At 47.1% G+C, this 1,100,000-nt stretch overlaps 9 protein-coding genes across 30 annotated transcripts in view; 2 read left to right on the top strand and 7 right to left on the bottom strand.

Annotated features, from left to right (window-relative positions):
- Window positions 1-27,044, bottom strand: part of btbd10b (BTB (POZ) domain containing 10b) — an 86,670-nt gene extending 59,626 nt beyond the window's left edge. Inside the window, exons 1-3 of one of the 3 annotated variants that reach the window (XM_038807928.1) lie at window positions 26,907-27,006; window positions 20,935-20,970; window positions 4,212-4,372 (exon numbers count right to left, since the gene is read on the bottom strand). In XM_038807928.1, the coding sequence (XP_038663856.1) occupies window positions 4,212-4,312 (101 nt within the window). In that variant the 5' untranslated portion in view covers window positions 4,313-4,372; window positions 20,935-20,970; window positions 26,907-27,006. Of the gene's footprint in view, window positions 1-4,211; window positions 4,373-20,934; window positions 20,971-26,906 lie in introns of all 3 variants that reach the window. The other 2 variants (XM_038807927.1, XM_038807929.1) reach the window with 2 other exon arrangements.
- Window positions 27,045-47,931: 20,887 nt separating this feature from the next.
- LOC119971795 (parathyroid hormone-like) lies at window positions 47,932-49,933 on the bottom strand. Its single transcript, XM_038807931.1, has 3 exons — window positions 49,882-49,933; window positions 48,411-48,504; window positions 47,932-48,314 (listed from the first exon to the last, which is right to left on the bottom strand). The coding sequence occupies exons 1-3, from the start codon at window positions 49,883-49,885 to the stop codon at window positions 48,104-48,106; spliced, it is 309 nt and encodes a 102-aa protein (XP_038663859.1). The 5' UTR covers window positions 49,886-49,933; the 3' UTR covers window positions 47,932-48,103.
- A 5,212-nt stretch (window positions 49,934-55,145) lies between these two features.
- LOC119970945 (parathyroid hormone-like) lies at window positions 55,146-66,464 on the bottom strand. The gene is made up of 3 exons (XM_038806056.1): window positions 66,407-66,464; window positions 65,887-65,985; window positions 55,146-55,494 (listed from the first exon to the last, which is right to left on the bottom strand). Exons 2-3 carry the CDS (start codon window positions 65,976-65,978, stop codon window positions 55,146-55,148), a joined length of 441 nt encoding a protein of 146 aa, XP_038661984.1. The 5' UTR covers window positions 65,979-65,985; window positions 66,407-66,464.
- Window positions 66,465-147,547: 81,083 nt separating this feature from the next.
- On the top strand, window positions 147,548-287,969 carry far1 (fatty acyl CoA reductase 1). 4 transcript variants are annotated; one of them, XM_038807921.1, is made up of 12 exons: window positions 147,548-147,692; window positions 217,602-217,844; window positions 223,853-224,028; window positions 226,171-226,350; window positions 227,474-227,651; window positions 228,540-228,584; window positions 231,380-231,498; window positions 238,533-238,600; window positions 248,234-248,405; window positions 277,089-277,218; window positions 284,166-284,293; window positions 285,085-287,969. In XM_038807921.1, the coding sequence occupies exons 2-12, from the start codon at window positions 217,656-217,658 to the stop codon at window positions 285,245-285,247; spliced, it is 1,548 nt and encodes a 515-aa protein (XP_038663849.1). In that variant the 5' UTR covers window positions 147,548-147,692; window positions 217,602-217,655; the 3' UTR covers window positions 285,248-287,969. The 4 variants fall into 4 exon arrangements, with proteins under 4 accessions (XP_038663849.1, XP_038663847.1, XP_038663846.1 ...); XM_038807919.1 differs by having other exon boundaries at window positions 231,380-231,507; XM_038807918.1 differs by lacking the exon at window positions 248,234-248,405 and adding an exon at window positions 247,291-247,462 and having other exon boundaries at window positions 231,380-231,507.
- LOC119971793 (endoplasmic reticulum-Golgi intermediate compartment protein 2-like) lies at window positions 287,845-354,012 on the bottom strand. Of its 3 annotated transcripts, XM_038807922.1 has the most exons (13): window positions 353,717-354,011; window positions 340,642-340,750; window positions 337,529-337,575; window positions 335,435-335,505; window positions 334,453-334,493; window positions 334,232-334,333; window positions 332,395-332,490; window positions 330,343-330,398; window positions 305,946-306,044; window positions 301,075-301,172; window positions 297,713-297,872; window positions 289,041-289,116; window positions 287,845-288,328 (listed from the first exon to the last, which is right to left on the bottom strand). In XM_038807922.1, the coding sequence occupies exons 1-13, from the start codon at window positions 353,823-353,825 to the stop codon at window positions 288,325-288,327; spliced, it is 1,068 nt and encodes a 355-aa protein (XP_038663850.1). In that variant the 5' UTR covers window positions 353,826-354,011; the 3' UTR covers window positions 287,845-288,324. The 3 variants fall into 3 exon arrangements, with proteins under 3 accessions (XP_038663850.1, XP_038663851.1, XP_038663852.1); XM_038807923.1 differs by lacking the exon at window positions 305,946-306,044 and having other exon boundaries at window positions 353,717-354,012; XM_038807924.1 differs by lacking the exons at window positions 297,713-297,872; window positions 301,075-301,172 and having other exon boundaries at window positions 353,717-354,012.
- A 17,591-nt stretch (window positions 354,013-371,603) lies between these two features.
- Window positions 371,604-498,366, top strand: LOC119970944 (ovochymase-2). Its single transcript, XM_038806055.1, has 18 exons — window positions 371,604-371,710; window positions 374,237-374,361; window positions 391,439-391,548; window positions 402,580-402,671; window positions 408,089-408,261; window positions 412,404-412,499; window positions 413,615-413,766; window positions 415,340-415,535; window positions 421,945-421,977; window positions 424,984-425,080; window positions 426,937-427,070; window positions 432,332-432,472; window positions 459,529-459,659; window positions 465,866-465,959; window positions 480,457-480,588; window positions 491,924-492,061; window positions 495,216-495,357; window positions 498,155-498,366. Exons 1-18 carry the CDS (start codon window positions 371,604-371,606, stop codon window positions 498,156-498,158), a joined length of 2,097 nt encoding a protein of 698 aa, XP_038661983.1. The 3' UTR covers window positions 498,159-498,366.
- A 16,562-nt stretch (window positions 498,367-514,928) lies between these two features.
- On the bottom strand, window positions 514,929-544,071 carry rep15 (RAB15 effector protein). 3 transcript variants are annotated; one of them, XM_038807916.1, is made up of 3 exons: window positions 544,030-544,071; window positions 539,702-539,889; window positions 514,929-516,873 (listed from the first exon to the last, which is right to left on the bottom strand). In XM_038807916.1, exon 3 carries the CDS (start codon window positions 516,859-516,861, stop codon window positions 516,121-516,123), a length of 741 nt encoding a protein of 246 aa, XP_038663844.1. In that variant the 5' UTR covers window positions 516,862-516,873; window positions 539,702-539,889; window positions 544,030-544,071; the 3' UTR covers window positions 514,929-516,120. The 3 variants fall into 3 exon arrangements, with proteins under 3 accessions (XP_038663844.1, XP_038663843.1, XP_038663845.1); XM_038807915.1 differs by lacking the exons at window positions 539,702-539,889; window positions 544,030-544,071 and adding an exon at window positions 524,418-524,529; XM_038807917.1 differs by lacking the exons at window positions 539,702-539,889; window positions 544,030-544,071 and adding an exon at window positions 519,276-519,296.
- A 14,140-nt stretch (window positions 544,072-558,211) lies between these two features.
- On the bottom strand, window positions 558,212-912,490 carry LOC119971787 (liprin-beta-2-like). 13 transcript variants are annotated; one of them, XM_038807902.1, is made up of 27 exons: window positions 912,376-912,490; window positions 829,108-829,188; window positions 770,758-770,855; window positions 731,432-731,646; window positions 679,067-679,153; window positions 672,146-672,259; window positions 637,062-637,190; window positions 627,536-627,628; window positions 615,550-615,661; window positions 603,893-603,925; window positions 596,488-596,549; window positions 595,788-595,860; window positions 595,032-595,138; window positions 594,834-594,904; window positions 593,236-593,296; window positions 592,071-592,109; window positions 590,534-590,702; window positions 584,620-584,652; window positions 581,105-581,246; window positions 576,299-576,427; window positions 574,373-574,523; window positions 573,492-573,603; window positions 570,213-570,301; window positions 568,860-568,982; window positions 567,900-568,025; window positions 564,077-564,265; window positions 558,212-559,935 (listed from the first exon to the last, which is right to left on the bottom strand). In XM_038807902.1, the coding sequence occupies exons 3-27, from the start codon at window positions 770,819-770,821 to the stop codon at window positions 559,735-559,737; spliced, it is 2,724 nt and encodes a 907-aa protein (XP_038663830.1). In that variant the 5' UTR covers window positions 770,822-770,855; window positions 829,108-829,188; window positions 912,376-912,490; the 3' UTR covers window positions 558,212-559,734. The 13 variants fall into 13 exon arrangements, with proteins under 13 accessions (XP_038663830.1, XP_038663832.1, XP_038663829.1 ...); XM_038807904.1 differs by having other exon boundaries at window positions 770,758-770,858; window positions 829,124-829,188; XM_038807901.1 differs by lacking the exon at window positions 912,376-912,490 and adding an exon at window positions 833,267-833,403.
- A 71,738-nt stretch (window positions 912,491-984,228) lies between these two features.
- On the bottom strand, window positions 984,229-1,040,931 carry olfml1 (olfactomedin-like 1). Its single transcript, XM_038807900.1, has 4 exons — window positions 1,040,780-1,040,931; window positions 1,023,579-1,023,803; window positions 1,019,554-1,019,839; window positions 984,229-987,578 (listed from the first exon to the last, which is right to left on the bottom strand). The coding sequence occupies exons 2-4, from the start codon at window positions 1,023,708-1,023,710 to the stop codon at window positions 986,776-986,778; spliced, it is 1,221 nt and encodes a 406-aa protein (XP_038663828.1). The 5' UTR covers window positions 1,023,711-1,023,803; window positions 1,040,780-1,040,931; the 3' UTR covers window positions 984,229-986,775.
- Window positions 1,040,932-1,100,000: the final 59,069 nt, after the last annotated feature.

Here is a 1,100,000-nt window from a genome sequence, read left to right as displayed (position 1 = left end):
CAGAGGGTTGGCAGAATGGCGGGAGATTATGAGGGGACAGAGGGAGCATCGGGTGTCGCTCTATGCCGATGACCTCTTGCTGTATGTATCGGATCCGTTGGAGAGTATGGGAAGGATTATGGGCCTGCTGGAAAGGTTTGGAGGGCTCTCGGAGTACAAGCTGAATGTAGGGAAAAGCGAGGTAATCCCGATGAATGAGCTGGCAGAGCGGGTTAATTTAGGGGGGAGATGCCATTTACGGTTGCAAGGAATAGATTTAGGTATTTGGGGATTCAGGTAGCAAGGGAATGGACAGGGCTCCATAAGTGGAACTTAACAAAGCTGGTGGAGGAGACCAGGGAGGATCTTAAGAGGTGGGATACATTGCACTTAATGTTGGCAGGGAGGGTCCAAGCGGTGAAAATGAATATTCTGCTGGGGTTCTTGTTTATCTTTCAAGCTTTCCCAACCTTTATACCAAAGGCCTTTTTTCGGAAAGTGAACATGATCATTTCAGACTTTGTATGGGTGGGGAAGTGTGCCAAGGGTGGGGAGGACCCTGCTCCAGAGGCAGAGGCAGCAGAGGGATTGACGTTGCAGAACTTGCTTCATTATTATTGGACAGCAAATGCAGACAAGGTGGGGCAGTGGTGGAAAGGAGAAGGGGTAGAGTGGGTTAGGATGGAGGAGGAATCTTGCAAGGGGTCTAGTTTGAGGGCTACGGCGACAGCAGCATTGCTAATGGCTCCAAGTAAGTATTCAGGGAGCCTGGTGGTGCAGTCCACAGTGAAGATATGGAATCAGCTGAGGAAGCATTTTAGGGTGGACAAGGTGAGGGATCTGTATTTGGAGGAAGGGTTCGCCGGTCTGCAGGAGCTAAGGGAGAGGATAGAGCTGCAGAGGGGAGTGAGTTCAGGTATCTGCAAGTTAGGGACTGTGCTCGAAAAGGTCTGGAGGGGGAGCAAGGAGGCGATCAAGGAGAAGAGAGCGGAGTTGGGAGGGGAGATCAATTGGGGAATATGGAGTGAGGCACTGTCGGGTAAACAGGACCTTCTCTTGTGCAAGGATGATACAGTTTAAGGTGGTGGACAGGATGCTTATGACTTGGTGAGAATGAGTGGGTTTTTTCAGGGGGTAGCAGATGAGTGTGAAAGGTGTGGGCGGGGGCCAGCGAATCATGTGCACGTCTTTTGGGGTTGTGAAAAATTCTGGGCAGTGGTGTTCACGGTTTTAGCCAGGATAGTGGAGGAGGAGGTGGGCCCGGAACCTTTGGTGGCGATATATAGGGTTTCAGAGAAGCCGGGGCACATGGAGAGGTGGAAGGTAGATGTCTTGGCCTTCGCCTCTCTGATTGCAAGGCGGCGGATTTTGCTGGAGTAGCGGTCGGCATCGCCATTGGGGGTAACGGCTTAGTCGGGTGACCCAAATTACTTCCTATGATTCGAGGAGATGAAGTATGAGTTAAGGGGCTCTTGTATAGTTGATCATTGGGAAGTATGTTTCCCGGGGTGTTTATTCACTGCAACCTGTTTTGATACATGTTTGTAATAAAATGAAGGTGGCAGATGTACTTAATTAGCACCTTAGTTAACACCTTAAACAATTGTGCGCAATTTGCACAATGGTTGCAGTTAATTTCATCTCTGACTATCCCAAAGAGTTATGGGTGTTAAAACAAATATCTTATGACTTCCAGTGGTAGCCATGGAGTGAGTGGTCGCACATTGGATGGCTGCTGCCTGAGGTTGGATTCTTAGGTCCTTTTCACCCGCTTTGTGGGGTGTTACTCAGGTGGAAATCGTAGGAACATTGAGAACTAGTGATTCTCCTTCGGTGGAGAATGTCTTAAAGCCTACCAAACGAGTAGTGCCACAAACAAAGGGAAACAGTCAGACCAGGAGGACTCTCGAAGTGCAACAGGGGTAAAGGTGGCAGAGAGCTCTGTGACATCATTGTCCACACAATGGTCGACGGAGCAACAAATGGGAGTTTTGGCGGCTGAATTCCAGCAGCAGAGGAAGGCAGCCTCAGAAGACTTGGCTACAGTGGTAGAGTCAATCGTGGCTGCCTGAAAGCGAGTGGAGCAGAGGCACAGAATACATCGCTCCGGAAGGTCGAGGAGTCAGTGGCTGACTGCGAGGATGTCATTGAAGGTGGAGAACCAGGGATAAGGTGGACAACCTGGAGAATCGCTGAAGAAGGCAGAATCTCAGGATCGTGGTGCTGCCTGAAAGGATTGGGGGAACAACAGGCCACAAAGTAGATGGCTAGGATGTGAAGGGCAAACATTGTGTGGCTACATCGATACCTGGACACAAAGAAAATCCTACGTTGGACAAAGGAGATGAGAGAGTGCACCTGGGAAGGACATGCTGCCCACATCCATCAGATCCTAGGAGCGGAGCTGGCTAAGCGGTAGACCAAGTTCAATAGTGTTACGGCGACCCTATTCAGGAATAAAGAAAGGTTTGGGATCTTGTGTCCTGCTCATTTATGGGTAACTTGGACAGTAACACTATTTTATTACACCGGAGGAGGCAAGTAAGTTCCTTAGAGATCATGGACTGGGGGATATTTGAGAACAATGAAACTTGGGTCGATTCATCTGTGAGACAGACTGGATATGCTGTACGCGGGGAGGAAGGGGAACGGTTTACGTTCGTGCCATGTTATGTTTGGCTTTGTTTATATTGCCTACTGAGTTTAGTTAGTTATCTGCATTAAGGCAGAAATGTTGTAACTTTTGACCCTCCAAGCTTTGGATGTGTATTAAAATGTGGGGTCTTTGGTGGACACCACAGAAGAGGGGAGGGAGGAGCTTGGGAGGACACAGAAGTTGGGTGGGGCAGTGGGAGCAGCAGAATGTTTTGGGAGGGAAGCTGTTGCCTCAGCTGGGGGGGGTCACCTCTAGCAGGAGTTAATGGAATTGTACTGGGGTGGGAGTGGGTAGGGGGTGGTCTTCTTTGTTTCTGATGGAGGGGGAGGGGAGGAGAACAGTAGGGTGTTTGGGTTTGGGTAAGGAATGAGTTGGTCAATGAGGGAGAGCTCCCGCCCACATTATCTCAGGTTTAAATTTTGCTTATGTTATAAAAGGACCCAGAGGAATGTGGATCGTACCACCCAATACTGCTGTTAAATATGGATGCAAAGCTGCTGCCGGAGGTGCTGGCAATGCGTAAAAAGGATGGATGAGACTCATGTAGAGGGACGAGTTTGAGGGTACTGCTACTGGCACCTCTTCAATTCTCGCCGGCCAGGAACACCACAAGCCCGGTCGTTAAAGGTACGGAATCTATGCCGGAAGCATTTTAAGATGGAAAGTATGTGACTGTGAGCGGTCTGTGCACAGGTTTATTCTGGCAGGCCTGGATTCCACGATCTGTGGGTGAAAGTGGCTCCAGGCCAGTGGGCATTCCTCTGCGAGGTGGAGATTGTTAACTGACTTCATGGGCTGAGATGGAGGGGGCTTGGGTATCTGGAGGGTGGTTTGTGAAGGATGTTTACTGGTGCTGTTTTTCTATTTTTCAGTAAATAATTGAAAACGCCTCGAATAAAAATATTTTTTTAAAAACCCATATAATGGCAACAGGAACACAATAATTCCTTCCTTCTCATGGAAAAAAATGTTCTCAACCAGGCCTGGCAGTGTGAAATCGGTAATACATCTATAGGGGCTGGTTTAGCTCACCAGGCTAAATCGCTGGCTTTTAAAGCAGACCAAGCAGGCCAGCAGCACGGTTCGATTCCCGTACCAGCCTCCCCGGACAGGCGCCGGAATGTGGCGACTAGGGGCTTTTCACAGTAACTTCATTGAAGCCTACTCGTGACAATAAGCGAATTTCATTTCATTTCAAGGTTTCATTGTAAATAGTTTAAATGTGGTAGTTCACATGGGACAGGCACAAAAGGGAACGTGATTCCTTCTGGACTGAACAAGTGTTAATACAGGGTCATCACATGGTACAAAAATAATTGGTTATAAATGCTTTCAGTACTCACTTCAACGCTGCAAGCCAAAACAGCATTGTCAGCCAAATTCTGCAGCTACAATAGAAGGCTTTCATGTTGTTTTTAAAAAGTAAGTTCCTCTGACTGCAGCAGAACAATCCAAAAATCCAATCCATCTGCACACAGCACAGCATCTATTTGCTGGGCTGATGAATCAAGTACATTGACCTTGTAAAGAAACACTCCAAAGCCCAAGATCGCAATGTTTATAATCCCTCACTTACCTGGAGTGCTTATAGAGTCTGCGAGGTCTGTTGTGAGATCGCCGATCCCAATTTTCTGGATCACTAGAATTACTATCATAAGGGTATGGCCGTGCAGCCATCCCACTCTAAGGGCCTCCGCTTTGCCAATGCCTTTAGTTCACACACAAGGCATTCATAACCTACAAGAAAGTATATATTCTATTACTGCAAATATTTTCAAACCTAAACATTTTAAATTTTACATTAGTCAAAGGCTGAATAAGGTTGCTAAAAGTGACCTTTTATGACCGTGATCGTAATGCATTTGACGTGACAAATCACTTAAGTCAATTCTACAATGTTTATCTTCCCAATAATCTTTTCCACCACTATATAGCAAACTAATGCCAAATATCTCCTTTCCTTCGCAGCTTCAATTTTTTCAATGTTTATATGGCAGCTCCACTTCAGTCTTTACCCTTCTAGCATTTTCCTTGTAGTCTACCCAGTGTCCGTTCCTTCTAAGAATATTAGGACGATGGAAATAGCAGAAGTAGGCCACACAGCTCTCAAGCCTGCTCCATAATGACCTCAACATTGTAAATCTTGGAATCACAATAGTGATCAATTTCCCACTGTTACAATATATGGGGTTTATACGATTATGTTTGTGACAGCGTCAAGTTGGTTGCAGCACAGGTGTTGCTCTGTCTGACAAACCGAGGACTTTGCATATGCAAAAATAAGATCTACAGTGCCACCACTGGCAGCAGAGTGGTAGATTTATAGAGGTGGTGCTGAGTGCCTTCTTGAACAGCTGTCATTTTCAAACTCAGGGTGACATGCAGGTGTCAGGAGGGTCGTGGAGTGATCGGGAGTGCAGTGCCCAACGGCCACGACCAGCTTTCAAAAATGCCAGCCGCGACTGGCTTTCAAGAATGCTGGCCGTCCCACACATGCATGCCTCCTCAGCCGGATGTAGCTGTGCAGGTTCAGAGTCCAGCGTGCAGACCTCCTCTTTCGTGTCAGCGCGCTGTCCCAGGAGCAGATTTTTTTTTTTTTTAATGTTTTAATTGACTAGTCTTCTCACTAGAAGTGGTGACAGAGAGGTCAGTGCCCAGTACACTGACCTCATGAACTCTGGGCACAAAATTACTGAGGAGAGTTTCCTTTGTTTTGTTGCTGCCAGCAAGCAAGCAAGCAACAGGACTGTGTGAAGAACTGAATGTGAAGAACTGAAGATGGATCATTTTGGACCAAGAAAGAAAGAGGGCCAGAGATACAAACAGGCCAGGATCTCACAACTGAATCTGGAGAGAGTTTCGCAGGAGAGTGCACGACAGGATAAAGTAATGACAGTGTGAGCTCTAGGACCTCTCATGAACAACCCATACAAAAATGTATCATTGAATGACAAAGCAAGTGAGATCATGAGGACCAATCAGGCTTACCTGTCGCATTAAAGTTAAGCAAAAATGATGGGTCGTGAAGTTCGGGTGGCATGGGTCGCGAAGATCGCCCAGTTGATAAAACTGGGTCCCCGGAATGGTACATGCTGTTCCCATTGTGTACTGATGAGATGGGGTGCTGATCAAATGGGCTGCTTGGTCTTGAGTGCTGTTGGAGGTACTTGTCTTGGCAAATGGAAAGTAGTTCATGACAATCCTGATTTCAACCTTGCAGATGCTGGAACAGGCTTTGGGGAATCAGGAGTCATGTTCCCACTAACCACTTCCATCCATGTGTGGAACTATTTTTATGTGTGCCTACATCAGAGTCATGTGTGCCACAGAAAAAAAAATTGTATTTTCTAAAGGTTTTTTTCTAAAATTTATGATTGATATGGCAGAACCGTGAGCATATCAGTTACATATCAGTCCACACATTACTGGATCCACTGAATTCAATTTTAAGTTAATCTACAACATCGTGGGCCGAAGGGCCTGTTCTGTGCTGTATTTTTCTATGTTCTATGTTGGCATTTGAACTCAACCTCTAGGTTTTAAGTTCAATACCATAACTATTACGCTATCACACATGAGGCATTTGTTCATTTTCACATTGCAGGTTGTATTTTAGTCATTTGATGGATGAAAAGTTACATTCGGGAATGTTGACTCAAGACTAGACCAGGGCTTCTGTTTGAACTACAAAAAATTTTGCGTTATTGTTTAGAGATTTGGGCTGGGAATCCAAAACTTTTTACAAACTTCCTAAAAATGCCCTTGTATGTTAATGTGCTGAATGTCTTTTGAATAAATTTTCCTTGAACAATCTTATAATCCAATTTCCTTCTGAAAGCATCGATTGTCCCTGCTTCTAAAACCTCACAGGCAGACAGTCCCAGGTGGATCCAGTGTGAGTAGGAGAGCGTTAAGGAGATACTGAACATTGTTATCATAGATTGTTTATGACAAGGACAAGGAACGATCCAGAGCAAGGATAATTAACTGGGGGAAATTAGCCTCAAGATTAGGGGGAGCAGATTTAGGGCTGAATCAAGGAGGAACTTCTTCACTCAGAGGGTGGTTAAAGTATGGAATTCCCTACCGAAAGGAGTAGTAGACGCTACTTCATTGAATATATTTAAAGATAGGGTAGATGTTTTTTTGAAAAATAATGGAATTACGGGATATGGCGAGAATGCGGGTAAGTGGTTCTGAGACCACGAAAAGATCAGCCATGATCTTATAGAATGGCGGAGCAGGCTCGAAGGACCAGACGGTCTACTTCTGCTCCTAGTTCTTATAAAAGCCAACTTCAATGGGGGGAGAATGGGGTAAATAAGATTAGATAGATTACTGCATGACCCAAAGACTGGTGTGAGAAAAATTGGTTTTGATTCATGGCGTAATGGCACCATTACTGGGGAAATTGGGAGCTGTACTGTTGGGACGGTCTTCACCGGAGCCTTGCTGGACCAACTTTCCGGCGAGTATAACTAGGGCATAGAGGGCTTTAAACTAAACAGTGTCCGTGCGGGGAGGAGAGATCACGTGAGGGAAATAATGAGGTACTAAATCTGAATGTGTGCAACATTCATAACAAAACGGATGAATTATTAGCACAGATAGAAATAAATATGACAAATATGAATGTCCGGATAGTCATTACACAGGTATAGTTGCACGGTGACCCAGACTGGGACCTGAGTATTTGAAGGGTACTTGATATTTCAAAAAGACAGGAAGCTAGGAAATGATAGAAAATAGGAGCTGGAGTAGGCCGTTCGGTCCTTCCAGTCTGCTCTGCCATTCTGATAAGTAACTTGTTCCTGCTTTCCTCCCATATCCTTTGGTCCCTTTAACCCCAAGAGCTATATCTAACTCATTAGGGGGAAGGGATGGCATAGTGGTATTGTCACTGGACTAGTAAACCAGAGATCCATAGTGGTGCTCTAGGGACCCAGATTAGAATCTCACCAGTGCAGATGGTGAAATTTGAAGTAAATAAAAATCTGGAAATAAAAGTCTAATAATGACCATGACACCACTGTTGATTATCTAAGAACCCATCTGGTTCACTAATGTCCTTTAGGGAAGGAAATCTGCTATCCCTACCTGGTCTGGCTTATATGTTACTCCAGACCCACAGCAATGTGGTTTACTCTTAACTGACCCTCAAGGGCAATTAGGGATATAAATGCTTGCATAGCCTGCGACACCCACGTTTCATGAACGAATATATTTTAAAAACAACTACTTGAAAACATACAAAGTAGTGGCCTCAACTGCTTTCTGTGGTAGAGAATTCCACATTTTCACCACTTTCTAGATGAAGAAAAAAAGTGATGGAGTGGCCCTGTTAATTAAGGATGTAATTCGCACAAAAGAGAGAGATGACCTTAGCTCCAAAAAGCAAGGTGAAGAATCAGTTTGTGTAGAAATAGGAATTGGAGAGGTCACTTGTGGAAGTAGCTTATAAGCCCCTTATAGGACCTGAACACTATTAACACTGTAGGACATTGTATACAGGAAGAAATAAATGGGTGCAGAAGAAAGGTATAACAATAATCATGAGTGACTTTAAATCAATATGTAGATTGGACAAATCAGATTGGCAAAGGCAACCTGGAAACTTAGAGCAGTATGTTTGAGATCCAACCAGGGAATAGGCCATTCTAGACCTAGTAATATGCAATGAGACAGGATTAATCAATAAGAGACTTGATCGTGGTTATAACATGATAGAATTTCACATTCACATTTAATTTTAAAGTGGTGAAGTGTGGATCTAAGCTTTCAACAAAAATAAAGTTATCTATAAGGGTATGATGGCGGAGCCAGCTAAATTGGACTACAAAACTAAGTTAAAATGTAGGGCAGTAGAAGTGGCAGACTTTAGAGGAGATATTTAAAAACCAGTGAGAAAGAAAGACCAAGAAAGATGCATCTCAGATTGCCAAACATGGAAGTTAAGCATTGTATCAAACTCAAAGAAACACTATCCAAATCTGCAAAGAAGTGGTAGGTGAGTAAATTGGATAGTTTTCGAAATCATAAAAGAATGAAAAAATAAAGAGGGAGAACAGGATGAGAGAAAGCTAGCTTGTAACATAAAAATTGATGTTAACACTTTCTACAGGTATTTAAATAGGAAGTAACCAAAGCAAGTGTTGGCACTGGACTAATCTGGGGAATTAACAATGGAAAATAAGGAAATGGCAGATGCGTTTCACAGCTATTTTGTGTGTGTCTTCATTGAGGAAAACTTCCCAAAGATACTTGAAAATCATAAGGTGAAAGGAAAGGAGGAATTTAAAACAACCACCATCACTAGGGGGGGAAGGTGATGGGATTTTTTTTGTTTATTCATTTACAGGATGTGGGCACCACTGACAAGGCCTATCCCTATGGTGACTATTAAATCTAAGGCTGACAAACCCCCCCCCCCCCCCCCCCCGGGTCAGCTGACCTTCATCCTAGGGAGCTTAAAATAAGTGATTGCAGAGATAGAAGAGGCATTGGTTAGAATCTTCCAAAATTCCTTAGATTCTAGGGCAATGATGGACAACCTAGGCTCATGAGTGGGCTGCATGAATGGCCCTCCTTTATTTCAATGGGCCACAAGATTGAAATCAGGCCTGTTTACTAACCATTATCCCATGAATAAGATTGAATATATTTAATACATGACAAATATTTCATAACGAGTTATAGAAAATGCTTAATCATTTATGTATTAAAATAACTATCAAATTCAAATGGTAAAAAAATAAATATTTACACTTTTGAGCCCGGGGGAGTGCACAGCTCACAATGTTGTGAACAATCAACATGCACCTCTTTTCACTTGCCATTGCTTTACATGTGTATCACTTCAATCAAACTGACAAGAAAAAAACACGGGTGGAAATCAGTGGAATGTGGCAACCCTGTGTGTGGTCAACAAAATGTCTCGTTGGCTGCATTCAGAACCCAAATGGGCCACAGGTTGTCCACCACTATTCTAGAAGCATCCCAACAGATTGGGAAAGTGCAAATGTTATTCAGAGGGTGACCAAAAGCATGAAACTATAGGCCAGCTCGCCTAAGATCTGTTTTGGAAAAATTGTTGAAATCCATCTGGGCAGCACAAGTGATTAGCACTGTGGCTTCACAGCGCCAGGGTCCCGGGTTCGATTCCCCGCTGGGTCACTGTCTGTGCGGAGTTTGCACGTTCTCCCGTGTCAGCGTGGGTTTCCTCCGGGTGCTCCGGTTTCCTCCCATATCCAAAGACATGCAGGTTAGTTGGAATTGGCCATGGTAAATTGCCCTTAGTGACCAAAAAAAGGTGAGATGGGGTTGTATGGTTACGGGGATAGGGTGGAAGTGAGGATTTGTGGGTCGGTGCAGACTCAATGGGCCGAATGGCCTCCTTCTGCACTGTATGTTCTATGTCTATGTCCATTATTCAGGACTTTATAGCTGATACTTAGAAGATCGCAATGTGATCAGGCAAAGTCAACATGGTTTTGGGAAAGGGAAATCATGGTTAACTGATTAATTGGTGGGATTTCTTTGAGCAAGTAACAAGCAAGGATGAAAGGGTACAAGTAGGTGTGGTGTATCTGGATTTTCAAAATGCATTTGATGGGCATTTCCAGGTTGGCAAGCTGTAACTAGTGGAGTCCCACAGGGGTCAGTGTGGGTTTCAACGATTTATAATCTATAATCAATAAATTTTTCAAAAGTTCTTCGATGGAATCTGGGTGTCGCTGACAAGGTCAACAATTGATGCCCATCTCCGATTGTCCTTGAACTGAGTGGCTTGCGAGGACATTTCAGAAGGCAAGAGTCAACCACACTGCAGTGGATCTGGAGTCACATACAGGCCAGACCTTGTAAGTATGACAGATTTTCTTCCCTAAAGGGTATTGGTAGTTTCATGTTCACCATTACTGAGACTAGCTTTTGATTCCAGATTTTATTATTTCAAGTTAAATTCCACCAACTGCCATTGTGGGATTTGACCTCTTCCCCCACAGCATTGACCTGGATCCCTGGTCCAGCAACATTACTACTTTGCTGATGTCTCCCCATGACTTGGATGAAGGGATCAAATGTATGGTAGCTAAATTTGCTGAGACACAATAATAACAGTGGCTGGTTTAGCTCACTGGGCTAAATCGTTGGCTTTTGAAGCAGACCAAGCAGGCCAGCAGCACGGTTCGATTCCTGTACCAGCCTCCCCGGACAGGCGCCGGAATGTGGCGACTAGGGGCTTTTCACAGTAACTTCATTGAAGCCTACTCGTGACAATAGCGATTTTCATTTCATTTCATAGGTAGGAAAATAAGTTGTCAAGAGGAAGTAGAGAGTTTGAAAAGGAACATAGATAGGTTGAATGAGTGGGCAAAAATCTGGCAGATGGGAGTAAAATGTGGGAAGCGGTGAATTTGTTTACTTATGGCTCAATGGTGAGGAACCGGTGGTCAGGGGCTACATGCAGCCGATCTGTGTTGAGTGCAGTATACAAGACATTTTGTTTACCATTGCCCTCATAAAGGGTTGCAACATTCCACGGATTTCCATCCACATCGCTTTTTTTCCTACCTTCAGGTATGACTGAAGTGATATGCACGTAAAACCAAGGCAAGCGAGGTGGGTGCTAATTGCACACAACATTTACTGTGAGAGCCATGCACGCCCTCCCGAGTCCAAAGTGTAAATAATTCTTGGGTTTTTGAAGTTGATAATAGTTCTATTAATATAAAAATTATTCAGAATTTTCTAACAATGAAATATTCGGCGTGTATTAAATGTATTTAATCTTTAAGCAACACTCCTGTAATATAATACGGCTGTTAACTGGAGGTAGTGATGTCCATGGATATGGAGAAGGCATTTGACCGGGTGGAATAGCAGTACCTGTTCAAGGTCCTGGGAAGATTTGGCACCGGTGGCAAGCATAAGGACCAACGATATGAGCTCATGAAGTTTCAGGTTACACAGGGGAACAATGCAAGGGTGTCCGCTGTCACTGCTGCAGTTTGCGCTAGCAACAGAGCCCCTGGCAATGGCTTCAGGAGGTCAGCAGTGGCGCAAGGGATTACGAGGAGGAGCAGGGAGAACCGGATATCACTCTTTGCGGATGACGTGTTACTGTATCTTTCAGGCCCACTGGAGAACATAGGGGAGGATTATGGGCCTATTAAAGAGGTTTGGGGCATTCCCAAGATACAGGTTGAACGTTGGGAAAAGTGAAGTGTTCCCAATGAATGAATTGGGTCAGCGAGCCAGCCTAGGTGGTGCTGCAATTCAAGGTAGCCAGAGACAGGTTCAGATACCTGGACATTCAGGTAGGAGAGTGGGCGATGTTGCATAAATGGAATTTAACAAAGCTGGTGGAGGAGGTTTGGGAGGATTTTAAAGAGGTGGGATACACTGCATCTGACTCTGGCATGGAGGGTCCAAGTGATGAAATTTAAGGTCCTGCCAAGGTTCTTATCCATATTCCAGATGCTTCCGATTTTTGTTCCAACAGTTTTTTTACGGAAGATGGATACGATTATTTCAGAGGTTGTATGGGCGGGGAAGGTGCCACAGGTAAAGAGGGCCCTGTTACAGAGGCAGATGTAGGGGTTGGCGTTTCCAAACTTGTTACATTATTACTGGGTGGTGAACATGGAGATGGTGAGGGGGCAGAATGAGTTAGGATGGAGGAAGTCCTGCAGGGGGGTCCAGCCAGAGGGCTGTGCTGGTGGCGGCATTGCACGAGCGCCAAGGGGATATACAGAGAGCCCAGGAACCAGCTGAGGAGACATTTTAAGATAGAGGGGATGTTGGTGTTAACGCTGTTGTGTGAAGGTTTGCTAGTGCAGAGGAAATGAAGGAGAGTGTAGAGCTCTAGAGAGGAAGCGAGTTTAGATATTTACGGGGGGGGGGGGGGGGGGGGGGGGGGGGGGGGGGGAAGAGAGAGAGAGAAGAGAGGTGGTGAAGACTAAGGAGAAGTGGGAGAGGGAACTGGGAGGGGAGATAAATTGTGGTGTGGGGATTGAGACATTACGTAGGGTAAACGCGACCCCCTCGCAAGGATGAGACTGATACAATTCAAGGTGGTACACAGGGTGCATATGATACGGGCAAGAATGAGTGGGGTCTTCAAGGGAGTAGCAGATGAGTGCGAGAAGTGTGGATGGGGATCAGCAAACCACGCACATATGTTCTGAGACTGTGAGAAGTTGGAGAGATATTGGGTGGGAGTGTTCGCAACACCAATAAAGATTGTGGGGAAGAGGTTGAGCCGAACCCTACGGTGGCGATGTTCGGGGTATCAGAGAAGCCGGAGCTGATGGAGAGGAGGAAGGCCAATGTCGTGGTCTTCGCCTCTCTGGTTGCTCCAAGGGCGGCAGCCTGGCAAGGGGACTTGATGACTTTCTCAGTCTGAAAAAGATTAAATACGAACTGAGGGGTTCAACAGAGGGCTTCAAGGCAAGGTGGGGGCTGTTCGTGGTCATGTTTGAGGAGCTGTCCGTCACGGGGTAGGGGGTGACAGTGTGATGGGGAGCATGTTCTCTGGATTGATTATGTTTTGGAACTGTTTGAATAAGTTTGGAATAAAATACATTAAAAATGTAATCTTATTGATGGGGCCATGGTTCGTGAACAAGGCTGATTTCAATCTTGCAGCCAACTGAGGTCAAGGATCACTCGTGATCCACTCACGAGCCTAAGCTGCCCATCACTGTTCAAAAGCAATCACATTGTTAAATGGCAATTACATTGTTAAACAGATGATAAGCATTTGTAGATTGTGGTGTAGTGTTGCTACCACTGGGCCCTTAATTGGAGGCTAATGCTCTCAGAAAAAAAGCAAATTATTACGGATGCTAGAATCTGAAACTAAGGCAGAAAATGCTGGAAAATCTCAGCAGGTCTGACAGCATCTGTGGAGAGAGAACAAAGCTAATGTTTCAAGTCTGGATGAATCTTCGTCAGAGCTAGGAGAATTTGAAATGGGATAGGGGTGGGGTTGATGTCGAGCAGGAGGGATGGATAGGTGGAGGCTGAGAAGAGACCTCCCCCATGTGCTCCATGAATCCCTTCAGCTCCTCAGGTGCATGAAAACAAGTGACCGTTTAACTGGCCCATTCAGCCCCCTCACATTCCACGTGACCAACCTGGCCGGACAGCACCCCCCCCCCCCCCCATCTTCCCAGATCAACCATACCCCTTAGGCCAGCCCTCGGCCCATGCAACACGGCCCTCCAGGCCCACCCTTAGATGTCCACCATCGCCATTCCCTCCCATGCTACGCCACAGCAACAAAACCTGTCAGCAACCCTCCCTTCCCTTAAACAAAACAACTACCCCATTCGACTCTGCTACACTAACCACGTGATCACCCCACTGCGCTCCTGCTAACTAGCCCGCCCGGGCGGCCTGGCAGCCCCTGCCCAAAGCGCCCTAGCCGCTCCCCCCCCCCTGCTCGCACACCTCACAAACAGCAATGAAACAAGAAGAATGAAACAAGAAGAAAGAAAAGTGCACTCACCCTCATTCGCAACAAAACATCTCGAAGGAGAAAAGTTGTCCAACAACCAACAAAAAAGATACAGGAAAACGGACAGAAAAGCATCCATCGCCTCACACCTCCTCCACAGTTCAATGCCGTCCTCCTCCTGCCAGTCCATTGTCTCTTAAAAACTGCATCTCCTCCTCTAGTGTTCCAAAATAATATTCTCGTCTATTAAAAGTCACCCGGAGACAGGCCGGGTGCAATATCCCAAAGTTCACTTTTTTTTTTAAAAAGAGGGCAGCCTTCCCCTAATTAAACCCGCCTCTCCTCTTCGCCAGGTCCATGCCCAAGTCCTGATACACCCAAAGCTCGCTACCCTCACAGGTGCATCTCATCTGCCATGCCCATCTCAGTATCTGCTCCTTATCCAGAAACCGGTAAAGAAGCACCACGATCGCCCTTGGTGGCTCATTCGCCTGCTGCTTCCTCATCAGCGCCCTGTACGCTCAGTCGACCTCCAGGGGGCCAGTCAAAGGCCCCCTACCCCGTCAACCTCTCCAACATCTTGGCTACATACGTGCCAGCGTCCACTCCCTCGATGCCTTCGAGTATCCCCATGATTCTTAGGTTCCGTCTCCGGGAGCGATTCTCCAGGACCTCCACCTTCTCCTTGCACCACTTCTGAGTCTCCTGCATCACATCTACTATGGCTGCCAATGAGACAAGCCGCTCCTCGGGCTCCCTCATCGCCTCCTCCATTTTCCGAATAGCCTGGCCCTGTGACTCCAACCTCTGCTCCACATGGTCAATTCCCACTTTTAACGGTTCCACTGCCATGGCTAGGTCCTCCTGGATCTTCCTCCTGTCAGCTAAACTTTTCATTTAAAAAGTCCACCAGTCAACCATTGGGCAGGCAAGGCAAATCCTTTACCTTCCACCATCTTGACCTGTGTCGCACAAAGGTTCTCTTGCTCCAACTGCTCCCTTCTTCTCAACCCACTTCTGGATCCGTGGATCCATCCACCGTCCCACCCATGGAGTCAAACTTTTCTCCAGTCACCCCTACACCTTTTTTCTGCAAAACACCCAGCCTACAAACAGGGAAAAGGTCCAATAAACAGCCTCGAGTGGGAGCTGCCAAATGTGCGACCACTCACACCATGGCTGCCACCAGAAGTCCAGAGAGAAATAGTTGATGGATGGTTTTCTTTTTTTTAAACAAACAATTTTAATGAGTTATTTTGGCATTACAAACAGCAACAGTATAAAAACAATGTACAAAGAACAATAATCATAGTGCAATCACGACTCCCATCTTTCAAAGGCCTGCCTATTTAACCCCCTATTCTATGCTACCCTAGCCCCACCCACCCCCCTGCTGACAATTAATTCTCTGCCAAGAAGTCGATGAATGGTTGCCACCTCCGGGAAAACCCTAACAGTGACCCTCTCAAGGTGAACTTAATCGTCTCTAGGCCGAGAAAGCTCGCCATGCCAGTTAACCAGGTCTCCGACTTCGGGGGCTTTGAGTCCCTCCAAGCTAATAATATCAGTCTCCGGGCTACCAGGGAGGCAAAGGCCAGAACATCTGCCTCTTTCTCCTTCTGGATTCCCGGGTCTTCCGGCACCCCAAAAATCGCCATCTCTGGACTCATTGCCACCCTCGTTTTCAATACTCTGGACATGACGTCCGCAAACCCCTGCCAATATCCCCTAAGTTTTGGACACGCCCAGAACATGTGGACATGGTTGGCTGGTCCGCCCGCACATTTTACACACCTGTCCTCTACCCCAAAGAATCTACTCATCCGGGCCACTGTCATGTGGGCCCGGTGGACCACCTTGAATTGGATCAAGCTGAGCCTTGTGCATGTAGCGATCGCGTTGACTGCTCAACGCACCCGCCCATAAGCCATCCTTCATCTCACCCCCAAGCGTCTCCTCCCACTTACGTTTCAGCTCCTCGGTCTGCGTCTCCTTCACCCCCATAAGTTCTTTGTAGATGTCCGAGACGCTCCCCTCTCCAACGCATCCCCTAGACACTACCCTATCCTGGATCCCCCTTAGTGGGAAGGATGATACCTGCCTGCGCAGGAGGTCCCACACCTGGATGGATGGTTTTCTGATGAGAGGAATGTTTGTAGTGGAATTCTCCAGGGGTCAGTGTTGGGGTACTTACTGTTAATGATATATATTTTGACCTAGACCTTGGTGCACAGGGCATAATTTCAAAATGTGCAGATAATACAAAACTAGCAAGCATTGTGAACAGTGACAAGCATACTGCAGAACTTCAAAAGCACAGAAAGGTTGGTGGAATGGGCAGAAAAATGGCAGAAGAAATTTAATGCTGAGAAGTGTGAAGTGATTGATTTTAGTCAGAAGAACATGCAGAGGTAAAATAAAAGATACAACTCTAAAGGGGATGCAGGAGCCGAGGGACCTGGGTGCTTATGTGCAAAAGTCATTGAAGGTGGTTGAACAGGTTTCCTCAGCAGTCAATAAAGCATACAAAATCAAAGGCTTTATTAATAGGAACATAGGGTATAAAGGCAAGAAGATTATGTTGAAAGTGTGTAGAACACTTATTCAGTTTCAACTGGAGTACTGTATTCGGTTCCCGTCATCATACTCTGGGAAAGATGAAGGCGTTAGAAACAGTGTGGAAAAGTTTCAAGAAAATGGTACCAGTGATGAGGAACATCAATATTACTTTTGTTTATCAGCCCATACCCCAATGTTGTCCAAATCTTGCTGCATGTGCACAAAAGCTTCAAGAGGAATGTCTTCTCAGAACAACTATCGAGGAGCAACAACTATTCAGCATCCTCACATCCCAAGGATTAATTTTTTAAAAAGGTCAAACAGCATTTGGGGGGGGGGGGGGGGGGGAGGGAGAGAAAGAGGAGAAAAAAAAGAGAAAGAGAAATAAAGAAAGAGAGAATCTCCCAGCCTGGTTTCTAAAAGGCTGGAAACATTTGGCACACAGCTTCTGACAGTACTTGGAACTAGTAATGTCTTCCCAACTAAGCATGTACACTCATAGGCCATTAGATGGTGAGTAACGTAACCCCACATTATCCACCCATACTCCTACAGAAATTGAAGTGACATCAAACCAGTTTGTGTTGTGTGATGTTTTCAACCCATGCTTCTTAAATGCGTAGTCATTTCTTACTGCAGCAAAATACATTAATTGAGGGGAGGCATGTGACGCAGTGGTTACCACTAGGATTGCGATGCTGAGGACCCGGGTTAGAATCCCAGCCCTGGGTCACTGTCCGTGTGAAGTTTGCACATTCTCCCCAAATCTTTGTGGATTTCACCCCCACAACCCAAAGATATGCAAGGTAGGTGGACTGGCCATGCCAAATTGCACCTTAATTGGGAAAATAAATGAGTACTAATTTTTTTTTTAATAAGTTAATTGAAAATCAATATTTTGTTTAATAACTGCTGATTCATATCTTAAAATGATTTTAGCCTCTAGTTTTCAGGGAAAAGCTTCCAGCATAGTGCAAGGTCCAGACCTTCCCGCCCATCACAGACTTTTCCTCACTTTCCTTGCCTCTACACTTCCTTAAAACCTATTACATCTCTGACTTCTTCCATTTCTGATGAAAGTTCATCAACTTCAGACATTAACCCTGTTTCTTTCACCAAAGATGCTGCCTGACCCACCAAGCATTTGTTTCATTTCAGATTTCTAGCAGCCATTGTATTTCCCTTTCAAAAACATCAGAAATAGGAACTGGAATGTACCATTTGGCCCTTCCAACCTGCTCATCATTCAATAAGATCATGGCTAACCCTCCATTTTAACTTCATTTTCTTTCCCTATCCCATGTCCCTCAATATCTAAACACCAGTCACCAGTCTTGAATACGCTCACAACTAAGCATCTGCAGCTCTCTGCAGTTTGGAGTTTTTGCAGCATTATAATAATAACCTTTATTAGTGCCACAAGTATAATAATAATCTTTATTCGTGTCACAAGTAGACTTACATTAACACTGCAATGAAGTTACTGTGAAAAACCCCTAGTCGTCACACTCCGGCACCTGTTCGGGTTGAGGGAGTATTCAGAATGTCCAATTCACCTAACAAGCACGACTTTCAGGGCTTGTGGGAGGAAACCAGAGTGGAAACCCTTGCAGACACGGGGAGAAGGTGCAGACTCCACACAGACAGTAACCCAAGCCGGGAATCAAGCTTGGGACCCTGGCACTGTGAAGCAACAGTGCTAACTATGTGCTACCGTGCCGATTTTATTCATCTGCAGCAAACCTAAATCTGTGTTGCCTTGTTCTCGATCCTTTCATCAATGGGAGCATTTAGGTCTTGACAAACAACTGCCTTAAAAAGTATATCTGGGATATCAGAATTATCAGGAATATAGCAGATTGGTACAATTTGAAGAAATAACTGACTGAAGATTTCCAAGTCTATGAAATAAAGGCTTCATATAGGCATTTGCTTCATTCTCAGTATTTGAACTGTAAAATAACTTGCTCCAGTGACAGGTGAAAACTACTCACCATTTACATTTTCAAGCTGTATTTGTGAACCAACATGGAGATCCTGTGAAGGCTATTTATGTCACAGGATGATTCTGGTAATTTCCTCCCTGCCCTTGTTTCAAACACCATTTAAAATATCTGTGAAGGTTGGGCAATGCTTGTGGGGCTGACACATCCTTGCTTCCCAACTAATTCCCCGTACCAGAGATCAAAATCTCAAGACTGTGGATGCTCATCCCCTCTGACATTAGTTTAATATTGCTGAGAAGTTGTTTTTAATCAAAGCTTTTCATCTTGCACTCATCAAGACAATTCACAAGAATACCAAATGTAAAGGAAACAACAATTTATACTGTATCAGCAGAGAGTGCTGATTGGTTGGCAAGTGGATACTGGTTGGTAGAGGCGTTGCCATGGAGAAGGCCGGCTTGACATAAGAGTTGAGAAATCTGTTATAGGTTTCTCTTCCACGGTTTACTCAGGCTTACCCTCACTGGTCAATATATGCATTGAGATTTTTATAGTTCCACACACCATAAGGTTGACCTGATCAGCAACCTCGTAAATAGGCTCCAAGCCATTCACTCACTATGCAAGTTCTATGCCGAAATAGGGCACATGATGATACCCTGAGGGATATTGGCAACGCTGATCAGATCATTTCATACTATATATCATGCAAACTCACAAAATGGCTCTAAGACCTTTCTTTGGCCTTGAAAAATGCCCAGTCTACCTCAGATTATCCTGGAAGGGCAAGTTATTGGAAAAAAAAAGGTGAACAACAGGTGAAGCTAGCGGTTTCACATTGCTACCATGCAGTAGCAACACAAGTGGTATTTGCCATGAACAGGATGCTGTCGTCAAGCCAGAAATATGTCCACCTATCACACAACTGTGGTCTATGAATTTCAGTATCAGGATGATGTTAGGTTGGACATCCCAAAGACAGCCAGATCTTACTGAACAACATGTCCGTTCTACAATTTGCAACCGGTAAGATAAGGTGCACACCCAACCAGCCCATTCTTACAAAATTCAAAACAGTGTCCAACATTAGATGAGTTTTCACAATTGGCCCAGATCTGCTAAATAATCTTGTGTGCTAAGAATTATGCTACCAACCAATTTAAAATTGTCATTCAGGCTTGCAGTGTGGTGTGTGTGTGTTCTGGAAGCTACTTATTTAATATAGAGGGCCCTGTTCTTTGCAGACAGAAAAAATATGTACACATATTGCACCTGTTTGAGCAAAACAAGTGACAGCCATTCGTTGGTTCATTGCTGAGGGCAATGTCTTGACCAGAGTCAAGCAGCTTGGTTTAAATTTCAAACAATACTTGGCAGTTAACTGTCAGACACCATCAACTGGTGCACTCTCCATAGCTATGTCTCTACCAGAGTCCAGATGCCAACCAATCAGCAATCTCCTCTCAGTGTAAATTGCAGTTTCCTTTACACGTAGTATTCAAATTGTCCTGAGTGCAAGGTGAAAAGCTGTGACAAAAGTGTACTTTTTTCAGCAATACTCAAGTTCTGCACTATCAAACTACTATATATTAGTTTAATGCTTTATTAACACCTGTGTGAATGTTCAGTCAAGCTGTACAATCAGGAAAGAGTGCCAAGGGTACAGGCAATGCCAAAGGTGCAGGCCAGCTCCATTTCTTAATACTGATCTCCAATAGGATTTTGTTGTGGACAAGAAGATTCCTGACCTCGAAAAAAAGAATCAATTTCAAAATAATATATTCAGCAACTAATATGTTACACGTATCAAAATAAGACATGAGAAATCTGCAGGTTTATTGTTGTGCGCTCATTGCCTTCTGTTACAATCACTTCCTACTTCCATCTCTAACCAAGAACCCATCTTTGATCTATATAAACCCACCTATTGCTCAAGATCTTCACTTTTTTGCCCCCATACACGTCCAGATTCAATTGTATCAGCTTGTCACCCATATACTTCCCATAAATTGCAGCCAGTCCAAAAACTACCCTGATCTGCCAATTAGTCCAGAAAACCCTCAAGTTTAAAATTATTGTCCTTGTATTGGAATCCCTGCTCAGTCTCACCCCGTCTTCACCTCTTTCAGCACCAAAACCTCCCCAAATCTTTAAACCTTCGGCAGTACCCCCCCCCCCCCCCCCCCCCCCCCCCCCCCCCCCAAATCAGTAGCCACAACTTGAACTGCGTAGCTTCTGCTTTCTAGGACTCTTTTCTGCCTTCTCCACCCCCCCTTTAACATGTTCCTGATAGGTTACTTCTGCAACCAAACATTTAATCATTGTCAACTTACGCCTTCTTTGACGTGGCACCAGGCTCCCTCATGACCCTGGAACACATTTTTTTCCTCATGAAATATGCTAATGTAAATGGAAGTATTAACTGTTTCCATGTTGGCAAACTGCAATACATTTCATTTGGCACTTTATTACAAGAACAAGAACCACATTTTTATCCCAACATTTTTCTTGTGTCAAAAATTACATGTGTCTGCTTTTGTATTCAGAATTCCCCTCTGGCTGGTGACAACCAAATATTTTTAATTCAGGCTAACAAACAGATTTAAAATTGATCAAAATAAGACTCAAAACTTTGCGTTACGGCCCATTTTTTGATAAACTGTTGCAACAAACTGTAGCAAATTGCACAACTGAAAAATATTGGGAAATATTATGCGATATTTCTAATTGCACAAACAACAGGCAACAAAACATTTGACCTGCCTTTAACTTGCATTTATGTTTTATCTTCAACATTCTAAAAATGTCCCAAAAAGTGATTCAGACAGAATTTGACAGTGAAAGCATGTAAGTAACCAAAAGCTTGGTCAAAGAGGTAGATTTTATAGACTAAATTAAAGGATGGGAGAGATGTAGAGGTTCAACATCAAAAACATTAAACAAAAACTGATTTTTTTTCACCAACTTCATAAAATACAGCCTCTTAAAAACTTGAAGGAAAAATGTTAAATATGTTTTATTTACTGTGTATTTCAGCTTATCAGAAAATTTGTTTCTTTCCATCTGCACTTGCAGTTTTCACTTTTTGACTTTAGTTTATCAGCATGTTTAATGTTGTGTTTACAGAAATTCAGATCCTGACGAGAGAGAAAACAGCATTTGTTGCGGAAGCATTGTCGAAATTCCTTCACAATTATTAATCCCTCAGTGCAAACACAGCCAATCTCCTCCAATGGTTTTGCTGCCCCCTCCTGCATCATTACCTCTGTTGCCCCCCCCCCCCCCCCCCCAGGAAGTCCTTCACCCTGCTTTTCCTCAACTACGCCCGTCATTGGCATCAGCTGCACAAGTTTCCACATGTACACTGCACCAAGCTCTACCTTACCATCACCTCTCTCAATTCCTTCACTATCTCAAAATTATCCACCAGCTTGTCTGACAAAGTACCAGATGAACACAAATTTCCTCTAATTTCCACTATTCATTCCCCAGCTACCAATTCCATCTCTCTCCCTGGCATCTGACTGTTTGAAAGCCTAGTGTCACATCTGGCCCTGAAATAAGTTTCCAAACACACACAACTACATGATAACTTGGAGCATCTATTTCCACCTCTAAAATTGCCCGACTCCAGGGCGGCATAGTGGTTAGCACTGCTGCCTCACACTGCAAAGGACCCTGGTTTGATCCTGGCCCCGGGTCACTGCCCATGTGGAGGTTGCACATTCTCCCCATGTGTGCGTGGGTCTCACCCCTACAACCCAAAGATGTGCAGGGTAGGTGGATTGGCCATGCTACATTGCCCCTTAATTAGAAATAAATTAATAGGGTACTCTAAATTTATTTTTAAAAATCTGCCCTGCCTCAGCTCATCTGTTACAGAACCTCCCATCAGAGTTTCTGTGACATCTAGGCCCTGACCATTCTGACACACTCCACCATTAGTCTCCCCCATTCTACCCTCCCGAGGTCATCCTAAACTCTGCTTTCTATCCTTTTACTTGTATCAAGTGCAATTCACCCATCAGCCCTGCACTCACTGGCCTGCATCAACACCCAATTAAGTAACCCCCAAACAGACACCGCCCCCCCACCTAATTTAAAAATTCTCCTTGTTTTCAAATTCAACCAAGGCCTCATCCCTCACTATCGCAGTAATTACCTCCAGCTCCACAACCTATGGAAGTAGCTATATTGCGCTAATAAATACTAGTCCCTTGAGCATCTTAAATATTAACCACTCCACCGCTGGAGCCTTCAGCTGCCTAGGCCCTATTCTCTGGCTGGAATTCCCTTCCTAAACCTCTCTTCCATCCTTTCCTCCCTTTAGTCACTCATTTAAATTCCTTTATCGATGGCAGCACGGTGGCGCAGTGGGTTAGCCCTGCTGCCTCATAGTTCAGCTTCATGCTCCCAGGTTCAATCCCGGCTCTGGGTCACTGTCCATGTGGAGTTTGCACATTCTCCCCGTGTTTGCGTGGGTTTCACACCCATAACCAAAGCAATGTGCAGGTTAGGTGGATTGGCCATGCTAAATTGCCCCTTAATTGGAAAAGAAAATAATTGGGTACTCTAAATTAATAAAAAAATTTAACTCCTTTATCATAGATTATAGAATTTACAGGGCAGGAGGCCATTCAGCCCATCGAGTCTGCACTGGCCCTTGGAAAGAGCACCCTACTTAAGCCACATGCCTCCACCCTTTATCCCTGTAACTCATCAAACCTGTTTTTGGTCACTAAGGGCAGTTTAGCATGGCCAATTCTCCTAACCTGCACATCTTTGGACTGTGGGAGGAAACCTGAGCACCCGAAGGAAACCCACAGACTCCACACAGACAGTGACTCAAGCCGGAAATTGAACCTGGGACACTGGAACTGTGAAACAACTGTGCTACCGTGCTGCCCGAGCTTTTAGCAACCTCACCTAATATTTCCTTATGTGGCTCAGCATGATACCATTTTTAATCACCTTGGAATGGTTCATTAGATTAAAGGAGTTATACAAGTTGTTACTGTTAGAATTCTTTAAAACTCTCTTTGACCAGTCTTTTGATTATCTGTGCCAAATATGGTTCAATATCAAACTTTGCCTTGCAGTGCACAGCCTTGGGACAAAATATATTAAAAGGTGCTAATATATTAAAAGTTGCTAATAAGTTTAAGGTTCAATACGTCGTTATTGACATAAAGCCATACAAGTTTGCATTTACCCATTTACCCATCAACAGCAAATGGCACAAACGTCAGGAAAAAATTAAATAAAGCATCAGAAACATTGCAAAGCATTTGCAGCGCCGAAACAGCCCATTCTATCAGATTCATACTCCACATAAGTCTCCTCCCACTCTTCGACTAACCATATCAGGATATCCTTCAATTTTAGTCTCCAGCATGTTTACCAGTTTTGCCTTAAATGCATCTATGGCATTCACCATAACCACTCTTGTGGCAGCAACTGTTAATTGTATGTGAATTGTATTATTAAGGTTAAGGATACTGGGCATTAAGTACATTGAGTACATATAGAGGAACACTTTGGCAGCTCCTCGTCAGATTAGTGATTAGTAGCCCTGTTTATAATCTTTATTAGTGTAGAAGTAGGCTTACATTCACACTGCAATGAAGCTACTGCGAAAATACCTCAGTCGCCACACTCCAGCGTCCGTTCGGGTACATAAAGAACTCAATGTCCAATTCACCTAACAGCACATTTTTCGGGACATGTGGGAGGTGATGTGTTAGGCAGGTTGGTTCGATGTGGATTGCACTCGATGCAGGGAAGTTAGAAACAGACGTCTAACACTGGAGAAGATCCAACACTGTTTTATTCAACTATAGAACTGCTATACACATTCAGCTGTGGGTCAACACTATACTGATCTGACTGGTGACCTTGTAGCAGCCTGACCAGACTTACTAGCTACCGCATGGTGTTTGCACTTGCTAACTCGTGGACTCTGACTGTCTCAGTAGCTGGGTCCCGAGAGAGCGGGAAACCTAGTTCCCTCTGGCTTTATAGTGGTAGTGTCCTGTCTGGTGATTGGCTGTACTGTGCTGTATGCTTACTGGTCATCTATGTGTCAATCACTGCCTGTTTGCATCTCATTATATACATGAGTGGATATTATGACAGGAGGAAACAGGAGTACCCAGAGGAAACCCATGCAGACACAGGGAGAAGGTGCAGACTCCGCACAGACAGCAATCCAAGCTGGGAATCGAACCGGAGACACTGACGCTGTGAAGCAACAGTGCTAACCACCGTGCTGCCCACAGTAACCCTGTTTATCACGCGGGACACAAGAGTTCAATTCCCCGATGGGAAGAAGTAATTGGGTGGGATTTTCTGGTCCCTCCCGCTGAAGGTCAAGGGGGAATCGAAATGTATCACCACCTCCACTGTGGGAAAACCTGCCAGAGCAGGGCTGGAAATTGGCAATTGTCTAACTATCAGCTGAAGAACAGAATGTGTTATTTCTGTTAATGCTGTTTTAAGTGGCTGTCAATTCAATTAGTTTATTTTCTTTTTATTGGCACTCAAATTCTGGGCCAATTAATTTTGGTTCGGGAGGAGGCAGATATTTGTACGGCTGTATTCTGCAAATACAGGACTACATGAAAGATTAGTGTCTAGTTCACCAATCAGCTTCAAAATGATTTTAACAGCAATTTCCATATTCTTACCATTCTCTGGGTAATATTTATTTATATCCCCTAGATTTTTTGGGAAAATATTTTTATTAAAGCATTTGTGAATTTTTGACAGCAATTTTCAAGAGGTTATAGCCCCTAGTTCTAACTGCCACAAGCAGAGATAATTTGCTCTACCTGGACTTTATCAAGTTATGTTGTGAAAAATATATATTGTGGGCTCATCATCCACTGTTTCTTAGAGGGCCATATTCCATGCCCTAAAAAACCCCAGATGGGATTCTCCATACCACCAGCCCCGTTTTCCGGCGTGGCACATCCCCTTCGGCAGCAGAATCCTCTGTTCCGGCAGTCAGCCAATGGGGTTGCCCATTGTGGCCATTCCACACCCTCAGGAAATCAGAGGATATGGGTGCGCTGCCGGCGAAGCGTCAATGGAGAATCCCGCAGCCCATCTTTAAAAAATCCATATCTGATTTTATTCTTTTGACAGTTAATAATGCCTGTGGTATTGACTCATCAGTTTTTCTTATTCCAGTAATCTTCTATGATTAAAACCTCACCAACAGATGCAATAGCTTTTGAGAAGTAATTCAATAAGTGCTTGAAAGAAAAAAATAGCACAAGGCTGTGAACAATAGTACAGGGGTAAGGATTTCAGTTGTGAAGAGAAAGGAGAAGTTATGATTGTCCTCTAGTGAAGGTTAAGGAGAGATTTCATTGGAGTGTTTAAAATAAAAGTAATTTGAGAAGTCATAGAATCCCTACAGTGCAGACAGAGTAGAGATAGAGAGATCTATTGCTTCTGGCAGGAGGATTGGAACCAGAAGACAGGAATTCTGGGCAATTGACAAAAAAATTGGAGAAGATAAAAGCACAAGTAACAAGAGAAGACCATAAGGTTCCTTGTGCCTGCTCTGCCATTCAATATGATCATGGTTAATCTTGGTCTTTCCTGACTTCACAAAAATCTGTTTCAGGATTAAATATGTTCAATGAGGGAACATCCACGATAATCTGAGATAGGAAATTCTAAAGAGGCGCAACCCTTGGAGTGAAGAAATTCCTCCTGATTTCAGTCCAATATGGTCAGTCCTTATCACATGTGCCAGGTTCCCCAGCCAGGGAAAACGACCTCTGTGCCTACTCTGTCAAGCCCCTTCATGGTCTTAGAGGGTTTTTTTTTTAAACACAAAGGTTGTGATCTGGAATACACTATCTGAAAGGGGTCTGGAAACAGATTCAACAGTAACTTTCAAAAGGTCACTGGATAAATATTTGAAGGGGAACCGACTGGGTTCTGGGGAAGAGTGTGGTCGAATTGGATAAGTTCCTCCGAAGAGCCAGCACTGGCGCGATGGGCCGAATGTGCTGTCTGATTGTGATTACCCAATATGAGGCAATTACATACCAATTCTGAGCCTCCCTGATCCAGCAGCTGGCGGAAATCTGTCTCTAAACCTCCCAGCAGCTGGAAAAAGCTACTATCGGCCCTTAAACAACAAACCAAGACAGACAATCAGCAGCCCGTTCAGAGGAGCTGGGCCGGGGCTACGTGGCAACCTGGGGTCCCAGCCTCTCCCGGGCCCAGCTGCTCACTGTGTAAACCACACCCGCGCCATAAAGACAAAGGGCTTTGCGGTGGCACGTACCTGGCGCGACCGGGGCTGCGGTGGCAGCAGATTCTCTTTAACTTCCACCCGCTGACAAACAAGTCTGCACAGGCCCAGAGCACATAACCTCGCGATACTTCATTGGGACTTAAAGCGCCTGCGCAGTACCGTCAGGGGTACCTTTCATTTTGCGCCTGCGCAATCTCTTCACTGCTCCCTGTCGCTTCCCATATGCGCCTGCGCAGTGCCCTCACACAAACAAACGCACACTTTCCCGGACCTGTGCGCTTCCCTCTGTCTCCCTCAGCGCGTGTTCCGGGAAGGTGTGAGCGGGCGAGGGAGTTGCACCGCGGCTCGCAGCAACAGCTGGGGATATGCCCTCCCAGGACGTTACAGCCTTTAAACTAATGTGGCAGGGGGATGGGAACCGATGTTGGAAGGTAGTAAAACAGGGACAGAAGCAAAAGGAAGTAAGGGGGAAAGTGCAAGACAGAGAAGACATAGTCAAAAATCAAAAAGGGCGACAGTACAAGGTACAGTGACTGAGGGGAGCTCAGTGAATAGGCCCAGTAATACTAAAAGGAGTAAAACTGGAGATGTTAAGATTCAAAACAGAGGTAAAAAAACCAACATAAGTGTACTTTACCTGAATGCTCGTAGTATTCGTAATAAAGTAAATGAGTTGATCGCGCAAATCATCGTGAATGACTATGATTTAGTGGCCATTACTGAAACATGGTTAAAGGATGGTCACGACTGGGAGTTAAATATCCGAGGGTATCAAACTATGCGGAAGGACAGAGTGGATGGTAAGGGAGGTGGTGTAGCTCTGTTATTTAAGGATGACATCCGGGCAATAGTGAGGGATGATATCGGTGCTATGGAGGATAAGCTTGAATCCATTTGGGTGGAAATCAGGAATAGTAAGGCGAAAAAGTCACTGATAGGAGTAGTCTATCGGCCACCAAATAGTAACATTATGGTGGGGCAGGCAATAAACAAAGAGATAACTGATGCATGTAGAAATGGTACTGCAGTTATCATGGGGGATTTTAATCTATATGTCGATTGGTTTAACCAGGTCGGTCAAGGCAACCTTGAGGAGGAGTTTATAGAATGTATCCGCGATAGTTTTCCTAGAACAGTATGTAATGGAACCTACGAGGGAACAAGCGGTCCTAGATCTTGTCCTGTGTAATGAAACAGGATTGATTCATGATCTCATAATTAGGGATCCTCTCGGAAGGAGCGATCACAATATGGTGGAATTTAAAATACAGATGGAGGGTGAGAAGGTAAAATCAAATACTAGTGTTTTGTGTTTAAACAAAGGAGATTACAATGGGATGAGAGAAGAACTAGCTAAGGTAGACTGGGAGCAAAAACTTTATGGTGGAACAGTTGAGGAACAGTGGAGAACCTTCCAAGCGATTTTTCACAGTGCTCAGCAAAGGTTTATACCCACAAAAAGGAAGGACGGTAGAAAGAGGGAAAATCGACCGTGGATATCTCAGGAAATAAGGGAGAGTATCAAATTGAAGGAAAGAGCATACAAAGTGGCAAAGATTGGTGGGAGACTAGAGGACTGGGAAATATTTAGGGGGCAACAGAAAGCTACTAAAAAAGCTATAAAGAAGAGTAAGATAGTATGAGAGTAAACCTGCTCAGAATATACAAACAGACAGCAAAAGTTTTTACAAATATATAAAGCAAAAAAGAGTGGCTAAGGTAAATATTGGTCCTTTAGAGGATGAGAAGGGAGTTTTAATAATGGGAGATGAAGAAATGGCTGAGGAACTGAACAGGTTTTTTGGGTCGGTCTTCACAGTGGAAGACACAAATAACATACCAGCGACTGATAGAAATGAGGCTATGACAGGTGAGGAGCTTGAGAGGATTGTTATCACTAAGGAGGTAGTGATGGGCAAGCTAATGGGGCTAAAGATAGACAAGTCTCCTGGCCCTGATGGAATGTATCCCAGAGTGCTAAAAGAGATGGCTAGGGAAATTGCAGATGCACTAGTGATGATTTACCAAAATTCACTAGACCCTGGAGTGGTCCCGGTGGATTGGAAATTAGCAAACGTGACACCACTGTTTAAAAAAGGAGGTAGGCAGAGAGCAGGAAATTATAGGCCAGTGAGCTTAACATCAGTAGTAGGGAAGATGCTGAAATCTATCATCAAGGAAGAAATAGCGAGGCATCTGGATAGAAATTGTCCCATTGGGCAGACGCAGCATGGGTTCATAAAGGGCAGGTCGTGCCTAACTAGTTTAGTGGAATTTTTTGAGGACATTACCAGTGCAGTAGATAACGGGGAGCCAATGGATGTGGTATATCTGGATTTCAAAGAAAGCTTTTGACAAGGTGCCACACAAAAGGCTGCTGCATAAGATAAAGATGCATGGCATTAAGGGTAAAGTATGGATAGAGGATTGGTTAATTAATAGAAAGCAAAGAGTGGGGATTAATGGGTGCTTCTCTGGTTGGCGATCAGTAGCTAGTGGTGTCCCTCAGGGATCCGTGTTGGGCCCACAATTGTTCACAATCTACATAGATGATTTAGAGTTGGGGACCAAGGGCAATGTGTCCAAGTTTGCAGATGACACTAAGATGAGTGGTAAAGTGAAAAGTACAGAGGATACTGGAAGTCTGCAGAGGGATTTGGATAGGTTAAGTGAATGGGCTAGGGTCTGGCAAATGGAATACAATGTTAACAAATGTGAAGTTATCCATTTTGGTAGGAATAACAGCAAACGGGATTATTATTTAAACAATAAAATATTAAAGCATGCTGCTGTGCAGAGAGACCTGGGTGTGCTAGTGCATGAGTCACAGAAAGTTGGTTTACAGGTGCAACAAGTGATTAAGAAGGCAAATGGAATTTTGTCCTTCATTGCTAGAGGGATGGAGTTTAAGACTAGGGAGGTTATGCTGCAATTGTATAAGGTGTTAGTGAGGCCACACCTGGAGTATTGTGTTCAGTTTTGGTCTCCTTACTTGAGAAAGGACGTACTGGCACTGGAGGGTGTGCAGAGGAGAATCACGAGGTTAATCCCAGAGCTGAAGGGGTTGGATTACAAGGAGAGGTTGAGTAGACTGGGACTGTACTCGTTGGAATTTAGAAGGATGAGGGGGGATCATATAGAAACATTTAAAATTATGAAGGGAATAGATAGGATAGATGCGGGCAGGTTGTTTCCACTGGCGGGTGAAAGCAGAACTAGGGGACATAGCCTCAAAATAAGGGGAAGTAGATTTAGGACTGAGTTTAGGAGGAACTTTTTCACCCAAAGGGTTGTGAATCTATGGAATTCCTTGCCCAGTGAAGCAGTTGAGGCTCCTTCATTAAATGTTTTTAAGGTAAAGATAGATAGTTTTTTAAAGAAAAAAGGGATTAAAGGGTTATGGTGTTCGGGCCAGAAAGTGGAACTGAGTCCACAAAAGATCAGCCATGATCTCATTGAATGGCGGAGCAGGCTCGAGGGGCCAGATGGCCTACTCCTGCTCCTAGTTCTTATGTTCTTATTAGGAATAAGCCAGATAAGAGCAACAAAGAAAACCTCACTATCTTGTGCATTCGGGTGTCCCACCAGGAGTTGAGCACAAGATCCAGGCGAACGCTGCAGTGCAGTACTGAAGGAGTGCTGGACCGCCAGATATGTAAAAGATATCTCCACGCTGTCTTGAAGGAGTGTAGCGTTCTCCCCAGTATCACCATTCCTTTTAATAGCAGTAAATAGCTTATCCGAACATGATCCCACTGCTGTTTGTTGGATTTTGCTGAGTGCCAAGATTGGCTGCTGCATTTCCTACATTTTAAAAGAATGAATGATTTACATTGCCTGTCAGTTGTTGATCAGCTTCCACTCACATCTGAATCACAAGGTTCCGTGTGGAAATCTCTTTTTTTAATAAATTTACAGAACACCAATTTTTTTTTCCCAATTAAGGGGCAATTCAGCATGGTCAATCCACCTACCCTGCAGATCTTTTTGGGTTGTGGGGGGTGTGACCCACATAGACATGGGGAGCCAGGCGGAAATCTCACTCCAGTGTTTCATAGAATCGCTACAGTGCAGAAGGAGGCATTTGCCCCATCGAGTCTGCATGAACCCTCTGGAAAGAGCACCCTACCTAGGCTCATGCCGTTGCCCTGTCCACATAATCCACTCACCCCAACTAAACTTTTGGACAACTTAGGGGCAATTTAGAATAGCCAATCCACCTAACCTGCACATCTTGGGACTGTGGGAGGAAAGCAGAGCACCCGGAGTAAACCCATTCCGACACAGGGTGAAAGTACAAACTCCACACAGTCACCCGAGGTCACCATCTCCAGGTAACTCCGTCTACAAACCCCCTCAAGGCGAACTTTAGTTTCTCTAGCCTGAGAAACTCTGCCAGGTCACTCACCACACCCTCGGTTTTGGGGGCCCCCGAGTCCCTCTATTCTAATAATATCTGTCTCCGGGCTACCAGGGAGGCAAACGGCAAGACATCGGCCTCTCTTGCCCCCTGGACTCCCGGGTCTACTGACACTCCGAAGATCGCTACTTCTGGACTTGGGGTCACCTTCAGGACCTCTGACATAATGTCAGCAAACCCCAGCCAGAATCCCCCAGCTTCGGACATGCCCAAAACATATGGACATGATTCGCGGGCCCACCCGCACACTGCCCACACCTGCCTTCCACCCCTTCAAAGAACCTGTTCATCCTGGCCACTGCCATATGTGCCCTGTGGACCACCTTAAACTGGATAAGGCTAAGCCTAATGCACAACGAGGATGCATTCACCTTCCTCAGGGCCTCCTCCCACAGCCCACTCTCAAACTCCCTTCCCAACTCTTCCTTTCACTTGTGCTTCACTACCCCTTTCGGGCATCCCTCCCAATCCATCAGCTCTTTGTAAATCTCTAATACCTTTCCCTCCGCTACCCATGTTCTTTACACCACCTTGTCCTGTAGCTCCTGGGGCGGCAGGTGAGGAAAGGACGGTACCTGCCTCTGAACAAAGTCCCTCACCTGCAAATACCGGAACCCATTCCTGATGGGCAGCTCAAATTCCTCCTCCAACTCCTCCAAGCCACCCTCACTGGACAGATCCACAAATCGCTCAAACCCGACGAGGGGATTTTCACAGTAACTTCATTACATTGTTAATGTAAGCCTACTTATGACAATAATAAAGAGTATTATTATTATTATTTTTTTTAAAATAATTTTTATTGAGAAATTTTGATTTTATACAACATTAACGCACCTTAGTAAAATACCGAAAATAACAATAATATTAACAATCATATACATTCGCCCCATCCCCATGAACAACCCAGCATTTTAACAACAACGCAAATTAACACACTATAAAGTTACAGAATAAACACTACAATAATGCACCCCCCCCCCCCCCCCCCCCCCCCCGGGTTGCTGCTGCTATTGACCCAGTTACCTATCTCTGAGCCAGGAAGTCCAGAAAAGGCTGCCATCGTTTATAGAACCCTTGTATTGATCCTCTCAGGGCAAATTTGACCTTTTCCAATTTTATAAATCCCGCCATGTCACTGATCCAGGTCTCCACGCTTGGGGGCCTTGCATCCTTCCATTGTGACAGAATCCTTCGACGGGCTACTAGGGACGCAAAGACCAGGACACCGGCCTCTTTCGCCTCCTGCACTCCCGGCTCCACCCCAACCCCAAAAATCGCGAGTCCCCACCCTGCTTTGACCCTGGATCCAACCACCCTCGACACCGTCCCCGCCACCCCCTTCCAGAATTCTTCCAGTGCTGGGCATGCCCAGAACATATGGGCGTGGTTCGCAGGACTCCCCGAACATCTGGTGCACCTGTCCTCACCCCCGAAGAACCTACTCATCCTAGTCCCGGACATATGGGCCCGGTGCAGCACCTTAAATTGGATGAGACTAAGCCTCGCACATGAGGAGGAGGAGTTGACTCTCTCCAAGGCCTCCGCCCAAGTCCCATCCTCTATCTGCTCCCCGAGTTCCTCCTCCCATTTAGCCTTCAGCTCCTCCACTGACGACTCCTCCACCTCCTGCATTACCTTATAGATGTCAGACACCTTCCCCTCTCCTACCCACACCCCCGAAAGCACTCTGTCCATCGTCCCCTGCGAGGGCAGCAAAGGGAATCCCTCTACCTGTCGCCTAGCAAACGCCTTTACCTGCAGGTATCTGAACATGTTCCCCTGGGGAAGGCCAAATTTATCTTCCAGTTCCCCCAGGCCCGCAAACCTCCCGCCAATAAACGCCAATCCCTCAATTTGCTGATGCCCGCCCTTTGCCATCCCCTGAATCCCCCATCCGTGTTCCCCGGGATGAACCGATGGTTGCCACCCAGTGGAGCCTCCATCGAGCCCCCTGTTTCCCCCCGATGCCGTCTCCACTGTCCCCAGATTCTTAGGGTCGCCGCCACCACCGGGCTCGTGGTAACCCTCTTGGGGGAGAGCGGCAACGGTGCCGTTACCATGGCACCCAGGCTTGTACCTCTACATGACGCCATCTCCATTCTTTTCCACGCCGCCCCTCCCCCCTCCATCACCCATTTACGCACCATTGACACATTGGCTGCCCAATAGTACCCCAGAAGGTTGGGCAGCGCCAGCCCGCCTCTATCCCTTCCTCGCTCCAGGAATACCCTCCTCACTCTCGGAGTCCCATGTGCCCACACAAAGCTCAGAATACTGCCGGTCACTCTCCTAAAGAAGGCCCTGGGGATAAATATGGGCAGGCACTGAAAAAGGAACAAGAACCTCGGAAGCACTGTCATTTTGACGGACTGCACCCTCCCCGCCAACGACAATGGCAGCATGTCCCACCTCCTGAACTCCTCCTCCATCTGATCTACCAGTCTGGTAAAGTTATGCTTGTGGAGAGTCCCCCAGTCCCTGGCCACTTGCACCCCCAGGTACCTAAAGCTCTCCCCTGCCCGCCTAAGCGGGAGCCTACCAATTCCTTCCTCTTGGTCTCCAGGGTGCACCACAAACACCTCGCTCTTGCCTAAGTTTAATTTATAACCTGAGAAGGTCCCAAACTCGGCTAGTAACTCCATCACTCCCGGCATCCCTCCCACCGGGTCCGCCACATACAGTAACAGGTCGTCGGCATACAACGACACCCTATGTTCCTCTCCGCCTCGCACCAAGCCTCTCCACCTCTCTGAATCTCTCAATGCCATCACCAGCGGCTCGATTGCCAGTGCAAACAACAAGGGGGACAAGGGGCAACCCTGCCTGGTCCCTCGGTAAAGCCGGAAGTACTCCGACCTCCTCCTATTCGTGGCCACGCACGCCATCGGGGCCTCATATAGCAGCCTTACCCATCTAATGAACCCTTCACCAAATCCAAACCTCCCCAACACCTCCCATAGGTACCCCCACTCCACTCTATCGAAGGCCTTCTCCGCATCCAGCGCCACCACTATCTCTGCCTCCCCCTCAATCGCCGGCATCATAATGACATTCAGCAATCTCCGCACATTCGTGTTCAGCTGCCTTCCCTTCACAAAACCTGTCTGGTCCTCATGCACAACCCCTGGCACACAGTCCTCTATCCTGGTGGCCAGGATTTTTGCCAGCACCTTAGCATCCACGTTGAGGAGAGATATGGGCCTGTATGAACCACACTGCTGGGGGTCCTTGTCCTTCTTTAAAATTAACGAGATCAGCGCCCGTGACATCGTCGGGGGCAAAGTCCCCCCTTCCCACGCTTCGTTGAGTGTCCGCACCAGCAAGGGGCCCACTAGGTCCACAAACTTTTTATAAAATTCCACCGGGAACCCATCCGGCCCCGGTGCCTTCCCTGACTGCATCTGCCGATCCCCTTAACTAGCTCCTCCAGCTCAATCGGCGCACCCAGCCCCTCCACCTTCTCCTCCTGCACCTTCGGGAAAGAAAGCCTGTCAAGGAACCTCTCCATTCCCCTCCTCTCCCCCGTTGGCTCCGACTGGTACAGTTCCCCGTAAAAGTCCTTGAAGACCTCATTCACCTCTACCCCCTTCCGCACCACATTCCCACTCTTATCTCTCACTCCAGCAATCTCCTTAGCTGCATCCCGCTTACGGAGCTGATGAGCCAGCATCCTACTCGCCTTTTCACCATGTTCGTACACTGCCCCTTGTGCCTTCCTCCACTGTGCCTCAGCCTTTCTAGTGAGTATTATTATTATTAAGGTCATAATGGGAGTTCGCCAATTAGCTGCTTCGTTTACGATATGACAAAATTGACAACTCTTCAAAAAGTGTTTCATTGTCTGTAAAGTGCTTTGAGGCATTTGGTGGTTGTGAAAAGCAATATATAAATGCAAGTCTTTCTTTTTTTCCTTCACTTTCACTAGTCCAGGTCTCTGATTACTAGTAACGTTATTACTATGCTGCTGTATCCACAAAAAGACCCACAACATTTACATTTTCTCAAGCAACTTTGAAGACTTCAGGACTTTCCATATCACTTTACAGCCAATTAAATATTTTTTTGAAGTGTTGCCACGATTGTGAATATAATGGTGTACTTTTAAAATCATTTTTGGGACTAGGGTAGTATTCTGTAAATAAGGCTATAATAATAATATTATTAAGGTGATGTGTGCCTGTGTCTGATTGAGTTAATGGGAAGGTTAATAGAGACAGCTTTTCTGTGAGAGCTGGGAGATAAAAGAGGTAAAGGTGTAAGGTTCATGGATGAAAGGCTATGGTGAGGTTAGATTTACCAGAAAACAGGTTGGGTAAAAATTTTGTGCAATGCGATATGTAGGGACTTGACGTTTCAGCTGTTGAATTTCTGAGGGGAGTTAATAAGTGGCAAGGATCTGTTTTTTTTAACAAAGGTTTCAGAAGTAAATGGGGGAGAGGGATTATATTAAATTTTATTGACCTGAAAATGGAGGCAATTGGAAAACATGCTTATATTTGGAAAAGTTGAGTTAAAAGGATGTTTGAGGACAATTGAAACTGAAATGAAAGGGGAAAATAATATTTACCGAAAGAGTTTTAGCTGAGTTGTGGTGGCTGTGTGAGGGAAAGGTGCTGAGACCAGGACTATGGTGGGAGAAGGTGTGAAAGTTATGAATTTGATGGAGTAATACAGAAAACGAGCCAGAAACATCTTTCTTCTCAGAAAGCAGCAATTTAGCATGGCCAATCCACCTAACCTGCACATCTTTGGTATACTTCTTTGGTGTACATCTTTGGCGTCGATTGGTATATCTTTATTGAACTGACAGCAGTTCAAGACCTTGGGTAATATTACTGGGTTTTTGTAGTGAATAACTTATGTGATAAATGTAGGGATTTCAGATATATATTGTATTATATGTATTTGGTGCAGTAAGGGTTAAAAGCCAGGGATAGTAAGTGACTGCTGCAGTCAGGTTTTAAAAAATTCTTGTTTTAAAGACAGCTGGACCTTTGGAGCCAGAGGTGCAATTAAAACATTGTGGACGTTTGGGCTAATGTACTTGCATTTATATTAATTGGAGACATTATGTCCAGCTTAGTCAGATGATATTGTTAATGGGAGGAGCCAGGGGCTGAAGCAGCCAGGTGCCGAGGTTTTCAGTGTTAGCTTTTGCCTGGAAGGTAAACTGTGAAGGTTTCTGAAGACTACAGCCAGAGATTCTGCATTATTCTGACATGGTGTCAGGTCTCTTTCTTTCAAGCAGTCTCATATCGCTCTTTCTCAAAGTGAAATGGCCAAGACACATCTTTATAGCAAGTATTCCTGAGTCTACAAACTGTATTTAAAAGTTGTCTGTGACCTGAGATGGTTTTGTTGTTTGCGTGGAACTAAGATAGCAGTTAAGGGTTATTGTCTTACTGTATTGATTAGCATTGGGTTTTTTTCCAATTAAGGGGCAATTTAGCATGGCCAATCCACCTACCTTGCACATCTCTTTGGGTTTGTGGGGGTGAGACCCATGCAGACAAGGGGAGAATGTGCAAACTCCACATGGGCAGTGACCCGGGATCGGGATCGAACCCAGGTCCTTGGTGCCCCGTGAGGCAGAAGTGCTAACCACGGCGCCACCATGCTGCCCTGATTAGCATTGTTTAAGGGGTAATTGTAAGATATTTTCTTATATGATGTTAAAGATATATTTAATACTGTGTTAGTAAAAATGTTTGTTTTAATATACCATATCCCTACTTTGTGTGAAACTGATCCTGGAGCGAGGTTTCCTTTCTTGACAGTCCTAGCATCTGGTCCAGGATTGTAATACCTATAAAGGAGTTGTTGCCAAGAAGTTATTTTACTTGTGTGTTTTGACCAAGTGAGATTTTTGGGGGATTATTTTGTAAAACTGTTTTAACTGCGTAACTTTAATCTTACATGTTTAAGTTTTTTTTTGTTCAGAAGTCTTTAATTTTCAAAATCCTCAAGGCGTTTCTGGAACTCCACCCTTTTGGGGTCAGTAGTTTTTTTCATCTCATTTTCAGAATACAAAAAAAGATTTATAGTCGTAAGATAGGTTTCCCTCTGGGATTAGGCTTGCTCAGCAAATAGCATCTGCTCTGGCCATAAGGTGATATAAACTCAAATTCCATCTGAGAAAGGGGGTATTTTAAATTCTGTGAATTAAGTGAATCTGGAATAAAAAGCCAGTAACATTAATGGTGATCATAAAACTACCATATTGCATTAAAAACCCACATGCTTCATTAATGTTCTTTCGGGATGGAAATCTGTCATTCTTACCCAGTTTGGCCTACATTTGACTCCAGACCCATTGCAATGTGGTTGAGTACTAACGTCCCTCTGAAATGGCTTAGCAAGTCATTCAATTGTATTCAGGAACGCAGCTCACCACCACCTTCTCCAGAGCATTTAAGGGATGGGCAACAAATGCTGGCCATGCCAGCAATGCCTGCATCACATGAATGAGTCAAAAAAAATCCAAGTGTCCAGTGGAGTTTTATTTTAACAATGGTCTGGATTTTTATGGCCCTGTGGGAACATTTCATGCAATCCTGATTATGGGTGCCAAAGCCATCAAGTTGGGGAGACTGAGTTAATCTTTAGTGGAGGGCTTGAAACAAATAAAATGTCCTGCAGACCCTGAACTGACACCCAATTGGTTTGACTGCCACCAGGAAGCCATAGGAACAGCTACCCCAAACAGTCAGTTCCCAAGGGGCCATATTGAGATGGTAATGGATGGGGGGGGGGGGGGGGGGGGGGTAAAGATTACAATGCAACCAGGGGGGAGGCTGAGGGCAATGGAATTGAAGATGAAAAGGAAAAAGAATATTTAAGGCGTGATGTTGAGCTGGGTTGGTGGTGGCTATGTGAGACCTCCAGGGGTACAGCCTGGCATTGGGAAAATAACTGTGAACGTGAAAGGTTTGAAGCTTCCATTCCAGCCAAACCAGAAAAGCACCAGGTGTGTGTAAGTGGGTGCTCCCATTAAAAATGACAAAATAAGGTAAGATTTGGATGTATTTGTTGAATAACAGAACATTTTTATTGTAATAAATGTGTACATTTAAGACATAGAAATATTTTTTAGGTTTGCTTTTGTACGTTTGTATCTCGTGCTCAATAATAATCATTTTTTGTGGTTTAATTTTTCAATACAATAAGAATGTTTCTCAGGGGTTTCTTAAGTATCCTTGGGAGATTAGAAGGGCTCCACGGCTGCATAGATTTAGGTATCCCTGGCCGAAAAGATGTTTACCTATGTGTCTAACCAAGTGAGGTTCTTTTGAGGGATGCTCTGTGAGCTCCTGACATCCCCCTTTTTATGGGTGGCACAGTAGCACAGTGGTTAGCTCTTTTGCTTCACAGCTCCAAGATCCCAGGTTCGATTCCCGGCTTGGGTCACTGTCTGTGCAGAGTCTGCGCATTCTTCCCGAATCTTCAATGTTTCCCTAGATGCAGCCAGCCTCCGCAGCTGGTGCGCCAGCATGTGGCTCGCCTTCTCTCCATACTCGTATTGCATCCCTCTTTCCCTACGCAGTTGCCCTACCGCCCTCCCCGTTGTCAGCCTGTCAAAAAATGTATTTATTTCTAGTGGTATCCCCATGCTATCAAAAAATAAATATGAATTATTCCAGATTATTGCTCTACTTATACTTTTTGCCTCAGAAATAGCCATGATTGAAAATTATTGAAAACATAAAAAATAGGAGCAATGGTGACCATTTGGACGGTCCCCATGTCTCTTGATTCTGTTGATGCCCAATAATCTGTCAATCTAAGTCCTTAAGATACTCCTAGAACTTGCTGCTTCTGAGGGTGTTGGAAGCAGGGTCGATCAAGGATTTCCGGACTGGGGCTGGGGATGTGGTGTCAGAGCCAGGGAAGATAAGTGAGGCATTTAGAGAGTGATGCATGATCAATCACTACTGAAGCAAGATTGTAGTCCAATTGAAGGCTTTAATGAACAAGTAGTTACACCAGCAGCTCCGGTACAGAATGACTGCTGTGGGTGAAACACAGACTCTTATGCTCCACCTGCTGGGCGGAACCAACAGGCAGGTTCTACCACTCATACGACAGTATAAGGTACATCCCACCTAGATACCGCAATACCACAGAGAGTATTACCAGGGGCTTTATGAGGCAGACCCAGGGGGAGAGTGATGGGACCATCAATTTTACGGACACATGCTTGTAGGATTAGAATAGCGGTTTTAATATACTTACAACAGAGCCAGCCTGTTAGCCGTTGAACTTTCGGTGAACTGGCTGGCTGACTCTGTGGCACGGATCTTTATACAGCATCTCCAGGGGGAGGAGTTCTGGGCGGAGCCAAGGGGGGAGCCCAGTACAAACTCTCGAGTACTCCCAGAGCTACACCCCCTGGTGGTCAGGTAGTGCAACTGCACTTACAATATTGATACATATATGTACTTGGTACAGAGTGACATTGGTAACTATAATACCGTGTGAATCTCATTCACCCCCTGTGAAAAAAATCGAGTCAGGCGGGGGTGGTGGCTCACAGAGTTAGTCTGTCCGGTGGACGAATTGTTCGTTTCGATCTGCTGAGCACCGGGGTTGCAGCCTCTTGCGGTGGCTGGGTGGGTGTTGAGAGCTGGGGTACGATGGCAGACTCCGGGGCGGGTCTCGTCCAAACTTCATACACCTCTGGCTCGACCGGAGACTGGGGGCGCTGGGGGCGGGCTGGTGCTGGTGCGTGGAACCGCTGGGGCGAGCTTGCGGAATCGGGGGTGCAAGGGGGCGGCAGCATAGGGAACGGGGTAAGGGGTTCCTCAGTGGGGGTAGGGGGGGCTGGACCCAGCAGGTGCCAGGTCCCGAAGGGATACTGTGTCCTGGCGACCGTCCGGGAACTCCACGAATGTGTACTGGGGGTTGGAATGGAGGAATACGGGAGACCTTTTCAACAAGGGGGTCAGTTTTGTGCCCCCTGACATGCTTCCTCAGGAGGACCGAGCCTGGTGTCCTCAGCCACGCCGGAAGTGAGACCCCCGTGGTAGTGCCCCTAGAAAAAATGAAGAGCCGCTCGTGAGGGGTTTGATTTGTCGCTGTACAGAGGAGGGATATAATTGCGTGGAGCGCGTCAGGGAGGACTTCTTGCCATTGGGAGACTTGGAGTTTTCTAGACCGGAGGGTCAGTAGGACGGTCTTCCAGACCGTCGCGTTCTCCCTCTCCACCTGCCCGTTCCCCCTGGGGTTGTAGCTGGTAGTCCTGCTCGAGGCGATGCCCTTGTCGAGCAGCTACCGACGCAGCTGGTCGCTCATAAAGGACGAACCCCGGTCGCTGTGCACGTAGCTGGGGAAACCGAACAGGGTGAAGACACTATACACTATGACTGTGTGGGAGGTCATGTCGGGGCACGGAATGGCAAAAGGGAATCGGTAGAACTAATCGATGATGTTGAGGAAATAAATGTTTTTATTAGTGGAGGGGAGTGGCCCTTTGAAATCGATCGCAAGGCGTTCAAAGGGCCTAAAAGCCTTGACCAGGTGGGCCCTGTCTGGTCTATAGAAGTGCGGTTTGCGCTCTGCACAGTTCGGGCAGTCCCTGGTGACCGCTTTTACTTCCTCGTTGGAGAAAGGCAGGTTTTACGCTCTGATATAGTGGGCGGGCCGGGTGACCCCTGGATGGCAGAGGTCATCGTGGATGACTTTCAGATGGCTGATCGGCGCGCTGGCGCATGTCCCGCGGGATAGGGCATCCGAGGGCTCGTTGAGCTTCCCTGGTCGATATTTAATATCGTAACTATAGGTGGAGAGTTCGATCCTCCACCGAAGCATTTTATCATTTTTTATTTTGCCCCTTTGCGAGTTGTCAAACATAAAGGCAACCGATTGTTGGTCGGTGATGAGGGTGAACCTCCTACCTGCGAGGTAGTGCCTCCAGTGACGAACAGCCTCCACGATGGCTTATGCTTCCTTCCCAACAGAGGTGTGTCGGAGTTCTAAAGCAGATAGGGTACGGGAGACAAATGCAACGGGCCTCCCTGCCTGATTTAAAGTGGCTGCTAGAGCTACCTCTGAGGCGTCGCTCTCAACCTGAAAGGGAGTGGATTCATCCACCGCCCGCATGGCTGCTTTGGCGATGTCCTCCTTGATGCAGCTGAAGGCCTGGCACGCCTCAGCAGACAGGGGAAATCATGTGGCCTTAAAGAGTGGGCGGGCTTTGTCCGCATATTGGGGGACCCACTGGGCGTAGTATGAAAAGAACCCCAAGCACCGTTTGAGGGCCTTGGGGCAATGAGGGAGGGGGAGTTCTAAGAGGGGGCGCATGCGGTCCGGGTCTGGGCCCAGGACTCCATTCTCCACGACGTAGCCGAGGATGGCCAGTCTGTTTGTGCGGAAAACGCATTTCTCCTTGTTATAAGTGAGGTTTAATTTCTGTGCCGTCTAGAGAAAACGGTGGAGGTTGGCATCATGGTCCTGCTGGTCATAGCCGCAGATGGTAACATTGTCCAGATACGGAAACGTGGCCCGCAGCCCGTACTGGTCTACCATTCGGTCCATTGCTTGTTGGAACACCGAAAAACCCCATTAGTGACGCCGAAGGGAACCCGGAGGAAATGGAAGAGGCGGCCATCAGCCTCGAACGCCGTGTAGTGGCGGTCCTCCAGGCGGATTGGGAGCTGGTGGTATGCAGACTTCAGATCCACCGTGGAAAATAGCCGATATTGGGCGATCTGGTTAACCATGTCTGCAATTCTGGGGAGTGGATACGCGTCTAGGAATGTAAAGCAATTTATGGTCTGGCTATAGTCGACGACCATGCAAATTTTTTCCCCGGTCTTGACGACCACCACCTGAGCACTCCAAGGACTATTACTGGCCTCTATGATCCCCTCACTGAGCAGCCGTCGGACCTCCGATCGGATAAAGACCCTATCCTGTAGGCTATATCGCCTGCTGCGAGTAGCTACTGGTTTGCAATCTGGAGTGATATTGGCGAAGAGAGGAGGGGGGGAGATGCGCAGCGTGGCTAGGCTGCAGATAGTGAGTGGGGGCAGGGGCCCGCCGAAGCTGAGGGTGAGGCTCTTGAGGTTGCACTGGAAATTCAGGCCTAATAAGAGTGGCGCGCAGAGGTCAGGCAGGACATAAAGTTTAAATTTTGAATAACTAGCGCCTCGAATTGTGAGCGTAGCGACGGTGCGTCCTTGGATTTGGACTGAGTGGGAGCCCAAAGCGAGGGTGATAGTTTGGCTCACAGGAAAAATAGGAAGCGAACAGCGTCTTACCAGCTCTGGGTGTATAAAGCTCTCGGTGCTCCCGGAGTCAAAGAGGCATGGCGTGCTGTACCCGTTGATCTGGACCTCCGCCATCGAACTTCGTAGGTGCTTGGGGCGGGATTGATCTAGGGTGACCGCGTTGAGTTGCGGGCCGCGTGATGAGTGCCCGGGAAGGTCGTAGTCTTCCGAGTGGGCATCCAGTCGAGTAGATGCCGGTACGTTCTGGCGAGCTTGATGCAGGATCGCTGCGCTGAGTTGCGGGCCGCGTGATGAGTGCCCGGGGAAGTCGTAGTCTTCAGATGAGCTTTCTGAGCATGCCGATGCAGATGGGGCCCGTGGATCGCACGTGGTGAGCGGCGAGGAAGATGGCGGCCCCCATGAGTCGCACGTGGCCGGCCGCATGGTGGGGGTTTGCCAAGATGGCGGCCCCAATGGATTGCACGTGGCGGGAGGGGGCGGTGTTGGGAGCGATTTGTTCTCTCTACTGGGGAGTTAGAAACTGGGGCCCTTTTCGCGACGCACACTCTGGCATAGTGGCCTTTCTTCCCGCAGTGCTGCAGGTCGCAGATCGGGCTGGGCAGTGCTGCCACGGGTGCTGGCTTTGGCCACAGAAATGGCAGGCTGGGGCAGCTGAGTAGCTGGCTGGAGCAGCTGAGTAGCTGGCTGGGGCAGCAGAGTAACTGGCTTTGGCAGCGCGGTAGTTGGGGGGCCGTGCGGCACAGGCCTGGGGGGATTGTTGATCGGGGGTCCACGATGCGGTCGCGGGGTCCACGGGAAACGACGTGAGGCTGCGGAAGGAGATTCCATAGTGGTACCAGCCTCCACAGTAGTATCTAAGTCCTGGGCCCCCTTTTCTAGCAGTCTTTGGCGTACATAGTTAGATCTAAGGCCCGCTACGAAAACGTCCCGCACAGCAAGCTCCCTATGTTCAGCCGCGGTAACGGCTTGATAATTACAGTCATTAGAAAGATTGTTCAGTTCCCGTACAAATTCGGCTAGCGTTTCTGTAGGCCGCTGACGGCGAGTCGTAAACACGTGGGGTGCATAAACCTCGTTAATGGGCCTAACGTACATTTTGTCTAATATCGCCAGCGCTGCGGTGTAAGAAGCGGCCGGATTTAGCTGTGTGGAGATTCTGTGGCTTACCCTCGCGTGCAGTAGGCTGAGTTTTTGTTCCTCCGTTGTTCCAGCGGTGCTGGCTTCTGCCAGGTAGGCCTTAAAACATCTCATCCAGAAAGAATTTCCTTAGCCTCTGCATCCTGCGGGTCGAGTTCTAGGCGTCAGGGCTTGAGGGCTGCTTCCATGATTTACTTCGACTGTTTCGTAAGTATATTAAATTGATGGGACCATCAATTCTACGGACACGTGCTTGTAGGATTAGAATAGCGGTCTTAATATACTTACAACAGAGCCAGCCTGTGAGCCGTTGAACTTTTGGTGAACTGGCTGGCTGCCTATGTGGCACAGATCTTTATACAGCAGCTCCAGGGGGAGGAGTTCTGGTGGGAGCCCAGTACAAACTCTCGAGTACTCCCAGAGCTACTCCCCCTGGTGGTCAGGTAGTGCAACTGCACTTACAATATTGATACATATATATACTTGGAACAGAGTGACATTGGCAACTATAATACCGTGTGAATCTCATTCACCACAGAGAGAAGGGGGACATGGGGTGGTTTCTGGACGAGCTGGAATTTCCCCAGGTGGAGGAAGCAGAGGCAGGCATTGGAGGAGTCCCTGGGGCTGAGGGAGGAGCCGGATGGGTACCCGGCAGAATTTTATAAGGAATTTGTGGCGGACCTGACACCACATCTGTTGGGGGCGTTTAATGAAGCACTGGAGAAGGGGGAGTTGCTGGAGACGATGGAGCTGGCAGTAATCACACTAATCCCAAAAAAAGGGAAGAATCCGGTGGAATTTGGGTCGTATAGACCCATATCACTATTGAACATAGATGTGAAAGTATTGGCTAAGTTGTTGGCGGGGAGGATGAAGGATTGTGTCCCGGGGGTGGTTGCAGAAGATCAAACAGGCTTTGTGAAAGGCAGGCAGCTCGCGAGTAATATAAGATGGCTGTGGTACCGGAGATGATGGTGTCCATGGACACGGAGAAAGCATTTGATCGGGTGGAGTGGTGGTACTTGTTCGAAGTTTTGGGAAGGTTTGGGCCGAGATTTGTGGCATGGGTGCGGTTGCTGTATGTGGCGCCAAGAGCAAGGGTGAGCACCAATGATATGAGCTCACGAAGCTTTGACTTACACGGGGGTACGAGGCAGGGGTGCCCGCTGTCGCCACTGCTGCTAGCACTGGCCGTAGAGCCATTGGTGATGGCTCTCAGGGGGTCGGCACAGTGGCAGGGGATAATGAGAGGACAGAGGGAGCATCGGATGTCGTTCTATGCCAATGACCTCTTGCTGTATGTTTTGGATCCGTTGGAGAGTATGGGAAGGATTATGGGCCTGTTGGGGAGGTTTGGAGGGTTCTCGGGATACAAGCTGAATGTAGGGAAAGGCGAGGTATTCCCAGTGAATGAGCTGGCACAGCGGGCTAATTTAGGGGGGCTGCCATTTACGGTAGCGAGGGATAGGTTTAGATACTTGGGGATTTAGGTAGCGAGGGAATGGACAGGGCTCCATAAGTGTGTAGCCATCTAAAATGGGCACCAGTATACAAAATGGAGAACCGCAAAGAATACAGGGAAAAACAGCCATAGTAAGGACACACAGCTTGCAGAAGCATTTAGCATTTAGCACGTACAAAAACCGGTTTCAAGGCAGCTGCAGAAACTCAGCCAAAGGTGCAAATAGGAAAACGATCTGCATACTAATGAGGTGATACCGGGACAGTCCCAGATACAATAGATACATTTAAGTATCGATTGATACTTTTCTATAGGTACCCAGCCAGGATGGCGCCAGAGAAACCAGAACAATGAGCCCTAGGAACCGCCCCAGCCATCGAGAAACGACCCCAGGATGGGGGGATTCTAATCATATCGATTGGGAAAGACCCAATCGATCCCCAGCAGGTGAGAGAGAGCCCGCCCCAAGGGGCACGGACCTCTAGGGACCTATAAAAAGAATGTCCTGCACATGGTTCTGCCTGTTGCATCCTGACTCCGGCCTCCGACTCCAGCCTCCAGATCCTGTCTTTCATCACCGGCCGTTGAGCAACAGCCATCTATCAGTAAGTGCCAAAACGGCGATCGCTACGTGACCCAGGCATTGCTTGTACTCTTGCCGACTATTAGCGAACACAAGGTGCAGACCAGAAAGGAACAAAGGCCTTGTCCCCTGACCTTGCTGGTTCCTACTTAGATAAGTATTAGTCTTTTAGCGTGTGCATGAGTGTTTATTATAATTGCTATAATAAACCCTTGTTTATAATTGTTTTGGACTTACTAATCGGTGTATAGATTTATTGCTTTGAACTTGACCTTGATAACTTGTGACGGTGTCTCTTACGGCACCTGGCGACTCCAGAGCATAGAAATAAGAAACAGAGCCAAACGAGTGTTAAGCACACTAACTTAGAACGACCAACAAGTGGAACTTAACGAAGCTGGTGGAGGAGGTTAGGGAGGATCTTAAGAGGTGGGATGCACTGCACTTAACGTTGGTGGGGAGGGTCCAAGTGGTGAAAATGAATATTCTGCCGAGGTTCTTGTTTATCTTTCAGACTCTCCCAATCTTTATACCAAAGGCCTTTTTCGGAAAGTGGACACAATCATCTTTGACTTTGTATGGGCGGGGAAGGTGCCGAGGGTGGGGAGGACCTTGCTACAGAGGCAGAGGCAGCAAGGGGTGTTGGCATTGCCAAACTTGCTTCATTATTATTGGGCGGCGAATGTGGACAAGGTGCGGCGGTGGTGGGAAGGAAAAGTGGTAGAGTGGGTTAGGATGGAGGAGGAATCTTGTAAGGGGTCTAGTTTGAGGGCTATGGTGACGGCAGCATTGCCAATGGCTCCGAGTAGGTATTCAGGAGCCCAGTGGTGCAGTCCACGGTGAAGATATGGAATCAGCTGCGGAGGCATTTTAGGGTGGAAGGGATGTCGGTGCTAACGCCGCTGTGCGAGAATCTTGGGTTTGAGCCGGGGGGGAATGGATAATGTATACAGGAGGTGGAGGGAAGTTGTGGCTGTTCAAGGTGAGGGATTTGTATTTGGAGAAAGGGTTCACAAGTCTAGAGGAGCTAAGGAAGAGGGTAGAGCTGCAGAGGGGTAGAGAGTTCAGGTATCTACAGGTTAGGGACTTTGCACGAAAGGTGTGGAAGGGGTTCCCTAGATTGCCGGGATACACCCTGCTGGAGCGACTGCTGCTTCCGGATGTGGAAGGGGAGGGAAGAATTGGGGATATATATAAGTGGCTGGGGGAGCAGGGAGGCGAGTGGGTGGTCAAGATCAAGGAGAAATGGGAAGCGGAGTTGGGAATGGAGATCAATTGGGGAGTATGGAGTGAGGCACTGCGAAGGGTAAACGGAACCTCCTCTTGTGCAAGGATGAGCCTGATACAGTTTAAGGTGGTGCACAGGGTGCATATGACTCGGGCGAGAATGAATGGGTTCTTTCAGGGAGTAGCAGATGAGTGTGAGAGGTATGGGCGGGGGCAGCGAATCATGCGCACATGTTTTGGGGTTGTGAAAAATTGGGAAGTTTCTGGGCGGGAGTGTTCGCAGTCTGCCAGGATAGTGGAGGAGGGAGTGGACCCGGACCCTTTGGTGGCGATATTTGGGGTTTCAGAGAAGCCGGAGCTCATGGAGAGGAGGAAGGCCCATGTTTTGGTCTTCGCCTCTCTGATTGCACGGCGACGAATTTTGCTGGCGTGGCGGCCGGCATCACCACCGGGAGTAGCAGCATGGTTGAGTGACTCGTATGACTTCCTGCGGTTAGAGAAGATAAAGTATGAGTTAAGGGGAGTTTGAGAAAAGGTGGGGGATGTTTGTGACCGTGTTTGAGGAGCTGTTCGTCGCAGAGGTGTGGGGGGGTGGGTGGGGTGGGTGATGGGGACGAGGGGTGAAAAAGGAGTAAAATCTGTACAAACTGTATAGTTGATTGCTGGGAAGAATGTTTCCCGGGGTGTTCATTTGCTGTAACCTACTTTGATACAAGTTTGAATAAAATGCGTATAACGTGCGTACAGCACTTTCTGTGCTGTACTGTTCTATGTTCTATGTTCTATGTCTTATAAAAGAAAGAAAGAAATACATTTCAGAATAAATAAGAAATTTAATCTCAAAAAATAAATTACATAAATAATGGAATAAATATCTCTTGGCAAGTGCTTTTTAGAATCACATACTGAAGGTTGATTCCATGTGTGTTTTAAAACAAAAGTATTAAATAAACTGGCTTTAAATATTTGTACAGTGGTGTGGTTGCTTTTATTCCAGTTCAGGCAAGCACCTGCCTTACTGCAAAACCTTTAAAGGTTTTGGGTTGAGCCAAACCTCAGGATTTATCCGTCCCAAGAACCCAGAAGAATGAAATCTCATTGTCTCCCTTCCCTTCCTCTGGAACATCAGCAAGGGTGCCTCTTGCTTGGATGTCTGTCTGGTTTCTACTGATTTCCTCTTCGGATTCTGGTGTTTGTAGAAATTGTGGCTGACTCTGTCCACCTTGGTGGGTCGCTCACACTAATGTCTTGAGGAAGGACCTCATCAGCTGTGTGCAAATCCCTCATCATCTTCTCGAGCCACCACTGCCTCTTCAGGTCCTGAAAAAATTGACTCCGGTCATGCATTTCCTGATGCTCACTCACCGATCTTTTTCTGAAAGAAAGGATTGAATCAGTTTCACCTGAATACTGGTCTAATTTCATTGTAATGTTGAGTGCGCGATTATAGCTTTCGAATTTAGCGAATTACCCTATGGGGTTCCCATCACAGAGCATCATCCAGCCCATGGTGTACAGGATGGCCACAAGGCCAGGTCTCTTCAGGATCAAGTAAACCATTTTACCTGCAACAAGAAAATAGTTTATTTCCATTCATTTAACAGTTATAATGAAGAAATATTTGTCTTTCTATCACGTCTTTCACAACCATGAACCGTGGTCATTGACTTCAGTAAGCAAAGTACTGTACACACCCCTGCCAGCATCAACGGGGCCGAGGTGGAGATGGTTAGTGGTTTCAAATTCCTGGGGGTACACATCTCCAAAAATCTGTCCTGGTCCACCCACGTCAATGCTATCACCAAGAAAGCACAACAGCGCCTATACCTCCTCAGGAAACTAAGGAAATTCAGCATTTCCACATTAACTCTTACCAACTTTTACAGATGCACCATAGAAAGCATCCTTTCTGGCTGCATCACAACCTGGTTTGGCAACTGCTTGGCCCAAGGCCGCAAGAAACTTCAGAGAGTCGGGAACACAGCCCAGTCCAACACACAAACCTGCCTCCCATCCATTGACTCCATCTACACCTCCCGCTGCCTGGGGAAAACGGGCAGCATAATCCCACCATTTTACTCACTCTTCCAACTTCTTCCTTCGGGCAGGAGATACAAAAGTCTGCGAACCCGCACAAACAGACTCAAAAATAGCTTTTTCCCCACTGTTACCAGACTCCAAAACGATCCTCTTAGGGACTGACCTGATTAACACTACACCCCTGTATGCTTCACCCAATGCCGGTGTTATGTAGTTATATTGTGTACCTTGTGTTGCCCTATTAGTATTTTCTTTCATTTCCTTTTCTTTTCATGAACTTAATGATCTGTTGAGCTGCTTGCAAAAACATACTTTTCACTGTACCTTGGTACACGTGACAATAAACAAATCCAACCCATCCAACATGAGGGCAACCCAAACCTCTTTAAAACAAATTAAGTGCTTTTTATCCAGTGGTTGCAGAAAAAATATTGGCCAGGAAACAGAGAGAAGTTCCTCATCTTTGAAGTCGTGTCTAGGGGTCTTTTACACCCACTTGAGCAGTCAGGTGTCTCTCAATCAGAATTTTAATCTATTTACTTGTCAGATAGCCTTGTAAAACATGGTATTCACAAAGATGCATCTTGCGGCAGGTATTAACTATACATGTTTCAGTCATGCAGACATTCTAATGGATGGCACCCCTGACAGTGCAGTACTCCCTCTGTACTGGCACTAGAAGTGTTGGCCTGGATTTCATCTTCATCCTTTCAGCTTAGAGACAAACATGCTACCCCCTTGAGCCCAGTCAACACCAATATGCACCCCTTTTCTATACAGCTTGGAGCTACAGTAGAATACAAGTCTGCAGTGATTCTTCTGACATTCATCAATTCATGACACTGGGCTAGAAGTCTGATTGCTACTGCAGGAACACTGTAACAATGAGTAAAGTTACTTACCCATTCACCAAAAGTTTTGATTCCACAGATTCTGAGGCAGAGTGCTGAGGAGTTTGTGCTGGTTTCTTAGCCACTGCTTGAAGTTGTGCTTAATGTTTTCACTGTGAAAATGTTCCCTTATATAAGGGGTTCGGCACCTATTGATCACATTTCCTTTTGTTACAGTTGATGTCATTGTGATGTCTCCCTGATCGCAAGACGTAAAACGCCTGAACATTGAGGGAAGTCATTTGAAATTGTCCTGAGTTTCTCAACGATGAGGAGCTGTGACATCAATCCTATCCCACAGTGAATTTACGACAATGACCCACTGACTTTGGCCTTTTCATTTAAGTTCAAGCTTTTGTTTATAGAAAGATTGAAAGTTTTCTCTTTTGGATTCCCTAGGGTGGAATGGAAGCGGTTGACGATATTAACTTTAAGAGTTAACCAGCCCATGAAATGTCGCATACATTGAAAACTACCGTCAGCAGGATGTGCGTCTGTAAAACAAAAGCCCTGATTTACGGTGGACAGTTCATTTCCACTATGCCACCGGTGCCCTGTTCCCGCACTGCAGAAATCCAACCTTTGGCAAAATGTACAGCACCTGGTGAAAAAGAGTGAATCACAGCTGAAGCTCAATTCAAAATCTCTGCCAAGGCAGAAAAAAAATGACATTTTATTTGAGTTTATACCTTCGAGACACATTAAAAACAAATCCAAATGAAAGACGAACTTAGATTTTTTTTATCCAGCGCTTTTCTTATTTTCATGTGAATTTAGATTCTGTGATAGCACTCTTTCCCCAATTAACTCGTAAAAGATGTGGCTTCAAGTGTTCACTCCCATGGCAGACTGATTTGCTCTCGCTTGTTTTGCACTCATGCCCAAAATCAACTTCACCTGAATTGTTTTGAATGGAAGAATCAAGCAGCAAAATTGAAACCAAAGAAGTAAATGGAGCAAGCGAACAGCAAATCCTAAGAAACTGGAGCAATGCCAAGGAACAGTGATGGCACAAAACAAAAACTAACTTTCACCAAAAGGCCAGAGTGACACTCCCCTTTTTCCCAATTAAGAAGCAATTTTAGCGTGGCCAATCCACTTACACTGCACATCTTTGTGTTGTGGGGGTGAAACCCACGCAAACACGAGGAGAATGTGCAAACTCCTCACAGACAGTGACCCGGGGCTAGGATCGAACCTGGGTCCTCAGCACTAACCACTGCGCCACAGAGTGATATTCCTGAGGTAGGGCTGTTACTTATTGGGTGTAATCCGAACGGTTCCATAAATAAAAGGCTAATGAGGAATGTTGACGAACTTATTTAAAACTGATCCAATAATACAAAGGGCAAGTAGTATTTTGAAGACAAGAGACGTTTAATAATCTTTGTACAATTTTTTGTCCAAATACAATCTTAATCAGCAATTAAATTTTTAGGCAAACACCATTAAATAAGTGGCAGATTGCATTATTTTAACTGTAAATCTTTAGTGTGTCCCCACATTCTCAATTACTTGAAAGAATAAATGAAGCAGCAATAGCTTGCTGAGAAATAGTTTGAGCAGAACATTGCCTCACTTAATAGAGAACTTGAATGCATAAAGTTTGCACTCCATTTAAAAGTAAATTATCTAAGTTTTAGAAACATCTTCGAGGTATTGCAGTGTTTAGCGCAGGTTGCAGTTTTAAAATATAACCTGCACGGTACCACAGTGGACAGCATGGTAGCACAGTGGTTGCACTGTTGCTTCACAGCTCCAGCATCCCAGGTTCGATTCCCGGCTTGGGTCACTGTATGTGTGGAGTCTGCACGTTCTCCCCGTGTCTGCGTGGGTTTCCTCCGGGTGCTCCGGTTTCCTCCCACAAGTCCCGAAAGACGTGCTGTTAGGTGAATTGGACATTTTGAATTCTCCCTCTGTGTACTCGAACAGTCACCGGAAGGTGGCGACGAGGGACTTTTCACAGTAACTTCATTGCAGTGTTAATGTGAGCCTACTTGTGACAATAAAGATTATTATTATTATACCCATGATCAAGTGACTGCATGGCCCTGTCTGCAGGAAGGATGTCTCAGCTTTATCATTTTGCACTCTCTGGACAAAACTTAAGGAGCACACAGTAGGAGTTTGGGATCAGCGGTCAGTATGCCGCATGTGTGCCTGCCAATTAAAACTATGGCGGGGATGCTTTTTCTTTCTGCTCTGTCTGTGGAAGCTCTTTGCTTGGAGCACTGGATCATGTAATTTCTGTCTGTGACTGTGAGGCCACTGCTGATGTCTCCTGTGCTTTGAGTTAAAGGATACTAATTCAGTCACAATCACCCCTCCACCATAAGTAAGGGATCAGAGGCTGCACTGAATACCGTGCAGCATGCGATTTAGTTAGAATTGTTGTGCTAATAAAGGCAAGAAAGCCTTTAGCTCCTTCAATAAATAGGTGCAGCTTTATCATACAAAAAGTTCATAAATTATGCAAAATATAAATTACAAAGAATAAATATGCACCTTGATTTGTAGGAAAATACATTACTTATATTTTACATAAATTACAAGTCTGTTTATTGGAGATTTTAAAAAGTCTCAATCTTAAAGGTGCATTTACATCACAAGTAGAAGGTGACTTGTCCTCAATTTTTTCTTTATTCAGTGTCGCTCGCAAGACCAACATTTATTGTCCACCCCTAATTGCTCGAGAAGGTAGTGTTTTTTTTTTATATGTCCAGGTGACTTGCTAGGTGTGAGGTTTGTTAAGAGTTAACCATCTAAGTGTGGGACTAGGGTGATGTATAGACCAGACTGAGTAAGGGAGGCAGGTTTTCTTCCCCAAAGGACTTTAGTGAACCAGTTGAGGGAACCGAAAGAACCTGCATTTATATAGCATCTTTGATGACCCCAGCACATCTCAAACATCTTATAACCAATGAATCACAAAGTGTAGTAGTCCCTGTTAAACTGTCGAAAATTTAGCAGCCAATTTGCAAACAGCAAGGTTTTACAAACAGTCATGAGTTAAATAAGCAGATTATCTATTTTAGGGACAAAACAGAAACTGCTGGAAATACTTAGCAGGTCAGATAGCATCCATGAAGAAGAAAACAGAGGTAGCAATTCAGACTGATGACTTGTCCTTAGAAGTCAGAAATTCTGATGAAAGGTCACAGACCTGAAAGGTTGGCAGCACTTTTTCTCTCTGCACAGCTGCTGCCTGATCTGCTGAGTATCTCAAGATTTACTGTTTTCAATTCCAGCATTTTACTTTTGAATCTGTTTTGGATGCTGTAGTGATGTTGGTTGCAGGATAAATATTGGCTAGGACACTTGAGAAGAGCTTCCCGTCTCATCTTCAAGAATCACATCCCTGGGATCTGAAAGGTCCACCTGAGGGCACGCGGATCCTCAATTTAACATTTTGTGCAGCTCCAAACATGCAGTGCTCCCTCAGTATTGCACTGGGAGGATCACTTCAGAACATGTGTACAAGTGACACAGAGTGGAACTTGAATTTTTGACCTTTGCCACCCACTGAGCAACAAAACGCTTTGCTATGTCCAAGGTGAAAAATTAATATAAGGTTTTGGCGCAAGGTTTGTGATGAGCAACAAAACAAGGTCACTACCCGCTGACTTTAAGATAATGATGAGAGATTAAGTGATCTCTCCAGTGAGAATTTCCCCTCTATCATCATGCTGTGGTACTGTAACTTATTGCAGCATGCTTACTTCTTGGCCTTTTGGCTAAGATCAAGCATCAGATCAAGCCCAAGATCAGGTGCAATGCCTTTTCTTGTCAACTTCTATCTTGTATGTCTCTTTTGTGGGGACTATGAGTTGGATTAAATTTGAATTGGCTTTTGGAACAAGCAAGGAGATGGATTAAGGACTTGCACTGTCCACTCTGTGCATCGGCTTTATAACTTTAAGAATTTCATTAAAATATATTTTTAAAGTAGGTTTTCCCCATCATGGAACCGAAGTGATGTCATCAAGCCATCCAAAAACAACCAATCACATTAAAAGGATTTTCACAGCCCACCAACAAGGAAAAGCACAAAAATAAAATTGCTCAAAAAACTTTTACATCCAACAAATCAAAGGTTGGGCCAAGACAGGGGGTAAAGGCAGAAGATGAGATATTCCCAAATAAAACTTGATTGAAAAAATTGCTCCAAAAAGATTTTAAAATCTGCCAAAGATGTATAGGTTAGGTGGATTTGGCCACCCTAAATTGCCCCTTAGTGTCCAAAGGTTGGGTGGGGTTACAGGGATCGGATGGGGAGAGGAGTGCGCCTAGTGTAATGACTTAGGCCAGACCTTTGAGATTGGCCAATGAGAATATAAGTTTCCTGATTAGTGGCCCCATCAGGGAACCCCTTTCTTTGTATCTAACAGGGAATGTCAGATCCTCTGCTCTCCCGGTGTAGACAGCAAGCTGAATGCACCTGGTTGTTTGGGTGTTGGGTTTGTAAATAATAGGAATTCTGGTGACGGGACTTCTGCCTCCGTGGACTTATTACACCTAGATAGGGTGCTCATTCAGAGGGTGGGTGCAGACTCGATGGGCTGAATGGCCTCCTTCTGCATTGTAGTAACTCTATGATAATCAAATGGAGACATTTAAAACACTCTTATAAATGTAATTATTTTCAGGGAGAGTTTTGTTGTTCGGGAATAATTACTCATGTCGTTGTTAAAATAAAAACCTTGAATCTGATTGAACAGGGTGTAACTTTTTAAAGAAGTTTCTAACAGGCATGTGGATGGGGTTGGGGGTGGGAAAGTTGAAGTTCTCGCTGATTTAAGTGACAAGCTAGTTCTGGAGGAGTCCACAGCGTAGCCTGTAATGGTATGTTAGTGACATACTGCAACTTCAGGATTTCCGTGCAAGAGTGCACATGGCCTGCACCCTGCTACAGGCTGCGCTATGGTCAGGGGATGCTGACTCTCAACACCCTCCACCCACCCAGTGCCATACCTCACAAAATCTGGGCCAATTTCAGGGAGAATGCGAAGTGAGGTTTGCATTTCATGTTCTCGGTGCAAGTGTGAGAGCTCAAGTTAAGTGGCGGCTTTAGTAGCAACGGTGAAAATATTTAAATGTTGGTCTGAAAATATACCCTTAAATTTAAAGAGGACAGACACCCTATGTTAGAAATAACTTATTCAACATTTGGACATTTTGACAGTGCCAACATATCACAATCGATTTTTTTAGCTTACATTTGATTTCCAGAACAGTATTGAGTCAAATGTGCTAAGCAGCATCCTGAACTTTTATGATCAGGAGAAAGAAACACGTGCAAGATTGCTGGACAATGTGCTGCGAAGTTTATCGGGAACATGCAGCGTTCCCACTTCCGGGAAGTCGTCGGTGAACAATCTCTTGATTCTCTCCTTCTCACCATATCTCTGCCTCCTGTTCTTCAACCGGCTCTGTTGCTTTCCAGTTGACGACAAGTGCTTGCGAGAGCTGGGGTGTTTTAAACCCAAAGGCTCAGCGTGGAGAGTTAAGCCTTTCTCACCAGCAGTGTGGACATCTCTGACCGCATCCTTAATCAGCTCCTGCCTCCTACTGCCATACAGCAGCCTCCCCAGGTCATGCATGAGTTGCATCTCACTCACTGACCTTCTGGGAATAACACAAAAACACAGATCAGAAAAATAAGGACACATCTAAAATTCATAAAACCTTTCTTGACCCTTGGACACCCCAAAGTGTGTTGCAGTCATTGAAGGACTTTTGTTTTACATGAGGTCCCTGTTACACAGTGGCACAATAGTTAGCACTGCTGCCTCATAGCTCCCGGGACCCGGGTTCAATTCCGGCCTCGGGTGACTGTCTGTGTGGACTTTGCACTTTCTCCCCATGTCTGCGTGGATTTCCTCCGGGTGCTCTGGTTTCCTCCCACAGTCCAAAGATGTGCAGGTTAGGTGGAATGGCTATGTTAAATTGCCCCTCAGTGTCCAAAAGGTTAGGCCGAGTTACTGCATTACAGGGATAGGGTGGGAGGTTGGAAAGCTTAACTAGGGTGCTCTTTCCAAGGGTCGGTGCAGACTCTATAGGTCGAATGGCCTCCTTCTTCACTGTAAATTCTATAATTCTAAGAGAAATGCAGCAGCCAATTCACACACAGACCCCATGAACAACAGTAAGGTAATTACCATCTGTATTGGGACATTCATTGGAAGATAAATGCTGGTCACTACACCAGATAGAAGTCACCTGCTTTCCTTTGAAATAATGTTATGGGGTCTTTTACTCTAATTGAGAAGGCAGACAGGACCTTGGTGTAACATCTTATCTGGAGGTACAGCACCAGAGTGTCAACTTCAATCTTTGTGCTCCAACCGGCAATGTGACTTTGATTCACATTATTATCATGAGTGAGCTTTGCACACAAGCAGTGGGAGAGACACTTCCTGAGTGAGACAGCCAGAGCGAGTGTTGGGATGGGGAATTTGAAACAGAGTGAGAATTCAGTGCTAAGCGGGAAGAGGTGCTTTTTGCTTTTTCTCCTTGCTTTGTAACTTTTTAAACCTTCAGTGAGTGGTTTTGCCATGCTGCAGCAGTTGAGGCTACAAGGGGGAAAACTGATTAGTAAGTAGTGGATAAGGTTGGTAAGTCTTTACTACTTTTATCACTTATCGTTGAAAACACTTTGTGGTTTATAATCTGTAAGGGCTGTAATTGGTAGTAACAAGGACCAGGAATGAAGGGCCTTAGAGAATTGGATATAAACTAATATCAAGCATCTTCTTAAGGTTTAATCTAAAGGGGCAAGTCATGGCAGGAGAGCTCAAAGCCGTGGTTTTCTTCTCTTGCTCCATGTGGAAAGCTGGAAACATATCCAGTGCCTGGGGTCAGCATGTGTGCAGGAAGTGTCTCCAACTGCAGCTTCTGGAAGCCTGGGGTTCGGATGTTGGAGTAGCAGCCGGGGGCATTGGAGCATCCACAAGGCAGAGAGTGTCAAAAATAGCATGTATAAAGAGGCAGGCTCAGACTCCACAGGTTGGCAGGGATGGATGACTACCAGGCAGTGAATCATAGAATAGAATCTCTGCAGTGCGAAGGAGGTCATTCGGCCCATCGAGTCTGCACCGGTCCTTGGAAAGGGCATCCTATTTGAGGCCATGACTCCTGGTAACCCTACCTAACCGTTTGGACATTAAGGGGTAATTTAGCATGGCCAATCTTTCTAACCTGCACATCTTTGGACTGTGGGAAGAGCACCCGGGGAAAACCACGCAGGCACGGAGAGACAGTGCAAACTCCACACAGTCACCCGAGGCCGGAATTGAACCTGGGTCCCTGGAGCTGTGAGGCAGCAGTGCTAACCAGTGTGCCCCCATGCCATTCAGTGCAGGAATCACCCTGCAAAACAGATTAACCTCTTTGGATACTGTGGAGTGGAATGACCTCTCGGGGGAAAGCATGAACAGCCAATTTTGTTGCACCATGGTTGGTTTTGTTGCAGATGGGATTCAATTGCAAGGGGAATAGATTTGCGTTTCTGTGGCCTTAAACAAGTTGAGGATGATATGTTGCCTCCCTGGTGCTAGGATTATGAAGCCTTGGAGTGGTTACAGGACATTCTGGAGGGGAGGGGGGTGAACAGCTAGGAGTTATGGTATACATTAGTACAGACGACGCGGGTTAAAAAAAGCAATGAGTTCCATAAAGTAGAATAATGGGAAGTTAGGAAGAAAGTTGAGAAGTCAGGCCTTAGGATTACTACCAATGCCACATGCTAGTCAGAGTATAATCAGCAGGATATGTTAGATAAATACATAGCTGAAGAGATAGTGTAAGGGGGAGCATTTCAGTTCTGAGATAGTGGGGCCAGTGCAAACTGGATAGGCAGGATCGGGACTGATGGCCTCAAGCGCGTATTTGCTAGGTTGGCTGGGGAGGTTTAAACTAAAAGGGCAGGGTGATGGGAACTTATGAAAGGAATCAGAGGAGCGAGAAAGCAAGGACAAAAACAAAAGACAGAAAGGGGAATAAGAAAAGTTGTCGGCAGAAACCAAGGGCCAGATTCAAACAGGGCCACAGTGAAAAATATTGGGAGTAGGACAAGTAATGTTAAAAAGACAAACCTAAAGGCTTTGTGCTTTAACGCACGGAGCATTTGCAATAAAGTGGATGAACTAATTGTGCAAATAGATGTAAATGGTTATGATATAATCGGGATTACAGGGATATGGCCGCAGGGTGACCAGTGATGGGAACTGAACATCTAGGGGTATTCAGTATTTAGAAAGTACAGACAAAAAGTTGCATTGCTGGTTAAAGAGGAAATTATAGAACATAGAACATAGAACGATACAGCGCAGTACAGGCCCTTCGGCCCTCGATGTTGCACCGACATGGAAAAAAATCTAAAGGCCATCTAACCTACACTATGCCCTTATCATCCATATGCTTATCCAATAAATTTTTAAATGCCCTCAATGTTGGCGAGTTCACTACTGTTGCAGGTAGGGCATTCCACGGCCTCACCACTCTTTGCGTAAAAAACCCACCTCTGACCTCTGTCCTATATCTATTACCCCTCAATTTAAGGCTATGTCCCTTCGTGCTAGCCACCTCCATCTGTGGGAGAAGGCTCTCGCTGTCCACCCTATCTAACCCTCTGATCATTTTGTATGCCTCTATTAAGTCACCTCTTAACCTTCTTCTCTCTAACGAAAACAACCTCAAGTCCATCAGCCTTTCCTCATAAGATTTTCCCTCCATACCAGGCAACATCCTGGTAAATCTCCTCTGCACCCGTTCCAAAGCTTCCACGTCCTTCCTATAATGAGGCGACCAGAACTGTACGCAATACTCCAAATGCGGCCGTACTAGAGTTTTGTACAACTGCAACGTGACCTCATGGCTCCGGAACTCAATCCCTCTACCAATAAAGGCCAACACACCATAGGCCTTCTTCACAACCCTATCAACCTGGGTGGCAACTTTCAGGGATCTATGTACATGGACACTGAGATCCCTCTGCTCATCCACACTACCAAGAATTTTACCATTAGCCAAATATTCCGCATTCCTGTTATTCTTTCCCAGCTCTGCAGCTTATCTATGTCCCTCTGTAACCTGCAACATCCTTCCGCACTGTCTACAACTCCACCGACTTTAGTGTCGTCTGCAAATTTACTCACCCATCCTTCTGCGCCCTCCTCTAGGTCATTTATAAAAATGACAAACAGCAACGGCCCCAGAACAGATCCTTGTGGTACGCCACTCGTAACTGAACTCCATTCTGAACATTTCCCATCAACTACCACTCTCTGTCTTCTTTCAACTAGCCAATTTCTGATCCACATCTCTAAATCATCCTCAATCCCCAGCCTCTGTATTTTCTGCAATAGCCGACCATGGGGAACCTTATCAAACGCTTTACTGAAATCCATATACACCACATCAACTGCTCTACCCTCGTCTACCTGTTCAGTCACCTTCTCAAAGAACTCGATAAGGTTTGTGAGGCATGACCTACCCTTCACAAAACCATGCTGACTGTCCCTAATCATATTATTCCTATCTAGATGATTATAAATCGTATCTTTTATAATCCTCTCCAAGACTTTACCCACCACAGACGTTAGGCTCACCGGCCTATAGTTACCGGGGTTATCTCTTCCCCTTCTTGAACAAAGGGACCACATTTGCTATCCTCCAGTCCTCTGGCACTATTCCTGTAGCCAATGATGACCTAAAAATCAAAGCCAAAGGCTCAGCAATCTCTTCCCTGGCTTCCCAGAGAATCCTAGGATAAATCCCATCCGGCCCCGGGGACTTATCTATTTTCACCTTGTCCAGAATTGCCAACACTTCTTCCCTACGCACCTCAATGCCATCTATTCTAATAGCCTGGGTCTCAGCATTCTCCTCCACAATATTATCTTTTTCTTGAGTGAATACTGACGAAAAGTATTCATTTAGTATCTCGCTTATCTCCTCAGCCTCCACACACAACTTCCCACCACTGTCGTTGACTGGCCCTACTCTTACCCTAGTCATTCTTTTATTCCTGACATACCTATAGAAAGCTTTTGGGTTTTCCTTGATCCCACCTGCCAAAGATTTCTCATGTCCCCTCCTTGCTCATCTCAGCTCTCTCTTTAGATCCTTCCTCGCTTCCTTGTAACTATCAAGCGCCCCAACTGAAACTTCACGCCTCATCTTCACATAGGCCTCCTTCTTCCTCTTAACAAGAGATTCCACTTCTTTGGTAAACCACGGTTCCCTCGCTCGACCCCTTCCTCCCTGCCTGACTGGTACGTACTTATCAAGAACATGCAATAGCTGTTCCTTGAACAAGCTCCACATATCCAATGTGCCCAACCCTTGCAGCCTACTTCTCCAACCAACACATCCTAAGTCATGTCTAATGGCATCATAATTGCCCTTCCCCCAGCTATAACTCTTGCCCTGCGGGGTATACTTATCCCTTTCCATCACTAACGTAAAGGTCACCGAATTGTGGTCACTGTTTCCAAAGTGCTCACCTGCCTCCAGATCTAACACCTGGCCTGGTTCATTACCCAAAACCAAATCCAATGTGGCCTCGCCTCTTGTTGGCCTGTCAACATATTGTGTCAGGAAACCCTCCTGCACACATTGTACAAAGAATGACCCATCTAATGTACTCGAACTATATCTTTTCCAGTCAATATTTGGAAAGTTAAAGTCTCCCATAACAACTACCCTGTTACTTTCGCTCTTTTCCAGAATCATCTTCGCCATTCTTTCCTCTACATCCCTAGAACTATTAGGTGGCCTATAGAAAACTCCCAACAGGGTGACCTCTCCTTTCCTGTTTCTAACCTCAGCCCATACTACCTCAGAAGAAGAGTCCCCATCTAGCATCCTTTCCGCCACCGTAATACTGTCCTTGACTAGCAGCGCCACACCTCCCCCTCTTTTGCCCCCTTCTCTGAGCTTACTAAAACACCTAAACCCCGGAACCTGCAACAACCATTCCTGTCCCTGCTCTATCCATGTCTCTGAAATGGCCACAACATCGAAGTCCCAGGTACCAACCCATGCTGCCAGTTCCCCTATTTCGTATACTCCTGGCATTGAAGTAGACACACTTCAAACCACCTACCTGAACACTGGCACCCTCCTGCGAAGTCAAATCTGTGCTCCTGACCTCTATACTCTCAATCTCCCGTACCCCAAAACTACAATCCAGGTTCCCATGCCCCTGCTGAATTAGTTTAAACCCCCCCAAAGAGCACTAACAAATCTCCCCCCCAGGATATTGGTGCCCCTCAGGTTCAGATGTAGACCATCCTATCTATAGAGGTCCCACCTTCCCCAGAAAGAGCCCCAGTTATCCAGAAATCTGAATCCCTCCCGCCTGCACCATCCCTGTAGCCACGTGTTTAATTGCTCTCTCTCCCTATTCCTCATCTCACTATCACGTGGCACGGGCAACAACCCAGAGATAACTCTGTTTGTTCTCGCTCTGAGCTTCCATCCTAGCTCCCTAAAGGCCTGCCTGACATCCTTGTCCCCTTTCCTACCTATGTCGTTAGTGCCAATGTGGACTACGACTTGGGGCTGCTCCCCCTCCCCCTTAAGGACCCGGAAAACACGATCCGAGACATCACGTACCCTTGCACCTGGGAGGCAACATACTAAACGTGAGTCTCTCTCGCTCCCACAAAATCTCCTATCTGTGCCCCTGACTATTGAGTCCCCAATTACTAATGTTCTACTCCTTTCCCCCCTTCCCTTCTGAGCAACAGGGACAGACTCCGTGCCAGAGGCCCGTACCCCATGGCTTACCCCTGGTAAGTCGTCCCCCCCACAAGTATCCAAAACGGTATACTTGTTACTCAGGGGAACGACCGCAGGGGGTCCCTGCACTGACTGCTTCTTCCCAGTCCCTCTTACAGTTACCCATCTATCTCCAGTCTTTGGTGTAACTACTTCCCTGAAGCTCCTATCTATGACCCCCTCTGCCTCCCGAATGATCCGAAGTTCATCCAACATTATCGCAACAGTGAGGAAGGATATTAGCTCTAACAATGTGGAATCTGTGTGGGTTGAGCTGAGAAACACCATGGAGCAAAAAGTATTAGTGTTGGGATTGGCATTAAACGGGAAATTAGAGACGCATGCGATAAAGGAACATCTGTAATTATGACTTATTTTAATCTGCATATAGATTGGGCAAATTAAATTAGTCGCAATAGCATAGAGGAAAAAATTATGGAGTGAATACGGACTGGTTTTCTGGACCAATACGTTGAGGAACAACGAGAAAATAGGCCATCTGAGACTGGATACTGTGTAATGCGAGTGGCAATCTAGTTGTGCGAGACCCCTTGGTGATGAGTGACAATAATATGATAAGAGTTCTTCATCAAGGTTGAGTGTCATGTGGATGATTCTGAGACTAGGGCCCTGAATCTTAATAAAGGAAATTACAATGTTATGAAGCAGGAGTTGGTAATTGGGAAGCATTACTTAAAGGGATGACAGGCGATAGGCAATGGCAAATATTCAAGGAGTGTATGAGAGAACTGCAACAATAGTTTATTCCTGTCTGGCACAAAGGTAAAACTGAAAGGATGACCTTTCATGGTTTACAAGTGAAATTAGAGATCGTATTCAATCAAGGGAAGAAGCAGATAAATTGGCCAAGAAAAACAACAGATCTGAGGATTGGGAGCAGTTTAGAGTTCAGTAAAGGAGGACCATGGGATTGATTAAGATTGGGAAAATAGAGTACAAGAGTAAACTTGCAGGGAACATAAAAACTGACTGTATAAGTTTTGAGAGGTACGTGAAGAGAAAAAGATTTGTGTGAACAAATGTAAGTTCCTTCCCGTCAGAAGGAGAAGAATTTATAATGGGGACAAAGAAATGGTTGAGCAACTAAATACATACTTTGGTTCTGTCTTCACAAATGAGGACACAAATAAGATACCAGAAATATTGGAGAATGTAGAGTTTAATTTTTTTAATATAAATTTAGAGTGCCCAATTCAGTTTTCTTTTCCAATTAAGGGGTAATTTAGCGTCACCAATCCACCTAGCCTGCACATCTTTTGGATTGTGGGGGCTAAACCCATGCAAACATGGGGAGAATGTGAAAACTCCACACGGACAGTGACCCAGAGCTGGGATCAAACCTGGGACCTCAAACCTACTGCGCCACCATGTTGCCCCTGAATGCAGAATTTAATGAGAGGGAGGAACTGAAGAAGTTCAATATTAGTAGAGAAGTGGAGTGGGATTCTCCATCCCGCCATCCCATTTTCCAGTATGGGACACCCCTGTCGGCAGCGGGATTCTCCGTTCCGGCAGGTGGCCAATAGGGTTTCCCACTGTGGCCATCCAACACCGTCGGTAAACCTGTGGTCATGGTGCGCTGCCAACGATGCAAAGGATCCTGCCGATGGAGAATCCCGCAGATGGTGGGATTGAAGGATGACAAATCCCCAGGTCCTGATAATCTATATCCAAGAACACTTAAGAAAGTCGCTCTAGAAATAGTTGATGCATTGGTGGTCATCTTCCAAGATTCTATAGACTCTGGAACAGTTCCTACAAATTGGAGGGTAGCTAATGTAACCCCGCTATTTAAAAAGGGAAGTAGAGAAGAAACAGGGAATTTATACATCATTAACGTCGGTATTAGGGAAAATTCTAGAATACACGAGCAAAGATTTTATAACAGAGCACTTAGAATACAGTGGCAGAATCGGACAGAGTCAGCATGGATTTATAAAAAGGAAATCATGCTTGACAAATCTACTGGAATTCTTTGAGTACGTAACTGGTAGAGTTGATGAGTGGGAGCCAGTGGATGTGATTTCATAGAATTTCATAGAATTTACAGTGCAGAAGGAGGCCATTCGGCCCATCGGGTCTGCACCAGCTCTTGGAAAGAGTACCCTACCCAAGCCCATACCTCCACCCTATCCCCATAACCCAGTAACCCCACCTAACACTAAGGGCAATTTCGACCCTGAGGGCAATTTAGCCTGGCCAATTCACCTAACCTGCACATCTTTGGACTGTGGGAGGAAACCGGAGCACCCGGAGGAAACCCACGCACACACGGGGAGAACGTGCAGACTCCACACAGACAGTGACCCAAGCCGGGATTCGAACCTGGGACCCTGGAGCTGTGAAGCATTTGTGCTAACCACTATGCTACCGTGCTGCCCACACATATGCGCGGATCCTCAGATTTATTTGGACTTTCAGAAGACTTTTGACAAAGACCCACATTATCCAGAGGGAGTGCAGTGAAGGGTTACCAGGCTGATTCCTGAGATGGCAGGACGGGCGTATGAGGACTGATTGAGTTGGTTGGGATTGAATTTGCTGGAGTTCAGAAGAATGAGAGGGGATCTCATAGAAACCTAGAAAATTGTAAGAGGACAAGACAGGGTAGATACAAGAAGGATGTTTCCGAGGGGTTTTTTTTGGGAGTGGAGGGGAGGTTGGTAGCAGGGCTCTCCATAATCACAGTCTGAGGATACAGGGTAAACCATTTAGGACAGAGATGAAGAGAAATTTCTTCACCCAGGGAGTGGTGAGTCTATGGAATTCGTTGCCACAGAAAGTAGTTGAGGCCAAAACATTGTGGCCGGGATTCTCCCAAATCGCGGCCAAGTTTTGACACCGGCGTCAAATCCAGCTCGAGCGACTCCGGCGTCAATGGGCCTCCAGGTCCAGGCATTCATCCCTTCCTAGGAGGCTAGTATGGTGCTGGAGTGGTGTCCACTGCTCAAGTACTCGAAAGCCAGCGCACCACGGCCGGGCGTGGGTCCACGCATGTGCACCATGGCCAGCGCGGGTCCGTGCATGCGTGCCATGGCCAACGAGGATCCGCGCATGCATGTGGGTTGCCGTCTCCGCGCCGGCCCCTGGGCAATATGGTGGAGCCCTACAGGAGCCTGACGCAGAGGAACATAGGCCCCACTGGAATTAACCCGCCCGCCGATCGGTAGGCCCCGATCGTGGGCCTGGCCACTGTGGAGGCACCCCCTGGGATTCTCCCCCCCCCCCCCCACACCCCCCCACACCCCCACAAGGACGGTCCCCGCAGCCAGCACTCCGAGGTCCCGCCGGGTAGGATCATACGTAACCCATGCCGGAGGAAGTCGGCCAAACTTGGCGGGCACTCGGACCAACGAGGCGCGGAGGTCACCGGGGGGGCCACTTTTAATAGCCCCCGACCGGCGTGTCGACGACCCCGCAGGCACAATTGCCGCCGATTCTCCGGTCACCGGAGAATCGTGGCGTGATTCTCGCTCCACCCCCAGGCGATTCTCCAACCCAGTGCGGGATCGGAGAATCCCGGCCTGTATGTTTTCAAGAAGCAGTTAAATAACGCACTTGAGGTGAAGGGGATCAAAGGACATGGGGGGAAGGGGGAGGTTGGATTCGGCTATTGAGTTGGATGGTCAGCCATGATCACCATTAATAGTGGAGCAGGCTCAAAGAGCCAAATGACCTCCTCCTGCAACTATTTTCTATGTTTCTATCTAATGGCAAGAAGGCTACCAACTGGCACACAGGTGAGGAGTTGGACAAATGAGTTAGACAGAGAAACTCAAATTATAAATGCTTATCTTCGACAGAGAATTTGTCGCATTTCATAACCATGGATATTAGGAGGAAATCTCCATAAATCACAAATCTTAGACAGTGAACTTCCTGATATTACAAAAACAGACCCCAGAGAGAGTATATGGAAATTTTACAAAGATGGGACCATGTCAAGAAATCACAAAGAGACCCTGGAGGGGTCTGGAAATTTCACAAATAATAGAATTTCCAAATATCCAGCACTTCAGATGTTAGCCAGAGAATCTTGAGAAATAACAAAGACAGATCTTAGACAGTGAATCGCCAGCAATGACAAACACAGATCCCACACAGTTCACAAATACTGATCTTAGTTGCACATGAAGCGATTGTGCTCACTGTTGTCATTTAAACGAATCTACGATCAAGGCATTCCTTATTTGTGATTTGCCGTGTCTTTACCTCATCGGCCGACTCTCTGACACTAAAGCGGTGCACAGGGTGCAGAGAACGATTAAACTCTGTGCTTGGGACTGATTTCCGAGCGAGCCCATTCTGAGACTGTAAAGAAAAACAGCAAAATCGATCGATGCACATCACCAGAGAAGTTCAATTATAGGACCGATTTAATGAATGTTAAGTATCGAACCAGAGGGCGCGCTGTCTTCTCGACTGAGATTGAAATAATTATGAATTCACTTGCACGAGCTATGGAAAAGAAACAACATCAATTCACCTGGTCGATTGACGAGATGCCTTGGGACGCTGTTGTAATTCATGACTTAAAGCGTTTTAGTTATAAGTGAAATTGTTGACTTTTCATTAACTCAAGACACCAGGTCAGAACTTTTAAAGTCAAGTTGCAATGATCTGCACCACCACAATCCTTGTTCATTAAAAAAAAATGCATTGCATTTCGAATAATGTGCTAAACTTTAGCAACACACGTCGTTCCAGCTGTGCTCTAACCTGTAATACTCACCCAAATCAACCTGCTGATCGATTTACAATTCCCCGCTTGTGTTTGTTGCTGGGATAACTTGCTCAGCTTGCCAGTGGGCACTTTGTGGGGGGTTTTATATGTGGGATGTGAGTGGGGGGTGGGGGGGGGTTAGATTGTTAAACGACTGATCACAGAACCCATCTAATGTGGGCTGGAGGTGTCAGATTGTCCTGCCTGTCAATCTGACAATCAGAGCATTGAACTCAGCAGAGCCTCTCGAAATCCCCATCTTTGTAGTATGAAATGCACCATGGAACCTTACAGCACAGGAGGAGGCCACTCAGCCCGTCATACCCGTGCCAGTCCTTTTAAAGAGCTATCCTATCCAATTAAGAGTTACACGCTCCCCCCCCCCCTCCCCCCCACCCCCCACCTTTCCCCACATCACTGCAATGGTTTCCCTTCAAGAATGTATCCAATTCTCCTTTGAAAGTTGCTGTTGAATTTGTTTCTACCATCCTTTCAGACAGTGCATTCCAGATCACAGCAACTCACTGAGTTTAAAAAAAACCCTCCTCTTGTCTCCTTACAAATTATCTTTGATCTGTGTCCTCTGGTCACTGAGCTCCACACCATTTCATTTATCAAAGTCCCCCATGGATTTGAACACATTTAATAAATTACCTCTTAACCTTCTCTGATCTAAGGAGACCAGTTTCAGTTTCTCTAGTCTCTATACATAACTGAAGACTCTCATCCCTAGTAACATGCTAGTAAATTCTTTCTGCCCTGCTTCTGAGGGCTTAACGTGCTTCCTAAAGTGTTGTGAACACATTCCAGCTAAGGCTTTACCAGTGTTTTATAAAGGTTCAGCATAACGTCCTTGCTTTTGCACTCTATGCCTCTATTTATAATTATACCATTTTAAAATGAATCATACTTTTAAAATTTGGAATTATGTGTGACGTTAATTAATAAAGGGATGACTTTTGAATGTATCTTACTAAATTAAGTTTCTCCCCAAGAGCAATATATATTTTTTGTAAATAGATCTTATTGCAAAGTATGTACAGTGTTTTGGCAGCATTTACCACTTGACAAAGACTCTATGAGGTTACAAACTAGATTTAGCCATACAGATGTTTCCAAGTGCAGGCAGTGTGAGAGACAGGCGTCATAAATATACAATAGTCTTTAATAAATCCAAAGGAAATTGAGGAGAAACATTTTTACTCAGACAGTGATGAGAATGCGAAACTTGCTACCATATCTTTTTATTAAAACAGTAACAAATATATACACAGCCAAACAGTACAAACAGTCATTTTGTGTTGGAGAAACAGGGTACTCTCCCCTCAATACCAATGTACCCGGGGGGGGGGGGGGGGGGGGGGGGGGGGGGATACTCTGATTATTAAAACAGTTCACAACACATTTCTACAAAAAACAAATGGTACAAGCACTAAACTTTGCGCTGGAGAGACCAGATACCCTCGCCTCTGTACCAACAGAAGGGAAAGGAAGGGGGGTGGTGGGGAGAGAGGGGAAAGGAGGGTGGTGGGGAAGGTGGGAGTGTTGGTGAAGGGAGGGCCCAATAGCGCACTGTCTGAACTATCTACAGAGGCAGAAAAACAAAAGAACCTTCAATTATGATGTACCAGATTCTGGGAGTTCCCCAGAGGGGGTGAGGGGTGACATAGTAGTTGAAGCAAATAGTTTAGGTGAACTTTAGGGAAAGCTTGATAAACACACGATGGAGAAAGAAATAAAAGGACATGTTGATAGGATTAGGTGAAGAGTTGTGAAAGGAGGTTCATCTGAAGCATAAACACGACATGTACCTTTTGGGCAAAATTGAACTTTATGTGCTGTAAGTAAGTTTGGAATGTAAAATAGCAAGAGTCATTTAGGGATACATGCTGGCCTCACAACCTCTGAGGAGCTGCTTTCTTGATCCTTTCTTTTGTCAGTTTAACTGCAAGACCTGGAGCTACAAGGAGGGAAGTTGCTGATGTTAAACAAGGGGCCATTGCTACAACACAACCTTGATATAATGTCCTCTTTTGAGAAACATCCAATGTTCATACAGCAGCCCTGGTGCTGGGTATTTACTTCACTGACTCATGTCCTGTCATCTGACCAATAAACAGATTTAGAATCAACATTAACCAGGTTGAACTACCAAGTATTCCTGTTCTCAAGGAGATTACATTCAGAGCAAGCAGTCAGTGAAAGTGACACCAACAGAAGTGTTCAACATTGTGTCCACAGAAGATAATTTGTCTGGTTTATTTGGAATCTGGAGGAATTTTGAATGAATAAATAAGGAGAAACTGCCTATATGACAGAAGTCAGTAACCAGAGGATACAGATTCAAGATAATTGGCATAAGAACCAGTGGTGACTTGAGTTTTTTCATGCAGTGAGTTTCTATGATCTGGAACACACTGCCTGAAATGGGTGGAGGAAGCAGTTTCATTAATAACTTTCAAAAGGATAAATACTTGAAAACAAAACAAATTGTAGGGCTAAGAGGGAGTCCAGGCATGATGGACTGAATGGCCTCCTGTTGTGCTGTGGCTATTGTGCATCATCAACACTTGTTGGGTGAAGTTCTGTGGGTTTTGTTATGGAAATGCAATTTCCTTGTCCTGTCAACCCTCTCCTCTCCGACATGATTTTTCTTCAGTCACCATTGCTGTGCAAAGTATTTGACTCTGCACTGGCTGTACACTGCACCCTTTCTTATTTTAGAGTGAACTTAATAACAACAAACGTGTTTTTGCACCAAGATGATGAAATTAAGCAACTTGCGCTATAAATAAAGTGGCCAGTGTTATTTTAAGAATGTGAAGTGCCATTTTCAGGCAAAGAATTACACATCAGTTGACTATGAGACAGATTTTCTAAATACAGCACAAGGAATGGAGATCTGTCATGACTCAGGGGTAGCCCCTGGCATGATGTGACAATCATGCACCTTGATAGGACGGCTTTGTGTCATGTCATGTGTTCGCTAAAGGGTGAGTGATTGTCAGGGCAGCAGGTGCCTGAGTGAATGATCAGGGAGTTCTGTCTAGTATAAGACCTTGGAATAAAGGTGGGTGCATTAGGAGCAGCGAAAGTGTTGGTAATGATGGCCTCTGCATCAAATTAACAAACTCCCCCCATCACCCCATGAGTATCTTCTGGTGCAGTTCTACATTTCATGTCCGCATGAAGCAATTGGGAGCTGTCAGTATTGCTGAGGAACTTTGCTCAGTTTTTATTAGCCAGTCTTGTGTGGGCATCATGAAAGTTGAGGTACAGATCAGCCATGAATAAGTAAATGACAGAACAGATTTGAGGTGCCGCATGGCTTCCTCCTGTGCCTAGATCCTTGTTGTGATGGGAGTAAAGAAAGAACTTGAATTTCTATCGCATCTTCAAAAAACCTTAAAACATCCAATGAAGTTTAGTTGCAGCTGCAATGTAGGAAATGTGACAGCCAGTTTGTACACAGCAAGCTCCCACAAACAGCAATGTGATTCTGACTGGATAATTCAGAAATTTGAAAATCTAATCCAGGTGAATATTCCCACTGCAATGATCAGGGAGAACCGGACTGTTGTAAATGCAATCTTTTGGATGTAAAAGTTAAACAAAGGCTGTTCAAGTTGATGTAAACAATCCAATAGAATAACAAGTGGGCAGGGAGGCAGTCATTGACACCCAACAGACATGAGAATCCCCCTGGATGTCAACTCTGAATGAGAGCCAGAGCACTGGTTCCCACTCAATGGCTGACTAGATTGGGGTTTATTGCTTCTTGGCCGTTTGGTTAAGATCAAGCATAGGATCAAGCATGGGATCAGGTGTTAAGCCTGTTCTTGTCATCTTGGATCTATATATCTCTTTTTGGGGGCCATAAATTGGATTTAACTTGTTTTTTCAGACTAAGGACGTGCCCTGCCCACTCTACATTGGTTTTGCAACTCTGAGAAAGGAATAATATTTTCAAAAAAGTTTATACCCAGAGCCTTCTGACTCAGAGGCAGAATTTCTAGCATTGAGCCAAAGGGGAGAACATGAAATATAGAACTGTGCCAGCAAATAACTAATACAAACTAGTGGGCCTTGGGAACCTGTTGGAAATGATCAAGTCAGAGTTTGGTTAGCAGACATTGGTTAACAAATTCACCGCAAAAAAAATAATGAACTCAGTAACCAGAACTGCAATGACAGCATGTCGCAACACTCCTGTCGCAGATTGTCCTTCCCGCCGCGCTGATTGACTTTGGATGCAGACATGTTTTGATCACACAAGCTTAAATGAATTGCCCTTTGGGCTTGCATCAGATTTTAAAGCATTGCTGCACAATTCCCCATCCAGTTTCCTTGAAAGAAACCTTTAACCCTGGGTTGACAGCTTTAATTACTTCACCTCTGAGCTACGATCAGCATGCTAAGACGCACAAATGTCACACAGTGCAATGTGGGAGAGCTGTCAGTGAACCATGACATATGCAAAGGGAGGACTTCTGCCAGTGACTAAGCCTGTGCTGTTGATACAAGCATTTGTGTGAAGCATGATTAAGTCATGCAGTCCTTACTGTTTGAACTGCTGGGGAAATGCTGTTACAGAGCACATTGCTTAACTGCTTTGAATACATTACACTTCAGAAACGTTACAGCATTTAAATAACTGTCTGTAAAATGGAGGGTGAGGGAAAATGCAACCCTGTTAGAATTTTGACAAAATGTTGAATGTCAAAAATGCTTACACTCACATCTGATTATTTACATAATTATTTCACTGTTTACTGTTGGTGACTTCTGTTGCAAACATTTATCCTTTGATTTGCTATTTTAATGCAGGTGTTAATTCTGTCAGCTGTGGCCCAGTGGGCAGCTCCCTCACCTCGGAATCACAAAATGGTGGGTTCATTTTTCGCTCCAGAAACTCAAGCACAAACATCCAAGCTGACTCTCACAAGTCAGCGGTGAAGGAGCGTGAAGCTGTGTGAGATGGCGTCTTTCAGATGAGATATTAAACCAAAGCTCACTCTGCCCTCTGAACGTTAAGCACTATTTTAAAGAAGAGCAAGGGAATCCTGACCAATATTTATTCATCGGCCAACATGACTAAAGCAGATGGTGGTCCCATCTGCAGCTCACAAACTGGGTTCTACAGCCACAGCAAATTATGTTCAATACAGAAGGGACATACACCCTGGGCGCAGTCCATCGTCTCCTAAGATGGGCATATGCCATCATACACTTAAAATGTACTTCATTGCTATAGCATTTTGGGATGTCCTGAATTTGCGAAGGTTACTAGACAACTCATTGTACTTTCAGACCTGAATGGAGTTAAAGAACCATAAAATCATACAATAGTTACAGCACAAAAGGAGCTCATACAGCCCATCATTATCTGAATCAGCCCTCTGCAAGAGCAACCCAGTTTGCTCCACTTGCCCGCTCTTTCCTCCTAGCCCTGTAAATAATGATCCAATTCCTTTTTGAAAGGCACGACTGAACCTGCCTCCACCACACCCTCAGACAGTGCATTCCAGTTCCTAACCAACCTCCATGTAAAAATGTTTATTCTCATTTCACCTTTGGTTCTTTTGTCAATCATCTTTAATTGGTGTTCTCTGGTTCTTGACGCTATCATCAATATAAACAGTTTCTTCCCATCTACACTGTCCAGACCTTCATTAAGCCATTAAGAACCAAGTCCTAGTAGGCTCTGATAGATATTTGAGAACCAATTAGGTTCTTGCTATAAGAGAAATCAAAGTGGAAGGAGGTTCAATGTCTATGTCATTATGCCTCCTAACATAGTGTCCCCTAGAAATTTGATTTCACAGCTCTCTATGCCTTCATCCAAGTCATTATTATACAGGGTGAAAAGCTGAGGCCCCAGTACAGATCCCTAAGGAACTCCAATTGTTACATAATTGATAGCGTTCAGTTTAGTTTCATCTCTTGTCTTTCCTATAATGGGATACCTGAAACCAGACACAGTGCACTTACTGTGATTTAGTAAATGTTTCATACAAATCCACCATTACTTTTTTATTGCTGTTCCCCTACCGTTGGTAGAGAAACAGAAACAGCGAGAGCTCGGCAACAAGAGAAAGAGATGGTGCAAATAGCTGAGAGAGTCATAGATTCTGATGGAAAGAAAGACAGAGGGTGGCAGAGAGACAGTGAGGTAGGGCTGAAGACATGGGCAGAGTCGGACAGGGAGAGAGAAATAGGTCTTGACTTTGTGCAATAGAGTGAAATATGCTATTGCTGAGTTGGCAGCAGTGAGTCACAGCGCATTTTACATCTCTCACGATTTTTATTTTGAATGAGGTCAAGGGGCTGCCGACTCACTAGAGCACCAAGCCAATATCTACCCCAGAGAGTTATTCACTTATTGGTTGATTGACAGAGTGCCGATGCAGTGAATGCCAATCCAAAGAACTGAGGGTAGTTGTGATGAGAATGTTATTTTAGCTGCTGAAAGGAGAAGGTCAGAATATGGGATGATGTAATGCTCTCTTAAAGGGAAAGGCATCCTGAATACCTCTCCGTTGGCTGGTTATTATTTGTGACATGCGGATAAGAATGAGCCATCGTTCAGCCTGTTTCACCAGTCCCCCCCCCCCCCTCTCTCTACCCCCCCCCCCCCCCCCCTCCCCCACCCACCCACCAAGTGCAGTTGCAAAAGGTTTTGTGCGAGCTCAGAGAGTAGCATTTTAATTTCTGAAGCAGCAGGTTGGGGGTTCAAGGCCCACAATCTAGACTGGCATTTTTGTGCAGTACACTGAGGGAGGGAGTGTCATACTGTCAAAGGTTCCATATTCCATATAAGATGTTAAACTGATCACGTTTGTCTGTTTAAGTGGAAGGTCCCATGGCCTGACTAGAAGCAGTGTCTTGGGCAACATTCCTTCTTCTAGCAACACCATCAAAAACAGACTGACTGGTCATGGATCTCATTAGTTGTAATGAGGTCCAAGCCCCTCTGTTTTCTTGCTCACAGTTTCTGTATTTCGCAAGTAATTCAGGAGGATTCAAGGCAATGGGATTAGTTTTGGACTGCTCTGAAAGGATTGGGTGAATAGGCTTCCATCTGAGCTGTACCTCTCAATGGCTTTATGAGCTCAAAATGCTTTGCACAGGACAAGATGGTACAAAAGGGCCTTACATTTTAATCTTTTTGTCACAATGCACCGCACATTGCAATTCTTTACTTAAAAATATTTTTTATTCTCCTGTTTCACATTTTCATCAAATTTACACCCACTAACAAATAATCAACAGTAGCATATACAATGGCAATCCCCTGGCCAACAATCCCTTTATCCCACCTACCCCCAAACAACCCGCAACATTTTAACCATGATGTGGAGATTCCAGCGTTGGACTGGGGTGGGCTCAGTAAGAAGTCTTACAACACCAGGTTAAGGTCCAACAGGTTTGTTTCGAATCACTAGCTTTCGGAGCACAGCCCTTTCTTTTTTTTGGTAATGTTTTTTATTGAGTTTTCATATTTTATATCCAACAAATTACAAATTATTAGGAAAAAAAACCACGTAAAAATTAACATGTATATTTACAGGTAAGCATCTTCATAATAACAACTGTGGCCGCCCCCTTTAGCCGGCATACATATTTTACATTCCCCAATATGGCCGAGGCACATGTTTATAGGCATTTATTTACAATTTGGTTTTGGGCCTTAGCTTGCCATCAGACTGTCGCTTGCGGCTTTGTCCTTCTTTTTGTTTTGGATTAATTTTTATTCAAGTTTTCAACAACAAATTTTATCACAACAGAGAAAAACAGTAACCCCTCCCCACCAATACAAAAACAATAAATTAATAAGAAAAAGAAATAAGCGTAAAACCATGAGAACAAACCCCATAACGAACCCGTAGCCCCCCCCCCCCCCCCCCCCCAACCCCTTCCCCCGATTCCCGTCCATTTTCCCCTGGTTCTTGGCCACCCGACTATTCTTCCTCTTGTTCGTTGGCCACAAGCAGGTCCCGGAACAATTGCATGAATGGCTCCCACGTTCTGTGGAAGCCGTTGCCTGACCCTCGGATGGCAAATTTGATTTTCTCCATTTGGAGAGATTCCGAGAGGTCGGACAGCCAGTCTGCAGCTCTGGGCAGTGCTGCTGACCGCCAACCAAACAGGATACTACGGTGGGCGATCAGGGGGGCAAAGGCAAGGGCGTCCGCCCTCCTCCCCAGGAATAGATCTGGCTGGTCTGAAAGCCCGAAGACCGCCACTATCGGGCATGGCCCCACCCTCACCCCCACCACTTTAGACATAGCCTCGAAGAAGGCTGTCCAGTACTCCCCAAGTCTGAGGCAAGACCAGAACATGTGGGGGTGGTTGGCCGGGCCTCTTTGGCACCGCTCACATCTGTCCTCCACCCCGGGAAGAACCTACTCATACGGTTTCTTGTTAAGTGGGCTCTATGTACCACTTTTAGTTGCGTCAGGCTGAGCCTTGCGCACGTGGAGGTGGAGTTGACCCTATGCAGTGCTTCGCTCCAGAGTCCCCACCCTATCTCAATCCCCAGGTCATCCTCCCATTTCTTTCTTGTTGCGTCCAGTACGGTGTCGTCCCTTTCTACCAGTCGGTCATACATGTCGCTACAGTTCCCATTCTCTAGGATATTTGCGTCCAGTAGGTCTTCCAGTAGTGTCTGTTGTGGCGGTTGTGGGTACGTCCTTGTCTCCTTTTGTAAAAAGTTTTTGAGCTGCAGGTACCGTAGCTCGTTACCCCTGGCTAGCCGAAATTTCTCTGTCAGTTCGTCCAGTGTTGCGATCCTGCCGTCCGTGTATAGGTCCCTGACTGTCAGTGTCCCTCCGTCCTGCCTCCACCTTTTGAAGGTGGCGTCAGTCAGTGCTGGTGTGAACCTATGGTTGTTGCAGATGGGAGCCTTGTCCGAAATTTTGGTCAGGCCAAATTGCTGCTGCAGTTGGTTCCAGGATTGGAGGGTGGCTGTCACCACTGGGCTGCTGGAGTGTTTTTTGGGTGGGGATGGGAGTGCTGCCGTGGCGAGGGCCCGGAGAGAGGTCCCCATGCAGGAGGCCTCCTCCGCACGCACCCACTCGGCTTCTGGCTCCTGGATCCATCCCCTTACTTGCTCGGCTGTTGCCGCCCAGTGGTAGAATTGTAGGTTCGGGAGGGCTAGCCCCCCCCCCCCCGCTGGAGTTTTGTTTTTTGTAGGACCTTCTTTGGGATCCTAGCATTTTTACCCCCCCCCCCATACGAACGCCATGATAAGTTTGTCCAGCGCTTTGAAAAAGGCCTTGGGGATGTAGATCGGAATTAATCTAAACAGGAAGAGGAACCTGGGCAGTACGTTCATTTTGATCGTCTGGACTCTCCCCGCGAGGGAGAGTGGGAGTGTGTTCCACCTTTGCAGGTCCTTTTTTACTTCCTCCGTCAGGCTGGTGAGGTTCCATTTGTGGATTCCTTTCCAGTCATGGGCTACTTGGATCCCCAGGTAGCGGAATTTGTGTCGGGCTTGTTTGAACGGCAGCCCCTTTAGTGCTGCCCCCCCGCCTTTGCGGGTGTACTGGGAAGATCTTGCTTTTGCTCATGTTGAGTTTGTAGCCCGAGAAGGCTCAAAACTGTTTCAGGAGCGCGATGATTCCGTCCATGCTGCTTTGTGGGTCCGAGATGTAGAGGAGCAGATCATAGAACATAGAACATAGAACAGTACAGCACAGAACAGGCCCTTCGGCCCTCGATGTTGTGCCGAACAATGATCACCCTACTTAAACCCACGTAACCCGTATACCCATAACCCAACAATCCCCCCATTAACCTTACACTACGGGCAATTTAGCATGGCCAATCCACCTAACCCGCACATCTTTGGACTGTGGGAGGAAACCGGAGCACCCGGAGGAAACCCACGCACACACGGGGAGGACGTGCAGACTCCACACAGACAGTGACCCAGCCGGGAATCGTACCTGGGACCCTGGAGCTGTGAAGCATTGATGCTAACCACCATGCTACCGTGAGGCCCCGAATCATCTGCATAGAGTGGGACTCTCTGCTCTCTGCCTCCCCTTCGGATCCCCCTCCAATTTTTGCTGCCCTGAGCGCGATTGCTAGCGGTTCGATTGCTAGTGCGAACAGCAGCGGGCACAGTGGGCATCCTTGTCTGGTGCCCCTGTGCAGCTGGAAGTATTGGGAGTTGGTATTGTTGGTCCGTACGCTCACCATGGGAGCGTTGTATAGGAGCTTTACCCAAGCGGTGAACCCTGTTCCAAGCCCGAACCGCTCCAGTACCTCTATGAGGAAATTTCCATTCGACTCTATCGAAGGCCTTTTCTGCGTCTAGGGAGACGATCACCTCTTGTGTTCTCTCCCCGGAGGGGGTCATTATCACGTTCAGCAGGCGCCTGATGTTTGAGGTAAGCTGTCTACCTTTGACGAAGCCCGTCTGGTCCTCTGTGACTACCTCAGGTACACAGGAGCACAGCCCTTTCAGCAGGTGTGATTCAGACCTGAGGAAGAAGCTGCTCTCCAAAAGCTAATGATTCAAAACAAACCTGTTGGACTTTAACCTGGTGTTGTAAGACTTTTAACTGTGCCAACATTTTAAATACAAACACCAAAGAAAAAGAATCAGGAATCCACCATAACCCCATACATAATCACCAACAACATATATACTCCAACCCAACTGCCCCCCCCAATCTCCCCCGCCTAATTTTCGATGCCATCCAATTCCTGAAAATGCACAATAAACAAAGCCCATGAATTGTAGAACCCTCCCATCCTTCACCTCAATTCGAACTTCACTTTTTTGAGTGTTAAGAACTCCAGTAGATTCCCCGCCGCCACACCAGGGCACAGGGTGGAGAAGCGGACCTCCACCCCAGCAGGATCGCCTTTGAACGATCAATGAGGCAAAGGCGAAGACATCTGCCTCCACATCTGCTTCCAACCCCGTCTGATCCAACACCCCGAATATGGCTTCAAGGGCACCCGGTTCGTGATTCATATGCACCACCTTCGAGATCACCCTGAAGACCTCCCTCCAATACCCCTTCAGTTTTGGACAGGACCAAAACATATGAAGGTGATTTGCCTCCCACCTCCTCACAGCGTTCACAAACATCCTTTACCTCCTCAAAGAGTCGGCTCATCCTCGGCTATGTGAGGTGCGCCCTATACACTACCTTCAGCTATATCAGCTCCAACCTCGCACATGAAGTTGAAGCATTCACCCTCCGGAGCACCTCACTTCACAACCCCTCCTCCATATCCTCTCCCACCTTGCCAAATCCGCTTTCTCCCTTCCCACCAAACTAGTTATATTATATCTATGGAGCTCCCCCCCCCCCCCCCCATCCCATGCCCCATGCACCCCAAGATATCTAAAGTGGGTCACCGCCCTACGGAATGGTAGCCCCACTTCCCCTGCTCCCACCCCTGACCGGGACACCACAAAATATTCACTCTTGGCTTGGTTCCGATACATACAGTAGCAAATCATCCACATACAAAGAAATCCTATGCTCCAGCCACCGCAGCCCCCCCCCCCTCCACCCCCCCCCCCCCCCCCCCCCCCCGCACTATTCCTCTACACACCTCCAAACTCCTCAACGTGATGGCCATAGGCTCAATCGTAAGCGTAAGCATGAGGCATCCCTGTCTGGTCCCTCGATGCAGAGCAAAATACCCTGAATTCATTTTATTCGTGCGGACATTCACCCTCGGCTCTCTATACAGCTGTCTTACCCAATCCACAAATCGTGGCCAATCCCAAACTGCTCCAGAACCGCCATTAAATACCCCCCACTCTACCCAGTCAAACGCCTTCTCGCCATCCAACACCACTACCACCTCCCCTCCGCCGGTGCCATAACCAGGTTCAATACCTTCCTAATGTTTAAAAAGAGCTGCCTCCCCTTCACAAACCCCATCTGATCTTGCTCTATTGTCTTCGGGAGCCACTCCTCCAACCTACCCGCCAATACCTTTGCCAACACCTTTGCATTCCACATTCAAGAGTGATATGGGTCTTGTCATGTGAGAGTACCTTTAAAAAATGGGTGTTTAAGAAATGTACCTTTAAGGAATGGGTGTTTATCAGTGATGTCAGAGTGTGGGTGGAGGTGGGCTGTCTGTCAACTTTTTACTTTCATTTTTGGCTGTTTACTGCAGGGTGTGATTTAGTTTCGTTTTCAGAGCTGGATAGCTGCAGTCACCGCCAGAAGGGATATTAGTCTCTCTCTCTGTAATCTAAAACCTAAATCCTTTGGTGATTTAAAACTAATAACTGCTCTCAGTAGTGACTTTAATCTGATGTGCTTCTGTTTAAAGGTGTTTTTAAAAAAAAGTCTTATGGATGTTAAAAGGACAGCTTAAGGATTACTTAGTGTTGTATTCTTTGTGGGTTGTATTTGAATTAATGGTTGCTAAGATGTTCACTGTATATTTTTAAAAGGCTAACTTGAGTTCATAGAATAAACATTGTTTTGCTTTAAAAATACTTTTTCCATTTCTGCTGTACCACACCTGTAGATTGGGCCGTGTGCTCCCCATACCACAATCTGTTAAAAGTTGTGGGCCAGGTGAACTCCATGATACATTTGGGGTTCTCTAAACCCTGGCCCATAACCGTCTATACGACCAATATTCTGTTGGATCCTTATCCTTCTTGGGCAACAGGGAGATCGACGCCTGCCCCAAAGTCTGTGGCAACACCCCCTTCCCTATCGCCTCCTCAAGCATCCCCACCATTAGCGGCGCCAACGTACCTCTAAATTACCGGAAACCCATCGCCCTGCTACCTTCCCCGACTGCATCCTCCCAATCGCATCCTTTAACTCTTGCTCCACTATCACCGCCTCCAATGTGGCCCTGTCCACTTCCCCCAGCTTCGGGTATTCCAAACCATCCAGGAATTCTTGCATCCCCTGATCCTCCTCTCGTGGCTCCGACCTATACAACCTCCCATAAAACACCTCAAACACCCTATTAACCTGGTCAGGAGCCACCACCAACTTCCCTGCCCTATCCCACACCTGAACAATTTCCCTCGGCGCTGGCTCCCTCCAACGTTGGCCTGCCAACATGCGCTCTGCCTTCCTCCATACTCTTAGACTGCCCCCCTCGCCCACCTCAGTTGGCACACTGCCTTCCTTGTGGACAGCCGATCAAAGCTCACCTGCAACTCCTTCCTCATTTCCAACAGTGTTGCATCCCCGTCTTTTGCATACCTCCTGTCGATCTCCAACATCTCATCTGTTACCCTTTGCTGCTCCATCCTCTCCTCCTTATCCACCGTTGCCTTAAACGAGATCACCTTCCCCCCCCCCCCCCCCCCCCCCCTCACCACCGCCTTCAGAGCTTCCCATACCACTGCCTGTGAAACCTCCCCTGTACAATTAAACCCCACATACTCAATTACTTTCCCAATCTTATCACAAAACCCTCGGTCCACCAACAGCCCGACATGTAATCACTACCCCGGCCTTCTCACTGCCCCCTTCTCCAACATCATATCCACCCAATGTGGCACATGATCTGATATTGCAATTGCAGAATATTCCGACCCCTTGAACCAGGCCAATAGCGCCTTCCCCACCACAAAAAAGTCGATCCGCGAATATACCTTATGAACCGAAGAGAAAAATGAATACTCCCTCTCCCCCAGGTGTAGCAATCTCCAAGCATCCACTCCACCCATTTCCATCATTAGCAGCCAACCTCTTAGCCCACCCTGACGGGACAAGCGGATGCGGCCGTGACCTGTCCAATCTTGGCTTCTGCACCAAGTTCCAGTCTCCACCCACTATCAATTCATGTGAGTCCAAGTCGGGGATGGCCCTACACATCTTCTTTACAAACCCTACATCAGGGGTGGGCAAACTTTTCCGTGCAAGGGCCACATTCAGAAATTCACAATTTTAAAGGGCCGCATAGTATATTAAGTAAAATAATTACTTCACTCAGTTATGATTTAGAACATAGAACAGTACAGCACAGAACAGGCCCTTCGGCCCTCGACGTTGTGCCGAGCAATGATCACCCTACTCAAGTCAACGTATCCACCCTATACCAGTAAGTAACCCAACAGCCCCCCCCCCCATTAACCTTAAAAAAAATATTTTAAAAAAAATTTTTTTTTTTTCAATGACTTGGTGGGCCGTAGTTTGCCCACCCCTGCCCTACATCATCCCAGTTAGGACCATACATGCTTACCAGTGCCACCAGCCTCCCCTCCACATCCGCTGTCACTATCACATACCTACCTCCCTGGTCCGCAACCACTTTCTCCATCTGGAACTATACTCTTTTGATAACAAGGACCACTACCACCGTGCCCTGCCACCAAATGCAGAGTGAAACACCTGACTAACCCAGCCCTTCCTAAGCCTCACCTGATCCTTCACCTCAAGTGACTCTCCTGAGGCATCGTTACATCAGCCTTCAAAACATTCAGATATGCAAGCACCTTCGATCTCTTGACTGGACGGCCCAACCCCTTCACATTCCACGTAACTTTCCTAACCGGCGGTCTCTCACCCCCCTCCCTTCCTATCCACCATCAACATACCTCCGGGCCCTGCCCCATGAGCCTGACCCACCCCTATCCCATTGTTAACATCGAACCTTTCACCCCCTCCCAGAATACCCCTGCACCTGCTCTCGAAAAAGCCTCACCCAGTGTCGATCCCCTCCACATTTTCACACCTCCTAGGCCCATCGAAACCTGCTCCTCAGGTTCCAATGTCCACAGCGCCTCCCCCCACCACACCTCCATTCACTAGCCTTAAGTTAGCTAGCACGGGGGCCCCATCCAGGCCTTCCCTCCCCTCCCCACCCGCCCAGTCCCAGGAAAAAAAATCAAACACAAAAGTCTCAGCAAAATAAAACCCTCGCAACAAAGAATAACAGATAACTACAGTGCAGAATGAGGCCATTCGGCCCATTGAGTCTGCACCAAACCACTTAAGCCCTCACTTCCAACCTATCACTGTAACCCAATAACCCCTCCTAACCTCTTTGGTCACTCACGGCAATTTATCATGGCCAATCCTGCCAATCTGCACGTCTTTGGACTGTGGGAGGAAACCGGAGCACCCGGAGGAAACCCACGCAGACATGGGGAGAACGTGCAGACTCCGCACAGACAGTGACCCAGCGGGGAATCAAACCTGGCACCCTGGCGCTGTGACGCCACAGGGTTATCCACTTGTGCTACTGTACAATATAAAACTTAACCTCTATAGTGTGAAGTAAAAAGTTAACAATATAGGTCAAAACTACATTTATGCACACTCTCAACTCTCCATTCACAGACCACAACTCCTCTTCAGCCCATTCTTCACTTCTGTCCCAAGCCTTCTGCCTTCACAAAGCCTCCACCACCTCCACCGTCTAGAAATAGAAATCTCTGGCCTTGTGGGTCACACTCAGCTTCTCTGGGTACACCACTCCAAATCGTAACCCACTGTTGTACAATGGTATCTTGACTCAGCCGAACGCTGCTCACCTCTTTGCCAGCTCCACCGTCAAGTCCTGGTAAATGCCAACACCAGCACCAACCCATTGCACCTCCTGCTTCTGCTTTGCCCAGTTCAAAACCTTCTCCTTCATGTGGTACCTGTGGAAGCAGATGATCACTGCCCTTGGCGGCTCATTCAACTTTGGCTTAGGCCTCAGCGACTGATGAACTTGGTCCAGTTCATACCAAGAGGTTTCCTCTCTGTGGTGAATGAGAATTCACACGGTATTATAATCTGTATATATGCATCAATGTTGTAAGTGCAGTTGCACTACCTGACCACCAGGGGGAGTAGCTCTGGGAGCACTCAAGAGTTTGTACTGGGCTCCTCCCTTTGCTCCGCCCAGGACTCCTCCCCCTGGAGCTGCTGTATAAGATCCGTGCCACAGGGTCAGCCAGCCAGTTCACCGAAAGTTCAACGGCTAACAGGCTGGCTCTGTTGTAAGTATATTAAAACCGCTATTCTAATCCTACAAGCACGTGTCCATAGAATTGTTGGTTCCAACACTCTCCCCACCCCCATCAGTTCCGCAAACACCTTGGCGAAGTACTCCGTCGGCCAACAATCCTCAAACCTTGCCGCCTTGAGCGATTCTCCAAGTCCTCCAGCTTTGATCGCAGCCCCTTATTGGCCTCAACCACCCTCACCAGCTGTCCCCCATCAAGGTGAGCTGATCACTGTGCTGCGTCAGGGCTTCCTCCACTCCCATCATCTTCTCGCCCTGCTTCCTCACCTCGGCTGATGTCTTCGCCACAGCCACCCTCACTGGGGCAATTGCCTCCTCCACCAAGGACTTCAAAGCCACCGTCATCTCCTTTCTCAATACTTCCATATGCTTTACAAACTGCTTCTCCAGCTCCACGGACATCACCTCAGTCATCTTCTCTGCCGTAAGCAGTGGGGCCCCACCTAGCAGCCTAGCCATCTTGCCAACTCCCAGGCTGGCCCTCTCACACGATGGTGAACACTCACTCCCTCCTTCTTCACGGCTGTTTTCCTCAAATTTTTTGACATTCTTTGCCTTCTTTATATCTTCCGACACCCAATCATTCACAAATGCCCCCAGGTCCAGACATTAAAATCCTAAAAACATGCCTCAAGCAGGAGCCACCCAACATGCAACCTCCCCTCTACATACCGGATGTCCACACATTGCAATTCTGAGCGGTGTTCTGCTATAAAAATATTGAATAGGGAACAAAGGAGGAGAGAATGAAAACATAAATTAAAATCAGGGATGAGCAAGGATCTTGTTGAATAGTGGAGAACGTTCGAAGGTCCCTAAGGCCTCCCAGCTTCTATTTCTTTTCCTATGTTCATTCGAATGTAGATTTTTCATTCTTGCAAATCATTTTTTACGCAAGTGGTTTGGTGCATCAATAGACGATAGTCATTTTAATTGTCACTCCACTATTGGTGGCTGTGCCTTTAACTGCAAAGGCCACAAGTTCTGGAATTACATCTCTAAACTATTGTTCCCCTCTACGACTCGCTCTCTTCCTTTAAGACACTCTTTAAAACCTGCCACTTTGACAAGGGCCAAGCTGTGCCGGAAAAGCAGCTCAGTGCAGTGTGGCCGATAAAAGCCGGGTGATCCCGCCACCCGGATCTACCCGGCTTGCAACGCCTCACAAGATGCAACAAAATCTGCGAGGTGTTGCGATGTAAAACCTGCCCATTGTGGGAGGGGACCACGTTTTGGAAAATCTACATATTGGAGAAAGGTGCTCTAATGTGCAGATTTCCAAGGTACCTGAGGGTTTAGCGTTCATCCCCTTTGCCTCAGCGACCTCATGGAAGCGCCGTTCAGCACTGGTCCCCACAAATGGTGACCAGACAGAACAGCACTCGTGGAGGTCTCCCAAGGGATCTGTGACCCCCCAGCTGCATGCCCTTTGGGCAGGGTGGTGCCCTGTCGCTGCTGGTTCCACATGGGCACCCTGGAAGTGCCAGCCTGGAACCTTGGCAATGCCACTTGGGTGGCAGCATAGCACTGCTGGCTGGAATGGACACTGCAAGTGTGCCAGCTTGTCACTGCCAAGGTGCCAGGCTGGCATTTTTTGTGTGTGTGTCCTTTGTGGGTGTTCGGGTGGGGGAGGGCTAGGCCAAGGACCCCCCCCATTCTGCGTTCAGGCTGAGGGGGAGGTCAGGCATTGCTTCAGGGGCCTTGGAAATTGGGATGATATTTTAAAATGGCATCCTGATCTCTCGCTGCACGGGAATTCCGGTGAGCCGGGAAACATGCATCTAACTGCGCTCGCTGTGGGACTTTGTTCCCCTTTGGGAGAATCGTGCTCAAGGTTTTTATTTGCCTTACCTCTTATACATTGGGGACCACGGTAACATAGTGGTTATGTTACTGGACTGATAATCTAGTAGATCTGGATTATTAATTCAAAGTCTTTGATTCCAAATCTGGCCACAGATTTAAATTCAGTTCATTGAATGAAACTACAATAAAAAGGTGGGTCTGAATTTTCCTGCCACCAAAACTCGCTGTTGCGATGCTGCCTAGTATTGAGACTGCTGCCAGTTAGGAACTTCTGGGGGTCCAGGCCTTAAGTTGCCAAAGATGGTAGGCCTAAGCTGGTAGTAGAGGCATGCTGAGACCAGATCGGGTAGGTTAAAAGGCCAGCCCCTCTACCCAGGGGCTGTTTAGCTCAAAGGGTTAATCGCTGGCTTTGAAAGCAGACCAAAGCAAGCCAGCAGCACGGTTCGATTCCCGTAACAGCCTCCCCGAACAGGCGCCGGAATGTGGCGACTAGGGGCTTTTCACAGTAACTTCATTTGAAGCCTACTCGTGACAATAAGCGATTTTCAATAAAGCTTGGAAGATGTTGAATAGCCTCTAAAACTCATTGAGTAAACAAACAGACTCTTCAAAGCAGTTAAATAACCAAGATGAAAGACTTTTAAAATGATAAGATATTGCATTGTAGTAAAGAGCCCATAAAACCTCTGAGTAAACAAACAGATTTTGGAACTTCTATCTCAACAGATGTCTAGACTGAATATGTAAAATAAATGGGAAAAGATGAAATATTTACACTTGGTTATCACACTCGGCTGCCTTTTCAATAATGTGAAATGCAGTCCACCTTCTCATCCATTAGATTAACTTTTTAAATAATTGGAAGACTTTTCTACATTACAGTGTTGATCTTTTACTTGACAGCTTGCCAGTTGGCAGAAATAACAACCTGACAAACACATAGGGGGCGATTTTGAGCCTGCATTAGCCGTCAGAGGAAACGGCGATGTGGGTCCAAAATCTCACGAGAGTCGAAAAACGAGATTTTCGCTGGCGAGATCTTATCTTCTGATTTTTCCATGCCCCACATCAGCGACATAACAAGGTTCCCGACCTTCTTAATTTTATTAAATGATTACACCATTAGCGAGCCGTCCCGCCATCATTTCCATGCTCATTAAATATTCAAACCTCACTGGCATGACATCATGCCAGTGTCGATTACAACAGCTCCATAGCAGTGTGAACCTGATGACTTCAACTCGGAGGGGGATATCGGAGGTGAGCATGCAGGTCATCATTACCCACTAGGGAGTCCAGTAGAAAAAGGGCAGCAGAGAGGAAGTGGGGGAACCAGAGAAGTCCCCATCTGGGCCAGGGCTTGAGTCCCGGGTGTTTGGGAGGGGTGCAGGGAGTGAGTGGTGTGGCTTTCTGGTCACTTGCCTAGTGTGAGCCTCCGGGGAATAATGTGGCGGTGTTGGTATTCAATGGATCTGGTGCTTGGGGTGGGGGGGGGGGGGGGGGGGGGGGGGGGGTGGTCATTGGTGTGCCCTCCCGCATTTTGAGTCAGCTTTCTGGGATGTAAACACTGATTCTTAGGAGGGAATGCCTTTCTGGGGCGGTAGCCAGTAGGGGATGGGAGTGGGAGCAGCCATTGTGTCAGCACAGTGGGCGACAACAATATCCCAAGGTAGGGTTGGTAGGTTAGTAACACACCAGGTCAGGTGGGCACTTTGGGGAACTATGACAAGGATTTGCTCCATGAGGGCAGAAGGATCCTCAGACTGAGGAGGCAATGACGCCATTAACATTTCTCCTGCACCCTCAGGCTGCAAGAGACAGTTGTAGTTGACGAGCAGTGTGGAAGGGACCCTAACCCTGGTCCAGGAGGCCAGGCCACCAAGGCTGTTACCAGAGGTGGCCGTGTGTTCAAGATGGAAGGCTCACATAATCCGTCACTCATGCGAACAGGGGGATGCAGGTAAAAGTTAATGATCAAGTTGAGTGTAATCTGGAGGTTTCAAAATAATCAGCTCAACCTTGCCTGCCACTGGAGGTTTACTTTAGAATTCAAGTATAACCATTTATTGTGGTGAGATTGGAACATGGAACCCCAGATCATTACTTTAGGTTTGTGACTTACCCCATTTCAGGCAAATCAAGTAACCAATTTTTAAAAAATCAATCAAACTGAGGGCCTTATTATTATTATTTTTAAAAAAAATTTAGATTACCCAATTATTTTTCCAATTAAGGGACAATTTAGCCTGGCCAATCCACCTATCTGCACATTTTTGGGTTGTGGGGGCAAAACCCACGCAAACACGAGGAGAATGTGCAAACTCCACACGGACAGTGACCCAGAGCCGGGATCGAACCTGGGACCTCAGCGCGGTGAAGCAGCTGTGCTAACCACTAGGCCACCGTGCTGCCCCCTGAGGGCCTTATTAAAGGAGCAGCCCCTTAACGGGACACTGCCTTAAACAAAGACAAATCGCAAATGAAACTTTAAAAATCAAACCGAAACCTGATTAAATGGGTCCAAAAGGCACCCCAATTCCCGTGGTGCAAACCAGGCAGGGAAAGCCTCAACGGTGCCAGTGAGCACTGCGCGTTCCCTCCTGAGGGAATGTAGCCGCGGTGGAAGGGAAGCCAAATGGTAGGATGACCCCCCTCGGTGACCCGCTGCCTGAACCTGTTTATGCCGCGTTTGGCCAGGCCCAGGAGCAGGGTCACAAGTAGGTCCTCCTCCTTCCCCACCCCACTCCACAACTGGTTCCCATCGATCAGCAGCATGGGGCTGAAGTGTACACAAAACTGCAACAAAAGATTTGTTAACTAACTGAAAGGCAGTGCAGTTTGCAACAAGCAGGCATCTTGGGAGTCCGTGAACTGATGCAGTTTATGGTTGTGTGGGACTGCTGCGTGCAACACCCTCAACCCCAGGTCCCCGATGATAAGGGGGAGGACTCCTTTGCAGAGGCACTTTCACTGGGGCTCGCCACCACCGGATAGCAATATGGTGTACCAATGCACGTCCTGGCGGCGGGCGAGAGCAAGAAAATGAAAGGTGTGCAGCAGCTTCCCATACAGGAAACCCCTCTGTGTAGTGGAAAAGGGCATTTCCTCGAGGCAGCTCAGGCTGAGGGGCTCCAGCTCCCAAGGGAAGGTCCGGCACTTGGGGCCAATATGAAATTCCATCCGAGTGGGGGTGCGCTCTGGCGGTACACTACCACAAATCTGGGAATCCTCAAGTCCTGGTGTGCAATCAGGTCCGAACATGATCGTTTTGAGGTCACAATGGCTTTGGCCACGAGCTGGATATCTACCAGGTGATATGCCAACTCATGGAGGATCATGTAGCACACTCCTCCACCAGCCCCATGTCCCAGATCCTGGTCACCCCTGCGTCCGCAGCCGATGCCGCCTCAAGCCTCCCAAAATGGTATTGGTGAAGGTGTGGATTCCTGAGCAGCAACTCCCTAATGACAGCCGCTAACTCCAGATGGGGTAGAGCTGTGGCTCGAGGCGACCATGTTCTAGACTGCGTAGGTCCTGGTAAAAGATGACCAATGCCTGCAAGGAGTTACGAAGATCCCTCAAGTTTATGAACGGGAGCTACACATCATAGTTCAGGCTGCACACACTTTGCCAGGGCACACCATCTAGACGGGAGCTCGACATAGAGGTATTGCTGCAGGGTCTGAAGGCGGAAGGTTTCCACCTGGGTGGTGAGGCAATCTTTTGTCCCAGAAAAACTGTATGAGCATTCTCTGGATTTCTGAGACAAACTCAGGTGGTGGGGACAAAGTGACCAATTGATATCACAACATGGAGGCAATCAGCTAGTTTATGATCAGAACTCAGCCCCTAAACCAACGTCCTAGGGGGATGTTTGCTCGAGCTATTGGGGAGGGTTTAAACTAATGTGGCAGGGGGATGGGATCCAATGCAGGAAGTCGGAAGGCAGTAAAACAGGGACAGAAACAAAAGGCTGTAAGGGGGAAAGTGCAAGGCAGAGAAGACATAGTCAAAAATCAAAAAGGGCGACAATACAAGGTACAGTGACTGCGGGGCGCTCAGTGAATAGGCCCAGTAATACTAAAAGGAATAAAACGGGAAGTAAAAACATGAATGGTAAGCGACGTGGCAGGTTGTTACACGAAGATATGGGTTCAACGACAAGGAAAATTAAGAGAAAAGTTAAGAGGAAATATAACTTAGGAGAGGTTACTGATCGAGATTCAAAACAGAGGTGCAAAAGCCAACACAAGTGTACTTTACCTGAATGCTCGTAGTATTCAGAATAAGGTAACTGAGTTGATGGCGCAAATCATTGTGAATGACTGTGATTTAGTGGCCATTACTGAAACACGGTTAAAGGATGGTCACTACTGAGAGTTAACTATCCGAGGATATCAAACTATTCGGAAGGACAGAGTGGATGGTAAGGGAAGTGGTGTAGCTCTGTTATTTAAGGATGACATCTGGGCAATAGTAAGGGATGACATCGGTGCTATGGAGGATAAGGTTGAATCCATTTGGGTGGAAATCAGAATAGTAAGGCGAAAAAGTCACTGATAGGAGTAGTCTATCGGCCACCAAATAGTAACATTATGCTGGGGCAGGCAATAAACAAAGAAATAACTGATGCATGTAGAAATGGTACAGCAGTTATCATAGGGGATTTTAATCTACATGTCGATTGGTTTAACCAGGTCGGTCAAGGCAGCCTTAAGGAGGGGTTTATAGAATGTATCCGCGACAGTTTCCTAGAACAGTATGTAATGGAACCTACGAGGAAACAAGCGGTCCAGATCTGGTCTTGATTGGATTGATTAATAGTCTCATATTTAGGCATCCACTCGGAAGGAGCGATCACAATATGGTGGAATTTAAAATACAGATGGAGGGTGAGAAGGTAAAATCAAACACTAATGTTTTGTGCTTAAACAAAGGAGATTACAATGGGATAGGAGAAGAACTAGCTAAGGTAGACTGTGAGCAAAGACTTTATGGTGAAACAGTTGAGGAACAGTGGAGAACCTTCCAAGCGATTTTTCACAGTGCTCAGCAAAGGTTTATACCAACAAAAAGAAAGGACGGTAGAAAGAGGGAAAATCGACCGTGGATGTAGTAATCCACGGGAGGCAGGAGTTCCGTCACCACACCAATATTTATTTACAGTAACGATATTACAGGAGCAGCTACAAACAGTGCTGCTAGCAGTCCAGTGAACTTAAGACTGGTCACAAAGCCTACACAAAGCTATCATTGAGGGAGCTCATACTCCAGTTGACCAACCAATAAAGCCAATTGGAGTTCATTACAGTGGATATCTCAGGAAATAAGTAAGAGTATCAAATTGAAGGAAAAGGGATACAAAGTGGCAAAGGTTAGTGGGAGACTTGAGGACTGGGAAAACTTTAGGGGGCAACAGAAAGCTACTAAAAAAGCTATAAAGAAGAGTAAGATAGATTATGAGAGTAAACTTGCTCAGAATATAAACTTGCTCAGAATATAAAAACACATAGTAAAAGATGCTACAACAGCCTCCCCGAACAGGCGCCGGAATGTGGCAGGGGATTGGGAACCTGAATTGTAGCTCCAGTACACAAGAAACTGAGAGTAGTGAGGTCATGAGTAAGTTTCAAAGTTGCAGGACTGTACCGGCAGGAAGGAAGGTGGTTTAAAGTGCGTCTACTTCAATGCCAGGAGCATCTGGAATAAGGTGGGTGAGCTTGCGGCATGGGTTAGTACCTGGGACTTCGATGTTGTGGCCATTTCGGAGACATGGATAGAGCATGGAGAGGAATGGTTGTTGCAGGTGCCGGGGTTTAGATATTTCAGTAAGCTCAGGGAAGGTGGTAAGGGAGGGGGAGGGGTGGCATTGTTAGTCAAGGACAGTATTACGGTGGCTGAGAGGACATTTGATGAGGACTCGAATACTGAGGTAGTATGGGCTGAGTTAAGAAACAGGAAAGGAGAGGTCACCCTGTTAGGGCTTTTCTATAGGCCTCCGAAAAGTTCCAGAGATGTAGAGGAAAGGATTGCAAAGATGATTCTGGATAGGAGCGAAAGTAACAGGGCAGTTGTTATGGGGGACTTTAACTTTCCAAATATTGACTGGAAACACTATAGTTCGAGTACTTTAGATGGGTCCGTTTTTGTCCAATGTGTGCAGGAGGGTTTCCTGATGCAGTATGTAGATAGGACAACGAGAGGCGAGGCAGTATTGGATTTGGTACTGGTAATGAACCAGGACAGGTGTTAGATTTGGAGGTAGGTGAGCACTTTGGTGATAGTGACCACAATTCGATTACGTTTACTTTAGCGATGGAAAGGGATAGGTATATACCGCAGGGCAAGAGTTATTGCTGGAGCAAAGGCAATTACGATGCGATGAGGCAAGACTTAGGATGCATCGGCTGGAGAGGAAAACTGCAGGGGATGGGCACAATGGAAATGTGGAGCATGTTCAAGGAACAGCTACTGCATGTCCTTGACAAGTATGTACCTGTTAGGCAGGGAGGAAGTGGTCGAGCGAGGGAACCATGGTTTACTAAAGCAGTTGAAACACTTGTCAAGAGGAAGAAGGAGGCTTATGTAAAGATGAGACGTGATGGTTCAGTTAGGGCGCTTGAGAGTTACAAGTTAGCTCGGAAGGCTCTAAAGAGAGAACTAAGAAGAGCCAGGCGAGGACATGAGAAGTCTTTGGCAGGTAGGATCAAGGATAACCCTAAAGCTTTCTATAGATATGTCAGGAATAAAAGAATAACTGGGGTAAGAATAGGGCCAGTCAAGGACAGTAGTGGGAAGTTGTGCGTGGAGTCCAAGGAGATAGGAGAGGTGCTAAATGAGTACTTTTCGTCTGTATTCACACAGGAAAAAGACAAAGTTGTCGAGGAGAATACTGAGATACAGGCTACTAGACTAGAAGGGCTTGAGGTTCATAAGGAGGAAGTGTTAGCGATTCTGGAAAGTGTGAAAATAGATAAGTCCCCTAGTCCGGATGGGATTTATCCTAGGATTCCCTGGGAAGCTAGGGAGGAGATTGCTGAGCCTTTGACGTTGATCTTTAAGACATCTTTGTCTACTGGAATAGTGCCAGAAGACTGGAGGATAGCAAATGTTGTCCCCTTGTTCAAGAAAGGGAGTATAGATAACCCGGGCAACTATAGACCAGTGAGCCTTACTTCTGTTGTGGGAAAAGTCTTAGAAAGGTTTATAAGAGATAGGATGTATAATCATCTGGAAAGGAATAATTTGATTAGAGATAGTCAACATGGTTTTGTGAAGGGTAGGTCGTGCCTCACAAACCTCATTGAGTTCTTTGAGAAGGTGACCAAACAAGTGGATGAGTGTAAAGCAGTTGATGTGGTGTATATGGATTTCAGTAAAGCGTTTGATAAGGTTCCCCACGGTAGGCTATTGCAGAAAATACAGAGGCATGGGATTCAGGGTGATTTAGCAGTTTGGATCAGAAATTGGCTAGCTGATAGAAGACAAAGGGTGGTGGTTGATGGGAAATGTTCAGACTGGTGTCCAGTTACTAGTGGTGTACCACAAGGATCTGTTTTGGGGCCACTGCTGTTTGTCATTTTTATAAATGACCTGGAGGAGGGCGTAGAAGGATAGGTGAGTAAATTTGCAGATGACACTAAAGTCGGTGGAGTTGTGGACAGTGCAGAAGGATGTTACAAGTTACAGAGGGACATAGATAAGCTGCAGAGCTGGGCTGACAGGTGGCAAATGGAGTTTAATGCAGAAAAGTGTGAGGTAATTCATTTTGGAAGGAATAACAGGAAGACAGAGTACTGGGCTAATGGTAAGATTCTTGGTAGTGTGGACGAGCAGAGAGATCTAGGTGTCCATATCCATCGATCCCTGAAAGTTGCCACCCAGGTTGAGAGGGTTGTTAAGAAGTCGTACGGTGTGTTCGCTTTTATTGGTAGAGGAATTGAGTTTCGGAGCCATGAGGTCATGTTGCAGTTGTACAAAACTCTGGTGCGGCCGCATTTGGAGTATTGCGTGCAGTTCTCGTCGCCACATTATAGGAAGGATGTGGAAGCATTGGAAAGGGTACAGAGGAGATTTACAAGGATGTTGCCTGGTCTGGAGGGAAGATCATATGAGGAAAGGCTGAAGGACTTGAGGCTGTTTTCGTTAGAGAGAAGAAGTGACTTAATTGAGGCATACAAGATGATCAGAGGATTAGATAGGGTGGACATTGAGAGCCTTTTTCCTCGGGTGGTGATGTCCAGCACGAGGGGACATAGCTTTAAATTAAGGGGAGATAGATATAGGACAGATGTCAGAGGTAGGTTCTTTACTCAGAGAGTAGTAAGGGCGTGGAATGCCCTGCCTGCAACAGTAATGGACTCGCCAACACTAAACTCATTCAAATGGTCATTGGATAGGCATATGGACGATAAGGGAATAGTGTAGAGGGACTTTAGAGGGGTTTCACATGACGGCGCAACATCGAGGGCCGAAGGGCCTGTACTGCGCTGTAATGTTCTATGTTCTATGTTCTAGGGGCTTTTCACAGTACCTTCATTGAAGCCTACTCGTGACAATAAGCAATTTTCATTTTTTAATTTTTCGAAAAAGAGTGGCTCAGGGAAATTTTGGTCCTTTAGACTTAGAGGATGAGAAGGGAGATTTAATAATGGGAGGTGAGGAAATGGCTGAGGAACTGAACAGGTTTTTTGGGTCGGTGTTCACAGTGGAAGACACAAATAACATGCCAGTGACTGATAGAAATGAGGCTATGACAGGTGAGGACCTTGAGATGATTGTTATCACTAAGGAGGTCGTGATGGGCAAGCTAATGTGGCTAAAGGTAGATAAGTCTCCTGGCCCTGATGGAACGCATTCCAGAGTGCTAAAAGAGATGGCTAGCGAAATTGAAAATGCACTGATGATAATTTACCAAAAATCACTGGACTCTGGGGTGGTCCCGGCGGATTGGAAATTAGCAAATGTGACACCACTGTTTAAAAAAGGAGGTAGGCAGAAAGTGGGTAATTATAGGCCAGTGAGCTTAACTTCAGTAGTAGGGAAGATGCTGGAATCTATCATCAAGGAAGAAATAGCGAGGCACCTGGATGTAAATTGTCCCATTGGGCAGATGCAGCATGGGTTCATAAAGGGCAGGTCATGCCTAACTAATTTAGTGGAATTATTTGAGGACATTACCATGCGGTAGATAACAGGGAGCCAATGGATGTGGTATATCTGGATTTCCAGAAAGCCTTTGACAAGGTGCCACACAAAAGGTTGCTGCATAAGATAAAGATGCATGGCATTAAGGGTAAAGTAGTAGCATGAATAGAGGATTGGTTAATTAATAGAAAGCAAAGAGTGGGGATTAATGAGTGTTTCTCTGGTTGGCAATCAGTAGCTAATGGTGTCCCTCAGGGATCAGTGTTGGGCCCACAATTGTTCACAATTTACATAGATGATTTGGAGTTGGGGACCAAGGGCAATGTGTCCAGGTTTGCAGACGACACTAAGATGAATGGTAAAGCAAAAAGTGCAGAGGATACCGGAAGTCTGCGGAGGGATTTGGATAGGTTAAGTGAATGGGCCAGGGTTTGGCAGATGGAATACACTGTTGACAAATGTGAGGTTCTCTATTTTGGTAGGAATAACAGCAAAAGGGATTATTATTTAAATGGCAAAATATTAAAACATGCTGCTGTGCAGAGAGACATGGGTGTGCTAGTGCATGTGTCGCAAAAAGTTGGTTTACAGGTGCAACAGGTGATTAAGAAGGCAAATGGAATTTTGTCCTTCATTGCTAGAGGGGTGGAGTTTAAGACTAGGAAGGTTATGCTGCAATTGTATAAGGTGTTAGTGAGGCCACACCAGGAGTATTGTGTTCAGTTTTGGTCTCCTTACTTGAGAAAGGACATACTGGCACTGGAGGGTGTGCAGAGGAGATTCACTAGGTTAATCCCAGAGCTGAAGGGGTTGGATTATGAGGAGAGGTTGAGTAGACTGGGACTGTACTCATTGTAATTTAGAAGGATGAGGGGGTATCTTATAGAAACATATAAAATTATGAAGGGAATAGATAGGATAGATGCGGGCAGGTTGTTTCCACAGGTGGGTGAAAGCAGAACTAGGGGACATAGCCTCAAAATAAGGGGAAGTAGATTTAGGACTGAGTTTGGGAGGAACTTCTTCACCCAAAGGGTTGTGAATCTATGGAATTCCTTGCCCAGTGAAGCAGTTGAGGCTCCTTCATTAAATGTTTTTAAGGTAAAGATAGATAGTTTTTTAAAGAAAAAAGGGATTAAGGGTTATGGTGTTTGGGCCGGAAAGTGTCCACAAAAGATCAGCCATGATCTCATTGAATGGCGGAGCAGACTTGAGGGGTCAGATGGCCTACTCCTGCTCCTAATTCTTATGTTCTTATGTTCTAAACAGGTGAACCCCACCCGCGACAGGAAGTTTATTTCAGAAATGAAAATCAAGTTTAACCATCTGCCATGGTGAGATTCAAACCTGGAACCACAGAGCATTGCTCTAGGTTTGTGATTTACCCCATTTTGAAAATATAGCCAATTTTTAAAAAATCAAACAAATTGAGGGACAAATTAAACGAACAGCCCCTTAAAGGGACACTGCCTGAAACAAAAATAAATCACAAATAAAATTTAAAGCAACAAATCAAAATGTGATTAAGAGTGTTGATAAGGCACCCCAGTCTCCGTGACACCCATCAGGCAGGGAAGGTGTAATAGGCCCATGGAGGCAGAAGTCCCGTCACCAGAATTCCTTTTATTTACAAACCCAACAGCTGAACAACCATGTCCATTCAGTCTGCTGTCTACACCGGGAGTGCAGTGTATCTGACACTCCCTGTTATACACACAGAAAGGGGTTCCCTGATTGGGCCACTAATAAGGGAACTCATATTCTAATTGGCCAATCTCAAAGGCCTGGCCTAAGTCATTACAGAAGGCCTTGACAGTGCCGGTGGACACAGCATGCTCCCTCTCCAGGGACACCCAGCTGCAAATATAGCCACAGTAGAAAGGCAGAGTCTGGTCGGATAGTCCACTCAGACACGCGCTGCCTGGACCGGTTTATGGTGAATTTGTCTGGGCCCAGGAGTAGGTTAACACGGAGGTGCTTTTCCTTCCTTGCCCCACTCTGCACCGGGTATCCGTATGTCAGGAGTGCGTGGTAGTCACCCTGTTGTATTATATACTGCATACGAGGGTATTACGGTAAGGCCCCTGTACTACAGGTACGGGGTAGATCCTTGCCTGCTGGCTCTGCCCAGTAGGCGGAGTATAAATGTGTGGGCTCTCCGAGCTGCAGCCATTTTGGCAGCAGCTGTGGGAGGCTCCACATCTCTGCGTAATAAAGCCTCGATTACTCTCCTCTCGTCTCGTCGTAATTGATAGTGCATCAGAGTGTGGAACTAAAGTGCAAACAAAACGGTAACAAAAGGTTTTTCAAATAACTGAAAAGGAAGTGCAGTTTATAACAACCTATATGCAATATGCGTGGTCTTCAGACTCCACAAGGCTGCAAGAAAGAGAGCATCTTGGGAGTCCATGAACTAATGCAATCTATGGTTCTATGGGACTACTGTGTGCAACACCCACCACTCCAGCCTCCTGCTGTGAGTAGTTTTGGGCCTCGTATCTAAGGAAGGATCTGCTGGCCTTGGAAAGGGTCCAGAGGAGGTTCACAAGAATGATCCCTGGAATGGAGAACTTGTCGTATGAGGAACAGTTGAGGACTCTGAGTTTGTACTCGTTGGAGTTTAGAAGGACGAGGGGGGATCTTATTGAAACTTACAGGATACTGCGAGGCCTGGATAGTGGAGAGGATGTCAACTTGTAGGAGAAACTAGAACCAGAGGACACCATCTCAAACTAAAGGGACGATCCTTTAAAACAGAGATGAGGAGTAATTTCTTCAGCCAGAGGGTGGTGAATCTGTGGAACTCTTTGCCGCAGAAGGCTGTGGAGGTCAAATCACTGAGTGTCTTTAAGACAGAGATAGATAGGTTCTTGATTAATAAGGGGATCAGGGGATATGGGGAGAAGGTAGGAGAATAGGAATGAGAAAATATCAGCCATGATTGAATGGTGGAGCAGACTCGATGGGTCGAGTGGCCTAATTCTGCTCCTATGTCTTATGGTGTTATGGTCTTATGTTAAGGGGGTGGATCCTCCATAGAGGGACCTCCACTGGGGCCCTCCACTGCAACAAGGTGCGGCAAAGCATGTCTTGACGAGGAAGAGCACAATGCTAGGAACTCCTCCTTGCAGTGCGAAAGGGCACAGAGGGCATTTCTGTGAGGTAGCTCGGGATGTGGGAAGGTTCAGGACTTGGTGCCAATATGTCCATCCCTCCTCCAGCCACCTGAAATGGTCTTGCTGGAGGTGTGGATTCCTGAGCAACGACTTCCTGACTACAGCTGTTACTCCAGACTGGAGCGAGCTGGAGGCAATCAACTGGTTTATGACCAGAAAATGACTCCTGCAAGATAGCACTCGGAGCAATTCTGTCCAGCATCTCAGACAAGTGATGACTTGCTTGAACTCCAGCACCAGCCAATTCACCGGCCAGAATTCCTCAGTGGGCAAAGATGGACTCCCAAGTAGAGGAGAGTGGTCTTGCTCAAATATTTGGGAGGGAAAGCAGGAACTTCAGTGCATGAGCATTAACACAGTTTGCTTCATTCAGCTGGACCAGTATTACCTGAGTAACACAACTGCAGCAGGACTTGAATGTGCAATTATCTGATCGCATCACATATACACTGAAGTCAGACACTGCACCCACTAAACTGTGGGATGATCAAATCTATATTTTTTTTATAAATTTAGAGTACCAAATTCTTTTTGTTTCAATTAAGGGGCAATTTAGTGTGGCCAATCCATCTACCCTGCACACCTTTGGATTGTGGAGGTGAGGCCCTCGCAGACACGGGGAGGGGATGACCAAATATTCCAGCTCACCCTTGCCTGCCACAGAACAATTTTCCATCTATTAGGGTGGGAACGCCCGAGCATTGCTCTAGGTTTGTGGTTTACCAGTTCAGTGACCGATACCACTAGACCACAGCAGAGTCTATTTGCCTATTCACATTTCTGAGCCTTCCTGGATGAGTCAATTATGCCCATTAAGTCGGTATTGTGACAGCTGATTCTGCCACTGATTGGTGCCAATGAGTTAACCCTTTGGGAGAAGAGTCCCCAAGTACACAATACCATGTCCCCCCCCCCCCCCCCCCCCCCCCCCCCCCCCCCGGATGTCACAGGGCCAGTCATTTGACACATGTGCCCTCAGTCCTCACCCATGGGGAGCCCTCAGGGCCACTAAGGCTATCCAAGTTAGACGTCTATCCTTCACGGTGACTTGCCAGAGGTCTGTGTGGGGTCATAGTCATTTTATGTGAGAGTAAGGGAGTGGGACTAAGTGGGAAGGTGGTCAAACAAGGGAATTATCATTGGTGCTATGTACTATGTCTTGAGAGGGAAATGGGCGAGGGCATTGATAGGACTGCTCATTGCTCACAATTCAGTTTCCTCCCCTTTGGTTTTTAGATTGTGACTATTGTGGAGTCAGTACAGTTGGTTGTGGTTCTTACTGCCATAGGCCAGGCTAGACAACACCAGATCAACGTCCAATACCCTGCAGAGGAGTGGGTGGCAGTGCCAGCTGAGTTTCCGGAGGTATATAGAGGTGGCGTCGAGTTGACAATGCCGGACATGGGTATACAGAAGAGAATGAACCACCTCCAGATGACCAACAGCCAATGCTGGCAGAGACTGCGGATGTCCAGGGGGACTGTCTCGGCCAGATGATGTAGGAGCTCGGCCAGCTGATGGATAGACAGCTGGAGTGAAATCCAAAAGCCCCACTATCCTCTGGCACTGGCACTCGTGGATGTCCACAAGTGACTGCACCATGCAGCTGGTGCCTTGCACCATGCAGTTCACATCATCAACCATTGTGTGCATGTGCTGGACCATTGAGTGAACATCCCTCGTCATGGAGTACACGTCCTGCGCCAAGGTCTCTACTGCGGTGCAGCCCTTGCAGTGTTGATCTAGTTCCTCTGGAATGTCAGCACCATCTCCTTGGACAGAATGCGATCAGTCTGCTCCAGTCGACCTTACAATCTGAGGAAGAATGCTGGCATCTCTCCCTGATATTCGTGTCTCTGCGTTTGCAGCTCCAGCAATTGGGGGAACAACCCAAACCCAGGGCACATTATCTCACTGTGACTCAACATCGTCCTGCGATCCAACATCCCTCTGAGTGCTGGATCACAGGGACGCAACTGCATCTGTCTGCTCTGGATCATCAGCTGTGAGGTACTCGCCAGGCAGTGACCCAGAAGCCTGCCTACTCATTGTACTACCCCCTCAGGTGCGAGTATCTGCGCTGATGGAGGGTGTGGGTGACAGCTGTAATTGCTTTGCAATGCTATTCTCCAAGATGTGACCCTCAGAGCTGCTTTGGTCTGTAATCTTTAAAGGTTGAGAGGATGGACCTTGCTGGTCGACTGATCCCGGCCATGTCGCTGATCCAGGATTCCGGGCTCGGGGGCTTCGCGTCCCTCCACTGTAACAAGATCCTGCGCCGGGCTACTAGGGACTCAAAGGCCAGAATAAAGGGTTCCCACTTTTGTCTCTTACCCCCACCTTGCCTTCACCGCTTTCCATGCATGGTTGCCGACCTTGCTACTCGTCTGATCCCACAGTTCTCTTTGCTTGCTTACGGAGTGACACCTTGGGGATGTTTTGTTGATTTGATTCAAAGTCTCTTGAGGAATCCAACTCATGTGTACATTATTGTGGTTAGATGTACCCATCTCTACTTTTGAGGTTGGCTGTCTTCTCATTCTAGATTCTAGGACCTGGTGGATACCAACTCAACAAGTAAACCAAGACCACCTGCCCATCTGGGAGTAGAGGATGTCATGTCTCTGCTCCACCCATCCACCATCTTTGTGAGGGTTCCCTCCAAAAGCCTTGGGGCTGTCTTCCTGGCTGCCATACCCCCCAAAAACGTACCTGGGTTGGTCCCACAAGGCTGTCAGTTTCATCCCTTCATTGGAACAGGCAGGTTCCAACACTTGCTCCCCCACCTTCGTGAAAATTGGCAAGAACAAGAACGGAGCTAGAAATGGGAGAAGGACCTCTGATCGCCCCACATGGCAGCCATTTTATTTGGTCCCACCCCTGTTTTCTTTCTCGGTCCGTCCTGCATTTGATCCTGATCAGGATATAGTATCAATAATGGTTACCATGAAACACCTGGATTGTCATTTAAAACCCATGGTTCATTGATATCCTTTAGGGGAAGAAATATGCCACCCTGACCTGGTCTGGCGTATAAGTAACTACAGATCCACAACGGTGTGGTTGATTCTTAAGTGTCCTTTGAAATAGCCGAGTAAGCCACACAGTCAAATGGTGATGGGAAATAAATGCTGGCCTTGCCAATAGATTCCACATTCTGTAAATGATTATCTGGTCATTATCAGTTATCACATTGCTATTTGTGGGAACGTGGCTACCGCATTTCCTATATTACAACAGTGAGTACACTTCAAAAAGTACTTAATTGGCTGTAAAGTGCTTTGAAATGTCTGGACATTGTGGAAGCTGTTTTGTGAAAGCAAATCTTTATTTTTATGAACAAAACAAAATCTCATATCTCCTTCTATGACTTAGTGTCAAATGTTGTTTGAAAATGCTCCATGCAGCATTTTGAGACATTTTACGACATTAACCATGCTATATAAATGCAAGTTGTTGTTGCTCACAAATTAAACTGAGGGACTGCTGCGCAGTCAGAGGTGCCATCCTTCAGATCAGCCATTAAATCAAGGCTCTGCTCGCCTTCTTTTTCTAAAATACATTTTGAGTACCCAATGTTTTTTCCAATTAAGCAGAAATTTAGTGGGGACAATCTAGCTGCCCTGCGCATCTTTTGGGTTGTAGGGGTGAGGCCCATGCAGACGCGGGGAGAATGTGCAAAATTCCACACAGGGAGAGACCGGGGGCCAGGATCAAACCCAGTCCTCGGCGCTGCAAGGTAGTAGTGCTAACCACTGCGCCACTGTGCCGCCCATCTGCTTGCCTTCTCAGGTAGGCATAAATCACCCGAGGGTGCTATTTTGAAGACAAGTAGGGAGGTTCTCCCTAGAGTCCTGGACAATAATTATCCCTTAACGAAAGTCACTGAGAAAATTATCAGATGGTTTTGGTGGATGCAATATTGCTTTTGTGGGACCTTGCTCTGTACAAATTGACTTCTGCATTTCTGTACATCAATATTGCCAACACTTCAAAGAACTGCTTCTTTCCTGTGAAGCACAATGTCCTGAGACCATGAAAAGGGTTACATAAATGCAAGTTGTTTCTTTACTCAGTTCACTGTGTGGTGCTGTGTCTTTTGCAGCCGGTGTTCTAGTGCTGAGCATTACTTGTGGCCACCAGATTACAACCAGCATTTAAAACCATATTCTGATCTGCTGAAGTTATTAGACTATAAATCCAACGTTAATTTTATAAGTCGGAAGGGTGCTAACAAGTTTGATGAGCACCACAGCCGGCTGCACAGATGAATTTTAAGCCCTTCCTTGTAATTAATGACAAATGAGGTGATTACCTTACCCTTAATGGACCGCATCATGATGCCATTAACAAAGTCAACAAGCTTTCAAATGTCTATATACAGCTAGTCATTCTCGAACGTCAATGATATAGGCTTCCAAAAATAGGATGCATGTTAACTCACCATCCATCACTGACAGGTAGCTGAATGTGATGAGACAATAATACTATGGCTCTCATGAAGGACAATGGCTTATTACTGACACCTTGGGGGTAAGTCTTTTCTGTATCTTTGTTTTTTTTATGGGGCTTTTGGAATTGGAATAGTTGAACATCATAATAATGTGAGGAGCAATATACAACAATATAAACAGCTGATCCTTACTTCAAAAAAGTAAAGATTTCCATTTATACAGCTAAAATGTTCTGGCCATTCCTACAGGTGGGATCTTCCGGTCCAGCCAGTGGCACCCTCCTCCTGGAGGCAGAGGATGCAAACAACAGGAGAACCCATTGACAGCAGTGGGACTACCTCAAAACTGGCCGTGGCGGAAAATTCCACTCGTAGTGTCTTTCACAAATTCAGGATGTTCCAGGGTGCTTTACAGCCAATGTGCTGTTGAAGTGTAGTCACTGTTGTCATGTAGGAAATTTAAAAAGTTTTAGAATACCCAATTCATTTTTCCCAATTAAGGGGCAATTTAGCATGTCCTATCCATCTACCGTGCATATCTTTGGGTTGTGGGGGTGAAATCCATGCAAACACAGGGAGAATGTACAAACTCCACATGGACAGTGACCCAGAGCCGGGATCAAACCTGGGACCTCAGCGCCGTGAGGCACCAGTGCTAACCACAGCGCCACCGTGCTGCCCTTGTCATGTAGGAAATATAGCAGCCAATTGATTCATAACAAGCTCCCACGAGCAGTAATGAGGTATAAACTGAAAATCTGGTTGAATGGTAAATATTGACCAGGAAACCAGGGACCTCCATGAGCTTGTTTAATATGTTGTTTGTAAAACAGTACCCTGAGCACTGTAGCAATACTTCAGTACTTCACTGGGAGTATCGGCCTGAGGCTTAATTTCGCATTTATGGTCTAATTTCATCTTTTGTCATAGTTTGCGTTCTGTATCTGGGTCACGTTTGAAACGGAAAGCCGGGCAGTTAATAAATGGTTTGGGGCAGCGTTAAGGAATTGATTGAAGTTAAACAACAGCTGAAGGTTAAACATGCCTGGGGCATGATGACTGATTTAGGAGTGAGTTATGATCTTAATGCATTGAATCAACACTAATGAAGCCTAAAGATTTCAGAAATTCCATAAATCATGCTGCTGTTTTGACAATTTCATAACTTACTCCAATAGATATTCAAGATGGCACCAACAGCATAAGTATCTGTCTTATGTAATCATTCTGTCTACATAACCTCCACCCATGTTGCACTCGTTTAACTGCACATTGGCACTATTGAGTATTATAACAATATTCTCTGATTCTTTATCATACTTTATCTTTTAATTAAAATTGAAGTCAGGTGACTTTTTTTAACGAATTGTAATTAAGACATATTTGACATTTGTGGTCAGGGCGTATGTATGCCATTCCATCAAATACAGAGACAACGCCCTAATTTAGTGTTTCTAATCTTGCCAATTTTACTTTGTTATTGAAGCACATAATCTGAGTTTGCCGACAGAATGATAATTTTCTTAATGACATTATGTGAAAACTGATTTTTCATCCATGCGATTGCCCATGACCTTGTGTCACACACAGGTGTTGCAAGGTCGCAGTGCACTTTCTGTGTCCTGTAAATACATGGGGAGATGGCTCATTCCCATTCCTGGTTCAAGACTGAATAACTCTGGCCTGGCATTTAAATGCTCAGTACCCTACTCATTGCAGTGGCTTTCCTGGTGTCAGCTGTGGTTCAGTGGGTTCCACCCTTGCCACTGAGGCAGAAGGTTCAAGTCCTGCCCCAGAAACATGAAAATTAGTCCAAGCTGATGCACTTTGTGCAAGACCAAAGCAGTGCTGTCTTGTCTTGCTTATAAGATGTAAATTGAGGCCCCTCTTAAATAGGTATAAAAGATCCTTCAATTTCAAGAACGAGTTGCGGATTGCGTCCCTGGTCAATATTTATCCCTCAACAAACATCATGGATGATTTGACTGCTATCATATTGCTGTTTGTATGATCTTGCTGTGTACATTCCCATTTCCAGGATCAATTAAAGCACTTTTGAACTGCAGTCACTGTTGTAATGCAGGAAACATAGCAACTTGTGGCAGCTGTTTGTAAGAGTTATCCAATTAGTTCCATTCTCCCCCTTTCTCCTGCAATTTCTTCCCATCAAATATTTATCCAATTTACTATTGAAATATTTATCTAATTTACTATTTACTATTGTTGATTGAAGGGATTGTCATTTGAGAAAAGTGTGAGAAGGTTGGTACGAAACTCATTGGGCGCGATTCTCCGCAAATGCGGAGAGTCGTAAAGGCTGCCGTGAAACTGGCCGTGTTTCACGGCAGCCTCCGCGCCCCCTCCCGGGACCCGATTCTCCCCCCCGGTCGGGGCTAGCAGTGCGGCCCCGTGAAGCATACAGGGATGTAGTGTTAATGAGGTCAGTCCATAATAAGGTCATTTAGGAGTCTGGTAGCAGCAGCGAAGAAGCTGCTTTTGAGACTGTTTGTGCGTGTTCTCAGACTCTTGTATCGCCTGCCCAATGGAAGAAGTTGAAAGAGTGAGTAAGCTGGGTGGGAGGGGTCTTTGATTATGCTGCCAAGGCATAATCAAGGGAGCTGTAGGTGGAGTCAATGGATGGGAGGCAGGTTTGTGTGATGGATTGGGCTGTGTTCACGGGCTTGTGCAGTATGTTACGATTGAAATATTGAATGTACGTGGATGTTTGCACATTTTTACCTTTTTTGCTTTCTTTCTGTTGATGTCTGTAACTGTTTACAAAGCCAAAAACTACCTCAATAAAATTGTTTATTAAAAAAAAGAGGTGCTCTGTGCCACCAGTGAAACTGCAACTCCCGTATCCAACTCCATTTGGAGCATTTGGCCATTTACTTGTATAGGAACATGAATAGGGGCCACACTGGGTGCTGCCAAACAGTTCACTGCATCTCAGCCTCATCCTCAACCTCTCTGGGTCATCCAGATACAAAGCCTGGCTCTGGAGCTGACCGCCTAACTCGATCGGGGTGCTGGGAGCACTGGCCCTCTTGCTGCCTGCGATTATGCCTAGGCCGGCAACCACACATCGCACACAGGCCAACATTGCCTTCAGCCGATTCCGGGGGCATCCCACACCTCGACGACTGGCTATTTGCCCAGAGGCCATAGTCACTGCGGTGGTTGGTCTGGGACTTGAGGATATCATGTGAGGGGTGACACCCCAAAATATTCGCTTCCATTCCTTGTATCTCTTGGATGCTGCATTCTGTGATTTTGAGGAACAAAGAGAGCTGCAGTGCCTGTTGAAAAGTCAGGAAGATATCACCCAAAAGGTTTTTCTGCATTTCCACCTTATTTATACCACAGACCAAACAATCGTGGAGCATATCCGATAAAGCAGTTCCATACTCACAAAACTCTGCTATTGTCTGTGGCTGTGATATGAACTTGGTGACAGACTTACCGGGGGGACTTGACACAGTATTAAAACAATACCTTTAAACGATTACTGATGGGGACGGGTAAAAGTCTTGTGCCGCAAGTGCCACGCGTTGGTCAAACAAATGCCTCCATCTCCCTTATAGCCCACCCTCCACAAATCCCTACACATGTATTGTCCTCTTTGGCCAGGTGCATGGCAGACACATGCCACCAACTACAAACCCCCCATAAAACTCATGTCCCAGTATTTCACTATGTCTGCAAGTATAAAGCGACCCATAATCGGCAGGAGAGGCAAAGGACTGGAGTGTCATCGCAGATATTCGGCTCCATGCCCCCTAAGATGAAAGGGTCCTGCAACTTGCGGGAGAGACTGAGGAGAGGGCAGTTGCTGCAATGGGGTTTGGCATGTGCTAAAAATGTTGGAGTCCAATGCAATGCAGATGTTCCTGTAGCGAATCCCCTTCTACACAGACCAGTACTTCCCAATATCTCACCCCATGTCTTTTGTCCTGCAGGACTGCCATCAGACAAGGCTCTGCCATCTAGGGTTGCATCCCTCCATCCAGACTCTCAGAATACCCTCTGACTCTGGGGAAAACACTAATGTCTCGCCAATGCTTTCACCAGCACCATCCACCATCACATCGGTGGGTAATGTTAGCAATCAGGCTCCTGGGTCACCCTCTGGTGAGCACCACACACATGCTGCAGCACATCAGGTGGAGGCAGGGACTCCTGAGGGAGCGGATGGTCCGAGGGCTGCCTAATCTCAGGGAACAACTGTTGCCCAGAGAGATATTGCGCTTCTGGAAAAGATGATCCCATCATCGGTGCAGGTGCAGAAGAAGAGCCAGAATCTACAGGATGGGGTTTCAGCAACTTTCCAGTACATGCAAATACAACTGGAGAAGTCCGGACGCATTCAAGTGCAGGAGATGGTGCCGACAATACGTGGCATCCAGGCCAACACTGAAAGGATGATATCTGCGGTGGAAGGCCTGGGGCCAGACGCCAGAGCCTTGTGACAGGACATCCAAGTCTTGGGGCAGACTGAGCTATCCATGGCTGAGGTGCAGGACAGGTGAGCCCAGTCATTTCATAGAATTTACAGTGCAGAAGGAGGCCATTCGGCCCATCGAGTCTGCACCAGCCCTTTTGAAAGAGCACCCTACCCAAGCCCACACCTCCACCACATCCTCCTAGCTGAGGGAGATCACCCTGTCTCAGTGCACCATGGCTGAGGGTATTAAGACCACGGCTCAGACGAGAGTGGGCCTCCAGGACTGGCAGCACCAGGTGATGGTGGAGCCTCCCATAACCCAGTAACCCCACCCAACATTAAGGGCAATTTTGAACACTAAGGGCAATTTAGCATGGCCAATCCACCTAACCTGCATATCTTTGGACTGTGGGAGGAAACCAGAGCACCGGAGGAAATCCATGCACACACGGGGAGAACGTGCAGACTCCGCACAGACAGTGACCCAGCCGGGAATCGAACCTGGGATTCTAGCGCTTTGAAGCAATTGTGCTAACCACTGTGCTACAGTGCTGTCCATTTTTTTTAATACAATAAAATCACAACTTTGTTGCACAATGTCAATGTTTACTTTACAAGTTGAGGTAGTATAATACAAAAATCTGTTTTAGAAAAATGTATCCAACTTTCCAAGAATTGTAGTACTGTAAAGCAATAGTGGTTCAAAAGAATTAGCACATGCCCACATGACAACACCAAAAAATGGTATCTTAGTAAATATTTACCACACAATATGGACATAATTTTACATACATTTCAATTTCAAAATTTATGATTTTAATTCAGACTGACACAGTCTAGTTATTCTCCAAATGAGAACTTTCAATTAATTTACATGTTGTACAAAATAGTTCATTTTGTAAGCCATGGTCTCGCCTCAATGTGAAAAAAATGGATGTTGTAATGCTTGATCTAGCCGTACTCTTTTTGAAGGTTCATATGTCATCATTTTTACAATTAGGTCAAAGAGTTCCCGGTGTTCAGAGATCTGAGAAGTCATAAACTCTTTCAAAGGTTTGCGGCGTTTCCTGACGTATCTGCCTGCAGAACTGTTTTCATCCCAATCTAATCGCTCACAGCGAAAATATTTGCATTTTCGCATTCTATTAATCATACTGATTGGAATGGGTCCAAGTACGCTTTCCATCATAGCAAGATGTTCCCGGCTATCATATGTCTGAAAAAGTGTCAAACCAAGGTAATATTCAATTAGTATACATCCTATACTCCATACGTCACAGGCAGTCATGTCCCGAGCATCTGACTTGCGGTGCTCCACAGCTAGGCCCATTCACAAAGGGTCAAGGCTGAGGGCATTGAGACATTGGTGGGCGCTGATTGACCATAGCCAGTCACAGAGGGATGTGGCACAGCCCCAGAGGGACATGACCAAGGCAGTGAGGAACATGACCCACGGCTCACTAGCTGAGGGAGATCACCCTGTCTCAGTACATCATGGCTGAGGGCATTAAGACCACGGCTCAGACGAGAGTGGGCCTCCAGGACTGGCAGCACCAGGTGATGGTGGAGCCTCCCACATGATTACACCCTCACCAAGAAGTGGTAGAGCAAGGGGGCAGCAGTGTGAGCCTGCGTTGTATGATAACAAATCCAGTGAGTGAGCCAGAATCGTTCACCAGTTTCCACAAAACACCTCCATCCCCAACATATTTTGGCCCGTGAGAAGGAATTCCCAGTACACATGCAGGGATTATCCAGCAGGACAGTGATATGTTACCTTAAAGTCGGGAGTCAGACTTCGTCAGACAATGAGAAGCAACAGAGTTCATCTCACAGCGAATCAATATAATCCTCCATCCCCTGGACACGGCCTGCTGATATTGCCAACCCAGGGCCAACACCCTAGGTGATTGTGCTATGACCCCCGGAGGGGGGAGGGAGGAGAGACAGAGAATGGCCGGAAGGTGAGGATTCCCTTGATGATCCAATGCCACCAGGTTACATGGTCACCCTGAGTTGTGCTACCCATAACATGTACCCCCCTCCCCAGCCCCTTCAAGGTGATGTAGGCATTACTGCACCCCTGTCCCCATCAGTGTCTGGCACCCGGCCTGTGATGTGGGGAGCCTCTATCCTCACCACCCATCCTTGCCAACAGGGATACCAGTGGATGCCACAACCAGTATTATTGATAGGCTCTGTAGCCCCTGTCCTCTTTCTCCCAATGTGGTCTACTGTGGGTCTCCTCACTGGGTGGGCTTTTGTTATCTTGGAGCTTGGCAACTAATTGTGTGGTGGAGACGCTCATACTGTGCAGTCATTCGTCTCCAGGCTAAGAGCCTGGTTTGCGGGCAGGTCCTATGGATGGGGATGAGTGAGGGATGTGTGTGTTTGCTGGGACCTTAGCTGCAGTGTTATGTGGGTTTTACACAGGTTGTGACAGGAAGCTTGTCAGGTTGGATTGGATCAGGGGCGTGGTTGACAGACAGGACTTCTGTCTTATCAGACATCTCGTGATCCTCAGGGGTGGGCTAGCTGATAGTGTCACTGAAAAGACTTTTACACTGAGAGAGGCTGTGTGCCAGGTAGGGTTTGAAAGGCCATGCTGCGTGTATCCTTTGTTTGGGGTCAGATCTGCTGATCCTCTGCTTCCTTTGCTGTGGGGCTGCACTTCTAAGGGGTGTATTGAGGAGTGCCAACACCTTGTGGGCCGGCGATTGTGCAAGACCAAGCCCATCCCGTGGATGATACTGCTGGAATATGAGGGTTTCTAGATGGGCAGGGCTGGGTGGGTTTCCACATGACAAGAAGCCCTCAGAGCATTTGCAGGATGCTGTCAGCATAGAATCATAGAATCTACAGTGCAGGAGGCCATTAGGCCTATATCAAGTCTGCACCTGCCCTTGGAACGAGCATCCTACTTAAGCCCACGTCTCCACCCTATCCTGTAACCCAGTAACCTCACCTAACCTTTTGGACACTAAGGGGCAACTTAGCATGGCCAATCCACCTAATCTGCACACCTTTGGGACTGTGAAAGGAAACCAGAGCACCCGGAGGAAACCCTCACAGACACGGGGAGAAAGGGCAAACTTCACACCGACAGTCATCTGAGGCCTTAATTGAACCTCGGACCTTGGAGCTGTGAGACAGCAGTGCTAACCGCTGTGCCACCGTACCAGCCATTGCCTCCATGCCGCCAGCAGTCTCAACAGCCAGGAGCCTATAAGTTGCAGATAGGGGGTGGGTTTAAATGAATTTGTGTAGCAACAGGAGTCTCAGCCAGGGAACCCCGATTCTGAGGGAAACACCCCAGGGCCATGCACTTACCACCATGTGGTTCCCCACCACTCCCTGAGGTCCAGATATACACACCCCAGCAGGCACAAAAAGTTTGAAATATTTGCTACCTCCTTGCTTCCCCCACGGCCATGGCGCCTGGACCCCACTTTGTAAATACTTGCACCAATTCACACCCACGTGGCTCCCAGCAGAGAGGGCTGGAGCATCACAGGAGGCCGGAGAATCGGGATTCCAGGCTGTTGATCAGGTGCAAATGGGTGCAAATGATCGATTTGCATCCTTCCGCTGGAACTGGCGTGTAGTCTGCTACCGCCAGCGGTGGGGGACCAGAGTAACGGAATGGGATTAGCGCTTGGTGTTTTTCAGCCGACGCTCCAGTCTCTGCCGGATTGGGAAACCCGTTACCAGCGTTGGGCAATGGAGAATTCAGCCCAATATGTGTGTGTTATAACCTGCCTGCTTACCACTGACTGGGGACTAATGGCAATCCCACAATCCATTGGGAGTATGAGCTTCCCCAATTGGGGGGGGGAGAGAAATCATTAGCAGACTCCCTGCATAAATAGAGCTGGCCAGTTTGAAACCAACTAGAGAGGAGTGAGCAGCAAGGGAGTTGCTGCTGCTGAATCTATATGTTATTGCAAATAAATGTTATTTCTTTCTACCCTTCAACTCGTGCTGGATTCTTCGTGGTCCCTCACAAACTGGCGACGAGGGTTAAAGTGGATAGCTGTCTACGCTGCTGAAGCCACCTCCCTGGATTTTTGTTGGATACAGGTTGGAAGTTTTTTTTCTGTTACACCATTCCTCTGTATGGAGGCTTGGATGTTGATACTACGCTGGAAAGTTGGAACCAGTACGCACAACGGATGCGTAACTATTTCCGTGCAAACAACATCACTGAAAATGAGCGGCAGGTGGTCATTTTGCTCACTGCCTGTGGCCTGCATACGTTTGGGGTGATGCGCCGGACACCAAGGCTTTTGATGAACTTGAGAACTTAGTGGAGCAACATTTTAACCCCCGTCCACAATAGTCCAGTGTTACCGGTTTAATACCGCTGAGAGGACCCCAGGAGAATCCCTTGCCGACTTTCTATCCAGGATACACAGGATTGTGGAGTAATGTGACCATTGGGAGACCTTGCCAGAAATGTTACGCGACCTTTTGGTTTGCGGTATTAACAATGCGGCCACCCAGAGAAAGTTGTTAGCTGAGCCAACATTGACTTTTCAACAGGTCATCCAGATAGTGTTGTCCCGAAAGTGTGCACAACAGAGAGTGCAGGAGCTACAGGGAATGGAGGTGCATGCCTTGGGACGCAACCCCTTCCGTCCAAAAGCGTCCCCCCACACCCCTGTGGTACTTTGGGCGGGGTGGCATCCGGATCTATGCCAGTGGCTGCCGGACGTTCCTCCCTGAAGGGAGCCTTCTCCAGAACCAATGAATGAGGAGCCATGTCAGTGTCGGACTTGTGGGCGCTGACCCCGTCGCGGATGCTGGTCCGGGGGCGCCAGAGGCGCTGTCGTTCCGACCGAAACTGGGGCCTGCCCAGGGGCCGTACCTTCCAATTGGATGAACCTGCGGCGACTACTCCCGAAGACGTAAAGACGGAGGACAACTGCCTGCAGCTGCATTGTGTGGCAGCTCCACGTGTGGCTCCATTAAGGTGATAGTACGGGTCAATGGTCATCCGCTTGAGATAGAGTTGGACACTGGCGCAGCGGTCTCCGTAATCGGCCAAAGGACATTCGACCGCATCAAGCAGGGTATACAGACCCTTACATTAACCGACACACAGGCCAGGTTGACCACCTATATGGGGGAACCATTGGTCATTGCAGGAACTATGATGACCCCTGTTGTTTATCGACGCCAGGAGGGGCGTTTCCCATTTATCGTGGTGTGCGGCCATGGGCCCAGCCTGTTGGGTCGGGACTGGTTGCGTCATTTATGGCTGCAGTGGCAGCACATCCTCCAAACAGGTTCTGGAAGGTTGACAGAGGTACCAGGACAGTACCCAGATGTATTACAGCCTGGTTTGGGGAAAATAAAAGCCTGTATCCAAGTCGAACCAGGAGCCACGCCGCGCTATTTCCGGGCAGGCACGGTGCCTTGCGCCTTGCCCGAGAAGGTAGAAGGGGAGCTCACTCGTTTGGAGTCCTTGGGTATTATCAGGCCCGTCCGTTTCGCTGACTGGGCAACACCAATTGTACCTGTAATGAAGCCAGATTCCACAGTTTGATTGTGCGGTGACTATGACCTTACAGTGAATATGGCTTCCCGGCTCAACTGACATCCAATGCCTTGCATCGAGGATCTCTACGCGAAGCTTGCAGGCGGACTCTCGTTCACGAAATTAGATATGAGTCACGCCTACCTACAGTTGGAGCTGGACCCTGCCTCCTGGCCATATGTAACTATTAATAAGTACCGGGCCTGTATGAATATACACGGTTGCCCTTTGGGGTATCCACTGCCTGCGTTATTTTTCAACGCGTCATGGAGGGCACCTTGAGAGGTTTACATCATGATGCTGTCTACTTAGACGACGTTTTGATTACAGGGACGCCTGAGCAGGAACATTTGAAAAATTTGAAGGCTGTCCTTAGACACTTTTCAGAGGCCGGATTCGTACAAAGTGCGTCTTTCAGGCGAAGGAAGTAGTCTACCTGGGTTATCGGGTGGACTGCGAAGGTTTGCACCCCGTCGCAGAGAAGGTGCGCGCAATTCAACAGGCCCCCGCCCCGACTGACACTTTGTTCTTTTCTCGGCCTCATAAACTATTACGGGAAGTTCCTCCCCAATTTGGCAACTACACTGGCCCCTTTGCACCTTCGGCTAAAGAAGAATCACACCTGGGTTTGGGGTCAGCCGCAAGAAACCGCTTTCCGGCGGGTAAAACATCAATTGTTGTTGTCTGGGTTATTAACCCACTATGATCCTGGAAAGCCGTTGCTCATCACATGTGATGCATCCCCGTATGGTATTGGGGCCGTCCTGTCCCACAAGATGGAGAACGGAGCCGAGCAGCCAATAGCTTTCGCCTCCCACACATTGACTGCAGCGGAAAGAAGTACGCGTAGATTGAGAAGGAGGGCCTGGTGGTCTTTGCGGTGAAACGTTTCCACGAATATGTGTATTACCGCCACTTCACTATCGTGGCTGATCATAAGCCTCTGCTGAGACTTTTCCGAGAGGATAAGCCAATACCGCCCATTGCTTCTGCACGGATCCAGCGCTGGGCTTTGTTGCTCGCTGCATACGAGTATTCTCTGGAACACAAACCAGGAACCCAGATAGGGAATGCCGACGCACTGAGCCAATTGCCTTTATCGACTGGCCCTATGTCGACCCCCACGACCGGTGAGGTGGTTGCAACCCTAAATCTTATGGACTCCTTGCCTGTCACGGCATCACAGATCCGTGAGTGGACCCAGACGGAGCCAGTCCTGTCAAAGGTTCGGCACATAGTCCTGTATGGTGGGCAGCATAGACAGCTCCCAGGCGAGTTGCGGGCATTTTCCTCCAAGCTGTTAGAATTTAGCATGGAAGACGGTATCCTCTTGTGAGGGACACGTGTGATTGTCTCGGAAAAAGAACAGGAGCTGATACTGAGAGACTTGTACAATGTGCATCCGGGTGTGACCAAAATGAAAATGTTGGCCCGGAGCTATTTCTGGTGGCCAGGCCTTGACACCGACATTGAGAAGGTGGCCAAAAACTGCTCTATTTGCCAGGAGCATCAGAAACTCCCGTCGGCTGCGCCCCTACATCACTGGGCGCACTTGCATGCGGATTTCTCCGGCCCTTTTCGAGGATCCATGTTCCTTCTATTAATCGATGCCCAGTCTAAATGGTTAGAGCTGCATAAGATGGTAGGCACAACGTTCTGCGCAACAATCGAGAAGATGTGTTTGTCTTTCAGTACGCATGGCCTCCCCGAGGTGCTGGTCACGGACAGCGGCACTCCGTTCACAAGTGAGGAGTTTGCGAGGTTCATGAAGATGTATAGCATACGGCATATCTGCATCGCTCCATACCACCCGGCTTCCAATGGGTTGGCTGAGCGCGCAGTGCAGACATTCAAATGGGGCCTAAAGAAGCAGTCTTCCAGGTCTATGGACACGAGACTGGCTTGTTTTTTGTTTTCATATATGCCCACTCCACATGCGGTGACTGGGGTAGCTCCTGCAGAACTCCTAATGGGCCGGAGACTTCGCACCCGCCTTAGCATGGTTTTCCCGGACATTGGTGCAAAAGTACGCCGCACACAAGAACGGCAGGGACATGGTTTTTCTCGGCATCGGCCGATTCGCCCGGTGACCAGGTGTTCGTTCGAAATTATGCTGGTGGTGCCCAGTGGGTCCCTGGCGTAATCTTTTGCCGACCAGGCCCTATCTCTTACCAGGTGCAAGCTCAGGGTCGTCTCCAGTGCAAGCATGTAGACCACGTTCAGTCTAGAAGACCATTTCCTCCAAAGATTCCCCGCCCCCCGGAGCTCATTTCCACAGCCACAGAGACCAGACACAGTGGAGAGTATTCCTCACAATCTTCCTCTGGTGCCGCACTCAAAGCCTGCGCAGGTAATTGCAGAACCGAGTGGAGATAGAGACGCCGAGATGATGGAGGCAGTGGACTCCAACTCCGAGATGGTGACAAAGGACGCCTCAGAGGGCGAGTCCTCGGCCCACGGGCCTTAGATGTACAACCGTTGTGCCGTTCATCACGGAAGCGCTGTTCTCCGTTTCGTTACACGCCGCCCGATCCAGTGCCTCGTGCAAATGGTGTCCGGCCTGCGGCAAAACGATTCTGACGCCCTCCTTCGCCAGGGTCTTTGGTGGATTCCTTGGACTTTGGGGGGGTGGGGGGGGGGATGTTACAACCTGCCTGCTGACCACTGGCTGGGGACTAATGGCAATCCCACAATCCTTAGGGAGTATGAGCTTCTCCAATGTGGAAGTGGGGGGGGGGGGGGGGGGGGGGGGAGAGAAATCATTAGCAGACTCACTGCATAAATAGAGCTGGCCAGTTTATAACCAGCTAGAGAGGAGTGAACACACATGGAGTTTCGTCTGTTGTTGTGTATATATCTGTTACTGTAAATAAATGTTATTCCTTTCTATCCTTCAACTCATGCTGGATTATTCGTGGCCCCTCACAAAAGTGAGGAAAGTGCACCCTCTAGTGTTTAAAAAGAGAGCATTGCTCACTGCTGACCATCAAATCACTGAACTTATTGTACATTTGAAAATTACTTGCATTACTTGCGCCTTTCACAATTGCAGGATGTTCCAAACTGTTTTCGAGCCCAAAAAGTACTGTTTGTATTTGCCACTGTGGGAATGTAAGAAATGCAGCAGCCAATTTGCACACATCAAGATCCTACAAGAGCAAGTTAATGATGTTGGTTGAAGCATGTATATTAACACTGGGGAGAACTCTCCCACAGTGTGTTGAGGTTTGGGGAGGGGGTCAGGGATTTTTTTGGGGGCTCCAGACATCGGGATGCCAGTTAAAAATAGTATCCTGATCTATCGCTACACTGAGGAGTTCCGGCGAGCAGAGCTCCTCAATGCGTAAAACGGGGCTCTGTGTGGCCTTGTCCACGCGTTCCCCACTGAGGCCCCCTAGCTAACATGAGTGCCATTTTATAGCGTTGTGTTTCTCGATGCTGCAAGCGCTGGGAAACATGTGGTTAAACGCACTCGCTATGAGACTTTGTTCCTGTTTATTTAAATCGCGGCCATAATTATTCATTGGCATAGCATTTTTCCATCAATCGTTCCCGTTATTGCAAAAACAACTTAATCTCTAATTTACTTTCCACCTTAACTTTCCAATGCTTTAATATATGTTTGTGCAGGATAGATGGATTGGCCACGCTAAATTGCCCCTTAATTGAAAAAAAAAACAATTGAGCACTCTAAATTTATAAAAAATAAATAAATAAAAAGTTTGATACAATAAAATAATAAGCATGGCTATTATTATTAAATGCAATATAATTTATTCCCATGTGTACAGCTGTGCATTTGTTACCCAGTTCCAAATATCATCCCACCAACTAGTTTCCTTAATTTTGTTTTTGGTTTTGATTACACTTACTTCTTGCAATACTCTCCGATATGCCATTATGAGCATATTCAAGGCGCCTTTTAATATTTCTTAAACTTTCTGGCAACATTTGTATATTTGTCACATATTCTTCCCAATAATCCTTAAATTCAGATTTAATTTCCTCCATGTCATCAATTTGCTCTTGTTTTTGTTTATGAAAATTAACAAATTCAATTTTACCAAATCCAGTTGACACCTGAGGTTTGATGCAAAATGTCGGTTTCTCGACAGGGCACTATACCGATATCTTCTCAGTGAGGTGGGAACACAATATTCTCCTTAACCAGACTGTGCAACCCTTGTGGTCTCTGTTTTTAGGGTTCTAACCTCTAGGGTACAAGTTCTGTTCCCATTTGTCTTCAATCCACACTTGGCTTGATCGGAGGGGTATATTGGATATGGACAGATCGTAATTTTGCTGACTTGCTGTTATGTGTCCAGCATAATTCCTAATAATGTTTGTTCCTTATCTAGGAGGATGCGACAAACATAATGTAATTCTCTCACTTATTTCATATCTTCGGGACAATGCTTAAAATTTCACATTTAACTGGTCTTGTTGAAATCCCATAAATTCACAATTAAGCGTTATATAAATTAACATAGATATTTAAAGAATCATAGATGTACAATTTTAGAGGTGCTTCAGAACAAATCAGCTGCCTGTTGAAATGGTTAATTTTCCGACAGAATCTAAAGGGGCGGGGTGGACGGAGAAACCTGGCACCGCATTGCGCCCCTTTACATAATTTTAAAAGTTGTTTTGTTTTACTCTTTCAATTTTGCTTGAATGTCATCTTTTTTTCTATCCTTTTTATAACCAATTTCAATTTCCAGTTTTTGCTACTTACTTAATCAAAGTTCCAAGACATATTTGTTGAAATAGGTTTTAAACTGGCTCTCGCATTTTTTTACAACTCATTTGTTTTGGAAGACTGAAATTGGATTGTGACCAAATTTGCCTTATCTTTGCTCTGGAATAGGCTGTGGCAATTTCTTTCAATGTGGATTACTAACTTGGCCTTGGTTTAAGGTTTGCAAAAGTGCTTTTTTCCACAGAACATATTTCTTTTGACTCAGAAGCCTGTACTTGATTCCAACCAAAGTGTTTCATTTTATCGATCAGTTTCCCTTTCAGTTCTTTATTCACTTCTTTCAAATTTACTCTCAATGGCTCCAACTCCAATTTCGGGGGCCTCACGGTAGCATGGTGGTTAGCATCAATGCTTCACAGCTCCAGGGTCCCAGGTTCGATTCCCGGCTGGGTCACTGTCTGTGTGGAGTCTGCACGTCCTCCCCGTGTGTGCGTGGGTTTCCTCCGGGTGCTCCGGTTTCCTCCCACAGTCCAAAGATGTGCGGGTTAGGTGGATTGGCCATGCTAAATTGCCCGTAGTGTAAGGTTAATGGGGGGATTATTGGGTTACGGGTATGTGGGTTTAAGTAGGGTGATCATTGCTCGGCACAACATCGAGGGCCGAAGGGCCTGTTCTGTGCTGTACTGTTCTATGTTCTATGTTCTATGTTCTATTAATACAGCAAAGAATTGGATTCTTTTTTGAAATACATTTAGAGTACCCAGTTTTTTTATCCAATTAAGGGCAATCTAATTCTGGTCTGAATCATTAGCTTTCTCGTTTATTATCCGGTTAATTGTTTTTGCCTGTCCTTTCAGTATTTTCACAATATTTAACCCTGCTTGATTTGTTTCTTCATTTATCCTCAGTTTCTCGGTTAATGTTCATTTCCCTAACATACGTTTCACTTGTCTTGTTAAAGCTCTCAATTTTTCATCCAGATTTTATAAGTTTAAAGTGCTAACAGTGGTCATTCCTGTACATTTCATCTCTTTTTCCTGTCATTCCCTACTTCTTGGCCTAACAATATCTTAGTTGTTGATTATATAATCTCTTATTCTGGTAGGACACCAATCCGGGAGTCCTATTTTTGCAACTTTTAAAACAACTCGTACTAATTCTGGTCTACATCATCATACAGTGTTTTTTCAATATCCCTCAAGACAATATAATTTTCAGCTCCTGTTACGGTTCTCACAGTCCATTAATTTTTGTTGCAGTTTCCCCATCGGACTCTATTTCAGGTTTTCAGGGTTGCTGTTTTGTGTGTCCCGGATATTGTGGCGTAATTTTCATAGATGGTTATCTCTGTTAATGCTATGTCTTCACCAGTTCCAGGAGTCACCACTCTCATAATCATCAAGTATGTTTCCCAGTCCATCTTTTCATACCTATTATTGAGATCAAGATAGTATATGCTCTTATTTACAGTTTTGATCTTGCTAGCCAATCGGCCAAAATTTCTTCTTCACTCGGATCTTATCGGATTAATCGTCTCCCCTTTCCCTTTCCCTCTCTTATCTTCTTCGAGACTTTATCTTCTGGCGTTTCTACAAGCCTGTTGTCTGATGAGAGCTTGCGGCAGTGCCTACAGATGCTCCGTTCTCTACTAGGGGAGGAGCAGAAGGTGTATCTGTGTCTTCCTCACCTGCACCCAGCAACACATGGGGATGGTGATTACCCTGAGGTTTGAATAGCTTTAACTGGTTGACATGGTACCACCCGGTTTTACCAGAGCAATAAGACTTTATACACCAAATAACTTGTTTTTTTCTAATGTAGAATGTGGTCCGCTATATTTAGGGGACAAAAACTTTCTTGTTTGGTTGATTTGGAGCATGATTTTATTCCCAATTTCATACTCCACAGGCTTGACCTTCTCATCAAAATATTCTTTTCTAGCCTTCTTTTTCTACCCCACTTTAACTGCAACGGCTAAATGGGCGACTTGAATATTATCCATTTATTGTTGCACGGCCTTCTCATGGCTGACAGCTGTCAGTTCTGGCCCTGACATATGCAATTCCAACAAAGGTTCCACTCATTTCATGGAGCATCCTATCATCAGGAAATGGAGAGTAAAACCTGCTGAGCTGGATACGGTATTTCATACTACCTTTAGCACAAGAGGTATTTGCATTCCAAATAGAGTTATGTTGTTTTCCAAATCATCTGCTAGATTCTTTGGCACACCTGCCAAAAGATTGTCTTGGACGGGATGGGAACATGTAAAGGTCCGTTGACCTCGGTTGGGAATTTCCAGTCGGTGGGCGGGCATGGCCGAAGAATCCCAGTTAGTTTAATTCTTTCCACTATACAGCTATACTGAGGGGGGCAGGCTATATGGAATTTCTGATTCAGTCCGAATAGGGTCATTACATTTTACATCACCTGAGCGGTGAAATTAGTTCCTTGGTCTGATTCAACGTTAGGGGCGAGTCCCCATTTAGTGAACATCTGCTGTACCAGCACATCGGCTTTTACGTTTGCCATGTTTGTCTTGGTAGGGAATGCTTCAATCCATTTACTTAAGGCATCAATGATGACAGAAATGTAATTGTAACCCACCGCCCCACCCTTACATGATGGCAAGGGGCCCACATAGTCGATTTGAAAAATTCGTCATGGCCCATTTACAGGCCTGGTGTGATCCTCGATCGACACCACATAACTTCAGTCCTTAAAGACAAGACCCTCCTCTACTTCTGTGTTAGCTTTCTATTTGTAATAAGATGCTGGAAACACTCCATCCCTGATCTGTTCCAAATCCTCATCCGCCTTCTGTGCCTCAACAGAAATCTTTAGGGGTGGGGGTGGCAGTGGCTCCAGCCTCCCTGGGGCGGGCCTTGGTGTCCCAGGCTTCCCCCCTTTTTGTTTTGGCATGAACGGTCCCTTGGGATCGTTTGCTGTCAAGATCTGAGATTCATGCTGTACCCCTTTGAAACCTGGATTGTCTGCGAGGAAGATAGGTGTTCTGATTCTCTGAACTGTAATTTCATAGTGTTGGAACATTAGTGCCCACAGGCGGTTAGAAAAGGACATGTGATATTCCCCTTTCCTTTACTTGCACTGATTCAGACTTTCTACCAGGTCCTCTCTACTGTATCCCACAGCCATTAGTATGGCTGTTTTCATTTCCTTGCATGTTCCCTCCTGGTAAGGCTGAGCAAGAGCTGAACCTAAACACACAAACAAGAATTTCCTTTCCTCATCTGCATCTAAACCGAGTAGAACACCCTGGTTGATGGACGTAATTAAGTAATTCGTGAGTAACTGCAGATGGTCATATAACGGGATCTTTTTTGCTATTCCTGGTAATTGGTCCACTGTTTGTGGCATGACATACTCCCTGCCCCAGATCTGTGTTGTTGTGATGAGGTTCATGAGAATTGGTTGCGGAGTGGTGGGGCTAGGATGTTCAGACTGAGGAGGAGGAGGGTCTGTCCTCTCAACTTCCTCCCGATCAGCAGACGTTTGTAAACACTTTGGAACAAGTCATTATTATGAAGGATGAAGTGTTAGCATTAAGGTAGACAAATCCACAGGGCCAAATGGCATCTACCTCAGATTACTGAGGGAATCAAGAGATGAAATCACTGGGCCTTTAACAGAAATCTTTGTTTCCTCATTGGCCACAGGCGAGGCCCCAGATGATTGGAGGTTAGCCAATGTTGTCCAGTTATTTAAGAAGGGTAGCAAGGATAACCCGAGTAATTATATGTCTGTGAGCTTGACGTCAGTGATGGTGAAATTGTTGGAAAAAATTCTCAGAGATAAAGGGTGGGATTCTCCATTGCCCGATGCTGAAATTGTGACTGGGGATCGGGCGGAAGTCAATTCCGTCACCGGAATTGGGGCCAGCGGCGGTTTGACACCAGTTTGCAATTCTCCGCCCTTTCCAAACCGGCGTCATTGTGATGCGCAGTCGCAAGGCCGTTGCCGTCTCATTGGCCGGCCCACGTACGATGGGCCGAGTTCCCGATGGTGTAAGACACGTCTGAGCCAGTGTGCCGGCTGCGGACTGTGTCCAGCGCCACCACACTCAGCCAGGATCCATGCCACTGGTCGGGATGAGGGACATCTGCTAGGGCTGGGGGGACTGGTGGGGGTGGCTAGGTAGTGGCCAGAGGGTGGGCTGTGGTTTCACGGTTGGCGAGTTAGGTTACATGCACAGCCGGCACCATGTTGTACAGCGCGACTGGTGCAGGTTGTCAGCCGTGCGCATGTGTGGCCCGGAAGCTGGCCATTCTCTGCCCGTTTTCAGCGTGATCCGTGGGCATTCCACATGCCGCCGGTGTTAGTCCCTCACCGGTACTGGAATCGGTGAGGGGTTTGCTCCAATTTTTTTGACTTGAATCTCCCGCGGATTCTCCATTCGAGCCGGCACATAGCCACAGAAACGGAGAATCCCCCTCAGAATTTATGCACATTTGGCAGTGAATGGTCTTATTAGCGACAGACAGCATGGTTTTATACAAGGGAGGTCGTGTCTCACTAATTTAATTGAGTTTTTTGAGGAGATGACAAAAATGATAGATGAGGGAATGGCTGTGGATGTTGTCTACATGGACTTTAGTAAAGCATTTGACAAGGTCCCTCATGGCAGGCTGGTGCAAAAGATTAAATCACACGGGGTCGGGTGAACCAGCTAGATGGATTCAGAATTGGCTTGGCCGTAGAAGACAGAAGGTCGCAGTGGAAGGATGTTTTTCCGAATGGAAGTCTGTAATTAGTGGTGTTCCGCAGGGAACAGTACTGGGACCTCTGCTCTTTGCAATATATATAAATTACTTGGAAGAAAACGTAGCTGCTCTGATTAGCAAGTTTGTGGATGATACTAAGATTGCTGGAGTTGCGGATAATAATGAAGATTGTCAGAGAATACAGCAGGATATAGAGGCTGCAAAATTGAGCGGCGAAATGGCAGATTGAGTTTCTCCCGGAAGAATGCATTTTGGTAGATCCAATTCAGGTGGTAGCTATGAAATAGATGGCAGAACCATCAGGAGCATAGTCACACATAGAGGTCTGGGCATGCAGGTCCACAGATCCTTGAAAGTTGCAGTACAGGGGGAAATGGTGGTACAAAATGCATATGGCATGTTTGCCTTCATCGGAGGGGGCATCGAGTATAAAAGTTTGCAAATTATGTAACAATTATATAGAACATTGGTTTTGTGAGGGCGACGAAGAATCCAGCACGAGTTGAAGGATAGAAAGAAATAACATTTATTTACAATAACATATATATACACAACAGCAGCTTTATGCAGGGACTCTGCTAATGATTTCTCTGCCCCCCTCATTGGAGAAGCTCATACTCCCAAAGGATTGTGGGATTGCCAATAGTCCCCAGCCAGTGGTAAGCAGGCAGGTTATAACATCCCTTCCCCCCAAAGTCCAAGGAATCTACCGAAGACCCTGGCGAAGGATGGCGTCGGACACCAATTGCACGAGGTGCTGGATCGGGCGGCGTGTAATGAGATGGAGAATGGCGCTTCTGTGATGGACGGTGTAACGGTTGAACATCCACGGCCCATGGTCCTGAGGGCTCCCCCACTGAGACGTCCTGTGTCTCCATCTCGGAGTCGGAGTCCGCTGCCTCCGTCATCTTGGTGTCTCTATCTCCATGCGGTTCTGCAACGACCTGCACAGGCGTTGAGTGCGGCGCTAGAGGAAGATTGTGAGGAATACTCTCCACTGTGTCTGGTCTCTGTGGCTGTGGAAATGAGGTCCGGAGGAATCTTTGGCAGGGATGATCTTCTGGACCGAACGTGGTCTACATGCTTGCGCTGGAGACAACCCTGAGCTTGCACCTGGTAAGAGATAGGGCCCGTTCGGCGATAGATAATGCCAGGGACCCACTGGGTACCACCAGCAAAATTTTGAACGAACACTGGGTCACCGGACGCAAACTGCCGAATCGGCCGAAGCCGAGAAAACCATGTCCCTGCTGTTCTTGAGTGCGCCAATGTCTGGGAAAACCATGCTAAGGCAGGTGCGAAGTCTCCGGCCCATTAGGAGTTCTGCGGGAGCTACCCCAGTCACCGCATGTGGAGTGGTCCTATATGAAAACAAAAAATGAGGCAGTCTCGTGTCCATAGACCCGGAAGACTGCTTCTTTAGGCCCCGTTTGAATGTCTGCACTGCGCGCTCCGCCAATCCATTGGAAGCCGGGTGTTATGGAGTGGTGCGGATATGGCGTATGCTGTTCATCTTCATGAACCTTGCAAACTCCTCACTTGTGAACGGAGTGACGTTGTCCGTGACTAGCACCTCGGGTAGGCCATGCGTACTGAAAGACAAACGCATCTTCTCGATTGTTGTGCAGTACGTTGTGCCTACTATCTTATGCACCTCTAACCATTTAGACTGGGCATCGATTAATAGAAGGAACATGGATCCTTGAAAAGGGCCGGCGAAATCCGCATGCAAGCATGCCCAAGGCCGCCCCGGCCATTCCCAGTGATGTAGGGGCGCGGCCTGCGGAAGCATCTGATGCTCCTGGCAAATGGAGCAATTTTGGGCCACCTTCTCAATGTTGGTGTCGAGGCCTGGCCACCAGACATAACTCCGGGCCAACATTTTAATTTTGGTCACACCCGGATGCCCATTGTCCCTTAGTATCAGCTCCTGTCCTTTTCCCGGGACAATCACACACCGGTGTCCGGCACAGCTGGGTACGTAAGGCTTCTAATCACCCCAAGCGTATGCGGGCCGCAAGCAGTGAGCAAAATGACCACCTGGCTCTCGGTTTTCAGTGATGTTGTTTGCCCAGAAATAGTAATGCATCCGTTGTTCGTACATGGTTCAATTTTTCCAGCGCAGCATCAAAAACAGCCAAACGTCCATACAGAGGCATGGTGTAACAGAAAAATAACTTCCAACCTGTATCCAACAAAAATCCAGGGAGCAGCGTAGACAGCTATCCACTTTAACCCTCGTCGCCAGTTTTGTGAGGGCCACGAAGAATCCAGCACGAGTTGAAGGATAGAAAGAAATAACATTCATTTACAATAACATATATATACAACAGCAGCAGCAGCAACTCCCTTGCTGCTCACTCCTCTCTAGCTGGTTCCAAACTGGCCAGCTTTATTTATGCAGGGAATCTGCTAATGATTTCTCCGCCCCCCCCTCATTGGGGATGCTCATACTCCCAAAGGATTGTGGGATTGCCATTAGTCCCCAGTAGTAAGCAGGCAGGTTATAGCAATGGGTTCAGCCACATTTGGAATACTGTGTCCAATTCTGATCACCACAGAACCTGAAGGATGTGGAGGCTTTGGAGAGAGTACAGAAAAGGTTTACCAGGATGTTGCCTGGTATGGAGGGTATTAACTATGAGGAGAGATGAATAAACTGTGATTGATCTCCTGAGAAAGACGGAGGCTGAGGGACGACCTGATAGGTCATAATTTATCAAATTATGAGGGGTATAGATAGGGTGAACAATTGGAGGCTTTTTCACAGGGTGGAAATGACAATTAAAAGGGGGCACAAGTTCAAGGTGAGGGGAGTAGGTTCAATGGAGCTGTGCGGGGGAAGTGTTTTACACAGAGCGTGGTATAGATAGGATAGACATGGTTTTCGCAGGCTTGGAGGGCCAAAGGGCTTGTTCTTATGCTGTACTGTTCTTTGTTTCGCCCAGTCTATCCCAATCTACCTCACCTTCCTCCGTATTCTTTGATTCTACAGCTCCAAAGGTGCACATCAGATCCCTCCGGATCTATCCCATGCTGGCTGGCATCTGTGTGTAGTGGTTTGATGTCAAAAGGTTTTACTTGTTTGATGCATCACTTTTACCGTTGCTTGTAAATTAGCACATCCCTAATTCAACATTTTAATTTCTTTCTGGGCTGAGCTTCGTTCACTAACAGCTCGCTACTTTCCAGATAAACTTTCCTAGTTTCCATTTGAAATTGGCTTGTATGTACAATTTCATTTGATTCTTCTGCACATCTTTGAGTAAATCAGATTTCGCAGCTTTCAATTCTTGTTTTTAATTTTCCAACTCCATGTCTTTATAATGTCTTAAATTTTTTATCTCCATTTCTTTTAACTCTCACATGCAACTAAGTATAACTGTGCCATATTTAGATGTGTGTTTTCCTGACTCTCAATGGGCCTCTTGCCACTGTCTCTGACTGACAGGTCGCAGAACCTTTAATTTTCTGCCAAAATTGTCTATCCACCAGGTCGCAGACCCTTTAATTTTCTGCCAAAATTGTCTATCCACTTGGACCATTTATGGCTTAGGCCTTTTCCCATTCTGGCTGGGACTCAGCCATTTCTCAATTGCACAGGAGCATGGTAGCACACTGGTTAGCAAAATTGCTTCCCAGCACCAGGGTCCCAGGTTCGATTCACAGCTTGGGTCACTGTCTGGAGTTTGCACTTTCTCCTTGTGTTTTTGCGTGGGTTTCCTCCGGGTGCTCCGGTTTCCTCCCACAAGTCCAGAAAAGTTCGCTGTTAGGTAATTTGAACATTCTAAATTCTCCCTCCGTGTACCCGGACAGGTGCCGGAATGTGGTGGCTAGGAGCTTTTCATGGTAACTTCATTACAGTGTTAATGTAAGTTTACTTGTGACAATAAACATAGAACATAGAAAAATACAGCACAGAACAGGCCCTTCGGCCCATGATGTTGTGCCGAACTTTTGTCCCAGATTAAGAACAAATTAATCTACACCCCATCATTCTACCATAATCCATGTACCTATCCAATAGCTGCTTGAAGGTCCCTAATGTTTCCGACTCAACTACTTCCACAGGCAGTGCATTCCATGCCCCCACTACTCTCTGGGTAAAGAATCTACCTCTGACATCCCCCCTATATCTTCCACCATTCACCTTAAATTTATGTCCCCTTGTAATGGTTTGTTCCACCCGTGGAAAAAGACTCTGACTGTCTACTCTATCTATTCCCCTGATCATCTTATAAACCTCTATCCAGTCGCCCCTCAAATAAAGATTATTATTATTAATTCAGTTAATCAACACAGTAATTGACCGTTTTTGGGTTCCGCCGCCGACTTCTTGCAGACAGGAGGAGAAGAGAGTGTCTCTCCTTAATCCTTTTAAATTCCTTCACAAATATCCTTGTTGCTAATCTCCAGTGCAATCTCTCCTTGGCTACACACTTGACGTTTGTTGAACGTCCCTCAAGGCTGAATATTGAAGCTTACCTTTGTTATTAACCATTAGTCACTCTAACCTTTTACTTTGACAATTTTGTCTGCAACGTCTATAGTTCAATCACGACCTCAGAACCAATTGGCTACCCAGTCCCTTGTTTTACACTCTCTTCACCCACTTAATCCTGTCCATCATGTGGGGCAACTGTCCTCTTAATTCATGCCAAGTCTGGGTGATTGAAGTGTTTAACTCTGAACCGGACAACCAATTACATCTAAAGTTATATATGTCCCATCTGGGGTGCCAAATAATTGGTGCCTCTGCTGGCATCAATGAAGAAAGCAGAAAAAATGGAATACTCACTGCCAGTTGAATTATTATAGCTACGGTTTGTATTTTTTAAAACAGTTACATAGGTTTCAAGACCCATGACTTGAACAAAATAATACTATCCAATAGGGAGTACTTGGCTAGGTTTTCTCTGTAGCCGTGCATTTTGAGCCTTCATACTCAAGTCTGATTGTACGATGGTTTAACTAAATCTCGGTGGTGCTATGTTTTATCAGGTTTCAGTCCTTAATTTATATTTCATTCATATAAACATTCCAGTAGAGTGCACAGGCTATTCGCCTATGAGGAGGGAGAGAGTCTTGTTTTTGATGTTCCGTAACAAAGTATTATCAGTGAAATGCCCAACTGTAAGTTGTTCTTCAACTCGTCCCAAAGAAGTCATTCCGCACAAGTCTGTTAGCATCTTTATCGTCATGCTTCACGGCCCAATGTTAGTCATTTTCCTTTTTAACTATCATGCCTTATGGTTAATATATTTGTGGTAACAGTCACTGAGTCATGAAGGCTGGGCCCCAGGGTATATATTATGATTACAAGCATTACACAGCCCAATCTATCTTTACCATAGAATATACAGTGCAGAAGGAGCCAATTTGGCCCATTGAGTCTGCACCGGCCCTTGGAAAGAGCATCCTATTTAAGCCCATGCCTCGGACCTAGCCCATAACCCAGTAACCCCACCTATCCTTTTTGACACTAAGGGGCAATTTAGCAGGGAGAATCCACCTAACCTGCGCATGTTTGGACTGTGGGAGCACCCGGAGGAAACCCACGCAGACACGGGGAGGATGTGCAAACACCACACACAGTCACCCGAGGCTGGAATTGAACCCGGGTCCCTGGAGCTAACCACTGTGCCACCGTGCTGCCCCAGTGGGATGAATTACTTCAAATAGCACCTTTCAAACCTCAGGATGTCACAAAGCCCTTTCTTGCCAATAAACAGTTTTTCATATGCAGGAACTAGCTTACACAAAGCAAGCTTCCCCAAACAACGATGTATCAATGATCGGGTAATCTGTCTTTGCGATTGTTTGAGGCATAAATATTGTCTCAGGATAAATATTGTCTCAGGATAAATATCCTCCCAGGGCACCAAGAAGAGTGCAATGTCCTTCTGTGCAACAGTGGCATGAGATATTTCATATTCACTCGATGGGCTAACAGGACCTCAGTTTAGCGTCTCATCGAAGCAACAGCACCTCACTCCCTCAGTTCTACACTGCGAGTGTCAACCTGGATTGGGTGCTCAGGTTTCCAGAGTGTGACTTAAACCAATAGCCTTCCGATTCAGAGACAAGAGAGCCATCCGCTATGACACATAGCTGACGGCAACTGCAACCTAATCATGGCAACTGTTATTTGACATCACTGTAACTTGTTTCTGGCAAAAAACATAACCATCATTATTAAAAGTGCTAAAATAGTACATGAGCACATTGCTGTCAAAAATTTTGGTTTCATTTAATGGGCGGGATTTCTCCACGCCCCCCATGCCAGGTGAGAGAATCGCCGGGGTGCCGCGTGAATCGCGCCACGCCGCCCCGACCCCCGCACGCGATTCTCCCACCCTCCCAAAACCAGCGGCGCGTGAATCGTGCCAGGCCGCTCGGAGAATCGCTGCAATCGGCGATTCTCCGGCCGAATGGGCCGAGAGGCCGCTCCGACACGACAGGGTCCCGCCGGCGCAGTCCACCCCTGGTCGCTGCCGGTGGGAACTCTGACGGAACGCTCGGGGCTGGCCTGTAGGGGGTGAGGAGGGGCTCCTTCACCGGGGGGGGTCTCCGAAGGGGTCTGACCAGCGATCGGGGCCCACCGATCGGCGGCCGGCCTCTCCCCCCCAGGCCTACATTCCGCCTCGGCCAGCCCCTAAACGCCCACGCCATATTGCGTCAGGGCCGGCGCGCGAAAGAAGTTCCCCGCGCATGCACAGGATGGCGCGGCCCAACTGATCATGCGCAGGATTGAGCTGCCCCAACTCCGCATGCGCGGGTTGGTGCGGCACCAAGGGACACTGGAGTGGCGTGAACCACTCCAGCGCCGTGCTGGCCCCCTGTGGGGGCCAGAATAGGTCGTGCCCGGGCCCTGTTTGCACTTGGACCGTGGAGCAGAGAATCGCCCCCCTTTCTTTGACATGAGGGGAGTTTTAATTGAGGTTTATGATGTGTTGGCTTGTGTAGGCTTGAGAGATGAACAGACACTTCCAACACAGATGAAGGTTCAACTCAATTTTATTAACTACTTCTAACTAACTAACACATGATGACTGTGGGTCTAAATAATGCTAACTTGAACTAGAGACCTAAGCTTTGTCCGAATCAGTTGATTCTGTCAGCACGTGTTGTAAGTCCGTGCTGGGCTGAATAAATTCTTGTTACACTCAGAGGCAGCACCCAGACTGAGCGGGAACCGTGGTGCCCTCTTCCTTTATAGTGTGTGTATTCTAACTGGTGATTGGTTGCGGTGTTTGTACATGTTGATTGGTCCCTGTGTGTGTCCATCAGTGTGTGTCTGCACCATGATATATTGGCATATATTGTGACATTCCCCCTTTTATAAAAAAATGTCGATCTAGGCATGTGCTAATAAACAGTGTGGGTGTGTGGAGAATGTACCTAGCTACGTGTGAGGTGCGAAGACATATGTACAAAGCTATATACAGGGAACAAGACTATTTACAGAGGAAGGTGCCTGGTGCAGATGACTACCATGAACTGGAACAACCAATGAATCCATTTACAAATCACTGGATAATGAATGCAACAACAAAGAATATGGGAAAAAGAACATTTCAAAAAGTCCACATGTGTGCAGAGTTCATAAGTTCAGTCTCTGAGGTGGGCGACGAACTCTATTTGACCGCCTCAAGGGTGGGACAATGGCTGGCGCATCAGGAGCCAGGAGGGCTGCAGCACCGTCGGGGGCAGGCAGAGTGATCGGAAGCGCTACACAGTCCACGGCGAGATCAGTAGAAGAGCTGGTCGGAGGATCCAGTGACGACCCTGGAACCAGGCGAACAGCACGCCTGTTGCGGCGCCGAATGGATCCATCCAGTAAGCGGACCAGGAAGGAGCGGGGGGGCCACCTGCTTTAGAACGACAGCAGGCGCAGACCAGCCACCATCCGGGAGGTGGCTGCGAACCTTGTCGCGTGGATGGATGTCAGGAAGGTCAGCAGCCCGTGAGTCGTATGAAGTTTTCTGCTGCAGTCGAGACATGTGCATGCGGTGTAGCGCAGGGACATGGTCGAGGTTGGGAGCAAGAATTGATGGCACCGTCGTTCTGAGGGTGCGGTTCATTAGCAGCTGAGCAGGCAACAGGCCGGTGGAGAGCGGGGCGGAGCGATATGCATGCAGAGCAAGATGGAAATCTGAGCTGGCGTCGGCGGCCTTGCTGAGGAGCCGCTTAACAATGTGGACCCCCTTTTCCGCCTTCCCATTGGATTGGGGGTATAGGGGACTGGACGTAACGTGCTGGAAATTGTAGCGTCGGGCGATGCCGGCCCATTCCTGGCTCGCAAAACAGGGGCCATTGTCTGACATGACAGTCAGCGGAATGCCATGTTGGGCAAATATCTCCTTACAAGCCCTGATCACAGCCGAGGATGTGAGATCGTGCAGCCTGATGACCTCCGGGTAACTGGAGAAGTAGTCGATGATGATGACGTAGTCCCTGCCCAATGCATGGAACAAGTCGATGCCCACTTTGGTCCAAGGCGATGTGACGAGCTCATGGGGCATCAGGGTCTCCCGTGGTTGGGCGGGCTGAAAATGCTGGCAGGTAGAGCAGTTGAGCACCACATTGGCGATGTCATCATTGATGCCCGGCCAGTAGACGGCTTCTCTGGCCCTGCGGTGGCACTTCTTGATCCCTATGCCCTTCATGGAGTTGCTCCAACACTAGCTGGCGCATGCTTTGTGGAATGACGATGCGATCCAATTTCAGGAGCACCCCATCGAGAACCGCCAGGTCATCATGGACGTTGTAAAATTACGGGCATTGGCCCTTGAGCCACCCGTCTGACATTAGGCGCATCACCCGCTGCAGAAGTAGATCAACCGCTGTCTCGCGGCGAATTTGCATCAGTCATGCATCCATAGCTGGCAAATGTGAGGCTGCAAACTGGACGTGAGCGTCTATTTGGCAAATGAAGCCGTCATGATCACATGGAGTTGTGATTGACCTTGAGAGAGCATCGGCAATGGCAAGGTCCTTGCCAGGGGTATAGATCAGTTGAAAGTCGTACCTGTGCAGCTTGAGTAAGATACGCTGGAGGTGAGGCGTCATATCATTCAAGTCCTTCTTGATAATATTTACAAGGGGGTGGTGGTCTGTTTCAACCGTGAACTGCAGAGGTCCATAGACGTAGTCGTAGAACTTCACGACTCCAGTGAGAAGGCCGAGACACTCTTTCTCAATTTGCGCATAGCGTTGTTCTGTTGGAGTCATCGCCCGCGACGTATACGCAACGGGGGCCCATGATGAGGCCTCGTCCCGTTGCAGGAGCACGGCGCCAATGCCCGACTGACTGACATCAGTAGAGATTTTGGTCTCTTTGGTTGGGTTGAAAAAGGCCAACACTGGGACCATGGAAAGCTTGGCCTTCAGCTCCTGCCATTCACGCTCGTGAGCAGGGAGCCATTGGGAATCTGTGGTTTTGCGAATCAGGTCTCTGAGGGCCGTGCTGTGTGAGGCAAGATTCGGGATGAACTTCCCGAGGAAATTCACCATACCCTGGAACCGGAGAACCGCTTTCTTGGCCTCGGGTGTCTTCATGGACGTGATTGCTGCAATCTTGTCCTCGTCCGGACGCACCCTCTGGTGGGAGATGTGATCCCCAGAAACTTGATACTTGACTGGCCGAAGGAGCATTTGGCCCTATTGAGGCGGAGGCCATGTTCGTGGATGCGCCTGAAAACACGCTGAAGGCGTGCAACGTGTTCCTCCGGGGTGGTTGACCTGATAATAATGTCATCGACATATACCCGGACGCCGTCGATCCCCTCCATCACCTGCTCCATGATCCGATGGAAAACTTCAGACGCAGAGATGATGCCGAATGGCATCCAGTCGTAGCAGAACCTGCCAAAGGGTGTGTTAAACGTACACAGCTTCCTGCTTGACTCATCTAGTTGGATCTGCCAGAAACCCTTCAAGGCATCCAGTTTTGAGAATAGTTTGGCGTGTGCCATCTCGGACGTGAGCTCCTCCCGTTTCGGAATCGGGTAGTGTTCCCGCATGATATTCTGATTTAAATCTTTAGGATCAATACAGATCCGCAGCTTGCCGGACGGCTTCTTGACACAGACCATGGAGCTTACCCAGTCTGTGGGTTCCGTGACCCTCAAGATGACTCCTTGGTCCTGGAGGTCCTGAAGCTGTTGCTTGAGGCGGTCCTTGACGGGCGCTGTGACTCTGCAAGGTGCGTGAACGACAGGCGTGGAGTTGGGCTTGAGTAAGATTTTGTACGTGTAAGGGAGCGCGCCCACGCCTTCGAAAACATCATGGTATTGCTGGATGATGGAGTCGAGTTGCGCCCTGAAGTCTGTGTCAGAGGATGCAGACACATCGCTTGAAGAGAGAGAGTGTACTCTCTGCACTAAGTGGAGCAGCTTACATGCCTGCGCACCAAGCAAGGAGGCTTTTGAGGCAGCAACAATCTCGAATGGGAGAATGACTGTGTGTGCACGATGTATCACCTCAAGGCGGCAGGAGCTGCTGGCGGCGATGGCATTGCCATTGTAGTCGAACAATTTACACGCGGATGGCAGGACAGCAGGCTGCACGCAGAGCTTGCGGAAATCAGATGATGTGATGAGATTGGCAGAAGCGCCAGTGTCCAGGCGGAACCTGACAGGGGACCGGTTGACCGTAAGGATGGCACACCACTCATCATCCTGGCTGACGCTGTGGACGTGGACAGGTTCAGTGCCACGCTTGGGAGACATCCTGTTAGTAGTAATGATGCCGATTTGGAACGGGACCTGTGGGTCATTGCAGGCACAATCGGAAGCAAGGTCTGGAGTAGGTTCATTGATGGCAGGCTGGATAGCCCTGATGTCTCTGTGGGGCAGGGTGGACCTTTGAAAAGCAGTAGGCATGGAAGATCTGCACATTGTAGTGTAGTGGCCTCGTTTGCCACACTGCAGGCAGCGTCGGGACTTCGCGGGACATTGCCGCTTTAAGTGGGCGGAGCCGCAGTTGCCGCACACCGGAGCGTTGGGACGTTCATCGTGCCACCGCGCATGCGTGGGGCGATCCAGCATAGCGCGCACCTGCGCGAAGCGGTCCGTGACATCAGCGCGCTCGCTGCGTGTGGGAGCGGGACTCCGCGTAAAATGCGCGAAATGGCCGCCATCATTCAGGTCCAGAGCCTGAAGAGATTTTATCATTTGGAGCTGTTCTGCCTCATAGGGTACTTGCCACACCGTTTCAGCAGCCTGAATGCATGAGTAGCGCATGGAGGCATGCTCATGAAGCACACAGGTCTCAATGGCCGTAGAGAGAGTGAGCTGCTTTACTTTTAGTAGCTGCTGGCGCAGGGGCTCAGATTGAACACCAAAAACAGTTGATTCTCTCAGCACGTGTTGTGAATCCGTGCTGGGCTGAATAAGTTCCTGTTACACTGAGAGGCAGCACCCAGACTGAGCGGGAACCGTGGTGCCCACTGCCTTTATAGTGTGTGTATTCTAACTGGTGATTGGTTGCGGTGTTTGTATATGTTGATTGGTCCCTGTGTGTGTCCATCAGTGTGTGTCTGCACCATGATATACTGGTGTATATTATGGCAGTTTACATAATTATGAGGAGCCCAGATAGAGTGCTTGTGAAGGATAATTTTCCTCAGCAGAGAGGTCAATAACCCAGGGAGCATAGATTTAAAGTAATTGGCGAAGAATTATTCGGCAGTTGAGGTACATTTCCTTCATTCAGAGGCCGGTTGGAACTCACTTCCTGAAAGGGTGTTAGAGGCAGAAACCTTCATCAAATTTTAAACATATTTGGATTTGCACCTTCATTGGGCTCTAGGCCAAGAGCTAGAAAGTGGGTTTAGGCTGCATGACACTTTTCAGCCGCCTTAGACATGATGGGGTGAATGGCTTTCTTCTGCACTGTAATTTGTTTGGTGTCAAATGTTGCCCGATAATGTTGCTGTGAAGTGCCTCTGGACTACTTTATCTATACTACTTTAAAGTTGCTACACAAATGCAAGCTCTTGTTCCTCCGATGACAACTCTGTGGAAATAAGTACTTATTTGCCAAATATTTGATGTATGTTACAGGCATGACCTCTAGTTTTACCATTCCCGTCCACCTGAAATAACTTTTAACAATAATTACTTGATAGCCAATATAAATCTTCAGTATGAGACGACGTGAGTTGCAGTACAGGTTCAGGCAGATGTTTTCTGACATATGAATGTAGCCCAACCACTCCCTTTCTTGTGAACATTGATGACAAGATATTCCCGTAATTGAATCCTTGTGACTATGTTGGCATGACCTCCCAAGTAGATAATCATCAGCATTCTGCAATGTCATGATCGCAAAAGCATTGAGCCACCACTCCTCATTAAAGCTGAGCAAACAGCCATTCTGACTCTCGTATAATGTAAAGAATGCACTTTTGTATCATTTCAGTTTACTTTAGAGCAAGATTTGGTGTAAGACGTAGCTGTCAAGCTTTTGGATGAGATTTTAAAAGTAAAGAGCAGTCCATTCCTTCAGGTGGACATCATAGTGCGTGACATCTTTTCCAAAGCAGAACAGGGCACGGGTCCTCCCCGTGTGTGCGTGGGTTTCCTCCGGGTGCTCCGGTTTCCTCCCACAGTCCAAAGATGTGCGGGTTAGGTGGATTGGCCATGCTAAATTGCCCGTAGTGTCCTAAAAATGTAAGGTTAAGGGGGGGGTTGTTGGGTTGCGGGTATAGGGTGGATACGTGGGTTTGATCATAGCTCGGCGCAACATCGAGGGCCGAAGGGCCTGTTCTGTGCTGTACTGTTCTATGTTCTAGGGGAGCCTCTTGTGGATGCTCCGGTTTCCTCCCCCAGTCCAAAGATGTGTAGGTTAGGTGGATTGGCCACGCTAAATTGTACCTTAGTGTCTAAAAAGGTGCAGATTAGGTGGATTAGCCATGCTCAATGAGCAGGGCTATGGGGATAGGGCGGGGGAGTCGGCCTAGAGAGAGTGCTCTTTTGGATGGTGGGTGTAGAATCATAGAACATACAGTGGAGAAGGAGGCCATTCGGGCCATCGAGTCTGCACCGACCCACTTAAGCCCTCATTTCCATCCTATCCCCGTAACCCAAGAACCCCTCCTAACCTTTTTGGACACTAAGGACAATTTATCATGGCCAATCCACCTAACCTGCACGTCTTTGGACTCTGGGAGGAAACCGGAGCACCGGGAGGAAACCCATGCAGACACGGGAAGAACGTGCAGACTCCGTACAGACTGCCAACCAGCAGGGAATCAAACCTGGGACCCTGGCTCAATGGGCCAAATGGCCTCCTTCCACACTGTAAGGATTCTATGGACACTTATATGGATTCATCTCCCCAACATCCTGACCAGTATTTATCCTTCAATCAAACTCACTGAAAAAAAGACGATCTGGTCATGGTCATATTGATTTTCTGCGAGTTACTGTGCGCAGGTTGCCTGTTGTGTTTTCCACATGATTGACACCCGGATCTATCTCACCACCAACTTTCCTGACAGTTAACTGGACCCTAAACCAGTTGGTGCAGGACAAAACTAGATGCAAATCATTTTCTTGATAACAGCTTTATTTACATAATGCAACATTACATAAGTCTGCCTTTGAGCTGTACCATAGTGTTCCAGCTACCCCTCTTTTAAGTGTCCTGGGTACTTCATTAAACAATGCCCTTCACCTGTGTTTCTTAATATAGTTAACATACTATTGTTGGTTGGCATGGCGACGCGGTGGTTAGCACTGCTGCCTCATGGCGCCAGAGACCTGGCACCAGGTCACTGTCCGTGTAGAGAGTGCACATTCTCCCTGTGGCTGCGTGGGTCTCACCCCCACAACCCAATGATGTGCAGGATAGGTGAATTGGCCACGCTAAATGACCCTTAATTGGAAAAGAAGAATTGGGTCTCTAAATTTATTTTAAAAACATGCTATTTTCATCGACAAGTCCACTATTGCTAACCTCTCAGACTGCTTATTCTCCATTCCCAAGCTACTGGCAACAGTGTGAGATTTCCTCAGACTTGCAACCTTGGGTTGCCATGCCCAGTAAGGATATCGTATTACAGATCCGGACTTTAGTCAAGGTGGATTTATTGAAACGTTTCTTTAAATGTATTTTTTTTTTAAGTGGGCAATGCAACAAAGATGAGTCAGGCGACTTTTGTAATTTTTGCCTAGACAAAGAGATTTCTCAGGTCTCCAGAAATTCTTTTTTTAAAATAAATTTAGAGTAGCCAATTATTTATTTTTTTTCCAATTAAGCAGCAATTTAGCGTGGCCAATCCACCTAACTTGCACGTCTTTGGGTTGTGGGGGTGAAACTCAGGCAGACACGGGGAGAATGTGGAAACTCCACACAGACAGGATTCGAACCTGGGTCCTCAGCGCCACAGTCCCAGTGCTGTACCACTGTGCCACCATGATGCCTTTGGTCTCCAGAAATTATTTTTAAAAAAAATATTTTTATTCTCCTCCTTTTTCACATTTTCTCCCAAATTGTACCCACCAACAATAAACAGTAGGTCTCCAGAAATTTTTAATATAAATGACCATGGATAGGGTGCTCTTCCTTGAATTGGGGAGGGGGGGGAGGGAAGAGAGGGAGGGAAGGGGGGGGGGGAAGAGGGGGGGGGAGAGGGGGGGAAGAGAAGAGGGGGGGAAAGAGGGGGTGAAAGAGGGGGGGAAGAGGGGGGGAAGAGGGGGGGAAGAGGGGGGACAGCGACAAAGATGTTGGGGATAGAAAGACAAAGGAATGTAAATAAATAGGGGTGATTAAGGCTAAGAAGGGTGCTGATAGTGGCACATTCAGAGATCAGAATGTGTTAATGACAGAACAAAGGTAAGTGGTGCATCAAAGGGCAACTAAGAACAGGGAACAGGTGGTCCTTGTGGGGTAGGAGGAGACACTGTTGAGGGAAAAACAGATTGATGGAAGATATGAAAATAAATTGATAGAAATAAAAATGGGGTGAAGGTAGAGGAGAGAGTTCCCAGTCTGAAGTCGTTGAACCCAATATTAAGTCCGGAAGGCTATAACGTGCCTAACGTGCTGTTCCTCCAGTTTGCGCTGGGCTTCACTGGAACATTGCAGCTGACCATGGACGGACATGTGCATGTGAGAGCAGGACGGTGAGTTGAAATGACAAGTGACAGAAAGGTCTGGGTCCTCCTTGCGGACGGACCAAAGGTGTTCTGTAAAGCAGTCATCCAGTCTGTGTTCAGTCTCTCCAATGTAGACTAGATCACATTGAGAGCAGCAAATGCAATAGATCAGATTAAAGGAGGAGCATGTGAAGCGCTGCCTCACATGAAAAGAGTGTTTAGGGCCTTGGATGGTGAGGAGGGACGAGGTAAAGGGCCAGGTGTTACACCTTCTGTTGCATGGGAAGATGTCGTGGGAAGGGCGTGCGGTTTTGGGGGTGGTGGATGAGTGGACCAGGCTATCCCTGAGGGAACAGTCCCTGCGAAATGCTGACAGGGGAAGTGAGTGGAAGATGTGTTTGGTGGTGGCATCATGCTGGGGTTAGCAGAACTGATGGAGGATGATTCTTTGAATGTGGAGGCTGGTGGGGTGAAAAGTAAGGTTCTGGGAGGGAGGGGATGGGATGAGAGCAGAGGTGCAGGAGATTGGTTGGACATGGTTGAGAGCCCTGTCGACCACAGTGGGTGGGAAACCACGATTAAGGGAGCATGAAGACATGTCAGCAGCACTGTTTTGGGAAGTGGCATCATCGGAACAGATCCCCAGTCGCCTCGCAGAAATACCCTCCGTACCTTTCCACACTGCGCCGGGTGGGGGTTCCTGTACGGTCTGCTACTGCACACCTTCCACCTCCTTTTCCTCACCTGCTGTCCGGACATGCCTTGGCGTGTTTTGTTGCCGGCGGTGGCGGACGTCCCCGCTGGAGGTCCCTCTACCGAGTTGTCCTCCCCATAAAACTTGGGGACCTGGGGTGGAGGGTGATGCACGCAGCAGTGCCATGCAATCATCGTCAGCACCGGTTCACAGACACCCAAGAGCCTTGCCATTTTTGCGGCCTTGTGGAGTCCGTGAGCCCTGTCTATGTTCAATGTCCTCGGTTGCACTCCCTTATTGTTTTTTTTTAGCAACGTTGTTGGTAAATATTTGTTTGCACTTCTGCCCCACGCTCCTGATCTACGGGCATCCAGTGCGGAGGGGGAGGGGGCGGGGAAGGTGGCGGACCTCCTTGTGGACCTGCTCCTGGGCCTGGCGAAACCCGGCATAAAGCGGTCCAGGCAGCGGGTGACCGAGGGCGACGTCTGACCGGTCTGTCAGCCCCTCTTCCGTGGCTTTATTCGTGGCCGAATGTCCCTGGAGAGGTAGCATGTCCACGGGCACACTAGAGGCCTTCTGTGCTCGGTGGGCACAGCAGCGGTTGGACTGCTTTATCAACCACAATTTTCACATTTTGGTTTGATGTTTTAAAATTTCTGTTCCTCTTTGTTCTTTTTGGGCTGTGCTCCCTTTGTTCTTTGCAGGAGCGGCCCCCTTTAATTTAGCCCTTAATTAGTTTCAGTTCTTCTAAGTGGTTGATGAAATGAAAATCGCTTATTATCACAAGTAGGCTTCAAATGAAGTTACTATGAAAAGCCCCTGAACTCTATAATACATCCTCGTGACTCACAGGTCTCTTTCTTCGTTTCTGCGCCGAGTCCGGATCCTTCACTTCGGCCTCCGACATAGGGGCGGATATAACGGCTAGGCGCCTGCCTTTTCTGATGAGAGCGCCTGAGGGGCGGTTCCCTCTCTTCCTCCGGCAGCAGGGAGACAGCCGCGGCATCATCCATGGCCTCACCAGTGGTGCCGGAGGGCCGTGAATAGGCTGTCGGGGAAGACTCACCACAGTCCTCAGTATGCTGGTCTGAGTTACCTCTGGGGGAGGAAACATATCCAAGGCCCGCACCTGAACCAGGTGCTTTTTTTACTACGTGCTCTCTCACACGTATCTGATACGACACGGGTCCTGCCTTGACATTGACCGTTCCTGCTACTCATGTGGGAACATTCGCATAATTTCTGACGCATACCTTTTCACCAGGGTTGAACTCGGCGAGTGCTGTTGTGGTCCCTGCATTGGGCCTCCTGGTGTTTTTCTACTTTTCTACTATCACCCAAATTTGGGAATAGTAGGTTCAGCCTGTTTCGGAGTCGTCTGCGCATGAGTAACTCTGCTGGTGCTATTCCTATTGTGGCATGTGGGATTGTCCTATTGTTGAATAGCCAGTGCGATAGTTTAGTATTTACTGATGCTGACTGTTTTTCAACCTGACTTTTAGGGTCTGGACAGCTCTCTTCACCAACCCATTTGATGATGGGTGGTATGGTGCCGTTCTTATGTGCCGAATGCCGTTTGACTTCATGCTTTTTGTGAAAATGGCTGGTGAAAACCGATCCATTGTCTGAAAGTAACACCTCTGGGATACCATGTGTTGGAAACGAGGTGCGAAGTTTTGCTATGGTTCCCGTTGTATTTTCTGAGTTCATTTTGTAAACACCCAGCCATTTGGAATGGGCGACTACTGTCAGAAAAAACATTGAACCCATAAATGGGCCTGCAAAATCAATATGAAGTAGCGACAATGATCTACCCGGTTGGTGCAGTGAGGCTGCTGGTGGCACCTTCTGCCCTTGTTGGCATTCTTGGCAATGACTTACCAATGCCGCTATGTCTGTGTCCAAGCCCGACCAGCAGGCATAGCTCCTGGCCAGCATCTTCATTTTTGAGACTCCAGTGTGTCCATGATGTAATTTGACTGGACGGCCCCTCCTTGGAACTATTACTCGTGCTCCCCATAGCAGTATCCCATCTTCCACAGTGATCAACTCTCTTCTGCTCCAGTAGGTGTGGAATTCCGCCTGGAATGGGCTTTCCATCTCCCCTGTTAGCACCATGTGTTTTACTTTTGCTAAAACTGAATCCTTTTGTGTCCACAAACGAATGTTTTGGGCGACCAGGAAATGTAGTGTCATCACCGTTTCTTTTATTCTGGGTGCCAATGCTGGGGTGTCCGGAAATGGCAGCCTGCTTAGTGCTTTGGCGTTTACCACACTGGTTCCCGGCCCTGCTCCAGTTGCAATTGGTGCGCAGCCAGTAGTAGGGCCCAGCGTTGGATCCGGGCCAAAGCTATTGGTCTTCTTTCAGCAAGCCCAGCAATGGCTTGAGTTGGTGATTATCGGGACTTTCCGCCCATACAAGTACTGGTGAAATATCTTCATCGCGAAGATTACATCCAGTCCTTCTTTTTAATTTGGCCGTACTTTCACTCTGCTGTTGCAAAGTCCAGAAGGAAAACGCTACAGGCTGTTCCTGTCCGTTTTGCCATTAAACAAATGTTAAACAAGATTTAGGCAAACGCCTGCTGCTGAAAACCTCCTAAGAACTTCCTCCCGGCTTTGCAGGTGTTCTGCCCTTGTTTTTCTCGTAATGAGGACATTGTCCTGGTAAATGGTGACCTGTGGTAACCTTTGTAATATATTCTCCATTGTCCTCTGGAATATTGCACAGGTTGATGATACCCCGAAGGGTAATCTTGTATACTGAAAAGGGGAATTGGATATTTGTCCAGTTGTGAGTAGTGATTTTGCAGAAAAAGCAGTCAGTTCTGTGTTAGATGGAGCTGCGAACAGAAGTCAGGATTTTGCTTTCACTGTTTAGTTAAAGATATATCTGCAGATGGATTAGCACTCTTTCCAAGCGGTTCAGACTTGAAAGATTAGAATGGGAACTAAAGCAGCTTTTGAAGGAAGACAGCCATAGTTTCTGCATGGTTCTGACAGGATTCAGAGCTTTTCACCTTCTGAAAGTAGTAGCATGGATAGAGCATTGGTTAATTAATAGAAAGCAAAGAGTGGGGATTAATGGGTGTTTCTCTGGTTGGCAATCAGTAGCTAGTGGTGTCCCTCAAGGATCCGTGTTGGGCCCACAATTGTTCACAATTTACATTGATGATTTGGAGTTGGGGACCAAGGGCAATGTGTCCAAGTTTGCAGATGACACTAAGATGAGTGGTAAAGCGAAAAGTGCAGAGGATACTGGAAGTCTGCAGAGGGATTTGGATAGGTTAAGTGAATGGGCTAGGGTCTGGCAGATGGAATACAATGTTGACAAATGTGAGGTTATCCATTTTGGTAGGAATAACAGCAAACGGGATTATTATTTAAACGATAAAATATTAAAGCATGCCGCTGTGCAGAGAGACCTGGGTGTGCTAGTGCATGAGTCAAAGAAAGTTGGTTTATAGGTGCAACAGGTGATTAAGAAGGCAAATGGAATTTTGTCCTTCATTGCAAGAGGGATGGAGTTTAAGACTAGGGAGGTTATGTTGCAATTGTATAAGGTTTTAGTGAGGCCACACCTGGAGTATTGTGTTCAGTTTTGGTCTCCTTACTTGAGAAAGGACATACTGGCACTGGAGGGTGTGCAGAGGAGATTCACTAGGTTAATCCCAGAGCTGAAGGGGTTGGATTATGAGGAGAGGTTGAGTAGACTGGGACTGTACTCATTGGAATTTAGAAGGATGAGGGGGGATCTTATCGAAACATTTAAAATTATGAAGGGAATAGATAGGATAGATGCAGGTAGGTTGTTTCCACTGGCGGGTGAAAGCAGAACTAGGGGACATAGCCTCAAAATAAGGGGAAGTAGATTTAGGACTGAGTTTAGGAGGAACTTCTTCACCCAAAGGGTTGTGAACCTATGGAATTCCTTGCCCAGTGAAGCAGTTGAGGCTCCTTCATTAAATGTTTTTAAGGTAAAGATAGATAGTTTTTTGAAGAATAAAGGGATTAAAGGTTATGGTGTTTGGGCCGGAAAGTGGAGCTGAGTCCACAAAAGATCAGCCATGATCTCATTGAATGGCGGAGCAGGCTCGAGGGGCCAGATGGCCTACTCCTGCTCCTAGTTCTTATGTTCTTATGTTCTTATGAAGGGCAACTCGGGATGGGCAATAAATGTTGGCCTAACCAGCGACACGCACGTCCTGTAATTCAGTGTTCTTCAAACTTTTTTTCCGGGGCCCATTTTTACCAACCGGCCAACCTTTGGGACCCAACTCGGCTGACCTTCACGACCCACACCGGCCGACCAGCGTGACCCACCATTTTCTCTTACCTTGTTTGCTGCTGACAAAAATGGAGGAAATGGTTTTTGGGTCCCTTTGGTCCTCGTACACGCTCCGCCAATAAAACCTGTTGGATGAAGGTGAAGCCTTGCGGTGTCGGAAAGTATGGAGTCTCCATCTGTCCAAAGTTCTGCATTTTTTTCTCCTGTAAGATTTTATCAAATAAAACACAGCCGAACTTGTAAAAAAATAAAAAATAAAATGAATAAAATAAATGAAAAAAATAAAAATTAAATGAATGAAATAAATGATTAAAATTAATAAACCCCCCCGAACTTGTAAAAAAAAATGAGTAAAATAAATGAAAAAAAATTAAATGAATAAAATAAATGAATAAAAAACCCCCGAACTTGTAAAACAAAAAGCTGCGACCGTTTAAAAACAATAGTGGCCGCACTGCGCATGCGCGTCTGATCATTTGAACACGCGGGCCCTCTTGACTGGCCCATTCAACCCTCTCACATTCCATGTGATTAGCCTGGTCAGGCGGCACCCCACCCCCTCCCCCTGCCAATCAATGATAGCCCCTTCCTAGGCCAGCCCCCAGGCCATGTCCTGTACCACTTCAGGACCACCCTTGGGCGTCCACTGTCATCGACCCTCACCCTGTCACCTTTCGTCAGTCCCTTCCCTGTCAGTAGACAGGGTCTCCCCCATCACCCCAAAACAAAATAAGTCCAACCCCCATCAACACACTTACCACGTGCTCACCCCCCCACTGCGCTTCCATGAGCTAGCCCGCCCAACTAGCCTGGTAGCCCCCACTGATTCCCCTCGCCCCCGCTCGACCATCCTCTCTGTGTAAACTTTACAATCTCCAACAAACACAAAGAAGAAAAAGCAACCCACCATCCCCTATCAAGAATGAAACAAACCCAAAACGCAACAGAGCAATGGCCCCAATCATAGTGCAAAAGTGGTTCATACAAACCAGAAGAAAACCACAATCCAGGCTATAAACATTCCCTCCAGAGTTTAATGTCCTCATTCTACTGTCGGTCCATTGTCTCTGATAAATTCCATCGCCTCCTCTGGCGATCCAAAGTAGTGTTCCTGACATTCATACGTTACCCACAGACGCGCTGGGTACAACATGCTGAACTTCACCCACTTCTTAAAGAGGGCATTCTTAACCTTGTTCAAGCTCTCTCTCCTTTGGGCCAGCTCTGCACCCAGGTCCTGATGGACACACAGCTTGCTGCCTTCCCATGTACAGCTCCTCCTCTGCCTGGCCCACCTCAGAATCTGTTCCTTGTCCAGGAACCGTTGCAATCGCACCACTATCGCCATCGGTGGCTTGTTTCTCTGCGGTTTCCCCTTTTTAAAAAAAATTTAAGAGTACCCAATTAATTTTTTCCAATTAAGGGGCAATTTAGCATGGCCAATTCACCTAGCCTGCACATCTTTGGATTGTGGAGGCGAAACCCATGCAAACACGGTGAGAATGTGCAAATTCCACGCGAACAGTGACCCAGAGCCGGGATCGAACCAGGAACCTCGGTGCCGTGAGGCAACAGGGCTAACCCACTGTGCCACCGTTCTGCCCTCTGCGGCTTCCTCATAAGCGCCCTGTGCGATCGGTCCACCTCCAAGGGCCAAGCAAACGCAACTTCTCGAACATTTGTGCCACATATGCTCCGGAGTCCGCTCCCTTACTGCCCTCTGGCAGGCCTACGATCCTCAAATTCTGCCTCCACGACCTATTCTCCAGGTCCTCCATTCTATCCTGCAGCCTCTTCTGATGATCTCTCATCAGCACCGTCTCCGCAGCCATCGAGGCAAGCTGCTCCTCGTGCTCTCGCACCGCATCCTCCACCTTCCGAATCGCCTAGCCTGGACCTCAAACCTCATTTACATGAGGTCGATCCCCACCTTTATAGGATCCACCAACCTGGCCAGGTCCTCCAAGTTCTCCTTCCTCTGCTGGGCAAACTTCTCATGGAGAAAGGTCACTAACTGCTCCATCGACCACTGGGCTGGCAGGCTCAGACGCTGACGCTCCACCATCTTCCCCTGTGTTGCAGGCTTAACACCAGCTTTCGACAATTGTTCCCTCCTTTTTGACCACTTCTGGTCCACGAATCCATAAATCGTTGGGATATTCTCTTCTTCCACCTCTCCTGCACCTTATACCATCACTCAGCTCTGTCATTAGCTGGGGAAAAGGTCCAAAACGTCCTCCACGAGCGGGAGCCACCAAACGTGCAACCACTCACTCCATGGTCACCAGAAGTCGGCTGTCAGCATTCTAAAGTAACATCTTCGAGGAGTATCCAGTGCTGAGTAAAACAAGCACTTTGTTTCTTTTGCCCTTCACAACGGCCTACGTGTGCGAGATTGGAGTTTCCGTCCTCACAAGGATGAAGACAGCACAAAGGAACCGCTGAACTCTGCACCTGATATGCACATTACCCTCTCCTCCTGTGAACCTGATTGTAGTTAGATCTTGAGGACCACCTTTCGAATTAAAGGTGAGCAAAAATGCTGTGTTGCGAAGGTTGGCTGGCGTGGGTCACGAAGGCCGGCCAGTGCGGGTCGAGAAGGTTGGCCGGCGTGGGTCCCGAAAATAAAAGTGGGTCCCAGGAAAGAAAGTTTGAAAAACACTGCTCGAGGGTATTGTTACAAATTTGATATGCTCAATCTATATGCAGATTAAAGTCACCCAAAGTTACCCATAATTACAGATGCCACAGATGGTTGCACTCTCTGTGTCAGACGTTGTGGGTTCAAGCCCCACTTGAGCAGGAAAATCAAACTAACATTTCAGTGAATTATTGAGGGGTTGCTGCACTTTCAGAGGTGCTTCCAGTCATTATCACATTGCTGTTTGAGAGAGTTAGCTTTCTACAAATTGTCTGTTGTATTTCCAACATTTCAATTGGAACTACATCCAAAAGTACTTCATTGGCTGGAAAGTGTTTTTGGATGTCTTGTGGTCTTGAAAGATGCTATATAAATGCAAATCTTTCTTTCTTTCCCTTCTTTTAATTCTTGGATCATCAATTCCCTCCTTCTCACAAACAATCCACCTCCAGACAGCAAGGGCAGGATTTTCCACCGGAAGGATTCTCTATTGCGTCAGAAGCGCACCCATGCCTGACGGTGTGGGGTGGCCACAATGGGAAATCCCATTGGCAGGCGGCGGGATTGGAGAATCCTGCTGTTGGTGAGGACCCTCTGCCCAGGAAAACGCGGCTCTCGGACTGGAGAATCCCGCCCCAGATCTCCAATTTAAATTTCTCTTAAGAGGCTGTATGACGCAAGATTTTATCTATCTTACAAGGTTAAAGTGAGGACAACTGTGCAGTAGAGGTAAATGCTTTTTACTCAATGCCTGTGGGCTGCTTCCCCCACTCCCCCTGTCCCTGACCCCCCCCCCTCCCCCGCCACCAATCTAATCCTTTTTCATGTCCTCATTCACTCACACCCACCACCAACCAACCCCCTCCAACGCCCCCCCCCCCCCCCCCCCACCGCCCTCTCCCCTCCCCACCCTGTGCAATCAGATCTCCGCCAATCCGATTGACTTCCAGATGAGGAACCTGTTGAAAAAAAAAATGTATGTTGTGGAGTGAAAACGTCACCAACTTTGTGGAAACCCAAACTTTCAACAGTTGTCCACACGTAGCTACTTGGAAATCCTGTCCAGGCAAACAGTGAACAAAGTTTCAGGTACTGAATGACCTGAGATTGAAACTCATTGTGAGAGCCTTTAGACCCTCCCCGAACACTAAGTGGCGCTATTGCTCCTTCCAGGATCACCACCAACCAGGTCCTTTCCTGCAAGTTTCTTTCCAGTTACTTTTCATTAAATTTTTAGTTTAATTAAAATTTTAGTCAATTTACAGTACCTATCACAGATCAGCAATCATAGAACAATATAGCACAGAAGGACATTTGGCCCATTATGTTGACTCTTTGAAAGAGGTATCCAATTAGTCCCGCTCCCTCACTGCTCTTTTCCTATAGCTCTGCAAATATTTCCTTTTCAATTCTATATCCAATTCCCTTTTGCAAGTTACTATTAAACCTGCTACATCGGGTGGCATGGTGGTGCAGCGGTTAGCACTGCTGCCTACGTCGCTGAGGACCCAGATTTGATCCTGGCCCTGGGTCACTGTCCGTGTTGATTTTGCACATTCTCCACGTGTCTGTATCCGTTTCAGTCCCACAAGCCAAAGATATGCATGGTAGGTGGATTGGCCACACTAAAATTACCCCTTAATTGGAAAAAATAATAATTGGCTATTCTAAATTAATTTTTTTAAACACCTGCTGCATCACTTCGCAGGCTACACAATCCAGATCATTACAATTTGCTCCTTCTAAAATGTTTTTCTCCTTCCCCTCCTGGATTTTTTGCCTATTATTTAAAAAATGTGCCCTGTTGTTACTGCCCTTCCAGCAATGCCTACATTTCTCCATATTTACACGGTCCCACCTCCTAAAAGGGGAAGTTCATATTCCAGGGAGGTCATGAGAAATCATATTGTCCTGATCCCAGGACCTCCATTGAGGTTACAACAGAAACTTAGAAAATAGTAGCAGGAGGAGGCCATTCGGCCCTTCAAGTTTGTCCCGCCATTCATTATGATCATGGCAGATCATCCAACTCAATGGCTTCATCCTGATTTCACCCCATATCCTTTAATGTTGCACCCTGGATGGAGATGTGCATAATAGACAGCATGGTAGCACAGTGGTGAGCACAGTTGCTTCACAGCTCCTGGGTCCCAGGTTTGATTCCCGGCTTGGGTCACTGTCTGTGCAGAGTCTGCATGTTCTCCCCGTGTATGCATGGGTTTTCTCCGGGTGCTCCGGTTTCCTCCCACAGTCCAAAGATGTGCCGGTTAGGTGGGTTGGCCATGCTAGATTGCCCTTAGTGCCCAAAAAGGTTAGGTGGGGTTATGGGGATAGGGTGGACGTGTGGTCTTGGTTAGGGTGCTCTTTCCAAGGGCCGGTGTCGAGTCGATGGGCTGGATGGCCTCCTTCTGAAACTGTACTTTTGACGATTCTATAACAATGAGCTTCTAGCTCTTTATGAACGATATGAGCTAGACAAAACTCAACAGCTTTTGGCGAGGAGACTTCCAGATTCCTGCTACCCTTGATGTGAAGAAGTGCTTCTTGTCATCATGCATGAATGGCCTGGTTGTTATTTTAAGATGACACCTCCTTGTTCAGGACACTACGCATCAAATGAAATATTTTCTCCTCATTTACCCTCCCAAATCCCTTTAATCACCTTATACTCTGAACCCCGTCACGAAACTCTGAAATTGCAATCCTGCTGACGTACCTCTCCGGTGGAAGGCCACAATCAGTAAGGATAGGCAACAACAACTCCTCCACGATCATCCTCAACACCGGTGCCCCACAAGGCTGTGTCCTCAGCCGCCTACTAGACTCTTTGTACACCTATGACTGTGTGGCCAAATTTCCCTCCAACTCGATTTTCAAATTTGCTGATGACACCACAGTAGTGGGTTGGATTTCAAACAATGACGAGACAGAGTACAGGAATGAGACAGAGAATCTGGTGAACTGATGCGACGACAATAATCTTTACCTCAATGTCAACAAAACGAAGGAGATTGTCATCGACTTCAGGAAGCGTAGTGGAGAACATGCCTCTGTCTACATCAATGGGAACGAAGTAGAGAGGGTCGAGAGCTTCAAGTTTTTAGGTGTACAGATCACCAACAACCTGTCCTGGTCCCCCCCATACCGACATTATAGTTAAGAAAGCCCACCACCAACTCTACTTTCTCAGAAGGCTAAGGAAATTTGGCATGTCACCTACGACACTCACCAACTTCTACGAGAAGCATTCTTTCTGGTTGTATCACAGCTTGGTATGGAGCCTGCTCTGTCCAAGACCGCAGGAAATGACAAAAGGTCATGAATGTAGCCCAAATCATCACGGAAACCAGCCTCCCATCCATCGACTCTGTCTACAATTCCCACTGCCTCGGAAAGGCAGCCAGCATAATTAGGGACCCCACACACACCGGACATACTCTCTTCTTCCGTCAGGAAAAATATACCAAAGTTTGAGGTCACGTACCAACCGACTCAAGAACAGCTTCTTCCCTACTGCCATCAGACTTTTGAATGGACCTACCTCATGTTAATTTTAATTAAGGGGCAATTTAGTGTGGCCAATCCACCTGGCCTACACATCTTTTGGGATGTGGGGGCAAAACCCACGCAAATATGGGGGGAAATGTGCAAACTCCACATGGACAGTGACGCAGAACTGGGATCGAACCTGGGACCTCAGCGCCATGAGACTGCAGGCCCCCACTGTGCTGCCCTACCTTGTATTAAGTTGATCTACTCTCTACACCTTGCCATAACTAACATTATATTCTGCAGTCTCCTTCCTTCCCTGTGTACGGTATGCATTGTTTGTACAGCATGCAAAAAACAATACTTTTCACTGTATACTAATACATGTGACAATAATAAATCAAATCAAAATCAAAAAGAATGACATGCCTTTCACCCAATAGAAACCCAATATGGCGGTCGAGTGCCGGCCCATCTTATGATTGACACCAGTCCTCTCCAATAGGAGCCACAGATCAGAACCAAGAACCCGCCCTTCGGTTGAGTGATTGTGAGCTGGCCCAATAGAAGCCGAAAGCTGGTTGAAGGTCGCCGCCCAGAGCTTCGTCGACATGAATGTTATCCAATAGAAACTGAATATGCGACACAGGCAACCAGGCTGCTGTTGATTGACGTATATATTGTCCAATAGAACCCAAGTGCGTGGTTGCGGGGGCAGCCAGCAATTGATTGATATCAGTGTTTCCAGTAGGAATCGAACACTGCGCTGAGGGGCGTGCCCACTGTCTGATTGGCATGACAGTCATCCAATAGGAGCTGCAAACAGAACAGATGTACCCGCCTAATCATGGATTGACATGCATTTCGACCCATCGACATGCAGAACGGCGGCAGCGTCCTCTGTGATTGGCGCATAGCCCCTCCGGCACATGGGCTGCGACTGGCGGTTAACGGCCAATCAGTGGCGGGCGCTGTGCGCGAGGCGGGCCTGATGGGCGGCGGGCAGACCAGGAATCGGAGTGGGAGCGGTGGTGGTGGCGGCAAGGCAGCATCAGGAGGAGGGAAAGAGGGCTCGGCCTGACGGGGCACACGGAGCAGGTAAGGCCCGCCGCCCGGCTTGAGTTACGCTCCGTTCAAACACTCCCTTCACCCGACATTCCAACCACGTCCTCCTCTCGCCCGCACCCCCACACTCCTTTCCCCTCCCCATCCTCAACCCAATGGCCTCGCCACACATGACGGGATTCCACCAGCCATCCTCCCACATCACCTCATGCTCCCTCCCCTCAGTTCCTTCTCGCTGCCACCCACCCATCTACACACCCTAGTCCTCCCACCACCTCTCCCCCATTCCCCCCCTCTCCCCCATTTCCCCCCTCCCCCCCATTTCCCCCCTCCCCCCATTTCCCCCCTCCCCCATTTCCCCCCATTCCCCCATTTCCCCCCCTCCCCCATTCCCCCATTTCCCCCCCTCCCCCATTCCCCCCCCTCCCCCATTCCCCCCCCTCCCCCATTCCCCCCCCTCCCCCATTCCCCCCTCCCCCCATTCCCCCCTCCCCCATTTCCCCCCCCCATTTCCCCCCCTCCCCCATTCCCCCCCCCTCCCCCATTCCCCCCCCTCCCCCATTTCCCCCCCCTCCCCCATTTCCCCCCCCCCCTCTCCCCCATTTCCCCCCCCTCTCCCCCATTTCCCCCCCCTCTCCCCCATTTCCCCCCCCCTCTCCCCCATTTCCCCCCCCCTCTCCCCCATTTCCCCCCCCCTCTCCCCATTTCCCCCCCCCTCTCCCCCATTTCCCCCCCCCCTCTCCCCCATTTCCCCCCCCCCTCTCCCCCATTTCCCCCCCCCTCTCCCCCATTTCCCCCCCCCCTCTCCCCCATTTCCCCCCCCCCCTCTCCCCCATTTCCCCCCCTCTCCCCCATTTCCCCCCCTCTCCCCCATTTCCCCCCCTCTCCCCCATTTCCCCCCCTCTCCCCCATTTCCCCCCCTCTCCCCCATTTCCCCCCCCTCCCCCCATTTCCCCCCCCTCGCCCATTTCCCCCCCCTCCCCCATTTCCCCCCCCTCCCCATTCCCCCCCCTCCCCATTTCCCCCCCTCTCCCATTTCCCCCCCCTCTCCCCATTTCCCCCCTCTCCCCATTTCCCCCCTCTCCCATTTCCCCCCTCTCCCCATTTCCCCCCCTCTCCCCATTTCCCCCCTCTCCCCATTTCCCCCCCTCTCCCCATTTCCCCCCCTCTCCCCATTTCCCCCCCTCTCCCCCATTTCCCCCCCTCTCCCCCATTTCCCCCCCTCTCCCCCATTTCCCCCCCTCTCCCCCATTTCCCCCCCTCTCCCCATTTCCCCCCCCTCTCCCCCATTTCCCCCCCCTCTCCCCCATTTCCCCCCCTCTCCCCCATTTCCCCCCCTCTCCCCCATTCCCCCCCTCTCCCCCATTTCCCCCCCTCTCCCCCATTTCCCCCCCTCTCCCCCATTTCCCCCCCTCTCCCCCATTTCCCCCCCTCTCCCCCATTTCCCCCCCTCTCCCCCATTTCCCCCCCTCTCCCCCATTTCCCCCCTCTCCCCCATTTCCCCCCCGCCCTCTCCCCCATTTCCCCCCTCTCCCCCCGTTCCCCCCCCCTCTCCCCCGTTCCCCCCCTCTCCCCCGTTCCCCCCCTCTCCCCCGTTCCCCCCCTCTCCCCCGTTCCCCCCCCTCCCCCGTTCCCCCCCTCTCCCCCGTTCCCCCCCTCTCCCCCGTTCCCCCCCTCTCCCCCGTTCCCCCCCTCTCCCCCGTTCCCCCCTCTCCCCCGTTCCCCCCCTCTCCCCCGTTCCCCCCCTCTCCCCCGTTCCCCCCCTCTCCCCCGTTCCCCCCCTCTCCCCCGTTCCCCCCCTCTCCCCCCGTTCCCCCCCCTCTCCCCCGTTCCCCCCTCTCCCCCGTTCCCCCCCCTCTCTCCCGTTCCCCCCTCTCCCCCCGTTCCCCCCCTCTCCCCCGTTCCCCCCCTCTCCCCCGTTCCCCCCCTCTCCCCCGTTCCCCCCCTCTCCCCCGTTCCCCCCCTCTCCCCGTTCCCCCCCTCTCTCCCGTTCCCCCCCTCTCTCTCCCGTTCCCCCCCTCTCCCCCCGTTCCCCCCTCTCCCCCGTTCCCCCCCTCCTCCCCCCGTTCCCCCCCTCTCCCCCGTTCCCCCCCCTCTCCCCCGTTCCCCCCCTCTCCCCCGTTCCCCCCCCTCTCCCCCGTTCCCCCCCTCTCCCCCGTTCCCCCCCCTCTCCCCGTTCCCCCCCTCTCCCCCCGTTCCCCCCCTCTCCCCCGTTCCCCCCCCTCCCCCGTTCCCCCCCTCCCCCCGTTCCCCCCCCCCTCGCCCCCCCCGTTCCCCCCCCCGTTCCACCTTCCCGCCCCCTCCCCCCCGTTCCCCCTCTCCCCCCTCTCCCCCCCGTTTTCCCCCCCTCCCCCCCGTTCCCCCCCCCCCTCCCCCCCGTTCCCCCCCCTCCCCCCCGTTCCCCCCCGTTCCCCCGTTCCCCCCCCTCCCCCCCTCCCCCCGTTCCCCCCCTCCCCCCGTTCCCCCCCTCCCCCCGTTCCCCCCCTCCCCCCGTTCCCCCCCTCCCCCCCGTTCCCCCCTCCCCCCCGTTCCCCCCCTCCCCCCCGTTCCCCCCCTCCCCCCCCGTTCCCCCCCTCCCCCCCCCGTTCCCCCCCTCCCCCCCCGTTCCCCCCCCTCCCCCCCCCGTTCCCCCCCCCTCCCCCCCCGTTCCCCCCCTCCCCCCGTTCCCCCCCTCCCCCCGTTCCCCCCCTCCCCCCTCCCCCCCGTTCCCCCCTCCCCCCGTTCCCCCCTCCCCCCCGTTCCCCCCTCCCCTCCCGTTCCCCGTTCCCCCCGTTCCCCCCTCTCCCCCGTTCCCCCCCTCTCCCCCCGTTCCCCCCGCTCTCTCCCCCGTTCCCCCCCTCTCCCCCCGTTCCCCCCCTCTCCCCCGTTCCCCCCCTCTCCCCCGTTCCCCCCCTCTCCCCCGTTCCCCCCTCTCCCCCGTTCCCCCCCTCTCCCCCGTTCCCCCCCTCCCCCGTTCCCCCCCCTCCCCCCCGTTCCCCCCTCCTCCCCCCCGTTCCCCCCTCCCCCGTTCCCCCCCCTCTCCCCCCCCTCCCCTCTCCCCCCCTCCCCCCCCTCCCCCCGTTCCCCCCCCGTTCCCCCCGTTCCCCCCCGTTCCCCCGTTCCCCCCCTCCCCCCCGTTCCCCCCCTCCCCCCCGTTCCCCCCTCCCCCCCGTTCCCCCCCTCCCCCCCCGTTCCCCCCTCCCCCCCCGTTCCCCCCCTCCCCCCCGTTCCCCCCCTCCCCCCCGTTCCCCCACTCCCCCGTTCCCCCTCCCCCGTTCCCCCTCCCCCGTTCCCCCCCTCTCCCGTTCCCCCCCGTTCTCCCCCCCGTCCCCCCCTCCCCCCCGTCCCCCCGTCCCCCCCGTTCCCCCCCGTTCCCCCCCCCACCCCCGTTCCCCCCTCCCACCCCCGTTCCCCCCCTCCCACCCCCGTTCCCCCCCTCCCACCCCCGTTCCCCCCCCCTCCCACCCCCGTTCCCCCCCTCCCACCCACCGTTCCCCCCCTCCCACCCCCGTTCCCCCCCCGTCCCACCCCCGTTCCCCCCCTCCCACCCCCGTTCCCCCCCTCCCCACCCCCCGTTCCCCCCCTCCCACCCCCGTTCCCCCCCTCCCACCCCCGTTCTCCCCCCCTCCCACCCCCGTTCCCTCCCCCCTCCCACCCCCGTTCCCCCCCTCCCACCCCCGTTCCCCCCCTCCCACCCCCGTTCCCCCCCTCCCACCCCCGTTCCCCCCCTCCCACCCCCGTTCCCCCCCTCCCACCCCCCGTTCCCCCCCTCCACCCCCCGTTCCCCCCTCCCACCCCCCGTCCCCCCCTCCCACGTTCCCCCCCCCCCCCCTTCCCCCCCTCCCACCCCCGTCCCCCCCTCCCACCCCCGTTCCCCCCCTCCCCCCCCGTTCCCCCCCTCCCACCCCCGTTCCCCCCCTCCCACCCCCGTTCCCCCCCTCCCACCCCCGTTCCCCCCCTCCCACCCCCGTTCCCCCCCTCCCACCCCCGTTCCCCCCCCCCACCCCCGTTTCCCCCCCCTCCCACCCCCGTTCCCCCCTCCCACCCCCGTTCCCCCCCTCCCACCCCCGTTCCCCCCCTCCCACCCCCGTTCCCCCCCTCCCACCCCCGTTCCCCCCCTCCCACCCCCGTTCCCCCCCTCCCACCCCCGTTCCCCCCCCCTCCCACCCCCGTTCCCCCCCTCCCACCCCCGTTCCCCCCCCTCCCACCCCCGTTCCCCCCTCCCACCCCCGTTCCCCCCCTCCCCCCCCGTTCCCCCCCCTCCCACCCCCGTTCCCCCCCTCCCACCCCGTCCCCCCCTCCCACCCCCGTTCCCCCCCTCCCACCCCCGTTCCCCCCCTCCCACCCCCGTTCCCCCCCTCCCCCCCGTTCCCCCCCTCCCACCCCCGTTCCCCCCCTCCCACCCCCCCCTCCCCCCCTCCCACCCCCGTTCCCCCCTCCCACCCCCGTTTCCCCCCCTCCCACCCCCCGTTCCCCCCTCCCACCCGTTCCCCCCCCCCACCCCCGTTCCCCCCCTCCCACCCCCGTTTCCCCCCCCCCACCCCCGTTCCCCCCCTCCCCCCCCCGTTCCCCCCCTCCCACCCCCGTTCCCCCCCTCCCACCCCCGTTCCCCCCCTCCCACCCCCGTTCCCCCCCTCCCACCCCCGTTCCCCCCCTCCCCCCCCGTTCCCCCCCTCCCCCCCCGTTCTCCCCCCCCGTTCCCCCCCATTTCCCCCCCCCATTTCCCCCCTCCCCATTTCCCCCTCCCCCCCCATTTCCCCCTCCCCCCCATTTCCCCCTCCCCCCCATTTCCCCCTCCCCCCCATTTCCCCCTCCCCCCCATTTCCTCCCCCTCCCCCCATTTCCCCCTCCCCCCCATTTCCCCCTCCCCCCCATTTCCCCCTCCCCCCCATTTCCCCCTCCCCCCCATTTCCCCCTCCCCCCCCCATTTCCCCCTCCCCCCCATTTCCCCCATTCCCCAAAAGAATGTTTTTTCTTTTTGATTCCCCCCCCTCCCGTGACGAATAGCTTCTCAAACACAGTCACAAGTATCCCCCACCTTTCCTCATCTCCTGACATTCCACCAACCCCCCATCTCCTGACTTTCCACCACCCCCCATCTCCTGACTTTCCACCACCCCCCCATCTCCCTACATTCCACCACCCCCCCATCTCCCTACATTCCACCACCCCCCATCTCCCTACATTCCACCACCCCCCCATCTCCCTACATTCCACCACCCCCCCATCTCCCTGCATTCCACCACCCCCCCATCTCCCTGCATTCCACCACCCCCTCATCTCCCTACATTCCACCACCCCCTCATCTCCCTACATTCCACCACCCCCCCATCTCCCTACATTCCACCACCCCCATCTCCCTACATTCCTACATTCCACCACCCCCCCATCTCCCTACATTCCACCACCCCCCCATCTCCCTACATTCCACCACCCCCCCATCTCCCTACATTCCACCACCCCCCCATCTCCCTACATTCCACCACCCCCCCATCTCCCTACATTCCACCACCCACCCATCTCCCTACATTCCACCACCCCCCCCATCTCCCTACATTCCACCACCCCCCCCATCTCCCTACATTCCACCACCCCCCCCATCTCCCTACATTCCACCACCCCCCCATCTCCCTACATTCCACCACCCCCCCATCTCCCTACATTCCACCGCCCCCTACATTCCACCCCCCCCTCCTACATTCCACCCCCCCCTCCCTACATTCCACCCCCCCTCCCTACATTCCACCCCCCCCTCCCTACATTCCACCCCCCCCTCCCTACATTCCACCCCCCCCCCTCTCCCTACATTCCACCCCCCCCTCCCTACATTCCACCCCCCCCCCCTACATTCCACCCCCCCCTCCCTACATTCCACCCCCCCCCCCTCCCTACATTCCACCCCCCCCCTACATTCCACCCCCCCCCCTCCCTACATTCCACCCCCCCCCCCCTACATTCCACCCCCCCCCCCCTCCATCTCCCCTCACTCTCCCCACGGGGCCCCACCCACCCCTCCAAAGGCCCCACCCATGGCCTCTCCCCACATTTTTTATTTAAATGTATTGTATTACAAACTTGTATCAAAACCGGTTACAGAAAATAAACACCCCGGGGAACATACTTCCCAGCAATCAATTATATAGTCTTTAAAAATGTTTTTTCTTTTTGATTCCCTCCCTCCCGTGACGGATAGCTTCTCAAACACAGTCACAAGCATCCCCCACCTTTCGTCAACCCCCCCCACCCTGCAGAGCCCCATGGCTCATACTTCATCTTCTCCAACCGCAGGAAGTCGTACAGTTCACCCAGCTAAGCCACTACCCCCAGTGGCGATGCTGACCGCCACTCCAGTAAAATTTGTCAGAGGAGAAGGCCATGGCATCGGCCTTTCTCCTCTCTGAGTTCCGGCTTCTCCGAAATGCCGTATATTGGCACCATAGGGTCTGGTTCCACCTCCTCTCTCCTGGCTAAGGCTGCGACCAATCCTGCCCAGAATTTTTCCCAATTTTTCACCCCAAAACATGTGTGTGAGATTCGCTGACATCCGCCCACACCTCTCCTGCTCACCTATCCCCTGAAAGAACGCACTCATTCTCGCCCGAGTCATATGAACCCTGGGCACCACCTTAAACATAATCACGCTCATCCTTGCACTAAGAGGTGGCCCCGTTTACCCGACGCAGCGCCTCACTCCATACTCCCCAATTGATCTCCCCTTCTAACTCCCTTCCCACTTCTCCTTGATCTTCACCTCGGCCTCTCCCCACATGACGCTATTATCCCATCCCCCGCATCCTCGCCCATCACCTTGGGCCTCCTTGCCGCCAACAACTCTGTGCCCTTGCTCCCAACCCCCTCGTGCAGCACCCCCTGCCCATCACGACCTAATGGCCCTATCCCCTTGACCCAATGGCTTCAGCCCCCCCATGACGCCATCACTCCAGCCCCCTCACGCAGCCAGCCCTACATCACCACATGCCCCAGCCACCATCCCACCTCGCAACCTCCCCAAGCCCCTGGCCTCCCCTCCTTCCCATCCCCACGCCATCCATCCCTAAACTCACTGGTGTCCTTCCACCAATGGGAACTGTTTCTTCCTATTTACTCTGGCCAGTACTTTGAAAATCTGCCAAATCTTCTCTTACATTGAGTTAGCTTCTCCAGCATTTCTGTTTTTGTTTTTATTATTTTGAAATTCAATTCAATTATTTTCGAGACCTGCCCAAACATAATTTGCACAACAAAAATTTAATAGTGTCATCAAGCTATCATCTCATGTGTGTAGCTTGTGTTTTAATAGTTTCTATTGTCATTAATAGTTATGCATGTATTTTAGAAAACCTTTCGGCATGTCAACATGCTTTGGGGATACTCGTAATTTTGGTTGTTTCCCACACACCCATATGTATATAATCTTAGTGAAGCGTAGTTAAAATGCTCGTTCCAGGCACAACTTGAATTTTGAACATGGAAATCTGTACTGTTCTTGCAGGTGATTTTGTGAGCATTGCTTGATTCACCAACTCAGCATTTCACTTAACTGTGTGCATGGGTGTGGTCATGTCATCATTGTATTACTAGACTAGTAATCGAGGCACCTTGGACTAATATTACTAGTATTACAGAGAAACGGAGTTCAGATTACAAGCTAGGTGAGAATTTGAATCCAGTTTGAAAGAAAAAAACCTGGAAACTGACATGGAGTTTTGGAATCTTGTTTAAAACCCCAACTGATGTCATTTAGGAAAGAAATCTTGAGTCCCACACCAGTGTGCCACTGCGTTGTAAGGGATACTTGGGACAGCCTTGCCAGCAACGCCCAAATCTCAATTACAACATTGATTCAAGTTCCCAGAATAATATAAGGGAAAAATGAGACTTGAGACATAAATAGAACAAATTGTTATGGTCAACAATTAGTGTACTGGATATTTGATGTTGCTTTTAAAATTCCATTTACTGTACACAATAGTTAGAGCAACTTTCAGGAATGAGTTGATTTAAAAAAAATTTTTTTTAAATTCAAATCCTCAGAGGGAACGCCGCCACCTGCCGCCTGACAAATGCCCTTACCTGCATGTACCTAAAGGTGTTCCCCGGGGGGAGTCCGAACTTCCCTTCCAGCTCACCCAGGCTCGCAAACTTCCCGTCTACAAACAGGTTCCTCAACCTCCTAACACCTGCCCTGTGCCAACTCAGGAACCCGCCATCAATTCTCCCGTGACAAACCGGTGGTTCCCCTGTATCGGGGACCCCATCGAGGCCCCCACCTCCCCCCTGTTCTATCTCCATTGCCCCCAAATTTTGAGGGTAGCCGCCACCACCTGGCTCGTGGTATACCTCGTTGGTGGGAGCGGCAGCGGCTCGTTACCAGCGCCTCCAGGCTTGTGTCCGCACAGGACGCCATCTCCATCCTCTTCCATGCAGCCCCTTCCCCGTCCATTACCCACTTAGACGCACCATCGCTGCGTTGGCAGCCCAATAATACCCACAAGAGGTTGGGCAGCGCCAGCCCCCCTATCCCTGCTCCGCTCCAAGAACACCCTTCTCACCCTCGGGGTCCCATGCGCCCCCACACAGCTCGTAATGCACCTGTTAACCCGCATGAAAAAGGCCTTCAGGATAAGCATGGGGAGGAACAGGAACAGAAATCTCGGGAGCACCGTCATCTTGACTGATTGCACCCTACCCACCAGAGACAGCGGCAATATGTCCCATCTCTTAAACTCCTCCTCCATTTGCTCCACCAGCCTTGTGAGGTTAAGCTTATGCAAGGCCCCCCAGCCCCTGGCCACCTGGACCCCCAAGTACCTGAAGCTCCTCTCTGCCCTTTTTCGTGGGAGCCTACCAATCCCCCTCTCCTGGTCCCCCGTGTGTACAATGAACAGCTCGCTCTTCCCCAATTTGAGCTTGTACCCCAAGAAATCCCCAAATTCCCGGAGAATCCTCATCACCTCCGGCATTCCCCCCACCGGGTCCGCCACATACAACAATAGGTCACCCGCATAGAGCGACACTCGGTGCTCCTCCCCACCCCGCACCAGCCCCCTCCGGTTCCTTGACTCCCTCAGCGCCATGGCCAGGGGTTCAATTGCCAGCGCAAAAAGCAGGGGGGGACACCCCTGCCTCGTCCCTCGGTATAACCGAAAATATTCCGACCTCCTCCTATTCGTGGCCACGCTTGCCATCAGGGCCTCATATATAACAGCCTCACCCACCTGATAAAGCCCTCCCCAAACCCAAACCTTTCCAGCACCTACCACAAGTACCCCCACTCAACCCTATCAAAGGCCTTCTCTGCGTCCAACGCCACCACTATCTCCGCCTCCCCTTCTACCGCAGGCATCGTTATAACATTCAAGAGCCTCCGTATGTTGGTGTTCAGCTGCCTCCCCTTCACGAACTCCGTTTGATCCTCGTGGATAACCTGCGGCACGCAGTCCTCTATCCTCGTGGCTAAAATCTTCGCTAACAGCTTGGCGTCTACATTTAAGAGTGAGATCGGCCTGTATGACCCACACTGCAGGGGATCCTTGTCCCGCTTAAGGATCAAGGAAATCGGCGTCCGAGACATCGTCGGAGGCAGAGCCCCCCCATTCCCTTGCCTCGTTGAAGGTCCTAACCAACAGGGGGCCCAACAGGTCTGCATACATCTTATAAAATTTGACCGGGAACCCATCCGGCCCCGGCGCCTTCCCCGACTGCATGCTCCCTATCCCTTTGACCAGCTCCTCCAGCTCAACCGGCGCCCTCAGTCCCTCTACCTGTTCCTCCTCCACCCTCGGGAATCTCAGCCAGTCCAAAAAGCGCCCCATCCCCCCCTCCTCTGCTGGGGGTTCGGACCGATACAGTTCCTCATAAAAGTCCCTGAAGACCCCATTAATGTCTACCCCCCTGCGCACCACATTTCCTCCCCTATCCTTAACTCCACCAATCTCCCTGGCCGCATCCCGCTAACGGAGCTGGTGCGCCAGCATCCTGCTCGCCTTCTCCCCATATTCATACACCGCTCCCTGTGCCTTCCTCCACTGAGCTTCCGCCTTTCTGGTAGTCAGCAAGTCGAACTCAGCCTGGAGACTACGCCGCTCCCTCAGCAATCCCTCCTCCGCGTATCTTCTGTCCACCCTCACCATCTCCCCCACCGGTCTCTCCCTCTCTGCTCTCTCCTCTCCCTGTGGGCTCGAATGGAGATCAGCTCCCCCCTAACCACCGCCGTCAGCGCCTCCCAGACCGTCCCCACTCGGACCTCCCCATTGTCATTGGCCTCCAGGTACCTCTTGATACATCCTCGAACCCGCCCGCCCACCTCCTCGTCCGCCAACAACCCCACCTCCAAGCGCCAACGCGGGCGCTGGTCTCTCTCCTCCCCCAGCTCGAGGTCCACCCAGTGCGGGGCATGGTCAGAAATGGCTATCGCCGAATACTCAGCATCCTCCACTCTCGCAATCAGCGCCCTACTCATAATGAAAAAATCAATCCGGGAATAGGCCTCATGCACATGGGAGAAGTATGAAAATTCCCTGGCCCTCGGCCTCGCAAACCTCCATGGATCCACCCCTCCTATCTGGTCCATAAACCCCCTCAACACCTTAGCTGCCGCTGGCCTCCTACCCGTCCTGGATCTGGATCGATCCAGTGGCGGATCCAGCACCGTGTTGAAATCCCCCCCCCCCCCCCCCCCCCCCCCCCCCCCACCTCCAAATCTGGAATCCGGCCCAACATGCGCCACATGAAACCCGCATCGTCCCAATTCGTATACATTGACCAGCACCACCCGCTCCCCCTGCAGCTTGCTGCTTACCATCACATACCTCCCGCCACTGTCTGCCACCACATTCGACGCCTCAAACGACACCCTCTTCCCCACCAGGATCACCACGCCCCGATTTTTTGCATCCAGCCCCGAATGAAACACTTGGCCTACCCATCACTTCCTCAATCTAACCTGATCCGTCACCTTCAGGTGCGTCTCTTGAAGCATGGCCACATCCGCCTTCAGGTGCGCAAACACGCCGGTCCGTTTGACCGGCCCATTCTGTCCCCTCACATTCCAGGTTATCAGCCGGATCAGGGGGCCACCTGCCCCCCCCCCCCCTCCCCCGCTGAGCCCATTCCCCACGGTGACAGACCCCCATCCCGACCCCCTCTACATGCTCCAGCTCCTTCTCGGCCATTCAGCAGCAACCCGGTACCCCCCCCCCCCCTCCCCCCAAAGCTAGGGGCCCCCCTAGCTGCGTAACCCCTTCCATTGTACTTCCGTAAGTCAGCCGAGTCCTGCTGACCCCGGTTGCTCCCGCCACCCCAATGACCCAGGCGTGACAAAATCTCCAAGTAAACAGATAACAGTCCCGAAAAAGCAGAACAGCAAAAAGACATAATCAAATAGAACCGATAAAAGCGAAAGGATACCAAGGAGGACAAAGATCCGGGCCGTGTACACTGTTCCCCAGTCCTCAGTTCAAGTCCAGCTTCTCTGCCTGGACGAAAGCCCAGGCCTCCTCCGGAGAGTCAAAGTAGAGCTGGCGGTCTTTATAAGTGACCAGAGGCATGCCGGCTGTAACAGGCCAAACTTGATCCCCTTCTTGTGGAGCACTGCCTTCGTCCGATTAAAACCAGCCCTTCTCTTTGCCACCTCTGCACTCCAGTCCTGGTAGATCCTGATCTCCGCATTCTCCCATTTACTACTGCTCTCCTTCGCCCATCTCAGCACACACTCACGGTCGACGAAGCGGTGAAAACGGACCAGCACCGCCCGAGGCGGCTCGTTTGGCTTGGGTTTCCTCAGCAACACCCGATGGGCACCCTCCAGCTCCAAGGGTCCCTGGAACAACCCCGAGCCCATTAGCGAGATCAGCATCATAGTCACATACATAGGCCCCCAAATCCGAACCTTCCAACCCCTCTGGGAGGCCTAGAATCTGCAGGTTCATCCGACGGGCGCGGTTCTCCATCTCCTCCAGCTCGCTGACCGCTTCTTGTGGAGCGCCACGTGCGACTCCACCTTCACTGCCAGGCCCAGGAGTTCGTCCTCGCTCTCCGAGGCCTCCGCACCTTGAGCCGTCTGGGTCGCCATGAGCTTGTCCAGGGAGGTCTTAAGTGGTTCCAGGATCTCTGCCTTCAGCTCCCTGAAGGAGCGCTGTAGCAGCTCCTGCTGCTCCCGTGCCCCCGGCACCACGCTGCTGATTCCCCGCCCGCCGCCATCTTGCCTTTCCTGCTTCGCACCTTTCTCTGCTCCAAAGCCGATTTTTTGGCCGCTCCGCTCCTGGTCCAGGCCATCCACCGGCGGAGAATCTTAGAGTAAGTGTTCCCACACGGGGAAAAGTCCAACCAGTTCCGCTACGGCCCCTTAGTTGTCTTAGTGCGATCAGACCTGAGCAACAGCAGCGTTGCATTAAGTTTTTAAAAAAAGACAACTAAGAGGATAATTGTCTCTCCTTTTGCTATCTCATAGAGAGTCACCCATTGGGGTTAATATTACAACGCATCACACAATCTGATATGAAGTCTTATAGGATTGTAGTTGATAAGTAACAAATAATTGTCTAATTTAGAGATCTGAAACAGTATTGATCTGTGCTCAGTTGGCTGGATGTTGATTTGTGGTGCGGAATGACAGCAACAGTGCGGGCTCAATTCCTGCATTGACTGAGGTTATTTGCGATGGCCCTGCATTCTCAACCTTGCTCCTCACCTGATGTGGGGTGGCCTCAAGTTAAATCACCCAGTCAGCTGTCGCCGGGGAGCCTGTGGTCCTCTGGGTCTGTGGTGACATTGACAATTTACAGGAAACTTGGTAACAAACCATATGTCATTGTTTTATAGCCAGCAGTTTTTTCATACAACAGTGCAATGCAGAGAAAGACCATTCAGCCCACTGAGAATGGAGGAGTTCAGTTTGTCCCATTTCTCTGTTCTTCCTCCGTTATGCTGCAATTTTTTTCACATATTTATCTAGTTCCCTTTTAAAGATATTCATTGTTTCTTTGAGCACCTTCACATTCTATCTGCCATTTTTTAAATCTTTGACGTGGATGGATTGTTATCTCTGAAGCTACCAAATTTCACATGTTCCAAGTTGTTGTCACCTTTTTAATAATAAAGGAGCTCAATTTCCAGTGGTTCTTTACTAGGAATTTATGCCCCTTTGCACCAAATAGGGAAACAAGGCACTTGGCACCTGTTCCTTTGCACATGTGAATTAGCTGATCATCCAAGAAAGGAAGATATAAACAAATATTGTATGTTGCAGGTGATTGGGTTACTGAATGTTATATGTAAAATATTTACTCCTTTTTCTTTCATCTGTAATTATGGAAAGTAGGAGCTAAAGCACCACTGGTACAAGGAGGAGCATTGGACAGTGATGCTGACAGTGGAGAATGCAGAGCTTGTGTTTATATAGAGCCTGCTTGTGTCGTGGATAGGGCCAAAGCGCTTCTCACAATGAATTACTTTTTGGAGTGCCATGACAAAGGCTGTCTGAGCAGCTGTCTAGAGCCAGCAATAACAGAATGATTTCATTTGTTTTTGTCTGATGATGTTGAATGATTGAGAAATATGACTGGTACACCAGTCGAACTTGCATGTTCTTTGCAGAGTGTCACGGCCATCTTTACCACCCATCTGAAAAATAGGGTCTCGGCGTACCAGCTTGTTTGGAGGATAGTCAAGTTATGCAGCCAAATTTATGCACTGAAGTTCTTGTTGGGGACTCGAGCCCATGACCTCCAGACTCGAGCGAGATTGCTACCAATTCAGCAAAGCTAACATGCATAGTAGCTACGTTCTCTGGCTGCTGACTTTTGTGTACCAGCAAGTAAAGTCATGCTACATTTATATATGGAACAGTGTTATCAGCAGGAGGTAGGAAGTCAAATAAATGTACAAAGCTGCTTTTGAAGTGACTGGTGTCTGTAAATCGCATATTTGATTGTTCCAGGTGATAACATAACTTCATCTGGACGCATGCAAAAATTTAGAGCATTTAAAAAATCCTTATCTTAATAATAATCGCTTATTGTCACAAGTAGGCTTCAAAGAAGTTACTGTGAAAAGCCCCGAGTCACCACATTCTGGCGCCTGTTCGGGGAGGCGGTACGGGAATTGAACCCACGCTGCTGGCCTTCTTTGCATTACAAGCCAGCAGTTTAGCCCACTGTGCTAAACCAGCCCCTGTTGCAGATGTTCTGGAAATACCTAATGGACTAAGTTTTAGCTATGTTGTAGTTCTGTTATTTTTTGGAACAGTTGATGCGATGTATATGCAGTGCAGGATTTGTTTTCAATTAAGGGACAATTTAGTGTGGCCAATCCACCTACCCTGAACATCTTTGGGTTGTAGGGGTGAGACCCATGCAGACACGGGGAGAATGTGCAAGCTCCACATGCGCAATGACCCTGGGCTGGGAATGAACCCGGATCCTCAGCGCCGCGAGGCAGCAGTGCTAGCCACTGCCACTGTGCCGCCCCAGTGCTGGATCTGAATGTGTGTTTGCAGACAGATTTGGCAAAATTAACAATTTGACTTAATTCAAAGTCACCACTTTCAAAAGTGAATATTTTGCTTCAGCAAAAATATTTGGGTCTCCAGAATTTCTAAATGCAGCATTGTCTTGACAGTTATATCCTCATTTAAATTAACAGCATGATCTCAGGAGTTCACTATTTCTGTTGCTGGTTCTTCAGATTCAATGAATACCATGCTGAGAACAGAATTCTTGTCAATTCTGACATTATGTACAGCTGTCTTGCTCTTTTGAGAGAACAAACCTGGGTGACATGTTTAAACAATGAAGTATGTTGGAGAAGAGTGGTTAAAACAACCTGTGTTTTAATAACATCAGACTTTAATGTTTTCGCCTTCCTTGCATATGAATTGGGAGCAGGACTAGGCCACTCGATCCTTCGAGCCTGCTCCGCCATTCAATCAGGTCATGGCTAATCTGTAACCTCAATCCAACATTCCTGCCTACTGCCGGTAACCTTTCACTTACCTTGCTTATGAAGAATCTTTCTACCTCTGCCGTAAAATATTCAGAGACTTTATTTTCACAGCCTTTTGAGGGAGAGTGTTCCAAAGACGCACAATCCTCGAAATGAAAAGGATTTTCTTCTGTCCTAAATGGGTGACTGCTTATTTTTAAGCAGAGGCCCGTAGTACTACATCTTCTCACAAGTAGAAACATCCGATCCACATTGATCCTCTGAGGATAGAACAAAGAACAATACAGCACAGGACCAGGCCCTCCAAGCCTTGGCTGGTCATGATACCACCCGTGGCCAGAACCCTAAAGAAAATCATTGTATTTTTTAAAATTTAGAGTACCCAATTACTTTTTTCCCCAATTAAGGGGCAATTTTAGATTGGCTAATCCACCTAACCTGCATATAGATCATTGAATCATAGAATTTCCAGTGCAGAAGAAGGCCATTCGGCCCATCGATCCTTGGAAAGAGCACCCTACTGAAGCCCACGCCTCCACCATATCCCCATAACTGAACACCGAAGGGCAATTGATCGTAGCCAATCCACCTAACCTGCACATCTTTGGACTGTGGGGGAAAAAACCGGAGCACCTGGAGGAAACCCAAGCAGACACGGGGAGAATGTGCAGATTCCACACGGTGACCCAAGCCGGGAATCAAACCTGGAGCTGTGAAACAACTGTGCTAACCACTGTGCTGCTTTGCTGTCCCCATATTGGGCTGTGGGGGTGAAACCCACGCAGACACGGTGAGAATCTGCAAAATCCACACAGACTGGGTGCCGGGATTGGACCCGGGTCCTCAGCGCCCTAGGCACCAGTACTAACCACTACACCATCGTGCTGCCCAAACGATTGGACCCAAACGTTGGGCTCGAACCCATGACCTTGAAATTAAGAGTCTCATGCTCTATCGACTGAGCAAAATAGGTTTCAATCAACTCGCCTCTTACTCTTTGAAATCTAACAGACACCTTGTCTGTCCAACCTTTTCTCAATCCAGGCATTAGTTTAGTAAGCCTTCTCTGAATTGCTTTCAATGTGTTTACATCTTGCCTTAAATACTGAGACCAATACTATGCACAGTATTCAGGATGTGGTACCCCCATAATTGAAGCATAACCTTTGGAAAAGTAATGCTGGTATTGTGTGATGGAAGAGCTGATGTTTTGAGTGGCCTCACTTGGTGTAGACCCTCAAATCATAAAGCATTGTGTTCTTGATGTCTGCTTTTTTCCTTCTAGTCTGCTGGATTCCATCTCAGTTGGCCAGTTCCTGTTCCATTACAGACATGCATCACACCTACACTCACCCCACTACACGCTCAGCTGCTTAAATGCCCTCTGCATTTGACAAATTCCTTTCATTGTGTGTTTTATTGTTTGACATAGCATCACTTATATTAAATCATCTCTTCCATTTAAGCTGTCTTTATGCCCTCCTAGTTGCTGTGTGTTTTGATTTCTTTCCCTCTTCCAGGTGCTCTGTTCCTTTGTTAAATGCTTTTTCATCTGTAATTAAAAATAAAACTAGTTTTAAAGAAGGGTTATTCCTGGGTTAATAACTTGTCTGTTCTCTGCATATGCTGAGTGTTTCATGCATTTTTTTGTTTTTGATGTTTGAGAGATTGGGTAGTTAGTTCTTGGGACATAGCTGATGGACTGGGATTGTTTTTTTTCAGTATTCTTTTTATATGTCCTCGAGTCATTGCAGACACAACTGCATGCTGTAGAGAATCACATAGGCGCTGGTCCTTGTTTTGCTTTAATGTTTCTCATGATGTCTGCGCTTAAAATCAACACTTGAAGGTCATGGGGGAGCAGTGATTAACCAGAAACCAGTGATCTTCAATGTGGCACACTTGCCTGTTGAGCTTTTATTGCAGCTATTGCCAGTTGGCTTGTTGGAGACCCTTGACCTCTGTTCTTGAAAGCGTGTGAATCACTCTGGAGGGTTTGTTTATACATTTGCAACTACCATCACAAGGTAAGTAGGGATAGGTTTCTTTGGAACTCAAAAGTGACAACTTTTTCCATCCACAAACAATGTGATAATTTTTCTCTTTCGTGACTAACATTCTTGTGGTGTCTTGGAAGTGAAAATACTAGTCTCGGGCTAAATTGTAGGTGCTGCAGTGCTGATGGATCATACCTAATCATTGAGAACTTGGTCAAAAATGCTGAAGCCAGCTTTAATTATTTATGACTCTTTCAGCAAAGTAACTTTAATTACTTCAGAGATGACACAATTGAAATCCAGATGCCAGAAGTGAGGGCAGTGTACTGATCCATTATGTCAGCAATGCCCGAAAGCACCTTGGAAGGCTGTTAGACCTTTGTTGTTGTTAGAATTTATCGATAGCGCCACCAAAGAAAGATCTTGGATTTCCATAGCGTCTTTCACTACTTTGGGACAACCCAAAGTACTTTCGACAGTTGGAAACGTGGCAACCAATTTTCACACATCAACTTCTCAAAACAGCCCTTGCTCTTTGCACTGGCGATTGAACCTTTGGCTATAGCGTTGAGGGAGTCAGGGAGATGGAGGGGTCTGGTGCGGGGTGGGGAGGAACATTGTGTATCGCTGTATGCGGACGACCTGCTGTTGTATGTGGCGGATCCAGAGGGGGGAATGCGGGGGGTGATGGAGCTGTTAGCGGAATTTGGGGGCTTCTCGGGCTATAAGTTAAATTTAGGCAAGAGTGAGGTATTTGTAGTACACCCGGGTGATCAGGAGGAGGGAATTGGGAGACTCCCATTTAAGAGGGCAGTGAAGAGTTTCAGATACCTGGGGGTGCAGGTGGCCAGGAGTTGGGGGACTCTCCATAAGCTTAATTTTACCAGGCTGGTGGAGCAGATGGAGGAGAAATTTAAAAGGTGGGACATGGTGCCGCTATCGTTGGCGGGCAGAGTGCAGTCTGTCAAAATGACGGTTCTCCCGAGGTTCTTGTTCCTTTTTCAGTGTTTGCCCATCTTTATCCCTAGGGCCTTTTTTAGAAGGGTGACTAGCAGCATCATGAGCTTTGTCTGGGCGCATGGGACCCCGAGGGTGAAGAGGGTCTAATTGGAGCGGGGTAGAGATGGGGGGGGCTGGCGTTACCCAATCTCTCGGGGTATTATTGGGCGGCCAATGTGTCGATGGTGCGCAAGTGGGTAATGGAGGGGGAGGGGGCAGCATGGAAACGGATGGAGAGGGCGTCCTGTGGAGATGCAAGCCTGGGGGCCCTGGTAACGGCGCCGTGGCCGCTCCCTCCTACGAGGTATACCACGAGTCCGGTGGTGGCGGCTACCCTCAAGATTTGGGGGCAGTGGAGGCGACATAGGGGAGACGTGGGGGGCTCGATGGAGGCTCCGTTAAGGGGGACCCATAGGTCCGTCCCGGGGAACATTGATGGGGGATTTCAGGGTTGGCACAGAGTGGGCATCAGACAGCTGAGGGACCTGTTTATTGATGGGAGGTTTGCGAGTCTGGGGGAGTTGGAGGAGAAATTTGGGCTCCCCCGGGGAACATGTTCAGGTATCTGCAGGTAAAGGCATTTGCTAGGCGGCAGGTGGAGGGATTCCCTTCGCTTCCCGCGAGGGGGGTGAGCGACAGGGTGCTTTCTGGGTTGGAGAGGGGAAGATATCTGATATCTACAAGGTTATGCAGGAGGCGGAGGAGGCGTCAGTAGAGGAGCTGAAAGATAAGTGGGAGGGGGAACTGGGGGAACAGATCGAAGACGGGACATGGGCTGATGCTCTGGAGAGGGTTAATTCTTCCTCCTCGTGTGCGCGGCTTAGCCTCATCCAATTCAAGGTGCTGCATAGGGCCCACATGACTGGGACGAGGATGAGTAGGTTGTTTGGGGGTGAAGACAGGTGTGTCAGGTGCTCGGAGTCCAGCGAACCATGCCCATATGTTCTGGGCATGCCCGGCACTGGAGGAGTTCTGGAAGGGGGTGGCGAGGACGGTATCGAGGGTGGTGGGATCCAGGGTCAAGCCAGGATGGGGACTCGCGATTTTTGGGGTTGGGGTGGAGCCGGGAGTGCAGGAGGCGAAAGAGGCCGGTGTGCTGGCCTTTGCGTCCCTAGTAGCCCGGCGAAGGATCTTGCTACAATGGAAGGATGCGAGGCCCCCAAGTGTGGAGACCGGGATCAATGACATGGCGTGTTTCATTAAGCTAGAGAAGGTCAAATTCACCCTGAGAGGGTCGGTACAAGGGTTCTTTAGGCGGTGGCAACCTTTTCTCGACTTTCTGGCTCAACGATAGGGTACAGGGACAGTAGCAGCAGCAACCCGGGGGGGAGGGAAAAGGGGGGGGGGGGGGGGGCGGACAATGACTATGTTTGTTTATTTAATTTTAATATATTTTAAAGTTCTTTTGTTGTTTGTTGGGGGGGTGGGGGGATGTGATACATGCGTCGATACGGTCTGGGGGTGTCACAGTTATTATGGGTTATTTTGTTGCATTTCATTGTTTGTCGTTATGTTTTATATTTTCTGTAAAAAATTCCAATAAAAATTATATTTAAAAAAAACTTCTCAAAACAGCAGTGTGCTAATAATGAGATCTTTTTTTAGTGATGCTGTTTGAAGGATAAATATTGACCAGGACACTGGGAAGAATGTCCCTGCAGTTTTATTTGTGCCACGGAATCTTTTATGTCCGTCTGAGAGAGCAGGTGGTGGGGCCTCTGTTTAAAGTCTCATTAGAAAGATGGAAAAGGTAACATTACTGACTCTCCCAGCAGTAAAACGTAGAGAAAACAGATTTTCACTGAACGTATCTCAGACCTTTTTGAAGTTTTGTGTGCAGATTGAAGAATATAGTTACAGTAGTTCTAATATATGTAATTAAGATATGAAATGAAAATCGCTTATTGTCACAAGTAGGCTTCAAATGAAGTTACTGTGAAAAGCCCCTAGTCGCCACATTCCGGCGCCTGTTTGGGGAGGCTGGTACGGGAATTTAACCCTGCTGTTGGCCTGCCTTGGTCTGCTTTCAAAACCAACTATTTAGCCCTGTGCTAAACAGCCCTGGGCTATTTGATTAATACCCAGTGGATTGTGCTCCATAGAAACCCTCGGCAGGAGGCAGCCATTAAGTCTGAACCAACCCTCTGAAAGAGCACCCTACCAAGGACCACTTTCCCGCTCAATCCCCAGAACCCCACCTAACCAGCACATCTTTGGACTGTGGAAGGAAACCGGAGTACCTGGATGAAACCCACGCAGACACGGGGAGAACAGCCAGTCACCCAAGGTTGAAATTGAACCAGGGCCCTGGTGCTGTGATGCAGCAATGCTAATCACCATGCCACCCATGTTTGTATTAACCGTAAATCTATTTTTCAAAAATAAAATGCTGTAGATAATGGAAATCTGAAATAAAAACAAAAAGATGCTGCACATACACAGGTCAGGCAGCACCTGTGGAGAAAAAAATAATAATTTTATACTTCAGGTCTGTGAGCTTCCATTACAGACCCGAAATGTTATTTATTTTTCAGTTAGTTATTATGGATTCAGACTTAAGGAGCCTGCATTCAGCAACTACATCAGTATTATTGCTTCCTCGAAAAACTGCAAAATAATCTGCATGGCTTCGTGTTTTTCAGTAGTTTACGGTACCACATCAAATTAATATCAACATTTTTGGAGTATCTTGATCAATTCATAGTGCAAATTATATTTATGCCAAATAATACCCTGAACTGTTTTCTTCTATCAGTGAATCACCTGTGATCGTATCGTGTTATGTTTTTATCATACAAGGGCAAGAGCGTGACGCCACGTATGACCCAATGTTATTCTGTGTAAGGCAGAGCTAAGAATAAATCTAAGTGACTTTACGGCCACAAATTTTGAGTGCTGGAAACAGGTATGGGTGAATTAGAATGTAACTGTCCCTTTGTAAGTTCACAGTTGCTTATAAATTCCTGGGTAAGGTCAGAAAATAAAAGCAGGAGGTGAGAGGCTTACTGTCCTTTAAATAGTTCAAAACTATCGTAAGAAATTGAGTTGTGCAGCAATTTGAACCAGGCAATGTAAGTAACTTGACAAGGTAGAGAATTTACTGTTTTTTAAGTTGATTTATCAGATAATTTTAGTTAATTGATTGAATAGATTGCATGTGTGCGCAATCCTGTCTGCATGCAGTTCCTGTCAATTTATCATCAAAACTGTTCTGTCCATGTTCTTGAATGTAAACTTGCCCATGGTAATTGCACCCATCCTCCTTGCACAAAGGTGCTGCAGTGGCATCACTATATAATTACATGACAGGTTTACATAGGTAGTGTTTTTAATGTTGACGTAAGAATTTAAAATGGCAACATGTATAAAGTTGCCAAAATTGAAATGTGACATTCAAAGTGTGATTAATATCCTTCCAAAATTTTTTGAACATTTATTGGATTGGTATAAAGTAAAGGATCCCTTGTATTAAATCAGTCTTCCACATCATCTGTGACTCACTTGGTAGCACTCTTGCTGGTGAGTCACATTTGAAAGGGAAATAATGTCTGACAAACCGACTGGAACTTTAGAGGAGAGTGAGCCAGTGGACATGGTGTATTTGGATTTTCAGAGTTTTTGATAAAGTCCCACCTAAGAGGTTAGTGTGCAAAATTGAAGTGCATGGGCTGAGGGATAATATATTGGCATGGATTGAAAATTGGTTCGCAAGCGAGAAACTTGAACAGGAATAATACATTTGAATAAGAATTAATGGTCCCTTTTCGGAGTGGCAGGCAGTGATGAGTGGGGTCCTGCAGTGATCAATGCTTGGACCCCAGAAATTCACAACATGCATCAATGATTTGGTTGGGGAACCAAAAGTAATATTTCCAAGTTTTCTGAAGGCACAAAAGTTGTTGGGAAGGTGAGTGGCGAGCAGAATATTATAAGGCTTCCAAGGTGATTTAGACAAATTTAGTGAGTGGGCAAATACGTGGCAGATGCAGTATAATGCGGATACATGTGACGTTATCCACTTAGGACGGAGAAACAGAACGGCAGAGTCTTCTCTAAAGATAGATTTGGAAATGTTGATGCACAAAGGGACCTGGGTGTCCTGAACACCAGTCACTGAAGACAAGTATGCAGGTTCAACAAGCAGTTAGGAAGACAAATGGCGTGAGCTTCATGGTGGCGCAGAGGTCAGCACTGCTGCCTTGCGTCAGCGAGAACCCGGGTTCGGTGCCGGGTCACTGTCTGGGTGAGTTTGCATATTTTCCCCATGTCTGCATGGGACTCGCCCCCACAACGCAAACATTTGCAGGGTAGGTGGCTTGGCCATGTTAAATTGCCGCTTAATTGGGGAAATAAAAAAAAAGATATGATATATTGGTCTTCATTATAAGAGGACTTTAATACAGGAGCAAGGATGTCTTACTGCAGCTGTACAGGGCCTTGGTGAGACCACACTTGGAGTAGTGTTTTGGTCTCCTTGCCTAACAAAGGATACAGTTGTCATGGAGCGAGTGCAGTGAAGGTTCACCAGACTGATTCTTGGGATGGCAGAATTATCGTATGAGGAGAGATTGGGCCTATATTCGCTGGAATTTAGAAGAATGGGAAGGCATCTAATTGAAATGTTTAAAATTTTAAAGGGTTGGACCGAGGGTAATTTCCCTTGGCTGGAGGGATGAGAACAAGAGATCTATGGTCTCAGGGTATGGGATAGGCCATTTAGGACTGAGATGAGAAATTTCTTCAGTATTGTGAACCTGGAATTTGATATCACAGAAGGCTGTTGAGGCCAATCACTGAATATATTTAAGAATAAAATAGATATCCAGTCTGTAAAGGAGTCGAGGGATATGAGGAGAGCACTGGCGTACGGTGCTAAGATACAGATCAGCCATAATCGTGTAGAGTGGAGGAGCAGGCTCGAAAAGCCGAATGGCATACTCCTATTTTCTATGTTTCAATCACTGGATTCACATCCCACTCCAGGATTTGAGAAAAATCAAGGCTGTTTCTCCAATGCAGTACTGAGTGAGTGCTGCCGTGTTGGAGATGCTATCTTTCAAATGAGACATTAAAACCGCTGCATTTTAAGATGGAAGGTTACCTGGCCATTATTACCGTACTGTTGTAGGATCATGTGTGCAAATTGGCTGTCATGTTTCTTATATTGCACCAATAATTACACTTCAAAAGTGTTGTGTCAGCTGTGGCTTATTTGATACTGCTTTCCCCTCTAAATTACAACTTTTGCACAAAAGCAAGGTTGATGCTCCGGTGCTGTACTGAGTATTACATTGTTGGAGGTACTCAATTTTGGATGAGACTTTAAGCTCAGGCCCCATCTGCCTACTTGGGTGGGTGTAAAAGATCCTATGGCACTATTTGGAAGGTGAGCTGGGGAATTTTCCCTGGTGTCCTGACCAATATTTATTCCTCGGTGAACAAAAAACAGATCATTGGTCGTTATCACATTCCTTTTTGTGGGAGTTTGCTGACTGCAATTTAACTGCTATATTTCCCATACTACAACAGTGACTCGCAAAACAAGTACATAATTGACTGTAAAGCGTTTGACACATCTGGTTGTGAGATGCACCATGTAAATGCAGGTCAGTATTGATTGTAAAGCGCTCAATTGGGACTTCCAGAGGTCCTGAAAGGTGCTGTGGAAATGCAAGTCTTGTTTTCCACCCCTTTTTAGTGTTGTGCAGCTAAATGCAGGGTTAAACCTGAAACGTGATTTTATACTTTCTACAGTTACAGAACAACTCGTTGAAATCAGTAGAAAAGGTAGGTTTCTGCAAATAAGCTTTAAGGTAGTGTGGTGGAAAGCAGCAACCGAAGTGCTGCAATTAATGTGAATTTTATTTACTAAATAGGGTAATTGAAGGGCTTCCGGCAAAGCCTGAGCCAAAAATACATGCTTATTCTTCTTGTTTTCTGGCCCAACCCCACATTCCATTCTATTTGAAAGTCTATCTTTGCTGAACCTATTTAATTGAAATTACTTTTTTGGTATAGATGCTGGCAGCTCAAACTCCTATGGGGTGATGTGATAGAACAGTGGAAAGATTTTGTATGATGTAAGATTCCAGAGGAACTGTGGCAATATTTCACAAATTAAGATTGGATAAATTTGAATCTGAATCATCAATATCCATTAGTGCATAAAAATACAGTAGTTAGCAGGACTCTGTGGGTCTAAGACTTGAAATAGTCTGTGTGCCATTTTCGATATTGCTTGCCTACTGACCCAGTTCTCTGCACTCTGTTTGGTGGGACGGAAAGGAAACACGCTAATGCTTTGAGTAAAATCCTTGTTGGTGCCAAAATGTATTCAGTCGACTATCCTAAGTGGTGTTGGGTTATATGATCAGTCTATTACAAAGCAGCTTCACAGAAAATATTGGGCCGTTGTTGGAACAGTAGCACTATTGTGACGGGCTGCTTTAGTGTTGTGAAATGGCTGGTGGACTCCCATAGCACTGCTTATTAAGTTGGATAATAGAACATAACTTGCATCTATATAGCACCTTTAATATGGTAAAACATCTCCCGGTAGGCGCACAATCAAACAGAAATTGCTACCAAGCCAAAGAGGAGACATTGAATAAGTGACCAAAAACTTGGCTTAATGCGATGCTTCTTTGTAAGAAAGAACAACTTGGGTTTATATAGTATAACAAAAACGTGAAATGTTGGAAGTATTCAACAGTTCAGGTATTATCTGTGGAGGGAAATGGGGCTCATGCTTCAGATCATTGACTTTTCATCAGAATGCATTTATGCATTGTTTTGTGGCCTCAGGACATTTTGACTTGCATGGCAGCCAATGAAATGACTTTTGAAGTCATTTGTAATATACAAAATATGCAAGCCAATTTACAGACAGCAAGGTCCTACAAACAACAATATGATAATGACCAGATAATCTGTTCTTAGTTGGTTGAGGGATAAATCTTAGCTCAGGACACCAGGGGATCTCCCCTGCTCTTTGAAATAATGCCATGGGATCTTTACATCAGCCTGAGAAGGTTCAATGTGTCATTTGAAAGATGATACCTTTAACATTGGGACGCTTGCTTAGTAATGCATTGGGGTGTTAGCTTGAATTTTTATGCTCCATTTACTGGAATGGGACTTGATCCATCGACCTAACTCGAATGTACTGTCTCTGCTGTATTTGAATTATTTTTTTGCAAATTTAAGATGTTTTTAATATAATTTTAGCGTACCCAATTCTTCATGTTTCCAATTAAGGGGCAATTTAGCGTGGCCAATCCACCTACTCTGCACTACTTTGGATTGTGGGGGCGAGACCCACAGAGACATGGGGAGAAAGTGCAAACTCCACACTGAGAGTGACCCTGGGCTGGAGCGCCGTGAGTCAGCAGTGCTAACCACTGTGCCACCATGCTACCCCTTGTATTTGAATTCTCCATGTTATTGCTGCTGACATCACTATTGCTTTAGATTGTTTTGTGTTACCAGTGTACTAATGATTGTGATCTCGGGTGTTTTTGCACTCGGATACTTCTAACAGTTGTATGTGAACTATTGCAAACATGGCAAAACCCTATACCCGTGTAACATCCTTATTGGTTAATTACATTATCTTGTGTATCCTGATTCAGCAGAGTAGTTTGACTTGCTGTATAGGCTGTCAGCAGAATAGGTGTCTGTTGATTCTATTGGCACAATACAGCCATAAAGAATTTAAAAACTATCAAAAGACTTTGTATACCTTTAGGATTATTCACTCAGATTGTGCACAGACTTTCTATTGGTGTAAAATTAGTTTCAGATCAGAACATGGCTAAAGTGTTCACTGTTATTGTGCACATGGTGTAATGAGTTGTGCAGTCACTGCCAAGATGGGTCTCTTGACCGGCAGTCTGAGAATATCTGCTGAGCATAAAGTGAATTATTTTCTGTCGCTTAAATATATTGCTCAGAATGAGAAGAATTCTTTGATTATTAACATGTCTGATATCAACCGTAGCTCACGTAGTTGATAATGAAATTCCTTTCTCAGTAAGATCTGCATTCCTGCAGTGCCTCTCTCAATCTCAGGACATCCCAAACCACTGTGCAGCCACTGATGTACTTTTGAGATGTTGTTACTTGGTAACAAAATAGAAACATCAATTAAATTGAGCACAAGAAGCTCTCATGAACAACAATGCAACTGTGACCTTTGTGATGTTGGTTGAGGGCAAAATATTGGCAGGGCACTAGAGAGAATTCCCTTGCTACTCTTCAAAATAGCACCATGAGACATCTTGTGTCCACCTGAGAAGGTAAATGGAGCCTTGGTTTAACAACTCATATGAGTGATCCCAGCCATGCTTCACTGGGAATGTTAGCCTTGATTATTGTGCTCAAGTCCCTGAAGTGGGGCTAAAGCCCATAATCTTCTGGCTCAATCATTCAGAGTAGTTAATGTTAGTTGTTAGACCTTGAGCTTTGAAGAAGCATTTGTACAAGTGGCCATTGGCACAGTTCAAGATTTCTATTGTCACCCTGGGGTACTGTAGCATCATTGTTATTTTACTGAAATGTTATTCCAGAGTTGAACCCAATGATCCAGTGAGAAGAGTTCAGATCCCACTATGGCAGCAAAAGTGTTTGAATTCGATTAGTCCAATAAATCTGGAACAAAAAACTAATCTCAGTAATTGTGACCATTCTCATGCAACAAAGTAGTGGATTATTGTAAAACCCATCTGGTTCATTATTTAGGGAGGGAAATCTACCATCTGCAGTTGGTCTGGCCTGTATGTGACAGCGTATAATATCAGAGTTATGTGATGCACTCTCAAAAGACCTCCTGAAGTGGACCGATTAATCTTTGTAGCACCATCACCTTCTCAAGGCTATCCCTAATTGCCCAGTAAATACTAGCTGTGCCAGTGATGGTCCACATCCCATGAATGAATTCAATTAATGGTTTTGTTTTAATCAATATTCTTTGAACATCATGAATAAAAAGAGCAATAAGGGTTCTTTTTAATAGCAAACGAACATTGAGCTTCGTTCATGTTAACATAGATGAACTTGGGTAGAGTGGGTACTGTGAACCTAAGTAATTTGCAAAACTGGTCACAATTGCATGTCACTCAAGTCATTCTCATGCAACAAGAGGAGTTATTACTCTTTGGCACTTGTATTTATGACTTATTCCAACTAGCCTTGCTGCATATAAGCAGAGACCACTGGTAGACTTTGCACAGTTTGCCCATCTTGGACCAATTTATCATAGAAACAGGTGTAAGACAGTCAGTCCCTTTAGCTGTTCCACTATTGAATTAAACTTTGGCTGATCTGTATCTTAACACCATCATCTGCCTTTTCTCTAACTCTTCATACATTCACCCAACAACAATTTATTGATCTCAATTTAAAAATTTTGAATTGTTGTCCAGCCTCAACAGTATTTTCCATGCCTCTGAAGCAGTGCTTCCTGACATTCCTGAATACTCTAACTGTGATTTTAAGAGTATGCTACCTTGTTCTGGACTCTACTCAGCAGAGGCAATGGCTTCTATTTCTAATTTCGAAGTATTTAAAGAGGAAAAGGTCTTCTTGAGATCAAACCTGGAAAATGAATAATGCCCAACAAGGAAATGGTGGAGACATTGAACGAGTACTTTGTGTCCGTCTTCATTGTAGAAGACTTGGAAAAAATCCCAAAGAAATTTGAAAATGAAGAGGTGAAATGGAGGAAGGCACGTAAAACAGTCACCATCACCAGGGAAAAGCTGCTGAGAAACCAATTAGACCTGAAGGGTGACAAGTCTCCAACCCTGATGGCCTTCATCCTCGGGTCTTAAAAAAAAGTGGCTGCAGCGATAGTAGCAATATTGGTGAAAACGCTCCAAAATTCCTTAGATTCTGGAAGGGTCCCAGCAGATTGGAAAAGAACAATGTGACACCTTTATTCAAAAAAAGGAGGAAGACAGAGCAGGAAATTATTGGCCGGTTAGCCTAAGACCTGTCACAGAAAGATTGCTGGGATCCATTATTACGGAGGTAATAGCAAGAAATTTTGAAAATCAATGGCTAGCTAACAGCGAGCAGAGAGTTGGGATAAATGGGTCTTTTTCAGGTGAAAAATGAAATGAAAATTGCTTATTGTCACAAGTAGGCTTCAAATGAAGTTACTGTGAAAAGCCCCTAGTCTCCACATTCCGGCGCCTGTTCGGTAAGGCTGGTACGGGAATTGAACCATGCTGCTGGCCTGCCTTGGTCTGCTTTCAAAGCCAGCGATTTAGCCCTGTGCTAAACCAGCCCCAGTTTGCAAGGTATGAAGAATGGAGTGTCACAGGGATCAGTGCTGGGGCCTTGACTATTTACAATTTATATTGATTTCTTGGATGAAGGGACTGAATGTATAGTAGCTAAATTTGCCGTGATACGAAGACAGATTGGACAGCAAGTTATCAAGCAGAGATAGTCACCAAAGGGGAGATATGTTAAGTGCATGGGCAAACATTTGGCAGGAGTATGATGTGGGAAAACATGAATGTGTCCACTTTTTGGCAGGAAGAATAGAAAAGGAGCATTCTTTTGGAATAGAAAAGGAGCATACCGTGGGCAGCACTATAGCACAAGTGGGTAGCACTGTGGCTTCAGAGCACCAGGGTCCCAGGTTCAATTCCCTGCTGGGTCACTGTCTGTGCGGAGTCTGCACGTTCTCCCAGTGTCTGCGTGTGTTTTCTCCGGGTGCTCCGGTTTCCTCCCACAGTCCAAAGACGTGCAGGTTAGGTGGATTGGCCATGATAAATTGCCCTTAGTAACCAAAAAGGTTAGGAGGGGTTATTGGATTACGGGGATAGGATAGACGTGAGGGCTTAAGTGGGTTGTTGCAGACTTGATGGGCCGAATAGCCTCCTTCTGCACTGTGTATGTTCCATTTAAATGGAGAGAGATTGCAGAAGTGTGTACAGAGGGATCTGGGTGCCCTGGTACATGAATCTCACAACGTTAGTAAGCAGGTACAGAAAGTGATTTGGAAGGAAATGGCATGCTGCACTTATTGGAAGGGGAATGGAATATAAAAATGGGAAGTTCTACTGCAGCTGTACAAGGCCTTGGTGAGACTATATTGGAGGACTGTGTCCAGCTTCGGTTGCTTTATTTGAAAAAGGATATATTGCAGTAGAAGCAGTTGAGAGAATATTCACGTGACTCATTCCTGGGATGCAGAGCTTTTCTTATGAAGAAAGGTTAAACAGGTTGGCCCTGGAAATAGAGCGATGAGAGATGATCTTATTGAAACATACAAGATCCTGAGGGGACTGGATCAGATTAATACCAGCAGGATGTTTCTCCCTGTGGGACAGACTAGAACTAGGGGACACAGGTTAAGAATACGAGGTATCACTTTTAAGAAGGTGAGGAGAATTATTTTCTGAGGATCGATATTCTGTGGAATTCTTTCCCCCCTTTACCCTTAAATCACCCATTTCCACTGTGATGAGTCATCTGCCTTGAACTTTTTCTTACTCGTTGCAATGTATCTTTGCTGTGTATTCTGAAATATCCCTTAAAATGTTTTGCCACATATCACCTTTGGTGACTCCCATTCACTAGCCTGCACCTTCTCTCTGGCTGGCTCCAGACATGCTGTTCTGAGAAACTGCCCCAGAAACATTCTATGAACTCCTCATCTAGGCTACCTTTGCCCATCTGACTTTTTCAGTCTATATGTAGATTAAAATTTCCCATGATTATTGCTTAACTCCCTTTCTCTCTTGCTTTGACTCTAATCTCTCATTTACCACATCTTTCAAATTTTGATCCCATGCCCCATTAAGTTTAAAACCCTCCTACTTCCCTTGTTGTACACACAAAAGAACAGTCATTTTCAAAGTCTGGGTCCGGAGAGTTGCGGAGCCATGCATTGTGGCGAATTAATGCCCAACGGCTGCAGCAGCTGACTTTTAAAAATGTTGCTTGCAAGCGGCTTTTAAAAATGCCAGGTACCCTGCTGCGCATGTGTGCCCTCTGAACAGTGCGCAGCCTGGAGCCCAGTGTGAGGACCTGCCCCTCCTGATATCGGAGCGCTGACCGAGGAGAAGATTTAAAAAAAAAAAAAAAAATTTTTTTTAAATGATGCTGTCTTCCTGCCTGAAGCGACGGCAGAGAGCTGATCATGCACCCTGAACACTGACGTTGCATGCTCTGGGCACATATGCGATTCTTCCGTTTTGTTGGCAGCAAACCAGCAACAGGACTGAAGAATTTAAAATGGATTGTTTCATTATAAGGAAGGGAGGGCCAGAGACACAAACAGGCCAGGATCTCACAAATAAACTTGCTGGAGAGAGTGGCTGAGGAGAATCCGCAGCAAGACAAAGCAGTGGTGGTGTGAGCTGTTCAGGAAAGTCCACAACAGGACAAACCACTGTAGCACAGTGAGTAGCACTGTTGCTTCACAGCTCCAGGATCCCAGGTTCTGTTCCCAGCTTGAGTCAGTCTGTGGAGTCTGCAGGTTCTCCTTATTTTCTCTGGGTGCTCCGGTTTCCTCCCACAAGAAAGACATGCTGTTAGGTGAATTGGATATTCTGAATTCTCCCTCTGTGCACCCGAACAGGCGCCAGAATGTGGCGACTAGGGGTTTTCACAGTAACTTCATTGCAGTGTTAATGTAAGCCTACTTATGACAATAAAGATTATTATTTCTGAAATAAATCGCATTTCTGAAATAAACTTCCTGTCGCGGGTGGGGTTCACCTGTTTAGAACAGAAGAACATAAGAATTAGGAGCAGGAGTAGGCCATCTGACCCCTCAAGTCTGCTCCGCCATTCAATGAGATCATGGCTGATCTTTTGTGGACACTTTCCGGCCCAAACACCATAACCCTTAATCCCTTTATTCTTCAAAAAACTATCTATCTCTACCTTAAAAACATGTAATGAAGGAGCCTCAACTGCTTCACTGGGCAAGGAATTCCATAGATTCACAACCCTTTGGGTGAAGAAGTTCCTCCTAAACTCAGTCCTAAATCTACTTCCCCTTATTTTGAGGCTATGTCCCCTAGTTCTGCTTTCACCCGCCAGTGGAAACAACCTGCCCGCATCTATCCTATCTATTCCCTTCATAATTTTAAATGTTTCTATAAGATCCCTCCTCATCCTTCTAAATTCCAACGAGTACAGTCCCAGTCTACTCAACCTCTCCTCATAATCCAACCCCTTCAGCTCTGGGATTAACCTAGTGAATCACCTCTGCACACCCTCCAGTGCCAGTACGTCCTTTCTCAAGTAAGGAGACCAAAACTGAACACAATACTCCAGGTGTGGCCTCACTAACACCTTATACAATTGCAACGTAACCTCCCTAGTCTTAATGGATTATATGCAGGGAAGTACTGGCAAATTAAAGTTTAAAGCTCTCAAAACTTTAGAAGCATTTGAAGACTAACCATGGTGAGTTCGAGGACGAACCTCTTGGTTTGTTTTTCAAAGGATGCAGCAGTAGCTTAAATCATCAGCTGAAGCCCCCAGAAATGTTACTTTGACCGACAAAGTGCAATTACCTCGTACAATCAGTTTACCGTGTAGCTAAAGAAAAAATGCCCCACAGCACAGAGATTAATTCTTCCGACAGCAATAGATGTAGTTCATATGGTCCTAGATGAAAGGTTAGGTGAAAAAGTGAAATGCATCCATCCCAGTTAGTGATAACACAGTGGCTTGCCAAATTTGTGATATTGCTGAAAATTTAGAAGCCTAGCTTATTTCCCGTTTGAAATCAGCTGATCGTGACATTGTTTGGAATCATTGTTTTATTCACCGCGAAGCACTGGCATCGAAAGGAATTCCATCCGAACTTGAAGTGGTGTTGAAAGGAATTGTGAAGTTGTGAATTTCATTAAATGCAGCGCACTCAATACCAGCCTTTTTGAGACTCTGTTCTGATATGGAGGCCGAACACACATTTATTGTTCCACACAGAAGTACGTTGGCTGTCGAGGGTCGGGTGCTAGTCAGAATTTGCAAATGGAGGCATCAAAGCCATGCTTTCCTCCTCAAGAATTCATCCCCCGTGGCTGATTCATTTGCTGATGCTAAATATGTCTTACCTTGCAGACATCTTTTCAATTCTAAAGTAACTGAACCTCAAATGCAAGGGAAGGATGATGATTGCTTTCAGCACTGAAAAAATCAAAGCTTTCCAAATGTCATTGAAAGTTTGTCAATTGTGAGTGCAAAGTCAAAATTACTACATGTTCCCCACACTGCTACGACACATTGAAGAAAACAGCATTAGTAAGAATACTGTCAATTGACTGGCAAGTGTTATTCAGTCGCATCTGGCTGCGCTGATCAACTGTTTTGTTGGTTCTTTCCAGAGGAGAATTTTAAGGTTTTGAGAGAAAAGAAGTGGGTGAAAAATCCTTTTGGGTTTGAGACCCCAGAATCCGTTATTAACTTACAACTGACTCCAGAAACTGAACTTTGCGCCTCAGGCGTGACAGCACATTAAAAACATTGCACAAGTCAGTGAGGCTGTCAGCATTCTGGAGTAGTGCCTCTGAGGAAGGAGTATCCAGACCTGAGTAAAACAAGCATTTTGCTGCTTTTGCCCTTCACAACAATCTACATGTGAGGTTGGATTTTCTGTCCTCACAAAGATGAAGACAGCACAAAGGAACCCGCTGAATCCTGCACCTGATGTGCATAACCCTATCCTCCTGTGAACCTGATTGGAGTGAGATTGAGAGGACCAGGTAGGCTCACCCCTTGCATTAAAGGTAAGAGAAAATGGTGGGTCAAGAAGGTCGTCTGGCGTGGTTCCGAAAGGATGGCCGGTTGGTAAAATTGGGTCCCGGGCAAAAACAAGTTTGAAAAATGTTGTGCAAGAACACCAGTCCCAGCATGGTTCAGATGTAGATCATCCAATGGTACAGATCTCACTTTCTCCAGTACTGAAACCCACTCGTCTTTGAGGGATACATTTCTCTTCTGTAATTGGATTTGTCCCATGTCAATTTGCACATGGCTCAGGTAATAATCCAGACTATATGAACTTTTGAGGTTCAGTTTTTTTTCCCAATTAAGGGGCAATTTAGCATTGACAATCCACTTAACCTGCACATCTGTGTGGTGGGGGTGAGACCCACGCTGACGAGGGTAGAATGTGCAAACTCCACATGGACAGTGACCCATGGCCAGGATTGAACCCAGGACCTCGGCACTGTGGGCAGCAGTGCTAATCACTGAGCCACTGTGCTGCCCCAAGGTTCTGCTTAATTTGGTGCCAAGGTTTTCATACTGACCATGCAGAACCACCTCCTTTGTCCTGCCTGTGTTGGTACCGACATGGACCATGAGGACTGGGGTCGTGCCCCCCTCTCACACACACGCACACAAGTGCCTCTCCAGTCCTGAGCTCCCCCCCCCCCCCCCCCCCCCCCCCCCGCCCCCAAATTGCAAGTTCCCCATCAGTCCCGAATAGATGATCAAACTCTGGCACTGGGCAGGCAGGCATTCTTTGCTGTAGAGAAGGGTGGCAGTCCCTCTGACAATATTGTCCCCTTCTACCGCAGCATTTCTTGAATGGCTCCCTGCACCCTGTTGCTATGGCCGGTTAGCTCAGTTCCCATTCTCACCCAAACAAGCTGAAGAGCCTCAAACCTGTCGGGCAATTGCAACGGCTGAAGCTCCAGCTCTCCCCTCCCTGACCGTGCACTTTAAAAGTTTTTGAATGATGGAGCAGGCTTGAAGGGCTGAATGGCCTACTCCTGAGTCCTAAGTTCGTTTTCATCTGAACAAATCCTTTAATCATGAACACTTTAATTTGACCAATCTCAATCATCTAATTAAGGAGATACAAACATAATCTAATTAAGGAGATACAAACATAATCTATGTGGATATTTCTTGAGCCAACTGAGTGCTTGATCTCACCAATAAACCAGGCTTTCTAATTATACATTAGAAGTGTGCTGAAGTATGAGAACCTCCAGAAAATGTGTTGCCTCGGACCTAGCCACATAAAATTGAGTCTGCCCAATCTGCTAAGATGCCTGTGCCTTTCTGAAATCATTGCAGTTTGCTCAATGTGCTATCAACATTTTTTTTAACGATTGGAGAACTTGGACATGGGCCACAATATGAGCAACGTCTATTTCCCCTAACTTTTGTTTTATGGGGGTTGGTATACTTTGTGTTCTGTCACAGGCCTGAAATTTATATAACTGGCCTTTTACAAGACCCCCTTTTTAAAAAATATCTTCGAAAATCTCTATTTACTGCAATTCCAGTTTCCTATTTATTGAATGCTGTTGTATTCCTATACATGCCACTCAGACTTCACTTTATGGAGTGCTGATTTACATTATTTTTTCTGGCAACTTTAATTCTTTGATCTCCTGTGGCCCACCAGCTTTTTAAAAAAATCTTTCATTCTTTTAGGACATGCTTCTTTCCCTTCTGTTATTTCCTGGTATTTATTTCAGACAAGCATTCTTCTATTCCAATAGCTTTATCAATCTTGCTGCCTTTACCTTGTGTCTCAAACTTACATTAGCGTAATTCTCTGTGCTGTCATGTTAATTTAAAACCTTTTACATTGATTGTTTAACTCCTCTGCAAGGATGTTAGTTCGCTTTTTTGCATTCCCCCCCCCCCCCCCCCCCCCCCCCCCCCCCATTTGTCCCTGGTCTTGCTTCAGTACCTCCAAGAATGTTAATCGTTCCTCCCCTCATGCCAGTTCTGCATGCGTGTTTCTTCCCTTTTCTTAACATGTCCAGTGTGTTTTGTTTCAGCTTGTTCATAGTTCTGGTTATGGGGAAGGAAATGGTTGACCACAAGAGCTGGTGTATTATCTGCACAAGCATTGGGTCCTGTACCATTGTGCTCAACACTACTCTTCTTGTAGGTGGTGCCTTTGGTAGAAATGACTCCGCTTTCTGTCTTAATAGTCATGAATTTGCCATGCTAGTCTCTTGGCCAACTAACTGGCCTGTGGTTCAAAGCTTTGCAGCCGTACTGAAGTGTGATATAGATCGAGCAAATGTGTGGAAGAGCAGGCAGCTGGAATTTGTTTGCAGGGAGTATCTGTCCTACTTCCAGTAGAGATGGTGACTTCCAAAGCCAGGTAGAGGCGCCACATACTCCGTGGAGCCGCAGCACTTGTGAGACAGGAAAAGTGAAGATAGGAACTGCCGTACTGCTGGGTCACTTCTCTGTGAAAGGCCACCATTTCCCAGAGAGGATGTGAGGCAGAAATGGGACTTAGCCTGAAATATACTGAGTGCCTGGTGATGTGGGACAGGCCTGAGCTCTGCTCTCAACCTGGCTGAGAGACCAATGGGCAGGAATCAGGGGGACGGTCAGATGAAGTTAGGAGACCTACCTCTTTAACCAGGCTTTTGGCCATCTGACCGAATATCTCCTTTTGTGGCTTTGTCTCAAACTTTTTATAATGCTCCTGTGAAATGTCTTGGGATCTTTCATTTTGTTGAAGGCTCTACATAAATATCAGTTGTTCTTATCACTGCTGTACTGGAAAAACCTGTTCCTCACTGGATAGATTTTGACCAATTGAGTACAGTAGCAACCTTTTTTTTTTACACCAGTTTCCAACCTAAGACCTTGAGACTGAAGGTTCTCAGTTTTCATGTTTTGCGGGAAGGGAGTGATGAGAGAGGCTCTCATTTATATAAAGCTTTTTACGACCACTGGCTGTCTTAAGTGCTTTACCGTCCAAGTACATAAGTGTGGTTACTGTTGCAGCAGCCTATTTGTGCACAACAAACTCCCACAAACTGACAATCGCAAATGATGATTGTATTTTGTAATCTTGATTGAGGATAAATATCGTCCAAGACAGTATGGATAACGCCCTGCTCTTTACTGAAGAAGCGGCATGGACCTTTTACATCCATCTCAGGGGGCATGTGGGTTCTTGTTTTAATATCTCTTTCAAAAGATGGCATCTCCAACAATGCAGCGTTCCCTCAGTGTGGCACTTGGACTGTTAGCAGGGGCAAAGATTAGGGAGGTGGCTTGAAGGGAGAAATTTTGCAAATGTGAAGAATTCTGTTTGGGACTTTTTTTGTTGTTGCAGTTTCTTTTAGTTGTGCTTATTTTATTTGTGTGGAAATTTAAAGTTTTGTATGTGGGAGTTTTGAGTTTTTTGTTTCAAGGCTTCTGTTTTTGCGTAATCAAAATGTCTGACTCGGTTTCTTGGCACCAGCTCCATGCCCACAGGCAGAGCGTTCTACAACCTAACAACCTCTGTTTTGTATTAAAGTAACTCTCTGAAGCTCTGCTGTTGTTTATTTGTTAGTGATCACTTTTCAAAAATAAATTTTAGAGTACCCAATTCTTTTTTTTCCAATTAAGGGGCAATTTAATATGGCCAATTCACTTACCCTGCACATATTTGGGGTGTGGGGGTGAAACCCACGCAAACATGGGGAGAATGTGCAAACTCCACACGGACAGTGACCCAGAGCTGGGATCAAACCTGGGACCTCGGTCCCATGAGGCAGCAACGCTAACCACTGCGCCACCGTGCTCCCCAGTGATCACTTTTTAAATTTATATCATCATTACCTTGAAAAGATCCCTGCTTTTTACCTCTATAATTTTGAACATCTATATTGGATCTTCTGTTGACTTCTTTGATCCAGCAAAAGGAAGTCTGATAACCTCTTTCTGCTGTCTATCTCAACTCTTCAACAAAGGCTATTTGATCTTGCGGACGATAGATGAGCATGTAAAGAAGATTGGTTAACTAAATTAAAATAAGGTCATTCTCAAGTTGGCAAACTGTAACTAGTGGGGCGCCATTCAGATCCGTGATGGGCCAATTATTTATAATAGATGAAAGGACCAAGTGCAGTGTAACCAAATTTGCTTGGAATACAAACATTTCAAGTTGCATGGGGGGTACAGAGTCTGCAAAGGGATATAAGTCGGTTGAGTAGGCAAACATTTGGCAGATGTCATATAATGTGGGAAAATGTAAGGATATCCAGTTTGGTAGTAAGAATAGAAAAGCAAAGTATGATTTAAATGGGGCGAGATGACAGAATTCTGTGGTAGAGAGGGAACTGGGTAAAACGTTAGCATGTAGATACAGTGAGTAATGAGGTACGGAAATATCGATGGCATTTATTGCAAGGAGAATGGATTGTAAAAGTTGGGAAGTGTAGACTGTATGACCTCAGTGTAGGGGCAGCACGATGGCGCAGTGGTTAGAACTGCTGCCTCATCGCACTGAGGACCCGGGTTCGATCCCAGCCCTGGGTCACTATCCATGTGGAGTTTGCACATTCTCCCCGTGTCTGCATGGGTCTCACTCCCACGGCCCCAAAAGATGTGCAGGGCAGGTAAATTGGCCACACTAAATTGCCACTTAATTGGGAAAAAAAGAATTGGATACTCTAAATTTATAAAAGAAAAATGACTGTACAGTGTATTCATGAGAACACATTTGAATACTCCGTGAAGTGTTGTCCCCTTACTTGAGGGATGTACTTGCATTTGAGAAGTTTAGAGAACGTTCACTAGATTGATTTCCTGGGATGAATGGTTGTCTTTGAGGAAAAGTGAGCAGATTGCATCGACACTTTGGAGTTCAGAAGAATGAGGGGTGATCTTAGTGACAGGGGATGTGAGGAGATGTTTCTACTCGTGGGGGAATCTAGAACAAGGGGGCATAGTTTGAAAATAAGGGCTCTTCCATTTAAGACAGATGAGAAATTTCCTCTCTGGGGGGTATCATCAAACTTTGGAATTCTCTACCACAGAGCGCTGTGGAGGTGGAGCTATTGAATATATTCAAAACTGAGATACATGTTTGAACTATAGGGGAGTCCAGGGTTATGGGGTGATCTTACTGAACGGCGAAAGAGTTGAGGGCCCATATGACTACTTTTATTTCTATTTCTTCTGTTCGTAACCCCCCTTCACTCAGCAATTTTCAATATTTTGAAAGATAAACAGTAGTCACCAGTACATATGTTTGAAAATGTAGTTGCAGTGGATACTGTATTGATTGCTACTCTGGTGCAGTTTCTTTTTACCATTTTCAATGAATTGTATAGTGGCTTTCAATCTTTGTTCGAAGCCTGGAAGCTGGCAGATTGACCAGAAGTCCTTTGATCGCTGCATATTGTGGTTAACCACATAGCAATGGGTCAATTGATTTGTAAACAGAATCCGTTGCTTTTAGGATCGTGTTGGAGTTGGGGTTATGTCCTTAGTTTCAATCGATTTGCAGAACTGCATTTTGCAACGTGAATGTTCAAGGGCTGTTGGGCATTCAGCGAAAGACCAAGTTTGTTTTTTTTTGTTCTCCCCAAGTTCTTACCCAGCATTTTCAAAGATCAGTAGCAGATTATCCATTATGTTCAGAAATCAGAAGATGTGCTGTTTTACAATAGCAGGAACATTTATAGTACTTCAGATGCTATGGTTTTGCACTGCTAAGGTGGAACCATGTTTAAGGTGCTCACTTCCTTTAAGGCCAGAAAATCGAATTATTGTAGGCAAAACATAATATAAATCGTGGCCTGACTATGATTGGGTGATTCACTCATCAATCATGCCAGGAGATCACATTGTTGCAAGTAACTGGGACTGATTTTATACAGTTTGTATCATGTACCTTTCATCAATTTGTGTAACTCTCCTCCACTGGTGCATTTTGCTGCAGAAATACTGCTTTTGTACCAAAATGATTGTTGTGGTTTGGGTCATGATATTAAAGGTCAGTAAGATGCTGAAACCAGACTGGCATCTGAATAATAAATGGTGCTAAGAGATGGACATCAATTTTCAAGTGAAGACAAACAATCTTTGTATTCTGGAAATTCAATCTGACAACTCTGATAAGTTCTGCCTTGTCTTCAACTTATTGGCTAACTGTTTTAAATTTCATTCCATTATTGGAAGGCTCGTAATTAGATTGGGGCAAATAGCCTTTGTGGAGGAAAATTTGTGAACAGATTGACGGCCATTTGGAAATCCTTGGCTTCTCATTGTGGGGCTGGCTGTGGGATTGAGATCAGGCCAAAGATCTGAAGAAATTGGCAGGAAATGATTGATTTGTTTTGCACAAAAGCAAAATATAGCGGAGCCTGAACATCCGAAATGGAAGCAGAAAATGCTGGAAATACTCAGCAGGTCAGGCAGCATCTGTGGAGAGAGAAACAGATGTTTTAGATCTCTGACCTTTCATTAGAACATGCCATTTCACGCTCTTAAGATTCGGAGTACATCTGTTTGCAATCAGATGCAAGAACAATAGAGTTCAATTGTATCTTCAAGTTCCAGGTGTAAAAATTATTTACATGGACTATTGATTATCACATAGGTAGTTGAGCATCTTTGTTTGAATAATTTGGCACATTTGCTGTGTGTTGGTGAATATTGGCACACTTCTCCAGAATGGTGAATGAGCTACTCAATTGTATTTAATTACACACATTTGTTCCACAGTAGGATCGGTGTAATGGACACTGTTTCAACTCAGATGTGCATCCTCAGATTGATAGCTTGTTGACAGGGTGATGGTATTGGATGTGACCAGGATTTTGTAAGTTCATAAGTTATAGGAGCAGAATTAGCCCATTTGGCCCATCGAGTCTGCTCTGCCGTTTGATCATGGCTGACCTCACCCTTGCCTTGTGTGCACCGTCCTGCCTGTTGTCCATGACCCTTCAACTCATTACCAATTAAATATCTGTCTAATTCCTCAAATTTACCCACTATAATTTTATAAGTAATTTATGTATAATATGGTAAGGAGATGCAGAATACATGTGATTCAGGCCCATTTTATCATATAAAATGATAATGGTACTTTATCATATAAAATCACTTGAGATTGAAAAATGATTTTGGCGTTGTTTTTCCTGGGTCCATAAATATTGGAGTCCAGATGCTTCGGTATAATGAAATGAAAATCGCTTATTGTCACGAGTAGGCTTCAATGAAGTTACTGTGAAAAGCCCCTAGTCGCCACATTCCGGCGCCTGTCCGGGGAGGCTATTACGGGAATTGAACCGTGCTGCTGGCCTGCCTTGGTCTGCTTTCAAAGCCAGCGATTTAGCCCTGTGCTAAACTGCCCCTTAGTATAAACATTCTGCTCTCAGATAAATTAAGGCCTCTCCCTCCTTGTTGAAAGTAAAAACAGAAAATGCTGGGAGCACTTAGTCCAGGCGGCATCCATGGGGGCAGAAAGATGGAGAGTGTGGTAGCATATCAGGTCGACGATGTTTTGTGAAATCTGGCAGATGTGCTGATGGACAAAGCTAGGGAGATGGGATTGGCGGCCTGAGATTATTAAATGCCAAAAAGGAGATCATGTGCAAAAGAAAAGATGATCGTGAAAGAAGTTTGAGAAACTAAAGATGTGCCTGGGTGTGTGAATAGTTACGGCAGAATAGAAGAGGAGGAGGTAAATGTGGAAAATCTGGCAAAGAAACTTGAGAAAGCTTTTGTGGTTCAGGAATGTGGCAGGAGTAAGGCCCCAAGAAAATAGAGCACTAGGTGATCTCTCCCCCCCCCCCCCCCAAACCCTATTAGCTATGCTAAATTGCCCGCAGTGTCCAAAAAATGTTACTTGGGGTTACTGGGTTAGGGTGGAGGTGTGGGCTTAAGTAGGATGCTCTTCGGGTTGCGCAGTGGTTAGCACTGGGATTGTGGCACTGAGGACCCGGGTTTGAATCTCGGCCCTGGGTCACTGTCCGTGTGGAGTTTGCACATTCTCCCTGTGTCTGTGTGGGTTTTGCCCCCACAACCCATATTGTGCAGGTTAAGTGGATTGGCAACGCTAAATTGCCCCTTAATTGAAAAAAATAAGAATTTGGTACTTAAAATGTTTTTTTTTAAAGTAGGGTGTTTTTTCCAAGGGCCGGTGCAAACTCAATGTGCCGAATGGCTCCTGCACTGTAAATTCGATGTGGGTGGAATGGTAGCACAGTGGTTAGCACTGTTGCTTCACAACTCCAGGGACCTGGGCTTGCTTCCCGGCTTGGGTCATTGGGTCACTCTCTGTGAAGTCTGCACATTCTCTCCGTGTCTGCGTGGGTTTCCTCCGGGTGCTCCGGTTTCCTCCCACAGTCCAACAATGTGTAGGTTAGGTGGATTAGCCATGCTAAATTGCACTTATGTCCAAAAAGTTAGGTGGGGTTATGGGGATGGGTTGGAGGTGTGGGCATAGGTAGGGTGCTCTTTCCTTGGGCCGGTGCAGACTCGATGGGCTGAATGGCCTCCTTGTGCACTGTAAACTCTATAATTCCAATCAATTCTTTTGGTACTTCAAAGTGTTTGGAGATGTAAGTTTTTCTGAGCCCTAGTAATAGTGCATTTCTTTTACTTTTTATTCTTAACTATTGGGAATGGGAATGTCGGTGGACTTGGTAATGGTTTAGCAGCAAGTTATGAGTTCAAGTGCCACTGTGAAAAGTTGTGAAACTGAAATCAGTAGCCCCACCCATGTAGCATTTTAATCAAATTGCATGACTTTCAAAGTCCTCTGAAATAGCTAGTAAACTACTCCATTTACAAGTTTGCGGATGATACGACTGTGGTGGGCCGTATCTCAAACAATACGAATCAGACTATGGAAGGGAGATAAATCACTTGATTGCATGGTGTACCGAAAACAACCTCTCTAAGTGTCGGAAAGACCAAGAAACTAATAAAAGCAAATTACTGCGGATGCTGGAATCTGAAACGAAAGGGAAAATGCTGGAAAATCTCAGCAAGTCTGGCAGCATCTGTAGGGAGAGAAAAGAGTTAACGTTTCGAGTCCAATAACTCTTTGTCAAAGCTAGCAGACAGAGAGAGTGGGAAATATTTATACTGTGGAGTAGGAATGAAAGATGAGTCATAGCCACAGAAACCCAGGGAAACTTGGTGCTAATGGCCACAGAAACCAAGGGGAAGGAGTGCTAATGGCAGTCCCCAGAGAGGACAAAAGATGTGAAAGGTCAAACAGCAGGGATTGATCATTGACTTCAGGAAGTGTAGCACGTCGCACACTCCTGTCTGCATCAATGGCTCCGTAAGTGGAGATGGTCCTGGTGGTCACCATCACCAACAGTCTGTCCTGGTCCACTTGGGTTGATGCAACAGTCAAGAAAGCCCAACAATGTCTCTACTTCTGACGAAAGCTAAAGAAATTCGGCATGTCTGCATTGACTCTCTCAAACTTCTACAGATGTGCGATAGAGAGAATCCTATCTGGCTGCATCACAGCCTGGTATGGCAACTGCTTGGTCCAAGATCGCAAGAAACTGCAGACTGTGGTGAACTTAGCCCAATGCATCACACAAGCTTGCCACCCCCACATTGATTCTGTATATACCTCCCACAGCCTCAGCAAGTCAGACAGCATTATCAGAGACCCCTCCAGGCATTCTTCCAGACCCTTCCATCGGGCAGAAGGTACAGAAGTCTGAATAACTGCACATCCAGACATAGGAACAGCTTCTTCCCCACAGCTACAAGACTCCTCAACGACTCCCCCTCTGAATGATCTGTTCCCTGTAAGAACACCATACACGACGCCCTATACTGCTCTTGTTCATGTCTGTGCTTTGTTTGGTCCCTTGTTCCGCACTGTAACCAATCACTGTTTGTCGAAGTACCATTTGTCAATGTACTCTGTTGATTATTCTTTTTGTCTACTATGTACGTACTGTTTATGTTCCCTCGGACGCAGAAAAATACTTTTCACTGTACTTCGGTGCATGTGACAGTAAATCAAACCAAAGAACTTGGGGAAACCATGCCATCCATATTGAGAACACCTAAATTTTTTTATGGCTCAGTTGCATATCGGATGGTCTGTGTGAATTGGTGCAGGAAGGAGTCGCTTGATTTGGTGGAGATGTTTTTTTTTCTCTGCGTGTGATTAACTGTAAACTGGTTTTGGAGTATAAGGTTAAAATAGTTAATACAATGTTGCATTTCCACATTTGCAATGCAAAAGTCAATCTGTTTGAAATGTACACAAAGGCGTGCCATGCCTTATTAGTTTTGTAACAGATGAATTTGCACGATTCCTTCTAACACATGTGCTCCACTCCCCAGTGAAGCAACACCATAGTCACTTTGGATTAAAGCTCTAAATGGGCACAGTAAGTCAATTTTGACTCCTGCACAACTATCCATTTTGTATTCTGCCAATATTTACAGATCTGAGCAAGAGTCATGGAATTAATTCAGCTAATCCTTCATTTCAACTGTGCAGAACTGACTCGATGTGCATAACCAAACCAAATCATTGTTCATTTCATGGGTTTTCCCACTGGCGTCAAGTTATGTTTATTACATAGAATTGTAACTGGTTTGGATTTCTATGATGATTGCCAGTTTTCAGAGAAAATAAGATTATTTAATTATATTGATTGGTCTGATACTTGTTAATGCTGATACAATTCTACATGCAGAATATTTTGCACAATAAGCACAATAACGCTACAGATCCCCTTAGGCTCTTGCATTGCTGTGTTACTTTCTAATGGTCTAACCAATGGGTCTCCAAGTGTTTCCTTTTGATCACCGAGTTAAGGAGGCCTGTGGGAATCTGGATACCATTGCAGCTTTGCTTTTCCTCCAATAAGTAGAAAGAATTTTGATTTATACTTTGGTGACTGGGGTGTCTCAAACCAATTTTCAGCATAATGCAGTACTTTTCAATTGTAGTCACTGTTGTAATGTAGGCAATGTGGCAGCCTATTTGTGCACAATGATATCCCATAAACAGTAACGTGGTAATGATCAGATTACCTGTTTTAGTCATGTTGGTTGAAGGATAAATATTATGTAGGAATAACTCCCTGGTTCGTGGCTTGCAATATTGCGATTGGATATTTTGCATCTACAAGAGAGGGAATACAGGGGCCTTGGTTTAACAGCTCAGCTGAAAATCATAGCCACAGGAGACTGTGCAGGAAGCACAGTAGAATAAGTCACCACGGCTTTATAGATCAGATAGCCTATGCCCCATAAGCTAATATTGATTTCAATGTTTATAGAAGTGCAAGAAGTAATTATTTCAACAGTACCAATCATCAATGCTGTACTTTGCTATACTGCACCTTTCTATAACTAACATTATATTCTGCAGTCTCCTTCCTTCCCTATGTACGGTATGCATTGTTTGTACAGCATGCAAGAAACAATACTTTACACTGTATACAGTACTAATACATGTGACAAATCAAATCAGTAGTCTGATTGAATGGTGCAGCTGCTTGAGGGGCTGAATGGTCTTTTAGTGTATCAGCAAGTACATGTTTTGGCAATAACATTGTTAAGCCAATTACCTTATTAAAGAGGTGGTTACAGACTAACTTTCAAAAGAGTATAAATGGACACAGTTGGAACAATTGGGGTTGGGAAATCTTTTGTAGTTTGTAACTCTACAGCTGTATGCACAATTAACTTGCTGGAAGTAAAAAAGACAAGCTGCTGTATTCCTCCATCATATTCCAATATTTGATATTAACGCTGCTGAATAGATGAAAAATCAGTGTTCGCACATAAGTTTAAGCAAAATGCCTGTTAACAATGTTCTGGATTCATTTAAACTTTACAGCGCTTTGTTGGATATTGTAGGTTTCATTGGAACAATATTGTTCCACTTAAATTGGTTATCACAGGGAGTGCTTTACGTTACTGAAGAAATCCCAAGGGCTAATATGGAGCGGCAGATAAGCTGGAAAGAAGATGAAGTGTACATTTGACTGTACAGTAGATATCATTGCATTTTTAGATTTATCTACATGATATGGCCTTTGCTGGTGAGGCCAGAGTTTATTGTCCATCGCTTTTGTTTTAAATTTAGAGTACCCAATTCATTTTTTCCAATTAACAGACGATTTAGCATGTTCAATCCACCTACCTTGCACATCTTTGGGTTGTGGGGGTGAAACCCACGCAAACATGGGGAAAATGTGCAAACTCCAGTCCATTGCTAGTTGCCCTTCAGAAGGTGGTGGTGAGCTGCATTCTTGAACTGCTGCAGTCCCCAATGTGTAGTTACACCCACACAACTGTTAGGGAGGGAATTTTAGGATTTTGATCCAGCGGCTGTGAAGAAGCAGCGATATCTTTCCAAGTCAGGTTGGTGAGTGACTTGGAGGGGAACCACCAGGTGCTGATGTTCCTAGGTATCTGCTGCTCATGTCCTTCTAGATGGTAGCGGTCGTGGGTTTGGAAGATGCTGTCCAATAATAATAATCTTTAATAGTTCGCAAGTATGCTTACATTAACATTGCAATGAAGTTACTGTGAAATTTCCCTAGTCGCCATGCTGGTGCCTGTTCGGGAACACGGAGAATTTAAAATGTCCAATTCATTTAATAAGCACATCTTTCAGGACTTGTGGGAGGAACCCGGAGCACCTGGAGAAAACCCACACAGACACGGGGTAAACATGCAGACTCCGCACAGCGACCCAAGCCGGAGTTACTGCAGTGGGTCCTATAGATGGTACACATGCCTGTCACCTATTTGTTGGTGGTGGAGGGTTTGAATGTTTGTAGAAGGGGAAGCAATCAAGCGCGCTGCTTTGTCCTGGATGTTGTCCAGCTTCATGTGTTACATAGAACATACAGTGCAGAAGGAGGCCATTCGGCCCATCGAGTCTGCACCGACCCACATTAAGCCCTCACCTTCCACCCGATCCCTGCAACCCAATAACCCCTCCTAACCTTTTTGGACACTAAGGGCAATTTAGCATGGCCAATCCACCTAACCTCACGTCTTTGGACTGTGGGAGGAAACCGGAGCACCCGGAGGAAACACGCAGACACGGGGAGAACGTGCAGACTCCGCACAGACAGTGACCCAGTGGGGAATTGAACCTGGGACCCTGGCACTCTGAAGCCACAGTGCTATCCGCTTGTGCTACCCTCTCTTTTTTTTAAAAATACATTTTAGAATACCCAATTCATTTTTTCCATTTAAGGGGAAATTTAGTGTGGCCAATCCGCCTACCCTGCACATTTTTGGCTTGTGAGGGCGAAACCCACGCAAGCACGGGGAGAATATGCAAACTCCACATGGACAGTGACCCAGAGCCGAGATCGAACCTGGGACCTCGGCGCCGTGAGGCTGCAGTGCTAACCCATGCGCACCGTGCTGCCACTGTTGTTGGAGCTACACTCGTCCAGGCAAGTGGAGAGTATTACATTACAATCATGACCTGTGTTATAGATGGTGGACAGGCTTTGGGGGTCAGGAGATTAGTTATTTGCCATTGGATTCCTAGCCTTTGACCTGCAGTGGTAGCCACAGTATTTATATGACTAGTTTAGTTCAGTTTCTGGTCAATGGTAACTCCAGGATCTTAAAAGTGGGGGGTTCTGTAATGGTACTGCCAGGATGTCAAGGGGCAATGATGAAGATGGTCATTGTCTGGCACTTGTGTAGACTTGTGATGTCACTTGCCACTTGTCAGCTCAAGCCTGGATATTGCCCAGCTCTTACTGCATTTGGGAATTGACTGCTTCATTATCTGAGAGTTGCGAATGGCACTGAACATTGTGCAGTAATCTGTGAAAAGCCCCACTTCTGGTCTTATGAAGGAAGGTCATTGATAAAGCAGCTGAAAATGGTTGGACCCACAACCTGTACTGTACTAATTTTCTACTTTAAAAAATACTCTGCCTTGCTTCTCTATTGTCTCCGTTCTCCCCAATAGCGAGGCCCTTTTAATCGATTAAAGAGACAGTGGTACCACGGATATAAAATTGGGTAAGGACCAGGAAATAAATATTGGTAAATGGTTGTTTTTGTAGACTGGAGGCATGTGTACAATGTGAACCCTAGGGGTCAATATTAGGATTGCTCTTTTTCTTATACACCACATGACAAGGATGTGGAGGCTTTGGAGAACATGCAGAGGCGGTTTACTCCTGGTCTGGTGGGTGTTAGATATGTGGAGAGGCTGAATAGATTTGACTGTTTTCATTAGCAAGACTGGTTAGGGAAGCATGGTGGTGCAGTGGTTAGAATTGCTGCCTCACGGCACCGAGGTCCCAGGCTCGATCTCTGCTCTAGGTCACTGTCCATGTGGAGTTTGCACATTCTCCCCGTGTTTGCGTGGGTTTGCCCCCACAACCCAAAGATGTGCAGGGTAGGTGGATTGGCCATGCTAAATTATCTCTTATTTGGAAAAAATAAATTGGGTACACAAAATTTATAAAAATTTTAAAAAGACTGAGGTTGAAGGGTGATCTGATAGAGGTTTACAAGATTGAGGGCATGGGTAGAGTGGATGGGCAGGCACTCTTTCCCAGGATGGAGGGGTCAGTCACCAGGGGGCATAGATTTAAGGTCAGTGGGATAAAGTTTAGAGGAGATGTGCGAGGCAGGTTTTTGACGTAGAGGGTGGTGAGTGCCTGGAACTGGTTGCCAGGGGAGGTTATGGAAGCAGACACATTAACAGTGTGCAAAAGGCTCCTTGACAAACACATGGATAGGATGGGTATAGAGGGATACGGCACAAGGAAGTGCTGAGGGTTTTGAAAAAGGTTGGTATCATGACCGGTACTGGCTTGGAGGGCCGAAGGGTCTGTTCCTGTGCTGTATTGTTTTTTGTTCTTTGTCAATGACCTGGACCTGAGTATGTAATCACAAATTGCCTGAGTAGCCAGATCTTTGATATGTAGTAACTAATGAGGATGGTGACAGATGTAAAGAGGGCATGGACAATGGTGAAATTGACATGACGTGAAATTTAATTTAAACATTTTGGTCGGTAAAATGAGAGGCAATATGAAGTGTACATGCGCGTTACATTCGTGCCACACTACAGCCAGGCAATGACCATCTCTAGCAAGAGAGGATCTAATCATCAACCCATGACGGGCTGGTTTAGCACAGTGGGCTAAGCAGCTGGCTTGTAATGCAGAAAAAGCAGCAGCGTGGGTTCAATTCCTGTACCGGCCTCCCCGAACAGGTGCTGGAATGTGGCGACTTGGGGCTTTACACAGTAATTTCACTGAAGCCTACTTGTGACAATAAGCTATTATTATATTTAATGGCATTACCATCACTGAATTCAACATCCTATGGGTTACCATTGGCCATAAACTGAACTGGATTTGCCATATAAATTCTGTGGCTGCAAGAGCGGATCAGAGGCTAGGAATCCTCCGGCTGGCATCTCGCTTTCTGAACCCCCAAAATCTGTCCACAATCTACAAGGCACAAGCCTTGTGATGGAAAACTCTCTGCTTGCCTGGATGAGTGCAGATCTAACAACATTTAAGAAGCTTGATACTATCAAGCACAAAGTATCTTGCATGATTGGGACCTCATCCACCACCTTCAACATTCACTCCCTCCACCATTGACCACAGTAGCAGCCGAGTGTACCATCTGCAAGATACACTTCAATAACTCCGCAAAGTTCCTTCGGACTTTCCAAACCCATGACCACTACCATGTGGAAGGACAGTGGCAATTGATACATGGGAGCACCACCACCTGCAAGTTCCCCTCCAAGCCACTCGCCATCTTGACTTGGGAATATATTGCCATTCCTTACTGTTGCAGGGTCAAAATCCAGGAACTCCTTCCCAAACAGCACTGTGGGTGTACTTACACCACGCAGACTTACAGCAGTTCAAGAAGGCAGCTCACCACCACCTTCTCAAAGGACAATTTGGAATTGGCAATAGAAGCTGGCCTAGCCAGTGAAGCCCACATCCCTTGAAATGATTTTTTATAAATTAAAGGAGATGCAAAAATCTGGGGGTGTACGTATGCAAATCTTTCGACAGTGGCAGGACGAGTTGAGAAGGCTGTGATTTTTTAAAGCATATGTGACCCTTTAGTAACAGAGGAGTAGGGTTCCAAAGGAAGTAAGTTGTGCAAAACCTTTAAACACTTTAGCAGAAGTATTGTGTTCAATTCTGGGGGCTGCACTTGAGAAAGATCGTTGAGGTCTTGAAGGGTGCAAAATAATTTACTGGAATGCTTCCAGGGATGAGGTGTGTGATTGTGTGGATAAGCTGGTGAAGCTGGAATTGTTCTGAGGGAAAAGAAAGTTGAGGGAACATTTGAAGAAAAAAAATCCAATTAAGGTGCAATTTAGTGTGGCCAATTCACCTACCCTGCACATCTTTGGGTTGTGGGGGTGAGACCCACACAGACACAGGGAGAATATGCAAACTTCACATAGACAGTGACCCAGGATCGAACCTGGGCCCATGGTGCCGTGAGACAGTAGTGCTGACCACTGTGCCACAGTGCTGTCCTGTTAAAGGGAGATTTGATGAACGTATTCAAAGTGTTTTCAATAGAGTAAATAATTAAGAAACTGTTTTCAATGGCAAAAGTGTCAGTAACTGTGAACACAAATTTACAGAGAAAGCCAATCACCAGAGTTGGCAAGAGGTGTGAAATGGAACAAACCCCTTTGAAAGGGTGGCAGAAGGAGATTCAATTGTAATAAAAAGCAAATTTAATAAATACATGAAGGGCAAATATTTATATGATGGTGAGTCCAATTGTATGCTGGACTGAAGCACTGTCACAGACAGAATGGGCCGAATGGCCATCGCATTATGATTCCAGAAGTAATTTGCGTTCTGCGTGGGTACATTGTGAGATTATCAAAACAAAGAGTATGAAAGTTTATAAAATCAATTAATACCAGGAGAAGCTTTTTGTTCTTTCTACCCCAACAGAACTTTTTCCCAAAGTAACATCAACCAGAATACAGCTCCAACAATAACTCGGTGGATCTATCAAGTGAATCATGGAATCATAGAATTTACAGTGCAGAAGGAGACCATTCGGTCCATCGAGTCTGCACCGGCTCTTGGAGAGAGCACCCCACTTAAGCCCACACCTCCACCCCATCCCCGTAAACCAGTAACCCCACCTAACCCAAGGGCAATTTAGCATGGCCAATTCTGCACATCTTTGGACAGTGGGAGGAAACCGGAGCACCTGGAGGAAACCCACGCAGACCCGGGAGAACATGTAGACCCGGCACAGACCGTGACCAAGCTGGGAATCGAACCCGAGACCCTGGAGCTATGACGGAACTGTGCTACCCACTGTGCTACAGTGTTGCCTTCGTACCAATCAAGAAGGCATAAGGCCCAGGCCCGAGTCTATGCTGAGCTATCCAATATCAGTGAATATAGTAACATGGGTATTTGAGCCCACCTCTCTGGAAAATACAGATTCCCAGTGCTGTCCAGTGATCATTTCCAGGGTGTGCCTGTGTTACGGTGTCTATAATTCCTTGTGTGGTTCAGCACCCTGCTAAAACCCACTTTCGATCGCACATGAATAATGACCACTTGGATGAGGTGGTGGGGATTTTTTGGTGCATTGGAACTGTCCCCCAGCGGAGAAGAGAGAAGAAAAAAATTGTAAAAGGATTCATGAGCGAGAGTAATGGATCTAGATGTTTACATTTCTTGGCGCTTCTCTTAATCTGCTGCCTGTGACGTGGAGTCATTTGCTGGCGTCTGCTGATCTTTTACTGAACAATATTTAATTCACTTACAAGCTGTAAAAGTTGCTGATCCACATAATGAGCAGCAGACATCATGCATTGATTCAGCAGCAGTTTGGCAGATCAGCAGATCAGAAGTGTATATCCAGCTCTGCAAGGCATATGCTTATAGGATTTGTTTGCTCTGCCTGCCTTCCATCTAGAGAACAGTTTAGTGAAGTGTTTCACTCATCTAGAGGTTACATGAACATGTCACCGAATGACCATTTTTAGAGTGCCGAAGGAAACCGTTTGGTCCATCAAGTCTGCACTGGATTGGGGCAGCACGTGGCGCAGTGGTTAGCACTGGGACTACAGCGCTGATGACCCTGGTTCAAATCCTGGCCCTGGGTTACTGTCGTGTGGAGTATGCACATTCTCCCTGTGTCTGAGTTTCACCCGCACAATCCAAAGATGTGCAGGTTAGGTGGATTGGCCACGCTAAATTGCCCCTTAATTGGAAAAGAAAAATAACTGGGTACTCTAAATTAATTTTTTTTAAATGTCTGCACTGGATCTCTGAAAGAGCATCCTACCTAGTCAGACACCCCTGTCGTATCCCCATAACCTTGCATGTTCATTCTTTCTTTTCAGATAGCACTCTAATTCCTTTTGAATATCTCAATTGAACCTCTCTCCACCACCCTCTCGTGAAGTTTGTCTCCAACACCAACCACCCGCTGGGTGAAATAATTTTTCCTCGCCTCGATTCTACGACTTTTGCCACTTATTTAAAATTGTGCCCTCTGGTTCTTGTTGCTCACTATTTACCCTGTCCATACTCAGGATCTTGAATGCCTTTCTGAAGTCTCCTCTCGCCCTTTCCTCTAAGAAAAACAGTATAAAATGCCGGCCGGTGGAGGCAGTGGGCGGAGGAGCAGCAGGCGGCCCTTCTGCGCTACTTTACGGAGCTGAAAGTGGCGTTGCTGGACTCTCTGAAGGTTACGACAAATAAGCTGCTGGAGACCCAGACAACCCAGGGGGCAGCGATCCTTGAGTTGCAGCAGCAGGCCTCTGAGCGCGAGGATGATGCCTCAGCCCTCGTGGGGAAGGTGGAGATGCACGAGGCGCTGCACTAAAAGTGGCAGGATCGTTTTGAGGAGATGGAGATTTGGTCAAGGAGGAAAAACTTGTGGATCCTGGGCTTCTTGGAGGGGACGGACCTGCCGGCTTATGTGGCCGTGATGCTGAACTCGCTGGTGGGGGCAGGATCTTTCCATCTGCCCCTGGAGCTGGAGGGGTACTGGCAGGAGGCCTAAGGCAAATGAACCCCCGTGGGCGGTGCTGGTGCGGTTCCATCGGTTCAGTGACCGGGAGTGTGTTCTGCCATGGGCCAAGAAGGTGAGGAGCAGCAAGTGGGAGAATTCGATAGTGCGTATCTACCAGGACTGGAGTGCGGAGTTGGCCAAGTGGAGGGCCGGGTTTAACCGGACAAAGGCGGTGCTCCACAGCAGGCAGGTGAAATTCGGCATGCTGCCGCCTGCGCGCTTGTGGGTCACCTACAAGGACCGGCATCACTATTTTGAGTCCCCGGAGGAGGCATGGGCCTTTGTGCAGGCTGAAAAGTTGGACTCGAACTAGGGATTGGGGACTGTGGGTGTTTTTTGTATCACTGTTTATGCTGTTGCTGGCTATTCTGTTTGTTTTTTTCCTGCTTTCGGATGATGTTGGTTATGGTTTTGTGTTTTAAGGGGGGTGTTGGGGTCTGTGGTTCTGTTTTTGTTTGTACGGGGTTGGTGGGTGGGTTGGGACTGCTATTTGGGAGCTGCGTTGAGGGGGTGGGGTGGGGCAGTGGGAAAGCGCGGGCTCTCCTCTGGTTTCCCGTGCTGCAGGACGAGGGGGGTGGAGCTGGTGGCAAGGTGCGTGGCTATCAGATCAGTTTTCCCGCGCTGGGGCGGTGCCAAGGAGCTGCTGCGGGGGGAGGGGTGACCCCATGTCGGGAGGGGTCGGAGTTGGGGCGGGAGCTGCCGGGGTCAGCAGAAGTCAGCTGGCTCACGGGAGTACTATGGAGGGAGCTAGGAGGGGTCCTAGCCTGGTTTTTTTTGGGGGGGGGGGGGGGGGGGGGGGGAGAGATACTGGGTTGCTGGTTGGCCAGGGAGGAGCTGGTGTGGGTTGGGGTGAGGTTCTCTCGCCGTGGGAAATGGGCCGAGTGGGGGGGTGCTGGCCAGGGGCGAGCAGTCGATGGGCTATGGCTAGTCGAGGGGGGCGGGGTGCCCCCTGATCCGGCTGATCACGTGAGGGGGTTGAATGGGCCGGTGAAGCGGGCCCGGGTGTTTTCTCATCTGAAGGGGCTGAAGGCGGACGTGGCCATGCTTCAGGAGACTCACCTGAAGGTGGCGGACCAGGTTCGTCTGAGGAAGGGGTGGGTGGGGCAAGTTTTCCATTCAGGGCTCGACGCGAAGAACCGGGGGGTGGCGATCCTGGTGGGGAAGAGGGTGGCATTTGAGGCGTCTGAGGTGGTGGCTGATAGTGGCGGCAGATATGTGATGGTGAGCGGTAAGCTGCAGGGGGAGAGGGTGGTGTTGGTAAATGTGTACTCCCCAAATTGGGATGATGCTGGTTTCATGAGGCGTATGTTGGGCCGCATTCCTGACCTGGAAGCGGGGGGCCTGATCATGGGGGGGGGGGGCAGACTTCAGTACGGTGCTGGATCCCCCACTGGATCGTTCTAGTTCTAGGACAGGCAGGAGGGCGGCGAAGGTGTTGAGGGGGTTTATGGACCAGATGGGAGGGGTGGATCCCTGGAGGTTTGGGAGGCCGAGGGCTCGGGAGTACTCTTTTTTTTTTTCTCTCCCACGTGCACAGGGTTTATTCCCGTATTGATTTTTTGTCCTGAGTAGGGGGCTGGTCCCGAGGGTGGAGGATGCCGAATATTCGGCTGTAGCAATTTCGGACCATGCTCCGCATTGGGTGGATCTGGAGATGGGGAGGTGCGGGACCAGCGCCCGCTTTGGCATCTGGACGTGGGGTTGTTGGCTGATGAGGTCTGCAGGAGGGTCCGGGGATGTATTGAGAGGTACCTCGAGGCCAATGATACTGGGGAGGTCCGGGTGGGGATGGTGTGGGAGGCTCTGAAGGCAGTGATTGGGGGGGGGGAGCTGATCTCCATCCGAGCCCATAGGGAGAGGGGGGAGGAGAGGGAGAGACTGGTGGGGGAGCTGCTGAGTGTAGATAGGAGGAATGCGGAGGCCCCGGAGGATGGATTGCTGGGGGAGCGGTGTAGCCTGCAGGCCAAGTTTGATTTATTGACCACCAGAAAGGCGGCGACACAGTGGAGGAAGGCGCAGGGAGCGGTCTATGAATATGGTGAGAAGGCGAGCAGGATGCTGGCGCATCAGCTTTGCAAGCGGGACCCGGCTAGGGAGATTGGTGGAGTGAAGGATAGGGGTGGGAATGTGGTGCGGCAGAGGTCAATGGGGTCTTTAGGGATTTCTACAGGGAACTGTACCGGTCGGAGCCGCCGGTGGTTGGGGCGGGGGGGGGGGGGGGGGGGGGAAGAAGAGAGAAATGGAGAGCTTTTTGAACAGGCTGCGATTTCCAAGGGTGCAGGAGGCGCAGGTGGAGGGACTGGGGGCGCCGATCGAGTTTGAGGAGTTGGTTAGAGGGATTGGCCACATGCAGTCGGGGAAGGCGCCGGGACCGGATGGGTTCCCGGTTGAATTTTATAAAAAATACGCGGACCTGTTGGGCCCCCTGTTGGTTCGGACCTTTAATGAGGCATGGGAGGGGGTAGTTTTGCACCCGACGATGTCACGGGCGCTGATTTCCCTGATCCTGAAGCGAGATAAGGACCCCTTGCAGTGTGGATCATATAGGCCAATTTCACTGCTGAATGTGGACGCCAAGTTGCTGGCGAAGATCTTGGCTACTAGAATAGAAGATTGTGTGCCGGAGGTGATACATGAAGATCAGACAGGTTTTGTGAAGGGGAAGCAGCTGAACGCTAACGTGCGAAAGCTGCTAAATGTGATAATGATGCCGGCGGCAGAAGGAGAGGCGGAGATTGTGGTGGCATTGGATGCGGAGAAGGCCTTTGATAGGGTTGAGTGGGGGTACTTGTGGGAGGTGTTAGAGAGGTTCGGGTTTGGGGAAGGTTTTATTAAATGGGTGAGGTTGCTGTATGAGGCCCCGATGGCGAGTGTAGCAACAAATGGGAGGAGATCCGAGTACTTCAGGCTCTACCGTGGGACGAGGCAGGGGTGCCCCCTGTCCCCCTTGCTTTTTGCATTGGCAATTGAGCCTCTGGCCATGGCGCTCAGGCAGTCGGGGAGGTGGAGGGGTCTGGGGTGGGGAGGAGCACCGAGTGTCGCTTTATGCAGATGACTTGCTGCTGTATGTAGCAGACCCGGTGGGGGGGAATGCCGGAGGTGATGGAGATTCTTGCTGAGTTTGGGAGTTTCTCGGGCTATAAGTTGAACCTGGGCAAGAGCGAGCTGTTTGTTGTACACCCGGGAGATCAGGAGGAGGGGATTGGTAGGCTCCCGCTAAAAAGGGCAGTGAGGAGTTTTAGGTACCTGGGGGTTCAGGTGGCTAGGAGTTGGGGGACTTTGCATAAGCTTATTTGTACTAGGTTGGTGGAGCAGATGGAGGAGGAGTTTAAAAGGTGGGACATGCTACCGCTGTCGTTGGCGGGTCGAGTACAGTCCGTTAAAATGACGGTGCTCCCGAGGTTTTTGTTTTTGTTTCAGTGCCTCCCCATTTTCATTCCGAGGGCCTTTTTTAGGAGGGTGAACAGCAGCATCACGGGATTTGTTTGGGCGCACGGGACTCCGAGGGTGAGGGGGGTCTTTTTGGAGCGGGGCAGGGATAGAGGGGGACTGGCGCTGCCCAACCTCTCTGGGTACTATTGGCCGGCTAATGTCTCAATGGTACGCAAGTGGGTAATGGATGGGGTGGGGGCAGCATGGAAACGGATGGAGATGGCGTCCTGTGGAGGCATGAGCCTGAAGGCACTGGTAACGGCGCCGTTGCCGCTCCCTCCAACGAGGTACACTACGAGCCCGGTGGTGGCGGCTACCTTCAAGATTTGGGGGCAGTGGAGGTGACACAGGGGGGAAGTGGGGGGCTCGGTGGAGGCCCCGCTGCGGGGGAACCACCGGTTTGTCCCAGGGAACATTGATGGCGGGTTCCTGGGGTGGCACAGGGCGGGCATAAGGAAGTTGGGAGACCTGTTCATTGACGGGTGGTTTGCGAGCCTGGATGAGCTGGAGGAGAAGTTTAAGCTTCCCCCCGGGGAATATGTTCAGTTACCTTCAGGTCAAGGCGTTTGCTAGGCGGCAGGTGGAGGGGTTCCCTTCGCTGCCCCCGTGGGGGGTAAGGGATAGGGTGCATTCGGGGGTGTGGGTCGGGGATGGGAAGGTGTCTGACATCTACCAGGTGATGCAGGAGGTGGAGGAGGCGTCGGTAGAGGAGCTGAAGGCTAAGTGGGAAGTAGAGCTGGGGGAGCAGATTGAGGAGGGCACATGGGCGGACGCCCTGGAGAGGGTGAACGCCTCCTCTTCATGTGCGAGGCTTAGCCTCATCCAGTTCAAGGTACTGCACAGGGCTCGTATGTCCGGGACGAGAATGAGCAGTTTTTTTTGGGGGTGACGACAGGTGCATTAGGTGTTTGGGGAGCCCAGCGAACCATGCCAATATGTTTTGGGCATGCCCGGCACTGGGGGAATTCTGGCAGGGGGTGGCGAGGACGGTGTCGATGGTGGTAGGGTCCAGGGTCAAGCCAGGCTGGGGTCTCGTGATATTTGGCGTTGGGGGTGGAGCCGGGAGTGGAGGAGGTGAAAGAGGCCGGTGTTTTGGCCTTTGCGTCCCGAGTAGCCCGGCGGAGGATCTTGTTGCAATGGGAAGATGCGAGACCCCCAAGCATGGAGACCTGGATCAATGACATGGCGGGATTCATTTAAGCTGGAGAAGGTCAAATTCGCCCTGAGGGGGTCGGTACAAGGGTTCTTTAGGCAGTAGCAGCCTTTCATAGAATTTACAGTGCAGAAGGAGGCCATTCGGCCCATCGAGTCTGCACCGGCTCTTGGAAAGAGCACCCTACCCAAGGTCAACACCTCCCCCTATCCCAATAACCCAGTAACTCCACCCAACACTATGGGCAATTTTGGACACTAAGGGAAATTTATCATGGCCAATCCACCTAACCTGCACATCTTTGGACTGTGGGAGGAAACCGGAGCACCCGGAGGAAACCCACGCACACACGGGGAGGATGTGCAGACTCCTTACAGACAGTGACCCAAGCCGGAATCGAACCTGGGACCCTGGAGCTGTGAAGCCATTGTGCTATCCTCGACTTTCTGGCTCAACAATAGGGAACTAGGTCAGCAGCAACCTGGGGGGAAGGGGGGGGGGGTTTCAGGGGGGGCATTGTTTATGTTAATTTAATTTATTGTTAACTTATTTTGTTGTTTATTTGGTTTGGGGGTGGGGGGGGGGGGGGTTCGCTATATGCATTGTTACGGGTGCCGGGGGGTGTTTATTATTGTTATTATTATTATTGTTCTATTATACATTTTTCAAAAATCTCAATAAAAATTATTTTTTTAAAAACCTCAAAAAACCCCAGCAAGCTCCAAGAGCTGGTGCAGACTCGATGGGCCGAATGGCCTCCTGCACTGTAAATTCTATGAAAAAAAATAATAAAAGTTTCACAGCTTTTTTAAAAAATGTGCTTATTCTCTTTATGGCCAATTTCTGTCTTGAATATACTCAGTGTCAGGTCACTTAGAGCTCTCTGGGGTAAAAATCCTCTGGGTGAAGACATTTCTCCACCTCTATGATAAATTGCTGATTCCTTACTCCGCCTCCTTACCACTTTGTTTTAAAATCTGCAGCTAGAAGAAACATCCTCCCAACATCTGCCTTGTCAAGCCCTTGAAGAATTTTAGTTGTTTCAGTGAGATCACTTCTCATTCTTCACGTTTGGAAGCATAGGCTTAGTTCAATAAATTCACCCACAAAGGATCCCAGGAATTAATCCATTGATCCTTTGTTGCATCTTCCCAAAGGTAGTTCTAATTTCCTTGGGTAAGGAGACCAAAATTGTACATAATACTCCAGGTGCGGTTACGCTAAAGCCCTATATAACTGCAGTAAGATTTCTTCTTATGAGCCAACCCCCTTTAAAATTTGGACTGCCAATCAAGCTTTATTATGGATGCTATAGAAGTTTGAATGCTCTTGAAACTATGGGCAAATGGAGAGTATTCCATCACACCTGTAGCTTGTGTATGGTGGGAAAAGGTTTCGTGAATGTAGAGGTGATTTACCAATCATAGAATATCCAATCTCTGACCTCATGCAGCCACAATATTTTTGTTAGTCCAGTTAAGTCACTGGTCAGTGATGAGCCCTCCAGGATGTTCCATGGGAATTTGGTTATAGTAATCCATTGAATGTTAAAGGAAGGTGGTTCGACCCTCTTGTTGAAGATGGCCAGCGCCTGGCACTTCTGTGGCATGAATGTTACTTGACTTACCAACCCAAACCTTGAATGTTGTCCAGGTCTTGCTGCAGGTGGACATGGACTGTTTCATTATCTGAGAAGTTGCACCTAGAAATGAAGAACAGTTGTTAGCAAATATTCCTATTTCTGAACTTATGATGAGAAGGTCATTGGTGAAGGAGTTGAAGATGGTTAGGCCTTGGACATTGCCCTGAGGAATTCCTGAGATGATTGGCTTTCAAAAACTGCAGCCATCCTCCCATGGACATGGTATGACTCGAGCACTGGAGAGTTTGCCCTTGCTTTCCTGACTCAAGTTTTGCTGTGCCTCATACATTTGGTTACATGTTGCCTTGATGTCAAGGGCAGTCATTCTCCTTACCTCTGGAGTTCTGCTCTTTTGACCATGTTTGGACCAAGAGTGCAATGAAGTCAGGAGCTGAGGCCCTGGTGGAATCCAAACCGCATCAGTGAGCAGGTGGCGTGCACATGTGCTGCTCGATGGCCACCACAAAAAACACTAATCAGAATTGATGGGGAATAAATGGAGCTGCTTTTAAGAAGACCACAATGACCTGATGTCTGGTTTCAAGCTGAAGAGTTTCAGTTTTGTGTTGGGCTCCGCATTCAACAGATTCCTCCTTTGTTTACAGCCGCTCAAGTGTTAAAATCTGATCTTGCAGTTGTATATTCTTCCTGTTTAAAAATCTTCCCATAAAACTGCATTATTAGTGCTCCCATTTAACTTGTGTTGTGCACATGGAAGCTGCTCTGGTTGTGTGACACTGCACAAGTGGTGGGTGAGGCCTTGCTTGTTCTCTCCTATGGCCTCAGCTGTGATGTGTGTTAGTGACTTGTATTTTGGATTAGCTGCAGATACTTGGAGAACCCTCGCAGACCACCAGTGGTGGTGGACTGAAGTGGCTGTGATTAGCCAGTTTAAATTTGTCTGGCTTCAATTATTGGCTCAGTAGAATTAGGAACATAGGATTGCTCTTTATTCTTCCCATGTACCTACTGATCCTGTAAAGCATATATGTCAAACTCAAGGCCCGCGGGCCAAATCCGGCCCGCGGTGGAATTATCTTTGGCCCGCGAGATAATATCTAATTACTTTTTTTTTGATTTAAATTTTTTTTTATTTTTTTTAAATTTAGATTAGCCAATTATTTTTTCCAATTAAGGGGCAATTTAGCGTGGCCAATCCACCTACTCTGCACATTTTTGGGTTGTGGGGGCGAAACCCACGCAGACACGGGGAGAACGTGCAGACTCCACACGGACAGTGACCCAGAGCCGGGATCGAACCTGGGACCTCAGCGCCGTGAGGCGGTTGTGCTAACCACTAGGCCACCGTGCTGCCCTAATAATATCTAATTACTATTAAAGCTGGCTCCAGCAATTGAAGCGCCTATGGCGTATGATATGGCTGATGCCGAGTTTATTCAGGTATAGTGTAAATCACAAAGTGTTGGCCTGTGGAAAAATGTTTTCATTAGAAATTACTCTGGAAAAGCTCCAGATAAAGCAATAAGAAATAAATGCAACTAATTTTTTATTTATTTAATATTTAATGTTGTTTTTATAGGCAATAACCTAAGCTTTATTAATTCCAGGTTCAATAAGTTCATTTCAATAAGATTTGCAAAAAAACATTGAACCAGTCCGGCCCTCGACTTGTCCCGATTTTTAAATTTTGGCCCACGGTGTATTTGAGTTTGACACCCCTGCTGTAAAGTGACCATACTTCGGCTTTCCATTTTTATGATTTCATTTTGGAAGCAATTTGTCGATGTTTATTTTTGGGAAAGGTTGAGTGAGGGAAAGCAGTTAGCTTCTATGCTTTACTTTTGGCTGCAGTTCATGCTGCTTTCAGGCTATATCTTGAGATTAATCAATATATAGATAACCTTCAATTTGTCCTGCAGCAAATTTCATCAACTCATTTCCCCTTGCCCCTCCCCAGGCTCTTGTTTGGCCGCGATCAGTTTGAATCCTGATGTTGACAACTTGACGAACATGCAGGGTCCCTAGTGGGCATAATCGCTGTCGTAACAGCGTATTCTGTTTCTTTGTGTTTGTGTTTGAAGAATTTCCAGATGCAATTTATTGTGTCTAATGAGATGTACACAGTCGATATTAGAAATGAAATATTGCCTGCCCTTCCTTTACTGCAGTTCAAATGTCCTCCGATATCAAGCTTTGTACCATGGTGTGCTTTGTTGAGTTCTTGTCGCTCTCTTCCCTTAGCCTTGAATAACAATTTTCTTGTACACAAGCTTACTGTCTGTTCTACTCTTCCTGTTTTTCAGTTTAGTTTGAACTTCTACTGAAACTACCTCTTATTATTTTGCACTGGCGTTTAAAGCATTGGCATGATTGGCCTATATCTACATTTTACATCAGTAATTAGCATGTTGTTCCTTCTTTGTTGCTTGTTTTCCAGTAATGTAGCCAAATTTGCACTTAATAACCTAATAATCCTGATGTATTTTGCTACATCCTGCCTGACTATTATTGCGAATTCGGCACGCTTAAGACCCGAGTGTACAAAAAGATCTGTTGGATTCTTTTTTAAAATTTGGAGTACCCAATTATTTTTTTCCAATTAAGGGGCAATTTAACGTGCCCAATCCACCTAACCTGCGCATATTTGGGTTGTGGGGGCTAAACCCACACAGACAAGAGGAGAATGTGCAAACTCCACAATGAGAGTTGCCCAAAACCGAGATTCAAACCTGGGTCCTCAGTGCCATAGGCAGCAGTGCTAACCACTGTTCCATGTGCCATCCTATATGTTGGATTCTTAACTGGGTTTTAGGACTTTTGACCATTGCCAATCTGTATTCCCTTCCAATGACAAATTTCTAATTGACCTCAAGTTCTTGCTGGTCACAACAGCCTTAAGAACTAGCTATTTTGCACACGTTAGTAACCTTAAGCAAAATGATAATTTGTGTATTGTGGCATGATACCACTGTTACTCAGTGTGTTGCCTGATGTACTGTTACTCAGTGTGTTGCCTGATGTACTGTTACTCAGTGTGTTGCCTGATGTACTGTGAGCAATTCCATAATTGATTTATTAATTATTTGTGTATTTTGTATATACATTTCTGTGGCAAAGATTCATCAGTACGGTTACTGACCAACTTAGAGTTGGTCATATGTTGGCCTCCTTCTGATTATTTTTTTTTTCCTAGATATTTCCCACATTGTTTCTGTAATAATCTAATAATCTTTATTTGTGTCACAAGTAGGCTTACATTAACACTGCGAAGTTACTGTGAAAATCCCCTGGTCGCCTGTTCGTGTACAGTGAGGGAGAATTCAGAATATCCAATTTACCTAACAAGCATTTCTTTTGGGAGAAAACTGGAGCACACCGAGGAAACCCACTCAACATGGGGAGAACGTGCAGGCTCCACACGGACAGTCACCCCAGCTGGGAATCGAACCTGGGTCCCTGGCACAATGAAGCAACTGTGTTAACCACTGTGCTACCGTGCTGCCCATAAGAAACAGTGCAGGGCTTCAGTCTCTGGAGCAGGCTTGAACCCACAGCCTCCTGAATCAGGAACCGAAGTGCTACCCAGAGAGCCAAACCTCTATAGGTTCAAATAGAAAAATGATTTTAAAAATAACTTGTATTTATATAGCACCTTTCTCAAATTCACCGTATTCAAAAGCACTTTACAAGCAATGAAGTACTATTTGATGTGCAGTCACTGTTGTAATGGTGGAAATGTAGCAAGTAGCTAATTTGCACACAGCAAGCTTCCACAAACGTGACCAAAATTAATTTTACTGCTGAGGCAGGATATTGAGGAGAATTGCCCATTTCGTTTCAACATTGCCATATGATCTTTATGTATATCTGAGACCTGACATACTTTGGTATGATGTCTCATCTGAAAGATGCTGACTCCAACTGTAATACTCGCTCAATTTTGCACTGAACTAAGATTTTGGAGTGGGTCTTAAACCCAGAACTCTGAGGGAAGAAGAGAGCCAACATCTAAATATAAATATAGAAGAAAAATCCCCCAAATGTGTCCCAATATACTTTTAGTTGTTAAAAGGAGATTAATTCAAATGTGTTGGTTCAAATGTCTTGGGTTTAATACATTTTTATTGGCATGATATGAAGAGTTGAGTAGATGCAGCTCATTATCGTGTTTTGCAAAAAAAACAAAAGTTGTCCATGTATAGTGGATTACTTTTGAAGTGCAGCCATTGTTTTGAGCTGGTTGCTGAACGAGGTGATCTGATGTTTGAGATCGGTTAATTAGCATTTCCAAAGATGGCGATGTGACACATTACTAATACTGTTTAAATATGCCTTCTATTTTGGAGATACGTAGTATCTTTAGGAGTTATGTTTGAAGTAAGATTTGTAAATTGGGTATTTAATAATTAGTCAGTAAATTGTGGAGATGGTCTCAGTCATTTGGGCTGATGTTTCAAGAACTGATTATGGAACAGTTCATTTTGTCGGTTTTATTGGTTCACCATCCATCAATATTTATCCGTTGGTGCATCCCACCAACTAGTACGTGAACATAACGCAGGTTTACATGTTCACTTATCTAATTACCTATATATCTAATAGCATCGCCAGTGGTTTCCTGATCTCTTCTAAAACCTCCTGATGTACATCCAAAAGGACTTTTTACATGGGTTTACATGGTATTTGCAGCACAGAAACGGGCCATTCAACCGTTTTGGTCCATGTTTGCATTTATGCTCCACTTGAACCTCCTCCTGCCTGTTTTGCATCAGCCCATCGCCTATCTCCCTTTCTCTCTGATGTGGAGATGCCGGCGTTGGACTGGGGTGAGCACAGTAAGAAGTCTTACAACACTAGGTTAAAGTCCAACAGGTTTGTTTCAAACACGAGCTTTTGGAGCACTGCTCCTTCCTCAGGTGAATGGAGAGGTATGTTCCAGAAACATTTGTATAGACAAAGTCAGAGATGCCAGACAATGCTTGGAATGTGAGCATTTGCGGGTAGTCAAATCCTTACAGATCCAGAGATGGGGGGTAATCCCAGGTTAAAGAGGTGTGACTTGTCTCAAACCAGGACAGTTGGTAGGATTTTGCAAGTCCAGGCCAGATGGTGGGGGGTGAATGTAATGCGACATGAATCCAAGATCCCGGTTGAGGCCGCACTCATGCATGCGGAACTTAGCTACAAGTTTTGCTCGGCAATTCTGCATTGTCGCCTGTCCTGAAGACCGCCTTGGAGAACGCTTACCCGGAGATCAGAGGTTGAATGCCCTTGACTGCTGAAGTGTTCCCCGACTGCAAGGGAACATTCCTGCCTGGTGATTGTCGCATGATGCCCGTTCATTCGTTGCCGCAGTGTCTGCATGGTCTCGCCAATGTACCACGCTTCGGGACATCCTTTCCTGCAGCGTATGAGGTAGACTACATTGGTCAAGTCGCACGAGTATGTGCCGCATACCTGATGGGTGGTGTTTCCACGTGTAATGATGGTATCCATGTCGATGATCTGGCATGTCTTGCAGAGATTGCCCTGGCAGGGTTGTGTGGTGTTGTGGTTGCTGTTCTGAAGGCTGGGTAATTTGCTGCAAACAATGGTTTGTTTGAGGTTGCGTGGTTGTTTGAAGGCAAGTAGTGGGGGTGTGGGGATGACCTTGGCAAGATGTTGATCTTCATTGATGATGTGTTGAAGGCTGCGAAGAAGATGTCGTAGTTTCTCCGCCCCAGGAAAGTACTGGACGACGAAGGGTACTCTGTCAGTTGTGTCCCATGTTTGTCTTCTGAGGAGGTCAGTGCGGTTTTTTGCTGTGGCGCGTTGGAACTGTCGATCGATGAGTCGAGCGCCATATCCCGTTCGTACGAGGGCATCTTTCAGCACCTGTAGGTGTCTGTTACGCTCCTCCTCGTCTGAGCAGATCCTGTGTATACGGAGGGCTTGTCCATAGGGGATGGCTTCTTTAATGTGTTTCGGGTGAAAGCTGGAGAAGTGGAGCATCGTGAGATTATCTGTGGGCTTGCGGTAAAACAAAGTGCTGAGGTGACTGTCCTTGATGGAGATGAGTGTGTCCAAGAATGCAACTGAATTTGGAGAATAGTTCATGGTGAGTCTGATGGTGGGATGGAACTTATTGATCTCATAGTGTAGTTGTTTCAGTGATGCTTCGCTGTGGGTCCAAAGGAAAAAAATGTCATCGATGTATCTGGTGTATAACGTCGGTTCTCCCTGATGTTTATTGAGCTTCTTTAAATGCATCTATACCATTCACAAGTTACTCCGTGATAGCGAGATGCACAATCTCACCACCCTCAAGGTAAATAAGTTTCTCCTGAATTTTTATCTTGCTTTTAAAATTTATTGTTTTGGATTCCCTCCCATGTCTATATGTACCTTATCATGCACTTGTAAAAAAACACTTGGCTAACCGCTCTGCCTTCTCTTTTCTAAAGAAGATTGCATTTATATCCTAAGCTCTCAATGTGTGCAGTTGCTTCACAGTCAATTAATTACTTTTGAAGTACAGTCATTTCTGTTTATAGGAAAACAAGACAGTTAGTTTGCGCACTGTAAAGGTCCCCACAAACAGCTTGTAACATAGACGAAACAGAAAATGTTGGAAAAACTCAGCAGGTCCAGCAGCATCAGTGGTGAGAGAAACAGAGTTAATGTTTGAAGTCCATATGACTCTTCAAAGCTCAGATTGCACCAATATTCAGTGTGGCGCATTTGATATACTGCAAGCTACATACATGAAAATACAGTGCCTTCTTTTCAGACAGAACATGTACACACTTTGTGCCTGTTTCAGCTAAACAAAATAAGTGGTGATTTGCTGATTTATTCCGGGGCAATGCCTGTAATGTTCTTGCCGGACAGTCAACATTAACTGTGGGTCAACTCTTTACAAAACAACAGATGAATAACAGTATGAACATGTACAAGCCACCTCTCTCCCAGCTCCCTCGTCAGTCTGAGGTCACCTGACTAGCATTCGCATAAAGACTAATGAGACTCCTAGTGGTCAATCGGTGAATTACAACACAACCATGATATTATTACAATGCCGTGACCAATCGGAGTCGAGCTGTCTGATTTAAATTTTCAGACGCTGCTTGGCGGTTAACTGTCAGTAGCCATTAACTAGTGCATTCTCCATGGTAACGTCTTTACCAATCAGAGTTCACTTGCCAACCAATCAGCACTGTTATTTCCTCCGACATTGGTTGAAAGGGTTTAAAATGATACACGCTACTTCTATCTGTTGTGGCCTATCTTTTCCTAAAAAGTAAAATTTTTGAGACGGGGAGTAGGTTGGGGCTCCCTGAAAGGGGATGCCATCTCATTGTTTCCTCTTCCCTCTTCCTACTAAAAACAAAATGACACACTAAAAATCATAAATGCCACTAGCTGCTAAATCCTCAAAGATTGAAAACTTGTGATGAGAAAACAGTTTTCAACTCAGACTGTCTATAGAAGTCGTGGATGAAATGATAGAGGACACGCGATGGGCTGATGCAAAATAGAGGACGCTCTACTTCCATAATTCGAACACTGTGCAGCTGTGGCTCATGTGGTCTCTTTCTCTTCTCTCATGCCGTGGCTACTTTCCCCTGCCTCTTGACTACTTGTTTATCTATTTTTTTGTTTTTGGCAACAGTCAGGTCCTTGAACAGTTAGGTGAATGGCTCCCATGTTCTGAAGAAGCCATTTTCTGACCACGTGATGGAGAATTTGATTTTCTCCATTTGGAGAAATTCCGATAGGTCGGACAGCCAGTCTACAGCTTTTAGGTGGTGCTGCTGACCGCCAGCCGAGCAGAATTCTACGGCGGGCGATCAAGGAGGCAAAAGCAAGGACGTCCGCCCTCCTCCTCATGAAGAGATCTGGCTGGTCTGATAACCTGAAGGCCGCCACTTTCTGGCACTGCTCCACCCTCATCCTCAACACTTTGGCCATTGCCTTGAAGAAGGCTGTCCAGTACCCAGCAAGTCTGGGGCAAAACCAGAACATGCGGGTGTGGTTGGCCGGGCCACCTTGGCACCATTCACATCTGTTCTCCACTTCCGGGAAGAACTTATTCATTTGGGTTCTTGTTAAGTGGGCTTTATGTACCACCTTTATTTGCGCTCGGTTGAGTCTTGCGCAAGTAGAGGTGGCATTGACCCTATGTAGTGCTTCGCTCCAGAGTCCCCACCCTATTTTGAGCCACAAGTCTTCCATTTCCTCCTCATCCTGTCAAGCACAGTGTGGGCCCTCTATCAGTCATTCATACATGTCGCTACAGTTCCCTTTATCTAGGATGTTTGCGTCAAGTAGCTCCTCTAGTAGTCTGTTGTGGTGGTCATGGGTACGTCCCTGTCTCCTGCCATAGGAAGTTTTTAAGCTGCAGGTATGAGTTTGTTACTCGTAGCTAGCTGGAATCTCTCAGTCGTTCGTCCAGTGTTGTAACCCTGTCGTTGGTGTATAGGTCCCCAATTGTCGGCGTCCCTCAGTCCTGTCTCCACTGTTTAAAGGTGGCGTCAGTGAGTGCTGGCGCGAACCAAGGTTGTTGCAGATTTGTAGGACATTTCGGAAAGGCCGAATTGCTGCTGTAATTGGTTCCAGGTCTGGCGGGTGGCTACCACCACTGGGCTGCTGGAGTGTTTTTTGGGTGGGAATGGGAGTGCCGCCGTGGCAAGAACCTAGAGCGAGGTCCCCTGCAGCAGGCCGCCTCTGTGCGCACCCACTCTTCTGGCTCCTTGATCCATCCCAGCACTCTTTCTGCTGTTGCTGCCGAGTGGTAGTACAGTAGGTTTGGAAGGGCTAGCCTTCCCCTGGACTTTGTTTTCTGTAAGACCCTCTTTAGGATCCTAGCACCCCCCCCCCCCCCCCCCGGACCCCCGGATACAAACGGCATGATTAACTTGTCCATGAGTTGAAAAAGGCCTTGCGGATACAGATCTGGATTGATCGAAGTAGCAAGACCACGTTAATTTTGATTGTCTGCACTCCCGCGAGGGAGTGTGTGAGTGCATTCCATCTTGGGTCCTTTTTGGCTTCCTCTGTCAGACTGGTCAAGTTCCACTTGTGAACATCTGCCCAGTCATGAGCAATTTGGATCCCCAGGTAGTGGAATTTGTGTCAGGCTTGTTTAAATGGCAGACCTCCCGGCGCTGCCCCTCCCCCTTGCGGGTTTACCGGGACGATTGTGCTTCTGCCCTTGTTGAATTTGTAGCCCGAGAAGGTGCCAAACTCTTTCAGGAGTGTGATGATTCCTTCCATGCTGCTTTGTGGGTCCGAGATGCAGAGCAGCAGACCATCTGCATGGAGCAAGACTCCGTGCTCTCTGCCTCCCTTTTGGATTCCCCACCAGTTTTTGCTGTTCTGAGAGTAATCGCTAGTGGTTCGGTTGCTAGGGCAGACAGCAGTGGGGACAGCGGGCATCCCTGCCTGATGCCCTTGTGCAGCTGGAAGTACTGGGGGCTGCTGTTTGTCCGAACGCTCGCCATGGGAGCGTTGTACAGGAGCTTCACCCAGGAGGTGAACCCTGTTCCAAACCCGAACCGTTCCAGTATCTCTGAGGTGCTTCCACTCAACACTGTCGAATGCCTTTTCTGCATCCAGGGAGACGATCACCTCTGGTGTTCTCTCCCCGGATGCGGTCATTATCACGTTCAGTAGGCGCCTGATGTTCGAGGTTTGCTACCTACCTTTGACAAAGCACGTTTGATCCTCCGTGACCACCTCGAGAACGCTGTTCTTCTACCTTTTGGCTTGGATCTTGGCCGGTATTTTGGCATCTATGTTTAGTAGTGAGATGGGTTTGTATGACCTGCATTCCGTTGGGTCTTTGTCTTTCTTGGGTATTAGCCTGTGCTAGTGTGGATGGTCGTGTGCCTTTTGCCATCAAGTCTTTGAACATCTCCCTCAGGTGTGGGGCCAGTGCTGCAGCAAATTTTTTGTAGACTGGCATGTCCAGTCCATCAAAGAACTGTTTCATCCCCAAGCCCCCTGCTGGTGGCTGAGGTGTACAGCCCCGGTAAAAGGCCTCAAAGGTTTTGTTGACCTTCTCTGGGTCTGTTTCCGATGTGCCTCTGTTGTCTCTAGTGGTGTACCATCAGCTGCTGTGCCATTTTTGTACAGGGCTGTTTTTGCCCTGTTGAATTCTGTCCGTTTCCTGGCCAGGTCAGCCCCAATGTCCTGTTGTATCCTCATTCTATGTCCTTTCCAGCTACAGTTCTTGGACTGCCTGGCTCAGCGCAGGATTCTTTCTCGGTCCGGGTACCGGTTACAGTTTGGCTATTATTGCCCTCGGTTGTTCCCTGGCTTTGGGTTTCGCACGCAGTGACTGGTGTGCCCTGTCTATTTCTGGTGGTTGGGGAAAGTTTCCCTTCCCTCCATGTTGCCCAGCATCTCTGCCACATATACCGTGGGGTCGCTGCCTTCGATTCCCTCTGGTAGGCCCACAATCTGCAGGTTTTGCCTCCTCGAGCGGTTCTCCTGATCCTCTACTTTACCCCTCAGACTGCCCTGCATTGTAACCAACCTTGCCACCTCTTTGTCGAGTGCCACGATCCGAACACTGGTCTGTTGCAGTCTTTCCATGTCTTTGATGGTAGCCTCTTGGGCTTCCAGTCTCTTCACTCTGCTCAGGGCGAGCTGTATTTGGGCCCAGAGTTTCAGCCACTGCGTCCTTCACTGTGGCCTCAATGTCTGCTTTTATCTCCGCCTTTATCTCCTGCTGGTGCTCCCTCGGTGCCTTCCAGCTCCGTCCCCTGGTGCGGGAGGAGTTGGCTGCACTGCTCCTCTTGTTCCGGCGAAACTTGCGCTCCACTGCTTGCCCTGGGTGACTCATCCAAGTGCTGCTGTTCCTGGCCCCTTCCACTCCTGGTCTCTATTTAGCCCCTAGTTTGGCTTTTTCCGGGCATCTTTTCTTATATTGCCCCTCTCTTTCTTCCTTCCACTGTCTTTTTAAGGTTGGGGAATGAGTTGCTGTGTTTTTTTGGTGAGTTTCGTTGAAAAGTATTTTCAACGGGTCCACAGGAGGAGAGCCACCTGGCGTACGACTGCTCTGCACATCGTCGTCACTTGATGACATAATTAAGTAGATGTACCCAAATTGAAATTGGATGACTACACATTTATACATCATGTAATCCTAATTATTAGTTCTAAATGAACATAGATAACTTTGAGACAAATGTATACTTTTCTTTGGCATATGCAATTTTGTGTAACTGGACCAAAAGTATAACTAACTAATCCTTCGATCAGGGCTCTTGCGTGCCGCTGGCTGGAACAGTGGCTGTAGCTCGGAATAAAGGCCTTGTTTTGAAGAATGTCTGTTTGGTCACTCGTGTGAGAAAGTGAAGTGCACAATAGCCGAATAGGTATATTCTCTCCCACAACATTGGTTTTCTTATGATTGTCTTGATGAATGTAAGACAAGAAGCTTCAAATGCTTTTAAATAAATAAATGCGTAAAATGTATTGAAAATTTGAAACAAAACTAATGCTGGAATGTACAGTAGGCGAGCCAGTATCCAGAAGAGAGATTTGTTTGGGCAGAATCCTTCATCTTTGACTCACAATGCTCGTGGCAAGTGGGGTTGGGCAATGCATGGAACCTTTCCAGCTTGTCCAAAACCTGAGAGCAAATGTGCTTTATGGGGAAAGCGATCTAGCATGTTGTTTTGAATGCTATTTTCAGTGTAGTCCTTCGCATTTACAACATCTAGATTTTAAAAACAGTCAGCTGTATTTACCTTAACCGTGTATATTAATGTTGGTTTTAAATTTGCTGTTTAAGCACATTGATTAGTTCAGGTAAAAGCAGCTGTGCTCTAGAGTTCCGTCTGCTGCTCCAGGTCACAGTGATTATTCCCCCAGAAACTAACAACGGGTGAAATGTTTTGTAGGCTGCTTCAAACAATGAATGCAGTAAATAAAATTAGCCATACTTTACTAACTGAGGCTTTGGAATTGGGCTGGGTTGTTAAAAAAAATTTGGTGTTGAAAAGAATATTTGTTTTAGGAAGAGAGAATGTTACATTTCTAGTATTTTTTGTTAAATTACTCCTCTCTCTCCTTAACAGATTACTCGACTCAAGAACTAGTTGACATCTCATTGTTCAGATTGGTAGGACAACATGATATCTATACCGGAATTCTTCCTGGGCAAGGATGTACTCATCACAGGAGCAACTGGTTTCATGGGGAAGGTGCTGCTCGAGAAACTGCTGCGCTCTTGTCCAGCAGTCAAGACTGCATATATCCTTGTGAGACCCAAAGCAGGCCAGAATCCTCAAGCGCGGGTTCAAGAGATGCTGAACTGCAAGGTAATAAAAGCCATTTCAGGGCATGATTGGTGTTTTCATTACTGTTGTCTTTGGGGCAGAGTAGGCAAGAAACAAGGGGCTATATATTTGCAGAAGTCTATCTCATTTCTCCACTTTCTTGTATTCGCATTTAATAAAATAATCTTCAAAATTTTGAAAAGGCACAAAATTGGTGAGGTAAATCATAACATGAAACTAGTTTCTTGCGTTGATTTCTCTCGGGCATCAAAAGTGCTAGTGTGCAAATTATATTCTACAAATTAGAAATGACCTCACCAAATGGCCTCACCAAATATCTGTTACCTCTGGCCCTGCACAACTGTGCTCCTCCAGCCTTGGCCCCTTGTGCACCCCTGTTTTTAAATTGGCCCACTATTGGTGGCTGTGTCTTCAGCTGCCTAGGTCCCAAGCTCTGGACTTCCCTCCCTAAACTCCACCTCTCCTCGTCTTCGTATAAGACACTCCTTAAACTCCACCTCTTTGATCAAACTTCTGGTCTCCTGTCCTACTATCTCCATTTTTGACTTGGTGTGAAATTCTGTTTCATAACACTCCTCTGAACCACCTATGTTGAAGGTGTTGTATAAATCTGAGTTGTTGACACAGGGATGTACTTTTTGGGAAAGCATACGGTTATTAATCAGGTTTTTTGTTTGTTCCATGTTTTACTCGTCACGGTTACCTGTTCTTGTGTTTGCATTTCAGTTGCAACCCGAGTGTTATACTATTCCATATCTAGAATTGTCTTTGAGGAAAGACACACCCAACTATTTTGGGCATGGCACCTTATGACCTTATGGAGACTAAGACTTTCAATGTAAATTTATATGCTCTTAAATGCATCAGGAATGCACAGACAAATACAATTGCCTGGATTCTTACAAGAAGAGCTTGAGCAGGGTCCTATAAAGGTCTGGACTGGTTAATGGCTGAACTTCTGAACAGTGGGCACTTCAGACTACCTGTGAGCCACACCTGCAGAAGATCTGCCATTGATGTTTGTGCTAGCAGGCTCCCAAGTTGGGTGTCACCTACTCGAGCTTCCTATTTTTTCCTTCCCACACTTAAAACAATCTTTTGCTCTTGCTTTCAATTTAAAAAGAAGAGCAGGAATACCTATGCGTGTGCTGATTTTCCTCTTAACCCCCTCCCCGACATTCCCCTCCCTTTCTTAACTGGCAAGCCATTTTTCCAGCACAGTAATTTTTTTGAAGGGTTCCCATCTGTTAGATGAGCACAAGTTTAATGTTTGAGGATAACTAATTTTTTTCAGTGTTTATTCATGTGTATTCATTATTCACCTCCTGTAGTTGGTAATCTACCGTATATACTCGCGTATCATGCGACTTTTGAAGACCTAAATTGTAACCTAAATTTGGGGGGTCGCATGATACGCGAGATACAAAATTCGCAGGTGTTTTACTTGCTGTTTTTATGAATGGATACGTCAAGTGGCTGAACATCTTCCCATCAGAATGCTGTGGTCAAAATCTGTAGAGTAGTATCCAAATCATTAACGACTATTGGTTCTTTGTTCAGGTTGTCTTCCTGATCATATGGGTAGTTTATTCAATACATGGCTGTCTTTTTCCGATACAAAATTCGCGGGTGTTTTACTTGCCGTTTTTATGAATGGATACGTCAAGTGGCTGAACGACGCTAGTCAAGTCAGCTGGAAAGCTGTTCGATTCGCGAACAGCTTTCACAACAGAATCCACTCTGCAGAATCCACAGACAATGATACCATTTGGAAGTTTTAGTTTGGGCATTAATTTCCAAAAAAGTGACTCGCATGATACATGAGATATAGCATAAAATCATGTTTTGGGGACGAAAATTTAGGGGTTGCATGATACACGAGATCGCATGATACGCGAGTATATACGGTACTTGTAAGTTGCACCGCAAATTGAACAATTAAGTGCAATCGTATTTAGGGCTATATTTAACTATAATATTTCTAATTTACCTGTGCATTTCCAAAATGTTGAAATTTTTTTAAAAAGCTGTGAAACTTTTAAAACCTCCCAATGTTCTTCATAAGGGAAGGGATTGTATATTGTAATATTAATGTCTAATAATCTAACATTGCAACCTTAGAAACACCAATTGTCCCCCAGCATCCATAGCCTTTTGAGGAGAAAATTCCAATTTTTTTTATTACCCTTCGTTTGGAAAAAGGGCATCCTGCTTTTGTTCTTGAATGGATTGGTTCTCATGTCCCCAGTTTTTAATTCTTCCACAAGAATGTTCAAGCAACTGCCGGTACGAATCCAGTTGGCACCAACTACTGCAGGGCAGCGGTAGCATTGTGGATAGCACAATTGCTTCACAGCTCCAGGGTCCCAGGTTTGATTCCGGTTTGGGTCACTGTCTGTGTGGATGCTGCACATCCTCCCCGTGTGCGCGTGGGTTTCTTCTGGGTGCTCCGGTTTCCTCCCACAGTCCAAAGATGTGCAGGTTATGATAAATTGCCCTTAGTGTCCAAAATTGCCCTTAGTGTTGGGTGGGGTTACTGGGTTATGGGGATAGGGTGGAGGTGTTGACCTTGGGTAGGTGCAGACTCGATGGGCCGAATGGCTTCCTTCTGCACTGTAAATTCTATGAACTATGGTGGACAGAAAAGAGAAACCCAGGGCTTTGTATTGAGCCGTGTTCGGACAGGTTCCAAAGTGTTGCAATTATCAGATTGCAAAGACATCTGTTTGTCATAAATTGGAGCCTTGCATATAAAATGACTTCCACAATAATGCCTTCCTTAACAGCACAATTTAATAGTTTAGAAATAATATTTCAGTAACTTAATTTATATCATGTCATAACACACTAAAAATCCAAAGGCGCTACACATGGGCATAATGGTGCCCTGCAAGCAGTAGAATTAGAGAGGTGCCCAACTGTTAGCTGCTAAATTGGTATTTGGTTCTGCGTGTGCTTGGCATTGGTTGATTAATCCTGGTTTCATATGAACATACAAATCAGGAGAAGGAGGCCACTTGGCCCCTCAAGCCTGTGGTGCCATTCAATAAGATGATGGCCAATCTAAATTTAAGCTTCACATTCCTGCTGCCCCCCCACTCCCCGATAACCCTTTCACCCCCTTACTTATCAAAATCTATTGATTTCTGCCTTAAAAATATTCACCTTTTTGAGAAAGAGAATTCCAAAGTCTTTCAACCGCCAGAGAGATTTAAAAAAAAATATCCTCATCTGTCTTAAATGGGTGACCTCTTATTTTTAAACTGTAGCCCCTAGTTCTAGATTCTCCCAAGAGGAAACAGCCCCTCTACATCCACCCTGTCAATTCCCCCCCAGGATCTTCTGTTTCAATCAAGTTGTCTCTTCTAAACTTCAGTAGATATAAGCGTAGCCTGCCTAACCTTTCATCATAAGACAACCTGCCTTCCCAAGTATTAATCTAGTAAGCCTTCTCTGAACTGGAGACCAATACAGTCCAGTTTCCTGTACGCTTTCTGTCGTCTTAAAAATTCTTGATATATTTATAAACTTCTGAACAGCTTTTGGATTTCTTTGTAGTGTCACATTCCAGGATATGAAGTCTCATAACGATATGTTCTCAACCAAGTGATCAATTTGGCCACTCTATTGGTCTGGTTTTGATTTCTGTATCAGGGCACTCAACTGCTCATTACTACTTTGCTCTGTGAGGCTCATTTATAATACCCAAAATGCTAGTGGCCTTTTTATCTACCTGCACTCAATTTTTAAGGGAATTATTCTGTTTGACTGTGCGTCTACATTGCTTTGCATCTTTTAGGTGTAGTGTACATTTTCTTTTTGTCTACTTTTTAGATGCACAATCATCACACTATACAGCGTTGTTCCCATTCTGTTGCTTTGTCTTTGTCCTCCTAAAAGTGTTCAGGATGTTCCAAAATGTAATCTGAGCCAATTGTACAGCTGAGCTTCAATGTAACTTGTTGAAGAAAACATTTGTTTTGAGATAGCCCCTTTCACGATCGTGTCAAATCTCTTCACAGTTAATGAAACACTTCTTAATGTGTAATTGCTATAGTAGAACAGTAGAACAGTACAGCACAGAACAGGCCCTTCGGCCCTCGATGTTGTGCCGAGCAATGATCACCCTACTCAAACCCACGTATCCACCCTATACCCGTAACCCAACAATCCCCCCATTAACCTTACTTTTTAGGACACTACGGGCAATTTAGAAGTAATGTGATCTATAAACTTGAGATTGTCTAAAGCTCTGCAACCCTCATTCTAATTCGGCCAAAATCCCACCACCGCCATTCTTGTTGACCGACATTGGCTTCTGCTCCGGCAGTTTTAAAATTCTCATCCTCTCCAAATCTGACTGCCTCTCTTAGCTCTCTTTCCTCCTTTTTAAATGATGTTTAAAGCAAAGCTCTTTGACCATCAGCCCTAATATTTCAACGGGGTCGCACACTTCCTGTGAAGTGTTATGGGATGGTTTACTGTGCTAAAGGCCCTGTCTAAACACAAGGTTTTATCATAAGACCATAAGGCATAGGAGCAGAGTTAGGCCACTCAGCCCATCGAGTCTGCTCGCCATTTAATCATGTTGATATTTTGCTCATCCCCATTCTCCTGCCTTCTCCCCATAACCCCTGATCCCCTTATTAATCAAGAACCTATCTATCTCTGTCTTAAAGACACTCTGATTTGGCCTCCACAGTCTTCTGCTGCAAAGAGTTCCACAGATTCACCACCCTCTGGCTGAAGAAATTCCTCCTCATCTCTGTTTTAAAGGAGATTGTCTGAGATTGTGTCCTTTGCTTGTAGTTTTTCCTACAAGTGGAAACATCCTCTCCACGTCCACTCTATCCAGGCCTTACAGTATCCTGTAAGTTTAAATCCACCGCTCATCCTTCTAAACTCCAACGAGTACGGACTCTGATTCCTCAAGTTCCTCACACAATAAGCTGTTCATTCCAGGGATCATTCTTGTGAACCTCCTCTGGACCCTTTCCAAGGCCAGCGCATCCTTCCTTAGATACAGGGCCCAAAACTGCTCACAATACTCCAAATGGGGTCTGACCAAGTCCTTGTATAGCCTCAGAAGTACATCCCTGCTCTTGTATTCTAGCCCTCTCGACATGAATGCTAACATTGCATTTGCTTTCCTAACGGCCGACTGAACCTGCACATTAACCTTAAAGAGAATCGTGTACAAGGACTTCCAAGTCCCTTTGTGCTTCTGATTTCCTCAGCATCTTCCTATTTAGAAAATAGTCGAAGCCTCCATTTCTCTTTCTAAAGTGCATAACCTCACACTATTCCACATTGTATTCCATCTGCCACTTCTTTGCCCACTCTCCTGTCCAAGTCCTTCTGCAGCCTGTCTGCTTCCTCAATGCTACCTGCCCCTCTACAAATCTTTGTAACATCTGCCAACTTGGCAACAGTGCCTTCCGTTCCTTCTTCCAGATCCTGTGGGAAATGCACCCCTAATTTGTGCACATGGTCACACAAACAGTAATCACAAAAAGGACCAGATAATCTGGTTTAGTTACATTGGTTAATGAATAAATATTGGCCTAGAAACTTTTAGATCCACATGAGCAATGTCTCAATATTACATCCCATTCGAAAGATGAGATTGAACAGAGCAGCACTTCCTCAGTATTCTACTGAAATATTGCACTTGCTTGTGCACATCTCTTATGGGATTTGAACCCATAAGCTTCTGATTCTGGCAAGAGTGTTCTCATCGAGCCACTCTATATTTTTGCTCAGTGACTATTATTTTAATTACCTTTTTCCATAGCTGGAGTTAATGCTTTGTTAATTTTTTTAAAATTATGATATACTTATGAAGTAATGTTTCCTTTGGTTCTAAGTAGTATATTCCCAAACTGCACCATTTTAATTAAGAATAAGTGCTGTGTAGTTCCATAATATGCTGTTTATCCACTGAATGTTAGCTATCATATGGGTATGGTTGCAGCACTTAGTCTACCAATCATCTGATGTAGTTTTATTATATTTTGTTCCCTCTGTAGCTTTTTGACAGACTGCGAGATGAACAGCCAGATTTCAAAGAGAAGGTTGTAGCAGTAAGCAGTGAATTGACCCAGCCAGAGCTTGGGCTTAGTCAGGCTGACAAGGAACTTCTGACATCCTGCATTAATATAGTCTTTCACTGTGCAGCCACTGTACGCTTCAATGAAACCTTAAAGTAGGTGTTTGCATTTTTTTTAATGTTCCTTTGTACTTGATAATTCACCAGTGGTGGACATTGCTGGCAAGGCCAATGTTTATTTATTGCCAAATTATACCTTGAGAAAGTGATAATAAACCACTGCAATCTGCAAGTGATCCTGCAGCACTCTTGAGGGGATGGAATTCCAGGATTTTGACCAACCACCATGAAGGATTGACTGATGTCTGTCCAAGAGTATATGGGGTGTGATTTGGATGAGAACTTGGAGGTGGTGGTTGTCCACTATGCCTGTATCCTTGTATTTCACGTTGCTAAAGGTTGGTTTGGGAGGGCACTGCACGGTTGAGACTCGGTGCATGCTGGCTGTGTGACATAGTGGAATGGGCAATCTGAAACTGCTGGACCTACATTCCTGCACACTTCATTCTCGGCACAAAGGTGCAGTGGTTAGCAGTGTTGCCTTACAGCACTGAGGACCCGGGTTCAATCCCAGCCCTGGGTCACTGTGTGGAGTTTGCACATTTTCCCAGTGTCTGCGTGGGTCCCACCCCCACAACCAAAAAGATGTGCAGGGTAGGTGGTTTGGCCATACTAAATTGCCCCTTAATTTGGGAAAACAAAAATTCCTTCTGTGCAAAGTAAAATGGGAAGCTTGTTTTAATGAGCAATAACATTGTTCGACTAATAAAACTTAAGCAGCACAGTCCTCTTCAAGCTACCGGTGTTGCAGGAATGTCTCCAGTGCCTGCTATATGGTCTCGTGCAGTGTAAGGCAGCACACAGTTTCAAATGTTACCAACCTTGGTGAATCTGGCAAATGCCTTTGACAGTAACACTACCTGTGCACTAAGCTGACTGCCCTGGTGCAGTACAGTAGATGATTTATATGACTCGCTGCTTTTCCCTTGTGTAATTTCCTATTGCCACCTTTATTGGACTGAATGAATTTTAAAAAGTCAGCAAGACAATATTTGATTTGATGTGAAAACCGGTATTATATAGAATTATAGAATTTACAGTTCAGAAAGAGGCCATTCGGCCCATCGAGTCTGCACCGGCCTGAGGAAAGGGCACCCTACCTAAGCCCACACCTCCAACCCATCCCCATAACCCCACCTAACTTTTTGGACACTAAGGGCAATTTAGCATGGCCAATCCACCTAACCTGCACATCGTTGGACTTGTTTGTTGAATAGATTTAATCTTTTTTTGTGCATCTACTGGTATATAGTGAATGAAATTTTCTTTACAAAAACCAGGAAAAGCTGTTTGTTGTGATTCTAACATAGTGGTGCCTTTAAGAGAGCTAAGTACAATTGAGGAAGGCTTGGAAATGTCCTGCTATCTCACCTTATAGATTGTCCTCAGATTGGGAAACCGGCAATCGGCGTGTCAACTTGTAACTGCTGTCATTTGTTGATACTTTATCAAAGACGATACTTGTGTAAGGGAGTTTCTATTCACCTGTCTGAGGAGAGTGAGTAGTTTCACAACTCTGACTTTTAGCCAACTCTTGTGTCCATCTATGAGTGGAATTTTTATTTCCGAATGAGCCAGTACTTTGTTGTCCAGTCAAACTTCTCAAACTGATATTTTATCTATAATATTGACATAACATCACTTCAAAATTTTGCAGTAGAGTGCGCAGATCTAATATAGTCAAATTTAATAGATTTACAGAAAAATGACTTGTGTTTAGAATCTTTTCAGATATTTATTCCAGAAAGTGGTGACTTTAACAGTGTTTCATGACATAAAATATATTCAACAAGCTACCTGTAGATAAATGTTAACCACATTTGGGTGGCTGGTAAACAGCTTGTTGTTTATATTAAACAAGTTTATAGTTCTAGTGACCTACCCAAGGTCACTGTGGCAGGATACTTGGCTGATTCTTCATTGTGCCTTCTGTGCACTAAAATTCTACATCCAAGAACTTTGATGCGTAACTCATTTGCTTGTACTCAAATAGTTTTGAGAATTTTTTTTTTTTCATTTTTACAATTTAAAATAAACTGATGGGAGATGAAATGTGAGACAAAGCTCTATCTTCTAATGAGCCTACTTTGTAAAGAATTGCCCAGTGCTCTTCAGCATTGGAATTTTGGCATGATGGATGTCGGGTATCTGATGACGATCTTTGTTCTTCCCTTACAGAGATGCAATGCAACTGAATGTGGTTGCTACCCGCCAACTTATTACATTTGCACAGTTGATGAAGAAGCTTGAGGTCTTCATTCATGTTTCCACCGCATATGCGCACTGCAATCGCAAACATATTGAGGAAGTAATTTATCCACCTCCAGTTGATCCTAAAAAATTGATTGAAGCTCTGGAGTACGTCTGCCGTCTTATTTCTTTACTTCACTATATTTATAAAAAATAATTAGTTCTCATTGATTTCTGCAAAGTTGATTAGTCGTTACGATTTCCTTCCCTCTCGCGTTGTGCAAAAAGGTTTCAACAGCTATTCGAAGTAGCTTTCTGTAGATAGAGAATATTTGATTATAAATTGCTTTTAGCTGATAGCTTTTATTTAAAAAAGGACGGCATGCCAGCACAGGAGATTAGCACTGCTGCCTCACAGCGCCAGTGACCTGTTTTTTAAAAAAAATTTAAGAGTACCCAATTATTTTTTTTCCCCCCAATTAAGGGGTCATTTAGCATGGCCAATCCACCTAACCTGCACATCTTTAAATTTGTGGGAGTGAAACCCACGCAGACATGATGAGAATGTGCAAACTCCACACGGACAGTGACCCAGGGCTGGGATTCAAACATGGGTCCTCAGCGCCGCAGTCCCAGTGCTGACTACTGCGCCATATGCCACCCCTGCTACCCGGGTTTGATTCTAGCCTTAGGTGACTCTGTATGGAGTTTGCACACTTTCCATGTGTCTGCGTGGGTTTCCCCTGGGTGCTCTAGTTTCCTTCCACAGTCCAAAGATGTGCAGGTTAGGTGGATTGGCCATGCTAAATTGCAACTTGGTGTCCAAGGATGTGCATATTGGGTGGGATTATGGGGATTGTGTGGGGAGTGGGCCAAGGTAGGGTGCTCTTTCGGAGGGTTGGTGCAGACTTGACTGGTCGAATGGCCTCATCCTGCAATGTCGGCATTCTATGGATTGTGTCACATGCAGCTAAGTACTAAATTTCAACACACTCTTGTGTTCCTGCACCTTTTGGATTTTTAGTTATAATAATTAGTCTGTGCAACTTTGTATTCCGCTAAATGGAGTACTTGCATGTTCTCTCACTTGAACTTCATTTGTTGCAGTCGTGTTCTTTCTATACCTGCTTGAACTTGTAAGGTTAATTTCAGTGGGTTTGGTGATTCATGTAAATGGGCCTCCTGATCAGTAATGAGTGCTTCTGATGTTTACTTTTGAATATAATTCAAATGTAGGCCGTAAGTTATTTTTGAAGGCTTTGCATTTTTCACTGTTATAAATTTTTCATAGGTGGATGGATGATAGTCTCGTTCAGGATATTACAAGAAAGCTCATTGGCGAGAGACCAAACACATACACCTACACTAAAGCCATGGCAGAATATGTTGTACAGCAAGAATGTGGAAACTTAAATGTTGCAATTGTCAGACCTTCTATTGTGGGAGCCAGCTGGAAGGAACCATTTCCTGTAAGTTTCGGAGTAATTTCTTAAAAGTTTAGACAGCAAAAATTTGAATACAGGTAACACGGTTAAACATTGTAAAATATTCCAAGTGTTTCATTGAAGAGATTTAGACAAAATTTGATTCTGAACTGAAGTGGGAGAGGGTAGGACAGTTTGGCAAAGAGAGAGATTTCAAGGAGTGTCTTAAAAGAAGAGAGTGCTGTAGTGGCAGACATGTTTAAGGCAGAAATTTTAAAGTTCAGGGAGGGAAGGCATTGTAGCCAATGATGCGAAGGAAATCTAAATGATAGACATGCTGCAAAACAGGGATGCCTAAGAATTGTGTTTTGCGCAGCTTAGACAAAAAAAACATAAGAGCCTTGCAAAGCTCATTCAAAGCTTTAATCCATGTTGCTGTTAATGTGCATATATGTTGTATTACAGATCTTCGTGCTGGGATTTGATAACCAATTAGGCACTTTGTTCAGCCATTTCTAAGACCAAAGCAGCAAGTGAGAAAGAAAAGTCAGTCAGTTGCCTGGACTTTATGGGTTAGATTGCCAAAGCATGAGGTCTACGTCCAGCCTAGTGGCTCCTGTACATTTGTGCAGTCACATTTTCAGGATTTGATGGAAGTTGACCAGTTGTCACTAGGTTAATCTTGCTGTGCCAGAGTAGTACAACCTGTTTGTGCAAGGCTACTTGTTGCTCAGGTTCCAGTATTTTAATGATTTATGGATTTAAGACTATTATGTTCCTTTTGACCCTTTCTGATATTGAAGGGTTTTTCAATAATCATTTTGATGAAGTTTAGGGGATGATGTTTAATCAGATGCACACCATGTTAACTGTGAGCATGTTCTAAACAATTTAAAATCTTTTCATCTCCTTTCTTTTGTCTTTGGTAAATAGGGTTGGATTGATAATTTCAATGGACCTAGTGGGCTTTTCATTGCTGTAAGTAATATTAATTTATGTTGTTTCCTTGACGCTCACATCTTTTACATAAAACGACCATCCATTGCGTACTGTGTTCAGTTACAAAATAAAGTGCTTGTATCTTATAACTCAATACCCTATTTGCTAATGCTGCTATCTAATATCCATTTCAGTATATCAGCTACTGTGCCAGTATTACTTCACATTGCAGGTCCTGGTGATCAGGGTTGTAATAGAGGGGCCTTGGCGAATGCTCTGGGACATGGACTCAAACCCCACCATGGCAGCTGGTGGAATTTAAATTCAATTAAAATAAAATCTGGAATGAAAAGCTAGTCTCAGTAATAGTGACCATGAAACCATTGTCAATTGCTTTAAAAGCCCATCCGTTTCACTAATGTCCTTCAGGGAAGGAAATCTGCCATCCTTGCCTGGTCCGGCCAACATGCCAGGTAATTCCAGACGCACAACAATGTGGTTGATCCTTAGCTGCCGTCTGAAATGGCCTATCAAGCCACTCTGTTTAAGGGCAATTGGGGATGGACAGCAAATGCTAGCCTTGCCTGCGACCCCCACATCCCGAAAGAATAAATAAAAAGTGTATTTTACTATTCTTTATTTGATATCTTTGTTTCACTATAGAATCTGGCAGTAACCTGTTAAAAGCTACTACGTGTTTTAGAAACTAGCTAACATGAAGATTGCGTTGCCTTCGTGAATTATCTGAAATGATTAGAAACAGAATCCATAATGCCACATTAATTAGACTAGGACCATGGTCAATTTAATTATGAAATTTCTTCAGCCATCTTTAATTTTAGATATGTATAAAGACAAGTTGCCCTTATTATTTTTCGAATGCTTATTTATTTCCCTGGGTTAATGGGTGCAATGCAGAAGGGCGGAGTTTGCTTTCATGGTGCTGCCAGTGACTGTACAGACATGGTTCTCTGCCCCAATTATCAATCTCCTGTAATATGAGCCACTGCTAGGGTGGCACAGTGGTTAGCATTGCTGCCTAGGGCGCTGAGGTCCCGGGTTCGAATCCCGGCCCTGGGTCACTGTCCGTGTGGAGTTTGCACATTCTCCCCGTGTCTGTGTGGGTTTCACCCCCACAACCCAAAGATGTGCAGGTTAGGTGGATTGGCCACACTAAATTGCTCCTTAATTGGAAAAAATAATTGGGTACTCTAAATTTAAAAAAAAAAATGTGAGCCACTGCTGCAAGCCAAGCTTTACATATATAGAACGTACAGTGCAGAAGGAGGCCATTCGGCCTATCAAGTCTGCACCGACCCACTTCCACCCTACCCCCGCAACCCAATAACCCCTCCTAACCTTTTTGGTCAATAAGGGCAATTTATCATGGCCAATCCACCTAACCTGCACGTCTTTGGACTGTGGGAGGAAATCGGAGCACCTGGAGGAAACCCACGCAGACACGGGGAGAACATGCAGACTCTGCACAATGTGACCCAGCGGGGAATTGAACCTGGGACCGTGGCGCTGTGAAGACAGTGCTGCCCACCTGTGCTACCGTGCTGCCCACCTGTGCTACTGTGCTGCCCTTGCGATGTTTCAGTGTGCATCTAGTATTGGGGATTGAGCCTGTCCTTGGGCACAGTGTGTGAGCTGATTGTTTTTGCCAAATTTGTTCCAGTTTGGATATGTCTTTCTATTGCTGAATACAAAGCCTGGGTTAGACCACACCTGGAGAATTGTGAGGTGCTCAGGGTCTTGCGAAGGATATATTGACCTTGGAGGAAGTGCAGCATAGATTTACCAGAATGCCTGGGCACCAAGTGTGAAATCTTGGGGGAATTAATCTGACAAACTATGGTTGTATTCTTTGCAGTTGGTGTGGGGTTCAGGCTGATTTGAATGACGTTTTCAAGATATTGAGAGGAATGGAGAGAAAAACTATTTCCATTGGTTGTGGAGTCCAGGAGTAGTGGGAATCATCTACAAATTAGTCAGTCTTTTCAGACTGGTAGAAATTTGGAAGTAACTCCTTTCTGCAAACCCTAATTGATGCTACATCAATTTTCTCGTTGATCGAGAATATATTAATGGATATATGGTAGAGGTGAGTGGAGTTAGGTCGTGGATAAGATATGGTCTCAATGAATGGTCGTCCAGGCTTGAAGGCCAAATAGCCTACTCTTGTTCATATGGTGCCGAGTTTAATTCAGTTTTACACTGTTTGTTTAAAGATACGCAATCAAAACATTCAAACACCCTCGTTGCTGAGTGCACTTCCAGGAAGGCTGCTAAAATTTATCTGACATAAATATATTATTCAAACGCTACCATTGTATTAATAACACAAGTACCAGCTTCTTCCTTGTATGCTCCCAGCACTAGCTATGGGCACAAAACAGAAAATTGTGCACAACTGGTTTAGCACACTGGGCTAAATCACTGGCTTTTAAAGCAGACCAAGACAGGCCATCAGCACGGTTCAATTCCCATACCAGCCTCTCCGAACAGGCGCCGGAATGTGGCGACTAGGGGCTTTTCACAGTAACTTCATTGAAGCCTACTCGTGACAATAAGCGATTTTCATTTTTTCATTTTCAACTCTATCTCAAATCCTGCGCTTGCATTGGTGATGTGTCTTTACAACTGCTTTTCTGTAACGTTTTAAAAGAACAACATTCAGCAGTTGTAAACTTCGCTTTGCTAATGCAGCACTATTGACTCGAGTAACAATATTATACGTTGACTAGTAACAATATTATAAGTTTGAGTATAAGAGCTTCAGAATCATGCTTTATTTCACCTCCACTGTATCTAATTGGTTTATTTTTCAGGCTGGAAAAGGAATCCTTCGCACAATGAGAGCGTCAAACAGTGCAGTGGCAGATCTGATTCCAGTGGATGTGGTTATAAACATGACTCTGGCAGCAGCATGGTATTCGGGTGTTCATAGGTACAGCAGGTGACTCCTCTTAAACATGATGTGGCTACTGCAGCTTTAATGGGGAAATTAATTCCGTGGCATGTATTCCCTGCTTGCCCCGTCTGTGTTGGGGGAAAGAAATGGGTTTCATGCCTGTTAAAAAATTCAGCCTTGGGAGTTTTGCCATTTTGTGCCTCCTTACCACAGGTATATGGAAGGTAATTTAGCCTTTTGAGCTTATTCTTACAATCATTTAGATCGTGGTTGACCTGTATCTTATCTCGCTTCTGTAACCATTAATAGCTTGGCTTCATAGAATTTTTACCTCCAACCTCTACAGCTTTTTGAGGAAGATATTTCCGCTACGCTTTGTGTGAAGTGCATCCTGACTTCACTCCGAATGGCCTAGCTTTAATTTTAAGGTTATGCCCCCTTGTTCAGGGCTCCCGAGCTGAGGAAATAGTTTCTGTGTCAATGCTGCCAACTCCTCCTATCATCCTAAACATCATCTAGATTGCACCTTCATCAAGGGAATATAAACCTAGTTCATACAACCTGCCTTCCTAATTTAACACTTTTAGTCCCATAAGAAAATGAAGCAGGAGTCTGCTCCGCTACTTAGTATGAGCATGGCTGATCTTCCACTTCACTGCCTGATCCCCATATCCCTTAATTCCCTGAGAGACAAAACGTCTCTGTCTCAACCTTCAACATATTTGACAATGGAACATTCACAATCTGACGGGGTAGAGAATTCCAAGGATTCACAATCCTTTGATTTAAAAAATAAATTTAGAGTACCCAATTATTTATTTTCCAATTAAGGGGCAATTTAGCGTGGCCAATCAACCTAGCCTACACATCTTTGGGATGTGGGGATGAGACCCATGTAAGCACAGGGAGAATGTGCAAACGCGACACTGACCATGACCCAGGCCTGGAATCGAACCTGGGTCCTCAGCACTGAGGCAGCGATGCTAACCACTGCTGCCGTTCTTTTGTTTCAGTTTGAACTTTTTATCCCATTACCCTGAAACTGTGCCACAATCTCTGACTACCATGTCAAACTCCTTCAGAATCTTGCATGTCACAGAGGTCATGGATATAGGTTGAGACAGTAGATTCAGAACTGAGATGAGGAGAAACAACCTCACTGAGGGTGGTGAATTTGTGGAACTTTCTGCCCTATAGTGCAGTGGAATCTCAGCCTCAAATGGTTTCAAGAAGGAAATATTCCTGATTTTTTTTAAAAACGGGTTAAAGGGGTATGGGCAGCAGGTGGAGAGGTGGATTTGAGACCAGAAAGAGATCAGGCATAATCTGATTGAATGGCAGAGCAGGCTTGAAGGGCTGAATTGCCTACTTCTCCTAATTTCTGTACTTCAATGAGATCACTTCTGAAGTCCATAGAATATAGGCACAATTTACTCAGCCTCTTATCTCAGGGACCAGTGAACCTTCGCTGTACCATCTCCAATGCAAGTGTGTCCTCCTTTACATATGAAAACCAAAACTGCACACAGTACTCCAGATATGGTCTCACCAAATCTCTGTACGATTGTAGCAAGGCATCTTTATTCCCGTACTCCAATTCCCTTGCAACAACGGGCCAACATTCCATTTGCCTTACTAATTGATTACTGTACCTTCATCCTAATTTGTTCCTTGTACATATAATACCTAATTCCCTCTGAACATTAACAATTGTAAGTTCCACCTCTTTTGAAAAAATATTCCCCTTTTTTACTCATCACCAAAGTGAATAACTTCACACTTCCCCAAATTATACTCGCCGCCATTTGTTGGCCATTAACTGAGCCTGTCTATATCTCCAATAAAAACAAAGTGTTGAAAAGCTCAGGTCTGCCAATATCTGTGGAGCTCCGGAGAAGAGTTATATTGGACTCGAAAGGTAACTCTGTTTCTCCCTCTACAGATGCTGCCAGCCTTCTGACTTTTTCCAGCACTCTGGTTTTATTTCAGCTCTCCAGCGTCTGCAGTATTTTGCTTTTATATTTCTTTGCAGACATTCTGCATTCTCTCCACAGCTTACCTTTCCGCCTAGCTTTGTATCATCTGCAAACATAGGTCATTACTCTGTGTCTTCATCTAAGTATTAATATATACTGTAAATAGCTGAGACCAGCACTGATCCTTGCGGCACTCCTATAGTCACAGCCTGCCAACTTGAAAGTGTCCCATTTATCCTTGTTACTTACTGTCTGTTAACCACAGCTCTTAGCAATGTTAATGTAGTACCCCTAACCCAATGAACCCTTATTGTTTTAATGAATTTAATTCCAAACATATTAAAAAGTACAAAAACACAGCAGTAACATTGTCAACACCCCCACATTTCACAGTTTGTGCAATCTTTCCCCCTTTTCACTGCCCCCCCGCGACAAACAATTCCTCAAACAATGTCATGATGTGTCTCGAAGCCCTCCGCTGATCCCCTCAACTTAAGCTTGATCTTTTCCAGCCGAAGGAATTCATTCTGGTTCCCCAGCCAGGCCGCCAGTCGATGCGGCGTTGCTGGCTGCTAATCCAACAATATCCTTCGCCGAGCAATTAGAGAGGCACAAGCCAAGGCATCTGCCGTCCCCTCCATTTGCTCCGGCATTTCCGATACCACAAAGATCGCCACCATTACGTCCAGCCTGACCACTACCCCACAATCTTCAATAGTGTCCTGAATACTGCTTCCCAGTATCTCTCCAACTTCTCACAGCTGCAGAACATGGTCGCATGATTTGCTGGCCCTCGCCCACACTTCTCACACTCGTCTACCTGCCCTTTAAGAACCCACTCTTCCACGCCCGAGTCATACAGACCGTGTGCACTAACTTAAAATGAATCAAGCGCACGAGGAGGTCAAATTTACTTTGCGCATCGCCTCTTCACGTTACCCATCCTATCTCTCTCTTCACTTCCACACCCCCCCCCCCCCCCCCCCCAAAACTTCTCTTATTTATTCTTGATCTCCTGCCCACCCCATCCATATCCAGGAGCAGCAACTGCTCCAGGGTATTCTCCAGCAGCTTGGGAAACCCTCTACAGTCCTTGCGCACAAAGTCCCTCACTTGCATACACCTGAATTCACTTCACTTTGGCAGCTCCACCCTCTCCTGCAGCTCTTCCAGACCTGCAAACTTCTCTCCCAAGTACAAATCCCTCACCCTCACCAGCCCTGCCTCCTCCACTTCTTATACATGCCATCTGTCTTCCCGGCTTAAACCTGTGGTTTCCACACAAGTGTCAGTACCGACAACCCCTCCATCTTAAAGTGTCTCCTCAACTGGTTCGGCACCCTAATTGTGGACTATACCACCGGGCTCACTGTATAACTCCTCGATGCCAACGGAAGCAACGCTGTCACCATGGCTCTCAGGCTGGACCCTCTATAGGACCCCTCCTCCATCCTAACACACTCTGACCCCTGCCCCTCCCACCAGCGTCTCACCTTCCCCATATTCGCCACCCAGTAGAAATGCAGTGGGTTTGGTAGCGCCAACCCCTTTTTGTGCCTATGCCTCTGTAACAGGGCCCACTTTAACCTTGGTACCTTCCCCGACTATATAAGCTTTGAGATCGCTGTGTCCAAGCCTTGGGGATAAACATCGGGAGGATCTGGAATACAAACAGGAACCTCGGCTGCACGTTCTTCTTGACCACATGGACCCTCCCCGAGAGTGTCAGGTCCAGAGTATCCCACCTCTCAAAAATCCCCCCTAACCTCCTCCATCAATGTTGTCAGGTTCCACTAGTGCATTGTCGACCACTTCTGTCATCTGGACCCCCCAGATACCTGAACCTATCCCTGGGTACCCTAAATGGCAGTGCCCCAAATTGATTCCCTGACCCGCCATATTCATCGGAAATGCCTCACTCTTTCCGACATTCAATTTGTACCCAGAGAAGGCTCCGAACCTCTCCAGTATGCCCATAATTCTCCCCATACTCTGTAGCGAGTCCGACACGAACAGCAACAGGTCGTCTGCATAAGCGACACCCGGTGTTCCCTACTCCCCCTCACAATCCCCTGCCACTCCACTGATCCCCTAAGAGCCATCGCCATGGGTTCTATCGTTAGCACGAACAACAGGAGTGATAGTGGACACCCCTGCCTCGTTCCCCTATGTAACCCAAAACTACATGAACTCCTCTCATTTGTCCATACGCTCGCCACTGGGGCCACGTACAACAGACCCATCCATGCCACAAACTTCGAGCCAAACAGGAACCATCGCAGGATTTCAAATAGGTACGTCCACTCCACTCGGGCAAAAGCCTTCTCCGCATCCATAGAGAACACCACCTCCGGTACCCACCCCTCCGGAGTCACAATCGCGTTTAACAGCCTCCTGATATCACTGGAGAGCTGCCTGCCCTTTACGAAGCCCATTTGTTCCTCAGCGACCACCCACGGAACACACCCCTCCATCCTCCCCGCCACTAACTTGGCCAAAGCTTTCACACCTGTGTTTAGCAGTGAAATGGGTCTGTATGACCCACACTCCCAACAGGTCCTTCCCCTTCTTCTCAGTCCCCGTACATTCCATGTTCGGAATCTTACCGGAGGTTTATGCCTCCACCCCCGTCTACCGTCCGCTATCGTCCCCTTTCGTCCCCTTCCGATTCTACCTCTTTGAAATTTGCCCTTAACAGGGCCCATCCAAGATGGCCCCCTTCTCCGCTCATGACCACCCTCCGCCTCCAACACTGCCATGCTGCGTTTCCTCTCCACCTCGTCACCCCCACAACCTCCTCCCCCACCTCACTTCCATTCACCAACATTACCTGCCAGAGTGGCAGCTCCTGCTCAAAGGCCTCTCCTACCTACCCCTCCTACCACTTTCCCCTCTTTGGTTTGTGAAAACGGCTGCCTGTGGACCCCACCCTCCCCCACACAAAGATGCATCCAAAACCACAGGTCACCCCCTCCAAAAAAAAAAAAACAGACAGGAAGGAGGGTGGCAGTTGCCCCCTTACAAACTTATAGCCCCTAACAAACAACAACAAAATCACCCAACCTCAAACCCCCCACAATACCTGCATCTTCCGACCTCTGCTATTCCAGCTCCTCCGCCTCCCATCAACAATTATAATCTTTATTGTCACAAGTAGGTTTACATTAACACTGCAATGAAGTTACTGTGAAAAACCCGTGGTCGCCACAATCGGGAGAATTCAGACCAATTCACCTAACAAGCACGTTTCAGGACTTGTGGGAGGAAACCGGAGCACCCGGAGGAACACTCACACTGGCAGAATGTGCAGACTCCGCACAGTCAGTGACCAAAGCCAGGAATCGAACCTGGGACCCTGGCACTGTGAAACACATTGAGAAAAGATTTCAAATCATTTTTTTGGAGTAGCATTTGGAAACTCTCATGTGATCATCATCTGGGATTACTCTGAGGAGAAACCCACAGACACTAATTTGGTTCAGGGCAAAGTCATCTTGACCACAGTGAACTTGTGTAGCCGGGAATCGAACCTGGAACCCTGGCTCTGAAGCAACAGTACTAACCACTGTGCCTCCACAATTTATTGTCTCTTATGAAGTCATTGGCCTCTGGCGTTTCAAAATACTCCCGACCATCAAAAGTTACCCATAGTTTCGCCAGGTACAGTCCCCCAAACCGAATCTGCTTTCGGTATAGCACTGCTTTGGCCTTGTTAAATCCGACATGCCGCTTTGCACTGATATTTTGGTAAATTCGGACCCAGTTCCCCTCCCATTCACAGTTCCGCTTCCCCCTGACCAATATAGGATCTTTTCCTTCTGCACAAACTTGTGGAGCCTCACAGTCACTGCCCGCAGCCCACCCTGTCCACCTCTGGAGCCTTGTCTAGCACTCCCTCTGCCACCAGCCCCACCAGCATCCTTGAAACATATTTTATGGCATTTGTACCTTCCCCACACTCCGGCAGGCTGACTCTACGCAAATTCTGCTGTCTACTTTTGCCCTTCGTGACTTGCAAGCATCCCCCAGGAGCCCCACCTCCAACACCATCACCCAATCACTGTGGTAGGACATCTACGACTCCTGTACCTTGAGGCATTTCTCCACTCGCTCCATTGATCCTTTCAGAGGTGCTACCACTCACTTTGTCTGATCCTTGTGCACCTCCTTTCGTTCTTGGCGGAACTCTTAATAAACACCATCTTCACAATTGCTACTGTGCCAAAGGTCTCCTCCAGTTCCTTCGCCAGGTACTTGACCTTTTTTTGGTGGGTCTGGTAACCAGCAAACATGTCATTCACGGGGGGATTACACTTTCCTGTCAATACTACCCCACTATTGGGTAAAAAGAGCTCAGACCAGCTCCTTTGAGCCGGAGCTGCCCTGTGTGCAACCTCTCATTTCATGGCCGCCACCAGAAGTCCCGCCATGAACCCTTATATTTTGTATTAACATTTTGTGTGGTACCTTATCAAATGTCTTTTGGAAATCCAAGTATGCCACATATACTGCATTCCCTTTAGCCAACCAGTTACCTACTCAAAAAAATGCAAATAAATTTGTCGAACCCAATTTCCTTTTGTAAAACCATGTTTACTTTATCTGATTTTCCTAAGTGCATTTGAGAGCTTCCTTAATAGATTTTCCCCAGTATTATTCTGCTGATTTTGCTGTACCCCCTCCAAGCCCTAAACAACCTCCCTGAGGTGCAGTTGCCAGAACTACATATGGTATTTCAGATGAGGTCTAACCAGCCCTTTCAAAGCTGAATCATAGCTTTAATCCTTTTGTATTTCTTGAGAAAAAGGTTAGCAGTTCAGGTAATTTTAAATTAGTTTTTGTACGGATTTAATTTTTACATATTCACAGTAGCTCCAAGATGCTCAGTTAGAATCCTTCATGCATCCCATAGTGGCGTAATCTTTTCTTTTCCCCTTTCATGGGAAAATCTGCATTTTGTTTAAAAAGGAAATCACTGATGCACACCCCACCGTGTATATTTTTATGGGGTTGAACCATTGTGAGGTTTAAGGTGAATGCTGTTCATATTCTAAATGAAATTACATTTACTTGCCTTTTACTTTTACCTTTCAGGCCAAGAAACATATTAATTTACAACTGTACCACAGGTGGCACCAATCCTTTCCACTGGGGTGAAGTTGGTATGAGACGTGGTTTATTGTTTTATAATACTATTCTCTTGCATCAATGTTAAATGCTTGCAGTTATCTGAATTAGTGTAACTTTAGTTCTGTGGTATCACTACCTAGTATAACATGGCGAAGTGTAGTACTGGACTAATCAACTATGCATACAGCAGCTCTGGAATGTTCTAACCGAAATGAAGCAAGAGGAGAATTGAGACTACCAACGGTTTACATGCCACATGTCAAGTGTACATGATCAGATGCCTAGTTTCCCTGCATGATTTGGAAGCTTGTTTTGGTTTTATGACTCATGAAATTTAATCATCTAAACCATTAATATCGAGTTATTTTCTGGCTAATTGCCTGTGTGGCATTGCTTGTACAGAAAAGAAAGTCACCACTACAAGTTAAACATTACAATGAGGTTGAAAAGTACAGTTTCACGTTTTGGGTTTGTCTTAATGTTAGGAGAAGAATATTAAAACACATTCAAATTTATTTTCCTCCGCTCTTAACCAAATATAATTTTGATCTAGAAAATCTTTCAACTTGCTGCATTCTCTTTCTTGGGTTAAATCATATCGCAGGATTTCAAGATAGGCTTGTGTCAACCATGTGGCCAACATAACTGCTTTGTGTTAAAGTTCTCCTGTGTACAATAGGTTTAAAGGTGGTGGTTCCTCTTGCATGATCTTCCTATGTTGCTCTTCAAACGTAATGGGATTCAAGTCCAAACAAAATGTTTGGGTTACAAAATGGTACTAGTTGGTTCACGAGTATATTGGTCACTGAATGACCTGTTACTACAGATGAAATCTGAACTTTCTACTTAAAATATATCAAACTTTTTCAGTAGGTGGCAATAATTTCAATTTTGAATGGCCCTCTTTTACCCTTAATCTACAATAGATTCAGCCTGCCGCCTCTTTGATAAGCGGTGCAGGTTAAGATGAAAGATGACTATGCCACACAGTGTGTAATTGAGGTTGAAGCACGCTATAGAGAACCAAGAATGAGTTGCACTTAAGGAATGTAGCCAGCTTTTGCATTTTCCTTTTGCTATCGGAAGATTTCATAAATCCACTTTTGTCTGTGTCTCATATTTTCAGACTGGGGACAATATTCCAGAACTATATTCGGGGCAGCACGGTAGCATTGTGGATAGCACAATCGCTTCACAGCTCCAGGGTCCCAGGTTCGATTCCGGCTTGGGTCACTGTCTGTGCGGAGTCTGCCCATCCTCCCCGTGTGTGTGTGGGTTTCCTCTGGGTGCTCCGGTTTCCTCCCACAGTCCAAAGATGTGCAGGTTAGGTGGATTGGCCATGATAAATTGCCCTTAGTGTCCAAAATTGCCCTTCGTGTTGGGTGGGGTTACTGGGTTATGGGGATAGGGTGGAGTTGTTGACCTTGGGTGGGGTGCTCTTTCCAAGAGCCAGTGCAGACTCGATGGGCTGAATGGCCTCCTGCACTGTAAATTCTGTAAATTCTATAAAAACTTGGCGAAGGAAATTGGGCTGGAAGTGAAAGTTACTGCCAAGTGCTTATTTCATGCAAGTGGTGAAGGTTTCACACTTATTTCAGCTGTTTTTGTATATTTGTTAAAGATGAGGCACATCATAGTCTGAAGTGCATGATCCATCTTTATCTACTCCAGAGGTCTCCACCATCACAGAAGCCAGTTTTTAATAATTTGTTAACTCCACATAATTTCAAGGAACCGCTGGGTCACTAGGATATTGTAACAAATACTACGGGCCCTGGCGTTTTGATTTAATTTGATTTATCATTATGGTTGCAGTGCTGAAAACTTGTGCTGTAGAACTAACCACTCTCCAGCCAAGCTGTTCCAGTGGAGCAGCAACACTGGCATCTACCCAACAATGTGGAAAATTTCCCACAGTCCTGTCTACAAAAGGAGGGACAGATCCAATCCAGCCAATTATTGCCCTATAAGTGTACACCCAATCAGCAGTGAAATGTATCACTGACAGGATTATTAAGCCACACTCGCTCACCCAATAACCTACTCATCAGCACTTAGTTTGTGTCTTGCCAGGACCGCAGAGTGCCAGGCCTTATTATAGCCTTGGTCCAAACATGGACAAAGGAGCTGAACTCCAGAACTGGTGTGAGAGTGATTGCCCTTGACATTATGGCAGAATTTGACCAAGTAAGGTAGCAACGAGCCCTAGGAAAATAGAAATCAGGTGGGATTTGGGGGAAATCTCCACTGGATGGATGCGTACCTAGCTTAAAGCAAAATGATTGGTTCCTGGAGACCAATCATTTCAGCACCTGAAATCCCTGCAGCAGGTGCTCGGGGCAGTGTTCTAGGCCCACCAATTACCAGCTGCTTCTTCAACTACCTTCTGTCAAAAATAAGGCCAGAAATGAAAATCTTAGCTGATTGCAATGTTCAATACAATTCACAACTGCTCAGACAATGTAGCAGTCCTGGACAACATTCAGGCTTGGACCGATAAGTGGCAAGCAACATTCATGCCAGATGAATGGCAGGCATACACACATAGAAGATAGGAGCAGGAGAAAGCCTTTCTGCCCTTCGAGCAGGCTCCGCCATTCATCATGATCATGGCTGATCATCCAACTCAATAGCTTAATCCTGCTTTCTCCCCATAGCCTTTGATCCCATTCTCCCCAAGTGCTATATCTAGCCGCCTCTTTAATATATTCAATGCTTTAGCATCAACTACTTCCTGTGGTAATGAATGCCACAGGCTCACCACTCTGGGTGAAGAAATGGTTTACCCTGAATCTTCAGACTGACCCTGGTTCTGGACACCCATCATTGGTAACCTCGTCCCTGCATCTACCCTGTCGAATCCCGTTAGAATTTTATAAGTCTCATTCTCCTGAACTCCAGCAAGAACAATCCAACCTAGTTAATCTCTCCTCATATGACAGTCTGGTAAACCTTCGCTGCACTCCCTCGAGAATAAGAACATCCTTCTTCAGAGAAGAAGACCAAAACTGCACACAATACTCCAGGTGTGGCCTCACCATAGCCATGATTATTGCAGCTACACATCCCTGCTTCTGTACTCAACCTCTCGCAATGAAGACCAACATACCATTACCCGCCTTTACAGCCTTCACCTTCCGCGACTGGTGCACAAGGACTCCCAGGTCCCGCTGCACATTCCCCTCTCCCAATTTACAACCATTCAGGTAGTAATCTGCCTTCCTGTTTTTGCATCCAAAGTGAATGACCTCACACTTATCCAAATTATACTGCATCTGCCATTGATTTGCCCACTTGCCCAACCTGTCCAGATCATAAGAACATGAGAACTAGGAGCAGGAGTAGGCCATCTGGCCCCTCGAGCCTGCTCCACCATTCAATGTGATCATGGCTGATCTTTTGTTGACTCAGCTCCACGTTCCGGCCCGAACACCATAACCTTTAATCTCTTTATTCTTCAAAAAACTATCTATCTTTACCTTTAAAAAATTAAATGAAGGAGCCTCAACTGCTTCACTGGGCAAGGAATTCCATAGATTCACAACCCTTTGGGTGAAGAAGTTCCTCCTAAACTCAGTCCTGAATCTACTTCCCTTTATTTTGAGGCTATGCCCCCTAGTTCTGCTTTCACCCGCCAGTGGAAACAACCTGCCCGCATCTATCCTATCTATTCCCTTCATAATTTTATATGTTTCTATAAGATCCTCCCTCATCCTTCTAAATTCCAACGAGTACAGTCCCAGTCTACTCAACCTCTCCTCGTAATCCAACCCCTTCAGCTCTGGGATTAACCTAGTGAATCTCCTCTGCACATTCTCCATTGCCAGTACGTCCTTTCTCAAGTAAGGAGACCAAAACTGAACACAATACTCCAGGTGTGGCCTCACTAACACCATATACAATTGCTGCACAACCTCCCTAGTCTGAAACTCCATCCCTCTAGCAATGAAGGACAGAATTCCATTTGCCGCCTTAATCACCTGTAAACCAACTCTCTGTGACTCATGCACTAGCACACCCAGGTCTCTCTGCACAGCAGCATGCTTTAATATTTTATTTAAATAATAATCCCGTTTGCTGTTATTCCTACCAAAATGGATAACCTCACATTTGTCAACATTGTATTCCATAAATCATCCTTGCATCCCTGTCACAGTTCACCCTCCCACCCAATTTGGTATCATCTGCAAACTTTGAGATGTTACATTTTGTTCCCTCATCCAAATCATTAATATATATCGTGAATAGCTGGGGTTCCAGCACCGATCCCTGTGGTACCCCATTAGTTACTGCCTGCCAATTTGAAAAGGACCCATTAATTCCTTCTTTGTTTCCTCTCTGCCAACCAGTGTTCTATCCACCTCAATACATTTCCCCCAATCCCATGACCTTTAATTTTGCACAATCTCTTGCGCGGGACTTTGTCAAATGCCTTCTGAAAGTCCAAATATACCACATCAACTGGCTCGCCCTTGTCAACTGTACTGGTTACATCTTCAAAGAATTCCAACAGATTTGTCAAGCATGATTTTCCCTTCATAAATCCATGCTGACTCTGACTGATCCTGCCACTGCTTCCTAAATGTTCCACTATAAAGTCCTTGATAATGTATTCAAAATTTTCCCCACTACCAATGTTAGGCGTACCAATTTTCCCCACTACCGATGTTTGTCTTGCTCCCAATATTTTTCTCTTTTTCCCTGTTTGAATTTTGCCCTTGGTTTCTCCACCTATCACTTTTTTCTTATTCACTTTTCTACCTTTTTGTTTTTGTCCTTGCTCCCTCTTTTATCTGACTCATTGCATAGGTTCCCATCCCCCTGGCATATTAGTTTAAAACCTCCCCAACTGCTCTAGCAAATAGTCCCCCTAGGACATCAGTTCCAGCCCTGCCCAGGTGTAACCCGTCCAGTTTGTACAGGTCCTACCTCCCTCAGAACCGGTCCCAATGCCCCACTAATCTGAAACCCTCCCCCTGACACCATCTCTTCAGCCACATATTCATCCAATATATCCTGTCATTTCTACTCTGCCCAGCACGTGGCACCGGTAGTAATCCTGAGATCACTACCTTTGAGGTTAAAAATCTTAACGTCCTTCCTAGCTCCCTGTATTCTGCTTTTAGGACCTCATTCCTTTTTTAACCTTTGTTGTTTGTACCGGTGTGTACTACGGCAACGGGCTGTTCACCCTCCCCCTCCAGAATGTGCTGTACCCGCTCCGAAACAACCTTGACCTCACCTGGTAGACAACATACTAACCTGGAGTCTCGTTTATGGCCACAGAAACGGCTGTCTATTCCCCTTAAAGTTGCGTCCCTTATAACTATTGCACTGGCACACTTATTACCCCTCCCTTTTACAGCAGAACCAATCGTGGTGACACGAGTTTGGCTGTTGCTGTTTTCCCCTGAGGCCATTCCCCTCAACAGTATCAAAAAAAGTATGTCTTCTGCAGGGGAATGGCCACAAGAGATTCTTGCGCTACCTGCCTAGCTCTCTTGCTCTGTCTGGTGGTCACCCATTCCCTTCTTTCCTGCGGAGTCTGAGCCTGCGGTTAGACCACCCCTCTATACATGCTCTCCACAATGTTCTCCGACTCGCAGATGCTCCACAGTGTCTCCTGCCGCCGATTCAGCTCTGAAACTCGAGCTTCCAGGAGCTGTAACTGGAGCTACTTCCTGCACACATGCTGAGCCTGGGGACTTGAACTGTCCCCAGCCTGCCACATAGAGCAAGAGGAGGAAACCACGGCTTGGAGCTGTCCTACCATGATTTATCCCTTGTTAGAAATTAAACTGAGTGTTTATCCCTCTTGATCTGAAATCAACTTTAAAATAGTTATTTAAATCAAATTTAAAAAATAGTAATTCAAATGAACTTAAAAATAGTAATTTAAATCAATTTAAAACCAGTAATTTAAATCAGTAACTCCACAGATATTCAAATTTAGCCCAGTCTGCTTTTCAGCCAATCAGGTCACAGTCTCCTGTGACGTCACTTTGCCTTTTTCTTTTCGATTTTGAAACAAAATAGACAGGCAGTAACCATCTCCAACAAAAGTATGTGCAACCATTTCCCCTTAACATTGTTTGGTGTTGCTATTGTCAAATCCACCCCTATCAACATCCTAGAGGTTACCAACAACCAGAAACTGAACTGGACAAGCCACATAAAGACTGTGGCTACCAGAGCACACCAAAGGCTAGGAACCCTACGGCGAATGACTCGCCACCTGACTCCCCAAAGACTGTCCACCATATACAAGGCACAAGTCAAGAGTGTAATGGAATACACTTCACTTGCCTGGATGAGTGCACCTTCAGCAACACTAGAAGCTTGACACCATCCAGGACAAAGCAGTCCACTTCGTTGCAATCCCTTCCACAAACATTAAATCTCTCCACCACTGACAAAACAGCGGCAGCAGTATGTACACCGACAAGATGCACTGCAGGATGTCACCAAGGTTCATTAGGCAGCACCTTCCAAACCCACAACCGCTACCATCTAGAAGAACAAGAGCAGCAGATACACGGGAACACCGCCACCTCCAAGTTCCCCTCCCAACTCGCTCACCATCCTGGCTTGGAAATATATTGGCATTGCTTCACTGTCACTAGGCACTCCATCCCTTTTTTAAATAAACTTAGAAAACCCAATTATTTTTTTTCCCATCAAGGGTCAATTTAGCTTAGCCAATCCACCTAGCCTGCTCATCCTTTTGGGTTGTGGGGGAGAAACCCACGCAAACACGGGGAGAATGTGCAAACTCCACATGGTGTTTTTCCCGTGCTGTCCTGGAACTCCATCCCTAACAACACCGGTGCACCTACACCTCAGAAACTGCAGATAAGCAAGAAAGCTCACCACCTTCTCAAGGGCAACTAGAGATCGGTAATAAATTCTGGTCTAGCCAGTGACGCCCACATCTGTAAATTAATTCATAAAAAGCATCTTGATTTCACTACTGGGTCAGCCCCCACAAATTTTGTGACTACAAGAATAAGTCAGAAACTGAATTCTGCAGTGAGCAATTCACTGCCTTACACTCGAAGCCTGGCCACCATCTACAAACCACAAATAGCGAGTGTGATGGGATACTCTACACTCATCTTGGATGAGTACAGCTCCAACAATATACAAGAAAGCTCAGAACTATCCAGGACAAAACCCACTTTATTGGCACGCCATCCATTCACTCCACTCGTGATGCAATGTGTACCATCTGCAGAATGCAGTGGACCAAATTGTTATGGCTCCTTTGATAGCCCTACCCCAAACCTGCAACCAGCACACCTAACAAAATGAGGGCATTGGGTACTTGAGAACATCACCACTTCCAAGTTTTTTTTCATCTTGACTTGTAAATATATATTCCTTAATTGTCACGAGGTATCAATTTTGGAACACTCCCTCATGCCCCTGTGGAAGTACACAAGCTCAAGGGGGCTTGCCATCACCTACTCAAAATAAATGTTGACCTTGTCAGGAACACTACATCCCATTGTGTTTTTTTCTTATTTAGCGGGTGAGGCCAGCATGTATTGCCCTTTACTTTTCAAGTGACTGGCTCGCTACACTCTTCCAGAGGGCAGTTAAATGTCAACCATCTTAATATATGTTTGGAGTCGCACACAGGCCAGACCTGGGTAAGGATGGCAGATTTCCTTCCTGAAATGAGCACTGAACTGGATTGGTTTTTACAGCAGTTTGATAGTTTCATGGCCACCATTGCTGAAACTAGCTTTTTATTCTAGATTTATTTAATTAAATGAATTTACACCACTCCAGCTGCAGTGGCGGGATTTAAATTCATTTAACTGGATCATTAGTGTAGGCTTCCGGTTTGCTAGTTCAGTAACATAAACACCAACTACCATATCCCCATGTAAATAATGAATGAATAAAAGAAGTTATATCATGGTTTTATTCTGCAGCAGCTTATGTAATATGTGTAAAACCAACTTGGAAATCCACCTTAGTTTATTTGTATAGTTTGCATTAACTACTTGCTACAGTTTGATATATTTTATCTAGTTTTCCAGTAGCTGGTACGGTTACGTGTTTGAGTCCAGTTATATTTGGGGTGTGTGTGGTTGGTGAACAAATATCTTGCTTCATTTCCTGTGGCACTGAGCCTGCTGAAGCTCTGAAATACCTATTTTGGTTGGTCATTAGACATTGCACTCTTTCAAAAGAAAAATAATTAAAATTCCAGTCCAGGTGTACCTTTCCAAGAATAGATCTGTTTTGATTTGTTTTGCTTTGTCTGGTTCCAATTTTTATTTTTCCAACTGAATTTAAATCAAGTGGCAGTACAGCCAGAACATAGTAAAATGGCACTGGTTAATTTGTTTATTTTAAACTCTTTGTTTTGTGCAGCAGTGGGACAAATCTCAAATTGATTTGAAATTGGAAGAGCACAGAACTAACAGGTTGCTGAATGGCCACATTCAAGTTATCTGTTTGCCTAATAAAATAACATTGCTAATTGGGTGCAAATGCTGGCATTCATTGCCAGCAACACCCACACCCTGTGAAAGAACAATATTTTTTTAAAAGTAAATAATTTCTGGCCGTAGTGCCACTTTGTGGTGACCGAAGCGAATCTGTGCAGTGGGTCTCGTGCTTCCTTCGCAGCCCTAAATCTTTGTTGGCATCTCGAGAAGTTTTGAGCAGATTTGAAAAATTATACTGTCATGCAACTTTTCTTCCTCAGAGTACCATGTAATATCCACTTTCAAGAGGAATCCTCTCGAGCAGGCCTTCAGACGGCCCAATGTAAATCTAACCTCCAATCACTTGATCTATCACTACTGGATTGCTGTAAGCCATAAGGCTCCAGCATTCCTGTATGATGTCTACCTCAGGCTTACTGGAAGAAAACCAAGGTAATGGTGGCTAGCTTTGCCCTGTACTTGTATCCTTAACTGAAGCAATGTGTTTTATCAAAAAGCTCCTCTTTTGGTTCTAAGTTGTTTAAAAAAAACTTGAGTTATAGTCTCCAACTAGCTATCTGCTGTGTAAAGTTCTTCACAGTTAGAACAGCTAATTTTAGCATCAGCTGGACATCTGCAAGTGTGTGTCTCATTTCTGGAAGGATGGGATAGGATGACGAGCAACAAAATGTTCCCATTTTGAAATCATTGGAATTTTGAAGTGTTTAAGAGTTAGTAGCCTATTTAAAGGAACTTTTCAGGCTTCGTAACACTTGCATTCAATGTACCCCAGTGTAACATTCCCTTGTCAAATTTCAATTTTAAGTGGGTGTTGGGGGAAACAAAATAAGTTTTGAGTGAATTGTTTTTCATTGCCACTTGATTCTAATGCCCTCTGGACATGAGAAACGACCTGTCTTCCAATTCAATTCAACTTCCACCAGAGCTGAATTGAAAGTCTTGTTTTAAGAACTGTAACAAGACATTTGCAACATTTCCTATTTGATCTAATTTCGGGGTAGAAGTATAATGGCATGTAATCTGATGTAACTCGTGGCTGAATGGAAAACATGTACTTTGAAACCTTCTGATTTGTAGAAAAAATGGTGGGACTGTTTTTGTAGCGTGACTTTGAAGCCTAGAATTTTCCTTTAATGCTTCTCTCTCCCATGAGTGTCTGGCACGCTTCGTTCAAAACAACAGTAATGCTTATTTTCTCTGCAGAGTATCATGTAAATATGTCCTTCAAGATGAATCCTTTAGAACGGGCAATGAGACGCCCAAATGTAAACCTTCGTTCCAACCCTATTTTGCATCAGTATTGGATTGCTGTCAGTCATACAGTACCTGCATTGTTGTATGATGCTATTCTCAGGCTGACTGGTCACAAACCCCGGTAAGAAGAGCTCAGCGGAGAATAGCCTTTGTATTGGACGTGTTTTGGGAGTTCACGTAACATGTGATTTAGTGGCATGGTTCTTAATGCTATTTAACTTTCTGCATTTGTGTGTTTTTGTTTATAAGGTGTACTAATCTTAAACTTATAATTTGCATGTTCCTCCTACGCGGTCCTTTCAAATTTTATGAGGGATCTTCAAGATAAAGTTGGAATGCATTTACAGAAGCACCAGCCAGATACCTAGCCAGAATACAAAACCTGCAGTCTCCCAAGTGGTGACCTTCCCCAGCTTGGCCACATGGTCATGGTGGTTATGAGAGAAGGGAAGGTGGTTAGTGTGGGAGAAGGGAAGGAGGAACAAACACCAGCCACCCCAGCCCTCTGTTACCAGCCACATTGAAAACGGCATCTGTCTCCTGTCTGTCTCGACAGGGGAAATCATGCACAACTAAGGGACTGGGAAGAGAGGAAAAATGTAATGCAAGGTAGGAAGGAATCTGTTGGAATTGTAATGTTTATGTTGTCTAAAATATGGTTGCTGAATTGTGGCATGGAATTAATTGGGTTCATTTAGGAAATTTTCACTTTGGGTTGAGAAGTCTGAGTGAAAAACAAAGAAAGAAATTTAAACACCATACATAATTAGGTTTGAAATACAGCCACTTACACAGGTAAACATGAAAGCCAATTTGGACGCAGCAAAAGTTTGTTGACGACAAATGCTTTCTTTGTAGTGTAGGTTGTGTGTGCTATGGGCTTTGACACAGGAGAACTCTACAGAGGAACTTTTTCTGCCTTCGTATATCACTGGAAGGGGCAGGCAGAATCTGTGCTTATCGTCTCAACTGAAATGATTTCTACAATTAAAGCCTGCTGACCAGTATTTTCCACTCGTGCAAAAACAAGCTGCTTGCGAAGCACCTTTGTGAATGCTGCAGTGTTGAAAGATTTTACCTTTCAACTAGATTATCTCAATACCTAAAAAGTTGCAGTTTATTGGCACCAGCTTATTGGCACAGTGGCACCATTTGAAATGAGTGGTGTAATACTGCATGCTCTTGAGCAGAATGCAGGATAAATGCATTGAAATGTTCTTAGTTTTTAAATTGTCACACTTGAGCAATGAATTGCTGTCGTTGAGAAGGACTTGAATTCATTCTCCAGTACATAGGCTGAAGAAAAGGTTTTAGAACAAATACTTTGCTAATTGGATTAGCCTGTAACAGGAGGGAGAGGATTCAAAAACTGCAGCAATGGGTGCTAGCCCAAGGGAGGCAATCAGAGTTCAAGTTTGAACCTGGTCTGACTTTTTCCTCATTGGGAAAGAATGGAGATGGCTCAAGATCAGATTCTGGAGGAATTTTATGATGCAAGTTAGAAGTATTGTGTTACTTTGCCAAGAGTCTGGGTGAAAGATGCTGAGTGGTGTGTGAACCAACTTGTGGGAGCTCAAACCATTAGCTGGTGGTTAATTGTTCCGGTTGAGGCAAGAATTCTTCCATAAGAATGCAAGCAGATAGGAAGAAAGAAACAGGAAAGACTTCAAGCTGATTATTCTCTGGATTGTTGCTAGTGTTTCTGACCGAAATTGAGACGTTACAGATTCGGTGGCATGATGTGAGAATGTACAAAAGCTATTGGGGGCAGGACTTTAAGTTTGTACATAAAAGGGAGATAATATTTTGGGAAGCAGTAATGAGGGCATGACATTTAATTTTTTTATTGCATCAGCTCCACTTATTTCCGATTGACTTCATTTGATTCTCTACCCCTATTCAAACGTAGTGTTTTGTCATTGACCACATCTGAATTATGATCAATACAACCTTTCAAATTCATCCTTTTTTCTTCCCAAAAAAACACACGATGTGGAGATGCTGGCGTTGGACTGGGGTGAGCACAGTAAGAAGTCTTACAACACCAGGTTAAAGTCCAACAGGTTTGTTTCAGATCACCTAGCTTTTGGAGCACTACTCCTTCCTCAGAAACACAGGCATGAGTTAATTTGTTGAACTTGATACTGCTGTTGTGAAGTATTGAAGGGAGTCATGTGGGCTTGGTAAAAGGGCACTGGAATGGAAGGTCACCTGTTGCTGAATGTAGAGTTATGTCCTTGGAGGTTTATCCAGTTAATTTGTCTTGTGCCTGCTAGAAATGGATTATAATTAAAAGAATCAAGTCCATCATCTAAAGGGAAGGTGTTATGCGGGGGGGGGGGGGGGGGGGGGGGGTGGGGGGGGGGGGGGGGGGTTTAAAAAGGGAAAAAAGAACTGACAGATACTGAAAATCGGAAAATCATAATGCCAATATCCTTTGAGACTAGCATTTCAGTTAGATGTCCTGCTGAGTTGGGGGAGCTGATTGATTTGGAAAGAGACGTGTCCACATTTCTTTTTAGGCAAGCCCCCTTTCCTGCAATCACTGTTTAAATATTAAGTGTGTTTATTTTTGGGTGTAATTGGAGATAGTGTAGCCCTCTTCTGCAGTGATGTAAGTGAGCTTATCTAAAGTCAGCATTCTTGTTTACACACTGATGGTCTTATTTGTCTGTGAGCCGATGGATTAGCAGTCATAGCATTAGTTGGCAAAGATCAACTTCAGCTGATCCGTCCTATAGTTATTGGCTGATGCAGCTTATCCAACAGTTAATCCTGGTGTGTGGAGCATTGGAAACCAATCTTTTACAGTCTATCAAGGTTCAAATCTGAACGTCTGTAGAAATCCTACCAGTGTCAGAAAAAAAATAATTTCTTCCACTTCATCCCTATTATGGCTGTGCAGTTTGAATTCTTTTCAAATGTGGAACTATTTTTATTGAAGCTCAGCAGTGCTGGAATACTTAATTAGTCTGATTGTTTTGATGGGAGAGTTGGCAGTGAAACAGCTGAGGTTCAATTGGAAGGTCACAGTCAAGGGAGGCTGCCTACTTTTAAGTGGGTTTTTTCCCCATTGCTGCCTGTTCAGTTTGGAAGGTGAGAGAGTGGCATCCAGTATCCCCTTCCCGTTTACATTAATAAAAGTTTCCCTTTTGTCCTTGCAGCAGGATCATAGTCCCACATTTTGCAGGCTGTGATTTTATTGCTAAAATCAGGGAGCATGCTTTTGCAATATTCTGCAAAGCCAGGAAACGGTTGCCGCTGTCTTGCCCACTGAGCTAAATGAGCCACCTCAGGGAGGCGGTGGGTGGGGACCGGGAGTGGGGATGATTATTCATGAACCTTCTCAACCTTGCCCCTGGCCAAGGTGCAATGATCCACAGGTTAAATCACCCATCAGTCAAAGGGGGATGGTCACCTGGGACTATGGCAACTTTACCTTGTTGCAGAACTCGACACACGGGGAGGAACGTCAGATTTTCCCGACTCGTTAAATCTGCATCCAGAAACATTGAGTTGACTCTCAGGACAAAGATGCCGATTTATGAGAGCTATATTCTCAATGCTGTGTTGTATGGCTCTGAAGCATGGACCACTTACAGCTGGCAAGAAAGAAAGCTCAATATTTTAATTTTCTGGCATGTTCTCAGTATCTCCTGGTAGGAGGAGAACATAAATGCGCCAGTCCTTTGAAAGACATATCTCCCAAGTTTGCCAACACTTGTCAAGCAAAGACAAGCTGACTGTGGCATATCTGCAGAATTGAAGACAGCCACATAGAGTACCCAATTATTTTTTTTCCAATTAAGGGGCAATTTAGTGTGGCCAATCCACCTACCCTGCACATCTTTGGGTTGTGGTGGTGAAACCCACGCAGACATGAGGAGAATGTGCAAGCTCCACATGGACATGACAGCTGCATTCCCATGGATATTTTTGCATTGCAAGATATCAAGAGTCAAGACCAAGTAGGACGCTCAAAGCTCCACTTCAAGGATACATGCAACCATAGTACAAAGGCCCTGGACATCAATTTTCTGACCTGGGTGTGAGACACTTGACAACGACCGAGGAAAATGATGACATCGCCTGTGGCCTGGAATCATCAGTGACTGGAGCGGATTGACAGCAGGCACCAACACCAAAAACAACAACGCTTAATAAGTGAAATTGTGACAGAACCTTGCTCACAGCTTGGTCTCTTCAGCCATCAGCAAATGTGCACCATATGAATCTATCCCATTCCCAACAGATTTGCTGCATGCCCATCTTATGCAGATGGAAGGAAGCTGAAGATCGCGGAAGTGGATCGAATATATTGAAGCTATTTTTTGTATTAGTTTTTGTGCAAGCTGATTGTATCTATCCGTATTGCATCAGGAATGTATTTGGTTACAAATAACTGTGTAAACTGTCAGCACCTTATGAACAGTAGCGTATTATCAAGTGTTTTAGGCATTAGATTGTCAAAAGATGTCACTGGATGTGAAAGGTTTGACATTTTAGGTTTCTGTCTCAAGTCAGTATCCTGCATCTCTTCATTTTAAGCATGTTATTTTTTAAATATATATATTTATTAAGAAAGTTTTTCACGGGCAGCACGGTGGCGCAGTGGGTTAGTCATGCTGCCTCATGGCGCCGAGGTCCCAGGTTCGAACCTGGCTCTGGGTCACTATCCATGTGGAGTTTGCACATTCTCTCGGTGTTTGCGTGGGTTTCATCCCCACAACCCAAAGATGTGCAGGCTAGGTGGATTGGCTGGGCTAAATTGCCCCTTAATTGGAAAAAATGAATTGGGTACTCTAAAATAAAAAAGAGTTTTTCCACAATAACACAGTAGACGCACAACACATAACCAATACAACTCCAAACCTAACCGAACTGAAGCAAACCGAGCCTAGCACATGAGGTGGAGTGGACCCTGTGAAGAACCTCACTCCACCCCCTCTGGGCAATTTGGAGTCTGCTCCATTGCCTAGATCTGGCCATAAATGCGCAAGATCCTCCCCTCCCCCAATTGACATTGACAGGACCCTTTCCACAAGAGAGGACAAAGCTGATGGCAAAGGAAGACATCCCCTCATGCAAAATATCACGGTCCTGAAAAGAATGTTATTCTTTGATAGTTGGAACTTATCCAACAGCTCCTCAGAGCCGCCGAATTTCTGCTCTATATACATGTTCCCAAACCTCTCCAATCCTCCCTCACACATAATCTAAATTGACGAGTCCAAGTCCGCCAGCAGAAACGGAATCAGAATCATTGCCGTAGCCAAGGCCCCCAATCTAGTCGCTGTACAAGAGCTGCGCCTATCCATCTGCGCCTATGTGGATTCCGACCCTTGAGTCACACCACTCTAATGTCCACAGTCCAATAATAAAATAACAGATTAGTCAGTCTAGGCCCCCCGACTGCCTCCCTCAGCAGAAATGTCCTGCGAATCAGTGGGGTTTTCCCCAACCAAATAAAGGAAAATATCGTCATCTTAACCTTAACAAAGACTTGGAGCAAAATGGGGTGACAGTGCAACTAAAATTAAAAACCTCTGGAGGATATTCATTTTCACAGCGAAGGAAAGAGGGAGGTTATCCCACGTTTTCCGACTTAACTACATTCACCAAGCTAGTGAAATTTAATCTATGAAGCGAATCCCAGTCGTGGACCACCCTAATTCCCAGGTAACGAAAGCTTAACCTGGCCAAGTGAAAAGGCGACGTCCCCAAATCCCTCCCTCCTCGCCCCCCGGAAATTCACCGGAAAGCATTCACTTCTGTTCAGATCCAACTTGTATCCTGAGAAGGAGCTCAAACACCTAAGTAGCTTGATTATCTCCTCCACATTGGAAAGTGGATCTGTTCCATGCAACAGCAGATCACCTGCGTACAAGGACACCCTATGCTCTCTCCCTAACCTCTCTACCCCCTCCACCTTGTTGATGACCTCATGACCAGAGGCTCGATTGCCGTGGCAAGCAAAAGAGGGGACAGTGGGCAACCCTGCCTCTTACCCCTATTCAACTTAAAGTCTGAACTCAGGATGTTTGTACGCACACTGGTGGTGAGGGCCCTGTACAGAAGACAGAGGATCACAAACGGGTACTCCACTCCACCCTATCGGGTGCCTTTTCAGCGTCCATTAAAATAATCATCTCTGATTCAGAGACTTGAGAGGGGGATAGGACGATATTAAGTTGTTGATGAATCTTGGCCGATAGCTGTCAGCCCTTGGCAAAACCAGTCAATTCCTCTGAAATCACCCCTGGAAGACAGGGCCCCAAACGCATTGCCAGCTCCTTCACCAACAGCTTCACTGCATTCAGTAGTGAAATGGGACTGTCTGATCCTTATCCTACTTCAAAATCAAGGTAATGATACAAAATCAAGGAGATCGATGTCTGCACCAGTATGACCACCATTACTCCCCAGATTCAACATATCTAACAACAATGGGATCAACTGACCCACAAACTTCTTAGAAGAATTCAAAAGGGAATCTGTCCTGGCCTGGAGCTTTACCCGACTGCATTAAACCCATACATTTTGTGACCACATTCGGGCTCAACGGCGACTGCAACTCCTCTCTTTTCCCCCACGCCACCACTGGAATGGATAAGCCATCCAAAAGTTCCATTGTGGGCAACCTCTCCTCCAGAGGCTTCGATTTATAGACGCTCCGGTAAAAGGCCTCAAAAGCAGCATTGATCTTTGCTGGGGCGGTGACCAACCCGCCACTCAAGTCCCTCACTTGTACTATCTCCTGGGAGGCAGCCTGCCGCATCAGCTGGTGCGCTAACAGGTGACTGACCTTCTCACCATATTCATAAAAAGTCCCCCTCCAGCGTCACAGCTGGTGCACTGCCTCGTACATTGAAAGGATAAGAACATAAGAACTAGGAACAGGAATAGGCCATCTGGCTCTTCGAGCCTGCTCCGTCATTCAATGAGATCATGGCTGATTTTTTGTGGACTCAGCTCCACTTTCCCGCCTGAATACCATAACCCTTTATTCCTTTCTTCAAAACACTATCTATCTTTATCATGAAAACATTTAATGAGGGAGCCTCAACTGCTTCACTGGGCAAGGAATTCCATAGATTCACAACCCTTTGGGCGAAGAAGTTCCTCCTAAACTCAGTCCTAAATCTACTTCCCCTTATTTTGAGGCTATGCCCCCTAGTTCTGCTTTCACCCGCCAGTGGAAACAACCTGCATGCAACTATCCTATCTATTCCCTTCATAATTTTATATGTTTCTATAAGATCTCCCCCCCCCCCCCCCCCCGGCATCCTTCTAAATTCCAACAAGTACAGTCCCAGTCTACTCAACCTCTCCTCGTAATTCAACCCCCTCAACTCTGGAATTAACCAAGTGAATCTCCTCTGCATATCCTCCGGCACCAGTACGTCCTTTCTCAGGTAAAGAGACCAAAACTGAACACACAACTCCCGGTGTGGCCTCACTAAGACCGTATACAGTTGCAGCATAACCTCCCTAGCCTTCAACTCCATCCCTCTAGCAATGACGGATGCTACTCCATTCACCTTCTTAATCGCCTGTTGCACCTCAAAACCAACTTTTTGTGACTCGAACGAGGACACCCAGGCCCGCTGCACACCAGCATGTTTTAATATTTTATTACTATTCCATCTGCAACTTGTTCTACTCGCAACAACAACTGTCTGCACGTTCTCCCTGTGTCTGTGTGGGTTTCCTCCGGATGCTCTGATTTCCTCCCACAGCCCAAAGACTTGCAGGTTAGGTGGATTGACCATGATAAATTGCCCTCTGTGTCCAAAGGAGTTGGATGGGTTGCTGGGTTATGCATATGGGGCGGAGGTGTAGGCTTAAGTGGGGTGCGCTCTTCAGGGGCCGGTACAGACTCGATGGGCCGAGTGGCCTCCTTCTGCACTGCAAATTCTGTGTCTATTTTAGGTCTTGATCTATCCAGTCAACTGATCAATACCCAGAATAACTGGTACAAATCCAGGTCGGGAGTAGAAGCCAGCAATTTTTTTGTATCATCTGAATTCAGTACATAACGGGCCATTTACACACACCATCCCCAGATCTAGAGTCAGCCGTTCTCGCCCTGTCAGGTAACCCGGCAACTACCCAGACAGTGCCGAGACCGGGCATACCCAAGATGGCCACCAGCTCCCCGTCAGAGCAGAACAAAAAAAGTTGCAGTCACTGTCTGAGAACTACTCTCATCCCACCACTATCATACCCAAATAAACCAGTAAACAGCAACAAGCTGAACAAAGGCCTCCCCGCCCCATCCCCAAACAAAACGAAACAAAAATGCTGAGCTGATCATTAAAACTTGCCTAATATAATGACTGCAGTTACTCCCTACTCCGTACCCGTTAGCTAACTCTACAGGTGGCAGGGCAGGCCCCCACTCTGAATAAAAGCAGAACAAATAACCAGAACACCAACCATCCCCCCACCCACGTCAGAGCTTTCCCAACAAATAATTTTCAGTTAGCCCGACCCCAGCCCATGATTCTTCGCAAAGCATCAGCCTACTCTGGCGCATCAAAAGAGTAGTCTTTCGAATCGTAAGGCACTGAGGTGTGCAGGGTAAACCACACCAAATCAAACATTGTTCCTGTACAATACAGCCTTGACCTTGTTGAATGCCATGCTCCTCTGAGCCAGTTTCACTTCTGCATCCTGGTAGAGCCTAATGGTATGGTCCTCCCATTTTTTAGTCCCGATGGTCCTTCGCCCACCACAAGACTTGCTCCTTCTACTGGTAATGATGATAGCCTGCGGTGGTTCAGAATGGGACTTTTGCCTGAGGGACCTGTAGGCCCAAACCAGCTGGGATGGGATGTCATTTCACCCTCCCCCACCATCTTCCTAAACATCTGCGACATATATTCTGTTGTATTTTTGCCTTCCAGACCTTCCGGCAGCCCTATAATTCTCAAATTCTGTCGTCTCTAGATCGCCTTCAGTGCCTTATTATCCCGTCAACCCTTACCATCTCTGCTGCTGGTCATTCTGCCTCGAGAGGGCCGCTTCAAACCCTATATTACTGCACTGTTGCTGTTTGGTCTGTTTTTGCCAAGGCCGCGCAAAAGGGTGCCAGGACTCATGTTTGCCAGTGATGTTTTACTTGTCTGATGCCTAGTTTTATACTTTTTGGGCATTCCTTTTTCGTGGGAACCTTTATCCCATCTAATAATGTTATCCCCAAAAAAAAAAACACGTGTAAAGGGCCAAATTCAAAGTGCTCTGGTGGGAGCCACCTCATGTGCAACTGCTCTCTATATGCCGTCACCGAAAGTCATCAAGCATGTTACTTATTTTGCGGTTTTGCAGTCTCTGAATCCCTCGGTCATTATCACATTGCTGTTTATTGAAACTTGCTATGCACAAATGTGGACTGAGTTTACCACTATTCAACAGTGGCTACATTTCCAAAGCACTTGCTCTAAAATGCTTTGGGACATCCTTAGGTTTTGAAAGCTGCTATAAACTGCAAGTCTTTCTTTTGAGTCATGTTCAAAGCCAATTGAATAGTCTCTCAACTGTGCATTATTTTTCCAGTCTGGCCATGCTTCGAGGGGCTGGAGCGATGTGGCGGAAGCTGCTGTCTCCAAGCTAAGGTGAATGAAGAGGTGGACTCCACAAATGTGTGTGTTTCTGGAACCCACCTCTTCATTCACCTGAGGAAGGAGCTTGCTCCGAAAGCTAGTGATTCAAAACAAACCTGTTGGACTTTAACCTGGTGTTGTAAGACATCTTACTGTGCTCACCCCAGTCCAACTTGTGGCATGCTAGGCCTCTTTTACAGGGCAATTGAGTGTCAAACCATGTTGCAGTGGGACTGTAGTTACATAAAGGCCAGGCCGTGCAGGGACATAATTTGCTTCCCTAACTAATTCCGTTGGTATTTTAACCACAACCTGGAAAACTTGATCCCAGCAAAACTTTCCGTTTCTGACATCTGTCCCCCTTAATACAGCTCCCACTGTCACTCCCTGAAGTTTCAGCAGTGCTTTCCAGGAATCTGTCTGGGGGGCAGCCTGCCACCAAATAGTTCATGATTTGGCTTAAGGGTTAGTGTTGCACATCCTTTTGCAAATTACCAAGTTAAGAGAGCATATGACGCAGGAGCAGGAGATAGCCATTCAGCTCCTTGAGCCTACTCTAGGATTATGGTTGAGCATAGTACAGCGACAGTAAGTTGTATTAATGGAAGCAGGATGTTACAGAGTGGTAATGAAACACACATGGTTGGGTTAGGGTATCAGTCTGGTTTACAGTTCTTCAAGATAATTCATGGGTTCTTGGTTTAATTGCATTTTGGATGTGAGTCTGAAAGTGCCACTAGTTCCTTAGTGACTGAATAGCCGAAACCTGCTTTTGTTGATATGGAGTTTGTGGATTGAGTTACTGGAATTTTGGGATCACATGAAGACCAAATTCCATCCATTTTAACTCTCAGAAGGGAATTGGATATATACTTAAACTTTCAGAGCATGGAAGAAGAATGGGACTGAACATTTTGAGCCTGTATGACTTTACTTCAGGATATTTACTTGGAGTTTTCCTAAGATTGCATTGAAGGGTTGTGGGATAAAGATTGAGAATGTTGTCTATTGAATGCGATAAACTTGATGGTCTTTATCCATAACTGACATTTTGTATGAACAGCCTAGTGAGTTGACTCTGGTCACTGGTTCAGAGAATTCACACAGCCCCGGGACCATCCTCATTCTCCAATTCTCTCATGGAGACTTCAGCTATTCCCCTTTCTGTTTTTTGCTGTGATCTGTGTAAATCGGGCAATGCGCACTTGGTTAATATTTATTCCATGTTAATTTCCAGAAGTATAAGATGCACTGGTCCCTCCAGCCAATCCTACATAACCTACGATGCCTTATCCATCCCAATATATAGACTCTTCCCCCAGAGGCCATATGATCCCCTGAGGAGAGAAATCAGACATAAAAACTAAAATCAATTTTGGGAAATAAATATTCAGGAAATTCCTCTCCTACCCCCTTCAATCAAAACTAGTCCAAGAGATCACTTTGGCCATTATACTGCAATGCATTCCAAGGCATTTGCTTTTCCACTTCTAATTTGTTGGTGCCGTCTGAACTGAACACACAGACTCTTTGAGCCTGGTGTCCAACAATCTTCAATCAAACTCTGAACCAGCAGCCTCAAAACTTTATCAGTGGACCTCTCCTGCCTGTGTCATTGCAGCAGCAATTAAAAAAAAACTGTCCCCCATCTCTAACTGTGTGAACTATGGCACCTTATAATTTGCTGATGCAGTTCCAAATTTAGACCACGCCATGCTCTGAATTGAATTTAATGACTGAGCCATAAGTGAATGAATGAAACCATCAGCTCTTAACCATTGACCCCTCCAAATGGAGAGGGAATGTGGACCTAATGATTGAGATGCATTGACGCAATTTGCCTGTGAAAAATATTTAGGTATGATCTCCCTTTTGACATTGGTGGAATTCCTTGGCAAGGACCCAGGGATTGGCAGGGCCAGATGACACCAGTAATAAATGGAAGCTTTGCCCCTACTCCAGTATTATTGAGATTTTGGAATACATGGTTAGGCCAACATTCGGGATGGTTTGATCTGCGTGTGGAAGCTGAAGTGCAGCTGTGTAAGAACAGACCTGGCCGTAAGAGGCAACCCTATGTGTAACAAAAAAAATACTTGCGCTGTTTGCAAAATATAATCGGACTATATTTTTACTCTATTCTCCAAGGCTAGATATTAACCGTGGGAATTCAGTGTTGTGGTTATTTTTGAAGTCCTTGGGTGATGTTTTCAAAAAAGATGTTGCTCTCTCACCTGACTGTCATCATTTTTTCCATGTTTTCTTCAACTGGGAAATAAATACTTGGTTAACGATTGGAGCTGTCAATAGGCAGGCCTTGGTAGCTGCTGCAGTAAGTTTGGTGAGAGTTGCATGAATCAAGGAGGTGATAGTGCAGCAGAATTAAACTCCCTCATTTTAGGCTTTGCTATCAACCTGATCAGTACTCCGACATCAGGCATAGCACAGTCAGCGAATCTTTGCTCTAATCTAATTAGTCTTGTTCTTGAGAGCAACCACTGTTGTGTTTTGTTCAGCAGCTGCTCCTGCAGTCTGTTTTGACTGTTAGTGCAAAACTCAGAACAATTTTATGGACCTGTGCCAATGGATTAACAGTTTGTTTATGCACCCAACAGAAAGGGGTGCTCTTCATTTCACTGTTACGATCCCAGTTAATATAACTGGACGGGTAGATCCCCGAATGGAAACCTGACTCAAAAGATCGTAACTTTTATTTTTTTTAACATACAACGTGGAAAAACAGTCACAGGGCAGCTAATTACTTTCAACCACAAAGAAAAAATTTTTATTAAACATGGAAAAATTGGATTATAATACTTTACTCCACCTTAACTGAACAAATACACATTTCAAGATTAACAAGGATTACAAAATGCATTTTAAAATGCAATGTTCTCTTTAACACAAGAATTTCCCTTTAAGCACACAGGATAACTGGTCAAATACACATTCTGCTCTGAACCCAAGTTAGTATCTGGGGAATTCTCCTAAGCATCCCCCCAGATGATAATCACATGAGAGTTTCCAAATTCCACTCTCAAAAACACAATTTAAAGTCTCCTTTCTTAATAATGCTATCCCTTGGCAGTTTGAATTCCTAACTCCAATCCAGGTTTTACACATTATACTTTAAAACAAAGCTTCCACGCCACTAATCCAGTCCAGGATTTTACACCACCCGCTTTTCGGTTTCCATTGTCTTATCTGTTTTTCACAAACTCTGAGATCGAGCCACCAATTTCCATCAATATTTCGACACTCGTTCCACTGGCTATAGTAAAATCTCACAAATCTGAAAATCACTTCAGATACTTTTCTGCCATCTCAACCTTCTTCTCAGCTCTATCTGTCTTTAATAATAACCTTTACAATCTTTATTGTAGGCTTACATTAACACTGAAATGAAGTTACTGTGAAAAGCCCCGAGTCGCCAGATTCCGGTGCCTGTTCGGGTACTCGGTGGGAGAATTCAGAATGGCCAAATTACCTAACAGCACGTCTTCCGGAGCACCCGGAGGAAACCCAAGCAGACACGAGATGAAGGTGCAAACTTTTCACAGACAGTGACCCAAGCCGGGAATCGAACCTGGGACCCTAGTGCTGTGAAGCAACAGTGCTAACCACTGTACTACCGTGCCGCCTTTTACTCTACCATGCTAATAGCTTCAACCTCTGACTTATTGGCAACTTCTCTTCGTTTCTCTAATTTCTTTAACTAGCTGCCCTTCAGATCTATGCACTTGTTTTCTTAACCATTACTCCATGGTATGGCTTTTTTTCTTAGCAAAGCTGAGAGAGATATTCTAACTCTAGCTTTCTAAAACAACTGCTTCTGGCAGAGCTGCCATCCCTCACTACCTATCTTCAACTGTAATCAAATTAGCTAAACTAAAACTTAAAAACTTCTCTACCTTACAAGGCCCCAGTTGCTAAGCAACCACTGCTAGTTTGTTTAATCTTCTTGCTGTCGCCCTCTCTAAGCACAAGAGAAACACCATTGGAACTTAACCAACCCACATATACAAATACTTTAGTCCAGTATTAATCTAACTAGAGGTTTTACCGTTCCATGTACAGAAATATTAAATGAAACACACTTAAAACTATACCTTATTTCTCATGTTTACCAATTAAAATATAAATCCTTTAAAAGTACCTTTGCCTAACACAACATTCTTGAATTGACAGCAAATGCTGTTAACTAGTTCACAATTTAACTTTCGCAGTTTTCCCTAGGGTTGGAGGAACTATTTGAAGAGATGCTTTTTTGTTTTCAGTCTCTTAGCATTTGCTGTTTATTTTTCCAGTGACTGTTCTTTGTCCTGATTTCAGGTTTGTCACCAACTTGATGGAGGGTGCCCTTACTTTGGGACTCATGATTGCTGTCTATTGCCAATAATACTTTGACCTTGAGATGGGCTGGGGCTAACATGCGGTGCCAGTTGCAACTTATTTGGTTCAGTTCCTTGGGCAGCTGGTTCGTTATGTGGAGTTATGCCAACAGCGCCAGTTCAATTCTCATATCGGTTGCAGTTATTCATGAATGCCCCACCTTCTCAACCATGCCCCTCGTCTAAGGAGTGGTGACCAGGTTAAATCACCATGTGGTCCTCTGGGACTTGGGTCATTTTCATTTCATTTACTCTAAAATAGTGCAAGTGTCTTTGCACTTAAATGTCTTGGGTTGCTTAATTGCGTTAAACCAAAAAGCAGTGGTCATATGAAAAGCGGACTGAACCCTATAGCAACATCTCCCTAAATGCTTGTCTTTTTAAAAATTCATTTATAGTATTTTGGTGTGGCTGGCTAGACCAGCATTTATTGCCCATCCCTAGTTTCTCTTGAAGGCAGTGGAGAGCAGCCATTTTGAACCTCTGCTGTTAGGGAGGGACTTGCAGGATTTTGACCCAGCAACAGTGAAGGAATGTCAATCTATGTCCAAGTCAGGATGGTGAGTGACTTGGAGGGGAACCTCCAGGTGGTGATGTTCCCAGGTATCTGCTGCTCATGTCCTTCTAGATGGCAGTGTTTGTGGGTTTGGAAGGTACTGCCTAAGGCACCTTGGTGAGATCCTGCAGTGCATCTAATAAATGGCATACACGGGTAACACTGTTCATTGATGGTGGAGAGATTGAATGTTTTGTGGAAGGGGTGGCAATCAAGCAGGCTGCTGTGTCCTGCATGTTGGAGCTGTACACATCCAGGCAAGTGAAAAGTATTTCAGTACACTCCTCCTGACTTGTACGTTGTAGATGGTGGACAGGTTTTGGGGAGTCGGGTATGCTCCTACCAACTGCATTCCCAGCCTTTGACCTGCTCTGGTAGCCACAGTATTTATATGGCTAATCCAGGTCAGATTCTGGTCAAGGGTAACCCCAGGATGTTGAAAAAAGGGACTGAATGATGGTAGTGTCATTGAATGCCAAGGGGCAATGGTTAGAACCTCTCTTGTTGGAGATAGTCATTGCCTGGCATTTGTGTGGTGGGAATGTTACTTGCCAGCTCAAGTCTGGATATGATTCAGGCCTTGCCGCATTTGGTCATGGACTGCTTCAATATCTGATGAGTCTTGAATGACATTGAACATTGTGCAATTGTCCTTGAGAAGGTGGTGATGAGCTGCATTCTTGAACTGCTGCAGTCAGTGTGGTGTAGGTACACCCACTATGCTGTTAGGGAGTTTCAGGATTTTGACCCAGTGACACTGAAGGAACGGCCAATATATTTCCAAGTCAGGATGATGAGTGACTTGGAGGGGAGCTTACAGATGGTGGTGTTCCATTTATCTGCTGCCCTTCTAGATGGTTGCGGTCGTGGGTTTGGAAGGTGCTGTCTAAGAAGCATGAGTGCATCTTGTCGATGGTGCACATGGCTGCTACTGTGCGTCGGTGCTGGAGGGAGTGCATGTTTGTGGAAGTGGTGGCAATCAAGTGGGCTGCTTTGTCCTGGATGGTGCCGAGCTTCTTGTGTTGTTGGAGCTGGACTCATCCAGGCAAGTGGGGAATATTCGATCACACTCCTGACTTGTGCCTTGTAGATGGTGGAGAGGCTTTGTGGAGTCAGAAAGTGAGTTACTCGCCGCAGGATTCCTAACCTCTGACCTGCACTTGTAGCCACAGTATTTATATGGCTAGTCCATTTCAGTTTCTAGTCTATGGTAACCCTCAGGATGCTGATGGGAGATTATGTGATGGTAATGCCATTAAATGTCAAGGGGTGATGGTGCCTGGCACTTGTGTGGCACGAATATTACTTGCCACTTGTCAGCTCAAACCTGGATATTGTCCATGTCTTGCTGCATTTGCACGTGGACTATCCTGCACCTCTGGAGGAGGGCAAGCTGGATGATCCACTGGGCAATTCTGGCTGAAGATTGTTGCGAATGATTAAACTTTACCTTTTGCACTGATGTACTGGGCTCCAATATTGGGGATGGGACTTGTGGAACTGCCGCCTCCAGTGAGTTGTTTAATTGTCCACCACCATTCTTGGCAGGATAGGGCAGGACTGCAGAACTTAGATCTGGTCCGTTAGAAGTGTGGAATCACTTAGCTTTGTTTATTAATTGTTGCTTATGCTTTTTGGCATGCAAGTAATCCTGCTTTATAGCTTTGTTTGGTGTTACTCCTGGCGTGCTCTCCTGCACTCATTAATGGTAGAGTGGGGCTGGCCCATGAGGTTACAGATTGTAACGAGGACTGCTTGATACTGTCATGGTCAGATGCATCTGTGGCAGGCAGGTGATGATGAGGTAAAATACGTTTTTCCCTCTTGTTGATTACTTCACTTGCCACATTCCCGCCTGGCAGCGATGTCCTTTCGGACTCCCAAGTGGTGTTCGATATGAAGAGTGCTGACAGTATGTCTGGGGTCCTGAATCAATGTTCCGCATTCCCAGGGCAATTCCCTCCTGTGCTGCCTTTTGCTGGGTCTAGCCTGGGACAGGGATTTGAGATCCAACAGCATGGCTGTGGATCCAGAGTCACATGTAGGCCAGGTAAAGACGAAGGACATTTGTGAGCCAGACGGGCTTTTAATGAAAATGAAAATCGCTTATTGTCACGAGTAGGCTTCAATGAAGTTACTGTGAAAAGCCCCTAGTCGCCACATTCCGGCGCCTGTCCGGGGAGGCTGGTACGGGAATCGAACCGTGCTGCTGGCCTGCTTGGTCTGCTTTAAAAGCCAGCGATTTAGCTGAGTGAGCTAAACCAGCCCCTGTTGTTACGACAATTGACAATGGTTTCATAGTTAGACATATAATTCCAGATCATAGATATGTTATTGAGTTTTTAAATTCCACCCTCTGCCGTGATGGGATTCGAATCCTGGTCCCCAGGGCATTTCCCTGGGGCACTTACTGATCAAGCGACAATGCCACTGTGCCACCACCTCCCCATAAGGCTTCCTCTTAAATTCCTCACCTGCTCCCTCTGGTAGTGGGGTCCACATTCTCACAATTTTGCATGAAGAAATTTTATCTGAATTTCCTCTGGAATTTCATGGTGACTGTTTTATATTGATGGCCTCTTGTTATGCTTCTCCATACAAGAGAAAGCATTGTTTGTATTCTGTCTATTTTAAATGTGCGGTAATGCATTTTGGAAGGTCTAATACAGGTGGGAATTACACAGTAAATGGCAGAACCCTTAAGAGTATTGACAGGTAAACCGATTTGGGCGTAGAGTTCCACAGGTTACTGATAGTGGCAGCGCAGGTGGATAAGATGGTCAAGAAGGAAAACGGCATGCTTTTCTTCATCAGCCCGGACATTGAGTATAAAAATTGGCAAGTTATGTTGCAGCTGTAAAAAAAAACTCACTTAGTCCACATTTGGAAGATTGCACACAATTTTGGTCGCCACATTGCCAGGAAGATGTGGATGCTTCGGAGAGGGTACAGGAAGAGGTTATCCAGGATGTTGCCTGGTCGGGAAGGTATTAGCTGTTAGGAGAGGTTGGATGAATACAGATTGTTATCACTGGAATGACGGAGGTTGAGGGGCGACCTGATTGAGGTTTACAGAATTGAGTGGAATGGATAGTCGAGACAATTTTTTCCCAGGGTGGAAAAGTCAATTACTAGGGGACATCGGTTTCAGGTGCGAGGTGCCTCCCCTCCCCCTCTCCACCTCCCCTCCCTCTCCGCGCCCCCTCCCTCTCTCCGCGCCCCCTCCCTCTCTCCGCCTCCCCTTTTCCCTCTCTCCGCCTCCCCTTTTCCCTCTCTCCGCCTCCCCTTTTCCCTCTCTCCGCCTCCCCTTTTCCCTCTCTCCGCCTCCCCTTTTCCCTCTCTCCGCCTCCCCTTTTCCCTCTCTCCGCCTCCCCTTTTCCCTCTCTCCGCCTCCCCTTTTCCCTCTCTCCGCCTCCCCTTTTCCCTCTCTCCGCCTCCCCTTTTCCCTCTCTCCGCCTCCCCTTTTCCCTCTCTCCGCCTCCCCTTTTCCCTCTCTCCGCCTCCCCTTTTCCCTCTCTCCGCCTCCCCTTTTCCCTCTCTCCGCCTCCCCTTTTCCCTCTCTCCGCCTCCCCTTTTCCCTCTCTCCGCCTCCCCTTTTCCCTCTCTCCGCCTCCCCTTTTCCCTCTCTCCGCCTCCCCTTTTCCCTCTCTCCGCCTCCCCTTTTCCCTCTCTCCGCCTCCCCTTTTCCCTCTCTCCGCCTCCCCTTTTCCCTCTCTCCCCCTCCCCTTTTCCCTCTCTCCGCCTCCCCTTTTCCCTCTCTCCGCCTCCCCTTTTCCCTCTCTCCGCCTCCCCTTTTCCCTCTCTCCGCCTCCCCTTTTCCCTCTCTCCGCCTCCCCTTTTCCCTCTCTCCGCCTCCCCTTTTCCCTCTCTCCGCCTCCCCTTTTCCCTCTCTCCGCCTCCCCTTTTCCCTCTCTCCGCCTCCCCTTTTCCCTCTCTCCGCCTCCCCTTTTCCCTCTCTCCGCCTCCCCTTTTCCCTCTCTCCGCCTCCCCTTTTCCCTCTCTCCGCCTCCCCTTTTCCCTCTCTCCGCCTCCCCTTTTCCCTCTCTCCGCCTCCCCTTTTCCCTCTCTCCGCCTCCCCTTTTCCCTCTCTCCCCCTCCCCTTTTCCCTCTCTCCCCCTCCCCTTTTCCCTCTCTCCCCCTCCCCTTTTCCCTCTCTCCGCCTCCCCTTTTCCCTCTCTCCGCCTCCCCTTTTCCCTCTCTCTCCCTCTGCCTCCCCTTTTCCCTCTCTCTCCCTCTGCCTCCCCTTTTCCCTCTCTCTCCCTCTGCCTCCCCTTTTCCCTCTCTCTCCCTCTGCCTCCCCTTTTCCCTCTCTCTCCCTCTGCCTCCCCTTTTCCCTCTCTCTCCCTCTGCCTCCCTTCAAGATCCTGCCTCCATTGCTTTCTGGGGAAAAGAGTTCCGCAGACTAATGACCTCTGAGGGAAAGAAAATTCTGCTTGTCACCATTTTAAATGGGAGACCCCTTATTTTAAACTCTGTCTCCGTCTCTACCAAGAAGAATCATGCTCTCAGCAAGCACCCTGCCAATTCCTTCAAGACCTTGTATGTTTCAATATAATCATCTCTCATTCTTTTAAATTCCATTGGGTATAGGCCTAACCTGTCCATTTTTTTCGCATTAGAATTGCGCCCTCATCCCAGATCAGTGAACCTTCTCTGAGCTGCTAATGCCATTATGTCCTTTCTCAATAAGTAGATCAAAACTGTGCATAGTACTGTAGATGTGGCTTCAGTGCCTTTGTAAACTGTATGCTCTCCTAACAATTTACTTTCCAACCTCTGTGTCATCAGGAAATTTAACAATCATACATTTCATCCCTTCATCCAAGTCATTGATCTCGACAGGACGACACGGCAGCACAGTGGTTAGCATTGCTGCCTCACAGCGCCGGGTTCATAGATTTCATAAAATTTACAGTGTAGAAGGGGGCCATTCGGCCCATCTAGTCTGCACCAGCCCTTACAACTAGCACCCTACTCAAGCCCACGTATCTACCCTATCCCTCCTAACTCGGTAACCCCCACTTAACCTTTTTTTGGGCACTAAGGGCAATTTAGCATGATCAATCCACCTAACCCGCACATCTTTGGACTGTGGGAGGAAACCGGAGCACCCAGAGGAAACCCATGCAGACATGGGGAGAACGTGCAGACTCCACACAGACAGTGACCCAGCCGGGAATTGAACCTGGGACCCTGGAGCTGTGAAGCAACTGTGCTAACCACTATGCTACCGTGCTGCCAATTCCAACCTCACGTCACTGTCTGTGTGCAGTTGCACATTCTCCCCGTGTCTGCGTGGGTTTCACCCCCACAACCCAAAGATGTGTAGGTTATGTGGATTGGCCATGCTAAATTGACCCTTAATTGGAAAAAATAAATAATTGGCTACTCTAAATTTAAAAAGGAAAGATGTAGATTGACCATGCTAAATTGCTCCTTGGTGCCCAAAAGATTAGGTGTGATTCCTAGGTTGCAGGGATAGGATGGAGGTGTGGGCCTATGTCGGGTGCTCTTTCAGAGGATCAGTGCAGACTCGATGGGCTGAATGGCTTCCTCCTACACTTGTGATTCTATGATTCTACTGTAAGTAGACACCAGCACAGATCTTGTGGCACTCTACTGGTTACAGCTTGGCAACCCAAAATTGACCCATTTAACCTTATTCTCTGCTTCCTGTTAGCCAATCAATCCAATGATATGTTAACCACCCTTGCTTGCCACATGCACCACAAGCTCTTATCTAGTGTAATAACCTTTGATGTGGCACTTTATTCACAACATCCACAGGTTCCCCTTTATCCAAGTTGCTTTCACCAAAGAACTTAATAAATTGGTAAAACATGATTTTGTTTTCATGTTGACTGCATGATTGCAATAAGATTTTTTTCTCCGTCCCCTACCAAAACCTCCTTCATAATAGATTCTAGCATTTTCGCTATGACAGATATTAGGGTAACTGACCTATAATTATCCGCCTTCTGTCTCCCAAATTTCTTGAATAACAGTTACAGTTGCTATTTTCCAATGTGTTGGGACATTTCCAGAATCAAGGGAGTTTTGGAAAGTTACAATCAATGCATCCACTATCTCCTCAGCTACTTATTTTAGGTCCCTGGGGTCAAGTCCATCAGAACCTGGGGACTTAACACCTTGCAGTTCTAATAGTTTTCTTGATACCCTTTGCCTGGTGATTGTAATTGTTTGAAGTTCCTCCCTTTCACTTCTTGATTTACAAATATTGCTGGGATGTTATTTCTGTCTTTAAAGTGAAGACCAGCACACACATCTGTTCAATGGTTCCGCCATTACTTTATTTCCCATTATTCTCCAAACACCCTCTCCAGAGAACCCATGTTAACATTATTACTCTTCCCTTTTAATATACCCATAGAAACTCTTATTATCTGTATTCCTAATTATAGCTAGATTTCTCTCATTTTAATTTCTTCCTCACTTTTTAGTCATTCTTTGCTGGTTTTTGACTTCTGTCCAATCTCCTGATCTACCACTAATCTTCAAAGAATTATATGCTTTTTCTTTCAGTTTGATACTAACTTTATCTTCTGTCTTACTTTCCTTAGAGTCTTACTTTCTCACTGGAATGTGTATCTTTGCTGAACGCTATGAAATACCTTCTTAAATGTCTGACACTGCATTTCTATTGACCTACCCTGCAATCTATTTTCCCAGTTCACTTTAGCCAGCTCATCTTCATACACTTGTATTTACCCTTATGCTAGTCCTAGACCCACTGTTTCATAGATTTCATAGAATTTACAGTGCAGAAGGAGGCCATTCGGCCCATCGAGTCTGCACCGGCTCTTGGAAAGAGCACCCTACCCAAGGTCAACATCTCCACCCTATCCCCATAGCCCAGTAACCCCACCCAACACTAAGGGCAATTTTGGACACTAGGGCAATTTAGCATGGCCAATCCACCTAACCTGCACATCTTTGGACTGTGGGAGGAAACCGGAGCACCCGGAGGAAACCCACGCACACACGGGGAGAACATGCAGACTCCACACAGTGACCCAAGCCGGGAATCGAACCTGGGACCCTGGAGCTGTGAAGCAACTGTGCTAACCACAATACTACCGTGCTGCAAGTTCAGTCATGTTATCACTGCTGCAGACTGTGGCCTTATTTGCTGTCACAATCTTGGTTTATATACTCTTGTCGCTTCTCTGATTGTTGTTATCCTTATTGTTACCTTGCTCTCTTGCCTTGTCCTTTTCCTTTTAATTTACCACATCTTCCCTCATGATATCTCACTCGCTATTTAGTTTAAAGGCCTCTCTCCTGTCCTAGTTATACTCTCACCAGAAAGCTGGTCGCTGCATGGTTCAGTGACGACCATGCCAACTGTATAACTTCCACTTTCCCCAGTACTGGTGCCAGTCTCATGAATCATAATCCGTTTCTACCATTGAACTTTCTAATCTTCTTCCCCCTACTACCACTACATACCTATTTATTATGAATGACCTCCTGTACCATGGTCAGTTTGCTCATCCACCCTGCAGCCCCCATTCTCCTCCATGCCAGTTACAAGTTCCTGAAATATGCTGGACAATTGCAACTTCCAACTAAACTGAGACAAACCAGAAAGAAGGTCACAAGTGTCCTTGGACATGCTGCCTGTCCAACGCAAAAACAAAAATCAAATTCACATCTTCAGCATCAAGGATCGTCAAACATAGTTGCTCTGACTCACTGTTCTACAATAGAAACAGCTGACATGCTGGAGGCATAGTTGTGGCGATATCAGACTCTCCACTTGCACTAAAATTAAGGCAAAACATCTTCCACTCTATTACAGGTAAATATACTTTACAGATATGCATTTCCTGAACAAAGATTAAATAACCAAGAAAGTGAAACGTCACCATCTATTCAAACAACAACTCAAACATTTTATGGCTAAAAATTATTTGTTACTAATTTTAGTAATAAATGCACAAAGGTTAAAGTTCACATAGACATCAAATGATGTCTGATTATCACAGAATTTACAGTGCAGAAGGAGGCCACTCGGCCCATCGAGTCTGCACCGGCTCTTGGAAAGAGCACCCCACCCAAGGTCAACACCTCCACCCCATCCCCACAAACCAGCAACCCCACCCAAAACCAAGGGCAACCTTGGACACTAAGGGCAATTTATAATGGCCAATCCACCGAACCTGCACATCTTTGGACTGTGGGAGGAAACCGGAGTACCCGGAGGAAACCCACTCACACACTGGGAGGATGTGCAGAATCCGCACAGACAGTGACCCAAGCCGGAATCGAACCTGGAACCCTGGAGCTGTGAAGCAATTGTGCTATCCACAATGCTACCGCGCTGCCCCAATAGTGATACTCACTATTTCTCAGTAATCAAAAATGCAATTTATTAAATCTGCATTCTATATTTAAATTTATTGGACAGAAATGCTCTAACAAAAGGCAACAATGAAAGGGGCATCTAGTGAACAGGTTAACAGCTTTTGCAATCAATTATAGACTGTGGAATAAGGGGTTGGCCAGTTTTGTGTTGTAAATTCTGCACTTTATCTAGATTCTCGGTTTGGCCTCATGGAGGATATTGGTGCCTTTGTAGTCTTCATACTGTAACACAGGAAAAGTACGGAAAATAATTATGAGCGTGTTCTCAGAGTTGAGACAATGATTGAGCAGGCTGGGACTCTTCACTATGGAAAAGAGAAGACCAATTACTGATCTAATAGAGTTTTTCAAAATTATGAAGCACTTCAGTAGGATGGATTTTTAAAAAATATTTTCAGTTGTGTGTCAGTCCAGACAAGGGGTCATAAATATAAGAAAGCCACTGACCCATCAATTAAAGAATTCAGGCGGTATCTCCTTAAACAAAGTGGGGAGAATGTGGAATTCTATACCAATTGGAGAGTGATGAAGACTTGCATTGAGAGAGCCCTTTTCATGACCACTGGAGCCAGTGGTGTACTTTTTAAGTACAGTCGCTATTCTAATGGAGGAAACATGGCAACCAATTTGTGCATAGCAAGCTCTGACAAACAACAATATGGTAATTATCTGATAATCTAATGTGATGTTGATATGGGGGTTAAATATTGGCCCGAATTGTGGGAATAACTCCTGATCTTTGAAATAGTACCATGGCATATTTTGCATACATCCAAGCAGGTAGATTGGATCTCATCTGAAAATTGCACCTCCGTACTGCACTGGGGTATTAACCGTGACTTTAGTGCTCAAACACTGGAGTGGGACTTGAGCCCGGAACCTTGTAAATCCGAGACAAGAATGCTACTAACTGAGCCACAGCTGGCACTTATAAATGCAAGAAAGTTGTGGTGTACCTTTATGAAACACTGGTTTGGCCTCAACTGGAGTCTTATCAAATTCCATGTACCGGCCTTTCAGAAATATGTGAAGCCATGACAGAGGATGCTGAAAAGATTTGCAAAAATGGTAACAAGGAAGAGGGATTTCAGTTATTACAATTAATTGTCTAAGTTGGGACTCCTTAGAGAAGAGAAGGTTAATAGGACATTTGATAGAGGTTCGCAATTTTGAGTGGTCTAGACAGGGTAGATAAAGAAACTGTTCCCATTGCAGAAGGTTTTTTTTTTTTTTTTTAAATTTAGATTAGCCAATTATTTTTTCCAATTAAGGGGCAATTTAGCGTGGCCAATCCACCTACTCTGCACATTTTTGGGTTGTGGGGGCGAAACCCACGCAGACACGGGGAGAACGTGCAAACTCCACACAGACAGTGACCCAGAGCCGGGATCGAACCTGGGACCTCAGCGCCGTGAGGCGGTTGTGCTAACCACTAGGCCACCGTGCTGCCCCCATTGCAGAAGGTTTGAGAATAAGAGGACATTGATTGGCACAAGAACCAGTGATGACATGAGGAAAAACATTTTTACACAGCGAATGCACTGCCTGAGAATATGGTGGAAGCAGTTTCAGTTGTTATTATCGAAAGGAAGTTGGATAATTATCAAAAGAGAAATGGTGTGCAAGGCTGCAGGGAAAGCTGGGAGAGTGGGACTAGCTTGTGGTGTTGTTCAAGAAAGGCAGGATGGAAATAGCCAGCTGAATGGCTGCCCCTGTAATCATTCTATGGTTGAAGCAGAGAGCATTGGTTTTTTTTTAAAAGGACAGCTTGATGCACAGAGAACAAAACAATTTGGGAGCAGGGTGGGAGGAAGTAATTAGATTGGTAGGAACTTTATCTAAGGAGAAGTCACTGGTATAGATGCAACACAGTTGTCAAGTGCTGGTGTCTGGAATTTTCAGTTGATTCTGCGTCACCTGCAAAGAGCACAAAATAGCACTGCCACTTATCGCACTGGATGTGGTGGAACAGGGATTTTCAAAGTGTGGGTTGTGACCTGCGGGTGAGTTGCTGGTGGTTGTTGGGAGGGTCGAAGCATTCCCACAGTGGTCCCAAACACAGGTGAAGTGCCCACCGGTTGCTACCGACATTTTTATTGAGTGGCTGCCGTTGCCACCTTTTAAATAAGAACAAAATGAAGCTGTGTGCCGTCTTCCAGCCAAAACGACAGCAGTGCGCAGGTCACGTGCCCTGCGTGTACACTTTAAAAAAAAAAAAAAAAAAATTTAGATTACCCAATTATTTTTTCCAATTAAGGTGGCCAATCCACCTACTCTGCACATTTTTGGGTTGTGGGGGCGAAACCCACGTAGACACGGAGAGAATGTGCAAACTCCACACAGACAGTGACCCAGAGCCGGGATCGAACCTGGGACCTCAGCGCCGTGAGGCGGTTGTGCTAACCACTAGGCCACCGTGCTGCCCTCCCTGCGTGTACACTTGACATCAAGCGCCCTCTATATGCGTGCTTTGTCGCCAAATCAGAGAGGAGACAGTCTTCCAATTTCTGGCTGCTAGCAAGCAAGGCAAGGGGACTGTGAAGATGAATTGTTTTCTTACAAGTAAGAGACCTCCAGCGACACACATAGACAGTGTACCTACTGGACAGGATCTCACAACTGAATCTGCTGGAGACAACTGCTCCGATTCCAGGAGAGTCCAGGGCTGGATAGAGCAGTACTAGTGTTAGCTCTGTACAGATATCCAGGGCCTCAGAGGAACAACCTACAATGAAGAAACCTAACTCGGGAACAAAGCAGTGTAAAGATGATTTCTTGAAGTATGGTTTGTCAGTTGTGCCAACGCAAATAAGAATGCAAAGCCCATGTGTGTTATATGTAGGGAAGTACTGGCAAATGAGAGAAGTAGTTTCAGATTTTGAAAGAGAAGTGGTGGATGAAAAATTCCTTTTTGATGTTGAGACCCAGTCAATTATTAACTTGCAGCTGACTCCAAATGAAACAATAATGCTTGTGTACTTGAACTGGGATACCACATTAGAAACTGCCAAAAGCCCATGAGGCTGTCTGTCTACTGGTGTTGGAGCTCCCAGGAGTATCCGGTGCTGAGTAAAACAAGCATTTTGGTGCTCTTGCCCTTCATGACAACTTATGTGCGAGGTTGGATTCTCCGTTTTCATAAAAAATGAAGACAGCACAATGGAACTGGCTGAAGTCTGCACCTGATCTGTGCATTGCCTTCTCCTCCTGTGAACCTGATTGGAGTGAGATCATGAGGACCAAGCAGGCTCCCCTGTTGCATTGAAGGTAATTGAACGTGGTGTGGGTTGCGAAGGTCAGCCGGCATAGGTCACGAAGGTTGGCCAGTTGGCAAAAGTGGTTCCTGGAAAAAAGTTAGAAAAACAGTAGGGCAGCACGGTGGCGCAGTGGGTTACCCTGTTGCCTCACGGCGCCGAGGTCCCAGGTTCGATCCCAGCTCTGGGTCACTGTGTGGAGTTTGCACATTCTCCCCGTGTTTGCGTGGGTTTAGCCCCCTCAACCCAAAAGATGTGCAGGCTAGGTGGATTGGCCACACTAAATTACCCCTTAATTGGATAAAATGGATTTGGTACTCTATATTTATATTTAAAAAAAAAAGAAAAACAATGTTGGGTGGGGGTGCAGTATTTTGAGACTCGGCCTGAAGTCAAGCACTTAATCTTTGCTGCACGTTTAGTGTTGAGTACCTCTTAAGAGAGAGACTTCCATGCGTTGTTCTCATTCCTTTTATTCCCATCAGAAACCGTCTTCGAAGGTATGCCATGCCTGCCCATCATTTAGACTCGCGCACCATGGAAGCTGTAATCTTAACAGTTTCTAGAATGAAGGAAAGGGATGGGCAGAGCTCATGTGAAGCAGGAATACCGTGTTGACTAGATGAATGGTCTGTTTCTATGCTGTATACTCTTACACGATTCTATGTAACGTGCACAGAAAATACATATTACCCGTACCAGCCTCCCCGAACAGGCGCCGAAATGTGGCGACTCAGAGCTTTTCCCAGTAACTTCATTGAAGCTTACTTGTGACGATAAGCGATTTTCATTTTTCATTTCATTTTTTCATTATTACCAAGGAAAAACCATGATTCTAGTCACTTGCGGCTTGATGGTGCATAAGTAACTTCAGCTAATCATTTGTGGTGCTGGTATTAAGAAGGAAACTTCCCAGTGTTAGAAATCAGAAATGAGAGACAGAAAAACATTTGAGCATCGGAGCAAGAGAAGAGGCACAAGTCTGATCTCTGGTCAGAGATGTAGCTTATGAAGAAAACTATTGAGACAACTTAGCTTTTCAAATTGAAAGGAAATGTCTGAAGAGCTAATTTTGGAGATACGCGAGATAGCAAATTGTATCGAAAAGGTAATTGGGGAATGCAGGTAAATTGCAAAAATAAGTCGAGGCAACACGTACAAGTTATAACATGCAAATTGAGGCTGATGTCAGCTTTCTTCATGTCATCTGCTTCAGAAAAGTACTCTAGGATTTACAGTAGCAGAAAGCAAAATCCCTGTCATTGATTTGATGTTGCAGTTTGGGTAGTTCTCGCTGAAGGAGCCAAGATGGGCCAAATGGCTTTCCATGTCAATTATCTTCAAAATTGAAAAGTGCAAAAAAAAAAGCTTGGATTCAGACACTTTTTGCTTCGCAACAATGTTAATTTGAAATGGGTGGAGAATCACCAGTCGTCCATTATATTCTCAATCGGAATTCTCCAATTGACTGATGTTTCAACGCATTGCGAATATTGGGAAGCAGATTTTCGTTGTTAAGATCAGCCATTTTCTCTATCCATTTCCCAGATGTAATGTCCAATTTGATTTGCACAGTATTGGAATCCCAAATAATGCAAAAAAAATCCCCAAAATTTGACACCTTCACCTTCATCAACTAGACTTTGTGATTGCAGATGCTAATCATTAAATCTGGATTCCAATATGTCTGATTCTAATCTGATCATAAAATTTGAGTGTAAATCTGCGTTTGGGCCTGCTGTCTGTTTTGGAAGTTTCCATTTGTCAGGCCCTGCTTCACGCATTGCATGGTAATTTGCCTCATTCAGGTTCTACTTGGCACATAATTGGGATCAGAATGTTCTGTCAAATTGATAAGTTTGTTATGACTCTTGGAAATTTGGATACTTGCCCACATGCAGCTGTTTGCAAAGAGAAAAAGAAGACATTGATTTTGACTGCACACCTGTTATCTGATCTCTGGCAAAGGGCTTTCAGCTTTCCTTATTGCTCTTGGTGATGGGTTTGCTTTCTATAACCAAATGTGCTGCTTGTGTTTTTGATTTTTACTATTTGCAGTCCCTCCTCCACCAATAATATGTCTGCAAAATATCAGATCTATGGAATTTTGTGTCCTGAAAACTCTCAGGTTATCGGGTATTTGTTCTTCATTTAAACTCCAGTGCTGAAACTTGCACGTTTTGTCTTGGTGCTGAGCAACACCAACTGATAACCCTATTGTTAATGAGTACTTTTTGCAATTCTGCTTTTGCCCATGGGCTAGGCTACTGATTTATGTTAAGTGAATAAGTGAAATATCCTTTGGAATTATGCAGTTTTTCAATCAATACTTTGGGAATCGAACTCTATGCTGCCCATTTCTCCAGTGACTTTTCGCATGATACATTGCTAGTGTCACCAGATTATTTTCCATTGAAGCTATGGGAATTTGACCTTTTTTTTAAACCAACAATTATGTTACAATTTTTGTCAGAAACTAGCTTCTGTTCACAGTGTGGGTTGTATTCGGAATGATGTGCTGTTTGTTGTACCTGCCAATTTATTTCATGCTAAATAAATGCACAATTATCTTTGGTTGCTTTGATTAATTTGACTTTCTTCATGTTTTAGGATGATGAAAATCATTAATCGGCTACACAGATCAATGATGCTGGTTGAATACTTCACAAGCCATTCATGGGTGTGGAACACTGATAACATAAACATGCTTATGTGTCAGATGAGCCCAGATGACAAGAAGGTAGATCTTATTTCACATGGGTTCTAACCATTTGTCTTTTCTGCCCTGAATGTGTGCTGTATATGCCAAATATAAATAGGATTTATTATTTAGAGTTGTTAGGTCAGATGGTTCAGTGTGGTGTTGTAACGTCCTCTCCTGCTCACCCCCATATTTTTCTCACGATGTGGCATGGTGGTCGGGATCCATTTTGGACCCCAAGCCCAGCTTTCTACTCTCTCTTTCTCCATCCATCCCACTTTACAGTGTTACAATACCTTAGGCTAGTGCGCGGTCAATTCCAGCCCGCCCTTGATCCAGAGTCGCAGCATAAGTGAATTAACCAATAATTCTTAGCGTTTGAAATTTTTGGCCCTAGACTGCTCCAATGACTTACATGCACTAGACTTATAAGTAAACACAAAAACTGTTAATTTATAACAGGAAATTAGTTATAACGTGCAATAATTAAACAAGAATCACGTTCTGCTAATCTATTACTTTCCCCTTTGACTGTCCCATCCTCTACCCAAACATACACAAGACATACGCACACAGAGGAAGGGAAAGGTAGGAGATCAAAATATGCAAGATTCTTGTTGCTGAGTTGAAGTCTTTGTAGTCAGCTATCCTCTCAGGACACGGAGTGTTGAAAACCACCCGTTGGATTGGATCTTCTGGCATGTGCATTCAGTCAGAACTCACAATTATCAGCCTCACTGAGATAATATTACAGTTCTCCAATTATCAAATTTTAAAAGGAGGTTTTCTGATAACCCAGCCTGTATGTAGCTGTTCTGGATCTTCCTGCAGGGTTTAACTGGTTGTGCAGTGAGAGAGAAAGACCTTTTCTTAGGACCTTAGCAAAATTATCAGGAGAGCGAGAAATGAGAACTGTGGTCCTCAAAGCCTCTTAATCAAGAAGTGAAGTTCACTCTACAAAATTGAACCTGTCTGAGTTTGGCAGAACATTTCGTAAAATGAACTTCAATCATCATTGAGGGCCAGTCAAGTCCCAGGACATCAAAGTAGCCGATTGGCCGCCAACCAAGTCTATAAAGTATGTCACCACTGGGCCAGACCAAATAGCACTGATACCGGGGGAGTCTCCAGAAGTCAAACCAAACACCACGTTTGCTGGGGTTGGTCAGTAATTGTCCTGATAACAAAAGTTATAACAGCCATGATAACGAAAAAATAAAGGGAATACATAAGGGAAATAAGGTTTAAATAGATGATCCTTACAACAGCTTCAATCTTAACTTTTAAACCATTGTGCCATTTACGACCCTGTGGCCACTGAGTGAGACTGTAAATACGATGATAAATTGGTTGGTTTTGCACTACTGTTACGTGCTATGAGGAAATGCTTTGAAATGGATGCCAAAACTAGCTAAGTGCACTTGCACCTCTGCTTCAGCAGGTAGTAGGTTCAAGTCCCACTCAAGGAAAAGTACATAATCTAAGCTGACATTTCAGTGCCGTACTAGTGGGCAGCACGGTAGCATTGTGGATAGCACAATCGCTTCACAGCTTCAGGGTCCCAGGTTCGATTCCGGCTTGGCTCACTGTCTGTGCGGAGTCTGCACATCATCCCCGTGTGTGCGTGGGTTTCCTCTGGGTGCTCCGGTTTCTTCCCACAGTCACAAAGATGTGCAGGTTAGGTGGATTGGCCATGATAAATTGCCTTTAGTGTCCAAAATTGCCCTTAGTGTTGGGTGGGGTTACTGGGTTATGGGGATAGGGTGGAGATGTTGACCTTGGGTAGGGTGCTCTTTCCAAGAGCCGGTGCAGACTCGATGGGCCGAATGGCCTCCTTCTGCACTGTAAATTCTATGAAGCAGCACTGGAATCTTTCAGCCGAAATTTTAGAAAAAGGGCAATCCCCCTGTATGTGGATGTAAAAGATTCCATGGTGCCATACCAGAGGGTGAGAATTCTCCCTGAAGAATACCTCAGCCAGCATCAACCACTGAAACAGAAAATCGTTTGCCTTGTTTGTGGGACCTTGGTATGCACAAATTCCATCCTCTCGTATTACAAAAGTGACCAGACTTCGTACGTACTTTATTGGCTTTGTAGTGCTTGGCCTAAGATGGTGAAAGATGCTACATTAATGCCAGTCCATTTTTTCAGGAAGAACCCTGACAGCGAAGAGCAAGTGTTTTTACTGCTGAGTATAATGGCAATTACACCAGACTTAAACCTGAAGCTTTTCTGTGAGCATTATTAAAATATGTTTCAATCAGAATTTTTTGGAACAAATTCCATTTTCAGCATTTGAAAACAAATTGGTTTGTGACTGGTGAGTAAAGTAATATCAAAATGATATTGCTGCTTTCAGTGTGCCTGAATTAATGTTCTCATGAAACGTTCTTATTAAAAGTCAAGGGCTTTATTCAGATTCATTTTATTGGGGTATATTTAGAGTTCCAGTTGTGTGTGATAGGCAAGAAAGTTTTCTAATGGTCTTTAACCTCTACCTTTGATTTAATGCACCCCTGTAGAATCGGAATGAGAAGTACAGGATGTACTTACTACTTGTTGCAAAGCAGCGTCGGAATGTGATTCTATGCTGAAGAAATCTGAACATTGTATTCTGAAAGGGAAATGTTAGTGATTTCTGGCCCCATTTGCAGGGTTGCAAGAAGGGGTGGAAGCATGGTAACCCAGGGACTGACTCCCTTGCAGCCAAATCCCTGCATGTGTCCTGTCACATGGAAGTGTGCTGTGCATGTTTTGTTATGTTCAGCAACTATTTAACTTTAATCTTGCGTTGCTGTCAGATGTTATGCACAACACAGACTGGAAATGGGGCATTTTCTAAATTGGTCCGATTGACACTAAAACTAAAAGCATGGCTGTTTTAAAGTTGGAAACATGAGTTATTTTGTTCTCTTTGAATGATTCAGCACAGAAAGAAGCTATTCAGGCTGTGTGTCAGTGCCAGCTCTTTGGAAGAGCTATCTAATTAGTCCAATTACCTGCTGTTTCATTTATGGCCGTGTGAATTTTTCTCCTTCAAATATTTATTCAAGTACCCAAAGGAGAGGGAAGTGATAGACACCAACCAATGTGCAGATATCAGACTGGTGACCAAGTGACACCAGTTGGTGTAAATGTCTGTGACCTTTCCCTCCCCAATGTGGGATAGGATGCTCTCCAGTTGTCAGTATGTGACCATTGTTGGCATGATTTTGTTCTGGTGTGTAAGCTGACATGATGTTGTGCTTTCTTATTCTCTAACTTCTGGAAGTTGAAATTCTTTTGAAGGTGAATGTCTTGCATCAGGCTGGCCAGTGGTAGGAACATTTCTGACTCGCTGTAGTGGCCACTTTTTCCAAAATGTGGATCAAACTGAAGTCTTAATTACACAGTTTTCTGATAATCTATTGGAAAACTTGCTTTTCATGGTCTCTGAAGAGTGGGTTGAGGAAAATATTATATGCCCTCTTGCCAAATAAACGTTTATTGTCCTCTTTTTTGCTTTTCTGGATTACTTTTCTCATCATTTTCTCACCAACCTGCTTTTAGAAACCCAGCAGTTTGTACAGCACATGCATGGGTGTACCTTGAAGTTACCTGTTCTCTTTGGCACTGTGATAAGAAGTGCCAGATGGAATACAGTGTGGAAAAGTGTGAGGTTATGCACTTTGGAAGGAGGAATAGAGGCATAGACTATTTTCTAAATGGGGAAATGCTTAGGAAATCAGAAGCACAAAGGGACTTGGGGGCCCTTGTTCAAGATTCTCTTCAGCTTGATTTGCAGGTTCAGTCGGCCGTTAGGAATGCACATGCAATGTTAGCACTCGTGTTGAGAGGGCTGGAATACAAGAGCAAGGATGTACTTCTGAGGCTGCTTCAGGCTCTGGTCAGTCCCCATTTGGAGTATTGTGAGCAGTTTTGGGCCTCGTATCTAAGGAAGGATGTGTTGGCCTTGGAAAAGGTCCAGAGGAGGTTCACAAGAATGATCCCTGGAATTAAGAGTTTGTCGTATGAGGAACTGTTGAGGACTCTGGATTTGTACTCGTTAAGAGTTTAGAAGGATGAGGGGGGGGGGGGGGGGGGGGGGGGGGGGTGGATCTTATTGAAACTTGCAGGATACTGCAAGGCCTGGATATACTTGGAGAGGACGTTTCCACTTGTAGGAAAAACTACAACCTGGGGGTACAATCTCAGACTAAAGGGACAATCTGTTAAAACAGAGATGAGGAATTTCTTCAGCCAAAGGGTGGTGAATATGTGGAACTCGTTGCCGCAGATGGCTGGGGAGGCCAAATCACTGAGTGCCTTTAAGACCGAGATAGGTTCTTGATTGATGAGGGGATCATGGGTTATGGGGAGAAGGCAGGAGAATGGAGATGAGAAAAATATACGCCATGATTGAATGGCGGAGCAGACTCGATGGGCTGAGTGGCCAAATTCTGCTCCTACGTCTTAAGGTCTTGTAACATTTGATGTGTAATTCATTGATGCAATGATATTTCCGTGTGAAGTTGAAATAAATCTGGTTGTTTCTGTGGAAATTGAAAGTAGCTCAGTGCAACTGAATTATTATAATTCCCTCCAGAATAATCCTGTTATTTGTGTAATCCACCTTTTTTTTTACCTGAAGCTTTGTTTTTCTATGATCCTGTACTACTAACCAGAATAGAAAGCGGTTTGTGACCGGTTAAATGATTAATTGCAATGTCAATAGCTGACATGTCTTCAACACACCTGGTTGCTAAGCACTGTGGTATAACCCAGTAAGCGAGAACAAGGCTGCATAAGAAATGTTTCTATCACAGAACTGCAAGTTCATGTTACAAACAGTTGAAGAGCTGTGCTCACAAGAACATATTTGGAACTTTATATTGTTCTCCCCCTCCTCTATGGTTGCATGTCTGTTTTGTGTTTTGGACATTCATTTGGCCAACCCCTGGGGCCTTTACATCTCTGAAAACAGCTGTTGCAAAGATAGTATCCTGTGTTCTTTCAATTTAGGCCTTGTGCAGTTGCCTCTTCCTGTGCCCCACTATTGACTGCTGTCCTTTCAGCTGTCTGCCCCCTAATCCCTGGAATTCCTTCCCTAAACACACTCTTTCCTTAAAGACACAATGCCTCTCTCTCTCTCTCTCCCCAAGCTCCTCAAATATTTCCTTGTGTGGCTCGGTTTCTAGTTTTGCTCAACTTTTTTTTGTGTGCTTTGGGACACTTCATTATTCAAAAGGTACTTAATAAATGCAAGTTGTTGTATCCTGTCCCTGTGAGGTGAAAAATAAATTGCTTGTGAAAGAATAGTTAAAAACAATAAGCAGAGTGCAGGCAAGTTCTATAATATCTGGGTGAAGGTTGGTGTTGAGGACTTCAACAGCCAATTGACATTCAGGGCAGTTCATCCCAAACTGTGCCAATTAAAGCTTAAATCCAGGTTTTGGGTGCAACCTCCATCATGCAGAATCGGAGCAGGCCATTCAGCCCATCGAGCCTGCTCTGCCATTCGTTACAATCATGGATTATCCACTTGAATGCCTTTTTCTCCACACTATCCCCATATTACTTTATACCATTGGTATTTAGAAATCTTTCAATCTTTGCTTTAAACATACTCAATGACTGAGATTCCACAGCTCAGAATTCCGAAGATTCACAACTCTAGGTAAAATGAAAATCTCAACTCAGTCTTAAGTGACTTCTCACTTCTTTTGAAATTCTTCGACGGTTTTTAAAAGAATATTTGTGTTTATATAATGTGTTTCATGAAGTCAAGACATTCTGACTTAAAGCCAATGAAGTACTTTATGAAGCAGAAACAGAAAATGCCAGCAACATTCCACAGGTCAGGCAGCATCTGTTGGAAATGGAAAATGTAGGGTTAACATTCCAGGCCAATGATCTTTTTCCAGTTCTGATGAAAGAGCATTGATTTGAAAAATTAACTCCTTTTCACTCTCCACAGACTACCTGACTTAATGAATGTTCCTTGCATTTTAAGTTTTCATTTTAGACTTACAGTATTTGTTACTTTTGAAATGCAGTCACCTTTTGTGACTAAATCAATTTCTAATGTGAAGTAAAACATAAGGATCACATTGTATGGTGAACACTTAATGAGCAATTATATCTCTGCTGTATTAACTTGTTGAATTATCTAAAAATATACAGCAAGGAAGTAGGTTATTTGTCCCACCTTGTTTATGATAATACACCACACAAGCCTCTTCATTCTTGGAACTCTCAGCATTCAACTGTGTGTGTGTGTATAAGATTATGCTTTGCAGAAAAAAGATGATGCATAGCAATGCAGTGCTGCAAATGTCACATTCTTTATTATGGCTTGAGCTTGCTCGCAACTACTTACTCATCATTTTCAAGTTTAAAAATAGAACCAACATCTTGTCTGGATACTGATCACGGAATCTCACAGCACAGAAGAAGGCTGTTCAGCCCACCATGCCTCTGCTAGCTCTTTGAAAAGCCTATCCAATTATTCCCATCACCCTTCCTCTTTCCCCATTGCCCTGAAAATTTCCCTTCCAGTGCTATCCAATTGCCTTCCGACTGTTACCATTGAATTTGCTTCCACCACCTCTACAAACACCACATTTGGATCATAACTTGCTGTGTTCTATTTTTTCAAAAATATTCTCCAGCTTCCTGTTCTTTTGCCAATTACTTTCAATCTGTGTCCTCTATATACCAGCTCTTGCGTCACTGGAAATACCTTAAAAGTGTAATTAAATGTTTTGTGAAACATGTTCTCTGTAGAATTTCTGTTTTAATTGACGCACTGACAGACTGAGATGAAGATTTCCAGGCAGGTTATTTTTATCTGCAGTTTCAGAAACCTCCAGCTTGGTCACTCATAAAATATCTTGGCAAAGCAGCTGGCTGCCCATATCTGGCTGCATTGCTTGAATGTATCTTCAGTCTGTTTATAGAGTGTTTTAATAAGAATTGTATTTTTGTTTTATTTATTTTGTAAGGTATTCAACTTTGATGTGAGACAGCTTCACTGGGCAGAGTACATGGAGAACTACTGTATGGGAACCAAGAAATATGTGCTAAATGAAGAGCTGTCCGGACTGCCTGCCGCCAGGAAACATCTGATCAAGTATGTTGGCTTGGCGACTAATGTTCAGTATTAAAATTGTAGCTCCTGTAATGTGGGAAGACGGGAGTAACGGGTTGGGAACAATTAAATTCAGGTGCTTGTTAAAAAGAAATAGAGACCACAGTTTTGACTAAAAATGCACCTCACTTGAGGCGGTTAACCTCTGGCAAATTGCTTTTCTAAGGTGCACACGCATGTGCATGGCCACAGTTTAAAAGTGCAGGATTGAATTGGCCCACCAGCCTAACTGTAAACATCTTGTATAGGCTGTGAAATACTCCACTATTAGGATCGCCATTAGAGGACCGTATGATACGTGCATCATATCCTGCATAACATGGGATCAAATTACAGGAAAGCATCCTGAAATGCTGCTGCTTAGCCCCAAAGTGCCATTTGTGAAATTTTGAGATAAATATCAGCATTAGCCTTCACGGTAGCATGGTGGTTAGCATCAATGCTTCACAGCTCCAGGGTCCCAGGTTCGATTCCCGGCTGGGTCACTGTCTGTGTGGAGTCTGCACGTCCTCCCCGTGTGTGCGTGGGTTTCCTCCGGGTGCTCCGGTTTCCTCCCACAGTCCAAAGATGTGCGGGTTAGGTGGATTGGCCATGCTAAATTGCCCGTAGTGTAAGGTTAATGGGGGGATTGTTGGGTTACGGGTATACGGGTTACGTGGGTTTAAGTAGGGTGATCATTGCTCGGCACAACATCGAGGGCCAAAGGGCCTGTTCTGTGCTGTACTGTTCTATGTTCTATGCTTAAATATATATACCCTTTCTCTAAACTGCAGGTTGAGAAATATTCGCTTTGCATTCAATACTATCCTGGTTGTCCTGATCTGGAGAATTTTCATCGCAAGATCTCAGATGGCACGAAACATCTGGTACTTTGTGGTCAGCTTGTGCTTCAAGTTCTTGTCCTACTTCAGGGCTTCGAGTACCATGAGATACTGACAGAACCATAAGCATTCAGTCACCTATGCATTATAGATAGCTGTACTGGACAATGATAAACCTTGTGTTAATGTTTGTACTAAAAGAAAATACCTGTATCTTGTTATATTTTGTCATGTATGTAATTTGTTAATGCTACTTTATAATAATTTGGGTCAGCTATCTAGCACCATTAAAAGTACAGAAATGCACTGAAGTACAGTGAAAGAAAATCAGTTTCAGGGTTTAACATACGTTTTAACACTGAAGAAAGAATGATGTGGGGAAAACAAGTTTTTTTTTTCCATTGAATAACTGTGTTCAAGTTTCTGTCGGTCATCTCTGCCTCTTCATGGGATGTTTATGAAACATGCCCTGTTGCAAGCAGAGTTTGTCCGTAAATGCTCATTTACTTAGTGCATGTTCAGTTTGGCTTTATCAATTTACTTTTTTTGTTAAAGACATTCAGCTTAAACTTCAGTGATGCGACAAAAAAAAAACACCCAGTGAAAAAAAGCCTCCCAACCATTCATATTTTCATATTGAGGGAGGTTGGAATTTGCCTTCATATATGTACTTATCCACTTGACTGACAAACAAATGCGGCTGAACATTCCCAATCCCACCTCAGCTGCTGATAGGTAGCGATTGTACTATTTGCTGTAGCTGAACTGAGCATATAGCAACAGATGGTAAACAAGATGTGCTCCAGATTTGAAACTCTGCCGTCGGCTTGGGAGGGGTGCGGTTAACTGGAAGGTATCGGAGGTAACTTTCGTTCACACATTCTGCAGCAGTGCCCTGCAGGACAACCAGTGTTGTTGTGAAAAACTAGGGCAGTGTTTAAATTCCAGGAGCTTTAACTGAATGTCTGAGTGCAAAAAGCAAAATAGTTGTTGGGGGGCAGGGAGGGAGCAGGCGGGTGACATTAATGGAAAACAAAATCTGTCAGCGTGCAATAGTTAATTCGCTGCTACCCAGCTCACCACGGCCCAAGACCAAATTCACCCTGCACCCCCACCCCGACCTTTTTCTGAACTAATTTAGAGTGTTGGATCTATTGGAAGACCCAAGCTATCTACTGCCTGTAAACATTCCTGAAAGATGAATGGGATTGGTAAATCAGCATAGTGTGCTCTCTGCAGATGTGTATAAATAGTTGGATTTTGATAAAGTTTTAGGAAAAAGAATTTAATGTTTTTTTTGCCTTGACCTGGGGGTGGGGGAGGGGAAAAGCCTTCTTATTTGGGGTACATGTGTCTGACTTTCCTATGCTTAAGGTATACTGAAGATTTTCTAAATGACAAGACGTGAGAATGTCAGTCGGCCTCTCCGACTTACTGCCATTTTCCATTTGATTGTTCCAATTGGGATGCTGGCATTGTTGCTTTTGGTGTAAAGGTTGAAATGAGTAAAGTGTATTGTTTTTGGAATTATGTTACAGGTTTCCTCTTTAAAAATCGAGCTGTGAATATTCTGTTTAGTTTTTGTGGCCTCACGACCAATGTAATCTTATCTTACTAATAAGTCAAGTAGTTAGCTATACTGGTGGGTACTGTTTAGCCTCTGCCCAGCTGAACTAAAATGCGGACACATCTCAAATATTTCCATGATTATAAACAATGTGCTTACTATTGGTGTGATCACAGCTTTTAACCTGAGGTATTGACCATTTGACCTTATTAATTAATCATTTTTGGTACTGGTGCCTGGTGAGTGAAATATAGCATTGAGATGCTTGTCTTCATAATGAAAAATCAAGATCTGTTGCAAATAGCATAGAGAGAGCAAAAGGTTAAATGAAGCCAAGCCGTCAGCCTTTAATTCACAGCAGTGTGTACTCACATTTATGCAAACTCATCATCCTTGTATTTTTTTTTTAAGAGACACTCTTAATTTCACAGCGTAGGTATGCTTATTAATGCAAGTCCCCATAACTCATCACAAAATTATTCCTCTTCCTTTGCTTATGAAGCATGAGATGAATGCAATGAGTAGTTTGGCAGCTGAACTACAATGATGTACTGTAGCGAAAATGTTCATTGGTTACTCAGCGTCCTCTGCCTTGAGTGAGGAAGGAATGGCTGGACACCAAACTTGCGTATAAGAAACTTTTGTGAAATGCTCACGTCTTCAGAATGTTGTTTGCCTTCTGCAGCAAAAGCTTTGCCCAATTTTCCACCTTCACACCACTCCCCCACCCCAAATTCTCTAAATTGGGTGGCAGCACCCATCTCAAAAAAAGACTTTGAATTTATTATGCGGAAGTAGTCTGCCGCTTCTCGTGTTGACAACTAAAATTCAAGCCTTCCTTTGTATGGCTGCAAGAAAGAAAAAGGGCCATTTTGTAAATGGTGAGTCTCCTTTTCGCATCAGTAACCAAGTTAGTGATCATGTGCTGGTATGTTATTCCTCTTAAAAGGCAGGTAATCTGCTTGTTAAAGACTTTTGCCTGGACTAGTCTGTATACAGCACTTAAAAGAAATGTGTAGTGTATGGGGAAGGGAGCTGGTGTGCAAAAATGGCACAGACTTTTGCTGTGTTCTTTTAAAAAAAACATGTAAAAATAGTACTTCAATGTGCATTGTGTGGCTGGCTGCCTTAAACAATAATGACACTTTTTTTTTAGTGAATGTTTCTACAGAGGACAATAGATGACATTTGTAATCAAAATAGTTATTTATTGGTTATCAGCTGGTGTACCAGTTAGGTTAAATCTGTATTGGAATTAATTGTAAGAAAATGATTTTCTGCACACTCAGTAAAACTTTTTTCATTCTGAAAGCAATGTTAAAAATGCTACACTGCAATGGCAGCATTCATATTTTTTACACTGTTTGTATGAAAAATGGACAAGCGTCAGTGTCACAGTTTGCAGTACAACTACGGTGATTTGTGGATGGAAAATTAAATGGGTGCCTTTGAGAACCAAAAGCAAATGAGTTTTTATTTAAGTAAAATGTGTGGCTCATTTACACTCCGCCAAACACCTACCCCTTTCCCCACAGTGTTCACAACTGCGCTGCTAAAAGATTCTGGCTGCATGGCCCGTTGTATGCTTCACATTGCTGCCGTTTCATTGGAGCAGAATTTCATCCTTACCTGAAATAGATGAATATTTATTATAAATTTAGAGTGGCTTGGTAGATAGCTTTAACAGAAAATTTCAATAGGTGGGCAAGACAGCCAAATTAACTAATCAAGGGGCGGCAAGATGGTTCGCACTGCTGCCTCAGGGCACCGAGGACCCGGGGTTCAATACCAGCCTCAGGTCACTGCCTGTGTGGAGTTTGCATATTCTCCCCATGTCTGCATGGGTTTCACCCCCGCAGCCCAAAGATGTGCAGGGTAGGTGAATTGGCAAGGCTCAGTTGCCCCTTAATTGGAAGAAATTAATTGGGTACTCTAAATTTTAAAAAGAACAACCCCGGCTTCTCTAGTTTGTCCACCTAAACTGAAGCTCACCCCGGTGTCATCCTGGTAAATATCTTTTGTATCCGCTCCAAGGCCTGGCTATCAGGGAGATGGCAATATGTACAAAATGGTATAAGAAAGTTAAATTTGGAGAAACTACTCGCAAAAAGCAAATTTAAGAGTATAGTGAGGAAGTTTTCACAGGATTATCCGATGGAATGTACTCTGGAGAGATTAAACTCCGGAATTGTTGAAGAATGGTGCATGATAGGACTCTAGGTTTTCTCAGGATAAATTAATTAAGTATGCCCAAATGGCCTTCATTACCCTGAACAGGTGATTATCTGCAGTGGTTGCTACTTCCATTTAACTGCAAAACATTGGAGATTGTTTCCCTTACCTTTGCACCTGTTCTCTGGGCTTGCATTGGCAACAAAGAAGATTAATAATGAACCCGCAGATGTTGTGTAGTAGTCCTAAAGAGAGTAATGTAAGAATTTTTAGGAACAAGTGAAGACTATTAAATGCAATCATGTCTTTCTTTGATCTTAACACCATGTGAGAAAGTGATTTAAAAGACTGCCCCTCCGAAATGGCCAAGCAAGCCAAAATTCCAGGAAGTAACACTCATTTCAGAAATAAAAAAAATGAAAGATGGGCCAAATGGCTTCAATCTGTGCTATGCAGCGATTCAATGCACTTGCACTTGAGTCAGCAGATTGAGTCAAAATGCTCCTGCATCAGAAGATTATGGGTTAAAATGTCAATAGATTTTTTCAAAAAATATTTTTATTCCCCTCCTTTTTCACATTTTCTCCCGAATTTATACCCACCAACAATAATCAGTAACAAATGTGTCAATCACCATAACAATAACAACGATCCCATCCTCCCACCAACCCCAAAACATCAGCCCGCATGTTTACATAAACAAATGACAAAAAGGAATCAGGGATTTACCCATAGTCACCCTTAATACATACAGCCCCCCTCTTTTTCCCCCGCCCCCCCAACCCTCCCACCCATCCCCCCCCCAACTAATGTTCAATATTATCCAGTTCTTGAAAGTGCATAATGAATAATGCCCATGACTTGTAGAACCCCTCTGTCCTTCCCCTCAGTTCAAACTTAACCTTCTCAAGGGTCAAGTATTCCAACAGGTCTCCCTGCCACGCCAGGGCACAAGGTGGAGAGGCTGCTCTCCATCCCAGCAGGATCCGTCTTCGGGCGATCAACGAGGCGAAGGCTACGATATCTGCCTCCGCACCAGTTTCCAACCCTGGCTGATCCGACACCCCGAATATGGCCTCCTGGGGACCCAGGTCCAGTTTCATGTGCACCACCTTGGAAATTACCCTAAAAACCTCCAGCTTTGGACGGGACCAAAACATATGAACGTGATTAGCGCCCCCCTCCCCCCACAACGACGCTCACACACATCTACTCATTCAAAGAATCGGCTCATCCTCGCCCTCGTGAGGTGTGCTCTGTATACCACCTTCAGCTGTATCACAGCCCCAACCTCGCACATGAGGTGAAGGCATTTACTCTCCGGAGCACCTCACACCAGACCCCCCCCCCCCCGCCCCGGCTTATAACCTCTTCCACTTTGCTTTGATCCCTTCGAGTGGTGCCTTATCCTATCCTCTTCCAAAATAGCTCTGTGCACTGCTGACACTACCCCCTTCTCAAGTCCCCTTGTCGTCAGCACCACCTCCAGCAATGTGGAGGCCGGTTCCTCTGGGAAGTTCGGTATCTCCTTCCTGGCAAAATCTCGAACCTGCATGTATCTAAACATTTCTCCCTGCTCCAGCCCATACATCGCTTCCAGCTCTCTCAATCCTGCAAACCGACCCCTAAGAAACAAATCTTTTAGTGTCTTAATCCCCTTCTCTTCCCATTAATCGAGAGATTTTAAACATATAATCTACATTGACACTCCAGTGCAGTACTGAGAGAGTATTGCGCTGCCTGCAGTGCCGGTCATCTGTCTGTTTGGATGATGTAAAAGATACTATGGTGCTATATGAAGTTGTTTATGTGCAACTGACATCAAATGTACAGAAGGCAGCTCTGGAATAAACATGAATAATGCAATATTTAACTTGACACAACAGTCCCAAACCTGCCACCTAGAAGGACCCGGCCAACAGGTTTATGAGTATACCGCCACTTAGTCACACATTACCTTTACTTTAACATTGTCGTTCCTGGGTCAAGTTGCTGGAACTCCCTGCCAAACCGTGCTATAGGAGTGCCCTTACTAGATTGAAGATCGTGGTTCAAAAAGCAGCCCACCACCATCCCCTCGGGGGCAACTAGGGATTGCAACAAATGTTGGCCAGTTGTTGAGTACATTTAGGAGTGAAGTCAATGGATTTTTTGGACACTTCCAATTAAAGGGCAATTTATAGTGGCCAATTCACCTAGCCTGCACGGCTTTTTGGATTGCAGGGGTGAGACCCACACAGACACGGAAAATGTGAAAATTCCACACTGACAGTGACCCGGGGCCGGGAACTAACCTGGTCCTCGGTGCTGTGAGATAGCAGTGCTAACCACAGTGCCAAGGTGCTGCCATAATTTTTGGAGAGAATAAAGGGATGCAGAATGTGTATATTTTGAGAAAGTGGAGTTGTAAAGATTTGACAATGAGGGGTGGCACGGTGATGGTGTTTAGCACTGCTGCCTTAATGCCGCCGAGGACCCGCATTTGATTTCGGCACCGGGTCACTGTCCGTGTGGAGTTCGCACATTCTCCCCGTGTCTGTGTGACTCTCACTCCCACAACCCGGAAATGTGCAGGGTGGGTGAATTGACCACACTAAATCGTCCTTTTATTGGAAAAAGAATTGGCTATTCTAAATTTTTCTTTTAATTTTGACGACCTTGCAGAATGAAACCGCAGCCTTGAGGTGCTGTATAGCTTACTCCTGCTCACTGTTCCCAATAGGTTGTGTTCTGAGAGAATGGCCTTGTTACATTGGAAACGTGGCAGAAGGGGTTTTAAATGTACCCTGCGGATTAAAAGAACTGGTCACATACAACAATGACATTTTAAAGGAATATTGCTGCTGCTATTTCTTATATTCTTACATGAGGATAGCAGACTGGATGAGAATATTAAACTAATCATGAGGGAGTAACTTGAAGCAGAGATTATTTTCAGTGGAGCAGCAAAGGCTAAAGGAGTGATTTAGTTATTTGTTTTTTTAATTTAGAGTACCCAATTCATTTTTTTCCAATTAAGGGGCAACTTTGAGTGGCCAATCCACCTACACTGCACATCTTTGGGTTGTGGGGGCGAAACCCACGCAAACACAGGGAGAATGTGCAAACTCCACACGAAAGGTGACCCAGAGCTGGGATCGAACCTGGGCCTCGGTGCTGTGACGTAGCAGTGCTAACCACTGTACCGCCGTGCTGCCCTTAAAGGAGTGATTTATAATCTTTATTATTGTCATAAGTAGGCTTACATTAACACTGCAATGAAATTACTGTGAAAATCCCCTAGTCGCCACATTCTGGCGCTGATCGGGTACACTGAGGGAGAATTCAATGTCCAATTCAATTTACAAGCACGTCTTTTGGGACTCGTTGGAGAAAACTGGAGCATCCAGACCCACGCAGACACTGAGAACGTGCAGACTCCGCACAGAAGTGATCCAAGTGGGAATCGAACCTGGGACCTTGGCGCTGTGAAGCAACAGTGCTAGTATAGATTTTTTGAGAATTTTAACAGTGAATATGAAAAGACTGTTTCCATTGGTTATGGAGTGCATGTCGATTTAAATTAGTATCAGTGAGGAGAGAAGTTAAGATTTAATGCAATGTGTAATAGAGAAGTTTAGGAATTTCTTTCAGGGAAAAGTCTATACACTCTTGAAAGAGAGAAAGATACAGTGCTTTGAGGAAAGAACTGGGGAGTGGGATGAGTTCTGGATTGCTTCAGGAAAAGATTACATATACTGGCAATCAAAGCCAGCAGAAGTTGTTAAAAGTGGTGTCTGTTGAAATAAATCTAAGGCAGAATAGCAAGATAATTGTCCTTGAATGGTGCCATGAAATCTATAATGCCCACTTGAAGAGACAGCTGGGCCCTTTTGTCTAATGTTGCATCTGAAAGATGGAACCTTTGACAGTGCAATGTTCCCTCAATACTGCATTGGATTATGTCAAGCCTCAGGAGTGAGACTTCTGATTTGAGGGGCAAAAGTACCACTTGTCTGACTCGATCTCTGCTGCTGAATCAGAAACTTTGAGTAGATAATTGCCCATGTGAAGTTGTATCTTTTCAGTCGATACAAGGCTACATCTGGAGTACTGTGTGCAGCTTTGATCTCCTGACATACTCAAGGGCAAGTATGTCCTTCCTTGAGTGCAACAAAAGTTCAATAGACTCATTTCTTGGACGCATATATTGTCTTATAAGGCAAAATTGAGTATACTAGGCCTATATTCCATGGAATTAGAAGAATGAGGTGATTGAATTGAAGCATACAATTCCTAAGGTGCTTAACAGGGTAGATGTTGAGAAAATAATTCCCCTAGTCACTGCACACTGTTATCCATGAACTGTAAAGTGACATAAAGAAAGAATTTTCATTTATATTGCGTGATCCACCACCTTAGGACACCTCTGCCTCATAATCAATGAAATACTTGCGTAATGTGATAGCCAATTATTTGACAGCAAAGTTTCCACCTATAACCCTTTACATCATTGTTAATCAGAAACCTATCAATCTCTGCCTTCGTGAGTAGCAATAGGGAATCTTTCCCAGGTTGGAGGGCAGTAGCCAGCGTCATGTCAGAGGGATCAGGGCTGCGACCGCAGCTCTTCACAATATAAATGATTGGGAGGAAGGAGCAGAGTACTATGGCCTAATTTTCAGATGACATGAGGGTGGGAGGCAAGGCAGGTTGTAAGGAGATATATAGTTTACGGAGAGATATTGGCAGGTTGAGTGAGTGGGCAAAAAATTGGCAAATGGAATTCAATGTGGGAAATTGTGACATTGTTCATTTTGCATAAAGAAAGAGAAGGCAGGTTATTATTTAAATGGAGAGAGACTGTCGAAAGCTGTAGCACAAAGGAACTTTGGGGGCTCATGTTCATGAAACAGAGAAAGCTGGCATACAGGTGCAGAAGGCCATGGGGAAGGCAAATGGAATGCTGTTTTTTTATTTTAAGGTGGCTGGAGTATAAAAGTAAAGATGTGTTGCTGCACCTGTACAAGTAACTACTTGGGTCACATTTAGAACACTGTGTACAGTTTGGTCCCCTTATTTACGGAAAGATATGTCGTTGGAGGCGGTAGAAAAGAGGTTCTTGAATGATCCCGGGTATGGCGACACCGCCATACGAGGAACGATTATACGGGTTGCTTGGAGTTCAGAAGAACGGGGTGATGGGCAAGATTCTCCTCCACCTGCCGCCCGCAGCACAGTTCCTGATGTGGCGGAGAAACCCGTGTCAGGGAGGGAAATGCTGCATCAATGACCATTTGCATTCTATTAACGGGTGGGATACCAGATTTTCCACACCTCCGCGATGTTCCTGCCCTCTGGGCAGGGATTCATGTCAGTGTGGGTTGATACAAGTATTTGCCAGCATGGCCCTGATGCGGTGGGTCAAGGGGGTAAGTATTTACGGCCGGTGCCCCCAGAGTCCATTGGTGGTCCTCCCCCCACAATGCTTTAAGTATCCAATTCATTCATTTCAATTAAGGGGCAATTTAGCGTGGCCAATCCACCTAGCCACATCTTTTTTTGGGTTGTGGGGGCGAAACCCACGCAAACACGTGGAGAATGTGCAAACTCCACATGGACAGTGACCCAGAGCCGGGGTCAAACCTGGGACCTCGGCGCCGTGAGGCAACCGTGCTAACTACTTGTGCCACTGACCTACCCTCTCCCCCACAATGCTAATCATGCCCCCAACCAGACCACTCCATCAGCGACCCCTCTATCAGCAACACCCTCATATCAGAGAGCCCCTCCATCAGAAATGCTGCCCATCAGAGTTCCCCCACCAGAAGCCAGATCGGAGACCCCACCCCTATATCCAATAACCCTAGAATATCTAGGAGTTAAAAGTGCATCCTCTTTTTCTCAGCAGAAAGCACTGAATTGTGTTTGATGTGGCCAGGAACTGTCAATAATAGCTAAATGTTTATAAACTTTGCAGTTAGGTTCACTGCAGTCTACTTAAGATCCATTTAAGCATGAAGGAAAATTAAAAGAAACAATCTAGATATCTGGCTGTCTGGAAGCTGTCAATTACAGCCTATTAAAAGCTATTTCTCTTTGAAGTGAATAGAAGCCTTGCACATCAAACGATCTGAGGAGATTTAAATCCTCAAGATGTGGTTTAGGTTTTCTCTAAAGTCACAGCTGCTGCTTTCTGGACATCTGTATGAGGCAGCGGGTGTAAGGCACAGGTGAGTGAAAAAGCAGTGATTCTTTTCATTGTTCCCGCCTGGATTGATGGGGGGCCTGGAGTGGGAATCTCTGATATCGAGGGGTCTCCGATAACTGGCCTATGTGGTGGGGGTGGCAGGTCACCCTCGTGTTTGTGTTGTACGAGGGTGATGACCCAGCAATTCCTGTAGGAAGTGGGGGGGGGGGGAGAGGATAGCCCTTCTTGTCAAAGGGAGGGGAGAGGGGTCCAACCACAAGATTTTGCTATCAGGCCACCCATGCAAAGCCATTATCAGATAATGACAGCCTGATAGCAGGATTCCGAACTGAATCCCTTGCGATCTACGCCATGCATAAATTTGCATGGCTGGGGAGAGTGAATTAATTCTGGGTGCCACTCCTACCGCCAGCACAAACCAGAAGCCATTCATCGATCGCTGGTGGGAGAACATAGTCTCTCAAACGGAGAATTCAGGCGATATCATTGAAAGATGAGATTCTTAGGGGGTTAAACAGGGTAAATGTCGAGAGGCTATTTCCACTCATGGGAGAGTGTAGATCAAGAGGGCATAGTCACAGAATAAGAGGTTGCTCATTTAAGACAGATTTGAGGAAGAATTTCTTCTCTTAGTTGTGAATCTTTGTGGAATTCTTTACCCCAAAAAGCTGGGGAGGAGGAATCCTTGAACATTTTCAAGGCTGAGATCGATATGTTTTTAACCTGTAGGAGAATTAAGGGTTACGGAGATGAGGCTTGTACAAACTGGACGGGTTACACCTTGGCAGGAACAGGACTGATGTTGTTGTGGTGTACTTGCTTGTGTGGTCCCTCTGTAAGGATTCAGAGTAGGCAAAATAGAGAACTAGAGAAAAACACAACAAGGAGAATAACAAAAGTGATGGGCAGCAAAACCATGGGCCATTATCAGATAACGATACTGTAAAAAAAGCTAGTAGTAATCGCTCAAGGAACGTTAAAAGGACTAGCCTCAAGGTTTTGCACCTGAATGCTTGGAGCATTCGAACAAATGGATGAATTGGTTGCTCAGATAGATGTAAAGGGGTATGACATAGTTGGGATTACGGAGACATGGCTCCAATGTGCTGAAGGATGGGAACTAAACATAGAGGGCTGTTCAGTTTTTAAGAAGGATGGACAGAAAGGAAACGGTGGCCGAAGACCCTGGTTCGATCCCTGCCTTGAGTCACTGTCCATGTGGAGCTTGCACATTCTCCCCACGTCTCCCCATGTTTGGGTTGTGTATCCGCACAACCCAAAAAAATGTGTAGGGTAGGTGAATTGGCCACACTAAATTGACCCTTAATTGGGGAAAAACGGATTGGGTACTGTTAAAAAAAAAGAAGGAAACAGTGGTGGAGTTGCATTGATGATTAAATAAAATATTGAGGAAAGATATTAACACAGATGATATGGAATCTGTATGGGCAGACTTAACGAACGCCACAGGGCAAAACACATTTGTAGGTGAGTGTACAGACCACCAAACTGCAATGGTAATGTTGGGAATAGCATCAGACAGGAAATCAGAGATGCATGTGTTAAAGGACCATCTGTGATTATGGGTGACTTTAATCTGCATATAGATTAGGTGAGTCAAATTGGATACAGTAGAATAGAGGAGGAATTTCTGGAGTGTGAAAAAGGGATGGTTTTCTGGTCGTTGAGGAACCAACAAGGGAACAGCATCGGAAGAACATCTGACATACTCCTCAGAGTTGTATGTCATTGGCAGGTGAGTGCTTTCACAGAATCACAGCATTTACATTGCAGAAGGAGGCTATTCGTCCATCGAGTCTGCACCGGGCCCTGGAAAGAGCACCCTAAGCCCGCACCTCCACCCTAACTCCACACCTCCACCACATCCCCGTAACCCCATCTTACCTTACTTTTTCTGGACATTAAGGGCAATTTAGCAGAGCCAATCCACCTACCCCTGTGCATCTTTGGACTGTGGGAGGAAACCAGAGCACCCGGAGGAAACCCACGCTGACACGGGGAGAATGTGCAGACTCAGCACAGACAGTGACCCATGCCGGGAATCGAACGTGGGGGAAGTATTCGACTCGGGCGGGCTGCGACCCAACAATGAGACCCCTCATGCAGCTGAAGTACTGTAACTTGTAAGGTTTCAGACCAGGTGCTGGAAGGTGGCATTAGAATAGGCGGCTAGGTTTTTCATCCAGCACAGACACAATGGGCTGAATGGCCTCTCTGCCAAAAATTAACACTGGTTTCTATGCAGTAGTCAAGGCCTGCCTTCCATTCCTGCTTCCAAGACCCAAGGCCTCATCAACCCCACCTCACCTGCTCTCTCATCCTCACCAGCAGTCCTCCCCGTCCTCATGGGGAGATTTCCCTTTTGTTCCGCACAGTTGGTCACTTCAGCCCTGTGATCTATTAAACCCACAAAAGTGGGCAGACAGGAGCTTTAGTTTAATGTCTCAGCATTGCACAGGAGTGTCAGTATAGACTATGTGCTGAAGTTTCTGCAGTGGAACTCATACAGTCACAGCTGACTGATATTCCGGATTCATTGTAAGCCACCCCCAATTAGGGATATGTTTTGCAATGGGCTGTTGTTGTCAGACACACCTTTTGTATAAAAAAAATACCTTGTGGATATTTACCTGCAGTTGAAAAGATTCCACCGATTATGCCGCAAAGGCGGATCAGAAACTGGCCGGTGGGCATTCCTTCTTCAGATATCAGGATCTTAATGGAGCTAATATCATATTTCAGTAGAATACCTGGTATTTCGTGTCTTTTCTGCCCTGTCAATTTTTTTTCCTGCAATTAGATATAATAGTTGCTCTTTTGTTATTTTGTACGGTTGAATAAATTGCGCGTTGTTACGCAATATAGCTCTTCATGAAAACAGCACACCAATTGCTCCCAAGAGCATGTTCATGGTGAAGGGTGTGAGAAGCAAACACCAGGTGTATATACATTTATTTATTTTTTCGTTCGTGGGATGTGGGCAAGGTCAGCATTTCTTGCCCATCCCTAACTGCCATTTAACTGAGTGGCTTGCAAGGCTGCTTCAGAGAGCAGTTAAGAGTCAGCCACATTGCTATGGATTTGAAGTCACATGTAGGCCAGACCAGGACAGCAGATTTCCTTCCCTGAAGGACATTAGTGAACCAGATGGGTTTTTACAACAATCGACAATGGCTTTACGGTTATCATTAGATTTGTTTTTTACTTCCAGATATTTACTGAATTCAAAATTCAACATCTTCAGTGCTGGGATTCAAACCTGGATCCCCAGAGCATTTCTCTGGATCACTAGTCCCAGAGAGAATTCCATTAGGCCATTGCCTCCCCTAAGAGTAACTTGTTAACTAATGATGAGTTTATGTTATATTTATAGTACGGAATCACAGTATGTTCCATCTATAAGATGCACTGCAGCAAATTGCCACGGTTCTGCGCCAGCCCCTTCCAAGCCAGTGACCTCACAAAGACAGCAGATGCACAGGGACACCACCAACACCTCCACCTACACTACTGAATTGCTCAACCTTTCTTTCTAGCAAACAAATTGATTGTAGGTCATTCAGCCCATCAAGCCTGTTCTGTCATCCACCCCCCCCCCCCCCCCCCCCCCCCCCAGCTAGATTATGGCTGATCTCCAACCTATAACTCCATTTACCCACCTTAGCTCCACAATCTTTAGTGACCTGGCGAGTTTGTTGGCAGGGGAATGATTTAATCAAGCAAAAAGGCGGTGAGTGGGGCCCCGGCCCAATGCTACCCTACCTCCAGCTCGATAAATCCACGTTGGGAAGGGCCCCTCAATGACCACTTAAAGGATATCATCCGGCCACTGTCGGTACTAACCCAGCAGCTGGCTAGGGCCTGCCAGGTAGCTTGTATGACGGGCAAATCCTGGTGTTTTGCCTTCCTGCTCTGGGGAAAAGATCCCTGTTCAATGGGGCTCAGTGCCTGAGCGAGGGACCCAGCATTGGGAGGGAGAGAGGTGCTCTCTGAGAGCCAACCCTTTTCTCTTGCTGCTGACTCGCTTACACTCCTCCCCTGCAACCATCACCCTGCGGACCTGTCTTAACATCATTCACCTGGGTCCTGAGCCATTGGTCATTGTCGATCCGATAGCAGCCATCACCTCCCTGGCAGATCTCCCAGCCAATCAGAGGCAGAACCTCCACCCTCTGAGATCCTGGATCCCAGGGAAGGCCTGTCGACTGCCTGATTGCTACATGTTACCAGCAGTACTTCCCAGAAACTTATCAAGCGGGGGTCTCACTGACTCTTGAGATGGTGGCCAATGTTTTTCACTTTTCATATCGCTGGTAAAAAATTCCATTCTACAATTCAAAAGTGCTACATTGGTTGGGATGTCCACAGGTTGCGGTGTCATATAAGTGCACATTTGTCTTTCTTTCTGTCATCATTTTAAACATTTGGATTATGTCAGCCCTTAATCTATACTCATGCTACCTGATCTGGTTCCTGCTATCTGTGCCAAGAGTGAAAAGTTCTGGGCCAAGTCAAAACAGTAAAGGACAAGGGAAATAATATGTAAATCAATGAAGAGGCATGACTGTTGGTAAGCTTACATGAAGGTAGCTTGAGAACCAAAAGGTAATGGATTAAAGTTCCACTCCAGAGACCTCAGCATTATAAACTCAGCTGTATTAAGGGAGGGCTGCACTGTTGTCCTTCAGCACCGCAGACACTGTTGTAACGCAGCAAATGCAACAGCCAATTTTCACACAGCAAACTCCCATCCACAGCCAAAGTGATGATCACTGTGCCAGATAACCAGTTTTCACGAGGCAGGCTGAGGCCGAAGAAAACTCCCTTGCTCTTCTTCAAAACAGTCTGCAGGATCTTGTACTTTCAACCAAGAGGGCAGACAGGGCATCAGTTTTTAATGACTCATCCAATAGACATCACGGTACTGCATAGAATTCACGGCTCAGAAACAGGCCCTTTGGTCCAACTGGCCTATGTTGATATTTATACTTCACACAAGCCTCATCCCATCCCTCTTCCACACACCCTATCAGTATAATCTTCTAGAAATGAACCCCAATGTTTTTCACTTTTCATGGCTTTGTTAACCTGTGTTATTTTAAATGATATATGGATCTGTACCCCTAGATCCCTTCGCAGCTCTTCCCCATTTAGAATCTTATGATTTAACAACCCATAAAAATAAATCATCCAGCTAGGCAAGAAATCAATTTTCATTTACTTTCTGTTAAAAGGACTGTCAGTATTTCTTCCCTTGATATCAATTGCCAGTGCATCTGTGCTTTTAATTAATATTTTATTTGAAAAGCCAAAGCATAGCCAGGGATTCTTTTCTACACCTTGTCAGCTGCTTAAGAGCATATTAACATTTTATATCATCAAGAAGTGCACAGTGGTTTTGGAAATTAAATTCGATGAGGTGGTATTTTCTAATACTTTCTTGCTGAATCTGGGACAGTAAACAACACTCAAATATTGACCGCAGGATTGAGTAAATGTTATGCACGGCTGCACACAGGAGCTATCATGCCTCTGCGGCATCTAAAGTGTCCCTTGAACCAGGAAGTGAGTAGGATACAGGGTAGATGTAGTATGTTGGAAACAGCAGCACAAAAACAGGCCATTTGGCCCAATGCCAGCTTTCCACTTGAGCCTCTTCCTACCTTTCTTAATTATTCTAAGAACTTTCTCCATGGCAGCCCCATTTGTCAATGGTCTGTACCTCTGGTAATTGATGAGGCAAGCTCAGCACATCTTGGAAAGCAGTTCTCAACAGCATTTAAAAGTGGTGTTTGGAACAATAGGTAGAGATAGCAGGTGACAAAAAACCAGATTCCTCAGGGTGGCTGGCTATTACATTTCATTCAATTGCCTTGACCCAAAGTTAACAGCGAGCTGCAATTGCTTTTGACAAAAGACCAAGACCTGTGCAAATAGCAGATTCGGCATTCCTGCTTTATAAGGTGCTGAATCAGAAACAGTTTTTCCTCACCTTCTCCGTGACTGAGTATTGATGAGTGTTTGTGGAGAATTTGTAGGTGTTTATTTCAGTGGCCACCACGACGAGGAAATATTGGAATGTGTACATATCTGCAAAGAGAGATGACAGCAGCATTGGACACTGTCGGAGATTAGGAGAACTAGCACTTGCTGGAATTTTGCAATTTAAAAAAGAAAGCAGAACAGAAAATGGGGGAATTACACAACACATCAATCAACACCTGTGAGAAAAGAAAAGAATTGGAATTTTATTTAGAAGGTTACGACTGTCTCACTTATTAAACCGCAGTTACTGATGACCATGTCAAATAAAGCAGCTACTTTGTGAAGAGAGAGGCTCCACAAACAGCAAATACAGCTGGGTGTGAGCTGGTGCATTTTGGAAGGAAGTAAAATGAGGCCACAGAGTCCTTGGAGTGTGAATGAGGTAAAGGAGAAGAGGTGGGGGTAGGGGAAATACACAAGACACTCGAAGTGGCGGGTTAAGACCATTTAAAATATGCACATTAAAGTATGCACACAAAACACTGGGATTCATTACTAGAGGAGTAGAATTGAAACTTGTTTTAAGCTTTCCCTGGACCTTACTTGGGGTATTGTGCACATTGCACAGTTTCTGGTTTCCAGGTGAATAAAAGGCATTGGAGCAGGTGCAAATAATTCACAATTGTGGTTTTTGAGCTGATTTGAAAGGCTGAACAAGCTTATTTAGAATTCCTACAGTTTAGAAGGCAGCCATTCGGCCCATTGAGTCTACACCGATCCTCTGAAACAGCACCACACCTAGGCCCATTCCCCTGCCCTAACCCCATCGAACCTGCACATCTTTGGGCTCTAATGGGCAATTTTGCATGGCCAATCCACCTAACCTGCACAACTTTGCACTGTGGGAGGAAACCGAAGCACCCGGAGGAAACCCATGCAGACACGGGGAGAATGTGCAAACTCCACACAGTCACCCAAGTCCGGAATTGAACCCGGGTCCCTGGTGCTATGAGGCAGCAGTGCTAACCAATGTGCCACTGTGGAAAGAGTCGACTGAGTGGTGACCTGATAGAATTCTTTCAAATTATGACAGGGTTTGATAAAGTAAATGTAGGGGGCACATCGCCACTTGTAGGCAAGAGCAAAATAAGGGTCATAAACATGAGGCAGTCATTAATAAACTCTTTATCCAGAGAGTGGTGAGAATGTGAAACTCACTATTACAAGGAGTGATCAAGGTAAACAGTGTAGAGGTATCGAAGGGGATGCTGGATAAACACATTAGGGAGAAAGAAATAAAAGAATGCAGTGATCGGTGATAGATAAAAAGCAAGGGCCGAGGTTTGTGTGGGCCAAAAGTATCAGCATAGGTCAGTTGGGACGAATGGTTTGTTTTTCTGCTGTATGCAATTCTATGAATAATCGGATGATCTGGTTTTGTTGATGGTGGGCAGTGAAGAATGTTAGGGCAGATATCAAAGGGATCTCCTTGTTCTTCTTCAAGTAGTACCTCAACTCCATTTGCATCCACTTGAACAAGCAGCTGTCTTGTTTTAAAGACAACTTTACCATAAGGCAGCAACCCCTCAGAACTGCTCGGGAGTGCCATCCTAGATGTCATGCTTAAATCCTGGAGTGGGATTAGTGATCTGGGTCTAGTTCCTTTAATAGAACTTAAATACTATGGCATAGACGTTTAGCACAAAATCAAGCTACTGGTTTACACCAGTCCATATATTCTATGCACACCACAGTTACCTCTTCCCACTCTTATAGCCTCCACATGCATTGTGCACCATCATTCTCGTCCCTTTTACCTGCTCTATGCAGCAAGCCTGCACTTAAATGCATCACCAGCTTCTTGTGGCAATGAATTTCACATTCTCACTGCTAACTGTGTAAAGAAATTCCTCCTGAATATTTTATTTGGTCTGTTAGTGGCTATCTTATATTTATGGACTCACTCACAAGGGGAAACAGTTTCTCCACAAAAACCCAATGGCTGCTTCATAATTTTACAGCTAACAACAACAACTTACATTTATGTGGCACCGTCAGTGTCATAAAACCTCCCAAAGCATTTTACAGAAGCCGCATTTGGCACCCAGTCACATGAGGAAATATTAGGTCAGGTGGCCTAAAGCTTCAAAAAGGTCGGTTTAAAGGAGAGGCTTACAGGATGAGAAAGAGGTGGAGAGGTTTAAGGACAGAATCCTAGAGCCCAGGCAGCTGACGGTGGATCGATTATGATTGGCAATGCTATAGAGGTCAGAATTAGACAAGTGCAGAGATCTCGCAGGTTTGTGGGTTGGGGATGATTATAGAGATGATAAGCGGGAGCTGTGTGGGTGGGGCTTGTAGTGGTGAGCTTCTGAGGGGATCTGAAAACAATGAGTGGAATTCTAAAATCAAGGCATTGCTTAACCTGGAGCCAATGGAGGTCAGTGAGCAGCAGAGCAATTGGTGAACAGGAGTTGGTGTGAGTTAGGATACTCGCAGTGGAGTTTTGGATGACCTCAAATTTATGGAGGATAGAATGTGGGAGATGGGCCAGGGGAGCATTTGAATAGACAAATCTGAAAGGTTACAAAGACATGGTAGCTGACGAGCTGAGGCAGGTGTCAGACAGTGTTATGGAGCAGTCTCAGTGATGCCACAGACCCCTAGCAGGTCCCGTCTTAGTCCTCTCTAACCGTCTTTCTTGATATCTGTGTCCTCTCAATTCAGTTAACCTCTTTATAAATCTTCCCCAGTGCTTAATGTCAGCTGTGACTCAGTGTGGATAACATTCTTGCCTCTGAGTTGGAAGCTTGTACGTTCATGGCCCACTCCAGTGACTTGACCACAAAACTCAAGGCTGGCAGTGCAATGAGGGGGTACTGTACTGATGGAGATGCGTCTTTCAGATGAAATGTTAAACCAAGGTTCCGGTAGATATAAAAGATATCATCGCGCTTTTTAAAAGAGAACAGGCTAGTTGTGTGGGCTTGGAATGATCTATTTCTTTAATTTGAATGGGTGTAAAATGCTTAGGAACATCCTGTGGCCGTGGAAAGATTTCTAGGTACACAAATTATTTCTTCTGTTCGTGACTACATAATATCAAAAGTGCTTCATTGGCTAGAAAGCACTTTGAGACATCTGATGATCATGGAGCACTATATAAAATGCCAGTCTTTCATTTACTTCAGGCAGCAGGGTAGCATGGTGGTTAGCATAAATGCTTCACAGCTCCAGGGTCCCAGGTTCGATTCCCGGCTGGGTCACTGTCTGTGTGGAGTCTGCACGTCCTCCCCCTGTGTGCGTGGGTTTCCTCCGGGTGCTCCGGTTTCCTCCCACAGTCCAAAGATGTGCGGGTTAGGTGGATTGGCCATGCTAAATTGCCCGTAGTGTCCTAATAAAAGTAAGGTTAAGGGGGGTTTGTTGGGTTACGGGTATAGGGTGGATACGTGGGTTTGAGTAGGGTGATCATGGCTCGGCACAACATTGAGGGCTGAAGGGCCTGTTCTGTGCTGTACTGTTCTATGTTCTTTTTGTAGTAAGGAGATCAAAACGGTGCAGTGCTCCCAAGTGTGGCCCAGCTGAGGTTCTATATACATTTAACATTGCCCTCAATTATTATATTCTATCCAAAATCCGTTCAATTGAAACAAAAACAGAAATTGCTAGAAATCAGTAAACAAATCCCCAATACAACCAGTCAGTGGTAGGATGAATGAGCAACCATGTGTATAAATACAATGTGCAACACACACACACAGATATGTACATGAAAATTTTTGTGTTTTCCTTCCAAAAGTCAGTATACATCAAGGCAAAAGAAGCTTGCTCAGAGCCTCTTATAGCCAAGATGGAAACCACTCGGCCCATTGTGTCTGTGCCAGCTCTTTGAAAGAGTTATCCCATTTGTCCTACTTCCTCTCCACAAAACCCTGTACATTTTTCTCAGAATTGGATTTAATAGTGTAACTACAAACCCTTGTTTTCCTTCGGACACAGGAATCCACTTGTATCGAATTGTCCCATCCCAATAGGGGTCCTTAAAATTATGAAAGGTTTTGATAACATAGACAATATCTCCACATGTAGGGTAAAGCAAAACCAGAGGCCATTAATATAAGATCACTAATAAATCGAATAGGGAATTCCCAGAGGGTGGTTAGAATGTGGAACTGGCTACCACAGTCACTCTCAGTGCAAAATCTCCCCACTTCTTGATTTCCTTTTTTTGCATTAAATTTAATAGCATGTACAGTGCAGAAGGAGGCCATTTGGCCCATCGAGTTTGCACCGGCCCTTGGAAAGAGCACCCTACTTAAGCCAGGTTTCCACCCTATCCCCATAAACCAGTAACCCGACCTAACTAAGGGGCAATTTAGCGTTGCCAATCCACCTATGATGCACATTTTTGGACTGTAGGAGCAAACAGGAGCACCCGGAGGAAACCCAGGCAGACATGGGGAGAAAATGCAAACTCTACACAGACAGTCTCCTGAGGCCGGAGATGAACCTGGGACCCTGGAGCTGTGAGGCAGCAGTGCTAACCACTGTGCCACCCTTTGCCTAATGTTTAAAAAAGTGTTTCAGTGAGTATAGACCATGGTGCCAAAGTGATATTTAAACGTTCTTCACAACAACCTCTACCCATTTTAAAATGTCGTTGCCCCCATATAACTGAGGTCACTCACTGATTTATAATTTTCATTGAACAATGGTTCAAATATTCAGCTCCAAAAGCATTGTTTTCAAAAATAACAATCCCAGAATCACATGTAGTACATCGGGATTTGACTTAATCAGTCATCGTAAATCATTGGTCCCCGATGAATTGTGTTTTAAATCTGTGTGCCAGTGAGGTATTGTTGTATGTTGACTCACTTGTCTCTGTTATTTTCTCACTGCCATCTAGTGGATGGATTAATCCGGGGCTCGGCACTCCAAATGACAAATGATCAATTCGATGAGAGAAATTATACACTGTAAGCAAAGAAATCAATCAAATGTTCACAATTAAAATATATTTCGCCTGATACATGTGAAGCCTCTGTCATGTTAATCTTCACAGCTTGCCTGCCTGCACCTTCACCCCATGTTGCCCTCCACATAGGAGGGCACAGCAGACCACCACAAAGTACTGCAGTGCTTCACCAGAACAGTCCAGCCATGGGAACCGCATGTTGAGCAGTCCGATGCACTGCTCAAAGATGGCATGGATGGCAGCATGGGCCTCATTATATCTGGTCTCTGTCTCAGTCTCTGGCCTCCACATTAGCCAGGACCACAGTGGGTACCCCTTATCTCCCAAGAGCCAGCTTGAGGGCCCTGGGGATCCTCGAGGGCCCTGGGGATCTCCAAGTGACCCAGGATGTAGCTGTCGTGCACACTCTCAGGGAAGTCTGTATCCACGTGCATGATCTGGAGGTGGTGGTCACAGGTGGAACCCCTTCCTGTTCACGAAGGGCACTCCCTGATGCCCCCGTACATGCAAAGCGACACGCATGTCACCTATTGTCCCCTGGACATGGGGCATCCCGACGATAGCGGAGAATCCTGCCCGGCATCTTAGTGGGTCTGGTCTAGCTTAAAGTTGATAAAGTCTGATGCCCAGGGGAACAGGGCATCCATGACCTCACGGATGCACTTGTGGGCTGTAGCTTGGTAAATGTCACAGAAGTTCCTGCTTCAGCCCTGAAGTTCAGGGCTGCGGTGACCTTCACGTCCACCAGGAGCGGGGGGCCTCCTTCTCCACAGAATGCCAAGTCTGCGAGGATTATGGCACAGGTGCCCGCACTGTCTTTGTTAAGACTGAGTCTCCTGTGGCACATGCTGTCTGCCATCTCTGTGATTATGAGTGATTTTAATCTGCATCTAGATTGGAAAAATCAAATTGCTCACAATATGGTAGAGAAGGAATTCCTGGAGTATATACAGGGTGGTCTTCTCGATCAATATGTTGAGGAACTAACTAGAGAACAGGCCATCCTAGACTGGTTAGTGTGTAATGAGAAATAAATTATTTGCAATCCAGTTGTGTGAGGCCACTTGGGGATGAGCGACCATAATATGACAGAATTTGTCATCAAGATGGAAAGTGACATAGTTCATTCTGAGACCAGGGTACGGAATCTAAATAAAGGAAATTATGCTGAAATGAAGTGCAAGTTGACTATGGTGGATTGGGAAATGTCACTTAAAGGGATGATAGTGGATAGTGCAATGGCAAAAATTCAAATGGAGGTCCCTTACAGTCAGGGAAATTTATAATGGAAAACAAAGAAATGGCTGACCAACTAAATACTTACTTTTTTCTGTCTTCACAAACAAGGACAAAAATACCAGAAATATTGGAGAACACGGGGGCGCGATCCTACAGCCACATTGCACCTGAAAAGCAACTCGCCGCAGCGCAGTTTAGCCAGTGAAAGTTGGGAGACCCCGCTCCCGGGATCTACCTGGCTCGCAACACCTAGCGAGATTCAACGCAATCTCGTGAGACAATGTGATGTGAATCCCGCCCACAATGGGCGGGATCACGTTTTAGCAAATCTGCATATTAGAGCAAGGCAGTAAGGCTCATTCTAATGTGCGGATTACCGAGGTGCATGAGCCTTTGGGATTCAAGCCCTTTGCCTCAGAGACCTCCAGTGAGCACTGTTTGGTACTGGTCCCCCCAAACGGGGCCAGGCCCAACAGCACCCATGGGGGTCTCCAAGGGATTCGGAGGCCCCCTGTTGCATGCCCTTTGGGCAGGATGGTGCCCGAGCAGTGCTGGTGCCACCTGAGCACCCTGGCAGTGCCACCTGGGTGCCAGCCTGGCACTGCCAAGGATCCCAGGTTGTACTGCCAGCTGGCATAGGCACAGCCAGGGTGCCATGTTGGCACTGCCAAGGTGGCATTTTTTGCACAGGAGAAATCGGGCCGGGGTTGCCCGATGTGGGGAAGCTGGGGACCCTCCCTTATTGAGTTGGGCTGGGGGGGGCAGGTTGGGGATTCTCTCGGGGGCCTCGGAGATGGGAACACTATTTAAAAATGGAGTCTCGATCTCTCCGGCGAGCGGAACTCCTCGTTGTAAAAAGTGGGGCTATGTGTGGCCTCAGCTGCGTTCCCCGTTAAGGCCCCTATTTAATGCGAGCTGCATTAAATGTGGGGACAGCATGGTAGTATAGTGGTTATCATAGTTGCTTCACAGCTTCCGGGTCCCAGGTTCAATTCCCGGCTTGGGTCACTGGGTGGAGTCTGCACGTTCCCCCCGTGTCTGCGTGGGTTTCCTCCGGCTGCTCTGGTTTCCTCCCACAGTCTAAAGATGTTCAGGTTAGGTGCATTGGCCATTCTAAATTGCCCTTAGTATCCAAAAAGGTTAGGTGGGTTTACTGGTTTATGGGGATAAAGGGGGATAGGGTGGAGGCATGGGGCTTAAGTAGGGTGCTATTTCCAAGGGCAGGTGCAGACTCGATGGGCTGAATGGCCTCCTTCTGCACTGTAAATTCTATGATTCGAATAGCCATGTGTTTCTCGGCCCTGCGAGTGCTGGGGAACACGCGGCTAAACGTGCTCGGTAGGGGACTTTGTTCTCTTTTGGGAAAATTGCGTTCAGGGTTTAGTGCGAGGGAGGAACTGAAGGAGAGATTATTAGTAGAGGAATGGTATTGGGGAAATTGATGGGACTGAGAGCGAATAAATCCCCAGAGCCTGATAATATACATCCCAGAGCACTTAAGGAAGTGGCCCTAGAAATAGTCTTCCAAAATTCTATTGACTCTGGAATAGTTCCCACAGTTCGAGGGTAGCTAATGCAACTCCAGTATTTAAAAAGGGAGCTAGAGAGAAAACAGGGATTCATAGACCAGTAAGCCTGATGTCGGTACTGGGGAAAATTCTCAAATCCATTATCTTTTTTAGATGGCATTTTTATTGATGGCATTTTTCATATATACAAAATAACAAAAGTCAAACTTAAGCAACAGGTAACAAAACTAACAACCCACCCTTCCTCATTTCTCTTAGGCAACTGACACATTTTCTCTAGCTCCTCCAGGCCTGCAAACTTTCCTCCCACAAACAAGTCTCTGAAGTACTCTATCCCCACCTGCCGCCACCCCTGGAAACTTGCGTCCAGCCCCGCTGGCGTATGGTTGTCACATATCAGCGCCGACAGCGACATGCCTTCCAGTCGGAAGTGTTGCCTACACTGATTTCAAACCCTCAACACTGATACCACCACCAGACACACGGAGTACTGGAGTGGTGAGAAAGGCAGGGGCATCAACAACAATGCCCTCAAACTGGTCTCCCTACACGACACCACCCTCATCGATACCTTTCCAGAAACATCCTCCTCAGCCCCGGGCCTTCCACACCCACACAAACCTCAAAATCATCCCCATCACCTTTCTAAAAACGGATTCAGTAACAAAGATGAAATACGAACAGTAACTTGGGCAGCACCGTCATTTTCACCGTCTGTACACGCCCTGCCAAAGACAATGGCAACACATCTCACCTCTTGAAGTCCGCCTTCATACCCTCCACCAAATGTATCAAGTTCCGCTTATGCAGTTGGGCCCAACTCCATGTCACCTGTATCCCAAGATAACGGAATCTCACCCCCACCAGCCAGAATAGCAACTCCCCAGCCTCTCCTGCCTCTGGCATTTATAGGGAACACCTTGCTTTTCCCCATATTTAATTTATATCCTGAAAAATATCCAAACTCCCCCAGGATCCCCATGATCCTATCATAATTCCCCACCGGGTCAGAAATGTACAACAGGAGGTCGTCTGCATACAAAGTGACCCTGTGATCGACCCCTCCCACTCAATCCCCCTCCATCCCCTCAATGCCCTAAGCGCCATTGCCAACCACTCTAACGCCAGAGCAAAAATCAGAGGGAAGAGCGGGCACCCTGCCTTGTCCCCTGGTGTTGCCCAAAGTACTCCAAACTAATCTTATTCATCCGGACACTAACCTTCGGCGCCTTATGCAACAGCCGAGCCCAATCCACAAACCCCTGCCTGAACACGAACCGACCCAACACCTCCAAAAGATATGCCCACTCCACCCGGTCAAAGCCTTCTTGCATCCATAGCCACCACCACATCCACTTCCCTCATCATAAATATGTTGAGCAGCCTGCATGCATTTGCCAACAGCTGTCGCCTCTTCACGGACCCCGTCTGATCCTCTCCTATCACACCGGGCACACAATCCTCTATCTGCGACGCAAACACCTTTGCCAACAACTTTGCATCCTCATTTAAGAGTGAAATCGGATGGTATGACCCACACTACTCTGGGTCTTTGTCCTTCCGCCCAATCAGGGCCCCCAATCCCTGCACCTTACCCTCCTCCACTCTTGGGAACTTTAGCCCGTTCAAGAACCGCCTCATACCCTCCTCCCTGGTCGGAGGCTCTGATGCATGTTGCCTTCATTAGAAGGCCTCAAAGACCCCGTTGACCCCCTCTGGCTCCGACACCACCGTGCCTCTCTCATCCACTACCCTTCCAATCTCTCTCACCACCGCCTGCTTCCTCAACCCTCCTCACTTTTCCCCTGTGCTCATAAATCTCTCCTCTGGCTCTTCACAGCTTCCCTACTGCCTTTCCCGTGGCCACCAGCCCATAGTCCATCTGGGCCCTCTGTCTCTCCTTTAGCAATGCCTCCTCTGGCTCTACCGAATACCTCCATCCATCCTCAAGGTGTCCTCAACTAACCTCAGCCTCTTACCCATTCCATTCTTTCCCTATGTGCCCAAATTTAATTAAATTCCTCCCTTACTACCGCCTTTAATGCCTCCCACAGCATGGAGGTCGTGAGCTCCTCGATATTATTCAGCTCCACAAAATTCTTAATGGCCGCCTTCACTCTCACACAGATCCTCTTGTCTGCCAGCAGTCCCATATCCAGCCTCCACTGCGGCCGCTGAGCTTCCCCCTGCACCACCCGCTGATCTACCTAGTGCGGGGCATGGTCAGAAACCACGAATGTCAAATACTCTGAACCAACCACCCCCATCAACAGCACCTTATCCAATACAAAAAAATCAATCTGGGAACACACCTGGTGCACATGTGACAAGTACGAAGTCGGCCTCCCAAACCGCCATGGGCCCGCCCCTCCCATACGTTCCATGAACCCCATCAACTCTTTCACTGTAGCCGAAATCTTCAGGAACCATGGGCTGGAACCGTATTGATATCAACCCCCATAATCATCCGATGTGTGTCCAGATCTGGAATCTTCCCTTAAACCCACCTCAAAAATCCATATCATCCCAGTTTGGGGCATAAATATTCACTAGCACCTCAGGTGCCTCCTCTAACTTCCTGCTAACCATCACGTACATGTCCCAGGGTCAGCTACAACACTGCTGACCCCAAAGATCTCTTGCTGACCAGCATCGCCACACCCCGGCGTCTTCATGTCCAACCCCAAGGGGAACACCGGCCGCATCCAGCCATTCCTCAGTCTCATCTGATCCCCCAGCTTCAGAAATAAATCCTGCAGAAACATGATGTCCATCTTCAAACTCTTCCAGTGTGCAAAAACACACACCTGCTTGACGGGCCCGTTCAGTCCCCGCACATTCGACATAATCAACCCCTTCCTTGCCGGTCAGCCATATCCCTTCTTTACCCAGCTCCCCCCGGTCCATGCCCTGCACTCCTCCAGGCCATCATCCCTCCTGAACCAACTATCCCACACCCACATTTCCCACTTCAGCATCCCTCCTTTCCCCACCCCACCCCAGCCCCCAATAACCAAACAAAAAACCCAACCCATCCCCTCTCCCTGGCTCCCTCCTCCTGTCAATCCCCCACTTCACTCCCATTAACTAGCCAACCAGCTAGTATTGTGGCCCCCACCCAAGGCCTCCATCTATCCACCCTTCCCCGAATCTGCCCTTCACCCACCCACACCCCAAAACCCAAATATACAAGAAAGCACACACACCCTCTCTGCCCTCATTCTCATTAAATTCATCAATTCACCCATCATGCGAACCTACATTCCCCACATTGAACATCTCCACAGTTCAGTGTCATCACACTCCTCCCAGTCCGTGCTCGCTCATAAACTCGTTCGCCTCCTCCGGCTTATCAAAATAAAACTCCCGCTTCTGATGCGTGACCCACAGACGAGCAAGATACGGCACCCAAAACTTCACCTCCTCCTTGTAGACGGCAGCCTTGATCCGGTTAAAACCAGTTCATCGCTTGGCCAACTCCACACCCAGGTCCTGGTATATCCTCAGCTTGATCCCCTCCCAGGTGCACTTCTTCTTCTGCCTCGCTCATTTTAAGATTTTCTCCTTATTGGGAAAATGATGCAGCCTCACCACCATAGCCCTCGTCGGCTCCCCTACCTTTGGCCTCTTCCTCAGCCCTCTGTGCACCTGATCCACCTCGAAGGGATGGTCAAAGACCCGCTCCTTCATCAGCTTCTCCAGCATATTTGCTATATATTTAGCGGCCTGCACTCCCTCGACCCCCTCAGGCAGCCCCACAATCCGGAGGTTCTGCCTCCTGGAGCAATTCTCGAGAACCTCCAACTTCTCCCTCAACCTCTTGTGACTATCCACCACCAGCCCCATTGCCACCTCCAGTGAGGACAGCCGGTCCTCGTGCTGCCCCATCGACCCCATCGAGGGGGATGTATGCCTGTACCTGTAATACAGGTTCCTCCGGTAAGCCCCTGCCGGCTAGCTCCGCCCACAGGGAGCTTGTGTATAAATATGCGTGTGAGTCACTCAGACCGTAGTCTACAGTTGCAGATGGAGGAATAGCATCGCACAGCAATAAAGCCTCGATTGTACTAGTCTCTCGTCTTTGAGTATAATTGTTAACGCTACAGCCTCTTTTCTCTGCGGCTGGAACTTGTTGTTCAAAATGTTCGCAAGCTGCTTTGCAGACCACTTAGTGGGCTACGATGCCCAAGCGCCTTCCGCCATCTTTTTTTCTGTCGCACCTCGACTATTCTCTCGGTCATGCTGCTGCCTCTTTTTTGCTACACTTTTTCCAAATGGCAGGCGGTGACTAGTGGGGCACCGCAGAGATAGGTTCTGGGACCCTAACTATTCACAATGATTTAGATGAGGGAACCCAATGTAATATCTCCAACTTTGCAGGTGACACAAAGCTGGGTGGGAGAGTGAGCTGTGAAGAGGATGTAGAGATCCTTCAATGTGATTTGGACAAGTTGAGTGAGTGGGCAAATGAATGGCAGATGTAGTATAATTTGGAGAAATGCGAGGTTATCCACTTTGGTAGCAAAACGGGAAGGCAGACTATTATCTGAATGACCATAAATTAGGAGAGGAGATCTGGGTGTTCTTGTATAGCAGTTGCTTAAGGTAAGCATGCAGGTGCAGCACTTGGTAAGGAAGGCAAATGGTATGTTGGCCTTCATAGCGAGAGGATTTGAATATATGAGCAGGGTTGTCTGTCAGGATTGTATTCGCTGGAGTTCAGAAGAATGAGGGGGGTTCTCATAGAAATCTATAAAATTCTAACAGGACTAAACAGGGTAGATGCACGGAGGATGTTCCTGATGGAGGGGATAGAACATAGAACATTACAGCGCAGTACAGGCCCTTCGGCCCTCGATATTGTACCGACCTGTGAAACCACTCTAAAGCCCATCTACGCTATTCCCTTATCACCCATATGTTTATCTAATGACCATTTGAATGCCCTTAGTGTTAGCGAGTCCACTACTGTTGCAGGCAGGGCACTCCACTCCCTTACTACTCTCTGAGTAAGGAACCTACCTCTGACATCTGTCCTATATCTATCTTCCCTCAATTTAAAGCTATGTCCCCTCGTGCTAGACATCACCATCCAAGGAAAAAGGCTCTCAATGTCCACCCTATCTAATCCTCTGATCATCTTGTATGCCTCAATTAAGTCACCTCTTAACCTTCTTCTCTCTTAAGTCCCTCAAGTCCCTCAGCCTTCCCTCATAAGATATTCCCTCCATACCAGGCAACATCCTGGTAAATCTCTACTGCACCCTTTCCAATGCTTCCACATCCTTCCTATAATGCGGCGACCAGAACTGCACGTAATACTCCAAATGCGGCCGCACCAGAGTTTTGTACAGCTGCAACATGACCTCATGGCACCGAAACTCAATCCCTCTACTAATAAAAGCTAACACACTGTACGCCTTCTTAACAACCCTATCAACCTGGGTGGCAACTTTCAGGGATTTATGTACATGGACACCGAGATCTCTCTGCTCATCCACATTACCAAGAATCTTACCATGAACCCATGTTCCTGTTATTCCTGTCTTCCTGTTATTCCTTCCAAAATGAATCACCTCACACTTTTCTGCATTAAACTCCATTTGCCACCTGTCAGCCCAGCTCTGCAGCTTATCTATATCCCACTGTAACTTGTAACATCCTTCCGCACTGTCCACAACTCCACCGACTTTAGTGTCATCTGCAAATTTACTTACCCATCCTTCTGCGCCCTCCTCCAGGCCATTTATAAAAATGACAAACAGCAGTGGCCCCAAAACAGATCCTTGTGGTACACCACCAGTAACTGAATTCCAGGCTGAACATTTCCCATCAACCACCACCCATTGTTTTCTTCCAGCTAGCCAATTTCTGATCCAAACTGCTAAATCACCCTGAATCCCATGCCTCTGTATTTTCTGCAATAGCCTACCATGGGGAACCTCATCAAACGCTTTACTGAAATCCATATACACCACATCAACTGCTTTACACTCACCCACCTGTTTGGTCACCTTTTCAAAGAATTCAATGAGGTTTGTGAGGCACGACCTACCCTTCACAAAACCGTGTTGTCTGTCGCTAATCAAATTATTCCTTTCCAGATGATTAGAAATCCTATCTCTTATAAACCTTTCCAAGACTTTGCCCACAACGAAGTATGGCTCACTGGTCTATAGTTACCGGGGTTATCTCTATTCCCCTTCTTGAACAAGGGGACAATATTTGCTATCCTCTGAACAAGGGGACAACATTTGCTATCCTCCAGAAACAGAGGTTACAGTCTGAGGATACACAGTAGACCATTTAGGACAGAGTTGAAGAGATATTTCTTCACCCAGAGAGTGGTTGACCTGTGGAATTCACTACCTCAAAGCAGTTTAGGCCAAAATATTGTTGGCGGGTTTCTCCATCCCGCTGCACTAGATTTCTAGTGCAGCACACTGATGGGAATCTCCGTTTCATCGGCTGGCCAATGGGGTTTCCTATTGTGGGGCAGCCCCAAGCCGTTGGGGAAACCCCTGGGCTGCCAGCAAAATGGAGAAGCCCGACAGCGGAGAATTCAGCCATGTATATTTTCAAGAAACAGTTAGATACAGGGGACGAAGGGGATGAAAAGATATGGGGGAAAAGCAGGATCAAGCTATTGAGTTTGATGATCAGCCATGATCATAATGAATGGTGGAGCAGGCTCGACGGTCTCTTCCTGTGTCTGCATGGGTTTCACCCCTACAACCCAAAGTACAGGGTAGGTAGATTGGCCACGCTAAATTGCCCTTTAATTGGAAAAAAAGCTAAAAGATAAAGGGTGCCCCGATCTCTTCCTGCACTGAGGAGCTCCCCTCTATGCTACCTTTGCTGAAGGGTTTCATGTTCTCATCATTCTTTGGTAAAGGAGTTTCCCCTGAATTCCATATTGTATTAATTAGTTACTATCTTATATTTATGCCTGGTTTTGCCTGCAAATGAAAACATCTTATCAATGAATACCCTAACAAACCGTTGCATAATTTTGAAGATTTCTATCAGTGTCCCCTTACCTTCTCTTTTCTAGAAAAGAACCCCAACCTGTGAAATCTTTCCTGATAGGTAATACCTCTCAGTTAAGGTACCATTCCAATCATTTTATTGCACCTCCTCCAGTGTCTCTCTATATTCTTCTTGTAATGCGGAGAGCAGAACTGTGTACAGTACTCATGGGATACTCTAAATAAGGCTCTGTACAAGGTTAACATAACTTCTCGGCTTTTCAATTCGATCTCCCTAAAAATAGCCTCCTGCCTTTTGTTTGTTTATTTTTAAATGGCCTTATTAACCTTTGGCACTACTTTTAGTCATTGGCGTTTCTGTACTCCAGAATCCTTCTGTTCCTCTCCCTCTTTTCGACTCTTTTTGTCAAAAGAGTGTATGACCATAATATACTTATCTTGCCCTTATCAATATTGAAATCCATTTACCAATTGCACACTCATGTTGCAAGTTTATTAATGCCCTCAAGTTTTAGTTCACAGCTCACATCGTATTAACTACATCCTCATCAATGACAGCCACCAAAGATGAGAGGACTTTCCATTTGTTTTGTTCGGATTCCAAAAACTTGGTTATCGAGGAGGTGATAAACTGACACACTGCCAGGTTAATGCTAAAAAATCGCAAGGCTCTATTAATAATAATAATCTTTATTGTCACAAGTAGGCTTACATCAAAGCTGCAATGAAGTTACTGTGAAAATCCCCCAGTCGCCACATTCCGGCGCCTGTTCGGGTAGACAGAAAGAGAATTTAGAATATCCGATTCACCTGACAGCACGTCTTTTGGGATTTGTGGGAGGAAACCGGAGAACCCGGAGGAAACCTACGCAGACACAGGGAGAACGTGCAGACTCCACACAGACAGTGACCCAACCGGGAATCAAACCTGGGAACCTGGAGCTATGAAGAACCAGTGCTACCCACTGTGCTACCGTGCTGCCCATCAATGTTGAGTAAGCAGTTCTCCCAGAGGACAGAAGACAAAGCTAAACAAACACACAACTAATGGATCAAATGAAAGCTCTGCAGTCCTGCCATATCCAGTTGTGAATGGCGATGGACGATTAAACAACCAATGGGAGGAGGAGCTCCACATACATCCGCGTCCTCAATGATTACACAAGCACTAAAGGAAGCATTTTCACCCACCTTCAGCCAACCGTGCCAAGTGGATGATCCACCTCGGCCTCCACCTGAGATTCCCAGCAACTCAAATGTCAGTCTTCATGCAATTCGATTCACCCCACGTGATATTACAAAATGACTGAAGGTAACAGAGAGCATGGGACCTGACAACGTCCGTTCAGTAGTACTGAAGCCTTCGTCTCCAGAACTAACCCTGCCCCTAGCAAAGCTGATCCAGTACAGCTACTGGTAACCACCTAACAATGTGGAAAACTGCCTCGGACATACCATTCTGGCCCATTACTGCCTGATCAGTATATTTCCAATCATCAGAAAAGTGATGAAAAGTGTCATAAATTGTGTTATCAAGCGGTATCTGCAGAGCGATGATCAGCTGGCTCATCGATGTTCAGTTTGGGTTCTGCCAGGGCCACTCAGCTCCTGATCTCATTACAGCCTTGATCGAAGAATGTAGTGAAGAGCTGAACTGAAGAGGTGAAGTGAGAATGACTTCCCTTGGTCTTAAAGCAGCATATGACTGAATGCACGAGCACTAGAAAACCAAAGTCAATGGGAATCAGGTGAAAACTGCCCATTTGTTGGAGTCATACCTACCACAAAGCAGGATGATTGTGGTTGATGGAAGCTAATCATCTCAGCCCCAGGACATCCCTGCTGAAGCTTCTCAGCATAGTTTATTCAGCCCAACCATCTTCAGCTGCTTTATCAATAGCTTCCTCTAACAAACGCATTACCATTGCCCAACATTAACATCCTGGGCATTACCATTGATCAGAAATTATCTCGACCAGTCATTTAAATACTTTCATACAAGAGCCTGTCAGAGGTTTAGAATTTTGTGGCAAGTAATACCTCCTGACTTCTCAAAGCTTGTCCACCATCTACAAGGCACAAGTCAGAAGAGTGATGGAGTACTCTCTACTTGCCTGGATGAGTGCAGCTCCAACAGCACTCAAACAGCGTACACTATCCAGGACAAAAACGGTCCCTTGATGGGGGCCTCATCCACCGCCTTAAATATTCATTCTCCCTGCCACTGTTGTCTCTAATACAAGATGCACTGCACCAAGATTTTTTGATAGCATCTTGCAAACCTGAGACCTCTTTCACTTAGAAGGATAATGGCGGAAGTCATTTGGGAACACCACCCATTTGGGAACGCCACCCATTTGGGAACACCACCCATTTGGGAACGCCACCCATTTGGGAACACCACCACTTGCAAATTCTGCTCCAAGTCACACACCATCCTGATTTGGGAATATAGCACCAGATTTTTACAGGGTCAAAATCCTGGAACTCTCTCCCACAAATCACTGTGAATGCACCTAAACCACATGGACTGTGTGGGTTCAAGAAGGTGGCTCACCATCACTTCTCCAAGGAAATCAGTGATGGGCAATAAATGTTGGCCCAGCCAGTGATGCGCACATTTCAAGAAAGAATGATTTAAAAAGCAATCGGCAAACTTTTGATACCAGCTTGGACCAGTGCTAGAAATCTCCATCCTTGAGTCAGATGGTCTGAGTCTCATCTCAGAGAATTGAGCTTAGAATCTAGGTTGACACTCCCAGTGCAGCATTGAGGGAACACCACACTATCAAAAGTGAACCTATGTGTTCCCTACTCTCCAAGGTAGAGGTAAAGGATCCCATGACTGCTATTTTGAAGGAAATCATGGCAATGCTCCCTGGTGTACTGGGTCAATCTAAACTTATAAAAATGAATTATTTGGTCATTATCACATTGCTCTTTATGGGATCTTACTGTGTGCAAATTGGCTACCGTGTTTCCGACATTACAACAGTTTCTATACTCCAAGGTACTTCCTTGGGTTAAAGCATTTTGGAATGTGGCCATGACAGGTGCTTTAAAAATGCAAATCTTTCTCTGCCTTGGGCATCACGGTGATGCAGTGGTTAGCACTGCTGCCTGACGGTGCTGAGGAGCCGGGTTCGATCCTGCGCCTGGGTCACAGTCCGTGTGGAGTTTACACATTCTCCCCATGTCTGCGTGGGTCTCAGCCCCACAACACAAAGATGTGCTGGGTAGGTGGATTGGCCACACTAAACTGCCCCTCAATTGAAAAAAAAAAGAATTGAATACTCTAAATTTATTTTTTTTAATCTTTCTCTGTCTTATCAAGTCTAGGACACAGTCTAGGGGAAAACCCAGCTTGTTGAAAACAACAGCTGAGCCTTGCAGTACATAATAGGCTTCACTATAGGGGAAAAATAAGCAGGGTGCATTGAACTGTAACCAGCTACAGTCTGTTTTAGTGACACAACACTGAAGCCTCTTTCTATCTTTTGTGCTCTATTATTTTGTGGAAATGATTCTCATGTTGTCAAAATGTAAGAAAGAAGCATGCTTTTATCCTACATGTGTGTGTATGAGTGTGTGTTGATGATACTCTGAGAATTTTGTTTTTCTTTCAGCTTATTCTTTTGATCTTATTCCCCGATGAGTTTTGTGTTGTAAGGTGATGAAAGTGTGAGTGTTGGAGTTGATTGTACCGACCCCGAGGAATACAACTCTCCTTTCAACACCTCCCAGTATTGGTATCTTGTTACTGGAACCCATTCCTCTACAATTAGCTAAAGAACCAGAACCAATTTTTACATAGCAGGTTGAGACGACCAAGAACACCGCCTAAAAGGGTGATGGAAACAGTTTCAATAATAGCTTTCAAAAGGGAATTGTGTAAATAATTGAAAAGAAAAGAAAGTTGTGGGGCTATGGGGAAAGAAGAGTGGGAGTTTGTTCACAAAGGCTCAGATGGGATGGGCTGGTTGACCTTTCGTGGTGCAAGATTTGATGTTTTATTCTGGATGAACAGATTAAGTCAGTTTGTATCGACCTGCCCTTCTGCACACAGCTCTGAGGTACTGCAGGTTCCAGTTTGATGTCAAGATCTATTTTAGAGTAGTGCCTGGGATGACCTATGGCAGTGATTGCTCCATGAGAGTACAGCAGCTGGTCCGTGGGAAAAAATATTCAATTACATGCAGCTCGTACGTGTGGTGATATGCATGCAAACTTAAATGTATACAGTTATATAAATGTATAAAGCTATTTATCGTCGTCAGTGGAGGAGCTGAAGGCTAAATGGGAGGGGGATCTTGGGGAGCAGATAGAGGACGGGACTTGGGCGGATGCCTTGGAGAGAGTCAACTCTTCCTCTTCATGTGCGAGGCTTAGCCTCATCCAATTTAAGGTGCTGCACCGGGCCCACATGTCCGGGACTAGGATGAGTAGGTTCTTTGGGGGTGAGGACAGGTGCATCAGGTGTTCGGGGAGTCCAGCGAATCATGCACATATGTTCTGGGCATGTCCGGCACTGGAAGAATTCTGGAAGGGGGTGGCGGGGAAGGTGTCGAGGGTGGTTGGATCCAGGGTCAAACCAGGGTGGGGACTCGCGATTTTTGGAGTTGCGGTGGAGCCGGGAGTGCAGGAGGCGAAAGAGGCCGGTGTCCTGGCCTTTGCGTCCCTAGTAGCCCGGCGGACGATCTTGTTACAGTGGAAGGATGCGAGGCCCCCAAGTGTGGAGACTTGGGTCAATGACATGGCGGGATTTATAAAGTTGGAAAGGGTTAAATTTGCCCTGAGAGGATCAGTACAAGGGTACTACAGTATAAACGGTGGCAGCCTTTTCTGGACTTCCTGGTTCAATAGCAGCAGCAACCGGGGGGTAAGTTGTTGTTAATATGTTGGGTTGTTCATTGAGGAGGGGCGAAGGTTTATGATTGTTGTTATTACTGTTATCGTTGGTATTTTAGTATGGTTTGATGTTGTTGTGTAAATTCAAAATTTTTCAATAAAAATTATTTTAAAAAAAAGAAGCTATTTATCAATATACGTAATCGTAGGTATGACCTCCGGCCAGCGGGTGGTGCCAAACATGCATCACGTGACTGGCATGACTCGCCAGTTGGTAGTAGGATGTACAGTAGGACACTTGCAAAAAAGATGTGCCGGGTAGGTGGATTGGCCATGCTAAACTGCCCCTTAATTGGGAAATAAAATTGGATACTCAAAATTTATGTTAAAAAATGAAATAGCTGTGTTTTTAATAACCATTGTTATACAAATTTGACTCCCATCAACCGTAGGCTATGTAAAAAAAATGATGTTTAAAATGGCCTGTCTAGGGCGGCACAGTGGCACAGGGGTTAGCACTGCTGTCTCGTGACGCTGAGGACCCGGGTTCGATCCTGGCCCCGGGTCACTGTCCGTGTGGATTGTGCACATTCTCCCCGTGCCAGCATGGGTTTCACCCCCACAACCTAAAAGGTGCAGGGTAGGTGAATTGGCCACACTAAATTGCCCCTTAATTGGAAAAATAATTTGGGTACTCTAAATTTATAAAAATAAATAATAAAACTACCTGCATACATTGCGTTTCAAAAAAGCTTTTGATGACGAACTGTATTCTGCATGAAGGAAAGCGTTGGGAACTACTGACCTACCACTTGGCTCCTCTTTAATAATAATAATCTTTATTGTCACAACTATGCTTACATTAACACTGCAATGAAGTTACTGTGAAAAGGGTTGCAACATAACTGCAATGGGAAAAACAAACATTAATTGTCTCTTTTATAATATTGCAAGTTTCTCTGGCATTCAGATGCTGGGGAATTGAACTCTGTGCATCTCAGTTTTTAACCACTGAGCTCAGAGTGCAGTTATTCGCAGCCAGCTTGCTGCCAGCTCTCATTGTTGTAATGTGGCTACTCATGTCAAGTCAATGATGCGGATCCCGTGATCAATGGCACTGGCCATTTTATCTCACTGACAGCCGCCCACAAAGCTTTTGCCGGCTTCTGAATTGAGACTAATTCAAATTTGACGACTAATCCTGCATCGTGTCATGTACAGGCATGTGTGATATTATGGGCTAGGGTTTAGAGAACCCCAAAGTATATCATGGAGTTCACCTGATCCACAACGTTAAATAGATTTTGGTTATGGGGAGCACAAGGGCCCACTTTACAGGTGTGATGCAACAGAGAGCTAAAGTATGTTTAAAACAAAACAATGTTTACTCTATGAATCCAGTTAATATTTTATAAACACACAGTAAACATCTTATCAACTACAAACACTGATACTTTCCCAAATACAATATTCTATAGATAACCCTTAATAACTTCCTAAACAAAATCCACAAGTTATAGCCTTTTTAAAATAAAGACAGCTGGTTTAAATGCTCTACAGATACAGGTAATACATTGAAATCATCAATGCTCTGGAGACAGTATTTAGCTTGTAGAGAGAGAGAGATCATTATACAACTGATACTTTGAATGCAGCTCTCCACTTCTTTTTTTTTTTTTTTTTTTAATTTTTTTCTTTTTTTTTATAAATTTAGATTATCCAATTATTTTTTCCAATTAAGGGGCAATTTAGCCTGGCCAATCCACCTACTCTGCACGTTTTTGGGTTGTGGGGGCGAAACCCACGCAGACACGGGGAGAATGTGCAAACTCCACACAGACAGTGACCCAGAGCCGGGATCGAACCTGGGACCTCGGCGCTGTGAGGCAGCAGTGCTAACCACTGCGCCACCGTGCCGCCCCCAGCTCTCCACTTCTGAAAACAAAACCAAAAACACACTACAGATGCCAGCTCAAAAACGAAAATGAAAGACATACAGGCCAGCTCCGCCCACACACTGACATCACTGCAGCTATTTGATAAACACCCATTTCATAAAGGTACATCCACCTGACAGTGAGCAAGGTAAGAAGTAGAAATGCTCTTCAACTAATCAGATTGAAGAATCCACAGTGAACCACACAGGATACTAATTAGTAAGTGTAAAGCAGAATTTATAAATTAGATTAAAGTCACGCACAGAAAGTGCAGTATAGATTGGGGAGACATAGGGTAGCACGGTGGTGCAGTGGTTAGCATTGCTACCTCACAGTGCCGAGGTCCCAGGTTCAATCCCGGCTCTGGGTCACTGTCCATGTGGAGTTTGCACATTCTCCCCATGTTTGCATGGGTTTTGCCCCCACAACCCAAAAAGATGTGTAGGGTAGGTGGATTGGCCGTGCTAAATTTCCCCTTAATTGGAAAAATGAATTCGGGGCACTAAATTTTTTTTAAAAGATTGGGAAGACATATGTGATTGAGAGAAAGACAAAGGAGACTGAAAAAAGTAAACAAAAATTACAATAAATTTCTTGTTTTGAAAATCTCCACCCTAATTACTTTTTGAAGGAATGCAACTCCATGCTTGTAAAATGAAATTTTCTGGGCCAGAGAGTTTGTTTGACAATAATTATCACTTTTCATGCCATCAAAAATTTACTTACAAGACTCAGGATTATTAAGAGGTAAGACTTAGATGAATCCAGTGATCACAGAGGATTGTGGGGCTGGAGGAGATTACAGAGATTGAGAGAGGTTTGGAAGGATTTGACAACAAGGATGAAGATTTTTAAATTATGGAGTTGCTCAACAGGGAGCCAATATGGATCAGTGATTTTCAGAGTCATAGTTAAATGGGACTAGATAAGAGTTAGGACATAGGCAGCAAAGGTTTGGATCAGCTTAGGTTTACAGAGATGAAGGGTGGGAAGCTAGCTTGGAGTTCATTGGAATAGTGAAGTCTAGAGGTAACAAAGACAGAGATGAGGGTTTCACAGCAGATGAGCTGAGTCAGATGAAATTTTATAGGTGGAAATAGGTCTTGATGATAGCTCTGACATAGGGTTGGAAGCTCAGTTTGGAGTCAAATATGTCATCAAGGTTGCAACAGTCTGGTTTACTGCCAGATTGTTGCCAGGGAGAAGAATGGAGTTGGTCTGTTGGGAATGGTGTTAGTGATTGCGACCAAAAACAATGGACGGAATTCTCCCTTGCCGTACACCGATATCGTAATCAGCGATCGGGCGGAGAATGCCTTCTGACGCCTAAATCGCGGGCAGTGCCGGTTCAATGCTGGTTTTCAATTCTCTGCCACCTCCGAAATGGCGTCTTCACTTCATGCGCCGCACACCATTGACACGTTGACACGTGTCACGTTGACACGTCATCGGAAAGCCCTGCCCTGATGCTCCACCCCCAATGGGCTGAGTTCCCGACCGCACGGGGGACGTGTGGTCTCAGCGGTCAGTAATCCGGTGTGACGGCCACGGACTGTGTCCAGCGCCGACATAGTCGGCTGGGAGCCATGTTGCTGGCCGGGGGGGGCTTCCGCGAGAGCTGGGGGACTGGTGGGTGGTGGGCAGGGGACAGTATTTGGCAGGTCGAGTCCATGCACGGCCGGCGCCATGTTGTACGCCGTGACTGCTGCAAGTCATCGCCGTGTTCATGTGCAGCCACGGACCCGGCCATTCTCTGGCTGTTTTTGGCGCGGGAGCGAGGAGTTTTGCCCAGCGCCGCTGCTAGCCCCTCACCGGTCCCAGGATCGGTGAGGATTCGGCGCCGATTCTGTGCAACCCCACAGCTCCCAGTGCCGGCGTTGGCACTTAGCCGCTAAATCGGAGAATTAGTCTCCTCAATATTTAACTGGAGGAAATTTCAAGTCATCCAGTATTGGATGTTGAACAAGCAGTCTGATAATTCAGAGACAGTGGAGCAGTCGATAGAGGTGATGCTGAGGTAGAGCTGGGAGTTGTCAGCATATAAGTGGAACCTGGTGTTGTGTTTTCAGATGATATTTCCAAGGGACAGCTTGTAGATGAAAGATAGGAGGGAATGGATCCTTCAGGACACCAGAGGGAACTGTGCAGCAGTGGAAGAGATAACATTGTAAGTGATTCTCCAGGTATGGTTAGATGGATAAGAATGGAACCAGGTGAGAGCAGTTCCACCCAAGTGGACCAGCATGAAAGAGGTGGATGGACCATGTCAGACAGGTCAAGAAGGATATCATAGTCAGATATGATGTAATATGTGACTTTGATAACAGCCATACTATAGTCTGAGTGGAAAATCCAAGGAAGGTGGGTACAGATTTGGGAGGTGGCAGCATGTTCAAGAACTTTGGAAAGGAACTATAGGTTGGAGAGTGGGAGGTAGTTTTGCAAAGATCGTGAGGGCCATTGAAGAATGGGGCAATCATGCCAGATTTGAAGGGAAGCATGACAGTGATTGAGGAGAAAGAACTACAGGGTTGAATCTGTCATGGATTGGCAACATCATCAGATTCCTACTCTGCTCTTTTTCACTTACCTTATTCTGGAGCTGCACATTTATCACCCTGACATCTGACACGGGTTTACTGAGAAATGTGGAGTGCAGCTGCTCCTGGTTTCCCTCAGTGCAGTGCAGGATATTCATGGGAAATTAAACCAAGTATCCCTTTTTATGACACAAACTGCCGTATTCTGGTAAATTTAAATGTCCCAAAGCCACTCTGACAGGAAAGAAGGCAAGCATGGAGAGTAAGTGGGTGAGGGACTAGGGTGGGTCACAGGGGTTGGTCAGGATGGGGGTGTGGGTCGAGGGGTGGGGTGTGGTTACATGGTTGGGTAGGTGGGTGGGAGTCGGGGGGATGTGTTGGAGGTGGGGAGGATCATGGAGAGGTGACGTTAGGTGGGGGGGGGAGGTCAGGGGTACTCGGGGGTAGGAGTGTGAAGTAACTGGGGACTCATGGGGTAGTTGGGTGGTCAGGGTGGTAGTTGGGGAGGTGGGTTAATTGGGGGTGGTAGGACAGCTGGGGGATGTTTTGGGTCGGGGCTGGGCGAGTCAGCCAGTGGTCGGGGTAGTGGTATAGGTACACAGAAATTAGAAGCAGTTTTAATCCTTCTAACTTTTCCTGGGTAACTATTCTGCTAATAGAGTTTGAACCATCCAAAGGTGAAATTCAAGGGCATTCCCATGTACCCCTTGCTCAGAGATGTCCAAGGGGGTTCTTAGCTCATCTTCTGTGGTAGCATTGGGTACGACCCTCCATTATGAATATCACCTTACTCCTAAATGCATCAGCCCTTTAACGGGCATTGTTAGTGGGGACCTCGGGGGTAAGTATTTGAGACAATTACATTGACTACGTCCTGTGGAGGATTGGACAGCGCTCCTGCTGCCTTTGCCCTTCTCTGATAGCAATTACTGCACTTCTGCGTTTGAATGAGCATGGGCAGACACGAGGAGCTGCTGTCTGATTTTTTTCATTAATAGCAGTGAATGCTGATGGATTCACTGTTAACAGGGAACCAACAGTTAACCGAGAACCAATTACTATTTGTCGATGTACTTTGTCGATTATTCTTTTTGTCTACTGTGCATGTTGAAAATGCTTTTCACTGTACTTTGGTTCATGTGACAATAAATCAACCAATCAATCAATAACACCCTTGTTTAAGCTAGGTCATTATCTGTGATGTAATTGTCACAATTCCAATATGATGATAATTTGCTATTTACACAATTGAAAGCACATGGAGGAGGAAAGAACACATGGTTAGCTCCTCCAGCCACCATCCAACACTTTCTTAAATTACTCAGGGATGTGTATCTCATGCCCAGGCGTCAATCCCATTACCTCGTGTGAGGATCTTCTTGATTGCAAACCATTGAGAAAACCATTCAGCCATTCTGTCTGTGCCAGCTATTTGGAAGAGTGTTCCAATTAATTCTTTATCTGCTCTTTATTTGTTCAAGTATGTATCCATTTTCCTATTGAATGTCCCCATCGAACCCGCTTTCACAGCTCTTTCAGACAGCACATTCCAGATTATGACAACCCTCTGTGTAAAAACATTTCTCCTCATTGTCCTGTAGATCTTTTACCAATTACCTTAAATCTGCATCCTTCTGTCAGTGGAAACAATTTTTTCCTATCTACTCTAATAAAATGCTTCATAATTCAGAACACTTTATTAAACCTCCTTTAACATTCTCTGCTCTATGAAGGACAATCCAGTTTCTTCAATCTCGCCACAATTCTGAAATCCTTAATTCCTGGTACCATTCCAGTGAATCTCCTCTGCACCATCTCAAAGGCCTTGAAACTGGTTCTAAACATCTTTTTCAATAGTTTGAACCCCTGTCCCGTTTTCTCATCATCATTGTGTAGCTCTTGATCTTCATTCCTCACGATATTTTCTTTGTTATGTATGTCTGACAGGTTGCCTCTCAATTAATTCCCTTCAACGTTAAAAAGTCCCAGGTTGTCCATTCCTTGCTCACAGCTCTATCCTCTGATAACGGGGGGTTTGTTCCTCATTACATCCAATGCATTAATGTCTCCCTGTGTCTTCGTGACCAGAACTGAACACAGTGGTCAAGGGATGATCTGACCAAATGCTGAATAGTTTGACAATGATTTTGTGCCTTGAACGTTTCTGGCTCTGACTATACCATTTAACATTCTTTTTGTTTTGTTCATTTGTATTGGTTAAATACACTGATTTAATCATCAATTTCAACTTCATCCTACACTATTTCTCAATCTTAGAACTTATTGTCCATTTCGAATTTCCCTTGAGAAAGTGATTGTAGGGCAGCACGGTGGCACAGTGGTTAGCACTGCTGCCTCATGGCGCCGAGGTCCCAGGTTCGATCCCGGCTCTGGGTCATTGGCCGTGTGGAATTTGCACATTATCCCCGTGTTTGCGTGGGTTTCGCCCCCACAACCCAAAGATGTGCAGGCTAGGTGGATTGGCCACGCTAAATTACCCCATAATTGGAAAAAATTAATTGGGTACTCTAAATTTATAAAAGAAAGAGAAAGTGCCTTCTTGAACCACTACAATCCATGTCGCATAAGTGCACCCACAGTGCTGTTCGGAAGGATTTTGACCCAACATCAGTGTCGGAACAGCAATATAGTTCCAAGTCAGGTTAGTGTGTGGCTTGGCGGGGAACTTGCAGCTAGTGGTGTTTCCATGCATCCGCTATCCTTGACGATCTCAGCAGGTCTGATGGTATCTGTGGAGAGAAAAAGGAGCTAACGTTTCGAGTCTGGGTACTCTTTGTAAAAGCGCAAATATTTCAGCATCCGCAGAAATTTGCTTTCATCTGCTGCTGTTCTTGTCCTTCTAGACGGTGGAGGTCATGGGATTGGGACTTACTTGCAGTAAGCAACATTTGTTCTTGACAACTTTTGTTTCATGCATTCTGTACTTCACAATCAGCCTAATTGAGTGCAGTTGACTCTTGTATATTTGGTCTGAGCATCACATGGACATTTTCATCATGTTGATACCCTCACTGCCTCAGATGTGAGTGCAACAATGCACAAGGTTGTTTGTTTTGCTTCATATCAGCCTCAGTGTAACTCAGTGCAATGTGCAACCTGAAATTACTTTTTGAAATCTTTGGTTAATATCTTAGATCACTTTCTGTACCAGAGTCTTGATAAGGGCCAAATATCAGCCAACATTTCTTCAGTAGAAAGGTCACCAACACTGAAGAGAACCAGCTTACAGGAACATTCTGAATATGTTGTTGTTGTTTGATGTTGTGAAAGATGGGCACGAGTAAAATAATGAATGTCCCTTTATGTAGCACCTTATCTAGTTTCATAACCAGCTCAAAGCCCCTGGCACACAATTAATCACTGGTGTCCTGTAGATCATTGTTTTTCAAACTTTTTTCCGGGACCCATTTTTACCAACCGACCAACCTTCGCGACCTACGCCGGCCGACATTCAGGACCCACCATTAATGCGAGAGGTGAGCCTGCTTGGTCCTCACGATCGCACTCCAATCAGGTTCACAGGAGGAGAGGGCTATGCACATATTGAGTGCCGGATTCAGCCGGTTCCTTTGTGCCGTCTTCACCTTTGTGAGGACGGAAAATCCAACCTCGCACATGTAGGAAGCTGTGAAGGACAAAAGCAACAAAATGTTTGTTTTACTCAGCTCCGGATACTCCTCGGAGACGCTGCTCCAGAATACTGACAGTTTCACTGAGTTGTGCCGTGTTTTTAATGTGCTGTCAAAACTGAGGCGCAGAAATTCAGTCAGCTTCATTTGGAGCCAGGCTTGCCAGTCCATTTACAGTTTCCTTACTGATGCTGGTTTCTTCAATGTGTCGTAGCAGTGTGGGGAACATGTAGTAATTTTGGCTTTGCACTTGCAATTGCCAAATTTTCAAAGACTTTTGGAAAGCTGCGATTTCTTCACAGTGCCGAAAGCAATCATCATCCTTCCCTTGCAATTTGAGGTTCAGTTCATTTAGAATTGAAAAGATGTCTGCAAGGTAAGACATAGTTTGCATCCAAGTTTCATCAGGAAATTAATCAGCGAGAAAGGACAATTTCTGGAGAAGGAAAGCATGGATTTCATACCTCAGTTCGTAAACTCTGAGTAGCTCCCCTGTTGAGTGATCATTACAGTAACTCTTCAAGCGGATGAAGTTCACCGTCATAGGGATTGAATGGTCACTGCTTCGATTCAATGCTTTAATGTGTTCTAAAATATCAGCAAAAAACTTATAGCCACCCTTCAGTACACAGGGGGCGACAATGTGATGATTTCCCATGGATTTCATTATATCCATTGCCAAAGTTTTGGTTCTGTCCATGATTAAACCATGAGGAATAATACTCTCTCTAGATCATTTGAGTAATGTTTCGGGATGCAAAACAGATTGCAGTCACAGCCTTGTTCATCATTGGTGATCACCAAGCAGTCAGCCGCCGTCATGCTGCGATCGCACTTTGACCCTGGGTTCAGGTCTGAACACTCCCGGGCCGTATGCAGACTGATGAGCGGGCACGCATGCGCAGTGCGCCCGTTTTTTTTTAGCTGGTCGCGGCAGCCATTTGTAAAGCCGCTCGCAACCGGCATTGTTAAAAGCCAGCTCCTGCGGCTGTTGCCCGTGAATTCCCGTGATCGGGAACGCCGTGATGGACGACTCCGCAACCCTCCCGACACCCGCCTGCGATCCACCCATGACTCGCGACCTCCGCTTTGAAAATGCGTGATGTTGATGAATGCGGAAGCAGTTTTGCACACAGCAAGATCCCAGATCTAACAACGAGCTAAGTACCAAGTCGATCTGTTTATTTTTGGTGATGTTAGTTGAGAGGGAATGTTGGCCAGGTCACCAGGAGAACTCCCCAGCCCTACTCTGTATATTGCCAAGAGGATTTTTACATACAGATCGGATGACCTCTTTGACAGTGTGGCACTCTCTCAGCACTGGACTAGTGTTTTAGACTAGATTATGTACTTGGATCCTGGTTATATGGCTTAAACCTGTGACTTTCTGAGTTAGAGGTGAAAGTGCCATGGCTTACACGAAGTAGTTAGGTAGTAAAACACAATATTTTTTTAATAAGGTGTATGGACATTATATTGGGATTTCAGTGCACCTTGGGTGCAACAGGTAAACGTAAACACAGAATATCATTAAAACAAGTTGCAGATTGTGTAGATAAAGGTACCTTGAGGATCATTCGTGGCAAGTATATGAGCATGGCCAAATGGGAGGTCATATGATCTGAAAAACAAGAGGAATGCACATTTCACAATTTAGGGTTGAGTGTAAACCGCAGTGTGACATTATCATAAATGTACGAACTGCAAGGGTTAATGAAATGTCTAGATCAGCCACTACAGGGATCTAGAGTTACAAGTATATAAAACATTGATACTAAGCCTTGTGGGGAGAGAAGTGAAGGAGTTAGCTAGAGTACAGACTGAAGGAAAGATAGTGTGAGTGAGAGCAGATCATGGTTTATAATAGTGTAGTGATTAGTAGTAGATGACAGTAGATTATATATTAATTATCAACTGTGTATTATACAGGAGTAAGTGTTGAATCAAATTAAGTAGTGTGAATAAATTTATAGCTTTGTTCAAGTTAAAGCTATTTGTGGTCTTTGTGAACACTACGCCAACCATCCTGAATTTAGCAACATAAAGAAAACCACACTGTTATTTCTCAATTTATTCAGGCCATTTTGTGGATGTCCTTTACTTTTACCTGAAAGAAGGGCCTTCACTCTTCACCATTCTTTGACAACTGGTAAGTTCTATTTATATCTGGAACCAGGAGACTCAGAAAGGTACTCCCGACACCAGAGTATCCTTGATCATTCTTCACCTCAGTTACTGATGCCAGCTCCCTCCCCCCCCTCAACACTCCAACAATATTCCTGGGCAATGCATGAGGGTTGGGAAATTTGTTGGATGAGGCTGTGAAGATTGCTGTATGAGGTTCAGGAAATTGCCGCACGAGTTCGTATCATCAATTGGACATGATGAGAACTGCAAAGCCCTGATCGGACAACGATTACAGGATACAGATTTAAGGGTTTTGGACAAGGGATACAGGGGTAATCGAGGAAGAGCGTTTTTAAGCAGCGTGTGATAATGATCTGGAATTCATGCCCACACGAGGGGTCAAAGAGGTGCTGATCAATGATTTCAAAAAGAAATTGGATGGGCACTTGAAGAAATTAAACTATGGGGGTGGAATGGGGAATGGGACTGTGTGGATTGCTGTATGGAAAACTGGAATCGTCTTGAATAGCCTCCTTCTGTGACCATGATTGTATTGAGCAGGATGAACACTGAGGACTCTGATGGGTTTTCCTCCTATATTATGGGTGTATATATGTCACACTGCAGACATGTTGGGAGGATGCAAGGTACTCCACAAACTGAACCTGAATTACAAATGTCAACTGGTAACATCCTGTACAAGGATGCATGCAGGATGGACACTCATGGTGAGATGGCCTAAGCTTCCCTATTTTGAAGCATCTTTAAAAACTGCAAAAACATTTCCCAAGGATGACACCAGAAATGAGAGATTAGGAAAGATTGAGCAGACTGGGTCCCTTTTCTCCAAAATAGTGAAGGCTGAGGGGAGACCTGAGCGAGCTCTTTAAAATTCTGAATGAGTTTGATAGTGTGGCCATGGAGAAGATATGTCCACTTGTGGGGAAGACCAGAGCTAGGGGCCGTCAATATAGGATAGTTACTAATCAATCCAGTAGGGAATTCAGGATAAATTTATTTTTCCAGAGAGTGATGTGAATGTGGAACTCACTGCTATAAGGAGTATTTGAGGCAAAAGGCATAGATGTATTTAAAGGGAAGCTAGATGTACACATGAGGGAGAAAGGAATAGAAGGATATGTGGATAGGTTGAGATGAAGTAGTGAGGGGCGGGGGAAAATTGTATAGAGCATAAACACTAGCATCGACCAGTTGGACCAAATGTCCTGTTCTGTGCTGTAAATTCTCTGTAATTCTCTTCATATAATACAGTCTGAGTAAGGAACGCCTGTATCAGTGACTAATTGATTAATGGCTGCTTTACTTCATGGGATCCTGAGGCAGATTTCCAGGCGATTAATGACTGCTTTACTTCATGGGATCCTGAGGCTGGTTTGCACATTCTGACAATCATGTGCTACCCCCCCCCCCCCCACCTCCCCAGCACCACCACAACAAGCTGTGCAAATAAAGAGGAGGATCATACTAACTTCCCAGCAAGAATATGGAAATTCCCTGCTACTTTGTTGAGTTTCATTGAACCATGAATCCTGCAGGCGTTCAGAGGATATGTGGAGTCAACAACTCTGAAAGAAAAATGACAAATCCACTTTCACAGGTCATTTGCACATTAACATTTCCATGCCTGAAAGGGTTTAAAGTCTACAGACTCCAACACTTCAGGTGCAATTTAAACACTGAAGTGTCAGACTAATTCATTACAACTTTAATGCATTTATAGGCAAGATAGCTAAATACACGAGAGAGCAAGGAACATAAGGATAGGCGCAGTGAGATTGAGCGGAATGAGAGGAGACACAGACCAGTTAGGCTGAATGGCCTGTTTCTGTGCTTCAGTTCTGTGTAAATCTAGGTACACTGGATCTCCTGACGTTGACTTGAAGCCAAATTGCTGCACCAACTTGAAACAAACTCCAGGAAACCTCAGAATTGGAGCCTGGCGTGGGGGTGTTTGGGGGTAGAGGGATGGCTCTGGTTTTGCTTCAATTCTTTCACGGGATCTGGGCTTCACTGACAAATGTCAGGATCTGAACTACTGCTTTACAGTCTTTCTGCATTGAGGTCCCAAACATTATTTGAAGATTGTATTTGGTAAGAGTTATAACCCCCCATGGAGGTCACAGTTTAAGGACAATCCGATTCCCTGTGACCGCCACGGAATATGAACTTTGGCGGTAAGGAAAGTGGTGCTTCCCCTTATCTAGGGAAACCCTAACTTGTGTATAAACCCCGTCTGGGTGCAGGTTGGAGAGGGAGACCCTTTGGGGAGTGGGACACTTATTGGCCGGGATTCTCCGGTCGCCGATGCCGAAATCGCGTTCGGCGATCGGCTGGAGAATATCTGTTTCCGGCCAAATTGGGGGCGGTGCCGCTTCTGCAATGCTCCACCCCTTTCAAAGCATCGTACTCTAGGAGTACGCCATGCGTTGTACCGACGGCCTCAGGACGTTGCCTGAGGCCCACACCCTGATGTTTCACCCCCGACCGGCTGAGTTTCCGATGGCGTTGCTAGGGAGCGCTATCATCCGTTGGGAACGCGGCGTGGCGGCTGTGGACTTAGTTCAGCGCTGCCACAGTCGGGGGAGGGCTGATCTACGGCAAGGGTAGACTTTGTCAGGGCCTGGAGGCACTGTAAGGGGGGTGGTCTGGGGCACATGAACCGGCCAATGGGGGGGGGCACTATTTTGTAGGCCGGGTCCGCGAGCAGTCGGCGTCCTGCTGCACAGCGTGGCCACTGCAGGCCGCCGTGTACATGCACGGCCATGGACCCGGCAATTCTCTGGGTCATATCAACAGCTAGAGCCAGGTGCTCTACGCTGCTCAGCAGCTATCCCCCAGCCAAATGGAGGATCGGTGACTGTTTTACACCAACAGTTCGGTTGTAAATCGCCACCGTTCCCAAGCCAGCCTGGGGACATAGCCTCAGAATCGGAGACTCCAGACCATTGTATATCAAATAAACCTTTTCCACCTGCTGGTTCAAGCGTGCTACTTTAATGGATTCAACAATAATTAAACACAGTAAATGTAATGGTGATGGAGAAAGTATATTACTCGATATTAAGCATAGTATGTAGTATATTAAGGTTTGTGGGCTCCATCATTAATAGAGACATCCATCCGTAAGGGAAAACGGGCTTAAAGAAAACACATCCAGCAGGGAAGCATTCCCTCAGTACTGCACGGGAGTATCAGCCTTGATTGTGTGCTCAACCCTGGAGTGGGACTTGAACTCATGATCTCCTGGCATTAATGCAAAAGTGAGACTACCACTTTGAACAGATATACCCTAAGTGAAATCACTACCTTGGACTCTTTGTTGCTGCAGTTCCATTAAACGATGACTTTATGAGGGATTCCAACAGATTATGCTCCTTGTTCAGCTGTTGGTGAATATTTTGCATCATTCTGCAGGTAAATGTGAATTTTCCGTTTAGTTTTACGAAGGAAATAAGTTTCTATTCCAATGCGAAGAGTCACCTGAACGTCAAATGATCAACGGTAAGAAAATCACATTAGAAACTCACCTCTGCCAGGCTTTCTCCTTTGATAAGAGTTCAAAGTAGGTCTGAATATTAAAAAAATATATAATGGGAGGTCATAATTGCATTCTGTGGTAAAATGAGATTTGGTCACTTCAGTTGGGTTTTAACAGATGACTTAAAGGAAGAGAGAGAGAAGTGGCGATATTTATGGAGGGAATTCTACAGTTCAGGGCCCACAAAGCTCAAGTCACTTCTACTTCTGGCTTCAAATGAGAACTCCAGCATAGAGAAATGTCGGATCTTTGATCTGTGACAAATGCCAGACTATTTTTAGCAAAATTTTACTAATATTCATTATTCAGAATCTCTACATCCATCTCTGAGAATGGAGTGGATATCTGAAAAGGACAATTGGGCTGCAGGTCTCAGTCGGTAATGATGCTCCTGCGCACAGGTCTCAAGAAATCGGCAGCTATTGGAGCAGGCCATCTCCGTCAAGATCAATTGTCTGCTCACCTGAGGTCTGCGCATCCATCCTGCATTGACAACAGCAAATGGATAAATACACGAAAGGGAAAGATTTACTTTATAGTGGGGGAAAACACGGCACGAGTGAGACTAATTGGATGGCCCTTATAAAGAACAGGCACAGGCATGAATGGCATCCTTCTGTTCTGTTAGATTCTATGCTAACTGGTTGCAAGGAATGTGACTGTTCTGTAAGGCAAGGCATCTTCCTTTATTTTGGTTTTCATGTCTGTGGGGATAAGATGCACTTAACAATTCAATGAGATGGGAAGCAGTTATGGGGATCCATGTTTGCAAACTCGCTAAATGGCTCGGTGGATCAGTGCAACAAGCCACTATGGCAACAAACCTTTAGGATTGCTTTCTCATAAAAGCTTGAAAGATGCTTAAAACCACAGGAGCTGTGGTGCTGCATCTACTCTCTTAAAAAAGTTCTGGGTTAGCTCACAAACAGGCATCAATATCAAGAGTAAAATTAAAGTCGATTAAGGCTTACTGGTTCATACTGAAGGTCTCCGGACTCACCAACCCTGGATTCCGTTTGATCAATCATGTCTGCTCCAATATCTTTGCACAACAAAGGACAGCAGAAATGGTAATGATCTTACAGGCATTTTTGTTCAGTTTTGCTTCATCCTTTGTGTTAATTCCTATTATTACACTGTATTTACCACACAGAAATATGTCATTCAGCCCAACTGATCTATACCAGTGTTTATGTTTCACATGGGCCTCCTCTAACCCTACAACATCTCAGCCTGTCAGGCATATCCTTGTATTTGTTTCTGCCTCATAATTTATCCAGTTTCTGCTTAAATATTTCAATGCTATTTACCTCCCTGTGGTAGTGAGTTCCACATTCTTATCACTTTCTGAGTAAAAAAAGCTTCCCTTGAATTTTCCATTGGATTCATTAGTGAATATCTCACATTTATCCACAAGTGGATAAGCCTTCTTTACTTTGACTCTCTTGCACCCCTTAATAATTTTTAAACATTTTATTAGGTCACCCTTCAACCTCCCCATTTCTAGGGAAAAGGCTTTTCAATTGGATAGGTATAACTGTGGTTTTTATTCTGTTTTGAGTATTCTCAAGATGTGGGCATTGTTGTCAAGACCACGATTTATTGTTCATTCCTAATTGTCCTGCGAAGGAGGGGTCTTCCTAGGTCACTTCAAGAGGTCAGTTAAGAGTCAATCACAATGGTTGTGGGGCTGGGGTCAGCCAATGAAATACATTCTTTTGAAGTATAGTCACTACTATGCTTTTTTTTGAAGCATAGTGGGTCAGTGCAGACTCGATGGGCCAAATGGCCTCCTTCTGCACTGTATGTTCTATGTACTGTTGGAATGTAGGGAAACAGCGGCTAATTTGTACACAACAAAATTCCACAAATAACAATGTGACAACAAGATAATTGTTTTTATGATGTTGATAATACTGGCCAAGGCACTGGGGATAACTCCTCTGCTTTTCTTTGAAATAGTGTCATGGGATCTTTTACATTCACCCGATTAAGCAGAAGGAAACTTGGTTCCTTCCCTGTAAGATGAGAGCATTCCCTCTGGGTGTAGCCTTGAATTTTTATCCAAGTTATTTAGGGACAAGAGTGCTGGGTCACAGCTGACACATGTACGTGAATGTATTCGCTATTGATTAACCAACCACACATGTGATCACTAACTAACCAACCTCACACAGGACTGCTTACTAACCAGCCAAAGATTTGATGACCCCCTAATCAACCACAAAACATTGGGCAGCACGGTAGCACAGTGGTTAGCACTGCTCCCTCACAGTGCCAGGGACCCGGGTTTGATTCCAGCCTTGGGTGGACTCTGCACGTTCTCACCATGTTTGCGTGGGTTTCCTCCGGATTCTCCGGTTTCCTCCCTTAATTCAAAGATGTGCGGGTTAGGTGGGTTGTTCATGCTAAATTACCCCTTAGTGTCCAGGGATGTGCAGATTACATTACAGGGATAGGGCAGGGTGGACAGGTGAGTGGACCTAGGTAGAGTGTTTGGAGGGGCGATGCAGATGCAATGGGCCAAACAGCCTTCTCCTGCACTGCAGGGATTCTCTGATTACAAAGCATATGAACATACGGAACATGGAGTGTAGGTCACTTGGCTGGCCACTCAAGCCTGCTCTGCCATTCAATAAGATCATGGCTCATCTAATTGTAACCTCAACTCCCCATTCCTACCTATCTTCAACACCTTTCACCCCCTTGCATATCAATAATCTATCTACCTCTGCCTTAACATATTCAATGATTCTATTCCCCATGTCTTTTGTGGAAGAGAGTTCCATAGCCTCACAATCCTCTGAGAGAGATTCACCTCTCTCTTAAATAGGCGACCCCGTATTTTTAAACAGTAATCCTCCTGGTTCTAGATTCTCCCACAAGAGGAAACATATTCTCCAAATCCACCCTTCAGGATCTTATATGTTTCAATCACGTCGATTTAAAGAAACACATTCAGCTAATGGGAACAGTTTTTCTTTGATAACTTAACTAAACAAACCATCTCCTCTACACCCTGACCCTTCTGTAAGAATGTTCAATAAACTGTACCAGATACTTACATTCACATTTCGTGGCCACTGTGATGTCAAGATTTATTTGGAGTTTACTGAAATACAAATAGAAAATAGTTTAGAAATTTGTAACATCAGAGGCCTTTAATTTTTGTTGAGGGTGTTTAACTTTATTATGTAGACAATGGGAAGTGCCAATGCCAGCATTCTTGACACCACCAATGCCCACAGGCTAGGCATTACTGAAGCCCTCAGTCTAGACACCAGTAATACCCATAGTTTAGACACTACCAATGCCCAGAACCAGAACTGACAATGCCCATATCTTAACACCACCAATTTTCACAGCTTAGGCACCAACAATGCCCATAGTCTAGACATCATAAATGCCTAGTCCCAGTATCACCAATGCCAAAAGTCTAGACACCATCATTGCTCGTGGGCTAGAAGCCGTCAATGCCCACAGTATAGTCAGCACCACAGGTTTTAATGTCTAGATAATAGAGACTTATTGCATATCACATTGTAGACACCACCAATAAGCACAGTCTCAATACCAGCACAACTCGCAGTTTGTGCCCCACAAATGCCTACTTTTGAAGGCACTGCCATATTCTGGTGTTTAGGTCTTTAACCAATTAACTTCTGACTTGGATTGGATTGGACTGGATTTGTTTATTGTCACATGCACCGAGGTAGAGTGAAAAGTATTGTTCTGCGTATAGTTCATTCAGATCATTCCATACAAGAAAAAAATACATAGGGCAAACATAAATACACAATGTAAATACATAGACACAGGCATCGGGTGAAGCATACAATACTACTCAGAAGAGGTAGTGTCTAAGCTATGTGTATTGCTGGTGTCTAGACTGAGGACATCAGTAATGCCTAGGCCATGGGCATTGGTGTTGTAGTACTACTCAGTAGAGAAGATGTGTGAAGATCCATAAGAGGGTTGTTTAGGAGTGTGGTAACAGCAGGGAAGAAGCTGTTTTTGAATCTGTTAGTACGTGTTCTCAGACTTTTGTATCTCCTGCCCGATGGAAGAAGTTTGAAGAGTGAATAAGCCGGGTGGGAGGGATTTTGATTAAGCTGCCCACTTTCCAAGGCAGCAGGAGGTGTAGATAGAGTCAATGGATGGGAGGTGGGTTTGCGTGATGGACTGAGTGGTGTTCACGACTCTTTGTAGTTTCCTCCGGTCTTGGGACGAGCAGTTGCCATATCAGGCTGTGTTGCAGTCAGATAGGATGCTTCTTGGTGCATCTATAAATTGGTCATAGCATCGACGTGGGTGGACCAGGACAGATTGTTGGTGATGTGCACGCCTAGAAATCTGAAGCTGTCAACCATCTCCATCTCGGCCCCATTGATGCAGACAGGGGTTTGTACAATACTTTGCTTCCTGAAGTCAATGACCATCTCTATAGTATTGCTGACATTGAGGGAGAGATTGTTATCTTTACACCACTGCACTAGGTTCTCTATCAACCTCCTGTATTCTGACTCATTGTTGTTGAGATGGTCGTGTCATCAGCAAACCTGTAGATGGAATTGGAGCCAAATTTTGCACACAGTCATGTGTGTTTAGGGAATACAGTAGGAGTACAGTATGCAGCCTTGCGGGGCCCCGGTATTGAGGACTATAGTGGAGGAGGTGTTGTTGTTTATTCTTATTGATTGTTGTCTATGGATCAGAAAGTCGAGGATCCAGTTGCAGAGTGAGGAACCAAGTCCTAGGTTTTGAAGCTTTGATATGAGCTTGGCTGGGATTATGGTGTTGAAGGTGGAGCTGTAGTCAATGAATATGAGTCTGACGTAGGAGTCCTTGTTATCGAGATGCTCCAGGGATGAGTGTAGGGCCAGGAGATGGTGTCTGCTGTGGACCAGTTGTGGCGGTTTGCAAATTGCTGTGGATCTAGGCATTCTAGGAGTATGGAGTTGATGAGCCTCATGACCAACCTCTTGAAGCATTTCATTATGATCGATGCCAAGGCCACCGGACGGTAGTTGTTGAGGCACGTTGCCTGGTTTTCTTTGGCACTGGTATGACGGTGGTCTGATTAGAAGCCAGAGTATTACCCACTGACACAATATGAATTTAAAAGGTCTTAAAATTGGATTAGAATTTTCAGACAAATGAACAGCATTTTAATGAAAGATACTGGAGCACATGGTATGTATCATCTGCAAGATACAGTACAGCAATTTGTAAAGGCTCCTTCCACAGCACCTTTACCAGAAGGATGTGGAGGCTTTAGAGAGGATGCAGAAGAGATTTTCCAGTATGTTGCCTGGTATGGAGGGCATTAGCTATGAGGAGCGGTTGAATAAACTCGGTTTGTTCTCACTGGAACGACAGAGGTTGAGGGGCGACCTGATAGAGGTCTACAAAATTATGAGGGGCATAGACAGAGTGGATAATCAGAGGCTTTTCCCCAGGGTAGAGGGGTCAATTACTAGGGGGCATAGATTTAAGGTGCGAGGGGCAAGGTTTAGAGGAGATGTACGAGGCAAGTTTTTTCCACAGAGGGTAGTGGGTGCCTGGAATTCGCTACTGAAGGAGGTGGTGGACGCAGGGACGATAGTAACATTTAAGGGGCATCTTGACAAATATATGAATAGGATGGGAATAGAGGGATACGGACCCAGGAAGTGTAGAAGATATTAGTTTAGACGGGCAGCATGGTCGGCACGGGCTTGGAGGGCTGAAGGGCCTATTCCTGTGCTGTACTTTTCTTTGTTCTTTGTTCTTTGCTCTTTCAAACATTTACCACCATGAAGAATGAGGGCACAAGGCATATTTGGACACCATTACCTCAAGTTCCCCTCCAAGTCACACATCATTCTAACTTGGAACTACATGGCCGTTCCTTCACCTGGGTCAAAAGTTTAGAACTCCCTTACTAACAGCACTGTGGGTGTATCTACATCACAGGACTGCAGCGGTTCCTTTAGGCAACTCACTACCACCTTCTGCAAGGCAATTGTGGATGGACAATAAATGCTGGCCCAGTCAGCGGAGCCCATATCCTGTGAATTAATTTTTAAAAATCGAAAGAGACTGAGAAACAAGAAGAGGATTTTGGTATGAGTGAATTAGTGTCTGTAATATATAACAACATCCCTTAGATAGCATTTATAAACTGAGGTAATCATACCTGGAAATATCTGTGTCAACTTGATAGCTGTATTTTATCCAGCTCTCTTGGAAATAAGAGAATTCCCCAATAGCTAGGATGGCAATTAATGTGAAGGCGAGCAATGAAACTGCAAAAAAGAATTCAAGTTCTTACTGACCATGTTGTACAGATACATTAATGATACCACATCTATACTGTGAAGATTAGATTATTTTTATATCCACTTTCTCTTATAATCTCATTGAAAGGCTGCTGAAAACACCACAAACTGATCTCTTTTATCATATTCATGCCAACCCTGATACAAGCTAACAGCCCTGTCATTACATCATTGCTTTTATACTTTGTTGACACTGAGTTTAATCTGAAGCTAAACCAAGCTGCTTGCAGCCCTGGTATCATATTTGACCCGAAGATGATCTTCAGACCACACATTTATGCCATCAATAAAACAGTTTATTTCCTTTTCGGGAATATTGCCTGACCTCACCCCTGTCTCAGCTCACCCACTGCTGAAACCCTCTTCCATGCCTTTGTTACCTCTAGACTTGACTATTCCAATGCACTCCTGGCTAGTGTCCCACATTCTGCCCTCCATAAACTCGATACCATCCAAGGCTTTCCTGGCCATGTCTTAACTCATGCCAAGTCCTGTTCAACTATCACCACTGTGTTTGTTAACTTATATTTTCTCCTGGTGAAATGACACCTTGATTATCAAATTCACACTCTTGGTTTCAAATTACTCTGTGGCCTTGCCCCTCCCTACCTATAGTCTCCTCCAGCTTCACAACCCTCTGTGCTCCTCCAATCCTGTGCTTCAGCATCCCCAATTTTAATTATTTTATCATTAGCAGCCATGCCTTCAGGTGCCTGGGCCCTAAGTTCTGGAACCTTCCTGCCTCTCTCCCTCTCACTCCTTTTTTACAACAGACCTTAAAGCCCACCTCTATGGCCAAATGTTTGGCTACCTGTTCTAATATCGCCTTATGTGGCTCAAAGTCATATTTTGTTGCATAATGCTCTTGCGAAGCACCTTCTTTAAAAAATAAATTTAGAGTAGCCAACTATTTTTTTCCAAATTAAGGGGCAATTTAGCTGATTCACCTACTCTGCACATCTTTGGGTTGTGAGGGTGAGACCCGCGCAGACGTGGGGAGAATGGGCAAACTCCACACGGACAGTGACCCTGGGCTGGGATTGAACCATGGTTCTCGGCACTGAGAGGCAGCAGCGCTAATCATTGCGACATCGTTCCGCATGCACCTGTTTATACTTAATTAATTAATGGTAGTCCTCCTCCTTCTCCTTCAGGTACCATGACCTAAAATGCATTAGCGACTCCATTGGATTGGTCCATGATTATGCTTGGAAGAATACTGAGGTGGTTTGCCGTTGCCTGGTGTGGTTTGACTGATGAGGAAACTCTCCTGCTCTTACCGTCTGCCAGCAGGCGTATTGCAAGGATTTACAAGCTGATAATCAACCTGTTTGGCCACATTACGAATGCACCTTCCATGGCAATCAAGTCCTGAAGTGGGGCTTGAACCTGACGTTTCTCGCCCAAAGGTAGAGATGCCATCACTATACCACAAGACCTCCTTATAAAGGTACTACATAAATATGCTATTCTTGTTATCCAATGCCTGTGGATATCAGATAATCCTGTGGTTCTGGAGAGAGGTCACCAGTTTATCTAGCCCAGTGGTTCTCAATCGGGGTCCACATGGACCCCCAGGGTCCATGTAACATTACTGGGGGTCCACACAAAAAAATACCGAATTGGGGGTCCACGGTGATATTTTAGTGGTCCATAGAGCAATTCTACTTCAGAACAATTGTTATTACTGAAAATTAAATTTTTACAGTAATCTACGCCATAGTAAAATACTAAAAGTAGAAATATTCATGTAGCTATGAATTTTTTATGGCAATCAAGTAGAAGAAAAAAACTCTACATTTGACAGTGTCGTAAATTTAAAGTTACCTAGAACAAACGGAGGTGAAAATCACCCATCGTTTCTCCTTGACAAGTTTAATGAATGATTTATAACAGTAATCACTAGAAACTGTGTATATTTGATATGAATTGGTTATTTTTAGAGTAATTTAATTCAATTTAGTCAGTAAAAAGTTTTTTTCATTACTTTTCATATTAGAATAAGTTTGGCAACGTACGAAAATACCGCTAATCCGTTTCCAACCCTCACGGTAAGGTAGATGGACTTTAGTCATCGGACAAAATATAAGGATTAGTTTACCACGCATATAAGAAGCTTTTTTTTCTGTGGAATGGCTATGGGGGTCCACAAAAAAAAATTAAGAGGAAAAGGGGTCCATGGGTTAAAAAAGGTTGAGAACTCCTGATCTAGCCCTACACCGTTAATGTCATTGTAGGGCATGATCTAAAGAGGTCCGAAGCACAATTGCAGGCATTTGACATCAGGAGTGTGTGATATATACTCAAGATTTTGGAATAAGCAGTTGGGATACAAAGGATTAAATTACGTTCCATTGTTTGGAAATAGGTGAGGCATCAGATTTCACATTCAAGATATCTCTTTCTGGGTACCACACTTGGTTGCAGATATGAAACCATCTTAAGGAGAAAAGAAAAGGTAATCATTTCACATTGGATTCTTGAATGAGATGCTTGAAATCGTAAAACATTTTCTCTGACGATTGAAAGTAATTGAAAAAAATTCTGAAGGACAGGATAATTCTTCATTTACAAAGACACATTAATCAAAGACAGTCAGGCTCGGCTGCTGTGTGTGGCAAGGGAGAAGACTGCAGGGGCTCTGATGATAATAGAGAGGGCGCAGCGGAGATTCAGCAGGATGTTGCTTGGGCTGGAGCGGTTCAGCTATGAAGTGAGGTTGGATAGGCTGGGGTTGTTTTCCCTGGAGCAGAGAAAGCTGAGGGAGGAAACTCACCGAGGTGTACAAAATTATGAGGGATATAGATAGGGCAGGTAGGAAAAAACGTTTTCCTTTAGTAGAGGGCTTAATAACCGGAGGGCATTGATTTAGGGTAAGGAGTAGGAGATTTAGAGGGGACTTGAGGAAATTCTTTTTCACCTAGAGGGTGGTGGGAATATGGAGCTCACTGCCTGAAACTACGGTATAGGCAGGAACCCTCACAACATTTAAGAAGCATTTTGATGAGCACTTGAAATGCCATAGCATACAAGGCTACAAGTGCTGGAAAATAGATAGGTATTTGATGGCTGACACAGACAAGATGGGCCGAAAGGCCTCTTTCTGAGCTGTAATAATCCATGACTCTATGTCAATGTGGACAGAATGTTATGTCTGACTCACATAATTGAATTCTTTGAGTCAGTAACAAGGAGGGTCGATAAGGGTAGCACAGTTGATGGAGGCAATGCGGATATTAGCAAGGCTACTGATAAGGTCCGAGATGGAAGACTTGTCAAAAAAGTAAAAGCCCATTGCATTCAAGGTAAAGTGGCAAGTTGCATCCATAACTGGTATAGAGGCAGGAAGTAAAGCATAATTGTTGATGAGCCTCTTTCAATTGGGGATCTGCAGGCTCAGTAATGGTCCCTTGCTTTTTGTGGTATATATCAATGGTTTCAACTTGGATACAGGGGGTGTGATTAAAAGTTTACAACATCAAAGGGCTTTAATTTCTGTCGAGGGTCCCGTGATTGGTAGCTGTAACTTCAATTTAAGTTGCAGAGTGCGGTGTGTCTCTTGGGCTTGCATGGGTCTCCTGTTGAAATTCAAACCCGAGAATTTCAGACTTTGTGAATTAAATCTCTCAGTTTATTTTATCATCATGTCCCCTTGTTTTCCTTTAGTAAGACTTTATTATGTAGACAATGTGAAGGGAAGCAAAGAGGGAGTATGAAAAGAGACTGGCAGCTAACACAACAGGAAATCTCAAAGTTTTCTTTGAGAAATTGAGGACACAGTGTCAACTGTTGCGAATCTTGGTAGAATTGTGAAGAGGACATTGGTAAGTTGTAGGAATGGGAAGATTGACAGACAGGTGGCAGATGAAGTTCAATGTGGAGAAATATGAAGTGATTCATTTTGTTAGAAATAAAATGGAGAAACAATATAAAATGAAAGGTACATTTCTAAAGGGGATGCAGGAGCAGAGGGACCTTGATTTATATGTGTACAAGTCAGGACAGATTGAGAGAGCAGTTAATAAAGCATACAGTATCCCGGGCTTTATTAATAGAGGCATTGAGTACAAGGAGATTATATTAAACTTGTATAAGTCATTAGTTTTGCCCCTGCTGGAGTATTGCATCCAGTTCTGGATGTGGCAGTATTTAAGAGAGTGTGGGAAAAATTCACAAGAATCGTTCCAGGGATGAGGAACTTCAGTTATGAAGATGGATTTGGGAAGCTGGGACTGTTTTCCTTGGAGAAGAGAAAACTTGAGAGGAGATTTGATGGAAGTATTCAAAATCATGAGGAGTCTGGACAGAGTAGATATGGAGAAGCTATTCCTATAAGGAAGGATCTAAAATGAGAGGGCACAGATTTAAAGTAATTAGTAAAAGATTAGCAAGCGCAACATGAGAAAAAAACTTTTTCCCCACAGCAAGTGGTTAAGGTCTGGAATGCACCACCAGAGAGTATGGTGGAGACAGGGTCAATTGAGGCATTCAAAAGGGAATTAGACTCTGATCTGAAGGAAACATTTGCAGAGAAGTGGAAGATATGGTACTGTGTGAATGGCTCATTTGGCGAGCTAGTGCAGACACAATGGGCCGAAGGGCCTGTAACAATTCTGTGACTCTGCTAAAAAGGTGGGGAAAATACTGTTTTATCAGTGGGAATTCCTTTGGTGGGGGAAGATTTCTGTTGATCAGTGGAGGTAAACCTGAGATGAGCATGTTACCCACAAAGTTACAATGACTGACATAGAGGCTAAGATCAGGAAATTCTTTGTTTTTGTCTCTGTTAACATCACATAACCCAAATGGATGGTGAGTTACATCATATCAGTGAGACAAATGGCTAAAATAAAGTCACCTTTGTTTACCTGAAACATTTATGGCAGCCAGTAATTTATTATTGCAGTTTTTGTTTTATTACATGTTGCATATCCTTCCGGATGTACTGTGCCTGATAAGTGAGTCCAGTATTCCCTATAATCAGAAGGATCACAATGAGAGATAGCAGGACCGAGGAGAAGGCATAGGCTGCGATCTCTCCTTGAGTCTGCTGCTCTGGCTTCTTGTTTCAGATCATCATAGGTGTGCAGGCGATAGGAACACCAGGAATGGTCTGGTTTGTTGTTTTTGCTGCTCAGTTAGTATTTGCATTGATATAGCAGCTTTCAAGATGTCAGGATGTCCCCAAATTGTTTTTATTAATTCTTTCCTGGAATGTGGGCATTGCTGCGCAGTATTTCTTGGCTACTCTTCTTGTTTAAAGGATATTTTATTGCAAACACATTCCACAAAATAACACAAGTTTACACCAAAGTATACAGTTTGTACACGTTTCCCCTTTTAATCACCCCCCCCCCCCCCCTCCCAATTCAGTGTATATAGTGTCTTTGTTCTACGTCAATAAATATTTTGTTTCCTTACGCTCCTGTTTGGTCAGTTCCTTGAACTCAACACTGGCGATGAGAATCAAGTGGAGCTGCAAACAGCACCATTTTTGCTGTACTTGGCCACCTCTCCGAAGGCCTCTGGAGGTCATTTCACCTGCAGTAGACATGCCACATTTTGGGAAACTAGAAGAGTTTGATGCAGGTACTGAAGATTGGATGCAGTATGTTGAGTGAATGTATTTTATTTTCACGTCAATGCCATTGTCAGGGGTGAATGCCAGACCATGATCCTTTTAACAGTTCCTGTGATAAGGAACTTGACATACCCGCTGCCCCGGACTCAAAATCATTCGTGGACCCGGTCGCTCGTGTGAGTGAGCGCTTCAACCCTCTAAGTCATAATCCAGTGATACCATTTCAATATGGCTGAACAGACCGCTGGGGAGTCCATCACAGAATTTCTGACACGCCTCCAGAAAGGCAAGGAGTTCTGCAAATATGGGGGCGTCATCCTCTCCAAAATATTGCGAGACAGATTGGTCTTTGGTTGTCGCAACATACCAACCCAGTGGAAGTTACTTGCTGAAACCAAGCTGGACCTCAAGCCGGCTGTAGAAGTTGCCCTGTTGCCGTAAAGCACAGAACAGGGCATGCAAGAATTACAGGGCATGGAAGTTCTCAGTTTAGGATGCACCCCTCCCCAAAGAGCAGCACCCCCTTGGCCAGGCAACCCCGGTTCTCAGCCCTGGGCAGGAATCCACCAGGAGTCGGACCAACGGTCTAAGACCCCGGTGACCGGGTGGAACCCCTCCCCGATCCAGCAAGGCAGACCCCAGATGCTGTGGGACGTGTGGCCGGCGTAGTCACAGAGAGCAACGTCCACAGTTTGGTCTGTTCACCCATCGCCCGGCTAGGTCTGGCCACTCCCATCGTGGTCCCTCGTCCTTTTTGTAGAGGAACCCACGAATGATTGTCTTCAATTGAACTGTGTCTCTGCACCCAAAGTCACCCCCATTAAGGTCATGGTTCGTGTCAATGGTCACCGATTACTGATGTAGTTGGACACTGGTGCCGCCATCTCGGTTGTTGGTAGGGGAATTTTGCAAAACTCCGGGGAGGAGTACTGGTCTTCTCATTACAAGACACCAAGACTCGGTTCGTCATATGAACTGGGAAGCCGCTGGTTATAGCTAGATCCACGATGACCCCGGTAGTCTATGAGCAGCAGTTCGCTGCCTACTCCTGGTCGTAGTATGTAGTAACAGTCCCAGTTTGCATGGCTGCGATTGATTGCAGTACCTCCGCCTTTACTGGCAGCAGGTGTTCCGGATGAACCCGGGCGGCCTCCACGCGGTATTGGCATAGTACCCCATGCTCGCCTGGTTCCTTATGCACTGCTACCAAAAGTGGAAGCAGAGCTCCATCCCCTCGAAGGCTCAAAGATCATCCACCCAGTAACATTCTTGGATTGCGCAGCACCAGTCATCCCCATCATAAAACCCGAAGGCGCTGTACGCCTTTGTGGCAACTATACGATGACCATGAACAAGGCCTCCAAGCTGGACCGTCATCTCATGCCATGGATCGAGGACCTTTATGCCAAGCTGAGCGGAGGTCACTTGTTCACCAAGCTTGACATGAGCCATGAGTACCCCAGTTGGTGCTGGACCCGAAGTCTCGAAAGTAAGTGATGGCAAACACTTATCAGGGGCTGTATGAAAACACCAGGTTGCCTTTTGGAGTGTCGTCGGCCTCCAGCATGCGATGGAAAACATGTTGCTGTGCCTATCGAGCGTAGCGTTTTGTCTGGTGATATTAATCACTGGAACCTCTGACCAGGACCACCTAAATAACCTGGACAAGGTACTTCATCACTTCCAGCTTTCATCTCCGTAGGGAGAAATGCATTCTTCGTGCCCACGAGGTGACCTATCTGAGCTGACATGTGGACTGGGAGGACCGTCACTCGGTTGAAGGTAAGGTACCGGTTGTCCGACAGACCCCGTGCTGAAGGGAGCGATGGAACTCCATTCGTTCCTGGAACTCGTCAATTACTACGGCAAGTTCAATTCGAGCCGGGCAACAATGTTGGCCCCCCATGAACTGTCTCTTCAAGAAGGGTCAGGTGTGGGCATGGGGTCAGCCACAGGAGGCGACATTCACTGAGTTAAAGAGGCAACTCACTTCTCAGCTGCTCACTCACTTCAATGCCGCAAAGCCGCTCTTGGCCACCTGTGATGCCAACATTGGGGCAGCAGGACACAACCAATGGGTAATCAGGATACCCAGTGCACAAGGGGCATTTCATAACCCATATAAAAGGACAGGGCACACATGTGCTGCCTCTTTCCACAGACAGACATCGAAAGTACATCAGGGTTGATCAGCAGCATCACACCCAGCACGTGGCTTAGAGCAGGCTGGTAAAGATAGACTGAGTTACTACAGTTAGATTAGCAGGGGAGTCGAACTTATTTAAGAACTGTGTTAATAGTTCAATAAACAAGTTGAACTAATTTCATAGTCTGGAGCTTCCTTTGTCAAAGCATACATCAAGGAAGCAGCTTATGCTACACGAAACAGCATAACACAACATGATACTAGGAGTACCTGTTCAATCTATTTAGTTCAACTCAGCAAGATCGGTGATAACCAGCAACCAAACCCAGGCACCATGATCGAGATTCCGGTTCCTAATCCACTCAGGTACCACGGCAATCTCAGTGCCAACAGGCTTGATTTCAAGCAATGATTACTGCTTTACATGGAAGCATCTGACCTAACTGGCGTGGCCGATGCTGAGACGATTGCTCTTCTATTCACCATTATAGAAATAGAGAAATACAGCACAGAACAGGCCCTTCGGCCCACGATGTTGTGCCGAACTTTTGTCCTAGGTTAATCATAGATCATAGAATTTTGGACACTAAGGGCAATTTATCATGGCCAATCCACCCAACCTGCACATCTTTGGACTGTGGGAGGAAACCGGAGTACCCGGCGGAAACCCACGCACGCACGGGGAGGATGTGCAGACTCCACACAGACAGTGACCCAAGCCGAAATCGAACCTGGGACCCTGGAGCTGTGAAGCAATTGTGCTATCCACAATGCTACCATGCTGCCTCGCAGTAGCAAATTTGAAAGCTACTGCGGGATAAACACAAAAGAAATCGGTAAAACTGGCGCCAATACTCACCACGAGGCAGAGGTAGGGTTGCAACAGAAACAAACGGCAATTTTGATTGGCAGCCATCTTGCGCATATCTAGCCGGCTAGTCTGCACATGTGCAGTTCCCGGGAGGACGCGAACCGGCAAAACAGTGTTTTGCGCATGCACGAGAAGCCGCGCATGCGCAGTTGCTAAAAGAGCGCACAGTAAATGAAAAGCGATTTGCGCATGCGCAATCCATTCCTACACTTTACATCATGAGCGTCATGACGTCAGAGGCCCGGACCACGCCCACTTAAAGGGGAAATGTCCACAAATTAAAAAGAAGAGTTTTAAAGTCATAAAACACCATTCTTTCACCTCGAAAGACAGAACAATGCCTGAGCTTCTACCAGTAGTTAAAATCAACCTCCACAGAACCCTGCAACAAGCAGTTCGCACCGCCCAAAGAGATGATTTGGTCCTTGAAGACTACTCCTCAGACAATGATTTCTTCCTTGGACACAGAGAGCGCAATGACAATACCGAAACACAAGAAGATAATTGGTTTATCGAAGAATACTACTCAGACATGGCTGAGTTATTCAGATATGATCAGACAAGCATCAGCGCCACGGTTGAAAAGCTCAAAACAACTCTACTCATGGTAGATTAATCCAATACCATGATGCCATCGCAGATCGTCGATACATTGGATGACAGCAACCTGTCAAATACCCACGAAGAAAACGAAGCCCACAGAGAGCGGCCTGATGCCACACGAAAAGTGATCCACGCACCACAAAGAGTCCATGACTCCACACAGAGGGTGGTCCACGCACCAAGAAGAGTCCCCGACTCCACACAGAAAGCGATGAAAGGCTCCACAGCAAGACCACTGCATGACTCCGTTAAGAGCGCACAGATCGACTCCACAGCGAGACCACTACACGACTCCACACAGGGAACGATGCCAGACTCCACAAAGAGAGCGATACAAGCCTCCACAGCGAGCACATTGACAGACTCCACAATGAGAGCAACTCACAACTCCAAAGTGCTGTCCATGCATGAACAAGACCATGAAGGTCTATCCACCTTATTTGAGCAACCAGCAGCAGACGATACAAGTCTACCACACTCACGTGAAGAACAGAAAGACTATGACAGTCTACCCAGATTACTTGAGCCACCAGAAGATCACTCTGACAGTCTACCCAGCTCATCTAACCAACAAGAAGATACTGCAGGTCTACCCACTGTATGTGAGGCAAGTGACGAAGGCATCACAATTCCCATGCAAGATGTGCACCATCACAGCGAGACTGACAGGTCTCAGCTCGTATGCACAGAGGCACTCGACAATCCAAGTGAAACTACTCGTGAGTGCAGTGTGACCATGTCAATTGAAACCTCATCCACTCGAGCCTCTCCACAAGAAAATGAAATCTTGAACATTTTGACTCCAGACAAGGAGTCAAAGATGATTCAAGTGAACCTGAAATGACTCCGACAGAGGACCATCAAGAAACCATAAATGATTCAGGTGAACCAGAATAGAACATAGAACATAGAACAGTACAGCACAGAACAGGCCCTTCGGCCCTCAATGTTGTGCCGAGTCATGATCACCCTACTCAAACCCACGTATCCACCCTATACCTGTAACCCAACAACCCCCCCTTAACCTTACTTTTATTAGGACACTACGGGCAATTTAGCATGGCCAATCCACCTAACCCGCACATCTTTGGACTGTGGGAGGAAACCGGAGCACCCGGAGGAAACCCACGCACACAGGGGGAGGACGTGCAGACTCCACACAGACAGTGACCCAGCCGGGAATTGAACCTGGGACCCTGGAGCTGTGAAGCATTTATGCTAACCACCATGCTACCCTGCTGCCCCAATAGACTCCAGATGGGGAGCATCAACAAGCCAAAGATGATTCAAGTGAACCGGACATGACTCAAGACGGGGAGCACGGCGGAATCAAAGCCGAAACGCTCAATGAAACAGCAGATGCCACAAAGGACACTGACACAAGTAACTTTGTGAAGGACTCAAATTCTCCACTCGCAATGGTCATTGAGCGCAACAAACACAACAACAAAACCTACAAAAACAACAACGCAGACAACAACAAAAAGCGTACCAAAGGCACCAACGTTAACAATAAGCTCAACAAAACCAACAACACTGGAACAACGACTGGTACAACATGGTACAACTCTGCAAATGCAGGACACTGTGACAGCACAGCTCAAGACAATGGCAAGTGTGCAGACATACCATGGCATGATAACGCATCTTACAAATTCATGTTTACTACACTATAAACAAGCAGCCCAGCTTTCAAGGCAGCTGACATACGGCATCAATACTGTAAACACAGACGCCAGTCCAGGTCAGACAGGAAAGATGACATCAAGAATCGCTACCACATGCATCGAAAAAAAAGAGTCCAAATCAAACAACAAAGTGATTTGACTATTTGAACCCTCCTGATAACTTCTTGGTTCCTTAAGCACAGGGACACTGAAGGTGTTCACAAGGAAATTACAACATCAACATTTATACTTCAATAACAAAACAAGAAGCCACTCGACCATATAAATTCATAAACTTTGGACTCATAAATATTATTTGGTATTGTATAATCCTCACTGTCATCATGACTCGTACATGTCATCACTTATCTACTTATTTTGTTCAATTTTCTTTAACCAAGTACAGAAAATATTTAACACGAAAAAGGGGGAATGTGGTGATATGCATCACTGTATATACACAAGGGGTTAATGTAAATACACTACAACTAAGTGACCACTAGAGGGAGCACCAGAGATGTCATGACATGCAGACATACAGCCAATCGGTCATTACAACAGGGCACAACCAATGGGTAATCAGGATGCCCAGAGGTGGCATTACCACAAGGGGGCACTTCACAATCCATATAAAAGGACAGGGCACACATGCTCTGCCTCTTTCCACAGACAGGCATCTAGAAAGTACATCGGGGTTGATCAGCAGCATCACACCCAGCACGTGGCTTAGAGCAGGCTGATAAAGATAGACTGAGTTACTACAGGTAGATTAGCAGAGAGTCGAACTCATTTAAGAACTGTGTTAATAGTTCAATAAACAAGTTGAACTCATTTCATAGTCTGGAGCTTCCTTTGTCAAAGCATACATCAAGGAAGCAGCTTATGCTACACGAAGCAGCATAACACAACAACAGTTTACCTTGTCCCTCGGAATTAATTCCAATAATTTGCGCAGTTTAACTGAATCTTTTACATTTACAATTTGCTGACAAACCCAATCCCAGAGATAGGCATTGAATGTAATTGTGTTGGCAATGTTTTATCTCTGAAGTTACTGATCAACTGAATGCATAGGACTATAACCCATGAGGGTGCCACTATCAATTGTCAAAGGATGATATGCAGATGATATACTCCACAATTTCATTCATTATAACAGATCTATCTGTCTGTCTGCCTGTCTGTCTGTCTGTCTGTCTGTCTGTCTGTCTGTCTATCTATCTATCTATCTATCTATCTATCAATCTATCTATCTATCTATCTATCTATCTATCTCCTACCTACCTATCTATCTATCTATCTATCTATCTATCTATCTCTCTCATAAAAACTATGAGCAGCAGTAGGCCACCTGGCCCTTCGAACCTGCTCAGCCATTCAATGAGATCATGGTTAATCTTAGATTACAGATCATAGTATTTACAGTGCAGAAGGAGGCCATTCAGCCCATCGATCTGCACCGGCTCTTGGAAAGAGCACCCACTTAAGCCACACCTCCACCCTATCTCTGTAACCCAGTAACCCCACCTAACCTAAGGGCAATTTAGCATGGCCAATCCACCTAACATCTTCGGACTGTGGGAGGAAACCGGAGAACCCGGAGGCAACCCATACAGATACGGGGAGGACGTGCAGGTGCCGCACAGTGACCCAGCGGGGAATCGAACCTGGGACCCTGGAGCTGTGAAGCAACTGTGCTAACCACTATGCTACCGTGCTGCCTCTTGTGTGGACTCAGCTCCACTTTCCCGCCCGAACACCATAATCCTTTATTCCTTTAATCTGTATATTCTGTCTGTCTTTCTGTCTGTTCTATCAGTCTATTTTGTCTGTCTGTCTACCTAACTTTCTTTCCCACTGTTGTTCACTTTCTCCATTTAAAAGCCTGTGGTGCCTTTTTTGAAAAAAGAATGAAAGATTTGTATTAAGTGCTTTTCATTACTCGAGGAGACCTTTACAGCCGATGAGGCACTTTTAAAGTGCAATCATTGTTGTCATGTAGGAAATGCTACTTAAATGCAAAGTATTTTGAATCGTAAAGCTGCTTGGAAAAGGGACAGGTCACCTGTGCCTCCGCTGATTGAGGTTTGGACGCACGCATCAGGAACTTTTGGGAAAGCGTCCAACTCTTTGATGATGCTGGCGGATACCTTCCTGATGAATCTTCTCCTCATCTCCCCAAGTCGTCCTCTGAAGTCTTCTGTGACTCTTCCAATTACTTGCTGTTTGGCCCTGTCCCTGAGCCCCAGTAACTGCTTTGTTTCAGGAAGCTGCTCCCAGCAATGAGCACGGCCGAGCAGAAAAACCACAAACTTTCACTTCACTCGCTAACCTTGCCCGGTTCACAGCTGCAGACTATATTTTAAGGCGACTTCGCTTCTACATCCGGGAGAATAGGATCAGATAATTTAGAATGATGAAATACAGTGACAGCTTGAGAATGGAGATAAAGAAATAAATTGAGCGGGAGAGGATGGAAGTATGAAGGGAGCGTGGGGGACAGATGGTTCCCATTTTGGTATCACCAATTGCCATTGAAATAAAAGTGAGACAAAAATCAATTTTTATTAACTGTGTTCTTATTTAAAAAAAAAACCAGAGAGCCTTAGGGAGATTGTAAAAGGGAATATGGCTGTAATACATTCCTGGAGTTACAGAGTTTCATAGCTACACATTAGCCAAGGGCGTGACAAAGTAACCTTTGTATTTTTCAAGCATTAGCATAAAGAGCCTTTACCTGTGAAAAACACTGTGTGAAAATTTTGGGCAGATTAAGGTTTTGCAATTTGGTACAAGAACAGTTAAAGGTTAGAGGTACAGCTAGCTGCTTAGGACCAATTTGTTTGCGGGAGAGAAATGGGTTGAGGTTCCATGTGCTGGCTCATTCTGCTTTGCTCTGGAGTCAGGTAAGGTAATAACTCACTCAGACCCAACCTCAACAACAAGGACTTACATTTATATAGTGCCTTTAATCAAGTGAAACATTGCACAACGCATCACAGGAGCAATTATCAGATCAAATTTCATAGTAAGCCACACGAGAAAAGACTAATGCGAGTGACTGAAAGCTTGGTCAATAAGGGTAGGTTTTAAAAAGTAGAGAGCAATAGTGAGGCAGAGGTTCAGGGAGAGAATCCCCGATTCAGCCGAAACAGCTGAAGGTATGGCCACAAATGGTGAGTGAAGAAATTGGAGGGCGGGCAAGAGACTAGGGCTGGGAGAATGCACATGGTTTTGAGGGTTGTAGAGGTTGGAGGAGGTTACAGGGCGAGGTCATGGAAGGGTTTGAACATGGGGCTGCAAACTTTAAAATCCGGAGGTGCAGTTATCAGGTTGATAGAAATGCATCAGGAGCTTGTTGGCATAAAGGGGTTAATGCAGCTGATTCCTGATTCCCAAGAACACAAAATGACACAGCCGTTCCTTCTTCCTCTGCACAATCTCACTCTGCTTCCAGTTTATGCTGGATGTGTTTGTTACTGCAGCAAGTTTCCAAGACCTTAGTGCCCACTGTGGTAAACCACTGTTACACCTGTATGAGGTGATGTAAGGTAGGACCTGTACTACAGGTTCGCCGGTAATCCCTGCCTGCTGGCAAATATGCGTGTCCTCATTTAGCAGCCATTTCGCCAGCTGCTGTGGGAGGCCACACATCTTAGAGCAATAAAGCCACAGTTGTATTCAACTCTAGTCTTTGTCCAATTGATTGTGCATCAATTTATTGCTCTAAAATGTGTGGCCTCCCACAGCAGCTGGCAAAAGCTTCATACACCCGGATACGGTAAGGTGCTGCTCCCTCGCGGTCCACCCCACCAACCAAAGAATTTCCCTGGCCTCCGGATCCCATTCAGTCGCGATCCGGGGGTTCTGCACGGCCACACTCAGGGTTCAGGGCGTAGAATTCAGCGGCTTCCGCCTCTATATCCTCCCTAACCTCTGCGCTGCCCTACTACTCAGCCTGGACTTCCAGTGCAACCTCCAAAGCCTAACCCTGAAATTCGGCGGGTCCCAACCACCCCTCACTGTGTGCAGCCTCACGACCCTAAAGGTCAATCCGCCTTCCCTCTTCGCAAATCTAACCCCGGATTGCAAACCCATCGCCACCAGGAGCAGACGGTACAGCACCCAGGACAGGATCTTCATCAGGTCCGAGGTCCAGCGGCTGCTTCGGGAGGGCATTATCGAGGCCAACAACAGCCCCTGGAGAGGCCAAGTAGTAGTCGTTAAAACTGGGGAGAAGCACAGAATGGTCATGGACTACAGCCAGACTATCAATCGGTACACACAGCTCAACGCGTACCCCCTCCCACGCATATCTGATATGGTCAATCAGATTGCACAGTACTGGGTCTTCTCAAAGGTAGACCTCAAATCCGCCTACCACCAGCTCCCCATTCGTAAATCGGACCATCCATACACCGGTTTCGAGACGGACGGTCATCTCTACCACTTCCTCAGAGTTCCGTTTGGCGTCACTAACGGGGTCTCGGTCTTCCAAAGGGAGATGGACTGAATGGTTGACCGGTACGGTTTGCAGGCCACCTTTCCGTACCTAGACAACGTCACCATCTGCGGCCATGACCAGCAGGACCACGATGCCAACCTCGCCAAATTTCTCCACACCGCCACTATCCTAAACCTCACCTACAATAAGGAGAAGTGAGTGTTTAGCACGAACCGCTTAGCCATCCTCGGCTATGTGGTCCAGAATGGAGTTCTGAGGCCCGATCCCGACCGCATGCGTACCCTCGTGGAGCTTCCCCTCCCTCACTGCCCTAAGGCCCTCAAACGCTGCCTGCGGTTCTTCTCGTACTACGCCCAGTGGGTACCAAACTATGCGGACAAGGCCTGCCCACCCATTCAATCCACCCACTTTCCCCTGAAGGTCGAGGCGCAACAGGCCTTCGCCCGTATCAGAGTCGATATAGCCAAGGCCGGGATGCACGCAGTAGATGAGACACTGTCCTTTCAAGTAGAGAGCTTGGCATCGTGGTCCTGCTGGTCATGGCCGCAGATGGTGACGTTGCCTAGGTACGGAAAGGTGGCCTGCAAACCGTACCGGTCAACCATTCAGTCCATCTCCCTTTGGAAGACCGAGACCCCGTTAGTGACGCCGAACGGAACTCTGAGGAAGTGATAGAGAACCAGGCAGGCAGACCCGTGGCATTCTTTTCACGCACCCTTCATGCCTCAGAAATTCGGAACTCATCTGTTGAAAAAGGGGCCCAAGCTATCGTTGAAGCTGTGCGGCATTGGAGGCATTACCTGGCCGGCAGGAGATTCACTCTCCTCACTGACCAACGGTCGGTAGCCTTCATGTTCAATAACACGCAGCGGGGCAAGATCAAAAACGATAAAATCTTGCGGTGAAGGATCGAGCTCTCTACCTATAAATACGAGATTTTGTATCGCTCCGGCAAACTCAATGAGCCCCCAGACGCCCTATCCCGAGGTACATGTGCCAGAGCACAAGTAGACCGACTCTGGGTCCTGCACGACAGCCTTTGTCACCCGGGAGTAACTTGTCTGTACCATTTCATCAAGGCCCGCAATCTGCCCTACTCCGTCGAGGAAGTACGGACAATCACCAGGGCCTGCCAGGTCTGTGCGGAGTGCAAGCTGCACTTCTACCGGCCGGACCGTGCGCACCTGGTGGAGGCCTCCCGCCTCTTTGAACGCCTCAGCATGGATTTCAAAGGGCCCCTTCCCTCCACCGACCGAAACACGTGTGGTCGATGGTACTCCAGGTTCCCCTTCGCCATCCCATGCCTCAATATGACGTCTGCCACCGTCATCAAAGCCCTAAACACTACCTTCGCTCTGTTCGGTTTCCCCCCCCTACATCCACAGTGACAGGGGCTCCTCATTCATGAGCGATGAGCTGCGTCAGTTCCTGCTCAGCAGGGGTTTCGCCTCCAGCAGGGCGACCAGCTATAACCCCCGGGGAAACAGGCAGGTAGAGAGGGAGAACGAGACGGTATGGAGGGCCGTCCAACTGGCCCTATGGTCTAGGAACCTCCCAGCCTCTCACTGGCATGAGGTCCTCCCTGATGCACTCCACTCCATTCGGTCACTGCTGTGCACTGCTACTAACAACACACCCAATGAACATCTCTTTGCCTTCCCCAGGAAGTCCACATCTGGGGTGTCACTCTCGACTTGGCTCGTAGCGCCAGGACCAGTCCTGCTCCGTAGGCACGTCCGACTCCACAAGGTGGACCCGTTGGTGGAATGGGTGCAGTTGCTCCATGCCAACCCCCAGTATACCTACGTTGTGTACCCCAACGGCCGCCAAGATACTGTCTCCCTCAGGGACAGCAAGTTCCACACACACACACACCTCCCCGGTCCGGCGCCACACTCCCCTCCCCCGGCACTCCCAGCATTAACCCCACCAGGACTATCCGTCCTTCCCCTGCCCACGCCCAAGGATGAAGAGGATTTCGGCATGCTCCCAGAGTCACCGAATATCAGGCCAGCACCGATATCGTCGCCACCGCTACGTTGATCCCAGCGGAACATCAAGGCACCGGACTGGTTAAATCTCTAACTGGCAGCAGACTTCAAAAGACATTTTTTTTCTGATCAAATACTGTAAATATAAATTCATCGCTGTATATAGTTCTCCACCACCACCGCCAGACTCAATTTTGACTGGGGGTGAATGTGGTAAACCACTGTTACACCTATATGAGGTGATGTAAGGTAGGACCTGTACTACAGGTCTGCCGGTAGTCCCTGCCTGCTGGCTCCGCCCAGTAGGCGGAGTATAAATATGTGTGACCTCATTCAGCAGCCATTTCGCCAGCTGCTGTGGGAGGCCACACATTTTTGAACAATAAAGCCTCAGTTGTATCCAACTCTAGTCTTTGTACAATTGATCGTGCATCACCTACTATTCCAGGATCATCGCAAAATGTAAAGATAATCGCCAGTTTCGTTTGTCTATTGCAAACAATCTTCTTAAACCTTTCTCTCCTCTATGCTCACCTCCAAGAATAGATACGAGGAGCTCATGGCTTTCTTTGCCACTAAGATCGAGGCACTCTGGTCAGCTGCCTCTGCTGTGGCCCATCCTTTCACTAGTCCCCCTGGGAAAACTTCCTACAATGCTCCGCCTGCTCCAGCCCCGGACCCACATCTTTCTATAGTTTTTCTCCTATACCCCTCATGTCCCCCTTGAACTCATTCTGTCCATGAGATCCACCTTCTGTTTCCTTGATTCTATTCCCACTAATCTGCTGATCAACCAAATTCCTCATGTTAACCCAAAATATAAATGGTCCTCTCTCTTTAAGTGTTGTCCCTCTCTCCTTTAAATCTGCCTTGTCATACCTCTCCTCACAAAACTAAACCTTGACCCCACTATCCTTGCGAAGTAGCAATCAATTTCCAACCTCCGTTTCTTCTCCAAAGTCCTTGAACCTGTTGCCACCTCCCAACTCTTTTCCCATCTTTCCATGTTTGAAACCTTCCGATTAGGTTTGTGCCATGGACCTGAAGTGGCTTTTATCAAATTTACAAAATTGCACCCTGTGGAATCACAACAAAGGTAAACTTTCCCTCTGGAGTACCACATAAAAGGCTGATTAAGAAAATTGAGATCCACGGAATAGGCGGGATACAAATTTTATTTAAGAACATGGCCAATGGTTGTTTTTCAGACTGGACGATAGTGGACAGTGGTTTTCCCCGAGGATCAATGCTCAGGACACAATGTTTCTAATATATATGAATGGCTTGAATATTGGCACATAGAGCAAAATTTCAAAATTTGCTGTTGATACTGTTATAACTCGCATGGGTCTTGTTGTGATATCATAGTTGTGTTGTAATTTACTGACTGTCCACTAGGGGTCTCACTGGTATATAAGTGGATATTAGAGCTGACCTTGGACTGGCTGGAGGAAGTTGAATTGAGAGGTTGCTTCACATGATTCTCCTATTTTTCATCTGTTGTCTTGGATAGAGTTTACCCACAATTAAAGTTAATGAATCATTTATAACTTTAGCTACAAGTGGTCTTGTAATAAATCAGGCTATCTGACAAGAACATTACAGGTCTTACAGGTAAAGGATGATTAACTACTCCGTAGATCTTGCAGAGTGCAATCCCCCCCCCCCCCCCCCCCCCCGACAGATAAGGGGCCGGGGGATCTTAAACAATGTCTGGCTATGTATAAATAGAGTTGGCCAGTAAGGCACCGACTAGTGAAGACCCAATAGGGAACTTTGACCTGCATATAATAGTAATTGTAAAATAAAATAAGTGTTTGTTCTGACAAACCCAGTGTGGGTTCTTCATGGTCCTTCCAAAAGAGACTAAACTTGGAGGTATGGTTGACAGTGAAGACTATATCAATGCAACAGGACATAGATAGGCTAGCAGAATGGGCAGACAAGTGGCAGATGGGATTTAATCTAGAGAAGGGTGAAGCGATTTTTTTTGATTCGTTCATGGGACGTGGGTGTCCCAGGTGGGCCAGGATGCAGGGATTGGGGGGTGGGTGGGGAAGGAGTGACATGCTGGGGCAGAGCCCGCGCCAACGTGGGCCACGGTGTAGCCCGATGAACCTGGTTGGGCACGGGGGTACACACCATGCTAACATGTCGGCCATTCACCCCCTGCAGACGATGGATATTGGAATTCAACCAGCAATGGTGACCTTCCTGCTGGTCGCCGCAGTCCTGGGGGGTGTGCTGCGGCTGTACGAGCAGGTGCTCCTCGAGGATGAGGAGGAAGCTGCAGCAGCAGAGCAGAGGATGGAAAGCCAGCCACCCAACAGGCCATGGAGACGACCCATGAGGCCTCATGTGTACTGTCACCGCCTGTCATTCGAGGCATTGCCAGACTGGGCATGCCGTCGAAGAGTCTGGCTGAGCAGAGAGACAGTGCGACATATCAGTGCGACAGGGCAGCACGGTAGCATGGTGGTTAGCATAAATGCTTCACAGCTCCAGGGTCCCAGGTTCGGTTCCCGGCTGGGTCACTGTCTGTGCGGAGTCTGCACGTCCTCCCCGTGTGTGCGTGGGTTTCCTCCGGGTGCTCCGGTTTCCTCCCACAGTCCAAAGATGTGCGGGTTAGGTGGATTGGCCATGTTAAATTGCCCGTAGTGTCCTAAAAAGTAAGGTTAAGTTGGGGGAGGGGGGGTTGTTGGGTTACGGGTATACGTGGATATGTGGGTTTGAGTAGGGTGATCATTGCTCGGCACAACATCGAGGGCCGAGGGGCCTGTTCTGTGCTGTACTGTTCTATGTTCTATCTACCAGATCATGGCTCAGCTGGCACCACGGGGGTGTGGGGGAGAACATCCACTTGCGATGGCCGTCAAGGTGACAATCACCAGGAACTACTACGCCACGGGGTCCTTCCAAGCGGCGAGTGGGGATCTGTCCAGGATCTCACTGACCTCTGTGTAGAGGTCATCCGTGCCGTCATGGAAGCCCTATATGCCCAGTCAGCACAATACATCCACTTCAATGTGGACCGAGCCCACCAGGATGCCCAGGCATCGGCGGGATGACCCGGGTCCAGGGTTGATCAACGAGATGCATGACCCCTACGAGCATCTGCAGATGACTGGCCTCTCTACACAAACTGAAAGGGGTTCCACTCAATGAACGTGCAGCTGATATGTGACCATCAGCTGCGCATCATAAACGTTGGCTCCCGATACCCGGGCAGTGTGTACGTCTCCTTATTTCTGGCACACTCAACGATTCCTGACATGTTTGAGACCCTCCCCCAAGCTGGAGGGTTGGCTCCTGGGCGACAGGGGTTATCCACTGTGGTTGTGGCTGATGACACCTATCCAGAGGCCACAGACTGATGCGGAGACCCGCTACAACGACTGGTCAGGGGCATGGATACCGCTTCCCACTCCCACACCCCCTCACTACCCCCAACCCCTCCCGTCCCGCCATCCCCTGCCTGCAACTCCCTCCATAATACATACCGGTTGGGGGTCGTGGGTTGGCAGGATGGAGGATGATGACAACCTGCTCTGCAATGAGCTCTGGTGCTCCGAATCAATTGACAACATCTGTCTCCTGCCCATGGTAGCACTTTCCAGTGTCCACCTGGATGAATCCTGTATGCAAGCTGGCCATTCCATCACATGGTCCCTTCAAATCCCCTGGGGTGGCGGTGGTGAGGACAGTCAGGGGGGTGTGGTGTGAAGCCCAGGCCACCCACTGGGTCCGCCCATTCCCCCCTCAATGTGCCCTAGCCACTTAGCCCTATAACTAAACTGTGCCCTGCAACCATGCCAAATTAACTGGTGTCTAACTTCCTGGCTTTACGGGCTCCAACACAATGCCTAGGTGGTTTCCGGACAGTACAGTAGGAGTGGAGACGGCTTGCTTTGATTCCTGCCCTGCAACCTGGCTCCCCGTTGGCACGCGTCTTCTGGGGCGACCGGGCTTGTATCTGCCCGTTGCCCACCGGGGGTGGGGGGAGGGGGGGGGGTGGGGAAGTCCGAGGTGCTGTGGTGTTCTGGTCCCCCCCCCCCCCCCTGTGGGGTTCACCAGCACAGGCTCCATCACCTCTTCCCCCCTCAGGGTGCCCGATGGCCGCTGGGCTACTCCATTGGACAGGGGTGTGAGCGGAGCTGACCCCTGAAGCTTCCCCCACCACCTGGCACTGCCAGTCTTGGAGGCCCGCTCTGGCCTCGACCAAGGTCTGCATGCTCGCAGCCATGGAGCACAGGGAGTGGACCATCTCCATCTGGGACTGCACCACATCACACTGCGACTGTGCCACCACCTTCCGGGTTTGTGTCACATCAGCCAGTGACTGTGCCACCTCTCTCTTGGACTGGGCCACCTGCCTCTGTGTCTGTGCAAGGTCGGCCAGTGCCTGGGCAATTCCGCCGCGTTCCCAACCATGGCCTGCTGTGCCTGGGCCATGCTGAGGAGCGTGGCTGCAATATCCTGGTGGCTCTGTGACGTGGTCGCCTGTGAGGCGGCAACCCTGTTCTGGGCCTCAGCCAGCGCCTGCACAGAATGCCCAGGCCTTGGACATGCTGACCCATAGCCAAAACCTTCACCACCAATGCCTCCACTGTGGATGTCAGCTGTGCGGTGTTGGCCTGGTGGCACACATTTTTGGCACCACCTTTTGCCGACAACCCCTCATGTATTATGCAGGGCAGCAGGGTAGCATGGTGGTTAGCATAAATGCTTCACAGCTCCAGGGTCCCAGGTTCGATTCCCGGCTGGGTCACTGTCTGTGTGGAGTCTGCACGTCCTCCCCGTGTGTGCGTGGGTTTCCTCCGGGTGCTCCGGTTTCCTCCCACAGTCCAAAGATGTGCGGGTTAGGTGGATTGGCCATGCTAAATTGCCCGTAGTGTCCTAATAAAAGTAGGGTTAAGGGGGAGGTTGTTGGGTTACGGGTATAGGGTGGATACGTGGGTTTGAGTAGGGTGATCATGGCTCGGCACAACATTGAGGGCCGAAGGGCCTGTTCTGTGCTGTACTGTTCTATGTTCTATTCTCTGGCTGTGCGACTGCATCTCCACTATGGATGGGACTGTCTGTTCCAGAGGCTTGAGATCCATCTGGATGGTAGCTAGTTCCTCGGGTCGGCCTGTTCTCCGACCATCCGCCCATACAGTAGTTCCTACCTCCACCTGCTATACTGGAGCAGCTTTGTGGTGAGCAACAGAGAGTGTCCCAGGAGCCTCTTCACTGAAGTGCCCAACCGAGGCGAGTGTCTGTGTGACGGTGGAGGGTGTTGGAGACAGCTATGACGGAAAATCACAGTCATGCTCGGACCTGAGATCCGGGTTCTCCTGAGTCTCGGGCGGAGAAATGGTGTCTGAAATACTCTGTGTCTCTGCTCGGCTCACAGAGGGACGGCTCCCGCTACCTACTCACCCTGGCCGTCTGAGGCAGTTTCTTCCGGCACTGCTGGTCAGCCCGGACGGTGTTGATGGTGGCGCTGACTGCCTCTGTCACCTGCGCCCAGGCACAACGAATGGCGACAGCTGGCAGCTTCCTTCCTGGCCAGGGTTCAGAATCATCCTCCTCTCTTCTACGGCATCCAGGAGGGCCTTCAGCTCGGCGTCGGTGAAGCATGGAGCTGCTCTCCTTGCTGCCATCTTGTTGGCTGGGATGGTGCGTGTGGGGGTTGAATGTGTGTATGCATCTGGAGCTTGTAAGCCTCCTGAGTGTCAATTTCAAAACCGGTGATGCCGACACCGTGCCCCATTAGAATTGATTGTGTTCCTCGTGGTGCCGGTGCTAGCCCCTCAACAGTAGCGGAATTGGTCCAGGTGTGGCGCTAGTTTTGCTGTCATGAAAGTCCACGAAGTCTGCGTTGGCATCAACACTTAGTTTCTTAAACTACACGAGGTATCCAACAAGCAACCCTCCAGGATGTCAAACATAGATATTACTGAATTTCATGATTAGAAGATCATAGCAACAGAAAACTGGTTAATTGTTCTGCAGTGGTGCACCTGTGAAAGCCAGTCCAGATCGACTTACCATCGTGAGGCTTGGTTCCCAAACTTAAAGCAGTCACCATGGAAACATGTTGGGTGCCAGACCTGTTACTTGTGACCCCTGAAAACAAGATTATATTTGGTAGGATGACTCAGAAGCTTGTTCCAACAATTAGAACAGTGCTTCCAGATACAATAAGACCGAGATCTCAGTCAGCTCTGTAAATCATTCCCTTTCTGGCTCATGCACTAAAAAAAAGATAGCTTTACATTCCACCACCTTCCATCACCTCGGGACATCTCAAAGTACTTTATTGTCAATTACGTCATTTTTGCTATTCTAATACAGGAAATGTGGCAGCCAATTTGCACACAGCAAACTCCCAGAAGCGGCAGTGTGACAAATGATCAAATAATTTGTTTATTTTCAAGATGTTGTTGAAGGATAAATATTGGCTGAATACCAAGGAGGACAACTCCAGTATTCTTACTTTATAGTGTTGTGTGATCATTTATGTGACATTATCAAAAATGTAAAGAACGGCAAGGGTTAATGTAATGTCTGAATCAACTACTAGAGGGAGCTAGATGTACAACTATATAAGACATTGATGCTAAGCCTTGGGGGTGAGAACAGTAAGAAGTCTTACAACACCAGGTTAAAGTCCAACAGGTTAAAGTCCAACAGGTTTGTTTCAAACACTAGCTTTCGGAGCACTGCTCCTGAAGGATCAGTGCTCCGAAAGCTAGTGTTTGAAACAAACCTGTTGGACTTTAACCTGGTGTTGTAAGACTTCTTACTGTGCTCACCCCAGTCCAACGCCGGCATCTCCACATCTTGGGGGTGAGAAGTTGAGGAGAAAGCTGGAGAGCAGATTGAAAGAAAGTAAGTATGAGTGAGAGCATATCATAGTTAATGTAATGATGTAGAGATTAGTAGTAGATGAGTGTAGATTATATGTTTATTATCAACTATGTATTTTATAGGATTAAGTCTTGAATCCAATTAAATAGTGTTTATAATTTTATAGCTTTGTTCAAGTTAAAGCTATTTTATGGTCTTTGTGAACACTACGCCAACCATCCTGAAATTATCACCGCAAAGAACACCACAATTTACACCTTCTGAGAGGGTATATGGGGCCTCGGCTTATCATGTCTTTTCTGAACGACAGCACCTCCGACAGTGCAGCACTCCCTAGTTTGAAATCACTGTAATATCGTTATACTCGATAGGAGTTGAAAGCAAATTGACTCAGAGAGGAATGAGACTTCCTGGACCTGTAGGTGGTCACAAAGTTAAAATATAAAGGCTTGTTTTTCCACTGCAGATACTGAGATGCAGTATCAGATTTTAATATCTGATATGCCGGAGGGTAATGATAATGGTATCTATCGTTCGTAGAGGGAGAGCAAAACTCTTTGTTAGAGTTGGAGCAGGAATCTCTAGACACTTTTGATTCAGAGATAGATTGAATTCCAGGAACATAAAGGCGTGATAGAGGGGATATAATTTGTGCAAACAATCACACATTGCCACATTTCACATTCCTCTTGTATCAAATGCCATAATAGATCTATATGGAACAATTGAACATTGTGCATTCATTCTCACTGAAATGATTCCTTTCAGCACAGTTTCACAGTGCTGTTAATACATTCAACAACAGTTTGCATTTTTATACCACCTTTAATGTATTCGAACATTCCAGGGCATTTCACTGAGGCAATTATCAAATTCAATTTGACATTGAGTGACATAAGGAAATATTAGGACAGGTGGCTAGTTTCTTAGTCAGAGAGGTAGTTTTTAAGGGTGTCTTGAATGAGAAAAGAGCAATAGAGACTGAGAGGTTTAGAGAGGGAATTCCAAAACATGAAAGCAATATCATTTGAGATTGAGCAGATTTGAGGAATTGCGGAGAACTCGGACGACTGTAGATTTGGAGGATGTTATAAAGACAGGGAGGGGCGAAGCATGTCAAGATTTAAGCATAAGGATGTTGTTTTTATATTCAAAATATTGGGTGGACAGGAAGCCAATAGAGATCAGCAATCAGAGGAATCATGAATGACTGGGACCTGATGAGAGAGAGGGTTTGGACAGCAGAATCCTGGATGAGCTCAAGTTTTTAGAAGGTGCAGGCAGGCCTGAGGGACATCGGAATAGTCGAGTCCCGAGGTAACAAATGCCTGGATGAGCGATTTAGCAGCAGATGAGCTGTAGAATGAACAAAGCTGAATGGTGCTGTGAAAGTGGAAAGAGGCAACCTTGAGGATAAATGGGATAAGGGGTTCGGAAGTTCATCTCGAGGTCATCTTAGACAGAGAGTTGCAGAAGATTTGGGTTTTGGGGGTCTCATCACGTTTGAGGCCTTTGAAGAGGAAAGGGAAGTTGGAGACAGGGTGATACTATACCCCTTCAGAGGTGTCCACTGTGAGATTTATGAGAGGGGAAATGATGATGAAAATGACTGGAGCAGCGCGGGGGGTGGGGCGGGGAAACACACACACACACACACCTGGTTATAGTATCGGTTGTCCCTGCAGTGGAATTTTCTGCCCGTTCCCGCTAGCGGGATCTTGTGGCCCTGCCAAGGTCACACCCTCACCGTGGGTTTTGTGGTGGCAAGGGATGTGTTCATTGGGAAACCCAGTTGATAACGGCAGGACCAGAAGACCCTGCCACTGGCCAATGACAATCCGCCCTCGGCCACGGCTGAACATGCTCAGGAGGGGGGAGAGGAAAATTGCACAGTCACAGGGCAATTGTGAAATGTCTGTTTACAAGGATGATTTTATAGAGGTTTGGAAATGGATGAAGATGGATGAATTGCAAAGAGACAGAAGTTTTATTGCCTGCAGGAAGTAAAACTCTCAGCATTTGACTCAGTTCCTATTGCAATCCGGACAAAAAGAATTTCACAATTTCCCGATGCAAAGCTCTTAAATAATTTATACAAGGATGAAAACAAGAGTTCACAAAAGGCATGACAGCGTGTGAGTGCATAGAATAGCCTTTCACTGAAAGACTGGTCATAGCAGGGGACGCATCTAACAAGCCTCCACCAAAAGGTGAATCACTGCAATAGCATCCCAAAAATCCTCGCATATTCTGCTCATCACCTTTGTCAGTTTGTTTTGATGTTTTGAGTTGAGATACTGTGCTAACAACTTCCACAGTAATTCACTGTAAGGTATCGTCCCTCAAATGACTGTTGTTACATCTGGCAACACATTGATTAAAAGATTTTCAACGTTGTTTTCAAATCCGTCCAATGCCTCTCTCCCATCCCGTAATCTCCTTCAGCCCCACAACCCTCCAAGATCTCTGCACTCCTCCAAATCTAATCCCCCTGTGCATTGCCAATATCCATTTCTCCGCCATTAGTCGCTGGGTCCTAATCTCTGACGTTGCCTCCCTAAATCTATCCTGTTTCCTTTAAAATGCTCCTTTATGCCCAGGCGTTTGGTCAAATATCTTAATATCACCTTTTGTGGCACAGTGTCAGATTTGGATTGATAATATAGCTGTAAAGCGCCTTGCAACCTTTTAGTGGATTGAAGGTGCTATATAAATGGAAGTTGTTACTGTGCAAATTACTGCGGATGCTGAAATCTGAAACAAAAACAGAAAATGCTGGACAATCTCAGCAGTTCTAACTGCATGCGGGGAGACAGAACGGGGCTAACATTTCGAGTCTGAATGACTCTTTGTTAAAACTGTGTTCTCTTTAGCAGGAAAAATCCACAACAAAATATATCTGTTACTATGAACCGTTTTTGTCTCGAACCTGAAAGTAGTCTTTTCTTTCTTTTCATCTATGAACACACCACAAACAAATTAATTTCAGATGGGCTGTCGTCATTTGGTACATCTTTACTGATGGCTGAAGAGGCCAACCCTGGAGAGGCAGGTTCTGTCACAAGTGCCGCACATGAAGCTACCAAGTGTCATTGTGGGAGGTTGTTTTTGTCGTTGATGTTTGTCGCCAAGCCACTGTAGCCACTGACCATCGTGGTGGTGCAGGCCAACTCACAGGAGGTGTGGACATTCTTCTCTGGTGTGAGCTAGTGACCACCAAGTACCATAACCAATGTCTACTCATGTCACAGCTGCAAGCCTCTTTGAAGCACAGCTATGGGTATCCCTTTGGCTTTTAAGCGACCTCACTATATAAATGGTCCTTGGGTATGTGACCGTTTTCAATCCTGCAGGCATGCCTGAGTCAATGAAGCCACCTCTGATGAGTGCCAACAAGCATGGGAGCTCTGCCTTTGAGAGGACCATCACATTCATGATTTTGTGTTGCCAGGATATACCTAAAATATGGAGATGGAAATTATTGAGGTTCTTTTTTTGATTGCTGTTATTCATCTGTGTTTCATAGCTAGGCAGCAAAGTGCTGGGAAAAAAGGCACAAACATAATTAGCTTCCTTCATTTAGCATCATTTCCTAAGTAAAAAAACAATTTCAATAGTCGAAACAAACTATCACCCAGGTGTAAACTTATGGGTTGCCATTGTTAACTCTGGTTGGACATATTTCTGGAGGTTTCATTGCATGACCCTCACCTCCAACGGCCCTGTCCACACACTTGAGCAACTAGTCACTCGATGTGCTTTCCACAGCTCATTGGAAAATTAACAGAATCCTTGTTACCCGATTGGATAGTTCGCGCCTGTCAATAAAATGGCCTTCGGTCCCTTCCTCGTGTTTTATTGCTAACATGTGAAAGTTTTCAAAGAAAATGATAAGAAAAACACATTTATAATGCTCCTTTGATTTTTCTGCTGGGTTTTGCTGGCAGCCATGTCCAGGGGTTTAACTTTCATTCCTTTAGGCTCCAGGGCAAGCCTTGGCAAGCCTAAGTGTTGGCAACCCTTATGTAAATAGCACCAGGGCACTGTCTAACTATATCTCTGACCACCCCGGGCTACCGAGGCCTCTGAGCCCCCCCCCCCCGGCTTGCTCCTCACGTCTCTCCAGAGAATTCAACAGTGACTGCAAGAAGGTCCTCATTGAGGAACCCTTGCACTTTAATGTCTAATTAATGCCAGCTGCTTCCATGGAAGTTCCTCCGGTTCAGGCATGCTGTTTAGACATCAGGGGCGGCATTCTCCGTCCCACCGCCCCAGTTTTCTGGTGCAGCGTGACCACTGGCATTGGGATTCTCCATCCCGCCAGCCGGCCAATGGGGGCAGCCCCACGCCATTGGGAAATCCCCGGGCGTGGATGCACAGCCGGTGCAATGGAGAATCCCGCCAGTGGAGAATCCAGCCCAAGATGTTGAAAAAGATTCAGTCTAAAAGTAAAGAGGCTGGATTCCCCACACCCCAATGGCGAAATCGTAGCTGACACCGGGGTGCAGCATCCATTTCCCCACATGGAATCGCGACCGGGACCAGTTCCACGATTCTTCGGGCCCCGAAACGCCGCCGTGCTGCATATCACCTACCTGGGGCCATTGCTGGAGGCCCACCCCGCCATTCTCCGCCCCCGACTGGCCGAAGGTGTGGATCTAACATGTCCTGCCGGTTGGGTTACAATTGTGGTGGTTGCGGACTCAGTAGGATAAACCCACTGGAACAAAAAGCAGTCCGACTGAACAGATGGTCCTTTCTAGGAAGGACTTTAGAACAGAGGAAGGCCCAGCAGAAAAAACTGCGGTTAGTAACAACACCTGTGCAAAAGAGGAACCACTTCAGAGTTAATGGACCATGAGGCGCTATAAAATCAAATAAAGTTAAACCTTCCTTTGAAATAGCATGGACCTGTCAATCAAGAGGTTTGTAAAAGGTAATGGATCATGAATTTGAATGTAAACAATGTACTTCACAGTTTTTAAGCTTCTTCGCAAGCCCAGAGTCCTTTTCTGCGTGAGACCTTGATCATGCCAGCTGGAGCGGGCTGGGAAAATCTGAAATTGAACTGTGCAGGCGAAATCTCATTTTGGGGCTCTCCCGTAATTGTCCCAGCAAAGTTGCATTTGTGACAGGCGCAACGCGGACAGAGAATTGCCCCTATGGTTTGGTGCAATGACAGCGGCTTAAGCAATGGCGGGATTAGGTGTTAAATATTCCTGGGTACAAGGGGCACGATACTCTGCTCCCCATGCCAGGTGGGAGAATCGTGGGCGCGATTCTCCGCTCCCCACGCCGGGTGGGAGAATCGCGGGAGGGCCGGGCGACTCACGACATGCCCCCCTGCCGCCCCCCACGATTCTCCCACACCCCGCTTGGAAGAATCGGTGCTCGTTGTTTTTCACGGCGACCGGCGATTCTCCGACCTGGATGGGCCGAGCGGCCGGCCGTTCGCGACTGGTTCACGACGGCGGCAACCACACCTGGTCGCTGCCATCGTGAACATGGCGCCAAAAGCTGGTTTGAAGCTTGTGGGGGGCGGAGAGGGGAGTGAGCACCACGGCCGTGCTCGGGAGGGGACTGGCCCGCGATAGGTGCCCTCTGATCGCCGGGCCGGCGTCTCAAAGCGATGCATTCTTTCCCCTCCGCCGCCCCGTATGATCAAGCCGCCACATCTTACGGGGCAGCGGAGGGGAAGACGGCAACCGTGCATGCGCGGGTTTGAGCCGTCAGCCGTCACTTAGGCGCCGTTGCGTCATTCTCGGCGCGCCGCCTTGACGCAAGCGTCAAGGCCCGGCGGCCGAGAGTTACGGAGCGCCACTACTAGCCCCCCGGGTGGGGGTGAATAAGGTGAGAGGAGCGGCCTCCGAGGCCATCGTGAAACTCGGCCAAGTTCATGACGGCCTTCCCGATTTATCGCGGGAGCAGAGAATTCCGCCCAAGGTGTTCCAAAAGGTTAGAAAGGAAGAAAAGGAGGATGGATGAAAAGCAGTTTTGGTCAAAGACAGCATTGCAGTGCTGGAGAACGAGGATGTCCCAGAGGGTTCAAGGACAGAGTCAATTTGGCTGGAGCTAAGGAAAAAAGGGTGCAATTGCATTGCTCGGTGTCGTCTACAGACCAACTAGTGAGAAATCTGCAGGGAAAATACGGAGAGATGCAAACATTACAGAGTGATTATAATGGGGACATTTGGAACCCATATGTATTTATTTTTTAAATTTAGAGTACCCAATTATTTTTTTCCAATTAAGGCCCAATTTAGCGTGGCCAATCCACCTCCTCTGCACATCTTTGGGCTGTGGGGGTGAAACCCACGCAGACATGGGGAGAATGTACAAACTCCACGCAGGCAGTGACCCGGGGCCGGGATTGAACCCGGGTACTCAGTACCATAGGTAGCAGTGCTAACCACTGCACCACCGTTTTGCCCTGTAACCCAAATGTAAACTGGGACCATGGTCATGTAAAGTGTGGAAAGGGGTGTATTCAGGGGAACTTTCGACAGTAATATGTATCCAGCCCAACAAAAAAGGATGAACTGTTGGACCTGGTTCTTTGAAATGAGATGGGCCAAGTAGATCTAGTGTCAGTAGGGAGGTATTTATGAGACAGTGATCATTGTTTTTTAAGGTTTAGGATGATGGTAGAAAAAGACATTTTGCAATCCACAGTAAGAATAATCAACACGGGGAGGGCTGAATTCAATGGAGCAAGAATGGAGCTGGGCCGGATAGACTTGGATGTAAGGTTAGCGGGATGAAGTGGAGTTCAACAATGAGCTCCCTTTAAAACAGAAATGTTTCATGCACAGGCAAGGTATATTCCCTCGAAGGAGAAAGGTAGAGGTCCCTGGATGAACAAGGAGATCAAGATGAAGTGTGCTTATGACAGGTGCCAAGTGGAAAATAAAATTGAGAACCATGAAGGATGTTCTTATTACTGTATGTTCACACCCAGCGACACGGAGCACAGTGGTTAGCACTGTTGCTTCACAGTGCCAGGTTCCCAGGTTCGATTCCCGGCTTGGGTCACTGTTTGTGTGGAGTCTACACGTTCTCCCCGTGTCTGCGTGGGTTTTCTCCAGGTGCTCCGGTTTCCTCCCATAAGTCCCGAAAGACGTGCTTGTTAGGTGAATTGGACATTCTGAATTCTCCCTCTGTGTACCCAAACAGGTGCCGGAATGTGGTGGCTAAGGGCTATTCACAGTAACTTCATTGCAGTGTTAATGTAAGCCTACTTGTGACAATAAAGATTATTATCTACTATTTGTTGCTATCTTTTTGGGGAATAGTCCGAGAAATGATGGAAGGATTTCTGACATGATTATCAGCCCATTGAACCGCGTTGAACACACCTTCCATGGGCAACAAATCTTGCCATTGGACTCAATCCCAGCCAGGGTCCCAGACTAATGCTCTGGGGGGACGGGTTCAAATCCCACCATGGCAACTGGTGGAATCAAATTCAATTAATAAATTTGGAATTGAAAGCTAGTTTCAGTAATAGTGACCATTAAGCTATCATCGACTGTTATAAAACCCTATGTAGTTAATGAATGCCCTTTCGGGAAGGAAATCCGCCATCCTTGCCTGGTGTGGCCAAGATGTGACTCCAGATTCACAGCAATTTGGTTGGCTCTTAACTGAGTTCAAGGTCAATTAGGGATGGGCAACAAATGCTGGCCTTGCAAATGAAACCCACATCTCCTGTAAGAATATTTTTTTTAAATTACATACATATAAGGAAGAATGTAGATATATATAACACATACAGATACATGTGCAGATATGTTCCATAAAAAACTCCCACATGAAGTGGGACAAGCAGAGCAGCAACAACTTATATTTGTATTGCACTATCAATGCAATAATAATAATCATTTATTGTCACAAGTAGGCATCAATGAAGTTACTGTGAAAAGCCCCTAGTTGCCACATTCCGGCGCCAGTTCGGGGAGGCTGGTACGGGAATTGAACCCGTGCTGCTGGCCTTGTTCTGCATTACAAGCCAGCTGTTTAGTCTGAATAAAACACCCCCATGGTGCTTCACAGAAGCGTTAACAAGCAACATAAAGTCACACGAGGAGATCTTGGAACAGATATCAAAAAGTTTGGTCAAAGAGGTAGGTTTTAAGGCATGTCTTAAAGGAGGAAAGAGAGGGGGAGACGGAGGGGTTTAGGAAGGGAATTCTTTAGGGCTCAGGTAGCTGAAGGCACAGTTGCCAATGGATGTGTGATTAAAATCAGAGATGATCAAATGGCCAGATTTGGAAGAACATTGAGAGGTCAAAGGGCTTGGTGGAGACGATGAAGATCGGAAGGGGAATGGCCAGGGAGGGAGCTGAAATCGAGGCGCTACATAATTGGCAGCTGGTGTAGGTCAGCAAGAACAGGGGTGATGAGTGAACAGTGATTGGTGCGAGTTAGGATATGGGCAGCAGAGTTTTGAATGACCTTCAGTCTGCAGATGGAATACTCATTCGCATTAAAAATTAATTAGGAGCAGGAGTAGACCACTCTGCCCCTCGAGCCTGTTCCGCCATTCAATAAATTTATGGCTGATTTGATTGTAACTTCAGCCTCACTTTCCTGCCTACGCCCGATAACCTTTCACCCCTTCGTTAATCAAGAATCCATCTAGCGCCGCCTTAAAAATTGTCAAAGACTCTGCTTCCACTGTCTTTTGAGGATGAGAATTCCAGAGACTCATAGTCCTCTGAGAGAAAACTATTTCCTCATCCCTGCCTTAAATGAGTGACCCCTAAATTTTAAACAGTTACCCCTAGTTCTAGATTCTTCCCCCAGAGCAAACATCCACATCCACCCGTGTGAATACATCTGCGTGTGTGCGATTGTGTGTGAGAGAGTGTGTGTGTCTGCGTGTGTATGTGTGTGTGCAAGTGCTTGTGTAGATATATATAGATATATGGACACGCAGGTGAATGCCCTTTTCTGTTCAGCCTCTATAACTTTGATAAATGGGATGAGGAATGTTTCTTCCTTTTATTACCTCCGACCCCTGGGTATTTGAAGTGTTTCAGTAGAGTTGCGTAAAAAGCAGCAGTGCGTTTTATGACCTCCCCCTGTACAACTTTTGCAATGAATCAGACGTAAATATAAACCCAAGACGAGTGGACTCTCTGCTCTCAGTCAGTCGTAACCAGCTAATATCATATCAAGTCCTGGTTGAACAGTAACTGGATGCTGTCCGCCATTGTTTCTGCTGTCCTTCTGCCTGTGTAACAACATATTTCCCCCTCTCTCTTTCCTTAAGAATTTCCACACTGGCCAAACACTCTGGATTCAACATGCAAGTAACTCCAGGCCACCTCTTCTTCATTGGGGTGATAGTTAACTACAACTCTGTCATTGACATGAAGCCAGTGCAGAGTCAGAATGGTAAGATTGAGTCTTTTTGAATTTCTTTTTTGTTCAGCAAAATATAGCAAACAGACTAACATTACTGTTAATTGCTGTTAAAAATAACCTAAGCGCAGCCCACAAATTGCTCATGGCCAATATTAGCAACAGACCTTGAATATATGCTCATGGCTTGCCTTTTAATGTGGTTTTAATGATGGGCGTTAATGTGATCAAGGTAACCGATGGGCCGAATGACTTTCTGAGCTGCAGTGAATTAACGGACATCGGAATTTATTAAACTTTCATCTGCTGATACCGCCCAAAGTGATTTCTCAACTTTTACAGATGGGATCGATACCCCAGTTATAGTGGTGACACTCGATGTTAGATTTTGACTTTGTGTAATAGTGTAAAATGGTAAGACAATTACAATGGAAATAAAAATCAGGAGGATTAGAGAGCCTGCATTTCCATGGCGCCTTTCATAACCGCAGGCTGTCCAAAAGTGCTTTGCAGCCACTTGTGAAGGACTTTTGAATTGTTTTCACTGTGGTAATGCATCAGACAATTTGTGCACAGCAAACCCGCACCTGTGAGAAAAATGACCAAATAATCTGTTTTAGATTTTGGTTGAGGGGCACACGTTGGCCCAGGACATGGGTGAACTCGTATGTGCGACATTTTCCTTCATTAAAGAAATAGATTATGGAGGTTGTGCTAGAACTGAATAAAATACGAGCGTGGCAGCAAATGGAGCACTCCATCCAATTCGGGTCACCACATTGCAATAAAGGCAGAATCGCACTAGAGGATAATTTATAAGGATGTTGCCAGGAATGGAGAATTTCCATGACAAAGAAAGATTGGACAGGCTGGCGTTGTTTTCTTTTGGAACGGAGGTAGATCTGAGGTGTGCCAAATAATGAGGAAATAGATAGAGTGAATGGGAAGGACCGTTTTCTTTTCGCAGAGAGGAAGATTTAAAGTAATTGATAGAAGGAGAAGAGGCAAATTGGAAGAAACCCTAATCATGTTTTTAAAAAACACCTGGATGTGCAATTGGAGGCCATAACCTACATGGCCATGGACCAAGAGCTGAAAAATAGGATGAGGCTAGGTAGCTGTATGTCAGCTAGTACAGGCATAGATCATAGAATTTACAGTGCAGAAGGAGGCCATTCGGCCCATCGAGTCTGCACCGGCCCTTACAAAGAGCACCCTACTCATGCCCACGTGTCTACCCTATCCCAGTAACCCCTACTTAATCTTTTTGGACACTAAGGGCAATTTAGCATAGCCAATCCACCTAACCCGCACATCTTTAGACTGTGGGAGGAAACCGGAGCACCCGGAGGAAATCCACGCAGACACGGGGAGAACGTACAGACTCTGCACAGACAGTGACCCAGCCGGGAATCGAACCTGGGATCCTGGAGCTGTGAAGCAACTGTGCTAACCACTATGCTACTGTGTTGCCCAATATATATGGCATGATGGGCCAAATGGCCTCCTTCTGGGGGATATATTTTATATGCTTCTAAATCTCCTGCTCTTCTTCAAAATAGTGCTAAAATTCACCTGTTAAGGGTTTAACATCTCACCAGGAAGACTTCTCCAGCAGGACAACATTCCCTTAGGAATGCAGAGAGTGTGTCAGCCTGGGTTGAGTGCTTAAGTCTCAGATGTGAATCTTGAACCATAACATTTTCAATTAGAGGTGAGAGTGCTAAACGGTAAGCCCCAACAATTCATTATCGACATTGGTTTTACAATATAGCCCAGAATCATGACTTACCCATGGTATTCTGGTAACATTGATCCTGATTTGTTCATTTACATGCCTGGATTTTTCAGTTAGCTCGGTGGTAATTTTGTCTTTGAACAGCAGAGTAAAATGGGTGATACTGGCTCGGACACCATCTTGAAAACCTTTTTGTTGGGTTCGGTGGAAACAAAGTGAGGAGAGGTGTTCAATGGGTGGTTGAGCTGGTATCACTTGCTGTACACAACCATCAACACTCAAAAGAATCAACCACAAATTGTGGGACTCGACTGGTGTAAAGGTAGAGGTCTCCCTTCCATAAAGTGGGTGAGTGAACCACTGGACTTCTGTGACAAACAAGAGACTTTTATCTGGTGCTAACCCCTAATTCACCAGATGTTGTTCAAGTCAACTTGCTGTGGTAGGCTTCGGGCTCACAACCTCTGGGTTACTAGTCCACTAACCCAAAACCTGATGGTGGTTATGCTAAACCAAGAAACTTAGGAACAGGAAGAGACCATTCAGCCTCTCAAACCTGTCTTGCCATTCAATTAGTGGCCTTGCTCAACAAAAATATGTATGATTGTTGTCTCTATGATGTGATTTTACTTAGATGATCTACCATGTGCCCATGTCCATTATTGATGCTATAGCAATAACATTCATCTTGGAATGTAGCATAGCACCGATGATAGTGAATCGCCTGCCTAGAATCATAGATTCCCTACAGTGCAGAAGGAGGCCATTCGGCCCATTGAGTCTGCACCGACCCTCTGAAAGAGGACCACGCCCTAACCCCATAACCCCACCTAACCGTTGGACACTAAGGAGCAACTTAGCATGGCCAATCCACCTAACCTACACATCTTTGGTCTGTGGGAGGAAACCCACACAGTCACAGGGAGAAGGGGCAAACTCCACATAGACAGTCACCCAAAGTCGGAAGTGAACCCGGGTCCCTGGCACGGTGTGGCAGCAGTGCTAACCAGTATGCCACCATGGATTTTTAAAATTTGTTCATGGGTTAAGGGTGTCACTGGCTATGCCAGCATTTACTGCCCATCCCGAATTGTCCGTGAGAAGGTGGTGGTGAGCTGCCTTCTTGAACGGCTCTAGTCCATTGTATTATAGGAACAATCATAGTGCCGTTAGGGAGGGAGTTCCAGGATTTGTATCCATGACAGTGACGGAACGGCGATATATTCCCAAGATAGGATGGTGAGTAACTTGGAGGGGAATTTGCAGGAAGCAGAATTTCCATGCATCTGCGGCCCTTGTCCTTCTAGGGACAGAGGTCACAGGTTTGGGAGCTGCTGTCGAAGAAGACTTGGTGAGTTGCTGCATTGCATCTTGTCGATGATACACACTGCTGCCACTTTTCATCGGTGGAGGAGTTACTGAAAGCTTAAGGTGGTGGATGGAGTGCAAATTAATGGGATGCTTTGTCCTGGATGGTGATGAGCTTCTTGAGTGTTGTTCCAGTATTCCACCACATTCCTGACTTGCACCTTGTAGATGGTGGATAGGCTTTGTGGAGTCATAGGGTGATTTAGTCTCTGCAGAATTCGAACTCTGACCTGCTCTTGTAGCCACAGTATTTATATGGCTAGTGTAGTTTCTGGTCAATAGTAACCCTCAGGATGTTGATATTGGGGGATTTAATGATCATAATGGTATTGAAATCAAGGAAAGATGACTAAATTCTCTCATGTTGGAAATGGTTATTGCCTGGTACTTGTGTGGCACGGATGTTACTTGTCACTGATCAGCTCAACCCTGAATATTGTCCACGTCCAGCTGTATATGGGAACAGACTACTTCACTATCTGAGGAGTTGCGAACGGTGCTAAACCTTGTGCAATCATCAGTGAACATCGCCAATCCTGATCTTATAATGAAGGGAAGGTCATTGCTGACGATGATTGGGCCCAGGACACAGGGCCGGCCCAAGGTACCGGCAACTCGGGCAGTCGCCCGGGGCGCCATGTGCTAGGGGGCGCCAGAGACTCGGGTCCCGCGCATGCGCAGTTGGGCCGGTGCCAACCAGCGCATGCGCGGTGGCCACCCTCCCCCAGGGCGGCCCCCTCCCGCCGCCCCCCCCCCTCTGGCCGCGCCCCCCCTCCGTCCGCCCCCCCCGGCCCCGCCCCCCCTCGGCCCCCCCCCGCCCCCCCGGCCCCGCCTCCCCCCTCGGCCCCCCCCCCCGCCCCGGCCCCCCCGCCCCCCGGTCTCCCCCCCCCCCCCCCCCCCCCGTCCCCCCCCGAAGGGCGCTGAAGTTCAGCTTGCCCGGGGTGCCAGCAACCCTAGGGCCGGCGCTGCCAGGACATTACCCTGAAGAACTCCTGGAGTGATTCAGTTGTCTTCAGTCATTTCTTGACATCACAGAGAAAGAATTAAATTGGTTGAAGATTGTCATCTGTGATGTCGGGGAACCCAGGAGAAGGGAGAGATTGGTCATCCACTCTGTAGTTCTGGCTGAAGATGGCTGCAAATTCTTCAGCCTTCTCTCTTGCACTGATGTTTTGGGCTGTCCCATCACTGAGGATGTGGATATTTACAGAATCTCATCCCCCAGTGAGTTGTTTAATTGTCCACCACCATTCACAGCTGGATGTGGCAGGACTGCAGAGCTTAGATCTGATGCGTTTGTTGTGGAATCGCTTAGCTTTTTTTCTTCCAATTAAGGGGCAATTTTTGCACGGCCAGTCCACCTACCTTGCACATCTTTTTGGGTTGTGGGGTGATACCCAAGCAGACATGGGGCGAATGTGCGAACTCCACACGGGCAGTGACCCCGGGGCTGAACCTGGGCCCTCGGCGCCGCGAGGCAGCAATGCGCCACCATGCCACTCAGCTCTGTCTATCACTTGCTGCTTATGCTGTTTGGCACACAGGTAGCTTCATCAGGTTGACACCTCATTTTTAGATATGCCTGGTACTGCTCCTGGCATGCCCTGCTGCATTCTTCAGTGAACCCAGGGCTGATTCCCCAGCTTGATGATAATGTTAGGATGGAGGACTTGCTGGACCAATTATGGGGCAATTTAGTGTGGCAAACTCCACATGGAGGAGTGACGGGGGCCGGGATTCAACCGTGAGGCAGCAATGCTAACCACTGTGCCACCGTGCCTTCCGGTTATATACAATTCTGCTGCTGCTGATGGCCCACACCGCCTCATGGTTGCTTAATTTTGAGTTGCTGGATTTGTTTGCAATCTATCCCATAAAGCATGGTGTTAGTGCCACACAACACAATGGATGGTATTCTCAATGTGAAAGTAAGACTTGGTCTGAGGCATCTGTAACAAGCTGATTGGTGAGGAGAAGGTCAAGTATGGTTGGTCGGTTCCTTCACCACTTGCCGCAGGCCTAGGGTGTGATCCACCCACCAGGTGGCACAGGCAGGGGCAGATGTGTGTTTCCCAGGGGATCAGAGGCCCCCGGGTGGTTTCCTTCTGGGCATGGTGGAATGCTGGCACTGCTGGTGCCAACTGGGCACCTTGATATGGCCAACCTGGTACTTCCAGCCTGGCACCCTGGCAGTGCCACCTGACTGCCAGCCTGGCACTGTCAAATGTGCCCAGGTGGCACAAGCAGGGCAGCGCAATGGTGCCAGGCTGCCATTGATACTATGCTGGGGATTGGGCCCTTGGGTGCCCTCTACATGTGAGGTGGGATGCGGGAGGCACCCTTGTAGGTGAGTTGGGGCGCTGGGGTCGTGCCGGGGGGGTTGAGATATTTGGACGCATTTAAAAATGGCATCCCGATCTCCTTCTGCACTGAGGAATTCTGGTGAGTGGTGTTCCTTAGTGGAGGAAACGGGACTAAGTGCTGCCTTGGCAGGGCAACCCCCACTGAGTCCCTGGATTGCATCAGAGTTGCGTTCGAAAGCGTGGTCTTTCTTGGTGCCCTAATCGTGCTTGGCATGGGCTCTGTTGTAATTCGGTTAGATTGCACCCCTAGTCTAGTTGCTATTTCCTTTAGGATTCAGCCAGTTGAGTCAGTAGTGGTGCTATCGAGCCACTCTTAGTGATGGACATTGAAGTCTCCCACCCAGAGTGCATGCTGTGCCTTTGCCAGTTTTCTCCAAGTGGTGGTCAACATGGTGGAGTACTGATTCATCAGTGAGTGGCAGGTGTTAATCAGCAGGAGGTTTCCTTGCCCACATTTCATCTGATACCATCAGACTTCATGAGGTCCAACGTAATTGTTGAGGTCTTCAGAGCAAAACCCTTCAAACTGTACATCACTGTGCGGCCACCCAAGGTGGATCTGCCCTGTCGCATGAGACAGGACATACCCAGGGTTGTGATGGTAGTGTCTGGGACATTGTTTGTGAGGTATGAGTCCGTGAGTATGACTATGTCAGGTTGTTGCTTGAATAGTCTGTGGGAGCCAGCTCTCCAAATTTTGGCACAAGCCACAAATTATCATAAGGAGAACTTTGCAAGCTCAAGAAGGATAGTTATGCCATTGTCGTTTCCAGTGTCTAACTCTAGACCATCTGGTTTCATTCTTTTTAGATTTCTTAGCAGTTTGTCACAACCGCGTGGCTTGCTTGGCCGTGTCAGAGGACAGTTAACCACAGTAACCACATTGCTGTACGTCTGGAGTCACATGCCCAACAGACCAGCTAAGGATAGCAGATTTCCTCCTCTAAAGCACATTAGTGAACCAGATTTTCTTTTTTTATTCGCTTCTGGGACATGGGCATTGTTGGTCAGGGCAGCATTTATTGCCCATCCCTAGTTGCCCTTCAGAAGGTCGTGGTGAACTGCCTTCTTGAACCATTGCAGTCTCTGGTGTATGTACACCCACAGTGCTCTTACGGAGGGAGTTACAGGATTTTGTCCCAGTGACATTGAAGGAATGGCAATATATTTCCAAGTCAGGGTGGTGAGTGGCTTGGAAGGGAAATTCCAGGTGGTGGGGTTCCCAGGTATCTGCTGCTCTTGTCCTTCTTGATGGTAGCAGTCGTGAGTTTGGAAAGTTCTGTCTAAGGAACCTTGGCGAGTTACTGCAGTGCATCTTGTAGATGGTATACATGGTTGCCACTGTTCGTCAGTGGTGGAGGGTTTGAATGTTTGTGGAAGGAGGAGCAATCAAGCGAGGTGCTTTGTCCTGGATGGTGTCGAGCTTCTTGAGTGTTGTTGGAGCAGCATTCATGCAGGCAAGGGGAGAGTATTCCATTACACTCCTGACTTGTGCCTTGTAGATGGTGGCAGGCTTTGGGGGGTGGGGAAGAGGGTCAGGAGGTGAGTTACTCGCCATAGGATTCCTAGCCTTTGACCTGCCCCGGTAGCCACAGTATTAATGTGGCTAGTGCAGTTCAGTATCTGATCAATGGTAACCACCAGGATGTTGATTGTTGGGGATTTAGCGATGGTAATGCCATTGAGTGTCAAGGGGCAATAGTTAGATCCTCTCTTGTAGGAGGTGGTCATTGCCTGGCACTTATGAGGCGTGAATGTAACTTGCCACTTGTCAGCCCCTGCTTCATTATCTGAGGAGTAGATGGTGTTGAATTTTGTGCAGTCATCAGCAAACATCCCCACTTCTGACCTTATGATGGAAGGGAGGTCATTGATGAAGCAACTGAAGATGATTGGGCCTAGGACACCACCCTGAGGAGTTCCTGCAGTGATATCCTGGAGCTGAGATGATTGCACTCCGACCACCACAACCACCTTCCTTTGTGCCAGGTATGACTCCAACCAGCAGAGTCCTCCCGACTGTATACTACTGTGCTGCACCTCTGCTGGGTCTGACCTGGCAATGAGAGAGGACATACCAAGGAATAGTGATAGTGGTGTCTGGGACATTGTCTGTAAGGTGTGAATCTGTGAGTATGACCATATCAGGCTGTTGCTTGACTCGTCTGTGAGACAGCTCTCCCAACTTTGACACAAGCCCCCAGATGTTAGTAAGGAGGACTTTCCAGGGTTGGCAGGGCTGGGTTTGCTGTTATTGCTTCCAGTGCTTTGCTTAGTGCTGAGTGCTCCATCCGGTTTCATTTCTTGTTCGTGTTTTCGTAGCGGTTGAATACAACTGAGTGGCTTGTTAGGTCATTTCAGAGGGCATTTAAGAGTCAATAATATTGCTGTGGGCCTGGAGTCACATGTAGGCCAGACCAGGTAAGGATGGCAGATTTGAACACATGTCCCCAGCCTGGGCCTGTGAATTGCTAGCTCAGTCACATTACCACTATGTGACCCCCTTCCATTGCTGTGGCACCGTAGCACAGTGGTTAGCAATGTTGCTTCACAGCTCCAGGGTCTCGAGTTCGATTCCTGCTTGGGCAACTGACTGTGCGGAGATTGCACGTTCTCCTCGTGCAAAAAAGAAAATTACAGCTCAGGAACAGGCCCTTCGGCCCTCCCAGCCTGCGCCGATCCAGATCCTTTATCTAAACCTGTTGCCTATTTTCCAAGGTCTACTTCTCTCTGTTCCCCACCCGTTCATATATCTGTCCAGATGCATCTTAAATGATGCCATCGTACCCGCCTCTACCACCTCCGCTGGCAAAGTATTCCAGGCACCCACCACCCTCTGTGTAAAAAACTTTCCACGCACATCTCCCTTAAACTTTTCCCCTCTCACCTTGAAATCGTGACCCCTTGTAATTGACACAATCTTGGAAAAAGCTTGTTGCAATCCACCCTGTCCATACCTCTCATAATTTTGTAGACCTCAATCAGGTCTCCCCTCAACCTCCGTCTTTCCAATGAAAACAATCCTAATCTACTCAATCTTTCTTCATACCTAGCACCCTCCATACCAGGCAACATCCTGGTGAACCTCCTCTGCACCCTCGCCAAAGCATCCACATCCTTCTGGTAATGTGGCGACCAGAACTGCACACAGTATTCCAAAGTCCGATACAACTGTAACATGACCTGCCGACTCTTGTACTCAATACCCCGTCCGATGAAGGCAAGCATGCTGTATGCCTTCTTGATCACTCTATCGACCTGCGTTGCCACCTTCAGGGTACAATGGACCTGAACTCCCAGATCTCTCTGTACATCAATTTTCCCCAGGATTCTTCCATTGACCATATAGTCTGCTCTTGAGTTAGATCTTTCAAAATGCATCACCTCGCATTTGCCTGGATTGAACTCCATCTGCCATTTCTCTGCCCAACTCTCCAATCTATCTATATTTTGCTGTATTCTCTGACAGTCCGCCTCGCTATCTGCAACTCCACCAATCTTAGTATCATCTGCGAACTTGCTCATCAGACCACTTATACCTTCGTCCAGGTCATTTATGTATACCACAACCAACAGTGGTCCGAGCACGGATCCCTGTGGAACACCACTAGTCACCTTTCTCCATTTTGAGACACTCCCTTCAACCACTCCCTTCCTCCAGGTGCGCCGGTTTCCACCCACAAGTCCTTAAAAGATGTGCTTGTTAGGTGAACTGGGCGTTCTGAATTCTCCCTCAGTGTACCCGAAAAGCTGCCGGAATGTGGCGACTAGGGGATTTTCACAGTAACTTCATTGCAGTGTTAATGTGAGTCTACTTGTGACAATAAAGATTATTATTACAATGAAAGTTGTGCAGAGTTTAAAATGGGAAGTCTATTTGCTGTTACTTGTTTTGCAAGAGTGGTCAAAACGTGTCCACCCCCTATATGTGTGATCTGTTGTGTTTAATGTTCTTGGCACTGATTTTTATAACAGTTGAAGTACAAACTGTACTTCATCAAGAGGTGGAAACTTAAACCATGACAACAGCATTCATTTAATCAATTATGACATAAGACAACAACATAATTGCAGTTAGATATTGCCTTTGATGTAGCAAACTACCCCAAGGCACTTCACAGGAGGGTAAATCAAACAAGATTTGGCATGAGCCAAATAAGAAGATAGTAGGACAGGTGACCAACTGATTGAGTGAAAGAGTTAGGTTTTAAGGAGCTCCTGGATTACATACTGACGGATGTACCACAGTTTGGGATATTCTGCCGCAAAGGCTCAATGGAAAAAGGCCACTATCTAAGGAGCTCTCACCATAGTATAACAACGTGGTTGAAAACTAAGCAAAGCCCCTGGGATTGTACGCATGAGGGAATGTTTGACATGAAATGTAAATGTACGCTGGAAATATAATCTGTAACGGCAAGTGTAATGAGGTGCCTGATGTACTGCCTCAAAAGAAAATGCTTTGCACTTACATAATGTTAAATTTGAACTGTTAAGTAAAGTACCTTTACTTTTTAAAAATATTTTAATTGAAATTTTAGTGATTTTAATTTAAGGTTTAGAAAAATCAAAAAATAACACATAATAACAGGAATAGCTCCCTGCCCCCTCCCCCCACAACAATATAAACAAACTCCCACCCATCCTATCTTACCCCCCCCCCCCCCCCCCTCCTAACTGTTTAAATATTTTATTGGCTTCGCACTTTACATTAGATATTTTTAGGGTTTTAGTTTTTTACATGTGACAATACAATCAGAAAAAGGACAAATAAAGCGGGACATGCAAAGTACCCAGATAATATCGCCCTTATTCCAGCCGCCCTTGTGTATGTAAATTGGCTCAGCTCAGCTCTTCACCGGTTTTATTTTCCTAAGGGTGGGGGGGGGGGGCAGGGTTCATTCAGTCTGTGTTTGCCCCCATTCTGCCCTGGGGCCTTTTGACCCTGCTGTCAGGTCCTCACTCGGTGGCCTTGCTCTCGGCCCCCCGTCGTCTGCCTTACTGCTTTATTCCTTCCTCCCACCCCCCCCCACTTCTCCTTTTTCTTTGGCCCATTTATAGCTCCTATCTTGAACCAACCCCCCCCCCCCCGCCACCCGACCCACCCATTTGGCTTCAAACAGGTCCTGGAACTAATTGGTGACTGGTTTCCATGTCCCGTGGAAAACCTCTTCCAACAGGTCGGGTAGTTTTGGGAGGTGCTGCTGATCACCAGCCCAGCAGGATTCTTCGGCGGCTGATTAGGGAGGCAAAGGCTAGGGCGTTGGACCCCTCCCTATGAAGAGTTCTAGCTGGTCTGATACCCCTGAAGACTGCCACTGGTCTGATACCCCTGAAGACGTGGCTCTACCCTCACCCTACAACCTTGGACATTGCTTCAAAGAAGGCTGTCCAGAACCTGACAAATCTAGAGCATAACCAGAACATGTGGGTGTGGTTGGCCTGGCACCATTCACACTTGTCCTCCACCTCCGCGAAGAAACTGCTAATTCGGGTTCTAGTTAGAAGTGCTTTGTGCACCACTTTCAATTGCGTTAGGCTTAGCGTTGCGCATGTGGAGGTGGAGTTGGCCCTGTTCAGTCCCTCGCTCCAGAGTCCCCACCCTTTCTCAATCCCTCGTCCAGGGGAAGGCATGCCTCCTCTGACAGGCGCCCATTCAGGTCCCAGAAGTCCTCCCACCTAAGTCGCCTGCATCCAACAGTTCCTCTATCATTGAGTGTCTTGACGTCCGTGGGTATATGTCGTCTCCTTCAAAGTATCAAAGAATCAAAGAACAATACCGCACAGGAACAGGCCCTTTGGTCCACCAAGCCTGTACTGGTCATGATCCCAACCTTTGCCACTTCCTTGTGCCGTATTCCTGTATACCCATCCTATTCATGTGTTTGTCAAGATACCTTTTGAATGGCGTTAATGTATCTGCTTCCATAACCTCCCCTGGCAACGCGTTCCAGCCACTCACCACCCTCTGTTTAAAAATCCTGCCTCGCGCATCTCCTCTAAACTTTGCCCCATGGACCTTGAACCTATGCCCCCTAGTGACTGACCCCTCCACCCTGGGAAAGAGTGCCTGCCCATCCACTCTACCCATGTCCTCATAATCTTGGAGACCTCTATCAGGTCACCCCTTATTCTCCGTCTTTCTAATGAAAACAGTCCGAGTCTATTTAGCCTCTCCTCATAGCTGACACCCTCCAGACCAGGCAACATCCTGGTGAACCTCCTTTGCACCCTCTCCAAAGCCTCCACTTCCTTCTGGTAGTGTGGCGACTAGAATTGTGCGCAGTATTCCAAGTGCGGGCTTACCAAGGTTCTATACAATTGTAGCGTGACCTGCCAGTTTTTATACTCGATGCCCCGTCCAATGAAGCATTCCGTATGCTTTCTTAACTACCTTGTCCACTTGTGCTGTCACCTTCAAAGATCTGTGGACCTGCACACCCAGATCTCTCTGACTTTCTATATTCCACCATTTACGGTATATTTTCGCTCTATGTTAGACCTACCAAAATGCATTACCTCACATTTGTCTGGATTAAACTCCATATGCCATTTCTCTGCCCCAGTCCCCAACCTATCAATGTCCTGCTGTATCCTCTGACAGTCGTCAACACTATCTGCCACTCCACCAACCTTGGTGTCATCCGCGAACTTACTAATCAGACCAGCTACATTTTCCTCCAAATTGTTTATGTACACTCCAAACAACAGAGGACTGTGGAACACCACTAGTCACAACTTTCCATTCAGAAAAACATCCTTCTACTGCTACCCTTTGCCTTCTGTGACCGAGCCAGTTCTGTATCCATCTTACCATCCCAAGTCTGATCCCGTGTGACTTCACCTTTTGAACCAGAATGCAATGAGGCACCTTGTCAAAGGCTTTACTGAAGTCCATGTAAATAACATTCACCGCCCTCCCCTCATCAATCATCTTTGTCACCTCATCAAAAAACTCAATCAAATTAGTGAGGCATGACTTCCCCTTCACAAAACCATGCTGTTTATCGCTAATGAGTCCATTTGTTTCCAAATGGGTACAAATCCCGTCCCTGAGAATTTTCTCCAATAATTTACCTACCACAACATGAGGCTCACTGGTCTATAGTTTCCAGTGGAGGATGTTTTTGATTTGTAAATGTCTCAGTTTGTTCCGTTGGGCAGTTGTAATCTTTCCGTCAGTTCTTCTAGCATCGCTAGTCTGTGTAGAAGTCTCTAACTGTCAGTGTTCCTCCATCTTGTCTCCACCTCTTAAATGTGGCATCCATCATGGCTGGCACAAACCTGTGGTTGCTGCAGATGGGGGGCATGGTGGACATTTCGGTCAGACCGAAGTGCTGTCTCAGTTGGTTCCAGGTCCAGAGTGTGGCTACTATCGCTGGGCCTGCTGACTGTTTGGCTGGCGGGGATGGGAGTGCTGTTGTGGCAAGGACTCGGAGGGACGTCCCTGTGCAGGAACTCTCCTCCATCCTCACCCATTCTGCTTCTGGTTCCTTCACCCATCCCCTCACTCTCTCTGCTGTGGCCACCCAATGGTAATATTGTAGGAACCTCGGCAGCACGTTCATCTTGATCATCTACACCCTCCCCGCCACTGATAGTGGGAGTGTGTCCACCCTCTGCAGGTCCTTTTTTACTTCCTCCACCAGGCTAGTCAGGTTCAATTTGTGGATCTATGTCCAAATGTGGGCAATTTGGATCCCCAGGTAGCGGAATTTGTTTTGGGCTTATTTAAACGGCAGAGCCTCCAGCTCTGCCCCTCCCTCTTTTGTGTTCAGTGGGAAGCTTTCACTCTTGCTCAGGTTGAGTTTATCGCCCGAGAAGGCCCCAAACACTTTCAGGAGCTTCATGATGCCTTCCATGCTGCCTTGTGGGTCTGAGACGTAGAGGAACAGGGTCATCCACATAGAGTGAGACTCTGTGCTCTCGGTCCCCTCTCTGGATCCCCTTTCAATTTTTTGCTGTTCTGAGGGCGATCGCCAGCGACTCAATTGCCAGGGTGAATAGGAGTGGGGACAGTGGGCATCACTACCTTGTGCCTCTGTGCAGATGGTAGTATTTAGAGATGGTGGTGTTGGTCTGTATCTCGCCATGGGGGCATTATACAGGAGTTTCACCCAGGAGGTGAACCCTATTCCCAGCCCAAACCTCTTTATTACCTCTATGAGGTACTTCCACTCGACTCTGTCGAAGGCCTTTTCTTCATCCAGGGAGATGAGTACCTCTGGTATTCTCTCCCCGGATGTTGTCATTATCACGTTCAGCAGGTGCCTGATGTTCGCTATTCGCTGCTTACCCTTAACAAAGCCCGTCTGGTCTTCTGCGATTACCTCCGGTACACAGTTCTCCAGTCGCTTGGCCAGGATTTTTGCCAGCAGTTTCACATCCACATTGAGCAGTGAGTTTGTATGACCCGCATTCGGTCGGGTCTTTGTCTTTCTTAGGTAGCAGCGAGATTGTAATAATAATCTTTACTAATGTCACAAGTAGGCTTACATTAACACTGCAATGAAGTTCCTGTGAAAATTCTGCATTCTGGTAGCGTTGGAGGTAGCGTGCCCCTTGCTAGCAAATCTGTAAACATCTCCCGCAAGTGCGGGACCAGTTCCCGCGAATGTTTTGTCGAAGTCCACTGGAAATCCGTCCGATCCTGGCGCTTTCCCTGCCTGCGTAGAGCAAATGCTCTCCATGACTTTTCCCAGTTCTCGCGGTGCTTTCAGCCCCCTCCTTCCCCCACGACTGGCCTGTCCAGTCCATTGAGGAACTGTTTCATCCCTGAGTCACCTTCAGGGGGGTTCAGAAGTATACACTCCCCAATAGGATGCCTCGAATGCTTCATTAACGTCTTCCAGCTTGGCTACCAGTCTGCCATTGTTGTCCCTAACCTGCACTGTTTCTCTCGTGGCTGCCTGCTTTCTCCGCTGGTGAGCCAGCAGGCGGCTGGCTTTTTCTCCGTGTTCGTAAAGCTCCCCCATGTCTGGCGGAGGTGGTGTACTGCTTTCCTGGTGGATAGCAGGTTAAAGTCCATTTGCAGATTTTTCTTCTCTGTCAGAAGCTCTGTGGTCGGGGTCTCGGAGTACTGTCTGTCTACCTCCAATAGTTGACCAGTTGTTACCTAGCCCCCCTCTCTTCCCTGTCTCTGCGTGCTTTGTAAAGAATTATCTCGCCTCTGATCACAGCCTTCAGCGCCTCCCAGAATGAGGATGAGCTCTCCCACTCTGGTTGTTGGTAATATACCCGTGTATGGCCTGTGATATTTTCCCACAGAAGGCCTTGTTGGCCAGGAGGGCCATGTCCAATCTCCATTGGGGGCGTTGGGCACGGCCTGTCTACAACCTCACATTCATGTAGTGTGGAGCGTTGTCGGAGATTATGGTCGCGGAGTATTTCACTCTTACTATCTCTGGAAGCAGCGATTACCCCACTACAAAGAGGTCGATATGAGTATAAACCCTATGTACCTGTGAGAAGAATGAGAACTCCTTCTCCTCTTGATGCATTAACCTCCACGGACCAACTGCCCCCATCTGCTCCATAAACGCAGCTAGCTCTTTTGCCGTGTTTGACGTCTTCCCCGTTTTGGGGTTTGACCTATCCATCAGAGGGTCCTGAACACAATTAAAGACCCCCCCATTATTAATCGGTGGATATTTATGTTGGGGATTTCTGCCATAGTCTTTTTTAAACTCCGTGTCATTCCAGTTGGGAGCCTACATGTTCACCAGGACGACTGGTGCCCCTTCCAGGACACTGCTGACGATGACGTACCATCCCCTAGATCTTTAACCACCCTCGTCACGCTAAATGCCGTCCTCTTACTAAGCAGTATGGCAACCCCCCTAGCTCTCGTCCAATACCATGAACGGTAAGTCTGTCCCACCCATCCCTTTCTTATCCTCAGTTGGTCCCTCTCCCTCAGTTGTGTCTCTTGGAGGAAGACTATGTCGGTTTTCATACTTTTCAGGTGGGCGAAGGTGTTCCAGGTGTCTATTGTGATGGGGGGGAGGTTTCTGTCCCCCCCCCCTCCTGCGGGATCAACCATACTTACCTTGTGGATGTGCCTCTGCACTCTGGGATTTTCCTTTGTTAGAGGGTCATCCAAAATGGCCGCAGTCACGTACTCACCATGAGGCCATGCCGCTGTGCTCTGGGGTTTCCCTTTGGCCAGGGGCCATCTAATATGGCCGCCAACTACGTGGACATCATGTGGTTGAGCCCTTGCACTCCGGGGTTTCCCTTTGTTTGGGGACCCTCCAAAGTGGCTGTTTGCGGTGCCATTTTCTTCCTTGCTACCTTGTGTGGCCTGTTGCAGCCAACCGAGAGCCCTTCCCCACCTTGTCCCTATTTTCCCCCTATGGTTCTGCTTCTCACCCTTTCTCCTACCTTCTCTTCCCTACTACAGTGTATTACCTCCCTCTCTGTTCTCACCCCTCCATCTACCCATTTAACTATACCCCTTTTGGTGGTGTATCCCCCCCCCTCTGTCTCTTCCTCACCCTCGCCTGTGCTCTGCTGCTCTCGCCCCTTCCTTTCTATGCACTAGTTCCCAGGTTCAGAATGAGGTGGTACAGTGCCACGCAAATTGTCCTTTAAGATTTCCCACATCTCATCGTTGCCTCCGCTGCTGTTTACCCATTCCGTTCTTTTGGACGAAGTCGTCCGCATCCGTAGGGGTTGTGAAATAGTGCTCCCTGCCCTGGTATGTGACCGGGCTGGGTACAGCATCCCAAACTTCATTTTTCTCCTGTACAGGACCGCCTTCACTTTATTGAACTCTGCCTGGCGCTTTTCCAGGTCCGCCCCAATATCCTGCTTTATCGTGATCCTGTGTCCCTCCCAGTTGTAGGCCTTCATTTGCCTGGCCCAGCATAGGATTCTCTCCCGGTCTTGGTACCGATGTAATTTGGTGATGATCATCCTGGGCTGCCCCCCAGCTTTGGGTTTTGGCTGGAGAGACCTGTGGACCCTGTCGATCTATGGTGGGTTGGGGAAGCTGTCCCTCCCCACCAGGTTCCTCAGCATCTGGCCCACGTGGTCTTTTGTGCCCCTGCCTTGGTTCCCTGCTGGCATGCCCACTATCCTGAGGTTTTGGCGCCTCGACCGTCCGCCCCCCCCCCCGCGCCTCATGGGTCCACCGATCCACTTGCTCACTTCTCCTATCCTTTGCTGCTGCTTTTGACCTCTTTGTGGTCTCTGGAGCTACTGCTACCTGGCATCTCTCCTTGTCTGTGGGTTGATCCAATTGTTGGTGGCTAATTTCAGTCAGAAGCGCTTATTTTCTAGTTCTTCGGAGGAGAGCCATATTTTGTGCATCCGCCCAGCACTTCCCCATCACCCAAAGTCCCTGAAATAACTGATGAGACTAGCCCACTCCACCCCAGTCCACTCATGCCCGTCGTTCTCGGACTAACACGCTGCCCACACCCTCAATGTCATTCAACCCTTGTAATGTACCTTTACAAAATTTATGAATAAAGTATAGTTTTGAAAAGAAAGCACGAGCCTGTTTATAATAAATGGGCTAGCAGTGCCATTCAAATAGCTGGGAGAGGAATAACATAAAATGTGTTTCAGGAGCTAGAGCTCTTCCAAAATTACAAACATACTGAAATTAACTGTTCTTATCTCTTCTCTTTCTAAGTTTCTAAGTGTGGCATTCATCCTGCACAGGGAGGGGTCCCGTTTTTGCTGAGCATGTGGAATCGTATTGTTGGGGGCAAGGAGTCAGAGCCTGGAGCGCATCCTTGGCAGGTAGAGTATATTGTGTCCTAGGGCCTATGTTAAACATGATCAATGAAAACCATTGTCTATAAATGCGACAATGTGGTCTCTAGCCTGAGTCTGAGTCAATAATTACCAGTGGAGGTACCTCGAGAGGTTCTTTAACAGTTACACGTGACATGATTGCACATTCAGCGAGCCAATACTTCAATGCTTCCAGCCACAGAGATACCAAGCACTCAGTTTGCCTGGGGTTATTGAATTATTGGTAACACATTGTCAGTGTGTAGGAAAAGGTACAGAGCGTACTGAGATCAATCATGGAGCAGGGGAAGAGAAGGCTAATGTTTACATTCTAGAAAGAAGGAAGTAGGACAGAAGGCAACCATTCAGGGCAGCGCGGTGTAGCAGTGGTGAGTACTGCTGCCTCACGGCGCCAAGGACCCGGGTTCGATCCTAGCCCCCGGTCACTGTTCGCGTGGAGTTTGCACATTCTCCCTGTGCCTGCGTGGGTCTCACCACACAACCCAAAAAGATGTGCAGGGTAGGTGAATTGGCCACACTAAATTGTCCCTTAATTAGAAATAAATAATTGGGTACTCTAAGAAAATGTATTTTTAAAAAAAGAAGTCAACCATTCGGCCCATTGAGACTTCTGTTAGCAATAACAGGAGTATTGTTTTAATTCCCTATGCCTTAATATCCTTATATTAGCTAAACTTCATTGAAGCATGTGGAATACACAGTGGTGTAGGTAAGATAAACTCAAAGTATTACTTTGTAAAGTATTAAAATGGGAACACGAGATGCAAGTTTTAAAATATGAAAATTAAAACTAAAATGACGATTGGGAAGATTGGGGCGGCATGGTCGCACAGTGGTTAACACTGCTGCCTCACAGCATCAGGGTCCTGGGTTTGATTCCAACCTTGGGTGACTATCTGCGTGGAGTTTGCATGTTCAACCTGTGCCTGCGGGGATTTCCTCTGAGTGTTCCAGTTTCCTCCCATAGTTCAAAGATGTGCAGGTTAGGTGGATTGGCCATGTTAAATTGACACTTAGTGTCCAAATGTTGGGTGGGGTTACAGGGATGGGCTTGGGCCTAGGTAGGGTGCTCTTTCAGATGGTGGTGTAGACTCGAACGGCTGAATGGCCTCCTTGTGCACTGTAGGGATTCTATGGTTCTTTGAACTGTTTTTGAGCTTAAAGTAATATAAATACAGGGGATAATCTTCCAGCTAAGGAAATATTGGGACTGGCGATCAAAAGGGTTGATCAAGAAAATAGGATTTGTGGAGAATCTTGAAGACGCAGAGATTTGGAGAGATTTTTTGAGAGAATTGAAAAGTTTTTTTAAAATTGTTTTTTTTTTAAAGGGGCAATTTAGCGTGGCCAATCCAGCTAACCTGCACATCTTTGGGTTGTGGGGTTGAAACCCACGCAGACATGGGGAGAATGTGCAAACTCCACACCGACAGTGACCCAAGGTCGGGATTCGAACCAGGGTCCTCAGCGCCGCAGTCCCAGTGTTAACTACTGCGCCGCATGCTGCCCTGAGAACTGAAAAGTTTAGGGCCTTCACAGCAGAAGTCATGGCTGTCAATAGTAGGAGGAAGGCAATAGGGGAGGGACAAGTTGTAGTCATTAACGGAACACAGGCGCCTTGAAAGGTGCTTGGTTTGGAGGAGGTTACAGAATTAAGGAGAGGTGAAGCCTGAGGGGCATTTTAAATTGACATCTATGAGTACCTTGTTGCTCAGAAATGCTAACGGAATTAGATAGGATTATATAGAATCACAGAATAGGTACAACACAGAAACAGGTCATTCGGCCCGATCAGTCCATGCTAGTGTTTATGCTGGCGCTCAAGCCTCCTCCTATCTTTCCTCATGGATATCTGTCTCTGTTACTCTCTATTTGCCCCTCCCTCATATGTTTGTCTTCTTTCTACATCACCAAATTAATAGTACGCCCACTCCCTCTGGCAGGGAGTTCTGCATTCTCACCACTCTGTCTTATAGAAGTTTACTCTGAATTCCTGACTGGATTTCTTGGTGACTATCTTATATTGATGACGTTCAGTTATCGTCTTCCCCACAGAGGTGCTGTTAGGTAATTTTCCCTTGTTGCTCGTTATGCTTTTCCTTAATTTGCTCTGTTTTAATTACCTTTGCTCAAGAGTCGCCAGGTATCTTTCTGATACCACCACAAGGTTCAAAACTGAATACTGATCAAAGACTCGATACACCAGTTAGTAAGTTTGAAATCAATGCACATTTATTTACACACACAGTCACTTATTACTCATGCACAAACTCTACTCACTAAACTACAACTACTACTAAAAGCCTATACTTAGCTTCGGGTGCCCACTCAGTCAGAGGAACAATGGCCGTTGTCCGATTCTGAGGCTGCTGGCTTCGAACTGGTATAGAATAGTAGCTCGGAGCGCCTATCTCGTAGCGTGCGTTGACCGTAGACTTACTTGGCTGGTGCTTGGCGGGCCTCTTGTCGCTGAGAGCCAAAGGCCAAGATGAAGGTGAAGAAGAAGAGAGCGATCTGTCTTTGGGGACTCCTCTTTATACCCCAAAGGGTTTCGCGCCCTTCTGAGCGGTTCCTGAACTTGGCCCCAATTAATTAGACCATGTCCCAATCATTTGTATTGATTCTCTCCAATAAAGGGGTCGTTGCTTGATCACTGGGCGGGTCCTAGGTGACTGCTGGCCTGCCTTTGTTTTAGTCTCTACTGGCGCCGTGGAGTCTGCCCTGGTACCGATTGCTTAAATGTTTCTCTTTTGTCCCCGGAGATAGCTCATTACTATGCTAATGGCTTGTAGTATCAGTTCTGTCTGGGAGCTGCAAGTTCCAATCCACAAGCAAACCTTGCACCTACTTGTTTCCTTAGCACTGTCCAATTTTCCCTTTACTCTTTGCAAGTGCCCATTTTGAAATCAGGACATGGCCCCCCAGGTGGCTACACTCCCTCCATGTGATCCTCAACGCGAAGCGTGAAGGATCACATTACTGCGTTGTCTTCGTTCTCTGACCAAGCAGGGCACCCATGACTAGGCTCTACACTGGCCTAACCTCTGCAACACAATTTTACCTAAACAATTTTACATACATACATCATGAAAAACTCTACGGGGTGCTATGGCATTAAGGCATGCATTACAAAATAAAAAAATTGGAACCTCTAACTATTCTTAATAAACTATCCTCACTCAAACAATTCAAAAATATCCTAACATTTTAAACTGTACAAAATAGCAGCATACAAATTTCTCTGGCTTGGCAGTCAAACACAGAGATTACAATTTTTATAAATTGAAACAAACGAACACACACAAACAAAAAAAACGGATGCACTTTAATCCATGTCAAGGGGTTCGGGGGTCTGGTGGAAACCGAAGATAATGGATCTAGTTCTGTATACCGGGGTGCGAGAGCGGTAAGCTCTCCTTCGCCAGTTCCTCATTCTAATGGTCTGCACGACACTGCAAAGAATCGCCAGTGCTAAAAGTGCTTCTACGACATATGAGAGCGAATACCACGTGATAAACATATCACACCAGGTTGGGGTACTGCTGACTGTTGCTGGGCTCTGTGTACTATGTGGGAGGGAATCATTGATGGCCTGTGGGGTGGGGGTGAGGGGGTTAGCATTCGCGCGCAACCAAAGGGATCCTGCTAATGTCTATGTAACAAAAATGGAGGTCGTCTTCATCTTTTCTTCTCTTCTTTTCTTCTCTTCTGGTCTTCTTTGAGCTTCTGGAATCCTGTGAACACAAGCATAATATCTGTCATTTCTTGCTTAAGATCTCGTGTGTTTATCTGTCTGTCCTTTATTGCCAATTACCCTTTAGAATTGGTCACCATCTGTGACTCCCTCATTTTTGTTTTAAACCGAATTTCTGGACAAGACATTCTGGTAAAATACCGACACAGTGCGAGCCGTCTCGCAGCCTGTGCGATTTACCATCCCAATGTTTGAGGATGTAAATAGCATGAGGAAAGCAACCGAAGGGTCACTATGAAACAAACCAAAAATCTTTTGAACTAGAAGAGCCAAAATGAAGTGCGTATGGGCCGCGGCAGGTAAGAATTGGATGGAACCCTCAGGTAGGACGGTATGTGCGCTACCCGAGCGTAGCTGACCAGAGGCGGGGTCCTCAGGCAGGGCGGGGATAAGTGCCGTTTCTCCACTGCCTGAGTAACCGGCAAGAACGGGTACGAATGTGGTCGTCGTGGGGGGTTGCAGTAATGCTTCTTCCATCAAATCAGAAGAGCAGTTATGAACCGGTGACTGGGCAAATTCTCAGAGGTTTCTGCTGATAAACTAGTCAGTTGTCCGTGGACAAACTTGCTCCATTAACTGCCAAGGGGCGTTAAAGGAGTGGTGGCGTGGGGCTGTGAAAACTGTGTAAATTCAAAACAATCAACACGTAACAAAAACACATACAATCAAACATGGTGCGGTTCCATCAGAAAGGACGATACCGTAAATCACATTTGGCTTGGGTGTAACTAGCATATGGAGTCAGTGTAATGTGACTGAAGAAGAGAGGAAGGAGGAGAGAAACAAAAATGAAGTGGCATTGCTGAGGTGTCCCTGCCATGAGAAGTGGTGGGTAAGCGCTCATAGTTTGCGTGGGGCAGCTGGGACCTTGCAGCTGCTGTGGGGGGTGTTCTCTTTCATATCTGGAGGGGAGTCTAGCTGGTGGTGGGGGTCTCCTGCAATCTCGGGAGAAGTGTCCTGGCTGCCCACAGTTGTAACATGACCCCTGGGGTACATAAGGTGCAGCAGGCACTCTGGTGCATTGTTCCCTTGGGCATGGTTCCCTGGGTGGGGAGTCGTGGCTGTTGGTGTCGTTGCTGGTTCGGGGGACATTCGTGGGCTGATTCCATTGCTATTTCAGGGGGGCTTGACATTCTCGTGCGTAATGTCCTAATTGTCCGCAATTATAACACTCCTGGGATTCGGTCAGCTGTGGGCTGTTCCTGCCCTCATTTATCCATGCGGGGTTCTGGTGCACTTTAACTGGATGCATATCTGCATCTGCCTGTTCTTCCTCGGGTTTCTTAAATGTGGTTTTGTTCTGAATGGATTGCTCCCAAGCGCGGGACAACCTTTTCAAAATCCATTTCTCATTGTGGGCCTCATCTGAGGGGTCGTAATTCGCGCAGGCTCTCTGTCCTGCCTCTGTTGCATGGGCGACCAAGATTCGAGTCCATTTTGCCATGTTATCTGCGGATAGATGGGCGCGGGCTAATTCACCAAAAACTGCAGTGAAATGAATCCACAAGCGTCCAGCAAACGCTGTGGGGTGTTCTGTTTTCTTTTGCCTACATCTATTTAGGCCTTCTACCGGGTCTCCTCTGTTGTAGCCGATCGCATCAAAGATCGCTGTGTGCATCTCTTTTTGGGGTGCCTCCTCCTACATTAGAATCTTAGAACAGTACAGCACAGAACAGGCCCTTCGGCCCTCAATGTTGTGCCAAGCCATGATCACCCTACTCAAACCCACGTATCCACCCTATACCCGTAACCCAACAACCCCCCCCTTAACCTTACTTTTTTAGGACACTACGGGCAATTTAGCATGGCCAATCCACCTAACCCACACATCTTTTGACTGTGGGAGGAAACCGGAGTACCCGGAGGAAACCCACGCACACACGGGGTGGACGTGCAGACTCCGCACAGACAGTGACCCAGCCGGGAAACGAACCTGGAACACTGGAGCTGTGAAGCATTTATGCTAACCGCCATGCTACCGTGCTGCCCAATGGGGGTGTGTGCTGCCTGTTCAGTGGGGGGTTGGGGTGCTTTCCTTTTTTGGTGTGGAGATGCTCTCTGTATGCACTCTATCAAAATCTTCCATCATTTTTTTTTTTAAAATAATTTTTATTGAAATTTTTCGATACAAACATTTATCCCTACTACATTTTAAATTATAACACAACAAATCCCCCCTGGAAAATCCTCCCCACGCCCTCTCCCGCGCGCACCCCCCCACCCTCCCCCCCCCCCCCACGCTACCAGTCTAGCAACCAAACCGTTTCTCCCTTTCTGCCGATGGCCTCGGGCAGTCATTGCCCGCGACCCCCCGCTGACGTGCTCCCTTCGTTGCTATCCCCCCCCCCCTCCCTTCCCCCCCCCCCCCCTTTCTCCCCGGGTTGCTGCTGTTTCGGCCTCCAGTTCCTATCTCTGATCCAGAAAGTCAAGGAAGGGCTGCCACCGCCGGAAGAACCCCTGTACCGACCCTCTCAGGGCGAATTTGATTCTTTCCAATTGGATGAAGCTTGCCATGTCGTTTAACCAGGTGTTAACACTTGGTGGCCTTGTGTCCCTCCACTGAATCAAGATCCTTCTCCGAGCCACCAAGGACGCAAAGGCCAATACTCCGGCCTCCCCCGCCTCCTGTACCCCCGGCTCCACCCCAACCCCAAAAATCGCTAGCCCCCACCCTGGTTTGACCCTGGTTCCCACCACTCTCGATACCGTCCCCGCCACCCCCTCCCAGAACTCTTCCAGTGCCGGGCACATCCAGAACATATGTACATGGTTCGCAGGGCTTCCCGAACACCTAACACACCTGTCCTCACCCCCGAAGAACCGACTCATCCTAGTCCCCGTCATATGGGCTCTGTGCAGCACCTTAAATTGGATGAGGCCCAACCTTGCGCACGACGACGACGAATTGACCCTCTCTAAGGCATCCGCCCATGTCCCATCCTCTATCTGCTCTCCCAGCTCCGCTTCCCACTTGTCTTTCAGCTCCTCTATCGATACCTCCTCCACCTCCTGCATTATTTTGTAGATGTCCGAGACCTTCCCTTCTCCGACCCAGACCCCTGACAGCACCCTAATCTTCCATCATTTTAAAGGTCTCTATTAGGTCATCCCTCTTTTCTGAAGAGGCAGCAGACCCACCGGTCAATCCTTTCCTGATATGTATATTCACACATTTTTGGTATAATCCTTGTAAATCTTCTCTGCACCTCGCCAGTGCTTCAATATCCTTTGTATATAACATGGTCACCAGAACTGCACACTGTACTCTAAGTATGGTCAAACCAAGTTTTGATACAAGTTTTGCATAACTTCCTTACTTTCAATTCTAACCCTCTCGAAATACAGTCGAGTGCTTTGTTTGCTTTCTTTATTGCCTTGACAACCCGTGGCTCAAACTTTAGTAATTGGTATATCCATTTGTTCCTCGACCCCACCAAGACTTGCACCTTCTGAGTAATAAGTGTAACATTTGAACTGTTATGCGGATTCAGACTTGAACAGAATAAATAATGACATTGGCAAAGCTATAGGATTATAATATTCTCACACTAATCTTATTGAACTGTGTTTTGAAATCGCTAGGATATGAATAGCACAGTGATAAACAGGAGAATAACACCATGCACAAGCTACTCATGAGAAATAAAACTCACAAGCTAACCTCTTTCTATTCAGTTATGACCTGATTTTACAAATACCCCACAGAAGCTGAATCCTCCTGATCCATAGGACAACCAGCCTGTCTAACTTTAAGTTACAGGATGAAATGTTCGCACACCCAGTTATTTGGATGGATTCCACAAAGCTGAAATTTCCACACATTCTCCAGTCATGCCCTTCAATTCCTTTACTTTAATCCACAGGAAAACATTTTTTAACCCAAGCATTTTGTCTTTAACTTAACAACAGAAAATCTCCCGCTCCAGGTCTCCACTTTAACTCAACCAAGAGATGATAAAGAGCTACACATTCCCTAATCGATACTCAAGTTTTTTCCCTTACCCAGTCCAGCTGGTCCCCTCCCATCTTTGTTCATTCCTAGAGTGCTAGTCAGGCACGTAGCAGAAAAGATTAAACTCTGATGCACTGGGAAATATCTGGCTGTACAATGAGGAGCAAAAGAAGGCACATTTCTTATACCCCCCTGTACATGCGTTCAGAACCTGTGATGATCAGAGTTGGTTACTCCTTGTATGATCAGCTCTGTGAGTGGTCAAAGGTGATGTCACTCCCTATGGACAGATTCCCTAAGATCCGTTTGAAAATACCCTCTTTAACTCAAAACTCTCAAAGCGATCTCGCATTCCACATGCTTGATAAGCGAAACCCAGGTAAGTGTGGCCTTCATACTGTTCGAAAGTTCTTCAGTCCTCTGACCGTAGTGATAACTATGAAATCAGAAGGAGTTACAAGATGTTCACCCTGCCAGTGTTTTGACATGATGTGGAGATGCTGGCGTAGGCAAGCCCAGGCCAGATGGTGGGGGGGGGGGGGGGGGGGGGGGGGGGGGGGGGGGGGGTGAATGCAATGCGACATGAATCCAAGGTCGCGGTTGAGGCGTACTCATCTGTGCGAAACTTGGCTGTAAGTTTCTCCTCGGTGATTCTGCGTTGTCGCACATCCTGAAGGCCACCTTGGAGAACACTTAGCTGACAATCAGAGGCTGAATGCCCTTGACTGCTGAAGTGTTCCCCGACTGGAAGGGAACATTCCCACCTGGTGATTGTTGCGCGAAGTCTGTTCATCCATTGTCGCAGCGTCTCCATGGTCTCACCAATGTACCACGCTTTGGGACATCCTTTCCTGCAGCGTATGAGGTAGACAACATTGGCCGAGTCGCACGAGTATGCACCACGTACATGCTGGGTAGTGTTGTCAAGTGTAATGGTGGTACCCATGTCGATGATCTAGCACGTCTTGCAGAGATTGCCATGGCAGGATTGTGCGGTGTTGTGGTCGCTGTTCTGAAGGCTGGGTAGTTTGCTGCAAACAATGGTTTGTTTGAGGCCACACGGTTGTTTGAAGGCAAGTAGTGGGGGTGTAGGGATGTCCTTGGCAAGATGTTTGTCTTCATCGATGACGTGTTAAAGGCTGCGAACAGGATGACGTAGTTTCTCCGCTCAGGGAAAGTACTGGACGATGAAGGGTACTCTATTGGCTGTGTCCCGTGTTTGTCTTCTGAGGAAGTTGGTGCGGTGTTTTGTTGCGGCGCATTGGAACTGTCGATCGATGAGTCGAGCGCCATATCCCGTTCGTACGGGGGCATCTTTCATCGTCTGAAGATGTCTGTTACGCTCCTCTTTGTCTGAGCAGATCCTGTGTATACGGAAGACTTGTCCATAGGGGGTGGCTTCTTTAATGTGTTTAGGAAAGGATGTCCTGAAGCGTGGTACATTGGCGAGACTATGCAGACGCTGCGCCAACAGATGAACGGACATCGCGCAACAATCGGCAGGCAGGAATGTTCCCTTCCAGTCGGGGAACACTTCAGCAGTCAAGGGCATTCATCCTCTGATCTACGGGTAAGCGTTCTCCACGTCGGCCTTCAGGACGCGCGACAACAAGAATTGCCGAGGAGAAACTTATAGCCAAGTTTCGCACGCATGAGTACGGCCTCAACTGGGACCTTGGATTCATGTCGCATTGCATTCACCCCCCACCATCTGGCCTGGCCTTGCGAAATCCTACCAGCTGTCCTGGCTTGAGACAATTCACACCTCTTTAACCTGCTCCATCTGGACCTGTAAAGACTTAATTATCTGCAAAGACTCGCATTTAAAGTATCGTCTTGCATCATTGACTTTTTCTGTATATATGCTTCTGGAACCCACCTCTTCATTCAGCTGAGGAAGGAGCTGTGCTCCAAAAGCTAGTGATTCGAAACAAACCTGTTGGACTTTAACCTGGTGTTGTAAGACTTCTTACTGTCTTGACATTTTCAATAAGAACAGACCCCTTACCTGACTACCTATTACAGACTTTTGGTCAGTTAATTGCCTATATCGTGTTTTAGGGGTGCAGCACACAGAACATTCCATACTGGGTGAATTACTCAGATTTTCCTTACTATTTTCCACTCCCTCATCCCTTGTTGATCCATTAACCCAGCAAATTCAACAGAGGCCAATTTGACTTAACATGTCTTATGTGCAATCTCGTAGCCCAGCAGACTTAACTGGTATGCAGCCAAAACGTGATCTGCTATATTGTAATTTCAATCCATGCTTACATACGTGACCTCCCTAATCTTCACAACAAAGTGCACTTATCCCTCATTTATCTGCGTTGAACTTCATTTGCTAATTATTTGCCTATTCTGCACGTTTGTTCATGTCCTCCTATAATCTTTTGCAGTCTCCTCAGCATTGACTATCTCTGCCCAATTTGTGCCGTCAGCACCCAAATTGCGTTTTTGATTCCAAAGTTCAATTTGTTAATTTTTTAAAAATGTTTAGAGTACCCAATTAATTTTTTCCAATTAAGGGGCAATTTATCATGGCCAATCCACCCACCCTGCACATCTTTATGTTCTGGGGGTGAAACCCATGCAAACACAGGGAGAGCGTGCAAACTCCACACGGACAGTGACCCAGAGCCAAGATCGAACCTGGGACCCCGGCACCGTGAGGCAGCAGTGCTAACCACTGCGCCACCGTGCTGCCTTAGTTCAATTTGTTAATGTAAACGGTAGATAGCTAGCTGGCTGAAATCTGCATGCAACCACCCAGTCTAAATGATTTAATAAATAATTGTATAGGCCCTAACTGGATTCTGGGCTCTGCACTTTAGGAAGAATGTCAAAGTCTTGGAGAGGGTGCAGAGAAGATTTACTGGAGTGATAGCAGGGATGAAGGATTTCAGTTATGTGGTAAGACTAGAAAATCTGAATTTGTATCCTTTAGAGCAGAGAAGGTTCAGTGGGGATGTGATAGAGATGTTGAAAATGACATGAGTTTGATAGAGTGGATTAGGAGAAACTACTTCCAATGGATGGAGGGTTTTCACTAATGGGCACAGTCAAGGGAACCTGAAGACAATTCTTTGTTACATAGTGCGTAGTGATCAGGAATGCACGGGTTGAAAGGATGGTAAAAACACTTGAAAAGAATAAAATGAATAGCGGGCTATAGAGAGTCAACCGTGGGACATGGAAACTGAGTGGAACTTTCAAAGATCCGGCACAGGCACAATGGGCCAAATGGCCTCCCTCTGTGCCAAATGATTTTATGTACATTTTGTGGCTTTAACGGTGTCATCGGCAGGTCTCTTTGAAACGACGGAAATCCCATTACTGCGGAGGGACGATCATCAGCGAGAAGTGGGTGTTGACAGCTGCTCATTGCATCCGGGACAGGTACAGACATTCTGAAGTTGTCCTCTATCACTAGTAGCTCATTCCATGACTTAAAATCAATCTAACAAGATAAAAAACTTTCCTGCAGGAATGGATCTGTTACGTCTGCCTAATTTAAACCTTTCTACTGATGGCTTAGCGATGTAGCTGGGAGGGCTCAATGGGATGAATAGATTTAAAGGAATAACCTTCTATTAATTTCTCCTTCATATGTTTGTCTAGCTTCTCCATATACACGGTGGTTAGCACTGTTGCTTCAAAGCGCCAGGGTACCGGGTTCCATTCCCGCTTGGGTCACTGTCTGTGAGGAGTCTGCACTTTCCCCCCGTGTCGTGTGGGTTTCCTCCGAGTGCTCCAGTTTCCTCCCACAAGCCCTGAAAGACGTGCTGTTAGATGAATTGGACATTATGAATTCTCCCTCAGTGCACCCGAACCGGTGCCGGAGTGTGGTGGCTCGGGGCTTTTCACAGTAACTTTATTGCAGTGTTAATGTGTTAATGACAATAATAAAGATTATTATTACATTATTTGCCTCAACCATTTCTTGTGTGGCAAGTTCCACATTCTCACCACTCCACTTAATTTCAGTTGTAACATTTTCAATTAACCTCCCACACTCACAGCCTCAAAAGCTTTACGAGCATACAAAATAGGAGCAGAAGTGGGCCATTCAGCCCCTCAAGCCCGCTCTGTAATTCAATAAGATCATGGCTGATCTGTTGGTGCTTCAAGTTCCACATTCCCATCTACCCCCAAGAACCTTTGATTCCCTTGTTAAACAAGATCTATCTACCGCTGTCTTAAAACTATTCAGTGATCCCCCCTCCCCCCCCCCCCCCCCCCCCCCCCCCACCTCCAGCGCCTTCTGAGGCAGAAAGTTCCAATGTTCGCACAACCCTCTCTGAGAAAAAGCATTTCTCCTCATCTCTGTCCTAAAAGGTTCATGCCTAATTTTAATACAGTTCCCCCTGTGAGTTCTGGACTCACCCACAAGAGTAAACATTCTTTCCACAGCCACTCCCTCACTCTTCTAAATGCGAGTGGAAACAAACCCAGCCTGTCCTACCAATCATCATAAACAATCCATTCATTCCAGGTATAAATTCAGTGAACCTCCTCTGAACCGACGCCAACGCATTTACATCCTTCCTGAAGTAAGGAGACCAAAGCTGCTCACTATATTCAAGATGCAATCTCACCAATGCCTTGTATAACTGAAGAATAACATTCTTTTGTTTATGTTCAATTCCTCTCGTAATAAAAGATAGCAGACACGATTGAACGGCTCAGCTGCACCCGAAAAGCAGTGTGCCGCAATAAAACGTGGTCGATAGAAGCTGGGAGACCTCGCTCCCGGCATCTACCCGGCTCACAACGCCTCATGAGACATTGCGGCGTAAATCCCACCCATTGTGGGTGGGATTACATTTTGGTGAATCTGCATATTAGAGTGAGACAGCTACTCGCACTTTAATGTGAAGATTCCCGCGACACCCGAGTTAGTGGGATCTATCGCCTTTACCTCGGACACCTCAGGCAAGCGCTGTTCAGCACTGATCTCCACAAATGGGGATCAGTGGCACCCAGGTATATGCCCTTTGGGCAGGGTGGTACCTGGGCCGAACCCGTACCCTTCATAGTGAGTTGGGGCTGGGGTGGGGGAGGCGGTCAGGGTTCGTGTCGGGGGCTCCAGAGATCAGGACGCTCTCTCGCTACACTGAGGAGTTCGGCAATAGGAGCTCAGTGCAGAAAATGGGGCTGTGTGCGGCCTTGGTCGCTCATTCCCAGCTGAGGCCCCCTATCTAATTCAAGTGACGCTTGATGGTGCTGGATTTCTCTGCGCTGTGAGTGCCGGGAAACATATGGCTAAATGTGCTCGCTATGGGACACTGTTCCCATTTAGTTAAATCAGACCAGCATTCTGTTAGAAATCTTGAATACATGTTGTACCTCCATTCTAACATTTTGTGACTCATGTACAGGAATACCTCTGTTGCTCGTTGTGTTAGAACATAGAACATAGAACAGTACAGCACAGAACAGGCCCTTCGGCCCTCAATGTTGTGCCGAGCCATGATCACCCCACTCAAACCCACGTATCCACCCTATACCCGTAACCCAACAACCCCCCCCCCCCTTAACCTTACTTTTATTAGGACACTACGGGCAATTTAGCATGGCCAATCCACCTAACCCGCACATCTTTGGACTGTGGGAGGAAACCGGAGCACCCGGAGGAAACCCACGCACACAGGGGGAGGACGTGCAGACTCCACACAGACAGTGACCCAACCGGGAATCGAACCTGGGACCCTGGAGCTGTGAAGCATTTATGCTAACCACCATGCTACCCTGCTTCTCTCTTTAATTGGCTCTGTTTATGGCAGTTAATATGATCGCCTTCATTAATTCTAATCACGTTGGCTCAAGAGCTGCCAGGTATCTTTCGATACCGCCATAAGGTTCAAAACCGAATACTGATCAAAGACTCGATACACCAGTTAGTAAGTTCAAAATCAATGCTCATTTATTTACACACACAGTCAATTATACTCATGCACAAACTCTACCAACTAAACTATCACTACTACTAAAGCCTATACTTAGCTTCGGGCGCCCACTCAGTCACAGGAACAATGGCCGTTGTCCGGTTCTGAGGCTGCTGGGGTCGAGCTGGTACGGAATAGTAGCTAGGAGGGTCTATCTCGTAGCGTGCGTTGATTTTGGACTTACTTGTTCTGGTACAGCTGCTAGGCAGGCCTCTCATCGCTGAGAGCCAAGGCCAAGAAGAACGATTCTCTCTTGGGGGCTTCTTCTGATACCCAAAGGGGCTTTGCGTGCTTTTGGGCGGTCCTTGACCTTGGTCCCAATAAAGGGGTGGCTGCCCTGATTGCTGGGCGGGCCCTGGGTGGCTGTTGGCCTGCTTTGTTCTAGTCTCCTCTGGCGCCCGGGTGTCTGCTTTGGTATCGTTTACCTAAATGTTTCTCTTTTGTCCCCGGAGATGGCTCATTAGTTTGCTAATGGTTTTGCAGTATCGGTCTTGTCTGGGAGCTGCAAACTCCAATCAACAGACAAACCTTGCACCTGCTTGCTTTCTCAGCATTGTTCATTTTTCCCTTCATTCTCTGCAAGTGTCCATTTTGTAATCGGGACGTGACCGCCCCAGGTGGCTACACCTCGATCCTTTCGCACCTTGGAATTCTGCAGTTTTTCTCTACTCTGCCTTTTTACTCTTCCTGCCAAAGTGAACAACTTCACATTTTCCCCCATTACACTCCATGTGCCAGATGTTTGCCCACTCACTCAGCCTATCTATATCTGCAAACCTCTTATGTCTTTTTCACAACATACCTTCTTACCTATCTTTGTGTTGTCTGCAAATTTAGCTACCATGCCTTCGCTCCCTTCATCTAAGTCATTGATGTAAATAGTAAAAAGTGGAGGCCCAATACAGAACCCTGTGGCACTCCGATAGTCACAGCCTGCCAAACATTCAAAGACTCGTTTATGTATACTCACTGTTTTCTGTCAGCCAGCCAATCTTCTATGATGAAAATAAAATTCTGTGGATAGTGGAATTCTGAAAGGAAAACAGAAATGCTGGAAAAACCTAGCAGCTCTAGCAGTACATGTGGAGAGACAAACAGAGTTAATGTTTTGAGTCCATATGACTCTTCTTCAGAGGTAGAAACGCATTGAATTTCATTTTACACTGTTACAAGATGGAGCAAAACCGATCTTCTATTCAGGCTAATATGTTACCCCCTACACTGTAAGCTTGTATTTTCTGTAATAACGTTTGATGTGGCACCTGCTCACTGGAAATCCAAGTACAGCAGGTCTACAAGCTCTCCTGTATCCACACCAAATGTTACCTCTTCAAAGAGCTCTAATAAATTAGTTAAACATGATTTCCCTTTCGCAAATCCATGCTGACTCTTCTCAATCATCTTGAGTTTTTTTTAAGTACCTCTTTATTGCTTAATTTTAACACCTTCGCCACAACAGATGTCAATCTAACTGGCCTATAGTTCCCTATTTTGTGCCTCTCTCCCATCTTGAGTAGTAGGGTTATATTTCTTACATTCCAAACTGATGGAACCTATCCAGAATCTAGGCAATTTGGGATAATTAAGATCAACGCATCGACTACCTCATTAGCTACTTGTTTTAGGGCAGCACAGTGGTGCAGTGGTTAGCACTGCTGCCTCACGGCACCGGGGTCCCAGGTTCCCGGCTCTGGGTCAATGTCTGTGTGGAGTTTACACATTCTCTCCGTGTTTGCGTGGGTTTCACCCCCACAACCCAAAGATGTGCAGGCTAGGTGGATTGGCCACGCTAAATTGCCCCTTAATTGGAAAAAATGAATTGGGTACACTAAATTTATTTTTTAAAAGTTAGCTACTTGTTTAAAGACCCTCGGATGAAGTTCATCTGGACTTGGACACTTGTCAGCATACAATATCCAGCGGTTTGTTCAGGACTGCTTCCCTAGTGACTGCAATTTCATCAAGTTCCTCTCTCCCCTTAACTTCTTGATTTGCAGCTATTACTGGAACGTTTTTTTTTCTTTTCTCTATTCTAAGACAGAAGGAAAGTATTTGTTCATTTATCCACCGTCTGCTTATTATCTACTACTAACTCCCAATGTCAATCTCTAGAGGACCAGCACCCACTTTACTTACTCTTTTCCTGTAGAAACTCTTGTTTGTGTTTTTACATTTCTTGCTAGCTTCCTCTCATAGTTTAATTCTTTCTCCTGATTAATCATTTAACCATTCTACACTGGAATGAAGTTACTGTGAAAAGCCCCGAGTCACCAGATTCTGCACCTTGTCTGGGATCGCCCCACCCGAGGAAATAGATATCTACCCATTGTTCTCTTTGATCATCTTAAACAACTCAATGGTATTACCTCTTAATCTTCTAAATTTAAGGGAATACAAGTTAAGCCTGAAAAGGAGGATTTGTAATTCTACGTTACCACTGGCAACCTTCAGGCATCCCAAGGTGATTTACAGTAACTGAAATTCTTATTAAAAAATGTTGTCACTGCGCAATGCAGGAACCATGGCAGCTAGTTTGTGCACAGCAAGCTCCCATAAAGAGCTCTGTGATAATGACCAGATGATCTGTTTTAGTGATGTTGTCTGGAGGATAAATGGCCGTGGTAGATATTAGATAGAACTCCACTGTTTTTCTTTCAAAGTGTGCCAAAAGATTCTTTTTACATCCACATGACACCTCATAACTTAACCCTTTTAAGTCCTTCCAGCATTGTGTCATGTTTTCCAGACCTGTGCAGCTTAGAGGGAACATTGCCAACAGGTCCACTCACTGTGGGTTCCACCTGATAAGAGATTATGTCCCTGCATTTGTTGCATTTGTTACCCTTTGCTTATTTTGTTTGGCCTCAGGAACATCTTGTCCGTTTTGAAGGTGACAGCTGGGGAATACAACCTGAAGAACCTGGACAAAGAGGAGCAATCGCAAACGGTCAAACGTGTTATCATGCACCCCAAATTCAAGGCTGCCTACCCAGTTGAGTATGACATCGCTCTTCTGGAACTCAATGGCATCTTCACCTTTGGTAACTTTTAGTTGAACAACTTTCATTTGTTGTCATGTTATTCTTGAAGACTCTTGTTGTAACAGGTTCAACGTCATGCCTCTGATACATTACTGGTTTCATGCTGGTATATCCATGCGAGTTGGCAGTGCTGAGTTCTACTGGCTCGTAAACAAGGTCTTTAGTCTCTCCTGACCTCGGCCATGGTTATGTACTTGCCTCTTCATCAGAAGGATGTGGGTTCCATTCCCAATCCAGCTGCTTGAGTGAATATCCAGGTTGGCATTCCGTGATGCCGGTACTGAGAGGGTGCTGAATGGTCCGTTTCTGTGTGGTATCATTCAACAAATGATTAAGGAGGCATTTCTACAGTTTCATGTTAGAAGACAATTTAACAAAAAGGAATCACATACTTTTGAAATGTGTTGCAAATTTGCCATTTAAGGATTCTGACAAAAATGGAAATAATTATTGAACAAGAAATAATGATTACTTAATGAACAGTGTACCTTCTGTTTGACTAAACCAACATTTATTCACTAATCTAGCAACTGGAACATTTGGATGGGATGTGGAGGTGGGAAGCCATTGAGAAAATCAGGATAGACTTTCCGTCAGAACATCGGATATTACCCCCAACTGGAGCTGCTGACTTCACCCAATTCAATAATACTCCTAACTCAATTTACCCCGGTTTACTTTGTGTGCTGGTTTTCTTTGCAGTTCTTTAATGCTTTCTTTCCTTTTGTCCTTTTGTCCTTCCCTTCTTTTTATTTCTTACACGTGAACAAAGGGAATTGATAGGCAGGCAGGACTGGTGTGTCCATCAAGCCTGTTCCACATCCTGATTACTGAGCATCATCACAGCTAAACACTTCTTTCGCCCCAAACTCCCTCCTGCATGCACGTCGATCATGCAACCAGCTGAGAGAGGCAATAAAAACAGAGATAAACCCAGGGTTACTCTCTTGAACAAACTGAAATGGACCAGTCTCATGAACACTGTGGTTACAAGTGCAGGGCGGAGGTTAGGAATTCTGCAGTGAGTAACTCAGTTCCTGACTCCCCAAAGCATGTCCCCATTCAGCAGGCACAAATCAGGAATGTGCTAGGATATTCCTCACTTGCTTGCTTAAATGCAGTTCCAACAATATTCCAGGATCTGTTAGCCTGCTAGATTAGCACCCTGTCCACATTCACTCTGTTCACCACCAATGCATAGTGGCAGCAGTGTGTACCATCCACAAGATGCACTGAAATTTGCTAAGCTTCCTTCAACAGCACCTTCCAAATCCATGACCTCTACCACCTTGAAGGGCAAGGGCAATAGACACATAGGAACACCACATTTTTAGACAGAGGGTAGTGGGAGTCTGGAATTCGCTGCCTGAGCTGGTAGTAGAGGTAGAGACCCTAATAGCGTTGCATCAAGATCCTTGAACAAAGCAGAAATGAACTATGCACAAATAGAGAAGGAAGCTCCAGGCATCATTTTCAGAATCAAATATTCTTATCTATACCTATATGGAAGGACTTTCGTAAATTTTCCGACCGATCATAGACCACTGATAATGATACTTGGGTCGCACACTGGTATTCCATCTCCAGCAGTGAGCCAGATGCAAACATGGGCATTGCTGTAGTCAGCACATACATTCACAATAAAATATCATCAATCAAATCTCCATGGGAACACTGACGGACTCTCTAGATTCCCGTTACCTAACGAGTCGTCAATGAATAGTTCGGGTGGTAATATTTTCCATTTCAAAGCAGTCAGTAACATGCCTGTAACCGCAGGACAAGTTAGGAAGTATACCAGAAATAATCCACTGCTGTCGGAAGTTATGGATATGGTATTTTGTGGCAAGACCATGGGAGCAAACCCGGAGTTGAAGCCATACGTTACCTAAAGACTCAAACTATCCATTCAGGCTGGCTGTTTACACTGGGGAATGAGGGTTATCTTTCCACCATTGTTAAGGAAACTTGTCTTAAACCAAGTTCATGAAGGTCATTGTGGGATAGTAAAGATGAAGGAAATAGTCAGAAGATATTTTTGGTGGTCAGAGCTCCAGCAAAATGAAGGAGAATGCGGACATATGTTCGGCTTGTACAAAGGTTCAAAACCTGCCGCCACTTGGAGTTCATATAGATTATGCTGGACCATTCGAAGGGCGAATGTTTTTCATTGTGGCAGACGGTCACTCGAAATGACCTGAAGCCACCATTATTGCTGTAGTCAGCACATACATTCACAATAAAATATCATCAATCAAATCTCCATGGGAACACTGATGGACTCCCGTTACCTAACGAGTCGTCAATGAATAGTTCGAGTGGTAATATTTTCTATTTCAAAGCAGTCCTCGGAGAGAACAATAGAAAGACTGAGTGAGATTCTGGAAAGATTCAGTTATCCTGAACATCTTGTTCATGACAATGGGCCACAGTTCATTTTGCAAAAAAATTCACAAATTATCTAAAGGAGAACGGAATCCAATACATCCAATCAGATCCTTATCATCCTGTCACAAATGGGCCAGCTGAAAGGTTTATTCAGACAATGAAGCATTCAGTGAAGTAACTTGTGAGCAAGGATCATTGTCTGTATGACTAAGCCAATTTAATAATAATAATCTTTATTACTGTCACAAGTAGGCTTACGTTAACACTGCAATGAATTTACTGTGAAAATCCCCCAGTCGCCACATTCCGGCACCTGTTCGGGTACACAGAGGGTGATCTGGTGACATACAGGAATACAATACAAGTTCTCCGACATTACTTGTGGAAAACATCAGTTATGCACAGTGTTTAATTTGCTGAAACCGCCTAAGACAAGAGAAATTGTTGAGAAGAAACGGCAAAGTCAGGTTTTGCAAAATAAGAACAAGGCTAAACGCTGTGTTTATCAGAAGGTTAGGAAGTATTGGCAAGGAACTTGTACCACGAGTGCAAAGTGGAACTATGCCACCAGTAGGAAGTGGAACCTGCCTTAGCACAGACAGGACCGGTCTCCTAACTCAGGACGATTTAGCGTGGAGAAGACGTGCTGATTAACGTTTAGCAACTAGAACCGGTTTGCCAGAGACAGAGTCAACTAAGTGTCCGCGACAAACTGTGCCAAGTGAAGACTTAGACATTCCTGAGAACCTGACAATACCAAAACAACTGTGGAAGACAGTACCCCAGTTGAGGACACTTCAACCTCTGAAAACTACGATGACTCCAGTTAAGGCAACTACGGACGATGTCCAGACTAAACCAAAAACACCAGAGGTTACAGTCAACACAAAAAAGATTCGCTGACAACCACACAGAAAACAACGTCATCCGAAAAGTCTAACTTATTGACTGTTGTGTTTACTAATTGTTCATATTGTAAATTTTGATTGTTCAGATTATATTGTGTTTCATTGCAGGAACCTCTATTGTCAAGGGGGAGGAAAGTGTTGTGTATTCCTCTTTGTTCCTAGTTGGAACAAAGTAACTTTGAGGGTCCGATCACATGACATATTGATGATGTCATTGGCCATTCATGCTGGCAAACGGGCAGTCGATCCTAACAGCCTGTTCAGCAAACATCTTTCCAATAATGCTCTTGTTTGTTTATACCTCCGTGGTCTGCAGGCCTATCCTTTAAAAATACCACACTTGGCTGTCACTGTGTCAAAATCCTGGAACTCCCTTCCTCACAGCACTGTGGGTGGACTGCAGTGGTTAGGGAAAGTGGACCATCACCACTTTATCAAGAACAATTAGGGATGCGCAGTAAATGCTAGCAGCGACACTCAGCTTCCATGAAGAATCAAGAAAAAAATCCAGTGTGACCTCTAGAGTTTGTGCTCAGGTTTCTAAAGTGGGACTTTAACCCATGATCTGACTAAGAGCAGAGAATACCAACAATTCTACACCTTAAGCAAAACTAACCACCCTTTATAATGTGGGGAAGGGTGAAGTTCACCTACACCCACCAGACATGGGTCCCTTGCTGGGTTTTGATTGGGTATTTAGGGTTGGAGCTGCAGTCTCTGTTTGTTGGGGGCTATCTGGAGTGAGACCCGAGACACGTCACTCTGTTTCTAAGATAGAACAAGCAGCGACGTATCTTTATCTACGACTGAGAGACAGTGACAACCTGTTGTATCCTTCCATCACAGGTAAAAGTATCTATCCAGCCTGTCTTCCTAATGAAGATGATACCTTCGATACAGGAACCATTTGCACCACTGCTGGCTGGGGGCGGCTCTCTGAGGGTAAGTGTTGCAGCAAAAAAGACATCTGACTGGAATTTAGCTCAATAAATCCCCGGCAGAGGTTCCCTGAAAAGGCCTATTAGATTGGGATCCTAATGTACCCCATCCTGACCTCGTATCAAAGTATCTACGGTGGCCTGTAAGGAACAGTATCTTCACTCACTCCCCAAACGTGGCCATTGATGTCAGAGTAAGGCCAAGGAGTCCTCACCATGGCAGTTTGTGAATCGAATTCCATTAATTCAATAAACCACCAAAAATAAGCTTAATGGTGACCATGAAACCACTGGATTATCATAAAAACCCAACTGGTTTATAAATGTGTTTTAGGAAAGGAAACCTATCATCCTTGCCTGGTCTGTGCCCATATGTCACTCCAGGTCCATGGCAATGTGGTTGGTATTTGCTGCCTGCTGAAACCTAGCAAGTCATGAAGGCAGCTCACCATCATCATCTCAATGGTGATTAGGGATGGACAATAAATAAATACATTTTCCAGTGATGGTCATATACCATGAATGAATAAATAAAGGAAGACTCTCTCTGGTAGGTAGTCCTGAGATCTCAGACTTTAAAGAGTCCTGGTGCATGGTGTACCCTTGCGGTCACCACTGCTTGACCAGATTGGCTGTTGTGGGGCGCTAAATGTATTGTATGTGTCATTTACATACTTATCCTTAACTGCCCTTGCATAGGGCAGCACGGTAGCACAAGTGGATAGCACTGTGGCTTCGCAGCGCCAGGGTCCCAGGTTCGATTCCCCGCTGGGTTACTGTCTGTGCGGAGTCTGCACGTTCTCCCCATGTCTGCGTGGGTTTCCTCCGGGTGCTCCGGTTTCCTCCCACAGTCCAAAGACGCGCAGCTCACGTGGATTGGCCATGATAAATTGCCCTTAGTGACCAAAAAAAGATTTGGAGGGGTAATTGGGTTACGGGGATAGGGTGGATGTGAGGGTTTGGGTGGGTCGGTGCAGACTCGATGGGCCGAATACCCTCCCTCTGTACTGTATGTTCTATTTGTTCCTTTCACTCCAGTTGAAGCCTAACCAATGGTTTAAATTCAGATTGCTGTTGCTGCCTAGTTTTAAGGAAGGATTATCTTTACGTTTCCTCAAGGTGGAAGATTACCAAACACCTTACATGAGGTTGAGCTTCCCATCCTTGATTTCAAGACCTGCTTAAAGGCAATGCAATCAGTAATAAAGCGATTCAAAGGGGAAACCCTCATGTGTGCTGGGTTCCCTGACGGAAGAAAGGATGCATGTCAGGTAAGGGATAGAATTAGCAAAAAGTCGTGCCTTTCTTTGGTACCTTTTACTACTTAAGGCATCCCAACACACTTAAGGCACTTTACAGCCAAAGACCTTTCTCATTACAGCACGGTAGCATTGTGGATAGCACAATTGCTTCACAGCTCCAGGTTCCCAGGTTCGATTCCAGCTTGGGTCACTGTCTGTGTGGAGTCTGCACATCCTCCCCGTGTGTGCGTGGGTTTCCTCCGGGTGCTCTGGTTTCCTCCTACAGTCCAAAGATGTGCAGGTTAGGTGGATTGGCCATGATAAATTGCCCTTTGTGTTGGGTGGGGTTACTGGGTTATGGGGATAAGGTGGAGGTGTTGACCTTGGGTAGGGTGCTCTTTCCAAGAGCCGTTGCATACTCGATGGGCCTAATGGCCCCCTTCTGCGCTGTAAATTCTATAAAAATTCTATGATAATCTAAAATAGCCAAATTCCTTGTTGGTTCCTCAAGCTCCCACACCAGAAACCCTTGTATACACTCCAGGGATTCATCCTCAACAGCATGAGGGCTAATTAGGTTTACCCAGTAAATTGAAGTCACCCATTATTACCGTATTATGTATGCTACATGCAGTTCTCATTAATGGACTGATCTCATTCCTTATTAACAGGACTACCCCACCTCCCTTTCCCTTTGCTAAACCTTTCTAAATGGCAAACATGCGTGAATATTTGGTTCCCAATCTTGTTCACCCTGCAAAGTCTCTATAATGGCAACTAAATCAGACCCATTTGTGCCGACAAATCTTCTACCTTGTTGTGAATGCTGCATGCACTCAGATAGAGTGCCCTTAACTGTGTCTTTTAAACATTATCCTGCATTCTGATCCTATTTGATGCCTGTCTTCACTTTATCTACCTTCTAATTTTGGTTACTTGTGGTGATTTGGCCCTGGCTCTGGCTTCACACCTCTTGTGAAACATCATTTGCACTATTATCCAAAATGGGAAACTGGTTACCGAGTAAGATTGACTCAGGAGACTACTGCACTACATGGTGGTCATCCATTCCCACTCTGCTCCTAACCTGCGGTGTCACCAACCTAACTACGCTATCTGTGTAGTTCTCTGCTTTGCAGTGAATCCAGCCACCACTCAAGTTCTGAAACGTGGAGCTCAAGCTGCTGCAACCAGTGACACTTTCTGTGGATGTGTTTGTCTCGGACACATGGTGCAACCGTGTCTTCCCACATTCAAATGGATGCACATTCCATCAACCAAGCTGCCTGTCATACCTTAATTTTTTCAAACTATTCACTATAAATAGAATAACTTACCAGTTACTCATCAATCAGCTTTACCCTTTGTACCAAAGTCAGAAACAAATACTGGAGGCGGACAAAGGTAGATCTAGCTGCTGCTGACTACCGCGGAGTCCTCTTTTCACCTGACCTTCTCGGCGCTGCTGACTGCCTCCAGGTCTTCCTTTTGTCCACGGCAGCTAATTTGCACACGTAAATCTCCCACAAACACCAATGTGACAATGACTGGATAATTTATTTCAGTGATGTTGGTTGTGTGATTCTTACATTTACTTTTGGAGGGTGATTCAGGAGGTCCCCTGATGTGTCGCGGTGAAGGCGGTGCCTGGACTGTGAGTGGAGTAACATCGTGGGGGATGGGTTGTGGCCGCAGCTGGAAGGACAACAACATCAAATCGCCAAATAAAAGAGGGACACCTGGCATCTTCACGAAAGTCAAAGCTTTGAAATCGTGGATTCAGAAAACCATGAGCAATGGTACAGAAAGAGTTTAACCTGCCATTACTGTGCAATTGGATATATGTTTGACATGGAAGAACACGGAGAAAGGAGAGGCGTGTGGGATCAGAGTAGAAGGGCTTGCATGGTCTACCTTCGTGAATCTGCAATTAGTGTCTGTCTACTTCTGCCTTTGATTGACTGGTCTCTAAGTTCTGTAATTCCTTCCTTGAAACTCTCCAGCCCTGATTTTTGGGTCCCCCCACGGAAAATTGGGTGACTTAACAAAACATCCATTGACTTTCGGTGGTGGGACTGGAAAATGCAGGCCTCTATCTCTCTACCTCTCTTTGGGTGGCATGGTGGCACAATAGTTAGCACTGCTGCTGAGCAGTGCCACGGATCCAGTTTTGATTCCGGCCTTGGGTGACTGTGTGGAGTTTGTACATTCTTTCTGTTTCCTCCAGGTTTTCTGGTTTCCTCCCACAGTCCAAACATGTGCAGGTTTGGCAGAATGCCCCTACATTGCCCCTTATTGTTCCAAAGGATATGTGAGGTTCTGAGGCTAGGGCGGGGGGGGCGGGGGGGGGGGGGCAGGGCGGGTCTAGGCAAGGTGCTCTTTTGGAGCACCACTGCAGACTCAATGGGCTGAATGGCACTCTTCTGCATTGTAGGGATTCTACCTCCATTATGTGATCTATAAATCTTTAGACCATTTGTTAAAATATTGCCTTATATGGCTCAGTGTCCAAATTGGTCTGGTAACAGTCCAGTAAAGCACCTTGAGACTTTTTACAGGTGTTATATAAAGGCAAGCTGTTGTTGTGTGTAACACTAATCTAGTGGTTCTTTGGTCTTTGAAAGCAGACCAAGCAGGCCAGCAGCACGGTTCAATTCCCGTACCAGCCTCCCCGGACAGGCGCCGGAATGTGGCGACTAGGGGCTTTTCACAGTAACTTCATTGAAGCCTACTCGTGACAATAAGCGATTTTCATTCATTTCATTTCATGCTCCTTGTGCGCGATGTGGGAGCTCAGGGACACGTCCACTGTCCCTGGCTCTTTCACGTGCAGGAAGTGTGTCCAGCTGCAGCTCCTGTTAGACCGCTTGACAGCTCTGAAGCTGCGGATGGACTCATTTTGGAGCATCCGCGATGCTGAGGATGTCGTGGATAGCACGTTTAGCGAGTTGGTCACACCGCAGGTGAAAGTTACTGAGGGAGATAGAAAATGGGTGACCAAAAGACAGAACAAGAGTAGGGTAGGAAGTGCAGGTGTCCCCTGCAGTCATCTCCCTGCAAAACAGATATACTGCTTTGGATACCGTTGAGGGAGATGGCTCACCAGGGGAAAGCAGCAGCAGCCAGGTTCATGGCACCGTGGAATTGGTGCCATGGAATCGGCATTGGAACCGGTTCTGGGGGAGGTGGGACCAGTACAAACCGGACGGTCTGCACCTGGGCAAGACTGGAACCGATGTCCTGGGGGGAGGTGTTTGCTTGTGCTGTTGGGGAGGGTTTAAACTAATGTGGCAGGGGAATGGGAGCCGATGTAGGAAATCGGAAGGAAGTAAAACGGGGCCAGAAACAAAAAGCAGTAAGGGGGAAAGTGTAAGGCAGAGAAGCCACAGTCAAAAATCAAAAAGGGCCACAGTACAGGGTACAGTGACTGAGGAGAGTGTGAAAAGGGAGGTGGCCAATGCAGGATTGAGGGTGTTGTACCTAAATGCGGGGAGTATGCGAAACAAGGTAAATGAGCTTGTTGCGCACATTGAAATTGGCCGGTACGATGTTCTGGGCATCACAGAGACGTGGCTGCAAGGGGATCAGGGCTGGGATCTAAATATCCAAGGATATATGTCCTATCGAAAGGACAGGCAGATGGGCAAAGGGGGCGGGGTTGCATTGTTAGTAAGGAACAAAGTTAAATCAATAGCAAGGAGTGATATAGGATCAGAAGGCATAGAATCTCTGTGGGTAGAGTTGAGGAATTGCAAAGGTAAAAAGACCCTGATGAGAGTTATGTACTCTACGACCTAGCAGTAGTCAGGATGTTGGGCAGAAAATAAATCAGGAGATAGAAAAGGCATGTAAAAAAGGCAATATTACAATAATCATGGGGGACTTCAATATGCAGGTGGACTGGGAAAATCAGGTTGGTAGATCCCAATTACAATATACATTAATGATCCCAAGAAATGGAATTTGTGGAATGTCTAAGAGATGGTTTTTTGGAACAGCTTGTGATAGAGCCTACTAGGGAACAGGCAATTCTGGATTTGGTGATGTGTAATGAGGCAGACTTGATTAGGGAACCTAAGGTGAAGGAACCCTTAGGGAGCAGTGACCACAATATGATAGAATTTACCCTGCAGTTTGAGAGGGAGAAGCTGCAATCAGATGTAACGGTATTACAATTAAATAAGGGTAACTACAACAACATAAGGGAGGCGCTGGCCAGAGTTGATTGGAAAAGGAGCCTAGCAAGGAAGACAGTGGAACAGCAATGGCAGGAGTTTTTGGGGGTTATTGGGGAGGTACAACAGAAATTCATCCCAAGGAGGAGGAAACATGCTAAGGGGAAGACAAGACATCCATGGCTGACGAGGGATGTCAAGGACAGCATCAAGGTGAAAGAAAAAGCATACAAAGTGGCAAGGATTAGTGGGAAATCAGAGGATTGGGAAGCCTTTAAAAGCAAGCAAAGGACAACCAAAAAGGCAATAAGGGGGGAGAAGATGAAATATGAGTGCAAGCTAGCTAGTAATATAAAGGAAGATAGGAAGAGATTTTTTCAATATATAAAAGGTAAGAGAGGCAAAAATAGACATTGGACCACTAGAAAATGTGGCTGGAGAAGTAATAATAGGAAACAAAGATTTCCAGAAGGCCTTTGACAAGGTGCCGCATAGGAGACTGTTAAATAAGTTAAGAGCTCATGGTGTTCAGGGTAAGATCCAGGCATGGATAGAGGATTGGCTGACTGGCAGAAGGCAAAGAGTGGGATAAAGGGGTCTTTTTCAGGATGGCAGCTGGTGACTAGTGGTGTGCCTCAGAGGTCTGTGCTGGGACCACAACTTTTTACAATATACATTAATAATCTGGAAGAAGGTACTGAAGGCACTGTTGCTAAGTTTGCAGATGATACAAATATCAGGTAGAGGGCCAGGTAGTATTGAGGAAGCAAGGGGGCTGCAGAAGGATTTGAACAGGCTAGGAGAGTGGGCAATGAAGTGGCACATGAAATACAATATAGAAAAGTGTGAGGTTATGCACTTTGGAAGGAGGAATTTAGGCATGGACTATTTTCTAAATGGGGAAATGCTTTGGAAAGCAGACTTGGAGTCCTTGTTCACAATTCTCTTAAGGTTAATGTGCAAGTCGGCAATTAAGAAGGCAAATACTATGTTCGCATTCATGTCAAGAGGGCTAGAATACAAGACCCGGGATGTACCTCTGAGGCTGTATAAGGCTCTGGTCAGACCCCGTGAGCAGTTTTGGGCCCCATATCTAAGGAAGGATGTACTGGCCTTGGAAAGGTTCTGGCAGAGGAGGTTCACAAGAATGATCCCTGGAATGAAGAATTTGTCGTATGAGGAATGTTTGAGTACTCTGGGCCTGTACTCGGAGTTTAGTAGGATGAGAGTGGATCTTATTGAAACTTACAAGATTCTGCGAGGCCTGGATAGAGTGGACATGGAGAGGATGTTTCCACTTTTAGGAAAAACTAGAACCAGAGGACACCATCTCAGACTAAAGGTACGTTCCTTTAAAACAGAGATGAGGAGGAATTTCTTCAGCCAGAGGGTGGTGAATCTATGGAACTCTTTGCCGCAGAAGGCTGTGGAGGCCAATTCACTGAGTATCTTTAAGACAGAGATAGATAGGTTCTTGATTAGTAAGGGGATCAGGGGTTATGGGGAGAAGGCGGGAGAATGGGGATGAGAAAATATCAGCCATGATTGAATTGTGGAGCAGACTCAATGGGCCAAGTGGCCTAATTCTGCTCCTATGTCTTATTGTCATATGAGAGAGCAGGAATTGAATTTTCAGGATGGCAGGTACTTGGAATACATACCTGCCAGCTCCAGCAGCTCCAAGCTTTATTAAACTCTAACAAGCATTGATTGGCATAAGGCAGGACTTCTGCCCCTCAGTTGGGATGAAGTCCCACCTTCGAGAGCTGCTGCCCAATCAGATTGGCCATCGCTCTCCAGTTCATCTAGGCAAAGCGGTGCAGTGACTGGTAGAGGCACTGCTCAAAGCTATCTGGTACTAAGTCCTTTGATCGGGTGAAAAAAGTAAGTCAGGGTAGGGAGGGTAGAGAAGGCCAGGGGTGGGAGGGAGGGGGGGCATGAAGAGGGCGATCCGGGTCTCAGGAGATAATCCAGGGGTGGAGGGAGAGTGGGAGAGAGGTCCAAGGTCACCGGGCCTTAAGGGAAGGTGTCCCAGTGAGAAGGGGGCCAGAAATCTTCATTTCCATCTTTACCCCCCTTGAGCTGTCATTGCCCACCAGTCTGAATATTAAGGTTGTGGGAGAATGGCCTTAATTAGCTGTTAAGTGGCCACTCAGAGGCCTTAATTTGGCCAAAGGCGGGCTTCCTATCTGAGACCCTTCCCGCACCAGTGTAAAATCATGACCAGGTCGAGGCAGGCAGGAACCCCGGTGGGTATCCTGTCTATGCAATTTCATGGTCCCTGCCCGCCTCAGACGTGGCAGGTGGGGGGGGTGTAGACTTTTAAAACTCTCACCCATATGTTACGGAGGTCTCGTGGCACATTGGTCATGTCCCTATTTCCAGAGCCAGCAGCTCTGGGTTCAAATCTTTACCAGTACTTATTGGCCATGGAAGTTGATACCATGGCGAAACAGGGCGATTATCAATGTTTAAATCCGGGGGCGGCACACGGCACAGTGGTTAGCACTGCTGCCTCCGGTGCTGAGGACCTGGTTTCGAATCCCGGCCTTGGGTCACTGTCAGTGTGGAGTTTGCACATTCTCCCCGTGTCTGTGTGGGTTTCACCCCAACAACCCAAAGATGTACAGGTTAGGTGGATTGGCCACAATAAATTGCCCCTCAAGTGGAAAAAAATAATTGGGAACTCTAAATTAAAAAAAAAAATTAAAAGTTTAGATTCTTCTGATACTTCCCAAGACAGGTAGTAAGAGTGGGAGAGTTGCCTGGTCAGTCATCTGTAGAAGTTGATGGTAAACTACTGCAGTACCTTGCCAAACATACCCGGGACAAAAATCTGATAATTGTACAATATAAAATCAAGTAAGTTAATACTAAACCTTTATAAATTACTCGTTAGTCCTCAGCAGGAATGTTGTGGTCAATTTTAGTCACTTTAGAAAGAATATTAAAGCATTGGAGAGGGAGCATAGGAGATTTATTATGGGACAAGGGATGAGGGACTTGAATTATGCGGAGAAACTTTCACAACCTCAGGATGTGCCCCCCCCCCCCCCCCCCCCACCCCACAAATGTTTTACAGCCAATGAAATACCTTTGAAGTGCAGTGACTGACATAATGTGGGCAAACATCAATTTGTGTCCATCTCGAAAGGTCAATAGTGAGTCTTTTGTTTTCCCCCCACTAGTCCAACAGCCCCATGATCGATTTTAATATTTAAATAGCCTTTTCAAAAATAATTCCAGTGTTGTTTTTGAAAACCGTTTTCAAGTGACTAAAGTGGGTCTTGACGTCACATTCTCCAGATTATTAATCCAGTATCTATTTCCGTTTTGTGGTATATAACTTGACTAAAATAAACTGTCTGGTCCACCAAAGCAATTTTATCCTTTTTCCACCAGACAATTGAGCACAAGCATCAGAAGATCCTAACTCATGAGATCCTAACCATCACTTGCCATTTACTCTTAGATAATGGTAGCTGGTAATGGAGGGTGGCTGTGCCAGAGGTATTGGGATAGGAATGGGTGTGGGGCTGGTGTTTAGGGTGGGGGTACCCAATCTGTCCATGGCTGACAGGGTCGTCCATTCTCTTGGTGCCTCCCCAGTTTCATCACCACCACATTCCTCCGCCACAGGAGCCTTCTCCTCTTTGCTAGAATTTCCATACTTGCCCCACCCTCTGCTGAATCTATTTACAGCCCACCCACTCCCTCTTAGACCTATCTTTTGTTTCTTTTCTTGAACCATTACCACTCCCTTTTGTGTCACACTATTATCCCTTTTCTCATTTAATCTCTCCTATCACAGACTTCCCCTTTGTTCTTTCATCCTTTCCCCCCCCCCCAGTTCTGAGGAAAATAATTCACCCTGAAGCTTCCTATCTCCATCGATGCTGCCTGACCTGCAACATAAGTCCAATATTTTCTGATTTTATTGCAATAAGAATCATGTTACTCTCAACCATTGTCTGTTTAAATTCCGGTAATGTTACAGAGCAATTATAATATATGTATATTTTTTAAATTGCAGAATTAAAAGGATACAGCAGATCCATTTCACCTGGTATGTGAAGACATCAATTTCCTAATAAAGAATAAAATCTGAAACTCCCTCTATGTAGTCGTCCACCTTGACATCTTTCTCTGTCACCCTTTAAAGCACTTAATAATAATAATTGCTTATTGTCACAAGTAGGTTTCAATGAAGTTACTGTGAAAAGCTCCTAGTCGCCACATTCCAGCGCCTGTTCGGGGAGGTTGGTACGGGAATTGAACCCGCGCTGCTGGTCTTGTTCTGCATTACAAGCCAGCTGTTTAGCCCACTGTGCTAAACTTCTTAAAACCTACTTCTTTAACCAATCTTTTGATCACCTGATCTAATAGCTCCTTATGTGGTTCTGTCAGATGTTGTTTGACATTGCTTCTGTGAAGTCCCGTTGGATGTTTTTTCCCGACCAGAGGAAATAATTTCTCTCCATCTACCTGATCAAATCCTTTAATCACCTCAATCAGATTACCCCTTAACCTTCTAAACTCATAGGAACATCAGAAACAGGAGCAGGAGTTGACCATTCGCCTGCTCCACCATTCATTATAATCATGGGTGATCATCCATGTCAACTCTACTTTCTTGCCCATTTCCCACTTGAGGGGACTTTTGTGAGGGGCCACAAAGAGTCCACACCGATATGTGGAGAACAAGGGCCTACCTTTCAGGTGTTATTCAACAGAGGCCTTAAGCACTTTTAATCAAAAAACAAAATTTATTCTATGAATTTAGTTAACATTTTTATAAACACACACAATAAGCATTTTATCAACTACAAATGTAAATACCCCACACCGCTATAGTACTATATATAATCCTTAATAAATTTCCCCCTTAAACTGTTCCAATTAAAAAACAAGATTCCATGAACCAGAAACCCCTTTTTTTTAACAAACCATTTTTATTTAGGTATTTTTGGCATAACAAACAACCACAGTACAAAAAAACAATAGAGTACAAAGAACAGTAATGAAAAAAAACAGCCGCCGACATCAGTCCTTCCAAGGACCGCCTATTAAACCCCCTACTCTATGCTACCCTAGCCCCCCCCCCCCCTCCCCCCCCTGCTGACGATTAATTCTCCACCAAGAAGTCAATGAATGGCAGAAAACCCTTTTCAAAGGCGTGGTCCAGCACACAGCACTCAAGACCTGGTTTAGATGCCCTTGTGTCCTTTCCAAAAGAGCAGGTTTGAATTTCTTACAGAAAACATTTATTTCTTTTCAAGTTATCAAGTAATCTGAAAACAGCTTTTAAAATGCAGAGAGAGAGAGACAGGACAAACCTTCTATGTCTGAATCCAGCAGCCATATGTGAAAACGAAAGCAAAAACTCAAGAGCCACACATCAGCCCCAAACCAAAGTGAAAGTAAAACTCAGAGCCACAGCCCAGCTCCACCCACACAATGACATCACTGAAGCCATGTGATAAGACAAAACATTTCTTAAAGGGAAACTCCCATGACACATCACTACCCTGGAAGACCCGTGCGGGATATAACAGGGACACAGGCCTATTCTGTGCAACTTGTCCTCATAATGTTTATACGTTTGATTCAAATAGCCCAGAACTGTGTTATGTATCACCTACTGAGTTATAATAAGACACAGCATAATCACAGGAGCTTGTATGCAATCCTGGACATATTTGCAATCATATTTTGTAATTGCTGTAGAGATGAGTGCACAGAGGGTTAATTGAATACTTTGAACTCACCCGTTATTTTCAATACATGTATAGAAGCTCTTTGGTAACTCCAAAGTATGATGGTTAGAATACCTGGCTACAGGACAGTTAAACGTTGTCTGACAAAGATACGAGGATTCTGGTGGATGTGAACCCAGAATACCAAGCCAGGGCTCTGGTCTTCATTCAATGTGCTTGTCTGAAGTGGGTCTCAAACTGTAACCCTCTGATGGAGGGGCAAGATTTCTACCTGAGCGGTAAAGGGACTGGAGACAGTGTTCATACTCATAGTTGATTGTTTGAGCTGGAGTGAGAAAACGAAATTAACCCTTCATAACTGAAGAGTTTCAGAGCCATTGCGGTTCATTTTATTTATTTATTTTTTTTTTTAAATGTTGTTTATAAATTACGTGTACCCAATTCATTTTTTTCCAATTAAGGGGCAATTTAACGTGTTCAATTCACCTACCTTGCACATCTTTGGGTTGTGGGGGCGAAACCCACGTAAACACGGGGAGAATGTGCAAACTCCACACAGACAGTGACCCAGAGCCGGGATTGAGCCTATTACCTCGGCACAGTGAGGCAACAGAGCTAACCCACTGCGCCACCATGCTGCCCGAGGTTCATTTTAAAGTGTACTCATAGTGGTACTGTAGGAAACATGGCAACCAATTGGCTCTCAGTCAGATCACAGACAGCACGTGACCAGAGAATTTATTTTTCTGGATGTTGGTTGAGATATGAATATCGGCCCCAGGGCACTGGGCAGAATTAGAACATAGAACATAGAACAATACAGCACAGAACAGGCCCTTCGGCCCTCGATGTTGTGCCGAGCAACATTTTCCTGCTCTTCTACAAACCAACATTGTAGGATCTTTTGTATCCACCTGAGGGGGGCAAACGGGGCCCTCGGTTTAACATCTCATCATCTCATCCAAAAGACAGCACCTTTGACAGTGCAGTGCTCCATTGGCACTCCACTAGAAGTGTCAACCTAGATTGTAGGCTCAGGTTTGTGGAGTTGACAGGCAGCACGGTACCACTGACTCATGGTGTGGAGGTCCCAGGTTCGATCCCGGCTCTGGGTCACTGTCCGTGTGGAGTTTGCACATTCTCCCCTTGTCTGCAGGGCTTCCATCCCCACAACCCAAAGATGTGCAGGTGGATTGGCTACGCTAAATTGCCCCTTAATTGGGGAAAAAAATGAATTTGGTACTCTAAATTTTTTTTAAAGAAAGAGGTAAATGTGCAACTCATTGAGCAATGGTTGAAATCAGCAAGCTGTCAATACTTAAATTATTGCATGATGCCCATTATGTTTCTTGCAGAGGCAGTGAACTGCAGTGCAAATGATGGGGCACTGATCGCCGTAGAAGGTCGTCTAGACTACCCAGAAAGTCCACGTCAATACTATGAAAACAATGAGTAAGTACACGTCTCGAGGTTCCAATCTATTCAGAAATCACAGTATCCAACCACACTTAGAGAAAGGCAGCAGAAGAGCACACAATTCCAAAATCCCCAAAATGCTAATCCAGCAGGCTTCCCTGTCTTCATGTGTCATTCCAAATTGGCAAGTTGTGTGACAGGCATCAGTTTGCAATAGTTCAACACCAGGACTTTCTTTCCTGGTCCGCTGAAGTCTGTGTATTGCAGGCACACCTACAGTGATGTTAGGGAGGGAGTTCCAGGAATTTTACCTTTGGTGACAGTGAAGGAATGGCCGATTTAGTTTCAAGTCAGGATGGTGTGTGGTTTGGAGGAGAACTTGCAGGCGGTAGTGCTCTTTCACCTTTTTACCTTAACTTACCTTTATTTACACTTGTCCCCGCCTGGCAGTAAAGAAAGATCCAAATATTCACACAGAGGTGTAGATCTGCCGACTCACCCTCTTCCTGCACAAATAATCAACTGATTAAGGATAAGAGGAGGCTTAATAGAAGTTATTAAAATTATGACATACTCTTTGTTGGGAAAGGCTGTTCAGTAATGTCGCTTGAAGGGTAGAGGACCAGAGGACACCTATTGAAAGTGATTGGCAAATGAATCAAAGGCGACATGAGGAAAACATTTTTTCTGCAGCGTGTGATTAGGATTTGAAATGCACTGCCTGTGGAGTTGGTGGAGCCAGACTCAACCATGACTTTCAAAATGTAATTGGATATGCACTTGAAGGGAAAGGAAACTTGCAGAGCTGTGGGGACAGGACAGGGGAGTGGGCCTAGCTAAACTGTTCTTGCAGCGATCTGGCATGGGCTCATTGGGCTGAATGTTCTCCTTCTGTGCTGTAACCATTCAATGAGTCTATAATTTTCTGACTGACGAGGGGTCAACAACAGAGCGGGGAGGTAACTTAAAAGAAATGTCTTTAGTCAAGTGTTTTCACAGGGTGTGTTTGACACTCAGGTGAGCAGGCTGGAGGGGTCTATGGTCTACTGTTCCTATTTCTTATGTTCTTATGAGGACAGTGGGATTAGTTTGGGATTTTTCTAGCAAAGCGATGAGACATAATGGGTCAAATGGCCTCCTTCTGTGCAACAGAAACTCTCTGATGGTTCACCTCTGTAATTTGTTTATTTAAAATAAATGGGTTACCTCCTCCCTCAAAACACTGTCGAGAGAACTTTGTGTTGTGTCCAAATCACAGCATTAATTTCAATGGGTGGGATTTTCCGACTCTGCGACCAACAGGATCTTCCGATCCAGCCCAAGTTGACCTCTCACAGCAGTTTCCCCGGTGGCAGGGCGGGAGAGACACGCAATAGCTCAAAGGCTTTGGCAGTACCGGAAGCTCTCACTGATGGGCAATGGCTTGCCGCATCCGCTGCGGGGAAACCCACCGCGGGGTAGTCCGGAAAATCCCTGCCAATGTCTCAGCCTTTAACATTAATGAACAACTGAATTCAATCTGCGGACATTTCATCACTGCCTGATCTCAGCAATAGGTGCACCACTGTTTGGTCTCAAGTTTTGCCATGGTAGCAATACTGGCTAGATAACACAGTGGAAAGTTGAAGAGAGTTTTTTCACACTGAGCTGATATGACCTGTAATGTGCTGCCCGAAAGGGTGGTGGATGTAGGTTCAATAGTAACTTATAAAAGGGAATTGGATGAATATTTGCATGGGAAAATAATTGTCGGACTGTGGGATAAGAGTAGGCAGGAATTAGATTTATTGGCTCAATGGGGCAAATAGTGTTGTAAGATTCTATAATCCTAAACATTCTTTGAAACTTTGGGCTGTCTTACTTTGAGGAACATTTCTCTTTTTCTAAATCAGATTTTGCCAGTGGACTATCTCTGTCCCGGAAGGAAAGCACATTTTACTGGAATTTATACAGTTCGATATAGAAACCGGAATCTTCTGTGGAAATGACTATCTCTCTGTGTACGACGAGCAAGATAAGCTTATCGGTGAGCGATGCCTTGAATAATTCCATGCAAACTTTATAACAGATTAACTCAGTGAATCTAATATTTAATCATAAATATCAAGCCAGCAAATCTAATTCTATGGTTTGCAAAGTGCAGCAGTTTGCTGTGATAATTTGAACAATTTGTTCTGTTTCAAATCTGCACCTGGCCATGGAATAGCAATCTGCTTTCAGTGGTAACACCGGTCTGGTGATCATGCATCGGCTGCCTGATTTGTTTCTGCAGTGTTCATTTGCTATCTACCCATTTTTGCCTTCTCCAATTTCAGTCTCTTGAGGATGCCTCAATTTTAATTGTGAAGTCACACGGGATCAAAGGTGAGCTGGCAGAACTGGCTCGGTCATAGAAGACAGAAGGTAGCAGTGGAAGGGTGCTTTTCTGAATGGAAGGTTGTGACTAGTGATGTTGCACAGGGATCAGTGTTGGGACCTTTACTGTTTGTCGTATATATAAATGATTTGGAGGAAAATGTAACTGGTCTAATTAGTAAATTTGCAGACGACACAAAGGTTAGTGGGCCCACTATCAGTGGATAGAGCAGGATTGGTTGGAGACTTGGGCTGAGAAATGGCAGATGGAGTTTAATCTGGACAAATGTGAGGTAATGCATTTTGGAAGGCCTAATACAGGTGGAAATTATACAGTAAATGGCAGAACCCTCAAGAGATTGACAGGCAGAGAGATCTAGACGTACAGGTCCACAGATCACTGAAAGTGGCAATGCAGGTGGATAAGGTAGCCAAGAAGGCATACAGCATTCTTGCCTTCATTGGCCAGGGCATTGAGTGTAAAAATTAGCAAGACATGCTGCAGGAGTACAGAACCTTTAGATAGGCCACATTTGGAATCTTGCGTACATTTCAGGACGCCTCACTACCAGGAGGATATGGAGGCTCTGGAGAGGATACAGAAGAGGTTTACCAGGATGTTGCCTGGTCTGGAGGGTATCAGCTATGAGGAGAGGTTCGAAAAACTCAGATTGTTTTCACTTAACACGGAGGTTGAGGGGCGACCTGATAGAATTTACAAAATTATGAGTGGCATGGAGAGTGTGGATAATCAGAAACTTTTTCCTTGGGAAGAAGTTGTAGCCACCTGGGTTGGCCACTTCCTCACACAAAATGGAAGAACGCAAAGATTTCAGGGTAAAATGGACATTGGCAAAGAAACCAGCAGTCTGCAGAATCCCCTGTATTCTAGCTGCCACAGAAACCCGACAGAATTGTAACTAACAAGCTGCGCATATTAATGAAGCGATTTACGGTGATTCCCAGGCACAATGGACACAACAGTTAAACATTCTATGGAAGGCCAGACATTCCGGCGCCAGTAGAGTCTAAGACAAAGGACACCAATAAGGTGTGAGGAACCGCCCGCGGATCGAGGCACAGCCTGTTATTGGGGAAATTCAAATCAATCGATTGGGAAGAGACCCAATCGATTGCAGGTTTATAGAGAGTCCGCCCAGAAGGATGCAAAGCCTCTGGGACCTATAAAAGTCAGGTCCCAGGACTGATTCGCTCTCTTGACCAGCTGCTCTTAGCCGGCCCACCCAGCAGAACATCTTAGCAGCTCTCTAAGAACCTTGAGAAGGAGAGGCCTGGTCAGCAGCCACCATCAAGTAAGTGTCATACAACGCACGCTACGAGAGTAGATACCCCTGACCCCTTTAGTCCACACCGACTGGAAGCCTGCGGATCCAGGACAAAGCAAGAGGCCATTGTTCCCTGATCCGGCAGTTCCCTTAATCCAGATAAGTATTGGCCTGTTAGTGGTAGGATTAGCCTAGTCTTGTAGTTTCATATGCATAAGTAGTAGATAACTATTATAATAAACGTGTCTTGTTTGAACTTACTAACTGGTGTATTGAGTTATTGGTCTGAACTTGAACCTGAAACTTGTGGCGGTATCTTAACGATACCTGACGACTCTAGAGCTAAGGAATAAAACAGAGCCAAACTGAGTGTAAAGCACACTCATCCAGAACGAGCAACAAAGTCAATTGCTTGGGACATAGGTTTAAGGTGCGAGGGGCAAAAATTTGGAGGAGATGTGCGAGGCAGGTTTTTATACAGAAAGCGGTGAATGCCTGGAACTCACTGCCGAGGATGTGTTGAAAGGAGGTACGATAGCAATGTTTAAGAGGCATCTTGGCAAACATGTTTAAGATGGGAATAGACGGATACGGACCCAGGAAGTACAGAAGGTTTTAGTTTAAACAGGCATCATGATCAGCACAGGCTTGGAGGGCCGAAGGGCCAGTTCCTCTTCTGTACTGTTCTTTGTTCTGCTGCCGAGACCCTTGTTCAGCTGCCTAGACCCTGAGCACTGGTGTCTCCTCCACCCTTCCCGTGCCAACCCTGTATTATAATTGACAGGAAAACCATTCCTGGCAATGGTCACCCGCCGTGCTTACCTCTTCCCCACCCATTCCTGCTTGGATTTCCAGCATGTGGTGAATGTATTACTGCTACCATTCACCATTGTGTTGCATTACACTATTGTATTATGTTGATGCCCTTGTGGGCTCTGCCTATGGCTCCGCCCCCTCGGGGGAGGTATATAGATCTGCAGCCTGTAGGCAGCACTCAGTACAGAGCAGTCGCAGGCAGGCACAGATCTAGCTTATTAAAACCACTGTTCACTTCTACTCATCGTCTCTTGTGAATTGATGATCGAATCAATTTAATCAGCTAAGATATCGCTATGGAAGCTGCCCTCAAACCTGATCAACTGGAACTCGACCCACAGGCAGCTAAAGCCAAAGGAATCTTTTTGCACTGGCTCCGCTGCTTTGAGGCCTACCTCGCCGCCTCCTCCTTGCCCTCCGTCACCGAGGCACAGAAGCTAAGTCTCCTCCATGCACGGGTGAGCCACCGAATCTCTGTATTAATTGAGGAAGGACCACGTACACAGACGCAGTCGCGATCTTGAAAAGACTTTACGTGAGGCCGGTGAACGAAGTGTTCGCGCGGCATCTCCTCACCACTTGTCGTCAACACTCTGGGGAATCGCTGGAGGAATACCTACGCGACCTGAGGGCACTCGCTCGAAACTGCAATTACAGGGATATCATGGCCTCGCAGCACATGGAACTCGCCATCCGGGACACCTATGTGGCTGGAGTCCGGTCCAAATATGTCAGACAGCGCCTGCTCGAAAAGGGCGCCTCGACCCAGAAGAGACGGTAATACTATCCACCTCATTAGAAGTAGCTTTCCCCTCCGATCACACGAGTCCCACGTGGTCACCCGACCTGAGGGTGTCCCAGGCCTGTGCCGTGCGGCTGCCCACCCAACCCGGGGCACCGCCCTGCTATTTCTGCGGCCAGAACCAGCACCTCAGGCAGCGTTGCCCGGCCCAGAACGCGACATGCAGTGACTGCGGCAAGAAAGGACATTTTGCCAGAGTCTGCTTGCCTGACTCAAAGCCCCTAAGTCGCAGGCCCGAATCACAGACTCACAGGCCCGCAGACACCGCAGCTTGGCTGCGTGCCTGCTGGTACCGCCCCCTTCCTCGGGCCACCATCATCTGCCTCGGGCCACCATCTTTAACTCTGCCCGAAACGTGCGACTCATGGGGGTCGCCATCTTGGCCGCCATCTTCAACCCAGCCCCCCATGTGTAACTCATGACGCGACATGCCGCACGACATGTGCGAACTACAGGGGCCGCCATCTTGGCCGCCATCTTCAACGCCACCCGATACGTGAGACCGATGGTGGCCGCCATCTTGGGACTATGGCTCCGCACCCTCGGGGGAGGTATATAGATCAGCAGCCTGTTGGCGGCACTCAGTGCAGAGCAGTCGCAGGCAGGCACAGATCTAGCTGATTAAATCCACTGTTCACTTCTACTCATCGTCTCGTGTGAATTGATGGTCGCATCACAGCATTGACAATTAAACTGTATTAAAATGACATGGGCTTCACAATGCTGAACTTTAACCCTTTTAGATCCCTTCCTTCCTTCGCCCCAGTTAAAATCAGTGCTCTGAATTGTGATTAAATCCCTCTCGCTTGGCAATGTGAAATAATTGATCGTGAATCAACGGTGGAAATGAAAACTGCAGGCATTGCTGATTCGCTGTCGTTCAGTTTGCTCCACCTCTCAAGGCAGATACCTGAATCCTGTGGATTATAATCTAGAAATCAAAAGTCTTGCATTTATCTAGCACTTTTCATGACCTCAGGATCTCCCAGAACACTTTGCACCCTTGCATCCAGTTAATTATTTTTGAAGTGCAGCCATTGTTGTAATTTCAGGAACACACCAGCTAATTTCAGCACAGCAGGATCACAGATAAAGCAATATGCAAATGACCAGAAAATCTGCTTTTGTGATGTTGATTAAGGGAGAAATATTGGGCGGGATTCTCCGACCCCCCCACTGGGTCGGAGAATCCCCCCACCACCTTGATGGCGGTGCCGTATTCTCCGGCGCCGATTTTCGGTCATGGGCGGGATTCACGCTATGCCGCTGGGGCCGTTGGCAGTGTCCCGTCCCCCCCCCTCCCCCAGCAATTCTCCGGGCCCTGGTGGGCCGAGCGGCTTCCCATTTTTGGCCAGTCCCGCCAGCATGGATTGGACATGGTCCCACACGACGGGACCTGGCAGGTAAATTGGTTGGTGCGGTCCACGGTGAGGCGCGGGGGAATCAGGGCCCACTGATCTGCGGGCGGGCCTGTGCCATCGGGGCAGCTCTTCCTTCCGTGCCGGCCCCTGTAGGGCTCCGCCATGGCCGACACGGAGAAGACCCCCTCATGCGCACATGCCAGAATACGCCGGCTGGTCTGAGCAAGCACGGAGCCACGCTGGCGGTTCTGCGCATGCGCTAACTCGCTCAGTTCCTTTGGCGCCGGCTGGCGCGGTGCCAACCCCTTCGGTGCCGGCCTAGCCCCCGGAAGTGCGAGAATTCCGCTACTTCCGGTTGGTCCGACGCTGGAGTGGTTTATGCCGTTTTTGACGCTGGCGTCGGGCCATCGTGCCGATTGCGGAGAATCCCGCCCATTGAGGTCACTGGGGAGATATCCACGATTCCATTTCAGAATATTGGTTTGGGATCTTTTATGCCCAACTGAGAGGGCAGATTGGGCCTTGATTTAATGATACCTGAAAGCCAATCTGAAAGGGCAACACTTTCTTAGCACTGTGCCGGGAGAATCAGAGAGAAATGTCCAATCTTTGGATATGTGAATATTTACGCTGATTATCTGTATTAATCAATGCATTCTCTTGCCAGGTACATTCTGTGGCACAATTCCTCCCTCACCACTTGTGATCAGCACCAAGAGTGTGACACTGAAATTTACATCTGATTTTAATCAACTTGGAACTGGGTTCTCGGTTCAATATAAACCAGTGGAGCCTGGCACATTGAGAGGTACTTTTCATTAATCTATGTGAAATCCATTTCGATCATTGATAATGATTAAAAATTCTTTCATGGGATGTGTGGTATTTTTAAAGTATAGGCTTGCAGGCCGCGAAGGTACAAACAGGAGGTTTATTGGAAAGGTGTTTTCTCACTGGCTGTGAGAAGAGACTGGCCATTAGCATGCCCAAACTACCAATGACATCATCGATGCATCACATGTTCAAATTCTTAAAGTGACCTTGGGCACGAATTACCAACCGTATCCCGCCGGAATTGAGGCGGGATGTGGCCAACAGACCAAGGCAGGCCAGCAGCACGGTTCAATTCCCGTGCCAACCTCTCCAAACAGGCGCCGGAATGTGGCGACTAGGGGCTTTTCACAGTAACTTCATTGAAGCCTACTCGTGACAATAAGCAATTTTCATTTTTCATTCCTTCAATGTGGCTGGATTAAAATCCTCGAATTCTCTTCTGATCAACAGTGTGGGTGTATCTACACCACGTGGACTGCAGAGGCACGAGAAAGCAGCTCAGCATCACCTTTTGAAGGGTAATTAGCCATCAGCAACAAATGCTGACAATGTCCTCATCCTGTTGTGTATATCGAATATCGATATACTTCCAAGTCAGAATGGTTTGTGACTTGGAGGGAACATGGAAGTGATGGTGTTCCCATGCGTCTTCTGCCCTACGTGGTAGTGCTCGAGATTTTGGAAGGTGCTCTTGTAAGGCCTTCAACCTGGCCTGCCTCTACTTGCTATCAATGACTCACAAGTATTTGGATATTGTTCCACTAAATCTGACACACCTATGTTAATAGCACGATGCAATAGTACATACAATACTGTTTACTTAGTAGTCCTGTGAGCTGGAGTTTGACGCACTGCTGAAGTTTCTGTGTGTGTCTTCGGAGTGGCTAAGCAAACCACTCTATCCACTGCAGCAATAATTTCGTCATCTACTTTGACTTTGTGCCAAATAAGGTAATATCTGTTTTTAGCTCAATTAATTGGTTCTCAATTACATCAGTGCCTTTTTAACTTGTCTTTATGTCCGTGGCCTCACACAAAGCCATGTTGAAATATTAAAGCCAGCCTGACTCTGTTTTGTTGTCTCTTACACTGTTATCAATCCCCAGGCTGGTACAGACAGATATCTTTATTTCCTCTAACGGCCACAAAAAAGGGTCTATCTTTCTCGCAGTTTCATTCATTTTGCAGACATTGTTCATTCTGGCAAGGCCGTGTTTTGACTAAATTATCCATCTTGCCTTGCACCCAAAACACAATTCTTGCAAGTGCTCCGGTCAGGGTACTGTTGTCGTTGATGTTGGCTGCTGCCACCTTGAGACAAACAGGGCCACCAAGCAACTGGTCTATATTCATTAATATAAAATAAGAACAGTTACATGGTTAAAAGGTGATTAGTACACTTTTTAAAAGTAAATAATACATCAGCTTACATAATCGGAGGAGCCTTCATGAGTTGCTGCAGTGCATCTTGTAGATAGTAGACACTGCTGCCACTGTGCGTCAGTGGTGGAGAGAACAGTGGCGGAGAGAGTGAATCTTTAGGTTGGTGAAAGGTATGCCTTTGTCCTAGATCATTTAAAAAAAATGTTTTAATTGGGTTTATCGAACATATTATATTTACAGGTGTACATGGAAAAGAAAAGTAAAATACTGAGAAGATATTATACACAAGATAAAAGCAACAACGTTATATAGTTAGCAAAATCGCATGCTCAACCAGTAAAGGGAAACATGTTGTGGGGAGGGACTATATACATGAAATGAAAATGAAATGAAAATCGCTTATTGTCACGAGTAGGCTTCAGTGAAGTTACTGTGAAAAGCCCCTAGTCGCCACATTCCGGCACCTATCCGGGGAGGCTGGTACGGGAATCGAACCGTGCTGCTGGCCTGCTTGGTCTGCTTTCAAAGCCAGCGATTTAGCCGAGTGAGCTAAACCAGCCCCTGTTAAACCAATACATCGAGGTATTGGAGAGACAGTGCAGTATATCTGTGAGGCGGCCTGATGTTGCTGCTTGCTTCTCCCGGTTGGCCCTCGCTGCCGCTGTGGTTATGCGTTCACCTCTGCTTCGACCGTTCGTCATTTCTTCCTCCTGTGTTTTCATACTTTCTGTTGCTGTGTTTGCCGTGGTTGTTGTTGTTTCCTGTGACCTCCTTCCAGTTTGTGTCCCCCCCCCTTCACCGGCTCCCCTTTATTGTTCTTTGCTTTCTCTCTATCATTCTTCCCCCCCCCCCCCCCCCCCCCCCCCCCCCACCTTGCAGGGGGGCCCTGCAGTTCGCCTTTCCTTTTCTTGAGTTTAGCTATCCTCCCTATGAATAGATATGGCTGGTCTGATACCCCGAAGACCGCCACTTTCGGGCATGGCTCCACCCTCACCCCCACCACTTTGGACATTGCCTCAAAGAAGGCTGTCCAGTACTCCACAAGTTTGGGGCAAGGCCGGAACATGTGGGCGTGGTTGGCCGGCCTGTTCGCCACCATTCACATCTGTCCTCCACCTTTGGGAAGAACCTACTCATTCAGGTTCTTGTTAAGTGGGCCCTATGTACCACTTTTAGTTGCTGAGCCTCGCACACGTGGAGGGGGAGCTGACCCTGTGCAGTGTTTCACTCCAGAGTCCCCACCCTATTTCGATCCCCAGGTCTTCCTCCCATTTCCTTCTTGTTGCATCCAGTATGGTGTCGGCCCTTTCTACCAGTCGTTCATACATGTCGCTACAGTTCCCTTTATCTAGGATGTTCGCGTCAAGTAGCTCCTCTAGTAATGGCTGTCGTGGTGGTCGTGGGTACGTCCTTGTCCACCTTCGTAGGAAGTTTTTAAGTTGTAGGTACGTTAGTTCGTTACCCTTAGCTAGTTGAAATCTCTTTGTCAGTTTATCCAGCGTTGTGGCCCTGCCGTCAGTGTATAGGTCCCTAACTGTCAGTGTCCCCCCGTCCTGTCTCCACTTTTCAAAGGTGCGTCAGTGAGCGCTGGTGCGAACCTATGGTTATTGCAGATGGGCGCCTTGTCCGACATTTTGGTCAGGCCGAATTGCTACTGTGGTTGGTTCCAGGTCTGGAAGGTGGCTACCACCACTGGGCTGCTGGAGTGTTTTTTGGATGGGGATAGGAATGCGGCTGTGGCAAGGGCCCGGAGGGAGGTCCCCTTGCAGGAGGCCTCCTCCGCGCGCACCCACTCAGTTTCTGGCTCCTTGATCCATCACCTTACCTGTTCGGCTGTCGCCGCCCAGTGACAGAATTGGCCCTTCTTTACTTCCTCTGTCAGACTGGTCAGGTTCCATTTGTGGATCCTCTTCCAGGCATGAGCAATTTGGATCCCCAGGTTGCGGAATTTATGTTGTGCTTGTTTGAACGGCAATTCCCTTAGTGCTGTTCCCCCCTCCTTGCAGGTGTACCGGAAAGATCTCGCTTTTGCTCATGTTGAGTTTGTAGCCCGAGAAGGTCCCAAACTCTTTCAGGAGCACGATGATTCCGTCCATGCTGCTTTGTGGCTCTGAAATGTAGAGGAGCAGGTCATCTGCATAGAGTGAGACTCTGTGCTCTCCCCCTCCCCTTTGGATTCCCCTCCAGTTTTTTTGCCACCCTGAGAGCGATCGCTAATGGTTCGATCCCTAGGGCAAACAGCAGCGGGGATAGTGGGCATTCCTGCTTGGTGCAGCTGGAAGCACTGGCAGTTGATGCTGTTTGTCCATACGCTCACCATGGGGGCATTGTGTAGGAGCTTCACCCAGGAGGTGAACCCTGATCCAAGCCCGAACCGTTCTTGTACCTCTAAGAGGTACTTCCACTCAACTCCGTCGAAGGCCTTTTCTACGTCCAGGGATACGATCACCTCTGGTGTTCTCTCCCCGGAGGGGGTCATTATCGCGTTCAGCGGGCGCCTGATGTTCGAAGTTAGCTGTCTACCTTTGACAAAGCCCGTCTGGTCATCTGAGACCACCTCTGGTACGCAGTCTTCTAACCTTTTGGCTAGGATCTTGGCCAATATTTTGGTGTCTGCATTCAGCAGTGAGATGGGTCTGTATGACCCACATTCCTTTGGGTCTTTGTCTTTTTTTTTAGAGAAATACAGCACAGAACAGGCCCTTCGGCCCACGATGTTGCGCCGAACTTTTGTCCTAGGTTAATCATAGAATTTTGGACAATTTTTCATGGCCAATCCACCCAACCTGCACATCTTTGGACTGTGGGAGGAAACCGGAGTACCCGGAGGAAACCCACGCAGTCACGGGGAGAATGTGCAGACTCCACACAGACAGTGACCCAAGTCGAAATCGAACTTGGGACCCTGGAGCTGTGAAGCAATTGTGCTATCCACAATGCTACCGTGCTGCCCTTAAGAAGTTAACCTACACTCCATTATTCTACCCTAATCCAAGTACCTATCCAATAGCCGCTTGAAGGTCCCTAACTTTTCCGACTCAACTACTACCACAGGCAGTGCATTCCATGCCCCCACTACTCTCTGGGTAAAGAACCTACCTCTGACATCCCCTCTATATCTTCCACCATTTATCTTAAATTTATGTCCCCTTGTAATGGTGTGTTCCACCCGGGAAAAAGTCTCTGACTGTCTACTCTATCTATTCCCCTGATCATCTTATAAACCTCTATCAAGTCGCCCCTCATCCTTCTCCGTTCTAATGAGAAAAGGCCTAGCTCCCTCAACCTTTCCTCGTATGACCTACTCTCCATTCCAGGCAACATCCTGGTAAATCTCCTTTGCACCTTTTCCAAAGCTTCCACATCCTTCCTAAAATGAGGTGACCAGAACTGCACACAGTACTCCAAATGTGGCCTGACCAAGGTTTTGTACAGCTGCATCATCACCTCACGGCTCTTAAATTCAATCCCTTTGCTAATGAACGCTAGCACACCATAGGCCTTCTTCACAGCTCTATCCACTTGAGTGGCAACTTTCAAAGAACTATGAACATAGACCCCAAGATCTCTCTGCTCCTCCACATTGCCAAGAATCCTACCATTGACCCTGTATTCCGCATTCAGATTTGTCCTTCCAAAATGGACAACCTCACACTTGTCAGGGTTAAACTCCATCTGCCACTTCTCAGCCCAGCTCTGCATCCTATCTATGTCTCTTTGAAGCCGACAACAGCCCTCCTCACTATCCACAATTCCACCAATCTTCGTATCATCTGCAAATTTACTGACCCACCCTTCAACTCCCTCATCCAAGTCGTTAATGAAAATCACAAACAGCAGAGGACCCAGAACTGATCCCTGCGGTACGCCACTGATAACTGGGCTCCAGGCTGAATATTTGCCATCCACCACCTTCTATCGGTTAGCCAGTTTGTTATCCAACTGGCCAAATTTCCCACTATCCCATGCCTCCTTACTTTCTGCATAAGCCTACCATGGGGAACCTTATCAAATGCCTTACTAAAATCCATGTACACTACATCCACTGCTTTACCTTCATCCACATGCTTGGTCACCTCCTCAAAGAATTCAATAAGACTTGTAAGGCAAGACCTACCCCTCACAAATCCGTGCTGACTATCCCTAATCAAGCAATGCCTTTCCAGATGCTCAGAAATCCTATCCCTCAGTACCCTTTCCATTACTTTGCCTACCACCGAAGTAAGACTAACTGGCCTGTAATTCCCAGGGTTATCCCTATTCCCTTTTTTGAACAGAGGCACGACATTCGCCACTCTCCAATCCTCTGGTACCACCCCTATTGACAGCGAGGACGAAAAGATCATTGCGAACGGCTCTGCAATTTCATTTCTTGCTTCCCATAGAATCCTTGGATATATCCCGTCAGGCCCGGGGGACTTGTCTATCCTCAAGTTTTTCAAAACGCGCAACACATCTTCCTTCCTGACAAGTATCTCCTCAAGCTTATCAGTCTGCTTCACTCTGTCCTTTCCAACAATATGGCCCCTCTCGTTTGTAAATACTGAAGAAAAATACTTGTTCAAGACCTCTCCTATCTCTTCAGACTCAATACACAATCTCCCGCTACTGTCCTTAATCGGACCTACCCTCGCTCTAGTCATTCTCATATTTCTCACATATGTGTAAAAGGCCTTGGGGTTTTCCTTGATCCTACCCGCCAAAGATTTTTCATGCCCTCTCTTAGCTCTCCTAATCCCTTTCTTCAGTTCCCTCCTGGCTATCTTGTATCCCTCCAGCGCCCTGTCTGAACCTTGTTTCTTCAGCCTTACATAAGTCTCCTTCTTCCTCTTAACAAGACATTCAACCTCTCTTGTCAACCATGGTTCCCTCACTCGACCATCTCTTCCCTGCCTGACAGGGACATACATATCAAAGACACGCAGTACCTGTTCCTTGAACAAGTTCCACATTTCACTTGTGTCCTTCCCTGACAGCCTATGTTCCCAACTTCTGCACTTCAATTCTTGTCTGACAGCATTGTATTTACCCTTCCCCCAATTATAAACCTTGCCCTGTTGCTCGCACCTATCCCTCTCCATTACTAAAGTGAAAGTCACAGAATTGTGGTCACTACCTCCAAAATGCTCCCCCACTAACAAATCTATCACCTACCCTGGTTCATTACCAAGTACTAAATCCAATATGGCCTCCCCTCTGATCGGACAATCTACATACTGTGTTAGAAAAGCTTCCTGGACACACTGCACAAACACTACCCCATCCAAACTATTTGATCTAAAGAGTTTCCATTCAATGTTTGGGAAGTTGAAGTCGCCCATGACTACTACCCTGTGACTTCTGCACCTTTCCAAAATCTGTTTCCCAATCTGTTCCTCCACATCTCTGCTGCTATTGGGGGGGGCCTATAGAAAACTCCCAACAAGGTGACTGCTCCTTTCCTATTTCTAACTTCAACCCATATTATCTCAGTAGGCAGATCCCCCTCGAACTGCCTTTCTGCAGCTGTTATACTATCTCTAATTAACAATGCCACCCCCCCCCCCCCCCCCCCACCTCTTTTACCATCCTCCCTAATCTTGTTGAAACATCTATACCCAGGGACCTTCAACAACCATTTCTGCCCCTCTTCTATCCAAGTTTCCGTGATGGCCACCACATCGTAGTCCCAAGTACAGATCCATGCCTTAAGTTCATCCACCTTATTCCTGATGCTTCTTGCATTAAAGTATACACACTTCAACCCATCTCCTTGCCTGCAAGGGTATTAGCAAAATTGAGGCTTGTGCTAGCATGGGTGGCAGTGAGTGTGCCACTAGCCACCGAGTCTGAGAACATCTCCAGCAGGTGCGGGGCCAGTGCTGTCTCAAATCTTTTATAGACGTCCGCCGAGAACCCTTCCGGCCCCGGCGTCTTCCCCGCCTGCACGGAGCTAATACACTCCATGTTTCCCCCAATGCTGGTGGTGCTTCCAAGCCCCGTTTCTTGTCTTCCCCCACAACTGGCATGTCCAGTCCATCAAGGAACTGTTTCATCTCCGACTTCCCCGCTGGGGGTTCTGAGGTGTACAGCCCTTGGTAGAAGGCCTCAAAGGTTTTGCTGACCCTTTCTGGGCCTCGAAGGTTTTGCTGACCTTTTCTGGTTCTGTTTCCAATGTGCCTCTGCTGTCTCTAATTTGGGCTATCTCTCTCGTAGCTGCCTGCTTTCTCAGCTAGTGTGCCAGCAGGCGGTTGGCTTTCTCTGTGTTCGTATAGGGTCCCCTGTGCCTGGTGGAGTTGTGCACTGCTTTCCTGGTGGAGAACAGGTCAAAGTTCCTTTGTAGCTCTTTCCTCTCCGCCAGGAGCTCTACGGTCGAGCCTCGGAGTACTTACGGTCTACCTCCAGTATGGAGTCGACCAGCTGCTGGCTAGCCATCCTTCCCTCCCTGTCTCTGCGCTTCTAAAGTGATAATTTCCCTTCTAATTACGGCCTTTAGTGCTTCCCAGAAGGTTGGAGAGTGAGACCTCCCCGTTTTGGTTGTTCTCCGTATACTCTGCTATGACCTGCGATACCTTTTCATTGAAAGCCTTGTCAGCTAGTAGGGCAGTGTCCAACCTCCATGCGGGGCATTGGGCCCTGTCCGTCTCCAACCTCACATCCATACAATGCGGAGCGTGGCCGGAGATTACAATTGTGGAGCATTCCGTTTTGATCAGCCCTGGAAGCACCGTTTTCCCCACCACAAAGAAGTCAATTCTGGTATATACGAAGTATACTGGGGAGAAGAACGAGAACTCCTTCTCCCCTGGTTGGGTGAACCTCCAGGGGTCCACTGCCCTCATCTGCTCCATAAAACGACCAAGTTCCTTCACCATGTTTGAGGTCCTCCCTGTTTTGGGGTTTGATCTGTCAGTCCTTGGATCCTGGATCTCGGCCACGTATACCGTGGGGTCCCTGCCTTTGATGCCCTCCGGCAGGCCCACAATCCGTATGTTTTGCCTTCTTGAGCGATTCTCTTGGTCATCTACCTTGCCCTTCAGGTTTCCCTGCCTCGTGGCCAGCCTCACCACCTCCTTTTCCAGCACCGTGATCCGGTCGCTCTTCTCAGTTGCGGCCTTCTCCCACTCTTTAAGCCTCTTGGGCTTCCAATCTATTCTCTGTTCTGCTCAGGGCGAGCTGTATTTCAGCCAGCACCTTGGACACCGCTGCCTTCACCGCGATCTCGATGCCTGCCCTCACCCCTGCTTTTATTTCCTGCTGGTGCTCCCTCGGTGAAGGATACCTTCCAGTTTCCCTGTGGTACAGGTGCAATTTGCTCCCACTTGTCCTGCTCCCTTCTCCCTTCAGTTCAGCGAAACCTCCACTCCGCCGACTCGTGCGCCAGTCTGCTCGTCTAAGTGCATTTGCCCCTGGCCCCTCCTGCTCCTGGTGTCTGTTCTGCCTCTAGCTTGGTTTACTTCAGGCATTTTCGCCTCTAATCTCTCGCTTTCTTCCTTTCTCTGCCCTATTACGGTTGGGGAATGGATTGCTGTGTCTTTTTGGTGGTTTTAGTTGAAACGTGGCTGTTTATCGGGTCCATGGGAAGAGAGCCACCTAACATGCGACTGCTCAGCATGTTGTCATCACCGGAAGACCTTGTCCGATGTGGAGCTTCTTGAGTGCTGTTCGAACTGCAATTATTCAAGTAGAGAATATTCCACCACACACCTCACTTGTGCCTTGTAGATGGTGGACAGGCTTTGGGGAGTCGGGATGCAAATTACTCGTTGCAGAATTCCCAGTCTCTGACCTGTTCTTGTAGAGACAGTGGGCTGGATTCTCCACAACCAAGCGCCGGGGCGGAGAATCCAACTTCACGCCAAAATCGGGCCCGGCGCTGGTGTGGTGATTCTCTGGGACGCGATAATCGGCATGATCGCGGAGTACTCCGCGAGGCTCGAGGCCCATTGTCAGAGGCCAGCCCAGCAATCCTCCGCTCCCAACCGGCCGAGTTCCCGACGCTGTGTTTCTAACCACCTATTGCCGGTCGAGGTGCTCGTGTAGCGGCTGTGGACTCAGTCTGCGGCCACCCTGGTTGGGGAGGGGGGGGGGGGGGGTGGAATCGTACACCAGTGGGGGGTCCTTATAGGCGGCCAGGGCACAGATCTGCATGGTTTGATCTTCGGGTGCGCGGCCGATCTACATTTTTTATCTGCCTCGCGGTCCGGGTCCGCCACGGCGCTCAAAGCAGCCGCTGGAGGCCGCTGCCGTGCGCATGCATGGACTCAAAACCGGAAGTGCAGGGGCCCGTATCCGCAGCTAAAGCTACGTGAACTACTCTGGGTTCCTGCTGGACCCCTGCAGGTCAGTGAATTGACTCCACTTTTTCACAGGAATCTTCAGAGTGAAACGCCAGTGTTTTTACACCGGCCTAGGGATGTAGTCCCATTTTGGGAGAATCTAGTTTATGGCTAGTCTGTTCAATGGCAATCCCCAGGGTGTTGACAGTGGAGGATTTGGCGGTGGTAATGCTATTGAATGTCAAGGAGAGATGGTTAGATTCACTCTTGTTGGAGATGGTGATTGCCTAGCACTTGAGTGACATGAATGCCACTTGTCAACCTGGCCTGAATGTTGTCCAAGTCTTGCTGCATATGGACAGGGACTGCCTTAGTAGGTGAGGAGTTGCAAATGGTACTGAACATTGTCCAATCATTAGCGAACATCTCCACTTCTGACCTGATAGAGGGAGGGAAGGTCAACGATGAAGCAGCTGAAGATGGTTGAACTGAGGACACTATCCTGAAGAACTCCTGCAGTGATAGCCATGGACTGAGATAACTGGTCTCCAACAACCACAACCACCTTCCTTTGTGCCAGATATGATTCAAACCAGTGAAGAGTTTTCCCCCTGATTCCCACGGACTCCAGTTTTGCTGGGGCTTCTTGATGCCATACTTGATCAAATGCTGCCTTGATGTCGAGGGCAGTCACCCTCACCTCACCTCACCTCTTGAATTCAGGTCTTACATTCATATTTGGACCAAAGCTGCAATGAGCTCAGGAGCAGGGTGACTCTGGGAGCTTTTAAGACTCAGATTGGTAGATTTTCTTCGATAATATTTTCTTCCATTCTCCATAAACTTAAGTCCGCCCAAAGTTCTGTGCCTGTTTCTTAACTTGCATCAAGTCCCTTATCAATCCTGTGCTCACTGACACACATTTACTCCCGGTCCAGCAATGCTTTCATCCATTTTTCCTATCTCTCTAATCTCCTCCAGCCCTATGACCCTCCAGGATATCTGCGCTCATTGAATTCTGAGCTCTAACACATCCCCGATTTTAATTGCCCACCATTGGCAGCTGCACCGTCACTTACCAAAGCTCTAAACTCTGGAATTCCTTCCCTAAACCTCTCTGGCACTCCATCTCACTCACCTTTTTTGAAATAAGTTTAAAGTGCCCAATTTTTTTTCCAATTCAGGGGCAATTTAGCGTGGCCAATCCACCTGCTCTGCACAGCTTTTGGTTGTAGGGGTGAAACCCACGCACACACGGGGAGAATCTGCAAACTCCACCTGGACCGTAACCTGGGGCCAGGATCGAATCCGGGTTCTCAGCACCATGAGGCAGCAGTGCTAACCACTGCGCCACCATGCTGCCCGATCCCACTCACCTTTTAAGATGCTTTCTGAAGCCTACCTTGTTGACCACCTTTTAATTCTCTGGTCAATTAGAGGGATTTTACACTTGGGTAACCAGCAGTGAAGGGTGAGAACAACGGGAAAACCCATTGGCTGTGGTGGGATCAGCAGATTCTGCCGCTGGCCAATTACGAGCCACCTTCACCGCTGCGGGAGTCGGGAGGAATCCAGCCCAGGAGTATTTCTTCTTGGTGGGTGGAATTTTCCTTTCTGCTGGCTGCACAGCAGGCTTTTCTCATCATATTGTCCAGCACTGAGAAAAATAAAATCCTGGAGGCGTGTGCCATGCTGTCATGTTGGCAGAGCAGGTCTAAAAAAGCCAGCAACATCGGGTTTCCGTAGGTGGGGTGCCATTTTTAAAGGGTGCCCGATCTCAAGTTTTAAAAAAAAAAGAGAGGAATTCTCCCTCCACACACACGGAAGACCTCCCGCATGCATACGGGCAACCACCCCCTCCTCGGGGACACCCCCATGCACAAGGAACCACAACCCACATATACACTGGAAACCTCCCTTCTCCATTGACATGGGGAACCCTCTCCACAACGGTCCGCCTGGCACTGCCCAGGCATATACCTCTCCACCCTGGGGGCTGTGCGTGCCTGTATGCCCCTGCATGGTGTCTTCACCCAGTTCAGATTGCTCAAGACCTGTTGTAAACCTCGCAGATGTGACGTCGCCGGCGAGGAGGGGATCCCAGCGTGGGGGGATGATATAGCAGGAAAGTATAATTATACGTTCATGCGTTTCAATGAAAGGAACCTCGTTATGTCAATTGGGGGGGGGGGGGGGGGGGGGGTGTGAGTGACGAACAATCCCGCTGTGAGATCTTACCAGTGAGAATCTTGTTTTTTCCAATTCGTGGCAATATGTGCAGTGAGCGTGGGCACAAACTCCCTGCAAGTGTCAATGCTATCTGATAATTCTACCATGCATGACCTCGTGGATTGGTAGAACCGGTTAAATGGCTTCCTGATTCCTAATCTCGTAATGTTTATTTTATGGTGAGCTGAACTGAGAGGATCACTTCTGATTTAATTCAGTTTGCATTGGCACCTCTGAAACACATTCCTGGGCTGAAATGGCCATTAAGACTTCTAGTACCTGACCCTATGTTAAAGGTTCCATAAAAATGTAACTTTTAGTTGTTGAAATTTTGTACACACAAGCGCTCAAATTCCAGATGAGCTCCATTTATCTTCAAGTACTGGTACCGCAGATAACACCGGCTGTAATATTAACATGGGTGGTGGAAGGCTTTGTAGGCACTACCCCATCACTCAAGTTGTTGTTCCCCACATTACACTCAACCAAAAGTGAAGAAGCAGCAATGGTAAATGTGCGAGGGCTGGTGGGGGAACTGAGGGGGAAGGTAAAGTTTCTCCACAGCATTAATGCAGAGGTGTGTGATAGCAAGTTGGCTGCCTGTCTAACACTCCAAATGGTTTCCTTATCCATAGAATGAGCCCTCTGGCTGAAATACAGCCTCTCTGCCAATGCAGCACCCCTCAGTACCTGCTGAGCCTGTCGCAGCATGTCCATGTCTTGTTGTGGGATTAAAACGCATCGGGCAGGATTCTCCATTGGCTGATGCTGAAATTGGGAAATGCCATTGGGCGGAGAATAGTTTCCGATGCCAAAAGCACAGCGGGCGCTGTTTTGACGCCAAATCCCAATTCTCCGTCACCTCAACAGCAGCGACAATGCGGTCTGGAACGCACGTACAGTAAACACTGTTTGCATATAATTAGTGGGCCTGACCAGGTATTCTCCGGGGCTTCCACGATTCTCCACCTCCAATGGGCCGAGTTTCCGATAGTGCGGGTCACTTGTGCTTTTAAAAATTGTGAAACAGGCGCTATGGTTGCTGAGGGAGAGAGAGGGGTATGGAAAGTGTCCAACATTGGCATTGTTTGCTGACAGTTGTGCCATTGGCTGGGGGGCTTCTGTCAGGGCCGGGGGGAGTAGCTGGGGTTGGCCAGGGGGTGGGCTGTGGGGTCAGGGTGAACGGACATGGAATACCATTGCTGCATCCAAAAAGGCAGCTGCGCAGGCCGCTGACAGCCCACTGTGAATTTACGGCCATGGGCCGTACAGGTGTCCCCCTCAGGCCACCGCATAAGTGCCCTCTGGCCCCATCCAACCCATCAGCTGTATGGGCATGCTCCAGCATAACCAGCGCCATCTTGTTGGCTGGGATGTGTGTGTGGGGATTGTAATGTGTATATGCGGCTGCAGCTTGTCAGACTCCCGAGTGTCAATCATGGACCCAGCGAATTGCTCACCGTTTTTCATTGGTATCGGTTTTGTTTCACGTGCCGCTGGTGTTAGTCCCTCTACGGTCGCTGAATTGGTCCAGGTTCGGCGCCAGTTTTGCTGTCGTGGAAGTCCACGAATCCTGCCCTGGTGACAACACTTAGTCTCAAGAACGGAGAACCCAGTCCATAATCTTTTGACTCTCAGAAAAATTTCAGGGTATTTCAGTCCCGCCTACCGCTGGACCAGAAATTCCTCCCTAACTCAACATGACCTTTGACTATTCCATCAAAATTTCCGTCCCGCTGCGATGGTTTTGGCCATGGTGGGATTGGAAAATTCCGGTCAAAGGCTCGGATTATACCAGGAGGTGGGATTGAAGCACCTGCACCAGTAAAATCAAAGAGGGCAGAATAGCTCCATTTTATCAATGGGGAGACTGGATGAGAGGACACTGTCTGTCTGGCCTGAGGAGGCAGGCAACCAATTTACATTATTAAAGGCTCAATTCGAGGCCATTGTATGGTGCCCTCGACATTCTCCCAACGGCAGGGCTATCTCTGGGGGTATAGCAAAGCCGCCAATAAATACTGCTCTGCAGAAACTCACCAAGGCTCCTTCGGCAACACCTTTCAAACCCACGATCCCTGCCATCTAAAACGACAAGGGCAACAGATACATGGGAACACCGCCAAATGAAAGATCCCATTAAAGCGACTCACCATCCTGACTTGGATTTATATTGCCGTTCCTTCACTGTCGTTGGGTTAAAATCCTAGAACTCCGTCCCTTACAGCATTGTGGTTGTACCAACACCACAGGGACTGCAATGTTTCACGAAGGTGGCTCACCACCACCCTGACAAGGGCAATTAGGAATGGGTAATAAATGCTGGCCGAGCCAGCGATGCCCACATTCCATTAATACATTTTAAAAAAGTAACAAAGGCACAGGGTGGGATTTTCTGCCCACCCCGTGACATGTTTTAGGTTGGCAGAAGCGGCCCACCATTGGCCGTCGCTGTCAAAGGGTTTTCCCATTGTTTGCACCCTCCGCTGCAGGGGAACTAGCGATGGGGGGCGGGGTCACCACGGGTAGGACCGGAAGATGCCACTGGCAGGAACAGCCGGAAAGCTTTGGCCATAGATTTTCTACAGGATCTTGGGGAAAGAGGTTTAGTGAGGGAATCCCACAGCTTAGGGTCTAACCACAGCAGCCAGTGGTTGATTGAAGGACACTAGGGTTGTGCAATGGTTCCGAATTGGAGGGTCACAGAGATATCAGCGGACTGAAGGTCTGGACAAGGTTACAAAGATAGGGAGGAGGCGAGGTTGTAGAAGGATTTGAGCACGAGGATGAGAAGCTTAAATGTTAAAGCCAGCAGTGGACTGTGAGTTAAAGCCATGAACAGAAATAATTAAATGTTTATATTTTCATCATTCTAATTGGAAAGCCTCGACAACAGCTGCTTTGAAGTCCTGGAGCCAAGTTCATATCAAACGTACATTTAATTAAATACTCATAACAGGAGCAAAGGAGATAACGAGTGAATGAATACTGTAAACAAACAGTGGGAAAAGCAGCACCCGCTTCCTGGATCTGCATTTATAATGCACATTTTAATATCTAACAGCGAGGCTGTGGGTATAAATAGTACAAACAGGGCCTTTTGATCAGCAGAAACCCAAATAATTATGAAAATTTGAAGCAATAAATGATTTCTATGAGGCTGATACAGAAAGTAAACACAGACAGAAACAGAAAGTGCTGGGATTACGCAGCAGGTGCATGTCTATATGGAGAAATAGGATACAGTACGATGGTTTGGAAAGCCGAGGCAATAAAAGAAGAATAGCCTTTGAAAAGTGTACAGATATGAAGGGGCATTCTAGTAACTGAGAAATACACCTCTGCAATTTTAATTGCTTCACCATTGGCGGCCGTACTATCAGCTGCCAAGGCCCAGGGATCTGGAATTCCTTAAACCTCTCCACCTCTCTCCTCTTAAGATGCTCCTTAAAATGGCCTCTTTAAACAAGCATCAGACCACTTGTTCTAATGTCTCTATATCAATTGGCGTCACACTTTGATACATATTCCTTTGAAGCACCTTGAGGCTTTTAGATACTTTAAAGGAGCTATATCAGTACAGGTTGCCGTTGTTCAAGTTAAATTGCTGCAATGGGGCAAGAACAGCTCAGGTGAACCTCTCTATATGACCCTGTCTTACTGCAACTCCAACTTAGTTGTCCAAATAACCTGATACACAGTTGGGAAGAGCTGACTACCAACATGCCTGGTGCACTTAGGAAACCCAGTTTGATATCACACTGGATTTGCCTTCCATGGGGTGTTTGCTACTTCACTAAGTCTCACTTGGCTTGGTTCCAGATTTGGGATTGTACGTCCATGTACACTGCAAGTTTGGTTTACAATCTGCAACTGCAAATTAAACCCTAAAAAATATCATGGAGCAGATGCCAGCAATCAGAGTAGGCTGGGCAAATTCAGCAAACAGGCAATTTATTTTTCTTTGAGGGGATGCGGGAATCAATGGAACATAGAACATAGAACATAGAAAAATACAGCACAGAACAGGCCCTTTGGCCCACGATGTTGTGCCGAACCTTTGTCCTAGATTAATTTTTTTTTTATAAATGTTTTTTATTGAGTTTTCATGTTTTATATATGACAAGTTAAAAATTATTAGAGAGAGAAAAAGAAAACACAAAAATTTAACATGTATATTTACAGGTAAGCATCTTTATAACAACAGTTGTGGCCGCCCCCTTTAGCCAGCATACATATTTTACATTCCTCAATATGGCCGAGGCACATGTTTATAGGCATTTATTTATAGTTTGGTTTTGGGCCTTTTTGTCCGAGATTAATTATAGATTATCATAGAATTTACAGTGTAGAAGGAGGCCATTCGGCCCATCGAGTCTGCACCGGCTCCTGGAAAGAGCACCCTAGCCAAGGTCAATACCTCCACCCTATCCCCATAACCCAGTAACTCCACCCAACACTAAGGGCAATTTTGGACACTAAGGGCAATTTATCATGGCCAATCCACCTAACCTGCACATCTTTGGACCGTGGGAGGAAACCGGAGCACCCGGAGGAAACCCACACACACACGGGGAGGATGTGCAGACTCCGCACAGACAATGACCCAAGCCAGAATCGAACATTGGACCCTGGAGCTGTGAAGCAATTATGCTATCCACAATGCTACCGTGCTGCCCTTAAGAACAAATTAATCTACACTCCATCATTCTACCGTAATCCATGTACCTATCCAATAGCCGCTTGAAGGTCCCTAATGTTTCCGACTCAACTACTTCCACAGGCAGTGCATTCCATGCCCCCACTACTCTCTGGGTAAAGAACCTACCTCTGACATCCCCCCTATATCTTCCACCATTCACCTTAAATTTATGTCCCCTTGTAATGGTTTGTTCCACCCGGGGAAAAAGTCTCTGACTGTCTACTCTATCTATTCCCCTGATCATCTTATAAACCTCTGTCAAGTCGCCCCTCATCCTTCTCCGTTCTAATGAAAAAAGGCCTAGCACCCTCAACCTTTCCGCATAAGACCTACTCTCCATTTCAGGCAACATCCTGGTAAATCTCCTTTGCACCTTTTCCAAAGCTTCCACATCCTTCCTAAAATGAGGCGACCAGAACTGCACACAGTACTCCAAATGTGGCCTTACCAAGGTTTTGTACAGCTGCATCATCACCTCACGGCTCTTAAATTAAATCCCTCTGCTAATGAACGCTAGCACACCATAGGCCTTCTTCACAGCTCTATGGCAACTTTCAAAGATTTATGAACATAGACCCCAAGATCTCTCTGCTCCTCCACATTGCCAAGAACCATACCGTTAACCCTGTATTCCGCATTCATATTTGACCTTCCAAAATGGACAACCTCACACTTTTCAGAGTTAAACTCCATCTGCCACTTCTCAGCCCAGCTCTGCATCCTATCTATGTCTCTTTGCAGCCGACAACAGCTCTCCTCACTATCCACAACTCCACCAATCTTCTTATCGTCTGCAAATTTACTGACCCATCCTTCAACTCCCTCATCCAAGTTATTAATGAAAATCACAAACAACCGAGGACCCAGAACTGATCCCTGCAGTACGCCACTGGTAACTGGGCTCCAGGCTGAATATTTGCCATCCACTATCACTCTCTGACTTCTATTGGCTAGCCAGTTCGTTATCCAACTGGCCAAATTTCCCACTATCCCATGCCTCCTTACTTTCTGCATAAGCCTACCATGGGGAACCTTATCAAATGCCTTACTAAAATCCATGTACAATACATCCACTCTTTACCTTCATCCACATGCTTGGTCACCTCCTCAAAGAATTCAATAAGACTTGTAAGGCAAGACCTACCCCTCACAAATCCGTGCTGACTATCCCTAATCAAGCAGTGTCTTTCCAGATGCTCAGAAATCCTATCCTTCAGTACCCTTTCCATTACTTTTCCTGCCACCGAAGTAAGACTAATTGGCCTGTAATTCCCAAGGTTATCCCTATTCCCTTTTTTGAACAGGGGCACGACATTCCCCACTCTCCAATCCCCTGGTACCACCCCTGTTGACAGGAAAGCCCAACATTTGTTGTCCTTCCTTAATTGCCGTTGACCTCAATGGCTTGCAAGGCCATTTCAGATGGTAGTTAAGAGTCAACCACATTACTGTGGGTCTCAAGTCACATAAAGGCCAGACTGGATAAGGATGGCAGATTTACCTTCCTAAAGGACATTAGTAAACCAGATGGGCTTTTACAACAATCGATAAGCAGTCTTAGTTTCACTTTTGCTTTTGATCAGGGCACACACACACAGTGCTGCTGCTGATGGTTTGAAGCATTCTGTGTGTTCTCATGTGCCTAGTTTAAATAAATGAACCTAAACATATTTATCCAGTTCCTTATGAGTAATTGGTGCTTTTATATTATTATAACATCAAGACAACTATTACTGGGACTAGCTTTATATTCCATAATTTTATTAACTTGAATTTAAATTCTACCAGCTGCAATATAATGGTACAACATAATGAGGGGACATTCAGCTACCAAAACAGCTGCCTGGGCCTGTAGATTACCAGCCCCACAATACCATCTCCATGCCACCTCTTCCCCGCTTTAGTGTCCAATGTTCCAACTAATGATCCCTACCAGCCAATTGGACTGATTATAATTGTCTGTAAACTAGCAATTGATCTGAAGCAAATGGAAATATTGTGAATTTCAAATTGATTTAAATTACATGTGAACAGGGTGCTCTCTTTGTTTGGGTAGCCAATGCTGGGATCAAGCACTCCCAGGTGAGATAGAATATGACTATATGGAGAGTAAAGCCCTAAAACAGAGGACTGCTTGCCTGCCAAACAACAGAAACAAAAAAACAACAGATAGAACTAAGTGATCCTCAAATCAACAGATTAGGTCTAAACTCTGCCCTCCTACCACACCTAGTCATGATTGGTGGTGGACAATTAAACAACGAACTGGAGGAGGAGGCTCCTAAAATATCCCCAACCTCAATGATGGGGGAGCTCAGCAGTGCAAAGATAAGGCTGAAGTATTTGCAGCCATCTTCGGCCAGATGTGCCGAATAGATGATCCATCTTGGCCTCCTTCTGAGGACCCCAGAAATCTTTAGACATTTAGATTCACTCCACATGATGGCCGAGATTCTCCGATGCGGTGCTGGGTCGGAGAATCCCGGGGGGGGGGGGGGCGGGGCGCGGGGGGGCGCGGGGGGGCCGCGCGGGGGGGCGCGCGGAGGGGGGGCGCGCGGGGGGGGGCGGCGCCCTCCACATGATGGCCGAGATTCTCCGATGCGGTGCTGGGTCGGAGAATCCCGGGGGGGGGGGGCGCGCGCGGGGGGGGGGGTGGGGGGGGCGCGCGGGGGGGGGCGCGCAGGGTGGGGGGGGCGCGGAGGGGGGCGCGCGGGGGGGGGGGGCGGCGCCCTCCACATGATGGCCGAGATTCTCCGATGCGGTGCTGGGTCGGAGAATCCCGGGGGGGGGCGCGCGCGGGTGGGGGGCGCGCGGGGGGGGGGGCGCGCAGGGTGGGGGGGCGCGGAGGGGGGGCGCGCGGGGGGGGGCCCGGCGCCCTCCACATGATGGCCGAGATTCTCCGATGCGGTGCTGGGTCGGAGAATCCCGGGGGGGGGGGCGGGGGGGGGGGGGCGTGCGCGGGGGGGGGGGGGGCGCGCAGGGTGGGGGGGGCGCGGAGGGGGGGCGCGCGGGGGGGGGGCCGGCGCCCTCCACATAATGGCCGAGATTCTCCGATGCGGTGCTGGGTCGGAGAATCACGGGGGGGGGGGCGCGCGCGGGGGGGGCGGGGGGGGGGCGCGGGGGGGGGGGGCGCGCAGGGTGGGGGGGGCGCGGAGGGGGGGCGCGCGGGGGGGGGGGCCCGGCGCCCTCCACATGATGGCCGAGATTCTCCGATGCGGTGCTGGGTCGGAGAATCCCGGGGGGAGGGGGGGGGGGCGCCCCGGCACCGGCACCGGCACCGGCTTCCTCATTCTCTGGCGCCGATTCTCGGGTGCACGTGGGATTCCCGCCGTGCCGGTCGGGGGCCGTTGACAGCGGTCCTCCCCGGCGATTCTCCAGGCCCCGATGGGCCGAGTGGCCGACGGGTTTGGCTGTGTACCGCCGGCGTGGGTTACTCGGGTCCCACACGGCGGGACCTGGAAGGTAAGTCTGGGGTCCGTCCTGGAAGGGGGGGGAGGGGCGGGGGGCGGGGTTGGCACGGTGGCCTCGTCCGCGATCAGGGCCTACCGATCAGCGGACGGGCTGGTTCCGTGGGGGCCTATTTTACTCCGCGCTGGGCCCCTGTAGGGCTCTGCCATATTGCCCGAGGGCAGGCGCGGAGAAGGGAACCCCCGCACATGTACATATGTTCACACTCACTGCATGTATATATGTTAATATTGGTCTATTCTTGTAAATACGCTCATGTATGTCATCCAAACATTAAAAAAAGGGAGATGTCATGATATGCAGGCACACACACACTCATAATGATATACAGACAAGCAGCTAATAGACACAGAGAACAGGACATGACCAATAAGCAGGCAGGACACTCAGGGGTGGGATCTGACTATAAAAGACACGAGGCACTCACACTCCGCCTCTTTCCACTGATGAACATCTAGAGAGTCAGTCAAGGGTGTTGTTACAATCTCACACCTCCACCACGTGGCTAAGAGCTAGTCTGTTCAATCAGACAGAGTAACCACACTTAAGTTAGCAGAGTGCCGAACTCACAGAGATCTGTGCTAACTGTGCTATTAGTTCAATAAACCTGATTGAACTAACTTCAAGGTCTGGAGTATCTTTCTGATCTAAACTGCATCCAGTTGCAGCCAGAGTTAGACCAGCGTACCTAACACGACATGATACCAGGAGACTCCCAATTTAAAGTGGCTTACCTCAGTCCGTTCCGTGACGACCAGCAAATATAACCGGACACTATGAAGAAGATTCAGGCTCTTCACCGGCTCAGGACCTCCGGCAATCTCAGTGCCAACTGGCAGATATTCAAGCAAAAGTTTCTGCTGTACATCGAAGCCTCAGACCTCGAGGGTGCGTCTGATGCAAGAAAGATCGCGCTTCTCCTCTCAACAGCGAGTGCTCAAGCCATCGAACTCTTCAACTCGTTTAACTTCACCAAAGGCCAGGACAAGACAAAGTTTCAGACCATCCTGGACAAGTTCGATAGACACTGTGAAGTGGACACCAATGAAATCTTCGAGCGCTATATATTCAAACAACGTCTTCAAGGTAAAGATGAATCTTTCAATGCCTTCCTAACTAGCCTCCGCCTGCTAGCGCTGTCCTGCAACCTTGGTGATACTGCTGACTCCATGATTAGAGACCAAATCATGTTTGGAGTTCACTCTGATTCTCTGAGAGAGCAGCTCTTAAAAATCAAGCATACGACCCTGCCAGTCGCATTGAAACATGTGCAGTGCATGAGCATGCAAAAAATCGGTATGCCCAATACAAATCGGCTGAAAATAAGAAACTTGTCTGCCACGAGGCAGAGAGTGTGCAGGCCATCTCTCGGATGCAGCGCCTCAGCATTGAAGACAGCGGCCATTTTGCGTGCTTTTCCCAGGGCAGCACGCATGCGCGATGGGAACGGGATAACGAAGTGGCCGCCACCCATACTGCGCAGGTGCAGACATCTGCCAACTGCACTCCGTATGTGCGACAACGTACACAGCGTCATGATGTCGACGTCATGACATGCCCGAACTGTGGCAATGCCCACTTAAAGGGACACTGCCCTGCAAGAGGCAGGCGATGTATGAACGGCGGGAAGCCTGGACACTATGCAGCCTTGTGCAGGTCTGCACCACCAGTCAGAAGCCAGCGCTCCCAATTAAGACGACGGCGCGTCCAGAATGTGCAACGATGATGACAGGATTCTGATCCTGGCAGTACAATGGATCCAGAGGACGAGTGCCTGGAGTCCGCCTACCGAGTGGGCATCATCACCACATGTGAACATGCCACACCTAACTCATCTCGCGTTCAGTCCATCCTCGCTGTGGAGTCGGAGGACGAATGGCGTGCGGTTATGCAGGTCAACCGCTGCTCCATCCAGTTCAAGCTGGACAAAGATGTTTCTGCCAACAGCCTCTCACAGGCAGGCTTCAAACGCATCAAGAAGCCCCCCAAGGTCCTTCCAGCAGCCTGCCAGCTCCTGGACTATAACGGAAATGCCATCACGGCACTGGGGTCCTGCCATCTACTCGTCTCCAACCGGAGCACCTATGCAAGGTTAATGTGAACTCCAAACATGATTTGGTCTCTAATCATGGAGTCAGCAGTATCAGCAAGCCAGACAGGGCATCCCTACTGGGCGCGCATGCCTGCAAACAGCTAAACCTGGTGCGGTTTATTCAACGATATCCTCCAACGTGGATCTTCAAGCTGGCATTGACGACATCCTTGCTCAATATCCAGATGTGTTTGGCGGGATGGGCACTTTGCCATATCGATACAAGATCCTACTGCGACCGGATGCCAAGCCAGTGGTCCACGCACCTCGCCATCCCGGCTCTGCTGAAGGAGCACCTGAAGGAACAGCTCAAGGAGCTGCAGCAGCAGGGGATCATTTCCAGGGTAACCGAACGGACTGACTGGGTCAGCTCGATGGTGGTGGTTAAAAAACCCTCTGGAGACCTGCGCTTGTGTGTTGATCCCAAGGATCTCAACCAGAATATAATGCGTGAACACTTCTTCCTGAAGTGGAAGGAGCTCACCAGTGAGATGGCACATGCAAGGATTTTCACAAAGTTAGAGGCGTCACATGGATCTGGCAAATCCAGCTGGATGAGTCCAGCAGAAGGCTCTGCACCTTCAACACACCGTTTGGCAGGTACTGCTATAACCGTATGCCGTTCAGCATCATCCCGTCATCAGAGATATTTCATTGCATCATGGAGCAGATGATGGAGAGCATCGAAAGGGTTCGTGTGTACGTGGATGACATCATCATACGGTCCACGACCCCTGTGGAGCATATTTCCCGTCTCCAGCAGGTATTCCGCTGTGTCCATGCCAATGGCCTGAAGCTGATGTTGGGCCAAATGTTGCTTTGGCATGTCGACACTCAAGTTCCTAGGAGACCAGATCTCTCAGCAGGGCGTGTGCCCCGACACAGACAAGGTCAAGGCCATAGCAGCCATGGAGGTTCCGGAAGACAAGAAGGCGGTATTGCGCTTCCTGAGCATGATCAATTTTCTGGGCAAGTTCATCCCAAACATGGCCTCACACACCATGGCTCTACGAAACCTAGTGAATAAGTCCACTGCCTTCGAGTGGAAGACGGCCCATCAGGCAGAGTGGTTGGAGCTGAAAGCCAGGCCCACCACTGCACCGTATTGGCATTTTTCGACCCAGACAGGGAAACGAAAATCTCGACAGATGCGAGCCAGGATGGCTTCGGTGCGGTCCAGCTGCAACGTGATGACACCTCATCCTGGGCACCGGTTGCCTACACATCTTTCACGACTATGTCTACGGCCTGCCGACATTCACAGTCGAGACGGATCACAGGCCCCTGGTCCACATTATCCACAAGGACCTTAATGACATGACGCCTTGGGTGCAGCGCATTACCTAGCCAATGGCTGGCAAAAAGGGCAATGCCCTCAATTTTACAATGTAAAGGACGACCTGACGGTGGTTGATGGTATCCTCCTCAAACTGGACCGGATTGTAATTCCACACAGTCTCCAGAGCTTGGTGCTCTGTCAAATCCATGAGGGTGTGGAAAAGTGAAGACGCAGAGCCAAGCAGGCTGTCTACTGGCCCGGAATAAGCCAGGACATCGCGAACATGGTCCTTAACTGTGCGACCTGCCACGCTTCTAGCCAGCGCAGAGTAAGGAGACATTTCAGCAGCATGAAATCGAAACCTCTCCGTGGTCCAAGGTTGGCATCGACCTCTTTCATGCAAATGGTCATGATTACGTGTTAATCATTGATTACTTTTCCAATTACCCTGAAGTCGTGAAGCTCTCAGACCTCACATCTCGGACGTCATCAAGGCCTGTAAAGAGATGTTCTCCAGGCATGGTATCCCACTCACTGTCATGAGTGACAATGGCCCATGCTTCAGCAGCCATGAATGGTCTCTGTTTTCCCAGTCGTATCAGTTGAAACACGTCACTTCCAGCCCACACTATCGGCAGTCAAACGGAAAAGCTGAGAAAGGGGTGCACATAGTGAAGCAGCTCATCTACAAGCCACTGATTCTGCATCTGACATTCACCTTGCACTGCTTGCGTACAGGGCGACCCCACTGTCCACTGGCATGTCGCCAGCTCAACTCCTAATGAACAGGGACCCCCGACCGACACTCCCAGCCATACATGTGCCCCACCTGGATCACCTCCCGTGGCTGCAGAAGGTGCAGCAACTCCGAGACCTGCAAAGACAGGGCTATGATGCTCATGCTTTCAGCCTATTTACCGTCTTATCCCCGTTAGACACTGTTCGGGTCAAGATCCCTGATGGAGGTCGGTCAGCTCCAGCTGCCGATGTTCGACAGGCTGCCGCCCGCTCGTATATTGTGCGTCTGGCTGATGGTTCTGTTGTACGATGAAACAGATGGACACTGCGCAAAGTTGCCTGCCCACAACCACATTCTTCTCCGTTTCCTTCTGTTGTTTTGCCACCTCCTGATACCTCGACTCATGAGGCCACCAGTCAGGCTTCAATCCCGCCCATCAAGTCCCCGCCACCACCTCTCCGGCGGTCAACCAGGATCAGATGCAAGCCACTGAGACTGGGCTTATGAACATTTGTTCTGTTTGCTATGTTCTGTGTTCTCGCATTAGACAGTTGTTTTCACATGTACATATGTTCACGCTCACTGCATGTATATATGTTAATATTTGTCTATTCTTGTAAATACGCTCACGTATGTCATCCAAACATTAAAAAAAAGGGAGATGTCATGATATGCACGCACACACACACTGATAATGATATACAGACAAGCAACTAATGGACACAGAGAACAGGACATGACCAATAAACAGGCAGAACACTCAGGGGTGGAATCTGACTATAAAAGACACGAGGCACTCACACTCCGCCTCTTTCCACTGATGAACATCTAGAGAGTCAGTCAAGGGTGTTGTTACAATCTCACACCTCCACCACGTGGCTAAGAGCTAGTCTGTTCAGTCAGACAGAGTAACCACACTTAAGTTAGCAGAGAGTCGAATTCACAGAAATGTGCTCACTGTGCTATTAGTTCAATAAACCTGATTAAACTAACTTCAAGGTCTGGAGTATCTTTCTGATCTAAACTGCATCTAGTTGTAGCCAGTGTTAGACCAGCGACACAGCCAGTCAGCCTAATCTCAGTGGTGGGGAAACTATTGGAAGCAGTTCTGAGAGACAGAATTAACTTCCATTTGGAGAAGCAGGGATTAACCCAGAACAGTCAGCATGGTTTTGTTAAGGGGAGGTCATGCCTGACCAACTTGATTGAATTTTTCGGAGAGGTGATCTGCTGTGTAGGTGAGGGAAATGCATTTGACGTTGACTACTTGGACTTCAGCAAGGATTTTGATGAGGTCCCACATGGGAGACTGAAAGCCATGGAATCAAAGGAAATTTGGCAAATTGGATCCAAAATTGGCTGAGTGGTAGTAAACAGAGGGTAATCTTGAAGGGGTATTTTTCAGACTGGAAGCTTGCGTCCAGTGGGATCCGGCAGGGATCCTTACTGTTTGTGATTTATATAAATGGTCTGGATATGATTGTAGGACGGTTAATCAGTAAGTTTGCAGATGATACGAAAGTTGGTGGTAAATAATGAGGAGGATAGCCTTAGATTACAGGAGGATATAGACAAGCTGGTCAGATGGGCTGATCAGTGGCAAATGGATAAATATGAAGTGATGCACTTGGGCAGAACAACAAGGCAAGGGAATATATGATGAACAGCAGGACCCTGGGAAGCACCGAGGATCAGAGAAGCCTTGGTGTGTAGGTACACCTCTCCCTTAAGGTAGCAGGGCAGGTATATAAAGTGGTTAAGACGACATATGGCACACTTGCCTTTATTAGCCGAGGTATAGAGTTTAAGAGCAGGGAGATTATGCTGGAACTATGTAAAACATTGGTTAGGTCGCAGCTAGAGTATTGTGTGCAGTTCTGGAATCCACATTATAGGAAGGATATGATCGCACTGGAATGGGTGCAGAGGAGATTTACCAGGATGTTGCCCGGGCTGGAGAGTTTTTGTTATGACGAGAGATTGGATAGGCTGGGGTTGTTGTCCTTGGAGCAGAGGAGACTGAGGGGAGACATGATTGGGATGTATCAGATTATGAGGGGCATAGATAGAGTAGATTGGAAGGAACTTTTCCCCTTGGTGGAGGGATCAACCTCGCAGGGGGCACAGATTTAATATAAGGGGCAGGAGGTTTAGAGGGGATGTGAGGAAAAGCATTTTCACTCAAAGGTGGGTGCCTGAAAGGGTGGCGGCGGCAGAGATCTTCATAACATTTAAGAAACATTTAAGAAGATGTGCACTCTCAATGCCAAGGCAAATGCTGGAAAATGGGATCAGAATAGTTAGATGGTTGTTTTTGACCAGTGCCGATGGGATGGGCCAAAGGTCATTTTCTGTGCTGTAGACCTCTATGACTCCATTACTTATTTTTTGTTAAAATAGGTTATGCAAGAGGATATTTCAGGGTGGTGTTCAAAATTGTGAAGGGTCCCTGTAGAGTAAATAAGGAGAAATTGTTTCCATTGGCTGGAGGGTTGTCACCAGAGAACACAGATTTAAGAGAATTGACTAAAGAACCAGACTGGAGATTTGATTTTTTTTTAATGTAGTGAGTTTACCTGATCTGTAATGCAATGCCAATGTGGAAGCAGATTGAAAAGAAACTTTCAGAAAGAAATTGGATAAACACTTGAAAAGGAAAGAAAATACATGGCTACGGGGAAAGAGCAGGGAAAGGTGGGACAAATTGGACAATTCTTTCAAAGGGCCAGCAATGTGCAATGGGCTGAATGGCTTCCTTCTGTGCTATAAAATTAAATGGTCCTTCCTGTTGATTCTAGGTGAAATGAATATGGAATATTTCGGCTGAATCTTGTTTTATTTGAATATAACCTGCAAAATTCTCCCCTCCCTCCACCCCAGTGTCAGGCTGTGGGTCACAGGAAACTTTATCAAAGCGAGGTGTGATCCAAAGCATTCAGTTCCCTCAACAGTACACAAGTAACACTCACTGCCGATGGCTGATACAAGCTCCTGAAAATCACGTGATTAAGGTTGGTAATACTCCATTCAGATTGACTAATGTTTCTGCAGCTATTAGCAACTTACATCTTAGTGTACCTACTGTAAGCTTTTCCTATAATTTCCAATGTTTACATTTGAAATGGGAGCTGTGACATGGAGTCAGACGTGATACAATAAGGGTCTAGTAGTTATGTTACTGGACTACTAATCTATAGGCCTGTAGTAATGACCCGGGCACATGAGTTCAAATCCCACCTTGGCAGCTGGGGAATTTAAATTCAGTTAATTAAACAATTCTCAGCTAAAAAGCTCACAATAGTGACCTGAAACTACGGAATTGCTAGAAAGCTCCATTTGATTCAGTAACGTCCCTTAGAGATGAAAATCTGCTGCCCTTGTCCGGTATGGCCTCAATGTGATTCGAAACCCACAACAATGTGGTTCACTCTTAATTGCACTCTTCACATTGAGGGAACCTTCCACTGTGCTAAATGGGTAGAGACTTCAAACAGATCTAGTAACTCAAGACTGGGCATCCATGAGGCGCTGTGGGCCATCAGCAGCAGCAGAATTGTACTCAACCACCATCTGTAACCTCATGGCCCGGCATATCCCCCACTCTACCATTAGCACAAAGCCAGGGGATCAATGGATATGCAGGAGGGCATGCCAGATGCAGTACCAGGCATATCTAAAAATGAGGTATCAACCTGATGTTGACAGGTGGGCAGCACAGTAGCATTGTGGATAGCACAATTGCTTCACAGTTCCAGGGTCCCAGGTTCGATTCCGGTATGGGTCACTGTGTGTGCGTGGGTTTCCTCCAGATGCTCCGGTTTCCTCCCACAGTCCAAAGATGTGCAGGTTAGGTGGATTGGCCATGATAAATTGCCCTTAGTGTCCAAGATTGCCCTTAGTGTTGGGTGGGGTTACTGGGTTATGGGGATAGGGTGAAGGTGTTGACCTTGGGTAGGGTGCTCTTTCCAAGAGCCGGTGCAGACTCGATGGGCCAAATGGCCGCCTTCTACACTGTAAATTCTATGATAATCTATGTTATGACACCAGTTGATGTTGTAACTGGACAGGAAGATCCCAGAATGGAACCCAGGCTCAAAAGACAGTAACACTTTTACTTTTTTCATAAACCATGAACAGAGTCACAGGACCGCTAATTAGTTTTAAAAACAAGAATAAAAAATTATTAAACATGAAAACATTGGATTATGATACAATACGCTTTTATTTTTAGATTTGTTTTTTTAAAGCTCCTTAAAGTTACAAAGCCAGAGCACAGAGTGGACAGGGCAAACTCTTAATCCATCAAATTGTTTGCTCCAAAAATCACTTCAGATTCAATTGGAGCCAATTCATGGTCTCCACAAGGGAGACATACAAGATCCAAGCTGACAAGAAAAGGCATGGAACCTCATCTTGGGCTTGGGCTTGATCTGACGCTTGATCTTATCCAAAAGACCAAGAAGCGATCCCCCTTAACAATTACAGAATTACAGAATTTACAGCGCAGAAGGAGGCCATTCAGCCCATCAAGTCTGCACCGGCTCTTGGAAAGAGCACCCTACCCAAGGTCAACACCTCCACCCTATCCCCATAACCCAGTAACCCACCCAACACTAAGGGCAACTTTGGACACTAAGGGCAATTTAGCATGGCCAACCCACCTAACCTGCACATCTTTGGTCTGTGGGAGGAAACCGGAGCACCCGGAGGAAACCCACATGCACACACGGGGAGGATGTGCAGACTCCGCACAGACAGTGACCCAAGCTGGAATCAAACCTGGGACCTGGGACCCTGGAGCTGTGAAGCAATTGTGCTATCCACAATGCTACCGTGCTGCCCTAGGTTAAACACTGATTGCAAAGTACATCTTAATCTTCAATGGTCTTATTAACACAAATTCCATTTTAAACATACAAGGTGACTATGGGAAAATATACCCTTTACTCTGAACCTCTGTGGATGTCTCCTCAAAATCCCCCCAGATGATTATCATGTGGGAGATTCCAAACTCCACAATTAAAAATATGCTTTAAAATCTTCTCTCATCATTTTGCTTACCCTCAGAAGTTTGCATTCTGAAAGTCAGACCAAATTTTCCTTAAACAAAGTTCCCGCTCCACTTTTAGCAGCAAATCCAGCCCAGGACTTCACACCAATCCCTTTAGGATTGCCTTCATCCTAACTGCTTTTACACTAACTCTGAGATCCAGCCACTGATTTCTATAGTTATTTCAACTCATGTTCTACAGGCTGTAATAAAATCTCACAAACCTGATAATCACTTAAGATATCTTTCTAAAGTCTCAGCCTTCTTCTCAGCTTGGTCTGTCTTTACTGAACCGTTCTCTGGTCTAGTATCTTTAACCTCCTACTTCTTGGAAACATCTCTTAATTTCTCTAGTTTCCTTAACTAGCTGTCCTTCAGATCTCTGCACTTGTTTTCTTAACTATGACTCAATTGTATGGCTTTGCTTCCAGCAAAGCTGAGAGAGATATTCACTCTCTAGCCTTCTTAGCCAATTACTTCCAGGAGAGCTGTGAGAGCTGCCTTTTCTCTCACTAATTATCCCCAACTGCTATCAAATTAGCTAAACTAAAACGTGAAAGCTTCTCTACCATACAATGCCCCAGTTGCCAGCAACGCCCAGAAGCTTATGCCTTTTATTTATTCTTTATTCTGTAGACCTCTCAGACACAATAGAAACATAGTTGGATCTTAGCCAACCCCCACACATTCATGTCCAGCATGAATCTAAATGTAGATTTTACCCTTCCAGGTTCAGAAATATTAAATTAAACCCACATAAAACTATACCTTATTGCAAATGTTTAACAATACAAATATAAATCCTTTAAAACGACCTTTGTTTTCCTAACACATCTCAGTTCCATTCCACACTGTAAAGGTTTCTCCAGGTAGTGTCCGAGGCCCAACCATCATCAGTTGCTTCATCAAAGACCTTGCTTCTATGAAGTCAGAAGTGGATGTGCTCGCTGATGACTGCACAATGCTCAGCGCCATTCACGGCTCCTCAGATACTGAAGCAGTTCATGCCCAAATGCAGCAAGATCGGGACAATATCCAGGCTGGGGCTGACAAGTGACAGATAACATTTGTGCCACATAAGTGCCAGGCAAGGGCCATCTCCAACAAGAGAGAATCTAACCATCACCCCTTGACCTTCAACCAAAGCTGAATCCTTCACTTTTAACATCCTGGGGTTTACCATGGACCAGAAAGTGAACTGAACTAGCCAATTAAATACTGTGGCTACAAGAACGGGTTAGAGGCTAGGAATCCTGCAGGAAGTAACTCAACTCCCGATTCCCCAAACCCTGCCCACCATCTACAAGGCACAAGTCAGGAGTGTAATGGAATACTCTCCCCTTGCCTGGATGAGTGCAGCTTCAACAACACTCATGAACCCCGACACCATCCAGGACAAAGCAGCCCACTTGATTAGTACCCCATCCATAAACATTCACTCCCTCCACCACCGACGAACACTGACTTCAGTGTGTATGATCCACAGGATGTGCAGCAGGAACTCCCCAAGGCTCCTTGGGCAGTACCTTCCAAGCCCACAACCGCTATCATCAAGAAGGACCTGAGCAGCAGACACATGGGAACAACACCACCTGGGCATTTCACCACCACTTTTGTGAGGGCAATTAAAGATGGGCAATAAAAGCTGGCCTAGCCAGTGACTCCCACACCACGTGAATGAATAAGAAAATGTACTCAAGGACAATTAGGGATGGGCAATAAACTATCCTCGGAAGCAGTGCCCAAATCCCAGAAACAACTAATAATAAACAATTGGTTGAAAATTCAACCAAGTTTCAGTACACAGAGTGTTTACTGCAAAGAAGAAAATGATCCATAAACCACAAGCTGACTTTTGGCCTCAACTCTTGTTCTCTAACACCTTAATACTAACACTCCACTGGCCGTATAGTCTCAGCACATTGTTGTACGGCTGCCTGATTCTTATCTTACTTGCTGACGACCTTGGGCTTATGCTGGGCCCTCCACACCTCCCTCTAACAAGGATTACACATTCTCACCATTGACTTTGCCAGATCCTTAACATTATGTTGTGTAATCGGGTCGCTGCATCCATACTTAACCAAACCCTTTCAGTAGTTTATATAGGTTCTACCTTGACCATTCTGCTGTTGTTACAGAAATGTTACATTCCTTATAAGCATGTGCTGTTTTTGTTAATGTTTAATTTATTTCCTACCGGCATGAGTTGACTATATGTTGATTGAAAATGGCTGGAAAAGTTCATACACTGGCGAGAAAAACATGTGGGCTAAACGGAGGCATAAGCAACAAAATCATGCCAGAACTTTGTAAATGAATTGTTATGCCTCAGCTGGAGTATTTTATATATAACTCTGGGCACCAAACTTCGGGAAAGATTTAAATCGGGCAACTTTGGGAAAGATCTTTGAAAAAATACAAAGGAAGTTACCAATATTTTTGTTGTTTTCATTTATTTAATATTGAGCTACTCACGGGTGGTGGACTAAACATGTTAATTTTTAAAAAAAAATCTCATTCCTGGTGATCAACCCCGATTATAAGAAAACTGCAGAGAGATCTTGTGACACAGTGATAGTCTCCCTGTCTCTCGATCAGAAGCTCTGGGTTCAAATCCCACTTTAAGACTTGTAGTCTATGGAAGATGTTTTCACAATGTGGCCAAACAGATTGATTATCAGCCAGTAAATCCTGCCAATGTGCCTATGTCAGATGGTGAGATTTTCCTGGTCAACCATTCTGCAGAAGGCAAAGCATACTCATGGATCAATCCAATGGAGGTCCTTGATCATCAATGCTCTCTTAGGGCATGATACAAGGAGGAATAAAACTGCACCAGGATACCACCCTTATATATACCTCGAGGATTTTTTTTGCAAGGCAAGAAAGCAAAATAAACAGTTAATCCAATTACACTGGTTTGTAGAAGATTTTACATTTGATGATATGGGTGGCACAGTGGCACAGGCTATCACTGCTGCCTCACAGCACCAAGGACCCAGGTTTGATTCAATCTTGGGTGACAGCCTGTGTGGAGTTTGCTCATTCTCCCCGTGTCTGCTTGAGTGTTTCCCGGTTTCCTCCCACAGTCCAAAGATTTGGAGGGTGGATGGGTTGGCCGTGCTAAATTGCCCCTTGGTGTCCAAAGGTTAGGAAGGAGTTACAGGTTTGCGGGGGAGTGGGCCCAGGTAGGGTGCTCTTTTAGAGGGTCGGTGCAGACCAGATGGGCCGATTGCACTGTGGAGACTCTATGATTCTATGATATGTAAATCTGACTGAATGGCAACTGCAGCAAAAAATGCCAATTCAGAAAACAAGGATAATTATGTTTATTTGTGCTTGGGATGTGTATGTCACAAGGAAGGCTAGCATTTATTGACCATTCCTAATTGCTCTTGAGATAGGGGTGATGGTGAGAAGACACATTCCTAATTGAGCGACTTGCTGATCCATTTCAGAGGGAGGTTAAGAGCAGCCATATTGCTGTTGATCAAGAGTCACAAATAGATCAGACTGGCTAAGTGTGACAGATTTCCTTCCCCAGAGGACATTAGTGAACCAGAGGGGTTTTTAATGGTAATCCAGTCATTTTGTAATCGCCATTACTGAGACTAGCTTTTTAATTGCAAATGTATTTAACAAAGAGAATTTAAATGAACTTGCCGTTAATTCCCTTACTTGTGCCTTTTGTTACCAGTGCAGTAACAGAACTACTATGCTACCGTACCCATCATTTCCACAAAGGTAGCTTGGGTGGAGGATAAAGGCTACCATAGTGTAATTGGGTCAATTGAGCCTATAGTTTTTTTTTTAAGTACCCAATTCATTTTTTCCAATTAAGGGGTAATTTAGCGTGGCCAATCCACCTAGCCTGCAGATTTTTGGGTTGTGGGGGCGAAGCCCACGCAAACACGGGGAGAGTGTGCAAACTCCACACGGACAGTGACCCAGAGCCGGGATCGAACCTGGGATCTTGATGCCGTAAGGCAGCAGGGCTAACCCACTGCGCCACCGTGCTGCCTGCCTATAATTGGGCCTATAATTGTACTGTATATCCTCTGCAGTTAGATAGGAAGCATTGATTTGAGGAGCAAAATAATGGAGTTGATTTACGAAGAAATATTCCGTAATATATAACCGACTCACCAGAATCTTCCCTTGCAGCTGGAATTTGAGGATTTTGAAATGGAATTGTCCAACAATTGTTCCAAAGACCTGGTAACAGTACATGACACCTGGACCGAAAGTAATCAATCAGGTAACGAAGATCTGAAATCAAATGCGGTCTAAACAGGGGAGTTGTGCTAAAATTTTCCACCTTGGCTTTGGGATTTTAAAAAATCATTTGTGGGATGTGGACATCGCTGTCCATCCCAAATTGCCCTTAACTGAGTCTTTATTGTTAAATTTTGACCATTTTATACAAAATTACAAAACATACAAACAAAAACCCTGCCATCAAAGCCCCTAGCCACACTAGCACTCAGCGGTATTGCCACCTCCAGCCCATCAGGATATGCCTCTGTGCCACCAACAATGCTAAGGCAAGGACATCTGCCCCCGCACCCATTCGAAGCTCCAGCACAACTGAAGCCCCAAAAATAACCACCAAAAGGCAGTGGTCTAGCTCAATATTTGGGACTGCCAACTTGGACTTGAAAAAGGACCTCCAGAAACCTACCAATTTAGAACAGGACCAAAGCATGTGTGGGTGGTGTGTGGGACCCCTGGAGATGTGCTTGCACCCCCTCAAAAAAAAGACTCACTACCTTTAGCTGGATAAATCACAGTCTCACATACGGCAACGTGACTTTCACCCTCCACAGCCCCTCACTCATACCTCCACTTCCAGTATTGACCCCAAGTCCTCCACCCATTTAGCCTTCACCCCTTCCACCGACCGCAACTCTTCCCCTATGATCCATTCATACATGCCGGACACACTGCCCTCCTCCGACCCCGAACAGGAGTGAATCGTCTCCAATAAGGATGAAGGTGGCACCACCGGGAAATCTGAAAGAAAACTGCACCCAATTCCCCGCCACCTGGACCCGTAAGTATCGAAAACTAGTTCCCGCAACCCCCCCCCCCCCTCCAATGCATTGACCAAAAAATATTCACTATTCCCTCTGTTCAGTGTGTAACCAGAGAAGGCACCAACGGCGGAATTTTCCCATCAGGAGACAAACAGCCGACGCTGGAGTGAAACCCGGAGTGTTTCACTCCGGCGTCGGAGGCCGCTCCTCGCCCCCTAGTCTCCCATCCCCAGGGGGCTAGGAGTGGCGGCGCGTCAATTACGCGCGCCGGGCCTTGACGACCGCGTCAAAGCGGCACCGCGTAAATGACGTCACCCGCGCATGCGCACATTAGCCAGCGCCAACCCACTCATGCGCGGTTGCCGTCCTCCTCGCGGGCGCCCCGCAAGGAGCGGCGGCATGTGAATCTCGGGCGCCAGGCCTTGACGCTTGCGTCAAAGCGGCGTGCCGGGAATTACGTGGCCGTCGGCGCCTAAATGACGTCAGCTGTGCATGCGCAGGTTGGCCGGCTCCAGCCCGTCTTCCCCTCCGCTGCCCCGCAAGACATGGCGGCTTGATCTTGCGGGGCGGCGGAGGGAAAAGAGTGCGTCTTTTAGAGACGCCAGCCCGATGATCGGTGGGTACTGATCGCAGGCCGGACATCTCCTCAGCACGCCCGTGGTGCCCGATGCTCCCTCCGCCCCCCCCACAGGCCCCACAAACACCGGTCGCGCGCTGTTCACGCCGGCAGTGACCAGGTGTGGTTGGCGCCGGCATGAACTGGTCGGGTTTGGCAGGCCTTTTGGCCCATCCGGACCGGAGAATCGCCGGTCGCCGTGAGAAACGGCGAGCAGCGATTCTCCGAGCGGCTTGTCGAAAAATGCGACACACCATTTTGGGGGGGGGGGGTTGGGAGAATCGCATGGGGTGCCAGGGGGCGTGTTGTGATTCGCCTGGCCCTCCCGCGATTCCCCCCCCCTCACCGGGCGTGGGGTGTGGAGAATCACGCCCCGAATCTCTGACAAATATACACAATATACCCTATAGGTGACCCCAGCACCCTAACACACAGCAGCAAATCATCTGTATATAATGACAGCCTATGTTCCACTCCACCTCTAAAGATCTCACACCACGCATTTGAGTCCCTCAAATCAATGGCTAATGGCTCAATTGTCAATGCAAACAACAAAGGAGGCATTGGACACCCCTGCCTCGAAACCTGATTCAACCGAAAAGACCCCAAGTTCATGGTGTTGGCGCAAATACTAACAAACTGGGCTGTACACAGCAACCGCACACATGACTTAACTGAGTAACTGGCCAGGCATTTCACAGGGCGGTTAAGGTTCAACAACACTGCAGTTTGCCTGGAGTGACATGTAGGCCACACCAGTTAGGATGGTAGTTTTAATCTCCTAAAGGACATTCGTTTACACAATGGGTTTTTATGACAATCTGGTAGTTATGCACTGCGGAATCCTGTTGCAGCACCTGGTGTCTTGTCTGCCGGCTGGAGAGCTGGCAAGAAACCCTTGCTGCCTCCTTTGGCAAAGAGGGCCAAACCACATGCCAATTGGCATTGCCCAGGCCACAAGCTCACCTTCCATCCCCTGGGATCAAAATCTCAGGGTTGGAAAGCTCACCCACCAAGAACTGCCAGTCAATCAGAGGTCAGAGGGAAGCTGCGGACTGTTACTGGAATCACAGGCACCAGAGGCCCAGTTTGCAGAGCAACCTTACCATTTGTATGACATGTGGGCAGATAGAGAGTGTTTCATGGGATGAGGGGAGGGGGGCCACTGAGAGCCTTTAGTTGAGACTTTGGTTGGGACCACTCCCAGTGTCCCCAACTCCAACAGTGGTGACAAACTGGCTGCAGAGTTTTACCTGTCCGCATGCTAAATAGCAACAGGACCACTGCAGCTGGGTTAATACCAGTGGCGCAGCATCATGAACTAGTCACTTGAGCCTTAATTGATGGGAGGGTGGGTAGATTATCCTTGGGCCTTCCCACCAGACCTTAATTCTGACAGAGCTAGGGAGGTGGCAGGGTTCAGGTACGCTACAATTCGACCGATGTAAGTACCCTTCCTGCCTCCATGCTCGCCACCAGTGAGAGCACAAGATTCTGGCCAAGATCACTGATGATTTTAGTAATATAATATCAGATTTATTTATTAAAATTTCTCATCTACCATGGTGGAATTTGAGCTCAATTTCTGACTCATCAGGCCAGACATCTGTAATATTCAGTAAGCCGTAGAGTGTGCTATGTACTCCATGAGTCCAGCTGCTAAATGTAAATTCTCTGTGAGGGAGAGGTAGAGTGTGAGGGCCAAATTTTTGTTCCTGAGTTGGGTACACAGAGTAAGGAAATTTCATGACTCTGCAAAACGCACCTCAGGTGAAAGTGGGGTTGTTGGGGGAAGGAGTGGGGACACGGAGTTGTGCGGGAGCTAACTGCAATCATTACTGCTGCCCTGGAAACTTTGCAGAGGAAGGAGCTGCTGAGTGCCTTTGTCCTCTGAGACTTCATTAGAATTATAGTAAAAATGTTAAAACAAAAAGAGCCATCTAGCCCTTACCCTCCATACATTTCCCATGCCCCACCCATTGCCAACTCACCCCCTCATTTCCCTCTACTCAATGCCCATGACTCTTCACACCTTGCATGCCAACCTATCCATTCTGTATCGCTCTTCATATACTCCATGATATCCTATGGTCCCTACCCACTTACCATGGTCCTTCATAGCCCCTAGACCAATGCATGCCAATCCATTTCCCCCTTCCTACTACCCTTTTCCTTTACTCCCTCCAGTTTCCACCATGGGCAGACCTCGGGTGCCATGCTGAAATGAAATAAAATTAAGTTCTAAGTATTTATTGCAGACCTCACTCTATTTAACATAAAATGCAGTCATTGATAAAAGCCCACTTAATATATTTAAATCCTTTCAAGTCCTAAATTCTCTTTACAAAAACAAACATTTCCTTTTGAGTACTTAAAACCTCATGAAAACAAATATTTGTATTCAAAGCCCCACATCAAAGACAGATAATCTCTTTATGACCACTTGGAGCAGTCAATAAAACTGTGAACTTCCAGGTTCCCTAGTATGATAACAATAGGTTGTGGCATCAGTCAAGCAGAAATCATACTATAATGGTAACGCTTAGGGTTGTGTCAGCAACATATATTGAAACTTAAAGCACCAATTATTTTGGATTGCACACTTTTTGCTCCAAAAATTTAAAGGGCCAGGGATTTAAGTAACTTAAAAGCTTGTCAGTTAAATGGGCCTTATCCATTTTTTATGCACAATCATGTCTACTCATAACAATCCCAAACAGGTACCTGACCCATCTCAAAGGATATTTTGCCTCTTTAAATAACTCCTCAAATGTCCAAGCACGCGTGTTATGTTTCAGAAACCTGGGGCTGGATTCTCCGTTTTTGGGATTATGTCCCCACGCCGTCATGAAAACTATGGTCTTTTACGCCAGGTAAACCTGCATCAAAAGGCCACAGATTCCCTGTACTGCTGGGGGCTAGCAGGCAGCCATCATAGAGCCCGCAGCTCCAGCTGCTGATACGACCCCCAGCACTTCCGGGTCAGAGGCACGCATGCGCATGGCGGCGGCCTCCAGTAGCCGCGCCACACTCCATGGCGGACTCAGCCCGCGGACCTGGACCGGCAAAATAGTGCCCCCCAACGGCCGCTCGCTTGCCCCGGACTGCCCGCACATATTGCCCCCAATCCAGAATGAAGTCCCCTCCTGCCCACCGATCATCTCTCCCCTTACTGTGGCGGCCCCGACTGAGTCCGCAGCTGCCACATGACGATCCCGGGCGGTGTGGCTAAATGTCTAGCTGCCTCCGTAAACTATGGATGGGCAAAATCCATCCTGCCGCAGCAACACCTGCCCCTACACCATCAAGTGAAATTGGTGAGTGATGGGTTTGGGGAATGAGTTTCCAGATTCTGGGTTCCAGCACCACTTTGGCTAAGGCGCAGAGTCCAGCCACATCAATACTATAGAAAAGAACAAGTGAGGTACCTAGGAGTAATGTAATTGGTCTTCAGTGGAAGCGTTTTATATTCCTCTAAATTCTTGCTTATATTTGAATCAATGGTAAGAAACATAGCGTGGAATTTCCCCCAAAAGTGATTAGAAGTGTCATTTCTGGCGCATAAATTGGTGTCAATCATGCCTGAACAGCCTACGCAAATCTGAATGTAATCTTCCCACACTTAGTCATTTTTTTGCAGGAGCCATATTTTATTGGAGGGAGCAACTTTTCATATTTACCTCCATTTAAATGAATGATAATCAGGTTCATGCCCTCACTGGGAGAGCCCAGGAACACTAGAATAGTTTGGCGCCCTGCGCAAATCCCGTTTTAGGGCTCATCGGGTATTTTCCCAACAGAGTGGGATTTAAGCCCGGTGCAAAGTGACTGTAAAATCACCCCATAGTGTGTGACGTGAATGGTGCAGCTCATTCACTATCACCTGTTTTTTGCAATGTACACATTAGCTCCGTCCCATAGTGTTTCTTCAGTTAGTTCTGGTTGTGTGTGTTTGTATCAGCTGAAGAGAGACACACAAACCTCAACTGAACAGAGAGATCAAGGACTAGATTATCCTGGAAAAAGGAATGTAAGTTGTTGCTGTTGATGTTCAAATCGTCCAGCAACTTGCGATGAGCAAGAGATAGAAGCCGGGATTCTCCCAAATTAATTCGTAGTGCTGTCGCCAAAGGGAAAATCGGTACATTTCCAACCGGCCCAGGCAGCGCTAATCACGTGCTGTTCAACAGCACTTTGAAATTTTTTGTAGAGGGGCAGGTATTGCATTGACCTTAAGAGAGGTGTTACCTAAACACGCTGACAGGTCCTAATCCTCAGAGATCAGGGTACCCTATTTAAACGGAACCCCGATCTCAGAACAACACTGCAGCACTCGCCCCACCACGAATCGCTGGCAAAGTCCCCCCCCAACAATTGCTGGCAAGCCACACCTTGAGTCACTGGTAAAGCCCCAACAGAATCACTGGCAAAGCCTCCCCCCACACCCCCCAATCACTGTCAAGGCCCCCACCTCCGAAATTGAGCAACATCCTGATGTGGGCTTCAGCCCCTTCCCCTCTTCAGGCTCCCCAACTTCAGGCCCCTCCCCCTTGATTGACAGGTCTGGGCTATTTCACAGGTCACAGGAGGGATTAGCTTTGTTTATTTTTCTTGCTCTTCACGGTCCATTTGTTCTGAAGTGCTTTCTCCTGTGAACAGGTGTTGTTTCTAATTGCAGTGTTAATCAAGAGTCTTGTGAATATAAACAATGCAGCTCATCATGTCCAGTGGTTTGATAAAGTTAAAGGAGAATGAAATTGTCTCTTATGCGTTGGATATCCTCGAAGTGCTTTTTCCAGAGGGAAAACTTTCACCATCATCTGGCCGATCTTGAACTTGCCATGTTGGGGAAGGCATCAAAGGGTTTTAAGGCTACAGAGGGAAGACTTTCACCTTCATCTCACAGATCTTGGAACTTATAACAATAATAATAAGCTTTCTAATAAGCTTACATTAACACTGCAATAAAGTTCCTATGAAAAGCACCAGTTGCCACATTCCAGCGCCTGTTCAGGTACACAGAGGGAGAATTTAGGTGTATGTCCAATTCACCTAAATCTTACATGGTGAGAGAGACATCAAAGGGTTGTAACACATCAGAGGGAAGACTTTAACCAGAACCTTTTTTAAAGTTTCAAATCCAGAGCTGAGTCTGGACAGGGGTAAACCCCTAAACCAGCTTCTTGCCTACCCCAAAAAACAATTCAAATGGAATCCAATTCATGGTCCCCACAAGACAGACATGCCAGATCCAGGCATTACACCTGACCTCACGCTCATCTTAGCCAAAAGGCCGAGAAGCAATTTTTTTTTTAACTACAACCTGACGTGCTGAAAGACGGTTTAATGATTTTCAAAGCTACAGAGGGAAACTTGCCACATGACACCCATCCCGGGAATCGCCCTGACCTGAGCCCTTCCGGCCCAGCCTGAGCCCCACCCCCCCCAAACCCTATGTCCTCCGGAGGACCCTCCTTGGCACTCTGGAGATAAGTGTAGAGTGAGAGTAGATATGAAGTATTCATCCCACTTCTCCCCCTCGGTGTCCATGGCGCCTGATCCCCGCTTTTAGGGATTAGTAGTGAATGTCACCCAAGTGATTTCTAGCTGGGGGTGGGGTGGGGCGGCAGGAGCATCCTGGGTGGATGGAGCATTCTGCTTCAAACCCACTAATTACATAGAACTGAATGGTAATTAGTTTGGATCAGGTTCTCGCCCTCTTCTTAAGTTCATAAGAAATAAGAGCAGAATCACGCCATTTGGCCCACCGACTCTGCTCTGCCATTCGTCATGGCTGATCTCAACATGGCCTTAACGCCACCGTCCTGCCTGTTCTCCATAACCCTTCAACCCATCACCGATTAAAAATCTGTGTAACTCCTCAAATTCACTCACTGTCCTTGCATTCACCGCACTCTGAGGTGGCGAATTCCACAGATTTGCAACACTTTGGGAGAGTAGTTATTCCTCAACACCGTTTTATATTTGCTACCTCTTATCCTATGACCTCTTGTTCTAGAATGTCCCACAAGAGGAAGTATCCACTCCACGTCAACTTTATCCATACCTTTTATCATTTGTATATCTCAATTTGATCTCCCCCCATTCTTCTAAATTCTATAGCGAATAGGCCTATTCTGTTCAATCTCTCCTCATACGACAAAGTCCTAGGGAGCTATTCTCCCCCCCCCCCCACGCCCGACCAACGCCACGAATCGCCGCTCGCCGTTTTTTATGGCGAGCGGCGATTCTCCGAGGCCGATGGGCCGAGCGGCTGGGCCTTCACGCCCGTTTCAACACGGCAGCAAATACACCTGCTTGCTGCCGTCATGAAACGGGCGCCAGATGCCCGTTTGGGGCATCTGGGGGCCCGATTGGCATGGTCGTGCCAAGGGGGGCATAGGCCCGCGATCGGTGGGCACCGGTCGTGGGTCGTGCGTCCGTAACAGACACACTCTTTTCCCTCCGCCGCCCTGCAAGATCAAGCCGCCACATCTTGCGGGGCGACTGAGGGAAAAGACGGCAACTGCGCATGCGCGGGTTGGCGTTGTCCAACCTGTGCATGCGCGGATGACGTCATCGGCCGCGTCAGCCGGCGTGACGCTTGACGTGCGGCCTTGACAACCGTCGTCAAGGCCGTGACGCACGGGGCCGCGCTCCTAGCCCCGCCCGGGGGGAGAATCGGCCCTGGAAGTGGGAGTGAAGGCTGCCGTGGGTCACGGCCTGTCCCACGGCAGCCTTTACGATTCTCCGCATTTGGATTCTCGGCAGCTGTCCGGTTCTCTGGTAATTAAAGCCTTTGAATTACCAATCTTCTCTCCTAAGTCGTAATTGAGGGTATCTCAATTTAATTACCAGAAAACCAGACAGCTGCCGAGAAGTGTGCTCACAGCATGCTGCCCAGTGAGCATCACCTTATATACAGTTTCCTGGGGGCGGAGCCAGAGGCGGAGCCAGAGGCGGAGTCCCCCAGGGTTCCAAGCCGGTCTTAAAGGGCAAATGTATTAAAGGCAATGTACAGTTACAGCAGTTATACCGATACCATTCATCACAGCCTCCAATGCCACTACATCTTTCCGCAAATAAAGGGACCAAAACTGTGCACAATGCTACAGGTATGCTTTCACCAGTGCCTTGCATAGTTGAAACACTTCCTTATCTTTGTACTCTATTCCATTTGCTATAAATGCCAACATTCCATTCACTTTCTTTGTTATCTGTTGTACCTGCATGCTAGTTTTCTGTGACTCATGAATGAAGACCCCCAGATTCCTCTGCAACATAACACCCCAAAGTTTCTCCACATTTCTCCCCATGGGTGGCATGGTAGCACAATGGTTAGCACTGTTGCTAACAGTGTACCTGAACAGGCATTGGATTGTGGTGACGAGGGGCTTTTCACAGTAACTTAATTGCAGTGTTAATATAAGCCTACTTGTGACACTAAGAAATATTATTGGTAGATTATTATTATTATATAGATAGATGGATGTGATCCAATGGCCAGGCTGCACCTGAAAGGCAGCGTGCTGTGGTGCAGCGTTGCCGATGAAAGCCGGGGACCTTGCTCCCAGGGTCTGCCCGGCTTGCAACACCTCGAGACATCCAACACGATCGCACGAGACATTGCGATGTAAATTCCGCCCCATGTGGATGGGATCACTTTTTGGAAAATCTGCATATTAGTGAGACAGCTAGTCTCACTCTAATGTGCAGATTCCCAAGATACCTGAGGCTTTGGGATTCATCCCCTTTGCCCTGGAGGCTTTGTGAGAGTGCTATTCAGCACTAGCCTCCAGAAACAGGAACCTTGGGGGTCTTCCAGGGAATTGGAGGCCCCCAGCTGCATGTTCTTTGGGCAGGATGCAATGCAGGTGCTCCCTGGCACTGCCAAGGTGGTACTGTGAGCTGGCATGGGTGGTGCCAGGTTCACACTGTCCAGGTGCCAAAACTGACATTCTGTGTCTGTGTGTGGGTCGGGGATCACTTTGGGGCCTCGGAGCTCTTGCTTGCTGGAACTCCCCAGTGTACAAAATGGGGCTATGTGTGGCCTCAGCCGCATGCTCCCCATTGAGGCCCCTTATTCAATGTGAGTATGTTGTGTACCCATGTGTTTCTTGGCACCGCGAGTGCCAGCAAACAGGCAGTTAATTGTGCTTGCTTTAGTTGAATCGAGCCAAATACCTTGCCTTCCCATTGTGTTCGACCAAATTGCATGACCTCCCATTTATCCACGTTGAACTCACATTTTGGCCCATTCTCCTAACCTATCTGTTCGAGGTGGCAACCTGATCTCGCCAGGGGCTGCGGGTCGGGAGACTCACAATGGATTTGATCCGGTGAGGATCCCATTTTGGTCCTTACGCCCGATTCAACAGGCCATCGAGAATCCGCCTGGGGCTAACGGCCCCAGATAATTTCTTTCAGAGTTGTTGGATGTATTTGTGCCGTTCCACTATTCGTCTTGTGAAAATGGCACCTTGTCCTCAAACCCTGTGACTTTGCTGCATTATTTACTCATTCTGCCCCAGAAAATGAAACTCTCATTTCCTCAGGTAATAAATTGTTTTAGAAGATTTGAAAAATACCTAATTTTAAAATGTTGCATTATTTTCTTAACATTCCTTTCTGTCTCTTTGAGCTTGATTCAACTAAATCATAGATCATAGAATTTACAGTGCAGAAGCAGGCCATTCGGCCCATCGAGACTGCACCAGCTCCTGGAAAGAGCACCATACCCAAGGTTAACACCTCCACCCTATCCCCATAATCCAGTAACTCCACCCAAGACTAAGGGACACTAAGGGCAATTTATCATGGCCAATCCACCTAACCTGCACATCTTTGGACTGTGGGAGGAAACCGGAGCACCCGGAGGAAACCCAAGCACACACGGGGAGGATGTGCAGACTCCGCACAGACAGTGACCCAAGCCGGAATCGAACCTGGGACCCTGGAGCTGTGAAGCGATTGTGCTATCCACAATGCTACCGTGCTGCTAAATGGGATCAAAGTGCCAAAGCGAGCTCGTTTAGCCGCCTGTTTCCCAGCGACTCGTTTGGATAAGGGGCCGTAGCGGGAAACACATGCACGAGGCCACACACGGCCCCGCTTTGTACACTGAGGAGCTCTGCTTGCCAGAACTCCCCCATGTAGCAAGAGATCGGGATGCCATTTCCAAGGCCCCCGAAGCCATCCTCGACACTCCCACAGCCCAAACGCACTATGGGAGGATCCCCAGCCCCCCATCCGCAGGACAGTCCCGGCCAGATCACACATGCACAAAAATACAGCTTGGCAGTGCCAAGCTGGCACCACTCATGGAGGTTGGAAATGCCACCTGGGCACCTTTGCTATGCCAGGCTAGCACCCAGATAGCACTGCCAGGGTGCCATTGTCAAGGTTTCAGGCTGGCACTGCCAGGGTGCCCAGGTGGGACCAGACGTGCCAGAGCACCATCCTACCCAAAGGGCATGTAGCTGGGGGCCACCAATCCCCCTGGGGGAGGCCCACCCCTGCGCCGCTCCAGTCCGCCCATTAGAGTGAGACTAACTGCTCTAATATGCAGATTGGCCAAAAAGTGACATCGCCCACAATGGGCGGGATTTACATTGCAATGGCTCATGAGATCGCATTGGACCTCACAAGGCGTATTGAGCCGGGTAGATCCTGGGTGCGGGGTCTCCCAGTTTTTTCCTGGCAAAATGCTTTTTAGACACAGCTTGGCCATCGGAGGCGCCCTTTTTTCTCTCTCTGCGGATCTAAACTTTCTTTCTCTTTATTTCTCTTCCTGAACTTGATTTGATTTGAATTCATTCGATTTCCTTCTCCACCATTCCTCTCAATCCTTAAATTTCATTGGTTAAGGCGAAAAGATTGTTGATCCCATCAGCCATTGAGATCCCCAGAGGCCCCATTTCCCCGCATGACCAAATTACACTTCCAGAAGGTTCTGGGCTCAGCACTGAGAAAACTTCTCATGCACCAGCAAATCTATCTAATTGGGCATAACCGTGGGATTCCCCACTCCAGTGAACTCTGAGCCAGTTTCTAAAAATATTTCATTCATTTATCTATTTTAAGAGGTTCTGTAACACAATTGGTTATGTCTCTGCCTTTGAGTCAAAAGATCCAGGTTTGAGTCTGACCCCAGGACTTAAGGGAAAAGGAGGGCATATTCATTACTCAACCAAATAGTGGGCGGCACTGTGGCGCAGTGGTTAGCACTGCTGCCTCACAGAGCCAAGGACCCCGGATCACTGCCTGTGTGCGTGTGGAGTTTGCACATTCTTCCCGTGTCTGCGTGGGTCTCACCCCCACAACCCAAAGATATGCAGGGCAGGTGAATTGGCCACGCTAAATTTCCCCTTAATTGGAAAAGAAGAATTGGGTACCAGAAATTTATTTTAAAAAATAACTCAATCAAATAGTTTCAGTATCGACTTGCAAATCCTACCAACACATGCTGATGGTAGGTGTTAAGAACAGGACAGATTCCCGGTCAGTCTTGTGATGGACAGAGAATTAGAAGCTCTGTCATTGTTATTCATAGCTCCAGAATAAAGATCGATATAAAGGAATATGGGCCAAATGCGGGCAAGCAATTGGGACTAGCTTCATGGTAAAAACTGGGTGGAATGGACAAGCTGGGCCGAAGGGCCTATATTCATGCTGTAAATCTCTATGACTCTATTACAGTACAACATGCATGTTATTTTTTCCTTGTTTTTATTTTCTAAATTAAAAGTACTCAATTATTTTTTTCCCCCAATTAAGGGGCAATTCAGCATGGTTACTCCATCTACCCTGCACATGTTTGGGTTGTGGGGATGAGACCCATGCAAACACGGGGAGAATGTGCAAACTCCACACAGATAGTAACCCAGGACCTCAGCGCTGTGAGGCAGTGGTGCTAACCACTGTGCCGCCTGATGTACCATCAATTCGACTCGAGACACATTTAGGATCCGAACTGTGGCTTTAATCTGTAGTTGTTAGCCCGGTGGTCGACTACAGAGAATGGCCGACCGCCGGGAACTCTGGGTACTTATACCCCACCTCGGAGGCAGGGCCTACTTGCCTCTCGACCAATTGGAGAGCAGTCACATGACTAGTCCCAACCAATCGGACGAGAGGCACATGATCAGCCAGAGCCAATGGGAAGCCAGTTCTCTGCACCAATGGCAGTGCTCATATCCATACCACCACATTCACCCCTTGTGGAGAAAGAAGGGGGGGTGGAAGTGAGAGAGAGAGGGGGGGGTCCGAGGACTGGTGGTATGAGCAGCGAAAATCGATAGGGGTGAGCTGCCCACTGGCTCGTGGCAAAACAATACTACTACTACTAATAACAACAGAATAGCACAAAAATGTCCAAAAAAAGTCCCATGGCCGCATCAGATGGAGACGATGGTCGGGTGCCCGTGGTGTTCTGGAAGACCGTCGCAGTGGAGCCGGTGACGTTGGGCCGATGGTCGTCCTCGCCTCCGAGATGTGTCTCCGTACCCCGGGCCGGTGGTGGAGACGCTGTAATCGGGGAAGAGGGGGCATGTGCTCTGGGTCGTGGGGGTGCGGGGGGCGCTGGGGGGAATTGGGGTTGGGGGGAGGTGTTGATGTAGGGGGGGAAGGCCGCACGCCGGCGGGTGCCAGGTCCCGGAGCAAGACCGTATCCTGCCGTCCGTCGGGATACTCCACGTACACATATTGTGGATTGGCGTGGAGTAACTGGACTCGCTCAACCAACGGGTCGGACTTGTGCACCCGCACATGCTTCCGGAGCAAGATGGGCCCGGGGGTGGCCAGCCAGGTCGGGAGAGGGGATCCTGAGGACGACTTCCTGGGGAAAACAAGAAGACGTTCATGAGGCGTTTGATTAGTGGTAGTACAGAGGAGAGACCGGATTGAATGCAGGGCGTCGGGAATGACTTCTTGCCAACGGGGAATAGGGAGATCTCTGGACCATACAAATCCTGAATGTCAAATTGTTTTGGGCAAGTGTTTTGTTCTGTTTTGTTGAAGTGGACTGATGTTTGTTGTGAGGGGATGTTTTTGTGACATTTTAATGATATTGAGCTGTTGGGTAATGAAAGCAGAGTGAGGCAGACGGACAGGCTCAGTTGGTGCTTAATGGCTGCTTATTGAGTTAGTTGGTGGTCACCGGTAATCCAATCATGAGGGGGGATTTACCTGGGTTGTGATGGTTTTGGCAAGATCTGCAAAATGATGATCTGCAAAATGATAACATTGAGAAGTGAGTAGACTGGAGGAGTGTTTTAAACGCAGGAAGAGGGGGTAAACAAACAAATAAGTAAAAGTATCATGAAAAAAACAAAGTGAGCCCTGATCATTTTAAAAGTCTGAAATAAAAACAGCAGAAAATGGTGGTAAAACATCAAGGAGAGAAGCCATTTTAATTTCCTCTCTGTGTACGGTTGCCAAATTCTGATTGAATGTATTCTGAGGTGTCATCACATGACTTCCTGCCTCCAACTTCCCCACCCCTACACTCGTGCCATTGGTTGCTCGACATGACATGACTCCATCACTCATTCCTTCTAATGGCCAATACCAGCAGACTCTGTCAGCTGGATGGTCCCTGACTCTCCATCAAAAGCTTTTTCTTTCCATTAATATTTTAATCTTTAATAAGCCTTTCTGATGATTTTTTTACCCATAGTTTTTGCTTTGAGAAGTGCCTGAAGATTAACATTCAATTTCTGGAGTCTCTGGGTCAATATTGTAGGGTTGACAGCTCTTTGTCTCTATGCTGTTTAATTCACTTAATGTCTGCATTAAGATGGCACAGGCAGAAGTTTAGTACAAAGAGGATAAGTGCCTCGATCTGAACAATGCCGATCACAATCACTACGCTCCTGTGATATTCCCAGCACTCGTTTCCCAGATTATTCTCTAAGTCTCAACTGAAGAAATACCACTTTTATTTGCTGCCCAGGAGTTCAGTGGGTAATTGGTATTAGGTACACAGAAGCACACTTCATGACCATGTGAAACTTGTGTCTTGATTGAAATAATGGCCAGGCTTGAAGTCAGGCACTTTGCTGCTTAACTCAAAAGAAATTGAGTTTTTCTTTGACTTCTTTCAGTGAAGCTGTGCGGATTGAGTGCACCCCCTCCTGTCTTGAGCAACAGCACTGCCATGATGGTCCAGTTTCGTTCGGATAATGGCCAGGATCTGAAGGGATTTCGAGCTGTTGTCTCCTTCATTGATGTGTCAGGTCAGTTCGTTCACTTTTGAGCAGAGTGCACCATTGATTTTTGCCGCAAATGTTTGGAATAGGGAAGAACTAGAATTTATATAGTATCATTCAAGACATTCCCCAAATCACTTTGAAGTACTTTTTGATGAGAAATTACTCTTGTGATATAGCCAATTTACACACAGCAAGCTCCCACAAACAGCGTCGGCCAGATTGTGCATTTCAGGGTTAGGACCTTTGGAACAGTTGAGAGGGGGTGGGGGCATTTAAACCCTCAAGCCATTTGATGAGACCACAGTTGATCTGTGACCTGACCCTTTACCCCATATCCCTTAATAGCTTTGGTTGAAAAAAATCTAACAATCTGCGATTTAGAATGAACTATTGATGTAACATGAATTGCCAATTGGAGAAGAGAGTTCCAAACTTCCACTGTCCTTTATGTGTAGAAGTATTTTCTAATTTCACGCTGAAAGGCCTTGTTCAAATTTTTTGGTTTTACCTCGAGTCCTAGGCTCCCTAATCAGAGGAAATAGTTTATCTCTACTCTGAGTTCCCTTCAATATCTCAAAAACTTCAAAACCCTCTGATCTCCCAAATTCCAGGGAACTCAACCCTATGTAATGGCTCTTTGTAATTCCCTTGGAGCCCAGGTATCATTCTGGTTAATCTACTCTGCACTCCCCTGATATTACTCCCGGGTAATATATCCTTTTAAAGTTGTGATGCCCAGAACAGAACATCGTACTCCCCTTGGATCTAACTAGGGATTTGTACAGCCGAAACATGACTTCTACCTCCCTTATATACTATGATATAGGTCAGCGTAATGATTCTGAACTGGAGAGATTAACGGTGGAGGTGTCCACTGCAGATTTGTTTGCTCAGTATGCACTGTCCGAAAACTCCTGCGTGCAGGCATGCAACCTGCTAGGATGTATCTTACTTTGTAATTATGGGTACAAATTATTGGCTTTAGTTGAGTGATAAATGTTGACCAGGACCTCTACTCTTTGCTGAGAAAATGGTTGTTTACATCCGCCTGAGAAGGCAGACAGGGCCTCAACTAAACAGTTCATGTGAAAGGTGGCACCTCTGACAGTGCAGCACAGGAGTGTCGCTTGACATTTGCATGCTCAAGCCTGGGACTTAACCTATGGGACCCTGGTTCAGGGATGAAAATGGCTAGCCACTGAACTTCAGCTGATACACAGATAGGAACTGAATAAAGGGAGAGACAGAGAGGGGTGAAATTGGTCCTTGACTATATTTAAAATAAGACATTAACGAGTCAGCCTTCTCTTTTAGATTAGGATTGTTTTCGTTGGAAAGACGGAGGTTGAGGGGGGACCTGATTGAGGTCGACAAAATTATGAGAGGTATGGACAGGGTGGATAGCAACAAGCTTTTTCCAAGAGTGGGGGTGTCAATTACAAGGGATCACGATTTCAAGGTGAGAGGGGGAAAGTTTAAGAGAGATGTGCGTGGAAAGTTTTTTTACGCAGAGGGTGGTGGGTGCCTGGAACGCTTTGCCAGCGGAGGTGGTGGAGGCGGGCACGATAGCATCATTTAAGATGCATCTGGACAGATATATGAACGGGTGGGGAACAGAGGGAAGTAGATCCTTGGAAAATAGGCAACAGGTTTAGATAAAGGATCTGGATTGGCGCAGGCTGGGAGGGCCGAAGGGCCTGTTCCTGTGCTGTAATTTTCTTTGTTCTTTGTTCTTTTACATCATACCCTTTGAAGGCACCTCAGACTGAGTATTCAACAAGCAGCCAGTATGATTCTATCACTTTCCACTGGCTTGAAGTTATTCGAACAAAACCTCCATTTATATTTCAACTTTTCACATTTTCCTAAAATGCCTCGTGGACAATGGCTTACTTTTAAAGTGTAGTCCCTGCTGTCATACATGCAAATACGCATATTGTTTATTGAAGAACGCTGGTTAATAATTTGAAAGCTACAAAGATCCAAATTCAAGGTTAGCCTGTGCTCAGCCAAACTGCTTCGTACTCCCAGGATGATGTGTGGATTCTTGGTGTTTTTTCCTTGGCCATGGGTAGATGTGACCTATCTTCCTGAGACAGACTGTAGTCTTCCTCTGCTACTTGCTTAAAACTGTTATATAAACACACACAGGTTACAGAGGTATGACTCTCCTGAGTACAATGTGTCTCCTGTGTTCTATCCTCTCTCTCTCTCTCTCTACACATTTCTGATGCCACAGATACACTATCATTTGCATCACTCATCTACTCTGCTACTCCATTATACTACACAAACCTTGAGCGGTCGTGCATTTTGGTTATGGCGGGTTGACTGAGAATTTGTGAAAAGTGTTAGTGTTTCCATTACTGGGCAGCACGGTGGCCTAGTGGTTAGCATAACCGCTTCACGGCGCTGAGGTCCCAGGTTCGATCCCGGCTCTGGGTCACTGTCCGTGTGGAGTTTGTACATTCTCCCCGTGTCTGCGTGGGTTTCGCCCCCACAACCCAAAAATGTGCAGAGTAGGTGGATTGGCCACACTAAATTGCCCCTTAATAGAAAAAATAATTGGGTAATCTAAATTTAAAAAAAAAAGTGTTTCCATTACTGCTCCAAGAAATGTATTCCAGTGAGAAACTATTTCCTCTGGTGGGAAGGGTTACAAGGTTCTGAGTTCAAGTCCCAGTCCAGGACCTGAGCGTAAACAAGGCAGATACTCCAGCGCAGTACTGAGGGAGTGCTGCACTGTCAGAGATGCTGACTTTCAGATGAGATGGCAAACCAAGGCTCTGCCTACCCCCCAGGTGGACCTTCAGATATCCTATGACTCTAGTTTGAAGAAGAACAGTGGACTTCTCCCTGGTGACCTGGCCAATATTAATCCCTCAATCAACACCACACACCACAAAAATCAGGTTGGCTGGTCATTATCACATTGCTGTTCATGGGATCTTCCTCTGTACAAAATGACTGCCCCTGCCTCCTACAGTAAAACAGTGACCACATCCAAAAGGACTTCATTGGCTGTAAAGTGCTTTGAAATGTCCGGTGATTGTGAAAAGCATTATATAAAAGTACGTCGCTTTTTTAAATTTTCCTGTGAAACCCCTTGGGACGTTTTGCAATGTTAAATGTACCTTATAACTACAAGTTGTTAGAAGTTCAGAAGCAACGTCATTCAGTCCTCTAGCATACAGTGACTATTTGCTCCCAGCAGATGTCACTGCAGCTTATTACCAGTCCATATGACTCTCCTTCCTTTAAGCTTTTCTCTCTGCAGCACAAGCTTTCTGCCAGCAGGCTTCAGTTGAATGTTCCGTTTTCTTAACCACCATGTCTCCTGCCAATGCAAAATGGCTGTGCACGATGGCCGTTGATATCCGCCTGTGCATGCCCAGAAAACCAATTACATCACTCCGTTGCAACCAGCCGCCCAGCAGCTAACCATGCATTTGTTTGATAATTAATTACTTTAACTAGTCAAGGCCCAGATGTTCTATTGTGCATCATTCCTACTGGCCATAGCACAAGAACATGACAGAGGTCAGGGTGGTGATGATAGCCCACAGAGAGCTGAGCCCTGCCTATCTGCTGAGTCCTCGCTCACACCCATCACCTGCATGCGGCATTGCGGAATAAAGTGGCAGAGGCATCCGACTGGTTGTGCACAAGGATGTTTATTGTTCAGTACAGGTCCCCACTCTCCTCATGGTGCCTACCCGGATCCCCCCTTATCTGGGGTGGAGGCAGCCGGCTGCTTATCTAATCCCTTTGATTCGGTAAGCAGCTGGCTTCCTTTGATACCCCTGCCCGGCATCCTCTGGGGGCCCGGGGACCAGATGGCTCCGGTTCACCTGTTGAAGGCACATGGAGAGTCGTGCTGCCCTGTCCCGTGTGCTGACCTTGAGACTTGGCCTCATCAGAGTGGTGGAATTTAGGGGAGCTGGTGGCGGCCGTCACCATCCCATTGGACGGATCTGGGTTGGCACTCAATGCCCGCTCCTCCCGGTCGGTACCCATAGGGCCCTGGGTTCACCTTAGGATGGGGGGGGGGGGGGGGGGGCAGCTGGTTCAAGCCTTGGATTCCCTTGCATCATCTGGCTCTGCCAGGCTGTGCGGTTCCCCAATGTCTGCATTATAGTGTCAACGCCCTCAGCGATGCTCCTCAGTAACTAGGACATGCTCTGCAGCACCTCGGCAATGCCTATCTGCGACTGGGAAAAGCTCCGCAGCACCTCGGTCGTGCCCACCTGAGAGCGGGACATGTCCCGCAGAACCTCATCAAGGTTGGCCTGGTACTGGGTGACATCCCCCAGCGAGGCCATGGCCGTCACTGACTGAGCAAAGCCTTGAACACCTTCACTTGTGGTGCTGACGTCGTGCATCAGGCTCTCCACTGCGGTCGCCAGCCATGCAGTGTTGGCCTCGGTGCCACACATTGTCGGTGCCATCTCCTGCACCCGTAGCCTCTGAGACTCCTCCAATTGACTGTGGATCTGCTGGAGTGATGCTGGAATCTCTCTCTGAATGTCCCGGTGCTCCCTATTGTCTCCATCAGCTCCAGGTAACCATGTTTCAGAGGCTCAGAATCAGGCTGGGACCCAGCTGGGTCCTGGGATCCAGCAGCCCTCCGACTGCTGTCTCGCCTGAAAGTTCCTGCCTCCACCAGATGTGTATCATCAGCGTGTGGTACTCATCAGATTGTGACCCGGAAGCCTGACCACTAGCATTTCCCACCGAGGTGTGTGTATCTGCGCGGGTGGAGGGTGGGGATGACAGCTGTGCCGCGACCACAGTTGCATCCTTGGAGCTCTTCTTCAAGGTATTCTCCTCGTGGTGAGGAGAGGGTGTCACCCGGGATGGGCCAGCCCCGTTGCCGTTGGCTAGAGGACCTGTAGGAGAATGGAAATGTGGTCAGTGGGAGGATGGGTCAGTCAGTAAGGCAATGAGAACCCATGTTTGACATGTCCTCCGGGTGGAGCCCGGTGGTTCCTCACCTCTGCAGCGACCTCCAGCCTCTGCGTGGATGGCCGCCCTGTCCTCGGCCACCCTAGTCACCTCCTTGAAGGAGGTGAGGATTCTCAAGTCCGGCATCCCACTGCCAGTCTGGGCCCTCTCCTGCTGATTATGGGAGAGCATTTTCTGAGGAGACACAGAGGGCATCGTTAACCACACGCGTTGGGGGGGGAGGTGGGGGGTTGTGGAGGGTCGGGGGTCACTTGGGGGGTAGAGTTCCCTTTGGGGGTGGCGATTTGGTGTCAACTCACTCATGCTGCCCAATGTAGGTCCTTGACCTTCTTCTGGCTCTCCTTGACGTCATTGTTGTGAGCTGGCTGGGATTGGCCGAGCAAGTACAGCTTAAGTGCTGCTCGACGTTGTTATTGAGGGGCTGTTGAGCACGGTGCCAGCAATTCAGCTGGCAGGACGCCTGTGAGGCCTCGGTGAATGGACCAATTAACGTTCAATAGCGTTGCCGGCCTTGCTGGGCCAAGCGCCAGGAAACTTGTAGCAATTCCCACTCACAACCACACTTAGAATTTTTTCCGGAGATATCCCGCCCACTGTTCTTTCCTTTGCGGAATCAAGGTGGAAGGATTCCAAGCCAATTCTCAACAACTTCAGAGAAATCTTCTTCAAACAGAACCATTTCTGACCATTGACTGAGTTTGATTCCTGATTGGTTTATCACGGTGATCCTAATCACCTCACTCCGACACACTGCCCGACATTGCCTCTCAGACCACCAATGCCTCGATTTTTAAAATTGCCGTTCGTGACCTCCGTGACCTCACCCTTCCCTAGCTCTGTAACTCCCTCCAGCTCCACACTCATTCAGGACCTCTGTGCTCCTCCAATTCTGGCCTCCTATACATTGATGACTTTAATCGTTCCACTATAGGGGGTTCTACCTTTGTCTGCCGAGGTCCAAAGCTCTGTAATTCTCTGCCCAAACCTCACCATCACTCCACTGGAGTGATAGAATGGTTGTGTTGTAATTCACCGATTAACCACTAGGAGTCTCATTAGTATACAAGTGAATGTTAGAGTCAAAAAGGAACAAAGAACAATACAGCACAGGAACAGGCCCTTTGGCCGTCTAAGCCTGCGCTGATCTTGTGTCCTACTAGACCAACTGCCTGTATCCTTCTATACCCTGTCTGTTCATGTGCCTATCCAGATAAGTCTTAAAGATCGCTAACGTATCTGCCTCAACCACCTCACTTGGCAGTGCATTCCAGGCCACCACCACCCTCTGTGTAAAAAAACTTCCCCCGCACATCTCCACTGAACCTTTCCCCCCCTCACCTTGAACTTGTGCCCCTTTGTAATTGTCATTCCCGTCCTGGGAAAAAGTCTCCAACTGTTCACCCTAATAATTTTATAAACTCCTATCTGGTCGCTCCTCAGCTTCCGTCTCTCTGGGGAGAACAATCCCAGTTTATTCAATCTCTCCTCATAGCTAATACCCTCCACACCAGGCAACATCCTGGCAAACCTTTTCTGTACTCTCTCCAAAACCTCCACGTCCTTCTGGTAGTGCGGTGACCAGAATTGGACACAGTATTCCAAATGTGGCCTAACCAACGTTCTGTATAATTGTAACATGAATTTTGAGCTTTTATACTCGATCCCTGTCCTATGAAGGGAAGCATGCCATATGCTTTCTTAACCACCATTTCCACCTGTGCTGCCACTTTTAAGGATCTGTGGACCTGCACGCCCAGCTCTCTCTCTCTCTCTGCTCCTGACGGTTCTGCCGTTTATTTTCTCCTTTAAAATGCTCCTTAAAACCTATCTTTGTGTCCAAGATTTTAGTCACCTTCCGTATTGGCTCAGTGTCAGGTCTCGCTAGGTAAAGCTCCTGTGAGGTATCTTTGCATGTTTGAATATGTTAAAGATCCTAGTACAACTTGTAAAACAAGCTGCCGTTAGTCTGTTGCACTGGGATTTCTGCATTTGCTTCAAATGTTTATTCGATTCTTTGCTTCAGAACTGGCAGGAGCCTCATCGATTTCAATGACCTCACTCTCCCTGATTGTATTTACCACTTAAGTTCTTATTGCTTTTCGAATTGAAGGCTCCTTGTCTAACCCTATGTGGATCTCAATTGTCAGCGAGAGTTCGAGGGCAAATCTCCTTGTCTTACAATTATAGTATGACTCCTTTCACACCCTCAGGACATCCCAAAGCACCTTATGGCCAATGGAGTATTTCCAAAGTATAGTTACTGTCGCAATTTAAGAAACGTTGCAGCTGATTTGTATGCAGCAAGCTTCTGCAAACAGCAAGGAGGTAAATCTAGAATTATAGAATTTTCAGTGCAGAAGGAGGCCATTCGGCCCATCGAGTCTGCACCCTTGGAAAGACCACCCTATCCCCATAACCCAGTTATCCCACCTAACCTTTTGGACAATAAGGGGAAATTTATCATGGCCAATCCACCTAACCTGCACATCGTTGGACTGTAGGAGGAAATCACCCAAACACGGTGAGAAAGTGTAAACTCCACAGACAGTCACTCAAGGCCGGAATAGAACGTGGGACCCTGGAGCTGTGAGGCAGCAGTGCTAACCGCTGTGCCACCGTGCCGCCAGCTAATCTGATTTATTCACATTAGTTCATGGATACATATTAACCAGGACATTGGGAAGCATCCCTGTGCTTCTTCAAAATAGTGTGTGAGAATCTTTAATGCCCACCCATGAGGCCTTAGGTTAAACTTAAGTATCATCTGAAAGATGACACCTCCAACACTGCAGCACTGCCTTAGCTGTCTCAGCCTGGGTTTGATGCTTAAATCTGTGGAATGGAACTTGAATTCACCATTTTCTGACTGAGGCATAAATGCAACCCACTGATCCACGGCTGACTAACTAGTGCCGCACAAAGATCACGGTGTACAAGTTGGCCGTTGAAGTCTCGAGAAAACTCTTCTGAAGGCTTTTTCTCCATCAACCATCCAACTGTTCAATTCAGCATGAATGTGATCCTGAATGGCTTGTTGAGGCACATGTCCAAAGACTGAACAGGGGATGTTTAGACCCCCCCCTCACATAGCCCATCCCCGGTATAACTGCAAATTAGGGTGTTATTTCTTTGCAGGCACCTCTTGATCTCACCAATTATATGGGATCTGAACATGTCCCACATTAATGAACTGCACTTGTTATGTAGGCCTTCAGGAGGCCCATTGCACCCAAAATTGATCCACATCTTTACTCCATCCTCATTCATCCAACCATTGTCATGAACGCGCAGGGAAACCCCTGCAGGGAACTTGACTTCGGGCATGATTTTACGTTTGAAAATTACCTGAGACTTGAATTTTATTCTGTTGGCTATGCAGGGTCATACCACCATGAATCTTTTCTCATATCCTGTGGTTTTCATAAGAACTGTTTTCGAACCTTTGCATTCCACAGTTCAATTGCTGGTATGTTGAAATCCATGGCTGTTTCATCCATGTTGACTATTTGACATAATGTGTACTCGTGTTTTTGACTCTGTCTTGTGATGAATTACAGGAAACTGGTCGTTTTGGTATTGAGGTCTTTTAATCTCTGAGCAATCTTGGTCTTCTGCCCCAACATTAGAAATTCCCATTCCATAAAGTGGTTGCACCAACTAGCTGTTGCTCTGAAATATTTGCTGGTTTGATTTGGCTCACTTATTACACGCATTGGATTTCAGCTGTTTGTTAACCATTCTGATGATTTTTAAGGACCCATTCTTTTAGGGCAGCACGGTAGCATTGTGGATAGCATAATTGCTTCACAGCTCCAGAGTCCCAGGTTCGATTCCGGCTTGGGTCACTGTCTGTGCAGAGTCTGCACATCCTCCCCGTGTGTGCGTGGGTTTCCTCCGGGTGCTCCGGTTTCCTCCCACAGTCCAAAGATGTGCAGGTTAGGTGGATTGGCCATGCTAAATTGCCCTTAGTGTCCAAAATTGCCCTTAGTGTTGGGTGGGGTTACTGGGTTATGGGGATAGGGTGGAGGAGTTGACCTTGGGTAGGGTGCTCTTTCCAGGAGCCGGTGCAGACTCGATGGGTCGAATGGCCGCCTTCTGCACTGTAAATTCTATGATTCTATGATTCTGATACATTCTTCTCAAGATCAGGCCCGTGGCTGATCCCTGTCCTCGTGGCAAATTTGGTCTTGGGCATCTTCTTCAGGGGGGAGTCATTCTTTTTCCATTCTCGCGCCAGTTTTTCACTGACTCCGAGTTTTCGGACTGCAGCATAGGCACTTGATGAGTTAGCAAATGTTACGACTTTTAGCATAGAACCAGCTTCAACACTTCATTCTTTTTGGCAGAGGACCTATTTCTTTTCATCATTTTGTCATGTGCAGTCTTCTCTACGTGGTCATGTCTTAAACCTCAGACAGCGCCGGCCCTAGGGTTGCTGGCGCCCCGGGCAAGCTGAACTTCGGCGCCCTTACAGGCATATCATCACAGTACCTCTCAGTCTCTGATGCTTGCTGCAGAATCAAAGAATTTTATTGTACCAGAAGCCAATTAGACCACCACAGATATTGACAATATAAAGTCCAGGAGCCACATGTGGCCCTCTTGTGTTCTGAGAACGACCCTCAAGATATTTTGTTGACCATGGCCCACACGCAAGGATGCCACATTCCGCTGATTTCTGTCGGCATCTTTTTTTTCTCGACCGGTATGACTGAAATGATACACACGTACAAGGGCAAGTGAAGTGAGGTATTTCTACTGTCACCATCGAATACACACTGGGTGGAATTCTCCGTTCTGCCAGCCCTGTTTTCCAGCCCGGTGCACGGTGCAGCTGGCCAATGGGCCCATGGGAAACCCACGGCGCGGGTGCGCTGCTGGTGAAGCAGAGAATCCCGCCAACGGAGAATCCCGCAGACTAATTGTGAGAGCCGTGTGTTCTATCTGTGTCCAAAGGGTAAATATTTCTTTCTTTTAAAAGCTATTTGAAGTTGATGATAGTTCTATTGATATTTAAGTGGTTCAGCATTTCCATATTTCGTTATGAAATATTTGCGTGCCTTAAATATATCTAATCTTACGTGGGCCACGATTCGGAAACAAACCCGGTTTCAATGCTGCAGCCCACTTGAGATGAAGGAGGGCCACTCATGCACACACTCACTCGCCTAGGTTGCCCATCAATGATCTAAAGAACTAGCTGCTCAGTCCATTTTCTCTTTCTTTTAGAAAGTTTTTTATTCCCCCTTCCTTTATAAATTTCATGGATCCTGATTCCAACTTAAATTCGGGTCGGACATTTCATGTGCAGAAAATCAGGCATAAGTAATTTCAGTGATGTGCTGAGATTACAAAAACAAGGGTTGTTCTTGTTAGGATAGAGAAGGTTAAGGGGAGATTCAGTCATGGTGTTCAAAATTATGAAGAGTTTTGAGAAAATCATGAAATAATGGAGAACTCTTTCCACCGGCAGAATAGTTGGTATCCAAAGCCCTCAATTTAAAATAGTTAGCAAAAGAACCAATGGGATGAGAAAGAAATTCATGCCGTCAGCCTGGCATACAAGGGGGTAGAAACAAAATCAATACTAACTCTCAAAAGTTCTTCTCGTATTTCTGTCTCCATTGCATCAGTTCAGATGATGTCACCTTCTGTACCAGATCGCCTAATACGTCTTCTTTTTTCTTCAACCCAGGATTGCCCTTTACCATGGTTGACAGAGTCCTCCATTGCATATCCCCCGTTTTGGTATTTCTGCTGTCACCATCTCTCCTCCCAGAAGGGCGTCCCTTGTCCTTGCCAGCCACCGCAACAGCCTCCAGCATGACAACACAACCAACTATGTCTCGCCCTCTTTCAGAATTTTGAATGGACTTTTCCCTCACAACCTCCCTTTAAATTCTTTAATCTCCACCTCCACTGCAAGCACTCCTTGATGGCGCCCCCTAGCACATGGCGCCCCGGGCGACTGCCCGAGTTGCCGGTACCTTGAGCCGGCCCTGACCTCAGAGTATCTTCTTGGCAAAATGGCCTGAAACGCCTACTTGACCCCTGGCGCCCACTTGTAAAGTGAGTATAACATGCATTTCTTAGACTGAGGTTGAGGCTGAGCTTTGAACTTTGGTGCCAAAATTAATGGGGTTTTCTTACACAATGGTAGACTTATACAGCGTGATCTAAGACAAATTGTTCAAGATTCCGAATGTTTCCAATTGTTCAACAGCCTGTGGATATGATTCTTTGTAGTCAGCTTTAAGTCAACACTGATCACTGACTGCCAATGTAAAGATTTGTGAATGGAAAATGAAGTAAATAGCAGGCTCTGTTTTGATGCATTTATTAAAAGCATGTGTTTCATTAAAATGTTGACTTTCCCTGTCTGATTTTCTTGCAGCTGGTGATCATGAGGATGAGGTGCAATGGACAGTGGGAACTTCTGTTGCTGCCACTTTGTCCAACCAGAACACACCTCCGTTCTCAGAGACGCAACTCTCACAAGTGACGGAGCTTCACAATCAGGGTCATCACGCAGGTTTGTTTCTAATACAATAATTTTCTGAGAAATAGTTTCTGAGGAATTCTGCAAGTTTGTTGAGTGTGTCACTGGGGTCATAGGACTCTGGTTAGACTTCTGGCAAAGGTGAGGTCAGAATGCTTTTAAACTTCAAAGGTGAAGACAAAATTTATGGACTGCTGTTGGGAGGAGCTTAGTGCTACTTGAGTGCAAAAGAGATTTCATTATACTGGATGATAGCAATTTTCATTAGAAGGAAACTTCAATTCTACATAAAAATATAGGTAGTTACAGAAACAGATCATTTAGCCTAACAGGTTGATGGTAGTGATAATACTGCAAACAAGCTTTGTCCCAACTTGCTTTTCTTTGTTACGAAAGGACAACATGCATTATCGAGACATGGGAGTGGATAGAGCTAAGATACAGATCAGGGAAGATCTAATTAGGCGGCACAGTGACACAGTGGTTAGCACTGCTGCCTCACAGCGCCAGGGTCCCGGTTTCAATTCCGGTCTCTGGTGTGTGGAGTTTGCACTTTGTCCTGTGTCGGCGTGGGTTTCCTCTGGGTGCGCTGGTTTCCTCCCACAGTCCAAAGATGTGCAGGTGAGGTGGATTGGCCATGTTAAATTGCCCCTTAGATTCCAAAAGGTTAGGTGGGGTTACTGGGTTACGGGGATAGAGTGGAAGCGTGGGAATAGGTAGGGTGCTCTTTCCAAGGACTGGTGCAGACGATGGGCCAAATGGCCTCCTTCCACACTGTTAATTCTATGATTCTATAATTGAATGGTGGAATAATTCAAGGAACTGAATGGCCTCCTAACTGTTCCTATGTTCCGTCCTATGTTCTTATTTCATCTCATCCCATCAAATCATCACTTGTGTCTTAAACCAGTTTCCCCTTAAATGCATCTATGCTATTCTTCACAACCACACAATTGTGGTAGTGAGTTCCACATTCTCACCACTCTATGGATAAAGACATTCCTCGTGAATTCTCTGTTGAATGTGTCAGATATTATTTTTATATTTATGGCCCTTAGTTCTGCTACCTCCACCCTATCTATCCATTCCCTAATCTTGAAGCACTCAATTAGATTTCCCATCAGCTGTTTCTTTTCCCTCAGCCTGTTCGATTACTCCTGATACTTCTTACCTCTCAGTTCTGGTATTAACCTTGTGAATTTATTTTGTGTTTCCCCCAGTTCTGTTGATGCTCAATGGGCCAAACGCCTGTTGTGATCTTTTCAGCGACAATGGATGGAATCTAATGCCCCTTCCCCTGGGGGTGAGATGTCCGTCCGGATAAGGGAATTCTGGCAAATATTTGAGTTCTCATGGAGCTGGGAGTCCCAGCGCAGGGTTCTCGTTGTCATTTAGAGATTTGATACTCTTGAGACTCTGGAACATCAAGTCGACAGAATTTTGGGGTTCAGTTGTGTGTGTGTGTGTGTGTGTGTGTGTGTGTGTTTGAGCTCAGCGCTGCAATAATAGAACATAGTACTGACACCTTGATGCCACCGGTGATTTGCAAGCAGGGTGGAACTTCTGGTAGGACGTACAGCAAATAAGGTCTTTTCAAACAGCACATTATTGCAAACAGTCTACAGAATCTATTTAATAATAATCTTTTTATTGTCACAAGTAGGCTTACATTAACACTGCAATGAAGCTCCGGTGCCTATTCGGGTACAGAATTCAGAGTTCTCAGCTGGTACGCGAATTGAACCCACGCTGCTGGACTTGTTCTGCATCACAAACCAGCTGTCCAGCCCACTGCACTAAACCAGCTTTAAACAAATATTTAAACAAAAATGCAGAGGACAGAGTTCAAGACCAAAACTATTGCAACTTCTTCTGAAAAATGCAGTCAGTGGAGGATAGCTATTCAACACAAATGTGTGCAGAAAGTCAGTCCCAGTCATATTCAGCAGCGTGGGTATCCTGGCATAATTAAGAGGACAATTACCCAGTCATCTCTGTTCCAGGCAGGCCCTGTGTCATTACAGGCAGTGTCATGATGATGGTGGGCCTGTAGCCCACTGCGCTAAAACTGGTTTAGCTCAGTGGGCTACAGGCAGTGTCATGATGACTTGGAAAAACTAAGGCTGTATTCACAGGGCCAAAGAAGGTCAGGAGATCTAATAGAATTTTAGTTTTAACGAGTGATAAAGGAAGAAGAGGCCTCTTCAAAGATGTGGAATTATTTCTGTGAGGGTGAGAATGAGAAGCGAACCTTCTGGCCCACAAACAATATGTAGTCTGCTGCCACTCTTGTTCTCCCGTCCGTCGCGATTCAGACACTCACCCACTCCCTCACGAATGATCTCGCTGGTGACTATCCTGATCTGATTAGAGGCATCAAACTGACAAGCTGTCCGAGGGTCACCTGTTTGACTGCCTGTAGCTCATCTCCTTGTTTTAAATGAAGTTGGCCTCAATATCTTGGGGATAATGGGTGTTGTGAGGCATGGGGACAGGGGTCAGGGGAGGAGCTGGGCCTTCTCATTGCATAATAAGGTGACCATCTGGTGTCTAACCAGTGCAAATCCTGCTCAACATCACCCCCCACCCACCCATCCCCACTACTGCTCCTCCAACTGACATCCAAACTCTCAAAAGTCAAGATTGAATCTGAGCATTTTGTTTGATTAACAAACGGGGGTTGGGGTGGTGGTGGGGTGGGGGTGGGGGGGGGGGGGGGGGGGAGTGGAGGGAGGGGGAGGCTTGTTGCATGTTGGTTTAGGGGTAAATATCAGCCATGACATCAGGCACATATGTAGCAACGGCCAGACATTCCAAAATGCGTTAGAGCCAATTAAGTGCTTTTGACGTGTAATATAGGAAATGGAGCAGCCTGTTTGTGCACAGCAAGATCCAAAAAACTGCAAAGTGATAATGACCTGACTATCTGTCTTTCTAGAATGTTGATTGAGGGATAAATATTGGCCAGGACATTAGAGAAAACTCCCCTTCACTTCTTTGGAATAGTGGCCATGGGATCTTTTATATCCACCTAAGAAGGCGCAATTGGAGTTGGTTTAACATCGCATCGAAAGACGAGTGACACAAACCTGTTCATTTCTGTGTATATGTGACCCGATTTGGAAAGTGCCCACTTACTGCTCATATTGCCACTAACATCTTTTCTTGACCTTTTCTGTTAAACTAGGAGTTTTTGACGAGAGTCCGGTGGCCACAGATCCTTTTGGGAACTTGATGGGGAAGGTCCATTTCCCGACCAGTTACAAGGATGTGCTTTTGAAGGGAAATCAGGGAGAGACCCAATCGCCCAGTCACACTGACCAGCTGAGGTATTTACCAGCAACACAACCTGGGCTTATTTCCTTTGCAAAGAGCGCAGGATTTTGTAAATTGCAGGGAGTGTCTCAATATTTTCAAAGGACAATTCAGTGAATTGATAGGAATCCTTGCTCAAAATCTGTTGACCTCCTTCCATCCCTCCCCCACTGCACATCTCCCTCTATCCCAGACCCATGCTCAACCCCCGTCCACCCTTTTTCCTTCCGGCCCTTAACCCGGAACTATGCTCACAAATTGGGAGACTGAGGCATTGGGATAATCTCACGGGACAAGTAATCCAAGAGGCCCAGACTAACCCTCGAGGGGCAGCGGGTTCATAGCCCACCATGGCAGCTGGTGGAATTGAAAGCGAGTCTCAGTAATGGTTAGCATAAAACTATCATCGATTCTGTGGGTGGGACTTTCTGCCCCCCCGTGCACCTCAATGGGGTTTTCCGTTGTTTGCACCCTCCGCTTCCGGGGAACTATTGGTGGGACTAGAGGATTGCGGCGGCTGGAATGGCCAGAAAATCCATCCCTATTAAAACCCATCTGGTTCACGCATGTCTTTTAGGGAAGGAAATCAACCGTTCTTACCCGGTCTGATCTACACGTGACTCCAGACCCACTGCAATGTGGCTGACTCGTAACTGCCCTCTAAAATGGATGAGCAAGTCACTCAGTTCAAGGGGCAATTAGGGATGAGCAAGAAATGCTGGTCTTGCCAGTGGTACCCACATTCCATGAAAGACTAAATGAAAAGAAAAACACCCACGCATCATCAGCTTCTTGCCCTTGACCTCTTGTCCTAATCTCCACAAGACTATGAGATGCAGGGCCGGCCCAAGGTACCGGCAACTCGGGCAGTCGCCCGGGGCGCCATGTGCTAGGGGGCACCAAAGACTCGGGTCCTGCGCATGCGCAGTTGGGCCGGTGCCAACCAGCGCATGCGCGGTGGCCGCCCTCCCCCAGGGCGGCCCCCCCCTCCGTCCGCCCCCGCCCGCCCCTTGGGCCCGCCCGCCGCCTCGGCCCGACCCGCCCCCCCCGCCGCCTCGGCCCAACCCGCCCCCCCCCCCCCGCCGCCTCGGCCCGACCCGCCCCCCCACCCCTCGGCCCGACCCGCCCCCCCCCCGCCGCCTCGGCCCGACCCGCCCCCCCCGCCCCCCCCCCGCGGCCCCGGCCCCCCCCCCCCGCGCCCCCCCCGCCGCCTCGGCCCGACCCGCCCCCCCCCCGCCCCCCCACCTCGCCCCCCCGCCCCCCCCGCCCCCCCCCCCCCCCCCCCCCCCGAAGGGCGCTGAAGTTCAGCTTGCCCGGGGCGCCAGCAACCCTAGGGCCGGCGCTGATGAGATGCACCCCCACCCCACAAAAGAAAATGCTAATCCTGTGACAGTTTTAAAAGAAATATTAATTTGCAGGTCAGAGGCTTGGAATTCTTGGAATTAAATCGCCTCTTGCCTCTCAAAAGCCTGACCATCATCTATAAGATGTGGAGGTGCACTTATTCAGGCGTGTCAAGAGTGTGAAGGAGCATCTCCACTTGCCTGCTTAAGTCGTCTCCAACAACACTCAAGAAGTTGGACACAATCCAGGCCAAAGCAGCCCGCTTGATCATCACCCCATCCACCACCTTCAACATTCACTCCCCCCACCACCAGTACACAGTGGCAGCAGTGTGTTCCAGCTACAAGATGCACTGAAGCAACACGCCAAGATATTATTATTATTATTATTATTGATGTCAAGTTATAACAGGGCAACTGTCTCTGCTTCGTTGGATGTGAAAGTTTGATCAGTGATCAGCCTGGGAGAATGGAGTCCAGCAGAGATACAACATAAATTGGGCAGAATTTTGGGAAGGATGTCAAGGCATTGGGTGTAGAGGAGATTGACTAGAATGGCACCAGGGATGCCTTTAGATTGGACTTCAATTTTGTGGCGAGACCAGAAAAGCTGGGATTGTTCTCTCTTCGAGCAGGGAAGGTGAAGGGAAGATTTAGCAGAGGTGTTCAAAATCATCAGAGGTTTTGAGAAAAATGGATGAACTGCTTTCAATGGCAGCAGATTCACCAGAGGACATGGTGATTGGCAAAAGAACCAGAAGAGGGGATGAGGAAACATATATTTTTACACGGTGAATTTTTGTGATCTGCACTGCCTGAAAGGGAGCTTCAGTAGTAACTTTCAAAATGGGTTTGGGTAACCACTTGGAAAGAGGTCATGTGGGCACAGCAGCAGTGTCCCTACCTCCAGCCTAGCAGCTCTGAGTTCAAGTCCCACTTCAGGGCATGATGGTCATGGAAGGTGTATGCACAAGATGAACAAACATCAGCTTGCAACTCCTACCAATACACCTGATGGCATGTGGTAACGAGAAGGAGAGTTTCCTGGTCAGCCATGCTGCGGAAGGAAATGCAAAATCACCGCAGTTGATGGCCACCAGTGCCCTCTTCGGGCATGATACCTGAAGGAGGAGGGGGAAACATCAAAATGAAAAAAAGGGCTATGGGGAAAGAGTAGGGGAATGCAACTTGGATAGTTCTTTCAGAAAGCCAGTACAGACATGATGGACCAAACAACCCTTTCACAACCTCCTTAAGTCGGGGTTACTGGGTTACGGAGATGTAGGATGCTCTTTGTAAGGACCGGTGCAGACTCGATGGGCCAAAGGGCCTCCTTCTCTATGATATATTTCTATGATATCTACAATTTCTACAATTCTATGATATCTATGATTTCTATGATATCTTCCTATGCTGTATCCAGTTGTGACTCTATGGAATCATATCTTCCCTTTTTATTCCCTTCCAGCTAAGTTTGTGGACAGGATTGGTAGCACCTTGTACCATCTGGTTCAGTGGCCCAGCATCCAGCATGGAATTCACTCCTGACTTGATTGGCTAGTCCAGTGGTTTCTGGTTAGTTTACACTCTGTACGACTCAAAGCAGCTTCTCGAGTGAGATACATGTCATCTACGTGAATGGATTACACAGAACTTAAAGTGGAGAAATTTGGACATTGGCCCAACTGATCCATGCTGGTTTTATGATCCATATGATCCTCCTCCCATCCTTCTTCAATCTCACCCAATCAGCATATCCTTCTATTTCTTTCTCCCTCATGTTTCCCTCAGGCCAGCAGCACGGTTCAATTCCCGTACCAGCCTCCCCGGACAGGCGCCGGAATGTGGCGACTAGGGGCTTTTCACAGTAACTTCATTGAAGCCTACTCGTGACAATAAGCGATTTTCATTTCATTTTCATTTCATGTTTATCCAGCTTCCCCTCAAATGCATTTATCAGAGTTGTCTCAACTATCCTTTGTACTGAGTTCCATATTCTCACCATTCTGTGGTAATGAAGTTCCCTCTGATTCCCTTATTGGACTTATTAATGACTATCTTTTATTTTTAAACCTTCGTCCTCTAGAAGTGGCAGCATTTATCCCTGTCAACCAATAGGCTTGACTATAAGAGAGTTATAAAATTTTAACGGGACTATACAGGGTAGATGCAGGAAAGATGTTACCAATGATTGGTGTGTCCATAACCAGCGGTCACAGTCTGAGGATTCAGAGTGAACCATTTCGGACAGATCTAAGGAGACATTTCTTCACCCAAAGAGTGGTGAGCCTGTGGAATTCATTACCACAGGAAGTAGTTGATGCTAAAACATTAAATATATTCAAGAGGTGGCTAGATATAGCTCTTGGGGAGAATGGGATCAAAGGCTATGGGGTGAAAGCAGGCTTCGCCTATTGAGCTGGATGATCAGCCATGATCGTGATGAATGGCGGAGCAGGCTCGAAGGGCCAAAAGGCCTCCTCCTGCTCCTATCCTCTATGTATCTATGCAACAACAACTTACTTTAGGTAGACCTTTTAACATGGTTAAAAATCCCAATGCACTTCACAGGATCAATCACCAAATGTAACTGGCACCCAGCCATGCTAAGATGTTAAGATAGGCGACCAAAAACTGGTCAAAGAGGTAGGTTTTATAACGTGCCTCAAAGGGAGAAAGAGAGAGAGATGGAGAGGCGCAAGGAGGAAATTCCAGAGCATCAGGTTTAGGGAATATTTCCAATCCTAATGAGCATGAATTGGCTCTAAAGCTTTATTTTTCTAGATTCGAACCTCAGCCTGTCCAAGCTTTCCTGATAGTTCTAAGCACTCTCAACTTTCATTATCATCTCTTGATGTTCCACCAGGCGACTGAATGGTCTAAGTTTCCAACTCGTATTGTGCTATGCCTTGGGCAGATGTAGCACTTTGCCTCAGAGTCAGCAGGTTCCCAACTCTCTCGTGCTTTTTCCACCTTCTTCCCCATTATCACTTGTGACTTGTTACAAAATCTTGGTTTTATTTATCATTGGCTAAACACTACTGTGATTCTTCTTTTAAACAACCAAGTATATTCAAGATAGCAGAAATAAGTACATTTAGTAACCTTGGAAATTCTTTTATTTACACATGTACAGTATAAGACATTTTGGATTTATACAGCAGGCAGGCTAAGTGCACATATATTAAATATATACTTCAATATTAGGAAATAAATATATACAATATTTTAGTGAGGAGATTTAAATCTTCCATTATTTCCCCTAGTAAACTGCGCAAGGGAAGAGTTTTATACATTGTTTGCCATCACTTTAAAGTGTATGTATTTATCAAAAGTTAGAATGAAAATAGTACTAGATGTGATTCTTTTTTTTGCAACTTCATTCTGGCAATGTCTTTTGCTGCATGTATTCTATGTATATTTAAGTGTCACAATTTAAAATGCAATGTGGAGAAATTAAAATGTCTTCTGAATATTTTTATTCGTCGTATAGCCAATTATTTGTTTGCTGCATTTATTTATTCCTAAAACACTTGCATTGGCTTTGAGGCAGAAATTCGTGTGTGGTATGGAAGAATCAGCAAAATCAATCCAAATTATGTGTGCTTATTATACACCTTTATTATGTACGAACCCACCTTATGTGGTTTCTCTCAAAGGTAGCTGTGTTACATGTCAGCTGTAGATTAATGTGTCGTACCCTTGTCTCTGAGGTAGGAGGTTGTGGGTTCAATGTCACTCTTCAGTCTTGAGCACATAAGCCAGGCTGACACACCAGTGCAGTATGGGAGGGCTCCACGGTTGGAAGTAACATCTTTCTGATGGGATCTTACACCAAAGCCCAGTCTACCGTTTCAGGGGGCATACAAGATCCCCATCCCCATTTTGAAGAAGATAAGGGGAGTTCTTCCCCCAGTGTCGTGGCCAAAATTTATATCCTCTGACCAACATCACCAAAAAAAACAGAATATCCATCCAGTTGTTATTGTGTGAGATTTTACTGTAGCAAATGTTTCCTACATTACATAGTGATCACACTTCAGATGATTTAATTGGTCATAGTGTGCTTTGGAACATATATTCATATAGCATTTTTCATAGCCTCTTTCTTGTTGTGATGAAACTTGTTATATGATCGGCTAAGGTCAGATGTCAGGACTCGATCTTTCTTTCCCACTCGTTGATTTACCCGAAGTTTTTTTGTAATTGATACAAATTAAAGTCAGAGTCTGCACTTAACCCTGATTGCTGATTACAATAAAGTCCATCAGAAAGGCTTTCTTGAGTTTAGACCCAAAGTGGTTAGTTTTCATCGTGCTCAAACCCACCAAGGTAAAGGTAAACAAATGTAAGAAGGTAATCCCAAATCCCGACCTTTGCAGCACATGAACACCAGCGTGCAAAATTACAAGTTGTATGGTAGAGCAGGGTAACATTTGGCCAAATTAAGATTCAATGATAAATGTTAAAAATATTGAGTTTCCTTTTGAGTCCTTTGATGTTGTTTGTGGATGAAGCAGTTTTTTGTAACCGTGGTCCTACCGTTTCCTCTTTACGATCCTCAAGAACGTCTCTGTCTGCTGACCGCATTATGATGTAAGCAGGCAGATCTCCTTTTGATTGAAATAGAACAGTACAGCACAGAACAGGCCCTTCGGCCCTCGATGTTGCGCCGAGCCATGATCACCCTATTCAAACCCACGTATCCACCCTATACCCCTAACCCAACAACCCCCCCCCTTAACCTTACTTTTTAGGACACTACGGGCAATTTAGCATGGCCAATCCACCTAACCCGCACATCTTTGGACTGTGGGAGGAAACCGGAGCACCCGGAGGAAACCAACGCACACACGGGGAGGACGTGCAGACTCCGCACAGACAGTGACCCAGCCGGGAATCGAACCTGGGACCCTGGAGCTGTGAAGCATTTATGCTAACCACCATGCTACCGTGCTGCCCCGTTCCCATTTTTTGGCTGCATGATGCAGCGGGTGGGAAAAGCAGCGTTAAAGCTGTTAACCACAGCGGGACTCATAGCTGAAAAAAAATGACGGGGCAGGTCCCACACCATCACGCTGGTAGAAGCGGGCTCTGATTGAGCCCACCCCGCCAACAAGTTAGGTTTTAAAAGATCAAAGGGCATCCTATTAAACATAGAACAGATCCCCGCCTGAACCTTATCTCCAGCAGTACCAGGGAGCAGTGCCTGGGCATGACTACCCCCCTCCACTCACCCCCAGTGATCCTGGTCATATGACCTCTCTCCCTGTAATGATTCCAGAAGCTGATTAATTTGCTCTTGTCTGGACAGTCCTTGCCTGTTGTGTTATGGTCTAGGCAATTCATGTATTTGATGTCCCAACCATTGTTTCTAATTGGAACATTCTTCTCTGTGATGGGATAGGTAGAACAAATCAACAGATTCTGTATTTCCATTGTCCCTGTAATCATTCTGTCTCTCCCTGATGGCTTTGAGTGTGGCTTTATAGTAATGCAAACTGTGAGAAACAGTTAACAGCTTTTGTTCATCTGAAGGTGATAAATTCCAAAGAGGTTTGCCTTGCCATGTCCTAATAAAAATTTCCAGAATCTAACCATAGGTCAGTTGAACTTTGGCAGCCATCTTAAGTTGGTGGCTTTGCTTGCTTTAAAAGTCCTTAAAGAAGTTCAATAAATGTCTGACTATCCAAAGAAATTAGAGATTAAGATTGCACATGCACGTCACTTTCCTCTTTTTAAAAATAAATTTAGAATACCCAATTTCTTTTTTCCAATTAAGGGGCAATTTAGCGTGGCCAATCCACCTATCCGGCACATCTTTCCGTTGCGGGGGCGAAACCCACACAAACACGGGGAGAATGTGCAAACTCTATACGGACAGTGACCCAGGACCAGGATCAAACCTGGGACACTGGCGCCATGAGGCAGCAGTGCTAACCACTGCGCCACCATGCTGCCCTTCGTCACCTTGTCATGCTTTTTAAAAATGTATTCATGCGATGTGTGCGTTGCTGGCTAGGCCAGCATTTATTGCCTATCCCTAATTGCCCTCGAGAAGGTGATGATGAGCAGCCTCCCTGAACCACGGCCGTCCATTTAGTCTAGGTACACCCTCTACTGTTAGGGAGGGATTTCCCCTATTTTGACTCAGCAACACAGCGGGAATGAGATAAATGATGCTTGTAATGTGACATGGCTCCTTCAACAAAAGGTATACAACCTTGACATGTTTATGAAATTAATGGAAGCAGTCGCCAAAAACCAGATTTCAAGCTGGCTTTTCAACAAGCTACAATAGAGCATATTGTTTCCATGTAACACATTGCTGTGTCGTCCAAATGGAGCATTTTATCTCAATCTTAAATATAGGATCATTGACAGTACGAATTATTTAACAAGAGTAGCACCGATTACCATTGTTGTATGTATGCATGAGAGTGCATGTAACTGTGATTGTTTATCTGAATGTGTGGTGGGAGGTGGAGGGGGGGGGGGGGGGGGGTGGGGGGCTGGTGCACAAGAGGATGTCAGAACTTGGGTATTCTGAGGCACTAACTCCTCAAAGCTTCCAAGACACAAGTCAGAGTGTGATGGAATATTCTCCACTTGCCTGGATTAGTGCCACTCCAAGAACATCAAGAAGCTCAGTATCATCCAAGAGATTGATCACCAGCCCACTCATGATATTAAACATTCACTCACTGAAATGAGCATTATCTACAAAAGGCCAACCATTTTGCGTGGGGAGGGCGGGGGAAGGGGGGGGGGGAGGGCGGGGGAAGGGGGGGGAGGGCGGGGGAAGGGTTGAAGTGGAGGAAGGGGGAGGGGAGGGGAGGGGGGGGGGGGCTGTGGTCACAGTTCCAGTTTTTTTCTCACTCAAGGGGCCGATGAACAAATTTCAGAAAGATACATGAATTTTTAAAAAATTGAATGTGAAGTAAAGAAACGACTTGCTGAGCGAGAATAAAGCAATGTCAAAGCAATCAATTGAATGTTTTTAAAAATTCCAATGAATAAAAATGACCAGTAGACTGTCGGAGGGTGTGTGTTGTTGTCCAGTTCCCACCCAGAGAGTTTTCTCACACACCCTCATCCCATCCATTGTGAGAATGAGTGAGAGCGCGAGTTAGTGAGTGCGGTTGATGGGGACCGAAAAACCTCGCTTGCTCCTTCCATCCATCTTGCCTGCCCTCCCTCCCAACCCACCCTCTACCACACCTCACACAGATCACTCCCATATACCCACACTCACTCCCATATACCCACACTCACTCCCATTTACCCACACTCACTCCCATTTACCCACACTCACTCCCATTTACCCACACTCACTCCCATTTACCCACACTCACTCCCATTTACCCACACTCACTCCCATATACCCACACTCACTCCCATATACCCACACTCACTCCCATTTACCCACACTCACTCCCATTTACCCACACACTCACTCCCATTTACCCACACTCACTCCCATTTACCCACACTCACTCCCATTTACCCACACTCACTCCCGTTTACCCACACACTCACTCCCATATACCCACACTCACTCCCATATATACAGGCATGTACTCATTTTCTCCATGCACACCAGCACTTGCTCTCTCCGACACACACAATCATTTACTCTCTCCCCACAAACTCACACACTCTCCCCCTCCAAACACAGGCATTGATTCTCTTTCCCCGCCAAACACATTCTCACTCTCTCCCCCCCACACACACACTCATTCTCTTCCACTCACACACACACACTCTCCCACAAACACACATACACACACACTCTCCCACAAACACACACTCACTCACTCCCCCCATACACACTCACTCACTCTCTCCCCCCCCCCCACACACACACTCACTCTCTCCCCACACACACACACACTCACCCTCTCTCCCCCACACACACACTCTCCCACAAACACACACTCACTCACTCCCCCCCCATACACACTCACTCACTCCCCCCCCCCACACACACACTCACTCTCTCCCCCCCACACCCACACTCACTCTCTCCCCACACACACACACACACCCTCTCCCCACACACACTCACTTTCCCCCACACACACACACTCACTCTCTCCCCCCACACACACACTCAATCACTCTCCCCTCCCATACACACACACTCAATCACTCTCTCCCCCCCACACACACTCTCTCCCCCACACACACGCACTCACTCACTCTCTCCCCCTACACACACACTCTCACTCTCTCCCCCACAAACACACACTCATTCACTCTCTCCCCCCAACACACACTCACTCTCCCCCCCCCCACACACACACACATACACACTCACTCTCTCCCCCACACACACACACACATACACACTCACTCTCTCCCCCACACACACACACTCACTCTGTCCCCCACACACACACTCACTCTCTCCCCCCTACACACACACTCTCACTCTCTCCCCCACAAACACACACTCATTCACTCTCTCCCCCCAACACACACTCACTCTCTCCCCCCCACACACACTCACTCTCTCCCCCACACACACACACTCACTCTCTCCCCCACACACACACACTCACTCTGTCCCCCACACACACACTCACTCTCTCCCCCCCACACACACTCACTCTCTCCCCCACACACATGCACTCTCTCCCCCACACACACTCACTCTCTCCCACACACACTCACTCTCTCCCACAAACACACACTCACTCACTCTCTCCCCCCTCAACACACACTCACTCTCTCCCCCACACACACACACACTCTTTCCCCCCCCACACACACATACACACTCACTCTCTCCCCCACACACACGCACTCTCCCCCCCACACACTCACTCACACAAACACACACTCACTCACTCACTCTCTCCCCCCCAACACACACTCACTCTCTCCCCCACACACACTCACTCTCCCCCCCCCCCACACACACATACACACTCACTCTCTCCCCCACACACACACTCACTCTCTCCCCCACACACATGCACTCTCTCCCCCACACACATGCACTCTCTCCCCCACACACATGCACTCTCTCCCCCCACACACATGCACTCTCTCCCCCACACACATGCACTCTCTCCCCCACACACATGCACTCTCTCCCACACACACATGCACTCTCTCCCCCACACACATGCACTCTCCCACACACACATGCACTCTCTCCCCCACACACATGCACTCTCTCCCCCACACACATGCACTCTCTCCCCCACACACATGCACTCTCTCCCCCACACACATGCACTCTCTCCCACACACACATGCACTCTCTCCCCCACACACATGCACTCTCTCCCCCACACACATGCACTCTCTCCCCCACACACATGCACTCTCTCCCCCACACACATGCACTCTCTCCCACACACACATGCACTCTCTCCCCCACACACATGCACTCTCCCACACCCACACTCACTCTCTCCCCACACACACACACCCACCCTCTCCCCACACACACACACATTCACTCTCTCCCCCTACACACACACTCTCACTCTCTCCCCCACACACACACTCAATCACTCTCCCCTCCCATACACACACACTCAATCACTCTCTCCCCCCACACACACACTCACTCTCTCCCCCTACACACACACATTCACTCTCTCCCCCTACACACACACTCTCACTCTCTCCCCCACAAACACACACTCATTCACTCTCTCCCCCCAACACACACTCACTCTCTCCCCCCCACACACACTCACTCTCTCCCCCACACACACACACTCACTCTCTCCCCCACACACACACACTCACTCTGTCCCCCACACACACACTCACTCTCTCCCCCCACACACACACTCAATCACTCTCCCCTCCCATACACACACACTCAATCACTCTCTCCCCCCACACACACACTCACTCTCTCCCCCCTACACACACACTCTCACTCTCTCCCCCACAAACACACACTCATTCACTCTCTCCCCCCAACACACACTCACTCTCTCCCCCCCACACACACTCACTCTCTCCCCCCCCACACACACACTCACTCTCTCCCCCACACACACACACTCACTCTGTCCCCCACACACACACTCACTCTCTCCGCCCCACACACACTCACTCTCTCCCCCACACACATGCACTCTCTCCCCCACACACACTCACTCTCTCCCACACACACTCACTCTCTCCCACAAACACACACTCACTCACTCTCTCCCCCACACACACACTCATTCACTCTCTCCCCCCCCCAACACACACTCACTCTCTCCCCCACACACACACACACTCTTTCCCCCCCCACACACACATACACACTCACTCTCTCCCCCACACACACGCACTCTCCCCCCCACACACTCACTCACACAAACACACACTCACTCACTCACTCTCTCCCCCCAACACACACTCACTCTCTCCCCCACACACACTCACTCTCCCCCCCCCCACACACACATACACACTCACTCTCTCCCCCACACACACACTCACTCTCTCCCCCACACACACGCACTCTCTCCCCCACACACATGCACTCTCTCCCCCACACACATGCACTCTCTCCCCCACACACATGCACTCTCTCCCCCACACACATGCACTCTCTCCCCCACACACATGCACTCTCTCCCCCACACACATGCACTCTCCCACACACACATGCACTCTCTCCCCCACACACATGCACTCTCTCCCCCACACACATGCACTCTCTCCCCCACACACATGCACTCTCTCCCCCACACACATGCACTCTCTCCCCCACACACATGCACTCTCTCCCACACACACATGCACTCTCTCCCCCACACACATGCACTCTCTCCCCCACACACATGCACTCTTTCCCCCACACACATGCACTCTCTCCCCCACACACATGCACTCTCTCCCCCACACACATGCACTCTCTCCCCCACACACATGCACTCTCTCCCACACACACATGCACTCTCTCCCCCACACACATGCACTCTCTCCCCCACACACATGCACTCTTTCCCCCACACACATGCACTCTCTCCCCCACACACATGCACTCTCTCCCCCACACACATGCACTCTCTCCCCCACACACATGCACTCTCTCCCCCACACACATGCACTCTCTCCCACACACACATGCACTCTCTCCCACACACACATGCACTCTCTCCCCCACACACATGCACTCTCTCCCACACACACATGCACTCTCTCCCCCACACACATGCACTCTCTCCCCCACACACATGCACTCTCTCCCACACAAACACGCTAGACTGGATTCTCCAGTGGGATCCTCCGTTTCACCAACAGCGCACTCACATCTGCAGATTTCCCAACAGCATAATACCCACAATGGGAAACCCAAATGGCTGGCTGGCCAAAATTGTAGTGGACACTGGGATCACATTAAATCTCAATTCTCCTGTGCCTCGACAGCAGTGTCAATGCATGGGCTCCGCGTTATCGGCAGGAAGACTCTGATATTGAGTGCTGGCTCCGCAGCCCTGAACCTTTACGTGTCGGGATCTTCCAGGGCTTGAGCAGGGACCTGTGTGATATCTCACAGCCCACAGGTGCATCTGACTTGTCATGGATTCCCTGTATGGCCAGGCAGAAAACTACATCATCTTTAATATGGATCAAGCCCAGCAAGATGCGCGGTATTCCAAGTGCTGGTTCCGCCCTTCAGACTGGAGGACTCCAAGTGCCGGTTGTACCCTACCAGCAGGAGGACTGTACACTCCAAGTGCCAGCTCTGCCCTACCGACTCGCGGACTTGGCACTGCATAGAGGAGGAGAACACCTGCTCCTGGTGGCCATCAAGGCCACCTCAGCCCCAGGTCCAGCGGGTAATACATGCCACGCGTCACCCTGTGCTCGCTGGCCCACTTGGTAGTGCCCTACTCTGAAAAAAAGGTGTTTCACTCCCTGCACATAAAGCTCGTGTGCGACCACTTAAGATCATGCACGCAGGTGCACGCTTCTTGGGGAATGTGCATGACAGCTACATCCTGGGATAGTCGGTCATCCCCGGCCTCTTTGAGGAGCATTCTAGGATGGGTGGCTGACTTATGGGGGATAAGGCTTGAGGACCTGGCTAATGGCGCCACTACAGAGGCCGGTGACCAAAGTGGAGACCCGATACAATAAGGCCCATGTGGCCACCCGAGCTGTGATTGAGCGGTGCATCGGATTCAATAGGGGCTGGTTTAGCTCACTAGGCTAAATCGCTGGCTTTTAAAGCAGACCAAGCAGGCCAGCAGCACGGTTCGATTCCCGTACCAGCCTCCCCGGACAGGCTCCGGAATGTGGCGACAGTAACTTCATTGAAGCCTACCCGTGACAATAAGCGATTTTCATTCATTTTCATTTCAATAGGCGATTCCAATGCCTCCACCGCTCTGGTGGTTCCCTGCAGTACACCGCCTGGAGGGTTGCCCGCTTTTTGGTGGTCTGCTGTGCCCTCCACAACCTCGCACAGCAGCGGGGCAACGAGCTGGAGGTTGGGAAAGAGGAACATGTGGTCACCGAGGAGGAGGATGAAGTAGTGCCAGACCAGCAGTGGCTGGAGGATGATCCTAGGGAGGAGCCGGAGGCTGCAGGACTGGCAGCAGCGGTCAGGATCCAGCAAGCCCAGAGGGTCAGGGAAGCCCTCACACTCGGCCAATTCACTTAGGGCGTGGCCTGGTCCTTCACCTCCATTTCCCATTTCCCACCCCCCCAGGCTACATGTCACACAACTCCCGTGTGCAGGGATTGTGTCGGCACCGTCAGTGGGTCACTGTCGAGGGCAGGTTGGTGATGATAACCCGCAGAGAGCTGAGCACTGGTGCTCCCCAATCTATGCCATAGTCTGACCCCTGTCTCTCAGTTGAATTCTCGCTCACAACCATCACCTGCAGGCGATGTGCGAGGGGGAGGCAGGTGATGGTGATAGTGGTGGAGAATGCCTGGAAAGATGGGCCAAAGGTTCGGACCCTGTCCATGTGCTGACTGCGAGATGTGGCCTCATCAGATGGGTGGAACTTGGGTGGGGGGGGTAGCTGATGGCCACATTCTCCACTCGAGGGGACGGGTCTGGGTTGGCACCCAGTGCCCCCTCCTCCCGCTTAGTACCCATAGGATTCCGGGGATTTACCTTGGGATGGAAGGGCAGCTTGGTCAAGACCTGGCTACCCTGCATCATCTGGGGGGGCGGGGGGTGGGAAGGGATGGTTGGGGGTCGCATTGAGAAATGGGGGATGGATGCTCTCTCGGGGCTGGACAAATCTCGGGGGTGATGGGCACTGGGTCTACTCACTCGTGCTGCCTGGTGTAAGTCATTGACCTTCTTCCTGCACTGGGGACCAGTGCTCTTGGTCACACACCCGGTGCTCACAGCTGCTGCCATCTTGTCCCAGGCAGCACTGCTGCCCTATGGCTAACATTCCGGGACCCCTGGGGGAACAGGACATCACTCCTGGCCACCACGGCGTCTAGCAGCCTCACCAGGTCAGCATCCCTGAATCTTGGAGTTGTATACACACACACACACTTATACACACACACACACTTATACACACACAGTTTTACATACACATACACACACACACACACAGACTCATTCCCTCCCACATACACACACTCACTCATTCCCTCCCACACTCACACACTCCTTTCTCTTCAAGCACACATACTAGCTCATTCTCCTCGACACTCGCTCCCACATGCACACATACACACTCACTCCCCCAAACACACACTCACACTCTCTACACAGAATGGTTGGAATTGCCCTATGTCCCGGTCAGCAGATTTGATAGTGGGCTTGGAGGGGGGATAGAATATGGTGGGATGCCAAGAAATTGCTTTCACACCGGTGTGAATTTATAGCGGTTCAGTAAACCCTCTGGAGATTGGCATGAAACAAATCTGCATCTCATTAATGGGCCATTAATCAAGCCACAGCCAGCTCCAGCAAACAGCCCGATGGGAATTCAAACTTGGCCAAGTTCGTATCCAATCACATTAAGAGATAATCAGCTATATTCATGTATCGATCGTTTTGAGTAAACAAGGTTACATACAAACAATGCATCAGTAAATGGACCCCGATGTCCTGCTGGGTAGCCATTTGTAACTCCATTGGATGGTGCCACTCCCACCCTGTGACCTCATCGCCTGGGGGCCGGAGAACATTCTGGAAAGGCATGGGGAGGGGTTTAAGAATCAAATCTCTGGACCATCCAGCAGCGAAGACACCATGCAGCAGAGAAGGAAGCAGCATGCACGACCCACCTTCACAACGAAGAAAGATGCTGAGGAAATCGAGACTCAGAGAATCGGACCCGCAGCAAGACTGAGCTCATCGGCACGGGTACTATCACACCCTTTTCGTAATATTTTGGGATAATTTAAGATCAACTGATTTTTACTGTTTGTTGAATAAAGTTAATTGATTTATACATTTGTGTTGTCCTTTGCCTGCTTCATCAATCAACACATCTGGGCAAACTTTTGATTAATAGACTGGTCGAAGGTGTCTGTGATTTTACAGACACATGGATTGTTTGCTTGTTTTACACCATTCAGTAACAAAATAGAACACTCTCAAACCCTTGCTGACAGAGAATCCTAAATGGAGGATATCATGGTTGTGTTGCAATTCACCAAACAGCCACTAGGAGTCTCATTAGTACACAAGTGAATGGTAGAGTCAGGTGATCCCAGACTGACTAAGGAACTGGAAGAGAGAGGTTGCTTGTGCATTTTTTTTTTTTTTTTTTAAATAATTTTTATTGGAATTTTTTACAGAAAATATAACAAAAAGTATAGCAAAAAGCAGTAATATGCAACTAACAGCCCCATAACACCCACAATTCCCCCCATACCGTAACATCACATGTATCACATTCCCCCACCCCCCCCCCCCAAACAAGAGAACTTAACCATAAATTAAAATTAGATAAATCAAATTTAAATAAAATAAGCTAACATAATCAACGTCCCCCCCACCCCCCCCCCCCCGGGTTGCTGCTGCTACTGTCCCAGTACCCTATCGTTGAGCCAGAAAGTCGAGGAAAGGTTGCCACCATTTAAAGAACCCTTGCACCGATCCTCTCAGGGCGAATTTAACCTTCTCAAGCTTAATGAAGCCCGCCATGTCATTGATCCAGGTCTCCACGCTTGGGGGCCTCGCGTCCTTCCACTGTAGCAAAATCCTTCGCCGGGCTACTAGGGACGCAAAGGCCAGCACACCGGCCTCTTTCGCCTCCTGCACTCCCGGCTCTACCCCAACCCCAAAGATCGCGAGTCCCCATCCTGGCTTGACCCTGGATCCCACCACCCTTGACACCGTCCTCGCCACCCCCTTCCAGAACTCCTCCAATGCCGGGCATGCCCAGAACATATGGGCATGGTTCGCTGGACTCCCCGAGCACCTGGCACACCTATCTTCACCCCCAAAGAACCTACTCATCCTCGTCCCAGTCATGTGGGCCCTATGCAGCACCTTGAATTGGATGAGGCTAAGCCGCGCACACGAGGAGGAAGAATTTACCCTTTCCAGGGCATCAGCCCATGTCCCGTCTTCGATCTGTTCCCCCAGTTCCCCCTCCCACTTCGTTTTCAGCTCCTCTACTGACGCCTCTTCCTTCTCCTGCATAAGAACATAGAACAGTACAGCACAGAACAGGCCCTTCGGCCCTCAATGTTGTGCTGAGCCATGATCACCCTACTCAAACCCACGTATCCACCCTATACCCGTAACCCAACAACCCCCCCTTAACCTTACTTTTTTTATTAGGACACTACGGGCAATTTAGCATGGCCAATCCACCTAACCCGCACACCTTTGGACTGTGGGAGGAAACCGGAGCACCCGGAGGAAACCCACGCACACAGGGGGAGGACGTGCAGACTCCACACAGACAGTGACCCAGCCGGGAATCGAACCTGGGACCCTGGAGCTGTGAAGCATTTATGCTAACCACCATGCTACCGTGCTGCCCCCAAAAGCTTGTAGATATCGGATATCTTCCCCTCCCCGACCCAGACCCCCGAGAGCACCCTGTCACTCACCCCCTTCGCGGGGAGCGCAAGGAGTCCCTCCACCTGCCGTCTAGCAAATGCCTTTACCTGCAGATATCTAAACATGTTTCCCGGCGGGAGCCCAAATTTCTCTTCCAACTCCCCCAGGCTCGCAAACCTTCCGTCGATAAACAGGTCCTTCAGCTGTCTAATGCCCGCTCTATACCATCCCCGAAATCCCCCATCCATGTTCCCCGGGATGAACCTATGGTTCCCCCTTAACGGAGCCTCCATCGAGCCCCCCACTTCTCCCCTATGTCGCCTCCACTGCCCCCAAATCTTGAGGGTAGCCGCCACCACCGGACTCGTGGTATACCTCGTGGGAGGGAGCGGCCACGGCGCCGTTACCAGGGCCCCCAGGCTTGTATCCCCACAGGACGCTCTCTCCATCCGTTTCCATGCTGCCCCCTCCCCCTCCATCACCCACTTACGCACCATCGACACGTTGGCCGCCCAGTAGTACCCCGAGAGGTTGGGCAACGCCAGCCCCCCCCCATCCCTACTCCGCTCCAAGAAGACCCTCTTCACCCTCGGGGTGCCATGCGCCCAAACAAATCCCATGATGCTGCTGGTCACCCTTTTAAAAAAGGCCCTAGGGATAAAGATGGGCAAGCACTGGAAGAGGAACAAGAACCTCGGGAGAACCATCATTTTGACGGATTGCACTCTGCCCGCCAGCGATAGCGGCACCATGTCCCACCTTTTAAATTCCTCCTCCATCTGTTCCACTAGTCTGGTGAAGTTAAGCTTATGAAGAGCCCCCCAACTCCTGGCCACCTGCACCCCCAGGTACCTGAAACTCTTCACTGCCCTCCTGAAAGGGAGCCTCCCAATTCCCTCCTCCTGATCTCCCGGGTGCACTACAAATACCTCGCTCTTTCCTAAGTTCAGCTTATAGCCCGAGAAGCCCCCAAATTCCGCTAACAGTTCCATCACCCCCGGCATTCCCCGTTGCTTGTGCATTTTGATACTGTTATTCATTTGTTGTTTTGTATATATGTGATCCACAGTTGATGTTAATAAATCATTTTTAGCTTTAGCTATAAATGTTCTTGTAATATAAATCAGGCCATCCGACAAGAATATTATACTAAATAGCATACATAATCTAAGGAATAATGACAGAAAATGCTCCATAAAAGCTCAGAAGGTCAGGCAACATCCAAGGAGAGAAGGAAGTAAGGCTAGTGGCTCATATTAATGACTCATCATCGCAACACAAAACGCCAGTGCCACGTGCACACTCATGTTCCAGTCAGCTCACCAGACAAAGCCAGTTTTGTCCTCGAGGACATCTTCCTTTGAGTAGAGAAGGTGAGGGGGACATTTGGTGCAGGTGTTCAAAACCATGAAGAGTTTTGATGGACTTAATAAGGAGGAACTGTTTCCAGTTGCAGGAGGGGTGGTTTTGAACAGCTACATTAAATTTCAACTTTAATCGTTCCTGCTCTAAATAGAACAAGCCCAGCTTTCCAGCCGTACCTGAACAGGTGAGAATGAAAGTGCTTTTGTGTTTTGCTACGAACAGAAAAATGGAATTCGAGGGGGTGTCTCCAGTTGATGAGACACCACCAGCTTGACTGGCTGAATGGTCTCCACTTGTACTGTAATCATTGTGATAAGTGTTTGGCATTATAATAAATCAATCAAATTTATTTGGTTCATTAATCCTTTAATGCCAGTTTCAGCTCATCCACTAAATGAATCACAACAGATTCAAAGCAAAGCATTTGTTAAAAGAGCTTTAAAATGCTACAATTACTTTTAGAGGTCAATCTTCATCTTTGCACTGTAGATTGTAATCTGATGAAGTGAATCAGTCACACTGCATAGTGAGCGCTGATGTGCACTGGTTTCACACAATTGATGCTCAGCCAGGTTTTGTGAAAAATTAGGTTATATCCCAGGTACTGAAAGTGAAATTCTGTCCCCCACTGTTTGTGATGGCATTGACCATTTAGTGTCCTATTTAGCAGCAGGATGTACCAACTACAAGAAGCATGGCGGCAACTTGCCAAGGCACTTAAAAAAAAAAAATTTAGAGTAGCCAATTATTTTTTTCCAATTAAGAGGCAATTTAGCATGGCCAATCCACCTGCCCTGCCCATCTTTTGGGTTGTGGGGGCGAAACCCACGCAAACACGGGGAGAATGTACAAACTCCACACGGACAGTGACCTAGAGCCTGGAGCAAACCTGGGACCTCGGCGTCGTGAGGCAGCATTGCTAACCACTGCGCCATCGTGCTGCCCCCCCCCTGCCAAGGCATCTTTGACAGCCCCTTCCAAAACTGCGACCTTTGATACCTCGGGCAAAAAAGGGCAGCCGGGACATGGGAATACCATCACCAAATTAAAATACAAGAAAACTCTAACAGAGGGCGGGTTTCTCCAAACCCTGGGCCGGGCTGGAGGGCCACTCGGCCAACATTTGTTGCCCGTTGCCCTTGAACTGAGTGGCTTGCTAGGTTATTTCAGAAGGCCATGATGTGGCTATTTCTGAAGGCAGTTAAGAGTCAAGCACATGGAGTCACAAGTTGACCAGGCCACAGAGAGGATGGCAGATTTATTTCCCATTATCATTAGCCTTTTCAAATTTCAACATTTGCCATGGTTGGATTCAAACCTAGGTCCCCAAAGCATTAACCTGTTTCTCTGGATTATCAATCCAGTGACAATACCACTTTGCCACTATCTCTTGATGACCTACATAGTTACAAACACTGAAAACAAAGCACATTATCAATGTAAGCTCTCCTTAGGGCAGAGATGTCTAAGGGGAAATTCAATAAAGTTATTTAAAATCATGGTTTAAATGGAATAAATAAACAGAAGCCATTTCCAGTGGCTGATGTCTCGATAATAGGAGGATACTGTTATAAGGTGACTGGCAAAGGAACCAGAGGCAATGTGAAGGAAACATATTTTACGCATTAAGGATTTGGAATGTGCTACCTGATAGGTGGTCAATGCTGTTTCAATAGCCGCCTTCAAAGGGGGCTTTGAAAAGTAAAGCTATTGAATAAATAGTTGAAGGCAGACTACTTGCAGGGATTTGGGGAAAGAGCCCAGAAGTGGGACTAACTGGAATTGCTCTTTGAAAGAGCCAACATAGATTCAATGGGCTGAATGTCCTCTTTCGTGTCTGTACTTTTCTAGAATTCTACAACTACTAATCATAGTAAGAGTGAAGAAAAAAGTTTGCTCTTGTTAATTTAAGTTCATCAGGTGTGAATTCCATTCATAAATGGAAAATGGTTTCTGGAAGCATTGAAGTGTCAAGTTGAAAAGTAATGTTCAGTTTCCTTAAGTGATGAGGATAGAGCTTTCCTGGCCGCAAAGTTGAAGTCAGAATTTCTAGGTAACCTGTATTGTATTGGAACCCATTCAGGGCACTGTCCTGGTGCAATTTATTGAGTAAACTTGACACAGATTGGTTGCAAGCTCTCTGGCATGCCTCCATTCTGAAGGATCAGCTCCAACATTCTTCCTGGAGTGACAAAGGTCTTGGCCTTCTCAATGCAATCCAGCAGGAAAGCATCATCAACTGCTTGGCCGTATCCCAAGTGCGTGTGGAAGTCATTGCTCAGGATTCCCAAGATGGACTTCGGGTCGTCCTTGCGCCCAAAGAAAAGAAAGAGCCCATAACAGTCTTTCCCAATGGATGAACAGAAGTCGCTGATTTTCTCAGGGTGGGTTTTGTTGATTGACTCTTGCCTCGCCAGCTTCATGGATTCAGTGAGCTGAAATCTCTTCTCCATCAACTGGTTCTCCTTGTTCTCCATGTGAATGACCTGCACTGCAATCTGCACCTTGGGGTTTTTGGATGACGCGTCCTGCACTGCCCAAACCCAATCTATCCCCAACAGGATGGCTTGTTCTTCAGTCATCTTTGTACAAATGATTGATTCAGTCAGTTTACACTGAATACTTCGGTCAATGTAGGTCATCAGGAAAATATTTGTCAGCATTGAATTATTTATCTTCAGGTTGGACTCAGGATCCTTGAATCCAATGTATTCTATGGTTCTTTGGGAAGCAAAGATGATGCTCTGGTTGAACTGTTGAATAAAATATTTTTCCGGTGTTTTCAGGATCTCCTTTATTATGTTTGCTCTCATATTTGGATCTGTCATGATTTTCTTCCACATAATTTCAGTTTCCTGGAAAAAACAAAACCAAGATAAACACATTTAACAATAAACAAAGGAACACGTGTAGTGATAGCTAATAACCTGGAGATCTATTGCAACAAACCAGCCCAACTGATTGGCACCCCATCCATCACCATAAACATTCACTCCCTCCACCACTGGTGCACAGAGTCACCAATGTGTACCATCGGCAAGAAGCAGTGCAGCAATTTGACAAGGCACCTTGGGCAACAATTTCTGAATCCATGACCTCTACCATGCACAATGACAAAGGCAGCAGAGCACAGATACATCATCACCTCTTAAGTTCCTTTCCAAGTCACACATCATCTTGACTGGGAAATTGTTTGTTGTTCTTTCACTGTTGCTGGTCAGGGATCCTGAAACTCCCTCTTCCTTCAGCACTAAATTACTGCAGCGATTCAAGACGACATTTCACCGCCAGCTTCTGAAGGGGTGACTAGGAAGGGGCAAAAACGCTGGCATTATCAGTGATACCCACATCCTGATAATTAATAAAAAGAATACACACCAACCAGAAACAATATATGCAATGAGCCAGAGTCATGCGAGGGTCAAAGGGTATTTGAACAGATGCAAAGCTGGAGAGTTTTATACAATAGGGTGTGGAGAGATTAGAAGGATAAGGTTATTACATTTAAAGCTCTCGGGACAGGGAAAAAAAAGAAAGACTTATATTTATATAGCAACCTCCATGGCCTTAGGACATCCTGAGACTCTTTACAGCCAATAAAGTATCTTTTGAACTTGTTATGCAGGAAATAGGGCAGCCAATTTGCACACAGCAAGATCCCACAAAGTGATACGATAACAAATAGATAATACGTTTTGGTTGAGGGATAAATATTGGCCCAGAACGTCAATGGTAATTACCCTGTTTTTCTTTGAAATTATAAATTGGGCATGGTTCGCACCTCCCCCCCTCCCCACTTAACCTTAAACGTTGGGATATTCTACATTTGACATTGGTGGGGAGGGTACAGGTGGTAAAGATGAGCATACTGCCAAGGTTCCTGTTTGTTTTTCAGTCCGAGCCGATTTGCCTCCCCAAGGCTTTTTCGGAAGTAAGATGCGTTAATCTTGGAATTTGTGTGGGTAGGGAGGGGGCCACAGGTTAGTAGGACTCTGTTGCAAAGGCAGAGGCGGGATGGGGGACTAGCGCTCCCGAATTTGCTGCATTACTATTGGGCAGCGAATGTGGAAAAGGTGAGATGATGGGCGGGGGGGGGAGAGATTGGGTCAGGTTAGATGAGGAGACGTGCAAGGGGATGAGCCTGAGGAAACTTGTGATGGCCCCTCTGCCGTTTGCCCCGAGGAAGTACACAAGGAACCCTGTGGTGGAGTCATCCATAAAAATCTATAACAAGCTGAGGAGGCACTTTAAACTGGGGCACATGTCGGTGATGACTCCACTGTGTGGGAATGATCGGTTTGCGCCGGAGGGGTTCGATGGGATGTACAGGAGATGATGGAAGGAAGGGGCAAAAATGTCAGGGACATGTTTGTGGAGGGCAAGTTGTTGGGTGAGAGGAACTGCAGGTGAAGTTTGAGCTACCATGGGGAAGTGAGTTCAGATACTGACAGGTACAGGACTTTGCGTGTAACGAGCTGCCCTCATTCCCTCAGGAAGCAGAATATATGCTTTTGGAGAAAATGTTGTTCCCAGATGAAGGGGGGATGTTAGGACTGAGGACATATATGGGTGGTTGGGAGAGAAGGGCATGACCTTAATGAAAAGGATCAAGTGGATTTGGGGAGGTAGACAGGGTGGGGACTTTGGTGCAAAGTAATGCGGCAAGTGAACTCAAACTCCTCCTGCACAAGGATGAGTCTTATACAGTTTAAGGTGGTGCATAGGGTCCATGACTCGGGCCCGGATGAGTGGATATTTCCGGATGTAGTGGACGGATGAGAGTTGGGGGGGGAGGGGGTGTTGGCGAACCGTGCCCATATTTTCTGGGAGCATGTGGAGTCGGAGAACATTCGGGAGGCGGTGTTTAGGAACCTATTGATGATTATAGGGTTTGAGATGAAGTCGAACCCTATGGTAGCGATCTTTGGGGTGCGGAATTTCTGGAACTGCTGGAAGGGAAGGGGGCTGATGTTATGGCCTTCACCTCTGATTGCCTGGCGATGGATACTTTTGAATTGGAAGTCAGCTACCCCACCAGGGTCTGCGGCATGGTTGCGGGAATTGTACGAGTTTCTCAGGTTGGAGAAATTCAAATTTGCCGTGGGGGTCAGAGGAGGGCTTAGAGGTACAGTTTTGAGACTATATTTGAGGAGCTGTTTGTCGGGGGGGGTTAGTAACTGGGGAGAATATACAAACTGCATACTCTGTTGGATGTTCAGGTTGTGTTATTGTGTTGAACATGTTTGGAATAAAATACCTTTTAAAAATATATATCTACAGTCTGACAAGGTCAACATGGCCAATTACGTTTCCCATGATGCTCTGCAGGTAGGTGCCTCAATAGTTGTTGCAATTACTGTGATAATCCTTGCTCTTGTACAGGGTCACTACCCCCTCCCTTCAGCAGAGACCGAGAGGTTTATGCAGATGCCCGTTTCCCATGCTTGCTAAGTTCACTCGTGTAGCATTGGGGGCCTGGAGATTTGCCCACAATAAGAGAGTCAATCATTTTTTTTGAAGTCCTCAACTGTGCGCTCTGCCATGACAGGCAAGCATTCTATGGTGTCCAGGACTTTCTCAGTGACAGTATTCTTCCTAGTGTACAACTCAAAAGTTGTGGTCCACTCATCTCTCCAACTCTAATTCGCAGTCAGTGATGACTTCCTTTGCTTTTGTTTTCAACAGAACCATTCTTCTGCAGGCTGTGCACATGTCAGAGTGTGCTTGTTCAATCAGGCTGAGGAGCAGTTGGTTTTTATCTGGGTAGACTGTATGGCTGATGTAGTTATGAGGATGATGTTTCTGTTTTGAATAAATAAAAACTTCCACGAGTTGCATCCTAACTCGAGGCGCACACTAAGAGAATGACCTTCATCATAGTCAGTGCTTAGATAGCTGCGTGTGTTGAGGATACTGTTCGGAGAGTCATGTCTGGTGATGGTTTTATTCAGCTGGTGTCAATTTGCGGTATCTTCAGAACACCTTGTGGCATTGTTTATTCTGAAAAAACTGTTCCTCAACTCGTGTGAATAAGCACTCTCTGACATTTCCACAGAATACAGATGAATGGCTCTGTTGAAAACAAAAGCAAGAGAGGTCATCACTGACTGCAAAGGAAATGTTAGTTACATAAAGTTAGTTGATGGGGGACACAGTAGCACAGTGGTTAGCACAATTGCTCCACAGCTCCAGGGTATCAGGTTCGATTCCCGTCACTGTCTGTACGGAGTTCTGTACGTTCTCCCCTAGTCTGCGTGGGTTTCTTCCGGGTGCTCCGGTTCCCTCTCACAGTCCAAACATGTACAGGTTAGGTGGAGTGGCCATTCTAAATTGCCCTTAGTGTCCAAAAGAGGTTGGGTGGGGGTGTGGGCTTAGGTAGGGTGCTCTTACCAAGGGCCGGTGCAGACTCGATGGACCGAATGGCCTCCTTCTGTACTGTAAATTCTATATGTTCTATATGTTCAAAGCTCATGGGAGCAGCAAAGTTCAAGTAGTCTTGGTCCATTCTCATGTATTTTTTTCAGGTTCTGATGTCTGGGCCACGAGGGTCATTTTTCATGGTCAACGCCCACTCTTGCATTGAAATCACCCAGTGGGTGAAGATGTTCTGACTTAGGGATTCTGCTGATAATAGTGTCAAGTTCCTCATAAAACTGGTCTTTCACCTCTGTAATGGAGCACAGCGTTGGGGCATAGATACTCATAAGGTTAACAGCTCTGTTTGCGTTGAAAGGTGGATGGAGAGATCACATTCAGAGTCATTTGTGGGCATTCTATCGCCAAGAATAGTGAATTCTTTACAGTGAAGCCTACACCTTTCTCACGTGCTTCCTCTGAGCTCTTCCTCTGTCAGATGATTCTAATGTTTTTCTTAGTGATCCATTCTCAGTGAGCCTGGTCTTTTGTAGGGATGCTATGACAATGATCAACCTATCAAATTCCACGTCAATCACACATTATTGACCAGTTGAAAGGCATCTGTCAATCATGTGCACATGGTCCTGATGTCCCAGCTTGCCAAACAAAGAGTTGGCATCTTTTTTCTTTTTGTTTATTTGACAGGTGCAATGGAATCAGTCTACTGGTTGAGTGCAGATACTAATCTCCAAACACCCATTGAAACAGATGAGACTATCAGACTTGAGCTGGTTGGTGGTTGACCAGAAGGATATGATGGTCCTCCAACAGTCAGAGACAGCCTGTAGCACCCATTCTCTATGCCATTGGAGTTAGGCGCATCTTTCATAACTGCTGCCTCCATGCAGCCGAACAGGAGTTCTGTCTCCAGAGCGGAAGCCTAGGCAAAATGTATGGAGACCCTGGGCTGCCCGAACATCGAGGTCCCCCTCTCCACCTTCCCAGTTCAGTGCAAAGGAACTTAAAGCTTGACATTTGACACTGGCCCGGTTGCAGAAACGGAACAACATCATTCTGCCTTTGGGCTCCACTCCAGACTTTTTGTCAGGTTTTACTCCCTTAGCCTTCAACTCGCCCGAAATCGCCACAGGACTATTTTCCCAGATCTGTGAATTTTGTTCCTTAATACAAGGGCCTGTCCACATGCCAGTGGATCTGAACACTGCATGCCTGGGAAAAAATCTCCCCAGAAGCTTTAGCCCGAGCCTGTGAGGGACCCAGTTTACATTTGTCGCCACAAATTGAGGACTTGATGATGGAGACACTGTGTTAATATTGCTGGTATATTGCTGTTAACCAGCGATGTAGGTGGAAAATGAGAAGCAAACGAGCATACAATAACAGGAAACATGCTAACTCTCCTCATCCACTGATCAGGTGCATCACATCCACCTATTGGATGCATTTTATGTTTTTACAATCAGCAGAACCATTGACAATGACTGACTAAGTCAAGCTTCAGCTTTATCTACCTTTTGGTGAGAGTGATCCCATTCATTTATAATTTCAATACATTGATAACTGACTGGCCATTATAGTCAATCATTTCATTAATTTTTCCACATAAATCATAGTTCAGTGGCATTAATATCCAGAAACTCCAGGTTATATTTCTCCCATAGTTTAATAGGTATGAACAGTTGTGAAGAAAGGCTCCCAGTAAAATAGTTGAGCATATGTCTTGGAATAATATTATTTTATATTTATGTGATGAAAGTGCATGAGATAAGGCTTTTATATTACATTAATGATGCAACATTATGAAGGGACATAGGAACAGGAGGAGGCCAGTCAACTTGTGTTGCGCAATTGGATGAGATAATGGCTGATCTGTATCCTAAATCCATTACGTTATAGTCTATTAATTATACAGTATTATGTTATGTGGATTAGGTTAGGTGGATTGGCCATGCTAAATTGCCCGTAGTGTCCTAAAATGTAAGGTTAAGGGGGGTTGTTGGGTTACGGGTATGGGGTGGATACGTGGGTTTGAGTGGGGTGATCATTGCTCGGCACAACATCGAGGGGCGAAGGGCCTGTTCTGTGTTGTTCTGTTCTGTTACATGATATATGATATGATACTAATAGGTTCAACTATTAAGTAGGTTTTAGGGGCAGCACGGTGGCGCAGTGGTAGTCTCACGGCGCCGAGGTCCCAGGTTCGATCCTGGCTCTGGGTAACTGTCCGTGTGGAGTTTGCGCATTCTCCCCGTGTTTGCGTGGGTTTCACCCCCACAACCCAAAGATGTGCAAGGTAGGTGGATTGAACACGCTAAATTGCGCCTTAATTGGAAAAATGAATTGGGTACTCCAAATTTTTTTAAAAACTAGTTTTTAAACTGCATGAAATGTCTTGATGATTTGAAATGAGTCACTGTATAACCAAACATGATCGATCTGTGTGTAACACTAATATTATGCATAAAAATATCCAAATGAGAAGAAAAAAACAAAGGTGTGCATTTTATCAATTTTACTTCAGTTCACAAACTATTTGCAATTGGATCTTGTGGCCTTAAAGAGACAGGCCAGCATAAATATAAATCTGCATTAGCAGCGCCATAATATAGTCCACCTGTCGTAAATGTACCACGAGCAACACCACAAAGCATCCATTAAAATGTGTACATATGCTTTCTGCAACGTTGAATCATCCAATTTTCCTTGACCCATGTCACCTGAGGTCAGCTGTCCATCTGACCTAACACCTTGGTAACACTTTAACAGAACATTGCACAGCCTGTGCTAAAATACATTGGTTTCTTGTTCTCAAAACATTATGTTTAAGTTCCGCCTCTTTATTTTGTAATCTCTCCACATCATTACTGTAAACTCCTCTAGCTTTACATTGACTGCCAAATCTTTCAGTTCTTAAATTACTGTCGCTCCACTTTTCCCCCACATTTGATGGCTGTGACTTCAACTACCTGAACCCTGGTCTCTGTAAATCCCTCTCTAAATCCCTTCACCTCTTCACCCACAGAAATCTTCTTGAAACCTCGTCTCCCAGTCACTTCTCCTCACCCTTGCTCCATGTCTAAATGCCCATTTGTTTGATTTATATTCCCCAACCATGATTCCATAAAGCAATTGGGTAATTTTCCAAGTAAAAGGCACAATATAAAAACATGCCGCTCAGACCAAGTGACTTTTTAAGGAACCATTTTAACCTAACTCTGTCAGGAGGGGATCAGAGGCAAAGCTGATTTTTTTGACCCAAACTCATTTCACTGCCCATTGAAGTTGGTGCGTGTGAAAATCAGCGCATTTCTTAACTTGCCATTTAGGTTAGATTTTCCATCTTAATCTTTGAATCCATATCAATCAAGTGCCAAAACTCTCAAACACCTCGCACTAAGCACATCCCAGCAGTGGTTCAACAGGTACCACACTCGTCTATAAATAAGAAGTTTGTGGGTTTAAGTCCCACTGCAGAGACCTCAGCACAGAATCCACACTGAAACCCCAGCACAGTACTAAGGGAAGTGCTGCACTGTTAGAGATGCATCTTTTAAATGAGATGTTAAACCTGAAGCTTCATCTCTCCTCTCAACTGGATATAAAATGTACAGTGGCACTATTTCAAGACCAGAGGAATTCCACCCCTTCCCTTCCACTATTCATCCCTCAACCAATATCACTAACAATGGGTACGTGGCTGTTATATTGATGTTTGTGGGAGCTTGCTGAGCACAAATTGGCATCTGTGTTTCTTATATTACAACAATGAGCACACCACAAAGAAAATGCTTCATTGGTTATAAAGCGCTTTGGGATGTTGTGAACGTTTTTTCTGATACCTTTCATTGGGTTATAGTGTTAGGTTATGTAAATTACAAAAGTCATCCTTACACACTAAACTAATCAAACAGGATGATTCTTTTGTAATTGTTAACCATTTTAATCTCCTGTTGCTCTTGCAAAACCTGAGAGATAGATTCGCGTTTTATAGTTAAATAATCCAAAAGCATGTTCCACTTACCAAGTTGTCGAGTTGTTTTAAGGAAGTTTATGGTCGGAGCTACTCGTGTGCTAATGCAGTCTGCAGTGTAATCGCTTTGTTAGCTATTCCTATATTTTACACGGATCCAGTTTGTCAGCTTGTAAGCAAATAGCACCAAAATTTCAAAAGTGGACTGCAGCGTGAGCCACCCCCAGGTACAAAAGTCACACTTTGCCTTGCAAATACAGGCGTTTTCAGCAATAATTCTCTGGATGTCAGCTGATTATTGCTTTGCAAACTTACCAAAGAATGACGTCACAAATTGGGATGCAAAGTAATCACAAAAAGAATTTGTTGCACTAGCGCTCACAGTTAACCCACCCTAAACCCAAGAGAGGCAAGTTGAAAATGACTATATTGAAAATGTGAAATAGAAACTGAAGATGCTTCTGACCTTTCGAGCATCCCTGACATCAGTCATTCTATCATTCACAGACATGCCTTCAGCTGCCTCGGTGCTAATTCTACAAATCCCTCCCGAAACCCTTCTACTTCTCTTTCTTACTTTAAGACGCTCAGAATCTACCTCTTTATCCAGGATTTTGGCCATCTGTCCTATCATCTCATTATGACAAATTTTGAAACAACTTGGGAGTGTTCACTGTGTTTTAAGCACTATTTGTTATTTACAGCACAGAAGGAGGCTATTCAGCCCATTATGTCTGCACCAGCTTCCAAAAGAGCAACCTAGCTAGTCCCATTCTCCAGCCCTATCTCTGTCGTCCTCTAAATTCATCACTTTCAAATATATATCCAGCTCTCACTTGAAACCTCCCATGGCATTCATCTTCACCACTCTCCAGGCAGCACATTCCAAACCCCAACAACTCTGAGTAAAGAGGTTTCTCATCTCACTCCCAGCTCTCTTGCTGACCATCTTGAAATTGTGATCCCGAGTTACTGACATACCAACGAGTGGAATATCCCCTTTACCCTGTCAACATTGTTCAGAATTTTGAACACTACAATAAGGCTCCTAATCTTCTCTGTTCCAAGGAAAACAAGCCCAATTTCTCCAATCTTTCCTTGTATCTAAAATCGGTATCATTCTAGTAAGTCTGCTCTGCATTCTCTACAGGACTTTAATATCCTTCCTTAAATAATATGTCCAGAACTGAATAAAATACTGCAAGTGTGGCTTGCCCAATGATTTGTAGAGGTGTAGCATCACTTTGTTGTTTTTATACTTTATGCCTCTATTTATAAACCCAAATGCTATAAGCCTTCTGAAAAACTGTTTAAACTTGCCTGGCCACCTTTAGAGAATTATGCACTTGAACCCCGACGTCCCTCTGCTTCTGTACTCCCCTCAAAGTTGTACCATTGAGTCTATATTGCCTTGCCATGTTTCTTCAACCAAATGCATTACCTCACATTTCACTGTATTGAAGTTCATTTGCCAGATGTCTGGCCATTTGGCCAAATTGTCAATGTCCCTCCGAAGTTGCTCAGCATAATTTTCCCAATTCACTATTGTCCCTAGCTTAGTATCATTTGCAAACTTAGAGATTTTCCAAGGACCCATCAATCCCAAACATTTTTAATTTGCTAACCAACCTACCATGTGGCACTATATCAAATGCTTTTTGAAAGTCCAAATATACAACATCCACAGCACTACCTTCATCCACTGCCTATGTCACCTCATCAAAGAATTCAATTAAATTTGTCAGACATGACCTGCCCCTGACAACGCCACTTTGATTGTCTAGTATTAACTTATTTTCCTCTAAGTGTATATTTATCTCATCCCGTATTATGGCCTCCATCAGTTTTCCCACTATTGATATCAACTTGACAGGTCTGTAGTTTCTTGGGTTATCCTTTGCCCTTTCTTAAACAATGGCATTGCACTTGTAATCCTCCAGCCCCCTGGGACTAATCCTGTGTTCAGAGAGGCCTGGAAAATTTCTGTCAATGGCTCCGCAGTATCCTCCCTTACCTCTCTCAGCATACAGACACCGATTAGTACCGGTTTCCATGAGTGAAGACCATACATGATGGCCACTCAGGGGTCTCTGAGCCATTCAGGAGGTCAGGGAGAGGCACTCCGCATGGCACCCAGGCACACCCAACTGGGCAGACTGACCATGCCAGCTGTTGGGACAGCCATGGTGCCTGGGGCACTGCCCGGGTTCCAGGCTGGCAGTGCTGGGATGACTGGGTGCCTAGAGTACCTGAGGAGGTCCATGCCTGTGAAAGTGGGGATGAGAGCCGGGGGGGGGGGGGGTATGAAGTGTGGGGAGGGATAAAGGAGGGAATGAAGGGGTCTCATAAAGGGTGGGGAGGTGAAGGGGAGTCCTAAAAGGAGGGGTCCCAAAAGGGGGGGATGGCGGGCCTGAAACGTTCGGCCCTCATAGGTGAGGTGTCCTCACTTGGGGTGAGCATGCCTTTGGGGGGTGGCATTGCCCGTGGATAATGTGTGTGGAGGACCCTCAAGCTCACTTGGGGCACCCATTCAAAATGACACCCTGATCACTGAGGAGCCGGTATCAACGGCATGTTCAGCAACACACTGCTGAAAACATTTCCAAGTGAAGGTTAGACTGGGGAGAAATTCCCCCAAGGCCCCAAAAATGACTAGGCGTGGGCGAATACCGGTCTGGATCTCATTCATAAAGCTGGCAGGAAACATCCCGCCAAATCCGACCAAGATTTTAAAAAATAAATTCATTTTATCCAATTAGATGCAATTTAGCGTGGCCAATCTATCTCGCCTCAACATCTTTGGGTTGTGGGTGCAAAGCCCACGCAATGACGGGGAGAATGTGCAAACTCCACATGGAGAGTGACCCAGAGCCGGGATCGAACCTGGGTCCTAGGCGCCGTGAGGCTGCAGCCCTAACCGCTGTGCCACCGCGCTGTCCCAAAATCGACCAAGGTGGCACTCATTATGTTTTTGGGTGAATTGAGCCCTGTATGTTTTCAAGAAGCAGATATATATAGCACTTGGGGTGAAGGGGTTCAAATGAAATTGGAGAATGCGGGATCAGCCTATTGAGTTGGATGTTCAGCCACGATCATAGTGAATGGCAGAGCAGGTTCAAAGGGCCAAATGGCCTCCTCCTGCCCCTATTTTCTTTGTTTCTGTAAAATTTGAGGAAATTCTCTTTACTCCCGAGATGTCAAAGTTCCAATGCCACATTTCAAAGTCTCTGAAGAGCACCGAAGGAACGTAATAAATTCAACCATTTATACTTGTTTTTCTATTCTGAATTGAGTAAAGGCCATGGAAGCCCTACAGTGCAGAAGGAGGCCATTCGGCCCATCGAGTCTGCACTGACCCTCTGATGAAGCACCTTACCTAGGCCCAGTCCCCCACAACCACGTAACCCCACCTAACCTTTGGAAACTAAGGGGCAATTTAGCAGGGCCAATCCATCTAACCTGCTCACCTTTGGACTGTGGGAGGAAACCGGAGCATCCGGAGGAAACCCATGCAGACACGGGGAGAAGGAGAATGTGTAAACTCCACACAGACAGCGCCCCAAGGCCGGAATTGAACCCTGGTCTCTGCCGCTGAGCGGCTGCAGTGCTAACCACTGTACATCCCATGCCGTCCTTACGTTAATGGACTAATGATCCTGTGATAGGAATTCAAATCCTAACCATGGCAGCTGGGGAATTTAAGATTCAATTAATCAAATAGATCTGGAATTAAAAATCCAGCATCAGTAATGGCAACCATATAACTTCATGCGTTGCTGCGAAAACCCATCTGGTTCAAAATTTGTTGTTCTCACCCAGGCTTGTTCACATGTGACTCCAGATCCACAGCAATGTGATTGACTTTAACTGCCTTAGAAATGGCCGAGCAAGTCACTCAGTTGTATTCAAGAAGGTGGCGTGCCAGCACTTTCCCAAGGTAAAGTAGGAATGGACAATAAAAGCTGCCCTTGCCAGTGATGCCCACACCCAGGAATGAACAATGGAAAATAAACTGCCATAATCCATAAGCTTCCCACATCAAGCAGACATTAAACTGCAATGATGTTATCATTAGACATTATGTTAAATGGACAGACCATCTTAACCATACCTCCAGCTTCACAGCAGAATATTACATTGCGCATTATAATTAGAGGAACACAGGAACAGGAGTAGGCCATTCATTCCGTTGAGCCTGCTTCACCATTCAATGTGACCACGGTTGATCGGATACTTCAATGCTTTTTATCCACACTATCCACATAACCCTCCACATTATTGTTAATTGGAAATCTATCAATCTCTTCCTTAACCACAGATTCCAAGGCCCTCTGAGGTAGAGAATCCCAAACATTCACATCGATAACAACTGACTTACTATATGAAACTCCACGGGTGAATTTGCTCACATGGCAATAAAGCAATTTGGCGCAAATCACTTGGGAAATACTTTTTTCTCAAGGCCTTGGAGAGGGTGCAGAGGAGATTTACTGGAATGGTACCAGAGGGGTTTTGGTTATGCGGAGAGATTGAAGAAGTGGCGCTTGTTCTCCTTAGAGCAAAGGAGGTGCTGGTGAGGTTTAATTGATGCATTCAAAATTATGAAGGGTTTTGATAAGCAAATGGTTTCTACCTGGCAGTAATTTCAGTAACCAGTGGATACAGAATTACTCTACTGTGATTGACCAGAAGAACCAGAGGCGGGATTGTGGTAGTATGACTAGGGGTATTACGGTACATGGGAGTGTGAGCTGCCATTGGTGCAGAGGGCTCGCTGACCATTGGCCCAAGTATCGTGCTCTCTGTATTCCTATTGGCTAAGAGAAAGGTAGCTCCACCTACGAGGCGGGGTATAAGAACCCGTGTCCCCCAGCAGCCAGGCCATTTCTGTACGTCTGCTGCCGGGCTCACTTCTTGCTGATTGAAGCCTTTCATTTCGGACTTCACCTACGTTTCGTGCCCATTGATTGTGCATCAATTTAATCAGCAAGATTTTAAAGGATAGAGCTCCGTATTAAGCCGGAGTGTCTTCGATTCAGCCCTCACGCAGCGAATGCAACAGCCGCGTTTAAGCACTGGCTGGCTTGCTTCAACAGTTACCTTAGCACGGTGGAAAATGTCCCGAAGAGGGAGCAGAAACTACAAATCCTCGACTCGTGCATCGGCACCTCCATATACACGCTCATAGAGGACATGACAGACTACGACACAGCTATGGACTTGCTCAAAGGACATTTCATACGGCCGGTGAACCAAGTCTATGCTCGGCACTTACTAGCCACAAGGCAGAAGATACCTGGTGAGTCACTGGACAATTTTTACAGTGCCCCCCTCGTGCTGGGGAGGAACTGTGGCTGCCCACAGGTATCTGCTGCTGAGCATACCGAACTCCTGATTCGGGATGCCTTTGTTGCAGACATGCAGTCCTCGCAGATCCGCCAAAGACTGTTGGAGAGAGAAACTTTAAACCTCATGGAGGCACGGGCCCTCGCCTCCTCCCTAGACGTCGCGAACCGAAAAGCACGCTCGTACGCCCCCGACCGCGCGGTGGCCCCCTGGGCAGCGTGGAACTCGGCCTCTCTCTCCCCCATGGATTCGGACACCCCCCAGGCCTGCGCCACAGGGCGCCCCGAAAAACCCGCGGGGCCCCGTTGCTATTTCTGCGGCCAGGCAAAGCACCCCCGTCAGCGCTGCCCGGCACGTTCCGCATCCTGCAAGGGCTGCGGGAAGAAGGGCCACTTTGTGGCCGTTTGCCAGGCAAAAGCGGTCGCTGTGGTGCCAAGCAGCGACCGCGGGACTCTCCCCTCGCTCTCTTCAGGGGCCCCGTGCGGCCCGCGGACTTCGCTGCCCCCATCCTCCAACACCACGTGTGATCCCCGGGCGCCGCCATTTTACACCCCCGACACCGTGTGCGACCCCAGAGCGCCGCCATTTTGGACCTCCGACTCTACGTGCGGGGAACGGGCACCGCCATTTTGTCCACCCCCCACCATGTGCAGCCGACGGGTGCAGCCATTATGGATCGGCTCCAAGGACCCCACGGGTGACTATTCCCTGCCTGATGAAGACTCCGACTATCTGCCATGACTCACTTCAGTCACACAGGATCAGTCTCGGCCCCGCACCCTCTCCACAGCGACCATGAAGATTTTACTCAATGGCCTCGAGACAAACTGCCTGCTGGACTCCGGGAGCACAGACAATTTCGTCCACCCCGCCACGGTAAGACGCTGCACTCTCCCTGTCTACCCGGTTAAGCAAAAAATCGTCCTGGCCTCCGGCTCTCACTCTGTACAGAGCACGGGGTGCTGCACAGTGGACCTCACAGTCCAGGGGAGGGAGTTTAAAAACTACAAACTATTGGTCCTCCCTCACCTCTGCGCGGCAGCACTCCTGGGGTTAGACTTCCAGTGTAACCTCCAGAGCATAACATTCAAATTCGGCGGCCCCATGCCTCCCCTCACTGTCTGCAGCCTCGCGTCCCTCAAGGTCGATCCCCCATCCTGGTTTGCAAATCTGTCGCCACCAGGAGTCGACGGTACAGTGCCCAGGACCGGACCTTCATCAGGTCCGAGGTCCAATGGCTTCTGAAGGAAGGGGTCATCGAGGCTAGCAACAGCCCCTGGCGAGCGCAAGTTCTGGTGGTAAAGACCGAGGAGAAGAATAGGATCGTCATAGACTACAGTCAGACCATCAACAGGTTTACGCAGCTGGACGCGTACCCTCTCCCCCGTATATCTGACCTGGTCAACAGGATCGCACAGTGCGAGGTCTTCTCCACAGTGGACCTCAAGTCCGCCTACCACCAGCTCCCCATCCGCACGAGTGATCGCAAGTACACTGCGTTCGAAGTGGACGGGCGGCTCTACCACTTTTTAAGGGTTCCCTTCGGTGTTACAAACGGGGTCTCGGTCTTGCAAAGGGAGATGGACCGAACGGTCGACGGGCAACCTTCCCGTATCTCGATAATGTCACCATCTGCAGCCACTATCAGCAGGACCACGACACTAACCACCGCAAATTCCTCCAAACCGCAAAGCTCCTGAACCAGACCTATAACAAGGACAAATGCGTGTTTAGCACCGACTGTCTAGCCATCCTCGGCTGCGTAGTGCGTAACGTAGTGATAGGCCCTGACCCGGAACGCATGCGCCCCCTGATGGAGCTCCCTCTTCCCCACTCCCCCAAAGCCCTCAAGCGCTGTCTTGCTTTCTTTTCATATTACGCCCAGTGGGTCACCAATTATGCCGACAAAGCCCGTCCCCTCATCCAATCAGCCACGTTCCCCGTCAATGGAGGCCCGCCAGGCCTTCAGCCGCATCAAAGCAGATATTGCAAAGGCCACGATGCGAGCTATCGATGAGTCCCTCCCCTTCCAGGTCGAGAGCGACGCGTCCGATGTAGTTCAGGCGGCCACCCTCAACCAAGCGGGCAGACCCGTGGCCTTCTTCTCCCGTACCCTCCACGCTTCCGAAATCCGCCACTCCTCGGTCGAGAAGGAAGCACAGGCCTTAGTAGAAGCTGTGCGACACTGGAGACACTATCTGGCCGGCAGAAGGTTCACCCTCCTCACAGACCAACGGTCAGTGGCCTTCATGTTTGACAACGCACAGAGGGGCAAGATAAAGAACGACAACATTTTGTGGTGGAGGATCGAACTGTCCACCTACAACTACGACATCTTGTATCGTCCTGGGAAGCTGAACGAGCCTGTGCCAACGCACACGGACCTCTGCCACCTGGGGATCACCTGCTTCTTTCACTTTATCAAGACCCACAACCTGCCCTACTCCATCGAGGAGGTCAGGACATTCACTAGGGACTGCCACATCAGCGCGGAATGCAAGCCGCACTTCTACCGCCCCGAACAAGCGCATCTGATAAAGGCTTCCCACCTCTTTGAACGTCTCAGCATTGACTTCAAAGGTCCCCTCCCCTCTACCAACCGCAACACGTACTTCCTCAACGTGATTGACGAGTACTCCCGCTTCCCGTTCGCCATCCCCTGTCCCGACATGACCACCCCCACCATCATTAAAGCCCTGCACACCATCTTCTCCCTGTTCGGATTCCCCGCTGACATTCATAGCGATAGGGGGTCCTCCTTTATGAGTGACAAACTGCTTCAATTCCTGCTCAGCAAGGGCATTGCCTGAAGCAGGATGACAAGTTACAACTCCCAGGTTAATGGACAGGTCGAGAGGGAGAATGGTATGGTCTGGAAGACCATCCTGCTGGCCCTACGGTCCAGAAATCTCCCAGTCTCCTGCTGGCAAGAGGTCCTCCCAGAAGCCCTCCACTCAATCCGGTCACTTCTTTGCACATCCACTAATCAAACGCCTCACGAACACCTTCTTGTTTTTCCCAGGAAGACTTCCTCAGGGACCCCGCTCCCGACCTGGCTGGCTGCCCCCGGGCCCATCCTGCTCCGGAAACACGTGCGGGTGCACAAGTTGGACCCATAGTACGCGCATGTGGAGCATCCCGACGGCCGACAGGACACGATCTCCCTACGGGACCTGGCACCGCCGGATCCCTGCCATCGCCCCCGGCACCAGCCCCCCCCAACCACCCCCCAACCGCAACTGCTCCCGGCAGGCGCTCCCCTCCCTGGCTCGCCGACGCCCTTACACGCGGATGACCCTCCCCCGGCCCGGCCTTCGCCAGCTCCGACTAGGGTTACGGACGCAGCCACAAGGACCGGATCATCGCTCCCGGAGTCACGGACGCCCACAACGCCAATGTCTCCAGCGAAGCTCCGCAGGTCGCAGAGGACGTCCAAGGGTCCCGATCGGCTGATCGAGTCTATGTGAACTGTTGATGGACCCTTGTTCTTGCTTGTTCTCTTGATTGTGCATCAGGGATGAGGAGATTTTTTTAATGCATTGAATTATGATCTGGAATGCACAGCCTGAACGGAAATAGAGCCAATAGTAATGTCCAAAATGATCTCGGATAAATATGTGAAAAGGAAGCATTTGCGGGGCTGTGGGGAAAGAGCAATGGAGTGAGTCTTTCAAAGAGCTGGCACAGGCAGGATGGGTTGAATGGCCTCCTTCAGTGCAAAATCCCATGATTTTGTGTAACTTCTTTAGATAAATAAATTACAAAGTTTAACCAGAACAGTAACTCAGCAGAACAGTAGTAACAATAGTAACTATGAAAACAGGAGTATTAGTAAAACATGTCTTGCTTACAGGTCACCCTCTTGCAGACTGTAAACAACACCAAAGCTTGCACTTGCTCAGAACCGTCAACAATGACCTAGGAGAAAGGCCTATAAGAATACCCTGTACTCAAAATGACACTTGGTAACATTTCTCCCCCCTTAAATTTCAATTCCGCATCAGGCCAGAAATACAACAAAAGTAATGTCTTAACGATACAAAAATCTGGCAGGAGCTTTGCGATTGCATTTTGACCATGCAATGCCACTGGTGAATCTTTTAACAGGTGGCCTGGAAACATAGGTGAAGAGGTAGATCGAGAATCTGAACATGAATGTTCCTCTTCCACTCCCCTAGCAGAGTCAACTGGTAAACCTGGAAACGCAGGAACCACATCTTAGTGAACACCTACAACAGTATTACCTTCTGTCAGATTATCTGTAACGGTTGCTGACTCTGAGTCATAGCATAAACAAATATGGTATTGTTATCTGCAAACAATTCTTGTGTGTTGCAGTCTCACGACCTAAAATACTGAACCACTTTGGTTTAAAATGATTCCACATAACCACCTCTGGTTACCAACAAAGTTCCTAATGTAAACCTGATCAACCAGTTTGAACTGCCTCTCTTTGGCGTGGTAGTCTTGTCCCTCCTTCTGCTTCTCTTGTCTCCTGCTCGCTTTAGCTCTGAGATCTGGATGAAACAAATCCAAATGAGACTTCGGTCTTCTGCCTAAACAATTCCGCTGGAGAAAGCCTAGTGTTGGATTATATGGTGATGCAGTATTGGAGTAAAATTCATGAGAGAGCTTTGTACTCAAAATCACACCTGCCATTCTCTTCAAGCCCTCCCCTCAGAGTACGAACAGCTCTCTTCGCAAAACTAAAGCCGGATGAAAGGGTGCAGTTTACACATGGCGTAGACCATTCTTTAAATAATTCACTTGTAAACATAGTGCTGTTATTCGAAGCACGGAAATCTGGTAGATCATGTATTGCAAAAATTTAATTAATTTCTCAATTGTCACAGGAGCTGTAATATTGCTCATGATACGTTCTTCCAACCATTTCAAATGCACATCAACAACCAAAAACACAAACATGGGGCTGGTTTAGCACAGTGGGTTAAACAGGCGGCTTGTAATGCAGAACAAGGCCAGCGGCGCGGGTTCAATTCCTGTACCCGCCTCTGCGAACAGGCGCCGGAATGTGGCGACTAGGGGCTTTTCATAGTATCTTCATTGAAGCCTACTTGTGACAATAAGCGATTATTATTATTATTAGTTCATGAAAATTCCCACAAAATCCACAGGCAGTCTGGGCCACGGCCTATCAGGCCACTCCCAAGTTGACAATGTCAGCGCCTAGCACTGCATTCTTGCTGAGGCCATGGGAGGAATACATTTTGATTCATTGAAAACACTCAACAGTGGCTTGTGGTTGGTACATATGGTGAACAAATGGCCATAGAGGTACCAATGGAATCTTTTTGCTGCAAAAGCGATAGCTATGGGGCAGCATTGCTGCCTACAGCATTGAGGGCTCGGGTTCCATCCCGGCCCCGGGTCACTGTCTGTGTGGAGTTTGCACATTCTCCTTGTGTCTGCGTGGGTCTCACCCCCACAATCCAAAGATGTGCAGGTTAGGTGGATTGGCCACGCTAAATTGCCCCTTAATTGGAAAAAAGATAATTGGCTACTCTAAATTTATTTAAAAAACGAGAAAAAAAACGATAGCTAGACCCTCTTTGTCCAACTGTGAATATCCCTTTTCAGCCTTTGTCAGAGTTCTAGATGCAAAATCGATGGGTATTTTGGACCTGTTCTCCATTAAATGAGAAAGTGCGGCCCCCACATTATAGGTCGAGGCATCTCGCGACAGGACAAGTTTCCTGTCTGGATTAAAATAGACCAGATTAGTCGATTGCAGCAGTGCCTTCTCATCCATGAAATCTTGTGTGTGAACTCCCACTTCCATTTAGTTTCTTTGTGCAGAAGTAGCTGCAGTGGAGCCAATACAGGTCTGGAAAAAATTTCCACAATAGTTTACCAAGCCCAAAAATGACCCGAGCTCCAACACATTCCTGGGCTCTGGAGCTTCCTTAATGGCTCAAATCTCCCCCTCCGCAGAAGTTAAGCCTTGTTCAGTGATTCTGTGGCCTAGATGCTCTGCACTTTGTACCTGGAAAATGCCCTTGCTCCTCTTCATACTAAGTCCCACTTTGAAAACCTTTTAAAAACTTGATCCAGATTGCTGAGGTGCTCCTCCACAGTCTTCGGTGTAATTAAGATGTCATCCAAGTAGACCACAACCTGAAAAATGCCTTCCAACAGGTTGTCCATTGTCCTTTGAAAAATCACCAGACTGGAGGTTATGCTAAAAACCAAATGATTGTGCTTGAACAACCCTTTAAGTGTGTTGATAACCGCGTATTGTTTCAAATCTTCCTCTAACACAAGTTGGTGATATCCTTGGCTCATGTTCAGTTTTGAAAATGTCTTGAGTTTGAAAATGCAAGAATCGCAAACAAATCTTCCACCCTAGGTATGGATAACTTGGGAACGTCATTAATGGTGAGCCAGCAGTCACCACATATGCGCAGCATAACAGCAATTTTAAGGACAGGAATGATTAGAGCTGCCCAATGAGAAAATTGAATAAGCTTAAGGATTGCAAGCCTTTGCAGCCATTCCAACTCCTCCTCCACTTTCTTTCTCATGGAATAGGGCATTGTCCTGGGCTTGAAAAAGCGAGTAGCCTGAGGCTCTATGTACAACTTCACAGTAGTGCTACACAATGTACCCAGTTCAACCTTGAACACGTTTGTGAATGCGTTTGGATTCGTCCTCGGTCACCTTCATCTGCTTGACCTCATCCACTTCAATGGAATTTTGCTAAGCCAGTCACACATTAGCACTCGACCCATTCCTTTTCGCCACAAGTAGACGTGCCCTTGCTTCTTGACTATTACCTGCAATATGGACTTCCAAAGTCCCGATCAAAGGCATGGACTCTCCGGTATACATCCGAAGATTAATCTCCGCCAGAGTAAGGGCTGCCGCTCGGTTAGAGTCCCACGTCGATTGGTAGGTCTTCACTAATTATGGATGTGGAGATTCATGTCCATTTCCATCTCTATTGTCTTACTATCGACCACCACTGTAGCAAAAAAAGGCTCTGCTCGTGCATGACCCATATTACGCATTCTATAAGCTTGCTTGTCTGCCTGTTCTGGGTTGTCTAAAATCACATGTAGCTGATTGAGGCTTCTTCAAATTTAACTTTTCTTTGCTAAATGCCTCTTCTTGCTGCACCAGTGACAAACAGCATCCATAAATTTACAAAGATTCACATAGTGTGGCCCACCACACTCAAAACACTCCACTGCTTTCACTTTTTTTTTGCAACCCCTTTCCTCATTTGATGCAGAGCTCCTGCCAACATTAGCCTTCTGAATATCTCTAGCATTATGAGTAGACATTTCCATGCCCTGTGAAATTTCCAGAGCCTTCTTAAAAGTCAGTGTGACTTCACCCAACAACCAACGCCGAATGCTGTCCTCGTTAATGCGGCAGACCAGCCTATCTCTGACCATTGGCGGGATTCACCGGCCGCCCCCGCCCAGCGGAAATTCACATCTGGGGTCAATGGACTGAAAACACTCAACAGTGGCTTGTGGTTGGTACATATGGTGAACAAATGGCCATAGAGGTACCAATGGAATCTTTTGCTGCAAAAATGATAGCTATGGGACAGCACTGCGGCCTACAGCGTTGAGGGCTCGGGTTCCATCCCGGCCCCGGGTCACTGTCCGTGTGGAGTTTGCACATTCTCCCCGTGTCTGCATGGGCCTCACCCCCACAATCCAAAGATGTGCAGGTTAGGTGGATTGGCCACGCTGGTCCGCATCCCGCCCGTGGTGATCTTTCGGTGAGTCTGATGGATTCATTCAGCTCCATATCTTCGAAAACTGCTCCAAAACCAGAATGTGTTGAAAGTTGCCACAATTTTGCCACAAAGTTAAGGACCGATTGATCTGCTTTTCGAAAATGGCTATGAAATATGAATCTTTGAGCACTCACCGAGGGCTTTGGGTTATGGTGATTTTGGACCAGAACAACTAAATCTGCAAATGAAATCTCCCCGGTCTTGTGTGGTGTGGCCAGATTCCACATTAACTAGATTAACAGGAGAATCGAGCGCTGTTTTTCCTTATCTTCACTGTGGTGGCATGATGACACAGTGGTTAGCACTGTTAACCCGGATTCAACTGCGGCCTCAGGCGATTGCCTGTGTGGAGCTTGCACGTTCTCCCAGTGTCTTCGCGAGTTTCCTCCGGCTGCTCCGGTTTCCAGCCACAGTCCAAAGATATGTGCGTTAGGCGGATTGGCCATGCGCAATTGCCACTTAGTGTACAAAACATTAGTAGGTGTTACTGAGTTACGGGGATAGGGTTGAGTCATGGGCTTAAGTACGGTGCTCTTTCCAAGGCTGGTGCAGAATCGTTGGACCGAATGGCCTCCTTCTGCACTGTAAATTCTATGCTTCTATTCCATTTGCTAAAATGAGAAACTGCAAGCTCTCCACATATTCACCCCAGCACTTGTTTCGATCATTGAACTCACCAATCTCCTCAAACATAGCCATACTGCTGCTAACTTGAAATTTTGTTGAATAAACCCATGGTGAAAACTAACTATTCACTGAATGCAACCTGAACATCAAAACATTTTGTTTTATATTCTTGCTGTTTTCTCCTTGTTGCCAAAGAGATGTGTTTTTTTTTAAATTGAGAGTACCCAATTCATTTTTTCCAATTAAGGAGCAATTTAGTGTGGCCAATCCATCTACCCTGCACATCTTTGGGTTGTGGGCCGAAACCCACCCAAACACAGGGAAAATGTGCAAACTCCACATGGACAGTGTCCCAGAGTCAGATTGAACCTGGGACCTCGGAGCCACTAGACAGCAGTGCTAACCACTGCGCTACCGTGCTGTCCTTAAGATGTGGTAACTTAGGGCAGCACGGTGGCCTAGTGGTTAGCACAACCGCCTCACGGCGCTGAGGTCCCAGGTTCGATCCCGGCTCTGGGTCACTGTCCGTGTGGAGTTTGCACATTCTCCCCGTGTCTGCGTGGGTTTCGCCCCCACAACCCAAAAATGTGCAGAGTAGGTGGATTGGCCACACTAAATTGCCCCTTAATAGAAAAAATAATTGGGTAATCTAAATTTAAAAAAAAAGATGTGGTAACTTAAGAGCACAAAGAACATAGTCGAGTGCATTGTTTACAAGAAGGAATTTCTTTATATAAATAAGTTACGAAGTTTCACATTAACTGTAACTCAGCAGAACAGTAGTAACAGTAATAACCATGAAAACAGGAGCACTGGTCAAACTGGTCTTGCTTACAGGTCTAAAAAACCCGCCAAAGCCCACACATGCAAAGAATTCTAAACAGACACCAGAAACACAATTGTATAGGAGAAAGAAGTCTTACAACACCAGGTTAAAATCCAACAGGTTTGTTACAAACACTAGCTTTCAGAGCACTGCTCCTTCTTGAGGTGAATCTGAGGATTCACCTGAGGAAGGAGCAGTGCTCCGAAAGCTAGCGTCTGTAACAAACTTGTTGGAATTTAACTTGGTGTTCTAAGACTTCTTACTGTGCTCACCCCAGTCCAACGCCAGCATCTCCACATCATGTATAGGAGAAAGGCTGTAAGAATACTCTGTACCCAAGATGGCACTAGATCAACTTCATTACCACAGTTTAAAGAATAATCCATTGGATTTTGGGGGAAAATGCACCCTTAAGGAACTGGATCTTTAAAGAACCTTAAATTATCAGTCTATCCTTTAGCTAAAGCACGTATAAATGAATTTACATAAAACACACAATAAATTCAATCATAATGAATTATCTGAAATTAAAACAGCCTGTTCACTTACAAAATCTGTAGATGCAATCAAAAAAGTGTTGAGGTCCCCATAAGTTATAACCACTTACAATTGAGTTTTAACCATTGGGACACAAATGTATTAACTAAAAAATTCCGGCTAGTTTACAATGTTTAATTCAATTGCTTTCTTGGCTGCAAAAAGGCATGGATATATTTTCATAATCAACTCCAGATATTTGACTGAAACATAAAACAAAAAGTTCACCTAAATAAAATGGCAATTTAAAATCCTTCTTCCCAGTGCAAAGTTCTGAGTGCTATGGTACTGCATGCTTCGGAGAGAGATACAGCAATGAGTCCAGGGCACACGTGGCGTCAATGGTGTTGCTCCTCTTCCGTCGTAACCAGTGTTTCAAAACTCCATCTTGGTGATTCATCTTGCATCAATCGGGTCTGAAAGCAGAAGGAATGCGCACAGTTAGAACATTTGCCAGCCAATGTGTCAATCGAGTCTGGTTGCCCTTGTTACTGTTAACGACGCAACACTTGTTTGTAAACTGGGCAATAAAAAGTAGCAGCACTTCAACATCACCCTTCACCTCGGGATGTCTCCAAATGCTTTACAGCCAATGAAGTACTGTACCAGCCTCCCCGGACAGGGGCCGGAATGTGGCGACTAGGGGCTTTTCACAGTAACTTCATTGAAGCCTACTCGTGACAATGAGCGATTTTCATTTCATTTTCATTTTCAAGTACTTTTGAGTTGTGGTCATACAGAAACGCAGTAGCCAATTAACGCACAGCAAGATTCTAGAAACAGCAATGTGACAAGGTGATCCATAGACTCTTTCTAAAGACATGCATATGGAGATGGGTGAATTGCCAACACGGCAACATTCTTTTTTTTAATATAAATTTAGAGTACCCAATTCATTTTTCCAATTAAGGGGCAATTTAGTGTGGCCAATCCAACTATCCTGCACATTTTTGGGTTGTGGGGGCGAAACCCACGCAAACACGGGGAGAATGTGCAAACTCCACACGGACAGTGACCCAGAGCCGGGATCGAACCTGGGACCACAGTGCCGTGAGGCTGCAGGGCTAACCCACTGCGCCACCGTGCTGCCCTTGGCAACATTCTTTTAACCAGAAGGCACAGATTTAAGAGGGGAGAGGAGAAGATTTTTTCAAAAATGTAATCCACTAGAATATACCGTTATAAGGGTGCTGGAGACAAATTTAAAGTGAAGAACATCAACAGTCTGCCAATAACTGCAGCCAAAACCTGCCAACGCTCACTTGGCAGACAGTTAGCTAATGGTAACTCGCATTCATACAACCCATTCAACAAGGAAAACATCAAAGCACAAGGTGGTCATATTAGGAAGGACTGACAAAAAAGCAGATTGACAAATAGGCGCTCAGTTTTGAGGAAAGAGGTGAGGTAGGTGGAAAGGCAGGGTTGGGGAAAGAAAGGCAGCGAGTTTCAGAATTTCACCCCAGGTGTAGGCACAGGAACGAATGGTGGAGTGAAATAAGGGAATACATAAGAGGCCAATGTCAAGCAATGGAGAGTTTAAGGGAAGCCGGAGGTAGGGGAGGTCTCTTAACATTGGAGGAGCTGAGGAACTTCAAACATGAGAATGACTATATTAAATAAGTGCTTGAGAACTGGGGTGAAGGACTAATGGGACAGGATATAGATAGCAGAGTTTTGGATGGACTGATTTTTAAAAAAAAAATCGGGAGAGCATTAGAATAGTTAAGTTTTGGAGTTGATAATTTGGATACGGGTTTCAATCGCAAATGGGCTGAGTTAGGCGTAGACAAGAACCTTGCCAATTCCACTGCCTACAGCCTACCAGCATTCATGATCCCATACCTCATTACATCATCCTACAGATTAGCTAAACGCCCAGCTAACGAGGTCCACAGTGCCACCATTTATCACCAGAGTACCTACATCAAGGATGACAAATATTTCTAGGCACTAAGGGACAACTGGCTTGTACCAAAGTTAGACGTCAACACCTTCTAAGGGTGGGTGATGAAGAAAAAACATGTTTTGTACACTGGACTAGTTCCTGGGATGATGGGATTGTCCTTAGAGGGAAGATTGAGCAGATTCTCTAGTCTCCATATATTCCATGGAGGTTCAAAAAAATGAGAGGTGATCCTAATTGAAGGGGACCTGATAGGGCAGATATTGGGAAAACAAAGGGTAGCAAATCATTGCAATCCTCTTCCTCAGAGAGCTATGGATGCCCAAACTTTGAGCATATTCAAGACAGATTAATAGATTTTGGGTACCAAGGAAATGGGGATAGTTTTTAAAAATTCTAATGAAAAGGTGGTGAGCAGCCTTCTTGACCCGTTGCAGTTTGTGAGATGCAGGTACACTGTTAGAAATGGAGCTCCAGGCTATTGAGCCAGTGAAAGTGAAGGAACAGCAACATAGTTCCAAGGCAGGATGGTGTGTGGCTTGGAGGAGAACTTGTAGGTGGCGGTGTTCTCGTGCAGCTTCAGCCCTTGTCCTTCTAGTTGGCAGAGGCCTAGTGGGTTGCTGCTGTGCAACCTCTGGATGGTGCACACGTCTGCCACAGTACATGGGTAGGGGAGGGTGTAAATGCTTAACGTGGTGGGTGGGGTGCCAATCAAGCAGCCTGTGTCCTGAATGATGTGGGGCTCCTTGATTGTTGCTACAGCCACACGCAACCAGGCAATTGGGAAGTATTCCATCTTGTGACTTGAAGATAGTGGACAGGCTTTGGGGAGTCAGGTGTTACAGTCATGTGAGGAGTGTCCCTTTAAGAAAGGTTTTTGTCTTATCACATGGCTTCAGTGATGTCATTGTGTGGGTGGAGCTGGGCTGTGGCTCTGAGAATATTTTGGGGTTTCGCTTTCACATTTGGCTGCTGTGGACTCAGATAGAATACAGAAGTTTTTTTTGGCCTGCCTCTCTGCCTTCATTTTAAAAGCTGTTCCAGACTGCTTGGTAACTTAAAAGAGATAGTTGCTTTTTGGAAGGAACTCAAATCTGCTGTTTGAAAAGGGGGACAGAGTATCAATAATAACAGTCGTATGCCAGTGAGAATTCTGTGTGCTGGGCCACACTTTTGAAAAGAGGTTTCTGGTTTAACTTGGATTTTGTTATTGAATTGGAACAGTTAAGGGAGGATTCATTAAGGGTTATACATAGATTACTGTAGCTGTGTGGGGTATTTATATTTGTAATGGATAAATATTCTTGCTGTGTTTTTGATTTAAAGCACCCAAGAAGTCTGTTGAATAACACCTGAAAGGCAGGCTCTTGTGCTCGTCCTAGCCAAATTCAACAAAAAGTTGTAGGTCAGGTGAACGCCATAATATACTTGGAGTTTTTTTAAACCCTGGCCGATAACGGTTACCCACTGTGGAATCCCCAGCCTCTGATCTGCTTTAATAGCCACAGCATTTATATGGCTGGCCCAGTTCAGACTCTGGTCAATCGTAACTCCCAGGAGATTGATATTGGGGGATTCAAAAATTAATTCCAATCATATATCATGGGCAGACGGTTAGTTTCTCTCTTGTTGGAGATGATCATTGCTTGGCACTTGTGCTTGATGTCCAGGTCTTACCGAAGTGGTCTGTGCCCACATGCAGCATCTGAGTCACGAATGGAGCTACACATTGTGCAATCATCAGTGATCATCTCCCCTTCTGATTTTATGTTGAGTGGAGATCATTGATGAAGCAGCTCAAGATAGTTGGGCTAAGTGCACCAAGGAACCCCTGCAGCAAAGTCCTGGGACTGAAGTGATTGGCGTCCAATAACCACAACCATCTTCCTTTATGTTAGCTATGACTTCAAGCAGAGGAGAGATTTCTCCCCACTCCTCCCGATTCCCATGGACTTCAATTTTGGTCAGGCTCTTTGATGCCACACTTGGCCAAATGCTACCTTGATGTCAAGGAGAGTCCCTCTCACTTCAGCTCTGGCGTCCATGTTTGCACTGCAGTCGTACGGGTGTCAGATGCCAAGTGTCCCTATTGGATCTCAAAATTAGCATCAGTGAGCTGGTTATTTCTTTGTTGGTGTCGCTTGCCAACGCTGTTCACCTTTCATCACTTTGTTGATAATCAACAGTAGTGCTGGAAAGTGGTGTTGAGGTAGAAAATTAGCCTGGATCGTACTGAATGGCGGAGCAAGCTTAAAGTGCCAAATGGCCTCCTCCAACTCCTATTCTTATGCTATTTTAGAAGGAGAGATTTAACAGAACACTGCGCAGATTTTTATTCATAAAAAAACAGAAAATGCTGGATAAACCCAGGTCAGGCAGCATCTGTGGAGAAAGAAACAGTTAACGTTTGAAGACCGTATCATTCTTCTTCAATCATAGGGAATACTTTATAGATTATGACGTGTTGACGTTCCACAGAACAGACACACACTACGGAATTGGTTAGTAGTATTAGAAACAGAACCGAGTTAAGTTTCCACACCATATTAGAATGACCTATTCAAGTTTATTAAAGCGTCACACAATGGGCTTCACAATTGGAGGCAAAGGCAAGTCACAAGGTTGTTCTAATTCATGGCATCATACTCACTGTGAGGTTGTTCATGTCTTCGGAGAATGCCCCTATCTGCTGAACTGTCCTTTCAGAATCCTCCATCTGTAAAAGCAGGCATCATTTACATCAAAGCTGAGTCACAATAGAAAACCCTGATCCGATTTCCAAACTGCTTCGGCTGAATTGATGCAAGTTTGGTAACAGGTGCATGACTTGCTGGGGAAACAGATTGAGCCGACTTCTTTCGATTGTAGGTTTGATTCTCCCGATCAGCGAATTCTGAACAAGAGTGAGAAAACTCCTTCTTGCATAACTCATGACTACGAGTCCAACACTTAATATGATTATGGCGAAGGAAGGCCATTCAATCTCTGCCAGTTCATCCATCCAGGGAGATGCTGCAATTACTTCCCATCCTCCCCCACCCAGTGAAGCATCCATGTTATTCCGAAATGTATAAAATTATTTCTTATGCACCATTTTCTTTCCTGGTCGACAATGTTAAGCGGCTATGTAATAGGTGTTCAAAATCATGAAGGATTTGATAATCTTAATAAGGAGAAACTGTTTTCACTGACAGAGGTTTGGTAATCAAAAGTAACTGATACAAGATAATGGGGGCGATTCTCCAATATGGAGCCCAAGTGTTTGCGCAGGCGCGAAACAGGCACGAGGCCGACTGGTGGTGGCCCCCACAGGGAGCTAGCACGGCGCTGGAGCGGTTCACGCCACTCCAGCCAAATGGGCGCCGTGCCAACTCACGCATGCGCAGTTGGGCCGCACCAACCTGCACATGTGCGGGGGACTTCCTTAGCGCGCCGGCCCCGACTCAACATGGTGTCGGTGTGCAGGGAAGTAGGCCCGAGGTGGGTGGGGGCGGGGTGGGGGGGAAAAGAGATCGCTGGGCCCCAATCGTGGGCCAGACCCCATTGGAGCCCCCCCCCTCAGTGAAGGAGCCCCCCGCCCCCCCACAGGCCGCCCCCTGACCAAAGGCGCAGAGTTCCTACCGGCAGCGATCAGGGTGAACGGCACCGGCGGGACTCTGTCAAACGCGCCGGCGCAAATGCCGCCGATTCTCCACACCTCGGAGAATCGCAAACCGGCATCGGGGTGTCGTGGCACAGTTGCGGCGATTCTCCGGCCCGGCACATCATTTTGGGTTGTGGGAGTGAGACACGGGAAGATTGTGCAAACTCCGCAGGGACAGTGACCCGGGACCAGGATTGAACGTGGGTCCTTGGATGCAGTGAGGCAGCATTGCTAACCACTGCGCCACCGTGCTGCCCCTTGATATAAGATAATTGGCAAAAGAGTGAGAGTAAAGAGGAGGAATTTGTTTTTAATGCAGTGTGTAATTATAATCTGGGATGCACTGCCTGAAATGGTGGTGGAAACAGAAAGAAAAGGAATTGAATAAATTCTTGAAGGGGAGGAAAACGTGCAGAGCTGTGTGGAGAGAACAGGAAGGTGACCCAATTGGATAGTATGTTCAAACAGTCAGCACAGTAACGATGGCCCTTCTCTGTGCCACATGATTCTGCACGATCATCCTCTCTCTGACTGACACCTCACACTTTCACTCAAAAATTCTATTGGATATATATTAATAGATATATTATATCTATATTATATAAAGCATGTTACAGATTTTTGGGCTCTTAAGGGAATTGAGGAAACTGGGAATATTGTGGGAAGGCATAGCCAAGTTAGAAGATCGACCATAATTGTGATTGCTAGAACAGGGCCGAATGACCTAACTCAGTTCCTATTTCTTATGTTCTTACACTTGGCACATGCAAAGCCTTTGTGTTATTGGTCCAACAAACCTGTCAATAAAGTCTTGCAGCTGAAAACTCTTCCCAAATTTAACGAGTTTTATCTGTGACAACTCTTTCCAGATTTATTTGACTTTGTTTGTGAAGCCAAGTGTGATTTAAGTCTCAGTGGTTTCGACTCTGGACAGGACAATGGACAGACTAAAGTCCAGAAACAGGGAGAGCTTAAAACTAATCAATTCATTGCCAAGAACATGAGGTTATTCCAATGGAGATGGAAATTAACTCCGTGGCACCAGGTGTGCAGCAACTGTGGAACATGGTACATGCCAACAGAAAAAGTGGCCTCACGTCTGGATCCCTCACTCGGGTTTTTTTTTAAAAAGAGTAACTTTAAAAAATTTTTATGAATGGCATCCAAGCCATTAATGTCTCTAGTAACCCGAGGCCATAAGGCAAGGCAAAATCCATGAAGCTGGCTGGATCTTAATCTACTATTTTTCTTTGGTAGTTTTTGGCTTTGTAAACAGTTATAGACATCAACAGAAAGAACGCAAAAAAGACAAAAATGTGCAAACATCCATGTACTTTCTCTTTGAAGTTAAGGTATTTTTTGAGTCATCGGTTAGCCGAGGTCTGTATAAAAGACAGACAGACAGTCTGCGCACGCAGTAAGCGAGCACTTTTCCAGGATACACATCCGGAGTGAGACTCATCCAGAGTGGGGATTGAAACTTGGTAATTTGGTGCAGTGAGGTAATTCGGTGCAGAGTGTGAGGAGGTGCTTTTTAACCCTGGTAAGTGACTGGTAAGTAGTCTCTCTTTTTCTTTTCATTGTCTAATTTATTTATTTTTATTTTGAAATTCTAGTTGTTTACGTTTACCAAGGGTTTAAGACATGGCAGGAGATCCCAGACCCGTGTCATGCTCCTCGTGTGCGATGTGGGAGCTCAGGGACACGTCCACTGTCCCTGGCTCCTTCACGTGCAAGAAGTGTGTTCAGTTGCTGCTCTTGTTAGACTGCTTGACGGCTCTGGAGCTGCGGATGGACTCACTTTGGAGCATCCACGATGCTGAGGAGGTCGTGGATAGCACGTTTAGCGAGTTGGTCACACCGCAGGTGAAGGTTACTGAGGGAGATAGAAAATGGGTGACCAAAAGAAAGAGCAAGAGTAGGAAGGCAGTGCAGGTGTCCCCTGCGGTCATCTCCCTGCAAAACAGATATACTGCTTTGGATACTGTTGAGGGAGATGGCTCACCAGGGGAATGCAGCAGCAGCCAGGTTCATGGCACCGTGGCAGGCTCTGCTGCAAAGCAGGGCAGGAAGAAAAATGGCAGGGCTATAGTGATAGGGGACTCTATCGTAAGGGGAATAGACAGGCGGTTCTGTGGACGCAATCGAGACTCCAGGATGGTATGTTGCCTCCCTGGTGCAAGGGTCAAGGATGTCTCGGAGCGGCTGCAGGACATTCTTGGGGGGGGGGGAGGTGAACAGCCAGCTGTCGTGGTGCACATAGGCACCAACGATATAGGTAAAAAACGGGATGAGGTCCTACAAGCGGAATTCAGGGAGTTAGGAGTTAAACTAAAAAGTAGGACCTCAAAGGTAGTAATCTCAGGATTGCTACCAGTGCCACGAGCTAGTCAGAGTAGGAATGTCAGGATAGATAGGATGAATGCGTGGCTCAAGAGATGGTGCAAGAGGGAGGGATTCAAATTCCTGGGGCATTGGGACCGGTTCTGGGGGAGGTGGGACCAGTACAAACCAGACGGTCTGCACCTGGGCAGGACTGGAACCGATGTCCTGGGGGGGTGTTTTCTAGAGCTGTTGGGGAGGGTTTAAACTAATGTGGCAGGGGGATGGGAACCGATGCAGGAAGTTGGAAGGTAGTAAAACAGGGACAGAAGCAAAAGGAAGTAAGGGGAAAAGTGCAAGGCAGAGAAGACATAGTCAAAAATCTAAAAGGGCGACAGTACAAGGTACAGTGACTGAGGGGAGCTCAGTGAATAGGCCCAGTAATAACAAAAGGAATAAAACTGGAGATGTTAAGATTCAAAACAGAGGTAAAAAAACCAACATAAGTATACTTTACCTGAATGCTTGTCGTATTCGGAATAAAGTAAATGAGTTGATGGCACAAATCATCGTAAATGACTATGATTTAGTGGCCATTACTGAAACATGGTTAAAGGATGGTCACGACTGGGAGTTAAATATCCGAGGGAATCAAACTATTCGGAAGGACAGAGTGGATGGTAAGGGCGGTGGTGTTGCTCTGTTATTTAAGGATGACATCCGGGCAATAGTAAGGGATGACATCGGTGCTATGGAGGATAAGGTTGAATCCATTTGGGTGGAAATCAGGAATAGTAAGGCGAAAAAGTCACTGATAGGAGTAGTCTATCGGCCACCAAATAGTAAAGATATGGTGGGGCAGGCAATAAACAAAGAAATAACTGATGCATGTACAAATGGTACAGCAGTTATCATGGGGGATTTTAATCTACATGTCGATTGGTTTAACCAGGTCGGTCAAGGCGGAGGAGGAGTTTATAGAATGTATCCGCGATAGTTTCCTAGAACAGTATGTAATGGAACCTACGAGGGAACAAGCGGTCCTAGATCTTGTCCTGTGTAATGAGACAGGATTGATTCATGATCTCATAGTTAGGGATCCTCTCGGAAGGAGCGATCACAATATGGTGGAATTTAAAATACAGATGGAGGGTGAGAAAGTAAAATCAAATACTAGTGTTTTGTGTTTAAACAAAGGAGATTACAAGGGGATGAGAGAAGAACTAGCTAAGGTAGACTGGGAGCTAAGACTTTATGGTGGAACAGTTGAGGAACAGTGGAGAACCTTCCAAGCGATTTTTCACAGTGCTCAGCAAAGGTTTATACCAACAAAAAGGAAGGACGGAAGAAAGAGGGAAAATCGACTGTGGATATCTAAGGAAATAAGGGAGAGTATCAAATTGAAGGAAAAAGCATATAAAGTGGCAAAGATTGCTGGGAGATTAGAGGACTGGGAAATCTTTAACAGAAAGCTACTAAAAAAGCTATAAAGAAGAGTAAGATAGAGTATGAGAATAAACTTGCTCAGAATATAAAAACAGACAGTAAAAGTTTTTACAAATATATAAGACAAAAAAGGAGTAGCTAAGGTAAATATTGGTCCTTTAGAGGATGAGAAGGGAGTTTTAATAATGGGAAATGAGGAAATGGCTGAGGAACTAAACAGGTTTTTTGGGTCGGTCTTCACAGTGGAAGACACAAATAACATGCCAGCGACTGATAGAAATGAGGCTATGACAGGTGAGGACCTTGAGAGGATTGTTATCACTAAGGAAGGAGTGATGGGCAAGCTAATGGGGCTAAAGGTAGACAAGTCTCCTGGCCTTGATGGAATGCATCCCAGAGTGCTAAAAGAGATGGCTAGGGAAATTGCAGATGCACTAGTGATAATTTACCGAAATTCACTAGACTCTGGGGTGGTCCCGGTGGATTGGAAATTAGCAAACGTGACGCCGCTGTTTAAAAAAGGAGGTAGGCAGAAAGCAGGAAATTATAGGCCAGTGAGCTTAACTTCGGTAGTAGGGAAGATGCTGGAATCTATCATCAAGGAAGAAATTGCGAGGCATCTGGATAGAAATTGTCCCATTGGGCAGACGCAGCATGGGTTCGTAAAGGGCAGGTCATGCCTAACTAATTTAGTGGAATTTTTTGAGGACATTACCAGTGCAGTAGATAATGGGGAGCCGATGGATGTGTTATATCTGGATTTCCAGAAAGCCTTTGACAAGGTGCCACATAAAAGGTTGCTGCATAAGATAAAGATGCATGGCATTAAGGGTAAAGTAGTAGCATGGATAGAGGATTGGTTAATTAATAGAAAGCAAAGAGTTGGGATAAATGGGTGTTTCTCTGGTTGGCAATCAGTAGCTAGTGGTGTCCCTCAGGGATCCGTGTTGGGCCCACAATTGTTCACAATTTACATAGATGATTTGGAGTTGGGGACCAAGGGCAATGTGTCCAAGTTTGCAGATGACACTAAGATGAGTGGTAAAGCGAAAAGTGCAGAGGATACTGGAAGTCTGCAGAGGGATTTGGATAGGTTAAGTGAATGGGCTCGGGTCTGGCAGATGGAATACAATGTTGACAAATGTGAGGTTATCCATTTTGGTAGGAATAACAGCAAACGGGATTATTATTTAAACGATAAAATATTAAAGCATGCCGCTGTTCAGAGAGACTTGGGTGTGCTAGTGCATGAGTCACAGAAGGTTGGTTTACAAGTGCAACAAGTGATTAAGAAGGCAAATGGAATTTTGTCCTTCATTGCTAGAGGGATGGAGTTTAAGACTAGGGAGGTTATGTTGCAATTGTATAAGGTGTTAGTGCGGCTACACCTGGAGTATTGTGTTCAGTTTTGGTCTCCTTACTTGAGAAAGGACGTACTGGCACTGGAGGGTGTGCAGAGGAGATTCACTAGGTTAATCCCAGAGCTGAAGGGGTTGGATTATGAGGAGAGGTTGAGTAGACTGGGACTGTACTCGTTGGAATTTAGAAGGATGAGGGGGGATCTTATAGAAACATTTAAAATTATGAAGGGAATAGATAGGATAGATGCGAGCAGGTTGTTTCCACTGGCGGGTGACAGCAGAACTAGGGGGCATAGCCTCAAAATAAGGGGAAGTAGATTTAGGACTGAGTTTAGGAGGAACTTCTTCACCCAAAGGGTTGTGAATCTATGGAATTCCTTGCCCAGTGAAGCAGTTGAGGCTCCTTCAGTACATGTTTTTAAGGTAAAGATAGATAGTTTTTTGAAGAATAAAGGGATTAAGGGTTATGGTGTTCGGGCCGGAAAGTGGAGCTGAGTCCACAAAAGATCAGCCATGATCTAATTGAATGGCGGAGCAGGCTCGAGGGGCCAGATGGCCTACTCCTGCTCCTAGTTCTTATGTTCTTTCAATACTTCAATTGTAACATACTGCACAAGCCCGCTCCTCTCCCACCGGTACTACCCGCCATTTTATCCCTCCTACTCTACTCTACACCCCCCCCCCCCCCCCCCCCCCCCTGCTGACGCTCACTCTCCCGCAAAGTCGTCAATAAATGGTTGCCACCTCCGGGTGAACCCCTGTACAGATCCCCTCAAGGCAAACTTAATTTTTTCCATACCCAGGAAACTCGACATGCCCGCAAGCCACAATTCAGTCTTCGGGGGCTTTGAGTCCCTCCACACCAATAGTATTCGTCGCCGGGCTATCAGGGAAGCAAAGGCCAAAACATCGGCCTCTTTCTCCCCCTGGACTCCCGGGTCTTCCATAACCCCAAAAATTGCCACCACTAGACCCATCGCCACCCTTGTTTTTAGCACCTGGGACATGACGCCCGCAAATCCCTCCCAGTACCCCCTAAGCTTAGGGCATGCCCAAAACATGTGAACGTGGTTCGCTGGTCCTCCTGCGCACCTAGCTCATTTGTCCTCTATCGCAAAGAATTTGTTCATCCGAGCCACCGTCATATGTGCCCGGTGAACAACCTTAAATTGAATCAGCCCGAGCCTGGCACATGTCGTGGTCGAATTTACCCTACTCAGGGCCTCTGCCCACAGCCCATCCTCCATTTCCCCGCCTAGCTCCTCCTCCCATTTAAGTTTCAGTTCCTCCGTCTGGGATCCTTCCTCCCTCATGAGCACCTTATAAATACCAGAGACTCTACCGTCCCCTTCTTCCCCTCTAGAGACTATTCTGTCTAGGATCCCCATTGGCGGGAGGCGTGGGAAAGATGGGACCTGTCTACGAACAAAGTCCCGCAACTGTAGGTACCTAAAATCATTTCCCCTTACCAACCCAATTTTCTCCTCCAAGCTCCTCAAACTCGCGAAGCTCCCTTCCAGGAACATATCGCCCAACCTTCCCACCCCCGCCCGCCGCCATACTCGAAACCCCCCATCCATACTCCCGGGGGCAAACCGATGGTTGTCGCAGATTGGCGCCCAAACCGACGCCCCCGTCTCCCCTACATGCCTCCTCCACTGGCCCCATATCCGCAGGGTCGCCACCACTACCGGGCTGGTGGAGTACTTGGCCGGCGGCAGCGGTAGAGGAGCCGTGAACAGGGCTGCCAAGCTGGAGCCCCTGCACGAAGCCGCCTCCACCCGCTCCCAAATAGACCCCGTACCCACCATCTACTTCCTTATCATAGCGATGTTGGCCGCCCAGTAATAATTAATCAGACTCGGCAAAGCCAGCCCTCCCTCGCTGCGGTTCCTCTCCAGCATCGCCTTCTTCACCCGCGGGGATTTTCCCGCCCAGACGAAGCTCATGATTATCCTGTTAACTCTTTTGAAGAAGGACTGTGGGACAAAGATGGGGAGGCACTGAAAAACAAACAGAAATCTAGGGAGGATTGTCATCTTTACAGTCTGCACCCTCCCTGCCAGCGACAGCGGGAGTGCATCCCATCTCCGAAACTCTCCCTTCATTTGCTCCACCACCCTGGCCAAATTTAACTTGTGCAGCCTGCCCCAGTCTCGTGCCACCTGGATTCCCAAATACCGGAAATTTTCCTCAACCAACCTAAACGGTAGCCCTCTCAATCTGTTCTCCTGGCCCCTTGCCTGGACCACAAACATTTCACTCTTGGCCGTATTTAATTTGTATCCTGAAAACTGGCTGAACTTCCTCAACATTCCAAGTATACTTCCCATCCCGGCCACTGGGTCCGACACGTACAGGAGCAGGTCGTCTGCGTAAAGAGAGACCCTATGTTCTACCCCGCCCCTCACCAACCCCTTCCATCCCTCTGCAGCTCTCAGCGAAATCGCCAGCGGCTCTATGGCCAGCGCAAACAGCAGAGGGGAGAGCGGGCAGCCCTGTCTGGTCCCTCGGTACAGCCTAAAGTACTCCGACACTTCTCTGTTAGTCCTGACGCTGGCCCTCGGGGCCTGATATAATAATTTGATCCAATCCACCAGTCCCTCCCCGAACCCAAACCGTCCGAGCACCTCCCATAGATAGTCCCACTCCACCCGGTCAAAGGCCTTCTCGGCGTCCATCGCCACCACTACCTCCACCTCCCTGCCTGCCGGGGTATCATTATCACATTAAGTAATCTTCTCAGGTTGGCCGCCAGCTGCCTACCTTTCACGAACCCAGTTTGGTCCTCCCCAATCACCTCCGGTACGCAGTCCTCCATTCTAACTGCCAGTACCTTTGCCAGGAGCTTGGCGTCAACATTAATCAGGGAGATTGGCCTGTAGGACCCGCATGCCTCCGGGTCTTTACCCCGCTTCAATATCAGTGATATAGTGGCTTGCGACATTGTCGGCGGCAGGGTCCCTCTGTCCCTTGCCTCATTGAAAACCCTCGCCAAGACCGGGCCCACCAGCTCAGAAAACTTCCTATAGAACTCTACTGGGTATCCATCCGGCCCCAGGGGTTTCCCCGACTGCATGGCCTTTAGGCCCCCCAATACCTCCTCCACTCTAATCGGGGCCCCCAGCTTATCCACTTGCCCCCCACCTACTGTTGGAAATGTTAACCCATCCAGAAACCTTTTCATCTCCTCCAGTTCTTCCGGCGGCTCCGAAGTATACAGCTTGAGCTAGAAGTCCCAGAATACCTTTTTCAATCCTGCCGGGTCCTCCACTTTGCGCCCCTCCCCATCCATCATTCTACCCATTTCCCTAGCCGCCTCCCTCCTCCTGAGTTGCTGCGCTAACAGTCTGCTAGCCTTTCCCCCATGCTCGTACACCACTCCCCTCGCCATCCTAAGCTGTTCCACGGCCCTACTCGTGGATAGTGCCCCCAGTTCCGCCTGTAGTCTCTGCTTCTCCCTGAGTAAAACCTCCCCCGGGGACTCCGCGTGCTCTTCATCTATCCGACCCACTTCCCTGACCAATCTATCCATCTCTGCCCTGTCTGCCTTGGCTCTGTGGGCCCCAATTGAAATCAGCTCCCCCCCGCACTACTACCATTAGCGCCTCCCACAGGGTCGCCGCTGAGACCTCCCCCGTGTCATTCACCTGCAGATAATTTTGCATACATCTCCGAAGCCTCTCGCAGATCCCCTCCTCCGACAACAGTCCCGCGTCTAGCCTCCATTGCGGGCGTTGGTAGCTCGCCCCCCCAATCTGCAGGTCTACCCAGTGCGGGGCATGGTCTGAGATAGTAATTGCCGAATATTCCGTGTTCTTTACCTCCCCTATACAATCCCTGCTTAGTACGAAGAAATCCATCCAAGAATACACTTTATGGACGTGCGAGTAAAACGAGTAGCCCCTTCCTGTCGGCTGTCTGGCTCTCCAGGGGTCCACTACCCCCATTTGCTCCATAAACCCTTTCAGCTCCCTTGCCATTGCTGGGAGTCTACCTGTTCTGGGATACGACCGATCCAAAGCCGGGTCAAGGCCCATGTTAAAGTCCCCCCCCCATTATTAGCCTGCGGGTGTCCAGGTCTGGGATTTTCCCCAGCACTCTTTTAATGAAGTCCACGTCATCCCAGTTCGGGGCATATATATTCACCAGCACCACTCTTCTCCCCTCCAGTCTGCCCCGTACCATCAGGTAACTGCGCCCCCCTGTCTGCGGCTATGCCCTCCGCCTCAAATTGCACCCGTTTGTTGATCATGATTGCCACCCCCCTGGACTTTGAGTCCAAGTCCAAGTGGAAGACCTGGCTAATCCAGCCGTTCCTTAGCCTGGTCCGGTCAGACACTTTCAGATGTGTCTCCTGCAACATAATTACGTCCGCCCTCAGAGCCCGCAAGTGCGCGAACACCCGCGCCCTCTTAAAACGGCCCATTCAGTCCCCTGACGTTCCAGGTGATCAGCCTGGTTGGGGGGCTCAACCCACCCCCGCCCCACCACGCTGGTCAGCCATAGCCTTTCTTGGGCCGGCCCCCGGCCCGTGCGTCGCGCCATTCCTGGCCCGCCCGTTGGGTGCCTCCACCCTCGACCTCCTTTCCAGTGCCTATTTCAAGTCCCTCCCACGTCAGCAGAACAACCCCCCCCCTCCCCCAACAACATCCCCAGATACCCGCACCCCTGCCATCCACTGGCTGTGATCTCCCCCCCACCTGACTCCCTTGACTAGCCAATCTGCTAGCCCGGTGACTCAACACTCCGGCGCCTTCCTGTCTCATTCCCATTGTTTCCCCGTCCTCCTCCCCACTCCCCGGCGCCCCATCCCCCTCTCCAACCCACTGGAGCAAACTCACTGGCACAGGAAGGCATGGACAAAACAAAACTAAAAAAAACCCCCGAAAGAAAACCCCCCCAACCCACGTCCTTGGCCCCCCTTGCTGACCGGCCCCCCTTCATTACCGTGCCAGCTCCAGTGTCCTCTGCGAGCTGCACAAAAAGTACAAATCCGCCCAAAAAGGAAAAAACAGAAAAAAAGAGGAAAAAACAAAAACATGAGAGAAAAAACAAACAATAAAAAAACACCCCAAACCAATGTCCATGAACAAAGGAAAGAGTCCCAAATGTTCCGCTTGGCACCTTTGACCCAGCAAACCGTTGAACAGCAGTCCAGGCCCATTCGGCGTACCTTCCCACGGTAGTCCTCGTTCCCTAATTCGTGTCCGTGGGGCCTCTTTTCGGGACAGCCCCTGATCCCTCACAAAATCCATTGCTTCTTCAGGCTCGGAGAAGTAGTGGTGTTGACCCTGGTGCGTGACCCATAGACGAGCCGGGAACAGCAGACCAAACTTCACGTGCTTCTTGAACAGCACCTCCTTGCCATTCTTAAAGGCTGCTCGCCGTCGAGCCACCCCCTGGCTTAGGTCCTGGTAAATGCGGAGGACACTGTTGTTCCACGTGCTGCTCCTGGCACTCTTTGCCCACCGCAGCACCCGCTCCTTGTCCACGAACCTGCGGAACCTAATCATCATTGGGCGGGGGGTCTGCCCGTCCGCCCCTGCCTCGCCTGCACTCTGTATGCCCCCTCCAGCTCCGGCGGTCGCGGAAAGGCTTTGGCCCCCATCAGCTGCATCAATAGGTCAGCTACAAACGCTGCAGCATCAGCTCCCTCAGCCCCCTCCGGGAGGCCGACCATCCTCAGGTTGTTCCTGCGGGCTCTATTCTCCAGCTCCCCCACTCTGTCTAGCAGTCTTCTCTGCCACTCCTTCAGCCCGTCAACCTCTAGCGCCGCAACCGTCTGCGCATCCGCCTGCTCCTCCACCGCCTCTCCCAGCTCCTTAACTTTAACATCTTGCGCATCCAGCCTCTGGTTCAGCTTATCCACCGCTTTCTGGATTGGGTCCAAGCTGTCCCGCTTCAGCACTGCAAAACTGGACTTCATTACCTGGAGCATGTTATCCAGCGCCTGCTGGATTGGTGAGTCTGGGGTCAGTGTGTCCGCCATCTTAGGTTCCAGGTAAGTTTCTTCAGGTCCTTGCCTCTGTCCCTTTTTCTCTCTTTTCTTCTGCCTCCAGGACTCCCGCTGTTCCATGTGCCGCAGCCTGCTCCTCAGCACTTTCGCTGCCGCCTTCCTTCAGGTCCGTGGTCCCGCTATCGCGGGGAATCAGCCCCTAAACGCCCGCCGGAGTGAGAGCCCGCCGAATGTGCGGCTCACTCGGACATCGCCGCCACCGGAAGTTCCCTTCATCTACTATTAACCAACAGTCTTGAAGTTGAATTAGGTCAAATTTTCCTATGTGGTTAGAAGAATCCCTTTCCCCAAATGTCCAGGCCCACAAACACCACACTTAACAGACCAATTAATTTTATTTTTTGAGTTTAGAGTACCCAATTTTCACTATTTACCATGATCTCTGAAACCAATTAAGTCATGACTGAATCCTTTTGGATGCACAGGGAGTGCGTGCCAGTGAGATTAATTTTGCATTGTGCTAGTAAAGAGCTGCCATTAGTTAAACTGAGGGCCAAATGGCCACAATCTGTATTGAAATCATCTGATTCTCTGAAACGCTCAACACATCTGAGGTCAATCGCTCCTAAGTATTATTTCGATAAAGCTATTAACCCAGTCAGAGTCTAAAATAGCGGAGAGATTTGGTGCAAGTGTTTGAAGAAGGGTGGCTGGTTCGCGTTTCTAACCTCTGCATGGGAACATTTCTCAAACTGTCAAAGTTCAGCAACTTCTGTGAAAACATTTTACCACCAAGAATTGAGACAGAAAGTCAGCAAATCAACGGGGGCGATGTAGAGGTGAATACGGCCAAAGGTCAAATCAGCCGGAACATCTTAAAAGATGATATTGTTTATCGCACAGAAAGTTACTTGACCCATCAGATCTGCGCCGGTGTTTATGGTTTGTTCCTATCTCGCTTCATTGCACCAATCAGCATAAGCTTCTATTCTATATACTCACCCAACTGGCCTCTCATTCCCAAAGACCACACCCACTCCTGCCACAAACACAAAATGAAACAAAATAAAACTTGCCAATAAAAATCTCTTTATTTGCAATTTTGTAAAAACAAAATTAGAGCATTTTATATAGTTCTTAAAATCAGAGATTTCCCAATAATGAGCTTTTAAAAAATAAACTCTAAGAATTTATTGGTGGCATTGAGAAAGGATATAAACTTGATAGGCTCAGTTCTACAAATTGCCAGCCCAACATTCAGCACTTTCTAATCTCCCTCTGTGCAAGGTGGGCCCACTTTCAAGCTGTGCATTTATCTCCCCAGCCATCAATACTGTCAGAATTTGGTGGGGAGGAAAGATGCAAGAGGTGCGAAGCTTGAAAATCCACCCTCCCTGACTTTAAACCTCGTATCAGATTTCCCCAACCTATTCTGAAGAAATGGGACAGTTACAACAGTCACTCTGACGGCAAGACATGTCAAACTGAATTCAGACTCTGATGTGGAAGAAAATGGCGAACCTCTCATGGCAGGGTTCTGTTTTCGCTGACATTTCCCCAAATCTTAATGATTAATATATAGCTGGTACAATGCCTTTCCAAATTGGCTTTCAATGATACCCGTTTCCCATCCCAAACAGCCAAAACCCATCCTGAAGTGGAACTATTTGGAAAGGAGTCATTCTCATCTACTGTTCCTTTGGGGTAATCTCTCTGCCATACAAGAGTCACAATTAAGCTATACAGAGCCATAGATCTCGAGGTTCACCATTGTCCTGACGCTAACCTTGATGTTTCAGCGATAGAACAGTACATTCATTCATATGCGACCCTAAACACTGGATCATCCCATGACCAAACAAACCATGATGTGGAGATGCCGGCGTTGGACTGGGGTGAGCACAGTAAGAAGTCTTACAACACCAGGTTAAAGTCCAACAGGTTTGTTTCAAACACGAGCTTTCGGAGCACGGCTCCTTCTTCAGGTGAAATGTTCAGGTTCACCTGAAGAAGGAGCCGTGCTCCGAAAGCTCGTGTTTGAAACAAACCTGTTGGACTTTAACCTGGTGTTGTAAGACTTCTTACCAAACAAACCATGGCATTTTTCCTGCCTACTGCTTGACAAGTGGGTCTAGCTGTGGCTCACAGACATCATGCTGCATGGTTCAATGTATGTCCCACAGACTAACTGCTCCCGCAAAACTTTGGACTCAACACGATGGAGCCCAACCTCATTGCTTTCTGCTTGTATCATCTTTCTGCTGGACTAACTAAACCTGCCTTACGGTTCAGGATAAATATTTAATCAAAAAGCACAAGTCTACATTAAAAACAAAATTGGGGAGAATTTGTGAACCAGCACCGCCAAAATGGAGAAGTACATGGAGGGAAAATGGGTGGTGTGTGGGCAGCAACTTAGTGTGCCCTGTGTGGCTTTCCCACATTTCATTTGATTTGGCCTGTACTTGGAGCACCAAATTTGCATCACCAGCCGACAGGAAAACATGTGACAGAGGTCAACAACAAAGTGACAATCCTAACAGGGGTAGAGATCACTCATGAATTGACTTGTGAACTGGCAGGTTACATCACACCTGGCAGCAGGAGCGTGGAGACAGAGGTGTTCTTCTCTTTAACCGTCTAATAGCTTCCTATGCTTACTTCCCCCCCCCCCCCCCCCCCCACCACTGTATTTCCTAGTTTTATAGAAACGTTTTAACTTAACAATACTAGCAGTTTAAGAAAGTGGCAAATATCATGGATTAAGAGAACACACGCATGAGGGAGAACATTGTACAGACACATGGCACCCAGTAATGAGATGCTGACAGTTCATTTGCTCCTACACTGGGAAGGGGCTGTATTAATCGATGTTGTTCTCATGCTGCGCACACCAGGATTCCAAAGGCCTGTTACCCACGATTGCTGGCCTGTTCATTCTAATGTATGAGGTACATTTGTTTTGTACCCTCCCATGCTAGATACCCATTCAGGCAACTAATCCATCGGACGTGCACTTGGGAGGTCAAACTCTATTAAATGATCCCTGGACATCAGACTCCATTTCCTGAGAATCACCTTGGCATACCCCCATTGTGGCATAAAATGGCCCCCATTCAATTGGACCTCGTTTAGTGTTGAATACCAAGCGGGAACGTAACATCGCTTCCTTTCCAAATTATAAATATAAAATACATACATTGCGTGTAAATATTAAAACACATTTTATACAGATTTCAACCCTCTAAAATTACACAATATGAAAAGATTATCGATACAATTCCTCATTCCGAAAAATATATTTCCACTGATTCTGTACAAGTGAAATGGTTTAGTGAACACACACACTTCTCTTCACTTGGAGTTACTGTGCAAATGCCGGGTTAAAGGAGGCGGCTGCATTTTTGCATCACGGTAAACCACCACGTTGTTATTTATCCGTCACCAAACCGTCGATCGGATGGTTAAATCGTTACTTTGGCTTGAGCTTTCTGGATGATTCCTCCAGAGTTGTGTTAGTAGATTAGCGAGTGATGCCATGCCCAGTGCTTCACTGTCCTGCGAGGTTATCAAACTTTTATCATTTTACAATCCTGGCTTGCTGGGATCTCCCACTGAGGCGGATCAGCACTTCAGATTCCCCACCTGCTCCAGTCTGCTCAAGTCCCTGTCCGCCATAACCTTCTTCACTTTGTAGCCCCCGCAGTTCCTCTGGGAACCATTGGCTGCTGGATGAATTGTGCCTGGGGGACAAAGATAATCGTTCGACTCGTCGAGCTTCTTCTTCCTCAGATTTCCGAAATGTGAAAAGCCGAGCTTCTTTGGCTAGAATGAGAGAGAGAGAGAGAGAGAGAGAGAGGAGGTCAGTATACAGTTCAAGGTAAAACCGCCATCAAATTAGATAGCACTCTCTCGCTACTGAGACCGAGAGTTCAAGCCTGACTCCATAAATTTGAACATGTTATCAAGGCTGACAATCCCATTGGAATACTGTCAGAGGTGCTACCTTTCCAGTGAGACATCAAACCAGGCCCTGTCTGTCCTCTCGAGGAGACCTAAAATGTTCCTTGGTCTTATTCAAAGTGCAGGGGAGCTCTGCCCAGAGTCTGGGCCAATATTTACTCCTCAACCAACATCAAAAACATATATTGCCTGGTTGTTATCACATTTCTATTTGCGGGAGCTTGCTTTGTAATTCCCTTTGTATTCCCTGCATTACAACAGAGACTAGACTTCAAAAGTGCTTCCATTAGTTGCAAAGCTCTTTTGGACAATTGTAAGATTGCAAAAGGTGCTACATAAATGCAAGTTCTTTCTTTCAGTAAATAATGGGATTCTGAATCTGTAAGTAAAGATTAAAATCGCCTCATTTCAATTTCTGTCACTTAGAAACATAGAAGAAATAACAAAGACTGTCTGGTAATTTCAGCCAGTCCTACCCAATTGTGAGATTTTGTATTATCACATCTTACAGTTTAGTTGTTGATTCTATCAGCTCGCAGAGTCTAGGCATGTGCACGGTGGTATCAGATTTTAAAAACATTTCTGCACTATAGAACATTGATTGAATTTGGTCTGGTCACTGTTTTAAGCCCCGTGACCACAGTGGTTGAGATGAATAGCAAATAGCAATGATGCATTAAAGTGGAATCAGGATAAACATGAAGGAGAAAGGAATAGAAAGGTTTGCAGATAGGGTAGATGAAATCTGGTGAGAGGAGGTTCATGTGGAGCATGAACACAGCAGGGGCCAGATGGGCCAAATGGCCTGTTTCTGCACTGCAATTAATTTATGATTGGCTTGGCTAGAACTAAGAAACCCAAAGGCCACCAGGAATGGGGTTTCGGGCCTCACCTATGTCTAAGGATGCAGAAAGCGTCCGTCTCACATCCACGGGGCCAATGTCTCTTGGAAAAAGGACAACATAAGGGTCCCTTGTCTCACCCGCAAGTGAACTCCAACAACAGCTTTCATTCATACAGTGCTGTTAACGTAGTAAAACATCCCAAATTGCTTCACAACGACCAACAATTCACAGAAAAAGCTATTAAGACAGATGACCAAAAGATAGTTCAGAGGTTGATGTTAAGAAGCGGAGAGAGGTAGAGAAGCAGAGAGATTTAGGGAGGGTACTCCAGAGCTTAGGCCATAGCCAGCCAGCTGAAGACACGATCACAATAATGAAATGATTAACATTTGAGATTTTCATTAGGACAGAATTTCATAGAATTATCATAGAATCTACAGTGCAGAAGGAGGCCATTCGGCCCATCGAGTCTGCACCGGCTCTTGGAAAGAGCACCCTATCCAAGGTCAACACCTCCACCCAGTCGCCATAACCTCACCCAATATTAAGGGCAATTTTGCACACCAAGGGCAATTTATCATGGCCAATCCACCTAACCTGCACATCGTTGGACTGTGGGAGGAAACCGGAGCACCCGGGGGAAACCCACGCACACACGGGGAGGATGTGCAGACTCCACACAGACAGTGTCCCAAGCCGGAATCGAACCTGGGACCCTGGAGCTGTGAAGCAACTGTGCTATCCACAATGCTACTGTGCTGCCCAGAATTGAAGAGGTGGCAGAAGGTTGTAACGCTGCAGGAGGTTACAGATATACGGAGAGATGAGGTCATGGAAGGATTTGACAACGTGAGGTGTTGCAGGTTCAGGAGACAAGGGGTGAACAGAGAGGCAAAGAGCAAATGGGCACTTGGTGTGTGAAAAGTGCAGCAGTCTTGGATGAGCCCAAGTTTATAGAGGTTGAGAGGTTGCAAGATGGGAGGCTGGAAAGGGGAGCACTTAAACATACAAGTTTGGAAGTAAGGAAGGTGTGTGGCTGCAGGTTTCATAAGATGATAGAGGGCTGGTGGGACGGAGGAGTGTGTTAATGGAGTCCATTACCTCGACAATTGAGTGAGGATGGGGTTTGGTGGGGGCAGCAAGGAGAACCACTCCTACTGCTCATAGCTTCATAGAACAATAAACTCTACCTATAAAGTTGGTGGCCATTGAAGAGTTCTGGGTGGGATAGCTCTACTTTGCTCATTTGTTAAAACAAAGTCTTTCAGCAAGCATTAAGCCCCCAAGTTAATATATTCAAGGACCAACAATTCACAGAAAAAGCTATTAAGACAGGTGACCAAAAGATACTAACTGGGGCGCAATTCTCCCAAAGGGAGACAAAGTGCCGACGCCGGAGTGAAAACCGGAGTATTTCACTCTGGCGTCGGAGGTCGCTCCTCGCCCCCTATTCTCCCATCCCCAGGGGGCTAGGAGTGGCGGCGCGTCAATTACGCGCGCCGGGCCTTGACGCCCGCGTCAAAGCGGCACCGCGTAAATGACGTCACCCGCGCATGCGCACATTGGCCAGCGCCAACCCACTCATGCGCGTTGCCGTCCTCCTCGCGGGCGCCCCGCAAGACATATTGGAGTGATCTTGTAGGGCGGCGGAGGGAAAAGAGTGCGTCTTTTAGAGACGCCGGCCCGACGATCGGTGGGCACCAATCGCAGGCCAGATCCCTCCTGAGCGCCCCCCTGGTGCCCGATCCTCCCTCCACCCCCCACAGGCCCCACACGCAATGTTCGCGTGCTGTTCACGCCGGCAGAGACCAAGTGTGGTTGGCGCCGTCGGATTGGGCAGGCCACTCGGCCCATCCGGGCCGGAGAATCGCCGCTCGACCGTTAGAAACGGCGTGCGGCGATTCTCCGAGCGGCCTGTCTTAAAACGTGACACGCCATTTTGAGGGGGGGTGGGAGAATCGCGTGTGGGTGCCAGGGCAGCATGCCGTGAATCGCCCGACACTCCCGCAATTCTCCCACTCGGCGTGGGGGGGTCGGAAAATCGCGCCCTAACTGTTGCCGGGACAGCAAAATAATGATCTCCATGAATTCAGCACGCAGATCAACACTATCACAGATTGGATGGAGGCCTTTCTACTTCTATATTTGTACACTTAGCATTTGATTTACCCAAAAGGCGAGCCCAAGATATACCAATTTCTATAATTCTATCGCCATGTGGAGATCTCATCAAATCTGGGGAGGCAGTGGCGTACTGGTATTGTCACTGGACTAGTAATCCAGAGACCCAAAGTAGTGCTCTGGGTGCCCAGGTTCAAATCCCACCACGGCACATGGTGAAATTGAAATTCAATAAAAATCTGGAATTAAAAGTCTAATGATGACCATGAAACCACTGTCGATTGTCGTAAAAACCCATCTAGTTCACCAATTTCCTTTAGGGAAGGAAATCTGCTGTCCTTCCCTGGTCTGGCGTACATGTGACCCCAGAGCCACAGCAATGTGGTTAACTCTTAACTGCCCCCTTGAGGGAAGTTATAGATGGACAATAAATGCTGGCACAGCTTGCGACGCTCAGGTCCCATGACGAATAAGAAAAAAATCCAGTTGAGTGTCAAGTTCAACGGAAGCAAGGTGGTTCAATTAATATATAGAACAAGGGTGTGAACACATTGGGCTTCCCCCCTTCACCCCCAATTGGGGTTTGGGTGTTGCTGACAAGGCCATCATTTATTGTCCATAATTAGCTGCTTCTTGAGAAGGTGGTGGTGAGCCTCCTTCTTGAACCACTGGAATCCAGGTGTTGTAGGCACACCCACACTGCTATTAGGAGAATACCAAGATTTTGACACAGTGAAGGAATAGCAGAATCAGTTTCAAGTCAGCATGGTGTGGGGCTTGGAGGAGAACTTGCAGGTGGTGGTGTTCCCATGTAACTGCTGCCCTACTCCTTCTGGGTGGGGAGATGCTTGGTGAATCACTGCAATGGATCTCGAATATGGCACACACTGCTGCCACTGTGAATGTGGCAGAAATAACCCAAATAAACTCAACAACTAGTCATATTGAACCAGAGTTACTAGATAACATGATTTGATTCTAACATCCACCCCATAGAGCGAGGTGGTAGGTGTGGCAGAGCAGGATTGTGTACCTACCCGCACTTTCGCTGTGGTGTTCAGGGGTATGTAACTGCTTGACTCGATTAACTCTCTCTTCTCATGTTGAGCCTCTGGACCAATCAACAGGTTGAAGTGTGTGGTTAGGTGTCGTCGAAGTAACGTCTTCTGAGGTGGGATATTGAGAAGCAAAGCCATTGTCTCAGAATTAAAGCGTGGCTCTAATATCTACACCAAAAACAAAAGAAATGGGTTAAAGACACACATTACATTCTAACCTTCATTCACAACACTGGGGGGGGGGCGGGTTGGTTACCATATTGGAGAATTTTAGTATAAGAGGATTGAGAGCAGTTTAGAATACGGCAAAGGAGAGCCAAGGGATTGATTAAGAGGAAAATAGAGTACCAGGGTAAGCTTGCAGGTAACATAAAAATTGACTCTAAAGTTTCTATAGGTACGTAACGAGAAAAAGCTTGGTGAGGACAAATGTAGGTCCCTTACAGTCAGAAACAGGAGAATTTATAATAGGGAACAAAAAAATTGGTTGACCAACTAAATACATACTTTGTTCTGTCTTCACAAAGGAGCACAGTAAGAAGTCTGACAACACCAGGTTAAAGTCCAACATGTTTATTTCGAATCACTAGCTTTCGGAGGGCACAACGATGCCCTCATATAAACGGGATATGGCGTTTGACTCATCGATCGACAGTACCAACGCGCCACAGCAAAAAACACACCGACCTCCTCAGAAGACAAACACGGGACACAACTGACAGAGTACCTACCGTCGTCCAGTACTTTCCTGGAGCGGAGAAACTACAACATATTCTTCAGAGCTGTCAACACATCATCGATGAAGCTGGACATCTTGCCAAGGTCATCCCCACACCCCCACTACTTGCCTTCAAACAACCCCGTAACCTCACACAAACCATTGTTTGCAGCAGATTACCCAGCCTTCAGGAGAACAGTAACCACAACACCATACAACCCTGCCATGGCAATCTCTGCAAGATGTGCCAGATCATCGACATGGGTACCACCATTACACGCGAGACCACCACCCACCAGGTACGTGGTACATACTAGTGTGACTCTACCTTATACGCTGCAGGAAAGGATGTCCCGAAGTGTGGTACTTTGGCGAGACCATGCAGACACTGTGACAATGGATGAACGGACATCGCACGACAATTGACAGGCAGGAGTGTTCTCTTCCAGTCGGGGAACACTTCAGCAGTCAAGGGCATTCAGCCTCTGATCTTCGAGTAAGCGTTCTCCAAGGCGGCCTTCAGGATGTGCGACAATGCAGAATCGCCAAGCAGAAACTTACAGCCAAGTTCCGCACACGAGTACGGCCTCAATCGGGACCTTGGATTCATGTTGCATTACATTCACCTCCCACCATCTGGCATGGGCTTGCAAAATCCTACCAACTGCCCTGGTTTGAGACAATTCACACCCTCTTTAACCTGTGATTATTCCCCTCACCAGTTGCTCCATCTGGACCTGTAAAGACTTAATTACCTGCAAAGACTAGCATTCAAAGTATCGTCTTGCATCATTGACTTTGTCTATATGTATGTTTCTGGAACCCACCACTTCATTCACCTGAGGAAGGAGCTGCGCTCCGAAAGCTAGTGATTCGAAACAAACCTGCTAGACTTTAACCTGGTGTTGCAAGACTTCTTACTCTGCTCATCCCAGTCCAGTGCCGGCATCTCTACATCTTCAGAAAGGAGGACGCAAATAACACACCAGAAATGTTGGGGAGCACAGGGTTTAATGAGAGGGAGAAGCTGAAGGAAATCAGTATTAGTAGCGAAATGGTGTTGGGAAAACTATGATATTGAACGCCGATAAATCCTGAAGGCCTGATAATCTACATCCCGCAGTACTTAAGGAAGTGACCCGAGAAAGTGGATGCATTGGCAGTCATCATCCAAAATTCTATACACTCTGGAACAGTTCCTATAGATTGGAGGGTAGCTAATGTAACCCCACTATTCAAAAAGGGAGGTAAAGAGAAATTAGAGAATTATAGACCAGTCAGCCTGATGTCGGTATTAGGTAAAATTCTAGAATTGCTGATCATTTTATAGCAAATCAACTTGGAAAACAGTGGTAGAATCTAACTGAGTCAGCATGGATTTATGAAAGGGAAATCATGATCGACAAATCTATTGGATGTGGTTTATTTGGACCTTCGGGAGGCTTTTGACAAGTACCACATACGAGATTAGCATGTAAAATTTAAGCTAATAGGATTGGGGCTAGTGTATTGAGATGGTGAGAAAACAAGAAAGAGAGTCAGAATAAATTGGTCTTTTCCTGAATGGCAGGCAGTGAGCAGTAGGCTACAGCAGGGATCAGTGCCAGGTCCCCAGCTATTCACAATATATACTAATCATTTAGATGAGGGAACTAAATGTAATATCTCCAAATCTGCAGATGACACAAAGCTGGATGGGTTGGTGAGGTATGAGCAGCATACAGAGATGCTTCAGTGTGGTTTGGACAAGTTGAGTGAGTGGGCAAACACATTGCAGATGCAGTATGCCTGGATAAATGTGAGGTTATCCCTTTTGGTAGCAAAAACAGGAAGATTATCTGAATAGTTACAAAATAAGAGGGGAATGCGCAACGCGACCTGGGAGTCCTCGTATACCAGTCACCGAAGGTAAGCATGCAGGTGCAGCAGGCTGTAAAGAAGGCAAATAGTATATTGGCCTTTATAGTGAGGGAATTCAAGTACAGGGGCAGGGATGTCTTGCTGCAATTGTACAGAGCCTTGGTGAGGCCACACCGGGAATATTTTTTGGTCTCCTTATCTGAGGAAGGATGTCCGTGCTATTGAGGGAGTGTAGAGAAGGTTTCTGATTCCTGGGATGGCGGGACTGACGTATGAAGAGAGGTAGAGTCGGTTAGGATTATATTCGCTGGAGTTCAGAAGAATGAGGGGAAATCGCACAGAAACTTATAGAATTCTAACAGGACTAGACAGGGTAGATGCAGGAAGGATGTTCCCAATGGTAGAGGTGTCCAGAACCAGGGGACACAGTTTAAGGATACGGACTAAACTTTTAGGGCTGAGAACAGGAGTAATTTCCTCCCCCAGAGAGTGGTAAACCCGGGAAATACGCTACCATAGGAAGCAGTTAAGGCCAAACCATTGCATGTTTTCAAGAAGGAGTTGAATATAGCTCTTGGGGTTAAAGGGATCAAAGATATGGGGGAAAGCGGGAACAGGTTACAGAGCTGGATGATCAGCCATGATCAAATTGAATGGTACAGCAGGCTCGAAGCACTGAATGGCCTTCACCTGCTCCTATTTTCTATGTTCCTATAATAATTACCAGCATCATATTTACTGCCCTTTGCAGAGCCCGTGTAAAATCTTGATTTTAAAATTCCCATCTTCGTTTTCAAATCCTTTCATGGCCTTGCCTCTCCATATCTTTGTAACCTCCTCCAACCTCACAATCCTTGGAGGTATCTGCACTCCTCTCTTGCATATTCCTGATTTTAATTGCTCAACCACTGGTGACTATGCCTTCCGCTCCTTGGGCCCTGAGCTTTGAAGTTCCCTCTCGAAGCCTCCCTATCGCTCGCTCTCATCCTTTTTAAAACACCCCTTTAAAACCTTCTTTGACACAAGTAGTAGCTTAGTGCCAAATTTTGACTGATAACTTTCCCGTTAAGTACCTTGGAATGTTTTACTATTTTTAATGCACCATATCCATAAAAGATACCTTTATTGTTCAGAGCCAATATCTGTCTAAAAACAGTGTACATCATTTGCCACTGACAATGAGGGGATTTGTTTAACAACAGATGTTTGAAATGACACACTTACAAGAAGACCACCATGCACGCCACTCCCACGAAGGTTTGGCGCATATTCCGCGAGATCCACCGACCTCAGCCATTCCATCACACGATGGTTTGACCACTGGACCACATCAGATGGAGAGGTTTGATTCTGATTACAAAAGAAAATATTTATTAAACCTTGAAATCTTAAAAGTTCTTCAGTTGTTAGAATCTTAAAGAAGCGATTTTCTCCAAATAATTCCTGAGAACTTCAACATCTTGTGTGTCTTTTGTGAGAGAGAATTTGTTTAAACAGTAAGTGCTGATAACAGAACCAAGTGGGGGGGGGGGGGGGGGGGGGGGGGGGGGGCTGGAAATGAGAATAGTAAAAGAGAGCCTGATATCACCACACCGAATATGTCCCACAGACATCAAAATAATAATTTGTTTTTAGATCTCAGTTGAGGGAAATATTGGCCGAGACATTGAGTAGAACTCACGTTCCTTCCTTTGAAATAGTGGCTTGGAACCATTTACGTCTACCTGAGAAGGTAGATGGAGACTCGGTTTGATGCCCCATCTCAAAGACGTCACCTCTGACGATGCAGTACTCCCCCAGTACTGCTCTGGGAGTGTCAGTCGAGATTTTGTGCTTAAGTCTCTCAGGTGGGGCTCCAACCCATGACCATCTGTCTGATTCAGAGGTGAGCTTGCTATCCACTGAACCACGGCTGAGTCACCCACCTCACAGGTCATGAAAGTTGAGTGGATGGGGATATGTGAAGATGTAACCCTGGAGAGTTTGGATGGGAGGAATTAGAGAAGACTGCACTTAAGATGAGTGGGACCAAATTATAGCCTTGAGAATCAATATGCCATTCCCCCAGTCAGATTGCTCTATCTGCGCTGTACCTAGATAATGTTTCCCACCAAAGCCTCTGTCCACACTCTCCACCTTTCATTCAAGATTGTCCTCACCAACGACTGACAAGGAACTCCTTACCTCATCGGAAGGCCTACGTCGAAGGCAGTTGGGGTGGAACTTGTTGGCATGTAGTACATGAATGGCACACTTGATACTCAGATGATGCAGCTGGCTGGTAACTTTTAGAAACAAGAGATCGTTCTGCAAAAGAGAGAGAACTCTTCATGCTCATTCCAATATCAGAGCTTTGTTAGCTTGTTCACCTTCCTGCTCACAGTGCATTTTATGGAACAAGCTCCACAGTGGCAGCTTGCAAATCAGTGTAGTCAAGCACCGTGGGAGAAGGATCGGAGACTGACCATTACATGGATTCCCAGTGGAAGTAAGTTTTCCTTAATTGTTATGGCATTTAAGGTTTGACATGACGATCTGGATCTACAGGCCTGTTGGCAACAGGACAAGTTGAAAAGGCTATTAATGACATGCCCGATACTTGTCTCCAGAAATATTTGCAGAGTATGGAAAAGAAAGAATGTAATGCTGAACCTTTAATAGATGGGCCTCCATTGATGGGTGATATGACAAATACTGAATTAATTTTAGGGGCTGATTTAGCACAGTGGGCTAAATAGCTGGCTTGTAAAGCAGACCAAGGCCAGCAGCGCGGGTTCAATTCCCGTACCAGCCTCCCGAGGGGATGACGAGGGGCTTTTCACAGTAACTTCATTTGAAGCCTACTTGTGACAATAAGCGATTTTCATTCATTTCATTCAGAGAATCACACAATAGGATGGAGAGCAAGGCCTTGGAGTGGATGCAGAGAGGATTCATTAAAATGATACCAGGAATGAAGGACTTCTGTGCAGAGACTGGAGAAGTTGGAGCTGTTCTCCTTGGAGCAGAGAAGGTAAAGGGGAAATTTAACTGAGGTGGCTAAAATTATACAGAGTTTTGATACGAGTAAATAACTGGTTGCCATTGGTAGCAGAGTCAGCAACCAGTGGACACAGATCATTGGCTAAAGAACCAGAGCGGGGATGAGAAGAAATGTTTTTACACAGTTGTTGCGATCAGAAAAGTGCTGCCTGAAAGGATTATGAAAGCAGAAACAAGAGCAAATTCTAAAATACTTGGAACGGGATGAAAAAACAAACTTGAACTCTAAAGGAGCCATTAATACAGTCAAACATCCAAAGGAGCATCGCAGGAGCAAATATCAAACAAAATTTTGACAGCGAATCACATATCTAGATATTAAGCCAGGTAACCAAAGGCCTATCAAAGCAATATGTTAGTAGCAGAACACTGGATTAAACTACACTTTGCACATCATGCAGGTAGTGCAGCACTTAAACCTTCAATTCAGAGAAGTTTAGATCTCGCCTTATAATCTGATTATCACAAGTTTCTTATCCCAGTGAGCCAACTCACCACAGTCAAGTACTGGAGGACTCTCCCATCCACCCTGGCTTCATTGAATTGGTCTTTGTATTGAGGTAAGCCTATGTCATCAAGCCAACCTGAGAACAAGGCAAGACAAGAGTGTGAAAGGAGACGAATGCAGTTTAACTGCCTGATGCAAGCAACACAAACCAAATTAAACACTTTGCTGCCTCGCGCTATCATTCCTTTTACCAGTTAATCTCTCGTTCCCTCTTGCCTGACTCTTTCCCGCCCTCGCCACTGCTGAAAAGGTGTTCATCTTAACATCTTTCAGTTCAGGTCAAAGCTCAATTTGAAAATTCAACTCTGTCCCTCTCTCCCTAGATGGTACCATGCCTGTTGAATACTTCCAGCGTTTTCTGTTTGCATCCCAAAGCCGAACCATCTAATTTTATTTTCTTCTTACATGACATGACTGTGCAGAATAACGAAGCTGTGGCCATGGTGTCGAACCTCTCCAAAGTAGGGTGGGTTCTCCCAAGCCACATGCAAAAAGAAAGCACCTTCAAAGTTATGCCTTCCTTCCGGCACATCACAAACTCTATGCAAATAAACTACATTTGCGTTCCATTACTTGTTTGTTAACGAGCTGTTATATCAGTGTCCAAAATTTTGCAGCGGGGCCAACAGTCTCAGCCCAGTGCAATAGTTACTGTTGTTGTCATAGTTACTATCACCTTTGTCACAGGAGAGCTACACAAAATTAGTGGATGGGGGGGGGGGGGGCTAAATTAGTATTGGTTTGAAATGGGCATCGACAAATGTAATGCCCAAATTACAACTACGGCTGATATTCAATCCTGCTCAGATGGGCTTGTAAATCGAGGGGACAAATTTACCCCCAAGATGTAATGAATTTAAGAACCATGGGTTTCACGGTCTCAGAAGGAGGATTGTACGCTTGAATCCATCTCTGGTCCTGGGCATGACTGAAGATGGGTTTAGCAAAGCAGTAGAATGGTGCCAACTGAGGGTGGCCCATTTGACACAGGAGAAATTAGAATGGTAGCTGGACAGGATGGTGGGCCTGTATTCAAACGAGACAAGTAACACTAGAGATGCCATAACATTTTATTCAGCCTGGGTGCAGTATGACAAGGGGAACAGTAGCATCGTAGTTTTGTGGTTTAGTGATCTGGAGACTTGGACAAATGGTCCAGAGTCACAAGTTCAGTTCTCACCACATCTGCGAGGAATTTAAATTTAGTTCATTAAATAAATCTGGAATAAAAGATTAGGATCAGTAATGGTGATCATCAAACTACAGGATTGTTGTAAAAATCTATCTGGTTGGCTAATCTTTTTTAGAGAAGGAGATTTGCTGACCATGTACGTGATTTCTGACCCCTCTGGAATGTGGTTGGCTCGGAATACCCTAACAAGCCACTCAGCTGTGTTAAAGAGGGACTTCTATTTGGCAAAGTTCACTTGTGAGTGCTAAAGCAGACTTACTTCACATACAAACCACAGACTCTTTGTCCTAATTGTCAATGCTGGCGGTTATACTCCACACAAGCTCCTTCCAACTTTTAATTGCTCCTTTTCAGATTGTACATTTATCCCTTTCCTTCCAGTATCACACATGTATGCAATAAGCCTCCCTCTGCTTCAAATATCTAAGTAGCACCACCCAGTTCAAAGGGGAGTCAAGCCTGAATGGGCGTACATCACCATGAAAAACTGGGATGTCAGGTGCTGTAAGTGTCCATTGAAAAGAGGAACAAAGGGATTGGGAATACAAATGCAAAATGGCTAAAATTAGGTTATCATATTAAAAGCAATACAAGCACCTAGGGTTCATTTCTAGAGGGATAGAATTGAAAAATAGAAAGATTCTGGTATATGTGAAAATGCCTTGAATAAAGATATTTTTTAAGAAAAAGAAAAATAGAAAGATTAACCACATTTGGGAGTACTGGTTGCCATGTTATGAAAAAGGATGAAGTAGCACTCGAGAAAGTGCAAAAAAAGAAGATTCTCAATGGTGATACCAGAACTGAGAGGTTATATACCCACCAGGAAAATGTGAACAGGCTGAGTCGCTTTTTTCTTGATAAAAGGCTGTACTCCAATCTAAAGCAAATGGTTCTGTATGTTTTCTTTTAAAGTAATTTTCAATTATTTAAATCAGGTTACTCACAAGGGGTGGTGGACTGATGCTGGGGCGGCAAATGAATGATTAGTCAAGCTGCATCAAGTATCACTCTTAAATATATAATGGAAAACTGCTTAAATCAGTTTTTTTTCAAAACGTCACTATCCAAAAGGTTTCTGGGATGCACTGGTTCATGACAGATTTTGCATACGGCAGTATGTAAATTAGTTTGAGCAGAAACTTGAAAAACACACTTCTCAAAACCAGCAGCCTTTTCATTGAATCATAGAATAGTTAGAGGCCATTGGGCCCATCGAACCAGGGCAGCTCTCAACAGAAACAATTTAGCTAGTCCCAATCCCTTGCCATTTCCCCACACCCGCCAATGTTTTTCCTTCAGGTGTTTGCATCTTTTGTAAGCCATGATAGGAACTGCCTCCATCAAACTCTCAGGCAGTGTATTCCAGGTCCCAACCACTCGCTGAATAAAAAAGTTTTTCCTTCATGTTGCTTTTGATTCTTTTCCCAATCATTCTAAATCAGTGCTTTCTGGTAGTTGGCCTTCCCTCCAATTTCTCCAGCCGCCCCGCCCCTCATGATTTTGAACACCTCCCATCAAACCACTTCTCAACCTTCTCTTCTCCAATGATCTGGGCATCGCTAACAAAGCAGCATTTGTTACCCATCTCCAACTCCCCTTTGAACTGGGTGGCTTCCTGGGCCATTTCAGAGGGCAGTTCAGAGTCAACCACATTGCTGTGGGTCTGGAGTCACATGAAGACAGAGTTAGGATGTGAATATCAAATTAGTGAACCAGATGGGTTTTTTGCAACAATCAACAATAATATCATGGTGAGACTAACTTTATATTTCAGGTTTACTGATTGAATTTAGACACCATCAAGTGCAATGATGGGATTTGAATCCAGGACCCTAGAACCTGCTCCTCTGGGTTACTAGTCCAGTGACATTATGACTACAGCACTGTCTCCCTCTTACTTCATCCACATAACTGAACCATGGAACCATCCTAATGAATCTTTTCTTCACCGTCTCTCTCTAAAGCATCTTTCCATTTTGGATACAATTTTTGACAGGATCACCGGCTGCACCCAAAGTGGAAACTCGACCCTTGATCGAAGTTATCCTCTCACACCATGGATTGTACTTACGTGTTACCCAGATATGGTCCAGCTTCCCTGGGCTGTCGTTCTGTCCATTACTGACCATCTTCTGCAGCACCTGGATTTTTTTCCTGTGCAGTGGATGTTTGATTCCAAGCTCCTGCATTCAAAAATGATCAAAACAATATATATTCAAAAGATTAAATGAAAAGAACTTCCATTTATATAGTGTCGTTAATGATCTCGGGGTGTCCCAAAGCTCTTTACATACAATTATGTACTTTTTGAAGAGTAATCAATTTGTGCACAGCAAGCTCCCACAAACCCACAGCAACATGCCACGACCAGACTATCTGGTTCAGTAGTGTTGACTGAGGGACGAATGTTGGCCAGGACACCAGAGAGAGAACTCTGCTCTTCTTTGAGATAGGGCTGTGGATTTATTTTTTGCATCCATCTGAGGTGGTAGACAGGGTCCTAGTTTAACATTTCATCTGAAAAACAGCCCCATAGAATCTATAGAATAGAATCCATTGAATCTCTACAGTGCAGAAGGAGGCCATTTGGCCCATCAGGTCTGCACGGACCCTCTGAAAGAGCACTCTACATATGTCCACTCCTCCACCCTACCCCCGTAACCTCTCACTTTGATCATGGCCAATACACCTATCCTGCACATCTTTGGATTGTGGGAGAAAACGAGCACCCGGAGGAAACCCAAGCAGACAAAGGGAGAGCATGCAAACTCGACATGGAGTGACCCAAAGCCGGAATTGGACATGGGTCCCTGGCATTGGGAGGCATCTGATAGTGCAGCACTTCCTTGCACTGGAGTGTCAGCCTAGTTTATATGCTCGAGTGGGGCTTGAACCCAGAAACTTTTTGGGCGATGAAGTTAGTATTTCTTCAGATTATGGCTTATGACTTACCTTCTCAAGCTCCTGAGGTGTTGCCGATAACAGCGTCTGTCCAGAAGTGACCCACTGCCTAGCCAAAGCCACATACTGACTAAGCCCACAGTCCTGGAGCCAAGTGCAAACCTGCTCCGTTGTCCACTGAGAAAAAGGTGCATTCGGGTCTCTGAAAAATTTAGTAGAAGCTTTAAGGTACAATCGTGTAAAAGTGGAATATTCCGGCTCATGCACAAGCCAGCCAACTTCTTACCATTAATCAGTCATATTTACTTTACCCAAGCCTGACCATCCAATGGCCATTCCAGTGACTTTCCCTTGGATAGGGACTGAGCATCATTCTCATATCTTGAGTGTTCTGCCTGTAATTTCCCCAACAAAATACATGGCAAGGATGCAAGCTTTCCTGTCTAATATTCGGAAAGTGAGGTCAGAATCTATTCTTCCACTTCTTGCTGTGTATCTCACTTCAGAATGACATACAATCTACTGTGTCGTAACAGGCCATTCAGTCCAACTGGCCTATGTGAATGCTCATACTCCACACAAGCTTTCTCCCATCTTCCTTCACATCTTAGTCCACCAACAAATCATTCTATTCCTTTCTCCCTCATGCATTTATCTTGCATTCCCTCAAAAGCAACTATGCTATTCACCTCAAACATTCCTTGTTCTAGCACATTCCACATTCTCACACTCCCTGGGTGAAAAAGTTTCTTCTGAATTCCCCATTTGATTTAGGAGTGACCATCTAGTACTGATAATTCCCAATATTGGTCTCTCTCCTGAGCGGGTAACATCTTTCCTATATGATGTTTGCAACTTTCTAGGTGTCTATTAAGTCATTCCTCCACCTTTTTTCTGGATAAAAGATCTCCAGCCCGTTTAGTCTTTTCTGATTGTTATAAGATAGTTCAGGTGTAACCCATATAAATCATATTTTTACCTTGTCCAGTCATTCTATAATTTTTTATAATATGGAGCATATTACAATGCGAACTATTCCAACTGTGGTCTGATGAAGCCAGTATACAAGTTTAACCATAATTTCCTGCTTTGTAAATGGTTTGATTAAGCTGCATCTTGCCTTTTAGTGATTTGGGAATCTGTACCCTCTAGATTCTTTTGCTTCTCTTTCCCATTCAAACTCTTTATCATCGAATTAGTATTGAGCCTCTTTATTCTTTCTCCAAAATTGTACACTTATCTATGTTGAAAATGTATTTGCCAACTAAATGCCCATTTAGCAAATGCATTAATGCCTTCCTGTATTTTGTTGCAGTTCTTTGGTTTAACCAAAGCCCAAAATTAATATGGTTTGCAAATTTTGAAATTGCCTTTCTAATTCTCAATCCACATTTTTAACGTAAATGTTGAAAACGGTGAACAGTGGTCCCCCGTGGAACTTCACTTTTCCAATGAGTAATTCTCCCCCCCCCCCCCCCCCCCCCCCCCCCCCCCCCCCCCCCCCCCCCCCCCCCCCCCCCCCCCCCCCCCCCCCCCCCCCCCCCCCCCCACCTTGCCATCCATTGTGCTATCACCAACCTGCACTTGCATGGACCTAAATCAGGATACTGCTATGCCACATCTCATCAAAGGCCTTTGAAAAATCCAAATAGATTACATCTACTACATAACCCTTGTCTACTCACTTTGTTACCACTTCAAAGCATTCAACAAGGTTTGCCAAGGAAGACCTTAACTTTTGAAATCCATGCTGACAATTCTTTATATTTTCAGTTTTTGGTGTTTCTCTATTACATCTTTGAGTAAAGTTCCACTATCTTATGCAAACTAATCCATTCTTTCCTGGTAACTTTCCATCACCTATGTCAAATATACACCCACTGCCATTCATACTTGGAAAGTCAGCCCAAGCATCCCACTCTTTCTGGTGTGTGATTGACTACATTGCCAAAGATGCATAATTCTGGGCCTACTCACATCCTCGGACATGACCAATCTTTGGACCTTGCAAAACAGGGTCCAGCAGTTGCTCGTAAGCCGCCTCTCCTGAATTCCAAAGGGCCCTCATCATCATCCTGAAGTGAAGTGGAGTTGGTTCTTCTAATTCTGGGGAAAGTAAGAGGGAAGAGAGAAAACAGAAGGACTGTGCTGTAATATTTGGTCGGAGAATAGAAGGTTTGAGCTACATGAGACAGTTTCTGTTTTTACATTAAATGAGACCTCCATTGGTTTGTTTAAACTACAGCTTGTAGAAATGAATTTTCCATTGGTATGTCTATAATGGTCCAGGCTGTAGGAAAATTGATCTTTAATGATTAGTTTTAGTTTAGTTTAGACACAATCGAAGTATGCCAACTAAACATGGTTTTATGCGGAATTCTGGGACAAAGCTCATCACATGACTTGGTCGTAGCATCACACTCAAACTTGACAAGGGACAAAGAACATATGGCCTTATGGTGGTGATGTAAGATGGATGGCAAGGTTGAACAATTACTGGTACAGAACTATCCAACTCTCTCGCAATTAAAATGATCAACTCTGACCTCTAAATTCAAAGCCCTATGTGTAAAAATAAACAAGTATTAAAACATTCAACCTTGTACATTAAATTAGTACATTTTAGCTTGATGTTTTAGGGAAGTCAATTTATTTCACACTGTGTAAACATCTGTCATTCTGTATGTTTAGAATTCTGTTCTGTAATTAGTTTTTGTAACTCTGCATTCTTTTAAATTTGAATATCTGTTAGTTGAATGTACTGTGTTATGTTTAGCAGACAAATCACTTTCAAGCATTGAAAAGTATTTTTGATAGACTTTGTGCAACATCTTTCATTTTGTAAGTTTACGAAACTATTCTGTATTGACTTCTACCAAGCACAAGTTATACATCAAAAACATACTCAGCAAAAGTATATTGATAAGTGCCTGTTTTAATGAAGTCCTGGAAATCAATTAGGCATCCAATGAATTCATGATTTTAGACTTTACATGCTGCCTTATCTCAATAAAAGCATTCATGAAAACTGTTCTCACTTATATTCTATCCATAACACTACACCTACTTTATTAGTACTTTGTAAAGTTCTTTTACTTTTAAGGTTATAAGTAACATTACCAGTCTATTCTTTGTTTTAAAAGTAAAGTAACTCATTCCAAGTAACCACAGAAGTAGCAACAGCAACTTTCAAATAACCTGCCCAAAACAGGGTCTGATGGGTCTCTGGTTTAATATCAAGTAAACAAGGTTTTGAGACAATGAGCTCAAGATATCAATCATGGGGCATGACAGCGTATTTCTCCCATTTTGAACGAATGGGAATGGAAGATATCAAAACATTCTTTTATCTTAGCAATAAGTAAAAGAAACAAACTTTAATGAGAGGGATGGTCCCATGAGTATTTGACACCTTATCTGATTTGATTTATTATTGTCACCTGTATTAGTATACAGTGAAAAGTATTGTTTCTTGCATGCTGTACAAACAATGCATACCGTACATAGGGAAGAACATAGAACATAGAACAGTACAGCACAGAACAGGCCCTTCGGCCCTCGAGGTTGTGCCGAGCATTGTTCAAAACCAAGGTCAAGCTATACTACTCCCTGTCATTCTGGTGTGCTCCATGTGCTTATCCAATAACCGCTTGAAAGTTCCTAAAGTGTCCGACTCCACCAGCACAGCAGGCAGTCTATTCCATACACTAACCATTCTCTGAGTAAAGAACCTACCTCGGACATCCCTCCTATATCTCCCACCCAGAATCTTGTAGTTATGCCCCCTTGTAACAGCTACATCCACCTGAGGAAATAGTCTCTGAACGTCCACTCTATCTATCCCCCTCATCATCTTATAAACCTCTATTAAGTCGCCTCTCATCCTCCTCCGCTCCAAAGAGAAAAGCCTTAGCTCCCTCAACCTTTCCTCGTAAGACCTATCCTGCAAACTAGGCAGCATCCTGGTAAATCTCCTTTGCACCCATTCCAATGCTTCCACATCCTTCCTACAGAACTGCACACAATACTCCAAATGTGGTCTCACCAGGGTCATGTATAGTTGCAGCATAACCCCACGGCTCTTAAACTCAAACCCCCGGTTAATAAACGCTAACACACTATAAGCCTTCTTCACAGCTCTATCCACTTGAGTGGCAACCTTCAGAGATCTGTGGACATGAACCCCAAGATCTCTCTGTTCCTCCACATTCCTCAGAACCCTGCCGTTGACCTTGTAATCCGCATTCAAATTTTTTCTACCAAAATGAATCACCTCACACTTATCAGGGTTAAACTCCATCTGCCATTTTTCGGTCCAGCTCTGCATCCTATCAATGTCTCTTTGCAGCCTACAACAGCCCTCCACCTCATCCACTACTCCACCAATCTTGGTGTATCAGCAAATTTACTGACCCACCCTTCAGCCCCCTCCTCCAAGTCATTGATAAAAATCACAAATAGCAGAGGACCCAGCACTGATCCCTGTGGTACACCACTGGTAACTGGTCTCCAGTCTGAAAATTTTCCATTCACCACCACCCTCTGTTTTCTATGTGGTAGCCAGTTACTTATCCAATTGGCCAAATTTCCCTCTATCCCACACCTCCTTACTTTCTTCATGAGCTGACCATGGGGAACCTTATCAAACGCCTTACTAAAATCCATGTATACGACATCAACTGCTCTACCTTCATCTACACACTTGGTTACCTCCTCAAAGAATTCAATCAAATTTGTGAGGCAAGACTTACCCTTCACAAATCCGTGTTGACTATCCTGGAATAAGCTGAATCTTTCCAAATGGTCATAAATCCTATCCTTCAGGACCTTTTCCATTAACTTACCGACCACAGAAGTAAGACTAACTGGCCTATAATTACCAGGGTCATTCCTATTCCCTTTCTTGAACAGCGGAACAACATTCGCCACTCTCCAGTCCTCTGGCACTATCCCCGTGGACAGTGACGACCCAAAGATCAAAGGCTCTGTAATCTCATCCCTTGTCTCCCAAAGAATCCTTGGATATATCCCATCTGGCCCAGGGGACTTGTCGACCCTCAGGTTTCTCAAAATTGCTCATACATCCTTCCTCAGAACATCTACCTCCTCCAGCCTACCCACCTGTACCACACTCTCATCCTCAAAAACATGGCCCCTCTCCTTGGAAGGAAGGAGAGACTGCAGAATATAATGTTACAGTTATAGCAAGGTGTAGAGAAAAGATCAACTTAAGAGGGCCAGTCAGAGGACAATGAAAAATGGCATCAATAGATGACCATCACCTTCGAGAAAACAATTAAAAACTGATCTTGCCTACCTTCACCAATCACAAATTGATTATGCATCCCTCAAGTCAATTACCTTAAATCCAAAGATGTGTAGGTTAGGTGCATTGGAAATGCTAGATTTCCCTTGAGGGTGGGGGTTACAGGGAGGGGTGTAGGGCCTAGGTCGGGCGGTCTTTCGAAGTGTTGGTACAGACTCAAATGGGCCAAATGGCCTCTTTCTGCACTGTTGAGATTCTATGATTCTAATTCAGCATTAGCCTCTGATAGTAGAAGAGGGCAATTGCTAACATTGTGATTCTTAAGCCAATTAGAATGCAATAACATAATTTTTAAAAATAAATTTAGAGTACCCAATTCTTCTTTTTGAGTTTTGAGGGGGGTGAGACCCTCACAGACATGGGGAGAATGTGCAAACTCCACACGGACAATGACCCAGGGCCGGGATTGACCTGGGTCCTCAGTGCCGTGAGGCAGCAGTGCTAACTGCTGTGCTGCCCCAGAGTGCAATAACATAATTGATGGCCTTGATAACGAGAGGATTGGAATGCAGGAGTAGGGATGTCTTGCTGCAATTATAAAGGGCCTTGGTGAGGCCATACCTTGAATACTGTGTGCAGTTGTGGTCTCCTTATCTGAGGAAGGATGCCCTTGTTCTGGAGGGTGTGCAGAGAAGGCTTATCAAACTGATTCCTGGGATGGAAGGACTATCATATGAGGAGGGATTGAGGAAGTTAGGATTGGGATTCGATGAAGTTCAGAAGAATGAGGGGTGATGTCATACAAACCTACAATAATTCTAACAGGACTAGACAGGGTAGATGCAAGAAGGATGCTCCTGACAATGGGGATGTCCAGAACCAAGGGACACAGCCTAAGGATACAGAACCCTCAACCCCCCCATCCCTTCCAAGCTCCAACATACTAGGAGAGGGACCAACCCCAAACACCTGAGCAGGGCACGCCCCCCCCCCCCCGATCGACACCAAGGAAATACCAGCTCGACACCTTGACAGTACCAGCCTTGCACCCTAGCAGTGCCCCTGCCAGCGCCACCTGGGCACCTTGGCAGGTGGCACTGCCAGAGTGCAAGTCTGGTACTTCCAGGTACCCAGCTGGCAGCGGCAGTGCCAGGGTACCACCCTGCCCAGAGGGCATGCACCAAGGGGCATCCGATCCCCTAGGAGGCCCAACGAGTGCCGTTCCGTCTGGTCCCATTTGTGGAGACCAGTACTGAATGGCGCTCGCCCCAAGGTATCTGTGGCGAAGGCGATTGTTTACAAAGCCTCGGCAAACTGCATATTACAGTGAGAACAAAGAAAACAAATCACTTTATATTCACATTAACCATAAATAATCTTGTGTGACATATGTTAACACCACCATTGCGTTACTGGAAGTGGAGGGCACCCTGTCATCATGAAGCTAAACTCATCATGTAGCAGTCAATTTACAACCAGCTTACACCGTGGAAACATTTGAGATTGAGGTGACTCACTTTCCCAGGAATTTCTTGAGGCCTTTGCTGCTCTTTTTGCTCTCGGGGGAAATCGAAGGGAAATGGTCAGCTTCAGTGGTCGAGGACAGAGGTGAAAGGTCAGGTGAACTAAAAGTGGAGTCAACACTTCTCTCCGACTCTCCTAAAAAGTGGGAAACATTTGAGTGAACACATGAACAAAGCCAAATGCAAATTGGAGTTCGCCTGCTTTGCATTTAAACAGCTAATCTATCACCATCTCCAGTAACAAGCTCCCCTGAGGCATGGCAGCAGGGTAAGGTTTATAGAAAGGGGAGATTAATGGGTGCACATTTAATCTGTTCTCACCACACAACCCTGCTGATCATGTGTCAGCCATGGCTCAGTGAGTAGCGTTCTCACCTAGGAGTCAGAAGGTCTGGAGTTCACATCCCACCCCAGAGACCGGTGCACAAAATCTAGACTGACGCCCCCAGTGCAGTGCTGAGGGAGTGCTGTCTTTCTGATGAGATGCTAAACCTCTCACGTGGATGCAATACTAATGGAATGACATGGTTATTTAAAAATTCTGCGATTGGCCAGTATATGGAAGGTTTCGAGTGGGCTGCCTTACTGGACATCGAACATCTCCTACTCTCCTTAGACGGACAGCCAATTTTGCATGATGTCATAAGATTGTAAAGCACCACAACTACAGAGCATTTACATAAATAACTTGCATTTATATAGCACCTTTCATGTAGTAAAACATTCCAAGGCGCTTTACAGGAACTTTATCGAACAAAATTTGACAGAAAGCCTCATAAGGAGATCATAGGACAGATGGCCGAAAGCTTGGTTGAACAGATAGGTTTTAAGGAATGCTCAAAAGGAGGAAAGCGAAGGAGCGAGCGAGAAAGGCGTGCGGAGGGAATTCCAGGGCATTGGGCCCAGGCAGTTGAAAGCATGGCCGCCAATGATGGGGTGATTAAAATCAGGGATGCTCAAGAGGCCAGAATTAGAGGAGTGAGGATATTTCAGAGGGTTGTGGGAATGGAGGAGATTACAGAGATAGAGGGGGGCAAGGTTATGGATGGATTTTATGCTAGAATCGAGGCATTGCTTAATCAGGATACAATGGAAGTCAGCACAAGAGTGATGGGTGAATGGGACTTGAAGCAACTGAGGATATGGAGCAGCAGAGTTTTATTTGACTTGATATTTGTGATGGAAGATTGGTCACGAGTCATTGGAAAAGCCAAGCCTAGAAAGGGCAAAAGGTATGAATGAGGCTTTCAGCCGCAGTTGAGACAAGAGAAAAGTTGGTTGATGTAATAGAGATGGATGGTCTTGGTGACGGTGCAGAAATCTGATCAAAAGCTCACCTAGGGGTCAAGATAAACAGTCTGGTTCTCACAGTTGCCAGGCAGGGGGATGAAGCAAATGGTCGGGGAATGAAGTCTGTAGTAAGGACCAAAGACAACAGCTTCCGTCTTCCTAATATTTAGTTGGAGGAAATCTCTGCTCCATACAGTACTGACAGAAACATCAGAGATGTAAACTGTTCTAACCTATAAACAGGGTGACCGGTGCATTTAATATTGGTGAGTCTTGATCACAATTCAGCCAGTCTGAATCTACTCCCATACACTTTGATATCGTGCCCAAGCTAATTCCATTTTCCTGTTCATTCTCCACACTTTTTAATATCCCACCCAGTCTAATTTCACTCCCCTGCTCACTCCCCATATCATTTAATAACCCACCCTATTGTCCACTTCATGTTCTTGAACAAGCTTGAAAGCAACAACTTTAAAAAAAAAACTGAATCACAAGAAACTTACTTCTTGGAAACAGTTCACGGAATGAAGTAAAAGTTACCTCGGCAGCCTATCTAAACAGAGGGGTGATGTACAGCCATACACTTGGCCAATATGCATATTTGGAAAAGAAAGCGCACAGCTTTGATCCAACATCTTGAGAGCTGCCTGCACTCTCGTCAGAAGATAAATTAACACTGGTGAGTTATTGCTGGTGGATGTCCAATTTGGCAAAGCTGTGGCTTCTCAGATCTCCAAGTATCCACGTGTAACTGAACAAGAAGGTTGTGACGGGGCTATCCGTCTATGCTTCACAGAATAGGCAGATACTCTGCAAAAGAGAGTACCCAGGGCTGTGTCCACTACTGATTGCCAACTGTTGCCCCCCCCTCGCGCCACTCAGCCTCCAACGAAAGCAAATCTCCACTGACCCTCCAAGCTCCAACAAGAGTAACAACCGATTGCAATTATGTAGCGCCTTTGACACAGAAAAAAACTCCCAAGAGGCTTCTCAGAAGTGTAAGCAAACAAATTAAAAATGACATCAAGCCAATAAAGGAGACATTAGGACAGGTGAGGTAGATTTTAAGGATAATATTAATGGAGGAAGAAAGGCATTAGGAGGGAATTCTAGAGCTTAGACAGTTGAAGGCATGACCAGCAATTGTGGGGGAAATGCAATGGGTATGGCCAGTAGGCTAGAATCGGTGAAGTACAGAAATATTGGAAGGCACGGTTGCAAAGTGGTTAGCACTGCTGCCTCAGCACCAGGGGCCCGGATTATATTCCAGCCTTGGGTGACTGTCATGTAGAGTCTGCACATCCCCACCCCATGTTTGTATGGATTTCCTGCGGTGCTCCGGTTTCCACCCACAGTCCAAAATTGTACAGGTTAGATGGATTGGCCATGCTAAATTGCCTCTTCGTGTCCATGGATGAGCAGGTTAGGGTGCGGGGATAGGGCAGAGGATTGGACCTCGGTAGAGTGCTCTTTCGGAGGGTCGGTGCAGACTCAATGGGCCGAATGGCCTCCTTCTGCACTGCAGGGATTTTGTAAGTAGGAGGTTACAGTGGTGGGGTGAGGGAACCATGGAGGGATTTGAAAGAAGGATAAGAATTTTAATGTTGAAACAATCAGGGACTGACATCCAATGTGGGTCAATGAGCACAGGGCTGTGGGTGAACAGTACTTAGTACATGTTAGGGGACAGATGTACCTATATCTACCCAGATGTGAAATGTGTCAAAATCATGAGGGGCTGGACAGTGTAGATGGGGAGAAACTGTTCCCGTTCATAAAATGATTGCGAACAGGAGGGCACAAATTTTAAGTGATTTGCAAAAGAAGCAAATGTGATCGGAGAAAAAAACTTTTTCACACGAGTGGCTGGGGTCTGAACGCATCGCCTCCAAGTGCAGTGGAAGCAGGTTCTATTGAGGCATTCAAGAGGGCATTAGATAAATACTTGAATAGAATCAGTGTGCCGGGGTCTGGGGAAAATGTAGGAGAATGGCACTAAGTCATGATGCTCGTTTGGCGAGCCGGTGCAGACACAACAGGCCAAATGGCCTCCTTGGCACCGTAACAATTCTGTGTATCCCTAATTCTCCAATTACATACACTAGCTTCACTTCCATTGTAACTGAAGTGCCAGTATATCTACGTTTTATATTGCTCAGAAAACAAAGAGGAAATCTCTCGAGTAGCAAGCTGCGGACGGACACGCAGTACAGTACCTAAAGTTGGAGCACTGGCACTCCTGCCACGATCTTCCATCCCGAAAAGTAGCAAGCCATGTGGAGAGGTGAAAGGAAGAAGATTTGCGGCAGAGAGGGAGAGTTAGAAAATGACCAAACAACCAAAAGCAGCAAAAACCATGCAAAAGAAAACAAAGAAGCAACAGAGCCAGCAAATCACAGAATAAACCATCTAAAAACATAGCCTAGAAAAACCAAAGGACAGTCAGTCAGGGGAGGTGGTGATGTTGTGGTCCTCTCACTGGACTGGTAATCCAGAGTCCCACAGTAATGCTCTGTGGGCCCGGGTTCAAATCCCACCATGGTGAAATTAGAATTTAAAATATCTGTAACCAAAAGGTGCCCAGCAAACCACTGCCAAATGTTGTAAAAACCCAGGACCTTCATTAATGCCTTTACGGGAAGGAACCTGCCAGCCGTACCTGGTCACGTCTACATGTGTTCTAGACCAGTAAGCAATGTCGTTGACTCTTAAATGTCCTCTGAAATGGGCAATAAATGCAGGCCCAGCCAGTGACACCCACATCTAACCCGTGTCTGAGTGGGCTGCCTCCAGGTGTTCCAGTTTCCTCCCACAGTTCCGAAGATGTGCAGGTTCGGTGGATTGGCCATGCTAAATTGCCCCATAGTATTCAAAGATGTGGGGAGAGGGCAAGGGATTGGGCCTAGTTAGGGTGCCCCTTCAGAGGGTCGGTGCAGACTCGATGGGCTGAATGGCCTCCTTTTGCACTGCAGGGATTCTATGGATCACCAGCTGCCATAAACCAGGTAAATCTCAAGGTGCCGACCACTTTAAAAAAAATAAATTTAGGATATCCAATTCATTTTTTTTCCAATTAAGGGGCAATTTAGTGTGGCCAATCCACCTATCCTGCACATCGTTTTGGGTTGTGGGGGTGAAACCCACGCAAACACGAGGAGAATGTGCAAACACCACACGGACAGTGACCCAGAGCCGGGACTGAACCTGGGACCTCGGCGCCATGAGGCAACCGTGCTGCCCTGGCTGCCGGCCACTTTAGAGAATGGAAGTGTGTAAGGTAAGTGAGTGATGGGCTTGCGGGAGGGGGGGGGGGGGGGGGAAGGAAATCAGGTGGTCAGGGGAGGTATTGAGTGGTCAGGATTGTAGTCTAGAGTGGGGGGGGTGATGTGGGGTGGAAATGCTAGCTGGAAGGGGTGAAGAGGGCAGCTGAGAGTTGTGGCTGGTCGATGAGGGGTTTGTGGATAGTCAGGCCATTGGTGCTGGGTGTTGAAGGGCTGAGGATGGTGATTGGGGGATAGTTGAGGAAGGTCGGGCTGTGGGGTCAGGACCAGTTAAAGTAGTTTTAATCCTTCTAACTTCTCTTGGGTGACTATTCTGGAAAGAGAGTCAAGCCATTTAAAGTACCCGATTTTAATTAGAGTTTCAGATGGTTCCCTGTGCAGGGTAATTGTCCATCGGTTCTTTAAAATTCATGTGCAGTCCTTGTGTGGACCTCCGGGAAGGGGCGAATGGGTAGTGGGGTACAACCCCCAGGGAATGGAAGTATGGACCATTAAATTTATTTGTGTAAACTGTTTGTGGTGAACACAAGCCTCTAGCCCAGAGATGACAGCTCCAAGAGAGATTTGCGAAACTCACTCCACTGTACCGACTCGTGGCCAGAGATTGCAACCAGCCGTGACACCAGACATTGCAAAAATGAAGGGGAAATGTTGACGTAGCAACTTACAATAACAAAAGCAGTTGCTGAGAGAGAACTGTCACAAAAATATCATGACAAGAAGTGCTGTTAATCAACAGGAAGTTAAACTCCAAGCAAGGCAATATATAGGTGTTAACATGCCACTGACAAAGAGCCTTCGCATTCCCTCCTTCAGCAGTCTGATGGGTTGTCATCGGAATACTAGTGTAGCAACAGGGAATAGTTTGCAGTTTTTTTTTTACAATTTTGAAATTGTGCGCGATGGTGCATCGAGAGGTTAACAAAAGCTAGCTGGTTTATGTCAGTGCAGAGATTCCTCGGGAAGATTAAGAATGAAAAAGTTCCTGTGTTTATCAATAGTTTTAATAGGAGGCCAGGGTACAGTAGTGTAGTGTTTTTTTGATGTGAACCTCAGAACCCTGTACTAATAATTTGGGGAACATAAAATCACACCATGATAGTTTATGGATTTGAAAACAGCTTTAAAAATGGAAGAAGCTGATATCAGTCAAAGCTACTGCTAAAAGTCGTCAGATTGATGGCATATAGGTGATAATGCCAGCATTTATTGCCCATCCCCAATTGTTCTCCAGAAGGTGTAGTGTGATGCCTTTTTGAATATAACTGAACAGCTTGCTAAGGGCAGCATGGTGGCGGTGGATAGCATTGCTGTCTCACAAAGCCAGGGACCTGGGTTTGATTCTGACCTCGGGTGACCATTTGTGTGGAGTCTGCACATTCTCCATGTGGTTGAGTGGGTATCCTCCAGGTGCTCCGGTTTCCTCCTACAGTCCAAAGATGTGCAGGTTCGGTGAACTGGACATTGTAAATTTCCCCTCAGCGTCCAAACATTAGGTGGGATTATGGGGGTTGGGTGGGAAATTAGGCCTAGGTAGGGTGCTCTTTCGGAGGTCAGTGCAGACTCAAGGGACCAAATGGCCTCCTTCTGCACTGTAGGGTTTCCACAATTCTAAGCCATTTCAGAGGGCAATTAAATTGTTCTGGAGTAACATGCAGGCCAGAGCGGTTAAGGGAGACAGATTTCCTTCCCCAAGTGAAATTAAGGGAATGAACAGATGGGAGGTAGGAAGGAAGCTGCCACCCTTACTTGATCTGGGCCTATATTTATCCCCAATCCCACATCAAAGCTTTGGACAAACTGGGATGTGCAAAAGAGGCGGTTTCTGCCAGTGGCACATCCTGGGAATGAATTAAATACAACTTCTGTTTAACTTCCATAACTAGTCAAGTTTCTAACTCGTGGTTTTCCTGAAGGAAAAGGGAAAGGGAAATCACTGAGTTTGACCAGTTAAAAATCAGCAAAGGGCTAAAATGTTAAAAGTCCGAACATTTCAACTGATCTTAACTCCAGGCTGCATCATGCAAATGATCCAATATTCTGGCAACACTAGTCAAATAAACAGCCAGTGTGTGACTCAAGAGCCGTACTAATTAAAGAATCAGTGACTTAGTCACAATTTGGCAGTGGTTAGGAGAACAACATTCACCAAAACGCCTGACTGATTACCATTAGGTTATTTTAGAATGAGTTTCATCACAATTTCTTTTCAAAGTCTTAGATTTAGTTGTCGGCGGGCCTCCCTCCATTCCCTTTACATTTGGTCATGAAAAATTGTGCCATTGGGTTAACCATGGTTACTTAGTTCACGGGATTTGATACAAAGATAACCCCTCGTTCCAATTAGTTTAAAGCCAAAATGTTCTAGTCCTGTAAATTCAGACAGGTGTGAGCCATTTATTTCCTCTCCCAATTGACAGTAAGTTAAGGATTAAAATTTCACACCAAGAAATAAAGGGCAGTGCATGCTTGAGGAGGATTTTTTTTGATAAAATGAGGAAAGACGAAGTTAAAACCATGAACCAAAACACACACACACACACACACTTGGTTCAATGCATTCCACACAGCAAAGAAAAATGAGTCGGGCTTCTTTGGAGGTTGTATGATCTGCCTCACGAGATCATGGAAGTCAAATATTTACCACATAGAATATCACAGCGCCGAAGGATGCCATTCAGCCCATTGTGCCTCACTTGTCCCCCATTTCTGCACCCCCTTGCCTTTCTTCTTTTTAAAAAATAAATTAAGAGTACCCAATTCATTTTTTCCAATTAAGGGGCAATTTAGCATGGCCAATCCACCTAGCTTGCACATTTTTGGGTTGTGGGGGCCAAACCCACGCAAACACGGGGAGAATGTGCAAACTCCACACGGACAGTGACCCAGAGCCGGGATTGAACCTGGGACCTCAGCGCCGTGAGGCAGCAATGCTAACCCACTGCGCCACCGTACTGCCCTCTTTTTAAACTAATAAGGTTCACCCTTTTCAAAGTCGAGAATCATCTTGTTTCTCTTCCCTGCAGTATCCCAGCATCCAAACCACGGACTATTGGAAAATATATTCTCCTAATCTCTCCCTTTGCTCAACCTTTAATGCTGTTCTTCTGCCGCTTTTGAAACATACAGCCGTAGTTCCATTAGAGATAAATTTTACTAATCCATACTTTGCATGTCACCCTGAAGCACAGCTGAAACGTAAACTTGTTTGGTGAGCAGCCGATTGGAAAAACTGCAAACAGCAGTGCACACAGTGACCTCTGTTATTTGAGGAGTCGATCAGGTATTTTCTGCCCCTACTGAGCACGGGTCACTTGACACCCATCCGTTGCATGCCACTTGTTGCCTGAGCCGATAGGGTAAGTTGAAAGCTCACCCACTCCAGGGCTTGAGCAACAACGATCAAGTCTGACACTCCAATGCAGTGCAATACTCTCCGTACTGTCAGAGGTGCCAGCATTTGGATAGATGCAGCTCTATCTGCACATTTTGGGTGTAAAAAGACCCATGGCACCATTTTGACGAAAAGCAGGGGAGCGAGAGGCAGGGGGTGAGGTGGAGAGTGGCTGCACCCAGATGTGGTCCAATGTGAAAAGGCGCCCTTAAAAGAAACACCCCTCCCTACCAGAGACAGAGCAGGATGAACTGCCAGCCTTCCCCAACCCCTGAACTCCTCCCACTAGTCTCCAGATTGAGGCTGGGGAAGAATGTGGCAAGTAAAGGCCTCAATTGGGGAGAGGAGAGACAAGCCACCTTAGGCCTCCTCCGCCCTCATAAAATTGTGGATAGGTTAGAGACGGGTAGGAGGACGGTAGTAAGGCTAGTGGGTAATGTTACAGGACTTCCCACCTGCAACCCCACTGGTGAGGGACAGTAAAATTCTGCCCACGCAGAGGTGTTTCTATTTGCAGGGGAGTCTAAAACTACGGGTCATAAATATAACATAGGCAGCATTGAATCCAGTCGAGAATTTGGGAGAAACTTCTTTACTCAGAGTGTGATGGGAATCTGGAACTCGCTATCACAGATGGTTGAGGTGAATCGCATAAGGAGAAGTTTGATAAATGTGAGGAAGAAATGGATAGAAATATATGTGAGGGGATGAGAAGCGATGGAGATGTGAAGTAGAGTGGAAGGAAGCTCATGTGGAACATAAAACTGATGTAGACAAGTTGGGCTGGACCTTGAATATAATGCTGTGCAAGTCAGTTTACAATTTGTTACCATTAACCTGCAATTTATCACATGGTCAGCAGAGGGCTATTGTAGCGGCCTATAGATTTCAGAGTCTCGGTCAATGAGTGGCTTACTTTTGCTGTCACTTTTCATCAGTGACACTGAATGTCCAGTGTGTGACAGCCCGACATCAAGTAATAAAAAACCCAAATAATTTTCAGGGTTCCTCCAAATCATTTTCATGGTCACTTATAATTACGTTGAACAAAAAATACTGATACGTAATGCAAGGGGAAGCGGGAAGGAAAGCTGCTGTTTGAGGTTGCAGAAGAAGCCAATTAGTCATCGGCCACCTTTTGCCTCCTTCCCCCATTGGCTAGCAGTTATCCCGTGGGAACAACCCAAGTGGGGAAAACATACTGAAGTGCAACAAATGTTACTGCATTTAAACTGTGCTATTCATTGTCCAATTAGTGGGACTAATTGGATATCTTCAAGTTGGACATTAATGGCACCACTGACTGATTGGGGTTTGTTTCAGTGCTGCATAATCTATGCAATTCTAGATAGCCCGTCCAGACAGGTAGCTCAGGCACAATGGGCTGAATGATCTCCTGTGGCGCAAACATCTCTGAAAACATTTGTGAAGTGTATGTTACCAGGTGATACATACTCAGATTGGCAGTGGTATTCTCCAGGTCTACAGGTGTCACTGGTGTTGTGCTTGGGACAGCAGTCACCATCTGCCTCTCTGGGGACTGTTCAGTGTTGTCTTTGTGATTGGTCTGTGGAAGTTTCCCTGGGAGGGTCTGGTACTTGCTGTTGCTCGAGTAAGGCTTGTTCTGTCAAACAAACACAACATGATGTCTATTAAACACTTTGGACTGTTGTGACGATGCATACAAAGCTGACTTGGTCCATCAAGGCTGCCCAACATGATGGCAGTCCCTGTGCAAACACCACCCCCCCCTTCGCCACTCCAACCATATAAATCCCCTACAACTGGTTTAATAAGCAAACACTTCGCCATTAAGTGAAAAAATAGTAAAAATTCTTCTGACTCCTTCAATTGGTTCCGAAAATGACACAAGCCAGGTGCTTTCTGCAAAAACAATTACTTTCTATAAGATGTAATCTCTCTCCCATTCAGGAACTGGTCCTGTTCTCACGTGATGGTGCACTGGATGCTGGAGCACCAGAATACTACGAGCCAGAGCAAACATTCCTGGAGTGCTCCTCACACAGGAACATTGGTTAGTCAGAACAATGATGGAAGCATTGGTTGGTTAGACAGTGCCAAAGTTGGCTTGCAAGATTTCAGAACCTTCATATTTTACTGCTTGTTAAAATCAACAGACGTACAATGGGTGGCTTTCCAATTCAGACCTAATTTCTCATTTAGGATTGGCGTCTTAGTTTCTGGCCCTGCAAATGAATGCTATACAAAGCTCACGGGTTTATTTAAAAGAAGAATAATTTTGCATGACTGAACTTCAAATTTAACTTCACTTTCCCACACTCTCCTCATAATCTCTTGATTCTCTTAAGTGTCCAAAAAATCTACCAAACACAGTCTTGGATATATTCAATGATTGAGCCTTCGAAGATCTCTGGGGTTAGGGAATGCCAAAAATTCACAACCCTCTGAAATGAAGACATTTGTATTTGTCTCAGTTCTAAATGGACAATCCTTCACCTCATGACAATGATCTCCGAATTCTCTAATCTCAAGCTATGGGAAACATCCTCTCAGCATCAAAGCTGGGATCAGAATAAAGGGGTCTTAATTATGAATATTAAGGTTGCTTGGGGGAGGTTGCTAGGTGTAAAATTGTCAGCTGCATTTTGTACATTACAACAGATACATTTCAGAAAATAGTACATTAAGGCCCACCACCATTATTCTAGCGCAACAAGGGTTGTCCAATAACTGGCCTTTGATAGTAACACCCACATCCCAGGAATGAGTAAGGAAAACAACTAGAATCATGTTGGAAACAGTGACGCATTTGCCGAATAGGCAGAATAATAGATTAGTGTGTTAAGACAGTCTAGTGATTTAATTGAGGAGATTATCTCCAAGTCTGAACAGGACTCATATTCTGACAAAATACACACATGTATGGACAATGAAGTGAAAAGAACAACAAATAAATTGGCAAATAGGAACCGGAGAGGGAAGGTCAGAGGTTAAATAAATGAGTTAATACCTCAGACTGTGCAGGCTCTTCACTTTCCCAGACTGAGAGCTGTTGAATTGCAGGAAGGGAGAGGGGGAGGAGCATGGATCGATGGAAGAAAAATTAACATTGACATCTTGTTAGTATACACGGCCAACTCTGCTACACAAAACTGGAATGCACATTGATACAATTGATAGATTCTTTTGAATGCATTGCTGTGTATTTAATACTGAAGTGGAAGGTTTGATTCTGGGAGAAACACCTTCTAAAATGGGATGCTGCATCTGTACAGATCCCAAAGAAAAAGAATCAAGGGAACGGTTTGTTGAGGGAAAAGAATTTCAGATTCCACTACTGTTTGTGGAAAGGAAGCTTCCCGACCTCATCCTTGACTGGTCCAGCTCTGATTTTAAGATTATCTGTTGTACAAGTTTCAGCTGTAGCTCAATGGGTGGCACTCTTGCCTTGCGGAGCCTGAAGGTTGTGGATACAAGCAGGGCCGGTTTTAAGCCTATTTGACCAATTTCATCAAATTGGGCCCCGCACCTTAAGGGGGCCCCGCGCCAGCGGCGACAGAGTTACCGTTTGAAGCCTTTTCTGTATTCTAAGAGGAACTAAAGGGTAGTTTTTACTTTTGGGGAACGCACCGCATTACCGTCGACAAATCCTTCAGCCCTGCGCCGCCAAATCCTTCCGCCCGGGTAAGTAAGTTTCAAAATTTTAGTATATCAAGCATTTAATGTTTTTTTTTGGTTAAAGACGAGCATACTACACGAAATATAAACATACATAAATTTTTACTTTTGTAGAGTAGGGGCCCCGCCATCGCCTTTCTAATTGGGCCCGCAATTCCTAGCACCGGCCCTGGATACAAGTCCCACTCCAGAGACTTAAGCACCAAATCTGAGCTGAGGCTCCCAGTAAAGTGCGAAGGAATAAACTGGATGAAATGTTAAACCAAGGTCATGCCTGCCCTTGACAATCCTGTGACACTTCTTCAAAGCACCTGCGATACTGCCTTAAAACGTCAGCTTCGCTCTATTCAAGATCAAGTCTCATGTTACCCACCACCACTCTTCTGTGAATGCACCTAAGTTTTGTAACATCTCGCCAAAGATGGGCAGAGAGATCTAAACTCAAGACATCTCCACAAACCCATACCAGTCCGTTACTGAATGGTTAGATCTCTAACCTTCTCTGCTTGTCCACTGTTCAACTCCTCTAAACTGGCGGAGGTCTGTCGCGGTTGTATCCTGCAGGATTAAAAAAAAAAACACAATATGCAGATGGTACAAACCAATTTAGTGGGGATTAGACATACTGTGAGAGTCTAAATAAAATCCCTTCACAGCCTCTACGTAAACATCAAAGCTGCTCACTGCGGTAGAAAAGCAAAATGCTGCACATGCTGAAAATAAAAACTGGAGATACTGAGCAGGTTAGGCAGCATCTGTGGAGAAAGAAAGAAGAGTGCATGTTTCAGGTCAGATGATGACCTTTCTTCATCATCTGTGGTACCCTTACCAAGATGCATGACATCGTTGGGGGCAGGGGTAGTGATGGATTCTCGCCTCTGATGTCAAAACAGTCAGTGGTCCCATTTTCTAGAATGTTCTCAGCTGTCTGTAATCTCATCCAACTCTACAAAGCTTTGAGATTTCTGCGCTCCTCCAATCCTGGCCTCTCGAGCATCGCTGGCTTTAACCTCTGCTCCAAGCCTTCAGCTTCTTGGGCCTTGTGCTCTGGAATTCCCTTCCCAAACGTCAGTACCTCTCTTTCCTCCTTCAAGACATTCCTTTGACTGAGCTTTTGGTCATTTGCCCAAATATATGGTTCGGTATCATATCTTGTTTTATATCATATCTAGGACAGTATATTATGTTAAAAGGCACTGTATATGTGCAAGCTGTGTTGTACGGTTGTGTTACTTGACTCCATTTAGGTCTGTAAGGATAGAGTCATTGTCATCAAGGCCTACAGCACAGAAAAGGCCCTTCGGCCCATCCCATCTTCGCCACTAAATAACAACCACGTAACCATTCTTACCCTATTTTCCAGCACTTCACCCATAGCCTTGTATACCTTGGCATTGCAAGTACACATCTAAATACTGTTTAAATGTTATGAGGGTCTCTGCCTCCACCACCCTTTCAGGCAGAGAGTTCCAGACTCCCACCAGGGTGGAAGCTTTTCCTCACATCCCATCTAAAGCTCCTGCCCCTTACCTTAAATCTTATGTTCCCTGGTCATTGATCCCTCCACCAAGGGGAAAAGTTTCTTCCTGTCTATCTATGCCCCTCATAATTTTATACATCTCAATCATGTCCCCTCTCAGTCTCCTCTGCTTCAAGGAAAACAACCCCCCCCCCCCAGTCTATCCAATCTCTCTTCATAGCTAAAGCTCTCCAGCCCAGACAATAGCCTGGTAAATCTCCTCTGCACCCTGTCAAGTGCTATCACATCCCATTCATTGAATACAGTATTGCAAACCACAATAACATACAACCAAAACCAACCACCTAACCTGGCAGATGCTAATTTTGTAGGTTTAATGGAAGCAGAGATGTTTTCAGCACAGAAAAGGCAGTGGTCGTTCTGCTCATTCCATCTGTGATTTTTTTTTGTTGAGCAATCCAAAGATAATCTCGCTCCTTCGCGCCCCCCTCCTGCTCCCACCCCATCATCACATTCCCCCTCTTCCCGTATCTGCTGCAAATACCCATCCACTCCTCCCTGCGGGCTTTCAGCTACCTCTGCCTCAACATTGCTTTTACATTTGAATTTTCTTACCTTATTTCAAACTCGACTGGTGTGAGGCGAGGTCCCTCAGTGTATGAGGGGACGTCAGGCAAGGCCTGTATCTAAAAACACAGGAGAAGATTTTGAAAAGTTGAGTTCATGAAACGAAGAGTAAGTTTATATATTTAGTTATTAATATGCTTAATTGGAAATATCGTCGCCTTTAAAAGGCAACATTATAATCGTTACCTCTGGTCTCATAACTTCGGAGTGACCTGTTGTAGTGGGGGTTGCAACCATTGAGCAGCTGCTCAACTCTTCCTCACTGCTCCCCATTAGCATCCTTTCCGAAGGCCCTGAAACAAAATGTCATTAGGTCGTTTGCCACCCGTTTCCTCAGCTGCGTTAAGACATGATCAACTTCAGTATCCGTACAAATATTTTTGAGATGAGACTGCCGCACTTTGCACATCAGTGTTGCACTTTGTTTTTTGTTCATCCTCTGGACATGGGTATCCCCGGCCAAGGGCAGTATTTAATGCCCATCGTAGCTGCCCCTTTAAAAGGTGGCGAAGGGGATGTCTTGAACTGCTGCAATCACTGTGGTGAAGGTACTCTTACAATTCTATTCTATGCAATGGTCTTCCTGCAGCTGTCGAGACCACTTTGGAGATAATTAGAAGCCAGCCATATGCGTGTGGGACTGGGTTAAGTCAGCAGGTTTCCTTCACTACAGGATACGAATGAATAAGTTGGGGTTTTATGACAATCTAACAGCTCCATGGTCACTTTTATTCTTGGGGGGGGGGGGGGGGGGGTGCACTGGCATTCATCACTGGAGTCTGGAAAACAAGGGAGTTGGAAGCAAGTGCAGAAGGGGTAATGTTTCATGGGTCATCCCCCCACCGTCTATATAACCACTGGGCCAAAGTAATTGGGAAATAAAAAACAATCTCAACAGTCTGAACTAGGATGAGAGAAAGAAGGTGGATGCATTTTCCTTACCTTGAGCCATTATCAGCTGCTTCATCGTTTTGCACGTGGTCAACAGGCGACTCAACTCTTCTATCCGATGGTCCTGTCATTGAATAAAACCATCACTGAAATGGTGGGAGACTCCGAAACAGAAGGAAGGCTTGCATTTTTGTTAAAGCGCTTTTTCACAACCTCTGGGCACCGCAAAGCTCCTTACAGCCAGTGAAGTCTTTTGAAGTGTAGTTACTGATGTAATGTCAGAAACATTGCAACCAATTCACATAAAACAAGCGCCCACAAACAGCAGTGAGGTAAACGACCAGGCAATCTATTTTGTTATTAAAGTATTGGTGGGTGAAAAGTTAATATGGACCAGAACCTTTCCTACTCCAGTGCCACGGGACCTTTTCATCCACCTGAACTGGGCAAACTGAATCTTGGCTGAACACCTTATTTGAAAAGAGTACCCCCAACTGCGCACCACTCTCTGAGCTCGGCTTTTGCAATGTCAGTCCAGATTATCAGGTTTCAGGAGTGGGGCTTGAAGCTACAACTTTATAACTTGGAGGCAAGTCACTCACTCTCCACAATTGAACAAGGGCAAAATCTTAAAAATACAGCTCGGCACAAAAATCAGGATACATGTTATTGCACATTGTGATGCGGGAAAGAGTGGAAAAGTGAAATGAGGTAGAGGAATGGGCGAACATGCATGGACATTATTTGTTACCTTTTCTTCATTTGCAGCCAGCAAAGAGTCCAATCCGACCTTTAGCCTTTGCACCTCTTGGTCTGCAACAGATTCAATTAAATAATCAATTGCTTTGGACAGTTATCACCCCCACTCGCCAATTCTTTGAAACTGAAAGAAAAATCACTTTTGTTAAAGCAAACACCAAACAATTACTTGAATTTGCAAAAACATGTCGATCGCAGAATGGAAACATGACGTTCTGAAACATTTAACACCATTACAATGCCTTAGTGCACAGATACATGGCCGTATTAATGAGTTAGAGCCAGCAATAGTCAATGGAGCAGTCAAGCATTACACATTGTCGTGATCTGTGCAGGCCTGATGAAGGACTATATTAATGCGAGTGTGGAAATTAAATAGGCTGATGAAAATGGAAGATGACAGCTAGTCTCAATAAACAATGTCTAACAGATGATATCCAATAATGGACTGCCTTCAACATGCAAATCAAACAGATTCTGCTGGGAGCTGAATAGATGAGCTGATAAGTCAACAAAAGAGGTTTTATGAGTTGAGCTTAGAAATTAGAAATAAAAAAAAGGGGGCAGTCACACTAGTGGGAGTATACTACAGACCCCAAATAGTGAAAGGGGGATAGAAGATCAAATATGTAGGCAAATTTCTGCCTGTAAGAACAGGAGACTTTAACTACCCCAATATCAACTAGGATTCAAATAACATAAGGGGCACGGAGGAGAAAAGTTTGAGCAGTGTGTCTGGGAAATTCCTTTCAACCAATTAGTGACAAATCCAATGAAAGGAAATGCGATTCTAGACCTAGTCTTCGGGGACGAAGAAGGGCAAGTGGGTGAAGTGACAGATGGCGACCATATCAGGGATAGCAAACAGAATTCAGTTAGATTTAGTATGACCATGGAAAAGGACAGAGATAAAGCAAGAGTAAAGTTTTGAACTGGGGAAAGGCAAATTTTGCACGAATGACAAGGGACTTGGCTGAAGTGGACTGGCCAGCACTGCTCGAGTATAAATCAGTGGGAAGCAATAAAAAGCGAGATCCTAAATGTACAAAGTAGACATGTCTCCTCCAAAAATAAGAGTGTCAAATCTATACCCCCCTCCCCCGCTCGTCTCTTGGAATACAGAGGAAATAAAGTGTATACTAAGCACAAAGAACTAAGCACTGCAGATATCCTAGACGAGAATAGGAAGTGCTGGGACGAAGTAAAAAAACAAATAAGGAAATCGAAGAGAGGGCATGAAAAAAGATTAGCAAGTAAAGTTGAAGAAAACCCAAAGATGTTTCATGAATATATTAGTGATTAAACGTTAGTGAAGGAAAAAATGGGCCCTATTAGAGATGAAGAAGGGGACCGGTGTGTAGATGCAGAAGTTGTGGGAAAGGTTTTAAATTAATCTTTTGTCACCGCCTTTACAAAGGAAAGGGGTGATCCATTTTACAATCTTATTCTAAACAGTTCCCACACCCATGCTCCTGTGGAGGGTGGCTAGCCCTCCCTCAACATTCCATCACCCTGTCCTCTGGAAGGAAATAGTTGCCCCACATTTAAAGTGTGCAGTTTTGGAAACACAATTAGAGCGAGAATGTGTGTGGTGGTGGCATGTGGTGTGTGTGGTGGTGGTGTGTGTGGTGTGTGGGGTGATGGCGTGTGTGGTGGTGGCGTGTGGTGGTGTGTAGTGTGTGTGGTGGTGGTTTGTGGTGGTGGTGTGTGGTATGTGTGGTGTGTGGTGGTGGTGTGTGGGGTGGTGGTGGTGTGTGGTGGTGGTGTGTGGTGGTGGTATGTGGTGGTGGTGTGTGTTGTGTGGTGGTGGTGTGTGGTATGTGTGGTGGTGTGTGGTGGTGGTGTGTGGTGGTGGTATGTGGTGGTGGTGTGTGTTGTGTGGTGGTGGTGTGTGGTATGTGTGGTGGTGTGTGGTGGTGGTGTGTGGTGGTGGTGTGTGGTATGTGTGGTGGTGTGTGGTGGTGTGTGGTATGTGTGGTGGTGTGTGGTGGTGGTGTGTGGTGGTGGTGTGTGGTATGTGTGGTGGTGTGTGGTGGTGGTGTGTGTGGTGGTGGTGGTGGTGTGTGTGGTGGTGGTGGTGTGTGGTGGTGGTGGTATGTGGTGGTGGTGGTGGGTGTGTGGGGTGCGGTGGTGGTGTGTGTTGTGTGGTGGTGGTGTGTGGTGGTGGTGTGTGGTGGTGGTGGTATGTGGTGGTGGTGGTGGGTGTGTGGGGTGCGGTGGTGGTGTGTGGTGGTGGTGTGTGGGTGTGGGGGGTGCAGTGTGTGATGTGTGTGGTGTGTGGTGGTGGTGGGTGTGGTGGTGGTGGTGGTGGTGTGTGTTGTGTGGTGGTGTGTGTGGTGGTGGTGGTGTGTGGTGGTGGTGTGTGGTATGTGTGGTGTGTGGTGGTGTGTGGTGGTGGTGGTATGTGGTATGTGGTGGTGGGTGTGTGGGGTGCGGTGGTGGTGTGTGGTGGTGGTGTGTGGGTGTGGGTGTGGGTGTGGGGGGTGCAGTGTGTGATGTGTGTGGTGTGTGGTGGTGGTGTGTGCGGTGTGTGATGTGTGCGGTGTGTGGTGGTGGTGTGTAGTGGTGGTGGTGGTGTGCGGTGGTGGTGTGTGTGTGTGGCTTACATTCACCAGGATGACCCCCGAGTTAGGAACCTATAGCTATGAGGAGGGGCCAGAGATACCAGGAGCACTTCTGTAGAATCAGAGGACGCTAAGGAGAGTTTTTCCAAATAATACAAAATGTTTCAATAAGATGAATAGGGAAAGGCTGTTTTCTGTGGCTAAGGAGTCAGCAATGTGAGGTCATTAGTTTAAAATTATCAGAGCGTGTGGGAGGTGAAGGGTTGGAATAAATTGCTTGACGTGGAAGGCTGTAGGAGTGTGGAATCCTTCAGGAAAGGAAGTGGTTGAGGCAGACTGTTGCACATCTAAAGGGAAATTTGGAATATATTGGAAGCAGAATTATGGGTTATGGAAAGAAAATGGGAAATGGGATTAGTTCTGTATTTCTTTTGCAAATGAACCAGCATGAATGGGCGGCACGGTGGCACAGCAGTTAGTACTGCTGCCTCACAGCACTGAGGGGCCGGGTTCGATCCCTGGGTCACTGTCTGTGTGCGGCTTGCACATTCTCCCAGTGTCTGCGCGGGTCTCACCCCACAACCTAAAGATGTGCAGGCTAGGTGGACTGGCCACGCTAAATTGCCCCTAAGTTTTAACAGAAACAGAACAGTACAGCACAGAACAGGCCCTTCGGCCCTCGATGTTGTGCCGAGCAATGATCACCCTACTCAAACCCACGTATCCACCTTATACTAGTAATCCAACAACCCCCATTAACCTTATTTTTTAGGACACTAAGGGCAATTTAGCCTGGCCAATCCACCTAACCCGCACATCTTTGGATTGTGGGAGGAAACCGGAGCACCCGGAGGAAACCCACGCACACACGGGGAGGTCGTGCAGACTCCGCACAGACAGTGACCCAGCCGGGAATCGAACCTGGGACCCTGTGAAGCATTTATGCTAACCACCATGGAAAAAAAATAATTGGATACCTTAAATTTTTTTTAAAAAAGAACCAACATGAATACAGTGAGTCTGACTGCCCCTCTTCTATATTGAAAACCTGTGTTGCTCAAAAGTTGTGTGCGCCTTGGTGGGGTAGAGCTTGAAATGATAGAGAGCAATGAACCACAGGCCAGCATCTAGTTTGCCACTTTTTAGATAGACACTGAAAAACGATGGAACAAAATTAAATTGATTCATTCTCCATTCTAATATTTTACAAACACAAATGTGTCATCCTAGCTAGGTCCATCGTTTTCTGTGCCTGATTCTCCCTGACTGGTGTCAAAAATACACAAATAGCTATTGAAGTACACACGTGCTAATTTTTAGAAGCTGCTCAGAGAATTCAACTACGTTAGCAGAGAACAGGATGAGTGAATCCCTCATCCTGGGGAAAATCAAACTCATTGCACCCTTCGGAACGATTTACAGTTTGACAGTGGACACCGACTGTTTGCAGGCACAGTGCTGCAAAGCAAATAGGGTTCTGGAGGAGGCCATTCAACCTCAAGCTTGATCCATCATTCAATTAGACCATGGCTGATGTGTGACTTATCTCCTTTGGGGGGAGGGGGAAGAGAAATTGAGATTTCCACTACCTTTTGTGGGAAATGCCCTGGAAGATCTGGCGCTAAATTGACAACACCCCTTGGAAAGGCTGCATTTGTTTTATGAGGTTTGTATTTTCCCACGTTTGGAACTTTAATAATAAAGGAATTTAATTGATTAGAAAGAGAGAAACTGCATGGGGGTGGGGTTCCAGAACAAATGGATAGAATCTTAAAATTAGAGTTAGGCTCTAGGGCGGCACAGTGGAATTGGGGCGGCATGTTGCACAGTGGTTAGCACTGCTGCCTCATAGTGCCAGGGACCCGGGTTCAATTCTGACCTTGGTAATTGTTTGTGTGGAGTTGGCACTTTCTCTGCGTGGGTTTCCTATGGGTGCTCCAGTTTCCTTTCACAGTCCAAAGATGTGCAGGTTAGGTTGGGTTACGGGGATAGAGAGCGTGCCCAGGTAGGATGCTCTTTCAAGAGAGTCGGTGCAGACTTGATGGATGAATAGCCGCATTCTGCACTGTGGCAATTCTAGACTGTTGAGGAAGCACTTCCATCACACAAAATGTAGTGAAAATGTGGAATTCTCTTCCCCAAAATGCTGTGGATGTAGGGGATATATTGGGGTTTGTTGGATTGATATTGATCTGACTGAATGACAGAACAGCATCTTGTGACAGGAGGGCCTACTCTTACCCTTAAGAGTAAGTGTTTAATAAAAAGGTGTACTTATTCCATTGCACATGCAAGATTCTGATGAGTGGCCAATGATCCATTGTGAGTAGCAGCAGTATCCATGGATACTGGCTAGTAGAAATAGAACTGCCTGCTGGGGCAACCACTATGGTTTGTGATTTGTGGAAGGAGCTAATTTTTAAAGGAATCATAGAATTCACAGTGCAGAAGGAGGCCATTTGGCCCATCTTTGCATAAATTCACACTTTCAGACCATTACAATGTGGTGAGGTATGAAAATTAAATTCAGGTTCTTCCCAATCTTTGACTGTACACAGTCTTGTTGGGAATTTCTTCCGCCAAGTTGAGTTGGACGGCAGGGAAGTGAGGAGTTGCTTAACTGGGAATCAGTGTAGGTCAATGAGTCTAGGTGATAAATTAACAAGAGTTTATGCAGATAACAAGGTAGGCCACAGTTTTGCTCGACTGAAGACAGGTTTTAGCCTCTCTGCTTCCGTGACCACACTCTGGTAAAAGTCTCCTCTCTCCATCATTTAACTTTAATCCTACTCTCAGCTACTGTCACAACCCAGATTGTGACAGAGCTGTAGAACATTCCAGGAATAGAAACCATCCATTTGGTTCTAGCCTGTGCGCTGCAGTCAATCACCACAGGCCCAACTAGTCTAACTGCTCGCAACCCTTAATATTCCTCTTCTTAAAACAATATTATTAGATAGATGCTTGAAAAACATTTCAGAGACTCTGCCTCCACATTGTGGCTAAGAGTGACACAATAAATGTTGGCCGGGCCAGGCCAATGTGGCCCACATCACACAAAATTAATAAATTAAAAACAAAATTCCAATATTGCACAAGGTAACTGAACAGTCAAATTCTTTTTTTGGAACTCGGAAACTTCGACTCATGTTTAACTAGCTACACGGGATTCTGTGTACTTGAATTTAGACCCCTTGTTTAAATGTGTTATGTTTGCATTTATTCTTAGATTGTGAGCATCGTGATAAAGGTGACATTTATTGTGTTTACATAGGACTACATAGAATATACAGCACAGAAAAAGGCTATTTGACCCAAACAGTCCATGCCAACATTTGTGCTCATTTAGAGGATCTTCACATCCTTTTCCACCTAACTCAATGAGCATAATCTTCCAATCTTGGTCAACATGTGACTCCAGTCCCACATCAGCATGGTTGATCTTCCATTCTCATGTATTTCTTGTGGTTTTCTGGCTTCCTCTTAAATGCATCTATAACAATTTACCTCAAATTCCCTCTGTGGTAGGTGTAATTTGCACATGCTCACCATTCTCTGCTTAAAGATGCTTCTTCTGAATTGTCTATTGGATTTCTTGGTGACCATCTTATATAATAATGCCCATTAGTTTTTGCTCTTCCCCACAAGTGGAAGACTCTCTTTCAGCATCTACGCTATTGAAATCTCTCCATTTTAAATCTCTCAGTTTTGTCAACCCTCAGTCTTTTCTTTTCTAAAGGAAAGGGACCCAGCCTGTTCACCCTCTCCTTTAGGTATACGCCCACATTCCTGGTATCATCCTGGTAAATGACCAATTCTCAAAATATTCTGAACAAATGGTGATGATGTAGTGTGTTTAATGCAACCGTGTGTCTTGCTAGGTCACTTCAGAGGGAAATTAAAAATCAACCATGCTGATGTGGGACTGGAGTCACATGTTGACCAAGATTGGGTAAGGATGGCTGGTATCCTTCTCTAACAGGACATCGATGAGCCATTTGGGTTTTGCGACAATCCAACAGCTTCAGAGTCACTTTTACTAAAGCCAGCTTTTTATTTCCAGATATTATTTTTCAATCTCAATTCAAATTCTTAAACTACCACGATGGGATTATTAGTCCAGCGATCGTAATTCGGAAGAAACCAGATTATGTTTTTTCAGATGGGTTTAGAGAAGTGACCTTGATGATGTTGGTCCGCTGACTTGCTTGATGAAACTCCACATGTAAACAGCAAATTGCAAAGCAGCTTCAGGCCAATAAAGCTTACAGTAAAATATTGCCATGCATTTGCCATGCAATCACCACTGCCGGTGCGGACCCCTCCACATCCCACAACACCCCTCCATCAACCTCCCCACCCAACACTACCCGAATCCAACACTCCACACTCTTAACCTCCCATCTCCATCTCCACCCCCAACCTTCCCTCCATCACTTTGCCCCAACCGTCCCTCTCCATACCATCCCAACATCCCACCCCCAATTCCCCCCCCCCACAACACCTCTCCATCTCCAACTCTGCACCTGCCCAATACTTCTCCCCCAACCTCCATCTCTCCACCCATCCCCACGCCCATAACGCTCCAAACTCGCCACCCAATAAATCCCCTCCTGACAACACCCCACCCTCAATCTCCCTTCCATACCATGAAATCCTATCCCCAAACTTCTCATCCCCACCCAACACCTCCACATCCCCAACTCCCCACCTCCTCATCCCAAGACCCCACCACTCACAAAGACATCACTCAATCCCGCCAAACATCCCCACCCAAACCTCCATGCCACCACCTACCCTTTAATCCCTCACAAAGAGAAGGTGAAAGCTTACGTTTTTCCTTGAGCCTTCTCCTATACATGTCCTCTATGATGCCACAGGTGAACAGTGTAAGAGAAGATCAGAGTGGGCAAAAAGCAAAGATTAGAAGTAGAAACCACAAATAGAGAAAATTAACCCAGAAGATCCCACGACCAGGTGCTGCTAGTGGAGAGATGGTCAGGTCCTCTCTGAGAGGGTCCCCCTCAGGGAATCCCCAGCATGTGGCCTGCCATTTTCTCCCCTAAGGACACTCCCCAAATGGCCTGCTCCACAATGGCAGCTCCTGGTCCCAGAATCACCCCACAGCACCTTGAAAGGAATTGCTTCACATGTTTTATTACTGTTCCACTCAATAACAGGATCTGCCATTTAAGAATCAACTTTGCCAATTCATTACCAACAGCAGAAGTTTCTAAAACACTTTAAATAATTTTGCACTTATTACCTCAGGTTATGCATTCTTCCCGCAGGTCTCTGTTATATATACTTGTCAACAGATGGGCAAGCAGAATCTGCGGGCTAAGGTATCAGGCGATATGCAGCAGACGTTGGAAAATGGAGTTGAGGTGATTAAACTGAATGGTGGCACAGGTTTGGTAGACTGGAAGGAACAGGAGGAGGCCAAAGTATTGGGATATCAAAGTGAACGAGCATCAATTTTAAGCGAAATTATATGCTGGTGCCAGCAGATGCGTTTGAGAGCCGAATTTAGAAGTAAGTTTTGAGGAGCATCTTAAAGGAGGTGAGAGGGTGTAGAGATCTGGAGAGGTTTAAGGAGGGAATTCCAGAGTTTAGAGCCCAGACACGGCTGTCAATGCTGTGATTAAAATTAGGGCTGCGCATTAGGCCAGAAGTAGGGGGGGGTTGTAGGGCTGGATGAGGCTACATATATATCAGGAGGGAGCGATGCTCCAGAGGCCCATTTTATGTTGCAGAGTATAACTTAATGTATTCTGATTTTTAAAAATATCTTCATGGTTTTGGCAAAATGGTGTCTGAAATTACAGCTCTACCAAAACAGTGCTACTGCATCGATCGCACAAGGCAATGCTGATCGCCATCTGGGAATCATTAGAAGTTAGTGGAGTGGTGCAAAATTTATTAATAAAAAATAGAATGTTGCTCTCAGTGGCTTAAATACCAAGGAGCAGAAGTTATGTCACAGTTACAGCCCTTTTAAAAGTACTGTTCTGGATACCACGCTTCAGGAAGAATACATTGCCCTTGGATGCAGTGCAGGTTTCAGCTGAATGATAGTGGCCTTAAAAGGGTTAAAATTGAGGACGAGTTGCATGGACTAGGTTTGTGTTCCCTTCAGTATGGAAGATTAAGGGATGAATTGGTTGAGGTGTTTTTAAGATGATTTGATAGGGCACAGAGAGAAACAATTTCTTCCAAAGGGGAAATTCGGGCCAAGAGATCACAACCCTACAAGTATAACTAGGCCATTCAGGGGAGATTCAGGAAGCACTTTTTTCACACAAACGGCAGTGGAAATCTGGAACTCTCTCTCCCCCAAGAAGCTTCTGGGGCTGAGGGCCAATTGAAGATTTCAAAACGGAGTTGATAAATTTCTGTTGGGCAAGGGTATTGAGGGTCACAGACCCGAGGTAGGTGGATGGAGTTAAGGTATGGATCGGACATGATCCACTGGAATGCTGGAACAGGATTAAGGGGTTTCCTGGTCTCCTCTTCCCAATGGCTTAGTTTGTTTTAATGTGTTACAATAGCTTAATTCAGTGCCTCCCAAAAGTGGTCACCTGGCTGAACTTCAAAGAGCTGCAGGAAAAACCTGACACACCAGCAGTGAAGGTTAGATTGTAATCATCATAGCTCAATCAAATGACACAATTCCTTTAAGGTTTCATAGGACTGTTACAGATTTCCTGGATAAGCCAAATAAAAGCAAAACACTGTAGATGCTGGGAGAGAGAAACAAGAGTTACCATTTCTGCAGAAGGATCCTTTGGACTCAAAACGTTAACTCTGTTCCTCTCTCTCCAGATTCTGCCAGATCTGCTGCGTTTATCCAGCATTTTCTGTTTTTATTTCAAGTACAAGCCAACCATGCAGATGTACCCAATCCCCTTAAGAGGATAGTATTATGACACTTAAAATAAGAATGACGTTTGCATTTATTTGGGCTTTGCAGCCCCCACCAAACATCCCAAAGTGTTTCATATCCAATGAATATCTTCAAGGTGCAGGGACTGTCGTGATGAAGGTGAACTGATGCATGGCAGAATCGCCCAATCAGTAACTGATGGAAGGCCAGCTTTTTACAGCACTGGTTGGGAGGAATGTTGGTCAAGAGACTTAGGGGGAACCCTCCTGTCCTTCAAACACTTTCATGGCATTTTTAAAAAACTATCTATTTGAACTGGCTGATATAACCTTAGTTATAATAATCGGTCTAAAGTCTGGCTGACCTAAATTATAAATGATGCCACTTGAATCTGTTAATCTGGCAAATTGTAGATTATAATAAAAACTAATTACTGCGGATGCTGGAATCTGAATCAAAAATGGAAACTGCTGGACAATCTTAACAGGTCTGACAGCATCTGTGGAGAGAGAAGGGAGCTAATGTTTTGAGTCTGGATGACTCTTGTCAAAGCTAGAAATTTGATGAGATTTCTAGTGTGCATGTGCTTGTGCATGTGCATGTGCGTGTGCGTGTGCGTGTGCTTGTGCGTGTGTGCGCGCGCATGTGGGAGGGGAAGGTGGTGTTTGGAGCAAAAGAGAAAATGCTGGAAAATCTCAGCAGGTCTGGCAGCATCTGTAGGGACAGAAAAGAACCAACGTTTTGAATCCAATGACTGTCAAAGCTAACAGTCAGAGAATGTGGGGAATAGTTATATCGTGGAGTGAGAATGAAAGACGGGTCATAGCCACAGAAACCCAGGAAAACGGGGTGCTAATAGCCACAGGAACCAAGGGGAAAGAGTGTGAATGGCAATCCCCAGAGAGAACAAAAGGTGTGAGAGGCCAAACAGCAGAGAAAATAACATCAGAGGGTGAACTGTGACAGATGGTGATGTGGGGGGAGGGGAAGGGGGAAGCAAAGGGAAGAGGGGGTTTAAATATATATATTAAGAAAGACAAGAAAGAAAGAAATAGAACAAAGAATAGAAATAGAAATAGTAAGAGACAGTTGAAATGAAATGGGATGAAAACAAATGGGTCTAGGTGGGGTAGAGCTAATCATCTGAAGTTGTTGAATTCGATGTTGAGACCGGAAGGCTGTAGCGTACCTAACTGGAATATGAGATATCGTTCCTCCAGTTTGCATTGAGCTTCACTGGAACATTGCAGAAGGCCAAGGACATACATGTGGGCATGGGAGCAGGGTCTTTTGTTAAAATGGCAAGCAACGGGAAGGTCCGGTCCTGAATGCGCACAGACCAAAGGTGCTCAGCAAAGCAATCGTCCAGTCTACGTTTGGTCTCTCCGATATACAGGGGACCACATTGGGAGCAGCGGATGCAATAGACCAGATTGGAAGAGATGCAAGTGAAATGCTGCTTAATCTGGAATGTGTGTTTTGGGTTTGGAATGTTAAGCATGGAAGAGGTAAAGGGGCAGGTGTTACACCTTCTGCGATTGCATGGGAAGGTGCCACGGGTGATGGGAAGGTGCCATGGTTGATGGGAGAGGTACTGGGTATGATGGAGGAGTGGACTAGATTATCTCAGAGGGAACGGTCTCTGAGGAATGCTGATAGCGGGAGTGAAGGGAAGATGTGTTTGGTTGTGGCATCACGCTGAAGTTGGCGCAAATGGCGGAGGATTATGCTTTGCATACGGAGGGATTAAATGCGAGGACGAGGGGGGACTCTGTCCTTGTTCTGGGAGGGAGCGAGGGTAGTGGCACGGGTAGACCGCACACTGTTGAGGGCCCTGTCAACAACTGTAAGTGGGAAATCACGGTTGAGGAAGAAGGAATACATTTACGAAGCACCATTTTGGGAAGTGGTATCATCGGAACAAATACGATGGAGGCGAAGGAGTTGAGAGAAAGGGATGGAGTCCTTGCAGGGTGTGAAGAGCTGTAGTCCAAATAGTTGTGGGAGTCAGTGGGCTTGTAGTGGATAATAGTAGATAATCTGTTGCCAGAAATGGACACAGAAAGATCAAGGAAGGGAAGGGAAGTGTCTGAGATGAACCAGGTGAAAGTGATGGAGGGTTGGAAACTGGAAGCGAAGTTGATGAATTTTTCTAGGTCCGGACGAGAGCATGAAGCGGCACCAAAATAGTCATCAATGTATCGTTAAAGGAGTTGTGGGAGGGGACCCGGGTCGGCGTGGAACAAGGAATGTTTCACATACCCCATAAAAAGACAAGCGTAGCTAGGACCCATGTGGGTACCCTTTGCTATACCTTTACTTTGGAGAAAATGGGATGAGTTAAAGGAGTTGTTGAGAGATGGAACCAGTTCAGCCAGGCGGAGGAGAGTGGTGGTGGATGGGAATTGTCTGGGCCTCGAGAAAGAAGCGAACAGCTCTCAGGCTACCCTGGCGTGGGATGGAGGTGTAAAGAGATTGCACATCCATGGTCAATGGGATGCGATTATGGCCTGCAAACTGGAAGCTGTCAATATGACGTAGTGCATCAGAGGAATCCCAGATGTAGGTGGGGAGGGAATGGACCAGAGGAGTGAGGATGGAGTGAAGATAAGAGGAAATATGTTCGGTGGGGCGGGAGCATGCTGACACAATGGACCTGCTGGCACAGTGCGTTTTGTGGAATTTGGGATGTAGATAAAAACGGGCTGTCTGGGGTTGGGAGACTATGAAGTTGGAAGCTGTTTTGGGGGGGGGGGGGGGGGGGGGGGGGAGAGAGAGAAGGCATCCAGAGGAAATGAGGTCGCTAACGGTTTTGGAGATAACGGCTTGATGTTCAGTGGTCTGGTCATGGTCCATGGGGAGGTAGGAAGAAGTATCTGCGCGTTGGCGCCAGACGACAACAGCACCCCGTTTGTTGGCAGGTTTGATGACAAAGTCAGGGTTAGACCTGACGGAGTGAAGAGCAGAAAGTTCGGAAGGAGAGAGGTTGGAATGGGTGAGGAGGGCAGAAAAATGAAGACGCCCAATGTCCCGTCGACAGTTCCCAATGAAAAGATCAAGCACAGGTAATTGTCCAGCTTGGGGGGGGGGGGGGGGGGGGGGGGGATCAGTGGAATGGGGGGAGGATTCTTGCCCAAAGAAGTGGGCACAAAGTCGAAGGCGACGAAAGAAGAGTTCAACATCATGTCGAGCCCAGAATTCATTGAGGTGGGGACGTAAGGGTACAAAGCTGAGTCCTTTGCTGAGAACAGCACGCTCAGCCTCAGAGAGAGGAAGGTCGGAGGGTATGGTGAACACACAGCAAGGGCTGGGGTGGGGAGAAATGGGGTATGAGGCATTGGGACTGGTGGAGGGACTAGGATGGGCAGTGGTGATGATACTGGGGGAAATGGGGAAGGTGGGATTGGGACTGGTGGAGGGCCTAGGCTGGGCTATCTGGTGTTTGGAGCAGTGGGCTTGGAAGAGGGCCAGCCATAGGTGGAGATTAACAAAGATATTGTGGACTAAAAGACAAAGGGAATGTAAATGGCGGTGATAGTGGCATAGTCAGAGATCAGAATACGTTACCGGCAGAACAAATAATAATCTTTATTAGTGTCACAAGTAGGCTTACATTAACACGGCAATGAAGTTACTGTGAATATCCCTAGTTGCCATACTCCGACATCTGTTCGGGTACACTGAGGGAGAATTCAGAATGTCCAATTCAACTAACAGCACATCTTTTGGGGCTTGTGGGAGGAAACTGGAGCACCCGGAGGAAGCCCTGGCAGACACGGGGAGAACATGCAGACTCTGCACAGACAGTGACCCAAGCTGGGAATTGAACCCAGATCCCTGGCGCTGTGAAGCAACAGTGCTAACCACAGTGCTACAGTGTCATCCTACAAGGTGAGTAGTGTGTCAAAGGACAACTTGGGACAGGGAGCAGGTGGTCCTATTGGGGTGGGTGGTGGGAGGGGAGACGGCGGTGAAAGAATAAAAACGGATCGAAGAAAGAAATTAAAATAAAGTGTTAGAAATAAAAATGGAGTGAAGGTGGAGGAGAGTCTGAAGTTGTTGAACTCAATGTTAATTCCGGAAGGCTGTAACGTGCGTATCGGAAGATGAGGTGCTGTTCCTCCAGTTTGTGTTGGGCTTCACTGGAACATTGGAGGCTATGTTGTGATCGGAGTGCTCAGGAATGGAACATTTCCTATTTCAGCTGCTTAACCTCACATTTCCCATGGGCAAGACACAGGGCAAAGTTCTCTCCACTGAACTAGACAAGCTGCTTTAGCTCAACTTTGAAATTCATCCCACCGCAACTATTCCTAGCTTTAAATCAGGAGCCACATTTGTCCATCAAATAAACAGTGATTACACGCCAATTGTAGTTAATTGGGTGTGAAGCACTTCAGGACATCCGGAGGTCAGGAAAGACATCTGAAAAGCAGAATTCTGCGGATGCTGGAAATCTGAAATAAAATGCTAGAAAGACTCAGTGAAGCGGCAAATACTCTGTGGGAACAGAAGCAGAACTAACATTTCGGGTTGATGACTTTTCATCAGAAGTGGGAAAGGTTAGAGATGTAATAGGAGTTGATCCAGCGGTGGGGTGGGACAAGAGCAAAAAGGCCGTGATAGGTTGGAAGACAGCGAGAGATTGAATGACAGAAGTCTTCCAGTGCCAAAAGGAATGGTGGTGGTGGGGGAGACAGCAACAAGAGAAAAACTGAAACAAAAGAAAAGGAGACAAAAGGTGGAGCAGAGTCTGAAATTGTTGAACTGAATGTCAAGGCCAGAAGGCTGCATGTAAAGTGCTAATCAAAGGGTGAGGGGCTGCTTCTCAACCTTCCAAACCAGTGACTTTGACCATCGAGAAGGACATTGGCAGCAGATACATGGAAAGTTCCAACCTCCAAGTTCCCCTCAATCCTGACCTGGCAATAAATCATCGTTCCTTCACTCTCACTGGGGGAAAATCCTGGAACTCCCTCCCTAACAGCACCGTAGGTCTTCATATGGACTGCAGAGGTCCAAGGCAGCAGCTCATCATCACTTTCGCAAGGGCAATTAGAAATGGACAGTAAATGCTGGCCTAGCCAGTCACAACCACATCCCATAAACACATTTTTGAAAAGCTTACGTTGATCTCCACTGGAACAGTGGAGCCAAGGACAGAGCTGAACATTTGATTTTGCTTTATTCACCTTGTGAAACTACAGTTTGTGTGTTAAATTCACTGCCCAGAATGGATCGAAGCCTTACATGCGAAATAGGTGGTGTAGGCCATGCGGCCCATCAAGCCTGCTCTGCCATTCAGCAAGATCATGGTTGATCTTCTATCTCTTCCATCTTCCCATACTATCCCACAAAATCCCCAAGTTATTAATAATTCCCCAAAATCTAGCAACCTCTGCCTTCAATATGGCCAACAAGTGTACATGCAAAGCTCTCCGAGGCAGATAATTTCTGACTCTCAACTCGTTGAGACAAATTCTCACTTCATTCAGAAATAGGCATAGAACACTGAATCTCCCCTACAGTGCAGAAGGAGGCCGACCTTCTGAAAGAGCACCCTACCAGCCCACTTCCCCACTCTATCCCTGTAACCCCACCTAACCTATACACCTTTGGACACTATGGGACAATTTAGCATGACCAATCCAGCTAAGCTGCACACCTTTGAACTGAGAGGGGAAACCGGAGCACCCGGTGCATACCCACGCAGGCACGGGGAGAAAGTGCAAACTCCACACAGATAGCCTCCTGAGGCTGGAATTCAACCTGGGCCCTTGGCCCTGAGGCAGCAGTGCTAACCACTGTGCCACCATGCCACCTCCTGGCTGACTCCTTATTCTGAAAACGTGACCCAGGGTAAATTTCTCTGCAAATACCCTGCCAAGCCCGCTGAGCATTTTATACCATTCAGTTAGATCACCACTTGCCCTTCTGAATTCTGGGGAATATCGGCCTTGCCTACTCAATCTTTCCTAATTGAACTTTCCCCCAATCCATAGGAATCAATCATCACTGCACTCTCTCTAAGGAAGGTATATCCTTCCTTTGGTCAGGAGACCAAAACTGTAAACAGTGCTCTAGTTTTCTCCTACAATGGTTAGTGCTCACCTTGCAGCTGGTCTGAAGCGTGAGCCTATAACCTGTTCAAATTTAGTTCGGACCTCAGCCAGGGTTGGATTTGAACCCTGGTTTTGGAAATGAAAGATCTAAATGTGTAACACGTTACCTCTTCCAACACCTCCTCAAGTCATTTGCTGGTACATAGCCTCATTCAAAGTAAGATAATACAAAAACATACAAAAGGATATTTCCAAGCTACAACCGGAGTTCTAAGAACTGCAGCAAAACACACACAGGCAAATGAACAATGAAACATAATGCTCACTTCTGCTAAAGACATCTTTTGTTTCTCGACTTGTCCAATGACCACACCCTTTGACCTTGCAACCCAAATCCTTTTCGTATTTAATCTCTCCTGAACTCCAAATGGTTACAGACTTTCCCTTTTGTTTTTGTCCTGTCCTTCCCCCATCCTTCTGCTTAAAATCCATCACATTTCTAACTTTGCCCAGTGTGTTGAAAGATCAACTACCCAAACTGTTAGTTTTTGTTACTCTCTCCACAGATATTGCCTTCCCTGCTGGGTATACCCAGCATTTTCTGTTTTCGTTTGTTGAAATAGAAGTCAGATCTATTTATACATCCCTGGTTCAACATCGTTCCACATTTTTGTTCCCTTAATCCATCACCCCCCCCCCCCCCCCCCCCCCCCCCCTTCAGTAACTGTGCCAATCATCGATGGCGGCAAAAGATTTGAAAGGTTAAAAATAAAACTAAATGTTTATTTTGGAATTTAAATCCACGAGGATATTACATTTTTGAAAAAAGTCACATTCCTGTCTATTGAGGGAGCACAGTATGGTTCAATCCACCCCACCTTTGTCTGGTTCGTTTGACTCATATTCTTCGTGCAACAAGACCCATGGTTCAACGAGTGTTAAACTGTTACCGTGCACCAAGAGAATTGATGCCGAAGTAAGGTCGACTGCACTGGTAAACCATTTGTTTTCCCAAAAATTGCAGATTCGTCCTGCCTGCGATATTCCTTCACCACTGATTCCCAGGGGTCAGATGAAGAAAAGCATCCATCTTAGACAAGTTACCAAAAGTATTACAGACTCAGGCTAATGGAACTGGGGAGAATTGACCAAATAGACCCAGACGGTTCCCAATAGGATTCCTGCCCTCAGGATTTAGAAGGATGAGATAATGTGGACCCTGGACAATTGCTTCACCTGCCACTCTGGGTTCTAGTGTTCTGAACAAGGTCTGAGCTCGAGGGGTGATAAATTCAAAACAAATCCGTTGAAATAATATTTCAGTGAGTGGGGAGGGGGCAATCTATGGAATGGGAACCCCAAGCGAGATAACGGAAACAGTTAATATAGATCCATTCAAATGCAAACAAAACAGCTTTCCTTCAGAATATTTTGGGACTCAGTCTATGGGTAAATTGACACATCATGCATGGCTAGGGTAGAGTGCTTGGGAGGAGGTGACTTTGGCCGTATGTTTTTTTTTAAAAGCTCTCTCCTCCGCTGGGAGCTTTCCTCACCTCATGTCTGTTGTAGAGATTAATGGCTGTGATTAGTCAATAACTCCATTATCATTGGATCGTGTGGCTACTGGGAGGGACCCTGGTCTTTTCTCACCGAACAACTACCGTTGCTCCTAATGCATTAAAACTGTTCAGAATACACCAAATATGGTGCATCATAGCAAAAGCCTACAATTTAGCAAGACACCATTTTAAATACAATGAATTATACAGCTGAATGCCAGCTTTGTTTGTACGCAAGCCCTGGCTTGGAATGAAAAGTTTCTGAGAGACAAATGACTTCAGGGAGTCATAAAATGTTGCTGCAATTTGGTAGATTGTTGATATCATGGATTTCATGCAGAATATTATTCAGGAGGCTAGGGAGTGTGACTTGCTCAGTTTAGGAATCTGGATAAAGGAACATGGCAAGTTGCCTCTGTACATCAATACTCTCAAATCATTGGCAAAAACATGTTCACCATTTCTGAGAATGCTTAAATGGTTATCAACCACGCTCTTACTCAGAGTCTGATGGTTATAGGTTCAAGCCGTGTTCCAGCATTTGAGCACTGAGTCACATCATCATTATCTCTCTGCTGCCTTACTCTCTTGCAGTCCCAAGAAATACAGGACAAAGGGCACCTTAGAACAGTACAGCACAGAACAGGCCCTTCGGCCCTCGATGTTGTGCCGAGCAATGATCACCCTACTCAAGTCAACGTATCCACACTATACCGGTAACCCAACCCCCCCCCCCCATTAACCTCATTTTTTTAGGACACTAAGGGCAATTTAGCATAGCCAATCCACCTAACCCGCACATCTTTGGACTGTGGGAGGAAACCGGAGCACCTGGAGGAAACCCACGCACACACGGGGAGGATGTGCAGACTCCGCACAGACAGTGACCCAGCCGGGAATCGAACCTGGGACCCTGGAGCTGTGAAGCATTTATGCTAACCACCATGCTACCGTGCTGCCCCAAACCCACCATGCACCTATTAAGGGATTTGGGAGAAGCATTCAAAATAAAGGATAAACCCTTAAAATATGGGACAGTTGGTCACCCAGAGTGTGTCAGTGGTGAAGGAGGTGAATGTTTAAGGTGGTGGATGGGTGCTGATTAAATAGACTGCTTTGTCCTGGATGGTGTGCTGAGCTGTGTGAGTTTTGGTTGGAGCTGGGCACATCCACGTGAGTGGAGGGTATTCCACCACATTGGCTTGTGCCTTGGGAGGCGGTGGACAGGCTTTGGGGAGCCAAGGGGCGAGTTACTCACCACAGAACACTCAACCCCTGATCAGTTCTTGTAGCCACAGTATGTACATGGCTGGTCCAGTTATGATTCTAGTCAGTGGTAATGCCCCATTGTTAATGCAAGTATCTGCCCTCTTAGGTAGATGCAAACAAATCCATGTTACTGGTTTGAAGAACAGGAGAGATCTCCCTGGCATTCTGCTCAATATTCATCACTCAACCAATATGACTAAAACAAATTATCTGGTCATTTACACTGGGTGCAGGTGGGACAACGTGCATGCCAATGGCTGCTGCCTTTTCCTGCGAATGTACTTTATTGGATGTGAAGCACTGTGGGATGTCCTGAAGTCACAAAGGGTGTGATATAAATGCAAGTCTTCACTTTATGGTAAGGCATGAATAAAATGGACCATAGAGATTCAACAAGCCTCATATATAAAAGCTGATCTCAGCCAGCCGAGCAATAACACCAGTGAGGAAACAACCCACCACAATATCCATGGAGGTTCAGAGTGGGAAGAAAAAGTTATGGGGAGAGAGAAGAATGGAACTAATTGGCTGGCACTACTAGCACAGACACAATGGGCCAAATGGACTCAATTCTATGATTCTACAATTCTGCAACTTGAAACCCTGACTTGGTTTCTCTTTTAACGGAGACTGCCTGGCCGGCTGAGTGCTTTTTAACTTCTCATTTTTTACTTAGTACATCTCATGTTTGGTTGATGTGGACATTCCTACCTCTGTCAGAGCCGTCACTCTGTACAGACGCTCTGGAGGAAAGTTGGCTCTGCAGGCGCTCAATTTCAATATCTTTTACGGTCAACTGTTCCTGAAGATCTTCTATTTCAGCCTGAAGATTGAAAGAAAAATCAAAACATTAACAAAATCAAAACATCAAACTGTTTCCCAATCAGCCAATACTTGATGAACTGGTCTTGTGCTTTCATTGGAAAAACCTATTCTCAAGTAGATGGCAGAACTATCTACAAAAGGTTGGGCTAATGTGAAAACTGACCGTGTGGAAGAGAGCACATTAGCTGCAGATCAGAAGTGCTCAAGTTAGGTCAATGTTTGGGTTCAACCAGTCTTCTAAACAAAAAAGATCAGGCCAACCACAAAGGCCAGAAGAGGTCATAATGATAAAAAAATTGGAACAGGACATGTAAATGAGAGACAAGAGGCTGATAAAAAAAAAGAGGGTAAAACAAAAGTGTGTAGTTGAGTAAATGTGAAAGGGGCAAGAAGGGGGTGGCATCAGAGGGGCACTCAGGATGGAGGGAGATGCTAGAAGGGCACACGAGGGGGAGGGAGGCATGAGAAAGATACGCGAGGGTGGAGGGAGTCACGAGAGGGGCACACGGGGAAGTAGGAGGGAGACACCAGAGGGGCACATGGGGAAGAGGGAGGGAGACACCAGAGGGGCGCATTGGGGGGGGGGGGGGGGGGGGGCGAGTTGCAGAAGAACACGCGGGGGTTGGTGGCACCAGAGTGGAAAAGGCTAATGGGAGGGATATGGAGAGGTAGATGGAGAGAGGAGGGGAAGAGGCAGGCCAAGAGGAGACAGGAACTGGAAGCGAGCAACATCGAGTGAATCCATACTCTTTAACCTGCTCCAGTTCACTGCAGTGGACATTTCTGTCCTTGTGCCTATTACCACAAAAACTGGGACACGATGAAAACTGGGACACAGTACAAAAATGTACAGTTCAATCACCTGATCAGTTCAAGCTCTCAATTGCTCATGTTTACATTCCATGTATGCTCTCAAAATTAAAGCTAATCTTTATAGTCAAAAAGCACCAAGGCAAATCCCAAGTGTTGAAGGCCAATTAGAAATAGAAGCCAAGGTTACACCATGCTGATTCATTCGCTAACTTCAGCACCATCCATTACTATCACAGTTGAGTCATCAGATTTTATTTACCCCAAAATGGGAGCATTTACTCATCATTACCTGTGAGCTTGCCTCGTTAAACCTTTCAAATAATTGGGTTATAAGACTCCAGACATTGGCCAGCACTTGCAGGAGGTTCTGACATGGTTACATTACTGAGCCGGGTTTCTAAGCTCAATGCACTGGCAATGACTCCAGACACCATGTGGTACTTATTACCGACAGTTACCCTCTTTCCGACAACCAATGGCTTTAAAGCCCAATCCAAGGATATCAAATCAGTAATTCCCAATTTGCCTCCTCTTTTCCCCTACTTGTTTATTGAAAGAAGCCTGGTTAAAGTCTCTTTTATCCTGGGCAACAGTAGCAATAATAAGCAATTGGCCATTTTGGTGATTGACCTGTGGAGTAGAGGGGCTCGTCAAACGGTGCACTCCTCCCTCCCAGTCTTAACACTATAGAGGAACCTCGCAACAGGAAGAGGCCAGCCTGTTCCACTATTCAACTAGATTGTAGTTGATCTGAATCTGCACACTATCTTTGTGCTTTAGTTTCATAACCCTTAATAACCTCTTTAGAATATTACTTTAGCTGCCTGTCTACCTCTCAATCCATGAATGCTCTGGTTTCAGGCAGTCAGAAGTACAATTAAGCAAAACTGATTTTGTAACACACTAATTATTAAGATTTTTTTTAAAAATTGTAACGTGTTAGCTTTGCCTTACTGGTTGGCACTCGTAACGTTTAATCATAAGATTGTGTGTTATTAAAGTCCCACTCTGGAGACTTCAGCACAATATTTTTCATCTCTTCATCTGGGTGAGCGGTGTGCTCTGCAGTGGGAGAGGTGCACAGCCCTGTATTTAGCTGAGAAGGTATAGGGCCAGCTGGGGTGTAGGTTTTGGGGTGTGCTGGGGTTGATGTTTGTATGTCAGAGGGTGCTGGGCAAGGCCAGGTCCGATGCTGTGGTTAGTACTCTGTTGCCCCTGGAGCTTGGGATGTCCCTTCTCAAAAGACACTTATTAGGGACATCCTGAGAAGACTCTTCTGTGCACAGGGGTTGGTTGGGGACTTCTTATTTGGTGGAGTAGTTTTTTTTCTCTTTTTTATCAATGATGGCAAGCGTGCACCAGGGAATCAGGACCCGCAGTTCAGTCCTGTCCTGCTGTCATCCTGTGATCCATTCCTGCTAGTTCTCCATCCATTTTCAATCATAGAATTTACAGTGCAGAAGGAATCGAGTCTGCACCAGCCCTTACAAAGATCGCCCTACTTGAGCCCACGTATCTACCCTATCCCTGTAATCCAGCAACACCCACTTAACTTTTTTTTGTTTTTTTTTAAGGACACTAAGAGCAATTTAGCATGGCCAATCCACCTAACCCGCACATCTTTGGACTGTGGGAGGAAACCGGAGCTCCCGGAGGAAACCCACGCAGACACGGGGAGAACGTGCAAACTCCGCCTCTGGCGCTGCTGGAGTTCAGGGTGATAGATATTGGTGTGTGCTCGAACATGGTGGGACAAATTTACCCAGATCTCTCTTTTACTACGAGCAGTCGTGGTGTCGGAAGATGTGCACCATTTGGCCACTTTTTCATGGCTTTATCCTGTTTCTCCCTTTTACTCTGGCGGGGCTTTTGGAGGTATCCAGTGATTGTATTGACCCAGTTGTACTCCTGTTCCCCTCTGCATTCACGTATGTTGAGCCTTTGCTTTTTCTTGCGATGTTGCACCATTCCTGTAGTTTTGTTGCGCTGTTTGTTAAAACTTAAATCCTAAACAAATAAAACTTTTCAAAAGAGATGATCGCATTGCTGCTTGTGGGATCTTGCTGTGTACAAATTCTTACATCACAACAATGACACATTTCAAAAATATTTCATTGACTGAAAGAACCCGAGGTCATGGCGGGTGCTAGATATATAGAGGTTATTCCTAAACTGGTAATTTTCTAATTGCCGGCAGTTTAACAGACTCCAAATGTGGCTACTCTGATCATAGCACGTCCTTTTTGGTGCAATTAATCCCTTGCCATTTGGGCATCGTCGTTGTCATAGCAACTCAAGTACCAATGAGCCTAGAACTGGAAAGTAAGATTAGCCCAGATATCTCTTTTTCCACTGGCACAGACATGACGGACCAAATATACACCTTGTCTTTATGTTCCAGGGAGATGGGTTGTCCAACTAAAAAAAAGGTGTTAACTGCACTTAGGGCTGCAAACCCCCAAGACCAATCTCCAATGCAAAAGTATCTTTTGCTGTCCAGTGTTACTATGCAAGAAGAAATCTACAAGATACATTCTCCACCAGAGAATGTCCATTACAGCACGCTGATGAGAACAAGCCATCTCACAGTTCAGAGCTTAAAGCGGGCATTAATTACAAGCTGGATAAGAGAAGGAACCAATATATATTTCTTATATTTTGGGGTACATAGGGTATTAAAGGGCTTGGGGATAAAATAGGACGGTGGAATTGAGGTTGATGATCAGGCATGGATTTATTTATTGGCAGAACAGGCTCAAAGGGCCAAATCATCTGATCCAGTTCCTGTTTCGCATATGGCAATAGCCTACTTTCCTCCATATACGCAAAGCTTGCCAAACATAGAGCAATGTGAGCACATTTAATTGGGTCAGTTCTGAAGTGTGCGAAATTGTAACAGCTCCAAATCAACTGGATGCTGAAGAGTTCAACCGCAAACAGCTTCAAGCTCTTTGCTGAGCTGATGATCCACTTTTCTGGCAGTAAGTTACTGCATCGTTTATGATAGCATTATTCCTGTAATATTAGAGCAAGGCACTTGATATGCCTTGTGGGAATATGGAATGCAGTCACACGCTTGATTCTGTTGCTGTTCAACAGCTGAGAAAGCAATAATTAAATTCCAACACTGTCTCCTCTATTAATCGCTGTGTTGTAACTAGCAACTTAATGTCACAAACAGCATCTGTGTCAGGTTTGAAACAAAATCTTACAAACGTCCTGTTGGCTGAGAATATTATCAGGAGCCCTCCAGTGGCCTCTGAACCGAGCTGCTGACCTGTTTGGGTCCCTTTAAGGTGACTGTTAGCCATGGCTCAGCATTCTTACCTCAGAATAAGAAGGTTAAGAGATTTGAGCAAACCACTCAGAATGGCACTTCCAATGCAGTGCCAGGGGAATGCTGTACTGTCAGCAGTGCAGCCTTTCAAGCAGGATCCAGTTTATCTGAAGCTCCCCCTGCCCTCTCAGGTAGACGCACATTTTGAAGAATAGTGTTCTCCCCGATGTCCTCAACCAAGGTGTATTCGTCAATCAATATCTCAAAAATATATTTAGAATCATAGAATAGAATCCCTAAAGTGTAGGAGACTTATTCAGCCCATCGGGTCTGCCCAACCCTCCGAAAGAGCACTCTACCTAGGCCCACGCTCTATCCCTGTAACCCCAGTTCACCTTTGGAAACTACAGGACAATTTAGCATGGCCAATCCACCTAACCTTCACATCTTTGGACTGTGGGAGAAAACCAGAGCACCCGGAGGAAACCCACGCAGACATGGTGAGAATGTGCAACCTCCACACAGTTACCCAAGGTCGGAATTGAACCTGGGTCCTTTAGTCTGTGAGGCAGCAGTGCTAATCTCTGTGCCACCATTCCGCCTATGATATAGTCATTACTTCATTGCTGTGCTCAACCTGATGCTGCATCTCTTACATTACAGTGACTCCACTTAAGAAAAGATGATTAATTGGCTGTAAAGGGTTTTGGGATGTCTTGGGTCGTGCAAGGAAAATACAAGTTATTTTTCTCACAACACCAACATCAGAGATGCTGTTTAAAGTTACTTGAATGAAAATCGCTTATTGTCACGAGTCGGCTTCAATGAAGTTACTGTGAAAAGCCCCTAGTCGCCACATTCCGGCATCTGTTCGGGGAGGCTGGTACAGGAATTGAACCGTGCTGCTGGCCTGCCTTGGTCTGCTTTAAAAGCCAGCGATTTAGCCCAGTGTGCTAAACCAGCCCATAAACCACCCTTTAACATTTCACAGTGAATAAACAATTCTAGTGAGATGAGCAGTTTTAGTTAGTCCTAGAGCTCAGCACTAGCAGTCAAACATGGCTCGCCTCCCCTGTTTGGTATTGAGCAACACACTGCTGGGGAAGTAACAAAGAGACCGAGTGAGGGGCCCGTAAGATGGTCTCTATCATACTGCCTCGACTCCAATACTTCATCAGAAAGAGACGTCCTGAGGGAAGGCGGCTGGAGTTTCCTTTTAAAGCCTTTGAGAATCATAAAACAAAGCGGTGGGTGTTTTCGTACAATATTTCAGGAAGGAACACCAAACTGAAGTGGCTTCTCGGAATTCACAGGTCGAAAGGTGGATGAGTATCCAACAAAACGGGCGAGGGGGAAATGGGGTTGCAGCCAGTCGTTGTAAAATCCCACTGATATTGACCAGGCTATTCTAATTTCCTCCTCACCAAAAAATGTTCTTCACAAAACAAACACAGTAAAACAATGCAAAAATAAATCTGCCTTATTTTTTCCCTCATAAACATACCTCTATAAACACTAGTTCACAACACCAAGAAGAAAATAAAGTTAATAATCCGTTAGCTGGTGGCACAACATTCGAAGGCCAAAAGCCACTTAAATGCGTCATACTTCCTGCTCATGTTTATGATCCCAGAATCATTAGCATTACATATTCACAAATCATTATTTACATATGGTTACAGTTTTCTTCAAAGGAGCTCTGTCTGCAACTTGCCGCAAGCAGGCTCTACATAAAAATGTCAATTTTTTTTCCAAATTCAGAAACCTCACGTGAACCTTATTCGTTCAACTTAAAGGACTCAATACAAAATCATCACGAGGAACGTGTTCTTAGCCTGACTTTCAGACAATTATGGCCTCGCCTCTCCCTGTAGCTGTAACCTACTTCCATTCAACAGTCCTCAAGATCTGTGCTTCTCCCTTCTTTGGTCACTGCTCCACAACAGGCAACCTAGTCTTCACCTACTTGGCCCCCAGCTCTGGAATTCTCTCCTTCAACCTCCACCTCTTTATCCAGTTCTCCTAATTTTAGTGGGTCCTTAAAACCAACTTCTTTAACCAAGTTTTTGGTCACATGTCCTATATGCATCTCCTAATGTGGCTGGGTGTCAAATGATGCCAGACAATGCTCCTGCAAAGCACATAGAGATGCATTAGTATGTTTGAGGAGCTATGTTGCAAGTTTTTCTAGTTTTGAATGCCAACTTATTAACTAATCTAGTGATTTAACACAACTCCATTTTTTGTACAGAAGTAACCAATGACTCTTTGCCAATTTGAACAAGAGACTCAGAAATCAGTTTATGAAGAGATGAGAATTCTGGATCACCATAATAAGAATTCTCAGATGATGAAATCTCCCCAGGGAGCTAGTGTTGCATTTTCAGTATTGTACTGTATCTCTAAACTCTATTTCTTTGGTGGCTTCTTTGCAACCTCCATTGAACTCCAACCAGACCTGGATTTAATACCACTCTCATTTCATATTCCTCACTGAAATCCTGCAGGGATTTTTTTTCTGTCCCAACAAGTTGGGATTTTCAAATCCTCATTGTTCCACAGCTTCATCTCAACCCATTCCTGCCAGCCACTCCAGTATTATTTTTCATCTTCCATCCTCTTAAATTTGACCTTTTACATACTGACTGCCTTTTCTTTGTCCCAGAACATTTAGTTTTCTCCACTCACCTCTTTTTTAAAAAAAGTTTTAGAGTACCCAATGTATTTTTTTCCAATTCAGCAGCAATTTAACGTGGCCAATCCACCTAGCCTGCACATTTTTGGGTTGCGGGGGCAAAACCCACGCAAACATTCTGCTCATTTCTTGAACATCCTCCCTAAATTGCTGCCCACCCTCATTTCTTTCTCCATCTTTACAAACCATCCCGGGCGGCACGGTGACACAGTGGTTAGCACTGCTGCCTACGGTGCCGAGGACCCGGGTTTGACCCTGGCTCTGGGTCACTTTCCATGTGGAGTTTGCAGATTCTCCGTGTATGCATGGGTTTCCCTTCACAACCCAAAGATGTGCAAGGTAGGTGGCCACGCTAAATTGCCCCTTAATTGGAAAAGAAAATGATTCGGTACTCTAAATTTTTAAACAAATCTTTACAAACCATCCCAAAATCTACCTTCTTAACCAAGTTTTCAATCATGTGCCCTATCTCTCTCACTTTGGGCCATGTTTTCCAGCAGCGCAGGTGGCTCGTCATTGGCTGCCACCAATGTCTATGGCGTTTGGCATGGGTTGCCCATCCCGCCACTGGTGAACCCACTGCGGGGGTGGGTTCACCTTTGACGGGACCACAAGATCCTGCCGGTGGAAAATCCCACCCATGGAAGGCTCCTTAATCCACCTTGCCTCACCTTCTCATTAGCCAACTCATTTCAGGCGCAAGTTATTGTTTTATAAGTGAATTGGGCCAACTTTTCTTTGATTGCAGCTCTTCCTAGAATATGTACCTACACCATCGCTTTCCTCATCCACTGAAACATCCTTTGATTCAAGTTACCGGGAAGCCCAGCTGTAATGTACAACCTCCAACACCTGAGCAGTTTGGAGTGGATCATCTGAACTTTATTGAACCCATCTGATTTGCAGACCATTGGAAGCCGCTCTGAACACTGGCCTGAAGGAAAGACATCAGAGCCTTGGTGAGGGAACAGAGGAGATTTACAGGAATGTGGGAACAAAGAACAATACAGAACAGGGCAGGCCCTTCAGCCCTCCAAGCCTGCCTAATGATGCCTGTCTAAACTAAAAGCGTCTGTACTTCTGGGATCCATATCCCTCTATACCCATCCTATTTAGGCATTTATCAAGATGTCTCTTAAACATCACTTCCACCATCTCTCTCAGCAGCATGTTCCAAGCATTCACCACCCTCAGTGTAAAAATCTTGCCTCACACATCTCCTCTAAACTTTGCCCCTTGCACCGTAAACCAATGTCCTCTAGTAACTGACTTTTCCACCCTGGGAATAAATGTCTGACTATCCACTCTGTCCATAATTTTGTAAACCTCTATTAGGTCTCCCATCAACCACTTTCGTTCCAGTGAAAATAATTTGCGTTTATCCAACCTCTCCTCAAAGCTAATACCTTCCAGACCAGGCAATATCCTGGTAAACCTCTCCTGTACCCTCTCCAAAGCATCTTTATCTTCCTGGTAGTGTGGTGACCAGAATTGTATGTAATATTCGAAATATGGCCTAACTAAGCTTCTGTACAGCTGCAGCATGACTTGCCAATTTTTATACTCAATGTCCAGGTCGATGAAGGCAACATGCCATATGCCTTCTTGACTACCTTATCCACCTGCATTGCCACCATCAGTGATCTGTGGACCTCTCCGAACAGATCGCTCTGCCTGTCAATACTCTTAAGGGTTCTGCCATTTACTGTGTAATTCCCACCTGTATTAGACCTTCCAAAATGCATTACCGCACATTAATAGACTGAATACAAACAATTCTTCCTCTTGTATGGAAAAGCATAACGAGAGGCCATCAATATAAAACAGTCACCATGAAATTCCAGAGGAAATTCAGGTAAAATTTCTTAATGCAAAATGGTGAGATTCTAGTTACAAGCAGCAACTGGAGCAGCTCGGACTGTTTTGAAGATTAAGTGGAGACAATGTGTTCAAAAATCACAAAGGGCTTTGATGAAGATCGGGGGAAACTATCTCCATTCACAGAAGGGCCATAAAGATAGGGTGCATATTTCAGATCATGGAATCAGAGAGTAGTTACAGCACAGAAGATGACCTGTGTCCATGCTGACTCTCCGCAAATGTAATTCAGCTAGTTTTATTCCCTAACCTTTCCTCGTAGCCCAGTTGATATTTCCCCTTCAGGTAATTTACCCTTTGGAAGCGGTGACCAAATCTGCCTCCACCCACACTCTTAGGTCCGAACCACTCACAACATTAAAAAAAAAGCTTTCCCTTGGTTCTTTTATAATTTGGATCTGACCCTTTAGGATTTAAGATAATTGGAAAGAAAAAAGATTCAGAGGTATTGAGGAGAAAAAAAAAGTACTCAATGGGTTGTTGTGATCCGGAATGTGCTGCCTGAAAAGGTGGTGGAAGTAGATTAAATAACTTTTAAAAAGGGAATTGGATAAATGGTTGAAATTATACATTTTTTGAATCACAGGGCTTTGGCGTACGAACAGGGCTGAGGGAGTAATTGGATAAATCTTTCAGAGAACCCAGCAGAGGCAATAATAGACAAAATGACCTCCTTCTGTCACAGAAGATTCCACAAATAAAAGCAAAATCAGGCAGGTTCCACAGCAAGTTGGAAATTATCTTGCACATCTCATCAGTTTGTTTATGGCCGAGCGCGTACATCGCCAAGTCTGTTAAAGTATCGAACGGCTAACACATAGCAATGCTGTTAGCTAGTATTGTCGAATGACGAACAGGCCCACCACAAAAAGGAGACAATGCAGACAACCTTTATTATAATTAGCATGGAATGCAAATAGGCAGACGACAGCAGAGATATCAAACAGAACACAAATAACTCACCCCCACCCCCCGAAGCTTCACTATTTGTATCGGCACAGTTGTGTGTCTAAGTGTGGCACGCTGACTGGTCAAAGAAATGGAGTTAGTGAGAAATAGACAGGTAGCAGGATAGAAAGCCAGAATAACAAGAGTGCAGCTTGCAAAATGGTGTGGTCAATGTTGCCTATTCATCCAGCCAGCCGGATGCCAGTACTATTGACATAAGCCAAACAATACTTTAGTGAGATTCCCAACCTTGGAAACAGCAACCCAACCAGATAAGACGAGCAGCAGGGGAAGAACAGACAGAGACTTATGAACTAATCACAACTACAGACTGATTGAAGCATTTGATTGTGTTCCTCATATCCTGTTAAATGGATCATCACCAACATACTTTAACATTGAAAGTTGAACCTTTGGAGATCAAAAAGGAAAAGAAATGTGGTGCTATGAGGGAAGACTTGTGAAGGTTAATTGCATAGTGCTTTCAAAGAGCTGGCAGAGGCACGATAGGTTGTATGGCCTCCTATTTGGGTGCGGCAAAATACTCACCACATGGCTGCAGCAGTGATGACAATTAAAAAGCTCTATACCGTCCGGGATGAACCATTTCCCTCCATCAGCATCCGTGTCAGATCTCAATATCAACATGCACTGCATGACCTCACAGTTCCCTATCCCTATCTCTGCAATCCTTTGGAGATGGCTAAGCTCCTTCAATTCTAGCCTTTTGCTCATCCACGACTTTAATCACTCCACCCTTACCATCTGTGATTTCAGCTGCTTGGGCATTTAGCTCTGGAACTTCCTTTCTAAATCGTGATCTCTCTCTCTCTCTCTCTCTCTCTCTCTCTTCCCCCCATCTCTCTTCACCTACTCTTCCCCTCCCCCCCACTACGACACTCCATAAAATCCACCTCTTTGCCTAAGCTTTTGGTTATCTGATCTAATATTTTCCGACGTGGCTCGTGCCAAATTCATTTGATAATGTGCTTTAGAAGCACATCGAGATGGTTGATCACATCAAGGGTGTTAAGTAAATATCAACAGGATACACGACAACTCATCATGGTTCAAATGCATGCTTCTCTTCTACAAACACTGTCAGAAATGAAAACTAAAACAATGGCATGAGAACGCCATCCTTTCCCTTACAGTCAGACACCATCCCGATTTGGATGTACACCACCATTCCTTCATTGGCATGGGATGAATACACTACCATAAAAAAGTTATTGCACAGGAAAAGGTCATTCGGCCCATCAGGTCTGCGATGACTGAAAAATTTAAAAACTAGCTGACCACTCTAATACCATCTACCATACTTGCCCCATTGCCTTGCAAGTTGCCACACTTCAGGTACCTTTTTCAATGAGTTGAGGGTTCCTCCCAGCACCACCAAACCGGCTAGTGAATTCAAAATGCCTACTGAGTGAAGAAGCTTTTCCTCATGTCCGTTCTAATCCTCGACCAATCACCTTAAATCTGTCACTTCTGGTAATTGACCCCTCCACTAGAGGCTATCCAGGCCTCTCAATCTTCTACAGCTCAATCAGGTCCCCCCTCAGCCTCCACAGTTCTAAGGACAACAAACCCAGCCTAGCCCATCTTTTCTCATAAGCTATAATTTTCCATATGATAAAATAGCTTCAGAGGGGCTGCAAGAACAAGCAGAAAAGTTTTGCCAGGATGATACCTGAACTAAGAGGTTATACTTTTCAGGAAAGGCTGAACAGGTTGGGACTCTTGCCTCCAGAAAAGCAAAGAAATGATGGGTGAGCTGATAGAAAAAAGTCTTGACAATTCTGAAAGGGTTTAATTAAAGTATACGTAAAAATATCTCCTTGTGGGAGGAGACTAGAACTAGGGGGCCATACACATTCAATGCTCATTCATAAATCCAAAAGGGAATTCCGAAGAATATTCTTTACCCAGAGGGGGTGAGGAGAATGTTGAACACTTGGTACCACATTTAAGGGCATGTCAATGTTGGCTTTGAATAGTTGGGCAGAATGGCCGGTTTCTGTGCTGTGCATTCTACGAGAAGGCCAGCAGCATTTTTTGAAGAATCGGCAATAGACGTGACCTTACCAGATCTCGGCCCCATACTTCAAGAACAAGTTAAAAAGCATGCCATAGATTTAGGGAACAAACACTATTGATGTAAATGAAATGGGCAAATCAGACACTGAGCAGCACAGAACATTCATCAAATCCGACCAGGGGAAAAGAGTGGCAAATGACAAACATTTAATTTTTTTTACCTTTGTGGCATGCAGCTTCTGCTCATACTGAATCTTTTCATCCTCCAGCTCATCTACTTTGGATTTCAGGCTCCGTAATTCCTGAAGCAAGTTCTGGAATGTCAACAAAATGCGAATGATGTTAACAACAACAAAAATAAACCTGTTGAATCATTTAAATGATTTCGGACATAAATCTGGCATTGAGCTATTAAAGGACTTGCCTATAGGCTGGAATAAAAAAAGTGAACATTAGCTATATTCGGCCGGAAAGCAAATCCCACACTAATCTAAGAAAGTGGTACGTAAGTACTTGGACAATTGGATGTGGAGAACAAATGTGAACATTGTCAGGGAGGCCTGGCCAACCACACCCACATGTTCTGGTCTTGCCCCAGGCTTGCCGGGTACTGGACGTCCTTCTTTGCGACCATGTCCAAGGTTGTGGGACTGAGGGTGGTGCGTGCCCCCTAGTGGTGGTCTTCAGGATCTCACAGGAGCCAGAATTCTATATGGCAAGGGGGGCTGACTCTCTTGACTTTGTCTCCCAGGTTGCCCGCTGGAGATTCCTGCTCGGTTGGTGATCGGCCACACCACCCAAGGCTGCAGCCTGATGTCTGTCCTGGCACAATTTCTCAGGCTGGTGAAGATAACGTTTGCTATCCATGGGTCGGAAGAAATTCACAGGACGTTCAGCAACTTCTTTCAAGATCTGTTCGTGGCTAGCAACCAATAAAGTAGGGAGGGGGAAGGAGGGGGGGGGGGGGTGGGGGTGGTGGGGGGAAGGACAAGGGACAAGTCATGGGACAAAGGAGGGGGAATAAATGAATGTACCCAAGACGAATCCGGGACAGGCAGGAGCAAAGACGACTGCAGAATACAGGTTGATGGCAAATTACTACCTGAACCACAATGTACATAAATTACCGTAAATGTGCGTTTTGGTCATATCTGGCCCTGTAAAGTTGGCCATGAAATTTGAAAAATCCAAATAAAAAATATATTTAAAAGAGATACAATTGGATAACGGAATCAGATGTATATTTAGAACATAGAACAGTACAGCACAGAACAGGCCCTTCGGCCCTCAATGTTGTGCCGAGCCATGATCACCCTACTCAAACCCACGTATCCACCCTATACCCATAACCCAACAACCCCCCCCCCCCCCCCCCCCCCCTTAACCTTACTTTTTATTAGGACACTACGGGCAATTTAGCATGGCCAATCCACCTAACCCGCACATCTTTATATGGGCCTTTCACTTAATCAGGACCTCCCAAGGTGAATGAAGTGCCATCACTGTTGTAACGTACCGAAAGGAGCATCCAATCTCCACACAGCAAACTGCCACAAACAACAATGAGAAATATGGTTTTACTGATGTTGATTGATTAATATAGGCCAGACACACTCCTGATTTAATTTTCCCGTTGGTTTTGGCACTCCTCCCATACTGCATTTGGGCGAGGGACCTCAGTTACAAGAACAGGTTGGGAAAGTTCTCCTTGGCTAAATGTGACTGAGAGTTTTTCAAGATGTTGCAAGGTTTTGGTAAAGTGCAGAGCGAAAAATGATTCCTTCTGGTGGGTTGACCAATAACCAGAAGCATATAGAGACATGGGCAACCAATCTAGTGGGGAGATGAGGAGAATTGTTTTCACTCAGTTGTTGGGATATGAAATAGGTGGTGGAAGCGGATTCCATAAATAATTGTTAAAGGGAGTTGTACGGGTACTTGAGAATAAAGAACTTAAAGAGTTATGCACAAAGAGAGGAGTTAGGGTCGAAGCACTCTCTTTCAAAGAGCCAGCATAGGCATCGGCAACATGCTTAGGCTTCTATGAATATCTAGTCGATCTGAGAGAGGGACACATGGGACGAAAAAGGATTGTGCAGTTCATCATTCTGCACCAGCAAAGAGCAGTGGGGTAAAGTATGGGGCGGTTTGGTAGCACAGTGCTTTTTAGCACTGTTGCTTCACAGCACCGGGCTCCCAGGTTCAATTCCTGGCTTGGGACACTTGTCTGTGTGGAGTCTGCACACTCTCCCCATGTCTGCGTGGGTTTCCTCCGGGTGCTCCAGTTTACTCCCACAAGTCCTGAACGACATGATGTTAGTTCATTTGGACATTCTGAATTCTCCCTCTGTGTACCCGAACAGGCACCGGAGTGTGGCGACTGGCCTATTTTCACAGTAACTTCATTGCAGTGTTCATGTAAGTTTACTTTAATGAAGAGAAACTTAACAATAAGTCTTAAAGAGGCACAAAAGACTGGAGATATGACTTTGGGTCCCGTTCCATCTTGAATATTAGAAGTAAACAGAGCGTGTTCAGTTCTGAATTGAATATGTACGAATAGATGCAAAAGCAGAAAATGTTAAAAATATAAATGGGTTCCACCCTCTGCATAGAGAAGTTAAACTATTATTGGTGCATCCTTCCTTCATCAAACTTTGGCTAATTTTACCCTGAGGACTTAAATCAGTGAAGATTCACGACGCCACACAAACTCAAAATTGATTTTCAGAACAACAATTATTAAAAAATATTCGCTCACAGGTTATGGAGTCAATGGCAAGGTGAATCCTTATTTGGGCTTGGGAAGGCAAGCAATTTTCTTGAACAAAATGGACTGGCTTTCTCAGCCATTTAAAAGGGCAGTTAAGAAACACATTGCTCTGGGTACTTAACCATAGCCAAGGATGGTATATTTTCTTCTCTAAAAGTGACAATAGTGAACCAGATAGGCCTTTACAACAATCAGGTAGTTTAATGGCAACCATTACTGACAACAGCCTTTCTAACAGGTTTATTTAATTAAGTCTTTACTGGAGTGGTGGAGTTTGAACTAATCTCCTCCATTAGTCCAGGTCTCTGGATTACTATCCAAGTAACATAATTACAATGCTACCGTTCCTGCTTTTTCCATAGATTTCTCTGGTTGGGTGGGGCAGGGGTACGGGAAGGGGTGATGATTTCCCTGGAATGCATAAACAGCAAGTCACAACAAAATTTCTTCCCAACCACAGCTTACGCCAAAAGCTCCCAAAGGTCTTAGCAACATGGAATGGAACATAAAACACTGTTGTAAAGCAAGAGGAAATTAAAGTAAACAAGGCAGGCACCAAACCAAGGCCATAATCTTTTTTAATTATGCTAATTAATACTTGGAAACCATCTTTCCGTCATTGGTGTGTATAAAGAACAGCATGTCGAAAATCTTGCAATTATGGATGTTTTTTCTAATTTTAATGCGACTCATGCTGATGCGAGAAGATGCTGAAAAAACATTTTTGCAACAGAGAGCGAATGTGGCGCAGAAAGAGGGAAGAGCATGTGACACACAGCGATGCACTCCCACAGGTATAGGAATAGAATCCTAGCTAGATGAAATGGTTAGAATACTGACCGTAGAGAATCTAGAGAGGTATGGGACCTACCTGTTTAAAATGTTCTTGATTTGATAGATCTAGCAGGTTACATCCAATTCTTAACATACTAATTATCTCCAGGAGAATTAAAATTACTAACTTTGTTATTTTGGAGACTGGTTAAATTTCAGTTATCTTTTGCATTTTACAGTTTCTAAACCAAACACTTCCCTCCCCCACATTTGTATTGGAACAGGAAAAAAATTGAAGCCAACCCCTCTTTCCCCCCACTTCATCTTCACTCCCCCCCCCACCCCCACACACACAGACACACACACACAGACACACACACTTTGCTTCTTGCCTCTGGGAGGTTATAAAACACAACATGTGGCATAAATCAGCTTGGATAGCACATCGATGACTATCCATAACCAATCTAAGCTTCCAAGAGGGGCACATTGAATCAATTAGAGCAATTCTGAAACCCAGCACTCTCCCTCCATTTTTTTTTAAAGCTGGTTCTAAGCTTTAAAAGTCAAGGACGAAATGATGTATGTACTCTTAATAAAATTTACACGGAAATTGGAGGCACCGGTTGGGGTAATCTTTTGTGTGTGTGTTTAAGGCTTGAAATCATGTCCAAAATGTATTTGAAACTACACAGGGTTGGATTACAGATTAAGTTTCTATGAAGATTAATTTGCATTAACACTGGTGTAAACTCGTAGACGTAATAACACAAACAGGCAGCACAACAGTTTTTTTTCTTTCCATTAAAACTACTCTATGATGTGTTTAAGCGCAGTAAGCTGTTTTATTAATACAACTGAAAATAGATTTATCAGCAAATAAAGTACTAATGGGTAACCAGGTCCGATCTGAGATTATCCCAATTTAGAATCACTGAAAATAAGTTTTAAAATAAATAATATTGAACAATTTCATGGTTGGTTTCATCGGAAATTTAAAAGTGTGAAAAAATATTTAAGTCTACTCTGCTTGCCTGTGGGGGTCTTGTGGCGGAATGGGTAGTGTCCCTGTCTCTGGGCCAGAAGTTCCACGATCGAGTCCCAGCCCAAGGCTTGATGGCCAAGGAAGGCGCATTCATGATGTGGTTAAACAGTAGAGTAGACCTGTAAAACCTTCCAATGCAAGCCAATGGCAAGCAGCCACAGCCAGGGAGAGTCCTGGTCAGCTGTGTGATGGAAGGAACGATGGCAGCTCTATCATCACTATCCGTAGCTCTAGATTACAACACATGCACGTCAAAGTGCCTGTTGCCACAGGAACCCGGACTATGAGCGAACTAGAATGCACCACCACCACTCTTCCCCGTGAGAAAATGAAAGCAATTTGAAGACGCTTCTCCAACCAGTTGTAGTCAGCAAAAATCTCACAATCTCAACACAGGGGGTGTGGCCAGTTGTGTGGTTGCGGCCGAAACTGGGCCAACCAAATTTTGAGCCAGTGGAAAGAATTGTGGGAAACATCAGCAGCAGTGGTTTTGGGATGCAAATAGTGGACGCCTCAAATTTCTCAACCTTTTGGATTAGATTTGCCGACTCTGCACGAACTGTGTTGCCACTGGTGCAAGCACAACTTCAGAGTAAATCACCAAAAATTCAGGCAGAACATGCTGGCCTCTGCGACAAAGTCTGCAACTAGCATCTTGAAGCTTTAATGTGCCCTGGTCAGGAAGCATCTTTAACACTAGGTTGAATTCAAGTTACTGAAGCACGAGGAAACATTTGCAAATACTGGAAGCGGTGTCGAGAAGGGTGACGAGGCTGATTTTTCATGACTGATATCAATCTATTTTTGTTCTGCAAGGGCATCAGGAAATAACAACTTACATTTAAATGGCGTCCTCAGCATAGGAAAAGCATTTCACAATGTTATCAGGCTAAAATTGTCACATGGGTCGAAAGAGGATCTATGGGTAACTTTGATGACAGAGATAAGGAGGTCTTAAAGGAGGGGAAAGGAGACGGTAAAGGAGGAGAAGGTTCGGGAGGTCATTACAAACCTTAGGAACACCAACGTAGGAGTTAAGGAGGTTGGCATGCCACATCCAGAATTGGAGTGTTGAGAGCTGGGAGGGCTGTGGAGCCAGAAGAGGTTAGAGGTATAGAAGGGTGAGAATTTTAAATCTGAGGCCTTGGTGGGCTGGGAGGCAATGTAGGTCAGCGAGCATAGCAGCGATGGCTGAACAGGACTTGGTGCGAGTTAGGAAACAGCCAGAGATTTGGAGGGGCTCAAAATTACAGAGCATACTTTGTGGCCCAGCCAGGAGTGTGTTGGAATCGTCAACTCTAGAGATAACAAGTTATGAGGGGTTCAGCAGCAGGCAAGCTGAGGCCGCGTGGAGTCGAGCAATATCATGGAGGTGGAGATATGTGGTCTTAGTGATGGCATGAACATGTGGTCTGAAGCTCATTGTAAGGTCAAGATTGTGAACAGTCTGGTTCAGGCTCAAACAGTTGCCAGAGAGAAAGATGGTGTTCGGAGTTAAGGAGCAGTGTTTCGAGGAGGGACCGAAAACAATGGCTCGGGCCTTGCCAATGTCTAATTTGTGTAGATTTCTGCTCATTTAGTACTGGATGTTGGATTAGCAGTCTGACCATTTAGTGAGTCAGGGAGTTAAGAGGTGCTGGCGAGGTAGAGCTGAGCGTTACAAGCGCACATGTGGAAACTACCGATTTGCTTTTGGATAACGCTGCCTCATTCTGTATTCCATCATCTATTGATTCTCGGCAATGGTAGGAGCCATTTTGAACATATGACTGGGTAACCAGCTATCAGACATTACATGCAATTTGACCCATTGAACCTATACATCTGATAGAACATTTGGTGAAACATTAGTTTTTCAGCGTACGTGTATCAATTTTGATATATATTTTTTTAAATTCTGAATACCCAATTTTGTTTTCCAATTAAGGGGCAATGGAGCATGGCTAATCCACCTAATCTGCACATCTTTTAGGTTGTGGGGTGAAACCTACGCAGACACTGGGGAATGTGCAAACACTCCACACGGACAGTGACAAGGGCCGGGAGCTAACCTGGGTCCTCAGCGCCGTGAGGCTTAATTTTGATAGATATGCGACACAAATATAAAGCTATTGACCGGCCCACTGATTTTCGGCATCAACACTAAACTTTGTTGGGCCAAAGCCGACACTGTACTACAAGGAGTTGTCAGCAACAGAACAGCAGAAACTCCTTTGAGATAAGCCCTGGCTCCGTGCAGTGAGACCTACAACAGTCCTCTGAGTTTGTCCACATGCCAAACCTCAACAGAAGCAGACTGCACTGTTCAACAGACGTGGACTGCACTACACAACCAGTCCAAATTAGCTCTCACACGGGGCGTTAGACAGCTTTGCTACAAAATACTTTTTCACTTTTTAAACCATAGAGTATTTCTTGAAATTGGTTTAATCAAATAATCCCAATTTGACACCGATGCTTGTCCAATTTACTGAACTTAACAAATGCATTTAGATTGTATCATCATGCCCTTGGTATTTATGCTTTTTCAGCAAGGGAAGATCCATCCAACCTTTACATCTTACATAGATACATAGAACATACCGAGCAGGAGGAGACCATTCGGCCCATTGAGTCTGCACCGACCCACTTAGGCCCTCACTTCCACCCTATCCCCATAACCCAATAACCCCATCTAACCTTTTTGGACACTAAGGGCAATTTAGCATGGCCAATCCACCTAACCTGCACGTCTTTGGACTGTGGGAGGAAACCGGAGCACCCGAAAGAAACCCACGTAGACACGTGGAAAACGTGCAGACGCCACACAGAAAGTGACCCAGCAGGGAATCGAACCTGGGACCCTGGCGCTGTGAAGCCACAGTGCTAGCCATGTGTGCTACCATGGGACATCACGGTCTGGTACAACATTTGCAACTGTGCAATATCCCTTCGCTAAACAGCTGGCTTGTAATGCAGAACAATGCTAGCAGCGCGGGTTCAATTCCCGTACCGGCCTACCCGAACAGGTGCCGGAATGTGGCGACTAGGGGCTTTTCACAGTAACTTCATTGAAGCCTACTTGTGACAATAAGCGACTATTAATTATTATTAAAAAGCCGATTCCTTAACAGAAATTGCTAATAGTGCATGGAGAATTGCCAAACCTAGTTAGCACCTGGGTTTCAGTCAATGATACAGCATCGAAGGAAGTCATCAGACCCATCATGCCCTTTGAAAGTACTATCCAATTAGTCCCACCTCCCCTGCTCTTACCACATTGCCCGGCAAATTTTCCTCCACGTTTCTCCGATTCTCTTTTTAAAGTTATTCTGCATTTGCTTCCACCACCTTCATGATCACCTTCAGGTCCCACCAAGTCAGGTGATGGAATGTAAACTCGATAAAAAATCTGGAATTAAAAGTCTAATGGTTCACCATGAAACCATTGTCGACCGTCGTAAAAACCCATCTGGTTCACTAATGTCCTTTAGGAAAACAAATCTGCTGTCCTTACCCAGTCTGGCCGACATGGGACTCAGACCCACAACAATGTGGTTGACTCTTCACTGCCCCCTCAAGGGCAATTAGGGATGGGCAATAAATGCTGGCATAGCCTGCGACGACCAAGTCCCATGAACGAATAAAAAAACTCATTGAGATCTCATCGGCTCTCTGGGATTTTTTGGCCAATTATTTGAAATTTGTGTCCTCTTGTATCACTCTGCCAAAGCTTTTCATGATTTTGAACAAGTCTTTTAAATCTCATCTTAACCTTCTCTGCACCAAACACAATTCCAGCTTCTTTAGTCTCTACATGTAGCTGAAATTTATAGCTCCACAGTGGACTAAGATCCGATTTCGAAAGCACATTGCAGCCACTTTCCAAACACCCAGAGGCACAGCATGAGCCACGAGGGAACATCTTACCTCATGCAACTCCAACATCCAGCCAATTCAAAGATTCAACAGGTCTCCAAGGAGAAGGGGCTTGTGACAAAAATGATTTGCATTTATATTATATTGTACAATGTTCCCAGACACTGTACGAAGAACGCTATCAAACAAAATTTGACACCGAGCCTCCAGGAGACATTAGAGTAGGTGGCTCAAAGGTGTTAAGAGGCATCTTGTGGAGAAATTCAACATTAAAACAGGTCATTGCCTCATTACTGTTTGTGGATGCTCGCTGTGAGCATGTTGGCTGCTGCGTTTCCTACAACTGTGACAACACTTCAGAAGTACTGAATTGACCACAAAGAACCTTTGGATATCATGAGGCCCTGAAAACTTTGAGTGCAATGCCCCAGTTTTTTTCTTTTGGGAGGAAAACGAAACCTGGGATTTCTCATGAGGTCACCTGCAGGTTCTTGATACCCCAGTTTTGATTTCACTGGCAGGCAAACTTTGGAACGCAGTTATTGAGCATGGTCCGCCTCAGAGAGCAGCCTCGAACTTGGGAAGTGGTCATCATCTTGGAATCTTTGTTGTCTCCCCCCAACAACATTCACACCTGGGGTCTGCACTGGTAGCAAATGTACAGCAGGAAAACACCCTCTGTGGTGTAGGTCACAGAGATGACACAATCCCTTAACTCATGTAGTCAGGAAGAACCTAAATAACAGCAATTTAAGCAAACATAGCAAATCATCCAAAGGTGTTTCAGGGGAACAACAATTGTGAACCAAAAAAAGACGACCCAAGGTTAAAAAAAAACAATGGTCAAAGAGATAGTTTTAAGATGCATTATAAAGGAAAGCATAAGGTTAACAAGGTGGAGAGGTTTAGGGTGGGAATTCCAGAGTTTAGGCTCAGGCAGCTGAAGACATGGTTGCCAATGGTGGAGGAAAGGAAATGGCGGATACGCAAGATCCCAGAATTGGAGGAATACAAGAATTTGGAGGGTTTGGAGGAGATTTCAGGGTCAGAGAGGGGCAAAGTCATGTAATCCTTTGTAAACAGGGATCAGAATTTTAAAATCAAGGGGCGTTTGGGCCACTGTAGGTTAATGAGTGCAAGGGTGATGGGCAAGAGGGAACTTGGTGCGAGTTAGGGTATGGTGCAGCAGGGTTTCAGGGGAGGTCACGTTTATGCAGGGCAGAAGATGGGAGGAGTCAGCCAGGGAAGCAGTGGAGCCTAGGGGGGCAACAGAAGCATAGAGCAAAAGTATGCTAACCTCACTTTTCTGCAATTCATCACATTCCCGGTGGTCCTTCTCTAATCCAGCCAGCTTAATTTTCAGACTTGAAATCTCAGCCATTAGATCCAGTTTCTGGCTCTCCAGTGCTGTCCTGCTCAGCAGCTCCTAGAAACAGCAGGAAGTTACATTTTTAATCTCAAAGTTCTTTTTCGTTTCCACACCAAACCCCAAAGACATGAATGGATTTACTCCAAACTACTAAGTATGACTGGTGCCCAATGGAGGGTCCTGGCCTCAGTTTGTGGGTAGACTAAGCAAGTGCACTCAACAAGGCCCCCAGCCATTTGGGTAGCACCAATGCGGGGGTTGGGGGGGGGGGGGGGGGGCACTGCGGGTGGAGCAGGGCACAGAGCAGAAGATGAAGCTTACTGCTTTGCTGTTCTTGTTGAAAGGCCCTTTCTGTATCAGGTAGGACACAGAGCTAGAGACAGGGCTTTTTAAAATGCTAATTGGATACTGAGGCCTTGTCCCATGTTCCACTGACATTTGTTAGCTTAATCTTCCTGAATGCACAAAGGCAGAACTGATTGTGAATTGGATGTGGTTTTATTTTTGGTGTCGGAGGAGGCACAATCAAGAATCAGAAGATCATTTGAGGACACAGCATAATGAAAGAGGAAGGGATGTTTATCAGAAACTAACTCACAGCTAAAAAGAATTGTCTCCCTCTTCCCCATCACCAACTACACAATGTAATTTTAACCATTCATAGGATGGGAGTGTCATTGACAAGGCCAGCATTTATATCCTATTGCTAAAACATAGACTTTACAATGCAGGAGGCCATTCGGCTGATTGACTCTGAACCCGTCCTTGGAAAGAGCACCCTACTTAAGCCCATGCATCCACCCTATCCCCATAACCCACCTAACCTTTTGGACACTGAAGGGCAATTTAGCATGGTCAATCCACCTAACCTGAACATCTTTGGATCGTTGGGGGAGGGGAGAACTGGAGCAACTCAAGGAAATCCACGACCCGCTGTAATCCATCTGAGGTAGGTATACCCACAGGGCTGGAAGGGAATTCCAGGCTTTTGACTTAGCAATAATGAAGGATCAGCTGATATGTTCTAAACTAGGATTTAGAGACTTGGAAGGGAAGTTACGGACGGTAGTGTTCCGTGCATTTGCTCCCCTTGTTCTTCTCGGTAGTTGAGGCTGCAGCTTTGGACGATGCAGTCAAAGGAGCCCAGATGAGTTACTGCAGTGTATCTTGTGGATGATACACACTGCTGACATGGTACAGCAGCAGTGGAGGGTGTGAGTGTTTAAGGTAGTGAATGGGGTGTTGTTCAAACAGCCTGTCTTGTCCTGGACGGTGTCTTCTGGAGTATTGTTCGAACTGCACTCATCCAGCAAGTGGGAGAGTATTCCATCACACTCCTGACTTGTACCTTGTGAATGGTGGACAAGCTTTAGGAAATCAGGAGTTACTCGCTGCTGAATTTCCAGTTTCTGACCTGATCCATGTTAACTTTCTGGTCAGTGATAACCCCCCTCGTCCCCCCAGGTTAATCATGGGTTATTCAATGATGGGAACTCCGTAAATTTTGCGAGCGTAATCCCCTTCTCATGATGGCACAGATCAGCACTCCTCAACTTTGGTGTTCCTGTTTTTCAAGGAGTAATTTTGGGGTGGTTGAGTGCCCCACATTCATTGGCCTCACCTAGCAAATGGATGACTGAATCTGTTTCCACAACACTTTCAAACTGTGTAAACCAGATCACATCTCACTGCATTTAATTTTGCTAATCACCTAGAATCTGTTTCCTCTTCTGACCCTTCTGCCACCAGAAACTATTTCTCACATTTACTCTATCAAGTAAATATGGGGAGGCGGGAGCATAGTGGTATTTTCACTGGACTGGTAATGCAAAGACCCAGGATAATGATCTGGGAACCCAGGTTCGAATCTCACCACAGCAAGTGATGGAATTTAAACTGAATAAAATATCTGGAGTGAAAAGTCTAATGATGACCATTATCGATTGTTGCAAAAACCCATTTGTTTCACTATCCCTTTAGGGAAGGAAATCTGCCATCCTTACCTGGTCTGGCCTAAACGTGACTCCAGACCCACAGCAATGTGGTTGACTCTGAAATGGGATAACAAGCCATTCAGTTGTATTCAACCACTAGAAAAACACAAAGGAACCAGGCACCAGAAAGGACAACGGCAAACCCTGCCCTGCTGACCCTGCAAAGTCCTCCTTACGAATAAGGAGGACCTGTGCCAAAAGTGGGAGGGCTGTCTCACAGACTAGTTAGGTAACAGTCTGACACAGTCATACTCACAGAATCATACCTTACAAGCAATGTCCCAGACACCACTATCACCATTCACTAGTGAGACAGGACATACTCAGCAGAGGTGGCGGCACAGTAGTATACAGTCAGGAGCAAGTTGCCCTGGGAGTCATCAACACCGACTCTGGACCCCATGAAGTCTCATGGCTTTGGGTTAAACATGGGCAAGGAAACTGCCTGCTGATCCTCTATGTTGAACACCACTTGGGAGGAAGCACTGAGGGTGGCAAGCGTGCAGAATATGGTCTGGGTGGGGGACTTCAATGTCCATCACCAAGAGTGGCTTGGTAGTACCACCACAGACCAAGCTGGCTGGGTCCTAAAGGATATAGCTGCTACACTGGGACTGCAGCAGGTGGTGAGGGAACCAACAAGAGAGCAAAACATACTTGACCTCATCCTCACCAATCTGCCTGCTGAAGATGCATCTGTCCATGACAGCATCGGTGGAGACAAAGTCCCGTCTTCACATTGAGGATACCCTTGTGTGGCACTACCACCGTGCTAAATGGGATAGTCTTCACACAGATATAGCAACTCAAGACTGGGCTGTGGACCATCAGCAGCAGCAGAATCGTACTCATCCACAATCTTTAATATCATTGCCTGGCATATCTCCCAGTCTTCCACTAGCACCAAGCCAGGGGATCAACCCTGGTTCAATGAAGAGTGCAGGAGAGCATGCCAGGAACAACACCAGACATACCAAAAAATGAGTTGTCAACCTGGTGAAGCTACAACACAGGACTACTTGCGTGCCAAACAGCACAAGCAGCAAATAATAGACAGAGCTAAGGAATTCCACAAAACGCATCAGATCTCAGCTTAGTCCTACCATCCAGCCGTGAATGGTGGTGGACAATTAAACAACTCACTGGAGGAGGCGGCTCCACAAATATCCTCATCCTCAATGATGGAGGCGGCCAGGAATTTGCAACAATCTTAAGCCAGAAGTGCCGAATGGATGATCCATCTCGGTCTCCTCTGGAGATCCCCAGAATCACAAGTGTCAGTCTTTAGCCAATTCAATTCACTCCACATGATATCAAGAAATGGCTGAAGGCACTGGATACTGCACAGGCTATGGGCCCTGACAATATTTTGGCAGCAGTACTGAAGACCTGTGCTCAGCAACTTACCGTTCCCCTAGCCAAGTTGTTCCAGTACAGCTACAACACTGGCGTCTACCCAGCAATGAGGAAAATTGCACCATGTGTCCTGTACACAAGAAACAGGACAAATCCAACCCAACCAACACGATCAGTCTACTCTCCATCATCAGCAAAGTGATGGAAGGAGTCATTAACAGTGCTATTAAGCGGCATTTACTTAGCAATAACCTGCTCACGGATGCTCAGTTTTGATTCTGCCAGGGTCACTCAGCTCCTGACCTCATTACAACCTAGGTTCAAACTTGGACTGAATGCCATAGGTTAGAGTGTCTGCCTTGACATCAAGGTGGCACTTGACCGAATATGGCATGGAGCCCTAGCTAAACCGTCCATGCCCTAGTTAAACCGGAATCAATGGGAATCAGGGGGGAAACTCTCCACTGGCACAAAGGAAGATTTTTTGTGCCAGCATTTATTACCCATCCCAAATTGCCCTTGAGGGGGCATTTAAGAGTCAACCACATTGCTGTGGTTAACAAGGCTGGCTGATTTCATTCCCTAAAGGACATTAGTGAACCAGATGGGTTTTTATGACAACCGACAATGGTTTCATGGTCTTCATTTAGACGTTTAAGTCCAAATTTTTATTGAATTCAAATTTTCACCATCGCAGTGGCGGTATTGGAATCTGGGTCCCCAGAGCACTACTCTGGGTCTCTGGGATTACTAGTCAACCACCGCCTCGTTGTGGTGGTTGGAGGTCAATCATCTAAGCTCTAGGGCATCATGACAGGCATCTCCACATCATGGCTTCCAAAAAGGTTAGGTGGGGTTACTGGGGATAGGGTGGAGTTGTGGGCTTAAGTAAGGTGCTGTTTCCAAAGGCCGGTGCGGACTTGATGGGCCGAATGGCCTCCTTCTGCACTGTAAGGTCTATGATTCTATGAACATCCTCAGGCATGAAAAGAATTAGAGAAATGTAAGTCTTTCTAAAAACATCTATTAAATTTCTAGATTTTATCATAAAAGTTATAGAATACAAGTCAAGAGCAGAGATGACGCCTTATTTAGCTAGGCTTTTCCAATATTGGACTCCAACTATAGGACATTGAGGCATTAGAGAAATTATAAACACCGATTCAATAGCAATACGTCTCGAATGAGAAGCTATAAATACGAAGGCAGATTTGAAAAATGGGGCCTGCTCTCTTCAAAGCAATGAAGGTTACAGGGTGATTTGAAGAAAGTGTTTTTGAAGTTTGGAAAGAATGCAAGAGGGTAGATAGGAGCAGATTATTTCCAGTCATTGAGGGGTCCAATAATGAAGCACCGGAGTTCCAAAATGAACAAGTTGAGATCTGTAACAGAGGACAGGAGAAACCCCTTAAGCAGAGTTGCGGGGATTCACTGCCAAGATTTGTGTTAAGACAGAAACTGTGTCAGTATTCAAGATCCAAGTGGAAGGGTGGAGAAACAAAGAAAGGTTGGAGGACTATAGGAACTGGGTAGATAAATGTGCTTGGGACTATTGAGTCACATGACGATTTAAAGATGACATGCATTGGTTGGGCCAAATGGCCTGTTTTCCTGTTGTAACCTGTGGAGTTTAATGTTTTTTTTAAAAACCAATGGTACAATAACACTAGGAATAGCTTTGAAGGCCCTTTCCCTCAAATTCAAACAAACATTTCAAGATCAAAATAAAAGCATAATACTGCGGATGCTAAATATTTCAGATCTATTGGGTTGGGAGAGAAGTTATATAAACAACTTGAGCGTTAGTCTTAAATTCCTTTCCTGAACTGCAAAACAATTCTCTTTTCATACTCTGCTTATTCAGTAGCCTCATTCCTTCAGAAGGTCATGTGAAATTCTTCAGTGTTGGTGACCTCAATAGTCTTTTAAAAACTCAACCTTCTGACTCGATTCCCTTGAACCTTTTCACGTGTTGCTTTTACCTGCACATCTGACAGTGCAGTACTCCCTCAGTACTGCACTGGGGGAGTGTCAGCCGAAGGGAGTTTCAGTTAGTCTGACACCTGGTGCATCACTGAGGGAGTGTTGCACAGTGAGCCCGAGGGAATGTTTCACTGGCAGCCTGAAGGAGTTTCACTGGCAGCCTGAGGGAATGTTGCACTGTTAGTCTAACACCTGGTGTATCACTGAAGGAGTGTTGCATAGTCTGGTGCACTCAAATTAAGACTCCATTTGCCCTCCCTGGTGGATTCAACTACAAACAAAAACGGACTAAAAACACTCACTAATCCCTTTGCCTCTGTCTGAGTTATACTTGTACAGAGTCTGGAGCGTTATTCAAAATGCATAATCGGGACAAACCTCTCCATTCACCCGAGGAAGGAGCAGCGCTCCGAAAGCTCGTGTTTGAAACAAACCTGCTGGTCTTTAACCTGGTGTTGTAAGACTTCTTACTGTGCAGCACATAAGGAGGCTATTTGGCCCTTCGGGCCTGTGTAAGCATCCTCGCCCTGCTCTTTCCTCAAAGCCCTGCATGCTCTTTTCCTTTTCAAGAATTTAACAAACTCCCTTTTGAACGTTACCACTGAATCCATTTCCAACACCTTTTCATGAGCACAATCCAGACCACAGCACACCACATTTTAAAAAAAACTCTCGAAAACTCTCGTTTTTACCTACTTCTTTAAAAAAAAATGTAGAGTACGTAATTCATTTTTTTTCAATTAAGGGGCAATTAGCGTGGCCAATCCACCTACCGAGCACATTTTTTGGGTTGTGGGGGCGAAACCCTCGCAGACACAGGGAAGATGTGCAAATTCCATACGGACAGTGAGCCGGGACCGGGATTCGAACTTGGGACATCGGTGCCGTGAGGCAGCAATGCTAACCACTGCGTCACCGTGCCGCCCTCTACCTACTTCTTTTGCCAATTATCATAAATCTGTCTCCTCTCAATTTATTTCAGCTCTGACACCTGCAACTGTGCAGACTCCCCTCTCTCCATCAGATTATAGCACACCACGGACTGTGGATGGGAGCACGGTTAGGACATCGATGCCCAATGATAGTGCACAGACTCTTACCACTCTTATAATCTGATCACTGGGTGGATTATTTACAATTTTATAGAGAAATACAGCACAGAACAGGCCCTTCGGCCCACGATGTTGCGCCGAACTTTTGTCCTAGGTTAATCATAGAATTTTGGACAATTTTTCATGGCCAATCCACCCAACCTGCACATCTTTGGACTGTGGGAGGAAACCGGAGTACCCGGAGGAAACCCACGCAGTCACGGGGAGGATGTGCAGACTCCACACAGACAGTGACCCAAGTCGAAATCGAACTTGTGACCCTGGAGCTGTGAAGCAATTGTGCTATCCACAATGCTACCGTGCTGCCCTTAAGAAGTTAACCTACACTCCCTTATTCTACCCTAATCCAAGTACCTATCCAATAGCCGCTTGAAGGTCCATAAATTTTCCGACTCAACTACTACCACAGGCAGTGCATTCCATGCCCCCACTACTCTCTGGGTAAAGAACCTACCTCTGACATCCCCTCTATATCTTCCACCATTTATCTTAAATTTATGTCCCCTTGTAATGGTGTGTTCCACCCGGGGAAAAAGTCTCTGACTGTCTACTCTATCTATTCCCCTGATCATCTTATAAACCTCTATCAAGTCACCCCTCATCCTTCTCCGTTCTAATGAGAAAAGGCCTAGCACCCTCAACCGTTCCTCGTATGACCTACTCTCCATTCCAGGCAACATCCTGGTAAATCTCCTTTGCACCTTTTCCAAAGCTTCCACATCCTTCCTAAAATGAGGTGACCAGAACTGCACACAGTACTCCAAATGTGGCCTGACCAAGGTTTTGTACAGCTGCATCATCACCTCACGGCTCTTAAATTCAATCCCTCTGCTAATGAACGCTAGCACACCATAGGCCTTCTTCACAGCTCTATCCACTTGAGTGGCAACTTTCAAAGAACTATGAACATAGACCCCAAGATCTCTCTGCTCCTCCACATTGCCAAGAACCCTACCGTTAACCCTGTATTCCGCATTCAGATTTGTCCTTCCAAAATGGACAACCTCACACTTGTCAGGGTTAAACTCCATCTGCCACTTCTCAGCCCAGCTCTGCATTCTATCTATGTCTCTTTGAAGCCGACAACAGCCCTCCTCACTATCCACAACTCCACCAATCTTCGGATCATCTGCAAATTTACTGACCCACCCTTCAACTCCCTCATCCAAGTCGTTAATGAAAATCACAAACAGCAGAGGACCCAGAACTGATCCCTGCGGTACGCCACTGATAACTGGGCTCCAGGCTGAATATTTGCCATCCACCACAACTCTCTGTCTTCTATCGGTTAGCCAGTTTGTTATCCAACTGGCCAAATTTCCCACTATCCCATGCCTCCTTACTTTCTGCATAAGCCTACCATGGGGAACCTTATCAAATGCCTTACTAAAATCCATGCACACTACATCCACTGCTTTACCTTCATCCACATGCTTGGTCACCTCCTCAAAGAATTCAATAAGACTTGTAAGGCAAGACCTACCCCTCACAAATCCGTGCTGACTATCCCTAATCAAGCAATGCCTTTCCAGATGCTCAGAAATCCTATCCCTTAGTACCCTTTCCATTACTTTGCCTACCACCGAAGTAAGACTAACTGGCCTGTAATTCCCAGGGTTATCCCTATTCCCTTTTTTGAACAGGGGCACGACATTCGCCACTCTCCAATCCTCTGGTATCACCCCTGTTGACAGCGAGGACGAAAAGATGCTGTCAGACAAGAATTGTCAGCCAACGGCTCTGCAATTTCATTTCTTGCTTCCCATAGAATCCTTGGATATATCCCGTCAGGCCCGGGGGACCTGTCTATCCTCAAGTTTTTCAAAACGCACAACACATCTTCCTTCCTGACAAGTATCTCCTCAAGCTGATCAGTCTGCTTCACGCTGTCCTCTCCAACAATATGGCCCCTCTCGTTTGTAAATACTGAAGAAAAATACTTGTTCAAGACCTCTCCTATCTCTTCAGACTCAATACACAATCTCCCGCTACTGTCCTTAATCGGACCTACCCTCGCTCTAGTCATTCTCATATTTCTCACATATGTGTAAAAGGCCTTGGGGTTTTCCTTGATCCTACCCGCCAAATATTTTTCATGCCCTCTCTTAGCTCTCCTAATCCCTTTCTTCAGTTCCCTCCTGGCTATCTTGTATCCCTCCAGCGCCCTGTCTGAACCTTGTTTCTTCAGCCTTATATAAGTCTCCTTCTTCCTCTTAACAAGACATTCAACCTCTCTTGTCAACCATGGTTCCCTCACTCGACCATCTCTTCCCTGCCTGACAGGGACATACATATCAAAGACACGCAGTACCTGTTCCTTGAACAAGTTCCACATTTCACTTGTGTCCTTCCCTGACAGCCTATGTTCCCAACTTCTGCACTTCAATTCTTGTCTGACAGCATTGTATTTACCCTTCCCCCAATTATAAACCTTGCCCTGTTGCTCGCACCTATCCCTCTCCATTACTAAAGTGAAAGTCACAGAATTGTGGTCACTACCTCCAAAATGCTCCCCCACTAACAAATCTATCAGCTGCCCTGGTTCATTACCAAGTACTAAATCCAATATGGCCTCCCCTCTGGTCGGACAATCTACATACTGTGTTAGAAAAGCTTCCTGGACACACTGCACAAACACTACCCCATCCAAACTATTTGATCTAAAGAGTTTCCACTCAATGTTTGGGAAGTTGAAGTCGCCCATGACTATTACCCTGTGACTTCTGCACCTTTCCAAAATCTGTTTCCCAATCTGTTCCTCCACATCTCTGCTGCTATTGGGGGGCCTATAGAAAACTCCCAACAAGGTGACTGCTCCTTTCCTATTTCTAACTTCAACCCATATTACCTCAGTAGGCAGATCCCCCTCGAACTGCCTTTCTGCAGCTGTTATACTATCTCTAATTAACAATGCCACCCCCCCACCTCTTTTACCATCCTCCCTAATCTTGTTGAAACATCTATAACCAGGGACCTCCAACAACCATTTCTGCCCCTCTTCTATCCAAGTTTCTGTGATGGCCACCACATCGTAGTCCCAAGTACAGATCCATGCCTTAAGTTCACCCACCTTATTCCTGATGCTTCTTGCATTAAAGTATACACACTTCAACCCATCTCCTTGCCTGCAAGTACTCTCCTTTGTCATTGTTACCTTCCCCACTGCATCACTATGTGCTTTGGCGTCCTGACTATCGTCTACCTTAGTTGCTGGACTACAGATCCGGTTCCCATTCCCCTGCCAAATTAGATTCGTGACCTCCCTCCCCACCTCAATGTGAGGCAGAGTAGGAATAACAGGGGTAAAAACAGAAAATGCTGCAACAAAATCAGGCCTGGCAGCATCTGTGGAAAGAAACAGAGTTAACATTTCGAGTCTCAATGGTCACCCAGCATTTTCTGTTTTTTATTTCACAATTCCCAGCATCCGAAGTATTTTGCTTTTATTACAGGAATAACAGGGCGAGTACTGAAAATCTTGTTCCCACAGCAGTGAGTTGCATCCTTCCAATGTCACGATAAACCTTTGATCATCTGCTCTTGGAATATAACGTTTGCTCCAAGTCAGCCATTAAATCCTTCCGTGTAAAATTAAATTAAATTCTAATGCATTTCTTCAGCTACCGACTACTTTAAAATTAGCGGCAGCATTGAGTATAAAGATAACAAGCATATTCGGAGGGTGGGCAGTTCTCTTTATTGTTTAACAGGGTATTTCTTTGGAGAGATTCTGTGGGTAGGTCAAGATCCCACAATTCCCAGGATCCTTACTTTACAAGGTTCTGGTTATAGTTGCCTCTGTGGCCCTCCAGGACTTGAACACAAAAATCAAGCTGTCTCTCCAGTTCTGACGGAGTGCTGTACTGTTGGAGACATTGAACAGAAGCTCCTCTCCCTCAGCTAGACAAATAAATCCTGTGGCACCAGTTTAAAGTAGGAGAGTTCATTCATCCCATGTCTCTTGGTCAATATTTATCCCTCAATCAACGTCACAAAAATAGATCATCTGGCCATTATCACATTGCTGTTTGAAGGAGCTTGCTGCAAATTTGTTGTTGTGCCTCCCTATGTTGCAACGGTGAGCACAGTTTTCTTAATTGGCTGGTAAACACTCAAGACATCCTGGGGTCATGAAAGATGCTACATGAATGCAAATCTTTCTTTACTGATCTGGGATATTGGTCATGTGTGTAATATTTTCCACCCTAAATATGTCCAAAAGCTTCAACTGTACAACTTCAAATAATCATGAGACGGGTGTACAACGAGGTCACAGGCACACACAGGCAAGCTGCTGTCCTGCGTTCTTGAACAATGCAACCAAGTTCAGCTTTATAGAGTGGAAAACCTCAGGTTTAGGTGGGGTTCTAACGTAAAGGAGATACACAAGTGAAGAGAGAGAAAGTACGCCTCGAGTACAGTAAGATGTGATGGTTAGCGATATAATAGCTGGACTATCTGCAGTTAAAAAGATTGTATTTCGCAACAGCACCGGAACTAAAGATCTTGCATTTATGGAGTGCCTTTCAAAACCCCAGGCCGTCCAAAGTGCCTCACAGCCAATGATGTGCTCTTAATGGGGAGTCACAAGCGGACCAATTTGCGGACACATGCATCAGCAGGAAATGCAGCAGCCAATTTGCAGGACCCAATCGGCAAGATCCCAGAGAGAGCAATGAGATACTGATCAGATGGTTTGCTTACATAGTGTTGATTTGATGGATGACTATTGGATGGGACACAAGGAATAATGAAGGCCTTGTGGTACAGTGAGCAGCATCCTGCCTCTGAGCCCGAGGCTCTGGGTTAGAGTCCAACCCAAGGACCTGATGGCCAAGGAAAGCGAGTTCATAATGTCACCAAAACCGTCGAGTATTAACCTCCATCACACACTGGTGGAATAATGGGAGGGATTCCTGGTCAGCCATGCTTGATGTGGAGTGGCAGCCCTCAAGCGATAAGCCTCTGGCGACAGATTAGTAACCTGTTTCAGGAATACCTCGCTACGGAAACAGATGAAAATCTGTCTTGTGCACCACTAGGGGCAGCAACAGAAACAACACAAGGCATAACTCCCCTGCTCTTCTGTCCAAAGGAGAGGAGAGATGAAACCTCCGTTTAACATCTCATTCAAAAGATTACCTTGACGGTGCAGCCTCACTCAAACACTGTGCTCAGGTGTCAGCTTGGATTTTGTGGATCAAGTCTCTCGAGTGGGACTTGAACTCACAACTTGGGACAGCTGGACAAATTCTTCCCCAAAAACATTTGGAGTGGAGTAGAATGATCAAAGGAGGAGCGCCTATACTTCCTCAGAAAACTGAGGAAATTCGGCATGTCCACATTAACTCTTAACAACTTTTACAGATGCACCATAGAAAGCATCCTATCTGGCTGCATCACAGCCTGGGATGGCAACTGCTCGACCCAAGACCGCAAGAAACATCAGAGTCGTGAACACAGCCCAGTCCATCACTCAAACCTGCCTCCCATCCATTGACTCCATCTACACCTCCCGCTGCCTGGGGAAAGCTGGCAATATAATCAAAGACCCCTCCCACCCGGCTTACTCACTCTTCCAACTTCTTCCATCGGGCAGGAGATACAGAAGTCTGGGAACACGCACAAACAGACTTAAAAACAGCGTCTTCCCCGCTGTTAACAGACTCCTAAACAACCCTCTTATGGACTGACCTGATTAACGCTACACCCCTGTATGCTTCATCCGATGCCAGTGTTTATGTAGTTACATTGTGTACCTTGTGTTGCCTTATTATGTATTTATTTTATTTCTTTTCATGTACTCAATGACCTGTTGAGCTGCTCGCAGAAAAATACTTCTCACTGTACCTCAGTACACGTGACAATAAACAAAACCCAAATGGACCGAGTCAGGGGGAGAAATTTGCAAGGATTTGTTTGAAAATGTGAAAGGTGTTGCAGCATAAACATGAAATAGGATTCAAACTAGATTTTAAGGCACAGTTCAAACTAGTTTATCTCTAGATTTCAAGCATCTGGTAATTATTATTCAGTAAGCGATAGTGGTGAAGAGCCTATTAGCCTGAGAGGATCAAATACATCAACTACAAAACACTGAAGAGTGGAACATTAACTGCCTCTTGTACGAGAGTCTGCACCACAGAAATAGGACAACAATGAAACACATGTCAGCAAAAGTAATAAGATAACATTTAGCGTCAGCCTCGAGTTTGAGTAGCATTCACACCTCAAATAGACGGAAGGTCACGTGGGTTCAAGATCCATTGCAAAAATCCAAGTACCAAATCTAGGCTGACAATTCCTTCGCCCAACCATTGTTAGCTGTGCCATCAGATGTCCATACCCTAAAAACTCCAGAAGTTCCTCCTTACGTAGTTCCAACTCTGCTCCAAGTCCTTCCTCAAAACAGACTCTTTGAACAAGTTTTTACATATCTGTCCTAACATTCCTTGCTTTGGCTTGGCATCACTTATCCGTTAACATTTTGGGATATTTTTACTACATTCAAGGCACTATATAAATGCAAGTGGTCGTTTGTGCAGGCAAAACGAAGAACGGAATTTTCCAGTCCCGCAACGTACCTGCGACAATTCCAGTCCAGAAAACCCCACCCCGAGATGTTGGAGCCAAAACATGAGGAGCGTTGCCAGGGCACATTTAGACATCCTTTACAGAGGCTACATAAATGAAAACTGTTGTTGTCATTACTGATGAAGCAGAAAATCTTTTCTTGGAGCATGTCCAAGGGTGAGTGAGGAGAGCTGGGAGAAGCTCTCCAGATGCTAAAGTTAAATAAACTTGAGCTTAATATAGAAATACTAATGGATAACATCTGCTAGCTTCACCCAGTGTAAGCATATAGTATTTTATCCACAATGACCACAAATTCTAGCTATGGACCTTAAATGGGACCCACACTGGACCTTTGGCTTACAACTCAGTGAGAAATTAGAGTTGGGACTAGAAATTACAGTTGATTAGAGAACTGTGGCGATTCTTCTTGGAGCAACAAAGGCAAAGCAAAGGTTTGATGGAAAGGTTTGATAGAAAGGCAAACCTTCAAAATCATGAAGTGCTTTCTATAAGGAGAAACTGTTGCTCATGAGAGAAGGGCTGCTTGGCAAATGAACCAGGGGGGAAGATGATTTTTTTTTTTTTAAACACACAAATTGTGATTTAGACTGTGCTTCCTGAAAGAATATGGAGTATATTCAATAGTAAATTTCAAAAAGGGAAAGGATAAATAATTGAAGGGGAAATAAACTCAGGTTTATGAGGAAAATAGCAAGGGACAGTCAGTGGTACTAAGTGGATAACTCTTTCAAAAGAGGCACCACTGGTAGAATAGGCCGAAAGGCCTCCTCTTGTGATGTCCAATTCGAAGGGGAAAAAAGGTGTTTCTAAAAAGGCACGTTTCAGAGAGACTGTATAAATATATCCACTGGAAGGAAAGAAGGCAGCGCACAGCTGTTTAAACTGAATGAAATGGTGCTGCAATGTTTTGAGGTTCTCAAGTTACAACCACTGAGCCCTCGGTTTGAACAGAATCCAACCAAATCAAACGGAGAATACGGCAGCAAATCACTTGGGGATTCAAGTGGTCGAACAGTGTCATGTGAAAGAGCATAAAACTTGGAACTCAAGAGAAATTGGGAATACTTTGGAAACAGCTTCTGGTTGAGGCCCCATCTGTCTCTCTCTGGGGATGTAAAAGATCCCACGTTATTTGAGGAGGAGAGTTCCCCCTGACGTACTTGGCCAACATGTGCCCCTGAATAATAATAATAATAATCTTTATTGTCACAAGTAGGCTTCTGCAATGACATTACTGTAAATGGTCATAAAGCCATTTAAATGCAAAGTCTGCTCCCTTTTTCTTCAATATTGAACACTGAACAACAATAACTTGCATTTATATTTGCTTGTCAAGGACTTCCGGTTGCGGCTATGCGGAGCTAAGCCACACGTTCGGCAGCTCCCGCCAGGAACGGACTTTTGGGCTCTTTTTAGGGCCCCCAGCGGTACTTGTTCGACGTTTCCCGACGTGGGAAGGAGCCAGCAACATTTCCCCAACAGTATATGGCCTGGACCAGGAGTGGGGCGAGTAAGAAAGTGGTTGCAGCGCCAAAGCAGAAGCGAGGGAAGAAGCACATGATGGCGGCGGGCGGAGACCAGGAGACATGGAGGCAGTGGGCGCAGGAGACTCCAGCGCTGCTTCAGGGAGCTTAAAGTGGGGCTGCTGGAGCCCCTGAAGGCTTCAATTGACAAGCTGCTGGAGACCCAGACGGCACGGGGCTGGCGATCCGAGAGATCCGACAAAAGGCCTCTGAAAGAGAGGACGAGACCTTAAGCCTTGCGGTGAAGGTGGAGATGCACGAGGCGCTCCATAAAAATGACAGGAGAGGTTCGAGGAGATGGAGAACCGGTCGATGTGTAAAAATCTGTGGATCCTGGGCCTTCCGGAAGGGCTGGAGGGGTCAGACATGGGGGCCTATGTGGCCATCATGTTAAATCCGCTGATGGGAGCCGAGTCCTTTCAGGGGCCCCTGGAGCTAGAGAGGGCCATAGAATATTGGCAAGAAGACCCAAGCCGAATGAGCTGCCACGGGCGGTGCTGGTGCGGTTCCACCGGTTTGCTGACCGGGAGTGTGTGCTCAGGTGGGCCAAGAAGGAGCAGAGCAGCAGGTGTGAGAATGCGGTGGTGCGGATCTACCAGGGCTGGAGTGCGGAGGTGGCAAAGAAGACGGCCGGGTACAATCGGACGAAGGCGGTGCTGCACAGGACGAGAGTGAAGTTCGGCCTGCTGCAGCCGGCGCGTTTGTGGGACACCTACAAGGACCGACACTATTACTTTGAGTCCCCGGAAGAGGCGTGGGCCTTTGTGCAGGCCGAGAAGTTGGACTCAAACTGAGGGCTGGGTGCGGTGTCTGCATGTAACTGTTATATTTTGTGGGGGGGGGGGGTTCTCTGTTTAATGCTGGTTCTACGTTGGTTCTTTGTTGTTTTCAGGGCGGGTGGGGCACTGTTTTCTGCTTGGGTTTGTTGGATGGGCTCGAGGAGGGGGGCAGACCTGCAGTGTAGGGGACTGATGGTGTGATGGGGGGTGGGGGCTCCGCGAGGGGACCGGGCTGGTAAAGGGAGCTGCTGTAGAGGAGGTGGGGTCGGGCAGGTGAAAAGCACGAGCTTTTTCCCGTGCTGAGGGTTGAAGGGGCGGGGCCAAAGCTGGGAAGCGTGGGCTTTTTCCCGCTTGAGAGCGGGAGGGGGAGGAGGAAAGCCTGCCGGTGGACACTGGGGAGGAGGGGAAGCCCCACGCTGAGAGGGGTCGGAGGAGTGGCGGGAGCAGCCGGGGTCAGCTGACCTGCGGGAGTGCAATGGAGGGAGCAGCGCAGCTAAGGGGGGGGGGGGGGGGGGGGGTCCTAGCTGGGGGGGGGTGGTACCGGGTTGCTGCTGGAATGGCCAAGAAGGAGCTGGAGTATGTAGAGGGGTCGGGATGGGTGTCTGCCGCCGTGGGGAACGGGCTGAGCGGCGGGCGCGGGCACGTGGCGGGCTGAGGAAGGGTAATGAGCGGGGGAGGGGGTCAGGCAGCCCCCTGATCTGGCTTATAACCTGGAATGTGAGGGGACTGAACGGGCCGGTCAAACGTGTTTGCGCACCTGAAGGGGCTGAAGGTGGATGTGGCCATGCTTCAGAAGACGCACCTGAAGGTGGCGGACCAGGTTAGATTGAGGAAGGGATGGGTAGGCCAGGTGTTTCATTCAGGGCTGGATGCAAAAAATCAGGGGGTGGCGATCCTGGTGGGGAAGATGGTGTTGTTTGAGGCAGCGAATGTTGTGGCAGACAGCGGCGGGAGGTATGTGATGGTAAGCGGCAGGCTGCAGGGGGAGCGGGTGGTGCTGGTCAATGTATATGCCCCGAATTGGGATGATGCGGGTTTCATGCGGCGCATGTTGGGCCGGATTCCAGACTTGGAGACGGGGGCCTGATAATGAGGGGAGATTTCAACACGGTGCTGGACCCGGCACTGGATCGATCCAGATCCAGGACGGGTAGGAGGCCAGCGGCGGCTAAGGTGCTGAGGGGGTTTATAGACCAGATGAGAGGGGTGGATCCATGGAGGTTTGCGAGGCCGAGGGCCAGGGAATTTTCATACTTCTCCCATGTGCATAAGGCCTATTCCTGGATTAATTTTTTCATTATGAGTAGGGCGCTGATTGCGAGGGTGGAGGATGCTGAGTTTTCGGCGATAGCCATTTCTGACCATGCCCCGCACTGGGTGGACCTCGAGCTGGGGTAGGAGAGAGACCAGCGCCCGCTTTGGCGCTTGGAGGTGGGGCTGCTGGCGGACAAGGAGGTGGGCGGGCGGGTTCGAGGATGTATCGAGAGGTACCTGGAGGCCAATGACAATGGGGAGGTCCAAGTAGGGACGGTCTGGGAGGCGCTGAAGGCGGTGGTTAGGGGCGAGTTGATCTCCATTCGAGCCCACAGGGAGAGGAGAGAGCAGAGAGAGAGGGAGAGGTTGGTGGGGGAGATGGTGAGGGTGGACAGGAGATACGCGGACACACCGGAGGAGGGATTGCTGAGAGAGCTGCATAGTCTCCAGGCTGAGTTCGACTTGCTGACCACCAGAAAGGCGGAAGCTCAGTGGAGGAAGGCACAGGGAGCGGTGTATGAATATGGGGAGAAGGCGAGCAGGATGCTGGCGCACCAGCTCCGTAAGCGGGATGCAGCCAGGGAGATTGGTGGAGTTAAGGATAGGGGAGGGAATGTGGTGCGAAGGGGGGTAGACATTAATGGGGTCTTCAGGGACTTTAATGAGGAACTGTATCGATCCGAACCCCCAGCGGAGGAGGGGGGGATGGGGCGCTTCTTGGACCGGTTGAGATTCCCGAGGGTGGAGGAGGGACAGGTGGCGCCGGTTGCGCTGGAGGAGCTGGTCAAAGGGATAGGCAGCATGCAGTCGGGGAAGGCGCCGGGGCCGGATGGGTTCCCGGTCGAATTCTATAAGATGTATGCAGACCTGTTGGGCCCCCTGTTGGTTAGGACCTTCAACGAGGCAAGGGAAGGGGGGGTTCTGCCTCCGACGATGTCTCGGGCGCTGATTTCCTTGATCCTTAAGCGGGACAAGGATCCCCTGCAGTGTGGGTCATACAGGCCGATCTCACTCTTAAATGTAGACGCCAAGCTGTTGGCGAAGATTTTAGCCAACATAGAGGACTGTGCCCCGCAGGTTATCCACGACAATCAAACGGGGTTCGTGAAGGGGAGGCAGCTGAACACAAACACACGGAGGCTCTTGAATGTTAGAATGATGCCGGTGTCATCATCACCGGACTCAGAGAAGGCCTTTGATAGGGTTGAGTGGGGGTACTTGTGGGAGGTGCTAGAAAGATTCAGGTTTGGGGAAGGGTTTGTCAGGTGGGTGAGGCTGTTATATATGAGGCCCCGATGGCGAGCGTGGCCACGAATAGGAGGAGGTCGGAGTATTTTCGGTTATACCGAGGGACGAGGCAGGGGTGTCCCTTGTCCCCCCTGCTTTTTGCGCTGGCAATTGAACCCCTGGCCATGGCGCTGAGGGAGTTGAGGAACTGGAGGGGGCTGGTGCGAGGTGGGGAGGAACACAGAGTGTCGCTCTATGCGGATGACCTATTGTTGTATGTGGCGGACCCGGTGGGGGGAATGCCGGAGGTGTTGAGGATTCACAGGGAATTTGGGGATTTCTCAGGGTACAAGCTCAACTTGGGGAAGAGCGAGCTGTTTGTGGTACACCCGGGGGACCAGGAGGTGGGGGGATTGGGAGGCTCCCACTAAAAAGGGCAGAGAGGAGCTTCAGGTACTTGGGGGTCCAGGTGGCCAGGAGCTGGGGGGCCTTGCATAAGCTTAACCTCAAGGCTGGTGGAGCAAATGGAGGAGGAGTTTAAGAGATGGGACATGTTGCCGCTGTCTCTGGCGGGTAGGGTGCAATCAGTCAAGTTGATGGTGCTCCCGAGATTTCTGTTCCTGTTCCAGTGCCTCCCCATCCTTATCCCGAAGGCCTTTTTCAGGCGGGTTAACAGGTGCATTACGGGGTTTGTGTGGGCGCACGGGACCCCGAGGGTGAAAAGGGTGTTCCTGGAGCGGGGTAGGGATATGGGGGGGGCTGGCGCTGCCCAACCTCTCTGTATTATTGGGCTGCCAACGCAGCAATGGTGCGTAAGTGGGTGATGGACGGGGAAGGGGCAGCATGGAAGAGGATGGAGATGGCGTCCTGTGTGGGCACGAGCCTGGAGGCGCTGGTAACGGCGCCGTTGCCGCTCCCTCCAACGAGGTACACCACGAGCCCGGTGGTGGCGGCTACCCTCAAAATTTGCGGGCAATGGAGACGGCACAGGGGTGAGGTGGGGTCCTCGATGGGGTCCCCGATACAGGGGAACCACCGGTTTGTCCCGGGAGAATTGATGGCGGGTTCCTGAGTTGGCACAGGGCAGGTATTAGGAGGTTGGGGGACCTGTTTGTAGACGGGAAGTTTGCGAGCCTGGGTGAGCTGGAAGGGAAGTTCGGGCTCCCCCCGGGGAACATCTTTAGGTACATGCAGGTAAGGGCGTTTATCAGGCGGCAGGTGGCGGAGTTCCCTCTGTTGCCGCAGCGGGGGTCCAGGACAGGGCGCTCTCGGGGGTGTGGGTTGGAGGGGGAGGATCTCAGCAACGTACCAAGTGATGCAGGAGGTAGACGAGGCCTCGGTGGAGGAGCTGAAGGGTAAATGGGAGGAGCTGGGTGAGGAGATTGAGGAGGGGACGTGGGCGGACGCCGTAGGAAGGGTGAACTCCTCCTCTTCTTGTACGAAGCTTAGCCTCATACAGTTTAAGGTGCTACATAGGGCTCACATGACCGGGACAAGGATGAGCCGGTTCTTTGGGAGCGAGGACAGGTGTATTAGGTGCTCAGGGAGCCCAGCAAACCATGCCCATATGTTCTGGGCATGCCCAGCGCTGGAGGAATTTTGGAAGGGCGTAGCAAGGACGGTGTCGAGGGTGGTAGGATCTAGGGTCAAACCGGGCTGGGGGCTCGCAATATTTGGGGTTGCAGAGGAGCCGGGAGTGCAGGAGGCGAAAGAGGCCGGCATTCTGGTCTTTGCGTCCCTAGTAGCCCGGCGGAGGATTCTTCTTCAGTGGAAGGATGCGACCCCCAAACGTGGAGGCCTGAATCAACGCTATGGCGGGGTTTATTAAATTGGAGAGGGTGAAATTTGCCCTGAGGGGATCAGTGCAGGGGTTCTTCAGGAGGTGGCAACCATTCCAACATGTGTCAAGGTACATAACAAAAGGCACAAAATCAGGGGGGGGAAATATTTCTATGATATTAAATATATATCTATATTAGAAGGATTGACTAAGTGCTTGGTCAAAGATGTAGGTTTTAAGAAAGGCCCTGAAGGAAGGCAGAGAGTAGCGACGGAGAGAGGTTTAAGGAGGAATTTCCAGAGTTTAGAACTCTTGGCAGCTAAGGCAGAGTTGGCAATTATGGAGTAAAGGAAGTAGGGAATGGACAAAAGGGCAGGAATGGAGAAGTATAGAGATTACAGTGTTGCAGGGCTGGAGAAGGTTTCAGAGATAGGGAGGGGGAAGGAAAGGAATGCAGGGCTTTAAAAACAATTTTTTAATATTTGAAGCACCGGGAAACTGGCAGCCAATATAATTTGGCAAGGAAAGGGCTGATGGGTGAGTGAGCAGAGCTTAACACTAGCAGCAGTAATTTCAATGGGTTGGTTTCATTCTTTATGGCGCTAGTAATGAGGTTGTGCTGTCAGATTGGATAATAGACTCATTTAGAATTGGTGATAATTGCAGAAATAGATATGAATGCAAAAACCATGTGCATTAATTGTTGAACAGCGCATATTAATCTTTACACAAAGTAGAGCTGCGTGTATTCCTTGTCCAGCTGGCACCGCTCCGCACAGTAAAAACATCATGTTGCATTTTTGTGGTCATAACACCCTTTCATTTCCTTCAGAGCCAAAGAACAACCCATTTAGGTGCTCCAAGTCAACACTTGCACATATCTTGGGCTGCCTGTAATGACACAATTCCCAGCCAGAATGGAGATCATAGAATCATAGAATTTACAGTGCAGAAGGAGGCCATTCGAGTCTGCACCGGCTCCTGGAAAGAGCACCCTACCCAAGGTTAACACCTCCACCCTATCCCCATAACCCAGTAACCCCACCCAACACTAAGGGCAATTTTGGACACTAAGGGCAATTTATCATGGCCAATCCACCTAACCTAAGATGATTGGGTAAATTCTCTATCATGTCCAAAGACCACACTGCTGTCGGCAATTAGGATTGATTAAATGCACATCATTTGTATTATGTAATTATCCTCCACAAACTTGCATTTTGTTGGAGAAACTGTTCTTTTAATGGGAGATTCTGTTGCAACTTGGTCTGGGTTCGGTTTGCTGTAGTCGCAGAGACTCATATTCACATAATTCTTTTGCCGCTGGAGGCGACCATTTGGCCCATTGTGTCTGCACCGGCTCTTCAAGTTAGTCATTTATCACAACCCATTTCCCCTGCCTTCTCCCTGTAACCCGGCACATTCTTCCTTTCAGTTAATAATCCAATTCCCTTTTGAATGCTTCAATTGAACCTGCCTCCACCACACTCTTAGGCAATGCATTCCAAACCCTGCGTGAAAAAGTTTCCCCTCATATTATATTTACTTCTTCTACAAATCACTTTAAATCTGCACCTCTTCTTTCCAGTCCTTTCACGAGTGGGGACAATTTCTCCCGATCGACTCTGTCCAGACACCTCGTGATTTTGAATACCTCTTTCAAATCTCTTCCTGGCCTTCTTTTCCCTCAGGAAAACCGTTGCAACTTCTCCATTCTATCTCCATAATTAAAATTCCTCATCCCTTAAACTATTTTTGTGAATCTTACCTGCACCCCTTCTAATGCCTTCACATCCTTTCTAAAGTGAAACATCCAGAACTGGATGCAATACCCTAGCAGAAGCCAAAGGAGTAACTTATAGATGTTTAACACAACCTTCTTGCTCGTGTACCCGATGCCTCTATTAATAAAGCTCAGGATACGGTTTGTTTTATTAACTGCTCTCTTAATCTGTCCTGCCACCTTCAATGACTTGTACACATACACACCCAGGTCCCTCTGCTCCTATACCCCCTTTCGAATTGTACCCATTATTTTATATCGTCTTTCCATGTTCATCCGACCAAACTGAATCACCTCACATTTCCCTGCATTTAACCTATCTGCCTACCCCACCAACGTGGTCTATGTCCTTCTGAAGTTCTACATTACCTTACTTCCAAGTTTTGTATCATCTGCAAACTTTGAAATGGTGCCCTGTGGATCAAGGGCGAGGTCATTAACATATATCAGGAAAAGCAAGGGTCCTAATACTGACCCCTGGGGGACTCCAGCACAAAATACATCCTTTAACTGTTACTCTGTTTCCTGCTGCTCAGCAAAGTTTGTATCCATGTTGCCACTGTACCTTTCTTTTCCTTAGTCACAAGTCTATTGTGCAGCACTGTGTCAAACATCTGTCCATGCACACTGCAGCAGTGCTTGCATCAACCCTCTCTGTTACCTCTTCAAAAAAAGTCCAAATTAATTAAGCATGACATTCCCTTAAGAAATCCTTGCTGGCTTCCTTAATCAACCCACTTTTGTCCATGTCACTATGTCGGAAATTATTGTTTCTCGCAGTTTCTCCAGCACTAAAGTTAAAGTGACTGGCCTGTAGTTGCTGGGCTTATCTTTACACCATTTTCTGAACAAAGGTGTGACATTTGCAATTCTTTCGTCCTTTGGGGCCACCCGAGTTTAAGGAAGATTGAAAAATTATGACCAGTGCCTCTGCTATTGCCACTCTCACTTCCCTCAGTATCCTTGGCTGGATCTCATCTGGTCCTGTATCTTATCAACTTTAAATACAGGGAATCTATCCAATGCCACCTCCTTTTCAATTTTAAACCCATCTGGTGTCCAAATTACCTAGTATTTCACTATAGTCTGATGTAACATCATCCTGTTACGTAAAGACAGGTGCCAAATCTTAATTTGATACCTCAGCTAAGTTCCCTGCCTCCATATGCAAATCCTATTTTTGGTCCTCGTCAGCCCCAATCCTTTTTTAGGTTTTCAATTGTATTTTCTAACTGACACCTATCATAAGGACACATTTTCTCCTTCACCTCAATGTCTACCTCCTTTGTCATCCGGGGAGCTTTGGATTTGTTTATCCTATCGACAGAATATACCTCGACGGTCCTGAATTCTCTCTTTGATCAGCTACCATTTTTTCTCCCAACCTTTTGACTCCAAATTATTTGACCCAGATCTGTTCTTAACTCATTTAAGGTGACTTTGCCCCAGTTAATGTTTCATATTCTATACTGTTCTTTGTCCTTTTCCATAGCCAGCTGAAATCAGATGATACAAAGATCACTGTCCCCTAAATGTCCTCCTATTGACACATGATCCATTTGAAACATTTTGCTGTAGAAACTACTAGTACTACTATCTCATCTATTGACTGTTTGCTTTGGTGTGCAGTTTAGTCATGGAGTCATTTGGGCACAAGAGGTTATTCAGCCTATCGATTCCGTGCTGGCATTATGTAGTGTGTTTCCATATTTAAATAGATTCTGTAGACTTTTTCTGAACTTTATTTTTTATATAGATTTTTTGCTGAGTTGGTAGAAGTTTTTTGTTGTAAAATAAACTGTTTGCTGTGAGCTTGCCTTAATCCTGCCCCACTTTGCCTACAACTCAATGGTCATCACTGTGGTACCCAGAGATGCTCTTCATGTTTATTGCTACATTCAGAAGCTTAAAGAGCCTTCGCCTCTACCCTTCTTGAGACTAGTATCAGGTTGGAGAACAGCCAGGAGATTGTTTCTTCTAAAATGACTCTTTGAGCCACCGTACAAGCTACTGGAGAGGCTGGCTTTTTAAAGTGGAAATTAAGAATAAGCGGAAATAACCTCAAAATCATTCCAGGATGATGTCAGGAAGATGGAAGCAGGCAACAGCCTACTCCTTCCCCATAGTCCCTGGAAAGGGTGGTGGAAATCTGGAGTTCTCGCACACAAAAAGTTGATGATGTTGGGGCCAATTGAAAATTTCAAAACTGAAAATGGTAGATGTTTTATTGAGTCAGGGTATCCAGGGGGATAGAGCAAAGATGCGGAATTCGAGTTGAGGTACAAATCAGCCATGATCTAGCTGAAAGGAACAGCCAGTTCAAGGGGCTGAATGGCCACTTCCAGTTCTCAAGCCGCTGAAAATGCTGTTAGTGAAGTGGAGGGGTTGGGCGGTCTAGCAGTCTTGCCACTGGACTAGTAATCCAGAGACCCACGGCAAAAAACCTGGAGACCTGGATTCAAATCCAGCCATGTCAAGATGGTGAAAGGAGTTCAATAAAAAACAAATCTGGAATTAAAAGTACAATGTTAACTGTCGTAAAAACCCATCAGGTTAGCTAATGTCATTTAGGAAAGGAAATCTGCTGTCTTTCCCTGTTCTGGCCTATATTCCAGATCCACAGCGATGTGGTTGACTCTTAAATGTCCTCTGAAATGTTCAAGAGGAATTAGGAATGGGCAACAAATGTTGGCCTGGCCAGTGATATCCACACTCAATGAATAAAAATCCATTGATATGGATGTCAGGGGAAGCAGTGGTGTTGTCGCTGGACTAGTAATCCAGAGGCCCAGAATCATGCTCTGGGGACCCATGGGAGATCGTGAAGTTTCAATTCAATTTAAAAATCTGGGAACTAAAGTCTAATGATGACCATTCATTTGTTGTAAAAACCAATCTGGTTCGATAATGTCCCTTAGGCTTAGGGGAAGGAAATCTGTCATCTTTACCTGGCCTACATGTGTCTTCAGTTCCACAGCAATCTTTAAATGCCCTCAGGGATGATGCACATATACAAATACCATTAAAACCAAGAACAAAACACTGAACACCAGAGGTAGGAGGTGTTGTCTCCATGGACCCCAAAGATTCAGAACCCTCAGTGAAAAAATACAGAACCCCTTTCCGAGACAGCGAGAATATAAATTTATACAGAAAAATATGTCACGATACTAAAAAATCCAAACAAGTGTGAACTCGTCAAATCAGATCTTATTGCTTGGTCCCGATTATTTGCTGATCCCTCAAGTATTAAAAAACAGTGTTTATGTAATTGCTGCCCGTCACATGAAAATGAAAAATGAAAATCGCTTTGTTGTCACGAGTAGGCTTCAATGAAGTTACTGTGAAAAGCCCCTAGTCGCCACATTCCGGCGCCTGTCCGGGGAGGCTGGTACGGGAACATTAAGTACAGTTCTCCTGGTGCTTTTCAAAGTAAAGGTATTTTGAGAAAAAAAGCATGTTAACTTCTCCTATGTTAATAAGCCAATGAGTCTGATCATGTATAATAAAGAGGTGTCTACTGCCAAACAGAGCTCAACATAGCTAATTCTTTTCCTGAAACTGTCTGACAACAGAGAATCAGAGCTGGCCATGTGGCCCATTCTTCATGTGCTGGCTCTCTGAAAGAGCTACCCAACTCACCTTCTGCTCTTTCCCCCAAGGCCTGCACAACATCTGCTTTCCAAGTATTTATCTAATCCCCATTTTAAAGTTACTACTGAATCTGCTCCCATCATCTTTTCAGGTAGTGCACTGAAGATCCGAACAATTTGTTGCATTAAACAAAGTTCTCCATAGAACCCCCACAGTTCAGGGGGCTGCCATTCGGCCCATCAAATCTGCATTGATCCTCTGAAAGAGCACTCTACCAATTGGAGAGCCCACTCCCCCACCCTATCCCCGTAGCCCCACTTAACCTACACATCTCTGGATACGAAGGGGCAATTTAGCATGGCCAATTCACTTAACCTGCACATCTTTGGACTGTGGGAGGAAACCAGAGCACCCGAAGGAAATCCACACAGACACAGGGAGAACTTGCAGGCTCCACACAGTCACCCAAGGCCAGAATTGAACCCTGGTCCCCGGCGCTTTGAGGCAGCAGTGCTAACCAATGTGCCACCCCATCTACATTCTGGCTCTTTTGCCAGTTATCTAAATCTGTGCCTTCTCATTATTGACCCTACTGCCTGGTGAAACCTGTACACTAGTACTGGGAGTGAACTCTAGATGTACAATAGGAGCTTTTGCTTCACAATGGGTAAATATTTTAGATTTTATGATTGACGGTTTTAGATATTATTCTGGTTGGATTCCCACTTTGCACCCTCCATAGCCTGGAGATCCTCCAAGCCCCTGCTGCTTTTGTATCCTAACTCATTCCAAAGCCTGTTCACCACTTGCTCTCACGGATCTAAATTGGCTCCCCATCTGCAACACCTCAATTATACAATTCCTCTGGTTTTCATGGTGGGAGGGTGGGCTACAATGTTGGAGATGGATTGGATCAACTGCCCAGCACGCACCATTTCTATTGCGTTGATTTTAAGATTCCAATCCTGATTTTGAACCCTCCATCACCACCCCCCCTCCCCTCCTGTTTGACAAGCGCAGAGAGCAGTATAACAAATAGAAACTCGCAAATGTTTAAAGTACTCAGCACAGCACAGTACACTCTAAGTGATCCTGAACCTGAGTTGCACTCAGCATTGAGTGAGTGCGGGAGATTTCAACCATCCGATCCAGGCCTGATAACTGAGCCACTATTATATCCTACACAGCAGAAGCACAGTGATGTATAAGCAACAGTAGAACTATGCTCTTCCTTGGACATTGTTTTCTGCTGCGGCTCAGTGGCTAGCACTCGCGCCGCAGAGTCAAAACATGGTGGGCTCAAATACCACTCTGAGACTTGAGGAAAATAACCAATTAAAACTCCCAGTGCAGGACTGAGGGTGTGCTACGTTATTGGTAATACTGTTAAATCAAAGCCCTGTCAGGTGAACATAAAAAAGTCACAATTCTAAGGAGTTATCCCAATACTTATCCCTAAATCAACGTTAGCAATACAGACCATCTGGCCATTATCATGTTCCTGTTTGTGGGAGCTTGCTGTGCACGAATTTGCTGCCATGCTTCTTAAATTGCAACAGAGACTATACTTCAACCTACTTGTTGAACTGAAAAGGAATTCATTCATTAGAGCCTCTATTTTAAATATCCTCATTACAATGCTTCCTTTAATAAGTCATGTGAAATTGTTCAGGGCTGGCAACCTCACAATAGCTTCATCCGATTACAACTTGCTGACAGAATTCATTTTAACCCCATCAGGTATTATTTCTGAATATTTTACGATCAATGTCAGGCATGACTCAGAGGCCGGGGTTCTCTGGTCCCCTCCAGGCAGGAATAGTGCAGGTGGGACTGAAAACCTCACTGGACCAGCCAAAGGCCCGCTGCCTTCAAGCGGGAATTGGAATCCTGGCCACTGACACTAAACCTGCTCTGGAGTAAATTGGTTACACCAAAGACTTCAGCACACTGCCTAGAATGACAAATGAGGGTAGGACTGATGGGAGTTCTACGTTGTCTGGTGAGGTGTTAAACCAAGTGAGGCCTTGTCTGCCCTGTAGGGCGGACATTAAAGACCCCATGGTCATGAGCTTCCTAGTCGGCAGGGGAGATTTCTTTGGTACCCTGGCCAATATTTATCACTCCACCAAAGTCACTAAAAACCAGCTTATTGTGCCATTATCTCGCAGATATTTGTGGGAACATGCTGTGCACAAATTATCCCTGCTGCATTACTGACAACAGAAGACTCTTGGAAAGTGCTTCATTGGCTAGAAAGCGCATTTGGTGCACCCGGAGGTGGTGAAAGGCACGGTAGTGGTCCTCAAGAAGTCCTTTCTTCCACCGTGAGGAGGAACAATGCATTAGACTAGCACGGCACTAAAGGAAATCTGAAAATAAAACATGCCAAACTGGGAATGTTTACTGACACTAAGCTGCCCCCATGGGAACAACAAGTACAAGTGGCCTTTTACTTACTTTCTATATACACAGCAGGCTCAGAACAGGAAGAATGTCACAAGTTTAGAAGCTTTAGATTTGTGCTGATTTTGGTTCCGTGAGAGGCAGATAAGTGGAAAGAGGCGTCTAATCCCAGTAAACAGCAGGCGTAGCTAAAACTAACTTTCTTACCAGAGACACAGCTTTGAACTAAATAGCTGGGTTATATTTAAACTGTCAAAGACATAGTATAGTCATCAGGATATTTTAATACACCACTCTATTAACTCGGATGTGAAGTGGCCTCAGAAGCTCTTACACGGCAGCTTAATGTGGGAATCCCACTCCTGAATCAAGCAGGAAGGAACCTAACTCCCTACAAGCTGAAACCTCTTCCAGTCCATCAACTGTCCAAGGTCTCTGCACTCCTCCAATTTACATCCTTCACTTTGTGCCTTTGGCTGCCTGGGCCCTAAACTATAATTCCCTTTCTAAACATCGCCCCCTGACTATCTCTCTCTCCTCTTTTAAGACTCTATTTAGAACTTAGCTATTTCACGGTCTTAATCATAGAATTTACAGGGCAGAAGGAGGCCATTCGGCCCATCTAGTCTGCACCGGCTCTTGGAAAGAGCACCCTATCCAAGCCCACACCTCCACCCTATCCCCATTACCCAGTAACCCCACCCAACACTAAGGGCAATTTTGGACACTAAGGACAATTTAGCATGGCCAATCCACCTAACCCGCACATCTTTGGACTGTGGCTCGGCATTCATTTTGTTTTCATAACACTCCTGCAGAGCACCACAGGGCACTTTATTAAGCTAAAGGCACTATATAAATGCAAGTTGCTGTTCACAAAATCACAGAATTGTTATGGCACAGAAGGAGGCCATTTGGCCCATCGTGTCTCCGCCAGCTCTCCAAAAGAGCATTATGACTTAGTATCACTCCCCTGCATTTACCCTGTACCCGAGCACATTGTTTGTCTAGAAATAATCATCTTTTTAAAAATAAATTTAGGGTGCCCAATTCATTTTTTTTTTAAAGAGTTAAGGGGCAATTTAGCATGGCCAATCCACCTACCCTGCACATCTTTGGGTTGTGGGGGCGAAACACACGCAAACACGGAGAGACTGTGTAAACTCCACACGGTCAGTGACCCAGAGCCAGGACTGAACCTTCGACCTCACCGTGACATAGCAGTGCTAACCATTGCGCCACTGTGCTGCCCTAGAAATAATCATCTAATGCCCTCTTGAATTCCTCGATTGAAGCAGTTTCCACAAGACTTCCAGGTAGTAAATCCCAGGCCTGAAACTCGCTGAACAAGGAGAATCTAAAGGAAAAAAAAATCATCTACTGCCCTGCGGCGGCACGGTGGCACAGTGATTAGCACTGACACCTCACAGCATCAGGGACCCAGGTTCAATTCTGGACTTGGGTGACTGTGTGGAGTTTGAACATTCTCCCTGTGTCAGCGTGCGTTTCCTCTGGGTGCTCCAGTTTCCTCCCATCGCCCAAAATTGTGCAGATCAGGTGGATTGGCCATGCTAAATTGCCTCATTAGTGTCCAAAGGTTGGGTGGGATTATGGGGATATGGTGAGGGAGCTCAAACCACATGACTGGATTCCAGCAGGTGTCATCCTAAAATTCATCATCCGCGGTAAGCATGACCAATTTTCCTGCCCCTCATTCGCGATCTGGCTGTTACTGCAAGGGGTTTCTCCTGTTGAAACCGCAGTGAGAACCCAATTGGCTAGTGGGGGTGGCGCAGATTCCCATTCCCTCCAACCTCTCCCTGGTGCTGATTCGAAGCTATGTGCAGCGAAAGCCGCACTGCCAGTAAAACAAGACCCAAGGCCTAAGCTCCGGAACTCTGTTTAGTCAGCAGTCACAAAGTGACGGCTCTCCCAGGTAGGGGAGAGAGGAAGCAACGACTACGCATCTTCCACTGTACATGTTACCTAAAAGGTCGAACACAGAACCAGGATGTTCGGCACAACCCAGTCCACATGAGCCTGCTCCCATTCTACTTCTTAGCCCATCAACATTTCCTTCCATTCCTTCATCTCTCACCTGCGGATCGAGATTCCCCTTAACATGTTTACATCCTGTGGTGCAGTTTTTCACATTCTCCCCATTTGAGTAAAAAATACATCCAACAGCTGAACATAGAGTTCAATTCCTCACAACGTTTGTTACATCAAGCACCTTATCCAGGGTTTTTGTGCAAGTCAGAACTCTTTTTTTAAAAAAACGTATTTGCCAAGTTCTTTTGGGTGCGGAAGGAAGAGGCAGAGTCCTTATGGTTCAGGTCTCTCACTACATAGTCTGAGTTAGAAAGTTTGGGTTCAGGCCCCAGGCTTGAGCACACAATCTAGACTTGAAGCGCCCAGTGTAGTGGTGCACTATTGGCGCTGTCATCATTTGAATGAGATGTTAAACAGAGGCCCCACTCCGTCTGTCAAAATATACCCACAGATCTATTCCTGCCATGACTTGGTTGGTAAACATCTTGACGACAAAGCTTGTGGTTTCACGCTGTGCTCCTGAGACTTGAGCACAACATTCAGGCTGACACTCCCCAGGTGCAGCACTGAGAGAGTGCTGCACTGTCGGAGGTGCCCGCATCGCAGAAAAGACATTGAACGGATGCTCCGTCTGGTGACGTAAAATACTCCCTGACACTATTATTGAAGAAGAGCAGGGGAGTTATTCTCGGCAACCATTGATTATTCATCCCTCAGCCAACATCACGGATTACAGATTTTCTGGGACATTATCACAATGCAATGCGTGCAAATGTGCTGTCTTGTTTCCGACAGTACAACAGAGCAGACAATTCAAAAATACTTCACTGGCTGTGAATTGCTTTGGGTGACTGAAGCCATGGAAAGTGCCATAGAAATGCAAGTCTTTGTTTTCAAACTAATGATTTGAGTTCTTCCCAGTGTCCAAACCAAAATTCAGCTGCTGGCGCGTCCTTGCCTTGCACTGATTAGCTGCAGCAATTTGTACATTTAAAAATTTATAATAATTTAACGTTTTCTTAAAACACTTCAGGACCTCCCAAAAATGTTAAGAATACGCTATATGTTCAAGCTTGATCTCAGCTCGTATTAAACATACATCTTGTTAAAAAAAAAAAGAGCTTGTAGCTAAAACGAAAATCACGTTGAAACCACAATGTTCTCTTTCATCTCTTGCTCCTCCCAGTACAGTTTAATTTCCAACTTCTCTACATAAAAGTACTTCCCCAAATTTGAGAAGTGGCATGTTTGTGCTGATCAAAAGTCTCTTTAATTCTCTATTTTTGAAATAAGCAAAAAGAAAAATATTCAAGCTGTTACTAAGTTAGTGGAGTAGATTTAGCGAAGTACCTCTGTGGGGAAAACAACTGCCATTTAATCTTTTTTAAAAAATTTAATAAAGGCCGAATCTTTAGAAAGAAAAGATTTATTACCTCCCAGCACAGAGGTGCCTTTTCTCTCTCGCATACTGACGGACACAGATATACACACACGCTCCCACTGACCACCCCCCCCCCCCCCCCCCCCCCACACACACACACACACACACACACTGACCCCCCCCACACACACACACCGGAGGGCTGTGACGAGTGGTGTTCCGCAGGATCAGTACTGGGACCGTTGCTGTTCGTAGTATATATAAATGATTTGGAGGAAAATGTAACTGGTCTGATTAGTAAGTTTGCAGACGACACAAAGGTTGGTGGAATTGTAGATAGCGATAAGGACTGTCAGAGGATACAGCAGGATTTAGATCGTTTGGAGACTTGGGTGGAGAGATGGCAGATGGAGTTTAATGGACAAATGTGAGGTAATGCATTTTGGAAGGTCTAATGCAGGTAGGGAATACACAGTGAATGGAAGAAACCTCAAGAAGATTGACAGTCAGAGAGATTGAGGTGTACAGGTCCACAGGTCACTGAAAGGGGCAACACAGGTGGAGAAAGTAGTCAAGAAGGCTTACGGCATGCTTGTCTTCATTGGCCAGGGCATCGTGTATAAAAATTGGGAAGTCATGTTGCAGCTGTATAGAACCTTAGTTCGACCACACTTGGAATATAGTGTTCAATTCTGGTCACCACACTACCAGAAGGATGTGGAGGCTTTAGAGAGGATGCAGAAGAGATTTACCAGGATGTTGCCTGGTATGGATGGCATTTGCTAGGAGGAGAGGTTGAATAAACTTGGTTTGTTCTCACTGGAACGACGGAGGTTGAGGGGCGACCTGATAGAAGTCTGCAAAATTATGAGGGGCGTAGACAGAGTGGATAGTCAGAGGGGTTTTTCCCAGGTAGAGGGGTCAAAGGTTTAAGGTGCGAGGGGCAAGGATTAGAGGAGAAGTACGAGGCAAGTTTTTAAAAAATGTTTTTAATTTAATTTATTTTTTACAGAGGGTAGTGGGTGCCTGGAACTCGCTGCCAGAGGTTGTGGTGGAAGCAGGGATGATAGTGACATTTAAGGGGCATCTTGACAAATACATGATTAGGATGGGAATAGAAGGATACGGACCCCGGAAGTGCAGAAGATTTTAGTTTAGATAGGCAGCATTGTCGGCAAAGGCTTGGAGGGCCGAAGGGCCTGTTCCTGTGCTGTACATTTCTTTGTTCTTGACACGCGCGCATGCACGCACATACACACTGACCCCCCCCCCATACACACACACTGACCCCCCCCACAAACACACACTGACACCCCCCACACACACTGACCACCCCCCCCCACATACACACACTGACCCCCCCACACACACACACACACACACTGCCCCCCCACACACACTGCCCCCCCCCACACACACTGCCCCCCCCCACACACACTGCCCCCCCCACACACACTGCCCCCCCCCACACACACTGCCCCCCCCCACACACACTGCCCCCCCCCACACACACTGCCCCCCCCACACACACTGCCCCCCCCACACACACTGCCCCCCCCACACACACACTGCCCCCCCCACACACACACTGCCCCCCCCCACACACACTGCCCCCCCCACACACACACTGCCCCCCCCACACACACACTGCCCCCCCCCCCACACACTGCCCCCCCCCACACACACTGCCCCCCCCACACACACTGCCCCCCCACACACACACTGACCCCCACACACACACTGACCCCCCCACACACACACTGCCCCCCCCCCCACACACTGCCCCCCCCACACACACACTGACCCCCACACACACACTGACCCACACACACACTGAGCCAGACACACACACACTGAGCCACACACACACTGACCCCCCCCCACACACTGCCCCCCCCCACACACACTGCCCCCCCCCCACACACTGCCCCCCCCACACACACACTGCCCCCCCCACACACACTGCCCCCCCCACACACACACTGACCCCCACACACACACACTGACCCCCACACACACACACTGACCCCCACACACACACACTGACCCCCACACACACACACTGACCCCCACACACACACTGACCCACACACACACTGAGCCAGACACACACACACTGAGCCACACACACACTGACCCAGACACACACACACAGACCCCCCCACACACACACAGACACCCCCCACACACACACAGACCCCCCCCCACACACACAGACCCCCCCCCCCACACACAGACCCCCCCCCACACACACAGACCCCCCCCCACACACACAGACCCCCCCCCACACACACAGACCCCCCCACACACACACAGACCCCCCCACACACACACAGACCCCCCCACACACACACAGACCCCCCCACACACACACAGACCCCCCCACACACACACAGACCCACACACAGAGACCTACACACACACAGAGACCTACACACACACACACAGACAGACACACACACACACAGACACACACTGACCCACACACACACACACACTGACCCACACACACACACTGACCCCCACACACACACACTGACCCCCACACACACACACTGACCCCCACACACACACACACTGACCCCCACACACACACACACTGACCCCCACACACACACACACACTGACCCCCACACACACACACACTGACCCCCACACACACACACACTGACCCCCACACACACACACACTGACCCCCACACACACTGACCCCCACACACACACTGACCCCCACACACACACTGACCCACACACACACACTGACCCACACACACACACTGACCCACACACACACTGACCCACACACACACACTGACCCACACACACACACTGACCCACACACACACACTGACCCACACACACACACTGACCCACACACACTGACCCACACACACTGACCCACACACACTGACCCACACACACTGACCCACACACACACTGACCCATTTAAACCAGCACTTTCCGATTGTAACGCACCCATCAGCCAAATGATCTCAATCCCAAGAGCATTACTGCTAAACTTGGGTCTACTCCTCCTAATTTCTTTTCACAGAGGAGCATGAGTGCAGGAGGACACCACTCAGCCGCTCAAGCACGTGCTGTCATTTAATTAGACTAAGACTGATCGTTGTCTCAATTCCATTTATTCACCTTGATTCAGTAATTGTCAATGCCTAACTAAAACCTAGTGCTGCAAAGTTCTGAAATTTTCAATTGATCCCCAGACTCCACTTTTAGGCGAGAGCCCCAGATTTCTACCACATTTTGTTTGTATAGAACATAGAACAGTACAGCACAGAACAGGCCCTTCAGCCCTCGATGTTGTGCCGAGCAATGATCACCCTACTCAAGCCAACGTATCCACCCTATATCAGTAACCCAACAACCCCCCCATTAACCTTATTTTTTAATAAATACTCCACTTTTAGGCGAGAGCCTCCAGATTTCTACCACATTTTGTTTGTATAGAACATAGAACAGTACAGAACAGGCCCTTCAGCCCTCGATGTTGTGCCGAGCAATGATCACCCTACTCAAGCCAACGTATCCGCCCTATACCAGTAACCCAACAACCCCCCCCCATTAACCTTATTTTTTAGGACACTGAGGGCAATTTAGCATGGCCAATCCACCTAACCCGCACATCTTTGGACTGTGGGAGGAAACCGGAGCACCCGGAGGAAACCCACGCACACACGGGGAGGACGTGCAGACTCCGCACAGACAGTGACCCAGCCGGGAATCGAACCTGGGACCCTGGAGCTGTGAAGCATTTATGCTAACCACCATGCTACCGTGCTGCCCCTTGACATTACCGCTGAGCGACCCACCTCTGTTTTTAAGATTATGCTTCCTTGGGCTCCACTACCTCCACCAGAGAAAATGGGGCAAAAGAAACCAACAACCTCATTAATCATCAAACAAACACCTCAATTTGATCAACCTCTTTTTAATCTTTCACATGCAGGGAACACACGCCTGGTCCTTCCAATGTTTTGCAAATTGAATGCAAATCACCTCGTCATTCAAATTAAGCCATGGAAATAAAGGGGCAGCAGGAGGCATTTTGTGCTTTGAAAACACATTTGGATTGAAGCAGCTTTGAATTAAAGAGTAAATTGCACTGCGCAGAGTACAAGCACAATTCCACTAACTGCATAATGACTCGAGTCTTTTGCAAGAGCAACTTGCCTGCTGCAGCATCTCTTCTGTTGAGCTGAGTTTCAGATGATGTTCCTCCAGACAAGCCTCCAGGTCTCTGATCTTCTCTCCTTGGGCCTCCACCTGATCTGTCAGAACACTCACCTATCATCAGGAGAGAGTGCACAAAATAAAAGGTTCCCGGTAAATGTGATTGAAAAGTAAGGACCTCAAACCTCGGCTAAATCGGGAAATAAACTGCTCTTAAACTGCTGTTTAAAATAAAACAGAGAACAGAAATGTCATTAGGGTTTCCAGCCTGTAACTAACTTTGCGGCAGTTCCAGTTTGAGTTTATGACTAACAATTTTGAATGTCTGTCTGACTCGAAAGTAGATGAGGAAGTAGAATTACCCAAGTCCCAATTGGACCTTTCGACTTACGCCTAGCTCATTTGTAAAGATCTGTCTGTGCCTATCATGGAGTTCTTTCGTAACCCTGTACAGGAATGTGGAACCTGGGCAAGTGCTGAGGTTTGCACCCAATTCGCTGATAAGATTTGCTTCGGGTCCAACTCGGAGCCAAACAAGCCACAACTTGAAACAGGAATGCACATTAACAGCAAACAAACATTAGCACCTCAAACTGTTGGCACTGTCCCAGCAGCACATTGTCCAACAGTGTGAAAGGTTATAACACAATCTTTTCTTTTTAAATATCTACTTGTTAGTCGCATACTGTTGCGTTTTTGGGAGAGTAAAAAAATCATATGTGGTGTTCAGGCGAAGGAGGGTTTGAGGGTGAATGATAACTGGGCCACGGTCGGAGTCCCCATGTTTTTCATTCTGTCCTCATTTCAAAGTATCTTAGGTTCTTACAGCACATTATAAGTCCTCATGTTCATGTTTAAAATGGTAATACTGTGTAAAGACCACACTGTAGCTCCTCTACAGGGTGGAGGGTGTAATTACAATGCAGAACCATCTCCACCTCTCATAGAATCATACAGCAGAAGGAAGACCATTGGGTCCATTGTGCTCTTTGAAAGTGTTATTAGTTAGACCCAATAATGTTCTATACCTGTGAGCCTTACTTCGGTTGTGGGTAAAATGTTGGAAAAGGTTATAAGAGATAGGGTTTATAATCATCTTGAAAAGAACAAGTTGATTAGCGATACTCAACACGGTTTTATGAAGGGTAGGTCATGCCTCACAAACCTTATTGAGTTTTTTGAGAAGGTGACCAAACAGGTGGATCAGGGTAAAGCTGTTGATGTGGTGTATATGGATTTCAGTAAGGCGTTTGATAAGGTTCCCCACGGTAGGCTATTGCAGAAAATAAGGAAGTATGGAATTGAAGGTGATTTAGGGGTTTGGATCAGTAATTGGCTAGCTGAAAGAAGACAGAGGGTGGTGGTTGATGGCAAATGTTCATCCTGGAGTTCGGTTACTAGTGGTGTACCGCAAGGATCTGTTTTGGGGCCACTGCTGTTTGTCATTTTTATAAATGACCTGGAAGAGGGTGTAGAAGGATGGGTTAGTAAATTTGCAGATGACACGAAGGTCAGTGGAGTTGTGGATAGTGCTGAATGATGTGAAAGGATACAGAGGGACATAGATAAGCTGCAGAGCTGGGCTGAGAGGTGGCAGATGGAGTTTAATGCGGAAAAGTGTGAGGTGGTTCAGTTTGGAAGGAGTAACAGGAATGCAGAGTACTGGGCTAATGGCAAGATTCTTGGTAGTGTAGATGAACAGAGAGATCTCGGCATCCAGGTACATAAATCCCTGAAAGTTGCCACCCAGGTTAATAGGGCTGTTAAGAAGGCATATGGTGTGCTAGCCTTTATAAGCAGGGGGATTGAGTTTCGGAACCACAAGGTCATGCTGCAGCTGTACATAACTCTGGTGCGGCCACACCTGGAGTACTGCGTGCAGTTCTGGTCACCACATTATAGGAAGGATGTGGAAGCTTTGGAAAGGGTTCAGAGGAGATTTACTAGGATGTTGCCTGGTATGGAGGGAAGGTCTTACGAGGAAAGGCTCAGGGAATTGAGGTTGTTTTCGTTAGAGAGGAGAAGGCTGAGAGGTGACTTAATAGAGACATATAAGATAGTCAGAGGGTTAGATAGGGTGGACAGTGAGAGTCTTTTTCCTCGGATGGTGATGACCAACACGAGGGGACATAGCTTTAAATTGAGGGGTGATAGATATAGGACAGATGTCAGAGGCAGTTTCTTTACTCAGAGAGTTGTAGGGGTGTGGAACGCCCTGCCTGCAACAGTAGTAGACTCGCCAACTTTAAGGGCATTTAAGTGGTCACTGGATAGACATATGGATGAAAATGGAATAGTGTAGGTAAGATAGGCTTCAGATGGTTTCACAGGTCGGCGCAACATCGAGGGCCGAAGGGCCCGTACTGCGCTGTAGTGTTCTATGTTCTAACCTTGCTCTTCAGCCAGAGCACACCCCCCCCCCCCCAAATTCAAATATTTATCCAATCCCTTTTCGAAAATTACTATTGAATCTGCTTCCACCATGCTTTTAGACAGCACATTCCATTGTAAATGTGGATTTGAGAATTGATCCTTGAAAAAGAAGGGTGTATGGGCAGATGTGAGGTGTTTATTGCAATAATCATTTAACTGTGGTCACTACTTGTGGTTTCAGAAAGGGGGAACGTCCAACATTTAATAGTGTTGGATTTTAAACTTGCCTCGACGGGTCTCAGCAGATCTGCAAGCTCAAGCTTCCAGTCACCAGTCATCAGATTCCCACTGTTGGGAAAACATGCAATCTCGAAGAGGAGATGCCGACGGAGCTCGGATTGTCATGGGTTTTGCTCCGCCAAGCTGGCAAGTCTTCAAAGACAATTAATACCAACACTTATATAAAGTAAAGTCATCATAGTCCCAGATGACCATCTGTTGCATTCCTCTTTTGAGGGGGAGAGTTGACCTGTGGGGATTTAGCCCGAGGATCACCACACCTCAGACAAGAGACAAGGTTGAGAAGGTGGACCTTTATGATTATGGGATGGCACAGTGGTCTCACCATTCCAGAGCCCAGGTTTGATTCCTAGGTTGGCTGACTCTGTGGAGTATGCACATTCTCCCAGTATCTGCATGGGTTTTCTCCGGGTGCTCCAATTTCCTTCCACAAGTCCAAAAGATGTGCAGTTAGGTGAATTGGCCATGCCATAATTGCCCCTCAGGTGTCCAAAAATGTATACGTTAGGTTACAAGAATGGGGGAGATGCTCTTTCAGGGGGTCGGTACTGACCCTATGGGCCGAAAGGCCTCCTTCTGCACTGAAGGGAGGATGTGAACCTCAGCCAGTATAGGAATTGAACCCAGGCTGTTGGCCTCACTCTGCATCATGAACCAGCCTCTTAACCAGTAACTCTTAGCCGTAACAATGTAATTGGCATTAACAAACCATAACAGGGCAATTAACATAGTGCTAACACTCATCACAGTCCAAAGATGTGCGGGTTGGGTGGATTGGCCATGCTAAATTGCCCGTAGTGTCCTAAAAAGTAAGGTTAAGGGGGGGGGGTTGTTGGGTTACGGGTATAGGGTGGATACGTGGGTTTGAGTAGGGTGATCATGGCTCGGCACAACATCGAGGGCCGAAGGGCCTGTTCTGTGCTGTACTGTTCAATGTTCTATCACTCTAACCCCTAACTCCAATCTGAGACAAGGCCACCAACAGACATGGTTTGGACTTCCTCTTCACGGGAAAAACCTCGGCAGTGATGGAAGGCTCTTAATCAACCACTTACGGCCTCAATTGGCCAACAGGTGAATGGTCTGTCTGAAGCTTCACCTGCCATGGCGAAAATACCCATGGGGAGAGTGGAGGCGGGCAGCCTGCAGATACTGTGCCACCTCTATGGGACCCAATTTTACACTGGTTATCCTACTCCCAAGGGGGTCATAAAAACCAGCTCATTTCTTTCTCACAAACACCATTCTGAAGACAGCTTGAAGAGGAGCATGGTGGTGACATTAGTCATCCTGTCTTCCTCCCATATCCCTTGATCCCTTTAGCCCCAAGAGCTATATCCAATTCCTTTTTGAAATTGTCTAATATCAATCCAGAGGCCTGGTCCAATGATTCAGTGGATTAAATAAAAACCAGAATAAGGGTGGCATGGCGGTGCAGTGGTTAGCACTGCTGCCTCACGCGCCAGGGACCTCGGTTCGATCCCAGCCCCAGGTCACGGTCTATGTGGAGTTTGCACATTCTCCCAGTGTCTGCGTGGGTCTCAACCCCACAACCCAAAGATGTGCAAGGAGCTGGATTGGCCATGCTAAATTGCCCCTATATTGGAAAAAAATGAATTGGTTACTCTAAATTAAAAAGAAACCAGAATAAAAAGCTTGCATCAGTAATGGAAACTATGAAACTACCAGATTGTCATAAAAAGGCATCTGCTGTGCTAATACTAATAAAGGGAACAAAATCTATCATTCCTAATCTGACAGGCCAATATGTGACTTCAGACTCCCAGCAATGTGGTTGACTATTAATTGCCCTCTGAAATGGCCTGTCAAACCATAAAAAGAAACAACAGGAGAAATTGACAGACCACTGGGTATCGCCCACATTCAGAGAAATCTGGGTGCTCTCATACAAGGAACACAAAGCTTGCATGCAGGCAAGCAAGAAATTAGGGAGGCAAAGAGCATGATGTCCTTTATCGCAAGGGGATTGGAGAATAAGAATATCATGTCTGGCTACAATTGGACGCGACTTTGATGAAAGGAGTAGTGTGTGCAGACTTAGACTCATATTTAAGGAAGGATATACTGGCTTTGGCGCAGTACAGAGAAGATTTGCAAGCCTAGCTCCCAGGATGAAAGAGTTGTCCTATGATGAGAGGGCGAGTTAATTGTTTTTTTATTCTCTGGAGTTTACGAGAATGAGAGGTGGAATGTGCAAATTTCTGAAGGAGGTTGACAGTGTAGATACTGAATGGTTCTTTTCCCTGGCTGGAGTGTAGAAGAGTGAGAGGGGATCTCATAGAAACTTATAAAATTCTAACAGGATGAGACAGGGTGGATTCAGAAGGAATGTTCCCGATGGTGGGGCACAGACCTAGGATTAGGGGCCAATCATTAAGGACCAAGATACATAAAACATATATGGAAAATAGAAGGAGGCAGCCATTTGGCCCTTCAAGCCTGCTCCGCCATTCATTACGATCATGGCTGATCATCACGTTCAATACCCTGATCCCGCCTTCCTCCCATATCCCTTTAGCCCCAAGAGCTATATCTAATTCCTTCTTGAAATTATCCATTTTTGCCTCAACTACTTTTTGTGGTAGTGAATTCCACAGATTCACTACTCTGGGTGAAGAAAGTTTCCCTCACCTCAGTCCTAAACAGGTTAACCCCTTATCTTCAAACTATGACCCCTAGTTCTGGACTCCCCGCCAATGGGAGCATTGTTTCTGAATCTACCCTGTAAAATCCTGTTAAGAATTGTATAAATTTCTATGGAGGTCCTCTCTCACTCTTCTAAACTTCAATGAATATAATCCTAACCGACTTGGTCTCTCCTCATATGACAGTCCCACCATTCCAGGAATCAGCCTGGGAAACCTTTGCTCCACTCTCTCCATAGCAAGAACATCCTCCCTCAGATAAGGACATCAGAACTGCGCACAATAATTCAGGTGTGGCCTCACCAATGAGGAATATGCCGGGTGAGTGGGGAAGTGGAGTTAAGGCAGAAGATCATCACGATAGTCTTGAATGGTCTTGTGTTCTTATGACAAAAGTGCACCCAAGCCAGTCAACCTTGCAGTGTCCTATTCATTACGGGTGTGTGGTGGCCACAATGGGAAACCCCATTGGCCGCCTTCGGGAACGAAGAATCCCGCTGCTTGCGGGGGGTGCACTGTGCTGGAAAACAAGGCTGGTAGGACGGAGAATCCCGCTCATCCTGGCTACTAAAAATAGGACAAATCCAAGCTGGCCAATTACCACCCTATTAGTATTCTTTTGATGACTGCCCATCTTTGGATTTGGGGGTGACACCCACGCAGACACGGGGAGAATGTGCAAATTCCACATGGAGAGTGGCCATGGACCGGGATCAAATCTGGGTCCTCGGCCCCATGAGGTAGAAGTGCTAACCACTGCACCATCCTAGACCTTATATTCTTATGAAACTAAAATCAGTGAGGGTGAAAACAAAAAGTACAAAATCATAACCACGGCTTCATGGCAAGGCAAGAATAGGACACCATCCACAGCATTGAGCTTGGCCTGCCACTCAATTCGATAATGGCTAATCTGCACTTTAAACACAATTAGCCTCCTCGGTTCCAGACATCAGTTAAGTTTTGGGCAAGATTCCATCAACCCGGACACCATGTTATAGATATAGAACGTACAGTGCAGAAGGAGGCCATTCGGCCCATCGAGTCTGCACCGACTCACTTAAGCCCTCACTTCCATCCTATCCCAGTACCCAAGAACCACTCCTAACTCTTTTGGTCATTAAGGGCAATTTATCATTACCAATCCACCTAACCTGCATGTCTTTCGACTGTGGGAGGAAACCGGAGCACCCGGAGGAAACCCACGCAGACACGGGGAGAACATGCAAACTCCACACAGTGACCCAGCGAGGAATCGAACCTGGGACTCTGGCACTGTGAAGCCACAGTGCTAACCACTGGAACATCGGTGGATATGATCATGGCTTATCCTCTACTGTATTTCAGTGCTACACTCTTGCTCTCTCCCCATATCCCATGATGCCTTTATAGTCTAGAAATCTATTTCCTTCTTAAATATATTCAGTGACTTGGCCTTCACAGTCTGTTTTGGTAGAGAATTCAACAGGGTCACCACCCTCGGTGAAGAAGTTTCTCCTCATTGCAGTCCTAAATGGCCTGCCCGGTATCCTGAAGCTGTGACCTCCTGGTGTAAATAATGTATGGTCGTACAAGTACTCACCTGTAGCACCAGGCACTCCCTGTCACTCTCCAATCGTGTCAGTCTCTCTTGGCAGGTTTCATTGTTCAGAGCTGCACGATGATTGCCCTAAATATAAAAAAAATTAAAAAAATCAAGCTGGTTAGAATCGCAGAAACAATTTGCTTGAGTATTTGAAGGTCTCATATTGTGGTAAGAGTGACAATGCTCTTGGTGCTTCGTGGGCCGAATGGCCTCCCTCTGTGATGTACCATTCTATGCTTTATCTAATCACTTTAGTAACAAATTACGTAAAATCTGTGTTTACCTCAGTACTGATTCAGGCTGGACACAGGTTTGAAGGCCCGGACTGCAGTGTGGTGATATGGGGGAGTTCATATGCATTGCAAATCCATGGTGTAAAACCAAAAGGTTTGATTAGCCTCTACCCAGAGAAGCCTACGGTGGTTCAATGGGGTATACTCGTTTCTGAATCAGTGGTCATGAGTTTAAACCCTGGCTAAGAGACTGGAGCATGTGATCCAGACTGATTCTCAGAGTGTGGTACCGAGGAGAATGTTGCACAGTCCGAGGTGCTACTTTTCAGGAAAGACTTTACGCTGAGGCCCCATCTGCCCACTCCGTTGGACATAAAAGATCCCAAGACACTATTTGAATAAGAACAAAGACAAAGAACAAAGAAAATTACAGCACAGGAACAGGCCCTTCAGCCCTCCCAGCCTGCGCCGATCCAGATCCTTTATCTAAACCTGTCCCCTATTTTCCAAGGTCTACTTCCCTCTGTTCCCCGCCCGTTCATATATCTGTCTAGATGCATCTTAAATGATGCTATCGTGCCCGCCTCTACCACCTCCTCTGGCAAAGCGTTCCAGGCACCCACCACCCTCTGCGTAAAAAACTTTCCATGCACATCTCCCTTAAACTTTCCCCCTCTCACCTTGAAATCGTGACTCCTTGTAATTGACACCCCCAATCTTGGAAAAAGCTTGTTGCTATCCACCCTGCCCATACCTCTCAATTTTGTAGACCTCAATCAGGTCCCCCCTCAACCTCTGTCTTTCCAACGAAAACAATCCTAATCTACTCAACCTTTCTTCATAGCTAGCACCCTCCATAACATCCTGGTGAACCTCCTCTGCACCCTCTCTAAAGCATCCACATTCTGCAGTATTTCAAATGTGGCCTAACCAAAGTCCTATACAACTGTAACATGACCTGCCGACTCTTATACTCAATACCCCGTCCAATGAAGTCAAGCATGCTGTATGCCTTCTTGACCACTCTATCGACCTGCGTTACCACCTTCAGGGTACAATGGACCTGAACTCCCAGATCTCTCTGTACACCAATTTTCCCCAGGACTCGTCCATTGACCATATAGTCCGCTCTTGAATTAGATCTTCCAAAATGCATCACCTCGCATTTGCCTGGATTGAACTCCATCTGCCATTTCTCTGCCCAACTCTCCAATCTATCTATATTTTGCTGTATTCTCTGACAGTCCTCCTCGCTATCTGCAACTCCACCAATCTTAGTATTATCTGCAAACTTGCTAATCAGATCACCTATACCTTCCTCCAGATCATTTATGTATATCACAAACAACAGTGGTCCGAGCACGGATCCCTGTGGAACACCACTAGTCACCCTTCTCCATTTTGAGACACTCCCTTCCACCACTACTCTCTGTCTCCTGTTGCCCAACCAGTTCTTTATCCATCTAGCTAGTCCACCCTGAATCCCATACGACTTCACTTTTTCCATCAACCTGTCATGGGAAACTTTATCAAATGCCTTACTGAAGTCCATGTATATGACATCTATAGCCCTTCCCTCATTAATTCACTTTGTCACTTCCTCAAAGAATTCAATTAGGTTTGTAAGACATGGCCTTCCCTGCACAAAACCATGCTGCCTTTCACTGATAAGTCTATTTTCTTCCAGATGTGAATAGATCCTATCCCTCAGTATCTTCTCCAACAGTTTGCCTACCACTGACGTCAAGCTCACAGGTCTATAATTCCCTGGATTATCCCTGCTACCCTTCTTAAACAAAGAGACAACATTAGCAATTCTGCAGTCCTCCGGGACCTCACCCGTGCTCAAGGATGCTGCAAAGGTATCTGTTAAGGCCCCAGCTATTTCGACCCTCACTTCCCTCAGTAACCTGGGATAGATCCCATCCGGTCCTGGGGACTTGTCCACCTTAATGTCTTTTAGAATAGCCAAAACTTCCCCCTTCCGTATGACGACTTGACCGAGAGTATTTAAACATCCATCCCTAACCTCAACATCCGTCATGTCCCTCTCCTTGGTGAACACTGATGCAAAGTACTCATTAAGAATCTCACCCATTTCCTCTGGGTCCACGCATAAATTCCCTCTTTTGTCTTTGAGTGGGCCAATCCTTTCTCTAGTTACCCTCTTGCTCCTTATATATGAATAAAAGGCTTTGGGATTTTCCTTAACCCTGTTAGCCAAAGATATTTCATGACCCCTTTTAGCCCTCTTTATTGCGCATTTGAGATTCATCCCACTTTCCCGATATTCCTCCAAAGCTTCATCAGTTTTGAGTTGCTTCGATCTTATGTATGTTTCCTTTTTCATCTTAGCTAGTCGCACAATTCCACCCGTTATCCATGGTTCCCTAATCTTGCCATTTCTATCCCTCATTTTCACAGGGACATGTCTGTCCTGCACTCTAATCAACCTTTCCTTAAAAGACTCCCACATTTCAAATGTAGATTTACCCTTAAACAGCTGCTCCCAGTCCACATTCCCTAGCTCCTGCCGAATTTTGTTATACTCGGCCTTTCCCCAATTTAGCACTCTTCCTTTAGGACCACTCTCGTCTTTTTCCATGAGTATTCTAAAACTTACGGAATTGTGATCGCTATTCCCAAAGTAATCACCGACTGAAACTTTAACCACCTGGCCGGGATCATTCCATACCTGGTCCAGTATGGCCCCTTCCCAAGTTGGACTATTTACATACTGCTCTAAAAAACTCTCCTGGATGCTCCTTACAAACTCTGCTCCATCTACGCCTCCAACACTACACGAGTCCCATTCAATGTTGGGGAAGTTAAAATCTCCCATCACAACCACCCTATTGCTCCTATATTTTTCTATAATCTGTCTGCATATTTGTATCTCTACTTCATGCTTGCTTTTGGGAGGCCTGTAGTAAAGTCCCAACAATGTTACTGCACCCTTCCTATTTCTTAGCTCGACCCATATTACTTCAGTTCTCAAATCCTCCATAGTCCCTCCTTAATCACAGCTGTGATATCATCTCTGACTAGTAATGCAACTTCTCCACCCCTTCTACCTCCCTCTCTATCCCTCCTGAAGCATCTATACCCTGGGATAGTCAGTTGCCAGTCCTGCCCTTCTCTCAACAAGTCTCAGTAATACCAATAACATCATAGTCCCAGGTACTAATCCAAGCCCCAAGTTCATCTGCCTTACCTGCTACACTTCTCGCATTAAAACAAATGCACCTCAGACCACCTGTCCCTTTGTGTTCATCATCTCTTCCCTGTCTACTCGTCCCCTTAGTCACATTGAGTTTATTATCTAGTACCTTACAGGCTCCAGTTGCTGCCTCTTTACTGACCTCTAACTTCCTAATCTGGTTCCCATCCCCCTGCCACATTAGTTTAAAACCTCCCCAACAGTGTTCGCAAAAGCACCCCCTAGGACATTGGTTCCAGTCCTGCCCAGGTGTAGACCATCCGGTTTGTAATGGTCCCACCGCCCCCAGAACCGGTTCCAATGTCCCAAAAATCTGAACCCCTCCCTCCTGCACCATCTCTCAAGCCACGTATTCATTCCGACTATTCTCGAATTTCTACTCTGACCGTCTCGTGGCACTGGTAGCAATCCTGAGATTACTACCTTTGAGGTCCTACTTTTTAAACTTATCTCCTAACTCCCTAAATTCTGATTGTAGGACCTCATCCCATTTTTTTACCTATATCGTTGGTGCCTATATGCACCACGACAACTGGCTGTTCACCCTCCCCCTTCAATATGTCCTGCAGCCGATCTGAGACATATGAGCAGGGGAGTTCTCCATGGATGATGCAAAACCTGAAACATTGTGAACTGTGAGGAAGATAGTGATCACTGTAGGAGGACATAAAACAGGCTGATAAAATAGGTAGACATATGGTGGAGGAAATTCAACAATGCTGGCAAGTGTGAAGTTGTACATTTTGGTAGCAGTATAAATTAAAGGTTCAATTCGAAATGGACAGCAGGAACAGTGAAACTTGGGCATTTATGTGCACAAATCATTGAAGGTGGCAGGGAATGTTGACAAAGTGGTTAAATGTGGGATCTGAGGCTTTATAAATGGAGGCATAGAGTACAAAAGCAAGGAAGTTATGATAAGTTACGGTCCAGCCTCAACTTCACTATTCTGAGCCCAGTTCTGGTCACCACACTTTAAGAAGAATGTAAAAACTTTGGAGGGGGGCCAGAAAAGGTTTACAAGAATGATATCAGAGAGGAATCAGCTGCATGGACGGATTGGGGGAACCGGAGAGATTCCCCTTCGAGAACAAAAGGTTGAGAGATTTGATAGAGACGTTCTAAATATGAGGTCTGGACAGGGTAGTGTAATATCCTCTATGTTCACAGATGGCGATGTCTTGGCGGTTGAATTAATTAGAGAACATACAGCTTTGTTAAAGAACAAAACTATTTATTAACTAACTAAACACTATAAAGGTTTCTACGATGTGAACGATAAGTACAGTTGGATACTATGGCTAAATACAAATAATTACGATTAACTAGTATTAATTACTATTGACTAAGGAGCTACTCGATACACGACTGGACTCTACGCTTGCTATCCACGTTCTGCGGCACACCTCGTTTGTTCCAGCAACGTTGTCCTGTCATCACGCCATCTAGTGGTCGGATGCTAGAATATCAGTCTATGCATAAGGCACTTTTCTTTACAGACAGTTTGGTTGTTAAATTATACACAAATAATATTCTACATATCATTACAGGTAGAAAGGTGGAATTTATTTCCTATTGACAGAAAGATCAAAGCCAGAGGACACTAATTTAAGGTGATTGGCAAAAGATGCAACAACGACATGAGGAAAAACTTTCTATTGCAACGAGTGATTAAGTTCTGGAATCTAGGACCAGGAGGGGGGGGGGGGGATCGGTAGGCTCCCACTAAAAAGGGCAGAGAGCAGCTTCAGGTACTTAGGGGTCCAGGTGGCTAGGAGCTGGGGGGCCTTGCATAAGCTTAATCTCACGAGGATGGTGGAGCAAATGGAGGAGGAGTTTAAGGGGTGGGATATGCTGCCGCTGTCTCTGGCGGGTAGGGTGTAATCCGTCAAGATGTCGGTGCTCCCGAGATTTCTGTTCCTGTTCCAGTGCCTCTCCATCCTTATCCCGAAGGCCTTTTTCAGGCGGGTTAACAGGAGCATTACGGGATTTGTGTGGGCGCACGGGACCCCGAGGGTGAGAAGGGTGTTTCTGGAGCAGAGCAGGGATGGGGGAGCTGGCACTGCCCAACCTCTTGTGGGTATTATTGGACTGTCAACGCAGCGATCGTGCGTAAGTGGGTGATGGACGGGGAAGGGGCAGCATGGAAGAGGATGGAGATGGCGTTCTGTGTGGGCACGGGCCTGGAGGCGCTGGTAACGGCGCCGCTGCCGTTCCCTCCAATGAGGTATACCACAAGCCCGGCGGTGGCGGCTACCCTCAAAATTTGGGGGCAATGGAGACGGCACAGGGGTGAGGTGGGGGCCTCGATGGGATCCCCGATACGGGGAAACCACCGGTTTGCCTCGGGGAGGATTGATGGCGGGTTCCTGAGCTGGCACAGGGCAGGTGTTAGGAGGTTGGGGGACATGTTCGTAGACGGGAAGTTTGCGAGCCTGGGTGAGCTGGAAGGGAAGTTCGGGCTCCCCCCCGGGGAACACCTTTAGGTACATGCAGGTAAGGGCGTTTGTCAGGCGGCAGGTGGCAGAGTTCCCTCTGTTGCCACCGCGTGGGGTCCAGGACAGGGCGCTCTCGGGGGTGTGGGTTGGAGGGGGAGGATCTCAGCAACGTACCAAGTGATGCAGGAGGTAGACGAGGCCTTGGTGGAGGAACTGAAGGGTAAATGGGATGAGGAACTGGGTGAGGAGATTGAAGAGGGGATGTGGGCAGACGCCCTAGGAAGGGTGAACTCCTCTTCTTGTGCGAGGCTTAGCCGCATACAGTTTAAGGTGCTGCATAGGGGACGAGGACAGGTGTATTAGGTGCTCAGGGAGCCCAGCAAACCATGCCCATATGTTCTGGGCATGCCCAGCGCTGGGGGAATTTTGGAAGGGCGTAGCAAGGACAGAGTCGAGGGTGGTAGGATCCAGGGTCAAACCGGGCTGGGGGCTCGCAATATTTGGAGTTGCAGAGGAGCCAGGAGTGCAGGAGGCGAAAGAGGCCGGCATTCTAACCTTTGCGTCCCTAGTAGCCCGGCGGAGGATTCTTCTTCAGTGGAAGGATGCGAGACCCCCAAGCGTGGAGGCCTGGATCAACGATATGGCGTGGTTTATTAAATTGGAGAGGGTGAAATTTGCCCTCAGGGGGTCAGTGCAGGGGTTGTTCAAGAGGTGGCAACCATTCCTAGATTTCCTGGCAGAACGGTAGAAAAAGGCCAGCAGCAGCAGCAACCCGGGGGGGGGTTGTGTGCAATGTCACTTTAAAAACCAAGTCACTTGCGTGAAATCATCCGTGACATTATCAGCTACCTCACAGGCTTTCTGCCCTAGCCTAGTACCAGCCCTTGTACAGCGAAAGCCTATTTAACAAACCTCTGTTAATGTTGCTTTGAACCCCCGTGCATCTGGAATATACTTCTTTTGCACTGTTATTATCTTAACTCTATTTGCCTGCCTTAGCTCCGTATCTCTTAATACCTTGGCCCAACAAAACATCTACAGATCATCTTCCGGAAAGCTCCAATTAGACCCGACATTAACAACCTTCAGGAGAACATTCCACAGGTCCATTCTACTTGGTGGGACAAAATGTTTCCTGATTGCACTTCTGAATGGCTGGGCTTTTAATTTTTTTTTTAAGATTCTGCCTTCTCTCTATCCAAAATTAGAAGCAGCTTTGCCTTGCAATGAGATCAAAGGGCAAAGGATGTACTTCACCTTGACCTCTTGCGTTCCAGTGATTAATCAGAACAAATCAAATGGGAAGTTGAGGGCTGCAGTAAATGCAAGCCAGCTTCTAAACTTTAGTTTTGCCTGAGGAAACAAAGCAGGAGATTCATAACAGGTTAATTTTTAAACTTCCTTCATTTCTGAAACTCAATCCGCATACGTGGATGATGGTTAATCTTTTTGTATCAATTAACCCCGGATAGTTCAACCAACTTGAGTACAGCCAATGAGAAAATGTTTCAGTTATCATCAGATTGACTACTCTAGAACTCTCAGTGCATGAAGCACAAATACAAATGAGGCCTCAACAGCAGAACATTAGTGACAGCAAAATTCACCTTTTCAGATCACAGTTTCCTCACAATGCGTCAAGACTGTAGGTATCAGAGTGGGATCTCTTTATAGAAACATAGAAAATAGGAGAAGGCCATTCAGCCCATCAAGCTTGCTCTGCTATTCAACGTGATCATGGCTGATCCTCTATCTCAGCGCCAGACTTGCGCTCTCTCCCCATACATCTTGGAATCTTTAGTGTCTAGAAATATATTTCTTTCTTAAATACATTCAGTTATTTGGCCTCTACAGCCTTATGCAGTAGGGAATTCCACAGGTTCACCTCTCTCGAATGAAGAAGGTTCTCCTCATCTCAGTCCCAAATAACCTACCCAGTATCCCGAGACTGAGCGACCCCTTGTTCTAAAATCACCCCTCCCCAAGCCAGGGGAAACATCCTGTCTAGTCATGTCAGAATTTTAAATGTTTCCATCCTCTCTCATTCTTCTAAACTCCAACGGATACAGGCCTAGTCGACGTAATTTCCTCATATGACAATTCTGCCAACCCAGGAATCAGTCTGGTGAACCTTTGCTGGTAACCCTCTTGTGTCAAGTACATCTGTTCTTGGGTAAAGAGACCAAAATGGCACACAATACTCCAGGTGTGGTCTCAGCAAGGCTCTGTACAGTTGCAGTAAGAGATGAGATGTGTATCTCAGGCTGCTGTGGGAGGCAAGGAAGGAGATTGCAGAGGTTCTGACAATTTTAAAATCCTCTCTGGCCACAGGAGAGGTGCCACATGACTGGAGGACAGTTAATGTGACACCATTATTCAAGAAGGGTGGTAGGGATAAACCAGGAAATTACAGGCCAGTGATCCTAACTTCAGCGATAGTGAAACTATTGGAAAATGTTCTGAGGGACAGAATTAATCTAATCTTGGGGAGGCATGGAATTATCAAGGATATTCAGCATGGCTTTGTCAAAGGGAGATCATGTCTTACAAATCTGACTGGACTTTTTGAGGTGGTGATCAGGTGTGTAGATGAGGATAGTTCAGTTGATGTTGTCTACATGAACTTCAGTAAGGCTTTTGTAAAGGTTTCACACAGGAGACTGGTCAAGAACTCATTGGATCCAGAGCAATTTGGCAAATTGCCTCCTACCACTAAGGAAATTTTGGATCCAAAGGGTGATGGTTGAATGTTGTTTGTATGACTGAAATACAAGGCAAGATTCTCTGACCCTGAGGCTAAGTGTTGACACCGTCGTAAACGTAAGGCCCACAGGAACAGCGATTCCAAGCCCCTCAGTAGGCCAGAAGGGCACTGGTGTGACCCACGCCGCTCCAGCTGCTACCGGCGTCAAATGGGTCTGCGCCGGTGCGAATGCGCGCATGCGCGGTAGCTTCCTTCTCCGCAACATGGCGTAGGGCGACAGGGGCCGGCGCGGAGCAAAAGAGGCCCCCAGCCCGAGAGGCCGGCCCATCGATTGGTAGGCCCAGATTGCGGGCCACGCCACAGCAGAGCCCCCCCCCCCCCCGGAAGGATGATGCACGCCGAGGTCTCCCAACCGACGCCGTGCCGACGCCAATGGCGCCGATTCTCGGAAGACCGGCGTCGGGGTGGCGTCGTACTATTCACACCCGGCCTGGCGTGGCCTGAGAGAATCCCACCCACAATGTCTAATGGTGTTCCGCAGGGATTGGTGTTGGGTCCTTGCTATTTGTAGCGTACATTAATGCTCTAGACGTGAATGTAGGAGGTATGATCAGCAAGTTCGCAGATGACACAAAAATTAGTGGTGTGGTAAATAGTGAGGAAGAAAGCCTTAGATTATAGGAAGATATAGATGGACTGGTTAGATCAGGGGTGGGCAAACTTTTCCGTGCAAGGGCCACATTCAGAAATTCACAATTCAGAAAGGGCCGCATAGTATATTAAGTAAAATAATTACTTCACCCGGTTATGATTCTGGGTGCCTCATATAGAACATAGAACAGTACAGCACAGAACAGGCCCTTCGGCCCTTGACGTTGTGCCGAGCAATGATCACCCTACTCAAGTCAACTTTTCCACCCTATACCAGTAAGTAACCCAACAGCCCCCCCCCCCCACCAAAATTTTTTTTAAATAAAAAATGTTTTTAATGACTTGGTGGGCCGCAGAAATACCTTTGGCGGGCCGCAGTTTGCCCACCCCTGGGTTAGATGGACAGAACAGATGCAAATGGAATTTAACCCTGAAAAGTGTGAGGTAATGCAATATGTTCATGTCCATAGAATCATGGAATCTCTATAATGCATAAAGGGGCCATTCAGCCCATTGAGTCTGAACGGATCATGCGAAGGTGCACCCTACCTAGGCCCACTCCTCCACACTGATGTGTTAGGCAAATTGGTTCGATGTGGACTGCACTCGATGCAGGGAAGTTAGAAACAGACGTCTAACACTGGACAAGATCCAACACTGTTTTATTCAACTATAGATCTGCTATACATATTCAGCTGTGGGTCAACACTATACTGATCTGACTGGTGACCTTGTAGTAGCCTGACCAGACTTACTAGCTACCGCATGGTGTTTGCATTTGCTAGCTCGTGGACTCTGACTGTCTCAGTGGCTGGGTCCCGAGAGAGCGGGAAACCTGGTGCCCTCTGGCTTTATAGTGGTAGTGTCCTGTCCGGTGATTGGCTGCACTGTGTTATATGCTTACTGGTCATCCTATGTGTCAATCACTGCCTGTCTGCATCTCATTATATACATGAGTGGGTATTATGACACACACTATCCCCATAACCCTGAAACCCCATCTAACCATTGTACACCAATGGACAATTAAGCATTGCCAATCCACCTAACTTATGGGAAGAAACCGAGGGCGAATTTCTCCGACCCCCAGCGGGGTCGGAGAATCGCCTGGGGCCGCCGTAAATCCCGCCCCCGCCGTGGCAGAGATTCTCCGCCACCCGGGAAGTGGCGGTGGCGGGAATCTCGCCACTCCAATCGGCGAGGCCCCTGCGGTGATTCTCCGGCCCGGATGGGCTGAAGTCCCGCCGCTGGGAGGCCTCTCCCGCCACCGAGGTTTGAACCACCTCTGGAACGGCGGGATCAGCGGCGCGAGTGGGCCCCGGGGTCCTGGGGGGGGGCGATCGAGGGTAGCCTGGCCCGCGATCGGGGCCCCCCGCTCAGACTCCGGGCCAGTGCCCTGGGTGCACTCTTTCTCCTTCCGTGGCCGCCACGGCCTCCACCATGACGGAAGCGGAAGAGAAACCCACATTGCGCATGCGCCGGTGGCGAAGTCAGCGGCAGCTGGCCGCTGACGTCATTGCCGGCGCATGCGCCAACCGGCGAAAGCCTTTCGGCCAGCCCCGCTGCCGGGGGCGCCGGTTTTTTGCACCCGTCTTCTGGTGCCAACCGCTCCGGCGCGGGGCTGGCCCCCAAAGGTGGGGAGAATTCCCCATCTTTGGGGAGGCCCGACCCGAGTGGTTGGCGCCACACCCCTACGCCGGGACCCTCCGTCACGGGTAGGGGAGAATCCCGCCCCAGAGCAGTGAGGCAGCAGTGCTAACCATTGTGCCACCGTCAGGAGTGTAATGGAATACTCTCCACTTGCCTGGATAAGTGCTGCTCTAACAACACTCGACACCATCCAGGACAAAGCAGCCTAGCCTGCTGGATTGCTCCTCCTTCTACAAACATTCAAACCCTCCGTCACTGATGAACAGTGATAGCCTTGGATACCATCAACAAGATGCACTGCAGTAACTCACCAAAGTTCCTTCGACAGCACCTTCCAAACCCACGACCACTACCAGCTAGAAGGACAAAAACAGCAGATACCGGAGAACCCCACCACCTGGAGGTTCTCTTCCAAGTCACTCACCACCCTGACTGGAAATATATCGCCTTTCCTTCGCTGTCGCCGCGACAAAATCCTGGAACTCCCTCCCTAACAGCATAGTGGGTGCACCTCCACCTGAAGGACTGCCGCGGTTCAAGAAAGCAACTCACCACCACCTCTGAACGGCAACTGGGGATGGGCAATAAATGCTGGTGCAACCAGTGATGCCCACATCCCGAAAATGAATTTAAAAAAAAGAAATCCTGTACACATTCTAGGAATTCATCCAGTGCAGTATTATTGATAATTTGGTTTGTCTGATGTACATGTAGATTAAAGTCATCCATGATTACCGTAGCACCCATGATACAAGCATCTCTAATTACCTGTTTAATGCCATTACTACCTTACTATTAACGTGTGGAGTTCTATAGATATCTCCCACTAATGTTTTCCACCCCTTGTTTCTTCTCAACTCCACCCAGATTGATTCTGGATCTAGTTATGGTAAGCCAATCTCTTTTCTCACTATTGCACTGATTTCATTCGTTACTAACAATGACAACCCACCTCCTTTTCGCCTCTCCTCCCCAAGTATTCAATTCCCTTGGATATTTAGTTCCCAGCCTTGATCATCCTTCAGCCATGTCTCGGTAATGGTAATCATTTCAAACCTGTTTACAATGACTAGCGCTGTAAATATATCTACCATACTGTGAATGTGACATGCATTCGTATACAGTACCTTTAGATTTGTCAAACATATTCACACAACATGACCCTGTTTCCTTCGCTTTCTGTTTTTCTGTCTTTCATTTGTATCTTTCTTTCCCACTCTCTCCTCGTTCAGGTTCCCATTCCCCTACCACTCTAGTTTAAACACTCTCCGCAGTACTGGCATATGGCCCTGCAAGGACATGGCCCCGGTCCTACTGGGGCACAACCCATCCAGTTTGTAAAGGTCCCACTGGTCCCAATACCTCAGGAATCAAAATATCCCCCACCCCCCAACACCATCTCTCGAGCCACAAATTCATCCGGTCTATTCTCCTATTCCTGATCCCACTAAGCACTTGGGAAATGGGAGCAATCCTGAGATTACTACTTTTGATGGCCTTCTCTATAATTTATTTCTCAGTTTCCTATATTCTATTTGCATGACCTCATCCATCTTTTTGACCTATGTAGTTGGTAATGATATGGACCATGAGCCCTGGCTGTTTACTCACCCCTTTCAGAATGTCCTGCAGCAACTCTGACATCCTTGACCCTGGCACCACAGAGAAGCAAAATACCTTCCTGGGGTCACATCTGTGGCTGCAGAAATGCCTGTCTGCTCCCCTTACAACAGAATGCCCATCACAATTGCTCTCCCATTATTTTTTCGCCCCTGTTGTGCAGCTGAGCCACTTGTGGCTCTAAGGGATTTGGCCCATTATACATGAATTCTAGTCATAGTTTACAGGCAGTTATGCCTCTTTTTTCAAAGGTAGCTTAGACACCAAGAGGGGTTGTGTCGGACTTAAGTCTAATACAACATTTTTCAAGACTATGTGCATTGGGGGAGGGACAGAACTGTCCAACACATTCTTGGGAACACTCTGTAAATCCTGGGCCATTCCCGATAACACCTTGCCAGGACTGGAACATTTGAGAGGATCCCTGTAAATACTGGAACATATATTTGAAAGGATTTCCAAGGTATGACTCACTCATGCCCGCCCCTCCACTTTGCAAACAATGATGCACTCCTGGGGATGACCCCCTGCTCCCCTCAAAAAATAATTACTCACTCCTGCACTGTGGATCAGTTGGTAGCTCTCACTTTTGTGTCAAAAGCTTCTGGGCTCAACTCCTGCTCCAGCACATAAATCAAAGACCAACACTCCAGCACAGTACTGAGGGGCTGCGACACTGTTCACGATGCCGTAATCCTGGTGATAGGTCAGCCCTCACAGGCAGCTGTGAAAGTTCCTCGACGCTATTTTGAAGATGAAGATGGCCTGGTGTCCTGGCCAATATTTATCTCTCAATCAACATTATAAAAATGGAATATCTGCTAATTGCCAGATCTCGGTTTGGAGGAGCTTGCTGTGTGCAAATTGGCTGCGGTGTTGCCTACATTATAACAGCGACCACGCGTCAAAAGTGGTTGGGCTGGCTGTAAAGCGGGGAGACGCCCAGTGATCCAGTCTTCCTTTTCTTTTGCTCGAGAACCTTCTGCAAATATTGACAAATTCTTGGGACATCTTGGGAACACTGACCCACTCCTAAACACCCTGCAGTTAATGATTCACACATAACAAGCTTGCAATTATTGGCACGCGACCAAGGTGTCTACAATTATTGACACACCCTCAACACACCTATAATTATTGACATGGCCCCTAGACTCTACAATTAATGATATACCCTCCCAACCTCTACTTCTTCAGGAAACCGTGTGTTAACTAGTGGTAGACAGCAACACAAATTAAAATCATGCTACATTCATCAACTTAACCAGGCATACACGTCAGAAACATGGCTTTGTAAGACAGGGAAAATAATCTCCAGAACTCCCCCACCCACACCTTGAGATTCCCTCTTGGGCCCGTCAAGAGTGAAAAGCTCCAATTGGAAACCCATGTATTAAAGTCAGCTCATTAGGGCGTGTCCTGGATTCAGTGTGCATAAGAGCAGTGAATCACCGACAATGAGATCACACTGTGGGAAGACACAGAAGAGACACTCCCAGGACCGAACATAAAGTACTGCTAAAAAGTGAACAAATATTGCACTACAAGATCTGCAAATGTCTCTTCACTAATGCTCGTGTGTTTCAGTGATACCAAGTCCTGTTTGCTCTCAAAATGACTGGGCCCGAGCCTAACTTTGTGAATTCAAAACAATGAATCATTCCAATCACAAGAAACTTGAACTCATGATCAAAGTGTCGGTGAGAGAGACAATGAGGCTATCCGCTACCAAAGCTATATTCATATAGATGTAGGAACTGGAAGAGGTCATTCAGCCCCCCCAACCTGTTCCACCATTTAAATGCATCGCGGCTAATCTGCACCTCAACTCCATTTACCCACCTTTGATCCACATTCCAAACAAAAATCTTCTACAGTCGAGTCTGCACCGGCCATTGCAAAGAGCACCCTACTTAAGCCCACACCTCTACTGTATCCCCATAACCCAGTAACCCCACCTAACCTTTTTTGGACACTAAGGGCAATTTAGCATGGCCAATCCACCTAACCTGCACATCTTTGGATTGTGGGAGGAAACCGGAGCACCCGGAGGAAACCCACGCAGATACGGGGAAAACATGCAGACCCAATTATCTCTGAATAAATTATCTATAAATCTCAGTCTTGTTGCCGGCAGCTGATCACCAGAATCCATCACCTTTGGGGGATGGAAGGTTGTGGGAGCAATGTGGTGAGAGCATTCCAGATTTCCTCTGCCATTTTTATGTATGAAGGTACTTCCTGACTTGACTCCCAAGTAAGAGTAAGGTTACGCCAAATTGAAACTCTTCATCATTTAAAAACTCTAATGTGTTCACCCATCTCTAAACTCAAGGGAATACAGACTTCTTCTGTGCGACTCTTCCTCAATTTAATCCTTTGTGCTCCAGTATTATTCTGATGAATCTGTGCTTCACCTCTTAGAATCATGGAATAGAATCATATAATCCCTACAGTGCAGGAGGCCAGTTGGCCCATCGAGTCTGCACCAATCCTTTGAAAGATAACCCTACCGTGGCCACTCCCCTGTAAGGCCACCTAATCTTTGAACACTATGGGGCAATATAACCTGCACATCTTTGGACCGTGGGAGGAAATCATGTGCAAATTCCACGCAGTTACCCAAGGTCGGAATCAAATCGGGTTGCTGGTGTTGTGAGGCAGCGGTGCTAACCACTGTGCCACCAATATACAACATTAATATATTCTTCTGGAGATGCGGTGCTCAGAACGGATTTCAATATTTTAAACAATGCTTGACTGAGGGCTCGTCATGTCTGAAACCTCACTTCCTTCCATTTTTAATCCTGCCACTGGTACCACAGCTGCACATCACTTCTGCAAACGTACAGCTGGCATGTAGAAAATGTTTAAACAAACAAAGCAGAAATATTTTCTGTAAACATCAAATCAACGTTAAAAGCTACCAACGCCCATCAGCTGACCTGGGTTAGGCTTATATAAATCTGAAGTAAGCAAACCTCTAGCAAAAAGAACAAGGTGCGCAGAAAGTCAACCTCATGGAGTAGAACGAGCAAGTCTGCATTTAGATAGTTTCTCACATTCCAAAATAATTTTATAGCTAACAAAATACTTTAATAAAATTTAGGCACTGCTGTGATGTAGGAAATGTAGCAGCCAATTTGTGCACAGCCAACTCCCATAAACAGCAGTGAGATAATTACTAGATTAATATTGACCAGTAAACTAGTGGAGCTCCCCTGCTCTTCTTCAAAATAACACTGGATCTTTTACATCCATTTGAAGGGCCAGATGGGGTTTCTGTTTGATATCTTTTTAAAGATCAAGTAGAACAGCACCTTTTAAGCACAAAACATGAGAAGGACTTACACAAGAGAGCCAGATGTTGAGCTGAAGGAGAAATAAGGAGTGATGACGAAAAGGTTGGTCAAAGAGGCTGCTTAAATGCAACTTGTGCTTAGCACCCTCGTGAAGCGTTATGGGTTTTCGACAGATTTAATAAGTGCTACAATGCACATTCTTTTGGAATATTGTCACGTGAAATGCATTCCGATTATCAAATGTTTACTCAAAATAATACCAAGGGAATGCACATACTAGTAATTGCCTAATTGAGACTCTTATAAATTGAAGTCAAAATAATGTTCGTGCAAATGCACAATATAATTTTGAATTTATCAGTTAATCCTACCCCTGACTGCCTCTTTGTTACCTCACTGCTCGTCTCAGATCAGGCACAACATACTGCAACCAGGAAGAGGGAAGCCATCTGTGGTGAATCACAGTAGCGTAATTCACACTGTATTACACATGTTGTACTACATCTCTGTAAGCTCGGCACACGAGCAGTTGCGCTGCTCTGCCACTAGGGGGAGATGCTCTGGGAGTGTACGGGAGTTTGTACTGGGCTCCACCCGTGGCTCCTCCCCCTAACCGGAAGTATAAAGGTTGATGCTGAGAGCCTGCCTGCCAGTTCATCTGGAGTTCATCGTGTCACAGGCAGGCACTGTTGTAAGACGATTAAAACCACTGTTCACTTCTAACCACGTGTTGCGTGAATTGATGATCTCATCACCATCCATTTTGATCCATGCCACACTTGGAAGTGCTGTTCAACACTCGATTCTCCATACTACAGAAAAAAAGTGGCTCTGGTGCAAAGATGCTGTTCAATGATGATAGCAGAACTGAAAGGTTGTACTATCAGAAATGGCGGAACAGGGGGAGGGTCTTTATTACAGAAAATAGAAGACTGAGCTAATAGATGTCAAGATTAAGAAGGGGCTTGTTGGGGCAGCACGGTGGCACAGTGGTTAGCATTGCTGCCTACGGCACTGAGGACCTGGGTTCGAATCCCGGCCCTGGGTCACTGTCTGTGAGGAGTTTGCACATTCTCCCCGTGTCTGCGTGGGTTTCGCCCCCACAACCCAAAGATGTGCAGGATAGGTGGATTGGCCACGTTAAATTGCCCCTTAATTGGAAAAAATAATTGGGTACTCTAAATTTATTTTTTTTTAAAAAGAAAAAAAAAGGGGCTTGTTAGGATAAACATAAACAAGGTGTTGCAACTTATGGGGGGAGTCCAAAAATAGGGGCCATAAATCTATCATTTCTATTAAATCCAATAGAGAATTCTAGAGAAAGTCTTTACTCAGAGTGGCATAAATGTGGAATTCACTCCCACAGGGAGATGTAGATGTATTTAAGAGGAAACTATATCACAGGAGGTAGAAATGAACAAAAGGGTATGTTGATAGGGTGAGATAAAGCATGCAGGTAGACCAGTTAGCCTAAATGACTGCTATATTTCTATGCAAATCCAGGCTTCTCACCCCTCACTTTGGGATTCAGACCATATGAAACTTTAGGATCCTTTCCAAATTAGAGCTCAGCTTCAAACCACACAACCCACTGAGCACCAGGATTCGTTATTTCTACTTCTCCAATGGCATCCAGTCTGACAGTCCACTCGACCACTTAAACCCTTATTAGTACTTTTATCATGGAGATTAGACTATTCTTTTTTTAAATAAATTTAGAGTACAATTATTCTTTTCTTCAATTAAGGGACAATATAGCATGGCAAATCCACCTAACTTGCACATCTTTGTGGTGTGGGGGTGAAACCCACGCTGACATGGGGAGAATGTGCAAACTCCACACAGTGACCCCGGGTCGAGATTCGAACCTGGATCCTCAGTGCCGTAGGCTGCAGTGCTAACCACTGTACCATGTGCCACCCCCCCCCCCCCCCCCAGATTAGACTATTCTTAATGCCTTTCTCACCAACTTCCCAATCTCCAACCTGCAGAAACTCCAGTTTATAGAAAACAAGTTGCCTCTGTCCTGTCTCTCATCCGTCACTGGTTTTGGTTTCGATCTCTCCTCGGTGTATTAAATATAACCCTTCACCTTCAAATACTTCTTCTGCCTCACCAAATTACTGCCGCCTACTGTAGCTCAGATCCTCATCAAGGCTTTCTGACAACACCATCCAAACGCACAACCTCAAACACCAGATGCAGTTCTTAAAGAAGGCCTTAAAGGATCAGAGAGAGTGAAAGAAGCAGAGGGGTTTAGGAAAAGAATCTCAAAGGTGGTGGAAAGAAAATGTAGATTGGAAGAGACAGAGTGAGAAGAACTAGGATTCTGAGAGAGCGGATGCAAGGGGTTGAGATAAGTGACTGGAGAAGTAATAGAGAGGAGTGGGTGGGAAAGAAGCCACTTTTGTCACCTTGACTCTCCTGTTTGATCTCTTACCTTTCACCCTACCCTCCCCCAGTGACCTGGCTCATCCATAACTTTGTTGCCTGCATCCCATCACCACCCTCTGCATTTTCTCCAGTGCAGCAACTTTCCTCCATAGCCTCAACACTCCACATCTCTGCTGCCTCCTCCAGCCTTGCAACCCCCTAATAGCTGTGCTCCTCCAATTTCAGCCCTTGAATCCCCAATATTATTTGCTCCACTCTTTGAAAGCCTGAAGCTCCAAAATTCCATTCCACAAGAAGCAGGAATAGGCCACACGTCCCATCGAGCCTGCCCTGCCATTCATTACCATCATGGCTGAGCTTCAGCTTCAACTCAATTTTCCTGCCAGTTCCCCATCTCCCTTATTTCCCCGAGACACTAAAACCCGGCCCATCCCAACCTTAACTGTATTCAATCATGGAGCATCCACAACCCTCTGGGTTTGAGAATTCCAAGGTTTCACAACCCTTTCAGTAAAGCAATTATCCACTTCTCAGTCCTAAATGATTATCCCCTTGTCTGGAGACTGTGCCCCTGTGTTTCAGATCCCCCGACCAATGAAAACAATCTCTCGCCATCCATTCAATCAAGCCCCGTCAGGACTTTTATAGGTTTCAATGGGATTGCCACTTCTAAACGTGACTGGCTCTCCACTCGTCCCTCCTCAATTAGAACACTCCTGAATCTAAATTGGCAATTCAGTGAGGGAGTATCGCAGAGTCAGAAGTGTTCTCTTTCAGACAAAATATTGAACTGAGCTCGCCACTAGACATAAAAGAGCCAATTACACTATTGGGAAGTGAAGGGGAGTGGTTTCCGGTGTCTTGGCCAATAGGTACTTCTCAATCAATGCCACTAAATAGTTGATCTCATCACAATACTGCTTGTGGGAGTTTGCTGTCTGCAAATTGGTTGCTCTTGTTTCTGACATTACAACAGCGACCACAAAGTCCTTCATTAGCTGTAGCATGCTTGGAACACACAGAGATTGAGAAAGGTTCAATGTAAATGCAAGCTCACTCTTTATTCAACCTAATCTAGCTTTGATTGAGCTTTTTGGTCCTCTGCATAATATATTCTGTCTCAGTGTCAACATTTGAGTGTTGTACTTCTGTGCAGTCTTTGGGAAGTTTGACCACGTTGAAGACACTACTTTAACGCAGGTTGTTGTTATAGTAAAGCAATGCATCATAAATGCACAATTACAGCTGCAGCCTGTAACCACAGTTTGAAATACTGCAGTTTCTTCAAAGAGAAAATAAACCAGGAGTGAAACGAAGCACACTGCTACCCTTTGACGCTGGTATATGACTTCAATGGTGTAGAAATGTGAGCTATTTCCTGATCTCTCCTCTGTCCTCCCTCCCAGTGTCCCTCTGCCCCAGTTAAGAATGGACTTGAAACCTCACTGCTATTCACCTTGGTGCATTTTTAAAACACAGATGAAACAAGGTTACAAAATTCTTCAAATAGCTTTGCAAAGTGTTTGCAAGACAAATTTAAGCACAACACAACTCCCTGACTGCACATAATCATGTCACAGTTTAAAGGAACTTGCGATTTCGGCTTCTGGCAGTGTTCCTTAAAGACACGATTCAGAATCAGCAGACTAAGAATTGATTTTCAGTAATTCACCCAAATGAAGGGGGGGGGGGGGGGGTGTCAGTAATTCACCCAAATGAAGGGGAAGGGGGGGGGAGAAACTAATCCATGAAAAGAGCTGTCATAACTTGTACAGAAGCACAAAAGTCACTTACCCTCTTCAGCCAAGTGAGATGTTTGTAAATATCGACCTCACCATCCATGCTATGGGTCTGCAGTAGCCATAATCCCAGGGAGAGTGAGAGGGGGGGAGAAAGAGAGAGAAAGACCGAACTGTCTGCACAAAAGGTGTAGTTCTCCTGCAAGGAACAGTCGCTTATAGTGAAAGTGACGAGTAGAGTATAAAACCAATTCTCATTTCCCCCCCCCCCCCCCCCCCCCCTTCCTGAGGCTCACGACAGGCTAAAACACCAAACAAGGCAGAATGTCTTGACTCGGTAGATCCACAGAGCATCTGGTTTGCAGTCAAAAGAAATCGCAAACTTTTAGTGACAGTCTCTCGTCAGTGAATTTGGATTACTACAGCCGACCTGCAGTCAACAAACCCCGGTGTAATCCGATTCGGGTGCCTCTGTTGCTTTGCAGAGGAGAGTGGGGGGGGGGGGGGGGGGGGGTGGTGCATGTTATTAAAGCTGCAGTCTCGTTTCTGTATTGATCAAGTGAGACAGACTAACTGGAAAGCCGGCTCCAGCTATTTCCTGTTGTACGAGTAATGATCACACACCATAAGCTATTTCTCCCCACCCCCAACCACCCCCCACTGCATTTCACCGAGTGTCAAGACTAAAAATAGCACCGTTCACCCTGGTGCTGCGAACTTCATTAAACGCTCAGAAACCCAAGTTAAGAAAGGCGGAGGGATTCTGATTTGGTTTTGCTAAAATACAATCTCACTCGGATAACGGCGACCTATTTGTACCCCCCCCCCCCCCCTCAATTGAATCACTCTTAGTAACTTTCTCGCCACACCAATGTTACAAAGTTCTCTGCTTTCCCCTGGTAACAGCAGGTTAATTTTAAATCGCGCGAAAGGGATTCGAAACAAGGTAATCCGCGCTGTAAGTGCTTTTCGGTCTTCACCAACAACACCAAGTCTCAGTTAGAATCAGGACCTCTGACATTACACAAAGAAATTAGTGAAAAGGGGGATATATTCAGGCGGGCAGCCTCAGGGGAGTTCTGAAAGAGTGTTGCATTGTCACAGTCGCCATCTCCCCAATGGGCCTTCTGCCCCCTCAGGTGGATGTATGCTATTCATAGAATCCCTACAGCGCAGAAGGAAGCCATTCAGCCCATCAAGTCTGCACCACGCCACCTGTGCCCACTTCCTTGCCCGATCCCACCAACCCCTTAACCTAACCTGCACATCTTTGTAACTGTGGGAGGAAACCGGAGCACGGGGAGAATGCACAAACTCCACACAATCACCCAAGGTCGGAATTGAACCTGGGTCCCTGATGCTGTGAGGGAGCAGTGCTAACCACTGTGCCAGCCTTATTTTGAAGAGGAGCAGGGGAGTTCTCCCCAATGTGCTGGCCAATGTTTATCTCTCACTCACCACCATCATAGTCATTAACACATTGTTTGAGAGAGTTTACTGTGCGCTAATTGGCACCTCCTCAGTAGAGCAAGACACTTCAAACTACGGGCAGCACGGTAGCATGGTGGTTAGCATAAATGCTTCACAGCTCCAGGGTCCCAGGTTCGATTCCCAGCTGGGTCACTGTCTGTGCGGAGTCTGCACGTCCTCCCCGTGTGTGCGTGGGTTTCCTCCGGGTGCTCCGGTTTCCTCCCACAGTCCAAAGATGTGCAGGTTAGGTGGATTGGCCATGCTAAATTGCCCGTAGTGTCCTAAAAACTAAGGTTAAGGGGTTGTTGGGTTACGGGTATAGGGTGGATACGTGGGTTTGAGTAGGGTGATCATTGCTCGGCACAACATCAAGGGCCGAAGGGCCTGTTCTGTGCTGTACTGTTCTATGTTCTATGTTCTACACTGGACAAATGCTCCAAAAATTCACTTCCTTCCCCCTTCTGTTTCTTGCAGAGTCCATCAACATTCAGACTTGCTCCTGCCTGGCTTACCTCCCCAACCACGCAGACTGCTGCTGAGTGCAGCTCTTTCAATGCTGTTGGACATTTCCACTAGCAGCTATGCCAATTCAAAATTGCAAAAATTCAACACATGCTCCAACAACCTGTATGTACATAGCAGGACATCCCAAAACCCTTTTATATCCAATGAAATGCATTTGAAGTGGTAACGGAATTACCCTGCATGTTACCCTGCACACTGCAAAGCCCGAAGATACTTCACAGGAATGTGATTCGACATATATCGACACTGTACCATGGAAGGAGATAACTTAGTCATAGAGGTCTTGAAGGATGAAGAGGCAATTCAGAGCTTATGGCCCGGACAGCTGAAGGCACAGCCACTAATGGAAGTGCGTGATGCACAGCAGGCCAGGATGGGAGAGTGGCAGCTTGCATTAAATATGTATTTTGGTACTGCACATGACATATGCTTAACAAATTCAGTTTTTTTTTCAACAAACCTCTATACCCTTCTCTGAATAGAGAGGGGACTCTCCTTGTTCTTATCTTCTGCTCCACTAGCCTCCTCTTTCAACTGATCATCTTTCATCTTAATCCATCCCACATCTTAATCCATCCCACATCACCCCAGGGGAAAACGCATTGCTCCCTTCCATCCCTGTTCAGCATTCCAACAGGAATCAAGTTTACGTTAAGGGATCCAAAGGAAGAGGTGGGAAAAAACTGGTTGGTTGTTGTGTTCTTAAGTTACAAAAGAGTGAAGAGTGCATTCTGATGACGCCAAAAGCTGGAAGAAACACAGAGTACGACAGTGTATGTTGTGAATTCTTGTGGCTTTATGTGTAAGCATATAATGATGGCGGCATGGTGGTACAGTGGTTAGCACTGCTGCCTCTCAAGGACCAAGGTTCAATTCGAACCTTGGGTGACTGTGTGGAGTTTGCACATTCTCCCAGTGTCTGCGTGAGTGTCCTCAGTGTGTACCCATTTCCTCCTGCAATCCAAAGATGTGCAGGTTAGGTTATGGGTTGCGAGAATAGTGTGGGGGCATGGGCCAAGGTAGTGTGCTCTTTCAGAGGTCAGAGCAGACGCGATGGCCTGAATGGCCTTCATCTGCACCCTAGGGATTCTATGATCCTCCTACTCAGGTTGGGTTTTATTGATTTCTAAAAGAATTCTATTATTTCCTTTGTGACTCGCATTGTGGGGAGTCTCAATGTCACCTCAGGAAGGCAGACAGCATGATCAGAGACCCCTCCCACCCAGGCTATGCCTCTTCCAGACACTTCCATCAGGCAGAAGGTACAGAAGTTTGAAGACCCGCACATCCAGACATAGGAACAGCTTCTTCCCCACAGCTACTAGTCTCAACGTCTCTACCTCGGACTGATCTGTTCCCTGTAAGAAGACTATTGACGATGTCCTGCTGCTCTTGCTCATGTATTTGCTTTGTTTGGCCCCTTGTTCTGCACTGTAACCAATCATTGTTTGTCGATGTACCATTTGTCAATGTACTCTGTCGATTATTCTTTTATTGTCTACTATGTACATACTATGTACGTTCCCTCGGCCGCAGAAAAGCACTTTTCACTGTACTTCGGTACATGTAACAATAAATCAAAATCAAATCAAAACCTAATTCATCATAAATAGTTCAGTTGTGAGCAAGGCTCTGTTAGAAAATAGGGAAGGGCAAGGAGCATCATCAACCAATATTTTTTGAGCCCAGCATCATTGTAAAAGACGATATCTCAAGTGAAATTTCCCCAAACCCTTCCTGATGTTCCTAAGCTTGATACCATAGAATCCCTACAGTGCAGAAGGGAGCCATTTGGGCCATCGAGTCTGCACCGGCCGTCTGAAAGACCACCTTAACTAGGCTCAATCCACCAATCCCATTTTAGCAACCCCACCCTATGGGGCAATTTAGAGCCAACAGGAAGAGAAGAGAATCAAAGGCTTGAGAAACAAAAGCCTTGGGCTCACTGATCTACATTGACTCCTGGTTAGGGAACATCATTTTAAAATTTTCCTCATTTCTGTTCAAATTCTTCCATGGCTTCAACCCTTTCCATCATTGTGATCTCATCCAGCTCCATAACTCTTCAAGATATCTACCCTCAAACCTGGCCCCAAGCACATCCTCAATTTGAATAATTCCACCATTGGCAGCCATGCCTTCAGCTTTCAAGACCCCAAAGCTTTGGATTTCTTCTTTCTCAACCTCTGCACCCTTCTTTCCTCCTTTAAAACACTCTTTAAAGTCTACCTATTTCACCAAGCTTTTGGTCACCTGCCCAAGTTAGGTGTCAAATTTGTCTTATAATGCTCCTTCCTTAAAATTCTTTCACAGGGTGTGGGCATTGCTGGCTAGCCCAGCATTTAATGCCCAACCCTATTGCTCTCGAGAAAGTGAGCCATTTTCTTGAATCATTGCAGGCCATGTGGTGTAGGAACACCTGCAACATTGTTAGGAAGTGACTTCCAGGATTTTCCAGTTACAGTGAAGGAACGATAATGTAGTTCCAGGTCAGGATGGTGTCTTTCTCAGAGGTGAACTTCTGTGAAGGAGCACGTGGTATTCAAGTATGTATATTAATGCAAGTTTTATTGTTGACTTGACGGACATTTATATGCGTTGTCGTTGAACACTCTTTTAAAGAATGAGACAGTCGGAGTTAAGTACCTAATATTCATAGTTTCTCCGTCTCCACATACAACAGTTTGCATTTGCATGTTCTTTAACATAGCAAAATGATGAAAGGAATGTCACAAAATGTGTAATCCAAAATAAACGGAATCCAACCCGGGGAGGACGTATTATGGCACAAGTGCCAAGTGGGATGAAGGGAGTGCATGGGAACCCCAACTCTAAAGGGTGTACATTCTAAAATTGCCAAAGGTGACAGAGCTAGGGGAGGGTGCAATTAGTAAGGCTTTAAAATTGGAAATGTTAGGAAACTGGGAAACATTTTAGGTCACAAGGTTCAGTCACACTTAAAGGGAACTTGGTCTAGGACTGGAATACGGGCAAAGCTGTGAATCAATTGTACTTTATGGAGGGTGAGAGGTGGGTCAGGAGAGCATTGGAAGGAAATTCGGACTATATAACAGACTGGCAGTGGAATTTTGTAGACCTCTACATTCAGGTCAGTGGAGCACTCATCACCCAGAGCGGTCAGATTGAAACATTGGTGTTTCAAGAAGGATACACACTATTCCAAATAGCTACTTGGCCACTGTATGAGAAGAGTGGTCTTTTCATTCCTCGGATCCTTTCCTGCCAGAGATCAATATGGGATAAGCTTGGGTGGTCCAGTTCAGTGATATGTTCACTCAGGGCTTCCCACACAACTCTCTGGTTTGATGTAATCTTTTCGTATTCATAGACATTTCAAATGCGAGATTAGAAATTGGCTCCAATCTCACAACAAAGCGTTTGCTGGTTATAGATATAGTTATAGTTCAGTTCTAAGACATGTTACTAGTGGTGTCCCAATGGGATTAGTCCTGGGCCCACTACTTTGCAGAATCATTACTAATGACCTGGATAGTGGTGTTGGGAGTATTGAGTGTAAATTGGCAGACTAAACCAAAATCCTTGTCAGAGTTAAAACAGTTAAGGACTTTTAAACAATCCCAAAAAGATTAAGTTATGTGATGGGAATGGGTCACATTGCCTTTAATTTAGACAAATGCAGCAATGCATATTACTTGGGCCATCAAAATATATATACCATTTAGAGCAGGAAAACGTCAAGAGAAACGTGTTATTGGGCAATGAACGTTCATGACTAAAGCAGAGAGACTAAAGCTTCACAACTCTAATAAACTAACATCTAAAGTGAAATTGTTTCAGATACACTGAACAATCCAAACCCGTAAATTCCATTGGTGAAGTATTTTGCAATCTGATTGCAATTGGCTCCATTCCCAAATCTGATGTCAACAACAACCTGCATTTATATAGCGCCTCTAACATAGTAAAACATCCCAAGGCACTTCACAGGGGTGATTATTATAATGAGATGTGACACTGAGCCAGTAGAAGTTGGGTGATGAAAAAGTTGGCCAAAGAGGTAGGTTTTAAGAAGTGTCTCACAGGAGGAGAAGTAGGGGGGTGGAGAGGTTTAGAGCTGGAGGAGATAACAGAGGTAGAGGTAGCGCCATGGAGGGATTTGAAGACCAAGGTGATTATTTTAAAATCATGGAATAGTACAGCACTGAAGGATGCCATTCTGCCGATCGAGCCCTCACTAGCACTTTGGAACTGAAATCCAATCAATCAATTCTTGCTTGTATTTTCCAGTAGTTCAGCATTCGTTTCTCCTTCAAGTATTAATCCAACTCCATTTTGAAGGTTATGATTGAATCTGTATCTGCCACTCTGTTTGATCGAGTTGGAGATAGCATCAAGACACCAGTTATTTCAATTCTCCCCAAGAACGAAGGCAACCCTAGCGTTCAATAACATGGACAGATACATCTTTAGAAAATTCCTTGTATTCATCTGCGTTGTCTGTCAGCTGAATACTGGTCTGGTTAAAACAGTGACGGTAAGCCAAGTCAACAGAACAACTTTGATCATAACATTCTCATAGTAGCCCACTTATTATTATGCAAGGAACCTCTCATCTGATCCTGGTTTATTTTTAATGCCCGTCCTGCTGGCTGTTTTTAAAACTACAGGCTTTTGGTTTTAAAATGAAGTACCCCACCCCACCCCCGGCACACTCCGTGATGCAGTGTGCTCTGCGGCATAGCTTGCGATGTCATTTTGATGGTCTTGGCTAGCAGCCAATCACGTCTTATGAAACTCCAGGACATTTTTTTCGATTGGGATTGGTAGAGCCTTTCAGAAGATTCTGGAACAGAAGACAGGTTCCATTTTCGTTCTGAGAAGGAGCTGGGCAGAAGCCTGTTAAATATCTCTCCCAGAAAGCCTGGAACAACTTCTCTCTTTGATATCTCAACTGAAGTGAGCAGGTCTGGACACTACCAGCCCTGTGAAGGTTTAACTCCCAATTTAAATGCTGCAAGCATTCTTTACAGCCAGGACTGTGCAAGTTAAACTTCTCAGAAAGGCTGGAAAAAGCCCAGGCTGATGTCTCTCCTGAGATTCCAAAAAGGATCCTGAAGTCCAGGCACCGTTTCTCTCTCTCTCTATACCACCAGGAACCCTGCAGACAAGCATTCCAGTGGTAGAGTGGGTGGAAAACCCCTCCTTTAAACACTCAGGTGGAGAATTCTAGAACTATCACAGTGAGATTGAGTGTCAATCTGCTGTACAAGTGAAGGTGACACTCCAGAGGAATTCCTGCAGCCCATGAGGTCGAATTGAAGGCAGATTCTAAAAGATCCAAACCAACCAATGACTAAATACCACCGACTACAAAGATTCATCTCAACCCCTTTAATCCCTGTTACATTTGAACATTTCCTTTCTGCCCACAGTGTGTCTGTTTTATGAGAGTCTGGGTGGTGGGTGTGACAAGATTTGAGGAATAGTTAGATTAGTACACGATTGTTCTATCGTTTCCATTGCATGTTTATCTCTTCTATTAACAAAGAACAAAGAAAATTACAGCACAGGAACAGGCCCTTTGGCCCTCCCAGCCTGCGCCGATCCAGGTCCTTTATCTAAACCTGTCTCCTATTTTCCAGGGTCTACTTCCCTTTGTTCCCCGCCCGTTCATATATCTGTCTAGATGCATCTTAAATGATGCTATCGTGCCCGCCTCTACCACCTCCTCTGGCAAAGCGTTCCAGACACCCACCACCCTCTGCGCAAAAAACTTTCCACGCACATCTCCCTTAAACTTTCCTCCTCTCATCTATTATAAACAATTTTTTAAAAAATGTTTTACTTACAAATCTGGTGCCTGCAAGTCATTGGAGCAGTCGAGGGTCAATTATCTCAGGATAACATACAAATTATTGGTTAATCCGCTTATGTTGGGACTCTGGGGTCTGTGGAGCTGGAATTGGCCGCGCACAAGCCCAGGGTGTCATAGCAATTACATAAAACATTTTATTAGCCTTGATTGTTCATCAGACCCCCCCTCCCCCCCCCAGCATCAGAATATAATTCCTTATACTTCGTTCTAGAGATGTCACCATGCTGATATTTTTCTCTTAAACTAAATCAGTAAACATTTATTATCACATTATTGTGGGAGTTTACTGTGTACAGATCAACATTTGCCTGCATTGCACAACAATGACTAGACTTTAGGAGTAATTCATAGTTCCTGAAATATTTGAGGGCATCAAAAGCACTTCAAAGATGCTGCATGCAAATTCATGTTTTTTTGTAATACTGTGCATACTAGTGGTCTTGTCTGCTATGGGTTTGATGTTTGGCATGCATAATGAGATGTTGATTCTTTCAGTGCTGCTGTATTTACATCTTGTTCCATGTTACCTCGGTGTGGTGATGCAGCAGTGCTAACCACTGCGCCACCCTGCCGCCCTGGATGCTAGGTTTAGGGGATGGGAGGAGAAAGGAGTAGAAAGGATGAAGGACTTGTTTTTAAGAGGGCCGATTTGCGAGCATAGTGGAGTTATCGGAGAAATTTGGGCTTTCACAGGCGAGTGTTTTTAGGTACCTACAGGTTCGCAACTTCATTGGGCGACGCAGTGGTGAGCATGCTGGCTGAGGTCCTGGGTTCAATTCCAGCCCCAGGTCACAGTCCGTGTGGAGTTTGCACATTCTCCCCGTGACTCACCCCCACAACCTGAAAAGATGTGCAGGGTAGGTGGATTGGCCACGCTAAATTGACCCTTAATTGGAAAAAAATAATTGGGTACTCTAAATTTTAAAAAAATAATTGCCCCTTAACTGGAAACAAAATGAATTGGGTTAAAAAAGAAACTAGTATCCAGCCTCACCGGCTTAAACAAATGGTTTGCACAGATTGGCGCAAACCTCGATACCGACCCCAATTTGCAATTCTGCCAAAGTGGTATCCAAATCTTCAATGTGGAGACCACCATTGGGTTCGCTTAATAGTTCCCCGGATAAAACGGCAGTGAGGCCATCATTAATGCCCTTAAGCCTGACCCCTAAACGACCCCAACTCCATCTACACCCATACAGCCTCCGGATCCCCACACCACCCCAGTACTTTCGCCGCCCAATAGTAGTATATCGGGCTCAGTCACGTCAAGCCCCTGACTGCTAGTCCCTCTGCAGGACTGTCTTCCAAATCCTAGCCACTTTACCTGCTCAAAAATAAGACAAAATCAAATTCTCCCAACACCCAAACAAAAAAAGTTTTGACAAAAAAAACAGCAAACACTGGAACAGAAACAGTAACTGCGGGAAAACATTAATTTTTTACCAACTGTATTCTGCCCGCTAAGGACAGAGGGAGAATCTCACCTCTTCAGTCTGAACCCTGCTCACCAAACTTATGAAGTTCAACTTCCGAAGCCAGGCCTAATCCTGAGCTATCTGCACCCCCAGATACCCAAAATGGAAACCCATTAAGCGGAATGATAACACCCCCAGATTAGCTCCCCTCCCCGGTGGAGCGACAGGAAAAATGCTCACTTTTCTATTTCCATTAGTAGTCTGAAAAAGCCCAAAACGTTCCAGCAGGGCCATATCATCCATAGTGGGGATCAGGTCCTTCACATACAAAAGATGCTCATTGGCGTACAAGAACACCTTGTTACTGGAGCAGCAGAGTGGTGCTGCGGTTAGCACTGCTGCCTCACGGCGCCAAGGACTCGGGTCACTGTCTGTGTGGAGTTTGCACATTCTCCTCGTGACTATGTGGGTTTCACCTCTGCAACCCAAAAGTATTGAATGGTAAGTGGATTAGCGATGCTAAATTGTCCCTCAATTGGAAAACAGAATTGGGCACTCTCAATTTATTTTTAAAAAAGGACTCCTTGTTGCACCCCCACCCAATTATCCCTTTCCACATATCAGAGGCCCTCAGGGCAATGGCCAAAGGATCAACTGCCAATGCAAAGCGAGGGGAGACACAGGGTAAAAAGTGCTTTGTATAACAACTGGGTTTAGGCCCCACCTCAAACTGTTCCAACACTGCAAACAAATCGCCCCATTCTACCCCATCAAAAGTCTTCTCGGCAACCAACACAATAACCTCCTGCTCTCTACCTTCTGCCGGGGTCAAAACTAGGTTTAAAAGCCTCACATTTGACGACAACTATTTCCCCCTTCACAAACCCCATCTGATCTTCACCAATAATCTGAGGGAGACACTCCTCCAACCTCTGTGCCCAAAATCTTGACATCCACATTCAATAAAGAAATCGGGCAGTACAACCCATCGGGTCCTTATCCTTCTTTAACAGAAGTGAGCTGCACACTTGCATAATTGTCTCTGGAAGAGACACCCATGCTACGAATCGTCAAACATCTCCACTAATTTACAGCAAAAGCTCTGTAAAATTCCACCAGGAACCCATCCGGCCCCAATACCTTTCCCCTATGCATGCGTCCAATCGCTATCCCTACCTCCTCCACCTGCAAAGGCTCCTCAAGCCCATTCCGGTCCTCCTCCTCTACTTTAGGATACTCCAACCCTACCAAAGATTCCCGCATATCCGACACCTCCCCCAGAAGCTCCGACATATAGAGGTTCTTGTAAAATATCTCAAAAGTCCCTTTGACTTTATCGGGGGCCGACACAAGTCACCCACTTGAATCCCAAATCCATACAATCATTCAGGAGGCTGCCCCCCCCCCCCCCCCCCCCCCCCCCCCCAAGCCCTGGAACTGGTGTACCACTTTATCAGTAGATAATAGATCAAATTGCAACTGCAAATTCTCTTGTGGTGGGGTCACCAGGGTACCTTCTGTCCACCTTCAGGATCTCGTCCCCCAACTGTTACCGCTGTTCCCTTGCCTCCCTATCCATCACCGCCTTCAGGGCCTCCCACAGCACAGAAGGGGGCACACCTTCCCATTCTTGTTAAACTCCACATACTCATCTTCACACAAAATCCCAAATCTGCTAACAGCCTCACCTCCAAGACCACACCCACCAAGTGCAGAACGTGATCTGAAGTTTGAAATTCAGAATCTGAAAATATTCCACTTCCCTTAGCCCTGGCAGCAGAGACCTCCCCATCACAAAATGGTTGACATGTGAGTACACATTGTACAATGGAGATAAAAAGGAGCAACCCGCAGGGTGCAAAAACTGCCACCGTTCCGCTAAATCCATCTCCTTCATGAACGCTTCCAGTACCTTTGTTACCCCCGAATGGGCCGATCCAACTTGGGGTTCAGAGCGCAATTCAAACAGATCATAGATCATAGAATTTTTATCATAGAATTTACAGTGCAGGAGGCCATTCGGCCCATCGAGTCTGCACCGGCTCTTGGAAAGAGCACCCTACCCAAGCCCACACCTCCACCCTATCCCCATAACCCAGTACCCCACTCAACGCTAAGGGCAATTTTGGACACTAAGGGCAATTTAGCATGGCCAGTCCACCTAGCCTGCACATCTTTGGATCGTGGGAGGAAACTGGAGCACCCGGAGGAAACCCATACACACACGGTGAGAACGTGTAGACTCCACACAGACAGTGATCCAAGCCGGGAATCGAACTTGGGACCCTGGAGCTGTGATGCAATTGCGCTAACCACAATGCTACCGTGCTGTAATTTCTACACCCCCCCCCCCCCCCCGCCCCCACCCCCAAAATCAGCTTGTGCATGTTTGGTATGGCTGCCAGCACCCTCTTCATGAACTCTCGAGTACACGCTCGCTAAAACCTCCGCCTTGCCCTCCAGTGTCCCTGTAATTATGACATACCCTCCCCATCTGCAACCAAACTCTTCTGTTAATTAGTCTTTCCACCCCAGGGCTCTGTCAAAGCCTGAATGGAACACCTGGCTCACCCAACCTTTGGGTACAACCTAATCTGATCCTACAGGTGCGTCTCCTGCATAAGCACCAGATAACTATCAAAATCTTCAATGAGAGAAAGCACTAGCTCACTTCACTGGGTCTTCCAAACCTCCCACATAACCAATCGAACTGGGCCATTTCTACCGTGAGGGAATTTCCCCTCCGCCTGCCATAACTCCAAGATGGCAGCAAGCCCCACCCTCCTGATGGGACAAAGAACAAGCCCCAGTCACCGTCAGCATTCTACATCCACACCCCCCCCCCCCAGCAATCCCAGAAATCCCCCAGATTCTTCCTCTCGAACCAACAACGCTCTCCTCCATGCCCCCCCCCCCCACCCAACTATTCACACCTACGCTCATTGAAACCTGCGTAAACAGGTCCAGCAAACCGCAGCAACCCCCCCACCCTACCTCACTCCCATTCACTAGCCGATCTCAGCCTGGTAGCGAGGTAGCCCACCTTACCACACCAGAGCCCACATCACGCAAATAAACAATCCACGAAAGAAACTAAAATTCCATACCACCTCACAACAGAGTCGAAACTCCCCCACCCCCTCCCTCAACCCTGAATCTACCTCACACCCCTCCCCCCAACCAAATACTCCCTCTAAACCAGAAATGCCCACCTGAAAGTGAAAACACAATCAAAAGAAAAAGCCCCAAACAAACCACGTCAATTATATCAACTCTGTATATAAAAGAAAAAGGGAAAAAATAAAACAAATCGCACACCTTTACAAATGTTCCCATACAAACCCGTTCCAACCATCAGCAAAGGCTCCTGCAAACCCATTCAGTTCAGTTCAAGTCCTTGAGCTTTAATGTAAGCCTGTGCCTCTTTGGTATTATGCGCAACCCTCAGCCTCACCGGGTACACCACAACAAACCACTCTCAAAAAGCACTGACTGCGCCTTATTAAAGTCCACCCGCCTCCTTCCAATACCGCCGTGACATCTTGCTATATTTGAATACTGCTGCCTTCTCCTTAGCCCACTTCAGGAAACCTCTGCTTTGTCCGATAGCTATGAAAACACTATCGCCGCTAGCGGTGGTTTGTTTGCCCATGGTTTCACCTGGAGCGACTGATGAGCCTGATCAAACTTGGTTGGGGGGGGGGGACCAGATCCTCCCACATCAACTTCATAAACAACGCCTCGCAATATGCTGTCGGCCTCAGACCCTCCACCCTTCAGGCAACCCCACAATCCTGATGTTCTGCCGCCTCAACCTATTCTCCAAGTCTTCGACCTTAGCTCTCAATCCCTTATTCCTATCCCCCACTCTCCACAGGTCAACATCCGAGGTCAGCTGATCGCTATGTCATGACAGTGTCTCCTCCACACCCTTCAACACCTCACCATGCTCTTGCATCAAAGTCTTCCCCAAAGACTCCTTTATTGGGACTAATGCATCATCCACCGATTTTGAGGGCCTCCATCAGTTCTCTCCCTTGCCTCTCTGTTTGCTGTCTTTCTAATTCGACATCCATTACCTCCGTCAGCTTGTCCACTGTAACAGGTGCGATCCCATCTGAGCTTGCCCGCCATCTTCAACCCAGCAGACTCCACATCTTGCTCAATTCATCAGAAGGGCTACTGCTCACACCTTTCTTTCCAATATTCTTTTTTGCGCCTTTTGACACTGTGACACAAAAGGCTCTCTAACATGCACAAATTTGTCCACCAGCTACCCCTGGGAACCAGGTGAAAAGAACCAAAATCCAAAGACTCTAGCAGGAGCTACCTTACGTGCGACCTTCTTTGACATGTCATTCCCCATTTTCTTTCCCAATACTCACATTTCATTAGTTAGCATGATTGACAGTTGGTTCCATTATTCACTGAGGTCCCAGATGCTCTGTTGCCTTCGCTGTACCATTATTAGCTCTCACGCCCAACAAGTTACGGCACAAAAACGTTTATAGCCAAACGTTCAGCATGAGTCTAACGAACGGTGGCACGATGCAAATCCTGGGCCTTGCGGTGTGTGTGTTTTTCTTAATTATATGAATTAAGAAATATTTTAACAGCAACATTGTGTGTGATCAGTGGAGATGTTGAAACAGTTTTGTCCTTAAGAACATCCGAACTAGGAGCAGGAGTATGTCATTTGTGTCATCAACTTACTCCACTTAATAAGATTGTGGCTGATTTTTAACCTCACCACACGGGGTGCCAACTGTGATTAAATGTATTTCTGGAGGTTGTCACATGACTTCCCCCATGCTCCAGCCATTAATCAGTCAATACATCCTGCCCTGTGACATACTGCCTTCCTACACCAATCAAAAAGCAAAGAGACTCATTATCCAATTGGATGATGCTTGACTGTCAGCAATGTTCAAAGAAAATGACAAAGAAAAGCCCGATTTTGCAATGTCCTGATGATTTTTCTCCAGCGTTGCAGTCAGCAGTGGCCTGGAGATTGATTTTTAAATCCTAGAGACAACAGGCCAATCCTGGAGGGTTGGCAACCCAGGCCACCACAATCTCTCTTAACTCCCTTATTATCCAAAAATCTGTCGAAATCGGTCTTAAATATACTTGACAATTGAGCATCAATTCGGGAATAGAGAAATCCAAAGCTTGACAACCCTTCAAGTCAAGAAATGTCTCTTCATCTCAGTACTAAAAGGCCAAGGCCAACAGCTTATTCTGGGTCTGAGACCCTGACTTCCAGAGTCCCCACTTGAGAGAAACATTTCCTCAGCATCTCATCCTGTTCGGGCCCTTATGAATTTCATGTGCTTCACTTAGTTTACCTCTCACTCTTATAACTGCACTCTGGTCAGCAATTCTAGCATTGCAATGTCTCCCTATCACTGGCTTTTGGCAGGGCTAGTCTATATTTAAACAGCAGGTCCCTCCCTGTTGGTTGACTGCAATGTGGTGCAGATTGTTTACAACCAAAACAACTCTTGTAGCCGGTGATCCAAGGTCTTCTCTCATTTTTTTAATACTTGGGAGTGACAACATTGGCTGAAGCTGCACCTTTCAACAATGGGAGACAATCACAAGCTTTGTAGAAAAACAACTCTGGACATATCCACCTGTTTGTCCCATTAGATTTTCCTCCTCCTTGTGTTTTGGTTAGATTTTGGTCCCCAACAAACAGACAGTCATTACGGCAGAGAAGATGCCATTCAGCCCATGGATTCTGTATGGAATCTCTTATAGAATACTATCATAAAATCCCTACAGTGCGGGAGACCATTCAGCCCATTGAGTCTGCACCGATCCTCCGAAAGAGCACCCTAACCGAGGCCCACTCCCCGGCCCTATACCCGTACCCCACCCAATCTTTTGGATACTAAGGGACAACTTAGCATAGCCAATCCACCTAAGCTGCACATCTTAGGACCACCTTTGAGCTGTCACTATATTTATCAAGGAAACCATTCAAAGTAAGGCGTTAGATTACTTCACATCTAGGTTCACAAAGCCAACCTTTCAGCTTCCTACAGCAACGTGCATTTGTATAGCACCTTTAAAATAGTTTAACCCCACTTGAATGTTATCAAAGAAAACCTACCACTGAGCCACACAAGGAGATATCAGGACAGGTGGCCAAAGGTTTGGCCAAGGAGGTAGGTTTTAAGGAGCATGATTAAGGAGGAGAGTGAAGCAGAGGTGCTGAGGGCGGGAATTCCAAAGCCGAGGGTGAGGCAACAGAAGGCCAACAGCGGGCAAACAATCAAAGTTGGGGACGTGCAAGAGGTCAGAATTGGACAAGCACAGATCTCGCAGAGATATGTTGCTGGAGGTTATAGAGATAAGGGGGTGGGGTAGAAGGACAAGCTTGGTCAATGTAATTCTGCAACATAAATAGATTTGCCTATTGAAAGAAAAAAAGAAAAAAGTATATAGAACAACGCATCTCTAAACAAAAAAAAAACCCCCACTGGGTTTACCTTACTCATGGTGCGTCCATCCTCCGGGCAGATTCACAGTTTTTAATTCTGCCATTATATCTACCCCTTTCAATTCAAGTTGTTTTTAAAAGCAATCAAAAGCCTGCCTTGCATCCCATGGAAAAAGAAATAAACTTTTCAAATTGACTAAGTGAATCCAGTGGCAGCGCATCGCTGAATATCAAAGGCATTTTATTTAAAAAAGCATCTGGCAACGAATGAAGGATCTTTAAGCAGTAACAGCTGTCTGGATCATCACACACACTCGCGCACACAGACACACACACACACACACAGACAGACCCACGTCTACTGAATACAGCTTGCTAGCTCCCCTCCGGTCAAAACAAATTTTTTAAAAAGAGGAAAACGGATCATGGAACAGAAAGCGAGAGAGAGAAAAAGAAATCTTGCTCTTGATTTCCTCTGGGACTTACCCCTCAAGAGATGGAGCTTTCAATGCTCACATTGTTCCTGGTGGACTAAACTGGAGCTTGGTTGGGACTAAGGAGTAAAACAGGAAGTAATTGTAGTCCTCCACCAGTCAGACGGACTGCATTGGCTTTATACAACTTCCAAATATTTCCTCTGTCTGAAAACTGCTACGTGTGAAGGCTGCTACCAGCAACGCACCTCAATGTTAAAACGTAACACTTGGTAAATACCTCCCATTTGTTCAGGAAGAATGTTTTGAATAAAAAAAAATCAATTTTCACATTAAATGCAAAGAGAGTCACAGAATCAAAGAGTCACAGAATCATAAGATGGCCATTCAGCCCAGCATGCACATGCAGGCTCTTTGAAAGAGCTAGTTAGTCCCACTGCCGAGCCCAACCCCTACCCAACAGCACTGCTAATTTCTCCTCGTCAAGTATTTATCCAATTTCCTTTTTAAAGTTACTATTGAATCTGCTTCCACCGTCCTTTCAGGCAGAGCATTCCAGATCCCAACAACCCATGGTGCAAATAAACTTTCACACTCCCCTTTCGATTATTTTGTCAATTATCTTGGTTGTCAGGAATGTGGGAAGTTATTGAGAATAATAATGAACTCGAAATGAAAACAAAAAGTAACAAGTCTAGTAGGCACCTAGAGGAATAATGAGAAGTGATTTACCCAGTAACAAGATTAGCAGAAGTTGAGACATTGAGGTGCGAATGGCCATATTCAGGAGAAGCGGCCTTCAGATTTTCTGCAGGAGCAGTGTCCAGGGGCCTGTCGGGAAGGTAAATTTAACCTTTAAAAACTTACCTTTAGAGCTGCAAGAAGTCGACCGTGGTGATGTCTGGGAAGATTTGTTAGCACCTGTATACAAGTTGGACCGTCCTTGATGGAGATGAGTGTGTCCAAGAATGCAACTGATTTTGGAGAGTAGTCCATGGTGAGTCTGATGGTGGAATGGAATTTATTGGTGTCATTGTGTAGTCGTTTCAGTGATTCTTTGCCGTGGGTCCAAAAGGAAAATAATGTCATCAATGTATCTGGTGTATATCGTTGGTTGAAGGTCCTGTGCAGTGAAGAGGTCTTGTTCAAACTTGTGCATGAAGATGTTGGCATATTGATGTGCGGATTTGGTCCCCATGGTTGTTCCGTGCATCTGGATGAAGAACTTGTTGTCCAAGGTGAAGACGTTGTGATCTAGAATGAAGCAGATGAGTTGCAGAATTGCGCCTGGAGTTTGGCAGTTGTCGGTGTTGAGTACCGAGGCTGTTGCAGCAATGCTGTCATCATGGGGGATGCTGGTGTAGAGTGCCGAGATGTCCATTGTGACGAGGAATGTTCCTGGTTCAACTGGTCCATGGGTGCTGAGTTTCTGTAGGAAGTCCGTCATTTCGCGACAGAAGCCGGACGTTCCTTGTACGATGGGTTTCAAGATGCCCGCGATGTAGCCAGAGAGGTTCTCACACAGGGTCTCATTGCCTGATACGATATGATAGGACGGCATGGTATTTTGGCCTTGTGTATTTTTGGGAGGCAGTAGAGATCTCCAACGCGGGGAGTACGTGGGATGAGAGCATGTAGGGTGCTCTGAAGGTCTGGATCCAAGGTCTTGATCAGTCTGTTGAGTTGGCGGGTGTGTTCCTTGGTCGGATCTGCGGGTAACTGTCTGTAGTGTTCCTGGTTGTTGTCGGTACACTTCTTTGCTGTAGTCCGTTCTGTATGACGGTGGCCCCTCCTTTGTTTGCTGGTTTGATGACCATGTTGCGGTTGTTCTGGAGAACACGCATGGCGTTCCCTTGTGCTTGGGTGACATTCGGGGCTGTCTTGTGAATGCGACTGATGAATCTGGCATTGACGTAACTCCTGACAGCTTAAGCATATATGTCGAGTCTAGGACAGCGGTCTTCCAGAGGGGTCCAAATTGACTCTTTCCTCTTAGACACACTCATCTTCATCAAGGACAGTCACCTCAGCACTTCGCTTTACCGCAAGCCCACGGATAACATCACGATACTCCACTTCTCCAGCTTCCACCCTAAACTCATTAAAGAAGCCATCCTCTATAGTCAAGCCCCCCGTATACACAGGATCTGCTCAGACGAGGAGGAGCGTAACAGACATCTACAGAGACTGAAAGATGCTCTCGTATGAACGAGATATGGCGCTCGACTCATCCAACGCACCACAGCAAAAAAAACGCACCAACCTCCTCAGAAGACAAACACGGGACACAACCAACAGAGTACCCTTCGTCGTCCAATACTTCCCCGGAGCAGAGAAACAACGACATCATCTTCGCAGCCTTCAACACATCGTCGATGAAGATGAACATCTTGCCAAGTTCATCACCACACCGCCACTACTTGCCTTCAAACAACTGCGCAACCTCAAACAAACCATTGTTTGCAGCAAACTACCCAGCCTTCAGAACTGCGACCACGGTCAACGTTGTCTAGCTCATATGTTCCAGGAAAGGATGTCCCGAGGCGTGGTACATTGGTGAGACCATGCAGATGCTGCGACAACAGATGAACGGACATCGCACAACAATCGCCAGGCAGGAATGTTCCCTTCCAGTCGGGCAACACTTCAGCAGTCAAGGGCATTCAGCCTCTGATCTCTGGTAAGGCGGCCTTCAGGACCCGCGACAACGCAAAATCGGCGAGCCAAGTTCCGCACACGAGTACAGCCTCAACCGGGACCTTGGATTCATGTCACATTACATTCACCTCCCACCATCTGGCCTGGGCTTGCAAAATCCTATCAACTATCCTGGCTGAAGACAATTCACACCTCTTTAACCTGGGGTTACCCCAGTCTCTGGATCTGTAAAGATTTAATTACCTACAAATGTTCGCATTCAAAGCATTATCTTGCATCTTTGACTTTGTCCATATTTATGTTTCTGGAACCTACCACTTCATTCACCTGAGGAAGGAGCAGTACTCCGCATGCTAGTGATTTGAAACAAGTCTGTTGGACTTTAACCTGGCGTTGTAAGACTTCTTACTAAATAAAAGCAAAATAATGCAGATGCTGGAAATCGGAAATAAAAACAGAAAATTCTAGATGAACTCAGCAGGTCTGGCAGCATCTATGGAGAGAGAAACAGAGTTAACACTTCAAGCCTTTATCACGCTTTAGCAAAACTGTAAAGGGACAGACAGAAATGTGATTAACTATATACTTGGATGGGAGAATGGAAAGTTACTGATAAGAATCAGAAAGTTGAAATGCTACCCGTCTCCAAGGATGCTGCCAGACCTACTGAGTTTATCCAGATTTTTCCAGTTTTATTTATAGCCTCTGTTTTTGAGCACAATGCCTCCATTTATAAAAGCATCCAGAATTGTGAGATAAGTTTTTCCACTTCTACCACCTTTCGAATGCAATCATTTAAATCTGTAAACTGCCTTGTTGCACTGTTTTACTACAGATGCCACTTTAGCAGGACACAAACTCAAAACATTGTACACATTCTCACCTCGGACACCGCCATGTTGGCAAAGGTGGCCTGGCAGGCATTCAGATGGCCACCTAAAATTGGCATTAGACTCCATACATGTATAAAAAAGGGGCCTGTTCTAAGCCACATTTGCTTAAACAAATTTGAATCGAGTGGAAGAGGGACGATTCAAATTTTTTAAAAAGTGTGTTTTCATGGACAGGGAAGGAGATGTTGTGTCCCCAACTCAAAAGCACTTGTGATTAAGCTTGTAGTATAATGGGTTAATGGTTATGGAATAAGATAGTGATGGGTATATGATGTAACAGTGACATCTGCAGACATGTGCTATAGGCTCCTGTAGGGTATAGGGAATAGTCTGCACACTGGAGGGATACGCTTCCCTAGTAGTTCAACATGTTTACAGCGTAAATAAAATAAGCTTTGAAATAATCTGCCCGTGTCAGACTAGAGTTATTCAAAACCTTCCCTGTATAGATTAGGGCCAGAGACCAAACCACAGAACAGAACTTTTTTCTGCTCAACACTCTTCCACGCCTGTTGGTGGGGCAATCTCTTCTGGCTGGCCTCCCAGCTTCCATCCTCCTCCATCTTCTAACCTAGTCCCATTCACCTATCACCTCTGTGCACACTGAATTTAAAATTTGCAGCCTTTGTTTCCAAATCCCTCCATGGCCTCAGACCTCCCAGTCTCTATAATTTCCTCCGGCCCAGAACTCTTCAAGGTCTCTGTGCTCCTGGCCTTTTGCACATCCCCGATTTTAATTGTTCCACAATCTTTACTCAGTTCAGGTTATTCACAGAGTGAAGTAGCCTCCTCCTCCTTAAGGTACCATAACAAAGAGGGCATTGGTGACCATGGATATACTTGTCAGTGGTTTGCCATTGCCTTCTGCATTGTGTCTGACCAGAAAACTTTCCCATTCTTTTCTGCCTATCAGGCATATTGGAAGGATTAACGTACTTTAACCAATCTGTTTGACCAGGTTACGAACACACCTTTCCTGAACATAGAGTTCCAAAGTGGGACTTGTACCTAGAGATTCTGGCCCAGGGGTAGGTACACTACCATTGTACCGTAAGACCGCTGGCATTGCAAGTATATGTGTTCAAACTCAACTTTCATACTAGGGTCAATAAGTGTCTCTTTATACGAGCTCAAGTAACAAGTCAGTTCAGACTCCCCACCTGCATATTGTATTATGATACCGGACCAGACCCCAACTTTTGTTAGGATGGTGGATGAAAACCCCAAATAATTTCTTAATTTGTAAAACTGTGAGGAAAGGATACTTCATCACAAAAGTGATGATTCTGACAAAGAAGTATCTTTTATGTTAAAACAAACTTTGATTTAAACATTATCAAATAAATAGCTTTACAATTGACAGTTAAACAGTTCATAAATAAAATAAAAAGCTTTGAATTATAATCTGCACCTGCCACTACTTCCAATTAAGCCACCTATACAGTCCAAATGCCACTTATAAATAAAGTTAACAAAACAAGTCACATTCATTACACCATCTGTATCCCACTAAAATATGCCATCACTTGCAAATATAAATATAATCTCTCAAATTATCTACTCTCCAGGGAATCTCCAGCAAATGAAAACAATATCCCATTAGCCATCTCTCGGTCAAGTAAATGGTTAGAATAAATATAATCTCTCAAATTATCTACTCTCCAGGGAATCTCCAGCAAATGAAAACAATATCCCATTAGCCATCTCTCGGTCCCCTGATGACATCACAGGATCCTAAAATAAGTCGCTACAGAGATAGTGGATGCACTGGTTGCAATTTTTGAAAATTCCTTGGATTCTGGAGAAGTACGGGAGGATTGGAAAATTGTCAATGTGATACCCTTATTCAAAGCGGAAGAGGGGCAAAAAGTGGGTAACTATAGGCCTAGCATCTATTGTTAGAAACATGTTGGAATCAATTAAGCAAGTAATAGCATCACATTTGGAAAACCGTAAACTAATCAAGCAGAGCCAAATTTGGCTTCATGAAAGGGAAACCGTGCCTGACTAATTTATTAGAGTTTTTTGAGGAAGTCTCAGTAGAGTGGATAGAGTGAAACCAGTAGATGTGTTGATTTGGACTTTCAGAAGGTGATGGACAAGGTACCTCACAAAAGGTTAAGTCATGATTAGAACCCATGGTGTTGGAGGTAGTCTATTGGCATGGATAGATAATGGACCACTGGGCAGGAGACAATGGGTTGGGATAAGGAGTTATTTTTCAGGTTGGTGCCCTGTATCCAGTGGGGTTCCACAAGGATTAGTGCTGGGATTGCACTAATGACTTGGGAGGAAGGAAGTGAATGTACTGCAGCCAAGCTTGCAGATGACACAAAGATAGGTGAAAAGGCAAATTGCGAGAGGGATACCAACTGCTTGCAAAGACGTACTGATAGCTTAAGTAAATGGACAAAAAGTTGGCAAAATGGAATATCACTTGGAAAAATGTGAAGTTGTTTGTTTTGGAACAGAGAACAAAAGAACAGAATATTATTTGAATGAAGAAAAACTGCAGAAAACTGCAATACAAGGGGACTTGGGGACACTTGTGCATGAAACACAGAAAGGTAGCACACAGGTGTAGCAGGTAATCAGGAAGGCTAATGGAATGTTGGCACTTACTTCAAGGAGGTTGGAGTATAAGAGTTGGGAAATCTTGCTCTAACTGTACAAGGTACTGGTGAGGCCACATTTGGAATACAAAGAGCAGTTTTGGTCCCCTTACTTAAGGAAAGGTATTATTTCATTGGAGGTAGTTGAGAGAAGGTTCACTAGAATGGAGAGATCGTCTTATGAGCAAACGATTAGACAGGTTGGGACTCTATTCATTGGAATTTAGAAGAATAAGATGTAAATTGAAACACGGGATTCTTAAGACACTTGACAGGGTGAATGCTGAGAGGATGTTTCCCCTGATGGGAGAGTCTAAGACCAGAGGGCATCGTCTCAGAATAAAGGGGTGCCAATTTAAGACTGAGATGAGGAGGGATTTATTCTCTGAGAGGATTGCAAGTCTTTGGAACTCCTTGCCACCGAGAGCTGAGGCGGCAGAGTTGTTGTGTATTTTTAAGATTGAGATATAGAATCTTATCAGTGAGTAAAATCAAGGTTTACAGGGAATCCATAAAATCCCTAGAGTGTGGAAGGAGGCTATTTGGCCCTTTGAGTCTGCACAGAACCTCCGAAAACGAAAACCCTACCTAGCCCACCCTATCACCATAACCCCATAAGGGGGGCATAATAGCATAGTGGTTAGCACAGTTGCTTCACAGCTGCAGGGTTCTAGGTTTGATTCCCGGCTTAGGTCACTGCCAGTGTGGAGTTTGTACTTTCTCCCCGTGTCTGCGTGGGTTTCCTCCGGGTGCTCCGATTTCATCCCAGTCTAAAAATATGCAGGTTAGGTGGATTGGCCATGCTAAATTGCCCTTGGTGTCCAAAAAGGTGGGGTTACTGGCTAGGGTTGGGTGGGGTGCTATTTCCAAGGGACAGTGCAGGCTCAATGGGCTGAATAGCCTCCTTCTGCACTGTAAATTCAATGATTCTCTGAACCCCACCTAACATGCACAATTTTGCATGGCCAGTTCACCTAACCAACACAACTTTGGACTGTGGGAGGAAACTGGCATACCTGGAGGAAACCCACGCAGACACAGGGAAAATGCGAAACTCCACACAAAGTCATCCAAGGCCGGAATAGAACCCAGGTCCCTGATGCTGTGAAGCAGTACTGTGCCACCGTGCCGCCCCCAGGGAAATGGATGTGAGGAATGACGGATCAGCCATGGTGGAGCAGGCTCGAGGCACTGAATGGCCTACTCCCGTTTCTTATCATCTTTTAATCAAAAGCAATGTTAATGAGTGCCAGGACCAAATTTCAGACAAACCTCAAGCCTCCTGGTTGGTGCCATCGCTGTTCAGAGCATCAGTTACAGAGCTGAAAATTGGACACAACCAATTTTCCAACATCTTCAAGAGGAAAGGGAGAGCAAAGAGGAAAATATAGTCCAGTAGACGTGTGAAGTGTTTTTCTGAGGTTGTGGTTACGACATGTTTATTAAGCGTAAATTGTGCTTTACTTTCCAATTGGCCCAGTACAGAGCAAACATTCAGGCGATTTCTTCCATGTTTTTCCCAACTGAACACATGACTTGCCATTAAACTGAAAGATTTGCAGCATAGTTTGGCAGCAAGGTTAGGCAAGGTTGCGCTGCAAAGCAATTTAACTCAACAAAGGTTATGAAACCGAGACACACACTCATAGCATTATGGAATGCCGTATGTAATTGGACCCCAGGGGCATGAAGGGTAAACACAAGTGTGCTGGAAACGAACAGACAAAATAAACTGCTACAGAATGATCCAGATCTCAGGATTATATTTCTTACATGGAATTAACCATTTGTTCAACACATTGGGAGAAAGAAAACCTCTTCAAACCCAATTAAAGTCAGGGTTACCAATTCTGATTGGGGCCATTCCTGGAGTTCTCACTCACCTTCAATGCCTCATCCTCCCTGGCTATCAGTCAGCCGACACATCATCCTTATGGAGCCCTACTTTTCACCCACACCCATGTAGGGTCAATCCCTTGCCCAATTTTTTGATGTCAAAAATCATTCGGTCAATTATCCCATCTTCAATTATCTTTTTTTTAAATAAAAAGACTAATGCATGAAAAGGCTACAGAAAATGAAAATAAGATGCATTTGTTTTTTGAAAAGCCCCCACAGTTTTTCTCTCGACATTCTCACTGTCTACAGCTGTGTTCCAAAAGCTCCTGGAGACACCAGGCCAAACCCGCAGGGTTGGCAACTTTTATTTAACAGCCCAGATTAATTCCTTTAGGTTCAATTCCCATACCAGCTGAGAATTCTGAATTCTCCGTGTACACCTGAACAGGCACCCGAATGTGGCGACTGGAGGCTTTGCTCAGTAACTTCATTGCAATGTTAATGCAAGCCAACTTGTGAAAATAAAGATTATTTATTTATTTATTATTATTTATTTACTGACACATAAATCACACATTGTATACAGTACATACCGCTGCCACTGTGCATTATTTATAATCCTTATTGTGACAAGTAGGCTTATATTAACACTGCGATGAAGTTACTGTGAAAAACCCTGAGTCGCCACACTCCGGTGTCTGTTTGGGTATAAAGAGGGAAAATTTAGAATGTCCAATTCACCCAAGAGCACGTCTTTCGGGACTTGTGGGAGGAAACTGGAGCACCCAGAAGAGACCCACGCAGACATGGGGAGAACATGCAGACTCCGCACAGACAGTGACCCAAGCCAGGAATCGAACCTGGGACCCTGGAGCTGTGAAGCAACAGTGCTACCTCCTGTGCTGCCCTTGTGGTGGAGGGAGTGAATGTTTGTGGAAGGTTTGTTCTGTTTGATGTTGAGCTTCTTGTTGGAGCTGCCCTCATGCAGGCAAATGGAGAGCATTCCATCATACTCCTAACTTTGGCTTTTTGTAATATTAATAATAATCTTTTATTGTCACAAGTGTGAAGTTACTGTGAAAATCCCCTAGTCGCCACATTCCGGCGCCTGTTCGGGTAAGCTGGTGCGGGAATTGAACCTGTGCTGCTGGCCTAGTTCTGCATTACAAACCAGCTGTTTAGCCCAATGAGCTGAACCAGCTTATGTTTAGATGGTGGACAGGCTTTGTGAAGTTAGGAGTTGAATTGCTCTCCGCAGAATTTCCAGCCTCTTCTTCTAGCCACAGTATTTATATGGTTAGTCCAGTTCAATTTCTAGTCAACACTAATCCCAGGATGTTGATAATGGGATAATGGGAGGTCCAGTGATGGTAATGCCATTGAATGTCAAGGGGAGATGGTTAGATTCTCACTTGTTGGAGATGGTCATTGCCTGGCACTAATGTGGCGCGAATGTTATTTGTTATTTATCAGCCCAAGCCTGATTGTTGTCCAAGTTCATCAGGGGACATTCCCATTTATGACCTAGAGGGATGGTCATTGAAGCAGCTGAAGATGGAATAGCCCCAAGACATTACCGTATGAACTCCTGTAGCAATGTCCCAGGGTTGAGGCGATTGGCCTCCAACAAACCTAACCATCTTAATTTGTGTTAGGTACGAGTCCAAATCAGTGGAGATTTGACTCTCACTGACTTCAACTTTGCTAGGGCTCCGGGATGCCATTCTTGGTTAAATACTGCCTTGCCTCGGGCAGTCACTGTCACCTCATCTCTGAAATTCAGCTCTGTCGGCCATGTTTGGACAAAGGCTGGAACCGACTGGTACTGGTGGAATCAACACTGAACACCCACAAGCAGGTTATTACTGTGTTGAAGTGCTGCATGATAGCACCGGTGACAACATAGTCGATCACTTTGCTGATTATCAGGACTGATAAAGCAGTAACGGGACAGATTGGATTGGTTTCCTTCATTTTAATCATTGCACTTATGGCAGCCGTACCTTTAGGTGCCTGGACCTCAAGCTCCAGAATACCCTCTCTAAATCGTTTGGCTTCTCTAATCCTCCAAGGTGCTCCTCAAAACCTACCTCTTGACCAAGCCTTTGGTCATATTCCCCAAGGTCTCCTGATGTGGCTTGTGTCAAATTTTGTTTTTATAATGACTGTGAGAAGTTCTTGGAATGTTTTGTACATTGAAAAGATGCGATATAAACGTAGGCGCATGTTGTATATTGTCCAGATTCTAAGAACTGGTTTCCACCAATTATATCCTTACAACACTTGATCATATGTGATGTCCAAAGCGCCCAGAAAAACTAGGGAGTCAGATTTATCCGAGTAAACACGAGGTGATAATTCATAGCCTCCAGCCTACAAGCGAGCCCCAGCCGGTGCTGCCGAGAGTGACTCTCGTGTCACTCAGAATACACCAGCTGGGATTCTCATCCTGTACGGAAGGAGGTTCCGTCTTTTGGATGAGTTATTAAATTGAGGTGTGTCTGTCTGTCTCTCAGGCGGATATACACGATCCCAAATCCAATATTTCAAAGAGGAGATTCAGATTGCGTCCTGGTGCCCTGACCTGTGGCGGACCTACATTTTTGGGGCCCTGAAGCTTGAACTGTTATGTGGGCCCCTTCGCAACCAGCAACGAGGTCTGGGTAACCACTGTTATCTTCTTCAATGGGGTTGTTCCACGACAGATCACCACAAGGCTATGTTCAAGCTAGCCTACTCTTACTGTTAGGCAAGACTAGGCCACCAAAACTCATAGGCTAAGGTAATGTAACACAATTTTACCATTATTTGAACACTTTTAATAATAGACACCTGTAATTTAACACAAATTCACCCTTTTATTACTATATTACAAGTATTTATGAAAAAGTATTAGCCTAGGCTATGCGGTCGTAGCCTCTTCATAAAAACAATAGGCTTAGGCTAATCTAACACTATTTCACCTTTATTACTTACCTTACTTTTCTAAATATAACATTTATTTTTGAGTAGGGTTAATTAAAATATAGTATCCTTATGAACACTTTATTGAAAAAAATGATTGTCTAGATCGCTATCACGAGTGCTATCAAGTTGAAAATTCACGTTAGCATTGTGATTACCTTATCAACGACTCCCCATTTTTGTTACGACACGTCATCTACTGTTTCTGTCATAAATGTTAATAATGTTTTAAATAATTTATAATTACTTTATATTAAATATATTTATAATAAAACATCCTTAATTTGAACGTTTTTTCCAGTTACGGCTAGCCTACATGATACTTTAATAACCGTTTAATTTTAATTTTATTATTTTGTATTGAATTACACTATATTATTAATATTAGTTTTTTAAAACCCCTTCTCATGCAGTAGACCCAAAATTTTTAAGCAATGTGGACTAAACTCGCTTCTGGGGCCCCTCCGGGATTAGGGGCCCTGAAATTTAAGCTTCATTAGTTTCGTAGTAGATCCGCCCCTGGCCCTGACCAACAGTTAATCCCAACCTCACTAAAATCTGGTTATCACCACATTGCAAATTGTGGACACTTGCTGAGCGCAATTTGCCTGCCATGTTTCCTGCATTATGACAGTGGCTACACACTTAATGAAGTACCTTTTTGAAGTGAAGCGATTTAGGACATCGAGATTATCAATTTGCAGATTTATGGGACGCACACACACACATACACAGTTTCAACCATTTTCTGCCCACCTTGCAAGTTGCTGATAGAAAAGGCAAAAATGTTCAGATTTAAGATATAGTCAATGGGTAAAATTTTAACTGAAGATTCACAAAGTATTTCACAGCCCCCTAATATTTTTGCCTCTAACTTGTAATGCAGGGAAATGCAATAGCCAATTAGCACACAGAACAAGGCCATGACATTGTGGTATTGTCTGTACACATTTACAAGAGGATCCTCTGCCATCCTGTTAAGGACAACAGATGGGTTCTTGATAAAAGCAAATTATTGTTGATGCTGGAATCTGAAAGAAAAACTGAAAATACTGGACAATCTCAGCAGGTCTGACAGCATCTATGGGGAGAGAAGGGAGCTAACGTTTGAGTCTGGATGACTCTCTCAAAGATGGAGGGAACTAGAAATAGGTTCAGATTTATACTGTTTTTGGGGGGAGGCGTGGAGCAGTGTGGCTGGATAGAGGGCCAGTGATAGGTGGAGGTTGACAAAGATGTCGTAGACAGAAAGACAAAGGGAATGTAAATGGGGTGATTAGGCCAAGGTGGGTGCTGATTGTGACACAGATTTGAATGCGTTAGTGGCAGAAAATTGTAAGCAGTGTGTGAAAGGGCAACTAAGAACAGATGGCCCAAGTGGGGTGGGGGGAAGGATGATGAGGGAAAAGCAGATCGATGGATTAAATGAAAATAAATTAATCAAAAAAAATAATGGGGTGAAGGTGGAGCAGAGAGTTAAGTCCAGAAAGCTGTAACGTGCCTAATAGGAAGATGAGGTGCTGTTCCTTTAGTTTGCGCTGGGCTTCACTGGAACATTGCAGCAGGCCATGGACGGACATGTGGATGTGAGAGCAGAATGGGGAGTTGAAATGGCAAGCGGCAAGAAGGTCTGGGTCCTGCTTGTGGACGGACCGAAGGTGTTCTGCAAAGGGCTCACCCAGTCTGCTTTTAGTCTCTCCAAATGTAGAGTAGACCGCATTGGGAGCGGCAAATGCAATAGACCAGATTGAAGGAGGTGCACGTGAAGCACTGCCTCACTTGAAAAGAGTGTTTAGGCCATTGGATGAGTGGGGGAGGGGGGAAAGGGGAGGAGTTACACCTTCTGCGGTTGCATAGGAAAGTGCCATGTGAGGAGAGTGAGGTATTGGGAATGATGAGGAGTGGGCCAGGATATAGTGGAAGGAATGGTCCCTGTGAAATGCTGACAGGGGCAGTGAGGGGTGTCATAATATACACCAGTATTTCATGGTGCAGACACACACTGATGGGACCAACAGTACGTCTTCGCACCTCACACATAGCTAGGTGCATTCTCCACACACCCACACTATTTATTATCACATGCCTATATCAACATTTTTTATAAAAAGGGGGATGTCATAATATACACCAGTATACCATGGTGCAGACACACACTGATGGACATACACAGGGACCAATCAACATGTACAAACACCGCAGCCAATCACCAGTTAGAATACACACACTATAAAGGCAGAGGGCACCACAGTTCCCGTTCATTCTGGGTGCTGCCTCTCAGTGTAACAAGAACTCATCCAGCCCAGCACAGACTCACACCACGTGCTGAGAGAATCAACTGGTTCGGACAAGGCTTCGGTCTCTAAAGTTAGCATCATTTAGGCCCACAGTCATCGTGTGTTAGTTAGTTAGAAGTAGTTAATAAAATTGAGTTGAACCTTCATCAGTGTTGGAAGTGTCTGTTCATCTCTGAAGTCTACACTAGCCAACACTTCAAGGAGAAGATGTGTTTGGTGCTGACATCATGCAGGAGTTGGCAGAACTGGCAGAGGATGATTCTTTGAATGCGGAGGCTGGTGGAGTGAAAAGTGAGGACAAGGGGGACCCTACCCTGGTTCTTAGAAGGAGGGGAAGGGGTGAGCGCAGAGGTGTGGGAGATGGGTTGTACACGGTTGAGAGCCCTGTTGACCACAGTGGATGGCAAATCACGATTAAGGAAGAATGAAGACATGTTAGCAGCACCGTTTTGGAAAATGGCACCATCGGAACAGATGCAACGAAGGCGAAGGAACTAGGAGAATGGGATGGAGTCCTTACAGGATTTAGGGTATGGAGATCTGTAGTCGAGATAGCTGGGTTTGTAATGGACACTAGTGGATAATCAATCCCCAGAAATTAAAATAGAAAGGTTAAGGGAGGAAAGAAAAGTGTTGGAGAGAAGGGCGGCAAGGTGGTGAAGTGGTAGCACTGCTGCCTCACGGCACCTAGGACCCGGGGTCAATCTCAGCCCCAGATCACTTGTTCTGTGTGGAGTTTGCACATTCTCCCAGTGTCTGAGAGTCTGACCATCACAACCAAAAGATGCGCAGGGTAATTGGGTTGGCCACGCTAAATTGCCCCTTTTTTGGAAAAAAAGAATTGGATACTTTAAATTTATTTTTAAAAAGGAAGTGTCGGAGATGCACCATGTGAAGGTGATAGAGGGTGGAAATTGGGAGTGAAATGAAAATTTTTCCAGGTACAGACGGGAACATGAAGCGGCACCAAAACAGTTGTCAACGTACCAACAAAAGAATTATGGACTGGAAAAGGGAATGTTCCACATACCCCATAAAGAGACAGTCAAGAGTGGGACCCATGCAGGTACCCATTGCCACACCTTTGGTTTGGAGAAAGTGAGACATGTTAAAGGAGAAACTGTTCAATGAGAGGCCAAGTTCATACAGACGGATGGGGATTGTTCAGGCCTCTGTTCGAGGAAGAAGCGGGGGGCCATCAGACCACCCTGGTGGGGAATGGAGGTATAGAGGGATTTCTACATCGATGCTAATGAAGGGGCGGTTAGGTCCTTGGGGGGGGGGAAACTGGAAGTTTTCAATATGATGTAGGGCATTGGAGGAATTCCAAATGTCGGTTGGTAAGAGGAGAGCTTATGGAGTCAAGTTCGGAAGAAATGGGTTTGGTGGGGCAGGAACAGGCTGACATGATGGGCCAAGCGGAACTGTCCAGTTTAATTGGAGTGGATTTGTTTATTGTCACGTGTACCAAGGTACAGTGAAAAGTATTTTTCGGCGAGCAGCTCAACAGATCATTAAGTACATGGGAAGAAAAGGGAATAAAGGAAAATATATAATAGGGCAACACAATGTAACTACATAAGTCCAACGCCAGAATCTCCACATCATACATAAGCACCGGCATCGGATTAAGCATACAGGGTGTAGTGTTAATGAGGTCAGTCCATAAGAGGGTCATTTAGGAGTCTGGCAACAGCAGAGAAAAAGCTGTTTTTCAAATTCTCAAACTTTTGTATCTCCTGCCCGATGGAAGAAGTTGGAAGAGTGAGTAAGCTGGATGGGAGGGGTCTTTGATTATGCTGCCCGCTTTCCCCAGGCAGCATGAGGTGTAGATAGACTCAATGGATGGGAGGCAGGTTCGTGTGATGGACTGGACTGTGTTTGTGGATTTTGGGGAGGAGGTAGAAGCGGGCTGCCCAGGGTTGGGAGATTATGAGGTTGGAAGCTGTGGTGTGGGTATGCTCCCTGATGGGGTCATGGTCCAGGGATAGGTAGCAAGAAGTGTCTGAGAGTTGGCATTCACCATCTGTGAGGCAGAGGTCAGTACAGCAGACAACAACAGCCCACTTTTGTTGGCAGGTTTAATTACATGGACCTGGGAGAGCGGAGTGCAACAAGTTCAGAAGGCGATAGATTAGACTGGGTTCTTGAGGTGGAGGGTTCAAATTAGTATCTGGCAGCAATATCTGGCTGGCAGACCCACCGGGCGAAGTGGGACCTGATGAAGCAGAAAGATGAGAACACAAGTGCCTCAGTTTAGAGGCGCTCTCAGTCACTGGTTGCAAATTTGAGAATGGAGAGACTCACAGTTGACAGGGCCATCTGTGTTGAGAGGAAGCTCTGCCTGAGGATTGATATTGGCCAGAGAGGTGGTCTTTCATCCTGGCAGCTCCTTCATTGGGGCCTAAAGCGCCTGGTTCCAACCTCCCCCAGGAATGCCCGACACAGGGAGTTTGTATCTGAGAAACTGCTGGGCTCGGCACTCCAACAGCAGAAAACTGCCATTGCCTTTGGAAAATAGTCTCCAAGTGGGATCTAATTGGCTGCCTCTTTCTGTGGAGTGAGCTGCTGAATTTGTTCCCAGCTATCCTCAGGAAACCTGTCCAGTGGGGGAACGTGCAACTCAGAATTCCCAGGGCCCCTACCTTCCCCTCTCCAAATCGACCCGAGGGGGGCTGGGAAAACCACTGTTTCTATTTCTCACTCCACAGATGTTGCCTGACCTGCCGAATGGTTCTAGCATTTCCTGCCTTTATTTCAAGTCTTCACCATGGCATAAACAGTGCATCAATCCCTCAGTAAATCCTGCATTATCAGGGCCTGTCAGCCTGGATTATATGCTCACGTATGTTGAGTGGAATTTGAACCCACAATTGCCCAATCCAAGAGACAAGAGTCTGATTTCCTGGCTGCTGCAAATTGCAAGAGATCATCTCTCTTGCAATGTCATTTTTAAGCTGCATGATCGGTGTAAACACTACACTTTATGTACTTACAGAGAAAGTATCCAGCCAGTTTGCAACAGTTTGCACAGTAGAAGCAGGGATCCGACTCCGTATTTCCTCCTTCTCCTGCTCGCTTCCTAACATTTCCAGGCCAATCCGCAAATCCTCCACAAGCTGCAAAATCTGCAGTGACCTCAGATAGGTTGGCGGGATAGGTGAGGCGATATCAAAGATTCCATTGGAATACCCCGTTGCAGCCTTGGAACCTACCGGAAAAAAGCAAACAAATAAACTACAAATACTAACCGATCACTTTCGGATTATAAAGCAAAAACCCATCGATGCTCATTGTGAAAGAGAAAGTTCAGGTGTGGGACTCTCCAATCCCGCGGCAGAGTGTCCACGCTGTCGTAAACGCCGTCGCCTTTTCCGACGGCGTGAACGGGCCGTTCCCACAACTAATTCTGGCCCCTACAGGGAAACAGCACCGTGCTGGAGCCGGCCGCGCCACTCCAGCTCCATATCCCGGTGCCAACGAGGACATGCGCAGTGGCCTCCTTCAACGCGCCGGCCCCGACACAACATGGCGCAGAACTACAGGGGCCGGCGCATAGGAAAGAAGGCCCCAGTCACAGAGGCCGGCCCGCCGGCCGATCGGTGGCCCCCAATCGCGGGCCAGGCCATATCGGAGGCCCCCCGGGGTTGGACCCCCCCTCCCCAAAGGCCACCACCCGACCCTTGCACGCTGAGGTCCCGCTGGCCCAGAGCAGGTTAGAATGGCGCCGGCGGGACTCGGCTCTTTTCTGATGGCCGCTCAGCCCATCCAGGCCGGGAATCGGCAGGCCAGCTGTGTCGAGCGACCCATGACCAACGCCGCGCCAAGCACGCCAGCACCAACGGCACAGATTCTCCACTCTGCGGGGCGGCGTGGCCTGTTTGCGGGGATTCTCTGGCCTGGCCCAGGGCTGAGAGAATCCCGCCCAGGGACTTTTTAGAAAACAATTAGCCATTCACAGGATGCGGGATATTAACCATCCCGAGTCAGCCCTTTGAGAAGGTGATGCCGAGCCACTTTGTTGAACCGCTGCAAGTCCTTGTGTCGAAGGTGATCCTATATTGCTCTTAAAGCGGAGTCCCAAGAGCGAGACCATTGGGGCACCACAGTGGCACAGTGGCAGCACTGCAGTCTCATGGCGCCGAGGTCCCAGGTTCGATCCCGGCTCTGGGTCACTGTCCGTGTGGAGTTTACACATTCTCCCCGTGTTTGCGTGGGTTTTACCGCCACAAACCAAAGATGTGCAGGTTAGGTGGATTGGCCATGCTAAATTGCCCCTTAATTGGAAAAAATGAATTGGGTACTCTAAATTTCAGTGAGGACATGGGGAAATCAGAAGGATAATGGTTGGCAGAGGTTTCAACAGAAAACCAGTTGCTTCTAATCCCCCAACGTGGTCTCTTGTGGAAAGATCAGGTGGTTAACATTGCAGGAACAGCTTAGTCACGCAAACTCCTCACATTTAACCATTTAAGCCCAGAAGTATCATTCTGACGAATGTTTCCCCCCTCCCATCCCTCCTCACCCATGCGGGTTTTCCCCCACCCACACGAACCTCAAAATTATCCCATTAACCTTCCTAAAAAAGGACTTGGGAACAAAGATGGGGAAGTTCTAGAAGACTTAACAGGAAATTGGGCAGCACCATCACTTTAACCGTTTGCACGCACCCAGCCAGTGACAAAAGCAGCACATCCCACATCAAAGTCTGACTTCACACCCTCCACCAGTCACGCCAATTTAAATTTATGCAGCTGGGACAGGCTCCGCGCCACCTGTATCCCGACATATCGAAAGCTCACGCCAACCACCAGGAACGGCAACGCCTCCCAATGTCCTCTCCTGCCCTCTGGCATTAATTGGGAACATCTCACTTGTCTCCATGTTCAATTTATGCCCTGCAAAACAGCCAAATTCCCTCAAGATCTCCATAATCCTATTAAAGCTGTCCACTGGGTCCAAGACATATTACAGAAGATCATCTGTCTACAATGAAACTGTGCTCAACCCCACCCTGCTCAATCCCTCTTCAACCCCTTGATGCCTTGAGCGCCATTGCTAACAGCTCTATCGCCAGAGCAAAAAGCAGTGGGGAGAGCGGGCATGCCTCGTCCCCCGATTCAACTCTAAGAACTCCAAACTCATCCTGTTCGTCCAGACATGAGCCATCTGCGCCCTAAATAGCAGCTAAACCCAATCAATGAAACCCTGGCTAAACCCAAACCGGCCCAGCGCCTCCACAAAATGCACCCACTCAACCCGATCAAAAGCCTTCTTCGCAGCCATTGCCACCACCACGTCGACGTCTTGCCTCTCCAAGGGCATCATAATGACATTGAGCAACCTGCACACATTTGTTGGCAGTTGCCACCCCTTCACAAACTCAGTCTAGTCCTCTCCTATCACCCCCAGCACAAAGTCCTTTATCCGTGACGTCAACACCTGCCCCACCCATCCCTTCCTCAGCCTTGACTGATTCCCCAGTTTTGGGCATGTCTCCTGAAGAAACACAACGTCCACCTTTAAATCCAAGTGTGCGAAAACACGCAACCGTTTAATCAGCCCATTCAACCCATGTAATCCATGTAATCCGCCGGGTTGGAGGGCTACTGCTCTTTATACTTCCCCTCAGGGGGTGGAGCCAGGGATAGAGCCCACAAAGGCACCAACATGACACATCACAGGTAATACCTTACAATGGTCCATAGGTGGAGCCCTCATGGGCAACAGCATGGTACAGTTACATACATGGTGAATGGTTAATTTAATGAAATGAAAGTTGCTTATTGTCACAAGTAGGCTTTAAATGAAGTTACTGTGAAAAGCCCCTAGTAGCCACATTCCGGGGTCTGTTCGGGGAGGCTGGAACGGGAATACGTTCCCGTAATGCAATACGTTCATAACATTCACCCCCTGTTAAAAAAATGAAGTCCGGCAGGGGTGAAGGTTTCACAAGTTCAGCCTGTCCGGCGCCCGGATCGTGCACCGTGATCGCCGAAGCTCTGGTATCACAGCTGGCCTGGGTGCCAAAGTCATCCCTGTGGGCATGGGTCGTGAAGTTGCCTGTGCGGGTACAGACGCGGGCTCCGGGAGCGTGTCTCCTGGAGCTTCGTTCCTGTGGGTCGGTGAAGGGAGAATGGGGGGGGGCGGAAGGGGGTACGGGTGCCATATAGAGGTGGGGGCCCAGGTCAGCGTAGCCTGGGAGGGGTAAGTTGGGGTGGCGGTGGTAGTGGAACCTGCGGGCACTAGGTCCTGGAGGGAAACCATGTCCTGTCGGTCGTCGGGGTGTTCTACGTATGCGTACTGGGGGTTGGTGTGTACGAGCTGGACCCTCTTGACCAGGGGGTCGGACTTATAGCTCCTGGCGTGTTTGCGGAGTAGGACGGGCCCCGGTGTCTTCAGCCAGGACGGAAGCCAGGCCCTGGAGGTGGATTTCTTGGGGAAAACAAACAGGCGGTCATGAGGGATCTCGTTCATGGCCGTTCAAAGGAGGGACCTAATAGAGTGGAGCACGTCAGGGAGGACCTCCTGACAGTGTGAAACTGGGAGATTCCTAGACCGTAGGGCCAGGAGGACGGTCTTCCAGACCGTCGCGTTCTCCCTCTCCACCTGCCCGATCCCCCGGGGTTATAACTGGTAGTCCTGCTCGAGGCGATGTCCTTACTGAGCAGGTACTGATGCAGTTCGTCGCTAATGAACGACGTGCCCCGGTCACTGTGGACGTATGTGGGGAAACCAAACAGGGTGAAGACACTATGTAGGGCTTTAATGACGGTGGCCGCGGTCATGTCGGGGCAGGGAATTGCAAAGGGGAAGCGGGAGAATTCGTCAATGACGTTGAGGAAATATTTGTTGCGGTTGGTGGAGGGGAGGAGCCCTTTGAAATCGATACTGAGGTGCTCAAAGGGCCGGGATGCCTTTACCAGGTGGGCCTTATCTGGTCGATAGAAGTGCAGCTTGCACTCCGGGCAGATCGGGCAGTCCTCGGTCATGGCCCTGACCTCCTCAGTGGAATAGGGCAGGTTGTGGGGCTTGATGTAGTGGAGAAGCCGAGTGACCCTCGGGTGGCAGAGGTCATCATGAATAGCCCGGAGTCGGTCATCTTGCACACTGGCGCTTGTGCCGCGGGACAGGGCATTTGGGGGCTCGTCGAGCTTCCCAGGGCGATATGCTATATCGTAATTATAGGTGGAGAGTTCGTTCCGCCACCTCAGGATCTTATCATTCTTGATTTTCCCCCGCTGCGTATTATCGAACATGAAGGCTACCGATCGTTGGTCGGTGACGAGGGTAAACCTCCTACCAGCGAGCTAGTGCCTCGATTGCCGCACGGCTTCCACAATGGCTTGGGCTTATTTTTCGACTGAGGAGTGTCGGATTTCAGAGGCGATGAGGTTACGTGAAAAAAATGCTACTGACCTGCCTGCCTGATTGAGGGTAGTGGCGAGGGCGACCTCTGACATGTCGCTCTCCACCTGGAAGGGGACGGACCCGTCCACCGCGCGCATCGCGGCTTGGCCGCCAGTGGGAAGATGGTGGCTTTGATTAGTGGCCGGGCTTTGTCCGCATAGTTGGGGACCCACTGAGCGTAATAGGAAAAGAACCCACGACACCTTTTCAGGGCCTTGGGGCAGTGGGGAAGGGAGAGTTGCAGGAGGGTGCGCATACGGTCAGGGTCAGGTCCCAGAACTCCGTTTTCCACCAAGTAGCCGAGGATGGCTAGTCTGGTTTGCGGAAAATGCATTTCTCCTTGTTTTAAGTGAGGTTAAGGGTTTGGACAGTTTGGAGAAATCTCTGGAGGTTGGTATCGTGGTCCTGCTGATCATAGCTGCAGACCGTGACGTTGTCCAAGTATGGAAATGTGGCCCGTAGCCCATACTGGTCCACCATTCGGTCCATGGTTTTTTGAAAGACCGAGACCCTGTTTGTGACGCCGAAGGGGACCCGGAGGAATTGGAAGAGGCGGCCGTCTGCCTCAAAGGCCGTGTTGTGGCGGTTCCCCGGGCAGATTCGCAGCTGGTGGTACGCAGACTTCAGATCCACCGTGGAGAACACCCAGTCGTGAGCGATCTGGTTAACCATGTCTACGATCCGTGGAAGGGGGTACACATCAAGGTGCGTGTACCGGCTTACGGTTTGGCTGTAATCTACAACCATCTGGTTCTTTTCCCCAGTCCTGATGACCACCACCTGAGCTCTCCAGGGCCTGTTGCTGGCCTCGATGATCCCCTCCTGCGAGAGTCGCTGGACCTCGAACCTGATAAAAGTCCTGTCCTGAATGCTATACCGCCTGCTTCTGGTGGCGACTGGCTTACAGGTGGTGGTGAGATTTGCGAAGAGCGGGGGAGGGTCAACTTTTAGTGTCGTGAGGCTACATACACTGAGTGGGGGTAGGGGCCCGCCGAATTTCAGAGTTAGGCTCTTGAGGTTACACCGCAAATCCAGTCCCAACAGTAGAGGAGCGCAGAGATCGGGGAGTACATATAACTTAAAATCGGCGTACTCGGCGCCCTGTATTGCTAGGGTTGCAGTAGTGCACCCCCGGATCTGCCTTTTGCAAACGGCAAACGCCGATTCTCCGAGTGGCCAGCCGTGATTCTTGCCACGCTGGTTTGGGGGGGGGTTGGGAGAATCGCATGCGGGTGCCAGGGCAGCGTGGCGGGACTCGTGTGGCACCCCGACGATTCTCCCACCTGCCGTTGGGGGGGGGGGGGGGGGGGGGGGGGGGGGGGGGAATTCCGTCCCACAGCTACAAGGGCAGGTCAGAGGTTAGGAATCCTGTGGTGATTAACTCACCACCTGACTCCCCAAAGACTGCTCATCACTTATAAGATAGTCAGGAGTTTGGTGAGGGTGTTGGTGAGACCACATCTGGAATATTGCGTCCAGTTTTAGTCTCCTTATTTGAGGAAGGATGTGTAGCATTGGAAGCAGTTCAGAGGAGCTTCACCAGATTGATTCCGGGGTTGAAAGAGTTGACATATGAGGAGAGATTGAACAGTTTGGCCTTCTACTCGCTGGAGTTCTGAAGAATGAGGGGGGGATCTGAGTGAGGTATGTAAAATACTAAGAGGGATTGATAAAGTAAATGTAGACCAAATGTTCCCCCTTGTGACAGAGGTCACAGATATAGGTTGAGAAGCTGTAGATTTAAAACTGCTTTGTGCAGAGGGTGACGAATTTGTGGGACTCGCTGGCCCATAGTTCAGTGGAATCTGAATCATTAAATGATTTCAAGAAGGAGATAAATAGATTTCTGATTTTAAAAACAGGGTAAAGGTATCTGTGGAACAGGTAGGGAGGTGGATTTGAGACCAGGAAGAGATCAGCCATGATCTGATCGAAGGGCTGAACTGTGTACTTCTGCTCCTGACTCCAATATTCCTTAGATAGCACCTTCCAACTCCAGACTGCTACCATCTAGAAGGATAAAGGCAGCAGATACATTGTAACACCACCGCTTAGCGGTTCCCCTCCAAACCAATCATACAAATTTGGAAATATATCGCTGTTCCTTCACTATCACTGGGTCAACATCCTGGAACTCCCTTAACAGCATTGTGGGTGTGCCTACATCACATGGACTGCAGTGGTTCAAGAAAGCAGCTCACCACCACCTTGGAGAGCAATTAGAAATGGGCAATAAATGATGGCCCAGCCAGTGATGCGCACATCCCCTGAATGAATAAAACAAAACTTGAATTCATGTCCTTGAGAATGTTGTCCATTGAGCTATGACTGGAAACATTTAAAAATTTAAGTAGAGTCGGAAGAGGAGGGAGAAAGGAAAACAGATGAATGCAGATAAATGAGAAACTCTTCTGGTTTTTTCTGAAGTTGCTGTATTTTAATAACTTGGGGTATATATTAAAAATATTCAGCCTTGATGTAGCAATGGATACATTTTTTCAAATGGTTTGTATATGCAGAACAATACTTTTCACTGTACCTCGGCGCATGTGACAATAAATCAAATCCAAATCCAAAGTGAACCGACAACTGGCAAGACTGTCTGGGTTTTTATACTGGTTGGTTTTGGGGATATCAAAATAAACCAAACTTGAAATGGATGAAGTAATTACATTGAATATGCAATTAAATCCATGATTAAAATGTTTAATCTTGAGATTAATGGTATTAATTTTAATTGCCTAACAACCCTCATTTATATCTGTATCTATATTTCTATAGACATACATAAATACACACACACACACACATATATATATACACACACACACACACACACACATATATACACAGATATATATATATATATACACACACACACACATGATGCTCGATCAATGACTCCAGAAGCGAGATTGGATGACAATTGAAGGCTTTATTGGACTAGATGTTTCCCCCAGCAGCACAGGTACAGAATGCAGCTGCTAGGGAGACACAGGCTCTTATACTCTGCCTTATCTTGCTGTCTCAGGTATCTCCCACACCAATGGCCTTACAGCAGGGGTGGGCAAACTTTTGCATGCAAGGGCCACATTCAGAAATTCACAATTTTAAAGGGCCGCATAGTATATTAAGTAAAATAATTAATATTTTAAATAGCCAAAATAAAAGGTCTTTAAAGAAAAAAAAAGCACATTTATTTGAAAAACAAAGTAACTCAGTAAGTAACAGAACAATGTCAATGAGAATGATGCATCTGACTGCAGTCATTTACCAGTTTGTTGAAATCAGGTGTCAAGTTGCTTGTGCTGATCCTTAACACTGACAGAAGCACAGCCTGGCCGATTCAACGATAAAAACGCGCGTCGTGGGGTGGATAAGTGGGGCTGCCTTATTGGTCGGTTTAGTTGGGTGTGCGACCAATAGGAGTCCAGGTTACAAACAATAATAAGGCTTATTGTTTGTAACCTGGACTCCTATTGGTCGCACACCCAACTAAACCGACCAATGAGACAGCCCCACTCATCCACCCCACTACGTGCGTTTTTATGCGGCCCGCCAATGAGGTGCCCGGAATCATAACCGGCATTTTTGAAAAGCCGCCGGGGAAAAGCCGCTGAAGTAAATGCGCTTATTGAATAAGCGCATTTACTTCAGCGGCTTTTCCCCGGCGGCTTTTCAAAAATGCCGGTTATGATTCCGGGCACCTCATTGGCGGGCCGCATAAAAACCTTTGTCAGGCCGCATGCGGCCCGCAGGCCGTAGTTTGCCCACCCCTGGCTTACAGCATCAACCTGGGTACCGTAATACCCCTAATACCGACTTCAACAATCCCCCCATTAAGAGGACAGACTGTTAGAGATGACAGGGAGGGCACGACAGAGCGGAGGTGTGACAGCGTGACCGAGAGAGAAACCGAAAGAGAGAGCGCTACACAGAGACCGAGAGAGAGAGCTACACAGAGACCGAGAGAGAGAGAGCGCTACACAGAGACCGAGAGAGAGAGCGTACACAGAGACCGAGAGAGAGAGCGCTACACAGAGACCGAGAGAGAGAGAGAGAGCGCTACACAGAGACCGAGAGAGAGAGAGAGAGAGAGAGCGCTACACAGAGACCGAGAGAGAGAGAGAGCGCTACACAGAGACCGAGAGAGAGAGAGAGAGCTACACAGAGACCGAGAGAGAGAGAGAGAGCGCTACACAGAGACCGAGAGAGAGAGAGAGCGCTACACAGAGACCGAGAGAGAGAGAGAGAGAGCGCTACACAGAGACCGAGAGAGAGAGAGAGAGAGCGCTACACAGAGACCGAGAGAAAGAGAGAGAGCGCTACACAGAGACCGAGAGAGAGAGAGAGAGCGCTACACAGAGACCGAGAGAGAGAGAGAGAGCGCTACACAGAGACCGAGAGAGAGAGCTACACAGAGACCGAGAGAGAGAGCTACACAGAGACCGAGAGAAAGAGAGAGAGCGCTACACAGAGACCGAGAGAGAGAGAGAGCGCGCTACACAGAGACCGAGAGAGAGAGCTACACAGAGACCGAGAGAAAGAGAGAGAGAGAGAGCGCTACACAGAGACCGAGAGAGAGAGAGAGAGAGAGCGCTACACAGAGACCGAGAGAGAGAGAGAGAGAGAGAGCGCTACACAGAGACCGAGAGAGAGAGAGAGAGCGCTACACAGAGACCGAGAGAGAGAGCTACACAGAGACCGAGAGAGAGAGAGAGCGCTACACAGAGACCGAGAGAGAGAGCTACACAGAGACCGAGAGAGAGAGAGAGCGCTACACAGAGACCGAGAGAGAGAGAGAGAGCGCTACACAGAGACCGAGAGAGCGCTACACAGAGACCGAGAGAGCACTACACAGAGACCGAGAGAGCGCTACACAGAGACCGAGAGAGAGAGAGAGCGCTACACAGAGACCGAGAGAGAGAGAGAGCGCTACACAGAGACCGAGAGAGAGAGAGAGAGAGAGAGCGCTACACAGAGACCGAGAGAGAGAGAGCGCTACACAGAGACCGAGAGAGAGAGAGAGAGCGCAACACAGAGACCGAGAGAGAGAGCGCTACACAGAGACCGAGAGGGAGAGCACGCGGGACCAAGAGGGAGAGAGAGAGCGCGGGACCGAGAGAGAGAGAGAGAGAGCGCGGGACCGAGAGAGAGAGAGAGAGAGCGCGTGCGGGACCGAGAGAGAGAGAGCGCGGGACCGAGAGAGAGAGAGCGCGGGACCGAGAGAGAGAGAGCACAGGATCGAGAAGAGAGCACGGGACCGAGAGAGAGCGAGAGAGAGAGAGCGCGGGACCGAGAGAGAGAGAGAGCGCGGGACCGAGAGAGAGAGAGCGCGGGACCGAGAGCGCGGGACCGAGAGAGAGAGAGAGCGCGGGACCGAGAGAGAGAGAGAGCGCGGGACCGAGAGAGAGAGCGAGCGCGGGACCGAGAGAGAGAGAGCGCGGGACCGAGAGAGAGAGAGAGCGCGGGACCGAGAGAGAGAGAGAGCGCGGGACCGAGAGAGAGAGAGAGCGCGGGACCGAGAGAGAGAGAGAGCGCGGGACCGAGAGAGAGAGAGAGCGCGGGACCGAGAGATAGAGAGCGCGGGACCGAGAGAGAGAGAGCGGGACCGAGAGAGAGAGAGAGCGCGGGACCGAGAGAGAGAGAGAGCGCGGGACCGGAGAGAGAGCGCGGGACCGAGAGAGAGAGAGAGCGGGACCGAGAGAGAGAGAGCGCGGGACCGAGAGAGAGAGAGCGCGGGACCGAGAGAGAGAGAGCGCGGGACCGAGAGAGAGAGAGAGAGCACGGGACCGGGAGAGAGAGAGAGAGAGACGGGACCGAGAGAGAGAGAGCACGGGACCGAGAGAGAGAGAGAGAGCACGGGACCGAGAGAGAGAGAGAGCACGGGACCGAGAGAGAGAGAGCACGGGACCGAGAGAGAGAGAGCACGGGACCGAGAGAGAGAGAGAGCACGGGACCGAGAGAGAAGACACGGACCGAGAGAAGAGATAGCACGGGACGAGAGAGAGAGAGAGCACGGGACCGAGAGAGAGAGAGAGCGGGGACCGAGAGATAGAGAGAGCACGGGACCGAGAGAGAGAGAGAGCACGGGACCGAGAGAGAGAGAGAGCACGGGACCGAGAGAGAGAGAGAGCACGGGACCGAGAGAGAGAGAGAGCACGGGACCGAGAGAGAGAGAGAGCACGGGACCGAGAGAGAGAGAGAGCACGGGACCGAGAGAGAGAGAGAGCACGGGACCGAGAGAGAGAGAGAGCACGGGACCGGAGAGAGAGAGAGAGCACGGGACCGAGAGAGAGAGAGAGCACGGGACCGAGAGAGAGAGAGAGCACGGGACCGAGAGAGAGAGAGAGCGCGGGACCGAGAGAGAGAGGGCGCGGGACCGAGAGAGAGAGAGAGAGCACGGGACCGAGAGAGAGAGAGAGAGAGCACGGGACCGAGAGAGAGAGAGAGCACGGGACCGAGAGAGAGAGCACGGGACCGAGAGAGAGAGCACGGGACCGAGAGAGCGCGGGACCGAGAGAGAGAGAGTGTGCGCGTGCGGGACCGAGAGAGAGAGAGAGCGTGCGGGACCGAGAGAGAGAGAGCGCGGGACCGAGAGAGAGAGAGAGCACGGGACCGATAGAGAGAGCACGGGACCGAGAGAGAGAGCGCGGGACCGAGAGAGAGAGAGAGCGCGCGTGCGGGACCGAGAGAGAGAGAGAGCGTGCGGGACCGAGAGAGAGAGAGCGCGGGACCGAGAGAGAGAGAGCGCGGGACCGACAGAGAGAGAGAGAGCGCGGGACCGACAGAGAGAGAGAGAGCGCGGGACCGAGAGAGAGAGCACGGGACCGAGAGAGAGACCGAGAGAGAGAGCGCGGGACCGAGAGAGAGACCGAGAGAGAGAGCGCGGGACCGAGAGAGAGAGAGCGAGCGCGGGACCGAGAGAGAGAGAGCACGGGACCGAGAGAGAGAGAACACGGGACCGAGAGAGAGAGAGCACAGGACCGAGAGAGAGCGAGCACGGGACCGAGAGAGAGCGAGCACAGGACCGAGAGAGAGCGAGAGTAGGGGACCGAGAGAGAGCGAGCACGGGACCGAGAGAGAGCGAGAGTACAGGACCGAGAGAGAGAGAGAGCACGGGACCGAGAGAGAGAGAGAGCACGGGACCGAGAGAGAGAGAGCACGGGACCGAGAGAGAGAGAGAGCACGGGACCGAGAGAGAGAGAGAGCACGGGACTGAGAGAGAGAGAGCACGGGACCGAGAGAGAGCACGGGACCGAGGGAGAGAGAGCACGGGACCGAGTCACCGAAAGAGACTGCCAGACAGAGGGAGAGAGAGATAGATAAAGAGAGATAGACAGTCAGAGAGGAAAAAAAAGAAAACACTCACCCACAGGCCGGAGAGATAGTGTGAGGGACGACACAGAAAGAGGAAAGAGAACGCAGGGGGAGGTAGAGATAAGGGGACATACACTCAAAAATATACGCACAGCCAGAGACAAAGAAACACATGCAGAGAGAGACAAAAGGCTTTTTGTAGGCTTCAGAGTACAATTGCTCGAGATGCAACTTGACATGATCCATTGTGCGAGTTTATTCTCAGTGTACGATTGGGGGCTGTTGCAAGTGACTTGTAAGGACTGCAGAGATATCCCAAGACACTGGGTCAGGTCCATAACCAGTCACTGGTACAAATGGGCTGTCTCACCACCATGCACACAGGCTGCACTGTGAGCCATGGAGAGAGCCTGCCTGTTCACACAGCACCTGGTCGAACCTCTTCCCCATTCTCCCTCGCCACCCACCCAAACAATACACAGCTTCAGCTTTTAGCACCTGCGGGGCCTGAAGCCATTACTCTGTTAGCTTCCAGATCAGCTCTTTCCACGTAAAATAATGACATTACATTGTAGAGCACTTACAACAAAGAATCAGACCAGGCAGCCCCAATTTCTGGGCATATCAAATGTCTTCTCAGGGTGGAGATGACAACAACTACATTTATATAGCACCTTTAACACAGCAAATCGTCCTAAGATGTTTCACAGCAGCAATTATCAGATAAAATCTGACACTGAGCCAGATAAAGAGTCATTAGGAACAATAACCATCAACTTTGTCAAATAGAGGTGTCCTAAGCAGAGTAAAAACACAAAATGAGGCCATTTGGTCCACTGAAATAAAAGGTTCTGAATTGGGGGAAAGGCCAATTTTAATGTGATAAGACAGAATCAGGCCAAAACAGACTGGGAGCAGCTACTTGAAGGAACAGTGGGAGTCATTTAAAAAGAAAAAAAAGAGAGTAAAATGCCATCATGCCCCTATAAAGAATGGGATGAAATTTCCGGAGACTCCTGGATGCCAATTGATATACAGGATTGGATAAGGGGAAAAAAGGGAGGCCTATGGCAGATAGAGGAGGCTCAAAGCCGTGGAAGTCCTCGAGGAGTGTAGCAAGTACAGGGGGCCACTTAAAAAGAAACTAGGAGAGCGAAAAGGGGGCATGGAAAAACACTGGTGGGCAAAATAAAGGAAAATCCTATGGTGTATGTATATCAAAGATAGGGAGAGTATGGCCCATTAGGGACAAAACTGGCAGTGTGTGTGTGTGGAGCCGGGAGACGTAGGTGAGGTTTTTAAATAACCCTTTTGCATCTGTGTTCACTAAGGACAATGTAGTTATAGAAATCAGAGAGGGGAACTGATATAATTGACAAATTAACATTGGGAGGGAGGTGATATTACTGGTTTGAGCGGGCTTAAAAGTGGATAAAATGCCAGGCCCAGAGAAGAGTGTTGTAGGAAACCAGGGAGGAGATTGAAGGGGCTTTGGCACTAATTTTCAATTCTTTCTGGCCACAGGAGAAGTGCCAGTGGACTGGAGGACAGCAAAGAAGGAAAGTAGTGGTAAACCAGGTAATTACAGGCTAGTGAGTCTAACGTCAGTGGCAGGGAAATTATTGGAAAAATTCTGAGGGACAGAATTAATCTCCACTGGAGAGGCAAGGATTAATCAGCGAGTCAGACTAGCTTTATCAGGGAGAGATCATCTCTACAAATTTGATTGCATTTTTCGAGGAGGTGACGAGGTGTGTAGAGGAGGGCAGTGCAGGCAAGAGCCTGTGGGATTCAGGGCAATTTGGATCCAAAATTGGATTAGTGGCAGGAGACAGATAGTCAAAGGTTGTTTTTGTGACTGGAAGCCTGTGTCCAGTGGTGTACCGCAGGGATCGGTGCTGGGTCCCTTGTTTTTTGTAATGTTATGGGCCAGGGCTTAGAAACTCCTAAGTATATTATGAAGTCCACCTGACCTCCAAACTTTTATGTTGAGTTTGGCTAGGATGAACACAAAGGTCTTCCCTTCAGGTGTGATTCAACAGTCTTCCCTGACACTTTAAATCAAACAAGCTTTATTCTAAGAACTAACTATAAACACACAGCAATACTTTTTATCAATTACAAACATAAAGACACCCCACAGCTACCGTAATCTATGCCTGACACTTAATGAATTACACCTTAACTGTTCCAATTCAAAAGCAAAATCCCATAAACCAAAAAACACTTTTCAAGGGCGTGGCCCAGCACTCTGCCTTCTCATTTGAATGAGACTGGTTTTTCCTGAATATATCTTTTAAGTTACCAAAGTGGAAGTCACAACCTGTTTACTTCTGGAACAGATATTCAAAATGAAAATAGAGAGAGACAGGCTGAAATATCGAGGGCCGAAGGGCCTGTACTGCGCTGTATCGTTCTATGCTCTGTCTGAGTCCACAGCAGTCAAATCTGAAAGTGAAACTAAAACAAACCTCACAGCCACAACTCAGCTCCACCATCACTGAAGCCATGTGATGAGACAAAAAACCTTTCTTAAAAGGGACACTCCCATGATAGTAGTGCACATTAATGATCGAGATGCGAAAGTAGAAGGTATAATCAGTAATTTTGCAGATGACATAAAATTGGTGGCGTGATAAATAATAATCTTTATCGTCACAAGTAGGCTTACATTAACACTGCAGTGAAGTTACTGTGAAAAGCCCTTAGTCACCACATTCCGCCGCCTGTTCGGGTACACGGAGGGAGAATTCAGAATGTCCAAATTCAGCACGTCTTTCAGGACTTCTGGAAAGAAACCGGAGCACCCGGAGGAAACCCACAAACACGGGGAGAATGTGCAGACTCCGCACAGACAGTGACCTATGCCAGGAATCCAACCCTAGACCCTGGCACTGTGAAGCAACAGTGCTAACCACTGTGCTACCATGTCACCCATAAATAGCAAGGAGGAAAACCTTCGATTACAGGATGATGTGGACAGTCTGGTCAGATGGACAGAACAGTGGCAAATGGAATTTAACACTGTGAGACGATGTATTTGGGAGGACCAACAAGGCACAGGTGTACACAAGGAATAGTAGGATGCTGGGAAATACACAAGACCAGAGGGACGTTGGGGTGCATTTCCATAGATCCCAGAGATATAAGAGCAGGGTGGTCATGATGGAGCTGTACAAAATGCTTGATAGGCCACAGCTGGAGTGGCGTGTTCAGCGCTGATCACCAGACTATAGGAAGATTGTGATTGCACTAGGGAGGGTGGAGAGGGAATTCACCAGGATGTTGCCTGGGCTTGAGTGTTTCAGCTATGAAGAGGCGCAGGTTAGGCTGATGTTGTTTACTTAGAACTGAGGGGGACCTGATCGAGGTGTCCAAAATTATGGACATGGAGAGTGCAGATAGGAAGGAACTGTTTCCTTGGGGGAAGGGGGGGGGGCAGGAGTCAGGAGTAACCAGGCAGCATAAATTTAAGGTAAGGGGCAGGGGATTTAGAGGGGATTTGAGGAAAAGCTTTTCTACCCAGGTGGTGGTGGGAATCTTGGACTCACCGTCTGAAAAGTGGCAGAGGCTAAGACTCACAACATTTTAGATGCATTTAGATGAGCACTTGAAACACCATAGCCTATGAGACTATGAACCAAGTGCTGGAAAATGGGATTCAAATAGAGAGGTGCTTGATGTCCAATGTAGACACGATGGGCCTGAGGGCCTCTTTTTGTGTATAAAACCCATGTATAAAACTGCATGTCAGCACTTCCAAAAAAGTAACCAGTTAGTCTCAAGACCAGTTCTATCCCTATACCCCTGCAATTTATTTCCTCCTTCAAATATCTATCTGATTTGCTTACGTTACCGCTGGTACCTTTGTCAACCACCTGTGCTCTCTGATTAACGAACCACCCGACATTGGGAACAGTTTCTTTCTATTTGCATGATCTAAACTCTTCATGATTTTAAAGAGATTGGCCAGATCTCGTGTGCCTCTTCTCTCCAGTGTTTTGCTTCATTGTGGCAATTACGTGGGCAGCAGTTGTGTGGCACCTGGTCAGTAACTTGGGCAGATTTTGCCACAGAAGGATAATTAGGAATAGGTTTGTGATAAACTAGATCTATAGCAACGTCAGTGGCTGCTGACAGACAATCAGAAGCTTTCCACCACATCAAATCATACTGTTAATCTTAGATACATAAATAAACACATTAGACACAGCACAGTGACGCAATTCAAAAGGCAACACAATAGATGAGGGGGTTGCAGGGGTGCAGTGGAGAAGTGGGGTAGTGAAGAAAGAGAATTTGGTACAACTAAACACTATTTTTTTTATAATGTCCAACAGAAAGAGGCTGTGGTAGGTTAAAGGTGACTACTTTTAGTTGAAGAACACAGTCAATGCCACAGATGGTCAAGTTGACAGAAAGGTTAATAAAGGCAGAGCATGAATCTATCAGACTGTCACTTCATCTCATCAAATTACTGGCTCATTACAACGCAATAAATCCAATTGGGAATTCAGGAGAAACTTCCTTCCCCAGACAGTGGTGCAAATGTGGAGCTCGCTACTGCAGGGAGTAATTGAGATGAATTGCACCAATGCATTCAAGGAGAAGTTAGATAAGTACATGACGTAAAAAGCGACAGTAAGATATACGTACGTATAGGGAGAGAAGTGGAGCACAAACACTGGGCATGGCTCAGATGGGCCAAATGACCTCACTTTGCACTGTATATATTCTGTATTTTACAGAAAAGCAAGAGCCACTTCCAAAGAACTCCTCGAAATATTTACTTAACACAAGTAGAAATTTTGAACAGAAAAAGAGTAAGGAGAGGAACAGGGGCAGCTGGGAGAGAAAAGCAAAGGTATCAATAAAAACATAGCAGGAGAAAGGGGAGGGGTACTGAGTGGCAGGGCACAGAAAAGAGAGAAAGGTTGTGGTGAGGGAGACCGAGAAGAGGGAAATATACACGCGAGTTGTGAAAGTAGTGTATGGGGCCTGTGAGGATCGTAGCCAGTGACGCGGGAGATGCTGCTATGAGCACACGGGACTTTCCAAATGCCAATACAATACAATCATCTTTATTGTCACAAGTAGGCTGCTGTTAACAGTGCAATGAAGTTACTGTGAAATGCCCCAGTCGACACATTCCGGCACCTGTTCGGATACACAGAGAATTCAGAATCTCCAAATGACCTAACAGCACGTCTTTCGGGACTTGTGGGAGGAAACCGGAGCAAAGAAATCGACTTGAAGAGATAATGGTTGGGTAGAAAGTGACTCCAGTCATCATTCCTTTCACGATATAAAGACTGAGCAGATGAGGAGAACAACCACAGACCCTCATCCCTAGAGGGTCATGAAAGGTGCCATAGAAATGCAAGTTCTTTCTTTCTTTCTTATCCTCGCCCTCCCCCCCCCCCCCCCCCCCAACTTTAAAAAGCTGTAACTACTGAACATGTCCACTTGGTGTCACTCTTGTGCATGAAAGTGTTGTTTCCTGTTTACAAGCCAGTTGGAATTAAATTACTGAAACATTCGTCTCATGTGATTGTTAACACAAATTCCTATTTCAAAACAGACACAGGCTGCCCAGGAGATCTACAGTGAACCAGTCAGATGGCAGCCGAATGGCATCAATAATTCATCATTTATCCTGTGACGCCAAAACTCCTGACCTTCATAATCAAGTGCTTTCAGACCATGATTAAAACTAAATGCTACAGAATATAGTTTGGCGCTGAACCTACATTTCAGTTGGGTGTCTTTCAACGTTCAACGTTGTGATACCGAATATAATGCAATTAAAGCGAAGTAAAGAATCTCACAGCAGCGAAGGGGCCATTCTGTCCACCTTGCCTGTGCTGACTCTGTGAAAGTGTTTTCCAATTAGTCCCACGCACCCCAGCTCCTTCCCCACGACTCTGGAAATGTTTCCATTTTGAGTATCAATCCAATTCCCTTTTGAAAGTTACTGCTCAATCTGCTTCCACTGCCTTTTACAGTGAAATCCAGGTCAAAACAACAACACAAAAACCCTTTTCCTTCATCTCCCCTCTTTTTGCAAATTTCCTCAACTGGTCTTACTTCTGTGACTGGAGACAGTCTTATTTACTCTCGTCCAAACGCTTCAGGATTCTGAGCACCTCCAATTCATCTTCTCTTAACCTTCTCTTTGCCAAAGAGAACAACCTCAGCCATTTCTCCAGTCTCTCCACGCAAGTGAAGTCCCTCCATCCTTGGTACCACTTTGGTAAATGCCCTCTGCACCCTGTCCAAGATCCTGACATCCTTCCTGGGCTGCAGTGCCTGGAATGGGACATGATATTCTGGCTGAAGTTTAATCAAGGATTTATAAAATGTTTTCCAGAACTTTCTTGCTTTTGTATTCAGTACTGCTAAGGGCCAGGGTTTAGAGAACCCCAAAGTATTCACCTGACCCAAAACTTTTAATATATTGTGGCATCGGGAACACACGGCCCACTCTACAGGTGTGGTACAGCAAAAATCGAAAAGTATTTTTAAAAGCAAAACAATGTTTATTCTATGAACTCAAGTTAACCTTTTTAAAACATAGTGAACATCTTAGCAACCATTAATTCAAATATAACCCCCAAAGAATACAACACTAAGTAATCCTTAAACTTTCCTTTTAACATCCATAAGACTTTAAAAAACCTTTTAACAGAAGCACATCAGGTTTAAGTTCACTACTGAGAACAGTTATCACTCTGAATTCACCAAATGATCGAGAGATAGTCTTTACACGGCAGAGAGAACAACATTACACCTTCTCTGGCTGATTGCAGCTCCAACACTGAAACAAAAACCAAAAAAAACAGACACCCAAGCTTTTTCTCAAAGTGAAACTAAAAGCTGACAGACAGCCCAGCTCCACCCACACTCTGACATCACTGCAGTAATAAACATCCATTTCTTAAATGAAAATGAAATGAAAATCGCTTATTGTCACGAGTAGGCTTCAATGAAGTTACTGTGAAAAGCCCCTAGTCGCCACATTCCGGCGCCTGTCCGGGGAGGCTGGTACGGGAATCAAACCGTGCTGCTGGCCTGCTTGGTCTGCTTTAAAAGCCAGCGATTTAGCCGAGTGAGCTAAACCAGCCCGGTACACCCACTACAGTTATTCTATAAAAAAACACCCCTTTCTTAAAGGTACTCTCGCATGACAATACTTCAGTGATTTTATTTTTCTACATCACCTCTTCAACCAAGTACAAAGTTGATGCATTGAAATATATACATTTTTAAAATGATTGGCTTTTGAGTAAAACTAAAATGAGTGTTAGAATCAGGTATTTATAGCACAGAATGAGGGCATTAACCTTATTGTGACTGTGCTGCCTCTGTAAAAACAATCCATAATGAATCCACTGCTTCTAATTTTCCAGTCATAGAATCGTAGAATTCTTACAGTGCAAAGGGAGGCCATTTGGCCCATCGAGTCTGCACCGACCGTCCGAAAGAGCACCCTACCTTCGCCCACCCACTCGCCCTATCTCGTAACCCCACTTAACCTGCACATCTTTTTTGTGGGAGCAAACCCACGCAGGCATGGTGAGAACGTGCAAACTCCACACAATCACCCACGGTCAGAATTGAACTCAGGTCCCTGGTGCTGTGAGGCAACAGTGCGTACCACTGTGCTACCCATGTCCTTTCCTCAGCATGAAATATTCATTGAATTTTTCATTAAATTATCTTCCCAATGGCATCAGTCATGATCGACCCAATGCCAATGTATTTCATGTTCAAAAGGTTTTCTTTGTTAACCTTCCTGTGAATCACCCTGAGGTTTATACTGTTTATGAAAAGCCACCATAGTCCCAGCTGATGCTTTCCCCTTTGAGAGAGAGAACTGACTGGTGGTGATTTAACCAGAGGGTCACCACACCTCAAAAGTAAAGGGCAAGGTTGAGAAGACAGGGCCAATACGAATAACCTCAGCCGGTACAGGAATTGAACCGTGCTGTTGGCATCGTTCCAAATCACAAATCAAACGTCCACCCAGCTGAGCTAACCGACCCGTTTACTGTTACAGGCGCTACAAGAATGCAAGTTGCTGTGGCTCCAGCTACTGTCTGCAGAAAGAGACAGATTTTCTCAAACCTTTCTCCTCACTCATGATTTAAAATAGACAGTCGACCTTGCTACACGGACCATGACTGCCCTGAAATCTCCATTCATCCACCCTTTTGTCCAATTCTCTCTCTCTCTTCACCACACCACTGGCAGCTGTCTCCTTAGTCATCCAGGCTCCACGCACTGGAATCCCTCTCTTTATACCTTTCTTGCTCGAGCTCCCTCCTTAAAACCAATCTCTTTGACAAACCTCTAACTTCCACAGCCAAAGTATATTTCCCCCTTTATCTCATCATCAATGCAATTTGATTTGGGCCACTCCAAAGGGGTTTAGGCGGATTTATGATATCAGAATATGCTTATGCTGCTGGTACTTCCTGGCTGGGACAGAAGGAAAGCCCCATAACAATATCAAGGGCTCACAGAAAGTACAAGGTGACTCTGCTGATGCTACTATTGATGAAAGCGTTTCAAATAGAAGGTACTTTGCAATCTATCCATTACAGGACCTCACCTACCTCATCTCAATAACCCAGCCACCCCTCCCAAAAGCGCAGCCTTAGGTCACTAGATCACTTTCAGCGGGATCAACCACCTTCTATTTTAAAAAAGTCGAGTGTCAGATCTTCCCCACCAGCCCCTTCCCCACCTCATGATCAATCATCATTAGAACGCACTTTCACACATGCTGAAAGGAATCGTTGGAATGCAGAACGCTTCAGCACCATCACAAGACCCTTGCTGACCTAGGTGAAAGGAATCTCTACAATGCCCCGGTTCTAAGATTACAAGGCTTACAAGCCGTGTGTGGAAATGAAAGTTTGCAGTACTCTTCTTTAGTTGTGCTGCAATAGAAATGTTCCCTTCAGGAGCTGTGTCCCAAGGTCTTCCACCTCAAGGTTGAAGGGAAAGGGCCAGTGCTTATGTTTCTCATTGATCTTACTCTATCTTCTGCATGTGTAACATTGTTGAGGTGTTCTTTGCAAGCACCAAATTCAAGATGCAAGAACTGAGTCAGCCTGACTGAAAACTCGTCCTCCTCCAGCACACAATGGTTGCAGTGTCTACCATCTAGAAGACGCACTGGAACAGTTAATGTAATTTACATGGATTTCAGCAAGCCTTTGACACGGTGCCACATGGGAGACGAGTAAAGTTGTTAAAAGCACATGGGATCCAGGGTAGCTTGGCAAGTTGGATCCCAAACTGGCCTAGTGGCCGAGACAGAGGGTGGTGGTAGAAGGCTGTGTGTGAGTGAGACTGGAGAACTTTAGCTATGAAGGGAGGCTGGATTAGCTTGGGCTGTTTTCATTTGTAGGGCAGAGAAAGGCTTGGGGGGGGGGGGGGGGGGACTTGATGAAAGTGTATAAAATTATGAGGGGTATGGACAAGATAGATAGGATGCAGCTGTTCCCCTTAGTTGGAGGGTCAATAATGAGGAGGCTTAATTTTAAGGAGAGGGGAAGAGGTTTAGGGGGTTTATAGGAAAGTTCTTTTCACCTTGACGGTGGGGAGAATCTGGAATGCACGGCTTGGGAGGGTAGTAGAGGCAGGAAACCTCATACCCTTTAAAAGTATCACGTTCAAGGCTGTGGAACAAGTGCTGGAAAGTGGGATTAGTGTAGATTTAGTGTAGTTTTGTCAGTGCAGACCCGATGGGCCGAAGGGCCTATTCTATGCTGTATAACTTGCCAAGACTCCTTAAACAATATCTTCTGTAAGAGTCCATCCTGTTTATTTCCTTTGCTCCCATTTTCTTTCTTTTATTATTTTTGGCCCGTGGACCCATATTCAGAATGCACTTTTAAACAGAGGACTAAACAGAATACCTTTAAGCAGCCTGCTCATCAGGACAGCGTGTTTCATAGTTTTGTATTTTGGAGAGGAGAAACATACTCGTTGGTGCTTTTGGAACCAGGTTTGGAGGAGGTCGGTTTGATTGATTGGCTGGTACCCAGTGGCCAGGGACAGTGTTCTGCCTACAAACAGTCAGTGATTGGCTCCTGCGTGTTGCTTTTGGAGAGAACTTTCAGAGAGGATGGATCGGTAGCACAGTGGTTAGTACAGTTGCTTCACAGCTCCAGGGTCCCAGGTTCGATTCCTGGGTCACTATCTGTGGAGTCTGCACGTTCTCCCAGTGTTTGTGTGGGCTTCCTCCAGGTGCTCTGGTTTCCACCCACAAGTCTCGAAAGACATGCTGTTAGGTAATTTGGAAGTTGAATTCTCCCACTGTGTACCCAAACAGGTGCTGGAATGTGGTGACTAGGAGATTTTCACAGTAACGTCATTGCAGTGTTAATGTAAGCCTACTCGTGAAATAAAAGATTATTATTATTAGAACTGGGTAAGTGTTTACCTTGGAAGTTAAACAAGTGGCACAGTGGTTAGCATTGCTGCTCACAACACCAGTGTCCCACATTCAATTCCAACCTCGGGTGACTGTGTGGAGTTTACACTTTTAGTATCTGCTCGAGTTTCCTCCGGGTGCTCTGGTTTCCTCCCACAGTCCAAAGATATGCAGGCAGGTTAGGTTGATTGACCTTGCTAAATTGCCCCTTAATTGTCCAGAAGGGTAGGTGGGGTTACTGGATAACAGGGATAGGGTCGGGTCTGGGCCGAGGTGGGGTACTCCTTCCAAGGGTTGGTGGCGCAGACTCGATGGGCCAAATGGCCTCCTTCTGCACTGTAGAGATTGTATGAAAGGGACAGTCTCTCTCACCAGAGAGGTAAATAACTGCGTTATTGATCTAAAACCAGCGAATGCCTGGCATACCTTTACTGTAAACTTGAAATGATCTTGAACCTACTGAGAAAGTAAGCAACTTTGCCAGAGAAAACCATCAAGCCTAGAAGGAGGAATTACAAAAACAAAAGCTTGAACTCCAGAAAGACATTACCTGGAAGCCATTCTAGTGCAAAGACCATTTCTCCTTTTATCTTTATTAATATCCTCTTTACCTCCAATCGCCATTTCCCCTCTGTGTTGTTTGTATAGTTAGAAAGGGGGGTTGGGAAAAGGGTATTAGTTAGTTATATTTTTCTGTCAGTTTAATTATAATACTACATATAATAAAAAGGTGTCATGAACTTGCCTGGAGACAGCAGCAGACATTATTCAAAGGGGGCTCAATTGGTATGCATCTCCCGATAAGTAGTTTAAAATGGTAGTTTGGATAATAATCAAGTTGTATAGTTTTTGGAGGAGAAACAGATTATTGATGATGGGGAAGGTCCCTGAGATATACATATGTTAATGTATAGGCAAGGAAGTTGATAGCAACAGACAACAGAAGGCATAATCAAAGAGCAACAAAGGAATAATTGTCCTGACCCTGAAAAACCAGGAGAGGCCGTTACCATCTCGCTGTCTCAGGAAGCAGTCAGGTCAGTTTCCAGCCACCAAACCTGAAGGCTAAATTAACTGCAAACTTCAAAGTCTTAGAGCCAAGGCAGTGCAGGGAACCTTTGTAACAGCAGTTTTGAAATATCTTTACTGGACCAGGAAAAAGACAGTTCCCAGATATGGGTTTCATCCCTTTATTGTGTGGTTGATTTTTTTCAATTTGGATCTTGTTTGGGGAACAGGGGGAAGTCTTGCAGGGTTCAAGTATCCTAGATAGATTTAGTAAGAAAGGGTATGTTATAAATATTAAAAATTTATACATCTTAATTGCTTGAGAGTAGATTAGTCCTGTGTGTGTGTGTGTATATTTGTCTTCACTTTAATCTTTAATAATCTCACATGACGACTGCGTGATTTATTCTCACTAGGATTTCACTTGTCTTCTCACACCAAAACAAAAATATACACCACCACCAACTGGTGTTCCACGGTGGGATACCCTCGCAAAGAACAGTGTGCTTCAGGACAAAGGTTACTTGTATTCACGTTACAAACCTGGTGACTTCAGCTTATTGGGCTCAGTCAGGGACCTCGGGTATTTTAAAATAACATCTAATTGCACTTGTGTTAAGTAAGGTTGGAATTAACTGCACATTATCCCAGGGTGTCATAACTCTTCCAAATCAGCAACCTTACCGACCCGGAAAAAAAGGCAACAGGCACAGGAAACACCACCAGGTTTCAAGATTTAGCGTTCAGAGTGATATCTAACACTGTCTTGAATATATTCAATGACACTGGATCCAAGCGTAGAGAATTCCAAAGGTTCACAACACAGAGTGAGAAAATACCTGACCAGCGGTGGGGGTGGAAGATGGGAGTGCGGGGGTTGGCGCAGCACGGAGCGGCAGCTGGCCAGCAGGGAGAGGTGGGAGTGGCAACAGAGGTGTTGGTCAGCTGAGTTGAAGAGGATCATGTAGAGTATAAACATTGGCACAGAACTGCCAGTGGGCTGAACTGCCAGTGTCTGTGCAGTAAATAATTTTAGATCTTGCACAGTAAATTAGATCAACTCTAAAATTTTCTGTATGCAGGGTACTACAAGCCTCTGTGACCTACCCTCATGACATGGACATTTTTATCCCACGTATTGCTTTGCTGAATCGGCGCTAGTTTTCTTTACACCATACATAGAAACACACATTGAAAATAGAAGCAGGAGGCCTAACGGTCTTTCGAGCCTGCTCCGCCATTCATTCTGATCATGGCTGATCATCAAGTTCAATGTCCTGATCCCCCCCCCCCCCCCCCCCCCTCCCCACATCCCTTGATTCTTTTAGCTCCAAGAGCTATATCTAATTCCTTCTTCAAATTACACAATGTTGTCGCCTCAACTACTTTTTGTGTTAGCGAATTCCACAGATTCACCACTGTCTGGGTGAAGACATTTCTCCCCACCTCAATCCGAAAAGGTTTACTCCTTATCCTCAAACTATGACCCCTACTTCTGGACTCCCCCCACCATGGGGAACATTCTTTCTGAATCTACCCAGTCTAATCTTGCTAGAATTTTATAAGTTTCTTTGAGATTTTCCCCCCTCACTCTTCTAAACTCCAAATGAATATAATCCTAACCAATTTAGTCCCTCCTCCTATGACAGCCCTGTTATCACAGGGATCACCTTGATTGACAGCTATGTCTTTCATCACCTGATGATCTGGAATCTCCTTCACAAACCAAATCACTTCTCTTCATTGAAGACCTTCCCAGAACTTAATTTTCTGCATGTGTCCTCAGCATTATGCCACCTCAGTCACTTATTACTCTTGAAAGTGACCTTCTGATAGGCCTGGGCAAGTCAGTCAGTTGTACGATTTGGGTAACAAATGGTGGCCTCGCCAGCACCGCCCACATCACATGAATCAATAAGAAAGATAAGGCACCGTAAAATTCTGTACAGTTGTTGTAATCCGTTTGAAGCCTGGAAGATCCTGCAGCAGAGAATCAACAAGGAAACAACAACAAACTAGAAAAGTCCAAGAAGTCAGACAAACTTTGGTGCTGCCGGAAAAAAACATCAGAAATCAGGAAAGGCGGCCCCAGTGAGAAAATAAAGATAAAAGAGTGGACCAGTGTCAAGAGGCTTAGCCTCTAGCACAGATATAAGCTGTTAGCATTTGCTGTGGTTAAACTGGATCAGGAGGTTTCTGCTGGGAAGCTCAGTCAGAAATCAAAGGAGGAAACAAGCAGAATGACATACATGGCTTATCAGACTGTGGGGCAGCAGAAATGAAAAGGAAGTGCAAGTCATTTTTGGAAGAGTGGTGAAGCAGTAAAAAAAATACTACTCGCTTACAATGAATATACTGTTCCCACACAGGCCTTCTGACCCAACAAGATCCAGGCCAGTGTTTGTGCTGCAAATGGTGCTACCCCCCAACCACTTTTCATCTCACCAGATCAGCTTGTCCTTCTATCTCTTTCTCCCCGGTGTTCTACCTTGCTCCCTTTTCCATGTCATTCACCTCAGCCACCCCTTGTGATGGAGTTCCACATTCCCATCATTCTCTGGGCAAGCAAGTTTTTTCTAAATTCCTACTGCTTTTGTTAGTGAGCATCTTGTATTTATGGCCCTATGATTTTCGTTTTTTCCAAAAATGGAAACAGCACCTCTACGTCAATCCTATCAAGTCCCTTCATAATTTCACAAGACCTCATCTGAATTACCCCCTTTTCAGAAAGAGAGGCATTGCGATGGGTATCACATCAGAGGTTCGGTTAACAATCCTGCAAATCTGTTTGCACCTTCGCCAATGCATTTATATCCTTTTTATAATATGGAAACCAGAATTGTACATGTCACTCAAGTAAGGTTTAACCAAGATTCAATTTAATTCTCTGCTTTTCAATCCAATTCCTCGAACAATGAACTTGTGTTTGGTTTGCCATTTTAGAAAATTGGTCTTAATATCCAGTGTCGCTAATTTTAGTGATTTGTGTGTGCCCGAGATGTTCTTCTCCTTTATACCCCATTTAGATATTTTTTTCTTGGACTGTCTGTGGTCTCATTATTTACCTAAGAAAATGCACAACTAACAGTTGTTATTGAAATTAATTGCAAATTGCAGCCCCCTTGTATTTTGAATGCACCACATCAAGCAGACCGACCATCTTGGTAAGAAGGCACCATAGTTTAACAATAGGATCCCAGCAATACAGCTTCCACTGTAACTGCTGGACAATGATGTAGTTAGTGATGTCGGAGCACACCATAGCGCCACTCCAGCGCCTTCAATATCAAGCAGACTTACAAACTCAATGCAGCCCACCAAACTTGGACGTTCAAGTGACTGATACTTGAAAAATACTGTAAAGCTAACTCAGATCTAATCATATGCTGGTTCCTCCTTGCATTTGCTGCTGAAACCAAACCAGCCTGTGTTAGGATGAGCAGCAAAGAGTGGGACGGTAAGTTTCGGGGTCGGAGGGGGACTGAGCCGAACCGGCTGGAGTGGGGGCAGCCCGGAACCTGCCACCGTCAATGATTTATGGACCTATACACCCAGGTCCGCTGCTCCTGCATTTCCTTATATATCAATTCACACTTCTCCCCATTAACTTTCATCTACCATGTGTCTGCCCATTCCACCAGCCTGTCGAAATCATCTTCAAGTCTATCACTCTCCTCCTCACAGTTTACAACACATCCCAAGTCTTGAATCAGCTTCATCTTTTAAAATTGTACCATGTACATCCAAGTGTAGGCTATAAACAAGGATCAAGAAAAGCAGTGACCCCTCTATATACCATTCCCCAATCTGAAATAAAGTTTTCTGTGAGGTGTCTTTTTAATTAAATAATTAAAGTGTTGATAATGAAATTATAGTTATACTAAAGACGAATGATTCAAAATACCACATGGTTCGAAATAAAATACCTACCGGCACTAATATTTCTCACTTAAAATGAATTTTACTGATTCTTGGAGAAATGATTCATACAAAGGAAAACAACGTAATAGTAGATTTAGAAACAATATTGCCATCACATTTTCTAGAGCTCTTGCATCTCAAAATTTCCTACTGCACCACTGCTGCTAGGGAGCCATCTGGAGCAGAGACTCCTACTGAATGGTCCTGTCAGTAACCTTGGTGTGTCACTGTGTTAATGCACAGACTGTCCCAATCGAAACTGACCCCGACTGGTTTTGAAACTAAAAACAACAGGAACATACCAAAATGTATGGTCACTAGTCACAAAATCTAGGCAAACAACATGGTGCAACAGTACTGCAGTACTCGATGACTAACCCTAAAAATTGAATTGCAGGTCACTGGCTGTGGAGTCTGGGAGATTTAATTTAGTGATTTAATGTTGTTACCTCAGTTTATCTGCTGCTCAAATGTCATCTCGGCCATTTGTTAGCTCTAGACCCGACTATTAGCTGGCTTGTAATGCAGAACAAGGCCAGCAGCACGGGTTCAATTTGCATACTGGCTTACCCGAACAGGCGCCGGAATGTGGCGACTAGGGGCTTTTCACAGTAACTTCAGACTTGTGACAATAAAGGATTATTATTATTCCAGCATAATCCTAGATAGCCTCCCACATTCAACCCTCCACTAATTTATGATCGACTGAAACTCTGCTGCCTGTGTCCTTCATTGCACCTAGTCCTGTTCACCCATTAACTTTGTGCTCACTGGCCTACACTGGCACCCGGTTAAGCGGAGTAGATTTCAAATGCTCAGCCTCGTTTCCAAATCCCCCCAGGGTTGCTCCCCCTCTCTACGTTTGCAACCTTCCCGAGCCCTACAACCCTCCCAGACCTCTACACTTGTCTAATCCAGGCCTCGTGCATCCTCAATTTTAATTGCTCAACCACAAGTGCCTTCAGCTGCCTGGGCCCCCAAGCTCTCGAATTCCTTCCCTAAATGTCCTCACTACATTCTTCCTTTAAAATGCTCTTTAAAATCTGCCCTTTTGACCAGCTTTTAGTCATGTCCTAATATTTCATATGGGCTCAGTGAAATTTCTTTTGACAATGCTCCTATGAAGCACCTTTGGACATCCTATAATGGTAGAAGGGTTATAGAAATGCAAGTTGTTGTTGGCTGGCAGGCAAGAGAGCGAAGAATAGGCAATCGCTGCACCCGAACCCAGACAGCTAGGAGCAGGTGTAGGTCACTCAGCCCCTCAAGCCTACTCTGCCATTCAGTAACATAGTGGCTGATCTGATTGTAACTTCAACCTTACATCCCTGCCAAACCCCGATAACCTTTCACCCCGTTGTTAATCAAGAATCTACAAACCTATGCCTTAAAAATATTCAAGGCTCTGCTTCCACTGCCTTTTTAAGAAGAGAGTTCCAGAGACTCATGGCCCTCAGAGACAAATATTTTCATCTCGGTCCTAAATGAACGACCTCCTATTTTTAAACAGTGACCCCCTGGTTCTAGATTGTCCAACAAAAGGAAACATCCTCTCCGCAGCAACCCTATCAATACCACTCAGGATCTTTAGGATTTGATCAAATCGCCTCTTACACTTCTAAACTCAATAGATACAAACCTAACCTCACCAATCTTTCCGAATAAGACAACCCGTCCATTCCTGGTATTAATCTAATAAACCTTCTCTGAACTGCTTCAATTGCATTTACATCCAGTCTTAAATAAGGAGTCCAATACTGTACACAATACTCCAGATGTGGTCCGACTAATGTCCTGTATAATTGAAGCATGTGGTCCAACTAATGTCTTGTATAATTGAAGAATATCTTCTCTCCTTTTGTAATCAATTCCTCTCACAATAAATGATAAAATCCTATTAGCGTTCCTAGTTACTTACTGTTTCTGTATATGAGCCGTTTGTGATTCATGCATTCAGACACCAGGTCCCTCTGCACCTCAAGAGCTTGGAAATCCTTCACCATTTAGATAATACGCTTATTTATTATTCTTCCTGCCAAAATGGATAACTTCACATTTGCCCACATCCCTAACCCATGTTCCTTTGTAACCTGTTTACGTTCTCTTCACATTTACTTTCCTATCTATAATTGTGTTGTAGAAAAATTTAGCAACCATACGTTTAGTTCTTTCATCCAAGTTACTTCATAAATTATAAAAAGTGGAGCCCCAGCACGGATTCCTGTGACTCACCACATCCTGCCAACTAGAAAAATACCCATTTAAGTGAACTCTGCTTCCTGCTAGCTAGTCAATCTTCAATCCATTCCAATATGTTTACCCCCCCCCACGACAGGAGCTTTAATTTTACGCAAAAATCTTTTGATGTGGCACCTTATCAAATGCTTTCTGGAAATCTAAGTACATTATATCCACCGAGCCCGCTTTATCCACAGCAAATGTGACTCCTACAAAGAACTCTAATAAATTGGTTAAACATGATTTCCCTATCACATTCCTGTCACTTCACCTATTCACACCCGCTCCCAGTTATCAGGGTTCCAAAACATCATGCAGGTATACAAGGTTCCAAAGTTGGTGTAGAATTAAACCAGAAACTCCTGCCTCAGCAAGAAAACAATAGTGATTCCCAGCAACCCATTGGTGCTCCAAGAGGATCGGATTTACAAGCAGCAGAGTGTGGAATAAAGAGCAACCAAGAAAGCACAACAGCGCCTATACTTTCTCAAGAAACAAAGGAAATTGGGCATGTCCACAATGACTCTTACCAACTTTTACAATGCATTATAGCAAGCATCCTATCTGGCTGCATCACAGCCTGGTATGGCAACTGCTCGGCCCAAGACCGTAAGAAACTAGAGTCATGAACACCACCAGTCCATCACACAAACCCACCTCCCATCCATTGACTCTGTCTACACCTTCCGTTGCCGGGGGAAAGTGGGCAGCATAATCAAAGACCCCTCCCACCCGGCTTACTCACTTTTCCAAATTCTTCCATTAGGCAGGAGATACAAAAGTCTGAGAACACAGACTCAGAAACAGCTTCTTCCCCGCTGTTACCGGACTCCTAAACGAGCCTCTTATGAACTGATCTGATCTCTTCACACACCTTCGCTACCGAGTAGTACTATACTCCTGTATGCTTCACCTGATGACTGTGCCTATGTATTTACATTGTGTATTTTATGTTTGCCCTACGTATTTTCTTTTCATGTAGGGAATGATCTGTCTGAGCTGCACGCAGAACAATTCTTTTCACTGTACCTCGGTACATATGACAATAAACAAATTCATCCATCCATTTTAAAGCTGCCAATTTGGGAATGAATCTAGATTCCAGTTAGAAGACGGGTTGGGGAAGAGGAGGGTGGCGGGATATGGAAAGGATCCAAACATTTAAGATGATGTAATAAGTTATGAGGAAATACATCTTTACAATCGTAAAACTAATGGATGTTTTGGAATAATAACAATTTCTAAATGTGCTGGCTGTGTTTTTATTTGTTTTGTATTTTAGGTCGAAAATTCTCTTTTATATCATGGTTTCACAAAATGATACAGCTCATTGGGTCTGTGCCTAACACACATTTCACGTCAGCCTTCCCTTTCACACTTTATCGGGAACACTCCAGCTGCCAAACAACAGCATATCCTTCATATGCAGAGAGAGGGTGGTGGAACAAAGTACACACTCTATTCCTGCTAATTCAAAATGATTTTCCACAAAAGATTTGCTGCTCTGTTTTATTTAAATTGCTTAAATTGAATTGGAGCATTCAACGTTTTCTAATCCAAAAATAATTTTGGACAAATGAAGTCGACTGTATCTTTGACCCTTCCATGACCTCAGGAAGTGCTTTACAGCCAATGAAGTACAGTCCCTGCTGTGAAGCAAGAAATGTGGCAGCCAATTGTAGACAGAAAATTCCACAAACAGCCAAGAGATAATAACTAGATAAAACGTTTTTGTTTTGTTGATTGAGAATAAATATCGGCCTGGACACAGGAGAGTACTCCCCTGCTCACCTTCAAAATGTGTTACGAGATCTTTCTCGTCCACCAAAAGAGGTTTAACATCTCACTTGAAAGCTCCCTCAATACTGCACTATGAATACCAGTCTCTGGAGTGGGGTTTGAACCTTTTGAACCATGCGTCAAAATGAGGGAACTTGGCAACATTAATTTTCTGGCATGTCTTTTCAATTTACAGATCACAATTCAAAAGTAAAATTGAGGAAACTTTGAACCGGACATGCCTCCTGATGAACCATCAATTGGACGTGAGACACGATGAAGATCCAAACTGTGGCTTTAATCAGCTAGTTGTTAGCCCGGTGGTCGACTACAGAGAAAGGCCGACCGCCGGGAAAGCTGGGTACTTATACCCCGCCTCCGAGGCGGGGTCTACTTGCCTCTCGACCAATTGGTGAGCAGTCACATGACTAGTCCCAGCCAATCAGACGAGAGGCACATGACCAGCCAGAGCCAATGGGAAACCAATGGCAGTGCTCCCACTCATATCACCACACCTCCCCAGTTCATGAATTTGCCACTGCGGAGTGCTGGCTAATGGAACAAGACAACCTTCTTCTTGGTATCTCCTCATCAACAATGTGAATCAGCAAGGATGATACCAGGACTGAGAGTTTATACCTCTCAGGCCAAACTAAACAGGCTAGGTGCATTCCTCTATAAAATAGGATTCTTAGGGGTGACCTGATAAAGAAACACAAAGAATTGTTATGGTAGAGAAGGAGGCTATTTGGCCCACTATGTTTGCACCAGCTCTCCAAACGAGCATCGTGGATTCGTGCCATTACCCTACCTTTTCCCCATACCCATGCACAAGTAATCACCTAAATCCCTCGAATGCCTCAATTGAACCAGTCTCCACCACACTTCCAGGCAGTGCATTCCAGACCCGAGCTGCTCGTGTGAGACAGCATCTTCTTACATGACATTTGCAAATCACTTTAAATCCGTGCACTCTCCTTCTTGACCTTTTGCAAGTGAGAACAGTTTTGCCCTATCTATTCTGTCCAACCCCCTCATGATTTTGAGCAGCATCACTGTCAAATCTCCTCTTAACCTTTGTTTCTTTAAGAAGAACAGTCCCAACCTTTCCAATCAATCCTCATAACTGAAGTTTTTCATCCCTGGAACCATTCTTGTAAACCTCTTCTGCACTCTCTCCAATGGGTTTACATCCTAGCTAGTGTGGTGCTCAGAACTGTATACAATATTCCTGCTTTGGTATAACAAGTGTTTCATGGGGTAGTCAACAACTTATGCTTATACAGCACTTTTTAGCATAATAAAATATCCCAAGGTACTTCACATTATAAAATCAAATGACACTGAGCCACATTAGGTCTAATGACCAAATGCTTCATCAGAGGTACGTGATAAGAAGGGACTTCGGGGAGGAAAACGAGGTAGAGAGTCACAGAGGTTTACTGAGGATATTCCAATGCTTAGGCCCACTACAGATGAAAGGCAAGGCAAGGCCACCAATATGGAGAATTTAAAATGGGTGATGTTCAAGAGGCCAGAATCAGAAGAGCGTGGATATCTCAGGGGGTTCCAGAGCTAGAGGAGATTATAGGGCGTGATGAGGCCATATTTGGATTTGAAAATAAGGCCGAGAATTAAAAAAATTTGAGACACGACTAGTTCATGAGCCAATTTCACTCAGCGCGCACAGGGGTGAAGTGGATTGGGACTTGGTGCAAGTTAAGACAGGAGTTCTGGATGACCTCAATTTTATATGGGCAAAGAGAAAATATTTCACCTTGTGGGTGAGACCAGAATTAGGGCTATAAATACAATGTAATGATGAATAAATCCAATAGGTAATTCATAGGAAACTTCTTTACAGAAAAGGTGAGAATGTGGAACAGTTGATGTGAATTATATCGGTGCATTTAAGGTGAAGCTATAGAAATGCAGGAGGGGAGGCAGGAATAGAGCAGGCTCCAATGATATAGCGAGATGAAGAGGGTGAGAGGAGGCTGGTATGGAACATAAACGCCAATATAGACCGACTGGGCTGAATGGCCTGTTCCTGTGATGTGCTTCCTCCATTAATTAGAATGAATCACAGACGTGCCATGACTCAACTTCTGCAGAGCCAGCTGGTTTGGGGAGAGAGGAAAGGTGTTGCAGAGGGGGGGGAGGGGGGGTTAAATTGTTTTGCTTCTGTGATCATTGTGCATTGCCTGGGGAGACTTTGCCTACTTTATTGCCCATAAGAGTTCTGGTATATTTGTATTTCACCTGTAAACTAATGCAGGCACAACTTTAAACCTCCCCAAACACAGGGCCCAGCATTATGTACTGTATTCTGAAACAGGAGATCAAAGGGAAAGTATATGCGCTTATCAATCAATTTAAAGTACCCAATTAATTTTTTTTCCAATCAAGGGGCAATTTAGCATGGTCAATCCACCTACCCTACACATCTTTGGGTTGTGGAGGTGAGACCCATGCAGACACAGGGAGAATGTGCAAACTCCACATGGACAGTGATTTGGGACCAGTGCTAACCACTGCACCACCATGCTGCCCCATCTATAACAATATGGCTGCTCACACAACTGTGTGCTCACAGAAACATAGAATGAGCAATACAGCACAGGATGCCATAACCATGACAGAAACTATCCATTTGGTCCTATTTCCTCCTCCCCCCTCCCTCCCCTACCCATCCCCTAGCCCACCCTTTCTCTGCAAATGTTTCCCTTCAAGTATTTATCCAATCTCCCTTTTCAATGTTGTGATTGAATCTGCTTCAACTGTGCTTTCGAGCCTGTGCATTGCAGATCACAACTCTCCACAGCTTTAAAAAAACACTCATTGCCCATCTAGTCCTTTTACTTTAAGTCCGTATCCAATGGTTACTGATTACGCTGGCAGGGGAAACAGTTACTCCCCATTTACCGCGGTATGGACTAAATAGTTGGGGAAGGTTGCCCAAGGAACCAGATCAGAAGCCCTTTTTTTCCCTTCAAAAATGTATTTACTTTCTTTGCATTATAGAATAGTGTGTTCTGCCAAGACAATCAATGAAAAATTCCTTTAAAGTAAATCAGTGTAATGCCACAAGACAACATTTTTTCTTCTTCTTCGCTGTGGCAGACCCCAGCAAATATTGACACACTCTGGGGACTCACATCAGCCCTACCCCCATTGTCCCATCTTCTAAAAGATCGGGCCCACTACAGAAAAATATGTTCAAGACACAGACAGGGACAGAAATAACATGCAGTGAGGCATCAAGTACAGAGACCAAATCACTGGTTTGAAAACATAAACTTTAATGGGAGTCACAGCACATGCTTAGAAACACCCCCTTCCACCCATTCAGCACCAATGAACAATTATTGCCATGGTTTCTGAAGCCACTCTAGGCCCATGATCTAACCTTTACACACTGTATACATGGGCTTTAAGAGCAAACATATGCCAATTCAAACATGACCCACTCAGGAGGTTAGTTGCACAAGCATCCAAGAAATCTCTACTCCTTCAATTCTAATTATTTACAGACCCACGGCCACCCCCCCCCCCCCCCCCTCGCCCCCACACCCGCCCCAACAACCACCACCCCAAGGCCCCAACTTCCATTTGCTCTAATCATTGGCAGCAGCTCCATCCTGATCGGAATCTCTAGAATTCCCTCCTGAACTCATTGTGCTTCTCTACAGTTCCTTTATTATGCTCCTTAACATGCACATCTTTGGCCAGGTGTTTTGGTGCCCTGTTCTAGTGGAGCGATGCATCCAACAACAACTTGCATTTATATAGCACCTTTAATCTAGCAAAACCTCCTAAGGCACTCCAGAAGAGCATTATCAAACAAATTTTAACCGAGCCACATTCAGAGATATTTTGCAGGTGTCCAGAACTTGATCGTAGAGGTTGATTTTAAGAGGAGTCTGAAAGGAAAAGAGGTAGACACACTAATGGAGGAGGTGTTAAAAAGGCCCATTCCGTCTGGAAGAGATCCTATTATGCTAACCAAAGGGTGGGAGGGGTGGTGATGGTGCTCAGCAGGTCAGCAGCATTTATCTCCTCCTGCACATTACTATTAAAAAAATATTATACGGTCATTTATCACATTTGTGGAAGGTCTCTATATGCAAATTGACTGCTATCTTTTGTACATTACAACGTTATTTCGAAGTCCTGAGGTTGTGGAAGGCACTATAGAAACACAAGTACTTTTTCAAACCATCACTCTCTAATCAGGAGTGTGGTGGCTCGAGGGATATACTCGAGGATTCCAGTAGTTAACAAGGGGGTTTGTTGATGAAAGACAAAGGCAGGTAAGTGTGGTGAATCACAGTAGCGTAATTCACACTGTATTATACATGTTGTACTATGTCTCTGTAAGCTCGGCACATGAGCAGTTGCGCTGCTCTCCAACTAGGGGGAGATGCACTGGGAGTGTACAGGAGTTTGTACTGGGCTCCACCCGTGGCTCCTCCCCCTAACCGGAAGTATAAAGGTTGATGCTGAGAGTCTGCCTGCCAGTTCATCTGGAGTTCATCGTGTCACAGGCAGGCTCTGTTGTAAGACGATTAAAAGCACTGTTCACTTCTAACCACGGGTCGCGTGAATTGATGGTCTCATCAATTTAATCGTATTAAAAAACAGTAAGGAACGACTATGGAATCAGCCCTCAAGCCTGATCGACTGGAACTCGACCCACAGGATGCAGAGGCGAAAGAAATCTTTTCACATTGGATCCGATGTTTTAAGGCCTACCTGGCTGAAGCAAGCACCCCAGAAACGACGGAGGAGCAGAAACTCAGCCTACTGCATGCAAGGGTGAACCATTGTGCGACTCGTGGGGGCCGCCATCTTGGACCCCATCTTCCTCGCCGCCCGCCACGTGCGATCCACGGGGGCGGCCATCTTGGGCTCCATCCTCTCCGAACTCAGAAAATTTGATTGAAGACTGCGACCTCAGCGGGCACTCATCGCGGGGCCATCCCAACGCAGCCGACTGAGCTGCCGACTACCCGCAACTCAACGCAGTCACACTGGACCAATCGCGCCCAAAACATCTCCACAACTCTATGACGACGGTCCAAATCAACGGGTACAGTACACCGTGCCTTTTCGACTCCGGGAGCACCGAGAGCTTCGTACACCCAGATCTGGTGAGACGCTGTTCACTCCCTGTTTTTCCTGCACGGCAAACTATCTCCCTTGCTTCGGGCTCCCACTCTGTTCACCTCCAAGGACGCACCATCGTGACCATAACGACTCAGGACGCTAGCTACTCTAATTTTCAACTATACGTCCTGCCCGAACTCTGCATCCCCCTCTTACTGGGACTCGATTTTCAGTGCAATCTCAAGATTCTCACCCTCAGCTTCGGCGGACCTCTACCCCCACTCACTATCTGCAGCGTGGCCATGCTGCGAATCTCCCCCCCCTCCTCTCTTTGCCAACCTCACTGTAAACCTGTAGCCACTTGCAGATGGCAGTACGGCCTACAGAACAGGTTGTTCACTCGAACCGCGGTCCGGAGGCTCTTACGTGAGGGGATCATAGAGGCCAGTAATAGCCCCTGGAGAGCTCAGGTGGTGGTCGTCAAGACCGGGGAAAAATTCCGCATGGTCATAGACTATTAATCGGTTTACGCTCCTCGACGCTTACCCCCTCCCCAGGATTGCAGACATGGTGAATCAGATCGGCCAGTATTGGATTATTTCCACGGTGGATCTGAAGTCTGCATACCACCAACTCCCAATCCGCCCGGAAGACCGCCACTTCATGGCGTTTGAGGTCGATGGCCGCCTCTTCCACTTCCTCCGGGTCCCCTTTAGCGTCACGAATGGGGTTTCGGTGTTCCAACGAGCAATGGACTGAATGGGGGACCAGTACGGGCTGCGGGCCACGTTTCCGTACTTGGATAACGTCACCATCTGTGGCTATGACCAGCAGGACCACGATGCCAACCTCAACCGATTTCTCCAGACAGCCCAGAAGCTTAACCTCACATGCAACAAGGAGAAATACGTTTTCCGCACAACCAGACAAGCCATCCTCGGCTATGTCGTGTAAAACGGAGTTCTGGGTCCCGACCTGGACTGTATGGGCCCCCTCTTAGAACTCCCCCTCCCTCATTGTCCCAAGGCCCTCAAACGGTGCTTGGGATTCTTTTCGTATTATGCCTCAATATGCGGACAAAGCCCGCCCACTCTTTAAGGCCACACGTTTTCCACTGTCAGCTGAGGCTCGCCAGGCCTTCGACTGCATCAAGGAGGATATCGCCAAAGCGGCCATGCAGGCGGTGGATGAATCCACTCCATTCCAGGTTGAGACAGACGCCTCAGAGGTAGCTCTTGCAGCCACACTAAATCAGGCAGGGAGACCAGTCGCATTTTTCTCCCGAACTCTCTCCGCTTCGGAACTTCGACTCTCCTCGGTCGAAAAGGAAGCACAAGCCATTGTGGAGGCTATTCGTCACTGGAGGTACTACCTCGCAGGTAGAAGGTTCACCCTCATCACCGACCAAAGATCGGTTGCCTTCATGTTTGACAACTCGCAAAGGGGCAAAATTAAAATGACAAAATTCTGAGGTGGAGGATCGAACTCTCCACCTACAAATACGATATTATGTATCGACCGGGGAAGGTCAACGAGCCCCCAGATGCCCTGCCCCGCGGGATGTGTGCCAGTGCACAGAGTGACCGCTTAAAAGCCATCCACAATGACCTCTGCCACCCGGTTTGCCCACTTCCCTCGACTAACAGGGGAATGTACTACCTGAACGTCATAGACAAGTTCTCCCGTTTTCCCTTTGCTATCCCGTGCCCCGATATGACCTCCCACACAGTCATTAGGGCCCTGCATAGTATCTTCACCCTGTTTGGTTTCCCCAGCTATGTACACAGCGACCGGGGTTCGTCCTTTATGAGCGACGAGCTGCGTCAGTACCTGCTCGGCAAGGGCATCGCCTCGAGCAGGACTACCAGCTAGGACTACCCCAGGGGGAACGGGCAGGTGGAGAGGGAGAATGCGACGGTCTGGAAGACCGTCCTACTGACCCTCCGGTCCAGGAATCTCCCGATCTCCCGTTGGCAAGAAGTCCTCCCCGACGCTCGCCACGCTATTAGGTCCCTCTTATGTACCGCTACCAACCAGACCCCTCACGAGCGGCTCTTTAGTTTCTCCAGGGGCACTACCACGGGGGTTTCGCTCCGGCATGGTTGAAGACACCGGGCCCAGTACTCCTCCGGAAGCACGTCAGGGTGCACAAAACTGACCCACTCGTAGAGAAAGTGCTCCTACGCTTTCGAAGAGTTCCCTGACGGCCGTCAGGACACTGTATCCCTCCGGGACCTAGCACCTGCAGGATCCAACCCCCTCACTACCACCGCCGAGGTATCCCTCACACTACATCCCACCCAACTCGCCCCCCACACCTACCGGTTCGCTACATTTTATTCGCGCGCCCGCGCCAGCTAGCTCCCAGCGCCCCCAGTCCCCAGTCGAACCAGACAGGTACGAAGCTCGGGCGGAATCGCCCCTGGAGTCCGCCATCGTACCCCAACCGACGGTGCTCAACCAGCCACCAGAAGGGGCTGCACCCCGGTGCTCCGCTGATCACGGCGGACAACTCTGCCACCGGACAGACTCAATCTGTAAGCCACCACCCCCGCCGGACTGGATTTTTTTTTTTTTTTTTACAGGGGGTGAATGTGGTGAATCACAGTAGCGTAATTCACACTGTATTACACATGTTGTAATATGTCTCTGTAAGCTCGGCATACGAGCAGTTGCACTGCTCTGCCACTAGGGGGAGATGCACTGGGAGTATACGGGAGTTTGTACTGGACTCCACCCTTGGTTCCACCCATGACTCCTCCCCCTAACCGGAAGTATAAAGGTTGATGCTGAGAGCCTGCCTGCCAGTTCATCTGAAGTTCATCGTGTCACAGGCAGGCTCTGTTGTAAGACAATTAAAACCACTGTTCACTTCTAACCACATGTCGCGTGAATTGATGGTCTAGGCACAGAATACAATATAACACTTAAGCTCCGGGGTCCACAATGCCCGGGCTCCTGGCTCCCAGTGTCTTCATAAACTCCCTATTGGTCAGGGTTCGCAAACTCCCGTGCAATTGGCCCTGAACCAGTCACATGGTCCATCAAGCCCATCCCCTTAAAGGGGCCACGCTACCACAAAGTGCTTACCTGCAATTATGTCATCCATTTGCTCCAGAGCTGCTTCAAGCATGTGACTGGCATCTGAAGCCATATTGATGGGCAACTGGATTTAATTAGGATCGTCTCTGAAACAAAAAAATAAAGTAGAGATAAAGTTATTAAGACTGTATTTATTGTACTTCTATAGTACCTGTACTTTAGTAAACTATCGCAAGGTATTTCACAGGAGTTAACAAAATTTGACAAGCCACACTCAGATATTAGGACAGATGAATCTTGGTCAAAGAGGTAGAGTTGCCAACTGTGAGGAAATGTATTCCTGAAGACTTTTTCACATGACTTTTCCCCCCATGTTCCAGCAATTAGTCAGCGAACACATTCATCCTACTGCCTTACCACACCAACTGGATACTAAAAAGTCTCATTACCCAACTGGATGATGCTTGGCCTTCAGCCAAACAGTCCCTCATTCACAATATTTTTAATCTGGCAAAGAGAATGGAAGAGTGCAGAGATCCTGGATGTTTGTAGGAGTTGACGATGATAGGGAGAGGCGAGGCCACATAAGAGTTAACAAGGATAAGAATTTTTAAAATTGAGCTGTTTATTAACTGGGAGCCCAGGAGTGATGGGGAAAATTGGACTTGGTGCGACTACAGATCCAGCAGCGGTCTTGGATATGCTTAAATTTACGTGGGATGGACATCGAGAGGTCAGCCAAGGGAGCACTGGAATTGTCAAGTCGAGGTAACAAAGGCACAGGGGGAAGAGTTTCAGCAGCAGTAGATCTGAGACAGGACTGACTCGAGCAATGTTTCGCAGACAGAAATAGGTGGGCTCAGTGATGGCACAGATTATATGGTCGGAAGCTCATTGAGATCTAATATGTCACCAAGGTTGCAAACAGTCTGGTTCAGCTTCAGGCAGTTACCAATGAGAGACAAAGTTGATAGAGGACAGAGTTTGGGACCAATGACAGCATCTTGAGTTTTCACAGTATTTCTGCTTCATCGGTACTGAATGTCAGGCAAGCAATCTGATCATTTAGACAGAGTGGAAAGATCAAAAGAGGTAGCAGTGAGGGAGAGTTGTTATCAGGAACATGTGGAAACCGGTGTATTTTCTGATTATATCACCAAGGGGAAGTATGTGGATGAGAAATAGGAAGGGGGGGGGGGGGGGGGGGGGGGCGGGGGGCAGGAGTAACAGTGCGGGAGCTGGAAGAGAAGCAATTCAAGTGATTCTCTGGCTACATTAGATAAAATGGAACTAGGTGAATGTGGTCAAATGCAGCTGGACAACAGCAGAGAAGCGTTGCAGGAGGATGGCACAGTCAACCATGTCAAAGGATGAGACAGGTCGAGAAGGCTGATAGTTTACCATGGTTATTGGCATGCAGAATGCCATCTGACACTTTGAGACGAGCTTGTTTGGAATTCGAGCAGGCGGTGGAAAGCCAATTGGAAGGATTCAAACATGAAATTCTGGGAATTTTGGGCATGGATTTGGGAGGTGACAACACACTCAAAAACTTGGGGAGAGATAAGGGAAGATGGAAATGGATTGGAAGCTTGAATAGATGCTTCAAGGGCTTTTTTTTGTGGAAAGTAGCGATGATGACAGATTTGAAGGGTGGGAGGACAGTACCTGAGGAGAGAGAACTGGTGACAATCGCAGCGAATATAGGGACCATTACTGAGACCAGTTTTCAACTCCAAATTTCTTTGTAATTGAATTTAAATTCCACTAGTTATTGTGGCAGATTTTGAACCCCTGTCCTGAGACCATCAACTTGGGCTTCAGCCCTTTGACGTTAAGCATCTCTGGAGAGGGAGAGAGAGAAAAAGGAGTTAATATTTCAGGGCTGTGATCGTTCAAGGTGTCAGAGTTTTTTTTTATTATTCATTCATGGGATGTCAGCATCGCTGACTAGGCCAGAATGTTTTCCCATCTCTAGTTGAGAAGCTGGTGGTGAGCTGCTTCTTGAACCGCTGCAGTCCCTAATATGTCGGTAGTGTTGTTGGGAAGGAAATCCCAGGATTTTGACCCAGCGGAGGGCAGCATGATGGCACGGTGATTAGCACTGCTGCTTCACAGTACCAGGGACCCGGGTTTAGTTCTGGCCTTGGGCGACTGTGTGGAGTATGCACGTTCTCCCAGTGTCTGCGTGTGATTCCTCCTAAAGATGAGCAGGTTAGATGAATTGGCCATGCTAAATTACCCCTTCATGTCCAGGGATTTGTGGGTTAGGTTGGGTTATAAGGCTAGGGTTGGGGCCTGGTAGGGTTCTCTTTCAGAGGGAGTGTAGACTCGATGGGCCAAATGACCTCCGACTGCATTCTAGGGTTTCTTTGATAACAAAGGTACTGCGACATATTTCCAAGTCAGGATGGTGGATGACTTGGAGAAGTTCCAGGTGGTGGTGTTCCCATCTGTCTGTTCCCCTCGTTCTTCTAGATGGCAGTGGGTTTGGAAGGTGCTGCTTAAGGAACTTTGGTAAGTTCCTGCAATGCATCTTGGAGATGGTACATAGTAGGATTCTCTGATCCCACGGCAGAGTGTCCACGCCGTCGTAAACGCCGTCGCGTTTTACGATGGCATGAACGGACCGCTCCTATGACTAATTCTGGCCCCGACAGAGGGCCAGCAGAGTGCTGGAGCGGTTCGCGCTGCTCCAGCTGCAGATCCCGGCGCAAACTGTGCACCACGGGATCCACGCACGTGCCGTTGCGCCGGTGCCAACGAGGACATGCGCAGTGGCCTCCTTCAACATGCCGGCCCCGACGCTACATGGCGCAGGACTACAGGGGCCGGCACGTAGGAAAGGAGGCCCCCAGCCACAGAGGCCGGCCCGCTGATCGGTGGGCCCCGATCGCGTGCCAGGCCACCCCCCCCCCCCCCCCCCCCCCCCCCCCCGAGGTCGGACTCACCCCCAAAGGCCACCACCCGACCCTTACCGCCGAGGTCCCTCCAGCCCAGAGCAGGTTAGAACAACGCTCGGCCCATCCGGGCCTGAAAATCGGCGAGCCGGCCGCATAGTGAAGCCTGCAACCGGCGCCGCATCAACCACGCAGAGAATAGTGTGCCGGCGCGGGGCGGCATGGTCCGTTCGTTGGGATTCTCCGGCCCGGCCCAGGGCTGGGAGAATCCCACCCAAGATATATGGGACAGGTTGGATGAAGTAGGAGGTTTTTTTCCTGTTGTTCGTATGCTAGTCTAATCGAGTGTGGATGGGGTGGTGAGGGCAACGGTGATGGTTATCAGTGAAAAGGCCTCCCCTTGCAGTAGAATTTGTTCTCCAAATTCCTCTGCATGCAACAGTTCTGGCACTGAATGTTTCAATTTGACATATAAGAGCAAGGGAGTGGGACCAATTAGAAACCAGATGGGTCAAACTATTTCCTCTGTGCAGTATCATTCTATGAGGAACGATTTGCTTAGAGAACGTATAGTTCTAATGTTGTAATAATTAATGTCAGCCCAGCATTATTGCAAAATAGATTTACCAGTTACAAAATTTCACTTGGTTTAAGCAAGTGTGTTTTTGTACTTCAAATGCAATCGACCGAAAGTAGAAATGACAGGAACAGGTTCTCAGATCAGATAACGAAGGAATATTTCAAGTTGTCACTCTCCAAAATGCAAACTACGCACAAATGCATATCTGAATAATAGGCGTTGACGGGTTTATACAGTCAGTCACAGACAAACAATAGCAGGGCAAATAAACAATTGCTGACATCATACTGTCAATGGAAGGAGTGGTTAACTGTTCACCGCCTACACAATCCTAACGTATTGCAAGGCATAATCATTCATGTGTGATCGGACTGCCAACACACCTGCTACCGACACGGACTGGCACCCACACCTGCTACCGACACGGACTGCCATCCACACCTGTTACCGACACGGACTGCCACCCACACCTGCCACCGACACGGATTGCCACCCACACCTGCTACCGACACGGAGTGCCACCCACACCTGCTACCGACATGGACTGCCATCCACACCTGCCACCGACACGGATTGCCACCCACACCTGCTACCGACACGGAGTGCCACCCACACCTGCTACCGACATGGACTGCCATCCACACCTGCCACCGACACGGATTGCCACCCACACCTGCAACCGACACGGAGTGCCACCCACACCTGCTACCGACATGGACTGCCATCCACACCTGCTACCGACACGGGCTGCTACCGACACGGTCTGCCACCTACACCTGCTACCGACACGGACTGCCACCTACACCTGCTACCGACACGGACTGCCACCTACACCTGCTACCGACACGGACTGCCACCTACACCTGCTACCGACACGGACTGCCACCTACACCTGCTACCGACACGGACTGCCACCCACACCTGCTACCGACACGGACTGCCACCCACACCTGCTACCGACACGGACTGCCACCCACACCTGCTACCGACACGGACTGCCACCCACACCTGCTACCGACATGGACTGCCACCCAAACCAGCTACCGACACGGACTGCCACCCACACCTGCTACCGACATGGACTGCCACCCAAACCAGCTACCGACACGGACTGCCACCGACACGGACTGCCACCGACACGGACTGTCACCCACACCTGCTACCGACACGGACTGCCACCGACACGGACTGCCACCCACACCTGCTACCGACACGGACTGCTACCGACACGGTCTGCCACCTACACCTGCTACCGACACGGACTGCCATCCACACCTGTTACCGACACGGACTGCCACCCACACCTGCTACCGACACGGACTGCCACCCACACCTGCCACCGACACGGACTGCCACCCACACCTGCTACCGACACGGAGTGCCACCCACACCTGCTACCGACATGGACTGCCACCCACACCTGCAACCGACACGGACTGCTACCGACACCTGCTACCGACATGGACTACCACCCAAACCAGCTACCGACACGGACTGCCACCCACACCTGCTACCGACATGGACTGCCACCCACACCTGCTACCGACATGGACTGCCACCCAAACCAGCTACCGACATGGACTGCCACCCACACCTGCTACCGACATGGACTGCCACCCACACCTGCTACCGACATGGACTGCCACCCACACCTGCTACCGACATGGACTGCCACCCAAACCAGCTACCGACACGGACTGCCACCGACACGGACTGTCACCCACACCTGCTACCGACACGGACTGCCACCCACACCTGCTACCGACACGGACTGCCACCGACACGGACTGCCACCCACACCTGCTACCCGACACGGACTGCCACCCACACTTGCTACCGACACCTATCCAGCATTCCACTGAAGCTGGAAAAAAAAAACAGAAAACTGACGTCATAGGAAACCGGTGACCATATTGACTGATAGGGAATATGTGCTAAATTTGAAAAAATAACACCGCAGCACTAATTTATTACTTAAGTAGAGATGGGTGGACTGGAAATGTGCTGTAACACATGGGGCTGGATTCTCCCAGCCCAGGGTCGGGCCGGAGAATCCCCGCAAACGGGCCACGCCGCCCCGACGCCAGCACGCGATTCTCCCCCGAAGAGAGAATCGGCATCATTGGCATGGGCACATTTGGCGCGGCGCCGGTCGTGGGCCGCCAATTCTCCGACCCGAATGGGCCGCGTGGCCGCACTAAAAAGGCCAAGTCCCGCCGTGCCGTAAACTCCTGGTCGTAGCCGGCGGGAACTCTGTGCGCAGGGTCGGGAGGCAGCCTGGGGGGGGGGGGGGGGGGGGGGGGGGCGGGCTCCGATAGGGCCTGGACGGCGATCGGGGCCTACCGATCGGCGGTCGGCCTCTCACTCCCCGGGCCTATTTTCTTACGCGACGGCCCCTGAACTCCGGCGCCATGTTGCGTCGGAGCCGACGCATTAAGGGAGGTCACTGCACATGCGCATGTTGGCGCTGGCGCCACTGCGCATGTCCTCGTTGATGCCAGTGCCACTGCGCATGCACGGATCCCGCAGCGCAAGTTCGCGCGGGGATGGGAGGCTGGAGCAGCGTCAACCGCTCCAGCGCCATGCTGGCCTCCTGTAGGGGCTAGAATCGGTACTCCCAGCGGCCTGTTCACGCGATAGCGATAGCGTTTCCAATGGTTTGGACACTCTGCCGCCGAATGGGAGAATCCCACCCATGATGTGGGAGCTGGCAGATCCCATTGCGAGATGCAGTGACCACCTCTGCAGCAAGTGTTTGTTGCTCGAGGAATTTTGGCTCAGAATTGGGAGTTGAAGTCCGAGCTTCAGACACTGCACACATCTGGGTTGGGAAAGAGTTTAAAAAAAAAAAAAAAATTTAGAGTACCTTATTCTTTTTTTCTCCAATTAAGGGGCAATTTAGCATGGCCAATCCACCACCCTGCACACCTTTTGGGTTGTGTGGGTGATGCAAACATGGGGAGAATGTGCAAATGGGTTGGGGATTCAAAATCAGATGTACATTTGTGTGGAGTTTGCATTTTGAAGAGTGACAACTTGAAGTATTCCTTCGTTATCTGATCTGGATGCTTTGTTTCAGAATGCGGTCACACCCTGTAGATAAAATACCTCAAATTCGGCCAGTGATCAGGGATTCAGGGTGTGACTGCGATTGAGGCAGGTAGAGGGATCCTGAATTCAGAAATGGAGGAGCTGGAGCTCTTGACCTTGGTCCAACAGGTACGAGGCACTTGCTCCCTGTGTGGGTGAGAAAAAGGGAGGATGAGCTAGCTGACCACTGCACCATGGTACAGAAGGCCATTCAGGCAGGAGGAGCAAAAAGACAAGTGGTAGGGGATTCTATAATTAGGGGGGCAGATGGTATCCTTTGCAAGCAGGACCAAGAGTCCCACATGGTATGTTGCCGATCTGGTGCCAGGGTGAGGGACATCATTAATCGCTGGAAAGGATATTGGAGCGGAAGGTGGAGAATCCAGTTGTTGTGGTCCATGTTGGGACAAGCAACAGAGGCAAGGAAAGAGGATCTGTTTGGGGATTATCAGGACTAGGAACAAAATTAAAGAACAGGTCCTCAAGGGTTATAATCTCTGGATTACTATCCGAGCCATGTGCAAATTGGCATAGGGATGAGAAAATTAGGCAAGTGAACATGTGGCTAAAGGAGTGATGCAGGAAAGAGGGGTTCAATTATATAGGGCATTGGTATTAGTATTGGGGCACGAAGGATCTGTGCCATTGGGACGGTCTCCACCTGAATCAATCTGGGATCAGTGCTCTAGTGGAAAGGATAAATAGGGTGGTCACAAAGACTTTAAACTAGCAAATGGTAGGGGCTGGGGGGAGGAGAAAAAAAGAAAGAGAAAGGGAAAGGGTAAAGGTAAATCTACATGAAGTATAATGGTTAATGGGAACCAAAGCAGGTCAGATTGTGAGAAGGTAGAGGGTTAATATGTGAACAGCTGAGCCAGTTTAACAACTACGGAGGGGAAATGTAAGGTGACTGTGGTAGTGGTGCAGCGTGTTATCAGAGATTAATAAAGGAGTTCAGAATGTGAGAAAAGCGTCGTCATCGAAGAATCATAGAATTTACAGTACAGAAGGAGGCCATTCGAGCCATCAAGTCTGCACCGGCCCTTGGAAAGAGCACCTTACTTAAGCCCATGATGCTACCCTATCCCCGTAACCCAGTAACCCCAACTAACCTTTTGGACACTAAGGGGCAATTTAGCATGGCCAATCCACCTAACCTGCACATCTTTGGATTGTGGGAAGAAACCGGAGCACCCGGAGGAAACCTACGCAGACTCAGGGAGAAAGTGTAAACTCCACACAGACAGTCACCCTGAGGTTTGAATTGAACCTGGGACCCTGGAGCTGTTATGCAGCAGTGCTAACCACTGTACCACCGTGCCACCCTAGTGTACAAGAAAATCCTGCAGGGGAAAGACACACCAGGAGGACATACTTAAAACCCTTGTACCTAAATACACACCAGGTCAATCAGCTAACGGCACAAATAGAGACAAATGGATGGGGATCACTGAAACATGATTGGAAGACCGGGACTGGAAGTTGAGTGTTCAATTGTACTCAGTATTCCGAAAGGATAGACAGGATGAAACAGGAGTTGGAGTCACTTTATTGGTTGAAGAAATAATAATCGGTACTAAGGGTCAAAATATTGATACGATCTGGGTGGAAATAAAAAACATGGGAAAAAACTCCTCGGAGGAGTAATTTACAGGCCCCCGACCAATACTTCCAAAGTCGAGCATAGTATAAAACCAAGAAATAATGACAGCTTGTGAGAAGGGCAAAACGTTAATCATGGCTGATTTAGCATGCGTATTGATTGGATTAATCAAATTGGCAGGGTAGCCTTGAGGGAGATTTCATAGAGTGTACGAGGGATTGATTCTTAAGAGTAATATGTTATGGAGCCAACCAGGGAGCAGGCTATTATAGATTGAGTATTAGGTAACGAAGAAGTGTTGATAAATAGTCTCATCATTAAGGATCCTCTTGGAACGAGTGATCACAGCATGCCAGAATTTCAAATTCATTTTGAGCAAGAGAAGACAGCATGCCATACTAAAGCTTTAGTGATGGACAACGGTAATTATCCTGGCCTGAGGAAAAGTTGGCCCCAGTAGACTGCGTACAAATAATTGAGGGTAGGACAATTGAGGAACAATGGCATATGTTCAGGGAGATATTAAATACCTCTCAATTACTTCCTGAGAGGAAGTGGAATTGTAGAAGGGAGAAAACGTTCCATGGCTAAACAAGGAAGTCAAGAAAAACTAAAATTAGGGCATGCCATACTGCAAAAGCCAATAGTAAACTGGAGGATTGGGAGAACTTTAAGGTTCAGCAAAAGGCTACTAAATATAAAATCAAAAGAGCCAAGATGAACTACGAAAGGAAACTAGCAGAAAACATAAATACTGATACCAAAAGTTTCTAAGTATATAAAGTGGAAGGGAATGGCTTGAGCAAATGTTGGTCCTTTAGAGGACGATACTGGTGAGGTAATAATGGTGGTGGAGGTACTGAACCAATATTTTGCTACCGTCTTCGTGGTAGAAGAAAATAAAATTTTTCTGAAAACTGCAGTTAATGCAGAGGAACTTGGAGCACTAACCATCACCAGGGAGACGATGTTGAATAAACTATTGAGATTAAATGCAGATACATCTCCAGGACCTGGTGGCCTGCACTCTAGGGTATTAAGGGAAATGGTAGCATAGATAGTTGATGCATTGGTTACAATATTTCAGAATTCCTGGATTCTGGAAGAGTCCCAGTGGGTTTTCTAAACACGCTGATGTGACACTCCTGTTCAAAAAACGGTGGAGGCAAAAAGTAGGAAACAATAAACTGGTTAGCTTAACCTCTTGTGCTGGGAAAATTGCTGGAATTAATCATTAAGGGGGAGATGACTGAACATTTGGAAAGACAAAGCTCAATCCACCTTGTCAGCATGGTTTGATGAGGGGTAAGTCATGCTTGACAAACTTGCTTGAATTCTTTGAGGACATAACCAGCAAAGTGGATAATGGGGAACCTGTGGATGTGGTATATCTAGACTTCCAGAAGGCATCTGACAAGGTGCCGCAGAAAAGACTGATCCAGAAGGTGTGATTGCAGGGGATTGGGAGTACAGTACGAGATTGGATTGAGGGTTGGCTGGTTGACAGAAAGCAGATTTGGCACAAATGGGTCCTATTGTGGCTGGTGAACTGTAACTAGCGGGGTGCCGCAGGGGTCGGTCCTTAGACCTTAATTGTTTACAATCTATAGACATGATCTGTAAGCAGGGACAGAGTGTAACATAGCAAAATTTGTGGATGATACTAAAATAGGTGGGAAAACAGGCGGTGAAGAGGAGATAAAGATTTTACAGGCAGATATAGGCTAGGAGATTTGGCCAAAATTTGGATAAGTGTGAGGTCATCCATTTTGGCCCAAAAAATATAAAGGCAAATTATCTAAATGGAAAGCAGATCCGAAATGCATCTGGGCAGAGGGTGTCTTTGTTCGAGTTGCAGAAAGTCGGTATTCAGGTACAGCACGTAATTAAAAAGGCAAATGGAATGTTAGCATTTATTGCAAAATGACTGGAGTATGAAAGTAGAGAAGTATTGTTGCAATTGCATAGTGTTGGTGAGACCACATCTGGAGTATTGCATCCAGTTTTGGTCTCCGTATTTGAGGAAGGATGTGGTGGCATTGGAGGCAGTTCAGAAGAGGTTCAACAGATTGATTCCGGGGATGAAAGTGTTGATGTAAGAGGAGAGGTTAGCAGTTTGGGCTTGTACTCGTTTATTTAGAATGATGAGAAGGGATCTGATCGAGGTAAATAAAATAGTAAAGGGGTTTGATAAACTAAACGTAGACCAAACGTTCCCCCTTGTGGGGCAATTTAGATCAAGAGGTCACAGATATAGGTCGAGTGGTAGTAGATTTAGAACGGAGATGAGGAGGAACTATTTCGGACAGAGGGTGGTGATTTTGTGGAACTTGCTGCCCCATAGTGCAGTGGAATCGGAGTCATCAAATGGTTTCAAGAAAGGGATAGATATATTTCTGATTTTAAAAACAGGTTAAAGGGATATGGGGAACAGGTAGGGAGGTGACTTTGAGACCAGGAAGAGATCAGCCATGATCCGATTGAATGTTGGAGCAGATTCAATGGGCTGAATTGCCTACTTCTGCTCCTAATTCCTATGTTCCTAACATAGATGGCCTCACATTTTCAGCAAAACACCCAAATAAAAAAAACAGTTCAAACGCTTACCCCCCCATCCCACATTCGTTCATGGGATCACATCCCATTGCTCTGCCTTCCAGAATGCACCACAGCAACTTGCATTTGTTTTGTGTCTTTAATATAGCAAACATCGCAATGATCTTCACAGACGCATAGCCCAAAACATATTTAATATTGAGCCACATAAGCAGATATTAAGATAAGATAGAGATAGATTTTAGGCGCTTCTTGAAGGAGGAGGGCAATCATTTTGGGACGGTATATTTGAGCTTGGCGTATATTTGAGCTTGGCAACAAAATACAGTCACCAAGATGGGCTGTGCAAGAGGCCAGAATTGGAGGGATTGTAAGGATGGCATTGTTGCCCTTCACATACTGCATACTTCCTGGCTGCAAAAGCGCCAAGTTAATACTGAAACCATCGACTTACTTGGAAATAGATATACGGTATGAAGCCCAAACAGAAACTAAAGCTTTGAAAGTTGCATGGCAGCACGGTGGCGCAGTGATTAGCACTGCTGCCTCACGGCACTGAGGTCCGAGTTTGCATATACTCCACGTATCTGCATGGGTCTCACTCCCATAAACCAAAGATGTGCAGGCTAGGTGGATTGGCCACGCTAAATTGCCCCTTAATTGGAAAATAAATAATTGGGTACTATAAATTTATAAAACAAAAGAAAGGCTTTAAAAGTTGTATAGTTAATAAGTTAAACACACAGAAACTGCGCTGCTAATACAGCAAATGGATTATATAAGCTGCGGAGAAACAAAGAGAGGCAAATGTTAAGGGTATCAGAGTATTTTGCTCTTGGATCAATATTTAGTGTTTGGTTGCACTTCACGTTTCAAATGCTTTCAGTTTAGTTATTTTCTAAGTTATCTAATCAACTAATTAATTCAAGTATCCAACAATTTTAAAGGATTCATCCATGTATTGAATTAATTACAAAGCACAATGAAGATCAAAATTTGGTGCATTTCTTCACTGCATAGCCTGTGTGAAGAATCTATACATTTTGTCGAATAATAATGTAGCCTAATGGTTCTGAGTCTCCTAGACTAACACTCATTCTGGGTTGCAAATTGCACTGCTAAATTGAGAAATCAATTTCTAATCGACCAAAGAATAACAATACAGTAGCTAGGAGATTCTCTACTGGCCTTCAGGTCAGGGCATCTTTCATTGCTTCCTGACCTTGCTGACATATGATTTCAGTCTTACAGTATATACTTGACTCTGACTGGGTATAGGCTGAAGAGCAGAAAGATAAACTCCAGCAAGCAGAACTATTGCTGGAATTCCTATAAACAAAACACATCTAGGAATTGCCAGGAAAGCAGAGGCAGATGCAGCATCACGAGTTCCAGTGGTGCCTGAAGAGAACAGGACTTATTCAACCTGGTTGCTTCACGAAAGATTCCATTCCAGAGAGGTCGGCACAAAATCCATGTTGGCACTCCAGTGCAGCACTGAGGGAACTTTGCACTGCCGGGGGACAGTCTTTCAGAAAACTCATCAAACCAAGACCATGCATGCCTGTAAAATATCCCATGAGGAAGCAGCCCTTCAAGTATGTTCGGCTATTCAATGAGATCATGGTTGATCAGTGACTTAACTTCACATACTCACAGTTGCCCCATAAACCTTAACCTTCGGTTAACAAAAATCTCATCAATCTCAGCTTCAAAATTAATATTTATTCTTACATCAGTTGTCATTTCCTTAGAAAAGTCTCCTCATTTCACTCTGGCGTCCTATGCCCACTAAATCCTAGACACTTCAACTAGTGGAAACAACTTTGCTTCTCCTACCTCACCTGTCCCCTTAACTTGCTATTATGATTAAGAGCAGGGGAGTCCATGCCAATATTTATCCTTCAAAAGCATCTAAAAGCAGATTTTCAGATCATATCTCTCATTACATAGAGCAATATTCAATGCAGGAAACAACAGCTAGTGACTGTGTTTCATTAGCTGGGAAGCATTTTGGGACATCCCAAGGTCACGGAATGTGCTGTATAAAAGGTGCTATATAAATCCAGCGTTTAATCTGGTCTCAGCGCCATTGCCCGTGCACACAAATTCAATGAAGCGTGCAAGATGCAATCTCTTTCAGCACTTAGCTTTATAGACATTGTGATACTCGTCGACAGATTTCACCACTCTCTCTAATCATCTCAGTTGTTTGGCAATATTCCAGCAGTTTTGCAGAGAGCTGTTAGAATCTGGAGTGAACCTTTGCTGAAACAGAAACTTACATTTATACAACAGCTTTAACATAGCCAAACGCCCCGTGGCACTTCACAGTTGAGATTATTCGAAAAAATAAAACACAAAGCCACAAAGAGTATTACTGGGGTAGGTGACCAAAATCTGGTTTTAAAAGAGAGAGAGAGAGAGAGAGAGAAGAGAGATGGAGAGATTTGAAGAGGAAATTCCACAGCATAGGACCCATGCAGATAAAGGCTCAGTCGATATTGTTAAACTGACATAGGGGATATGCAAGAAGTTAGAATTGAAATAGTTAATGTAAGAGGTTAGGAGTCTGGGTGGGATCACAGAGATAGGGAATACAGAGAGCAATGGCTGTGGTGGGATTTTAAACAAGGGTGAAAATTTATAAACTGAGTTATATTCGTAGAATCATACAGCACAGAACAGGCCATTTGGCCCTTTGCGTCTGCACCAAGCAAAAACAACCACGTAACTATTCTAAATCCCATTTAACAGAAATTGGCCCATAACCCTTATGCCTCAGCATTGCAAGTGCACATCTAAATACTTCTTAAATGTTATGAGGGTCTCTGCCTCCACCACCCTTTCAGGCAGAGAGTTCCAGACTCCCAACACCCTCTGGGTAAAAATGTATTTCCTCATATCCCCTCTAAACACCCTGCCAACAACCTTAAATCTTAAGCCCCTTGGTCATTGACCCCTCCACCATTGAACCCTCCAACAAGGGAAAACGTTTCTTCCTGTCTACTCTATCTATGTCCCTCAAATTTATACATCTCAATCATGTTTCCCCCTCGTCTCCTCTGCTTCAAGGACAACAATCAAAGTCTATCCAATCGCTCTTCATAACCAAAACTCTCAGCCCAGGCAACATCCTGCTGAATCTCCTCTGAACTGTTTCAAATACCATCATATCTCTCCTATAATGTGGATTCCAGAACCGAACACAATACTCTAGCTGCGGCCTCAACAACATTTTATACAGATCCAGCATAACCTCCCTGCTCTTAAAACTCTATGCCTTGGCTAATAAAGGCAAGTATACAATATACCTCATGTCATGTGAGAGTACCTTTAAGAAATGGCTGTTTAAGAAATGTACCTTTGAGAAATGAAGCTGCTCATGTTATTGGAGTGATGTCAGAGTGTGGGTGGAGCTGAGCTCTACTTCTGCTTTTTAGTTTCAGTTTGAGGAAAAGCTTGGGTATGTCTGTGTTTTGCAGTAGCCTGCATCTGAAGTCTGCCATCCAAAGACTATCTTAATCATGTGGTGAATTCAGAATTATAATTTTTATCAGTATTGAATGTAAATCTGATTGTGCTTCTGTTTAGAGGTTTGTTGAGTCTTTTTGGACATTAAAAGAACAGCATACAGATTACTTAGTGTTGGGGATGTATTTGAAATTATGGTTGCTAAGATATTCACTGTTTGTTTTAAAAAGATTGACTGGAGTTCATAGAATAAACATTGTTTTGTTTTTAAAAATCCTTGTCCATTTCTGCTGTACCATACCTGTAGAGTGAGCCGTGTGCTCCCCATACCACAATCTATTAAAAGTTGTGGGTCAGGTGAACTCCATGATACACTTTGGGATTCTCTAAACCCTGACCCATAATACTTATTAACCACTGTATCCATCTGCTCTATGTTGTTGCTCAACGGGGAGCAAATGTAGACCAATGTGCCCTGGGGTTTTGGACGAATTGGACTTGGTTTAGGCTAAGTGATGGCAGCAACATTTTAGATGAGCCCATGTTTCTCAATGGTGGAAGATGGAAAGCCGGCAAGGAGTGCATTGAAAAGCCAAACATGTTAGAGATTCTCAACAGTGGGTAAGCTGAGGTAGGGCTGGAGACAGGAGATGTTACGATGATGAAAGTAGACCCCCTTTATGATGGAGATGAAATGGAGTCGCAATTTCAGCTCAAGGTCAACCAGGAGGTTGGAGGTTATCTGGTTCAGCCACAGGCAGTCATCAGAGAGGCTGGTTGAATTAATGGCTCGGTAATGAAGTTTATAGCATCGATCTTCAAAGATTGAGCACAGACACGATAGGTCAAATTACCTGCTCTGTGCTCAAAATTCTACATTAGTTTAGGTGACAAACAAACATCTGCATGCAAAGAGTTAACAGGAACAAAGACAAACTGAAGGACAAGCATTGTGCTTGCTTCTCAAACAGGAATCTCAACTTCTTTATAGTGTTCGTTGCCTCATTCCTTGTGTTAATATAGAATTCTATTTATTGGGGTACTGCAACACACAAATGCTCCTGAATTTCAAACCTAAAATCCTCACAAGCTTAATGTGCTTCAATAAACAGCGAGGTGTTTTTGCTCAAACTGCTGGGCCATCTCCACGTTTAGTTTTGTTAATTACTGGATCAAATCTTTCTAAAATTAACACAGAGTGTTTAATGACACTCTATGTTATTAATGTGAAAATCAGGCAAAAATTTCAGGGGATGAAGAGAACACTGCAAGTTTTGAATGGGCCAGAAATTGCTGGCCAATTATGACAGTCCATCAGCTTCACATAAATGGCAATTTGCTGGATTTTAACCTTAAATGTGCCACAGAAAGTTACATGATCAAAAGTTTAGTACCCTCCCCTTTAATAATAAACGTGGATGGTACGGTGGCACAGGGGTTAGCACTGCTGCTTTACAATGCCAGGGATGCAGGTTCAATTCCAGCCTTGGGCGATTGTGCAGTTTTCAGTTTTTTCCAGTGTTTGCATGAGATTCCTCTGGGTGCTCCGGTTTTCTCTCACAGTCCAAAGACGTATGTGAACGTGAAGTGGACTGGCCCTGCTTAAGTTGCCACTTGATATCCAAAGTTGTGGTTAAGTGGGGTTACAGGGATAGGGCAGAGAAGTGGGCCTAGGTAGGCTGCTCTTTCAGAGGGTCGGTGCAGATTTGATGGGCCAAATGACCTCCTTCTACACTTTAGGGATTCTATGATGATTGTTAAGTTAAGTCTGTTGGTCCAGTCATTGACCAAGGTTCCCCGATGCTCTCTTGCCCTTGCCATGCCATTATCAGCTCACTCCCAGTGAGCTACAAGGTAAGTGACATTTGAGTTCAAGGGCGAGGAAGAAAGTCTAACCAACAGCAAACATTGCATTATCTATTGCGTAAATGAGATATGGGCCTATATTTATCATTGAGACATTTAAAAAATAATTTCAGAATATCAATGTAAAACGGAACAGCTTCATCTAACTAGCTCAATTTAATGGCTGCACTCCAAACACTTTACATATTAGCTTGACGTGTACCCTGTTAAACAAAATAAAAACACTCCACCAAGTGTTGCCTGCCCATAAATTAGACCATATATTCTGGAACCAACATCCACAGCATGAACGGCTCATTACCCGATTCCTTCTCCTGCTAGATTAATTTTAATAAAGTATGAGACTGACATGGGGAGTTTAACCTAGTTTGGAACTTGCTCAGTCACAATTAACCATTAAACGGTCCGTCCTTGTCAACACAAGCTCAAAATGATGGTCCTTCAGAACAAAACATGCAAAGTTGATAAAGATTTATAACAATGCAAGGACACCTAACTTAAAACCGTTTTGTGTACTCACGCATGAAACAAAAAAGGCAACCAAAGTCAATCCATCGAGCTTAATCTTAAATCAAAGATCATGTCACAGTGTTCCCAGCTATGTAGGATGAGAACCATGCCTTGTGTCTATACTTCAGCAGACAGTGAGTCGCTGTCATACTATATCAGTGATTTACATGTGAACTCTGAAGAATGTGTCCTGCCCGCTCACTCCCAAAACCTGGCTAAGGACCAGCTTCTTGACAGCAGCTGTTAAACAACACAACCCACAAAATGACTGAAGCATTCACATTAAAAAAAATCCGCAGGCCTTGTGTGTCATAAATACTGCCTTTATCTTGCAATGATAGATTAATATTAATTATTAATATATATATATATATATGAGAAGATAATTTTTTTAATTTATTTTTTTATATATATATATATATATATATATATATATATAAAAATAAAATTATCTTCTCATCACCTCCCCTTTCAATTTCTCTTGGGCTGCTCTTGTACATCGACACAAGGCAGCTGCAAATCGCAGATGGAAGAGGGGTGGTCTGGTGAATGTGCTCAGAGGCTTGCACGTCAGATCACCATTCTTTTCTAAGTTTACATCTCTGCACTTTTGTTTCTTTCTGTAGAAGGGGGTGACAGACTGGCTTCTGGACCCATTTACTGCCATAATCTGATCGTTAAGCGTTTAATATAAACCAAACATACAACGAACAACCACCTACAGTGTCAAACAGACAAGCTGTTCGCCTCCATCTCTGTTCGTTTGCCACTGACACTCGAGAACAAAGGAACAAACTTGCATTCGTGAAGTGACAGTCCAGTGATTTAAATGACTTTATTTTTAAGAACAGTTGCTGTTCCGTGGACAGGTACGGCAGTCAACTGCATTAATCAAGCTTTCAGAAACAGCAAATGGGCACAGAGACCAGTTAATCTGGTTTCATTCTGGTGCAGCTGGTTGAGGGAGGAAACTTGGCCTCAGGACACCAACAGACGTTCCGGCTCTTCTTTGAATAGTTTAACCCAAGCATGGAAACAAGGAGTTTAGCAATGAAACCCCCTCGTGATTGGGACTGCATACCTGATGCGACCATCAATTCACGCGAAACAGAGAGTAGATGTAAACCGTGGCTTTAATCGACTAGAACAGAGCCTGCCTGCGACTGCTCTGCTAGAGAGAGCTGCCTACAGAGCTGCTGCTCTTAATACTTCCCCTCAAGGGGCAGAGCCAGGGGTGGAGCCCACAAGGGCACCAACATGATACATCACATGTAATATTGTACAAATGGTACAATGCACAATGTACAGTGGAGCCCAGTTGGCAACAGCATGACACAGAGTAATACATGGTGAAGGTTAATACAATACGTTCACCATATTCACCCCCTGTTAAAAAATTGAAGTCCAGTGGGGGTGAAGGGTTCACAGGTTCAGTCCGGCGACAATATCATGCACTGTGATCGCCAAAGCTCTGGTATCGCAGCTGGCCCGGGTGTCAAACCCATCCGTGCGGGCCAGGGTGGTGAAGTCACCAGTGCGGGCGCAGACGTGGACTCTTCTGGAGCTTCGTTCCTGTGGGTCAGTGAAGGGGGAGGGGGAGGAGGGGGTGTGGGTGCCATGTAGGGGTGGGGGTGCTGGTCAGGGTAGGTTGGGGGGGGGGGGTAGGTTGGTGTGACGACGGTATTGGAACCTGCAGGTACCAGGTCCCGGAGGGAAACTGTATCCTGTCAGCTGTCGGGGTGTTCTATGTATGCGTACTGGGGGTCGGTGTGAAGGAGCTGTGCCCTCTCGACCAGGGGGTCAGACTTATGGCTCCTGATGTGTTTGCGGAGTAGGACGGGCCCCGATATCTTCAGCCAGGACAGAAGCGAGACCCCGGAGATGGGTTTCCTGGGGAAAACAAACAGGCGGTCATGAGGGGTCTTGTTCATGGCCGTGCAAAGGAGGGACCTAATGGAGTGGAGCACGTCGGGGAGGACCTCCTGTCAGTGTGAAACTGGGAGATTCCTAGACCGTAGGGCCTGGAGGACGGCCTTCCTGACCGTCGCGTTCTCCCTCTCCACCTGCCCGTTTCTCCGGGGGGTTATAACTGGTAGTCCTGCTCGAGGCGATGTCCTTACCGAGAAAGTACTAACGCAGTTCGTCGCTCATGAACGACGAGCCCCAGTCACTGTGAACATACGTGCGGAAACCAAACAATGTGAAGACACTATGCAGGGCCCTAATGACGGTGGCCGCGGTCATGTCGGTGCAGGGGATTGCAAAGGGGGGCAGGGGATTGCAAAGGGGAGCGGGAGAACTCATCAACTATATTGCGGAAATATGTGTTGCGGTTGGTGGAGGGGAGGGCCCTTTGAAATCAATACGGAGGTGCTCAAAGGGCCAGGATGCCTTTACCAGGTGGGCCTTATCCAGTCGATAGAATTGCGGCTTGTACTCCGCGCAGATTTGGCAGACCCTGGTCATGGCCCTGACCTCCTCGGTGGAGTAGGGCAGGTTGCGGGCCTTGATATAGTGGAGAAGCCAGGTGACCCCCGGGTGGCAGAGGTCATCACGAATATCCCGGAGTCGGTCATCTTGCGCGCCGGCACATGTGCCGCGGGACAGGGCATTTGGGGGCTCGTTGAGCTTCCCAGGATGATACACTATATCGTAATTATAGGTGGAGAGTTCGATCCTCCACCTCAAGGTCTTATCGTTCTTGATCTTGCCCCGCTGCGTATTATCAAACATGAAGGCTACCGATCGTTGGTCAGTGATGAGGGAAAACCTCCTACCAGCGAGGTAGTGCCTCAATTGCCGCACGGCTTCCACGATGGCTTGGGCTTCTTTTTCGAACAAGGAGTGTCGAATTTCGGAGGCGTTGAGTGTACTTGTAAAAAATACTTCTGACCTGCCCGCCTGGTTAAGGGTGGCGGCGAGGGCGACCTCTGACGCGTCGCTCTCCACCTGGAAGGGGGCAAATTGTCCACCGTGCGCAGCGCGGCTTTGGCAATATCTGCCTTGATGCCGCTGAAGGCCTGGCGGGCCTCGGCCGCCAGAGGGAAGATGGTGGCTTTGATTAGTGGGCGGGCTTTGTCCGCATAGTTGGGGACCCACTGGGCGTAATAGGAAAAGATCCCCAGGCACCTTTTCAGGGCCTTGGGGCAGTGGGGAAGGGGGAGTTGCAGGAGGGGGTGCATACGGTCGGGGTCGGGTCCGAGAACCCTGTTTTTCATGACATAGCCGAGGATGACTAGTCTGGTTGTGCGGAAAACGCATTTCTCCTTGTTGTAAGTGAGGTTAAGGGTTTGGGCGGTTTTGAGAAATCTCTGGAGGTTGGCATCATGATCCTGCTGGTCATGGCCGCAGATGGTGGCGTTGTACAAGTGCGGAAATGTGGCCCGCAGCCCGTACTGGTCCACCATTTGGTCCATCTTTCTTTGGAAGACTGAGACCCCATTTGTGAAGCCGAAGGGGACCCGGAGAAGTGGAAGAGGCGGCCGTCTGCCTCAAAGGCCGTGTAGAGGCGGTCCCATTAGCGGATTGGGAGCTGGTGGTACGCAGACTTCAGATCCACCGTGGAGAACACCCGGTAGTGTGCGATCTGGTTAACCACGCCTGTGATCCGGGGAAGGGGGTACGCATCGAGGTGCGTGAACCGGTTTATGGTCTAGCTGTAGTCAGCAACAATCCGGTTCTTTTCCCTGGTCCTGGTGACCACCACCTGAGCTCTCCAGGGGCTATTGCTGGCCTCGATGATCCCCTCCCACAGGAGTCGCTGGACCTTGGACCAGATGAAAGCCTTGTCTGGCGGCACGTGGCACAGTGGTTGCATTGCTGCCTGCAGCGCTGAGGACCAGGGATCAGATCCCGGCCCTGGGTCACTGTCGGTGTGGCGTTTGCGTGGGTTTCACCCCATAACCCAAAGATGTGCAGGGTAGGTGGATTGGCCACGCTAAATTGTCCCTTAATTGGAAAAAAATAATGGGGTACTCTAAATTTATTTTTAAAAAATGAAAGCCCTGTCCTGGATGCCGTACCGCCTGCTTCTGGTGGCGACTGGCTTAAGTCGGTGGTGAGATTTGCAAAGAGCGGGGGAGTGTCGACCTTCAGGTTCATGAGGCTAGATACGGTGAGTGGGGGTAGGGGCCCGCCGAACTTCAGAGTTAGGTTCTGGAGGTTGCACTGGTAGTCCAGTCCCAACAGGAGAGAAGCGCAGAGGTCGGAGAGTACATACAACTTAATATTGGCATACTCTGCGCCCTGTATTGCAAGGGTTGCGGTAGTGCATCCTCGGATCTGCACCGAGTGCGACCCAGAAGCGAGGGAGATAATTTGATGTGCAGGGAAGATTGGGAGCGAGCAGCGCTTCACCGTGTCTGGATGAATGAAGCTCTCCGTGCTCCCGGAGTTGAACAGGCAAGGCATTTCGTGTCCATTGACCCGGACGGTCATCATGGAGCTCCGGGGGTGTTTGGGTCATGACTGGTCAAGGGTGACTACGCCGAGTTGCAAGTAGCGAATGTGGTCGGAGGTGCTGAGGGTGGTCCGAAGATGACTGCTCCCCGTCGGTCGCATGTGTCAGGCGGCGCTGCAGATGGCGGCCCCTATCGGTCATACATGTCGGGCGGCGAGGAAGATGCCGTCCAAGATGGCGGCCCCCATGAGTCGCACGTTGCGGGCTGTGTGGACGACAATGGTCAATACGGCGGCCCCCGTGAGTTGCACATGTTGTGTGGGCTTGAAGATGGCTGACCTCACGGAAAACATTAGGCCGATGACGCATCCGTGGGGGGGGGGGGGGGGGGGCAGGCATGCAGCCACATTGCGGGGTCTGCGGGCTGAGAGTCGGGCCTGTGATTTTGAGGATTTGTACCTGGCCAGGCAAACTTTAGCGAAATGTCCCTTTTTACCGCAGCCGCTGCAATTAGTGCGCCGAGCCGCAAAGCGCTGCCTGGGGTGCTGATGCTGGCCGCAGGAAAAGAAACAGGGTAGCCCCCCCCCCACCGTGTTTGGCGGGCAGCCGTGCGGCACACACCTGGGGTACTCTCTGGTCAGGGGTCCACGAGGGAGTCACGTGATCAGACGTGAACGCGTCGAGGCTCTGGAACGCTACTTCCAGGGTGGAGGCTAGCTTTGTCGTCTCTTCCAGGTTGAGGGCACCTTTCTCGAGTAGGCGCTGCCTCACGTAGTTGGACCTGACTCCAGCCACGTACGCGCCCCGGACGGCAAGGTCCATATGTTGAGTGACCGTAACGGCATGGTAGTTGCAACTTTGCGCAAGGACTTTGAGGTCACGTAGGTACTCCTTCAGCAATTCCCCGGGGCGTTGGCAGCGAGTATTGAGGAGATGCCGCGCGTACACCTCGTTCACTGGCCTTACGTATAGGTGCTTCAGTATCGCGAGGGCGTCTGCGTAAGTGGAGGCTTCCTCGAGTTGCACAGAGATTCGATGGCTCACCCGGGCGTGGAGGAGGTTCAGCTTCTGATCGTCGGAGACAGAGGAGAGGAGGCGGTGAGGTAGGCCTCAAAACAGTGGCGCCAGTGCGAAAAAATCCCTTTGGCCTCCGCAGCTTGCGGGTCGAGTTCCGATCAGGTTTGAGGGCCGATTCCATTTTGGTGCTGTAGTCGATTAAATTGTTGCGACCATCAATTCACGCGAAACAGAGTAGATGTAAACCGTGGCTTTAATCGACTAGAACAGAGCCTGCCTGCGACTGATCTGCTAAAGAGTGCCGCCTACAGAGCTGCTGCTCTTAATACCTCCCCTCAAGGGGCGGAGTCCACAAGGGCACCAACATGATACATCACATGTAATATTGTACAAGGGTCCATAGGTGGAGCCCACATGGGTAACAACGTGATACAGAGTAATACATGGTGAAGGTTAATAAAATACGTTCACCACAATACCCCAAGTCTTACTCACATGTACTTAAGTGTGGGTCAAAACTGAAGCTGCTTTACGCCATAAGTAAAACACATGGGGCCAATGGGATTGATGAGAGTTGCCCGATACAAAATCCAGTTTGATTTCTGTCAACGCATTCGCCTCGAATTGCATAGATATCACAGCATAGTAACAGGCTTCCATTCAATTCCCTCCCATCTAATGTACCTAACCCAATCAGCATAGCTTTCTATTCCGTTCTCCCTTTTCAAATTGTCTATTTTCCCTTTAAATTTATTTGTGCTAGTTGACTCAGCTCCTCATTGTCCTATTGATTTCCACATTGCCACTAGTCTCTGGGTAGAGAGGATTCTCCTGAATTCCCTATTTGATTTGTTAAGAGTCAGAGGTCTACAGCACAGAGAAGGTTATTCAGCCGATCGTGTCTACGCTGGTCAAAAACAACCACCTGACTACTCTAATTCAATTTTCAGCACTTCACCCATAACCTTGTATGCCGTGGCATTGCAAATACACATCTAAATACTTCTTGAATGTTACGAGGGTCTCTGCCTCCACCACCCTTTCAGGCAGGGAGTTCCAAACTCTCACAACTATCTGGGTAAAAAGGCTTTTCCTCACATCCCCTCGAAACCTTCTGTCCCTTACCTTAAATCTATGCCCCCCCCCCCCCCCCCCCCGCCCCCGCCGTCATTGAATCCCTCCACCAAGGGGAAAAGTTTCTTCCTGTCTACCGTATTTATGCCCCTCATAATCTCAATACATCTTAATCATGTCCCCCCTCAGTCTCCTCTACTCCAAAGAAAACAACCTCAGTCTATCCAATCTCTCGTCAGAACTAAAAAACTTCCCAGCCCAGGCAACATCCTGGTAACTTTCCACTTTCCCGTTCTTTAACATCTCTCCTGTAATGTGGATTCCAGAGCTGCACACACTACTCTAGCTGTGACCTAACCAACATTTTATACAGTTCCAGCATGACCTCCCTGCGCTTAAACTCTGCCTTGGCTAGAAAGGCATGCATACAAAAATGCCTTCTTAATCACTGTATCTACCTGCTCTGCTACCTTAAAGAACCGGTGTACATGCACACCAAGGTCCCTCTGATCCTCGGTGCTTCCCAGGGCCCTGCCATTTATCATGCATTCCCTTGCTTTGTTTGTGCTGCCAAAGTACATTGCACCTCACACTTATCTGGATTGAATTCCATTTGCCACTGATCAGTCCATCTAACCAGCCCATCTATATCTTCCTGTAATCAAAGGCTATCCTCCTCACTGTTTACCACCCCACCAATTTTTGTATTATCTGCAAACTTACTGAACAACCCTCCTACATTCATGTCATTTGTAAAAACCACAAACAGCAAGGACCCCAATACTGATTTCTGCGGGACCCCACTGGACATGGGCGTCCAGTCAGAAAAACACCCCTCGACCGTAATAGTAATAGTCGCTTATTGTCACAAGTAGGCTTCAATGACGTTACTGTGAAAAGCCCCTAGTCGCCACATTCCGGCGCCTGTTCGGGGAAGCCGGTATGGGAATTGAAACGCACTGCTGTCTTGTTCTGCATTACAAGCCAACTGTTTAGCCCACTGTGCTAAACCAGCTCTGCTTCCCGCCACTCAGCCAATTCTGGATCCAATGTGCTGAATTTCCTTTGATCGCATGGGCTCTTACCTTTGCAATCCGTCTGCCATGTTGGACATTATCAAAAGCCTTGCTGAAGTCCAAGTCAACCATGTCAAATTCATTTTCCTCATCTATACATATGGTCACCTCTTAGTTATTTGAATATTTATGACCCCCAGTTTTTGGCCTCCTCCCCAAGTGGTAACATCTTGTCTACTTGAGGTCTACCCTTTTACAATCTTAAAAGGGCTTTATCAGGTCACCCTTCAGCCTTATCTTTTCTAAAGAAAAGAGCCTCAGGCTGTTTAGCCTTTTTGTGATAGTTCTAACCCCTCTGGTCTGCTAAAAGTTTTTTTCCCCTGAGTGTCAGGCAGTGACTAGTGGGGTACCGCAGTATGTGCTAGGACCCCAACTGTTCACATTATATATGAATGAACGTGGGAACTAAATGTATTATCTACAAATTTGCAGATGACACAAAGTTAGGTGGGAGGGGGAGTTGTGAGGCGGGTGCAGAGATGCTTTAGAGGGATTTGGAGAGGCTGACTGAGTGGGCATATTCATGGTAGATGCTGTATGATGTGGATAAATGAGAGGGGGGGGGGGAAAGAGTCCAGAACTAGGGGTCATATTTTGAGGATAAGGAGTAAACCTTTTAGGACTGTGAGGAGAAATTCCTTCACCCAAAGAATGGTGAATCTGTGGAATTCGCTACCACAGAAAGTAGTTGAGGCTACTTGGGGCTAAAGGAATCAAGGGATATGGGGGGGGGGGGGGGGGGGGGGGGGGGAGGGAGGCAGGATCAGGGCATTGAACATTGATGTTCAGCCATGATCATAATGAGTGGCAGAGCAGGCTTGAAAGGCTGAATGACCTTCTCCTGCATCTATTTCCATGTTTTTAAGTTTCAATGTAAATCGTATAAAATTGTTGCAAAAGTAAATCAATACTGTAAAAAAAATGCAAAGAAAGCAGGAATGGAGGCCCACTCTGGGGGGGTCAAACTATAATTTCTGTACACTGTCCTGCCCACTGTATAATTTTCTGCTGCTCTATTTATCAGAATGCAGGCACCAAGGGTTTTTATCTCGCCTCTCTCTAGCCTGACCAAAAATTAAAATTGATATCCAACACCATGGTATGAATTCCGAGTAACCATTGCTAATGATTTGCTTAAAGTTTGCATCCAAGGAGAAATGGTTTCCGATTTCGCATTTTCTATTGACCAATCTACATTATGCGCAGAAGGTCATTTGGCCAATTTATTCCCATGTTGGCTCTTTGACAGAGCTAACCAATTAATCCCACTCTCCCTGCACTTTTCCCATTGGTCCGCAGGTTTTCACTTCTCTTTTGCCGTCACAACTAGGCTTACACTGCAATGAAGACACTGTGAAAAGCCCCTAGTCGCCACATTCCGCCGCCTGTTCGGGCACACGGAGGGAGAATTCAGAATGTCCAAATTACCCAACAGCACGTCTTTCGGGACTTGTGGGAGGAAACTGGAGCACGCGGAGGAAACCCACGCAGACATAGGGAGAACATGCAGACTCCCCACAGACAGTGACCCAAGGCTCAGAATTGCACCTGGGACCCTGGTGCTGTGAAGCAACAGTGCTTACCACTGTGCTACCATGCCACCCATTTTGCCTGTCCACTTTCCTTTTGAAAGTTATCAAATCTATTTCCATTACCCTTTTAGATACCCATTCCAGATCACAACAGCTCATTGAGTAAAAAACAAACAATTTTGCCAATTATCTTAAACCTTTGGTTACTGATCCCTCCTCTGCTGTTAGAAACAGTTTCTCCCCATCTCCTCTACCAAAATGTTTTGTAATTTTCAACACTTCTGTTGACACTCATTTTCACCTTTTCTGCTCAAATGTATTTATGTTGGGACGGTTACCACTCTGGCAAGCTGCTGCTTTTTAAAATAAATCACATCGTAACATATCCCAATGCAAAAGCTTTTTCTTTGGAGAACGATATGTCACTGAAACCCAAATCATGATAAAAGTTGGCAGAACCAATTCAATGGGGGAAGATTGTGAAAGAATACACGTTATAAAACCAGAATTGAGAAATACTGATACTTAAGGTAGCAGAACTTTAACTAGAGAAAAGAAAGGAGCTTCACTGAGGTTTCAACTTAATCCTCCAAAGTCTTGTTCCTCACAGTCGAATCACAGAATCCCTAAAGTGCAGGAGGCCACCATTCGGCCCATCAAGCCTGCACCGACCCTTTGAAAGACCACCTTAATAATACGATCCAGTAGATTTTGGTGCTTTCAGGAGAAGATGGCACTTGAGACTTCTGGGAGTTTTCTTAAAGCTCGAGATGCCACATATGAAAATGACAGGCAGGGAAAGACAACGCTATGCTCAATATTGGAGTATTGTGACAAAACACTTCCAACCTCCACCAGTCTGGGAGATAAAAACAACCTAGTCACATTCACCCATCGCTGTGCTCAATTTTAAAATTCTCATCCTGGTTTTCAAACCCCTCATAGGCATCACCCCTCCACATCTGTCATTCCACAAACACCTTTAATTCTGACCTCCTGCGCATCCCCAATTTTATTCACCATTGCCGTGCCTTTAGCTGTCTGGGCCTTGAGCGCTGGAACTCCCATGGCATTTACTGGACAAACGTCTATTGAATTGGGTTCCCGAGGAACAGAACAAAGAACAAAGGAAAAGCACAGGAACATGCCCTTCGGCCCTCCAGGCCTGCGTCTAAACTAAAATATTCTACACTTCCGGGGTCAGTATCCCTCTATTCCCATCCTAACAGAAGTCAACGATTCAGCCCATCGAGCCTTCTGTGCTGGCCATGATAGACCCTTAAAAATATATATTTATAGCATAAGATGAAGTAGGTTGGGAGGCGGCTGATGTGGAGCATAAATACCAGCATGAAGCAGTTAGGCTGAATGGCCGGTTTTGGTGAAGTAAATTCCACGTTTTTCTTTTAAACCCCAACTCTCACTACCTCCATGTCCCTTAATACCACTGCTTCCCAAGTATCCGCCTCCCTTTCAAAATCGTTCATAAACAGAAATCCAGACTTTCAAGTTTTAAACTTGACACCAGTAAAGGAATCAACTTCTTTATCCCTCCAGTTCTCAACACCGCTCTGTTAAACCCATCAAAGGATTGAAACCTTTCAGACTGCAAGAGGTAAATGTTCCATTTTGTTAAAGGAAAAGTTATAGAGCAATTAAAAATGTACATAGTGCCACAAGATGTGGTACACTCATTTCAGTGTGCGCACACATTACAAACACCTTTGAAGTTTTATTTTGTCGGCAAGATGTGAATTATTAGTTGTGCCACAAAGCACAGAAACAGCATGAAGAAAAAGCTCTTGCAAATCGTTTCCAGTCTGTAATATAATTTTCGACATATTGCTGATGAAGGCACTGGCTGAAATCTCAGAAGACAGGGACAAACACAGGCAAAATTGTGCTTGCTGCTTGAGCCCATCAACACACTGAGCCAGAAAGCCAAAATGTTAATAGAGCATCATGTCCTGCTATTCAAACATCACAAATGTGTTTCAACTCATAACACTGTCATTCTTTGGTATATTATGAACTTTCAATCAATACTTTAAAATTTTAGAACACCGACTGTTAAAATAGCCATTGCAAACCATGTGACCTCTGGCACTGAGAACTCCAGATAGCCCCGAGTCTCAACAAAATACCCAGTATGGGCAGTCATCCAGGGAATTTGCACTTCCCTTTTCTTTTTAAGGGTGGGCTACCAACAAAAGAACTGTAGCATTCCAGCCAGTCAGTCTTTGTTTCATCATGCACAAATTAAACATCAAAACTCAATGTGTGAGAGACACATGTTAATGGATTCCATTGACCTTATGTTGCATTACGATTGCCCCTCAACCAAACCTGACTGGATGCATTTTAAGGTGTCAAGCAACAAAACAACATGTGCAAACAACACACCACCATGTTGCAGAACTAGTACAAGTCACATGATGAAGAAGCCATTTTTGCCATCTACTGTAAAATTCAGCAAGCGGTTTCTTGGAGATGGCAAGCTATCAGAAACCTTTTGAACCAGCCACGAATTATCTGAGCAGCCAAGGTAATAAACAACAATACCATCCCCCCCCCCCCACTCCGAACCTGTTCCAACTGACTTCACCCGAGAATCAATCTCCTGGAAATTCAACTACAAAATTCCTTGCAGCTTACCGAGACTATTTTGTTTTACAAGGCCTCCAACTAAAACATCAACTCACCTAAGAAACTACAAGCCTGCCACAAAAGAGTATGAGAATCATAAATTGCAAGTATATTATTTAACCTTCATCTGTATTTAAACTTTGCACGTGCGAGTCAAGTGAATGCAATATCAGGTTTTAAACATCCAGGAAAATTATGTCATGATAATTAACCTATATTTTTTTTTAAGTTTGCAAAAAACTTGTTGCTGAGATTATTTAAATTGGAACAATCACTCCGAGGGTTTGAAAACACATAGCTTTCATGCACGCACAAATAAATTGATCACAGGCAACAAAAAGGAATACATAAATTCTGTGATACAATACTCTGGACTATTATTATCTAAATAAGCAAATCACAGAGCAAGATCTCACCATAATAAGATGCATGATTAGGCAGCATTGGTTGAGGAAAGAACTTTATCCCACATACCAGAAAAACTTCCTATCTTTCAAGCACCCTGGGTGGGATTCTCTCAGCCCGAGGCCGGGCCGGAGAATCTCCGCGACCGGCGCAAATCACACCATGCTGCCCCGACGCCGGGACGCGATTCTCTGCCGAGCGAAAAATCGGCGTCACTGGCGCGGTGCTGGTCGGGGGCAGCTCTACGCGGCCCCCCTGCAATTCGCGGCCCGGGATGGGCCGAGCGACCAAGTAAAAAACCCAAGTCCCGCCGGGGCCATTCGCACCTGCTCTCAGCTGGCGGGAACTCGGCATGGAAGGGTTGGGGGCGAGGGGAGGCGGTGGCCTGTTTGGGGGGGGGGGGCCTCTGACCTGCGATCGGGGCCCACCAATCGGCAGGCCGGCCTCTCTAGCTGGGGCCCTCCTTTCTTCTGCGCCGGCACCTGTAGCCCTGCGCCATGTTAAGTCGGGGCCGGCACGGAGAAGGGAGACACCAGCATGCGCGCATTGGTGCCATCCATGCTGCGCATGCATGGACCCCACGGCATCCAGTTCACACCAGGATCAGCAGCTGGAGCAGCGTGGGCCGCTCCAGTGCCATGCTGGCCCCCTGTAGGGGCCAGAATTGCTCATCCCGAGGCTGTGTTGACGCCATCGAGAAACACGATGGTGTTTCCAACGGCGTCAACACTTAGCCTCAGGATCAGTGAATCCCGCCCCCACCTTTCATTTATATAGCACCCTTACCATGAACTGTCCCAAATCATATAATCAGACAACAAATTGATAAGAAAAACAAGTGAGAGAAACTATGACCGGTAGCTTGATCAAAGAGATAGTTTTTAAAGGAGTGTCTTTTCAGAGGGGAGAGAGGCAGAGTTGTTTAGAGTCAGAAATCCAGCACTAGTATCCAGGCAGCTGAAAGCACACCATCAGTGAAGAAATAGTGGGATGGGCAGCAGGGCAGAATTAGAGTAATGCAAAGACCTCAGAGGGTTGTCGGGCTGGAGGAGGTTACAAAGATAGAGGGGGCGGAGGCCATCGAAGGATTAGATGAGGGTGAGAATTTGAAAGAGAGAAACATTGGGTGTGGGAGCCAATAGGCCAGTGATCGCAGGGTGATGGGTAAATGGGACTTGGTGCGAGTTAGGATGCAGGCAGCAGAGTTGATTGATTGATTGATTTTTATTGTCACATGTATCGAAATACAGTAAAAAGTATTTTTCTGCAGCCAAGGGAACGTATCCAGTAGGTACGGAAACATATACAGTACGTACATAGTAGACAAAAGAATAATTGAACGGTGATGAGAGAAAGAAAAGTGGTCTGGTTCAGAGAGTTGCCATGCTCCGGCGCCATTTTGAGTGAACTCAAGTCCACAGAGAGTGGAAGATGGTAGTGTCGTATTCAATATTTTCCCCGCTTCTTGACTGTGATAGAGAAATTCAAACAGCATTCATTAGGTAAGCAAAACTGAACTTTATTTACTAATTAGAACTGACTGCTAGCAGTAATGGCAGAGATTTGAAGTCGGAAGGCAGTCAATTACAAACTGCTGAGTCCGTCCCAAGTCTGCGATATTACAGAAAAAGAAGGCGATTTTTATACATTATAGGATCAAGATAACATGAATACAACTTGGTCAGGAATTTGATCGAAAGTAAAACATAAGTAATAATCGTTACAATGGCATCACCTTGCTGACGTTTAGGGGAATGGAGTTTCACATCATTACCTTGTCTTTGTTTTAAGAAAGGGACAAATTTGTTTACGAACAGGAAGAGACAGTTTTTCAGTTTGGTATTTATTGAGACTGCTTCTAGGTTCATGACGAACAAGCATTATCTAGAATTTCAGAGTCACCCAGTTCTCAGGTCATGTTGACCTCGGCTGTATCTGTGTATTTTGTATCTGTGCCTTAGGTTTAAATTCAATTGTACCAAGAAGACTTGACTAGTTTTCCCATCATGCCATTATTTGCTTCACACAATACCGCAGTAGGCAAGGCAGGATTCCCAACACTAACTACAGGTTGCTTCCAAGACACAAATCGAGGGTGAAACCAGGTCGATTTTATTGGTTTGATTCCCAATAGATGGCAGAAACTGTATAGGACTGGCGGTGCTCAGCACATATTACTCATAAAGCAATCTCAGCAATCAGGATAGAGAGGAGAAAAAAATGATCAGCTTGGAAATTCTTGCAATTTATGCACAGCAAGCTCCCACACCCAGCAATTGATTGCAAACAGATAATTTGCTTTGTGGTGTGGATTGAGGGATTAATATTGATCAGGACTCCCCTGTTCTTCTTTGAAATAGCACCATGGGATCTTTTGCGTCTGCGAGAGCAGCTGTGTGCGTCACCCAAAAGATGGTACATACAGGATTCCCTCAGTACCACACTAAATTGGTAGCTTTGATTTTTGTGCTCAATCCTGGGGTGGGAACGGAATCCAGAACCTTCCCAGAGGCGAGAATGTTACTCTGCTGATCCATAGCTCGTCTTGGTATGAACTGAGACACATGGAAGCAGCTTAGAATTGAATCCTCTTCTGAAAAGGGAGGACTTTAATGACATGCAGTCTGAAATTTACCTATTACTTTTTTTAAACCCATGTCCCTGCTCTTTAGCTAGTATTGAAAATAATACTTGGAAGTACACTATAATAACAACAGTATCTCACTACTTTTCCAGAAAGCCTTACAGTAAGAAATGATACCAGAAGAAATATTTTCAACTTTGAGAAGCACGAGATTTCCTACTTTCCATACCCTCTCCAGGCCAAACTTTAATCGGCTTCCAGGGATTTTCTCAGTGTACCACAAGGCAAAATGTTTTTGGCACCTAACAACAGGACTGGGTTGTTTGATGTTCATTCTACCCATTTCACAGTAACGTCATTGAAGCCTACTGGTGACAATAAGCGATTATTATTATGTACCAATTTGTCGGGAAAAGAAAGTATTATTTTCAGTACGAGCTAAAGAGCAATTAATAATAGAGAACAAAGAAATATAAGATGTGCCTTTCCATAACATATTTCACCGTCTTAGAGATGTTCCAGCGAGTTCAAGCCATTTTTGAATGTAGAGCACCGTTGTATAGAAAACAGAACAGCCAGATTTGCACACAGCAAGCTCCTACGGACAGCCCTGTTATAAATGAAAAGATCATCTGTTTCATTAGGGCAGCACGGTGGCGCAGTGGTTAGCACTGCTGTCTCACGGCGCCGAGGTCCCAGGTGCAATCCCAGCTCTGTCACTATCCCTGTGGAGCTTGCACATTCTCCCCGTGTTTGCATGGGTTTCACCCCCACAATCCAAAGATGTGCAGGGTAGGTGGATTGGCCACGCTAACTGGAAAAATGAATTGGGTACTGTAAATTTATTGTAAAAAATCATTTATTTTATTGATGTTAGTGGATCTGAAAGGGCCTTGGTTTAACATCTCTCCCAAAGAGGCACCTCCAACAGTACAGCACACTTCAGTACTACTCTGAAAGTACATGTCTGGACCAAAAACTCTTGGAAGGGACTTGAATTTACAACCATCTGCCTCAAGAGTGTTACCAAGTGAGCCATGGCAGAATTCCCTTTTGGGAAGGGATTAGGACAGAAAATTGTTGATCCTCCAAATCCTTGCCATGATCTTGCTGCAGTAAGTTACCAATATACTGTGCAACAATGATGGGGTACAATAGTGTTGGATTTCTGTTACTGGATGGCAAATCCAGAGTCTGACCTAGTCCACAGGCATTTTGAAACCTTGAATTTGGTTTAGAAACAAACCTTGATCCAGTACTCTGGTGTCAATAAAAGAGTATAAAGTTACTTGATAATTATTAAAAACCCTCTCCCACTGTCTGCGTGGGTTTCCACCGGGTGCTCCGGTTTCACCACTCAGTCCAAATATGTGCAGGTTCGGGGGATTGGTTAAAATTGCACCCTTTGTGTCCAAAGATGTGGTTAGGTGGGGGGTGCTGGGTTGTGGGGATAGGGCAAGGGAGTGGGCCTAGGTAGGGTGCTCTTTAAGAGGATCAGTGCAGACTCAATAGGCCGACTGACTGCCTTCTGCACTGTAGGGATTCTGTGGAACTGGTTCATTTGAGAAGGAAACCTGCCATCTTTACTGGTCTGGGTTTATATGCAATTGCAGATCAACACTGACGTAACTGACTCTTAATTGCCGTCAGATGTGATTAAGAATAGGATCCTGTTGTCTCCTGGCCGAAGACAGTTTCTACAGAGTTCTTCAGAGATAATAGCATCAGGTGACGATAACTTCACCAGTCCCATTTTTTCCATAATGGATTGACTGCATCCTACACATTATAAAAGGATTTCAGGAGGGCCTATGGACACCTCTCCACTCACCAAAGAGTTGGAGGAAGGATAGGACTTACAGCAGGACACCCAGCAAAAGTCTACAGCAAATAATCTATTTAAACCGTGCACTATAGAAAACAGTCCACAGAGTCTATTTAAACAGTACTGGAGCAAACTAAACAGTGTCCTGCAGTAAACAGCCTACAGAATCTATTTAAAACTTGCATTTACAAGCCACAGCAAACATGACTGGAGCAGGTTAATTATGTCCCCCGATGAAAATGCAGTGAGTGGAGGATTAATGACAAAATCAATCCCAGACACTGACAGCGATGTGGTCTATAAGCATGATTAATGAAGGAAATTACCCAATCCTCATTATTTGGCCTGGGAATACCAGTGTCATTATTTAGAAAGAATGATTTGCATCTATATAGCACCTTTCACAACGTCAAAATCCCAAAGTGCATTACAGCTTTGCTGTTATAATGTAGGAACCATGGTATAGTTCAGAGGACTCGTGACAAGTGAGAGCTCCTTGCTGGGAACCTTTGCTCGTCTGGATACTTACTGATCTTGATGTAAAGCTCAAAGGTATTAGAGAACATTTGTCTCTTGACATTGAAATATCCAAAATCTATGCAACTGGCAACGCCTGCAAGTGTTCGACTCATCCAGCATTCAGGTTCCTCAATGTGCTGCTTAGTGAATGACAGAGTGTCCCACCCCTCCCAGTTTATTGCTTAATCCTGCAGTCTGATTAGCAGAACAATTGGCAAGCAAAAACCTGAAGGTAACTCCCAACATGAGTCTTTTACTCAAAAAACAGGTTTTAACACCAAGGCGTAACGCATGGCAGGAAGAGACACAGGTTTAACCTATGCTGTGCCAGAGTCATAAAATAATTCCTAACAGCAGCTCAGAAGCAGAATAGTGGGCGGGATTCTCCCAACGGGAGTCTAAGTGCTGACGCTGGAGTAAAAACCAGAGTGTTTTACTCCGGCGTTGGCGCCCGTTACCAGACCTCTAATCGGAGGCCCCCCCGCCTGGTGAAGGAGCCCCCCCCCCCCCCCGAGCGTTCCCGCAGAGTTCCCGCCAGCAGCGACCAGGGGTGAACAGCGCCGGCGGGACTCTGTCATGTCAGAATGGCTGCTCGGCCCATCTGGGCCGGAGAATCGGCGGGCCCGCGCCAAACACACTGGCGCAAATGCCGCCGATTCTCCGCGCCTTGGAGAATCGCGCGCTAGCATTGAGGTGTCGTGGCGCTGTTGTTCCGATTCTCCGGCTCGGCGCAGGGCTCGGAGAATAGTCCCCATTGTCTCACTGACAAAAGAGCTGCCGAGGGAAAGAGGAGACATAGGAGAGGGAATGAGAGAAAGATGAGAGCTCTGGACTAGGGCAGGGCGGAGCTTTTGGGAAAGTTTGACCTAAAGAGATCAAAGGACAAATATTCCAGTTTAGATGTCGATTAGCACTGCATAACACATGTAAGCATACGAGGCCATTTCTCCCTTTAAATGTTATACTGATGTAGCAGTTTTCAGCTTCCTTTGGAAAATTAGTGACAAACACATTTGGCGTATTCCAGCATGACCGTTCTCATTCAGCAATTATTGAGGTGCTAGTTCTTGAGAAGATCATTCTCATTCCCCTGCAGATTCAGTTCTTCTTGCCTCACCACAGCTAAAAAGGAAAGAAAATTCCTCTTTAAACGAGAGGGATCAAAATCAGAATTGCACCTCAGGTGCAGCATAGGGTGAGATATTCTCACTGTTTAGAACGTTTAATACAAAGAAAATCAAGCAGTGTTGCTCAGATTTTAGCCTTGTACAGCAGAGGGAAGTAATGAAAAACCATCTTCTGCATAAAAATATTCACAATAGGAACTAGAGTAGGACCTTCGGCCTGTTCTGAAATTCGATCATGGCTGATGTTCTACCTCAGATATCAATAAACTAGAGATGCAGAGATCTAAATTGGTAGTTGCATCCCGTGTGCTCACCTCAAATATAACAACTTTGAATTATATAGTCCCAATTTATATGATAAATGTCTCAAGGCACGTCACGCAGTTTTAAGGTTTTGACCATAAAGATGTTGGGGGGGCAGGGGTTGCGATAAAGAACTTAAAAATAAATAGTGACTGGTAATTAGGTAGCCTGGGTGAGTAAGCTCCAACAATACTCATGAAGCTCAACACCATTCAGGAGAAAGCAGCCTGCTTGATTCGCACGCCTTCTGCAAACAGTCACTCGCTCCACCACTGACACACAGCGGCAGCAGAGAGCACCATCTACAAGATGCACTGGAGGGACTCACCTCAGTCAGCACCTTCAAATCCCACAACCGTTACCTTCTAGAAGAGGGCAGCAGATACCTGGGAACACCATCACCTGGAAGTTCCCCTGCAAGTCATTCACCATCTTGACTTGGAAATATATCACGTTCCTTCTCTGTCGCTGGGTCAAAATCCTGGAACTCCCTCCCTAAGAGCACTGTGGGTGTACCTACACCAAACGGACTGTAGTGTTTCAAAGCAGCAGCTCACCGCCACCTACTCAAGGGCAACTAGGAATGGGCAATAAATGCTGGTCCAGCCAGTGATGCCCCCATCCCGTAAGTGAATAAAGAAAACCTGGAGAACAATGGGGGATGGATCGGGGAATTGCACAGATTGCTTTGCTCTGCAGCTAGCTGGCATTGATGTGATGGGCCAAATGGCCTCCTTTTGTGTTGCAATGGATCTATCATTGCGTTTCACAGCAGTGCTATCAGCCAACATTTGACGCCAACTGCACAAGATGGTACTAAGACAGGTGACTAAACGTTTGGCCGAAGAAGTAAGTTTAAGTGAGAGAGCATGAGAAGTGGTATGGGGAGAGAATTGGAGAGCTTTAAAAAAATTATTTCAGAGGTGTGCGTCACTGGGTAGGCCAGCATTATAGCCAATTCCGAATTACCCTCAAGATGGTGTTGACGAGGTGTTTTCTGAATCTCCATCGGTGTAGATACATCCAGAGTGCTATTAGGAAGGGGGTGCCAGATTTTTTTTTTAACCCAGTGACAATGAAGGAACAGTGGGCCATATGGTTGCAATGCAGGATAGTGTGACTTGGGAGGAGATCTTTCAGGTGGTGGTTTTGCCCATCTGTTACCCTTGTTCTTCGAGGTGATAGTGGTTGCAGGTTTAGAAGGCATTGCCAAACGTGCTTTGAAGTGAAACTAGAGTGCAACTTAAAAATTGTAGAGATGGTTGCAATGGTGTGCTGATGGTTGAAGGAGCAAACATCTACGGTGCTGATCAAGTGGCTGGTGTTAAGCTTCTTGAGTGTTTTTGGAGCTGTACTCATCCAGGCAAGTAGACAGTATTTTATCACACTCCTGATGTCATAGAATCATGGAATTTAGTGCAGGAGGCCGTTCGGCCCATCGGGTCTGCACCAGCCCTTGGAAAGAGCACCCTACCTCAGCCCACACCTCAACCCTATCCCCTAACCTGCACATCTTTGGACTGTGGGAGGAAACTGGAGCACCCGGAGGAAACTCGGGCAGACACAGGGAGAACGTGCAGACTGCACAGACAGTGACCCAAGCCAAGAATCTAACCTGGGACCCTGGAACTGTGAAGCAACTGTGCTACCGTGCGGCCCACGCATGTGATTCTGGACAGACTTTGGGGAGTCAGGAGGTGAGCTCCTTGCCATAGAACTCCCAGCCTCTGATTTGATCATGTAGCTGCAGTATTTATACAGTGGATCCAGTCCAGTTTTTGATCAATGGTATCTCCAGAATGTTGATGGTGGGGATATCCCAATGGTAGTAATGTTGAATGTCAAGGGAAGATCATTAAATTCTCTCTTGTTGGAAATGAAACTTAAACGCTTTAGCAGCCCAAGTCTCAACACTTAATGAGTTTGGTGGCTGAAATTATGAAGTCAAGATATGGAGCTGGAGGTAGATGGAAAACAAGCCAGAGTTGGCGTGCAGAGTTCTCGAGGTTGCAAGGCTGAAAGTGGTTACAGAAATAGGGATGGTTGAGGTCATGAGGTGATTTGAACACAACAGTGAGAAGTTTAAACACAAGGTAATGGCATCAGGAGTCAATGTTGATAGGTGCAGAAATGATGGGTGAACAGAACTTAGTGCAAGTTAAGACATGGGACGTTTGGATGAGAATGCAGATTATATTTAGTACTGCAGGAACAATACGTTTCATCAATTATGTTTCAATTGTTTATGAAGCTCCTCACATTAGCCACCACTGGTATAGCAAAGTTTAATGGTGATAGCCAAAAATTGCATTATAATTCAGCAGCACCAGTTTGCGCTTTGCTAGTAAATCAATGAGCCACTTTGGCACAAGGCATTCAAGCATCTGTGCATGTTCCATTTTGCTTCTAGCTTCTGCCCATCACAATCCCTGTAACAAATATTTTAAAAAGTCATTTAACATTAACTTCCACCTGCCTGGAACCAGGGATGTTCAACTGAGTAGATTTATCCTTCAACTTCAAATATTAACAGATAGCGACAAATGCAGGCCTCAGTAACTGTAAATCTCACACATCCCCGTGTCTGAAGGCTGTGAGTTCAGGTCTCACTCCTGAGACTGGAGCACATCATTCAGGCGGACACCCCAGTGCAGTACTGGAGGAAGTGTAGCATTAAAGGTGTCGCATTTTGGATGAGATGCTGAATCAAGGACCTGTCTGCCCTCTCAGGTGAATATACAAGATTCCACACCCAATTTTCAATAATAAGGAGGGGAGGTTTCCGCAGGGACCTGGTCAATATTTATTCCCTCAAACAGCACCACTAAAACAGATGATCTAGTCATTATCACAATGTAGTTTGTGGGAGCTTACTGTGTGCAAATTGGCTGTCACAATCCCTACTTTACAACAGTGATTACACTTCAAAAAGGTATTTCATTGGTTATACTGTATAGCACTTTGGGATTTCCCCGAGTCTATGAAAGGTGCTTTTGGAACTGCCAGTCTTTCTTTAGTTGATTTGCTTACTTTAAAATGTTCGGAGCTAAACATTACAATGTTATTTGGATCTCAAACCTCTCATCAGCGAGCAATAGAGCAAGCTCTCAATTGAAGGATTGCCTCGACCAAATACACCTAATCCACCCTGATCAATACAAAATATAAACATCGCCGTACCCGGCTGGATGTCAATTCAACAGCATTTCCCAACCATTCCCATCAAAATATCCAGCATCTAATGATAGGAAATTAAATAAAAAGATGCTCTTAACCTTCACATCAATTGCGTGCACATTTTAAATGCCAACTGTTCATCTTGGACATAAAAAGCCAGAAAACATTTACGCTCACCTCCTTGCCTGCCCTGCCGATCGGTGTCAATCCAGTACAAACAACAGCTACAACTTAAAGCACACAGAGCAAACTGGAAAGGCCACACCAAAAACCACAGAGTTAGTTCCCATGAGTTTGCACAAGAGCCACTCAAAGTGCTCAATGCGAACCTTTCATTGAAAACACATCTGCCTTCCAGCAAAGTGAAATCTAGCCACCCACACAGAGCCCAACCTCTCTCAAATTAAAGTGTTCTGATTACCCGCTGATTCTTCACGCACAATGCAGCACTTGGCAGTTGTTGTTCTGGACAGTACGACAGTGCTTGGCTGTTCCTTTCCCCAGCCATTGTACTGACAACGCGCTGTGTAAAACCCATTGAAGACCAAACCGCTGAAGCTGCCCTCTTGTAATGGATATACTGGGGTTGGAAATTAATCCTGAAGTGCTGTGTAGTGAATGCACCGAGTCAGCCTCACACACCAAGCAAGATTAGAGATGACCGAACAAAAGCGAGTCACTTGGGAGCATCCTCCTGCAGTCAAAAGGAAAGTTGACCCAGGGAAATGGATCTGTGCTGCCCTTTTATGCAGAGAAATCAGAATCCTGCTTTTATAGCACAAGAATGGTCTCTGGTCCCATGGGTGGCTGTGCATAGAACAGTCATAACAGCAGAGGAGGTCATTCAACCGGTCACGTCTGCACCAGCTCTCCGCATGAGTAACTCAGCGGACCCCATTCTGCAACTTTTCTTTCCCCTTCAGGAGCTTACCCAATTCCCCTTTGAAAAGCAGACTTGTACCTGTCTCCATCACACTCTCAGTAGGGTTGCCCACTCAGATTAAATGTATTCCTGGAGGTTTCATCACATGACTTGCTCCTGAGTTCTAGCCGTTAGTAGGCCGATGCATCCACACGTATAGGAACACAGGCAATAAGAGTAGACAATTCAGCACGTTGAGCCTGCTCCACCATTCAAACAGATCATGGTTGATCACCTACCTCTTACTCCATTTTTCCTACTATCCCCTCAAGGTCATTCGATTTCAAAAATCTATTGATCGCTTGCCCGTTCAGTCAAAGAGTTGTAGATGTCTACGACACAGAAAAGGCCCTTCAGCCCATTTCTCCTGAAACAATCAACTATTCTTTTCCCTTTTTCCAGCACTTTGCCCACAGCCTTGGGATTGCAAGTTCACATCCAAATACTTCTTAAATGTAATGAGTGTCTCTGCCTCCACCACCCTTTCAATTGGTGAGTGCCAGACTCCCACCACCCTCTGGGTGAAAATGTTTTACCTCACATTCCCCATAAATGTCCTGCCCCTTGCCTTAAATCCAAGATTCCTGGTCGTTGAACCCTCCATCAAGGGACTGAGCTTCCACAGTCCACCAGAGATTGCCTGCCTTGCTACGCCAATTGGAAAGCTAGACGACTCATTACCCAATTGGAGAATTTTTGACCGCCTGGCACACAACCCTTTTGCCCCCCATTTTCAATATTTGTATTTCTGGTAAAGATAAAGAAAGAGAAAAAAATATTTTTTTCACTGTCCCGATGATCTTTCTCCAGGGCTGCATGTAGCAGAGGCCTGGAGATTGATCTTCAATTTCTGGAGGGTTGGCATCCCGAATTGTCAGGTAATGCAACCCCTTGCTATATAAAAAATGTTTTATATAAATAACATTCATGTCAGACGAGTGCCAGATAATGACCTTCTGCAAAAGAAGGAATCTAACCATCTCTTGACATTTAATGGCAATGTCATCATTGAACCCTCAGCCATCAACATCCTTAACCAGGAACTGAACCAGTCATATAAATACTGTGGCTACAAGAGCAAGTCAGAGGCTTGGAATTCTCACCTCCGCATTTCCAAAGCCTTTCCACCATCTTTAAGGCACAAGTCAGGAGCGTGATGGAATACTCTCCTCTTGCTTGGATGAGTGCAGCTCCAAGAATCCTATCACCACCCAGGTCGAAGCAGCCCGCGTGATTTCATCCTATCCACCACTTTCAACATCCACTCCCACCACTTCCAATGTACAGTGGCAGCAGTGTTTACCATCGTCTGATGGTACTGCACTGCAGAAACCTACTAAGGCTCCTTCGACAGCACCTTCCAAGACCCATAACCTTTATTACTAGAAGGACAAGGGCAGGAGGTACATGGGGACACCACCACCAAGTACTCCTCGAAGCCTTACACCATCCTGACTTGGAACAATATCACCAATCCTCCACTGTCACTGGGTCACAATCCTGAACCCCCTCCCGAACAGCACTGTGGGTGCACTTACAACATTTGGACTTCTGCAGTTCAAGGTGGCTCATCATTATCTTCTTAAGGACAATCAGAGATGGGCAATAAAATGATGCTCTAGCAGTTGATGCGTGCATCAAATGAACCAGTAACAAAAAGAAAAACAAATTAACTAAAACACTTCACCTGAAAATCCTTCAAATCTCTCTGATAACCATCTGAATTACTTAATAATTCATCCCAATGGCCTAACTGTATAATTCAAAGATTCATAGATGTTTACAGCACAGAAGGGAGGCCATTCGGCCCATCATATCCACTTAGGTCAACGAAGATCTGACTATACTAAACCCATTTTGCAGCACTTGGCACATAGCCCTCGAGGTTATGGCAACACAAGTGAATATCTAAATAGTTAAATGTTTCAAGAGTTTCTGACTCAACCACCCTTTCAGGCTGTGAGTTCGGGACTCCCCTCTGGGTGAAAATGTTTCTCCTCAACTCCCCTCTAAACCTTCTACCTGTTATCTCAAATCTATGTCCCCTGGTTATTGACCCTTCTACTAATGGAAAAAGTATCTTCGTATCCACCCTATTTATGCCCCTCAATCTTATACACCTCGATCAGGTCCCCTCAATATATGCTGCTCTGAGGAAACAGCTCCAGCCTATCCAATTTCTCCTCATAGCTCAGATCCTCCAGCCTATCCAATCTCTCCTCATAGCTCAGATCCTCCAGCCTATCCAATCTCTCCTCATAGCTCAGATCCTCCAGCCTATCCAATCTCTCCTCATAGCTCAGATCCTCCAGCCTATCCAATCTCTCCTCATAGCTCAGATCCTCCAGCCTATCCAATCTCTCCTCATAGCTCAGATCCTCCAGCCTATCCAATCTCTCCTCATAGCTCAGATCCTCCAGCCTATCCAATCTCTCCTCATAGCTCAGATCCTCCAGCCTATCCAATCTCTCCTCATAGCTCAGATCCTCCAGCCTATCCAATCTCTCCTCATAGCTCAGATCCTCCAGCCTATCCAATCTCTCCTCATAGCTCAGATCCTCCAGCCTATCCAATCTCTCCTCATAGCTCAGATCCTCCAGCCTATCCAATCTCTCCTCATAGCTCAGATCCTCCAGCCTATCCAATCTCTCCTCATAGCTCAGATCCTCCAGCCTATCCAATCTCTCCTCATAGCTCAGATCCTCCAGCCTATCCAATCTCTCCTCATAGCTCAGGTCCTCCAGCCTATCCAATCTCTCCTCATAGCTCAGATCCTCCAGCCTATCCAATCTCTCCTCATAGCTCAGATCCTCCAGCCTATCCAATCTCTCCTCATAGCTCAGATCCTCCAGCCTATCCAATCTCTCCTCATAGCTCAGATCCTCCAGCCTATCCAATCTCTCCTCATAGCTCGGACCCTCCAGCGCAGGCAGCATCCGAGTTAATCTCTTCCTTCCTATAATGTGGTGACCAGAACTGCAGGCAGTACTCCATTTGTGATCTAACAAGCGTTTTACAGTTCCGACGTGACCTCCCCGTTCTTGTATTCTATGCCTCGAGTAAGGCAAGCACCCCATATATCTTCTTAACCACTTATCTATCTGCCCTGCCACCTTCAGAGATCTGTTGATTTGCATTCCAAGGTCCCTCTGATCTTCAACACTTTTCAGGATCCTACTAATCATTGCCTTGTTAGCCCTCCCAAGTACATTACCTGACAGTTTTCTGGGTCGAATTCCATTTCCCACTGTGGACAGCACGGTAGCATTGTGGCTAGCATAATTGCTTCACAGCTCCAGGGTCCCAGGTTCGATTCCGCCTTGGGTCATTGTCTGTGCGGAGTCTGCACATCCTCCCCGTGTGTGCGTGGGTTTCCTCCGGGTGCTCCGGTTTACTCCCATAGTCCAAAGATGTGGTTAGGTGGATTGGCCAGGCTAAATTGTCCTTAATGTCAAAAATTGCCGTCAGTGTTGGGTGGGGTTACTGGGTTATGGGGATGGGGTGGAGGTGTTGACCTCGGGTAGGGTGCTCTTTCCAAGAGCCGGTGCAGACTCGATGGGCCGAGTGGCCTCCTCCTGCACTGTAAATTCTACAATTTACCACCTGATTAGTCCATTGATATCCTCCTGCAGTCCACAGCTATCCTCTTCACTTTTTAGCACCAGACCAATTTTCGTGTCATCCACAAATTTCTCACACATACTCGAAGTCTTTAAGTCCTAATCATTAATGTCAACAACAAACAGCAAGGGCACCAGCACCAAGCCCTGCGGAGCCCACTGGAAATAAACTTCCAGTCACAGAAACATCCCTCTACAGCAGTGTTCTTCAAACTTTTTTTCCGGGGACCCATTTTTACCAACCGGCCAACCTTCGGGACCCAACCCGACCGACCTTCGGGATCCACGCCATAAGACCTTCGTGACCCACGCCGGCTGGCCTTCGTGGCCCAAGACGGCCATTCTTTGCGACCCATGCCAGTTGACCTTTGCAGCCTACGCCGGCTGACCTGCGCAACCCACTATTTTCTCTTACCTTGTTTGCTGCTGAAATAAATGGAGGAAATGGATTTGGGTCCCTTTGGCCCTTGTACACGCTCCTCCAATGGAACCTGTTGTGTTGAAGCCTTCCAGTGTTGGAAAGTATGGAGTCTCTATCTGTCCAAAGTTCTGCATTTTTTTACTGTAAAATATTATCAAATAAAACTCCCCCAAACTTGTAAAAAAAAAATAAAATGAATAAAATAAATGAATGAAACACCCTGGAACTTGTAAAACAAAAAGCTGCGATCGTTCAAAAAAAAAAAGTGGCCGCACTGCGCATGAGCGATGATCTGGCACGCATAGTTTTGCGCATGCGTGCCGATGATCTGGCATGCATGCGCAGTGCAGCCGCATTTTTGTTTTACATGTTCGTGGCCATTTTGAAGGACACTTGCAGCCGGCGTTATTAACAGGTGGCCCCTGCGGCTGCTGTGCGCAGATTTGCGCGCCTGGGAGCACCGCGATGGATGGCTCCGACACACTCCCGACACCCGCCCCACCCTTGGGTCGCACCCCCAAGTTTGACAATGCCTGCTTTACAGTCACCCACTGCCCGTACTTCTCAGCCAAATTTGGGTCCAATCTGTCACTTGCCCTTGGATTCCATAGGCCCTTACTTGACCAGTCTGCCAAGAGGGACTTATAGTCTCGCTATAAAGTCCATATAGACCACATCAGATGCATTACCCTCATTAACACTTCTGGTTACCTCCAGAAAAGATTTGATTAAATTTAAATACTGGGGGTTTGGATCTTCCGAATTTACTATATTATTACTAGACGGTGAACGCGGAGAAGGTGAGGGGTTAAGGGGGGGCACTCCCAGTGGGTTAGAATGGAGGGGGTCTGTGTCGGGGTTCGAACTTCGTGTGTGAGGTTGGGGCCGATACAGCTGAAAGTGGTGTATAGGCGCACCTCTCAAAAGACGAGGATGAGCCAATTCTTTGAGTGGGTAGAGGATGATTGTGAATGTTGCGGGGAAGGGGGCGCAAACCACATTCATATATTTTGGTCCTGTCCAAGGCTGGAGGGAGGTGGGAGGTGTTCAGTGTAATTTCAAAGGTGGTACATGCGAGGCTTGAGCCAGATCCTCTGGAGGCCAAATTCAGGGTATCGGATCAGCCGGGGTTGGAAGCGGAACCTTCACCTCTCTGATCACCGTCGGGGTGGAGGTCAGTTTCTCCACCCTGTGTGTTGGCGTGGCGGGGGGGATCTGTTGGGAGTTTTTAAGTACTCAAGGTGGTGAAGTTTGAGTTGAGGGGAAGGATGGAAGGGTTCTACAATTCAAGGGCTTTGTTTATTATGCACTTTCAAGAATTAGATGACATCAAAGGTTTGGGGGGGGGGAGGGGGTTGGACTGTGTATGTTGTTGGTGACTGTGTATGGGTGGATGGTGGATTCTTGAATCCTTTTCTTTGATGTTTCAATTTAAAATGTTGAGGGTTGTTTGGGAGGGGTTGATGGGAGGGAGGAATTGTTGGCCGGTTTTGGCGGGTGTGAATTTGGACAAAAATGTGAAAAAGGAGAATAAAAATATACAATTTTATAAATTTAGTGTACTCAATTAATTTTTTCCAATTATGGGGCATTTGGGGTGGCCAATTCACCTACTCTGCACATCTTTGTGACTCAGAGCCAGGATCGAACCTGGGACCTCGTGCAGTGAGGCAGCAGTGCTAACCACTGCGCTACTGTGCTACCCTAATAAAAATTTTTTTTTAAAATTAAACACTACCTCCCTTAACAAATCCACACCGACTATCCCCGAGTAATTAATATCTCGTCAAGAGCCGACATATTCTGTCCCTCAGAATTCTTTCTAGAAACCTCTCCACCACCAAGGTTATACTGACTGGCCTATAATCTATATCATCTTCCTCATCGCTAATATGGGTTACTTCAGCATCATCATTTCACAAGAAATTGTCCTTGGTGATGCCAGGCTGAACAACACTTAAGACTGCCACATGTAACTGCCGTGCCGGTTTGGTTGAAATCATGCCATGGACTACAACACCACATCGTCAACGCGTCACAGATGGTCTCAAATTCTACATTTCTTGCAACTGCCTTGATCAGTCAAGCCTTCCTTGTGAACCTGGATGGTAGCGCCTTTTCTAAAAGTTCTTTGGGGAGAGTTCAGTGTTCAAATATCACCAATGGCTTTAATGTAACACCATCAGCCATAAATAATGGAATCACTGGTGAAGCCCTTCGTGCCCCATCTTTGCAAGAACTGTTCTTCTTGGTCTTATTTGCTGACATGTCAAAGTTCATCCATGTTTCATCCAAATTTTCTATGTAGACTAATTAATATGCATCCTTCTTTCGATGTCAATGATTTTATCAAGTTCAGGTGGCAGACTTGGAAATTTGCGTTATGTGACTGAGTACTAAATTGTGCCCTTTCATGAATCTCGAGCACTACTCAGAATCAGAATTATTACGGTGCAAGAGGCCACTCGGCCCATTGCGTCAGCACTGAATGAGCATTATGACTTAGTGCAATTCTCCTGCCTTTTCCCCATAGCCCTGGACATTATTGCCCTCTTGAATGCCTTGATTGAACCTGCCTCCACCACTCTCATTAAAGGCAGTACATTCCAGATCCACTGTTTTCTTTCTCACATCACATTTGCCTCTTTTGCAAATCACTTTAAATCTGTGTCCTCTCTTTCTTGATCTTTTTACGGATGGAACAGTTTCTCCACATCTACTTTGAACATCTTTATCAAATCTCTTCTTAAGCTTCTTCTCTCCAAGGAGAACAGTCCCAAACTCTCTAGTTTCTCCTCACAACTGAAATTTCCTAGCCCTGGAACCCTTCTTGTCAGCCTCTTCTGTACTTTCTCCGACGGTCCGGGTAAGTGATGCAAGCTCTGAGCCTCGGCCTGGATTTATTGTCTGCCGCTCCAGACTTCTCCCTAGCAGGTCCCGCCCACCCTGTCTCACCAACTCCCAAGCCCCTGGAGGGCAGCGGCCTCGAATATTGAAACACCATGTTCGCTTTTGAAGGCATGGAGTCAGAAGGCTCTGCGGGTGATAGGATGATCATTTTACCAAAGCTGGTTAACTCATTCTGCCACCATTCTCTCCAGGTGAGGCCACATGTACTGCTTTCCTCTGCTGACACTTATTCTTCGTCAGTTTTTTGCTGTTTATCGGAGGTTTTCCTCCACTCTCTACTTATTTTCTCAAATATTAAACTCCCTTGCTGCTGCACAATTATTAGTTTTCTCGGCAAATGCTACAACTCCATTTTACATTCATCTGCATATTTCTTATTCTTCATTAGAATCCCTACAGCGCAGGAGGGGGCCATTCGGCCCATCGAGTCGGCATCGTCCCTTGGAAAGAGCACCCTACTTAAGCCCATGCCATCACCCTGTACCCATAACCCAGTAATCCCACCTAACGTTTTGCAAACTAAGGGGCAATTTAGCATGACCAATCCACCTAATCTGCTCTTCTTTGGACTGTGGAAGGAAACCGGAGCACCCGGAGAAAATCCACGCAGACACAGGGAGAAAGTGCAAACTCCACACAGTCACTGGAGGCTGGAATTGAACCCGAGATCCTGGATCTGTGAGGCAGCAGTGCTAACCACTGTGCCGCCCTCACATTCTCAAAGGCATCATGATAGATAATTTGTCTTATCGATTGGCTGGGAGAATGCACTAGAATTGGAACTGATTTTCCCTCATGTATCTTTAAACCAATGAACCAATAGAGTATCCAATTTTTTTTTTCTCCAATTAAGGGGCAATTTACCTTGGCCAATCCAGCTACACTACACATCTTTTGGGTTGTGGGGGTGAAACCCACGCCAACACGGGGAGAATGTGCAAACTCCATACAAACAGTGACCCAGAGCCGGGATCGAACCTGGGACCTCGGTGCCGTGAGGCAACTGTGCTAACTCACAGTAGTAATTAAGTTATGACCGCCACATGAGGAGATATTATTAATAATAATAATCTTTATTGTCACAAGTAGGCTTACATTAACATTGCAATGAAGTTACTGTCAACATTTTCGAGTCGCCATATTCCGACGGCTGTTCGGGTACATGGAGGGAGAATTCTGAATGTCCAAATTGCCTAATAGGGACTGGAGGCCAAAAGCTTGGTCAAAGAGGTGGGTTTTAAGGAGCATCTTAAAAGCATGCTCTTAAAGAGCAAGGTGGAAAGATTTAAAAGGAAGAATTTCAGAGCTAATTGCCTGTATGGCTAAAGGCATGGCCGCCAATGGTAAAATGAAGCCAATGGAGGAATGCCAAAGATCCCAGGGTTGGAGGAACTTAGGGTAGAGGAAGTTACAGATATCAGTGGGATAATTTGAGCAGACCAGTTTTGGACAACTTCAAATATTTTTTTTTTTAATTCCCAAAGTGCCTTACAAATAGGCAAGAATGAAAAGTCAGGAAGGAGAGATTAGATGGATTAACAGGGCTAGATTAGAGAATGGGTTTCAAGGTGAATGCAATCGATGGCGAGCAACAGCCAGAAATAGTAAGAGTAAGATTAGGGCAGTTGAAAATGAGTCCGCAACCGTGAGATGAAGGGAATGAATCAGTGTTATTTTCTATTATTCCAAATAAACGTGCTCACCATTTCTTGGGCACCAATAAACGTGCTCACCATTTCCTGGGCACCAATAAACGCGCTCACCATCTCTTGGGCACCAATAAACGTACTCACCATTTCTTGGGCACCAATAAACATACTCGCCATTTCTTGGACACCAATTTGGGATTGGGTGTAAAGAACTTTGGGACATCCTGAGGTCATGAAAGGTGCTATTTAAATGCATGCTCCTTGTTTCTTCCTTCTTTACTTACCTCAGACAACTCATTCTTCCCAAATGATCCGCCCAACTGCATTGCCTAGATCCAGCAAGTCATCTACAGAGTTTACTTGTGGTTGTGAAAGGCACTACATATATGTAAAGCTCCTCCTTCCTTTTCTATATTGTGCTTGAAGCAGTAAAGTAACCATGACCCTATTTGAGCAGGCTTGACGTTGATCATAAGCAGCAACAACATTGCAAGATAAAACATATGATGCATTTTTAAAAATAAATACAAGCACATTAATGGACAGGTTCACAAATTGGCTGAGGACAGATCTGCAGAAACTAGCAACATCAACTAATTACCTGTAGTAAGGTTTCATTAGCACAAAGGGAAAGACAATTAAAAACTCATTTAAACCCAATAAGTTTGGTCTTACATTGAAAGGAACTGGGTAAAGAGGCATCTTGATTATGTTTTAAAGCAATGATAATGAGCAGACATGTTGCCATATGTAAAAAAAAATGCAACGCACTAATTGTTTTCTTCACTGCCCACTTGGGACATAGCGACAGGCTTGACCACGTCCAATCAATAATATTTTTCATTCACTACAAAAAAAACGCATTGCTCAAGGCAAATCATTTCCAGTCTGCGTCCCTGCCAATTCACATCATGTAAATGAAGTCAGTTTTTGCAGCTCATTAATAATCATCCATTTAATTATTACAATGCAAAATCCTTGTCAGAACCAATTAACCTCTTACTCTCAAGAGCTGCTCCGAAACATCAGAAATACAAAAATCAATGGCTCGCTTTGAGATAGCCCCACAGCAAGTTCTACTAATGCAGTCCATCAAAATGAGAAATACAATTAAATTGCAACCAATTAGTGTGTGAGAAATGGGTTCAGTTTTGGACTTCATCCGAAAGGATGGATGTTGAGGTAACACAAAGATTCACTGGGATGCTGCCTGACATTATATGGCAGCGTAAAAAATTGGGGCTGCTTCCTTTAGGATAAAGGTTGGATGGGCGGCATGGTGGCGCAGTGGTTAGCACTGCTGCCTCAAGGTGCTGAGGATCCGGGTTTGATCCTGGCCCCGGATCACTGTCCATGTGGAGTTTACACATTCTCCCAGTGTTTGTGTGGGTCTCAACCCCACAACCCAAAGATGTTCAGCGTAGGTGGATTGGCCATGCTCAATTGCCCCTCAATTGGGAAAAAAAAATGAATTGGGTACTCGGAATTTTAAAAAAAGGATAAAGATTTGAACTTTGAACACAATCCAAGCGAGCACTCCAGTGCTGTACTGAGGGAGTGCTGCATTGTTAAAGGTGCTGTTTTTTGGCTGAAACCTTTAACAAAAGCCCAGTCTGCCCTCGGTAAATGATTCAGCAGCCCTATGCGACAACTGGGAGAATTCTCTCATCATCCCTCAATAAGCACCTCCAAAAATAGACATAGACATAGAACAGTACAGCACAGAACAGGCCCTTCGGCCCTCGATGTTGTGCCGAGCCATGATCACCCTACTCAAACCCACGTATCCACCACATACCCGTAACCCAACAACCCCCCCCCTTAACCTTACTTTTATTAGCACACTACGGGCAATTTAGCGTGGCCAATCCACCTAACCCGCACATCTTTGGACTGTGGGAGGAAACCGGAGCACCCGGAGGAAACCCACGCACACACGGGGAGGACGTGCAGACTCCGCACAGACAGTGACCCAGCCGGGACTCGAACCTGGGACCCTGGAGCTGTGAAGCATTTATGCTAACCACCATGCTACCGTGCTGCCCCTGCTGCACATACTGCTGTGTTTCAACACAAAACAATAGTCAGTGGCTGCAGGAACAATTCATTGGCTGTGAGACACCTTTGGGATGTCCTGGGGATACAAAAGATACTATACAAATGAAAACTGATGAAAAAGGAACAAAAAGGTTTGAAAGAAGAGAATGCTCCCAGTATCTTGAGGGTGACATGCACTGAACCCTAGTACCTAGGTATGTAGAATGTCCTCATAGAATCTGTAAATGGTCACCTGATTAGCAGATAGAGAATGTTGGAAAAACAAACCCCACAATCCCCCATGCTTCAGGAGTGTGTTTGTCTCGATGTTGTATTTATTCATGGGATGTCGGGGTCACTGGCAAGGTCAGTACTGCCCATGGCATTGCCCTGGAGATGGCGTTGGAACCTGTCACGGAGGGAGTTTCATGTTTTTGTCATGGAGGGAGTTTCATTTTTTTGACCCAGCAATACTGAAGGAACAGCAATATATTTCCAAGTTAGAATGATGTGTGACCCAAAAGGGAACATGCTGGTTGTGCTGTTCCCATGCTTCTCAATGTGCCTGGGTAGGGGGCTCTTTTGGAGGATCAGTGTAGGTTCAATGGCCTCCTTCTACTCTTGTGGGATTCTTACTATTTGTTGTCCTGTTCCAGGTGGTAGAGTACGCTGGTTTGGAAGGCGCCGTTGAAGGGGTTTTGGAAGAGTTGCTACGGCTGTGCGCAGATGGAGAGAGTGAATGTTGAAGGTAGTGAGTGGGATGCGATCAAGCGGTCATTCACAAGGTGATTAGAAGTCTTATTTGGGAAGTCAACCAGAAATCAATGATGGCATTGCAATCTTGAAGTTCTGACCATAAAGCATTCTCAATATGAAGAGAATCCTAGACTGCAGGTGTGGTGGTTACAGAGCATAAACTGTAATTGAAATATTAAATGTTAATGTCAAATAATAAGCCAACATAAGTTTAAGGCATTAAACCCTGCTTCATCTTATCAATACAAGTCTTTATATTGGCAAATTTAAAAAACCCACAATTGATAAGTAGTACCTTGAAATCTCAAGTTGGAATTTTACAAGAAATATTTAGATAAGTTGAGTTTTGATAAAGCTGGAGTATCCTTGAAGCCATGGTTCCCATATTGGATGCTTACAATGCTGTTGCCATGTTGGTCAGAGTCTTTTCATAGCCACTTCCACAAATCAGTGCCAAAGCAAACAGAGTTAAGTATGTACAGCACAGATAACATTCACGATTAGCATGTGGCCTTATGCAAGGAATGATGCATCACATCACAAAGAAATCCCTTCCTTTCTCACCTCTTATTGGATTGCTCAGCCAACAGGGCTTGTTGCTACAAGATAGGGAAATGCTGATTAAAAGCTAAAATCAACATTTAGAATGGAGTCTGGTTTGCTAAATCCATTTCAACATCATCATAGAACATACAGTGCAGAAGGAGGCCATTCGGCCCATCGAGTCTGCACCGACCCACTTTAGCCCTCACTTCCACCTTTTCCCTGTAACCCAATAACCCCTCCTAACCTTTTTGGTCACTAAGGGCAATTTATCATGGCCAATCCACCTAACCTGCACGTCTTTGGACTGTGGGAGGAAACCGGAGCACCCAGAGGAAACCCAGGCAGACACGGGGAGAACGTGCAGACTCCGCACAGACAGTGACCCAGCGGGGAATCAAACCCGAGACCCTGGTGCTATAAAGTCACAGTGCTACCCACTTGTGCTACCGTGCTGCCCCAATCGAGAGATTGTCCATCACACACAAATTAGAGTGAAGATGGAAGATGGCCATTTTCTCCACTTCTAGGACTGCGATTCACCACCTTCTTCTCAATAATGAACTTGAAATAGTGCCTTGGCCCAATTCCCTTCAATGCTAAACATTTTTTTTAAAAAATGCATCCAGTATGCGAAAATCTAACAAGAGAAGAGTCAGGCTTAAATATCAGATGGTGACTGAGTCAGCCAGGATCCAATAAAACATCAATATGAAAAAAGTTAACATGCCATCCTTCATCAGGCACTGAGAAACGTGCTGTATAATTTCAGCAGTTAGTTTATAAAATTTGGACTGAACATCTCAAACCAATGCAAGGCTATCAAGCTTTCCCTACATTTAGCAACATAGGAATTATTAGATATAAAAGACCAGGTCCTGTCTACATTCAAGTTTAGTTTGTACCAACTTAATAGTTTGTTTGTTTTTTATAAATTTAGAGTACCCAATTCATTTTTTCCAATTAAGGGGCAATATAGCGTGGCCAATCCACCTAGCCTGCACATCTTTGGATTGTGGGGGCGAAACTCACGCAAACACTGGGAGAATGTGCAAACTCCACCCAGACAGTGACCCAAAGCCGGGATCGAACCTGGGACCTCGGCGCCGTGAGACTGCTACCACGGCGCCACCGTGCTTCCCTACCAACTTAATAGTTACATGATCCAATGATAACGGAGTTGTTGACAATCTCAGCCAATCTCGATCAATGAATTTACAACAGGATGAGGCAGGGGGAACTCAGAACTGGCCCTCCAATGGTCCAGTCCTGATCCTCCGAAGGTCCAGCGCTCACTCAGCGCTGACCCTCTGACAGTCCAGCGCACCCTCCGTATTGATCCTTGGGATGATGTGCTCAAATCTCTGGAATGAGGCTGCAGCACATGGCAATTTGGCTGGCGTTAAAATTTAAGACTAAATTCCCATTTAGTTGTTCAAATACTTCGGCAGAACTGAAGCACTGGGGAGGGTGCAGTGTCCATTTATCATCTGGGTAAGAACATTTCCACCTTGATAGATTCAAAGAGACTATTTTGACATCTACCATTGTAACCAAGGAAGGCAACAGCATTTGCCAATAAAATGCCATAACCACCATCATGGAATAATAGGCAATATAGTTCAAACCCTAAACCCAGCACCGCACTGACGCAACCCCTGACCTCAATGCGCCTGCGGCCCCCCCTAGCCTGGCCAATCTGGGTTCCCCAACACACTCCTGCTTTCTTAGCTATTGATGTCACTGGTTGGGCCAACTTGCATAAAATTGATTGTTATTACAGGAGCCAATGCTCTTATAATTAGATAGTGTTTCTGCTGTTGACAATGTGCTGTCCATAATAATATTAACCTTAAGCCATAACATTAACCCTAAACCCAATGTATCAGCCTAACCCAATATGAGCTGAAGCTTAACTATCAACTCTAATTCGTTGCCAGGAGTCAATCCAGAGTGGAGCTTGCTCCATAATGGCCCCATTATCCGGCCACATGTATCAACAGCACATTCTGAAGATAAGAAGTGGGTCACATAGGGAAAAAGATATAATCATTCAATTGAAAAAATGCACAAAAGCAGTTTTGTTTCCTTTCTGTCCTGCAAGCAGCTGAGTGTGAAATTCGGGCCAGCTCTGCCTGGCACACGACAGCAGCGCTGCACACTGCTGTCTGTGCTAATTAATGGGCAGCCTTACCCAATTAAACCTGCACGGGCTGAAAGATCACTTACTGCTGTGTCTGATGCTCTGTTTCACGGCTACCGTAGTGGCACTAACTACTCTGGAAAAGGCAGAGACTGGGCAGGTGTAACCACTAGGATTTGGTGGTGGTTTGGGGGGGGGGGGGGGGGGGGGGGGGGGGGGGGGCAGTTGGTGGAAGAGAGGCGAATAGCACAGCAACACTAGCATCCTGGCAAAAACTGAACCACAACCCCAAAGAGCGTCTGGGGCACTGGTGGCAGGTTGCTCATATAATCCTGAAGCACTATGGACTGTGAAGCACTAGAAAGCTTTGAACCGACCCAGAGCACCTTCACTGTCAAAGTTTTAAAAAGTACTTGGGAGGTTCTTCTTGAGCCAGTGATGGGTCAACCGCAGTTACTGAGTGATGAGACCATCAATTCATGCAACACGTGATTATAAGTGAACAGTGGTTTTAATCGTCTTACAACAGAGCCTGCCTGTGACGAGATGAACTCTAGATGAACTGGCAGGCAGGCGCCGACTGCCAAGCTTTAGACAACCAGTGTGGGGGGGGGGGGGAAGAGTTATGGGCGGAGCCAAGGGTGGAGCCCAGTACTAACTTCCGTACATTCCCAGTACACCTCCCCCTAGGGGCAGAGCCGCGCAACTGCTCGTGTGCCGAGCTTACAGAGGCATGGTACAACATGTGTGATAACAGTGTGAATTATGCTATTATGATTCACCACATTCATCCCCTGTAAAAAAATCAAGTCCGGCGGGGGTGATGGTTTACAGATTGAGCCTGTCCGGTGGTCGAGTTGTCCGTTGTGATCGGTGGAGCACCGGGGTTGCAGTCTCTTCTGGTGGCTGGATGATCACGGTCGGTTGGGGTACGATGGCAGACTCCGGGGGTGATTCTGTCCGAGCTTCGTACCCGTCTAGTTCGACTGGGGAGTGGGGGCACTGGGAGCTTGTGGGTGCAGGCGCACGGAACATGTGTAGCGAGCTGGTAGGCGCAGGGGCGTGGGGCGCTGCGAGTTGGGTGGGATGTAGTGTGAGGGGTAGCGGTGGTGGTGGTGGGGTTTGATCCTGCAGGCGCCAGGTCCCGGAGGGATAAGGTGTCCTGACGGCCGTCAGGGAACTCTATGAAGACGTATTGGGGGTTTGAGTGAAGTAGGAGCACTTTTTCCACAAGCGGGTCAGTTTTGTGTGCCCTGACGTGCTTCCTGAGGAGCACTGGGCCCGGTGTCTTCAACCATGCCGGGAGCGAAACCCCCGTGGTAGTGCCCCTGGAAAAGATAAAGAGCCGCTCGTGAGGGGTCTGATTGGTGGCGGTACACAAGAGGGACCTAATAGCGTGGAGAGCGTCTGGGAGGACTTCTTGCCAATGGGAGATCGGGAGATTCCTGGACCGGAGGGTCAGTAGGACGGTCTTCCAGACCATCGCATTCTCCCTCTCCACCTGCCCGTTCCCCCTGGGGTTATAGCTGGCAGTCCTGCTCGAGGCGATGCCCTTGTGTAGCAGGTACTGACGCAGCTCGTCGCTCATGAAGGACGAACCCCGGTCGCTGTGTACATAGCTGGGGAAACCAAACAGGGTGAAGATACTATGCAGGGCCCTGACGACTGTGTGGGAGGTCATGTCGGGGCACGGGATAGCAAAAGGGAAGCGGGAGATCTCGTCGGTGAAATTTAGGAAGGACACAGTCGAGGGGAGTGGCCCTTTGAAATCGATAGCGAGGCGTTCAAAAGGCCGAGAAGTCTTGATCAGGTGGGCCCTGTCTGGTCTATAAAAGTGCGGTTTGCACTCTGCGCAAATCGGGCAATCCCTGGTGACGGTTTTTACCTCCTCGGTGGAGAAAGGCAGATTACGGGCTTTAATGTAGTGGGCAAGCAGAGTGACCCCCGGGTGGCAGAGGTCATTGTGGATGGCTTTTAAGCGGTCGCCCTGCGTGCTAGCGCACGTGCCGTGGGACAGGGCATCTGGGGGCTCGTTGAGCTTTCCCGGTCGATACATAATATCGCATTTGTAGGTGGAGAGCTCGATCCTCCACCTCAGAATTTTATCATTGTTAATTTTGCCCCTTTGCGAGTTGTCACACATGAAGGCAACCGATCTTTGGTCGGTGATGAGGGTGAACCTTCTACCTGCGAGGTAGTGTCTCCAGTGACGAATAGCCTCCACAATAGCTTGTGCTTCCTTTTCGATCGAGGTGTGACGAAGTTCCGAAACGGAGAGGGTTCGGGAGAAAAATGCGACTGGTCTCCCTGCCTGATTTAATGTGGTTGCAAGGGCGACCTCTGAGGCATCGCTCTCAACCTGGAAAGGGACGGATTCATCCACCGCCCGCATGGCAGCTTTGGCAATGTCCTCCTTGATGGAGTTGAAGGCCTGACGGGCCTCAGCTGACAGGGGAAAAAGTGTGGCCTTAAAGAGTGGGCGGGCTTTGTCTGCAGACTGAGGGAGCCACTGGGCATAATATGAAAAGAACCCCAGGCACTGTTTGAGGGCCCTGGGACAATGAGTGAGAGGGATTTCTTAGAGGGGACGCATACGGTCCGGGTCAGGGCCCAGGACTCGGTTTTCCACAACATATCCGAGGATGGATAGTCTGGTTGTGCGGAAAACGCATTTCTCCTTGTTGTACGTGAGATTAAGCTTCTGGGCCGTCTGGAGAAATCGATTGAGGTTGGCATCGTGGCCCTGCTGGTCATAGCCGCAGATGGTGACTTTATCCAAGTACGGAAACGTGGCCCGCAGCATTTACTGGTCCACCATTCGGTCCATTGCTCGTTGGAACACCGAGACCCCATTTGTGATGCCAAAGGGGACCCGGAGGAAATGGAAGAGGCGGCCATCGGCCTCGAACGCCGTGAGTGGTGGTCCTCCGGGCGGATTGGGAGCTAGTGGTATGCAGACTTCAGATCCACCATGGAAAAAATCCGATACTGGCCGATCTGATTCACCATGTCTGCAATCCTGGGGAGGGGATACGCGTCGAGGAGCGTAAACCGATTAATAGTCTGACTATAATCTATGACCATGCGGATTTTTTCCCGGGTCTTGACGACCACCACCTGAGCTCTCCAGGGGCTGTTACTGGCCTCTATGATCCCCTCACGTAGGAGCCTCCGGACCTTGGTTCGAATGAACACCCTGTCCTGTAGGCTGTACCGCCTGCTGCGATTGGCTACGGGTTTACAGTCCGGAGTGAGGTTGGCAAAGAGAGATGGGAGGGGGGATTCGCAGCATGGCAAGGCTGCAGATAGTGGGTGGGGGTAGAGGCCCGCCGAAGCGGAGGGTGAGAATCTTGAGATTGCACTGAAAATCGAGTCCCAGTAAGAGTGGGGCGCAGAGTTCGGGCAAGACGTATAGTTGAAAATTAGAGTAACTAGCGCCTTGGATAGTTAGAGTCGCGACGGTGCGTCCTTGGATGTGGACAGAGTGGGAACCTGAAGCGAGGGAGATAGTTTGCCATGCAGGAAAAGCAGGGAGCGAACAGCGTCTTGCCAGATCTGGGTGTACGAAGCTCTCGGTGCTCCCGGAGTCGAAAAGGCACGGTGTACTGTACCCGTTGATTTGGACCGTCGTCATAGAGTTGTGGAGATGTTTTGGGCGCGATTGGTCCAGTGTGACTGCGTTGAGTTGCGGGTCGGCGGTGGCTCGGTCGGCTGCGCTGTGGTGGCCCCGCGATGAGTGCCCGCTGAGGTCGCAGTCTTCAATCAAATTTTCCGAGTTTGGAGAGGGTGGAGGCCAAGATGGCCGCCCCCGTGGATCGCACGTGGCGGGCGACGAGGAAGATAGTGGCCCCATGAGTCACACGTGGTCGGCCGCGTGGTGGGGGTCCGCCAAGATGGCGGCCCCCATGGATCACACGTGGCAGGCGGGGGCATAGGCCGCAGCGTTCCGGGGCCTGCGACTGCGGAGAGCGGTTGCTTTGTTTCGTGGGAGGATTAGGGGCTGGGGCCTTCCTTGCCAGACACACTCTGGTGTAGTGACCTTTTCGCCCGCAGCTGCTGCAGGTCGCATTGCGGGCCGGGCAGTGCTGCCGCGGGTGCTGGGACTGGCCACAAAAGTGGCAGGCTGGGGCAGCATGGTGGCTGGGCAGCCGCACGGCACAGCCTGGGGCAGTCGCTGGTCGGGGGCCCATGATGGGCTCGCGGAGTCCGCAGGAAACGAGGTGAGGCTACGAAATGAGACCTCCATAGTTGTAGCGAGTTCAACAGCTTCTTCTAAATTTTGAGCCCCTTTCTCCAGCAGTCGCTGGCGCACGTAATTCGATCTAAGGCCTACAACAAAGACATCGCGGACAGCAAGTTCTCCATGTTCAGCAGCATTTACTGCCTGGTAATTACAGTCCCGGGATAAGGCTTTCAAGTCTCCTAGAAATTCTTCTAGCAATTCTGTGGGGCGCTGGCGGCGAGTAGTAAAAACGTGGCGCGCGTAGACCTCATTGACGGGCCTCACGTACATTTGGTCGAGTAGGGCCAGGGCCTCTGTATATGAGCCGGTACAGTTTAACTGAGTAGATATACGATGGCTCACCCTTGCGTGCTGTAGGCTGAGTTTCTGCTCCTCCACCGTTTCTGGGGTGCTTACTTCAGCCAGGTAGGCCTTCAAACATCGGAGCCAATGTGAAAAGATTTCTTTCGCCTCTGCATCCTGTGGGTCGAGTTCCAGTCGATCAGGCTTGAGGGCTGATTCCATAGTCGTTCCTCACTGTTTCTTAAGACGATTAAATTGATGAGACCATCAATTCACGCGACACGTGGTTAGAAGTGAACAGTGGTTTTAATCGTCTTACAACAGAGCCTGCCTGTGACGAGATGAACTCTAGATGAACTGGCAGGCAGGCTCCGACTGCCAAGCTTTATACAACCAGTGGGGGGGGGGGGAGGAGTCATGGGCGGAGCCAAGGGTGGAGCCCAGTACAAATTTCCGTGCATTCTCAGTACACCTCCCCCTAGGGGCAGAGCTGCGCAACTGCTCGTGTGCCGAGCTTACAGAGGCATGGTACAACGTGTGTGATAACAGTGTGAATTACGCTATTATGATTCACCACACTGAGACAGCCAATTCCAGCAGTGCTCTCACCTTTTCGACTCCGGGATCAGACTCCGGGATCAGACTCCGGGAACGTTCTCACCCTCTCTGCTCTCGAATCAGAGGTTCAGACTGAAAAAGTGAAAAGCAGATTCTCAGACCTATCATTTAACTAAGAACATCAATCGCTTACTTTTTTAAAAATTCAACATTAGCTGCCTACAACTTCCATGGGAGGATTAATAAATTAAGAAGGGCCCCAATCCGGTGAGAACCTTGCTGCAGATACTTGGCAAGTTGATCAACAAGAGAGAGCAGCCAGCTAGGATTGAAAGTTGCATCGAAAATCCCTCGAGACACTGATTGTCATGCACATCCAGTTTTTTTGAAAATTGTGCCTAGATGTCAGTTCTAAAATTAGTTTCAGTAAGCTCAGTTCAGACTTTTCCCAACCAACCATTGATTTGAATAATTTTGCTTTCAGTTTTTAAAGAAGAAAGGAGCAATAGGGACTGAGTAGGCAAGAGAGAGAGTTACCCTTGTGAGATTGCCGAACCCTGACAAAAATGCTGTTTATATTTTGTCTTGTTTTAGGAAGGGAGCCCATTTATCATCTGGACAGAGAACACAAGGAGGCGAGTCTAATTCCAAGGTTTTGTTTTTAAAGCTTCACAATTTTTCCTTCTGGAAAGTGGGGCCTTTTATCTATGGAGTAAAATTGTTTCGGAAGAAAGATAATTTCTAAAAGCTGCATGCGATATTAAATTGCACCAGTTTTGCTTTGGCGATTCTCTATTTACAGAATCCAGAATAATGTTTTCCCTTCTCAGCGGCTAACTGGAGCTTCAAAAATCCTGGTTGCCAAAAGCTGCAGTGGTCAGAGAGATGAGTTTCCGGATGGATGCAGCCGAGCGATTCTCACCGGGTGCCGCTGCCGGGTAATCAAGTATGCTGGTTACCATTCAATCCAAACAGAAAGCTCCCGGTGATGAGAGTCTGGAGGTCTTGTGATAGGTGCGGGAGGGAAGCCTTCAATTCAAGTAGACATGCGGCAAGGGAATTTGGTGTTGCAGAACAGCAAGGGTGGCCAAGGGCTGACCAAGGGAGGCAAATGTGGCCAGGGAGTGACAAGAGCATTGGGCAGCACGGTAGCATGGTGGTGAGCATAAATGCTTCACAGCTCCAGGGTCCCAGGTTCGGTTCTCGGCTGGGTCACTGTCTGTGCGGAGTCTGCACGTCCTCCCCGTGTGTGCGTGGGTTTCCTCCGGGTGCTCCGGTTTCCTCCCACAGTCCAAAGATGTGCGGGTTAGGTGGATTAGCCATGCTAAATTGCCCGTAGTGTCCTAAAAAAGTAAGGTGGGGGGGGGGGGGGGGTTTGGGTTACGGGTATAGGGTGGATACGTGGGTTTGAGTAGGGTGATCATGGCTCGGCACAACATTGAGGGCCGAAGGGCCTGTTCTGTGCTGTACTAGTCTAAGAGAGGCCCAGGCCAGGACGAAGGTAACTACCAGCTGTGAGTTTGACCATTTTTCTGAAGTTCTGTGGTGCTCCTTTTTATGGTTTTCATTTTCAAAAGTTAATTGTGGGGATACACAGTTAGTTGGGGGCACCGGCCGAAGATTTACCTTGGGGAGGGGGGGGGGGGGGGGGGGGGGGGGGGGGGTCTCAAATATGCTTGGGATTCAGGGCAATATTTTTACCTCAACGTGGCTCTTTCCAAGGGCCAATGGCCTCCTTCAGCACTGTGAATTCTATGATTCTAAAACATTACAAAAATCTGGTCATTATCACATTGCTGCTTCTGGGATCTGGCTGGGTGCAGATCCGTTGCTTCATTTCTTGCATTACAGCAGTGACTTCACTTCAAAAGTACTTCACTGGCTCTAAAGCACATCCAGTTCGCTCCCTGCTTTTCCTGCACGGCAAACTATCTCCCTCGCTTCAGGTTCCTACTCTGTCCTGGCTGTGTGAAAGGCGCTACATGAACAGAGATTTGAGAGTATGCCAGCCAAGAATCAGTCCATGCAGGAGCACGATTCAGAAAAAAGGTCTATAAACGCGGGAATTGACTGCAAGGTTTGTGCTCCCACCCAACGGCAACTCCTTTGGCCCAGAAATATCCCTGCAATGAGCAATTCTCAAATTGGGCACAAGGAGTCACGATGCATTTTGATTTGATTTGATTTATTGTCGCATGTACTTAGTGAAAAGTATTTTTCTGCAGCCGAGGGAACGAACACAGCACGTACATAGTAAACAAAAAGAATAATCAACAGAATACATTGACAAATGGTACATCGACAAACAGTGATTGGTTACAGTGCGGAACAAGGGGCCAAACAAAGCAAATACATGAGCAAAGAGCAGCATTAGGGTGCCGTGAATAGTGTTCTTACAGGGAACAGATCAGTCCGAGGGGGGAGTCATTGAGGAGTCTTGTAGCTGTGGGGAAGAAGCTGTTCCTACGTCTGGATGTGCGGGTCTTCACATTTCTGTACCTTCTGCCTGATGGTAGGCTCTGGAAGAGGGTAAAGCCTGGGTGGGAGGGGTCTCTGACAATGCTGTCGGCCTTCCTGAGGCAGCGGGAGATGTAGACAGAATCAATGGGAGGGTGGCAAGCTTGTGCGATGCGTTGGGCTGAGTTCACCACACTCTGCAGTTTCTTGTGATCTTGGACCGAGCAGTTGCCATACCAGGCTTTGATGCAACCAGATAGGATGCTCTCTATTGCATTTTATTATTATTACATTATTATTATATAATAATTAACGGCTATAAAGAAGGAAAAACATGTGTTTATCTAGCGTCTTCCACACTGCCAGATGTCCCAAAGTGCTTTCCAGCCAATTAAGTACTTTTGAAGTAAAATCACTGTTATAATCTAAGAAACAAAGCAACAAATCTGCACCCAGCAAGGTCCCACTGTCAGCAATGTGATAATGACCAGGTTTTTGTCATGTTGGCTGTTGAAGATATTGGCCTGAATCCCAAGCAGACCTCCCCTGATTTTCTTTCAACGGGATCTTAAGTCCACCTGAGAGAGCAGACTGGGTCTCGGGCTTAATGTCTCATTTGAAAGATGGCCACTCCTGGCAGGGCAGCAATAGGTTGATTTTTTTTCCCCCGCTTAAATCTTTGGAGGGTGGTCCACAATATTCTGACTTGGAGGCAGGAGTGCTACCCACTCAGCCACAGCTTCCATAGTTATTGCCTAAAGGGACGACCATTGTACCACTGAAAACGGCACCAGGCAATACATATCTCAAGCAGATAAGAGCTTAGTTCAGAAAGTATGAAATCCAGCAAGTTACTTCCTGATTCACGGATAGAGAATAAGCTTGAGAAAACAAGAAATAAAAGCACCGACCTTGAAAAGGACTCTTTTTAAGTTGAGAGAATAAAAACAATGAGAAAGAGGGGAGAGAGAGAGAGAGAGAGAGAGAGAGAGAGAGAGAGAGAGGATGATAAAGTAAATGAGGCAGGAGTGGGAATGGGCAGAGAAAGGTGGGGGGAGAAAAATGACCAAAGAAAGGATGATGGAGAAAGAGAAAACACAGAGTGGGAAGCAAGATAGGAAAGATAACAGGATGACCCGAAAGGAGAAATATTCAGCACTAGAGTGAGCAGAGCGTGAGAAACAAAAGGGGGAGAGAGACCCACAAATATACAGGCTCAGCACATGTGCAGACATACACAAGGGAGAGAAAGACTCGTACACCACATAAAGCTGCGCAAGATAGAGACACCTTCATTTCATCCTGCACTTAAAATGCTGCTTTCAAAAGATTTGACTCCAGGATTGAACCCAGTCAATTCCGTCCAGAGTCCAAAGTCAGAGTTGGGCTGGCACGGAAAATCGTCAGAATCTTAATGCGAGCGGAGAGAGAAGCCTCCAAGCATGAACTAAACTCTGGAAATGTTTTCCTTCACCACTGCACAAAAATCAAGCTCCCCAGTCTGAGGAAGTTTCCCTCAGTGCTCGCAGCTTGCCATCAATAGACATCTGGTTGGTCCAGGCAGCTGCAGCTTTTCTTTCTCTTTTTGTCAGCTGGATGCTCAGACACAGAAAAAGGAGAACGTTCGACCGAAAAGGGGGAATGTTTGACCCGCACTAAAATCCGTCCCTGCATCGAACCAGAGATATTGAGGGAGCCACACAGACTGCTGTTTGTGTGCTCTCCCCCCTGCAGGGAACCATCCTTCACTCACCTCTAGTCTTTGAACGTCTCCCTGGGGTTCGCTGATGAGACTTGCACTGAATGTACTCTCCGACCAGAGCACTGCACAGCTTCAGTGTAATTAATCGCCTGACACTCGTACTCGACTGATGTGGCATTACAGTTTAACGTTCTATTTGCTAACTGCTGTTTCACAGGGCATTGACGTGCTGGGTCAATATCCAGCGGTACTCTGCCCTCAAAAACTCAGCACTGCACTGCTTCATGATTTTAATATTTGTACTTGGTTGAGAAACGCAAGAGGGAAATAGATAAAGATAAGAAAAAAAAAGGAGGGAAAATGAGGAACGAAGAGAGGGGGAATGGTTAGGTGGGGAGAAAGCAAGAAGGGGAGGGGATACAGAGAACGAGAGAGTGAGCGAGAGAAAGCGGGGCGGGGGGGGGGGGGGGAAGAGCAATGGTAAGAGAGGGGTTTGAAGTTGGGGTAGGAGCCAAGGGGTAAGATGGAAGAGAAGGGGGGAAAAAGAAAAGAGGAAGAATGGAGAAGCAGGAATGGAATGGGCAGAGGGAATGGAATGAAAATAAACTGCTTGCACACTTCTTTACCTTTCATTACCTCAAGCCTTCCAAAAATTACTGTAATAAATAAGTGCAGTAGTCGATTTGTACACAGCAAGATCCCACAAAACCCAGCAGGATAATAGATCATCTTTTTGTGCTGTTGAACATTAGGGAGAACTCTCCTGCTCAGGATTGTGCCAAGTGACCCATTACACCTACACCAAGAGGGTGACAGGTCCTTGGTTTTGATGCCTCAACAGAAAGATGGCACCTAGATTTTGTGCTCAATTTGTGCAGCAGAACTGGAACACACAACCTTCTGACTTAGAGGTGAGAAAGTATTATCTAATAGACAACAGTTGACAACTAAATGTTAATAATAAAACAAACACCAAAACTATCAGGTAACTGGTCACACACTGCATTAACATTTTCTTAAAAGAATATAAATTAAGATGGGTGTTAGACAATTAGTTAGAGAACAAATTGTATAAATCTGGCTTGTGCTCCCTTTGAGTTCATGAGATTTGAGGGTGCTTTGATCAATAAACACAGAAAAAAGAAACACAAGTGAGCCATTCCGCCCTTTGAGCCTGCTCTGCTATTCAATATGGCCATGGCTGATCCTCTATCTCAATGCCACATTCCCACTTTCTCCCCATGACCTTTGATGCCATTTAAATCTTTAAAAATCTCTTTCTTGAATACACTGTGAATTGGCCTCCACAGCCTTCTGTGGTAGAGAATTCCACAAGTTTGGTACCTTTGAGTGAAGATAATTTTCCTCATCTCAGTCCATAATGGTCTGTCCTGTATCCTGAGATTGTCTCCTGGTTATAGATTCCCCCAACCAGAGAAAACATCCTCCCTACATCTAGTTTGTCCAGCTAGGCTAAGATTTTATATATTTAAATCAGAGCTCCCTTTATCCTTCGAAGCACTAGTGAATACAGACCCAAGCCCCGCCAACCCCAGTGTCAGCTGAGTCAACTTCCACTATTCTCCTTCTTTGACAATTATATTTTTTCTTAGGTAGGGAGACCAAAACTGCACACAATACTCCAGGTGCGGTCTCACCAAGGCAGTGTACAACTGCAGTGAAACATTTCTACTTCTGAACTCAACTCCTTTTGCAATGAAGGTCAACTTAGCATTTGCCTTTCTAATTGCTTGATGCACCTGCCCTTCCACTTTCATTGACTGGTATACAAGGGCACCCAAATCACTTTGCACATTCACATTTCCCAATATACACCATTTAAATAATACTCTTCCTTTCTGTTTTTCACACTTAACCACATTTTAACCACATTGTACTGTGTCAGCCATGTGTTTGCCCGCTCAGTCAACTGGTCTAAATCACTTTGAAGCCACCTTGCATTCCCCTCACAACTCACAATTCTGCCCAGTTTGGAGTACTCAGCAAATTTGGAAATTTGGACATTTAGTTTCCCTCATCCAGGCCGTTTATATATAGTGAACAGTCTAGGCCCAAGCACTGATCCCTGCGATACCTCACTAATCACTGTCGGCTACTCGGATAAAGATCCATTTATTCCAACACACAGTTTCCAATCTATCAACCAATTCTCGATCCGTGCCAATATATTACCCCCATGTTTTAACTTTGCCCACCAACTTCTTAGAAGGGACCTTATCAAAAGCCTTCTGAAAGTCCAAATACACCACATCCACTGGTTCTCCCTTATCTATTCTACTAGTTACATCCTCAAAAGAACTTTGGTAGATTTGTTAAGCATGTCTTTCATCAACCCATGCAGGCTTTGTGCAATTCAGTTAATGCTTTCCAAATTTCTGTATCACATCTTTTATAATAGAGTCTAGTATCTTCCCCACTGCTGATATCAGGCAGCTTTGACAAAGTTATCCAGACTCAAAACTTTATCTCCCCTTTCTCTCCACAGATGCTGTCAGACCTACTGAGATTGTCCAATGTTTTTTGTTTTAGTCTGTAATTCTCCCATTTTTCTCTCCCTCTCTTTTTAAATAGTGGGATTACATTTGCCAACCTCCAATCTGTAGCAACTGCAGAGTCCATAGAATTTTGCAAGATGACCACCAATCCATCCAATATTTCAAGGGCTACTACCTTTAATACCCTGGGATGTAGATGATCAGGCCTTGGTGATCGGTCAGCCTTTCACCCCATTAATTTTCCCAACACCAGTTTCTTACCGAGACTGATTTCCCACAATTACACCCTCTCACTAGACCCTTGGTTCCCTAACATTTCTGGGAGGTTTCTTGATAACTACCCAGTTTAATCTGGTGGAAGAATCTAGAGTGAGAGGACATGAATTCAAAATCAGAGATAGGAGGGAGCACATCTTCACAGGAAGGGTAGGAGAAACAGGAAATGCTCACTCCCAGAAGACGACAGGCACTGGGGACCAATTGACGTTTTCAAGATGGAGACAGTTTTATTCAGATGTCAATGATATGGAGCTGAGGCAGAAATTATATGGAGTTGAGGCACAGACAGCCACGGGGTCTATGATGAAGCAGGCCCAAGAGACAGAATGACCACCCCTCTTCCTAATCAGGCCTTCCTTACAGTCCAGATGTTATGATTCTTCCTGCAATAATTACAGCTCCTGTCTGGGAAAACAAATGAATCCCGTTTGAAATGCAGAACTGCAATGGTCACAAAGTTTTCTAAATGCAAAATGAAAACATTTAAAAGGGCGAGGCATCAAAAAGGCCTTTCCTGCCTCAGCCAGTTTCAGTGCTACTTTTTCTCCGGGGTCAAGCAGAGCGACAAGTGCAACCGTGACTCCATTAGGTTCCTGGGAATTGCAAATCAGGCGAAATGTAATCCGAGCATGCACGGAGCCACTACTCACCTGCCCTGGCTCAAGACCAACACACTAACTGAATGACTCTGGGTTGGGGGGGGGGGAGGGGAGAGAGAGAGAGAGATGGGGGCTTCATTTCATTCAATTTGGTTTAGCCCACGCAAAATCAATTCTACCAGTAGAACCTAATAGAAACGTCTGCCAAGACAGTCTCATTGCAAAGAGTTACATCGTATTTTACAGCACAAAAATGGCCGAACTGTCCGTGCTGGTTTTTATGCCTCCCATAAACATCATTCCTCTTCTTCATACCCTATCAACATATTCTTCTATTTCTTTTTCTCTCAAGTTTATCTAGCTTCCCCTTAAATGCATCTGTGCTATTTGCCTCAACCACTTCCATGTAGCAAACTGTTCTAGATTCTGTTGGGGCAGCATGGTAGCATGGTGGTTAGCATAAATGCTTCACAGCTGCAGGGTCCCAGGTTCGATTCCCGGCTGGGTCACTGTCTGTGCGGAGTCTGCACGTCCTCCCCGTGTGTGCGTGGGTTTCCTCCGGGTTCTCCGGTTTCCTCCCACAGTCCAGTCCAAAGATGTGCGGGTTAGGTGGATTGGCCATGCTAAATTGCCCGTAGTGTCCTAAAATGTAAGGTTAAGGGGGGGTTGTTGGGTTACGGGTATAGGGTGGATACGTGGGTTTGAGTAGGGTGATCATTGCTCGGCACAACATCGAGGGCTGAAGGGCCTGTTCTGTGCTGTACTGTTCTATGTATTCACACCACTCACTGGACAAATAACTTTCTCCTGAATTCCCCAATGGATTTATTGATGCCTATTTTGTACTTGAGGCTCCTAGTTATAGATCTCTTCCCAGGTGAAAATATCTTCTCCATGTTAGAATAGAAGACATGGATATAGGGGCATTCAACTTCCCGAATCTCTTCAACAATCGCATGGTAACACAGTGGTTAGCACTGTTGCTTGACCGTGCCAGGGACCCGGGTTCGATTCCCGCTGGGTCACTGTCTGTGTGGAGTCTGCATGTTCTCCCCGTGTCTGCGTGGGTTTCCTCCGGGTGCTCCGGTTTCATCCTCCAAGCCCTGAAAGACATTCTTTTTCGGTGAATTGGACATTCTGAATTCTCCCTCAGCATATCTGAACAGGCAGCGGAGTGTGGCGACTAGGGGATTTTCACAGTAACTTCATTGTAATGTTATTGTAAGCCTACTTGTGACGCCAATAAAGATTATTGTTAAAAAATTATTGACTCTTCGAGCAAAGTTTGTTTGCGGCGGGTTTTTCAGGGAGTTTCCCGCCAGCTCTGCCCACTAAGTACCCCACTGCAATTCTATCATTTTTTTGGGGCCTGGGGAGATCCTCACTGGTTTAGCCCATACTTAGAATGTTTTTTAGCGCTGGGAAGCTGAACTCTGCGAAAGGGTGCCCCGATCTCCAAGTGAGCTTGTACCCCCACCCTTGGGCAATGACACCACCACACATGGGCAGTACTCCACACCCCCACATGAGGACATCCACTATAGGGTTCCTGGAGGGCCGCCCTCGTTAGGCCTTACCTACCTACCTGCCCTGCACACCTCCATGCTTCAAACACCCTCCCCCCACCTTCCTTCCATGGGCATGGCCCCCCTCGGGCCCTGATCATTGACAGTGTCACTCGAGCACCCAGGCACCCTTACACAGGCACCCAGGCAGTGCTCCAGCCAGCTTAGCAGTGCCACCCAGGCATCTTGGCAATGCTAAGGTGCCCATGTTCCATGCACTGACCCTGACCCTCCGAGGGCCTCCAATTGCTTCTGTGAGCCCCTGCGTGCCGATCTGTCTAGTCCACATTCTTGAGGATCAGTACTGAATAGTGCCCATCTGCAGCCACCCTGGGAAGGCCGGATAATCAAGGGAGGCTGGTGTATCCCAGTTAAGTAAGCCGCAAGTAGGTTTGAGACCTACTTCCGCGAGTGCCGTTTGGTCCCAAGTTCCAAATCCGACATCGAGGGACTTGGGTGAATCCTGCGAGGTGCGGAGGCTGCCTGGAATCCCGCAGAAGGACTCGTCCGGATCCTCTGGCTCGAGCGCAACGTGGCTCTTAGTTGAAAATATCAAAGAAGTCATCATTCATAGGTCTGAACTCACTACCTGCAGATTGGAACTCAATTACTTTTTTTCCCCAATTGAAGGACAATTTAGTGTGGCCAATCCTGCACATCTTTGGTTTGTGGGGATGACTGTGCATGAACCCTGCTGTGCAATGCCCCCAATAAACCCTAGCAGCATTTAACCCGGGCCTGTCATCCAGCCTACAACTGCACATGCAAGGCAGTGGCAGCAAACACAGCCATGTAAAAAAACTAAACAGTCAAGATCGCATTCAGTAACTTCATAGCAGTGTTGATGTAAGCCTACTTGTGACAATAAATATTATTAAATAAAATTAAGTGTTAAATATTGGCCCGGGCCACAAGGGGGAACATCGCGCTCTGCTTCAAAATAGTGCTGTGGAACATTTTGCACTGAACTGACAGGAGCGGGTCCTCGGTTTTAAATTGAATTATAAGGTGGCACCCGGTCAGCGCAGCAGTCCCTCAGTGCTGCACTGCACTGCCAGCCTAAATGAAGTGCTGGAATGGGACCTGAACCCACTGATTCAGAAGTGAGTGTGCTGCACATTGAGGCACTTTAATTATTGGCACCTATTGAATTATTCAGATATTAAGCGGTAAACCCTTTCAAACAAAATTTAAGGCTTTGCTGAATAAGAGACATGCTGCTGAAGTTTTTCATCTTGCACTCAGCAGGACAGTTTACAAGAATACCAAGAGTGAAGGGATCAACAATTGATATTGTTTTGGAAGAGTGCCGATTACATGGCAGGTGGACTGAGTGGTAGAGGCATTGCCATGGAGAATGCACCAGCGAACAGTTAACTGTCAAGCCTTTGTTCTTTTGTTAACTAGACTGGAAGACAGTAGCACAAACATTGGGTTAGCAAAGCTCCAGGATACTCCTGAGAAAATAGATTAATTTTGCTGGAGAGAGAGACATGGTGCTGAAGCTTTTTGTCTTGCACTCATCTGACAAACACAAGAGCGCCAAATTTCAAACGATCACAACTATTTATATGACAAAGGGTGCTGATTGGTTGGTAAGTTGACCCTGATTTTTGAGGTGATGCTCTTTACAACTCAGAGAAAAGATCAAGTGCTTTGAAAAAAAAAATTCATTTATCCTGAACACTTGCATTTGAGTGATAAACTCTTTGGACATGAGCATAAATACTTTGATTGACAATTGATATTTACATCATCTGTAAATATCTATAAATAAGACCATAAGATATAGGAGCAGAATTAGGCCATTCGGCCCATTGAGTCTGCTCCGCCATTCGATCATGGCTGATATGTTCCTCATCCCCATTAGCCCCGAGCCTGTAGCTAGGAAATAGTGTGTTATGTGCAAGTGTTCCGGCGGCCACATTTCACAGCTGCACTGGAGGCTTAAGTGATGTTGCCATCACTTTTGATCCAGACAGCATGAAAAGGTGAACATAGAGGGTGGGATTTTCTGGTCCCAAGCCACATGTTTCTCAGTGGTGCACCGTTCGCTGGTAGCGGGATTCTCTTCCCACCATTTGTCAAGTGGGATTTCTAATTGAAGCCACCCCACGCCGCAAGAAACCTGCAGGCAGGGTGCACTGCCAGCGGGAAAATAGAATCCCAATGACTGGACAATTCCAGCCAGAGTTTCTGACTATTACAAACTGGAAGCATGATTAACAACCACCTCTGGGTACTAAAAAACAAGTCTCTGTCATAGCAAGGTGATGCGACCTTCAATTCACTTGGAGATTCGAGTCGAAGTAAAGAGTGGTTTTAATCAGCTTGCAGCTTTGCCTGCCTGCAACCGGTACATTACTGAAGGCGGTCCCGCAGGTCAGCTGCTCTTATGCTTCCAATAAGGGGCGGAGCCATGGGCAGAGCCCGGACATGCTCCACATCTCCCCCTGTGGGTGAAGCCACACAGTGGCCCATAGATGGACCCCACAGGGTTAATAGCATGGTATAATGCAACACAGTATACTGGTGAATTAATAGTACTTATACATTCACCACATTCACCCCTTGTAAAAAAAAAAAATCAAGTCCGGCAGGGGTGACGGGTTCACATATTCAGTCGGCGCCCGGATCGTACGTTGCGACCGACGAAGCACTGGTGTCGCAGCCGTTTTGGGTGGCTATGGAAGTGGGTCCGGTGCGGGCCCGGTGGTGGAATCCGGGGGCGGTTCTTCCGGAGCTTCGTTCCTGCGGACTGGTGTGCCGGGTGGAAGGGAGCGCGGAAACCAAATAGGTGCAGGGGCGCAGGACACGGGGAGTACATTAGCGGTAGTGCTGGAGGAGCCTGCGGGCGCCAGATCTCAGAGGGAGACGGTATTCTGCCGGCCGTCGGGGTGTTCGACGTATGCATAGTGTGGGTTCGAGTGCAGGAGCTGCACCCTCTCTACCAGGGGGTTGGTCTTATGGGTCCGAACGTGTTTCCGAAGGAGGACAGGGCCTGGTGTCCTCAGCCAGGACGGAAGCGAGGCCCCTGTGGTAGTTCCCCTAGAGAAAATAAACAAGCGGTCATGAGGAGCCTGGTTTGTGGCCGTGCAAAGGAGGGACCTAATAGCGTGGAGCGCATCGGGGAGGACCTCCTGCCAGTGGGAAACCAGGAGATTCCTGGACCGTAGGGTCAGTAGGACGGTCTTCCAGACCGCTGCGTTCTCCCTCTCCGCCTGCCCGTTACCTCTGGGGTTGTAACTGGTAGTCCTGCTCGAGGCGATGCCCTTACTGAGCAGGTACTGACGCAGTTCGTCGCTCATGAAGGACGAGCCCCTGTCACTGTGGACATAATTGGGGAAACCAAACAGTGTGAAGACGCTGTGCAGGGCTCTGATAACGGTGGGGGTGGTCATGTCGGGGCATGGGATGGCAAACGGGAAACGGGAGAACTCGTCTATAATGTGAAGGGAATAGGTATTGCGATTATTTGAGGGGAGGGGCCCTTTGAAATCGATACTGAGGCATTCAAAGGGCCGGGAAGCCTTTACCAGGTGGGCCTTATCTGGTCGATAGAAGTGCGGTTTACACTCCGCACAGATTTGGCAATTCCTGGTTACAGCTTTGACCTCCTCAGTGGAGAAGGGCAGGTTGCAGGCCTTGATGTAATGGGCGAGCCAGGTGACCCCCGGGTGGCAGAGGTCGTCGTGGATAGCCTGTAGTCGGTCGTCTTGCGCGCCAGCGCATGTGCTGCGGGACAGGGCATCTGGGGGCACGTTGAGCTTCCCAGGACGATATACTATACCGTAATTATAGGTGGAGAGTTCGATCCTCCACCTCAAGATCTTATTTTTGATCTTGCCCCGCTGCGAATTATCAAACATGAAGGCAACCGATCTTTGGTCGGTGATGAGGGTAAACCTCCCATCAGCGAGGTAGTGCCTTCAGTGCTGCATGGCTTCCACGACGGCTTGAGCTTCCTTTTCGACCGAAGAGTGTCGAAGTTCAGAGGTGGAGAGGGTGGGTGAAAAAACCGCTACCGGCCTGCCTGCTTGGTTCAGTGTGGCGGCGAGAGCAACCTCTGAAGCGTCGCTCTCCACCTGGAAGGGGACAGACTCGTCCACCGCACTCATGGTGGCTTTGGCGATGTCCGCCTTGATGCAGTTGAAGGCCTGGTGAGCCTCGGCTGACAGTGGGAAAAGGGTGGCTTTAAATAGTGGGCGGGCTTTGTCCGCATACTGGGGGACCCACTAGGCGTAATAGGAAAAAAATCCAAGGCACCACTTGAGGGCCTTGGGACAGTGAGGGAGAGGGCGTTGTAGGAGGGGGCGCATACGGTCAGGCCCTAGGACCCTGTTTTCCACGACGTAGCCGAGGATGGATAGCCTGGTAGTGCGGAAAACGCATTTCTCCTTGTTGTAAGTGAGGTTAAGTTTTTTCGGCGGTTTGGAGAAATCGATGGAGGTTGGCGTCATGGTCCTACTGATCATGGCCGCAGGTGGTGACGTTGTCCAAGTACGGAAACGTGGCCCGCAGCCCGTACTGGTCCACCATTCGGTCCATCGCTCGTTGAAACACCGAAACCCCATTCGTGACACCAAAGGGGACCCGGAGGAAATGAAAGAGTCAGTCGTCTGCCTCAAACGCCATGCAGTGGCGGTCCTCCAGGCGGATTGGGAGCTGGTGGTATGCAGACTTCAGATCCACCGTGGAGAACACGTGTTAGTGCGCAATCTGATTCACCATGTCTGGAATCCGGGGAAGGGGATACGCCAAGTTGCGTAAACTGGTTAATGGTCTGGCTGTAATCAACCACCATCCGGAACTTTTCCCCGGTCTTGACGACCACTACCCGAGCTCTCCAGGGGCTGTTGCTGGCTTTTATGACTCCTTCCCGCAAGAGATGCCGGACCTCGGACCTAATGAATGCCCTGTCCTGCAGACTATACCTCCTGCTTCGAGTGGCTACTGGCTTGCAGTCCGTGGTGAGGTTAGCGAAGAGGAGAGGGGGGGTCGATTTTTAGGGTTGCGAGGCTGCATATGGTGAGCAGGGGCAGGGGTCCGCCAAAACTAAGAGTTAGGCTCCTGGGATTGTACTAAAAATCGAGTCCTAAGAGGAGAGGGGCGCAGAGGTCTGGGAGCACGTACAATTGAAAATTAGTATACTCGGCGCCCTGTATCGTTAAGGTTGCAGTAGTGCGCCCTTGGATTTGTACTGAGTGCGACCCAGAGGCAAAGGAGATTGTTTGTTGCATCGGGAATATCGGGAGCGAACAGCGTTTTACCAGATCCGGGTGGACAAAGCTCTCGGTGCTCCCGGAGTCGAACAGGCAAAGTGTCTCGTATCCGTTAACCTGGACGGCCATCATGGAGCTCGAGGTGCTTGGGTCTTGACTGGTCCAAGGTGACTGCACTGAGTTGAGGGTAGTCGGCGGCGTGGTCAGCAGTGCTGGGGCGGCCCCACGACGACTGTCCGTGCAGGTCGTATGCGTCGAGCGGCATAGCAGGTGATGGCCAAGATGGCGGCCCCTGTTGATCGCATGTGGTTGGCGGCAAGGGGGATGACGCCCAAGATGGCGGCCCCCATGGATCACGTGGCGAGGAAGGTGGCGCCCAAGATGGTGGCCCCGAGATGGTGGATCGCAAGTGGCTGGCCGCGTGGGGGAGGATGGCCAAGATGGCGGCCCCCGTGAGTCGCACATGTTGTGCGGAGTCGGGATCGGCAGACACGCTGCCACATTACGGGGTCTGTGGGCCTGAGAGTCAGTGGATCGAGTTTGTGCGTTCGAGTTAGAGTGTTTAGGCTTGGCCAGACAGACCTTTGCGAAGTGCCCTTTTTGCCCACAGCTGCTGCCTGCAGTTCGCGTTGCGGGCCGGGTATAGTTGCCGGCGGTGTTGGGGCTGGCTGCAAAAATGGCAAGATAGCCGCCCGTGGTGGGCGGGCGACCGCGCGGCACAGGCCTGGGGCCCACGAGGGAGTCGCGTGATCGGCTGGGAACGCAGTGAGACTCTGAAAAGCGACCTCCAGCGAGGTTGCCAGTTCTACCGTGTCCTCCAGGTCCTGGGCCCCTTTTTCGAGCAGGCGCTGCCTCACATAGTTTAATCGGACCCCCGCGACGTAAATGTCTCGGACGGCGAGTTCCATGTGCTGAGTGGCTGTAATGGCCTGATAGTTACAGTCGCGCGCGAGGGCAGAGGTCGCGTAGTCATCTAGCGACACCCTGGGGCGCTGGCGGCGAGTAGTGAAGAGATGTCACGCGTAGACGTATTCGAGTATCGCGAGGGCCTCAGGAGGCGGCTTCGTCAATTTGGGCAGAAATGCGATGGCTCACCCATGCGTGCAGAAGATTCAATTTCTGTTCGTCCGTGATGGATGATGTCGACAACGCGGCCAGGTAGGCCTTGAAACACCAAAGCCAATGTGAAAAAATTTATTTCGCCTGCGCGGCCTGTGGACCGAGTTCCAGTCTGTCAGGTTTGAGGGCTGACTCCATAGTAGTTCTCTAAGCTGATTAAATTGATGCGACCATCAATTCACTCGGAGACTCGAGTCTAAGTAAAGAGTGGTTTTAATCAGCTTGCAGCTTTGCCTGCCTGCGACCGGTACATTATTGAAGACGGTCCCGCAGGTCAGCTGCTCTTGTACCTCCTATAAGGGGCGGAGCCATGGGCAGAGCCTGTACATACTCCACATCTCCCCCTGTGGGTGAAGCCACACAGTGGCCCATAGATGGACCCCACAGGGTTAATAGCATGGTATAATGCAACACAGTATACTGGTGAATTAATAGTACTTATACATTCACCACACAAGGGTCACCCAATCAGGTGCAGAAGAGACTGTCTTCCAGTCACTGTGGGAGAATGGGGTACAGTGAGGATGGGCCAATGGCAGGAATTTGGGAGCGAGGCAGTAGAAGGTCAGATGGCACAAGATGAAACTTTCAGGAATATGCCCAACTCGAATTGGCAACACCTACACGGACTGGGCTCAAGATTCAGGAGGCTGCCTGGAGCACTGGTGTCCATTACAACTCGACAGGCTGGAGTCAGGCAGATGAACAGATAGCGAGGTAAATCAACAACAAGCAAATTGAGAACGTGTGCACGCGAGAAATGGTACACTGACCAAAATAGAAATGAGGGTGAAAGAGAAAATGGGATTCAGTCATAAACTGATGAGATGAGGCAGATGCAACAAAAGGAAACTGGAACAGAGGAAATAATTAGATGACTCCAGACAAGGGAATTTAAAATGATGAGAGCAGAGGGGAGGACAGAAAGAAAGCAGAAAGTTACAGGCCAAGGATATTAAAAACTCAAGTCAATCCGCAATCAATATTAACTTTTTCTGCAAATATGAATGACTTGTTTTTTAAAATCAAGTGCAACAATCCATTAACAGATTAGTTTAAGGACAAGACCATTGATTTATAGTGACTGATTAAAATCGAAGTCTTTTTCCACGACAGACCAGAATTTAGCAGTTTTTTGGGGACTGGCATGATTTTGTCTCGTTACAGCAGACACAAGTTCCACTTTTATTACACAAAATGGTCAGATTTTGGGGATCAAATTCCACAACTTTGCTTCTTCATGACACCACTAACGCGAAGTCATGAAATGCAAGAACAGGGAGAGGCCATTCAGCCCTTCAAGCCCGATCAACCATTCAATTAGAGTATTCGACCAGGACTAATTTCCATCTTAACTCCATTTATTCACCTATCCCTTAGTACCCTTGTTAAAACAAAAATCTACGAGTCTCGGTCTTGAGATTTTCAATTGAACTCCCGAGTCTCCACAGCTGGGGGTGCTCCACAGATTTTCGGGACCCTATTTAGGAAGAAGTGGTTCCTGACATCACACCTGAAGAACCTAGCTCCAATTTTAAAAGCATAATCAAAAGCTTGCATCTCCATCCAAAGACAAGAGAGAAGGAGCAAGAGACAGACAGATCAAGGGAGCTAAGCAGAGCACAAGAGGGGGAGAAAGAGAGAGTGATTAATTTTTGTATGCTGAATTTAGGTCACATGTATTTGCAGCTATTAAGAATAAGCAGCAGTTTCGTTGACATGTGGCAGCTCAGTAATAATCTCCGGATGAATCGGTCACGACTATTTTTGGTGCTTGTCCTCGTTGTCAAAAAGGTTTGCTCATTGGTCACTCATCCATGTGCTGTGCACCAATGAATCAGCACTGAAGGACAACAATATTGTTTTTCAAACATCCTAATGAACTGCAAATATGCACTTTGATTTGGAAACGCGAGGGGTCAATGGAAAGACACAACCCTCGAGAGCCTGTCAATAGTATATATTGGGTCAGCACCACTCGACCTCACATAACAGGCCCATTTTAGCATCGGACGAGTCGGAGTTGCTCTCCGTCACCAATCTCCACTGGTTAATTATATAGAGTCATAACACTGCACAATAAAAGAAGTGGCTGCTTGTCCCATCAGGCCTGTGACTGCTCTCTCAAACATCTATTAATTTAATTTGTCAGGCTTGGCTCAGAACAAGGCAGCAGCGCGGGTTCAATTCCCGTACCGGCCTCCCTGGACAGGCGCCGGAATGTGGTGATGAGGGGCTTTTCACAGTAACTTCATTGAAGCCTACTTGTGACAATAAGCAATTATTATTAGTGTGTCACACTCTTGCCTCTTGGGTCAAAAGATTTTTAAAATCTTGCCATTATATAGAACCTTTCACAAGTTCTGCGTTTCCCAAAGCTCCTCACAGCCAATCAAATAACCTTTGACTACTCTTTATTCTTGTTGTGTAGAAAACCCGGGTGAACGAACAGGTCAGCCGTTTCTTGGGGTATGATGAAGGGTTAATTCTTGGCCAGAGGGTGAACTGCCTACTCTTCTTCAAAACAGAGCATCGGTTCTGAAAGATAGCGGGCAGAATTCTCCCCAAATATTTCTAAGTTAAGTTGCAGCGGATTTTTCCCAGGGAGTTTCCCGCCAGCGCGTTCGCAATGCTATTCAATGACACTTACTCACTTTTTTGGGCCCTAGGGAGTTTCTCACCGGTTTAGCCCACACTTGGGGTGTGATTCTCCAGCCTCTTTGTGCTCGCCCGAGCCAAACGAGGCCAGTGAACAGCGGGAGAGGCGAAAACAAGAACCATGCCAAGCGCCAAACTGTTTGCGATGTAACCGGCCCACTCCCCTCGGCAAAATAGTGATCTCGCCGCAGGATGGCGAGAAACCAATTATCACCACTTAAGCTCGATTTCTATACAATTAACGCGACCCACCCCATATCCAACAGCCACAGTGATTCACTGGCCTCTCCAGCAAGTGCTCACACTGGCAGCGATTAACACTCCTTTTTAAAAACATGAACCTGGTGGAAGTGCTTCTGTGGGGAGCAGAGGTGGTGAGTAGCCATCTTTGCTCACAGGCAACGAGCCCAGGGGTGCTGGGCTTGCTGCTCCAGAGCTCGGTGGTGGATGGGGAACCTTCTGATGAGGAGGGGCTGCCATGGGAGGGTGAAGGGCCAAACACACACACAGCACCACCATGCCAACCCCTGGATTGTGTGTACCCATTTGACGGCAACCCTTGGCCTGCCCGTCTGCCCCGCTGACCACCCATTACCCCAATAGACTGCTGAGGCCTCTGGCCATGTGGCTGAAGGGTATTGCTAATCGAGATCTGGCAATCGTGGTGAAGTGAGCACTTCACACAACCCAAGTGGATTCCTGTGGGTGGGTGGGCCATGGAGTATGTGGATGTTATTATCCAGCATCACAATCACACCTTGATGCATGGAAACTGTGCTGAATACTGCGGGAGGCAACACCACACATGCAGCAGCCAACATTCGGGAACATGTCCACGCCTGAAGGGTGGGTGAGTGCCACGGGGTGGGGATGCCTGGAGAGATGGGCCTAGGGTTCGAAGGTCGGTCCGCATGATGGAAAGAAAAGGTGACACAGCAATGTGTTACAGGCATCATGCTGGTTGTGCACAAGGGTGTTTATTGTGTGTAACAATTCCCTACTCTCCCGATGGTGCCGCCCCTCCCCCCCCCCCGAACCCTTACCTAACCCCCCACCTTTTCCCTCCTCCCTGCTGCCCTCAGTGATCCTCAATGTGTTTTGCCTTCCTAGCTCTACCGCTATGTTTAGGTATCTCGCCAGGATGTACATCAGAGATGGAGTCAGCCAGCTGCTTACCTCATCCCGTGGCCTTTATGCCCCTGGCAGGCGTCCTCTGGGGACTTGGATGCTGGAAGGCCCCGGCTCACTTGTCGACGACACATGCACAGCAATGCTGCCCTGCCCCATGTGCTGGCTATGAGATGCAGCCTCATCAGAGGGGTGGAACCTGCGGGAGCTGGTGCCCACCGTCATCACTCCATGGGACAGGTCCAGGTTGGCAGCCAGCGCCCCCTCCTCCTGGTCAGTGCCCATAAGGCCCTCGGTTTCACCTTGGGCCACAGGGGCAGCTGATTCGAGCCCCGGCTGCCCTGGCATCACCTGGCTCTCCCATTGTCCACACCATCGTGTCAACACCTTCGACAGTGCTCCTCGGTGACTGGGCCATGCTCTGTAGTGCCTCGGCAAAGCTCACCTGCAACTGGGACATGCTCTGCAGCGCCTCAACCATTCCCATCTGAGAGCGGGACATGTCCCACAGCATTTCATCAAGGTCAGCCTGGTACTGGGTCACATTCCCAAGTGAGGCGGTCATTCTGCCTAGACCCTCAGCCATGGCCATCACCGACTGCATAACGCCTTGGGCACCTCCACTAATGGTGCAGACGTTGTGCACCAGGCTCTCCACTGTGGTCGCCACCCTAGCAGTGTTGGCCTCGGTGCCACTCATTGTCAGTGACATCTCCAGCACCCATAGCGTCTGAGACTCTTCCAGTCGGCCATGGGCCTGCTGGACTGCCACTGGTATCTCCCTCTGAATGTCCTGGCCGCACCCTAATGTCGCCCATCAGCTCTGGGAAAACCTCTTCCACGGGCTCAGCACCAGGCTGGGACCCAGCTGGGTCCTGGGATCCAGCAGTCCACCGACTGCTGTCGTACCTGGGGGTTCCTGCTGCCACCTGATGTGCATCAGCAGCTGTGTGGTGCTCACCAGCCTGACCACTAATATTTCCCACCGGGATGTGTGTATCTGCGCTGGTGGAGGGTGGGGATGACAGTTTGTGACACCTCTATCCTGTCTTCCTCCGAGCACCGCTCCGAGGTGATCTCCTGGGAGGCAGGGAAGGGGCTACCCCAGATGGGCTGGCGCAATTGGCTGGAGGAAATGCGGGAGAATGGACATGGGGGGAAGAGGAGAGGCAACAACTCACGTTCGACAGGTCCACTGGCTGGGGCCCGTGGTTCCTCACCTCTGCGGCGTCCACCAGGTCCGCGATGGTGACCGCTCTGGCCTCAGTCACCCCCGTCACCAACAGGGCCGTTCCTCAAAGGAGATGAGGATTCTTATGTCGTTGACCTTTTTCTGGCACTGGAGGACAGTCCACCTGGTCACACTCCGACATCTGCTGCCACCTTGTCCCAGGCAGCATTGGCTGCCTTGTGACTGGCCCTCCGGCATTCTCAGGGGAACAGGACATCTCTTCCGACCTCCACTGCGTCTGGAGCCAGGCCAGATCGGTATCCCCGAATCTTGGGGCTGGTCACCATTGTAGTGAGGTGGTTGGAGTTGGCTGAGCAAAAGCTGTTCTACTCGACCTGGTCAGCGGGGGGCTGGCGAGCGCAGTGCCGGAGAATCGGCTGCCAAGCCTTCATTTGCGGCAAGAAGCTCGTGAGGCTTCATTAAGTGGGCCAATTACTGTTGAATAGTGTTGCCGGCCTCGCTGGGCCGAGCACCGGGATGCTTATGGCAGTTCCCACTCGCTACCACACTTAGAAATCTTTCAGGAGAATCGCACCCTTAAGAATTGTTTAAGCACTGGGGAGTTGAACTTCGATTGGGCCGCAATTCTGAAAGGGTGCCACGATTGGGCCGCAATTCTGAAAGGATGCCCCGATTGGGCCGCAATTCTGAAAGGATGCCCCGATTGGGCCGCAATTCTGAAAGGATGCCCCGATTGGGCCGCAATTCTGAAAGGATGCCCCGATTGGGCCGCAATTCTGAAAGGATGCCCCAATCGGTGCTCGTGGGGCTCACTCAGGCCTTTTGGGCGGAGTTCCAAATCCGATGCCTCGCAGGACTTGGGCGACTCCTGTGAGGCACAGAGGCTGCCGGGAATTGCACAAGAGTACTCTCCCGGGATTCTCCAGCTGCGTTGTGCTCTCGCTCGAGCGCAACGCAGCCAGAGAATCTCGCCTTGCAGATCCATCAGTACAACGCTCCCTCATTCCTACACTGTGTTGGAATTCTGAAGCAGGTCTTGAACCCTAACCTTGTGACTGAGGGGCCAAAGTGGTATTACAGAATCACAGCAGATACATCTTTTGTTCACTTACGAATGAGATATTAAACTGGGGCCTTGTCTGCCCTCTCTGTTGAGGCACTATTTCAAAGAAGTAGGGAAATTATTCCCAGTGTCTTGGCCATTATTTACCCCATGGCCAACAGCTCTAAATAAAGCCGATGATCGGGTCATTATCACAATGATGTTTGTGAGAACTTGTGATGTACAAATTGACATTTCCTACAGTGCAACAGAGCACGTTGGCACTTCCTACAGTGATGAAAGGCACTATATAAAATGTAAGATTCTCCTGTTTTTTGATTTCTGTAGTTATCTCATTAATGAGCACACACATGGAGATGTATACTCGTCATGCAGTACTAACTGAAATCAAATGAAATCAGCAAGCAATTGTTCCAGTGGATAACTCTTTCGACCGTGAGGAGAATCTGGAGACGTTATTGCTGTTACATGGGAAACAGCACATTGCCAGATCGCTGGGCTGCGACTTCACTGAAAGCAACTCGCACTGTGAAGTTCTTTTGCCCGAGGGGGTAGCACAGCACAACAGAGCACTATAATAAGTGAGCAAGTAACACAGTGCTACAATTCCAAAGTGCTGCAATTCTAAAGGAATATCCAATTCGGGGGGGAATGCTGGCAGGAGGATCAGTGGTGAGGGGAAACCCGGAGGAAATCTTAACAATGGTGTGTACCAGGAACATCCTCCCTTGACATTTCTGCATAAACCGCAAGACATTATCTCACTGAACTTTTAGTATAACCGGTTGCAAATTATTACAAAAGCCTCGAAGAGCAGCATTTGGGAATAGTTCCCATGATTATATCTGGAAGACTTAACTATAAAACGTATTGCTAAAATTGCACCTCTCATGTAGTGTTCTTCTACCTACCTTTGGACTGAGTCAATCTTTGTTCTGTTTATGGGTCAGGGTTTAGAGAATCCCAAAGTGTATCATGCAGTTCACCTGACCCACAACTTTTAATAGATTGCGGTATGGGGAGCACGCGGCTCACTCTACAGGTATTGTACAGCAGAAAATGGACCAGTGGTTTTTAAAAACAAAACAATGTTTATTCTATGAACTCAAGTTTGCCGGGTATGGAGGGCATTAGCTATGAGGAGCGGTTGAATAAACTCGGTTTGTTCTCACTGGAACAACGGAGGTTGAGGGGCGACCTGATACAGGTCTACAAAATTATGAGGGGCATAGACAGAGTGGATAGTCAGAGGCTTTTCCCCAGGGTAAAGGGGTCAATTACTAGGGGGCATAGGTTTAAGGTGCGAGGGACAAGGTTTAGAGGAGATGTACGAGGCAAGTTTTTTTTCCACAGAGGGTAGTGGGTGCCTGGAACTCGCTGCCAGAGGTGGTGGTGGAAGCAGGGATGATACTGATATTTAAGGGACATCTTGACAAATACATGATTAGGATGGGAATATAAGGATACGGACACTGGAAGTGCAGAAGATTTTAGTTTGGTCGGACAGCATGGTCGGCACGGGCTTGGAGGGCCGAAGGGCCTGTTCCTAGGCTGTACTTTTCTTTGTTTCTTTGTTTGTTTTAACAGTGAACACCTTAGCAACCAGTAAATCAAATACACCCCCAAAGAATACCACACTAAATCACCTGTATGCTGTCCTTTTAACATCCAGAAGACTTAACAAATCCTTCAAACAGGAGCACATTATATTTATATTCAATACGGAGACCTTTTTACAATTCTGATTTCACCAAATAAGACCATAAGACATAGGAGTGGAAGTAAGGCCATTCGGCCCATCGAGTCCACTCCACCATTCAATCATGGTTGATTTCAACTCCATTTACCCGCTCTCTCCCCATAGCCCTTAATTCCTCGAGAAATCAAGAATTTATCAATTTCTGTCTTAAAGACACTCAATGTCCCGGCCTCCACCGCCCTCTGTGGCAATGAATTCCACAGACCTACCACTCTCTGGCTGAAGAAATTTCTCCTCATCTCTGTTCTAAAGTGACTCCCTTTTATTCTAAGGCTGTGCCCCCGCGTCCTAGTCTCCCCTGCTAATGGAAACAACTTCCCTACGTCCATCCTATCCAAGCCATTCATTATCTTGTACGTTTCTATTAGATCTCCCCTCAACCTCCTAAACTCCAATGAATATAATCCCACGATCCTCAGACGTTCATCGTATGTTAGGCCTACCATTCCTGGGATCATCCGTGTGAATCTCCGCTGGACCCGCTCCAGTGCCAGTATGTCCTTCCTGAGGTATGGGGCCCAAAATTGCTCACAGTATTCTAAATGGGGCCTAACTAGTGCTTTATAAAGCCTCAGAAGTACATCCCTGCTTTTATATTCCAAGCCTCTTGAGATAAATGACAACATTACATTTGCTTTCTTAATTACGGACTCAACCTGCAAGTTTACCTTTAGAGAATCCTGGACTAGGACTCCCAAGTCCCTTTGCACTTTAGCATTATGAATTTTGTCACCGTTTAGAAGATAGTCCATGCCTCTATTCTTTTTTCCAAAGTGTAAGACCTCGCACTTGCCCACGTTGAATTTCATCAGCCACTTCTTGGACCATTCTCCTAAACTGTCTAAATCTTTCTGCAGCCTCCCCACCTCCTCAATACTACCTGCCCCTCCACCTATCTTTGTATCATCGGCAAACTTGGCCAGAATGCCCCCAGTCCCGTCATCTAGATCGTTAATATATAAAGAGAACAGCTGAGGCCCCAACACTGAACCCTGCGGGACACCACTTGTCACCGGTTGCCATTCCGAAAAAGAACCTTTTATCCCAACTCTCTGCCTTCTGTCTGACAGCCAATCGTCAATCCATGTTAGTACCTTGCCTCGAATACCATGGGCCCTTATTTTACTCAGCAGTCTCCCGTGAGGCACCTTGTCAAAGGCCTTTTGGAAGTCAAGATAGATAACATCCATTGGCTCTCCTTGGTCTAACCTATTTGTTATCTCTTCAAAGAACTCTAACAGGTTTGTCAGGCACGACCTCCCCTTACTAAATCCATGCTGACTTGTCCTAATCCGACCCTGCACTTCCAAGAATTTAGAAATCTCATCCTTAACGATGGATTCTTAAATGATTAAGAGATAGTCCTTCATGGCAGAAATCAACAGAAGTGCAGCTCACAACCCCACCCAAGCGTTTTCAAACTGAAACAAAAAAAATAGAAGTGAGCTCAGCTCCACCCACACTCTGACATCACTCCAGTAACATGAGCAGCTACATTTCTTAAAGGTACATTTCTTAAACACCCATTTCTTAAAGGTTACTCTCACGTGACAGTTCTTCACTCAACCTTGCCACTCAGGGGGTGGCCATTTGGTCCATTCTGCTGATGCTGTCTCTTTCAAAGTGCTTTCCATTCCAATTGGCTCCACTGCCCTGCAAGCTCCCACAAACATCAAGAGGTATTGACCAGGTGGTCTGTTTTTTGTGATGTTCACTTAGAGGTAAATATTGGACAGGTCACCAAACAAACTCCCCTGCTCTTAGACCATAAGGCATAAGACATAGGAGCAGAATTAGGCCATTCAGGCCATTGAGTCAGCTCCACCATTCAATCATGGCTGATATGTTTCTCATCCCCATTCTCCTGACTTCTCTCCATAACCCCTGATCCTTTATTAATCAAAAACCTATGTCTTCGAGACACTCAGTGATCTGGCCTCCACAGCCTTTTGCAGCAATGAGTTCTAAGGATACACCACCCTCTGGCTGAAGAAATTCCTCCTCATCACAGTTTTGAAGGATTGCCCTTCAATCTGAGGCTGCGGCCTCGAGTTCTAGTTGTTCCTACTAATGGAAACATCCTCTCCACGCCCACTCTATCCAGTACTCTCAATGTCCTGTAAGTTTCAATAAGATGCCCCCTCATCCTTCTAAACTCCAATGAGGACAGACCCAGAGTCTTCAACCTCTCCTCCTATGAAAAGCTCTTCCTTCCAGGGATCATTCTTGTGACCCTCCTCTGGACGCTTTCCAAGGTCAGAACATCCTTCTGAGATACGGGGCCCAAAACTGCTCACAATATTCCAAATGGGATCTGATCAGAGCCTTACACAGCCTCAGAAGTATGCCCCCTACGCTTGCCTTCTAACTGCCGACTGAACCTACATGTTAACCTGAATCTTGAACTAAGACTCCTAAGTCCCTTTGCGCATCTTATTTCCTAAGCCTTTTCCCATTTAGAAAATAGTCTATGCCGCCATGCTTCCTACTAAAGTGCATAACCTCACACTTTTCCATATTATATTCCATATGCCACTTCTTTGTCTACTCTCCTACAATTTTCCAAGTCCTTCTGTAACCCCATGCTGTTTCCTCAATACTACCTGTCCCTTTGCATATCTTTGTATCATCTGCAAACTTAGCAACAGTGCCTTTTACATGCACTGGAGGGTTTTGATATCTTGTCTGAAAGGCAGCAACTCTGACAGTGCAGCACTCCTTTTTATCTCAAAATTGGCAGGGTGGAGTTTTATTCCCCACCCCAGGGACTGCAGCGCAAAGATCGAGGTCGGCACTCCCAGTGCAGTACTGAGGAAATGCTACGGCTTTGTTAATGGGAGCTCATATCTGACCAACTTGATTGATTGTATTTTCAAAGAGGTGACCAGGTGTGTAGATGACGGAAATGGATTTGACATAGCCTACTTGGACTTGAGCAAGGCTTTTAATAAGGTCCCATGTGGGAGACTTGTAGCAAAGATAAGAGCCCATGGGATCCAAGGAAATTTGGCAAGGGCAGGAAGCAGAGGCTGATGGTCGAGGGAGTATTTTTCTGACTTTTTCTTATTAGTTCATGGGGTGTGGGCATCCCTGGCTGGGCCAGCATTTATTGCACATGCTTGAGGGCATTTAAGAGTTAACCACATTGCTGTGGATCTGGAGTCACATTTAGGCCCTCCGGGTAAGGATGACAGATTTCCATCCCTGAAGAATATTAGCGAACCAGCTGGGTTTGTACACTAATCGACAATGGTTCCATGGTCACCTTTAATTCCAGACTTCTTTATTGAATTCAAATTTCACCATCTGCCGTGGCAGGATTCGAACCCGGATCCTCGGAGCAAGACTCTAGGTCTCTGGATTACTAGCTCAGCCATAATACCACTACGACACTGCTCCCCAGAAGCCTGTGTCCAGTGGGATCCTGCAGGGATCAATGTTGGGGCCCCTCCCATTTGTGGTTTATACAAATGATTTAGATATGAATGTAGGAGAGTTGATCAGTAGATTTGCGGATGATCCGAAACTTGGTTAGGTGGAAAATATTGAGGAGGGTAGCGTGCGATTACAGGAGGATATAGACGGGCTGGTCAGATGGGCTAATCAGGGGCAAATGGAATTCAATGCGGATAAGTGTGAGGTGATTCATTTGGGCAGGACAAACAAGGCAAGGGAATACATGTTAAACGGCAGGACCCTTAGAGGCACCAATGATCAGAGGGATCTTGGTGCGCATGTACACCAGTCCATTAAGGCAGCAGTGTAAGTGGACACAATGGTTAGGAAGGCATATGATATACTTGCCTTTAATAGCTGAGGCATAGAGTGTAAGGGCAGGGAGGTTATGCTGGAACTGTATAAAATGTTGGTTAGGCCACAGCTAGAGTATTGTGTGCAGTGTGATAGCACTGGAAAGGGTGCAGAGGAGATTTACCAGGATGTTGCCTGGGCTGGAGAGTTTTAGTTATGAGGAGAGATTGGATAGACTTGGATTGTTTTCCTTGGAGCAGAGGAGGCTGAGGGAGGACATGATTGAGATGTATAAGATTCTGAGGGCATAGATAGACAGGAAGAAGCATTTTGCCTTGGTGGAGAGATCAATGTCCAGTGGGAGTAGGCTTAAGTAAGGGGCAAGAGGTTTAGAGGGGATGTGAGGAAGAACATTATTAGCCAGGTGGTGGGAGTTAGGAATTCACTGCCTGAAAGTGTGGTGGAGGCAGAGACCCTCATAACATTAAAGTAGTATTTAGATGTGCAGTTGCAATCCCAGGACATACAAGGCGGTGGGCCATGTGCTGGAAAATGGGATTAGAATGATTCTGTGGCTGTGTTTGACCAGCACAGATGCAATAGGCTGAATGGGCTTTTCTGTGCTGTATGATACTATGACAATATGACTCGCTCAAATGCAAAAAATCTCATGACACGGTTTTGATGAAGAACAGGGGAGCTCTTCCCGGTGTTCTGGCCAATATCCATAACCCTCCACCGATATCACAAAAACGGATCATCTGTTCCCAGTTTGTGGGTGCTTGCCATGCACAAACTGGCTGCCAAATTTCCAACCCTTCAAAATAATTTAATTACCTGTAAAGGACTCGTGATGCCGAGATCGTGAAACATGTTCTATAAATGCTGGTCCTTCTTTATTGGAGGATAAGCTCAAGGGTGTGTATGAGATGCTAAAAACAAACAGCCAAACCTTGGTGCAACAATGTTCTTGTTTCAAAACGGGAGCCAAGATGACTCCTCAACCCCAAGTGCAGCCTTCACAAAATGGAAAACAGATGGCCGGTTATTTTCTCTGTCCTTCCCCCAGGCACCTCTTTCTCTCTCTGCATTCATCCTCTCTCCCTACCTGACAGTCCACTTTAACTCACTCAATAATCTCTGTCCTCTCACAACCCTCTGCTCTACATACCGCTAAAAATCATGGACTAGTATCGCATCTTCCCTCACCGTGATTACTCGTTGATTGTACACAGTAAAATTACATCATTTACTTGCTCACAATTACGAGATCATCATCGGAAGCACATCAGGTCAATTAGAGCAACTGAGTATCACAGAAGGGCAGACAAATTGACAGTCTGTCAATTTAACAGTGTGCTCCCATTTACAACTATCTCAACTGGAAGTTAAAAATCCCATGGCAATATTCAAAGGCGAGGAAGGGATTTCATCCTGGTGCTCTGGCTAATATATCTCTTCATCAACATCACAAAGGACAGTTTTTCTGGTCATTAGGTACATGTGTCTCAATACATCTTTTCACTTTTCTATCCTGTTTTAAATGGGGTTTATTGGAACCATTTGAGAAACAAAATCGTTCAGAAATCATTTTACATAATAAGATTCATTCAAGCACTTTCAATCCGAACATGGCAGCAGCAATAATTTATTCAGGGAGCATCATGTCCCCCTCATGGTACTTCTTCCAATTGAGCTCATACAAGAGCCAAAGTACATTTAACCCAAACTATTTTTTCTGCCTCTGAGCCCTCTTTAAACAATGAATTTGATACCATTACAGAGCTAAATCTCAAAAGTATTAAGTCAAATAAACAGACAGTTGAAAAGATAAGAGTGCGTGTGAAAGTTAAAGGGCAGTAAGTAGATCGACCAATGTAAACACCTCTCCATACTTCTCGCTCGGACTTCTTCATGGCAGCACTCCCGATGAAGTCATCACTAATTACTACTGTAACAACTAACAGCAACTGAAGATATGCAGAACTCTAATCAGCTTAAAAAGTCAGAACACTTGTAATGATTGCTGAACCAAATGCCCATCAAAACTTAGAAATCTTGCTCTTATTCATAAATGACACTCATGCTCTATGATATACAGCACATATTTAAACTCATTTGTACATACACAGACACCCACACAATGTCCCATGTGTGTGCGCACAGAAGCAGCAGGCAGACATTTTAAAAATACTTTTAGAGCACCCAATTCTTTTATTCCAATTAAGGGGTAATTTAGCACGGCAAATCCACCTACCCATCACATCTTTTTGAGTTATGGGGGTGAGACCCACACAGACACGGGGAGAATATGCAAACTCCACACGAACAGTGACCCGGCGCCGGGATCGAACCCAGGGTCCTCTGCGCTGTGAGGCAGCAGTGCTAACCACTGCGCCACCGTGCAGCCCAAGCAGCAGGCACACACCCACAGAAGTGCATCCAGGTGTACCCAAAGGGCCGTGCACACCAGGCAAAATATACACATACATCAACACACACATGCAGAGCAACACACACATGCACAGAGCAAGAGAGAATGAATGCGAGAGAGAGCTACACAGGGAGATAAAGAAAGAGACAAGGGCGGGGGGGGGGGGGGGGGGGGGAGGACAAACATGCCCTCACTAGTTCTAGCAAAATCCAGATCTGATTCCATCCAACATCACTTTACGAAGAATAAATATGCCCTTGATTTTACATACCCTTGTCGTAGTTCTATGAGCCCGGGACAGGTGAGTACCTCAGCTCAGACTCCTTTAACTGCCCAAATTTGCTATTAGCAGTCGTTACAGTAAAGCACATTTCTGCATTGAAAGGCAGCCAACGATGCCATCAAACACATTCCTTCCCGCAGATCAAATGAAATTGCCTCATTCCAAATGATGTGCTAACTACTGCCAAGTTTCCAACAAAATAATGGGGCACAATTCTCAGGATTTAACACAAGCCAGTTAGTTAAAAGGCAAAAATTTTAAACTAAAAGGATTGCAAGATGTGAGAAGTGCCGCTTCAAATGGCTACTGGTGTGAGGTCAACAGAGGTCGTTAATGATAGAGGGCGATAGCTGGAAAGGAAAGATATCAGACAACATGGAGTCAAGGTGTAGAATTGGAATCAAAAGGACAGAAACACTGTGGCTAACAAAATAGCAACAGGATATTAACCAACATTTGTCTGTACTCTTCAAACATGATCGTCTCCAGAGAAGAAAGAGACAATTGTGTTCCCAACAGGACAATCACCATTACGGTATGGAATGAAGGACCAACTTCGAATTCATTTAGCCACTCTAACAACCCTCAGGATGTCCAAAGTGTATTCAGGCAATTGAGTAATTAAAAAAAATATATAAATGCAGAGTACCCAATTATTTTGTTTCCCAATTAAGGGACAATTTAGCGTGGCCAATCCACCTAACCTGCACATCTTCGGGTTGTGGGGGAGGGGGGGGGGGGGTTGAAACCCATGCAGACACGGGGAGAATGTGCAAACTCCACACGACAGTGACCCAGGGCCAGGATTCGAACCAGAGTCCTCAGCGCCGTAGGCAGCGGTGCTAACCCCTGTGCCACATGCCAGTGAGGTTACATTTTCCATCCCCCAGTCTGCCTGGATTGTTTCAGCATCGACAAAATTTTGGAAGATAAACCAATGGATCCACTATTTCCATGGCCAACTCCTTTAGCACCCTGGGATATAGATAATCTGGCCCAGAGGATGTGTCAGCTTTCAGTCCCAATAATTTCACCAGCACTATTTTTTGTACTGATACCAATTTCCTTCAATGCTACTAGGTTCTTTCTTTCAATTAAATCTCTACTTATCCCAACGTCGCTCAATGTCACTTTGAAGTAGTTACTTATTCACTTTGTGTACAGGAATGTTAATTAAAACATAATATTAACTCATTTTGAGGGCAGTAACTGAAGTTTTTTCTGACAACAACTGCATTCGTATAGCACCTACAGTGTCGCAGAACACCCCAAAGTGCTTCACAAGAGCAATTATCAAAACAAAATTTGACACAACTGCATCAGGAGGTATTCAAGCAGGTGACCGAGAACATGGTCAAAAAGATGGGTTTCAAGGAACGTCTTAAAGAGGGATAGGGGGATGGAGAGGTGCAACGATGCAAGGGCATTCCCGAGCTTAGGGCACAGAAAACTAAAGACATGGCAACCAGTGATGGAATGATTCGAATTGATGATGTGCAAAGAAGCCAAAATTGGGGAGCTGCACAGAAACCTCCAACATTACAGCACACCCTCAGCACTGCATTGATGCAGATTTTGTGGGCAAGTAAACAATGCTTAGCAGATCTGGCAGCATTTTTGGAGAGAGATACAAGAGATACATTGTGCCCAATATGGCTCTGTTTCAGAAGTTATTTCCAGAATCTGCAGTATTTTACAGGCTTCTGGCCTGGGACTTTAAGATTGAAGAGTAAGCCAAACAGACCGACTCCCTGGCCATTTAAAGTCTAACCCAGCCCGTGTTGAACTAAACAATGCAGCTTGAACATCAAGATCAATTGTTTTTAAAAAGAAACAACAAAAGCATACCGAGGTGATTTATCCATCGAGCTTGCTTTTCCTTTTCAGGAGATTTTCAAAACATTCCCTTCTCCCTCCCCCAAAAGGGAAGTCCAGCTTTGAGATGTGACGGGTATTCTGGCAATATTGTGGCCTTCACAGTAAGGGCGTGTTCAAAAAGGTTCAAGGATTTCCTTAGCAGCTTTCATCCTGGTGCAACATTCACAAGCAGAGCTGAAGGAAATGGCAAAGGGCCCTCCCACAGTTAGGGATTGAAGAAAGGTCTCCTAAACTTAGATCCTTATTTGATTTTCACCGTACATTAAACCACAAGCAGGGAGGTTCTCTCCCTCCTTCTCTCCGCCCCTCCCTCTCCCCCACCCGCCCCATCCCAGGTTAATATGGGTTCCTCAACCATCAACATACTGATAATACCTCACTGCTGTTTGCGAAAGCTTGCTGTGTACAATTTTTTTAAGTAAACATTTTATTGAGGTATTTTTTGGGCATTGTAACAGCAGCAATATAAACAATGTACATGAAAATATAAACATAGTGCAAATACCACCTCCCTCCCCAACAGGTCCCACCATTAATTAACCCCCTAATATACACTAACCTAACCCCATCTCCCCCTCTGCTGACGACTAATTCTCCGCGAAGAAGTTGATGAATGGCTGCCACCTCCGGGCGAACCCGAACAGTGACCCTCTCAAGGCGAACTTAATTTTCTCCAGACAGAGAAAGCTAGCCATGTCTGATAACCAGGTCTCCAACTCCGGGGGCTTCGGCTCCCTCCATGCTAGTAATATCCACCTCCAGGCTACCAGGGAAGCGAAGGCCAGAATGTCTGCCTCTTTCTCCTCCTGGATTCCCGGATCCGGCGACACCCCACAAATTGCCACCACCACGGGGCTGGTGGAGTACCGCGCCGGCGGGAACGGCAGAGGCGCAATCACCAGCGCCCCCAAACTTGTGCCCTTGCAAGAAGCCGCCTCTATACGCTCCCATGCAGACCCCCCCCTCATCAGCCACTTCCTAAATCATGGCTATGTTTGCCGCCCAGTAATAATTGCTAAAGTTCGGCAGCCCCATCCCTCCCTCTCCCCGACTCTGCTCCAGTATTACCCTCCTCACTCGCGGGTACTTGCCCCCCCCCCCCCCCCCCCCCACCCCCCACCCATACGAAGCCCGCAATAATTTTGTTGACCCACTTAAAAAAGGACATCGGAACGATGGGGAGACATTGAAATACAAACAGGAATCGCGGGAGGACCGTCATTTTCACAGTTTGGACAATAACAGCTAGAGACAACGGGAGCATATCCCATCTCCGGAAATAATCTTTCATCTGATCCACCAACCAGCCCAAGTTCCCTATAGCTGCCTCCCTCTTTCTGCGCTACTGTGCCAGCATCCTGCTGGCCTTCTCACCATGCTCGTAGATCACCCTCCTCACCTTTCTGAGCTGTTCCACTGTCCTCCCTGTGGTTAACAAGTCAAACTCCGCCTGCAGCTTCTACCGTTCCCTCAGAAGCCCTGCCTCTAGAGCCTCCGCGTACCTCCTGTCGACTTGTAGAATATCTTTTACCAGTCGGTCCACCTCTGCCCTGTTCGTCCTGTCCCTGTGAGCCCAGATCGAGATCGGCTCTCCTCTCAACACTGCCTTCAGCGCTTCCCAGACCATCGCTGCCAAGACCTCCCCCGTATCATTTACCTGCAGGTAATTTTGTATGCATTTCCTCAGCCTCTCGCACACCGCTTTGTCTGCCAATAGCCCTACATCTAACCTCCATTGCGGGCGCTGATTGCTATCTTTACTAACCTGCAGGTCAACCCAGTGTGGAGCATGGTCTGAGATTGTGACCGCCGAGTACCCAGTGTCCACCACCCCTGCCAGCAAGGCCCTACGCAAAACCAAAAAAATCGACCCAAGAGTATGGGGATACGGACCCAGGAAGTGTAGAAGATTGTAGTTTAAGTCGGGCAGCATGGTCGGCACGGGCTTGGAGGGCCGAAGGGCCTGTTCCTGTGCTGTACTTTTCTTTGTTCTTTATTCTTTTGTTTTTTATACCTTATGGACGTGGGAGTAGAAGGAGAACTCCTTCACCCTCGGCTGCCTAAATCTCCATGGATCCACCCCTCCCATCAGCTCCATGAACCCTTTCAGTTCCTTTGCCATTGCTGGCACCCTGCCCGTTTTCGAGCATGACCGATCCAGACCGGGATCAATAACTGTATTAAAGTCCCCTCCCATGATCAGCTTGTGCGAGTCCCAGTCCGGTATCTTCCCCAACTTCTTCTTTATAAATTTCACGTCATCCCAATTTGGCGCATATATATTAACCAACACTACCTTCATCCCCTCCAGCTTACCACTGACCATAATATATCGACCCCCACATCCAAAACTATTCTACCCACCTCAAATATCACCCGCTTATTAATCAAGATCACAACCCCTCTAGTCTTTGTATTCAGCCCCGAGTGGAAGACCAGACTGTCCCAGCCTTTCCTGAATCTAACCTGGTCCACTACTCTAAGGTGCTTCTCTTGCAGCATTACTAGGTCCGCCTTCAGTCCTCTCAGGTGCGCAAACACACGTGCCCTCTTGACCAGCCCATTTAACTCTCGAACATTCCAGGTGATCAGCCTAGTTGGGGGGCTCATTTGCCCCCCCCCCCCCCCCCCCCCCCCCCCCCCCCCCCCGCCGATCAGCCATCCCCTTTCTTGGGCCCGTCTCCAGCCCATGCGCTGTGCCTCCTACGGCCCACCCCCCCGGCAGCCCCCGCCACCAACCTCCTCTCTGTCCCTCAACCGAAGTCCCTCCCTCGTCAGCAGAACAACTTGCCCCCCTCTCCCACCTTGCAACACCACTCCGAAACCTAACCCGTACAATAATCTAAACATTCGCACACCCCCTATTGCGCTTCTGTGAGTTACCTCACGCAGCTAGCTTGGTGGCGTTGTCCCCGGTGCCAAAAAGTCTCCCACCTATTGTTCCCTCACTCTCCTCCCCCCCCCCCCCTGCTCATACACACACAAATTCCCTCATCTAACAATCCCCACACAATCACCCAGCTGAAAAAAAACACCAAAACCCAAACAAGCACATCTCCATCCCACAAAGTGCACATCAAAGTAAAAGGGATTGCCAACATCCACCAAAAAGAAAACCCGAAAACGAAAAAACTTTTTCCCGCCCTTCTTAAACAGAACTCAAAAACAGAAGAGAAAAAATAAAAAAGACCCAATATAAGCCAACAAGTTGCATCAAAGTTCAAGAGTTCTCAGCCCCCACCAGTCCTTTTCTCTTCGCGAAGTCCAGCGCATGTCCGGGCGACTCAAAATAACGATGCCGGTCCTCATACGTGACCCAGAGATGAGCCAGATACAGCAGTCCATAAGTCACCTGCTTCCTGAAGAAGATTGACTTAACTTGGTTGAAGCCTGCCCTTTTCCTAGCCACCTCCACACTCAGGTCCTGGTACACCCGCAGGATACTGTCGTCCCATTTACAGCTCCGCATTTTCTTGGCCCACTGAAGAATACATTCCTTGTCCAGGAACCTGTGGAATCTCAGCACCATTGCCCTCGGAGGGTCCCCCGTTCATGGCTTCCTCACAAGCACTCTGTACACCGTGTCCTCCTCCAAGGGTCGGGGAGAATGTCCCCTCCCCCAGCAGCTTTTCAAACATACCCGCTACGTATGCCCCAGCATCAGCTCCCTCCGATCCCTCCAGGAGCCTGACAATTCTCAAGTTCTGCCGACGGGAAACCTTCTACAGAAGCCTTTTCTGCTAGTCCCGCAGCATCCCCACCTCCAGCTCCACCGCTGTTTGATGCTCCTTCTGCTTAGCCAGCGCCTCCTCAACCTTCTGGATCGCCCAATCCTGGACGTCCAATCTGTGCTCCAGCTGATCAATCGACTCTAATCGGGTCCAGGCAGGCCTGTTTGTGCTTGGCAAACCTGGATGACCTACATCAACTGCTCCGTTGATCGCTGGGCCAACACACCAGGGGTTCGGTCCTCACCAATGCTGTCTCCTGCTGCAGCTTCAGGACAGCTCTTGCCTATGTTTCTATTTCTGCATTTTCGTGCACTTCTGGTTCTTTTCTCCATACACCAATATGTAGAAACGGTGCCCAATTGCTTCAGCCTTCGAATTTACCGTTTAAAACCGGAAAAAAGTCAGGGGGAAAGGTCCAAAAGTCCGACCAGAGCAGGAGCCACCAAATGTGCGACTTACTCCTCCTTAGCCGCCACCGGAAGTCTGCTATGTACAAATTGACTGTCACGTTTCCTATGTTGCATCAGCGATTGCACTTATAAAACTTCATCAAATGTACAACTCTTTGGAGAGTCCTGCCGTTATGAAAGATATTAAATAATTGCAAGTTCAATCTATCTTTTTTTTTTAAAAAAAAGAGTGTTCACTATCTATTTCCTTTAAAACCAGCAATTTAACTCAATAACTGGTGTTTCTGTATGGCTCACTCCTGTCAATTCAAAGTCAGTCATTGTCCAAAATATTATCCATTTGTTTGAATTAAGCTTTTTTGTTACCTGTGGGGAGGACTCTTGCCTCAGAACTTCCACTCCAGAGACCCAAGCACATAATCTAGGCTGATAGTCTTTTGCAATATGATGGGGCTGCAGCATTGTTGGCGGTGCCATCTTGTGGATCCATCCTTCACCCAATGTCACCAACAGATGATCTGATCATGACACGATGGGGTGTCAACATCTTGGGGTTACTGTTGAGCAGAAACTGAACTAGCGATACAAATACTGTAGCTAAAAGAGGAGGTCAGAGGCTAGGAATCATAGATCATAGAATTTACAGTGTAGAAGGAGGCCATTTGGCCCATCGAGTCTGCACCAGCCCTTACAAAGAGCACCGTACTCAAGCCCATGTATCTACTCTATCCCTGTAACCCAGTAACCCCCACTTAACCTTTTTGGACACCAAGGGCAATTTAGCATGGCCAATCCACCTAACCCGCACATCTTTAGACTGTGGGAGGAAACCCAAGCAGACACAGGGAGAACGTACAGTCTCCGCACAAACTGTGATCCAGCCGGGAATCAAACCTGGGACCCTGGAGCTGTGGAGAAACTGTGCTAACCACTATGCTACTGTGCTGCCAGACAAGAAACTCACCTCCTGATTTCCCAATATCTGTCCACCATCTCTAAGGAGTGTGATGGAATACTCCCTACTTGCGTAGGTGAGTACAGTTCCAAAAACACTCAAGAAGCTCAACACCACCCAGGGCAAAGCAGCTGGTTTGATTGCTACTCCTATATTCAATCCATCACCACCGACAAACAGTGGCAACAGTGTGTACCATCTACACAAGATGCATTGCAGAAACTTACGAAGGCTCCTTCCAAACCCACGACCACGACCATCCAGAAGGACAAGGACAGAGGATACCTGGGAACCCCACCAACTGGAGGTTCACCTCCAAGTTACTCACCATCCAGACGTGGAATTATATCGCCATTCCTTCACTGCTGAAGAGCCAAAATCCCGGAATATCAGCGGCAGGGTGGCGCAGTGGTTTGCACTGCGGCCTATGGGGCTGAGGACCCAGGTTCGATCCCGGCCCTGGGTCACTGTCTGTGTGGAGTTTGAACATTCTCCCAGTGACTGCAAGGGTTTCATCCCCGCAACTCAAAGATGTGCAGGCTAGGTGGATTGGTCATGCTAAATTGCCCCTTAATTGGGAAAAAAAAAATTGGGTACTCTGAATTTCCTGGAATTCCCTCCCAAACAGCATTGTGGGTGTACCTAAACCTCCCAGTGCCTTCAACCGTTCAAGAAGGCAGCTCACCACCACCTTCCAAAGGGCAACATGGCCTGGCCAACAGCAACCATATCCTGTAAATGAATTTTTAAAAACTGTTGATTGAGAGAGTTTCCTGTGTGCCAGTCCTGACTGTCACCTGTCCAACATTACAACAGTGACACCTGTCAAAAGTACTTCACTGGGTGTAAAACATTCGAGAACACCCTGAAATCTTGAAAGGTGCTGGAGAAATGAAGGTCTTGCTTCACTGCTTATGTGCAATTTTTTTTTTCCAAAGCGGCGATCATTTAAAGAGTTTAAATGAAAGATTTCTATTTCTGACGAATATCTTTTCCCTTCCTCACAATAATGATATGCTAAAGTGCCATTTTTATTCACGAATTTGGACTCCTGCAAGCCGACAAAAATAAGTCAAAATAGAGCTTAGTAAATAAATGCCCGCAGCGAGAAACTTTCCCGTTTTCTGGAGCTTCTGAAGCAGCCTCGTCAAAAACAGTGGAACATCCGAGGAGAAAGGTCCAGCCAAGTGGAAGATATGTTACTGAAAACGTCAGAAAAGATGGGCAAAAACAACCCAAACAAGCAACAATTACGTCAAGGCGGTCTTGGAAAGATGGAGAGCAAGCTCTGATCCATTTTCTTCCAAATCAGGGTTACCACAGAAACAAAATCTCAGCAAATACTTGACAACAAACAGCAACTTGCATTTATATGTGCTGTTAATGCAGCAACACAGCGCAACGTGCTTCATGGGAATGATATCCGTCAAGATATGGCACCGAATCACACGATAGTCTTGGTCCAACGTCTTGGTTGGCAAAGGTGGGTTTTAAGGAGCATCCCAAAATGGAGAAAGAGGTAGAGGCACAAAGAGGTTTTGGGAGCGAATTGCAGAGCTTCAGGTCCAAGCACCGCCAATGATGCCACAATTAAAAAACAGGGTTGTGCAGGAGGGCAGAATTGGAGAGCTCTGGGAGTGTCAGGCTAGAGGAGATGACAGGAGTTAGGGGTGGGGGCGGTGGTGGCAAGGACTACATATTCTCTGAAAAGATTTAAAAGATACAGTGGCATTCTCAGGGTAAAGTTTCATGCAGGCCTATCAGGAAACAACAATTCAAGGGCACAACTTGCTGATGTTGAATTCTCAGCCTTGCCCATCAGCTCAGTTTCCAAACCAGAAACCCGACTGCAAGCACGGTTTTGCCTTTATTTCAAAAGTGGTCGTTTGGAAAAATTGAGAGTGTGACAACATTTATGAAACGTTCCCCTGCCATGAGCTTGCAGGCAGAAAAAGACCTCTAACACAGCTACAACAGGTGATTGGTGAAGCAATTCAGCATTTTGGGAATTCATGGCTGCCCAGTGAATGAGATATCACAGGCTGCCTGCCCTAAACCTTCGACATGCATCAGTGACATTAGAAGAATCAAATTTTCTTCTGGATCTCAATGGCAATGTTTTAAGAAAAGCAGGGGAGTTCTCCCTGGTGATGGACTCAAAATTCAGCAATAACACATGTTCTGATCATTATAACATTGTTATTTATGGGATCTTGCCATGCCCAAATTGGCCAATGCGTTTCCCACATCACAATAGTAACTATTTTCGAAACACTTCATTGGCTGTATGGTGGCTTGGGATGACTTGAGGCCATGAAAGATGAAGTTTGTTTCCTTTTTTCAAAACAATGACTTATTTCTATAATATATAGGGCGGGAGTTTCCCAACGGGAGTCTAAGTGCCGACGCCGGAGTAAAAACCGGAGTGTTTTACTCCAGCGTCGGCGCCCGTTCCAAGATCCCATTCTAGGGCCTCCGTGGGGCTGGCAGGGGCGTGACGCAATTTGCAGGGGCGGGGCCTCGGCACAGCATCGGAGACCCAGCGGTGCGTAAAAGACGCGGCACCTTGGGCCCGCGCATGCTCAGTGGCCGTCCTCCCCCGTAATAAAATGGCGCAGGGGTACAACATTGCCGGCGGAGGAAAGGAGGCCTGCTGACAGAGAGGTCAGCCCGCCGATTGGTGGGCCCTGATCGTGGGCCAGACACCATCAGAGACCCCCGCCCCCCCCGGTGAGGGAGCCCCCCCTCCCTCCCCCCACAGGCCGCCCCCAGAACGTTCCCGCAGAGTTCCCGCTGGCAGCGACTAGGGTTGAACAGCGCCGGCGGGACTCTGTCGTGTTGGAGCGGCTGCTCGGCCCATCCGGGCTGGAGAATCGGCGGCCCTGCCGATTCCAGTAGCCCGCGGCCAGCGCAGTGCCAAATGCGCCGGCGCAAATGGCGCCGATTCTCCGCACCTCGGAGAATCTTGCGCCGGCGTCGGGACGTGGTTGCTCCGATTCTCCGATCCGGCGCGGGGCTCGGAGATTGATTTTTTTTAAAAATGCATATATTTACTACCTTGGAATGTAGGAAACACAGCAGTCAATATGTACACAGTAAGCTTCCATAAACAGAAATTAATCACCAATCCTTTTTAAGTCATGCTGATTCTGGGATAAATATTATAATAAATTGTGCATTTCAGCAGCACCTTTCCCAATCTCAGGATGTCCCAAGGCACTTCACAGCCAATGTAAGCAATGTTGGAAATGCAGCACACAGCAAACTCCCACAATCATCAGATAATCTTTTCAGTGTGGATGGGGAACAAGCACTGGCCAGAGGACTGGAGGTAGATCTTCTGCTCTGCTTCATGAGTGTGCTATGGAACCTTTTTTAAAAAATATATATTTTTATTGGCATTTAAGAACAATACAAGAATAATGGTAATAGAAGCTAACACAATAAATCCGACAAAACATGAGCCCCATGCCCGTGATGGAGGTCTCGGTACTATTTTACATTATTTACAATAGTTTGTTTGTACAGTATTTTGAACAGTTCTTCCTGGGGCTCCTTTGCCCATATATTACATATGTTTCTGGGACCCTTCCCCTTGCTTGCCGATTGGCTTCTTGTCTTTGTTTCACTGGTGGGAGGAAGCCCCGTTCCCCCCTAGAGTTTGAGGGAGGGTCTGATTTCCCAGTTTAGCCCAAGTGGGAAGGGTTTGTGTTACCTCCTGTGGGTTATCTCCCTCCCCATTCCTTCTCCACTATCTGCGAGCTCCCTCCTCCAGGTGACATTTTCTGCCCTCCCCTTTTCTAGCCGCTTCCCCCCCCGCCCCCAAGTCCTACCCAGTTAACTGCTGGTCACAGGAACTTGGTAGATCAAAGTGCCATTCCGATGCCCTGGATGGCGCTGCCGACTTCTAACCCAGCAGAATTCTCCGCCTCGTAATCAGTCAGGCGAAGGTCAGGGCGCCCGCCCCCTTCTACATTGGGCAGGGCTCCATCTCAACCCCCACCACCCTGGACATAGCCTCAAAGAAGGCCATCCAGCCTCAAAGAAGGCCATCCAGAACACGAGTCTGGGGCAGGACCAGTGCATGTGGGTGTGGTTGGCCGGGACCCCTGCCACTGCTTGAACTTGTCCTCCACCCCCGCTCATGGGTGTCTTGGCGAGGCAAGCTCTGTGCACCACCAGGCTTTGCCCGGCTCAGGATGAGGTGGACCTTAAGAGGCAGGCGGGCGTCAGCTTTGCCTAAAAACTGGGCGAGATGGTCAAGTTGGACCAAAGGGCCTGTTTCCATGTTGTAAACCTCTATGACTCTAAAGTGCCTTGCTCTGTCAGTGCAGCACTTTCAGTACTTCATGAGAGTAGAAAACGCTGCAGGGAAGAGGTCATTATATTTCAAACATATGCAGTGCAATGAAAATAAAAACAAACCTTCATTGACAAACACAATCCATTTCCTGGTCCAAGTTCAGATCAAATGACACAGCATACTGGTTATTTCTTGTTTAATTAAAAAAAAACACAATGACTACACCAATGGAGCTTTGTTAGCTTGTGATACATTTCTTGCTAAATTTATATTACAGCCAAAGGCAACAGTAACAAGGCCAGATGGTTGTTGTAAATCATCCAATGTGTTGATCAGCACATTAGATACAAAAACATTGTTGCCCAGGAGGTTTGGTTAGAAATGTAATAGGGAAACCTAGAATCAGGCAGACATTGTATTGAGGTGAGGATCTGCTCAGGTTTCCACCCAAACTCACTGGCACATGCCAAAACTACAAATCACCCAGATGTCAGAGCTAATGAACCAAGCAGAGCAATCAATCATAATCAACTATCAACTGGAACATGTTTGAGGCAGCTGAACTGTGTTCAAACAATCACTTCATTATCTGGTTACAGATCAAAGGATCACAAGAAATAGGAGCAGGGTATTCAGCCCAGGGAGCCTGCTCCAACATTCAATAAAATTATCGCTGACTTGATTGTGACCTTAACTCCACTTTCCTGCCCAGCCACCATAACACAACACCTTTGCCAATCAAAAACATTGTCTCGAATTTGAGCCTCGAATATATTCAGTGACCCATCGTCCCTGTGGAGAATTCCAAACACGAATGACCACCCGAGAGAATAAATTTCTCCTCATCTCTGTCTTAAATGGGAGACCCCTTATTTTTAAACTGTACCCCACTCCCCCAGTTCTGGATCCCTCCACATCTTCCACACATCTATCCTGCTCATTATTCATTCCCTCGTCTCACCAGAACTGACACTTTAGCCACTCTCTTCCTACTTATAAAAGCTCCTACTGTATTTTCCTTTTCATATACTGATAGAAACTCTTTCCTTCTGGTTTCATATTCCTTCCTCCTTTTCTCGCGTAGTCCAAAATCGCCCCCTTTTATTATTTTAGTTATCCTTTGTTGGCTTGTAACGTTTTCCCAATCTTTTGGGTTATCATAAACTTTGCAACAATCTTTTCGTTAATTTTATACCATCTTAACTTCCTCAGTTGGCCATAGATGGTGCATGTTTCTTGTAGTTTCTTTCTTAATGGAATATATGTAAGAAATCTCAATAAAGATATATGTCCTTAAAATCTGTCACCACCTTTATACCATCTTACCTTTTAACATTCCACTTTAGGCAATTCTATCTTCATATCTTTGCAATTGCATTTATTTAAGTTTAAGAGACCAGTTTCAGACCAAAGTTTTTCACCCTCAAACTGAACATGAAATTCTGTCATGTTATGTTCACTCTTTACTATGAAGTCATTAATTATTCCATTCTCATCAGACATTACTAGGCTTAAAATAGTCTGATCTCTCATTGGTTCCAGAACATATTGTTTAAAAAAAAATGTCTGAGGCTATTTTTGTCAAATTGATTTGACCAAGCAGGAAGACTAAAATCTCACAGAACCTTTCCAACAAGCACAATTATTTTGATCTATACTCTGTGCCACAGTACTGTTATGAGACCTATTAGCTACTCTAATCAATGACTTCTTTCCTCTGCTATTTCTTATCTCCACCCAAACTGATTCTACATATTGATTTTCTGAACCAAGATCATGTCTCACTACTGTTCTGATCTCATCCTTTATTAATTAAAAAAAAAAATAATTTTTATTGAAATTTTTTCAAAATATAAACATCTCAACTATATTAACAAAACACCTGCGGTAACACCCCAAGAACAACACCCACCCAACTTCAAACCCAGCGACAAACAAAAGAAAAAACAAAAGAACACCCACACAACAAAAGGGAAAGAAATAACACCCGCCACATCCCACAAACCCATGTACACAGTTCTCCCTCCCCTACCCCCCTCCTCCCCCTTCCTCCCCTCTTCCCCCCCTCTTTCTCCCCCCCCCCGGTTGCTGCTGCTGCTGCTGCCGGCCTATTTCCCTACCATTCCGCCAGGAAGTCCAGGAAAGGCTGCCACCGCCTAAAGAACCCTTGTACTGATCCCCTCAGGGCAAATGTCACCTTCTCCAATTTAATGAACCCAGCCATATCATTGATCCAGGCCTCTACGCTTGGGGGCCTCGCATCCTTCCATTGGAGCAAGATCCTCCGCCGGGCTACTAGGGACGCAAAGGCCAGAACACCGGACTCTTTCGCCTCCTGCACTCACGGCTCCACTGCAACCCCAAAAATTAAGAGTCCCCACCCTGGCTTGACCCTGGATCCTACCACCCTCGACACCGTCCTTGCTACCCCCTTCCAAAATTCCCCCAGTGCTGGGCATGCCTAGAACATATGGGCGTGGTTCGCTGGGCTCCCCGAGCACCTAGCACACCTGTCTTCGCCCCCGAAAAGCCTACTCATCCTCGTCCCAGTCATGTGGGCCCTATGCAGCACCTTGAACTGTATGAGGCTAAGCCTCGCACAGGAAGAGGAGGAATTCATTCTCTCCAGGGCGTCCGCCCAGGTCCCCTCCTCAATCTCCTCACCCAGCTCCTCTTCCCATTTACCCTTCAGTTCCTCCACCGAGGCCTCGTCTACCTCCTGCATCACCCGGCATATGTCCGAAATCCTCCCTCCTCCAACCCACACCCCCGAGAGCACCCTGTCCCACACCCCGCGTGGGGGCAGCAAGGGGAACCCCTCCACCTGCTGCCTGGCAAACGCCCTCACCTGCATGTACCTAAACATGTTCCCCGGGGGGGGGGGGGGGGGGGGGGGGAGGCGAAACCTCCCCTCTAACTCCCCCAAGCTCGCGAACCTCCCCTCCACAAACAGGTCCCTCAACCACCTAACCCCTACCCTGTGAAAGCCCAGAAATCCGCCATCAATGCTCCCTGGGACAAACCGATGGTTCCCCGTATCGGGGCCTCCATCGAGCCCCCCATTTCTCCCCTATGCCGTCTCCATTGCCCCCAGATTTTGAGGGTAGCCGCCACCACCGGGCTCGTGGTATACCTCGTTGGAGGGAGCGGCAACGGCACTGTTACCAGCGCCTCCAGGCTCGTGCCCACACATAACGCCGTCTCCATCCTCTTCCATGCTGCCCCTTCCTCGTCCATTACCCACTTACGCACCATCGCTGCGTTGGCAGCCCAATAGTACCCACAGAAGTTGGGCAACGCCAGCCCCCCCCTATCCCTGCCCCGTTCCAGGAACACTCTTCTCACCCTCGGAGTCCCATTCGCCCACACAAATCCCGTGATACTACTGTTGACCATCCTAAAAAAGGCCTTCGGGATAAGGATGGGGAGGCACTGGAACAGGAACAAAAACCTCGGGAGCACCATCATCGTAACGGACTGCACCCTCCCCGCCAGTGACAGCGGTAACATATCCCACCTCTTAAACTCCTCCTCCATCTGCTCCACCAACCTTGTGAGGTTGAGCTTGTGCAGGGCCCCCCAACTCCCAGCCACCTGGGTACCTGAAGCTCTTCCCTGCCTGCTTCAGTTGGAGCCGACCAATCCCCTCCTCTTGATCCCCCGGATGCACCACAAACAACTCACTCTTGCCCAGGTTCAACTTATACCCAGAGAAACCCCACGAATTCACTAAGAATCCTCATCATCTCCGGCAACCCCCCACCGGGTCCGCCACATACAGCAACAGGTCGTCCGCATAAAGCGACACTCGATGCTCCTCCCCACCACGCACCAGGCCCCTCCAATTCCCTGACTCCCTCAACGCCATGGCCAGGGGCTCAATTGCCAACGCAAAGAGAGAGGGGGACAGGGGACACCCCTGTCTCGTCCCCCGGTACAGCCGAAAGTACTCCGACCTCCTCCTATTTGTGGCTACACTCGCCATCGGGGCCTCGTAGAGCAGCCTCACCCACCAGATAAACCCCTCCCCAAACCCAAACCTCTCCAACACCTCCCACAGATACTCCCACAACCCTATCAAAGGCTTTCTCCGCATCTAATGCCACCACTATCTCCGCCTCCCCTTCCACAGCCGGCATCATAATGACATTGAGGAGCCTTTGCACGTTCGTATTCAACTTCCTTCCCTTCACAAACCCCGTCTGGTCCTCATGAATGACCCCAGCACACAATCCTCTATTCTTGTGGCTAAGATCTTTGCCAGCAGCTTAGCGTCAACGTTCAGCAGCGAAATCGGCCTATATGACCCGCACTGCAGAGAGTCCTTGTCCCGCTTCAGGATCAAGGAAATCAGCGCCCATGACATAGTTGGGGGCAAAGCCCCCCCCCTCCCTTGCCTCGTTAAAGGTCCGGACCAACGGGGGGCCCAACAGGTCCACATACCTTTTATAAAATTCCGCCGGAAACCCGTCCGGCCCCGGCGCCTTCCCCGACTGCATGCTCCCTATCCCTTTGACCACCTCCTCCAGCTCGATCGGCACCCCCAGTCTCTCCACCTCCTCCACCCTCGGGAATCGCAGCTTGTCCAAGAAGCGCCCCATTCCACCCCCCTCCACCGGGGGTTCCGACCGGTACAGTTCCCCATAGAAGTCCCTGAAGACCCCATTAACATCTACCCCCCTCCGCACCACCTTCCCAGCTTTATCCGTTACTCCCCCAATCTCCCTGGCCGCATTCCGCTTTCGGAGCTGGTGTGCCAGCAGCCTGCTCACCTTCTCCCCATACTCATACACCGCACCCTGTGCTTTCCTCCACTGAGCTTCCGCCTTTCTGGTAGTCAATAGGTCGAATCTGGCCTGAAGGCTACGCCTCTCCCCCAGCAATCCCTCCTCAGGAGCCTCCGCATATCTCCTATCCACCCTCACCATCTCCCCTATCAGTCTCTCCCTCTCCCTCTGCTCCCCCCTCTCCCTATGGGTCCGGATGGAGATCAATTCCCCTCTAGTCACCGCCTTCAATGCCTCCCGGACCGTCCCCACTCAGACCTCCCCGTTGTCATTGTCCTCAAGGTACCTCTCGATACACCCCCGAACCCTCTCGGCCACCTCCTCGTCTGCCAGCAGCCCCACCTCCAAGCGCCAGAGCGGACGTTGGTCCCTCCCTTCCCCCAGCCCGAGGTCCACCCAGCGCGGGGCATGATCTGAAATGGCAATGGCGGAGTATTCTACATCCTCCACCCTCGAAACCAACCCCCTGCTCAGGACAAAGAAATCAATCCTCGAGTAGGCCTTATGTACGTGGGAGAAAACAAAAGAGTACTCCCTGGCTCTTGGCCTCACAAACCTCCAGGGATCCACCCCCCCCCAATCTGGTCCATAAATCCCCTCAACACCTTAGCCGCCGCCGGCCTCCTACCCGTCCGGGACTTTGATCGATCCAATGGGGGATCCAGTTCCCCCCCCCCCCCCCATGATCAGGCCCCCCCACCTCCATGTCCGGAAAGCGGCCCAACATACGCCGCATAAACCCCGCATCGTCCCAATTTGGGGCGTAAACATTCACCAACACCACCCGCTCCCCCTGCAGCTTGCCACTCACCATCACATATCTCCCGCCACTGTCAGCCACCACATTTAACACCTCAAACGACACCTTCTTCCCCACCAGGATCGCCACCCCCCTACTCTTCTCATCCAGCCGAGTGACATACTTGGCCCACCATCCCTTCCTCAGCCGAACCTGGTCCACCACTCTCAGGTGTCTCTCCTGGAGCATGGCCGCATCCACCTTCAGTCCCTTCAGGTGCGCAAACACCCGGGCCCGTTTGACCGGCCCATTCAGCCCCCTCACATTCCAGGTTATCAGCCGGATCAGAGGGCTCCCTGCCCCCCTCCCCTGCCGATTAGCCATACCCCATCCCTTGCCCACCACCGGCCAGCGTCACCCGCTCTGCCAGTTCCCCACGGCGGCAACTCTCCCCCCCCCACCACCCCCTGCGTCCTCCCTGACCGTTTCAGCAGCAACCCGGTACCCCCCCCCGCCCCCCCTCAAGGCTAGGACCCCACCTAGCCGTGCCCCTCCCACCATAGCACTCCCGTGAGCCAGCTAACTTCTGCTGACCCCGGCGACTCCCGCCCTACCTCCGACTCCTCCCCACGTGGGATGACTCCTCCCCACGTGGGACTACCCCTCCGCCAGCGTGCCCGTCAACGGGTCCCCCCCCCCCCCCCCCCCGCTCTTGTGCGGGAAAAGAAAACAGCCAACAACGACCCGCGCTTCTCAGCCCCGACTCCGTCCCCGCCATCTCCCAGCGCGGGAAACCCGCAGAAAGCCCGTGCTTTCGCCTGCCTGGCCCCGTCTCCTCTAGGGTAACTCCCATTGTCAGTCCCCCCCACCAGCTCCCCGAACTCCCCGTTTACCCCCCTGCCCGAACCCGTCCACCAGACCCCTACAGAAAAGACAAATCGGCATCACCCCACCCACCCCAAGGCCAACCCACATCATACATTAAACCAAGCAAATACACGTACAGTATTATACAGAATCCCCCATCTTAGACCCTCAGTTGGAGTCCAATTTCTCGGCCTGCACAAAGGGATTCAAAATAATGGTGCCGATCCTTATAGGTGACCCACTGACGCGCCGGCTGCAACATGCCGAACTTCATACTACGTCTGTGGAGCACCGTCTTCGTCCGGTTAAACACAGCCCTCCGCCTCGCCACCTCCGCACTCCAGTCCTGGAAGATCCGCACCTCCGTGTTCTCCCACTTGCTGCTCTGCTCCTTCTTGGCCCACCGGAGCACACACTCACGATCCACGAACCGATGAAACCGCACCAACACCGACCGCGGCGGCTCGTTCGGCTTGGGCCTCCTAGCCAGAATTCTGTGGGCCCCCTCTAACTCCAGGGGCCCCTGGAAAGACCCAGCCCCCATCAGCGAGTTTAACATAACCACATAGGCCGCCAGGTCCGACCCCTCCAGCCCCTCCGTGAGGCCCAGGATCCGCAAATTCTTCCGCCTCGACCGGTTGTCCAGCTCCTCGAACCGCTCCTGCCACTTTTTATGGAGCGCCTCGTGCATCTCCACCTTCCCCGCCACGGCCTCATCCTCCCTTTCGGAGGTTTGCTTCTGCAGCTCCCGGATCACAGCCCCCTGGGCTGTCTAGGTCTCCATCAGCTCCCTGGTGGTTACCTTCAACGACTCCAGCAGCTCCACCTTAAGCTCCTGGAAGCAGCGCAGCAGAGTCGCCTGCTGCTCCTGCGCCCACTGTCCCCAGCCTCCGCCGGCCACCATTTTGTCTTCCTTCCCCCGCTTTTTCAGGGGTGCTTTCTCTGTTTTTCTCCTTACCCCACTCCATAGGACCGCAGGGGTCGACTCCTGTCCTCTTCCCACGTCGTGATTTGCCGATACAGCTCCGTTGGGGGCCCTGAGAAGAGCCCCAAAGTCAGTTTTCAGCGGGAGCTGCCAAATGTGCGGCTTAGCTCCGCATTGCCGCCACCGGAAGTCCCATCTCATCCTTTATTAACTGCACCATCCCACCTCCTTTTCCTTTCTTCCTGTCCTCCAAAATGTCAAATACTCTTGAATATTCAGGTCCCAGCCATGATCACTTTGATTGCCTCGGTAATGGCTATATCATGGATGGGATTGCCCCATGCCGCGCCGTATGGGAGAATCATCGTTTGCGCCATTTTTACCATGGCGCCAGACCGACGGCCACAGGTGATTTGCGCCGGTGCATTTGGTGCGCACCGGTTGCGGGTTGCTGTCCGCGGCCGAGCCACCAATTCTCTGGCCTTGATGGGCCCAGCGGAAATGGCAGGGTCCCGCCGGCGTCGTTCACACCTGCTCGTAGCCGGCAGGAACTCTGCGTGTAGGGTCGGGGCAGTGGCCTATGGGTGGGGGGGGGGGGGGGGGGGGGGGAGAAAGAAAGAGAGGCGCTCCTTCACCGGGGGGGGGGGGGGGGGGGGGGGGGGGGGGGCCTTGGATGGGGTCTGGCCCGCGATCGGGGCCCACCAATCGGCGGGCTGGCCTCTCCAGCCCCGGCCCTATTTTCTTATGCGGCCGGCCCCTGAACCCCCACGCCATATTGCATCGGGGCCGGCGCACTGAAGTCCCCCGCACATTCACGGATTGGCGCAACCCTCCAGTGCCATGCTGGCCCCCACGGGGGCCAGAATCGCTAGTGCCTGCGCCCGTTCAGCGCAGTCGTGAAACGCGATGGCATTCACGATGGTGCGGACACTCTGTCCCGTGATCAGAGAATCACGCCCCACATCCCTTTATTTTAGTTGTGCTACATGAGAAAAGAGCAAAGGAAGTTTTCTAGTATTTACTATATTCACCATCACTATTAAACTAATGTCCTTGGTGCAATTCTAGCACATCTCCATGCACCCTCTTCAAGATGTTTTGCCCAATGGGCTTCATGCGAGCGTTACCAAACAAAGTTTCACACTAAGCCACAAAGAGATATATTAGAACCAGCAACCAAGAGGTAGGTTTAAGGTGTATCTGGGAGGAAAAAAGAGAGAGGTAGAAAGGCAGAGTAGTTTGGAATTCCAGGCTTCGGGCCCACCAGCTCAAGACACAGCTGCCAACAGTGGGGCATTGAAAACCTGGGGTGCTGAAGAGGCCAGAATTGAAAGACAATCAGATAAATTTTCAATAATCCAATAACCGTTTAAAATTTAATCATAAGTGGCTGAGGTAGAGGATACATTGCTTAAATCCCCTTGTAAGTAAGAGTATAAAAATATTAGAGAATTGAGCAGGAAAGTGAGAGTGGATAACTCCAGTTGACAAATAATTTGCATACGCCGACAAAGCATATGGAATTGATACACACCACATCCAGATTAACCAATTATCACATCTATTGCTCATGATAAATGGCTACCATTCAGAATTCACAGTGCAGAAGGGGGCCATTCGGCCCATCTAGTCTGCACCGGCTCTTGCAAAGAGCATCCCACTTAAGCTCACACATTCCCGTAGCCCAATAATCCCACCTAACCAAAGGGCAATTTAGCATGGCCAAACCATCTAACCTGTACATCTTTGAACTGTGGGAGAAAACCGGATCACCCGGAGGATTGCCACACAGACACGGGGAGAATATATAGACTCTGCACAGACAGTGACCCAAGCTGGGAATCGAACCTGGGACCCTGGAGCTGTGAAGCAACAGTGCTAACCACTGTGCTACCGTGCCGCCCAAGGCACGGAAAATGGAATACTCCCTTGCCGACATCGGTCACTACGCTTCAATGTAATTCATCCCACCTGAACTGCTTTAGGACATTTGAAAGAAGCAGCTCGCTGTGTTATAGAGATACAAGTTTATTCCTGCTTTCTCCTGCAAACACTTGAGCTGCATTATTTTTTCGAATGATCAACATCTGCCCAAGATCTGACAAGGCTTTTTCTGTATAATCCAAGACCGAAAGCACCAGGTTTGTGTTTATCTTCTATTGACGCAACATCACATGAACAGTAATTCTTGTGACTGACTGACTAATTCTGGGGTTAAACTGGATCATTCTGTTGATGCCTGGTCATTCCTGAATACTTGGCTTTACAAAACTAGCTACAGTTGCGCCTGCAATGTCAAGGTTTTCACCCAGTTTGTGCTGCTTGTATATTTAAATCCTATCATGGCATTGTTTGACAGTCATTACGATGTTGGAAACACTTAGTTATTCAGGCCCCTCATGTTTATCAAACTATTCAATCAGGTCAAGGCTTTATGTCAAATCCATTTACCCGCCTTACTCCTTACTCCATACAGAAGAACACAGAAACAGGTCCAGCCCATAGACCCCTTGAACATGTTCCGTCATTCAGCTCCATGCCCCCGGAAACCCTTACGAAACAAAAACAGCTTGCGTTTATGTAACTCCTTTCATGGCCATAGAATATCCCAAAGTCAATGAACTGTTATTGAAGTGCAGCCATTATTATAATGTAGGAAACATAACAGCCAATCTGCACAAAGCAAGCTCCTACAAACATTAATGTAACAACGACCTATTGTAACCATCCCCAAAGGAAGAAGGAGTCCACATCGTGTTGCAGGATAAACAGGGAGGTTTACTGAAGTTTGACTCCTCCCGAATGAGTGCCGGCCTGCTTTATACTGGAAGTCCCCGGAAGCTCTGCTTTCTTTTAGCGGGGGAGCACTAATTCTCAGAGGGCTTCTGGGAAAACCAGATCTCCGACTCCATTGGTTTTCATCGGAGCCAGGATATGACATCATTCCCCCACAAAGATCAAAAACCCATCCATGAGCCCTTGACAAGCGGGAGGAGAGATTGAGGGAGAAGAGGGCTGATGAACCCTCTTCGGTGCTGGAGGAACCTCTGAAGATCCAGGCAGTGGCGCTCCAGAGAGTACTGCGCCGGACAACATCTCTTACGATTGGAACACCACGGCATGCAGAGCCTGTACCTCCAGTTCCCCTACTTATGCCCCAGGGGGTTCGGAGTTCATCTCTAAATCTGATAAGGGCACTCCCAGCGGGAGGTACAGGGGTGGGTGGACAAGGCCACGCAGAACCCTGGCCCTGGATCCTCAGGAACAGGACTTGCCACTGGTTGTGGACACAAAGGCAGTCAGCGCAACCGGTGATCTAAATGCCGTCGTAATGGCTGGTCCCATACCCGACCCGGATTAGGGCACTGGACCAGTCTGTTGCCCTTGGTGCCGCATAGCCAACGGCACCAAGGGCAAATGTTTGGACGGAAACTTAATCTCCTGTGATAAAATGATGGGCCGGGGAACGTGGAGCAGGAGCATGCACCTGCTGATCTTGGGCACACCACACCTTTTGCCTCGATGTCCAGGAGTACAACCCTAAACGTGTGCGGAGGCTGAGGCCCATGAGCAGTTCCACTGGAGCCACCCCGGTTACGGTATGTGGTATGGTCCAGAACGCGAACAAGAACCGGGCGAAACACACGCCGAAGGATCGTGTTGTGCCGTTTGCGGAGGCCCTGCTTGAAGGTCTGGACAGTCCTCGGAGACCAGATGATAGGGGCTGTCCTCACATGCCAGATGCCATTTATCCAAAGAAACTCCAAAAAGTCCAAGCTTGACCTCCGGGATGCCACGTGCGGAGAAAGAGAGACGCAACTTCTCCATTGTTGTGAGAGAGTTGATCGCCGCCATCTGATGGACCGCGAATCATTTAGAATGGAACATAAACAGGCAGGCGCAGTCTGCGTGGACTCTGCACCATGGGCGGCCCGGGGAGCCGCTGGTGTTCCTCGCAGAAGGAGCATTACTGCACTAACCTCTTGTTTCCGCGTCGGCGCGCGGCCACCAACACTTGCCAACATCTTTATCCAGGTCCCCTGGTGCCTGCTGTGTAGCTCTTGTAACAAAAGTGCATGGCCCCTGGCCGAGATCACGACGACCATGCCCCACAGTAGAGCCCAGTCTTCGATACTTAGTTCTGACATCCGGGTAGAAAAAGCCCGGCGCTCCCCAGTCAATTGGTGATACGGACTACCCCGGATGTCAAGTTGTCGCACCCAGGCAAGGATGGGATTTGTCTGGGTCCAGTCGCAGATAGGAGATGCTGTAACCGGAAAGGAGCCAATAAAATTCAACACAGACATTATCTCATTTGCCAGAGGAGAAGGCAATGCAGTGGCCAACAGGGGCAGTCGGCACAATGCATCGGCATCCGTCGAGTCCCCAGCCTATGTCCTAGAGAATACTCATAAGCGGCAAGTAGCAGAGCTCACCACCAGACATGCACCAACAATATGGGTGGAATCGCCTTACCTTCATGAAAAGACCCAGGAGGGGACCAGAGTAAAACACCAACCATAGACTTATTTGCAGAAACACAACTCCAAATACCACCGCCAAACTGTCCTTGCATTTGGCAGTAGTCAGTGCACTGGACGCAAAGACGATCGGTCGTTCGCTACCGTCCAGCGTCAGAGGGGCCCGGACAGCCCTGATACTACAAGGCGTCACGTCGCACATGATGACTAGGGTTTTTTTTTTTTTAAAAGTTATTTTTATTAAGGTTTTGCAGAATTTTTCATAATAAAACAGTAGTAACCATAATAACAAAACAAACTAGAGAGTGAACATTAACATGGTGCAAAAAGAGAATGTACAATAACAATTAAATAGACATTACCCCACGCAAACCTGTCTTCCCACACCATCCCAATGAAGCACTCTTTCCCCATCCCCACGGATTGCTGCTGCTGCCATTTTAATTTTCCCCGAGAAAGTCGACGAATGGCTGCCACCTCCGAGAGAACCCTAACGTAGACCCTCTTTCTGTTGTTCCTGGTGTCTTAATAAAGCTCGTAGTCTTAAAGTTGAAGTAGATGCTTTGTGAGTTCGTTCTCTCTTCAGTGCTTAACTTAAAGTTACATCTGTGCTGTTACTCTGTCTTGCTACCAGCTCCCGTTCCTGTGAAGTGTGTCCTGACTTCCTGTTCGTGTGTATTTATATCTCTCCCATGCTCCCTCTAGTGCTTGCTCAGTTGTATTGCACCTACACTGATATACAATCACCACACTCTTAAGGCAAACTTTATTTTCTCGAGGCTGAGAAACCCAGCCATGTCGATAATCCAAGTCTCTACACTCGGGGGCTTCGAGTCCCTCCACATGAATAAAATCCGTCTCCGGGCTACTAGGGAGGCAAAGGCCAAGACGTCGGCCTCTTTCGCCCCTTGAACTCTCGGGTCTACTGACACTTCAAAGATCGTTATCTCTGGACTCGGCACCACCCGTGTGTTAAGCACCTTGGACATTGCCCTCGCGAACCCTTACCAGAACACTCTAAGCTCTGGGCATGCCCAAAACATGTGGACATGGTTTGCAGGGCTGCCCTTGCACCTCATGCAACTGTCTGCTACGCCAAAAAACTTGCTCATTCTCGCTGCCGTCATGTGTGCCCGGTGGACCACATTAAATTGAATTAGACTGAGCCTGGCACATGATGAGGAGGAATTAACCCTGCCCAGGACCTCTGCCCACAGACCCACTTCCAACTCCTCACCTAGCTCCTCCTCCCACTTGCCCTTGAGCTCCTCCACCGGGGTTTCCTCTGCCTGTAGTTCCTGGTAGATATCCAACACCCTCCCCTACCCCACCCAGGTGCTGTATCCTCAGTGGCAGCAGCGTGGGAAAGGCCACTACCCGTTTTTTCAGTAAGGCTCGTACTTGCAGATATTTAAAGGCGTTTCCTGGCGGCAGATTAAATTTGTCGTTGAGTGCCTTCAAACTGGGAAAGCTTCTGTCCATGAACAGATCTCCCATCTTTCTGATGCCTGCCCTCTGCCAGCTCTGGAAACCCACCATCCATCCTACCCAGGACAAACCTGTGATTGTTGCATATCGGGGTCCAGACCGACGCTCCCTCCACCCTCTTGTACCTCCTCCACTATCCCCAGATCCGCAGTGTCGCCACCACCACCAGACTTGTGGAGTAACGGGTCGGTGGAATGGCAAACGAGCTGTTTTCAAAGCTCCCAGACTAGTACCTTTACACGACACCACCTCCAGCTGCTCCCACGCCGTCATGATCGTCCACTTCCTAATATCATAGCTATATTTGCCGCCCAGTAGTAGTTGCGAAAATCCGGCAGCGCCAAACCCCCCCCCCCCCCCCCCCCCCCCCCCCCCCCGACTGCGCTTCAACAGCGGTCTCCTTACTCACGGGGTCTTATTCGCCCACACAAAGCCCATAATGATCCTACTCACCCGCTTAAAAAAGGCCTTAGGGATGAAGATGGGGAGGTACTGAAAGACAAACACAAATCTGGCGAGGACAGTCATTTTCACGGTCTGCACCCTCCCTGCCAGTGATAGCGGGAGCATGTCCCACCTTTTAAAGTCCCCTTGCATTTGCTCCACCAACCGGGTCAGGTTGAGCCTGTGCAGGGCATCCCATTTCCTGGCCACCTGTATACCCAGGTAACAAAAACTTCTCTCTACCATCCTGAGCGGCAGCTCTTTCAGTCTCTCCTCCTGCCCCTTGGCCTGGATCACAAACAACTCAGTTCAGTTTGTACCCTGAAAAACTACCAAAATCCCTCAGGATCCGGAGAACCTCCCCCATCCCCTCCACAGGGTCCGAAATGCACAGGAGCAAATCATCCGCATATAGCGAGACCCAATGTTCCACTGCCCCCCCCCCCCCAACCCCCCCAACCGCCCCAACCGAACTAGCTCCCGCCAGTTCCTCGAGTCTCTCAGCGCCATAGCCATTGGTTCTATAGCTAGGGCAAATAGTAACAGTGAGAGGGGACACCCCCCTGCCTCGTTCCCCAGTGAAGCTCGAAGTACCCCGACTTCAGCCGGCTTGTACATACACTTGCTCCAGGCACCTGGTACAGCAATTTCACCCAGCCAATAAAGCCCTCGCCAAATCCGAATCTCCCCAGCTCTTCCCACAGGTACTCCCACTCCACCTGGTCAAAGGCCTTCTCTGCGTCCATCGCTGTTACCACCTCCACCTCCTCTCCCTCCGAGGGCATCATAATAATATTCAAAAGACTCCGGACATTGGTATTGAGATGTCTGCCTTTAACAAACCGAGTCTGGTCTTCCTCTATCACCCTTGAGATGCAATCCTCAATTCTTGTGGCCAGAATCTTAGCTAGCAATTTGGCATCCACTTTTAAAAGCAAAATCGGCCTGTATGACCCGCAATGTCCCAATGTGCGGGGCGTGGTTCGAGACTGTGATTGCTGAGTATTCTGTCCCTGCCACTGCTCAAGACAAAGATGTCTATGCGGGAATAAACCTGATGAACGTGGGAGAAAAAGAGGAGAACTCCTTTGCACTCGGCCGCGCAAACCTCCAGGGATCCACCCCCGCCCCCCCCCATCTGCTCCATAAAACCCTTCCCTCGTTTAAGAATGAGTGAGATCAAAGCCTGTGACATTGTTGGGGGGGGGGGGTTCCTTTCTCTCTTGCCTCATTAAAAGGTCATCATCAGGAATGGGCTCAATATTTCTAAAAATTTCTTGTAGAATTCTACCCGATAACCATCCGGCCCCGGGGCTTTACCCGATTGCATGCCCTCTATACCCTTGACAATCTCCTCTGATTCAATCGGGGCCCCCAGCCCCATCACCAGGTCCTCTTCCACCTTTGGAAACCTCAATTGGTCCAAAAATTGCCTCATCCCTTCTGCTCCCGTCGGGCGCTCCGACTCGTATAGCTTACTATAGAATTCCTTAAAGACTCCATTCACCCACCCCTGGATCCAAGGCCGTGTTACCCTCCTTATTCTTTACTCCAGATTTCCCTGACCGCCTCCCTCTTTCGCAGTTGGTGTGCAATTATCTACTCGCTTTCTCCCCATACTCAGACTGGCCCCTTGCCTTTCTCAGCTGTGCTACCGCGTTCCCCGTGGTCAGCAGTTCAAACTCTGCCTGCAGACTCCGCCGCTCCCTCAGTAGCCCCGCCTCGGGGGCCTCCGCGTATCTCCTGTCCACTCGGAGTATCTCCTTCACCAGTCTCTCCCTCTCCGCTCTTTCTCTCTTTTCCCTATGGGATCGAATCGAGAGGAGTTCCCCTCTGACAACTGCCTTCAGAGCCTCCCAGACCGTAGCCGCTGCTACCTCACCCGTACCGTTTGTTTCCAGATAATCGTGGATGTTCCTGCTAATCCGCCCACAAACCTCTTTGTCCGCCAGCAGCCCCACATCCAGTCTCCAGAGTGGGCGCTGCCCTCTCTCCTCACTAAGCCGCAGGTCCAGTGCGGGGCGTGGTTCGAGACTGTGATTGCTGAGTATTCTGTCCCTGCCACTGCTCAAGACAAAGATGTCTATGCGGGAATAAACCTGATGAACGTGGGAGAAAAAGAGGAGAACTCCTTTGCACTCGGCCGCGCAAACCTCCAGGGATCCACCCCCGCCCCCCCCCCCCCCCCCCCCCCCCCCCCCCCCCCCCCCCCCCCCATCTGCTCCATAAAACCCTTCAGTTCCTTAGCCACTGCCGGTCGCTTCTCTGTCCTGGACTTCGACCGGTCCAGCTCGGGGTCAATGACTGTTTTAAAGTCTCCCCCCCATGATCAGGTGGTATGACTCTGGAATTTTGCCTAGCATGCGTCTCATTAATTCCACATCATCCCAATTCGGATCATAGATGTTCACAAATACCACACGGACCCCCGCCCACTTTCCACTCACCATTATATACCTGCCCCCCTTATCTGCCACAGTTCTCCCAGCCTCGAATGCCACACCCTTACTGATCAGAATTGCTACCCCCCTGGTCTTCGAATCCAGCCCTGAATGGAACGCCTGGCCTACCCATCCCTTTCTCAATCTTGTGTGATCTGCGAGCTTTAAACGCGTCTCCTGAAGCATTGCTACGTCTGCCTTTAACCCCTTTAGATGCGCGAACACGTGCGCTCTTTTGACCGGCCCATTCAAACCCCTCACATTCCGTGTGATCAGCCTGGACGGGAGGGCTAACAACCCCCTCCCCGTGCCGACTAGCCATCGCCCTTTCTTGGCCAACCTCGAGCCTGCACCAGTCTCTTCCTGGAGCGCCCCCACAGGGGGCTGCCGCCCCCGACCCTCAATAGGTACCCCAAAATTGATACCTCCCATCAGCAAAGCAGCATTCCCCCCCCTCCCCTCCCACAGCCCCACGACCTAAAACCCCCCGCCAAGCACCAGCTGGGCACTTGCTAACCCCCCACTACGCTCCCGAGAGTCAGCTGATCCATGCTGACCCTGGCAGCTCCCGCCGCCGATCAGACTGTCGCCTCATTGTCCGGACCCCTCTCCCCACATGAATAAACCAATTAAACTACCCCTCCAGCCCCAGTGAGTAAATAGTAATACAAAACCAAAAATAAACAGAAGACATTAACATTGCCCCATGAGGAGACACTTGTTGAACCAAGGCTCCAACTTCCCAAAAATTCACACTAAGTACAGGGCCCCCTACCCCCTCCGTATCTCAACTTTGCCAGAAACACAGCACCCTCCAGCCACCACCACAGCCCTTACACGCACCCAACATTGTATACAATTTTATATTAGAAACAGTACTGTGTTACCCAGCCCCACCGCCACATTCCACCAAAGCTTAGCTGTCCTTTAATTCGAGGCCAGCTTTTCTTATTTGGCAAATGACTACGCCTCGTCCGGGTCTCAAAATAGTGATGCCTTTCCTTGTACGTGACCCGTAGCCTCGCTGGGTGTATCATCCCAAATTTCACACCCTTGCTGAACAGGGTCGCATTCACCCGGTTGAATCCAGCACGCCTGTTGGCCAGCTCCGCACCCAGGTCCTGGTAGATGCGTATCACGCTGTTCTCCCACCTGCTGCTCCGTTCTTTTTTTGCCCACCGCAAGACAATTTCCTTCTCTGAGAAGCGATGAAATCTCACCACCATAGCCCTCGGCGGTTCATTCGCCTTGGGCTTCCTTGCAAGGGCTCTGTGCGCCCCGTCCAGCTCCAGGGAATACCCCCGCCCCTATCAGCGTCTCCAGCACCTTAGACACAAATGCTCCCACATCCGACCCTCCTCACCTTCAGGGAGGCCCACAATTCTCAAGTTCTGTCTCCTGGACCGGTTTTGTAGGTCCTCCAGCCTCTCCTACCACTTCTTGTGGAGGTCATCCTGCTCCTCCACCTTAAGGGCCAAAACAACCAACTCGTCCTTATGGTCAGATAGCTTTTTCTCCATCTCCTTAATCACTTTCCCTTGTGTTGCCCGAGTTGCGATCATTTGATATATTCATGCCTTCATTGAGGCCAGCATGTCCTTTCTAAGATCAGCAAAACAGCCCCTAAGGAACTCCTGTTGCTCCTGTGCCCACTGCGCCCATGCACCCTGGTCTATACCGGCCGCCATGCCGTGCCTCGGCGCCCGCTCCGCACGTTTCTGCCTGCTGGGACTTAACATTTCACCCAGCCACTCCTGGTCCAGCTATCCATACAACAGAGAGGGCATCCTTTTGGCAGAGTTTGCTTCACCAATCTGCCCCAAAAAGTCAGTGGAAACTCCTGAAAAAGGTCCGAGAGTCGGTTCCAGATGGGAGCTGCCGAATGCGCGACATACTCCTCCATGGCCACCACCGGAAGTCTCGTCACCGCTTCTTCAATGGCCTTGCGAGATCTTTTCACAGTTGTTCCCTCTGCTGCTAGAATTCAGCTTTAATAAAGTCAGCTTGAGGCCTTTAAGCTAACCCTTCCCCCGCCTGCATGCTGGAAGAGGCTTTTGTCTTTGCTACAGCTTCAGCCAAATCTTTCACCGTTTTTGCCGGGTCTTGTAACCAAGAGACATACCATTCCTGGGGGAAAGTACTCCTCCAACATTCACCTACGTCTTTTAATCAAAATTCTACCCCGTATTGATTTTTTTAAAAAGAGCTCTTTTCTGTAACCAGAGCTGCCTTGTGTGTGACCACTTACTCCATGGTCCACACCGGAAGCCATGACTAGGGGCTTACCCTGCTCATAGTGGGTCGACACGCCCGATGAGGATAGTTGCTGTTTGACATGATGGAAAGCCATCTCCTGGATGGTGCCCCAGACCTAGTCCTGGTGTTTCATCAGCAGGAGGTTCAAAGGGACCAGCATCATTGGCAGGTTCTGAACAAACTTTCCGTAGTGGTACCCCAGGCTGAGAAAGGAGCAGAGTCCCGTTGCATCCATCGGTGCTGCAGCCAGCAGTATGGCGCAGTTTGTCCTCCATTGGGTGTAGCCCGGCTCAGTCCACGCAGTAGCCCAGGTAGACAACCTCTTTAGTGTTTAATAACACACTTCTGCTGCAAGCGGATCCCAAATTTTAAAAACCGCTGGAGATTCCACAAGCCTGAAGAAACGCCAAATGCAACTGTGTATATTCAGAGACCGCACTGTGTGTTGATGGTAATGTTTTTACGTGAGGATTGATCCAGCGGTAGCTGCAGGTAGCCATTGTTCATATCGAGCTTGATGAATTTACCACCTTCCGCTAGCATGGCATAGAGGTCCTCGATATGGGGCATCGAACAACCCCCGAGGCCGTATTAACAGTAAGTTTATAATTGCCGCAGAGGCGTATAATCCTGTCTGGTTTCAAAACCTGAACCACTGGTGCCGCCCAATCTGAGAAATGCACCGATTGAATGTTGCCCAGGTTCTTCAAGCAGTTGAGTTCCACATTTACCCTGTCCACCAAATCATTGGGCACGGGCCTGCACTAAAAAACTGAGGTTGAGCCTCCAGGTTGATGTGGATCTTAGCTGAAAAACCCTCGGAGAATTTCCCTAGCATCTTGCCCACTCCGCCGGACGCAACATACAAAATGCGATGCCAATCTAAGCAAAGGCGGTGTAGCCAAGAGACTGGGGCCGGAAGAAAAGAGAGCTGGACCATCCAGTTATCGTAGACTAAAGGGGTCCAGACTGTCCCTAGAATCAGCAACCGTTTCCCCCACATACGTCGCCAGAGGTGGAGGCCAACATCAATGTCCTGACACCTTGCTGGGTATGGTCAATTATGCTCTGACCCATGACCGACACTGCCGCCCCAGTGTCCAGCTCCATACTCAGTCAGTGTTCATTCATGTGCACAGGGATGCAGATGGAGGCTAGGCAGGACACAGCTCAGCAATGGAGTTGCACCATGGCCTCTTTTTCATTCAGAGTATCCAAACGATATGCCAAATCTCTGGGCTGGTGCCGACCCCAACCATGGTTGATGGAACCTTGGGGGGGGGGGGTTCTGGCTTTCCTTGGGCACCCCAACACTGGCAGCCGCACATCACACATGGAGGCACGTCGCCCATAGGCAGAACAACAAAAAGGTTCTGGCTGTGGAGGGCAGAGCGCCAACCACTGCCCTCGGCCCCGCCGCATCCTCGCCTGGGTGGGAGGCAGGTTGCCGTGCAGTGCCCGCATCCCAAGGTGTTGACCTCCATTCACTGGACCTCCTGACCACCACGTTCCACGCTCTCCCATTACAGGGCAATCTGTAGAACCTGGAGCCGTCAAAGTGGGCTCGCCCAGGAGCCGTCGTTGTCTAGGGAGGCCCCAAATGCACACTCAGCAAGGCGGCGTAATTGGGTCATGATGTCTGCCAATACTCACCCAGGGCATGCTCTGCTGTATTCAGATGGTACCGTTGGGTGATGATGGAGGGAAGCTGAAGTGTCGCCACCGATTTCCACCAGCTGTTCGAAAGAGTGGGTGACTGGCGCAACCAGATACGAGAGGTCGCAGATCACCCCTTACATTTGAGCCCCACACGTAGTCAGTAATGTCACCGTCCGCTGCTCAATATCGTAGACACAAAAATAATAATACATGTGCTCTGCAGAACGGGGATACTTACAACTCCGACCGCTTGGACACGCTCGATGTTGAATAAAGGTATTGCAACGAACTGTGGGTCCGATCCTGCAATGGGAGGCCCAGGAGGAAGGTCACAGCATCAATAGGGAAATGGTTAGTGTTTCCTTGCCCCAGTATTGTCACCGCCCCCAAAGGAAGGGAGTCCACATTGGGTTGCAGGATGAACAGGAGGTTTGTTGAAGTTTATTAAAGACTTGTACAAGCTACTCCTCCGAGTGAGTGCCAGCTGGTTCTGAGCCGGCCGGCTTCATACTGGAAGTCCTCCGAAGTTCCACCTCCCTTTTGTCGGGGAAGCGCATATTCTCCGAGGGCTTCTGGAAGAACCAGATCCCAAATCCATAGGCTTTCGTCGGGGCCAGGATATGACAGACAGGTTGTTTGCTTGAGAGATTTTGACTCAGATAAATATTGGCCAGGAAACTCCTCTACTCTCCTTCAGATTAGTGCCATGTGACCCAAAGAAAGCACACAGGGCCTCATTTTAACATTTCATTTGAAAGCTGGCGTCTCGAGCAATGCGGTGCTCCCTCAGTGCTACAACAGCCTTGACTTTTGTTTGAGTGGAACTCAACATTGCGACCAAGTGAGTCACGATAGGTAAAGTGGCCATAGTCCCAGATGACCATAGGTTGCTTTCCCCTATGAGGGCATGACTAACACAAAACTCAAGCCAACAACCAAGTTTTTTTTTGGGGGGGGGGGGGGGGGGGGGGGGGGGGAGGTGTTTAGAGAAAGAGATTTCCAAATTTCCACTACCCTCTGTATGAAAGAAAATGCTTCCTGTGACATTTAAACAGAGGAGTATTTTTACTCTGTCTATATTCGCAAGAGGGTTTCTTTGTTCAATGTTGCAAGCTAGCCTTCATCCCAGTGAGCAGCTGATAATTATAATGCTTCCTTGGCAAGAAAAGGGACACACGAGTAAGTTTGTTAACTGGGGCAGGGTCGACGGGAAGGACCTTGTTCTCAACTGTTAAAAACACACACGCACACCAGTTCTTTCAGATGAGCATTTCATGCTTCCAAGATCACTGCAAACCAACAAACTTTTGAACACAAAGTAACTTCTGTTGCAACATCCATTCTCAGTGTGACTACTTACTGAAGTATGAATGTTCATTTGTGAAAACAGCATTTAAGGAGGGTTTTAAAATATCAACCCACCAGCTTTTCTGACAGTCGTGGCACAGTGCATTTTGTTTTTGACATGGTATGCATTTCTATAGCACTTTACAGTAAAGGGGCAGCACGGTAACACAGTTGCTTCACAGCTCCAGGGTCCCAGGTTCGATTCCCGGCTTGGGTCACTGTGTGTGTGTGTGTGTGGGGAGTCTGCACATTCTCCCCGTGTCTGCGTGGGTTTCTTCCGGGTGCTCCGGTTTCCTCCCACAGTCCAACGATGTGCAGGTTAGGTGTATTAGCTATGCTAAATTGCCTTTAGTGTCCAAAAAGGTTAGCTGGGGTTAAGGGATAGGGTGGAGGTGCGGGGATAGGTGGGGTGCTCTTTCCAAGGGCCAGTGCAGACTCGATAGGCTGAATGGCCTCCTTCTGCACTGTAAATTCTATGATTCTATGAAATGAAATAGTCTCTGTTTTAGGCTAAGAAAGGCAATAGCCACATTGCGCACAACAAGCTCCCACCACAAGTAGCGTGATAATGACTAGGTCCATCTGTTTCAGTGATCCTGCCTGAGGGGTGAATACTGGCCTAGGATATCAGGGAGAATTCCCCTGCTCTTCTTCCAATGTCCATGGGATCTTTTACCCAAGAGGGAGATGGGGTCTCAGTTTAATATTTATGCTAGGAGGTATGATGCTATATTTATACACGTTGCAATGAGAGCTGAGGAATTATTAGCAATATCAGGAGCAGGAACCTTGCCTCTTCATTAAATTCCTGTGGCTGGTATTTTAATGGAAACATTGAGCAGTTGCTTTTGATAACAAACGGTATCACACAGCCTCACCACACTTATTTTGAGGCACTCAGCAGTCCTAATGAAAATGAGTAATGCTCTCCCACTTTATTACTTTTGCTCATCACGTCCAATTGCCATTAATAAGGCGAGTAATCTTCACCTCATCGAAATCTACAACATTCCTGGAGCACTTGTCATCTGGCGGGAGATGCTCGAGCTAGCGCCATTTAGACGAGGAGAAATGTCTTCACTCGAGAGGTCTGTGGATCTTCAGAACTCATTATCTCAGAGAGACTATACGATGTGGGAGCAGAGTTAGGCCATTCGGCTCATCAAGTCTGCTCCGCCATTCAATCATGGCTGATATGATGCTCATCCCTATTCTCCTACCTTCTCGCTGTAACTCCGATCCCCTTATTAACCTATCTCTCGATAGTTGAGTATATTTAAGACTGAGATTAATAGATTTTTGGCCACTAGAGAATCGAGGGCTATGGAAAGGTGGAGTTTGGTTAGAAGATCAGTTCAGCCACGATTTTAATGAATGATATTGCAGACTCGAAGGCTTGACTGGCCCACTCCTGCTCCACTATCTGGCCATTAATCACACCATCAGTCTATTCTCAAAGTGATGGAAGGTGTCGTCGACAGTGTTATCAATCAGCACTGTTTCAGCAATAATTTTCTCACCAATGCTTATGCTTAGCTTGGGTTTTTCCAGTGCCAGTTGATTACAGGCCTCATTACAACCTTGGTCCAAGCATGGACAAAATAAGTGAATTCCAGGTATAAGGCGAGTGTGACTGGCCTCGACATCGAGGTAGCATTTGACTGAAAATACATCAAGGAACCCACAAAATTGAAATCGATGAATGTGGATCTCTTCATTGGCTAGAATCATTTAAAAAAAGATTTAGAGTACTCAATTCATTTCCCCCCCCCCCCCCCCCCCCAACTTAAGGGGCAATTTAGCGTGGCCAATCTACCTACCGTGCATACCTTTGGTTGTGGAGGTGAAACCCACACAAACATGGGGAGAATGTGCAAACTCCACACGGACAGCAACACAGAGCTGGGATCGAACCAGGGACCTCGGCACCGTGAGACAGCGATGCTAACCCACTGCGTCACTGTGCTGCCCCGAGCTAGAATCATTTTGAGTACAAAAGGAAGATGGTTGTGGGAAGCCAATCATCTCGATCCAAGGATGTCGCTGCAGGAATTCCTCAGGATAATGTCCTTGGGCAAACCATCTTCAGCTGCTTCATTAATAGCCTCGCGCCACCATTGTTATGAATTGGGAGCGTTTACTGATGTTGGCATAGTATATAGTCTGCATCTTGTCAGATAATGCATCTCATCAGAAAATGAAGCAGTCTGTGTCTGCATTGGATTTGTTTATTGTCACTTGTACTGAGGTACAGTGAGAAGTATTTTTCTGCGAACATCCCAACAGATCATCAAGTACATGGGAAGAAAAGAAAATACATAATAGGGCAATACAAGGTATACAATGTAACTACATAAGCACCGGAATCGGATAAAGCATACAGGGTGTAGTGTTAATGAGGTCGGTCCACAAGAGGGTCATTTAGGAGTCTGGTAACAGCGGGGAAGAAGCTGTTTTTGAGTCTGTTTATGCGTATTCTCAGACTTCTGTATCTCCTGCCCGATGGAAGAAGTTGGAAGAGTGAGTAAGCTGGGTGGCAGGGAGATAGAGAACCTAGTGGAGTGTGTAGCGGTAACAATCTCTCCCTCAAAGCCAGCAAAACTAAAGAACTGGTCATTGACTTCAGGAAGCAAAGTACAATACACACCCCTGTCAGCATCAACGGGGCCGAGGTAGAGATGATTAGCAGTTTCAAATTCCTAGGGGTGCACATCTCCAAAAATCTATCCTGGTCCACCCACGTCGACGCTACCACCAGGAAAGCACAACAGCCAGGTTCGATTCCGGCTTGGGTCACTGTCTGTGCGGAGTCTGCACATCCTCCCAGTGTGTGCGTGGGTTTCCTCCGGTTTCCTCCCACAGTCCAAGGATGTGCAGGTTAGGTGGATTGGCCATGATAAATTGCCCTTAGTGTCCAAAATTGCCCTTAGTGTTGGGTGGGGTTACTGGGTTGTGGGGATAGGGTGGAGGTGTTAACCTTGGGTGGGGTGCTCTTTCCAGGAGCCGGTGCAGACTCGATGGGCCAAATGGCCTCCTTCTGCACTGTAAATTCTATATAAATCTTTGATTATGCTGCCCGCTTTCCCCAGGCAGCGGGAGGTGTAGATGGACTCAATGGATGGGAGGCAGGTTTGTGCGATGGACTGGGCGGTGTTCATGACTCTCTGAAGTTTTTTGCGGTCCTGGGCCGAGCAGTTGCCATACCAGGCTGTGATGCAGCCCGATAGGATGCTTTCTATGGTGCATCTGTAAAAGTTGGTGAGGGTTAATGTGGACATGTCGAATTTCCTTAGTTTCCTGAGGAAGTATAGGCGCTGTTGTGCTTTCTTGGTGGTATTGTCGATGTGGGTGGACCAGGAGAGTTTTTGGAGATGTGCACCCCTAGGAATTTGAAACTGCTAACCATCTCCACCTCAGCCCCGTTGATGTTGACAGGGGTGTGTACTGTAGGGGGTTAAGTATGCAGCCTTGCGGGGCAGCAGTGTTGAGGACCTTTGTGGAGGAGGTGTTGTTGTTCATTCTTGCTTGATTGTGGTCTGTTGGTCAGAAAAATCGAGGATCCAGTTGCAGAGTGGAGAACCAAGTCCTAGATTTTGGAGCTTTGATATGAGTTTGGCTGGGATTATGGTGTTGAAGGCGGAGCTGTAGTCAATAAATAAGAGTCTGATGTAGGAGTCCTTGTTGTTGAGATGCTCTCGGGATGAGTATAGGGCCAGGAAAATGGCACCTGCTGTGGACCGGTTGTGACGGTATGCGAATTGCTGTGAATCAAGGAGTTCTGGGAGTATGGAGGTGATGCGCTTCATGATCAACCTCTCGAAGCACTTCATTATGACTGAAGTCAGGGTCACCGGATGGTAGTCATTGAGGCACGTTGCCTAGTTCTTCTTTGGCACCGATATGATGGTGGTCTTTCTGAAGCAGGTGGAGACCTCGGAGTGGAGTAGGGACAGGTTAAAGATGTCTTTGAACACCTGCCAGCTGGTTCGCGCAGGCTCCTGAGTGAACGACCAGGGATCCTGTCAGCCAGACCTGGACACAATCACTAGTGGAAGACACTAGTGGTATACCAGAACTTCAAGAGAGTCAGGGGGCAGAGGTGAGTGTAGTGGCCATCACAAAGGAGAAGGTGCTTTGAAACTGAAAGGTCTGAAGGTGGATAAATCACCCCGACTGGATGGACTACATCCCAGAGTTCTGAACGAGCTCGCTGAGGAGATCCTGGAAGCATTGGTGGTGATCTTGCAGGAATCACTGGAGGCAGGGAGGGTCTCAGGGGATTGGGAAATGGATAACGTAACACCCCTGTTTAAGAAGTGAGGCAGAAGACAGGAAATTATAGGCCAGTTAGTCTGATTTTGGTTGCTGGTAAGATTTTAGAGCCTATTGTTAAGGTTGAGATTGTGGAGTACTTAGAAGTGCATGGTGAAATCGGGCTGAGTCAACACGAATTCGTCAAGGGGAGGTCATGCCTGACCCATCTATTAGAGTTCTTTGAGGAAGTTAGACAAAGGAGAACCAGTGGACGTCATCTATTTGGATTTCCAGAAGGCCTTTAATAAGGTGCCATACAGGGGGCTGCAAAAGAAGATAAATGTCTATGGTGTTAGGGGCAAGGTACAGGCATGGATAGAGGATTGGCTGACTGGCAGAAGGCAGAGACTTGGGAGTATTGCTTTGAGAGAGGAGTGTTAAGCTTGGAAATATTGCCTGGAATGGTTGTTGTGGAGGTAGTCTGTTTAGACCTGTATTTTCAGCTAGCATCATTGCCTCTGAAGGAAGTACATTTTACTGTCACTGTAAGGGATGGTGCAAATGCTCCATTCTAGGACCAAGTCAGTGATCGCTGGTGACTCTGCTTGTCCTAGATTCTAGGAGAATATGTGGGACAGTTCAACTGCACAAACAGCTTAAACAGTGCAGCAAGTGAGCCTGAACTAACTACTGAAACAAGCAAGTTATCTTTTGAAATGGCTGACTGACATGGAGCTGTGTCCCATTCAGAGTGCCGTTTTAGTATTAACTGGAATAGGACTAAGGGGAGAGGCTGAGAGGGAGAGAACAAACAATAGGATAATTGTCCACTCCATGGTGTCCACCAGCATTGAAAGTCCAGAATTAAGTCTCAAAGAAGAACATTCTTCACACAAGGGATTTTGAACTAGTTGTCACGACACCCTGGTGGGCTAGAGTGCAGTCAATTCCAGCCCCACAACACAACTGAAGTTAGGTGTTATTTTTTTTAAAAACCTGAAGTTCTTGACTGAGCCCAATGAACTGTGGTGCGTGCACGCACGCACAAATTCGGAGGTTCTGCTTTCATTTCGGTACTACTTCTTCGTACGCAGGAGTTGGTTTTCTCCGGCAAGTTTATTTATTTTCTCTGCAGCTTCAGGATCATTTCAAGTTTACAGCAAGGATGTGTCAGGGACTTACTGGTTTTACAACAATAAAGCAGTTCTTTCAGCGAGAACAAGAGCGTTCCTTCTCCTTCCAAGGTCTAATCACTTCTGCCCAGTTCTCTCAGAAAGCATCACGCGGGAACCAGTGACTGCTATCAGGCAGAACACTGTCCCTGGCCAACCACCGGTTGCCAGCCAACTGGTGCTGATGATGAGTTCATCCTCTCCGAAATACAAAACCTAGGAACACACTGTCCTGACTATCAGGCTACTTCAGCTCGAATTCTCTGCTTAAAGATCAATTCATAATACGGGCCCACAGACCAAAAATAACAAAATAAATTGGAATAAAGAAAACAGGAAGCACTCAAGTGTTAAAGGAATATTCAATTGAAAAGCTTGCAGTGGGCACAGTCTGACAATCCAAATGGTGCCATTCTCTGTAGCAGCAGTAGATAGGGAATGAATTGCAATGGGTAGCAGGTTTTTGTTCCAGTGAGCAGGGCTGAGCAGATTCTACTACTTGAATATCTCAAATCGATCGAGTAGCACTGAGGACCTATCAGGGTCAAGACTAGAGAGCTTCACTTGACACAACCTGGACTCCAATATTCACAATTTACAGCTCTGCCTCAACCCTACCACTGTCAACCCACCAGTAGCCAACACCCAAGGGTCATCCAGGTTCAAAGATCTCTTACTCCCAAGGGCAGTTTCAGTGGCACTTTACCCATGTAATTGGAGCCAATGTCACATGGGTTCAACCCACTTGGTCTTGGCTTTTGAGTTTGTCGCTGATATAGCTGCTTTCATCTCTATTTTCTGTGTCTCACTATCAACTTCCCCTGTCTGTTCAGCCTGAGCAAGCTTGCTGGAGGTTTCCCACCTTTGCAAGCCAGGTCAGGAGCCAGAGTCAGACCACAACTTCCACTCATCAGGCTTTTACATTTATTCAACGCAAGCACAACTTCCAGTCTGAAATTGTTGATTCTGGTTCATGGGTTTGAGATTTAAGTGAGGTCAGGCCTCGGGCACAGCCATTGCTAGAGTTAGCATACCAGTTTTGAAGCAGACTTGCAACCCACTCTAGTTATGGCTGAGGTATGTTGCCATAGTGGTATCCCTACCACCCTGCAGTACAACTTATTGCTGCTATATGTGGTGAAAGTGTGAACTCCGATGGAAGAGAAATGCCCAGGAAACTAGTTCCACTGACCAGAATCCAAATCGTGAGACATGTAGATCTGGTATTATCTGGATGAGGTCCATCGAGGGTGGAACTGGATTGAAGGCCTCTGCTTCCAGAGGGAGTATTGAAGAGTAATGACAGATTACTCCTTGGCATCTGCTTCTGGTCGACTCACGAAATACCTCTGCTCCCAGCTCCAAATCAGTGTCCTCGTTGTCAAGAGAGACGGACACAGGGTTTGCTTTGGGCTGTCGCCCTACACTAGTGGCGGCCACCTCTGTGGCCGCCACTAGTGTAGGGCTTATTCTAGGATGAACTCCCTACTTCTGTGGTGGCCCAGATGTTTCCTTACTACCTTATAATGGGCCTTCACTTTGTCGGACACTGGTCCCGGTTTCTTCATTATGGTTCCAGGGATCCTGCTCCAAAGTTTTTCACATAAAGCAGACCACCTGTCTTGAATATTCTTTCGGCTCTCGCAGAGCTGTAATTTCTTTTCTGGTTCTCTTGTTGGGACTCCACCCTCCCCGCCAGGTTTGGGATGAGCACGCTTAGTCTCGTACAAAACCACTGTCCCATTAACAAGTCTGCCAAGCGAATCCTGTTGTGTGTGGAGATTCGGTCCTATTATCAAATAATAATGCCAATTTGCTCTCTGTGGATGTGGCTGTGTGTTTGATTTTAACAGTCTGCACCGTCGGTTACACAAGCCCATTTGACAGTGGGTGACAAGGTGCTGTTCTAATGTGTCTAATGCCATTGGATAGCATGAAGCTTTGGAACTCCCTGCTGGTGAAGGCAGTACCATTGTCGGACGTCTGGTATTCCATGCATGCAAAAAGCTCAGTCTTAGTTTCGCGATCGTAGTGTGGGAGGTCATGAAGCCCATGCAATGCATCTCCAACCATTTGGAGTGTGCATCTACCAGGATCAAAAACATGGAACCCTTAAAAGGCATGGCAAAGTCCACGTGCAATTGTACCCATGACCTGCCTGGCTGCTCCCACGATGTAGGGAGGTTTTTGAATCTCCTGGCATGAATCGCACTCTCACCAAGTCGGTGACGTCCGAGCTGAAACCGGGCCACCAGATTTAGCTCCTGGAGAACATTTTTACTTTATAGACTCCAGGGTGACCATTATGTAGATCCATTAATATCAAGCGGCACTCTGGGTGAGGGATAACTACTCAGAACCCCAAAGACTGCCACCATCCTAAACACGGAGTTCATCTTGCTTGGTCAGGTAAAGTTTCAGTTCCTCTGAGAGTTGTCCCCGCACTCCGCAGTTCGGGATCATATGCTTCAATTTTGACAAGTGTTGGATCCTTGTGTGTCCAGGCCTTGATCTGCCTTGCAGACACTGGCAAAGTGTCTTAAAATTTTAGGGTCTTTGCAAACTCTTCCACTGATGGCAAGGGAGCTGGGCATATTGGCAGCGTGAGGCGACTCAAAGCATCAGTATTAGCTATTCGCATTCTAGGGCATTGTTCTAGGAGATCTTCGTAAGCTGCAATTACAGGGCCCAATGCTATATCTGGGCAGAGGCATTAATGGGGATTGGATTGTCCACTTTAAAAAGTCCCAGTAAGGGCTTGCCATCGGTCACTATTATGAAACGGCTACAATTGTCGTATTGGTGATACTTTTTGTTTTAACCCTAAACACGGCCACCAAACCTGCACTCGGCACCTGAAAGGGTCTTGCATGCATAGGTGATGGGCCTTTCTGTTCCGTCTTTCCAGAGGTCTGAAAGTACTGCCCCAACCCAGAAAAGGGAAGAACAGAAAAGGTCCTCGGCCCATCGTGTCTACGCTGTCCAGAACCATCACCTAACTGTTTTAATCCCAACTTCGGCACTTGGCCATCAACCTTGTATGCCCTGGGATCGCAAGTGCATATCTAAATACTTTTAAAATGTTATGAGGGTCTCTGCCTCCACCACCCTTTCAGGCAGAGATTTCCAAAATATAACCACCCTCTGGGTGAAAATTTTTACTCGCATCCCCTCTAAACCTCCTGTCCCTTACCTTAAAATCAACCCCCATAGTTATTGATGTCTCCACTAAGAGGAAACATTTCATCCCGTCTACTCTATCTATGCTTCTCAATTTTATACATCTCAATCATGTACCGCTCTCCGTCTGATCTTTTCCAAGGAAAACAATCCAAGTATATCCAATATCCTGGTAAATCTCCTCTGGACCCATTCAAGTGCTATCACATCCCCCTATAAACGTGGATTCCAGAACTGCATACAATACTAGTTATCATAGAATTTACAGTGCAGAAGGAGGCCATTCAGCCCATCGAGTCTGCACCGGCTCTTTGAAAGAGCACCCTACCCAAGCCAACACCTCCAGCCTATCCCCATCACCCAGTAACCCCACCCAACACTAAGGGTAATTTTGGACACTAAGGGCAATTTATCATGGCCAATCTTCCTAACCTGCACATCTTTGGACTGTGGGAGGAAACCGGAGCACCCGGAGAAAACCCACGCAGACATGGGGAGAACGTGCAGACTCCACACAGACAGACAGTGACCCAAGCCAGGAATTGAACCTGGGACCCTGGAGCTGTGAAGAAATTGTGCGAACCACTATGCTACCATGCTGCCCACTGTAGTAGTTGTAGCCTAACCAACATTTTATACAGTTCCAACATAACCTCCCTGCTCTTAAACTCTATGCCTTGGCAAGTAAAGGCAAGTATACCATATGCCTTCTTAACCACTATATACTATACTACCTTAAGGGATTGGTGAAATGAAATGAAAAGAAAATCGCTTATTGTCACAAGTAGGCTTCAAATGAAGTTACTGTGAAAAGCCCCTAGTCGCCACATTCCGGTACCTGTTCAGGGAGGCTGGTACAGGAATTGAACCATGCTTCTGGCCTGCCTTGGCCTGCTTTAAAAGCCAGCTATTTGGCCCCGTGCTAAACCAGCCCAAAGCATGGTGTACATGCATACCAAGATACCTTCTGATCCACGGCGCTTCCCATGGTCCCTACCATTTATCATGCATTCCTTTGCCTTGTTTGTCCTTCCCAAGTGCATCACCTCACTCTTTTCTAGATTGATTCTATTTGCCACTGATCTGCCCAACCCATCTACATCCCCCTGTAACCTAAGGCTATCCGCCCCATGTCAGGAAGAGTTCCTTTTTGGGGTCGAAATGGGCCACGAAGTTGGATGACGGCAGCTGTTGTTTCACTTTCTCAAAGTGTGTTGCCTCCCAAGACTATTTTCAGTACTTCCGCAGTTGTGTGTGTAGTGGGGGGTCAGCAAGGAGGCCAAATTCTTGGCACTACCTTTGACTGTTGAAGGGGATTGGAGGATCGGAGAGGGATTTTCCACATTTTTATTACCTAAAAAAGGTTTTTCACCTCTCCCAAGAGATGGAATGGTCTCTGGTGGTTGAAGGAGTGTGGAGTGGGGGGTGGGGGAAAAGAGTATGTGACACGTGGTCTATATAGTGCAATGCTCAAGGTATCATAGACATGTGGGACAGGCTGGAGGGACATGTGCATCTTTCACTTCTGGAAATTAACCAACTAAATTATAATAATATTTATTGTCACAAGTAGGCTTACATTAACACTGCAATTAAGTTACTGTGAAAAGCCCCGAGTCATCGCATTCCGCACCTGTTTGGGTACAGGGAAAGATAATTGAGAATGTCCAAATTACCTAACAGCACATCTTTTGGGACTTGTTAGAGGAAACCCACACAAACACAAGCAGAACATGCAGACTCCGCACAGACAGTGACCCAAGCCGGGAATCGAACTTTGGACCCTGGCGCTGTGAAGCAACAGTGCTAACCACTGTGCCGCCCTAATTCTGCATAGTCTGAATTGTGCACAAATAACAGCAAAAAACAGAAAAGTGAAATCTCCATTGAGGAAATTGGAGAATGAGGATTGTCTCTGGGCTGCACTAACTCACACACCAGATGCTCGGCACAAAGAGAACGACTTGGTGGAAAAAGACCATCAACCTGGTCCTTATTCAGTAAACAGTATAATCTTGAACACCATAGTCCCATCTGCCAGTAATGCCATTGCTTGGAGTAGACAAAGAAAAGTGACCAATTCAGTAAAAGCCGCTGGAAAATTTCTCTCAAAAACCTACAGGGATCTGGGAGAGACAGATCATTATATTATACTCTAAAGTACCCTGACCAATCTTCTCCCAGGAACCTTGCACGTTCCCCTCAAGGAAGTGTAATGGCATCATACTCATTGCACAGATGGTAATGGGTCGGTGACAAGTCATAGAATAATACATCACATAATACATCACAGAAGGGGACCATTTGGCCCAATATGCCTGTGTCAGCTCTTTGAAAGAGCTATCCAGTTAGTCCCTGTGTTTTCCCCCATTGCTCTGCTAAGCATTCCTTTTCCAGTACATATCTAATTCCATTCTGAAAGTTAAGGAATGAATTACAAGTAAGAAAGGAATTCTGTCCTTTGATCTCCAAAGTTCAGTGACTGAATCCTAAATCCCATGTCAGTAAAACCTAGGTTTGGCTTATTCGGTCACTGTTGAACCATGGCACTTTCAAGACGAATATCTTCAAACTCTGACTAAAAAAGGACATTTCTGAATTGTTCTGAAAATAAATGCCATGGGACAGAGGTTGGGAGTGAAGAACTGGGTGGGGAAACAAGACAGAGATCTTCACTCACCGCTGCATTAAGAGGCTGCATTGGTTGTTGTGTTTCCAACTCTTCAGAAATTCTATTTAATAAATTTAGAGTACCCAATAATTTTTTTTCCCCAATTAAGGGGCAATTTAGCATGGCCAATCCACATGTCCTGCATATCTTTTTGGGTTGTGGGAGTGAGACCCATGGGGAGAACATGCAAACTCCACACGGATAGTGACCCAGGGCCGGGATCAAACTTGGGTCCTCTGAGCCGTGAGTCAGCAGTGCTAATCACTGCGCCACCGTGCCACCCCCTCTACAGAAATTCAATCTCCTGGATGCTGTAAGTAAACCAGTGAAAGAAAATCAACATATGAATTAGGAGCTGCGGGCCACTTAGTCCCTTGAGCCTTCTCCGGAATTCAGTAAGATCACGGGTGACCTAATTTTAACTTCAACTTCACGGTGCCAGGGACCCGGGTTAAATTCCGGCCTTGGCTGATTGCATGGAGTTTGCATGTTCTTCCAGTGTCTTCGAGGGTTTCCTCCCACAGTCCAATATGTGCTGGTTAGGTGGATTGGCAATGCTAAATTGCCCCTTTGTATCCAAAAGGTGTGTAAATTAGGTGGGGTTACAGGGATAGGGCAGGGAAGTGGGCCTAAGTAGGGTGCTCTTTCAGAGGGTCAGTACAGACTCATTGGGCCGAATGGCCTCCGTCTGCACTAAGAATTCTATGGTTCACATTCCTGCCCACTCCTTTCACCGCCGATAACTTTTCACTCCCTTGCTCATCAAGCATCCATCTACTTCTGCCCCAAAGATATTCAAAAACTATGCCTCCTCAATCACCTTTTAAAGGAAGAAAATAAGTCTCTCAACCCCCAGAGAAAGAAATTATCATCTCTGTCTTAAAATGAGTGACTCCTGTACAAGAAAGACGGGTTTCATCTAAACTGGAGGGGCACCGATATCCTGGCTGGGAGGTTTGCTAGAGTCACTCGGGAGGATTTAAACTAATATGGCAGGGGGGGTGGGAAACAGAGCATTAGCTTAAAAGGTGTCATAACTGAAGGGGAAATAGAGAACAAAAATAAGAGAACAGCATCCCCCTCAGCAGAACAAAAAAGCTGACAAGTGTGAGAAGGGAGGTGGCCAATGCAGGACTGAAGGTTTTGTACCTTAATGCGCACAGTATACGGAACAAGGTAAATTAGCTTGTTGCGCACATTGAAATTGGCCGGTACAATGTTGTGGGCGGCGTGGCTGCAAGGGGATCAGGGCCGGGATGCAAATATACAAGGATATGTGTCCTATTGAAAGGACAGGCAGATGGGCAAAGGGGGCAGGGTTGCATTGTTAGTAAGGAATGAAGTTAAATCGATGGCAAGGAGCAATATAGAATCAGAAGGCATAGAATCTGTGGGTAGAGTTGAGGAATCGCAAAGGTAAAAAGACCCTGATGGGAGTTACGTACAGGCCCCCTAGCAGTAGTCAGGATGTGGAGCAGAAAATAAATCAGGAATTAGAGAAAGCATGGAAAAAAGACAATATCACAATAATAATGGAGGCTTCAATATGCATGTGGACTGGGAAAAACCGGTTGGTAATGGATCCCAAGAAAAGGAATTTGTGGAATGCTTAAGAGATGGGTCTTTTCAGCAGCTTGTGGTAGAGCCCACAAAGGAACAGGTAATTCTGGATTTGGTGATGGGTAATGAGGAAGACTTTATTAGGGATCTTAAGGTGAAGGAACCCTTAGGGAGCAGTGACCACAATATGATAGAAAGGGAGAAGCTGGAGTCAGATGTAACAGTATTATAATTAAATAAGGGTAACTACAAAGACACGAGGGAGGAGCTGGCCAGAGTTGATTGGAGAAGGAGACGAGCAGGGAGGACAGTGGAACAGCAATGGCAGGAGTTTTGGGGGGTTATTCGGAAGGCACAGCAGAAATTCATCCCAAGGAGGAGGAAACATGCTAATGGCAGGACAAGGCATTCGTGGTTGACAAGGGAAGTCAAGGACAGCATAAAAGTAAAAGAAAAAGCATACAAAGTGGCAAGGATTAATGGGAATCCAGAGGATTGGAAATCCTTTAAAAGCGGGCAGAGGACAACTAAAAAAGCAATAAGGGGAGAGAAGAGTATGAGTGCAAGCTAGCTAGTAATATAAAAGAAGATAGGAAGAGTTTATTTCAATATATAAAAGTAAGAGAGAGGCAAAAATAGACATTGGACCACTGGAAAATGTGGCTGGAGAAGTAATAATTGTCATAATATCCACTCATGTATATAATGAGATGCAGACAGGCAGTGATTGACACATAGGATGACTAATGAACACACAACACAGAACAACCAATCACCAGACAAGACACCACCACTATTAAGATCACAGGACAGTAAGACTCCCGCTCTTTTCGGGACCCAGACACTGAGACAGTCAGAGTGCACAAGTCAGTGGACATTATTACCATGTGGTAGCTAGTCGGTCTAGTCGAGCCAGTAAGAGGTCGTCAGTAGGATTAGAAGAGTGTCAACCCACAGCTGAACATGTACATCAGTTCATAGTTTAAATAAAACAGTGTTGGATCATATCCGGTGTTAAGACATTTCTTTCTAGCTTCCCTGCATCCAGTTGCAGTCAATGTCGAACCAACCGCCTAACACATCAATATTAGGAAACAAAGAAATGGCAGACGAACTGAAGAGTTACTTTTTGCATCAGTCTTCAAGGTGGAAGACACCATAGAACATAGAACAGTACAGCACAGAACAGGCCCTTCGGCCCTCAATGTTGTGCCGAGCCATGATCACCCTACTCAAACCTACGTATCCACCCTATACCCGTAACCCAACAACCCCCCCCCCCCTTAACCTTACTTTTATTAGGACACTACGGGCAATTTAGCATGGCCAATCCACCTAACCCGCACATCTTTGGACTGTGGGAGGAAACCGGAGTACCCGGAGGAAACCCACGCACACAGGGGGAGGACGTGCAGACTCCACACAGACAGTGACCCAGCCGGGAATCGAACCTGGGACCCTGGAGCTGTGAAGCATTTATGCTAACCACCATGCTACCCTGCTGCCCCTCCAGGAGAATACGGGGACAGAGTGGGTACAGTAGACATCACTAATGAGAAGGTTCTGGGGAAACTGAAAGATCTGAAGGTGGATAAGTCACCTGGACCGGATGGACTACATCCCAGGGTCCTAAAAGAGATAGCCGAGGAGATTGTCGAGGTATTGGTGGTGATCTTTCAGGAATCACTGGAGGTAGGAAGGGTCCCAGAGGACTGGAAAGTGGCTAATGTAACACCATTGCTCAAGGGAAGGAGGCAGAAGACAGGAAATTATAGACCGGTTAGCCTGACTTTGGTCATTGGTACGATTTTAAAGTTTGTTGTTAAAGATGAGATCGTGATTACTTGGAAGTGGATGGTAAATTAGGACGGAGTCAGCATGGCTTTGTCAAAGGGAGATTGTGTCTGACAAATCTGTTAGAGTTCTTTGAGGAAGTAACAAGGAAGTTAGACAAAGGAGAACCAGTGGACGTGATTTATTTAGATTTCCAGAAGGCCTTTGACAAGGTGCCGCATAGGAGATTGTTAAATAAGTTAAAAGACCATGGTGTCAAGGGGAAGATCCTGGCATGGATAGAGGATTGGCTGACTGGCAGTATGCAGAGAGTGGTGATTAAGGGGTCCTTTTCAGGGTGGCAGCCGGTGACTAGTGGTGTGCCTCAGAGGTCTGTGCTAGGACCACAACTTTTCACAATATACATTAATGATCTGGAAGAAGGTACTGAAGGCACTGTTGCTAAGTTTGCAGATGATACAAAGATCTGTAGAGGGCCACGTAGTATTGAGAGGAAGCAAGGGGGCTGCAGAAGGATTTGGACAGGCTAGGAGAGTGGGCAATGAAGTGGCAAATGAAATACAATGTGGAAAAGTGTGAGGTTATGCACTTTGGAAGGAGGAATCTAGGCATAGGCTATTTTCTAAATAGAGAAATGCTCAGGAAATCAGAAGCACAAAGGGACTTGGGAGTCCTTGTTCACAATTCTCAAAGTTCAAGTGTAGGTTCAGTCAGCAGTTAAGAAGGTGTGGTGAATGGATTCACCATAAGTTGTCTTTATAATACTGTGGACTATGGCCAGGGAATGGTAATATGATCTCCTTCATGTATTGTACTGGAACCCTGGTGGGTTCCGCACCCCCCCCCCCCCTCCCCCAACCCACTCCCCCGGGGGCGGTATATAGACCGGCCGCCTGTGGGCTGCGCTCATTGTTACAGCTGTCACAGGCAGGCAAGTTCTTGGATAATAAAGCCTATGTTCACTCGCTCTCATCGTCTTGTAGTGAATTGATGGTATATCAGAAGGCATTCATGTCACGAGGGTGAGAATACAAGACCAGGGATGTACATCTGAGGCTGCATAAGGCTCTGGTCAGATCACATTTGGAGTATTGTGAGCAGTTTTGGGCCCCGTATCTATGGAAGGATGTGCTGGCTTTGGAGAGGGTCCAGAGGAGGTTCACAAGAATGATCACTGGAATAAACAGCTTGTCGTATGAAGAACGGTTGAGGACTCAGGGTCTGTACTCGTTGGAGTTTAGAAGGGTGAGGGGGAGATCTTATTGAAACTTAGAAGATACTGTGAGGCCTGGATAGAGTGGACATGGAGGTGATGTTTCTGCTTCTAGGAGAAACTAGAACCAGAGGACACCATCTCAGACTAAAGGGACGATACTTTAAAACAGAGATGAGGAGAAATTTCTTCAGCCAGAGGGTGGTGAATCTGTGGAACACTTGCCACAAAAGGCTGTGGAGGCCAATTCACTGAGTGTTTTTAAGAGAGAGGCCAGATAGGTTATTGATTAATAAGGGGATCAGGGGTTATGGGGAGAAGGTAGAAGAATGGGGATGAGAAAAATATCAGGCATGATTGAATGGCGAAGCAGACGCGAAAGGCTGAGTGGCCTAATTCTGCTCCTACGTCTTATGGTGTTATGCTCCCTACTTCTAGATTCTCCCACAAGAGGAAACATCCTTTCCATATCCACCCTGTCAAGTCTCTTCAGGATATGTTTCAATCAACAGCAGATTTAAAAAAAAGACTTTTGGTTCAATTTTCTTCGAACACTGTCAATTATTCGTGAGAAAAAGTTTGGAGATGGGCAAATTTTGGGATGCAGGATGTAATGTGATCAAACCTCCAGGAATACGTCCAGCCAAAGTTGGCAACTCTGATGTGTATGACTCACATCATATATTATGACAAAATAAGAATAGTACGAATTGATAATTATGGATGGCACAAAAACACGTGCAGAATTTGATCCATGTTGAATATTCAGACTGAGGCATGAATGGATCTAAATAACAGTTTATAAAACAGTGAGGCTGCACATTAATGGCACAGTAATTAACTGGAGCTATAATAGGCTTTATTTTGGAAATCATTAGTTCCCAAATGCTCAATACCAACGACTTGCCAATATACAATTGAGTTTCCTTTTGATCACAGCTGCTAAACGTTACAACCAATCAGCAATGTTAACCCTTCGCTACCCAGAGGTTTTTGTCACTCACGAGGAACTTGGAAATTCCTATTTTGGGGCCAGCTTCTCAGTTTGGTTTGTGATTTCCACAAGGTCGCTGGTTTAGCACAGTAGGCTTTACAGCTGGCTTGTAATGCAGAACAGGGCAGCAGTGCAGGTTCAATTCCCGTGCAGGCCTCCCCGAACAGGCATCGGAATGTGGCAACTAGTAACTTCATTGAAGTCTACTTGTAACAATAAGTTATAATAATAGTGTGTTGTGCATGTCCCTAGATATTAGAGGCCAAAGTGATAAATACAAAAAAAAACAACGCCTACAAATATGTCACCTTCATTGATCAGCTGCCAACTATAAACCATTTGCTCTCTTTTAACCATCAACTTGCCTGACCACCTTCAAGGGTTTGTGTATATGGATAGCATATATGTTCATCTACTACACCTTTCAAAACCTCGCTATTGATATATAGCGCACTATCTTTCAATATTAGTCCTTCAAAGCTTTACAATTTTTCATTGAATGATGTTGCTTGCTGCCTTTTCACCATCCAGTCTATGGCATGCTGCAGCCTATACAGTATCCTCATCACTACCTACTACTTGCTAAATATGGCAGCATCTGCAAACTTTATAATGTTGCTCCCTATATCTGGGTCTAAGACCATAAGAAATAGGAACAGGAGTTGGCCATTCAGCCCTTCAAGCCTGCTCCACCATTTATTCCGATCATGGTTGATCTAACACTCACCATGTCCACTTTCCTGCCATTCTCCACGACCCTTAATTCCCCTACTGATAAAAACTATTGATCTCAGCCTTGAAAATGTTCAAGGACTCGGCCGCCACAGCTTCCCAGAGTAAAGAATTCCAAAGATTCACCACTCTTTGAGAGAGTCTAGGCCATTTATAAAAGTTGGAAAGAGTACTTGACTTAAACTGGCCCTCGGGGAACATTACTGCAAACCAATCTGAAACCATTAATTTGCCACCTGCCATTGTTATCTGTGGCACATTCCAAAAAGGGTTTTATAGTTAATTCAGATAATTTGAAGTTTAGTCTGTGGTGTAATGGAGGAAATACACAAGTTAATTTGTGCACGGTTAAGGTCCCACAAACAGGAACGTGATCATGACCAAATCATCTGTCTTTGTGAGATTGATGGCAGGATAAATGTTTGCATAATTGCTTTACTCTTCTTTGAAGTTGTCCCATTGGATCTTTGATATCTACTTGACAGGACAGACGGAGCCTCAGTTTAACTTCTTATCTGAAAGAAATCATCTCTGACAGTCCAGTGCTCGCTTGTCAGCCTAGATGACATGCTCGGAAATGGGATTTGAATGCATAACCTTCTGAGCAGAGGTGCAAATTCTACCGCAAAGCGATTGCAGATGCTATATCTAGTGTTGGAAACTCTGGTTGGACCATAATCCAGGATGATAAACTGCAAGAACCCCACTCCACTTCACACCCACATTTCCATGATAGACACCATTATTAATTGCTTGCTCCATGATACCCACAATCCTCCATGCTCCATTAATAGGTCCATGCATTGTGTGCATTTTTATGTAAAGCGCTGAGACATTGCCTTCTTCGTGGTTGGGACCTCAACACAGGCACCCCATCAATCACATTAAACATTCGCTGCCTCCACCACCAGTGTACCATGGCAGTAATGCATACATCTAAAAGATACGTCGTCGAGGCCCCGTTGACTGTACCTTCCTAAACCAGAACCTCTGCTGCTCAGAAGGACACATGCAGGAGGCACTTGGGAACACCACCACCTGCAACTTCCCCTTCAAGCCACACATGATCCTGATTTAACTATAGAGCGGTTTGCTCATTGTTGCTGTGTCAAAATCTTGGAACTCCCTCTCTAATTGCACTGTGGGAGGTATCTACACCACATGGACTGCAGCTGTTGAAGGTGTGGGCAGCACGGTAGCATTGTGGTTAGCACAATTGCTTCACAACTCCAGGGTCCCAGGTTCGATTCCCTGCTTGGGTCACTGTCTGTACGGAGTCTGCACATTCTCCCTGTCTGTGCGTGGGTTTCCTCCAGGTGCTCCGGTTTCCTCCCACAGTCCAAAGATGTGCAGGTTAGGTGGATTGGTCATGCTAATTTGCCCTTAGTGTCCAAAATTGCCCTTAGTGTTGGGTGAGGTTACTGGATTATGGGGATAGGGTGGGGTCGTGGGCTTGGGTAGGGTGCTCTTTCCAAGAGCCGGTGCAGACTCGATGGGCCTAATGGCCTCCTTCTGCACTGTAAATTCTATGTCTATGTGGCACACCACCATCATCTCAAGAGGCAATACATCCTGTTTTTTTGCCAACCATGCTCACATCCAATGTACAAATACAAAAATGCAAGTACATGCCCTTCCTGAGTTCAACAGCTCAGCCCACATCAAATACTGCAGCTACTCACTTAGCCACTGGTGGAGCTCTACATGATGAAATATATTTTTTTAAAGCCTAAACTTAAATCATCTACTGCCTCATTCACAAAAATGGTCAGGTACCAGATCTTAAAAATGCTCAGTAAAGAAACAGAGGGTAAAGAAACGATTAAGCAGATGTCTATCCTTTGCCTTTTAATACAATGACACAGCTACAAAAAAAACTGCACAGTGGCACAAAGTAAAAGAAATTACTTTAATTATTTAGGCTTCTTAAATTATTAAGACATCAACTATGGAAATGGGACACTATAGCACGAGTTCCCTATTGCCAGCTTAATGATTAAACACCTCCTACAAAGAGCAAAATAGTCTAACTTACATTAACCCAGTACACCTACAAAAACTTGCTTCACCTTGAAACACTGAACGGTATGTGGGCAGAGTTAGACATCCACCCGGGGCTGTAACGTTAAAACAGCAGACAGTGGAAATCTGGCACCCATTATGTTACGCAAAACAAAAAAAAAAGAAAAATCTTCCCTCCCCCCCCGGACAAATTTTTATCGCAAAACGGACTCGTTGCTGAATCGGTCATTTTTAACACAGGGTTGGAATTAAATAGTAACCCATGCAGTGGTGTAAAACAAGCTGGTCATTTGCGGGCTGCTGTCTCTTGTGCTGTGGAACTGATGTGCACCAGTTTTGGTGCATTCACGTGTCGACAGATAGCAAGTCGCTGAGATGTTTTTTGTTTTGAGTAGGGGGTTGGGTGTAGAGGGTTTGTGGGAAAAGAGCAATGGCCCTTCCCACCGGCCCCTTGCTTTCAATTACAATCTCAGGAAGGCAGGATGAAAAACAGAGTTCGGATGATGTGTTTTTCAGATCTAGCATCGGGCAACAACTGACACTGCAGAGGAAATAAAAGTTAAATCCAATTTCCTCAGTGGGTATTTTAACGAGGGGCTTGTGCCTTTAAAACACAGCGTTACTTAAAAGGGTTGTTTTCACTAGAGGAGAAAGAGAGAAATATTAAACCGCATAATCCAGTCCAGGAAACTTTCCAACAAGTTACCTCTAGATTCCAGGGTTATTCTGGAAAGGGTAAAGCAGAGCATAATGTCCAACAGCAGTAATACATATAAAAGGTAAAAATGGAACGAGACATCTTACTGGTTAAAGGAGGGTTATACGATCAAGAGAAACTTCACCCCAGCGTTAAACCAAATATCTAAACCACTAAAAAAAAAGGCGACTAATTCAGAGTTAAAAGCAATCGCAAGTCAGCAATTCACAAATGCAATCATTTACACAAAGTTAATTTGTAAAACCTTAGACAAAAAAAACAATCGATTCAAAAAAAATAGGTTTGCAATCAAAATCCCATTTAGAAAAATCAATTAAAATGCACAAACTAAAATTATTTGCAAAACTTAACTGCATTTTTAAATGGACAAAATACATTTGCAAAATGTAAAGTTAAATTCAAGCATCAGGGTAGCTAAGTGGAAGCGGGGGGGGGGGGGGGGAGAGACTTTTCGTACAAGTCGCAATGTAAATCAAAAAGGGTCAATTACAGTCAGGGGGGTGGGGAAAGCAACTTTCTGCTCACTTTCCCTCATGAATTCAGTGACTTTGTGGCGAGTGAATGGTCCTCACCTGTCCCCGTCACTCGCTGTAACCCGAGACGCTTCAAATCCGCTGCACGAACTTGCCTCGAGTCCAGAAGAGCGAGGAATCTAATCTGCAGCAGTCCACTGTTCCCAAACTCTCATTTCCCTCTCTTGTCAGTCTCCATGAGTTGGCAGGAGTCCCGTGAGGGGCGTGTCATGTGATGAAACAATCCCTGACAAAAGGGGCGTTGCTTTCGCACACAATAATAACAGTGCTGGGTCAGATTGTTGTATCACATCTCAGCTCCTGCCAGCACACGTTCCTTTTCTCCCTCCCTCCCAAAAGATAAGAGACATTTGTTTGGGGTCTTCCTTGGCCCTGCCACGCTGCCTGCCTTGACACTCAATTCAGCAAACTTTTCCTATAGAATATCGGATAGACTGATTTATTCTGGCTCCTGCCACTGATTCAATCCTCTCCTAGGCCACTTGTCGAAGGCTGAATTATATAGTTTGCCACCTTGGTGTGCTCCTTGACCCCTCAGTTGAGTTGGTGATCCGATATCTGCTCCATCACCCAGATCATAAGCTCCATATCATCGCCCATGCCTGCCTCAGGCTTTGTCTTGTGATACTGAACCCCCTTATCTGTACCCCTGTCACGATCAGACATGGCCCTCTCTGGCTGGTTTCCCATTCTGCACACACATGGGGCCATCTGACACACCCATGTCCTAACTCACACAAAGTCCCATTCACTCATCACCTCTGTACAGCTCGCTGACCGACAATTCCTTTCACTCCCTCAACACTTCAGAATTAAAACTGTCATTGTAGCGTAAGTAGCCTCATTTCTCCCTGTTTGTTTAATCCTCTACAACTCTCCCCCAAACTCTCTACTCCTCCAACTTTGTCCTGCTCTCAATTCCTTTGCTCAATCATTGGTGACCAATTGCTTTAGGTCTGTAATGAGCCATAGTCCATGAGGGAACATAGGCATCTCTCTCTGTAGCAAAGTGAGAGACAAGTTATACAGCTTGAGGAACATCATTCCACATCAAGCATAGGCAAGGTAAGGAGGTAGTCCACCCTGAGTTGGTACAGAGATTGAACCCATGCTGTTCGTGTTACTTTTGCACATTCTAGCCATTGGACCAATTGACCACCATCTGAGCATTGGAATTTCCTCGCTAAAGCTCTGCAGTCTCGGTCCCTCTCAGGTCCTTTGAGGCATGGTTTGAAACCTAACACATTGCTCAAGCTCTTGGTCACCTGTCTTAATAAACAGTTTTGTATCTCAGTGACAAATGTTGAGTGATAATCGCTCTTGTGAAACAGGTTGGAATGTTTTACCACATTAAAGGCATGGCATAGTCACAGTTTCTTTTCATAATCATAGATTTTACAGAGCAGAAGGATGCCATTTGGCCCATCGAGTCTGCACCGGCTCTTGGAAAGAGCACCCCACTTAAGCCCACACCTCCAACCTATTACCATAAACCAGTAACCCCACCTAACCTAAGGGCAATTGATCATGGCCAACCCACCTAACCTGCACATCTTTGGACTCTGGGAGAAAACCGGAGCACCCGGAGGAAACCCAAACAGACAAGGGGAGAACATGCAGACTCCACACAGGCAGTGACCCCATGCCGGGAATCGAACCTGGGACCCTGGAGCTGTGAAGCAACTGTGCTAACCACTGTGCTACCACGTCCCGCTGTTGTTGTTGTCAATGAGGATATGAGAAGCAGTTGAGGACTCTGGGTCTATACTCGTTGTTTCGAAGGAAGAGGGCGTACCTTATTGAAACTTGCAGGATACTGAGAGGCCTAGATAGAGTGGACGTGGCAAGGATGTTTCCATTCGGAGAAAAACATAGACCCCAAGGGCACAGCTTCAGACTGAAGGGACGATCCTTTTAAACAGAAATGAGGAAAACTTTCTTCAGCCAGAGTGGTAAATCATAGAATCTCAACAGTACAAAAAGAGTTCCGGTGAATGAGAGGAGGAGGCCGGGATCCTCATGAGTAAGGTGGAGGGACACGAGGCACTCCACAAGAAGTGGCAGGAACGCTTCGAGGAGCTTGATCACTGCATGAGGCGGAAAAATCTGCGGATCTTGGGCCTTGCGGAGGGGCTGGAGGGGTCGGACCTGACAACCTACGTGGCTACGATGCTGAACTCGCTAGTGGGGGCCGGGTCTTTCCATCTGCCCTTGGAGCTGGAGGGAGCACACAGAGTACTGGCCAGGAGGCCTAAGGAGAATGAACCCCTGCGTGCGGTGCTGGTGAGGTTCCACCGGTTCAGTGATCGGGAGTGTGTGCTGCGCTGGGCCAAGAAGGTGAAGAGCAGCAACTGGGAGAATGGGGTAGTACGGATCTACCAGGATTGGAGTGCGGAGGTGGCTAAGCGGCGGTCCGGGTTTAATCGGACGAAAGAGGTGCTTTACAAGAAAAAGATAAAGTTTGGAATGTTGCAGCCTGCGCGCCTGTGGGTAACTTATTCGGACCGGCATTATTATTTCGATTCCCCGGAGGAGGCGTGGGTGCCATGGCAACGGTGCCGTTGCCGCTCTCCCCTAAGAGGTTTACCACGAGCCCGGTGGTGGCGGCGACCCTAAGAATCTGGGGACATTGGAGACGGCATAGGGGGGAAACAGGGGGCTCGATGGAGGCTCCATTGGGTGGCAATCATCGGTTTATCCCAGGGAACAGGGATGGGGGATTTAGGGGGTGGCAAAGGGTGGGCATCAGTAAATTGAGGGACCTGTTTATTGGCGGGAGGTTTGCGGGCCTGGGGGAACTGGAAGATAAATTTGGGCTTCCCCAAGGGAACATGTTCAGATACTTGCAGGTAAAGGCGTTTGCTAGGCGACAGGTAGAGGGATTCGCTTTGCTGCCCTCGCGGACGATGGACAGAGTGCTTTTGGGGGTGTGGGTCGGAGAAGGGAAGGTGTCTGACATCTAAAAGGTAATGCAGGAGGTGGAGGAGTCGTCAGTGGAAGAGCTGAAGGCTAAATGGGAGGAGGAACCCAGGGAGCAGATAGAGGACGGGACTTGGGCGGATGCCTTGGAGATAGTCAACTCTTCCTCCTCATGTGCGAGGCTTAGTCTCATTCAATTTAAGGTGCTGCACCGGGCCCACATGTCCGGGACTAGGATGAGTAGGTTCTTTGGGGGTGAGGACAGGTGCACCAGATGTTCGGGGAGTCCAGCGAACCACGCCCATATGTTCTGGGCATGCCCAGCACTGGAAGAATTCTGGAAGTGGGTGGCGGGGACGGTGTCGAGGGTGGTTGGATCCAGGGTCAAACCAGGGTGGGGACTCGCGATTTTTGGAGTTGCGGTAGAGCCGGGAGTGCAGGAGGCGAAAGAGGCCGGTGTCCTGGCCTTTGCGTCCCTAGTATCCCAACGAAGGATCTTGCTGCAGTGGAAGGATGCGTGGCCCCCAAGTGTGGAGACCTGGATCAGTGACATGGCGGGATTTATAAAATTGGAAAGGGTCAAATTTGCCCTGAGAGGATCAATACAAGGGTTCTATAAACGATGACAGCCTTTTCTGGACTTCCTGGCTCAAAGATAGGTATCTTGGTCAATAGCAGCAGCAACCCGGGGAGGGGGGTGGGGGTGGGGGGGGGGGGGGGGGGGGTGGGGTGGTAAGGGGGGTTGTTCCTTATTGTCGTTTCTATTATGTAACTTAATATTGTGTTAATTTGCGTTGTTGTTAAAATGCTGTGTTGTTCATGGAGGTGGGGCGAATGTTTATGATTGCTAATATTATTGTTATTTTTGGTATTTTATTATGGTTCGTTGTTGTTGTATAAATTCAAAATTTTTCAATAAAAATTATTTTTAAAAAACAGTACAAAAAGAGGCCATTCAGACCGTTGGTTCTGTACCGACCCTTTGAAAGACCATCCTACCTAAGCCCAATTCCCTGCCCTATAAACTCAACCTAAAGGGCAATTTAGCATGTCCAAACCACCTAACCTGAACACTTTTGGACTGTGGGAGGAAGCTGGAGCACCTGAAGGAAACTCACGCAGACACAGAGAGAACGTGTAAATTCCACACAGAATATATGGAACTCTTTGTCGCAGAAGGCTATGGAGGCGATATCACTGAATGTCTTTTAGACAGAGATAGATATGTTATTGGTTAATAAGGGGATCAGGGGTTATGGGAAGAAGGCAGGAGAATGGGGATGAGAAACAGATCAGCCATTATTCAATGGTGGAGCAGACTCAATGGGCCGAATGGCTTAATTCTGCACATGTCTTATGCTATAAATGAAACAAGGATCAAAAATTCAGCTTTCAAAGTCCAAGTGTGGTTTAACGTCACCACAGAACCACCTTTAACCCCAACAGCCCACTAAAATGTGATTATGCCTCCAGCAATGATCTCGTGAATGGGCTTTGAAATGCTTTAATCACAACCCAAACTGTACATGTTGAAATACATTCCTGCTGTCTAATGCTAAAGAAATGTAAAAATCTAAACAGAAACAAACACTTAAGTTCCAGAAGGAGGCATTTACTTTAAAAAAAAAATTTCCAATTAAGGGGCAATTTAGCATGTCCAATTCATCTAAGGCCTCCGTACCCGGTGGGTACCACTGGGGTTGGGGTGCTTTATTGGCCCATTTAATTGCACTCTTATTTGATGTTTATAAGTTTCTGTTAATCTTTGTTATGTTCGGGCAGTGCCCGTAACAGGAGCAGCCCTTTTTTGCTTTGTCCCTCAGTTTGTTTCCTTCTTTTGTTTTGTTGGTGAACCTCAAAAGAGTGGCCAATCCACCTACCCTGCATATCTTTTGGGTTGTGGAGAAGGGCTGGTTTAGCACACGGCTAAATCGCTGACTTTGAAAGTAGACCAAGGCAGGCCAACAGCATGGTTCAATTCCCGTACCAGCCTTCCCGAACAGGTGCCGGAATGTGGCGACTAGGGCTTTTCACAGTAACTTCATTTGAAGCCTATTTGTGGCAATAAGCGATTTTCATTTCATTCACACAGACACGGAGAGAATGTGTAAACTCCACACGGACGGTGTCCCAGGGCTGGGATTGAACCCGGGTCCTTGGCGCCATGAGGCAGCAGTGCTAACCACTGCATCACCATGCCTGCCCTAAGGAGGCATTTTCTTTTGCACATTTCATTGCATTTACATTCAACACCAAGAAATAAGTTTCATTTATGTAACACCATGTATGAGGATCTTCCAAAACACTTCACAGTTATGTAAGTACTTTTGCGGAACCCTCACTCTTGTCCCACAGGGTGGCAGATAAATTTTGTACAAGATAGTCCAGAACTTCCAATTTTGTTTGATAATGCTGTTAAGCACCTCAGGCATTTTACTATGCTATAGGTGCTGAATAAATGTAAGGATTTCCAGAGCTTAGAACCCAGGTCGCTGAAGGCTGCCAATGATGAAACAATGGAAATCGGGGTTGTGCAAGGGGCCAGGATTGGAGCAGCATAAAGATCTCAGAAGTTATAGGGCAGGAATTGATTGGTAAAAGGGGCTATGCCACGGCCCAGTGAAGTTAGCAACCATGGAAAGAGCTGGGTAAGAACAAAATGATGTCCTGGCCTTCTTGTTTGAGCTGCAATCCTGTACAACCATAAAAATACAATGTTCACAAAGTTGTGGAAACCTTCAAAGAATGGACATATACCCAGATATTATTGTCGATGAGATAAGGGCAGAGGGATGTCAGTGCAGTGATATCTTGTCTTGGTGATTGATAGACAGGTTTAGACATATTTCAGATAGTGACATCTGTTTACAGTCTCTCACACTTTAACTCCGCTCCCTCTCAAAACACAAACTGCTGTGTCCTTTCAAAGGTTCCACAGTTTTGGACAAGCTGACATTTTTTGCAAAATAGTTTGAAATTAGTTCCTTAAACTCTCCTGGGTGATTATGACTCTGGGTCATAAAACAAGTGAACCTGGCTATTAAACACCTTGCTCCAAGTTAATTCCAGTAGGTTCTGTCATAGAGGGGAGAAGTTTATTTTTTAAAAATGGGAAGCTGGGGGATATTCTCATCGCACAGCTTTGGGTGTGGTAGCTGACAGTGTTGGTTGATCTTTATGTGAAATACATATCTGCAGAAAACAAATGTCCTTGCTATCTTCTACTGTACAGGAGACCATTCAGCTCCTTCAGCCTGTTTGCCATTCCATTCGATCCTGCCTGCTCTGTACCTCAACAGCATTGAAATTACAGGAAGCTCAGTGTTACGCCTACAGACTGAATTTTTTGAAATTAATTCATGGGATGTGAAGCCTATGATCAGTTGGTAGAGGTGGAGAGGAGCAATGAGAATGGAAACTGGTTGGGGAACATTGAATTTCCAACCACAGATGATCATGAATTGGAAATTAAAGTATTTACTGATCACTGATTGATGCCTTACAATCCTGAAGAGTCATTTGGCAAGATCCTGATCATCCAAACAATTTCCTTTGCCCTAAGAGTGTATACTTGTCCATTCCTAATTGCCCTTGAGAAGGAGGTGGTGAATTGCCTTCTTGAATTGCTGCAGTCTATCCGATATAGCTGCATCCGTAGTGCTGTTAGAGAGGGAGTTCCAGGATTTTGATCCAGTGACAGTGAAGGAATGGGGATATCTTCCCAAGTCAGGTTGGTGAGCGGCTTGGATGGGAACTTCCAGGTGATGATGTTCCCAGGTGTCTGCTGTCTTTGTCCTCATAGGTGGTAGCGGTCTTGTGTTTGGAAGGTGCTGTCTAAGGAGGCTTGGTGAGTTCCTGCAGTGCATCGTGGTACACACTACTGTGGGTTGGTGGTGGATGGAGTGAATGTTTGTGGAAGGAATGCCAATGCATGTCCTGGATGGTGTCAAGCTTTTTGATTGTTGTTGGAACTGCACTTACTCAAGCAAGGGGAGAGTATTTCATCACACTCCTGACTTGTAACATGTTGAAGTGGACAGGCTTTGGGGAGTCAGGAGGTGAGTTACTTGCCGCAGGATTCCTAACCTTTGGCCTGCTCTGGTAGCCATATATGACTAGTCCAGTTCAGTTTCTGGTCAATGGTAACCCCCAGGATGTTAAAGTGGGGTGGGGGGAGGGGGGGGGGGGAGAGAGGGGGGATTCCATGATGGTAATGCCATTCAAAGTCAAGGGGTAATTGTTAGATCCTCTCTTGCCGGAGATGGTTATTACCCCATCCTTGTGTGGCATGAATTTTACTTGCTACTTGTCAGCCCAAGTCTGGATATTGTCCAGGTTTTGCTGACCTGGACAAGGACTGCTTCAGCATCTGTGGAGTCTCGAATGGTGCTGAACATTGTGCTATCATCAGTGAGCAATCGCATTTCCGACCTCATGATGGAGGAAGGTCATTGATGAAGCAGCTGAAGATGGTTGTGTTGTTACACTACCCTGAGAAACTCCTGCAGTAATGTACTTGAACTGAGATGATTAACATCCAACAACCACAATAATCTTCCTTTGTGCTATGTGTAACTGAGCATTTTGGCGGGAAGAATAAAAAAGAAGCTTATTATCTAAATGATGAGACATTGCAAAGATCTGAGTTGCAGAGTGATCTGGGTGTCCTTGCGTATTAATCACAAAAGGGTAGGTACAGCAAGTCATTAGGAAAGCTAATAGAATGTTATTATTTACTGTGAAGGGAATTGATTACAAAAGTAGGGAGGTCATGCTTTAGTTGTACAGGGCATTGGTGAAGTCACATCTGGAGTATTATGCGCAGTATTGGTCTTCTTGTTTTTATTTTATTTTTTAATTAAGGGGAAATTTAGCATGGCCAATCCACCTATCCTGCACATCTTTGGGTTGTGGGGGCAAGACCCACGCAGACACAGGGAAAAAATGCAATATCCACACGGACAGTGACCTGGGGCTGAGATCGAACCCAGGTCCTCGTGGCTACAAACGAGGTCACGTAGCGGGAATGTGGGCAGAGCACAAATGTTGAAACAAAAGACAAAATGCTGGAAAATCTCAGCAAGTCTGGCAGCATCTGTAGGGAGAGAAAAGAGCTAATGTTTCGAGTCCGATGACTCTTTGTCAAAGCACAAATGTTTTTTTTGCACAAATGTTGAAGTAGCTCCTTTCTGTCAGTGATTTGGGAGCCCACAACATTTACATGCTGTCAGAAGTTGGCAGTATGATCAACTCACCTTTGATGAAAATAGTGTGGATGGTCAGGAAAAGTTTGAGATGGAGTGGCGGACCTATTGTGTTGCTGCTATGTTTAGTGCAAATGTCCTCTAGTACGACTTACTACCAACTGCCGAATCTCTTGAGGCACATGGTGTCGCTATCGCCACCTGCTGGTCGGCATGCTGGTCGGAGGTCATATTCCAATTAAGGGGCAATTTAGCATGGCCAGTCCACCTAGCCTGCACATCTTTGGGTTGTGGGGGCGAAACCCACGCAAACACCGGGAGAATGTGCAAACTCCACACAGACATTGACCCAGAGCCAGGCTCGAACCTGGGGCCTCGGCGCCGTGAGGCAGAAATGCTAACCGCTGCACCACCATGCTGCCCATTGACAGATAACTATGTACATTGATGTGCACATGCATATCACTACAATCCCCACTTCTGACCTTATCATAGAATCATAAAATGTGTTTTTAATTTTTAATTTTTTGTTAAATTTAGTGTACCCAATTCATTTTTTTCCAATTAAGGGGCAATTTAGCATGCTCAATCCACCTACCTTGCACATTTTGGGTTGTGGGGGTGAAACCCACGCAAACACGGGGAGAATGTGCAAACACCACACGGACAGTGACCCAGAGCCGGGATCGAACCTGGGACCTCGTCATTGTGAGGCAACAGGGCTAACTCACTGCGCCACTGTGTTGCTCTATAGAATCATAGAATATACAGTGCTGAAGGAGGCCATTCACCCCATCGAGTCTGCACCAGCCCTTGGAAAGAGCACCCTACCTAAGCCCACACCTCCAGCCTATCCCCACAACCCAATAACCCCACTTAACCTTTTTTGGACACAAAGGGCAATTTAGCATGGCCAATCCGCCTAACCTGCACATGTTTGGACTGTGGGAGCAAACCTACGCAGACACGGGGAGAACGTGCAGACTCCGCACAGACAGTGACCCAAGCCAAGCTGAAGATGATTGTGCCTAAGGTGAGGTGCCTATTGTGCTTATGATTGTTCTCTGAGGAACTCCTGCAGTGATGATTGACATCCAACAACACAATCAGTTTCCTTTGTGCCAACTATGACTCCAGCAGGTGGAGTGCTGTCCTCCTGATTCCCATAGTTCAGGTACACTGAGGGAGAATTCAGAATGTCCAAATGACCAAACAACACATCTTTTAGGACTTGCGGGAGGAAACAAGAGCGCCCGAAGGAAACCCACGCAGGCACATGGAGAACATGCAAACTCCACACACACAGTGGACCAAACGGGGAATCGAACCTGGGACCCTGGAGCTGTGAAGCAACAGTGCTACCCACTGTGCAACCGTGCTGCCCTGTCATCAAGAGTAATAGGTTTCTCATTGCAAAACTTCTACCTTGCTCACGCATTTCCCCAAAACTTTTCAACTTCCAAATTCTTGTGGAATGTTTCTCTTTCAGTGATCCACTCTTGGTGAGCCTGGCTTATTTTAGGGATGTCATGTCAATGGTCAGCCTATAAATTCCAGGATGGTTATAAATGTCTTGTGTGCATTATCAAACATCTATAAGTCATTCATTAGTTCTGTGTACATGGTCCTGGTGTTCCAGTTTGCCAATTGATGAGTTGACATCTTCTTTTTGTTTATTTTGTTATTTTATTTTTTGAGCGAAGACTCTGAGCTCCAAGCTCCCGTTGAAACAGATGGACCATGGCAGGTCAGAATCTTACTAGTTGGGAGCTGCCCAACTTGAGATTGGTGGTGGCTGACTAGATGGCCTTTCAACTGTCAGAGACAGCCCATTACACCCACTCTGGAATTCGAAGTTTAATGATGACCATGAAAACATCGTGGATTGTTGTAAAAACCCATCTTGAGCACTAATGTCCGTTAGGGATATAAACCTGCTTTCTTACCTGGTCTGACCTACATGTGACTCCAGACCCACAGCAATGTGGCTGAGACTTAAATGCTCTCTGACATCTCCCAGCAAGCCAATCAGTTACAATCAACTGCTACGAAGGAATGAAACTGGAGCACCCGGCATTGACCTAGGCCCTGGAAACGACAACGGCAAACCCAACCCTGCCAACCCTGCAAACCCCTCCTGACTAACATCTGGGGGCTTGTGCCAAAATCGGGAGAGCTGTCTCGCAGACTAGTCAAGCAACAGCCTGAATTGGTCATAAACATGGATTCATACCTTACAGATAATGCCCCAGACACAACTATCACCATTCCTGGGTATGTAACCGGCAGGACAGACCCAGCAGAGATGGCAGCACAGTGGTATACAGTCAGGGTGGAGTTGCCCTCAACGTCGACTCTGGACCCCATGAATTCTCATTGCACCAGGTCAAATAAGGGCAAGGGAACCTCCTGCTGATTACCATGTACCATCCCCCCTCAGCTGATGAATCAGTACTCCTCCATGTTGAGCACCACTTGGAGGAAGTACTGAGAGTGACAAGGGCAGAGAATGTACTCTGAGTGGCTTGGTAGTACCACACAGACAGAGTTGCCCAGGCCCTAAAGGACATAGCTGCTAGACTGGGACTGCAGCAGATGGTGAGGGAACCAATCTGAGGGGGAAACAAGAGGATGACCACATCCTCACCAACTTGCCTGCTGCAGATGCATCTGTCCATAACAGTATCGGTAGAAGTGACCACCATACAGTCCTTGTGGAGACAAAGTCCCATCTTCACATTGAAGATATGTCCATCGTGTTGTGTGGCACTACTATTGAGCTAAATGGTTTAGGCTTTCAACAGATCTAGAAACTCAAGACTGGGCATCCATGAAGTGCTGTGAGCCATCAGCAGCAGCACATTTGTACTCAACCTCAAACTGTAATCTCAAGGCCCAGCAAATCCCCCACTCTACCATTACCAACAAGCCAGGGGATCAACATTGATTCAATGACGAATGCAGGAGAGCAAGCCAGGAACAACACCAGGCATACCTAAAATTAGGTGCCAACCTGGTGACTCTACAACACAGGGCTACTTGTGAGCCAAACAGCATGAACACCAAATGATAGACAGACCTAAGCGATCCCACAACCAATGGATCAGAAATTAGCTCTGCAGTCCTGCCACATCCAGCTGTGAATGGTGGTGAACAATTAAACAACTTACCGGAGGAGGAGGCTCCACAAATATACCCATCCTCAATGATGGAGGAGCCTAGCACATCTGTGCAACAATCTTCGTTAGAAATACCGAGCGGATGCTCCATCTCGGCTTCCTCCATTGATGAAGCAGCTCAAGATGGTTGGGTTCAGGACACTACCCTGAGGAACTCCTGCAGTTATGTCCTGGAGATGAGGGTACGGTCCAAAAGGGGAATAGGTACATCCACTTTAAAATGTTCAGGGACTAACAAATGCACCACTAACACAATGGGATCAAGGAATAAAGGGGAAGGATTGAGAGCTCTGTGAAGTGGGGTAGGGAGAAAACCTGAACATTAAGCTTTTCCAGGATTATGGGAGGGCTTTGCACACTCACACAAGCTGGTCTGGCGACTGATGGGGCACCCAACTGAATTGCATTCCCAAATGAGGAAATAGGCACAGCTGAAACGGGCCTTTCAATGACAATGCAGGGAATTAGAAAAGTGAAGCAATGATGTGTATTCATGCGAGAACAATCCTGCAAAATGGCACAAATTGATCTCCTTGTAATACCCCCCTTGTCCACGGTGTGGAAATTCACCAGAATCATAACGAACGCCAGAGAAATTGGGCGACTGGACAATCTTTGGAAGCCTACTAGAAAGTTGGTAATTTCCTGATTCAACATTACCCTCATGTTTATTCCACAGTGTGTAGGATTAGAGTGCACTGATTGAAGCTTCCCAGCCCCGATGAGTCATTGACAGAAATTGACCTTTTGGGACTAATATTAACACTTGTCTGTTTCTCATTGATACTGCAGAGTGGAGACCATCAGGACAATGGATTTATCGCTCTCTGCGCTATCGCTTAGAGATGGAGAGAAGGAGAAGATTGCGATGAGACACCTGAATCACCATTGAGAGAAGCAATACCCTGAAGACCAAGGGTCTGGAGGGCCTCCGCTGGACATAAGGGGCGAGGCTTGCAGAGACATCATGCGTAGGCTGCTTGCAAGACCCAGGGTCTACAGAATTTCTATCGCTTATCTTTGTTAAAGTGAGGTAACTGATTAGGTACTGTATCAATAGAATTAGAATAGACAAATTTTGTTATCAGTTTCCAAGCATTATGGGAAATATAGCCAGTTTTGAGTGGCAGATGATTGAGAACCAATATTGCTGATGGCGCCACACGTTCAGGGATCCGGTTAATTACATGTCCACATTCTCCAGGAATTGGCGCAACAGGGTCTGTGAGGGCATCCATTACTGTGAAAATAAGTGGCTGTGAAAATAAGGGCTGCTCTGAACCTCTACACAGGTGGCTCCTTCCAGGGCTCCACTGGGGACCTCTGTTGGACCTCTCACGCGTCCATGCACAAATGCATTGATGAAGTCACTGACGTCCTTTTTGCCAAGGCCCACAATTACATCGATGTCAACAGCGTTGTGGTTTAAGAGAACACTCAAGTCTGTGAGTTTCCAGTAAGTAAAAGCTTTATTCAAACATATGCTGGACAGTTCATCCTGGTTGCTTTCCCAAGGGTCTCTTTCTGATACAAAACCTGTGTCACAATTTTCTTGTCCTTGGGTCTCATATAGAAAAACACTTTGTTCCAGACCCAGTCACCGGCATTGCCCTAACACATACATCGCCTAACCTAATCAGGAGAGAGGGTACTTTGTGCTTATATATGTTCCCTGTTATCTCACTGGGAGGCTGAGAGTGCCTCCAATCTACCCTCCCCCAGTCTGTGCTCTTATCACCTTTACAGGGAGGTGGTGGCATAGTTGTATTCAAAACTGGCTATATTTCCCATAATGCTTAGAAAGAACACTGATAACTATATTTGTCTGTTCTAATCCTATCGATACATTTCCTAATCAGTTCCCTCACTTCAACAAGGATCAAGCAAGCCGGGACAGCAGGACACTGGGCTTTGCTGAGATTGCCAGATTCGCACAGTTGCAGGATGCCATCGACTACACTCATGTGGCTACGAAAGCTCCATGGCAACAGGCACTGTAATACATAAATGAGAGAGGCCACAATTGGACCAATGTACAGGTGGTCTGTGACTACAAGAAACTGATCATGCAGGCTTCTGTCAGATACCCTGGAAGCATCCGCGAGTCATACATCTTTACCAGATTGCAGATCGAGGACATTTTTGAGGGACACCTGTGCACCAGCCTCAGGCTCCTGCGGAGAGGAGGTATAATGAGGCTCATGCGGCTAGCCGAGCATTGGTGGAGGATCTTTAGGAATCCTAAAGATGTGATTCTGATGTCTGGGCAGATATAGTAGAGCACTCCACTTTTTCCTGATCCTTTGAAGGATGAGGAAGCCTCGCAGCATGAGCTGCTAACTGGAGGAGGGAGTCCAGCATCAGAGGTCAGAAGATGCTTCCCTCCAACAAGGCAGTTGATGATATTCTCTGGCTGTGAATCCATTGAGAGATGACTCAGTTGCCTGTGGTGCAATTTTCCAAATCACACTGATAATTGGCACTCTCAGGTGGAGACTCTGGGCTGCATTTATCTTCACTTTAGTATGGGTATGGAACACCTGAGCATGATGATGTCAAACACTGCCTCCCAGATACTGAAATGGCTCTTCTTTAGCAAAGACATTGTGCTCTCATGGCTGTAATGATATGCATAAGCAATCATGTACATAATGGTGTAAACAACCCCTGACCAGCAGGTGGCAGTGTTAATCTACCAGGTGACTCTGTACCTCGAGGAGTTGGGAGTTAGTTGTGTTGATGGATAGTTATACGTGCAGTAGCTCTAGGGTAATTTATCGGTTTTAGTAATATATTTCTTATAGTTATCTTTCCCACACATTTATTTTATAGTAAAACACTTTAACTCCACAAGAACTCAACGTTCTTCTGAGCATCATTCCTATTGGCCAAGCACCAGAAAGTAACAATGACCAGCTATTGCCTTGCCAAGTTCAAAATGCTCTGACACTGTGAAGCCCTCAAGGGCATGGGTCATTGCTCATAAAGAGCATATTTCAGTACATCCTCCCTCCTATGCCATTGCTCCCCTCCACATTGTCTAAAGTTACGATGTGCATTTCCAGAGCAGGCTCAGGGGCTGTATAGCTCTCCAAGAACTGGAATTTGCATCAGTGACCTTGACAAGTGCTCAGGTGAGGGGTTGCACGGAGCTGCATCCCATTTTGTGATGAGAGCCTTGTCCCCATAATAGAAACAACTGTATGGTGAGAGTTGCTGAAAGTTGGGCATTTGAGCATCAGGATAATACATGGCGGAGCTTCGTCACCTTGAGGTGACAAGGAGCTCTCACTTAATGGTGAGCTTAGTAGGTGTAAACTCTGAAAGTTAAAAAACATGTTTGGCTTGCAGCAACTCAGACCTTAAGCTCTGAATGAAATGAGAACCCTGCTAAGAGACAGAGAGCACATGGAGTTGCACAATATATGACCTTTCTCCATGTGTGAAGGCTTTTCTCCTTGTACACTGCACCTTTATCTTTCAGGAATGCAGAAGAGATTGGTGAACACTTCTGCCTCGATCTTACACAGCCAAGAATAAACATGACCTGACCCTGCAAAGCATGGGAACGAGCTCTGTTCCACAAGCTCACTTACCATTAAGGTTGATGATTCACTGATGCTGAGAATAATCAGGAAAAGGGCCATATACTGTGGTGATGATGTGGAGATGCCGGCGTTGGACTGGGGTGAGCACAGTAAGGAGTCTTACAACACCAGGTTAAAGTCCAACATGTTTGTTTCAAACACTAGCTTTCGGTGCACTGCTCCTTCCTCAGGTGAATTCCTGTGGTGATATGGAAGACCCCTCCCCCCACCCCTTGCTTTACTCCCCCCTCCCCGAGCAACTAACGGTGACCAGCTCTTTGAAATAAATCATAAACGGCTGCCATCTTTGGTAAAACCCCTCATGATCTTGAGGTACAGGAACTCCTTCAGATCTCCTAGCCACACTGAGACACTGGGTGGAGAAGCTGACCTCCATCTCATCAGCACTCGCCTCCGAGCAATCAATGAGGGGAAGGCCAGGACATCGGCCCTCATGCCTGTCTGCAGCTCTGGCAAGTCTGACATCCCAAATATGGCCACGAAGGGTCAGGGCTCCAGCTCAATTTTCAGAATCACTGACATACTCCAAAGAAGGAGACCCAAAACCCCAAGAACTTAAACCATGACCAGAACACTTATTCTCCATGCCCACACAGATAAGCCCTGTAAACTACTTTAAGCTATATTAAGCCAAACTTTGCACACGAGGATGTGGATTTCACTCTCCACAGGGCCTCACTCCACACCCCATCCTCCAACACCAGTTCCAAATCCTTCTCCGACTTGGCCTTAACCCCCTCCACTGATACTGCGTCTTCAGACATAATCCTTCCATATAGATACCCCAGGTGTTCCCCTCCTCCGACCCTGCGAGCAAAAGAACCCTCTCCATCAACGAGGTTGCTGGTGCCACAGGTAATGTTGGAAAGATCCGTTTCGCAAAATTGCAAACTTGCAGGTAAATTATCAAGTCAGTCAGCGAGAGCCCAAATTTCTGCGACAACGCCTCTATGCTCGTAACCATCCCTCCAAGAACAGATCCCCAATTCCTTCCAACCCCTTCTCTTTCCACCCCCTGAACATGACATCCAACCTCGCAGGGTCAAGGATGTGATTCGTGCAGATCGGAGCCAACTTCGATATCGCTCCCAATTTAAAAGCCCAAGATTCGAACCTGAACAATCTCTTGGGAGGCTGCCTGTCACCTTAACTAGCACGCCAAGAGTGACTGGCCTTCTCCCTTTATACGTACATAACCCCCTCGAGCGTTGTAGCTGTTGCACCGCCTTATCAGTGGACAGTAAATCAAATTGCATATGCAGCTCCTTCCTACTAGTCAGGAACTCTGGGATGGGATCACTCGAATGTCTGCCATCTACCTCCAGGATCTCATCTACCAATCTTTGGTGTTCCTGCCTTGCCTCTCTATCTTTCTGTGCTTTATGCAAGATAATGTCCCCTCTCACCACCACCTCACCGCCCTCGCATAGAACTGAGGGCAAAACCTCCCAATTCTTGATAAAGCCCACATAGGCATCGATCACCCTTGATATCCTTACGCAAAATTCCAAATCTGCCAACAGCCCCACACCAAAATTCGCTAAGCCTCCAATACTACTTCTACCAGATGTGGAGCATGAACTGAAATAACTATCGTGGCATATTCTGCTTTCCTCACCCCAGGCAGCAAAGACCTTCCCATAATTGGATTGGATTTGTTTATTGTCACGTGTAACGAGATACAGTGAAAAGTATTTTTCTGCGAGCAGCTCAACAGATCACTAAGTACACGGGAAGAAAAGGGAATAAAAGAAAATACATAATAGGGCAACACAAGATATACAATGTAACTACATAGGCACAGGCATCGGATGAAGCATACAGGGTGTAGTGTTAATGAGGTCGTCCATAAGAGGGTCACCGAGGAGTCTGGTGACAGTGGGGAGAAGCTGTTTTTAAGTCTGTTTGTGCGTGTTCTCAGACTTCTGTATCTCCTGCCCGATGGAAGAAGTTGGAAGAGTGAGTAAGCCAGGTGGGAGGGATCTTTGATTATGCTGCCCGCTTTCCCCAGGCAGCGGGAGGTGTAGATGGAGTCAATGGATGGGAAGCAGGTTTGAGTGATGGACTGGGCGGTGTTCACGACTCTCTGAAGTTCTTTGCGGTCCTGGGCCGAGCAGTTGCCATACCAGGCTGTGATGCAGCCAGATAGGATGCTTTCTATGGTGCATCTGTAAAAGTTGGTGAGGGTTAATGTGGACATGCTGAATTTCCTTCATTTCATGAGGAAGTATAGGCGCTGTTGTGCTTTCTTGGTGGTAGCGTCAACGTGGGTGGACCAGGACAGATTTTTGGAGATGTGCACCCCTAGGAATTTGAAACTGCTAACCATCTCCACCTCAGCCCCGTTGATGCTGACAGGGGTGTGTACGGTACTTTGCTTCCTGAAGTCTATGACCAGTTCTTTAGTTTTGCTGGCATTGAGGGAGAGATTGTTGTCGCTACACCACTCCACTAGGTTCTCTATCTCCCTCCTGTATTCTGACTCGTCATTATTCGAGATCAGGCCCACTATGGCCGTATCATCAGCAAACTTGTAGATGGAGTTGGAACCAACTTTTGCCATGCAGTCGTGTGTGTACAGGGAGTAGAGTAGGGGGCTAAGTATGCAGCCTTGCGGGGCTCCGGTATTGAGGACTATTGTGGAGGAGGTGTTGTTGTTCATTCTTACTGATTGTGGTCTGTTGGTCAGAAAATCGAGGATCCAGTTGCAGAGTGGAGAGCCAAGTCCTAGGTTTTGAAGCTTTGATATAAACTTGGCTGGGATTATGGTGTTGAAGGCGGAGCTGTAGTCAATAAATAGGAATCTGATGTAGGAGTCCTTGTTTTCGAGGTGCTCTAGGGATGAGTGTAGGGCCAGGGAAATGGCGTCTGATGTGGACCGGTTGCAATGGGATGCGAATTGCAGTGGATCAAGGCATTCTGGGAGTATGGAGGTCATGCGCTTCATGATCAACCTCTCGAAGCACTTCATTACAACTGAAGTCAGGGCCACCGGACGGTAGTCATTGAGGCACGTTGCCTGGTTCTTCTTTGGTACCGGTATGATGGTGGTCTTCTTGAAGCAGGTGGGGACCTCGGAGTGGAGTAGGGACAGATTAAAGAAGAAGTGAATCTGCGAATATACATTATGTACTGGATAAAATAAGGAAAATTTCCTACCCCCGGGAGCAGAAGCTGCCACGGTTCTGCTCTACCCATCTTCTACATAAACGTTGTCAATACCTTTGCTGCCCTTGAAGGAGCCAACAACTTCGGCTTAGACTGATCCACCTTTGGATTCAAAACACAGTTCAAATCATCCCTAAGATCAACTGGTGCATGTTCAAGTCTGGTATGGCAGCCAACATCCTCTTCATAATTGCTACGTCATCCCATATCAGATCGCACACATTTGCCAACACCACTGACTTGCCTTCTAAAGTCCTATTAACTATTACGTACATACCTCATGATCTGCCACAACCCTCCCCACCTGAAACTAAACTCTTTTATAAATTGAAACACCAACCCCCGGGCCCTGCTATCGAAGCCCAAGTGGAACACCAAGCTCCGAATACCAGAACTCACCCAGGGTGCCCACAGGCCCCTCCCCCCCATAGAATGAGGCAACGGAAAAAACCGTGGCCACCGTCAGCAATCTATCCTTTCCCCGTCCCCCCCTTCCCCTATCCCAGAGATCTCCCAACTACTTCCTCTCAAACCTCCCTCCCCCTCCCAACATTCACACTTTCTAAGCTCATTAAAACCTGTCAAACAGGTCCAACAGGCCATAGCCCATTTCCCCACCTCACTAGCTAAACTCTGCCTGCTTTTGAGGGTAATGTTCCTGTCAGATGGCCTGATTTATATGACACAAACACTTGTAGCTAAAGCTATAAAATAATTTATTAACAGGAACTGTGAGTAAATTATATACAAAACAACAGATGAATAATAGTAAGATGAAGCACAAGCAACTTCTCTCCAGCTTCCTCCAGCCAGTCTGAGGGGTCACCTGACTCTAACATTCACTTATATACTAATGAGACTCCTGGTGGTTAGTCGGTGAATTACAACACAACCATGATATCACGACAGTGAGGTAGCCGCTCTGCCTGTGGCCACATCAAATGAGTCAAAGAAAAGAACCAAAACTCCCTTGCCCCCTCCCTCTGCAAAGGAATAACCAAACCCATGACTATCCCCATCTTCATTTTTCGGCCACGTATTACTCGGGTTCATACCTTAATCCGTATCCCCAACTTCCTCGGCCTTCCCCTCTACAATCCCAAAAATATACACTCAACTCAGAATCACAAATTTCAATTAACCATATCTATAAAGAAAAGAAAAACATTACATCCCCAAACAGTCCCATCCCAAACAGCATAAAAGTTCCATTCAAACCTCCTCAGATCAGTCCAAGTCCTTGAGCTTTGACGAAAGCCTCCACCTCCGGAATGAGGCAGCATTCAGGTCAGGGCGGGACAGATCAATTCGAGGTCGCCCATGTTTGCCATGTTTCCACTGCGTACTTAATTAGTGAGGCAGGAATGGACAATATCAGAGAATCATCGAATCTCTAAAGTCCAGAAGGAGGCCAATCGGCCCATCAAGTTTGCACCAACCCTCTGAAAGAGTACCCTACCTAGGCCCGCTCCACTGCCCTATCCCCATAACCTAACCTTTGGACACTAAGGGGCAATATATCATGGCCAGTCCACCTAACCTGCACACCTTTGGATTGTGGGAGGAAACCGAAGCACCCAGCAGAAACCCACACAGACATGAGGAGGAAGTATAAACTCCCATAGACAGCCACCCAAGGTCGGAATCGAACCCGGGCCCCTGGCGCTGTGAGATTTACGAAGCTTTTCCCCATTTAGGAAGTAGTCTATGCCTATTCTTACTACGAAAGTGCAAGACCTCACACTTTTCCACATTGTTTTCCATCTGCCATGTCAAAACCATATTAAGAAATTCAGCACTTTAAGAGTATCAAAATGGTGCTATGAGGCAGCAGTGGTAACCACTGTTGCTCCCGTGTTGCTCACTTGAACTGGTCCTCCGAAAGAGGACCCTACCAAAGTCCACTCTCCCACCCTATCCTGATAACCCCACCTAACCGGCACCTCTTTGGACAGTTGGTGCACCCAGAGGAAAGCCACGCAGACACGGGGAGAATGTGCAAACTCCACATAGTAACTCAAGGCTGGAATTGAACCCAGGCCCCTGGCGCTGTGAGCCATATTCTGCAACTGAAAATTCAACAAACTTAAAATCAAAAGTGTGCTTTGAGAAAATGGCAAATATTTCAATGTTAGCATGTTAAACTCATTTTAGTTAAACAAAAAGGACAGCACACTAGAACATGAATAGACAGCAATACACTAATCCAAATCAGATTTGATTCTCCTAAAATGCTGCATTCCTTTACGCGGATAAAAAGTGGCAGGTGGGATACAATGTGGAAAAGTGTGAGGGGTTTGCACTTTGGTATGAAGAATGGGGGCATAGACTATTTCCTAAATGGGGAAAGGCTTCGGAAATCTGAAGCCCAAAGAGTCCTAGTTCAGGATTCTCCTTTTTTTCCAATTATGGGATAATTTGGCATGGCACATCTTTGGGTTGTGGGGTTGAGATCCACACAGACATGAGGAGGATGTGCAAACTCCACACGGACAGTGACCCGGGGCAGGGATCGAATCCTGGTCCTCGGCGTCATGAGGCAGCTTTGCTAACCACTACGCCACCACGCCACCTTGTTCAGGATTCTCTTAAGATTAACATGCAAATTCAGTTGACAGTTAGGAGGGAAAATGCAATGTTTGCATTCATTTCGAGAGGGGTTGAATACAAGAGCAGGGATGTACTGCTGAGTCTGTATAAGGCTCTAGTCAGACTCCATTTGGAGTATTTTGAGCAATTTTGGGCCTTGTATCTATAGTGCTGACTTTAGAGGGGGTCCAGAGGAGATTCGCAAGAATGATCCCAAGAAAGAAGGACATGTCATATGAGGAGCGGTTGACAACTCTGGGCCTCTGCTTGATGGAGTTTAGAAGGATATGGGGGGATCTTATTGAAACTTACAGAATACTGAGAGGTCAAGACAGAGTAGATGTGGACAAGATGTTTACACTAGTAGGAGAGACTAGAACCTGAGGGCACAGCCTCAAACTGTAGGGGCAATCATTTAAAACTGAGATGAGGAGGAATTTCTTCAGCCAGAGGATGGTGAATCTGTGGAACTCATTGCCGTAGAAGATTGTGATGGCCAAGTCACTGAGTGTCTTTAAGGCAGAGATAGCTAGGTTCTTCATTAATAAGTGGATCTGGGGTTACGGGGAGAAGACAGGAGAATGGGGATGAGAAACATATCAGCCATGAATGAATGGTGGAGCAGACCTGATGGACTGAATGGATTAATTCTGCTCCTGTATCTTATGGTCTGTATGGTGCAAAAACCCATCATTGCGGCTGGTGGGTTCACCCCCGCTCTCACACTCACACAAAATCCTACCCTTTGTCATGTGTATATATCATACTATGGGAATATTTTATGTCATGTAAATTCTAGCCAAGTTATTTATAGAATCATAGAATAAATCATAGAATTTACAGTGCAGAAGGAGGCCATTCGGCCTATTGAGTCTGCACCGGCCCTTGGAAAGGGCATCCCACTTAAGCCCACACCTTCACCCTATCCCTGTAACCCAGTAACCCTACCCAAATGTTTTGGACGCTAAGTGAAATTTATCATGGTCAATCCACCTAACCCGCACATCTTTGGACTGTGGGAGGCAACTGGAGCACTTGGAGGAAACCCATGCAGACATACATAGAACATACAGGGCAAAAGGAGGCCATTCGGCCCATCGGGTCTGCACCGACCCACTTAAACCCTCACTTCCACCCTATCCCCGTAACCCAATAACCCCTCCTAACCTGTTTTTTTGGACACTGAGGGCAATTTAGAATGGCCAATCCACCTAACCTGCACGTCTTTGGACTGTGGGAGGAAACCAGAGCATGCGGAGGAAACTCACACAGTCATGGGGAGAGCGTGCTGACTTTGCACAGGCAGTGACCCAGCAGGGAATCGAACCTGGGGCCCTGGCGCTGTGAAGCCACAGTGCTATCCACTTGTGCTACCGTGCTGCCCACAAGGGGAGAAAGTGCAAACTCCACAGAGACGGTGACCCAAGCTGGGAATCGAACCTGGGACCCTGGAGCTGCGAAGCAACTGTGCTAACCACGCTACCATGCTGCCCTATATATTGGCATCACTGACACAGTTTGCCTTTAAGACCTCAATGTATGTAGTTAAGTAGTTCTCAAATAGTTACTAATTTTAAGAAATTTGAACACAGCATGGCACTTCTGTCATGAATTGGGGAAGACTTTATACAAAGTGTGGCGTTCATGTGTGAGAAGCAATGTATTAAGATGCTGCAGTCTCTATATTGAGTTATCTGAGACTGGCATCAATTCTGCAATGTTCCTTCTGCAAAAAATAATGAACAACTGCCCCCTGTTGGATATCAATGGAACATTCTATTCTGCACATTTTGTTGCTCTGCTCATATTGTCACACATGCAAGATTCTGACAAATATTGGCACAGTCCCGGGACCTCATTTCAATAGAGAGATACTCTTGGGGACTCCTGGGGAATGCAGAGCAGACTTGATGGGCTGAATCACCTAAATCTGCTCCTACATCTTGTGGTCTTATGGTCCTGACACCTGCCCGTGGACACCCGCAAAATGTTAATCCACTCCCGTAGATTCCCTGCATATGTTAATACACTGTCAGAGCCCAACTGCAATTATTAATTACACACCCAGGTATCCCTGCAAATATTGACAAATTGTCAGAGACCTTCCTGAGAAACACTGTAAGAGACTGCTCGTAAATACTGATGCACAGTCAGAGACCTCCCTGTGAATTAAAAACAATTATTGAATATTTTTGAATATATACATACAAAATACAAAACAAATGAACACCCTCCAAAGCAACCTCCTCCCATCCCTCCCCCCTCGCTCTTGATGGTAACCCGTTCCTTGAAATCCATGACAAATCGCTGCCACCTTGTGTAAAACCTCCCAATCAAACCTCTCATCCTGTATTTAATTTTCTCAAGATACAAAAACGGCATGAGATCCCCAGTCATGCGGAGGCACCGGGTGGAGACACTGACCTCCACTCCAGCAGAACATGCCTTTAATCAGCGAGGAGAAAGCTAAGACATCTGACCCCGCCCCCGCCCCCGCCTGCAGGTCAGACAGGTCCGACACCCTGAAAATGGCTTCTAGGGTACCATGCTCTGATTCACTCTGTAATATCACTGACATGGAACTGACGAGGCAGCATTCACCCTCCACAGAGCTTCACACTACACCCCCCTCCTCCACTACCCCTCTAGCTCTTCATCCACTTGGCCTTAATACTCTCCAGCGTCACTGTGTCCTCCGCCAAAATCCTCCCATAAATTCTGGAAGTACTCCCCTCTTCCGCCACCGCCAATGACAATACCGTCTCCACCAACGACGACGCTGGCAACACAGGGAAAAATCCTCCTAGCAGAATTCCGAACCGGCAAGTAGCTGAACGTCTCTGACTGCGCTAACCTGTACTTGTCCGCTAACTCCTCCAGGCTCGCAAACTTCCCCTCGAGGAATAAATCCCCCATTACTGCCATCCCCATGTTCTCCCAGCCTCTAAATCTGGCATCCAAACTATCCGGTTCAAACATGTGATTGTCCCTAATTGGAGTATTCTTCGACTCTCTCCCCCACCTTAAAATGCTGCGTAATTGCCTCCATATTTTTAATGTGGCTACCACAACCGGATTCGCTGAAAGTTTTCCTGGAGTAAATGGCAATGAAGCGGGCACTAACGCTCACAACCCTGTCCCCGTACGCGACCTAATTTCCGTCTTCACCCAGACTGCCTCCTGATTCCCGCAGCAGCCCAAAATCTTCTCCACATTCGCTGTCCAGTACACCAGGTTCAGCAGTGCCAAACGCCAGATAGCTGACCCCTCTGTAGGACCCTTTTCTGACTCCTCGCCATCTTATCCACCCATATAAACGACAAGATCAAACCTTCCACCCCCCAAAAAAACCCTGGCAGGCACAGGAATAAAAACAAAAACTGTGGCAAAATATTAATCTTCACCGATTGCATTCGCCTAGCGAGAGACAGAAGGAGACTGTACGACCTCTATAAATCCACCTTAACCCTACTCACAAAACTCGTAACATTGAACTTCCGGAACCACCCCCAATTCCGAGCCACTTGAACCCCTCTAATATCTAAAATGAGAGCTCGTCAGATGAAACAGCAATACTGCCAAGTTAATCCCCTGCCCCAGTGGAATGATCGGATAACACTCGTTCTGTACCTGGAGAAAGCCCCAAACCGCCTTAACAGCCCCATTATGTCACCCATCATGGGAACTGAGTCCGTAATGTACAACAAAAGATCATTGGCAGAAAGCGACGCCCTATGCTCCTGCAGCCCCCATTACCCCCTCCACTTATCCAAACTTTTCAAAGTGATGACCAACAGCTCAATCGTCAACGCGAATAAGAGGGGGAGTGGGGACAAAGGACACCCTTAATCCGTTCCACAATACAAGCAAACATGCCCCGAGCTAACATTATTCGTCCAAACACTGGCCCTTGATTCCTTGTATAACAGTGTGACTTCCAGCACAAACTTAGGCCCTATCCTGTACCGTTCCAACACCGTAAATAAGTATTCCACCCTATCAAAAGCTTTCCCAGCATCTAACACCACCATCACCCCTTGCTACCCCCTCCTTGCCTGAGAGAGGACCACATTGAGTGGGCGCCGCACATTGGAAGGTAATCTCCTACCCTTCACAAAACCCATTTGGTCCTCCCTGACCACCTGCAGGAGATACCACTCCAACCTGAGCGCCAGACCTTCGCCAGCATCTTTGCATCCACATTTAACAATGAAATTGGCCGGTATGACCCATATTCCACTGGGTCCTTGTCCTTATTCAACAAGAGTGAAATGGACACCTGACTCATCGTCTCCGGCAGTGACCCCTAGGCCAGCGAGTCTTCAAACTCCTCCACCAAGTGGTCAGCAAACGTTTTATAAAATTCCACAGGAAACCCATCTGGCCCTGGTATCTTCCCCGACTCCATACTCCCTATCATCTTTCTAACCTCCTCCACCCCCAATGGCTCCTCCAACTCTTCTCAATCTTCTTCCTCCACCCTTGGACACTCCACCATGTCCAAATCATCCTCTGGCTCAAAAACTCCGTTCACACCCCCCTCCCCCCAACCCTGAACTGGGAAGCCACCTGCTGCCTCACCAGGCTCATCAGTAGATGCTGGCCTTCTCCCCGTACTCGTAAACCGCCCCTTTCAGCCGTTTCAACTGTTGCACTGCCTTATCCCTGGACAGCAGAGCAAACTGTGTCTGCAAAAGCTTCCTATTGGCCAAAAGTTCTTGAGTAGGATCCTCCAAATCATTCCCATCCACCTCCAATATCCCATTCATTAACCACTCCCATTCCTCCCTTGCTTCCCTATCCACTTGCGCCTTGTATGCAACCATTTCCCTCTCACCACCGCCTTCAGAGCCTCCCAAACGAGCAAGGATGAAACCTCCCATTCTTATTAAATCCACGTACTCCCCCTGTGAATATTGACTCACTGCCAGGGACCCCCCTGTGAATATTGAACAAGTGTATGCATGAGTGAGAGAGTATGTGAGCACAAGCAAGAGTGTGCGTGCGAGTGTGTGTGCATGAACATGAGCGAGAATGACTATATGTGTGCATGAGGGAGTGTGTGTTTGAGCAAGAGCATGTGTGTGAGCATGGGCAAGAGTGTACGTGTGTGCATGAGAGAGTATGTGCATGAATGAGAGCATGTGTGAGCATCATCAAGAGTGTGCGTGTGTACATTAGGGTGTGAGTGCATGTGCGAGAATGTGTGTGAGCATGAGCAAGTGTGTGCTTGAGGGAGTGTGTGCATGAGCGAGAGCGTGTGTGCGCGTGTGGGAGTATGTGCATGAGCGAGAGCGTGTGTGTGTGCGTGAGGGAGTATGTGCATGAGCGAGAGCGTGTGTGTGTGCGTGAGGGACTGTGTGCATGAGCGAGAGCGTGTGTGCACATGAGGGAGTGTGTGCATGAGTGAGAGAGTGTGAGCATGGGTAAGAGTGTGCTTGTGAGTGTGTATCTGTGTGTGTGCATGATCAAGAATGAGAGTGAGCATGTGTGTATGCATGAGCATGAGCGAGAGTATATGTGTGCGTGAATGTGAGCAAGAGTGTGTGTGCGTGAATGTGAGCAAGAATATTTGCGTGTGTGTGTCCCTGAAAAGATTGGAGAAGGCTTCTGTAGATGATACATACTGTTGCACTGTGGTGGAGGGAATGAATGTTTAATGTTGTGTATGTGGTGCCAATCAAGTGGGCTGCTTTGTCCTGGGTGATGTTGCACATCTAGTGTTGTTGGAGCTGCACTCACCTAGGCCAGGGGAGAATATTTCATCACACTCCTGAGTTGCGTCTTGTAGATGGTAGATGGGCTTGGGGGAGTCAGGGTGTGAGTTACTTGCTGCAGGATTTCTAGCTTCCGACCTACTCTTGTAGCAACAGTATTTATATCACTAGTCCAGTTAACCATCTGGCCAATGGGAACCCCCAGGTTGTTGCTAATGGGGGACTCAGTAATGGGAATATCATTGAATGTCAAAGGGCAATGGGTGGATTCTCTCTTCTTGGTCATTGCCTGGAACTTGTGGGGCGCAAATATTAGTTGCCACTTATCAGCCCAATGGTATATTATCCAGGTCTTGATGCCGATGTGCAAGGACTGCTTCAGTATCTGAGAACTTGCAAATGTTTCTGTATATTGTGCAATCATCTGCGAACATCCCCACTACTGACATTATGACGGAAAGAAGGTTATTGATGAAGCAGCTGAAAATTGTTGGGCCTCGAATATACCCCGAGGAATGCTGTAGCAATGCCCTGGACTGAGAGGATTGAGCTCCAACAACCATAACCATTTTCCTTTGTGCTCAGTATCACTCCAACCAGCAGAGGGCTTCCCCCTGATTCCCATTGACTCCAGTTTAGCTCGGGCTCCTTAATGCCACACTCGGTCAAATGCTGCCTTCATGTCAAGGGCAGTCACTCTCACCTCACCTCTGGCATTCAGCTCTTTTGTCCATGTTTGGACCAAGGTTGCAATGAGGTCAGAGACTGAGTGGCCCTGTCTAAAAGTGCAGAAATTTCCAATGTAAAATCAGACCATTCTGACTGTCCAGCTAGCGTTTTTGCTCCACACAAGCCTCCTCCCAACCTACTTCATCTCAGTATTCCTTTCTTCTTCACCTTACCTTTCTTCTCCATCAATGCATTTTTGAGACTATTTGCCTGAACTACTCCCTGTGGTAGTAAATTGCACATTCTCATCACTCCCAGGCAAAAGGGTTTCTCCTGATGTAATGTAGGAAATGTGACATAGAACATAGAACAGTACAGCACAGAACAGGCCCTTCGGCCCTCAATGTTGCGCCGAGCCATGATCACCCTACTCAAACCCACGCATCCACCACATACCCGTAACCCAACAACCCCCCCCTTAACCTTACTTTTATTAGCACACTACGGGCAATTTATCATGGCCAATCCACCTAACCCGCACATCTTTGGACTGTGGGAGGAAACCGGAGCACCCGGAGGAAACCCACTCACACAGGGGGAGGACGTGCAGACTCCACACAGACAGTGACCCAGCCGGGAATCCAACCTGGGACCCTGGAGCTGTGAAGCATTTATGCTAACCACCATGCTACCCTGCTGCCCTCAATTTCCACACTGTAAGATCCCTCAAACATAAATGTGGTAGAGTGGACCTGTAATTACAGGACTGCGCAAGGATACAGAGGTGGGTGAGAAAGGATTGGAAAGGTTCATCCTTACCCTGCAAACGTTGCTGGAAGACATAGCGCTCAAAACTTTCATTCATCTCGATGTCACAGTGACTGTCAAATTTGAGGAGGACCATCTTGAATTTTGATTTGTCTTCACCATCAGCAAAGGTGAGAGAGTTGAAGATGTGGATGGCGTGGTCCCCGGCCATGGAGAGGAAGAGAGCAATCTTCCTGGCGTCTGGAGCAGCTTCCAGGTCTGTGGCTTCAAGGTAGAGCTGGAAGCGTTGTTTGAAGATCTTCCAGTTGGCCCCTAGGTTACCGGTGATGCGGAGCGGTGGCGACGGGTGGACACTGTCCATTTTGCAGGATGGCTGTATGCTGGTGGAAGGCAGATCACTTGCAGGTAGGCCTAAGAAGTTCTAACATCAACTATTGGTACCCTGATGTGTTGGGTACTCTGGATCCGTGGAGAATGTGTCTACCTCAGCAATAACACATACAGGCTACCAACACTTGAAATAGTACAACACTATATTATTAAGCTAGAAACTGTTGAACATACTTTCACTGTGGGTCGACACTATGTTAGATTAAACTAAAGACCTATGCCTATCCTAACCAGTCTATGCACTCAGCACATGGTGAAGATCTGTGCTGTAAGCTGTGAGCTCTGTCTTTCTGAGAGGCTGCATCCCGAATGAGCGGGAAAACTGATGCCCTCTGTCTTTATAGTGAGTGTACTCTAACTGGTGATTGGCTGCGGTGTTGTGTGTGTTGATTGGTCTTGTTGTGTGTCAATCAGTGTGTGTGTCTGCACCATGATATACTGGTGTATATTATGACAGTGGGATAAATGTTAATCAGGTCACCAGGGTGAACAAACTCCCCAACTCTTCTTTAAATAGCACGATGGAGGGTGTGATATAATGGCCGTGATGGCCCAATGTGTACAGGCATCGCTAGTCCCTTGAAGAGATATCAGACAGCTTGTGCTGCAGGAGGCTCCGCCTCAACAAGGGGACAATGCGGCACCATGTCCTTGTGGACCTGGGACCATGTGGAGGAGAGGGATATGTGCTCCCGTCAAGGTCACTGCAGCCCTGAACTTTTAGGCTTTGGGTTCATTCCAGACCTCGAGCGGGGACCTGTGCGGCATTTCCCAGACAACAGCTCACAAGTGCACCCGTGATGTCACGGATGCCGAATTTGCCAAGGCTACCAATTACATCAACTTTGACCAGGACCAACCCCAACAGAATGCCTGGGCAGGAGAACTCTCCGCCATCGCCGATGCCCCAGGTCCTGGGGATAATAGATGGCACGCATGCCACCTTGCACTCACCGGGCAGTCTGGGAGTGCCCTTCATTAACAGGAAGGGGTTCCACTCCCTGAATATCCAATTCATATGCGAACACCACCTCAAGATCATGCGCGTGTGTGCATGTTTCCCAGGGAGTGTGTATGACAGCTATATCCTGGGGCAGTCGGAGACCCCTGGCATTTTTGAAGGATACTCCAGGATGACAGGTTGGCTCCTGGGAGATAAGGGGTACTTGCTGATGACCTGGCTAATGGCGCCAGTATGGAGGCTGGAGACCGAGGCGGAGACCCGGTATAACAAGGCCCATATGGCCACCTGGGCTGTCATTGAGCGGTGGATCAGACTGCTGAAAACGGGCTTCCAATGTCTCGACCGCTCTGTTGGTGCACCGCAGTACACCCCCAGGATGGCCGCCCACTGTGTGGTGGTCTGCTCTGCCTCCCACAACCTGGCAGAGCAGTGAAGAAAAATACTGGAGGTGGAGGAGGAGGGATATGCGGCCTTGGCTGAGGAGGAGGACGAAGAGGCAGCCAGAGAATGGAGGACAGGATCATTTCTGGTTGCGGCCATGAGCTGAGCTGTCGCGCAAAAGGCAGCTCTTATCTAGGAACTTTGGTTAAGGCCCTTTAACCCCAATAAATGAGCACCAAAAGGACAGAAAATCCCCAAACTAACCTTCCGCAGTATCATTAACAATGCTGAGGAACCGGCAACCTAGCCGTAAGAGCAGCAAAGGTGAGGAGAGGCAACCCCAGCCTCGGAGCAGGGAAGCCTGCGTGGTGGCACAGAACCGGCGACGTCCTCCCCCCATAGAATTTCCAGCGCAGACCCAGGCGCTGATGAAAAAAAATGATGTGTTTCATTACCTCTGAGCTCCAGAAACACAGGGAGGCAATGAAGGAGGACTCATGGGAGCCCTGGAGGTGACAGTCGAGGCCACGATGAAGGAGGCTGCGGGCAAAATTGAATGGAGGCTTGTGGCCCAAGAGGCATTGACGCGAGACCTCGAAAAAGCCACCACAGACCAGGGTGACTGGATTGTGGCACTCAAAGCCGAGGTGACGAGGCTGGCCAGGACTCAGAAAAGGCCAAGAGAAATGGTCAATGACCAAGAGAACAGATCGCGCTGGCAAAACCTGCAGATTGTGGTGCTGCTGGAGGGTAGGGAGGGGAGTGTAGGAGCGTTTCCAAGGCCTGAGTAGTGAGCCAGCTTTTACGTGGGGTTTCTCCCTCATAGTTATGGCACAGCTTAATACACAGCTCAGCAGACACACATCAGCCTGGTTAAGATGGCCTTATTATTCCAAGCTTGGTTTCATGTACATGGAGAGAGATCTGGATAAATGCCACAATCAATCTGGCTAACAAAGATAAACATACACCAATTATAAGATTTTCCAAAAATCAATAGCCCACCCCAGTTGGACTTGATCCAATCCTTGGAGCTGTCACTTCTATATTATCCAGGAAAATTTACTTTAAGCAAAATGATGACTTGTGATCAGCTCATGATTTAACCCCATCCTGTCACCTGTTATTTATAAGATCTTGTGTCCATTCTAAAGTTGTTTTACTGACATTCCCATCTCACATATCGCAGTCAGTTCCTGCCCACCTCATTGTTCGTCCAGGGGCAGTTTGCCAAAGCCTGTTTCCTCTTTTTACACTATGAATTGTTTGAGACAGGATATTGGGAGCACCGATAAGAACTGTTTACTGAGTTGACTGTGTAATTTGCTGACCACACAATCCTGATGTCTCAAAAACATGGACAAGTTAGCTAGCTTAAATCTCATCATGCATTGTGGCCACTGCTTGTAGCAAGAGTTTAAATGCTTATCATTGCTATGCCCTATGAACTATTCTAGTGTTATCCTAGCTATTCAGTTTTAAGGGGTCTCATCTCTGGACACCGCTTTCAGGGAGGAACCCCATGGAGTATTTAGCAGCGATGCTCAGGAAGCTGGTCAGTGAGGAGGGATTCACCAAGCCCCCAGCGGTGGATCTCGCACACAGGTTGCTCTGGCAGCCTTTCCGGCTGCGGCAATTGTGTTCCGTGACCACCCCCCCCACCCCCCCTCGACCCCCCCCAGCCCACCTCCAGCCACCCCCCTTCCCCACACCCGGCCCAGGCGGAAGCTCGGCCTGCGACACAACTGTCAGCAAACAATGGGATGTTGGACACTTTCTGTACCCCCTCTCTCTCTCAGCAGCCACCATGCCGGTTTCACGATTTTTAAAAGCACAAATGAACCTCTGTGAAAAGCACCGTGAGATTGTCCCCATTGGTAGAAAGCTCGGGAACCAGAGGGCACAGGTTTTAGGTACTTGGCAAAAGGTGCGATGGCGACATGGAGCAAAGCTCTTTCATGCAGCTAGTGGTTAGGATCTGGAAAGCGTTGCCTGAGGGTGTGGGCGAGGCCGATTCAAATGCGACATTCGAGAGGGAATTGGATTGTTATCTGAATTGGAAGAATGTGCAGCGTTACAGGTGGGGGGGAATGGCATGAGGAGTATTGTATTTTCAGAGAGCTAGTGCAGACATGATGGGCTGAAAGGCCTCCTCCTGTGGTGAAATCGCTCTATGATTCTCTAAGGACAGGCCCACCTAGTGTCCCGGCCAATGTTTATCCCTCAACCAACCTCACTGAAAAAAAAAATGACGTGGTTATTAGTATGTTGCTGTGCGTGGGAGCTTGCTGTGTACAACTTGTTTCCTGTATTGTAACAGTGACTACACTTTCAAAAAGTACTTCATTGGCTGTAAAGTGCTTTGAAAGCATCATATAAAGTATTCTTTGACTATATGTATCCCAGCAACACACAAGGTGTACGCTCTTAGGCCTTGACTCTGGGATTCTAAGACTTTCCTGAGGAGTGAATTGGTGAACATTTCAGACAAACTGGCTTTCATGATCATGCATTACCACTACATATACTCTTGGGGGCAGTGTTTGCTCTGTTAGAGTTTTCCAACGAGGGCATGCAGCAGACAAGCTGCAAACTATTGTCCCCAGCAGCTGCTCCTTATCCAATGTCTGCTTTGGATTTGATGGGAAAGCTAAGGAGTGGGTGCAATAGTTTCAATCACCTCCACCAGGGGGGAAACGGACAGTACGGATACTGTTCCAGGCTTTGTAAAAATCAAGCAGGGAATAAAATTCAGAAAAAACACTGGCATTAAAGTGTTTTGAGATGTCCTGAGGTTGTGAAAGGTGCTATAGAAATGTAAATATTTCTTTTTTTATTATTGGGGCAGCTGATAGCCACCCCCCCCCCCCCCCCCCACCACCCCCACCCCCAGTCCGACCAGTAAATGATGTTTATTGTGAAATGTTTAGTCAGCTTCTGGTGAGGGTGGACAAACTCTTAAAGGATTCCCATGGCATTCATCTGCCATCCATTGTAATAGAGGTGAAACACAACAGTCCATTTGTGCGCAGCAAGGCTCCACAAAGAACATTGTCGACAGCTGTGGCTCAGTGGAAGCACTCTCAATCGCCAAGTCAGAACACTGTGGGTTCAAAACTTTCATGTTCCGCCTGAGAGGCCAGGCGATAACCTCGGTTTAACATCTAATCTGAAGAATGGTACATCTGACAGTGCAGCACTCCTTTAGTACTTTTCGGTGGCATTTCGGTCCCTGGACTGGAAGCCTGATGTTGTAGTCACTTCTGAATGATGACTGATCCCACACTGCAGGGGCAACGCACGTGCATCGCAATTTCAACAATGAAAAAAGGCCACGAGTCACGTTCAGGGAATGTCCCAAAAAGGGGTTAGGATTATAATCCACCAGAGGGTCACTTGGTGAGTCTCCTGTAACTAATGTCACACTGCAAGTCAATAAAGGTCAGCTGTGGACAGTTGTGGCTGCTATCTCCAAGTGCAGGGCTGGAGACCCTGAACTCTGCTGGAAAAATATAATTAAAATTGCTTCCCTCTCTGTTTTATCTCTCCTATTCAAAGAGGAAATGCCAGTGTGGGAGACAAGCTAGAGACACAAGACAGATTAAGACCAGAACAGAAAAGGGGCACAAGGGATGGTGAAGAACCATCCACATCCACTAGGTTCAGGGAAGAGGTCACAACCAGAACCTTTCAAAACCACCTTTTCCCCAGTGAGGCTCTGAAAGGAGAGTTGGAGGTGACAGTGGATATGAACACCAATTCCCTCATGCTGAAATGGGAAATGTTTAAGATCTCACACCCTGGGTTAGAGAATGATGACTATTAAACAGATCCTCCTGGCTGCTTGTTCCCTCAAGTTAAAGCGAGAGATGGATAAGGACATAATGACCAAACGTTCACTCAAGGAGGCAGAGGCTGACCTTCAAAGGGCCCTCAGGGAAGGGAAGATTGATTTTCATGAGGTTCTAGTTAGCGCCCCTTGAGATCCCGAACATATTTACAGAAAGGATCCATGAGATTTAGCGGTGCGCAAGGTTGCGCGGCGGTCACCTTTTTAACATCCTGAGCTTCTAGAGCCTCTTTCTGAGAGGGCTCCAGGCATTAGTCTGAGGCACAGTAAGAGTGGGACGATTCCAGGTCATCCATTCTTGATGTGGAATGGTACTCCTCAAGTTACTAGCCTCCGGCGACTCTTGACCTGTTCCAGGAATAAGTAAAGTAAAGCCGCCATAGTCCCAGATGACCATAGGCTGCTTTCCCCTTTGAGGGGGAGAGCTGACTGGTGGTGATTTAAACTGAGGATCACCACATCTCAGACGAGGTGCAAGGTTGAGAAGGTGGGGCCTTCATGAATAACGTCAGCCCGTACAGGAACTGAACCTGTGCTACTGGCCTCACTCAGTATTACATAGAACATAGAACAGTACAGCACAGAACAGGCCCTTCGGCCCTCGATGTTGTGCCGAGCAATGATCACCCCACTCAAACCCACGTATCCACCCTACACCCTATACCCAACAATCCCCCCATTAACCTTACACTACGGGCAATTTAGCATGGCCAATCCACCTAACCCGCACATCTTTGGACTGTGGGAGGAAACCGGAGCACCTGGAGGAAACCCACGCACACACGGGGAGGACGTGCAGACTCCACACAGACAAACCAGCTGTCCAGCCAACTGAACTAAATCAGCCCAGGAATAATTAGCTGTGGACACAGATGAACATCTGCCTTCGAGCACCCCAAAGTGTAGGGTGAGAAAGAAGGAATACTCCAGACTACCAGTGACTCCAGCATGGAGAAGTGGTTTCTCCTCTCCAATGTGATGATGGTGGGAGACAGTAGACTGCACTGTTGATAGTAGAGGCCACCAGCAATCAATGTTAGTCCACTCTAACCCCTTCACCACCATCATCCAAGGTCTTTTCCCTGACCCCCATGAAACAGTACTCTTACCCAGCTGACAGAATACCATACATTCGAAAGCAGGGTGGTTTTCATAAACATTGCTGGATTTGAAGACTTAAGAAGAAACCTATAAAGCGAAGCAACTGTCAGCATTGAGAATGTTTTGCTCTGTCTCTTGGGCAGACAAAATGGGAAGTTAACTCTTTTTACTGACAGTTGAGTTTGTTTAACTCACCACAGAACTCTTGTATTATTAAATATATATTGGGCGCTATTGAGGAATTGGGCCCTATCCAGAGCCACAATGGATCTTGGGGGTGATTATCCGGGGCCATTAGTCCTAGCCAGGATTCCCGTTGGCCTATTGAATTGGACATTCGGCACAAAACGGGGTCCTCGCTGGTTAAACCCATCGCGGGTCACTCGGCCCATTCCCCCTGCAAGATCAGATTCTCACCCAGAAATGGCCAAAACCTGATCAGAATCCATTGGCATCCATTTCAATCCCATTAGCAAGATTTAAGTGGAATGCTGCAGCCTCTTGGGATGCTCCCCCCTCCCCCCCCAATCAGCTGGAGGCCCCATGGGCAAGAATTACTACTGGTCCCGAAAAGTGGGGACCGGGGACACCGAGGAGGAGCAAGGAAGTGAGTACCCTCTCTACACTTATGTCCACGGTGCCAAGGAACTGCCAGGTGAAGATAAAAGTCTTGCCTTTGATGTGTTGTAAACTTTTGAAGTTTTTTTCACATGAAATTTCATTCCCCTTTAACTTTTTCAAGCATCTGGGCAAGCTGAGAAGCCAAAAAGCTTTGAACTGCATTGTTTACATTCAATTTCATGGTCCATCACCTTATACAAATCTGTTAATTGACAGCCCCAGGCTATTTCAAAGGTGGGGTTAGCTTTGTGATAGCTCTTCTTGGTCCATTAACTCTGAAGTGCTTCCTCTTTTGAGCAGGTGTTGTTTCAAACCACAATTTTTTCATCGAGGTTTTTTCTTTGTCCTGAAGTTCTTCCGAGAAAGATCAGGCCAGAATTCTCCGGATGGTGGCATTCTCTGTTCCCACGGGCAGCGCACCCCTGCCCACAGGGTGACAAGCGGTGGGAATAGAGAAACCTGCTGCCAGTGAACGCAGTGCCATCGAGAAACATACGGCTGAGAGACTGGAAAATCCCACCCCAGGTGTTTCTAACTGCAGTTAGGAGGAGGAGTCTTGACAACGTTTGTGGGGGGGGGGGGGGGGGGGGGGGGGGGTGGAGGCTGTGGTGGTATTCTGAGATCAGGGCACCATTCTCTGAGGATTTGGCCTTGCTGGCTTCTTAGGATCCCAAGGTGCAAATCACACCTGGCTCCAAAACAATGGGTGTTGGTGCCAGGGGCACAGTGCAGCCTACTCACCCTGGCTGCCCTGAGGATGTTGTGTAATATTTTTACCGCACTGCAGGCCAACCCAGATGGTGTTGCTGGTGACGATAACCGCCTCTCCCACCTCTGCCCAGGCATGGCGAATGATGGCGGCTGGCAAACTCCTTCCTGAGCCGAGGTACAGGGTGGCAGGCCTCTCCTCCATGGCATCCAGGACGGTCTTAAGTTTGACATTGGTAAATCGTGGGGCTGCGTGTCTTGCTGGCTGGGATGGTGTGTGAGGGGAGTGAAGTGTGTATATGTGGCTGCAACTTGTTAGTCTCCTGAGTGTCAATCGTGAATCCAATGAATCCCACGCTGTTTCTCATTGGAATCAATTGTGTTCCACGTGGCGCTGGTGATAGCCCCTTAACTGAATTGATCCAGGTGCAATGCCAGTTTTGCTGTTGTAGAAGTCCACGAATCCTGCCCCAGCATCAACACTTATTCACAGGAAAGGTGAATCCCATTGCCTGACTTTCAAAGAATTGGCTATAAACATTCAGATCAGTTCTTACCGTTTGTTATTTTCCAGGACAAAGTGTTTAAGAATGAGAGCTTTGGGAATTATCTCTAAACTGATTGTAAACACTCTGTCTCCAATGTAAAAGCACTATTTAAAACCAGCTAGTCTGGGCACAATTATTTCTGAAATTGATGTGGAGATGCCGGTGTTGGACTGGGGTGAGCACAGTAAGAAGTCTTACAACACCAGGTTAAAGTCCAACAGGTTTGTTTCAAACACTAGCTTTCAGAGCACTGCTCCTTCCTCAGGTGAATGAAGAGGTATGCTCCAGAAACATATATATATAGACAAATTCAAAGATGCAAGACAATATTTAGAATGCAAGCATTTGCAGGTAATTAAGTCTTTACAGATCCAGAGATAGGGGTAACCCCAGGTTAAAGAGGTATGAATTGTCTCAAACCAGGACAGTTGGTAGGATTTCGCAAGCCCAGGCCAGATGGTGGGGGATGAATGTAGTGTGACATGAATCCCAGGTCCCAGTTGAGGCCACACTCATATGTGCGTAACTTGGCTGTACGTTTCTGCTCGGCTATTCTGCGTTGTCGCGTGTCCTGAAGGCCGCCTTGGAGAACGCTTACCCGGAGATCAGAGGCTGAATGCCCTTGACTGCTGAAATGTTCCCCGACTGGAAGGGAACAATCCTGCCAGGTGATTGTCGCGCGATGTCCGTTCATTCATTGTCGCAGCATCTGCATGGTCTCGCCAATGTACTACGCTTCGGGACATCCTTTCCTGCAGCGTATGAGGTAGACAACGTTGGCCGAGTCGCACGAGTATGTACTGCGTACCTGGTGGGTGGTGTTCTCACGTGTAATGGTGGTATCCATGTCGATGATCTGGCACATCTCGGCCAACTTTTTCAACAGTTTAAAAACTATCACATTTCTACCTCGCTTCAGTTCCGGAGGACCTAATATTAACTTTATTTCTCTCTCCACAGATGCCGCCAGATTCCAGCGCTTTCTGCTTTTAGTTCAGATCTCCAGCATCCTCAGCATTTTGCTTTTTGTATAATCACAGAAAATACAGTGCAGCAGAGGCCATTCGGCCCATCGAGTCTGCACTGAGACATGAAAACAACCTACCTACCTAATCTCATTTGCCAGCACTTGACCCATAGCCTTGAATGTTACGCTGTGGCAAGAGCCCATTCAGGTACTTTTTAAAGGATGGGAGGCAACCTGCCTCTACCATCCGCCCAGGCAGTATGTTCCAGACTGTCACCATCCTCTGGGTAAAAAAGCTTCCCCTCACATCCCTCCTAAACCTCTTGCCCCTCACATTGAACTGTGCCCCCCCACTTGACAGACCCTTCAACTAAGGGGAACAGCTGCTCCTTATCCACCATGTCCATGACCTCAATTAGGTTGCCCCCTCAGTCATCTCTGCTCCAATGAAAACAACCCAAGTGTATCGAACCTCTCTTCTTAACTTAAATGTTCCATCCCAGGCAACATCCTGGTGAATCTCCTCTGCACCTCCTCCAGTGCTATCACATCATTCCTGCAATGTGATGGCCAGAATTGCACAAAGTACTCCAGCTGTGGCCTCACCAAAGTTCTATACAACTCCAACATGACCTCCCTGCTTCGATTGATAAAGGCAAGTGTCCCTTGTGCCCTTTTAACCTGCCCTCCCACCTTCAGAGATCCGTGGACAAACACACCAAGGTCCCTTTGTTCCTCAGCATCTCCCAGTGTCATTGAATACTTCCTTGTCAAATTACTTTTTCCAAAGTTTATCATCTCACACTTTTCTTTAAAATTTAGAGTACCCAATTCATTTTTTCCAATTAAGAGGCAATTTAGCATGGCCAATCCACCTACCTTGCTCATCTTTGGGTTGTGGGGGCGAAACCCACGCAAACACGGGGAGAATGTGCAAACTCCACACGGACAGTGACCCAGAGCCGGGATTGAACCTGGGACCTCAACGCCGTACGGCTGCAGTGCTAACCATCTCACACTTTTTATGGTTAATAGAATCGTAGAATAAAATCACCACAGTGCAGAAGGAGGCCATTCAGCACATCAATTCTGCACCGACCCTCTGAAAGAGCACCCCACCTATCCTCATAACCCAGTAAATCCACGTAACGCTTTGGACACTAAGGGGCGATTTGTCATGGCCAATCCACCTAACCTGCACATCTTTGGACTGTAGGAGGAAACCAGAGCACCCGACAAAAATCCACGCAGACATGGCAAGAATGTGCAAACTCCACACAGCCAGCCAAGGCCGGAATTGAACCCGGATCCCCGGTGCTGTGAGGCAACAGTGCTAACCACTGTGCCGCTGTGTCGCCCCAAAATTCCATCTGCCACTTATTTTCCCATTTGACCATGCCGTCTATATCTCCCTCTCCTCATCCCTGCATCTTCCCCTCCTCATCTGCCACACCCACTGTTAACCACCCTGTCAATCTTTGTGTCATTCGCAAACTTACTGACGCTACCCCCCACATAGTCATCTATATCATTTATATAAATGATGAATAATAGGGGACCAACACAGATCCCTGTGGTATGCCACTGGACACTGTTTTCCAGCCACTACAGCAGCTGTCTATAGCAGTTATTTATATTAGTGTGGGATAAAATAGCAGGAGCATGTGTGGTAAGAAAGGAGGATGTGGGGGATGAGAAGGTGATGGTTTGAAGATGAAGAGTGGAGGTTGTAGGGTAAGAGGAGGAGCATGTGGGGTAAGAGTGTGAGGGATGACAAGGGAAGGGAGGATGTGAGATTGAGGAGGGGGTTGTGCTGGCTGAGGATAGATGATGTGGGGTTGAGGAGAAAGGGTATGGAGGATCAGGAAGGGAAGGTGTGGATGATGAAGATACAGGTTGCAGGAAATGAGGAGGGGGTGTGGAAGTGAAGAGGTGGTGTGGGAGTGAGGAAGGTAGGTCTGGAAGTGATGAGGGGGTGTGCGGGTAATGAGGGGAGGGTGTAGAGTATGGGGAAGGGAGTGTGTGGCAGATGAGGAGAGGAGGGTACAGGGGTGAGGGGGAAGGTGTGAAGGATGAGGAGGGGAGAGTGTGGGGGATGAAGTGAGTAAAGTGTTGGGGATGAGGAGGTGAGGTGTGGGAAAATGAGGCAGGGAGATTGTGGGGGATGAACATAACAACATAGGAACTAGGAGCAGGAGTAGGCCATCTGTCACGTCAAGCCTGTTCTGTCATTCAATAAGATCATGGCTGATCTTTTTGTGGACTCAGCTCCACTTACCCACCTGCTCACTGTAACCTTTTATTCCTTTACTGTTCAAAAATCTAACTACCTTTGCCTGAAAAACATTTTTTTAAAAAATGGATTTATTCAAAGTTTTTCAATAGTTTTACAAAACACTCCAAAAAGGAAAATAATACAAAGAAAAAAGGGCAGCATGCCAACCAAACAGAACAACTTAACTCTCTAAACAATGAACAGTTTAACAAATTAACACCCAACTCAAAATAAAAATAGGGCAAGCGCCCCTTTCAAAAAGGAAAAGAAATCAGCCCCCCCTTCCCGGGTTGCTGCTGCTGTTGACCTCCACCTAACGTTCCGCGAGAAAGTCAAGGAAGGGTTGCCCCGCCTGGAGAACCCCTGCAAGGACCCTCGCAAGGCAAACTTTATCTTCTCCAACCTGAGAAACCTCGCCATGTCGTTGACACAAGCCTCTACGCTTGGGGGCTTCGCGTCCCTCCACATTAACAAGAGACTTCTCCAGGCTACCAAGGAGGCAAAGGCCAGAACTCCGGCCTCTTTCAACTCCTGCACTCCCAGATCCTCAGATACCCCAAATATCGCTATCTCCCAACTCGGTTTTACCTGAGTATCCAAGACCTTGGACATGACCTTTGCAAAGCCCTTCCAGAACTCAGCAAGCGGCGGGCACGCCAAGAACATATGGGCGTGGTTTGCTGGGCTCCCCGAACACCTCACACATCTGTCCTCCACCCCAAAAAATTTACTCATCCTCGCCCCTGTCATATGTGCCCTGTGCACCACTTTAAATTGGATCAGGCTGAGCCTGGCGCAAGATGAGGAGGAATTGACCCTGCCTAGGGCGTCAGCCCACAGGCCCTCATCCAGCTCCTCACCCAGCTCCTCTTCCCACTTGCCCTTCAGCTCCTCCACCGAGGCTTCCTCCTCCTCCTGCAGCTCCTGGTATATCTCCGAGATCTTACCCTCTCCGACCCACACGGCCGAGATCACCCTGCTCTGTATCCTGTGGGCAGGCAGCAGTGGGAATTCCCCTACCTGCCTCCTGACGAACACCCAAACCTGCATATACCTGAATGCATTTCCCGGGGGTAACCCAGATTTCACCTCCAGCGCCCTCAGACTGGCAAAAGTCCCATCAATGAATAGATCCCCCAGCCTTCTAATTCCCGCCCGGTGCCAGCTTCCGAACCCACCATCTATCCTGCCTGGAGCAAACCTATGGTTGTTACGTATCGGGGACCAGACTGAGGCCCCCGTCTCCCCATGTCGTCTCCATTGCCCCCAAATCCTCAGCGTCGCCGCCACCACCGGGCTCGTGGTATATCGCGTCGGCGGAAGCGACAATGGTGCCGTCACCAGTGCCCCCAGGCTAGTACCTACGCAAGACGCCGCCTCTCGTCCTATCCATGCTGCCCCCTCTCCCTCCATTATCCATTTCTGAATCATCGACACGTTTGCTGCCCAGTAGTAGCTGCACAGTTTCGGCAACGCCAACCCCCCCCCCCCCCCCCCCACCCCCCCCACACCCCCCACACACCCCACCCCACCCGACTGCGCTCCAAGAACAGTCTCTTAACCCTCGGGATCTTATTTGCCCACACAAATCCCGTAATACTCTTGCTCACTCGCTTGAAAAAGGCCTTAGGTATGAGAATGGACAGTCACTGAAACACGAACAAGAACCTAGGAAGAACCGTCATCTTGACAGACTGCACCCTGCCCGCCAGGACCTCCCCATCCCCTCCACCGGGTCCGCGATGTATAGAAGCCTATAGTGAGACACGGTGCTCCTCCCGCCCCGGACCAAACCCCTCCAGCTTCTGGACTCCCTCAGCGCCATGGCCAGCTGCTTAATCGCCAAGGCAAACAGCAGGGGGGACAGGGGCCTCGTTCCTGCCTCGTTCCACAGTACAGTCTAAAGTACTCTGACCTCAACCGGTTTGTCGATACACTCGCCACCGGGGCCTGGTACAACAATTTAACCCACCCTATGAGCCCCTCCCCAAACCCAAACCTGCCTAGCACCTCCCACAGGTATTCCCACTCCACCCGATCAAAGGCCTTCTCCGTGTCCATTGCCACCACTGATGTGTTGGGTAAGCTGGGTCTGCGAGGATTGCGTTTACTGCAGTAGTGAGAGAGACAGGCTTCCAACACTTGAAGAAATGCAACTCGATTTTATTGAACTCTTAACTATCATACATACTTTAACTGTGGGTTGACACTATGCTGACGTGACTGGAGACCTGAGGCTAATCTGACCAGACTATCTTACTGCCACATGGTGTATGTTCTAGTTGCTGCTCACGAGCTCTGACTGTCTCAGAGGCTGGATCCCGAGAGAGCGGGAAAACTGGTGCCCTCTGGCTTTATAGTGGTCGTGTCCTGTCTGGTGATTGGCTACCGTGTTCTGTGTGTTCACTGGTCATCCTGTGTGTCAATCACTGCCTGTCTGTGCACCATCATATACCTGTGTGCATATTATGACATCTCCCCCCCTTTTCTTTTTACTTTTTAAAGAAATGTGTGTAGGTCAATAAATAGTGAGTGTGTGTGTGTACAAGAGCCCGACTATATATAAAGTATGTTAACGTATTTACACGGGAAGGTGTCTAGTGCAGATAGAGGGCAGATAACAAATTAGGAAAAAAAACAATATGTACAGATGTGTAAACGGATCACAGGGTAATGCAACATTCAGTTTATAAATTCAGTCTCTGTGGCGGGCGACAAATTCTGGTTGACCACCTCAAGGGTGGGTCAGGGGCCGCCTGCACTTGAACGGGCAGAACTGCTTCCAATGTAGAAGTTGGTAATAGAACTGGCAGATCGGTGGCCTCGTGGAAGGGCACGTCCTGAGGAACCAGCATGCGAGGCGGGACATCATGTTCAGGTGGCGGCGTGGATGTAGCCGCGGTGCCCGTCTATTATGCCAAAGAAAGGACCCATCAGGCATGCGAACGAGGAACGGTCTCGGGGCTTAACCACCACAGCTGTGGCCGACCAGCCACCATCAGGTAGCTGAACATGAACTCGGTCAGCAGGGACCAGAGCAGGGAGATCCGTGGCGTGGATGTCGTACGCCGACTTGCATTGGGCCCGAGACTGTTGCATCCTCTGCAGGACCGGAAAATTGTCAAAGTCCGGAATGAGAATAGCCGGCACCGTCGTCCGTAGTGTGCGGTTTATTAGGAACTGGGCTGGGGATAGACCAGCGGACAAGGGAGTCGCCCTGCAGGCTGATGTGTTGGGTATGCTGGGTCTGCGAGGACTGTGTTTACCATAGCAGTGAGAGAGACAGGCTTCCAACACTTGGAGAAATGCAACTCTATTTTATTGAACTCTTAACTATTAAACATACTTTAACTGTGGGTTGACACTATGCTGAGTTGACTGGAGACCTGAGGCTAACCTGACCAGGCTGTCTTACTACCACATGGTGGATGTTCTAGTTGTTGCTCACAGGCTCTGACTGTCTCAGAGGCTGGATCCCAAGAGAGCGGGAAAACTAGTGCCCTCTGGCTTTATAGTGGTTGTGTCCTGTCTGGTGATTGGCTGATGTGTTCTGTGTGTTCATTGGTCATCCTGTGTGTCAATCAATGTCTGTCTGTGCACCATCATATACTTGTGTGTATATTATGATATAGGCTAACAGCGGCAGGTTGAAATCCGAACCCAAGTCAGCAGCTTTGCACAACAGTCTTTTAACGATGTGGACCCCCTTTTCAGCCTTCCCATTCGACTGGGGGTAGTGGGGGCTTGAAGTGACGTGCCTAAAATTGTACAGCCGGGCAAAATCCGTGCACTCCTGGCTGAAGAAGCAAGGGCCATTATCCGTCATAACTGTAAGTGGAATGCCATGCCGGGCAAAAGTCTCCTTGCATGCCCTGATTACTGTTGCTGATGTGAGGTCAGTCAGTCTGACCACCTCGGGGTAGTTGGAAAAGTAGTCCACTAGGAGGACATAGATTCGGCCCTTTGTATGAAAGAGGTCAACATCAACTTTGGACCATGGGGAGGACACCAGTTCATGCGGCTGTAGAGTCTCTTTAGGCTGAGCCAGCTGGAACCTTTGACACATTGGGCAATTGAGGACTGTGTTGGCGATATCCTGACTGATGCCTGGCCAATATCCTGCCTTTTGGGCTCGACGGCGACACTTTTCGACCCCCAGGTGACCCTTGTGGATTTGTCCGTGGACCAACTCTCGCATGCTCTGTGGGATTACAATCCTGTCCAGCTTCATTAGTATGCCGTCCACTACCGCTAGATCGTCCTTCACATTATAAAACTGGGGGCACTGCCCCTTTTACCAACCATCCGTGAGATGTAGCATGACCCACTGGAAGTAAAGGATGCCTGGCCGTCTCCTGACGAATTTGCATGACCCTTTCATCAGTGGCCGGAAAGTTGGAGGCACAAAACTTCACCTGAGCGCGAATCTGACAGACAAAGTCCGACTGCTCACACGGCGTGGTGATAGATCTAGAGAGTGCGTCGGCCACAATGCGCTCTTTGCCCGGGGTGTAGACCAGGTCGAAGTCGTAGCGGCGGAGTTTGAGGAGAATACGTTGTAGCCGTGGCGTCATGTCATTGAGGTATTTTTAGATGATGTGAACAAATGGCCTGTGTTCCGTCTCGACCGTGAATTTGGGGAGTCCATACACATAATCATGGAATTTTTCAATCCCTGTGAGGAGGCCCAGACATTCTTTTTCAATCTGAGCGTACCATTGCTCAGCAGGTGTCATGGCTCTAGAGGCATATGCGACTGGGGCCCAGGAGGAGGAGTCATCCCGCTGGAAGAGTACTGCCTGGCTTGCGTCAGTGGAGATCTTTGTCTCCTTGGCGGGGTCGAAAAATGCCAGTACCGGGGCCTTGGTGAGTTTCGCCCTGAGCTCATGCCACTCTCGCTCATGAGCCACTGGAAGTCCGTAGTTTTTTTAACGAGATTGCGGAGAGCTGTTGTGTGTGATGCAAGGTTGGAGATAAACTTCCCAAGGAAGTTGACCATCCCTAGGAAGCGGAGGACCTCCTTCTTGTCCTCAGGGGTCTTCATGGCTTTGATCGCCGACACCTTGTCTGCATCTGACTGCACACCGAACTGCAAAATATGGTCGCCAAGGAACTTGATTTCTAATTGACCGAACGAGCATTTGGCTCTGTTGAGTCGGAGGCCATGCTCGTGGATCCTCTGGAACACTCGCTTGAGGCGATCGATGTGCTCCTGAGGAGTTGTGGACCAGATAATGATATCATCGACGTACACTCGCACCCCCTCGATGCCCTCCATCATTTGCTTCATTATGCGGTGGAACACCTCCGAGGTGGAAATGATGCCAAAGGGCATCTGGTTGTAACAGTAGCGACCGAACGGGGTATTAAATGTGCACAGCTTTCGACTGGACGCATCCAGCTGTATTTGCCAAAACACCTTGGAGCCATCCAGCTTCGTGAAAAACTTGGCATGAGCCATTTCGCTGGTGAGCTCATCTCATTTATGTATGGGGTAGTGTTCCCTCGTGATGTTACGGTTCAAATCTTTGGGGTCGATACAAATGCGAAGTTCCCCTGATGGTTTTTTGACACAAACCATGGAGCTAACCCAGTCCGTGGGTTCCGTGACCTGAGAAATGACGCCCTGGTCCTGGAGGTCTTGCAGCTGCTGCTTGAGGAGGTCCTTAAGGGGTGCCGGCACCCGACGCGGTGCATGGACCACACGTGTGTCACTCGGCTTCAGCAGCATCTTGTATCGGTAGGGGAGTGTGCCCATACCTTCGAAGGCGCTGTGGTATTGTGCTATGATGTCATCGAGTTGGGCTTGGAAGTTGACATCTGGTGAGGCCATTGACTCTGCGGACGATATGATGTGAACACGCTGTGTGGTGAATCACAGTCCGTGTTATTCACACTGTTATTATATATGATGTACTGTGTCTATGTAAGCTCGGTGTACGAGCAGTTGCGCGGCTCTGCCCCTCGGGGGAGATGAGGAGTTTGTACTGGGCTCCACCCTTGGCTTCGCCCATGGCTCCGCCCATGGCTCCTCCCACTAACCGGAAGTATAAAGCCTGGCAGTCTGAGCCTGCCTGCCAGTTCATTTCGTCGCAGGCAGGCTCCGTTGTAAGATCATTAAAACCACTGTTCACTTCCAACTACGTGTCGTGTGAATTGATGGTCACATCAATTTAATGATCTTAGGAAACAAGAAGAAATCAATAAGAAGAAATCGAAGAAACAACTCAAGAAACAACTATGGAATCAGCCCTCAAACCTGACTGACTAGAACTCGACCCGCAGGCTGCAGAGGCAAGAGAAATCTTCCAGCTCAGATGTTTTAAGGCCTACCTGGCTGAATCAAGTACTCCAGAAACTATGGAGGAGCAGAAACTCAGCCTACTGCACGCAAGGGTGAGCCACCGTATATCTTCTCAACGAAATAGTACCAACTCGTATACGGGGGCCCTAGCCATACTAGATCGAATGTACGTGAGGCCCATCAACGAGGTCTACGCGCGCCATATTTTTACGACCCGCCGCCAGCGCCCCGCGGAGTCATTAGAAGAATTCCTGCGGGAGTTAAAGATTTTAGCTCGGGATTGTAATTACCAGGCTGTATCAGCCAAACAGCACATGGAACTTGCCGTTAGGGATGTGTACATGGCAGGCCTCAGATCGAATTATGTGCGCCAGCGGTTGTTAGAAAAAGGGGCCCAGAACTTAGAGGACACGGTAGAACTAGCTACCACTATGGAGGTCTCATTCCGCAGCCTCACCTCGTTCCCCGCGGACCAAGCGACCCCATCCTGGGCCCCTGACCAGCGACTGTGCCAGGCCTGCGCCACGCGGCCACCCAGCCATCACGCAGCCCCAGGGTGCCACTTTTGCGGGAAGCCCCAGCACCCACGGCAGTACTGCCCGGCCCGTAATGCGACCTACAGCCGCTGTGGTCGCAAGGGACACTACGCCCAGGTCTGCCTGGCGAAACAGGCCTCCTCTTCTAACTCCCCCGCAGCCCAGAGCACCCGTTTCCAGAATCCACAGGCCCGCAGGCCCCGAAATGCTGCAGCATGTACTCCGACTCCGGCCCCAAATGACACGTGCGACTCATGGGGGCCGCCATCTTGGCAACCCCCCTCCATGTGGCCGGCCACGTGCGACTCATGGGGGCCGCCATCTTAGGCACCATCTTCCTCGCCGCCCGCCACGTGCGATCCACGGGGGTGGCCATCTTCTTCCAACTCAGAAATTCGACTAGAAGATTACGAACTCAGAGGGCAGTCATCAGGGGGCCACTCCAGCACAGCTGATCGAGCCGCTGACTACCCGCAACTCAGCGCAGTGACACTGGACCAGTCATGCCCAAAGCACCTCCGCAGCTCCATGATGATCGTTGAAATCAACGGGTACAGAACACCGTGCCTCTTCGACTCCGGGAGCACCGAGGGCTTTGTACACCCAGAACTGGTAAGGAGCTGTTCACTCCCTATTTTCCATGCACAGCAAACGATCTCCCTCGCTTCGGGCTCCCACTCTGTTCACCTCCAAGGGCGCACCGTCGCGACCCTAACGATCCAGGGCACTAGCTACTCAAACTTCCAGCTGTACGTGCTCCCTGAACTCTGCGTCCCACTCCTACTGGGACTCGATTTCCAGTGCAACCTCAAAAGCCTCACACTCAGCTTCGGTGGGCCCTTGCCCCCACTCACTATTTGCAGCCTCGCCACCCTAAAAACCGACCCCCCTCCACTCTTTGCCAATCTCACGCCGGACTGCAAACCCGTAGCCACTCGCAGCAGGCGATACAGCCTGCAGGACAGGTTTATCAGAACCAAGATCCATAGGCTCCTACGTGAGGGGATCATAGAGGCCAGTAACAGTCCCTGAAGAGCTCAGGCGGTGGTCGTCAAGACCGGGGAAAAATTCCGAATGGTAGTGGACTATAGCCAGACCATTAATCGGTTCACGCTCCTTGATGCGTATCCCCTCCCCAGGATTGAAGATATGGTGAATCAGATCGGCCACTATAAAGTCTTTTCCACGGTGGATCTGAAGTCTGATTACCATCAGCTCCCAATCCGCCCAGAGGACCGCCACTTCACGGCGTTTGAGGCCGACGGCCGCCTCTTCCACTTCCTCCGGGTTCCCTTTAGCGTCACTAATGGGGTTTCGGTGTTCCAACGAGCAATGGACCGAATGGTGGACCAGTACGGGCTGTGGGCCACGTTTCCGTACCTGGATAACGTCACCATCTGCGGCCATGACCAGCAGGACCATGACGCTAACCTTGATCGATTTCTCCAGACTGCCCAGACACTCAACCTCACGTATAACACGGAGAAATGCATTTTCCGCACGCCCAGGCTAGCCATCCTCGGCTATGTCTTGGAGAACGGAGTCCTGGGCCCCGACTCGGACCGTATGCGCCCCCCTCTTAGAACTCCCTCACCCTCATTGTCCCAGGGCCCTCAAAAGGTGCCTGGGATTCTTCTTGTATTATGCCCAGTGGGTCCCTCAATATGCGAACAAAGCCCGCTCACTATTTAAGGCCACACTATTTCCTCTATCGGATGAGGCTCGTCAGGCCTTCATTCGTATCAAGGAGGACATCGCCAAAGCGGCCATGCGGGCGGTGGATGAATCCGTCCCTTTCCAGGTAGAGAGCGATGCCTCAGAGGTCGCTCTTGCAGCCACATTAAATCAGGCTGGGAGACCAGTTGCCTTTTTCTCCCGAACCCTCTCCGCTTCAGAACTTCGACACTCCTCGGTCGAAAAGGAAGCACAAGCCATCGTGGAAGCTATACGTCACTGGAGGCACTACCTCGCAGGTTGGAGGTTCACCCTCATCACCGACCAAAGATCAGTTGCCTTTATGTTCAACAACTCTCAAAGGGGCAAGATCAAAAATGATAAGATCTTACAGTGGAGGATCGAACTCTCCACCTACAAGTACGATATTATGTACCGACCGGGGAAGCTCAACGAGCCCCCAGATGCCCTGTCCCGGAGCACGTGTGCCAGCGCGCAAGACGACCGCCTGAAAGCTATTCACGATGACCTCTGCCATCCGGGGGTCACCCGGCTCGCCCACTACGTCAAAGCCCAAAACCTACCTTTCTCCACAGAGGAGGTGAAAGCCATCACCAGGGATTGCCCGATCTGTGCGGAGTGCAAACCGCACTTCTATAGACCAGACAGGGCCCACCTGGTCAAGGCTTCTCGGCCCTTTGAACGCCTCGCTATCGATTTCAAAGGGCCACTCCCCTCGACCAATAGGAATGTGTACTTCCTGAACGTCATCGACGAGTTCTCTAGTTTCCCCTTTGCTATCCCGTGCCCCGATATGATCTCCCACACAGTCATTAAGGCCCTGCATAGTATCTTCACCCTGTTCGGTTTCCCCAGCTATGTACACAGCGACAGGGGTTCGTCCTTTATGAGCGACGAGCTGCGTCAGTACCTGCTCGAAAAGGGCATTGCCTCGAGCAGGATTACCAGCTACAACCCCAGGGGGAACGGGCAGGTGGAGAGGGAGAACGCGACGGTCTGGAAGACCGTCCTACTGACCCTGCGGTCCAGAAATCTCCCGACCTCCCATTGGCAGGAGGTCCTCCCCGACGCGCTCCATGCTATTAGGATCCCTCCTATGCACCGTCACCAACCAGACCCCTCACGAACCGTTATTTGTTTTTTCTAGGGGCGCTACCACGGGGGTTTCGCTCCCAGCTTGGTTGAAGACGCCGGGCCCGGTTCTCCTCCAGAAGCACGTCCGGACACACAAAACTGATCCACTCGTAGAAAGAGTGCTCCTACTCCATTCGAACCCCCAATACGCTTTCATCGAATACCCTGACGGCCGTCAGGACACCGTTTCCCTCCGGGACCTGGTGCCTGCAGGATCCAACTCCACCACCACTACTGCCAAGGTACCCCCCACACTACACCCCACCCAATCCTCCGCGCCCTGCGCCCCCGCACCTATAGGTTCACCGCCCATGCTCCGCGCCCCCGCGCCTATAGGTTTCCTGCGCTCCCCGTCGCCCGTCGCACCTGCCGGGTACGAAGCGCGGACCGAATCACCCCCGGAGTCCACCATCGTACCCTCACTAACCGCCACCACCCAGCCACCCAAAGAGGCTGCAACCCCGGTGCTCCGCCGATCCCAAAGGACGACTCGGCCACCAGATCGGCTCAATTTGTAGCCCCGTCACCCCTGCCGGACTTGATTTTTTTACAGGGGTGAATTATATGCCATCATAATTCACACTGTATTGCCTTGCATGTATTGTGTCCTTGTGGGCTCTGTATGCGAGCTGTTGCGCGGCTCTACCCATCGGTGGAGATGAGGAGTTTGTACTGGGCTCCGCCCATGGCTCCTCCCACTAACCGGAAGTATAAAACACTGCTGCCGTAAGCCTGCTCTCAGTTCCTCTGGTCGCAGGCTGGCTTAGTTGTAAGACTATTAAAACCACAGTTTACTTCCAAACACGTGTCTAGTGAATTGATGGTCACATCAAGTGTGCTCTGCACACTTTGCTCTACTACTCATCTGAATGTCATCTGCGAATCTTGACACATTACACTTGGTCCCCAACTCCAGATCGTCTATGTAAATTGTGAACAATTGCAGACAAAACACTGATCTCCAAGGCACACCACTAGCCACTGATCGCCAACCAGAAAAACATCCATTTATTCGCACTCTTTGCTTTCTGTCAGTTAACCAATCCTCTATCCATGCTAATACATTATCGTAATGCCATGCACCTTTAGCTTATGCAGCAGCCTTTTGTGCGGCACCTTATTGTGCGGCCTTCTGGAAATCCAGATACACCACATCCTGTTGTCCATCGCGTTCATAATGTCCCCAAAGAATTCCACTAAATTAGTCAAACATGACCCGTTTTGAGGAGGGGAGAATGTGGGGAGATAAGAAGGGGAGGATGTGGGGGAATGAGGAGGGAAGGCTGCGGGGGGAATGAAGAAGGGAGGGTGTTGGAGTTGAGGCAGGGAGAGTATGTGGAATGAGGTGCAGAGGGTATGGGGGTTGAGGAGGGATGTTTTGCGGGATGAGGTAGAGAGGATGAGGTGGGGAGGTTGTGAGGGATGAGGAGGGGAATGTGGGGATGAGGAGGCAAGCTTGTGGAGGGTGAGAAGGGGAGGATATGGGGGGTGAGTAGGGGAGGTTGTGGGGAATGAGGAGGGGAAGGTGTGGGGATGCAGAGGGAATGAAGAGGGGAGAGTATGGGTGATGAGGGAGGGTGTGGGGATGAGGAGCGGAGTGTGAGGATGAGGAAGGGAGAGTGTGGGGGATGAAGAGGGAATGGTGTGGGGGATGAGGGGAGAAATTTGGGGAGATGAAGAGGGGAGAACGTGGGGATGTGGAGAGGAGGGTGTAGGGGATGAGGTTAGAGGATGTGAAGAATAAATGTTGTCAGGGAGGAGGAGAATGGTTGCAGAAGCACATCTGGATGAAATGAGGGTGAACTTTTCTTTCATTCCTTTTATATTCGAGTTTAGTCCAGTTTAATTAAACTAGTCAATTCAATCCTGCATCTAGGAAGATGCGACAATTGAGGATTTTATATTCAGTGACTGAGGAGATAGACACATTCATAGTATCCAGTAATTAAACTGTGGTAGATCTGATCAGCTCCAGACGAAAATGTTCTCGTGACACTCAAAGTTCTTGACCAGGCGTCTACCATCCCTCCTTGCTAAACCCCTATTACAGCGTTATGCTGGCTGGAGCTGTGAAGTAGTTAGGAGACACCTGGGCCATAATAGATGCAGATCATGCCATAAGAATTCAAAGTGAAATTTTATTTTAAGAACTAATTAAAATTTACAAGGGTTTCCTAATTTTCCACATGTAGACAGACCGATGTAGTGAGTGGAAAAATCTACAAAAGAATTTTTCTGTATTTAATTGACAATAAAATGTCTACTGAGTTTTTGCCACCTGGAGTGAGAACTGATGAAATCCATATTTGAGACTCTCACTCTAGGTATCATTATATATACATATATATATATATATATATATATATATATATATATAGTTAAGCGACTAAATAAAACAAAGAGCTTGAAGTGACGACGCCAGGAGTTACATTCAGTTAAATGAACTGGTCAGAACTCCAGTTACATCCATACGGGTGCCACACCTCAAGAAGGCTATTTATTGTTCTTGGAACTGATGAAACACAGAATCACCAGAATGAATCAGGGGCTACATTAATTAGAATCCCTACAGTGTAGAAGGAGGCCTTTCAGCCCATCGAGTCTGCACCGATCCTCTGAAAGAGCATCCTATGTAATTGCTAGATTTTTGTTAACGAAAGGTACTAACCAGGTGCCGTGGCTGCTGAGGGAGAGGGAGGAGCAAGGAGATGTTCCCAAAGACGCAGCCATGGGCGGAGTATTCAACTAGAAGTGTGTCGCATCTGCCTAGCCACAGCTAGGCGGGCCCTGCAGCAGCTGAGCCTGCCCCAGAGGAACAGGGGCCACTCGGTGAGGATTGAGAGCCGTCCGCACAACAGCTGAGGAGAAGATGGGGAGGTGGCGCAGTATCAGACTCTGTGTGTACCTTCGAGGACCTGCCGGACTGAGCATATCGCCGAAGATTCTGGCTGACCAGGGAGACTGTATGGCATATCTGCCACATCATGGACCTGGAACCGCAGGGGTATGCGGACATCTGCTCCCGTTGGCAATCAAGGTGATGGTCTTCCTGAACTGTTATACCATTGGTCCTTCCAGGCGCCGAGTTGGGGATCTCCCAGACCTCGGTGCACAGGTGCATCCACCCTGTATGCCCGGGTGGTGCAATATAGCAGCCTGAATATGGACCAAGCCCACTAGGTTTCTGGGGCAGCGGGGTTTGCCGCCGTCGCTGGGATGTCCCAGCTCCAAGGGATGATTGATGGGTTGCATGCCCCCATACGGGCACTGTTGTATGAAGGGGTGCACTTCACAAACCACAAGGGGCACCACTGCTTGAATGTGCATTGAGTGGAATCGCTTTCATAAATAAGAACATAAGAACATAAGAACTAGGAGCAGGAGTAGGCCATCTGGCCCCTCGAGCCTGCTCCGCCATTCGATGAGATCATGGCTGATCTTTTGTGGACTCAGCTCCACTTTGCGGCCTGAACACCATAACCCTTAATCCCTTTATTCTTCAAAAAACTATCTATCTTTATCTTAAAAACATTTAATGAAGGAGCCTCTACTGTTTCACTGGGCAAGGAATTCCGTAGATTCACAACCCTTTGGGTGAAGAAGTTCCTCCTAAACTTAGTCCTAAATCTACTTCCCCTTATTTTGAGGCTATGCCCCCTAGTTCTGCTTTCACCCGCCAGTGGAAGCAACCTATCCGCATCTATCCTATCTATTCCCCTCATAATTCTATATGTTTCTATAAGATCCCCCCTCATCCCCCCCTAAATTCCAATGAGTACAGTCCCAGTCTACTCAACCTCTCCTCATAATCCAACCCCTTCAGCTCTGGGATTAACCTAGTGAATCTCCTCTGCACACCCTCCAGTGCCAGTATGTCCTTTCTCAAGTAAGGAGACCAAAACTGAACACAATACTCCAGGTGTGGCCTCACTAACACCGTATACAATTGCAGCATAACCTCCTAGTCTTAAACTCCATTCCTCTAGCAATGAAGGACAAAATTCCATTTGCCTTCTTAATCACCTGTTGCACCTGTAAACCAACTTTTTGTGACTCATGCACTAGCACACCCAGGTCCCTCTGCATAGCAGCATGCTTTAATATTTTTCCATTTAAATAATAATCCCGTTTGCTGTTATTCCTACCAAAATGGATAACCTTACATTTGTCAACATTGTATTCCATCTGACAGACCCTAGCCCATTCACTTAACCTATCCAAATCCCTCTGCAGACTTCCAGTATCCTCTGCACTTTTTGCTTTACCACTCATCTTAGCGTGTCTGCAAACCTGGACACATTGCCCTTGGTCCCCAACTCCAAATCATCTATGTAACTTGTGAACAATTGTGGGCCTAACACTAATCCCTGAGGGACACCACTAGCTACTGATTGCCAACCAGAGAAACACCCATTAATCCCCACTCTTTGCTTTCTATTAATTAACCAATACTCTATCCATGCTACTACTTTACCCTTAATGCCATGCATCTTTATCTTACGCAGCAACCTTTTGTGTGGCACCTTGTCAAAGGCTTTCTGGAAATCCAGATACACCACATCCATTGGCTCCCCGTTATCTACTGCATTGGTAATGTCCTCAAAAAATTCCATTAAATTAGTTAAGCATGACCTGCCATTTATGAACCCATGCTGCGTCTGCCCAATGGGACAATTTCTATCCAGATGCCTCGCTATTTCTTCCTTGATGATAGATTCCAGCATCTTCCCTACTACCGAAGTTAAGCTCACTGGCCTATAATTACCCGCTCTCTGCCTAGCTGCTTTTTAAAACAGTGGTGTCCTGTTTGCTAATTTCCAATCCACCGGGACCACCCCACTAGAGTCTAGTGAATTTTGGTAAATTATCACTAGTGCATTTGCAATATCCCTAGCCATCTCTTTTAGCACTCTGGGATGCATTTCATCAGGGCCAGGAGACTTGTCTACCTTTAGCCCCATTACCTTTCCCATCACTACCACTTTATTGATAACAATCCTCTCAAGGTCCTCACCTGTCATAGCCTCATTTCTATCAGTCACTGGTATGTTATTTGTGTCTTCCACTGTGAAGACCGAACCAAAAAACCTGTTCAGTTCCTCAGCTATTTCCTCTCCCATTATTAAAACTCTCTTCTCATCCTCTAAAGGACCAATATTTACCTTAGCCACTCTTTTTTGTTTTATATATTTGTTGAAACTTTTACTATCTGTTTTAATGTTCTGAGCAAGTTTACTCTCATAATCTATCTTACTCTTCTATAGCTTTTTTAGTAGCTTTCTGTTGCCCCCTAAAGATTTTCCAGTCCTCTAGTCTCCCACTAATCCTTGCCACTTTGTATGCTTTTTCCTTCAATTTGATACTCTCCCTTATTTCTTTAGATATCCACGGTCGATTTTCCCTCTTTCTACTGTCCTTCCATTTTGTTGGTATAAACCTTTGCTGAGCACTGTGAAAAATCGCTTGGAAGGTTCTCCACTGTTCCTCAACTGTTGCACCATAAAGTCTTTGCTCCCAGTCTACCTTAGCTAGTTCTTCTCTCATCCCATTGTAATCTCCTTTGTTTAAGCACAAAACATTAGGATTTGATTTTACCTTCTCACCCTCCATCTGTATTTTAAATTCCACCATATTGTGATCGCTCCTTCCGAGAGGATCCTTAACTATGAGATCATGAATCAATCTTGTCTCATTACACAGGACAAGACCGCTTGTTCCCTCGTAGGTTCCATTACATACTGTTCTAGGAATCTATCGCGGATACATTCTATAAACTCCTCCTCAAGGCTGCCTTAACCGACCTGGTTAAACCAATCGACATGTAGATTAAAATCCCCCATGATAACTGCTGTACCATTTCTACATGCATCCGTTATTTCTTTGTTTATTGCCTGCCCCACCATAACGTTACTATTTGGTGGCCGATAGACTACTCCGATCAGTGACTTTTTCGCCTTACTATTCCTGATTTCCACCCAAATGGATTCAACCCTATCCTCCATAGCACCGATGTCATTCCTTACTATTGCCCGGATGTCATCCTTAAATGAAATGAAAATCGCTTATTGTCACGAGTAGACTTCAATGAAGTTACTGTGAAAAGCCCCTAGTCGCCACATTCCGGCGCCTGTTCGGGGAGGCTGTTACGGGAATAACAGAGATACACCACCTCCCTTACCATCCACTCTGTCCTTTCGGTTGGTGTAGAGCGGCATGTCATCTGCAGGTGCTCGTAGGGGGACATGCATCCTATCAATCTTCCACTGGACCCGGGGCACGTTGGCGATGGTGGAGAACCCCGCTGCCTGGGCATCCTGGTGGTCTCGGTCCATATTGAAATGGATGTATTGAGCCCACTGGACATATAGGTCCTCAGTGATGGCACAGATGCACCTGAGATCCTGGAGAGGTCCCCACTCGGCGCTTGGAAGGATCCTGTCATGTAAACATTCAGGACAACCATCACCTTGATGGCCACCGGAAGCGAGTGTCCTTCTCCATAGCCATCGCGTTGCCAGGTGTGCCATCATCTGGCAGATATGCCGCACTGTATCGCTGCTCAGCCGGAGTCGCTGACGGCATTGTTGCATTTTCTTTGTTTACTCTTTTACTCTTTCCTTTCTGTGGCTCTGTTCCAATTATGGCAATCAGTCAGTTTGCCTCCCTTTCTTCGATATCTATGTTGTAATGCTCAGAGACGCCAGGTATCAAATGAAACCACCACAAGGTTCAACTGGCTATCGATCAAAGAGCCAAACACCAGTTAGTTAGTTCAAGATCAAGGATACTTTATTTACACACAATTAGTCATGCAACATAAACACTAGCAGTTAACTACACCTATCGACTAAGACAACCTGTACTTAACTTTGGGCACCCGGCTTAGGTCAGAGAAACAGTGGCCGCTGATCAATTCCAGATATATCGAGTCTGAAGGAGTAGCTGCTGCTCAGCTAGGCTCATCCGTCTGGTAGTGAGCGTTGAACTTGGACTTGCTTCTGGTGTTGCTGCAATTGGAGATGGCCGTGACCAGGGTACCAGTTCCAAGAGAGGATGAACATGTGGCAATCTCTTCTTCTTATACTTGGGGGTTTTCACGCTCTTTTGGGCGATCCTTCAGTTTGGGCCCGACTAATTGGGTGATCCCTGATCACTCCGTTCGATTCCGAACCAATAAGTGGGAGGGGATCTGGATGGCTGGGCGTGTCCCAAGCTGTCACTGACCCCATTGTTTGCGTTTCCCTTGAACAGGGAGTGGCGCCGAAATGTCTGGGACTGTACCGGTTGCTCAAGTACCAATCCTTTGTTTTGGTGAAGATGGACCATCAAATGCTAATTGGCCCCATTACAATGCTAATTGGTCGGAGTTTCGATACCGCCTGGACTTCTTGCTTTCAAATAAGTATTTCAGGCTCTGAGCCTGCCTGAGTCTTGCCTTGTCCATTTTACCCGCTAGGCTTTGCGGGTGTCTCTGTACCTAGTTGTAAGTGGCCATCCCAGATGGCACAGCATGCCTGATCTGGCAGGTCCTCGAAAGACAGGGGCAGCACGTTGGCACAATGATTAGCACTGCTGCCTTGCAGCTCCAGGGCCCCAGGTTCAATTCCGGCCTCGGGTGACTTTCTGGGTGGAGTTTGCACTTTTTCCCCCTGTGTGCATGGATTGCCTCCGGGTGCTCATGTTTCCTCCCACAGTCCAAAGATGCGGATGTTAGGTGGTTTGGCTATGCTAAATTGTCCCTTAGTTTCCAAAAGGTTAGGTAGGGTTAATGGCTTACGGATATAGCGTGGAGGTATAGGGTGCTCTTTCCAAGGATCGGTGCAGACTCAATGGGCTGAATGGCTTCCTTCTGCACTGTAGATTCTATGATTCTATGACAGACGCTGCCGGTACACATGAGACCTCATGCCGTTCCTTCTTGGCACCTCCTCCTTGGCCTGTTGGGCAGCCAGCTCTCCAGCCTGGGCGGCTGCATGCTCTTCCTCTGAGGTATACTGTGCTGCTGCACACACCGCTGCTGCACGCTCTGCTGCTGCAGCTTCCTCCCCCTCAGGCAGCTCCAGCTCATACAGCCGCAGGGCATCCCCCAGGAAGGCCACTATTGTTGGTTGAATTCCAATATCCATTGTCGGCAGGGTGTGAAAGGCCGAGGTGTTAGTATGGAGCGATCCCCGTGTCCAACCAGGTGCGACAGGCTACACGGTGGCCTCGGATTGGCACTGAGGGTTCTGTCCCCACATGTCCCCCCCCCCATCTCTGCACCTCTGGCCTGATCGGTGCCCGGTACCTTCGGGGCCTCTGGCCCTGGCACCTGTCCCTGATGCCTTGCGTACCATTGGCTGGCACTGCTCTTGCAAGCGGTTCACTCCGCTGCCCTCGTCCAACGCCCCATAGCAGCTACATTGGGCTTTGCCCTGGGTGGGCTGCCTGATGCCCCACCGCCGATTGGCGGCTGGATGGGGGTGGGGGGGGGGGTACAGTGGAGGATGGGTTGCAGGGGTGGGGGGTTGGGGTCTCCCATATGCCTGGTGTCACTTTGTTGAACTAGGGGCCAAATTGGGTGGTCAGGGGAGAGCAACAAGATGGGTGCCTTGCAGGCCACGGCAATGGTGGTCTATGCCTGGAAACCACCGTAGCGGGGGTCAACCCAGCCACTTGACGCATTCCCACATCACCCCATCAGCCCCCCTGCTGATTTGGCGTCAAATCAACGCCTGCCACAATTTGGTGTCGGAACTTATTCTCCACCCAATCGCATTTCCCGATTTCGGTATCAGCCAATGGAGAATCCCACCCAATGTAATTCATTGCGGACACCTTTTGTGTGAATTACTCCCTGATTCCTCACAGAGCCCTGAGGTTTTCCTTTAATTTATTTCAATAGACATCTTGTGAGGCCTCCCTGTCAAATCCCATCGGATTATGTTTATCAACCTTTGGGGCTGGGGGTGAGGTCGGGAGTGGTGCCTCACATGTGCCTCCTGGCCTATTGCCAAGGGAAGTTCCACCTGCAGTGAGACAGTTAAAGAGACACAAACTTTGGTATTCTTGCGATTTCTGACAAGCTATTTCGTAACATATTAGTTTATATTGAAGATTTTCTTTTCAATACCTGTGACAGCTTTACCAATATGCATTTTTGGAATGATGTTTGTGAGGGAACAACCTTCTTTCATTCAATTCATTAAGATTGCTTCTATATAATCTGACATTACCCAGAAAGAAGATCTTGTATTCCAAAAGCATATTTTTGTGATCTCAGGACATCCCAGAGCACTTCACAGTCACTATTGTAATGCAGGAAAACAGCAACAACCATTGCCCAGCAAACACCCACAGCAACAAAACACACAGCCAGATAATTAGATTTTTACTGATGTCAGTTAAGGATAATCATTAGTCCAAGAATACAGGGAAGAATTCCTCTGCTTTTCTTTCAAATAGCGGCTATGGGCAGGATTTTCCAATCCTGTGGCAGAGTGTCCACGCCGTCGTAAATGCCGTTGTGTTTTACGATGGCGTGAACGGGCTGCTCACACGTCTAATTCTGGCCCCTACAGGAGGCCAGCACAGTGCTGGAGGAGTTCGTGCCGCTCCAGCTGCAGATCCCGGCGTGAACTGTGCACCGTGGGATCCGCGCATGCGCAGTTACGCCGGTGCCAACGAGGACATGCGCAGTGGCACCGGCGGCCTCCTTCAACGCGCCGGCATCGACGCAACATGGCGCAGGGCTACAGCGGCTGGCGAGTAGGAAAGGAAGCCCACAACCACAGAGGCCGGCCTGTCGATCGGTGGGTCCTGATTGCGGGCCAGGCCACATCGGAGGCCTCCCCCCTGGAGTCAGACCCCCCCCCCCCCCCGACAGGCCGCCACCCGACCCTTACACGCTGAGGTCCCGCCGGCCCAGAGCAGGTTAGAACGGCGCCGGCGGGACTCGGCTCTTTTCCTACGGCCGCTCGGCCCATCCGGGCCAGAGAATCGGCGGGCCGGCCGCGTAGAGCGGCCCGCGACCGGCCCGGCCCAACCACGCCGGCGCCAATTGTGGAGAATCTCATGCCGGCGGCGTGGCCCGTTCGTGTGGATTCTCCGGCTCGGCCCAGGGCTGGGAGAATCCCGCACCATGTATTTTTTACATCCACCTGAGAGGGCATCCGGGGCGTTGGGTTAACATTTCATCCAAAAGGCAGCACCTCCAATGGTGATAGAGCATTGAAATGCATTATTAAGCTGTGAGGAGGACAGAAAGAGACTGCAATGGGATATAGGCAGGTTAAGAGTTAGGCAAGAATTTGGCAGATGGAATACTATTTGCAAAATTCTTAAGTTAGCCACTTTGGAAGATAAAATAGGAAAGTGGAATGTTCTTTAAATGTTTGGAAGCGGTGTTCAGAGGAACCTGAATGGCCTTAAGAACATAGAACATACAGTGTAGAAGGAGGCCATTCGACCAATCGAGTCTGCACTGACCCACTTGTTTTGTTATGCTCTTGACGTAGCATAAGCTGCTTCCTTTTTTTTTGAAGTTTTTTATTTAACACAAATTTGTAACAGTTACAGAACGAAAAATGGCCATGTGCAAAGAGCCTTAACATAGTGAAAACGAACAGTGGGAAAGAATAAACATGTTAATAAGTGTTGAAGCCAAAGATCCTTCCATAAGGCACTTTCCCTGCCAGCTCTGTTTGCCCATGCCACACGTGTTCAACTAAACTAACGTGGCCCTAACCCTCTTCCCCCTCCCCGCCCCCCTCCGCCTGGTCTCCCCTACTCCCCCAGGCCTGACCTGCCAGGTCAGCCCTGCGCTTGGCCCTAGCCCGCCCCGCCCCCCCTCCGATCTCCCTGGTGCCCCCTGACCTACGCTAGTCACACTGACCCCTGCCCTTGGCGCCTACCTGTCTCCCGTCCCAGCGCTCAGGCCCTCCCCCCACACGCCAGGGACCCATTAACCTAATTGTATCCCACCGAGCCCTTTCAAGTCCCGTGACTAGCCCCTAGCCCATCCCCCTATCAGAGGCCCCGATCTCGCACCAAAAGGTACCAAGCACAGGCCCCCCCCCCATTGCAATCCCCCCCCCCCCCATTGCAATCCCCCCCCCCCCCCCCCCCCATTGCAATCCCCCCAAAGGACCCTAAACAGTGCGTCCTCCAGCCCCCACTCTCTGTCCAGGCTGAAAACAATCTTGGATAAAACATTACAGTACAGGATAGTTTAACAAACCGCCGCCACACAAAATGTCTGAAAGCCCCGAGTCCTTTAGTTCCAGTCCAGCTTCTTTTTTTTAGTAAAAGTCCTAATCAGAGCAATTTTAAGTTAACAGGCCGCCGCCACTGTACAGCACTGAAAGAACTAAGTGCCCATTAGTTCAAGTCCAGCTTCTTGTCTTTAATAAAGGTCCAAACCTGTTCTGGTGTCTCAAAGTAGTAGTGGAGTTCCTCAAACGTAACCCAAAGCTTTGCAGGATATAGCATTCCAAACCTCACCTCCTTTTTGTAGAGAGCTGCCTTTACCTTGATGAATCCTGCACGCCTCTTGGCCAGCTCCGTTCCCAAGTTCTGGTAAATGCGCACCTCGCAGTTCTCCCATCTGCTGCTCCTCTCCGCCTTGGCCCATCGCAGCACACGTTCCCTGTCAGCAAGCCGGTGAAAGCGGACCACCAAGGCCCTCGGTCGGTCGCCCGTCCTGGGCTTCCTTGCGGGGGCTCTATGTGCCCCATCCAACTCCAGGGGTTGAGGGAAGGCCTCCGGTCCCATCAGCGCCTCAAGCATACCCGTCACGTATGCGCCCACATCCGACCCCTCGCAGCCCTCGGGGAGGCCAACGATTCGTAAATTCTGCCTCCTGGCTCTGTTCCCCAGCTCTTCAAGTTGCTCCTGCATCCTCCTCTGACGGGCGTTCAGCTCCTCCACCTCGTGCTCCAGCTCCGTTACCGTGCCCTCCTGACTGGAGAGCTTCGCCTCGACCTCCCTGAGCGCCTTCCCTTGGGCCGCCTGTGTCTCGACCATTCGGTCCATCACCGCTATCATCGGGTCCAGCGTGTCCCTCCTCAGCTCGGCGAAGCAGTTCTTGAAAAACTCCATCTGCTCCTCCCTTGGCCAGTGAGCCTCCGCTCCCCGGTCCCCGCCGTCCGCCATGCTTGGCCGCCCGGCCTTGGTTCCCCGCTGCTCCCGCTTCGATCCTTGCCGCTCCACTCGACCGCTTCTGGTCCAGCTGCCCATACCCCGGGAAGAAAGCCTCTTCCCTGTCGTCTCCTCCACCAATTCAGGCTGCCAGGTCCCTAAAAAGTCCGTTGACAAAGGTCCGTTTGCCCATCTCGGGCGGGAGCGATCCGACCTGCGACCTCGCATAAGCTGCTTCCTTGATGTGCACTCTGACAAACTGTTAGCAATTCTCCCACTTGGATTCAACTCTCCTGTTAATCCTGTTAACTAACCAGTCTGCTACAATACACGGGGTGGGTGTGATGTGTTTCAATCAACCCTGTCTGTACTCACTAAGTGTCTCCACTGGAAAGAGACTGAGCATGTGTGCTGTGTCCTTTTATATGGGTAGCCCCTTGTTGTAGTTCACCTCTGTGTGTGTCTTGACTGCCCATTGGTCGTGTCCTACCTTACTGACCTATTGGGCGAATGTCTGTGTGTCATGATGTCTCTGGTGCTCCCTCTAATGTTTAACTAGTCTATGTGTATTTACATTAACCCCTTGTGTATTTACAGTGATGCATATCACCACACCACTTAAGCCCTCACTTCCACCCTATCCCCGTAACCCAATAACCCCTCCTAACCTTTTTGGACACTAAGGGCAATTTAGCATGGCCAATCCAACTAACCTGCACGTCTTTGGACTGTGGGAGGAAACCGGAGCACCCGGAGGAAACCCACGGGGAGAACGTGCAGACCCTGCACAGACAGTGATCCAGCGGGGAATCGAACCTGGGACCCTGGCGTTGTGAAGCCTCAGTGCTAGTCACTTGTGCTACCGTGCTGCCCCAGCTTTGTACATGAATTACAGAAAGTTACCATGCAGGTGCAGAAAACAATTAGGAAAGCAACATTAGCCATTATTATAAACCGATTTGAGTATAGGAGTAAATAAACATTGCATAGGGCCTTGGTGAAACAACACCTGAGTACTGAGTACAGTTTTGATCTCTTTACCTCAGGAAAGACATACTTGCATGAGAGAGGGCATGAATAATTCCAGGAATTGCTGAGTGAAAGGCCAAACTGGTTTATTTTAAACTGAAAATAAAGCCGCTATCCAGCTGGGCAGGCCTCCGTATACTCACCATGGGAACACGTATTCTATGAAAGCCACAGAATAAGTATAAGGATAGAAGGTGCTTGGAAGCACACCATCTGGAGGTTCTCGCCAAGCCACTCAACATCCTGACTTGGAATTATATCACCGTTCCTTCACTGTCACTTTGTCAAAATCCTGGAATTCCCTCCCTGGAATTCCCTCCCTAATTGCATTATGGGTGGACCTACACCCCATGCACTGCGGTGCCCACATCCTGTAAGTGAATTTAAAAAACACTTGATTGCTCCTGAGCTGAGGGGATTGTCCAATGAGGAGAGATTGAGCAGACAGGGCCTATATCCCCTCAAATTTAGAAGAATGAGCCACCCTCTCATGATGAAGGAGCAGTGCTCCGAAAGCTAGTGGTTTGAAACAAATCTGTTGGAGTTTAACCTGATATTGCAAGACTTCTTACTGTGCCCACCCCATCCCAACGCTGGCCTCTTCACATCATGAGTATATTCCAGTCAGAGGTGGACAGATTTTTGGTTACTAAGGGGATTATGGAATTGGGTGGGGACCCGGAGTTGAGGTAGCTGGTCGTCGACCTGGAATGTCAGAATTGATCATGTGATGTGGCACTTGAACCCAGAATATCCTAATTCTAAGACAAGTGCTGTCGAGTATGACAGGTGAGGCCTACAGTGGAATTTGGTTGAATCTCCTCAAAGAACAGCAGAGGTTTATAGAACTGAAGGAGATATTTAAGCCCATTTAGTTTATACTAGATCATTGCTGTAGAAATCAAAAACGAATTCCACTGTGTCTCCCCACATCCCAATACTTCTAATAAATGTCCAATTTTGCTCTAAAGGTGGTCACTGCTTCAAGTGTTCCCTTTGGCAAAATATGCCTCCCTCCAACAACTCCCTCCTTAATCTTAGCACATTTTAAATTGATCAGCACTCCTAAAATCATAGAATTTACAGAGCAGAAGGAGACCATATGGCCCATTGAGTCTGCACCGGCTCTTGGAAAGAGCACCCTACTTAAGACCATCCCTCTACCCTATCCCCATAACCCAATAACACAACCTAACCCTTTGGACACTAAGGGGCAATTTATCATGGCCAATCCACCTAAGCTGCACATCTTTGGACTGTGGCAGGAAACCGGAGCACCCGGAGGAAACCCACTCAGACACGGGGAGAAAGTGCAAATTCCACACCTGCACCGGCAATCACCTGAGGCTGGAATTGAGGCAGCCGTTGTAACCCCTGTGCCACTGTGCCATCATTCACAGGCTTTCCAAACAGAAGAAATAGACTATTGGAAATGACTATGCCTGCCACTGTCTTGATCTTCCACTAGCATGCCCATGTGACAGGAGCAGACCATTCAGTCTCTCAAACCTGTTTGTCCATTCAATGAAACCATGAATGATCCGAACCTTATTCCACCCAGTCCTCTCTGGTTCCACATCTGTTATGGCGGCCACAAAGTGCATGGGAGATCGTCAATAGACCGCCCCGCGGGATTCGTGGAATATGAATTTCCCTATTGAGCAGGCGGAGGCTCGCCCAATGGGAGGTGCGTGGTAGGAGTTTAACACCCACAGTTCCAACTCCGTCCGGTCAGCATCTCCGTAGGTACCCAGCTGGGATGCAAGTGTTGCTACCCACGGTGCAACCCTTCTTGTTACTTTAATAAAGGGAGTTATTGTTAGAAGATTGGCCTTGGATGCAACATCTCTCAGCTCTCAAGAATCTATCAATCACTGATTTAAAAGAATTAACTGAGGTGGCATCAATTGCATTTTGTGGGGAAGAGTTCCACTTTTGTAGCCCACACCTGACTCCAGTCCCTCACTACACCCATGACTCTCTGTGAACGCCCGTTGAATTGGCTTACGAGCCAGTCGTATTCATAAAGAATTGCTTGGCCCTATAGTGAACGATGATAAATTGAACAACAAATTGAAACCAAAACAATTTATTTTGGTGTTATGTTATTTACTTCCATTTACATAGTCCAACTTACTGAAATCTGAAAAATAGAGTTCAGTCATATTGCCAATAGTTCAGGCTGGTGATGCACACTGGATGTGGTATACTGCTACCATTGGTAGGAGGGTATATTTACAATGTGACATTTGTATGTAGACATTTCCATTGAAAATATGGAAGTGTGCAGAGAGTCCGTGATCTCGCGCCTGTGCTTGCCAGGGGCGCAAACCCCGTAACGGCCACTAAATTGTGCGAGAGGGCCAAAACATGATTTGCGCCAGCGAGATCTTGGAATGTGATAATCCTAGCCCCCTCCAATGATGTGATCAAGTTCACAGCCAGGAAGGATGTAAGCATGATTAGCATATTTTAACATAAATTTATATCTCATGATAGGGGTTAACGCTGCTACTTCTGCTCTCTCCACATCGACTCACCCAATGGCGTGACACCATGTTGCGAATCACGCTGGTTTTCAAAAATTAAAATCAGTTGTGATGGCCATGCCGGGGGTTTACAAGTAAATATAGTCTAATGGTGGTGAGGAACATAGTAGGCAGTGTCCTGGCACTGTACCTTGACACTGCCCATGGCAATGCCAACCCAGCAGCGTCAACCTGGCAGTGTCAACCTGCCAGTGCCTAGTTGGCACTGTAGGGGCAGGCCCTCTGGGGAGGCTCATTGGGGAGCGTTTCTCTTATTTGTGGGGATGGACGTGCCTGTGAGGGGAATGCCCTGTCCCAGTCATTTTCAAACTCAGGGTCGCGACCCGCGGATGCATCGTAGGTGAGTGTCGGGTGGATTGCAGGCCATCGGTCACAGAATTTCTGATTGGGAGAAAAGTGCCCAATGGCAGACTCCGGCTTTTAAAAATGCCAACCGCAACCGGCTTTTAGAATACCGCGTGCCCCCTCAGCAGTGCACAGGCACGGAGCCCAGTGAGGAAGACCTCCTCCTCCTGACCTCAGCGTGCTGATCCAAGAGCAGATTTGTTTTGAAAATCGATGGCTTCTTCTCTCCAGAAGGGAGCAGGTCATGCGTCCCTTACACAGATGTCACGTGCTCTGATTTCTCCATTTTGGTGATGCCAGCAGTGCTTGAGCCCCAGGGCCTCTGGTGAACAACCCATTTAGAAGAAGCTGAAATCAGGAACAAAGCAGTACAAATACATTTTATTGAGGTATGAGTTTATTAATTGTACCAAGGCAAATCAGGATGCAAAGCCCATGTGTGTTATATGCAGGGAAGTACTGGAAGTAGGACACCGTGGCTAAAACTGCTGCCTCATAGCCCCAGAGACCCGGGTTCAATTCTGGTCTCGGGTGACTGTGTAGAGTTTGCCCGTTCTCCCCGCGTCTGCGTGGGTTTCCTCCGGGTGCTCCTGTTTCCTCCCATAGTCCAAAGATATTAAGGTTAGGTAGATTGGCCGTGCTAAATTTCCCCCTAGTGTCCAAAAGCTTAGGTGGGGTACTGGGCTAGGGGATAGGGTAGAGGCATGGGATTAAGTAGGGTGCTCTTTCCAAGGGCCGGTCCAAACCGATGGGCCGATTGGCCTCCTTCTGCACTGTAAATTCTATGATTCTATGATTCAAATGAAACATTAAAACCATTAAAACCTCAAAGGCATTTGAAGTGAATGAGTTTGAGGACAAACCTCTTGATTTTTTTCAATGGATGCAGTGAGAACTTATATCATCAACTGAAGTCCTCAGCAGGAATGTAACATTGAATGACAAAACTAGTGAGAGCGTGAGGACCGATCAGGCTCAGCTCCCGTATTAACTGTTATTAAAAATGGTGGGTTGCGAAGTTTGGGCAGCGATCGCAAAGGTCTGCCGGCGTGGGTCTCGAAGGTCGGCCGGCATGGGTCCCGAGGGATGGATGGTTGGTTAAAATGGGTGCCCCGGACAAAAAGGTTTGAAAAACACTGCCCCATATTTGCATGGTGGGTGGTGCCCGATATCTGCGAGGAGGGTGGAGGGTGGGGGGGGGGGGGGGGGGGGGGGGGGGGGGGGGGGGGGGTGCGGGGGGGCGAGAGCCCTGATACTTGCATGGTGGGTGGGGGCAAGGCCATCCCGATGCATGGAGGGTGATCCTCCATGCCTGGGGGGCGGGGGGGGGGGTGAGTTTATTTTTATAGCAGATCAGGATGCCCTTTAAAGATAAGCGCCCCAACTCTGTGGAACTGGCCTTGCCGGCTATATCAGGCCCCACCCTACCAGAGCGATGGTGGAAACCACGTCTCCAGGTTTTCTGTATTCTGAGTGCCAGAAAATCTGGAGTGAAAACTTGGCTGTGCATGTGGAGAGATACACGCCGGTGCTGTGCATGTGGAGAGATACACGCCGGTGCTGTGCATGTGGAGAGATACACGCCGGTGCTGTGCATGTGGAGAGATACACGCCGGTGCTGTGCATGTGGAGAGATACACGCCGGTGCTGTGCATGTGGAGAGATACACGCCGGTGCTGTGCATGTGGAGAGACACATGCCGGTGCTGTGTATGTGGAGAGATACACGCCAGTGCTGTGCATGTGGAGAGACACATGCCGGTGCTGTGTATGTGGAGAGATACACGCCGGTGCTGTGCATGTGGAGAGATACACGCCGGTGCTGTGCATGTGGAGAGATACCCGCCGGTGCTGTGCATGTGGAGAGACACATGCCGGTGCTGTGCATGTGGAGAGACACATGCCGGTGCTGTGTATGTGGAGAGATACACGCCAGTGCTGTGCATGTGGAGAGACACATGCCGGTGCTGTGTATGTGGAGAGATACCCGCCGGTGCTGTGCATGTGGAGAGATACACGTCGGTGCTGTGCATGTGGAGAGACACACGTCGGTGCTGTGCATGTGGAGAGATACACGCCGGTGCTGTGAATGTGGAGAGACACACTCCGGAGCTGTGCATGTGGAGAGATACACGCCGGTGCTGTGCATGTGGAGGGATACACGTCTGTGCTGTGCATGTGGAGAGATACACGCCGGTGCTGTGTACGTGGAGGGATACACGCCGGTGCTGAGCATGTGGAGAGACACACGCCGGTTTTCAGTCTGAACCTGCCAGATTTCAGAAAATTACCGCCCATAACATTTTTTGGGAAAATTGTAGTTGGTTGTGGCATCTGCTGGTCCTGTCCTATTCAAATGTTTGATTTTCCCCAAGAGCGAGTGATTTTGGCTGGTAGTGCAAAGCAAAATGAGATTATTTTCATAGAACAGAAAAAAAGATCACATAAATACTGAGCCTGTTAGATCGTGCAACACTAGCTTCAGAATCCATTCTGCTTTCCATATTCAGTTTTTCGGAGTTGGCAGCAGATCTAAAGTGTCAAAAATGGTGTATTGTAAAATAGGATTCAACAAATTTATGATTTGTTGTTTGACAGCAGGAAAGAAAAGTGCGCATAAAAGTTCCTGGATTATTAAAACCACAAATGGCTCACATATATCCCTCGGGGAGGGGAATCTGGGACTCCTACTGAGTCAGCCTTACATGTCACTCCAATCCCAGGCTGAGTCAGCCTTACATGTCAGTCCAATCCCAGGCTGAGTCAGCCTTACATGTCACTCCAATCCCAGGCTGAGTCAGCCTTACATGTCAGTCCAATCCCAGGCTGAGTCAGCCTTACATGTCACTCCAATCCCAGGCTGAGTCAGCCTTACATGTCACTCCAATCCCAGGCTGAGTCAGCCTTACATGTCACTCCAATCCCAGGCTGAGTCAGCCTTACATGTCACTCCAATCCCAGGCTGAGTCAGCCTTACATGTCACTCCAATCCCAGGCTGCACAAGGTTGGCTTTTAGTGCTCGAAGGGCAATGAGGAATGGGCAATAAAATATTGGCTTGCCAATGTTTGGCGTGACACATTCTCAGGGAAAATCAAGAAAATACGCCATGATGTTGATATTTGTCTCTTGTGGAATTTATTTGTCCTTGTTCACTAATTCTAGTGGCAAAGCAAAGTATAAAACAGTACAATGGGAGGAACACAGTAAAGTGGGTCGGAGGTGGATATTAGAGGAAAAATGTTAACATGGTTTCACATAGTGAATGCATGAGGTGTTGTACAGAGGGGAGATGGGTACTGAGCACTTGTCTGAGAGTTTGGAGCTGTGGCAGGGGGAAGGTCAAAGAGGTCAGCTTTTAGTGGCATATGAGAAAGGCAGAAAGGATCTTGGAAGAGTGGGGCCAAGGTATGGGCAGCACAAGTGATTAGCACTGTGGCTTCGCAGCGCCAGGGTATCAGGTTTGATTCCCCACTGGGTCACTGTCTGTGCGGAGTCTGCACGTTCTCCCTGTGTCTGCATGGGTTTCCTCCGGGTGCTCCGGTTTCCTCCCACAGTCTAAAGATGTGCAGGTTAGGTGGATTGGCCGTGGTAAATTGCCCTTCGTGACCAAAAAAGGTTAGGAGGGGTTATTGGGTTACGGGACAGGGTGAAAGGAAGGGCTTAAGTGGGTCGGTGCAGACTTGATGGGCCGAATGGCCTCCTTCTGCACTGTATGTCCTACGTTCCATGTAAGGTGCAGCAGTGTCCGCCATTGATGGCGGAAAACAGAATTTGGAAAGGAAAATATACACAGGAGGCTAGAATTGGAAATGGAAGAGTCTCGACTGGGCTCACTTCCACGCAGAAAAGATTCTGCCTGAATAAAATTCAGATCGTTGTGTGTGGGCAGTGTGCTTTATGGTACAGCCGTCATAATTACTAGTGTTGGTGCCAACTCAATTGACACACACAGCATCAAATAAAGGCGGGCTGTGGGGTGGTGAAGTGGGGTAATTGAACTCATTCAACATTAAGATTAGTGCCAAGGTTATTAGCTTTGAAGTAGGCAAATGTAATTTTGAACATTCACAGCCTTAACAGAATAGTTATTAGAGCCCTTCCTCAGCACAATGGTGGAGAAAAGTAACAAAGTTAATACCATCACAGGATGGGTAAGCTAAGTGAGACGCATATCGGTGAGATAAAAGGAACAACAGCAGCCTCTATAATCCTGCTGATTAGGACTTTATAGTGTAAGTGTGGTAACCAAAAGATATGTGACACAGCCTTTGTATTGGGGAGACACCCTGTAGAAACAGGTTGTGTCCCCCAAGCAGGCTTGTGAATAAAACTGCAACTTCCAGACTTGAGTGATTTCAATCTTTTATCACAGGAGGGGTGAGATTGGAATTGGGTGGAGGCACTTACCGAATGAGCTTTGCGTTGGTGAACCGCTATGCCAATGTATGTCCTATTACGGGTGACCAATGCTGTACTTCAGTTTGGCACCCTTCACCAGTGTCCAATTTCAGCCCCCCCCCCCCCCCCCCCCCCCCCCGAAGTGTCAGGAACCAATTTAGCTTCCAGCTTTACCTTGGTCATGTAGGAAGAATTAACACATGAGGAGGACAAAGGCACAAAACGTTCCCAGAAAGATGGGGAAGACGATGGTGGCAATGGCTCAAGAGATATGATCCTGACACTCAGCTATATTTCATATTGCGATACTGTAGCACTGAGGCACTTGACTCCTGTGGTGAATACTTGACAGTGCAAACTGAAAGATACTTAATACTAGGATCCTCCGCTGTTCCTGAGGCTCCAAGAAAAGGTTTCAAGGAGTTGGCCAAAAACAGAAAAGACTGGCGTGATAATAGACCAATCAGAACTGAAATCAGGACAAGCGTCAGCCAAGATGCCATGTCAATAAATGAATTCTGTCCAATGAGAGTGAATCAGAGCTGGTGTCTCGCTGTGTTCGCAGAGACTTTGGTTGACGTGTGAAGCTGGCCCATAAGTGAGGCAGGGGATGGTGATTGGTGTTTGTACAAACACGTGGAGGGAAAGCATGAGGGCACTTAACAAATCTTTTCCTTATTGTAAAATTTTTATTTTTACATTATTTGTAAATCAACATCTGCTCAGTATCGCAGCATTGCTTCAATTTTAACAATGTAGAACCATAGAATTCCTATTTGGTCAGCAGCAGCTGGCAAGGCTGGGCCTACAGTGGATGGTTACAGCCATGAAGTGGAGCGATTACACTTAACCAGCACCTTAAATGACCACAGGGTGTGTCAAAGCCCTTCATAGTGAAGTTATTGTAGTAATGTAGAAAACACAGCACGCAATTTACACACTGCACGCTCTCACAAATAGCATTGAGTTGGTGACAAGGTGATCTGTCAGGGTGATTTTGATTGAAAAAGTGCCACAAAATTGTTTAGGTCCACCTCAGAGGGCAATCAGGGGCTTGGTTTAACATACAAAAGACTGCGGGCAAGATTTCCGTAGCACAAATCAAGAAGTGATTCCCAATGCTTGTTGGAACCAACAATTCTACGGACAAGTGCTTGTAGGATTAGAATAGCGGTTTTAATATACTCACAATAGAGCCAGCCGGTTAGCCATTGAACTTTCGGTGAACTGGCCGGCTGACCATGTGGCACTGAGCTTTTATACAGCAGCTTCCGGGGGAGGAGTCCTGGGCAGAGCCAAGGGAGAAGTCCCATACAACTCGAGCATTCCCAGAGCTACTCCCCCTGGAGGACAGGTAGTGCAACTGCACTTACAATACAGACACATGTATATACAGATTATAGTCCGGTGTGAATCACATTCACCACAATGCTTAGCCATGCAAATTTATGCATGGCGATGACTACGAGGGATTTGCCAAAGGAATCCCACTGTTGGCCGCCATTTCGAGCAGGTGGCCCAATAGCGAGTTCCCAAAGCTGGCTACCCACCGCATCGCAATTAACCCCCGCCCCCAATTTTCTGCCCCCCCCCCCCCAAGTACGGGGGTGACCTGAACCCCCCAACAGAGGTCTCCTAAATTAAGAGACCCCCCTTTATGAAATGAAATGAAAATGAAAATCTCTTATTGTCACGAGTAGGCTTCAATGAAGTTACTGTGAAAAGCCGCTAGTCGCCACATTCCGGCGCCTGTTCAGGGAGGCTGGTACGGGAAGAGTGGAGTATCGGAAATGGATTGGCGCTGCTTTCTCCCTGATGCTGGAATTCCTGCCTCATTAGTAACTCTGCTATCGGTGGCGTGAGGCAAAGAATTCAGTCCAGCATCTCCAACAACGCAGCACTCCCTCAGAATTGCACTTGATTTTTGTGCTTGAGTCCCGAAGCCGGACTTGAACCCATAACATTCAGACTGACATGGCAAGAGTATTACCCACTGAATCACTGCTACGTGGCTGGTGCTGCACAAAAACCCAAGATTTTGAAAGTATTTACACATCTCTGGAGTCAGTGAATGCATGTGCCATTTGAAAGGAAAAGCTCTGGTCATGGCAGGACTTGTGACAATGACTGCGCAATAAATTGTATCAAACAAAATCAGTAATGCAGATATTGTCACTGTATATTTTGATTTTGTAATTCCATAAGTAAATTTACAAGAGTTAGAAAGTTGCAGATGTGTTACAGTCTGCTGAACCATTGGAAATTGGAATTCAGTTTGTCGCTTTATTTGTACAGTATAAGCATTATATAAAAATACTTGATTAAGCCATAAAACAACTCGCAAAGTGGGAGAAAGGTTATTGTGAGATGACTGACTGCAAGCATCTGGAGTGTGGAGGAAAAAGAGAATGTCAACACAAGAAAGGGAAATACTGGCATTAAGATGTAAGTCTAACACAATTAACGATAAATATATTTGTTTAATTGCATTACTAATTTTTATACAGGAAAAATACTTGTGTTGCAGTGTGTCCCTGAAATTGTATAACACGGGAGGAGGCCTTCAAAGCAAAATGGTTGAGAACGCCAGACTTAATGGATGCTTCAATTGGATGAGCTTTTAAAATGGGGAGTGGAGAGGATTAAGCAATGGAATTAGTCACACTTTACTGAGATACAAAAAGTTTATTGAACTGCCGAAAAAGCCAACGTGCTCAATTTGTTTAAAGCAGCATTGTCATTTAATCCTTTGGCAATGGAAAATAGTTATGGTTAATCACCTGGAATAGGTAGTTACCTATTTTAAACATGGTGGAGGCGTCATCATCTTTATAAATGAGAAACAACTTCACAGGTTTTTTAAGGAGGGAATTGTAAGAACTGAAAGAAAAACTAGCCTCTGGAAAATGGAATTGCAAAAATAGAGGAAAAGAAGGATTAATTATTTAGGGTGTTGTACTATCCTCAGGACCAGGAACCAGAAGATCAGCAAGTCCCTTAATAGGACATGATTGAGTTTGGGAGGAGCTGATGTGGTATGCAGAGGGAAGAGCAACTGAGACAAAACAAGAATCTATTATTTTAGTTCCCTCTGACTGCCTCATTGATATGACCTTGTACAACACCCAATCCTTACCACCACTTTCCAGCCTGTCAAGCAAACAAATCCAAACCTGCTCGCTGACCATTTAACCCAATAGCTGCCCTCTTCAACAGAAGGCAGCTGTCCTGCTCTTGACTATGGAGCAGAAAATGTGCAACAGAGCCACAAAACAGGCTCCAGGATGACCTTTGCTGTATCTCCTGATGACAGTTTCTCCCTGGAGTGGTGAGGATAATGTAGTTAGAATTTGCAGCAGGAGATTAGGACAATCTGCTGTAGAAATGTAAGTGATATACAACAGTGATATACAACAAGGACACTGTTCTCTTTACCTGAGCAGTATCCCGATTGCACCTGTCAATAACATCCTTTTTTCCCTCTACAGATATGGTCAGTCCTACTGTGTATTCTTAGCATTTTCAGTTTTTTACCTGTGCCTTTTTTCATTCATTCATGGGATGTGGGTGTCACTAACTAGGCCAGGAATTATTGCCCATCCCTAATTTCCCATGTGAAGGTGGAAATGAGCTCCCTTCTTAAACCATTGCAGTCCATGTGGTGTAGGTTCATCCACAGGCAGGTAGTCCAGAACAGTGAAGGAACAACAATACAGTTTCAAGTGGCTTGGAGGGAACTTCTGGGTGATGGTGTCCCCATGTACCTGCCTTGTCCTTCTAGATGGCAGTGGTCGTGGGTTTGGAAGGTGCTGTTTCATCAGAACTAATTAGCAACATACTGGAGAAGTGAACATCTCTGGCAAGGCCCAGCATTAATTGCTGTTCCTCAGTTGCCCTTTAGAAGTTGGTGCAGAGCTGCAGTACCTATGGTGTAGGTATACCCACAGTGTTGTTAGGGATATATAGAATACCTACAGTGCAGAAGGAGGCCTTTTGGCCCATCGAGTCTACAACCCTCCAAAAGAGCACCCCAACCCAGGCCCACTCCCCGTCCTATCCCCGTAAATCCACCTAACACTAAGGAGCAATTTAGCATGGCCAGTCCACCTAACCTACATATCTTTGGATTGAGGGAGGAAACCAGAGAACCCAGAGGAAACCTTCAGAGACATGGGGAGAAAGTGACAGTCACCCAAGGCTGGAATTGAACTCTGGACTCTGGTGCTGTGAGGCAGCAGTACTAACCACTGTGCCACAGTGCCATCCCTAAGGATGGCAAAGGGACAGCAATGTAGTTACAAGTCAGGATGGTAGATAGTTCTGGGTGGGATTGGAAGGTGCGCATACGATGCCTTGATGAGTTGCTGCAGTGCATCCAGTAGATAGTATACATTGCTGCTACTGCGCATCAGTGAATGTCTAAGGTGGTGGATGGGATGCCAAACAAGAGGGCTACTTTGTCCTGGATGGTGTTGAGCTTCTTGTTGTCGGAGTTGCACTCATCCAGGCAAATGGAGAACATTCCACCACACTCCTGATTTGTGCTGTGTCAGTGAGGGAGACGCTTTGTATGCATTGAAATAAAAAGAGAGTCATTCAGTTTGGGGGTGAAAGGAGCTATATTAGTCGAGCTGCAGATACCATAACCATTGGTTGCAATTTAGGCCACTTTATAATAATGCGCATGATGATAAAAAGGTGGAAATTATTGGAAAGCAGGTTGACTTTCCAGTTTCTTTTTTGTGATGAGTTTGTAGATTGTCTGATATCCGTCATCCCAGGCATAGAGTTGATGTTCCCGGGGGTTATAGTGGATCATGGAGTGTTTACCATAGCGCTTGGGGAAGTACAGGACTGGAAAATCGGTGCTGGTGACTACGTCAGTGACATCATAGAGACATTGGACATGAGAGCGACTGCCGTGATGGGTGTTGTAGACAACGTAAAGTGTGCCACAGATCATGAAAGCCGCCTCAGCCCCCTTGCTGGAGCAGGAGGTGTCCCAGCTGTGCTCCACCGCTAGACTGCCATGGTCAATCTTGGTGACCACAATGGTCCCGCCACCATCATCTGGCTCGGCATGGATGGCCCAGAGGCCTTGTTCATCCACGGCCATGTCAATGAAAGTGTATGGTGAGAGTTGGTAGACGGGCGTATGGCCTGCCCCCTGCAGGAGCATGCGGTCTTTGACTGTCCCGTTCCGGATGTCAAACTTCATGATCTGGTTGAGGGTTCCGTTGCGGTGGAAATACAGGAATCCATTGTATGCCACATGGCCTGTCCCTTGCCAAGCGAAAGGGAGGACCACTTTTTTAGCCACTTGTCCACCTGCTCTCTCCGTGAAAGACCTGATGCCTCCGAATTCGGTGAGAACATTGCCGCTGGTTCCACTCAAGAAATAAATCTTCTGAAAATCTCGGGCTGGGTCCTTTATCCAAGAGCCTTGGGTGCCACCCGCTTTCTTAACAATCTTCAGTGATTTGATGCCAGCAAGCAAGAGGTCACAATCTGCAAGAGCGAGGGGTGGGGGAAAAGGAAATAAAAGAACATAGAGATAACTCTTATTAAAACAAGATTAAAAATATTAAGAATTTATTGTGCGGAGATCACTGATGCAAACATTTTTTTATTAAACCATTTAGGAACAGAGAAACAGGAGGCGGCCATTTAACCTCCTTAAGCATGTTTTGCCATTCAATGAGATCATGCCTGAGATGTGACCTTTCACCCATCATTGGCCCGTTGTCCTTAATACCATTTATTTCCTTAATAAATGACATGGATATTGGATATTTCAAATGTTGCTGATGATACAAAACTATGTGTGGCTGACAGTGATGATGATGCTATTAGCTGCCATTGGACAGAAATAGGTGAGCAGAATGTGGCAGATGGAATTTAATGCAGGGAACTGTGCGTAGATGCATTTAGGCAGAAGTCAGAGAGAGAGGCGTTATATACCAATAGTACAGCCCTAAAGAATATTCAGGGACAGAGAGACCTGAGGGTTCATGGACATAAATCTTGGAAAATGACAGGGAGCATGAGAGAACGGTTGGCAAAGTATATGAAATCCTGAGCTTCATTAAGAGTACAAAATCAGGCAAGTTATTTTCAACTGTTAGAAAGCCCAGGTTAAGGAGGAACTAGAGAACTGTGCCCGGTTCTGGTCACTGCACTTCAGGAAGGCTTCCTTGGGAGGCTGTGAAAGAGACGTTCTAGAATGACTCCAATAATGGGGGAATTTAGCTACAAGGTTAGGTTGGAGTCCTAGGACTGTTCTCCTTGGGCCAAATGAGATTAACGGGTTTTACATAGAGTTTAAAACTCATAGAGTTTTACAGCACAAAAAGAGGCCCTTCGGCCCATTGTGTCTGCACCAGCCATCAATCATCTATTTATTCGTATTCCATTTTTCAGCACTTGTTCCGAAGCCTTATATTCTAAGACATTTTGAGTACTCATCTAAATGCTTCCAAAATGTTACGAGGGTTCCCGCCTCCACCACCCTTTCAGGCAGCGAGTTTTAAATTCCCACCTCCCTATGCATTAAAAAGGTTTATTCTCAAATTCCCACTAAATCTCCAGCCCCTTAACTTAAATCTGTGCCTCTGGTTATTGACCCCTCTATGAAGGGGAAAAGTTTCTTCCTAGCCACCCTATCTATGTCCCTCATAATTTTGTTCACCTCAATCTGGTCCCCCTCAACATTCTCTGCTCCAAAAAGAACGACCCCAGCCTATCCAGCCACTCTTCATAGCTGAAAAACTTTAGCCCAGGCAACATCCTGGTGAATCTCCTCTGCATGTGATTGAGGTGTACAAGACTTTGACAGGTTTAGATAAGGTAGGCAAAGAAAAAAACTGTTCCCAACACTTGATGGTAACAGGATGAGGGGCACAGGTATTTGGCTTTTGGGCAGAGATACAGAGGGGATGTTAGGAAGACCTTTTTCACGCAGCAAGTGGGAATCACCTGGAACTGGCTGACTGTGGTGAGCGGCACAGGGAGTATGTGGAAGTGGAGACAATCAATGATATCCGAAGGAGGGCAGCATGGTGGCCTAGTGGTTAGCACAACCGCCTCACGGCGCTGAGGTCCCAGGTTCGATCCCGGCTCTGGGTCACTGTCCGTGTGGAGTTTGCACATTCTCCCCGTGTCTGCGTGGGTTTCGCCCCCCACAACCCAAAAATCTGCAGAGTAGGTTGATTGGCCACGCTAAATTGCCCCTTAATTGGAAAAAATAATTGGGTAATCTAAATTTAAAAAAAAAGAAAAAAAAAAAAAATGATATCCGAAGGAAATTGGTTTGGTACTCAATGGAATTAAACCTGAAGGGCTGCGGGGATAGGGCGGGGAATAGGACTGACTGGATTAGTCTACAGAGAACTGACTGAACTTGATGGGCTGGGTGGCCTCCTTCTGTGCTGTGATGACACTGATAATTCATCTAGCACCAACCACCATTTGCAAAAGAGAGCTCCAAACGTTTATCACCTTTTCCTAATTCCACTCCAGAAAGAAAAGCTGAGTACTGAAAGTGCTGGAAATCCAAAATACAAATAGTAAATGCTGGAAACACTCAACAGGCGTGGCATTATCTGTGGAAGGAAAAACGGAGTTAACGGGCTGGATTCTCTGTCGGTGGGATCTTCCGTTTCGCCAGCAGTGCACTCGCGCCTGTGGATATCCCGATGGTGTGGGGGTGCTCACAATTGGCCGGCTGCCAGGACGGAGAATCCCGCTGCCGGCTGCACCAGAAAATGGGTGCGGCGGGACGGAGAATCCCACCCGTTATTTCACGTCAAGGACCTTTATTCAATTCTGAAAAGATCTTAACCTGAAATATTAAGTCTGTTCCTCTCTCCATAGCTCATGCCCGATCTTGCTGAATATTTCCAGAATGTTCTATTTTTATTTCACGACTGAAAGGCCTGGTTCTAATATTTAGACCATGCCCCACAAGCCCTAGATTTGACAACTAGAGGAACTAGTTTCTCTCTCTCTCTACCCGATCAATTCTCCTTAAAAGCTTAAAGACTTTGACTCATTTGTCACCAGTATGGATCACTGAAAAAAGAGACGTGATGTTTAAGTATTTGTCTTGTACTCATAGGATGACAGATTCAAGAATGTAAAATTTCAAATGGAACAACAATTTATACTGCATGTGGCAAGGGGTGCTGATCCATGGAATCCATAAACCCCTACAGTGCAGAAGGAGACAATTCGGCCCATCAAATTTACACTGCCCCTCTGAAAGAGCATTCCACCTAGGCCATCTCCCCCGCCCTATCACTGTAAGCCCGCACATTGATCATTGGCAATCCATGTAACTGGCACATCTTTGGATTGATTGGCAAGTCAACTCTGATTAGGCTAGATGTTGCACTACAGAGTTATTGTCCCCCATGCATTTGTTTATTCAAAAGAGGTGCAATGTCTGCACATATCCCTTTTGCCTGCAAAGGACTGCTCCCTGCATATGAATGTATGTAGCTTCAAGCAAACATAAGTGAGCTCCATTGTGAGCCTGACTGATAATCTTAAATTGGTTATTAGTTTAATTCTTAGCACACTTGAGACTGTTTAGCAAATGCTGCTCAATCTCGGAATCGCACCTGACATTTGACACAACGTTCTAATTTTTGGCATTCTTGCGTCTGTCCTGATGTGTTCAAGACAAAAAGCTTTGACAACATGTCTCCATTTTCAGCAATACTCAAATTGTGACAGCAGTATATCTTCCTTGCAGTCCCCTATCCAGTTTAAAAATATACGAGCATAATGATGTAAGAGGAGGTATAGACGTTTCTATCGTTTGATCCTGGTCCACCATTCAAAATGTTTATGGTGGATCTTCTATCTCAACTGCACTATCCCCAAATCCCTTAATCCCCTTGGTGCACAACAACCTATCAATCTCTGTCTTGAATTTATTCAATGCCTGAGCAACCACAGAATTCCAACCATTATCAGCTCTCTTTCTGAGAAATTTCTCTTTATCGTCTCAAATGATCGACCGCTTGTCCTGAGACTATGGCCACGATCTCCTAAAAGGGAACAAAGACCCCGAGCGAGTGTGTTTAGTTATGTGTTTCCCGGCACTCGCAGTGCCAAGAAACACATGGCTATTCAATGCAACTCACTTTGAATAAGGGGCCTGAACGGGGAATGCATGGCGTCCCGATCCCCAAGGCCCACAAAAGAATCCCCGACCTCCCCTCCCCCTTCAGTCAGAATGCAATATGGGAGGGTCCTCCCCACCCCCTAGCACACCAGGAAATCCCAGCCCGATTGCGAGTGCACAAAAATTGCGCCTCCTTGGCAGTGCCAACCTGGCACTTTGGAAGTGCCGTTACCAGCTGGCAATGTCATCTGGGTTGTGCCACCAGCAGGTGGCACCAGCAGTACCAGGGAACCACCCTGCCCAAAGTGCATGCAGCTGGGGACCTCCAATCCCCTTGGAGATCCCCACAAGTGCCATTCCATCTGGTCCTGGTTGTGGGGGCCAGTACCAGACAGCACTTGCCCGAGGTCCCCAAGGTGAATGGATTGAATCCCAAAGCCTCAGGTACCTCAGGAATCTTCACATTGGAGTAACGCTTAGTGCCTCACTCTAATATGCAGATTTGCTAAAATGTGCTTCCGCCCATTGTGGGCGGGATTCACCTTGCAATGTCTTGCGAGATTGTGTTGAATCATGCGCGGCGTTGTGAGTTCGGTAGGTCTCCCGGCTTTCAACGACAATGCTGCACTGCGGTGAGCTGCTTTTCCGTGCCCAATGTCCCACAGTGGTTAGCACTGTTGCTGCATAGCATCAGGATCCCAGGTTCGATTCCTGGTTTGGGTCACTGTCTGTGCGGGGTCTGCATGTTCGCCCCGTGTCTGCGTGGGTTTCCTCCAGGTGCTCCGGTTTCCTCCCACAAGTCCCAGAAAGATGTGTTGTTAGGTGAGTTGGCCATTCTGAATTCTCACTCCGTGTTCCTGAACAGGCGCCGGAATGTGGCGACTAAGAGTTTTACTCAGTAACTTCATTACAGTGTTAATGTAAGCCTACTTGTGCCAATCAAGACTATTATTATTATTATCAATAATCCTAAATTCTCCAGCCAGACAAAGCAGCCGTTCAGTATCTGCTCTGCCAATCCTACATTTCCAATGGAATCATCTCTCATTCTTCAGGGTATATTGATCTGGACTTCCCATCCCCTTCCAATAGGGCAATTTTCTCATCCCAGGAATCAATCTTGTGAACCTTCAATGCACATCCTCTAAGACAAGCAAATCAAGTGGAAGACAAGTGTACAACCTTTCGGATAGCTAGCAATGACTGAAGAAATTGTGAATACGCTGCCTCCCACTGAGAGTAAAGGCACTGAGCAAATTATCTCTACGAACAGCGGGAGGCTTTTATTGCAGAGAAGTTTGAAAATAAAACAATACTTTTATTCCAAAGTTTTACTGCAGAACAAGTAAAATCTTTGAGTTTTTGTCAATTAGTTGCACGTTAACTGGGAGAAAAGAAAGACTTTTATTTATATGGAAAAGAAAAGGTTCATGGATGACTTGGTGGACGTTTTGAAGATTGTGAAAGATTATGAAAAGGCTTTTGAAACTGTGGGGTCGAATTCCTCTCTGGTGTGGAATTCAGAGAGATTCGGGAAATATGCTTCTCTCCGGAGAGATCATGTTTCCTTAAATTCCATGCCCCTTGCTGGTGACGTCACGAGGTTCGCCAGATTTTAATGGATTTCAAGAAATTTTTATATAATTAGTCAGCACCCCACCACATGATCGCCTCTCACTGAATATTCAAATCTCGACAAAGGGCCGTCACGTCGGTGAGGTTTACAACGGCTTTTTAAAAATGAGATTCAGTTGAGGGGATCCCTTCGGGAGGCGCAAAGGTAAGTATAGCCCCCGAGGGAGAGAGACGTGTCTGGCAGTGCCGTGGCACTGCACCCTGGCACTGCCCCTTGGCACAGCATGGCACTGTCAGGTTGGCAGTGTGTGACCCCGGCAGTGCAGACCTGTACTGCTGTACTGGGGGCAGTGCTAGGTGCGAGCCCCCTGGGGAAACACATTGCAGGGGAGGGGGGCGGGGGGGGGGGGGGGGGAATAGTGTTCCTGTTATGTGTGGAGGAGGACGAGAGAGGGGGGGGGGTGATGTGCAGGCACAGGGGGAGGGGCATTGTGTGAGTGATTGTGATGCCGCCAGGAAAGTAGTTGAGGTGAATAGCAAAGGTCCATTTAAGAGGAAGTCGGATAAAGCACTAGAAATAGAAAGATCAATGGTAATAAAATGAGATGAGGAGCGATGGACATAGGTTCCTGTGGAGCAGAAACATTGGTGCATCATTTGGGCTGAATGATGTGTCTCTTGTGTTGTAACTTCCACGCACACAGCACATTTTCTGACCTCAGGACATCCCAAAGTGCTTTCCAGTAAATGCAATATCATTGAGATATAATCACTGTTGTAATGTAGGAAACCAAGCAGACTCTCACAAATAACAATGAAGTCATAAATTATCTGTTTAAATTTTGCCTGTTGGGGGATGGTTATTTTGTCCAAAGCACTGTTCAGATTTCCCTAGCTCTTCTTTGAAGTAGTGTGCATGGGGGTTTTACACATCTACCTGAGAGCCCTTATTTTAACATCTTATTCGAAAGATGGCATTACAGCATTGCATCAGGGCTGTCATTATGTGTTCAATTCTCTGGAGTGAGTCCTCTACCCAGGATGTACTGATTCACAAGTGAGATATCTACCCACCGAGCTACAGCTGATGCATCAGCAAGACATAAAATTATGCCTTCCTAAGAAAGTCGCTGAAATAAATAGGCCGTGAAATGATTCAAAATAGGTTAATCTGTCTGCTGAAATAAGGCAGAGAGAATTTGGCTGAATGCATTTAATGGCCCTACATCAGTGTTACACAATATACCTGTAGAGAAAGGCACCTCATACCTGTTACAGGCTGGAGGAAGTTACAAACATAGGGAGGGAACGACGCCATGAGGGATTCGAAAACTAGGATGGGAATTTTAAAATCAAGGCATTCGCTGAGACTCTCCGGCCCTCACGTTGTGGGTTTCACCGCAGAAGATGCAGCGATCTATTTAAATCCCCATTTACCCGTCGGTGGGACTGGAAGATCCCGCCAACGTGAGGGGCTGGAAAATCTCACCCATAGTTTAACTGGAAGCCAAGCCAGGCAGACCAAGGGCATCAATGGACTAGCTGAGGTGATCCCCCTGCTAACCTTCTCCAGCGACTGGCTTTCAGTTACTCAGGTACAAAGCCTCCCCCATAGCTCCTAGATCTATTATGTTTTTCCTATGGAGTTAGAGCTTCCTTCTGGATACCATGGACCTGAAGCAATGACATATGACATATTTTAAGTAGCCACTGCCCAATTCACACTTGGCAGACTGGGTAACAATTCTGCTATCTGTATTGAGATTATTTCAGCTATTGATTACAACCTATGCCATAATATGAGGCTCTTCGTCTTTGTAAAGCAGCAGAATAACGCTAATCATTGTCTCCAACTTAAACAGCCAAACACAGTTAGTAAAAAACAACAGAACACAGGTGAATAATATTATGACCACGTGTATTTTTATAGTCATCATTAAAACTTCCTCATCTGGTAAAAATAAATAATGGCTTGCAAGTGCTGTGATAAACTATAAATAAAATCCTTACATAATTGTTCTTTCCCTCTTTTCACCCTATAAGGAAGCCATCTGGTCTGATTACCTCTTTGAAGGTTCCAGACAGATTACTGAATTGTAGAAGACAGGCTGGTTAAAAATGATCAAGATGTCACGGGGCTCTGATGAATTTGAAGGCAGAGATTGTGGCTTAAAGTCTTACTCCAGAAATCCGAGCACATAATTCAGGCTGACACGGCCCGTATTGGAATGCAGCACTGTCAGAGTTGCCGTCTTTTGGATGAGACATTAAGCACAAGTACCTGTCTGTCCCCTCAGGAGGACGTAAAAGATCCCATATCCATTACTGCACTGCAATGGCAAGCATAATAGTCCTGCCAGGTATGTCTTGGCGGCACGGTAGCACAGTGGTTAGCACTGTTGCTCCACAGTGCCAGGAACCCAAATCAATTCCTGCTTGGGTCACTGTTAGTTCGGAGCCTGCCCGTTCTCCCCGTGTCTGCATGGGTTTCCTCCGGATGATCCGGTTTCCTCCTACAAGCCCTGAAAGACGTAAATTGGATACTCTGAATTCTCTCTCTGTGTACCCGAATAGGCGCTGGAATGTGGTGACATGGGGATTTTCACAGTAACTTCATTGCAGTATTAATGTAAGCCTACGTGTGACAATAATAAAGATTATTATTATTATGGCTTGGGTCAATACTTAACAATCACAAAAAAAGTTATCTTTATGTAGTACCTGTAACATAATAGAGTTAGCAAGATGTTAAAGCAAAATGTGACACTGAATCACATAAGGTGATGTTAGGGAAGGTGGTGAAAAGTTTGGCCAAAAAAGTATTTTTAAGGAATGTCTTAAAGGAAAAACACGATGGAGAGAGGCGGAGAGATATAGGGAAGGAATTACAGAGCTTAGGGCATAGCTGTCAATGACGCAACAATATAAACAGGTTACCTGGTCATTATCATCTTGCTGTTTGTGGGAGCTTGCTGGGCTCAAATTTGCTGCTGTGTTTCTGACATTACAATACTGTATCAGTACTTCATCGGTTGCAAAATGCTTTAGGACATCCTGAGGTTGTGAAGGGTGCTATATAAATGCAAGCCTTTTCTTTTTCAAATTCAAAAAGGAGCTGGAATCATAAATAAAGGAGTTTGTATATAAGCAGAAGGGCTTGCTTCCCCGGGAACCGAATTCAACAACAAGGATTGAGTTTGGCTACAAAACACTCACTAGAAATTGGATCAATTTGGATCAGGTTTATATAATGGGATTAAATTTAAGAGGTCCCTTGATGAATAAAGAGACATGCTTGCAAAGCTTTTTGTCTTGCACTCATCAGCACAGATGAAAGAATGCCAAATTTCAAAGGGAACACCAATGTTTACTCCCTGAGAAAAGGGATGCTGGGTGGTTGGCTAGTCAGCTTTGACTTGACTGGGACACCCATATTAAGTGCTATGGCTACAATAAGATATCTTGTATAATTAATCAGATCCACTGCAGCAATTCTCCAAGGGACCTCCATCAGCACTTTCCAAACCCACAACCTCTATCATCGAGGAACAAGGGCAACAGACTCATAGAAACATCACCACCTGCAAGTTCCTCTCCAAGTCACACACTGCCCTGATTTGGGAATATATCATCGTTCCTTCATTGTCATTACGTCAAAACCTTGGAACTCCCTCCTTAATAGAACTGTAGGAGTACTTACACCAGAAGGTGGCTCACCACCACCTATGGGCAATTAGAGATGGGCAATAAATGGTGGCCTTGTCTCCAATGCCAAAATCCCAAGAAGGATTAAAAAAAAGGTTGGAAACGCGCAAAATCTTTGAACAAAAGTCTCATTCTTGTAATGGCATCCATTAAGACAGTTGACTGATTGTTAATTGAACACAATAGGGCGTGATTTAATGCAAACATTTCTAAGGGCGGGATTTACCGGCTGTTCACGCTGACGGGAAATTCTGGCCCCACGCCAGCGCATTTGTGCTCTGGTGATGAGGGGTGCAGTCAACGGGATGCCCTGTTGACAACGGCGGGACCAGTAGATCCCGCTGGTGGCTGGTCAGTAAATCCCGCCCCAAGTATCATTTTGGGCGGGTTTGGCTGGGTGTTTTCACCAGCTTTATCGGTGAGATCCACATCGCTATTTAACCACGCAAAGGCCACGATTTAATGGAAAAGTTTCTAAGTGAGGTAGTGAGCGGGAACTGCAGTGAGCTTCCCTACTGGCCAGGCTATTGGACGCGGTCAAAATCAGATGGGATTCCCTGTTCCCCCTGGGGGTCTCGTAGAGTCAGCCACAGGGCAGACAGTGCTGCCTGTGAAGAAGAACTTGCAGCGGTCATCAACTCGGGGAGAGCCACCAGGAGGACTGGAACCCACTGCCGCAAGAAGGTCAATGACCTCCACTGGCCACCTCGCCTGGTACCGCGCCTGCCCTCTCCCCCACCCGCATCCCTGTCTACTCCCCCCCCCCCCCCCAAACGAGCATGCACCTGCCACAGCCCCCCTCTAGGACCGTTCTGCGTCCCGGCCCACCCATGTCAAGAAGTGCCGCCCACTCTGGCCTCCCCCAATACTCACCATGCCCCCTCCCCATACACGCAATTCACCCCGACCAAAACCACTCCCCCATCTCTGCGATAAACGACGTGTGCAGCTCATGATTCCCCCTTTGTGTCCCCGCAGGAGAAGTTGGCCCACAACAGATGGGAGGGACCCATATAGGCTGAGGGGTGCGGGATATCAGGATCCTCACCCCTTATGAAGAACGGGCGTTGGAGGTCACGGGGCTGGCCAAGGGCAGATCTTTCACTAATGTGGAGGCTGGCGTACGGCACGGGTGAGGTTCCATCTGCCTCCACCCAGATGACCGAATCACATGTGAGATGTTAATGCTATACAGAATGACACATCCCTCCCACTGACCACATGTCCATTCTCTCTCAGGATCTTCGCCTGACGGTGCCGGCCCATCTGGGTTGCCGCCATGGGAAAACCTTGGAGGGGGGCTGTGAGGAGACGACTGTATTCGCGGCACAGCCGTCATCCACACCCTCCTTCAGCGCAGAGACACACATCTTGGTGGGCGACAGTAGTCGACAGACATGTTTCTCGGGCACATTCTGCTGGTGTACATCAGGTGGAGGCAGGAACCCCCAGGCGAGACAACAGTCAGAGGTGTGCTGGATCCCAGGACCCAACTTGGTCCGAGTCAGATGTTGAGCCTCTGGACTGGGTTTACCTGGAGCTGATACAGATGCTAGGGTGTGGCTGTGAGATTCATAGGGCCCTCCTTTTCAGGCTTTTATCCCCTTTTTCGGACCCCGCAACCCCTTCAGGGCCCCCTACAACCTTTTGGAGGCCTCTTCATATCCGCATTAATCCCCCCCCCCCCCCCCACCCCTTCATACCCCCCTCATCCTTCTTTCATGGGCAAGGTCCCGGACCTTGGCAATGCAACCCTGGCACCCGGGCACCTTAGCAGTGCCAGGCTGGCAGTGTCCATGTGTCTGGATGCTAGGAGGAAAGCCAGGGTTCCACCCTGTTCCCGACCACTCAGGAGTCTCCAATGGCCTTGGAGACCCCCCCACCCCCCACAAGGTGCTGTTGCACCTGGTCTACGTGTGTGTGGACCTGTACTAAATGGCGCCCAGCTGGGGTCTCCTCAGCGAGGCTGGTTAGATCCGACTTCAGCACAGTTCGATGAGCTCCCTTAACTATGTGAGTCTGGATCCCGCCCATTGTGAGCGGGATCCAGATCGCGACGCCTCGCAAGATCTTGTTAGATTTCATGGGGCGTCACGGGAATCCTGGAAGAGAACTCTCGCGGCATTTACCGGCCATGACCCATCCTAACTCTGGCGGGACCCAACCGGTAAATCATGTTTGCTATCCACTGCCGTGTAAGAATTTATAGTCTTATGTTCACTAAAAATAAAGATATTAATCTACTTAGTGCCATTCAAGTAGAATTCTTAATTTTTTTAATTATCCATTTGATGGGAAGTGGGAGTCCCTTCTAGCCTGGCATTTAATGTCCATCTATTGTTGCTTTTCAGAAGCTGATGAACTGCTGGTGCAGGTATTCCTATGGCACTGTTAGGGAGAGAATCCCAGGGCTTTGACCCAGCAGCAATAAGAGAACGTCAATATATTTTCAAGTCAAGAGACTGTGTGACTCGAAGGGGAACTTGCAGGCGGTGATGTTCCCATGTGCCGGCTGCCCTTGCTCTAGGCTGTGCGCTTGGGAGATGCTGTCCAACGAGTCGTGGTGAATTGCTAAACTGCATGTTGTAGATGGTACTGCTGCCAGTGTGTGCCGTTGGTGGAGAGAGTGAGTGTTTAAGGTGGTGGATGGGGTGCCGATCAAGGTGGCTGCTTTGTCCTGGGTGGTGTTGATCTTGAGAAATTGTTGGTGACTGAAGAACTGGGCACCACATCCCCATGACCCTTGCACCTCAGAGGCAGGCAAATCACAGACCCAGTCCCTCTGATCGTATCTGGTGAGTCACTGAGCAAAATAAAAGTGTATATGGCTGCAGCTATGCAATGCTCTGGTTAGACCACATCTGAAGGACTGTGTGCACTTCCAGGCACGACACATTAGAACGAATATATTGATTTTGGAAAGGATGCAGTGCGATGTCACCAGGCCTTAAGAGGGCTATTTGCTGAGACTACATAAACTAGGGTTCTTTCCCCTCAATTGTAAAAGATTTATGGATGATATGATTAAGGTTTGTAGGATTTTGGAAGGAAATGATGGGGTAGGTCGAAACTTCATCCATTGGTGAGGGAGTCTCGGACAAGGGACGTAACCTTAACTCAGAGTCAGTTCATTCAGAAGTGAAGGAAAGAACAGTTCTTCATGCAAAGTATGGAACACACTCCCACAAAATGCAGCGTATTCCCTGTCAATTAATAATTTTAAATCTGAGATTGATAGATTTTTGCTCATCAAGGCTATAAACGAATATGAAACCAAGATGTTTAGATACAGATCAGCCACAATCTCATTGAAAGGCAGAACAGACTTGAGAGGCTGAGTGGCCTCCTTCTGTTTTTATGTATGAATAGGTGGGGAGTGGAAGAAATGGAGCACGATCAAAGATCAAAATAGTCAAAAAAAACGTCATTTGAAAATGGTGAGATGGCATTACACAGATTTTAATTTTAAATGAAGAGAGAAATTGCATTTATATAGAGCCTTTCATGACCTTAAAGTGTCCGAATATGCATTAAATAATTTTGTACTGTAGTCGCTCTTGCAATTTAAGAAATGCGGTAGCCAATTTGTGCACAGCAGGATTCCACAGGCAGTAATCTGAGAATAAGCAGATCAATCAGTGTAGGTGCTCTTGAGTTATAAATGTTGACCCAGGAGAATACCGCCTGCTGTTCTTCCCAATTGCACCATGTTTTTTTATTAATGTTCGTCTGAGTGGGAAGACGGAATATTGGTTTAATGTCTCATCTGAATGACAGCACTTCCAACTGTGCAAAACTCCCTCAGTAATGCATTGAAAGCGTCAGACTAGATTATGTTCAAAAATCCTTGGAGGGGAGCTCGAACTCACAAGTTACTAATTGAGAGGCATGGGTATTACCCATTATACCAAGGTTTTGCCCAAGGATAACACTTTAGACTATAATTTGTTCAAACAACAGCAATGTAGCTGGCTTTAATGAATAGATAGCCCAGTAACCTGTGGCAAGGAAATGATTTCCCATGAATTGTCACAAGATTTGCGTTACTCTACTGTTAGCGACAAAGAAATTGCATCTGCTAGAGGAAATGAATAGATTTAGTGAAGGTGGGCTTAGCTGAAATCCCTGCATTAGAGAAAATTTAATGCCAGTTCAATGCTTCCATCCGAGTGAGCTTTACACACCCCAATGATCTGAGATGAGAAGGAGCCCTCCAGCAAGGCTTTGGCTATTTACATCAGAGTAAATAGTCTCTAGCTAGGGGTGGATTAACAGTCCTGCTTTTGGGTGAAAGGTTTAATAGTACAAGACTGGAAATTAAACAATGTTCTGTGTACTGATTAAACAGAGAGTTGCTTTAGAGTTCTCTTCCTGCGAGTGCTGTATTAGTGATATGGGTGCTGTATGAGGAGGGGGCTGCGTTGGAGGATTCTCTTGGGTCATGCTCCCCATGCTTGAACCATGAATAAATGATTGTAACCTGTCCCTTAATCTCCTGTGTTTAGTTGGAATATGTCCACCGCAACACATCTTAACACATCCGTGAGTTTCATAACATTGTTGGATTTATGCATTAGTTTCCCATTAAACTGGCCATGGAACGATAAATCTAGTAATTTAGCACAAATATCCTGTTAATTATATGATTATTGTTAACGAATGCTGGAAGTGAACAGCTAAAAATATGCAGTCTCATTCCATCATGTAATGAATTGTTGTTGAAGATTTTGAAAATGCCAATTTTAAACTAAAAAATAAAACAAATTCACCCAATTTCCTTCTTTGCCGTTGCTCTGTTTTTTCCCCAACCGTAAAAACTCCTTTGTTGAGGAGATAGACTGTTGGTCACACCGCTCACTGGAATTCTAGATGCCCTGTTGCCTTCGCCGCACTACAATCAGCTCGCACTCCCTGGCAATTTGGTGGGCAAAATCTTTCCAGCTGATAGGTATGGGGAAGATTTTTAACTAAGGGAGCAACGTGTACGATACGACGCAGCACAGTAGCATTGTGGATAGCACAATCGCTTCACAGCTCCAGGGTCCCAGGTTCGATTCTGGCTTGGGTCACTGTCTGTGCAGAGTCTGCACATCCTCTCCGTGTGCGTGGGTTTCCTCCGGGTGCTCCGGTTTCCTCCCACAGTCCAAAGATGTGCGGGTTAGGTGGGTTGGCCATGATAAATTGCCCTTAGTGTCCAAAATTGCCCTTAGTGTTGGGTGGGGTTACTGAGTTATGGGGATAGGGTGGAGGTGTTGACCTTGGGTAGGGGGTAGGGTGCTCTTTCCAAGAGCCGGTGCAGACTCGATGGGCCGAATGGCCTCCTTCTGCACTGTAAATTCTATGTAAATTCTATGTATCAGAGACCATCTCATTAAAACCCAGCAAATAATATCAATGTTTTAAAATTAGTAAAACGCAGGGATTGGATTCTTAGCGATTGATGGCAATATTTTACAAAATGTATTTTTGTTTTGTCTTGCAATATGTTGGATGAGCTTGTACTTCATTTCCAGGAACTGCCATGGACTCCAGCTGCTCATAATAGCTGGAACTGTGTCATGAATGTTTGACAGGGACTGCAAATTGAAAACAGATTGCAACTAGCAATACAATTGGGTAAGTAACCTTGAACCATATGAGTTGAAACTGTTCCCAGCTCTCCACATGTCTAATGATGAACTTTAGAAATGTTTATCTACACAGAAACAGGAGGAGGCCATTCAGTCCATCGAGCCTGTTTTAACATTGTAATGTCTCAGGCAAGCGACCACGCGGAAGTTTGGTTTTCAGGTTACTAAACACTCCTACTATTCCCCGAAGTATCTCCCGCACCCGGCCCACATCTGGGCTGGGGTATTTATATCCCAGCAGTCCTTGGAGCCGTGAGGTTAGTCCCGCCCCCTCACCTGGGTAGATTGTACTCAGGCGAGGCCACAGGGACTGTGATGTTGCAGAACCCTGGGCCTCCTGTAGGGTTATAACACCCCCCAGCCCTTCCCCCAAGTTCAATATGTCATCCATGTTGACGGAAGAGGGGAATCCTTTGCCCTCTAAGCCAAAGGCTGATTATCCGGCACCCACAGCTCCGGGCCTGGAGGGGTATGATGGACAGGGGGGGCATCACTTCCTGATCGAATGTCTGGGAGGTTGTGCTGCCTGTCGCTCAGTGGTCACCCCTGGACTTGCTTCGATGTCCATGGGCAAGAACTCCATGTCTGAGTCCTGATCGGACTGCTTGACACCATCCAGGATAAAGCAGGATAATCCAGGATTATCATTCTTTCAACAACCATTCACTACTCCACCACTAATATACAGCAGCAGCGTGTAACATCATTAAGATGCGCTGCAGAAACTCACCAAGGATCCTTTGACAGCTTTTTCCAAACCCACAAACTCTGTTGAAATTCTCTCCTTAACAGCACTGTGGATGTACTTACATGCTTACATCATTTGGACTGCAACAGTTCAAGAAGGCAGTTTACCACTATCTTCTGAAGGGCAATTAGGGATGGGCAATAAATTCTGAACGAGGCAACGATGCCTACACCCTGAAATAAATAAATAATAAACACAAGAATACAAACCAAGTTTATGCAACCTAATCTCATTATTTAACTCTTTTGGACCCAGTTTCATTTTGGTGAATCAGTGCTGCACCCTTTTCAAGAACAAGTTAATTTTTTGAGGTGTGTACTTAGAACTGAGCAAGGTAGGTCAGACGTAGTCTAACTTTATATAACTGTGGCATGACTTCCAATCTTTTTAACGTAGTCCCTTTATGAGAAAGGTATACATGTATGAGTCAATCTCCAATGATTAACAATTGGAGATTAAAGGTCAACTCTTTCTTTATGGTGAGATTGGATTGAGGCCCTCATTAGTTTCCTCAATGAAAATCAGGAGAGGTGTACAGCAGGTAGCTGATCACCATTTTACAGTATGGATGAAATTTTGCCGGCAAGTTTTCAGGCGGGTTGAGGGAGATGGAAATTGTAGGAAAGGGATTCCCTCCGGTTCCTGCTCGTCTTGACTACTCAGGGATTTTACACAGGGGCAGGCAAGGTTTCAGACAGGAAGCCCGCCCATGTCCCAAATGAGGCCCATAAGTGGTCAATTATTGGCCACTGAAGGACCGTTTCCCATCCAGCCTTAATTTTTAAACTGCGGGAGGATTGAAACTCAATGGAGGAAGCTCAAAACACAACAGGTTTATGTCTCGGTGGAAAAGGGAAGGTGGTGGGGGTGGGTGGGGGGGGGGGGGTCGCCTCGATCAGAAGCCTCCTTCTGAAGTTAGGTTCTCCCCTTCAAGGTCCAGTGGCCTCCGGACCTCCCGCTCTCCACCGGCCTCGCCTGTTAGACCCTTCTGCCCTCCCCCAGGCCTTCCCTATCCTCTCCATCCTGGGCCCCTTGAACTTACCTTGGCCGCCGGTTCCCAGACTTTGGCTCTGACAACTTCCTGAACTTCCTCTCCTGTCCACTGCAACGATGTCGCTCCAGGTCCTGGAGAACCGCCAGCCAATCAGATTGGCCGGTAGCTCTCTAAAGCGGGACTTGGGTGGAAGTCCTGCCTGCGGCCAATTAACTTTCATTTGAGTGTGAAATGGCTGCAGAAAACTCGGAGTCGGTGGGACTCTTCAGATAGCTGGAAGTGAGACCCCTCCATTCGAAAACTTGGATTGGATTGGATTGGATTTGTTTATTGTCACGTGTACTGAGGTACAGTGAAAAGTATTTTTCTGCGAGCAGCTCAACAGATCATTAAGTACATGGGAAGCAAAAGGAATAAAAGAAAATACATAACAGGGCAACAGAAGGTATACAATATAACTACATAAGTATCGACATCGGATGAAGCATAACGGATGTAATGTTAATGAGGTCAGTCCACAAGAGGGTCATTTAGGAGTCTGGTAACAGCGGGGAAGAAGCTGTTTTTGTGTCTGTTCGTGAGTGTTCTCAGATTTCTGTATCTCCTGCCTGATGGAAGAAGTAAGATGGAAGAAATACTTCAGGTCTATGTTTAAAGTCAAGAGGAGCCCCCAAAGAGTGAGAACCAAATGAAGGAGATTAGGAGGAGAGTACGCTGCCATCATTCAATCCAAATTCAAATACACATAAACTGTCTCATTTGTTCTTAAATTTTATAATTCTATGGGAAATATTTATGTTGCAAAAAAGAGACATGTTTCCAAAGATTGTGATCTTGCACTCATTAGGACAAAAGTAAGAATGCCAAATGGCAAATGATAACACCAGATAAAACTCAACAGTGTAGGAGTTAACACCTTAACATGGATAAAGGTTGCTTAGCTAACAGGAAGCAGAGAGTAGGGATAAATGGTTCTTTACAGGTTGGCACGATGTAACAAATGGAATGCCACAGGAATCAGTGCTGGGGCCTCAACTATTTCCCAGAATTAGAGGAGAGCAGATATCTCGTAGGCTGGATGAGATCACAGTGTTAGGGAGTTGATCTACCTTCAATTCACAGTGAGGCAGAGAGAGCGAGTGAACAGTAGGTCATGAACTTGCCGAGCCGGAGTCAGTAGTACAGATGAATGCCGCCCACAAGAGGCCGGACTATATATGGCGCCGGTGTGGGCGGAGCCAGAGGCGGAGCCATACCGGGGTTACAGTACAGTACCTAGAAGCAGTTCATATCACCACTTCCAGGTCATAGGTCACAGGTTATGGTATCATGCATGCATTATGGTGAATACATTTACCACAGGAGTGGTGAGGCTGTGGAGGGATTTTAAAGGTTGGGAATGTTAAAATCAAGACTTTGCTTGACTGGGTGCCAGTGGAGGTCAGTGAACACAGAATTGATAGATGAACAGGGCTTGTTGTGAACTTAGACATAGGTAACTTATTTTTGGATGACCCCATGTAGGATGTGAGAGAACAGACGGGAGTGCTTGCTTTGGAATAGTCAAGTCTAGAGGTAGCAAAGACCACGGTTGAGGATTTCAGCAGCAAATTAGCTGAGGCAGAAGCAATGGTATCGAGGTAGAAATAGTGCCTTGAGGAAATGAGGTCAGAAGCTCATCTCGGCCACTTACATTTCTATATCACCTTTCATGACCTCGCGATGTCCCAAAGCACTTTCCAACCAATGAAGTGGAATCATTGTTGTTGATTTGTATGAAAAGCGGTGGGCAAATTTCTACACAGCAAGCTCCCACAAACAGCAGTGAGAAAATGACCAGATAATCTATTTTATTGATATTGTTTCTGTGGTAAATATTGGCCCAGTTCACCGGGGAGAAATCCCTGCTGAAACATCTACCTGAGAGAGCAGGCAGAGCCTCAGTTTAACATTTCATCCAAAATACGTGATCTATAACAGTGCAGTCCTGCTCCAGCAGCACAACACTTCCTCAGTCCTGTACCAGGAGTGTCAGCTTGGACTGTACGCTGACATGTCCGGAGTGAGACTTGAACCCATAACCCCCTGACTCAGCGGTGAGAGTGCTACCCATAGAGTCACAGCTGACACCTAAGCGCATGTGTTATTTTACTGTGAATATGATGAGAAAGCCAAAAGAACGAGTTCAGCTCTTCTGACGATAATGTTGATTAATTGTTTAACAGGAGGTCACACATCTAAATGGGGAAAGTGCGTCTTTGATTTTAGACTTCACTTACCTCCTCGCCAGTTTGACTTAGTCGAAGATTTGGTGCATCAGAATATCGTGACGTGTGCTTGGAAAGTGTTGCTGCAGTTAAACCTGGAAGCTAGACAGGGGGTCCAGTTTAAAATCTGGCATTGGTGAAGTAAATGACGGCGTGTCTCAATAATGCTGCTGCAATTAGACAATCTGGCCTTGTTCTCTCTGTGTGGGCACAATGCCTGCTGACTAAAGATTTAAAAAAAGAGACTGTGGGTTGACAATGTGCCTGAGATCATAGAGGTGTGCGGAATATGGTCCTGGTGATTCAATTACATCAGTCATGTCACCTGTTAAATTTACCTTGACAAATCTTTAAAGTTTGATACAAAACCAGACAAAAACAAAAGCCGGCTACCCAGAAAGAAAATCAAACTTATTTGGAGGAATTCTCCATTTGAGAGACTAAGGGCTGGATTCTCCGATTTTGCAGCTAAGTGCCGACGCCAGCGTGGGAACTGTGGCATTTTACAATCTCGCCCTTAGTGCTGACGCCGGGACTGATAGGATGGTGGTCTATGGCCCCAAAAGCGGCGCTGCTCCCAGAGCAATTCAGGAAATGTTACTGGGCTAGCACCGGCGCCACGTGGAACCTGTGCAATTCTAGCTGTATGTAAGCACTCCACTCCCCACACACCCTCATCCCAGCCAAGAAGGTGGCACTGGTTGATGGGTCGGATGGAGTCAGAGGGTACCTAGGACCTGGGGAGGCACCCATACAACCCGTGGCTCTAAGTTCACAGTGGTCAGGACCGTAGGAAATTCCATGGTACATTACAGCCAATGAAGCGCTTTCGAAGTGTGAACAGTGTTGTATGCAGGAAACACGGTAGGTAATTTGTGCACAGCAAGATCTCACACACAGCAATGCGCTAATGAAACCAGAAAATGCTGGAAAACACAGCAGGCTGGCAGCATCAGGGGAGAGAAAAACAGAGATAAAGGACTTGAAACGCTAACTCTGCTTCTCTCTCCACAGATTCTGCTAGACCTGCTGAACTGTTTTTCCAGCCGTTTCTGTTTTTATTTCAAGTTTTTAGTATTCACAGTATTTTGTTTTATAGCAATGAGCTAATGGCCGGGACTTCCGGTTGCGGCTATGCGGAGCTAAGCCGCACGTTCGGCAGCTCCTGCTTTAATAGGACTTGTGGGCTCTTTTAAGGGCCCCAAACGGCGCTGATTCGACGATTCCAGGTGGATAAAGGGGTCTGGAGCAAAACCCCCGGGATTTATGGTGCGGACTCGGAGTGGGACGAGGAGAAAAACGGCAGCAGCTACCCTGGGAAAGCTGGGGAAGGTGGACAAAATGGCGGCCAGTGGAGCCCCTGAGGAGTGGAGGCAGTGGGCGGAGGAGCAGCAGGCGGCCCTTCTGCGCTATTTTACGGAGCTGAAAGGGGAGTTGTTGGAATCCCTGAAGGTAACAACAAGAAAGCTGCTGGAGACCCAGACAACCCAGGCTGCAGCGATACTTGAGTTGCAGCAGCAGGCCTCTGAGCGCGAGGAGCAGGTTTCGGCCCTCGTGGGGAAGGTGGAGATACACGAGGCGCTTCATAAAAAGTGACAAGACCGGTTCGAGGAGATGGAGTTTCGGTCACGGAGGAAGAACCTGCGAATCCTGGGCCTCGAGGAGGGGCTGGAGGGGTCGGACCTGCCGGCCTATGTGGCCGTGATGCTGAACTCGCTGGTGGGGGCAGGATCCTTCCATCTGCCCCTGGAGCTGGAGGGGGCCCACAGAGTACTGGCCAGGCGGCCTAAGGTGAATGAACCCCCGCGGGCGGTGCTGGTGCGGTTCCATCGGTTCAGTGACCGGGAGTGTGTTCTGCGATGGGCCAAGAAGGTGAGAAGTAGCAAGTGGGAGAATTCGGTAGTGCGTATCTACCAGGACTGGAGTGCGGAGGTGGCCAAGCGGAGAGCCGGGTTTAACCGGACGAAGGCGGTGCTCCACGGAAAGCAGGTGAAGTTCGGCATGTTGCCGCCTGCGCGCCTGTGCGTCACCTACAAGGACCGGCATTACTACTTTGAGTCCCCGGAGGAAGCGTGGGCTTTTGTGTAGGCTGAAAAGTTGGACTCGAACTAGAGATTGGGGGCTGTGGGAGTTTTTCTATTTCTGTATCACAGTTTATGCTGTTGCTGGTTATTCTGTTTGTTTCTGTTTTTTCTCTCGCTATCGGATGATGTTGGTTATGGTTTTGTGTGTTAAAGGGGGTATTGGGGTTTGTGGTTGATCTGTGTCTTTGTACGGAGTTGGTGGATGGGTTGGGACTGCTAGTTGGGAGCTGCATTGGTGGGGTGGGTCAGTGTGAAAGCGCGGGCTTTTCTCTGGTTTCCCGCGCTGCGGGACGAGGGGGGTGGAGCTGGTGGCGAGGGGCGTGGTTATCAGATCCGTTTTCCCACGCTGAAGTGGTGCCAAGGAGCTGATGCAGGGGAGGAAGGGGGACCTCATATCGGGAGGGGTCGGAGTTAGGGTGGGAGCTGCCGGGGTCAGCAGAAGTCAGGTGGCTCACGGGAGTACAGTGGAGGGAGGGTCGCGGCTAGAAGGGGTCCTAGCCTGGGGGGGGGGGGGGGTGGAAATACTGGGTTGCTGCTGGATTGGCCAGGGAGGAGTTGGTGCGGGTCGGGGGGTCGGGGTGAGGTTCTATTGCCGTGGGAAACGGGCCGAATGGGTGCTGGCCAGGGGCGAGCAGTCGATGGGCTATGGCTAGTTGGCGGGGGAGGGGGGCGGGGTGCCCCCTGATCCGGCTGATCACGTGGAACGTGAGGGGGTTGAATGGGCCGGTTAAGCGGGCCCGGGTGTTTACGCATCTGAAGGGGCTGAAGGCGGACGTGGCCATGCTCCAGGAGACCCACCTGAAGGTGGCGGACCAGGTCCGTCTGAGGAAGGGGTGGGTGGGGCAGGTTTTCCATTCAGGGCTCGACTCGAAGAACCGGGGGGTGGCGATCCTGGTGGGGAAGAGGGTGGCATTTGAGGCGTCTGAGGTTGTGGCTGATAGTGGCGGCAGATATGTGATGGTGAGCGGTAAGCTGCAGGGGGAGAGGGTGGTGTTGGTAAATGTGTACGCCCCAAATTGGGATGATGCTGGTTTCATGAGGCGTATGTTGGGCCACATTCCTGGCCTGGAGGTGGGGGGCTTGATCATGGGGGGGACTTCAATACGGTGCTGGATCCCCTACTGGATCGTTCTAGTTCAAGGACAGGCAGGAGGCCGGCGGCGGCCAAGGTGTTGAGGGGGTTTATGGACCAGATGGGAGGAGTAGATCCCTGGAGGTTCGGGGGCTCGGGAGTACTCTTTTTTCTCCCATGTGCGCAGGATTTATTCCCACATTGATTTCTTTGTTCTGAGTAGGGAACTGGTCCCGAGGGTGGAGGAGGCCGAGTATTCGGCTATTGCGATTTTGGACCATGCTCCGCATTGGGTGGATCTGGAGATGGGGGAGGTGCGGGATCAGCGTCCGCTTTGGCGTCTGGACGTGGGGTTGTTGGCTGATGAGGAGGTGTGTAGGAGGGTCTGGGGATGTATTGAGAGATACCTCGAGGCTAATGATACTGGGGAGGTCCGGGTGGGGATGGTGTGGGAGGCTCTGAAGGCAGTGATTAGGGGGGAGCTGATCTCCATCCGAGCCCATAGGGAGAGGGGGGAGGGGAGGGAGAGGGAGAGACTGGTGGGGGAGCTGTTGAGTGTAGATAGGAGGTACGCGGAGGCCCTGGAGGAGGGATTGATGGGGAAGCGGCGTTGCTTGCAGGCCGAGTTTGATTTATTGACCACCAGAAAGGCGGAGACCCAGTGGAGGAAGGCGCAGAGAGCGGTCTATGAGTATGGAGAGAAGGCGAGCAGGATGCTGGCGCATCAGCTTCGTAAGCGGGGCGCGGCTAGGGAGATTGGTGGAGTGAAGGATGGGGTGGGAATGTGGTGCGGCAGGGGGCAGAGGTCAATGAGGTCTTTAGGGACTTTTACATGAAACTGTACCGGTCGGAGCCACCGGCGGTGGGATGGGGAATGGAGAGTTTTTTGGATATCCTGCGATTTCCAAGGGTGCAGGAGGAGCAGGTGGAGGGACTGGGGGCGCAAATCGAGTTAGAGGAGCTGGTCAGTGGGATTGGCCACATGCAGTCGGGGAAGGCGCCGGGACCGGATGGGTTCCCGGTTGAATTTTATAAGAAATACGCGGACTTGCTGGGCCCCCTGTTGGTTAGGACCTTCAATGAGGCATGGGAGGGGGGTGTTTTGCCCCCGATGATGTCACGGGCGCTGATTTCCCTGATCCTGAAGCGAGATAAGGACCCCTTGCAGTGTGGATCATACAGGCCAATTTCACTGCTGAATGTGGACACCAAGTTGCTGGCGAAGATCTTGGCTACTAGAATAGAGGACTGGGTGCCGGGGGTGGTACATGAAGATCAGACGGGTTTTGTGAAGGGGAGGCAGCTGAACACTAACGTGCGAAGGCTGCTAAATGTGATAATGATGCCGGCAGCAGAAGGAGAGGCGGAGATTGTGGTGGCATTGGATGCGGAGAAGGCCTTTGACAGGGTTGAGTGGGAGGTGTTGGAGAGGTTCGGGTTTGGGGTGAGGTTTATTAAATGGGTGAAGTTGCTGTACGAGGCCCCGATGGCGAGTGTAGCGACAAATGGGAGGAGGTCCGAGTACTTCAGGCTCCACCGTGGGATGAGGCAGGGGTGCCCCCTGTCCCCCTTGCTTTTTGCGCTGGCAATTGAGCCTCTTGCCATGGCTCTCAGGGAGTCGGGGAGGTGGAGGGGTTTGGTGCGAGGTGGGGAGGAGCACCGAGTGTCGCTGTATGCAGGCGACTTGCTGCTGTATGTAGCAGACCCGGTGGGGGGAATGCCGGAGGTGATGGAGATTCTTGCTGAGTTTGGGAGTTTCTCGGGCTATAAATTGAATCTGGGCAAGAGTGAGCTGTTTGTTGTACACCCGGGAGATCAGGAGGAGGGGATTGGTAGGCTCCCGCTAAAGAGGGCAGTGAGGAGTTTTAGGTACCTGTTGGTTCAGATGGCTAGGAGCTGGGGGACTCTGCACAAGCTCAATTTTACTAGGTTGGTGGAGCAGATGGAGGAGGAATTTAAACGGTGGGACATGCTGCCGTTGTCGTTGGCGGGTAGAGTACAGTCCGTTAAAATGACGGTGCTCCCGAGGTTTTTGTTTTTGTTTCAGTGCCTCCCCATTTTCATTCTGAGGGCCTTTTTTAGGAGGGTGAACAACAGCATTCTGGGATTCGTTTGGGCGCACGGGACTTCGAGGGTAAGGAGGGTCTTTTTGGAGAGGGGCAGGGATAGAGGGGGGCTGGCGCTGCCCAACCTCTCTGGGTACTATTGGGCGGCTAACGTCTCGATGGTACGTAAGTGGGTAATGGATGGGGAGGGGGCAGCATGGAAACGGATGGAGATGGCGTCCTGTGGAGGCACGAGCCTGAAGACACTGGTAACGGCGCCGCTGCCGCTCCCTCCAACGAGGTACACTACAAGCCCGGTGGTGGCGGCTACCCTCAAAATTTGGGGGCAGTGGAGGCGACACAGGGGTGAAGTGGGGGGCTCGGTGGAGGCCCTGCTGCGGGGGAACCACCGGTTTGTCCCAGGGAACATGGATGGCGGGTTCCTGGGGTGGCACAGGGCGGGCATTAGGAAGCTGGGAGACCTGTTCATTGACGGGAGGTTTGCGAGCCTTGGTGAATTGGAGGAGAAATTTGAGCTCCCCCCGGGGAATATGTTCAGGTAACTTCAGGTCAAGGCGTTTGCTAGGCCGCAGGTGGAGGGGTTCCCTTCGCTGCCCCCATGGGGGGTAAGGGATAGGGTACTTTTGGGGGTGTGGGTCGGGGATGGGAAGGTGTCTGACAGCTACCAAGTGATGCAGGAGGTGGAGGAGGCATCAGTCGAGGAGCTGAAGGCTAAGTGGGAGGTGGAGCTGGGGGAGCAGATTGAGGAAGGGACAGGGGCGGATGCCCTGGAGAGAGTGAACTCCTCCTCTTCATGTGTGAGGCTTAGCCTCATCCAGTTTAAGGTGCTGCACCGGGGGTTAGGGGGATAGTGTTTAAGTTAATTTGCTTATTGTTAATTTATTTTGTTGCTTATTGGGGTTGGGGGGGTGGGGGAGGTTTGTTATATGCGTTGTTACGGGTGCCGGGGGGTGTTTATTATTGTTATTGCTATTATTGTTCTGTTGATATTTATTTTTCAAAAATTTCAATAAAAATTATTTACAAAAAAAAAGCAATGAGCTAACGGCCATTAACAAAAGTGATGTTGGTTGAGGCATAAATATTGCCCAGGACACCGGGGTGAACCCTTACCTTGCACCGTTTTTCATTAAATCGCTCTGCCTTCCATCTTATCATAGACCTTGCCTTGTGTTTATTCCTTTTCTCCCTCCTTACGCAGGGACTGGAGGCAGACTCAATGCTTGCTGAGTACCTGGTACATCGCTGACGTTTTCCAGTTCTGACAGCCTGAAATGTTCCTTCTCCAGAGCTGGTGCCTAATCTGCTGAGAATTTCGAGCCCTTCTCGTTTTTATCTCTTCACTGCTCTCCTTCACAATAGTGGGCGGGATTTTCCACACAACCTGCTGTGTGTTTCCCGGTATCAGAGGTGGCCTGCCATTGGCCGACGGCGGGGTTTTCTGATCCTGCCATTGTCAGTGGGGTTTCCCGTTGAATGCACCCCTCACCGCTGGGAAACCCACGGCGGGAGCGTGCTGTCGGCAGGACCGGAAGATCCCACTGACGGGAATGACTGCAAAGTTCTGGTCCGTGTTATGGTATCTTTTACCTTCTGTTGAGAGACTTGGTTTAACCTGTCATCCAAATGGTGGCATGATTCAAAACAACAACCACCGACAAGGCGTAACTAACAATGATAGTACATCAATATACCAGGACGTTGTAGCATGATACATGCCTGTTCATGCAGTACATTATTCAGACAACACAAAAGAAGAACATTTATTTCTCCTCACATGGAGCCCTGAATGTTAACTGGCTGGCTTAGGTACTTCATATGGCCTATTAGCCATGACATGGTGGGTTGCAGGCTGTTCCCTGAGGGGTGCAATCCACTGCAACAAAGTTGTGGGTCCAGGTCCTCCTTCAGAGTCTTGAGCATCAGACCGTCTCAGTGCAAGTACCCCTGCTCTTTGAGCAATGCCATCTTTTAGATGAAAACTTAAGCTAAGGTCCTGATCACATTGCTATTATGGGATCTTGCTGTGCATAATTAGCTGCTGCATTTCTGCATTACAACAGTGATAACACTTTAAAGTACTTCATTAACTGTAAAGCATTTTGGGTTGTCCCAACTTCATGAAAGGTTCTATATAAATGCAAGTTCTTCCTGATTGAAATGGCACTTTGACAGGAAAAGCATGTTCCCTTGTCTGGGAAACATTGGCAAACCGAATTTGTACAGCAGCCTTCATCAGCTTTTTTTCCTGCTGATCTTAAACCACAAATTACCAACTTTATTGTATTCAGTTTTGCAATTTGGCATGGAGGAGTCAAGCCATAGAATTCAAAGTTATCAATCCAGCACCATATCTTCTAATGCATCTGAGCGTCTCACCGCTGTCTTTAGGAAATGTTGCGGGGAGCTATGGATGCTAGTTACCCAAAAATCTGTGGGCAGGGCCAGTATTTGGCAAATCTACATATTAGAGTGAGACAGCTAGTCTCAGTTTAAAATGCAGCTCACCTGATTTTCTTTTATTCGTTCATGGGACGTGGACGTTGCTGGCTGGGCCAGCATTTATTGCCCATCCCTAACTGACCTTCAGGGGGCAGTTAAGAGTCAACCAAATTGCTGTGGGTCTGGAGTCACATGTAGGCCAGACCAGGTAAGGATGGTAGATTTCCTTCCCTAAAGGACATTATAATAATAATAATGTTTATTATTGTCACAAATAGGCTTACATTAACACTGCAATGAAGTTACTAGTCGCCACACTCCGGCGCCTGTTTGGGTACACTGAGAGAGAATTCAGAATGTCCAAATTACATAACAGCACATCTTTCGGGACTTGTAGGAGGAAACTGGAGCACCCGGAGGAAACCCACGCAAACGCAGGGAGAACGTGCAGACTCCGCACAGACAGTGACCCAAACCGGGAATCAAACCTGGAACTCTGGTGCTGTGAAGCAACAGTGCTAACTACTGTGCTACCTTGCTTCCTAGATGGGTCTTAACAGCCCCCTGAAGGGCAATTAGAGATGGGCAATAAATGCTGGTCTAGCCAGCAATGGCGATGTCCCATGAACGAAATTAAAAAAAGATCAGTTAACCAGATGGGTTTTTACAACAATCGACAATGGTTTCATGGTCATGATTAGACTTTTTCTAATTCCAGACTTTTATTGAATTAAAATTTCACCATCTGCAGTGGCAGGTCACTAGAGTTCCCCAGAAACCCTGGGTTTCTGGTTTACTAGTCCAGTGACAATACCACTACACCATTGCCTCCCCTACTGAGGCCTTGAGATCCAACCCCTTTATCTCGGAAACCTCAGGTGAGTGCTGTTCAGTGTTGGTCCCTACAAATGGGGACCAGAAGAAATGGCACTTGGGAGGGTCATCCAGGGGATTGGAGGCCCCAAGGTGGATTAAGGTTGTCTTCTGGGCAAGGTGGCACCCTGGCACTGCTGGTGCCAACTGGGAACCATGACACTGGCAACCTTGAAACCTGACAGTGTACCTGGATGCTGGCACTGGCATGCTGTCCAGGTGGTGCTGGCAAGGGTGGTGCCAGGCTGGTTTAATTCCTGTGCTGGGGATAGGGCCCAGGGGTGCCCTGCAAGTGTGAGGTGGGTGCAGAGGGGCCCAAGGACCTCCTTATAGCTGAGTTGGGGTTTGGGTTGGGTGGGGGCTGAGCGATTAAATGCCATATTGAAGATATCAAAGACTGTGCAGGCAAATGGGCAGTCTATCCCAAAGGCCAATAGTGTAAGCACCTTGCCAATTAAGCCCTTGTTTATTTGCACCTTTGTGGCCTTCAATCCTATCGTTTAATAATACCACAAAGAAAACTAGCGACGAGGAAGTCGGAACCACGCTGGCACACTCCCGGAGAAGTTAAAAAAATATAGAAAAATCATTGTTCCGTATGCAGATATCTGAAAAAGGATTAAGAAGTGAGAAGCTTGGCTGCACCAAAGCTGGCGCCGGAGCTAGTGCCAAATATCGGTAGCAGCCATCGAAGGAACCAAAATTCAAACATAGATTTTGGAAGAAACAAAGTTGAAAAGAAGCTTGCCACGTACTCTGCCCAGAATGATCGGGAACTATGCCAGGAGCACTGTAAGTAGCAAGTACCTTGCAATAATAGTTTAGTGTTGGAGGTGTTCTAAAATTCGTGAGGTAACAGGCTGAGCACAGGGGTACCTCGTTTGAAAAAATAAGTTTAGTACCAAAAATGTTGCGACATATCGTGCTTTTGAAAGTCTTTTTCACAGTAACATGGCAGGAAGTTTTGATGCTGTGGGATGGTTTGATGAGAACACGGAACAGTGGAACTCATAACTAAAAGATTTGATTATTTTGTCCAAGCGAACAAAATTGTGGCAGATATTGTAGTCCCAACTTTCCTGAGCACAATGGGGAGAAAACATTCAACCTCCTGCAAAGTCTGGTGCAGCCAGAAAAACCAGGAACAAAAACCTATGATGAGATTGTGGAGATATTGCAGGTCCACTTCCCACTTAAACTGTTGGTCATCGGCAAGAGGTTCAGTTTCCATAAACGTAGCCAACAAGAAGGTGAATAAATCACACAGCTCGTAGCCACTTTGAAGAAATTAGCTGAATACTGTGAATTTGGAAATGTCTTGAATGACACCATTAGAGGCAGACTGATGGGTTAAGAAGAACATTTATACAAAAAAGGCTGTCAACAGAAAGCAACTTAAGCCTAAAGAAGACTTTAGAAGTTGCAATCTCGATGGAATTAGCATCTAAGGAAGCACAGCAATTGAGTTCAGGGAAAAGAATCCATAAAATGTTGGCTGAGACAAAAACAGGCACAGGCACAAAATTGCCACTGACATGCAAAGACTGGGCAGCAGCAGACTGCCGGTGCAAAGATGTAAAATTCAGGAAATGTGATAAAAAGGAGCACATTGAACATGCATGTTGAGGAAAGAAACACCAAGTTCAAGCAAGAACTATAAAAAGTAAGAATCAAGTGTATCAAATGGAAAACCGAATAAAGGGAAAAGTGTCCACGTGATAGAGAAAGGAAGGGGAAAGGGCCAGAGTCACAGTCAGATGATAAACTATCTTTGAACTTACTGGCCATTGTGGGCACATCAAACCGTTACTGTTTCTCACTCCTTTATTGGGTGCCCAATAGTGTTTGCCAATAGAGTTTGCATCAAGATCCTTGAGCAAAACAGAAATAAAATATGCATAAATAGAGAAGGAAGCTCTAGGCATCATTTTCGGAATCAAACGTTTTTACCAATACTTATCTGGAAAGAAATCTACTTTACTAATGGATCATCGACAACTGATAACAATACTTGGGCAGCACACCAATATTTTTTATAAATTTAGAGTTCCCAATCCATTTTCTCCAATTAAGGGGCAATTTAGCGTGGCCAATCCATCTACCTTGCACATCTTTGGGTTGTGGGGGGAGAAACCCACGGAAACACAGGGAGGATGTACAAACTCCACACGGACAGTGACCCAGAGCCAGGATTGAACCTGGGACCACAGCGCCGTGAGGCAGCAATGCTAACCACTGCGCCACAGTGCTGCCTAGGTATTCCTTCTCTATCAGTGAGCTGGATGGAGATTTGGGCATTGCTGTTGTCAGCAGATACATGCACAATAAAATAGCGTCAATCAAATCTCCATGGGAACACTGATGAATTCTCTAGATTACATTTACCTAATGAGTACTCAACGAATGGTTTGGGTGATAATATTTTCTATTTCAAAAAAGTCGATAGCACTCCTGTAACCACAGGACAAGTTAAGAAGGCGACCAGAAATAACCCACTACTGTCAGAAGTCATGGACATTGTATTTTTGTGGTAAGACCGTGGGAGCAAACCAAAAGTTACCCGAAGACCTGAGCAATCTGTACAACTGGTCATCTCCTCTGGGGAATGAGGGTCATCATTCCTTCATTGTTATGGAAATGTGACCTAAACCAACTTCATGAAGGTCATTTTGGGATAGTAGGGATGAAGGAGATACCAGAAGCTATTTTTAGAGGCCAAGGCTCGGTTGTGGAGGAGGCGGGCATGGTGTTCGGTTTTTGCAAATGTTTGAAACCTGCTGCCACTAGCACGTTTCCACCCATGAGAATGGCCAGAAGGGCCATGGCAAAGAGTTCATATAGATTATGCTGGGCTATTTAAAGGACGAATGTTTTTCATTGTGGTAGACACACATTTGAAATGGCCTGAAGCCGCCATTGTGAAGGCTACATCCTCGGAGAGAGCAACAGAAAGATTGGGTGAGATTTTTGCACGATTCAGTTATCCTGAACAACTTGTTAGTGACAATTGGCCACAGTTCATTTCGCAAAAATTCTAAAATTATCTAAAGGAGAACGGAATCTAACACATCCGATCCACTCCTTTTCATCCTGTCACAAATGCGCCGGCTGAAAGGTTTGTTCAGACAATGAAGGATTCATTAAAGGTAACACATAACAATTGACAAAGCCAATTCCTGATGACATAGAGGAATACAATACATTCGACAACCCAAAGTTCTCTGGCACTACTCATGGTAAAACGTCAGTTGCACTCAGTGATTTGCTGAAGTCTCTTAGACAAGAGAAATTGTTGAGGGGAAACAGCAAAATCAGGTTTTGCGAAATAAGAACAGGGATAAACGCCAAATTTCTCAGAAATGCCAGTAAAGTATTGGCAAGAAACTATACCACTCGCGAGAAGTGGATACCTGCCTTTGTCTTAGCACAGACAGGACTGGTCTCCCACACTGTTCAAACTCGGGATGATGTATTGTAGAGAATGTATTGTAGATGATGTATTAGCAACTAGAACATGTTTGCCGGAGGCAGAGTCAACCGAGAGTCTGCTCAAACTGTGTCAACAAAGACCTAAATATTACTGAGAACCTGACAATACCAGAAAGAACTGTGGCAGACAGTGCCCCAGTTGAGGACACTGTGCCAACCTCCGAAACTATGGCGATTCTGGTTGAGTGAACTGCGGATGGCGTCCAAACTAAAAACATCAGAGGCTGCAGTCAGAATGAAAAATCAAATGCCTGAGGTTCCTCAACAACCACAAAGAATTTGATGTCCTTCGTATGTATACTTTATTGACTGTTGTGTTTGTTACCATAGAATCACCACAAGCAGAAGGAGGCCATTCAGCCCATTGAGCTTGCACCGACCTTCTGAAAGAGCACCCTACCTCGGCCACACTCCCACCCTATCGTAGTAACCCTACCTACCCTTTTGGACATTGAGGGGCAATTTTAGCATGTCCAATTCACCTAATCTGCACACCTTTGGACTGTGGGAGGAAACCAGAGCACCGGGAGGAAACCCACGCATACACGGGGAGAACATGCAAACTCGACACAGACAGTCACCCAAGGTTGGAATTGAACCTGGGTCCCTGGTGCTGTGAGGCTGCAGTGCTAACCACTGTGCCACCCCATTAATTGTTCATATTGTAAAATTTGATTGCTAATCTTATATTGTGTTTCATTGCAGGAATCTCGAAAGTACAGTGGGAGGAAAGTATTCATGTTTGTTTCTAGTTGGAACAAGGTCATTTTAAGAGTCCGATCACATGCCGTATTGATGATGTCATCAGCCGTTTGTGCAGACTATAAAAAAGACACTTTGGGATGTCCTTAGGTGGTGAAAAGCATTGGATAAATGCAAGCCTTTATTTCATTCCATATTGGAAGGGTGACAACACCCTGGAAGCGCGACCCAGCAATAATATAGTCCTGGATATGGCAGTGTGTGAGAGACACTATTAATAGACTAGCAACCCAATGATCACAAACCTAACTGCTGCGAAGACAAGTTGTGAAACTTTGATTAATAAACCCGAGGGCTGAGAACAAAATAGCAACCAGGAAAGTTGCAAGACTCAACTGTGCCCTTCAAGGAAGTGAACCTCGTACTTCACCTCTTCTGAGCATCTAATGTCTTGAATAATCCTGAACACCCCTCAGAAGTGGATATTTACTTCATTGTACAAAATAATTTACTGCAAAGCACAATAATAAGACTAGTGGTGCATGAACGTGATCCACCAGTACATTTTGAGACAAGGAAGGATGGGCGATACTTGGGACTTGCTGGAATCACCCACACCCTGGCCAGTTGAAAGGAAAGGGGCTGTTCCTTTCGGGTAAAATGGGGAAAATTGTTGCCTTGAAAGAAGTAAATTAAGTGTTTTCACCTGAAGCCATGCGGAGCTTGGCTTTTTTCCTCTCTTCTGCTTGCTGGAACTGTTCTTCAATCAACTTGTCATCGACCTCCACGCATGTCTGAGTTGGCTGCTGTGCCTCCAGATAATCAATGTCTTTTTCAATCCTCTCAATTCTGGATCCGAGAACATCCACCTCATTCTTGAACTCAGTTTTGTAAATGTTCAACCCGCTCAAGCGGACTGTGATTTCTTTCCGGAAGTCTCTAAACTCCCTGACATACTTGTTCATGTCTTGGTTACATTTCTCCAGTCGGTCCTGTTATTAAGGTGAATTAGTGAAGAGAGAACCTCAGCGTTAAGTGTTTCAGACTTCTTATCAAAAGGATTGGATGAGGTTGCAAATGTACAAGTGACATTTTTGTGCAAGAATTAAGCATTGTTATTCACGGAAACATGCCACTAATTACACATTACCCTAACTAAAAGCAGTAAGAATGATTTGAAGACAATTCCAGTGGATGGAGGGTCAGTAACCAGAGGATGCAGATTTAAGAGAATGGTCAAAAGAACCAGATGAGGAGAATTTTTTTACACCGCGAGTTGCGATTTCGAATACACTGACTGAAAGCTTTGATGGAAGCTGATTTGACAACAACTTCAAAGCAACTCATTTAAGTAGTTAGCTAATTGCTTAACGAGAAAAAATTACAGGGCTATGGGGAAGGAGCTTGCACAGACATGAAGGCAGAATGGCCTCTTTTTCTGCTGTAAGATTTTATAATTATCTGTATTATGAAGAGGCTCTGATAACGTGCTTACAATTATAATACTGTGAGTTATATAACTCATGCATTGACATTTGTTATTTGCATTCCATACGGCCTCTTTTTAGCAGATGTTTCCACATCTGGAACTTTCATAAGAACATTGGAAGAGGAATAGGTCATTCATCCCCTTGAGCCTGTTCTACCATTCAATTAGACCACGGCTGATCTGTATCTTAACTCCATCGACCTACCTTAGTTCTGTAACCCTTAAGAACCTTTCGTAACTAAAAATGATCGATCTCAGTTTGGAAATTTTAAATGGACCTGCCCTTCCCCCCACAGCCTCAACAGCTGTTTGTGGGCGGGGGCGAAGTGAGTTCCTGAGTTCCACGATCCTGTGTACAAACAAATGCTTCCTGATATCGCCCCTGGAGAGCCTGGCTCTAATATTTCCCCTTTGTCCCTTTGTTCTGGACGAACCCACCGGAGGAAATAGTTGCTCTATTCCCTATCAAATCCTTTAATCATTATTATATCACTCCTGAATCTTTATACACAAGGGAACGAAGGCCCAGTCTGTGCAACCTGTCCTTGCAATTTAACCCTTTCTCAGCAAGAAATTAAGAAGTAAATCAGTGAGCAATGTTGCTGAGACCCAGCTTCAAAACACTGCTCCAACAAATAGTTTGGTTCATTATTTTATAAGTGTTCTGCTGCTCCGAACTTGACATCATAATAAAAAAGTTAATAAAAACACAGCCCTCTGGTGAGAGCATTCTGGTGCTTCAATATTACTTGAATAAATAACAGGAGGCGTTTCGCTTCTTGTAGCATTCGTATAGGATTACAAACTTCATAACCATTGTGACCATTTGTTAATGGCTTCCCCACAGTTTTGGCTCACTTCTTTAGTTATGGTTGAAAGTTTTTCAGTGTGGACGTATTCACGACCGTCATGGATGGTAGACCTGGATTTACAGATGGAGACGGGATTTGCAGACTATTTTGTAGGATGGAAATGGTCAGGCTGTTGTTTGCTGTTTGTCTGTAACCATAAAGTTGGACATTATTTTTCCAACACCCGTCCAGCCAAATGTTGCTTACAGGAGGTGAAATGAGCAAAGGCTCTGGCCAGAAACTCTGTCCACAAAGAAGCAATGTCACCTTTGTATAGGCTAGCGTCTAGGGCCCCACACTCATGTCCTATATCATAGAATCACAGACATTACAGTGCAGAAGGAGGCCATTTGGCCCATCGAGTCTGCACCGGCCCTTGGAACGAGCACCCCACTTAAGTCCACACCTCCACCCTATCCCCATAACCCAGTAACCCCACCTAAACTTTTTTTTTTTTTGGACATTAAGGACAATTTATCAAGGCCAATCCACCTAACCTGCACATCTTTGGACTGAGAGAAAACCGGAGCATCCAGAGGAAACCCACGCAGACACGGAAGAACGTGCAGACTCCGCACAGACAGTGGCCTAAGCGAGAATCGAACCTGAGACCCTGGTGCTGTGAAGCAACTATGCTAACCACTGTGCTACCATGCTGCCCTAATATGCTTGTGTGAGGCTGCAATGTACATGTAGTTCCTTCCATCTATTGTTCAAGGGGCATGGTGGCTCATATGGAGCAGAAACTCCAGCAAGGATCTATTGCCAAATGGTCTGTTCTATGCTGTAAATACTTAGTACTCAGTGCCACAGATTCAATCTTCTCTAAATTGAGGAAAGTTTTCCCGCAATCATTAGTCGTTCTAAGGGCAGCATGGTGGCAGAATGGTTCGCATTGCTGCCTCACAGCGCCACGGACGGGGGTTTGATTCTGGCTTTAGGTGACTATCTGCTTGAAGTTTGCACATTCTCCTCCTGTCAACATAAGTTCCCTCCTGGTGCTCCCTTTCCCCCCCACAGTCCAAAGATGTGCAAGTTAGGTGGATGGTCATGGTCAATGAGCGGGGTTACAGGGAAAGGGCAGGGGAGTGGCCTAGGTGGAGTGCTATTTCGGAAGGTGGGTGCAGACCCGATGGGCCCAATGACCTCCTTCCGCACCGTAATGATTCTATGAATGCATCATGTATTGTTAATCGCTTGATGCCCTGAGGAGGAGGTGGTGAGCTGTCTTCCTTGAACATTTTTTCTTCACTCAGAGGGTGGTAGTGGTCTGGAACTCACTACCTGAAAGGATACCATCTTCACATGAAAAAAAGTAGTACTTGGATATACACTTGCAGTGCCATAACCCACAGGGCTATGAACCAGGACCTGGAAAGTGGGTTTAGGTTGGATAACTCTATTGGCCTGCATGACATGATGGGTCGGTTGGCCTCCTCTGTGCTGTAAATCTTCATATGCTTCTAACTGTTGCAATTTGTATTATTCCCAGCTGTGACAGAAAGCAAAGGGTAATAGTCAACGGGTGTTTGTGCGACTGGTAGGCTGTTTCCAGTGAGGTTCTGCAGGGCTCAGCATTGGGTCCCTGGCTTTTCATGGTATACATCAATGATTTGAATGGAATGAAAACTTAATTGTAGGGGGCATGATGAAGAAGTGTGCAGATGATATAAAAATTGGCCATGTGGTTGATAGTGAGTAAGAAAGCTGCAGGCTGGAGGAAGATATCGTTGACTAGTCATGTGGGCAGGAAGGTGGCAAATGGAGTTGAATCCGGAGAGGTGTGGGGTATGCGTTTGGGGAGAGCAAACAATTAAAGCAAGGGAATCGAAAATAAATGGGAGAATACTGAGAAATGTAAAGGAACAGAGGGAAGTTGGAGTGCATTGCCACAGCAGGAAGCCATTTGACCCATTATGCTTGTGCAAGCTCTTTCCCACTTGCTCTTTACTTATAGTCCTGTAATTTTTTTAAGTGTTCATTTGAATTGCTTTGAAAATTACTATGCCATCGGCTTCCACCACACTTTTAGAAATTTAGAATATAAAACTCACAGAGGAAATTGCGTCTTTTTATCTTACTTCTGCTTCTTTTTCCAATAAGTGTCCTCTGGTTGCTGACTCTCTGACCAGTGGAAACTATTTCCCCATATTTGTTCCATCAAATCCACTTACAATTTTAAAAATGGCTAGTTTTCTGCTTGCTAGATTTAATAAACACCATTGCTGAAGTATTTTATCGGCATTGACTATCACAATTAAATAACCGATTAAGGAATGCCTGGGCACAAATTAACAGTGCAATATTGATGCAAGTCATTGATATTAGCAACTGGATAGGTTTTTTTTCTGTCTACGTTCAAAGGTACATGAGGCTAACTGTATCTCTTACCTCGAGTAGCATGATGCGTCTCTCAATGTATTGCATGAGTAAAGCATCTTGAGTCATCCGCTGGGCTTGTCCAAAGGTTTTGGTTAAAAGTAGAAACACCAACAGCCTTGGTAACAGGACCCAACCTACCATGATTGGGATTCTTATCCCAGCGATTCAGTGGGACGGAGTTAAACACCAAGATCTACTGTCTTTTTTATGTTCGAATCTTCAGTCTCGCTTGTCCTGAAAAAAGGTAACAACGTACAACCGTTTGAAATTTCGATGGAGAAGTTAAGAATACAAATGCATTTAAAACGCTCGTGCCAAGAACTGGTAGGTCAGCACTTGATAGCTCAAACAGACAGAAGTCTCCGGCTGTGTCTGAAGGGTGCATTTGTGTGTGGAGTCAGGAGTTTTTTTCCCCAGATCCTAATTGTTTCCATGTGCTTTAGAATGACTCATGCAGACTCAGAACCAGCCAAATAAAACAGTAAAAGGCAATGAAAAGAAATAAAAGCTATTTTAATTACACTACCGATCCTACACGATGCTTACATCGAGGCAACCTGGAGCAAAATAATTAAGCATGGGACAAATTAAGTCTCAGAATATAGTAAGCGATCAACATCAGGTAATTGCTTTGAAAATCTAATCTGATGTCTGTTATCACATTTTCTGGGATGGCAAAATAGGGTATATTGAACAATGCGCTGTTTTTAATTCTTGTATACCCTTGAGTGTCAAAGATTAAGAGGTAATCTAATTGAAGGATTTGAAAGGGTAAATAGAGAAAACCTATTTCCTCTGCTGGGAGAGTCCAGATCCAGGAGGTGTAAGGTTAAAATTAGATATGTGCTCTTCAGTGTGATGAAGGATTTCTTTGCACAAATGGTGGTGGAAATCTAGAACATTTTCCCCTCAAAATATTAAAAAAATAATAACTGACTGTGATGGATTTTTGTTCGGCAAGGCTGTTCATGGTTACAGAAGCATAGCTGTAAATGGAGTTAAGATTTCAATGAATGGCAGGACAGGCTTGAGGGACCGAGTGGCCTCTTCTGTTCCTATCAGTGGTGTAGCGTCAGGAGGCCCACCTGCGACTCCTCAGTTCCCAATGAGTAAGGTTCCAGCCCAAGAGCCTCTCTGAATATACCGTGACGTCTCAATTCTTTACCTTATGCTGCAGGGATTTTGTTTTCTGTTATTTCTCTTGGTGTTTACCTACCGGTGTTCCTGGATGCCCTGGGAAAGGAAGGGTGGACAAATGAACTGCGTGCAATGTTGGCGAGCTGGCTGCTTATGCAAGAATAAGCTTCTATTTACAGAATGCTCCCTAGGATACATAGGGTATGCAGCACAGAATCAGACCCATTCGGTCCAACCAGTCCATGCTGGTATTTATGAACCACTCAAACCTCCTCCTGTCTTTCCTTATCTAATTTTATCAGCATAACATTTATGGGCAGCATGGTAGCACAATGGTTAGCACTGTTTCTTCACAACACAAGGGAATCAGGTTTGATTCCTGGCTTGGGTCGCTGTCAGTGTGGAGTCTGCACCTTCTCCCTGTGTCTGCGTGGATTTCCTCCAGTTGAATCACAGAATCATAGAATTTACAGTGCCAAAGGAGGCCATTTGGCCCATCAAGTCTGCACCAGCCCTTGGAAAGAGCACCCTACACAAGCCCACACCTCCACCCTATCCCCATAACCTAGTAACCCCACCCCACCTTTTTGGACATTAAAGGTAATTTAACATGGCCATTCCACCTAAACTGCTCATCTTTGGACTATGGGAGGAAACCGGAGCACCTGGAAAAAATCCATGCCGACACGGGGAGAAAGTTCAGACTCCACAGAGACTGACCCAAGCCGGGAATTGAACCCGGGACCCTGGAGCTGTGAAGCAACGGTGCTGAGGTTTCCTCCCACAAGTCCCGAAAGTTAGTTGAATTGAACATTATGAAGTCTCCCTCAGTGTACTCGAACAGGCGCCGGAGTGTGGCGACTAGGGGATTTGCACAGTAAATTCATTGCAGTGTTAATGTAAGCCTATTTGTGACACAAATAAAGATTATTATTATTCAATTCCCTTCTCCCTCATGTATTTATCAAGCTTCTGAATAAATACAACTAAACTATTCACCTCAACTATTCCTTGGGCTACCTAATTCCAAAGCCTATTGTCTGAGACAAAAATAGACGACCACCAGGCGTCAAGACTATGGACTAAGTGCGGGCATAGAGGATGAGGTAGGTAGGTCAGGTGTTTTTCATGTGTCAGTGCAGACTCAATGGGCCACGGGCCTCTTCTGCGCTGTATTTTCTGTGATTCTGGCATACAGGGTGCGTGAACAGCCGATAAATCCTGGCCAAAGCGTTTTCCACCCCATGAAGTACTTTGTGAAGTCCAGACACCGTTACAATGTGGGAAATGCAGCAGCCAATATGAACTTATCTCACGGCTCATAAACAGCAATGTGATCATGACCAGATCATCCATTTTTTGATGTTGATTGAGGGATAAATATTGGCCGGGACACTGGGGACAACTAAAAACAAAATGCTGCAGATGTTTGAAATCTGAAATGAAAGCAAGATGCTGAAAATGCTCAGCAGAACTTTCAGCATCTGTGATGAAAGAAAAACAGAGTTAATGGGCATGTTTAGCGGGGTTTTTTCCAGCGCTTGCAGCGCCGAAACTGATCCCGTTATCAAACGGGACTTTATTTTTTTGGCCTCGGTGAGGAACTTCTCGCTGAGGCTGCACTTACCCTCAGTTTTAAATGCCGCACTGATCTCCGGACAAGATGACACTGCAACCTTTGGACCGCCCGACTTACCTGCAAGGAGGAGCTCGAGCCCACTCACCCAACCTGGTAAGGGCAGGGTACTCCCAGCCCAATCCTTGGCAGGGCCTTGCCAGCCTGGCAGTGCCAAGGTGCCAGCAGGAGTGTCAGGGTACCTCCCTGCCCAGAGCCCGACCACCTGGGGGCCTGGGACGCAGGTGCCGGGACGTCAGGTCCACGTTTGTGCAGACCAATGCTAAACGGCGCCATGGCGACGTCTCCCATGCACGGGCGTTCGATATTCGGCCAGACATATTTAAGTGATCCGAACTGCTCATTTATATATGCAAATCTGGCTCCCGCCCAGTGAAGATGTGATCCAGATCACAACATCTCACCAGATCCCATTAGATTAGTGACGCTCGGGATGTCAAGTGTTGCAAATCTCACGAGAGGCCTATCGCAAGATTTAACAGCTTCACCGTGTCCCGAGTCAAGTGCGACGAAGCCATTCAATCGGGCCCAATGTTTTGAGTCCAAGATGACTCTTCTTTGGAACTTTGACCACTAATCCAAAGCTCCACTGCATCCACTGCAGCAGTTGGTGGAATTTAAATTCAAACAAATCAGGAATATAAAGTTTATTTTGGTTATGAACCAGCATCAATTATCGTAAAAACCCACCCGGTTCACTTCTATCCTTTTCGGGAAGGAAATCTCCCATCCTGACCTGGTCTGATGTACATTGTGACTCCAGTAATGTGGTCGACTCTTAAATGCCCTCTGAATTCTAGGTTCTGCCACCTGGATCTGTTTTCTTTCTCCTCCATCTTCACCCTCAGCGACTTGCATAAGTCCGTCCAGGACCCCCATCTTCGCCTCCAAGGACACGGCGCCATGCGATGTCTCCCATGCACCGGCGTTCGATCCCAGCCTTTGAGAGAATCTGGCCAGGCATATTTAAATGATCCTAACTGCTCATCCGGTCGCTCTGGTCGGCCACTTCTCGTATCTTCACCCCTTGTGACTCTACTTGGTCCATAGACCCTTGCACAGGTGATTCCTCTCCCTCAATGGCCTTCGACCAGTACCCATGATCTTCCTTTGTTGTCGAAATTCATCTTTGATGAAGGCCACCAACTGTTCCACCTGGGCCTTTTCCACTGGCCTCAACCCTTCCCCCTCCGCCATTTTCACAATTGTTACTGCACCACAACACAGGTCCCCTCAAATTCCTTAGATAGATCGTTGGACTGTTTTTTGCTGGGTCTGGTAGCCAGTAGACATGCCAATCCTGGGGAGAACCTCTCCCTCTACACCTTCTGCACCACTTTCCTGGTGGAGCTGCCCCATTAATGGGTATAACGGGCCCAAACCAACACCTTCGAGCCAGAGCTGCCCTGTGTGTAACCAGTCACTCCATGGTCGCCACAGGAAGTCGGCTCCAGATTTTTAAGGACAATGCCACCAAGGGACTTTCTGAAATTTTCTCGAGGGTAAATGGGAGTGGGGCAGCAGTTAAAAACTTCAAGCTGGCTCCTTCACACAGTGCATCCTCCACCTGTAACCATTCCACTTCTTCCTCGTTCCATCATTGCTGAATTTTCTCTATATTAGTCGCCCAATAGTTGAAGTGTTGGCTAGTGTGGACTTGAGAGATGAACAGACACTTCCGACACTGATGAGGGTTCAACTCAATTTTATTAACTAACTTCTAACTAACTAACACACAATGACTGTGGGTCTAAATGATGCTAACTTAAACTAGAGACCTAAGCCTTGTCCGAACCAGTTGATTCTCTCAGCACGTGGTGTGAGTCTGTGCTGGGCTGGATGAGTTCTTGTTACACTCAGAGGCAGCACCCAGAATGAACGGGAACCGTGGTGCCATCTGCCTTTATAGTGTGTGTATTCTAACTGGTGATTGGCTGCGGTGTTTGTACATGTTGATTGGTCCCTGTGTGTGTCGATCAGTGTGTATCTGCACCATGATATACTGGTGTATATTATGACAATAGTAATACAAAAGATTGGGCAGTGCCAATCTTCCCATCCATTGATTCCTTTGTAAAAACAATCTTCGTGGAATTTTCATAGAATCGTAGAATCTAAGGTGCAAAAGGAGGCCCTTCGGCCCATTGAGTCTGCACCGGCCCTTGGAACGATTACACTACTTAATCCCACGCTTCCACCATATCCCCATAACCCAGTAACCCCACCTAACCTTATGGACATTAAGAACAATTTAGCATGGCCAATCCACCTAACCTGCACATCTTTGGACTGCGGAAAGAAACCGGAGCAGCTGGAAGAAACTCACACAGACATGGGGAGACCAGACAAACTCCACACAGACAGTCACCCGAAGCCGGAATTGAACCCATGTCACTGAAGCTGTGAGGCAGCAGTGCTAACCACTGTGCCACCGTGCCCCAATTGTTTCTATAAAAATAAAAAACAAATTTATTAGCTTATATAAAATCTGAAATTATTAACATCCACTTTATAGAAAATTGTCTTCGGTAGAATTATCAGGAGGGATGGAAACATGAATAAAAATGTTGGTAAGATGTTCATTTTGATTGTTTGCACATGCCCAGCTCATGAAAGTGGAATGGTATTCCACCTTTTTAAAACTTCTTTTACCCCCTACACCAGGCCTGTCAGATTTCATTTATATATTGTGGCCCAGGCATGAGCCACATAAATACCTTAGTGCCTAAATGTATTTTGTGGTTCTTTTGAATGGAAGGGAATATCCCCAGGATATTTATTGGAAATATTTCACTTTCTGTTACATTAAATTTGTAGCCCGAGAAGTTTCCAAATTTTTTCAATATATTCATCATCTTCTCCATACATTTCAATAGATTAGATATAAAATAACAAATCATTCGAATATTCCAAAATTTTATGTTCTTTATTCCCTCCAACAATACCTGACCATTCCTGAGAAGCTCGGAGAACAATAGCCAGAGGTTCTATTGCTAATGCTTAGAAGGTAGGGTTGCGAACTTCGAAGAATTGAGGGAGGGAAAACAAAATGCAGAAGGAGAAGTTTAAATATCTTCAATTACAAAATTTGGTGAGAGAGTTGACCTCTTTCCCTCGATTACCAGATAATAACATCCTCAATAAATTGCTAGATGTGTTAGGAGATGGGAAAATTACTAAGATTCATGGATGGCTGATGGACACAAAGAAAACACTGATTGAAGAAATAAAGCAAAAGTGGGAGGAAGAGTTATGTATGGAATTGGAATGGGTACTGTGCAGTGAAATTACACACAGGATCAATACTACATATTCATATGCTAGAATGAGGTTAAAACAATTCAAGATAGTACATAGGGCCCATATGACACAGGAAAGAATGAGCAGATTCTTCACAGAGGCAGAAGCTAAATGTGAGAGGTGTAAAAGAGGACCAGCTAACCACGTCCACATGTTCTGGTCACATCCACAATTAGTGGGGTTATGGATCTCAGTATTTAAAAAATGATCAAAAACTGTGAAGGTGGAAATATTACCGAGACCTCCTGGGACAATTTTTGGAGTGAAGTACCAGAACTAATGGAAGGAAAGGGGCCGATGTGGTGGACTTTGCCACACTGATCGCCTGGAGGTGAATTTTAGTCGAATGGAAGTCAGAAGATCCACCACAAATATTGACATTGTTGGGGGATCTTGCGGAATTCTTTAAACTTGAGCAAATCAAGTCTGCCCTTTGTGCTCAGATGGGGAATTCTGGACGTGATGGAAGCTATTCATCCCTATTTAGAACAAAAGAACAAAGAACAAAGACAATTACAGCACAGGAACAGGCCCTTTGGCCCTCCCAGCCTGCGTCAATCCCGATCCTTCATCTAAACCTGTCGCCTATTTTCCAAGGATCTACTTCCCTCTGTTCCCCGCCCGTTCATATATCTGTCTAGATGCATCTTAAATGATTCTATCGTGCCCGCCTCCACCACCTCCGCTGGCAAAGCGTTCCAGGCACCCACCACCCTCTGAATAAAAACTTCCCATGCACACCTCCCTTAAACTTTCCCCCTCTCACCTTGAAATCGTGACCCCTTGTAATTGACACCCCCACTCTTGGAAAAAGCTTGTTGCTATCCACCCTGTCCATACCTCTCATAATTTTGTAGACCTCAATCAGATCCCCCCTCAACCTCCGTCTTTCCAACGAAAACAATCCTAATCTACTCAACCTTTCTTCATAGCTAGCAACCTCCATACCAGGCAACGTCCTGGTGAACCTCCTCTGCACCCTCCCTAAAGCATCCACATCCTTCTGGTAATGTGGTGACCAGAACTGCACGCAGTATTCCAAATGTGGCCTAACCAAAGTCCTAGACAACTGTATAGGACTATTTACAGATCTGTTTGTTGCCAGCGGGTAAAGGGAATGAGGTAGGGAAGATGGGATTAGGTGGAGAGGAAAACTGAGAAAGGTTTACTGGAAATAAAAGGAAAAAGCCTCAAATTAGGAGAATTGTATTTTGTTATTTGGTAATTGATTGATTGTTTGTATGTTGTATTTGAACAAAAATATTTTAAAAAAGATGTTTCTTCTAAATTCCCAATTGCACTTCTTGGTAACTATCTTATACCAAAGGCTGAGCTTCCCACCTTCCAACAAAAACAAAAATAATTCTCTCTTACAGCCACTCTATCAAATCTTTTATGAATTTAAAAAACCTCTATTAGTTCACCTCTCGGGTTTCTGTTTTTGAGACATAATAGGCCCAACCTGTTCATCCTCTCCTGGAAGGCATGCACGTAAAATAGGAGCAGGAGTAGGCCGGTCGGCCCTTCGGACCTGCTTCGCCATTCATTATGATCATGGCTGGTCATCCAGCTCAGTAACTTATCCCCGTTTTCCCTCATATTCTTTGATCCCTTTAGCCCCAAGAGATATATCTAACTTCTTCTTAAAAACGTACAGGCTGGGATTCTCCATCGGCCATCTCTGAAATCGGGAAAGGCGATTGGGCGGAGCATCAATCTTGACACTGAAATCGTGGCGGGTGCCGGGTTCACGCAAAATCGCAATTTTCCCATGCCTCGACAGCAGCGTCAATGTGTTCTACTCTTTGTTACTCCGCACGTACAGTAAATGCAGTTGGCATATAATTAGCGGGCCTCAGCCGGTATTCTCTCGGGCCTCCGCAAATCTCCGCCTCCACTGGGGGAAACTGCCGACAGCTAGGATCACTTGTACTTTTAAAAATCAGGAACCAGGCGTTGTGGCTGCTGAGGGAGACAGAGAGGGTAGGACTCGCAGAAGCGCGACCGTGGGCCGCAGGTCCTGACACTGGCCAGGCTGTCTGGGCGGGGGGAGGGGAGGTGACCAGGGGATGGACCGTGGGGCCGGGACGACCCCCCACTGGACCAGGGTATCAAGTCATGGACCGCCATTTCCATAGCCAGCAAGGCAGCCATCTTGCTGTGCATCTCAGTATGGATGCTGGCATGTAGTGCAGGGTGGGGTTCAGTCATCCTCTGGGTAGGGGTGGGGTAAGGTTATGGGTGTGTGGGATGGGGGTTGGTACTATGGGCAGAATGCTGCTGACTCACCCTGGCCACCCTGAGGAAGTAGTGCAGTTTAGGTTGTTCCTCGCGATGTTGCCATCGGCACTCATGACCTCTGCCACCTGCATCCAGAAACGTCGATCGGTGGTGGCTGGCAACCTCCTTCCCACCCCAGGCTACAGGGTCACCCATCTCTCCTCCATGACGTCCAGCAGGGTTCCGTGTACGGCATTCATGAAACGGGGTGCTCTTCTTGCTGCCATCTTGTTGGCTGGGATGAGTGTGTGTGGGGAGTAGTGTATATATGCAGCTGCAGCTTGTCAGCTTCCTGAGTGTCAATCCCAAATCCGGCGAATCCCGCACCATTGCTCCTTGAAATTGATCGTGTTCCATGGGGCGCCAGTGCTATCCCCCTACTGGTTGGTGAATTGGTCCAGTTGCGATGCCAATTTTGCCATTGTAGAAGTCCACTAAACCTGCCCTGGAGTCAACACTGAATCTGGCCCAAAATGTTTGGCTTCAACTGTTTTCTGAGGTAGAGAATTCCACAGGCTCACCACTCTCTGGGTGAAGAAATTACTCCTCATCTCAGTCCTAAATGATTTACCCCATACCCTTAGACTGTGACCGCCTGGTTCTGGACTCCCTCTGCCATCGGAACATTCTTCGCGCATTTACCCTGTCTAGTCCTGTTAGAATTTTTGAGTACTCATTATTCTGAGCTCCAGCGAATATAATCCAAACCAACTCAATTGCTCCTCATACGTCAGTCCCCCCATCTCAGGAATCAGTAAACCTTTGTTGCCCTCCCTCTACAGCAGGGGTGGGCAAACTACGGCCCGTGGGCCGCATGCAGCCCGCCAAAGGTCTTTATGCGGCCCACCAAGTCATTAAAAAAAAAAAAAAATTTTTTTAATTTTTCTTTTTTAATTTTTAAATTCTTTTTTTTAAGGTTAATGGGGGGGGGGGCTGTTGGGTTACTTACTGGTATAGGGTGGATACGTTGACTTGAGTAGGGTGATCATTGCTTGGCACAACGTCGAGGGCCGAAGGGCCTGTTCTGTGCTGTACTGTTCTATGTTCTATATGAGGTGCCCAGAATCATAACCGGGTGAAGTAATTATTTTACTTAATATACTATGCGACCCTTAAAAATTGTGAATTTCTGAATGTGGCCCTTGCACGGAAAAGTTTGCCCACCCCTGCTCTACAGCAAGAGAATCATTCCTCAGGAAAGGAGACCAAAACTGCACACAATATTCCAGGTGTGGTTTCATCAAGGCCCAGTATAATTGCAGCAAGACACCCCTGCTCCTGTACTCAAATCCTCTCTCTAATGTATCATTTGCCTTCTTTACTGCCTTCTGCACCTGCATTCTTATTTTCAGTGACTGGTATACAAGGACACGCAGGTCTCAATGCACATTGCCCTCTGTCAATCTTTGGTGTCACAAACATGCTGATGTTATCTGCGATGGTATCCCACCTTGGAACACCGGTTTGTAGAATGCAGAGTTTTGTTTTTGGAGTGGTGTGAGGAATCAAGTAAATCCCTAATAAGAATAAATGACCCAGTCATCGTGTGACAATTATTTCTTGAATGAAAGAAAAGGCAAGCACACATGGACAGGACTATAATAAGCTAAGCCAATTAAGTATATGAGTTACTAAACACACAGTTTATGTAGAATTGTGGTATAGAACTGTGGAACCCTTGTTTCAAAATATATCTGCATCTCTAACAAATTTCCCTTCAACCTCTTTTGCTCCCAAGAGAAATGGGGAAAAAGTGCAGGGCCCGGGGAGTGGGCTTCTGGTCGAAGTGAACCCGGGAGTCAGAGTGTGAAGACCTGTATACAGACCCTGTGCCTGTTTGTAACTTACCTTTGTTATTTGTTTTCGGCGCAATAGGAAGGGTCATATGCCACCAGAATGCGTCAATTCAAACAAAAAAGCAGCAAACCATAGCTCCAGTGAACAAAGCGGAGAGTAATTCAAACGAAGAACCAGAAACATACAGGTTAAACACGGTGAGAGTGAGAAAAACAGGTCCAATTGAGGTAGTCCTCACAGTAAATGGAAGCCAACTAAAGATGGAAGTCGACAGAGGGGCATCGGCCCCAGTTATGTGAGAACAAACATTCAACTATCTTTGAGGAGGTGTTCAGTCTTTGAACTTGAGTGACACAATAGGCAAGTTGGCGACTTGTACGGGGGAGACATTAAAAACTTTGGGAAGAACCTTGCCTCCAGTGACAGATCAGCAACAATATACCCAGTTACCTATGATCATTGTCGCGAAGCCTTATCCAAGTCTTATGGAGCTGGATTGGTTTCACCCAATCAAGTTGAATTGGTTAGAAATTTTCAAAATCTCGGACAGTGGACAGGATTTTCCGACCCGCCAGCCCTGTTTTCTGGCATCAGTGGCATCCTCTGTTCCGGCAGCCGGCCAATGGCATTTCCCCATGCCGCTGGGAAACCTGCGGGTATGGGGGTGCTGCTGGTAAAGCAGAGGATCCCGCTCACGGAGAATCCCGCAAAGTGTCTTTCACAACATGTTATGCAAATACAATGATGTGTTCCAGGACGAGTTGGGCAGAATAAAGGGAGCAAAGGTCAAGATTTATGTCAACCCAGACTCAACACCAAAGTGTTTCAGAGTGAGACTGGGCCCTTGCACAAAAATGTAGAAGCCGGACTTAAACGCCAGGTAGAATTGGGAATTATCAGACACGTGCAGTTTTCTGAATGTGTTTTTGTTTGTGCTCTCTTTATTCAATGGTGTTGTACTCGCCATTCTGTGGGACATGGCTGAACTTTAAGGCTCAGCTGGCTCTTTCCTTCTATGCATTGTAAGGGGGCTGGTCTGAGATCACTCTTCGTGGGCATAATTAAAATGTAAGTGAACTGAAAGCCCTGTGAGAACTCTGCCAGCCAACACCTGGAGATGGACAGATCTTTGGACAGTACTGATAGCGCCTTTAAGGCCACTCATTTTCTTACCCTAATTAACTGTTCCCACCACCATCCCCATGACACTCAGCCCCTCAACTTCACTCCTGCTCATCCCCGTCCCACCTCTGTCCTCACCTGAATTCCGCTTCCGCTCTGCCATGACCCCAACTCACTCCACGCCTCACCACTGTCTCATTCTTGCTGACCCCAAGTCTCCATGCAAGCTGCCATTCTCCTGCTCCCATCCCTTCTGCAATAGAGTTAAGAAAGGAGAACTACTGACCGATGAGCTTTCACACAGCTCCATAAAGCTGCCTGCTGTATGACACCTTTAAAAGACAGAGATCCTCGTGCATGGCTAAAGGCTATATGAAAACTGTTTACGTACAAACATACAAATTAGGAGCAAGAGTGGACCATTTGGTCCTTCGAGCCTGCTGTGCCATTCAATAAGATCATGGCTGATCTGATTTGAACCTCAAACCTACATTCCCACCTCCCTCCGATAACCTTTCACTCCCCTTGCTTATCAAGAACCTAAGGGCGCAATTCTCCAAAAGAATTTATCAGTTAATTTGTGGCGAGTTTTTCAGGGAGTTTCTCGCTGGCTGTGCTGGCGAATTCCCCACCGATTTTCAATGATACTTAGTCACTTTTGTGGGCATGCTGTGGGTTCCCTGGCATTCCCTCCTCTTTAGGCCCCACCACGCCCCCTTACAGCACTCCCATCCCTTCTAGGACCCACACCCATCACCCCCTCCCCACCTCCCGGAGGCCCCTACTTACCTGCTCTGCATTCTCCACCCTTCAACGCCCTGCTCCACCCTCATTTCATGGGCATTGCTGCCTTGTCCCCTGACCCTTGGCAGTGCCACCCTGGCACTTGGGCACCCTTGCACTGGCAACCTGTCGCCCAGGCAGTGCTCCTGCTGGCTTGGCAATGCCGCCTAGGCACCTTGGAAGTGCCAGGGTGGCAGTGCCAAGGTGTCCGTGTTCCACTTGAGGTCCAGGGGGCCACCCTGCACCTACCCTCTCCGTCCAGGGGTCTCCGATAGCCTGGGAGGCCCTCTGGGTGCCTTTATGGCTGGCCCACGTTTGTGTGGACCAGCACCCAGCTGAAGTCTTCCTGGGAAGGCTGGAGAATTGAGTGAGGCCGGTGGATCCCGCATGAGTAGGTCATAAGTAGGTTTACGACTTACTTCTATGAGCATCGTTTGGTCCTGCCCATTTGGGGCAGGATCTGACTGTGACGTCTCGCTGGACTCCGTAAAATCTCGCAAGGCACAGAGCCTGTCAGGGGGCTCGCTGGAAGCCTCTCCTGGCATTCTGCGGCCACGATGTGCTCTCCCTTGAGCGCAATACAGCCTGAGAATTGCTCCCTAGGTAGCTCTGCCTTAAAAATATTCAAGAACTCTGTTCCCATTGCTCTTTGAGGAAGAGAGGAAGAGACTTATGACACTGAGAGAGAAAAAAAATTCAACTCATCCATCAGTGACCTAAATGGCTGGCTCCTTATTTCAAAATTGTGATCCCTAGTTCTAGATTCTCCCACAAGAGGAATCGTCCTTTCCACATTGATTCTGTAAAAACCTCTCAGGATCATATATGTTTTAATCAGCTATTTAAACTCCAGTGATACAAGCCTAGCCTGTCCAAGTTGCCTCATAAGACCACCCACCCATTCCATTCATGTTAATGAGCATTCATTGCACACAATAAACTCGCCACAGGCTGGCGTAAGACTCAACACGCTAAAAACAGTCCGCTGACTTTATCTCTTCATATTCACCCGATGCTGGGAAATTGACATGTCTCCTGCACTTAGGGCTCCATAAAATCCGCTCCTAAATGTAGAGATTTAGGGGGATATTTTCCTGCCCCGCCTGCAGTTGGGATCATCCTGTCCCATCGACTGTCAATGGCCAAATCCCCCGCAGTGGGTATGTGACGGGGTTGGAAAATCCTGGCCTCGGTTTTCTCCCGATGGACTGTGAATAAAATTAAATATTTGCTCGGTATATCAGATCATTAGGCCGATCTATAGCACAGAATAGGCCATTTGGCCCAAATGGTCTGTGCTGGTGCTTTGCTCCCCTTGAGCCTCCACACCTTCTATCTGATCTAATTCTATCAACATACTCCACTATTCCCTTCTCCCTCATGCATTTATCAAGCTTCGCCTTAAATGCATGCATACTGTTTACCACAACCACTCCTTGTGGCAGCGAGCTCCACTTTCAAATACGATTAAAGAATTGTTCCTTATGAAAATGCAAATCCTCAGGTTATTGGATGCGGCTGTTTAGAATCATAGAATCTACAGTGCAGAAGGAGGCCATTCGGCCCATCAAGTCTGCACTGGGCCTTGGAAAGAGCACCCTAATTAAGCCCACGCCTCCACCCTTTCCCCATAACCCAGTAACCCCACTTAATCTTTTTCGAACACAAAGGGCAATTTAGCATGGCCAATCCACCTAACCTGCACATCTTTGGACTGTGGGAGGAATCCGGAGCACCCAGAGGAAACCCATGCAGACACAGGGAGAACGTGCAGACTCCGCACAGACAGTGACCCAAGCCAGGAATCGAAGCTGGAACCCAGGAGCTGTGAAGCAACTGTGCTAACCACTGTGCTACCATGCTGCCCGTGGCATTTGCCTCAGACAGTAAGTGTACATTGTGTGCACTCTCTCTGTGCCGTCATGTGCTAACACCCCACCCTGCTGAATTGTGCCCTGTCTGCTGCTGCTGCCTTTTCGATTAGATCCCAAAATGTTAATTAGGGTAAACACTCTCAATTAACAACATGTGCGCTTTTATTTCACCATACCTTAAAAATTCCAAGCGGTGATAATGTGAAACAGAAGCCAATGTTGTTCAATTTGAATTGTGTAAGAGTTTGAAACAAGCTAATGAGCCATCACATTCTGAATCTGTCTGTGCTCACGGTCTACAATTATTCCGAACATTTAGGAACTTGAGGGCAAGAACTCAGCCATCCTGTACTTACTTTCTCCCAAAGGCTTTTACGGATATCCAAACAGCAGTGTGTAGAAGCAGAGCGGATTAACAGGAGTATGTACCAATGGGGGTTATTACGTATGGAGCCACAATTCTCATATCTCACAACCAAACACATCTATGCCATTGACATTCAACAAATTTTTTAAATTAAGAAACTAAGCCGAGACATAACGTTGGCTCCTTGTGGGACTGCGTGCTGATGTTGGTGTGTGCTCGATGTGAAAGTTGGGGCAAAATTCTCCGACCCCCCGCCCTCGCCGTGGCCGGAAGTCTCCGCCGCCCGGGAATTGGCGGGTGCGGGAATCGCGCCGCGCTGATCGGTGTGCCCTCCGCGCCGATCGGCGAGGCCCCTGCGCCGATTCTCCGGCCCGCAATAGGCCAAAGTCCCGCCGCTGAGAGGCCTCTCCCACCTCCGTGGTTTCAACCACCTCTGGTGGTGGCGGGATTGGCGGCGCGAGCGGGCCCCCGGGGTCCTAGGGGGGCGCGGGGCGATCGGAATCCGGGGGTGACCCCACGGTGGCCAGGCCCGCGATCGGGGCCTACCGATCGGCGGGCGGGCCAGTGCCGTGGGGGCATTCTTTTTCTTCTGCTGCCGCCACGGCCTCCACCATGGCGGAGGCGGAAGAGAACCCCCCTACCGCGCATGCGCCGGTGGTGACGTCAGCGGCAGCTGACGCACCGGCGCATGCGCGAACCGGCGAAGGCCTTTCGACCAGCCCCGAAGCCGGCGGGCGGACGTCAAAGGCCGTTGCCGCCGGTTTTGCCGCCAGTCGGCGTGGCGCCAACCACTCCGGCGCTGGCCTAGCCCCCAAAGGTGCGGAGAATTTCACACCTTTGGGGATGCCCGACGCCAGAGTGGTTGGTGCCACTCCGCTACGCCGGGACCCCCCGCCCTGCCGGGTAGGGGAGAATCCTCAGAAGCAAAGGAATCCTGGTTTGTTCAGTGTCTGATGGCGGAGGCAGATGGGGCTTATGAGACGGAGGGGTAACTGGCTATTAGTGAGGCCATGGGGGCTGATTTTTTTCCCCTTCTTAGCTCGTGAAGGCCCACTTGAGACGCCAATTTTAGGTCGCTGGCCAAACCACTGCACCAGTGGCAAAATGTGGTTTGCAAAATGGCCTGTAAGTAGGCCTTTAATTATTCAACTTGTCAAAATGGCCTGTAGTTGAACTCTTAATTAGTAACATTGTCTGTTTGTCTCCACAGTGCGGGTGGCCGATCTGCCTCACATCCCGCCTCCTTCCACTCCTGCCCCTCCCTTCGGGAAATCTCTCCAGCAGTGGGGCAACAATGAGTAGCCAACTTGGTGAAGGTACCCGCTATTGTGACATCACCCGCCTCTACTCCCAGGGGCCAGTAAAATGCAAGTCATTGAGTCAGAAGGTTGCGACCTCAAACTTTACTCCATGGATTATTCACTCCTCCACCGGCTTAAAGGTGCTGTGGGAATGTAACATCTAATAGCCCATGCCCTTAACACTGCTATAGTTATGCAGGGGAGCCATTGTGTGGCTTGTCTGCCACTGGGCCAATTAAGGCCTTCACTGGCTAATTAATGGCCAATTAAGTGTCTCCCCCTGCCACCATGGATGGCCCTCACTATTCATTAAATCTCTGGCTTTGGCTGTGCTGGCTGGTGTTGGGCAAAGGGAGATCGCCTTTGTGCTTTCTCTGGGCTTATCAAATTGTCACACCCCCAAACCCTCCTCCCTGGCTTCTCGAATCCGGTCCCCTCAATCTGTTAATTCACCCCTCAGTGAGCCTGATAACCTCTCCCTGGTGAGATCCCAGAACCCAGACTTACTTGGTCTCCTCTTCATTGGGCCTGCCTGTAGTCCCAGCAGTGGCCACTGCTCCCAGTGGAGCTGTAGGGCCTACACAGTTCTGACCAATCAATTGGACAGCATTTCTCTAAGGCATGCGTTTCAAGAGAGAGAGAGAGGGGTACAAATATTGCCTCCAACTCCTTAACCCAGTTACCAGCATCAAAAGGCTGCAGGACAGTTGTCAGGATCATGGATGGGATCCACCCTACTCCCTGACATTTAGCCAGAGTGTGGGGTGGGTGGAGGGACACAGCGATTATAGCCCCCACCCACTCACCATCCCATGAAGCTGCAGGATGTTTTGCTGCCTCATCCAGGTGACCACTTTTAGAACAATTGGCAACTCAGTGGGTAGCTCCCTCATCTTCAGCTAGAATCATAGAACTTACAGTACAGAAGGAGGCCATTTGGCCCATCGTGTCTACACCGGCCCTTGAAAGAGCAACTTACTTAAGCCCAAGCCTCCACCCTACCCCCGTGACCCAGTAACCCTTCTTAACCCTTTTGGACACCAAGGGGCAATTTAGCATGGTCAATCCACCTAACCTGCACATCTTTGGACGGAAACCGGAGCACCCGGAGTAAACCCACACAGACAAGGGGAGAACATACAAACTCCACACAGGCAGTCACCCATGGCTGGAACTGAACCCCGATCCCTGGAGCTGTGAGGCAGCAGTGCTAAGCACTGTGCCGCCGTGCCATAAGAATTGAGAAGAACACAGAACACTGAGGGAATGCTGTAATGTCAGAAGTGCCATCTTTCAGATGAGATATTACACTGAGGTCCTGCCTGCCCTTTCAGCTCAATGTAAAAGATGCCATAAATTTGGTAGATTGACTGTACAGCCAGCCCTCAATAGGCCGTACTAAACTTAGGTGTCAAAGCCATAAGCTCATGTCAGCTATGGTAGCTTTAGTGGTCAGGTCAATCCAGAAAATGTGAGTAAAAATTGCATCATGGCAGTTCATGAATCCAAATTTATTATTATTTTTCAAAAGCCTGGGGTCATAATTGACAATAAAGCTGTCAGATTGCCGATAAGACCTGTTTCTATTAGTGAGGAAAACATGCCATTCCTACCTGGTCTGGCCTTTGTGTTACTCCAGTCCAGTGACAGCTCTCAATGGACTAGCAAGCCTCTCCGTTGGATCAAACCATTACAACTGCAGCAGTTCAAGAAAAAGGCACAGCAGCACCATCTCAGGGACAGACAATAAATTGGTAGGGATGCCCGGAGCCTGAGAATGAGTTAAAAAGAAGTCAGCTAGGCTCTGGTGATTCTTTCTCTCTCTCTCTGCAGGGGAACGTGGCAATCTGTAAAACATCATTACAGAACAGTCAAGTCTGCCAAGTTTGAGGAAATGAGCCCAGTAGGATCAGAAAGATGATTCCAGAAATTGGACCTCCAGTGTCACAGCATTCCCTTCAGCAATTGGAACACATAAATTTGATAGGATATAGTTACAGAGAAAAGGCAGCACAGAAAAAACCATTTGGTCCCACTGGTCTGTTCTGGTGTCTATACTCCACATGAGTCTGCTCCCATTCCATCTACCCTGTCTCAGCCTTTCAAGCATATATGCAAACTGACCTACCACATCAGTTAAACAAATTATGAGTCGTGTATTTTAATGGGCCCTGCAAATTGAATTTGAATCATAATTAAGATCACCCGTCATTGCTGACTGCACATGTTTGTAAGTCATCTTGTCAATTTCTAGCTCTGTAACCTCCTTCAGACCCAGTGTGAGATCTCTGCACTCCCCCAATTCTGGCATCCTGCCCCATCCCACTTTCAATTGATTCACCATTGGTGGATCCTCGAACCCTATGGGTGTGATCCAATTGCCACGGTATGGCTGAAAAGCAGCTCGCCGCGGCACAGCGTGGCCGATAAGAGCCGGGAGACCCCGTTCCTGGGATCTACCCGGCTCACAATGCCTTGCGAGATCTAACGCGATCTCATGAGATGCTGCAATGTAAATCCTGCCCATTGTGAGCAGGATTACGTTTTGGTAAATCTGCATATTAAAATGAGACAGCTGAGGATCGGAGGCCCCAGCTACCTGTCCTTTGGGCAGGGTGATGCCCTGGAAGTGCCAGCCTGGTACTCTGTTAGTACCACCTGGATGCCAGCCTGGAACTGCCAAGGTGCCGAGGTGGCACTTCCAGCTGACATAGGCATTGCCAGGTTGACATTGCCAATTGCCAAGTTGGTATTTTTTCATGCGCGTGATTGGACCAGGGGTACCTTGCATTGGTGTTGGGGAGGTGTGGAGGGGGGGCCATCATTGCGGGGGGGGGGGGGCATGGGTTGCTTTGGAGACCTCGGAGATCAGGACTCCATTTAAAAATGGCATCCTGATCTCTCGCTACACTGGGACGTTTTGGCACCCAGAGCTCCTCAGTGTACAAAACAGGGCTATTTGCAGCCTCAGCCACGCATTCCCTGTTGAGGCCCCTTATACAATGCAAGTTGCGTTGTATAGCCATGTGTTTCTTGCCGCTCCGCATTGCCAGGAAACATGTGGTTAAATCTGCCCTATGTTTCTGACCAAGTTTTAAAATTCCCAGCCCTAATAAGAACACAAGGCATCGGCCCGTCGGGTTTACTCTGCCATTCATTGATTATCTGATTGTGGACCCCACTTTCCTGCCTGCTCCCTCTTCCCCCCTAATTTATCCCCCCCACCCCCGCATCCACCCAACCTGCCCCACATAAGGTCAGCATGGTAGCATAGTGGTTAGCCCAATTGCTTCACAGCTCCAGCGTCCCAGATTCGATTCCCGGCTTGGGTCACTGTCTGTGCGGAGTCTGCACATTCTCCCCGTGTGTGCGTGGGTTTCTTCTGGGTGCTTCCGTTTCCTCCCACAGTACAAAGATGTGCGGGTTAGGTGGATTGGCCATGCTAAATTGCCCGTAGTGTCCTAAAAAAAGTAAGGTTAAGGGGGGGGGGATGTTGGGTTACGGGTATAGGGTGGATACGTGGGTTTGAGTAGGGTGATCATGGCTTGGCACAACATCGAGGGCCGAAGGGCCTGTTCTGTGCTGTACTGTTCTATGTTCTATGTTCTATGGGTGCTTCCGTTTCCTCCCACAGTACAAAGATGTGCAGGTTAGGTGGATTGGCCATGATAAATTGCCCTTTGTGTTCGAAAAAGGTTAAGTGGGGTTACTGGGTTATGGGGAAAGGGTGGAGGCGTGGGCTTAATTAGGGTGCTCTTTCCAAGGCCCAGTGCAGACTTGATGGGCCGAATGGCCTCCTTCTGCACTGTAGATTCTATGAAATTCTATGAATTGTTAACTCCCTTGTAGATGAAAAATGTATCTAACTCAATCTTGAATATATTCAATGATCCATCCTTCACCACTTGCTGGGAAAAGAATTCCACAGACCGACACCCCTCGGAGAGAAAAAAATTCTCCTCGTCTCATTCTTAAATGGAAGGCCTCGAATATCCACTAGTTCGAGACTCACTGGCAAGGAAAACATCCTCTCAGCATCCACCCTGTTAAGTCCCCTCAGAATCTTATGTATTTCAATAAGATCACCTCTCATTCTTCGAAATTACAACCCAACCTGTTCAATCTATCCTCCGAAGACAATCACTTCATCCCAGGAATGAATCGTGTGCTCTGAACTACTTCTGACCCACCGGTTAGACACTGTTTTAGGTGAGTTGAATCACGGTTGATCCCCGGTTAGCGGGCCGATGCTTCTGGTTTATTGAAAACTGGCTGATCCCTGGCTAGCAGGCGGCCTTCCTCAGCTGGTTGGAACCGGGCTGATCCCAGCTGGCGGGCACTCGTCCTCCACCGGGTTGAAAGACTGTTGTTGCTGATTGCCGGCTCATTGGCTGCTCGTGGTTGGAGGCAGTAATCTCAGACCGTCTCCCGGGCTGAGCATTATGAGCCGTGATTTTATTGTTAGTGACTCGGCCAGGGTGAAATGAGTGCTTTACTACACCATTGCAATGTGTGATTGTGAAAATCCAGTGAAGGCATTGGCTGAGCTACGTTTCAACCTTATTGAAGGTTGGTTTCAATAGAGTGGGGGAAAACCAGGGGCTGGTTTAGCTCACTCAGCTAAATCACTGGCTTTTAAAGCAGACCAAGCAGGCCAGCAGCACGGTTCAATTCCCGTACCAGCCTCCCCGGACAGGCGCCGTAATGTGGCGACTAGGGGCTTTTCACAGTAACTTCATTGAAGCCTACTCGTGACAATAAGCGATTTTCAATTTTTCATTTCATATTGGGGAAACATTGTATCCAGTCAACATAACTGTTCTATAGGTGTATGAATCCCTAGGACAGGATTCTCCTGCAATCGGCGGGATGGACCGACGGCGGCGCCAAGAACGGCGCGAACCACTCCGGCGTCAGGCCACCCGGAAGTTGTGGAATCCTCCGTACTTCCGGGTGCTCGGCCGGCGCCGGAGGGCTGGCATGTTCTGGCGCATGCACAGAACCGCCGGCGTGTTCTGGTGCATGCGCAGGGGGTTTCTTTGATCGTGGGCCAGGCAACCGTGGCCCCCCCCTCCCCCCCCACCAGGGCCAGATCCCCCCCCCCCCGGAAGACCGCAACAGCCGGCCTACCAGCCAGGTGCCGCCGTGTGGGACCATGTTCATTTCACGCCAGTGGAACTGGCCGAAAACGGACGGCTGCTCGGCCCATCAAGGCCTGGAGAATTGCTGGGGGGGGGGGGGGGGGGGACTGCTGCCAATGGCTCCTGACTGGCGTGGCATGATCCTCACCCCCGCCCGAAAACCAGCGCCAGAGAACACGGCAGCCGGCGTCGGAGCGGCGGGCGGGATTCACGCCGCCCCCCCGGGGATTCTCCGACCCGGCTGGGGCGGGGGGAGGGGGGTCGTAGAATCCCGCCCCCAAACTCCCAGAAGATCCACCCAAATGATCAAGTCCTTAACTGTGCAGGGATGATATGCAGAATTTTAACCAAACTGTTGATCAAGAAACTGAAACAGTAAGGTGACTTCAAACATTTATTGCAAACAAAGAAATTAAACAATGCAAGATTCAGCAGAAAGAAAATTTACAAAATTAAACATCTTTGTATTAATTTATGGGATGTGGGTGTCGCTAGCAAGATCAGAATGTATTGCCCTTGAGAAGGTGATGGTTAGTTGCCTTCTTGAACTGCTGTAATCCATGTGATGTAGGTATACCCACAGTGCTGTTAGAGAGGAGGTTCCAGGATTTTGACTGAAATAAACACTCTAGATAATACCCATTGCTTCTTGTTCAGATTCAGAATTTTTTCTGAAATGTGATTATTCATTTCCCCCATTTTATTCATTATATCCCCGCACTTTGGCCCTGTGTGTGAAGGTGGGGGTATGAAACACGCTGGCAGGCAGAGAAGGCAAGGGCTGGAATATTTCATGACATGACTTTTCCTCAGAGTGAAGGTGACGAGTGATTGGCTGCTGGCGGGATTTTCCGGTTCCGTTGCTGGGTGTGAACTTTGGCAGGGCCGGAAGATCCCAGCTGCGCGAAGTGCTGGAAAAGTCTCACCAAAGATTATAACCAAGGAAAGTGTTGGATTTTCAGTACCTGCAATGCTCACGATTCGCAGGCATACCCTGCTGGAGAACTCCCAAGTGCCAACGGCCAAGGACTTTGCAATTTTGTCTGCTGGCCATGGACTAAATCTGACAGCTGTTCCAGGATCTTGACCCCACGCTGTAATTAAACCTATAGGTGAAATGGTGCAGAGAGTTATTATACACCTAAAATAAAGATAATATTTGCATATTCTATTAAAGTTCACATTGCAGTTGGTGCTTTCGTATTATACATGACTTTAAGCCCCAGATGATGAGAATTGATTACATTGCCAAAAGTTGCATTTAGACATCTTCCGCTGTGCCTCCAGATTACAAAAACATTTGTGGAGGAGTAGGGAAGAGGGATTGAGGGTATAAGGGGTAGGGGGAGGGAGAGGGGTGGGGTTGTTGTAGGTTGGGCTGTAAGTGTGTAGTGGAGCAGCAGGGGCAAAGGGATGGAGTGGGGGAGGGATAAATGTGAGGGGAAGGGTTGTGGGGTAGGAGGTGGGGAAGTGAGGGGATGGGAGAAGGTGGGGAGGTGAGATGGTGGGGAGGTGGGCAGAGAGGGGTGAGGAGATGAGAGGGGCTGAGAGGGTGGAGATGTAGGTGGGTCTGAAAGGGGTAGGAAGGGGTGGAGAGGCGAGAGGATCGGAAGGTGAAAGAGTTGGGAGGGGTTGAGGAGCTGGGTGGGGAGGTGAGGGACTGTGAAGGTGATAGGAGTGGGGAGGTGGTAGGGTAGAGGAGGTTGGGTCGAATTGCTCTGAGGGTGGGAGGGGAAAGTTGTGAATTGCTACAATGGTTGGGGGGAACAAATTCCTCCAAGGGGGTATTTGGGAATTCTTCCAAGGGATGGGGCGGTGAGTGAGGATATTTCTCCCCAGGTGAAGAGGAGCCTATATTACTCCAGGGGAGAGTATCTTACTTAGTCATGACTTAAAAATTGCTTTGTAACGCAGTTTTTGTTCATTTATTAACCCTCCTGCCAGTGAAAATTGTTTCTCCATCTCTACTCTATCTAAATCTTTCATCATTTTGAACACAATTGTTAAATCTCCCCTTAACCCTTTCTGCTCTAAGGAGAACATCCCAGCATCTCTGGTCTCCCTGCATGAAGACCGTGCCCCCACCCAACATCCCTTATACCATTCCAGTAAATCTCCTCTGCACCATCTCCAAGACCTTGATACCCTTTCCAAAGTGTGTTACCTGGAATTCAACTCAATACTGCAGCTGAGAGCGAACCAATGTCTGTCTTATCTCCATATTTCTTAACAACCTCACTTACCATGTATTGATTTTTATTTAGCTGTCGGAATTGGCTCAGAGAGTAGCCTTCTCATCCCTGTGTCAGAAGATCATGGTGTTAAAGTCCAATGCCAGAAACTTGAGCACATAGCAGGTTGACACTCCAGTGAAGTACCGAGGGACTGCTGCACAATAAGAGGTACTATCTCTTGGATGAGATGTTAAACTAAGGCCATGTCCACTCTCTCTAGCGTATGTAAAATAGATCGATTTCAAAGCACAGTGGGGGGAGTTCTTTCCAGTAACTTGCACAATTTTTATTCCTCCACCAACATCACTGGCACAGTAATGAGCATTGTTGACTCACAGCATCAGGGACCTGGGTTCAATTCCGGCCTTGTATGACTGTAGAGTTTGCATGTTCTCCCCGTGTCTGTGTGGGTTTCCTGGTGGTGCTCTGGTTTCCTCCCACAGTCCAAAGGTGTACAGATTAGGTGGATTGACCATGTTAAAATTGCCCCTTAGTGTCCAACAATATACAAATTAGGTGAGGAGTTATGGGGAATGGCCCTAGGTAGCGTGCTCTTTTGCTGGGTCGAGGCAAACCCTCCTACATTGTGGGACTTCTATGATTAGAGCAATTTAATGGATCATTTATCTCGTTGCCATTTGTGAGAACTTGCTGTGTGTAAATTAGCTACCCCGTGTCCCTGCATTGCTGTGAAGGGACATTCTGAGGTCTAGAAAGGAGCGATGTCTATCTTTCGACAAGATTGCAGTTACCCTTGAAACTTCTGCAGAGGGACAAACTAAGTCTACCCCCTCAACGACTGCCTTAGCAACATCGGATCAAGCATACAAAAACAGAAAATACTGGACAATCTCAGCAGGACCGACAGCATCTGTGGAGAGAAAAGGGGGCTAATGCTTCGAGTCTGGAAGACTCTTTGTCAAAACTTAGGAAATTACAGCCAGGATTGTCCCTTCTGGGGACTAAGTCCCTACGCTGGCGGGATAACCGGCGCCAACCACTCCGGCGTCAACATTCTCCGCACTTTGGAGGGCTAGCTGGATGCTGGAGTGGTTGGTGCCGCTCAAGCCAGAGCTGAAGGGACGGCGTGAGTTTGCGCATGCGCAGAATGGCCGACATGGTTCCACGCATGCGCAGACCGGCCGGTGTATTTTGGCGCATGTGCTGGGGTTTCTCTTCTCCGCACCATCCATGCTGGAACCCTACAGGGGCTGCCCCAGAAGAAAGAAGTGCCCCCATGGAACAAGCCCGCCAGCAGATCGGTGGGCCAGGCCACCGTGGGGGCCCCCCCTGTGGTGGGATCCCCCGCAGACCCCCTCCCGAGGACCTCCCACACATACTCACCTACCAGGTCCCGCTGGTGCGTGAGGTGAGTGATTCACGCCGGTGAGACTGGCAAAAAATGGACTGCCGCTCGGCCCATTGACACCGGAGAATACGGCAGTCGGCATCGGGGCGGGATTCGCGCTGGCCCCCGGGGATTCTCCAAACGGGAGGGGGGGGGGGGTCGGAGAATCCCACCCCACGTTCTTTGGATTTACCATTCATACCTAGTCTTCATCCACCTTAAACATAGGCTCTGGAATTCCCTCCCTAAAGCATTCCTCCTCGCTCCTTTTTCATGATGCTCCTTAAAATCTACTTCCCTGGCCTGGCCTCCTTCTGCACCACAACTTTCTGTGATGCTGTGATTTCCAGGATCTTCAATAGTTTGCTTTTCGTTTCATAATTACTGTTGTGAACCATTTTGGAACATTTAATTCTATTAAAGGTGCTACGCAAATGCAGGTTGTGCAGATTATTAATCCAGGTCTCTGTGTACTTTGATCAGTTTCAATGATCCAAAATAACGTAAAATACATCCAGAATGTGTTTTTAGCAATGTTGGCTGAGCAATGTCAATCGAAGTAACTGGAATACTGACCCTACATCAGAACCACTCTAACTGGCTACAATGCACCATGGAATCTATGTGTGAACAGTTCACCGTACATTTTATTTTTGAGTTGAATTTACCTGTCAAGCTCGGCGATCGCCAGATGTTAGACACTCCTGCAAAAGGAAAGAGCCAATTTAGAGAGTATCAACCTGATCCATACTTGCTGCCTCCTGCTGGTTAGTTGTTAGCTGCAGAGCTGCTGCCCACTTTTCTGTCCATTAGATGAATTGTGATTTCTGACTTCTTATGACATTTTGGGCGCAATTCTCACAAAAGGGAACAAAGTCCCATAGCGAGTGCATTTATCCGCGTGTTTCCCGGAGCTCTCAGTGTCGAGAAACAAATGGCTATTGAACGCAATGTATAAGGAGCCTGATTGGGCATCGCGCGACCAAGACCTCACATAGCCCTGTTTTGTACAATTAAGAACTCTGCTCACTGGAACTCCCCAGTATAGCGTGAGATCAGTTGTGGACCCAGACATTGGAACTGGTTGGAGTACTTTGCCAATCGTCCTCTTTTTTTTTGAAAAGAAGCAATTTGCAACAACAACTTGCATTTATCACCCATTTAAGGGAGATGAGGAATAATTTATTCTCTCAGAGGATAGTGATCGGCGGGCGGGGCAGTGCCGTGGGGGCACTCTTTCTCTTCCGCCGCCGCCACAGCCTACACCATGGTGGAAGCGGAAGGGAATCCCCCAGCGCGCATGCGCCGGTGGCGAAGGCCTTTCGAACAAGAAGACCTCTTGAACAGATTTTTCCGAGCAATAGGCATTCTAAAGACCCGGCCAAAAGGAAGCCTTTCAAATTGATGATATAAAGAGTGAGAGGGATCACCCTTGATGGTCTGAGCTTTCCCCTTAACTGCGTTGTTAAATAAATTAGGGAGCTGTGTTTGCTCTCTACCAATGATTTTACCTGTGTTGACAATTCTTGTCAACTTACGTTTTGCATTTCACACTCAGGTTACCATACCAGACTGTCATGTTGAATGTTAAAATACACTCTACCAGTCTTTTGTCCACTCTCTCTAAAACATGTTGACTCACAAACATGAGTGGTTCTCAACATCACCCCCATCTTCCTGCACAATCTCCCTGTCCACTAAATTCTATCGACTTGTGCTTTGAATATAAAAATGTGGAATGGTTCACAAATTTGTGTCTCATTCTTTCTAACTTTGCCTACATCTGTCCAATCTTGATATACGTACTGAGCTGTGTGGGATCAGCATACAATACAATGTCTTAAAACAGCTTTCTGCTGATTGTGGAATGTACTGCTGATGGCAAGGATATCTACTCAGATAAAGAAACTGATGGTATGTGTGAAATTCACTGTGATGATCTGGTAGATGTTCATCTGGTTGCTTGTGTTTACAGTAATAAAATGATCTGAAGAGTTTGTGAGGGCAATAGAACCAGAGCTTCGTGGTCATTATGGTAACAGAGTGACTAGAAGAGACAGAAAGGGGTTCTATGAATTTTTCTGGCTCTGCATGTTGTCATTTTGATGTGACTTGTGTATCCTTGATGTATTGGGAATTAATGGGCATATGAATGGTATGTAATGACTAAAGACAGCAATAGCATGAGTTGTGAGTGAAGCACTGTGCAGAATGTTTATAAAGTCCTTGGATGAGATTCTCCGTTGGCTGATGCCGGAATTGGGAAAAGTGATTGGCTGGAGAATCGGCTTTGGCATCGAAATCCCGGCGGTTGCCGGGCTCACGCCAAATCATGCGGTCGCCAAATCGACAGCATCGTCAATGCTTTTACTTTTCATCTGGGAGAGTAATATTTTGTTATAAATCATGGTCTGCTCTGGTGGTGTATGGAAGGTTCCCCTTATTGTACTGGGAGGTGGCAGATTCGGCACCCCCCTCCCAAGGTGTCCAATTATTGGGTGTCTCAATGATACTTTCTCGCTTTGGTGATGGGGTCTCCCAGGCTGGGGCTGGCAGAATATTTAGTGTAAATGGGGGTGGTGCACTGCTCTGGCTGTGGTTGGTGAGGTGCAGAATCAGCTGGGATGTAGGTTTTGGGGTTTGCTGGAGGTCCTGGGGGTTCTGATTCCTGTGTGTCAGAATGTGCTGGGCCAGACCCAATGCTGTGATTGGTATTCTCTTGTCCCCTGAAGCTTGGGATGTCCCTTCTCGAAGGCACTTATTAGGGATTTCTTGAGAGGCTGGGTTTTGCTTCTTCTGTGCACAGGGGGTTGAGCCAAGCCCTGTACTTTGGTTGCTAACCTGTTGCCCCCCCCCCCCACCCCCCCACCCCCCTCCCATCATGGCCATCCTTTCTTGCTTGAATGAGGAGCTTGTTCTCTTCTTCATTAATGGATGATGTGTGTGGACCGGGGGAATATGCACCCAGGGTGGGCTTTGTTATCCTGTGATCCACTCTTAGCGGTTCCAGTTCTCCTTCCTTTTTGTGTTTTTTTGAAAGGTGTTGATGGTTCTGATCATAGAATCATAGAATTTACAATGCTGAAGAAGGTCATTCAGCCCTTGAAAGAGCACCCTACCTAAGCCCATGCCTCCATCTCAAACCCGCAACCCAGTAACCCCACCGAACCTTTAATACGAAGGGCAATTTAGCATGCCCAATCCACTTAACCTGCACATCTTTTGACTGTGGGAAGAAACTGGAGCACCCGGAGGAAGCCCACGCAAAGATGGGGAGAAAGTGCAAACTCTACACAGACAGTCACCCGAGGCAGGAATTGAACCCTGGTCCCTGGAGCTGTGAGGCAGCAATGCTAACCACTGTGCCGTCCCTCTGTTCAAAGTGTTCATAACATGTTCATCACCCGAATGAATCATTAAGGACGAGATGACTGAACTCTTGGAAGACACAGCTAAATCCACCATTGTCAGCATGGTTTTATGAGGGGCAAGTCATGCTTGACAAACTTGCTTGAATTCCTTGAGGACGTAATCAGCAAGATGGATAATGGGCAATCTGTGGATGTGGTATATCTACACTTCCAGAAGGTATTTGATGAGGTGCCGCATAAAAGACTGATCCAGAAGGTGAGATCGTGGGGGGTTGGGGGTAGAGTACTGTAATGTTCTCTGTATCCCCGGATGGCAATGTCTTTGCAGTTGAAGTGATCAGAGAACACATGACTTTGTAAATGAACAAAACTATTTATTAACTAACTAAACATTAAAGGGTTTCTATGATGTTGACTATAATTACAGTTGGATACTGTGGCAAAATACAAATAATTATGATTCACTAATATTAATTACTATTGACTAAGGAGCTAATCGATATGCGACTGGACTCTACACCTGCAAACCACGTTCTGCCTTACATGTGTCTGTGTTCTAGTAATGTTCTCCTGTTGCCACGCCACCTGTGGTCGGATGCTAGAATTGTAATCTATACATACAGTCACATGTATCTGTGTTCCAGTAACATTCTCCTGTCATCACGCCACCTGTGGTTGAATGCTAGAATTGTAATCGATACATGCGAGCATTAATGTTTATATACAGTTTGGTTATATTATACACAGATGATAGTTCACATATCATAACATCCTTCTCTTTTTCAAGATGATTGTTAAATCATTGACATGCAGAGATAAACTATTTACAGATCCATGAATTTTAAATTGGTCAAATTGTATGCATGCAATTTTAAATGTCTATCATTTTAAAAGGCCTATATCAGGCTTGTACTGTTCAAAGATTTAATCAATCAGGTTTCTGACTGATTCTACGCTGAACTGCCTTTGTTGCCTGAAGTGGTCTTTTTCCTGTGCTTGTTGTGTTGAAATATGTGTTGACTTCTCGTTTTCTTTGCTCTATTTTTGAAGGACCACTGACCTCTTGCTTGTTGAAAGATCTGTTGACCTTTGCTTCTTGAAAGATCTGTTGACTTTTGCTTCTAAAGTTCTTCCAGTGAAATCACTGTCAGGCTTCTTTGGTTCTCCTTTGAAAGCTTCTGCTGGTTTGCCTTTAAAAACTCTCACAGGTTTTCTTTTGAAACCATTTGCTGGGTTTCCTTTGAAAATTCTCTTGTGCTTGTCGACTTCCGACATGAAAATTGTGTATTGTTTAACTCTCTCGAAGGCATCCATAACTTCTCGACCCATCATCCACTCAGTGGAATCTTCTTTTCTGTTCCCTGTCTGTGGAAGACTAGCCAGTTGATCAAATTTATTGTTCGGAGCCTGTGCTACCTTTGCATCTGTGGTCGTCTTGCACGCCAGTTGCATACAGCAGGTGTGTGTATCTTGATTTTCTGTGTTGGCGATTGCACAGTCGCTGAGCAAGTCGTTGAATTCAATTATTTAATTGTAGCTTTTCCTGTCGTCCTCTGAGGCAAACTTGAACATGTTATATACGTTAATGGCCTTGGGACTAGCTACAGTCATCAGTAGGGCTATTTTTCTCTGATCTGAGGCCTCCTGGAGACCCTGGGCCTCCATGAAAAAATAAATTGCTGCTTAAAAGCATTCCAGTTCGTGCCTACGTTACCAGTTGTGAGGAGTGGGCCGGGAGTCCTGAGTGCCTCCATCTCGCTTCACTTGGTCGTCTCCAGTTTCGTAGCTGATCTCTTTCTTGTTGAGCCTCCGATATTCCTTTTTCGATTTTTCTTGCCTTATCTAGATTTTCCTGACTGCATTCGTTTGACACTCACTCCGTGGTACCATGTAATGTTCTCTGTATGCACGGATGGTGATGACTTTGTAGCTGAAGTGATCAGAGAACATCCGGCTTTGTAAATGAACAAAACTGTTTATTAACTAACTAAAACACGAAAGGGTTTCTTTGATGTCTACTATGATTACAGTTGGATACTATGGCTAAATACAAATAACTATAATTCACTAGTATTAATTACTATTGACTGAGGAGCTACTCGATATTCGGTGGACTCTACACCTGCAATCCACATCCTGCCTCACATGTGTCTGTGTTTCAGTAATGTTCCAGTGTCGCCACGCCACCTGTGGTCGGATGCTAGAATTGTAATCTATACACATAGGGATATGTGGCTGTGATCCAGTAATGCTCTCCTGTCATAACGTCACTGGTGGTGGAATTATAATCTATACATGCAGGCACTAACGTTTATATGCAATTAGTTTATTACATTATATACACAGATAATAGTTCACATATCATCACAAGTACTAGATTGGAATGAGGATCAGCTAACTGACAAAAGCAGAGGATTGAGATTATGGGCACGTCTCTGACTGGTAAGTTGTAACTAGCGGGGCGACACAGGGTTCAGTCCTCAGACCTCAATTGTTTACAATTTATACAAATGATCTGCAAGAAGGGACAGAATGTAATATAGCAATATTTGTGGATGATACTAAAATAGGTGGGAAAGCAGACAGTGAAGAGGAGATAAATATTTTACAGATGGCTATAGATAGGCTAGGAGATTGGGCCACAATTTGGCAGTTGGAGTTTAATGTAGATAAGTGTGAGGCTATCCATTTCGGCCAAAAAATAGAAAGGCAAATTATTATCTAATGGAAAACAGGTGCGAAATTCTCCGACCGGAGAATCGCCCAGGACCGGTGAAAATCCTGCCCCCGCCGTGGCCGGAATTCTCCGCCACCCGGGAATTGGCGGGGGCGGGAATCGTGCCGCGCGGCGATTCTCCGGCCCGCGATGGGCTGAAGTCCCGCCGCTGAGAGGCCTCTCCCGCCGCCGTGGTTTCAACCACTTCTGGTGGCGGCGGGATTGGCGGCGTGAGCTGGCCACTGGGGTCCTGGGGGGGGGGGCGCGGGGCGATCGGACCCGGAGGAATGCCCCCACGGTGGCCAGGCCCTCGATCAGGGCCCACCAATCGGCGGGCGGACCAGTGCCTTGGGGGCACTCTTTTTCTTCCGCCGCCGCCACGACCTCCACCATGGAGAACCCCCCTACCGCGCATGCACCGGTGGTGACATCAGCGGCCGCTGACGCACCGGCGCATGCGTGAACCGGCGAAGGCCTTTCGGCCAGCCCCGACGCCAGGCGGCGGGCGTCAACGGCCGTTGGCGCCGGTTTTGGCGCCAGTCGGCGTGACGCCAACCACTCCAGCGCGGGCCTAGCCCCCAAATGTGCGGAGAATTCCGCACCTTTGGGGAGGCCCGACGCCGGAGTGGTTGGCACCACTCCGCTATGCCGGGACCCCCTACCCCGCCGGGTAGGGGAGAATCCCGGCCTAGATTCAAGACGTGTCTGGGCAGAGGGATCTGGGTGTCTTTGTTCATGAATCGCAGAAAGTCGGTGTGCAGCTACAGCATGTAATTAAAAAGGCAAATGCAGGGCAGCACGGTGGCCTAGTGGTTAGCACAACCGCCTCACGGCGCTGAGGTCCCAGGTTCGATCCCGGCTCTGGGTCACTGTCCGTGTGGAGTTTGCACATTCTCCCCGTGTCTGCGTGGGTTTCACCCCCACAACCCAAAAATGTGCAGAGTAGGTGGATTGGCCACGCTAAATTGCCCTTTAATTGGAAAAAATAATTGGGTAATCTAAATTTAAAAAAAAAAGAAAAAAGGCAAATGGAATGTATGCGTTTATTGTAAAAGGACATGAGTATAAAAGCAGAGAAATGGTGTTGCAATTGTACAGGGTGTTTTTGCGACCACATCTGGAGTACTGTGACCAGTTTTGGTTGCCTTATTTGAGGAAGGACGTGATGGCATTGGAGGCAGTTCAGAGGAGGTTCATCAGATTGATTCTGGAAATGAAGGGGTTGACGTATGAAGAGAGATTGAGCAGTTTGGTCTTATACTTGCTGAGTTTAGAATGAAGAGACGGGATCTGATTGAGGTATATAAACTACTATATAGAATTGAGAAACTAAATGTCGACCAAATGTTCCCCCTTGTGGGCAATCTAGAATGCGAGGTCATGGATATAGGTTGAGAGGCGGTGGATTTAGAACTGAGATGAGGAGGAACTACTTCTTGCAGAGGGTGGTGAATAGTGCGGTGGAATCTGAGTCATTAAATGATTTCAAGAAAGAGAGATATTTTTGATTTAAAAAAAACTGGTTTAAGGGATATGTGGAAAAGGTAGGCAGGTGGACTTGAGACCAGGAAGAGATCAGCTATGGTCTGATTGAATGGCGGAGCAGGCTCGAAGGGCTGAATTGCCTCCTTCTGTTCCTAACTCCTATGTTCCTATGTTGGTGATATATATGTAATATCCTTTTAGAACTGGGGTTCTCGTTTTTTTTCATTGTATGTTTCCTTTCTTTAAGATAATAATAATCTTTATTAGTGTTACAAGTAGGCTTACATTAACACTGCAATGAAGTTACAGTGAAAATCCCCCAGTGGGCACACTCTGGCTCCTGTTCGGGTACACTGAGGGAGAATTCAGAAATTACAATTCACCTAACAAGCATGTCTTTCGGGACTTGTGGGAGGAAACCGGAGCACCTGGAGGAAGCCCACGCAGACATGGCGAGAACATGCAGACTCCGCACAGACAGTGAAGCAGCAGTGCTAATCTTTGCGCTACTGTGCCACCCATATCAGTAAAGAATCCGTTATTGGTTCCTGCATGGGTGCAGATGGGTGTGGTATCCGAGGAGAGGAGGTTGCGGTGTGTTATCGGTGCATCTGGCGCTGCTGGAATGGAGGGAGGTATATAGGTGCGAAAAATGTATCCTGAGCTCTGGTGGCAATTGTGAGCATTCGCTGTTTGGGATGGTGCACACCATTTTACCACAGTTTCATGGCCTTATCCTGTTTCTCCCTCATTCTCTAGTTGGGCTTATAGAGGCATCAAATTATGTCTAATGATTGTATCAAGATTGTTACACTGCTGTTCTCCTGTCCCTCCTGTACCTGTGTATTCTAAGCCTTTTCTTTTCTTGCTGTGCTGTATTGTTCTTCTGTTTTTGTTGCGTTGCTTATTAAAATGTAAAACCTCAATAAAATATACTTTTTAAAAAAACTATCAGATCTTTCTAAATTTGAGTTGTTATATTCTGCCCTTCATACACCCTTAGTACGTATCTGTGGCTGTTCACCAAACATCTATTTATACCTGTTTATTTTAGTAAGGTACTCTTGTCAAATATCCCTATCTCCAAAGACCATTAATATGTAACACATCAGTGTGCCACATAAGCAGATGGCTGTTTGGTGCATTCATACTTATCATGTCTGTGTGTTACAGTTCGTGTGGGACATTCTGGTTCCATTTAGCCAGCTGTGATTTGTTCATTATTAGCTGCTATCTGGCAATATCGGGTAAATGTTCCTTCCTCCTACGCTTTAACAAAACAACCACGCTCTTTATCAAGTATCAGCTCCACTCAGAAATGTTGTTTCTCGTCTTCTATATTGGACTTAACTTTTTTGGATAGCTCCCAAAGCTTTGGTGGCAGCTGACGGTGCGAGGAATGATTCTTACTGAAAGCTCAGCAGCCAGAGAACAATGCATCATACAGCGCAGATGGAGGCCAGGTCAGGAAGGGGCTGGATAGATACAGTGAGAGTCGGTCTGACTACTCCTGATTGCTTTTCCAGTAACTTCCACTTTATCATATTTACTTCTGAATTTTGAGTGAGAAAATGCATGGGGTTGATAGTGCTGCCCAGCATAGCTGGATAGCCTGTTAAAGGGTAGTGCGGCGGCGCAGTGGTTAGCACTGCTGCCTCACGGCACCGAGGACCCGGGTTCGATCCCGGCTCTGGGTCACTGTCTGTGTGGAGTTTGCACATTCTCCCCGTGCCTGCGTGGATCTCACCCCCACAACCCAAAAAATGTGCTGTGTAGGTAAATTGGCCATGCTAAATTGCCCCCTTAATTGGAAAAAAAATGAATTGGGTACTTTAAATTTAAAAAAAAAGGATAGCCTGCTAAAGTTAATTGTTTGGGTTTGCAGATGAAAAACGGTTGTTTAGGTGAGGTACCAAATAGAACGGAAAAAAAACCGTACATTTCTCAAGCGAGTTTTATGACCTCGGGGCGTCCCAAAACCCTTTACAGCCAACGGAGCACTTTTTTAATGTGGTTACTGTTGAAGTGTAGGCCGGGATATTGTGCCCCTCATTGGCCATGGGCTGAAATGGCTTCAGGGGTGGCAGAATAGCGAGAGATGAAAAACGAGATTTCCGACAGTGAGATTTCCTCAAACAATAGTCCCCAAACCCCACCAGCGATTTAATGAGGTTCTTGCCTAGAAATCTCAGGGACTTCAGAATCATTCATTACCATCTCAGGAGCAGAGAGCCCCACTGTAATCTCCTCCCCCACATATTGAATATTCTGCCTCCGACATCATGATGTCACGCTGACGCGTTTACAACAGCTTTTTAAAAATGGGAATCTGGCAACCTCACTTCCAAGGTGGATTTTGGTGGTGAATGTGCAGGTCGCCACTGGCCACCAGAGAGCCCAAGGACAGAATGGGCACTGGACAGCTTGGGGTGGGAGGCAGCTACGTTGGTCTTCCTGCAGGGGTTTGTGGGTCCGGTGGGGGGGGGGGCTTTGGTTCTGTGCAGGGGAGGGGTCACAATAAAAGATTGAAAGATGAGCAGAGCTGGAGCTCGTGAAAGCGTAGCCAGTCCCGCACTCACATCACATGATTCCGCCCATGATTGAGCACCTTTACTGTAATATGAAGCCGTGATATCAATTAGCTCATCCTTGCCTTCTCGATGACTGTTTTGACAAATGAGCCAATTAGACCCTTTAACTCTGCACTGATATGTATTAGTGCCATTGATTACTGGTTACCAGTTAACCCTTTGTGCGCTGAACTTGCCATTAAGTGAATCCTGCGGGCTGCCTTCAGCATCTGATGAGAGGCCGAGCAGATGTACAGGAGCTCTGGAAGGAGCAAAGGTTACAAAGCTCAGCAGGGCACCCTGCTCCACCAGGTGTTGTTGCAGTAGCAACCTCACAGTGCAAGCTCCCTCCACCAATTCTTTGACAAGGTTTCACACGGGGCCTTACAGCTTACCAATGGTCAATTCCTGTACCTTTCATGAAACCTCAGGCACAGGATGGTCTCTGAAGAGTCCAATCAGTCAGGCTGAGTGGGGCACGGGTGGTCTTCTCCATTCTTGGAGATAGTAGTGGATTGAACCTTGATGTAATGACCAACACAGCAGTCAGGGACCAACAGAAGCATGCTCCTGGGGGTGAATGGGCAGTGGACCTGGGCATGGAGTCAATTCAATACTGTTTACTCTTTTTGTTTCTTCCCATTTAGCTAGTAGTGCAAGAGAGAGATATGGGGTGGGGGTTTCCCATTGGGGACACCCTCACGCCGTCGGGAAATTCGCTGGTATGAGTGCGCTGCCAGTGAAACGGAGGATCCCGCCGATGGAGAATCCAGCCCATGGTGCCAGTAAAACTGCCTTAATCCTTCTCGTTGTGGGGTAAGAAAGATGACAGATCCATTAACTCTGGAGGCAGGAGCAGAACCCTGAGGAGGAAGGGATAGCAGGACCTGCTCAGCTACCGGAGGGGCGACCCCAGAGAGTGGCTGCTCGGAGGTGCCATCTTTAGCCCAGGGCTTACAGGCGGCACATAACTATCATGGAGGTGAGTGAGAACCAGTGTCGGAGAAGACTCCACATGTACAAAGACGCAGGGTGGGATTCTCTGAAAATGGAGCTATATCCCCACGCCGGCGGGAAATCAGGCACCAACCACTCCGGTGTCAACAGCCCCCGGAAGTGAGGAATTCTCCAATTTCTCAGGGCTTTATTGACACCAGAGTGGTTGGTGCCGCTCCAGCCGGCGCCTAAGGGCCGGTGCGAGTTCGTGCATGCGCGGACCAGCCGGCATAATTCCGCGCATGCGCAGACCGGCCAGCGTATTGCTGCGCATGCGCGGGGGTTCCCTTCTCTGCACTGGCCCCGGGCAATATGACGGAGCCCTACAGGGGCCCGGCGCAGAGGAAAGATTGCACCCCATAGAACCAGCCTTCCCGCAGATCGGTAGGCCCCGATCGCGGGCCAGGCCACCGTGGGGCCCCACCCGGGGTCAGATCCCACCGCGCACCCCCGAGGACTGCCCACGCACAATTACTTACCAAGTCCCGCCGTGCGTGAGGTGAGTAATTCACGCCGGCGGGACTGGCCAAAACTTTCCAGCCACTCGGCTCATTGAGGCTCGGAGAATCGCCGGGGGGGCCACTGCCAACGGCCCCCGACTGGCATGGCGGGAATCCTGCCGGCCCCCGAGAAACGGCGCTGGAGAATAGGGCACCCGCCGTCGTGGCGGCTGGGCGGGATTCGCGCCTCCCCCCGGGGATTCTCTGACCCGGCGCAGGAGCTGACCTGACTCCTTTCAGGGCTGCATTGGCGACCTTTGATTGTATTTTAAAGGCCTTTGCACATGAATGCATTAGGGAGGTCACAGTGAACTGTTTCATCACTATCGATCAGGACCAGGCTAATCATCAGTGCATGGGAGCCAAGGGATTTTCTCAGAGAGATGGATTCCCACATATGCAGGGAGCCATTGATTGCACCTATACGGCTGTCCAGTCTCCAGGGCATCAAAGAGTTTCCTTTATTAACCGCGTTTGAATGCTGAATACAGGGTTAAAAGCAGGATTCTTGGAAGTGTGGAGGAACAGAGGGATCTTGGGGTCCATATACATAGATCCCTCAAAGTTGCCACCCAGAATGATGGGGTTGTCAACCACTGTGGCACAGTGGTTATCATTGCTGCGGACGGCGCTAAGGATCTGGATTCGAATCCTGGCCCTGAGTCACTGTTCGTGTGGAGTTTGCACATTCTCCCTGTGCCTGCGTTGGTTTCACCCCCATAACCCAAAGATGAGAAGGTTAGGTGGATTGGCCAGGCTAAATTGCCCCTTAATTGGAAAAAAACAAGTGGGTATGCTAAATTTATTTTTTTTAAAAGCAGCCATATGGTGTGTTGGCTTTCATTAATAGGGGGATTGAGTTTAAGACCCGCAAAGTTTTGCTGCAGCTTTATAAAACCCTGGTTAGACCACCCTTGGAATATTGTGTTCAGTTCTGGTTGCCTCATTGTCGGAAGGATGTGGATGCATTGGAGAGGGTTTAGAGGAGATTTACCAGGGTGCTTCCTGGACTGGAGGGCACATCTTATGAAGAAAGGTTGAGGGAGCTAGGGCTTGTCTCACTGGAGCGAAGAAGGAAGAGAGGTGACTTGATAGAGGTGCACAAGGTGATGAGAGGCATGGATAGAGTGGATAGCCAGAGACTTTTCTCCAGGGTGGAAATGGCTGTCATGTGTGGTCATAATTTTAAGGTGATTGGAGGAAGGTATTGGGGAGATGTTAGAGATAGATTCTTTACACAGAGAGTGGAGGGTATGTGGAATGCACTGTCAGCTGGGGTGGTGGAGTCATTAGGGACATTTAAGCGACACTTGGACAGGCACATGGACAGCAATAAATTGAAGGGGTGTAGGTTCAGTGATCTTAGATTAGAATAAATGGTCGACTCAACATCGTGGGCCGAAGGGCCTGTACTGTGCTATACTGTTCTATGTAATACCACACCCTGAATGTTCAGAAAGTCTGCAGCCATGCTAAAACGTACCCTCCAGTTTTGTGTTCGTTTCCAGGGAAGTGTCCACAACAGCTACATTATTGGCTGCTCACAGATACTTGAAGTATTTAAGGGAGTGCAGCGGCTACAAGGGTGACCCCCTGAGGACATGGCAAATGATGCATATATGGAGGCCACAGAGTGCAGCAGAGAGCTGATATAACAAACTCATGCTGCTTCCGGTACTTTGATGGAGCCGACGATTGGGATGTTGAAGATGCAGTTCTGGTGCCTGGATCAGTAAATGGAACCCTCCAATACAGTCCCCAGAGGATCTCTCGCTATGTGGTTGTGTGCACCCTCCACAGCCTGGCCCTTCAACAAGGCGAGGAGCTGGCTGAGGAGAGGATAGGTGAGAACATCTGCTCTGATGTGGAGTTGGGCAACAAGGAAGAACCCCTGAAGGAGGAAGAGGAAGCTATCATGCGGCGGTATGGGCCAGATGGGGAGGAGAGCTCAAAACGCCTTCACTGCCTCCCGCTTCACTGATGACCAAGATTGAGGTGACACCAGAGACTCATCATAGGAGATGGTCCTTCCTGACTGCCTGTTGGCGCTCACCCAAACCTGTTATGGCTCGTGTCCTGGGTAGAGGTTTCCTCTGGCCCCAGCATTGCAGAAGATGATGATGACTTGCAGTGAGGATAGAGCATTCCTCCTTAGAGAGCAACTGCAAATGTCTGACTCCTGTCTGGCTGTAGGCAGCTTGCGAACTCTCAGGGACCAGGATGACATTAAGGCGAGGTTGCGCACACAGACGCAAATCCCTTGATGCAGGCTGCTCCATAGTTAGGGGTGCCGCTGAGGATCAGTGTCACTGGTGCAGAGGCACATTTCTCACGAGAGTCTAGGCACTAGAATCTATGTGCTGAGATCAGACTTTCCCAATGATCGGGTTGATTGGTGGACATGGCCATTGCAGGCGACCTCCGCATTACCAGGGAGACACTGGCATGACTGATGTGTTCTGTCACTCAGAGGGGACACCAGTCAATGAGCTGGCTGCAATGCAGAGAAAAGATGGAGAAGAGTCTGTGTGTGAACATCCAGCTTTTCAGTGTTACATGGATGCAGTTGTCTCGGTGGCACCTCAAAGAGAAATCTAATAAGAGCAGGGAGCCACAAAGAGGGTGCACAAAAGTGAGGTTTAATACATTCACAGAGGTATTTGAAGGCTTACATAAGTGTTCACTATATACAAATACCAAGGCCATCCGTGCCCACACTGTGTATCAATGCTTTCTTCACCTTTCTAACCCTGTCGCTACATGTTGGAGTCTGCCCAGAATCCCCAGCAGAAGTGCAGGCAGCCTGCTTTCTGCCATGCTCTATTGTCTGGGCTAACTTTCGCGGGCATCCTGTAGAAAGCTGGGACCAAGAGGGCCCTGGCCTGCATTTGGGGTAAGATTGTAGTGCTGTGGTGTGATAGTGCCACCCTCCTCAGTGTGCGGGTCTGGAGCTGTCTCAGTCACAGGAAGAGGGGAGTCAGGTGGGTTGGACACTCACGGGGTTTCCTGAGTGGAAGACCCAGCAACCGGGGGGAGGGGGGGGGGGGGGGGGGGGGGGACTGAGTCCAGATCTGACTGGGGACTGGGGTTCATCAGAGTCCTGGCCTCCAGCAGTCCGCCAAGCATCAGATCCCTGGGATGTCCCTGCCCCCACTTGGTGTGGATTAGAAGTGAGGAGCTCACCAGTTTGTGACCCTGAAGCCTCTCTACTATTAAACCTTACTGAGATGTGTGTCTGCGCTGATGGAGGGTGTGGGTGAAAGCTATGACACCTCTTCTGTCTGGACATCGTGGAGCATTCATTGGAGCTGCCAACTTGGCTGCTATCTGGAGCCTGGCTGATGAAGGCTCTGGGCTGTTCCCATGATGAGTCTGCAAGAAAATGGAGATGGCAGTAGTGTATGGCAGGAGCATAAGAATATAAGAGACAGAACTCATGTGAAGCTGGTGAAATGGATGATGGTATTGTGAGTTATCACTTTTTTTTTGCGCCCACCTCGTCCTGAGCGCAGGAGCTGTCCTCAGCTTCCCCGGTCAGCTGGAGGACTTTCTCCACGAACCGCGAGAGGAGTTTTAACTCTGCCACCCCTCCATTCGTATATGCTCTCTCTTTTTTATTGGGAGCCAGCTTGTCCTGCGATGGGACAGATGGGGAAAATATAGACACGACCATGTGCCAGGTCAGATTGTAAGGATGCCTGACATGTGTCGTTGGTGGGTGGAATCAGGGATGTGATGAAGAGAGGACCTGCAGCGAAGACAAGGAAGGGTGTGGGAGAGCGAGTGGTGCTGTCCCTTGTGCTGGCAGTGAGTAAATTTCCTGTGGATGTGTGCTGGGTGTAGAGAACATAGAACATAGAACATACGGTGCAGAAGGAGGCCATTCGGCCCATTGAGTCTGCACCAACCCACTTAAGCACTCACTTCCACCCTATCCCGATAACCCAATAACCCCTCCGAACCTTTTTTTTCACTAAGGGCAATTCATCATGGCCAATCCACCTAACCTGCACGTCTTTGGACTGTGGGAGGAAACCAGAGCACCCGGAGGAAACCCACGCAGACACGGGGAGAACGTGCAGACTCTGTGCAGACAGTGACCCAGCGGGGAATCGAACCTGGGACCCTGGCGCTGTGAAGCCACAGTGCTATCCATGTGTGCTACCGTGCTGCCCATTAGTATGAGTGGTGACAGATAAGAAGTGCGCCTTACCCTTGCAGCATGGAGGAAGTCATTCATCCTCTTCCTGCATGGGACACCCATCCTCTTATGCAGGGAGCTGGCACTTGCCAGCACTGCCATCGTCTCCCAGGTCGGGCTGGTGACCTTGCTGGGGGGTCTTCTCTCCCCGCCTGCGGGTACAGGATGTGACACCTCTCCTCCGCGGCATCAGGCATTTGAGTCAGGGCTCCCACCAAAAGCCGAGGGGCAGACCTCCTTGCAACCATTTTGCGCGTGGACCTGGAAGAAGTGCTGGGGAGTGCTGGGGAGGTGTTTAAATAGAACACCCCACTAATTGAAGCACTCAGCTGATGGCGGAACGGCAAATCAGATTTTCATTTTAAGTGTCCAAAAATACAGCGGGCAAAGTTGTCAATGCCGCCGATGGGCTCCACCCCACTTTTCCTATCCAAGTTGACACGGCTAAAAATATGGAAAATTCCGCCCGTAGAAACGGAGCTGCCAACGTGTGCTCCCACAAAACAGGATTGAGATAAATGAATAGATAAGCTGATGTTTTTGGGGATACATTTGTTGAGGTGAATCATACTGGCCAAATCACCAGGGAGAACCCCCCTGCTATTCTTTCAAGTAACATTATGGGCGCGATTCTCTGGAAACATTTCTAAATGTGGTAGTGAGCGGGAACTGCCGCGAGCATCGCGCCCCTCGGCCGGGTGAGGTTGGCAAGGCTATTCAATGTTAATTGGTCCACTTAATGAGGCCACACGAGCTTTGTGCCTCAAATGAAGGCTCGGCAGCTGATTCGCCAGCACCGCGCTCGCCAGCCGCCCACTGATCAGGTCGAGCAGCAATTCAGCTGCACTTGCTCCGCCAACTCTAGCTAGCTCTCAAAAATGGCGCCAATGAGACCCAATATTCAGGGACGCTGACTTGGGAGGCTGCTAGATCTTGTGGAGGCCAGGAAGGATGTCCTGTTCTCTCGAGGGTCCAGGAGAGTCAGCCAAGGGCAGCTAGTCACCTGGGACAAGGTTGAGGGGGCACTGAGCTCGGGGAGTGTGACCAGGAGGACTGGCTTCGAATGCAGGAAGAAGGTCAATGATCTACACCGGGCAGCATGAGTGAGTAGACACCAACGCCCTCCACACCACCCCCTAGACCTTTCCGACCCCATGGGAGCATCCACCCCTCAACCCCCTCCACGCGACCCCCCAACCCAACTCCCCCTTCAACTCTCCCCAAGCCCTCCTCTACCCACTCTCCCTCTTTAACCCTCGCTTTACACCTCTCTCCCACCATTGTGAACCACCCATGTGGCTAATGATGGCCTCTCTGTGTCTCCTAAGGGAACGCTCTCCCACAATAGCTGGGAGAAGGCCCAGACTGGTGAAGGGGTGTCAGACATCAGAATCCTCACCACCTTCGAGGAGCATGATCTGGAGGTGACAAGTGTGGCCGAGGTGGGAGAGGACCTGTCAAACATGAGTTGTTATTGCCTTACTGACTGACCCATCCCTCCCACTGACCATATGTTAATTCTCCCACAAGTCCTCCAGCCAAAAGAGCTGGCCCATCCCGGGTGGCCCCCTGTCCAGTCTCCCATGAGACCACCTCGGAGGAGAGTTCCGAGGAAGCCACCGAAATAGGCGCGTCACAGCTGTGATCCCCACCCTCCTCCAGCGCAGATACACAAACCTCGGTGGGAAATGTTCGTGGTCAGGCCTCTGGGGCACAATCTGGTGAGCACCACACAGCTGCTGATGTACATCGGGTGGAGGCAGGAACCCCCAAGAGAGACAGCAGTAAGGTCTGCTGGATCCCAGGTCCCAGCTGGGTACCAGCCTGATGCTGAACCTGTGGAAGAGGTTTTCCCGGAGCTGATGGAGACGTTAGGGTGTGGCCATGACATTAGAGGGAGATGTCGACGTCATTCCAGCAGATCCATGGCTGCTTGGAGGAGTCCCAGAGGGTACGGGCCCGCGAGATGTCACCGAGGTCAACACTGCTAGGGTGGCGACCACAGTGGAGAGCCTGGTGCACGACGTGAAGGTGTCCAAGGCGTTGCACAGTTGGTGATAGCCATGGCTGAGGGTCTCAACAGGATATCCGCCTCACTGGGTGATGTCACCCAGTACCAGGCTGACCTTGATGAGCTTGTCCCAGTCACAGTTGGGGTATTGCCAAGGCACTGCAGAGCATGTTCCAGTCACTGAGGACCATTGCCGAGGGTGTCGACACGATGGTGCAGACCATGGCGAATCACAGGGCTGGAAGAGCCAGATGATGCAGGGGCAATGAGGACTCAAACCTGCTGCCCCTCCATCCCAAGGTGAACCCCAGGGTCCTATGGGCACCATCGGGAGGAGCGGGTGCTAGACCCCATTCCATGGAGTGGGAATGGTGGTCATCAGCTCCCCTGAGTTCCACTCCTTTGATGAAGCAGCGTCACGCAGCCAGCACACAGGATAGGGCGGCACGGTGTGCGTGTATTGTCAACAAATGAGCTACGGCCTCCGGGCGCAGAATCCCCAGATGATGCCCACTCGGGGCATCAAAGGCTACGAGGTGAGGTAAGTAGCTGGCTGCCTCCACTTCAGATGTGCATTCTGAGGAGCCACCTAGACGTAGTGGTAGATCTAGGAAGGCAAAGCACATTGAGGTCACTGAGGAGGGGGAATGGGGATTGGTGGGGTGGCAGTACCTTCGGGAGAGTGGAGAATTGTATAACACAATAAACATCCTTGAGCACAATCAGTATGATGCCTCTGTTACTTTCTTCCACAAGCAGCTGACCTCTGAACCCTTGGCCCATCTCTCCAGGCATCCGTCAACCCCTCCTCCTCCCCGGTGATGGGTGTGAGCGAGCACTCAGCAGACAGGCAGGGGTCAGACTATGGCATAGATTGAGGAGCACTGGTGCTCAGCTCTTTGCGGGTTATCATCAACCCCCTGCCCTCGACAATGACCCGCTGACAGTGACGACAGAGTCCCAGCATCCTGGAGTGAGGTGACACATACCCTGGGAGAGTGGGAAATGGGAGTGGGGGGTGATGGACCAGGACACATCCAAAGTGAATCAGGCGAGTATGAGGGCCTCCCTGGCTCTCCGGGCTTGCCGGACCCTCGCCGCTACTGCCTGTCCTGCAGCCTCCATCCAGTCCTAAGGTTCCTCCCTGGCCTCGTCCTCCAGCCCCTGCTGCTCTGATGCCACCTCATCATCCTCGTCCTCATCCTACTCCTCCTGCCACATGTTCCTCATCACCAACCTCCAGTTCATCGCCCCGCTGCTGTGCAAGGTTGTGGAGGGTGCAGCAGAACACCACAAAGGGGTTTTATGCACCGCTCAATGGCAGCCCAGGTGGCTACATGGACCTCGTTGTACTGTGTCTCCGCTTTGGTCACCGGCCTCGGTACCTGCATCATTAGGCAGGTCCTCAGTGGGTATCCCTTATTCCCCAAGAGCCAGCCACCCATCCTGGAGTGCTCTTCAAAGAGGATGGGGGTGACCGCCTGCCCCAAGATGCAGCTGTCTTGGACGTTCCGCGGGATGCGGGCACACATGTGCATTATCTTCATCTGGTTGTCACACACGAGCTTTATGTTGAGGGAGTGGAACCCCTTTCGGTGAGCATAGGGAACCCCCAGATGGCCTGGCGAGTGCAGGGTGACAGGCATGCTATCTATTACCCCCACAATTTAGGCCATAATTGAAGGAGTCGAGAATCTTTGGATGGTTGTAGAGCACTCCCTCAGTACTGCACTGGGAATGTTAGCCGATGTTATACACGGGTCGTTCAATCTTTGGTGTGGGGCTTGAACCCACAACCTACTGCCTCAAAGGCCAGAACAATGAATGCAATTCATTAGAAATAGCTAGCAGTTTTACATATTGACATATTGGAAATATTATCCGAGGTCAGGTAAGTACCTTGGCCGGATTCTCCGAAATCCCTGGCAAGTGTTGACGCCGGTGTCAAAACCGGCGCGAGCAACGCCGACGTCAACGGGCTTCCAGGCCCAATCATTCTCCCCTTTCTCGGGGGCTAGAACGGCGCTCTCCAGTGCTGAAAGCCGGCCCTACATGGCCAGTGCGTGTCCGCGCATGCGCGCCATGGCCATCTTCGCGTCGGCCTCCGGGCAACATGGCGGACACCTACAGGGGTCCGGCGTGGAGGAATATAGGTCCCCGGCGGAATTAGCATGCCCGCCAATCGGTTGAACCAAATCGCAGGCCTGGCCACCGTGGAGGCCCACTCTGGAGTTGGCTCCCCCCGCCCCCACCAGGACCGCAACCAGAACGCCGAGGTTCCGCAGGGTAGGACCATACGTGAACAACGGCGGCGGGACTCGGCGGGCACTCGGCCCGTCGAGTTCGGAGAATTGCCGCGGGTGCCACTTTCAACGGCCCCCAACTGGCACCATAGCAACCGGTCGCCGGAGAATCGACGGCCTGGCGCGGGGCGGCATTATGGGATTCGCCCCCCCCCCCCCCGGCGATTCTCCGATCCGGCGTGGGCTTGGAGAATCCCGCCCCTTGTTTAATGCTTATCTTTCTCTGCCCACGGTTTGAGCCTACTGAAATCTTCTGATTCTGACTGCAGCCTGGTTAAATAGGCCATTGCACAATCTATTTGGAGCTGAATTGAACTAATGGCCCATCAACCTGCAAATGTTAGGCCTTAGAAGCAGGCAAATAAATAATATTTGGCATAAATTTAATACAAAGAAAATGGTTGGTCCCATAACAGATCAACTATTGAATGTATTGGAATTTCACAGTTGAGACGATTGATATTCTAGGGAGGGAAACTTATATCATACTGTTCACTTAACGCCTCAATTTTATGGAATATTTTGAAAATATTGCAACTTTTAAAGCTTGAGAAATCATTTTGCCAGCACAGAGAGGATGTGAGAACGTTTGCCATTTAATGGTGTTGTCGAATTTTGTTACCCTGTGATTTATTTTCTCCACAAAACTTAAAAAAGATGGGCTTTCTGAAGTTGAATTCTTCCAATGTACGGTAAACTCAGCACTCCACGAAAAGGAAAATACTGCGGATGCTGGAATCTGAAATACAAACAGAACATGCTGGAAAATGCAGGTTTAGCAGCATCTGTGGATCTACCTGTGGCTTGAGACAGGCACACTGGAGGCTTCCAGTGGTAACAAAGGGGTTTATTGAAAGCAGGCAAAAGGCTGGTATATTACAATGGAATATATTTTAGTTCTCTGCCACTGGGGTGCACGATGCCTCTGCTCCAGGTGTGGTGATCACAAGTTAACCAGATGCAACACAACTGAGCGACCACTAGAGGGAGCACGGGAGAGCCATATAAATAGATCAGGACAGGAAGTGAGGACACACTCTTCACAGCAGGGGGGCTGGCAAGCAGGACACACAGCAAGCAAAGCTGGTAGTTAGCACTGGAAGGTAGTTCTAGGTCGAGCTCTGGAAACTGAACGAACCCACAATAAAGCATCTTCTCCACACTTGAGACTGCGAGCTTTATTAAGACACGAGGAACAACACATGGTACCAGCAGTGATTTCAGACGCTTACTACAGGACAACTCAGCTGCAGATACAGAAAGCACAAAATGGCATGGAAATCTCCTACTGGACATTCGACTGGGGAAGACATCGCTAATTCGAGGATGTGGCATGGATACCCACCTCAGCTGGACACGACTGGTAATGTAAGAAATGTCTGGAAAAGGTTTAAACAAATGTTCGATTTTTATCTCATAGCTAATGATGTAGCAGACGCCTCAGACAAAATTAAAATAGCAATTCTCATCAAAGGGCCTGTCAATAGGAAAGTGTATAATGGATTTAAACACTCAAAAGGTGAAGACAGGAACAGCTTACAAACGTTACTAAACAAATTTGAAGAGTACTGTGAGAAATTTGAACAGCAAGGCATGCTCACAGTCCAACCTGCACAGAGACTGAGTGATGCAAGACTTAAAAAATCACAAAAAGATCAGGAAATCGCGAATGCACAGTACAGATCAAAAAGAAGAAATAACATGAATTTTTCACAAAGCCAAAACGCTGACATCCAGTCCAGATCGGAAAGAAAAGGTAACTTACAACTTTTAGAAAGAAAAAACGCTGAAATCCGCGATAAAATGGCGTCGGAGCACATTTTGCAGTCTCTGGTAAGCAAAGAACTACAAATCGCGTCTGCGCATGCGCCGGAACCGGAAGTTGCGCATGCGCCGGAACCGGAAGTCGCGCATGCGCCGGAACCGGAAGTCGCGCATGCGCAGTTTACAAAAGATCGCGTCGCGGATCGTTATGCGCATGCGCAAGCCGCGCATGCGCTGTCAAAAAAAGTCTTCGTCGTGGACCGTCATGCGCATGCGCAAGCCGCGCATGCGCAATGGACACCGAACCGCACAAGGAAAGAAAGCCGATTTGCGCATGTGCAAGTCGTTCCTACGCGTGACGTCATGACGTCTGAGAATCCTGACCACGCCCACTTAAAAGGGAAATGCCCGAAAATTGAAAACAAGACACTTAAAGTGGTAAAACCAAATTTTCTTGCCTCAGAACACAGAAAAACGCCTGAACTTAAACCAACAGTGAAAAACAACTTGCACAAAACCTTGGAAAAAGCTGCCTTCACCACACACAGTGAAGCGAACAAAAAGAATTCCGAAACAACAAAAGATGATTTGTTTTTCGACGATTACCTCTCAGACCTGACTGGGTCAGTCGGATATGCTTATCACAGCATCAGCGACACGGTCGCAAAGCACAACACGAACCAACTCGTGGTAGATGAATCCAACCAAGATGATTTGGTTTTCAAAGAATACTACTCAGACATGGCTGAGTCAGTCGGATATGCTTATCACAGCATCAGCGACACGGTCGCAAAGTTCAACACGAATCAACTCGTGGTAAAAGAATCCAACCAGGATGATTTGGTTTTCGGAGAATACTACTCAGACACAGCTGAGTCAGTCGGATATGCTTATCACAGCATCAGCGACACGGTCGCAAAGTTCAACACGAATCAACTCGTGGTAGAAGAAGCCAACGAAGATGAAATGGGTTTCAAAGAATACTACTCAGACATGGAGGAGTTATTTGGACATGCTGATCACAGCATCAGCGACACCGTTGCAAAGCTCAACACGACTTTACTCATGGTGGATGAATCCAACACCATGGTGCCATGGCAGCTCGTCGATACATTGGATGACAGCAATACCCAAGACGAAGACGACGCCACACAGAGAGCACAGGAAGACTCCACGGAGCGAGCGATGACAGGCTCCACAGTGCGAGTGATGAAAGACGCCAACAGGGATGCAAGCAAACACTCTCGGGCGGACACCAAGCATGAACAAGACCATGAAGGTAAACCCGCTGTACATGAGCAACCGCAAGCAGACTATGAAAGTCTACCAAGCTCACAGGAACAAGAAGAAAGAGCGGACTATGAAAGTCCAACACGCTCACAGGAACAAGAAGAAAAAGCAGACTATGAAAGTCCAACACGCTCACAGGAACAAGAAGCAAGAGCAGACTATGAAAGTCCAACACGCTCACAGGAACAAGAAGAAAGAGCGGACTATGAAAGTCCAACACGCTCACAGGAACAAGAAGAAGACAATGCACCTCTGCCCACTGCATGCGAAGACAGTGACAAGGTGATCACACTCAACGTACAGGATCACAGTGAGACTGACAGTTCTCAGCTTGTCTGTACCGAAGCACAGAGCGAAAACAGTGACAAGGTGCTCGCACTCGACGTACAGGATCACAGTGAGACTGACAGTTCTCAGCTTGTCTGTACCGAAGCACAGAGCGAAAACAGTGACAAGGTGCTCGCACTCGACGTACAGGATCACAGTGAGACTGACAGTTCTCAGCTTGTCTGTACAGAAGCACAGAGTCGGGCCACCCAACAGTCCAGAGAGACGATGCCGAAAGAAAACATGCAGATTTTGACTCCAGAAGAGGAGCACCTGGAGCCCAGAGAGACAACGCCAAAAGAAAACATGCAGATTTTGACTCCAGAAGAGGAGCACCTGGAGTCCACAGAGACAATGCCGAAAGAAACCATGCAGATTATGACTCCAGAAGAGGAGCACCTGGAGTCCAGAGACATCAAACAAAAAGAAACCATGCAGATTTTGACTCCAGAAGAGGAGCACCTGGAGTCCAGTGAGATAACATCAACAGAAATCATGAAGATTTTAACTCCAGAAGCGGAGCACCAAGAATCTAGAGAAACCACGTCAACTGAAATCATGCAGATTTGGACTCCAGAAGAGGAGCGCCGAGAGTCCACAGACACCGCGTCAAATGTAATCAAGAAGACTTTGACTCCGGAAGACGAGCACCAAGAAAGCAAAGATGCGGAATCCAATTCTCCACAACTGATTGATGTCACCTGCACCGATGCAACATCAGATCATTCGCACCACTCGCGAGACGGAATGCTCAATGACTCAAATTATCCACTCGGGACACTCATAGAGTATAACAAGAAAAACAAAAGTCAAAAGAAACACAGCAAGAACAAAAACAACATGAAGCGCGACAAGACCAACAACAATAGCAAGAAGCACAGCAGAAACGAGAACGACAACAGCAAGAAGAAAAGCAACATGAAGCGCGACAAGACAAACAACAATAGCAAGAAGCACAGCAGAAACGAGAACGACAACAGCAAGAATAAAAGCAACATGAAGCGCAACAAGACAAACAACAACGTCAGGCACAAAGATAGCGACAACGACAGAGGCAGAAACAACAAGAATGGCAACAAACACAACAAAGTCAGGAGCAAAGATAGCGACAACAACAAAGACGGAAACGACAAAAACAGCGACAAGTACGGCAACGGAAACAACAAAAACAGGAACGACAGAAACAACAGCAATGAAACAACGACTTGTACACAATGGCACTACTTGGCACATGATGGACGATGCCACAGCACACTACAAAACGATAACAAGACTACAAACATGTCATGGGATGACAACGAATCGCACAAACTCACGTCTGCTCCAGAACAAGCAAGCACACCAGCATCCAAGGCGGATGAGACAATAAATCAACACCACAAGCACAAAAAAAAGTCCATGCCAGTCAACATCAGTGATGTGACCATGCAAACACCTCGGGATGACGCATTGGGTACTTAAGATAACAAGGAACACCAACAACATTCACAGCGGACTTGCAATATCAATATCACCACGTCATCAACAACAAAAAGAAAAAAAAAAAAAAGCTCTGAACAAATTCATCAAGTTTGGACTCATAAATGTGTTTATTAAGTTTGGACATATAAATACATTGGCTTTGTTAACCAAGGCAATAGCATCATCACTTGTATAGATACGCATATCATAAGTTACTGTTTTGTATAATTTTCCTTAATGATGTACAGAAACTATGTAATGAGAAAGAGGGGGATGTGGTGATCGTAGATTGACCAGATACAAAAACAACAGAGCAAACACGAGCGGGAGAGCTATAAATACACTGGGACAGGATGTACAATTTTCTTTAACGATGTTCAGAAAATATGTTAAGAGAAAAAGGGGGATGTGGTGATCACAAGTTAACCAGATGCAACACAACTGAGCGACCACTAGAGGGAGCACGGGAGAGCCATATAAATAGATCAGGACAGGAAGTGAGGACACACTCTTCACAGCAGGGGGGCTGGCAAGCAGGACACACAGCAAGCAAAGCTGGTAGTTAGCACTGGAAGGTAGTTCTAGGTCGAGCTCTGGAAACTGAACGAACCCACAATAAAGCATCTTCTCCACACTTGAGACTGCGAGCTTTATTAAGACACGAGGAACAACACACCAGGTAATACGCTACTGGCCAGGGTCCATGTGATTGGCCCCGAATCAGTCACGTGGGCTGCTAGGCCCGGCCCCTTAAAGGGGTCGCCCTGCCGCAATCTATATTTTCTGTTTTTATTTCCGTACTTTCACTCTTCAGTCAAGAAGGTCGTTGGTTGATGCGCCATTCCAGAAAATTGAGCTCAATATCCAGGCTGACACTCCAAGAGCAGCACTCTGTGCTGGCAAAATGATTTCTCAAGCTTTAAAAGATGCAATATTTTCAAGATATTCCATAAAATTGAGATGTTAAGGGACTAGCTCAGCACTACGCTGTAGGATGCTCCATCTTTCAGAAGGGACATTAAACCGGGATCGTGCCTGCCCTTCTCAGGTGGACCCCAAAGAATCCATGGCAATATGAGAAATAGAACATGCCACTTCACCCTGGTGTTCTGGTTAATATTTATCCGTTAACCTACAACATGAAAACAGGTTACCTCATCATTTCTCGCTTTATTCTTTGTGGAGTTTGCAAATGGCGAATTAGCTGCTTCAATTCTCTACATTACAAAGTGGCTACATTTCAGAAGTATTTACTTGGCTGTAAAGCAATAGGAACTATATAATTGCAAGTTATATATTTTGTAAACTACTTTTTTGACACTTGGTAATGGTTATGAACAGATGTGATTGTAATCTGATCGTGCAACCATATTAACTTCCCAATGGGATCACTTGATGAGTCAATGTTCTCTTGATTCCAGGAGGCATTGAAACAGCAAACGAGCCACACATAAACATGCTATAAATCAGGGGCGGAATTCTCCAACCTCCCGCAGGGTCGAGGAGTCGCCCGGGGCCTTCATAAATCCCGCCCCCGCCGTGGCCGGGATTCTCCGCCACCCGAGAATCGGCGGGGGTGGGAATCGCGCTACCCCCGCGCCGGTCGGCGGCCCCCCCGCGGCGATTCTCCGGCCCGCGATGGGCCGAAGTCCCGCCGCTGTCAGGCCTCTCCCGCCGAAGTGGTTTAATCCACCTCTGTGCCGGAGGGACCAGGTGGCGCGAGCGGGCCCCGGGGTCCTGGGGGGGGGGGTGCGTGGGGAGATCGGACCCCGGGGGTGCCCCCACGGTGGCCTGGCCCGTGATCTGGGCCCACCGATCGGCGGGCGGGCCTGTGCCATGGAGGCTCTCTTTTTCTTCCGCCGCCGCCATGGCCTCCACCATAGTGGAGGCGGAAGAGACCCCTTCCACCGTGCATACGCCGGGTGGCGGCGAATTCCGGCCATGACGGGGCCGAGATTTACGAAGGCCCCGGGTGATTCCCCGACCCTGCGGGGGGTCGGAAAATTCCGCCCCAGGTTACTGGTGAGGACAGAGGCTACAACCAGAATGGAGTGATGGGGATTTCTTGGAGGTGAAAGATAAATAGCTACTTCCTGGAAATTGTTAAACTGCATATACCCAGCAGTGAGGCGGACAAGATCATGGGTACTCGGAACGAAATCAGAGTTTATTGATAAGTGGAGCATTAAATAGTATGGGGTGTTAGAGGAGAGTAACACTGCAGAATGATTAAAAGATGAGGGAAGTAAGCAGTTGAGTGTGATTACACTGAGTGGGATATTAAACAATAAAGAAGTAAGCAGGAGAGTGGACTCACGTTCGTCCATCCTGGGTATGACCTGTCCAACTGGCAGGACAGACCCACCAGATTTTGAGGTACAGGGGTATAGAGTTGGTCTTGGATCATAACAGCACAGAAGGTCATTCAGCCGATCCAGCCTGTGATAGCTCTTTGAAGGAGCAATTCACCTACTGCCACTCCCCTACCTTCTCCCTGTAACCCTGTATATTCTTCCTTTTCAAATAATAATCCAATTTGCCCTTGAATGCACCAATTGATCCTGCCTCCCACACATTATCAGACAGTGCATTCCAGACCTTAACCACTTGCTGCATAAAACACTTTTTCCTCAATCCTTCTACCAATAGGAACAGTTTCTCCAAATCTAGTCTGCCCATACTTCTCATGATTTTGAATACCTCTATCAAAGTTCCTCTCAACCTTAAACTCTTCTCCAAGGACAACAGTCCCAACTTCGCCAATCTATCCACATACATGAAGTTCCTCATTCCTGGGAGAGTCTCATGAATCTTTTCCACACTCTAATGCCTTTGCATTCTTCCTAAAGTGTGGTGCCCAGAACTAGATTTAATACTCCAGATTGCATCAGTGCTAAGACAGATTTAATATAACTTCCTAGTTTTTGACTCCATGTCCCTATCAATGAAGCCAACATTGTGTGTCTCGGGGTCCGTGGGTATGTTGTCTCCTTGCACAAGAATTTCTTTACCTGTAAGTGTCACATTTCATTTCCATTGGGCAGTTTTAGTTTTTCTGTCAGTTCCTCTAAAGTCACTAGCCTGTCCTGTGTATAGAAGTCCCTAACAGTCAACGTCCCCCAGTCCTGTCTCCACCACTTAAAAGTGGCGCCTCACATGGCTGGTTGCCGCAGATGGGGGCCATTATCAACATTTGGGTTCGGCTGAAGTGCTGTCTCATTTGATTCCAGGTTGGGAGTGTGGCTACCACCACTGGGTTTGTTGAGTGTTTGGCTGCAGGGGATGGGAGTGCTGCTGTGGCGTGGGCTCGGAGGATCGTCCCTGTACAGGAGCTCGCCTCTATCCTTACTTATTCCACTTCCAGTTCTTTCATCCATCCCCTCTCTCTTTCTGTTATGGCTGCCCAGTGACAGTATTGTAGGTTTGGGAGAGCAGGCCCCTCACGTTTCGTCTCTCTTTGTCGGACCTTTTTGGGGATCCTTGAGTTCTTCCCCTGCAAACCCCCCCCCCCCCCCCCCCCCCCCCCCACAACCTCCACAAACAATACACAAAAACGCCATAATCATTTTGTCGGCCGAGTTAAAGAAACCCTTGGGGATGTAGATCGGTATGGATCTGAACAGGAAGAGGAACCTGGGCAGCATGTTCATCGTGATCGTCTGCCCCCTCCCGGCTAGGGAGAGTGGGAGTATGTCCCATATCTAGTGGTCCTTTTTGATTTCCTCTGCCAAACCGGTTTCACTTGTGGATCCGTGTCCAATCGTGGGCTACCTGAATCCCCAGATAGCGGGATTTGCATTTGGTTTCCTTGAGTGATAGTCCCTCTGATGTACCCTCAATAATGACACGAGAGCGTGTACTCGTAAACGAAGGCTTTAATAAACAGAGAACTTCGCCAGCCAGAGAGATGAGTGCTCACTGAGCGCCGCCCACAGGACGTTACCTTATATCCGGAACCCTGGGAGGTGGAGCCAGAGGCGGAGTCCCCCAGGGTTCCAAACCCAGTCTTAAAGGGGCATTACATGCAGCGGTCTTAAAGGCATATTACCCATTCATCACATTCACCCCCTGTTTATGAAAAACACAGAGTCCGTCGGGGGTGAAATGGGATTACATGTCCATTCTCTTTGGGGGCCTGATCAGCCTTGTCGACCTTCCCAGCTCAGGCGGTGGTGCGGCAGATACGGACGTCTTTGATGGGGGTACATCTGGGAGCACGGTGGTCGGAGCTTCTGTGCGGTGCGGAGCTTCTGTAGGTGGTTGGGGAGTATGGAGGGTAGTTGGGGGTGGTGGTGACATCGCCGGCGTGGAGGAAGGGGGAGGAGGCTCGGGGGGGGGGGGGGGGGCACGGTTGGTTGCGACAGGGGGTGTATGGGTGCAAGGAGGAACATCGGTGAGAGGGGAAGCGTCCGTAGGGGAACCAGCAAGTGCCAGATCCTGCAGGGAAACTGTATCCTGCCATCCATCCGAGTGCGCGACGTAGGCATATTGGGGGTTTGCATGGAGCAGCAGGACCCTCTCGACCAGAGGGTCCGTCCTATGGCTCCTCACATGCCTCTGGAGAAGAACAGGTCCCGGAGTCGTCAGCCAACGTGGAAGCGACACCCTGAAGGTGGACTTCCTGGGGAAGACAAACAAGCGATTGTGAGGGGTCTCGTTCGTGGCCGTGCAGAGGAGCGACCTGATGGAGTGGAGCGTATCGGGTAGGATCTCCTGCCAGCGGGTGGTTGGGAGATTTCTTGACTGTAGGGCCAAATGGACAGCCTTCCAAATTGTCCCGTTCCCCCTCTCCACCTTACCGCTTCCCTGCGGGTTGTAGCTGGTCGTCCTGCTCGAGGCGATGCCCTTGCTGAGCAGGTACTGACGCAGCTCATCGCTCATGAATGATGTACCCGGTTGCTGTGGATATAAGTGGGAAAACCAAACAGGGTGAAGATGCTGTGCAGTGCCTTTATAATGGTGGCCGAGGTCATGTCGGGGCAGGGGACAGCAAATGGGAAGCTGGAGAACTCGTCGATGACAGTTAGGAAATAGGTATTGCGGTTGGTGGACGGGAGGGGCCTTTGAAGTCCATGCTTAGTCACTCAAAGGGCCCAGAGGCCTTCACTAGGCGAGCCTTGCCTGGTCGCTAGCAGTGCGGTTTGCACTCCACGCAGATCTGGCAAGCCTTGGTCATGGCCCTGACCTCCTCGGTGGAGTAAGGTAGGTTGCGGGACTTAAGGAAATGGGCGAGCCGTGTGACCCCCCGGCTGACAGAGGTCATCGAGGATAGCCCGCAGGCAATCCGCCTGCGCGTTGATGCACGTGCCGCGGGACAGGGCATCTGGGGGCGCGTAGGTCCACCTCAAGATCTTGTCATATTTGATCTTGCCCCGCTGCGGATTATCGACATGAAGGCGACCGACTGTCGGTCAGTGACAAGGGTGAACCTCCTACCGGCCAGGTAGTGCCTCCAGTGCCGCACGGCCTCCACAATAGCTTACGCCTCCTTCTCGACTGCAGAGTGCCGGATCTCGGAGGCGTTGAGGGTTGAGGAATGCTACTGGCCTGCCTGCCTGATTGAGGGTAGCAGCCAGGGCGATGTCTGACGCATCGCTCACGACCTGAAAAGGGATGGTTTCGTTCACCGCGTGCATAGCGGCCTTGATGATGTCAGCCTTGATACGGCTGAAGGCCGACCGGGCCTCAGACGTGAGGGGAAAAATCGTGGTCTTTATGAGTGGGCGGACTTTGCCCGCATATTTGGGGACCACTGGGCGTAATAGGAGAAAAGCCCCAAGCACCATTTGAGGGCCTTGAGACTATGGGGAACGGCCTCCTATGGCTCCTCACATGCCTCTGGAAAAGGGTCTGGAGAAGGGTCTCCCCTCTTGAGGGGGAGCATGTGGCCAAGGGTCTGGCCCTAGGACTCCGTTTTCCACGATGTAGTCGAGGATGTCTAGTCGGGTTGTGTGGAAGATGCATTCTTCTTTGTTGTAGGTCAGGTTGAGGGACCGTGCGGTCTGGAGGAAATTTTCGAGGTTTACGTCATGGTCCTGCTGGTCATGGCCGCAGATGGTGACATTGTCCAAGTACGGATAAGTAGCCTGCAGCCCGTACTGGTCCACCATTTGGTCCAACGTCCTCTGGAAGACGGAGAGCTGTGGAAATGCTGGCTGGCTGCTTCAAAAGCAGTATAGAGGCGGATAGGGAGGTGGTGGTAGGCAGATTTTAGGTCGACCGTGGAGAATACCCAGTATTGCGCAATCCGGTTGACCATCTCTGATATGCAGGGAAGGGGGTACCCATCGAGCTGCGTGAAGTGGGTTATGGTCTGGCTATAATCCACGACAACCCGTTTCTTTTCCCCGGACCGGACTACCACCACTTGTGCCCTCCAGGGGCTGTTGCTGGCCTCGATGACCCCCTCTTTCAGTAAACGCTGGACCTCTGACTTGATGAAAGTCATATCTTGGGCACTGTACCGCCGGCTCCTGGTGGCGACGGGCTTATAGTCGGGGGTGAGGTTCGTGAATAGTGGGGGCAAGGATCCGCCAAACTTCAGGGTCAGGCTTCGGTGGATACATTGGAAATCCAGGCTGAGCAGCAGGGGGGTGGAGAGGTGGAGGAGGATGTACAGCTTGAAACGGGCATACTCGGCACCCTGGATCGCGAGATTCACAATACAGTACCCCTTGATTTGGACCGAATGGGACCCAGAGGCGAGGGCGATGGTTTGGGATGCGGGATAGTTGCGCAGGGAGCAGCGCCTTACCGTTTCTGGGTGCAAAATGTTTTGTGCTCCCGGAGTTGAAGAGGCAGGGAGTGTCGCGCCCGTTGATCTGGACGAGCATCATGGAGTTCCGCAGGTGCTTTGGTCGAGGGTGATTGCTCCCAGCTGTGGGTAGTCAGAGTCTTCGGCCGAGTCAGAGTTACAAAGTGGCCGCCCCCGTCAGTCGCACATGTCGGGTTTAGAAGGTGGCCGCTGCCAAGATGGCTGGCCCCATGACTCGCACGAGGCCGATGACGCGTCAGAAAGGAGCGTGTCTGGCCGGCGGGCAGCCGCGTTGCGGGGCCTGCGGGCCTGTGGGCTCGATTTTCGGGCCTGTTGAGTTTTTTGTTTCTGGGCCTTGGGCCTGCTCAGGCAGACCCTCGCGAAATGTCCCTTCTTTCTGCAGTCGCTACAGGTCGCGGAACGAGCAGGACAGCTCTGTTGTGGATGCTGGCCCTGCCGACAGAAAAAGCACGATGTGCCCCCGGTCTAGGCTGGTTGCCGTGCGACGCAGGCCCGTGGCATGGCCGAGTCCGGGGAAGGCCAAGAGGGGCTCGCAGGGTCCGCGGGGTACGTGCCAAGGTTCTGGTGGGCCACCTCCAGGGAGGTGACGAGTGTTACCGTTTCCTACAGATCTTTCACCCCGTTTTCCAGGAGTCGCTGCCTAATATAGTTTGAATGTATTCCGGACACATAGGCATTATGGATGCTTAGGTTCATGTGGACCTCCGCGGTCACAGTTTCTAGCGAGCATGGTGAGCTTTTCCAAGTACTCGTCCAGCGATTCCTCTAATCGCTGCCGGCGAGTAGAGAGCAGATGCCGTGCATGTACCACATTGATGGGTTTTACAAATCGCTTCCTCAGAATCTCGATCACGGCGCTGTAGTCGGTCGCCTTCTTGTTCAGGCCGGAGATTCTGTGGCTTACCCTGGCGTGCGAGGCTCGGCAAAGGGGACCGACGAGGAGTCCAGGTAGGCGTCAAAACACCGGAGCCAGTGTTCAAAAATGTCTTTGACTTCCGGCGTACGCACGTCCAGGTCAAGCTTTTCTGGTTTGAGACCGCTATCCATCCTTTCGTAATCTGTTTATTGATGCACTATCAATTGCGCAAAGACGAGAGTAGGATGTAATCGAGGCTTTATTACACTGAGATGTGTGGCCTCCTACAGCAGCTGACGAAATGGATGCTGTACGGGGAGCACACATATTTATACTCCGCCTACTGGGTGGAGCCAGCAGGCAGTGATCTACCCCCGTACCTGTAGTACAGGGGCCTTACCGTAAATCACCTATATCAACATGCTACATATACAATATATATATACACATCAGTGGTGACTACCACATTCACCCCCTGTTAAAAATGAGTCCGGCTGGGGGGGTGCAGAACTATATACAGAAACTTGTGTTTTAAAAATACAGATAATTTTACAAATTCAGGCGGTCCGGTGCCTTGATCTGTCGTTGAGAGCGCCGCAGTGCGACTCTGACGGCGGCTTGGTCATCGGTGACTCCGGGAGCGTGTCGAAATCCTCTTCATCCCCAGGTGTGGGCAAGGGGAGGACGGATTGGCCCAGAGTAGGGACTGTGGTGGGGTGCACCGGTGGAAGGGAGGGTGGCGCCGGGGGGGGGGGGGGGGGGGGGGGGGGGGTGCGTGGGGAACCAGCTGGTGCCAGGTCCCGAAGGGAGACTGTGTCTTGGAGGCCGTTGGGGTACGCTGCGTAAGCGTACTGCGGGTTGGCGTGAAGTAGCTGTACCCTCTCAACCAACGGGTCCGTCTTGTGGAGTTGAACATGTCTACGGAGGAGAACGGGTCCTGGAGCTGCCAGCCATGTCGGGAGCAAAACCCCGGAGGTGGATTTCCTAGGGAAGGCAAAGAGACGTTCATGGGGGGTTTCATTAGTCACGGTGCACAGGAGCAACCGAATGGAGTGACGTGCGTCAGGGAGGACCTCCTGCCAGCGGGAGGCCGGGAGATTTCTGGACCGTAGGGCCAGCTGGACGGCCGTGCAGACCGTCCCATTCTCCCTCTCCACCTGACCGTTTCCCCTGGGGTTGTAGCTGGTCGTCCTGCTTGAGGAAATGCCCCTGTTGAGCAGGTACTGGCGCAGCTCATCGCTCATGAATGAGGATCCCTGGTTGCTGTGGACGTAGGCGGGGAAACTGAACAGAGCGAAGGTGGTGTTGAGGGCTTTGATGACAGTGGCAGACGTCATGTCGGGCATGGGACGGCAAAGGGGAATCGGGAATATTCATCGACCACACCGAGAAAGTACCTGTTGCGATTGGTGGAGGGGAAGGGCCCTTTGAAGTTCGCACTGAGGCGTTCAAAGGGGCGGGAGGGCCTTCACCAGGCACGCACGGTCTGGACGGTAGAAGTGCGGTTTACACTCCAAGCAGACCTGGCAGTCTCTGGTGAGAGCCCTGACTTCCTCAATAGGAGTAGGGCAGGTTGTGGGTCTTGATGAAATGGTAAAAACGTGTGACCCCTGGGTGACAGAGGTTGTCGGTCAGGGTCCGGAGTCGGTCCACTTGTGCACTGGCACATTTACCTTGGGATAGGGCATCGGGGGGCTTGTTGAGCTTACCGGGGTGATACAAAATCTCGTAGTTATAGGTGGAGAGATTGATCCTCCACCTCAAGATTTTATAGTTTTTGATCTTGCCCCGCTGTGTGTTATTAAGCATGAAGGCAACCAACCGTTAGTCAGTGAGGAGAGTGAATCTCCTGCCGGCCAGGTGATGCCTCCAATGCCACACAGCTTCAACGATGACTTGGGCCTCTTTTTCACCAGAGGAGTGGCGAATTTCGGAGGCATGGAGGGTGCGTGAAAAGAATGCCACGGGCCTGCCTGCCTAGTTGAGGGTGGCGGCCAGGGCGACATCAGATGCATCGCTCTCTACTTGGAATGGTAACATCTCGTCGACCGCGTGCATCGCGGCCTTGGCGATGTCAGCCGTGATACGGTTGAAGGCCTGGTGAGCCTTGGCTGTCAGAGGAAAAACAGTGGATTGAATGAGTGAGCGGGCCTTGTCCGCATAGTTTGGGACCCACTGGGCGTAATACGAAAAGAACCCCAGGCATAGTTTGAGGGCCTTGGGGCAGTGGGGGAGGGGGAGTTCCATGAGGGGGCGCATGCGATCGGGGTCCTGCCCCAGAACTCCGTTCTGGACCACATAGCCGAGGATGGCAAAGCGGTTCATGCTGAACACGCACTTCTCCTTGTTATAGGTGAGGTTGGGGAGAGTGGCGGCGTGGAGAAACTTGGCAAGGTTGCCGTCATGGTCCTGCTGATCGTAGCTGCAGATGGTGACATTGTCCAGGTACGGGAAAGTGGCCCGCAGTCCGTACTGGTCAACCATTCAGTCCATCTCCCGTTGGAAGACCGAGATCCCGTTGGTGACTGTGGTGAATGTATTAGACCAATAATCCACTAGTGTATTTGTATATGTGCTGTTGCCCTTGTATTGTATCTGTGCTGTTGCCCTTGTGGGCTTCTCCTGTAGGCCATTGTATGGCATTATCCATAGGGGAACATGTTGGGGCATATATGGACTCCGTCCATGGCTCCTCCCCTTGAAAGGAGGTATAAAGAGCAGTCAACCTGTAGGCAGTTCTCCGTATTGGTTCAGTCGCAGGCAGGCACTGTTCTAAGTTGATTAAAGCCACGGTTTACTTCTACTCATGTCTCAAGTGAATTGATGGTCGCATCAATTTAATCAACTTAAGCGCAACTATGGAATCGGCCCTCAAACCTGACCGACTGGAACTCGATCCGCAGGCCGCGGAGACGAAAGAAATTTTTTCGCACTGGCTCCGCTGCTTCAAGGCCTAACTCGCAGCCTTCTCCACTTCTTCCGTCACCGACGAACAGGAGCTGAGAACTCCTCCACGCATGTGTGAGCCATCGAATCTCTGTTCAACTCGACGGGGCCTCCTCCTGTGCAGACACCCTCGCGATGCTCGAACGCCTCTATGTACGGCCCATGAACGAGGTCTACGCATGACACGTCCTCACCACTCGCCGCCAGCATCCCGGGGAATCGCTAGAAGACTACCTACGTGACCACAAAGTCCTCGCACTCAGCTGTAACTACCAGGCCATTACGGCCACTCAGCATATGGAACTCGCCGTCCTGAGAAGTCGACGTGGTGGGAGTTCGGTCCAACTATGTGAGACAGCTCCTACTCGAAAAGGGGGCCCTGGCCCTGGATCAGACGGTAAAGTTAGCCTCCTCTCTGGAAGTAGCGTTCCAGAGCCTTAACGCATACCCGGCTGACCTCGCGACCCCCTCGTGGACCCCCGACCAAAGACTACCCCAGGCCTGTGCCGCACAGCCGCCCGCCCATCATGGGAGGCAACCCTTCTATTTCTGCGGCCAGTCCCAACACTCCCGGCAGCACTGCCCGGCCAATAACGCGAACTGCAGCAGCAGCGGGAGAAAAGGATATTTCGCTAAAGTTTGTCTGGCCAGGTCCAAGAACTCTAACTCACAGGCCCGATCCTCAGACTCACAGGCCCGCAGACCCCACAGTGTGGCAGCATGTCTGCCGGCTCCGCCCCCTGCAGATGCGTCATCAGCCTCGTGCGATTCGTGGGGGCAGCCATCTTCTAGCCCTCACAGCATGTGCGACTCACGGGGGCCTCCATCTTGGCCATCCTCCCCCACGCGGCCGGCCACGTGCGATCCATGGGGGCCGCCATCTTGAATGCCATCTTCCTCACCGCCCGCCACGCTCGACCAACGGGGGCCGCCATCTTGGCCACCATCTGCTACGCCGCTCCATGCGTACGATCAACAAGGGCAGCCATCGCGGAGCCGCCCCAGCACCTCCGACCACGCCGACTACCTGCAACTCTGGACCAGTTGCGATCCAAGCACCTCCGGAGCTCTATGATGACTGTCTGGGTAAACGGGCACCAGCCGCCTTGCCTTTTCGACTCCGGGAGCACAGAGAACTTCATTCACCCGGACATGGTAAGACGCTGCTCGCTCACAATTTTCCCGGCGCACCAAACCATCTCCCTCGCCTCTGGGTCACACTCGGTGCAAATCCAAGAGTGCACTACCGCAACCCTAGCAATACAGGGCGTTGAGTATGCCAATTTTAAATTATATGTGCTCCCAGACTTCTGCGCTCCTCTCCTATTGGGACTAGATTTCCAATGCAACCTCAGGAGCCTAACCCTGAAGTTCGGGGGGCCCTGACCCCCACTCACCATATGCAGCCTCGTGACCCTAAAAGTCGACCCTCCCCCACTCTTCACAAACCTCACCGCTGACTGCATACCAGTCGCCACCAGAAGCAGGCGGTATAGCATACAGGACATTACTTTTATCAGGTCCGAGGCCCAGCGACTCTTGCGGGAGGGGATCATCGAGGCCAGCAATAGCCCCTGGAGAGCTCAGGTGGTGGTCGTCAGGAACGGGGAAAAGAACCGGATGGTTGCTGACTACAGCCAGACCATAAACCAGTACACGCACCTCGATGCGTACCCCCTTCCCCGGATTGCACAGACATGGTAACCAGATCGCACACTACCGGGTGTTCTCCACGTGGATCTGAAGTCTGCGTACCACCAGCTCCCAATCCGCTCAGAGGACCGCCACTACACAGGCTTTTGAGGCAGATGGCCGTCTTTTGAAATGAAAATCGCTTTATTGTCATGAGTAGGCTTCAATGAAGTTACTGTGAAAAGCCCCTAGTCGCCACATTCCGGTGCCTGTCCGGGGAGGCTGGTACGGGAATCGAACCGTGCTGCTGGCCTGCTTGGTCTGCTTTAAAAGCCAGCGATTTAGCCCAGTGAGCTAAACCAGCCCCTCTGGGTCCCCTTTGGCGTCACGAACGAGGTTTCGGTGTTCCAAAGAACCGAATGGTGGACCAGTACGGGCGGTGGGCCACATTTCCGTACTTGGACAGTGTCATCATCTGCGGCCATGATCAGCAGGACCACGACGCCAACCTCCACAGATTTCTCCAAACCGTCCAAATCCTAAACCTCACGCACAACAAGAAGAAATGCGTTTTCCGCACAACCAGACAAGCCATCCTCGGCTACGTTGTGGAAAACGGGGTTCTAGGACCCGACCCTGACCGTATGCGCCCCCTCCTGCAACTTCCCCTCCCCCACTGCCCCAAAGCCCTGAAGAGGTGCCTCGGGTTCTTTTCATATTATGCCCAGTGGGTCCCCAACTATGCGGACAAAGCCCCCCCACTAATCAAGGCCACCATCTTCCCACTGGCAACTGAGGCCTGCCAGGCCTTCAGCTGCATCAAGGCGGACATTGCCAAAGCCGCAATGTGTGTGGTGGACGAGTCCGTCCCCTTCCTTTGTGGAGAGCGACGCATCAGAAGTCGCTCTCGCCGCTACCCTCAATCAAGCAGGCAGACCAGTAGCGTTTTTTTCGTGCACCCTCACCACCTCCGAAATTCGTCACTCCTCAGTCAAGAAGGAGGCCCAAGCCATTGTGGAAGCCGTACGGCACTGGAGGCACTACCTCGCTGGTAGGAGGTTTACCCTCGTCACCGACCAAAGATTGGTCGCCTTCATGTTCGACAATACACACCGGGGCAAAATCAAGAACAATAAGATCTTGAGGTGGAGGATTGAACTCTCCACCTATAATTACGATATAGCATATTGTCCAGGGAAGCTCAACGAGCCCCCAGATGCCCTGTCCCGTGACACATGCGCCAGCGCGCAAGTTGACCCTCTACGGGCTATCCAGGATGACCTCTGCCACCCGGGGTTCACCCAGCTTATCCACTATATAAAGGCTCGCAACTTGCCCTACTCCACAGAGGAGGTCAGAGCCATGACCAGGGACTGCCAGACCTGTGCGGAGTGTAAACCACACTTCTATTGACCAGATTAAGCCCACCTGGTAAAGGCATCCCGGCCCTTTGAGCGCATCAGTATTGATTTCAAAGGGCCCCTCCCCTCCAATAACCGCAATACATATTTCCTCAATATTATTGATGAGTTCACCCGCTTCCCCTTTGCAATCCCTTGCCCTGATATGACCGCGTCCACCGTCATTAAAGCCCTACATAGTGTCTTCACCCTGTTTGGTTTCCCCAATTATGTCCACAGTGACCGGGGCTTGTCGTTCATGAGCGACGAACTGCGTCAGTACCTGCTCAGTAAGGGCATCGCCTCGAGCAGGACTGCCAGTTATAACCCCAGGGGAAAAGGGCAGGTGGGGAGGGAGATCGCCACCTGTCCAGGAATCTCCCAGTTTCTCACTGGCAGGAGGTCCTCCCCGATGTGCTCCACTCTATTAGGTCCCTACTTTGCACGGCCACAAACGAGACCCCTCATGACCGCCTATTTGTTTTCCCTAGGAGATCCACCTCAGGGGCCTCGCTTCCGTCCTGGCTGAAGACACTGGGGCCAGTCCTACTCAGAAAGCAGGTCGGGGCCATAAGTCCGATCCTCTGGTAGAGAGGGTCCAGCTCCGACACTCCAACCCCCTGTACGGTCTCCCTCCGGGACCTGGCGCCCGCCGGTTACACCACCATCACCACCACCACCCCTCCACCATATCCCGCCCAACCTACCATGACCAACGCCCCCGCCCCTATATGGCTCCCGCGCTCCCTCCCACCCACCATCTCCCCTTCACCGATCCACAAGAATGAAGCTCCAGAAGTGACGCTCCCGGAGTCCACGTCTGTACCCGCACCGGCGCCCTCACTACCGATGCCAGCACGGACGAGTTCGACACCTGGCCAGCAACAACGCCGGAGCTTCGGTGATCACAGCGCACAATCCGTGCGCTGGACCGGCTGAACTTATGAACCTGTCACCCCCACCGGACTCCATTTTTTTTAACAGGGAGTGAATGTGGTGAATGTGTTATACCAATAATCCACCAGTGTATTTGTATCTGTGCTGTTGCCCTTGTATTTGTATCTGTGCTATGCTGTTGCTCTTGTGGGCTTCTCCTATGGGCTATTGTATGGCATTATCCAAACGGGAACATGTTGGGGCATGTAGGGGCTCCACCCATGGCTTCTCCCCTTGAAGGGAGGTATAAAGAGCAGTCGACCTGTAGGCGGTTCTCAGTATTGGTTCAGTCACAGACAGGCACTGTTCTAAGTTGATTAAAGCCACGGTTTACTTCTAACTCATGTCAAGAGTGAATTGATGGTAGCATTCGTGACGCCGAAGGGAACTCTAAAAAAGTGGTAAAGGTGACCGTCTACTTCGAACGCAGTGTATGGGTGGTCAGTCTTGCGGATGGGGAGCTGGTGGTAGGCAGATTTCAGGTCCACTGTCGAGAAGACCCGGTACTGTGCAATCTGATTGACCATATCAGATATACGTGGGAGGGGGTACGCGTCGAGCTGCGTGTACTGATTGATAGTCTGACTGTAGTCAATGACCATCCTGTTTTTCTCCCCAGTTTTGACCACTACCACTTGGGCTCTCCAGGGGCTGTTGCTGGCTTCGATGATGCCTTCCCGAAGCAGTCGCTGGACTTCAGACCTGATGAAGGTTCTGTCCTGGCCGCTGTACCGTCTGCTCCTGGTGGCGATGGGTTTGCAATCCGGGGTTAGGTTTGCAAAAAGGGAAGGTGGGTCGACCTTAAGGGTCGCGAGGCCGCACACAGTAAGGAGTGGTAGGGGCCCGACAAATTTTAGGGTTAGGCTCTGGAGGTTGCACTGGAAGTCCAGGCCAAGTAGCAAGGCAGTGCAGAGTTTGGGGACGACGTAGAGGCAGAAGCCACTGAACCCCACACCCTGGACAGTGAGAGTGGCGATGCAGTACCCCCGGATCGCCACGGAGTGGGATCCGGAGGCCAGGGAGATTCATTGGTTAGCGGGGTGTACTGCGAGGGGGGAGCGCCTTACCATATCGGGGTGAACGAAGCTCTCGGTGCTCCCGGAGTCCAGCAGGCAGGGGATCTCGTGTCCGTTGACCTTCACTTTAGTTGAAGCAGTCACGAGGTTGTGTGGTCGAGACTGGTCAATCGTGACCAAGGCGAGATACGGCTGGTCGTCCGCGGTTGCAGGCGATGAGTGGCCAGATGAGGTGCCCGACAGGCAGAGGTCCTGAGTCGGGTAAGATGGCGGTGCCCACGAGCAGCACGTGTCATTGGGGAGGCAAGATGGTGACGCCCGTTGGTCCTGGGAGGAACAAGTTGCCGGTGCCCACGGGCCGCACGCATTGCGAGTCGAGCAAGATGGCAGCGTCCACTGGCTGGACGTGGTCCAAGGAGGGGAAGATGGCGGCGCCCACTGGCCACACGTGGGGGGTGCCGGGACAATAGTGGCGATTGAGCGGGCCTGGCACACTGTAGCGAAATGTCCTTTCTTGCCACAGGCCTAGCAGAGGGTGCTCTGTGCTAGGCAGCGCTGTCGGGGGTGTTTTGACTGCCCACAGAAGTAGCATTTGGGCCCCCCGGGGTTGGTTGTCTGCCGCGTGGCACAGGCGTGGGGTTGGCTGAGAGCGGTCGCTGATGGGGTCCACGATGGGGTGGCGGTCTGCGGAGTCCACTGATGCACAGGGGGGTGGGTCGCGTGGTCGGGGGCATAGGCCTGAATGTTGCGTGATGCGACCGTAAGTGAGAGCGCTAGATTTTTGGTCACCGCGAGCTCGGGTGTGGCTCCCTCTAAGAGGCGCTGGCAGATGTAGTCAGACCCTATGCCCGTAACAAATGCGTCTCTCATTAGCAAATTCAAGTGTTCCATGGCCGAAATGGCCTGACAGTCACAGTCTCTCACTAGGGCGAGCAGGACGCACCAGAAATCTTCCACCGACTCACGGGAAGTTGTCGCCACGTGGAGAGGAGGTGTCTAGCGTAGATTTTGTTAGTCTACTGAGCGTAGTTTTCCTTCAGTAGCGCCATGGCCTCTGCATAGGTCGGCACGTCCTGGATGAGTAGAAAGACTTTGGAGCTTAGCCGCGTGTAAAGGATCTGGAGCTTCTGTGCTTCTGGAATTGCGTCTGGCGCAGACCCGATGTATGCTTCAAAACAGGCTAGCCAATGTTCAAAGTCCTTTTTGGAGTTGTCTGCTTGAGGATGCAGCTGCAGGCGATCCGACTTGATGCGGAGGTCCATCTCTGAAAAACTCAGCGTAATAAATTGATGCACTATCAATTATGCAAAAACGGGAGTAGGATGTAAGCAAGGCTTTATTACACTGAGATGTGTGGCCTCCGACAGCAGCTGACGAAATGGCTGCTGTACGGGGAGCACACATATTTATACTCCACTTACTGGGCGGAGCCAGCAGGTCGGGATCTACCCCCGTACCTGTAGTACAGGGGCCTTACCGTAAAGCACCTATATCAACATCCTATATATACAATATATACATCAGTGGTGACTACCACATTTATTAAATTGATGTCCCCTCAATAATGACACGAGAGAGTGTACTCGTAAATGAAGGCTTTAATAAACAGAGAACTTCGCAAGCCAGAGAGATGAGTGCTCACTGAGCGCCGCCCACACAACGTTCCCTTATATCCGGAGCCTTGGGAGGTGGAGCCAGAGGCGGAGTCCCCCAGTGTTCCAAACCCGGTCTTAAAGGGGCATTACATGCATCGGTCTTAAAGGCACATTACCCATTCATCACACCCTCCAGCCCTGCCCCTCCCCCTTTCAGGTTCACGGGGAAGCCTTCACTCTTGCTCAGGTTGAGCTTGTAACCCGAGAAGGCTGCAAATTCTCTCAGGGGCTTCACGATCCCTTCCAAGCTGCTTTCCAGGTCCGAAATGCAGAGAAGCAAGTATTCCGCATAGACAGTGGCGGACTGGGTCTAAAAATATTGGTTGCCAGGAGACAAAGGGGGCCCACCCACAACTACAATGCTATCATTTAATTTTCATAACGAATAAATAAAATTTTCAAAAAAGGGTACAATTAAACTTTTTGTGGGAAAAAAATGTGTATTTCTTAGTAATTACAGTGTACATGCACTGTACATATTACTGGCAGTAGATACCAAATGTAAATACAGAATGTTATAATTGAATTTTTTATTTATTTTTTTAAATTTTAAGTAATTGGTTGATATTTTTAAATAGTTTACTGCACAATTTACACATTAACAGATAGTTCAAAAGCACAATAGGACATTGCATGCAGTCCACTATATTAAGAGCAATCGTTTGTGTTCGCTAGATGATTGTGCAAATCTGCCAATGATTGCTTCTACATCCAATTCATCTAACAATTCCTTTTCAATGGATAGCAACATGTATGATTCCAAATTCTCCTCAGACAGCGAATTTCTTAACCTTGTCTTTATGATCTTTAGCTTTGAAAATGTCCTTTCACATTGGACTTGAGTAACTGCTAGTGTGCAGATGACTTTATAAAGTTCATAAAGATTATCACATGCCTTGTCATGAAGTCTGTTGGATGCCAGAATTTTTAGTACACACGATGGGCAAGTGCTGCAAATTTTACAATTGTTGCAACTGGAATCCATATTCTCACCATCATTAAGCACTAGCTTTAATACATCAAAGTTTGAAGCAAAAGAAAACAATTCCAATATTACTTGATCTTTGCTGATTTGTGGAAACAGCTGAATAATACCTTCCAATGCTTCATCTTCAAGGCCCTCTCTTGCAATAGTTTTAAACTTTGCTGGGTCCAAGCAGGACAAATCTTTATACAACTGTTTGTGTTGTACAAAGCGTGATTCTAGTGACTGGACAATTGCCCCTTAGTGTCCAAAAAAGGTTAGATGGGGTCACGGGGATGGGGTGGAGGTATGGGCTTAGGGAGGGTGCTCTTTCCAAGAGCTGGTGCAGACTCGATGGGCCGAATGGCCTCCTTCTGCACTGTAGATTCTATGATTCTATGAAGCTGTTTCTGAAAGAAGAATTGGAGATTAGAAGGCAGCATTCATCTGGTCTGTTAAGGATAAGTCATTCAGCTCCTCAAGTTTGTTTCCTCCATTCAATTACATCGTGGCTGTCTTCCTTAGTTCTGTAACTCTAAATACCTTTGGCGAACAAAAACTGGGCGGGATCCTCTGTCCCACTAGCACCATTTTTCGGCACGGCCTGACCCTGCCGGAATTCTCCGTTCCTGCAGCTGGCCAATGGGGTTTCCTATTGTGGACCACCCCACGCCCTCGGGAAAAGTGTGGGAGCGGGTGTGTTGTCGGCAGGGTGGACGATCCCGCCGATGGAGAATCTCGCAGCTTAGTTTTGACACTGTTACATCTTTCTTTTTGTATGTGTGGGGGGCTGGGGAGAATTCCATATTTCCACTGCCCTCTGTGATGGAATCCCTCTGGACATCATCGCTGAATGTCCTAGCTTTGATTTTAACGTTTTGTCTTTTTGTTCTGGCACACCAAAGGAAATAGTTTCTCTCTCCAACCTCGCGACTTCATTACTCATCTTGAACCAATACTTGAAGTGACAGATTATAAGTGCAAAGTATTAAAATTGAACAGTGCCACCGAACGCATCCATTCCCAGCCTTACTGCTCCCTGGTGTCAAAATACAACAAAATTATATTTTTGTCATTCTGAAACAAAACTTGTAGTTTGCAAGCTCCAGGAGACCCTGGAGGGTTGTTTATCCCGTGTAATTATTGGATGAAGATTCGACAGCTGTTGATGCATCATTACATGAAATGCATGTGTACTCAGATTTGCATTCGAGATGAAAATAGTGCCTTTCAACAGTCAGCTAGCTGCTCATCTCTTTTCCCCAGAGCATCATGCCATTTAAACGACACGGGGGTAATTTGACATATGTTATAATAAAGGGCCTTCTTCAGATATAATAAAAAATATTATTGTCTCAAATTCACAAATCCCTGCTGGTGCCAATCCAGTTAGCTGATTTTTCCAGTCTGTCATATCAGTGGAGCTATTAACCCATTCAAAATGAATACAACAAGAAAGTACACGATAGGCATGGAGAATTGCCCTTTGCTCAGAGTTGGGGAAAATTAAGAGCAAAAAAATGAAATTGGGATAAAGTAAAACCGGGAGTTGATATGAGCAGCTGTTTGAGATTATTTTGAGATGCGAGTTTGCATATCAGTGAGAAAAGCAAATGTTTACCTAGCGGTTAGCCATATCTCGTAAAGAACTTTGTTAATTCCTCTACCACTTTCTTGGCTCTAATGTTTTCTCATGGTATGGTTTCAGGAAATCTAATGGATATATCCACAATAGTTAACAAGTATTGATTTCCACTTCACATTCTCAAACATGGTCCAATGCAAATGACCAGAACTCTTGCAAAAGATTCTTTGAAAGCTAGGAATAGGGATCAAGAGAGCTGGCTTTCTCATTACTTGACATATGTGACAAGTTCAACAAAATGTAACTACATGTTTATATAGTCCCAGCCAGCAAAACTATCTGTGTATCTTTGCTTGCGTTTTCTTTATTCCTTGATGTTCTCCAAATTGAATTTCATGAGATATTCTTAGAATCTCTGTACTCAGGAGGTGACACAATTTGATGTATATCTGCCCATTTTGCATCTGCACTAAAATGCGAGGGATGCTATTTTCTCATTAATATGTGATCCTTTACATAATAACATTCAGGAATACACTGAGCCTCCCTGCTGCAATTCTATCAATCGCTTTGAGCTGAACACATCTGTTTCTTTCCCTTCATCTTTTCCATCTTCTCACTCACCTCACTATTTATCAAATTTCCGAGGAAGATTGAATGAGGCTTATGAGGTGGTAAGAAAGTATTTGAAATGAAAATCGCTTACTGTCACGAGTAGGCTTCAATGAAGTTACTGTGAAAAGCCCCTAGTCGCCACATTCCGGAGCCTGCCCGGGGAGGCTGGTATCGAACCGCGCTGCTGGCCTGCTTTAAAAGCCAGAGATTTAGCTGAGTGAGCTAAACCAGCCCCTATTCAAATATAGCAAAGTAGGGAATGAAAGCAATAGCTGAAAGGAGAGCACAAACTCATAGTTTTGTAGCAAGGGAGAAAGTGCTGTGCCAGGCGAACAATTGAAAGCTAAATTTAGTGGATCGGATCAAATTGAAAGAAACCTGAGTAAAGTAAATTTCCTGGTACACAAACCAGATATCCATAAATCTCGCAGGCAGCTGAGAGGCAGAATAGGTAGTAAATTTGCTGGAAACTCTCCGGTAGAGAGTTCTGGTAGTATCTCAGTGAGACTGAGAGTCAATTTGGTGGAGGCCTATACAAGTGAAGGTGACTCTCCAGAGGAATTCCTGTAGCACGCGAGGTCTCATTGAAGGAAGATCCAAACCAACTGATGATTTCAAGATTGCCGACTACAAATGTCATATTATCATCCTTGAGAGATATCGGGATATGTAAGGAATATTTTTAAAATCCTTGTCTGATCCTGTTTACCTTTTTAATGGCTGTCCTGTTGGCTGCTTTTCAAACTATAGACTTTTGGTTTTGAACTGAACCCCCCCCCCCTCCCCCACCCGCTGTAAGCTGCTTTCCCGTACTGGACTCTCTGAACAGGCGCTGGAATGTGGCGACTAGGGGCTTTTCACAGTAACTTCATTGAAGCCTACTTGTGACAATAAGCGACTATTATTATTATTATTCGAACTGGCCCAGGCACACACCTTGATGCAGTGTGCTCAGTGGCATAGCTTGTGATGGACATAGCTAGCAGCGAATTCCCTCTTCTGAAAATTCGGGACATTTTCTGTTTTCGATTGGGATTGATAGAGCCTTTTAGAAGATTATTGAGTAGGAGGAAGGTTCCATTTTTACTTTGAGTTTTTTTTCTGAGAAGAAGTTGGGTAGGAGTCTGTTAAGAAAAGCTGGAACCTCTCTCTCTGATATTGCAGCTGGAGTGAGCAGGTCTGGACATTCTATCAATCCTGTGAAGGTTTAACTTCTGACTTAAATGATGCAAGCTTTCTCTGTCCAGCCACGTCTATACAGGTTTAAACCTTTGTGAGAAAGGATGGGAAAAGCCCAGACTGATATCTGTCCTGAGAATCCAAAATGGATCATGAAGTCCAGGCCCTTTTCTCCCTCTCTATACCGCAGCCAGAAACACTGCACAAAGACCAGACAGGCAGCTGAAATGCAGGGCGGACGGTGAACTTGCTGTAAACTCTCCAGTAGAGAGTTCTAGTACTATCTTAGTGAGACTGAGAGTCAATCTGGCGGTGGCCCATACAAGCGAAGGTGACTCTCCAGAGGAATTCCTGTAGCCTGCGAGGGCCCATTGAACGCAGATCCAAACCAACTGATGATTTCAAGTTTGGTGACTACAAATACTGCCCTTTTAATTCCTATTACTTTTTAACCTCTCCTTCCCACCCACTGTGTGCCTATAATGCGTTTGTCTGTGTGGAGGGTGGGATGGGTTTTGAGGAATAGTTGGATTATAGAACATAGAACATAGAACAGTACAGCACAGAACAGGCCCTTCGGCCCTCAATGTTGTGCCGAGCCATGATCACCCTACTCAAACCCACATATCCACCCTATACCCGTAACCCAACAACCTCCCCCCCCTTAACCTTACTTTTTTATGACACTACGTAGTAGACCATTGTTCTATTATTTCCATTACATGCTTATCTCTTCTCTTGTTATAAATAAACAGTTTTTAAAAATGTTTTGCTTACAAATCTGGTGCCTGTAAGTCATTGGAACAGTCAAGGGTCAAAGATCTCAGGAAAATATACAAATGGTTGCTTATTTCACTTCTGTTGGGACTCTGGGACTGGAATTGACCACGCGCTATCCCAGAATGTCATAAAAGATAGAGGAAATGAGGACAAGCATGAGGTGTTGGTAGTAATGAAAGGGAGAAGAGGAATTGTTAACCTCTGAGAATGACTACCCTTTAATTAATTTGGGTAATGAGGAAGTAGTGGGAAATTTAAACAATTGGTTAAGTTAACTTCCAGATACAAGCCAAGGTGAATTGGAAACCTTTTTAAAAAAAAATTCCAATTAAGGGGGAATTTAGCAGAGCCAATCCCCCTACACTGCACAGCTTTGGGTTGTGGGGGTGAGACCCATATAGACACGGGGAGAATGTGAAAACTCCACATGGACAGTGACCCGAGGCTGGGATCAAACCCGGGTCTTTGGCTGTGAGGCAGCAGTGCTAACCACTGTGCCACAAATTGGAAGAGTTGCTGCAGTCTTATAAATGCATTTGTGGGAATAAATTAGGTTGAATAGAGATAGCGATGCATGATGGAGGAAACAGTTCCCAGCAAGTTATCACAAGTACAGATGGAAATTTAATATATGCTCCAAAATGACATTATTGAATTGAGTTCTAGTGATTTGGAGTTCATCTATTTTAATGGTGCCAAAGCCGGATGAAACACAATGACTTTATTTGGACGACAAGAAAGTAAATGTCAGCACTAGGAGGAGTTGTTTCCTGTACCATCGTTGGAGGATTGTACTGAAGCAGTTGGACAGTATAAATTCATCACAAAAATAAACTTGCCAAAGGAATATTGGCCTTTGTCTGAGAAGGAAAAGTAAATATCAACATTCATGACATCAAATAGACTTTATCAATTTAAAGTGATGCTGTTGTTGTGGGAAAATTTTAGGATGAAGAATGTACCCACAATACTTCAGAGACTAACGAATAAAGTAATTCAAAGACTGAGGAGTCACTGTGCGTTGCACATTGATGATTTAGTGGTGTTTGGTTGAAGTTGGGAAGAACATACATAACATAGAACAGTACAGCACAGAACAGGCCCTTCAGCCCTCAATGTTGTGCCGAGCAATGATCACCCCACTCAAACCCACGTATCCACCCTATACCCGTAACCCACCCCTTAACCTTACTTTTCAGGACAGTACGGGCAATTTAGCATGGCCAATCCACCTAACCCGCACATCTTTGGACTGTGGGAGGAAACCGGAGCACCCGGAGGAAACCCACGCACACACGGGGAGGATGTGCAGACTCCGCACAGACAGTGACCCAGCCGGAACATCTGCAACACTTAAAACAACTGTTTGAATGCTTAAAGGAAACTAATCTAATCATGAATTTGGAAAAAAGCAAATGTGCTAAAGCTAAAATTTCATATTTAGGACATATTGTGGGACATGGTCGAATGGCTTTGTGAGATGCAAAAATACAGGCCATTTGGGATTTTCCAGAACCTACAACAAGAAGAGATTTTACAATTTCTGGCAATTAATGAATTTTATTGTAGTCCGTGCTGAACTTTAGCAGTGTGGTCGTACCACTAACAGAACTCTTGAAGAACCACAAGATATTTAACTGGATGGAGGACTGCCAAACTGCAGTTCAACATTTTAAAACTGTGTTGACAACAGAGCCAGTGTTAGCCGCACCAAATTACGACAAACTGTTTAAACTGGCTGTGATGAAGTTGTGGGGGCTGTGCTGTTACAGGAAGGTGAACTTGGAATCGGGAAGCCTATGGACTATTTCTCAAGGAAATTAAATCCTTATCAACAGAAGTATTCTACAATTGATAAAGAGACTTTAACTTTGGTATTGACATTACATTATTTTGAGATTTATGTTGCCAGTAATTCAGCAAAACACTGATATATGCAGAGCATAATATCGTAAAATTTCTAGCGATTGGAACATTAGGTTATTTAGATGGAGTTTGTTACTATGGGGGGGACTTCAACTGTGTACAGGATCCAATGACTGACAGATCAAACCCCAAAATGGGGAAGACTTCAAGCATGGCAAGGGAACTTGGTCACTTGATGGAACAGATGGGAGCGGTGGACCCCTGGAGGTTCACCCACCCAGGGGAGGAGTTCTCCTTCTTCTCCCCAGTACACAACGCATACACCAGAATTGACTTCTTTGTGGTGGGGAAACAGTGCTTCCGGGGATAGACAAAGTGGGATACTCCGCAATGGTGATATCAGATTACGCCCCACACTACATGGACGTGAGGTTGAAGACGGGCAGGGCCTAACGCCCCACATGGAGGTTGGACGTTGCCCTACTAGCAGACAAGGCCTTCAACGAAAGGATATCGCGGGCCATAGCAGAGTAGATGGAGAACAACAGAACGGGGAGGGAAGCGCTAAAGGCCGTAATAAGAGGGGAAAATCATCGCTTTCAAAGCGCGAAGAGGTAGGGAGGAAAGGGCGGCTAGGCAGCAACTGGTCACCTCCATACTGGAGGTAGCCCCCAAATACTCTGAGGCCCCGACTGTAGAGCTCCTGGCGGAGAGGAAAGAGTTACAAAGGAACTTTGATCTGCTGTCCAGCAGGAAAGCAGTGCATCAACTTCATAAGGCACGTGGGACCCTATACGAACACGGAGACAAAGCCAGCCGCCTGTTGGCACACCAGCTGAGAAAGCAGGCAGCCACCAGAGAAATTGCACAAATCAGGGATACTCGGGGCACATTAGAAACAGAACCAGAAAAGATCAACAAAGCCTTCAGGGCCTTTTACCAAGGGCTGTACACCTCAGAGCTCCCAAGGGGGGAGTCCGGGATGAAACGGTTCCTTGATGGACTGGACATACCAGTCGTGGGGGAGGGCAGAAAACGGGACCTGGAAGCACCACTAGCACTGGGAGAGATCAGGGACAGCATTAGTTCCATGCAGGCAGGGAGAGGCGCCGGGACCAGACGGGTTCCCGGCGGACTTCTACAAAGAATTTGCGACAGCACTGGCCACGCACCTGCGGGAAATGTTCACAGACTCACTGGCTAGGGGCACACTGCCATCCACGCTAGCATAGGCCTCAATCTCGCTGATACCTACGAAGGACAAAGACCCAACAAAATGTGGGTCATACAAACCAATCTCACTACTGAACGCGGATGCCAAAATACTGGCCAAGATTCTAGCCAAAAGGCTGGAAGACTGCGTGCCAGAGGTAGTAGCAGAGGACCAGACAGGGTTTTTTCAAAGTTAGACAGCTTACTTCGAACATTAGGTGCCTCCTGAACGTGATAATGACCCCATCCAGGGAGAGAACACCGGAGGTGATCATCTCCCTAGGACGCAGAAAAGGCCTTCGACAGAGTCGAATGGAAATACCTCATAGAGGTACTGGAGCGGTTCGGGCTTGGAACAGGATTCACCTCCTGGGTAAAACTACATAGCGCTCCCATGGTGAGCGTACGGACAAACACCACCAACTTCCCGATACATCCAGCTGCACAGGGGCACCAGACAAGGATGCTCACTGTCCCCGTTGCTGTTTGCCCTAGCGATTGAGCCACTAGCAATTGCGTTCAGAGCAACAAAAAGCTGGAGGGGGATCCAAAGGGGCGGCAGAGAGCGCAGAGTCTCGCTCTATGCAGATGACCTGCTCCTCTACATTTCGGACCCACAAAACAGCATGGACGGAATTATCGCACTCCTGAAAGAGTTTGATGCCTTCTCGGGCTACAAACGCAACATGAGCAAAAGCGAGATCTTCCGGGTACACCCACAAGTGGGGGGGGGGGGGGGGGGGGGGGGGGGCAGCACTAACGGGACTGCCATTTAAACAAGCCCGACTCAAATTCCGCTACCTGGGGATCCAAATAGCCCATGACTGGAAAGGGATCCACAAATGGAACCTCACCAGTCTGACAGAGGAAGTAAAAAAGAACCTGCAAAGATAGAACACACTCCCACTCTCCCTCGCGGGGAGAGTCCAGACTATCAAAATGGACTTGTTGCCCAGGTACCTCTTCCTATTCAGATCCATCCCGATCTACATCCCCAAAGCCTTTTTAAAAGAACTAGACAAACTAATCATGGCGTTCATATGGGGGGTGGGGAAGAATGCTAGGATCCCAAAGAAGGTCTTGCAAAAACCAAAATCCAGGGGGGGGGGGTCTCGCCCTCCCAAACCTACAACTCTACCACTGGGCGGCGACGCCAAGCGTGCAAAGGGATGGATCAAGGAGCCAGAAGCCGAATGGCTGCGCGCGGAGGAGACCTCCTGCAGGGGGACCTCCCTCCGGGCCCTCGCCACGGTGGCACTCCCATCCCCACCCAAACAACACTCCAGCAGCCCGGTGGTGATAGCCACCCTCCAGTCCTGGAACCAACTACGGTAGCAATTTGACCTGACCAAAATGTCGGGTAAAGCTCCCATCTGCAACAACCATAGGTCCACGCCAGCGCTGACTGATGCCATCCTTCAAAAGGTGGGGACAGAGCAAGAGGGGCAACTGACAGTCCATGGACCTACCACACGGACGGCAGGGATACTGCACAACACTGGGTGAACGACAGAGAAATTCCAGCTAGCCAGGGGGACGGACGAGCTACGGTACCTGCAACTAAAAACTTCCTACGAAAGGAGGACAAGGACATATCCACACCACCATGACAGACACTACTGGAAGAGTTACTGGACCGCAAGCATACTAGATAAAGGAAACTGTATCGGACATGTACGGACCGAACTGGTAGAAGGGG

The sequence above is a fragment of the Scyliorhinus canicula genome, chromosome 9 (genome assembly GCF_902713615.1).
Source record: "Scyliorhinus canicula chromosome 9, sScyCan1.1, whole genome shotgun sequence".
Lineage (NCBI taxonomy): Eukaryota > Metazoa > Chordata > Chondrichthyes > Carcharhiniformes > Scyliorhinidae > Scyliorhinus > Scyliorhinus canicula.
Note: the sequence above shows the minus strand (reverse complement) of the source record. Positions and strands in the feature narration are given on the sequence as shown.

Coding starts and splice junctions, on each gene's coding strand:
- LOC119970944 (XM_038806055.1), top strand. CDS start 371,604: ATGGTAGAAAAAGACATTTTGCAATCCACAGTAAGAATAATCAACACG. Junction 408,262..412,403: donor CAATGGCATCTTCACCTTTG/GTAACTTTTAGT, acceptor CTTCCATCACAG/GTAAAAGTATCTATCCAGCC. Junction 421,978..424,983: donor CAGCAGATCCATTTCACCTG/GTATGTGAAGAC, acceptor TGTTTCTTGCAG/AGGCAGTGAACTGCAGTGCA.
- rep15 (XM_038807916.1), bottom strand. CDS start 516,861: ATGTGGAAGAAAATCATGACAGATCCAAATATGAGAGCAAACATAATA.
- LOC119971795 (XM_038807931.1), bottom strand. Junction 48,315..48,410: donor TGTGATGGGAACCCCATAGG/GTAATTCGCTAA, acceptor CCTTTCTTTCAG/AAAAAGATCGGTGAGTGAGC.
- LOC119971787 (XM_038807902.1), bottom strand. CDS start 770,821: ATGGCTTCAGATGCCAGTCACATGCTTGAAGCAGCTCTGGAGCAAATG. Junction 574,524..576,298: donor GATTGGTCATGTCCGAGGAT/GTGAGTAGGCCC, acceptor TAAATTTTTCAG/AGACCCGAATGCACCTTTTT. Junction 559,936..564,076: donor ACACCACAGCGAAAGTGCGG/GTAGGTACACAA, acceptor CTCTCATTCTAG/CCAAAGAAGCTCGGCTTTTC.
- olfml1 (XM_038807900.1), bottom strand. CDS start 1,023,710: ATGGTAGGTTGGGTCCTGTTACCAAGGCTGTTGGTGTTTCTACTTTTA. Junction 1,019,840..1,023,578: donor GACGCATCATGCTACTCGAG/GTAAGAGATACA, acceptor CCTTAATAACAG/GACCGACTGGAGAAATGTAA. Junction 987,579..1,019,553: donor CAAGCTCCGCATGGCTTCAG/GTGAAAACACTT, acceptor TCGCTCTTGCAG/ATTGTGACCTCTTGCTTGCT.
- far1 (XM_038807919.1), top strand. CDS start 217,656: ATGATATCTATACCGGAATTCTTCCTGGGCAAGGATGTACTCATCACA. Junction 228,585..231,379: donor CTAGTGGGCTTTTCATTGCT/GTAAGTAATATT, acceptor TTTATTTTTCAG/GCTGGAAAAGGAATCCTTCG. Junction 277,219..284,165: donor TGAGCCCAGATGACAAGAAG/GTAGATCTTATT, acceptor TTATTTTGTAAG/GTATTCAACTTTGATGTGAG.
- LOC119970945 (XM_038806056.1), bottom strand. CDS start 65,978: ATGGGCTCGCTCGGAAATCAGTCCCAAGCACAGAGTTTAATCGTTCTC. Junction 55,495..65,886: donor TCAGAGAGTCGGCCGATGAG/GTAAAGACACGG, acceptor TGTTATTCCCAG/AAGGTCAGTGAGTGAGATGC.
- LOC119971793 (XM_038807922.1), bottom strand. CDS start 353,825: ATGAGGAGAAGATTCATCAGGAAGGTATCCGCCAGCATCATCAAAGAG. Junction 332,491..334,231: donor GCAGCAACAAAGAGTCCAAG/GTAGTGATTTCA, acceptor TTTTTCTTTCAG/AGTTGTTGACTCCACATATC. Junction 330,399..332,394: donor TTCCATATTCTTGCTGGGAA/GTTAGTATGATC, acceptor CTTGTTTTTCAG/ATCATATGACCTCCCATTTG.